At 36.4% G+C, this 1,153,433-nt stretch overlaps 10 protein-coding genes, 2 long non-coding RNA genes, 3 other non-coding genes and 2 pseudogenes across 58 annotated transcripts; 7 read left to right on the forward strand and 10 right to left on the reverse strand.

The window, feature by feature from the left end:
- Nucleotides 1-1,167: 1,167 nt before the first annotated feature.
- On the reverse strand, nucleotides 1,168-129,770 carry Pigk (phosphatidylinositol glycan anchor biosynthesis class K). Of its 2 annotated transcripts, XM_046443165.2 has the most exons (11): nucleotides 129,640-129,770; nucleotides 124,105-124,158; nucleotides 118,954-119,045; nucleotides 87,304-87,439; nucleotides 85,240-85,351; nucleotides 82,077-82,173; nucleotides 80,085-80,202; nucleotides 79,773-79,883; nucleotides 74,347-74,519; nucleotides 37,090-37,174; nucleotides 1,168-4,889 (listed from the first exon to the last, which is right to left on the reverse strand). In XM_046443165.2, exons 1-11 carry the CDS (start codon nucleotides 129,730-129,732, stop codon nucleotides 4,773-4,775), a joined length of 1,188 nt encoding a protein of 395 aa, XP_046299121.1. In that variant the 5' UTR covers nucleotides 129,733-129,770; the 3' UTR covers nucleotides 1,168-4,772. The 2 variants fall into 2 exon arrangements, with proteins under 2 accessions (XP_046299121.1, XP_058434915.1); XM_058578932.1 differs by lacking the exons at nucleotides 1,168-4,889; nucleotides 37,090-37,174 and adding an exon at nucleotides 68,086-73,057.
- A 47,650-nt stretch (nucleotides 129,771-177,420) lies between these two features.
- On the forward strand, nucleotides 177,421-442,570 carry Ak5 (adenylate kinase 5). 2 transcript variants are annotated; one of them, XM_046443172.2, is made up of 14 exons: nucleotides 177,421-177,828; nucleotides 182,494-182,680; nucleotides 188,773-188,868; nucleotides 195,305-195,474; nucleotides 195,581-195,694; nucleotides 244,791-244,982; nucleotides 328,201-328,291; nucleotides 335,530-335,606; nucleotides 379,399-379,441; nucleotides 382,517-382,561; nucleotides 410,993-411,156; nucleotides 413,249-413,365; nucleotides 424,573-424,764; nucleotides 441,260-442,570. In XM_046443172.2, the coding sequence occupies exons 1-14, from the start codon at nucleotides 177,769-177,771 to the stop codon at nucleotides 441,326-441,328; spliced, it is 1,617 nt and encodes a 538-aa protein (XP_046299128.1). In that variant the 5' UTR covers nucleotides 177,421-177,768; the 3' UTR covers nucleotides 441,329-442,570. The 2 variants fall into 2 exon arrangements, with proteins under 2 accessions (XP_046299128.1, XP_046299127.1); XM_046443171.2 differs by having other exon boundaries at nucleotides 177,422-177,828; nucleotides 188,701-188,868.
- LOC131424144 (uncharacterized) lies at nucleotides 412,879-427,353 on the reverse strand. The gene is made up of 3 exons (XR_009226693.1): nucleotides 426,841-427,353; nucleotides 418,994-419,070; nucleotides 412,879-413,390 (listed from the first exon to the last, which is right to left on the reverse strand). It is a non-coding gene; the product is annotated as an uncharacterized LOC131424144 (long non-coding RNA).
- Nucleotides 442,112-550,898, reverse strand: Zzz3 (zinc finger ZZ-type containing 3). Of its 7 annotated transcripts, none has more exons than XM_046443169.2 (14): nucleotides 550,483-550,621; nucleotides 509,698-509,830; nucleotides 507,618-507,771; nucleotides 500,515-502,070; nucleotides 464,618-464,756; nucleotides 461,274-461,421; nucleotides 461,072-461,187; nucleotides 459,984-460,055; nucleotides 458,636-458,737; nucleotides 457,062-457,157; nucleotides 454,635-454,787; nucleotides 450,609-450,743; nucleotides 448,243-448,343; nucleotides 442,112-442,422 (listed from the first exon to the last, which is right to left on the reverse strand). In XM_046443169.2, the coding sequence occupies exons 4-14, from the start codon at nucleotides 502,017-502,019 to the stop codon at nucleotides 442,416-442,418; spliced, it is 2,574 nt and encodes an 857-aa protein (XP_046299125.1). In that variant the 5' UTR covers nucleotides 502,020-502,070; nucleotides 507,618-507,771; nucleotides 509,698-509,830; nucleotides 550,483-550,621; the 3' UTR covers nucleotides 442,112-442,415. The 7 variants fall into 7 exon arrangements, with proteins under 7 accessions (XP_046299125.1, XP_046299124.1, XP_046299122.1 ...); XM_046443168.2 differs by lacking the exon at nucleotides 442,112-442,422 and adding an exon at nucleotides 442,568-447,949 and having other exon boundaries at nucleotides 461,072-461,184; XM_046443166.2 differs by lacking the exon at nucleotides 442,112-442,422 and adding an exon at nucleotides 442,568-447,949.
- A 12,202-nt stretch (nucleotides 550,899-563,100) lies between these two features.
- On the reverse strand, nucleotides 563,101-626,301 carry Usp33 (ubiquitin specific peptidase 33). Of its 9 annotated transcripts, none has more exons than XM_058578934.1 (24): nucleotides 626,172-626,301; nucleotides 601,563-601,694; nucleotides 601,332-601,385; nucleotides 600,837-600,899; nucleotides 599,145-599,297; nucleotides 596,083-596,185; nucleotides 594,861-594,930; nucleotides 591,881-591,994; nucleotides 590,979-591,057; nucleotides 589,306-589,726; nucleotides 585,698-585,838; nucleotides 584,126-584,238; nucleotides 582,888-583,060; nucleotides 582,695-582,789; nucleotides 582,083-582,116; nucleotides 579,452-579,497; nucleotides 578,723-578,903; nucleotides 578,006-578,132; nucleotides 577,193-577,362; nucleotides 576,047-576,128; nucleotides 574,993-575,110; nucleotides 567,322-567,424; nucleotides 564,896-564,964; nucleotides 563,101-564,293 (listed from the first exon to the last, which is right to left on the reverse strand). In XM_058578934.1, exons 2-24 carry the CDS (start codon nucleotides 601,641-601,643, stop codon nucleotides 564,136-564,138), a joined length of 2,748 nt encoding a protein of 915 aa, XP_058434917.1. In that variant the 5' UTR covers nucleotides 601,644-601,694; nucleotides 626,172-626,301; the 3' UTR covers nucleotides 563,101-564,135. The 9 variants fall into 9 exon arrangements, with proteins under 9 accessions (XP_058434917.1, XP_058434921.1, XP_058434919.1 ...); XM_058578938.1 differs by lacking the exon at nucleotides 626,172-626,301 and adding an exon at nucleotides 614,251-614,419 and having other exon boundaries at nucleotides 582,695-582,765; XM_058578936.1 differs by lacking the exon at nucleotides 626,172-626,301 and adding an exon at nucleotides 614,251-614,419.
- On the reverse strand, nucleotides 592,001-592,562 carry LOC124091946 (large ribosomal subunit protein eL21-like; annotated as a pseudogene).
- LOC124092018 (U6 spliceosomal RNA) lies at nucleotides 593,489-593,595 on the reverse strand. Its single transcript, XR_006851491.1, has one exon. It is a non-coding gene; the product is annotated as a U6 spliceosomal RNA (small nuclear RNA).
- On the forward strand, nucleotides 626,239-699,296 carry Miga1 (mitoguardin 1). 5 transcript variants are annotated; one of them, XM_058578943.1, is made up of 17 exons: nucleotides 626,247-626,334; nucleotides 627,388-627,499; nucleotides 630,327-630,440; nucleotides 640,500-640,677; nucleotides 642,321-642,457; nucleotides 644,414-644,540; nucleotides 647,649-647,782; nucleotides 649,262-649,385; nucleotides 674,460-674,560; nucleotides 680,862-680,980; nucleotides 681,248-681,320; nucleotides 682,132-682,218; nucleotides 684,077-684,175; nucleotides 686,393-686,527; nucleotides 688,467-688,520; nucleotides 692,823-692,939; nucleotides 694,961-699,296. In XM_058578943.1, exons 3-17 carry the CDS (start codon nucleotides 630,342-630,344, stop codon nucleotides 695,177-695,179), a joined length of 1,803 nt encoding a protein of 600 aa, XP_058434926.1. In that variant the 5' UTR covers nucleotides 626,247-626,334; nucleotides 627,388-627,499; nucleotides 630,327-630,341; the 3' UTR covers nucleotides 695,180-699,296. The 5 variants fall into 5 exon arrangements, with proteins under 5 accessions (XP_046299133.1, XP_058434926.1, XP_058434925.1 ...); XM_058578942.1 differs by lacking the exon at nucleotides 626,247-626,334 and adding an exon at nucleotides 626,374-626,543; XM_046443177.2 differs by lacking the exon at nucleotides 627,388-627,499 and having other exon boundaries at nucleotides 626,239-626,334.
- On the reverse strand, nucleotides 657,125-658,858 carry LOC124091945 (large ribosomal subunit protein eL6-like; annotated as a pseudogene).
- A 7,615-nt stretch (nucleotides 699,297-706,911) lies between the features above and the next one.
- Nucleotides 706,912-751,322, forward strand: Nexn (nexilin F-actin binding protein). 8 transcript variants are annotated; one of them, XM_046443191.2, is made up of 15 exons: nucleotides 706,913-707,116; nucleotides 711,158-711,259; nucleotides 726,240-726,315; nucleotides 727,201-727,392; nucleotides 727,929-728,007; nucleotides 728,098-728,246; nucleotides 733,714-733,755; nucleotides 734,914-735,111; nucleotides 735,195-735,371; nucleotides 738,550-738,738; nucleotides 742,949-743,146; nucleotides 745,883-746,104; nucleotides 750,219-750,404; nucleotides 750,635-750,992; nucleotides 751,079-751,322. In XM_046443191.2, exons 3-15 carry the CDS (start codon nucleotides 726,289-726,291, stop codon nucleotides 751,090-751,092), a joined length of 2,031 nt encoding a protein of 676 aa, XP_046299147.1. In that variant the 5' UTR covers nucleotides 706,913-707,116; nucleotides 711,158-711,259; nucleotides 726,240-726,288; the 3' UTR covers nucleotides 751,093-751,322. The 8 variants fall into 8 exon arrangements, with proteins under 8 accessions (XP_058434929.1, XP_046299151.1, XP_046299147.1 ...); XM_046443194.2 differs by lacking the exon at nucleotides 727,201-727,392; XM_046443190.2 differs by lacking the exon at nucleotides 711,158-711,259.
- Nucleotides 721,884-722,016, reverse strand: LOC124092014 (small nucleolar RNA SNORA42/SNORA80 family). The gene has a single exon (XR_006851488.1). It is a non-coding gene; the product is annotated as a small nucleolar RNA SNORA42/SNORA80 family (small nucleolar RNA).
- Nucleotides 751,323-752,131: 809 nt separating the features above from the next.
- Nucleotides 752,132-783,979, reverse strand: Fubp1 (far upstream element binding protein 1). Of its 15 annotated transcripts, XR_006851469.2 has the most exons (23): nucleotides 783,744-783,979; nucleotides 778,587-778,677; nucleotides 777,774-777,836; nucleotides 776,947-776,985; nucleotides 776,435-776,474; nucleotides 775,859-775,911; nucleotides 775,703-775,774; nucleotides 775,526-775,583; nucleotides 773,502-773,664; nucleotides 773,290-773,388; nucleotides 773,080-773,181; nucleotides 772,730-772,832; nucleotides 772,464-772,564; nucleotides 771,987-772,128; nucleotides 770,970-771,130; nucleotides 768,835-768,986; nucleotides 768,671-768,750; nucleotides 765,489-765,626; nucleotides 763,038-763,112; nucleotides 757,272-757,417; nucleotides 755,510-755,609; nucleotides 754,606-754,651; nucleotides 752,132-753,716 (listed from the first exon to the last, which is right to left on the reverse strand). XR_006851469.2 is itself a non-coding variant. In XM_046443181.2 (21 exons), exons 1-21 carry the CDS (start codon nucleotides 783,861-783,863, stop codon nucleotides 755,571-755,573), a joined length of 2,034 nt encoding a protein of 677 aa, XP_046299137.1. In that variant the 5' UTR covers nucleotides 783,864-783,979; the 3' UTR covers nucleotides 752,132-755,570. The 15 variants fall into 15 exon arrangements, 10 of the variants coding, with proteins under 10 accessions (XP_046299137.1, XP_046299138.1, XP_046299141.1 ...); XR_006851470.2 differs by having other exon boundaries at nucleotides 752,132-754,651; nucleotides 755,510-755,604; XR_006851466.2 differs by having other exon boundaries at nucleotides 752,132-754,651.
- A 72-nt stretch (nucleotides 783,980-784,051) lies between these two features.
- On the forward strand, nucleotides 784,052-819,667 carry Dnajb4 (DnaJ heat shock protein family (Hsp40) member B4). 2 transcript variants are annotated; one of them, XM_046443197.2, is made up of 3 exons: nucleotides 784,052-784,155; nucleotides 816,522-817,090; nucleotides 818,457-819,667. In XM_046443197.2, the coding sequence occupies exons 2-3, from the start codon at nucleotides 816,656-816,658 to the stop codon at nucleotides 818,688-818,690; spliced, it is 669 nt and encodes a 222-aa protein (XP_046299153.1). In that variant the 5' UTR covers nucleotides 784,052-784,155; nucleotides 816,522-816,655; the 3' UTR covers nucleotides 818,691-819,667. The 2 variants fall into 2 exon arrangements, with proteins under 2 accessions (XP_046299153.1, XP_046299152.1); XM_046443196.2 differs by lacking the exon at nucleotides 784,052-784,155 and adding an exon at nucleotides 808,206-808,906.
- A 26,525-nt stretch (nucleotides 819,668-846,192) lies between these two features.
- Nucleotides 846,193-930,593, forward strand: Gipc2 (GIPC PDZ domain containing family member 2). 2 transcript variants are annotated; one of them, XM_058578947.1, is made up of 6 exons: nucleotides 846,193-846,722; nucleotides 878,670-878,855; nucleotides 893,573-893,753; nucleotides 913,229-913,335; nucleotides 916,181-916,262; nucleotides 922,444-924,217. In XM_058578947.1, exons 1-6 carry the CDS (start codon nucleotides 846,483-846,485, stop codon nucleotides 922,473-922,475), a joined length of 828 nt encoding a protein of 275 aa, XP_058434930.1. In that variant the 5' UTR covers nucleotides 846,193-846,482; the 3' UTR covers nucleotides 922,476-924,217. The 2 variants fall into 2 exon arrangements, with proteins under 2 accessions (XP_058434930.1, XP_046299155.1); XM_046443199.2 differs by lacking the exon at nucleotides 922,444-924,217 and adding an exon at nucleotides 926,186-930,593 and having other exon boundaries at nucleotides 846,197-846,722.
- Nucleotides 883,344-891,354, forward strand: LOC131424145 (uncharacterized). The gene is made up of 3 exons (XR_009226694.1): nucleotides 883,344-883,422; nucleotides 886,545-886,658; nucleotides 891,244-891,354. It is a non-coding gene; the product is annotated as an uncharacterized LOC131424145 (long non-coding RNA).
- On the reverse strand, nucleotides 889,980-890,084 carry LOC124092009 (U6 spliceosomal RNA). Its single transcript, XR_006851483.1, has one exon. It is a non-coding gene; the product is annotated as a U6 spliceosomal RNA (small nuclear RNA).
- A 122,873-nt stretch (nucleotides 930,594-1,053,466) lies between the features above and the next one.
- On the forward strand, nucleotides 1,053,467-1,055,155 carry LOC124091918 (SHC-transforming protein 1-like). The gene is given in 2 exon segments (XM_046443142.2): nucleotides 1,053,467-1,054,231; nucleotides 1,054,233-1,055,155. Coding segments are annotated over 2 exon segments (1,422 nt in total). The 5' UTR covers nucleotides 1,053,467-1,053,481; the 3' UTR covers nucleotides 1,054,905-1,055,155.
- The last annotated feature ends 98,278 nt before the right edge of the window (nucleotides 1,055,156-1,153,433 follow it).

Consider the following 1,153,433-nt stretch of genomic DNA (forward strand, 5'->3'; position numbering starts at 1 on the left):
GAAAAAGGTACACTCATACATTGCTGGTGGGACTGCAAATCGGTGCAGCCAATTTGGAAAGCAGTATGGAGATTCCTTGGAAAGCTGGGAATGGAACCACCATCTGACCCAGCTATTCCCCTTCTTGGACTATACCCAAAAGACCTAAAAAGAGCATACTACAGGGACACAGCCACATCAATGTTTATAGCAGCACAATTCACAATAGCTAGAATGTGGAACCAACCTAGATGCCCTTCAATAGATGGATTAAAAAATGTGGCATTTATACACAATGGAATATCACTCAGCACTAAAAAATAACAAGATCATGGCATTTGCAGGCAAATGGATGGCATTAGAGCAGATTATGCTAAGTGAAGTTAGCCAATCCCTAAAAAACAAATGCCAAATGTCTTCTCTGATATAAGGGGGGAGACTCAAAATGGGATAGGGAGGAAGAGCATGAGAAGAAGACTACCACTAAATAGGAAAGAGAGGTGGGAGGGAAAAAAAGGGAGAAGGGGAGTTGCACGGAAGATGGAAGGAGAACCTCATTGTTATACAGAATACATATATGATGTTGTAATGAGAAAAAGAAAAAAAGTGTGTCACATTAGATTGGATAGAGAGAAAGGATGGGAGAGGAGGGGAGGAGTACGGAGGATAGGAAGGGCAGCAGAATAGAATAGACAATATGACTGATGTATGTACATCCCATATGTATTATATGTCAAAATACATTCTGCTGTCATGTATGACTAAAAAAAAAAAAAAAAAAAAAAAAAAAACCTGCTGAAAAGAGAAAAGAACTGTCCCAGAATAGCAAAGCAAATGTTCTTTAGGAGCAACCATCCCTGTGCTGAGTGGATGTTAGAAGCAGAATAGGTAGAGTCCCGCTCAGCAAAAAGCAAAACACTGACACTCTTTTCTATAAGCTAGGCAGGCCATGTATGGCATGCCTCACATGTATGGCTTTATTTAATAACCCTTAAGAGGGTGTCCTCTCTTGCTTATGGTGTTGTCTGTAAAATCCTAGCAGTCAGATTGGCCCTTCCACACTCAGAAGAGGGAAAAGTGAATGTGGACTGACTCCATAGGACTAGTATACCGGAGGCAAAGCTGAAAGTCCTCACAAGTCTCTGAGAATGTGAGCAGCAAAGGTGAAACAAGAAAGACAGCACCACATTTCTGTGTTTGGAATAAATGAATTTTTAATAACCAGTTTCTTAGTTACACCCTCACTGATACCAATTTTAACAGTCCACACAGTTAAATAAAAATGTACATTTTAAAACATATTTCCAAAACAGTAAATTTTTTTTGGTACCAAAAGGGGGAAAAAAAAAAGCCTGGTTACCACTATCACTGTGTATTGTCCATGAATTGAGACTTTCCTATTTCAGCAGCAGGTACATGTGTAATTGGGCAGGTAGCAACAGAACAGCAATCCTGACACCCCTTTCTTCATGGTAAATGTCTTTGGGTTGAATCGTAACAATAAAGTAATGAAGCTGGATACCATAAAGCAAAAATGGATACTGATCTCATTATTTTATAGTCGTCCCTTGTGATATATTTATAAAATATTTCTTTCACATGTACAAACAATCTACTACAGATGGGCTTAATTTTGATAGAATCAACTGAAAAAGGTTCTATGTTAATGCAACATTCATTGTAAAGATTCCAGAAACACATGAGTCAAAGTTTCAAATGATAATTCCCACAGTAACTGTAACTCTGCTATACAACATACATAATGGAAGAAAAGTTATCAACATATACCATAGTAGAAAATACTCAGTAAGCAGAAGCAAACTGAGTTATGCTTGCTATGGGAGTCATCACTTTCAACTAGCTGAGAAAATATAAAAATTGAAACCATAAATGCATGCATTATATTTGTATTTAATTCCAATTTTTTGATCCAATTTAATCAGCTTTGCATTCAAACTACACTTTCCTTTCATAAGCTGCATATAAATATCTTTTGTAATTTTAAAATTCACATCATTTGGTTTCTTTTTTTCACACAGGCTGCCTTTGCAGGATGGCATCATTATACCCTGGCCCTCCCTGAAATGTCAGGACATGTCTGCTGGGATCTATTTATCTATATTTCTTTTTTCCCTGAAGGACATGGTGGGGGAGGAGAAAGAGAATAGCAAGGAGAACAAGAATCACATTGAATAGCTTTAAAAGATAAACAAGTAGAACAGAACAGGGGGGCACTGTCACCATTAACTCCCGCCTTAATATCTTCCTAAGCAGAAATAAGAATACCACCACATATTTACAATTTTCCAAAATCTTTAGTCATAACATCATCTCATTTGATCATCACCACAGCAACAATATGAGAAAAGGGGGGGAAAAAAAATAAAACACTTCTTTGTTGTTCAGCTCTTTGTGGCTCAAGGAGAATACATATAAGGATGTGCTTTTATATTATCATTTAAACTCTAAGCCATTTAATTGCACTTAAAATATTTCCTAAGTATACTCACTTACATATGCACAGGATTTGCTTATTATTAAAAGCAGAATATACTTTATGTAAAAATATTATGGTTATGAGCTAAACTTAAACATATTTTAAGCTTTTTCCTTTAACTATATTCTGAAAATTCAATAGTGAAAGAGAAAAATTTAATTGCCCTTTGAAACTCTGTCTAGGCAAAATTAATCCTGTATGTTATATCCAGCATTACTTTTCCCAGTTTGGTTTTAACTAAGAAGGGCACCTTCTATAGCCTCTGAAGAGGAATCTTTTTACTTTCCAGCAGCCTTTACCATTAGGGTATGTTTCATTATATTCAGGCTAAATTACTTTGGCTCAAGAACAATCATAATTCCTTTACCACTCTAACTAGCTCCACCCCACCATGATGCCTATGACCTTGTGTGTGTGTCTGGAGGGTGATATGCTCAAACTTTGTCTTGCACCACTAAGATGAGGTTATTCAGATTTAAGTTTGTTTTTCTTCCTTTCTAGGTACAAAAAGATCCTTCTTTATACAAATTAGATGTATTTTTTCTTCTTCATTTATATAATGTACCAATAAAAAGATCAATTAAAATAAACTCAGCCAGCAAAAACCTCAAAATTATTTGTCCTAACTATCCTTTGCCTGTGAAAATATAACAATCCTGCATGTAACTAAAGTACAATATTTAACTGTTAAAAGGTAAACGAATTCTTAGGAATATTAAGAGGTTTTATTATGAAAGAAGTTTGTCTTCTTGATCTTACTTGTAACTATAAAACTCATCTTTGCAATGAAAAAAGATTAACACATAAATTCTTGAACAAAAACAGATAAAACACATAAAAGTTTCCCTGGGACATGAATACCGAATTTTCAGTCATTCCCTTCTACCCCATATGCAAAAGTTTGAAAAGAAAAATCAGTGTCTGGCATTAATCACAAAGCACAATCTCAATACTATTTCCAGTCATAAAGAAAAACGTGAAGATGACTGGTAGGCTTAAAAATCAGTGATAGAGACAAGAGCTCTTGCATCTTATCAAAGGCCAGGAGAGAGGTGATATATCTGTCAGATAAGAAGGACCATAGTGTGTATGTTTCCATGAAAGTCATCTACTTTATGGTACTGTCCTGAGGGAAAGGGTAGATCTAGCCAGTGGGCAAGACTTAGCTTAACCCAAATGAATTAAAGTCCTTGTTGACCTTCTCTTTCAAGGAGAAACTTGAAGAGGAGGTGATCAAGTCTAGAGAATCACAATATGCTTAGAAATGAAAAACAATAATGTATATTTATTTGGGAAGTCAGTATGTGATTTACAAAGGTTGAAAATTTCTCAGATCAACTACTGACAGCAAAAAAGTCCTTAAGATTGTCAGTATTATAGATAAAGGAGCTGATTTTTCTTTTTATTTATAATTAAACCTGAAGAATTTCTGGAGTAACTGATGGCAAAATAATAATACAGGGTGCCGGTGGGGCGGAGGGGGTTATGAAAGATGGTGGAATGAGATGGACATCATTATCCTTGGTACAGTATGACTGCACATATGGTGTGACGCTACATTGTGTACAACCAGAGAAATTCAAAGTTGTGCTGCAATTGTGTACAATGAATCAAAATGCATTCTGCTGTCATATATACCTAATTAAAATAAATAAATTAATAAAAAAATAATAATACATTTAAGAATAAACCAAAGGAAAGCTCTGGAAACTACCTAAGGTAAGTGGTCCAATAACAGAAGACTGTTAAATAAATTGTTATAAACTCATACAAGGGATATTATGCAGTCATTCACAATGTATTCTTGAAGAATATCCAAGGAAGATGAAAAGGTAGATAATATACTATAAAATGAAAAGTTATAAAATGGAATATTTTATATGAACTCTACTTTGGGAAAGATATATGCATAATTGGTAGAACATACACAAAATTATTAACAGAAGTTACATCATTTACTGAGAATTTAATGTCTCACAATTTTTTCTTTTCCAAAAGAAAAGAGGGTAAGATTAGAGGAAACTATTATTTTCAAAAAGAATCAATCTACTCTGATCTCTTTGTCCCATTTGTTTCTATGATACACAAAATGAAAAAAATGAAATATATTTATGGCCAATAAGCAATTGCATTACAAATATTTTTTAAGTTATGAAGTCAATAGTTCATTTACATTTAGTTTTCTTATACTTTTTTCCAATTTACACAAGAGTAATGTATTTTAAAAAACACATAATAACAAATTTGTATCCAAGGTTGAAATTTTCAATATATTCTTCTTCATATGTCCTTCAGTTTAAAAAATGAATTTCATATGCTTGATTCCATAAGTTTTGAAGAAAACCATGATAATGAGTGCCCATAATCCCAGAATAAAACCCCCAGGAGGATGCCAGTCTTTCAGCTTCGGTTTCTGCAAAAGAAGGATAACATTGTCAATTTAACAATAGGCAAATAATTCATCAATGGATAAAGCTAATACTAATGGAAAAGAGAAATTTCACTGTCCATGTTTTAAAGGGAAGTAAGTTTAATCAAATTAAATCTATTGGGAGAGCAACAATGGTAAAGACTTCAAACAAAGTAAATATTCCAAAGGGTAAACTGGCTCCTAACAAAGATCTGTTTTAGCTTATATTCTATTTTCTCAATGGGGCTTTCCTTGATTAACCAATTCACCAACTCTCCTCACCAAAGTTATTCAGTAGTCTTATAGTCCTTCTCACTTTTGAGTTGAGATATTCATTAGTTTTTCAGTTTTATCTGTTTCTCCTAGACTATAGTTCCATGAGGGTCACCTTGTTAAATTCCCAGCACTGACCTACCACAGGGCCTGCCACACAAAAGGAACTTGTGTGTCATACTGAATAAATCAGTGCAAGAACAAATGCTACCCAACTTCAGTCATTCCTTCAGATATTCAACAATCACTTGTCTGGAGGCCAGTGTCTTTGATCATGTTTCTCCCTTGATGTAGAATGTTATGCCCTTTCAAAACTCACTATTTCAAGTAATGCCAACTCCTCCAGATTTTTCTTTGAATTCTCATAGTAACTGATCCATAACTATCGACTTTTACTGCTACCTACTTCCAGTTGCCTTTATTGTTTATCTCTATGCAATACAACCTAAGGTCAAAATTCATCTGAGTTCATTTTACATGCCCTTCTCCATTCCCCACCCCACAATACCCAGACAGGTGTCTTCTATGTTTTTTTGCCCAGCAAGGAAGGACCAGTCTTCTCCACTGAGTTGACTTTTCAACAGTCTAATTATGGCCCAATAATTGGAGACTTGTAACAAAAATCTCTTAATGAGTCTACTTATTGAATTATTGGTCAAGATTATACTAGTTATGAGAATCAACTTTCATCAATTCAAAATTAACTTCTCGAACAAGGGAGCCAATAACACCTTAATATCTTAATTTGGATTATAATATTAGAGTTTTAGGAGTTTTTAATCAAATGCTTAATATGAACTGAATTGACACATAGTTTACAATAGTTATATTCTATCTTCATTCCTTTGCCTGTTCTCACCTTCTACCACTTCTTTCAGAAAACTCCCCCAAAATATTATCCATTAAGTCCAATTTTCCTCATGTTACTTTCCATTCAAAAGTCTGCGATGGCTTATGGTCATATGTGTGATAAGGATGATGATAAAAGTTCTTACCCTCTGCTATCTTTTTTGTTTGTTGTTCTATTTAGTTACACATTACAGCAGAATGCATTTTTGACTCATTGTACACAAAACAGAGCACAACTTTTCATTTCTCTGGTTGTACATGATGCAAGGTTGCACCACTCACGCAATCATACACATACATAATGTCCATCTCATACCCTCTGATATCTTAAAGAATAATAAATTCAGCAGTTCTCAAACCATTCAAATAGCAGAGTGCCTGGAAGTCACCGTGCTTTTTGCGTAACACTGTAGCAAACCTTAATTTCAGTAGAAAACCTAGAGTAATTAATGTAAAGCACAGTTGTATTAAAAATAGGTAATGTAAATAAAAATATCAGAAGCATGTGTCAAAGAAAAAACAAGTATGTGAACCATACAGCTTACTACTCTGTTTTTGTCCTGTTTATTTTCTACTAATCAAACAATTGATAAGTCACATGAAAGCACTAAAAATGCTTAAAAACAAAAATTACTTTCCCACAAACTAGAAAAAGATTATCACTAAACATTATTAGTGGAAGCCCACCTTTATATAACAACCTGCAGATGTTCCCTGGGAACCCAGCTTAAGAGCACTGACCTAGGTAGGGAGACAAAGTTCTTATTTCCCCTAAGAGGTTCTGATTTAAAAGACTTTTGAAAACACACACACACACACACACACACACACACATACTACTATAATAGGAAAATTAAAATAAATATGCTCAAAATTTGATATTAAAGGTAAACTCTTAACTGAGAAGAACAGGCCATAGACAATTGTTTCATAAACCAAAATAAAGAGCTTCAGTGCTAAGAGTTCAGGAGGTGTTTAAAACAAGTCATGTTCAAAGAAAAATGAACACCATTTAAGCTATCATGAGATTACAGAAGTAATAATCAAGTAGTTAACAGCAAATGGTACTTCTGCAGTTATAGAAACTCTTATTACTTCCCAACGAGATGGATTCCCTAGTAATTTTACCACTAGATCTTAAACTTAGCAGCCAGAAATAAGATGACTAAGAAAAACAGCATTATTGGAAGTAGTCATTTCTCTGAAGACCCAAGAATAAGCTCTGACAGCTACTTTGACCTTTTATTCCAAAACTGGTTTGGAGAATTGTGGACGCACTCTTCGTGGTCCTTCAACCTCCTTGATAGTCATGTGTCTCATCCACACCACTGATGTCCATGAGAGACCCACAGAAAAAAGCAAAGTGCTACAGCTAAGTTTCCAAGAGCAAACTCTGAAAGTAATAATGGAGGACTAAGAAACATATATAATTACAAAAATTATAATAAATTGATACATTTACTCACATTGTAACAATATATGCCAACAAAGCAGCAAATCTTAGTCTTTCAAAAACTATTTATAGTTATCTCTTTTATTGCTGTATCTCCATTACATCTTTTTGATGAAGAACAATGGAAAATGCATTAGTTGAATATACTTTGGACTCAGTTTAGGAAGGCATCTCATTTAGAATCCCTCAGTACAGCCCCTCCCATCTTCTCACAATTTGTACAAAGGCACAGAAAAACCTGGTAATATACCCTACTAAAATAAAGTTAACCTTTAATGAGAAACCTGATAGTTTCACTATCTGAAAGTCTGAAAAGCCAGGTCTAAAATCAAGTTAATAGTTGGCCTAGTTTTCTAATTGCTACATACCATGCAAATTATTGCTTTACTCAAAGAAACATAATAATTCTGCTGCTGAAAGAGACTTTAGTTCACTCCTTTTTTCTGCCTGCTGTTTGGGAGCCTTCCATATAGTAAATAGATTAGTTTACTATGTAGCCAAGTTGTGGAACTCATTCCAGCCTCCTCATGGCACACCTCTTTATACTTCTATTTAAATACAATTCCCAGTAAACAACATGACAGAGGTGGAGAAGCACTAAAAATGGTTCAATGCATCCTAGAAGTTTCAATGTTCATATGAAAATCTCTGCAGAGAGGGGAAAATATAGGAACAACCTTGTAAGTAGTGTGTGTTAAGAAATATTTTACCTTTTTTTAAAGTGCCCCTGAATCAGACACAGTGGTAAGGCAGCATTTGATCCTACTTTAGTTCAGCAGAGTCATATTTGATCACTACCTGCCAGTTACTGGGAACAGTATCACAACCTATCAAACACAGATTAGAGAAGACATTTGTATCTCAGTGGACAGTGAGAAGCATCCACACACTGTTGGCAAATACCAACGTCACCCAAAGAAAAACAAAAATCCAAGGTAGGCTCTATGAGGAAAAATACTCTTATACATGAAGGAGAAATTATATCCTGAAGATGCAGAGGAAATGTCTCCAAATATAATTTAATAAGGAACCAAAATAATGTTTGAGAAAATTTGCACTGGCACAGATTCAGATAATGATACACAAGCAACCAAAACCAAGATAATATTATAAAGAGAAAAAGAATACAAGATACAAAAACACAGGCTAAGATTAAAAGGAAATTCAGTATTATAATAGCAAAACTAAAATCCACACAGACTAGGGAGGAACATGTTCCCAGAACATCTCTGAGTCTTTCATTTACCCTATTGTGTTAGACTGATGAAAAATTTGTCCCTAATTCTCCATGCATCTCTCTGTCTATACCTTTCCAACATGGTTCCACAGAAGCTTAAATCAAGAATCTACATCCCTACCTCCTTGAATAAGCTGGTATAGTAACTTCTTTTGGCCAACAGAATGCAACACAAGTAACAGTCCATTCCAAGTAAAGCCTCAAGAGGCTTTTATTGCTTCTGCTCTTTCTGAGACCTCCCATGAGAAAAAGCCTGAGCTTCCTGAAGAAAAGATACCATGTAGAGAAGAACTGAGGTCCTCCTGGCCAATAATTAGACAACTCCCAGAAAGACCTGCTAACTAATCCAAAGTTGACCACAGGCTCAAGAGGAAGCAAACAATTGCCCAGCTATATTCAGCCTATATTTCCAACCTCCAGAATCATGAGCTCAATAAATGTTTTAAGTCACTAAGTTTTAGAGTGGTTTGTTATGTATCAAGAGCTATGACATATATCAAATGAGGTGACAATGTGGAAGGCAAAACCTTGATTCTTAAAATCATAATAAAACAGAAAATGTTCCCATATACATTCTTGTAGCTTTCTGCAACAACAGTATAAATAAGAATAGTATGAAAGGCAGGTAATTGATGCCCTGTCCACCAGGAACTTTACTGGAATGAGAAAGGTTCGTCAAGATAATCCCTTCTGAACTTCTTACAGTGAGAGTTCTAGCCTCATTACCAAATCAGCATTAAAGTCCACAACCCAAGTATTTCCACAGGTACCTGACTCATCACTGTTGGACTCAAAGCCATCCATACAAAACACCTGCTGTGCTAAGTTTTGTGAATGTTCTCTACTACTCTCCTCACTAAGGGGATCTGCAATGCTACTCACCCTTACAGTCTTCCTGGAGAGACTCCAGCTGTCACCATGCCAGAAACTGCTCTCAAGGAAATGAAGTGGGGAAATCTGAAACTAACTCACCCAGCTTCACTGTAGCCTCCTTCTCCCGACTAGAGTCTAGAGCTGAAGTCCAGCTCCTTTCCTTTTAAAATTACCAATTAGTGGTAATCAGATGTTGCCCCCTGATGGATAAATGTACATCTCCTAAGATCTTTATGCACTTTATCCATGATAAACCTTCGATGCAGTTAATCTAATCTCTGATTAAGGATGACGTTTTCAAATACGACTTTAAGTTTAATAAAGATTGACTAGAGTTTTCCTTAACCATGATTTTAACTTTTCTGTGACAAGAATATCCACTATTAGCAATAATAATTTTTTTCTTAGTTGTAGGTGGACACAATATCTTTATCTTATTTATTTAGTTTTACGTTGTGCTGAGGATCTAACCCAGCGCCTTGCACGTGCTAGGTGAGCACTCTACTGCCGAGCCACAACCCCAGCCCCAGCAATAACTATTTTTTAAATGTTATAAAGGAAATTCTTTTTATTTTGATACACCAATCAGTGAAAAAATATAGTCATGTGTCATTATGCACAAAACAAAAATACATTAAAATATATAAGTCAAAAAAGAGAGCAGATGTGAGATGAGAAATTAAGGATGAATTTGGGGCATGGGCATTAAGAGATGCCAGTTGACTAAATGAACTGAGGTGGGTACAGAAATGGGCCACAAAAAGTGTTGGGGCAGGTGCTGGGGCTCAGAACAAAATATCCCAAAATATGGTGCTTTGACATGCTGGAAGGTATTGGCACCCTGAAGGATTCAAAAGCAAGGTCTCTCTCATCTCCTGTCCAGGATTCCTCTTTCCCCAGGCAGAACCTACAAACCAGAACCACTCTCCCCAAAGTCAGCCCTAACACCTAGAAAGGTCACTCCCTCCCTTCTGCCTCATCCTTGAAGACCTTCATTCCAGAGGGGTCATCCTTCACATTAACTATTAACATTTATTGGCCATATTACTCTAGAATTTCTGGCCAATCCTATATAACCCTCAGGAAGGAAAGGTAAATTTTCATTATTTGCAGATATTATAATTAGATATCAACACACAACTCTCATAATTACTAAGGATAAATTAGAGAACTCAGATTTGAGATAAATGTTTGAACACTTAATAGAATAAAAGTGAGTCAGAATGCCCAAAGGACTTAAAAACAGCATACTACAGGAACACAGCCACATCAATGTTTATAGCAGCACAATTCACAATAACTAAACTGTGGAACCAACCTAGATGTCCTTCAATAGATAAATTGATAAAAAAAAAACGTGGCACATATACACAATAGAATATTACTCAGCAATAAAAGAGAATAAAATCATGGTATTTGCAGGTAAATGGATGGAGTTAGAGAAGATAATGCTAAGTGAAGTTAGCCAATCCCCAAAAACCAAATGCTGAATGTTTTCTTTGATATAAGGAGGCTGATTCATAATGGGGTAGGGAGGTAGAGCATGGGAGGAATAGACGAACTCTAGATAGGGCAGAGGGGTGGGAGAGGAAGGGAGGGGGCATGGGGTTAGAAATGATGGTAGAATATGATGGACATTATTATCCAAAGTACATGTATTTTGAAGACACAAATTCGTGTTTACATGTATTTTGAAGACACAAATTCGTGTGAATATATTTTGTATACAACCAGAGATATGAAAAACTGTGCTCTATATGGGTAATAAGAATTGTAATGCATTCCGCTGTTATATACAAATAAAAAATTAATTAAAAAAAAGAGAGTCAGAAATGGAAAAAATTTCATTCACAATAGTAATAAAAAAGACAAAACGAAATAAAAAAAAAAAACAAGTGGGAATACCTCTAACATGAAATGTCAAGTACACAATCTATATTCTTCTATAGAAAAGGGTAAACAGTAAACAGTAACAAAAAAGATATTACTCTATAAACAATAATATGATTCTGATGTAAGGACAGAAAGATAAATAAAACAGAACAGAAAGTCAGCAATTACTCCAGTATTCAAGAATTTATATATGACAAAAGAGCTATCACAAATGAGTGTGCAAGGGAATATTATTCTTTCCAGTACCCTAACAATGAATAAGAATTTGGAAAAAAAAATCAGCTTTCTTCCTAACTCAACACTAGCAACACCAAAATACACTTTACATGATTTAGAATTAAATGTAAATACAGAAAATAAAAAGAGATAAAATGTAGAAGAATCTGAACAGTAAAGAAACTTATAAGCCTAAATCTAATGAGTGAAAATAAAAAAATAAAAGATGAAGAGATTTTTAAAACAAATTTTTAAAGATTTGTATTTCACAAGTGTATGTCAAATAAATGGGAAAATGTGACAGGAAAGGAGATAAATGAATTTTCCCCAAGTCAACAAGACATAGGATTTATTAATAAGTGGAACAGGGAAATGAAAATTTTCACAAAATAACAATTACAAATGACAAATTCACATTTGAAAAACTTCAAGTTTCTTAATCAAAATATGTTAAGTATTTCCTCTTTTAAAACTAGTAAATGTTAATTAGGATGGCCAACTTTTCAGAAAAGTAATCTATTAGCATGCTCAGAGGTCTTTAAAATATATTCATTTCTTCTCACTCCTAGATCTAACTTGGAAATGCTGATAAAGGTTTGGCATGAATACTTTTGTCTCAGTCTTATCTACATCACAAAAATCAGAAAAAAACCTTTGTAAATAAAAGGGGAAATACTGTATATCCACATATCAAACAATCATAAAAATGTTTTCAAACCATTTGAATGACTTGGAGAGATGCTTATCCTATAGTAATAAGGATATAAAAACAAGACACAAATTGAATATGAAATATGATCTGTATTTCTATAACAATATTCAAAGAAGGAAAATACATTAAAGTCTTAGTAGTGTTCCTCTGGGAGAAGTAAGATTTTAGGTGGATTTTAATCTCTTTGCAAAAGGTAGACATATAATGGATATGTACTTTTTAAATTTTGTGGGGGAATATGCAGAAAAGTTTTTATTCAAAGAATACTGAATCTTCACACATTCTTTTCAAAATTGGGAGGTGCACAGCAATAAAACTATTTAGCACTTGATATGCTACTTTAACTAAGAGTAACATGAATAGCATGACAGCAATACAATATGATAAAATGCTTTTTCAGTATGTGTTTAATGATATTGCTGCCATATAACAATATTGCTATTTTTAAAACTACTATATGTAACATTTTAGACATTCTACAATGATTTTACTTACAATCAAATGACAGATTGATATAATTATTACATTTTGTAGTATAGCTGTTATTTGAGGTAAGTTAATATTAAAGTATATCTTATAATTTCATTTGTGTCCATTAAAGTTTCTTATAAAATGACTGATTTTATGCAGTTAAGGTACTCTACTGACTACTATTAAATACACTCCTCCTTTTTTTAACTTTCAAAATAACAACTATAATACAAAGGTGAAAAGCATACATAAAACATTGCAATGTGTCATGAGCAAACACTTAAAAAGCTTAAGGGCTACCTATTATTGAAATGCCTAATATTTCAAATTAAAAAGATAGGTAGTAGCTAAGCAACACTGCACTTCTACTTGTGAATAGTATTCAGGTTTTCCCCTTCATATTGCTGGGAGAACATTACCATATAACTTCAAAATATTTAAGAGATCATAGACTCAAGTATTAAAATTATGTTAAAAAAGAGAAAACAAGGATTTTCAAAATTGGACAAGTATTAGTAAGCAAATGAAAAATAGGAATTCCTGAGTTTCAATGTTATTCTTTTCTTAAATTATAATCAGTAGCTCAGTTATGCTATACTTTAAGGAAATAAAAAAAATGTAAAACAATCTACTAAGGTTCCAGTTATACTTCAAGAAAACAACTGCTTTCAACTATCTAATCAGCGATAGTTTATTAGTATTTCCAGTCCATCTATGCCTTTTACATAAAATATGATTTGTACTCTTCAAATAATATTAATATTATAAATCAAACAGTGGTAGGCAGAATTCTAAGATCACCCCCAAGTTTCCCTCTTCTTGAGGTACATGCCTTATAGAATACTTGTTCCTTGACTTGTTCACTGGACAGGATCAGTGAATATGATGGGTATCCCACCTCTGGGTAGACTGCATTAAATGGCAAAAAAGAAGAAATTCTGAGGATGTAATTAAGGTCTCTAATCAGTTGATTTTCAGTTAATCAAAGAGGAGATTATCATGGGGTAAGGTGGGAGAGCAAGTGGGTGAGGATGTTAAACTAATCAGATGAGTCCATTAAAAAGGAGGTCTAGATATGAGAGACAGAATTCAGATAGACAGATATTTTAGAAGCAGTCAAGATGATCTCCTTTTGGTCTTGAAGAACTGAACAGCCATACTGTATAGTGGACCATGGACAGGAGGGAATGGCAGACACGCTTTAGAAACTGAGCTGAGATGGCACCTGGATTAAAGCCTTGAGATCTAAGCAGAAGACCCAACTGAGTCATGCCTAATTCTCCTGACCCATGGAAATTGTGAGATAATAACAGTTTTAAATCACTAAGTTTGTTACAGAGCAAAAGAAAATTAATCCACAAACTTGTCCAACAAAGATGAATATATTAATAGAACATAAAATTATTAATTACATATAATATTTGTTTCTGGGGTGGAAAAACCCTTAAAGTCATTGTTTCATCAGCTTTTTCACCACTGTGTGAAAGGACCTGACCAGAACAATAGGATCCATTCCTCACTGCTTGAGGTGAGGCAGAATAACATGGCCAGGGGAAGCTGCTTACATGATGATCAGAAAGCAGAGAAGAGATCTCCAGCTGCCAGATACAAATATACACCACAAAGCCACATCCCCAATTCCCACTCCTCCAGCCACACCCTACCACTTCAGTTATCACTCAGTTAATCTCTATCAGGGGATTAATTCACTGATTGGGTTAAGGCTCTCAGAACCCAATCATTTCTCCTCTTAACTTTCTTGCATTGTCACATTTGAGCTTTTGGGGGACACCTCACATCCAAACAATAACAGTCATAATATTCAATTTATGTTAAAAAATAGAAAAGAGAATGAAATATTTCAATCTAATTCTTCCTACTCTTCCATACCTATTTATTTTCTAAGTCCTAGATCTAGCATCACCTCTAAGTAAAGTCTATTCTAATATTCCAGCAAGAATTAATTTATTTTCTGGGCATTAGTTTTTTATCTCACACAATAATTTATGAGTTGATTCCACTATATTCTGATCTGTTTTTGATATTCATATCTAAATTTTATCAAAATATCCTCAGCTTTGAATACAATAAGGCAATCAATTATTATTTTATTATTTCTTTCTTGAAAATAAGAACTGTAAAATATTCAAATATGAAAATCATATCAAATGCTAATTTACTAGCCTACGCTTTGGTTTTAATAACAAGAAAAAAATAAGAATTGCAGTAATCAAATAACAATCTATTTTAGGAGTTCACAGTGAGAAGTCATCAGTTAAAAAATATTATTTTAAATGTGTGAAAAACATTTTGAAGCTTGAAATAGATTATCTAATTTTAGTTCTTACTAAGTAACCTATCATTCTCTCAAAGTAAATAATAACATTTCATTTATCAATGGTGTCTGTGTCTGTTCAGAGGTAATTAGAATTGTTACTACCTATGAAGGATTAAATGATACGGGAGTTATCTCTCCATCTAAATAACTAAAAAATCAGACAAAAATAAGAAAAATTTTCAGACACTGGGACAAGTTGCAGCAGTTTCTTGGATTTTTTTTTTTTTTTTAAATGCTGAGAGAATAGAAAACTAGTCCTTTAATTGCCCCAAGCTTACTGCCTGGAGGCAGTTCCCAAGCTGCAGCAGCATGGGGAGGGAGAGTCAAACACAACCAACTAATCTTGCTGAGTTGAAAAGACAGAGATTAGAATTCAAGGAGGCTTAGGTGGCTAGAATTTGCAGGGTATACACTACTGGAGTCACAAAGAAAAACAAAATTATTTTTAAAAGTCCAGGGATCTGCAAATGGGGTCTCCTTAAAATTTTAGCAGCTTTCTAATTCTGCACATGCATGACACTAAACTATATATAAGGCCAGGGATGTAGCTCAGTTTTAGAGTATTTGCCTAGCATATGTGAGGTCTTGAGTTCAATCTTCAGACCACTAAAAACAAACAAACAACCTGCAGCTGGTAGAGGGGGGAAAAAAACACCAAAGGCTAAACAATTCCCAGAGCTGGAAACAGTTCATGTTCACACTTATGGAAGTAGACAGAACTTGTAATACACAGAGCATCAGGTCAAAGCTTATGCTAAATCAGAGTATCAGATATGGTGAGACTCTCAAAAAAAATAAAGAAAAAGAAAAAGACTATTCTGGATCTTCCTAACACAAGCTAAAAGCATCCACAAAGAAATCAAAGGGACCCCAGAACAAAATCCATCACTTACTACTTAAAACTAAAAATGCAAAATCCAGCAGCTAACAACAAAAAAATATAAAAATGTAAAAGGCAGGGGGTGGGGTTGCAAGCATGCAAAGAAGCAAGAAAATATGATACACAGCCAGAAGAGAAAAAATAATTAAAAGACACAGACCCAAAAATAAAAGAATAGATTGAGTGGACAAGACTGTAAAATAGCTATTTTAAATTGGATGCAGAGGAAAATGTGAACATATAAGGAGAGAAACAGAATGTATAAATAAGACCTGTATGGGATTTTCCAAAGCTAAAATATGATATATGATGCAGAAGCTAAAGAGGAATAAATAAAAATGGAGGTAGATCTCATAAAAATCAAAGGGAGATTAGTATAAAAAACGGACCAAGCGGTGGGAGGCAGGGAGGGAGGGGGAAGTGCTAGGGAAGGATATTGACAAAATTGTATTGCTACATTGCATACATGTACAAATACGTAACAATAAATCCCATCATTAAGTACAACTATAATGCACCAATAAAAATGTGAAAAATATGATATATGAAATGAAAATGCTTTGGATGGAATTAACAGCAGATTGCACACTACAGAAGAAATATCAGAATAGGTAGCAGTAGAAATCATTCTAAAAGAACCACAAGGGGAAAAAAAAGAGGCAAGGAAAAGAATAAACAGAGTCTAAGTGACTACAGCACAATATCAAGTAGGATAACATTTGTACAACCGGATTTCCAAGAGCAAAGAGAGAAAAAGAACTAAAATAAATAATGGTTGAAATTCTTCCAAATTTCAAAAAACTATAAACTATCAAATTTACAAGCTCAATACCAAGCAAACAAAAACTAGAGAAAACCACACAAAGGGACATCACAATCAAAATGCTGAAAAACAATGAAAAATGTTCTTTTTAAATAGACATGACAGTAGAGTGTATTTTGACATATACATATAAGAACTTCCCATTCTTATGGTTATACATGATGTGGAGTTACACTGGTCATGTATTCATATATGAACACAGGAAAATTATGTCCAATACATTCTACTGTCTATCCTATTCCCATTACCCATCCCTTCCCTCATTCTCCTTTGTCTAATCCAATGAATTTCTATTCTCCGCCCTAGAAACAAACACAAACAACTTATTGTGTGCTAGCAACCGCATATCAGAGAAAACATTAACCCTTTGGTTTTTGGGGATTGGTTTATTTCATTTAGAATGATAGTCTCCATTTCCATCTATTTACCAGCACATGTCATATTCATTTTTTTATGGCTGAGTAATAGTCTATTGTGGATACATACCACATTTGCTTTATCCATTCATCTGTTAAAGGGCACCTATGTTGGTTCCATAGCTTAGCTACTGTGAATTGAGCTGCTATAAACACTAAGTGCGGCTGCATCACTACAGTATGCTGGTTTTTAAGTCCTTTGGGTATATACTGAGGAGTGGGATAACTGGGTCAAACGATGGTTCCATTCCAAGTTTTCTGAGGAAACTCCATTCTGCTTTCCACAGTGGTGGCACCAATTACCAATCTGCAGCCCCACCAGCAATGTACGAGTGTACCTTTTTCCCCACATCCTCACCAACATTTACTGTTAACTTATATTCTTGATAATTGCCATTCTGACTGGAGTGAGATGAAATATCAGTGTAGTTTTAATGTGCATTTAAGAGACTGTTCTTATAGAACAGGATTTAGCAAATTATAGTACCTGTGCCAGGCACCTGATTTTATAGTTTCACTGGAACACAGCCATGCTGATTAATTTATAGCTTTTCTACTGCAGTTTTCACACTACATCAAAAGTTGAGTAGCTGCAACAAGACCATGAGGGTATGTAGCCCATACATCCAAAATATTTACTATTTGGTCCTATAAGGAAGTCCGTAGGCCACTGCTACACAGGAATAAAAATCAGAATGTTTGAAGATGGGCTGTCAGAAACCATGGAGGACAGAAAGCAATGGAAAGACATCTTTAAAGTGCTGAAAGAAAAACCACTGTTAACCAAGAAATCTAAGCAAAACATACCAAGTGTGAATACCTTTCATATATAAAAGGGAAATAAAACATCCTTTAGTAGAACAAAAGCTTTGAAAATTCATCAGCAGACCTATGCCACAAGATATGTTAAAGGAAGTTCTTCAGGCAGAAGAAAAATTATACCAGATGGAAATCTGATTTACGCAAATAAGTGAGGAGAGACAGAAATGATAAATAGGTGAATAAATATATTTCCTTGTTCCTAAATTTCTTTAAAGGTAATTGATTATTAAAAAATAATAATAATAATATGTTGTAGGTTTTATAATATGAAGAATCAAATGTATATGGCAGCATAGAGTATACAAAGGAAAAATTGGAAATATAAATTTCTTATGCTATACTTTAGTATAATAGTAAACAGATAAATTAAAGATGTATAATATAAACTCTAGAGCAACAAAGTGAATTCACTAATAAATTAATAATAGAGATAAAATAGAATCATACCAATAAAACCAAAAGGCAAGAAAAGAAGACAAGGGAACCAAATGGGCAAACGGAAACAACAGCAATATACTTATACCCACACATAATTACGTTAAGCAAAAGGGTCTAAACAATTAAGAGATTATCATACTGAATGAAAACAAAACTTATTGATATGCTGCCTATAAGATACTGATACTTACTTTAAATTTAAAGCAAAACTGGTGCTCACTACAAAACTTTCTGATTATGAATGTATACCAACTAGTCATATTCTTGTCAAATGAAATTTCTTACATGTACACCTAGTTTTACCAATCAGATATAAATGGATCAATGATTTATTATTTTAGTCACATAATAAATATGAGCTGAGTGCCTACCATACGTCAGGCATTGAATTAGGGACTAGGATATAATGATAAGCAGACAGACATAATCCTTGGAGTTTACACTGTGGTGAGAGAGATCAACAACCAAATAGTAAAATACAAAAATAATTATAAGTAAAATTCCTTTGCAAAAGCCCTCTGATAGAAGGGATTCTGGTTATTATTTTCTTTCTAAGAGGGTTTGCAAAATTCCTTTGAGCAGCAAGTAGATGTTAGAAGGAACTGATATTTAAATCCCCAAAGAAACCTGCAGAACATTATTCTTTATTTGATTCTGATCTTCAATAGAAATTACCATTTCCTGCCAATTTTAAAATGAATGTAGTAAAAGGGTTAAGTGCTGGTGAATTCTCTTCGCCCAATAATTGGGCAGTAACTAAGTAAGTGATCAATAACACTTCCTTATTTTAACCCATTTGTGTCCTAATAAATAACATTGTGCTCTTAAAAACACTCTTCTAAATATGGAGGAGGAAGGGAGGACTTAAAAGGAGAGAGGAAGAAGAAGAGGAAGTTAACATTAGTCAAAAACCAGTATTTGGGTGGATACCTTGCTCAGTGATAAAGCAGTTGCCTAGCATGCATGAGGCCCTGGGTTCAATCCCCAACACCACATAAAAAATAAACAAAAAGATTTTAAAAAGAAGAAAAAACCAGTATTTGTTGAGTGTCAAGAATATGCCAGATGCTCTAAATACATTATCTTGTAGCAATTCTTCATTGAAGTTATCATTTATCCCAGTTTACCAGATGAAGAAGTAGACTAACAGGTAAGAAAATTTCCCAAGGTAACAAAACTATTAATCTTGGTTTGAACTTAGTTCTGACTCATTCCAAAAGCTTTTTATTTTTTTGGTGGGGGGAGCAGTACTAGGGATTGAACCCATGGGTGCTCCACCACTGAGCCACATTCTCAACCCTCCCCTCCCCTCTTCTCCCCTCCCCTTTCCTTTCTTGAGACAGAGTCTCACTAAGTTGCTAAGGCTGGCCCTAATCCTCAGCCTCCAGAGTTGCTGGTTTTACAGGTATGCATCACTGTGCCCCATGATCAAACTCTTTTGACTATACCACAATGTTTTCTAACTTTAAGACAGACACTTGAAAAGTTGAGAAATGGTAATTTTTTCAAATATCTGAAGATGGTTGGCAGATGGAACCAAGATTGGACTTGTTTTATAAAGCCTTTGGTGCTAGAACTAAAATGAAGGAGTGTAAAGTATGAGAGATTGTTTCCCATTAAATATAAGAAAGAATTTTCTAACAAAGCAGTCCTCTAATAGGGATATGAGAGGATTTTCCATCATTTAGAGATGTTTTAATCTATACTTGGCAACCTTTGGTGGGATATAAGAGACTCAAGGGTACCACAGATTTTTAAAAGTCTAGGATTGTCTAACATTGAGATATTATTCTATGAAAACAGTGAAAAATCAGTATGTCTACTATTAGATTTTTCTATGATTGCAAAGCATGAGGAAATTTTCTCAATCTGTAAAAAAAAATGTCAATTACTTGCCACAATTCATTCTACCTGAGAAGTCAAAAAGTACATTAAAACTATATGTAACACAAAAAGAAAAACCCATCAACATATCAAGAACGAATAATGCTTCTTATCAGTAGTAGAATTTTCCTACATGAATAAACAATTAAGGGAAAAATTAAAATGTATATAATGGGCTTCTGTTATTTTCCTGTTTAATAAAGTTAAAGTCCAACTTCTTGTTTTCAAGCAGAATTTTTATAACTTCTTTAATGTGGGTTTCCCTAGAGAATCATCACAATGCTTTCAAGTGTTAAAAGTTCGAGTATGGCATCTTCTCTTTTGAGATATATAGGCTGAAGAACAAATCAGTAAGCCTCCCTCTGTGCTTAAATAAAATCATTCATGGGAGAAAAAAATTTAATTCCTTCAAATTAATTTTTTTGGAACTCTATTTGCTTGTATCAAAAAAGTTCAGACTAAATTTCTTTTAAACTAAATTATCTAAAGTTTGACAGTATATTGTTAATAAAATAGTCACTTTTAGTCACAGCAATCATTATAAAAATGCTTAACATATTTTTACAATAAAAAAATCTTGTAATTATTTTTCATATACTTTACTACTGTATATAATGATCTTTTCCCTAGATAAACACCCTCTATGTGATTTAATCAATAACAATGATCTTCAACAGCTCTTTTCTACTTTTATCCTAGTTGAAGACAGGAGGATAAGGCTTACAGTATATCACAACATCATCTTAGCATAGGCAGAAACAGCCAAATAAGATACACCAGAAAAGAAATTAAATAAAAAGTACGAAAATTCTAAAAAATTAATTGTGTGGGGCTAGTAATTTAGCTCAGTGGTAAAGTGCTTGCTGAACATGCAGGAGACCCTGCCTGAATTTGAGCCCCAGCACCACACACACAAACATACACACAAACATACATACACACACACACACACACACACACACACACAGTTGAAATGCCAATTACTATTCTATAAACTTTAGTAATTTGAATAATTTTAGTAATATGGAGCTATTTAGGAGAAGAAAAAAATTCAATTAGTGTATAACATATCCATTTATAATTATTACATTTCTCTCTAGCAATGTTATAGGCTGAACAACACTACCTAAAGGTAGACATGTTTAATTATTTCACAAGATTAAGATGTCTGTTGCCACATATTAAGCCAGAAAATTCTTAATTAGACAAAATTAGGAAAAGTGAATACCATTTTGCTTTCACAAGATACTAAGAACCTCAGGTATAGAACTGGTAAATTAAAAAGATAAGCAAACAAAATGAAAAAATTAAATAATATTGATTAAACACTGATAAATACATTTAAATATAAGTTAAAGTAAAATAATCTTTAAAACAAAACTATCTGCTTTTTAAGAAATTAGCAGAAATTATAATCTGAGATAATCAAAAGAATAATACACAAATTACCCATCAAACATGATCCGTATACTAAAATAAAAGTTAATCCTTAAGGTTAAAAATCAAGGGCTAGGGTTGTGGCTCAGTGGTAGAGCGCTTGCCTAGTATGCGTGAGGTACTGGTTTAATCTCCAGCACCACATAAAAAATACCAAATAAAGGTACTGTGTCCATCTATTACTAAAAAAAAAATCTGAAAATCTATTGCTAACGATACGGAATACTTTCATACAAAATAGGAACTTCCTGACATGCATATATCGATTTTAAAGTGAATAACCTCAACTCTTATTGGGAAGCACATTAAGGTGATTTCAGGTCAGTTTAGATGAAAGATTAAGTAACTCCTACTTACACTATTTTAGTCTGTTGCAAGTCAGTAAACACTGCTTCATATACAGCATGAAGGGACAGGATTATATTTTAATGACTATATCTAAACACTTTCTATATATTTATGAGAAGAGATTCCCTAGGGCTTTATTTTTGTTTTTCCAGTGATATGTCTGGTACTAATTTTGGTGGATCCCTGGGTTTGACAGGGATCAACTTCATTAAGATGGTCACGTAACAATGAAAGTCAACTGATAAAAGCAACAATATATATTTTTTCTTTTTTTTTTTTTAACTAAGATGTTAATTAGTTAAAAAGAAAAAGAAAAAAAATATTGCATTGTAAATTAAAATCTTCCCACTAGCAGCAGAGGATCCACTGGGGGCATAAGAGGGCATAAGTGGTTTGGTTCTATTTTCTTCACTGTACTTTTTCTTCCTTGTATATTTTCTACCTTAAGAGTGGGTACAAATATATACCTTGAGGACTATCCAAGGAGCATCATTTTCCTATTTCTTGGAGCTGAAAAAGGGCCAACTCTTTATTTCTAGTAGTGTTTTACTTTAATCCACAGAAAGACTACATTTATTCAAAAACCTCCAACGAAGGCCATATTTATGCCCTAACACCACAGTATTAGTCTGTACTTCACCCTTAAGTCAAATATAGTCAGAAAACCCAAGAATACACCACAAGCTATGTAACACAACATAATATAAATGAATACAGAAAAAGAAATTCTTCCTATTTGGCATATTCACAAAATTACAATGAATTTTAAAAGATCAAAACTCAATTTAAAACTGTCACTGTGATTTTATCATGGCACCTGTTAATATTCCCAGTCTTTTTATTTTTGTATTGAGAGATAGGGTCTCACTAAGTTGCCAAGGCTGGTTGTAAAACTGTAATCCTCCTGCCTGAACCTCCCAAGTCACTAAAATTACAGACGTGTGTCCTCATGTCAGCTAAAAATATTTTTTTAAAAAAGGAAAAAAAAATCTTTATAATATATTCTCTAGGAAGCACTAAAAATTCTCAAAGTTTTTTGTCTTATTAAGATGATGAAACTATAATGTAAAGAGAAGGAAGGTATTTACTACTATTTATCATAATATTCAAAGCAATACAAAGGATCAAATGCCTAATATTCATTAGGGATGTTTACTTTCTAAATGTGACAAACTCTAAATTACTTTGACTTTTAAGAGAAATGTGTATTTTCCTAGATGTTTTTAATTACCAATGGTTTTAGTTGCATGTAGCTAATTCTCAAGTATTCAAGGTCCACTCATGCAAGTTAATGATCATCAAGGTTCTTGGACACTCATTTTTCTTACAAATTTGGATATCCCTTTATCTACTAGGCTGTCCACAGTAATGGAGAACAGATAAAAAAATTAGTACAGGCAATCTTTGGTGAATAAGTTATAGTCTAAACATTTATTTTACTATGTTTTACAAAAATCAGATAATAGTGTTCTTGAAAATCATGTTATAAATGGTGGCTAGCTTACTTGCATAGTTCACAGATGTCTTATATCCTTAAGGTCACTGACCTGTTTGGAATAAATATGGACTCTCAGAATAAGTAATCACATAACCAAAGTGTTTCTTTCAAGTAAATAATCTGCAGGTAATTTTTTTTTTAATCTGATGTTATTTTTTCTTTCCTTTTTCTGTTTTTTAAAATATTTTTTAATTTTATTTATTCTAATTTGTTATATATAATAGCAGAACGCAATTCAATTCATATCATACAAATAGAGCACAATTTTTCATGTCTCAGGTTGTACACAAAGTAGATTCACACCATTCATGTTTTCATACATGTATTTAGGGTAATGATGTCCATCTCATTCCACTGTCTTTCCTACCCCCATGGCCCCTCCCTCCCCTTTGACCTATCTAAATTTCATCTATTCCTCCCATACTTAACAACCCCATCCCCCCACAGGTAAAATTTTAAATAAGCAAAGTTATTATTCTTTAGCAACCTTCTCCATCACTTTTTGTATCCATGACTCTTCAAATTTCTACTTGTCTCAAACCTCCTTAAGAAGTCAGGTGCAACTGAGGTAAAGAAAGAAGTTAAAACTAGAATTATAAAAGGGTGATTCTCTTTAGGTCTGTTTTCAAATAAAGGAACTCATCTGCTGAAACACACTGAACTGAATCTGTTGATATTTAGTTCTTTCAAAATATGGTTTAATTAACTAAAACATATATTACACCTGTTGACACTTCAATCTCATTTTCTGAGGACAAAGAATGAAATTTTAAGTGTCCAAAAGAAGGGAATGCAGCGTAGTATTCAACAATATTGACTTTAGAGTGAAACTAACCTATATTCAAATTTTGGCCTTACCACTTTAAGATGGAAGACCTTTAACAGACATCTACAAAATATTCCATCCAGCAACAGCTGAATTCACTTTCTTCTCAGTGGCTCATGGAACTTTCACTTGTCCACAAAGCAACTCTTAGCAAATTACAAAAAAAAAAAAAAAAAGAATATAATTCCTTGCATCTTATCAGATAATAATGGAATGAAATTAGTAATCAACATGACAAAACACTACAGAAACTATATAAACACATGGAGATTGAACAATACAATTTTGATGATGTAGTGGGTGATAGAAGAAATCAAGGGAGAAATAAAAAAATTCTTAGACTCAAATAAAAATAGTGATACAACATTCCAGAACCTCTGGGACACTATCAAGGCAGATCTAAGAGGAAAGTTTATAGCTATATGAATGACTACATAAACAACTTAATGATGCATCTCAAGGGCCTTGAAAAAGAAGAACAAAACAATTCCAAAATCAGTAGAAGGAAGGAAAAAAATTAAGATCAGACCTAAAAGTCAGTTAAAATAACAATAAAAAATACAAAGAACCAATAAAACAAAGAGTTGGTTCTTTGAAAAGATGAATAAGATAGATGAACCATCAGCCAAACTAACCAAAAGAAAGAAAACCTAAATTAACAAAATTAAAGATGTTTTAATAAAAAAACAATATATCAGAAAATGATGTGATGACACATTTATATATGGATCAAACATTTCAAACTTTATATATCTAGAATATATAAAGAACTTAAAAAACTTAAAACCAAAAAGATAAAATAAAATCAACCAATTAATAAACTGGCCAAAGAATTAAAGACACTTTTCGAAAGAAGATGAACAAATGGCCAACAAATATATGAAAAAATCAAAATCATCAGCAATTACAGAAATGCAAATCAAAACTACACTGAGATTTCATCTCACATCAGTCAGAATGGCATGGAAAGGAGGTACATTTAAGAGATATTTAAGGAACAGGATGAATAGCAACTAAAACCAACCCATGTGCAAAAAATTATAAAGGAAGAAGGAGGAAGGGACAGAGAGAAGGAAAGAAAGGAGGTAGGAAGGGAGAAAAGGTGTGAATATATCCACCTCATTGCCTCCTCATTAATATCACTATTCTCCTTTTAAAAATCTTCACAAATTTGGTAAAAATGGCAGGAATCTATTTTTATTTTTGGAAAATGTGTAACTAGTCAGGCTCCCATTTTTCATTTTTAATATAAAACAATATATCAGAAAGTTATATGATGACACAGTTATAGATGGATCAAACATTTCAAACTTACATAAAGTTAATGAAATATCATTATTGAAATTTTTGATCATTATTTCCAAACAGTTTCATTTATTCCTCGAGAAGTGACATTTTGGAAGTGATATCATAAGTTATAATATGAAAGCTGGGGTTAACATATTAATTTAAAAATATATCACAGTCAATATTTAAAAACTAGCACATGGCCTCAAAGTAGTTTAATTTTCATTACTTGCCTTACAATTTGAGTGAAAATAAATGAACAGTATATTGTTTTTCACTACAGTTTAGTTTTAAAGTTGCTATGGTTAAGGGAAAGCTCTGTAAGATTTTAAAGTAATTTAAGTCAATCCCTAGGCAGAGAGAGTAAATGGACTTGGTAACATTTGTTGAGTTTCCTGATAATGATCATTCAATAGACACATTTTAAGAAAGGTATCAGAGACTTTCTATTTGATAAAATATTTCAGTAAACATTTAGTAAGGATTAGCTATAATGGGTAGACATTACTAGAATAGAAAAACTCTAAAATGTCAAAATGGCTACAGTAGAACAAAATGAGGACTAATCATAAACAAGGATAAAAGAACTGAAAAATTACCCCAATCCATGCCATATAATGACAGAAGCTAGAATTGCAGAATTCAAGACAACATTTCAGATGTAGATAAGTGAGAAGAGACTCTCAATTATAAATAATTTGAAATGTCACAATAATAAGGGGCTGGAATAGACAAACAAAAGTTTCTATGGGCAGAAACTGCCAATAATGACCTGCAGTGAGCCTCAACCTGAGGTGGTATTGTGTTTTGTGTCAGGTGAGGAGTCCAGAAAAGGTGAGGGCACATGTATGTTTTGGGGTTTTTTTTTGGTTTGGGTTTGTTTGTTTTTGGAGTCACGGTGCCTAAGCAGTGCACCTGTGCTACTGGCAACCAGTGTTTGGAAAGACCAAGGATGCCAAACACCCTGCAATACACAGACCAATCCTGCACACTGAAGGAACTATCCTACCCAAATGCCAAGAATGACCCCATGGTAGACAAAAGATGTACCAAGATATTATATAAACTGGTGATGCTGGAAAAAAAATTATCTCTAGGACTAAAAAAAAGAACAGATTAAACAAGACTCTGAAGATAATCTTCCACATTTTAAGCAAGGGCCTAGCAGAAGACAACCAATACTTGCCTACAGAAAACTAAATCCATAATGATATATAGCTCTATAGTAACCTTTTATACAGTTTGTCTGAATAAGAGAGAATAGTAAGATTACACTCTAGCATCATTATGTACAAAGATGCATTTAAAAACAGATCTTGTAATCTACTAACATTGTCAAAATATTGAAAGATTTATAAGAGGTCCTGTGATCAAAATAGGGGATCCAGAGAAGGCCTTGGAATATGGATAGAAACAGATGAGGGGCAGAGGGACTGCCAGTTCTCCATCAAGGCAGAGTATTCACTGGCATAAGAAATGAAGTTTGGTTTATTTTTTGTTTTTTTAAGTAAATATAGTTTGTGGCTTTGTTTGTGCAGAGTCTTTGTCTTAGTGGAGAGATCGGAATTACTGAACATAAAACTATTTCAATATTTTGAGTCCCAGAACTGAATTTCTTACACACCTTGACCCTCCCCCCAAAAATATTGTACCAAAAGATCTCTAATCAAGAGGTTTTAATCATGTGTATATATACTTACATGTATACATATGTGTGTGTGTGTGTGTGTGTTTGCTTAATTTAGGAATAGGTTTAGAAAGTAAAGATAAGCTAAATATAACAAAGGAAAACTATAATCATCAGGACCAAGAACACAGAGACTCCTGGAGGTTTAATTCAGTACTTAGTATTTACTGAGTTCACACCATGCCTTTGTTCTTTTCATAGAAGTGTACTCTTCTCTAGGCATTTATACCACAAATTTTTATTAAATCATTAGTTTCATTGTTATAACTATGCAACTATTACTTGAGGTTAGCCACAAAATACATCTGACAACATATATTTTATTATATAACTTTTATTACTGATGTTAGTAGCTACTTCATTCTCCTGGTGGCTTAATTTTCTATGTAGTTATCACTAAGTTAACTCTTATATTTAAAATGTAAGAGTTAACTTAGTGATAACTAATTATACACATCAGATAATTTATCATCATTCCATGAGTTCAAGACACCCATTTGGGTGCCCTCCATTGTCTTATCCCAATTTGTACTCTTTACTATTTAAATTCAACATAACTGTTACCCCAAATTCCCTTTACCATCAATCTGGAAATTTCATTAGCATCTCACTTTGATGGAACAATCTCTTGTGCCCTGGATAATACATTACCAGGTTTTTGTTTACTCTTTCATTTAATGAATCATATCTCCAGTAGTTTCTTAAAAAGAAAAAAAAAATTCTAAGACCTGGAATATCTTTCCTATATGATTATATTTGCAGGACAATTTGGTAGTTAATGGAATCTTAAGTTGGAAATTATTTCCTCATATAATTTTGAAGATATCACTCCATTACTTTCTTACTTTAAATATTAATAATGAGAAATATGATGAGATTGTGATTCTTATTCCCTTATGGTATTTTTTTCGTACTAAAAGATTTTATAAGTTTTTAATATTTCTGCTGTTTTAATTTTTCCAAAATTATGATAATTTGTATAAAATACATTTGTTATTCATTGTTTTGAGTACTCAATAAACCACTGGGTTCTGGAAAAGTTTTCTTGTATTATTTATTTAATATATTCTCCCCTCCATTTTCTCTTTCTTACTTTTCTAGTACTTTTATTAGTCAGATGTTAGACCCATTGGTATTATCTGAAACAGTGAAGGGTCCGAAATTTCACCCCATTTCCAAGCTAACAAATTGGCCTAACACATTTTCATGGACATAGGCAGAATAAAGAAGTTTATTACTCACAGCAGCATGTACTTCATGTTTGTACCAGATACCCTTTGCCCCCCAAGTCCCACAAGGGCAGTGGAGTAGTAGGCCCAGGCAAAATATTAAGCACACTGTAGGTGTAGGTAACTAACAAATTTATAAGAAGCTGCAACAAACTGTCCAACCTTTCCTTTGGAGATAGCCATTTATTTTACTGGACAGCAACCAAGCCTACCCTTTACCCAAGAGAGTCACTATCACTGTCTTCCAAGGTCGTTCACTATACATCTTATTTATTTATTTATTTATTTGGTACCAGGGATTGAACCCAGAGGTGCTTTACCACTGAGCCACATCCCCAGCCCTTTTTATTTTTCAATTTTGAGACAGGGTCTCGCAAAGTTGCGTTAAGGCCTTGCTACATTGCTAAGGCTGGTTTTTGAACTTGGAATCCTCCCTGCCTCAGCCTCCTGAGCTGCTAGGATTACAAACCTGTGCCACTGGCACGTGCCCAGTTTATATAAACATCTTTGACAAGATGATCCCAGAATAAAAAGCTATCAGTGCCTCTACTAACAAGAGGTATAGATATATAATAGACCCATGGAGTACCAACAGTTATTCCTATATTTTAAAAATCTTTTTCTTGGGCTGTGGATGTAGCTCAGTGGTAGAGTGCTTGCCTAGCATGTATGAGGTCTAGCTTAGATCCCCAATACCACCAAAAAAAAAAAAAAAAAAAAAAGCAAGCAAGAAAAAGATATCTAATTTTCCTTCTGTTTGTCCTTTTGTTCTACTTTCGAGGATTTCCCTTAACTTCTCCTTCAAATCCTTCTACTGAAATTGTTATTTCTACTCAGATTTTCAACTGCTGAGTTTTTGCTTGTGTCTTGAATACTCCTTTTTGTAAGGGATCCTGGGTCATAAACATCTTCTCATTTCTTTCTTAAGTTCTTACTATTGTTGTTGTTGTTTTCTGTTCCTGGCATTATATGTGTTTGCTAAATTCCCTTTTCTATTTGTTTATACTGATCTTTGTCTTTCATAATGAATATATTCCACAAAAGTCTTATGACCCTTGATTGTATCTTCATAGTTAAAAGGCAATAAAAAAACAGATCATAAGCTCTTCATATATTAGCAATATTAACCAAACACTGGGTTTATGAGTGGGATGAACAGACTGGGACTATTAAACTGAGGTCCTGTAAATTTCAAATGTACTTTTTCTCCACCCTCCCTCCCTGCCCCCCTTATATTTTAAAGTGCTGGGGGATGAACCCAGGGCCTTGTACTTTCTAAGCAATCACTCTACCACTGAGCTAGAACCACAGCCCTGTACATTATTTTATATTAGAATAGTATCTTTAGTGAAAAATTCTCTAATCTTCTGCCTAACAAAATATAAGCCTGAAGACAGTGTTCTGAGGGCTAAATAGGAAAAGGACAAAGGAGTTCCATTTTAGACCCAACTTTTGAGATGCCTAGTATCTACCATTTTAGGGTTCTGCAGTAAGAGGGCTCCCCTATGATGAAAGTTACAGCTCAGTTTTTCTATTCTGCTAAACTGGTTACCATTTGTATGACTATTTTCTTCTTCCATATTTTTTTGCCTCTCTCACCTGCTAATTCATTTATCTTTTATTTTCTTTGTCTTTTGGAGTTTACACATTTTTTGTATCTTATCTTTCATTTTAGGTTCTTAGAAAGGAAAAGAATAAATGTGTGTTCAATCTGTAATGTTTTAACTAACTTACAAACAAATTTACAAATTGGGGTACAAACTACCAAATTATACTCAGTTTGTACCAATTTATACTCCCCTGCAGCCATACCAATGATTTAATCATTACAACTACTACCTTTCATATCTTTGCTAATCTAAGAGGTTTTTTGTTTTTGTTTATTTAGTTTTGAAGGTATTTTCTGGTTGAAATGAACAATTCTTAGGTCATTAATGAACATCATCAACACAGTCACTTAGAAATTTGTATTTTGATTTTTTTTTTAACGTAAGGATCCTGCTATTTTGCTCAGGCTATTCTCAAAATCATGGGGCAGGAGATCCTCCCACCTCACCTTCTCAAGTAACTAGAACTAAAGTGTGCACCACATGCTTGGCTTTGTATTCCATCTTTTAAGGCATGTCTCTGTAAGTTCTTAACTCCTTCCCCCACCTGCCTTTTTTTTTGTGGTCAATCAGTAAAAGTTCTTTATACACTATATATATAAAGATGTTAAATACTTGTGGAAAATGTTTGCTTATTTTGATATCTACCTTTTTAATTTTGATATACACAAGTTTTACATTTTTACAAAGTCGGGTGTATAATTTTCCTTTGTAGTTCTTGCCATTATTTTCAGGCTTATAATGTCCTTACCTATAAATATTTGCCAGCAATCTTTTATAATTATTTTGATATTTTCCATTTTTTATTAACCTATAATCCAAATAAAATTTACTTTTCCCATGTGTTATAAACAAGAATCTAGTATCCCTCTCCCTACAAAGAGTTAATAATTATCTCAGCTTCATTTACTGAATCTACCATTGAACTGTAATGTCACTTTCACAATTTACATAATCCATATACATATTAGGGTTTCTAGGTCACCTAGGTAATATATCTATTCTCATCTGCTCATAAGATCTACCAAAATTTCTTACATTAGTGTCACTTTCAATATCTAAAAGATACTGACCTAAACATTTAATATCTGCCAGAAGCAACCAAAATTGATTCCTGATACAAAATAAAATAAAAAGACATACATAACTAGATAAGACTAAAGAAAAAGTATTATAATAATAGCTAAATTATGTATATATATGTGTGTGTGTGTGTGTGTGTGTTTCATTCATTCATTACTTTTTCATTTCTTTGTATATTTCCTTTTTACTCCAAGTAAAGTTTAAGCAACATCTATATTTGAAACTTATATTACTGTTATGGGCCAAGCTCTATGGGCAATGGCAAAACAGACTCCCTTTTACCCTGAGGCTCCATGTCATGTAAGAAATGCTTCTCCATGGGAACATCCCATCTCTGTACCCATCAACAGTTGTTTAGCACAGCATGTTTGGCAACACAAAATGGCAATTCTTATACAATGTAAAATTGTTTTCTTTTTGGTTCCCATTTTTCTTGGACAATGTACCCTGTCAGAGACTGTGTAGACGTTAATAACCATTATTTAACTTGTATTCAACTAGGGATGTTTTGATCCACTCCTCCTTCTGCTTATGATTTTAGATCTCATGATGCTTTGTTTATGATTTTGAATAAAAGCAATAGCCACTTATGATTAATAAGGTTTTGAACTATAAGAGGTGTACTCAAACCCCAGGAGGGGGTCAAAGGGTGTAGACTTGCAACCTGCCCTTTGGCCTGCCAGCTGGTGGATCCAGACTGTTGGCTGGTGAATAAAGGTTCTGTCTCCTGCTTTAAGATTGACTTTGCAATTTATTATAATCTCACTATAACCACAGACATATGCATATAATGTATACTAACTACATACAGATTTCTCTTTTCAAAAGACTTTTTTGTGTCTTGATTATTTTTAAATCACTAGTTCGTAATTCAATAAACTCTTCCTGGTACTAATTTTTTTTTTAAGTTGTAGATGGACACACTACCTTTATTTTATTTATTTACTTTTATGTGGTGCGGAGGATTGAACCCAGTGCCTCACATGTGCCTGGCAAGCACTCTGCCGTTAATCCACAACCTCAGCCCCTAATCAATTTTTTTTATGCTTACAAATTAATTGAAATAAATCTATTAATTGCACAAAAACATTTGACCCATCAGCAAAATGGTCAAGAAACCAAAATATCAACTTTTCATAAAAATTCCATATTATATTCAACAGTTTTAAATCTGAATTCAAAATTTAAGCTATTTTAAAAGTGGTTTAATTTTCAAATTAATATTCGCAAAGTATATATAAAGTTTACTTATATGGAAAAATCATCTGCTTCTCTCTGTATCTGTTTCAACATAGTACTACATGTTCCTTCCTAGTGAACAAATTTCAAGGAAAAAATAATCACCTTTAAAGAGAAATTATCAACATAAGCATGCGAGGTTTACCAAACCACTTTCTTGGAATGCTGTTTGTTCGTAACATTCTCAGTTCTAATAAGCTTAATAAACTCTTAAAAGGATTAGTTGTACTTTCATATGTGGTAAGGCCCCTTACATCAATAATAGCAATTTACACTTCCTATGATTTGCACCTTTGTATTTTGCTGCAGAACCACTAGACTGACTAAATTGTCAGTCTGAAAGAAACCTACATTCAACATCAGTGATCACCATACTTATTAAAAGTGTACTACAGATAAGACACTACATCTAATTAATTTTTCAACAACAAAAAAATAAAATTCACCAAACACTTGGGAAGGATTCATATCACATCGACTTACAATATTGAAATAGAAGGAAATATGGGTCAAAGGAGAAAAAAGTAAAGTGAGAAAATCAGAAGACAGAAAAGTCCGAGAAAGAATGATAGTAAAGAGTTGTTCTCTCCTGTTACTCTGGTTTCTTGCTTTAACTTTACAAGAGTTATGCAACCATGTACAGAAAAATGATATGTTGAATATTAATGTGTTGTTCATGCTTTCTCAGTGGTTATCAGAAGAGATAAATGCCAATCCATTTACAACTATAAAAAATTTTTTTGAAGAAATCCTTTCCTACTTCCACATTATTCAAGCAGTGGTCTAAATGTTCTTCTAAGATTTTTATTTTTTTATTTTAGAATAAGTCTTTAATAAATAAAATTTATCTTGTATACATTATGGTATGAAATAGAATTTTAGCTATTTTCCTGCTGAGATAAAATACTATTTTTATCATATATTAAATTTTCAAATATAATAAATTTTGTTCTGGATTCTATAGTGTCTTTTGAGTCATATGTCTTTTGAGACCATTTGTTACTTACAACATCAATTTTGTGGGCTTTACTTGGCATTTTAAAAAATATAAAATGGAACAGGAAAAGAAAATACCAGAGTATACTATACATAATGAGGGTAAATGGGTCATGAAACTTTTGTTTTAACACATGTACACATCCACATCAAGGGCCAAGATGCATGTAAAATGTATTTCTTACTGTGAATCAGAACCAAGAATGCTTCAAATCTACTCCTCCATTATGTTCCATTGATCCATTTGTCTATTCCTTATCTATACCACATTTACCTAATTATATTTGTTTTCAGAAAATATTTTGATGTTTAGTTAAGCAAGTCCCTTCTCCCTTTTACATACTTTATTTGATTATTCTTGGACATTTATTCTTACACATAAATCATGTGGTTATTTTTTCTTAATATTAAAAGAAAACTTGTTTCCATTATAATTAAAATTGCTAATTTGAGGGAACAAATGCTTTTATGATATTGTTTTTCCCTCACCACCACTGGGTAGTTGTCAAGAACCCAATCCATTTCCATGGTTCCTACTATAGGTCATATGGTTTACTTGTTAAATTTAATTGTAATTATTTAATATTCCTTGCATTGCTGTAGCTGAACATTTTTCCCATTTCCATTTCTGTGTGTTTACTGTAAATACAAAGAAGCTGTCAATTATTTAACTTCTATCCTGCTATCTCACCAGTTTCTCTTATTAGTTTTATTGTTTGTAACTTGAATCTTTTGGGTTACTCAGATGTACAATCAATCATATTTGCTAGGACCACTAAAAAAATGGTAAATAATTTGGCAATACCAACTGGTAAATAACGAGAATCCAAACTTGCTCCTGATTGTGGAACAGTTTAAGTATCATATACAAGAAATGAATTAGTCAAAGACTAAAACTCATTCCTCTCTTCTATTTCTATTTCTCAAGTTGCTCCTCCTAATATAGACACTGTCCCTCCCTGTCCCCTCTCTTGGAATCCTCCATTTCTTCTACAACTTCTAAATGGTGCTGTCAGTGAGAGTCCTGGGCTTCTAATGCCTGGGTAGTAGAGAAGAGACAAAGAGAGCCTGCCTTGGTTTTCAAAGTACATATCCAACCATTCAAATTCATGTATACACGGCACAATACAAGATGCTGAAAGGAGTATCAATCAGTCAAGAATGTCCAGAAAGGGCTGGGGTTCTGGCTCAGTGGAAGAGCGTATGCCTAGCATCTGGTTCGATCCTCAGCACCACATAAAAATAAATAAAGATATTGTGTCCATATAACACTAAAATATTTTTAAAAAAGAATGTCCAGAAAGATAATCAAACAGGATGTGTACAGCATGCAAACAACTTTATATCAAACAGAAATAATCTATGCTCTAAAACAGGTAAATATGATGCAAGATTATTTTTCATACAAACAGAATCAGGTGGAGGCTAGTTATATACAACAATAATGCTAAATTTAATTGTAATTATTTAATATTTAGATACATTATAGATTAATATAATCTAAATACATTATAGATTGAAAGGTTTTGTGAAATTAACTAAACCTAATTATCATATTATTTTCTTAGGGAAAAGATACTTTTAAATAATACCTTATAAATCAACTTTTGGCAACATAACTCATATATTTCTTTTGTTTGCTTGTAGTACTGGGGATCAAACCCAGTGTCTCCTGCATGCTAGGCAATCACTCTACCACTAAGCCATGTTCTAGTCCATAACTCATATATTTCTTAAAGACCACTTAAACAACTCATTGGCAACAGTCCCTAAGTTATAGTACAGTCAAAAAAGGGAAATAACAACAGGAATAAATGGAGAATCTGATATTAACAATGACCTTTTCTGACTACTCCTTGAGAAAAAAATTTTGTTCAATAAAAATAAAAATTGAATTTAAAAATTCCTACCCATGCAATATTTCTTAAAGATTGAAATTTTATAAAATTCAGTACTACATAATTTTAATTATAATGTTTATACTTCAGTCTTAAAATTAACAGCCTTTTATACTGAAAAAAAAAACTAAAATTTTCACCAGGCTCAATATACTTCATCTTTGAATTCACACAGTGTATGACTATAAAACACAGATGTTATATAAACCAGGTTAGTTTATTGGTTCATTCATGCTATAAAAATATTACTGACATTTCAACTGGTCAACCATCTTAAAGGTTAATTCTTATTTCCTCTTCAGATTTTATTCTAGGTGAACTGTTTTAGGCAGATTCTATTTACCTATTCTGAACAAACCACAAACTGTTTCACTGCTCACTCTTACTGTTAAGAACATATTGACTTGCTGCCTGCTCTGCTGTTTAATTCATTTATGCTGAGAGTCAGGCATGAAGACAGAATTTTAAATGTGACATTTGCAGACTGTTAGGTCATTTAAGCTCTGACAACACTGGGGAATTCCTGACATATAAACTGGACCTGATTACCAAGCACAGATGAGCTCCCCAAAGGGGCAAACATCTGACCATTTTTAAAAAATAATTTCTCACAGAATTTTAATACTAAATTTTTATATGGGTGAAAATATCTATATAGCCAACATTTGAAAGTAAAAGTCCCTGTTTCTTTTAATAAACTCAAACTGCCATTTCTAATCAACCCATATCAGCTAAATAAAATTTCTTTTGAATGAAAAAGACATATAAAAAGACTCACAATAATAACTAATACTCATAAAATTCTAAGAAATTCTAACATGTAATAGGGCTTTTAATATTTCCTATCATCTGTAAGGGTCTAAAAAATCTTCTAGGTGTAAAGGCTATAATGCTAGTCAACAGACCACTTAGAAGTATTAGATTCTGGCCCAGCAGGACAGAGGTTATATGCTGCCAAAATTATAGTACAAAGTCTAAGCTTAAATACTTACAACACTGCCTCTTCTAAAATTATCATTATGTAGAAGGGATGAGAGAGTCATTATAATTGGAAATGAACAAATTGCCCACATGACATTTAGAATTATACTTTACAAGGGTTGATAATGGAGAAGGGTGGAAGAAGTAGGGCAAGATTGTTTTCTCTTTTTAGCTACTCCAAAAAATGATATTTTTTCAGGTCTATACATAATGGTTCAAAATTAAAGTTTTCTAAAATTAAGTTTTGTTATTAAGCAATATACAAAAGATAATTCCAATTACCCTGTATTTCACATAAGTAAGAATTCTAGTGTTGCACAGTAAGTAGCCTTTTAATATTGTGCTTTGAATGAGACTTAACTGTAATAAGTGCAGCCAAAGTAGGGATAGATGGCCTGGAATGCCTTTCAGCTATAGCACAATGATTCTGGGGAAAAACTAACAAAAGCAATTATTTTTCAGAAATTAAAAATCTTGTTTCTTTCAAAAGAATAAAATGAAAAGCAAACCTGGTGTATTATTTCAGCTACAGGAAGTTGTTCAGCATATTTCAAAGGTTCCATTAGATCTTCATCCATCCTGTCTTCCGTATAGCTAGAACAAAAGAAATAAAAAACACAAATCTAAGGCAAATACTATTTTTAAATATGGAAAATATTTAAATATGCCACTAGTGAAATATATTACAATACACATATTTAACATAAGTTTTTGAAATAATCAGTATGTATCAATAATTTTTGAAAACTACCCAATGAAAAATTTTAAATGTCATGACCAAAAATGTATTCAAACTGCAATTATTATAAAATTAGCTAATTTCACCTAAAATTCTCAGTTCCTATCTTCTACTCCGAGTCCTGAAAATGTTGAAGAACCCTCTGTTCATAGGAGGTAGTTTTTATCAGCATGTAAAGACCTTCAAAACCTGGCTCCAATCTCTTGCAAGCCTTGTCTTTAGCAACACCTTCTCTATATACCAGTCTATTGTTTTAGCCATATCCAACTACTCTCCACCCCAGAGTAGGCCTTCCATCTCCAGAACTCTTACTTTTCCCACACTATTACATCTGTTAGGACCAACCACCAATTCTTTTCTTTGTTTGCTCTTAACAGTCTAGGTATACTATTTTTATCTCCTTAAAGAGAAAAATCATGCATTTTCTTCTTTGTATATCTAGTGTTCACCATATAATACTCAATGTTTGTTGAATGAATATATGAATAAAATGAAATAAAAACAATTGGTTGTTCATAATTCTTTAATTTTTTTTAGCTGTAGATGGACACAATATCTTTATTTAATTTATTTATTTTATGTGTTGCTGAAGATCTAACTCAATGCCTCACGCATGAGAGGCAGGCACTCTACCACTGAGCTATAACCCCAGCCCTGATTGTCCATTTTATATGAAAAATATTTCCTTTAAATATATACATTTAAAATTAGATGCAAATTGACATAATACAAATCTAATACAATATAAAATAGTAAAGAACAGGAATAAGAATGTTAGAAAACCTTCCTAAATAAAAAAAAAATCTGATAAAAGTTTTTTTAAAAAGTTATTGAACTTTTTAGAAATAGCAAACACTAGATTTCAAGATGAGAACTTCACATATTTAAATTTCCTTTCTATTTTTTTCTGTGAATTATACATCAACTTATCAAATTAAAATAAGAATTTAAAAACTTAAAACTTTGAGTTTTCTTGAAAAATATAGACTGGCCCCAAATTTCAATGGCTACAGTAAAGGAATCTGGTAACTTTGGCATCTCTCCCAAGAAAAAGGGCAGATATACAAATAAAGACAAAGTTTTAGACAGGATTAAAGAAATTCAAGTGTATTTTATCTAGGTGAAAGTTTGTGTATACCTTAGGATTAGCATAAAAACGTAACAATTTCGAGAAACTTTGAAAATTCTTACAAATTATGAAAAATAAACTGTTCAAAACATTATGTTTTACAGAAGAAGAAGGTAGAAAGAAAGTTGTCAGGGGCTAGGAGGAAGGGACAATGGGCAGTTATTGTTTCATAATTAGACTTTTAGTTTGCAATATGAAAAAAATTGTAGAGATGGATAGTGACAATACATGATAATGTAAGTATACTTAATACCTGCGGACTGTGTACTTCAAATGGTAAAAATAAACTAAACAAATTAAATTTTATGTTATTTATCTATTACAAGTTGAATTACGTCCCTCTTCCCGTATTCCAGAAGCATATTTTAAAGCACTTACCTCCAGTAACTCAGGATATAACTACATTCATAGACTGTGTCTTCAAAGAGATAATTAAGGTTAAATGGGGTCTTTGGGGTTAGTCCTAGTCAAATATCACAAAGTGTCCTTATAAGAAAAAATTAGGACACACCGAGAGAATAAAGGCCATGTAAAGACAGCAGAAAGGAAAATAGCCATCAAGCAAAGAAGAGAGACCCTAGAAGAAATCAATCCTGCAGACACATCTAGCTTCCAGACTTCAGGAAACACATTTGTTGTTTACACCACCCAGTCTGTGATACTTTATTATGGCCATCCTAGCAAATCCATATAGCATGTTTTATCACAGATATATAGTCACTCACAAACGAAAACAAAACCAAAAACAAACCAAAACATTGCTCTAAAACATTCCACAATGTACATTTCAAAAGTCTATCTGTGTACAAAAAACAAATGAAGGCAAAAAAAGAAAAAAATTAATTGGACACCATCAAATTCAAAAAACTTTGTGTTTCAAGAACACAATCAAGAAAGTGAAAACACCTATAAAGTGGGAGAAATTTTTTTGCAAATTATCTATCTGAAAAGACATTTATCAAAAATATGTAAATACTATAATTCAGGAATAAAAAGATAAATCATTCATTAAAATTTTTCCTTCCTCAACCGAATTCTTAAGTAAAACTGACATTGTTTTTTGTTGCTTTCTTTTTTACTGTGATCTTGAGTGGCAAGAATACAGTGACAACTCAGTTTGATGCCACTATCCTAACTCCTGAGAAAGCACCAGCAGTTTCAGTAACTGCTGAAAGAGGTATTAGATCACTAAAATAATTCTAAAAATACAGAGAAATATGAAAAAGTCACTCTTCATTGACTACTGCAAAAATCTAAAATAACAACATAAAAGATGAATACGTTTTACTCACAAAATATTTCCTTTCACTATAAAAGATATTTCTTTAGTTACACGAAAGTATTTGAAATTTGGCAATTTGTTTTAAATGTCAAAAAACTGTTAGACATATGTGTGTGTGTGTATTTTTTTTGCTAAATCTCTTGAAAGTAAGTTGCAGATATCATGACAGTTCACATCTAAATATTTCAAATACTGAACAACAAAGGATACGTTTGAAAATTTTCCTCCTAACTGCATCTTTTTTTCAAAATCACTCATATGCAATTCATTTGTGATCTTGAGTATCACTGTGAACACATGACTTAAATGTTGGTCTGTTGTTTTCTTGCTTTATGTGTTGTGGTCAAGAGGTATAATGCCAGCTTGATATTCTTTCCATTTATTTTAACTTTTAATGTGTTTTTAATTTTTACCATTTTTATGTTACTTGCTATTTTTTTACTTGTAGGCTCAGATGGACTTTTTCTCCCTTTTTATTTTAGGTCTAATATTAAGATATTTTGAGTCGGTTTATTCTAAATCAATTCTCCCAGATGCACAGGAGACAGGCATCCTTTCAATATAGAATTTCAGTATTCTACTTCTAAAAAGTTTTTTATTAGATTTTTAAGTACTACTTCTGTTTATTTTTCATTTGTTTTTATAGTTCAAGCATGGAACTAAATATAATAGAGCTTCTCTATCATTTTATCTCTAATCCTTTTTATCTCTCTTATTTCAGTGTCACTTTCTTGACTATTTCATTTCTATTCTCTTTGTCCTTTACTGAACTTTGGGTAATATCTATCTTCCCTTGGGTATCTTGTAATTTAGTTTTCACTTCTAAGATGATTTTTGTCAATTTGCAGAGTTGAGTCAGCTCCTGTTTCACATACTCTCCTGTTGTTTGTCTATTTCACCTGTGATTTTTTAAAATATCTGATTCATAGTGCCCTTTTATACTGCAATCGCTTATTTAATACGGGTTATTCATGTTCAAGTATTGCATTTCAGTTTTCCTTTGTTTTGTAGTTTTTCTTTGACATTTTTATTTTTGTTTTCATTTTTTGTGTCTGTGTATACATATAACTTACAAACTAGACTTGATCTTAATTTCCTATTTTATTCTTATAATAACTTCATACAGATGCTGGTTTCTTTTCCTATTGAGGATTATATACATTGGTTCTTTCAGGATTAGTAATGGCAATTTATCTTGAGATGGGGAAAAAAGGAGAGAAGCTGGCTTATTTGGTTTCTCAGTTCAACAGCACCCTCTTCTGTGGCTGTGCTGAAGTGTAGTATCTTTAATAAATGGTACTATTTTGTGTGGTGGCAGTGGAAGAGGATTTGTATTGTTTAAATACTAGTTTCCATAAAGCCCTTATCTTCAGTTGTTTTCTTCTTTCCCTTCACCACTTACATTCCAAGAGGAACCTTTCCCTTTTCAAGATGTCTCCCATCTCACAGAATTGATGCTTTCCCTGAGACTGCCACCTAAGGTCACCCACACTTTCTGATCCATGCTTATAGTACAATTCAGACAGAGAAAACTGCAAATGCTAATTTCAAGTTACATGTGGCTGTCAACCCAAGGAAACTTAATAATTTTTCTCTAGAAAGTCAGTTCTCTTTCTTAAAGTCATCCTAGTATTCCTTTTTAAATAAAAAGGAATTTAAAAAAATTTAATTAATAGTTTGAGGCTTTCAAGGGACCTTCCTAAAAGGATATCCTTTTTCCATTTTCTCTTTCCATGGTCATTCACTAAGAAGGTTTATTTAAATAATTCAATATGGAAGTAATTTCTGCATTGAAAAAGCCATGAAATCCTAATTTTACTTAATATTTTCCTGTTTTTTATAGAAGACAACAAATGAAATTTATTTACTCTATGAAAGAATTTTGAATCCAATACACTAATGCTACCATCGCAAATGAAAACGCAATTAAAATTATGTCCAAATCCTCTGCATAAATAAAATACAGCTGGCAAGTTACAAAGCCTATGAAATTAGTCTTCACAATCCCCTTTTGTGTCCTTTTTCTTTTTCAGAGATGCTCTCAAAATTCTTTCTCCTCTGTGCTATCCAAGTACTGAAATAACACCGTAAAATTATTTATAGTGCCTATTCATAAGGTCATCTCTGACTCAGAAACAGTAAAGTTTTTATTCTATAATACCATATTGAGATCAGATTATTCATGTATAAAATGACAAAGCTTACTGAAGGCTAAAGGCCAAAGCATCTTTCCAAACACAGCAAATAAACCCAACAAAAAGAACAGGAAAGCAAAGATATGACGCTGTTAGATAAAACTAAAAATTAAGATCAATAAACAATTCAAAATATATCTAGAGTAATCCAAAATTATCAGGAAGAAATTTCCTAAACATACCAAAAATAGGAATCCAACATACACTCAGCATAACCTCTTGAATATGACAGCTCAAAAGAATTACTTGAAACTAAAAGTATACAATATAGAAACTTAATTTATTCTTACGATCTTTTAACAAGGCACAGAAAAGTGTTCATTCCTAAACTGCATTCTTTGATTTTTTTCAAGTAGTTGTATAGTTGCAACACATTGTGCAAGATAAAATTGACAAATCTGGGGTTCTGATATTCCTAAAAATTTAAAGACACTAAGAGTAAAAAGAACTCTAGTCTACTAGTCAGTGGAGACAAGCACAAAATACTACTAGAACTCCAGGAAAGTCCCAATGGTCAATACAAATTATTAATTTTTATGAATATAGATTACAGCAATGAGAAAACAATCTAATATATCATCTCTTATGAAACAAAATTCTCCATCCCAAACTCCCTGCATCACCATTCCTTCTAATTAGCAAACTAAAAACTTATAAGTGAAGATAAGAAAATACAACCTTGATTATAACCTGCTCTAAAGGGCAAAAGGAGGGGCTGAGTTGTGGCTCAGCAGTAGCACATTCACCTAGCATGCACAAGGCCCTGGGTTTGATCCTCAGCACCATATAAAAATAAATAAATAAAAGGTATTGTGTCGAACTACAACTAAAATATTTTTTAAAAAAAAGCAAAAGGAAGATGGTAAGTCAGGCAGAGGAAGTGTAATATGAGGTAGAAAACAAGAAGTTAACTCCCAAACAATTAAGACTATACTAATTTGTGATCTAACTGTCAAATGTATTTTATTTACTATCAGCTAGCAATATAGTACAAAGAACCTCCCAACAAACTCAGTAAGATGACATAATAAAATCCCAGAAATCCAAGCTCCAGTTCTCATTCAAGGGACATTAAAAGTAACTTCATATCTGGAACAAGTAGAAAGCAGGCTTTCTAAAAGTTCACATAACATGCCAATTTTGTATACATAAGGAACTATCTTTGGAGCCTAACTGTAATCAGCTGAAAGAGCGGAGGAAGGTATCAGAAAAAAATACTGCCAAAATTATTGAGTATTTATCCTGTACTCTATGCTTCTGTTGTTACAGTTGTTTTATTTTTGCTTTCACATATATATCCATGTATACATGAAAAATACATAGGATATGCATATTATTTCATTACTAAATTATACTATGTATTATTACTTGTTTATTCAATTACATAAGGCAAATACATCAATTACTTTTGTTTGTTTCATGAGCTAAGAATGGCTTTTCCATTTTTAAATTATTGGGGGAAAAAGTCAAAAGAATAACATTTCATGACAAGTAAAAACTGTATCAAATTCAAATTTCAGGGTTACACTACAACAAAGAGTTGTTATACCACAACATACATGGTCACAACCAAGACCATGTGTGTCTAACAAAGGCTAAACTATTTACTATCTGTTCCTTCATAGAAAGTTTTCCAACCTCTGTGCTAGAATAATTATGTAGAAGAGAGTTTGCTGGGTCACATAATATGCACATTTTAAATTTTGTTAGAAACAACCAAATCATTATCCAGAGTGGCTGTATCAATTTATACTGCCACCAGAAATGTATAATTTACCATTTCCTTTCATCATTACCACTTATTTTTCTACAAGAAAGAATATATTATTTTAATTACCATTTCCCTACTAAAAACATCTTTATATGGTCACTGGAAATGAGTCTTTTCTCCATTCCAAATGTGTTATCTTTTGCTTATGTTTCTGTTGGGTATGTCTTTTTATTAAATCAATGTGCAGTTATTTACATAATCTGTACAGAAATTCTCTGGCATTCATGTTGTCAATCATTTCATCCAGAATTTCTCTTTACCTTTAACTTGGTTTTTTGTTGTTGTTGTTGTTGTTTGTTTGTTTTTCTACATATTTTAATTTTGTTTCAGCAAATACTGTTGATTTTTTATTAGCTGTGCTTTGGGTTAGCATGACTATTCTCCCTAAATCAAGAAGATATTCTTCAACAGTATTGATGTTTTCTATTTTACATTTGTATCTTTAATCCATTTGTATTTTGTGTTTATGTAAAGTGAAAAAGGGAAATCTAATTTTATTTTTTTCTGTATGGCAAACCAATTGCTTCAACATGAATTTTTTACTTATCTATCTTTTCCTCCAATTTTTCATAAAAGCTTATCTATTATATATTGTTATGATGGATCTTTGGGGAGCTTTATAATCTGTTACATATTTATTTACCTAATAGATCCAATACAACATTCTTTGAATCACTGTGGCTTTAAAAGACAAAGTCTTAGTATCAGAGTAAATGCCTCTCCCACCACAAGTGCCCTTACTCCTTCATCAACCAAATAGCCTTAGCTATCCTTGCTCCTATACTAGTCCATGTGAATTTGATAGCTAGCTTATTATAAAGTTCCACGAAAAACTCCTTAAAGGAACAGAATATGGTAATGGTTAAGTGTGCATTTTTGGAGTCAGACAGCTAGCACTTTCACTTTTTCATTAAGTAACAAGATACAAAGCTTTCTGCATCTGTAATCATCTGTAAAATGACTACATACCCCACAGCTATTCTGAGGATTAAATAAGTTTTTAAATTCAAGTGTTTAGAATGGTATTAGGCATTTATTAAACACTGAAAATTTAATCCAAGTTACATTACATTTACAAAGTTATTCGAAGTTATAATTCTCACTCTAAATATGGTCTGGCCTCTCCATTTAAGTATTCCTTTATAATCTATAATAATTTTATAATTGTCTCCATAAAGATGATCAGCTTTAAAGATCTATACCCAAGTAGATTATAGGTGCTGTTGTTGATGTTTTCCAAAAAAATATATGACATACATAATATGCATATATATATCTATATACAATGTACACATCTAGGTTTCTAAACACACGTTTCAAACAATCTTTTATGCTACTGATTTTAACAATAACATTGAGATCAGAAAAAAATGTTCCGAACACTTTACAGGTACGAAGACTTGCCTTTTTGGTTACTATGAGTCAATATTTGTAAATACTTTATCTTTTTTTAAGCAATATCTTTATTTGCAGAGGATATAATATCATGATATCAAATCACCACTCCACAGAATCAGGGATAAAACTAAAGAATTCATTCAAGTAACTCTTTATGCAATGACATACAAAATAAGTACTCTTTGCATAAACAAACAATAAATAGGGAACATAATGGTAATGAAAACATTATTTGGGTGCAGCCATAGCTGCCATCTTTTATTTATTTATTTATTACTTTTTATTTTTTAGGTCTAGGTGGACACAAGACAATGCCTTTATTTTTATGTCGTGCTGAGGATGGAACCCGGGTCCCGCCCGTGCTAGGCGACGCTCTACCGCTGAGCCACAATCCCAGCCCTTGAAAACATTATTTATGATAGTAAGTACCTGATCTTGGGAAGGATATTTATTCCCTTACTTTTTAATCTATCAGATCAAGCTTATCTATTATGTTGCTCATATAGTCAGTTTAAAATTATGAAAGGATTTTTTTTCAATTTCTGGTAATGATACTAAAATATTCCAATACAATGGTGAATTCATCAACCTCTTTTATGTGAAGTATGCACACTTGTTTATACAATATTCTGTGGACATGTTTCTGAGTAATTACAAATTTGTATGCTTTTCTCCCTGATGACCTAAAACTTTTACTATTAGTTTATTTCTTTATGCTTGATGATGCTCTTTTCTTGAGTCTATTTTGCCTAATATTAATATACTTATATAAATTTTCTTTTAGTTAGCGGCTGCCTAGTAATATTTTTTCAGCTATTTAACATCATTAATTTTCTGTCTAGTTACATTTATTTTTAATCCTAATTTGATCTCCATTTTACTGTTATAGTTTAAATTTATTGTGATACAAAACATTATTTTAATTATTTCTGCCTTCTTACTTTGTAATTTTATTTTTTCCTGCTTTTTCTATATTTTATATACATTCCTTTGTTGCCTTCTCATTGATTTTTCTTAATCCCAAGTTTTTCTCCTGTATGGTCACTGATCTTATTTCCTCTATTTCTATTCATTTTGTGGTCCCTCTCAAAATGTCAACTGAGTCTTTACTTCACTGTCTAATGCTATTATAACATATGACCCTTTTCCCAAAACAACATGAAAAACCTCAAGATAATTTAAAACCAATCACTTCTTCTTCTTACATGATTACTACATATATTTATATTTTTACTTACCCCTAAATAATTATCATCATTGTCATTATTATCATCAAAATTATGAAATATACTCAGTTTTTGCTTGAATTTATTCACATTTTATCAATTTGTTAGCTCAGCATTCTTACTTGCAGTCAGATCTCCCTTCTGGCTTATTTCCTTCTTCAAGAATTACATCTTTTGATCAGGAAGCAGTTTGTGAAAGGAAAGCGAGGAACAGAAAGACGGATAGAGATTGAGAAGATGGCGGAGAATAGAGTGCATCACCCCCGTGTACCACATCACTGCGCAGGTGAATAACGAGTTAGAACGGCCAAAAGCTATATTGTTAGGAATTTCCAGCAAAATTGGGGTGCACCAAAACCTAGAGGAAGGATTTCCATCACCTGAGGATCGGTTACTGGGGCTCAATCTCGAGTGAACCGTGCGCCTGGAGATTCAGGCTGACTGATCGGTGGCCCGTCCCCGCTGCTAGAGACTGCGGCGCACCGGGAAACGGCATGTCAGCAACGCAGAGGAACAGTGCTGCAGATTCTGTGGGGTCCTGCCGGCTGTGCCCTCACTGTGCTCCGGGCTGAGTTCTGGGTTTGAGACAGGGGAAGGAAGCGGTCCAGTTCTATCCTCCACACCAGACAGCCCACCGAGGAAGCCAGCGGCCACCATCTTGGAGAGCTGACATCACCATCGCCAGTTTTCGACAGAATGCAGCACGTTCAGTGATAGAACAGGTGTGTGTCATTTAGACCATCTCCCATACAGCGGGGAAATCGGCTTTCTGGGGGCGTGATTAACAGAGTGAGCGTGAACAGAGGCGTGGGGAAAGGTAAAGGCACCTGACCTCCAACTCCCCGCTCCCACCAGCGGCGAAAACGAAACCTGTCTCACCAGCTCTCAGAGGAGTGGCTATCGGAGGGAATCAAAACAATGGGGGCCAGTTCCCAATAGCCGCGCTCCACATCCAGGAAACTGCAGGCCCAGAGTGTAGCAACTGCCGAGAGGTATCACACTGGAGAAGGCCTGGCTGGCAGGAGAAGCGAGGTGACTAGAGACCAGGAATAGACCTAAGCTAATGGGTTTTGAGAGACACCAGCGGGGGAGAAGGGAGCGGCCTCACATGGATTGTTTCCTACACCTGGAGGGCAAAATCTTGTCCCTGAAGGCACAGCACCACCTACTGGAAGCGAAGAAAATAGAAGCCTAACAGTGCCTTCTTTTTTTCTTTCTTTTTTTAATTTTAATTTTTTTAATTATTTTTTTTAATTGTAATTTTTATTTTACTGCATTTTATTATTATTATTTTATCATTTCTTTTTCTTTTCTATTCTATTCTCTTTCTTTCCTCTCTCCCTCTCTCTTTCTTGGTTTGCTTCCTTACCTTTTCCCAATCTCTCCTCTTAAGCATGACCACCCAGATTACATACAACTTACTAAATGCAAATAGATGAATACTACGAAACGGTATAGTCCGCCTAAGCCCTTAACTACCCCCAAGTACTCCTGCCTATTCTCTTGTTAATATCCGCCTCCATTTGAGCAACCCCCCAAAGAAGCTAACATATGTTAACCTCCATACCATCAAATCAGCCGACCTCAACATAAAATCCTAAGTTCAAACCTCAGTTCTCTATATGCCATCAAAATCTGTAGGCCTTTAATGAAACTAATGAATTTACCTTAAATCACAATTAAATCCAACATCTCTAAACATTGTCCCCCACACAAAGGAGAGATATTGGAACTATAAAAACCAAAACAAATTTAAAGGAGAAAACAGAAACACAGCAGTCAAACAGAGTTGGAAAGTAATGTGAGCACCATGAAAAAACAAGGGAAAAAAGGATTACAAACAATGCTGGACAACTTAAATTCACAGGAGAACCTAGAGGCATCAGAAAAATGGACAGAGAAAGAACTCAAGGCATACCTAACTCAGATGGAACGGAATCTTAGAGAAGACATTAGACAGCAAGTCCAAACAATGAAAGTATACTTTGAAAATGAATTACATAAGCAAATTCAAATGGCAAAGAATGAGCTCTACCAGGAGATATTTAAAAAAAAAAAATCAATCAGTAATCCTAGAAATGCAGGAAACCATAAACCAAATTAAAAACTCAAATGAGAATATTACAAATAGACTAGATCAAAGAGAAGTCAGAACATCAGATAATGAAGACAAAGTTTATCAACTTGAAAAGAATATAGTCAACACAGAAAGGATGCTAGAAATCACGAGCAATCCATCCAAGAGATACGGGATGTCATAAAAAAACCAAACTTGAGCATCATTGGGATAGAAGAAGGTATAGAGGTTCAAACCAAAGGAACGAACAATCTATTGAATGAAATAATCTTAGAAAACTTCCCAGATATGAAAGATGGAATGGATTGCCAAATCCTGGAAGCCTACAGGACCCCAAACATACAAAACCATAATAGACCAACTCCAAGACACATAATTATGAAGATATCCAATATACAGGACAAGGAGAGAATATTAAAAGCTACGAGAGAAAAGAGGCAGATTACATTCAGGGGTAAACCAATTAGGTTAACAGCTGATTTTTCATCACAGACGTTGAAAGCGAGAAGATCCTGGAACAACGTATTTCAAACACTGAAAAATAATGGATTCCAACCAAGAATACTGTATCCAGCAAAATTAAGCTTCAGATTTGACAATGAAATTAAAATATTTCACGATAAACAAAAGTTAAAAGAATTTGCAGCCAGAAAACCAGCACTGCAAAGCATTTTGAGCAAAATACTACAAGAAGAGGAATTGAAAAACAGCACCCAAAACTAACAGTGGGAGGTATCTCAGTAAACGGAAGGAAAAAAAAATAACCAAAAAGGAAAAACTAGCCATATTAAAATAAATAAATAAATAAGCATGACTAGAAGTACAAACCATATATCAATGATAACCTTAAATGTTAATGGCTTAAATTCACCAATCAAGAGACATAGGCTAGTAACCTGGATTAGAAAAACAAATCCAACAATATGCTGCCTTCAGGAGACTCATATGATAGGAAAAGACATACACAGGCTGAAGGTGAAAGGTTGGGAAAAATCATACCACTCACATGGTCAGAGAAATGCAAATTAAAACCACCCTAAGATGCCATCTCACTCCAGTAAGATTGGTAGCCATTATGAAGTCAAACAACAACATGTGCTGGCGAGGATGTGGGAAAAAGGGTACTCTTGTACATTGCTGGTGGGACTGCAAATTGGTGCGGCCAATTTGGAAAGCAGTATGGAGATTCCTGGGAAAGCTGGGAATGGAACCACCATTTGACCCAGCTATTGCCCTTCTCGGACTATTCCCTGAAGACCTTAAAAGAGTGTACTACAGGAATACTGCCACATCGATGTTCGTAGCAGCACAATTCACAATAGCTAGACTGTGGAACCAACCCAGATGCTCTTCAATAGATGAATGGATAAAAAAAAAAAATGTGGCATTTACACACAATGGAGTATTACGCAGCCCTAAAAAATTACAAAATCATGGAATTTGCAGGGAAATGGATGGCATTCGAGCAGATTATGCTAAGTGAAGCTAGCCAATCCCTAAAAAAACAAATGCCAAATGTCTTCTTTGATATAATGAGAGCAACTAAGAACAGAGTAGGGAGGAAGAGCAAGAGGAAAAGATTAACATTAAACAGAGACATGAGGTGGGAGGGAAAGGGAGAGAAAAGGCAAATTGCATGGAAATGGAAGGAGACCCCTCATTGTTATACAAAATTACATATAAGAGGTTGTGAGGGGAAAGGGGAAAAAAAAAACAAGGGAGAGAATTAAATTACAGCAGATGGGGTAGAGAGAGAAGATGGGAGGGGAGGGGAGGAGGGATAGTAGAGGATAGGAAAGGCAGCAGAATACAACAGTTACTAATATGGAATTATGTAAAAATGTGGATGTGTAACCAATGTGATTCTGCAATCTGTATTTGGGGTAAAAATGGGAGTTCATAACCCACTTGAATCTAAAGTATGAAATACGATATGTCAAGAGCTTTATAATGTTTTGAACAACCAATAAAAAAAAAAACAGATAATATTTTAATGGTAACCTGACATTCCATAGTATTGATATATTTTTCTTAAATATTTCCCTATTTGACATTTAATTATTTTGTTATTATAAATGATGCTTTTATAAACATACACACATACCAAAAAAAAGGATTACATCTTTTAAATGATATAAAACATTTTTTTCTATGTTTGAAATGTTACTTGTTCATTCTTTAATAGTATTTTAGTTGGGTAATAAATTCTAATCTAAGTTATTTTTTCTCAGTACTTTATTAATTTTGGTTTCTACTCTTGCCATTAAGGTTTTTTTACATCAACACAGTGGTTATCCCATTGTAGATATAGTCAGCCTTCTGTATCCATGGGATTTGCATTTGCAGATTCAACTAACCACAGATCAAAAAATATTTGCAAAAAAAAAAAAAAAACTGTCTGTACTTAACATGCAGACTTTTTCTTCCTTCTAATTCCCTGAACAACACAGCTAACAACTATTTAGACAGCATTTGCAGTGTATTAGCTATTATAAGAAATCTAGAGATGATTTAAAGTACATGAGAGGGTATAAGTGAGTTATATCAAAACCATTTGAGCATATGCTGATTTTAGTATCCATGGTGGGGTAGATCCTAGAAGATAGTGACAGCCTTTGGCTAATTTTTTAAATCCCTTTGTTTGAGGGAAGAGTTTCTAAAATTTTAGTATGAAGTGTGAACTTCTGTATATTCTGCTTTGGAGCTGTTGAACTAACTTTAAAATGCAAAAGAATAAGCCATTATCTCTTTGAGTAACACCTTTTACTTGTTATATGTTTTCATTCTCCTTTGGAATTCTAATTAGTCAACAGTTTCCAATGCTACCTTCATGCCCCATAACCTATCTTTTAAACTTTCCATTTCTTTGTCTTTTTTTCACACTGGGTGCATCTCTTCAAATTTAACTTCTATTTCCCTTCCATTGTGCCTAATCTTACAAAAATGGTTGGAATCTTTTACTCCTTCCTACATATATCCATATCTTCTATGATGTAACTTTGAAGCTCTTTCCAACAAAAGCTAAGGTTGGCTTTGTGATTCCCTCTGCACAACAGGATGCAGCAAAAATAACAGTACTACAATTTGAAATCTAGACTTCAAAAGGTCTTGCAAACTTTTGAGACCTCTGTCTCCACCATGTGAACTTGCTGAAGCTAAACTCTTAAAGGATAAGAGACCACATGGGAACTGAGTCAACATCAAAAGTCCCCAAAATGTGGATTTCAGAAGCCATCCATTCAACCCAGAGATGACTATGAGTTCTGAAAAGAACCAATAATCTAAAAGAATCATGCTTCTGAACCCACCCTAAATTGTTGGTCCTCAGAATCATAAGCTAAATAGATGTTTGTTATTTAAAGATGCTAAGTTTAGGAACAGTGTATTATGTGTCAATATGTAGAGAACATAATTACTTAGCCTATTAATTTTTAAAATTTTAATAACTCTGCTTTTCAAGAAAGGTTTTGGTCTTTTTCAAAGTGCCTGATCATTTTTAATCATCTTGTAATACTTTTGAATTTCTTCATTTCCTTCTTTCATTTTTTAAAATAATTTAAATGGTCATTTCCTATTTTTTGGTTGATAATTCAAATATTAATATCCTTGTAGGTCTAAGTCTGTTGATTCTTCTATATTGTGGTAGCTGGAATTCTGAGATGGCATTCAGTATTCTCATCACCTGGTATTTGTGCCCTATATAATCTGCTTCCTTAAGGATGGGCGGGATTGTAACGATGACAGATTTCATTCCTATAATAAGGTTATAGTATGTGACAAAGATGAAGGAATTTTGCAAATATAACTAGGGTCCCAAATCAGTTCATAATGAGTTAATCAGAAGTGAACTGTCCTAGGCAAGCTTGACCTAATCTGGTGATTGATTCATTAAAAGGATCCAGGCCCTTTCTAAAGTCAGAGAAATTCAAAGTGAGAGAGATTGTACTGCTGGCCTTGAAAGAAGCAAACAATCATACAGGAAACTGCTTATGGAAGGCAGCCTAATGGAATTAAGAAATGTTCTTAACTGACACTTGGGAAGAAAATGGGAATTTCAACCATCTACGTGCAAGGCACTGAATGTTATCAATAATACATAAACATGGAAGAGGGATGTCAAGCCTCAGTTGAGATCACAGCATTGGCTAATATTTGATTTCTGCCGGTAAAACTCTGGACAGAAGACCTGGCTAATCCATACCACGCAGACTTCTAAAGTACAGATACTGTGAGGTAATACTGAGTGCTGTTTTAGACTAAGTTTATAATAGTTTATTGTACAGCAATACAAACTAATACCCTTGTGATGGCTTGTCCTCCCAAAATTGTTTGCAATGTAAGATTATAAGCAATATTTGACTAACCTTAATCTGTGAGGTTCTGAGGAATCTTGATTGAAGCAATTCCTCCAAACAAAATTTGAATTTGCCTCTGCTTGCTTTGGCTAGCTATCAACCTAATATCACTTCTATTGAATTTCTTGGGCCAAGAAGGAAATTACAACCCTAAACCACATAAGAATATGATTTTGGTTACATATTTTAAGAGAAACCATTTCCTTTTCTCATCTGTAGCTAAAGCACATCAGAGAAATTTCCATATTTTCTTCCTCTAAAGGTTGTTAAGAGTTTTGTTCTAGTCCCTAATTTGATTTGAGTTTAACCTTGGAAGTTAATGGTTTTATGCAAAGGCCTTAAACCCAACTATCCACCATAGTTTTTTGTCCTGACCTTTATTATAACTATACTAACTCAAAACTCTAGGTTTCTATTAGCAATTATTACCTTAGGTACCCATACCTTCCCAATTCACTTAATTCTTGGGATTTAGCTCCTTAAGTATTCTCCAAGAAATTTCCCTATTGTTCAGCAAAACTCCCTTAGAGCTCCCTCTTTAGAGCTACTATTCAGCAGTAGGCTCTTACAATTAATTTTTGTTCATAAATAAACAGACCAACATCAAGATGAGGCACAAAGTCCCCTAAAAAGGCATGTTTGAATCAAGGTACTGTTGGACACATCATAGAATGAACCAAGAAGGAAATTATAATACTAATCCACATAGGAGCCTGAAACAGGAGACAGACCCCACATACTGATGATACTCTCCTTTCACAGTAAACCTAAAGTGACCTTGCAAAAAGAGATAATCTGTGCTTTGCTGCCAAGGCATGTTTGGAAAAACCAACAGCCACCATCTAGAAACATTGTAAGAAGGTAAGTCCTTGTAGTATCTTTTAGTCAGCTTTCCTGCTGTGACCAAAATATCTGACATGAACGAAGTAGAGGAGGAAAATGTAGAGGTAGAAATTTTATTTTGGCTCACAGTTTCAGAGGTTCAGTCCATGGTCAGCCAACTCCATAGCTGGGGGCCAGAAGTAAGGAAGAACATCATAGAGGTAGGTGTAATGGAGGAAAGCAGCTCAGAACATGGCAACCACGAAGCAGAGAGAGAGTTCTGCTGACCAGGGACAAAATAAAACCCCAAGGCATGCCCCCAGTGACCTACTTCCTCCAGTCACTCTATACTACCCAATTAATCTAGATCCAATGAATAGATCCACTAATTAGGTTACACCTCTCACAATCCAATCATTGCACCTCTGAATATTCTTGCATTGTCTCATACATCAGTTTTTGAGAGATACTTCATATTCTAACCATAACATAGTCCCTTAAATAAAGGGGGCTCACCAACTCTAGTTCAATCTGGAAAAAAACAGCAATGCTATTCATAAATCAATGTTGTTTATCTCTATACACTTACTCTTTTGGCAGAGTGGCTATGTATTTAAAAGCATATTTGTGTAATTTATAAAGCATCTAGGTATTTTATAACAAGTTTTTCAGAAAAAACCCAGTCAGCAACAATCTCAAAAGTGAAATCAATTATTCTTTATTATTAATTCACACCATCTATCTCATTTACATTAATTTCTTATTGTAGACAAAGTGAAATATCACATCTCATCCTGAATTCTGAGTATTCTTTTATTGAGAACTGTTTCTTTCTAATGCAATTTCAAACTCAGAATGCCAAAGGCCTTAAAGTCAAGTTGTGTTTTAATATAAGGTAAAATTGGGATTTCTGGCATTCAGTGTTAACTCACTGGCAACTTTTCAGATGTAGATGTAACTTTTGTTATTATCAAAAGTTACCTACTTTCTGGATATTCAAGGTTTTATTATCCTTAAATTTAAAAAAAAGAAAAAAAAACTATCTTTAACACTAAAACCATACATGTTTTAATCACTTTCTATGATTTAGGAGATAAGTATTGCAGTATTTGAGCATACTAAACAGAAATCATGATGAATATCACTTATTTTTTTAAAGCTTAAGAGCTTTCCTTTTAGTTAGATATAAGATTTTAAATGTATATGTCATGTTTATGCAAAGCAATTAGAGTAGTTACAATTTTATGTCTCACCATATAGCTTATTATCATCTTTTGCAGTACCTTAAGGCCAAAATGCAAAAGATTGTCATGAAACATTCAATATTTAAAACACACAATAGAAATCTAAAATACTTTGTTCCTAACTCTCAATTTTGATGCTCTAAATATGTGCATCTTTGGTATAAAGAAAAAAATATTTTAAAAAATTAGATTAAATAGTTTTAATAAAACCCAGTTTAAACTGCTCACTAACTATTTCTAAATCTTTAACTGGCAATATAGTTCTGATGAAGCAAACTAGGTCCATTACTACTATAATGAACTAAACTTGTATGAGAATAATTAGAAAGATAAAAACATCAAGAAATAAGCATTAAGTCCTAAAACAGAGTTGTATAGATTTTCTGTTTGTCTTGTGGTGCTGGGGATCAAACTCAGGGCCTAGTATATACTATGTAAGTACTCTACCACTGAGCTTCATTCCAGCCCCCTAAATAAGAGATTTTAAGAAATTAACTATGGAGGTAAGTGTCAGGATGGCAAAATATAATTGTACGCCAATATTCACATTTAGTAATCATGTTACAAATTCAGGTATCCTGAGATCATATCCTATGAACCCTGTATTTCATTAATTTTTGTTTGTTTTTCATTTCTTGGGAAATAATAGTGCAAAATATTAATCAACATTAGAAACTGATGCCATCAGATAAACAGCAGAGAAAGGTTTTTTATATTAAAGATAAAATGAAGTTGATCAAATTCATTATAAAAGGCATTCCATAACAATATTATGGTTTCCTTAAGAGACTGTCAGAATAATGTTGCAATTTGATCAAATTAAAGAAAGTACAGAGTATAGAATATTACTCAGTATGATAAAAATTTCACAGATATCATCAGTGAGTTTTCAAGATGGTAGAATAGAGGAGGTCATGTTCCTGGCTGTTCCATGGAGTGAAACAAAGAAAACAGACAGGCAGCTTCTCCGCAATGTGGGTGAACAAAAAAACAGTGAGGGGGCTTTACTGAAATTTAAAACTAGACATTCAAAGCAGATTGGGGACTCAACAGGTTGGACATATAAAATAAGGAAGAAATCCCCACTGCCACAGCTGGGTCGGAAGCTCCACCCAGAAAGGTCCCTCCCTGAGCATAGTGGAGGGATAAGGGAACCTGCATTTTTGGGAAGCCCAAGGTATGTCTGGGTACAGAGCGTTTAGAAATCAAGTACATTGCCTGAAAAAACTGGATCAATATCCTTGCGCTGCTCGATATCCATGTGCAGGAAAAGAAGCAGCCATCTCCTCAGGTGGCATGCAGAGGACAAAGGAAGGAACCATTTTGCAGTTACTACATAGGGGCTAGAAGCTGAGGGGGCTGAACCTGGCAAACCCAAGTTTGGCCGGAAATACAGACCCAGTAAACACAAACTGCATGACATAGAATGTGCTTAAGCAATCAGGAGAAAAATTAAACACGAAGAGACGTTTACGCAGGTAACAACTAGTTATGGAAACCTACCCAGCTCTACTCCTCCCGCTGCAACCTAGCTACTTGCAGGACCAGTTGGGAGAGACCAATCTGGCCAGGAACTCAGAAAGGTGAGGACAGGAGAGATTGTTTGGAGACTGAATCCAAGACCAGGAAACATAGGGTCCAAAGGGGACATAGGAGACTAAGAACTGGGTCCCCCACCAAACAAGTGGAACCCTGGGGAGATTTCTGGGGTTTAGTCTACCAGCATGGACTAGCAAGTACTGGGCACTGAAGGAACACTGATTTAAAATCTCCAGACCAATTAGCATTCAGCAAAGAGCCTGAAGCCCACTTAAGCTTAAATCCTGCCTCCAGGAATTCTACCTCCAGGATACCTCTCACACTTCAGCAATTCAGAAGGTGGAGCATCACGTTCCAAATAACCCCATCTAAAACTACTGAGAAGGGAAAACAGAATCTTTTAAACTCCAACAGAAAGAATTCTTTAACTTTTCATCAAGATTTTTTTTTAATTCTTTTTTTTCTGCTTAATTGTGACCTTGATGGCATGGACATTTATACATACTCATTTGGTTTTGTTCTCATTTCTAGCATTTTTGAAGCCAGTTATTTTTCATGGATTAATTTTTTGTGAATTAGGATGTTTGATTCGTATATTTTAGTTTTATATTTTTTTTTATTTTTTATTTTTATGTTATATATTTTTTCTTCTACCTGTTTCCCTTAATTCTCTTTTCTTCTGCTAACAGCCAATCTCTATTTTTCTTTCATTCTTCCTTTAATTTTTTTGCTACTTCTCTCCTCCTCCCTCATAATCACATCTTTTCTCTCCCTGTCCACCATTTAAAATTATAAACCCTTTTGCAAACTTGCTGTTTTCATTGTAGGCAATAAATGATCATATCATTTCTGTTTATTGTGGTAATTAATACTGTAGATGACATAGTAGAAACTATTTGGTTTAACGCAGAGTATTGTTTTCATTGGTGGTTATTATTATTTGTCACTATTTTTTTTTAATTTTTTATTGTTGGTTGTTCAAAACATTACATAGTTCTTGACATATCATATTTCACACTTTGATTCAAGTGGGTTATGAACTCCCATTTTACCCCATATACAGATTGCAGAATCACATCAGTTACACATCCATTGATTTACATATTGCCATACTAGTGTCTGTTGTGTTCTGCTGCCTTTCCTATCCTCTACTATCCCCCTCCCCTCCCCTCCCCTCCCCTCTTCTCTCTCTACCCCCTCTACTGTCATTCATTTCTCCCCCTTGTATTATTTTTCCCTTTCCCCTCACTCCCTCTTGTATGTACTTTTGTATAACCCTGAGGGTCTCCTTCCATTTCCATGCAATTTCCCTTCTCTCTCCCTTTCCCTCCCACCTCTCATCCCTGTTTAATGTTAATCTTCTTCTCCTGCTCTTAGTCCCTACTCTGTTCTTAGTTACTCTCCTTATATCAAAGAAATATTTGTCACTCTTTAAAGAGTGAGGTACTAGAAACCTTCAGGAACACTATAAGTCCACAGGATAGAAACTCTACTGCTTCAGATCCATACTGTCAGATGGGTAGACACACAAAACACATGAAAAAGCAAACCAAAATACTCCCAATAACAGAATCCACTGACACCACAGTGGAAGAAATGTCGGAGAAGGAGTTTAGAATGTACATAGTTAAACTGATCTGCAAAGTAAAGGACAGTATAAAAAAATGAAATCAAAGAGAAAATATAGGAAGTGAAAGATCACTTCAATAAAGTGGCAGAGATTCTGGAAAAAAAAAAAACAAGCAGAAATCCTCGAAATGAAGGAAACAATAAACCAAATTAAAAATTCAATAGAAAGCATCACCAACAAACTAGACCACTTGGAAGACACAACCTTAGGCAATAAAGTCAAAATATATAATCTTGAAAACAAAGTTGACCACGGAGAGAAGATGTTAAGAGACAATGAACAGAACTTCCAAGAACTATGGGGTAACATAAAAAGACTAAATTTAAGATACATTGGTATAGATGAAGATGCAGAGATACAAACCAAAGAGTGTACAATCTTTTCAATGAAATAATATCAGAAAATTTCCCAAACCTAAAAAATGAAATAGAAAATCAAACACAAGAGGTTTACAGGACCCAAATGTTCAAAATTGTAATAGGCCCATACCAAGGCACATTGTAATGAAAATGCCTAATATACAGAATAAGAATAGAATTTTAGAGGCTACAAGAGAAAAATATCAGATTACATATAGGAGGAAACTTATTCAAATCTCAGTTGATTTCTCAACCAAGACCCTCAAAGATAGGAGGTCCTGGAATAACATATACCAAGCTCTGAAAGAAAATGGAGGCCAACCAAGAATCCTATATCCAGCAAAATTAAGCTTCAGATATGAAGGTGAAATAAAAACCTTCCATGATAAACAAAAGTTAAAAGAATTTGCAATTAGAAAGCCTACACTACAAAATATTTTCAGCAAAATATTCCATGAGAAAGTAATGAAAAAAAAAAAAAAAGTGAAAATCAGCAAAGGGAGGAACCCAAAGGACAAGGAACACAAATCATGTCTCAGTAATAACCTTGAACATTATGGCCTAAACTCATAATCAAAAGACAGAGACTGGCAGGTTAGATTAAAAAACAAAACCCAACAACATACTGTCTCCAAGAGACTCACCTCATAGACAAAGACTGAAGGTGAAAGGATGGGAAAAAGCATATCATTCACATGGATCACATAAAGCAGGGGTTATTATCCTCATATCAGATAAAGTAAATTTTAAGCCAAAGTTAATCATAAGGGACAAAGAAGGCCATTTCATACTACTCAAGGGAATTACACATCAACAAGACAAAATAATCAAAGATATACTCCAAACAATGGAGCAACTATGTATCTCAAATAAACCCTTCTCTATTTCAAGAATCAAATAGACCACAACACAATAATGCTGGGTAACTTTAATAAGCCTCTGTCGCCACTGAATGATTCCTATAAACAAAAACTGAATAAAGAAACTATAGAAGTAAAAGATACAATTGATACTTTAGACTTAACACACACATATATTATGTGAATATATAATATTTCATAGAATATTTCATCCATCAATGACTGAATATGCTTCTCAGCAGCATACAGATCCTTCTCTAATACAGATCATGTTATGCAAGCCATCACATATGTTGGCATACAATTGTAATATTAATATATTACCTTCATATATTTTTAGCATCTGTAGGGTTATTTTGATAGCACCCTTTCCATTGATATTAATTTCTGTGTTTTGGTTTCTTCTTGATTAAACTTGATTTTTATCAAATTTTAGCTATATTATTCTTCTCTATTCCATATATTTTTACTCCTACTCTTACTTTTTCCTTCCTAGTACATTATTTGAAAATAATTTGATTGTATTCTAGCTTCTTTCTGATAGAAATACTTTAAGTTATATATGTTAATTTGGGTACTGTTTCATCCTTGAGATCCTAATATTTTAAGCTTTTATTATCACTTAGATCAAAGAGCTTTTTCTTTAATTTCCTTGTGCTTTTTCCTTGACCTCTTAGATATTTATAAATATGCTATTTAATCTTGAAATAGTTGACGTGGGGATGGGTTTCTATATATCTTAAGGTGACTGATTTCTAATATAGTAAATCATGCAGGAAACACAGTTTGAATAATTTCAAATTTAAAAAGTAGTAATAGAAATACTTTTTATATTGATTGTATTAGTTACATACATGTCAAATTGATCAAATTCCATACTTCCAATATATGCATTTTATTTCAATTTTACCTCAATAAAGCTATGGGGTGGGGGGAAATTTCACAGAAATGAATTTAAAAACAAAGATGGGGAATAACGGAGCTAGACAGTATTGGTAAATTAATGCCTTCTTTAGCTCAAATCAAATTTGTTGATAAGTCTTTGTTTCATGAAGAAACATGTTTCTTTCTTATATAAATATTTAATTATCATTCACAGTAACAGAACATGGCCAAATCAAACATGACTTTTATTCAGTCTTCTGCTATTTCTTTTCCATGACAAAATTAACTGTGAAAAGAAAATTTTTAATTACCTCATAGGAATATATCTATTACATTATTAAAAATATATTTTAAATAATACTATATCAATTTAATGAAAACTCACTAAATGACTTTACTTTCAGGTTTTGGTTCCATTTTGGCTTTCTTCTTTAAAGTTTGTTGTAAAATTTCAATTTACTAATTAGCAATGACAATGATTGTTTTCCAATAAATTTAACAACAGTGACCCAAAATTCCATCAATCATAAAGGACATTATTACCAGCAAAAACCTCAGGGCCCCATCTCTTACCAGGTTAATTTCTGTCCTACAATAAAACCTATAGTAGTTGAATATGAATATTATGATATCAACTATGGATATGTAAAATATGTAAAAACCAGGCTAATGATGATTCCTGTCCAAATGGGCCAATATATGGTGTTTTAGTCAGGTTTTTCGCCACTGTGACTAAAAGATCTTACTAGCACAATTGTAGAGGAGGAAAATTTTATTTGTAGGTTCATGGTTTCAGAGGTCTCAGTCCACAGGCAGCCAGCTCCATTCCTCAGGGCTTGAAGTGAGGCTGAACACCATGGAGGAAGAGTGTGGCAGAGGGAAGCAGCTCACATGGTGACCAGAGAGCAGAGAAAGGGGGGTCTCCATTTGCCAGATTCAAATACATATACCAAAGCCACGCCCTAATTCCCACCTCCTCCACCATACCCTACCACTTCAGTTACCACTCAGTTAATCCTATCAGGGGATTAATTTCTGATCGGGTTAAGATTCTTATAACCCAATCTTTTCTCCTCTGAACCTTCTTGCATTGTTTCACATGTGAGCTTTTGGAGGACACCTCACATCCAAACCATAACATATGGCACAGCTGATAAAAATCGAAATTAAGCTATATAAATAGCACTGTAGCATACCAAATAAAGAACATAAAAATCCACTGTGTCTCTTTCACTACACAAGACATCAACATGACTGCAATGAGTTTTAAATGCTTAGTATGCTCATTTTATATACATTATCCCCAATCCTCAAAATTACTCTAGAAGTATCCTTTTAAAGATAAACTATCTGAATTTCAGGAAAACTAAATAAGGCACCTGAAAATACAAAGCAAGTAATTAAACCAAAATATAAATGAAGTCTTATTCACTATCATGCTATTCCTGCTATATAGTGTTGCGTCAAAGGTTTCATGGAGCGCTAGGATGGGCAACGTGTAACTGAAGAATACTTGGAAACCAGGTAAAATGATATGCCATGATTTCTATAAAAATGACAATTTCTAAAACTGGGATTATAGATTTTCATTATTAATATAAATGTCTTCTGTTCCTTGCTTTACCTAATCCTAGTGTTATATATAATATCTTCTAAAAATTCAATCTACTCTTCCCCACAGAAATAAAAATTACCCTTATTACTAATGAATTACAAATAATCCTCACACATTTTTTTTTTTGACTCTTGAATTTCTTGGTCAAGTATTTAATAATATCCAAACTAATATAAGAAAATACCAAAAAAGTGATAATTAAAAAGCATCCTATAAATTTACCTATTTTGTGGCTAAAATCACATATGGTTAGATTTCTTACAGCAGATCAACTTACATACACAGAAAAATTCTTATCATTCTTTTCCCATATGTACAAATATATGATATTACTGCCACCTTCTGGTAAAAACACAATTTCCTAATTCATAGATTTCTACAAATGAAAATCCTCCAGATATGAAATAACTAGTTTATAGTAATAAAAGTATAATAGATAATTTAAGCAAATAACTAAAATGTAGTATATGTAGAATTCTAGCAATAATTAATTTCTATCAGTACATGTGATAAGCTTTCTTGATGTCAAACTCTTACTAAGCACTTAACTCTATTTGAAGCAAAGAATTAAGTGCTTTATAAGCAAAATTAAAATTAATTCTCTTAAAAACTATATGATTATTATTCTCATCTTACGGCTGAAAAAAGTTTAAGTACTTTGCCCAAGGTGAAATGGCTAGGAAATGGAGAGGATCTGAATTCACAAGTTGATTCCAATGGCTTTGCTGTTTATTATTAATGCTGTAATATCTCCTATAATGTCAGAGGATAAACATTAAGTTACTTACTTTAACTTATTTAGAACATTAAGGTTTAACTTGATGACATGAAATAATTATTATGGCAATCAGGAGAATCACAGAACATACAGTTAAAAATTTTAAAAAGGAAGCTGTCCGTTGCAGTGGTGACAGCTATCCAGGAGGCTGAGGCAAGAGGATCACAAGTCTGAACCCAGTTTGATCAATTTAGGGAGACACTGTCTCAAAATAAAATTTAAATTTTAAAAAGACTGGGTATATAGCTGTCAAGGAATACCTTAGACAGATGGAATGGAACCTTAAAGAGGATACGAGACAGCAAATCCAAACAGTGAAAGAACACTTTGAAAATGAATTACATAAACAGATAAAAGAAGAAGTTAAGCATCTTTATCAGGAGATAGAGATTATAAAAAAAAATCAAACAATAACTCTAGAAATGAAGGAAACAATAAACCAAATTAAAAACTCAATTGAGAGTATCACCAACAGAGTGGAGCAAGTAGAAGCCAGAACGTCAGATAATGAAGACAAAATATATCATCTTGAAAAGAGCCTAGCCAACTCAGAAAGGCTGGTTAAAAACCACGAGAAAAACATCCAAGAGATATGGGATAACATAAAAAAACCAAACCTACGAGTCATCGGGATAGAAGAAGGTACAGAGATTCAAACCAAGGGAATGAGTAGCCTGCTGAATGAAATAATTACAGAAAACTTTCCAGAAATAAAAAAGGAAACGGATATACAAATTTTAGATGCATACAGGACACCAAGCACACAAAATCACAGTAGAACAACGCCAAGACACATTGTTATGAAGATATCCAATATACAGAACAAAGAGAAAATATTAAAAGCTACAAGAGAAAGGAGGCAGATTACATTCAGGGGTAAACCAATAAGGTTAACAACGGATTTTTCATCACAGACGCTGAAAGCGAGAAGATCCTGGAACAACGTATTTCAAACACTGAAAGACAATGGATGCCAACCAAGAATTCTGTATCCAGCAAAATTAAGCTTCAGGTACGACAACGAAATAAAAATCTTTCATGATAAACAAAAGTTAAAAGAATTTGCAGCCAGAAAACCAGCATTGCAAAGCATCTTGAGCAAAACACTACACGAGGAAGAAATGAAAAACAATAACCAAAACCATCAGTGGGAAGTGCCTCTATAAAAACAGAGGGTGGGAGGAAAGCTAACCATGGAGAAACAAACTAAATTAAATAAAAAAAAGAAGATAAATAATCAAACATGGATGGAAGTACAAACAATATATCAATAGTAACTCTAAACGTTAATGGCTTAAACTCTCCAATAAAGAGACATAGGCTAGTAACATGGATTAAAAAAACAAATCCAACAATATGCTGCCTCCAGGAGACACATCTGATTGCAAAAGACATACACAGGCTGAAGGTGAAAGGTTGGGAAAAAATATGCCACGCACACGGTCCTCGTAAGCAAGCAGGGGTGGCCATCCTCATATCGAATAAAATCGACTTCAAGACTAAGTTAATCAAAAGGGATAAGGAAGGACATTATATACTGTTAAAAGGAACCATTCACCAACAAGACATAACAATTATCAATATTTATGCACCAAATAATGGTGCTGCGACGTTCATAAAACAAATTCTCCTTAAGTTCAAGAATCAAATAGACCACAACACAATAATTATGGGTGACTTCAACACACCTCTCTCACCATTGGACAGATCCTCCAAACAAAAGCTGAATAAAGAAACTATAGAACTCAATATCACAATCAACAACCTAGACTTAACTGACATATATAGAATATATCAACCATCATCAAGTGGATATACTTTTTTCTCAGCAGCACATGGATCCTTCTCAAAAACAGACCATATATTATGCCATAGGGCAACCCTCAGTAAATATACAGGGGTGGAGATAATCCCATGCATTTTATCTGATCATAATGGAATGAAACTGGAAATCAATGATAAAAGAAGGAAGGAAAAATCCTACATCACATGGAAAATGAACAATATGCTACTGAATGATCAATGGGTTACAGAAGACATAAAGGAGGAGATAAAAAAATTCTTAGAGACAAATGACAATACAGACACAACATACCGGAATCTATGGGACACAATGAAAGCAGTTTTAAGAGGGAAATTCATTTCTTGGAGTTCTTTCCTCAAAAAAAGAAAAAACCAACAAATAAATGAACTCACACTACACCTCAAAAACCTAGAAAAGGAAGAGCAAAACAACAGCAAATGTAGCAGAAGGCAAGAAATAATTAAAATCAGAGCGGAAATCAACGAAATTGAAACAAAAGAAACTATTGAAAAAATTAACAAAACTAAAAGTTGGTTCTTTGAAAAAATAAATAAGATCGACAGACCCTTAGCCATGCTAACGAAGAGAAGAAGAGAGAGAACTCAAATTACTAACATACGGGATGAAAAAGGCAATATCACAACAGACGCTACAGAAATACAGAAGACAATTAGAAATTATTTTGAAAACCTATATTCCAATAAAATAGAAGATAGTGAAGACATCGATAAATACCTTAAGTCATGATTTGCCCAGACTGAGTCAGGAGGATACTCACAACTTAAACAGACCAATATCAATAGATGAAATAGAAGAAGCAATCAAAAGACTTCCAACCAAGAAAAGCCCAGGTCCGGATGGGTATACAGCAGAGTTTTACAAAACCTTTAAGGAAGAATTAATAACAATACTTTTCAAGCTATTTCAGGAAATAGAAAAAGAGGGAGCTCTGCCAAATTCATTCTATGAGGCCAACATCACCCTGATTCCGAAACCAGACAAAGACACCTCAAAGAAAGAAAACTACAGACCAATATCTCTGATGAACCTAGATGCAAAAATCCTCAATAAAATTCTTGCGAATCGGATACAAAGGCACATCAAAAAAATTGTGCACCATGATCAAGTAGGATTCATCCCTGGGATGCAAGGATGGTTCAATATACGGAAATCAATAAATGTTATTCACCACATCAATAGACTTAAAGATAAGAACCATATGATCATCTCAATAGACGCAGAAAAAGCATTCGACAAAGTACAGCATCCCTTTATGTTCAAAACATTAGAAAAACTAGGGATAACAGGAACTTACCTCGACATTGTAAAAGCTATCTATGCTAAGCCTCAGGCTAGCATCATTCTCAATGGAGAAAAATTGAAGGCATTCCCCCTAAAATCTGGAACAAGACAGGGATGCCCTCTATCACCACTTCTATTCAATATAGTTCTCGAAACACTGGCCAGAGCAATTAGACAGACGAAAGAAATTAAAGGCATAAAAATAGGAAAGGAAGAACTTAAATTATCACTATTTGCAGATGACATGATTCTATACCTAGAAGACCCAAAAGGGTCTACAAAAAAACTACTAGAGCTAATAAATGAATTCAGCAAAGTGGCAGGATATAAAATCAACACGCACAAATCAAAGGCATTTCTGTATATCAGTGACAAAACTTCTGAAACGGAAATGAGGAAAAACACTCCATTCACAATATCCTCAAAAAAAATAAAATACTTGGGAATCAACCTAACAAAAGAGGTGAAGGATTTATACAATGAAAACTACAAAACCCTAAAAAGAGAAGTAGAAGAAGATCTTAGAAGATGGAAAAATATACCCTGTTCATGGATAGGCAGAACTAACATCATCAAAATGGCGATATTACCAAAAGTTCTCTATAGGTTTAATGCAATGCCAATCAAAATCCCAATGGCATTTCTTGTAGAAATAGATAAAGCAATCATGAAATTCATATGGAAAAATAAAAGACCCAGAATAGCAAAAGCAATTCTAAGCAGGAAGTGTGAATCAGGTGGTATAGCGATACCGGATTTAAAACTATATTACAGAGCAATAGTAACAAAAACAGCATGGTACTGGTACCAAAACAGGCGGGTGGACCAATGGTACAGAATAGAGGACACAGAGACTAATCCACAAAGCTACAACTATCTTATATTTGATAAAGGAGCTAAAAGCATGCAATGGAGGAAGGATAGCATCTTCAACAAATGGTGTTGGGAAAACTGGAAATCCATATGCAACAAAATGAAACTGAACCCCCTCCTCTCGCCATGCACAAAAGTTAACTCAAAGTGGATCAAGGAGCTAGATATCAAATCAGAGACTCTACGTCTGATAGAAGAAAAAGTTGGCTCCGATCTACATATTGTGGGGTCGAGCTCCAAATTCCTTAATAGGACACCCATAGCACAAAAGTTAATAACAAGAATCAACAAATGGGACTTACTTAAACTGAAAAGTTTTTTCTCAGCAAGAGAAACAATAAGAGAGGTAAATAGGGAGCCTACATCATGGGAACAAATTTTTACTCCTCACACTTCAGATAGAGCCCTAATATCCAGAGTATACAAAGAACTCAAAAAATTAAACAATAAGAAAACAAATAACCCAATCAACAAATGGGCCAAAGACCTGAACAGACACTTCTCAGAGGAGGACATACAATCAATCAACAAGTACATGAAAAAATGCTCACCATCACTAGCAGTCAGAGAAATGCAAATCAAAACCACCCTAAGATACCATCTCACTCCAGTAAGATTGGCAGCCATTATGAAGTCAAACAACAACAAGTGCTGGAGAGGATGTGGGAAAAAGGGTATTCTTGTACATTGCTGGTGGGACTGCAAATTGGTGCGGCCAATTTGGAAAGCAGTATGGAGATTCCTGGGAAAGCTGGGAATGGAACCACCATTTGACTCAGCTATTGCCCTTCTCGGACTATTCCCTGAAGACCTTAAAAGAGCATACTACAGGGATACTGCTACATCGATGTTCACAGCAGCACAATTCACAATCGCTAGACTGTGGAACCAACCCAGATGCCCTTCAATAGATGAATGGATAAAAAAAATGTGGCATTTATACACAATGGAGTATTATACAGCACTAAAAAATGACAAAATCATGGAATTTGCAGGGAAATGGATGGCACTAGAGCAGATTATGCTTAGTGAAGCTAGCCAATCCCTAAAAAACAAATGCCAAATGTCTTCTTTGATATAATGAGAGCAACTAAGAACAAAGCAGGGAGGATGAGAAGGAAGAAAAGATTAACATTATACAGATACATGAGGTGGGAGGGAAAGGGAGAGAAAAGGGAAACTGCATGGTAATGGAGGGAGATCCTTATTGTTATACAAAATTACATATAAGAGGTTGTGAGGGTAATGGGAAAATAAACAAGGAGAGAAAGGAATTACAGTAGATGGGGTAGAGAGAGAAGATGGGAGGAGAGGGGAGGGGAGATAGTAGAGGATAGGAAAGGTAGCAGAATACAACAGTTACTAATAGGGCATTGTGTAAAAATGTAGATGTGTAACCGACGTGATTCTGCAATCTGTATTTGGGGTAAAATTGGGAGTTCAAAACCCACTTGAATCAAATGTATGAAATATGATATGTCAAGAGCTTTGTAATGTTTTGAACAACCAATAAAAAAAAATTAAAAAAAATTTTTAAAAAGACTGGGTATATAGCTGGTGGTAACACCCCCAGGTTCAATCCCAGTACCAGAAGCGGGGGGGGGGGGGGGGGGAGGGGAGACTTAAAAAGTTATAGAATGTATGATTTCATCTATTTAATAAAGGAAAAACCAGGGACAGAAAACAGATCAAGGGCTTAAAGAACATAGGGAAAGAGTGGATAGAAAGGGGCATAAAAAAGAGTTCTTGTGGTGATGAACAGATATGGCATTATCCAACTATATGCATTTGTTAAAACTTAGAAATGTAAACTCAAGAAGGTCATTTTACTTAAAGTAAATTATATTTCATTTTTAAAAAGCTGAAAAAATGAGCAAACTTCAACTATGTACAATAATATAAATGAACTACACAAAGGCAATATTAGCAAAAGAAGCAAAACATAGTGTTTAAGAACCCATGCTTAGGGGATAAAACTAAAATGAAGAACAAGAAAATAAATTCCGTAAGAGCTGAGAGAGTGGTTACCCTGAGTTGGGAGTTGACTGGGTAGAGGAAAAGGCAAAAGGGATATGGAGTTTCTAGTGTATCATCAATTTTCTGTTTATTTATCTGGTCATTACATGAATATCTGCACTGTGAGAACTTACTTTTATTCATATCCTTTTCATATTGTATCCTTTTATACAATTTAAAGTTTGTATAATAGAAGAAATGATTTGGTGGAGGTTACTAGGGATTGAACATATGGGCCTTAACCACTGAGCCTTTTCATATTTTATTAAGAGACAGGTTCTCAATGAGTTACTTAGGGCCGCACTAAGTTGCTGAGGCTGACTTTGAACCTGTGATCCTCCTGCCTCAACCTCCCTAGCTGCTGGGATTACAGGCATGTGCCACCACATCCACCTAGAAATAGATTTATAAGAAAGCAAGCCAAGTTGTTCAGAGTAAATTATGAAAGAATAAAATTAAATACTTAATTTTTAGGAGTGTGGGACATTCCTGGATTTGTATATTGGTATTACTGTTTGTTAGATATGTGACTTTAGGCAGGTTTCTTAACCTTTTTCAGTCTCAGTTTATACACCTATAAAATGGAGAAACTGCACCTGCTGCATAAAGTTATCATGTGGATTAAATGAGATTGATTTAAATATCCTTCAGGTATCTGCCTAATTCCAAGTTAACTTCTGGGAGTTCACTTTACTCACATGGAGTAGGTCCCAAGCAGTCATATTTTTTGTGTTATATGATTCTTATTACTTCCCAGTTGGACCAGAGGTGGGCACTTGAATGAGCTGAGTTGATCACAAAGTCTTTTGTAAAATTTAGAATGAGCAATGAGCAATTTATTCTTTGGGCTTTATCATGAACAGAGGAGATGTAAATCTCCATAACACTATCAATGAACATCCGAAAAGAAAGTCAAGAAATTGATCTCATCTACAAAAGTATAAAACATAAATAAAATACTTGGGAATAAATTTCACCAAGAAAGTGAAAGATCTGCACACTGAAAACTGTAAAACAAAGATGAAAGAAATTGAAGATATATATAAATGAAAACATCCCACATTCATGAATTTGAGAAAGATGTTAAAATGCCAACACTATCTAAAGCAATCTAAATATTCAATGCAATCTGTATCAAAATTCCAATAACATTTTTCACAGAAATAGAAAAATCAATATTAAAATTTGTATGAAACCACAAAGACCCCCCAAACAACCAAGGCAATAATAATCAATAGTAACCAAGGCAATCTTGAGCTAAAAGAACACAGCTGTGAACATTACAATGGCTGTTTTTAAAATAAATTACAAAGTAACATAGTACTGGTGGAAAAACAGATACACAAACCAATGGAACACAAGAGAAATCTCAGAAATAAATCCATACTCTTATAAAATCAACTAATCTTCAACAAAGGTAACAAGAACACAGAAGAAAAGACAGTGCCTTCAATAAGTAGTGGTGGGAAAATTAGATATCCACATGCAGAAAAATGAAACTGAAACCTTAGCTCATTCCAAATACCAAAGTCAACTTAAAATAGGTTAAAGGCTTAAAGACTTAGAACTGCAAAACTACTAGAAGAATTAAAACAAAACAACAACAACAAAAACATTTTGACACTGGTTTTGGCAATGATTTCTTGAATATGATCACAAAAGCACTGGCAACAGAAAGCAAAAACAGGAAAATGAACTGCATCAAATTACATAGCTTCTACACAGCAAAGAAGACAATCAATAGAGGGCTGGGGTTGTAACTCAGTGGTAGAGTGCTCGCTTAGCATGTGTGAGGCACTGGGTTTGATCCTCAATATCACATAGGAAAAAAAAGAAAGAGAGAGAGAGAGAAAGAGAAAGAGAGAAAGAAAGAAAATCAATATTGCAATGAGACTACCTACAGAATGAAAGAAAATACTTGTAAACCATATATCTGATAAAAGGTTAATGTCCAAAATATATAACTCAAATAACTCAATAGCTAAAAATCACCCAATCAAAAAATGAGTAAAGAATCTAAACAGACATATTTCAAAAACATATAAATGGCCAACAGGCATATGAAAAAATGTTCAACATCATAATCATCAGGGAAGTACAAATTAAAGACACAATGAAATGACACTTCACACCTGTTAAAATGATTACTATCAAAAATGCAAAGATATAGATAAAAGGAAATTCTTATGCAATGTTGGTGGGTACGTAAATTAGTACAACTATTACAGAAAATAGTATGAAGGTTCTCAAAAAATAAAAACAAGGCTTGAGGTTGTGGCTCAGTGGCAGAGTGCTTGCTTCGCATATGTGAGGCACTGGGTTTGATCCTCAGCACCACATTAAAATAAATAAATTAAATATTTATTTATTTTATTGTGAAGGTATTGTGTCCATCTACAACTAAAACAAATTGAAAAAAATTAAAAAGAAAACTACCAAATAATACAGTAATACCACTTCTGGGTTATATATCCAAAGGAAATGAAATTCAAGTTTGTCAGAGATATTCACAATCCCAAGTTCATTATACCATTAAAACTTTATTTTACTCAATATACCTAAGTTTCAGAAAACAGTAATACTAAAACAATTCTTATTCCATGAAACTACATCAGTCAATTTTATGTATTAATATCTTCTATCATATCTGATTAGTAGTATATACTAGACTATTACACAAAATATTTTTTAAAAAGCCAATTTCAACCAATGGATTATACTGTTTCCTTAAAATATATGTAGAAGTAATATTTTTAAGGCACAACTACCAATTTTAATAATATTGTATTGATATTTCAAACTAAAGTTTGAAAAAACTAGATAAACATTCTAGGCTATAACTTCCTTAACAAAATAGTTGATATCTAATTTTTGGTGAATATGCTGTTCTCTAAATAAGCTTTCATGTAAAGGAAGCCTTTAACAAAATTCAACAGCTATTCAAGACAGAAACACTGAAGAATCTAGGGATAGAAGGAAGCTACCCCAGCACCATAAAGGCTATATGTGAAAAACCCAAAGCATAATAAATGGGGAAAAACTGAAAGCATTTTCTTTATAATCTGGAAAAAGAAAAGGATATCCTACCTCACTACTCCTATTTAATATACTACTAGGAATTCTAGCAAGAGCAATTAGGCAAGAGAAGGAAATAAAAGGGATAAAAATAGAAAAAAGTCAAATTATCACTATTTGTACATGATATGATCCTTTACCTAGAAGATCCAAAATCTTCACCAAAAGATTGCTAGAACTAATAGATTTGGCAAAGTAACAGGCTACAAAATCAACATACAAAAATCAATACCTTTCCTATAAACCAGCAATGAATTCTGCTGAGAAGGAAATCAGAAAAGCAATTCCATTCACAATAGGAATAAGTTTAAACTAGGAGGTAAAAGAACTCTACAATGAAAACTATAAAACTTTGAAGAAAGAAATTTAAAACACACAAGATGGAAAAACCTCCATGTTCACAAATAGGCAGAATTAACATTGTTAAAATGGCCATACTATCAAAACAAGATATACAAAATATCTTTTAAAAGGCCAGTGTCAAACAATGGATTACACTGTTTGTAATCCATTGTAAATGCAATGTAAATCCCATCAAAATACAAATGACATTTCTCCCAGAACTAGAAAAAAACAATCCTAAAATTCATTTCGAAGAAATGTAAAATTATGTCATGCAGGAAAATGAATGGAAATGAAGAACACTATGTTAAGCAAAATAAGCCAAACTCCAAAAGGTCATGGATCATATGTTTTCTCTTATATGTGGAAGCTAGAGAAAAAAGGAAAAGAAAGGTGAGAGAAAGGGATCTCATTAAAATGAAAGGGAGATCAGTAGAACAGAGGAAAGCAACCAGGAGGTGAAAGGTAGAAAGGGAAGGGCAAAGTGCTCGGGAGCCAAACTGACCAAATTATATTGTTATATTGTGTATACATACAAATATGTAACAACAAATTCCACCATTATGTACAACTGTAATGCACCAATAAAAAGGGTAGGGGAAAAAACGATTATTAAAAGAACTTCCAATTGTCATTCATAAATACATGTAAATAGAACCTTTATACAATGAGATAATATCTGTAACATTCATGTAAAAAATTCCTGGGAGCACAATGAGAACTAAATTCTCATATATTAGTTGAATAAAGTATACAAGTAAATTTGTTTTAAAAAATGGAGTCTCTTATATTGTCCTATTACCCCTAATGCCTAGACTACAACACTCCTCCTGCCTGAGCTTGGGAATGGCTAAGATTACAGGCCCATGCCACCAGATCCAGCTTAGGAGTTATGAAACTACCTGGTAAACAACCTAAATAAAATTCATCTACAAACACTAGAGGGTGCTCTAATTCAACAATGCTTGCTGTCTGGCTTTAAAGCTTAAAATATTTTCCACAGAATAAATTAAGATATCTTCAGCACTAACAATTTTTGCTTTCAAATTAATACACAGAGGGGCTGGGATGTGGCTCAGGCGGTAGCGCGCTTGCCTGGCATGCGTGCGGCCCGGGTTCGATCCTCAGCACCACATACAAAGATGTTGTGTCCGCCGATAACTAAAAAAAAAATAAATATTAAAATTCTTTCTAAAAAAAAAAAAAAAAATTAATACACAGAGAAAACTGAAGAGGCAAATTTCCATTCTTCCAGAACATACAACAGAATTCCAGTGAAACAATTTTTTATTGTCCAATCACTATATATTTAATATTGTATGTTGAGAGAACAGAAAATAAGTAAAGCAGTAAAAAGATGGTCCTTGCCTATAAAGGAGATTAATTCAATGTTCGGATGGTTCAGAGAAGGGCAAGGGCAAATATTATCTTTTATAGGATCAAGTTCAAGGAGAATTATAGAATGAATTTAGTAAAAGACATAATACTCATTTGTTAAAGTACAGTTTAGCCATTTTTACAGAGGCAATTTGAAAGCTGTTATTTAAACAAAAAATAAAGGTAATAAATATTGCTGTAGGATTTTAATCTACTGCCTTAACACCTTTTTTAAGACTATAGAAATAGGAAATTGGGAAAGAAAAAATATAAGACTTTGAATACCCAGAACAGGTAGCAATATCAATTCTAAATATTCATAAATAAATAAGTATTTTGTGCTAGGATTTATTCCTACCACATTCTAAGTTCAACTAGAAATCTCTGAAATGTTCAAAACTGTGAGAATTTTATATGTTGCCATTTAACAAGCCAGGGAAGTTCCCTAGAGTATGACATCATGAGACAATAGCATTAGACAATAACAAATTAAGTTATACAGCTAACAAAATATATTGTTACATATTTCAAGAAAGTGGCTATTAATCAAGCCATTATTTAATTTTAATGAGATATTTTTGCCTTCTAGGAAAAAAAAGAGCATTATAAATATTTCTAAAATTAATTTACCCAAAGTTAACCAATTTCTTTCAACCTGTCTCACACAAATATACATGCACAACAATCCACTCCTCAAAAAGGAAGTATCTGGCTTATAGCTCTCTTATGCCTCTCCCTAATGAATTACCAAGAGTTCCAATAAAGTGAAAAGTGTAGTTCTATAATGGCCAGTTAGGGGCAAAGTTTTAGGTCTTAGCAAGTCTCACACTGCACTACTACCAACACTGCATTTTAAAATGCCAACATAATCTTAATCATAATCTTAACTTTCCACTAATATTTATTATTAAGTTTTTGTCCATAAATCTGTAAAGCATGTGGCCTATATAAAATGAATATTGGGTAGAAATGTGAAACTACAGACAAACACTAACTTTCATCTCTTGATGTTTTTCATAAAAATTTACAAATTATGAGAATAGACTATTCAAATAACAATTTAAGATGAATACCTGATTTCCATGATTTCTGAATCCTGTTGCAAACTAATAGTTTCTGTTGTAATTTCCACTTTCCGTACACTCCCAAAAAAATCAGTTATCAGGACATTTTTAGGATCCCTCTGAAAAAGATCAGTACGATGTCCAGGAGTAGAAACACAGAGACTTTTGGGACATACCTGAAACTAGGAAAAAAAATACTAATAAATACACACATGCACACATATACATACAACTTTTATTAAATCCAGTGACACAATATAGAAAACTGTAATGTATCTTTAAAACTTTCCAAGCCAGGCATGGTGGCATATGCCTATAATCCTATTGGCTCAGGAGGCTGAGGCAGGAGGATCACAAGTTCAAAGCCAGCCTCAACAACTTACCAAGACCCTAAGCAACTTAGTGAGACCCCATCTCAAAATATAAAATAAAAAGGGCTGAGGAGGTGATTCAGTGGTTAAGGCCCCTGGGTTCAATCCCTGGTACAAAAAAAAAAAAAAAAAAAAATCCCCAAATATAAAGAGGCTACTGGTTCTAAAGATTAAAGTCTCATTGGGCACTCCTATCTATAATCCCATCAATTTAAGAGGCTGAGGCTGGAGGATGGCAAGTTTAAGGCCAGTTCAAATTCAAGACCTTGTCTCAAAATAAAAAGGAATGGGAATGTAGCTCAGTGTACCCCTAGTACAATCTCCAGTTTCAGGGGGAAAAATAAATGTCTCATTCCTATTATAATATTTGATATTCTAAAATAACAACTATACAGATATATAGACATCAGAACAATGAAAAAAGAAAAGCTGTCCTTGGAGAGAAAAAAATTCATTTTCTTGAATCATATGCTACAAAACATATTTTGAACTCCTAAATCCATCGAGATTTCACAGTCAGCATTATGAAAACAGAATTTTTTGTTTGTGTATATCTAAGTCCACTTCAGAAGGGTACTCTCTCTACCTGAATGGTTTTCAGACATTTTGAAATCATGACCCTAGACTCAAAGTTCAAATAAAATGTAACATGATAGCCAAGTACATTAAAAAAAAAAAAAAAGATTTAAGTGGAGAAAGTCTGGGTTTCAAGTAGGTGACATGTAACCTCCCCAATACCTAACCCCTTGCTCTTGCTGTGCAATTTTGTACCATTTTATAAATCAATTAATTCTGTTTATCAATGATGAAAATAAGCCCAAAACACCTCTACAGCCACTCTACTGTTCCAAAGAATATAATGTGAAAACCATTATAAATGGTTCACCACTTATACAGATGCCACAAAAATTTCTGTGTTAATCTTATATCTGATATTCAACATCAGTGAATTATCAAGAACAGACACAAATTATTCCATTCTGCAAAGCATAAAAAGTATCTGTTTCATAGAGTTCCCACTGTTACCTTCCATAGAGAATTCAAAGAATGATAAAATTTCCTGTAAAGGCTTTATGTCTTAGGTTAGAGATAAATAAAACATAACAAGGTAGGGAAAATGACAGGTTTTACTTCAGAAAAAGATGAATTTCTTATAGTTTGAGGAAGAGAAAAAAAGATATTGTGAGAATTAAGCTATGTTTGAAAAAGTAGTCTTTATAGAAAGGAAAATATAGGATCAGTGCAGAGATGCATAAAACAATCTAGTTTGGCTGAAGCACAGGGTATAGGAAAGAAACAATCACAAGCCTACCAATAAGTACTCAGGCCCACAGCACCTCCCACCTGTGAAGACAAGACCAGCTGCATAGGGAATTACCAATAGGAAGGGAAAGAGGTGGGGAAGAACTGAGCATCAAGTTTATGAAACACAAGTGTTCCAAGAAACGTGATAAGCAATTTGAAAAGACTCTCATTTAAGCCTACTAATAGCTCTGAGTATACATCTCCACTTTAAACTAAGGCTCAATGAGATTAAGCAATTTAACTAACATCACATTATCAGTAATCTTTGCCTTCCCTGTTCAGAAAAGGAAAATACAAAATAAATACAAAGAAGGAAATAAGACATAAATTAAAAGCAAAGGAAGGGAAAAAGAAAGAAGCTCAAAAAGGTGAAATGTCCACCAGGAAGGACACAACACATGAAAGGTTGAATAAACAAAAGATAAAATAAACAGAGATAAGACTGAAGCCCCAGGTATACCGAATGCCTCTGAGAGCATTCCTGTGAAAGCAATTTGATAGGCTTTATTAGGTACCCCAGCAGAACAAAACAGAAAAAGTAGTCAAATGAGCTTGAGAAACACTGAGAAGTATTACCATACTGTTTGATACTAAAATAAATATACTTCCACTTATTATGAAGTCATTCTTCCCTTCAAGAATGTTTCTCATATCAATCTGATTTCCTTAACCTCTACAATAGAGACCACAAATCCTACATTACTAAGTTTAATTTTCAATAATCCTCCTTACTAACAGAATCTCCATACTCCAGACAGGCTATATGTTTACTATTGAAGAATCACCTGTTATTGCAACTTTTGTCCATCTGCAAGTACTCCATTTCCCTAAAGTGTGCTATATTTCTTTCCCTTCAAACTTAAAAATTTACCTCCTCCAAGAAAAAATGTATTTAAAAGAACTATATACATGTGCACTGCTGTTATGTTCATTCATTCATTCAATAAATATTCAATGAGCATCTACAAATAGACCAGGTACATAATCAAGTTAAGTGGTTATTAAGATGCATAAAGCATAGATAGTCCTTACATCTTTTATTTAAGAAGGTTAGACCCAAAGTGGAGGTATTGGGGAATGAAACTGACCAAATTATGTTATGTGCATGTATAATTATATCATAAGGTATCCCACTATTGCATATATTGTGCCAATTAAAAATTAATTTAAAGCCAGTCATGGTGGCGCACACCTGTAATCCCAGCACCTCGGGAGGCGGAAGCAGGAGGATCACGAGTTCAAAGCCAGCCTCAGCAATTCAGCGAAATGCTAAGCAACTCACTGAGACCCTGTCTCTAATAAAATACAAAAAAATAGGGCTGGGGATGTGGCTCAGTGATCTAGTGCCCCTGAGTTCAATCCCTGGTACCAAAAAATTAATAATAACTTAAAAAGTTGAAAAATTAACAAAAAAGAAAACACTTTCTTGTGCAGAAGGGTACATCACAAATCTAAACATTGATATTGTAACAATAAAAGTATAATAAAAGCATATGCAGGAGTTATATATTCACAAAGGAATATTACCTAGAGGGTTCAGAGACTTCATATAACAGGTAACAATTTATAAATGTGCTAACTGCTTTCTATGACATTTAGGGGCTACACACCAAGCCCTCTAATTTTGTGGTTACTGAAACACCCAATATATATGGTACTCAGAATGCAGCTGATTCTCAGTAAATTTTACTGCATACATATAATCCAATAAAAAATAACTATTATTACAAAAATGATATACAGATATGTCAAATCACTGTACTAGTATACTGCAACAATATGGGCCATCCTGATTGAATTAAGATTAAAAAAGTTATCATTAAATTTTAAAATGGAACTGGGCATATTTGTGCACGCCTATAGTCCCTGCTACTCAGGAGGTTAATGCAGGAGGATGTAGAGTTTCACACAGCAACACCATCTCAAAACAAAAAAAAAAAAAAAAAAGGAGGGGGTAGAGGTTGTACCTCAGTAATGGAGTGCTTAGATCCTAGATTCAATCCCCAGTACCAAAAATATATAGTGTTTTTTTTTTTTTTTTAACAGAGGTAAAAGGGAAAGATCAGATATTAGCAAGGAATGTTTATTTAAAAATAAATCACAATTGTGAACAATTAAAAAAAACAGTTTCCTCACTCCCACAGAATTTCAATGGAAGTACTTTTTAAATGCATTAGACATTTAAAATATAAAGTTCATATATTTTACACTTTTGAGAATACGTCAAGAATTATATAAAGTATACAATGTAGAATCCAAAAGCAAGACTAAACTTTTAAAGTAACTGGAATTTAGGTAATTATTATTTCTTGAAATTAAAGCATCATTGTCATAAGTTTTGTTTTAAAATTCAAATCAAGACTTAACAGGCATCAAAATATATAATCTTAAAACTGAAGTAAATACTTCTATTAAATTTGATAGGCTATAGCAGTCGTTTTCAGAATTTTACAGCAGAACCCCCTTTGTAAAAGAAAATTTACCAAAGAATGTGTTTCTATATAATTAAAAAGATCAATGCAAAGGTGCTGGGCTGATGTGGATAAGAGGGAGCCTGCCTACTCAGTCTCCGTTCCTAAACTCCACAAAAGCAGGAACAGTGTATGCCTATTCATTGGGGAATAGCCACTGATTAGCACTTAGTAAGCACTCAAATGTTTGTGAGTAAATGAGGAAGGTATAAGTTAAAAGAAACAAGAAGAGAAAGTCATTTACACACAGTAATTTATTCAGCCTAGAATTGTTTCAAGCTGTTATTATTCCTGCTTTTCAAAAGCAACTTAAAGTTCATTTAATTAAAAATACATAATCAGCACAGAAAAGTCTGAAAGATTTTTGAGTGAAATTCAACAAATGATGTCAAAAGATTATAGCAGAAGTTGTAGGGCACATAAAAATAGATAACAATGGTTCCTTTCATTTAGGAGTTTCCCATTAAATAGAAAGGCTTTCACGCTGGTCAATAAAAGATAAACTGTAGGGAAAGGGAGGGGGCATGGGGTAATTAATGATGGTGGAATGTGATGATCATTATTATCCAAAGTACATGTATAAAGACACGAATTGGTGTAAATATACTATGTATACAACCAGAGATATGAAAAAATGTGCTCTTTATATGTAATAAGAATTGTAATGCATTCTGCTCTCATATATAAATTTTTAAAATTTACATTAAAAAAAAAAAGGTAAACTGTAGGGCTGGGGCCGGGGCTGGGGCTCAGTGGTAGAATACTAGCCCAGCATGTGTGAGGCATTGGGTTTGATCCTCAGCACCACATAAAAAAATAAATAAACAAAATTAAATTAAAAAATAATAAAATAAATTTAAAAAAGAAAAACCGTAATAATGGTCACAAAATAAATAAAATTCTATGGAAATTCTGAAAAGGTAAAAAAAATTCCAAAAGAAAGCATTTGAATAGACGTCTTAGAGAAGATACGTCTGATTTGACCCCAGAAGAATAGATAGAATTTCAAAAGATTAATCTTTAAAAAATTACATTTCTGATAGGGAAAAGAGAATGAGTAAACCAATGAAAACAGGGAAATACCTCAGGAATAGCAAGTTAACTAGGCTGAAGCTTTGGATCTTTTGTGATAAAGAGAAAGATACTAATAGGAAGGAAGATTCAAAACAATTTAACAGGCCATAATTCAACATTAGAAACACTAATCCAGAGGGTTCCAAAGAATAATCAACTTCATTTATCACATTAACATACCTATGTGTTATAATCAAATCAAAGGCATACTTACAAGGTCATACATACTAGTTTCACTAGCTGGATTAATTTCTTCCAAAAATTCCAATACATAAAATGTATACCTGTCCATAAGATGGACTCCAATTGCAGGATCAGGTTGATGCTATGAAAAGAGAAAAAAAAAAGCATATTGTCCAACAGTATCATTGTAACAAAATGCTTAAAATATAATTAAAATTTCCTCTGTGTTAAAAAGTATAAGAATGAAAAATAATAGGTATATTCTAAAACTATTCAAGTGATTTCAGAAATAGTTACACATTCCAAAAACAGTATCATTTACAAATTGGGAAAATATACATACTGAGAGTGAATCTTCTCCGACTTGGCTACTAGCTAGAGCCATTATGTTAGGAGAATAAAATCGTTCATACATGGATGCTCCTTGACAAGTATCAATAATGAATAGTAGCTCATTGTACCTGAAAGAAAAGTGATAATATTTTTTGTCACAGATCATGCTGTATTAATCATACAATAATATTTTTACAATACTTCTATTACATAAGATATTTGTGTTGTCTTAGCTATTTCATTAACTAAAAATGTGGAGTCTTCAATAGAAATTTATCATTTGAAAAGTTAAAGGTATAATCCTATGCAGGGAAACCACCTGAACAGGTAGTAGTTGTGCCTCAACTTAAGTTCTTCTCCCTTGTCGATGTCACATTATTCAGAACCAAGTGAATATTCAACTCAACAACCACTAATTTGGCACTGTCCTAGAAACTGAACGAGGTTCAGAAAAAAAAAAAAATGTGTGGGGAAGAGGAAGGTGACTTAGTCACCATACTCAAAGAGCTTAAAATAAAACTAAATTGAAATGAGGTAAGTGTTACAAACATATATTGCATCTATAATGTCCCTGACATTACGCTGGGGATACAAAAACCCCTGACCTCAAAGAGTTTACAGTCTAACAAAGCAAAGTACTCTATGAGCACTGTGAAAGGAATAGAGGGAGCTGAAAAGAAAAGGTTCACAGAAAGGTGATACCTGGCATGGGCAATGAAGGGTGAGCATTATTTTATCTCTTAGGGAAAGAACAGATTCCAACAGAATAAAAAGCACCTAATGTGAACAAAAACAATGTAAAAATTTAGAAAGAGTAAATTTGAGGTATTGCAGAGAAGCTGGTTGTTAAAAAGGTGGGGTAGGGTCAATTTGTAAAGATACCATATGAAGTCTCTTTCAATAAGATTCTGTATATTTGAGGAAGCCACCAAAGTGGTATTTTATTCTCTTTTGTTTTGTTGTTAAGTGAAAGAACAACACAATCAAATCTCTTTTTTACAAAAATGTAGATAACTGGTGAAGGTAAAAGTAAGAGGTAGATAGGTTTTGGTGGAAGTTTTCCTCAGACATTTGGTCTGAGTAAACAGCTAATAATGCTCCTAGAAAAGGATATATAGAATCTTGAACCACAAAGTCCAAGAGAATGACAGAAGATACAATTACTATGACATATTTGTTCTGCGACAATATTTGTGCAGGATCAGAAACCTCTGAAATTATTAAGGCAGTATAGTAAAATAACTAAAAGCAAGCTCTGTGATCAGACCACTTGGGCATAAATCCTAGCTCTGGCACTATCAGCTGCATAAAGTTTAGTGAGTTACTTAACCTATCTGTGCCTCAGCTTACTCATTTGTTAAAAACTGGAAAATAATAGTACTTATCTCACAGAGTTGCTACTGAAATTAAGATAATTCATGAAAAACACAGTGTCCAGTACCTAATATGCAATAAATTTAAGCACCAGATAAAACAACCAGTACCAAATAAAATTTCCTCTTCAATACTTCCATACATTCTGTTTATATTTCAAAAGTGATAATTTTTGTAGTATGCTTATGTATACATTTCTCTCTTATATTAGATTTTAAACACTTTGAAGGCAGAATAAGCATCATATTTCCCTTTGTGCCATGTGTACAGAAGGTAACCCATAAGTGCAATCAAGCTAAAAGCAGTTCTATTGTTTACTTTGAGTTCACGTAAGCTCATATATACAACAATTCTCAAATAAAAGAATGCTTACAAAGGACTCTCCCCCAAAAAGGATGCTAAATTACAGGAGAGTTAATTTTAAAACATCGATTTTTTTCATGTTAAATAATAACCCTTGAGTTTTTCCTTTAAAAAACACAGTTTAATGTATAACAAACAAATTTTAAATATGGAAGAAAAGATCAAAGTAAGGTAAAATTTATTAAATAAGAACTAGGAATCTATCATAAAAAATAGGTATTTAGGTATTAATTTATTTTATGAAAAGAAATCATTTTCTAATTACCGTCTTTTCTGCCACATTTGTTCAAAAGCATCTGCAAGTTCTATGTTGGTAATTTCTTCAGAATCTTGAAATTTCAAAAAACCATTTCCACCATGTCCTTGTAGGAAGAGTCAAAAAGTCAAGTCAAAAATAGATATATTTTTTTAATTGCAAACTGCACACATCCAAACATGTACACTTACTTCATGCATTGCAAATTTTTAATATCACTTGTTTTATGCTCTAAAATATTTACTATGGAAACAAATAATCTTCTACCATATCAATTAAGAAGAGGATTATGATAGACTGTGTAAAAAATAGTAGAGAAATATTGAAGATATGAGTTTTTCTATCATTCAATTCCAGAAACCCATATTTATACTCTTCTACTGGCTCCATTACTACATCCAAAATTTATTCCAGACATAAAATTTTTTCAAATGCCATGTAAACATTTTTGATGAGGAAAGAGTTCAAGACACTAGCTAGTCCCATGATATGACTATACTATTCACAGTGTATATACTTAGAATGTTATTAATACTAGGAACTGCAGTTCTCACCTAGAAATTGACATTTTTACTATCACTGACAATAATCCCATAAGACTTGGCTAAAAGACTGTGACATTCAGTATGTATGAAAGAACCAGTCTGCCTAGATTCAAATCTAGCTGTGCCATTTACTGTGTTATTTTAGGCAAATAATTTAATCTATGCCTCAGTTTCCTCAGCCATAAGTGAGAAACATACCAGCAAGATCACACCTAGTTTGCTTTTATAGTTCCTTTGTGCAGATTACTAAAATTGTACCTTCCACTGAATAAAACTACAGTAGTTTTGTAGAAAAGATTGACTATTTTAGTGTCTTCCTCTGGATATTATGCATTCTTGTGAGGTCATAAGTGGTTAGTGACTATGCCTATGTGGTGAGGCAGGGGGAATATTCTTCCCTCCTATTAGACACAATTCTGCAGCATGGCATGCAGTTTAATAAGTATAAACATACACTAAATTTTAACTCCCACTTAATCCCAAGTCATATGCTTGTGTGTAAAACCCTTATTACCATATATGGCAGCCCTGAATATTAGCACTTAAATCATCAAGCTGCTATGAGGATGAAATATATGTGTGTGTTATTGTTTTTTGTATTTTTTATTTATATATAAATTTTATGTATGTAAAATTTAGGATATTACATAATGTACAGTAAGTCTTAATAACTATTAGTTATTATCTTTTTTATCACATTATAATTATCAGCCTTTATATTCTCTTACAGAGGTTGGCAACTTTTTTCTATAAACTGTAAATGTTTTAGGATTATGAGCCATGTGGTCTCTGTCACAGCTACTGAACTCTGCTATTATAGGGTGAAAACAGTTGAGAAAAATATGTAAATGAATAGGTGCAACTGTGTCTCAATAAGAATTTTTTCCAAAACAGGCAGACATTCAGGGGTGATAATTTATCAAGCTGTATCTTAAACTATTGGAATGTCTTCTACATCATGAGTTATTCTAAAAAAGAACCCACATAATTAGAAGAAAAATGTGTAAATCTTTTAACACATCAACTAAAGTTAGGCTATAAAACTATATTTCATTTTCTTTGCCAACAAAGCATATAATTTTCTTATAATTTTCACATAAAATAAAATGAAAGATTTTGGACTTCATTAATGCTGTTGAGTTAATTTATAAAATAAATAAACAGGATCTAAAAAGTGGTAAATAAATGCAACATGATAAAGAAAAGCCACTAAGCTAGGATCATTACCTACCCTGCCATATGACATCTAAGAAATCATTCTGCAGCTCTTTTACTATCAATTTAATGAAAAGCTCTCTAAAATATTTATTGAATACCTTTTCATAACATTTACTGAATACTACTATAACATTCACATTTACTAAATACTACTATAAGATAGGTACTGATCATAAAAAGATGAAAAACATATAATTGATGATTATATCTTAGAATTCAAAATCAATAATTATTGGGACAAGAGATATAAACTAGGGCTTTCTAGGCAACTGGAAACAAAAATCACCTTAGACTTAGAAAGGAAACTCCTGAGCTAACAACAAAAGATAAGTGATAGTCACGTAGGCAGAGTAGATTGAGAGGACGTCATAAGCAAAAGCAACAGTTTAAGTAAATATCTGGAGGACAGAACAGCCAAGAGCTTATACTTAGAAAAAGTGTAAGAATTAAGACCGAAATTAAATAATATGTAAAATTAAATAATATTAAAAAATAATAACATATTATTATATATAGTATTTAACTATTATATTATGGAGAACATTATGTCCAATAAAGTTCCTTAACATATAGTCAAAAGACTACTACATCTTACATTTCATAAGTATGTTCACAATGCAATTTCATGAACCCACACTCCAGAACAAAACTGAATAAGAATTTTAAGATAAGGTCTAAGTGTCTACATTCAGTTAATCTTTATACTTTATACACACAAAATCTGAGATTCAATCAATAGGAAATCATTTGAAGTTTTAAGCAGAGGACAGACAAATTTGCAACTTCTAATAAACATTTTAAGCAGGATGACTAACAGGAAAACAAAACTGAAAGAGAGATGCTTTAGCAGTGTACAAAGTAAAAGGTAGTAAACTTTACCAAGGCAAGAGTAAAGAGCAAAAGGACAAGAAAACAGCAATAGCACAAAATGTTATAAAGGCTGAGTATTGCTGTTCCAAACTGTTAGAAACAGAAGTACTTCAGATTTCAGATTCGGAAATATTTGCTTCTACATAATTAGATATCTTTGGGATAAGATCCTTGTCTAAAATAAAATAAATTTTATGTTTTAGGTATACGTTACACACATAGCCTGAAGGTAGTTCTATGCATTATTTTTAGTGTGCCTACTTTCTCATGTGAGGTCAGTGTGGAATTTTCTACTGGTGTCATTCACATTGATACTCAAAGTTTGATTTTGAAGCATTTCAGATCTCAGATTTTTTATGAATGCTCAACCTATACCATTTTCAAATGTCATTTCAAATAGTTTTGTATCGTGAGAAGACAAAACTACATGACAAAAAACTATTTTAACCCCAAATCATTTAACGTGTTTAATGCCCATGAATTTCTCTTCAAAGAGTTTCAACATATTATACTAAGAAATCTCTAAATCCTAAAATTACCTGTCATATAAATAAGAATATTGCTTCTATCATCAGAAAGAAGTCGTTTTGACCGAGGAGTACTAGATGGGATCCTCCCAGTTAATACCCGCAAAAAATTTTCCACAGTTACCTTAAGAAAGAAAGAAAGAGAGAGAGAGACAGAGAGAGAGAGAGAGATCAGTTGAAATGGAACCTGAAAAAAAAATACCTTAGAGAAAAAATAAGTTAAATCTCATTTTAAAATTTTAAATACTACACAAAATATTGTCTTTAAAAATTATTCAAAAGCACCTGACGTGGTGTCACATGCCTATAATCACATACCTATTATCCCAGCTACTCAAGAGGCTGAAGCAGGAGGATCATCAAGTTTGAGGCTAGACTGGGCAACTTAGTGAGACCCTGTCTCAGGGGGGAAAAAAAAAAAAAAGGAGTGGGGATATAACTCAGATGTAAAGCACCCCTGGATTCAATCTTCATACTGTAAAAATAAAATAAAAAATATTTACCTAAAAGCTTAAAAATTACTAGTCTGTCTGAATAGGTAATTCTTTGGAAAGACACAAAATATAAGAATTTATACATAAGTACAGTTACATTATTGCAACTTATATGTACAACTACTTAGTCAATAACAAATAATGAAAAAAGTTCTATTAATCATCCCCCAAAATTATGTTTCATTAATTTTTGAATGAATTATGTAAACTTGGATTTCGTTAGGAGCATCTTTATGGGGGAAAGGGGTTGTTCCAGGGACTGAACTCAGAGGCACTCAACAGCTAAGCCATATCCCCAGCCCTATTTTGTATTTTATTTAGAGACAGAGTCTCGCTGAGTTGCTTAGCTCCTCGCTTTTTCTGAGGCTGACTTTGAACTCATGATCCTCCTGCCATAGCCTCCAGAGCCACTGGGATTACAGGCGTGAGCCACCACACCTAGAAGGAGAATCTTTAACATGCAAAAAATTCGTAACACTTTAAACCAGATTTCCCAACCTGGAATTTATAGCTCTCTAGAATTCTTTGAGGGCATTATTTAAACCTCCAGAGGGTAAAATGTAAAAATCAAGAGCTAAGTCATATATTATGCATATATAACTTTAAAGAATAGAAAATCAATCCAGCTTTCTTGTGGGACTTTTCTCTACATCATGGGTACATAAATGTGTATGAATATGTATGTATAAGATGTTTAATCTATATTTTGCCCAAGAGACAGCAAAATGTCAATTTTAATAGGACCTCTTGCTGACTAACAAGGAAGAAATATTTTTGGTCAATATTTTAAGGCATCTAAATAAATAAAAAGTCAAATATTCATATACATTTAATTCATTGAAAAATATTTTTAGTATCTACAAAGGACTACATAGGTACTTGCTAGGTACAAAAGAATGTACATTTAGGCTATGTCCTGGAGGAGTTTACAGTTTAGAAGTCAGCTATGCTTTTAGAATTGCTTCAGTAAAGATAAAGATACTGTGTCTTACTTTTGGTTAGCTGGTAAAAGAGGAAGAACTATCTAGAAAGACTTCAAAATTTAAACACTGTCATAATCTGTTAAATTTAAAAATTTCAAAGGAAGAAAATATAGTTAAAATAGCATTTTATACACATTTTACTTTTAATTATATATGCATAAAAACACTGGAAGCAAAATAAAAGTGGTTTACTCTCTAAGCAGTGGACATATGGTGTTTTGTTAGTCATTACAATTTTTCCACAATTAATATATTTATAAAAATACTAAACTTGAAATTGCTGAGCAAAGGTAAAACACAAGTAATAACATTTCCTGTAAAAGAGAAGTAATACATCAAACCTCACTAAAATGCTTTAATTAAAAGCCAATATGAAGTTTCCTATCTTAGAAATACATATGAAACATTCATACTTTAGTAGTTTTACTCATATTATTTCTTTAATATGAACTACAGAGACAAATTACATGAAAGCTCAGCAAAAATTAGGTACTAAATTTAAAGAAAAAGAATAAGACAATTAATGTATTCTTCTGCTGTCTCTAAGACATAAAAGTAATAACATCAGTTCAAAAATTTTGCTGGATTAAACAATTTACCTCATAGCTTCTATAATCCACTTCCACATCATCTCCATACACATTTAGTTCCATATTCTTGTGACTAAACACTGTAGCTGGTTTGGGATTTCTAGGATTGCATGCCATATCATCAGCAAGCATCAGGACAATGTGACTAGGGGAAAAAAAAGTTCCAGTAAATATACTCTTTAAATAAAACCAAAATGTTAAACACAGACATTTTATTTATATCATATAGCAAGTATGTTCGTTCTTTTCCTCATTAAAACTAACTAAATTTTCAACTACATATTTAAAGGGGCCTTAATTATGGTTTTTTTTTCATATTCTTACATAGCATAAATTTTAAAGTAGAGAAATAGGGCAATTTAGCATGAACTTATGCACAGAACTTGAAGTTGCTAATTTAATTTTTTTTCCCAAGAGTTTACTTTATGTCATATAGCCAAGGGAAGCTAAAGAAACTACACTGTCTTACCCAATTTTTTTTTTAATTTTAGTAACATTAGACATTCTCTAGACTTAAAGAGTTCACATTAGAACAATGATATTCCAAATAACTTAACTTTTAAATTCCCAAAGCATGCAATCCATCAGCATGTGGGATCAGTGTGGCATGAGAACACATTTCCACTCCTCCCTAATTCCAGCTACCATCATCTCTGCACTAGATGTTGGAATATCTCCCTACCTGGTCTCACCCTCTTTTAGCTCATTCTCCTGATAGCCTCCAGAGTGATCTTACTTAAATAAGCCAAAACTTTTCCATTTAAAACCTTCCCAGCTTTTCACATTATAATTAGAGTAAAATTGAAATCATTTACATGGTCTTAAAGGTTCATTTAATCTGGTTTCTGTCTTTAGCCCCTACTAGCCATTGTCACTAGATTCTTTCCACAACTGGGCTTTCTATACCAGAAATACGCCAAGTCTTTCTCACTTTAAGGGCTACTGACCAAACTTAAAGCTTCTTTCCAAACAGATATTCAAATCATTCCAATTAGCTAAGCTACTCATTTTGTTTGACTTTATATACGACATTTATGAATCTGAAATCCCCATCATCTCCCACCATCATTCCATTAGAATATAAGCTCTCAGAGGGACAGTACTCTATCCATCCTATTTACTACTGTCACACAGCCTTAGTAATAAAGCCTCTCATATAGTAGGAATTTAATAAATAATTTTAAGTAAATAAAACATTTTCATTTTTGCAAATCATTTCTTTAAGAGGAAATTTCAAAATACCTCTTACATATTTCTTATCTTGATCCTACCATTAAAACTAGTGAACATGAATCAGGAAATTCTTTATTCTACCATATACTCATGCTTCCAAAACTTAAGGGAAAAATTAATGTGGCATACATAATTAGTTTGGCAGGAGACAGCAAGAAGAAAATGTTCTGCTGCATATGTTCCAAATACATTAAAGTTCAAAATTGAAACATTGTGATTTTTTCTTGAAAATTGGCTAGATTTCAACTTTGAAATCATTCCAATCCTGCCACATTCAAATATCAGATCTTCAGCTGTTACTGATTCATACTCCCAGAATGATGAAAGTTATTCCTCTTAAAATAGAAAATATATTTTCTTTTTTTTATATCTTAAGATCATTAATTTACATTAAGTTGTTATCAATCCTATAATTTTTATTAAACAAGAATGAACTGATATACAAATGTCAATATTTAAATGAATACATTAAGGCCATGTCATTTGTTTATTGATAATTTCACTCTATAAAACTAAATGATTATTTAATATCTATATATCAATATTAACCAAAAAGAAGTAGTAATTTTGGCTTAAAATTATAAATTCAATCAACATTTTTCCTGCAGATAATTTTGAGCCTCAGGATAAGTACTATGACCCTTGATCAAACATAATATATCTTAAAAATCATCTTATCTGTAATAATGTGGGTAAATTAGAAAAAGTCAGGAAATGGAATGGATTCCAAAGGTTTAGAAGTCCAACCACATATTCTAGTTCACTGTTTCTGAGATTGTAAAAAAAAAAAAAAAAAAAATGCACAGAACTTTTTTTCTGTAGAAAATAAAAATTCTTACTTGGTCTAAGTGCTAATTTTTCTCTATAATGGTACTTAATATATGCATGCAAGTAAGCTACTTAGGTTTGCTATACTTCTTATAAAACTACAGAATCAAGATAAAATTATAAATTAAAATCTAACAAAACTACCAAACTAGAAATACTCTTAAAAACAATAATCCTATTTGAAAGATATTATTTTTGCTAAAATGAAATGACTACTGTTATGTTTAAAAGAAGAGCTTCAGGTCTGGTCTTACATTTAATTTCATTCTATATTTTGACATCAACATTACAAATATAATTCAATAACATAAGAAATACCTGTTCACAAAAGTACACTGTACAATACACAATTCAAAATTTCTAAGCCTCTGCTTACTGTTAAAGACAATCAGATCCTTATATTTAAGTAAGTTTTTGCCAATAAACATTCCTTGAATGCCAGGTATGAGATCTCACTTACTCCCTAAAATGTATTTTTCAATTAACTATCAAGGTTAGCACCACAGCAATTATTTAAATCTGCACATAATGGGTATCAAATCCATCACTGCTAAAATCAAGACCAAAATAATTTACCTTAAAGACATACTTAGACATGCCTACAAATAACTAACAAGAAGTTGTCTTCTATCTTATAAAAACAAAATCCCCAAAATACAACCAATTCATACAAGAATATGATATTCTTTGGCAAGCCATATGTGATGACTACCATATGTGATGACTCAGCTCTCACACTTTATTCTTTTCAAGCCCCTGTAAAAACTTTTTCACACAACAAAGCATATGTAATGTGGCCTTCTCTCAACTCAAAATAAAAAAAAGTGAGCAACTGTATGGCAAGTTAGTTATATAATAGTTATTTATATAAACAAATGGTTTCCACATTTTTTTAAATCGTACACTACCTATTGGTTAAAAATTTGTGAGGACACACTCATATATACTTATTTATAAGTCATATGTATTTACTTATTAATTATAAAAGACCCATAAAGCATAACTTCTTTCTTTTCTGATAAAAACAAACATAAAGAAAACTATCAATGTGTTTTTCCTTACCATTTGTTGGTATCTACCCTTATCATACTTACAGATTTTTTTTAAAGATCATGATTGATATGAAAATAAAATTCTAAAACTTCTCTAAAAATAAGTTTAAAATCCCAATATGAGAAATATACAGAGAGGGGTGATCTAAAATAAATGCTTTTCCATCATTATGTTTGCCAAACACTGAATGAACAGGTAAATCCTGCATTGAAGATGCAAGGCCATTCTTTGACCTGCTTCCTTGAAAATCTTCCTTAACACAATCAGGAACCCAGGGATCAAATGAGTTAAAAAATAAATTCATTTGAATAAATGAACACTCTTTCACAGTTCTTGACCATAAGAGTATAAAATTTCAAAAAAAGCATAAATTTTCACTTAAAATAGACTGGTGTTACTTTAACAAAAACTTTTCACGGAATGAAATTTAAATAAATTACTATTTCAGTCAAAATGTTTTTAAATTCTTCCCTTAAAATTGTTTGACATTCTCTAGTCATGCTATTAATCAGATACTACTACGTATAGCATCTTTAGCTGCTGTAGCTAGGATTACTGGGCTCACCTTCATTAATATCAACATTCCAAGCTATAACAGCAGCAGAAATTAAAGCAGCAGGAAATATGAGTGTCTTTAGGATCTCTGATGCCCTCTTTAAATCTGGCCCTCTAGGTTTCTGCCTTGTAGACATTGCTTTTTTCACCTTTGACACAAATTATTTAGGATACTCAGCTTCTGCAGCAATGTCATGACTAATGGAACAAAAAAATTCAGCAAATCGAACTAATCAGTAGCTTGATATTAAGGTAATTTACTTTTAGGCTTTTCCTCTTCCTCCTCTTCCATGTCCTAAAGAATCTCCAAATTAATAATTCTTACCACCAATGTACAATGAAACTAATCATAAGAAATATGCTAGCCACCAATGCTAGACCATTTAAATTTTCTGAATTACTTTCAACTTGCCAAATATCAATTAGCCTTCCCAGACTATATGATGCCAGATATCTGATAATTGTATTAAAAATGAAAACTCAGTCAGGCACAGTCGTATATGCCTATAATCCCAGGGATTTGGGAGGCTAAGGCAGGAGGATTTCAAGTTCAAAAGCGGTTTTTAAAGTTCAAGAGCAGCTTCAGACACTTAGTGAGGCCCTAAGCAACTTTAGTGAGACTATATCTAAATAAAAAATAAAAAGGGCTGGAGATGTGGCTCGGTGGTAAAGTGCCTCTGGGTTCAATCCCTACTATCAAAAATTTAAGAAATAAAAACTCAACCACACTGCAGACATGTTATCTATCATACTGACAAATTACATGAGGCTCATATAATTAAATTCGTATGTCGTTTAGTATAATAGCTAACATCTAAAAAAATAGGTAACATTTATCAAGCACTTGATATATCTCAAGCAATATACTAATAAGCACATTATATATATTATCTCATATATTATGCCTATGAGAAATGTATTATCACTTCTGTTTTACAGGTTATCAAATTGGTTAAGTAACATGCCCCAGGTCACAGTTATCAAGTTAATGGAGTCTGAATTCAATCCCAGATTTGTTTAATATGAATGTTTCCTTTTAACAAATCTAAAGTACCCTGAAACTATATGAATTGGCATTTAAAAAGATTTAATGTGTATTTTATCTCATACTGATAATTTAATTGTCTCAGATGATTAAGTTAGATACATGAACTCATTATCACTGTTCAATATTTATGGCACATATCTAGAATAAAATAGGCCCTTGAAATTCTAAATGGAATTATCCAGAGACCTTAGCAAACTCTCAAATCAAAGAATAGCAGCACTAAAGCATGTAACTCCTCCTATAAGTATAACAAGACATAATGAAAAATTTCAGGGCCTCCTTAAATGTGAAAATCAGAGAACAGAACTTCCAAGAGATGCAGAAGCTAATATTCTATTAGCTATTCTGTCTCCAATCATTTCGCCAAAGCCATCTTTTCTACAGAAAGAAATAAAGGATACAGGTTGCTCCTGGCCCTGCTCTCATTAGATCTTTTCAGTCACCAAGCCTACCACTTGGTCACAGTCACAACCATCTCTACCAGTAGCTTCTACCCTCATATAATTAAATTCATAATTAAGTCTTCACTGCTTCATCTCTACCTCCAAATGCTCCTGCAATATTTACCACTCTTCCTTGATTGCAGGAAAGGGCAAGTAGCACAGACACCCTTATCCTTTCCTCTTGGGTTTAAAATCAGTATTATGTAGAGAAATTCTCATCAGTCTGTTTTCCATTGCTTAACTCCTAACTAGGTTAATGACTTACTCAAGCACACCAGCTTTAAGATTTGGAATTCAAATCTGCACATTACATTACCAAAATTATAAATTACCATATTTCTTGAATATTTTGGATGGTTCACAGAAATAATCAAAATAAGGAATGTTGTATTCATGAACGTCATTGACCTAGCATAACCTATATTTTGCCAAAATATACAGAATGGAATTTTAAAAATCTGAGTAAAAAAATCCAACAATGCTTAAAGAATGAGCAACACTAATGTTTTAGTCAGCTTTTTTTGCTGCTGTGATTTAATAAGACTCCACCAGAACAACTGCAGAGAAGGAAAAGTTTATTTGGGAGCTCATGATTTCCACAGTCTTAATCTATAGACAGCAGGCTCCATTCCTCAAGGCTCAAGGTGAGGCAGAACATCAAGGCAGAATAATGTGTAGCAGAGGGAAGCAGGTCACATGATGATCAGAAAGCAGAGACAGATCTCTACTCGTCAGATAAAAATATATGCCCCAAAGCCATGCCCCAGTGCCCTATCTCCTCTAGCCATGCCCCACCTCTTTAGGCCATGCCCCACCTGCCTTCAGCTACCACCCAATTAATTCCATCAGGTGATTAATTCATTGATTGGGTTAAAGCTCTTATAACCCAATCATATCTTCTCTAAACCTTCTTACATTATCTCACACATGAGCTTTTGGGGGATTCCACATATCCAAACTATAACAGTCCACCCCTGACTCAGAAAAGCTCACTCATCTGACAATGCAAAATATATTCAGTCCATCCCCAAGAGTCCCCATAGTCTCAACTATGAGATTGCTTAAAGTTCCAAGTCTAAAGTCTTCTCTGAGGCTCAAAGCAATCTCACACTGTGTGCTCCTGTAACATTAGAGCAAATTTACAAGTATCCAATATATAATATTACAGAGTCAACATTTCTTTTCAGAAAAATAGGGCATAGAAAGAAGGGATAGGACCAAAGCAAGAATGTAATCCAGCTGGGCAAACATGTCCTGTAGCTCCACGTCTGGCATCTGGTCACATGGCATCATGATGTTCTGTCCAAAGGGCTTGTGTATATCTACTCCTATACCCTTGTTGGTTGCAGTCCAACTAGCCTTTCTGTTGGCTTGTCTCTGCTCAGTTCCTGCAGCTTTCTTAGAATGATGTCCCATGTTACTAGCAATTCTTTAATCTTGGAGATTTCTGCTCCACACTCTGCCCTCTCAGGGAGTGCCCACAGGGACTCCAACCCTGCTACACTTTGCTTGGCCTCCCAGGCCCTCCTTTGAAATCTTGGTGGAAACCTCCATGATCCCCTAACTCTGGAATACCATGGTTGACACCAAGGTCTGTCACCATCTCAAGCAGTAGCCAAGCCTCCAGGGACCCTGGATGCAGCAGCCTCTGAGTGCCTGGGTAGCTAAACATGTTGAAAAAATTTCCTAGACATCCTTGTGCAAGAAAGGTACCCCACTGGTCTCTTCTCAGAGAGAATTTTTATTTCTGCTTCCTTGAGTCTGAGATGGGTGTGGTCTTGCCAGCTCCTGAAATGCCTTCAAGCCATCTGTCTCATTGTCTCATTAGCATTTCTTCAGTGTGTTTAGCAACTGCAATTTCCTTAGGCCCAGTCTTACTCTGGCCTTTCAAGTTTCTCAAATCTTTCTGCTCTGCTTTCTGCTCCTAAATACCACAATAAACTTGGCTGGGAGCCACAGCAATATCCATGCCCCTTCCTGAATGCTATGCTGCCTAGAAATTTCTTCCTCCAGATTATGAAGTCTGTCGCTTTTAAAATCAGCCTCACAGAAAGTCTCAGGACATGGGCAAAATGCAGACAACTTTTCAGCTAGATTATAACAATGAAAGGCCTCTACTCCAATAATAGTGTCCTCCTTTTCCTCATGAGCCCTGTTTTCACTGTCCACAGTCCCATTGGCATTCTGGTCTTCTGAGTTCCCATCAGAATCATCCATTAAGCTCTGCTTACAACAATCGAAAGCATTTCCATATCTCAAAATTCATCCAACAAACCCCTATAGTTTTGAACCACACGGTCAGGTTAGTCATAGTCATTTGTCACTACCAATTTTTGTTTTAGTCAGTTTTTTCGCCACTGCAACTAAAAGACCCCACCACAATTGTAGAGGAGGAAAAGTTTACTGGGGTTCACAATTTCAGTGTTCTCAATCCATAGACAGCAGACTCCATTCCTCAGGGCTCAAGGTGAGGCAGAACCTCATGGCAGAAGAGTATGGCAAAAGGAAGCAGGTCACGTGATGATTAGCAAGCAGAGAGATCTCCACTTGCCAAATACAAATATATATCCCAAAGCCATGCCCCCAATGCCATACCTTCTATAGCCACACCCTACCTGCCTTCAATTACCACTTAATCCCATCAGTGATCGATTCACTGATTAGGTTAAGACTCTCATAACCCAATCATATCTTCTCTAAACCTTCTTGCATTGTCTCAAACATAAGCTTTTGGAGGACACCTTATATCCAAACCATAACAATTGATTGACTGATTGACTGATTTCAGTAGTTGGAATTTAATCCAGGGGTACTCTATCACTGGGCACCTAGCCCTTTTTAGTTTTATTTTGAGACAGGGTTCACTAAGTTGCCCAGGTTGGCCTCAAATTTATGATTTGCAGGCATGCACCCCTGTAAGCAGCTCAATTCTTTTCCAAAACCCTATTATCAACCTATCTCCCCAACCACCACCTGAACCACCTCTACCTTGTAAATGACCATCATGGACCTCTGTCCTGCAGCCACAGCCAGAGTCACCCCTATCAACATCACCTTGGTGTCACCTGTATGAATGCCACCATTGTACTGAGATAGGAATTTGAGAAAAAGAAAGATATACTGAATCTCAGAAGTACCCTTGAACTGTCCGAAATTAGAAAGTGTCCATGAAACCTTAAAATGCAAAACAAGTAACTCATGAGCAAACCATCTGACTCCTTAGCCCATATCCTTACCTGTAAAAAATTAACATAATGTGAGTGCAATACACAAGCAAAACACATAGAAAACTGGTGTGAAACTGTGTGATTCTGCCCTGACTTCACTTGTAGTTTAGCCCCTACCTACTATCCCTCTAACACCCTTAAACAAAGGGGTACTGCCTTCCCCTGGAGATGGCCTGCATTCTCTCTTGAATGTATATACTTGCTTCTGTTTTCCTAAATAAATCTGTGCTTCTGACTGGCAAGTGCTAAAATTCTTTTCCATCACCTACATCAAGGATCCCACTTGTCCAAAGTCAAGGTCCCTCTCTCTGGAACTCCTCTGGTTACAGCACCAGCTATATGGTGAGGCTACAATTTTCAATGAGTAAACACATTTCTCTATGTAATTTATATATTACAGAGTTACTAAAAACCAAGAGAGATTAGTGCCAGGCACAGAAAGACCTCTATGAGGACTAGTGAACCGTAGAAATTCATTACTACATCAAGAAGCCCTCATAAGAGCAGTTAACCTGGACACAGAAGTGTTGAATTGACATTGTCCAGGCATTTTACAGTTCTGACCTAGATGGGTAAACTTCGGTGTACTTTCTTTCTATTACCTCAGTATTGCTGAAGTGAAGAATCTTCGTGTTAGAAGGTCATTTAACATCCCATTACTCATACATAACTTTATACTCAAAACACTGAGAATTTCAACTGGAGTATATGGAAGTAGATTTCAATTTCTTTACATTTGTACTAGTTTTAATTTCTTCATGCTGATATATGCATTAAGTGTAATGATGTAAGTTTTTAGTGTACAATTTCATGAATAATTAGTATGGAAGCAATAAAACAAAATCAAAAAATTCTTTCATAATTCTTGAGTATTTTTTAAACTAAACATGATTTAAATGAAGCACCCAAGTCCTATAGGAATCACAAACAAAAGCATATTTCTTATTAAAGACAATTAAACCAAAGCATTCTTAAATTTTTTTGATAAAATTTGGTATGAAGTTACTAAAATAATTAAGAACATGTGAAACAACTTATGATACTGTTTTGTGGAGAAAAAAACACATACATGATTTTCACTGGCCTTTTGATGAAGGTGTAACACCATCCAACCAGACTACTGATGTCTAGCTAAGTCTTATAATAATTAAGTTTCATGAAGAAGCTGGTTGTTGTACTGCTACTGACTATGTTGCAGGCATTAGGAGAACTTCATTGCTTATTGTTCTGGCATTATTAGAAGGTAGAATAAAAACATGAAGATGTAGAATAGTTCAAAGACAAAAGCAACATAGAACTTTGAACATCAAGGAACTTATGTATTTAAAGAACTATCACCCTAAAACACATCAGTGTTGCAGAGACTTCAATGGTTTTAGAAACATAAGTTGCATTCAACAAAACAGGTTGTTTGACCCTATTATCTTAAAAAATAGAATTTTAAAGTGTACAGTGTAGCTTTTCAAAAAGAAAGTTTTCTGTAGCAGCATAAAGGGAGATTGATATAAAGACATTAATTGCATGATAATTGAAAGACTTGGTTAAAAAAAAAACTGATGAAGTTTCCATAATAACTGAGAAGCAGTTTTACAAGTCACAAATATGACAGAAACTCTATGGGCATTTAGCAAGAGTCTTCTTGTTCAGCATTTAAAATTTACTTATAATTTGCACCAGCAGACCTTTCCTGAAATCATGCAGTACTGAATCATGTCTTCTTTAAATTTATTCCAATGCCAGAACCTTACCAATACATAAGAAAGTTAAACAAATAGAGCACTGAATACCCAGCATAATACTTGTATGTTTTTAGTATCATATCAAACTAAAACCTTAGGAACTCTGAGTATTTTAGATCTTATGTGGTTTATTCCTTAAGTAATTTCAAACATTGAAAGCAGAACCTACATGGTTATTTACCTGATCATTTCACATTTGTCTCTCACATTCATACCACTACATATCAGGTTTACACCAACTTTGATTCTTGCTGGATTTTTTTTTTCACCAAGTCTTTCAGTTATCATGCAATCGATGTCTTTCTATCAATCTCCCTTTATGCTGCTACAGAAAACTTTCTTTTTGAAAAGCTACATTGTACAGATGCAAGTCTTTAATGTTTCCAGGTTTTAAAAAAAAAAAAAAAAAACTTGACACTTAATTTAATGTTTGGAGGATCCAAGATAGCGGGCTAGAGGGAGGCTGCATTCCTAGTCACTCCGTGACCTGGGATTCAAGCAGTGGGAATACTGTTTCTCTGCAAGTTATTAGAGAACCCACAACTGCAGCTCCCATGCAGGAATCTGCCCCCCATCACTCGCCCACATCAGTACCCATGCAGAACCCCAGCCGCCACTCCCATGTGGACCCCCATCTACCAGTGTGGGGCTTCCTCAGTCACCTCCATCTTGGAACACTGCAACCACTGCCATAGTTGCCTGCAACTGGGGACACTGGACAGGGTCGGGAGACAGCCACCAGCCACAAAACAACTCATAGTTCTTAAGGTTTTAGTTTGATATGAGCAGCATCTCTGGACACACCACCCAATGCTATTGCCCGGCTTAATCTGACACCCCATCTCTGAAAGCAGCCACCTCCATCTTAGGATACCTTTGCCACCAACTTGCGTTAGCCTTGCTACCACCATAACCATCTTTAATTGAGGTAACTCCTAGCTGGAGACACCAGTTGAGGCCTAGAAGCAATATCCAGGTACCTACAGTCCCCTAACACGCCCCTCTCTGTCACAGCCACTAACATGGTACAATGCTTGCAGCTATGTAGCCTGTCCGTCCTGACCTGCCTGATACAAAACAGCTCTCTGCGACAGGTGTGCAAGCCCCAGAGGGCAGCTCACAAGGAAAGAGAGGTTCCTGATTGGGAAGTAGAAAGGGAGGGGATGAGCGAGATACAGTTGAGAGACTAAATTAGAGACCATGAATTCTGAGGTCTACAGGTGATATCAGGACATAAGACCAGGCACCCACATCATACAAGCAGGCCCCAAAGGAGATCCTTGGGGTACAGTCCTCGAACAGGAACTGGCAAGTGCTATACCTCACCTCCGAGTTCTGCCTCCAAGACCAACCCTCCCACCCTAATAACTTTCACCATCCCGAGGGTGGAGATACCAGCAAACATCAGACAACCTCACTACTGGATGAGAAGGGAAGCAGGAAAGATACTGAACTCCAATCAGAAACAATCCTTTAGTTTTTCTTCGAGATTTTTTTTCTTTTTTCTTTTTTTTCCTACTTTTCACACATTACACTACTGATAACTGGAATGTCTGAATAGTATATTACAGTTATGTTACATATTCTTTTAACTTTTACTTTTACTTTTTCTTTTTCTTAATTTTTATGTTTGCTTAATTTTTGTACTCTACTGTCCTCCCACTTACTTGTCTCCCTAAAATCTCTTTCTCTCTTTTTTCCCGCTACTAGCCAACTTCTTTTCATTCCTCTTTCATGCTTCTTAAGATCTAATAACTCTATATCCTTACCTCCTACCTCCTTAACATCTCATCCTACACTCCTCTCTTTGTCCACCATTAGAAACTGTTTACATTGTAGATAATAACTGAACTCACCATTTCTGTCCACTGTGACAAAACTGTAAACATCTTAATAGGAGCTTTAAGGCTATATATTGTTTGTAGTGGGATCTGTTAATATTGATCTCCCCTTAAAAGAGAGGTATTGGAACCTTACAGTGACACTATAAACCTATAGGGTAAAAACTGTAACACCTTAGATCCACAGTGCTAGAAGGGAAGACACATGAACAACATGAAAAAACAAGGTAAGAAAGTGCCCCAAACAAACCAAGATACTACATAATTAGAAGCCATGGCCAGCAGAGCAGAAGAAATGCCAGAGAAGGAGTTCAGGATGTATATAATTAAAATATTCTGAAAATTAAAGGATAATATAAGTAGAAAGCAAATACAGGCAGCAGCAAAAGATCATTTCGATAAAGAGCTACATAAGCAAATATAGAAAGCAAAGGATTACTTCAATAAGAAGATAGAGATTATGGGAAAAAAACAAACAGAAACCTTAAAATGAAGGAAATAATAAACCAAATTAAAAACTCAATAGATAAGATCAGTTGGAAGACAAAACCTCAGACAATGAAGACAAAATATATAATCTTGAAAATAAAGTTGACCGCACAGTGAAGATGATAAGAAACCAAGAGGAAAACATTCAAGAATTATGGAATAGCATGAAAAGGCCAAATTTAAGAATTATTGAGATAAAGGAAAGCACTGAGTTACAAATCAAAAGAATAAACAATCTATTCAATGAAATAACATTGGAAATTTTTCCAAAAATGAAGAATGAACTGAAAAATTGAATACAAGAGGCTTACAGAACACCAAATATACGAAATCACAATAGATCTATGCTAAGGCACATTAAAATGAAAATGCCTAGCATACCCAGAATAAGGAGAGAATTGTAAAAGCCACAAGAGAAAGGAATCAGATTACATATGGGGGAAGCCACTTAGGATCTCTGCAGATTTTCTCAATCCAGACCCTCAAAGCTAGAAGAGCCTGGAATAATAATATATACTAAGCTCTGAAAGAAAATGGATGCCAACCAGGAATTTATATCCAGCAAAATTAAGATTTAGATTTGATGATAAAATAAAAACCTTTCGTGATAAACAAAAGTTAAAAGGATTTACAACTAGAAAGTCTGCACTACAGAACATCCTCAGGAAAATATTCCACCAGGAGGAAGCGAAAAACAACAATGAAAATCAGCAAAGGGAGGTGTTACACCAAAGGAAAAACCAATCAAAGGAGAAACTAAGTCAAGTTAAAAACCAAAAATAAACCAAAATGAACAGGAATACAAATCATGTCTCAATAATAACCCTGAATGTTAATGGCCTAAAGTCATGAATCAAAAGACATAGACTGGGACTGGGGATGTGGCTCAAGTGGTAGTGTACTCGCCTAGCATGCATGGGGCACTGGGTTCGATTCTCAGCACCACATAAAATCAAAATAAAGATATTGTGTCCACCTAAAACTAAAAAATAAATATTTTTTTTTAAAAAAGACATTGGATTTAAAAAATAAAAGACCCAACAATATGCTGCCTTCAAGACACTCACCTCATAAGAAAAGACATTCATATACTGAAGGTGAAAGGTTGGGAAAAAAGGTTGGGACTGCATAAGCAAGCAGGAGTTTCCATCCTCTTATCAAATAAAGTAGACTTCAAGCCAATGTTTATCAAAAGAAATAAAGAAGGACATTTCATACTGCTTAAGGGAACAAGACATTACAATTATAACTATACATGCCCCAAACAATGAAGCATATACATTCATCAAACAAACTCTTCTCAATTTCAAGAGTCAAATAGACCACAACACAATAATTCTGGGTGACTTTAACACACCTCTTTCACCACTGGATAGATCTTCCAAACGAAAGATAAACAAAGAAACTACAGAACTCAATAATACAATCAATAACTTACACTTAACTAACACATATAGAATATTTTATCCATCAATGAGTGAATACACTTTCTTCTCAGCAGCACACAGATCCTTCTCTAAAACATACCATATATTATGCCACAAAGCAACTCTTAGCAAACACAAAAAAGTAGAGATACTACCCTGCACTCTATCAGATCATAATGGAATGAAATTAGAAATCAATGATAAAATAAAAAACTACTCCAACACCTGGAGACTAAATAATATGATACTGAGTAAACAATGGATGGCAAAGGACATCAAGGAGGAGATTAAAAAATTCTTAAAGGTAAATGAGAACAACGATACAACATATCAAAACTTCAGGGATACTATGAAGGCATTACAACGATACAACATATCAAAACTTCAGGGATACTATGAAGGCATTACTCCAGCCCATTACATGGAGTTCATTCCTTAAAAGAGAAAAAGTCCAACAAATAAATGACCTAACATTACATCTCAAAGCTCTAGAAAAAGAAAAATAAACAAACACAAGTAGTAGAAGATAGGAAATAATTAAAATCAGAGCTGAAATTAATGAAACTGAAACAAAAGAAACAATTGAAAAAACTGACAAAACAAAATGTTGGTTCTTTGAAAAACTAAATAAAATTGATAAATCCATAGCCATGATAATGAAGAGAAGGAGAGAGAAAACTCAAATTACCAAAATCCGTAGTGAAAAAGGAAATATCACAACACTAAGGAAATACAGAAGATAATTAGAAATTATTTTGAAAATTTGTACTCCAATAAAATAGAAAATATCAAAGGCGGGGCTGGGATTGTGGCTCAGCAGTAGAGTGCTCGCCTAGCATGTGCGAGGCTCTGGGTTCGATAAAATAAAATAAAGATATTGTGTCCAACTACAACTAAAAAATAAAAAAAAATATTTAAAAAAAAGAAAATACCAAAGGCATTGACAATTTCTACAGTCATATGATTTACCTAGACTGAATCAGGACGATATACACAAATTAAACAGATCAATTTCAAGCAATGGAATAGAAAACACCATCAAAAGTCTACCAATCAAGAAAAGCCCAGCACTAGACAGATCCATAGCTAAGTTCTACAACACCTTCAAAGAAGAACTAATAACAATACTTCTCAAATTTTCCATGAAATATAAAAAGAGGGAACACTTCCAAACTCATTCTATGAGGCAAATATCACCCTGATTCCAAAACCAGGTAAAGACACATCAAAGAAAGAAAACTTCAGACCAATATCTCCAATGAACATAGATGCAAACATTCTCAATAAAATTCTGAAAAACTGAATACAAAAACATATTAGAAAGATAGTGCACTACAATCAAGTGGGGTTCATCCAAGGGATGCAAAGTTAGTTCAACATACGGAAATCAATATATGTAATTCATCACATCAATAGACTTAAAGATAAGAATCATAGAATCATCTCAATAGATGCAGAAAAAAAACATTTGATAAAATACAGCACCCCTTCATGTTCAAAACACCAGAAAAACTAGAAATAATAGAAACATATCTCAACATTGTAAAAGTTATCTATACTAAGCCCAAGGCCAACATTATTCTAAATGGAGAAAAACAGCCACTTTTTTCATAGTCCTTAAAACTCTAGCCCGAGCAATTAGACAGACAAAGAAATTAAAGGGATATGGATAAGGAAAATAAGAACTCAAAAGTATCACTATTCACTGATGCCATGATTCTATACTTAGAGGATTCAAAAAATTCCACCAGAAAACTTCTAGAACAAAAAATAAATTCAGCAAAGTAGCAGGATATAAAATCAATACCCATAAATCAAATGCATTTCTGTACATCAGTAACAAATCCTCTGAAAGACAAACAACCACATCAACGTTTATAGCAGCACAATTCACAAAAGCTAAATTGTGGAACCACCCTACATATCCTTCAATAGATGAATGGATACAGAAACTGTGGTATATATACACAATGGAATATTACTCAGCATTAAAAGAGAATAAAATCATGGCATTTGCAGGTAAATGGATGGAGTTGGGGAATATCATGCTAACTGAAGTAAGCCAATCCCAAAAAACCAAAGGTGGAATGTTTTCTCTGATAAGTGGATGCTGATCCAGGGCGGGGGTGGAGGCGGTTGTAGCATGGGAGGAATGAAGGAACTTTGGATAGGGCAAAGGGAAGGGAGGGGAAGGAAGAGGGTGTGGGGGTATGGGAAAGATGGTAGAATGAGATGGACATTATTACCTTAAGTACAAATGGTGTGACTCTACTCTGTGTAGAACCAGAGAAATGAAAAACTGTGCTCAATTTGAGTAATATGAAACGCATTCTGCTGTCATGTATAATAAATTAGAACAAATTAATTAATTTAAAAAATAATAATAATTTAATGTTTGGACTTTGAGGTACAACTTAATAGAAAAAGCTTTAAAAAAATGGGCATTGTACTTCCCATGCAGAATATGAAGAATATACACTTTAACTTAGTCAATATGTTTTAAAGATAGAGATATTTTGTTACCTTTACTACAATAACTCTTATCATAAAATTCTGGCAATTTTTAATTTTTTTGCTTTGTTTTATTTTTTGTTTTTGCAGTACTAAGGATTGAACCCGGGTGCTTTACAACTGAGCTACATCTCTAGTCCTTTTTTATTTTTTATTTTGAGACAGGGTCTCACTAAGTTGCTGAAGCTGGCCTCAAATTTGTCATCCTCCTGCCCCAACCTCCTGAATATGTGGGATTACAGGTGTGTACCACTACACCCAGCTTTTGTTATTTTTTGTACTGGAAATTACTCACTATCTATTATCTTTGTTTTTAGTATAATTCTCCTCTCTTCTCAATTCCTTTTTACAAAAAAAAAAAGTGGGATTCTGCTAGTGAATTAAACAGACCCAATGTTTTACATGCCTTGTGAGGTGTGCAATTTAATATCTGGAGACTTGATAATTTGTTTTATTATGTAATTGATAAATCATGATGTGCACTAATGTTAGTTAAACCATATATTTATACTGTCTGGTAATGTGTGATTATAGTTCTGTGGGAAAAATAATTTGTCAGTGTTCACCAGCTTATAAAACCCAATATGAAAGCTAAACATAAATATTGAAATTTTTTTTAAATCTAAACTATTTTCTTGAGTAAATACATATATAAAACATATCACATGTAAGTATTTATCAGTATAAAAAAGTTGACATTTGAACATCTATTTTTGTTAAGCATAATAATTAAAAGTAGGCTAAATCCAAGAAATTAGGTTGGACTTTATTTGCCTGAAAACAAACTCTAAAATATATTTGTAGAGAATGTTCCCTAAAAATATCTGATGGTCATTTGCTTCTTTTCTTTAGAAGACCAGTATGGTTGAGCAAAATTGACAGTTTAGGTGAATTAAGTTCCAAATAATATAGACTTTACTTTCTAAATATCATATCTAAATTTTATGATTTGAAGCCTTAGAAATGAATATAATTTTTAAAATAAGTTAATGGATGAGTGTAGTGCCTTTTAATGAATTAAGTAACTTCCCACTCATGCTCGGGCTAAATTCTTGGAAACTATTAATATAAAACTCTGTGAAATATCTTCTCTCCAAAGAAATCAAATTACATTCATAAATGTTAATTTCACTTATGCTCTCAATACTCTTAAAAGTGTCAGATATAATAATGAGAATGAACATTCTATCAATTCTCCATTAAATGTCCTCAGAACTTACTTAAAAATATGTGTTATTATCACCACTTTCCATGGTGAAATGTCAAATTGGGTCTGACTTATTCTGAAGTCACTCCCACTGCCACCACCCAAGCACTAAATTCCTTTTGGGGGGGCTATAATTTACTCTCCTAACTCTTTCTCTAACTCTATCATGTATCCCCACTACAGTTAAAATTACACACACTGGCAAATGTGTTATAAATAGCAAAGGTTCTCAACAGGGACAACTGTCCAGGACTTACTTTCTCTTTCAAGTCAAAGGCTGTAATTGACAGCGAAGTACCCATGCATTTGTGTGTACACACATGCATATGTCTGTGTGTATGCACATGCAGGAGTGTGTACGTGGGAGACAGTGGGGTGCAAGGTAAACAGAGAGCGAGAGAGCAAGAGCGAGAGGGAGAGCGAGAGGGAGAGCGAGAGAGAGAAAGAGAGAGAGAGAGATCCTCCCAAGCTATTCTATTCAGTTCTTCAGGAGACAACTAGAGGAATAAGACTTACATTGGATAGGCAGAATACCCACTTCAGCTTAAAAGATTCATGGCCCACTATTGTTGATAGTCTATACGATAACTCCATAGAAAAAGTTTTCAGAGTTCCTAAAAGGAACAAGTCCAGTTAAAAGAATCATCACACTCAGAGAGGCCCAAAGATATATTTCTCCTAAAGTATTTTATCATTTATTTATCCCAGACCAGTTACAGTTATTTAATTTACACAACTTTACCATAAACATTTCCTTTGGAAATGTCTTTATCACATTTCCAAAGGAACAAAGTCAGAAGTCAAAAGAAAACAAACGTCAAATTCTAATGAAAAGGACTTTTTGTAACCTCTTTACTATACCTTAATATGTACTCTAGTTAGGCTCTGCAATTGCAAGGAATTACTAAAACTAGTTCAAGTAAGAAGGATAACTATCATCCAGGCCCAGTGGTGCAGGTATGCAATTCTAACTACTTGAAAGGCTGAGGCAAAAAGATTACAAATTCGAGGCCAGTCTTGCCAACTTAGCAAGACCCTGTCTCAAATTTTTTCAAAAAATTATTAAAAGGGCTAGGGATATAGCCCAGTCTATAGTAAAGCATACCTCTGGCTTCCATCCCCATTGCTGCAATTAAAAAGAAGTAGAATAGCTATTTAAAAGGCACACAATTTTTACAGTTTTGTGGAAATTCAAGAATGAGGCTTGGGTGAGATGTAGCTCAGTGATAGAGTATTTGCCCAGTACCTGTAAGGTCCTAGGTTTAATCCCCAGCACTAGGGAAAGGAAAAAAAGAATAGAAAAGAGGGCATCAAACATTCAAAAGTAGTGTTAGACATAAACATTCCATAGTCTATGAAACATTACAGACTTCAAGGTTTTTCCACTAATATGACTTATTTACTATTTCTCCATTCACAACTAATAGGCCTACATTTCTGTCTCATCTACACACAGGTAACCCATCACTGAAAATGGCTAAATTTATAAACCTCCACCATTTATGACCTTTTTTATATTAATATCCTTATAGTAATAAACTAATATTTCACATCACTAAATTAATGCCCAATTAGTAAATGCTAGGCCTATGTAATCAAAGTAATTAGAATATGAGACAGGCTGATTCAAAAAACTATAATAAAGTAAGGAGAAAAGAAGCTGGAAATTACTGTTGAGTCAGCCAACCAACAATATTAACCCCATTTAGGCACTTTTCTGTCTCCCATCTTATACATAAGAGAACTAAGGCTGTGAGAGATGAACTTGTCCAAGATGAAAAAACTCATTTTTTTTGACTGTCTCAGGCCATTTTCAAATTTACTGAACAGCTGGTGATGCAGTAAGAAGTAAAACATGTAAGTATGAATCTCAGGCACAGCAAAGATTGCTTTATGTGATAGCAGGTAGAATTCTGAGTGACTGTTCTGGATTAATCTGACCTTTCTGACTTCTCACTCTCTACAGGCTGTGCCAACTGCTAAATTTTGAGATCACCCCAGTGAGAAACTATAGAATTTTTAAAAAGTAAACTGTAAGCTACTCACTAATATTTTTATCTCATATATTCTCTGTGTTGCTTCCCTGTTAGTCTGATAACAACCTAAAGCAAAAGCCACTTAAGTCATCATTTTTGCCCATCTCTTTCTGGTTTGGCCTAGCTCAAAAACAGAACAATTACTTAAAGTCTCTGACACTAAAACCTACTCTTAAACACTATGTTAACTCCCTGTTATCTAAGTTGTGGTATCCTTAAGTTTACATAATCCTTGAAAGCTCCTGAATTTTAAACTGGGTTATAGTTTATTTAAAAAAAAAAAAAATCATTAAAGAAAGTTATTTTTTTTTAAAGAGAGAGAGAGAGAGGGAGAGAGAGAGAGAGAGAGAATTTTTTAATATTTATTTTTTTTTTTTAGTTCTCGACGGACACAACATCTTTGTTTGTATGTGGTGCTGAGGATCAAACCCGGGCCACACGCATGCCAGGCGAGCGCGCTACCGCTTGAGCCACATCCCCAGCCCTTAAAGAAAGTTATTTAACAAGGGCATTACAAATACTCAGGAAAGCGAGTTACTGCATGTTCTAACCTAAATACTGGATGTCAAATGCCAATAGGTTTACTTTATGGGGGAATACCACAGTGAAAATAAAAATAATTTGCTCAGCTATCCTCAAGCTGAAATAAATGGGTAGCTCTACAGAAAACTTATAAGAGAAAGCTATGAAGATAGGCTATCGTTAATTTCAGTAAAGTGATTAGACTATTATTTATAACAATAAATCAAGAATATTATCATATGAACAGCAACTTCATAAGTGATAAACATTTATTTTTATTTTAAATTAATTGCTTTCATTTATCCTTTATTTTTATTATTTCATTTATTTATACTGAATTGGGCAACACAGTATAATATCATTGCTACACTCATTCTAGTATTAGATCTGCTACTATGCCATTTTTGACTCTAAACATCACTTTATTTCTCAAGTACACATTTTCTCATGCGTAAAATAATGGATTTTTGAGCTATTAATTTTGAAGTTTTGAAGACAATTTTTATGCCAAATTTTCACATTTGACCTTTAAGTTTAAAAAAAAATTTTTTTACAGGTACAAAGATGTGAAAGGAAGAAAACTATCATTGTTTACACATTTCATAGCTATCAAAAATGAATTTATAGTCATGTTATAAAAAGTAATTAGGCTCAATAAGTTGCTAGAACAATGTTAACTGCATGCATAGCAAGAGAAGTTAGAAAAAGTATTGTGGGTATTCAGAGAAAGGTATTATTTACAATATTAACAACAAAAAAAAGATAACTAAAAAATTCTATGAAGGTTTATGGGAAAAAAATTAAAAATTTCAAAGCTTTATTGGATACTATAAAAGACATAATTAAATGGAGATATATTTTATTCATAAATGAAAATATTTAATACCCAAGAAAGCCACTTCTCTCTAAATTCATATACAAACCCATGACAATACAAATCAAAATCCCAACAGGGTTTTTTAAGAACCTGGCATGCTGATTCTAAAATTAATGTGGAAGTGCTGGGGGTACAGCTTAATGGTAGAATGTTTACCTAGGAATTAGGAGGTGCTGGGTTCCATCTCCAGCACCTCCCCCCCTCCCCCCCCCAAAAAAAAAAAAAACAATGCAGAAGAACAAGACCCAAGAAAAGTCCATTGGTAAGAATAAAGTCAAGAAAATCAGATTACCAGGTATGAAAATAGTGTAGCATTTCTCTATTCTTCAACCCAAGACCTTCTTGTCTATTTACTAATAAATAAAATTTCTTCTATGCTCCATAAAACCCCTTCAAGGTCTTCTTAAGTCTTATAAATTGTTGCTACTTATAAACTAAATAAAAGAGCTTAAAGGTAGTAGCCAAAATGTTCTTTTATTTTGTCACTATTCTCCTTAAAGCACATTTCCATTTTCAAACCATACCAAATGTTTCCCTACCCAAGATATACACTTCTCCACCCAGAACATCATGTGGAGTGTCAGACAGATCATCTGCCAACATGAGACTAAAAGGACAGATTGTTCAGAATATATAAGAATCCATATTCAAACACTATTATTTGTATTTTGAAGGAGTATATGAGAAAAAACTGTTGGTAAGTGACAGGAGACAAGAGAAAGAACATTCAAAGACATGACTTAAAACTATCTTGACAATGTTAGTATGTTGCAAATTATTTTCAAAATATATTCATACAGCTCCAATCCTTTTGTTCATTATAAATGAGGCAAAAACATAAATATATGATTATCAATATATTTGAAAACTATAAAATTAGCTATAGAATAAAATTTTTAGGCTACTTATAAATTATTTTAAAATTCTACAAACTAATTGTAATAACTTGAAAAATCAGTCAATTCAAATCCTCTGAAAGAGAAATTAGGAAAACCATCCCATTTACAATAGCCTCAAAAAAAATAAAATAAAATATTTAGGAATCAACAAAAGAGGTAAAAGACCTCTACAATGAAAACTACAGAATGCTAAAGAAATAAATTAAAGAAGACCTTAGAAGATGGAAAGAAAGATCCGCCTTGTTCTTGGGTAGGCAGAATTAACATTGTCAAAATGACCATACTACCAAAAGCACTATACAGATTTAATGCAACCCCAATCAAAATCCCACTGACATTCCTCACAGAAATAGAAAAGGCAATCATGAAATTCATCTGGAAAAATAAGAGACCCAGAATAGCCAAAGCAATCCTTAGGAAGAAGAGTGAAGCAGGAGGCATTACTATACCAAACATTAAACTATACTACAGAGCAACACTAACAAAAAACAGTATGGTGTTGGCGCCAAAATAGACTTGTAGACCAATGGTACAGAATAGAAGACACAGAGACAAACCCACATAAATACAGTTATTTCATATTAGACAAAGGCACCAAAAACATATATTGGAGAAAAGATAGCCTCTTCAACAAATGGTGCTGAGAAAACTGGAAATGCATATGCAATAAAATGAAATTAAACCCCTATCTCTCACTATGCACAAAACTCAACTCAAAGTGGATCAAGGACCTAGGAATTGGACCAGAGACCCTGCGCCTAATAGAAGAAAAAGTAGGCCCAAACCTCCATCATGTCAGATTAGGCCCCAACTACCTTAACAAGACTCCTATAGCACAAGAAATAAAATCAAGAATCAATAAATGGGATGGACTCAAACTAAAACGTTTCTTCTCAGCAAAAGAAACAATCAGTGAGGTGAATAGAGAGGCTACAGAATGGGAGCAAATTTGTGCCCCCCACACATCAGACAGAGCACTAATCTCTAGGATATATACAGAACTCAAAAATCTTAACACCAAAAAAACAAATAATCCAGGGTTGTGGTTGTGGCTCAGCAGCAGAGCGCTTCCTAGCACATGCACAGCCCTGGGTTCAATCCTCAGCACCACATAAAAATAAATAAAAATAAAGGTATGTGTCCAACTATAACTAAAAAATAAATACTAAAAAACAATAATAATAACCCAATCAATAAATGGGCCTGAACAATAAAAGGAACTGAACAGACACTTCTCAGAAGACAATATACAATTAATCAACAAATATATGAAAAATGTTCAACATCTCTAGCAATTAGAGAAATGCAAACCAGCTATTAAGAATACAAACAACAACAAGTGTTGGTGAGGATGTGGGGAAAAAGGCACACTCATACATTGCTGATGGGACTGCAAATTGGTGTAGTCACTATGGAAAGCAGTATGGAGATTCCTTGGAAAACTTGGAATGGAACCACAACTTGACCCAAATATCCCATTCCTTGCTTTATACCCAAAGGAATTAAAAACAGCATACTACAGGGACACAGCCACATCAATGTTCATAGCCGCACAATTCACAATAGCTAAATTGTGAAACCAACCTAGACGGACTCCAGCAGATAAATGGATTAAAAAAATGTGGTATATAAACACAATGGAATATTACTCAGCATTAAAAGAGAATAAAATCATGGCATTTGCAGGTAAATGGATGGAGCTGGAAAATATTATGCTAAGTGAAGTAAGCCAATCCCAAAAAATCCAAGGTCGAATGTTTTCTTTGAGATGAGGATGCTGATTCATGATGGGGATGGAGGGAATGTCTGGTAGGAATGGAGGAACTTTAGATAGGGCAAAGCAAAGGGAGGGGAAGGGAGAAGGTATGGGGATAGGAAAGATGGTGAAATGAGATGGAAATTATTACCCTAAGTACATGTATAAAGAAACAAATGGCATGACTCTACTTTGTGCACAACCAGAGACATGAAAAATTGTGCTCTATATGTATAATATGAATTGAAATGTATTCTGCTGTCATATATAACAAATTAGAATAAACTTTTTTAAAAAATTAGTCATTTAAAAAAATACCAGTCAGAAAATACCTCTCTATACAGATTATTTTATGAAGGTTCTACACAGTGAAACAAAATTAAGATATACAGATAGGAAAGGAGCCCAGAGAAGACTCTATAAGTGCCCTAGGTAGGAAGGATAAATGGTCCAAAAAAATGTGAATTACCAAATATTATATAGTTTAAAATGTCACAAGAGACCAACAAATTGAACATAGTGTGTTGCAATTACAAAGCAATAATGCTGAAGAGCTAGATGGAAATTATGGATTTGTTAGAAAGACAACAGAGATTCACTACAGGCTCTTGATCGTGGGAGTAAAAGAATGAAAGCAGTATGAGAAAGATTATAACAGCTGTGTGTAGGATGAGTTGGAAGGGAAAAGACACTAGAGGAAGGAATAAACAGCTATAAAGCTGCTGAAATACAAAAGCATGTTCAGGTTGAATATCCCTATCTGAAATACTTGGGCCCAGGGATACTCAACCTGGACTCATTATATGTATATATAATGAGCTATCTTGGAGAGGAGAAAGAATCTAAACTCCCAAAATTATTTATGTTTCATATACACCTTACACACATCACCTGCATTTTGTGTTTGCATTTTGACTGCAACCTACTGTAACATAGACTTAGACTCTTCACTTTTGCTTACAAATGTTCAATGGGTGGCTAAAAGCAAGATTAAAGGATTGGTATCTCTCCCTCCACTTTTCATCGTCCTTCTTTGGTCTGAGTCACCCTGGATTCCAGGAATGAGGTTGGATGGATATACATCTTGTGAGGAGTCAAAGCTACTCCCCAGGCAACAGCAACTTTCTTATTGTGGGTAAGTACCCACCTGTTCAATCTGAGACAATGATGAATCCAACCACATGTGATCAAGATCACTAGCGTTGGCACATATGAAAAGCCTCCAGCTATGAAAAACTCCCAACTCTGGCCCTCATTATCCTTTCCACAAAACCTTAGTCATCATTAGCCACTGGAAGACAGAACTAAGAACATGGGCATTTTGTCTTCCCAGTATAGCTACACTAATTCAAGTTCCTTTCATGCTCTTCACCATCACCTTCTCTGGATTGTGAGGCCAGTGGCAGGACGTAAATTGTTAGATGTCCTGAGAGTTGGTCTCTGACTTAGGACTCCAGGAACATTATCATGTGAGGTCAGATGTGGAATTTTCCTCTTTGAAGTATCAATGCTCAAAAAATTTCAGAATTTGGAACATTTCAGATTTTCAGATTAGGGATGCTCATCCTGTACTATAGCTACAAAGCATGCTGAAATGCAGCATGAAGTACATAAGCATGAAATAATGAAGATTTATACAACAGTAAAAACTATGGAAAAATAAGAAAATTAGGGAGGAGGAATTCCTCATATTTACTTAATTTTCACAACCCCCAGTTACTATATCCAACATGTAGATATGCCTTTTAGAATTTAATTAGGTATCTTTTTAAATCTGTTATTATTATTCATGATAGTATTCATGATAGAATGTATATTGACATATTATACATATATGGAGTATAATTTCCCATTCTTCTGGTTGTACATGATGTGGAATTACACTGGACATGTATTCATATATGCATATAGGAAAATAATGCCCAATTCATTCTACTACCTTTTGTATTCCCATTCCTCCTCCCTTCCTTTCATTCCCCTTTCTCTAATTCAACTTTGGATTAATTAGGTATTTAAATTCTGAATATGTTTAATTATACTAATATCTATAGATTGTCATAAAAATAAAATGAAATAATGTATATTAAAAGAATTCTGTAATTGTGAATGTTCTATAAATATTAATTACTATAATTTCTTAAGGAAGAGATATGTGATTATAATAGAAATGTTCTGTCTATAAAGTTAGACCTGAATTCAAATTCTCACTCTAGTTTTTTCTCAATGCTATTGATAGGTAACATAGATATGAGTGGTACGAACATGAAGTTAAAGGAATAATTCTATCAACTAGGCCCACTATGATGAACTTGCATACTCTCTTCTAAAAAGCAATTTACCTGCAGCCCTACCTAGCTTAAGCCCATAGGATATGTTACATTCCTCAGTAAACAACCTGTTATCTCCAGGAGAAATGCAGCCTGAAAGCCTCTTCCCTACCAATAAGAACACAAATTACCTGTCCATCCCTCATTCCCCTATACACCCCCAGCTGTGACCTTTACACAGAGCAGATTCCAAAACCCGAAAAAGATAATTAGGAAAAAAGTCCCCTAATCATAAAACTGGTTAAGAAAAAGTTTCAATTAGAACAGTCAGAGTGAGCTAGTGACACAGAATTGCCTTGGATCTTTACCATACACAGTGAGGACTTGAAAAGTCTGACATAATCCTACTATTAGTCAAAAGTCAAGAGGTGGACCTGGGTTGAATTCTTTGGAAACTTCCCAGGGACCCCCAATAAAACTGGTAGCCAAGAGGGACATGCCATCCTTCTCCTCTCTAGGACCCACTCTCTCCCTTAAGAGTGTCCCCCTTTTTCCACTTTATTATTCCTTCTCATAATTCATGTCCACTACTCTGGGCAACATGTCTTAAATCTTTCTGGTATGACTGCAAGAACCAGTAACCAAAGACCAACACAGCTGCCTCAGCTCAGCAGCAGGCCCTTGCTCTGTAACATATATTTAATGAATCTTAAGCAAGTCATTTAATCACCCTAAGCCACCATTTTTTTTAATATCTACATTAGGAAAAGGCTATTATAAAGATTTCAAAGAATACACTAAATAATTCATTATAAAATCTCTGACATGGTCTCTGAATTATGGTGGGTAGTAAATGTGTATTGCAGGAAATGGGAAGGAAGCCAGAAATAGAGATCCGTTTTGACTGTCCTTATTGGAGAGAAAGCCACAAGCATTTACAAACATCCATAATAGCAATGCCCTTCTCCACACTATTATAATAAGAAATTACATGCTGGGCTCAGAGGTGCACACCCTGTAATCCCAGCAACTTGGGAGACTGAGGCGGGAGGATTCTAAGTTCAAAGCCAGCCTCCGCAAATTAGTGAAGCCCTGAGCAACTTCATGAGACCCTGTCTCAAAATAAAATTGTAAAAAGGTCTGAGGATGTGGCTCAGTGGTTTAGCGCCCCCAGGTTTAATCCCTGGTACCAGAAAGAAAAAAAAGAAAGAAAGAAATCATACTATAAGAGTGCTAAAATATCTTATTAATGCTGTACCTTAGAAAAGGCCAAATCCACAGCAGCTAAAGAACAACAGTTAATTCATATTGCCAGTATGATTTAAAAATCAACAATAATAACAGGCAAATAGTGATTTTTTTTCTTTTTCAACTTACAGAAACATTACTAGAAATCACTAGACTGTCTACATAGCTCCTACACTTATGAAAAATGTTAAATGGGACAAGGGATGAAAAGGAAAAAGTGCATCCAGTGGAAACTTAAGTGGCAGCAAGGTAGGGAATAAATAAGGTTGAAGTTAACTTGCTTAGGCAAGACTCTTATGAACTTCTATCTGGTAAAAGAAACCAGTTTGAAATGTCCTAGTGAAACTGTCCTTCCCATGAATTCCTAAAATAAGAGTTATAGAATAGTTTATGAAATTGACTACAGAGCACTTTAAGCTCTGTGGGATTTGAGAAACATAATAACATAAACAGTATTGATAAATGTTTCCTTTCCAGTCTAGACTAATGAGGTTCCAATTAGCTAAGAGTCTCTAGCACACTATGCATTCATTCACTAAATTCTGCACAATATAGCAAAGAATGCATCCTAAAGAATGTAAAAACTGTATTACATCCTGTCTTCAAGAAAACAGATCGACATATTTGAGAAAAATGCCATACGAGATATATATAAATAAAAAATTACTTATGCAAGAAGGACCAAGAAAGTTTTAGGAAATTCATGGATTGAATACAGACATCAGAAAACCAGAAAGGAGGGAAGAAGGAAAAAATTGTAGGTGAAAGACTAGTTAAGGCAATTAAATAGGCTAATATAAGCACTGACAAGTAGGAATTGGCTGAAGCCTAGGCAACTGAAATGATCTGAGTGTTAGATTTGGAATGAGATTGTAAAAATATTTTTGGATAGCAGGAAAAAAAAATTAAACCTTATTCTGTAAAGACTAATAGTTTCAAAATAAAGGGAAATGAAGAATTAAAAGTTTAAATTAGGAAAATTAGTCTTGTATAATGATTTAAGTATGAAATATGGAAAAAAAAATAGTGTTAGGTAGGTTAAGAAAAGCTATCAGAGTTAATGATAGAAATAGACAAGTCATCAAACAGTGATAATTATATAAACTCATATCCCCCAACTCGAAGTAGAGTTAAATCATGTTTTCAGAAAAATTATGTACATATTTTAAATTTCATTCCCTAAGCTGTTAAACAAAAAAGTTTTTAAAATCTCTCTGAACCTACTACTAAAATGCATTTATTTCCCAGAGTAAACATGTAAAATTAAAATTATCTCCAGAAGAAATGCAGCCTGAAAGCCTTTTTTTATTATTAGTTATTCATGATAGTACTCATGATAGAATGTATATTGACATATTATACATATATGGAGTATAATTTCCCATTCTTCTGGTTGTACATGAGATGGGCGCTATAAATCTGTTCCCTAAAGCAGCCTCAAAGCTCATGTCTCTTTCACAGCATGAGCACCTTAATTCTAGAGTTAAAGATATGTATATTTTTCATATAACACAGCCCTACTCATAAGTAAACCACTTTATCCCGTGCTCAAAATAAAAATAGTAATCTATTCAAACACTGGAGGAAAAACTGGCTGTTATACTTTATAAAACACAATACTTATACTATAATTTATATGCTATTTAAAAAGTTTTTCTGAGGTATTTTGGCTCAATTTTTGCTTCACATACAGATTTTAGAACCTATTCTCTGCTTAACGCCCTTTTTCTCTTATCTTAATCATAGTAAGCACACTTGAGGTAGCTAAACCAGGATTTCAGTCAAAACAATTATTTGAGAGCAGAAAAATTAACTAAATACAATGAAACATTTCAGGAAGCTAAAATCGGACAAATAAAAACAAAATCTCCAAGCACTGGGTATGGTTACAGAAAACAAATGTGGGCACCATGTGGAAGAACACAATTCCTGCATGGAACTTAAATATTATTATAGTCAAGCTATAAAGTACTTATGAGGGTTTTACAAGTAGGTATTTTCACTTACCCACAGAACTTTTGTTAGATAGGTAGCTAGACAGACTTGAGCAAGGGAGATAGGGAAAGGAAATTCAGGCTCCACCCCATGGCACTCAGCTTGCCATTACACTGCCCAAGTACCAGCTCCTTACAGTCAGATAGCTCCCTATCCATCTGAAGAAAATGAATATACTCTAACCTTGGGAAATTGCCAAAATGGCCAAGTTCAGGAGCAGGCACATTAAACTTAGGCAGGAAGGCTATAACCATCCCAAATAAATAATCCTTGGGATGGGAAGAGCCCAAGAAGGCCATAAAAGCCCACAACTCAAAACATAGGAAGCTATCCCTCTCATAAAACTGCCTACTCCATGCTCTCTGGAGCATACTTCCTTTTGGCTAAATAAACCCTTTGCTTTTTCTATTTGTGTCTCTCAACAGAAATCTTTCTTTTGGGAAGATAAGAACCATGGGACTCATTGCCCAATGACACTATTAATATCTCTTTTCCCTGAGTAAATATTTTCAAGTAATAATGTAAAATTCTGGCAACATATTTATTAATGTCTTTTTTTATCTTTTAGTTGTAGTTGGACACAATACCTCTATTTTATTTTTATGTGGTGCTGAGGTTCAAACCCAGTGCCTCACATGTGCGAGGCGAGTGTTCCAGCACTGAGCCACAACCCCAGCCCTTTATTAATGTCATTAATATCAGATAAACATTTTCTGAAAACCAAACTAATACAATTTAAGGAATATAAGTATTTTTAATTTTAAAATGAAAGCTTGTGTTTGCTATGTATAAGTGATAAAATGTTTCAAAGTCATATATTTTTTATGTAACTTCTGTTGAGCACTTACCTGTGTATTAGACCCTATAGTAGATGCTAGAAATACAAAATGAAATAAAACACAATCCTTGGGGACTGCAAGTGTAGCCTGCCTAGTGTGTCCAAGACCCTGAGTCTGATCTCTAGCACAGAGGAAAAGAAACACAGTTCTTGTTCCCTTCAGAGTTTACAACCTAATGAGGAAGACATAAAATACTTAGAATACCCATGTTAAAATAAACATTTACACCTGTAGAAGCAAATAAGGGAGTCAGGAAATGCTTTTATAAGAGTCACAAATTGTATGAGTAAAGTAAATTTAGCAGATCAGGTAAAAATTAAAGCTATGCTCTGTCAAAAGCCATCCATGACAAGAATTATACCTGTATATGTGATACAACAAATCAACCTCTTTCTCAGACTTAATTTAATGTAATTTTTAAAAGTTTTAATTTTTTAAGTTTCCAAACTTAAGACTAGTTGCCTTAACTTCCAGATGAATCACAAGAATCAAATTATAGTTTTGTTGGTTTTTCGGGATTAAATGATCTGTTTACACAGAATGTAGTATAGCTTCGTTTCCTGAGTCATATACTACTTGCCTTCTGCTCCAGCAGCATTTTATTCATACCTCCATTTTTTTTTTTTTATAGCAAGAACTTGAATTCTGCAAAGAAGGAACTATCAGCACCAGGTAAAAGATGAGAAAATAGGCTTAGTATGTGAAGTGATGTAATCAAAATCATCTTAAGCCAAATTTCAAATTCAATCTCACTACAAAAGCTCTTTCTACACAGGTACTAAATAAATCAAATAAATAACTCAATTGACTACAGTTTCTTGTTATCACTGCTTTGTTACTATCAAAAACAAATTTACCAAAGGTAAACGAAATGGAGAGGACATGATCCCGGTGGAGGTGTGGGGTACTGCCTAGTATCTGAACTCCCTCCCTGTAACTTGGAAATGCCCCCACTTTATTAATCTTCATAGAAGAGACAGCCCATAAAAACCAACAATGCCACATACTCCTACCAATTACTCTTCTTATCTTACCCAGTAAAATCTGGAGATAGCACAAAGTTGGAACAGAAAAGGTTGGATTCTGGTAGAAGGAGGCAGCATCAACATTAAGTTTCCAAAGGCAAAAGGAGCAGCCATGCTGTAGTCAATTCTAGCCTTCCTCAATTTGCAGCCACACTGTTTGTCACAAGACTGGTTTTATGTCAAGATTTCTAGCTATGTCTTTTCTGCTATCTAGTCTTTCTTGTTTCTGACTTTTTAAGGTTACGGCCTTCCCAGGTTTTGAACTAATCAATATATTATCAACAGTCCCTTTTCTCCTAAATCAGTCAGAATTGCCCTGTTACCTGCAATTAAAAATCCTAAGCATTTAGTAAATATATAACACTAAATAATTGTACTTTATCTAATTTTTAAGCTGTATTTTGATTGTTCTTCTATGTAATATGTCATTAATATCTTAAGTAACATCTGCTTTACACATAAAGGTTTGTTCTAACAAGAACAAAAACAATTCAAATAAGGTTTCTTTACCTCTTTCAAAAGAAACACAAAGTATAGTAACAGTCATCTAAGGGTTATCTTCACTGAAGTTCAGAATTAATTAAGACTTCTTACCTGTCAGGAATACCTAGCCTCTTGACACTTCTGTAAACAGAAAGAGTATTTGCAACATGTCGATAATTAAACCAGAATCGGGATGTACACACCTAAAGTATTAAAACAAATATATGATTTTTATGAGTCGAAGTAAGCCATGGATTTACAGAATTATTTTTCTTTAGGTATGACATAGAAATGCCTGAAGAAAGAATGTCAGGCTTAGAAACAAGAAACAGTCAATAAACCATTTCTCTAAAGATAGGCCTTTCATACCATAACAAATACAAAAAGACCATTCAGTTTAAGAGAAAAAATCTTCAAGGAATTTAATCAAATATTGAACCAACATAGTTACACTCAATTTCTGCAATTCTATAAGATCCCTATTTGTAAAAGATTAAATTGTTTAGAATCAAAGAAAATGCCCTTAACCTCTTCACAGAATAGAGAAAATTAGCTACTTTAGGTTATATATTTGTTTCACTCTTGATTGCTTCCTTATTTGTGAGACATTGAGGATAAGACTAAAACATCCTATACAAAGCAGTTTTAAATATACATAATACATAATAAGCCCAATGAACTATTAGAAAATAAGAAATAATTCAACACTTAAAAAAAGATTAACTAAAAACGATATCAATGGTTCTAGCAAAATCGTACACTATAACTCAAGAGTTAGTGTCTTGAGAATCCATTATATAGGAGGTAAACAGAGACTAGGGTCAGTTAATAGTGTATCCAAGTGAGCACACTCCTTCTTGTGCTTATACTATATATAATGACAATTTTGAGAATAATATAAATGTTCTTGCCTCTGTCAAATAAAAAGGAACTATATGATATCTTTTAATTAAAGTGAATTTTCATCCTAGAATCCAATAAGGAAAAGACAACAATTTTGATCACATAAAAATATAAAACTCCATATGTCAAAAATACCATTAAAATCCTAGCAAATGAAAAACTCAAAATTATAAGGTATAATTTTCTCAATTATAATTTATTAAGAAAAAATGAACAAACTAATTTTTAAAAAGAGGAAAGGATAAGAACAAGCATTTCATATCAAAAGCATTAAAAATGGACAATGAAATTCAAACTTGCTCACTCGATTTCAGCCATTCTTTAAAAAAAACAAATCAGATTGATAAATATCAAAAACTCTTCTAATGAATATCATTGTCAAGGATGTGAGGAAATAAGTACTCAGAGCTGACTGATGGATATGTAAAAATTAATATAAACCTTTTAAGAAGGTAATCTGTAATATGCATCAAGTTTGAAAATGTACATATCTTTTCATTTAGCTCATGCAAGTATGCAAAAATATGTACTGAAGGCTTTTCACTATAACATTGCCTGTACTAGCAAAACTAAAAACCAAAGAGCTGGAAAACAAATTACTGTCCAAAAAAAGCTAGCAAAAAAAGATCCACAGGTTCCCTTATTGAAGCAGAAAAAATATATAAAACAATTTACATCTGAATTAATCATAATAAAAACCAATATTTTCATTGCATTTTATGCATACACAAAAGCTTTTTGCATCCATTATACTGTCTAATAAGCAGAAACCTAAAAAACTACCCTCTTTTTCACATCCAATTTATTAGACAGAAAATTAAGATGGGAAAATGGAAAGGACCAGGAAAATACTAACTAATATAAATTGTCAAATATTCACTGAATGGAATTTTTTTAAAAGCAAGGGCATATGGTAATGTCATTTAGAAGACCAGTAGTTTTTTATAAAGAGAGGACAGATGGGCACGGTGACACATGCAGTTCAGGAGGCTGAGGCAGGAGGCTCACAAGTTCAAAGTCAGCCTTAGCAATTTAGTGAGACCCTAAGCAATTTAACAACACCCTGGGTCAAATTAAAAATTTTTAAAAAGGGCTAGGGATGTGGCTCAGTGGTTAAGCACCCCTGGGTTCAAGCCTCTATACCCAAAATAAAAGAGAGGGAGAGAGAAAGAAAGAAGTGTAGATACAAACATGATTGTACACACTGGAAATTTCTGAAAGGATATACAAGAAACAATTTATAGTGATTACCACTAGAAAATAAAAATGAGGGTCAAAAGGGGTGAAATAATTTTTCAGTTTATACCCTTTCTCACTATACTCTTTCTTCCCATGAATATGGATTATCTTTACAATATTTCTTTTAAAACAGAGTCAGAAATGTTTATGCAAAACAAATTAGAAACCAAAATGAAATCCAACTTTCCTTCTATCTCCCTCTTGTGGCAAAAGTTCCCTCAGTTATTTTACAAGAGTAAAATCTGATCATTGAACCAATACTAACTTCCAATTAATCCAAACTGGGGGGGGGGGGGGGTGTTAGATTTTTTTTAAAACTATAAACAATGTAACATTGAAAGAATTCATTTTTAGTACTTTCAGTTGGTCCTGTTCACATTTCATAACTTTCCATTTAAGAAAGTTCAATTTATTAAAGTTTCACTATACAGTATTAAGTCTAATGTATAAAATACTGGACAAAATATGAAAACTGAAGTTGTCATGAATTTATACAAATGTCTCTTTTTTCACCCTCTATTCTTCATCTGGAACCCAAGTTACTAAAACTCAAAAGGAACTTGCTTAGAGGGTACCCAAGTGAGAACAGCTTTAATGTAGTAGTAATGTAAGCTAAGCTAATAGGCTCTTAGTTCTAAAAAAGAAGGAATTTGGCAACTGATAGACATTCCCTCTTCTTAGATTTCCCTATAGACTTGTAATAGAAGAGCCCTGATTTTCCTGTAGAACAAATTTATCCTTTCAGTTTGGTAGACCATGTCCTGGCTCCTAATAATTTTCCTCATTTTTTAAGTAGTTATTGAAAACCTCTCTCCTTGTCTCAAGCAGCTTTATTGAAAACCTCTCTCCTTGTCTCAAGCAGCTTTTGTTAAATTCCTTCATAAAATCTCCTATGAGGAATAAGAAGAATATGAGACCATGTTATACTATTCTATTTAATCAGAATAAAATTACAATTGATACGAATATGCATAGCAACCAGTAGATAATTACATACTTTTACAAAACAATTCTTAATAAACTTATAAGGTCTCAAACATTCAAACATTCTACTTTGGTGTTAGTAAAGTTAATTATAGTCTTTTATGTTTGTTCTGCATGTTAGCTGAATTCTTCTACCCACCTCCTTAAAACTCCCACTGCTCTTATAATCTGTGCTCCCATTTTCTTTCCTTTCCAGCATGAGTTAATGGCTCTGAGATGCTGTGCATTCTTTGTTCCCTTTTTCATAAAAATCAGCTTTCTTTCCTGCCTCTTTGAACTTACTCTTTACATTCTTTCTTCTAGTTCATTGCTATCATTTGAATGTGACATCCCAAGTTCATGTGTTACAAACTTAATACCCAATTTCATATGTTGATGATATTTGGAAGCCCTTCAGAGGTAATCAGAATTAAATAAGGTCATCAGGGTGGGATCATCCCATCCAATGATGGCATCAGAGGAAGAGAGAGACCTGAGCTAGCAAATTCACCTTTCTCACCATGCAACACCCTTTGCCATGACATAATGCAGTAAGAAAGCCATTATCCAATACAGAGGAGATGCCAGGACCATGTTCTTGAACCTTCAAGTCTCAGAAATGTGAGCCAAATCAACCTTTATTCTCTATAAATTATCCAGTCTCTGCTATTTTTTATAGCAAAAGGGAATAGAGTAGGATAACCTTTTTATATCTTTTTTCATTAAGTCAAACTTATTCTATCTTCTAATCATGTAAATGTCATTAAGTAAAAACCTCACAAGTGAAACTATCATCCAAATATAAGAAAAGTAAAATTGATAACATGCATTCTGTTCAGGGAATGAAAAAATACAAATTTCTTAATCCAGATAAATTAAAAATGTTAATTCACACAAAGCAGAAATAAGGCAAAAGAAAAAAATAAGCCAATAAACAAATCTTAGTAAGAATCGAACCAATGAAAACTGAGACAAATTTAATTGTTACTCAGCAGCCAAAAAGAAACAAGTTAATGCACAGTTTACTTAGGTTTAGAAGAAAGGGCATAACCTTTCTGGAGACAATCATGTTCCACAACTTAGTATTTTTTGCCTAGGAATTTATCCTAAAGAGAAAATCAGTTAAGCTGTGCACAGTAGAGCACTCCCGTAATCCCAGCTATTTGGGAGGCTAAAGCAAGAGGATCACAAGTTCAAGGCCAGCATGGGCAACTTAGTGAGATCCTGTCTCAAAATTAAAAATAATAAGGGTTAGGGATGCAGCCTACTTGTAGAGTGTTGCTAGGTTTAATCCATCAAAAAAGAGAAGAAGAAAAAAAGAGAAAAATCAATCAAGTTCACAAAAATGTATGTAAAACAAAAATATTCAACACAACTATGATTAAATAATGAAAATTTTAGCATCTAAATACTTATCTTCAGATAATGGTATATTCCTAACAGAAACAATACAGCCTATACAAAGGATACATATCTGCATATCTACCAGCAGAGAAGGTATCCCAAAATAAGCTAAGGTACTGTAAAACAGCAGGTATTTTATAATCCCAGTTATATAAAATCTTGAATCTATTTTATGCTTATATTTTTCTTCTTTAAATGGAGAGGGGGTTACCAAAATACTGACTCTGAAATATGTGAATTGAAGATATTTCCCCTCTCTTTTTTCCTTTAATTGAGGTAAAATTCACAACATAAAATTAATCTGTCTTCTTTTAAACCTTTCCGTATTATATTTTTGAAGTTTTTACAATTATCATTAACTGTTTTGTAAACAGAAAAAACAATTATAAAAATAAAACAGCATAAATAGAGCAACTATAAACTAATGTTAGACATAGAAGATATATCCACTCATTTCCAGCTTAAAATAATTCTACATTTTATAAAATGCTTCCTTTAACAATAGCAGCCCTAGTTTATTCTTATATTTATTTACAAATTACCGCCTAACAAGTAAATTTAGGGAAAGGAATATTATTAGAATAGTTTTAGTTGATGTGGTCAATTTAAAATATAACCAACTCAAAATAAAGAATTTCTTCTAAAAAAAAAAAGAAAGAATAAATTTTATTTTCAAAAATTTGATGCATGCAAAATATTTCAGATACATAACTAATGTGAATGGCAAGGTATACAATTATAGAATATACTTACCAAAACAGCCCAGTTGTTTGTATGGCCACTTCTAAAGAATTGTTCTGCTTGATCCTATCAGTCAAAAACAGCAAAATGATTAAGAAAAAGCTCCAATTTTCCAGATAAAGACTGTTAATGGACAGTGAAGACTCATGGACTTTAATCAATATATGGAAGTTTCTGAAGATACTAGTGTTTGACCTTATGAACAAAATAAAGAACCAACTTAAATAGAAATTAGTACAAGATACTATATTGAGGGGGGGGAAGCCCTAGTTTAAGATACTATGTGGAGGTTGGGAAGAATCCCTAGTTTAAAATACTATGGGAAAAAAAATAGCCTTGAACTAGAAATCTGGAGATCTAGATTTCAGTCTTGCTTGAGACTAATTAAGCAGAGTAACCTTAATTAAGATGCTTGACTCCTGGACTGAGTATATAGCTTAGTGGTAGAGTCCTTGCATACCATGCATCAGGTCCTTACATCCTCAGCATCACCAAACAAACAAACAAACAAAACACACACACACACACACAAAAGGCGGAGGAAGGGGGGGGGGGGGAACCTCCCTTGATACTCACTCTCTTTCTATGTGAAATCAAAGGATGCCAACTCTATCACAGTGCCATTTTACTGGTCTATAAAGATATGTGTGCCTCTGCTTTAAAAAATTATTAATCATTACACAAATGAAAGTTTATTATAGAAATCACATTTTACTCTTTCCATACCTGAGAACTATTAGAGTGTTCTTTACAGAGAATATAGAATATCTGTTCAAAAGATTTTACAAGATTATCGTTCAAAACTGCAACCTCACCAGAAGGATCACTAGTTCAAGAGCAGCCCCAGCAACTTAAGGAGACCTTGATTCAAATTTAAAAAACAGAAAAGGCTGGGGATGTGGCTTAGGTGTAGAGCATCACTGGGTTCAATCCCCAGTTCTAAAAAAGAAAAACTGCAATTTCACCTCATCATTTTCTTTACCTTATTTTCCTCATTATTATATACCATTAATTCATTTACTATGCATACTATTATTTTCCCATAGGGTGTAAGCTCCAGTAGGTCAGATGCTTTAATTATTTTTCAAAAATTGGCACACAGTAAATTTTGAGTAATTTTTTACTTTTTTATTGGGGGAAGGGGCATGTAACTAGGGGTTGAACCTAGGGGGTGTTCTACCACTGAATTACATCTTTTTTTTTTTTTTGGTGAGACAGGGTCTCACTAAATTGCCCTCTGGAGTAGCTCATATTATAGACATGTATCACCATACCAGGCTTTGAATAGATATCTTTTGAATGAATACATAGTACACATGCCTTTACTGACAGTGAACAAAACAAGAATCCCCTAGAAAACTGAAACTACATGAATGATGGGTTCAGAATAAGAAACTATTACATAAAAGTTGTACCATAAAACTAAAAATTTCAAAATCTCCTTCTAGATTGTACTCTGATAATCTCTCCATTAAACTCATCACTCTGCAATGAAAATGTTTATGCCAAGAACTTCTCAAATATTAATATTTCACTTTTAGTAATATCATAGTTTTTAATCCCCATAAGAAAAAACTCCCTACTTCCCCAACCAAAACAATCACTACTCAAATTTCTCATAGAAGTCTTTTTAATCATTTAGTAATCATTGCTGTTCATTTATTAAAATCTCTGCAATTATGTTCACTCTTTAATATTGGTCACAATATTAAGTCAGACAGATGTGTTGATGCATCCATAAAAATTGCTGAATTTGGTGGGGCTGGGGCTAGGGCTCAGCAGTAGCACCCTGGCCTGGCGAGTGTGAGGCACTAGGTTTGATTCTCAGCACCATGTATAAATAAATAAAATAAGATCTATCAACAACTAAAAAAAATATAATATATATATATATTTTTTTTATTATTTTTTTAAACGACTGAATTTTTGTTTTTGTTTTTGCTGGGGGATATTATTGTAGGACTATTTGTTTTTAAAATATTTTATCTCAAATGCAGCCAAATCTTCCTCATATGCTTTTAATTTTCCATTCGTTTTTTTAAAACTGTGAATGATTTCTCTCATGTCTTGATTCTACATATAACAATTCATATCTTTCCTGTCAAAACTTCATTCACTACCTATTCCTACTATGTGCTGGGCATTTTATTCAAACTCACCAATATATTCAATTGAACACATAGTCTAGCATACTGCCACGTACCATTTCACCCATCTGTTATGGATGTTTGAATATTTGCCATCCAATACCATCTTGAACACGATATTATTTATACGTTAAAAAAATAATGGATCGAAACCATGCTTACCTCAGATCTGCTCCCAAACAGTATTAATTACAATAACAGTCAAAATGCTTGGGTTCAAATCTGGCTCTATTACTCACTAGTTGTATAAATTTAGGAAAGTCATTTAACTTCTCTGCCTCTACTGTGCTATCTATAAATGGCAATAGCATTATTTAACTCACCAAATGCAAGAATAGCGATTAGAACATAATGCACAACAAATATTAGCTGTTTTAATTATGTGGCTAACAGAAAAATTTCAGGGAGAATAAAATAAAAAGTTCTACTCAAATATGTATGAGTAGAATATACAGTTTTTTCCTCCCCATACAAACCCTTGTCTATACTATAGTTGTCTATACTATAGTTGCCCAGATGTTGAAGAAAGCAAAGTCCTATAGTGGATAAAGTATTGGCTTAGTAATTTGACGACCTCAGCTAAAATATGACTGGGTGAGATTGATGTAAGTCATTTAGCTCTTAAATGACTTTTCTGATGCAGAAAATGAGACTTGACCCAAAAAATCTCTAATGTACTTTTCAGCCCCAATATTCTTACTTCATTAAGACTTTAGTGAAAATTTTGAGGTGGTAACTCTAATTTTTTTTTAGACAATATAGTCATTATAAAGTTATTTAAACTATGTGTAGTTAATGAAGCACCTCATATGTTCCAGGTACCACATAATGTACAGTCTTAGGAAAATCACTAAAAAGCATGCTGTTTCTCTTAAGAATTCCAGCATTTAATAAGGCAGACAAGCATACAAACACATCACTTTACTATGCAACATTCATTAATTCATCACATTCATTGGACATCACGTACCAACCACTGCCCTGAGTGATTAGAATACTATAATGGGCAAAAATAGCCATAGTACTTGCCTTCAATAGGATAGCACATACTAAGCATAAATAAAAATGAACTATATATAACTCCTATAAAGCAAAGAAAATCTCTATAAAAAAAAAAAGTATAACACGGGGACTTGGCAGAAAACATTTCCCTAAAGAAATGGCATTTGGGTTAATCAAAAGATGAAGAAAGGAGGGAAGACAATTCCAAACAGAGGAAATATGGACCAATGGCAGAAGAGAGCTAAAAGGTTTGAGAAACTGAAAGAAGTTTAGTATAACTAGACATTTGAAAGGAAGAAACAGCAAAAGAATTCTAGATGTAAGCAGCGGGGTCTATGGGTATTGATGAAGATTTTTTTTAATCTGAATTATTTAAGATTTGTTCTTTACCTTTAGAATAGCAGAACAGCATTAATGGATATAACAATGACATTATCAGATGTGGATTTTAAAAAGTTATTCCAGCTGCAACTGGAGAACAGGTTGGAAAAAAGACCGACTCCTGACAAACCACTTTGGAAATTACTGTATCCTAAGTGAGAAGTATGAAATAACAATACAAAGAATGCATGGTTTGGGGGAATTGGCTCAAAAAAACAAAGGTCGAATGTTTTCTCTGATAGACACATGCTAATTCAAAATAAGGGGGGTGGGTAGGGAAGAATATAGAGTTACTTTGGATTCCATAGAAGGGAGTGAAGGGAAGGGAGGGTTTGTGGATAAGAAGGATAGGAGAATGAATCTGACATTATTACTCTATGTACATATATGACTAGATGGCTGGTGTTATTCTGCATCATGTACAACCAGAAGAATAAGAAATTATACTCCATTTATGTATGATGTGTCAAATGCATTCTACTGTCATGTATAACTAATTATAACAAATTTTAAAAGATAGAAAAAAAGAAGAAACAAGTAAAAAACACATAAAGAATACATGGGCTCTAATGGGTAACTGCTGTATTAGTTGAATGTACCAACTACAACAGTAAAGGGAAAAGTAAGAGACAGGGAAAGGTTCTACAGAGGTTGTTTTTACTGAAACTTAATAAAGGAACAGACAAAAGAAATTGGAGGTATAAAACCTGAAACTGTGAAAAAGCACAGCAACTGTGCAGCTACAAAAAACAACAATGGGGTCAGCCACAATGGCACACACCTGTAGTCCCAGGGACTCAGGAGGCTGATAGGGGAGGATCACAAATTGAAAACTAGCCTCAGCAACTTATGGAGACCCTGTCTCAAAGTTAAGAAAAAAAAAAAAAGGGTGGGGAGCGCTGGGAATGTAACTCAGTATTTAAGCTCCCCCGGTTCTGGGATAGAATCTAACTGAAAAAAAAAAAAAATAGGATTTAATGTAAAGGAGAACAGAAGCCTAAAGGAAACAAAATAAATTACAATAGTATAGACAAGAAACGACCATAGCCTGAATTACACTGGTGAAACTACAGAGGTAAAGTCACTTATAAGAGTTCAGAACACAAAATTTAGCGATAATTAGGACTCCCGGGTATCTAGTTTACCAGCAACACTTTTGGGCTACGAAATACAAGAGAAAAGAGATGTTTAGTTTTTCCTTGCCTGCCTTTCTAAAAGGAGGTGAGATAAAACTTTGGACACTGATTTCCAAACGTCTGCTGACTATCTGGGCCCCTTAATCAGCTGAATATGCAAATCTGAAAATGATGCTAGAGATCAAAATTATAGAACTGAAAAACCATCTGAGTACAGTGTTAGTAAACACATTAAAGAAGGGCGGGGAGGGGGGCGGCGCCTGGAAGGCTAGTATAAAAAAGAGTACCCATCTGACTGTTATCAAAAGAGCCTTGTAGCCAGGTGTGGTGGCGCAAACCTATAATCCCAGCGGGTCCGGAGGCTGAGGCAGGAGGGTCAAAAGTTCCAAGCCAGCCTCGGCAATTTAGCGAAGCTCTAAGCAACTTAGAGAGACCTTGTCTCAAAATTTAAAAAACAAAAAGGGATGTGGATGTGGCTCAGTGATTACGAGTCCCTGGTTCAATCCCTGGTCCAAAAAAAAAAGAAAAGAAAGGAAGGAAGAAAGAAAATCCTATTAAGTAGGAGGGAAGTAGGTACTGCACTCCGGTGTTGACATTCACCTGCCAGGAAAGACTGCACACACGTAGGAGTAAAGGCAAGTTCTCCTCTGTCTCCAAGGATTTGATTCCTTTCAATGGCCATTTTTAAAGACTAAAACTGACAGACACGATCCTGTCCGGTTCCCAGGGTCACCCTCCCCACCCGCTAGCGCTGGTGAGGTTGAAGATTCCAGGAGGGAGGCTGCTGTCAAACTACTGTGTATAGGACATCTGCTACGCGCTCGCGGCCACTACACAGCCGTCCTCCTACGGCCAACTCATCAAAATAGCCCAATTCCTACCTCGAGCTGACTAGCTGCCAAGCTTCCGAAAAACAAGAGCAACAAGGCTGCCAGGGCAGCCGCCAGCCGGCCGGGAAAGCAGGCGGCGGCCATGCTTGCCGGCTCCGCACTTCCCGTACCTGGAGGGGCGGGACGCGTGCCGTAAAGCAGAGCGGCGGGTGCGCCTGCGTTTTATTTGTTGCGACCTCCTGGAGACCCGCCCTCCGCCTGCTTTTAGGACTCAGCATTTTCAATCAAGTTTTCCCGGGAAATGAAGCGAGAATACTGGGGGATGCTGGGTTTTTAATCCTTAACTGCGTTTTCGATTTTTGTATTATAAAGTAGATGTAATATTTAAGGAAAAAAAAATGAAAGGGGAAAGAACCTATGAATCCACAAATTTTAAAAAGCGATTTCACTTTTTGCATAGTACTGCCAGTTCTTGAGAGTATATGAAGCAGGTTATGGTGGGAAGAACAAGTGTTTTGCCACAAAAGGTGATAAATTTCAAGGGGAGATATGAGTGAATGCTGCAATTCAGAGACTTGAGGCCTAATAGTAGAAGGATGTGAACATGTTTTGCTTCTTTAGTTAATTCTCTAATGTTAGAGCTAAAACCTATCTGAAAGCAACAAAGATCACATAGCTATGTGCCACCATTCTCTATATATACAGTTTTAAATTCTTGTAGTATGACCATGTTTACAAGATGCTTCATAGTCCTTACAATTTTAACATTTAATGGTAACATGAAATTCCATCCATTATTGACGCTTCAAATAAAGAAGGAATTGCCCCTCTATTGAGCAATACAGCTATTCTAAGTTTTACTGAGAAAATAATATTATAAGGAATATTTTTTTACACTTGGCATTATATCTGTTGAGTTATTTTCTTTTTGTAATTTTCCTCGAATAGGAGTCGTGGGTCAAAATATTTAAAAATGTCTTTAACAAGTACTCAGATGTTGCTTTCCAAAGTATAAAAGCTTGCAATGCTATCAGAATACACAGGCTAACACCAAATTACACCATTTTTTCCTTTAAACTCCTTGATACAAAATGTTACCTCAAGGTTGTTTTACTTCTAATTCTTTGATTACTGTCAAGATCTTGTTATTGTTTCCAAACTATCTGTGTGTCCTCTGATATAAATTTTATGTAAAACATAAATGTCTTTATAAAGCAGTATCATTAACTCTTGCGTATTTTATGCTTTTGTTTTTCCCATTCCCTGTCTCTTTCCCTTTTGTTTCATTTGCTATTGTACTTTATGAGAGGCTTAATGCTAATTACTCAAATTTAGGTTTTATATTATATGAAGCCTAGAAAGTTAATACACTACCAAGAATGCCTTTCATTTACTCATTAATTCAACAAAAACTTATTGAATGATGATAATATACAAGCAAGAAATACTTAGAACTTCTTGCACTAATGAACCTCACATTCCTGTAAGAAAAGCAGACAAAAAGAAAAATGAATACAATAAATTCACATAATGATACAAATAGGAGAAAGTGATAGAAAATGGAGAAAGGAGACACTCTTTCAGTGGTGTAGTCAGGAAAAAACTAAGGCAACTGTTTTAGTCAACTTTTTCTCTGGTATGACTAAAGATATGACCAGAGGAGGAAAAGTTTATTTGAGGGCTCATGGTTTCAGAGGTCTTAGTCCACAGAAGGCCAGCTCCATTCTTCAGTGCTTGGGGTGTGGCAGAGGAAAGCAGCTCACATCATGGTGACCAGAAGGCAGAGAGACTCCACTCAACAGATACAAATATATACCCAAAGCCACACTCTGATTCCCACCTCCTACAGCCACACTCTACCACTTCAGTTAATCCCTATAGGGGATTAAATCACTGATTGGATTAAGACTCTTACAACCCAATCATTTCTCTGAACTTTATCATTGTCTCACATGTAAGCTTTTGGGGGACACCTCACATCCAAACCATAACAGTAACATTTGATCCGAGACCCAAATGATGAGAAAGAGCTAGAAAGGCAAATCTCTGAAGGCAGCAGATTTCTAATGTTTAATTTCTTGTTTTCTTTTAATTTTGTGTTTAACTCTTAGTATCTGGAATATACTTTGGTCTGTGCTATAAGTTACTGGTGAATTATCCATTGCTATATACAGGCCACTCAGAACTTTGTGGCATGTCCTCAGAAACTCAGGGTGATGACCAGTACAGGGAGACGTGAGTTTATGGGGGCCAGAAGGCAGAGAGAGAGACTCTCTGCTATACCGACCGGGCACTACTTTTATCAAAATTGGCATCCAACAAAATTTTCTACATACTCCTTACCTTTCTTTTGTCTCATGGTACTCCTTTATTAAGTTCTATTAAGTATAGTATTTCTGGGTATTCTGTTTTCTTTCAATAAAACATGTCTATTTTGAGGCTATTTAGTTTTAAAAGTAATGGGTTTAGCACCTTAATCATTAGCTCTTGGATTAGAATATTCATTGTCATATTAAAAGAAGTAGATTTCTATTCCTCTCTCTTCTCCCCCCCCTCCCCATTTAAACTGTTTTTCAAGTACAGGCAACAGCCATCTTTACCCAGAAATGAAGGACATGTGAACAGTTGTAAACACATTCCCTATTAGAAATACTTTTTATCTATTAAAATATAATATTGTTTATAATTTGTATGGTTAGAATTATTAGCCATAGTCTGTGTTTAGATAATTTGTTTGGTTAGAATTATTAGCCATAGTCTGGGTTTAGACTGGAATTCCATTCAGTTATTCATTAACTTAAATTATCCTGAAAGTGAATTAATTAAGCATTAATTTTATAACTGAAAGAGAAAATGGGCGTCTTATTGATCAAAATTACACTAGGGGTTGGGGTTATGGCTCAGTGGTAGAGTGCTTGCCTAGCACATGTGAGGCACTGGGTTCAATCCTCAACACCACATAAAAATAAATAAATAAAATAAAGTCATTGTGTCCATCTACAACTAAAAGAAAAATATTTTAAACAGTTACACATAGATGCACACATTTCTAGCTTCTTTAATAAAAGTTTTATAGCTGAGCATTATAGTAAGTCACTCCACAAAGTCTGTCCAAGCTGTTTTTACTGATATTCTTCAATCAAATGATAACTAAGGTTGACCTTCCTAATTCCAAGATCCCTAGTGATCATAGATTATTCTTGCCTTCTTCTTTTACCTGTATGGCTTCCTTATCTTTCCTCCCCCACTCCCTTTCCTTTCTGCATCAAGAAAATTACTATGTTATTTTATTCATTCAACAGATACTCATGAAACACTGTTGTGATTTGGGTATGAGATGACCCCCAAAAGCCCTGTACTAATGCAGGAGGTTAAATTATTAGATTATGATTAGCCAAAACCTAATCAATAGATTAATTCATTTGATGGATTACTAATTTGAATGGTCTAACTGGGTGGTAACTATAGGCAGGTTGGAGGAGGTGGGTCACTGAGGGTGTGCCTTGGGGATTATATCTTGCCCTCTGGCTCCTCCCCCTCTTTTTTGCTTCTCAGCTACCATGAGGTGAGCAGCTTTTCTCTACCATACCCTTTCACCTGTTATGCCTCACCTCAGGCCCAGAAAAATGGCATCAACCCACTATAGACTGAACCTCTGAAACCATAAGCCAAAATAAACTTTTCCTCAGGTTTTTTGTCATATGAAGAAAAACTAACAAAAGCACCAGCTGTATACCAGGTGTTGTGCTAGGCATAGGCAACACATAAGAGCAGAGACTGAGCAAGTTCCTGTCCTGACAGAGTTTACAGCCTGGGGGAGCCAAACATTAAAAATAGAAGCATTTAAACAACTGTAAAATACTAGTAGGAAAGTTCCCAGTGGGAGATTCAACCATTTAAAGAAAATCCAGAGTGGGTTTCTCTGAGGAAATGAATTGAGCTGAAATTAACAAGTTACTGAGGCAAAGGAGGAGGACAGGGAAGAGATGACTGTAAAGCAGAGCAAACAATCCTTACAGATCCTTTGTGGAGGAAAGGGGCTTGACTTGTTAGACAAGCTTTTAGAATGGCATTAGTCTTGCAGTTCACAGAAGAGAACAGAGAGTGCTACAAGATAAGGGCTGAATTGCTAAGCAGGTACCACCTCCCTTGAAGGCTAGTTATGAGCCTGGATCCTAAACCCACTGGAAAGTTCCAGAAAGGGAGAGAGCATACTGACTCCAAAGAGGAGAATGGGTGCAGAATTTAGAAGGCTATTGCTACCATCCAGGCAATGGTAGCTTAGACCAGAGTATTAAGAATAGAGATAATGAAAAATGGAGGTAACCAAAAGGGATTTTAAAGTTACAACATCAGAACCTGGGGATGGATTCTATTAGGGAAGTCATAAATGACAGTTTCAAAGATGACTTTTGGAGATCTGATCTGGCCTGTACAACTGAATGCACAGTAGGTGTGCCCTTTTTTTAAAACATAGAGATCACATACATTACCTGTATACAAGTAAAGGATTTGTATACAAGTAAAGTCTGGTTTAAATATTTACCCCGAGCAATTTGGAAGACAAACTCGTGTAAACCTACTGTAAATACTTTTGTGACTAATAAAAAAATGATAAGAAATAAAATGAGTGGAAAGGATACGTTTAATCAGGATCAAAACATGACCCTTGAGAGAGATTTTTCAGTGTGTTTTGTAGTATACATTTAGTTCCTACAGGCAAGTCTGTTTGCTGCAACAGTCAAAACCCAAAGTATTTGATTGAAGCATTTTGTATCAACAGCCAAATATATTTCTTTGGGCAAGATTAAATTCAATTAAAGTAAATTAGATATATAATACAATACAAATAGAAAAATAATTAAAACAAAAGGGTTTTATTCTAGTGTATTTGTATCATTTTCTAGTTCTGATTTTGATACTAGGCCACCTTAAATTCCATTTTCACTTGGCCTGAATATGTTTCTTCCCTGCTTTCAGTGAACCACTTAACAATAGTTTATTATTCTACTGTAATCCATTTCCATCTCATGACCTTCTAATTAGCTTCAAACTAACCCTTAATAACATTGCTGCAATGCAAAAGTAGAACTTGAAAATCCTGTGCAGTCATTAAAATGCCATAGTGACCCGGTCATAAAGTTATGTCAAATGCTTTAACAGTTCAACGATTGCTTCCTCGTATAGTTCTCTCTTGTCCATCAAGAACCCAGTGGTTCTATTGAAAAAAAGCTAATTGATAAAGAATTCAGTGCTCCATGATTTGAGAATTTTTTACAAGTGCAGTTGATTTTGTTTAATTGACTTTTATTTAATTATACATCGATTTTATTCATTAAGCATCTGGTGAAATTCTCTAAAATTGCAGGGACATTTAGTAAATATTTTAATGACACCATGTATTGTAAAGTTTTATAGAAAATTGCTAGATGGATATCATTGTAGGCAGAATAATGGCTCCCTAAAGATATCTGTGTCCAAGCTGAGTGTGGCAGTGCCCTGTAGTCCTAGTGGCTAGGGAGGCTGAGATAAGGGGATCACTAATTCAAAGCCAGCAACTTAGCCAGGCCCTAAGCAATGTAAAGAGAACCTGTCTCAAAAATAAAAAGGGCTGGGGATGTGGCTTAGTGATAAAAGGCACTTGGGTTAAATCCTTGGTATCAAAAAAAAAAGCAAAAAAGTTATCTATGTTCTTATCCCTAGAACTTATGACTATGTTGCCCTACATAGCAAAAGGAAATTTGCAAGTGTGATTTATAGATAGTGAGAGGGAGATATTATACTGGATTATCAGGATTGATCCAGTGTAATCACAGGAGTCATTAAAAGAAGAAGGCAAGGAGGTCAGAGATGTGAAGATGGTAGGAGTGGTCAGAGTGATAAAGTGCCATGAGTTTATTTTCTAGAAGCTGGAAAAGGCAAGAGAATGAATGCTTCCCTAGAGCTTCCAAAAGCAGTGCAGCTCTGCCAACCCATTTTGAACTTTCAACCTCCAGAACTATAATGCATTTGTTTTAAACCACTAAATGTGTGCTTATTTGTTAAGACAGCAATAGGAAACTAATGAAAGTACTTAACCTTTAACAGTGGTTACCTCTTGAATGAAGATTGGGATCTAAGAGGACTTTTGTTCTCCATTCTTTGTTATTATTTAAAGCTTTGTGTTTTATCATGGATTGACACAGCTTTTTAAGTTAAAAAAATCATTAAAAATAGACATTATGATTGCTGTATGTATATAGGTGACTCTATGACCAGTGTGATTCTGCAATCTGTACAATTAGAAAAATGAGAAATTATACCCCAATGATTCAAATATGAATTGCCAAGATCATTGTAATGTCATGTGTAGCTAATAAAAAAATTAAATTAAAAAAAAAAACCTTCAAAAAATCATTAAAAGAAAAACTAAGCCAGGCTTGGTGATACATACCTGTAATTCCAGTGATTCAGAAGGCTGAAGCAGGAGGATCACAAATTTGAGGACAGCCTCCCCAACTTAGTGAAACTCTGTCTCAAAATTTTAAAAAGAAAAAAAAAATTTAAAGGGCTGGGAATGTAGCTCAGTGATAGAGTGCCCTGATTTCAATGCCCAACACCCCAAAAAATAAAAAGGAAAAACTAGATAACATTAAGTGAGAAAACTAGAAAATTGTACATAGAGTAATTTCTCAACCACAAAAACATAGAAAAAAATAAGCTTACTAAAATGTTATCCATTTTTATTTGGGAATTAAGAATATAGGCATTCTATTTTTATTTATCCTTATTCACTGAAGTTATTAACTGATCAGACCTGGGCTAGAGAATGTGCCAGGAAGGAGAACACAGTGGGGAATAAGACACAATTCCTGCCCTCATGGAACTTATATACTGTAGGGAAGCATAAATTTAAAAGATAATTACACATATTATTATTTATATTGTAATAAGTTCAGTGAAGAAGTACAGGTTAACATCGTCATGTACTAGGGCAGCCTAACCTAGTCAAAGAAATTTTTCCAAGTAAACTTCAGCATAGTTTACTAAAGGATAAGTGGGAATTTGCCAGAGACAATTTTTTTTTTACAAAGAGTATTATCTTCTTTATCATAAAAAGAACAATTTTCATTTTGTTCTAGAAAATAACTGACATTCTTCCTTCCCTTTGTATCTGCTAGGCTGCTCAGTGCTGGAAATGGCCTGCTCTCTCTACTTGATTTAGCCAAATTCAGTTTAATGATCAGACATTTTTTTCCTCTCTCAAATACTTCAGTCAAATGAAATATTTAAGCTAATAAATTGAGACTGCTAGACAAAAAAAAGTAAAATTAAATAATGGTTAATAGCCTCCTTGCCCAGAGCTTACATTAGGAAACTATTAGATTTATGACCTTTTGGTAGTCAATCTATCAAAAGAGCTTGTGAAACACATTTAATGTTGACCTTAAGGAAAATAAGGCCCAGCTTCCTTGCCAGTTGAAGTTCTTTTTTTATGGGATCAAAATTAAGGAACACAAGTGAAGGAACAAAGGACAAGAATTAGTTTGAAATCCAACCCAAAATACATCAATAAAGGATTTTTTCTCAAAAGAACTTCATAAGTGAAACAGATTTCAATGAATATTAAAAGGAAAGGACTCCAGGTAAGAACTCCAAATATTTGAACATTAGAGACTTTGGTTATAATTCCAAAAATGAGTAGTAATTTTCCACACTACCTTGATACTACCTTTGAGAAGGAGAGGTGAGTATAACATCTCTACAATAAATATGATTATTGATTTTTGTAGTTAATATTATCTCTAGGAAAAGCAAAATGAAAATGTTAAAATAGACTATTAAAAAATACCATTCCCTCAAAAGTCAATAGATAAGAAAAAATGTTATCAATTTAATTTATTATTTTTGTTTGTTGTTTGCTTGCTTTGCAGTATACTGATGTATCTGTGATACTTTAAGCAGTAATGTCCTTTAAGGAGAATCAGGATATATGTGCCTGCATTTAACAAAATGCAACATAATGTAGAATTGCCTTATAATGATTATGCTTTAATGAGAAGTTAAATGCTATTGTGACAGGAGATCATCAGCTAATAAGAGAGACTGTAACTAAAGATATCAATGAGAATGTCACTAAAAAATGGAAGACTTGGAGTTTAAATATTCTGGCCACAGATAAAATGAATAAAATATTTAGAATCTGTGGTGGGTTGAACAGTTCATGTATACTCAGAACTTCAGAATGTGGTCTCATTTATAAGCAGGGATTTTTGCAGATGTAATCATGGTAAGGATCAACATAAGCTCCTACTGGTTTAGTGTGGAACCTAAAGCCAATATCTGGTGTCCTGTAAGAAGAAAAGACTCAGATATCAATTACAAAGAAGACCATTTAAACATGAAGGTAAATATTGGAGTGATATAACTACAAACCAAAGACTTCCAGTAACCACCAGAAGCTGGAAAGTTGGTACTAGAAATCAACTTAGGGCCTCATGCATGTTAGGCAACCAAGGGTTCTACCACTGAGTGACACCCTTAGTCTTTTTTATTTTAAGCCACACAATGTATAATAATTTATTGCAGTAGCCCTATAAGACTCAGCTATTTTAGTTCAGTGTTATGCTATCTGCATTCATCACTCCTCCACTTCTTTAACTTTTTCAATGGCAGAAATAGAGACCAACAAAGAAAATTGTTTCTTTTGTGATATTGATAACAATCTGCTCATTTGACAAACATTTCAGCACTGACTCACTTAAGAATGATTTTTTCCCAGAAGTAACAAAACCCCATTAAAAGGCATTTAAGCCAGAAGGATATTTAATTAATTAAGTAGCAAGACAAGAAAACTAGCATTCCACTGAAAGTTGTTTTCAAGCTTGGTATGCAAACTCAATGATTTCTTCAAAGGCCAAGGTCCTCCTGCTCCATCATCTCAACATTTTTTTTTCTCTTTTTTGAGACTGTTTTTTTTTCTTCTCATTGTAGCATGATGACAGCTGAAACCCCAAATTTCATAGTCTTGCATTATCAGGAAACACAAACTTAGTAACCTCCTAGCAGACACCCATTTGTATTTGACTATGTGGCACATGCCCATTTCTGTACCAATCACCGACAAAGGGGCACAGGCTTAATAGGATTAGTCAAGATAATCACTGTTTGAACCCAAGGACTGGGTAACATTGCTTCAGAAAAGCAGCAAGGGGTTCACAAGGAAGGAGGAAGGACTAGAATTGCTGTATTTAAATATATATATATATATATATATATATATATATATATATATATATAATTTAACCAGGTGGACATGCATTGCTTTCAAAATAAATACTCTGTCTAATCTACAATCAGTGTACTAAGATTCCTATATCCCCACACTTGGCATTCCTTTTATTTTTTTCCATTCTAACAGGGGAAAGTGATAGTTCATTATTTTAATATGTGTTTCTATGATTACTAATATTTTTCACAAGACTTTATATGCTTGTTAATCTTTTGTATTTTCTACTTTGTAAATTGCCTATTTATATTTTTTATTCATTTTTAAGTTGTATTTCCTATTTCATTGTTTACTTGCCGGGGTTCCTTACAAAGTTCAGATATTTAATATTTTGTTGGTTTTAGACATTGACATTTCAAATATGTTCTCCCTATTTTATCATTTGTCTTTCAACTTTGTCCATGTAATCCTTCTTGAACAAAATCTTTAATGTAACAATATTAAAATGTACCTACATCATAGACTTTTGTGTGTACTTTAAATATGATAATGTAGGTAAAATTTTTGACCATGGTGCCAGGTACCAAGTAATAGCTCAATAAATAAATCTCAGCTATTACTTGTTGTAGTTGTTACTCATTTGATCTTACCTATCCCAAGAAAGTTACAACTTTCTTTTGTATCTATCTGTAACAACCTACGCATATTTCTAATGTATCCCCTGTTATATTCTCTCTCATGATGGACTGATTGAACTCTTTGGGGCAAAGACATCAAGTGCCTTTATTCACCTTCTATTACTAGGACAATGCCAAATGCAGATGTTTTTGTTAAATATATGAACATAAGAGTTTTCAAAGAAATTGAATTAATGAAGAATATTCATCAGGGGAAAGAATAACTAAACACTTTGAAAATGTGTAGACTTAAAAAAATAAATAGAAAATATTTGCAAAAGACACATGCGATGAAGATTTGGGCTTACTTTTTCTTCTATTAGGCACAGGGTCTCTGTTCTAGTGCCTAAATCTTTTATCCACTTTGAGTTGAGTTTTGTGCAGGGTGAGAGATATGGATTTAATCTCATTTTGTTCCATATGGATTTCCAATTTTCCTAGCACCATTTGTTGAATAGCCCTTCTTTTCTCCAGTGAATGTTTTTGGCACCTTTGTCTAATATGAGATAACTGTATTTATTATAGGTTTGTCTCTGTGACTTCTATATCATTGTTCTACGTGTATATTTTGGTGCCAGTACCATGATGTTTTTGTTCCTATGGCTCAGTAGTATAGTTTAAGGTCTGGTTTTCTGATGCCTCATGTTTCACTCTTCTTTCTAAGGATTGCTTTGGCTATTCTGGGTCTCTTATTTTTCCAAATGAATTTCATGATTGCTTTTTCTATTTCTATGAAGAAAATCATTGGCATTTTAATAGGAATTGCATTAAATCTGTGTAACGCTTTTGGTAGTATGGCAATTTTGACAATATTAATTCTGTTTATCCATGAGCATGGTAAGTCTTTGTATTTTCTAAGGTCTTCTTCAATTTCTTACTTTAGTCTGTAGTTTTCCTTGTAGAAGACTTTCACCTCTTTTGTTAGATTGATTCCCAAGTATTTTCTTTTTGAGGCTATTGTGAATAGGGTCATTTTCCTAATTTCTCTTTCAGTAAATTCATCACTGATATACAGGAATGCATTTGATTTATAGGTATTGATTTTATATCCTGCTACTTTGCTGAATTCATTTATTAGTTCTAGAAGTTTTCCAGTGGATCTTCTAAATAAATTAAAAAAAAACATCATTGGCAAATAGTGATAGTTTGAGTTCTTCTTTTCTTATTCATATTCCTTTAATTTCTTTTTCCTGTCTAATTGCTCTAGCTAGAGGTTTAATGTTGACAATGTTGACTAGAAGTGGTAAAAGAGGGCATCCTTGTCTTGTTCTAGTTTTTAGATGGAGTTATTTCAATTTTTCTCTATTTTGAATTATGCTGGCTTTGGGATTAGCATATATAGCTTTTACAATGTTGAGGTACATTCCTACTATCCCTAATTTTTCTAATGTTTTTCACATGAAGAGGTGCTGTATTTTGTCAAATGCTTTTTCTGCATCTATTGAGATGATCAGATGATTCTTGTCTTTAAGTTTATTGATGTGGTGAATTATGTTTATTGATTTCCATATGTTGGACCAACCTCACATCCCTGGGATGAACCCCACTTGATTGTAGTGCACTATGTTTTTAATATGTTTTTGTAAGCAATTTTCCAGAATTTTATTGAGGCCCAAATCTTCACCATGTCAGCCTAGCATCTAACATCCTTAACAAGACTCCTAAAGTGCAAGAAGTAAAATCAAGAAACAATAAATGGTATGCATTCAAATTAAAAAGCTTCTTCTCAGAAAAGGAAACAATACTGTGAAGAGAGAGCCACACACACATCAAATAGAGTACTAATCTCCGGATATATAAGGAACTTAAAAAACTTAACACCAAAAACCAAATAACCTAATCAATAAATGGGCTAAGGAACTGAACAGATACTTCACAGTAGAAGAAATACAATCAATCAATAAATATATGAAAAAATGTTCAACATCTCTAGCAATTAAAGAAATTCAAATCAAAACTACTCTAAGATTTCATTTCACTCCAGTCAGAATGGCAGTTATCAAGAATACAAGCAACAATAAATTTTGGTGAGAATGTGGCTCCTACTTTGCTGGTAGGACAGCAAGTTGATGCAACCATTATAGAACGTAATCTGGAAATTTCTCAGAAAACGTGGAATGGAACCACCATTTGATCCAATTATCCCATTCCTAGGTTTATACCCAAAGGACTTAAAATCTGCATACTACAGTGACACAGCCATATCCATATTTTTAACAGCTTAATTCACAATAGCTAAACTATGAAACCAACCTAGGTGCCCTTCAACAGAGGAATGGATGAAGAAAATGTGGTATATATACACAATGGAATATTATTCAGCTTTAAAGAACAATGAAATTATGGCATTTGCTGGTAAATGGATGGAGCTGAGAAATATTATGATAAGTAAAATACACCAATCCCAAAAAAACAAAGGCCAAATATTTTCTCTGGTATGAAGATGCTAATTCACAATAAGGGTGGGAGCATTAGGGAAGAATAGAGTTATTTTGGATTAGGCAGAGGACAGTGAAGGGAAGGGAGGAGTATAGGGGTAGGAAGGATAGTAGAATGAATCAGACATTATTACCCTATGTATATATATATGCTACAAAACCAGTGTGATTCTACATCATGTACAACCAGAAGAATGAGAAATTATACTCCATTTATGTATGATGGGTCAAAATTCATTCTACTGTCAGGTATAACTAATTAGAACAAATAAAAAATATTTTAAAAATAAATAAATAAAGGGTAAAAATGAGACACATATGGTAAAAGAAAGTATCCAAGACACAGAAGTCATAAAAATCAACAATAAGAAAGTAACCTGATTTTTAAATGAACAATGGTTTGGGGATATACCTCAGTGGTAGAGCATCTCGTAGGCCCAAGGCCCTGGATTTGATCCCCAGTACCTCCATGGGGAAGAAAAAGTAAAAGAGATGGCAAATAAGTATATGAAAAGATGTTTAGCATGATATGTCATTAGAGAAATGTTAATGAAAATAAGAAGATCTCACTACACACTTGTTAGGATGGCCAAAATTCAAATCAATGAAAAATACCAAATGCAGGTCCTTCTGTGGAGCAACTAGAGTTCTCATTCATTGCTGTTGGGAATAAATGATACAGCCACCTTGGAAAGTCAGTTTGACTTTTTCTTACCAAACTACTCTCATCAGACCACTTAGTAATTGCAGTCATTATTTACCCAAATAAATTGAAAACTTATATCCACATGAAACCATGACATGGATGTTTGCAATGGCTTTATTTTTTCTAAATGTATTTTTAGTTGTTGATGGACCTTTATTTTTTATTTACTTATATGCGGTGCTGAGAATCGAACCCAGTTCCTCACACGACAGGCAAGCACTCTGCCACTAAGCCACAACCCCAGCTCACTGCTTTATTTTTAATTGCCAAAACTTGGAAGCAATCAAAGGTTTCTTTCAGTAGTTAAGTGAATAAATAAACTAACCAAATAAATAAATTTCATCCAGACAATGAAGTATAGCACTAAAAATAACTGAGCTATCATGTGATAGAAAGAAATGGAAGAGCCTTAAGTGAATATTATTAAGTGAAAGAAGCTAATCTGAGGAGGCTATACATTATATGACTCTAACCATACAACATTCTAGAAAAGGCAAACTATGGAGAGAACTGAAAGATCAGTGCTGAGCAGAGATTAGAAGATAAGAAGGAATGAAAAGACATAGCACAGAGAATTTTTAGGGCAGCAAAACCATTCTGTATATCACCATGGTAGATACATTTCATTATCTATTTGCTAAAACCCATAGTACAAACAACACCAGGAGTGGACTCTAATTTATATAAAGTATAGACTTTGGGAGATAATTGTGTGTTAGTGTAGGTTTACTAATTGTAACAATGTACCATTTCAGTAGGGAATGTTGATAATAGGGGAGGCTATGCATGTGTGAAAACAGGAGGAATGTGGTGACTCTACTTTCCATTCAGTTTTGCTGTGAGCTTAAATTATGCTAAAATCAAAGTATTTAAAAATGAAATGCATCTGTTTAAAAGTACAGACCATGTTATTACCACACAAGAATAGACAACTGTTATGAACCAAATTCAGTGAATTAATTTAGAACAACGTGACATGGTATGTCAAAGAAAGCAAAATGAGTCAATTATTAGTAAGCAAAAGGAGACATTTTTAAAAAGATGACTTTATGTGTAATATATAATTTTGACTAAATATTATTTTAACCCTAACAAATATGTTTGACTATCTGCTAACAATGAGCAAGGTGGATGGATTTTAATTGTGAATAAGCAGAGAAATTATAGGGGACAGTTGGCCAAAGGGAGAAGGGGCGAATCCCCACATGCATAATTATTAACTAGACTTTTAGAGTTGGCTATACATCAATGCTAGGCAGATTCATCACTACTGAGAAATTATTCGAGGCTTATAAAAAAATTAATAGCCTGAAGATTCTGCCCGTAATTAACCTGAATTTACCCAAATGTCAACATTTTGTATAGTTTCCTTGAACATATATGGATCATCTATGCTTAAGTAAATCAGGAGTTTAAGTTTCAGTTTGATAGATTTAGCATAGACATTGAGGAGAAATTCATGGCCATAATGTTTGTCAGGGAGGTTATAAACTACTGTCTCTGAAGTTGTCTGAGATTACTGTAAAGATTGTATCTTCATAATGGTTTTAGCAGTACAACCTCTTCAGTTGTCATCTAAAATTATATTTTTCCTTGTGTATGCCTTAATTTTCCTATTTGTGCATTTAGTTTTCTTATTGTCTAAAGAGCATATCTAAAAGATGGAGCCCCTAACCTCCCCCAAACCAACATCAATCTTGACCAGAAATGTTTTTCTTGATTTCCTATTTGTTGCATTTCTTAAGTTGAATCCAACAATTGAACATTTTTTCACCATAAGTTCCTATTTATGAAGGTTAATGCTAAGCAAAGCCACTAGAGCCTTGTGGTTTAACCCTTATGGTTAAAAGTGCAACCTCTGAAGTCAAGATCGTGTCAATTTTGCTCTTACCTGGATATTACTAAACTATGTTTCCACGAATAAGTGCTATAATTCTTCTAAACTTTGGTTTTCTCATACATAAAATAGGGATAATAGAAATGCCTACTTCATAGAGTCATGGCTTTAAATGAAATAATTCATGCTAAACCTTAGCCCAGTGTCTGATCATGAGCGCTTGATTAATGTTAATATTATTATTTCCTTCATTTCATTCCCAATTGTTGGCCCTATTGCCCCTCTCCAGCAAATTCTCTACCTTATTCATTGTCTGCCCCAAATAGAAAGCCACATTGGAGGTCCGTGGGGGCAAACATTATTGTGGTAGTCTGACTTATAACTGCACTACAAAATTTACTGCATTTTAAATTTCATTTAGTTATAAAATAAGCTGTTTTCAATGCTCTTACTATTCCCATAACTTTAAGGAAATTTTCCCAAAATTCAAATTCATATTTCTGATATTTATATCCATCTAAATAGTAGAATAACTGGAGTTAAGTTATAATTTGCATTGCCTGACATCTCTCTCTATAGAGGCATATTCTGGCAAAAATAAATAAATAAACTAAAATTTTCTCCAAAACTACCTCTTTGATAGAATTTCTAATTTTATCTGTCATGTTTGACAGAAAAGCCTAATCTTTTCATGTGTTATTTCAAAAGCTTCTTTGCCAATAAAATAAAAAATGGAGACTGTTTTGAATAGAGAAGTACTCATCAGTGAAAGATATGTAGGGCTATTATACTAGTAAATTTCTGTAGCTGCAGCCTTATTGTTTCAAAAAATATAGTACTGAGGGTATCATTAGAAGTCTCAGAATTAATTTAATCATAATAAAATCCATTTTTACTCCTTTCATGTCAATACCACAAAATGCATATGAATGCTTTTTACATTTTATTTGTTTTTACAGTGGAGCTTTTTATCATTTGTGTTTAAAGTTGATTTTTTAAAAAAGTAAAGCAAAGCCAGGTGCATGCCTGTAATCTCAGTTGCTCTGGAGGCAAACAAAGGCAGGAAGATTAAGTGGTCAAAACCAGCCTCAGCAATTTAGTGAGGTGCTAAGCAACTCAGTGAGACCCTGTCTCTAAATAAAATACAAAAAAAAAAAAAAGGAAGAGGCTTGTGAATGTGGCTCAGTGGTTAAGTGCCCCTGAGTTCAATGCCTGGTAACAAAATAATAATAATAATAATAATAATAATAACAACAACAACAACAACAGCAGCAGCTTAATATCTCCATATCTTAATATCTCATTCTCTCCATTTTATTTTTTTAAAATAAACAAGGTAATTTTAAACCAGTTTCAAAGGTTCAAAGGGAAATTTTAGACATAATTAGAAAAAATTATCTTGGTGAAAACACAATTCAGACAAGAGGAAGTACTTTCTGACTTATTATTATGTACCAGGTATCCCAGGGAGCCAAGAAGATAAAAAGGTGAATGCAGGGTTCTAAGCTACAAGGGCTTACTGTGCAAGAAGGAAGGCAGAGAGCAACCCTTTGAATAAATGGTAGTATAACAGGGAACTGTAATGTAGGGATATCCAAAATCCTGCTGAAGAACAAAAAATTGTTCTTTAAATTAATTGTTCTTTAAATTAATTGTTCTTAATTAATCTCTCTAACTCTGGTTCCCCCATGTGTATAATAAAATCTAATATTTACCTTACTCATAGGGTCATTGAAAAGATTAAATTCATTGTATAATAAATATGAAATGTAGCACAGGATCTGGCATGTGGCAAATACATAATAAGTATAACTAATTATTATTTTTAAGTATTGATAATATTATTAGGAGAAAGGCTTCACTGAGCAGGCAACATTAGAACTACATGTTCTGGGACAGAAAGAAAGAATAAGAATTTTCTGGTTCATAAGGGCCAATGGGCATTCCAGGCAAAAGGACAGAATCAGGGAAAGTCATACCTCTGGATAAAGGATGAGTAGCCCAAGTAACTGGAAGACAGAATCATTGGCCTGAAAGGTGGGAAATGATGAAGAACCTTGTATTCTACACTGCAGGACTGAACTTCATCCTGCAGACAGTGCACATCTGTCAACAATTTTCAAGCAGCAAAATAACATGATCATATTTATGTTTTAGGAACACAGAGCAATAAAAGGACTAGAGGCAATTTGGAGGCCATGAAAATAGTTTACATGAGAAAATAACAGTTTACCCAGAAGGCTTATTATATGCATATGCCAATTATTTACTGTGTTAGTGAGTTTTTTGTTTCTGTGATTAAAATATCTACAAGAACAACTTAAGGAGGGAAAATTTATTTGGGCTTATGGTTTCGGAGATCACAGTCTATAGTTGGCTGACCTCAAGGCAGAAACGTTATGGTAGAAAACCATAATAGAGGAAAGCTTTTCAGCTGTCGGCAGCCAGAAAGCTCGGGGGTGACTCGGAGGTGGGGGTGGGGGTCCTGGGACTAGTCTTGCTATAGAAGACTCAATGGCAGACTTGTGAGTCATAAGTCTGTCCTAAAAATCAGTGGTGAGTCACTTAGAGAACACCAGCAGATCAGGTTTTAAGCAGAAAAAAGTGAGACCCAGTCAGAAAGGGAGCATTCATTGAGAAAGGAGGACCAAAGGCAGGGAATTAAGGGAAGAATTGGAGGAAAATACAGGGAGAACAGATGCCACAAACCTCAGGGAGAGACCTAGGAAGAAGAAATAGATGTGGGGTTTCTGAAGTCATGCTAGACCTTTGCTAGAACAATTAAAAATCATTTGCCACAGAAATCCATCAGAGCTAGGCCAGACAAGTTGCTATAACAATCAATAAAATTATTTTTATTCAACTAGTATGTGTGGATACCTTTATATTTTATCTTTCTGTTTATTTGATTATAAAGATCCATTGTTTCACTTCCTATTATTATTTTATGGTTTCAGTGGGAGAGAATCAATAAGCTAGTGGAAAAGCTTTTAGGCAGTAATTTAAGCTAAAATATGAAAGAAGGGTATGTTTTCCAAAGAGGAGTTGGGGGCAGGGTAGGGCAGGGTAGGGAATTTCAGATATCTGAAAAAAATAGACATCCCAAAGCAAAAAGTTCTGGAGAGATAGTAATTAGATCCATTTAGTGGACCAACTGAGGGTTCTTTTATGAATCTTATAAAGCTAGAAAGCTAGAGATGACAGAATGCAGAGGATTTTAAATGCAAGCCCAATATGTTTGAATCTTCTCCTGTAGGTAGAGAGGAATAGGAAGTAAGGAAGAGACAGGACAAAACTATCATTAATCTGAGGATGTTGTGCAGTGGAATTAGTCTGATGCCTTTTCCCAGTTAGGAAGAGGCCAGGTGAGGACTAGGCTCGATCATTTTCATCTGTCAAGTTTGCATCCAGGCTTAGCTCACAAAATTGAAGAACAAAAACCCTGTAAGATCCTCTGAATCAGAGCCAAGAGAGAGCATTTAAAATCTAATCATTCATTTAAGAAGCAAGATGGAATGTGAAAGCCAAAGTGTACAGCCAAAATAAGATAGAGGTAACCAAGAGATCCAAAGAAGGTGGATGAGGCAGGAGAAGATGAGGTTCAGGAAATTCTTCAGTCAGAGCACAAGCACTGAGATAAAAGGCTGTCACAGTCTCATGGTGAGATTCAGAATGGAGACAGGGGTGCAAATATAAAAGAGATATATCAAAAAATAATGCATGACATTTGATGACTGTTAGAAGTCAATAAATGAAAGAATTTTGAACATAATGATTAGAAAAATGGTGGTAACTGTAACAGAAATGAATAAAAAATCGGGGGTTGGTTTTGAAAGGTAAAGAAAATATAATAGGTTTGATTGTGGACATGTGATTTTGAGGTGATGGTAGATCCAAGCAGCAATGTCTTTAAAGCCATTGAAATGTGAGATTAGAGGTCGGGACTGGAAATAAGGCACTATTTTATAGATATGCCAAGTGATGGTGTAGAAATACACAAAAATTCAAAGAGGCAAAGGTTAAAAGAGAAAAATAAAGAGCCAAAAACAGGGCTTCTCTGTTTGAGACAAAAGCAGGAATGGAGAAAAAGGATTGGAGAGGAAGGAAAAAATTATAATGTACTGATGGAAGAGGTCAGAAGAAAATTAGAATAGGCTCATGTCTTGGAATCTCAAGAGGAATATACAAATGGCAATGTTCACCAGCTCAGAGCAGAGGGTGTGGATAATAGCTTCAGGGACTCACCAATGTGTCTTCCAGTCTACAGTCTCCTCTTTGACCCATCCCCTGCTCTTTCTCATCTTGCTCAGCTCCCTGTACTTGATCAGAGCATCCCTTGCCTCTGGGGGTAGTAGATGTAAAAAGAAACAGTCAACAATTATATTTTGGATTCATAAGTAGATTCTAAAAACTGGCAAGTTTTTGAATTGTAAAAAGTTGTGCTCTAGAATAACTGAGGCCTAAGATTTCTTCCAAGAAAGAACCAGAGTAACATCTACTTGCCATCCTCTGAAAAGAATTCAAAAGTGGAAGAAGAAAGCCTAGTGTAGATTCTTATGGGGGGTCTTTACCCTGTCCCCTCCTACAACTGGTCTTTGGGAAGGGTGGTGGACAACAGGCCCACCATGCAAAACTTTGGGGGTGTCTATGAAGAAGACTTGTGTCTGCTTCACATCTGGAGCTTTGGAAGTGATACACAAATGATCTCAGCATAGTCCTTTGGTCCTCAGTGAGATGAAGGCAGTGAAACAGAGCCCAGTGATAGCAATTACAACACTTACAGCTTCAGAGAGGTGAGAGCAATGGCCAGACCATCCCTTGCTTCAGAGAATAGATTATACAAAGGAAACATCTATGTCTCAGAGGTCTTAATTAGCCTTCAAAGAGGCCACATCTGAAGATACCAAAGTGGAACATATAAATGAAAAACCAAACGTAAACCCAGTGTTTGCAAGTATGAGCAATTTCCAGCTACATCAGTGAATTCCAGAGCTGAATTCTCTGCTTATCCCATGCCATAATGTTATTTATGACCCTCTAGGCCTTACCTCTACCCACAAAGGATACACCATCCTGGGGTGAGGGGAAGAGAGGGAAGCACGCTGAACTGCATTTTAACTTAAATTACTGTATTTACCTGAGTTGACCTCAAGTAACAAGATAAAGCTTTCTGCCATCAGGTGGAAACAGGAGCTAGAGGTAGAAATTAATTTTACTTATGGGAGAAATAAAGTGAGTTGCCATCTTTTGCACACCTGAGTTTGTGTCTATGAAGCTTCTATGTGTTACAAGTTGTATAAGCCTACAACTATTTTGATCCTTGATTAACCATAATATTCTATTTTTGACGCAGACCAAAAAGGGCACAAAATTTAAAAAAAATAAGAATAAAATTGTGTCTAAGCAATATGTAACATTGCCACACGGTTATATATGAAGTTATGTATGCCAAAGAAAACATAAATATTGTGTTCTGTCTGTGTACTTGATTTTCATTACTGCTCTTCTAATGATGGCTAGGAACATATCAAATATAATATGTAAGATGAAATTAAGTCAAATATCATTTGATATCTATTCTAAGAACGCAGAGATGAAGTATTCCAGAAATAAGTCAATAAAAAGCTTTTGAAATTACTTGGACAAAAGCTCTTGGTTTCTATCCCAAAATATCAGATCAGGGAAGAAAATGCTTTTAAAAACCCATTACATTATTCCAGCTGAAGGATGTGCATGAAGTGTAGTGATGATTTAGTATAATATTTTTTAAAAAGCATTATGAAGAAAACCTAACTCCATTTACTGCTCTGAATTAATGGCATAGAATACTTAATAAGAAAAAAAAAAGCAATGTGCTACTTCAGTGCCAACGTATTGTCAGATTTAATCAATTTAAGATTTGAAGATTTATGCAACCCTAGCTTTCTCAGGTACCCCAACCAGTTAACAGAGATACAAGGGAGTGAAAATAATAAAAACTAGGTAAAGATTAGTCCTTGGCTCTGACTTTTACTCAGAAGAATTGCTGAAATTCATCACTATTTTGCCACAGACTATCCCAGGAAGCTCAATTATTTTCTACCTCAGTGTTAGTCCTTTATCAAACTGGGGATTTATGAGAGGTTCAGAGTGGCTCTGTTCCCCACTATTTGCTCAGTAGTCCTAATTCTAGGATGTCATTACCAATCCAAATGGGTCTCTTCTCTGTATCTGATTAGTCCCTTCAAGTGCCCATTGTAGAAAACCTTCAATAGGCCAGGCATAGTGATACATACCTGTAAGCCCAGGGACTTGGGAGGCTGAGGCAGGAGGATTGCAAGTTCAAAGTCAGCCTCAGCAATTTAACAATGCCCTAAACAACTTAGTGAGATCCTGTCTCATAATTAAAAAATAAAACTAGCTGGCGATGTGGCTTGGTGGCTAAGTGCCCCCTGGGTTCAATCCCTGGTACAGAAGAAAACGAAAAAGAAAAAAGAAAACCTACAATACATATGTGGATTAGTTTTGCTTCTAGTTTTGCTTCTTTCTGTACTAGGCAAAATGTATTAAAAAGTGCAAAGGCATTCCCACTGCAGAAATACAAAAGAATATATATTCTGCTAAACAAAATTCATGATTCACCAAAGTCTGGAAAAATTCTGCCTGCTGAAGGGGCTTTGAGAATAAGACTTTCATGCTTACAGCCTCTACTAGTCAAATGGAAGGAACTAGTAGGGAGACTCCGGGCCTGCGGGACTCAAATTCATCATTAGTGAACATTTATTTTCTCAATATTTTCTTGTTTTATTATAAACCTGGCTCTCCATTAGATTCATGTTATATCATGTATGTTCTATACTTCTTGAAATGTTGGGTCTGAAGATACAGTAAAATATGGGATAATTGTCCTCCTTCCCTCACTCCAGGTCATTCTCCTTTTCTTTCCCCTAAAATTCTCTGACATTTTTATCTCATGTCATCTAACTATCCTACACCTTTGCCTTTTCTTTTAAAAATTTTTTATTTGTTCTGTTTAGATATATATGACAATAGAGTATATTTCAACATATTATACATTCATGGAGTATAACTTATTCTAATTAGGACTGTATTCTTGTGATTGTACATGATGTGGAGTTACACTGGTCGTGTATTCATAAATGAACATAGGAAAGTTATGTCCAATTCATTCTACTGTCTTTCCTATTCCCATTCCTCTCCCTTCCCTTCATTCCCCTTTGTCTAATCCAATTAACTACTATTCTTTCCTCTCCATCCCTTATTATGTGTTAGCATCCACATATCAGAGAGAAAATTTGGCCTTTGCTTTTTGGGGATTGGCTTATTTCACTTAGCATGATATTCTCCAGTTCCATCCATTTACCTGCAAATGCCATAATTCCATTCTTATTTATGGCTAATATTTCATTGTACCATATTTTTATCAGGCACTTCACAGAAGAAGAGATATGAATGCCCCAAAAATATATGGAAAAATGTTCCACATCTCTAGCAATTAGACAAATGCAAATTAAAACTACACTAAGATTCTATCTCACTCTAGTCCAAAAGGCAATTATCAATAATACAAGTAACAATAAATGTTGGTGTGGGTATGAGGAAAAAGGTTCACTCATATATTGCTGGTGGGACTGCAAATCGATGCAGCCAGTATGGAAAGCAGGATGGAGATTCAACAGAAAAGTTGGAATGGAATCACCATTTGACCCAGTTATCTCACTCTTCAGTTTATACTCAAAGGACTTAAATTCAGCAAACTATAGTAATGCAGCCATCTCAAAGCTTATTGCAGCTCAACTCACAATATGAAACCAACCTAGGTGCCCTTTGCCTTTTCTTGTTGATGACATCCACCACATTTTAATTCTGGCTCACAACCACACACCTCAACACTGCTTCTTTCTTAATTCTTAGTGACTTCAAAATCTGTATGGATGGTTCTTCCAGGACTCTAACCTCTCAATTCCCATACCCCTTTCTTCCATCATCTTGTCTGTCACCTTATATCAGCCACTCATTTCTATGGTATAGCTTAGACCAAAAATTGCAATCCCATCTAAATTTTCTCCATCCAACTTCCCACCACCACTAATTTTTATTAGAATCCTTTCTCCAAAGATCCCTGACAATATCAAAACCAATAATCCATTGACTCTACTACCTTTCTACTTTCCTTCACCTCATCTAAGATTCTTGAATCCTTCTTTATCTAACTTAACTTCCATGTTCAGTTTGTGTGTGTGTACGCGCACACACATGCACACGCACGTGATGATATCAAATACACAATACACGGAGGGCCTCACACATGCTAGGTAAGTGATCTGCTATGAAGTACACCACAAGTTCTTCATGTTCAACTATTATAATCAATTCTCTTATATTCATGCTTACTTCATCATATTGTAGCATACAGTACACATACTTAGCTAAATCCTAACACCTGTTTAAATCCAACTCTCCATCTATAACATCATGCTCATACCCCACATCTAATCCATCACCAAACATGTCTTCAGATTATATCCTGAATATAACGGATTTTTATCACCTCCACCATCATCTCTTTCTAGATTATTGTAATAGCCTCCTAACTGGTTTCTCTGCCCTTGTTCCCTCAAAGCTTATAGCAGCTCAATAGTTCACAATAGCTAAGCTATGGAACCAACATAGTAGCCATAGTAAATTTGTTAACATGCCAGAACATATCATTTTCAACTCTAAACATTCCAATCACTTCACCCAGAGTAAAAGCCAAAATCCTTACAGTGAACAATAAGAGCCTATAAACCAAGATATTTGCACCATATATACGCAGTGGTCCCTTGCTATGTATGGGGGAATTGATTCTAGTCTCCCTCAGAGATACCAAAATATGCAAATGCTTAAATTCCATATATGAAAGGTTGTAGTATTTGTATATATCCTATGCACATTCTCCTGTATATTTTAAATTATCTCTAGATTACTTAAAACCCCTAAACCTTGTAAATAGTTGTTATACTGTATTGTTTAAGGAATAATGACAGGGAGAATTCTGTACATATCCAACACAAAGGCAATTTTGTTTTCAAATGTTTTCCATCCACATTTGGTTGAATCTGCTATTGTGAAACCCATGGGTAGAAAGGCTGACTGTATTGTTCAATGAATGTCTATGAATAAAGGAATCATTTTTTAAAAGTCATCCATAAGGATGCCCTCTCTACACCATCCTTCCTACAAAGTTCAGAGCTCCAGGATCAAAGCGGAAAATTAACATACTCTCCAGAGCACTGAGGATGACTTTTTAATTTGACTTGAACTCTGTAAAGTCAAGAACCAAGTGTTGGTTATTTTTTTAACCCTATTTCTTAATATAATGTCTGGCTCAGAGTAGACACTCATATATTTGCTGTTTATACTGAAAGTTTTCATATATGAGGGGGAAGAAAGTTGTATATAGAATTAAGAAATTGCTCAGAGAGGTTTGAGAAGTTCCTTAGCCTATACAAAATAAATGAGTACCTGCTGCTACTCATCCTAAAGGACAGTGTGATAATCTCTTATCTGGGAAAGAGTTTCTGCAGAAATTAACACCTGCAATTTAATGTGCCTATTCTTAGGAATTTCCATTTGGGATCCATGTCTAAAATCCCAGTTTGACTTCTCTGTCCTTGATATTTTAATCTATACAACACTTCTTTTCAAAGTTGGCAAAACAACATAAATTTGTACTTCAGTGTCAGTAGCCTTAGAGTATCACTGCATACTTCTTTTGGATAACCTGTAGTTCTCTCCAAAATGAATTTTATCTATCACAGAGCCTATATTTTAAGTCAATCCATTCTCAATGAGTTCTTCTCAAATGCATTGAAATCTCATTAGAGTGTTTTTGTGTGATATAGTAACAAAGATACTAACAGGGATTTCATTTTACTTTGTAAAATACAAAAATATGTGCTCTATATTTGTAGACAGATACTTTCTGGAAGGAAAAATTAAGGCACACTATTAATAGTGGTTATCCTTTGGCAATGGGATAAATTGTTGGTGCAGGGGAAAAATGTCTTTTTCACTTCTTTACTTTTAAAAGTTTCAAATCCTTGAGTCTATTAATATTTAATCCTTGAGTCTGTTAATATTTTATTCAAAAACATTTATCAAGCACCTAATGCAGGCAAAATGCCTACTTGGCTCAACCAAACATGTCTGTCATTCAGCAGAAAATAGGACTTCATGTATTTCAACAATGAGAATTAACTTCATGTTCATGTATATTAGAATGGATGAGATAGGAGGAAGAAATCTCAAAAGGGATTTCAGCTCAAAGAACAAGGTCATAAATGCAATTTAGCTTAAGTTCTAGCAAACAGTTAATGTCAGTGAGCCTTTCTCCAGTGCTCCTGAATATGGGACCTGGCTTGGATTTCTTCATCCATCCTTCACAGTGATATGGGAGGTCAGGCTAACTTCTAGTTGTGCTAGACCACATGCTGGCCTCTTCTTTGTACCAGCTAAATGAAAAAAAGAGGCCACCTGGTACTCCAAACCCTGCTACTGCACCCTGCTCAGCTCTACTGGGAGTTTTCACCTCCTACAGATTCCCAGAGCACAGCTGAATTTGTACTTTTCTTTGCTCCTAGAGTGGGGAAAAGAAGTCAAACTCTCATTCCATGGTGACGTTTCCCATTAAATACACATACAGGACCTCACATGAGCTCAAAATTGACTGTCCCAGTAGGCAGTGGTTATTTATGCTTCCCAAAGAGTATGCCCTTACAACTGGACCACTTCTCCTTCTAGAGCCCCAACCCAGAGTTCTCTTCAACTTAGGAAAAAATGATTTATTATTTTATGAATTTTGAAAATAGCCTAAACGAAAAAAATGGTATTAATATTGTTTAGAAACTCTGCAAATACACTTCATTTCTGTCTTGGAGAATCCATTGAACCCATTCAAGCCTCTGCACAATAATATTAAAGGTTCAGTATTCATTGAGCCCTGGCCAAAATGCTTTACATTTATTAATTCCTTGAATACTCACAACTCAACTCGCTAAGGTAGTAGTATTCGTACTCCCATTGTTGAGATGAGGAAATTAAGGCATTGAGAGTTTGAGTGACTTTCCAAAGAGTTTGAGCAAGTAAGTTTAAGTAAGTAAGCTATAGAGGGTAGAACCAGATAATTTAAACCCCAGCAGGTAGACTGTAGAGAGCCTGTTGTTTGTTTGTCCTTGCCATGCTAAAGATTGAATCTAGGGCCTCACAAACACTCGGCAAATGCTCTACCACTGAGCTACATCCCCAGCCCAAGACTTTCCCCCTTAACTACTGTGTTAAGCTGCCTTTTTTCATCCAAAAATTAAACAGGATTTTCTGTGAATAAAAAAAATATGAAGAAGTGGATTTTAATCTATTTCTTTATAAGGCTTTCAAAGTAAGATTTTGGATAGCTAATTTTTATTCCTTCTTAGTTACAAGCAACATCAACACTGGTGTATATATTATCAAGAAAATTTTAATTAAAAAATTCTGAATATTCTACATAGGAGCATCATAGCTATAACACTCTTGTGAAAAACTGAGAAGCGATGGCTAGGGAGTGGCCTAGACGTAAATTGAATGATAGATGTACAAGGCAAAGAACTGACAGGCAACAGCATCTTTGCTATTGCGCATTGGGCCATGAAATTCCGTGAATTCTCTGCAAGTCACTGGCTAAACACTGAAAACCCACAGTGGAAGGGGGTCTTCTTTATACTGAACAGATTTCCAGTTTAGTAGAGGTGATAGAGAAGTAAGCTGACAATTTCAATAAAATGTGATAAGTACCTCAAATTTGCACAGATTTGAGAACTTGGTCTAAGGAGTTCTTAGAAGGCCTCTTGGTGGAAAAAAAATGCAAATGCCTAAGCTGAATCTTTAAAGGATGGTTTTAAAATTCCAGGCATATGAGCAAAAGCAAAGAGCTGTGAAACAGCAGTGTGTGTGGTGTGGGGGAGCAGGGGTCAAGTAGATTGTATAAGGCATTTTTGGCCACTGTAAAATACTTTTGGCTTTTTTGTCTGAATGTTATGAGAAGCCACTGGAATGTTTTCAGTAAGGAATGACATGATTAGATTTAATTTTTAACTGGCTCACTCTGTTGCTGAGTTGATAGAGATGGGCAGCAGGAGATGGAAGCAGGATGACCTGTCAGGAGACTGTTGCACTAATGTAGTTGAGAAATGGTGATCCTAGGACCAGGGTATGGTGGTGTAGGTGGAAATAAGTGATTAGATTCTGGACCCATTTTGAAGCTAGAACCAATAGGATGTGGAAGATAAAACAAAAGAGAAAAGTAAAGGTGACTCAAAGCTTCTGGCCTAAACAACCACAAGGGTTGAGTGGCCATTCACTGAGGTATTAGTCCATTTTCTGCTGCTGAGGTATTAGTCCATTTTTTTGTTGCTCCTAACACAATACTACAGAGTAGGGGCATGAAAAAGAAAAGAATTTGGGGAGTTGGGGTTATGGTTCTGGAGGTCCCAGGTCAAGGGGCTATATCTGGTGATGACCTTCTTGCTTCCAGAATACCCAAGAGGTGCAGGCATCACATGGAACAGAGACGGAGCATGCACATGTGTGTGTCCTCTTGTCTTTCTCTTTGTACAAAGCCACCATTAGTGACCTTATTTATTCCTAATCACTTACCAAAGTGCCTCTAAACACTATAGGTGGATTAAGTAAGTGTCCACCCTCTCATGGGCATTAAACTCCAACATGAGTTTTGGAAGGACAAACCATATTTAAACTGTAACAGTAAAGAAGACTTTACAAAGTTGTAGAACAGGGAAAATGATCAGAAATTTGTCTTTGGAGCTCAAATTTGAGGTACCAATTGAACTTTAGGATGGAATTATTGAGTAGACATTATATAGAAGAGTTTCTCTTGTTCAAGTAAAGGTCTAGGCTGGGGAGACAAGTTTGAGAGGACTAAAGGTTCATACATGGCATATAAAGAAGGTCATGAGACGGGATGAGATCGTAAAGGGAGTGGTTCACAGAGACAAAGAAGGGGTCCAAGAACTGAGTCCTGATACTCCCCACAACTCAGCACCAGAGAGATAGAGAAACCAACAAAAGTAAAGGAGTAGTGGGAAAACTGACAGATATATTATTCTGTCACCTCTGAGTTTCTTGCTTTTTTTTTTTTTTCCTTCAGAACCGAATATTGAACCCAGGGGTGTTCTCCCACTGAGCTACATCTCCAACCCTTTTTAAGTTTTATTTTGAGTTAGAGTCTCACTAAGTTTCCCAGGCTGGCCTTGAAATTAGCATCTTCCTGACTCAGATTCCTGAGTTAGTGGGATTGCAGCTATACGCCAGCATGCACAGCCTCATTGCTAATTTTAATATTAAATGTTCATATGATTAGTATTATTGATAATCAACAACTGATTCTGGACTCCATCTAACTTTTTCCTACCTCCTTTTAAGGATTCATAAACCCTTTATCCCAAGTATGACCTAAACACAAGGTGAGATAGAATCTCTAAGTAAGAAGTATTTAGTGCTTATAGATGAATGGAGATGAGGGACTAACAGCATATTGGAATCGTCAAGGGTTTGAGAACATGCAGGAGTTTGGTGTAGTAGGTAATGTGGAGCAGATGCTCATTGTAGTCATAGCAGAAACACTGGGGCAATATCAAAATTGTGAGTCTAAATGATTAACCATGGAGATAAGAACTAAGAAAATTCAATTAAAAAACACGAATGTCTAAGTTACCCAATAAAAGATCTCTACATCAATAGTCTCTCTTGAGTTGTGGCTCAGCAATAGAACACTTGCCTAGCATGTGTGAGGCCCTGGGTTCCATCTTCAGCACCACATAAAAATAAATAAATAAAGGTATTGTGACTAACTACAATATATATATATATATATATATATATATATATATATATATACACACACACATACATACATACACACATATAAGGAGATATATATATATATATATATATATAAGGAGATATATATATATATCTCCTTTATTCATGGGGAATACATTGCAAAACCACAACATGTGCCAGAATCTCTAGATAGTACCACACACTTTACAAACTATATTTTTTCTTATAACACATAGCCATTATAAAGTTTAATTTATAAATTAGTCACAGAAAGAAATTAATAACAATAACTTATCATAGTTCTTAGCAACCTTACAATTTTTTTTTTTTTACGTTGAAAACTTTTGCCTTTTCACTTAAAATAAGCACCTTATAGCTTCTCTTTTGCCAGCTTTATTACCTTTGTGCTTTGGAGCCATTATTAAGTAAAATGAGGGTCACTTGAACACAAGCACTGCAATATTGACAGTCCGTCTGAAAATCCAGAGGGCTACTAAATGACTAATGGGGCGTAGTGCACACAAAGTGGACACAACGGACAGAGGGATGATTCACATCCTGAGCAGGAAGGAGAAGGAACATGGAAAATTTCATCGTGCTTCTCAGAATGGCATACAATTAAAACTTATCAATTGCTGATTTCTGGAATTCTCTATTCAATATTTTCAGACCACAGTCACCCTCAGGTAACTGAAACCATGGAAAGAAAAACCACCGATTGGAAGGGACTCCTGTATAGGAAACGTCTGTTGCATTACAACTTCTCTAACGTCATTCTGAAATAGAATCTTAGGAGATTTTTTAGTTGATTTTTTTTAAAAAGTATGTTGGCAGACATCTTTTTTTAAAATATTTTTTTAGTTGTAGTTGGACACAATATCTTTATTTTATTTATTTTTATGTGGTGCTGAGGATCGAACCCTGTGTCTTGCACGTGCTAGGCGAGCGCTCTACCACTGGGCCACAACCCCAGCCCTCCCAAAATCTCAGTACTGTTTTGCTATTTGTGTATTTATAGAACTAGTAAATAATGTTATTTTAATACTTTGTTGGTATCTATGACAATTTTCACAAATGGTCTATGTTTTCTCCATACATTTTCTGTCTAAACAGATATCTACTTAGTTCTTTAAAGGGAATTAAAGTAATTTTTTTGATGTTTCAGGACAAAATATTCCTACTCGTCTGGCAAAAAAAGGAACTGGGAGCTAAAAATAACCTAATTGGCTACCTCTGAGGATTAAATAAACTCCCAACTCTCCATTTTCATTGTTTAAAAGACAAATCTAAAGCATTTCATTGAGTTCTTAAAGTTAATTTTCACATTTTGTTCTCATTTCTTTTCCTAAGGTTCAACGAGAAAGTATATTTTAGTTTAAAAGAATCTGCAAAGTAATGACAACAACAAGTAGAATTTAACCCTCTGTGTGATATTTTAGTCAGCATAGGCTATCCATAATAAATAGTAGAAACGTCTGTGGCTAAGAGATTTATTAGGACTTATCATGAAAAACAAATGGTGTACAGGGGCCAGAGATTCTGATTTCTCTGTTATAGAAAAAGTAAGAAAGTTAGTGATAATATTAATGGTAATTACCAAGACTTAGCACCATTTGTGTGCCAGGGACTGTATCTGTATCATTTCTAACTGTTATAATAAGTCAACAAGGCAGTTATTTACTTTATCTTTTCTAAAGATAAAGAAATTGAGGCAGAGAGATTAAGCAATGTGCCCAAGGCCACATAACTAATAAGTAACAGCTGGGAACCAAGGCTGCTCTATTTCATTTACAAATAGTTTCAGGCATAGATGCTTTTTCTGCATCACGTAACTCTACAATGTATTACTTTATAAAATAGAAGCTTTTCAGACTTTTCTTATACAATGATTTAACTCAATAATAGTATGTAGTAAGTCAGACTTGAAATCTAGGAACACAAAGTCAATTTAAATATTTTCTTTTGTTTATAAGTATTTTACTTTTCCCCTGATTAGGGAGGAACAAAATTAACACTTAGTCCAATGTCTTTTTTGTTGTTATCACTGAGTGGCGGGATTTTCTTTTTTCCTCTTTCCACATTTATTTATTGGTACATTATACTTGTATGTAACAATGGGATTTGTTATTAACATCTTCTTACATACAAACAATATGACAATATAATGTGGCCAATTCCATGCCCCAGCACTTGCCGGTTCCCTACTCCTCCTACCAACTGGTCTCTTTTCTTTACTGATGTCCCTTTGATTTTCATGAGATCCCTGCTTCTGCCCCCACCACTCTTTTCCTTTTTCCTCTTTAGCCTCCACATATGAGAGAAAAAATATGACCTTTGACCTTCTGAGTTTGCCTTATTTTGCTTAAAAATAATGGTCTCAAATTCCATCCATTTTCCTGCAAATGGTATAATTTCATTTTTATTTATGGCTGAATAAAACTTCATTATGTATATATGCCATGTTTTCTTTATTCATTCATCTGCTGATGGATACCTAGGATGGTTCCATAGTTTTCAATATGTTTTAAAGCTTAATATCACACAATCATTTAAATGCCCATTTGAGTAGTGTCTGGTTTCTTAGATAAACATATATTGTCTCTCAGTCTTCCCCTGTTTCACTCCATAAATGGCTCTCATGATGAGAGCAGAGCACGGCCTAAGTGAGGAAGTGACAGGAAGAAGTTGGGGTCCTCAGGTCTTAGATCTTTTTCTTCCTTTGGCCTACTGGGTAATGGCATTTGTTTTGCTGCTGTTTGACCCAGAGTCACTAGAACCCAAGATCAGCTGCTGGTCAACTCAGGCAAGAGAAAGGGACAATTGTTTCTTGTCCTGACTGGTCAGGCTTACTCAACTGATTTCATAATTATTGGATAGAACCCATTTCCTTTTGTAAATCTTTCTTCCAGAATCGTGGCAGCATTGTTATCCCCTGTCTATGATTATCACCACTCCTGTGGCTTATGATCTATTGTCTCAGTATGGGTGAATGGGGGACCCAACAAACCCCACCCCACGTTGGGATGTTCAGATCCCCAAAATTCTCCTGTCACTGGTGGTACCTTGCAAGACTGGCCTTACTCAGTAGGAGGATCCCATTTTGCACTATTCTACATCCTTTCATGTGGAATCCCATTTTGCAGTGTTCTGCATCCTTTCATGTCAGCTATAAAGGTAAGGCCAACCTGTTCACAGGTATCTGCCGTGTCTCATGGGAGTAGTGAATTTGTAGGAAGGGAAGCATTCAAGTGAAAGACAAGATAACCCCTACAATGTTCTATTCTCCAAGTTGCCTACCTTTCTTGTCTTCCTACTGGTAAAGATCAGTTTAGCCCCTTTCACCTGGGAATAAACCAGAAAAGTATCTTACCAAGTTGGAAAAACTCAGTATTGGAGAATTCAATAATTCTATTCTTAGTAAAGTATTATTTTTTTGTAAACCTTGCACTATTTGTAAACTTCTCTAGCAAGAAAAGGTCTCTCAATACTTTACACCATCCTGTTAGTCATCCAAAATGTTGCCAAGACATTTAGGACTCAGATATTTTCTTCCTTCTCCTCTAATTCTCAATTTAACTGTGTCTTTGGTTTTGCTGCTGTTATTTATTTCTGTGTAATGAGGTTTCCATTATTATCAATGAGAGTTTGAAAATTTATAAAATTAATACCTTTGGATCATGGCTACTGATATTGTTATTTAATGATAATCTTAATCAGATGTTCTTTGTACAAAACAGTTTTTCACAAAGCAAGCACACAAGGATAAAGTTCAGGCCCAAGAGGGATTTTGACATTAGTTTCTACAAATCTCTTATTTTTCAAATGAAAAAACTGAAACTTGAGGCCCGCTTTATATTGCTAGTTGATTGCACGATTGTGTCAGGATTCCCTAGTCCTTCAGAGCACTTAGGAAATCATTTGTATAATTATTAATGTATAAACTGAATTTCTCCACCCCGGACACACACACGCGCGCGCGCGCGCAATTGAATTTTGTCAGGTTCAGGACTGTTTGTTTTGTTCTCTGCCACAACACCAATGCCAAGCACAAGCTCTTGAATATTATAGGTGCTTAATAAAACATTGTTATATAAAGGAATGAATGAATGGGTGGATGGACTCAATAGAATAGTGCAAATTCACCTGTGATTTGGATACCAGTGTTGGCTTGGGAGACATAAAGCTAAATAAGAGAGGGTACAGAAGACAGGCAGACAGAGAAACATATGGCTACAAAAGCCCAGAGGAATAATTCACTCTGGAAATGATGTTTTCCTGCTTCTGGATTGGTAAGACACCCCTAGGTAATATGGGCTGAAAGCCTAACCCTGGAGTTCTTCATCACTTGGACCCTAGACATAGAGCTCCTCTTAAGAACAGGCACAGCATTTCCCCCTAGACCACAGCATACTGCATTTCTGTTCAGTTTTAGTATAGAGGAGTGGCTCATAGTAAGTTAAAAATACACCAATGTGTCCACAGTTTCAGCAGAACAGATGACTCACAGTTCAAATCACATGAAGGGAAATAATTATAAGTCAGCTGTGAACTTATTGATTCCAGAATAATTTAAGGCACTAGCCTGCCTGGTTCAATGAAGACATTGGTGGAATCTTCTCCAAATGTGGTCCATAATCATGGGTAGAATTACTTTCCCAGTCTCCTTAGGATCCTTCTGATATTGCTATGTGGTGCTGCAAAGCTGAGGGGTTCCATAATAGTCAGGTTGAAGTCTTTTTCCCATTGAGGAGGGCACCGGAGGAGAGAAATGAGATTCCTTCTCCCCCATGTTTACATTCAAACTTCCAGTCAGTAGGAGTCAGAATTGGTGAGTAAAGCAGTACTCTGAGCTCTTTCTAGCCACTACACAAATTATTGTCAGAACATGTTCTAACCTCTAGTGAGAAAGTGCCAAGTGCCAGTAAAGAAGGATGAATACTCCCCAGGGGCACAAGTCCAACCCATCAAATTATATCACTATCCTCTCTTTCAGAAGGGTGCCAGACTGGTAACTAACTCCACCATATGACTCAGGTAAGGGTGCATATGCAGTTGTTAATATGGCTGTAGTGGAAATAGAAATAGCTTTATAGAATTAGGTCATCAGTTCTCTCACATTATTGTGGTTCAAATATTTCTAAGTGAATTTCTTCATATATAAATTTATCAATGAGCAGTGACTACCAACAGACTATTATCCATGGGTTAGTTGGACAATACAGGCCTTTGGTATAGAATAACTTCGAATGGAGCTAAATGAAAAGTTAGGTAAATAAGAAAAATAGCATGTCATATCCTAAAGAATGTAGCAGAGATGTTCAGTTTAAAACTCTTTTGTTACTAGAGATTTTAAAATCCTAAAGAACTGGAACAGTAAAGAATTTAAATTCTATGGCAGTCTCAACAATAAGAAGAGGGGATAGTTTTGCTGTAAGTTGGTTTTAGCTGACAGAGACAGGCAAAGTGGTCAAGACTTTGAAATTGAATGTATAGAAGTACTAAATCAAATGTATAGAGTTTTTATAACTCCTAGTAGTGGTCAATGTAGAAATAACACAAGAAAGCAAACAAAAAGAGTGCATTGACTTCATTGCATGGAGTACAGAAGTGTAACTGTGAATTGGGATTAAGAAGGAAGGGTTGCTCACAGAGTTTATTTGTACGTACTTGTATACATCATAATATATACATATTCACAATAATGGGGAATGGAGATTCTTGCAAAAGGATGACCAACAGGTAGCAGCAGTGGACATGTAAAATTATAAGCTGTCATTGGTTTGGTCCCAGTTGCACTGGTCCTTGTCCTGTTGTTGATGGCTACCACGAAAGTGGTAAAAGCCGATCAAATCATATTAACGTGTCAGAGAACCCAAGTATTTCATAGAGATCAGTGAACCATACTAATATTTGCATAAATGCAAAAAATAAAGTTATTTCGGTAATGAATAATTTAATTCATTATGTATTCTCAAAGTTCTTAAAAGTGAACTTTACAAACTTCTGACATGGAAAATATTTCTTATTTATCAAGATTCAACATATTTATTGGTTGAATGGTCCAATGGCATATGAAGCAAATGAGAGAGATTACCAGTGGAACCATTCTTTCTTCAATATTTAAAACATTTCCACACTCTAGAGATTCACATCTTTTCAAGAAAACAAGACTTTTGATAGTTCAAAGAAAGGTAAGCCAACAAATCCATGTTTATCAAGAACCAGAGTGACAACTAAAGCTTGAAAATGCCCAATTTGAAGTCATTCAAAAGGACTTAAAATTAGTGAGTTTTTTAAATCCTCGTCCATTGTCACCATTTCTTATTTACCTTAAAACACAGAATTAGCTACATGAAGAGAACAAAAAAGTAAATGTGGTGAAGTAGAAGCAGCAAGCACACTCTAAGGGTTGGCTATGGGGAAGACTGATTATCCCTTTTCCACACTCCGTTAATTTCATTTCAGAGTTAAGAGTATGCTACCACATCCTCCTCAAACTCAAATGACAAATTTTTACTACAGTTATAATATTTTTGATGCACTCTCATTCTAGTGTTCCATGTACCTTGTCTCTTAAAAATAGATTTTTTTTAAAAAAGATTGAACAAAACACTATAAGATTTTATGAGAAGCAGTTATTTCACGGTGCAGAGATCAAGTAAATCTTTCTTATGAAGATTATTTTTCATCAAGATCCTTGAATCGGGAAGAAATTTAGCCATACAGAATAGGAGAGTGTAATCTAGGAGAGAGCTGAGCCCAAGCAAAGACAAGTAGGCGACAGGCAAAGAACAAATCAGTCTAACTTGAGCTTACAGTGTGGGAAAGGGAAGAAGGGATAATCATGATGAGGGTCTTAAATTTGGGGTCAGAATAAGAAATTTGGGAAGCAATAAACTAGAGAATTCCAAAATCACTCCAATGAATTTGGAGACAGAGAATTAGGGTAATTTTCAACTCTGCACTTTTCAGCACAATTAACCCTCACAATACCTCGATAAATTAAAGATTAAGAAGTCAATTTTTAAAGAGAGAAAAGTGAGGTTCAAGCTAGCTAATACTTGTGTACATAGATACTTGGATAGAAGGTGACAAAGCTGGAGATTATGACCCCACAGCATATGCTCCTTCTACTATGCTACACTGACCCTGTTGTATTGACATCTTTAGTTTAGTAAGCATTCCGTCTGCCATATGACTGTGTCTTTGCTTCCCAAAAACATAGCACATGCTTGGCATATAGCATGTGATCAATAAGTGTCAGCTGAATCAAAGAATGAAAACCTAGCAACCTGTTGTCATGGTAGAACTAGAGCATGGGAGGGAGGCAAAGGTTTAAGATACTCAAGTTAGGAAGCCTTCTGCTGAGTTGTCACTGGTGTAGCTACAAGATAGAAGAGTTGAAAGGCATTTGTCATAAATTCAAATAGCACTTATTGAATACTTTGACTTCAAGCTAAGCAAAAGGGTACTTTTTCTTTCCACTCTTATTAAATGGTTGCTATCAACCCCAAAGAGATCAGATTATTGTCCCAAGAAGCCATCAGGGCCATGTAGGGAAGCACCTTCTTTTGAAAGTGTTTGCTCAGAATAACAGAGAGACACAGGAACTACCTCTTCTCCTTTCATATAGTTAACTCCAACATTGAACTTCCAATGTTTTATTAGCATAAAATAATCACAAATAACCATGCTGATTTCTGAAAATTACAAAATGAGTGTTTCTTGGAAGATCAGAGGATCACAATTCAAAATTTCCTTAAAAGGAACATTCCGTGGTTTTGTGATATATCTTCTGGAGATAATAGGACCAATGACCTCTGGTAATCTGTTTGGAGCTTGTAACTTGAAAATAGATTAATTGATGAGTGCCTTTGTTTTGCTCTAAATAATGGAAGTGTAACAGTGGGCAAGTTTTTAGAAAGGCATAAAAATGGTCATAAAAACCTTTTTCTGTCCTGTTGACAGTGATTCTGTAAAAACCAGTGACCAGGGACAGCAGGATGGGAAAAAATACGTATCACCTAGCACCAATTATCAGGGATTAGTAGACACTGTTTGATTGATTTAAATTACCTCCTGTTTGCCAGCTACAGGCATGAGAGATAATAGTGAAGGCAATTCAAATGCTCAAGTATCAAATTACAGTCACAAAAAGAGAATCTTGTGTCTATAACTTGGTGCAATTAATTCTCCCTCTTTAGTCAATGCTGATGAGCTTTAAAAATTAGAATCCTAGACAATAATAGAGCAAATAAATTTGAACATATAAAGCATACCAAGTAATGGAGCCATAAATGCTCACAAACAGAAGTAATAAATTTGTTTTAAATTGCCAAAATCATCTTTTTAGAGTATTTATTATATACATGACACTGTGATAAGCATTGTAAGGGTACAATCATGAAGAAACATTTTGGGGCTGGGGCAGATAATATAACCAAAGGTACATAAATAAGGTACAAAGCAGAAGAAATGTAAGTAATATTCTAGAGAGAACAAAGGAAGAAATTGCTTAAATACATTGGGCTAAATAAAGATGGTTCTTATGGAGAAGGTTGCCATTAAGTGGGGCTTTGAAGTTTAGGAAATATTTCACTAAGTGGAAAACAGAAGAAAATATTATATGCTGAGAATCAAGTATAGATTTAGAAGCAAAAAAGTACAGGATGCACGGCTTGCATATGAGTGGTATAGTGGAAGATATACCTACTGAGATAAACTGGAAGAAGATTATGGAGGGCCTGAAACTTTGTGCTAAAAAATGAGCAGTTTCAGCCAATCTTTCTGTGATAATGGAAATGTTCTATGTATGTACTATCCAATACGGTAGCCACTGGGTGTATGTGACCATCGAGCACTTAAATGTGGCTAATTCAACTAAGAAACTAAAAATTTAATTTATGTAAATACAAGTATCCACAGTGGCTAGCGGGTACCATATTGGGCAGTGCAGATAATGGCCACCATGTACATTTTTGCACAGGAGAGTGACATGATTAGAAAAGTGCTTTAGTATTAGTTTTGCTTCACACCAATAAAAATTTTATATTTATTTGGAGGGATAGTTCTCTGCAAATTACTTACTGCTTATGTAACAAAATCTTTACACAAAATCTTTAGTTTTATGATTTCATCTAGATGGAAAAACAGTGTGAAAGTTAATTAATTGTATTACAGAACAATTAATAGAAGAAATGTAGCTAAATAGCCTTGATAAAAACAGGAGCAGATGGTAAATTCTGGTAAATTTTAAAATTTTCTAACTCACCAATATGAATGGCTTATGACTGTTGAGAAATAACATATTTTATTCCTTGGATGGAAAGATATCTTACTCATCCTAGGCTGATTAATGTATGCATTACTAATACATTGTTCATAAGACATACAGTAAAGACATAAAAATAAGCCATGTAAACACTCGAAAGGGCATTCTGAAATATATGTGAGATTTAAAATTTTCAGGCCTCTAGGTTCACAGAATTGCTATTTGTCAATAATGATAAAAAGGAATAAAAATTCATAATGTGTTGTTTTCTGTGAAAACAAAATTTTTTAAAAAATTCATCTCATTTGTTTGCTTTTGTCTGGTGTGTCTATGGAACTTAAAAAAGCCTTTACTTAAAAGCATATGGCAGAATATTTATGAAAATGCTTCTCTATTTTACCTGCAGCTTTGAAATTGAGAAATTCCTTGGAATTCAAGTTGATGCCTTATTTACATCTATAGTAGCCAAGTTAGGCTGACCTGTTGACTGATGTAGACTAGATTTGTTGGAATTACAGATTTCCCACCAACAGGTAAAATATTTATGCCAAAGGATGCACATTGAAATTCTAATGAATTTGCAAATATGTTCAGGAAGCAAGTAGAAATTCCTCTCTTCAACTTACACAAGAGGTTGCCCAACATGAAGGCCAAATCTAACATGCAAATTAACTTTGGAGCTCAAATGGCTGCCATACACCAAGGGTTGTGGATGAAAACAGAGAGATGTGGTCAGTAAGCAGTGTATGCCAGGTCCCCTTCAGAGCAAGTTGTCCTGTAGCTCCTCTGGGATGCACAGAGTTCCTCACTGTGTATCTATTTTTGTAAGTTAGTAAGCTGCTTGAGTCCAATTGATTGTCTCCATTCTATCCTCAGACCAAAAGCCATGAAGTCATCCTTGATATTTTCTTTTTCTGTCACACACCATACCTCATCTGTTAAGAAATCCTCTTGATTTTATCTTATTCTATGTAGCTAGAGTCTAACCAGTTCTCCCTGCCTCTGCTTCCAATGTCCCAGTCCGTGCCTCTGCCATTTCTCTCCTAAGTCACAGTAGCCTCCCAACCGTTCTCCCAGCCGCAACCTCTGCTCTTCTACTTATGCCCAAACCCCAAAACAGACAATCCTTTTATTTAGTTTATGTTAGTCTTGGCTCAAAATTCTTCACTAATTTCTGGATTAATACAGAGTAAAAGTCCAAGAACATACAGCAGTTTACAAGTTCCTAAGTGACTTGGCTCCATTGCTTTCTACTTTTCTCTCCCCATTCCCGCTCCTGCCACATGAGCCTCCTTGCTGTTGCCAGAACATGCCAGAAATATCCACCCTAAGATATTTGAACTGACTGCTCCCTCAAGTTCTCAAATCTTTGCTGGAAAGTCATCTTCTCAATGAGGCTTTCACTAACTACCATATTTAAAACTGTAATCAGCAATCTGATTCTCCTTTACTTTTTCTTTCCTCATGGTATTTATCACTTCCTGACAACCATATGCTATACTAACTTATGACATCTTTTGTTTATATTCTCCTTCTAGATAGGTGCTCTAGATGTGTGTTTTTTCACCTTGTTTCTGGCAGTAGAGCAGGTATATAGTGGGTGCCTGAAACATAGTAGGTGATCAATTCATTGACAGAATGAACACTATCATCAGGAAACACTATTTTTTGTGACTTGTGTAACTTAATTTTGTATTTATAAACTATTATGTTTCTAGACATTAGGAAGACACCGCCTTAGCTAGATTTCCTCAGCACCTAAAGCTACTCTCCAATAAACAAACAAATAAACATAAGTTTGGAATCCCTATAAGTGGCATTAATTCTTTCAAGTCATCAGAGTGCAATTTTAAAAGACTTCAGTATGTTTGTCTTTTAAAGGATTACAATGCTTACTTTTTCCTGTTAGAGTAAGTTCTGAATTACTTTGGCTGAGTCCTAAGCATTCTATAAGTACAGATATAGATATGGGCCAGGCATTGTTCAAAGCACTAGGAATATAAACATTTCTAGGACATAGTCCCTGCCTGTGAGGAGCTAGAAGCAGTGAGAGAGACTCAGCTGTAAACAAAGAATTACCTACATATAATTACCTACATGTTTATAGCAGCAATTTGATTCTAAATGCAACAATAAAGTCCCAAGAATTGCAGATTAATTTTGAGAACTGTTCATTAAATGATAAACTAGCATGGAAGAGTTAGGAGGACAAAGAAGGAAATGAAAAGAGTGAGATGGTCTTGGGTCTGAATCCCATACTTCACCACCTTGTATTCTTAATGAGTAACTCCTTATCAAGTATGGTACACATACAGAAAAGCACAGTACCTATTTGTATAGCTGAATGAATTTGCACAAAATTAGCAACCCACGTGACCTTCCCCCAAATCAAGGAAGAAAATGTAAATTTTATATTCCCCCAAATCTCCTTGAGCTCCCTGTCACTTCTCTTTCTTATTGATAACCATTGTCCTGATTTCTTTCTCCCTGACCCCTGGAGGACTGGAGATTGAACCCAGTGGCTCTCTGAGCTATCTCCACCGTCCATTTTATTTTTTATGTTATTTAATTTTTGCTAAATTGCTTAGGGTCTCACTAAATTGCTGAGATTGGTCTGGAACTTGCAATCCTTCTGCCTCAGCCTCCCAAATTGCTGAGATTATGGGTGTGCACCATTATGCCTGACCATTGTCCTGATTTCTAAGGACAGCTTAGTTTTGCCTGTTTTTGCACTTATGTAAATAGAACCATAGAGAATGTATCAATTGTGTCAGATGCTTACTCACTATCATATTTGTGAACCTCATCCATATTGTTATGTATTCTTGTAGACTATTGATTCTTGTTGCTTATGGCCCTGTATTTTGTGAGTGTAATACAACTTCTTTATATATTTTATAATTGATGGCCATTAGGGTAGTTTCTAATTTGGGGCTATTCCAAATAGTGCTCTGTGAAGGATCTCATACATATCTTTTGGTGAATATATATATTTACCAAATATATGTACATATGTACATATTCAGCTTTAATAGTTATTTACTAATACTTTTCCAGAGTGGTTGTACAAATTGACATTTCCTCAGAGGGTCATGTGAATTTTGATTGCTCTATAGCCTAACTTTGATAACTACTGTCTTTTTCCAATATAACCATTCTGAGGGGTATACAGTGGTATCATGATATTAATTTTCATTTTATATATGATGACTAATAAAGTTATTATTTTTCATTTATTTGTTGACCATTTGAATTTCGACTGGGATATCATCTTTTTTGAAGTGTCTTCTTGAGTCTTTTGTCTATTTTTCTATTGGATCTCTTTTTTTCTTATTGAGTTTTAGAAGTTCTTTATATATTGAGTCCTTCATTGAATATATGTATTAAAAATATTTCACCTTTCAATAGGGTTCCTTTCATTATCTTAATTGTCTTTTGAGGAACAGAAGTTCTTCCTCTAAATGCACTTCAATTTATCATCTTTTCGTTATTAACACCTTTAGTGTCCTATTTAAGAAAACTTTACCTGCTGGTTATAAACTTCTTCTCCTCTGTTTTCTTTTAAAAGCTATGAATTTACCTTTTATATTTAGAACTAAAATCACATGGAATTGATTTTTGAGTATTGGGTTAGATCACTCTTTATCAGTGTAATCTAAAATTTAGTTTTGATTTCTTCTATCCAAAAGAGGGAAACAATGCCTGTGTCAACTTATCATGTGGTTTAAATGAGACAACATGATAAAGGGCTTTGTACTTTAAATCCCAAAACGTGTAAGACACTGCATTATACCCTGTGGCAGATGCAAAGATAAATCCCTTGCAAAAGTCACTGATGGCCTATTAAAAGACAGAATTGGGGAAATAATCATTCTGTAAGACAGAATAGAATAAATACCACAACAGAGTCATAAATAAAAGCATGATCATGGAAGAACAGCAAAGGTATAGACAATGGAGCTGGGCACCATGACACGCTGCAACCCAGTGACTCCAAAAGCTGAGGCCTGAGAATCACAAGTTGGAGGCCAGTCTCAGCAATTTACCAAGACTCTGTCTCAAAATAAAAAATAGAAAGGGCTAGTGGTGTAACTCAGTATTAGAGCACCCTTGGGCTCAATCCCTCAGCACTACAAACACAAGAATGGACAGTGGAGGAAAAAGGAATTGTGAAAAAAAAAAAAAAAAAGGACCCACATTAAAAAAGAAATGACCCAAAGTATGATTAGGCAAGGGAGATGGAAATTAAATTATGATGGAGTTGTTTTAATGTGTAATTTTATCTATTAAGATAAAATTAAGAATAAAAATATAGCTCCTTATTAGAGAGAGTGTGGTAGAACTGGAACTTTCATCAACTCAAAATACAGCTTATGGTACTACAAATGGATCAGATCCTTTTGGAAACATAAAAAATAAGAACTACAAAATGTGTTTTCCATTTTATCCATCAATTACACTTTTGGAAATTTATTTTAAGGAATAAACACATGTAGAAAATTATGCACAGAGTTTATACCAGAATTGCTTATAGTAGCATAGCAGTAGAAGCAAAAGTGTAACATAGAGGATATGGTTATATAGTCTATGTCGAAGTATTTTGAGGAGCTCTTATAAACCCATTTTTAAAATTAGCTACACAGAGCATAGAAATGTGTGTTATTACAGTGTTATGAAAAGCTACATATCTGGGAGAAAAGCTAGAAGGGGAAGCAGCTAAAATACAAATAGTGTTTGTGCATGGAGACAAAGTTGAAAGAAAGTTTATTTTTAAAACTTTCTGGTTAAGTGCTTTTTTAGTCACATGCATGTTTGTTTGACATTGTCCTTTGTGTACCTGCTGTAACAGTCCTCTTTCACAAATCTGCTTCTTTCATATATTGAAACAAAACATTCATCTATGCTTAATTAAGTAAGTTCATCTCTTCCTCTTGAACAGGGAACCCTTTAGTCTTAGCCTTTGTACTTCTAGTTCCAAACAGGTTTGGAATATAGAAGGTTATTTCATAAATGTTTGGAGAATGCTTAATTATTGAATAGATAGGTGATGTAGGACTTTCCACATTATAGCTATTTTTTTGTATCAGAAAATATTATGTTAAAAAATTCTAATATTTTAAGACATTATAGAAGAGTTTTCAATCTCCTAAACTCTAACCCAAGAAATCCTAGTGATCTTTTGGACCTAGAATCTCGTGTCTGTTCAGTGCAGGGTGAAAAAAAAAAAATAGAACATAGGGAACTCTCCCTCTGATTGAAGATTTGTGTTACACAACATTATTCTAGCCAGTGTTTACCCTAAATTTCACAGGCTAGCCTGTACATTCTATATTTACTAAGAAAAGTAAAAGCCTTCTGAAAGACTCCTAAAAAGAACACTTGTAATTAGTATTTTTCTATGCAAAAATGTTTTCAAATTTCTCACAGACACAAATGGTCTGGTGCATTAAAACTTAATAAAGGAGATAGAATAATTAGGAAAGAGATAACTGTTTTCTGTGCTACATGAGAGAAATTCAACACTCACAAGTATAATAATTAGGAATGGTGTCTTGCCTGTACAACCTCTTACACCAAGGATTTTCAAACATAAAAGGACTTTGAGCAATTGAAAAATCCACCGAGATAAATTTGTCACCACAATTGTTTTTGGTAACACATTTTTCTCCAAATATAAAAATAACATCTGCTGAAAAAACAGAAAGGAAGGAAGGAAATTGGGAAAGAAGGATGAAATGACCCTTAGAAAACGGTGAAAGGTCCAAAGAAAACTTGATGATAGGTATTATGATGATGATGATTTAAGCGATAAGGACATATGGGGCTTAAATGGCAGTTGCACTGACACTTATTGAGAATAACCTTGAAATTAGGCTCTGGGAATCTTGGTTACTTCTTTTACATGAAAGGAATCATACATCCACTACAGATTGTTTTAAATATGACACATGCATAAATTTGTAATAAACTATACCTTATGTATAATTCTTAGAACAATTCCTGATTTATAGCAAGTTTTTATTGTGTGTTACAGCCCAATTTATCATGGCATCATTACTATCAACCAGACTGGTACTTATTTTTTAAAAAATATTTATTTTTTAGTTGTACATAATACCTTTATTTTATTTACCTATTTTCGTGTGGTACTGAGGATCGAACCCAGGGCCTCACACATGCTAGGCAAGCACTCTACCGCTCAGCCACAACTCCAGCCCCAGACTGGTACTTATGATTGATCTCCTTAGGCTCCCATGTGGGGGCAAGGGACTGCAACATGAGAAATAGTTTGCATTTTTTGTCAAAATTGCCACAGTTAGATTATAGATGGCATAAATATCTGTTAGGAGTAGAAGAGGGTATGAGCTTTAGGCTCCAACTCTCCTGGAGGGTTGAAGGAGCACTGGCCTGGGTACAGAGTCCTCAGGCCTTTTTTGTGTACATGCATAAATGGTTCCTCCTTACAGACACTTGAATAATAGAGTAGAGCAGGCTGAGATGTGTGTCAGCAACCTGTGTGTCAGCAGTGAGACTTTCTAGGGATGGCTCAGGGAAACATTTCTACCCAAAGCCTCCTCCTCAAGGATGTCCAGCCCTTTGGAAGTCCTACTCATCTTTCCCATGGCCACTTCTATTTCCTCTGCCATTTCCACAGAATAGATCTAGATCCTCAGACCCTGATTCCAAACTGACAAAGTTCATTTTGATTTTCATATTTAATGTGTCATATTTAATGATATATTCACATATGCATGTGTCATATTTAATGATATATTCTTGTTTATGTCTTTTTCTTTATATTTTTGTTTTTCTGCTACTTGTTTATCACTCTCTGATGTTGATGTTGTTTATGCATTTTTATTTATTATTGTTCACTTGCACTTCTACTTTTTTTTTCTCCTCCCCCCGATCCCTGCAGCTAGGGATGAAATCCAGGGCCGCAAGCATGCCAGGTAAGCTGAGCGACAGCCCAGCACCTAAGTGCTCTTCTTACATACTCTCCAGCAGAACTAAAGTTCCTTGAAGGCAGCTATCATGTCTGCCTTAGTCACAGTCAGATCTTAAAACCCAGCACACTTTCCCAAAGGGCGACCAGAAGAGACATTTTAAATAAGGCTTCTTTAGTGGACAAGATCTTTTATATTTTTAAAACTCAAATGTGCTCAAAATCAAAGTTTCAGCTATTTGAACAGAATTTGAAATGGAGACAACTGTAATTGTAATAAATGTAAATCAATCTTAGTTTGTGTAACCTTATTCAGTCATGACCCATTTATATTTTTATCTATATGCAGTATATTCAGCACAGGGAATGACATATTAGCTTTCTCATGACAAGAACCTGTTTAGTGTTCCTTGACCATTTCCTTCCCTCTCTTCCAAACCCTCAGCCTGGCTTTTAAGCCCTGTATATCCCTCTGAGGGAACACATTCACTTTGTGGAAGTACTTATGAACATCTTACCTTTTTCGCTCATCTCTCTCCACCCTGAGGCACACCAAAAAGCACTGTCAGTGCCTAATGCTACACAAATGTTTTTGCTACATCTCCATCTGCTACATTTTTCAGGCTATCTACAATTTGTAGTGCAACAAATTTGTTTTGGTACAGGGGATTGAACTCACAGGCGCTTTACTACTGAGCCACATCCCCAGCCTTTTTAATGTTTTATTTAGAGACAAGGTCTTACTGAGTTGCTTAGGACCTCACTAAATTGTTGAGGCTGGTTTTGAACTCTCAATCCTCCTGCCTTAGCCAAAAGGCTGGGATTACAAGCATGCCCCACCACACCTGGCCATTACTTACCTAGCTATAATAAAAGACACTTAGAATTGTGCATCCATTCAAAGAACCAGGAGAGAGAGATGTGAAATGTGCTCTGCCATATTTTTGTCTGGAAAGGATGGCCTTGAAGACCCCTACAAGAAGGGGTCTCTTCAGTCCTGTGTGCTTCACTTCTACTGTGTCTGCTCACAAAGTAGGCCTTCATACCATGGACCCTGGAACTTTTTAAGTACTGTGTCAAAGTGAAGAGACAGCTCCCACTCCTTCTGTAGCTTAGTCTTAAGTAAGGGAGAAAAGTGAAACCTGGGGCTGTAAGTGATGTGGCACATTCTACGAGCAGACACCAATTTCCATGAATTGAAATACGTGCCTCATTTAAGTCTACCACATGACACAACGTTGACACATGGTTTCACAAGTGTCCTCAAAACTTCATTTACCTTATAAAACTCAACTAATTAATTTTTGAGTTCCCTTTCTTGGGTAAAACAAAGTTTCAGCTATAGTCAAGCTTGATTAGAAGTTGCTTATGTGACAAGACATAGAACAACAACAACAACAAAAAGTTCCGCAAAGATGAACTTGAAACAGTCTTTTTTGTGTGTGTGGTGGTGGGGGGCGGGGGGCGGTACTAGGGACCTAACCCAAAGGCACTTTACCACTGTGCTACATTCCCAGTCATTTAAAAAAAAATTTTTTTTTTAGTTGTAGTTGAACACAATACCTTTATTTTTATTTTTATGTGGTGCTGAGAATGGAACCAAGCGCCTTGCGCATGCTAGGCGAGCACTCTACTACTGAGGCACAACCTCAGCCCTTCCCAGTCCTTTTTTAATGTTTAATTTTTAAGACAGGGTCTCTCTAAATTGCTTAGGCTGGACTTAAACTTGTGATCCTCCTACCTCAGCCTCCGCAGCAGCTGGGATTACAGGCCAGGACCACCTATTTTGAAGCAGTTGGAGTGTTGTTTTCTCTTTCACCCAGGTCCCAGATGCCAGCACCCATCTGGAGCATCCTATCTCTCACACAGCCTCCCACAGAGTCAGGCCTTGCATTCAGAAATCATATTCCCAGAGGGCATGGACCATTTCTCCAACAGGCAATGAAAAGATATCTTAATGGAGACATGAGTCATCTTGGGAGCAAGCAGGAGGATGGGTACACCTTAACAATGGTCTGCAACAGGAAGAGGATCTATTACCCATTATGCCTTAGGCACCCACCTATATTTCTTCATACTTCCCATCAAGGAGGGGGCGTCTAATAACCCATAGGCCACCGACTGCACACTCCTCAGATCTAATTAATGATGCACACCCACTCCACCTACTAAGCCCTTTCCAATTCAAGGGGAATCCAGCACTCTACCACTGCCACCCCTATTCTGCTCCATCTTCCCATTCTTCTAGGTGGAAATAATTAATTTCAGGCTAACACTAAGGCCTTATACTGAAATGAGCAAGAATTTGTGACACAGGCAGAAAAAAAAAATCGAAACCAGCTAGCAAAACTTTCTTGAAGGGTAACAACACCCGAAATAATGGAATTATTTTAAGAGGGAGGATTCTGAACCATGAATTCCCTTTTCTCCTACCCCCTATCTCTCATGACTGAAAAACCAATAACCTTAAGAATAAATGATAAAATTCTGTGACTATTAGGTGCCCCCCCCCCCCCAACATCCTAGGGGACTCAGGGTAACTGGAGTGTGTGTGTGTGTTGTGTGTGCGCGCGCGCACGTCTGGGAAGGTCTGGAAAAGCAAAAAGGTCTAGAGTTCCAAGTGACCCCGACCCTGTTCCCTTGGACACCTGGTCCCGGGGTGGCTGCGGCCTCGGGGCGGCATGCTCAGGGAAGAGCCGCGCTCTGGCGGCTGTGCAGCACGGAGGGGTGTGCCTGCGAGTTCCCTGCGAGCGCCGGTCCCCACCCCCGCATTCTGTGCCTGCCAGCGCAGCGTGACTGGCCGCCGCCGCAGACCCTGCTCCGGGAGGCGCGGAGCGCAGCGCGCAGAGCAGGGAGGCGGGCGGGCGGGCTGCTGCCTGGCGTCCGCCGCGCTGTCCTCCCTCCTCCTCTCCCTCCGCCCCTCCCCTGGCAGTCGCGCTGCCTGGGAACCCGGGAAGCCGCCTTGCCGCTGCTCAGAGCCCGCAGCTCAGGAGCGGGGACCAGCATCCAAACCGGGAGACGGGAGCGCGGAGACCACAACCCTCGGGGGGATAGGTGGAACAGGGCCCTGGTCTGGCAGAGAGTGTGAGAGTGCGCTCCAGATCTAGGGCTGCACCCGTGCGCGCGGACCCCGCCAGTCCCAGCCTCAGCCCCAGCCCAAGTGACCGCAGCCAAGGAACCTCCCCGCCTGCGCCCCAAGGCACGCGTGGTACAACCATGAACACCAACGAAGCCAAGGAGTATCTGGCCCGGAGGGAAATCCCTCAGCTTTTCGAGGTAAGAGGATAGAGCCAACAGAGGGGTAGGAGGAGCTGGAGAGAGAATAGCCGGCGGTTCAGGGTAAGGTACTTGTGCCCTGATACATCTTCCCCGTGAGGGGCACGGAAGTGAAGGCGCCTGCTGAGGCTCACTCGCCCGAGGGTAGTCCCCTTTCCCGTGGTTTGCCGAGGTCGCTATCGGACGGCTGGGCTTAGAAGCCCGCCTGTCACCGATCAAGTTTCCGTCTCCAGACAGGGTTCTGAAAAGCAGCTGCTCCCTGAGCGCCCCTCGGATGTGGACACCCAGGGTGGGTTGCAGAAAGCGGCCTGGCCGCACTCTCTGAGGGCGAGAAGCAGTCAGGCCAGGTGAGTAAATTGTCGCCCAGCGAGAGACAAGGACAAGAAACAGAGAGGTCCAAAGCCCTAGTCCCTCTACATGCTAAGGGTCCGGACCCCTGGAGAGAGGGGAAAGATGGGCGGAAGCAGCTCTCCCTAGGGACAGCTTGGAGGAGAGGGATGAAGATGCAAAAAACGAATCCCAGCCCATCAAGTGCAGCACTACCTCCCGGGTGGCCGGCACCCAATGGTGCTGTGCGCTTTCGGTGAATGAACTCCTGAGCACGTTTTGCCTTTGCCTTGGAAGGAATGGTTCCCCTCGCTTGCCCCAGAAGCTGCAGCTTTTCCCCATCGCTGGCCAACCCACCTAGAGATAGCGGGTCGGGAAGGGAGCGGCGAGACGGGCGTGACTCCTGTTGCTGTCCTCAGACCGCATCACAGCGTCATCTGCACCAGGGACCTGGCAGGTGGAGGGACTTTGAGAATGTGAGAGAAGAGGTTTGAGAAATGAGCTAAAGGAACCTTGGTTAGTTCTAAGCCACAGCCTCCGTCTGGGGTTTTTCTATTCTTCTCTCCATATTTGAATTTTTTTAAAAAATTGCTAAATCCTAAATGCTTTTGCTTACATTAAAAAAGAAAACAAAAACGAATGGAACAGAGCCAAGCTTCTCTGTAGGCAGAGCATTGAAAGAGGAAATTCATTCACTGCAAACCTGGCCTCCCAATTCTAAAACCAAAATGATAGACTGATGAACTAAAAGTCATGAGTTTGTATTTTTCCTGTTTGGTGGATTTGTTTGGTTAAGAGGAATTTAAAATACTACTGGGGAAAATAATTTTGCCCCAATTTCCCCAACTATCTTTAAAATGGGCTGCCATAATTACATATCTTCCTTTTCTCTCACCTCTGTAAGTCACTGTTTTCAGGTCAAAGTCAAGATTTACAGGTAAATCTGAGTTCAAGCCTGGCATATGAAGCCCAAATCTAGCAAGTGTGTTATTCCTGTATGAAAGTAATCAGGTGGTGTTGCATAAGGATAGGTCTTAAGAATGTTTGGGAATTGTAAGAGTTTTGTTGTTGTTGTTGTTAATTTTCAAACGATAAATATGGAGATGAAAAGCTGATGGATTTTAAAAATTGCAGATGTTACTATTGAGATCAATTTTATTTCTACACTTCTTAAAAAGTAATATGTAGGAGAGCCACCTGATTGCAAAATACTGCTAAATAGTAGTCATTTTTCTTTATGAATGTGGGTACTGTTTTTCTTCCTTGATGAAAGGCAACTCCAGAGAATCTGGGTAGTTAGTTCATGAAAATCTATGCTGCATATGAAAATAAGTGATTGCTGGTGTTCCTTGTTCAGGTTTGAGGCTTTTCATTGACTTTTCTGAATATGAATGGAACAATTTTAAGTAATGAGACCAGAAAAAGAAGACCACTTGCTTAGGTGAAATGCAGTAATACAGTGTACTTAGAATCAATCCTGGACAATAGGAAGATGGAAGGAGACTGCTGGTGACCTCAAAGGCTCCATCCTTCCAGTAAAATGCATCTGTGCTGTGCACAATACAAGAGAATAGCAAAATCTGGCAGTTCTCCATCTGATGACTGTAGACAGCAAAACCAAATACTTTAGGTTTCTAAACTGGATTTTCTTCATCAAAACCACAATATTCTAGGTATGTGAAGTTTAACAATTAGGTATCTATCAAACCCTGAAATGTGGACATCAGACACCATTATAGGCCAAGTGAGTGTTGAATTTACATATTACCAAACAATTAGATATAACTGACTTTTTCAGAATTTTTCCAGATGTGACACATCACTTAGGCTAAATGAGATATGGTGTATCTCTGGTAGGTTCATATATGAAATACATTTCTATCTTTAGATTAATTTTTTTCAAAAAATTACTTTCTCACGATTTCATCATAATTTTTTTTTGGGGGGGGGCTGGGTTACCCAGGATTAAACGCAGGGGCACTCAACTCACTGAGCCACATCCCCAGGCTTATTTTGTATTTTATTTAGAGACAGGGTCTCACTGAGTTGCTTAGCACCTCGCTTTTGCTGAGGCTGGCTTTGAACTTGTGATCCTTTTTCCTCAGCCTCCAAGCTCCTGGGATAACAGGTGTGTGCCACTGTGCCCAGCATGAAATCTTAATTATTTATCACTTTATGTGATCTATTTTGATCTCATACCTTAGAGCAGAGCTTTGGCAATTAATTTTAATACTGTGGAAAGTCAAATTGGATTATTCAAGTTCTCAAAATATTAATTCAGAGACTGAATAATAATGTTTACTGGTTAACTTTAATTCCTATTAGTGGTTAGCTATTCAATGACTGAGGAATGGAACCCATTGTCTCCTTTTTAGAATTTATTCCCTTATGTCATTTTTGTTTGGAAAGTTAGAAATGAACATTTCCCAGTCAGAAAAGCTTCAATTGATTGTGTTCTCTTATTTGAGGCATTAGTAAAAGGCAAAACTAAAAGACATGATCTTGAGTGATTCATATTGTAGTTGGATTATGAATGATGCATAGAGAATATGGTATTTTATGACATTTTTGCAAGATGCGCAGAAGCAATGTATGGGTTTTGGAATCAGAAACTGAGTTGGAATCCTGGGCCTAGGAGTCTTTAGCTGAGTAAACTTGAGTAAGTCATTAACATTTCTGAGCAGCAATTTACTACTCTTAAAAATGGGGATAATAGTGCCTCACAGGGCTGAGATTACAATGGGTAAAATAGTGCATGAAAGACACAGAGGTCTTTCTGCATGGATTTGTCTGTTTCTGGCTCATTGTATAGGAAGAGTGCAGGAAGCTTAACTGCCACATCTGGATATACAGCAAGATCTCAACACAAACTGGATATAGATACCTAGCTTATTTTTTTGCTCCTTCAGCACCTAAACTCATCCGATGGAGTTTCATACTCTAACCCACTCTACATAGGATTTCAGAAAACAAATGTATCCAGTAAGAATTGTCCACCATTATGGGCAAAATTTGCAATTTGAAAGTAAAATATTGTATTTAGGAAAGCTGTTAACCTTTCCAAGAGTGTATGTTTTGTACATTAATAGCATATATTGGTAACTATAATCACCTGATTTTTCCATGAGAAACCTGAAAGAAATGTTTTGCATATCAGTCATTTTCCAAGGAGTCAGCATTTCCAAACTAGTAGCATTTAAATACATGTGGCATCTCACACAACATAAACAGAAAAAGTAATAGCATCAAATCTTGTTTCCCTCTCTTTCTGTGTAATCTCAGTAGATATTGTGGTCGCTTGTTGCATAGAAAATAACATCATTTTTTTCTCAGACTTCAATTTTTTGAATCACACTCAGACTTAAATGTTGAATGATTTTTTTTTCCTAATCAGAAAAAATATTTATTATGCACCCACTACCTGCCAGTTAAAGTGTTAGATGTAGAGGTCTGGAAGAAAAAAAAAATGAAACCTACTCTGTGTCATTTAAAAGCTTATAGTTTAGAAGAGACAAGAAACACAGCAACCAGTGTTTTCAGTATAAATAACAAGCGTGATATTTTATGCCAGGTACCATGGGAACACAGAAGAGGGGGACCACAGGCCAACCTAGGGGCTCAGGAAACACTTCCTGATAATAATGATGATGGTAATATCTAATCCCACTAAAATTTGTGCAGTTTACTACAGGTCAGGAACTTACTATGCACTGTACAAATATTTTATTTGAAAAATTCTTTACAATCCTTCTGGGCACCAGGGCATACACCTGTAATCCCAGCAGTTTGGGAGGCTGAGACAGGAGCATCACGAGTTCAAAGCCAGCCTCAGCAATTTAGCAAGGCCCTAAGCAACTCAGCGAGACCCTGTCTCTAAAATCAAAAAAAAAAAAAAAAAAAAAAAAAGACTAGGGATGTGGCATAGTGTTTAAGTACCCCTGAGTTCAATCCCTGCATATATACAATCCCTGTGAGGTAGATATTATTACATCCATTTTGCAGAAGATACTAGGGCTTAGAAATTTAAAAGATGAGTAGGAGTAAGATAAATAATGCCTCAGGCATTTTTACATCCTGCATTTTGTCTCACTTTGATAGGACTTTTCTATTTTAAACTATGTAGTTGCCTGAATTATTTAAAAGGCAGAGAATGCTGAGCTGATATCATTTGGTCATCAGGAACTTAAGGGATTATCCTAATTGCTCAATTTCAACTTTTTTAAAATTAAAAATAAACATTAAGGACAAAACAAATAATTCACAGATGGGACATAATAGTATTTTATCAAAGGTGGTTTAAAAACATATTTTATTGGTATGTATATTTTTGTATTTCAGAGCCTTTTGAATGGACTGATGTGTTCTAAGCCAGAAGACCCAGTAGAATATTTGGAAAGTTGTTTACAGAAAGTGAAGGAACTAGGTGGCTGTGACAAGGTGAAGTGGGATACATTTGTCAGCCAGGAGAAGAAGATCTTACCTCCACTAAATGGAGGACAGTCACGAAGATCCTTCCTAAGAAATGGTAATGTATATGTAGAATAATAGCCAGTTTACAGGTAGAGCAGTTCTCTTTAAAACATGCCATATGGACTGTAAGCAGTAATTTATTGGGTTTATAAATGGCTGGAAGGCTATGAAGCCCTGGAATATGATTAATCTCTTTCTGCTACTAATGCTAATCGCCTTCATGATAAGACAAACACAATTACATACCATTGTCCAGCAATTTGCTAAAGACTTAATGAAATTTTATATTACTGACTTCGTTATTTTGCAAAATGAATTACATTAAAAACCAATGGATTATTTTAAATTGCAAGTAAGCTTTTTCCAACTACATGAGTAGAATACTGATAAAATTGGTAGTTATTACATAACCACTCACCATTTGTCATTAGCTAGAAAGAGATTTAGCTTATTAATATGTTTCCAAGTCCAGAGTTCATATTAATGCATCTGAATAAATGAATGTAAAGTTTATGCTAGTTTATTCAATAAGGATTTGTTAGGCAGCTGTCTAATGCAATGTATTAGAGTAGGCATTTGGGTGCTATAAAAGAAGGAGAAGAAATAAACTTGTTTCAATTTAGGAGTAGTTTATAATTAAGAACTGGAGTTTGTTAGACAAGAGGTGCTATTTGTTTCTGAAATATGTACTTCTCAAAACCATGAATTGGACATGAGCCAACTAGCCTTTCAGGCTCTAGATGAGTTGTGATGTATAGTAGTTTATAAAAAGTAGAATCAATTCCAATCAGGGGAAACAAATTCTTTTCTAGTGGCCAAGATCATTATATTTTCAAAACTTAAACTGTTTTTAAAATTGTACCACAAAAAGTTTTCAGCTAAACCAACAAAATTTGAAGTGGAAACAATTCTATTTGCAATTAATATGTAGAGGAAACAAACCTTAGTTTGTTTAACCTTATTCAGTGATGACCCACTTAGATTTTATTTGAATGTGGTATGGGAAAAAGTCATGGTGTGATAATTTTTAAGAAGCACAAGCAGAAAATGGAAAATAAAAGTACCATTTCCTCAAAAACAGTACTAAAGGGCAGAAGAGTCCTTCTCTGTCTATGCAGGAATCAATGCCAGGTAATGCCAGGTTTTACTGGAAGGTGATGTGACTCCCTCCCAAATTTTCCAATGTCATTGAAAAACAATTGAAACATCTGATGTTGTTATTTAAAACTAACTTCAGAAACTCTCAAAAGTTCTAACAGACCCCACAAAACAAGAAATAATTAGAAAATAATTTGCTGTGACCATAAGGTAATAAGATTCGTGATCAGAAGTCAGGTGTGGTGGTGCACACATGTAATCTTAGCTTCTTAGGAGGCGGAGGCAGGAGGATTACATATTTAAGGCTATTTTGTCAATTTAGCAGAACTGTGTAATCAAATAAAAAGTAAAAAGGGCTGGGAATGCAGCTCAGTGGTAAAGTGCCCCTGGGTTCAACCCCCAATACAAAAAAATAAACTAGCTCTCAGAATCAGCAATTGACTTCATCACTCTACAAGGCTTCTCACGCCAATTCATCTTAGATAGATGGTAAAACATCCCTCACTACATACTAAACCATGTCATTACATTCTGTGGTAAGTCCTAAGGTTGAGGTCATGTCTTCCTGTGCTTATAAAATTAAATTTGTACTGAATATTTCAATTTGACTCTTAGAACCATTACAATTCTACAGAGATTTTTATTCTTTGCATAGAGTTTACCTCTAGACCCAGTTCCTGGCTAATAACAGGTGTCAGTTCCAAACTGAAAAATTTATTCTTTGTAAATTATGAGGTTGCTGGTTCACTGAGAACAGTGTAGGATACACAGAGTAGGGAGTGAATAAGATTGATATTTAGGGCCCCAATTCAAACTTAACAGTTTAGGTTTGGCACCTTTGTTGGCTACAGTCACCGGAGTGACTTTAGCCAATTATTGCTATAGCACACTTTGCACATTATTGCTTTTAGGTGAGCAAAATTATATTTTAGTGGGCTTTTAAAGTTTATACACCTTCCCAAAATGGCTAACTTATTTCCAGAGGTGTTATCATGCTAATAAAATTTGGCCCAATGTTCAATACATACCTCATGCCCTTGTTAGATCAAGTAAGGTAAATATGGGGAATTCTTTTCCTAAATCTTAAAGCACTGCTAAAACTTCAGATAGTTCTGGATTTAGTCTAATGTATTTTTATATTTTAAGAATTAAATCTAAGAGGTTATGACCTTCAATTATAGGTAAACTGCTCTCAGACTGGGTATAAAAAGTGTTTTCGATACACTTAAGCCTTGATACTGTTTCTTGGCTTGATAATATGTAGAAACCAGGCAAGCTAACAGTGGGGACTAAACTAGAAAACAGAACTAGATAGTCAAGTAGAAATTTTACAAAAATATCAAGGTGAACAAAACACATCTATGGGATTATATTGGGTTCATAAATAGCCAGTTTGGAACTCTTGAGTTAGCAAGATAAACTAATATGGCAGTAGGTATAACTGTTATCAAAATAAAATTGCTTGCTAATTTTAGGGTTTCCATACCTTCTAATGCTTTACTATATTTTCCAGCCAGAGATCTTTTCATTAATAATCAGATAAGCCTTTCTATGTACTAGGGTGACAAGAATGTTATACTCTAATGTCCTATTACTGGAATATATGCTAAAAGATGGAAATTGTTTTCTAAACTGATTTATTTTGTAATAATAAAATTTTGTTTTATGAAATGCTTTACACATTTGTGCTTTGTCAATTTTAGCTATAATTTGTGCACTAGGTTATTAAGTTCAACAACATTGCTAACTGTTCAGTAACTTAAAACAAAATGATGATTTTCAAAAATAGATTACTCATGAAAGTTTTGCATAAATATTGATGTAGATATGCTAACATATAATTATCCAAAAAAGTGTTCTATGACATAAAACATTTTTATTATCTAAGCAATTGCTTTCGTAAATTAGAATATAATAAAGCAACAATAAATTATTGGTTGACAGTTCTTAACATGTTAAATGTGAGACAACCATCCTTTTTTCCCTGTCATATGCATATAACTGAACAGATAATAATCTATGAATAAGAGTTCTAGTTGCAAACATCCATAGTTATCTTCTGAAATATCTCATTGTCCTATTCAACATGTTGAAAACCAAATACACCCTATTTGCATTAAAACTGCCACTCACATCTCCTTTTCTTTTTCCTATAAAGTCAGTCAGTGAGTCAGTGGTACAATAAAATAACCATTTCTTGAGATGACTGTGTACCAGATATTCTTTTAGGACTCATTGTGGCCACCAAAAAAAGAACAGGCGTGGCACCTGCCCTCAGGGAGCTTACAGTCTGGCAATGAAATCAGGCATTCAACATATAATTGCTATAGCAATGAGTGCTGTGGGAAATAATACGTGGTGGACTAGACCAGTGAGCTGACCAGTGGACTGGATACAGTATAGATGGGGTTCTGGATAAGCTTCCTGTGAATATGCTAATACTTCAAGTGAATATTCTAAGCTTCAAGTGATATGCTAATACTTGGAGACAAAAAGTTGAGTGTGTGATGGCTAGAGAAGGATGGAAGAGATTGCAGATATTTCTGAGGTAGAGAAAGAAGGTGTGATATGGTCAGGAGTGAAAGAAGCCCAGTAGTTCTGGAACAGAAGGTAGAGCAGAGGAACACTACATGAAATGCAGATTGTTGGACTTGAGACCTAGAAATTGTTGCTAAGCCATCATCCCCTTTGATTTCTTGTGTCCTGAACCATGTCTTTACATGCAGCCTCTCATTTCCATTCCCCTTACTACTACTCTAGCCCAAACCCTCATTTCTCACCTGTGTATTGCTTTAACAGCCTCCTACTCACTGCTCTTCTGCTTAGTCTTTCCCTATTCAAACCCATTCTAGCCACCAGCAGATTAAGTTTTCTAAAATTGTGTGCCTTCTCTAGCCCCCAGAACCTCTGCTGAATTTACAACAGATCAAAGCTAAGCCTTTTACCTTGATATTCAATGCTATTCACACTGTGGCCACACTTAAGCTACCCATCTTATCTTCTGGGTTTTCTCTATAGAAAACGATTTTAGTAAGGTGTTCTCTTTGTTATGGATTCAGCAAATGTTTATTGGGCGCTGGTTACCTGTCAAACTAGATGCCAGGGATGCAGAGTTCCAAATAATAGGTAAGGTCCCCACTATTGTGGAACTTATGGTCTAGTAGAAGAAAAACCATGAATGAAATGGAAAACTCTCAGTTGGTGAAGAGCATTAGTAATAGCCTTGAGAGTCACTGGTTGGGGGGGCTACACTAGTTTAGAAAGTCAGCAAGGTGCTCTTACAAGAGGAGGTATTTAAGCTGAGGTGTGAATGACAGTCAGCCAGCCAAGGACCAACAGAGAAGGAGCATTTCAGACAACAGATTGGACGGGTAAATGTGGAAGCAGGCAGAAAAGTCAAGTAGTCAGAGTAAAAGACTGGGAATAAATGGGAATAAGTGGGAAAAGTGAGAGAAGAGAGTAATCAAGGATAATGCTTAGAGTTTGGTCTTATGTTAACTAAAGCTATTGAACTTCAAGGCAGAGCAGGTTACTGTTGTCAGTGCCTTATCTGACATGGCCTTTCCCATCGTTTTCTACAGACTATCCACTGTCATCTGTATACTCATCCACTCCTTTCATGAAACTAAAGTGAGCCCAGAGGGGTAGTGATCAGTAGTCTCATTCAGTTTATCAGCAGAGAATGGAAAGATCTGATTGATACACCTGAGGAGATGTGAGTTTTACGCTCTGCTTAGATATGGTAGCCACCCTCGTAGAACCCCTCAGGGTGGTCTATTTTCTTCTTTTCTGCAGGGGCTGTTTGGGTAGTTAGGGCTTCTCTGAGCCTTCTGAGATACTGACACATGGAGTGAAGAAAGAGAGAGCCATAAACTACATATTGATAATTGCCTGATTTGGGTTTGTCAGGACTGATTTCTGTCCTGTTGAATATGTCAATTGTATTTTCTGAGTCTTTGTATCGTGTGCACCAACTGAGATATACTTTCTAGATTTTTATCTCTGTGTTTGCCTTTAAAAATAATGGTCCTGCCTCTTTTGCAAGTCCTTTCCTACCACTCCAGATCAAATGGATTTACCCATTCATCTATCTACTGTGGTGTTTACCATGAGAGATGTTCATATTAGCAGTTCTCCTGCCTCATGTGCGCACAGCTGTCAGATATAAGCATATGAGCTCTAGCTTATAAGCACTGAAGATACAGGATGACATCTTATTCTTCTACTGAATCATCCTTAGTACATTAACATGCCTGGCAATAAATGGCAAATATCTGCTACTGTCATATATGTAAAGTTAAATCACCATATTTACATCTTTTAAGTCAAATAAATTAAATATAATAAATACTGGAAAAATAAAAGTAAATAATGTTGAAAACATTCCACGTATATAAATTGCTTGCACCCTTCCACCTAATTGGTAACCAACCCTAATTTTTTGTTCATTATGCTACCAAACCATTCCACTAGACCTCCAGTGTTCCTGGATCATACTGAGTACACACATGTGCATTTGTAGAATGAATGAAATATATGATGCATAAGCACTGGCTCCACGGGCAGCTACAGATGGTTTTGAAGGTTATGTACTGCAAAACTCCAGAGAATACTTTTTGCAGAGGCCAGGATATACACAACCTACCAAGCAAGACTAGGCAGTGTCTGAGAAGGTCTCTGTAGGCCATGGGGTGGCCAAGTCTAGTTCAATGCTGTTTTAACGAATAAAGTTTTATTGGAACACTCATTTGTTTACCTATTGTCTATGACTGCATTCATGCTATCATGACTGAGTGGAGTACAAGATCATCTGGCTTTCAGAGTGCAAAATATTGTCTGTCTGGCCCTTTATGAAAATGTTTGCTGGCCACTTGGAAAGTCTTCTCATTAATAAAATTCCTTCTACTCATAGTTTAAATGTGAAAAGTGTTTTGTTTTGCTTTTTTCCCTTTTCAAAGTTATCTTACTCTTTTGCAGTAATGCCTGAAAATTCAAACTTTCCATATCGGCGGTATGATCGACTCCCTCCAATCCATCAATTCTCCATAGAAAGTGACACGGATCTCTCTGAGACTGCAGAGTTAATTGAGGAGTATGAGGTTTTTGATCCTACCAGACCTCGTCCAAAAATCATTCTTGTCATAGGTATGAGAACAGAAAGCAAAATTCTCTACTATTGCTAATTTTGTTTATATTTTTACATTTTGAAAAATGCCAATTATGTATCATATTTGAAATACTTAGCTGAATAATGATGAGGCATAAAAACAAAGGTTCAAGGGAAAATTGAAATATTTTAAAAATAATTTTCAATAAAACAAATTGTTATAATGTAACCTAATGCTTATTGAATTTTCTTAGATTTCTATTACAATGTCATAGGAATTCTTTATAATGAATTCAAAGCATCTCTTCAAGATTTATTGCTCTGTGGTTTTATTTATTTAATCTTTACTAAGATTACATTAGATATTTTCTAAGTATGATGTTTTTCCCTTTAAATCAGCAAATTGAAATTTTATTCACTTAACTTCAGAGGGAAAAGTAAATAATAATATGTTGGTAAGGATTCATATAAATGAACTTCCTTGTGGCAAACTGGTACCTACAATAAAATTTAAATTTCCATGTTATTTGACAAGCAAATAAAAAGAACAGTGTTTTATACAGCATAAGACATCTGAGGATTAACCAAAATAACAAAGATAACCATTCATTTTTAAAATTACCACTGTGAATCTTACACTGAATACAAAAAATATCAGCCTGATGCCATTTCACAAGGAATAGATAATGAAAATGTTTTAAGTAGTTTTGCAAAATGCATTTTTTTTCTCACTCTTGCAAATTCTAACTTTCTCAAAATCTATGAAAATCATGAAGAGTCCTGTGAACAAGCAACGTATATAGTCATTGTATCACTTTCCAATTTAACTGGGCCTTCATGGAGATGACCAAAAGCAAATATGTAGTGTGAAATGTTCTAACCAGTAACTATTAACAGAAAACTAAATGTATACAGCTCCCAGGCTGAGAAGTAGTGCTCCAGAGAACATAATGAAGATGGCAACTAGCATACAAGCATGCGCATAAACGACTGAGCTATATAGCAAGAACTTAGGTTGACCAATGTTTATGTTTATGTTAATTAGGAGTGAAATTTGTACATTGCAAAATGAAATGACAAATATATTTCTCCCCAAATTGTTAACAATATTGCTGGAAGAGATTTAAAAATCAGCTGAGGGTGTAGTAGCTCTGTGGTGGTACAAGGCTCTAGGTTTTATCCCCAGAGCATTGCAAAGAAGCAAACAAGCAAAAACAAAACAAAACAAGAAGAGGCAGAAGAAATCAGCTCTCAAAAAAGCCAAAATATTTGTATGGCTTATTATAGCCATTATTATACCATAAACCTCTGTTTTGGGGAATGGAATACTTTTCTGTGTCTAGAAATTTGGAGTTCTTACCCAGAAGGCAAGGAAATAACTAAGAGAGAGCTATAGGTAAAGTGTAATGGAATTCTCTTACCATTTCCTGGTTTAAAGGTGGACTGAATATATTCCTTCAATTTTGTTTTTCTTGTTGCTATTAGTAAAGTTATTGGTGATTATAAACAAGATGAATAAATGGAAGTTTGGTTGTCCATGAAAATGGTATAAGACCAAGTTGCTCTTGTATAAAACGGCACATATGATTTTTTGTTTATTGTGAATTTTATATGAAAATGACTAAAATATTTTAATAAATTAAATTTTTGGAGAAGGTGTAAAACCCTCATATCTCACCTCTTTCACAGTTCTTTTTTGTTTGGTGAAATCAGCTTACTTCTCTGGATTTGATTCTGGTTACAGATTTACATGCTGTACATTTTGCATATTATAAGAGTGACACAGAACCAATGTGTATACATAATATTTAAATGATTGAGACAAGGCAGGGAAAGAAGATTCTTAATTTTTCTAAGAAAACTAGAGCAATTTTAAGACTTTCTGGGGAATTATAAAATAATTGTACCTAAATCTTACAAATTTTAATTTCATCCAGAAAAATGTATGTGGGAGAAGGTACAGAGGCCCACATAGTATTACATCTAAATAAACAAAATTTCTCTTCTGGCACTACAGATTTATTTTAAACTGGTCTTCTTGGTACAGATATGAATTCCTTTTATGTGAATGTAATCATAAAATCTCAGAGTTAATATTAACTAGAGATGAATAGAACAAAACAGCTCATTCTGGCTTTAGAGAGAAGAAAATAAAATTAATTTGTTAGCAAGTTTCAGTAATCAAACTCATCTAATAAATTAGTGTTATTTTCTATCAGTTTTGCCAGTCTTATTTTGTTATTGTTATTGTTGTCTGATATTGCCTCTATTATTTAATAAAATAAAAATTTTTTCCTTAAAGTTTTCATAACTTTCTCAATGTGTTTGATTTTTAAAAATTCAAAGGAATTTGTAGGCTCTGAATTTGATGGTTTCTGAGATCAAGCATGGAAATACCTATATCCTGAATTTTGCTTTTTCAGATTAAACCAGATTGGATTTGTCAATGGTGTTGATCATATTATATTTTTCTTGAAGCCAATCCTTGAATAGCCTGTGATAATAGATCAAAAGCAACTATTTGGAACCTTACTTTTTTGTTGCTGTTTGGTGCTTTTTTTGTTTTTGTTTTTGATTTTTCTTGTACCAGGGATTGAGACAGGGTCTCACTAAGTTGCTTAGAGCCTCACTAAATTGCTGAGGCTGGCTTTGAACTTGCAATCCTCCTGCTTCAGCCTCCTGAGCCATTGGGATTATAGGTGTGAACCACCACACCTGGTTTAGAATTTACTTTTGAATTGCAAAGTAAAGAATTTAATCTGGTAGAAGCAGAGGTGGTTTATGATATTAAGTGTAGACAGATAGAATGTATAGTATCTTAGAGAATGGTCAAAAATATTAATAAATTCCTATATTAAGTTTAATAAAGCAATAAAAAAAGCGAAAGCTAGATATTATTTGGTGCATTGTTTGGTTCTGGGGCTCAGAAATGGTTCTAGTCATATTAGTTGATCTTATAATTCTGCCAACCAAATCTGCCCACTCTGAAATTCTCTTCACACAAGAAAAGTAACTTTATGTTTTACTTATATTATTTGAAAGGATAAAAAATACTTATTAAATGCATAGATATAAAATGACTTCAATATGCAAAAACTTTGACATTAGTAGAAAAAAATATGAATTCACTTTTCTTTTGATTTGATTATTATTTTTAATATTGCATAATAATTATAATTATGTTTCGGTGGATATTACTAATACATATCACTACTTTTAGGCATTGAATTTTTTAAGTATATTTTTGTTGGTACAAATTATAATTATAATTATACATAATATTGGGATTCATTATGCCATATTTGTACATACAAATAACATAATTTGAACAATCTCCTTCCCCAGTACTTCCCTTTCCTCCCGTCCTCTCTCTCTTACCTGTTTGCTCTACTGATCTCCCTTCCATTATTATTATTATTTTTATTATTATTAATTAGTGAATTATACATATAAGCAGGATTCATTATAGTATGTTCATACATGGGTGCAGCAAAATTTGGTAGATTTTGTATCCCGGTACTTCCCTATTCCCTGTCCTCTTCCCTTCCTCTTGATCTCTTTCCTTTACTCTATTGGTCTGCTTTCTATTTTCCTGCAACCTCTTCTTTATTATTATTATTATTACTATTACTTTTTTTTTCACTTTCTGTTTAGCTTCTGCATATGAGAGAAAACATTTGACCTTTGACTTTCTGAGTCTGGCTTAGTTCACCTAGCATGATGTGCTCCAATTCCATCCATTTACCAGCAAATGACATAATTCTCATTCTTTATAGCTGAGTAAAACTCCTTTGTATATATATACACCACATTTTCTTTATCCATTCATCTATTGATGGGTATGTAGGCTGGTCCCATAACTTGCCTATAGTGAATTGCTGTAAACATTGTAATGCATGTATCACGACATTATGCTGATTTTAGTCTTTTGGATAAATACCAAGGAGTAAGATAGCTGAGTCACAAGTGGTTCCATTCCTAGTCTTTTGAGGAACCTCCATACTGATTTCCATAGTGGTTATGCTAATTTACAATCCTTTGTTTCTTTTTCTCTACATCCTCTCTAGCATTTATTGTTGTCTCCTTGATGACTGCCATTCTGACTGGGGTGAGATCAAATCTCAGTATAGTTTTCATTTGCATCTCTCTGATTTCTAAGAATGTTGGACATTCATATATGTTTTAGCCATTTGTATTTCTTCTTTAAAAAAGGTCTGTTTAGATCTTTTGTTTGTTTATTAATTGGGTTATTTGGTTTTTTGGTGTTAAGTTTTTTGAGTTCTTTATATATTCAGGATATTAATTCCCTGTTAGAAAAGTGGCTGGCAAAGAGTTTTCTCCCATTCAGTAGGCTCCTTTTCATGCTCTTAATTGTTTTCTTTGCTGTGCAGAAGTCTCTTAATTTTATACTATCCTATTTATTAATTCTCAGTATTGTTTCTTGATATTTAGGAATTTATTAAGGAAGTTGTTTCCTGTGCCAATATGTTGGAGTATTGACCCTATGTTTTCTACTTATTAGGCATTGAATTTTTTAACTGTTTTTCTTTACATTCAATAATGCATGCTCAATTCTTTGAATCTCATTTGATATTGCCATCAAATAATTACAGATGGGGTGATTGCCATATATTTTATTTTAAAATTTATTCTAACTATAGAATCTAGTTTGTCTAGGTTGTTTACAAAACTAAATTAACTAAAAATTAGCCTAATATTTGAAAATAAAATCTGAGATATATTTTGTGATTCTTTTTTTTTTTTTTTAATTTTTTATTGTTGGCTGTTCAAAACATTACATAGTTCTTGATATATCATATTTCACAATTTGATTCAAGTGGGTTATGAGCTCCCATTTTTACCCCATATACAGATTGCAGTATCACATGAGTTACACATCCATTGATTTACATATTGCCATACTAGTGTCTATTGTATTCTGCTGCCTTTCCTATCCTCTACTATCCCCCCTCCCCTCCCCCCCTCCCCTCCCCTCCCCTCCCCTCCCCTCTTCTCTCTCTGCCCCCTCTACTGACATTCGTTTGTCCCCCTTATATTATTTTTCCCCTTCCCCTCACTTCCTCTTGTATGTACTTTTGTATAACTCTGAGGGTCTCCTTCCATTTCCATGCATTTTCCCTTCTCTCTCCCTTTCCCTCCCACCTCTCATCCCTGTTTAATGTTAATCTTCTTCTCATGCTCTTCGACCCTACTCTGTTCTTAGTTACTCTCCTTATATCAAAGAAGACATTTGGCATTTGTTTTTTAGGGATTGGCTAGCTTCACTTAGCATAATCTGCTCTAATGCCATCCATTTCCCTGTAAATTCTATGATTTTGTCATTTTTTAATGCAGAGTAATACTCCATTGTGTATAAATGCCACATTTTTTTTATCCATTCATCCATTGAAGGGCATCTAGGTTGGTTCCACAGTCTAGCTATTGTGAATTGTGCTGCTATGAACATCGATGTAGCAGTGTCCCTGTAGCATGCTCTTTTTAGGTCTTTAGGGAATAGACCGAGAAGGGGAATAGCTGGGTCAAATGGTGGCTCCATTCCCAGCTTTCCAAGAAATCTCCATACTGCTTTCCAAATTGGCTGCACCAATTTGCAGTCCCTTTTGTGATTCTTTTGTTATTTGTTTTTAAAAAGTGAATAGCAACTACTTTTCAAAAATAAATAAAAGATGATTAATATTCAGTTATGTTGCAAAATGTTGATATTTCATACAATTGTATTACAAACTCAAAATTATTAGTTCTATGAATATTTTCTACCTTGAGGACCTTCTCCATTCAGTGTGCATATTCTTTTGCATAAAATTTTAATTCAAAGGAAATAAGGCAAGGATATGCATGTGCAAACAGATTTCAAGAAAAGATTTAAATATGTCATGTTTATTGGTGTACCTTTGGTTTAAAAATAATTGCTACATTTTACCAGATTACATGGTAACTCTTTGTTGGCATGAAACACATTTCCATTATTTTGATCATTGTCTTTTGAAACCCATAGGTTTTTCTTTGATTACAGAGGGGAAGACTATAAGATTTTACATAGAATAATAATCACAGTTTCTGTTAACTGCATTATTTTAAAAATTTTTAAATTGATTTTGTTTTGTGCTTGTGTGCTAGGGATTGGACCCAGGAATTTGTGCAAGCTAAGCAGGCACTGTACCACTGAGCTAAATATCCCCAGCCTAATTGTTTATATACTAAAATAGGTAGAGGGGGAAAACATCTCCTTCACCTAATATAGTTGGTTAAGACATCTGCACCCTTTCCTTGGATAAGTCTTGCACTTGCTCTGCATTCAAAAGAAAAGTAGCACTGAGAATGTCACAAATGAAACAGCTACCCACCCTGTTACTGGTGATCCAGAACCCTCATCTCAGATTAAAGTAGTAGTTGTATAAAAAGAAGTTTCTTATTATATCCTAAAGTCACAGTTTTGCCTCTTTTGAATAATAGGTGGTCCAGGAAGTGGAAAGGGTACTCAGAGTTTGAAAATTGCAGAACGATATGGATTCCAGTACATTTCAGTGGGAGAATTATTAAGAAAGAAGATCCACAGCACCAGCAGTAATAGGAAATGGAGTCTTATTGCCAAGATAATTACAAATGGAGAATTGGCCCCACAGGTACTGTTATACAATTTGCTTCTATTCTGCAAAAATTTTTGTACCAGTTATGAATATACTAAGTTTAACTGTGGTTTCTTTTCATGTTTTTTTTTCTTTATAAAAGGAAACAACTATCACAGAGATAAAACAAAAATTGATGCAAATACCTGATGAAGAGGGCATTGTTATTGATGGATTTCCAAGAGACGTTGCCCAGGCACTTTCTTTTGAGGACCAAGTAAGACTGTCTCTTTATATTTTAAACGACCTACTTTTTGCTTAAAAATTTCAGATTTTTTTTTAAAAAGATTTCTTGGAAGAATTGCTGTTTTTTAATGAATTCTGGTCTGGAACAAGCAAATCCATCAGTATGAGTTGGCAGAGGGTTATTTCCTTGGCAAATGCTTAAAAATCAAAGATTGTCTTCTCTGCCAAAAAGAGATGAACACTAATAATAGAATTCATTATTTTTATTAAATGCAAAGCTTTATAAAATTTATTTCAAAATACTTTTCCTAAGATTGCTTTTTTTATACTTAATTACTAAAAATAAGCCTTATTCAGTAATGTCCAGAGACATAAAAACATCACCTTGTACTTACATTCTTGCCAAATGAGGAAACTCTTTTTATTGGGTTGTAAAATATTGAACTTCTTACCTTTAGTAAGATAGGGTTTGTTTGGCAAAATATACTCAAAATTGAGTAGACCATGCCTGTTCAACACCTATTACATCTATTTTAAAGGGAAATAAATAAAATATTTTATATATCTGTTTAATCTTTCTAAAGCTCATATGACTGATTTTTCCTTAGATATTTTTAATTTAAAAAAGTAATATATGCTATACAAATTTTATTCATTCTAGAAACAATGAAAATCCATGAATACCCTCTTTTCATCCACTGCCCCTCCACTGCTAAAAAATAAAAGTATTGTTAAATTTGTTATATACTATTCCGGGATTTTTTCTAGAGTTATACACATATACACACAAGCACATCCACACATGAGCACTTGCTCATACATAAATGAATTTTAAATAGTCATACCTATTTCCAAATTGTCCTCCAGAAACACTTTCCCTGGTTAGATTCTCATCAATGTTGAATGAGAATACCTATTATTTCTGACCCTTTTCAGCCAGATAGTATTCATATTTAAAATTTCTACCAACCTTACAAGTGAGAAATTGCATTTCAGGCCAGGCATGGTGGCACACGTATGTAATCCCAGTGGCTTGGGAGGCTGAGACATCAGGATTGCGAGTTTAAAGCCAGCCCCTCAGCAAAAGCAAGGTGCTAAACAACTCAGTGAGACCCTGTCTCTCAATAAAATACAAAAAAATAGGGTTGGGGATGTGGTTCATTGTTGAGCGCTGCTGAGTTCAATTCCTGGTACAAAAAAAAATTGCATTTCATTTTTTAATTTACATTATTTGGGTTACTCTCAAGGTTAGTATACATTCATATACTCAGTAACCATTTGTATTTCTTCCTTATGTGAATTGCCTGCTCTCCTTCTCCCATTTTTCTACAGACTTATTTTCCTTTTCTTATTTAGTTGAAGGAGCTTTTAATATGTTGCAGATATTGTATCAGACAAGGTTAGGTGAAATAAGAAGTCTCATATAAAAGAAACCTGGAATTGGCCAGTTCAAGGCCAGAAGTAGCTTTACAAAGCATACCTGAACACTCCAGTTCACTGTTTAAGAATACCTATTGTTTGGGAACATCTTTCTCTCTTCCTCTGGTTTCCCCTTCACCTTAATGATGTTCAGTCAGTTTAAGGGTTTAGTCTATTTGCTATGGCCTTTCTGAGGAGAGGGACAAATAGCATCAGTTTTTTTTTTCGTTGCTATTGCTGCCATGTCATTTTTGTTGCAAATGGGTGTGCTGTAATAACCCATCCATGTGATTCTTGGCTAAGCATGACAGCCAGGCAGACACACATCATCACCTAAATCTGGTCTACGCCCAGTATTCAATGAGCTGCACTTGGTAGGCACCAACAGATGAACCTACTTGATTCTTTCTTTCTCTGTTGCTTTATTTGTTTGTTTGTTTTGTAGGGCTGGGATTAAACCCAGGGCATCGGCATGCTAAGCAAGTTCTCTACCACTGAGCTATACCTCCAGTCCCCCTCTACTGCTTTGTAACATGCTATGTCGTGTACCTCTCTTTTTCTCTGGATAATAACTTGGGCAGAACCCGTGGCTCTTCTGATCAATTATAAAACCCTAACAAATAATCTCATTTTAGCTATTAAAATGTTTCATCCCATCTAAATCAAAATTTCAGTTTCTCATTCAACTTAACATACCTCTGCCATCACCAGCGTGGGCTTGGTTCAGGTTCAGAAACATAGAGTATCAGAATTCTGCAGTTCTGCCTCCTGTAACTTGCAGTGAAGTTCTTTTACAGTCTGCATAGGAGTGATGGGTTAAGATCACAGTACTCATTTGGGAACACCTATCAGCAAATTCTTTCTTAGGGGGAGGGAGTGCTGGGGATTGAACCTGGGGGTGCTCTACTACTGTGCTTTACCCCCAGTCTTTTAAAATTTTATTTTGAGACATGTTCTTATGAAGTCCTGAAGTTGACCTTGAATTTACAATCCTCCTGTCTTGTCCTCTGGCATAACTAGGATTACAGGCATTTACTACCACACCTGGCTCTGTCAGCAAATTCTCTAGGATAATCTGCTACCTCTGTGTAGAGGGTGCAGTCACTTGCATTTATTGTTCTTGATCATGCTTTTGAGGTTGAAAAAATCCAAACTTAACAACTTCTTAGATTGGCATTGTAGCTGCCTAGAGTTTCTTGGCCCATGGACAGTATAGTGCTCCCTGAGGTTGGTGCTGCCTTTAGTGATCCTAGAGGATTCTGCAGGTGCAGAGGCAAAGCCAAGGTGTCTACACAAAGTGTTGGGGTCAGCCCCATAATACTCCACACTATATGTAGGGAAGCTCCTGTGGTGTCTTGTTTTTTCTGCTACCACTTCTGATAACACATGTCAGGGATTGTTGCATCAGTTCTCTAGTTCTCTGACACCATTTGGTTGTCCAAGAGCCTGATTCAACTCAGACATTAACCATACACAGTTAACATAGACCACACAGGTTAAGGCTCAGTCCCACCTGTCTACTGTTGTCTCAGACACTGCTTGTAAGTCCCAGCAATCACCTGCACCAATGATTAACTGATTACAAATCAGAGGTTCCAACAATGCCCTCCACAGGTGGGATGATTCATTGGAGTGACTCACAGAAGTCAAGATAAACTTTATTTGTATTTACTGGTTTATTACAAAGGGCACAACTCAGGAACAGCCAAGTGGAAGAAATGTAAAGGGCAAGGAGTATGGGTAGTACTGGGCATGGTGATGCATACCAGTAAATCTCAGCAACTCAGCAGTCAGGCAGTCAGAAGCAGGAGGATCTCAAGTTGGAGGCCAACCTCAACAACTCAGCAAGATCTATCTCAAAAAACAAAAAAATTAAAGTAAGGGCTAGGGATATAACTCAGTGGTAAAGAGTTCCTAAGTTCAGTACCAAAAAAATAGGAATAGGGGTAGGTGTGCAGAGTTTCTATATCCTCTTTAGGCATGCCACTGTCCCAGAAGTTCAATATAATCACCAGTTTTCAAGCTCTCTAAACCTCTTGGTTAGAGTTACAGAATCTAATCTCTACCTCCTTCCCTCCATTGGAGGTCAGGAGTAGACCTGAAAGTTCCCACTCTAATCCTCTTTGGTCCTTCTGGCCAGCTTCATTCTTAGGCTATCTAATCCTACCCTCCAGTCACTTTATTAGCATAGGCACAGTGTGGTTAGAAGGTACTTTATGAATAACAGGAGATATTCCTGTCATCCAAGCCATCCCAAGGCCTTTGGAGGCCAGTACCAGGAACAAATACTATATATTTTTACTATACCACCATTCCTCATTGGCTTTCTTTAATTTAGTTTTTTTTTTTTTTTAACTTACACACACATGCACCTAGGCAGACATTTTCCCTAGATCCTCATAGGTTCAGGATGAAAGAAGAGGTGGATTTCTGATGGCAGCCATATGTAGGTGATGGTATAGCCATTATAAGGAAAAGACTTAACACTGAAGTGTCTCAGAGAATAAAGCAGTGTTTTTCTCTTAGGTAATAGTCTCCATGTAAACAGTCCAGATTGGCTGGAAGCTTTTTCCTTGAGGTCATTTAGCAATCATGATTCCTTCCCAGTTGTTATTCTGCCATTTCCTAGGACACTGGAATTGTCATCTGTAAGGTTGAAACAGGGCTGCCATCACATATGAGTTCCAGCTGGCATATGAGGGGAAGAGAAGTGAAGGTCTGAAGCCCCAGATCTGGGGGTGACATCCATCACTTCTGCTCACATGGCATGGTCAAGAAGTTAGCCATGCTGCAATTGTGAAAATTCTAAAGAAGACTAGAAAATATGGTCCATCTGGGCAGCCAGGTGCCTGGCCACAGCTTCATTACTGTGGAAAGTTTGGGATAAGTGCTGTGCATGGTGTTATCTGTTCTTCCCACTGACTTCTCATCCCAAGAGCTGAAGTCTCCTAGCCTGGGGCCCAGCATTTCAATAAAGGAAGAGGAAATAAGACTCCCTGGCTACACTTATGGGATTTGTGTAGTAGTTCATTTCTATCTGAAAAATATATTCTCACATTTGACCTGATTATTAAAACATGGTAACAGATAGTGAGGGGGAAAGCATCAAGGTAGGCAAGAGTACAAAGTCCAAGGTCTTTTCACTACCAACTAAACATATTGCTCAGCCAAGATTTTACTAGGTGACCTAGAGCTCCCAGTGAAAATCCAGGCAATGTTTTTTTTTTGTTTTGTTTTGTTTTGTTTTAAGGTTTAGAATTTCAGATTCCATGGGGTGCAAATGGAGAAAAAAGCTGGATTCCCAAAGTGGGGATTTGTAAACCAAACAAACAGTGAAGTTGAAACCAATAAGAACTCTATGGTGCTGTCATTGAAAACATGGGCAAGACCCTAGATCAAATCTCTAATAGACAAAACCCCTAATTTCAAAAACCCCACAAACTGATAGTAATTAACAGCATAGTCAATCCTCTGGCCCCAACTGATTTTCTGGTTTCATGTATCTATCTGCACATTCTGTATGCTGCACTACCTCTTATTCAGTGATCTGCTCCTGCCGTTTCCTCATTGCCCTTCCTATCGTCTCATAACTTGGTTTTTTCACTGTGCATTATTGACATATGCAGACCTACCTGATCCATAATGATACATCAATATCATATTTTATTGGTAGATATCCCAGTTCCTTTAAAATCTTGGCTGTTACCAAGCAAGGTTACCATGACCAACAACCTTTTGTACATCTCCCTTTGCATATATCAAAGAGATTTCTAAGGAATATTTCTGCAAATGAATATTTTAAGCTAGAAAAAAAATCTGTGCTAGAAAATGTTTATATAACCCATATAAATAGATATTATGTAGTTTTGAGTCTTTGTTTTAGATTTTGTTATTAAAAGGCAGTATTTAAAATTTATGATTACTTTTTTCCTATTTCCCCACAACTCATTAATACATAATTCCAGCCCTTTTTATTTTAGACTATCTGATGGATTAGAAAAGTTTCTGTATTGCTATTTGCATTTTCATTTTACTAATTATTAGTGAACTCAAACATTAAGAAATGTATTTATCAATCATTTGTATTTCCTCTTTTGGGAATTCATTAACTTTACCCACCACCCTGATTCCTATTAGATTGTCTGATTTTTTAAAATTGGTTTGAACTTCCCAGATACTAATTCTTTGCTGTATATCTTATAATATTTTCTTTTATTTATATCTTCTTCAGTTATGTTTAAGACATATTTTGTCCTACACAAATTCAAAATTCTGCTATGGAAAATATATCAGTATTTTCACCTTGACTTTTTATTTAGTTCTTAAGAAAGTGTTCCCTATAGTCTCATAAAAATATTTCATATTTTTCTAGTTATTGTTCTTCTTTGATGATTCAGGTATTTATTTGCATCAATTTTTGTATATAGCATGAAGTAGAGATAGAATTTTATGGTATATTTTAAATGGAAATTTTAAAAAGTATCGGTGGTACAGAGATCATTTGCTGACTTCTACACCTTGTCCCCTATTAGAAGGACTTATTCCTATACAGACATGGGTCTGCTTATGGTTTCCCTATTTCATTTCTCTTGTCTGTTTATGTATTTCCAGTATAGTACTTTCAACTGATGAAATATAAATCATATCCTGATATCAAGCCTCTCCTGCTATGGTTTGAGTAGCTGAAATTTCTGTGAACTTTTAAGAGGTGGGGCCCTATAGGAGGTCTGTAGGTCACTGGGGTGGGATAGCGGGACCCCAACTAGTCCTCTCTCTTCCTGGCTTGTGATGTGAGCACTTGTTCCAATATATGCTCCTGTTGTGATGTGACAACCTCACTAGAGACCCAAACCAATGCAGCCACTGATCTTGAGTTTGAGCCTCTAAAACCATAAGCCAAAATAAGCCTCTCTTCACAAATTATCCGTGTCAGGTATTTTTTATGGTGACACAGACCTGACTGATATACCACTCCTTCTTCTAAGTTGGCTACATTTTTCTACATTTATTTTTTTTTCATAAATTTATTCTCAATTTTGTAGACCTGGAAAAATCTGTTGAAATTCAGTTTAAATTTCAATATTTTATAGACAGGAGACAGATTAATTTTCAGAGAACATCTTCTCATCACTCCATTTAGATCTAGTTTTACATTCTTCATTAATTGAAGTTTTATGGTTTTCCACATAAAAGTCTGTATAATATTTTTGTTAGTTATGTTGCTAGTAGTTTATAGTTTTTCTACTACTATGCACAAATGATTTTTTTCCTAATCGGTTCTTCTTAGTGCTCAACTGATCTTTATGGAATTCTTGATTGTGTTTGTGGGTGTGTCTGTTTGTCTGTCTTCCCAACAAGCTTCTGTTCTGTTCTCTCTAGGGCAGAGCTGACTCATTTTTGTTGTAAGTGTCCCTCCTTTCTTCTTCCCTTCACTACCACCCTGAGGACCCTCACACCTACCCTGCCAACTTAGGATGTTCCTTTACTATGTTTAGTCTTAGTAGATGTATGTTGATTTGAGGTGGTAAATAAATATTAGTGCCATGGACATCCAGGCAAAGGGATGATTTGAGCAGCTTTGTAAAAAGTAATCTTCAGTTTCTCGGATCCTCATGTAAGTCAGAGGAGATCATTATAATGCCAGTGGAATAGTGGTTTTCGACTCTCATTTACTCTGTGCTCTTGGCTAACTTTCTGACCCTTTGAAGCCTCGGTGTTTTCCTTTGAAGAATGAGGATAGTGATGCCTCACAGGATTGTGGGGAAGACTGAGTAAGGTACAATACCTACAGTTCTTGGCACAGTGTGTGCCTCATAGTAAACACCCAAGAAAATTAAGTGGCTATTACTGTTACTTCATTTTAAGGATAAAAACTTGGGATGGGGATATAGTTCAGTTAGTAGAGTGCTTGACTTGCATGCATAAGGCCCTGGGTTCAATCCCCAGCACCACAAAGCCTTTGAAGGCAAAGGTCTAGACTCCTTCTAGGGGCTGTTTTTTAAATTGATTGATAAATCCCTCACAGGCAACTTGAGGTATTAAGGCTACGTAGGACAGCTCAGCTTTTATTCTGTGTTTGAGGTTCCACCTAAGCCTTTGTTTGAAGAAAGTTTTCCACTGCTAAAAATGTCTGGAAATCACTCCAGAGACCTGTCAGCTGGAGCCCAGGGGACATTCATGCTGCTGGGCAGGAGGCATTTTGAAGTCCACTAATTAGCACATCCTGTCTCCCCAATCCTTCGTCCCTTTCCTGCTCCTGAAGCAAAAAAAGAATTAATAATTGATTATTTGAAGCCAGAGGTGATGATAATCCAGAGTTACAAAATGAGCCCATGGTAAGAGAAGTAAATCTGAGGAAGTAGGTGCTAAGCACCAGGCACTGGTGCTGTGGTTTAAATATGTGACCTTATTTAATGCCAGACCTCTGAGGGGGCTGCTGACCTCTGAATGGACAGTCCTGGTCCTCCTGGTTGCAGGGAGTCACTGCTCCTTTCACTGTAGTCTCCCTTGAACTCTGCTTCCTAAGAACTTGTCCCCAAAGCAATCTGATTCAATTGTCCACGTGGACAACCACAGATGCTCTCCAGCATATATCTTGGGTTTACATATTTAAACAAAAACAAAACTCCGTCCATTCTGTGTAAGTTTTCCTCCCTAGGAGTTGATCATGCATCACTGCCTCCTTCCCTGTCCCAATTAGGCCTTTGCATCTACGCCCATGTGATTTTTCACATGCACTGTGGTTTGCTGTCCCTGTCTGCCTTGTTAGCAGACCTTTCTTGAAGATCCTGATTTTTTTTTCTTCAAAGTATATATAATTTTTTTCTATTTCTATGACTCAATATGATGAAGATCCAGACTTTTATTTTCCACTGTATCTATAGTTATTATACTGATAGATGTAAAACTGAGTTTTCAACTATGCCTAAATTTTTTATTCTACTTTTTGGTACAGGCCAAGTATCTTATTGTTAGAATATTATTTATATTCGAACACATATTTTATCATTAATTTTTATCTAGTTATCACCTCCTACTCCCCAACACTAGCTGCTATTATTCCACTTTATAGGTCAGGAAACTGAGGCTCAAACAAGTTAAGTGACTTGTCTACAGCCACCTGCAAGGCAAGAGCAGAACTAGGATTCCACCCTTGGGGCCATTATGGACTCTAGAACACAAGCTCTTTCTGAACTTGAGATCACCCACAGGCAACCTTCAGACTGAATGTGGGCTTCAGACCATTCTTAAATAATGTGCGCCAAATTTTAAAATTGGAAGATTACAAAATGAGATTTCTGCTTTTCTTGAAAATTTTGAGGACTTGGCAGCTCTGAGCCCACATTCTTACATCTGAGTAGGATGCATTGTTAGGCAGAGCAGGTGCTCCTGAGTTCACTTCCATTGCCCAACAGCAGCCCAGCCCTCCTCTCCATCACTAGCCTGGGCCTTATGAAGGTCTTTTAGGCCTTTTCATCCCTTAAAGCCCCACCTGTCCTCCGCTCATCTCAGCCATGACCCTGTGTTGCCAGAACGGAGTCCAAAAGGCTGCTCGGCATTCCCTGCCTACCTGTCCTGCCTGTGTGTTGGGATGCTGTTACTTCACTGTCAGTACAGCCTGGGCCTGAACATGAAGAGGACTACACAGTTCCCCTGTGTCAGGCTGTGCCCTGCAGTGCTTCTCCAGTTCTCCAGGATTCTCCTAAAGACTCAGCCTGTTGGAAAGCAGTCTTTGCCTATGTCTGTCACACATCTATGAAGGACAGGTCTAGTTATTTACTTGTTTGATGTGGGGAAGGAGAGAAAAATAACAAATTAATTGAACAGATATCGAGAATTTGCCCTGTGCCAGACATTGTTCTGAACCATGTATGTTCGTCTATTAATATATATTAATCCTCAAAACAATTCCATGATATAAACAAAAAGTTCTTATTTTACTTATGAGGAAATGGAGACTGTGTTTACAGAGACCAGGGAATCTGCTCAAAGTCATACAGTTATCATGAAGTACAGAGGGGATCTGAACCCAGGCATTTTAAGTGGATACTTCATGAAACTTTAGTCTTAACCACCACCCACATTCTTAGAAAAGATTAATCTGCCAGAATATTCCCTAGTTTTATTATTGCAATGTTATTTTTATAACTTAAAATTGGGTTATGGATGTGGCTCAGTGTGGAGTGCTTACCTAGCACATGTGAGGCCCTGTGTTTAATCCCTAGCTCTGGGGGAAAAAATTGGGGGAGTATAACCTAAAATCCACTCATACTAAATGAAATAAAAAATGATAGCAAAAAAGGTTTGGATGATGGAGTAAGAGGTACATATGACACAAATATAGTACATTTAAAGATATTAGTTAATTCTAGCAAGACAATAAAATGAATGGGAAAGAGAAGAGAACTGGGAGGTCCATAATGGTCCAGATCACAAAATGATGAGGGTATCTCAGGAAAAGATGAGAGCTTTTTCATTGAGAAATGTAATTTAATAATAGGTGTTCATTGAGTGGCTTATAGGCTATGATACTTTTTTTGAAATAGGTGAATAAGTACATGTGCCCTTATGGTGAAAATATGTGCATAATAGGGTATACATGGGTACAAAGTTTAGTGTGTAGTCTCTCTTATGTTTTTATTTTAAACTTTAATTTTGAATAAAGAACACATTTTCATATCTGAACATTTTAAGGACATAAAATTTCATACTCTGGAAACTCTTTCCTACTCCATTAGTTAACTTCTAGAATACAATGTATCATTCCAGTGATAGTTTATACAAAGAAATGTGCATTTAGATTTTCTCCCGCCTTTTTTTTTTTTACTTAATTTATTTGGATAGTGATCTCCATACTTTTTTGATCATACATATCATCAGTAAAAATGGTTTCAGCATTAGCCCCTAATGTACATTATAATGTAAATTATAAAACATAGTATTTAAGAGGGTGAGATTAAGGTAAAATAATAATTTCAGCAATTCATATTTTACTACAGAAACTATTTGTTTCATTCTCTAACATATGTTAAGCCTAATGTTATTTAAAATGAAACACCATTTTGAAGGAACAGTTAAAGCTTTACAAGTCTCAAAGATTTGATTTAAAACTAAACTGACTTTGTAGTGATAGGAGATTTTAATTGTTGTTTTGCCACATAAAGTACCTCACAAAGAAGTGTAGCCCTACCTAGATGACTAGAGACTGACATACTGGTGACCACAGTCAGTATATGTTCAAAAGACTGGTGAAGCTTAATTAAAACAACAACAACAAAAACCTTCAAAAGTAAATTGAAACAGAGACGTAATATTTCATCATGCATCCCATTTCATCATCTCGAACCATCTTCCTGAGTGCTCACCTTTATGGAATCACAGGCAACGGGGTTAAACATGTCTATCCATAATACTCAGGATGGTTTGGGAATAACTAAAACAATATCCTCTTTAACACAAATTCAAACTCTTGTTTAAAGCAGCCGTTACTATGAATCTTTGGTTTTCTGAGGTATGTTTTCACAGTGTTGAGGTATAATGTTCACAGTCAAAGTACTGATTCTTAGCAATAATGGGCACAAAGCAGGTTTATCTGGATTGTAGTGGAGTGGCAATAGAGAGAGAGGTAGTGGGGAGAGGACTGTAAAGCCTCCCTGAGACATCTTACATGCCACTCTTTTGCATATGCATTCCTTTGGGCTTTTTTCTTTCTTATTTATTTGTCTGTTCATTTACTTTTCTGGTGCTGGGTTTGAACCCAGGGCCACCTGCATGCAAAGCATGGTGCTATATCACTGAGCTATATACCCACTGCCTGCACTCAGGTTTCTTGAGTAAGGAAGAAAGGTCTCCAGGACTTGTGATTGGGTAGGTTGTGGCCCATGAGCAAACATAGCCCTTGTGGACTCCATTCATCACACATTGTGAGATAAAAGAGGGTAAGATGTGATGGAGCAGGCATGTATGACTATCTGCTGGTTGTTTTTTGTTTTTTGTTTTTGTTTTTTTTTTTTTTGGTTGTTGTTGTTTTGTTTTGTTTTCCTCTAGCATCTATAATGTAGTCTGAGCTTTACCATTTAAAAAGTATTTAAAAATAGATAAGTTCTGAGTTTGACTGAGATTGTATAAATGAAAAAAGCTCAACTAAATAAATATTTTTTCTTTAATAAAAAAATCTTAGATTGATAAAAGAAATGAATTCTCAGAGGGCTGTCATCAACCTAGTTGCATAGTGAATTGATTTGACAGACTCATAATTTGATATGCTGTCTCTAAGGGGGACAAATTTTATTTGCTCCTAAGGGGGAATGATTTAATTTTAATTATGCAATATTTTTCCGAAGCATTAGCATGTTCATGCAACATATTTTTAAAAAATGTTGAAGCTTTCCCTGGAACTAATGACTTAGAAACTTGTTTATAATTATTTAATAATTAGGTTTTGAAATTGAGAATATATTAGAAGATAATTATTCATTTATTTTTCTTGCAATGTGTTATGATACAATAAAAGATCATTAAAATTAAAAGACTGATGAGATAATTATAATTGTCCCATGTAAACTTTGTACAAAGATAAAATCAGAGTTGTTTTTTACTTTGTCATATATATTACATACATATATCAAATCACTGCATAAACTTAGTGGCTTAAAACAATAGCTATTTATAACTTCACTTGTGTTTATGGAACAGAAAATCAAGAACTGCTCAGCTGGTTGATTTTGACTCAGGGTCTCCTGTGAGGTTGCATTTACATGGGGCTGGGGTCACCCAGAAGTTTTTACTCATCTGTGGATTGCGTGATTTCTGGAGACTCAAACAACTGGGAGTTGGAACAGCTTCAGTTCCTCAGGCATCTCTTATCATTGCATATATGACTATCTGCTGGTTTGTTGTTGTTGTTGTTGTGGTTGAAGCCCAGGGTAGCTGGGCTTCACAGCAGCTCAGGTCTCTAAAGAGAGCCCTGTCACCTTTTCTAACCTAGCTTCAAACTGCTATTTCTACCACTAAGTAAAAATGTATTCAAGGGAAGGGGAATTAGGATCTACCCCACCCCGTGCAAATAGGAAGAATGTCAAACAAACAAATAAATAAACCTTATTGACATGTTTTAAATCACTACACCATGAAGCTCAACAAGTAATTACCTGCTCTTTCTTCTCCTTGCTTTCTGCCCATTCTTTCCGTCTCTTCCTTTCATTTCCTTTCTTGCTAATCTTTTCATGCCAGGTTCTCACTCCTGTCTACTCAGACTTTTAGAGTCTTCTCTTATCTAACTTCCTTGTTCTTATTCTCTTCATATTCATTCTATCTTATACCACATACAGATTAATATTTCTAAAACACTACTCATTGATTCACTCTTCTGATTAAAAGCCATCTAATTGTCCACAAACGTGTTTCCCCCTTTGTGGTTTGAATCAGAATCTGGTACATGTCTTATTTTAAAATGTGGACTCTTCATGTCCCATCACAGAATTACTTGAATTAGAACTTCTGGCGCAAGTTGGGGGCGGGGAGGTCCCATGAATCTACAAATTTACAAGTTAACAGCCTTTAGTAAAGTTGATTCTTAAACACATGAAAATGCAAATTTTAATTTAGTATTTACCAGCAGGCAGCAGTGATTCTCACCCATTGTTGTCGTGGTTATGGTGCAGGTGGTCTGTTGGTAATAACAGTGAAGTAAAGATATGAGAGCACACTCACAGTTACCCTACATTTCCACTGGATAGTTTTCATACTTCTTGCCTTCTGTGGGAGAAAAATTCCTTAAAATATGAGGCATTTCACAGAAGATGTGTTCCATATATTCGTGTGAATTAGGCTCATGGAACTGTGTCTCCACAGAACCCCTGCCCCATGCAGTGGGGTCTGAGATGTATGTGACCATCTATCACCATGCTTGCTCCTCGATGTTTCTGTCTTCAGTAGTCTTCTCCCCCCCCACCCCCCCACCCCCACCCCCGGCAGGGGCACTTTTCTATCAAGCTACATTCGCAATTCTTTCTATTTTTTATTTTGAGATAGGGTCTCACTAATTTGCCCATACTGGTCTCAAATTTGCAATTCCCCTGCCTCAGCGTCCCAAATAACTGGGATTACAGCTGTGTGTGTGCCACGATGATAAACTGTTCCATAGTCTTTTTCTTTTTTCTTTTCTCTTTTTTAAACTGCTTCTCTACTCTCACCCTGTCTTGAACACCTTCCCTTAGGGAGGTCAATTTTTGGAGACTTCTCTCTACCTTTGCTTATTCAGGAAATTATGTTCCAACACTCAGGTTCCAACAGAAACACAGTGGCACACTCCGATAGGTTACACAGAACAGTGTTTAATCAAGGTGCTCAGAGGTCATGAGGAAGCAACAGGTGTTCACAGGATACCTTTAAAAAGATGCGCACAGGACATGAGGACACTGTAAATGGTAGTTCAGAACTATAGGCTAGTAGCAGGGAAATCTGTTTCCATTTCCAAGACCTGTAGGTTCAAGAAGGGGAAATTGTTTTACTTGAGTCTCCTCAAAAGAACAAATGCAGGAAAAGAATTGTGTACAGGATCCTTGACCTTTAGTAGAGAGAGGGAGCCAGCCTCTGGTGATACCACAAGATGAGAACCAAAGGCATAAGTATCCAGGCTTTTCTCTCCTCTCTTTCTTGGATGTCCTGCTCATGTTCACCATTGGCCCAAGATAGCAGGAAACCAGAGGTCAGAAGAACCCGCTGGTGCATTCCAGAAGAGTCACCCACCCAGGGCACAGAGGTGAAAAGAAAATGGAGAGCCAAGCTAGAGGGAAAACCCGCAACTCAGTTACAGACTCAGTAAAGGTGGACACTCTCATCAGCTTTTGTGTTTCTCAAAGCTCTACCATGTGCTACCTGATAGTAGTTACCCAGTAAATATATTTTCATTCTTTTGTGCCAGGGGACCTTCATTTCATTTCCCCAGAGTACTTGATAAGGATGAGTGACACAAGGCTTTCCCAGCACTCACATTTTGTATTTTCTGCTCAGTGATTCACTCAAACAGAAACTATTTTATTTCTTTAATTTCCAGGCCCAATTCACTTATGTCTTTAACAGAAAAGGACAGTTCCTTGAGAAAATGCAGATATAGCTATAATTTGAGTATCCTAAGTAATTACTAAACAAAAAAAAATTTTTTTTCAAATTCAACTAGCTGTCCTGTATTTTGGAAGTCCAAGATACTATTCTCAGATCTACCAATTTAGCCTTACTGCATATAAGCACATTGCATTCTGTGAACAGTGAATAAGTGTACAAACGTGCTCTCGTCTTATGAGAAAATGTCATCAACAATTCGCAATTTCTAAAATTAGTAACAATTGTTTATACCACAGAAGGATTCCTACCTTTACAGAAAAATGCAAGTGGGATTTTTGTTATTTGAATAGACATGAACATACTTCATTTTTACAAGAGATTCTTTTAAAATATAAAGATATGGGCTGAAAGTAAAGGGACAGAAAAATATTCACCATGCAAACACGTAAGAAAGCTAAAGTAACTTTACTCCTATTAAAGAAAACTTCAAGACAAAGAGTATTACCAGGGACAGGAATATTTCATAATGAAAAAAGGGTCAATTCATCAGACCCCTTTGAATACAAAGACACACAAATTGTAAATATGCATATACCTAATAAAATTTTCAAAATTATATGTACAATTATTTTTAAAAGTTTTCAAAGTGGATTAATAAAAAAATTGATCAAAATAGACAAATTCATACTTACATTGGAAATTTTAAGTCTTTTCTCACATTTTTTTTAGTTGTCAGTGGACCTTTATTTATTTATATGCAATGCTGAGAATCGAACCCAGTGCCTCACATATTCTAGACAAGCACTCTACCAGTGAGCCACAACCCCATCCCCTTCTCACATATTTAATATAATAATTAGACAAAATATCAGTAAAGAAATAGAAGATCTGAAGGACAGACACATCTGGAACACTATATCCAACCACACAACAGGGTCCTCAAGTACATATGTACAATCTCTAAGGTGAGCAAGGCCATTAAACAAGTCTCAATACATTTCAAAAGCTTGAAGTCATGTGGAGTGTGTTCTTTGACCACGATGGCAGAAAAAAGCATTTGACTACATTCAACATCAGTTCATGAAAAGGCCCAGCAAACTGGGAATAGAAGGGAAATGTTTCAATCTGATTTTTTAAAAAAAATCTGCAACAAAACCTATAGTTAGGGGCTGGGGTTATGAATCAGTGGTACAGTGCTTGCCTAGCATGTGTGAGGCACTGGGTTCGATCCTCAGCGCCACATAAAAATAAATAAATAAAGGTATAAAGTCCATCTACAAGTAAAAAATATTTTTTTTTAAAAAACCCTTGATTGATTTTGGTGCTAGGGCTTGAACCCAGGGCCGTGCACACTAAGCCACACCACTGAGCTACCCCCCAGCCCTAACATTATATTAAATGGTGAAACACTATGTGTTTCTCTCCTAAAATTGGGAACTGGAAATATGTACTCTCTTTCTACTTCTAGCTATGGTTGTGCTAGAAGTTCTAAATAGAACAAAGGCAAGAAACATAAATAAAGATAATAAACATAGGAAAGGAAGAAGTAAATCTGTGCTTGTGAATTACATTATTGCTAACAAAGAAAATCCTAAGGGATCTAAAAAATGACTATCAAAACTACTTAACAAGATCACAGAATGCAGGGCCAATGTATAAATCAACTGTATCTCAACAGATTAGCAACAAATTTCTAAATATTACAAAAGCAAGGTAAGTTACCTTTAGGTTATTGTTCAATTTAACTTTCCATGATAGTTTTTTAAATTATTGAGTTATTCACTTGAAAAATAAAACATCTTTTCTAATACCATTGTTCCAATACATAGTCATGGGTACTTGCTAAATATGTAGGTGGGATAGAGGGTAATATGCTTATGTTTGCATCAGAAAAGTGGGTAGTGACTAATTTTCTAATATGGTGAGTAGCCCTTAATTATTATATTTAATCTGTGTGAAGTCCTTGGTTCTAATTTTTTTTCTTTTTCTGTGAGTCATGACATAAAGAAAATTTTCCCATTCATGCTTTAAATAATGCTCTCTATAAGTACATAGAGTCATAGAAGAACAGCTCAGTTACAAATTTTAGAGGCTACTTTAACCTGCGTCTGGTAACTGGTGGTGCCTGCCTCTCCGGGTGCCTGAGTCATTATGAAAACAATACTAGGCAAGCTTAAGCATTCTCTCCATCAACTGATACCAAAAATGTACAGCTTTTGCCATATGGAGATTCTTGGGATTTAAAAAAAGACTTTTTAAAGAAACTAAAGACTGATTCCAGTGTTTTTTCCTCCCAATTATTCTATGTCTGAGCAGTATAAAAAGATGGGAATAGTCTCAAAGGACCAGGGTTTACCAGTCAGAAGAACTTCTCTGGAGTTAAATCCAAAAGCACTTTGAACAGTGTATGACATATAAAAGTGAATTTTTGCTTTCCCAAATGGCCTATTTTGAAGGAGAAAGGACACTTTTATAAGTTCTCCTGTGTTTATTTCTAGTCATCTTCATAAAACATTTCCCAAGCATGTTTTTAAATAGTATATTGTCTGATTCTTCCCTGCTGAGTACATGTATTTGTGTCTAAGAAAATAATTTTGAGTTATATGTGGGGAAAATATCTCCTTAAAAGGACCAATATTTAAGTGTTAGAGCAAATTATCAGAGCCAACCATTCATTTTTCTTGTCTGGAAATTTTTAGAAATTCTTTAGTATTATTTTTGTATACCTTGATTATAAAGAATATTAATATTATTTAGTATATTTACTGAGTGAATGATTGCATAAATGAGTAAGAGAATAACAGAATGGATGGTGATCTAAAATCTCTAGTGGGCCTTCTCATATCTGAAGGTCTTTGCTTTCTATTAAAATTTAACAATGAGGGCTGGGATTGTGGCTTAGTAGTATGGTGCTTTCCTAGCATGTGTGAGACATTGGGTTCGATCCTCAGCACCACATAAAAAAAATAAATAAACAAAATAAAGGTATTATTTACAATTAAAAACATTTTTTAAAAATTTAACAATAAATGTTTTGTAAATTCATCAATAAAGGTTTAACTTGAATTTTCAAATATTCTAATAAATGGTATTATTCAGTTAACTTGTGTTATCTATGTGTATATGTATGTATATAAATACATGTGCGTATAGATACATAAATATACACAGTGGGAGAGGAGAAGAAAGGAAAGAAATATTTGGGAAATTTTTCCAGCTCAGATTAATTAATTAATTTCTTCCCAAATCATTCATACATTTCCAAAAATAAGAAAACAATAAAGCACTAAACTAATGATTTAAAAATATCCTGTGAGAGTGGTTATACTTCAGTGCTCTTGCTCCCTGTTAGGGAAGAAAGGAAAAGGCCAAGACAGATGTGACTGTGGCCACCTGAGACTGAAAATCTGGGTTTGACTCAATGGCATCAGCACTATTTGAAAAGACCCATTCTCACAATAGCTTTTGGTTATAGGGCCTTGGACAATTATCCATTTATTAATGGGAAGGCAACTAAAGATTAGCTTGCCAAAAATGCTAAGTAGAGCATTAAAGATGGGCATCAACAATGTTAGGAATTAGCTTCTTTGATTTTAGTAAAAATACCTCTTCTGTCCACCAATGCTTAGCATTAAAAATTCAATTAACCAGGTATGGAACATATCAGAAACGTGTTCACCACCATTTGTGTGTATGTGCATGTGTGTGTTACTCATTGTAGTTCTAGATTGAGACTACAACTAATTTTTATGTGTGTCTTAAGGAGCCACCTCACCAGTGGTGGCAGAAAAATTGTCTTATGTATCACCTTTAAATGTTAATTGTTCTTCTGACCTGCTCTACTGAGGAGGATTCTGAGGCTGTATCCAGAGAACTGTGATAATTAGCAGAGATGATTCTCTCCCCATCTCCAGATAGAAACCCTCCTGGAAAGAGCCACTCACCTAGTGTAAGAGAGTTAAACACTTTGAATTCCCATCTCATGTTCTAGAACCCTGAATTTTCCAAACATTTATTATATCTTCATAGGAAAATGACAAACCTCTACCCTCTTACTGAAAGTGGGATTGCATTTGAAGGCACATGGGGTAGGATGGGAAATGGTGGATATTCTTTCTTTTTTTATTTATATATGACAGCAGAATGCATTACAATTCTTATTATACATATAGAGCACAATTTTTCGTATCTCTGGTTGTATACATAGTATATTCACACCAATTCATGTCTTCATACCTGTACTTTGGATAATAATGATCATCACATTCCACCATCATTTCTAACGCCATGCCTCTTCCCTTCCCCTCCAACCCCTCTGCCCTATCTAGAGTCTATCTATTCCTCCCATGCTCCCTCTCCCTATTCCACTATGAATCAGCCTTCTTATATCAAAAAAAAAAAAAAATTCAGCATTTGGTTTTTTGGGATTGTCTAACTTTACTTAGCATTATCTTCTCTAATTCCATCCATTTACCTGAAAATGCCATGATTTTATTCTCTTATATTGCTGAGTAGTATTCCATTGTGTATATATGCCACGTTTTTTAATCCATTCATCTATTGAAGGGCATCTAGGTTGGTTCCACAGTTTAGCTATTTTGAATTGTGCTGCTATAAACATTGATGTGGTTGTATCCCTGTAGTATGGTGTTTTGAAGTCCTTTGGGTATAGACCAGGGAGAGGGATAGCTGGGTCAAATGGTGGTTCCATTCTGAATTTTCCAAGAAATTTCCATACTGCTTTCCATATTGGCTGCACTAATTTGCAGTCCCACCAGCAGTGTATGAGTGTACCTTTTCCCCCACATCCTCGCCAACACTTATTGTTGTTTGTATGCATAATAGCTGCCATTCTGACTGGAGTCAGAGGAAAGAAATTAAAGGGATACACATAAGAAAAAGAAGACCTCAATTTGGCACTATTTGCTGATGATAGAATTCTCTACCTAGAAGATCCTAAAAGTTCTATCAGAAAACTTGCAGAACTGGTGGCTCTTCTTGATTATTGGAATCCAGATTTCATACATCCTGCTGGTCTCTTCACTGGGTAGTCTCTCTGGTTTGCTTGCTATTCTAGATATGATAATTATGAAGCCATCAATTTTTAAAATGAACATTGAAATCATTACATTATTTATTGTGTCAGTAATTTATAGCTAGATGCCAGATTATGAACTACTTTTTAAATACAAGATACAACTCTTACATGTCAGATGCTTGGTATAGTACACAATAAAATCTCAACAAGTAGGGGTTGGGGATGTAGCTCAGAGGAAAAGCACTTGCTTGTCTTCAATTCCCAGCACTGAAAAAAAATAAAATAAAAGTCTTACCAAGTGAATGAGTGAGTGTTTGAGTAATAGAAGGATAGTTTTATTTTATTATTTTATTATCAAGATTTCTCATAGACCTCTTTTTGCCTACTATGACTTAGACTGGGATATAACTTCTTTTCTTTCTCTCCGTCCTAAACTTGCCACAGGAAGAGCAGAGCCATAGAGGGTTGCTGGGGAAAGAAGTCATCCTATGTGGTTATGTGGTGCTCACATGGACCATACTCTTCCACATCTCCAGGCCTTTTCTGTATCTCTCTTGTACTCTGTGCAGGCTCCATTTTGGAGCTGCATTCCAAAATAGTGAACTCTCCACACAATTCTACTATATTGAGACAACATTTTATGTATCTGCTTCCATGCTGGATTGGGAAGTTCATGGAGGCAGGAACTATGTCTTTTCCATTTTGATCTCTTTCATATTTTTTTGGTAGTTGGCTTATACTAGATGCTCAATAAATGTTGTCCTGAAGCAGTCAGTTAAAAATGCATTTCCAGGTACCACTAGATCCCTACTTGTCAGAAAAGTTTTAAAAAGAAAAAGAAATGAATAGAAGACTAGTCTTCTATAAAACTTGTTTTAACAAGTTTAGACACATGAAACAATTAATAAAATGAGTCTTCCTTGAAATGTCCTCATACTTAGGCAGTACAAGAAGATATTGATAGCAAGAGATTCTAAAGATGTGTTCCCACACTCTGGATGGAATTTCTTTGGGTTTCACTAATTACTGATTGTTTAATTACTTAATTTATTTGTAGTACTGAGGATGGAAGCTAGGACCTCAAGCATGACAGGCAAGTGCTCTATCAGTGAGTTATATCCCTCACCCAGTGTATCCTGTGTATTTTGTTTTTATAATAAACAGGGTTTTGTGCTTGCCTCACATGCACAAGGCCCTGGATTCAATCCCCAGCACCAAAAACAAAAAAAAAAAAAAAAGAAAGAAAGAAAGAAAAGAAAAAGAAAGAAAGGAAGGAAGGAAGGAAGGAAGGAAGAGGGTCTTGCTTTGTTGTCCAGGCTGACCTCAAGCTCACAATCCTCCTGCCTCAGACTCCTGAGTAGATGGAATTATAGTCACATACTCACATACTAGCACACTAGCTAGACTGTTTTATGGATTTGTGTGCATGTGTGTGTGTGTGTGTGTGTGTGTGTGTGTGTGACAGAGATAGAGAAAGAGAGAGATAGAGAGAGAGAGAGAGAGAGAGAGATAGAGAGAGAGAGAGAAAGCACACACACGTGCACGCTGAGGCTCAAACCAAGGACCTGACACTTGCTAGGCAAGCATTCTAATACTGAACCACACCCTAGCCCCTGACCTTATTGCTTCAAATACTGAGTTTGAAATAATTTTTTTCAATCATTATCGGTAGAAGGAAAAGAGTTATTCTGAGATAAGCTAAGCAGAGAGATAATGTCTAATGAATACAGTGGATACCATCACTCCTTCTCCAGCTATTAATAATTTAGTAGTCTTTTCTGAATTTCTTTTCTGATTTTCTTTGGAGACAGTCTTTGTTTTTGAGTGAGTGCTAAGCAATAAATGTGACTAAGTGTGAAATATAACTATATTAGGCATGCATCTTCTTTGAAAGTGTTAACTTCTTTCAGCCACAAAAATTGGGATAACTTATACCCAAGAAAATGATACCAGTTTTCTTTGGAATGACACAAAAGTTTATTTTAAAAAAAAAGAAGAAGAAGAAGAAGAAAGAGAAAGAAAGGAACTTTTATCTAAATTCCTAATGGAAATCTTTTATACACTGTAATGACATTTTGGGGGTGAGTTTTCAGCCTATTTTCTATTCAATAAATTTGTGCACAGAGTATTAATGGAACCATCACACAATTTTTCATCTATTTTCTATTCTCGCAATATCAGTTCACATGTAATACACTCTTGAATTTCATTTTCCTCCAAGAAATACTTTTAAAAGATTTGAAAATGTGGTTCTTGCTTTAAGAATTTCTCAACCACTTTTCTAATACTTCCTTTGAATGAATGCAGTATGCCTCAAAGCATAAAATCTAGTCGTCTAAAATAGGTAGTAGTTCAGGGAGAAAGATGATTTTCTTCTTAAAATGAGTAGATTTTGGCTTATTTGATGAGACTACAAACATATATTTAGCTCTGAGAGGGTTTTAAAAAAACTAATTGTTGTACAATGCATCAAACAGGGACTTGGGCCACGTGACCTTTAAGGATCTTCCTAATCTTCTTTGATTCCATGAATTTATGAACATAGTAGATGATATAAGTCAGGTTTGTGTTCACACACCAATGACAAGTGTACCTGTTGCTGACATTGTGGGTTTAAATGTTAAATAGTTGAAAGGAAGCAAGGTAGAGAGGGCCTGGCTTAGAAATTGGCTAAAAAGTGAGCCAAACATCCCTCAGCATCTCTAGTGATTTTCTTGGTGGGGCTGGGCAGCATCACCCAACAATAGCTTCCAATTATTTAAATACTTCTTAATATGTAGTGTTTTCTTCTGTCTAATCAGTCATGCATCACATGTGCTAGTGATGAAGAGTCCATAAACTGAACTCTGTGAACCAGGCAGGCATGCCTTACCCCAGAGACGACATATTTCTGGACTCTTCACACTGGACTTCATTTCTCCCTCTCCTTCAAGCTCAGAAAGTCCTTTTGTTCAATATTTCTTTGCTTTGCTTTTGTTTTTGTTTGTTTGATTTTTGAGATTGGCTTCATTATATTGCCCAGGCTGGCCTGGAACTTGAGGTCTTCCTGCCTCAGCCTCCTGAGTAGCTGGGATTACGGGTGCATGCTACCACACCCAGCTAGTCTTCCTGTTCCATTTCAGTGCTGGTTACCTCATTCTGGCACCTATAGTTCTCTGTATTTCCTAAATGATCATTAAAATAAAGCACATCTATAAAGATAATATTAAGAATAATGATCATGTTTTACTTTGTATTTTACTTGACCTCTTCTCTTAAGGATCACATCATTATAGACAGTTCAGACTCATTAGCTCTTCCAGATGATCTGCTTGCTTCCAGTGTCTCCTCACACAATCTGCCTCCTGCACTACCATAGACTCTCCTTCCAAAGTACAAAATAAAATATGATACTCCCATGTGTTTAAAACAATGCCAGCCCATCTAGTCACAGCCTAACTTTCCATAACTTCAATTTCTAGCTTATAATAGGATCTTTGTGAATACTAGACAAATGAATAAATAATCAAAGGAAATAGTTGCCTGGATAGGCAATTAGATGGAATAAGAGAACACTGGGGGAAAAAATCAGCAGTGTAAGTTACTTATTGTCAACCTGATACATATTAAATAAAAACTTCTTCTTTAAATTCTTACATCTTGCCATTCTGATGTACCCCAGCTGCTTTTATTGAACATTTGCATGTTAAAATCAAACGGCAGAAATGTTCTTTTCATAAGCTAACTTTAAGGAAATATTTTTGAAGCTATTAATGATATTCTCTGTTTAGCAGATATGATTAATTCGGCTTGTGACAAATTGTGGAAGGAACAGAGTAACCTAGATAACTACTTCCCCAAAGTAAGAGATCACCAATTGGGTAGAATATGGTGCTTCACGTACTAGACATCTCCCTAAGTGAAACAGGCAGGATTTTTTTGTATTTAATCACTTCGCTCCACTTTGGATTTTTTATTGTTGTTATTGTTATCTTTTTAAGACTCTGCACCTCACTAAGCTCCTGTCCTGACCTCTTACAACGTAAAGCAGAGGTTAAAATCCAATTTCCTGGGTCCCATCACCACCTCTGAAGAGTGGAGCTCACAAGCGCATTTCTGACAAGCTTCCAAGGACAATTAGACTAGAGGAGCAGGTGCAGAGTGCCCTTTCAAAGACATTCCTGCAGAGTCTCCTTCACATCCACATCAGAGTTTTCCTCAACAAAACAGATACTGCTTAATCCACACAATTTCCCATGATTAGAATAGTAATGGGACGGGAAATGGTATTTATCCTGGAGAAAAGAAGACTTGAGAATATGTTAACTGATACCAGGTGTTTTAATTGCCATATGGTAATAGCCCTCCTTCTTACTCTTGTTTTCATAATCATTTTGCTTATTATATTGTATTATAATTGTATATTTTAAAGTGATTTTTAATTGACAAAACCGTATATGTTTATTATGTACAACATGGTGTTTTGAAACATAACTCCATTGTGGAATGGCTCAAGGAAGCTCATTAATATATGCATCACCTCACATACTTTTCAGTTTTTGTGGTGAGAATCCTTAGAAGCTACTCTCATCTATTTCATGAATATACTGCATTATTAATTAGTCACCATGTTGTTCAATTTATTTTTCCTAACTAAAATTTTATATCCTTTGACCACCATCTCCATAGTCTGTCTCCATGCATAATTCTCTCTTTATCTCAGTTACTAAAATATGAGCTTCCTATGACCAGGAAAAAAAAATGTCTTACTCCTTCTTTTATTATCAGGATCTAATTCTTAGTGGAAACCACTGGAAACATGAAAGAGTAAAATGGTATCTGGGGAGCAACCAAATCCTGTCAGTCTACTTCCAACATGATCTAAGTCAAATATGTGAGAGATGACCACCAACAGCAAAAACATCCTTTATTGTGAAACTTTGTTTCCAAATTTTGTATCTGAATCCCAGAAGAAATCCTTTAGTTTGGGTTAGAGACAACCTGAAGCCCAGGGCCAAAGCAGGCCAGATGGTCTTCTCCAATCCCAATCTCGAAGCCACCTGACCTTGGATTGTCTTATTCTTGTCACAGACACGTTGATCCAAACATCACGTAGAGTTGAAGACAGGAACTAGAGCAGGGAACCACAATCTCTGTCTGTGATTGGCGGCCCAGTGCAGGCCTTCTGAGAATTAAGTCCAGCAGATCTCACCAGTTCTACAGAAAAATGCGAGTTCATAAAATCAGATAAGCATAAGCAAGGGAGAGAGGGAGGGAGGGAGAGGAAGGAAAGGGAGAGAGAGAGAGAGAGAGAGAGAGAGAGAGAGAGAGAGAGAGGGTTAACTTTCTAGCCTCTTGGAAATAAGAGTGAAGCAAACAATCCCTCTGCCTAGTGCTACATAGCATAGTGAAATGTCTTCCTCTCACCAACTTTAGCCACACTTTCTGTCCTCAAAAGCGAAGAGAGGAGGATGCAGAAGAATGAGAGGGAAGACTGGCTTTTCTGAGAGATTAATATTCTAATTATTGTTCTTATAGGACCAGGGGGTCTTAATAACTCAGGCCATACAGCTTATAACCAAGCCAGTGTGATCATAGAGCCCAGGCGTGTTACTGACAGACAGGAGACAAAGAAAACAGATGACATAACTTCCTGTTTGCCAGGATTCCAGTTCCTTTGTTCTGGTGTCCAGAATCTTCCACCTGTAAACATCAAATTTAATTGGGAAAAATCTAATTAAGACATCTAATCAAAATCTACTTGTTTCCACTCTCTTGGAAAGGAATTGTATAACTGTTTATCTCCCCTTATGGAGGATGGTATCTGAAAGATTCTCATCCTGTGAGCCGCATGCCTCAAGCTAAATTGAGTGTTATGTTCCTCCAAAGTCCACTGCCTGCCTTTCTGTGTGGATTCTTGTTCTTTTGGAAGGACAGCTCTTCCCTCCTCTTTTTTCTCTGGTCAATCCTTTATCGTCAGAGCTTGGCTCAGTTGCGAGTTCCTCATGGGAGCCTTGGATGACCTCCCTGTGAAGGCTGAATCTCCCAGTTTTTTGTTTTCACAGTATCAACTGTTCTATCTCTGCCTTGTGGCCCTCCACAACATAATATTTTGACTCTTATTTGTGATACTCTTTGATTGAGGTTTCCTCTTCCAATTGGCCAAGCTCCATAAGTGCAAGGACATGCCTCATTGTGTTCACTGTTCATCTTTGGTGCCCAGAATCAAATCAGGCACATAGGCACAGAGGTTATAAGTATGCTGTTCAACAAATGATCGCAAATTTGCTCCAATGGTTATATAACCTTGTTAACATTTGGTATTGTTAATCTTCCAGATTTTTTCCACTCTAGTTTGTGTATGTACTTTCCATTTGCATTATCTGGATTTTTAATGATGACATGAGCATCATTTATTAGTCATTTATCTGTCCTTTTTTTGTAAAAATACCTGTTCGAATCTCTTGCCCATATTTCTGTTGTTTTCTCTTTTTCTTACTGATTTGAAAGATTTTTTTTTCATGTTTTTGAAACAAACCCTTGGTTGGTTATACATATTGGAAATATTTTCTCCAAGTGGCTAGCTAATGTTTTCATATTCTTAATGGTGTGTTTTAATAAGTAAGAGTGATTTTAAATTGTAAAGCAGTCAAATTTAGCAAATGTTTCTTATATTGTTAGGGGTTTTTTTTTTATCCTATTTAAGAAATCCTTGTCTACCCTAACATCTAGAAGCTATTTTCCTATATTTTATCTTCTTGAATTCTTATCACTTTACCTTTCACATTTAGACTGAAAAATTATTTTGAAATAAATTTGTGTATCATTTAATATTAGCATATAATGTAATATCTGTTTTCTATGTGGACATCCACTTGATCCAGCACTGTGAATTGAAGACTGTGCTTTTCCTAACGTGTTGTAGAGCCGTCTTTGCCATGGATAGTATAGCTTGGGGTATTGGATCCGTCTTAGGTTTTTCTCTTCTGTGCAATGGTCTGCTTCACTTCTCCTACCACCCTCTCTTCATGGTTATAGATTTGAAGTGAGTCACACTATCTGGCAATGAGTTCTATCACGTATTTTCAAGATTGCCTTGAAAATGTCCTGACTATCCTTGGATCTCTACATTTCCAAATCAATTTCAAGATTAACTTTAAATTTTAAACAACAACAACAACAAAAAGTCATCTAGATCTAGAGTTTTCTTTGAGAATTCTGGAAATATCTTTCAAAAACATCAGACTATTCTGACTTTCTATTTTTAACCAATTTTAAAGAGTTGTATTTTTTTAGAAAACTTTCCATTTCATGTAAATTTTTCAATTTGTTTTCATATTCTTAATATCCTCTGCTATCATCTTAATATCTGTGGAATGTTATTTAGAGATGCATTCCTTTTTATTCTCAATCCTTATTTGTCCTTTCTCTTTTTCTTAATTACTTTCACCAGGGATTATCAGCTTTATTAGTTTTCCAAAGAACCCATCCCTTAGCTATTTTATTTTATATTTTATTAATTTCTACTCTTATCTTTTTATATAATTTTATATAATTTCTACTCTTTTCCTTCATTCTCTTTTTTATTTTTTTATTTTTATTTTTTTTTTTTTGGACATAATACCTTTATTTTATTTGTTCATTTTGTGTGGTGCTGAGTATCAAACCCAGGGCCTCAGACACATGAGGCAAGCATTCCACTACTGAACTGCAGCCCCAGCCTCTGTTTTATCATTCTTTTTTTTTTTTTTTTATTGTTGGTTGTTCAAAACATTACATAGTTCTTGATATACCATCTTTCACACTTTGCTTCAAGTGGGTTATGAACTCCCATTTTTACCCCATATACAGATTGCAGAATCACATCAATTACACATCCATTGATTTACATATTGCCATACTTGTGACTGTCATGTTCTGCTACCTTTCCTATCCTCTACTATCCCCCCTCCCCTCCCCTCCCCACCCCTCTTCTCTCTCTACCCCCTCTATTGACCTTCATTTCTCCCCCTTGTATTATTTTTCCCTATTCCCCTCATTTCCTCTTGTATGTTCTTTTGTATAACCCTGAGGGTCTCCTTCCATTTCCATGCAATTTCCCTTTTCTCTCCCTTTCCCTCCCACCTCTCATCTCTGTTTAATGTTAATCTTCTTCTCATGCTCTTCGTCCCTACTCTGTTCTTAGTTACTCTCCTTATATCAAAGGAGACATTTGGCATTTGCTTTTTAGGGATTGGCTAGCTTCACTTAGCATAATCTGCTCTAGTGCCATCCATTTCCCTGCAAATTCTATGATTTTGTCATTTTTTAATGCAGAGTAATACTCCATTGTGTATAAATGCCACATTTTTTTAATCCATTCGTCTATTGAAGGGCATCTGGGTTGGTTCCAAAGTCTTGCTATTGTGAATTGAGCTGCTATGAACATCGATGTAGCAGTGTCCCTGTAGCATGCTCTTTTTAGGTCTTTAGGGAATAGACCAAGAAGGGGAATAGCTGGGTCAAATGGTGGCTCCATTCCCAGCTTTCCAAGAAATCTCCATACTGCTTTCCAAATTGGCTGCACCAATTTGCAGTCCCACCAGCAATGTACAAGTGTACCCTTTTCCCCACATCCTCGCCAGCACTTGTTGTTGTTTGACTTCATAATGGCTGCCAATCTTACTGGAGTGAGATGGTATCTTAGGGTGGTTTTGATTTGCATTTCTCTGACTGCTAGAGATGGTGAGCATTTTTTCATGTACTTGTTGATTGATTGTATGTCCTCCTCTGAGAAGTGTCTGTTCAGGTCCTTGGCCCATTTGTTGATTGGGTTGTTAGTTATCTTATTGTCTAATTTTTTGAGTTCTTTGTATACTCTGGATATTAGGGCTCTGTCTGAAGTGTGAGGAGTAAAGATTTGTTCCCAGGATGTAGGCTCTCTATTTACCTCTCTTATTGTTTCTTTAGCTGAGAAAAAACTTTTTAGTTTGAGTAAGTCCCATTTGTTGATTCTAGTTATTAACTTTTGTGCTATGGGTGTCCTATTGAGGAATTTGGAGCCCGACCCCACAGTATGTAGATCGTAGCCAACTTTTTCTTCTATCAGACGGCGTGTCTCTGATTTGATATCAAGCTCCTTGATCCATTTTGAATTAACTTTTGTGCATGGCGAGAGAAAAGGATTCAGTTTCATTTTGTTGCATATGGATTTCCAGTTTTCCCAGCACCATTTGTTGAAGATGCTATCCTTCCTCCATTGCATGCTTTTAGCCCCTTTATCAAATATAAGATAGTTGTAGTTTTGTGGATTGGTTTCTGTGTCCTCTATTCTGTACCATTGGTCCACCCGCCTGTTTTGGTACCAGTACCATGCTGTTTTTGTTACTATTGCTCTGTAGTATAGTTTGAAGTCTGGTATCGCTATACCGCCTGATTCACACTTCCTGCTTAGCATTGTTTTTGCTATTCTAGGTCTTTTATTTTTCCATATGAATTTCATGATTGCTTTCTCTATTTCTACAAGAAATGCCTTTGGGATTTTGATTGGCATTGCATTAAACCTATAGAGAACTTTTGGTAATATCGCCATTTTGATGATGTTAGTTCTGCCTATCCATGAACAGGGTATATTTTTCCATCTTCTAAGATCTTCTTCTATTTCTCTCTTTAGGGTTCTGTAGTTTTCATTGTATAAGTCTTTCACCTCTTTTGTTAGGTTGATTCCCAAGTATTTTATTTTTTTTGAAGATATTGTGAATGGAGTGGTTGTCCTCATTTCCATTTCAGAGGATTTGTCGCTGATATACAGGAATGCCTTTGATTTATGCGTGTTGATTTTATATCCTGCCACTTTGCTGAATTCATTTATTAGCTCTAATAGTTTCTTTGTAGAGCCTTTTGGGTCTGCTAGGTATAGAATCATATCATCTGCAAATAGTGATAATTTAAGTTCTTCTTTTCCTATTTTTATGCCTTTAATTTCTTTCGTCTGTCTAATTGCTGTGGCCAGTGTTTCGAGAACTATGTTGAACAGAAGTGGTGAGAGAGGGCATCCCTGTCTTGTTCCAGATTTTAGAGGAATGCCTTCAATTTTTCTCCATTCAGAATGATGCTAGCCTGAGGCTTAGCATAGATTGCTTTTACAATATTGAGGTATGTTCCTGTTATCCCTAGTTTTTCTAGAGTTTTGAACATAAAGGGATGCTGTACTTTGTCGAATGCTTTTTCCGCATCTATCGAGATGATCATATGGTTCTTATTTTTAAGTCTATTGATGTGGTGAATAACATTTATTGATTTCCGTATATTGAACCAGCCTTGCATCCCAGGGATGAATCCTACTTGATCATGGTGCACAATTTTTTTGATATGTTTTTGTATCCGATTCGCCAGAATTTTATTGAGGATTTTTGCATCTAGGTTCATTAGAGATATTGGTCTGAAGTTTTCTTTCTTTGAAGTGTCTTTGTCTGGTTTAGGTATCAGGGTGATGTTGGCCTCGTAGAATGAATTTGGAAGTTCTCCCTCTTTTTCTATTTCCTGAAGTAGCTTGAAAAGTATTGGTATTAGTTCCTCTTTAAAGGTTTTGTAAAATTCAGCTGTATACCCATCCGGTCCTGGGCTTTTCTTAGTTGGTAGTCTTTTGATGGTTTCTTCTATTTCCTCAATTGATATTGGTCTGTTTAGGTTGTCTATATCCTCCTGACTCAATCTGGGCAGATCATATGACTTCAGAAATTTATCGATGCCTTCACTATCTTCTAATTTATTGGAGTATAAGGATTCAAAATAATTTTTGATTATCTTCTGTATTTCTGAAGTGTCTGTTGTGATATTGCCTTTTTCATCCCGTATGCTAGTAATTTGAGTTCTCTCTCTTCTTCTCTTCGCTAGCATCGCTAAGGGTCTGTCGATTTTGTTTATTTTTTCAAAGAACCAACTTTTAGTTTTGTCAATTTTTTCAATTGTTTCTTTTGTTTCGATTTCATTAATTTCAGCTCTGATTTTAATTATTTCTTGCCTTCTACTTCTTTTGCTGTTGTTTTGCTCTTCTTTTTCTAGGATTTTGAGATGAAGCATGAGATCATTTATTTGTTGGTTTTTTCTTTTTTTAAGGAATGAACTCCAAGCAATGAATTTTCCTCTTAGAACTGCTTTCAATGTGTCCCACAGATTCTGATATGTTGTGTCTGTGTTTTCATTAATCTCTAAGAATTTTTTAATTTCCTCCTTGATGTCTTCTATAACCCATTGATCATTCAGTAACCTATTGTTCATTCTCCAAGTGATGTATGCTTTTTCCTTCCTTCTTTTATCGTTGATTTTCAGTTTCATTCCATTATGGTCAGATAGGATGCATGGTATTATCTCTACTCCTTTATATTGTCTAAGCGTTGCCCTGTGACATAATATATGATCTATTTTTGAGAAGGATCCATGTGCTGCTGAGAAAAAAGTGTAACTGCTTGATGTTGGGTGGTATATTCTATATATGTCAATTAAGTCTAGGTTATTAATTGTGTTATTGAGTTCTATAGTTTCCTTATTCAACTTTTGTTTGGAAGATCTGTCCAGTGGCGAGAGAGGTGTGTTGAAGTCTCCCATGATTATTGTATGGTGGTCTATTAGACTCTTGAACTTGAGAAGAGTTTGTTTGATGAACATAGCTGCACCATTGTTTGGGGCATATATATTTATGATTGTTATGTCTTGTTGGTGTATGGTTCCCTTAAGCAGTATGTAGTGTCCCTCTTTATCCCTTTTGATTAACTTTGGCTTGAAATCTATTTTATTTGATATGAGTATGGACACTCCTGCTTTTTTCCGAAGTCCATATGAGTGATATGATTTTTCCCAACCTTTCACCTTCAGCCTATGTATGTCTTTTCCTATCAAATGCGTCTCCTGTAGGCAGCATATTGTTGGGTCTTGTTTTGAGATCCATTCTACTAGCCTGTGTCTCTTAATTGGTGAGTTTAAGCCATTAACATTTAGGGTTATTATTGAGATATGGGTTGTTGTTCCAGCCATATTTGTTTATTTATGTTACTAAACATGGTTTGTTTTCCTCTTTGATTATTCCCCCCCCTTTACTGTCCTACCTCCCACTGTTGGTTTTCATTGTTATTTTCCATTTCCTCTTCCTGTAATGTTTTGCTGAGGATGTTTTGAAGAGATGGTTTTCTAGCTGCATATTCTTTTAACTTTTGTTTGTCGTGGAAGGTTTTAATTTCATCTTCCATCCTGAAGCTTAATTTCGCTGGATACACAATTCTTGGTTGGAACCCATTTTCTTTCAGTGTTTGAAATATGTTATTCCAGGATCTTCTAGCTTTCAGAGTCTGTGTTGAAAGATCAGCTGTTATCCTGATTGGCTTGCCCCTAAATGTAATCTGCTTCCTTTCTCTTGTAGCTTTTAAAATTCTCTCCTTATTCTGTATGTTGGGCATCTTCATTATAATGTGTCTAGGTGTGGATCTCTTATAATTTTGCACATTCGGCGTCCTGTAGGCTTCTCGAATTTGGGATTCTGTCTCATTCTTCAAGTCTGGGAAGTTTTCTCGTATTATTTCATTGAATAGACTGCTCATTCCTTTGGTTTGGAGCTCTGTACCTTCCTGTATCCCAATGACTCTTAAGTTTGGTCTCTTAATGTTATCCCATATTTCTTGGATGTTCTGCTCATGGTTTCTTAACCGTCTTGCTGAGCTGTCTATGTTCTTTTCAAGTTGAAATACTTTGTCTTCATTGTCTGATGTTCTATCTTCTAAGTGTTCTACTCTGCTGGTAGTACTCTCAATTGAGTTTTTAAGTTGGTTTATTGCTTCCTGCATTTCTAGGATTTCTGTTTGTTTGTTTTTTATAACCTCTATCTCCCTGTATAGTTGATCCTTTGCTTCCTGGATTTGTTTGTGTAATTCCTTGTCGAAGTGATCTTTCATTGTCTGATTTTGCTGTCTAATTTCTTCCTTGATACTCCAGATCATCTGAAGCATATATATCCTGAATTCTTTATCTGACATTCCATCTGCTGCAGCTGTTACCTCTTCTAAAGTTGAGCTGACCTGCATTGCTTGTAGTCCTTTCTTTCCTTGTCTTTTCATACTGCTTGCGTTTCTTTCTTCTTGGTGAAACTGTTGTGTTTTTGAAATTTTTCCCCCCCCTATATATTTATGTTGCTCTTGTATAGTTGAAAATTCTCCCTTGCAGGTGCGGGCAGGGGCTCTGCTCTGCCCCTCCTCCAATTGGTGTGAGGTGTCTACCACGCCCGCGGACCCCTGGGCCTGATCCGCTGTTCTGTCGCAGGTCTGCCTACCTTGCAGGTGGGGGCGAAGGCTCTGCCCTGCCCCTCCTACCACGCCCGGGGACCGCTAGGCCTGATCTGCAGGTTGGTCGCAGGTCTGCCCACCTTGTGGGCAAGGGTGTCAGTTCCGCTCCGCCCCCACTCCAATTGGGGTCACTTGACCACCACACAGGCGAGCCGCTGTGCCTGATCTGGGCGCGGGCTAGGGCTCTGCTCTGCCCCTACTCCAGTTGGGGTGAAGTGTGTACCACGCTGGCAGGCCGCTGGGCCTGATCCACAGGTCTGTCGCAGGTCTGCTTACCTTGCCAGCGCGGGCGGTGGCTCTGCCCTGCCCCTCTTACCACGCCTGCAGACCGCTGGGCCTGATCTGCAGGTTGGTCGCAGGTCTTCCTACCTTGCGGGCGTGGGCGGCGGCCCCTCTCCTCGCCTCTGGCTCGACGACAAAGCGAGAGAGACTCGGGTATCTGTGACTCACCCTCCCTACCAGGGGACCAACTGTTTCCGTCGCCGCTGGCACCGATGAAGTTTTCTCCTCGGCCGCTCTCCGATGACATCAGATCTCTGCCATGCTGGCATCCCCTGTTCTATGGCTGAATCCCATTTTCTTCTCTTCCAATAGGCGGAGCTGTGCCCTCTGAGCTGAGCTTCTGCCCTCTATGTGCTGACAGAAATCCCTGTACGGTGGCTCCTGGGAGTCTCTCAATCCTGTTAGTCCAGAGCCCTTTCACTTATCCGGCCCCTCCCCCTGTTCCTCCTCCCAGCCAGCCAGCCAGGTCCTGTTCACCAGAGGCGGTTCCCCAAGGATCTGATTACACTTGCAGCCCCACCGCGTGTCCTATATCCCGAACGATGAACACCCTCTCTGTCATTCAATTAAGCCCCAGTGCTGTGGTGGGGTGATCTGGGAACCAACAGTTTAATTTTTCAGGACCCCTTTGGTGGGCACGCCCCCAGAAACTGGCGGCTAAGATCTTGGGTGTCGCCGCTGGTGTTAAGGGGAGGTGGGGATCTGGAATCCCCTCTGCTTCCCTACAGACACGCCCCCGGTGGTTTCCTGGCTGCTTGTATCTGGAGGGGGTGGGAGTCACACACCTGCTAATGTGGATTCCGCTGGGAAGGAATTCTGTCGGCGGAACTCTGGTGATGTCACCACTCTGCTATGGCAGGCCCCAGGCTCCTTGCCAGAGTGTCCGAAGGGAGGGGTGGGACTGGTCTGTCTCTGGTTGGTTTCAGCTCCCGGTTTGCTATTTCATGAAGGCTTGGCGAGAGACCTCTTCCTAGAGTCCTTGCACCGCTCCTGCTGCGCTGCGCCTCGGAGGCTATCCGCCCTGACGCGGGGGCCGCGTGCAGGCAGCCGACAGTCGCCGAGTCGCGCGGGCAGCGGCTGGCGGGTCTGGACCTCTGCGCTGCGTGGCGGAGATTCACTCGTCTAGCGCAGACTGTCACCTCCAAAAATCCTTCCAATTCCCGGCCGGTCTCTCTTTAGTGGAATTTTGCTAGGAGTTTCTCAGCAGGTCATATCTAAGCGTATCCATGCGTCTCTCTGACCCCTTTGTTGAGGAGGTACTGAAAGCGCTGCCTCCCCTCTCGCCGCCATGTTGGATCCCCTCATTCTCTTTTTTAGTAAGCCTAAAAGATCTAACTTTTCTCTAGCCATTTTGAGATGGATGCCTAAGTCACTGATTTTCTTCTTCTTTTTTCCCCTAATGAAAGCATCTAAGGCAGTAAATGCTTCTGCAGCTGTGGTTTAGCTACATCACACATGACTTGGAATGTCATGTTTTGTTATTATTTAATTAAATATTTTCTATTTATATTGTGATTTTTTTGACCCAGAAATTATATTAAAGTGTATTGTTTAATTTCCAAACAAGATTTTCTGTTTTTTTATTTATTTATACATTCATTTATTCATTTATGGTGCTGAATATTGAACCCAGGAACTCATGCATGCTAAGCACGCTCCGCTCCTGAGCTATACCCCAGCCTCTATTTTTTTTTTTCATTAACACAGAGCTTATGTCTACTATAGTCATCGAAGATACTCTGTGATTTCAATCATTTGAGATTTATTGAAGCTTTCTTTATGGCTCAGAATATGTTAAATTTTTATAGATTTTATGTGTTTTAAAAGACTTTTTATTCAACTCAAATACTATTATAAAAACATGAAGCAATTTGTTAATTATGTTGAAATCTGTATCCTTACTCTTCTTTTTTTTTCTGTTTGTTCTATCAGTTAGTTGGAAATATATATTAAAATCTCCCATTATGATTATGGGTTTGAGAGTCTCTGCTAGTTCTGTCCAAGTTTGGCTTTATATCCTTTGGGTTTTATTAGGTCATGCATTTTAGGAGTGTTTTATTTTTTTCTTGGAAATTGAACCTTCTATTATAATGAAATGGCATTCTTTAGCTATAGTAATACTTCTTTCTCTGAGGTCCTCTACTTGGTCTGATGTTTGTGTAGTTTTGCCAGCTTTCCACTGGTGAGTGTTCTCATGGTGTGCTTTTTCCCTACCTTATTTTAGCTTTGCTGCATTTTTATATTTAAAGTGTACTGCTATATCAAGCTGTTCTGATGTCCTCTATGTATTCCCTCAATCAACTTTTTACTTGGCCATTTCTGGTTATATTTTTATTTTTTAATTTCTGTGCATTTATTTATGGTGTGTGTGTGTGTGTGTGTGAGAGAGAGAGAGAGAGAGAGAGAGAGAGAGAGAGAGAGAGAGAGAAGTTAGTTTTGTGCCAGTTGATGTGCTGCAACTCCCTGTATCTCTTTGGCCTCTGCCCTGAGACACATACAGCCATACATACTCAGTGTGAGAGTAGGAGGAGGTGGTGTGCCAGAAGGCAACTCTTGACCAAGAGGGGATGGGATCTGATGAATAAAATCTCCTCATATTTGTCCCTCAGAAGATCTAGCAGCACAGAGACCCAGTGTCCTGCAGCAGTGACTTATTTGATACTTGCATTGACTTTGACCGGCTCTTCTTTGAACTCTTGCTGGACCCTGACCCAGCCAACCACAAGCAGGCAATCTCCTGTCCTGGTTTTGCTTTCTTTTTCCCTCCTCTGCTCACTTCCTCCCTCCTTTCTTCCTTCTTTCCTTCCTTCCTTTCTTTCTGGTACTGGGGATGAACCTTGGATCCTATGCATGCTAAGCAGGCTCTCTACCACTGAACCACACGCCCTGCCTTCAGGTTTTGCTTTCAAGAGGAACCCAGGTTAAGACACTATCTTATGAACAGCAAATAGTTTTTTGTTTTTGTTTTTGTTTTTTTTTAATTCAGTCTACTTCTGTTTTCTAATAACAACATTCAGTCTTTTCAAATTTAATGCAATATCTTATGTATTTGGTTTTAAATCTATTATTTTGCATGTTATTTTCTATTTGTCCACCCATTTTGTTTTTCTTTTTCTTATTTTTTTAAATTAAATAGTTTTCATTTTTAAATTTTAGATTGCTCACTATATTTTTTTTGTGGTGGGGGGTAGGGTACCAGGGATTAAACTCAGAGGCACACAACCACTGAGCCACATCCCCAGCCCTATTTTGTATTTTATTTAGAGATGGAGTCTCACTGAGTTTCTTAGCACCTCACTTTTGCTGAGGCTGGCTTTGAACTCTCAATCTTTCTGCCTCAGCCTCCCCAGCCACTGGGATTACAGGTGTGCGCCACCATGCCCAGCTGTTATATTTTTTTTAATACAACATTTTAATGCTTATTTAGAGCAGGGATCAGCAAATGAAGGGGCATGTGCCAATACTATGGGATTGATCACCATAATGTAATCAGGACTTGAGGTGATTCTAAACAGGCTTTAGTCCTGTGAAGGTTGATTCACATACCCTCAGAGGGTATATATAGCCTTTCACTGGGCTAACCAAAGCCTTTCCTGGGTACAGGGTGGTACTTTCTAAAGCCCTTCCTCTATGGTGGGCCATATGGTCCAGTTTTTGTCCCTTGGCCTATGGTCTACTGAAAGCTCTGCTTAGAAATTATCTCCTTGTTAAGTGTTAGTGAATCTAGCTCTCCATATTTCCCCCCCCCCTTTTATAATGATCTAGTCTAGCTTTTATGATGATAGTATGTGTTCAATAAATGTTTAATGGGTAAAGTAGTAGTAATTTATTTTACATTTTTCCTGTAGGCAGAACAGAGAAGCAAATTTTAGCCCGTGTTAGAAACTTCCCAGTTAGATTCAAGGAGTGATGAAAGGGTCTGATAACTAAGTACCCATTACAAGAAATGCTCAAGGCAGAACATTGGAGTTTAAATGTTCACGTTTTAAAATCATTAGTCAGGAGACCATGGAGATGATTACAGGTTTTGCATTAATTAGGGTTAGATAACCTCCAAGTTTTCCCCATATTTTAGTTTCTGTGATTCCTGTTTTTATTTCCACTCGGATCTTCCTTTTTCTTTAATATTGTGCTTCCTGGTTTCTGACAGTGTAGCTGATCTGAATTACTGAGCCTAGGCCCTCTCAACATATCTTCATCAAGAACAGAGCAGTCAAAAGCATTCACAGTCAAAACAGGGAGAATCAGAATGAGCTCACTTTGCAGCATGACGCAGGGAATACAGGGAATCACTGATTCTTTTTAACAGAACGGTGGTTCAAATAAGGGCTTGAAAAGTGGGTAGAAGAAGATTGAATTGTCTGTGTAACAACTGACTTACCTGATTCAATGGGAGAAACACATCAGCAATTCAGAAATTTACTGTCATGTAGACAAAAGAGATAGCTCTGTTATTGCTCTTATGTATGTCTTTATTCTCATTCATTTAGTCAGCTTTGTTATGTTGGGACCTTATGACTTCCCAACATGTCACAAGTGGATTTCATGAACATTTTCTAGGGTTTGAAATAGAATGGTGTCTGCTTTTTTTTTTTTTTAAGTTTGGGGAAAAAAACAAGCATTTAATATTTTCCAATAACAATGGAGCACTGGTGAAGAGCATGCGGTGATAATGAGTGGATGTATGTGGGGTATGGGAGCTACTAGGAATCAGATGAGCATGCTTATGTCTGGGGTCACTCTGCAGGGTAATCAGCTCCTTATCCCTAGTTGCTATAGTAGCCAGCTTTATGTTTAAATTTCTTTTTTAATTCACAAGTGGTTTTGTTTATGATTTGTTGTTGTTGTTGTTGTTGTTTGTTTTTTTGCTGTGCTGGGTACTGAACCCAGGACTTCACACATGCTAGATAAGCTTTTCTATACTGAATTACATTCCCAGCCATATTTTTTATTTATATCAAGGAAAGACAGCAAATTATCCACAATTAAGAAATTAAATAATTTTGCATATTCCCTTCCAGATCATTTTTGTCAGAGCTGAAGTTTAATTCATCCAGAAAAAAAAAATTCTTACATATGCCATTCAATTTTTTTTTAGTTATTGATAAACCTTTATTTTATTTATTTATACGCAGTGCTGAGAATCGAACCCAGTGCCTCACACATGCTAGGCAAGTGCGCAAGACCCTCAGCAATTTAGGAAGTCCCTGTCTCAAATTAAAACCTAAAAAGAGCTGAACTCAGTGGTAAAGCATCCCTGGATTCAATCCCCAGGTTCTCATTGTCTCGGGTTTTGGTTTCAGCTACTACCTTCTGTTGATGGATTCCAAATTGTCTCTAGTACTATAAAACCCAATAGTAAGAGATAAAGTATAGTGATGACTACATATATAAGGCTACCTCTGACCTCATCATGTTATAAAGAAACACCTAAATTGCAGTCTGAAACAAAATGCAAAATGTATTAACATAAACCATTAAATTTGTTTTAAGTGCAAAAGGCAAGAATTTTTAGATGCAAGACATTTTTATCTGCATCCAGTACTGATCTGGTAGCTCAGGGTGTTGGGTTTCTTTTTTGTTTGCTATTATATCTAACTATACCAATATTATCAAATCAAAACAATATTACATTGTATTTGTCAGAGACTGTCTTCTAGAATTTAGTTAAAGTAAATTTTAAAATGTTTTCTTTATTTTATCATGAAATGTTAAATATTACTGAAAATTATATTAAATATGAATTTTATGATATAATATTCAATAAGAAAAAGTTTTAACTTTATGTAATCTCTTCATCATATATCCTACAAAAATTATGTGTGATTTTCAAAATTTTTCAAGCTTCTCAAAAGTGATTTACATGCTTTTAATAACTGGGAAATACAGAAGTACCATGTCACAAGTTTCCCCCTTATTTTATAGCTGAGAAACCGGGGTTCAAAGGAATTGAACAGTTTGGGTCAGAACAAACCTAATATATGGCAGATTCTAGATTAATATTCAGGATGATCTGATTCTAAAATTCATATTCTTTTTTTTTTAAATTTTTTATTTTGGGTTGTTCGAAACATTACAAATTTCTTGACATATCATATTCCACACTTTGATTCAAGTGGGTTATGAACTCCCACCTTCACTCCATACACAGATTGCAGAATCACATCAGTTACACATCCATTGATTTACATATTGCCATACTAGTGTCTGTTGTGCTCCGCTGCCTTTCCCATCCTCCACCCTCCCCCCTCCCCACCTCTCCCCTCCCCTCCCCTCCTCTCTCTCTACCCCCTCCACTGTATAACCCTGAGGGTCTCCTTCCATTACCATGCAATTTCCCTTCTCTCTCCCTTTCCCTCCCAGCTCTCATCCCTGTTAAATGTTAATCTTCTTCTCCTGCTCTTCGTCCCTACTCTGATCTTAGTTACTCTCCTTATATCAAAGAAGACATTTGGCATTTGTTTTTTAGGGATTGGCTAGCTTCACTTAGCATAATCTGCTCTAATGCCATCCATTTCCCTGTAAATTCTATGATTTTGTCATTTTTTAATGCAGAGTAATACTCCATTGTGTATAAATGCCACATTTTTTTTATCCATTCGTCTATTGAAGGGCATCTAGGTTGGTTCCACAGTCTTGCTATTGTGAACTGTGCTGCTATGAACATCGATGTAGCAGTGTCCCTGTAGCATGCTCTTTTTAGGTCTTTAGGGAATAGACCAAGAAGGGGAATAGCTGGGTCAAATGGTGGCTCCATTCCCAGCTTTCCAAGAAATCTCCATACTGCTTTCCAAATTGGCTGCACCAATCTGCAGTCCCACCAGCAATGTACAAGTGTACCCTTTTCCCCACATCCTCGCCAGCACTTGTTGTTGTTTGACTTCCTAATGGCTGCCAATCTTACTGGAGTGAGATGGTATCTTAGGGTGGTTTTGATTTGCATTTCTCTGACAGCTAGAGATGGTGAGCATTTTTTCATGTACTTGTTGATTGACTGTATGTCCTCCTCTGAGAAGTGTCTGTTCAGGTCCTTGGCCCATTTGTTGATTGGGTTGTTTGTTCTCTTATTGTCTAAATTTTGAGTTCTTTGTATACTCTGGATATTAGGGCTCTATCTGAAGTGTTAGGAGTAAGATTTGTTCCCAGGATGTAGGCTCCCTATTTACCTCTCTTATTGTTTCTTTTGCTGAGAAAAAACTTTTTAGTTTGAGTAAGTCCCATTTGTTGATTCTAGTTATTAACTTTTGTGCTATGGGTGTCCTATTGAGGAATTTGGAGCCCGACCCCACCGACTGTAGATCGTAGCCAACTTTTTCTTCTATCAGACGGCGCGTCTCTGATTTGATATCAAGCTCCTTGATCCATTTTGAATTCACTTTTGTGCATGGCGAGAGAAAGGGATTCAGTTTCATTTTGTTGCATATGGATTTCCAGTTTTCCCAGCACCATTTGTTGAAGATGCTATCCTTCCTCCATTGCATGCTTTTAGCCCCTTTATCAAATATAAGATAGTTGTAGTTTTGTGGATTGGTTTCTGTGTCCTCTATTCTGTACCATTGGTCCACCCGCCTGTTTTGGTACCAGTACCATGCTGTTTTTGTTACTATTGCTCTGTAGTATAGTTTGAAGTCTGGTATCGCTATACCGCCTGATTCACACTTCTTGCTTAGCATTGTTTTTGCTATTCTGGGTCTTTTATTTTTCCATATGAATTTCATGATTGCTTTCTCTATTTCTACAAGAAATGCCATTGGGATTTTGATTGGCATTGCATTAAACCTATAGAGAACTTTTGGTAATATCGCCATTTTGATGATGTTAGTTCTGCCTATCCATGAACAGGGTATATTTTTCCATCTTCTAAGATCTTCTTCTATTTCTCTCTTTAGGGTTCTGTAGTTTTCATTGTATAAGTCTTTCACCTCTTTTGTTAGGTTGATTCCCAAGTATTTTATTTTTTTTGAAGATATTTTGAATGGAGTGGTTGTCCTCACTTCCATTTCAGAGGATTTGTCGCTGATATACAGGAATGCCTTTGATTTATGCGTGTTGATTTTATATCCTGCCACTTTGCTGAATTCATTTATTAGCTCTAATAGTTTCTTTGTAGAGCCTTTTGGGTCTGCTAGGTATAGAATCATATCATCTGCAAATAGTGATAATTTAAGTTCTTCTTTTCCTATTTTTATGCCTTTAATTTCTTTCGTCTGTCTAATTGCTCTGGCCAGTGTTTCGAGAACTATGTTGAACAGAAGTGGAGAGAGAGGGCATCCCTGTCTTGTTCCAGATTTTAGAGGGAATGCCTTCAGTTTTTCTCCATTCAGAATGATGCTAGCCTAAGGCTTAGCATAGATTGCTTTTACAATATTGAGGTATGTTCCTGTTATCCCTAGTTTTTCTAGAGTTTTGAACATAAAGGGATGCTGTACTTTGTCGAATGCTTTTTCCGCATCTATCGAGATGATCATATGTTTCTTATTTTTAAGTCTATTGATGTGGTGAATAACATTTATTGATTTCCGTATATTGAACCAGCCTTGCATCTCAGGGATGAATCCTACTTGATCATGGTGTACAATTTTTTTGATATGTTTTTGTATCCGATTCGCCAGAATTTTATTGAGGATTTTTGCATCTAGGTTCATTACAGATATTGGTCTGTAGTTTTCTTTCTTTGAAGTGTCTTTGTCTGGTTTAGGTATCAGGGTGATGTTGGCCTCATAGAATGAATTTGGAAGTTCTCCCTCCTTTTCTATTTCCTGAAGTAGCTTGAAAAGTATTGGTATTAGTTCTTCTTTAAAGGTTTTGTAAAATTCTGCTGTATACCCATCCGGTCCTGGGCTTTTCTTAGTTGGTAGTCTTTTGATGGTTTCTTCTATTTCCTCAATTGATATTGGTCTGTTTAGGTTTTCTATATCCTCCTGACTCAATCTGGGCAGATCATATGACTTAAGAAATTTATCTATGCCTTCACTATCTTCTAATTTATTGGAGTATAAGGATTCAAAATAGTTTTTGATTATCTTCTGTATTTCTGAAGTGTCTGTTGTGATATTGCCTTTTTCATCCCGTATGCTAGTAATTTGAGTTCTCTCTCTTCTTCTCTTCGCTAGCATGGCTAAGGGTCTGTCGATTTTGTTTATTTTTTCAAAGAACCAACTTTTAGTTTTGTCAATTTTTTCAATTGTTTCTTTTGTTTCGATTTCATTAATTTCAGCTCTGATTTTAATTATTTCTTGCCTTCTACTTCTTTTGCTGTTGTTTTGCTCTTCTTTTTCAAGGATTTTGAGATGAAGTATGAGATCATTTATTTGTTGGTTTTTTCTTTTTTTAAGGAATGAACTCCAAGCAATGAATTTTCCTCTTAGAACTGCTTTCAATGTGTCCCATAGATTCCGATATGTTGTGTCTGTGTTTTCATTTATCTCTAAGAATTTTTTAATTTCCTCCTTGATGTCTTCTATAACCCATTGATCATTCAGTAACCTATTGTTCATTCTCCAAGTGATGTATGCTTTTTCCTTCCTTCTTTTATCCTTGATTTTCAGTTTCATTCCATTATGATCAGATAAGATGTATGGTATTATCTCTACTCCTTTATGTTGTCTAAGAGTTGCCCTGTGACATAATATATGATCTATTTTTGAGAAGGATCCATGTGCTGCTGAGAAAAAAGTGTAACTGCTTGATGTTGGGTGGTATACTCTATATATGTCAATTAGGTCTAGGTTATTAATTGTGTTATTGAGTTCTATAGTTTCCTTATTCAACTTTTGTTTGGAAGATCTGTCCAGTGGCGAGAGAGGTGTGTTGAAGTCTCCCATGATTATGGTATGGTGGTCTATTAGACTCTTGAACTTGAGAAGAGTTTGTTTGACGAACATAGCTGCACCATTGTTTGGGGCATAAATATTTATGATTTTTATGTCTTGTTGGTGTATGGTTCCCTTAAGCAGTATGTAGTGTCCCTCTTTATCCCTTTTGATTAACTTTGGCTGGAAATCTATTTTATTTGATATGAGTATGGACACGCCTGCTTGTTTCCGAAGTCCATATGAGTGATATGATTTTTCCCAACCTTTCACCTTCAGCCTATGTATGTCTTTTCCTATCAAATGCGTCTCCTGTAGGCAGCATATTGTTGGGTCTTGTTTTGTGATCCATTCTACTAGCCTGTGTCTCTTAATTGGTGAGTTTAAGCCATTAACATTTAGGGTTATTATTGAGATATGGGTTGTTCTTCCAGCCATATTTGTTTATTTCTGTTACTAAACATGGTTTGTTTTCCTCTTTGATTATTTTCCCCCCCTTTACTGTCCTACCTCCCACTGTTGGTTTTCTTTTTTTGTTTGTTTGTTTTAATTTTTTATTGTTGGCTGTTCAAAACATTACATAGTTCTTGATATATCATATTTCACAATTTGATTCAAGTGGGTTATGAGCTCCCATTTTTACCCCATATGCAGATTGCAGAATCACATCAGTTACACATCCATTGATTTACATATTGCCATACTAGTGTCTGTTGTGTTCTGCTGCCTTTCCTATCCTCTACTATCCCCCCTCCCCTCCCCTCCCCTCCCCTCCCCTCTTCTCTCTCTGCTCCCTCTACTGACATTCGTTTGTCCCCCTTATATTATTTTTCCCCTTCCCCTCACTTCCTCTTGTATGTACTTTTGTATAACTCTGAGGGTCTCCTTCCATTTCCATGCATTTTCCCTTCTCTCTCCCTTTCCCTCCCACCTCTCATCCCTGTTTCCCACTGTTGGTTTTCATTGTTATTTTCCATTTCCTCTTCCTGTAATGTTTTGGCGAGGATGTTTTGAAGAGATGGTTTTCTAGCTGCGAATTCTTTAAACTTTTGTTTATCGTGGAAGGTTTTAATTTCATCTTCCATCCTGAAGCTTAATTTCGCTGGATACACAATTCTTGGTTGGAACCCATTTTCTTTCAGTGTTTGAAATATGTTATTCCAGGATCTTCTAGCTTTCAGAGTCTGTGTTGAAAGATCAGCTGTTATCCTGATTGGCTTACCCCTAAATGTAATCTGCTTCCTTTCTCTTGTAGCTTTTAAAATTCTCTCCTTATTCTGTATGTTGGGCATCTTCATTATAATGTGTCTAGGTGTGGATCTCTTATGATTTTGCACATTCGGCGTCCTGTAGGCTTCTAGGATTTGGGATTCTGTCTCATTCTTCAAGTCTGGGAAGTTTTCTCGTATTATTTCATTGAATAGACTGCTCATTCCTTTGGTTTGGAGCTCTGTACCTTCCTGTATCCCAATGACTCTTAAGTTTGGTCTCTTAATGTTATCCCATATTTCTTGGATGTTCTGCTCATGGTTTCTTAACAGTCTTGCTGAGCTGTCTGTGTTCTTTTCCAGTTGAAATACTTTGTCTTCATTGTCTGATGTTCTATCTTCTAAGTGTTCTACTCTGCTGGTAGTATTCTCCATTGAGTTTTTAAGTTGGTTTATTGCTTCCTGCATTTCTAGGATTTCTGTTTGTTTGTTTTTTATAACCTCTATCTCCCTGTATAGTTGATCCTTTGCTTCCTGGATTTGTTTGCGTAATTCATTGTCGAAGTGATCTTTCATTGTCTGATTTTGCTGTTTAATGTCTTCCTTGATACTCCAGATCGTCTGAAGCATGTATATCCTGAATTCTTTATCTGACATTCCATCTGCTGCCGCTGTTACCTCTTCTAAAGTTGCGTTGACCTGCATTGCTTGTGGTCCTTTCTTTCCTTGTCTTTTCATACTGCTTGCGTATCTTTCCTGCAGGCGCGGGCGGCGGCTCTGCTCTCTCCTTATTCCAATTGGGGTGTCGTGGCTACCACACCGGCAGGTCACTGGGCCTGTTCTGGGCGCTGGCGGCGGCTCTGTTCTGCCCCTACTCCAATTGGGATGACGAGTGTACCACACCGGCAGGCCACCGGGCCTGATCCGTCGGTCGGTTGCAGGTTTGCCTACCCTGCAGGTGCGGGCGGCGGCTCTACTCTGCCCCTACTCCAAATGGGGTGACGTGTCTGTCGTACCGGCAGGCCACTGGGCCTGTCCCGCTGGTCGGTCGCAGATCTGCCCACCTTTCGGGCACGGGTGGAGGCTCTGCTCTGCCCCTACTCCAATTGGGGTGTCGTGACTACCCCGCCTGCAGGACGCTGGGCCTGTTCCTGGCACGGGCGGTGACTCTGCTCTGCCCCTACTCCAATTAGGGTGGTGTGTGTACCATGCTGGCAGGCTCCTGGGCCTGATCCGCCGGTCTGTTGCAGGTCTGCCTACCTTGGAGGCGCGGGCGGCGGATCTGCCCTGCCCCTCCTACCACGCCTGCGGACCCCTGGGCCTGATCTGCAGGTTGGTCACAGGTCTGCTCACCCTGCGGGCACGGGTGGCGGTTCCGCTCCGCCCCCACTCCAATTGGGGTCACGTGGCCACCACACTGGCAGGGCCTGATCCGGGCGTGGGAGAAGGATCTGCTCTGCCCCTACTCCAGTTGGGGTGACGTGTGTACCACACTGGCAGAACACTGGGCCTGACCCGCCAGGCTGTCACAGGTCTGTTTACCTTGCAAGCGCGAATGGCGGCTCTGCCCTGCCCCTCCTACCACGCCCATGTACCACTGGGTCGCGGGTCTGCCCACCTTGCGGGTGCGGGTGGCGGCTTCGCTCCGCCCCCTCTCCAATTGGGGTCACGCGGTCACCACGCTGGCGAGCCCCTGGGCCTGCTCCGGGCGCTGGCTGTGGCCCGTCTCCTCCCCTCTGGCTCGACGACAAATTGAGGAGACTCGGGTGTCTGTGCCTCACCCCCCCTACCAGGAGACCAACTGTTTCTGTCGCCGCTGGTATTGATGAAGTTCTCTCCTCCGCCGCTTTCTGATGACATCAGATCTCTGCCATGTTGGTATCCTATGCAAATGGCAGCATTTCGTTCCCCTTGCCGGGCAACCAAAGCAACGGGTGAGTCCTGACCGGCTCTCAGCAGGACCCGGACCGAGAAGCAGTTTCCGCGGGCTCCTAGCCCGGGGCCAGGGAAGTTCCGGGAGCCGGAACTCGGCCGCTCCGTGCTCGGTGTAAGCTCCTATAAGGGTAGGCTCCAAGAAGCAGTCCCCGCGGGCTCAGTTCCGGGAGCCGGAATTCGGCCGCTTAGTGCTTGGTGTATGCTCTGATAGGAGCAGGGTCCAAGAAGCAGCCTCCGCAGGCTCCGCAGCCCTGGGCCAGGGCGGTTCCGGGAGCCGGAACTCGGCCGCCCCGCGCTCAGTGTTCGCTCCGATAAGATCAGGTTCTAAGAAGCACCCATGCACTGAACCCTAGCAATCTGTCTGCAAGCCGCAGGCGAATGGCAGCCTGAAATTACCTGTTTTATGGCTGAATGAGCTGCGGTCAGTCGAAAACAGGGATGGTGACGTCAGCTTTCCAACATGGTGGCTGCTGGCCTCCTCTGTGGTCTGACCGGTGTGGAGAACCGAGATGGACCGCTTCCTTCCCCCGTCTCGAACCCAGAATTCAGCCCTGAGTACGGTGCTTGCACGGCTGGCAGAAACTGCAGCGCTGTATCCCTGCGTCGCTATCTCCTCGTTTCCCAGCGCGTGCTGCAGACTCTAGCCGTGGGGCGATTTGCTGAATAAGCAGTGTTACCCTCCGTGCGACAAACCTCTCGCGTTTGAGTCCCCGTAGCCGATCCTCGTGCGATGGAAATCCTTCCTCCAGGTTCCGGAGCACCCCACTATTGCTGGAAATTCCTAACAAGATAGCCTTTAGCCGTCCTGACTTGTCATACTCCCACACAGTGAAGCAGCACACGGGGGCAATGCACTCCCCTCGCTGCCATCTTCCCTCTCTAAAATTCATATTCTTAATCACTCTTTCTAGTGATTTCTTGTGGCTATGCTTATACAGCAGTGAGAATGGGGGAGGGAAGTCCGAGTGGTGTCTCAATCCTAACCCTAATCAATAACCAGTGGTGATAGTTAAATAGTATGAAATTTTGATAAGAAAGACTCAAAGGTGATGCTAAATGTTGGAGGCTTCTAGCTGAGAGATTTGGGAAAGGAGTATTGCTACAATAAAAATAAACTAACAAATAAATAGGACAGGAATTTGATTTAGGTAGAAAAGTATGAGATTAATTTTGACCTTAGTAAATCAAAGTTAGATTAAGGCGTGCAGATAGCACTGTCACAGACACTTGAAAATACAGAGCTGAGAGACTGTTCAAAGTCAGGACTAAAAGTGTAGATTTGGAATCCATCAACAGAAGGTAGTAGCTGAAACCAAAACACTGGACAATGAGAACCTAGAGAAGGAAAAACATGTGATCTAAGCCTTGGAAAACACCTCCTCTTGGGGATTTGAGGAGGAAAAAATGTAAGCAGAAGGAAAAAATAACAAAATAAAAAAATAAGTTAAAGAAGAACCAAGACCACTCAATCTCCTGAAAACCAAAAAAAAAAAAAAAGTCTAAACAAGGCTGAAATTTGTTGAATTTATTTTGTGTGAATTATTTAACTTCATAATCACTCAGGGATGTAGATTTCATACCTCTCTATTGACAAATGAGAGAACACAAAAGCTTAGCAAGTTTAAGCCATATGCCCATTACTTGGCTGTTAAGGAGTTTTGGGTCAAAAACTGGAATCCATATCTCCCAGCTTCTGGAGACAAGTGGTCTCCACAGTGCACAAAGTAAAATATTGTGGTGTGTGAAAAAATCTTAAAAATTCTGATGATTGACTGGGTACAGTGGCACACACCTGCAATCCCAGTGACTTGGGAGGCTGAGGCAGGAAGATCACAGGTTCAGGCCAGCCTCAGCAACTTAACAAGACCCTCAGCAATTTAGGGAGACCCTGTCCAAATTAAAAAATAAAAAGAGCTGGAGGTATGGTTCAATGGTAAAGTACCCCTGGGTTCAATCCCCAGTCCCCCCAAGAGGAGTGTATCTCATACACTCAAGAGGAGTGTATCTCATTCTTTAAAAATTTTGTTTTTGAATGTATTTATAATGTGATCTTATGTTAGTATGGTAATGGACACATATCAGATCTACATGCATAATTTATAAATTTATAAGTACATGTTCATTGGGGTATATGCTCAAAAAGTTTATTACTGTGAAGATGCATTTAAAATTTTTGTAAAAGACATATTGAGTTTTAAAAAAAGAAGTTCTTTGATTTGGCAGCAGCTAAATTTGGTATAACATTAAATGTGTCATAAATAAAGATAACTATTTTAGAAAAAAATTGGAGAATATTGCTTCAAACAACTATGCAAGACTGCTTTTTGCCTTGTCTCATACTCAATAACAAACTATATTTACTTCATCTGGTCATATTATCTTTTAAATTCAAACTAGTTTAATTTAGTTAAAATTGGTATTTTCAGGAATTCATGAAGGGCTTTGGGCCATTTGCTGCTTTGTGTTAGTAGAAGGAACAGAGAGGCCTTGGACCAAGCAGACATAGTTCAAATACCAACTCTTACTTTATTGACCATGTGATCTCAGACAGGTTCTTAGTTTCTCTGAGGTTCAGTTTGCTCATCTATAAAATGGAGATAAAGTTCATTTTATAAATTGCTGCAAAGTTTATAGTATTATAAAGAAATGGTTTGGCATTGGGCTTGGCATACAGTAGATAATTTTAAAATGGTAGGAAATAGAAATAGTAGCTGTAGACAACATTGTGGCCCAAAAGTCATTTCTCCTCTAAAATGAGATTGCACATAGTTTTGACAAAGTTTGTCCTATATTATTCTTAATTCAAGCTGGAAATTTATATGAGCATAGACTAAAAAGTGTTCCATAAATTCTGTAGGACAACTGCATATAGCCAGGTGGGTGGGGGATGCCATTTACATGGACTATGATCGGAATAGCTGCCCCTGGTATGTGTGGAGTGGCAGCCCAGGAGATATGCTGGTGAAAACTAGAGGGCCAAATACATGGCAGCCACAAGGCCAAGGGCAATGAATGCCAGGCCCATGCACGTGTTGGTGGGATACTGAATGCCTCTCTGCTTGTCCAATGCTCTCCACAGATCTGCACCCCTGACCTGGTGGTTTTCCTGGCTTGTGCCAACCAGAGGCTCAAGGAAAGATTACTGAAGCGTGCAGAACAACAGGGGCGTCCAGACGACAATCTCAAAGCTACCCAAAGAAGACTAATGAATTTCAAGCAGAACGCAGCTCCACTGGTTAAATACTTCCAGGAGAAGGGGCTCATCATGACAGTAAGTTAGTTCTGCTCTTAGTGTCCACAAAAGAATGACCTGTCAGATTTCTAATTATCCTATGTTCTCATATAGAAATCCCTTTTGCTCTTAAAAGTGGTTTTTGGTGAAGTGTAAAACCAATCAAGAAAATCAATCATTTTTACCTGTTTGCCTTATTAAGACATAATGATTTTTTTTAAAGTCAGTTTGTGAAAGGTGATAAATTCTAACCTCGTCTACAATTCTGTAGTCCCTGAGTAAAAGAGTGTTTTTAAATGATTACTGGGGGTTGTTTTAAGCAATTCTTGCCCAACTTCTTAAATCTTTTGTCTTTGAAAATGTCACAAAATGGTAAGATTTATAAACAACAGTTGGCATAGTTTTAGAGTATATTTGGATTGTAAGTTTTGTTTATTGTGCTACCTAAAGAAATGAGATTCTGATTTGAGAAAAAAAATTTTCTGAGGGTTTGACTTGTCATAAAAAGTGATGATATATTAAAATGGGAGTCATTAATCTTTCTGCTCATTTATCAAATGCAAATATTAACAGATATAATACAGAAATCAGTGTTTTCCTAAATGTTTAGTTTGTTTTCTAGTTAATGGTATTCCATGTGCCAAGGAAAGATGACACTGAATCATTAGTTAATTCAGTTTTTAGAAATAAAAGGCTTAGCTCAATTGATGATTTCCCGCAATATCAGTTTCCAGTATTAAATCACAGGGAAACAAACAAGATTGTAAGCCATCTGAAGGAAGTTCTGTACAGGAAACCACAAAACCACAGCAGTTCCATGAGAGCAGAACCCTCCTCTCAGCCCTGACCTCTTCCCACCAGAACAAAGACCCTTGTTGGGGGCGGGGGTCACAAGCCCCCATAGAGAATTCTGTGAAACCAATGCATGTGTATCCCAATAAAATACACAGACATTTTCCACATTTAAGTAAATCAACTGACGCCCATCCACAGAGCCGCTGTAACCTTACAACTCCTGGGTTAAAACTTTCTTCATTAGACTAGGATGCCCTTAGACCTGAAAGAGACAGTCATGACATTTGAATAATGATCTTTTTGCAGTCTCAAAATATTCATTACATTTTGCTCTTTGAGTCAAAGTTGTCATGTCAGAGAGTTGTAAATTTGATCTGAAAATTATTCACAATGCCAGAGTTCATTTTTTGGTTTAAAACAGAGTAATAATAAAAATTGAGTAATAGGAAAGATTTAGGAAAATCAAGGAAAACATTTCTGTGGCTATTTTTGGTTGGGGGTTGTTGTGTATGTGTGTGTTTTCTCACCAATTACCAGCACTGACTTCTGCATTGTATCATGAAAAAAAGAAATTTACCCTGTAGATCAAACCCCAACTGCAGTCTGAAAAGCCAGAGTTTTAATTGATGTTTGCAAGGCTTGAAGGTATTACCAGAGTGTTTCTGATTACTCCCTGCTTGTCACATTCGTCATCACAAGCAGAGCAGATTTCCCAAATGAATGCAGAGTGGGGATTGTTAATTCACTAATATTTTGCATGGAGGTGAAATGCCATTGCCTCTAATTGAGGGAGTCAATAACAATGTGGATGACAGCCTGTAACCTCACTGCTGAAACCAAATGAGCTTTAAGATAAACACCTCTAATTACCGGGAGAAGACTTGCCTTGGAAAGTCACCTTTTGGAAAGCAATGAATACAGGCTAGGCTCTGGGGAATATAATTTGAAAAACAGGCTGACAAAGAAGCAGGTACTGCATCCTGAAACACTTGTTCTCTTTCAGAACTCAGATCATAGTTCGCTTTCGAAATTGAAGTGCATTTGATAGATCTTCTGCTTTTAAAAATGAGTTAAATATAAAAATAGTCATCCTGTGAATCACATGAATGTTAATATTTTAATAAAAAATCTGCAAGTTAATAGATTAAACCCAAATATATCCTTTTCCCTGTGGTCTCTCCACTGCCTGCCTTTGCTTCTGCCTGCTGCTCCTAGTGATTCATTTATTCATTTAGTAAATGTTAATTGAGAACCAAGATACTCTTTTAGATGCTAGGTAGGCAAAGCTAAATAAATAAGGGGTAAGGATCTTTGCTTTATTCACTGACATATTCTGAGCACCTGGAGTAGTACCTGCCCAACACATAGTAACCCCTCCAAAAGTGAACTTGGCTTATAGTCTGTGGGAAAAGAGATATTAAATGATGGATTGTCCAGTGTGATGGTTGTGGAGTTATTAGGTGAGAGTGATTATTGAGTGTGAGAACGAGCATGGTTTCCTCACATATGTCATGCACTGTGTTAGGGACCAGAAGTCACTGTAGTGAGTAGGATAAACTTTCCCCACTCAGAATAAGAGGAATCATTTATCTCCAAAGAAGCCTTTTAAGAACCACAGGGACCATGTCTGTCCTTAATCCAGCTGAGAAATTTCATTTTGGTACTCGACTTCCTAAGGCTTTGGAGTCTCAACCCTCTCAATTGCAATCTCAACTCCACTGCCATTTAATAATTTCACGATGCCCACAAGGTGCTAAACTTGCTGTAAATTGTAGAGGATGTTACCAACATGGCAATGCTGTGGAGGTCAAATGAGAGAATGCATGTAACGTGATAATGGGTGGCAGTGCAGACACTGCCTGAGATGCACCATGCAGCCTCAGATTCCAGCTGTACCACCTGCCACCTGTGTGGCCTCCTGCAGGTTGCTTATCTTCTCTGTAAAATGGACACAACCACCAAACCTATGCTCATGTGATTTCAAGGAGTAATGAATGTCCAGTGCTTAGAATGATGTTTGAAACATTGTAAGGGTAATTTGTTAATTAATATTATTTTATAGTTTTTGCATTTCTTCCTCTCAGTTCCTTCCCTTTCTCATGCTCATCTTCTGGAAACTATAATTACCATTGACAATTTTGTACTCTTTGAGGGAACTCTGTTGCCTTTTCTCTCATAGATAGATTATTGAATAAATCTAACATTCATAATTTAGGCTGTAAAAACTTCATGCCAAATTTACTTTTCTTTAAAAGTGTTTGTTAATCAGTTTTAAAATTGATCCAGTGTTTTCTTGAACTTCTATATTGCTGATGCAATCAAGCTATATGATGACTGTGTCTGAATAATGTAGTTTAATTGCAACAGATATCAGTCAATTCATTCTTTTTTTCTTTTTTACTTCATCATTGATTGGGCACTTGTTGATGGATTTGACTAAAGAATTAACTTCTTATTTTTTAGAAATATTTTTCCTAATTTTTGTATGTGTGTTAAAAATATCCCTTTGACTGAAGAGAAAAATCTAATAATAACAGCCAGGAAAACACGTGCTGTTGCCTGACTACTATATCTTGTTGTCATGATTCCCGTCACATGGATCTCTTCATTTCTATTATTATGTTCTGTATAGAGCATGAATTTAAATAACATGAAATCATAAAGCTTCTGTATTAGGGAATTCTGCATAGAATCTTCTCTGACATGTTTATGTGTTGTTTTTAACTTATCATCGTATTGGATAAAATTTCTTCTCGTATCTTTTATGGTTTTATGTTAATAATTAAAGATAAGGATGTGGTGAGTTGGTCAGATGTTATTCATGGGAATTTGAGTATTACTGAAACAAGGAAAGTTGCCTACTTAGCGTTACCAAGTGAGCTGTGCCTCATGACATTTTGGGGGACTTGAATTTTATAAAATTACAAAATTCTTGAATAATAATTTCCCTTTAGTAGAAATTCTTTAAAGCCGCAATAAAAATGTCTATTTTTAAATGTGATTTTTTTATCTTTATTTTTAAAAGCGTTTTTAAATTTTTTTTTAGTTATACACAGACACAGTATCTTTATTTTGTTTATTTATTTTTATGTGGTACTGAGGATTGAACCCACACACTCTGCCACTGAGCCACAACCTCACCCATTAAAAACTTTTTAAAACAAAATTTGTCTTTCTTTTAGTCATGCTTGGGTGGGTCTTTTGTTTTTGTTGTTGTTGTTTTGTTTTTGCGGTGCTAAGGATCAAACTCGGGGCCTCACGCTTTTTAGGTAACAGGGAGCCATAATCCCCAGCCCAAGGCTTTGTAAGCTTGAAGCATTCTTTTGAAAATAAATGCAGTTTTGTTTATTTTTTGAAAAAGGAGTCTTTTTAAATGCTTGGAAAATGATAGGACAAGATGTAATGAATCTGCTATTTTTCAAAATATATTCAAAGCTTTACACCATTGAATGTTCCATTAAACTGGAAAAACAGGCCACTCTGCAGGGAAATGGCTGCACAGTTGTGTACATTGAACAAATGCTTCTTAAACGTGGGTGATATTTAGTGAACAGCCACAGTTAACTTCAGACTGTGAAGTAAGCAAATGGTCATTTTCCTTCAGGACTTTTTGTAGGAGGAAGCAGAGAAGTATACTTAAAATGAGAAGGAAGCTGTAGTCACAGGATGTACAGAGAGGCTGACTAACTCATAGCCACGTTTACCAGCTGCAGCTCTTCAGGCAGGAAAGGTATGGGCTGAAAAATATCAAAATCAAGGTTGTTTCTTATTCACCAACACCAATTTTTCTGCCGAAGTAAACCCGGGCTATAGCAGGGCCCTATACTCCCTAATTTCAGTATTTACTAGATCAGAGAAAATATTTTTTTTTAATGGGGCTAGGATGAACTTGGATTTCTTAGTTTCACAAAGTGAAGGCATTGGAAGAAAAGAACCACTTACTCTTGCTGTTGTTTAAAAGGGATATTTCTAACACAAAAAGATTGAGGAATGGTATTTCTCCAGTTTCTAAACAAATGTTTGGCTGTTACAAAAACTACTAACATCTAACTTATTTTTTCTCATTTTGCTGAGGATTAGGGAACATTTCATTACAAACTAGCATTGGTGCTTGGGAACCACAACATAGAAGACACACTCTTGTGAAAACCTCCTGCATTTATTCTTTAGACATCCACCCTGAGTCCCAGAAAACCCCACTGGCAGGACAATTTTTTAATTTGCCCCATATCACTTCCTTAAAATTTTAAACTTACCACTGAAACTAAGTCACATCCCATCAGCCACTCCTACCAAAAGAAAAATAAGCAAGAATAGTAAATTAATATAGACAGAACTGCTGAATAATTATTTGTTAATTAACTTCAAGTGTCATAGGAATCCACACTAATATCTAAAACACAAGTACACTCATTCCGAAACTCCCAGTGCACAGCCAATGGTTAGTCAGGAGTATTGATACACAGAAAAACAAAGAAAGGAAGGAAAAAAGAAAGCTTAGGAAGGAATAAATCGAAATTGCATAAACCTTTAGGAGCTATCTAAATTTTTTATTTTCTTTTGGTACTGAGGATTGAACAACCCTGGGGCGCTTTAACACTGAGCTACATCCCCAACCCTTTTTATTTTTATTTTATTTTTTAAAATTTTGAGACAGAGTGTTTATAAGTTGCTTAAGGCCTCACTAAGTTGCTGAGGCTATCCTCAAATCCTCCTGCCTCAGCCTCAGGAGCAATCTAAATTTAAGAAAGGCAAAGAAACTTGGTAACAGCTTGCCCCCAAAAAACCCATCCTCCTAAAATTACTAGAAGGAAATTTTTGTTGGTGATTCTCAATAGGTAAGAGGTTGGTGAATTTTCAGTGTGCAGCTAACATAGTGAAGCTGTTCCCTTTAAGCAGTACCACTTTCCTATCTTGTTTAAACATCTACTGTGATGTAATCAAAGGTCCCCACTAATCCCTATTCATTGGACTTAGTAACTAAGAAAAGAGTCAAGGAGAAGTCTTCAAAGCTTGATAAAGGATAGACTATGAGGTATTCTGGAAGATACTTGGATGATGGTGGTGTACATGTGCACCTAGATATCTGGCCCTCTCGATTGTTTTCCAGTTGCCCATAATATTTTTAAATTAAGTAAACAGTACTTTCTGGCATGAAACCCAGTACTGATAGAACCTTGAGTAAACAGCAGATTATTAAGGAACTGCCTTGTCCAGGCAACAGGCATTTATCAAATCCTACAGTGTGCAGAGCTGGGGAGAGGATGTTGCCCTCAGAAAAGTATTATTGTTCACTTCAGGAGGGTAACAGCTCTGTGCATTGCTTGGTGCAACCCTTTAATTCACTTATTTACATTTTATTCCTAGTTTTAAATACTCCAGAAGTAAATTGAAAAGCAAATCTGATTACTTTCATAAACTGTCATTATTGTGGGCTCTAGAAACTGAAATACTATGATGCCAGTTTTATTTTCTGATCTTTTACATAAAAAGGAAAATAAAAGCACTGAGAAATAAAGCCCTTTGCACACCCAGTGCCAACCCACATACAGCAAAGTAACAACCACAGTCCTGGAGAGCACATCGTGCTAGTTCCTAAACAGCATTGAAACAGAACAAGCAGATAATATATTTATAGCTCATTCTGGCGTTCTGTCTCAGAAACCAGCAAACGCCCTGACTCACAACTTTTCCGTTCCCAAAGCTCGCTCAGTATCAGTCATATTCACACTCAGCAGGCAGAGAGCAAACCAGATGACTCAGTGAATGCATCTCCTTTCGAAGTTGGAAATTGAAATGGGAAATGGACGCACCCCTGTTGTCAGCTCTGAGGGTAAGAGCTGGCGTGCCAACAAGCACAGTGTTCTTGTGGTGTGTGATACAGGCACGGTGAGGAGAGCTTGAAGAATGAACACGCTCCCTGCCCTGGAAGGATGGAAAATGTTTTTCTGTTCATTTTCTTACTACAGACACTCATGAAATCAAGTCCAAAAAGTCTCTTGATCAGCCTCTTAATTATCTGAAGTATGAGGCAAAGCCCTCACATGATAACTGTGAAATAAATCATCTAGACCAAAACAAGTAATATTCAAATGAACACATTAGGAAGATTCGTGTTAAGAAAATTCCAGTTTTGCCTCACACAGTGGCACATGCCCGTAATCTTCCAGCAACTGGGGAGGCTGAGGTAGGAGGATTACAAGTTCTAAGCCAGCTTGAGCAACTTAGCATGACCCTGTCTCAAAATAAAAAACAAAGGGTTAGAGATGTAGCTCAGTGATAAAGCCTCCTAGATCCAACCCTTAGTACCACAAAAAAAAAAAAAAAAAAAAAAGAAAGAAAGAAAAGAAAAGAAAAAAAAAAAAAAAAGAAAATCCCAGGGCCAAGACCTGATATTGACAGGTCTAGGTAAGAATAGTACATTAGTTAAGGCTTATGTATTTCTATGGAACTGGCTTTGATAACAGCTGATCTTTATAGGTTTTTTTTTAATAATAAAAAAAAAAAAGATCGGTATATAGCTGGTAGCTGAATGTCAAGTCCTACTGACAGCTTCCTTTAAACTCTCATTCAACCCTATAGATTCTGACAGGAAAACACACATACCCGCCCCCCACCAAATATTCAGCTGGTTGGTTCTTCAGGAAACACCATAATCAGAACAATAGCTAGAAATAGTGTCAATGAACATTCCAGACTCCTAAAATTAGGTCTTTATTAACTATAAAATGTTATAGTGAGCCTTATTGGAAACAGGAGTAAGAAAAGATTTTTGGTGAAATTATCCTACTAGATATTTTTCTTAATAAATCTTAGTAATATTTTTGGCAAGATTATCTTACTAATTTTTTTTCATGTTTAAAGCTAAATGAATTGAAATTGACCAATATCTTTAAAGAGAGATGCCACTGTAAATTAAGTGAACCTCCCCCTGAAAGAGAAGACAAAAGAACTGGCATTTAAGGTTCCCTAGTCAGGAAAATACAAGAAAAGAATATGAATAGACAATGCCTTAAGAAAACGATAGCTAACAATTCTGAGTGCTTAGGATGTGCCTGGTACTGTTCCAAATGCTTCACCGTAGCTCATTATTTTGCACCAAACCTCCATAAGGCAGGCATTAGCATCATCTGCATTTTCTAAAGGAGGAGGCTAAAGCACATGCAAGCGTAGCTTGCCCAAGATTGCACCAAGAGCAGTGAGGCTCCTGATCCAGAGGCGACACCTGTAACCCACCCCTGTGTTTCCCCCTCCTTAGCACAGGACTAGCACAGGGCACTGGATCTTGGAGAGAAGCTCTTCCTCAGTGCTTCCCCAGGCATTTATTCCCTGATATGCATCTCTGTTCAGCTGTAATCTCTTGATTTCATCTTTTCAGAAAAGAATAAATGAGAAAATTAATTCTATTGCTAAATTACATTGAGAGGCCTTTTTTAAAAAAGTCATTTTTACTAGATAATAGATGAAAAATAATTAAGATAATTCATAAAATTGATTAATCTGGGCCCACATAACAAGCAAGGAAGTTTTACCGCAAATACCAATCATTGAGCCTTGTATTTCTATTTATCTGTGTAATGCTATCTCTTTTTCTTACCCAGTCAGTTCTACTAGCCTGCTGTAAGACCTGACTCCAATTCTGCAGCAGGAAAAACAATCTCCTTCTCAATTCTTCAGTCGAGTACTTAGCTCATCTTCCCATTATGATGGTCCTTTCTTAGTCATTCATTCAATTTTATTGAAGGCCCGTGTGCTCATGGTGTCCTTTTCATCAGACAGCAGTGGTCCTTCTTTCATTCAACAACCATCTGTTGACATGCCAATCAAGCTTTCCCTCCTTGGTCCCTATAGGGAACACAGGGATGAGGCAGAGCCACATCCTGCCTTCATGAATCTTGTACTGTAGGTGCACAAACGATGTGGATAAACAATTTCAACAGCACAGGAAAGGGCGTGTGTACCACACAGAGGAGGAACGGGCCCCAAGAATCAGGGCAGGGGAGCATCACTCCAGGAAAGATGAGGGAAGGCTCTCCTGGAAACATTGCCCTTGAGAGGCAGGAAAGGGGTGGAACCCAGAAACAGAGAAGAAAGGCGTCATGGTGCAAATAATGAACTACAGTGAAGCATTTGGAACAGTACCAGGCACATCCGAAGCACTCAGAATTGTTAGCTATTGTTTCTTAAGGCATTGTCTCTTCATATTCTTTTCTTGTATTTTCCTGCCTAGTAAACCTTCAGCATGCCGTGATAATTAGAATGGAGAGGGACAAGTACCCTGGGACCCACTGGGAAGGTGCTGAAGAGCTAGGCTGAGTAGTAAGGTTGCTCCATGGGCAGAAGCCAGCTCTAAAACCTCTAAGCAAAGGACTGACATAACTAGGAATATTAAGGTGGTAGCTGTGTGTAAACAATGCTTAGAGGAAGCATCCAGAAGGAGCTGAATTGCAATGGTGACAAGGTTTTACTTCTCGGTAGGGTAGGAGCCACAAACATCTAGAGCCCACCACAAGTGTGGCAGTAACTGAGATAGTGCTCTAAGGAAAAACAGCACTTGTTAATCACCTGCATACAAGGTATAATGTAAATTTTATCAATTTAACCACTTGGATTTCCCATCTGGATAGTGTTCACAGTAGAACTGAAAGGAAAGGGGATAGGAAATGAAAAGTAATATACTGTAGTCCCCCTCATCTGCAGAGGATGCATGGCTAGACCCCAGTGGATTCCTGAAACCCTGGATAGCACCAAACCCTATGTATACTGTTTTTTTCCATATGTACATACCCAGGATAGGGTCTAATTTATAAATTAGGAAAAAAAATAAATAAATTAGGTACAGTAATAGGTTAACAGGCCAGTCATGGTGGCACATGCCTATAATCCCCCCAGCTCAGGAGGCTGAGGCAGGAGGATTGCGAGTTCAAAGCCAGCCTCAGCAAAAGCAAAGCGCTAAGCAACTTAGTGGGATCCTGTCTCTAAATAAAATACAAAATAGGGGTAGGGATATGGCTCAGTGGTCAAATGCCCCTGAGTTCAATTTCTGGTACTTCCCCGCAAAGAGATTAACAGCAAAAACTAGACAAGTATAGCAATATGCTGTAATAAAATTGCTAGAGTCACTATTCTTGTTCTTTAGGGCCATTACTAAGTAAAATGAAGATTACTTGAGCAGCAGCTGTGTGGTATTACAGTAGTGTGATACTGGAGATGGCCACCAAGTGACTTCAGGACAGGTAGTATGGATATGACAGACAAAGGGCAGCTTGTGTCCCAGGTAGGGAGGAGTAGAATAATGTGAACTCTCATCACACTTTTCAGAAGGTCATGCTTTGATGGGGCTTCGGTTGTGGCTCAGTGGTAGAGCGCTCAGCTAGCATGTGCAAGGCGCTGGGTTCAATCCTCAGCACCGCATAAACATAAATCAAAAAATAAATAAATAAAGGTATTGTGTCCAACTACAACTAAAAAAAAATATTGAAAAAAAAAAGAAGGGCATGCTTTGAAACTTATGAATTGCTTCTGCCTGGAACTTTCCATTTTATATTATTGAGTTGTGGTTCACTGTGGGTCACTGAAACTACAGAAAGCAAAACCAGGGTTAAAGGGGCAGGGAGTCTGACATGGTAAAGTACTATAAAGTGACATTACTAACAGTAGAGTTAACTGAATCCCGAATTATTCTTTCCATAAATGATTGTTTCAGAATGATTCATTGGCTGAAAAAATTAATGAACTAAGTCAAACATTGTCTGGAACCATTCATTTTCATGACAGGCCTATATATCTTATAACTGTGAAGACATATTCCATTAAAGTACTACCGAGTAATTAATTATCACCAGAAATAAAAGGCTTATATTTGTTGTGATGTGTTTCAGTACAAGTCAGAGAATAACTGAACAGTTATGGTTCAAATAGGTTTATTTCATTTGTGTCAAAATAAGCTTAAGGACAGATAATCCAGGACTGATTCCATGACTAAATGGCATAATCAAGGATCCCAACTCCTACCTTTTTGTTCTACCATCTTTGTTGTTTTCTCATTGTGACAAAATAGCTGTTGCTGCTGTCATCATCAAGCCCACCTTCCATACAAGACAAAGATGTTTAGACAAAGGGATAATTAGCCACACCTATTACCCTTCATAAGGAAAGCAAAAGCTCTCTCCCTCTTCCTCCCTCACGGACTCACACTTTAGTCTTATCAGTAGGAATAGGGTGAAATGTTCTCCCTAGCCTTTAAGAGAAGGTACAACATGGAATATTGATGGTCCTCAAATTACAATAATATGATTTCATTTGTTTTTCATTTTATGATGGTATGAAAAGTGATACGTCTTCAAAAAAAAATAGCATCTCCAGTCTAGCATTTTGATCTTTTCCTGACTACCCATATGTGGCATAACACCCTCTTGTGATGCTGGACAGTGGCACTCAGCCACAGATCCCAGTCAGTCACATGAACTTGAGGGTAAATAACCTGCTCTACAGTATGTTGTGTAGCTAAGCCATGGTATTAAGTAGGTTAGTATACAATCATCCTGGTGACAGACCCCTAAGGATACCAAATCTGTAGATGCTCAAGTCCCTCGAATAAAGTGGCACAGTATTTGCTTATAACCTACAGACACCCTCCAGTACACTTCAAGTCACCCTCAGTATTACTTATAATACTAATACAATGTAAATACTATGTAAGTAGTAGTTGTACTATATTTTTTAGGGAACAATGGCAAAATGAAGGTCTATACATGTTCAGTACAGGTATAATTTTTTTTCTAATCCATGGTTGGTTGAATATGTGGACTTAAAATCATAGATTTAGAGGACTGACTATATTAAATTTATTTGACATATTTTCAATTTATGGGTTTATCAGAATGTAACCCCATCATAAGTTAAGGACATCTGTATTTAACTTTGCAGCTTCTGACATAGAAGAAAGCAAAAGCAAAAGAAGCTAGAATAAATGTTGAGTGAGGTAACCCATAATAACCACTGCAAGGTTTAAAAGAAAAATGTCCTTATTTTTCTGTTTAAAAAAGACCTAGTGAAACACTTGCACAAATAATTCTACCAAAAACAGTTAAAATAGAGAGTATGTCTAATAATAAGACAACAATGGCTACTTTTCAAAAAGCACCTTTCCTATGCAAGGGTCTTTACTCACTTTATTATACCTAATTCTCACAGAAGTCCTTGAAGGTTAATGAAGAAACAGAGATTCAAAGAGTTTCAAGAGCATGCAGAAGGTCCCACCATAGCCAGTAAGTAAGGGAGCTGATGCTTGACGTGGGTCCTATCTCACAGTCAAGAACCAAGGACTGAGCCAGAACTTGTGTCTTATCCAAGTTAAACCCCCTTCTCAAAGCAGTCAGAAAATATACTGAGAATGCCACACTAATGTGACCTGCAAGACATTACTGAGTATTCTTGAGCAAACAGTGAGTGATGAATTGGAGAACTCCAACCGGAAACAGTTTGGGAGTTCCAGTGAGGAATCCTAAAGGGAATGCTTCTTATAGGGCAAACATGGAAGTAAGCAAGAAAATATTTAATTGGTTACAGGTACATTTGCCTTATTGGGTCTATCCTGCTGGAGAGTTCCTAGTTACATAAGTTGAGTGGCCTCTGGCCTCTGTTAGTCTGTCTGTCTTTCTTTTTTTTTTTTTTTTTGGTATCAGGGATTTAACCAAGGGGCACTTAAGCTCTAAGCCATATCCTCAGCCCTTTTTATATTTTATTTTGAGAGAAGGTCTTGCCGGGTTACTTAGGGCTTCGTTAAGTTGCTGAGGCTGAACTTGAACTCAGGAGCCTCCTACCTCAGCCTCCCAAGCTGCTGGGAGTACAGGCTGACTAGTAGTCTTAAGTTTCATTTTTCTTTAATATAGACATTTATAGGAAATAGTCCAACTTATGTTTCACTTATATTTGCAAATCAAACAGAGTTGACATCACTGATGAAGTCTAAGTGGCTTTGTTCAGGGATTCTTCAGGCCTGATCTCTATTTTTATTTACTCTGACGTAAGTAACTATTATTATTACAAAGTTAAGAAATTTAATTCTAGAACTGGAGAAAAACTGACATATTCTATCAAATGCTGTGTTACTTTACACATGTTCACCTCTTTCAATTACTTAGTCCTGTAAGGTAGGTATTAAAATTACTTGAAGTCTTATATGTACCAGGTGTTTCTTCTAAGATTCCTCATTTCAGGTAAAGATGAGGACTTGCTGTCCTTCCTGGGATAAATCAAAAAGTGCCCACCTGACTCTGCTAACTCATTCCATGTGTCACTCTGTCATTGCTCCTTTTACCTGGTCTTCCCTACCTCGTGCTTAAGCTACCTGCTATTTTCTCCAGTAGGACTGGCTTCCCTCATCTGTCACTTTGCCTCCCAGCTGGACTCTGGAAGGCTCTTCCTCAGGGATAGCACCAAGGAAAGTTCTTCTACCTAACTTAACCTGAACTATCAGTTGGAACACAGGCAGATGTGTGGATATGCCCCTGCTCTGAAGGAGGCTGCGCAGAAGGGGAGGAGAGGAGCTAATGACAGAGGGATGTGCGGAGGGCTTTGAGGTGGGGTAAACTGCCCCTGTCCTCCCCTTCACAGCTCCAAGGTGCTAGGTAAACTGAGAACATACTAGATGGAGGCTCCTCCATGCATTCAAAGATGTAATCAGGCACTTGAAATTTCTGAGTGAAGAGTCTTAGTCCTTATGAAGCACAGGATTGGAAATGGGAATGGGGGATGGAAAAAACAGAATCAAGGGATGAGCAGCCAGGCAAGGAATGGGGAAGAAAGTCGTTTCATCTTAACTATTCCAATTTCTTGTTGATTTCCTCTCCTCCTTAATTAAGGAATTTAATTTAGCACAGCATAAAATAACTTTGAAAATATACTCATTTATCAATGTCTTTGTAGGCAATTGTTTTGAGATTCCTAGCTAATGTGAAGGACTCACAGATTAATGACAATGTTGATTTGGGGCTTTCAGAGCTCCTGTGTGAGATGACAAAACAACTCTGACTTTAAGAAGATTCTGTAGAAAGGCAACCTGAATGTGTCCAAGGTGTAACATGGTGTAGGCTGTCCTCTTCAGCAACCTGTGAGCAGATCTAATGCAGCCAGCCAGGGGCAGGTGTGCAGTGTGCATTGAACTAACACACACACACTGGGTTGGGTCGCATGAATTCATTCTGAGAGCGAACAAGAACTTGTTTTGACTTCATTCATTTCGACTGAATACATAGCTTTTCAATAATATTTTAAATTCGGGCTTTCGAAAATGCATGCTTTTTCCCTATGGTCTGGCCTCTAACTGTTGCCAATTCACAGGTTATTTGAAGGTGTCAGCAACCGAGAGAGATTTCTCAGAAAATAACATAAAGAGTGTTGTTTCAAATAATTTCCACAATTGCGGTTAAATTCAGGATCAAGGAGAAAAACTAAAAATAATGGATTAGTGAGGGGTAAAGAAAATCTTGTTTCTTACCTGAAAATATCAAAAAAGTGTTATGCCTTGTGAGATGATTTTTTTCTGTTTATTCTGAAACTTCTGTTTAAAAATCTAAACATAGATATCACCATCACTTGGTATATACAGGATAATGTTTATTTTTAGTGTTTCTACCAAGTCTTTAAGAGTTCATATGTTCATGACAAATTAATTTTGGTAGAAGTTCAAAAAGATGATATCATCCATTACAACTGAATCATTAATGCAGCAGTAATTTCCAATTAAACTCTGTCTCAGATCTTGTAGAACTTTAGGTAAAACCCTCTGGTCATATGAACACTCATATTGTTCATTTCATCAACACAATCCGGGGAGATCTGGGCTGACTGATCCGTGCTGCCCGCCCTGCGGCTACAGACGGCGGGGCACCACCGAGAAGTGACCAGCAAGCAGGAAGAAACATTGCTGCAGATTCTGTGGGATCCTGCCGGCTGAGCACCCACTGAGCCCCGGGCTGAGTCTGGGATTTCAGACGGGGAAGGAAGCGGTACAGTTTTATCCCCCACAACACAAACCCCACCAAGGAAACCAGTGGCCACCATCTTGGAGAGCTGAAGTAACCACCGCCACTCTCCGACAGATTGCAACAATAAAACAGGTGTGTGTTACTCAGCTCAGCTCCCATACAGCGGGGAATTCGCATAAAATCTCTCCTAGGCTTTCTGGGGGAGGGATTATCAGAGAAAGCCTGCATAAAGACGCGGGGAAAACTAGAGACACCTGACCTTCAACTCCCCCTCCCATCAGCGGCGAAAACGAAACCTGTCTAGCCAGCGCTGGGGGAGGGGCAAGCGGAAAAAATCAAAACAATAGAGTGCTGGGGTTCCCAATAGACACCCTCCACACCCAACAAACGGCAGGCCCAGAGTACAGTTTGAACTGCCGAGAAGCATCACTCAGGGGAAATCTGGTCTAGCAGGAGAAACCAGGGGACTAGAGGCCAGACCCTCGCAACTGGGCGGCTGGAGACCACACGCCCGCCGGCGACCGACCGCTCGACTGGGCGGCTAGAGATCGCCCACACGCCGGCGACAGCCCACCCGCTGCCCGCGTGACTGGGCGGCTAGAGACCGCCCGCCCGCCAGTGACCAGGAGCTGAAACCAACCAGAGACAGTCCAGTCCCACCCCCCCATTCGAACACCCCGGCAAGGAGATTGGGGCCAGCCATAGCAGAGAGGTGACGTCACTGGAGCTCGGCCGTCGGAATTCTTTCCCAGCGGATTCCACTTTAGCAGGCATAGTCTACCAACACAAAGGAGAGACAACAGAGATATACAAAACCAAAACAAATCTATAGAAGAGAGCAGAAACACAGCAATCAAATAGAGCTGGAAAGTAACGTGAACATCATGAAAAAAACAAGGGAAAAAAGGAGTACAAACAATGCAGGACAACTTAATTCTACAGGAGGACCTAGAAGCATCAGAAACAGGGATAAGGAAAGAACTCAAGGCATACCTAACTCAGATGGAAAGGAATATTAGAGAAGACATGAGACAGCAAGTCCAAGCAATGAAAGTATATTTTGAAAATGAATTAAACAAACAAATTCAAATGGCAAAGAACGAGCTTTACCAGGAGATAGAGATCTTAAAAAAAATCAAACAGTAATCCTAGAAATGCAGGAAACTATAAACCAAATGAAAAACTCAAACGAGAATATTACAAATAGACTAGATCAAGTAGAAGTCAGAACATCAGATAATGAAGACAAAGTTTATCAACTTGAAAAGAATATAGTCAACACAGAAAAGATGCTTAAATCCCATGAGCAATCTATTCAAGAGATATGGGATGTCATAAAAAAACCAAATTTGAGAGTCATCGGGATAGAAGAAGGCATAGAGATTCAAACCAAAGGAATAGACAACATATTAAATGAAATAATTCTAGAAAACTTCCCAGAGATGAAAGATGGAATGGATTGCCAAATCCTGGAAGCCTACAGGACCCCAAACATTCAAAACCGTAATAGACCAACTCCAAGACATATAATTATGAAGATAGCCAACATACAGAACAAGGAGAGAATATTAAAAGCTACAAGAGAAAGGAGGCAGATTACATTCAGGGGTAAACCAATTAGGTTAATGACTGATTTTTCATCACAGAATTTGAAAGCGAGAAGATCCTGGAACAATGTATTTCAAACGCTGAAAAATAATGGTTTCCAACCAAGAATACTGTATCCAGCAAAATTAAGCTTCAGATTTGACAATGAAATTAAAATCTTTCATGATAAACAAAAGCTAAAAGAATTTGCAGCCAGAAAACCAGCACTGCAAAGCATTTTGAGCAAAATACTACAAGAAGAGGAATTGAAAAATAGTGCCCAAAACTAACAGCGGGAGGTATCTCAGTAAAGGGGGAGGAAAATAACCAAAAAGTAAAAACTAGCCAAACTAAAATGAATAAATAAATAAACATGACTGGAAGTACAAATCATATTTCAATTGTAACCTTAAATGTTAATGGCCTAAACTCACCAATCAAGAGACATAGGCTAGTAACCTGGATCAAAAAAACAAATCCAACAATATGCTGCCTTCAGGAGACTCATATGATAGGAAAAGACATACACAGGCTGAAGGTAAAAGGTTGGGAAAAATCATACCACTCGCATGGCCCTCGGAAGCAAGCAGGAGTGGCCATACTCATATCAAATAAAATCAACTTCAAACCTAAGTTAATCAAAAGGGATAAAGAAGGACACTATATACTGTTAAAAGGAACCATCCACCAACAAGACATAACAATTATCAATTTATATGCACCAAACAATGGAGCTGCAACGTTCATAAAACAAACTCTCCTCAAGTTCAAGAGTCAAATAGACTACAACACAATAATTATGGGTGACTTCAACACACCACTCTCGCCATTAGACAGATCCTCTAGACAAAAACTGAATAAAGAAACTATAGAACTCAACAGCACAATCAATAACCTAGACTTAACCGACATATATAGAATATATCAACCATCATCAAGTGGATATACATTCTTCTCAGCAGCACATGGATCCTACTCAAAGATAGACCATATATTATGCCATAGGGCAACTCTTAGTAAATATAAAGGTGTGGAGATAATACCATGCACCATATCTGATCATAATGGAATGAAACTGGAAATCAATGATAAAAGAAGGAAGGAAAAATCCTACATCACATGGAAAATGAACAATATGCTACTGAATGATCAATGGGTTACAGAAGACATAAAGGAGGAGATAAAAAAATTCTTAGAGACAAATGACAATACAGACACAACATACCGGAATCTATGGGACACAATGAAAGCAGTTTTAAGAGGGAAATTCATTTCTTGGAGTTCTTTCCTCAAAAAAAGAAAAAACCAACAAATAAATGAACTCACACTACACTTCAAAAACCTAGAAAAGGAAGAGCAAAACAACAGCAAATGTAGTAGAAGACAAGAAATAATTAAAATTAGAGCAGAAATCAACGAAATTGAAACAAAAAAAAAACCATTGAAAAAATTGATAAAACTAAAAGTTGGTTCTTTGAAAAAATAAATAAGATCGACAGGCCCTTAGCCATGCTAACGAAGAGAAGAAGAGAGAGAACTCAAATTACTAACATACGGGATGAAAAAGGCAATATCACAACAGACACTACAGAAGTACAGAAGATAATTAGAAAGTATTTTGAAACCCTATATTCCAATAAAATAGAAGATAGTGAAGATATCGATAAATTTCTTAAGTCATAAGATCTGCCCAGATTGAGTCAGGAAGACACACACAATTTAAACAGACCAATAACAAAGGAAGAAATAGAAGAAGCCATCAAAAGACTACCAACCAAAAAAAGCCCTGGACTGGATGGGTATACAGCGGAGTTCTACAAAACCTTCAAAGAAGAATTAATACCAATACTTTTCAAGCTATTTCAAGAAATAGAAAAAGAAGGAGCTCTTCCAAATTCATTCTATGAGGCCAACATCACCCTGATCCCGAAACCAGACAAAGACACTTCAAAGAAAGAAAACTACAGACCAATATCTCTAATGAACTTGGATGCAAAAATTCTCAATAAAATCCTGGTGAATCGAATACAAAAGCATATCAAAAAAATTGTGCACCATGATCAAGTAGGATTCATCCCTGGGATGCAAGGCTGGTTCAATATACGGAAATCAATAAATGCTATTCACCACATCAATAGACTTAAAGACAAGAACCATATGATCATCTCGATAGATGCAGAAAAAGCATTCGACAAAGTACAGCATCCCTTTATGTTCAAAACACTAGAAAAATTAGGGATAACAGGAACTTACCTCAACATTGTAAAAGCTATATATGCTAAACCTCAGGCTAGCATCATCCTAAATGGAGAAAAACTGAAGGCATTCCCTCTAAAATCTGGAACAAGACAGGGATGCCCTCTATCACCACTTCTATTCAATTTAGTTCTTGAAATACTAGCCAGAGCAATTAGACAGACAAAAGAAATTAAAGGCATAAAAATAGGAAAAGAAGAACTTAAATTATCGCTATTTGCAGATGACATGGTAATATATTTAACAGACCCAAAAGTGTCTACAAAGAAACTATTAGAGCTAATAAATGAATTCAGCAAAGTGGCAGGATATAAAATCAACACGCATAAATCAAAGGCATTCCTGTATATCAGCAACAAAACTTCTGAAATGGAAATGAGGAAAACCACTCCATTCACAATACCCTCAAAGAAAATAAGATACTTGGGAATCAACCTAAGAAAAGAGGTGAAAGGTTTATATAATGAAAACTATAGAACCCTAAAGAGAGAGATAGAAGAAGATCTTAGAAGATGGAAAAATGTACCCTGTTCATGGATAGGCAGAACTAACATCATCAAAATGGCGATATTACCCAAAGTTCTCTACAGGTTTAATGCGATGCCAATCAAAATCCCAACGGTATTTCTTGTAGAAATAGATAAAGCAATCATGAAATTCATATGGAAAAACAAAATACCCAGAATAGCAAAAGCAATTCTAAGCAGGAAGTGTGAATCTGGAGGTATAGCGATACCAGAGTTCAAACTGTACTACAAAGCAATAGTAACAAAAACAGCATGGTACTGGTACCAAAACAGGTGGGTGGACCAATGGTACAGAATAGAGGACACAGAAACCAATCCACAAAATTACAACTTTCTTATATTTGATAAAGGGGCCAAAAACATGCAATGGAGGAAGGATAGCATCTTCAACAAATGGTGCTGGGAAAATTGGAAATCCATATGCAACAAAATGAAACTGAATCCCTTTCTCTCACCATGCACAAAAGTTAACTCAAAATGGATCAAGGAGCTAGATATCAAATCAGAGACTCTGCGTCTGATAGAAGAAAAAGTTGGCTACGATCTACATACTGTGGGGTCGGGCTCCAAATTCCTTAATAGGACGCCCATAGCCCAAGAGGTAATAACAAGAATAAACAAATGGGACTTACTCAAACTAAAAAGTTTTTTCTCAGCAAGAGAAACAATAAGAGAGGTAAATAGAGAGCCTACATCCTGGGAACAAATTTTTACCCCTCACACTTCAGATAGAGCCCTAATATCCAGAATATACAAAGAACTCAAAAAATTAAACAATAAGATAACAAATAACCCAATCAACAAATGGGCCAAGGACCTGAACAGACACTTCACAGAGGAGGACATACAATCAATCAACAAGTACATGAAAAAATGCTCACCATCTCTAGCAGTCAGAGAAATGCAAATCAAAACCACCCTAAGATACCATCTCACTCCAGTAAGATTGGCAGCCATTATGAAGTCAAACAACAATAAGTGTTGGCGAGGATGTGGGGAAAAGGGTACACTTGTACACTGCTGGTGGGACTGCAAATTGGTGAGGCCAATTTGGAAAGCAGTATGGAGATTCCTGGGAAAGCTGGGAATGGATCCACCATTTGACCCAGCTATCGCCCTTCTCGGACTATTCCCTGAGGATCTTAAAAGAGCTCACTATAGGGATACTGCCACATCAATGATCATAGCGGCACAATTCACAATAGCTAGACTGTGGAACCAACCTAGATGCCCTTCAATAGATGAATGGATAAAAAAAATGTGGCATCTATACACAGTGGAGTATTACGCAGCACTAAAAAATGACAAAATCATAGAATTTGCAGGGAAATGGGTGGCATTAGAGCAGATTATGCTAAGCAAAGCTAGCCAATCCTTAAAAAACAAATGCCAAATGTCTTCTTTGATATAAAGAGAGCAACTAAGAACAGAACAGGGAGGAAGAGCATGAGGAAAAGATTAACATTAAACAAAGACGAGTGGGGGGAGAGAAAGGGAGAGAGAAGGGAAAGCATATGGAAATGGTAGGAGACCCTCAATGTTACACAAAATTACATATAAGAGGTTGTGAGGGGAAAGGGGGGGGGGACAAGGGAGAGAATTGAACAACAGCAGATGAGGTAGAGAGCGAAGATGGGAGGGGAGGGGAGGGTGGATAGTAGGGGATAGGAAATGTAGCAGAATACAACAGTCACTAATATGCCATTATGTAAAAATGTGAGTGTGTAACCGATGTGATTCTGCAATTTGTATTTGGGGTAAAAATGGGAGTTCATAACCCAATTGAGTCAAATGTATGAAAGATGATATATCATGAGCTTTGTAATGTTTTGAACAACCAATAAAAAAATAAAAAAATAAAAAAAAAGAATAACAGAAGGAAAGGAAAAAAAAGAAAAAAAAACACAATCCGAATTCCCCAAATCCTGAAATTTAACAATATCAACCAATCAATTTTCTAAAATTGCTTAAGTAGGCAATGCTATAATGGTTCTGCTCTACTCTCTATTTGGTGAAATGATAGCAGCAATTTAAACTGTAAGAGAAGAAATGTAGGAAATTGCAGCTTTCTCACATTTTCACATTTTCTTCAGTTACTTGCAGTTATACAAAGATTGCATTCTCTTGAGCTAGGGACTGCTTGCCCACGCCCTGCCATTTCCCCAATGTCCTGATTAACCCCACTGCTCTGCCTTGACCATAATATATGGTATGGCTGCTGGAGGCCACACTAATCAGGACAGACACTCCACCTTTGAACTCCCATAACACCTAATTTTGATCCCATCAAGGATACTGTATGATCCCATACAGTATTTCTACTTCTTCATGATTCTTCTTTCTTGCTATCATAATTTTACTGTCTATATAATTTCATTATCTACTTTCTTCTTTGCAGTTCTTTTTTCATCGTCAATATTTTATTTTCAGCATCTGGCTTTGAGATCACTAATTCACCTTCAGTCTATATTTACTACATGAATAGACATATTAGTGCAGCATAAAATAACTTTGAAAATATACTCATTTATCAATGTCTTTATAGGCGATTGTTTTGAGATTCCTAGCTAATGTGAAGGACTCATCAACTGTATAATAACCCTCATTAAGTATGTGTGTTTGTATAAGTGTGTGTGCACACACTCCCAATACCTAAGAGGGAAGAAAGAGCACAAAACTAAAAAATAAATAAGTAAAAGTAAAAAGATATTTTAGCTTGAAAACCTTCTTTCACATATTCTCTGAAGTTGATCCTAGGCAATACCTGGATTCCTATTCTTCATATTGCCATAAATTTGCTCTGTTTTTCTTTTAAGTCTTAGAACTCTTGGTTCAAAATTTAAATCTTAAATTGCACATCAAATTTTGATTAAATTTTTATTCCACTCTCTTATAAGGTAAATTAGAATTCCTCAAATAATGACAATTTCAGATGTTATATAAGATATGTTGTACAATGTCACTGAAACAAAGCTCCATGAGGTTTTTTAAAATTATTATTATTATTATTATTATTATTATTATTATTATTATTATTATTATTATTACTACTACTACTACTACTACTACTACTACTACTTGTGTATGGCACTGGGGATTGAACTAAAGGGTACTTACCCACTGAGCCACATCCCCAGCCCTTTTTATTTTTTTATTTGGAGACACAATTTTGCTAATTGCTATTGCTTCACTAAGTTGCTGAGGCTGGCCTCAAATTTGGGATCCTCCTGCTCCACCCTCCTGAGTTGTTGGCTTTCAAGGCATGTACCACTTTGACCAACAAGGGAAAGTATTTTTAAAAATATTTTTTTAGTTGTAGATGGGTACAATATCTTTATTTTATTTATTTATATATGGTGCTGAGGATAGAACCCAGTGCTTCATATGTGCTAGGCAAGCACTCTACCACTACAGCCCCAGCTGTACAGGGAAAATATTTTGACTGATTTCTTTACCATTATATCCAAAACTCCTGTAATGCTTCCTGGCATATAGTAGGTACTTAATATGCATTTGTTGAATGAAAAGTAAATTTAACCCAACATCCTAATCACATCTTAACTTTGGAAATATATGATAAGAATTTAGAACAAAAGTGAGCATGACCAGTCAAGAGAAAGCAGCACCACCTACTGAGAGAGAAAAACAGGGCCAGGGATTAAAACTCAGAAGTCAGAGGCAGAGAGATCATTGGAGGCCACTCACCAGCTCTTGACCTTGCATAAGTCACTGAACTCCCAGGGCCTCATTTCTACTCTCTGAAAAGTACATCTCACTATTTCTACGTCACAGGTCAACGGTGAGGACTGATGAGAAAGGGTGGTAAGAGCATCTGGCGTAGTGCCCTGTGCAGAACAGGCATTGATCAGAAGCCACTGTGGCTGCTTTTATGACTGGATGACACTGCCCCTGTACTGGCCACAGGTATTAGCAGTGCTATAGCTACCATGTGCCTTGGGTACTTTCTCATCTTGACTATTGCATTGTGTTGGATTTCTGACAGAGAGAGATTCCTGTATTCCAGTGACAATTTTTAAATCTCAATAAGGTGATTTCTGCAGCTCCTATGAAATAATGAACTGAGAAAATTGAACAGAACTTAACAATCAAAAGAAGTGTTGCCAAACCTGTCACCCACTGTAAAAGTCCTTCAAGAGTGTTTTCTTTTTCTTTCTTTCTTTTTTTTTTTTTTTGGCTCTTGGTGTTAATTTTCTCTCTCCTTTCTTCTCCAATTTTACTTTCATTCTCTCTGCTGACAGTCCCCCTTTCTCCCTCTCCTTGGAAGGTTTCAGTAGACAGCAAGAATGTAGGATCTGGCTTCCAGTTTCATAATTTTTCATGCCTGTTCCACTAAAATCTGGCTCAAATTCTAATATAATTGCTGAAATCCCATGTTGTAGAAGTGCTGCAAGGGACTCAATGATAAATATGATACTAAACACAATGTAATGTGATATTATTGATGGACCAGGGATGGCTTTGTAGCCACAAAGATCAGAGCTTGAATCCTGGCAAGTTTCTGAATATCTCTAAGCTGAAGTATCTTCATCTATAAAATGAGGGTGGAAATAACCAACTTGCAAGATTAATTGAGGATTAGAGATAATATGGATAAAGTATTTATATCACATGGGTAGCTAAATAAATGTATCTGTAGTTATTGATATATGTAACCCATATTCTAGGACCCAGAACACTTAGAAAAATGAATCCACAAAATATGCTAAATAACGAGTATGGGGGCTGGGGATATAGCTCAGTTGGTAGAGTGCCTGCCTCACATGCGCAAGGCCCTGGGTTCAATCCCCAGCACCACAAAATGAAGGAGAAGAAGGAGAAGGAGAAGAAGAAGTAAGAACTTACATTTATTGAGTACTTCAAAATACTGGACAATATCCTACAGATACATTTAGGAAGATGGCATGTGCCTTGGGATAAATTCTTCTGTCATATGCTCAATCTAAGGTATATCCATTCAAAGTGTGGGGTTCCATGGGAAAACTGAAAATCCAGTTTTGAAAGCTACTTACTCATTACTTTTTAAAATGACTAAATCAAGAGACAACACTAACAGCTACTTATTTTAATGGAGACATTTTTCAGAAGAAATGTCAACCACAAATCTGTCTTGGCAGATGCATGCCATGTTATTTTCTATCATTTTACTTCTCAACATTGGCAAGAAGGAGCTGCCTGTAGGATGAGCAGCTTTCAAGTTTTTATCAAAAGGAGGAGAAATGGAGTCTGTTTACTTCCATTTCTAATTCTTTTTTATATAAAAAATGTTATACTTCCTCTTAAGACAAATAATATTTATGGAGGGGTGTGTGTGTGTGTGTGTGTGTGTGTGTGTTTGTGTGTGCGCACACGCACCCCCATGTGCTTCTGTGTGGGTGGGTGTTGAAGTGAGGAATGCAGAAGAGTGTGAGGAGAAATAAAAAATTCAGCATTATTCTGCAACTCAGAAATAAGCACTGTTAACATTTTGAATTTTTATGCACTGTTTTTCCATGATATTTTAACAATATGATAGTTGAAATCGTTTTGTACTTTGTTTTTAAATTTTTTGATCTTAAAATTATACCGTGAGCATGATTTTGCAAGACATCAGTTCTGTAATTTGCCCTCTAGAAGTCTCCTTAGTAATGACCCAGTGTTTCTACTTCACTGAATTTGCATGAGGCTCGAATTTAAGAACATCTGAATCCTTTGGAAGTCACTTATAAAGCACACAAATGAAGTTTTTATTTGTTCTGATCCCCTTGTCTTGGGAGTTGAAAAGTTCATATCTATTAAGCATCATGTCACACAACCTCTGAAGATCTCTTTGGGGATCTAGAACAGAGTCAAGACAACTCCTGAGCCCAGATAGTTTACACTTGGATCACAGGGACAAAGCTAAAATTTGAAAACGTTAAGGAAACAGAGATTAAGCTTTCTTTTTGACTACAAGTAGAACTTTGCCTTATTTAAAGAGTCCTCTGATCTTGAATTCCTTCTATCCTTGGCTCTTGCCATTTTAAAATGAGTCATGCTTCAGAGCATTATTTTTTTCTTACCTCATACACAATTATAATTTTAACCACAATAATGTGATTTGCCAGTTGAATAGTAAGTTTCCTATCCCCATCCAAAAAAAAAAGAGAGAGGGAGAGAAAACAAAAAGCCTATTTTTATAAACTCAGATTACTTATAATGATTGGTTTAAATAAAAACCAATGTTTACTGAAGAAAAAAACTTCAGTAAAAAATATTTTTAATAAATCCCCTTAAGATAAGGGGAATTTTTGCACAATTAACACATTAGCATGGAAAATTCATGTGTTTAGTTATGCCTGGAAGGTGTTCTTAAGAATTATCTTTTCCTTTGTCATTTTTTACAAATCTTTCTACTATAATACATATTCTGTTGACAATCTGGGGGAAATGAACAAAAATTATCAAAAACTGCATATGTTGAAGATTAAAAAAAAAAAAAACAGTAAGTCAGCCAGAACAAATAAGTGAAAAAATGGGAGAATTCAGTATAAATACAGCAATGTGATTTATACAGGAAACCATTGAAATATTTTCCATAAGGGAGAAGTGCATAGTGAGCTTATTTGAACCTTTTGTAAAACCTCTCCCTGGGCAGCTCACCAGCTTTACTTCCCGTTGTTTATTTGGTTTCATGGTTTGTCAAGCAACTGTCAAATTCAGTGTCAATGTTTTCTTTTTCTCCCTCAATAAAGTCTACCAGGAATTAATGACGTCGAAATGTGTCCAAAACTAAACAATATTGTCTGAGCCAGGAATTGAATTAATAGACCAAGGGTTGAGATATTAGCTGAGTCACAGGGATAGATTGGTATTGGGACCAAGTGGGATTTAGCAAAATTCAGAAGATGCAAGAATAGCAGAAGGAAAAGGAAAAGATCCAGCCAAATTATCAATAAAGAAGAGAGAAATGGATTTCTTAGAGCCAGCCCACTGAAGGCACTAGGTTGTTCATCCATTCATTAACTCAATAAGTATACTTTGCCATTGGAGAACGGATTGTTATTGAAGGAAGAGAGGTCGAGGAGGAGAAGGTGATCAGAGATACAAGAGAAAAGGAGAATTAGAGATCTGAGAAGGTAAAATTTTAAAAAATGTGTTCCAGAGAGAGAAAGGAGTCAACTAGACAGTTGATTCTCTGAGAAGTTAAGCAAGATGAGGACTGCAAAAAGCCTGTTCATTTTGACAGTTGGGAGGAAGTTCATGAATTTCATCGTCCATTGCTTGTTTGGTGGATAGACAGATACAGACACCAGATTGGAGTAGGCAGAGAAGTGGGAAGTGAGAAAATGGAGTTGGGTGGGTAGGTGTAGAAAACTCAAGACGTCTGACTGTGAAGGAGAGAAGAAAAATAAGGCAGCAGTTAGAGTGGCAGGTGCAATTAAGGAAAGAGTTTGGGGAGGGGGAGACTTGAGCAGTGCTTCATTGCTGGTAGAAGGCACACATTTGAGAAGCAAAGACTGACTCTGAACCTGTGAACGTAAGCAGCCTTATTTAAAAGTCTAGAATAATTTCAACAAATATATGGTGTCCTTGTAAGCCAGGGATCAAGAACAAACAAGATAAGCTCTCTGCATTTTAAAAGCTGCATTTTAGTGGAGACTCACTCCTAGGAAGGATGTGTAAGGGCAAGAGGCAGGAGACCACATCATTAATATATGCCAGAATACAGTCAACAAGATTTCTAGAAACGTAAGTAAGATCAAGGTCAGCCCACATGCATACATTACAGTGCAAATGCTCTCTTCCAGCCTGGTCCCCTCCTGTTCCCAAACGTGCCTCCCATGCTCTGCTCTCTCACATGAGTTGCCCTTGCTCTTCCATCCTCCTTTCAGATCCTACTTGTTGCTGTTGCTTATTATTTCACCTGTTTTCCAAGCTCCTCCAGCTACTATCATCTCCTGTCTTAGAGTTGCTTCACTACTGAACACTTGCACCCCACATTTTGGCTCTTAAGGATTTGCTGTAAGGCAGTGAGGGATTAGGAGAGGAGCACCTGCCTGAGTCTCAAGATGACCTGAATCAGATCCAGCTTTCTCACTCACTACCTGTAAGACCTGGAAAGTTCTGTACTTAGTTTCTCTCTCTGTGTTGTTCCAATCCCAGATCTGCTGTGGCATCTATAGCAGAGTCCTTAACCTACCTGTGCCTTTGCATGAAAGGATTTCTAACTGGTATCTGATTCATAGAACTGTTAAGAAGAGTGGGGCAATGGAATTAGGGAATACAATGCTTAGGAAACACCAGGCATAGAGTAAGTACTATGTAAATATTTAATGTGTTGTCTTCTTTACTGTCATGTATGATACAGTAAAAGATATTTACTTAAAATATTTGCTACTCACCCTCTACCAATATTAATGATATTTCTAGATAATTTCACTGGTAAACACAATGTTTTAATTTTTAAAAACTTTTTTTTTACATTCCTTTGAGGCTTTTTTTTTTAATTATGTGATTTTTAAAGGGTTGTATTTTGTATGCTTCCTCAATTGTAGTTCAATACTACACTACTCTAAAACTGCCAAGCATATCAAATGACCTGGAATGTCACAAAGCATGAGTTACCAGAAAAACTACAATGACCTCAGTCTAGACTTCCTTCATAGCCTATACTTTCTTATCCAACACATGAGAAACAAAAACTACAAATGATTGAGTAATAAAGTTACAAATTATGTAAATGATATATTTTTTTTTAAAAATACTCAATAAAACTTGTTCCATAAGCAAGACATTAAGAGTCAATGCAACTGGGCACAGTGGCACATGCCTGTAATCCCAGCAGCTTGGGAGGCTGAGGCAGGAGGATTGCAAGTTCAAAGCCAGCCTTAGCAATGGTGAGGCACTAAGCAACTCAGTGAGACCCTGTCTCTAAGTAAAATACAAAATAGGGCTGGGGATGTGGCTCAGTGATGGAGTGTCCCTGAGTTCAATCCCAAATTCCAAAGGAAAAAAAGAAAAAAAGTCAATGCAAAGAAGAAATAAAAATGATCAACATACATTATAAAAGCTTTTTACTAATCATAGGAAAAAATCAAATCAACAATAAGACTGCATTTTTATATGTGCCAAGTTAAAAGAGATCGTGTTAAGACATAATGTTTGTTCTTGACTGATAATAAAAATTGTTGCCACCTTGCAAAGTAATTGGGTAATATGAATTGCCTTGCAATATGCACACTCTTTGATTTTAATCCTAGAAATCTGTCCTGATGCCATAACCATAGATGAGGATAAGTGTTTACAAAAAAGAATATTCATCAAATGCACACTCATTTCCTTGGTGATCTCGCTCTTTCTATTTATAAATTCTCGATATGCTGCTGACTCCTAAATTTATCTCTTTAAGCCCAACTTCTGCCTTGAGCTCTGGATTCATATGTGCAACTTCACATTGACAATCTCCACTTGGATGTCTTATGGGCACCCTGAAATGCATAATTGATCTCCTGCCTCCTGATCCCCCCACCCCCCACCTTATAAACCTCTCTTCCCAGTCTTCTCCATTTCAGTCGCTAGCACCTCAGTCCTATGATAGTTTGAGCCATAAACTTTGAAATCTTTGATTCCTTTCAAGCCTCATATCCCCCTCCTCCAATCTGTGGACAAACCTACTGTCTCTTCCTTCAAACAATATCTCAATCCTAGCGCACTCACAGCCTCCTCCACTACAGGTCACCCATCTCTCTCCTGGATTTTGGTGATAGCTTCCTAAATGGTCCTCCTGCTTCCAGCCTTGCCCACCAGCAGACTGGTCACATAATAGCCTGAGGAAATGTTTTAGGAGCTAATCAGCTGATGTCAATCTATCATGCCTCCTCTCACTCACAGGTGAAACCTGTCCACACCAGGGCCCCTGAGGCCCCTGTGTGATGAGGTGTCTTGTCCTGACTGACCTCTTCAACTCTCATTTCCTCTTTGTTTATTCTACTTCTCTCACCTTCCTCCCCGACTGTTCTCAGGCACAGTTGCCCTTCAGGACCTGGATTTACTGCTCCCTGTGTTGGACACTCTTCCCTGATATGCCTGTGGCTTCAGGTCTTCCTTCCAATGTTACCTCCTCATTAAGATCTTCCTTTCCTAATTCTCCTTCCCTGTCCCAAACCCCTTTTCTGTTTCATTTTTTTCTCCAGGACTTTTTTTTTTTTTGCTGGGGGTAGGCGGGGCGGGGGGGGGGTGGTGGTGGGATGGGATGGGTTGATGATTACCGGGGATTGAACTCAGAGCCACATCCCCAGCCCTATTTTGTATTTTATTTAGAGACAGGGTCTCACTGAGTTGCTTCACTTCATTAAATTGCTGAGGCTGGCTTTGAACTCACAATCCTCCTGCCTCAGCCTCCAAGGCCACTGAGATTACAGGTATGCACCACAGCGCCTGGCTCTCCACGACATTTTATACTCTAGTATACATTTAGTTAATGTTGTTCATTGTCAACCTCTCCCCTATTAGGTTGCAAAACTCCACGAAGGCAGAGAATTTGGTCTTTTTTTTTTTTTGTCTTTTTTATATGTATGACAATATCTTAATCCTAGAATAGTGCAAGGTAGGTGTTCAATAAATATTTATTGAATGAGTCAATACATTTACAAGAGCAAAAAAGAAGAAAAAGAAATAGAGTGCAAGAGTAGGATGATAGGGACTTTTTGTTTGTTTTGTTTTCTTCTCTGATAATGGGGATTGAACTTAGGCACTTTATCTCTGAGCTAGATCTCCAACCCATTTTATTTTTCGTTTACAAGCCAGCTCTCACTAACTTGAAGAATAGAATAATTGTTAAGTATATCATAGTACATCTAGAAAGGAAATGATTAGGAACATTTTTAAAGATCACATTTTCAAAGCTATTTAATATCACAGAAATGTAAAAAAATAAAAATCAGCTTAAAAGAGTATACTTATTTTTAATCTTGAAGGAAGTATAACAAAATATTAACTCTGGTGTTTTCTAGGTCTTAAGCTTACAACCTTTTTTATTCACTTTTATTTCCAAATATGCATATAAACCTTGCTTTTAAAATTGGAGGATTATTTTTTCAAAAGCCATACTACTCAGATGGTTTTTCAAAAATCACTTAATGAAAAGAAGATCATCATCATAGCTTCTATCAATGATATCAAGAGACTTTATCTACAAGTGCCCTTAAGAAGAAAACTAAATAATCAAATTTGTAGTCAAATAGGTTCAGATCCTACCTAGTAGTTTTAGCCTCCATTTTTTGAACTAGGTTAACAAGGCCTCCAGAGAACTTCTCTACAGATTAAATGAGATTCAGTATATAAAAACATTTGGTCTGGTGCTGCCTACCTTGTAAGCCCTCAGTAATTTGTAGGTACTAGTTTTTGTTTTTGTTTTAGTTATCATTATTATCACTCATTTACTTAGCAACCTTTAACTGTAATATGGATATGGTTATTACACTTACAGAGATCGATAATTTGTCCAAGTTCACATGCAAGTGAACAGCAGATCTGGAATTTGTTCTGTGTCTGCTTAGATGCAAAGCCCATGCTCATTCTACCTTTAGCCAAGTATAGTAGTATGTTTTCTGTTATTAAAACAAAACATCTGAGGCTGGACAACGTGTAAAGAAAAGAGATGTATTTATTGAGCTCACAGTTTTTGAAGCTGAAAGTCCAAGCTGCATGGTGCTCACTCTGGCAAGGACCCCCACTAGTCATACCACATCATGGCGGGTAGCATCATGGCAGGAATGTGTGAGACGGAGAACTCACATGAAGAGAGAGGAAGCCAGGGACAGGAAAGGGGCCAGTCTTCTCCTTTTGTAACAACCCTCTCCCAAGAACTAAGCAGAGTCCCACAAGATTTACACTAATTCCTTTCCAGGACAGCACCCTCAATCACCTAATTACTTCTCACTTGGTCCCACCTCTTAAAGGTTCCACACCACCTTCCAACACCACCACACCGAGGACCAGCCTCCCAGCACATGAGCCTTTGGGGGATACAAAAACCATACCCCAAACCTTAACACCTAGGATTAATAGATACAAAGTTTTATTTTCACTGTGAGTACCAAAGAATAAGTTTCAAATTAACTATTCTCAGCTGCTTTATTTTTGATGCTGTGCCTTGGATGAATGTGTGAACAAGAACCACATGTCTTGGAGTTAAATTATCAGGACAAAATCTGTGGTTTTAACTTATGGGCACTTTTACTCCTCAAAAAGGTCAATTCATAATGATAATGACTATGGTAAAGTGCTGGTAAATTAGTGATTTAAAATGGACTTTTAGCTTATATATATTTTATTTTATTATTGTTTAATTAAAATTAGACAAAATAGTGGGTTCGTTTTGGTATATTTGCATAGGCACATAACAAAATTTTGTCAGTTTCATGGCCCATTACCTCACCTTTCCTTCCTTCCCCCTCCACCCTCCCTGATCCCCCCTCTCTACTGGAGTCCCTTCTTTTTTCATGAAAACCCCCTTTTCTCCCTTTTTTTCCTATCTTTCACATATGAGAGAAAATGTATGATCCTTGACTTTCTGAGTCTGGCTTATTTCACTTAACATGATATTCTCAAGTTTCATCCATTTTCCTGCAAATAACATCATTTTGTTATCTTCTTAATAACTGAATAAACTTCTTTATAACTGAATAAAGCTCCAGTATGTTTGTGTGTGTGTATATGTATATATGTATGTGTGTGTGTGTGTATATATATATATATATATATATCACTTTTCTTTATCCATTCACCTGCTGACAGACACTCAGACTGGTTCCATAATTTGGCTATTATCAATTATGCTGCTATAAATGTGGGTATGACTGCATCATTATAGTATGCTGATTTTGGTTCTTTTGGATGAATACCAAAGAGTGGTATAGATGCATCATAAGGTAGTTCTATTCCTAGGCTTTTGAGGGACCTCTGTACTCTCTGTACTGATTTCCATAGTAGTTGTACTAATACAATTCCACCAGTAGTAAGTAAGTGTTCCTTTTTCTACACATCCTCACCAGCATTTATTATTATTAGTATTCTTGATGATTACCATTCTAACTGGAGGGAGTAAAATCTCTGTGTGATTTTGATTTGCATTTCCTTGAATGCTTCAAAATATTGAACTTTTTTTCATTATTTTTTTGGCCACTTGTATTTCTTTTTTTGAGAAATATCTGTTTACAGTTCATTTTCCCATTTATTAAATGAACTATTTGGTGGTTTTGGTTGGTTGCTTGTTTTTGTATTTGGTTTTTAAGGGATTTTTTGAGTTTTTATATATATTCTAGACATTAATTTTCTGTCAGAAGAGTAGTTGGCAAAGGTTTTCGCCTATTCTGTAGGTTCTCTGTTCACATTTAACTTGATTATTTTTTTGCACAGAAGCTTTTTAATTTTTATGCCATCCTATTTATTAATTCTTGGTATTACTTCCTGAGATATAGGAGTCTTTTTGAGGAAGTCCTTGCTGTGCCTATATGTTGGAGTGTTGTTTTCTTCTAGCAGTTGCAAAGTTTCTAGTCAAATTCCTAGCTCTTACATGCACTTTGAGTTGACTTTTTTATAGGGTGAGATATAGGGATTTAGTCTCTTTTACCTATGGATATCTGGTTTACCCAGCAATATTTGTTTAAAAAAGGCTGTCTTTTCTCCAATTTATGTTTTTTGGCATCTTTGTCAAGGATCAGATGATCATACCTGCATGAGTTTGTCTCTTTGTTTATTATTTTTCCCTGATCTATGATTTTGTTTTTATGCCAGTGTCATGCTGTTTTTGTTACTATTGGCTTATATACTTTCTGAGCAGAGGGCTTAGTGTTTTTTCCCTATTTCTTAAATAATGGCAGTGATGTGTTAGTTTTCACCCATCATTGTTTTTTGTTGTTGTTGTTGTTTTGTTTTTTTAATATTTGTTTTTTAGTTGTAGTTGGACACAATACCTTTATTTTGTTTATTTATTTTTATGTGGTGCTGAGGATCGAACCCAGGGCCTCGCACGTGCTAGACGAGCTCTCTACCGCTGAGCCACAACCCCAGCCCTCACCCATCACTGTTAAACATCAGTGATGTATCCATGAGGACTATTGTCACACATCAGAAATGCTGAAGCTCTGCAACTACTTTCTATTGGTGTCAGAAGTTAATTATTTGGAGTCTGGGGTTGTAGCTCAATGGTAGAGCGCTTGCCTCACACATGAGGCACTGGGTTTGATCCTCAGCACCACATAAAAATATATAAATAAATAAATAAAAGGTATTGTGTTCATCTACAACTAAAAATATTTTTTTAAAGAAAGAGCCAATTGAACATATGCCTTTAAAAAAAAGAAGTTAATTATTTGGTTTTAAAATAACTTTGGCTCCAAAGTTACTTTTTCTCAAGAAAACTTGTGAAATGTATTATAGAACTTTCCTTTTTTCCTTCTGATTGAAACATGTGATAATATTTTAATAGCTATATGTGCATTTCTAAAAATTAATAAAATATAATCTTAATTTAATGATCAAGTTCCATTTAGCAATCAAAGGTGGTTATGCATCTCTCCCTAGTCAGCCCATGTTAGTGCCAGTTCTATGCAAGTCTACCAAATGCTTGGTTCATTGAAATGGTGCTCATTTTCATCCTTATTAAATTAACTTTATTCAAAGGAAAATTTTATCTGTTTTACAGATAAGATTGTTGAGGCTCAGGGAGGCTAAATTACTTTTCTAAAATCTGATAGTTGCGTTTAAAGCCAGGATTCAAACCAAGATCTACCTAAATTCAAAGCCTGTTCTCTCTCCAATAGACCATCTCAAGTTTATTCAATAGAGCATATATTTTAGATTTTAGCAAACTCTAGTTTCAAAATTTAGAGAAAAATACAAATATTTCTAAGGAAGTGTTACATTAGTAAATTGGGTTTTTTTCTATGAAAAAGGTGTTACTTTTATTTTTTTCCCTAATTTTCTTCTTTAAATAAATAATATATACATCTGTCTCGTAATGCTATAGGTTTTCCAAAATTATTCAAGTTAGTAGGGTTGTCTTTTACCATCCTAGTCTATCATCATATGTTTTTGATTTCCTGTATCAATTAAACCTGAGAGTCATGCTCATTTTCATCTCTACCATTTGTATATCTGAAAATAAAATGTGACCACACTGCTGTTTATGTAATATGCATTATGTAAAAATGGTAAATGCAAATTGTTTTAATAAGAACCTTTGTTGTGCTGCCTATAATCCCAGTGGCTTAGGAGACTAATCAGTTCAAAGCCAGCCTCATGAATTTATCGAGGTGCTAAGCAACTCAGTGAGACCCTGTCTCTAAATAGAATACAAAATAGAGCTGGGGATGTGACTCAGTGGATGAATGCCCCTGAGTTCAATCCCTGGTACCAAAAAAAGAAAAAAGGAAAAAAAAAAAAAAGAACCTCTAACATGATAATTATTTGTAGTATAAGAAAATAGTGTTTTATTTCAGAAGTATTTATTACTTTGAAAAGGTAATGAACATTCATGTAGTCTCAAGAAGCATTTTGTTAAAAGCACTAAGGATAAATTCATCATCAATTATTTAAGGAAGATAGACAAATTTTAGTGTTTAGATGGCAGCCATGCCCTTCCACAGAACACTATGAAGCCACTGCTTTTGCCATGACACAGCGGTTACATTTGCTTTGAGAAAGCCAGATCATTTCTCCACGTTGCTTCTCTTCCTGAAATAGCTTCCAGTGCTGCTGGGAGAAAGTTCTTGTGTCCTTGCAGACTGAGGTTGCAGGGACAGGAGCTGGCCTTGAGAGTCCTGAACTACAGACTAGGCAGATGCCCTCTTGAGGGCTCAGGGCCCAGCCTGCAGGTTCTCACCTGCTCACACTTGTCCAAGCAACTGGTACACAGCTTTTGTCTTCACACCTCACCTCCAGCCCCGTGGAGAATTCCCGAAGTGAGCTTGGCTGCCTGACACTCTTTCCCATAGGTCAATGAAAAGAGATGAAGCTCCACCTCTCAAAGCTGAAATGAAGCAAATTCCACCTCCCAGCCTCTAAAAAATCTTTCCCATGTTCTCTCTGTCTCAGAAATTCTCAGGGAGCCTCAAACTCCATAGTTTCTCTCAATGTAAACTTCCACATCACGTGGTAGAAGCTACAAACAGGCTTGTAAAGAATTTGGATCACAGTTTATTTTCCAACTTCATGTATGACAACTGTTAATAATGTTTTCATGATTGGACTTTAAAGACTTCAAAGATGAATCAAAAGCAGGCCAAACAATGCAGACCGGCCACCTGCAAGCCCCATGTGAGGGACCCTTCCTCACAGCAGGGCACTATTTCAAAATAGCCTCCTTCATCCTTTTTTCCAGCTCTGCTTTCTTCTTTTTAAATCATATGTGAGGCTGCAGTTCACATTTCCTTACCTACTGACTCCATCCATGCTGAACCAGAGGGTGTGGGCATAGGGAGACTATAATTATCCATACTCTCTTTGCATTCACAAGTCTTCACATAGTCAGGGGCTTCTCTCTTGCAGTCAGGATTCTGCTTTGGTTCTCATTCATAACAACGTGTTTTTAGTCCTAACTATCGTCCTCACATGGCCAGAAACTCTTGTTGGCACCACTTAGGGTCTTCCAAGAATGTATTTATGTGGTACTTTGAAGGAATAGTCCTACCTTCTTCAAGAGCTGACCGTCTAGTCTATTTTCTGGGCCAAAGAGGGGCACAGACACAACCTTATAATTTTCTCTGAATCCTAGAGATTCAGCCCCAACGGTGCTGTTTGGAAAGCTGGTTTTAAAGGAGGTAGTAAAAGCAACAGGTTTGGAAGTCAACCCAATAGCGGACCTTCTGGCAAACCCTGCCTGTTGAGGTCCTCTGATGTGGCTCCTTTTTATTTTCATTGACATTCAAGGGTGAATCAAGCCCTGCAGCATCTGATAATCCACTTGAGAGTAGGTGCAAAGAACATGGGACTCTATCTAACTCAGGTCCTCTTGTGTTTAGATGTTCACGCTTACCTCTGATTCACCAGCTATTAGAGCACTTAACCTTCTATTGGGGTCAGTTTGCTTCTCTATAAAACAGAAATTAACTCCTACTCTGTTTAAAAGGATCTAAACAGATTGCTTGTGCAAGAAACCTGGCATTTTATTTTACCTCTCCATATTTAGTGAGCTAACTTAAGAATAACAGAGGGAAAAGGAGTAAAATTTATAGTTGACTCTTGATATTTATTAACATTCTTTTGAAAGATCCATTGTGAGAAAGGAAAAAGGTCAAAGGAACAGAATTACCTGACTGACTTAGTCCTATCCAGGCTGCTTGACCCCCTCAGAGATGAGCGTGGGGAGACCTGCACTCCTCCTTGAGGGTATATGTCCATCTGAACATTTGGATATATTTTTCATATTTTTTATTAGTGCATTATAGTTACACATAATATCTGAGTTCATTTTGACATAATAACACAAACATGGACAATTTGCTTCTATTCAGTTCCCAGTGCTTCCCTTTTTCTCCATTTCTCTCTCCCCATTTCCTTTCCTCTACTGGCCTTCCTTCTATTAATAGATATATTAATAGCAGTATTAATTAAATATATCTAAATATAATTATATACAGATATATTAATTATATAATTATATATACATATATAAATACATAATTATATAAATATAATAATATAGATATATTAATTAAATATAATAATATAGATATATTAATTAAATTAGTGCTTTATTTAATCAGTGCTTTATAGGTATACATAAAGGTGACATTGACTATTGTATGTTCATATAGGTAAATAGGAAGTTTGGAAAATTTTATTCCATCATTCCACCTTTTCCTATCCCTCTTCCCTCCTCATAAATCCCCTTCCCCTCTCCACTGATCTGTTTTCTATTTTCATGGGATTCTCCCTGCCCCACCACTTGATTCTTTTTTTCCCCCTTATTTTGGTCTGACTTTTGCATTTTGGAGAAAACATTCAACCCTTGATTTTCTGGGTCTGGCTTGTTTCATTGAGCATGATGTTCTTCAGTTCCAACATTTGGATTTTTTTCTTATCTGCTTCTGATTTTTTCCCTGCCATTTTTGTGTTAGCTTTCCATTACTGTGACAAAATGTCTGAGAAAAAAATTATAAAAGGACAAAAGGTTTGTTTGGACTCATGGTTTCAGAGGTTTCAGCCCGTAGTCACTTGGCTCCTGTTTGTGGGCCTGTGGCAAGGCAGAACATGATATGAGGAAGCACATGGTACAGCAAAGTTTCTTACCTCCTTGCAGCCAGGATGCAAAAAGAGAGAGGGACAGGAGCTGGGGATAGCATTTAAGGGCACTCCTCAAACTAGGCCCCACCTTCCAAGAGCCCATTAAATTATAAATCCATGGATGAATTAATCCATTGACAAGACCAGAGACCTCATGATCCAGTCACTTTCAAAGGCCCCACCTCTGAACACTGCTGCCTTAGGGACCATGCCTTCAATACATGAGCTTTTGGGGGATGTTTCAGATCCAAATCATAACAATTCTTAACCTAATCCATACTAATGCAGCATGTGCTGATATCCCGTGCTTATCTTTGATATATTTCTTCAAATAATAAGCCATACTCTTCATACATTTTTAACCACTATCACAGGAACTTGAGTAATAGCACTAGCTTTAAAAGAAAAAAAATACATTCCTTTGAAATTTTACAATGAATTTTATAAAACTGCTTTACAAAATTCTAAAAATTGTACAACGCAGAGAGAAATGCATGCCATTTTCTCTTTCACAGTAACAATCATAAAAATTCAGGGACATAATCCAATCATAATAATCTTTTTGTGAGCACTTAACCTACCAAAATTTAGACATTCAGAGACTTCCATGTGCCACCCTCACCTCTCTGATGTAAAAAATTATTAATCTTCAGCACAGCACTCTGGGGAATTTTTAAAAAGACATCTTTAACAAATGGATATGTGGTTAAATCTCTGTAGTTAATATTCTAAAACAGAAGTATGACTCTTAGTCATTTTTAATACATTTGACTTACTAAAGTCAAAATAACAGTGAGTCAATATGTGTTTCCAGACCCTATTCTCTCTTTGATCAAAAAAAAAAAAAAGTATCTACCAACTCACTCTTAAGACCTCAAAATTACTCATGTAAAATGCAGCACTGGGTAAACTTAAGGAAGTCTTTTGACACCTGGTTGTCCCTCAGCAAAAATCTTTAGCTACAATTTCCAAACATTTTAATTTTCTTTGAAAATAAAATATAAATAATATAATATGTGTGTGCATATAAGATGAATGTATCTTATAAATGTGATTGAGTACCCAATTTCTGTACTTAGAATTTTAGCATTGACCAATTAAAAATTCCACAAGAACATCCTTTTAGCAGCTGCTTTGTGTTCTATTGTAAGATTCTGTCTAATATGCTTACCCATTCTTTTATTATTTAATGTTCAGCTTTCCAGTTTTGTACCATTAGAAAGATGTGACAAGCATCTTTGTTTTTTCTATGTCAATGTTTTTGTTTGTTTGTTTGTTTGTTTTTGTATCAGGGATTGAACCCTGGGGAAGTCAACCATTGAGCCACATTCCCAGCATTTTTTATTTTTTATTTTGATATCAAATCTCACTAAGTTGCTTAGGGCATCACTAAATTGCTGGCGCTGGTTTGAACTGGCGATCCTCCTGCCTCAGCCTCCTGAGCTGCTGGGATTACAGGCAAGTGCCATCAGGTCTGGTCCATATCAATGCTTTTAATTCTTTTTTCAGAATTATTTCCAAGAAGTGAAACTTGTAGTTCTTCAGACTCTGGAAACATATTGCAAAATTACTTTCAGAAGAAACTTGTGCAGGCTGGGGATATAGCTCAGATGACAGAGTGCTTGCCTTGCGTGCACAAAGCCCTGGGTTCAATTCCCAACACCACAATAAAAAAATACATAAATAAAATTAAATTAACTCATGGCGACTTATATGTCTACCATCTGTGAAGGAAGCATTCCCACTTTATATCACCCTGGCCAGCCTGGGCATTAGCACTTTAAAACACATTTTATAGTGGAGGCATAGTCTTCCAAGACGTTACAAACCACTTCATGCAACCCTTAATTCAACATAGAAGTTGTCTTCCCCCTAGTGTTGTACTGGAAGGTTCCTTGAGGTGGACTCTAGTATCCATCATTATACTCCCAGTGCCTCACAAACAATGACTTGTTGTGTTAATGGGTGAATATATGAATAACCACCTAGTTGAATAAGCATTCTTCTTTTTTTTTTAACACAGCACATTTACTTTATTTATTTTTTTAATGTGGATCCAACCCCGTGGCTCATGCACGCTAGTCGAGCGCTCTACCACTGAGCCTGAACCCCAGCAAAATAGGCATTTTTTATAGTCAACCAATTGCCATATGATTATTCAAAATTTGTGTGCTTCCTGAGGTAAACTGTAAATGCTTTTGAAGTGAGCATATTCTGTATTTTAAAAATAAGCTCCTGAGTCTTCAACATTACACTGTAATCAATATCAGAAGTCTATTTAATAATATTTATAAATATTTTTCTAACTAGCATCAAAGAGTCCCAAGAAGCTTTATGTATGTCTTTCAACCCATAAAAAAATATATATATATATATATTGGGTAAATGGGTCTTTTCTGAGATTTCCACTTAGAAGATTATTATTTCCCAATTGAATGAATTCTAGCTCAGAGCCTATGAACATTCATCTGAAATTATTTTGGTGTCTCAGTTTCTTTATTAAAGCATGTGCCAAAAATGTAGAATTTAGTTTTAGCTGCATATTTGCCTACCATTCTCAGTACTCTCTCATAAAAATTCAAAATGGATATGCAAATCTCTTTTAAAACTCAAATCCCTCCAAAAAAGCTGCTGGCATTTTGTCCTTGGACAGTTCCCAGCGTTTTTTTTTTGTTTGTTTTTGTTTTTTTTGTTAGCCAAGCAAAATGCCCTTGGGCTTGCTTTCATTTTTTCTCTTTCCCTGTTTGAGGTAAAGTGACCAATTAATTCTTCAAGTGGTTAACATAAAATCCTCCCAAAGAAGAATTTTCTTTTGGGTTAAGTTTCTCTATGTCTTTTTCAGTTCAGTTTTTTTTTTTTTTAATACCAATTGAGATAAAACTATCTTTAAAAACCAAGATAAGGAAGCCACAAGATTAAGGTGATCAATATCTCTTTCAAAAACACATTTTTCCTAAGACTCCTTTTCTATAAGTAAAGGTTTGTGTTAAGGACAGAGCGTGTAATAGGCTTAAAAGAAAGTCTATTGAGAAAACAGTTAACACATTCAATGTTTACTAAATCTATTTAATTCCTTAATTTTAATTATATTTAAATATAAATATAAATTTAAATATAATTTTAATTATATTAGTAAGTACATTCTTATCAAACTGTTAAAATCAATTACTCCGCTTCTTGACAGGGTCCTTAGGTAGACTTGGGTCACCATTTACTTTGTTACGGTGCCAGGTGATGAACTAAGTGACTCATTATCTCATTTTAGTCTTCTCAATAATGCCATATTATACGGCATTATTCGTCTCACTTTATATTGTAGATGAAGAAACCCAGGCTGAAGAGACTTGGAAATACTTGATCAAGTCATTTGCCTAAAGTGCAAGAGTGTTCTGATTCAAGACAGGTCAGACCTTGTACTCAGGGTGCTTCAAGATAACACAAAGTATCTCAAATCAACGGCCTCATGCAGGATCACCAAAATATTTTATCTGGCATGCCAAACTTGATCAGCAGCCCACTTGGATGCTTTTCTGAGGCAGGTGAATGATTGAAGCTCTATCAGAGTGGTGGTCACTTACTGTCATTATCTGTCGGAAAAGGAGGTGATAACATGCATGCCTTCCAGATCTAAAAGAAATAGTATTAGAGCAAGTGGAAGTGAGAACTAACAGCTTGAGAGTCACATTTCCCTGGGATGTCCCGTACCCCAACCACATTCTTCTCATGTTCGTTTTTTAAATGTGGAAAGTGATTTTCTTTTTACAGTTTGTTGGTCACAAATATTTGAATGGACAATGTTTCCAGCTGTTGTGCAAAGCAGTCTTCTAGATCCCCTGTGCAATAGTTTTTCTCTTGAGTGGGACCCATTGGATCATATCCATGCTAGCCTGGCCACTTCTTCCCTATGTCCACAATAGATTGCAACTGTTCAGAGAGGCATCAATAATCAAACAGACCCAAAGTGTTGGTTCCATACTAGAGATGGTGCAATGATCTGAAATTTGGAAGGCTGGCATTCACTCATTCCTCCCACTTGTTCCATGTGTGACCTAATGACTGATGTTCTGAACCTGTTTTGTCATCTGTGATAATGGATCAATCATGTTACTATTTATTTCACTAGACTGCTGTGATGCTCAAGAGCAAGAATTCAGGTATAAATGTAAACTATCAAGAGCTGTGTTTTCCCTATTAGAGATTGTTGCAAAGTTATGAATTTTTGTTTAAGATATAGCAGTTTCTTATGAAAACCACAGCAGCAAATGTCATGCTCCAGTGTTAAGCCCATCCACCACAGCTTCAGACTGCTGGTGCTGCGTGAAAACTCAAAGGGGACACCACTGGTTTATGTCACTTGCAACTCCAGATACCGGACAGTAATTAGGGAATATGACAATAATTTAATATTAAGTCTACAGCCACACAGTTCAGGCTCCATCCTTTTCTCATTCAGGCCCGACAGCCTACTCTTACCAGCCACTGAAGAAAGGGAGCTTACCAAGTCTATGGTTGATGCAAAACCAAGCTAAAAAGCAAAAACTTCACTGCAATCAATGCCCAAAACACTGTTGTTGGTTTTTTTGGTTTGTTTATTTGTTTATTTTTTAAATTATGAATGATTTGATCAGTGGTACATGGAGCTATTCCTGTAAATCTTCTCTGATTTTTTTTTTTTCCTCTTTAACTTCTGGAAAGAACCATTAACATTTTTATGTTATATTTACTAGGGAGGTTGTGCAATGTCAACCAAAGTTAAAAAAAAAAAAAGATACAGAAGAAATAAGAAACAGAAGTTCCACTTTCACTGAGTGGCACATTAAATAGCATTGTTATGTACTAAAGCTAAATAAGCATATATCATGCTACTTGAGTGTTTCAAGCAACACAATAATCACTTGCCCCAAAAGTCTGAAGCAGCTCCTGTCTCTGTCTCTGATGGACTAGTTCTTACCACGACATGTGACTAAGTCATTCAGGTCACCCCAGGTGAATTTGGGTTAGTGCAAAATAACCACACCCAGACAGAAAAAAATATATTTGCGGGGGGGGTGGGGGGGGTGGGGGGGGGTAGTTTCTTCAGCCACAGCTCCTCTGCTCCAGCTCCCATAAGGGAGGTAAAGGAGGCAGACAAAAGAGGAGGCCCATGCCTGAAACCACCCTATTTAATCGAGGAGAAATCACTCTAAAAAGTTCCACCCCAGTGCGGCAAGGGGATCAGGTTTCAGGAGGTTGACTCTAGCTCCGAGATGTCTTGTGGTCAGCAGACAGACAGACATCTTGGAAAGCCACTCCCATCTCAGGTGCTATGTGGTGATCCCACACAGAGCAAATGAAAAGGACACACACATGCACAGCCCAGACAGAGCAGCAATGACAGTCCAGTGTCGTCCCCCAGCACCACAAAAAAAAAAAAAAAAGATATTCCTTTGTGTACCTTTTACAGAATGCCCACTCACTCTTTAAGATGAACTTGAATGTCACATCTGCAGGAACCTTTCCTTCTTTGGGTTTCTATAGCAACCTGTAAATACTCCCTTGATAGGACTTATCATGTTGTTTTATTAATAGTGTTTTTCTAAAGAGTGTTTTTCTTTCTTATCACAAAATAATTTTATTCAAATTTTTATTTGCATCCTTGACATCAGGGTAATTTGTCATCATTAAAACCACTCTTGAAGCTCTCGGTTTTCCAGAACACATCAACTTCAATTCCATGCAGGCTGTTTGGGAGATAGCACTTTAAAAGTTTATGCAGAGGGTTGAAGGTATGGCTCAATGATAGAGGACTTACCTCACATGCTCAGGGCACTGGGTTCAATCCCCAACACCATACATACAAAAAAAGTCAAAAATCCATGTAGGATGCTATCAATGAAAATTTTTCCAACTCTTAAATACTCATTTGAAAGATATTTAATTTTTTTTTCATTCTTTCTATGAGTGCATATCGGTGATCTCATCAATGTGACTATGTACAGCGTTGTTTTAGGCTTTAAATTGTTAAATACATTACAAAATAAAAGGGCAAAAATCAGGCATCTGCACAATTTAAATAATAAGAGTAAAGTAATCACCCATATAACCACTGTCAGCCCCAAAATAAAACATTAGCAATACATTTGAAGCCCTGTGAGCAATCTTCCCAGATCTCACAACCCCCTCCCCACCCTATGGCAACTATTTTGAATATTTCTTTGCATATCTGCCTCTCCCAGCTTCCTGAAGACCAAGCTATGCCTTTTTCTTTGTTATCTCCAACACCTGGCATATGGTAAATGTTCCATTCATATTTAAACAATGAACTGTCAAGATAGGGAAAAATATGCCATATAGTACTATGAAAATACAATGTAGTAAGGAAAAGTGAGTCATTCGGAGCGTTGATCTGGGAAGGATTCCTTGAGGAAGTGTCTTGTGGACGACATCTTATTAAAGAAGATCAGAGAAACTTCCCATTTCTGCTCAGAATGTAGAGATCAGGAAAGAACTTCACTCCCACTCTTACAAAAACAACAAAAATATCCAGACAAACTGCAAGTTCCTGACTGTCCTTGAATATGCTGGAAAATTGAGGTTTGGGGCAACCAACTAGCCAGAAATTTGAGGTAAGACAGGCATCTGCAAGAAGAGGCTTACTGGGCCGATATAGCTAGATATGAGAAGACTTCAGGTGGAAAAGTTCACAATGAGAGACTGCAAAGACTCTTAGTTGGCTACACAACGGAGTGAGGACAACCTCTGCAAGCTTTTTCCACGGATACCAGCCACCAAGTGCTCACAAAGAAAATTGGTGAGGACCCTAAGGAGGTTCCCACTGTGGTGCAGGTCTGTGGGGGGAAAAATAGCAGGTGCTGTGGAGGTCATGTGACCCCCTTCCTGGCCCCTTCTCTATCTCATCTATAGGGGGGAAACCCTAAGGAGTAGAAGAGAGAAGCACCTCATCTCAGGAAACTGGCAAAACCCAATAGCAGCTGAAAGAAAAGAACAGGGAGAAAAAAGAAATTCTGTTCCTGGATGAGGGCAGAAATGCTGCTGGTCCCAGAAATGCAGCTATGGGAAGGGCTGTAGCATTAATAAGGCCACGCTCTGAAATCTAAGGTCACAAAGCCTACATATCATTGAGACTCAATCAGAGAAACAGAGGATGCCTCCTGACCCCCAGCACCAGGACAAACAGCAGTGCCCAGCCAGTGACTATGGAACCCAGGTAGCAGAGTTGTGAGGATGTGGGGACAGACCCCCTCTGAGGCACAGCACAAAGAAAAGGCTCAGAGTGGAGCAAATACTGAGAAAAAAAATCTCTGAAACATTATCCTAAACACAAGGTATCTCTGGAGGAATCTGAAGCCTTGGTGCCCTGAAGGTAATCGTAATAGCAAGAAACCTTAAATCCGGCTTAAGTCCTTAACTCCTGACTTCACTCCTTAATCCAGGCTCAAATACAGAAGCCTGAGCCAGAGGAAGGGCAGGCCCATTTCCAAACATAAAAACTATCCACATCACCCCCAACACAAGGTGTCTGGCTTTCAACAAGAATGATGGGTCATACTAAATGGCAAAAAAAGGGAAATACTGCCAGGAGACAAAGCAGTACTAGAACCAGATATGACACAGATGTTTGAATAATCAGAAAAGGAATTCAACGTAACTATGATAACGTTAAAAACATGAATGGAAAGGATGTCCACACTCAAGATCAGATGGGCACTTTCAGCAGAGAGATGGAAGATAAGAAAGAACTAAATGGAAATACTAGAAATGAAAATCATAGTACGAGATGAAGAATGTCTAACAAGTTTTCCAGTTGACTCAACACAGCCAAGGTAAGAATGGAAGAACTTCTAGACGGGTCAGGTTTAGAAATTACTCAAACTGAAACACAGACGGGTGGGGGAGACAAAAAAAAGAGAACAAATAGAACTGAACGTACCAAATGGTCTAACATGATGGGTATCCCAGGAGAAAGAAAGAAGAGACGGAATGAGGCAAAAGAATTTAAATTCAATTTAAATTGAAGAAACAATGTTCCAAAAATTAAAGATGAACACGAAACACAATACAAGAAACTCAGAGAACACCAGAGCGCCCAGTAAATACAAAAACAAAATCTCAAATGTCATAATAAAACTGCTGTAAACAAGAGATAGAGAAAATACTGAAGGCAGACAGATAAATAGAGGGGAAAAAATAAAAATCACAGCACACTTCATGTTAGAAAACCTATAAGCCACAAGACAATGAGGTAACTTATTAAAAAAGCAAAATGCAAAAAGTCAGCCGAGAAATTATGTACTCAGTGAGAGTATCTTCAAAAATGAAGAAATAAGGATTTGTCAAAAAAAAAAAAAGAAAAAGAAAAAAGGAGAGCCTTCATAACCCACAGAGCTACAATACAAGAAACCTTAGAGGAATTTTTTCAGGTAAAAGAATATGACATCAGTCAGAAAATTAAGCCTGCACAAAGAAACAAAGAGAGCTTGAAATGCAATAAATGAGGGTAAAGGAAAATCCATTTTTCTTGTTTTTAATTAAACAAAAAGAAAACTGTCTAAAGAAAAATTAATAGGTACATATCTTGTGTTTATGGCCTTTGTAAAAGTTAAATGTTTGACAATATAAATTGTAAAATGTTAAAAAATATAAAATGTGTGTGCTGAAAGGGCGCAAGGGAGGAAATGGGAACATAGTGTGGTAAGGTCCCTTGCTTCGTGCCAAGCATTGTCACAGTATTTGAAGGTGAACTCTGATTGATTAAAGATGCATGTTAGCCAAGTTGGACTGATGAAGGAATTGGAGAGATGTTGTCAAGTGACAGGAGGGGAGGGCGTATGTGTGTGTGTGTGTGTGTGTGTGCAGGTGGAACTCAGAGAGCTCGCCAGCAAAGATATCGGAGCTGTTAGGACTAGGGTTGGTGCTACTGAAGTGTTAGGTATCTAGGGCAGCAAATTGCTGTGGATTAGATCAGAGAAGAGGTATGATAGGCAGTGTTTAGGGCCGGTTATTGCTCCAGTTGCTCTTTATGAGATGGATATAGTTTTACAATCTCAGGATGTCTAAGCAGAAATGCACCACAGCAAGCACAGAAAAGAACACAGTGCGCTTTCTCCAGATCCCATTTGCCTGGGCAGCAACATCCCACAATCTTGTGGCCTGAACATGTTGTGTGCCCTTTAACTTTTGTGGGTGTGGTGTGACCCAGCATGAGAAAGTCTAGTGGTTAAACAGGAAGGACAATGTGTGGCAAAGACCTCTAGTTTTGGGTGAGCTGTGGCAGAAAGCTTCAGATGCTATCTCACCACGGATACCTGCCCCCGTCAATGGACAACGTTGGCTTCTTCAGTACTCCCACTCTGGGTCACAGAGTGCATTAGTCATCGTCATTATCACAAACCCTATAAAGGAAAGGGCTCACAATTTCATTGCCTCCTTTGGATTTAGATGGCCTGCAGAATATCATCAGAGATTCCCAAGGGAAAACACTCTGCATAGACTTAAAAGGCCACCATCTAGGATCCTTTGTTTCTAGTGATCCAGGTAACCTTCGTGGTGGCAGCAGGAAACCCTGCAGTAAATTGTAGGCGGAACAGCATGTTTTAAGTCATAAGCTTGTGACTTAACTTGTGACTCCCTTAACTCCAAAACAGGGAGCCCAAATAAAATAAATGAAAGGGACAGAAACAAAAGGTATAATAACACTTCTCCATGCCTTTATTGCATAGGCACTTCTCAGATTATAACTTTTACATGACAGGAACCTAAAAAATCATAAGTAATGTATCTGGGTCAGTGCTTAAAGTAGGCATGTCACACTGGCCTGCCTTGAAAACCACTGGAATGTAAAGCATATTTGATTATTACTTGTGGGAAGACTGGGTTTTAAATCTGTTTCTGTAGCACGTCAACAACTCTCCGGGATCCAAAGAACTAATAATTATTAATGACAGCATCCTGAAGGTTCCCATTGAGCCCACAGAGTAAAGTGGTTCAAACTGTAAAGAAGGCAGACTCTCAATGGACCAGCTGAAAGGGGGCGGCTGTGAGGGCACAGTTCCTGTTTGGCATCCTCCCCAGCAGGGCTGATGAGGAAGGAACTGCTGAGTGGACCATCAGTCACCTTCACCCCTGAGGTTAGAAGGAAAATGCAATAACATACAAAACCCAGCCCAGAGCACTCAGAGTTTCACCTCGAGATAATAATAGGTCATATTTCTCAAACACTTGCCCAGCACCAGACACTTTGCTAAGCCAAACCATCACAAAACCCCTGTGAGGTCAGCACTACTGTTATCTCTGTTTTTCCAGACTAGCAGCTGAGGTCACACAACCAGTAAGTGATGAAGCCAGGTCTAGAACCAGTGACTGACACTGGAGCCTGCACATCGAGCTAGTTGCCCTCTCCCTCTCACTATGTTTTGTCTGGAGACCAGCCACTCAGTTCCTCAAATATGTCCACAGCACTTACTAAACACAAGTACTGGGTTAAGACCCTGGGGATACTGTGGGCATATTTACTCCTTTAATCCACAAGCATTTATTGAGCACCGCCTCAGTGCCAGGCACTGTGCTGAGCACTGGGGGCACAAACATGGCTAAGACATGGTGCCTGCCTTCAGGGAAAGCTCAGACAAGTAAATAAGCAGTCCTCAATACCATGCACAGTCATGGCGGCGGTATGCCGCATAGAAGATCAGCGAAATCTCCAGGAAGAGGTGGACCTGAGCTTAGAAATGAAGGAAAAATGAGGCTTAGCTGGGCAAGGACGGGAGATCCAGGCTTCTAGCCAGAAAGAGTGTGGAGTGGATATGGTCAGGAAACAGGAAACAGTTGATCTTAGAATGAGGTGAGACTGCAAATCCTAACTCTTTCAATTTAATTCCATCAAGACATTAAGGTTGAAATTCTCTCAGAACATTAACAGAGGAAAATTTCCCTTTCTTAAGCCACAGATTCAGTGTTTCTCTTGCTATAGACTGAATGTGTCCCCCGAAATTCATATATTGAAGCCTAATCTCCATTGTGATGGTATTTGGAAATGGGGCCCTTGGGAAGTAATTCATGCCTTTATAAGAGATGTCAGAGCTGCTTCCAGACAGCCGTGAGCTGAGCAGCTCGGCCCCTCCACGCCTCCCCACCGTGATGTTCTGCCTTACCACAGGCCCATGGCAACAGAGCCAGCCAACCATGGACTGAAAACCCTGAAACTATGAGCCAAAATAAATCTTTCCTCCTCTAAGTTGCTTTTTCATGTTTTGCTAGTCATGACAACTGTACAAGGAACATAGTTTTGGAGCAGACTGATGTCAAGATCAATGGAAGAGTGGCACTATACCAGTAAATGATGTGTAACAGACCTACGTGACCCACGTCTGTGCTATTGGTGATATTGTTAGGGCAAACCAAAGCACCCTTCTGTCACTGTAAAGGCAGGCCAGCAGCTAGCTGGAAGACTCTTCTGGGCCTCTTTAGAAAAGTATGATTATGTTAATGTTGCAAGCACAGTGTTTACTCCTTTGGAATATGGTTCATATGGGTTTTTTGAAGAGAAAGGTATATGTAAATATCTAAAAAAGAGCATCTAAAGTGTACCATACTTTGTTCTGGCCTCTGGAATGAACAGTAACCAACAGAGACAACAGTACTTATTATGCAAAAAATAATCTCCAATAATTTGGTAGTGATTGAGTGAGAGGATTTCATATTCTTCGACTGAACACTAGTGAGATTACCCAAGGATTTGCAGTTAACAAAATGTGAGCTTACAAACCAGCCACTCAGTGACACCAGGGGAATTCACCCCAAATGTGGGGAGGTACTCACAACTTTGGAAATCACTAAAGGGCTGCTGGGATAAGTTCCCTCATCACATTTTCCTTTGTTTCAAAGAATGCTCTGTGTCCATGACACCTGTCTGTTGCTGCAGGACCAGGGCAGGCCTCTTCTTCACAGCACAGAGATGAGAAGGTAGACAAAGACAGGGGCCTGGGTCCTAACCATGAGCTGAATTTACACTGCATTCTTGATGCCCTGGCTCAAAACCCCGTGGTGAGGTGAGCCCAGGCCAACTCCTTGGCACCCTTTTGACCTTCCCTTGGAGAGACCTTTGGTGGCACAATTAACCTAAGTTAACTTTTTCTGTTTGCCAATGTTTTTATTCCCTTGCTTTGCTATTTCTATGAAGGTATTTTCTCAATTGTGAAACTGGCTATAAAGAGGTGGATTTCTAGAGTTCAGGCCTGGAATGCATGCATGCTCCTGGATCAGTGGTGTCAAGAGAGATGTGTTTGAGTAGCTGGCTGCAGAGGACCGGGTGTATTAGCAGGAAGCTGTGCACTGTGGGTAGGTTTTAGTCAATTGTTTTGTCCTTTAAGGTACATTTTAATCTGCTGTCAAAATCCTGACTCAGGCTGCATCCTGTGGTGCATTTCCTGATGGCAATAATCTTGAAGTCATTCTCGTCTTATTAGTATCTCTAGGCTACTGGAACATTTCATGTAAGAGAAGAAAATACTTGAATTTCTTATTCATGTTGATTTTAAGAATAATATTTTAAAAAGTTTTCAGTACTGTTAAAAAAGGGGGGACCCCAAATAGCTTGTTTCTCCCTTCCACCGAGTAGGGAAGAAGTGAGAAGGTGGTCACTAGGAACCAGGAAATTGGCTCTCACCAGACATTGAATCTGCCAGTGCCTTGATCTTAAACTTCTCAACCTTCAGAACTGTGAGAAATAAACTTTTGTTATTTATAAGCCACTGAGTCTATGACATTTTGTTATGGCTGCCATAAGGGGCTAAGAGAGTCCAGATTCTAAGAATCCATTTTTCTTTTTTTTTAAATATTTTTTTAGTTGGAGATGGACACACAGTATCTTTATTTATTTGTATGTGGTGCTGAGGACCGAACCCAGTGCCTTACACATGCCAGGCAAGTGCGCTACCGCTGAGCTACAACCCCAGCCCTGAATCCATTCATTTCTTCAACAAATAATTTAAACAGGCCAACTGCAAACAAGATACTGTGCTCAACAGCAGAGGTTACAAAGAAAAACAAAGGACAGTCCTACTTTTCCGAGACATCATTTACAGAAGGGCAAGACAGGCATGCCACCAGGCAGTTACGAAATCTGTCTTTACCAAGCCTACAACAGTGTGGCATCCTTGACTTCGCAAGAGTTCACTTAACTGAACTCTGAACGAAAGAAATTCTGAGCAATCTTCCTTCAGCTCTTAAATTTGGAGGTGCCCAAGTAACTCTATCTTATCATTATCCCCGTTCTACTGTTATTACCCACTAGAGCTCTCAACATTCTCCACCATTGTATATATTTATCCGAATTCTGGAAAGAGCTCTATTATCCCAAAGAACTAACATCTTATTAAGAAAAATACATTCCATGTTAATGTGGAAACAACCTCAGCAAGAACACTAGATAGCATTAAAATATGCAAAGGAATCAATTAATGAGAAAAAAACCTAACAGCCAATTATTAAATTTCAGGGAGTGCTCACCATGTACATGCTGCCTCCCCCACAAGCCCTTCAGCACAGGGAGATGCTGGACAGGCAGGTGGTAACTGTTCCAAGGCCCGAAGTATCCCAGGCAGCTGTTTTCATCAGTGACTCCTCCAAGAACTTTAGTAAAACAGATTTTTCAGGCACCCTTTCATTACACTTTTTTTTTTGCATAAAGATGGAAATAAAATATAAGAGGCTATCAAGTCTTTTCAATCCTTTCCTTCATAAACTAGATAGACCCAGTTATGTCCCATTTTCTCATAAGACTCATTTTCTAATCCTTTAATTTGGGAAGGGGAGGGTCTGTGTTTAAGGATTTTGCTCAAAGTAGATGACTGTGTCATATGATAGTAACAGACTTCAGTGAAATAATAGATTTTAATAATTTTAATATTGCTATTTCTTCTAAGGATATAATGCACATTTTTGTATTTTTAGTACATTTTATGCCACTAACCATCTTAAGTTATTAACATCTTATAGTCTCAGTTTTCTTAAATGTTAACCAAATAAAAATGGATACTTGAGGGGCTGGGATTGTGGCTCAGCGGTAGAGCGCTCGCCTGGCAAGGGCGGGACCCGGGTTCGATCCTCAGCACCACATAAAAATAAAGGCATTGTATTGTGTCCATCTACACCTAAAAGTAAATATTTTTAAAAATGGATTCTTGATGCTTTTCACAGATATTCCATTCCTCAAATTCCATGATGTTGTGATATTATCATTAATAATGTCATTAGTAGTAAAATAGTATACCTTCAGCTAGTATTACAGGATTCTTGAGACACCTGTCATCTTGATCCTAAAAGCTGCCCAATTTATTGCAAAAAGTAAAACTCTTGTACAGACAACCCACTTATGAGCCTTAAAAGAAATGCAAAAAGAATAGTAAATATGTCCTTCAGTTCACTTACCATGACTAAATACTTTATTCCTAAAATGCAATTTAGTACCATATGAGAAAACCCATTTTTATTATACATCAACAAAATGATTAGAAAAATATTATGGTGAATATATGAATATATTGCTCCAAAAGACATTTGCTAAACTTATAAATTTATCTAGAGTTTTTGAAAATTAAAGCTAAAGAATAAATGGTTCTTTCTAAATAATGTTTACTTAAAATTAAGAGTCACTATGCCTAGCAAAGACACATTTTCAAACAAAGCAAGGGTATGCTTTATTGCACTCAAGCTTGCTATATTTTTAAATAATTCTATCATTGTGATGTCATAAAAAGTGGGAATCAATAATGAAATGAAGAGTGAAAAAAATTACTATTTGCAAACCATTTATAGATCCAAGGTAATAAAAGCTCTTTGTGGTGATCTAGAAAATTGGTCATAAAATGAACAGTAATGAAGAAAAAAAAGGGGATTTCATTTTCTATTTTATGGAAATATTAAATCTTCTATTTATGCTAATATGGCATTCTCTAGCTCTGCATAAATAAAATAACCAAAACTTAATGGGAGAAATAAAAGGCAATTTGAATAAAAGCCAATGTGTGCCTGACTCCTGACCTTAATATTTAATAACACTCAAAGTTGTGCAATTCCAAGCAAAATATCAAAATGTTAAAAACTTAAAAGAATAACTATAAAATGCAAAATATAGGTGTACGTTAAACCAAGTATTTTTTAAATGATGACAGTGTTCTGGAGAATGATTCTCTGTCAACATAAAGAAAAACAACTGAGTAAAACATCATACCATAGGCCACAATAAACTCCAGCTGAATGACACAGTTAAAGTATGTGTGTGTGTGTGTGTGTTTAATGCAGTGGTATGGTTGTTCAATTCTTAAGGAGAATATATTTCCATTTACCATTAGGCCAGTAATAATAGGTAGATGAATTATATTATTAAAATGTTAAAAATATATCACACTGGAGATACAATGAAATGATCACAAAGGTATTATAGTTACCTTCATGTCTGAAGTTAGAATTTAAAGAAAAGTCACAAGCACAGGACAGGCCCTTGTTATACAGATGAACATGAACAGATGGTTTTTAGAAAAACAATGTTCCCACTTGGCAGGTTTTCAAGGAAATATTAATCACCAAAATAAGCAGCGCCATTTCACAACTAATTAAATTATCAAAAATAGTGAAGCTTTACATTGACAGCTATACAGTGTAGTCACAAATTGCAGAAAGCTATATAAATTTTAAACTATCATTCTGGAAGATGGTTGTCGTATGTAACAAAATCCTTCAAAATGACCATAATCCTTTTTATGCAGCAATATTTCCAGATGTAGGAATGATGATAATTAAAGCCATTATCCCTTTTGGAACCTACTTAAGTACACCTGTGCAAAACACTTTATGGATATTGTTTCACATCCTTACTAAAATACTACAGGTGAACATCACTGACCATGTTTTAAAGATGAGGAAACCAAGATCCAGAAAGGTTAGATAAATCACCTGAGTTAGGGAGATCCAAATATTGTTTTACCCAACCTCTTTCTACCACCTTATACTATCCCTGAAACAGGGCAATGAAAAATAGATAAAAAGAGAAGACAAGAACAAACAAAGGAGAAGAGGAAGGAAATAAAATGGAGGAATTTTTGGACTAGTTTTCTTGCTTCGTGATGTAAACCAGAAATAATCCAATGCCCAACAGTCACTTTGGAAGTGAATTGAAAGTATAGAATGGCATCCATCAGATTGGTATCCATCAGAAAGAACAGACCCCTTGAATGCAGCAGTACTTGCAGGTTTACGTAATGATGATACTACAAATGATAACAAATTAGTAAATAGCAGGACTGTGGAGAATTTGGGGGTTGTGGAATAGAGAGGTCTTGGAGTAAGCTGGAAGTGAGTTGTCTGGCTGCAACTCCTGGCTCTGCCCTCAGTGGATGCAGGGACGTAGGTTAAACTCTTGAACTTTCTATTCTTCAGTTTCCTCCCTGTAAAATGGACCAGGATAGAAAGAATATTGTCCACTTCACAGGGATGTTTGTGAACAGAATGAGTGGGTGGATGCTGTTGTGGTCTGGATGTGGGTTGTCTCTATTAAAACTCATGCTGGGATTAATTCCCCAATGTTAAGCATAAAAAAAGGAGGTGAGACCTTAAAGAGATGGCACCTAGTGCAAGGTGGCTAAGGAATGACCACTCTTGTGAAGAAATGAATGCCGGTCTTGTAGAATGGGTTGTGTCTTGCAGGAGTGGATTAGGTCCCAAGAGAATAGGTCATTATCAAAGAGCAGGCCTGGCTCCTCCTCATTCTCTTGCTTCCTCATTGGCCACGTGATCTCTTTTCTATGCACTTAGAACCCATGATGCCATCATTTATATTATGATGTAGCCAGAACGCCCACACCTGGGGCCAAACAGCTGGATTTATTACCCTAAAACTGTGAGCTAACTAAACCTCTTTTCTTTATAAATTACCAGCTGCAGGTGTTTTGATACAGGAACACAAAATGGACTAAGACGAGTGCCAAGCACTTGGAACAATACCTGACCTGTGTGTGATAAATGGAAAAGAACGCAAAATGTGGGATCTCATGGATTATATGTAAAAATGGGCCATAAAGTCAGAAAACTATTTTGTTTTAGGTTGAAAAACCCTGAATTTATTTTTTTTGTAACATTCGCAAATACAATTTGTGTGTATATAAGTTCCTTTTCAAGAAATCATTTATTATTTATTTGTATTGGTGTGTTATGATTATACATAATAGTGGGATTTATTATACAATATTCATAATTTGATCAATCTCATTCCTCTTCCTTTTCCCTCTCCTCCCTCCCTTTGATCTGCTTGCTGTATTCTACTGATCTCCTTTCTATTATTATTTATTACTACTATTATTTTAATCAGTACACTATAAATAAATATGTCACTTATGATATATAAATATATATATAATCATGTATAAGTATTAATATACACATACATACATATACACCCATAGGATTCATTGTGTTGTATTCATATATGGACATGGCATAAATTTGGTATATTTCATTCCCCAGTACTTCCCCATGCCCTCCCCCATCCCTCTTGATACCCGTCCTCTACTCTATTGGTTTTCCTTCTAGCAAATATAATTTTTGGCAAAGGTAGCATTGTGTCAAGGTCTTATACACAGACTGTAAATGCAAAATTCAAACAGCAATACTCTTAATGGGTTCAAAAGATAATGGATATACTAAGGAAGTCATAATGACTATCACTATTTTATATACCTTCCTTAGCAAACATTTATGCCAAAAAAAATGTGTACACTTCACAAATTCCCATAAAAGGCAACTAGTTGAGAAATAGAACTTGGAATCTCATCGTGACCTACTTAATGCCACATAATGTAAAGTAGAAAACAAAGTCTAGAGGCCATTTAAAATGTAGTGGGAATTTGACGCCTAATAGTAAAATCTGGCCAAAATACATTATTGTGGATTAGAAAAGGTGGAGGGGACAAAAATAGAAATGTACACATTGTAAAATCTCAGTTTAACGCCGTCTGATAGAAGAAAAAGTTGGCTATGATCTACATACTGTGGGGTAGGGATCCAAATTCCTCAATAGGACACCCATAGCACAAAAGTTAATAACTAGAATCAACAAATGGGACTTACTCAAACTAAAAAGTTTTTTCTCAGCAAAAGAAACAATAAGAGAGGTAAATAGGGAGCCTACATCCTGGGAACAAATCTTTACTCCTCACACTTCAGATAGAGCCCTAATATCCAGAGTATACAAAGAACTCAAAAAATTAGACAATAAAATAACAAACAACCCAATCAACAAATGGGCCAAGGACCTGAACAGACACTTCTCAGAGGAGGACATACAATCAATCAACAAGTACATGAAAAAATGCTCACCATCTCTAGCAGTCAGAGAAATGCAAATCAAAACCACCCTAAGATACCATCTCACTCCAGTAAGATTGGCAGCCATTATGAAGTCAAACAACAACAAGTGCTGGTGAGGATGTGGGGAAAAGGGTACACTTGTACATTGCTGGTGGGACTGCAAATTGGTGCAGCCAATTTGGAAAGCAGTATGGAGATTTCTTGGAAAGCTGGGAATGGAGCCACCATTTGACCCAGCTATTCCCCTTCTCGGTCTATTCCCTAAAGACCTAAAAAGAGCATGCTACAGGGACACTGCTACATCGATGTTCACAATAGCAAGACTGTGGAACCAACCTAGATGCCCTTCAATAGACGAATGGATAAAAAAAATGTGGCATTTATACACAATGGAGTATTACTCTGCATTAAAAAATGACAAAATCATAGAATTTGCAGGGAAATGGATGGCATTAGAGCAGATTATGCTAAGTGAAGCTAGCCAATCCCTAAAAAACAAATGCCAAATGTCTTCTTTGATATAAGGAGAGTAACTAAGAACAGAGTAGGGACGAAGAGCATGAGAAGAAGATTAACATTAAACAGGGATGAGAGGTGGGAGGGAAAGGGAGAGAGAAGGGAAATTGCATGGAAATGGAAGGAGACCCTCAGGGTTATACAAAAGTACATACAAGAGGAAGTGAGGGGAAGGGGAAAAATAATACAAGGGGGAGAAATGAATGACAGTAGAGGGGGCAGAGAGAGAAGAGGGGAGGGGAGGGGAGGGGAGGGGGGATAGTAGTGGATAGGAAAGGCAGCAGAACACAACAGACACTAGTATGGCAATATGTAAATCAATGGATGTGTAACTGATGTGATTCTGCAATCTGTATATGGGGTAAAAATGGGAGCTCATAACCCACTTGAATCAAAGGGTGAAATATGATATATCAAGAACTATGTAATGTTTTGAATAACCAACACTAAAAAATTAAAAAAATAAAAAATAAAATTGTAATTAAAATAGAAAAAAAAATCTCAGTTTAATGTTAGGAAGACGGACTATCACTGATATAGGAGGAAGCTGCTCTGTTCTGAGCATCCTACCCACTTAATAGCATATGTTAATCAACAAATATCTGTGACTATTATACTTATTCCTAGTGCTATAATACACAATAACAAAAAGCTATAATAAACAGCCAATTCATATTATAATAAAACTTCTCTAGGCATTTATTGTTCAATAATTTCTGCTATACTAATTACATTATTTATAAAGGAGATCAAATTTGGTTCAGAATTATGCCCTCCTTTTACTGATTCAATTTAAAATCCTCGAATATACTTTATATGGATATAAAATCAAATGATGAAATGTTAAGATTTAATTTCAAATAAAATTTAATCAGAAGTGGGATGCTCATTACTATAGTTAATCTTGCCTTTAAATGTTTATTGGAAATGACTTTAATTTTATTCCTAGTTTTTAACATTAAGTAAACATTTAACTCAGATTAAGCATGATTGTTAGACTCCCTTTGTGTTTATTTCCTCTCCTTCCTAAGAGCTCACTGACAGATGACAAAGGGATAAAAATTGTACAAACTGGGGCTGGAATTGTAGCTCAGTGGTAGAGCGCTTGCCTGGCATGTGTGAGGGTTCAATCCTCAGTACCACATAAAAATAAATAAATAAAATAAAGATATTGCGTCCATCTACAACTAAAAAAAAATTAAAGAAAATGTAGAAACCAACAGACAACAATAGCAAAAGAAACCATTCATGAACAAAAGATATGTTTTGGGGAGACAGAAAACAGATGGGACACAAGAGACTGACTTAACAGGGAAAAGAAAGTCAATGTATAAATGTATAAAAGGAGGTGATAAACAAGGATTAAAAAAAAACCAAAAACTTGAAAAGGATCAGGATCTGGATGCCCCAGCTACATGAGGAAATAAAGATGAAGACCAACATCAAATTGAAAATTAGCATATAGAAGAGTTGGCTTTTCTCTGCCATTATACATTATTGTGGCCAAAATACAATATTGTCGATTAGAAAAGTTAGAGGGGACAAAAACAGAAATGCACACATTGTAAAGTATGTGCACACCCATGCACAGAATAGTGTCTCAGGCCCTTCACCTAGGAAGAGTTCAGAGGGCTTTTGTTCACAGAAACTTAACCAAGAAAGATTCAAGATGCAAAAACACAGAGTGTGATCATTTGCTGAGGCCACCCTAACCTACTACCACAAACTGGGTGGCTTAAACAACATAAGCTTATTTCCTCACACCTGTGGAGGCTTCAAGTGTACAATCAAGGCGTTGGCTGAGTTGCTTTTTTGTTGTTGTTGTTATTGTTGTTGGCTTTTTTTTTTGCAGGGCGGGGAGGGGTTCCAGGGATTGACTCAGGGGTGCCTAACCACTGAGCAACATCCCCAGCCCTTTTATATATTTTATTAGCGACAGGGTCTCTCTGAGTTGCTTAGGGCCTCAAAGTTGCAGAGGCTGGGTTTGAACCCAAGCTCCTCCTGCCTCAGCCTCCTGAGTAGCTGGGATTACAAGCATGCACCACCATGCTTGGCCTTTCGGGTTGGTTTCTTCTGTAGCCTCTTTCCTTGGTTTGCAGATGGATGTCTTCTCATGTGTCCCACATGGTGTCTTCTCTCTGTGAGCTTCTGCGTCCTCATCTACTCTTCCTATAAGGACACTGGACATTGGATTAAGGCCCACCCACATGAGCTCATTTTACCTTAATTATCTCTTGAAAACCTTTATTTCCCAAAACAGTCATGTTCTGAGATGTTGAGGATGAGGACTTCAACACATGAACTTGTGGGGGGACACAATTCAATTCATAACACCAAAGACAGCACCCAAATGAGAGAGGCTAAAAGTAGATTGAGATCCTTCTCATAGGCTCTCAGACCACAGCCTCCTGCCCTACCCCAGCATAGCACCAGTGCTCAAGAGCCTGTCTCTTGACTGAAGATGAGAATACACCTCTCTGATGGAGAAACCAGGGGGCCCCAGTGAAATGCATCCTGATGTTTGGGAGGTCTTTTGACCAAATGGCCTCACTCATGAATGTGCATAGTCAACCAAAAAGCCTTTTAAGGAAAGCTACCCACATGAAAGAGGGTGTACTATAAACCACGGGGGAAAAAAATGAACCTAGAAGAGAGAGATGCAGGAGGAGAAAACATTAACACTCTAGTTACATTTTTCAGAGAAATATGAGGAAGTGGTGTCACCGTAAAATAGGAACAGGATGTCATAAAATAAGATCAATCATTTAATGGAAAATACTAATACAATATTATTGGGAGATTAAAACAATGAGAGGTGGAAAGTGGTGTAAAAAATAAATCCTAAAATTGAGAAATCAAGAAATATCAATTCAAAGTATATTATTTATAATGGCAATTACTTCCAGAAGAAACAGCTGAAGTAAAAATTGAATTTCTCTGTAAGAGACAGTAGACTGCTATATTTCATTAAGCCTTTTCATGCCTTATTCTTTTTCCTTTAATAGATATATTACTTTCATTTAATTATTTTTAAGAAGACTTTTTGAAATAGTCATAAACTTGCTTAATATAATAGCTATGTCCCTGGCAATCTGTATACTAATTTTTGTAAATCAATAAACATTATCTTTGAGCCTTTAGTAAACCAGACAAACTATTTTAGGCTCTATGAAGAAATATAGAGTGTTACAAGAAGTCAATGGCTTTCAAGAGTCTATATTTTTTTTCTTGGATGATGTTATAGGGCAGCGTATTCCAAACACGAAATAAGAGTAACCATCTGGCAATGTCTCTGAACTTGAGAGGAGATGGTGTAGCTTCAGTCCTTGGAGGAGAGAGTTGAGCACTAAGAAGAAGCTTGTGTTTAAGTCAAGTGGTGTAAGGACTCTGGTGGAAGTAACAGGAATGACACAGCAGTTGAGGGAGGCAGCTCATGTGTGGTTATGAGATGGGTAGCAAACAGATTGGCGGCAGCACAAGATTTGTGTTGGCAAAAGAGGGAAATAAGTATGAAAGAGTCTGGACAGGCTATGAAGTAGATCTTATCTGATAGGAAGTAATAATCTTCAAACATTTTTAGCAAGATGTAGGCAAGATCAGTGATACGTGGTATGCTATGACCAAAAGACCAAATCAGAGGTTAGGGAGGACCTCTGGTTATGTAATGGTTATTGCAATATTCCAGCTAGGAGATAAGAGTGACTTTAACTAGACCAGTGGCAGTGGATATTAGAACATCAAGGATGGGGGAAAAAAAAACAACTCAGAGATCTACATTTTTATCTCTAAAGAACATTAAATATTATTGTCACTGGAAATTTCTAGAATGTCATTTTAATGAACCAGACAAGACTGTTATTTTACTAAAGTGACAAAGTCAAGCAAAGAAATTTAAGGATTTAATTAGTATTTAGAGTATGTTTGTGGATAAAAATACGATATGCACTAGGCATTCTAAAATGTAAAACACTTAGAAAAGTAACTTAAGGATTCTTATCATTGCTCTCCTAAACCCCAGGGAGACTCCCAAGTTGGAAACCATTGATTAGACCCAGAATGTCTCCCTTTATAGGTGAAAAAATTTAATCAAATGCATCCTAAACATATTCTTAGTTATTAGTAGAACAGAATCAAAATGAACCTCAGAACTTCTGAGCACAAAAGGACTTGGTGTCTGAAGAGTAACCCTTTCAGAAAACAGCTGAGTCTTTTAAAAAGCAAACGGTGATCCCCTCATTTATTTTCTAGACTGGCTTTTCCATTAGGAAAAGGTTGCTTAAAGCAAGATAACCATTATTTCTAGGTTAACATTGTCTACTGAAACCACCACCTGAATACTATTTTCAAACATATATTTCATAGCTACTTCTTAATGTCCTCTGATTTTAAGCAAGAAGAAGCATTGCTGTTTCCTGATCCACGAGGACATAATGACACATTACCAGTCACATTATTAAAAGTCCCATTGTCATACACATATGAAAGTGGGGCTTTAGCAGAGTCATGAATTTTTTTTTCTTCCATAAATCTGCAAATAGAATATCACAAGTGTTGGTCATTAACTGCTTATCCAGACCAGCCTTGCTGGTTTCCATAGTGACATACATATTTTTATAGTTCAAGTCAAGCTGCTAGATTATTAGATGTTTGTCCTTAAGGGGAAGGAAAAGTGAAACAGCAGTCACAGGGTCTTTGTTCTATATATGTTCAATGTTAAATGCTGCATTTAGGGAGCACATCAATCTGTGTATTCTGAATTACCATCACCCCAAACTTGCTGACTCTCTGTCAGCATTCAGGTAGAGCCTTTGCCACCAAATCTTTAACATCTGAGTAACTCAAAGCCACATAAAAGATCCTGGATCTTGCCTTTCTTTTTTTGCACTAACCAATGGAAAAATATAATAATTAGAATGAAATGAGGGAGAAATACTTTTGAAATCGTGTCAGCTATATAAAGCCTGACACTTAAAAGAACTAGTATACACTACTGAAAATAAAGTGTAGCAAGAACAAAATCTATTTTTTAAAAAAAATTTAAAAGGCTGATTACAGCCTTGAACTTCACTTGACCAAAAGGAGAATGTGAAGTATTTATGCCTTTTTGGTGGGTTCACTGGAAAGGTTGCTGTTGCAACGGACAGGCTGAGTCACCAACCACAAATAAAGGAAGCAAATTCAGAATAATCGGAGAATGCAGAGGAAAGAAGAGAAGAATGAGGGGACTGGGTCAAAAAAGAACTAATTCATGGAATTAGGACCAACCTGTCTGAGAAACAGGAGGCTTAGTAATAACCACAGAGCATAATTAAGGATCTGTAGAGCTTGTGATGTGGAGTGTAGTAACTGACTTCTTTGACTGAATGGAAACCTGGATTGCAAAGGACTGTATTTGAGAGTTGTTATGGTTTGGATCTGGAATGTGCCCTGAAAGCTCTTACGTTGAAGAGTTGGTAACCAACGCAGCAGTGTTCAGAGGTGGGGACTCGGGGAAGTTATAGGATCATGACAGCTCTGACTGAAAGACACTGCACTACGAATGAAAGACACCACAGGACACAAATCACCGGAAAGGTTCCACTTTATTACAAAAGGCTGTGGGCTTATATAGATCTAAGGAGAGGTGGCAAGGCTTAGGTAAATGATGGGTCACCTGTTTATTGGTAAGTTCTTCCAGATGTCAATTCCGGAGCCCGAGAAGTTAGTTCTTATTGGGGCTAAGGTTTCCCGCCAGCGGGATTTGAATATTGGCGCCGGAGGGAGAATTGGCACCGTTGGGAAAGGAAGAGGCAGGAAGAGAAGCTCCTCAGGCACCATGTTGGGGTTTTTGGGGTGTGGCTGCCATTATACCTTTTCCCAACACTGACTTCATCTGTGGATTAATAATTTGTTGGAATTATTGAGAGGTGGTGGAAACTGTAAGACGTTGAAGGATCCTTGAGGACATGTGCTTGGGACTATATCTTGTTCCTGGTCCCTTCGCCTCTCTCTGCTTTCCTACTCCTCAGGGGAGCAGTTTTGCCCAACCACTCCCTCTCTACCATGATGCTCTCTGTCTCACCACTGGCTCATAGCAATAGAGCCAGCCGACTATAGACTGAAACCTCTAGAACTGTGAGCCCAAATAAGTCATTCTCCTTTAAGTTGTTTATGCCAGGTAATTTGGTCACAATGCCAAAAAAAAAAAAAAAAAAAAAAAACTAACACAAGGGCCCTGTAATGTCTCAAGCTTATCCCAATGATGCTTTTCTGGTATTTCCAGAGGGTGACTATAGAATTCCTCTGACATGATATGCTATTGGTTAAAGTCAACACATCTGCCAGAAAGAAGAAAAAGGTGGAGATAATGAGAAACTGGGGCATTCAATTGTAAAACATGTCAGAAAGATGTTTGCAAATTCCTGTCTCTAATGCTGGGAAAGGAAGTGGATAAATCTATAGCTACCAGAACAGTGTCCAGGCCCCGTTGATAGGAAAGACAGTAGCATTCTCTGGGGCAAAGATATTGCCTAAAACAGCAGAAGTACTAAATTACATGAGTGCAGAAAAGTGGCAAGAGTCTAGATTGAGTAGAGAGAAGACAAAAGTGAAAAAAAAGAAAGACAGACTACAGTTTTAACCTTTTTTTTAGAAATTGATAGTATGATTAATAAGGAATTTGCATAAATTTAGGAGGTAAAATAATTGCAAATTATAAGTGCTTTAATTAAATATCATTAGTATGATATCATGGTTTCTCTAAAATTCTTTTTAAAAGAATATAATTTCATGTCAGGTAGATATCAGCAGGAATGTATCCAAATTCAGAAGTAAAAATAGGGCTCAGCTCTATGTTCAGGGTCTGTTTAACACTAGCATTCCATGTTTTGGTGAAGGTCGCCCGTTACCAAAGATAATTTGATAAGACATTTGCAAAATATTAAGAAATTCATTCTGTTCTTGTCCAACTTTCCTACCTAGTTAAAATCAGTTATACTTTATCATTAAAAAGTTTACTTTAGCATGATCTCTAATAGTGTGAAATACCTATGCCACGCATTCATAAAAAATTCCCCATAATTGCACTATTTGTCATAGTTTATAAAACAAAGAAGTGGAAGTTTTGACCAGAGCACATGTTTCACTATGTGAAAATTGTTTTTCCAGACTAGTCCATATGTGTGGGATGACCTCATTACTCACTATCAGTACACAGTCAACTATAATATAAAACTGTTTCCCTGGACACTTAGGTAAGAGTGAAAAAATCCATTTTAGCTTCGTTTATGATAAAAAAAAAAAAAACAGCCTACTCCTATACAAAATGACAAGTCCAGACCACTTGTAAGGAGTAAAAGAAAGAAATCAATAGATGGGAATAAACATTGACCCAGAGAGAGGATAAAAATCAACAGTAGGTCCAAAAAAGAATAAAGGTTTTTACTTCCAATTTGGAAAAAAAAAAAGGATATAAAAACAATGGCAAAAAGGGCTTGAAAAAGCTCTTCAGATTTTTGTTCTTTTTAATTTATATCTATTTTAATAGCATGCTTCCTTAGATTTAAAGGTGAAAAATCTAAGAATAAAAATAAAGAAATTAAGATAATAAAGACCAAGTGAAGCCTTAATAAGAATACTTTAAAAAGTACATGTTCGGTCGCTTTGGAAAAACAATAGATTATTTGTGTCTGTGTATTTTAAAGAGAGCTCTGGAAATATTTAGCCATTGTTTATCTGTTTACTTAAAAGCTGCATTGTTATCAAAATTTTTATCAAATTAACACATTGGCTTGCTTTAAACTGAGTTGGATTCCTTAGCAGCAGAGCTTTTGATGAGCTCTGTTCAACAAGTGCTCTCAGGAGATACCTGTCATTGAGTGAGAGAAATAGGAGAGGACAGAGAAAGGGGCCAGGCACAAAGAAATGGGTTCAGAAGCCTAGCTTCAACCTGATGGCACAAGCGACTCTGAGAGGTGACTTACAGAAAAGGCCCAGGGGTTGCTGCTCCCAGGCAGCACCCATAAGTAAGAGCAGTCAGTCCTCTAGGAAGGATGCAAGAGTGAGCTGTTAGTAGTCAACATGTAACTACTGGGGGATAGGTGCACTAACCTGGTGTGTGTGTATTTATCTATCTCAGTATATTCTTCATGCAGAAATGTCTTTGGGCTGTTGATGTTGCACAGTTCCTGTCCATAGTAGTTATGCAATTAATATCTAATGAATGAATGAACACATGGATAGATGCTACAGAGAAGACCTTGAAGAACTCAACAATAATAACTAGCATTTATAAAACAGGCATGATGCATGTATTCTTTTCATCAGACATGAACTTTTTATCATCACTATTGTATAGCTGCAGAAACAGAGATGGCTAGGTTTTCCAGAGCCACATAGCTGGTCTGATGTCTGAACTCTCACATTTAACCTCTTCAGTATACCAAATGCTCAAAAATGAGGAGATGAAATAAACAGGATAAACAGACTGAAAACTAATGTCTTCAGTCATTTCTGGTTTCAGGGGGTGGCTTTATTTTCCTGTTAGAATTAAATGTTGTATTCCCCTCCTTTTAAAAGGATAGGTATATTGGTTCCAACATGGTCCTTGGATAAAAAGTAGGCATTCTAGATTCCTTGGATCATACAGAGTGGCTGAAATATCCAGAAGATTCTTCATATTTTTGTCTCTGCTATATGAAAGATTAACCACTGACAATGCACAAATATAATTATACATTCTAAATTGGTTGTTTGTGTTTCGGCCTGGCTGTAGTTAAAAATATGCTGTGAATGTTATTGGAAGGATGAGACTAAAATAGATGTTAATTTTTCAGGATTCCTCCAAGGCACAAGTTTCCAAACTCAAAATCTCATGAATCGAATGTGAAAAGTCTCTAATGCATTTGGGGCCCTTCTAATGAGTTGCTTAGTTCTTCTTTGGGGTACTTACTGATTTGTTCTGTGCCATATATGAGATAACTGATGTAAAGTTTAAACCAAATTTCCTTTATAATTTATTTGATGTGTTTAAGAAAAAATAACATTTTAAATGAATACTAACATTACCTTAAAATGAAATAAGCATTTGGCTGCTTACAAATTTTTTTCAAATTTATTTATTTTTACTGGTGCATTATAATACATAATATGATTCATAATGCCATATTTGTACATGCACATAATTTGATCAGTTTCCTTCTGTAGTACCTTCCCTTTCCCTCCCTCTGATCCCCTTGCTCTACTCTACAGATCTCCCTTTCATCATCATCATCACCATTTTAACTAGTGCATTATGTTTATACACACACACACACACAGGATTCATCGTGCTATATTTGTACATGGATATAGTGTCATTTGGTAGACTTTGTACCCCTGCCTCTGCTCCTCCTTCCCTCTCAATCCCCTTCCTCTACTCTCTTGGTCTCCCTACTATTGTTTATCATACTCCCAAATCTTTAAAAAAATTTTGTACCTGAATATCAAAAAGAGAGAAAACCTGTATTGATTTCTGTCCCGTGTGTGTTCGGGGGATTGTGTTCACTCTCTCACTGTCATTCAGTTGTGCTAATTGTGAATCCAAATCTGCACACTCATAATAATGGCTCTGACTTTTCTGACAAGACAGCTAAGTACGTCATGGTTTTATGCCAAAAGGAAATGGCCTTTTAGTGGCCAAAGGAACAACTGTGGTTTGGGTTTTTGTTTTTTTTTCCATAATCCATGGAAACCTGTTCTAGTCATCTAGTTGTTAATGTCATTTGCTGTAGTTTCTCACTTCCAATTCCTCACTTTGCCTCTGATCTCTCATTTTGCCCTTCCAACCAGGAAATAGTGGTGATATTTCTTATGTTTTTTGAAACTCAGAAAAGCATTCAGGATACTACAGTTACTACCAACTTTCAAAGTGAACACGGAAATTCAGCCTGGTTCTTAGCCCATGATTTTTGTAATACCTTACACTTCTTTTTGAGGCAAAAGCATTAAGATAATGACTTATTTATTCCCTTGCAGAGCACCCCTTTTAGGTAAGTGACTGCTTGGTTCAAAACAGACTATTGCAAAGGGAAAGCCAGGCATGGTGGTGTAATGGTCTGTGGCTCTTGCAGCTTTACTTTCCTCTATTGTTGTTATAATGGTAAATACGAAGCCAGTGCAAGGGTGGGGCTGCAAAAAGAAGCACTGATGAGACCTAAGAAGTTGTCAGCAAATAAATCATCTGGGGCTTATAAAAATTTATCCTATGTTAAATACTTCCAGAGAATGGTATTCTACATTGACAACTACTTTCCCTTCCCCATTATAGTAATAGGCAACACTTTTCGAGGTAGGTTTGCTGTATGCCAACTTCTCCACTAATAATGGATTCTCCTACTTAACCCTTTCAGTGGTCCACATGCACGTGACACAAGCTCTGCTGTTATTATCACCTCTATCAATGAGGAAAGAGGTTTGTGGATCAGTCAGTCACTCCTCTGATTCATGCAGCCAGTTGTGGTAGGGCTGGGATTTGAACCTCGATAGTCTGCCTCTAGTGTCTTACCCTACATCTTACCACTTCCTTTCTGTCTTTCCTGTGTTCAGAGTAAAGCAATACAGTATTGTGAATATTATTAAGAAACTGATTTCCCCAGCCAGGTTTTTAAAAATGGTGTGCTCTGGTTGTTTACTTTCTGACTCATAGATTGTTATCAAATAAAGAACATCTTTACTAAATCTTGTGTGGCAGCCCCAGACTCAGACAAGGATCTTTATAGGCTCTTTTAACTCTGTAAGCATAAGAATCCTGTTTTCCTGAACAACGAACCCCCAGTGCATGGCATGTAGTGGGTATTCAATAAGTGCTTTCTTTAAAAAAAATTGTAGCTGTAGATGGACAAAATGCCTTTATTTTATTTGTTTAATTTTATGTGGTGCTGAGGATCGAACCCAGTGCCTCACACATGCTAGGCAAGCGCTTTACCACTGAGCTACAACCCCAGACCAGTAAGTGCTTTTTTAAATGAATGAATCCATAGAAGTTCCCACAAACTTAATAGTGTCACTCACTCCTCACTCATCTTTAATGGAAGCTCCTGACTGGTCAGGGAGAAGGGGTTCATAAGAGTGAAGATTCTATTTGCCGTATTATGTGACACTGAAGGAAAGCATCTTTGCATAGTACCCTCAACAAATGTCAGGCACTCAAATATTTGTTGAGCTACCCTTAGGAACTTACTGTGAGCTTTTATATACTCAAGAATTTGCTGGGAAATGTATTGAGAAACTGTGACTCTCATAGCTTTTAAGAGACACAGGACCTAAGACTACCCAGGACACAAAAATTTTAAACCTGTTTCTCAATAATATTCTCTTATACCATAATTGGAGGGGGGAAAAGCAATTATGAGGGTCCTCTCTCCCCCCAGCTTCTCCCACAGTGAAGGCTCCCAGTGAAGGAGGGAGAAAAGAGGATCAAAGAGATTAGAGCATGGTGCAGATTCCCTACCCTGCTGGAGGAAGGATGGATTCTCTTAGGATAAGGATGGAACTTTTTCTGGAAGGAAAGGGGTCCTGAAGCTATGATAAGTTGTCTAGATGTCCTGCAAAGCTGCTTTGTCATTCTGTAAAAGCTGGCATATTGCTTGTTTTCATGTGATCAGGTTCACCTTACTCCACAAAGACTAAAGTTTGCATTTGAAATCTGCATTAATTTTGTTTTTCTCAGGCTTAGCTTTTTGTTCTTGAGGCCCCTAACAGATTCTAGTTGGCTTCTGTCTCCATCATCAACCACATGCACCAAGCAGGATCTTCTCTAATAATGTGAAGGAGTCTGTTTCTTTGCAAATACTACACACCGTGGATACTTACGTAAACTCATCAGTCTCGGTCTCTTTTAGGAAGAGGTTGATCATGTCTGTGCTTCCAGCAGTGAAAATACAAACAGCAGCTGGCTGGTCCTGAGGTCACAGGAGGCTCAGCAGTTCTTAGGATGCTGAGCTCACGTTGCTTTGAGTGAAGTCACAGCTTCGTAGACCAGAATCTCTAAATGCTGATGTCTCTGGGAGGCTAAGAAATATTTCTTTCAAGGGTTCAAGCATATCTGAAAACAAAAAGGATAGAGGCATATTTAAAAACCTCAATGAGCAAAAAAAAAAAAAATAGTGAAGAAGGCAGAGCCAAGACAGACATGGACAAGTTTCCTTGGAATGCAATGGAGGCTTATTATTCATCTGTACCTCCCACTCACTCCTCTTCTTTCTCTCTACTGGGGAAATTCAACTACTGCCTGAAAGATCCATCAAAACCATTCCCACTCAGCAAGACCATCACTAGCCACATGCATAACTGAATTTGCTGAGTGTGTTTGACTGAATCATATATGACTGATAAAATTAATTTCTGTATATTCCACTTTAGTTCAATTCAACAGGTAAAATGGAGGTGTTACTTGTGGATGTAATCTCATTTTCTACATGTTGCTTCTTGTCAAAGGTCTAACCATTTCAGCAAAGCAATAAGAAGAGTAATTATCCCTGCAGCTGAGTCAGTTAAATTCACATGAAGTCTAAGCATCAGAAACATTTATAAGGATTTTTTAAAATCTATTTGCACATTAATTTTCTTCCTCTACCCATGGATCTAAACGTAAATCCCATTACTACAAATCTGATTTCTATTCTCACAATTTTTCCTCTTCTTCCTGCTGCATTTATATTTTTCCTAAAAATTGGGGCAAAATGTCTCAATTACCCAAGGCCTAATGTCTATCTAGTTGTTAAACAAGCCTCCACTCTGTAATTACTTTTTATCATCAAGCCTCTCATGGCCATCTTGCTAATAAGTCAATTATTTTGAACCAAGATCAGTTTGTTTGGGGGGGTAACCTGGTACAAACAACATTACCACAAAGTATTAGACCTGGGGATAATGTGTCAAGGCAAAAATGAGGATGAGTATTTAAATAACTCTGAGTTGGAAAATTACCATCAAGGTAAAAATAAGAAAGAGAGAGAAACAGGATAACTAAGTCACAGAATTTTTTTCCCCAGACTTAAAATAGTTTAATTCTTAAAAATGCAAACATTATAGCAAGACAGACTGGGGTTCTTATCCAGATCCTTTTCTTTGCTAGATTTATGACTTTAAGGAACTACGTTTCTTAGCCAACTATTTCCTTAGGAAAGTAATACCTCCAGTTGTTCTGAAATTTAACTGCGATGTTTACAAAGTGCATTGCTTGTTACCTGTCATACAGTAGGGCTTAATAAATGTTAACTACTGTTATGCACATGAACTCAACTGTCACATTTCTGTGTGTATAGCACAACACCCACTTACTACATGCATGTTGAGAGCCACAGCTGAGTCGGAATGGCCCCTGGCATTTTGCCAGAAGTAATGGTTGAGAGGTGAGCCATTAAGATGATGCTGGATTGATTCAATTGTATATAGACCCCTGCTGTCCGCCTCCGCACCTGCTACTTTGGAGTTCTTGCGGGGATTTCCTGGGGAGTTCACATTGGTTGATGAAGTTCCCGTGGAGGGAGTTCCAGAGAAGGTGTGGTGTGCCGGAGAAGGGCCACGTGGGTGGTGTTGGGGGGTGGGGGGGAGTTTGGAAATAAAGTTTGTTTCTGCTTGCGTGGCTCGTGATTTGTACCCAGCCAGACTGCGGCACATGCCCAGAGATTTCAGGTAGAAAGTGGTTAACTACCAAAGTAAAAATCCAAAATATTCAAATAATCTCAGAAAGAGAATATCAAGAGTTTAAGAAGGGCCCCCCCCCCAATTCCCTCAAAGACTTTAAGCCTTTCACACCTTTATTCCTTCTCACTGCAGCCCCTACCCCTGCAGAGCCCCTCCTTTCCTTGCTACAATTTGCAGGTCTCATTTGCTCAGAACCTGACACCTGCTTCAGCATCCCTGGGAACTCCCTGACCACCCCATGACCTCACTCACACCACAGCAGTACCCTTCCCTGTCACCAGGAGACCCTGCACACACCTCCATGCAGCCCTTTCCACACTGAGCTGTTACCAAGGATTTGATTATCATCCTAACTGACCTTAAACTGCTTGAGAGCAAAGTCTTTGCCATATTTGACTGAATTGAATTTAATTATTTTCCCAATGTCACACTTACTTCCTGTACACTGTGTAATGGGGAAACATTAGCAAGAGTCCTCTAGCAACTATTTTACTATCCCAGGTGATTATTCACTATTTTTTTAAATATCTTTATTTTATTTATTTATTTTTATGTGCTGCTGAGGATCGAATCCAGGGCCTCACACGTGCTAGGCGAGTGCTCTACTGCTGAGCCACAACCTCTGCCCCTGATTACTCACTATTAAAATGTTTTCATACATGTTAAATGCCGTCCTAAAGATTTGCAAAGAGAAAGACAGATGCTCATAGTAGCAATACTGGATGTGTGTATTAATTTAAAAGAAATTTAATTTAAAATCCAAACCCTTTTTCTACTTTGTTAGTAATGTTTTTCATTATATTGTCCTGTATTCCAATTGCAAAATATTCTTCCCTTAGTTTTCCATTTTCTAAGCTGGTCTCTGATTACATTTGCCCTCCATGGCATCTTCCATATAATTATAAACCATTTATATTTGGCCTTCGTAGCTTAAAAGAAGACAAACTTATTAATTAATTAATTAATTAATTTTGTATTTCCAGGAATGGAACCCAGAGCCTCATGCGCGCTAGGCAGGAGAATCTTTTAAAAATAAAAGGATGGGGGCTGGTGATGTGGCTCACTGGTAGAGTGCTTGCCTTAGCATGCCTAAGGCCCTGGGTTTGATTCCCCTGCAAAATAAAAAATATAAATATAAATAAAGGGCTGGGGACATAGCTCAGTTGGTTGAGTGCTTGCCTTGCATGCACAAGGTTCAATCCCTAGCACCACCAAAAAAAAAAAAAAAGGATAGAGCTGGGGTGGGGCAGTTCACTTATAGAGCACTTGCCTACTATGTACAAGGTCCTGGGTTCAATCCCCAGCATTACAAAAAATTAAATTAAATTAAATTAAAAGAATGCAACATCTCAACTAAGAAAAATAATAATAAAAGGAAATAGAAAAGAACAAAAGAAAACAGAATGAATGTGATCATTTAGGACCTAAATTAGCCCCTAGTCACACGTCTGGTGCCTTGGCAGCACAGTGGGTTTGTCAGACTTTCAGGGTGCCACTTAGAACTCTGTAGCAGGGAGACACTTGGGCTTTAGAGAGAACAGAGCCTGTAATTAGGAAAGGTACCAAATGTCACATGAGGCTGAAATCTGGCTTCTTTAGTGAGAAGCTTTCTTGGCAAAGGTTTAAATCCTTACCCCACTACTTTGTAGTTTTGCAAAGCTTCAAATTGCTGGAATCCTGGGAGGAGAGAAGAAGAGAAAAGGGGAAGGGAAGAGGGCTTTTTAATTAATTTAATTTTCTAGTTAATCCAGTTTGTCAAGTGTTTGTTGTCTAACTGCTGCTGGGCTCAGAATTCGGGTAGGTGCAGTAGAGAAAATTAGGAAATGCAAGATGTAATTGTTGTATAACCAGCGTATTTTTTTTCTCAGTTTACTCCTTTTAACCTTTTATTTACCAAGTCTTTTTTAATTACTTTGGTCTCCATTGGTGAATTAACAAGTCTAGAAAAGCTAGTGTGATTTAATCTTCCTTCCGTGTATCTCTAGTGCCCCAGTACTATGCCTGGCATGAAGTACTTGTTCAATAAATCTTTATTGAATTGAATTGCATAATGTAGCTGGTGTAAGAGATTGGATAAAATCTATGTTGATTCTAAGACATGTTCTAAAATTTTATTTATTTGACAAGATCTATTGTATCAACCTACTTTCTGGGCAACAAATCTTTTTCTTTGTTAACTTTTGAGTAAGAAGCAATGTATTATCAGCATCATTTTAATATTTTAAATTCTGTTGGCATTTACTAAACAGGGGTTTATTTTAGCTACATTCTTTAGAATATATATGCATCTTTTATGTGCTTTTTGTAACAACTTAGTTTTAAAAGTGGCTTTCATAGCACACACAGATCATGGAGTAGCATCTCAGGGACTTGATGTCGATTCATGATCTGGGCATTGGTCGGATTAAGGATGTTTGCTTTGGGGCTGCAGCTGAGTCAGCAAAATAATCAGCCTCTGCAGCTGCCCACCGTTCAGCTAAAGAACCATTCCAGACTGAGCTACCCACCACTGATTTGACTTTTTTGTACTTTAGTCCTTCTCTCTCAATAGGACCCTCCCACATGGCCTAAGACCCAACTCGTGTCTTGTGGATGATCTGGCTTCGGACCCACCATTCCCTAAGGAGACATCCAGAGCAAGGAGCTCTGGAAATGGAGGCTTCAGTATTTCCTCTAATCAGAGGAGCCATGGAGAGCAGAAGCCATGACTGAGCTGTGGGAAGGGGTGGTTCAGCTGAGCCTATGTCCATGGACACTGGTGGATGGAACCCGGAGACAGAACCAGGGGCACTTCTCCAGGAAGTGCCAGACCAGGGAAGGGCCTCCATTGGAAATCTGTTCTTCCATGTTGGGGAGACCCTTAGGAGGGAGGTGTACTGCTCTTCCTCTGATTCCTGATGGGGATTTGGTAATGATGAAAGGGGAAAAACAGACCACACGAGATGATCTCAGTCCTCTCAATAAATTAAAAATCAGGATTGTTTGCAGAGAGAAGTTTTAGAAGACTGCTGTGGAGTACAACTAGAGCCAACAATAGACAAAGAGAACTCTTTTAGGAGCTGGGAAGTCATCTGCCTCTTACGGTCAACTTAGCCTGCCCTTGCCTCTCCTGATGCTCCTGGCCAGCCTTGAGGGAAGTTCTGCCAACAGCCACAGCCATCCAGCAGGGCACAGTGTCATGCAGAGAAATAAAATATTCTACTATGTTCCCCAAACAGGGAATAAGATAAAGAATGTGTATTTTGCACCTGGACCTGGCTTGGCTTCTAAGGGTTCTTGGGGTTCCATTTTACAGTACTTCTAAGAGACCTCTTCATCTTGCAAGTCCCCAGCTAAGATCTAAGGCTGCCCCCATGAAGCTGAGAGCTGATCCTGACAGCCTTGGCAGCTGGTAGGGCTCACACTTGATGTGAACAGATGTGGATTTAGATCTTGACTCTGCCACTACATAACCGTGTACAGAGTAACTTAATCTCTTAAAGGCTTAGTTTTGTTTTTGTTCCAAGGTGCTGGGGATTGAATGCAGGGCCTCCTCACGCTAGGCAAGCACTCTACCATTGAGCTCTATTCCCAACCCAGAGGCTTAGTTTTGAATCTGTAAAATGAGAGTGATACATCTTTTATAATGTTATTATAGTGACTGAGTAATTAAAATGTAGAATGCAAACTTCTAATGCAGCATGTGGCACATAGTGGTTGCTCAATGAACATCAGTGTTATCTGGTACTTTATTTAGAGCTTTGTTAGTGCTGAGTGCTGACAAGATTCTGGAAAATGTTCTCTGAGATAAATCTTGTAAGAATATTCAAAATCATCTTGAATTAGCCCTCTTTTCTAGGTTTCTATAGTAAAACTAGCTCGAAGTTACTACATTTTTAAAGCTTCAAGTTCAGAGAGAATCTTTTTTTAAATTTCATAAATATCATAACAATTTTCTCTGGAATCTTTTTATTGTGTTGACTGTTCTCAACAAATTTTCTAGATGCTGTTTATATTCTGAATATCCAGTGAAATAAAAATTCTGTGCAGAAGGCTAAGAAAATAAATCTTTCACTCAGCTATCCACAGCTTTCGAGTATTCTGTATCCATCTCTTTGCATACAACCATGTCTATTTTTTTGTTAAATCCTTACTATTTTTTAAATTTTATTTTTTATTCTAACTTGTTATATATGACAGAAGAATGCATTACAATTCATATTACACATATAGAGCACACTTTTTCATATCTCTGGTTGTATACAAAGTATATTCATACCAATTTGTTTCTTCGTACATATACTTAAGGGTATTTCATTCTGTTTAAAAAAAAAAAAAAGAATAAGTTCTACAGAACTTGGTTCCATAGGGTCACACACAGGAAAACATAGGGCTTGTCAAAACATAGGGTTGCTTTGGCTTTCTCAGAGACCGTCCCTACCCACCCCACACACCACACCATGCAGGTATTTATCTTTCAAGTTTTATGATTAATTATGAAGCTTTAGAAATATGCTTCTGCTAAGTAATACCCATGGTCATTACCCCATCACTGATAATGACATATTTCACTCCAGGCACCATGAGTTTTTAATGTATTATTATTTTAGTGCCAGCTCCAATTTGGGGTTGAAGAAAAATAAGAATACTTCAAAGAGAACACCAACAATCAGTCTTTTAGAGGCACATCTCCAAACATTAAAAAAGAGAATATTTGAAGGGCTAGGGGTTTTTTTGTTTGTTTGTTTTTTGTGGGATTTTTGTTGTTGTTGTTGTTTAGTTTGGTCTGATTTGGTTTTTTGGCATTTTGAGGGATCTCCAGCAGCAAATGACAGAAACCACTGGTGGAGAGTATGCTTAATTGAAATCCCCTGTGTGAATCAAGGGAGAAGTAAAAATTTTAAGAAGCTCATTTGATGCTTAGAGAATGATGCTTACGGGAAACATAAAACTGAAAAAATACTAAAAATAGAGCCATTTATTTCCTCTTCAACTGATGAAGAAGATAAAAAATGAGACAGACCTAAGTTTAATCAAAGATGCAATCATGAAGCAAAAACTGAATTTGTACCATCCTATTGGAGTCCATTAGGATATTTTATGGACCTATCGTTGCTGGCTATCAGAGGTAAGAGTATGGAAAGCCCTGTCCAGGTGGAGGTAATTTGGGCAGCCTATTGGGTTCTGAAAATCAGAGGCAAGAAAACAAAAACTCATTTCTGCCACTAAAAATGCAAATCATCATTGCTGCTTGCTCCTTGGGTAGTGAATAATTTTACTCCCTCTTCTATGCTATAATTTCCTTTCCTAATCTAGATCTATTGTGTATGCTTTTGAAAGCTGTTACATCATTTGTTATTCAAATTAAAACATGTGTTTTGAGTAAACTAGGGAATTTGGTAAGCATTTCATTTTAAAACTTCCAATTGACCTCTTCAGCCTACCTGCATTAAATGACATAAAACAGATCCTACTGACCTACTGACCATGAATTTTTTCCCTTAGAATAAGAAAAGTCTTTACCTAAGATTGCTAGGCATTAAATAACAATCATCTAAAACCTAAAATTCCCATCTAAATCACAGAATGGCGGAACTAGGAGCAACTTCAGACCTCATCTGCTCTATTGCCACATAATCATCTCCCACTGAAACTTTTTCTGACCCATGATATATAAATGAATTTTCCTTCCTAGGAACTCTCATTGATCTTTACCTATACTGCTCCTTCAGCATTAACACTTCTTCTATCTTTCATATTTTAAAGTTAGCATCCTAGATTCTTTTAATTCAAAAACTTTTTTTTGTACTTGTAGATGGACAGCATGCCTTTATTTTATATGCTTATTTTTGTATGTGGTGCTAAGGATCAAACCCCATGCCTCACACATGCTAGGCAAGCACTCTGCCACTAAGTCATAGCCCCAGCCCCTCAAAAACCTTTCCTTAAAAAAAAAATTACTACTTGTGTTTCAACATACTGTTTGAAATCCTAAAGCCCCCATCCCATTTATTGATTCTTGATTTTACTTCTTGTGCTTTAGGAGTCCCATTGAGGAATTCAGTTCCTAAGCTGACATGATGGAGATTTGGGCCTACATTTTTTTCTACTAGGCACAGGGTCTCTGGTCTACTGCCTACGTCCTTGATCCACTTTGATTTGAATTTGGCACAGGGTGAGAGGTAGGGGTTAATTTCATTTTGTTACATACAGATTTCCAGTTTTCCCTGCACCATTTGTTGAAGAGGCTATCTTTTCTCCAATGTATGTTTATGGCGTCTTTGTCTAGTATGAGTTAACTGTATTTATGTGGGTTTGTCTCTGTGTCTTCTGTTCTGGACCATTGGTCAAGAATGCCTTGGTGTGTGTTAGGACTTCACAGTTTAGGCCCTAGTGACATTTTAAATGGTCTAATTCTTTGTCGGAGCTAGGCTTTCCTATATTTAGCAGCATCCCTGGCAAGTAGTCTCTCCATTCCTGCAAGTGTTAACAACCAAAAATGTCTCCTGACATTGCCACAATTCTTAGGGGATTGGGGATCACTCCTAGTTAAGAACATGTGGATATAGTTCATGCAAAACAAATAATACATAAAATGTTTAATGATTTAAATGTTTGATTCATTTTGTAAAAACCTTTGCAAATTACATGACAATTTTGTGATAACATTCAATCAGAATGTTTCTCAGGGTCCCCATGGCATGATATTTACTGAAAGAAGGTAGAGTTCTATGGCAGTCTGGAGTTGTAGAAGTGGAATGTTGTAGAAAATGAGGAAACCTATTGTAATTTCCTGGTTCTAATGTGGGAGTGTATTGGCTTCAATGACATCTTCATAATCCCAGAGTTGGGCTGACTATGTGAATGTCGTCTGCACTCTTCATAGCTCCATGTTCATCTGTCCAAGGTGATCAGTTGAAGAGTCTATCCTAGCACACAGTAGCTACTCAAAAAACATTTGTTAAATGATTTCAAGAATTGTGTTGTACATTTGCCTCTTGGATTGGGCAATCAAGTACTTTAGTACTCAAAATATCCTTGTTCATGATTTCCACTCTAACCAGTCCTATTCAATATAGTACTAGAAATTCTAGCCAGACCAATAAGGAAAGAAAAGGGATAAAAATTGGAAAGGAATGGCTGGGGTTGTAGCTCAGTGGTAGAGTGCTTGCCTTGATTGCATGAGGTACTGGGTTTGATCCTCAGCACCACATAAAAATAAATAAATAAAAGTAAAGATATTGTGTCCATCTATAGCTAAAAAAAAATTTTAAGATAATTGGAAAGGAAGAAGTCAAGTTATCACTGTTTGCAGATGACATGGTCTTATGCTTAGAAGATCCAAATACAAACAGCCAACAAATAAAAATAGTCTTCAACATCTTTAGCAATTAGGGAAATGCAAATCAAAACTACGCTGAAGCTGCATGCGGTGGCACACACCTATAATCCCTGTAGCTTGCAAAGCCAGCCCAGCAAAAGTGAGGCGCTAAGCAACTCAGTAAGACCCTGCCTCTAAATAAAATACAAAATAGGGCTCGGGAATGTGGCTCAGTGGTCAAGTGCCCTTGAGTTCAATCTTGGGTGTCCCAAAAGAAAAAAAAAAAAACACTAAGATTTCATTTCACACCAGTCAGAATGGCAGAATGGTGGTCATCAAGAATACAAACAATAATAAGCGCTGGACAGGATGTGAAGAAAAAAGGAACACTTTTACATTTTTAGTGGAATTGTAAATTAGTACAACCACTGTGGAAATCAGAACCAAGGTTCTTCAAAAGGCCAAGCATGGAACCACCATACGACCCAACTATACTACTCTTCTGTATTTATCCTAAAGAATTAAAGTCATCTTATGATAACAATACATGCATACCATGCTTATAGCACCACAATTCATAATCACCAGATTATGGAACCAGTCTAGGTGTCCGTCAATGGATGAACAGATAAAGAAAATGTAATATATATATACACAATGGAGTTTCATTCAGACATAATGAAGAATGAAATTATGTAATTTACAGGAAAATGGATGGAACTTGAAAAACACTACGCTAAGTGAAATAAGCCCAACTCAGAAAATCAAGAGTCTATTTTTTCTCTCATATGAGGAAGCTAGAGAGGAAAAAGGAAAATAAAGTTGGGGGGAATCTCATGAAATTGAAATCTAGATGGGTAAAGTGAGGAAAGGGACTAGGAGAAAAGAAGAGGAGAGAGAAAGGAGAAATATTAGGGAATGATATTGGCCAAATTATATTGTTATATTGTGTGCGTGTATGAATATATAACAACAAATCCCATCAATATACACACTTATAATGCACCAATAAAAATAAGAAAATAAAAATGTTTTAAAAATCCAAAGCTATGGTGTTGAGAAAACAGCATGGGCATTAGCTCAGGGAGGAAAAAGAGTGGCGGCAGCATTGGGGCAGGACATGAGGGACTTCTAGTGTTTCTGCTAAGATCCTGTTTTTTTATTTTCTTGATGAAATGTTTACTTTGTGACAATTTATTAAACAATACAAATTGTATGCTTTTCTGAAATTTTATTGCACATCAAATATGTTTTAAACAATAATAATAAACATAAAAAGTGGGGGAAAAAGAATCTTTTTGTAAGTTCTTTAAACCCATTGACAGAATTGGAACATGCTTGGAGGTCTGTAAAATCTGAGTTAGTGAACTTTGATTTTTCCTAAGTATCATCTTTCCCTCATGACTGTGTTTTAACAGTAAGGAAAGGTGAGGAAATAAATGTCTAACTTAGATTTCCCAAATTTCTCTCACAAGAAAAATACAAAACACTTCAATAGAAAAAAATATAAAGGAATAAACCACTTGAATCTGAACTATCTTCAAGGTAATATTTAATATTAAAAGCTAGGAGGTCAGGAGGATAGGCCTGTCCTGGGCCCAGAGATACATGGTGAGCCACCCTGTGCTAGGGTTCTTTATTTACCAAAGCGTGGCTTCACAGCCCAACATCAGGGTACATATAGGCTTGAGCAAAACTGGGATATCACTGCTTATATCAAGGGACAACAATAAAGACCTGGTAAGATATCATCAAGGTCCATGTGGGCCTGGCTGCACCAAAGGTATCTCTATTCGGGGTGCTAATAGTTATCCTGTTCCTGAGGTAACAGGGAGTCTTGTATGGGGTTGCCTATCTCTTGTTTCTCCTACTAACAGCCAACTTCTTATGATTACCTTCTCAATAGTCATATAATCTAATACTTCCGTATTCTAAATCCTACCTCATAAACATCTCAGGAAACCCCCAGGCCCCCTTCTATCATTAGAAACTGTAAACCATTATGCAAATCTATTGACTATAAGATAGAAGATAACCAAGCTCACTCTTTTTGATTATAGTGAAAAAACCGTGAATGTAAAAACAGAAGCTGATATATGGCTGCATGTTGGGTGCACTGAGTGCCATAATGTTGATCTCTCCCTTAAAAGTGAGGTATTGGTAAGCTGTAGGGACACTATAAGACAATAGGGCAGAACTGTCATACCTCAGATCTACACTACAAGAGAGGAAGACTCATAGGCATGAAAAAACAAGGGAGGAAAGTGCCCCAAACAAACCAAGATACTACAACAATAGAATCCATAGATAGCAAAGCAAAGAAGGAGTTCAGAATATACATAACTAAGATGATTTGGGAATTAAAGAATGACCTAAGTGAGCAGATACATGCAAAAATAGATTATTCCAACAAAGAGATAAAGGAGCGAATACAAGTTGCAAGAGATTACTTCAAGAAAAAAATACTGAAAAAAAAAAATAGAATCCTCAAAAGAAACAATAAGCCAATTAAAAAACTCAATAGATACCATCACCAACAGACTAGATCACTTGGAAGTTAGGACCTCAGACAATGAAGACAAAATATATAATCTTGAAAATAAAGTTGACCTCACAGTGACACTAGTAAGAAACCATGAGCAGAATATTCAAGAAATATAGGATACATTCAAAAGACCAAATTTAAGGTAAGGGCAAGGTTGAGAGTAACTAACAAATGTTGTGAAGCACCTTTCCTTCTGTAAACTTGGAGAGGTAGGAGGTAAAATAAGAGAGAGCTACTATGAAAAACTTGTAGGAGAAGGTGACCTAACTGAAGTTACTCCCATCAAAAGCATGTAGAAACCAACTCGCAGTCTAATAGAGTCTTATAGGGAGGAATAAAACACCTCCCTCTACTCTTGTATATTCTAAGTTCATCTCTTTGGTGTCCCTTTCTGATGGAACTCAACAAGAAACCACATAACAATGGGACTTATCATGCAGCCTACAGTATATGTCTCACCAAAAGGTGCAAGATGGAGAAAGGAGCCAATATGGCAGCCATTGGTTACATGAGGCCAATGAGTATTTGAAATGTGTCTAGTCTGAATTGAGGTATGCTTTGTGTTAAATAGACATTAGATTCCAAAGAATTACTAGGACAAAGAAAATGAACATGAAATATCTAATAACAATTATTTTCTTTGCAAATTATGTTGGTAATCATTGGGTTAAATGAAAATATATTAAAATTAATTTCTCTATTTGTTTAAAAAAAGAAGTAAAGGAGAACAAGGTAACATATTCTATATCTTGATGGTAGTACTATATATCCATAAAATGTTGTCATTTTTTATATTTATGTTATCAAAATTCATATAGCTATAAAACTAAGTGGGGTAAATTGTGCCATATATAAATTATACCTCAACAAACATGACTTTAAAAATAAATCTAGTTCATGAAGTGTTTTAACAGTATTGGGCACATACTAACCACCTGATAAATAATGGCTATTATTATGATTCATTAAAACAACCAGCATCAAGCTGTTTCATAGTGGGGTAGGGAGGGAGAACATGGGAGGAATAGACAAACTCTAGATAGGGCAAAGGAGTGGGAAGGGAAAGGAGGGGGCATAGGGTTAGAAATGATGGTGGAATGTGATAGACATGATTATCCAAAGTACAGGTATGAAGACATGAATGGTGTGAATATACTTTGTATACAACAAGAGATATGAAAAATTTGCTCTTTATATGTAATATGAATTGTAATGCATTCCATTGTCATATATAACAAATCAGAATTTTTTAAAAAAAGATTAAAAACTAATGAATTGAGACTTCTACCCCTTAACAAAATGGAATAAAAAGAGATTGAATTTTCCCTCCCACATGAAATGATCAAAAGTTAAATAAGCAAATAAATACATAAACATGAAAAATTATTTTAAAATGATTTTCAAGACACTGGACATCAAACAATGAAGAGATCCTGAGAGAAAGGAATTAGGTACAGTGAGCCCTGTGCTTGCCTCAGTTGACTGGCTGGAGAGTTTTCATTCTTCAGTGCCAGGGAAAAAGGAGCCCTGGGGAGTCTGGTAGACGTGTGGTGAGGAGATGGAGCCGCGAGTCCAAGAGACTAAGGTGGTTTGAGTTCATAGAACCAAAATATCAGAGATAAGAGCACAGCACAGAGAGTTCTGGAGACAAGCTGAGGGCCTCCCTCCTCCAGTATTCAGCAAAGTCCTATTCAGTGAATCCACATGAGGAAATTACCTGAAACCAAGAAAGAACTCCCTGAAAGGGTAAGAAGGAACATTACCTGGTGCTCACACCAGGCTTGGACTTATGCATCTTTCTTCCCGCCAGAGTAGAAAACCTCTTCATTGACAAGACTCTGAAGAGTGGACCAAGAAAAGTCTTCCCTTACTGTTAGTAAGAAACAAATAACCCTAAATTCAATAATTTTCTGGTCCAGCCTAACAAATCTTAAAAGCAAGACTTGAAAGATTGAACTGTTTCCAAGTAATTAAATTGCATTCCTGAGCAAAGCTTAAGAATATTTATAGTAATACAAAAATATCCAACACACAACAAGGTCCAAATGTCAATGCTTGACATCCAAAAAAAAAAAAGGACCAGGCATACAAAGAAAAAAAATTCTCCATAATGAGAGGTAAAAATCAATCAGAACTGATGTAAATGTTAGAATTAGCAAAGAAGAATGTTGAAATAGCTATTATAATTTAATTTCAGATATTGAAACAATTAAATTCATGAAAAACAATTTTTAAAAAAAAGAATTAGGGCTGGGGGTATAGCGACCTAAGTGTAGTAGAATATTTACTTACCTAACATGTGCAAGCTCTATCCCCAGAAACACACATACACACACAGATTCAAATCAAACATCTACAATGTCTAAGATGAAAAATTACTGGGATGGGATTCAAAATATATACCTGCAATGGAATTCTACTGAGTAATGAAAGGGAATTAACTACAGATATAACATTGATGACCCTCAAAATAATTGGGCTGAGTGAAAGAATCCAGACAAAAAAGATTGCATATTTTTCATTTTATATGAAATTCTAGAAAATGCAAATAATTTAACAGAAAGCAGATCCATGGTGCCTGATAGGAAAAATTATTCTAAACTTTGGGGAGTGATAGATAATTTTCACTATTTTGATTTTATGATTATTTCCCAGGTATGTATAGATACCAAAATTTAGACAATCTGTACACTACAGAGACATGCAGCTTGTTGTATATCGATTATAATTCAATAATGTGATTTTTAACAAAAAAGAAAGATGTATTTTAAACACTTGAACCTCTTGGGAAACAGCAGTTTTGTGCATATAGCCACATTATTTTAAGATATTCAAAATTTTGTAAATGTTATGGAATGGTAAAATAAATATTTAATTTTTGTTACATCTAAGTCTATAGTGTTCACAAACCATATCTGTAATATAGTATTTGTTGTATTCAGTACAGTATCTTAAATTTGATTTGGAGGGGGGTTATGCTGGGCACAGTCATACACATCTATAATCCCAGCTACTCAGCAGTCTAAGAGAGGAGGCTGGCAAGTTTGAGGACAGTCTGGTCAACTTAGCAAGATTGTCTTGAAATAAAATTTGAAAAAGTGCTGGGAGTATAGCTCTGTGGTAGAATGCTTGGCTAGCAAGTGCAAAGCCCTGGGTTTGATCTCCAATACCTGCGGGGGGGAAACTTTGCTTTGTATGTGAAGACAATATGGTATGCACTTTTCTTATCCTTAAGTGAATATACATTTACTTCCTAATGCCTTTCTTTATTTGATATGAAATCTGGACTTAAAAACTCTCTAAATGTCTGATTGAAGACTTGAGTGCCTTATTTCCTTTGTCTTTCTTCATCACAGATACAGTTGTGCAATGCACATTCATTATGTTTGGTGATGAACTGATTTATGCATACTCACATTCCACATTTGTCTGTCCTGATTTCCCCCAGTTTGATGCTGACCGAAACGAGGATGAGGTGTTCTATGACATCAGTATGGCAGTTGACAGCAAATTATTTCCCAACAAAGAAAATGCAGCAGGTAAGTTGCTACGTCCTTTGGGCAACAATACACCGTGATCACCTGCCAAATGTCGTACTTTGTATTAATGGGTAAAGCCCAACAAATTGCTGTAAGCTTAAAGGACAGCCCTCGTTCTTTCTGGTTTAAAAATAAAGGGATAGACCAAAATAGAATGGAAGGGTTATAAATCTGTCCTTTGCAGTTTGTTAACATTTTTCTTCCTGTCGTTGCACATCTAAATTAGCAGGTAGTCACAACGTAATAGGAAAAAAAATCTAAACTAATCCATATACTTTGTGCAACAATTAAAAGTTATAATTCCTCCAAGACTCCCCCAGCCTAAAAGGGTTTTTTCTATATTGCCTGAGTAAAGAACTTCCATCCCAATCCACAGCTAGCTCCTGTGGGCCCTGCCCCTTCCCTTCTTTAGCACTCCCACCTAGGAGTTTGCCTCAGACAGGTGGCACTCACGGTTCTCTATTCTCTATTCTGACTCTGGTCCAACTCACTGCCCATATAGCTTCACCTACCAGTTCTAAGTAGATGATTCTCTCTCTTTTTTAAAAATAGCACAGAACTTTTGGGTTTTACCTTTTGAGGCCAAAACTCAGAAGAAAGGTCAAGACTGAGAACAACATTATTTTTATAATAAAGTTTTTATTATGTACACAACTGTATTCAAATGAAATGCCCACTCTTCAAACAGCACGCTCTGGCTTTTCCATGAGCCCCCAGAAGAGTGTAAGTTGAGCCTCTGAGAAACAGTTCCTTATCCAGGAAGGATACTGGGTGAGTGTGAATATGTGTGTGAGTGAGTATGTACGGAAAACCTTCTGATCCCATGGCATGTAGCTAGCTCTTCTGAAGCCACACATCCTTCCTTGCCTTCAACACTGCTGGTCCCAGAGACGGGCTCAGCCTGGGGCAGCTGTAAACCAGCCACTCACCCTCCATCTTATTCTTCTGAGAAGAATCGATGAAGGTTTGCCACTCTGCTGGGTAAAAACATTTATAGACATTGATCTTCCCAATGTGTTTCAGAGTATCCTGATAGCAATTCTTCCCATTCCCAGCCAAGGCCTCATATCCCTCCCCATGGCTCTCCACCATGTATTGTATGTACTCAATGAGGCCCTAAGACAGAATATTTTCTTTCTTCTCTGGATGCTGGCTTTGCCTCCATGTCATTTTGTACATGGGTTTCTACACAAGCTCCTAGGACTCTCCTCTACGCTTGATTCCATGGCCCTCACCTTTCTCTTATGGAGAGGCACCACCTTCATAGGGATCATTGGCCAATTCATCTTGGCCAGCTTCTGTCTCATCAATTTGGTGTGGTCACAAGCACGGAGGAAACGGGGGCACATTAGACCTGCAATGCTGCCTTCCGTCTAGCATTTTGGTTCAGGTGCTTCTGCTCTGAGCTTTGCCCTTGGACATCATGCTAACCACAGCAACAGCTGCACACATAGTGCTATCTCACCCTTCAAATCTTGGTCTCAGTCTTGACCTTTCTTCAGAGTTATGGCCTCAAAAGTTAAAAAAAAAGTTCTGAGCTATGAAGTACAAGGCAAAACACTTAAAATTTTAAACCACCATTTGAAGCGACCTAAGTGTAGCTGCCAAGAATGGAAGAATTGTAAGAAGAAAGAGATGGAGATCTTTCTGGGCAGACCAGCAGAGCACAGATAACTGATGCAAACTCTGCTGCCTAATTTTCTAGTGATATTTCCTGCCTGTTGCAGGAAAGATGGAATATTGAGAACTGTGTTGCATCATGTAAATAAGACTACTATTGCTCTGAAAAAGAAAATGCTACGATTCCTGTGCCTTTTAAGTTAATATTTTATTTAGAACATAATTTTAGAAATAAGAACAAGTCTCTAGCTGCTAGATATCCTTAGTTTGCTAATACGGTAGAGTGAAGGAGCTGAATTTTGCTGCCCGCTCTTTACAACTTTGTAGCACCTTATGGCTCACTAGTGGCATTTCTCCAAAGTAGCTTTGTCCTGCAGTACTGCAACTGTGCTGGCTTCTGACAACAAAACAAAACAAACCTTTCAATGACCTTCCAGCAGGCTGGGCACTGGTGCTCCTCACATAGCAGAAAGCCACAAATCCCTAGCTTTCCCACTGTGCAGGGCATCACCTCCATCCCTCACTCATATCAGTTTCTTGTGGTTCCTTCAATGGCTCCAGTACCTTCCTTCTGTAGCTGTTTTGTACCTGTTTTCCCAGTTGCTCAGGAAACTTGTCTTCATTATATCCCTCCACTCTTCCAACTCTATAGTCTTATCCTTCACCTGGCTAGATCCTGGCCTCAGTACAAGAGTGATTTATTCAAGGAGCCTCTCAGACACCATTCCAGACTTGTTTAAGCCCTTGCATAATGTCCTGTGCTTTTCCTGCACGATTTTTAGGTACAGGATTGTTGGTTAAGCAGCAGTTTCCTTTATTAAAGCATAAGATTTCATGAGGACACACAGAAAGAAAAACAGAGAACCAGGGAGGGTTTGATGCCCAGTGTGAATCTCATAAGAGAGGGTACATAAGGTCTTCCTTTTCCAGTTGGCCACCTCAGCTGGGCCACCATCTAAGCATGGGATTTACAGGCACACCAAGTCTTTGCTCCCAAGCTGAGGGCTAACCTTTTCCCATAGGCTGCCATGAGCTCCAAATTTTCAATTTCATCTGCAGTTTCTGCTCTATGGAGTCCTCCATTAGGACTTCTGGAAGAGCCATCTGGCCACATCAATCAATCTCTCTGGCCCTACATTTTCTTATCTATAAAGAGGAAATATATGCATTTTAAAAAAAACAGCCAGAACTCATCTAGGTTAATTTCAATTCCTAGGTGTAATTCATATTTTGTTCAGAGTTGATGGTTGTACTTGGAAGTGGTTGGCTTCAATAGCAACTTTTTATAAAAGGGACTGAGATTTATTTTTTAAAGGAAATAATAGCACCTACCTCATAGGATTGTTGCCAAGAGTGAATGATTTCTATGTGTAAAACATGTGGCTGCCACACTAAAAAGGCTATATATGTGGTAGTATTTTTGCTAAGGACTTGAGGGCTCATACAAATTTCCCTCCTTTTCCTGTATTTTCTTCTACTCTCTTCTCCCTGCCTCTTTTCCTCTTTCCCAACCCTTGTCCTGGAGTATTGAAATAATCCACCCCCCTCCCCTTCTCACCCAGAACCATCCTGCAACACCCAGATCCGTCCAGGAGCTCACTTCCTGGTTCCAAATACTCAGGATATTTTTCCAAATAATATTTTTCTCTTCCTCAAAGGAATTCTGACACAAAAGCATTGCTAACACTTTCCATGACTGTTGAAATTAGAGAAGGATTCTTAGTGCCTGATGCAGTCGGGCATTTACAAGGAGGTACTTCGTGTTATTAGAGTAAGTGAATGAGAGCAAGATCTGCAAAGGTAAAGTGTAAACATCCTTTTCTTTACTCTCATTCAGCATGTATGCACAGAATGCATTTCATTTCTAAGCTGCATTTTTTTAGATTCAGGGATGAAACGCAACCTCCTCTTACAGAGCAGCCTGCAGTTAATGGAAATTGGAGCAAGGGAGAGCCTGCTTTCCCTGGAGGACTGAATGGAGGATTGGAGGGGTTTTATTTACCTGCACCTGTCACTGTTCAGGAAGCACTCAAAGTGGAAGGAGAATTCCTAAAACTTTTGACTAACAATCTACCAGGAGGAAAAAAGTCTCTAACATTGTCTCAGGAAGCAATGCATTTAGTCTCTAGTACCTCTAAAGCCAATCTGTCTCATCTTCCATTTAAATTAAAGGAGACAACCTGAAAATAATATTTCCGAAGACCATACCACATCTAAAACTAGTGACGCTAAGTCTTCCCTGTGGGGTTCTACATTTCAGCTAAGACCTTTCCATACTATCTATAGAACAGATATTTTTAAATCTGAAAAGAAATCGAGAGGTTCAAAATCAGGAGAAATGAAAACCACACTATCACTTTTTCAAAATGCCCTGATTTTGCTGTCTTTTTTGAGTAACAAGATCATTTGCAGTTGTTAATTTGCCCATTGAAAGAATGCAAAAGTGTGTACATATGTCTGTATTTACCTCCTTGTTTCACATGCCAAATGGTGGACTATTATTAAAGGTCCCATTTTGAGCATACCAAGCAACCAATGCTAAAAGAAAAAAAGAAAGCTTTTCAATCATTATCTGAGCTGCTGATGATATCCTTTGTCTATTGCCTCCTGATATATTAATGCTGCTGTTGCCAGGAGCAACAATGTGTCGAGAAATTTTATCCCTTAATGATATATTGGAATTTCTGTTAAAAGCACTTGATTAGGAAAGCCAATCTCTTCTTCCTATTATAAGCAGGAGTTTTTCTTAAACAAAAAAAAATCTTTTCATTCTGCTATTGTCAAAGATAATTTCCTAATAAACTTGCTTCAGTATCAAATATTCATATGTGGTATCTGTTAACTAGGTTTTTGAAGAGCCCTTCAGGTTGTACTTTTTGAAAACAATTGAAAGAACTGTTTCCAGTTAAACAAAATAAGTAGGACACAGGCACTAAGAGAAGCTATACATTTAATAAGATTCTGTGCTCAAATTGTGTTTCTCATGCCACATGAATCATTCTAAATAAAGCTGATTTGAAGGTAGTGTTTGAATCCACCTACCTATCACCATGTCACTAGACAGTGGTAGATAACAGCCACATTGAGGAAGTAATGACAGCTAAACAAAATTCATATTACCTTTAATGATGCTACCAATAGCAGCAATGGAACATTGATGGTCATGGGCTTGAACAAGACTCCTTAATTCCACTTGTGACCCTGCCATTTTCACAGTCATCCCAAGATCGAGCTCACTGAGAATTATCACTGATCCTCATTTTCTCAGAATGCAGAATAGACAGTATACCCCTCCAGGTCCTCTCCTGTAGAGACTTGAGTGAAAGGTAATATTTGTAAAGCTATTTGGAGGCAGTGGTGGAGTATGTTCGAAGGAATTAGAGCTAAGGGCCATGCCTTTGATCTCACATACTTTCTGTATTGACCTTCACCAAGTTATTTAACTTCTCTGCATCTCGTTTTCTTCTCTTCTAAAATGACAGAGTGGGATTCTGCAAAATTTTGGTTCTAAAATATCTATGACATATAATGAAAAAAAAAATTGCAATTTACTTCTAACATCTTTACTGCCTTTAACACATAAATGTAAGCTGACTTTCAGACTGGGCTTTGAGACAGTCAAGTATTTTGTCCCCAAGATACACTTACAAAATTCTTTATTTGAAAAATACCAAAGCACAATGATAGAAAAATTACATATAATCCCACTCATTTTAAAAAGGTACACATAAAAATTAAAGTTTCCCACTTCATGCTCTAGTCTTACCCTCTTGGTATCAAGGGGCAAAGACTTCCCAGTGCCATTCTACCAACTGCCTCATTAGCAACAGAATTGGCCAAGGCTGCTCCAATGATGTGACTGGCAACTAGCATCAGTAGAGTTGTTCTGAACACACCTGTGCCACTACACATGTCAACTCTGCATCAGTTGACTTCTCCAGAATGGCTTGATGGTTCAAGGATCTCCATATGGGAAAACTTTATCTTGTTTTTAAAAATTTTTGAAGACAGAAACAGTGGTGTTGCTGCTTAGCACTTGGTCATGGTAATAGATGGGGGTAGGGGGGCGCTAAAGATAAGAGAGCAAAGAGAAAAGCAGAATGAGGACACACCTTGGCTCTCAATTTTTTTTTTTTTTTTTTTGGTACCTGGGATTGAACTCAGGGACACTCAACCACCAAGCCACATCCCAAGCCCTATTTTGTATTTTATTTAAAGACAGGGTCTCGCTGAGTTGCTTAGCACCTCGCAGTTGCTGAGGCTGGCTTTGAACTCATGATTCTCCTGTCTCAGTCTCGAAAGCCACTGGGATTACAGGCATGCACCACCGCACCAGGAAGTCTTGGCTCCTGTTTTGGGAGAGTACAGAGGCAACATCTCTGGGACAGGTCCATGTCTGAGAAGTGTGCGAGATGCTTGATGTTTTGTGAAAAGCTATTTTCACTAAATATTACTCATACAATAGTCTAACCAGGAATTATTCAGCAAGGCCACATTTATAGTAAAATATGAGTTTGTTCGTTATTTTACAGGATACATAATATTTTAGATTATGGTAATATAAATCTTTTAGATTTTGTATCTATTTTCCTTCCTGGTAAGGTGATGTATATTTTGAGATGATGTATATTTTGAATTATTAAATGAGAACTATGAATAAATTGTGCTTCAGAAGCCCCTTTGTGAAAATCAGTGGTTTAAGTTTGGGAAGAAATAGATAAGTGATTTAATGTAACCTATAACTGCGGCTGCAGCAGAATAACCAGGGGGTGACGAACAACTTGTATACGTTGATACAGCAGGAGTAGGAGCCGTTTATTGCAGGACAGGAGCAGTATTTATACATTCCACACAACTTATCTAATTAGCATAAACTAGATACATCAGTCAACCAATAAGGAATCTCCACACTTAATGGCTCGCTTTTGTTACTTCTCAAACCACTCCCTCTGGCATTTTGCCAGGCACCATCCAGACTTGTTTACAAATGCTAACATTCCCCTGGCAAAATGCCAGGTGTTATTTTGACTTGTTTATAGACTCTAACACAGGAGAGCAATCTTTCTATTAAAAAATTAAGTTAATCTCATTTTTCTCACCTTCAGAGACTGAGGTGACCCCAAAGGCTTGAGGGAAAACATCTCAGGTTTTTCTGGAGTGGGCAGATTCAGCCCTTTTATTTCTGGAAAATTCTTGCTCTTCTCCCACTCCATATGTGGTGTTCCTTCTGCCTTAGTTACTCTAGCACATCTTGAAGCTATTTCTCCTGGACAAATCACATTTTGCCCTGAGTGTTCATGTTCACAGATCAGCTCCTTATGAAGAATCCCAACTCCACCACTTCCTCTACTAGTCACACTTGACTCACTCTTCTTGATTTCTGAATCTTGCTGTTGACAAATCATTCTCCACAGTACTGTCATATTCTTAGGGGTGGACACAGTGCCCTGAGTATCTGCATCTTCAATCTCCAGCTCAAATGCAGTTCCTGGCAGATGGGAAGCATCTAGAAATGTTTGTGAATTTAATAGAATCCTAGAACAATATGGAAACCCAAGAGGGGATTTCTTTCTTTAGAAACAGCCTCCATCAGCTAATTTTTCCTTTTCTAAATTTAGGTTCAAGTGACTTTGATCCTTCAATGATGTTGGACACTGGAGAGATCATTGATACAGGATCTGATTATGAAGATCAGGTAATATAAATCTAAAACTATTTCTCTATTTAAATGTTTCTAATATTAGCCTTTGTGATTTTTTTGTGAAAAATAGAATTATAAGACTTCATTTTGTGAAATCCTTGTGGGTAACTAATAACATATTTCATGATAAATCATAGTAGCCTACAGCTTTCTTTCACCATTTGGCTCTTTGACCCTCCCTTATCTATAGACCCAAAGTAACAGTTAATTAAGGAAAGATTTGTGGTTGGAAGTTACTTGAGACAGAAGTAAGTTTCTCTTGCCCAAGAATTTGCCCGCTTCTATCCTTCCCACTAATAGATAGGTAATATGTATGAGAATTAGCTATGGGCTCAGGGCTCTGCCAGTCTATTTCTAACCTTTCAATTGGAATAATGACTGAGGAAAACATGGCTAAAAAATAAATATATGTTCTCTTTGAATAAGACTGAAGAACTTTATCTGGGTCATTTTCCCTCTTTGCAGAAGAACTCTCTTTCCTGCTGTATTTTAATGACCCAAAATAGTTGGCAAATGATCCAACTTCTAATTAGCTATTTTTGAAAAAGGATAATGTCTGAAACTCCCCCCAACATCCATCAGTGCTCCTTACCAGTGGCTGAAAACTAAGTGAATATGTTCTAATGAGGGTTTTTTGTTCCCATTTTAAACTAATACGCGTCACAAATAGAGCAAAGAGATCTGACCGGTGTCCATACATAATAATCAACTGTACATTTTGTATTTTCATAAACTATTTTCATGAACATCAAGCTTCTTCCTTATATCACGAAACAAGGAGAAAATATTGCCAAGTGTATAATATCTACCAAATATTTATGGTAGTTTTTAATATTTATCAAGTACTCACTACATGTACAACATTATGCTGAGTTCCTTATATTATTTCACTAATTCTTCACGGTATCTCTAAAGAGTAGGAATTTTTATTTCTTCTTCACAGAAAAGAAAACTTAAACAAGAAGAATAATTAGGTCAAGGTTAAACAAGTGGTTTCACAGTGGGAATGTGAACTTGAGGCACATTCCCCAACACCCACACTCTAGTGCCTCGGTCCTAGCCTCCAAAGAGGTTGTTCAATGATACATTTTTGGAGCCTTTTCAGTCGCTGACTCGTAAGGCCTCAGCAGAAGCAAATGCCAAACAACCACTCATCATGTGCACCTAAAATTATAGACTGCACCGGTCAGATCTCTTTGCTCTATTTGTGACGCGTATTAGTTTAAAATGGGAACAAAAATTGACATATAACAAGACAGGCAGCAACAAATGGGAGGCTTCACACCCCCAGGAGCTAGAAATAACAGAAAAAAAAATCTGAAGGAAATCTTAATAGAGGAATATTTAGAACATTCAAAGAAATAAAGGAAAGGTTCAAAACCATGAAACAAGTCCATGAAAGAATGGAAAGGAACAGACAGGAAAAGGGAAGAAATAGACCACACAACTAACAAGTTACAGAGTCAGAAATCAAACTTGGATCTGCCTGCCACCAAAAATCTATTTTCTTCTACCACTCCAGGAAAGCCATGATGAGAGTCACTGGTAATCTATTGCTAATTCTGTTCAGCACTTTTTACTTATCTTTCTTGACATTTACTGCATTTGACACTGTAATCCAGGAGTCACCAAACTGTTTCTTTAAAGAACCAGCTTTTCAATATTTCAGACTTTTCTCACCATATAGTCTCTGTTGTACCTACTCAAATCCCATCATTGTTGCACAAAGCAGCCATAAAAATATGTAAACTAACTAGCATGACTGTGTCCCCACAAAAATTTATGGGTACTGAAATCTGAACTCCGCGTAATTTTCACATGATTTATGTATTTTTTTATTTATATATGACAGCAGAATGCATTACAATTCTTATTACACATATAGAGCACACTTTCTTATATCTCTGGTTGTATACATAGTATATTCACACCAATTCATGTCTTCATACATGTATTTTGGATAGTAATGATCATCACATTCTGTCATCATTTTTAACCTCATGCCCCCTCCCTTTCCCTCCAACCCCTCTGCCCTATCTAGAGTTCATCTATTCCTCCCATGCTCCCGCTCCCCACATGATTTATTTCAACCTTTAAAATGTCACATTTTCAGCTAAGAGGCTGTACACAAGTAGGCAGCAGAACAGATCTGACCTGCAGGCAGTTAATCCATGGGCCTCTGCCATAAGCCATTCCCTTGTCCTTGACATTCTACTCTCCCTTAATTCCTAACATTTCTAGAGTCTTTAATATTCTTCTTAGTGCTTCACATTAATTACCTAATTTCATTCTCAGAACACTCTAGGAAATACATATTTATGCTATTATTCCAGTTTTTATGAGGAAACAGGTGCAGAGAAATTAAGCAGTTAATTCAAATCCACCCAGCTGGTAAGAGGTTCAAACCCAGAGATCTGATTCCAGAGCCAGGATCAGGGAAAATAGACTCGGTTGTGCTGGGGTAGAAAATAAAACTGAAAATCTGAGTGCTTTCCTTCCAGAGGTCATTTTATAAGTGAGTCCAAAGGGATCATGGATGGGGAGAAGAGCTTGAGGGTGATGTACCTGCTCTTAACTGCACATGAGCTCGCCTCATGGTCAGTGGCAGCCCTAGATGCTGGCTCTACGACCATGCAAGGAGCCTGGAAAATGGAGCTTCCTAATGTGCCCAGGGAGAGAGAGATGGGTTTAGTGAACACCAAGTCAGCCTTCACTGCAAAGCTCTGTTCAGGCTGCAGCACCTCCTTACTAACGCTCTCCCTCTCTCCTACTTCTCTGTTCATTCATTCCTGGCTTCCTTGCTGAACTCTCCATTGGTCCATTATTCAAATGTGGGCGTTCCCCAACATCCTGGTAGTGGCCCCTTCTTTTCTCACTGCACGCATTTTCCTTTGAGAAGCTCAGTAACAACTATGGTCCCGGCTTCACGTGGAATTCCTTGGTAAGCTCCTGTCATGTCTACCTACTACATAGCACTGGTGAGATTTCCCATGTGCATTTCAAACTTACACGTCCAAAACTGAGCTCACCATCTTCCCCCACAAAATCTGTTCTTCCTTCTGTTTTCTCTATTTCAGTAAATGATACCACCATCCCCCCAGCTGCCCAAGCCAGAAACAAGGGTGTTTTCCTAGCCTCTCTCCTTCCTTGTGTCCATTTGGTCAGTTCCATGCAGGAATTGCTCCAACCCTCTCCAATTCCACTACCCCTTCCTTGGTTCACACCCTCAGCCTTCCTCCCTAGGACCACAGGGACAACCTTCTAACCAGTCTCCCTGCCCCAGTCTTCTCATTCCTAAAATGATCTTGTGAAAGCAGACTCAGTCATGGCATTCTACTACTTAAAACCCTTCTTGGCTCCTTGATTTCAGAATTCAATCAGAACCTCTAAGCATAATACATGAAAATGTACAAAGCAGTATCTGACCCCTACATTCCTCTCCACCCACATCCTTGCAACACCAAAGCATTTGCAGTTCCTTGAAGTGGGGTGTGCTTTGCAGTCCCTTCCCTTTTTAGGGAAGCTTCCCCAGCTCCATCACCTCTATCCCAGATAATCCCTATTTGTGCACCATCAGGACCAAGTTTCCTTTCAGAAAGCCCTTCTCTTGCTACATGTTGCATTCACCTTCTTCAGGGGCCACTGCACCTGAGGTTGTGATATTTTAATGTAGGGTATAGACTGGGCTCTGCTCTGTGTATCATCAATGCCTGCCACACAGCTGGGAATATGGCATACGCTCAATAAATGTCCACTTTTTTGAAAGCCAAGGAAATGAATTTTAGTTCTTTACTTCACTTGTGATTTGGGGGGTAACTTACTGAGCCTCTTTTGCATCTCTCTTAGAAAGTCATGACAGTAACCTCACTTAGAAAAACTGCTGTGCAAGGAAGGGAGCACACTGAGCTTGTGTAGAACAACTGTTCGAAATTATAACTCCCTCCCTGCCTTCCCCCAGATCTGACCAAATGGAACTTTTCAGGCCCCAGTGGTCTCCTGAAGATAACAAAGGCCCCCACTTCTTCAGCTAAGTGGATACTAATTGTCTGAGCACTTCCACTTTTTGGACCCAGATGCAAGGAGCTTAGAAGTTGCCACTTTATCCTAAGAACAAGTAAAAAGCTGAACATGCTGAAAAATCAACCCTGCTTATATCCTTCAGAGAAGTAAGGTTGTAGTCCAAACATACCTCACTAACCCTAAAGAGACAGAGAGGCACATCACAACTTAGCTCGAGAGACAGAAACCCACCAACAGAAACTTCATAGGAACCAGTGCTAGGGTAGGAAGAAATGAATAATTACAAGTGCTAGAGGCTCAGTGTGGACGAATCCAAGAGCTTAAAAACCCCACAGGGACCCAGTCTTGGAAGGCCCCACACCTTTGTGAGAGTCACCTCCAGGAGCTCCATCAGGTGATCACAGTGAACATCAGAAAAAAATCCTGTCAATCTTCAGGCAGAAAGAGAAGAAAAAAAAATTCTGAAATATGCCTGAGCATTCTATTCTTCTTAACAAATCCTACTGTCAAAAGAAATTATTTTACCAGAGCTCAACCTACCTGGAGAAACAGAAGTCCCCAGAGGTATTTTAAAAACAAGAATCACTTGTGAAGTTCACAGTCCAGGTGCACAGGCTCACCAGAAAACTAAGACCAAGTGATAGGCCTATAGAAAGTCCCTCCCCTCCCCTACTTTACAAGTACATTACAAAATGCTATTTACTACAGTTCCTTTTACCCAGTACATCATATCCATCTATCAGTTGAAAATTATAAGGCATACCAAAAGGCAAAAAACACAGTTTGAATAGACGGACCAAACATCAGAACCAGAGTCATATATGGCTGGAATGTGAGATTTTCGAACCAAGAATTTTTTTAAAAACTTATATTTAATATGCTAAAGGCTTTAATGAAAAATAAAGTAAAGGACAATATGCTGGATAATGTAAGCAGAGAGATGGGAATTATAAGAAAGAATCAGAAAGAAGTACTAGAGATTAAAAAAAAACACTGGAATAAAAATGAACAATACCTCTGATGGGTTCTTTAGTCAGCTGGATACAGCTGAATAAAGAATCTCTGAGCTTGAGGATTTGACAATAGAAACTTCCAAAATTAAAATACAGAGAAAAAAATGAAGAACTGAATATCCAATAACTGTGGAACAGTTACAAAAGGTATAATATATGCATAATGGAAATACTGGAAGGAAAATAAAGAGAAAGGAACAAAAGCAATTTTCAAAGCCACAGCGTCTGTGAAATTCCACCAAGTTAATGCCAGACACTAAACTGCAGATCCACAAAGCCCAGAGAATGTCAAGCCAAGGATAAATGCCAAAAAACCAAACTACACCTAGACCTATCATATTCAAACTGCACAGTATTGAAGAAAAAAAAATCCTTGAAAGAAACTATCGGGGCAAACGCCTTACTTATATGACAGTAAAAAATAACAATTACACCTGACTTCTTCTCAGAAGCCATGCAAACAAAAGAGAATGGAGTATTTGGCGGGGAAGGGGGGTATGTGCACTATACCAACCCAGAATTCTATACCTCACAAAATTGCCCTTGAAAAATAAAGGAAAAGATAAACTTTCTCAGACAGGCAAGAATTGAGGAATTTGTGGCTAGTAAACCTGTCTTAAAAACAATGTTAAGAGAAATTCTTTAGAGAAAAGGAAACTATGGACATAGTTCAGAAGCTGAAATCTTCACCAAGAAAGGAAGAGATATGTTATAGTTTGATCTTTAGTATTCCCTGAATCTCATGTACTAAACAATGCAGGAATATTCAGAGGTAAAAATGATTATAAGAGCTATAACCTCAGAAGCAGATTAATCCATTTGATGGATTAGTAATTTGAATGGACTGCTGGCTGGTAATTGAAAGAAGTAGGTTTAGGCAAGACTGAAAGGTTAGGCATGGCTGGAAGAACTGGGTCACTGGGGCATGCCCTTGGGGAATGACATCCTGTCCCTGGCCTTGCAGGCTCCCTCCCCTACCTCTTTGTCCCTCCTTCCTTCCCTCCCTCTCCCGCGCCCCCTGCTTCCTAGCTGCATTGAACTGAGCAGATTTCCTCTACCCATGCCCTTCTTCCATGGTGTTCTGCCTCATCTGGGGCCCAGAGCAATGAAGGTAGCTGATCATGGACTGAACCTCTGAAACTGTGAACACAAAATAAACTTTTCTTCCCCTAAGTGTTCTTGTCAGGTATTTTGGTCACACCAGCAAAAAGTTAACTAACACAACCTAAGAGAATGAATAAGTAAAGATTAAATGGAAACTTGTGGGGCTGGGGTTGTGGCTCAGTGGTAGAGCGCTCCCCTAGCATGTGTGAGGCACTGGGTTCGATCCTCAGCACCACATAAAAATAAAATAAAGGTATTGTATCCACCTACACCTAAAAATATATTTTTTTCAAAATATTTCATATTTTCAAATATATATATATAAAATATATTTTTTCAATATATATATTGAAAAAAATAGAAACTTGCTTTTCTTATTCTTAGTGGATCTAACAGCATTTTGTTTAAAATAATAACAAACTATTTAACTATGTGTGCTTATATAGATATAATCACACCCCTCGTGTCTTCTTCAGAATCCTGCTCTATAAACAGGTATTGCATTTCCTTTCTCAAGGCTCTCACCCTAAAAGTATCTTTCTCTATTTGCAAAATTCTCTACCTCTACTTTGAAGAAAGAAAGAGTTGTCAACAGTGCCAAGTGTCTTTCTCATCGCTTTCCTTTAAAATCAACTCCTCTGATGCTAAGTTTCTCACCTCCCATTTTGCCCTATAAACCAATTTCATTTCCCAGTTCTCCCAATATCTAGGGCTGAAGACACAATGACATTTGTGCTTTCTTAAAACTCTGGATTCCCTTGGCTTATGCCACTTATATAGTGATTATTTCTTTATTTCTTCCCCTAACATGATTTTCTTCCTCTGTCCTTCCCTTAAAATGTTGCATTCACCAAGCGCCATCCTAGGCTCTCTTCTCTCACTTTACAGCCCTTCATCCATGCTCAGGCTTTCAACTTTATTAGTTTCTTATTCATGCAACTAATATTGAGAAAATTTAATGTGCCAGACTCTGTATGAGGTGCTGGGATACAATGATGAGCAAAAGAAAGCACAGTTCCTGTAGTCATTTATATCAACAGATATAAATGATAATGGAATAACCAACAAATAGAGTTAAAACTGGCAAGTTCTTGGAAGAAGAAGTGAATGCGGCCATGGGTAGATGTGGCCAGTGAATGAGGAGAGGCTTCTCTAAGGCAAGAGATGCTCCAATTGAGATGTGAAAGTAAGAGGCAGCCAGGTATGTGTAAGAAAGTGAGAGAACAGGAAAGAATGGAGGGAAGAGCTGGGGATGTTCAGAAGAGGAAGTAGCAGCGTGGAAGCAGGAAGAAGCACAGCATCTGACCAAAGGCCCATGTAGCTGTACTGCAGGAGGAGGAAGAAGGTGTGAAATGAGCCTGGACAGGAGGGCTTTGCAGAGCAGCTTGGGTGTATGGGCACCTATGAGCAGTGTTGTGGGTCTTTGCCAGGGGAGGGGCTGGTTTTTTGATTGGATGGAGGGAGCAAAAGAGTGTGCTGACATAATTATACTCGCTTTTTTAAAAAGGTTGTTCTGGGGGCTGGGGTTGTGGCTCAGTTAGTAGAGTGCTGGCCTAGCATGTGTGAGGCACTGGGTTCAATCCTCAGCACCGCATAAAAATAAATAAATAAAATAAAGGTATTATGTCCATCTATAACTAAAAAATAATAATAATAATAATTAAAAATATATTATTCTGAACCAGGTGTGATCCCAGCTAGTATTTAGGAGGCTGAGGCAGGAGGATCACTTGAGCCAAGAAGTTCAAAGTTCAAGGCCAGCAGGGGCAACATAGTAGACCTTGTCTCAAAAAAAAAAAAAAGATTGCTCTGGCTGCAATGTTGAGAATAGGTTGGAGGAGGACAAGAATGAATCTAGGAAGTCCATTGGTCCATAGAAGAGATGACAGGTGGCACTGGAGTGTGGAGGAATGGAAAGAAAGTACTTGAGAGACAAAACCCACAGGACTTCATATTATAATGGATATGGGAGCTGAGGGGAGCTGTTCAAGATGACTCCTGGCCTTTTAACTTGTGCAGCTGGGTGGATGATGGTGGCATTCACTGAGGAAGAACACTAGGAGAATGCCAGTTCTGCAAGGAAAGAGCTCGAATGTAATTTTAGACACGCTGAGTTCAAAGTGCCTTAACACATTCAAGTTGAGAATTCAAGTAAGCAATTAAATATACAGATCTGGCATTCAAAGGAAAGATACAGGCTAGAAATATAAGTTTATGAGCCTTTTGAATACAGATAGGACTTGAAGCTGTAAGTGAGGATGAGAAAGAGAATGAGCAGAATTGAGAAGAGAACCGGTTCTGTAGCTGAGCGCTGAGGAAATTCAAAGGCTTGTTGGAGAAGGAGGGCCTCCGGCAGCAAAAAGGATGCAGAAGAAACTGTTAGAGTGAAGGAGGGAAGTCTGTGGAACTTGGTGTTCCAAAAGCCAAGGAAAACAGTTCTTCATGAAGCAGGGAGCATCAGGATGAGGAAGAGGGAGACTAGGAGATAGCCATTGTGCATAGAAATGTGGAGGAAATTGTTGACCTTACAAAGAGGGCATTTGTTTGTAATGGAAGACAAGCAAGTTTCAAACTCATAGGAAGGATATCCTCATTAGGGAGAAGGAGAATACCAAAGAGAGAGAAAACCTCATCTGGAGGCTGTGAGGCTAGGGTCTAAAGCACAGGAAGAGAGGTTGCTCAGAGATCAGAAGAAATCCTGCTAGGATCATCTTAAATCCTGTTGTTTCTTCCTTGTGATCTTCTCTAATAAGTAAAATAAACATTAATTTCTTGCCACTGAACACCTAAAGCTCTTGAGGTTATACCTTAGCACTTGATTGTATTTAATTTTGTACTTCATTATATACCAACTCATATAATTCCCTGTGGTCTCCTGCATGCATCTACATGACTATGGAGCCAGATAGGCCTGGTTCAAATTGTAGGTTGCAAGTTTCCTAACCCTTTCAAGTCTGAATTTCTTCATCTATTAAGTGGATACAACTTGCAGACTGTGGATCAAAATAGATGATCTGTGTAAAAGCTCCTGACACTGTAGAACATCCAGTAAATACTACTTCTTTCTTTTCTTCTCAGGAGGGAACACCCTATCATAGACTTCCTTTGTATCCACTGTACTGTGACAGGGACACAGTAGGAATCCAAATAGACTTAGTGAATAAAATCAAAAGACCACATTCCCTAGCCATAACAGATGATAGCTTTTATTGTGTGGAGTGTGTGTGTGTGTATGTGTGTGTGTGTGTGTATAACTGAATTTCCATAGTGACATTCTAAATCAAGAAATATTACATTTAACTAAAGCATGTGGTAAGTTGTATTTGTATGGCTGATCTAAAATAGTACCATTCCCTCACGGTTCGTGCTTGTTATCCCAGTGACACAAGAGGTTAACACAGGAGGATTGCAAGTTCAAGGTCAGCCTCAGCAACTTAGCCAGACCCTGTCTCAAAATAAAAATAAGGACCGGGACAGTAGCTCAGTGGTAAAGTGCCCTTGGGTTCAATCCCCAGTAAAGGATGAAATATTACCATTCCCAAGGCAGTATACTCCAGTAATACAGCACGGATAATAATTTAGAGACTTAGTGAATTGTAGCTTACACACTGAGTCTAAGTGGTAAGTCAGGTTTTTGTGGTATGTCCTACAAGGATCAGCTGAAGTCGAAAAGCTGGAGTGCCCAGGTTGCCTCTCAGCTCTGCAGGAAGCACTTGTACTTGCTGGAGAAAGCTGCCGATGGCATGTTGCAGTGAATGAGAGCTGGGACGTTAGAGAGAAACAGAGGTCAGGAGGATGCAAGTCTATTTTTCCCCAAACACTAAAACAATAATACCTGCTGCAAATTCGGGCGGCCAGTACTTCCTGACTGTCTTCACAGGCCATGGGGAGTTAGAACTAATTGATTCTGCAAGAAGAAAGACAAATCCCAATTTCAAACCTCATAAAATTCATAAGGATATATTTTCACCATTCTTGACTGCTAAGTTAAGGGTGTGCTTCATATTTTCAGAGTAAATATTAAACAGTGATATGATGTCACTTAGGTTGCCAGTTCTGAGCCAGGGATTTAATATATTTCCACACTCTGAAGACATCAAGTAAATGCCTTATCACTATGTTTGTCAGGCATGCCCCATCACAGGAATATAGGAAAAACCTTTGCAGAACAGATAGAATGAGAACTGATAGATTTTTTTTTTATTTCAGAGCAGTAGGTTATGCTCCAAGGGTAAAAATATATGAAGAATTGATCAGAAGAGACTGTTTGCTTTTCTCTTTTCAAAAACCTTATTATTCTTGTCAGACAATTTTTATACTTAATTTCATGGGCTCCTGTAACATCTTATTAACCAGAGTAACCTTGAATGTCATGTCATTCTGAAAGCAAAATGAAAATATTTGTGATAGCACAATAGTATCACAGCCTAATAAAGAAAAGAAAATAGAACTTGTGTATGGCCCTCATCTTGTGTGTCTTGGAGCCTTAAAAGACAGTAAACGATTGCTAATGGGAAACTAAATAACCTAGGATTATTATGTGTTTACAGAAGTAAGGATCGGGGCTGTGCAAAACCTGAAAACCCAGTCTAATAGCAAACAAGAATCTGCACAGACTTAAATATGGAGGAAGGAGATGGATGTAATGAGGTCACTCTCTGCTCCCTGGAGGCAATTGCCAAGGAGCAGTTACCATTGCCCACCTGTGACAAATCTCTCTTACATCCTGTTGGGTTTTGGTCACACTGTGTGTCCTCATTTTAATTTTCTGTTGGATCCATGCTTTTATTAGGGACAGTGGTTGTGGCTATATCAAATGGAGACTCCCAGGACTGGGGCTCCTTCATGAGTTTGAGTTCCCATCTGTCTGCCTTTTAGTGGCTTTATACTGTTGCTACAATTGCTTCTCTGACCTCAGTTTCCAAATCTATAAAATGAAGACAATAGTGGGAAGATTAAGGAGTTAATTACTATCAAGGCATTCTTTCAAATGCACAGCACTACACATATAGTTACACAAACACATAAAGTCTTAATATGATGAGCATTGTAAATTTCTCATTTGAATCTAGATAAATATATATTATAGAACAGCTTTAATCACTTATGATTTTAAAAGGACTCCCTTATAAATACATTAAATAACCACACAAAGACAACAAAAATAATAAAATAGTGCAAGTGAAGAATTTATGTGGAATTCCAGTGTCATCCTGAAAATTTACTCTCCTAACACTTGTTCCTCTTCCTGTTGTGGACTTATCACATGCATTTTGACTATTTGTGTGTCTTTCTCCCCCACTAGATTATACCTATGGACATGGACAATGTATACTCCATGCTAATTCCTCAAATTCTTGCACAATAACTGACAAATTATAGGAGGGCAATTCAAAACTATTTGCCCCATTAAACAGAATGAAGAAGTCTGATGTTCTGTAAACTGTAAACAAATAACAGGTGGTAAAACAGATTAAGTGGCAATGATGATTCTTTTTAAATTTACTTGTTTTCAAAGGAGGGTACCTAGGATATTGGAGGACTCTGAAAGCAAAAAGTGGTTGATCTGGTAGAAAGGGCTAAGAGGTGTGTGTGTGTGTGTGTGTGTGTGTGTGTGTGTAAAACATAAACACTCACCACCACCATCCAGAAACAACTAAATACAGCCTCCACCTGCCTGCATCAATACCAGAAATCTTACACCTGGGAATCTACCAGAGGTTGATAATTTCACTAGAAGTTCTCTCCCAATTTTTCAACATTAACTTAACATCTATCAAAAGTTACTCAGCTGAATAAAATTTCTATCATCTTAGAACATTGTTAATTATACACTCCTTCTTAGCTTTAGATTCACACCAGTGAAAAGCATTGTATTATCAAATATTAAAAATTTAGGAGTTTTCTTTTAAGAGACAACTCTATTGTACAATAGAAACATATTAAATTATTGTTGGCTGTTGGCCCTGCAGTATGGATAAATTCCTTATCAGTAAGCAAAGGTGGTGGTTTATGGTGGTTGAGACCACGGGCTAGGGGGCTCAGACTCCCTGTGTTTGAGGTCTAGTTCTCCCCATTACTAATTGTATGATCATTTACTTCTGTGTCAAAGTTTTCCTCACTTGCAAACTGAGAGTTCTGTAAGGATTAAATTAGATAACACAGAACAATAATAATGAGAACATACTGAGTACCTACTCCAAGTCAAGAACAATGCTAAGCACTGTACAATTAACAACCCTAGCCCTGGCTCCCTGAGTGGAACAGTGGACATTGGAAAACCTGGGAACCACAGGTTTCCTTTGAATCCTGAGCTTAGAAGGAATGTATCAGAATTCATTTAGCTCTTCAATGATTTTTCTAGAACTTCTCACAAGATCAGGAGTGGGAATGGACCCAGAGGGGAACATATTGGACAGACCTTTGAGGTACACCATGTGGTGCTGGGTTTGGGCTTTTTGTTTGCTTGTCTTCTTTAATTTAGAATCTTGATGACTCAGGAGGAACATGATTGGTTCTAAATAGTAAATGCAACAGTCTCCCTTTAAAACCACTTTGCTTTTTAATTAATCTTCTCTTGGGGAAACCAGCAGGGAATACAACCTAAAACTTCCAGTGTTTTACTCTGTGTTTGTAACCTTGAAGAAAGTAGAAATCAACAGTTTTTATTAAGTGCCTATTTCAGAGTGCTCATGATCTGGTTTAATCTTTACCAGGATTCTTTGAGGAAAAACATTATCCCCAAGGTCACAGCTAATAAGGTCTTTACTCCAAGTTCATCACTTCCCAGTAAGCTATGTTGCTACCCCAGAATCTATAACAACTACCTTCCCACCAAAAAAGAAAAAAAAAAAGAATATAAAAATCTAGCTTTTTTTTTAATCTAGTATTGTATTTTACTCAAGATGAATCATAGGAATTCATCTCTTTGCAGGTTTATAAAATAAGCAAGCCATATACAGATGTCTAAGACTAAGAAATATCAAGTCTGGAATTGCTTGTCTTTCAATGTATAATACACTTCCATTTCCTTGCTATTTTCTTAAATTTAATAACTTTTTTCTTATTTATAAAATCAAAACTACATGGTTTGGATAATTTGGAAAATGACAAAAAGCATAAAGAGGAAAATTAACATTAAATTATGGAGTTGTTCTTGACTGATAGATATTAATAAAGTTATAATCAGATGGATAAAGGGAAAAGGTTCATCAAAGGGTATAAAGTTTCAGTTAGAAAGAAGAAGCTTTAGTGATCTATTGCACAGAATGGTGACTACCATAAATAATAATGCATTGTAGATTTCAAATTTGTTTAATAGTAGATTTTAAATATTTTTTTCTACAAAAGAAATGGTAGGTATGGGAGATGATGAATTTGTTAGCCTGATTAGCCTGATTTAATCATGTTACTTCATAAGCTTATGTGAAGACATCACATTGTACCCCATGAATATATACAATTATTATTTATCAACTTAAAATAAAATTTTTATAATTATAGTAGGATTTCCCATGTCATAAAATAATTCATGTAACACATTTTAATGGCAGTATAAAATATAATTCTATAGGAATACTATATTTATTTTCATCATTCACCTCCTGCATAGCCTATTTTTCTTTTCATCTACTCAGTGTTATCAAGCACAATTCACAATAGCAAGACTGTGGAACCAACCTAGATGCCCTTCAATAGACGAATGGATTAAAAAAATGTGGCATTTATACACAATGGAGTATTACTTTGCATTAAAAAATGACAAAATCATAGAATTTGCAGGGAAATGGATGGCATTAGAGCAGATTATGCTAAGTGAAGCTAGCCAATCCCTAAAAAACAAATGCCAAATGTCTTCTTTGATATAAGGAGAGTAACTAAGAACAGAGTAGGGACGAAGAGCAGGAGAAGAAGATTAACATTAAACAGGGATGAGAGGTGGGAGGGAAAGGGAGAGAGAAGGGAAATTGCATGGAAATGGAAGGAGACCCTCAGGGTTATACAAAAGTACATACAAGAGGAAGTGAGGGGAAAGGGAAAAATAATACAAGGGGGAGAAATGAATGACAGTAGAGGGGGCAGAGAGAGAAGAGGGGAGGGGAGGGGAGGGGAGGGGGGATAGTAGAGGATAGGAAAGGCAGCAGAACACAACAGACACTAGTATGGCAATATGTAAATCAATGGATGTGTAACTGATGTGATTCTGCAATCTGTATATGGGGTAAAAATGGGAGTTCATAACCCACTTGAATCAAAGGGTGGAATATGATATATCAAGAAATTTGTAATGTTTTGAACAACCAACAATAAAAAATTTTAAAAAAAGAATCATACCCTGACATATCATTACACATAAACTTTTCTTAAATTCCTGATTGTTATTCTAGGAGTAATAAGGGTGAAGGGTTTAAAAGTTAAAATTGTAATATTCTTGCTTCTTTCTAATCAGAAATACCTCAGAAATAAAGCAAGGTTTGTGTGTGTGTGCGTGTGCATGTGCATGTATGTGTGTGTGTGTGTGTGTGTTTAATAGGCTGAAGAATTCTACAGGGAAGATTTTTAGATAAACTAGATAAACCTGCTTGTTTAAATGGTTTGCAAAAAGACCTGTTTATATGGGGCTAGGGTTGTGGCTCAGTGTTAGAGTGTTCACCTACCACGCATGAAGCACTGGGTTCAATCCTCAGCACCACATAAATGTAAAATAAAGATATTGTGTCCACCTAGAACTAAAAAATGAATATTTTAAAAAAAAGAGAGAGAGCTGGGATTGTGGCTTAGTGGTAGAGCACTTGCCTAGCATGTGTGAGGCACTGGGTTCGATCCTCAGCACCACATACAAATAAATAAAATAAAAAATTTCATCAACAATTAATAAAAATTTTTTTAAAAAAAGACCTGTTATACTAGGTCCAATTTAGTCCCATATGACTCAAGAGGGACTACATTAAATGCTAGCATATCTGCAGTCCTTTGAGCAATAAGCTAGTCCTCCAACATAGCAGCCACTGTGTGACAGACAGGTGAGAGGATGCCTCTAGGGAGAGCGGCAGAACCTCCATGCTTTTTCTACAAAATGAATCCAGTCCTACAGTATCATTCAAAATATCTAAGACATCTTGTCATTTCCAAGCACACATCTGTCTTAAATTCTTCGAGCTTGCACCCTTTAAAACACCTTCATTAATCTTCTTCTGGCCTCACTGTTGTCTGTGTGAGGAAACTTGTTTTTACAAGAACAAAAGAAATTTGTAAAAGCAAAACTAGAAAACATTCATAAGGCATTTCAGAAAAAAACTAAAAGCTATAGAGAATGCTTTACCCACTTCCCAGGTTAAGAAATAAAACTGCAAATAATTGTAGCTTCCATTCCTCTACACCTCCCCAGAGGTTTCCACAGTTCTGAATCCAGTGTTCACCAACCCCACAGGGGTCTATATTTCTACTGTGTGTGTAGGTATATTTCTGGAAGGCAATTTCCAGGAAAGCACACACTTGGTTCACTTCTGTGTCATCGACACCTAAAACAATATCCAGCTTATGGCAGGTATTCAAGAAATATTTATTGACTGCTAAATAAACAATATGTTCATAAGCAATATAAGGTTTTTTTTCATGTTTTTGGATCCCTTATAAATTTGCCCATGTTGCCCATTTTCCTCTGCAACTTGATTTTCTTGTTCATTCCTTGCAGATCATGTAACTCTGCTTCCCATATTTTCACTGCCATGCAGCATTCCAATTAAGACCATACCATAGTGTAATTCTCGGTCCTTCCAAAGGTGGCCTTGAGTTGGCTCCAAATTTTGTTGTTGTTGTTGTTGTTGTTGTTGTTGTTGTTACCAGGGATTGAACTCAGCAGTGCTTAACCACTGAGCCATGACTCCAGCCTTTTGTGTGTGTGTGTGTGTGTGTGTGTATTTTATTAAAGACAAGGACTTGCTGAGTTGCTTAGGGCCTCACTGAGTTGCTGAGACTGGCTTTGAACTTGTGATCCTTCTGCCTCAGCATCCCGAGCTACTGGGATTACAAGCCTGTCACCACACCCAGCCTAGTAGTCTCCCATTTTTAATGTCTTTAATTAGGTACAATGAATGTTCTGATAGTGTCTTCTTGTTAAACTGAGTAAACAAACACCAGGAGAGAAAGTAGAAAGGGTCTGTGGCTCCTGCCTCTGCTACATCTCTGCTGGGTGAATGGGAACTTAGGTAGTACTCAGCCCTCTGGGCGTCAGCTTACTCACAAGTGAAATGAGGCTCATTGGCTAGCTGGTCTTTTCAATGCGTTTGTGCATCTTCGACTTTATTGTATATTTCCCAACTCCTCTAATTGAATTGATCCTTTTTTAATATTTAAATATAATAATTATATATCAAAGATAATTGGATTTATGAAATTGTGACTTCCAACAATTATACTACACTTGGTGCATATGCCTCAATTCTGAATTAGAAACAACTTTAGCAACATTGGTATCATAGTTAGGAAAGGGATATAGATGTCTTCTATGTAATCTTTCTGTATTTTCTTAAATCAGTTTGGTTCCATGGCCTTTTCGTTATAGATACTAGAAGTTCTTTTCAAAAATGGTATGGGAAGGCCCATCTTCCTGACTTCTGGAGTCCCACTAAAGTCTGTAAAGGCTCATCTCACCCAAACAGTTTGAAGAAAAGACTTCTAGTCTTTAGCTCTGTGTGGTCAACACAAAATGCTAATTGATCAAGCCTGCGTGATCCACTCAAAAGCAAGCTGTCCTGCTTACAGCACCCATGCTACTGTGACCAGCTGGACCAGCCACCCTCCTGTTAAACCTACCAGAGGTCCTGTAATGTCCTGGGACTATCAGTGTGGGAATAGGGCTCAGGTCTCCTTTCCTTTGCTAAAGGAAATGTTGATTCATTCACTCTCCTCAGCCCCCACTCCTGGTAGCACAAACTCTTGGACAATATTACCCCATTCACCCCAAGACCCTGGTCTCCAGCTCTCTCTGGAATAAACCAACAGCAGAAAATGCAACATGATTACTTTTTCAACAGATACTTGGTTATCTTTATTTCTAGAAGTTTTCCTCACTTTTATCAGTTTTTGTTTACTCTGTAATGACTATGCTCAAATAGCATATTTAAATTTTGTAGGTCAAACCATAACTATCTGATTGATTTTATGTTTTCTAAAGAAATTTAACAGATTTCTACAAAGTTAAATTAATATGTATTACCAAAAAAAAAAAATCATTATCTGGCAAAGTCAAGTTGCATGGGTAGCACTTTCACCTGCAGCTGCCCAGCGTGGAATGTTGTGACTGACTCCATCTGGCACACAGAATTGGATGACCGGCACACTTTGAGTGGGTGGAGGTTATATTTTAAAGGGAGACATTCTCTCTCAAATGTTTTTTCTTTTTTGGGGAATTTAACTTATAGGCTTAAATTTTACCAAGAGTGAAGTTCTCACATTCCATCGTTACTCTGAGAGCCTCCAGCAAGCTGTTGAGCCACGTTGCCCTCCTTTTGCTCTATGGTGGAAAGCTGCCAAAGCAAGAACAGTCCCAGCACTGGAAGTGGGTCAGGCATTACGCTAAGCACTTCATGTACTTTATCCATACCAGAGCCACTCTGTCTGACCAGTGTTACTAAGCCCATTTCATAGACAAAGAAATTGAGACACACAGTGTGTAAAATTGTTTGGCCAATGTAAAACACCGAGTTATTGCCAAAGCAGGACTTGAACCAGATGCCGCTGTCTCCAAAATTGCAAAGGTGTGAATGTGTGTGTCTCACAAAACCCACATGCCGAAAGCCAGTCACTAATGTGATGGTGTTAGGAGATGAGGCCTCTGGAAGGTGAACAGATCATGAGGGCTGAGCCCTCATAAATCAGATTAGTGTCCTTGTAATAGAAGCTCAAGCCCTCGCCAGATGTCATATCTGCTGATGCTTTGATCTTGGGCTTCCCAGCCTCCAGTTCCGTGATAGATAAATTGGTTATAAGCCACCCAGTCTGTGACATTTTGTTATAGCAGCCTGGTCAGACTAAAACAAAATCGATTTCTCTAAATCCAATAGTCTAAGCTCCAGCTGCACATTAGAAGCATCTAGGGAGTTGGTAAAGCCACCCTGTATCCAAGCCCCACCCTGGAAAGTCTGATTTAATAGGTCTGGGAGTGAAGCCTGAGCAAAATTATGTTCTAAAAGCTTCTCGAGGGATTCTAATGTGCACCTTGGGTGAGACTCACTGCCACTGGCCAAGAAGGATAAATGTGGAAAGGGATCAAGAGTGCAAAATCAGCAGAGCAGAAGCAGCAGGAGCACTGGTTTCCAAAATGTAAGAAAGTATGGTCTTTTCAAATCGGTTTAAATGTGAAGAAAATATGCTAATTCGAGAAGATATAGACCTTATATCTGGGTAAGTGGGTGCCTGGGATTTTGCAGTTTCCATACAGCTATTCAGCTCAGCCTTAACCAGCAACGGCAGGCAGAGCCTGTGGCAGAGAACCACAAGGGGAGCACCTATAACAGCAATGCCTCAGTAGTAAATGTGCGTGGTAATAGTTTTCAGGGAGCTGTAAAGACTAGACTCTACCACTGCAGTTGTTTTCCCAGCTAAATGAACTATTTGGGGGATTTTTTTTTCCGGTGGTTTTGCACCCCTGCTTAAGGACACTAGTTTCTGATCTCACAAGAAAATGGAAGTAAACCCCGTTCAGACTGCAGCTCTGACCTCAGATCAGGGAAAAGTTTCATGTAGCACCTGCACAAGGAGAAATGTCTCAGGAAGTTAGAAGACTGTGTCTGTTAACACCTTGCTGGAGAAGAAAACTAACTCCACAGGGATGATTTCCCCATCACCTAAGTGGAACCAGGGCTAGTAGGTGAGTAAGGTTGACCATACAGAGAGTGTGTGCCAAAGATAGAGACACAAAGAACAAGGATGAGCTGCAGTTCCAGGAAGGGCAGCCAACCTTTCTGAATGCCTGGGTCTTTCCCAATTTTAAAGCTGAGAGTCCCACATCCTGGGATTCCACTTATCTGTGGGTTAACAGAGATGGTGGGACCCCCTACCTCCTGACAACCCTGTAGAATGGGGAGGCAGCAGAGCACAGTGTATCACAAAGGCTGCAAGCCTGGTCTCTCCTGCCCCATGCAGCCTCTTTGGGGGAAGCAGTAAACTCCCTGTGTGCACCTGTTTGAGCCCCTTTCTAGGGTCTGGGGTGTCTTAGTCTCTGTGTACTGTCTGACATTCCTGTAGCAGATTCCTAAAAAAAAGGTCAATATAGGGCTGGGGTTCTGGCTCAGTGGTGGAACACTTGCCTAGCATGTGTGAGGCACTGGGTTCAACCCTCAACACCACAAAAAATAAATAAACAAAATAAAGGTATTGTGTCCATATACAACTAAAAAAAAAAGGCAATGTAATGTCAAGGTTTTTAAAAGTTTTCCATTGCTGAATGGCTTTGTTCTCTCCTCCTAATTTTCTGATAATTTGCCTGAATCTAATCCTACACCTTTCCTGACAATGTTGGAGGCGCTGGGTCATTGTCTTCTATCTTGCTGGGGTGCAGAATCTGAAGCTGTTCTAAATGTCAGACTTGTTTCTCTCAGACATCTCTGGAAGTTTTTAAAGATTCTTTTTTCACGCCTGGTGTTCTGAAGTGTCCCAGTGAGGTGCCTTCACGTGGATCTTTTCTCATTCACGGGCCTGGGCATTTGGTGTGACCTTTCGATGCAGAGATTCAGAGCCTTCAACCCTGGAACATTTTACAGAATTTCTTTTTTCTTTGCTTTTTTTCTATTCTCAGCTATTTCTGTTCTTGCGTTTTAGAATCCAGTGTTAAGCTTCCTGAATTAATCCTTTCATTCTCCCCCGCCCCACTTCATATTCTTTGTTCTGCTTTCTGGGAAATTCCTTAAATTCTCCTTAGCCAACTACTCTATCAAATTTAATTCAGCTATCATATTTTATTTTTTAAGAGCCCTTCTTGTCTAACTGTTCCTTTCCCACACTCTGCTGTTTTTACTTCATAGATCTAATAGCTTCTCATATATTTCTGAGAAAAAATAATATTTAGATTGCTTTTTAATAATCTTCATCTCTTACATTATTTTTATTTTCTTAGGATTATTTCAACTCTTATTTCCAACTCTTCCTTTCCTACTCAAAGATTTCCTCCTAAATTTTGAGATCCATGGTCATTCACTTATATTAAAAATGAGACAAGCAAACAGCTCTGGATGTGTGGGGGTTGCTGGAGTAGGAGGCTCATCCAAAGGTGGATAATTAGTGCAGCATGATTAGCCAGGGTATTGTTAATCATGTAACGAATTACCACAAACTTAGTGATTTAAAGTAACACAAATTTATCATTTAACAGTTCTGCAGGACAGAAGTTCTGAAGCCAACATGTCGGCAGGAGCCCCTTCCTCCTATAGGCTCCTAGGGGAGAATCCATTTCCCTGCCTTTCCCAGCTTCTAGAAGCTGCTGCACTCCTGAGCTTGTGCCTCCCTCTATCATCTTAAAGCTAGCAGATAGTCTCCTCAAGTCTTTCTCCACTACCGCCCACATACACACACAAATGCTTCATTTTATCCCCATTTTGACTGACCTCCTGCCTCTCTCTCTCTAGCATCCCTATGATACACTCTGTCCCCAGATAATCAGGAAAATCTCTCCATCTCAAATCCTTAATCACCTCCGTAAAGTTCCTTTTTCCTTAGAAGACAACATATAGCTTCTGAGGATTAGGCAATGGACTTCTTTGAGGGGCCATTATTCACCCTGCCACAAGCAAAGATTGGTCATTTCTCAGTAGACCCCTCAATGCCAAAACGTAGAGATGTTCCTGTTGTTGTTTTTCCCAAACTACCTACATGTCTTACGTAGGGAATAGGATCCTGGTTTTTGGTTTCATGAATACAAGACGAGTTAGTGATTCAACTGCCCACAAGCAAATTTTAATAGTTTTCAGACTTTAACCTCCCTCCTGAGTGCTAAGACCTGAGGCCTTTGTCTCCTACACTACCTTGTTCCCTTTCTTCAAAGAACACAAGTAAGCTTATTAAAACATAGACCTAATTTTATCACTCTCTTCCTTTAAAACACTTTGATGGTTTTGCCCTTAAGATTAATTTTAAGCTCGTTTCCTGGGTTATAAGTTCCTAAATGGTTAGGCCCCTTATTGCATCTCCAGTCTATAAACAATTTTGAGGAATTCTACATTTTCCCTATTACAGTAGGTTAGGGGAATTGTTATTGCCAATTTATTTCTCTGAATGGCCTACAACCACCCCTAACCACCCCAGTAGACTGGAAGATCCCAAAGGCCATTGTCTTCATCCATTCATTCATTAACCCAATGACTCTTTAACCTGAAGGAACATCAGCACCCCTGGGTCATGGTTTCTTATTCGAGAGGTCTGAGGTAAGGTCTGAGAATTTGTATTTCTAACAAGTTCTAACAATCAGGTGATACTGATTGTCCACACTTTGAGAATCATGGTTTAACAAATATTCATGGAGTATTGCCTTGTTCACCTCTATATCCCTAGCAGCTAATATGGTGTCTAGCACAGAGTAGGGCCTCATTATCATAAATGGTGGCCATCATTATCAATAAAAAGAGTTGAACATGAAGCAGAAAGGAAAGATACTCTTTAAACTTTTCCTATTTTAGCTTCTGAATCATTAAATTGCATTTCATCATATTTTAAAGAAATAGAGCATGTAGGGGGCTGGGGTTGTGGCTCAGTGGTAGAGTGCTCGCCTAGCATGCTTGAGGCACTGAGTTTGATTCTCCATACCACATAAATGTAAAATAAAGATATTGTGTCCACTTAAAAAACTAAAAAAATAAATATTAAAAAAAATAGAGCATGTACTCTTTAATCCAGTATAATGCAAGTACCAAGGAGAAACATTGGCATTCAGGGAAACCTGTTAAGGCTCTAGATCTTATGGTCTTAGGATAAGAAGAGAACATCACTTTAGGCTCAAGATACACATAGTATCTTAGATATATGACAGTTTTAGAACTTGCCCAAGAATACAAATTTTACTAATAAAGTAGTCATTGAGGCAAAAACAAAGAAATTATCAAATACAGTGACTAGGACTGGTAGACACTAATAACATGATCCAGACGTTATGGGTCACCATAATCACAAAATAAGAAAAGGTATAGATAAGCGATTATATTATTGCTAGCTTTGTTGCAAAAGAGAAATCAAATGAAGAGCATTTGGAATAATAGTCATGTCACAGCAAATATACAAAGCAAGACAAAGAATGAATTTTTACATACAAATGAACTCTTTCCTTTTTATCAAACCTCAATTAAGACTACAACATACATTTATTTTTTCCAAACATTGGTCCCAATAAAAAATGAAATAAATATCATCTTCACTGTCTTTTGGAAGTTCATTTGCCAATCCTAAAAATATACTGTATTTCATCTTGGTTTAAAATGATTCAGAGGGGTATTGAAAAATGTTTGAGGAATATTGTTTGAAATAGAAAATTGAACATTTTCTTAGTAGGGGGACAAACGATAGTCTTTAGTAAAGCATTTCTGACTTCCCACTAAGAACGTTTCTTGTTTTCCCACACCCTCTTATCCTGTTCAAAAGTCATCAACAAGAGAGTAGGTGGTCTACATTATCCACTACAGTAGCTTCTTGCAGTAGCCTCCACTCAAGAAGGTGATGAGGCCAAGGTGTTTTTCCCTGCCTTGACCTTGGTTAAGTAGGCGAGCACTCTACCACTGAGCCACAATCCCAGCCCCACCTTGGTTAAGTAGGAATGACACATTCTAGGTTCCTAACTAATATTTGTCAAATGGACAGACAGATGGAAGGATGACTGGATAGATGAGTGAATGAATGAATTTTATGTTTAAATTTTGTGCTTGAGCAAAACATGTTCAATATGTTCTAGAAATTATAAAATATACTTAAAAGGAAAATCATCTTTAACCAGGCACCTAATTTTAAGCTATCTAACATGTTAACACAAGTTTTTATTAAAATTCTTACATCATGTTTTTATAAAACTGGGTCACAGTATACCAACTATTTAGTTGCCTATTCATAGAATGTTATGAATTTTTCAATATTAATATACTTCCTTAACACCACTTTTGAATAGCTGCATAAAAGTAGTAAAAACACCATTATTTGAATGTTTTGCATGTTTTCTAAGTCTCAATTTCAGAGTCACATTCAATAACTACAGTGACATTGTTCTCTGTGCTTTAAAATCACAAGACTGGGGGCTGAGGCTATAGTTGAGTGGTAGAGCACTTGCCTAGCATATGTGAGGCACTGGGTTCAATCCTCAGCACCATATAAAAATAAATAAAACAAAAGTATTATATCCATCTACATATATATATATATATATATATATATATATATATATATATATAAATCACAAGACTGAATTATTGAAAATACTCTTTGGGTAGGTTAAGATAATTATTACTAATAACTTGAACCTGCTTTAATAAAGAAAAGTAATTTGTACCAATTCTGTATAAATTAGGACCTCTGCAATGCTTATGACTAGTTTAATTATGCTGCCTTATTTGCAATTTAGTACCAAATTCCTTTCTTTATTAAACGCAAAGGTTCCACACTCTAATGTGATTATCAAAAAAATGTATTCAATGAGTAAGCTAATTCTACTAATTCAGTTAGTAGAACATTTCAAAGAAGCCCTAGAAGTTATGGTAGTTGGAGGGTGACCTTCTCTTAATATTTGAAAGAGTGCTGATAACTAGCACCCTCCTCCTCCTCTCTGCCTGACTTCTGAATAGTGGTGAGGTCCCCAAAGTACTGTCTTTGTCTTCTCCCCCTCCTAGGAGAAATGAGTGAGGGGCCAGAGATCAGCATTACTGGTTCAATAACAAATTTGGTTCCCATTGATTGAGTGCTTTATGTTTTTTTGTATATCATCTCATTTGATTAAAGAAAATATCAATTATGTCAATTCAGCAAGCACATATTGAACACCTACTGAACATCAGGCACTATGCTAGATTTGGAGGCTACAAAACTTATTTAAAATTCACTTTGTCCTTGCTTTCAATGATGCCAGTCTCCTGGGAAAGACCAGAATTGCAAAAACATTCCTTCATTATGTGAGTGTCTTAGATAAGATTCTTTAGTTTGCAAGTCAATTTAAAAAAAAAAAAACTGTTTAACCTAGCTTCAGCAAAAAGGTAAATTTATTATAGAGCTTTCAAAATATCTCATAAAACCAAGAAAAAGTGCACCTGAGCCCCGGAGACAGTGTGGAGCCAGGTGCTGAAAGGCCATTAAGAATTTCCCTTTATTGTATGTGTGCACCCTTCTATGCATTAACTCATTTTCCTCTGTGCAGGCCTGTTTCTTCTCCTAGTCACATTTCCATGGTGGTAAAAGTATCTACCAACTGGTCTGCCCAGCAGAGAGCCCTGTCCCTCACAGTCTAAATTCCTGGAAAGAATATTAATTGTCCAAGCTTGGTGCAGGTGCATTCCTGATCCAATCCCCTGGGGCCAGCATCACATTACAGAGGAAGGGTGGGTGCTGGGAAGAGTCCTGAGGTTTCTACCAGGTTGAGAAATTGTAGCCATGTTATTAAAATGGTGAGGGAACCACACTCATTCTGCCTTCCACGTTCGTTCAAGGCACTATGAAAGATGAAAAGATGAATAAAGTACACGACTAACTCTAATATAGGGCAGAGCTTGAAGTACACATCATCACAGAGATCCAACACTCTCTGTGAGCACATCAGAGGGTGGAATTAATACCAGTGGGAGGTAGAAGATTGACTCAAATTCAAGCTTCAAATGAGTCTTTTAACAAGAGGAGTTGAGTAGGTAGGTAGAAGTCATTCTAAGTAAAGGTAACAGGTTGAATCAATGACAGCCCATACCCAGGGACATATGGAGGCAGACAGTGACACAGATGAGCCTGGAGATAGGCTGGTACAGGTCAGAAGGGCCTTGTGAGCTGTAGCAGTAGAAGGTCCCTGGCAGTCTTAAGCAGGAAGATACCCTCAGATCTGCATTTTAAGAATATTATGTTGGGCTGGGGATGTGGCTCAAGCGGTAGCGCGCTCGCCTGGCGTGCGTGCGGCCCGAGTTCGATCCTCAGCACCACATACAAACAAAGATGTTGTGTCTGCCAAAAACTAAATAAATAAATTAATTAATTAACATTAAAAAATTCTCTCTCTCACTCACTCTCTCTTAAATAAAAAAAGAATATAATGTTGCCACCTCGGGGAGAATGGACAGAAGTAGGAACTGGTTTGGGGGGAGGGCATGGATGGGGCAGAGGCAGAGGGAATAATAAGAGAACAAATAATCAGAACAAGGGAGAGTGGCTTCTCAGGGTCTTCAGTCCCTCTGGTTCCAGGATTGAGTTCTGCGGATGGTCTCTGGAAGCTCTTTTGCCAAGAAAGGAGGTGCTGACTTTGTGCCCCTCTTGGAAAAAGGGAACTGCCCCTTCCATTGTTGGCTGACTGCAGGTCTGAATCCTGATGCCATTTTCCAACCCTCGCCCCTCTTCTTATATTTTTTCTCATTCATGAAAATGAAGAGATGCCACGGCAGGGTCATGTAGAGAGAGAATGTTGACACCAGACAAGGGGGAAAAAAAAAAGCAACAGATCAAGATTACCTTTTTTTAAAAGCTTGCTGCAAATTTCAGTAGATGAAAAATGTGTATCTGCAATTCATTGAAGGCAATGAGTAGTCTGTTCTTGAGTTGCCATGGCAACTGCTCAATTAAGTTAAAAAAAAATGAAGAAGTAAATGTACTATAGTTGCTCTTGAACCTAACATCCCTTTTTTAAAAAAAAGAAAATAATACATTTAGTGGGTTATTTTCCACAAGGTTTTCCTAAGACGTTGCGTTTCTTCTCTCTGCCTTTTAACCAGCAAGTCCCAGTCACCCACTTTGTGCTGAGCTTAATGCTGGAGTAGTCCTTTCTGGTTAGGAGCCTCAGGTTTCACCTCAGAATGCTCTTTGATAACCTTTGCAACAAAGAATTTTAAGGCGGTGGAGTGGAGCCTGTATCAGAGGAGTAGGTGGCAATAGTGGGTGGTTTCTAGCACTGGATTTGAGCCCAAACCTATTTTATAACCTTAAACAAGAGACACGATTTTTCTGAAGACATGAGTAAAACATCGCCTGCCTTGACATAGTAAGAATGTAATAACACTGCATTTGGACGAGAATTGACTGTTTACAAAACACTTCGGATGTCTCATTTCCTCTTAGTAACCTACTCTGGCGTGGCCGTTGTTCTCCACACGTTAGAACAAAACCTCCAGGTTCATGCTCTGCATGGAATCTACAGTGATCTTCATAAAAACACAACACAGATTATGTCACAACCCAGCTTGCTGCCCCTCCAGTGTCCTCCTGATTGTCCTGGGATAAAACCTAAGGCCCTGCTGTGGCCCACGAGGCTCTGCCGGGTACCTTGTGCACCCTCCCCACAGCTCCGAGCCTCAGCTAAGTGCTCTTCCTGGGGTATTCTTGTCTTTGCCCACCACCCACCTTCCTCTTTTCCCTACTTGACCAACAGAGGCTACTCCCCAATCCCAGTCCAGATCAGAGCTCCTGTATTAATTTTCCCAGAACTCTGCATTTTATGTGCATCCATTTTAATATACATTTAATTATATGCTTAATATCAATCTCTTTAAGTAAACACCAAGCTCTGTAAGGACTGGGACATTGTCCCCCCAGCCTAGGCATAGTTCCTGACATAGTGGGCCCTCAGCGTTGAGTAAGGGCTCATTTGCATTCCCCAAAGCACACAGAGAAGACTGGACCCAATCCCAATACTTTTTCTAACATTGCATTGCCAGTAGTTGTGATGAAAATATTCTCCATCTTGTAAAGCATCACATTAATTTTGGACATTGAAATTTCAAGAAAATACAGTGGTTTCTGTGGGATGATATTACTTTGGATTTGGACATACAACATATACTAACTCTTGCAATACATACTAACATACACTTGCATAAAAATAGTATCTAGTTTCCTTATTTATTCATTGATGGATGGAGCAAAGCACATGAAATCTCTATACAGTCCTGTCTGGTATGGTTAAGGATCAGTGTTAAGGATACACTGACCAGTGTATCATTTCCTTCTTTGTAATGTAGATGCTCTTGATCCGTTCTCTCCAGGATTTCTGGGGACATATTTACAAACACAAGAATCCCTCTTTCCATCCCTTACACTTTTGTTTTATGCAGGGCCTGTAGAACAAGAGTGCCCTGTATATCTAAGGCTGATGACTTATAAATGTGATTTCATGAAACTGATGTTCAAAGGTAAAAAATTTTTTTGCAACAAAATATAACTACAGATCATTAGTTCACATATGGTAATTCCATAGCTGATTTTTTTCTCTAAAATAATTACAAATGTATCAAATCCTTGACATAATCTCCTCCATACTTACTCCTCTTCAGAGCCATTAATTCTTTAATTGTGTACATATACAGAAAAGACATGAAGAGGCATTGTTGAGAGGACTGATTCTAGACTTCAGAATATTCCCATTATTCTTTAAGGGTTTGGTGTCTTGTAACTTTAGGGTCGGGAGACTGCTCTGAACTCATAAGGTGTGTCTGAGAAGACCTGCCCTGCACCTCTCCTGGGGGCGAGCAGTTTCATCATAGATTTGTAGTTTCCTTCTTTTCACACCTCACCCATCCTCACCACCTTATCCTCATGTAAGCAGGAAAGGAATGGGGGGGGGGGTTCTTCTGCTGCAAATCAACAAAGGAAGCAAAGCAGCAGTGATCTCTCCAGAATGTTGACAGACAAGGCATAAAGCACTGGGGTAGGCTCAGGGGCAGGGGACTTAGAGGACTGGCCTAAGTTCACACAGCAAGTCCCCAGCTTATAAATGGAGTGTGTGTTTATTCAGACTGCCATGGGGACTGAGGCTGTGAGATTGCAGCCTCTGACTGACCACAGAGGTGTATTTGCAAAACCTGTAAAGTTGATTTGCTTTCTTTCCCCATACTTTCTTTATTTTCTATTCTGAATACTTAAAAAAGTGGTGAGGAGTGGTGATAAAACTTCACCTCAGGATGGACAACTGTTGGCTCATATTGTAACTTTGTACAGATTAGAAAAACACCCCCATCCAAGCATCCACATCTGTTGGGGACCCATAGGTTAGTGAGATTCATTCCCACTTGGCCCCTTGGCCAAGAATATTTGTGCCATGTACAATGCAGATCTGCACATGGCTGGCAGCTGTGATTCAGAGACAGCCCCATGGAGACAGGGATGCCTTCTCTCAGTCCTGGGGATCCAGTTCTCCATTCTGAATGCCCCAGCTTTGAAGGGTTAACTCTTAAGTAGATTTGTCTTATCCAAGCCTCTATTATTTCTCCTTCTGACGGTTGCATCTTTTCTCTGTACTGCATTATGTATGAAGGACTTCTAGACATAGAAAAGAGCAGACCAGTTTCCTTGGCTCTTGTACCTGCTGCTGTTTTGATGGTGGGTTGAATGTGTGCTTTCCAGATGATGTCATTGTGACTTTTAAACATTCCCCAAATACTCTTTGCCAAAAGCTTTTCAAAAGCCAGAAAAATGTTTCTCTTTACCTCCTGTGGAGTTTTGTGCTAAGATTTTAAGACAAAGAGAAGACACAAAGGCTGGCTTCCAAGTACAACATATTTCCAGGAAGCCCACAGCCAGGCGAGGTCACTCTGGAAACCACCCTGTAGCTGTCCTCTGCGTTGTCTTGGGGAAATTATAGCAGAGCTGAAAAAGAAAGGGCAAAAATCCTTGGGCTAAAGGATTTTTCAAATGTCATTTCAAAGTAAGAAATGCTATATGTTTAGTTAAGTGCTGCCGTGTCACTACGTGGAACTTCGTGACCTAAAACAGCATCCATTTATTATTTCTCTTGATACAGTAAGGTTGGACACTGGGTTGGACATTAGGTGGTTCTTCTGATTAAGGTGGGGCATGGCTGATCTCAGTCACTCCCACCTCCACAGTGTTATGGTTAGTTTTATGTGTTAACTTTGCTAAGCTGTGTACCCAGTTATTTAAACAAATCCTTACCTAGGTTTTGCTGTGAAGATGTTTTGTAGATGTGACTAACATCTACAATTGGTTGACATTAAGTACAGATTATCCTCCATAACCTGGGGGGAACCTCATCCAATCAGGTGAAACTGAGGTTCCCCACGAAAGAGGGAATTTTGTGCTTTGCCATTGTCAGTTCCTGACAGACTTTCCAGCCTACCAACCTGCCCTATGGATTTCAGACTTGTCTAACCACAATTGTGCAATAAATCTCATAGGTAGAAACAGAGACGTGGACGTAGACATAAATAGACAAGTGGATCTGTTTTTCTGATAGAACCCTACTCAAGGCCCTGGGTCTGCCAGGGCCTTGGTGGTCTGGGACGACCTCCACTAGAATAACTCAAATTTCTCTCCACGTCATCTCTCATCCATTTTGGAATCTGCACACCATCACCTCTTCTTCTTCCCTTTTTTTATTTTTTGTAGTTGCAGGGGGTCAGCATGTTTTTATTTTATTTGTTTGTTTTTTTTAATGTGGTTCTAAGGTTCAAACCCAGTGCCTCACATATGCTAGGCAAGTGTTCTGCCACTGAGCTGCAGCTCCAGCCTCTTCTTCATTCCATTGACTGGCACAGGTTCAAGCACAGGGAAAAATAGTCACCTCTAAATGAGAAGATTCTGCAAAATAACAGTGCAGGAAAGCATGAAAATTTGAGATTGTGGTTGCCATTGCTCTACCAAGGAGAGTTTGGTACAATGGTGCAGAAAAGGACAAATGTCAAAACTGTCTTTAAAACACCAATATGCCTTTCCTTCTCTTAAGGTAGGTAAAACTGTAAAGTGAAAAATTCATAGCTTTAATCCATTTCATCCCACTGTCCCAGATGTAAATCACCTATCAAAACTTAAATATAGGGGCTGTGGCTATGGCTCAGTGGTAGCACACTTGCCTGGCATGTGTGAGGCACTGGGTTCGATTCTCAGCACCACATATAAGTAAATAAAATAGAGATCTATCAACAACTAAAAAAAATTTTAAAACTTAAGTATAATATATGATGATATATAGCATAGAATTATATTAATAACATAATTATGCTATAATAAAATAATTATAGTATTAATACATATCAATCAATATAAGATATAGATGCTAGATTATGATTTCCAACCTATTTTAATGTGCTTGTGTCAATTTCCTTGAAATATTTTCAGAACTGAAAACTTGGGACTTAATAGAGTAATGTTCTCACTTCTCTTTTTTGTGTGTGGTGCTGGGGGTCTAACAGAGAGCTTTGAGCATGCCAGACAGACACTTCACTTTACCACTGAGCCACATCCCCAGCCCCTAATGTTCTCACTTCTAAGTGAAGAATAATAAAGCCAATGTTGTGCTATTAGCATAAGATAATAAGAGAGCTGTGACAGCATCTGTTGTAGTACCTAGCAGGAATTCAATAAGTGATGCTTTTTTCTGCCAGCAACCCTTGAGCACCTACTGCATGCAAGGAAAAACAGGGCAAAATATATTGGAGGCACAGGACTAGAATATGCATGAATAAAAACTAATTTGAATAGAAAATAATTATTTGACAAGTTTGGTCTCTGTGGTGATTCAAGTACAGCTTTTCAATTTGCAAGAGAACGTATACCTTATGGATACAAATACAATATAACTGCCATAATTTGTCTTCATGATTTTGAATTTTCTTATTTTAAGGTCATAAATATTTTTATATATACATACAAACGTGTGTGTATGTGTGTGTGTGTGTGTGTGTTAATAGAGAAAAGATGTCTGGGCTCCCAGCTTGGAAGGTTCTCTTCCATCATCAATTATCCCCATCACTGTGTGCCTGGCAAGGCAGCACATCATGGTGGGTGCACATGGCAAGGCGCAGCCCCCTGTATCATGAGCCAGAGAGCAAAGGGAAGAAAGAGTTCAGCGTCCCACAGTCCCTTTCAAAGGCATGTTGAGGATGAACTAAAGACTTTGCACTAGGCAAAGACATTCAAGCTCCAAACTATAGCAGACTACATCATTTCTTTCTTTTTCTTTTCCTTTTCTTTTTTTCTTTCTTTCTTTTTTTTTTTGGTGGGGAGGGTACCAGGGATTAAACCCAGGAGTGCTTAACCACTGAGCCACATCTCCAGCCCTTTTTAAGGTTTTATTTAAAGACAGGGTCTCACTAGGTTGCTGAGAGCATCTCTGAGTTGCTGAGGCTGGCTTTGAACTTGTGATCCTCCTGCTTCAGTCTCCCGAGCCGCTGGGATTGAGGGTGTGCACACGGTGCCCAGCTCAAACTACATTTCTTGATGGGGGAGTAAGAAGATTCTGGAAGAGCATGTGGGACCATAAATACTGTGATAGCCATTGTATACCATACTACATACTCTCTAAACTTCATTGTAGCCCTCACAAGAGAAGGAATGGGGCCATCCCTTTGGGGTTTTATTATTATTATTATTATTATTAACACATACTAATTGTACAGATTCAAGGGATTCACGATGATAATTACGTATATGCATGCATCATACACTGATCCTGTTCTTCCCTCTCTCCATACCTCCATACCTCTAGCACCCTTCCTAGTCCCTAGTAATCACTCTTCTACTTTCAGGTCTTTTTTTTTTTTTTCAGTTTCTACATATGAGAGAGAACATGTAATACTTTTCCTTCTGTGCCCAGCTGATTTCACTTAAAGCAATGTCCCCTAGTTCCATCATTTTGCAGCAAATTACAGGATTTCATTCTTCTGTATGGCTGAATAGTAGCCTATGTGTACATATGCCATATTTTTTTCTATTCATTCATCTGTGGGCAAGCACCTGAGCTGATTACACATCTTAGTTATTGTATTGTTATTGTATTATTGTACTACTTACCACTGTAGTATACCTGGGCATTCAGGTACCTCTTTAGTATGTTGACTTTATTCTTTAGATATGTGCCCAAGAGTAGACTAGCTGGATCACATTGTAGTTCTACTTTAATTTCTTTTTTAAAATATTTTTTAGTTATTGATGGACCTTTATTTTATTCATTTATTTATATGTGGTGCTGAGAATCAAACCCAGTACCTCACACACACTAGGCAAGTGCTCTACCTCTGAGCCACAACCCCAGCCCAAAACATTCTCTTTTTTGGTGGTGCTGGGATTGAACCCAGGGCTAGGCAAGACTCAACCAACTGAGCTATTTCCCCAGTCTTACTTTAATTTCTTGAAGACTCTCCATACTGCTTTCAATCATAGCTGTACTAATTTACGTTTCCACCAGCAGCGATGTATAAGGGTTCCTTTTACTCCACATCCTCATAAGCATTTGTTATTTGAGGGGATTTTGTTTGTGTTTTTATTTTTATTTGAAAATAGACATTTTGATTGGGGTGAAGAGGGTATCTTGTAGTCTTGATTTGCATTTCCATGATGGCTAATAATAAATATTGAGCATTTTTTTCATATATTTATTAAGCATTTGTGTATCTTCTTTTGAGAAGTGCTTACCCAGATCATTTTCCCACTTTTAATTGGATTACTTGTTTTTGGTTACGGGTTTTGTTTGTTTGTTTGTTTGTAGTACTTTACCTATTTATGATATTAACTCTATGCCAGATGAATAGCTGGAAAATATTTTCTCCCATTCTGCAGGTTATCTCTTCACTCTGTTGAATGTTTCCTTTTCTGTGAGGAAACATTTTAGTTTGATGAAATCTCATTTGTCAATTTTTGAGTCCTATCCAAAAACTCACTGCCTGTACCAATATCTTGAAGTGTTTTCCCTATATTTTTCTGTAGTAGTTTCAGGTCTTACATTAATGTCTTTGATAGATTTTTAGTTGATTTTTTTACAAATACAAAAACGAGAGACCAGATCTCTCATTTTTGAGAGATAGGGGTCAAGTTTCAATCTTCTTCATGTGGATATTGAATTCTACCTACACCATTTGTTAAAAGAGACTGTTCTGGGGCTGGGGATGTGGCTCAAGCAGTAACGCGCTCGCCTGGCATGCTCAGGGCGCTAGGTTTGATCCTCAGCACCACATAAAATAAAATAAAGACGTTGTGTCCACCGAAAACTGAAAAATAAATATTAAAAAATTCTCTCTCTCTCTCTCTCTCTCTCTCTCTCTCTCTCTCTCTCTCTCTTTTTAAAAAAAAAGAGACTGTTCTTTCTTCATTGTGTGCTTGGCACCTTTGTTAACATCAGTTGTAGATACATGGGTTTATATCTGGGTTCTCTATTCTGTTTCTGTGCTCCAATTTTTATGCCAATACCATGCTGGTTTTGTTACTATGGCTCTGTAGTATGTCTTGAAATCAGGTATTGTGATGCCTCCAGCTTTGCCATTTTTGCTCAAGATTGTTTTGGCTATTTTGTGCTTCCACGTGATTTTTAGAATGTTTTCTCTGATTCCGTGAAAAATGTCATTGTGTTTTTTTGATGAGGTACATGGCTTTGGATGGTATGGACATTTTAACATCCACTTTTCCAATCCAGGAACATGGGAGATCTTTCCACCATTAAGGATCTTCTTCAATTTATCTCTTTGGTGTTTTGTGATTTTCACTTTCTCAGCTAATTGTATTCCTAGGGTTGTGTGGGGAAGGGTGAGTCGATTATGAACGGTATTGCTTTCATGATTTTATTCTCAGCAAACTATTATTGGTGTTTAGAAAAGACACTGATTTTTTTATGCTGACTTTATATCCTACTACTTCACCGAATTCATTATTAGTTCTAATAGTCTTTTGGTGGAGTATTCAGATTTTTCTATGTAAAGAGGCATATCATCTATACTTGCACCATCATTCACCCAAGAAAGGATTTTGCAGTTGTGGGTAAGTTCAACAGGGTTCAGTGACCTTGCTTGCACTTGCGAGTAACCTAACTAAAAATGTCATAAACAATTAAAAATGCTTTCACCCGTCCCAGGGTTAGCCCAGCCATGATACAGGGTTACACACAGCTCATCTGCCCTCCTCCCTTCATGGAAGCAAGGTGGTGTGGCTTCAAACATGGCATCTCCCACAACCACTTGCAAAACTTAGAAGGGAAGAGTAAGGCTGATTCTCCCCATGCATGTCTTTCTTTTTAAATAGGGAAATTTTTCTTTCTTTCAAAGCCTCTCAAAGATTACTTTTCATATCCTCTTGGCCAATCTAGAGATTGTTTCTAGTGGGAATAACACTTTCTCTAACTTGCCTCTTTGATTCCCAAGTCCATCCTGAATGTCATCTCTGGTATCTCTTGGGCTCAAAGCCCAATGGCTATTAATTAACACTGCCCCACTCTCACTCAGCCTCACCCTCTGGAATCTCAGGGAATTGAAAACAGACATTCAGGTGGAGGAATGAGGAAAGTGGGAGACGTAGCAGCAAGGTTGAACTGGATTGTATATTTAGGAGTGGTCGATGGAAAGGTAGAAATCTGTTCATTGCATGTATAATGGTGATGATCATGAAGTAATTTAGACTGCAGAGAAAGCACTAGGGTACACCTGTGAACCTAGCTGGGGAGCCAGAGGGAAGAGAAATGGAGGAGGGGTTGTGAGAGTCCTTCTGTCCTGCATTTGCTCCCCTCATCCAGATGGACCTCCTCTTTTGCTCTTCTTTTTAAAGAAAGTTGGTGACAAAATTACAACTACCTTATATTAGACAAAGGTGCTAAAAGCGTGCACTGGAGAAAGGATAGCATCTTCAACAAATGGTGCTGGGAGAACTGGAAATCCATTTGCAACAAAATGAAATTGAATCCCTTTCTCTCACCATGCACAAAAGTTAACTCAAAATGGATCAAGGAGCTTGATATCAAACCAGAAACTCTGTGTCTAATAGAAGAAAAAGTTGGCTCTAATCTCCATCTCATGGGGTCGGGCTCCAAATTCCTCAATAGGACACCTATAGCACAAGAGTTAAAACCAAGAATCAACAAATGGGACTTACTCAAACTAAAAAGTTTTTTCTCAGCAAGAGAAACAATAAGAGAGGTAAATAGGGAGCCTACATCCTGGGAACAAATTTTTACCCCTCACACTTCAGATAGAGCCCTAATATCCAGAGTATACAAAGAACTCAAAAAATTAGACAATAAGATAACAAATAACCCAATCAACAAATGGGCCAAGGACCTGAACAGACACTTCTCAGAGGAGGACATACAATCAATCAACAAATACACGAAAAAATGCTCACCATCTCTAGCAATAAGAGAAATGCACATTAAAACCACTCTAAGATACCATCTCACCCCAGTAAGAATGGCAGCCATTATGAAGTCAAACAACAACAAGTGCTGGTGAGGATGTGGAGAAAAGGGTACACTTGTACATTGCTGGTGGGACTGCAAATTGGTGTGGCCAATTTGGAAAGCAGTATGGAGATTCCTTGGAAAGCTGGGAATGGAACCACCATTCGACCCAGCTATTCCCCTTCTCGGACTATTCCCAAAAGTTCTAAAAAGAGCATGCTACAGGGATACAGCTACATCAATGTTCATAGCAGCACAATTCACAATAGCTAGACTGTGGAACCAACCTAGATGCCCTTCAATAGATGAATGGATTTTAAAAAAGGTGGCATTTATACACAATGGAAGATTACTCAGCACTAAAAAACAACAAAAATCATGGCATTTGCAGGGAAATGGATGGCATTAGAGCAGATTATGCTAAGTGAAGTTAGCCAATCCCTAAAAAATAAATGCCAAATGTCTTCTTTGATATAAAGGAGGTGACTCAAAACAGCAGGGAGGAAGAGCATGAGAAGAAGATCACCATTAAGCAGGGACGAGAGGTGGGAGAGAATAGGAGAGAGAAGGGGAATTGCGCGGAAGATGGAAGGAGACCCTCATTGTTATATAAAATTACATATAAGAGGATGTGAGGGGGAAGGGAAAAAAGAGAGAGATAAATGAGTTACAGTAGAGGGGGTAGAGAGAGATGATGGGAGGGGAGGGGAGGGGAGGGGGGATAGGAAGGGGATAGGAAAGGCAGCAGAATACAACAGACACTAGTATGGCAGTATGTATAAACGTGGCTGTATAACCAATGTGATACTGCAATCTGTACAAGTGGGAAAAATAAGAATTCATACCCCATTTGAATCAAATGTATGATATATGATATGTCAAGATCGATGTAATGTTTTGAGCAACCAATAAAAAAAAAAGAAAGAAAGTTGGTGAGAGAAAGGATGATAAACTTGGGTAATGTTTTGTTCCCTGAAAAACACACGAACACACATAGAACATGTTTTATTCTAATACTCTGATTCCCACTTTGCTGAGAGTGTGTATATAGCCCCCAAAAGTTCTAAAAGCAAGCCTTATAATTCCCAGTGATTGAAACTAAGCTTTGCCATTTTCTGTTTTACAATGAAATAAAGGCCAAATCACTCTCCTTTGGAAGCTTCTAGTCAGATGTGATTTTATGACCAACATTAACTTTAAATGGGAAGAAATCTGAATGGGAACTAAATCTCTTCCCTTTAAACCACCAGCTTCACAAAGCTCTTCTTGACCAGGCTGCCACATGGTAGATGAGGACAAAAGAAAAGTGTTCCTTTCATGATTTTCTAGCAGAGAGTCAAGTTGACACATATTTGAGATGGTGAAACAGGAATTTATAGGAAAACAGTGAGGAATTTTTTTTTTCTTTAAAATTTCTTATTAGAGACACCAACATTTCAATTTATACATAAAAGAAGAAAACTGCCTCTTCTAGAGAACTAGGTCTGTAAACCACTGTTTAAAGCAGCTCATGTGGAGAACCTACAATTTAATACGACTGAAGAAAGGTTAGCCTCGCATCCACTCCATTCTTCATCCCTGTTTACTCAATTATACAAGTACTTCCACAGCAAGCAGACCTCTAATTGTGTATACTTCAGTGAATGAGAAATGGGACTTGCTGCAGAATAAATTCTTGGGTGTAACTAAATTACATACCACTTCCCATTCTTTTTTTTTTTCAGATTTCCCATTACTTTAAATGAAAACATGCTTTGAAAAGAACTATAAAAACACTCAAAACATTTTTCAAGAGCAGTTTCCTTCTCCCTTCTGATAAAAATGGAGTTATGTTTTTATTTTTCAATACTCTCCTGCTGAAGATCAAGGGACTTCAAAAACCTCCTTCACAGCTAACCAGTAAAACTTGAAAATTTCATTCTCAAATCATCTGATAAGCATGACTTAACTTTGATTTCTCTTTCTCTATTAGCTAATGAACCCCCCCACCTTTATTTCTATGTAGATGGCACCATGAATGTTTATGATACTTTCCCTTGGGAGTTTCACACAACCACCTGTCATCTCAATTCACGGGGGAGCTACAGGAGAAAGGCAGAATGCAGGCCTGCCACTCAGGAAACTAACCAACCCCTGGCCTCCTGTGTAAGCCCCATATCATCCTCTGCAACACAGCTTACTTGTCTGAAACACAGAGAATATCAAACCTGCCTACCTCCTAGTGTTTCCTGAAATCACATTCATGTTAAAATCACTCTCAATACCATCTAAGTAATAGTTCCAGCCATCATTCCTAAAACTGTTTACGTGTGAGGTGTTTCAGTGGTTTTTTTTAAAAAACAGGCATAATGGAAAGAATCCAAAAAATTCGATTTCAGTTTGCAAAATAGGGAAATAACTCAGTAACCTTTTATTTGGGTTTGTCTTCAGTATTATTTTGTCGAAATTCTGCTCCTCGATGAAATGGACCCTTACAAGAGCTACTGAACATTCTGTGTCCCACCATGGGTCACACTGCTCTGCTGTTACTTATAACCAAAGACAAGTCGCTAGACCAATCTAAATGGAAATCTAGGAAAATCATATGCTAGCATTTTGTGGTTCGTGATTTTTTAGAATTTGTGCTATTTGCTTGGTGCTAATTGAAGTAAGAAAAGACATTGTCTCAAAAACTAGGAATATGTTTGAAATCCCTTTTTTTATGTTTTTGTCTTATTTGTGTTTTGTTTTTCCTTTTGAAAAACAAAAACATAGTGGGTATCAGAAGGAAAAAGCAGTCTTTTTTATGTTGCTTTTGGTTTGGTTTGGTTTTGCAGCATTTGTGAATTTTAGGGCAAGAAATTAATCTTAATTGTAAAATTTTGTTGTCAAGTAAGCCTCTTTCTCGTAATGCCATTTGAGGCCCACGAAATACAAACACTGGCTAATACCAACAAGGTACTCTGAACAGGAAAGACAGCCCCCAAATGACTTACTATTTCCTTCTCCTTCCCAGGGGAGCTTTGATTCTGTGATTCCCTGAAAGCATTTTTAAAAATCAAAGCTATCTAAATAAGGAAGGACAGCAGGCATATGTAAATACATGATCCCCACCTCTGAATGCATTAAGAGGACTCTGCAGAGACTGTAATGATTAATATCAGAATGAGAATTAAACTCTGCCCCCTCCTGGGACATTGGACGAGCAAGCACATCCCATCCAGTGGCTTCTTACAACTCCAGTTACCCCCATTCCCCATCCACAGGGCTGCAGTGAGGATCAAGTGAGATCACATCTGCAAACACCTTTTCAGGGATATAAAGCACTATTTGAATGTCAGCTTCTTATTATGATATAATCTGCTTGTGGCAATGCCATGTGACGTTGCTCCTTTAATGAGAAGCACCCACTACTCTGTAATCAAAGCAGCTCCATAAACAGTTCATTACCAAACCCAGGTTCACAATTTTGTCCCACAGAAAAACCAATGTCGGAGAGAAGAGTGTTAGGAAGAAAGATTTTATTCTGTGTCCTAGGAACAGAGAAGTGGGAACCCAAGCTCACCAAGCAACCTCTCCATTCCAAGGAGCTTGAGGAGTTACTGATAGATATAGGATAGGGGGATAAGATGAGGGAGACAGAGGCTAATAGAGGGAAGAAAATTCACGTCTTTTCTGGGAATAGGCAAAACTCTTCCAGGACCACAGCTGTCGCCTCTTTTTGCTCTTTCCATGGCCTGGTGTCTTTATGCCTGGTGACTAGTAGGTATCTTTTCCTTGAAGGGGGAGGATAGAGGATAAGCAAGTCTAGGTCAAATCAACCCTGTTTTACAGTTAAGACAAACCATTTCCCATATAATCAACATGTCTCCATGCAAAGCCGAATAGAATCTGACCCAAAGGTTAAGGTAGCAAAGGAGATACAATATGAAGACAGAAATGGCAAGCCTTTTATCCCATTCTAGTCACCTATCAGGACCAAGTGAAGAGTCAGTTTGGGGGCAAACGTGGCCATTAGGTCTCTGAATAGTAACCTAGACAACTGTTATCATCATAACCCACACATCCGAGGTATTACCTACAACAAGGAAATGAATATGTATTACCAGCTGTGAGACCTTCAATATTAGTGATTTTTAAGTCAACTAAGAGCAAGTGAAGCTAGAGGGTCTATTTAGCTTTCTCCTCAGTAACAGTTTCTTAAAATTGGTGAACTTATCTGTGTTTCTAAGTAGTTCTGTTTTGTCCTCCTTCACATAAAATTCAATAATTCCAGGCACTGTTAGTGACCACCAGACTTCCATATCTTCAGATAGAGGTGATAGGCACTGTGATCCCTCAGGAAAACAAATATACACCAATTATCTGCTCTTCCTACAGATCATAACTAGAATCCAGCTTTGTAGAAATAGTTTCTTGCCTGCACATCCACACAAGAAAGTAAAGTTGAATGTGGATTTCTTTTGCTTTCCTTGTGGCTCTGGGTTAACTATAGAATCAGGGATAGGATCAAAATCTGAGGTCCAAATCCACAGTTTCCCTCATAAAGCCACTAATCCAACCTTGAGGTTCTGAATGTGCCCTTTCAATCAGTTTCTAAATCTCTTCCCCCACAAGTAAACAACATGTTACCCAATAAACAGCAGCGAAAATATGCAGCCAGCTGAATTGCTTTGGTACTGTAGCTGCAGCTTGCCCCACCTGGGCTGGTATTGATGGCATCATTGCAGTCTGTGTACTGGCTCCATACCTAGGAGCCCTAAGTGGCACTTACATAGAATCTGTGCCTATATTTATACTCTACCAGTTCAGAAGAGTTAGTATCCCACTCCACGACGCCCTAAACTAGGAAAGTCAGCTTTGTCTCATTGTACCCACAAAGCCTAAATCTATAAGGCAGCCTCAAGGTGACCAAAGACCTTAAGTGTAAAAGGCTAAATGGAGCACTTGCCTAGGAAGAGGCCATTGCACAGAGAAGCACTCACAGCTCTCAGTGGAAATCGGTGGCCCAAGCATTGTGATTCCTGTAGTTATACCTCACTGAAGATGAAGCGCTAAAGCAACTGGGCACAAACATCTTACTGGATGTGTCCTGAATAAGGCTATTCCTTTCCTCCATATCCAGCTGACATTCTGAAATCAATTAGCATTCAAAATTAATGCCTTTCATGCATAATACACCTAGCATTAAAATAAAATTTAAAAAACCCAAGATGAAGTGTTTCCACGGCAGTTTGGCATTTTTATACCAAAATCAGAAGTGTTTGTCATTCACCCCTCTTTTATATGCATAGGTGTGTGTGTGTGTATTTACAATGCCCAGTTGATTTTATTTGCGAAAGAGTCACACTGCAATCATGCGGTGAATTAAGAGTCACTGGAAAATAATTCCCTCCAGTCAAATACCCCATCCACCTGGACTTTCATGTCAGGGTACCACATTCCTAAGAACTAATGACAGTTACATTTATGCCCTAGAAACCTATTAATTATCGATGAATTAATGGAAATAAAGCTGTGTTTCATTCAAAGAATGTGGACAACTAGAGTAGAAGGCTGTGAATAAGAGTTTTGGATTAAAAACAGGTCAGCCTCCAGAAGCCAGATAAAAGTGAGGTAGGCCCCTTTATATTATGGTACCTTGTTTTAATGAATTCAGCTTAACCTTGGTCAAACTCCCAAGATAAGATAACATGTACAAGAAAAATCAGATATAGCTTAGCTTGTGCAATGGGTATAATCTGATAATCTAACAATTATATTAAAAGGTAAAGGAGAGAACTCAGGTTTTCCTCTTAACATTACCTGGAAGTATTCAACAACTGTTTAACAAGCAACAGACAGATTCTGATTAAATGATCTTTTTCTAGCCAATATTATTGAGCCTCTTACTGTGCAGCTGCATCTTAGACAAACATATTAATTGCTTTAAATAAGTCTCTGGGGTAGGTCCTCTTCCCCAGAAGCAGTGCCTGAGACAGAAATTTTTGTGCAAGTGTGCTGTTAGTTTGTGCTCTCAGAAGAGGGAAAGAAGACGCAGGATTAGGCAGGGTAAATGCTAAGCAAAGATGTGGTCCTGGCACCTTCCCACAGGGATCCCCGGGGCACAGATTACACCATGGAGTCATCCCAACTTGAGGCAAGGGCCATATTTTTGTGAGCTTTTAGCAGCCAGGGGCCAGGAGAGAAATGGGACACCAGCAACATCCACTATGGCAGCTACGCTAAAGGGACTAAATCTATAGCAGCCAAATAAGGGAGTAAGAGGTATGATTCTCATTCCATCCCTGACCTCACCAAGAACATGATGGTATGGCCACAGGCCTCTCACAGACCTCTCTAAACATCAGTCTCCTCAGCTGTAAAATGGGAGATGGGAAAAGCAGGTAGGGTAGGGTCCATTTGATCATCCCTACACTCCCACTTTGAAGAGCAATGAATTCAACAAGGGAACTGGTGGGGAGGCTTACTGAGGAGTAATGATGTTCTTTCTATTCCTGGAAGGGAATTAATTGATGTAATTGTGTCCCTGAATGACTGAATCATTAAAAGCTCTTCTCTACCTGGAATAGCTTGGGGAAACACGGGCAAATCTAAGAAGACAAGCAGTAAAGTTACCCTGAAGACATATATACTAAAAAGGATGGCAAGACTCTGACTTTAAACAAAGCGCTTTCTTGGCAGTTTACCTCAAGGGAGCATTAGTGCAACCAGACAACCTCATTTAACTGACTCCCACATCAAAGTGAATTAGAGGCAAGAGGCTGGGATGAAGTGACAGCAAGAGGCTATCCCTGCAAAATGGTATATCCTCTGTGGAGAGCAACTGGGCAAAAATTTATAGAAATTTTAAATACATTTATTCTGTGACCACATGGTCCTCTCTCTCTTGGAATTTATTCTATAGGAGTAAGAGTGTGAAATGACATTTGTATAATTTTATTCTCTGGGCCACTTTGCCAAAAGTAGTCAAAGATTGAAAACAATTCAATAGCCCATCGTTCAATCTGTATATGGGGTAAAAATGGGAGCTCATAACCCACTTGAATCAAATTGTGAAATATGATATATCAAGAACTATGTAATGTTTTGAATAGCCAACAATAAAAAATTTAAAAAAACAAACAAAAAAAAGAAATGGATTTTGAACTAATGCATCAGAAGGTCAAAATGTTCAAAGTGATTTAAAGTTAAAAGAAAGCAAATAATGATATATTGAAAAGATACAGCTTTTTTCAACTCATTTGTTGGACTCTTCAAACCATTCATTAAAAATGAACTAAAGTGAAGAAATTTTCAATAAAATATGAGTCTTTTATACCAAAAAAAAAAAAAAAAAAAACAATGACGACTATGGCACCAATCATAAAATAGAAAGCTGTGTAACCTAGAATGTTCTCTACTGAGAACATTCTATATTGACATGGACAGTTGTCAATAACACATTGATTTGTGAAAAAGCAAGGGGGAAGAATAGTATGTTGCAGAAGTATATATCCTATTATGATATGATAGTATTATGTCATATCCAGGTGTAATTAAAATATCCTTCTTTTACAGAAGAAATGGAAGTCATCAGAATACATATGTTTATATCAAGTATATCCCTGGCTATGTAGAAGTTGTTTTTTTGTGTACCTAGAAAGAAACTTCTGTACACAACCATCTATAAGGGGTGAGGAAGTGGGACAATAAAATAGATGAAGACATAGGTCGGAATGAGAAAACTTTCTGAATTTTTTCCCCAAACACCTCGGACTACTCTGTAAGGAAAATGGAGCATCTTGTTAGAAATAAAATGAAAAATTTAAAGCATCAGCAAAAGCTGGCCACTCCAGCTTTCCTTATTTCATGCTCTGGCTCAGGGATTGGCAGAGTACGGTCAGTGATGAGATAGTTGTGACAAAGACCATGTGGCCCACAATACTGCAAAGCTTTACTATCTGGCCCTTTACCAGAAATCTTGGCAATCCTCACTTTAAACTGTAGAGTTATTCATAAAACAGCTGTGACCACATATATCCATTGATGTGGATAAAATCCTTCTGACACTGAAGGATTTTGTCTTTTTGAAGTCAGATTTCTATCCACAGTTTATACACCAAGAGAGACTGGATACTGCACTAGGTACAAAGAGAACGTGGACAAATGGCCCCGGTTTTAAACCTGAGCTCTGTCCCTCACCATTGTGTGACCTTCATCAGCATAACTTCTAGCATTCTCAGATTCTTGTCTCTGCTATGTTGTCCCTCGTAGAGTTTTTTGGAAGTTTATGTATGTTATTGTTAACCAGGAGCTTAAATAGTAACTGTTAGTAGTATCGTCTAATATTGTGATTTTTTTTAAACAGGGTGATGACCAGTTAAATGTATTTGGAGAGGACACCATGGGAGGTGAGTTTCCTTTATTGATCAAACCAAAGAGGTCACTTCAATAGCTTGAAACAATTAAACATCAACTAATAGCTAGTAAAATGTAAACAATGTGTACTTTTCCCTTGGCCAGGGAATATGGATCTTGCTTTTCGTGGCCCATGTGATAAACCAAAGGGATTCATTACTAAGAGATGCATTTCCTAAACGCCCAGAGAACATGGCTCCCAAGGTGCTCAATGAAAAGAGGATGCTTTGGTCAAAAATACTTGGGAAACACTTACCATTCAGTCTCCATTGGAAGATTCACATGTGTAATATCATAACAAGGCCCCCACAAGTCCCAGTAAAGAGAGCTGTCTAACTTTAATTTGGCATTCTTCAACTTATTTGGAATACAAAACTAAACTCTTTCCTATAGAGTGGTTAAGATTCTGCAGTGTACCTTTGGGACCCAACCCAACCTACACCAAGATTATACTGCTTTGTGATTTTTATCATATCAAAAGTCTCATCAAACTAAAATATTCATCCCAAGTTAGCTATAAATGTAATTGAAAACAGATAAAACTATGTGGATTGGGAACTGTTAAAAAAAGAAAAGGGCCGAGCACAGTGGCACAAGCCTGTAATCCCAGCAGCTCCAGGGGCTGAAACAGGAGGATCACAAGTTCAAAGCCAAACTCAGCAATTTAGCAAGGCTCTAAGCAATTCAGTGAGATCCTGTCTCTAAATAAAATACTAAAAAGAAAAAAGGGCTGGGGATGTGGCTCAGTGTTTAAGTGTCCCTGAGTTCAATCACCGGTACTGGGAGCAAAAAAAAAAAAAAGAAAAAGAAAAAAAAAAAAGTTCATGATTGTTCTAGGTAAAATATTTCCATTTTGTAAGAAAAGTTATCCTTAAAATTCATGGAAATATTTTAGTTTTGATTGTGAACACATGCAAATAAGTGATTTGGTTTTTTAAATAACCCAGTCCTAACCCTGCATTGATCCATGAACATGAGGTGGCCGATACAGTGTCATTTGATGATAATGGCAATAGCAATATGTGAAAATCACAGTTACCAAATGATATCATTGTGATCCATGGAGAAAGGCACATAAACAGGAACCATATCTTAGCTGTCACTTAGCCAAGTACAAATAAGCAAAAGTCTGTCTCAACTGGATAGGGGTGACTGATTGCTTCATTAAGTTTCCTTTCTTCCTGGTTATAAAATTAACATACACTCACTGTGAAATTTTTTTTAAGGAAGGAACTAAGAGCTATCTAAAATATTATGACCTATAAATAGTCGTGGCTATCATTCTAGTGTATTTCATTTCAGTGTATTGCCTACATAACTATTTTTGCATAGTTGAGAATACATGTAGACATACAGATATCTCCAAATCTTTGTACATATCGTAACACAATCTGTTTCCATGTCATTAAAAACACTGTAAAACTTAATTTGTAATGACTGCATTGTATGAATTGTACCATCATTAACTAAACACTAACTTTTAAAAAACTGAAATAGGATATGATCATATTTAAGGAAAAAAAAGACCTACAAGAACTATGGTCATTTTTCTAGACTACAAATAGATTCACAGTTACTCAACTTCATGAAGTAAACTGGCAGGTGGGAAAGCATGAGATGACCACCTCATCCCACAAGTTAGGGACACCATATCTTTATATATGTGGGAGGAGGTAGAACTGTCACTCAGTCAATGGTGGAGTCCTGCAAATATGTAGCATTATGTATACAAAAAGTACTATCTCAGTTTTGCTAAAAAATAATGTTTATAACTGTCAAAATAATGAGCTATCTTTCAAAAGTAGTTATCATCTGCATAAAATATAAAATGTAAGCCAGACTCCTATCAATTCATTTTAAGAATGAAAATGGCCATTTTATCACTAAGATAGAAAATAAAAACCTACAACCTCTCCAAGTACTCACACCCATCCATCATTTTAGTCAACTCATACCCTGAGGACTGGCAAAAGCGGCCACTCCCAGGACCCAGGAAAGAGCCTAGAACTCCACTTGGACCACAGCTCAGGACTGACTCCATCAGGTCCTGCCCTTCTGTCCTGGACCCTCCCTACTTAGACAGCTTCTCCAGGAACCTCAGCCCAGGATCTGAAATGCACATCCAAGGGCTGGACCTCCAAAAAAAAAAAAAAAAACATCAAACATCTCTGAACTCTAGTTCACTTTAAAATTCCAAGCAAGTTTTCATCCTACATCATGATACATTAATGTCCACTCAGTTGCCTTGCAAATTTGAAGAGTATCTCCCTTAGCATAAGAATTAGCAAGAATAATAAATTATTCAAAACTATCTTCAGTTACTGTATCAGCACTCACATCTGTCTGACTCAGGGAAGAATCTAGCCTCAGATGCATCTAAAAACCTGACTACAAATATTAGCTCTTCCTAACCACAGCCCCCATTGTTAACACCCACCACTTCACTGTAGAATTTTACCTGGCTTGGATTTGCCTAAGTACATCAAGGAAATGCTTCTAGAAGTCAGTGGAATTCTTGCCACCATTTTGATTTTTACACTACTGATACATGTATTATTAAATTTTTTTTGTAAACTGACTCACTGTTTTTAATTACTTATTTTAAAAGAAATTTTATATCACCACTTTAAGTGGAAAATAGCATTATTTACTGTGAAATAAAACTTGTTTTTTTAATATTGTCTTCAGATACCATATTTTAATTCTTCTCTGTTAAAAGGGAGATTATCCAATGTGAAAAAATGTGAAATAATACCAAACTGAGATACTTAGAAAGACTTAAAAACAAGTTTTAAATTTAGCTTTGTGATTCATACTATTTAATATCATCTGTTTTACCACCTAAAAGTAATAGTGCATGTGAAAATAAAAATATATTGCCTGGATCTGGGAATAAGGCTGAAATGGTTATCAGTGCCTATTAATAGCAACCTATTAAGGCATCTACTCAGCTTTGAGCTTCTAATCAAGCAAAACTCTGTAAGGTTTGAATTTTATATGACATGAGTGAAATCAGGGTTCCAATGTAGTACTTCTTGCAATTAACTTATATTGTTCTTATTTTTAAGGCTTCATAGAAGATTTGAGGAAATGTAAAATTATTTTCATGATGGGTGAGTAATAACCCTCAAATTTTCTAATACAATTGCTAATAATAACAAGTCAGTAGCAAAAAAAAGAAAAAAAAATGGCAATTCATTTATCACTGTTGAGAAGTCATGTTTGCTTTTTGGTCAAAATAACCCCTAGGAGGTTTTCAGATTATGGCTTGCACTTATGCAGTTTTATATTCCTTTTGGCCTTGTGTCTTTTCAGCATAGAAAAAGCAGGATTCAGAAACATCAAACCCCTGAGTTTAGCTCTACAATTAGCTCTACAATTACAAAGTACCTCATTACAAGGACAAGGGGATGCTGAACGTTAGTGTCTAAGACACACCTTTTCTGTTTGAACACCAACCCTCTCCTTTTTAAACTAAATGCATCAATGACCACTATGCAAATATACTTCCATAGCCACACCCTGTATTCTACACAGCTAAAGACAATCTAAAGTGGGGCTAGGGTGTAGTTTAGTGGTAGTGCCTGTGCAAAACCCTGGGTTTTCAGCACCAGGAAAAAAAAAAAAGCCAAGAAAAGCACAGATATTGTCAGAACGCCTCCCAAAACTTATGCGCTTTCTGCTAATCATAAAAATTATATTTTTAAAAGTACACCTGCCTGTACATTTTCAAAAAAAAATCTATTTATATTCAGAAATAATGAAAAGATCCACACCTCTTCAATGAGTGGGAAGAGAGTAGTTGTCAGCACCACAGAAATGTAATCAGATAAACTTTGAATCTTGCATACTAACTCCAGGACGCTTACATGAAAATCTGAGTAAATCTGTCTCATTGTCAGACATGGAATCTGAACCAGAGAAGCTAAGAGATTTGATCAAGGTCATTCAACCAACTGGTGGAAGGAGGGGACAGCTTAAAAGAAGTCCCTGGTTCCAGGGTTCCCCACTGCACCACAGGGTCATGTTGGCTGTTGTCCTGAACAGCTGCCTCATACATCCAGCCATTTGAGAAACATTTCTTGAATCCTGGACCCATCTGGGCAGTGAGCAGGACTCATGGAGTTTCTATCCCAGAGGAAGAGAATAATTAAAATATCACAAACCTTGAAAAGTGTTAGGAAAGAAATGAAAAGCTAAAATTGGACAATCGGAGCAAAGCATTTGGAGTAAAAGTGGGTGATGACTTCAGAGAGGGTGACCTGGGAAGACTTTCCTAAGGAGGCAACATTTAAATGGAGAAGGAAGGACCAGAGGCTAGGCATGTAGCTCAGGCCTAGAGTACTTGCCTAGCATGCATGACACCTGGGTTCAATCCCCAGCACCACATACACCAAAAAAGAACTTGAAGGAGAGGCTGGACCAGAGAAGGGTCCAATGGGAGGCAAGAGGGGAAATTCTAGTCCAAGAGAATAGCACCTCTCAAGCAGTGGGAATTCCTGAGACCTGCCTTAGTGCAATTTCTCATCTGCATGCCTCTAGTTGATCTAAACCTTGGGAACTGGATGGACCCTTTTCACACTTACTTTGTATTCTTTTCAAAAAGTAAAAGTATATTTCTTATTTCCCTTGCTGAGGAGGAACTCATCGTAATTTCAAAGTTGTGCTTATAGATTACTAAAATTTTCTTTCCACATAAATTTTATTTATCAATTTTCTTGGCTGCAGACAAATACACAATGTATTATATTTTCTGTGCAGCTCTTATGTTAGAAAACCTAAATTAAGAAATTTTAATTTAAATTATGGAGAAACCTTTGAAACTCCATATGTAGACATTCAGAATAGGAATCCTTTATTATCATAGAGAAATCTTTCCTTTTAAGAAAGTGGTCCAAAAAAGCTTCTATCAATAATACAGCCTGTTGTGTTGTTGTTACTGTCTCCAGTAGTAATGTTTCAGATTTATCCACTGTTTCTCATTCATAGTTGGGTTTTGAAATATATTTTCAAATGTCACTTCTATCTGTCTAGGAATAACTAAAGACCTTGGCTTACCTGTTCTGAAGTTACGTGCCCTTTAGAAAGTCAAACAGCACAATATAAAATCTTTGACATTAGACAAAGCTTGAGACACTCAAAGATCCACAGACCACACTGAGAACCGGTGCTCTGAGCAAGAGGTTTTTCTTGCATCTAACTGAACATTCCTGTATTTCAACTTATTGGTCAGTCACTACTATGGTAAAATGATCTGAGCCTACTATTTAGGCAGAAGGTACAAAGCCTCTGTGATATGAGGGAAATGACTTCTACATTCCAAAAATCAAGGCCTTGATCCCAAATTCTTCCTTGAGAGATGGCAGAGTGGATTTGGGGGGCTTCATTATCACAGGTCACTTTGAAGCTTGTAAAAACTCTCAGGATGTCATAGACACACCCATAGCCATTTGAGTGATTTTTTTTCTTTTTTATTATTAATTTTTTATTTTTTTAATTAATTATACATGATGTTAGAATGAATTTTATGCACCTTGATATATCATATATAGATGGGATACAATTTCTCATTTTTCTGAGTGTACATGTTGCAGAATCATATTGGTCATGCAATCACATATATACATAAAGTAATAATGTCTGTTTCGTTCTACTATCTTTCCTGTCCCCACTTCTCCCTCCTTCCCCTCATATTACTTCCCTTCACCTAATCTAAGGTAATGCTGTATTTCCCTAGTGTCCCCCTCCTTATTGTGAATTAGCATCCACATATTAGAGAAAACACTTGGCCTCTGATTTTGGGGGATTGGCTTACTTCACTTAGCATGATATTCTCCAACTCCATCCATTTACTGACAAATGCCATAATTTCATTCTTCTTTAAGGCTGAGTAATATTCCATTGAATATATTTATCACATTTCATTTCAGTGAATTTTAATAAACAAAAATCAGGTGATTTCCATGGAACTCTTGTGGTTTTGTCTATATAAGATGGCTGAATTTTTCCATTTTTAAATTATTGTCTTGACATCTACAAGAACCACAGTAGTATTAGCCAGAGCCTAGCTTGACATTCTCACTGTTATTCCTCAGATAAAATTAATATTCTTAAAGCACTCACCCCATGTTTTAAACTATTGATTTTATTTATTAGTTTTCTTGGCACGCAGAAGACAAAATTTCCTTTTGTCTGCAGAAAGGTCCAAACTCTTAGACCAACTAAGACTCTCCTGACGGGCCTCAGTGTGTCCTTATCATTTCCTACCACATCCTCTTGTTAGTCTTGAACTCCAACCCCACCTGCATCCCTGCTCTCTCCCAAGCTTGCTTTTTTGTCAATCCTTGCACTTGAAATGTCTTCTCCCCTATCCAATCATGCCCCAAGTTCAGGTTTAAGTTCTAGCTCCTTGAGAAGTCTTCTCTAATCACAAGCCTTTCTCCTCTGGGCTCCTCCATCCCTTGAGTCTTTCTGGCTACTTCTGATACCTTATATGACTATGAAAAAATATATTTGTTGGAATAATGAAATCTTGAGGAAGCAGTGTGGTTCGTTTCCATAACAACAAAAATAGCAACTGAAAGTCCTGGATTGGAACTGACAGGCAGGTTGTGCTGCTCTGACTATTTCTTGCAGGATGGTTTTCAGGTTAATTGTGAGCCTACTCAGATGCTCCATGAAATGCTACCCTCTCACTGATGACAAGCAACTCTTACCCTAAGCTGGCTCATTTGCAAGGCAAAAGTTTCCAAGTGGGGAGCTGATGGCAGGGGCCACCATCCAACAGGAGAAAATGTTCAGGGAAAGTGTTCCATCTGCACCAAAAGGACAGGCCACATGAGCCTAGGTGGCCTCTGAGTGTTGTGTGAATGTCACCCTTTTTGTTCTTGAAGAAAGCCACTCAATAGCTGTTTAGAAAAATACCTTTCAAAGAACAGAGCACACAGAGGGTAGTGCCAGATTAATCACAAGGGTTGAAAGAGTTCTCTGAGCTTTGGTTGCCTCCACACAAGATACAAGAACTGTGCTGGTGTTCAAGCTGGGCCTCATTCATTGCTGAGAGTATAAAAATTATTTGGAAAATGGAGATATATGCTTTAAAGACCCTCATTGTGTCTCACTAACAGGTGACTAGTTTTCCACCACCTTTTTTGTTGTATTTCTTTCTCTCCTTCCTTCCTCTCTTCTCTTGATTATTATTGGCTTCTTTTCCTCTTCTCCATTTTCATTGCCTGCCTATGCCCAAAATGTGACATAACCTGAATTCCCATTAATTCATAGCCAGAGCCCGGATACAAGTGCTATAATGTGGAGCACACATCTGACTAATCAGGTGAGCTGTGATGTTAATGGCATAATGATCAAGACATCATTCAATGGCCGTAGCTTCCAGTGTGTCAGGGACACAGATGGCCTTGTGTATGCTGGCATTGGTGCTATGAAAAATTGTTTTTAAGTAGTCAGCTTTGAGAGGTATACTGATAAATATTTTATGTTACTCTGTGCATTGTTAACCACTGCACAAATGGTCCTACTTATTTTCCTGAAGAAAACTGGAGAAATAAAAATTTTGACCTAAAACTCAGCATCACAATGCCTGTCATTTATTTCATTATAGCCCTGTTGTCATTTCATTATTGCCCTATTATGAAAGAACTGTGGATTAATTTTTTCAAATATCCTTAATTATAGATGGACACAATACCTTCATTTTCTTTATTTATTTTTCATATGGTGCTGAGGTTTGAACCCTGTGCCTTACACGTGCTAGGCTAGCGCTCTACCACTGAGCCATAACCCCAGCCCTATTAATCATTTTTTTTTTTTTTAGAAGTAGTTACTTGGGGCTCAGCATGGACACTTTTTGTTTAATTAACTCACATGTTTAGAAAATTAAATTCAATTTTTATTCAATGAAATTAACTTTTACTAATGTAAATATGGGGGGAAATCTGATTGTTTTGACTAGGTGTGTCTGTAAGAGAAACCAGAATTGAGCACTGAACGCAGGCCAGGCACTGTACAAAGCACCTTCTGACACTGTCTTACTGCCTGCCTGTATCCACCCTATGGAGAAAATGCCCGTGCCTTTCTGACTTCTCAAGATTAAATCACCTGTTAATAAGTAGTATATCTGGAGCTTGAAATAGTTTAACACTGGGCTGGGGGTGTGGCTCAGTGGTAGAGTGCTTGCCTAGCATGCATGAGGCCCTGGGTTCAATCCACAGTACCACATAAATGTAAAATAAAGATATTGTGTCCACCTAAAACTAAAGAATAAATATTTTTTAAAAAAGAAAAGAAATAGCTTAACACTGGCAACAAATGCTGCTGGTTTTCTTTCTTGAAGGACTAGTTTTACTTACAGTCAAGGAAATGTCTACCGGATACTCAAAACTGAAAGCCCACAGTTTGTCTGCTAAATGGTCTTTTGAAAAGTAGAAATGATATTCAGTTAAGAAAGTGACTAGTTGAGCAACTTAGTCACACCATTTTCCTGTAAATGACATCATTTCATTTTTCTTTATAGCCTTTCCTTGAGGAAATCATTATTCCTAGCTGCGCTGGGAGCTTTATGCATACTTCCCATTTTGTCAAAAAAAAATATTTTAAATGATATGCACCTAAGAGTGAAAACTAAGATGTTCTTAGGTAACATACGTTCCTCCTTCTTTCCTTTCACTCCAAGTGCGGAGTAGTGAAGAATGCAATGGCTGGCACACTGGACACTAATGATTCACCAGTTTCACCATCATGCCTTCTGCACCATTCACGGAAAGCCAATCATTTCTTGCTGTTATAATGAAAATAAGGAACCCCCAGTGTCTGGAGGCCACACTGGGAGAACTACAAGCTGGGGTAATTGGGAGGGGGTGGGATGTTCAGTAGGTCCAGGGGACAGAAACAAAACCCAGGCTTAGCATTTAGGGGATCTTAGAGGGGAAGAGTCCCATGTGCCATTTTCACTTGTCCTTTTGAAAGCACAGTTGTGAGGAAGGGATCATGGGGAACAGGGTGCAGCTTCAGAAAGCCTCTTTCTGTTGTCTCCTGGAGGCTGGGTGCTTCTGAAAGTTTCTCTGTACCCAGTGGCACCAGGCATGTCTGAAAAGAAGAAAAGCCTGTGCCTTTGTCAGAAGGTGGAAGAAGAAAGCAGCAGAAGGGCCAACAGGAGGCCCAAGGCTGGGTTAGATGGAAGCAGGGGAGCACCTCAGGGGGCCAACAGCACCAGGACTGGAAGAAGAGCAAAGAAACAGCCCCGACGTGGAGACCGAACTGTAAACTGGACTGTCCACATTGTCAGAAATCACTGGATTGAACTGAGAAACTCAGACTGGACTTGGCTGAGTTTCTATCATGAAGTGAAACCAGGTGGCTCTCGAACAAGCCTGAGCTGATGGTTAATTTTCGGTAAGAACTTGCTTGGGTCGGGGGAACCCAGGTAACCAGTAAAACATTATGTCTGGGTGTGTCTCTGAGGATGTTTCCAGGAGAGATTGGCATTTGAGTCTGTGAGCTAAATCTAAATTAGGGAAGACCTGCCTGCATCCAATCTGTTGAGGGCCCAGGTAGAACAAAAAGGCAGAGCAAAAGTAACTTTTCTCCTGGATATGGGTCATCCAGTTTCTCCTGCCCTCAGACATCAGAAGTCCAGATTTTGTTTTCTCTTTCCACATTTTTTATTATTGCATTATATTTATACGTAATGACGGGGTTTGTTTTTACCTATTTGTGTTTGCATGTAATCAAACAACAGAATTTGGTCAGTGTCACTCCCCAGCACTTTCCCCCTCACTCCTCCTATATTGTTAGTTGTAGATGGACACAATACCTTTATTTTGTTTATTTAGTTTTTTTTTTTTTTCCTGTGGTGCTGGGGAACAAACCCACTGCTTCCCATGTGCTGGGCAAGCACTCTACCACTGAGCCACAACCACAGCCCTATTATTTGTATTCTTGATGACTGCCTATCTGACTGATGTGAGATGAAATCTCAGTTTAGTTTTGATTTGTATTTCCCTAGTTGTTAAAGATGTTGAAGATTTTTTTCACATATTTGTTGGCTTAATTAAATTATTTTTTTTTGTTTAAGGTTTTTCTTTTAGTTCTTTATATATCTGTATACTAATCCTCTGTCAGAAAAATGGCTGGAAATATTTTTTCTCCCATTCTATAGGTTCACTTTTCATGTACCTAATTGTTTCCTTTGCTGCGTGGCAGCTTTTAATTTTAATGTCATCTTATTAATTAACTCTTTACATTATTTCCTGAGCTTTAGGGATCTTATTGAGAAAGTCATTGCCTGTACTTATATGTTGGAGTGTTGACCCTACATTTTCTTCTAGGAGTTGCATAGTTTCTGTTTTATTATTATTATTATTATTATTATTATTTCAGTTGTAGATGGACACAATACCTATAATTTTATTTATTTCTTTATGTAGTGCTGAGCATCGAACCCAGTGCCTCACACATGTTAGGCAAGCGCTCTACCACTGAGCCACAACCCCAGCCCTTAGTTTCTGTTCTAATTCCTAGGTCTTTGATCCATTTTGAGTTGATTTTTGTGCAGGGTGAAAAAGAAGGAGCAAGTCTCATTCTTTTACATGTGGCTAGCTAGTTTTTTCTAACACTGTCTTTTCTCCAATGTATGCTTTTGGCTCCATTGTGAAGGATCCAATGACTATAGATGTGTGGGTTTGTCTGTGTCTTCTATTCTATACCATTGGTCTATGTGTCTGCCAGCATCATATAATTTTTGTTACTACAGCTCTGTAGTGTAATTTGAAGTCAGGTATTGTGATGCCGCCAGCATTGCTTTTTGGCTTAGTGTTGCTTTGGCTCTTTGGGTCTTTTATTCTTCCAAATAATATGAGGACTGTTTCTTCTAGTTCTGTGAAGGATGTCATTGGTACCTTAATGGGGATTGCATTGAATATGTATATTGCTTTTGGTAGTGTGGCCATTTTAAGAATATTAATTTTACCTGTCCATGAACATGGAAGGTCTTTCCATCTTTTGACTTCTTCAATTTCTTCCTTCAGTGTTCTATAGTTTTCATTGTAGAGGTCTTTCACCTTGGTTAGATTTATTCCTAGGTTTTTGTTTTGGTTTGGTTTGGTTTGGCTTGGGGTGTTGTTGCTGTTGTTGCTGTTGTTGATTTTTAGGCTATTGTGAACAGAATTGTTTTCCTGATTTTTATTCTCAGCATATTCACTGTTGGTTTACAAGAAGGCTACTGATTTTGTAACCTGCTACTTTTCTAAATTTGTTTATCAGCACCATTGTGAAGGATCCGATAACTATAGATGTGTGGGTTTGTCTTGTCTTCTATTCTGTACCATTGGTCTAATGTGTCTGCCAGCATCATATAGTTTTTGGTGAAGTTTTTTGGATTTTCTAAATTTAGGATCTATAATCTGTGATAATCTGTGATAATCAGAGGAGTCCAGGTTCTTGAGCCTTCTAACTTCGGAACTTACATCAGCAACTCCCCCCTACAAGATCATAGGCTTTTATGCTCAAAACTGCACAACACCCCTGGTTCCCCTGCTTCTCCATCCTGAGGTGGCCTACTCTGCAGCATCTGGGTCTCCAAGATTGAGTGAGCCAGAGCCTATCATAAATTCCCTCTTACATATCTATATATACCTTTATTAGATCTGTTACTCTGGAGAACCCTGACAAATACAGCTGGGTTCATGAAGAGAATCAAGTCTCCATCTGACACCAAGCCATTTGACTTGGTCCACCTGAAGCATTGTCCTTGGGCCAAACTCAGATACAGGATCACCCAGCTTTTTCTCTTCTAAAGGGGTACAGACACTAAGGGTCCCTATAAAGAAGAAGAGACATTGGCCAGCTTTCCAGGGGAGCCTCAAATGCATTACAAACCAATAAGAACTCTCTCTAATGTTGGGAAAAGGTGGACACCGTGTACTTAATTATATGAACTTTACACTGCAGAAAGGCTCCAAGTGATGCTAAATTAGGATGCAACAATTTCTTAATTTAATCAAGCCAAATTAATAAGCCCTTATCAAGGCTCACTACTCAAGGAACTATGAGATTCAAAAGGACATAAAACAGTCCTTGGGACACTGCAAAACACTGCAGTTGTTGTATATTATTTTTAGGTTCTTAAATTATTTCCTTGAAGAAATGTTGCTAAGTTAATTAAGAACTCTTAATTAACTCCAAAGGGAAAATTATTACTAGAGGGAGAACAGCACAAGTCTGAGTTTACATGGCACCAGGAGTAGAGACCTTGCACTCACTGCCTCCCTAAGTGTTGGATGAAATCTTTTTGGAAGCACTATTAACTTGCCCACTGAGCTGCCGGGTGAAGTTTTAGGGACTTGGTTCACTAAAGGCTAATCAAATGTATTCAACAAAATAGCAGTACCCAGCACTGAAAAGGAAAAAACACCAAAATCTTGTGTCAAGGGAATTTGAATTTCTCTCTCTCTCTCTCTCTCTCTCTCTCTCTCTCTCTCTCTCTCTACTGGGAATTGAGCCCAGAGGCACATTTGAGCCACATTTCCAGTCCTTTTGATTATTTTATTTTAAGGCAGGATCTCATCTAAGTTGTTTAGGGTCTGGCAAAATTGCTGAGGCTGGCCTCAAACTTATGATCCTCCTACCTCATTCTTCTGAGTTGCTGGGATTACAGACATGTGCCACCACACCCTGTTTTAATTTCTCTTAAAATGGCAAAATATCATTTGTTCTCTGTCCACCTTACACTTGAGCAGCCCATGAGTTAATCCATTGCTAATTATTCTCTTACTGGAATACTTAACACAACTGAGACACAGCTCCAAGAAAGTAAAGTATGAAGGCAGTTAATAAGTCAAAGTCCCATTGTCTACTCCCCAAATATTCATTTAATTATCTAATAACAATATTAAAATTAACACATACAAAAGTGATTTACTATGCCCCAGATTCTATGCTGTCTTTATACATATTAACTTGTTTGATCCTCACATTAATCTTAAGTATTCCTATCGTCTCCATTTTACAGAGGAAGAATTGAGGCTCAAAAAGGTTAAGTAAGTTTCCTAAGTGTTATGGTTTAGATATGAGGTGTCCCCCAAAAGCTCCTGTATATGCAGGAATATTCAGAGGTGAAATGATTAGATCATGAGAGCTGTAGCCTACTCATTCTATCCTAGTTTGAATGGACTGAGTGATAACTGTAGGCAGGTGGGTCACTAAGGGCATGCCCTGCAACAGTTGTTCTGCCTGGGACCCTTTCCCCTCTCTCTCTGCTTCCAGACCCTGCCCTGAGCTGAGCATCTTTCCTCTGCCTTCCCCCATGATGTCCTGCCTCACCTTGAGCCCAGAGCAAGGAGTCGGCCGTCCACAGACTGACACCTCTGAAACTCTGAGGCCCAAATAAACTTTTCCTCCTCTAAGTTGATCTTGTTGGATATTTTGGTCACAGCAAAACAAAAGCTGACTCAGACTCTAGGGCAAAGAGTTAATAAGTGACCAAGGTAAGGTTCAGAAGGCTCAGAGCGGAGTTTCAGAGACTTCAAAGCTCATGCTCTGAAAGTGTCTGTAGATATTGAGGGTGAGTTTGTGGGAGTATAGTGGGTTAAGGAAGGGTTTTCCATATTTATTTGAAGAAATACCTCAATTTTCTATTTTGTTTTGTTGCTATATTAGCTAGCTATTGATGTCTGAAAACAAAGACAAAATAATAAGAAATGAATATTAATGAAACAGACCTCTGAGTGCCCCAGCCATGTTTCTCCCAATTATGTGACATATTATCTTCAAAATAAGAAACAATTTGGATTCAGAAAAGTGCCCTGAACCATCATTTTCACTCCCCACACAAGCTCATTGAGTTCAGAATATACACCACGTTGTTCACTAAAAAGACATATCGTGGGCACCTGTTGTGTGAGCATTACCAAAACTATTTCAGAAGCCAGGTGTGGGGCACCCACCTGTAATTCCAGTAACTCAGGAGACTGAGGCAGGGGGATTCCAAGTTCAAGTCCAACCTGAGCAACTCAGTAAGACCCTGTCTCAAAATAAAAAAATTTTAGGGCTGGGGATGTGGCTCAGTAATAAATCCCCCTGGGTTCAATCCGAGTACCAAAAATATAAAAATAAAAAGACCCAAGTTCAAAACAATTTCAGAAGGGCAACAATGAACGAATGTTTGAGAATGTGATGCTGGGTATATCTGAGGGGACCTGGTCATTCTGGAATGTTCATAGCAGTTTGGATGGAGTACCTCAGTTACATATTGATCTTTACCAATACCATATAGTATGAAGGAGGAATAAAAAAGACAGCCTAGACCAGGGATATATAAACTTAAAGGGGACTGCCTAAACTGCTGTAATGATAAATATGGATCTCTCTGCTAAATTAAATTCTTCCACTAAATATACATGCTTTGGGGTGAATTGCATCTTTGACACATTGAGTTTCTACTATGCACCAGCAATGTGATAGGTCTAAGCTTGCACAGATGAAAGACAAGAGCTCCCTAAGCTCAAGAGGCTCATCTTGCAGAGGGGAAAACAGCACAGCTGGCACATGCAGTGACCAAGGCCTGGACCTGGGGAGGAAGACTGCAGCGGGGGCAAGTCAGAGCCGAGTCCTAAGGAAGAAAAGGCCAAGTTGCAAGTGGGAAGAAAGCTGGGATGGATACCCTGTAGGAAGAGGGAGCAGCGTGTGCAAGAGGAAGCCTCAGAGGTGAGACGGATGGAAAGTTCCGGGAGGCAGAGCTGGAGACGAGGCAAAGTCCAGGTTGTGAGAGCCGTGAGACCAGACTGAGAAGTGTGAACTTCATCGAGTGGCAGCAGGAAGCCATCAGGGCCTCTGTTCAGTCATACAGCGACAAATTCAGATTTCCAAAAGAAAAGAGCACTCTGGCAGCGGTGAGAGGAAGTTCTGGCTGTAACAGAGAGGCCAGTCATAGGCCATCAGACGGCCATTCATGGAAGGAAAGGGAGGCAATTGAGGTGAGTGAGAAAAAAATAGGTCCAAGAGATTCCAGGAGATAAAATCAATAGGGCACAACTATCCGTTGTGTGTAGAGGTGAATGAGAAGAATTATGCATGACTCAGAAGTGGCTGGTGTGGACAACCACGTGGACAGAGGTGCCATTCAAGGACTAAGGGATGTGGAGAAGAAAGGGGTTTTGAGAGAGAGATGAAGAATTCAGTGTTAAACGTGCTACCATTGAGATGCTTACGGGACATCCACTGTTGGTGTCCATTAAACAAGAGATGTTTGAGATCCTATACCCAAAATACACGTTCTGGCTGTAGACACGTGTGGATTTCACCAGGGTATCGATGATGGGTGAAGCCAAACACTAGCAAGAGATCACCCAGCGAGGTTCGTAGAGTGAAGCTAGAGACAGGTGGAGACCTGGAGCCTTTGAAGCTCCTGTTCAGAGCCAGAGGAGGAAGAAGAGAGAGACAAAGGGACTATCAAGAGCCAATGGCATCATACGTAGAAGGTGAGGCAGGAAATAGAAGAGCTAAACAAAATGTAATGAAGATAATCCGTTGGATTTGGCAACTAAAGCATTATTGGGGGCTTTAATGAAAGAAGTTCCAGTAGAAGAGAAATAACTGAAAGCCATGGGTTAAGGGACAGCTGGAGGTTAAGGAGAACAAGTCTGATATGAACAGACTATACTTTCAAGAAACTTGACTCTGAAAGAAAAGACTTAGGGAGCATTAAAGGGAAGGGAAGGTCAAAGGTGGACTATTTTTTAAAATGAGAGATGCAAGCATATGTGCATAAAGAGAAGCAGCACAGGCTCAAGGCCAGATGCCAGCTTCCCCAGGAACTGGCTGCTATGAGACCTTGGGTAATGTCTTTACACCCACTGTTCCTCCGTCTTCTCACCTGGCATGTAGACTGATGATAGTATGTAGGTCACAGAGGGCAATGTGAAGATGAGCTAGTTAACAGTACTCATTTTTTTTAAGAGACAGAAGAGAGAGAGAATTTTTTAATATTTCTTTTTCAGTTTTCGGTGGACACAACATCTTTATTTTATTTTATGTGGTGCTGAGGATCGAACCCAGCGCCCATGCATGCCAGGCGAGCGCTTTACTGCTTGAGCCACATCCCCCAGCCCCAACAGTACTCTTATAAATAATTCCACAAGCCTGGCCCAGTGGCACCCCACTCTCTGGAGGCTGAGACAGGAGGATTTCAAGTTTGAGACCAGCCTCAGCAACTTAGTGAGACCCTAAGCATCTCCAAATAAAAAGATTTAAAAAACAAAAATAACTGGGGATGTAGCTCAGTGGTAAAGCACCTCTGGGTTCAATCCCTAGCACCACACACAAAAAAGTATTCAACAGTCATGGGCTGTCATGTTAACAATCATGTTCAGATTCTGAGTGAGAGGAGACAACCAATAAGAGGAAGAGGATCCTGAGAAAAGTGGGAAGAGGATGGATCAAAGTGACTTGGAAGGAGAAAGGATATCCACAAGATTTCTTTTTTTTTTTTAGTTGTTGATAGACCTTTATTTTATTTATTTATGTGCGGTGCTGAGAATAGAACCCAGTGCCTCACTGGGCAAGCGCTCCACCACTGAGCCCCAACCCCAGCCCCAAGATGGGGTTTTGAGGTTGGGAAAGTGCCAGTGTCAAGTCTGTTGATGTTCCATATTAAAATTAACCCTCCTGCAGGGCGCAGTGGCACACACCTGTAATCCCAGCAACTCAGAAGGCTGAGACAGGCTGATCCCAAGTTCAAGGCCAACCTCAGCAATTTAGCAAGGCCCCAAGCAACTTAACGGGACCCTGTCTCAAAGTAAAAAATAAAAGATGAGCTGGGTTCAATGAACTGGTGTTCAATTGAACACCCCTAGGTTCAATCCCTGGTACAAAAAAAAAAGAAGAAAAGAAAAAGTAACCCTCCTTCCCTAAGGGCTGAGCTGTTGTTACCTGGCGATTCATCTATACCAGCTGTAGTTGGCTAAGTTCAGAGCTGGCTGAAATCAGAGTATCTCTCGGGCTTTAGGCCTAAGCTGCCTGGCCACTGCTATAAACTGCTGCTCTAGTTGACACATTCCTGCGGTTATTTACAACAACTCCATAAGAGGTCATTTTACTATAGGAGATATTTTCTTTTCTTTTTTTTCTTTTTTTTTTTTTTTTCGCCTTGAAGAATGAAGCAGAGTAACAAGCCAACAACTCTGGAGATAGCGGCCATCTTAACCTTTACAATACAACACCCCACCACTTAGTGAGGCCCTGACCAACTTAGAGAGATCCTCTTTCAAAATAGAAATTAAAAAGGATGGGGGTGTAGCTCAGCAGTAAAGCACCCCTGGGTCCCATCCCCAGTATAAAAAAAAAAAAAGAATATAACGTTCACACAGTATTTTCCTTCCAATTTTCTCCAGGTTTCTCTGAATCAAGAATCTCAGGGTCTTTCTAACTGCAAATAAGATATATTTAAACCAACCATCAAGTGGTCAAGGCAATGAAAGATTCTTTCTTTTTGTAACAGAATTCAGCTCTCTTGCTTTAACATGATTTATATTCCTGTGACCCAGGTGGATTTTTTTTTTTTTCATATTTGTTTGTGTGATAGACCCTGGAGGAGCTATTCCTCATGGTCTTGCCATGCTCTGAGGAATGCCATCTTCTAAGAAGTGACCCCATGTTGGTGTCACACTCCTGCCCATCAACACCACCCAGTGCCCTCAGGAACCTACATAGTCTAGCGACATATTTCCCTGTTTGGACTTTCTCTTGTGATAATGCTTGGGAGCAGGTGTGGTCAGAGCAGCATGTAGAACACACTCTGGTGTCTGGGTGGAGCTTTCACAGCAGGCCTGAGACGGACCTGCAGTCTCATATTTGTTGTTGAAAAAGGAAGAGACTATTCAGCCCTGAGACGCCTGGCCAAAGTCAGCCAGCTGACTCCTGGGATCTGTCCAGGGAGCCCTTCTACTCATCACTCATTTGAGGGCAATGATGACCAGGTGATTGGAGGGAGGTTTTTTGCTAAATATCCTAGAAATCAGGGATTATGCCCTTTTCTACTTTCTTTTCTTCCTTTGTTGTTCCTAAAGCATTTATCAGGATGCCTAGAACTTGGTATGTCTTTAGAAGGAATGGAATGGAATAGAATAGAATAGAACGGAAGGGAAGGAAAGAGAGCTCAAAATCACTGCTCTCAATTCTCCAGAGCTCAGTTACAGCTGATAACAAGTTGTTGTCAGAGGAATTACATTAGGGCTGGGGTTGTGGCTCAGCGGTGGAGCGCTCGCCTAGCATGCTCGAGGCCCTGGGTTCAATCCTCAGCACCACATAAAAATAAGTAAATAATAAAGGTATTGTGTCCAACTACAACTAAAAAATAAATACAAAAAAGGAATTACATTATTGATAACTAATAATCATCTTAAAACAATTACATTGAGAGCAGAACTTTGAGGTACATTATGAAGTTCAGCTGTAAGTACTGATCATGACTGAGAGACTTCTCTGGGTGAGTCCCAGGTGAGCGATATGGAATCTTTATAAAGGCTTCTTAACTCCTTCCCACAAAACAATAACTAGGGATGGCTTCTGGTAAAGTATGCTGAGTCAAGTCAAGTTCTAGCCCACCACCATGTAGCTAACTTAATGTCAGGAGCAAAGTAAAAATATAAAACAAATAGCTACCAAACGATTACTCCCATATTGTCTCATAGTTACTCTTTTAATCCCACAGGCTTTTAAAAATATTTTTCGAAAAGGAGAAAGTAGGGATGGGAGGATGCAAACAAACAAACAAACAAAAAAGATTTGCATTTGAAACAGCTCAGGCCAAAAAAATTGTAGCCCTGTTTTCAAGTCCTCTCCAAAGAAGGAAGGATCCTGAATTAAAACATTAACCCCAGCATGGCACAACATCACTGAAGGATGGGAAAGCAGAGGCTGGGCCCATTTACTCCTCTCTGCCAGGAGAAGTGCAGAACTCACAGAGAATTCAGCTGAATTCCCCAAGTAATTCAGGTAATGAATCCTGGGTGTCATTGACTCATAATCAACCAGTCTTGATTTCAATACCTCAAATGCTAGGATATTCACTATTCTATGAATCATGTTAGAACCAATAACAATTGGTCCTATTTGGAGTCTGTATCAGTTAGGATTTTGTTTAGCTGAAAGTTTTTTTTAAAACAATAACTATAGCTTAACAAGGTAGAGGTTTCTCTTTCATGTAAAATTCTGGATACAAGAGGTAGTAGGAGTGGTATAACAGGCTACATAGTCTCAGAGACTATATAGTTGCTCTTCTGTGTGGTTTTTGCAAAGTCATCTTATGTCCCAAAATGACTGATGAAGCTCCAGCTAAGTTCACTAAGCAGGAAAGAAAATGAAAGAAAGAAAGAAACCTCCTTCTTCCTTTTAAGGACACATCCTAGAAGTTGGATTCACCATTTCCAATTTATATCCCATTGGTCCAAAGGACATTTTTATCTTCAAGGAGGTTATTTAATGTAGTCTGTATTCCAGGTAGCTATTTTCCCACATAAAAATCATAGAAAGAAATCATAAAAAGGAGAAAATGGAGATCATGTTTCTACAATTAAATCTAATGCAAGCCTCTTCCTCTGGCTGCAGGAAAAGTCAGTTTGACTTAGAAAAAAAAAAAGTTTTAGTTTCAACCTTCCCTGGTAGGGTTGAGCTCAACAAAATAATAGAAGGAAGGTATTTGTGGAGTGAGGGCTACCACCACGACAGCAACAGAACTGAGCTGAGCATCCCAGAGCCAGCAGGCCACACTCAAAGCCAGAACAAAGCAAGAATGCAGAGACTGCTGCCCAGCGGTGAAACTGCTTCTATTGGGGCTTCCAACAGCTCCTACTTGGTCACCCACCACAGCCCCAGGAATGCCACCCACTTTCCCTTCCTCTCCACTGTGGTGTAGGCCAACTCAGGTGAGTAGTCCTGGCGGAGCCCCTGTGGGAGGCACTGGATGCTCCAGCTTGGTCTCCCCTGCAGGCAAGAGGGCCTGCTTCTGCTGAATAGTGCCATACGTAAGAAGGTCCTCCAAAGACAGAGTCCATAACTGCTCTGTCAGCTGCTCCTCCACATAGTCCAGTCCTGCCTGGAGAACAGCGCAGAACACACCAGCTCTGAGCATCACAGCCCTTCACATATTTAAAGATATGTACCTTTCCTGTGGTTCATGTCTTGAAAACAGCCAGCTTCTCCAAACCAGCTTCTCACAAGCTCCCTGAGAGTAAGGTGCTGCCTTCTCCTCTTTGTGCCACAGTACTTAAATACAGTGTCTAGCTCATACGGAATCTCCATATTCACTTACAGAATTAATTAGGAAATTCTTCTTTATCATTTCCCCCTCTTTTGTGTCTCTTTATACACCTGCAGCCAAATTCTGTCTTGGTCAGGGCTGGAGATGGAGCTCAGTTGTAGAGAGCTTGCCCATCATGCTTGATCCCTGGGCTTGGTCCCCAGCACTTCAAAAAAAGAAAAAGAGGGGAAAAAAAAAAAGATTGGTCAGAATATTTTTTAACTTAAATATTTCTTTCCTTTTTACAAAAATAAAATATCTTTATTCTAGGACACATATATCAACAACAATAATGAATCGCCCAACATTCCAATGCCTGAGGAGAAATGGTATTAGTATTTTTATTTGTATTCCTCTTAGATTTCTTTCCTATGCATATATTTATTAAATATACATTTTTCATTAAAATGAGGTCATGCAATTTTAACACCTACTTTTTGTACTTAACAAAATCTCTGCAGCATCTTTCCAAGATAGTTTATCTGAATATACCATGCCACTTTTAATTAAATTTAACTGATACACAAAAATAAAAATTATAGACATTCATGGGTACTCTGCAATATTTCAATACATATATGTTGTGTATACTACATCAGTTTTAAGTTTTGTTTAATTGAAATAGAAAAGTGAAAAAGTGCACAAATCATAATAGTTCAGTTTGATGAAATTTCACTGGAAATGTCATGATAAATTGAACATGACCAGCACCCATAATCCTCTTTAGTGCCCTCTTCTAATCACTGTCCTCTGCAAGGGTGACCAGAGACACTTCTAAAATTTTTATAAATGGCTGGGCATACTGGCACTCACGTAATCCCACCTGCTCAGGAGGCTGCAGCAGGAGGATTGCAGGTTCAAAGCCAGCCTTAGTAATTTAGCAAGGCCCTAAGCAATTTAGCAACATCCTATCTCAAAATAAAAACAGCCGTGGATGTGGCTCAAAGGTTAAGTTCTTCTAGGTTCAATACCTGGTACCATAGGAAAAAAAAAAAGTAAACTTGTCTTGATGTGGTATATAAGATAAGTGATCGTGTGTATGTGTGTGTGTGTCTGTGTGTCTGTGTGTCACAAGGGGATATATCATATATTCTTATATCTGTCTTCTTTCAGTATATCATTTTAATGACCACATACTGTTCCTTTGCATTGATCTATTATAACTTATTAAGTTTAATTCCTATTCCACATACTGTTTTTTCTAATTTTTGCTTTCATTTAAAATGCTGTAATTAATGTCTATGAAAATAAAACAATAATTTGTTTACCTTTAGAATGAATTCATAAGTATAAAAACTTTTAAGAAGTTATTTTACATTGCCAAATTGCTCTTTGAAAGGTCCTACTGATTTTATATTCCCATCACAATGCAGAAGTCTTCCAGTTTCCATGGTGTTGCCCAGAATTGAACACAAAACCTCAGACGTAATCCAACATCCACCACAAATGTCCCCATCTGCCTTACACAGCCTCATTTCCTTTTACTGTAGATAGATAGACTGCAAGCACAAACATTTTCCAAGTTCTCTGACAAAGACAAAAACATGAATGATAACGCTAGAAATGACCTTGGAGTAATAACAAGCTTATTTTCAGCCAGGCAACCTTATTTTGAGATGAAAACGCAGATGCTCAAAGAGGTAGAACATCAGAGCAGATTCCCAGTGAAAACCAGACATAGAAAAAAGGGTTACAAAGAAACAAAAAGTGTCTGGCAGTTACCTTTGGGGACTAGGACTGTTTTTCTTTTCTACTTTTCCAAATTAATCTAAGTCTTCAATAAGAAGTATGTATTTCTTTCACAGTAGAGAAAATATATATCTTCAAAAGAAAAACGGAATAGAAAGGACAGGCTAGGTTGTGAATTTTCTATTATATTCATTCAGTACTTGCCTAAGAACCCAGTGTGAAGTGATCTACAAAATAGGGGGGGAAAGGTTCGTATATTTAAGAAAACATATATTTAAGAGGCAGCACATTCTAGAGCAATGAATTCTAAAAAACTGGAAGAGCCAAACAAGCAGGGCCCGACTGAAGCAACTTTTAAAGGTTCCGGTTTCCATAGGTTTGAAAAGATAAATACACTTGGTGAGTTGGGTCTGAACCAAGCCCAGAGACCTCTGGGTAAAGAAACCAAGGACAGGTGTCTTGATGGTGTTTTCTTGGGGGTCAGTTTATGGCTCTTGTCCCGGTCCCTATTTGGAGATGAGGTTAGGGTATGATGGGATGAGGGTAGAGTGCAGGTGCAACATTAGAAATGCTCAGAAACCACTCCATGGTGCCTGCTGTTTCCTGTCACCTGAGACCTGAACCCTCCTTTCATCTGACCACCTAAAGGGCAGAGTCAGGGCATCCTGTTTCAGAGACATGTCTTAATGAGACATTTCACTTTGTCTCTGTGGCTGTGGTAGGTTTTTGACTAAATATATCAAAACCGTAGACTCAGCTGTCAGAACAGAGATACAACATTATCCTTCCCATATAACAAATGATGGGGCCCTGATAGTGTTACAGATTTAACAAATAAAAATATAAGACCCTGTATGTTTTCACTCATACGTGGAAGTCAGAGGGGAAAAGGTGAGGAATTAAGGGGATGGGAATCTCATGAAAATAGAAGGGAAACCAGTGACTAGAGAAGGAATCAGGAGGGGAGTGTGAGGTAATGAGGAATTAAATTGACCAAATTATGTTATTTCCCTTACAAATATGTCACAATGAATTTCACTATTATGTATAATTGTAATGAACCAATTAATTTTTAAAAAAGAAAACCCAATTTGAAATCTATGCATGTGTGTGTTAAATTTGAATTTTAGAATAACACTGGTGGTATTTCATGTAATGATGTGCCAAGCAATATTTAACTGAGCATCCTGTATTTCTTCTGGCAACCACATGGGGACATGATGAAAGCCTGGCTCCTGGCGGCCACTCCTACCGCCTGGCGTTGTGTGGGTGTATTTCTGAACAGCAGGTCTGTCTGATTTCCAGCAAGAAGGGCTGGGAGGGCTTTTGGAGGGGAGCTTTAGAATTTAATGGTACGGAGACATAGTTGGTCCTTGGCACAGTTTTTTTTTTTTTACAACTATTATTTGGTTACCAATAGTACCTGTTTCAAATAATTGTAAAAATCAAATGAATTATTACAAATAAAACATTTATTACTTAATGTGTCATTATGCCAGAAGCATGGTAAACCAGAAACTTTTATCTGAATGGTATGTAGAAACTTCTCAAACACATTGGGTCCGCAGACCGCATCACTGATGCTAGAGAACTCACGGTGCCACAACTCTTCTCTTCAGCTTGATACTGAAATATCAGAAAGTCCCCCCTCCCATCTGCAACAGAGAGGAATGGCTCATCTTTTAATAAGGCTGTAAGGAGTTTTATTAACTATCATAACAATTAGTCATTCATGGTAGAACCATTATCTCAGCATTATTACATTGTAAATATGAAAAGAAAGATCAGCTCAGCCTCCCTGCAGTGACCATCAGGGAGTTCACAGCAAATTGCCTTTCTTAGATTATCTAGTCTAGAAGCTCCAAATCAGGCTAATCATCAGAATTGCCTAGGGAATGTTTTGTAAAGATTATCTTTTTTAATAATGAAAATACTTCAAACGTACAACAAAGCTGAAAGCATTTTACAGTAAACACTGGCGTACCCACCACCTAGATTCTGCCATTAACATTTTACTGTATTTTGTTTTATCAAATTATCTGTCCCTCTGTCCACCCATCAGTATCTCTTTTCTTCTTAAAAATTTCAAAGTAGGGGCTGGGGTTGTGGCTCAGTGGTAGAGTGCTTGCCTCACTTTCATCTGTTGATCTATTTCCTACTACATATCAGGCACTGATAAGTAACACAGTTGGCTATCAAGAAGTTTCCAGCCCTATGTAAAGTTCTTCCATATAACCTTCAGCTGACCCTATCACTGGCACTTCAACACATTCACAAATAACCTGAAGCAGTCGGTGCCTTTCAAAACTAATAGAGTTGTTGTCTGTGAGGATAAAGCTCCGTTTTTCTTAACTGCTTCTGGTCAGAGAGATTCAGTTACCAGCAACAGTCTGCAGAAACTCAGCATACTGGTGCAGCTCATCCTAGATGCAGGATGTTTAAAGTGATTCATGAGCCCAGACTGCCTGGGGGTCATTCCTTGGGCACCATGGGCTCATGGTCCGACAGCATTAATAGCTTTTCTCTGGAAAGGATCATTCAGTCTCAAAAACCTGAACCCAGCGTTGGGACCATTTTCATTTAGAGAGAAAAATGTTTCAAGGGGCAGAAATATGATAGATTTTTTTTAAAACAAATCCTGAATATTATCTAGAAACAGGATGGCTGGTTTTGCAAAAGACATTTAATATCTCACGAGCTATGACTATGAAGAGTATCCATCTTTAAAGATGTTAAAATAGTACCACTATTTTTTTTAAATGCTGTGTAAAACCACGGGGTGTTTGAGCTAGGAAAACTTTCAAGCTTTCACCCCTGCTGGCTGCCTCATTTTACAGACAGTAATTGTGTCAGGGTGTATTTCACTGGCCAGCTACTCTTCAGGCACAGACACGTATCACCTCATTTTGTCCTCACAACCCACAGTCCATCTCCACTCTGTAACTGAAGAGGTTGAAGCTCAAAGAGGATACAGGAACCCGGAACTCAATGGAACAGAGTTGTCATTTTGGTGGGGCCACAAGGCTCCTAGACAGTGGCACTAATTAACAGTTACCTGGGCCCTTGCCCAAGGTGTGGGGACAGTGAAGTAAAGCAATTTCTTCTCTCTGTGACCTTAGCCTGGCTCAGGCCATAAGCCAGAGGAAGAGAGGGTTACCAAGTGTTTGTCAGTGGTTCCAAAGGTTGCTAAGGAATCAAAGATATGAAAGAGTAGGAGAAAGCTGTCAAATAATATGATGGTGATTCAACCCCGGTGAACTTTGGAAGCTCAATTTCAGAGAATGATGAGAGTAAAAATAGCATCAAGAAGAGAGGGAGTCAATGAGTGGGAAAATAATGAGGAAAGAAAATAATTTTCATCTTCTAGTGAATAAGAGGATTAAAATATCTGTTAAAAGTGAGAAGAATAAGACTGGCACAGTGGTGCATGCCTGTAATCACAGAGGCTCGGGTGACTAAGGCAGGAGGATCAAAGGTTCAAAGCCAGCCTCAGCAACTCAGTGAGGCCCTGTCTCAAAATAAAATACAAAAAAAGGTTGAGGATGTAGCTCAGTGTTTAAGTGCCCCTGGGTTCAATCCCCAGTACCAAAAAGAAGAAGAATATGTTTGAAGACAATGGAGAAATATTAGAATCCATTCATGGACACTTAATTCTTTCATTTGTTTGCTTGGTTATTTGGTGTTTTCTTTGTTTTGTTTTGGTACTGGGGATTGAACCCAGGGGCACTTTACCACTGAGCCACATCCCCAGCCCTTTTCTTTTTTTCTTTTTTCTTTTTAATGTTTGAGATAGGGTCTCCGGAAGTCTGTGTCGGGTTTTTCTTCGCTTACAGCTCTGCCTTACTCTGTCTCATTTTGATAGAGGACTATTAATAAGAATTTATATGGAATCTCTGTATATATCCCCCCACATACCCTTGCTGTCAATATTTTCCCCTTTCCCATCTCAAGAAGGTAACCAAGCTTTGAAGTTCCATTTGTTGACTTTCTTGTTACTGAGTAAAAAAACAAAAGTTACCAGATATACGGATGACAACTTGCAGAGACAGATTCATTTAGAAAAGCAGATACACATTCAAAGGAGAATGTGTTTACCTCAAGGGAGAGACATCTTTCAGGGTAAAACAAGGAACACATATTCAAGGGAGGATGTAGGCCATCTCCAGAGAGAGACAGCAACACCTTGGTGTGGGATGTTAGTATTCCCAGAGGGACCCTAGAAGGGACTGGACTACAGGAGGAATCAAGGGCCAAGTTATACAAATTTTCCCTGCCATTATGTATTGCCCTCCTGTCACTTCTTGCAGAAAAGTGCATGGGTCAAGAATGAGGGCCAAGGGCACAGGCTAAGGATGTGGAGTGGGCTGCTCACCAATACTTACTTTGCATTTCAAAGTTTTGTGGGCAATTCCTGCATTCCAAGGGCTTTTGGGCACTTCTCTTTTGAGACTCAATCTATCTTTCCTCTTCTATATCCCCAAATTCATATCCCAACTCTTGGTGGTCTTCCTTACCACAATTCCCCTGTTTGGCAATTGCTTACCCTTCCCCTGCCTGGGTGTAGAGTCCCCCTCCCAGTGCTGTTTACAGGCTCAGAGCCAGCCCTGTCACACAGCTGTGATAGGGGTCACCTGCCATCTTCCCTTCTCTGGTAGAAAGACCCAGCTCTGAATCTTTTTGTTCCCAGAGCTTTGCCTAGTGTCAGACCCCTTAATAGCTGACCAGCAAATGTTTTTCAAACAAAGAGCTGAATTAATATGCCTTGTGCTTAATTCCAGGTTGCACCAAGCAGTTAAAAGATACAGTAAAATATCAACAAAGGACATAATAACCAGCTCTGTGCCACTGCTATGGAAAACATGTAAAAATAAAGGTGTAAACCAAACTTAAGTGCATGCATTAGTTTGTGCTTGGGATTCCGCCGATTTCTACCTGACATCTTTATTTGTCTGAACTTTCTCTCGGAGCCCAGAATGTGCTATAACATGCCAGCCTTGTTATAACATTTCATCCTTTTTCCCGGAGACCAAGTACCTGCAATAATTGTGTAGGAGGCAACAGCTGTCTTTAAGAGAGAATTTTACCCATAAATAAAACGCAAAGAGGAAGGGGTGACCCAGGTGGACATGCTGAGGTGACACAGATCATTTCAGTTCCACCTCAAAGAACAGCAGGTGCCTGGGCTCACAAGCCCCCTATTCTGTCCTCTCTCTTCCTTCTGTAGACCCAGGGGGAGAGAGAGGCTGAGCCCTAGGGTAGGACTTCACACCACTTATACTTTTAAGCACCTGTGGTCTTACGTGGGAGATTTTTTTAAAATTACATTTGAAATTGAGAATAAAGGTTTTTCTACCTTTTTTCCCCCTGAAATATTAGGGACAGACCTCTTCAAAATGGAATTTCATAGTCTAGACTCTGTGTGGTCACCCGGTGTGGCACTATGCACAGGTCTGCTCGGGCGTAGGAGCCTGGAGTTAAGGATACACTAACAATCCTCGAGATGGCAGGCACTGGGATGGCTCCGTGTCTGTCAGCAGTCATCTTGTCACCAGAGAACACAGCCCACTCATTCCGAGATGTGGTTCCTCAAAGATTTTTTTTTCCATGTAACAAATTATCCTGGAGGGATATCAAAGCCCCATTGTTTTTTATTTAGAAGTCTTAAGTTAAGACCTCAGAGACATGTTAGTGACAGTATATGAGAATTCATGTTTCCACCAGCAGTTTTTTTGTGCTTTTATTGCAGTGAGAAAATCGCTTTGTTCCCCAGTTTGGAGCCAAGGGAAGAATCAAGCCATTGTATAGATTGCTTAAAATTCCACTGTGCTACACCATTTGGCCAAAAAAAAGCTAAGAATTTGCAGCTGTTGCTGGAAAGGTTTCTAACTGGGACTGGGGCGGGGTGTGGGGAGGGGTTGCTGTTTAACACACAGCTGTTGTTAATTTGAGTTGAAGTTTTTTTAATTGCCTTTGTATCCAGATTTATTAAATAACATTTTAGAGGAGCAAAAACTATAATAGTCATATTAGTAGGAGGCTGCAGGAAGAAAATAATTGGAACACAACATTTTTGCCTTGTAAGCCAAGTCTGAAAATATCTTTTCCACATGATCAGCTAGCTACCAGCCTTCCCAGGAAAAGAGTTTCCAGGTAAATCCGACCCACAGAAGCCCCACGGCGGCGTCTGCAGGAGCTCAGCTGCTTGCTCCTCTTAGTCATTTATCTGGAAGCACTCCTTCCCCTGAGTGGCCTTCTCTTGTTCCTACACTCTGTGTTCCTATTATATCAGGAGGCAGGAGTCTAGTGCTTGGAGCAAATGTAGCATTAGCTGGGAATTGGCTGCTCCTTTAAGTGGTCTGCATTATTTTTGCAAGGTTCTGTAATTGCTGTTTTCCTATTGCATGTAGCCCATCCAGGACAATATACTCTGAGGGGCCTAAACCCTCCCCACTTGGCAGCTGTGTGGACGAGCAGAAGATAGAAAACATGGACCTTTCTACTAATGAAAGACAAATCTTAATGTCCTTTAATAGAGAAGTTTGAACTAACCCAAGAAAAGAGTTTTTTATAGGATGAGATAAATCAGTCAATTTGCAGAATAAGTCATAAATCCTAACATGCTAAAATTTCAGTTGTGATTTTGCATTTTTATTAATGTTAAATATTCCCCTTAAATAGGAAAAAAAAAACCCTGCAATTCATCAGACATTTATGAAGCACCTGCCATGTGCAAAGTGCTGAACTGGGTCCTGAAGGTACCCAGAGAAGTCTCTGGGACAGAGGGTCTGGTGAGGGACCCAGGCACCTTGGAAAACAGGCAGAAGCACTAGATGCCATTGGCATCCTGCCCAACAGAGCTGAGGGTGGGAGATGGTTCCTGCAAGAGGAGAAACACCCAAGCTGGACCTAAGGATGAGAAGAGTCTGCATAGTTAGAAAAAAAGCATGACTGGGGAAAGGAGATGCAGTGTGTAGCTGAACACACACGCCATGGGTATATATGTGGACTACAGAGTGAAATATTATTTAGCCTGAAGAAACAGAGAAATCCTACCACTTGGCAACAGACAACATGGGTGAGCTTAAAGGACATAGGCTAAGTGAAAGGAGCCAGGCACAGAGAGACAAATACTGAATGATCACATTTATATGTGAAACCTAAAAAAGTCAAATGCACAGAAATAGAGAACAGAATGATGGTTGCTGGGGGCTGAGGGTGGGGGAAGTGGAGAGAGATGATCCAAAGGTGATCAACTTTCAGTTGTAAGGAAAATAAGTTGTAGAGACCCAGTGTACAGCACAGTAACTATAGTTAACAGCAGGGTATTTTATACTTGAAACTAGCCAAGAAAATAGAGGTTACATGTCTTCACTTGAAAAAAGAAATGGTAGCTATGGGGGCGATAGAGGCGTTAATAACATCACTGAGGTTATTTACCATACAGCATGCATCAGATCATCACACTGCATACCTTAATTTATACAGTTTGGCCAATTTAACCTTAATAAAGCTTGGGAATAAAAAAAGAGGAAGAAGGAGGGCATTTCAAGCCCAGGACCAGGGAGAGCCAGTTTGGTGACTGGGAAAAGTATGTCTTCTTAGAGGAACTGTGGTTAGACATGATGATGTTGGATGAGGCAAGAAATAGGGAAAGATTTAACATTTCAAGAAACGAAAGAGCTTATTATCCTGATTTGATCACTACACATTGTATATATGTATCAAATTATCACACTGTATCCCATAAAGGTGTACAAATATTATATCTCAGTTTTAAAAAGAAATGGATTAAGGAAAAGATGAGAAGTAGAGTGGGACTTGATTCTGGAGTGTGGAAGTGCCCCTACAAATAGCTTGGATTTTATTGTGTGGGGCATGGGGAGCTACTGAGTGCTATGGAGCTGGAGAATGACATGCTTTTCAGGTAAATCATCCTATGAGCAGGTCTGTTGGACCCCAGAGCCTAAACCATTCCCACATGCAGAGGTGGAACAATTGCCATTTGCCAATCAGAGAGCATGAGGACCCAAACTGTGACTGGTGAGAATCTGGCCACAGAGAGGAAGAGAGAAGGGAACACCTCTGATGCTTACTAGCTATGCAACCCAGAGCAATGGAAGTACCTTCTTCGTGCCTTCATTTCCCATCTGGGCATAATAACAGTGTCTGCCTCTGAAGCCTATTTTAAATTAATGCATATAAAGTGCTTGGAACAGTAACTGGTACAGTAAGCATTTGGCAAACATTAGCTATGATTATTTTCAGATGTAAAATTCTACGATTTAGCAACTAATAGCACTTGGCAGGGTAGGGAAAGGAGTCAAATATCTAGTGTTCATCAAAGAAATATGGAAGGCACTCCGAATTAATAATAATAGTCGGGTGCAGCCGCACATGCCTGTAATCCCAGTGGCTCGGGAGGCTGAGACAGGAGGATCATGAATTCAAAGCCAGCTTCAGCAAAAGCAAGGCCCTAAGCAACTCAGTGAGACCCTGTCTCTAAATAAAATACAAAGTAGGGCTGGGGGCAGCTGGGGTTGTGGCTCAGCATAGAGTGCTTGCCTGGCATGTGTGAGGCCCTGGGTTTGATCTTCAGCACCACATAAAAATAAATAAATTAAATAAAAGTATTGTGTCCAACTACAACTAAAAAAATAAATATTTAAATAAATAATAGGGCTGGGGATGTGGCTCAGTGGTCAAGTGCCCCTGAGTTCAATCCCCGGTATCAAAAAAAAAAAAAAAAAGAATAGCTAGAAAAAATAGAGAAAAATTATGTTGAGGAATACCTATAGAATACCTATAGTCTTCAAAATTGTCAAGGAGTCCCAGAGGAACTGCTCCTTACTGAAGGAGACCAGAAGGACATGACAGCAGAAGACAATGTGTGGCTCTGAACTCAGTCTATTGGCTTCAAAGAACATTGAGTCCGTAGTACAATTTGAAATTCAAACAAGGTCTGAAGTTGTGTGAAGATATGCTTGTTTCCTTGCTTTTAGGAAATGACACTCAAACGTACCTGTCTGATCCACAACAATGTTTCAGAATGTCCTTTGTTCCTCGATTATGAATCTGTAAGGTTATGATTGTTTGCAAATAAAAATAATTTATTCTCAAAATTAACAGCTGGTATTCCCTAAGTACTCACTAAGTATCAGGTCTGTGGCCAGTACTTTGCACCTGAGCAGGTTCAATTCCCCAGGAAACCTCTCATACTCCCGTCTATACCAGTAGAGCCCTGGTATAGGACTCTGTGCCCCTGCAGCAGCTGAACCCTCTGCCTCACACACTTGCAACTGCTGTAGCCACTGCTTGTGGCTTGTCACTAGTACCTGCCCCCTCCACGGACCAGGAGCTCTTTAAGGCTGAGGACTGTACTATACTCTCCATTTGTATCCATGGCGCCCAGCACAGCTCCTGCTTCATCCCAAGTCCTCAGCACATACTTGGTGAGTGAAGCACTGAGGCTTGCCCACCGTGGTGGCCACAGACACAAGGGAGGCACCAGACTTGGGATGTATATCTGACATATAACTTTTTTTTCAAGGTGGCCCTGGCTCTGGCAAAGGCACACAGTGTGAAAAACTGGTGGAAAAATACGGATTCACACACCTCTCAACTGGTGAGCTCCTGCGTAAAGAACTGGCATTAACATCTGAAAGAAGCAAATTGATCAGAGACATCATGGAACGTGGCGACCTGGTGCCCTCGGTAAGCAATATCAGGAAACTTCTGCCTTCCTTGGTGGCAGAGGTGCTGGGACCTGTTGGGGGGAGTTTGAGCTGCCACAACAAAGAAACCCAGAGGGACAGACAGCAGCTGTTTTCTCTCTCTAACAATCCAGAGGCAGGCAGGTCTACGCAGACAATCCACTTGCCTCTCTGTGTTTGCTTCACCAGCCCCCAAATTGTTACCCTGGCTCATACTTTCCCCCAAATCCAGGCCCCACTTAAGAGTTAAAAATCTTCACAACAGCGGTAAATGTGGTTGTGTTCAGCCTAGAATTAAAAACCTCCCCCAAAACAGAAAATAACCTTTTGGTCTAATTCTAGCGAGTGTAATAACATTATCTTAACATTTGGTGTCTTCCTTGTGGAATTTAAGTAAAAATGTCCCTTCTTTCTATCTTTTTTTTTTCTTTTTGAATTACTATTCATCTCTGAGAAGCCAGATGCCCTGGCAAAAAAAGAAAAAAAAAATCCGTTCTTGCATACTATGTTCCTTGCTGGGCTCTGTACTTTGGGCTTGTACAATGCAGTCCCTATTGTATAAAGTTTGCCATGTCCTCCTCCACCAGCTGGAGTCTTTACCACCTGGAAGCCGGCATGGTCCTCATGAAAGAAAAGTAGACCCTTGCAGCTGGCCCTAGATGACCCCCTTGCAACCACTCACTCTTTCCCCGCCATCGATTCTTTTCTACAGAAACCAAAGTGATTTTTTTAAAAAAACGTTTATCAAATTAGCTGTTCCTTTCCTCAGAACCTTCAAACCCAGGGTCCTGCCCATAGCTCTGGCCTCCAGCTACTCTCCACTGTTATGGCCCACCCCCACCTTACCTGCTGCCACCAGCCCCTGGCCTCCAAGTTGTTCCTCCCATAGCTCAGGCTGTTCTTGCCCCAGGGTCTTTGCACAGATCTTCTCTCAGCCCCAAGGGCTCCTCCTTTATATATTCACACAGTTTGCTCTTTTAATTCAAATCTCTGCAAATGTCACAACTGATCAAAGAGGCTTTCCCTGACCATCCCATCTAAAATAGCATCTCCAGCTTGCTTTTCTCTTTGTCTTGCTTTAATTTGTGCCTGGAAGTTATCTTTAGCTCACTATCATGTATTTATTGTCTGTCTTCCCCATTAGACTATAAACTTCATGAGGAGTTAGTTATTCATAATTATCTAGGGAGGATTCTGACTACACTTAGATGCCTACATTCCCCATGCCCTGCCAAAGGCCAGGCAGCAGGGAATGCCTCTGCCTCCTCAGAAGGCAGCTGAGTGCATTTTTCCTGTACTTTTCCCCCAAACTCCTCCCTTATGGCCCATAAGCACTAATTAGATACAGATTTTGAATGGAGAAAATGATATCGCTGGAAAATGCTAGTCACATCTACGGAAAGTCTTTTCAAGTTGGTGCGTGTCAAGTTGTATAAAATATGTACTGGAAAAAATGAACAGTGAGCCAGGTGTGGCGGCGCATGCCTGTAATCCCAGCGGCTCGGGAGGCTGAGACAGGAGGATCGCGAGTTCAAAGCCAGCCTCAACAAAAAGCGAGGCACTAAAACAACTCAGTGAGACCCTGTATCTAAATAAAATACAAAAAATAGGGCTGGGGATGTGGCTCAGTGGTCGAGTGCACCTGAGTGCAATCCCCTGTACCTCCCCCCCCAAAAAAAATTAACAGTGAAATATATTTTATTCCATATTTGGTCTAGTTTTAAATTACCATGATTTCCTAATGCGTAGAGTGCTGCCATTTGAAGTAGGGCTACTATAGTTCATGTACTCTAAGATATCATTGTTTTAAGACCCCCGAGTTGAATATAAAAGTAAGAATGCACTAGTAAGAAAAAGAAAGGGGAAAAAAAAAGCTAACCATTATGCTATGACCCAGCACACTGATTTTAAGATACCTACCCATTTAATAGACATTAAAATATGTGTACAGGGAGTGAGACTAGGAATTGATAAAATATGGGATGTTGCTGTCTACAGTTGATCTTGTCTGAACCTTCCTCCCTCGACTGAAGGAGACTCTGGGAATTCTAGGGCTGTTCATCTCGGGTCTGACCATTCTCTCCCTGCTCCAGGGCATCGTTCTGGAGCTCCTGAAGGAGGCTATGGTGGCCAGCCTCAGCAACACCAAGGGCTTCTTGATTGACGGCTACCCTCGGGAAGTGAAGCAAGGGCAAGAGTTCGGACGCAGGGTGAGCTGTGGTGATGGGGATCATTCTAGAAGAAAAACAGGGGACATCATCATTTCGGTTGAGGAGTAAATTCAAAGTCTGTTCCTTTCCCAATTACGTTAATCAACCTTTCCATTTTGAATGGCAAAAACTCAACTCAAACTGGCCAAAAAAAAGAAAGCGGTGGGAGGGCATAGGGAGGGGGTCTACTGACTTAAATAACTAAAATGCCCAGTAGCAGTTCAGACTTGGCTGGATCTGGGTATTCAGATTTCAATGGTCTTTCGCTCTCTCTTTCCCTCTCTCTCTCGTATTTTTTTCCCATTTGTGTTGGCCTCGTTTTCTTCCTGTTCTAGTCTCATATCCTACCATCTAAGCGACTTCACACAAAAGTGTTTCTGTTTCCCAGAGGTTCCAGCAAAAGTTTTGTTATCCTGGATTAGATCGATCAGAGAGCCGTTTACTATGGCCAAGGGAAAGGTGAGGGAAGGCGCTGACCCATTGTGGAGGACCTCAGCCAGGAGGGGATGGGGGCACCACACCTGAGCCACATAGACTGAGCAAGAAAAAGCAAATTACCACAGGAAAAGTAGGGGTACCCTTACACAAGAAGACAGGGGAATGGATGCCAGTCAGGCAGAATCAAAAATACACACAGCTCCATCTCCCATCATCCAAGCTCCCCTACTCCTACATTCTCCTACTAAAGATGGTGGGTCAGGGACACTCCCATAGGAATGGTAAATACCATCCCAGCTGCCAGGCATTGAACCGACTCTGAGCTGGGTCCTATGCTACACAGTATATGCATTGCCGGTAACTTTACAAAGTCCAGGCAAGAAGGGTACAATTGTTCCAGTTAGAACCTACAAGAAATTCATATTTAAATTTATTTATTTACTTATTTACTACTGGGGATTGAACCCAGGGGCACTTTGCCACTGAACTACATCCCAGCCCTTTTTATTTTTTTTATTTTGAGACAGAGTCTCACTAAGTTGCTGAAGGTGGCCTCAAACTTTTAAGCCTCCTGCCTTAGTGCTGGGATTACAGGCTTGTGCCAGCAAAATCCATACCTACATAATTATCTCCTTAGAATAGTTTTACAATATTTTCAAATGCATTCTTTCATTTGATGGTTTTAGAAATAACCTTTTTAGATAGATGGGGTTATTGTCCTATTATTAAAGGTAATGAATTAAGCCCAGAGAAGTTTAATGACTTGTCCATGATCACACAGCAGATGACAACTTTCTAGTAAATGACAACTGCTGATAGGAAAGATTTGGAGAGAACCACCCGTAACCTCCTCTAACACTGCAGCATTGATTAAGGCGATTTGTGCTTACATGTCTCCTGGGATTTATTTTGAGCTCTCTCTGACCCTATTTTATGTAGCTTCCCTACATGGTATCTCAACTATCCACCTTCCCCTGAATTTCCTACTTGCAACCAGAATCAAAGAAAATTCTTCAGGTCCAGCTGGTGAAGGCAGGCATAGGTTGGGGAGGGCCGGGAAAGTAGTGTAGTGGAGCCTTATGACTAGATAGATTCTGGGCAGTCCTTAGTGGGGGACCCTCATGCACCAGAATTCTAATGAGCTTCTTTTCACAAAATAAATCACTTTAAAAGTGCAAGCCTCATTATACACTGACTAGTTTTTGACAAAATGGAATTGGGAGAATTGTTCTGCTTTTTATAATTATGGCAAAATATACATCATAAAATTTTACCATCTTAGCCATTTTAAAGTATATCATTCACTGGAACCAACTACATTCCTAGTATTGTTCATCATCTCCAGAACTCTTTCATCCTGCTAAACTGAAACTCCATACTCATTAAACAGAGTTTCCCCCTTCCCTCTCCCGTCCCCCCCCAACACACACAACCCCTGGAAACCACCATTCTACTTCCTGTCTGTAAATTTGACTACTCTAGCTTCCCCCTATAAGTAGAAGTAGTAGATTTATCCCCTTGTGACTGGTTTGTTTCACTTAGCAAAATGTCCTCAAGGTTCTTTCTTCTTGGAGTACATGTTAGACTCTCCTCCCTTTTCCAGGTTGAATAACGTCCCATTGGCCATAGTAAATGGTTCTGTGATAGGCTCACAACCTAATCCAGGATAATGAAGCTCAGCTCTGGGACTTTTGCTGGACCTGTTGGGAACAGAAATACTTTATTGTGAGGTCCCTTGGATGGTAGAATATAAGACTAGAATAGGAAGAAAATGAGGCCAACATGAATGGAAAAAAAGCTAAAGGAGGGAGAGAGTAAGACCATCATTGGACAAATCTGAGTACCCAGATCCAACCAAGTCTGAACTACCTACCAGTGAATATACCATGTTCTGTTTGTTTATCATCCTTCTGTGGCGATTTGGGTGGCTTCCAACTTTTGGCTAATGTAATTAATGATGCTTTGACTATGTGTGCACAAATATTTGTCCAGGTTCCAACTTTCATTTCTTTTGTGTATTCCCACAAGTGGAATTGATTGATCATATGGTAATTTTATTTTTAATTTTTGAAGAACTGCCACACTATCTGTGTATAGACATATTGCCAGCCAAGGTGGCTGCATCACTTTACATAATGAAAAATAATAATTTCTCCTCTCCTCACCCACACTTGTTATTTTCTGGGGTTTTTTGTTCCTTTGTTTGTTTGATGGTAGCCATCTTGTCCATCATGGATATGAGATGGTATCTCATTGAGGTTTTGATTTGCATTTCCCCCAATGATTAGTGATATTGAGCATCTTTTCGTGGGCTTTCTGGCCATTTGCATATCTTCTTTGGAGAACTATTCTTTACCCATTTTTGAATCAGGTTGTTTGCCTTTATTGTTATGTTATAGAGGTTTTTTTGTTTTGTTTTGTTCTGTTTTTGTTTTTGTTTTGTTAGCAGGGATTGAACCCAGGGATGCTTAACCACTGAGCCACATTTTTATTTTTTTATTTTTATTTTTTTTAGTTTTGAGACAGGGTCTCACTAAGTTGCTGAGGCTGACCTTGAACCTGTGATCCTCCTTTCCTCGTCCTCCTGAGTCTCTGGGATTCCAGGTGTACACCACCATGCCCAGCTGTTATAGGAGTTCTTTATATATTATAGATATTAACTCTTTATCAGATTTAAGACTTTGCACATATTTTCCCCAGTTTCACTCTTTTGATTGTGCCCTTTTGCATAGAAGTTTTCAATTTTGAAGTAGTCTAACTTACCTATTTTTACTTTTCTTGCCTGTTAGTCAGCTTTCCATTGCTATTACAAAATACCTGAGAAAGTCAACTTAAAGGAGGAAAGATTTATTTCAGCTCACAGTTTTATAGATTTCAGTCCGTGGTCGCTTGGCTCCATTGATTCTAGGCCTGTGGTAAGGCAGAACAGCATGGTGGGTAGGATGTGGGAGAACAAAGCTGCCTACTTCATGATAGCTAGAAAGCAGGAGCAGTGAGAGGTAAAAGCAGGCTGTGAACAATTTAATGAAGAACAGGGGTATTTTTCCTATACCACTTTAGAAGCAGAGCCTGTGTAAGGCTTGGGGTTTGAGGGGTCTCCAGAGGCAAGGACAATGTGGTCCAGTAGTCAAGGGATTGACAATGTGGAAACACATGCAAGAGAAGATGCCTTCCAACTGCTGCAGGGTCCAGGCTTTAGGGTGGAGAGTACCCTACCAGGGGATTTCACATTTTCTCTGTGAACTTAAGGTCAGAGGAGTCTGAGAGAGCCCCGGGAAGTCAGGACAAGTCATGCATTTGCTTTGAAATGCTGGGAAATAGAAGTCTTTGCAAATTGCTCTCAGAGGTAGTAAACTATTTGTTTGAAACCCTCAAACTGTTAAGGATAAAAAACATAGTCAGTCTCTCCTCTCCTTCAGCTACTGGGTGCAAACAACACAAAATTATCATCCGGTCCTTCTTTTGAAGCTTTTAAAACTAGATCCAGAGGCAAATCCCAGAACTTAGACCGATGGTCTTCTAAATCATTCTGAGCAGTAACAGCACTGTTGGGATCCATGTAAGGTTACATCTTTGAAGCACATCACTCATAAGGTCTGGACTCAGAAAATATGGAATTTTACCTCTGCCAAATATTAGTATGACCTGGGCAAGTCACTCAACTTCCTCTTCAGCCAAGTATTATCCAGTTTAGGATCACTCATTTTTTAACCACACTTCATACAAACCTTAAAATCTCTACTTCATGACCTCTCCCTCTATGGCTTACAGCCCAATGAAGCGTTCAGGGCTCTTTGTCGCCAATTGTTCTGCTCCCAGACTTTGGCTACATAGAAATTGAGATCATCCATGCAATCCTTTCTAAAGTAAAGCGAAACCCTCCTCCCATTGGGGCCCCATTCAGACACATTTCAGGATGTGGGAGAAAAGAAACCTAACTGGTACTAAAGGTGAGAGAGTCACCAGCCTGAGACTAGACAGTTTCAACCAATGCAAAACTTCATGATATCATTTCCAAAAAACATACAAGCATCCCGTTTCACTACTGAACTACGAAGACAGTCTTTTACTGCTGGGAGGAGCTTACAAAGATCAAGAGTGACACTGGTTAGTCCCCAGATACAATGACTTTAGAAGATTATATCAGTTAAGCAGGACATAAGAGAACATGGCTCTCCACAGTTGGGTGGTGTGCAGGTGCTTTAATCCTGACCAGAAAAACAAAGAACCTACAAACAGAAGGAGCTCCTGTAGACATTTTTATGTCCTGCAGGGGCCCATCGTTTGGACAGCCTCCTCCAAATTACAGGCAAGAAATTAATTTGCAATTTGGCAATGATAAATATAGACAATTGATTTTCTCCAAAGTTGCAGAGTAATCAGCTTGGCAGAGAGCAGAGTGAGGGTTTCTTGTCCATGCATCAGGTCTACAACTGCATTTGAAGCCCAATCAGGTCTGTAAGTGGTTTCAAACAGACTACAGAAGCAGCCTCACCAGCCTTTCTGCAGTCACAGAGATTGATGCAAACCATTTGTATTCTGAGAAAATCCAGCTCAGTTAATTAGACTGACATATTTGCATAGCTATAGCGGAGATGCAAGGTCCTTTGAGGACTTAGCTAACTGTATATGACATAGTGAAAGATAAAACAAACTCAAGTCTGTGTGTGCTTTCTCTATTACCTTCCTATCTTCTATCCCTGAGGCTCACACACACACACACACACACACACACACACACACACCCCAGGCTCCTTTTCCCCCACTAAATCAACAATCTGTGCCTTCACTTTCCAGTATGATATGCTGGGGAAGCGTGTGAGAGAAGGGACAGAAGGGATGTGAAGGCAGAGCTGGGCTTTCTGATCACCTTCCCGGTGAGAACCTACTTACAATGGCTTTGGTCTAACAGGCCTGTACTCAGAGCCTGGCTTGGCAACTCACTGACCCACAGGCAAGTCACTTAACTTTGCAGATCTCCATTTCCTTTTCTATGAAGTAGGATGAAAATAAATGTAGGTTGAAAATCAATCCGTCAGTGAGTATTGGAAAGATGGGGATGGAGTCCTTGAAAAGTGCCTTTTTCCATTTATAAACCTGAGCATGATATTCAATTAATTGTTAAAATTAAATAATATTTTTTCCAGCTATAGAAATAAAAATAATGTGGCTGGGTGTGGTGGTGCATACCTGTAATCCCAGAAACTTGGCAGGTGAAAGCAGGAGGAACACAAGTTTGAAGCCAGCTTCAGCAACTTAGCAAGACCCTGTTTCAAAATAAAAACTAGAAATAGAAAGGGCTTTGGATGTAGCTCAGTGGTAAAGCAACCCAACTTCAATCCCTAGTAAAACTTTCTTAATCATATAAAAATCATGTTTTGTGCATATATAAATATGACACAGGAAATTTCACCTTTATGCACAAGTAAAGAGAACCAATCAAATATATATATATATATATATATATATATATATATATATATATATATATATATACATATATACATATACACAAAAGGAAGTCTAGTAGAGAAAGGAGAGTGGGGGAAGGGAGGAACGACCAGAAGGAAAGGGAGGATCATGAGCTGAAATTGAATTCCATGTGTGTATGAGTTTATTGGGAGGAACCCAACTACTGTATGTAACTATAGAGCTCTAATAAAAAATAATAAAAATAAAAAATCATATGAATATGAAACAATATGCAAAACTATAAAACAAAGAATAATTAACCACCGATTAACATTTTGATGTATGTTCTTCCAGTCTTTGTTCTGCCATTGTTATATAGTTAAAATCATACAAAATATAAGAATAATAGCCATTATTTTTTGAACACTTACAACATACTGAACCAAATGCTTTACATATACCATTTGATTAATCCTTAATGATCCTATTCAGTAGGTGTCATTACCCCCATTTTATAGATTATCGTCTCTAAGAAGGCTGTGCACTTAGTCTGGCTGCCTGGGGGAAAACTGAAACACTTTCCTGTTGTAACTCCATCCCCTGCTAACAACAGCCAAGCTGAACACATAGGTATTGAAAGTAAAAGGCGGAGGCCTGCTCTGGGTTCTTCTCTCCCAGGAGACTGAGCTACAATTCTGTCTTTAGCTGGAACATGAACATGATATTCCTGGGTGTGTGAATGATGGCATTACTGTCCCTCTGCCTGACTACTCCTCACTCCCATTGGACTTCATGGGCAGAAACATTAGTTTTGTTCACATATGTAATCTAAGCTGTAGTCTCTTAACAGAAACTTTGAGTCTAGCCAAGGGACTGTGTAGTTGCTTGGGTCCAGTTGCTTGTGATTGTGGGGAGCCTTGAGAGCCACTTTGGATTTTCTACTTGAGATTCTCCCACTCTTCTGACTTCTGTTCACTGCAGAATATTTGTCTGTGTGATGGTGGTGTCGGGGGTCGAAGAGATGGTGGGCAATGGAAGGGGAGCGTTTCCTCTAGGGCAGTGTCCTTCAGACATATGGGAATGACCCAGAGATTCCTTCCTCAGGGAGGTTCCCCAAGGGGCTGTACCTCTGAGTGGGAATCACAGAAATGGTTTTTGTGGCTTTGTTGTCAGTCATTGTGGGGATGTAAGTAAGCATGCTGGAGCCTGCACCTCAGGCTAAAAGCCAAAGTGGGGCTTCTGACTCTGGCTAAACCCAAATCTGACCAATGGGATTTTACAGCTCAAAGGATATATATGTTGCAAAGGCCTACATCAAATAATGTTAGCCCCCAATTATGTAGTGTTTGACATAGACACTTTACATGCATGAACTCATTTACCCTCACTATACTCCTGAGAGGCAGAAACTAGGGTTAAATTCATTGTAAAATGAAAGAACTGGGCTGGGGATGTAGCTCAGTTGATAGAGTGCTTGCCTCGCATGAACAAGACCTCTGGGTTCAGTCCCCAGCACCCCCACACACACACAAATAATAATAATAATAATTGGCAAATCTTACTGTATGTTAATTGTACCTCAATAAAATTGACACAAAAATTATTTTTTTAAAAAACATGAAGAAACCATTTGGGTCAGAGAGTTATTCTCCACAGAAGAGAGTTCCTAGGTGCATGGAGAGTTCCTGCCCATTGGTAAACATGGCCTAACCTGTAATCCCACTCCACTGGAGGAAAACTGAGGTGGGGGTCAGAGGAGAGCAGGCAAACATCCCTCCCTCCACTTGCTGGGATTACCAAGGCCAAACCATTGTTCCAAGCCCACTGAGGAGTACAAGGACAAGTGCTGATCCCAATTGAATATCAAAAGGCAGTGAGAGCCAGATTCTGAAAAATAGGCAACACCATGCATGCCAAGTCCCCACTTCCTTTCCCTCCATCCCATCTTCTTCTCCTGCCTCTGTGTGCCCACAGAGCATCTTGCCTGAGGCCTATTCTGAAAGCCCTGGCTCTTCACAAGGGTGAAGTTACAAGGCTTTTGAGGTAAATGCAGGTGGCTCAGGCCTGTCATTAACTAGTTCTTACTGACATTAAGCAAATTAACTCTTTGGAGCTCCCATTTCCACGACTTAAAGTGGAGATAGTAATACCTCCCAGCAGGGGTGCTAATGGGTCTAGAGATGGTTGTCTCTAAAGCCCTTAGCTGAGTCCATTCAGCTGCTGAAATGTTGTTAGAGGATCCCAATAGCCTTCTGTTCTAGAACACCAGATCCCAGTCAATGAGAATCGGCCCCAAAGCACCAAAGAGGCAGAGAGATCCAGGACTACACAGACTACAATTTCCTAGGGACTTACTGCAGAAGTATGGTCCCAAGTACCGGTAAGACCAGGTGGATCCCCATGATTTGGGTCAGGAAGACAGGGCCTATAAAATGGCTGCATCCAAACCATAATGTACCTGGCTAATCTTCAGCTAATATGAAAGAGAAAGGCCAGGGTCTGGTTTAAGTGCTGCATACCTCTTCAGTGGTTTTGTTTATTTATAGAATGCTGGGAGACTACATAAAGAAGAGTGACCAGGGTGACTCAGAGGCCACCATGGGAGTTACGACTCAAAGTAGCTGCAATCAGTTCAAGCTGAATCCTTACACCTTTGAAGGACATTTGGGCTCCAGTGGAGGGTCCCTGATACCAAAGGCAATGAAGAATCCAAAGATGTGGTGACAGAATTCCAGGGAAGCAGGCAGGGTGATGGTATCAGGGCCTTCGTACAGACAAGGGCGGAGTTCTCTGTTCTCTTGCCCACTTGATGTTAGTGGTAAACCACGGTGTGGTGGACAAAAGGCATAACTAGCAGCCAGAGAAATACTCCAATGGACTTTGTAAAGTTACATATTAAAGCATCTTGAAAAAACAAAACATTTCAAAGATTTTAGTAATAAAATTAAAATGTGGCGCGGGTCCCTTTCAAATGGAATGTGATGGCTTGACCGCTTTGTGCAGAAGAGAGCACTGATTACAGGAAAGAGAGGTCAAGCCCCAGAGTTTTAGCCCAAGGAAATGGCTGGGTAGGGCAGCTTCTCAAACTCTCAGGCTGTGAAGCATCACCTGCGGGTCTTGGTCAGGTGCTGGGCCTGAGACTGCTTCTAACAAGCCCCCTAATTATATGCTGATGATCCACCCACCACACTTAAGAATCAAAGCAGCCTTTTTACCCAGCACTTATTTTAGTCCAGAGGGTCATTAATGCCAGCTCCCACTTAGATACACATAATCTCTCTTTGTGCCTGAATGATTCCAGAATTGTCTTTCCAGCCCCCAAGAATGGCCTGAAAGGGACCCACACAGGAACTGTTTCAGGGAGACCTCTGTGACTGAACTGTGGACTGCCTCCCACACTCGCCCTCTGCTGGTGAACAGGGATCATTTTCTCCCCAACTCTCACCCAGCCTTTCTTGCTGTTCAAATGCTCATTTTTCCCTTCCAATACTACAGACAGAAAAATATGACATGCTCCAGAGGCTTGTTTCATTCTTGTACATTTTGGAGAATTTCTCCACTCTGCTCCTTAAAGGACCTTCCACCCTCAGGGGTGAGTGTGGATAAAACCCTTGTGGCAGCTCATGTTTCTCTGTGTGTCCTAAAAGTCTTCCTGTGCCCCAGCTTTCTTCCTGCCCGACTCCAGGTACTTTCTGTAGGGAAGTGACAAGCCTGCATTCACTCACAGCCTGGGCATGGCCAAATCAGGGGAGCAATGGCTTCTTTTGATCCATTGAGGTTGGGGTGAGTTGTGGAGTCATATATGGTATAATCCAGAGACACCAGAAACAGATCCGTTAAGAGAATAGGGAGCCGGGCATGGTGACACATGCCTGTAATTCAGAGACCTGGGAGGTTAAGGGAGAAGTATGGAAAATTCAAGGCCAGCCTGGGCAACTTAGCAAGACCCTGTCTCAAAGTATAAAGGACCAGGGATGTAGCTCAGTGGTAGAGCACCCCTGAGTTCAATCCCCAGTGCAAAAGAAAGACACACAGAGAGAGAGATGGGGAAATGGAGAAGTTCAAGTTACAGATTATATTATCATTAGTCATTCATTTAAACATAATCTCCTTTTATGTGCAAGAATTTGGACAGGAAACAGGTTTCTTAGCCCCTACCCACTAAGATCAGACCTCACTAGGGGAAATAAGCATAATAGCTAAGCTTTGTGCTTACTATTTGCTATATGCCAAGCAGTGTACTTACATTACCTTCATTTTCTTTAATCTTCACAACAATCTTATGACCACCCTTATTGTACAAATGAGAAATTCAAGATGCAAAGACATTAGGTGACACTTTAGTGAATCATAAAGTCTAGTGGTTTAATAGAACAGCTAGTTATTATTGCTCATGGCTCTGAAGTTTGATGGGCTCAGCTGGCAAGTTCTCATGTGGGGTCCCTAACATCACAGCAGTCAGGCAGTGGCCAAGGCTGGGTGTGCATGTCTGGGGCTGAGGATGGGGCTGGAGGTTAGCTGGCATCTCTGCCCATGTGGCCTCTCCACATAGCTAGCTCGGACCTCACCACTTGGCAGTGACAAGGTAGATAGACACTGAGATGGTTGCTGACTTCCCCTACAGCAAGTATTCCACAAAACCAAGCAGAAATCACAAAATTCCTTAGAATCTATATAATAGTATGTGGCATTATACCATTATATTCTGTTGGTCAAAACAGTTATAAATCAGCTCAGAGGGTAGAGGAATAGACTTTACATATCAATAAAGCTTCAAGGGGTAGAGGAATAGACTTTACATATCAATAAAGGAATAGCTTATAAGTAAAGCAAGGTAAGGAATTAATCAAGTCCATCTTGGAGATAAATCACCGTACCAGGATTTGGCCCTAAACAGCCTGACTCCAATCTTTGCATGCTCAGCCATTATGCTCCCTTCACCCCCACACAGTATCTACTGGTGACTAGAAGAAGTTGTAATGGTGGTATGGAGAAGGGAAGTGATTATCACTGACTCAGAAGGTCAGGGAAGGTTCCTCATAGGAGCAAATATCACACCCCACCCCACCCCTTCAGTGTGAAGGCCGACTGTCTGCAGTGGGGAACATATTATCCCGGCATTGTGTGCCATGATCTTAAAGCTGAGGACAAGAAACAGCTCTTAGACAGCATACAGAAAGGGACTGACCCGGAAATGAGGAACCCTGAAGTCTAATCCCTGCTGTGCCTTGATATCATTCTGGGCTCTTGAGAGGACCCAGAAGGCCAAGAAATGAAAGAGATGAGGGCCCCAAGCCTCTCAGGACATCAGCAGAGTGGAACTTCTGACGATCTGTGCTCTGCTCCATCCACCTCAGATCAGAGACCCACACTTGGTGATCTGCATGGACTGCTCGGCAGACACCATGACCAACCGTCTGCTCCAAAGGAGCCAGAGCAGCCCGCGCATGGACGACGCCTCCAAGACCATCGCCAAGCGTCTGGAAACCTACTACAGAGCATCCATTCCTGTGATCGCCTACTATGAGACGAAAACACAACTACGGAAGGTGAGTCATTTCACGCTCTCCCCCGACCCCCAAAATGAGCCATTTGCCCCTTTTCAAGAAAAAAGTCTGGGAAAGATGGTTATGGGATCTGGAACTGCATGCAACTGCAGAATTGGGCCAAGATATGAGCTCCTGACTTTCTTCACCATTGTCTCAATCAAAAACAGTTATCTGTTATATAAACTAACAAAACTTGGTCACAGATGCCATTATACTTGCTGAAAACTGCCTTTTCCAAAAGAGAATGGGTGGGACATAAAGTCTCTGCCGTGGACTCTGGATGACCTCGGCTAGACAGGATTATCTGAAAGGTCTCTTCTAGATCCAAGATGTGATGCCTTCGAGTTCTAGAGTTTACATAGTTCATGATTGGCACTTGGCTCCTTTGCCTCAATTTCTTGCAATAATTAATATTCTGGGGAGAAGCAGCGTATGGGGCCAGGGAAGCAGGTAATAGGTGAAAGAGGGGAGATGCCGTGGGGAGGTGGTAGTTTCAACTTAATGTTCATGAGTTGTCACCGAAGCTCAGGCACCATCATTAATACAGGTATTTGGTAAACTGGTTGGTCCCTTTGCTTCACTCATTCCATGGCTGTGTGTCAGGTGCCCATGTTCCACACGTTGCTCTAGTTGTTTAGACACAGTTCTTGCCTACATAGCTTAAGGGGTTAGTTGGGAGATTGACACACCTGGGATTACAGGATAGGTTCAAAGCAAGCACAGAATGCCTCTTCTCTAGTCTGAGGAAAGGTATCCAGGAAGGCCGCCTGAGAAGTACCAGGCAGAGTGTCCACCAGGTGCCGTGTGGGGAACAGGGCACTCCATGCCGAGGACACCCCGAGTGAAAAGGTCAAGAGGGACACATCGCTCCACTTGACTGTGAAACACACCAGGAAAACAGGGACAAAGATGGGTGTGGAGAGGAGAGCAAGGACTAGATCAAGAGGAACCACTAATTGCCCTTTGGGTGATGGGAACTACCAGAGGGGGCAGATGGAATCAGGGCTCCAATCTAAAAGCTCACCCTATTGCCTTGGGCAGAAAGGATACAAGAAGGTAAGGCTAGGATGCCCCCGGGAAGCTGTGGGAGATGTCCGGAACAAAATCCTGAGGCCTTCCAACCAGGTGAGAGAGTGGGGCTCTGCCTCTTGCTAATCATAGGACTTAGAGGCACCAAACAATAAACAGTCAGACTTATCTCAGAGATGACACTGTCAATTCCTTGGGAAAAACCACTGGGAATGAATTCATATCTTCTAAACCTGCAATGGTCCACTCTCCAGAATACTAAGAAGCCCTGGATATACTGAAAGGTGCCTCTTAATATAACTCGGGATATCAAATGCTTCCTGGAATGCTTCATGTAACCTCTTATTGCCACATAAAGTGAAGACTAAAATCTTCAAAAACAAACAAAAAGTGCATCATATAAGAGCGCAGTCTTAAAAATTCAGGGTTGAAAAGGCCTTTCCAGATAGGTCTTCTAGTGATTTTGTGCAGCCTGGAACACACACCGAATTTTCCAGGTAGAAAGGAATTTCATACTCTTTCAAGATGCATAAAGATGAGAACATCTCTAAGGAATTCGGGGTTTAAACTAATCTCAGAGTCAGAAAATCCCTTTTCTCTCTCTTAAATTGTTCCAACCTGAATTCTACAGATTCACAAATGACTGGCACATGGACACAGGGCTAACAGATCTAAGAGAAATCTGACTTCTGGAATCCACCTTGGAACTTTCTTAAATTCTGAGTTTCTAATGGGAAAGGAAAATTCCAGTCCCCTTCAGATCATCTCTTCAGCTTCCCCTGCATTTTGGAGATGCTGGCAGCGGGGTCTGTAGTGAGGTAACATTTATGAGCCACTCTGCAAATATGTAAAACAGACTCCAGCCCTTGAGCCTCCTGGGGGATTGCCAGGAGAAGCTGCTCTGTCCCTCTGCCTGAGCGTGTGGCTCTCTGCCACCCATGCAGATAAAGCCAGAACTTATTACACTCCCGGGGATAGGAGTGTGTGGCACAGGTATACCCCAGGTTTCTGCTTTCGGCCTCTCTCATAAAGGAAAGCCTTGCTTACCCTCTGGAAAAGAGGACTTTCTCCATCTTATCCCTTCCTCCATGCACTTCAGGCAGACGCCATCAACTCAGTGGTGGCAGAATCTGGACTCAGCAGCACAGAGCAACCCAGTGGACTAGAGTCACCCACAGGAGGAAGCTTTCTTTCACTGTGACTGAGAGAATTTATTATTGAATAAATAACTGAGGTGTAGCATTCTGGGTGAAAAGCACCAATGCTAGCCAAACACTCCCTGGTGGAGACATCAAAAAGCCCCTGACCCAGTTTGGGAACTTTGGTGAGTCATTTCATTGTTTAGCCTCTCAGTTTCTCTTCTTAAAATAAAGTGGGTAGACAGAACATACTCTCCTGGAATTCTCCAAGTCTATCACTCTACAATTGTTGGGGAAAATTTTTTTTAAATCTAATTACAAAAGTAATTAATGCTTATTCTAGTAGAAAACAGCTGGGTACAGTAGTGCACCTATAGTCCCAGCAATGCAGGAGGCTGAGGCAGGAGGATTGCAAACTCTCAGTTAGTCTGAGTAACTTAGTAAGAGCCTGTCTCAAACTAATCTTCCCTCCCTCCCTCCCTTCCTTCCTTCCTTCCTTCTTTCCTTCCTTCCTTCCTTCCTTCCACAGTGATTGAACCCAGGGGCATTTAACCACTGAACCACATCCCCAGTTCTATTTTTTTTTTTTTTTTGAGACAGGGTCTCGCTAAGTTGTTTACAATCTTGCTAAATTGCGGAGACCAGCTTTGAACTTGCAGTCCTCTTGCCTGGAATTACAGGTGCACGCCACCACGCCCAGATTGCTGTGAGTTTTTAAAGCATGATTGTGACTATAGAGAATATCAATCTGGACTCCTTGTGTGTAATAGGCACCCAACCCAGCTGGTCTGACCTGAAATGAAAGGAATGCCACCAAATGCCGACAGCTGGCCCTAGAGCGGTGGGACCAGATTTAGCAAGCTCCCAGCTGAAGCCCTCTACGTCTCAAACATTTCTTTCCCTTCTTCTTTAGAATATGGTCACCTAACCATTTCCACATTCCCATGTTTCCCTGACAATCTCTGATTCCCAGTTCCAAATCCCCAAGGGAAATTTTCTGATGGGCTTTGCTCTACTTAGGATCTAACTGATCCTATTAGGTAGGGACAAGCAGGTTGTCACCGGGGCTTTTGCAAGCTCCTGTGGGTGGGGACAAGGAATTCCCAGAAAAGGAGGGCTTGTGAGCTGAAAGAAACCACAGAGAATCTCTGTACCTGAGAGGTACAGAATTGCATAAATTGGTATTTACAGCCTCCCTTTTGTCTAAGCACAAAAGTAAGCAACTACACATTGTTTAAGAAAGAAACTAAAATATTTGCGCATAAAGACTAAAATTATCCAGGTTTCTTCCACCCAAAGATAATCATTAATGAACATCATGATATAATTTCTTATGCTTGTTTTTCTCCATTTTTACATATGATTTGCATGTTGCATAATGAGCCTAGACACACCTCAGGCCATAGATAAAGAGGGCCTGATAACAGGTGAGATCTTACCTTGGGTTACCTCTTACTTTTAATCATTTAAGAAAATAAAAAGAGAACAGTCATTCATTAAATGTGGGGTTTACAGATAGAGAAAATCAAGTTCCTTTGGCAACTCTGCCTCTGTAAAGGAGAGAATAAGCTTTTGTTGAGCTGCTCTTTGGCTGCCATGTCCCCCTTGACAAACAGTGTGGCCAAGTTTAGTCTCCTGACACTGCAGTGCTCAGTGTTGTTCCGGGTGGTCATTCAGCCTGACTGGATGTACTGTGAACTGAGGGAGAAGGAGGGAGGAATGCAGTTTCCAGTAATAGGGAAAAAGTGAAAGTAGAAAATCCAGTTTCACCTTGGATGCAAAATCCACTTGAGAATTCATAACGTTAGGGTCTAGTAGTAGCAAAGAGAAAACCCCAAATTACTTTTTGCCTTGATTTATCTGTTTTGAATTCTTAATTTTGATTGTTCTCCCAATTGATTAAAGTAACTCTAACTTTTAGTTCAATTTCTCTGTGTACATCTGAGAATGTCATTGTGATGGCTTTATACACAAATGAGAGTTTCACTGGATATAAAATCTAGGTCATAATTATTTGTCTAGCGTAAAGCACTTGAATTTACACACATGAGACCCTGGGTTCAATCTTCAGTACCAAAAAAATAACAATTAAATTTTTTAAAAAAGTAATTATTTTTCTACCAAAAGATAGTAAACATTGCTCCCTTGTTTTCAAGTATTCAGTGTTGCAGAGGAAAAGGCAGAGACAAATTTGGAAGTAAACTTGTTCAACTTTTTTTCAAATTTTTAAAAATTTTCTTCATGTCATGCAGGAATTGTGTCCAGATATAAGTCTGTTTTTGTTGATTTTTAATAGCACTGATGACACTTTTTATAACTCCAAAAAGACTTCTCTAATTAGCTTTGTTTTGTTATTATTGTTGAACTTGTTTCTGTTGTTGATGATAGTTTTGGTTTTGCATTACCCAGGAATCAACCCCAGCACCTTGTTCATGCAAGCCAAGTATTCTACCACTGAATACACCCAGTCCTATTTTGAGTACTTTTATGTACCATTGCTCCTATTTTTCCTCAGGAACACACCATTCATAGATCTCCATTATTTGCCTCCCATAAAAGCACAGTTCAATAGAAATATAATGTGAGTCATTTGAAATTTTCTACTAGCCACAGTAAACAGTAAACAAAAACAACAGACTTTATCAACTTTTGGTGTGTATTTAACATTTACAGCACATCTCAGTTCAGAAAAGCCACATTTCAAGTACTCATGAGTTACACGTGGCAAGTAACTTCTATATCAGAGAGTATAGTTCTACATTTAGACCTACACTGCTATTATTTTACCATCTGCTTTCTAGGAAAAATCCCACATTTGTCTTCAACATTTTTTTTAATTGTTGATGGACCTTTATTTTATTCATTTATTTATATGCAGTGCTGAGAATTGAACCCAATACCTCACACATGTGAGGCAAGCACTCTATCACTGAGCCATATCTGCAGCCTTGTCTTCAACGTTATTGATCCAATTGTTTACATCATTCCTGATCTCTAGCCAATATTGATTTTAGTTCTCATGTGTATTTTATTACCTTAGCTCATTCTTTTTCCCACATGCTGTTGTTTTTCCAGCCTAAGCCCATTCTTATTTCATGATTTCCTGATCTTGTTTCATACCAACCATGTCCTCTTACACACTATTTAAGCTAGCAACAGAATACATTAATTGATCTTCCTGTGTGTTTTTATAGCACTCTATTTTTTTTGTCTGTGTCTATCATGCTTTGTTGTAATTACTTCTTTACTTCTTATATCTACCAACAGAAAGTAAATGCTCTGGTACAAGAGTTATGTCTGTCTTGTTCACAGATTTATCACCTCTGTAGAACAGTACCTGGCACAAGAGCAGAAAAATGTATGTTGTATTATTTATTGTTGAATATACAAGGAATTTGATTTCAAATTTTTCCAATTTCTGTATTACATGGTTTTCAGAAGTGTTATCTCCTTCTGAATTGTGCGTCTTTGCCTTTTTCTGTGGTATTTTTCAGAAACACTAGTCTGTTTTAAGTTTACTTTTGGGATCTGGTTATGTATTATTATATAACAAAGTACCCAAAATCCGGTAGCACAAAACAACAACCATCATTTGATACTCATGGTTTCCATGTCTCAGAAACTTGGGGAAAATATCATGATGTTTGCAGCTTCTGCTGAAATAACCTGAAATGGCCAGGGAGACAGATTCAAAAGGCTTGGAGTCACAACAACAGGAGCTGACTTGTCCACTCCAGAAAGAGTTCTTCTGGCACCTTAGCTGGAACTATTAACCTGAGCACCTATGTATGATGTTTCTAGGATGGTCTGTATTTCCTATATAGCATCACTCTTGGGGTCCAAAGGTAGAGCCCAACTGAGAGCATCCCATGACGACATATTCCAAGGGACCATGGTGGGGATTCACGTGGCATTGCTTCAACTGCATTTTACTGATTACAAGCAAATTGCAAAGGACAGCCCAGGTTCAAGGAGAGAGAGATTATACTTTCTCTCTTGATGAGGGAGGGCAAAGTCTCATTTAGAAGTGTATGTGAAATGGGATATATTATTGCAGCCATCTTTGAAAACTAAAATCTGCCACATCCCCCAATTCAAGTGTGGAGGGGAAGGGGAACCCCCCAGACCTGCTATGAACACAAAGGATATGCAGATCATCTTTAGTGTGATCATCCTTAGTGCAGATCATCTTTATGTGCCTCAACTCCTGGTGGCCCTCAGTACTAGTCATGCTCAGATCTCCCCCGGAAGCAAGTGAGGGTGTATGGCTCCCTCTGCAGCTGCCAGTGTCTGAGAGGCTTTCGCCAACATGGAATTGCCAGGCTGAGGTATGGCAAGCAGGGGCCTCAGCCCCCATGTGCTTGCTCCCAGATATAGTCCCGTTTGCCCTCCTGTACTTGGGATGATCCTTCAGGTTTTAGATGGCCCCCCTCTCCCTCGTCAGTTGTTCTTTTGGTAATTACAGTCTTAAATTGGATACAGAAAAAAGATGTACTGTTTGGGCGCAAGGAAACTCTCCCCTTCAAAAGTCAGTTTACTTGGCAGAAGGACAGATGCTTATTATTCTGGACGTTTACTGAGTCAGAAGCACATCATGCCTATGCAAGGCCCTAGGTTGGATCCCCAGAACCAATAGGAGAGAAATTGGGAAAGAGATCACGGGGTCTAGTTCCATTGGCAATAGGTAACAGTCCAAGTTTTCAAAACTCCTATGACTGTTGACCTTTTTCTGGATTTTCACTGGTGTTTTAGTAGGAAGCTGGCAGAGGCTGTCTCAGGGGATGCTTGCAGGCCCCCACACAAGGTGTGGGTAGAAACATTTCCCTGGAGAGTTTCTGAAGATCAGAGGTTAGAGAGGAGAGTATTAACAGGTGACTCAGTGGTCCTACCTGTGTTTAAACTGTCAAGTGTTCACATTAGTGACGGGGATTAGATTTATTTCAGATTTTTTTTTCAGATTACTTAAGTAATCTTATAATTACTATATTATTACTATACTTATAATTACTATATTATAATTACTATAAGTGAAACTTACAGAGGTGCGTGTGTGTGAGCACGTACCCATTGCATAAACTCCTTTCAACTCTACTCCCCTCATATAACCAAAGTGAACAGTTCACCGTGCATCTTCCTACCCTCCTCACGATCTCCTCTTCCCCTCCATGCCCCACCCCACCTTGCACATGCACCCATTCTCTTTCTCTCTTTGACGTCAATCTACTATGTGCACACACATACCCCGGTGGTAAGGGATTCTAATTTCATAAAAATATTTCCATCCCATACACATTTCTCTAAACATCTCTAGGTCAATACATATCACGTTGATGTTTCTTTTTGAAGAGTTTTATAATATGGCATAACATAGATATTCTATGGTTTTTCAACTAAGTTGTTCCTAGTTTAATTTGTCTTTGTCTATTACTAACAACAATGCAGTGAACAAACATCCTTCATTTGACTTTTTTTCTTTTCCTAGAAAAGACTGCTGAGTGATTTTAAATAGAGATTTTTAAAAAATTCGTTTCTACTTTCTTTCCTCTCTATATTTCCCTAAGAAGAGTGCTTTGAAATATAAAAAGGCTTTGGTACTTCCCAGTTTCTTGATGTTTGGCCTCTTTTGTCTCTTTTATGTCCCACCTCAGCCAATTTACTTACCAGTTTAGGAGTCTGAAGGCATCTGAGTTTTTTTGTTTGTTTGTTTTTGTTTTTTAAGAATTTTTTAATATTTATTTTTCAGTTTTTGGTGGACACAACATCTTTATTTTATGTGGTGCTGAGGATGGAACCCAGCGCCCAGCGCATGCCAGGCAAGCGTGTTACCGCTTGAGCCACATCCCCAGCCCCGCATCTGAGTTTTTAATCTGGATCTGCTCTGGTTGAAACTAGCAGCCCAGATTTGAACACAGTGCGCGTGCATACCACTTATCCAGTAAAGAGAACTGTGTGTTAGGAGACTGACTTAGAGGAGCCCTGATATTCTGTTCCCTCACTTGACTTGACAAGTTAAGCATAAATCTTCACCCTGTTTCTGGGAGACTTAAGGAATTCCTTCTTCATGACCCTGCTTAGCCTTTTCTCTGCCCCCTCCTGTCCTGCTCTTCAGATCTTCCCTAGATTCCTGCAGAGACCTTTGGGTTCCCTGCAAAGTTCACTGCACCCTGGGGGTCCTGTGACCTGAGTTGTGTTACTGAGTGCTGTCGCCTCCCAGAAGAGCTTACAGAAGAGAATCCCAGCCTTTGTGCTCATCTGAACACGTTTTCGACTTTGTTCCTCTGATGTCACTTTAATCATATGGTGGGTTTTGCCTTCGCCTGTCTCCAGGTAGCCCCTTCAAGCTAGCCCCTTCACTTGAACTCAGAACCTCTCCAGGAGCTACTGTCCTGGCTCTACCAGCAGAGAGTGAGTGCCTTCCTAGAGAAACTCCTTCACACAGTCAGCAGACATTTATTGGGCATATCTCCTGGCTAAGGCTTGCTGGGAACTCAAAGAGGAAAAAGCATGTGAAACTCCGTATCCACAGCAAGCTGAAAGTGAAATAATAGTTTACAGAATGCTTTAGGTCTTGGGGGACATAGAGCTTGGGCCTAGGGAGGTAGGAAAAGGCTTTAGAATCTGGATTCTGAAGGGTGAATAGAAGTTCCTGGCAGATGGAGAAGAGGATACAAAGGCACTAACGTGAGAAAGAGCCTGGTAACGCTGGCACAGGATACAGTGCCAAACAGATGAATTAAAGTAGTGGCAGATTAGATGAAAAGGCAAGGTCAAAGCCAGTCTTCAAAGGACTTTGAATCCGCTCATTCCTCCTTCATCCAGTAAATTTGCTAGACCAGCACTGCCTGTAGAAATATAAAATTGGTCACATATGTAATTTAATTTTTTTCTAGTACAAGTCAAAGGCCACATAATGAGATTTTGGTCAACAATATAATGCATGTTCAACAATGATCAGATAATCCCAGCTACTCGGGATGGCAATGCAAGGCTAGCCTGGGCAACTTAGCAAGACCCTGTCTCAAAATAAAAAGTAAAAATAAGAGGCTTCGGTGACTGGGGCTATGGTTCAATGGTAGAGTGCTTGCCTAGCATGTATGAGGCACTGGGTTCGATTCCCAGCACCACATAAAATATAAATAAATAAAATAAAGGTATTGTGTTCATCTACAACTAAAAAAAAAAAAATTTAAATAAAAGGGCCAGGGATGTAACTCAGAAGTAGAATCTGCTTAGCATGCTTAAGGCCCTGGGTTCAATTCCCACTATCCAAAAAAGAAAAGAAAAAAAAAAAATAACAAAGACTATATGGCCTAGTTTATATAAATATAATCTATGATATTTGCAAAATATCCCTGATGACATATCTCAGAATGTTGTTAAAGCATTGCAGTATAGTCACATAAACAAAAAATAAGAAGTAACAGATGGAATTAATTTATATATTTATTTAACTCCATACATTTTATTTTTATTTATATATTTTATTATCATTTCAACAAGTAATCAATATAAAAATTATTAATGAAATTTTTCTATATTTTTTTGAAAATTTTTTCTATATTTTTTGAAATTTTTTCTATATTTTTGAAATGTGTCTTCAAAATCTGTTATTCTGGGCATATTTCAATCCAGATTCAAATTTTCATCGGAGGGGCTGGGGTTGTAGCTCAGTGGTAGATGCTTGCCTAGCATGTGTGAGGCACTGGGTTCGAGACTCAGTACTACATAGAAATAAATAAATGAAACAAAGGTCCACTGACAACTAATATATATATATTCATCAGAAATACTAGAATCATTATATTTGTAAAATTGACAGTTGGAAAGGTAGATTTCACATGCCCAAGCTGTTCCAAACGTATTTTTAAATTTCCTGATAACAGAATTAAACATCAGTTTTTGAACTTGTTTAATTTTAATCGTACCAAAAATCTGGATCCTTGGTTATATTATTCACACTTCTAGTGGTTTAAAGCCACATTTAACTGGTGACTCCCACATGACATGGTCCTAGCCTGTCATGGGAAGTGTGATGTGAATGCTGGAGGGAACCAGTAGGAAGCTATGCACAGGAAAAATGAGCAGATGTGTTCTAGAAAGTCACTGTTATAAAGGATGGATGTTCTTTTCATATCTGTGAAAAGATCTGTTTGAGAGTTAAAACTTAAGACAGAATGGAAAGGAGGTGGAGAAAGAAGGAAAAACAGTACCTTGAGACACTGTCAATGGACACATTTCAAGTGCTTTGGAAAGTCCTGTTCACAGAGAAGCCATTGACATGCAGATTATAAATCAACCTTATGTTTTTGCTGTGTGTTGTCTAAGTCTCTCTGAAACAAGGTATGTAGAGTCCTCCTCCTTTCTATAGCCTTGAGCATGAGGGGAAATCTGTGGTCTGACTGGACAAGGGAAGTGGATAGCTCCCCAGGAGCAGCCTGTCACATTACCTTTGCTTTTGAAAAACACATCTAATTATGTTCCCCAGATGCGCACAGGGACCGCAGAGCCCAACTGTTATCCTCTGATCTCGAGGGTTCCCTGTGGTGTGAAGTGGTGTCTGGTTTAACAGAGGACAGGATAAAAAGATGGTGGTGACAGACAACAATCCTAATCCACTCCAAGACAGCTTGGGTTTGTCCCAGAAAACCCGTGAAAAACAAAAATAAAACTCAAAGTTTTGAGCAGTGTGGGAAATCTAGGAAGAACACAATTAGACTTGGTCAGTGTTTGAACCAGCCAACTGTTATATGAGTTACAAATTCATAGAGGAGACAAAATGTGCAGGTTTCAAAGCAGTGTACCTGCTGTCTTAATTTAACACCATGTTCTGCTGACTGCTCTACTTTTTCTTCAAGAAGTTGGGTGAAAACATGAAAATTTACTGTCTCCTGTCCATTTGTTTGTGACTTGTTAATAAAAACAAACAAGCAAACAAAAACCAAAAAGACCCTCTTTCCTATACTGATAAGGAGAGCCTGGTGACATAGTGCACACCTGTAATCCCAGCTGCTCAGGAGGCTGAGACAGGAGGATCATGAGTTCAAAGCCAGCCTCAGCAATGATGAGGCACTAAGCAACTCAGAGAGACCTTGTCTCTAAACAAAATACAAAAAAAGGGCTGGGAATGTGACTTAGAGGTTGAGTGCCGCTGAGTTCAATCCCTGGTACCAAAAGAAAAAAAAAAAAAAAGAACACTGAACACTTCACTGAATCAGGACACCACTTGTTAAAGGGTTTTGTAGCAAGTCTCAGACCAAAAAGGATAAATTCTTAGAAGCAAATCTGTCAACCTGGTTTTTAATTAAATACATACAATGAAATACATTAAAACCTTATAAACTTTTACTTTGCTGATTCACAGAGATCTTTTAGGGAAAGGGCATGAGGAAATTTACTTTTGACTATTCTTGGGAAGAGAGGGTTGCTGTTAGTATGATGAGCGCTGACTACAGCAAACACACTCCCTGTGCTGGAGGACATTCTAAATTTTCAAGTTTGCACAGCCACTGAGAAGTCTCATTCACATAAAACAATCAGTATGCTAATTACACAAGATTCTCTGTTCACAGAACACTTGAAACATTAGCACCTTGTTAGCTAACCGTTAAAATCTGCTGAAGCTGTAAGCATCAAGAGAATAGTTTCTGTAACTTAGAAAGCACTGGTTAGTTGGTTCTTTTCCATTTTCTTTGAATTGCAGTTATATGTTGAAATATAAGAGCCACTTACTTTTTCTCTTAAATTATTCTCCATGCGGGAATTAGAGATTCTGAAAGAGTCGAGGTAACATGTGAAGAACTAAAGGAGAAATATGGAGAGGAGACAAAAGGCTCTGGTCTTACCCAGTCAGCTGGATTCTCTTTTGCTTCTTAAAAATCCATTCCAGGAATCCAGCCTTTCTCACTACACACACACACACACACACACACAAACACAAAACCCTTGTGTGAGGAAAAAAGAAGTTGCCTCATTGCCTCTCGAATTTTATTCCCAAACTTTGCTTCATAGGTCTAAGGAGGGTCCTAGATTGCCTAATAGAATTCCCACTCCCCTTTTCCATCTAGAAAGCTTCATTATTTAAACCTCTGTATGTTTGGAGGTTCCACAGAGACAAGCACTGTAGTCTCTGGTTGGGTGGCCAGAAGCAGTTTTATTTAATTAAATAAATCCAGTTAATACTTAAATTACTTAAATAATTAAATAAACATTTAACCCATAAAGCACAATGAGAAGGAAGGGGTGGAAATAGAAGTGAGTCCAGCGAAAGCTCTGGAGACCAGCCACCAGCTTCCCCCAAAACACCTGCCCTGACCTGGTTGGTAAGATCCTACTGAGGAACCTCCGGACCCTCAGAGAATCACACAGTCCCTCCAGACTCTGTGCTCAGTGGCCTTCTGTGCTGGAACCAGGTTGCCTGGTTTTAATGAGAGAGAATCCCTATCCTACCATGAAGTCCAGGATGTGGGCCACAAGACGGGCTCCTAAGAGCATAATTCTGCCCCCACAACAGCTCATTTCTGTGAGGAAAGGAAGAGGCAATGTGAAAATAGTGGACACCATCTTTCACTCAACCTCCTATCTACTAGAGCCAGGCCCTGGGAATTACAAAGGTAACTAACGTCCTCAGAACTTAATGTCTAGCTGGACGTTGGCAAAGATTCTCTGCTTGACCAATCTTCAGTCAGGCTCCTAACCCTTCTTTTAGACCCATGTGTGTTCTTCCATATAAAAAACAATTTTAGCCACGAATTCTGCTAAATCAGTATAGCAAAAGTCCCCCACCCCCACAATCACTGCGGATATCTGATCAGGTTCCTTATTCCCCCCCTCCCCACCCTCACACCTGTGATGTCTGATCATGCAGGCTTGTCTTCAGCAAGACTTGTTAGGTTTAGTGAGTCTCCCTGGTCTTGATGTTACTCTTAGTAATTTTATATCCACTGACCATCCCCCTTAACATGAATTCTTACTTACCCATGCTGTATTCAGAGTTGAGCCCAGTGTCTCTCCCTCACTGCAGAATCCCATTGCTGTGGTTCCTATACTTATCACAATGGTCCTGAATAAAGTCTTCCTTATTATGATTTAATAAATATCATTGAGTAATTTTTTTCTTTAATGACATACAGATATTTGGGCTAATGCTGGGTTATAGCTGTCCAAGAAGTAAAAAGTTGAACCTCATAGTGAATTGCAACCAGCTGAATGTGTCAAAGGAGCTGTTAGTTCTTTGTGGTGGTAAAAGAAGGAAGGTAACACACTGGATTAAAAGGTTGTTACGATGAACAACTGTGTTTTCAACTACAAGGAATCCTGGATAATGGTCAATCCAAATGATGTGAGTGTAATATAGAACTAACAACTTACCAATTACCAAAAAAAAAAAAAAAAAATGGAGAAAACTAGAGCGGACTTAATCAGTGTTCTTTGAAAATTTTTTCTTTTATACTAAAATCAGTGTTCAGAAAAACATGATGCATTATTTGATGGGAGTTAAGAATATGGGAATCATCAGGCTTGGTGGTGCATGGCATCTATAATCCCAGCGATTAGGGGTCTGAAGCAGGAAGATCACAAGTTCAAGGCCAGCCTGGGCAGTTTAGTGAGATCCTGCCTCAAAAATAGGTTGGGGGTGCAGCTCAGAGGTAGAGTACTCCTGGGTTCAGCCCCCAGTACCACAAACAAAAAGGAAATCATGGGCATGGGTTTCTTTTTGAAGGAAGACAACTTTGGAAATGCATATATACACATGGTTGGAGAGTTTTGGTTAGTATTGATTACAGAAGATGGACTGGCAGAAGAACTATTTCAAGACTAGTTAGTAGAAATAGAACCATGATACACGAGTTAAATTCAGGGGATTAGTAGAGTTTAGTAAGACACTGGAGAACAGATAAAGAAGATGCTGCTGCGAAATACTGTCAACATTGTGAGGCCCAGAAGGCCCAGAACAGGGTTGGGGTTTGTCCAGATGGAGCTGAGGGCATCACCGAGGCCAAAAAAGTTTTCATTACAGGCACCCACCAATTAGGTAATGAATAAGGAGAAAACTCAACACGTAGTTGAAGCAGATGGTGACCTGAGGTCAATCCCTAGTCTAATTAGCTTCCACTTCTGGTAAACATCTGAAGTGGATTTTGGAAAATGTGTGCACCAAGGACCAAGAATTGGATCACTAAGGCCAAGAACTTGCATTATTCACCAAATAACTGTACTGAATGTTTGTGTTCCTACAAATTCCTGGGGACCAGAAACCTGATATATTTCCCAATACAGAACCTGATCTTCTCCCCAACTCTTCCACTGCATGTTTTGGCCCCATGAAAACAGTCTGCTTCGACAGCTTTCCCTTCCTAGCCCAATTGCACCAACATTATCCTGGCCTTCTGGGTGCCTCTGGTGCTTGGTCAGGCCCCACTTCCTGTAGATGTTACCTGTATGATGGAACAGATCTTAAGCGATGGGTGCTATAGATGTTAGCAAAGAGGAAAGGGCAGTGCCTTCAGGCCCAGAAAACCAGCTCCTCTTCCTCCTTCCTCTGTTGTTGGCTCCGTGGGTAATCAACAATCTCCAAGCAAACTCAGCACTTGAGTATCTCCACATGGAAGACTTAGCTTTTGCTTTGTTTTCCACATACTACCCCTCAACCCCTTCTCCTGCCCTAATCCCACCCCACGTGCTTCAGACCACTCAGAAGCTTCATTTTAGGTAACTCCAAAATATGTCTGTGACCTCTAACAATACTTTGCATAAACAGGGCACTGAGTTTGTTGCTATTATTGTTTTAAATAGACTTTGTACTTTACAGCAGTTCTAGGTTCACAGCAAAATCAAACATGAAATAGAATCTGCAAATACCACCCCACTATGATCTCCTCAACTAACACCTCCCACCAGATTGGTAATTTGTTAGAATAGATCAACCTACATTGACACATCATTATCATCCAAAGTCTAGGGTTTATAACAATACTCCTAGTGTTGCACGTTATATGAGTCTGGGTCAATTTATAGTTGCAACTATACAGTTATGTGCCTTTTCAGATTGGCTTCTGTCATTTGGTAACATGATTGTTTCCTCTGTGTCTTTCACAGCTTGGTGGCTCATTTCTTTTTAGGGCTGAATAATATTCTACCCGTTTGTTTACCAAATACTGAAAGACATCTCAGTTAATTTTTTAGTATTGTCAATTATGAATAAAGCTGCTATAACATCCATGTGCAGGTTTTTGTGTGGATTTAAGTTTTCAACTCATTTAGGTAAACACCCAGGAATGCAACTGATGGATATATTTCAATAAACTGCAATGTCTCCCAAAGCGCCTCTATCATTTTTTCATCCCTGCCAGCAGTGAGAGAGTGTTGTGGTCGCTGTACATTCTAGTCAACTATTTGGTGTTTGGAATTTAGTTTAGGAATTCTGATACCTAGTGGTAGCTCACTATTGTTGTTTTTTTTCTCATTGTTATGACCAAATAAATGTTTTCCACTGCAGAGCCAAACTATTGAATACCACTGAGTTGTAATGGTGTGCTTTGATCATATCTACTGATTCTTCATCTCATTTCTAATTTTTCCCCCATTGGTACTATGTTCCTTTTCCATGTCTGTCAGGGTTTTGTTTTTTTTTCTATGAAGGTATTCTTTTTTTTTGAAACAATTACTCTTCACTCTGTGGATTATTTATACATATATATGTATACATATACATTATATATATATATTAGTTGTTGATGTGCCTTTATTTTTTACTTATTTACATGTGGTGTTGAGGATCGAACTCAGTGCCTCACACATGCCAGGCAAGTGCTCTGCCACTGAGCTACAACCCCAGCCCCTCTCTTATGTTTTTAAATTTTGCCAAGCAAAAGTAGGTAATCTTTTTTTTCCCCCATTATTAAAAATTTACTTTAGCTGGGTATGGTGGCACATGATTGTAATCCCACCTACTCAAAGATCTGAGACTGAAGGATCACAAGTTCAAGTGTTCAATTCCAGCCTGGACAACTTGGTGAAACCCTGTCTCGGGCTGGGGATGTGGCTCAAGCGGTAGCGCGCTTGCCTGGCATGCGTGCAGCCCGGGTTCGATCCTCAGCACCACATACAAACAAAGATGTTGTGTCCACCGAAAACTAAGACAAAAATAAATAAATATTAAAATTATCTCTTAAAAAAAAAGAAACCCTGTCTCAAAAAAAGGGGTGGGGGATGGGGATGTAGCTTGTTGAGTGGTAGAGCACCTGTGGGTTCAATCTCCAGTATCGGGGGAAAGAAATCTCATTTACAAACATGTCTTAAGACTTTCTCTTTTTTCCTTTTAAATATAGATAAATGCAGAAGGAACGCCAGAAGAAGTTTTTCTTCAGCTCTGCACAGCTATTGACTCTATTTTCTGAAGGCGAAAAATGCATGTATGTTCAGAATGGAGACAGAAAAACATTAGAAGGTTCATCTTCTAACATGATGTTTCAAGTTAAGCCTTGTGTCCCCCCAAATCGTGACATCACTGTTTGCTTCCCAGCTAGAGTTGTGTGAGAGGTGTCTGGAAACCATGCACGGTGTACTTGGGACCATCAGCCTCTTCACACACACAGCTGCCCTTGCTCCAGCACACACACCTATCATGTAGGCTGCACCTCAGGGCAAGGTCAGGTCGTGACAGTGCAGTGCAGGGACTTGTCTGATCAGTTGGTTCTAGTCTCATCAGAAAAGGAGCCAGCATCCCTCACTCCCCATCACATCTTCCTTCTTCTCCCAAAAATTTATATGCCATTCCCTGATGAAGGTCCTCAACAAGGAGGCAGGCTTGGGCACATCTTCCTCTGGTAGCTGGCTGATTCTTCACTTCCCATCCACTAGTGGCTCAAAACCAGAGTGGGATGATTAGACAATGCCATGTATAGCATATATAGAAGCATCAAGAGAGTAAAATTTGATTGAAATTTCTTAAAATGTGAAATTGTATAGCTTTTCCAAGATGGCAAAAACCCAGGCCAAGGGTAACCAATGTTACCCATCAGTAACACTGGTTATTTATTCTCTATTTAGCTACTTGGAATATTTTCAAAAGGGCTAAGAGAACAAATCTGATCGCTGTGTAATCTCAACTCCTCTGTACACTGTGGTGGTACATTTCAGCAATTATAAATTAACAATTTAAAATTATAAACTGACCAAAGTAAAAGCATGGGATGATTTGTTATTCATTTCTTAGACAAATAACCATCTTATAATTTTGATTCCAAGTTATCATTCACTTGCAGACAAGTAAAAAATACAGTAACAATAACAAAAACTGACATGGGTGGGAGGAGCATGTTAATAAGCAGGTGTCTTACAGATTCCAATGTTGTATTTGTTTCATGTGGGCCCTTTCCTGGGGTTTGCAAACCTTGCATCAAATCAGTGAAGTTCAGGTTCTCTTTAGTGCGCAGTTGTCAAATCAGAGCTTCTATATTCTATTGAAATAACTGTATCTTCCACTCAGTCACTACAAAAGACCAGAGTTTCAGTTTGCATGATTTTTTTTTCTTCAATGGTTGTGCAAATAAGGATCCATTTCGACAAAATTGTATTTTTAAAGTCATTTTTTTCTTGAAATGGATATGTACAAATAAAATAAATGGAAGACAGGATAACTCTTTCTCTATTTATTTAACTCACATCATTCTGGAAAGCATTTGAAGCCTTATTCCAAACAGAATTAGAAGCAAACACAGTAATAGCTGAGATTTATGATCCGTTTATATGGTTTTAATTTTGGCCACAGACCAGATTTGAGCTATTACAAAGAGAATACTTAATGTATTCGTGATACATGGTAATTTTCATATTTCCTTTTTCTCTAACATTCGTTCTTAAACAGAAATGTCAGTGTTTGCTAGAAGAAAGTAAATTTCTTTGGTTACAATTACACTTCTATTAACAGAAAGGGTGCAGCATGTTCCCACAACTCACACAATTGTCAAATACTTTATTACTGCCCCAAGTTGTCACACTTCTATAGGGAAGCCTAAAGAGTATTTGAGTGAAGGAGAAAAAATTACAGAATGAAAGTTATCAGTTGTGCCAGAAAACATAAAATGACTCTTTGTAGGGATTAACATTCTTCCAAAACATACCATAGATTGGCAAACACAGTCCGTGCCCACCAGAGCTTTGACAGTGTGGGTAAGGGAAATGAGACAGCAAAGAGGCAGACAGGCCCAGCCAATGGCTTTTATGGCTATAGTCGGCAGCCATTATGAAAAATCAGCAGAGGTAAATGGCTCTACCCCTGAAAAGTACCTGGTCTATTACTAAAACACATTTTACTTGTTTGAATGGCTTGAAAAGTCATCATTACCTTAAAGTCATAAAATTTTAAAACAGGAAAGGACCTCTGCCTAGCAAAAGGCCATATATGTATGTGGACACATCCAAACACAATCCAAACTCCTTTATGATGAGCTATACTCAAGGCCACACCTGAACTGACCTTGCACCCTCTCTGACCCTATCAGCTACTACTTTCCTCCTGCTCATTTGGCTCAAGCTTCACTGGCCATCACAATGCTGCTGAGCACACCAAGCTCCTTCCTGGCTCAGAGCCCTCCCTTGCTGTGCTTCTGCCTCTTCCCACAGATCATCCCCACAGCAAAGTTCCTCACTCTATTCAGGTCTCTGACATTCTAATATACTCTTGTCATGGAAGCTTTCCTTGATTATTTTATATAAAATGGCAATGTTCCACATCCTCCCATTATTATTTTTCTTCAAGCCGTATTTTTCTTCACAGCATGTATCTCTGCTATAAGTACTTTTTAAAACTTTGTTTATTGCTTTTCTTCTACATTAGTCTAGAAGCTTCATAAGGGCAGGGCTTTGTTTCCCCAGTCCCACACAGGACTAAAGGGCTAACATACTTAACATTCTCTGTACCTCCAGTTTGCTCATCCGTGCAGTGGAGATCATGATAGTGACCAACCTCAGAGAGGAGTTGTGGGGATCAAACAAGTTACTGGTTCCTAGAGCTCAATGAAACATGGCTGTCAACAGAGTGCTTCACTTCCACAACTGGACTAAGACCCAGAAGTTCCACTCTAGTGTCTTTCCACTATTCTCACAAAACATTACAGACTGGGAATCCAGAGAGATGACCTAACTGAGATGGCATATTGGACTAAAACCTTCTTAGCCATTCAGGGTAGAACCATATCCTCCAGATAAGGGAGGAGGCAACTCCCCTGTCTTCTCAGGTCCTGTGAAGGGCTCTCCTGATACAAGCCCTGTAGGAATCAGGCACACTCAGGTATTGGGGCTGTCTCCTAACTTCCTAGAGAAAAAAAAAATGTAGCTCACCAAAACTTTGGTCATACAACCAACAAATATTTATGGAGAATCTTTAAAAGTCAGGCCCTACACACACAAAAAGACATGGATGGTCTCTGCTCTCATGAAGCTAAATATGACACAACTTCCAAAAATCCACTAATCTGCTATATAAACTAAGAAAAAAAAAAGGTTTTATTTCTGGGATCATATGAACAGCAGTACATTTTCATCAAGGTAAACAATTTCAAACAAATACTTTATGGCCTGGAAAGAACAATGCCTCCATAATCTTATGGAAAAAAAAAAGCTACTTAAAATCTGGAGACTCCCAGTTTCATCCAGTGCACCTAGAATAATGGACTTCCAACCTATCATCCACAGTAAGAAACAGTTTATACAGAACATCCACACTTCTTATAACTGAAAAATAAATTCCACAAAACAATTAACATGTGATACTATTTTCCCTATTTTTAAAAAATGTTCCTCACACCTCAGTAAATTGTTATGTTCTGTGATTTAATTTAAACAAAAGGGGAAGGGGAGAATATGGTCAAAGTATACTACTAAGTAAGTGAGAAGCACCCAACATGCATATGTGTTTTCCTAATTCACAAGAGCAAAATCTTTTAGTGCTTTCCCCCCATCCATGCATAGGCTTCTCTCCTGTGCTACAAACCCAGACATATGCTCAGGTTTATATTCCAGCTACCACATAAACCAGCCCCACACAGCTCCACTCCTATTACTTCAGGGATACCTGACACAACAGGAATATTCTTACTCAGGACAGTGAGGCAGACACTGAGTCTGGACTGATCTGTCTAGGTTAAAGTCAAGCATCACCACTTTATTAATTATATGACCTTGGGCAAGTTATTTAATGGCTCTCTGGCTAGACAGGATACAAAATGAACCTGTCTCATTGGATTGCAGAGAATTAAATTAGTTAGTACATACTTGCTTGGCACATAGTAAGTGCTATGTCAGTGTTTGTCACACCAAAGGAAACCTCTTCTGCCTAAACCTTATAGCAGTGATTTCAGGCATCATTAAAAGTTTCTTCAGTCATTAGTAATTAATTTGAGCATAATATATACCAGGAAACAGATCTGACCTACTGAGAACTACTTAATAAGCAATATTTTAATAAGTAGATCTCCAATCTACTTGTTTTTTAGTAGCCAATATTTCTGTGTAGACAGATGGAAGTCTACGTGCAAATGACAGCCCTGCCTATTCCTGCAACCCTCAACAACAAAACACAACCTTTGCTACTACTATCCTTTAGAACCTCTTAAAGCCAGGAGGACTAACTGCTTTGAGCTGAAGAATTCAAAGTAAACACACCTTCTGTTCAGGCAGAAAATAATCCTCTTTAACACCAAAAAGTCTTCTTTGCCCTTGAAAATGCATTCAACCAAGTTATTTTGTCTATTCTATTTATATAACAATTATACCACTCATTGCCCTCTTCCAAAGAACAGTTCATTCTTCATGGAATTTTGAATAGATCTGAATGGTTTTCCAAAACTAACTGGTACTATTTCTATACAAACACAGAAGTTACAGAATTTCCCAACAAGTGCTACTGTCTTGCCTAACTACAGGTTGAAGGCAGATCTTCTGGCATATGCACATAACATTTAATATAAAAATGTCTAGAATGCTAACAATTCCCCTCTTCCACTCACTAATAATTTCAGGGTGAGAAGTTCATCAATTTTTCTTTCTGATTATGATATATTGTATCAACATCACCAGTGATCCTTAATTAATATATTACTTTAAAATTCTCATATTTCTATATTTAAAATTTCATTACTTAATTTAAAAAACTTAGGGTAGATTTTTAATACCCTGCTATGTATTGAAGAGAGCTAGTAAATAACATTCCTTAGATTTAAAAATACAAAAAACCAAGCAACTCCAAAAATTAGATCTGGAATAATATACTTAATCCATCTTGGAATATTTATACTATCTTTTCCCAGTTAACAATACTTTCCAGGAAACCACCTGTTTAAATCCACGGGACTTATTTTCACCAAAAACAATTAAGAGTAGAGCTGGGGATGTGGTTTAGTGGTAGAGCACTTGCACAGGATGCATGAGGGCCTTGGGTTCAATCCCCAGCATCAGGATGGCGGGAAGCATCTAGAATAAAATATCTCAACTTTTCACATCTAGGCATTTGTAACTGCCTTTTTCTTTAACCACAGTCTCTCTTTCCTTTTTGTAAACACTTTAACTGTTTTAGCACATACTAATTGAAAAGACTACCATCTTTTACAGATGTCAAGTATTTTCCCTAATATATTCTTTACTCTTTATAAAGGACAGAAAAAAACCAGTTTTCTGGTTTTAACATTGGTAAAAAATCCAAATCTAACCAAAAGGAAATCACAACAAGCATTCTATAATATAAACAGACAGTATCCACATAGTTTATTTCTCACAGTTCTCCTGACAAATGAACATTATTCAAGAACATACTGTATACACAGATAAGAAGAAACATACAAAATGTTTTAAATGATGCACAACAAAATCCAGCAGTATAAAAGAATGCATGTGAACTCTTGCTCACTGCGCAGACTAAATTTAATCACTTGTTTAAATAGTAATAAAAATACAATCTTTTATGGATCTTGTGCAGACTACAAAAGAGGGAAATTATTACCATATATATGATTTTTATATTAGGCAGTTTTCTTTGATGAGTTGTACAGACAACTCCAAATACAGAGGCAGAAGGCTGTGTATTTTAAAGGAATTAATGTTGTGAATTAGAGACTTTACACAGTTACTACCACTGGCACTTTTCACCATAGTTTGTACACATCACATGATCATCTTATATAACATTACATTTAAAAAATATATCTGAGTGACAATTTCATAACATTCACACACCATGAGCTGGTTAAGGAAGCAATGCCACAATTGCCTCCTGTAGTGCTTCACTGTTGGTAATAAGGACAATTCATTGTGGTTAAAAGAAATTATATATCAATATGGGGAAGCAGCTCTGATTTACTAAAGGCCAACAATGGCCACCACTGGGACAGTGAGTTCTTTTAGAGCATAGATCCTAGAAGCAAACACCATCATTGGTTAAAACTTTGTCTAAAGAAGTCAGTTTCTGTGCTGAAAACTATTTTCACAAAACTGAAAGCTACTTAACTGTTTTAATATAAATACTTTGTCTTCTCATTATCATATTTATGACCAAGTTCTTTGAAACCTTTGGAATTTACTCTTGCTTTAATGTGTGCTCTCATTTCCATCTCACCCATTTAAGATCGCCACCTAAAAGGCTTTTAGTGGTGAAAAATTCACCAGGGAAACCCTTCGCTCACCAGGAATGTTCAACTGCCGAACGTGATCTAGAGCCACAACAGTGCAGAGCTGTACTTGACGAGAACACTCAGGAAGCTCCCATGCTGTGAGTGTCATTTTAGGGAAAGCAGAGAATCTTTCCAAACTGTGCACATAATTAACAATGATACCATTGCTATGTGTTGAAGAGGACTAGTAAATGATGTTCTCTTCCATGTCATCTGTTTGCTGGAAAGTAGTTTGGATCAAGGTAATTATAACTGGTGCCCTGGGACACACAGTAGTCTCTGTCTAAGAATGTCTCTGACCTATAAATAGGTTCTAATTGGTGATCTTCCTTGTGAATATCTGTTTCATGTAGGCTGAAAAGAAAAAAAAAAAAAAAACACACACAAACTCATCATTACATGGCACTGGATGCATTTTGTCTACATACTACAAAACTTTTTCAGTTCTACCTACTTAAATCCATTAAGCTATTAAAATGTTTAATAGAAAGCTATTTGAGATGGTACAATTAAAATGTTTTAACTGCTTAGAACAAAATTCAACAAAAGTATGGTTACTGTTTTAAAGAAGTTTGGAGATCAAATTTACTGGCTGAGAAGACGTTTACTTGCCACAATTTAAAGTAAAAAATGAAGAAAACACTTACCAATCTGAACAAGATTCACAGAAGTCCAAAGACATTTCTGGAGGACAATCCTGGCAATGCCATCGAACACCCTGGATAGGTTCTATGCCACAGTTATCACACTATAACAGATTCAGTGGGAAAAAGTATTAAGCTATATTGCTTTACCTCTTTCATTTTCTGCTGGGAAAACATGACAATGCACATAGATGCCTTCTCTTCATCCCCTACCCACTAGAAAGTTGCCTAATGTAGTAGAGGTAAGCAGCTGGGCACATGGTGCATGCCTGTAATCTCAGCTACTTGGAAGTATGAAGCAGGAAGATTGCCAAAGTCAAGGCCAGCCTCAGAAACTTAATGAGATCCTGTCTCAAAAATAAAAAATTTAAAAAGGGCTGGGAATGTAGCTCACTGGTAGAATGCCCCTGGGTTCAATCCCCAGTACTGGGGGTGGGGGTTGCTAGTGGATGCAAACTAGGTAAAGGGTCTGTCTATCCACTTGAGAGCAAGATACAGGTGGGTGCCAGGTATACCAGCACATGCCTCCAACTACTCCAGAGGCTGAGGCAGAGGTTCAAAAGTTCAAAGCCAGCCTTTCTCTAAAAATAAAATATAAAAAGGGCTGGGGGTATGGCTCAGTGGTAGAGGCCCCCTGGTTTCAATCCCAAATACTCCCAACCCAGCCAAAAAACAAAACAAAACAACAACAACAAAAAAACCCCACAGGTGAGTGAGAGGAGCATTATAAGGAATAACTTTCAATGTACTATAATTTAAGAAGTTTTTAATCATCTCAAACTCAGCCATTTTGTTCTTAGTAACCATTATTTTAAAGGTACCTCAGACCAGTGTGTGATGATTGTGAACACTGACTTCATTCCATAGTTAAAATTATCCCAAAACTATCCAGACTGTTTTAACAGTACTACCATAACTACCATAACTCAGGCAACTACAAAATGTTCTCTGAACTCATCTTATTGAAGCCCAAAAGAACCTGATAACCAATGCTCATCATGACTAAGAGGCAGATTCAGCTCTTTCTCAATGTGGTGGCACTGTGATAGCCCTCAGTACTTTCCGTGGAATTTTGAAAAGCCAAGTCAATCATGTTTTTAGATTCTATGATCATCAGGCCAACTATGGTGGCTAACAGACTGGCCAACAAGTCTTGGCTGGGTCCTAGAACAAAATAATGACAAGTAGCAAGTTTCCTCTCAAAAAGGCAAGAGCTGCCAGTTAGGAAAACCTGTAACGGAGGATCAAGAGGGAAAATCATTTAATATAGTATAGCTGATGGCTACTCCAAAGACAGAAGTATAATTTTGTTTTCAACTTAGGTGATCAGTCACAGTGTATACCAAGACTTTAAGTATACTGCCAACGGAAATACCAACATCAAGTTTATGGTTTCATTACTTCCTCTAATTTTACCAAATACAGTCAATTATAATGCTGAAAGTTTTCTCAAACCTGTCAATCTCTCCCTCTTTCCACAGGTTATTCTTTTATCTAAATTACTAAAGGAATCTTTAAGCTATCTCCTTGCCTCCAGTCTTGCCTTCTTCTAATTCATTCTCCATAAAATATGACCAGGATGATCTTTCCCTCCCCCTCACTTACATATATTTTTAATTACATGAATAAGACACACAAATAGATTATTGTCTTACAAAATTTAAAAACAGTCAGTGACTATTTCTCAAAGCCCACTGTATTCCTAAAATTATCAAAGCTAAGAGTTAAGTCATTTAAATTATTTTTCTCACATTACTCTCTACTTAAAAATCTTTCAGTAACTCCCCAACCTCTTAGGATGGTTTAAACTCCTTGGCAAAACTTCCCCAAAGCCTCTGACTACTCTCCAATATGCATTCTTAGTCGTGTTCAATTATTTCATTTGTTTAGCATCTTTAAATTCTTTATGAGAATGAAAACAGCATAAGGGCAGCAACTGAGTCCCCCTTGTATATTCCTGAATCTCTAGCACTTAGCAAAGTGCCTGGAACATAATGGGCATTTCCAAATATCGTGGAATGAGTGAATGTATTTCAATTAGCTTCTCCAAAAAAAAAAAAAAAAAGCTGAGGTAACTCAACCTGAAGTGAAGGGAGGGCAGGGGATTCTGGTCCATGAACAGCAGCAACAAAAAGATAGACAAAAACTTCTCATCTTCTACCTCAACTTATAGACAACTGTATGTTTTCTTCTCTACACTGAATCATAAGCCTCTTGACATCATGAACTGGGGCATACCACTTCTATAAAAGAATACGAGAGATAAACTGAACTAATAAGCTGAAATTTTCCCTGAATGCTTAGAGGTTTTAGATTTTTACCACTCTAGAAACCACTTTAAGTATCTCTTATCAATAGTAAGAATTTACCTTGAAGCCCACATGTTGCACAAATCCACTTTCAGCTTGCATTTGCTGAAGTTTCTGCTTCTTTAACTTTTTAAACTGTAACAGTTCTTTATATTCAGGTAAATTCCTATACATGATAGGAATACTTTCTTCATCCTATTAAAAAATAGAACAAAATAGAAAACAAAAATGTTAGTTTGATAATTAAAATAAACAAGTGTAAGAAATACAGATATAAATTTTCTATTGATAAGATTTTTTCACTTTTAAGATACCTCATTGTAGATTAGTGCTGCTGTTAACAATATTTTGTAGAGGGCTTTTTAATGCAATACTGATGCTGACTACTTCATAATGTAGGAAGAAGGGGAACATGATATGATTCTACCCATGTCATACACTACGACAAACCTAATATTAAATTCAGATGTTTAAAACAAATGAAGAGTACAAAAACTAAAGTTTTTAAGTTTGCATTTTAAATCTAAGGATATTAGATTTGGCCATCTAGTCTAAGATTAAGAAAAGTTAAATCATCTCATACTCTACGTATTCATGGCTTCTTATGATCTACTACTGAGAACACTACTCATTATCCTGAGCAACTTCAACTTGCAAATACCCAATCCTCTACTTCTAGCCTCTATCCTTAAGTTCTACTACAATGACATTCATCTTCACCCTTTCTAAGTCTCCCATTCTGAGAATCCTTAGACCTTGCTGTCAACTAGAAATGTTTTGCCTCCAAAATATTAAATTTAGATGTCTTACCTACAGTGTTACTTTCTACTTTTCTCAAACTGTCCTCCCAAATAGGCTGCCCCTGCCCTTTTAAACTTTACTAGAATTACACTCTGCCACCCATTCCTTTCCTTTGATCCCTAATAGCTGAGTCCATGGTCACCAATTGCTTAACTGCATTTCCAATTCACTGACCCCCAAGGTCCATTGATTTCCAATCCTGGACAACCTAACTCCTATCCCTTTCATTCCACCTGTTAGGTTATTATTAACTACCATGTTTATTTTCCCATCAAGGACACTGACGCTTATAAAAGCTGTAACACATGTCCAGAGTCATACAATTAATTAGTTGTAGAGTTGGATGATTTAAACCCAGAGTTTCTGACAACTTTAGCAGCTCAAGACAGAAATCTAAGACTTATTCTTATTTTTTTACTCCCTCCTATCTAATCCAACAAACTCTGTCACTACCTAATACTATCTAAAATTTCTCTCAAATCAGTCCTCTAGTATCCCCCTTCCCCCATCATTACTTAAATCTCCTAGTAGTTTCCTAACTATGGACATCATAAAGTCCAAAGTCCTCAGCTGGATAAAAGATGATTTAGTTTCACACTTCACTACCTTATTTCTCTCTCTCATCCATTTCAAATTCTTATCAACTAAAGTTGTTAAATAATAGGTATTATCTATTTCACCACTCAGAAAGATAATCTAAGTAATAGTATATACTAACAAGTATGATGTGACCCAAATAATAACATAATTAAGAAATTTTATAATAAAATATATTAAATTCAGATGTTTAAAACAAATGAAGAGTACAAAAACTAAAGTTTTTAAGTTTGCATTTTAAATCTAAGGATATTAGATTTGGCCATCTAGTCTAAGATTAAGAAAAGTTAAATCATCTCATACTCAGTTGAATAGCCACTATAAAAGGAAAGAAAATAACAAAGAGTTGGCAAGAATGTAAAATGTGTGTTGCAGCTGCCTGGAAAACAGTATGGTGGTTCCTCAAACATTAACAGAATTGCCATATGATCTAGCAATACCACTTATGGATACACATCTTAAAAAATTGAAAGCAAGAACTCAAACTGATATTTGTACACCCATGCTCATAGCAACATTATTCACAACAGCCAAAAGATGGAAGCAACCCAAGTATCCATCAAATGAATGGATAAACTGTGTTATGCACATAAAATGAATTATTATTTAGCCTTAAAAAAGAAAGAGGCCTGTGAGTGCAGTTCAATGGTAGAGCATTTGCCTAGCATGTGCAAGATCCTGGGTTCAATTTCTAGTACAAAGAAAAGGGGAAAGAAATTGTGGTACCTGCTGCAAAATGGATGAATTTTGAAGATATTATATTATGTAAGATATGTCATTCACAAGAGGGCAAATTTTGTATAAGTAAGTGCCCCTCAGTATCCACAGAGACTTGGTTTCAGGACCAACCAAAATCTAAAGATGCTCAAGTCCCTTATATTAAAAAAAAAAAAAAAATGATGTAGTATTTGTATATAACCTATGCATATCCTCCTATTTATACAAAATCTCTAGATTATTTATAATACTAATATAATGTAAATGCTAGGTAAGTAGTTGCATACTATACTGTTTTAGGGAATGGTAAGAGAAATGAGTCTCTATATGATAAATATAGACATAATTTTTCCCTCACAAATATTTTCAGTTTGAAGTTAGCTGAATCCACAGCTATAGAAGGTCATCTATGTGCCTCCATTTATCTGAGGTACCTAGAACAGTCAGTCAAATCCATGAAGACGAGAACTAGAATCAGTGAGGGTAAGCAAAAGCACAACAGTCTAAGCTGAATTTTAATAAAAAATACGAACTAACGGCCAGGCACTATGGAGCATGTCTATAATCTCAGCAACTCAGGAGGCTGAGGCAGGAGAATCACAAGTTTGAGGCCAGCCCCAGCAACTTAGCAAGACACTGTCTCTAAATAAAATTTAAAAAAACGGGGGCGGGGGGCTGGGGATATGGGGATGTGGCTTAGTGATTAAGAGCCCCTGGGTTTGATCCCCAGTACCAAAAAAAAAAAAAAAAATATCCTTATGATCATGTTTTTCATCCTTAAACAAAAATGTAACATATTTCCCAGCTCTGTCCACTAAATTGACATAAAAACAATAATTAACCCAGAAGCAAGTAATATTCCTCAAGTCAGGATATAGTCTCCAAATGCCATTTTCTAATAGAAGAAAGCAAGACTATCTGCATGTCTGAGGCAGCATATATACACGATGAGCTTAGATGTTCCTTGTTGAAACAGATTATAAGGAAGCTATCAAATGCTACTGGTCTTATCATAAGAACTCAGAAGCCAACTTGGATAGGCAACAAGTGACAAGAGACAGGCTAACCTGAGACAATAACATTACATATATTAAGTCCAATAGTTCAGAAAATTACAAATTTTTAAATAAATTTTATTAGTCATCTTTGGAACATAGAAGAGGATAAATTTGAACACAAGAAAATAAAGGCCAAATTTGATAGGTATCCTGCCATTTCTATATGTACCTCAGTGTACCAAATAACAGTTGATAGTAGGGTTTACTTTATAGAATATTCCATAAATACAAGATCAATTCTCAAGACCTCCTATCAGATTTACAGAAAATTCAAGGAACAGAGAAATAGGCTAAATGACACAAAAGAGATGCAATCAATAAAATCAACACAGGGCAAACTATCCAGTTCTCCAACAAAAATAATGTACAAGGACAAAAGAAAAAAGACTTATTAAGAAACTAAACTTTCTGCAATTTACTGTCTTTATTTAGATCTAAGTTCAGATAAATATTCTGAGATGACAGGGGAAATGGGAACACTCACTAATTTCATTATATAGAGAACCACTTTTTCCTTTTCTTTTTTTTGGTACCAGAGATTGAACTCAGGGGCATGCGACCACTAAGCTACATACCCAGCCCTATTATCTTTTATTTTGAACTTGTTCCAAAATAATTCAGGCTGGAGTTGGGGTAGATGAAAAGCAGATTGCCAAAAGTTGTAACTATTTAAGTTGAGTGATAGGAGCATGTGGGTTTATTATACTGTTCATACTGTTCTCTTTTCTTATGTATATGTTTGAAATTTTCTTGTAAAAAGATTTAAAACACACTCTTTAAAAAAAAAAATCACTTTAAATATGACTTGTTAGTTAGAAGAAATCAATATTCTCTGAAGAATAGGAATAATTGGAAAATCCTGATACTTTCATAGTGCACTCTGATCTGTATTATAATTGAACAGATAACTTACTGATGCTTCTTCAATAGCAGTGTTCATGTGGCTATGGAAACAGGATCGGTCATCATCTTCATCCATATACACTGGTGGTTCGTGTGAAGTCATAAAAGTGGAAGGTTTAAAGAGATGTTTATTAAGGGGGTGTTGTCGTCTGCTTGTTGAAGACTAGATGAGAAAACAAATTTTTAGATGAGATAAGAGAAAAGCATTAAAAGAATCAAAACTGTAAGTATTACTTCCAGCAACATCAGAAGGATTTCACTTCTGTCCTTTCACATACCCTTTTATATTATCTATATTTTTAAAGCACCACTAGCCTTTACAAAAAAGAAGGAGAAAAAAAAACCTATACCAGAAATGTAGGTGAAATCCCCAACAATGGAATAATTGACCACATGTTCAGTACTTAGCTTATATTTGTATCCTCAGCATTAATCACTTTTGCATTCAAATGTTGACTGCACTGAACTCCTCTTACAATCTTTGTGTAGTGGGGGCAGGGGGGAGTACTGGGGATTTAAACTGAAGGGTGACTATCTAGTAGAAGGAAAATTTCTATCACTAGATAAATGTATGAAAATAATTACCTTACACTGCTTATTTTATGCCAATATAATTTAATCCTCACAACATTCCTATAAAGTACTTACTATTACCACCAATTGATATACAGGGAGGTTAAGTTTCTTGTTCAGTGTGTTGCAGCTACACAGTGTTAGAACCAGGGTTACAAACTAGGCCTGTGCGGTGTCAAGAAACTTACTCTCCCCCACTGTGAGGACTGCCTTTCATGATCAATTGCACAAATATAAAGAACAATCTGAAAGAATAATATAAGCTACATGGAGAACAATCATTTCCCCCATTTTAAAATTTCAACTCTGACCACTGTAAAAAATTATTGTGATCACAGTTGTGCTAGTCATAGTTAAAATGTATGCTAACTTACAACACAGTACATCCAAACAAATGGACACATTTAGGTTTCTCCAGTATTCCTCTGGTTATCATCATCCAGATAACTGTAAAAGTTTAAGGTGCAAAACACGACACACCTATAAAGTTAGCTTAGAAATTATTCATGAAAATTAGAGCTGTCAGGGAGAACACCGGTTATCTAAAGTTATAGAATAAACTCTTCACATCTAATAAGGGTAAATGCTATATTTGGGGGGGGGGGTTCCAAACTGTTTTAAACAACTGCCATATTGAAACAAGCCTCAAAAGCTTGGTAAAAATAACTTTTAAAAACTTGTAAAACATGAAGCTATATAGACATATTAAATTACATAAACAGTTCACTTCCATTAGGAAAGGCAACAAAACTGATATATTGATATACTCTTTAGTTTTTCTTTATGTGAAGAATGGCAGTGTTGGGGGAGGGGAAATATCCGAACAATTTAGGAAATAAAAGAAATTCAATTAGCTACTTTTCTTTTTTCCAATTACAACAAAAAGCTGGCTACAATTTAATCTACTATTCTGAACCAAAAAAAACCAAACAGTAGCTTTTTTTTTTTTTTTTTACCATAGAAAAACAGAAGGACTGAGAAGAAACAAAGCTCAGTGGTAGAGTGCTTGCTAGCATGTGTGAGGCCCTGGGCTCAATCCCTAGTCACACACACACACACACACGCACAACAGAAAAGAATTATGGAAAGGGCATGGTATCAGAAACAGTGAATAATGGTTCTCAGATTTATTAGCTACCTGACCAGACCAAAAGAAAAAACGGTTATTACAGAATAATACCTGATCCAAGGGTCTCAAAAGTAAGAATAATTGCTACTTTTTTAGGGATGGTACCAGGGATTGAACTCAGGGGCATTCAGCCACTGAGCCATATCCCCAGTCCTATTTTGTATTTTATTTAGAGACAGGGTCACAGTGAGTTGCTTAACATCTTGCTTTTGCTGAGGCTGGCTTTGAACTTGCAATCCTCCTGCCTCATCCTCTCTAGCAGCTAGGATTACAGGTGTGTGCTACCATGCCTGGCTAACCGCTACTTATTAACATTATTTTCAGTGAAGTGAAGGTAAGAATATTACTTACATTTCTACAATTGCAGTGATGATAAGTAAAATATCTTAACAAACATTTCTATTTTGAGATTTATGCACCAGAGCTACAAAATAAATTGTACAAACATCCTAAAAGCTTTAACCTCAAAGGCCTTTCTAATACAGTTTCAATATAAAGTTTTTCAAGTAGCACTCATTTGTATTACCTCCAAGAAAATAATGAAGAAGCATTAAGGCTCATTAATTTTTTTAAAGGAATCCTATTTTGCATTTATGCCCAATATAATAAAATGCTTATAATGAACAAAATTTTAAAAATAAAATAATTCTATTTGACAAATAAGCACATTTTTACATAGCAATTCTGATTTACTGAATTTAATCTAGGGTTTGCTTTCATCTATTTTTTTTTTACCTTTCTGGAGTATATATATAAGTTTGGTGTTCTGCCTGGGACTGGAATGCCAGCTTTAGTTAGCTTTATGAAATACTTCTGTACCCGACTGGCAACCTAAGGAAATATGACAATCCTTTTAAAATAATGAGATGACATGCAATACTTGAGTAAATTTAAATGTACATGTATAACTAATGCTAACAATTTAAAACCATCATAAATATAGAAATAACGTCAAATTGGCACCAAATACATTTTTATTTTAAAATCTAGACAAAAAAAATAATCTGAGTAAATTTAAATTTGTTTGATCCAAAGCAACACATATATTTTCAACTTGTGAACATCCATGCTTGTAGCATAAAAACGTTATCTATTAATATATATGGGAATGTGAAGTAAGAACCTACAAGATAACATTTTTATAAAGGAAACAAGGGAATACTAAAGCAATGTTTTAAATCTATTAACAGTCTAACCAAAAAGTACATAAATTAATACACTTAAAAAGCATTCAAAAGTTACTAAGTCTACTATATTTTTACTTTTTAATAACCAAACCAAGATTATCTCAAGTTGTTTCTGAAATCAATATGAAAATATATAATGCTGCAGCCAATATGGAAACAGTATGAAGATTCCTTGGAAAACTGGGAATGGAACCACCATTTGATCCAGCTATCCTACTCCTTAGTCTATACCCAAAGGACTTAAAAACAGCATACTACATGGACACAGCCACATCAATGTTTATAGCGGCACAATTCACAATAGCTGAACTGTGGAACCAACCTAGATCCCATCAGTTGATGAATGGATAAAAAAATGTTGTATATACACCCAATGGAATACTATTAAGCATTAAAAGAGAATAAAATCATGGCATTTGCAGGTAAATGAATGGGTGAAGTTGGAGAATATAATGCTAAGTGAAGTTAACCAATACTTAAAAAAAAAAAAATGCTCAATGTTTTCTCTGATACAAGGAGGCTGATTCATAATGGGGTTGGGAGAGTATGGGAGGATCAGATGAACTCTAGAGAGAGCAATGGGGGAGAGGGGCTGAGCTGTGGTTCAGCTGTGCCTGGCATGTGTTAGGCACTGGGTTCCATCTTCAGCACCTCATAAACATAAAATAAAATAAAGGCATTGCATCCATCTACAACTAAAAAAGAAAATTTAAAAAGCGGGAGGAAGGAGAAGAGAGGGGGCACTGGGATAGGGAAGACAATAGAATGAGCTGGACATCATTACCCTAAGTACATGTATAAAATCATGAATGGTGTGACACTACTTTGTATACAACCAGAGATATGAAAAATTGTGCTGTATATGTGTAATATGATTGTAATGCATCCTGTTGTCATATATAACGAGTAAAACTGTAAAAAAAAAAAAAAAAAAACACTAAAAAAAATAAGCCAGACTTAGGAAAAGTAAAATATACAATGCTAATAACTTTTTTTAAAAACACCATATATGATTGTATTCTACAGACAGAATAATATGGCAGATCTGATGTCAGCTGGATTATTCTTCATACTAAAACTAACAGAAACATGCTGATGATCTGCAGCCATCTCTTCAATTACCTGTTTTGCTGTTCTGTTACCCAGCTCATCTGCAATCTTCTGCCAACGTCGGGATTCTACTTCTTCAGGGGGGTATTTCAGAAGTAGCTGTTCAAGTTTTTTCTAAGCCAAACCCAAGACCAAATTTTCAAAAAAGTAGTAAATTAACATCAGTGAATTTCTAAATAAATACACTAACATTTCATTTCAAAGTATAATATTCCTTTCCCAACTTTGGGGATTATGCTACTAGAAACTGTCAGAGTAAGAAAAATTTCTAGTTAGAACTGAAGGGTTCCCAGAGAAAATGAGATTAAAGAAAACACCTATGAAAGATCTTATAAAGGTTTTCTATTCACTTCAGTAAAAAAGACAAGACCAGAAAATAAATTAAACAAACTGAGAAATGAGTAAATCCTATCATATAATATGTATACATCTTAGTGATTTCCACTGATTATCTTTTCTTGCTAAAATATGTCAGGCTCTCCCTTATAGTTTTAAGAAAAACACATATAAATTCTTCAAATTTAGAATATTAAAAGAAGCTTTTCCCTCTTTTATGTGGTCCTCCTAATTTTTTTGAAGATAATGGTATCTTTATTTTTTTTTTCCTACAAGTTTTTTTATAAACTGCCAAACTGATAATAGCTGTGAGGTTAATATGAGACAGAGATGTGTTTCAAACTTTGCCAATAAACAATCCTCATCATATGCCAAAACATAACAGAGCACTCTGGCTTTGCTTTATCAGCTTCTCCCCACACACACAAATAATAATAATAATAATAATAATAATAATTAAAAAAAACAACCTTCCGCATATGCCAAAACATAACAAAACACTCTGGCTTTGCTTTATCAGCTTCTCCCCACAACAAAATTTAAAAATGTACTTGGAGCTTTCTCCCTCTTCCAAAGGTACATTACAAAAACATCCACTTTATGGGACTGGGGTTGTGGCTCAGTGGAAAAGCACCTGCCTAGCATGTGTGAGGCACCAGGTTCAATCCTCAGGACCACATAAAAATGGATAAACAAAATGGTGTCCATCTACAACTAAAAAAGAAATTCTTACCAAAAAAAAAAAAAACTACCACACACACACTTTATTTCATCCATTTCTATCTCCCTTTCAAAACCCAGGTTTCTTCCTTAAAAATTATCTCTAAACAAGAATTCGTATATCCTAAAAATCCAAAATTCTTGAAATGTGCAAAAAAGGCATACAAAAATGCCTAAATATTTTAAAATCAATATTTAAAAGGGATGACATTCAATAATACACACTTGACTCATAATACCGATTAATAATGGTAACAGTTTATGGGTTGTTTTAAAACCTACACAGTTTAGAAATATCTATTACCTGTTCTTCAACAGTCCATAACTGGTTAAATGTTTCAGGTTTGGTATCATCACAGAGGCGTCCTCTTATCATCTGTATAATAAAATAAGGCTTTTTTCAAATGGGAAATAACACAGTCAAATAACAAAAATTGTGGGACTTCTTATGAATCCCAAAATAAATCTGGTAAACTTATTTTTTAATAATGTATACCTAAGCTTTACTATTCAAATTCTTATATTTCATTTGGTTTGTTTGTTTGTTTATTTATTACTCTTAGTAATGCTGTCATAAACATGCTAATAATTCCTTTTTTAAAAAAGGAAATGTGGATTCAAAATGTAGCATGTCTAACAGTGAAAAGATCAAGATTGAACTCCCGGTCACATTTCACAATATACACTTTACTAGGCACAATACATGTAAAGACCCAGTTAATCCTCACAATACCCATTGTAACATTAACTATATATATATATATATATATTTTTTTTTTTTTTAAGTACTGGGGATTGAATCCAGGAACACTTTACCACTGAGTTACATCTCCAGCTCTTTTTATTTTGAGACTGGGTCTCACTAAGTTGCCGACACTGGCCTCGAACTTGTGATTCCCCTGTCTCAGCCTCCAGAATTCCTGGGATTATAGATATATGCCACCATGCTGACCTTAGTTACATTTAATAAGAATTGCAGCCTAGAGATTTTAACAAAAACAACACCCAAAGTTTAACAGCTAGTAAGTTTAGACACCAATCCAGGTTCTGCTTAACTTCAAGGTGGATATCCTTACCATTATCTTCTTCTAAAACACTGCTTTAACCAGGTAATCCCAGCAACTCAAAAGGCTGAGGCGGGAGGATCACAAGTTAGAGGCCAGTCTCAGGAACTTACTTAGGAAGACCTTGTCTCAAAGTAAAATATAAAAAAGGACTAGGGATCATAGCTCAGTGGTAAAATGCCCCTGGATTCAATTCCTAGTACCCCCCAACCCCGAAAAAAAAAAAAAAAAAAAAAACTGCCTTAATTTTAGAACACAAACTAGCAAAATATTAAAATATTGTATCCAAAACTCAAATTTTCCTACTTCAATATTTAATATTGCTTACCTGAGGACGACTGTTTGAGCCTTCTGGACCATCACTCAAAGGCAACATAGAGTATGAAAGGGACTCTCCATCCTTCTTAGGATCTAAAGGACTTTTTGGTCTAGCAGGTAATCCTACTAAAAAAAAAACCATGTACAGAATTGTTAAAGCAAGGCATTGCCATATGTTTCTTTAGTTAAATTCTTATCATGTGATTTCTTACCTTTATCAAAAACTAACTTAACTCTCCTAGTATGTCTTTTACGATTTTTAAATTCTCTTTCAAAGTTCCCAAGGCTATTGGTATATTGGTCCCATATAATCTCAGGCAACTGCACAACTCTCTGTGGATATGGAAGCCCTATATCAGCCTGGAAAAAAGATGAAACAAAGAAAAACAAAGGGAAAACCTAAATTTACTTCAAGAAACAATCAAATATACTCAAATTTTCAGATGACCCCACATTCTAATTACCAGTGAAGCATTTCCATGCACTAACAGGATCCAATGAATAATAAAGCTAGTTAAGATAATATAGCCCAGATATTAAATGCTAAAGATATTAAATGCTAAAATGATGACAAGGAAAAATGAATTTGGCAAAAAATAAGTACTCCTTAAAGACATAGTTCTAAATATCAACCATACAGACATATTGTACCATCAATCACTAACACATTTAAACATAAATGCCAAGGCAAAAATGTATCTAAGAATAGAGTATAAAATGTGTTGACTATAACAAATAAAATATGACACACAGAATTCATTTTAAATACAACCCATGTTTATGACTTCTTTGTACACAATGAATTATTTTCACAAATTACGACTTTTTTTTTTTTTTGCAGTGCTGAAGAGCAAACCCATGGCCTTGTGCATCCAAATCACATGTTCTATCACTGAGCTAAATCCCAGACCCAAATTATCACACATACCTCTCCCCACTACCCCACCCAGTACTGGGGATTGAACATAGGGGTACTCTATCACTGAGCATCCCTACTTCTTTTTTCACTTAACCACTGAGCAACATCCCCAGCGCTTTTTTGCATTTTATTTAGAGACAAGGTCTCACTGAGTTGCTTAGGACCTTGCTAAGTTGCTAAGGCTAGCTTCGAACTCTTGATTCTCCTGCCTCAGCCACCAGATGGAGCCCCTGGGATTACAGGCATGTACCACTGCACTGTAATCTCAGTTGCAAATTTCACTTTAAAAAAGAAAGAATTACAGGGCTGGAGCTGTAGCTCAGTGGCAGAGCACTTTTCTGACAGATACAAGGATTGACAGACACAAGATATATGACAAAGCAAAGATGGTAAAATGTTACTTGTAAAATACAGGTGATGGGTCTAAGTGTGTTAATTATACAAAACTTTCAATTTTTCTATGTGTTCAAAATTTTCTATATTAAAATAAGGGGAAATCATCATAAATTATAAAACTGACAAGCAAAATTCTTATGACACAAAATTCTTAATTTTTATTTTGCTTAACATATTGCATCATCACCATCAAAAAACTACAGATTATTCTAAGGTCCAACTTTTACAAAATTAGAGGATGGAGTATTTTAAAATAATGATGGTAATATCAAACAAAACTAACAAGTCATATATATTCCCTGCATCCTATATACCAATATATCCCAAGTTTCACTAATTTCACACTGGAAATTTTTAGATGTCCCCAAACTAAACTGATCACATATCAATAACTAACATGGTATACCTAAAGAATACACATGTATAAATACAGAACAATGAAAGACTTAAACCTCTACATCAAATCTAGTGGGGAAATTTCTTCTAAAGAACATAATCTTTCATGTTATTAATGTGTCTGAATTTAAAACACTTCTGAATATCTTTGTAAAAAAATTCTTGTACACTCAGAAAAATGAGAAATTATATCCCATCTGATTCAAATGTATGTCAAGATCATTGTACTGTCACGTGTAACTAAAACAAATAAATAAATAAAAGAAAAAGAAGTATCAAATAATCAAGTGCATACATATCTAGCATATATGCCTAATAGCATCTTTTTGCCTACTTAGAAATATAATTAAAATAAGATTAAGGTTAATGTTTTTATTAATATTTACTTTTCTAACATTAATTTGTTATAAAATACCACTATAAGTACAATATCTTTGTTCACCAGCAATCTTGCTATTAACAAGTCAAAATTGATAAACATTTAAGGGGACTCTATTTAACACAGAAAGTATAATACAGCTCTAAAGTCTTAGAAGTTTTAACAAACCAATATATAGATTCCACATCTATTTTGAAATTTAACATTTTTTGAAAGCATGGAAAGAAGGTTTGCCAAGTAAATAATAGAGCTAGAGGGGCTGGAGTTATGGCTCAGCAGACGAGCGTTCGCCTAGCACATGCAAGGCCCTGGGTTCAATCCTCAGCACCACATATAAATAAATAAAATAGGGGCTGGTATTGTGGCTCAGCGGTAGAGTGCTTACCTGGGACATGAAAGCACCGAGGTTCGATCCTCAGCACCACATAAAAATAAATAAATAAAGATACTGTGTCCAACTACAACTAAAAAATAAATAGTTTTTAAAAATAAATAAATAGGGTTGGGGCTGTGGCTCAGAGGTAGAGTGCCCACCTACATGTGTGAGGCACTGGGTTTGATTCCCCAGCACCACATACAAATAAAATAAAGATATTGTGTCCACTTATAACTAAAAAATAAATATTTAAATAAATAAAACAAAGGTATTGTGTCCAACTACAACTAAAAACTAAATATATATTTTAAAAAATAATAGAGCTAGAAAAATACAAATACTAAGTTAATACATGTAATGAAATGAAGTCCCCAAGGTTGTTGCCCAACATCTGGTAGACAACACTTTTGTAATTTGGTAAGGGGAAGTAACTAGTAAAAGGTACTAAGTCATATTGTACGAAACAAGGTTTTCTTTTTTTCCAAAGTCATTCCATTTTAATCTTTCCACACAATATAATATTATGCCTCTCAAATTTATTGAGCTAGGCTCAGGGCACATTACAAGCTTAGTTGTATACAGCATTTGCCTGTAATGCACAAAGCCTTAGATTTGATCCCCAACACAGTGCCAAAAAATAAACTAACTAAATAAAAATTACTAAATAAAAAAATTTTGAGCAATTAGTGGTTCCCTAATGGAAGGTACTTATTATGTTAATGTGCAAAGTCAACACAAACAAAAGCAGTTAATAAATTTTGAAGTATTTTTTCTTTTAGTTTTACTAACTCTGAAGCCCTGAAAGAAGAAAACAGAAAATACTAACATGAGACTACTAACAGAAAGAACTAGAAAAATGAATAAGAAATAGGACAAGCTCCATAAAAGCTCATATCTATTTTCAGTTATGTAAATTTCACTGTGTGTTAAGTAGGTATAGAAGAAGATGGTTCTACCTTCAGTAATATGGTTAATTATAGAAGGGGAGAAAATTAAACTTTTAAAAAAGCAAATACTCATATAGAAGAAAACAAATTTTAAGTAATTGTCAAAAATATCTTAATGAATATTAAGAAATACCAATGTATACCTTCTTCTGGAGTTTTTCCACAAATCCAATAGGATTCTTCAATGCTTCTCTCTGGTGTTTGCCTAAACTTTCAAGGTCTTGGACTGCTTGAGAACGCTGAGCCTCAAGTACAGCAATTGTCTGTAGTAATCTCTGGTAACTACAGAGAAAAACATCTCACTAAAATTTTCAAGTAACAACAATATGTAAAAACTGAGTTCAAGCCATGATCTACTATTAAGGCACACAATCTTTTCAAAGTTACCTGAAAGAGTTTAGTAAAACATATTACTGGGAATAAATGAGGTCTTCCTGAGTTACGTAGTACCTAGTCAGAAAACATCAGTTAGAGAAAGCAAAGCCTTCTTCCCCCATCAGTAGCTTTTAATTCTTGAATCTTGAACAAGTACAAAAAATAAGAAAGTATTCTGACTTTTCAACAATCAGAGTGGTTAAGAAACTGCTAAATAAAAATCATAAAATTTCATCTAGGAAGGATCACCAAATCCAGCTACTTTGTTGTACTCTGTTGGAATATGGGATCTCAAGGCACATTTTCTTAGCCAGAGTCACAGGATAGTGTCACATAATTCAGACATGATCTCAAGTCTCATGGTTCTCACTTACTCTTTCTACTATACCCCTCCCTCATTTTAAAGATTTACTTTTCTATCAACAATTAGCACTTTTTCCCCCTTAGCATTTATGATAAAGACAAATATCTTTAAGTTAATGGGCATTTATAGAGAAGTCATTATTTTTACTTCTCTCCCTGCAAAGTTTTATTTAGCACAGCTAAAATAGTATTTTGCCTATATAAATCTATCACTTGTCACTATCCTGAAATCTCACTCTAGTTCATATATACTAATTCATTCTCATTCATAGTCTTTCAGCATAAGTTGTACTACCCTTCTGACTAATGTCTAATTTCGCATGTCAATATACATTTAGAAACATATTAACACAAAATCCCTGAATATCCAAACACATTTTATAAAAAGCATCAAGAAAAAGTCACTCCAAGTTCACTTTAAAATAAACAATTAAGTCCTTAAAATATGGCGAAGCTTTTTCTTTATGGCGTCAAATGCATCTTGTTTCCCATTAGACTGTATGCTCCACAATGGCAAACTCATCTGTTCTGTTCACCATTTTGTTTAGCCAAGTATAACATACTTCCCAGCATCTAGATGCTCATGAGTATTTATTGAATGAAGAAATGAATGGACTGATACTTTGTGCAATCAAATTTTGCTTACATCTTATAAAATCAAAAGTAAACTGAATCTTAAGTTCAGAAGTCAGCAAATGGACAGAAATATCAAAGGTAAAACAATACAACTTTGAGGTTCAGAGCCATAATTGAACTGCAACATAATATTCTCTTTAAAAAAACTTTCTTATTCCCCTGCGTAAAACTCATCTTATTCTTCAAGTCTTTGTTAACTAATCTCAATACAATGTTTAATCATTAACGTAAAACTGCTAACACTGAAGGGTAAGCTTCCTCTGGGAAGGTTAGGGCTCTTCTAAATTACTCCTAGATAAGTTATAGAAGTTAAGACTAAACTCATTAAGGCTCCTTTTTAAAAAAGGTATTAATTTTTTGGATTTCAAGTCTATTTAAAATGAGTGGTATCAATAGCACTAAATTCAAAAGCTTTTTTCATATAGTATTAGAAAGCAACCCAGAAAATGAGAACTGGAGCTAAGCTTCCTTTTGCTTTGGGAAGTATGAAGTACATACAAACCCAGCCTCCATGGCTGGTTGTACTCCATCAGCTCCCCCAAGGTTCAATCTCAGGGCAATGGTATTGAGCTGAGTACCAGAAGCTATCCTCTCTTCAACACTCTATTAAGCAGTTCATCTAGAACTCCTATTCCACTAGATGGATACAAAGAAGACCCATCATGGTGTGTCTACCCCTGTTTAAAAGAGGAGTTGTAGTTTCATATCACTTTTTAAAAAGTTCTGAGCTTATTAAGTTTTCAGCAAATTTCAATAGGGAAAGTAATAATGAATGAGGCACAAGAAAGAATGGAATTGTTAAAAAAAAAAAAAAAGAGCTAATATTTAAAAAGAAGTTAGTTACAAAGACAGCTGTCCTTTGTTATGTTTAGAGCAAACTGACACTGGGAAGAAAGGCCTATAATTGATGTCAATAAATTATAACAACTTTAATGTATGTAAATTACTCCACAATAAATCTGACTTTGAAAAACATTCAGATATGGAAAGAATCATAAAAAACAGGAATGACATCTAGAAAACAAGTTAAAAACAGTCTATTTTCAATTCTCTCCCTCCATCCACTCCACTCTCAAAACTACAGAAGTTGATTCAGTCACAGATCCATGGCAAGACTTGTTCATTAATTCAACAATTACTAAGAAAACAAGGTACTATCCTAAAAGTTATCTAATTACTAAGATAAATCAGGCATGGAACTTAGGTATAACAAAAGAGCTATAATTACACCAAAGAAGAAGCAAAGGAATTGGATGGGAATTTTAATGGGCCAGGATTGGTCATATTAAGAAACATGTATTGGAGGATCTATCACACTAGTACATCTATTTTTGTGTAGCTGTTCAAAACTCTCTGAATTAAAAATTTAAAAACAAAACAACTCTAACTCTGGCCCAAATTAACAAGGGAATACTGTACACCTCAAAACTATACAACACAACTGCCAATGTATTCAGTTTGCTCTGAGACAAAGACTAATAGGTTCATAAACAGACAAAGGTGGATAAGAAACTATGTAAGAAGAAATAGCTGGGGATGGGATACAGCTCAGTTGGTAGAGTGCTTGCCTCCCATGCTCAAGGTCCTGGGCTCAATCCCCAGCACCACAAAATAATAAGTAAATAAATAAAGTAAACAAATATATATGTGAAATAGCAACAGTGGCTGGGCACTATAATTTCAGGTGGCATTCATCCATAATCTCAGACACTAGGGAGGTTAAGGCAGAAGGATCGAGAGTTTGGGGTCAGCCTTAGCAATTTGGTGAGTCCCTCAGAAATTTATTAAGACCCAGTCTCAGATAAAAAATAAATAAAAAAGGTTAAATACACGGCTCAGTGGTAAAGTGCCGCTGGTTCAATTCCCAGTACAAAAAAAGAGAAAGAAATAGCAATAGTGCCTAACATTTACTGAACATTTACGGTATACACTATATGCTAGACATTTTCTTATCTTAAGTCTCAAACTTTTGAGATGGGTATTATTATCCTTATTCTAAAGATAAGCACTCATTAAGTAACTTGACAAGATCATACCAGCTATTTAGGGTGGAGCTGTGGTGGATGAGGGCAATGATTAAAGACTAAGAATATTTAGTGAAAAAATGAAAACTTCCAGAACAATATTATTTCAAGTTTTATTTAATGAACAGCTATGAAGAAAAGGAAATAGTTTTGTCTTATAAGGACAAAGGGTCAAACCAGGAGCAAACTGTGATAAAGGCACAATACAAATAAAAACCTTGTCTCAGTCAAAACCAATAAAAGATAGCAGGATAAGCACCCAATCACCAAAGATGTTCCTCCAGATATTTAAAGGAAATTTGAAAACATTAAAAATCTGAAAACTCTTCTATGTCAATAAAACATGCTACTTTCACTTATGCTATTCACTTAATCAAGTAAGAAAATAACTTAAAAAATTCTATATGCTTTTGCATAGATGCAAATACAATTATAACATTCCCATAAGGTCAACTTTGCATTAAAATGATACATTATCTATTTCTAAAGCTGAATCTCTGAATCTTACACAATGCTAAGGATATTGAGCTTATCTGTGGCAAAGTGTTTACTTTTGTTTCACTGCCTTCAACATGGACATTAGTTTTTATACTGTAGAATTATATTTGGCTAAAATACAAATGCCCTTATAAATATATCTATGCTATTTTCACTACTTTTCAGTATCTAAGTCTGCTTGAGTTTTTATTTATTTCTGTGATTATAAAAACATTTATATATAAAAAAAATATAGGTAAAAATCCTGATATCTGGGCCTGGGGTTGTGGCTCAGTGGTAGAGTGCTTGCCTCATATGTGTGAGGCACTAGGTTCAATTCTCAGCACCGCATAAAAATAAATGAATAAAATAAAGGTCCATCAACAACTAAAAAAAATTTTTTTTTAAATCCTGATATCTGAGACTATCAAGGAATTAGTAACTTGAAGTTAATTTTATTGTCTAATTTCTAGGAAGTAATATTATATACACAGCAATCAATAAGGCAAGGGAGAAGGAGGAGGGTAGGATAAAGTGAAAGGGGAAAGGACAACGGAAAAAAATTATTTTCAACTGCTTCATAATCTTTTTCAAAGAATCAATTTCCATTTCTATGGTAGAAATAAATCTTAGTATTATAGAGGCAATTGTAATTCTAAAAGACAAATGAAACATTTTTTAAAATCCAAATTAGAAACATACGGCCAAAAAAATTGATAGAATTCTTCAAAAGTCATTAAATCATGTCATTAAATACAAAAAGACAGAAGTCTATCTATATGTATAATGGACAGAGTGAAGTAGCTGCAACAGAAACCACACTTATTTAATTTACAAAGGCTAAAATATTTACTATATGGCCCTTTAAGTAAAGGTTTTTTTAACCCTTGTTCTACAACATCTATAAAAGGTATGACAAGGAAATGTAATGCACAATTTTGGATTAGTTTCCACAAGAGGAAAAATAGCTAAATAATATTTATGGAGATAAATAAAAAAAATTTAAAGAAAGATTGTGGATGAAACCATTTTATTGTACCAATGTTAAATTGCTGAAGTATGATAATGATATTTAAACATACTAAAATGTAAGAGCATTAAGTCTACAAGAGCCAGGGTGCAGCTCAGTGGCAGAGCATTTGCCTTGCATATGTGAGGCTTGGGTTCAATTCTTACACACACACACACACACACACACACACACAAACACACAGGCTGCAGTCATTACTTTTTTCCCTCCCTGTGGTACATGCCAGGAAATGCCATAGATCTACACCCCAGCTCCTCCCCTGCTTTTCAAAAACATTTTAGACAAGTAGCCCAAGCTAGCCTTGAACTTGCAATCCTCATGCCTCAGCCTCCCAAGTAGTCTACAACCTATTTTTATGAGGCTTGACAACAACAACAAAATAAATAATTATACAAGATGGGAGGGAAGAGATAACGAAATAAGAAGACAACAAATATTAAGTTGTTGACAAGTGATAAATTTAAATTAAAGATATACAGATGCTTATATTACTCTAACTTTTCCAAGTTTTATAATTTTCTTAAATAAAAACATATGAAGGGCTGGGGTTGTGGCTCATAAGTAGAGCACTTGCCTAGCATGCGTGAGGCACTGGGTTTGATCCTCAGCACCACATAAATATAAAACAAAGATATTGTGGTCCACCTATAACTAAAAAATAAGTATTTTTTAAAAAACATATGAAAAAGTGTTTCATCATACTTTGCTAGTAGAAAAGGCAGTTGATTGCCCTATGAACACTGAGAACAGCCAGATGGAAGTTAGATGTCATAAGAATTAATGCACTTGTTTAACTACTTTGTAAGAAGAAAAGGCAAAGAGGTTTAGAAAAACTTAGGATCAGATGAGTTAACTAATGATTTTACAAGTGTGTACATTGTACAGGTACATACAGGTGAACAAAAGGAAATAAGAAAAATAAGTAAAGATATATGCTGGATATCATTAAACAGGACAAAACTATGTAAACTGATTTTTAAGAATAAAAATGAGAACACTGTAAAAATAACAAATTCCGGCCAATCTAGCAATTTACCCATTTAAAACAATTCGGGGGTGGTGGTGGTGCCTGAATTTACTCTAACTACCCCACAATTTCAATCAAGAGTAGTATTTTAACTTTCTGCAAAATAATGAACTCACAAAGTATATACATGATTTCAAGTATACAGAACACAAAATTTAAGAATCATCTATTTGGTGAAATAGGAGCTGCATAATATGATACTTTCTACTCCTTTATGAAAGAAAAAATTCTATGGGAACTGGAAAAATCATATTACCTAGGTGGCTCAAAAAAATAAAGCAGGATTAAAGTTTATGACAGGGGTCCTAGACTGATATACAACCCCATCCACCCTACACGCCACCCCACAAAAACATGCAATCCTTTCTAAAGGAATGCATCTTCCTTTATCCTAGGCCTCAAAGATGAACCATATGCAATTTCCCAAAGAAAGCAAACAGCTCACATTCAACAAGCATATAAAGAAAGCAAGACACAAAGAATAAGAAGATAGGCAAGAAAATATCTTCAAAGAATAGGAAGCTACAAAAACTGAGTATGTAACTGAAAAGGAACATATAAAAATGTATAATAACTAAAACTAAATGCTCAGCAGGGACAAATTTCTACTTCTGGAAAATACAGACTAGGCAAATTAAAGACAAACTCTTCAATGAAAACAACCAATAAAAGGCTGGAAAATATTATAAAAGTCTTAAAAGCATCAAAGAGCTAAGAAAATTGTGAGTTATTACAAGGTCAAGAGCCAAGGGAAGATAAAAAACAGAATGATAAAGATAAAGAATGTTTTATCTTTCACCCTGAAGCAATTTTTCTGACACAGAAGAGGAGGCTGAGAGGCTGAGCAATGCTTTTGACAGCCTAAAACTGTAGAGGATCAAAGGTGGTGTCCAGGGCCTAACAAAGGCAGAGGCTCTGAGAAACCAGTCCTTACCTAGGACTGGGATCCTGAATACCCTCTACAAATAAATCTGGATAAGAAGGAAATAAATAGTTCTTTCTGGGTGGAATAGAACATCTGTCTGACACAACCAGTAAGGCTAAAAAGGCAATCCAGACATTGAGGAACTCTTGAAAATACACAGGGAAAATCAGCCTGGTTTAAATAGAAGAATTCAGTCAGTGACATAAACATTTTTGTACTTTTATGCCAAAGTAAATTCCTCTTAGTTCCAAATTCCTGGTGAACTAGCAAGCTCTCATTCACTTACCCATTAATTCTTTTACTGAATAAAATATTATATTAAGCATTGAGAATATAATGGTGGTAAAAACAGAAAAGGGCCTTTTCCTGTATCAGTCAGGGAAGCAACATAAAAAAGTAAATATGAGGTGTTCAGTGCTGTAGAAAAAAGTGTACAAAGGCTGGGGTTGTGGCTCAGTGGTATTGTGCTCATCTAGCATGCAAGAGGTACTGGGTTCGATCCTCAGCACCACATAAATGTAAAATAAAGATATTGTGTCCACTTAAAACTAAAAAATAAATATTAAAAGAAAGAAAGAAGCACACAATATGAGAGGGCATCAGATAAAATCTTTGTGAATCAGAGACAGTTACCTAAAATAATTTCAACTGAGACCAGAAAGAAGACAGAGAAATAGCTGGAAAAGGGAGTAGCAAGGAAAAAGTTCAAGCGTTGTTCCTAATAGAAGGGACATTATGCACAAATGCTTCTGGGCAAAGCATGACACTTTAGAACAGAAAGAAGTTTGGTGCAACTGGTAATGAAGAAAGACTTAATGCTCAAAAGGAAGAAAGGGATCAATTACACAGGGTTCTGTAAAGCCAAGACTTGACTTGCTATGAAGGAGTTAAGCTGGGGAACAACAAAAACATTGCAAAAATCATTCACATCAGAAAGAGAATGGATTACAGTGAAGCAAGGCTCTAAAGGAGGACCAATTAATGAGTTGTTGTAATAACCTGGGGACAGACAGACTATATTAAGATACTATATTAAGATAGTAAAAAGGAGACACAAAGAGGCAAATGGGTAAACTTGAGATTTACGATATGACCTCTACGGCACCTGGTGACTGTTTAAAAAAAAAAAAAAAAAATTACAGAAACTGAAAAAAGTATTCCAAAAAGGAGAGTAGCACTACGAAACATACTGTAAATGAAAAATCAATGAGATGAATCCACTGGACTTCATACAAAGATACTAGTGAGTCACCTCAGTGGATTAATGGACAACTAGATTGATAACAGCTAGATATCAATGGTTTTAGAGAAAATGAAAATGAACAGAGTACACATGGAAAGTAGAATCAATTTATTCAAGAAATTTAACTGTGAAGAGAATAAGTAGAATAGTATTTGCAAAAGTAAATGATATGAAATGATTTTTTTAAAAAATGTTTTAGTTGTAGATGCACACAATACCTTTATTTATTTATCTTTGTGTGGTGCTGAGGATCAAACCCAGTGCCTCACCCATGCTAGGTGAGTGCTCTACCACTAAGCCATAACCCCAGCCCTGAAATGATTTTTATTTTTTTGGTACTAGATTGAACCCATGGACACTTTGTCATTGAGCTAGAGTCCCCCTCTATTTTTTGAGACAAGATTTCACTAAGTTGCTTAGGACCTCACTAAATTGCTGAGACTGACATCAAACTTGCTAACCTCCTGCCTTAGCCTCCTGAGTCACTGGGATTATAGGCGTGCACCATTGTGCCTGGCAAAATTATGATTTTTAAATGAGGAAAGATTTAAGTGCTGATGGGAAAGTGGTGATTAGAAAGAATGATTAATGCAAAATCAGTCAAAAGTAAAAATAAATAGAACAAGATACCTAAAAAGCAGGGGATGGGACCCAACTCCATGACAGAAGGATTAACCTCCAATGGAGACAGAGTCCTTCCCATCCACATGTTTAAAAATAATTATCATCATTTTTCATTGAAGATTTAGTATTTATAAGATACTACGATACCAGTAGTTCTATAATTATTTTTACCCTTTAAATATTAAGGAACAAGCCAGGAATGGTGGTGCATACCTGAAATCCCAGCTACTTGGGAGGATGATGCAAGAGGATCCCAAGTTCAAGGCCAGGCTCAGCAATTTACTGAGACCCTGTCTCAAAATGAAAATTTAAAGGGCTGGAGTTGTGGCTCAATGGTAAAGTGCCCATGGGTTCAATCCCCAGTACTAAAATAAATAAATAAAAGATAAACAAAACTTCAAGATTTCATGTGGGGGATCTGAACCTAGCTAAGTCTGACTTCCAAGAGCATAACTGATAGGCTATTATATATGCTTACACAGGATAGGTACACATGCAGATATACATGTAGGTTTCCTGGCAAGACGTTGGCTGAAGAAGTTCAGTTCTATTGCCTTTTACTTTCTCTATGAAGCAGAAGTCAGTTCATCTTGTGGCTTAATAAGAATAAAGAAGATTTTATATGTGATACAAAAGTGAATTATGAACCTAAGAGGCCCCCAAATATAATTAATTGGAAACTCTGTTTACCAGGCTACCAATATGAAGAAGTGTGAGAAATTTCCTCTTCCATTTCTCAAAAGGAAAGGCATTGGGAGAAGAGAGGAAAAAAATGTTGATGAGAAAGCTAAGCACTTAAAGAACAGGACATTGCCAGGGCCTGGTGGTACACACAGGTAACCCCAGTGATTCAGGAGGCTCAGGAGAAATGCAACTTTTGAGACCAGCCTCAGCAATTTAGCAAGACCCAGTCTTAAAAATAAAACAAGAAAGTGCTGGGGATATAGCTCAGTGGTAAGGCAACCCTGGGTCCCCAGTACCAAAAAGAAAAAAAAGCAAGATCAGGGAATATATGTCTATGTCAGTGACCAGTTGCCCATCTATTCAGAATAAAGCAACAGCAGCCCACAGTGCATACTGGCTAATGGATAAAATTAAAAAATCTATAGTCCTAAAGCACTGGCTTTAACCAAAAGTAATTACCCCAGCACTGAAATACTTGTTTATTGGCTTGTGTTTGGGTAGTGCTGGGGATCAAACTTCAGGATCTTGAATGTGCTAAGTATTCTACCACTGAGCCACACCCCCAGCCAAGCACTGAAATGCTTGGAACCTTAAGTCACAAGTAACCAAGAAGGATCTCATTATGTTTCAATGGCTGTTTTCAAAGTCCTGGATTCAAATGATCCTCCTGCCTTAGCTTTGCAAATAGTTGGGAAGGCAGGTGCCACCATGCCTGACAACTTATACTTAATTAAACACAATTTATGCAGTTATGGACACAATCAATACTTTTACATTATTTATGAGCATAATTAGCAGGGCACTGTAATTTTTCATTCACTTTCGAGGTTGTGTGAAATTAGTCAAACTCAGGACTGAACACAGATTAAAAATCACATGTCTAGCAAAGAAAAAAATAATTCTAGAGCTTGCCTAATTCTTCAAGACACTGTCAACTCAAGTTTCTTCTAGACTACTTAGACAATAAAAAAAAATTATATTTGCACAAACAGTACCTATTTTCAAATTAATCATCAGAAAACCTGCAAGATTTCAACAGTTTCTTAGAATCAAGGAAATGATGAAAGATATTCTCAGGGACCTATCTCTGCTATGTTCTCTTTCCAAAATAATATCTTTCTCCAAAAAAGTAAAGATGTTATTTCTCTTCTACCCCCACAAAATGTAGGGCCACAGCAACATCTTAAAAGTGAAAGAAGTCTATAAGGGCAGGCGGTTTCTCAAAGTGATCCAAGGACCATCTTTATACATATCCTCAAGATGAAAAATTAAACCTCCAAGTACCTATTCCCTATCCCAAATTTTCTAAAAGCATTTGAGTAGAGACCTAGGAATCTACATTTTTAACAAGACAATATAAAATTTATACAGACTAAAGTTTTTTCCCCTCAAACTCTTTAGTTTGTATGAACTTAACCAAATGTCAGTTTATATGCTTTTTATTTCAGTATCAAATTCTGAACAGGGAAAGGGAAGAAACCTTGGGGATCTCAGCAAATACTTTCTTACTGACGTAATTAATGTATGTTGTTGGTTTCACCAATTGTTTGTCATCATTCCACACTGAACTTCATGTGATGACACCTAATACTTTGTTTTTATCTCTTTTTACAAAAAGAAAATCTCCAGAAAAATTAATAAACCTGAAAGACAAATGCACACAAAATATACATAGACTTGTAACAAATTATTTATAATACACACATTTCATTAAAGTAGGTGACCTAATTGTTGATATAGCCCAAGTAGTCAACATTCCTTTAACATAAAGAAGGGACTTCTTACATATTTCCTGAATGAATGAACAAATATCAATTGGGAAAAATCTATTCCAGATGCATTACATCACTTAAAATTCTTAGAAACTCTTTTTAGAAAAATAATCTGTTTTACATAGATCTTAAACTAATTTGAGAATAAATCTATATCAACTAATATAATCTTTGATAATTAAAGACACTTCTGATTTTTATTTTCAGTACTGAGATTTTGCCCGAGCCTTAAGCATGCTAGGAAAGTGCTCTACTAAGACACAGAAGCCAATTATTAGTAAAAAATAATTATTATCTAAAAATTTAAATTAATTCTACAAGATATATTTTACTGTTGACTTTCAGCATACAAAGATTAAATGCATGAAGATTAAAGAAAACTGTATTAGATATTAAACAGTAAGTTCTTCAAAATAAGGCTAAATAAACAATCAAAACAACATATATATATAACATATATATATAACTTTTTGGAATGACAGTTTAAAATTATACTTTGCTATTTGCTTATAAATATTTTAAGAATGTTTTATTATTATTATAGCTTATAATAAAATTATACTGAATAAATATTAAGAGCTGGATACTTAACTCAGTGATACAGCATTTACCTGTAATGCATGAAACCCTGAGTTCAATTTCTAACACCACAAAAAAATCAGAAGGCATCTGATTTTAATTAGATATCAAATTAAAGATATGCTTTTCCCTAGGCAAGTGTGATGGAACACATCTGTAATATTCACAATGAGTCAGGAGACTGAGGCAGGAAGATCACAAGTTCAAGGCCAGCCCAGGCAACTTAGTTTTCAGAAGAAAAAGTAAAAAGGCCTAGGGATGTAGTTCAGAGGTAGAGCAGCCCTAGGTTAAATCCCTTGTACCGCTTAAAAAAACAAACAATGAAAAACCTTTTTCTAAAGCTAAATAAAAAGAAATGCATAACAAAAATATTTCAATTGAAAAACCAACTTAACATGTCTCTTTTTAACTTCAAACTTTGGTCTCAATATGACATCTTAAATAGTTTCTAAAATTATTCTATATATAGCAATGGTTCAAACCAGGAATCATTTGCAGAGCTTTAAAAATAATAATAATACAGATGACTGAGATTCAACAATTAAATCAGATTCTCTGGGGTGAGTCAGGCTAGGCATTCCTATACTTTTACAATATACCAATGATTTCTAATAGGTAGCCAGATTTCAGAATTATTATGCTATGTTAATTTTAAAAATAAATACAAGGGGCTGGCATGTGCAAGGCTCTGAGTTCAATCCTCAGCACTACCAAAAGAAAAATATATAGTAAAAAGAAATATATTCATTAGGAATTACCAATAGTTCATTCTCTTTACACTTAGAAAAGAAACTGCTAGACTGGGGATGTGGCTCAAGTGGTAGCGCGCTCGCCTGGCCCGGGTTCGATCCTCAGCACCACATACAAACAAAAATGTTGTGTCCGCCGATAACTAAAAAATAAATATTAAAATTCTCTCTCTCTCTCTTTAAAAAAAAGAAAAAGAAAGAAACTGCTATTTACAGTTGAGATAAAAGAACCAACTAAAACCTAAGAAGTAAAGGCAATGTATAACTGCAGTATAATTTTAGGAGTCAGGTACTGAGGTCTGAACCCAGGGTCACTCTACTACTGAACTATATCCCCAGATCTAAGTTGCTTAGGGCCTCACTAATTTGCTGAGGCTGGCCCCAAACTTTCTAACCTCCTGCCTCAGCCTTCCAAGCCGCTGAGGATACAGGTATGCGTCCCAGTGCCAGACTGAAGTACAATTTTCTTTGTGAGCCACACACAGTGACATGTGCCTATAATGAGTGACTCATGAAGGTGAGGAAGGAGGATCAAAAGTTCAGAGCCAGCATCAGCAACTTAGCAAGGCTCTGTCTTAAAATCAAAAATAAAAAGGACTGGAGATATAATTCAGGGGTAGAGTGCCTCTGGTCTCAATCCCCAGTATCAAAAACAAAAACAACTTTATAAGATATATTTTTAAAGCCTCCATAAATCAAGAAAACAAAATTATTTTGTCATGACCAGAAGTAATATTTCTAGTAAGCCACGTAAGAACAGGCAATTCAAGCAATTCAATCCCCTATGTTCTGTATCCATTTCCTGGCTCTCATACCTTGCTGAATATGTTTACTTCTGAACGTAAGTATATCTGAGCTTAGTTTATTAAAGATATTCAATAGGCACTTGATAGTAACGGTTCACTCCATTTATACTTTACCACATTCCTAATGCCACCTATATTGTTTCGGATAAAATTTAACTAAAAAAATGTTGTTATTGTTTAGAGTACTATTTTCCATTTTAGTTATTTCACACACACACTCTTTAAGCTAGAACTTATAGGACAAAACTTTTCACTTAGATAGCTTTGAATGAAAAAATCATAAAAGTAAAAATATAATCTAGTGGGCTGGGGCTATGGCTCAGTATAGAGCTTGCCTAGCATGTTTAAGATGCTGGGTTCAATCCTCAGACCACATAAAAATAAATAAAATAAAGGTACTGTTGTCTACAACTAAAAAATATAAAAAATTAATAATATATATAATCTAGTTAGAAAAAAATTAGCATATTAAAGAGAGGAACATTAGTAATATTTTTAACAAAAATCAATGATAAACCAGGAGAGGTGGCACACTCCTATAATCTCAGTGGCTCTGGAGGCTGAGGCAAGAGGATTGCAAGTTCAGAGCAAACCTCAGCAAAAAAGCAAGGCACTTAGCAACTCAGTGAGACCCTGTCTCTAAATAAAAAATACAAAATAACAGGGTTGGGGATACTGCTCAGTGGTTGAGTGCCCCTGAGTTTAATTCCCCAAAAGAATCAATGTTAAAAAGTCTCCTATCAAAGAGAACCCAGGATTAGATTGCTTCACTGTTGAATTCAACCAAACATGTAAAAAAGAAGACTCATTCTCCAACTCTTCCAAAAAAAATTGAAGAAAGAATACTTACAAACTTAATTTACAAGGCCAGCATTATTCTGATAACAATGCCAGATGATACCACAAAAAAAGAAAATTAAAGGCCAATATCATTGATGAACTACAGATGCAAAAATGCTCAAGAAAATACTAGCAAACCAAATTCAACAGCACATTTAAATGATCATTCCCACCATGATAAAGTGGGATTATTCACCAAGTTCAAGGATGATGGTTCAACATACACAAATCTGTAAATGTGAAGTACCACATTAACAGAATGAAGACAAATGACATAAACATCTCAATAGATGTAGAAAAAGCATTTAATAAAACTCAGGATTCTCTCAGGAGAAAAATTCTCAACAAATTAGGTATAGAGGAAATGTACCTCAACACAGTAAAAGCCACATATAAAAGACATCTAACATCCTACTCAATGTGAGAAGCTGAAAGCTTTTCCTCTAAGATCAGGAACAAAAGAAACGATGCCCACTCTTGCCAATTATATAACTGTAGTACCTAGCTAGAGCAAATAGGTAATAAAAAGAAATAAAAGGCATCTAAATTTGAAAGAAAAATGTTAAACTGTTAGATACCACAACCTTATACATAAAAAACTCTAAAGCCTACTTACTAACCTGCGCGCGCGCGCGCGCGCGCACACACACACACACACACACACACACAGAACAGTTGAGAACAAATTAATTCAATCAAAGTGAAGGATATAAAACCAGCATACAGGACTGGGGGTGTAGCTCAGTGATAAAAACACTAGATGCCTAGCATGTGTGAGGTGTGTGTTAAATCCTCAACACTGAAAACAAACAAACAAACAACAGCCAACAGCACCATTATCTTCTAACAATGAACTATCAAAAAAAAAAAAATCAAGAAAATACTCCCTTTTAACAATATATGTATTTTAAATGCTTAGGAATAAGTTTAACCAAGAAGGTGAAAGGCCCATATACTGAAAAAATGTATAATATTAATGAAAGAAATTGAAGACACAAAGAATTAACATTGTTAAAATGTCTATACTACTCAAAGTGAAGCACAGATTCAATGTAATCCTTACTAAAATTCCAATGTCATTTTTTTACAAACAGAGAAAAAAATAATAATCCTAAATTTTGTATGGAAACACAAAAGACCCCAAATAACCAAAGAAATCTTGGACAAAAAGAACAAAAGTCAGAGCCATAACATGGACATCAAAATACACTACAAAGCTATCATAATAGCATACTACTGACATAAAAAAAATAGACAGATCAATGAACAGAGAGCCCAGAAATAAATCCATGTGTTCAGAAAGGAGTTTCTTTAACAAAGGATGTTGGGAAAACTAAATATCTACAAGTAGAAGAAATTAGAGGCTCATCATATATAAAAGTCAATTAGCCAATTCCAAAAATCCAAATACCAAATGTTTTTTCTGATTGAAGGAGGATGATTCATAATGGGGGAAGGGATTAGAAGAACTCTAGATAGGACAATGGGGAGGGAGTAAAAGGGATGGGGTATGGGGATAGGAAAGATGGTGGAATGAGATGGACATCATTACTATAAGTACATGTATGAAGACACAAATGGTGTGACTCTACTTTGTGAACAATCAGATACATGAAAAATTGTGCTTTATATGTGTAGTATAAATTGCAATGCATCCTGCTGTCATATATAACATTAAAATTTAAAAAAATAAATTTAAAAAATCAACTAAAAATGGGTTAAAAGTATAAACATAAGGCTTGAAATTGAAAAATTAACAGAAGAAAACGTAAGGAAAAAGCTCCCTGACATTGGTCTGAATGATGATTTTTGGACATGTCTCTAAAAGTAGAAGAAACAAAAGTGAACACAGACAATTGGGAATACATCAAACTAAAAATCTTCTTCTGTACAGGGCTGGGAATATAGCTGAGTGGTAGAGCCTAGCATGTGTGAGGCCCTGGATTCAATTGCCAGTACCACAAAAATAAATAAGTTTCTGTACAGCAAAGGAAACAAACATTCAAATAAATACAAATCTATAGAATGGAAGTAAATATTTGCAAACCATACATTTGATATGAGGTTAGTAGCCAAATATGTAAGAAAACAACCTAATAAAAAGTAGGTAAAGGCCAGATGAGGTGGCATACCTGTAATCCAGTTACCCAGGAGGCTGTCAAGGACAATCACAAGTTCAAGGCCAGCCTGGGCAATTTAGAGACCCTGTCTCAAAATAAATAAGGCTTGGGGGTGTGGCTCAGTAGTAGAGAATCCCTGTTAAATTTCCAGTACAAAACAAAAAGCAAAGAACCTGAAAAGACATTTCTCAAAAGATGGCCAAGTATCTGAAAAATGCTCAACATCAGTAATCATGAGGGAAATACAGATCACAACCACACTGAGGTACCACCTCCCTCAAGAATGATTATTAACAGAGAGATAAAAGGGGCTGTAATCATGATCGGTGGTAGACCACTTGGCTAATGTGTGAGGCACTGAGTTTGATCCTCAGCACCACATAAGAAATAAATAAAATAAAGATATTGTGTCTATCTACAACTGAAAAATCTAAAAAAGAAAAAAAAAAAAGAAAGAAAGAAAAAAGGTAAGTATAAGGAGAATAAGGAAACCTAGGTATACCATGATGGGAATCTAATTACTACAGCCATTATAAAAAACTATTTGGAGGGTCTTCAAAAAATTAAAAACAGAATTACCAGATGATCCAGCAATTCCATTACTATGAGTATGTCTCCAAAAAATAAAATTAGTGTGTCAAGGAGGTTTCGCCCTTCCATGTTCACTGCAGCATTATTCGTGATGGCCAAGATACAGAATCAATCCAAGGGTCCATATACAGATTAATAAAAAATAAAAAAAACCTGATACATGTACACAATAGAAAATAATTACTCAGTCTTTAAAAAGAGGAAATCCTGCCATTTGTGACAATATAGATTAATCTTGAGGACAATGTGTTTAGGAAATAAGCTAGGCACACAATAACAAATACCATATGATCTCACACAAGATTAAAAATTCCTGGGCTGTGGTTGTGGCTCAGTGGTAGATCACTCACCTAGCACGTGCAAGGCTCTGGGTTCGATCCTTAGCACCACATAAAAATAAATAAAGATATTGTGTCCATCTACAACTAAAAAAAAAAAAAAAGAATTCCTAATCCCCAAAATTCAAAATGTTACAAGATCAGAACTTATTGATCCCTGACATGATGTCAGAAGTGGGGAAATTTATACCTGACCTTGTTTGATAAAAGAACTAAAAATACTATATAAAGTTACCTTCAGGTTATGTGTACAACATACGTATAAAACACAAATTTTGTGTTTAGACTTGGGTTCTATCTTCACTATAAATATCTACATATAAAATCCAAAATCTGAAACCCTTTTGGTCCTAAAATTACAGATAAGGGATATTCAACTTGAATGTAGAATCAAAATAAAGTTAAAATTCACAGAAGCAGAGAATAGAATACTGTTTATCAGGGGCTGGTGGGCAGGAAGATTAGGTGTTTAAAGGATAGAGACTTTTAAATATATAAGAAGAATAAGTTCAAGAGATATATAATTTAGTGGCTACAGTTAATAACAACAACATATACTTTAAGATCATCAATGGTAGATTTTAAGTGTTCTCACCACAAAAAATAAGTACATGAGGTAGTGCATATATTAGCTTGATTTAGCTATTCCATACTGTATATATTATTTCAAAACACCATGATGAAAACCAGAAAAATATGCAATGTTTGCCAATTAAAACTAAATTTAACAAATAAAAACCTTATTTTTCATAACTAAAATAACGGAAAAATTATTGATGCCACGGAGTGTGTCCTAATATAAAAAATGTCTGATGATCTTTATTTTAATCAATTCTTTAGGTTGTAAGTTACATTTTGCCTTAGTGAATCATTAAGACATCATTTGCCTGCTAGTAACATCTTCATACTTAATAAGTCTTTAGAACTAAACACAAAAGTCTAATAAAAGAGAAGACAGGGATCACTCTTCCACCCCCAGAAAAATGCAAGAATAATTGACATTTCACTGAAATAAAAACTTGTTTTCACATGTATTCAGCTGTTATACTTTCACATTCTTTTTCAGGGGAGGGGTTACTGAGGAGTTCAATCCTTATTTTTTTAAAAAGACAAGGTCTCACTAAGTTGCCAAGTGCCTCACTTTTGCTAAGGCTGGCTTTGAAGGCTCGATCCTCCCATCCCCCAAATTGCTGGGATTACTGGCGTGTGCCACCACACTCAGCTTACTTTCACATTCTAACCACAAAATAAACTTTAAAAAACAGGTCTTAAATGATTTTATTGGAATCAAGAGAAATAAAGTTCATTGTTCTTCCTTATTTCCCTCTCTTTAAAAAAAGGGGGGAGGGGAGCTGAGGCTCAGTGGTAATGTGCTTGCCTTGTATGTGTGAGGCACTGGGTTTAATCCTCTGCACCACATAAAAATAAATAAAGATATTGTGTGTTCATCTCCAACTAAATAAATATTTTTAAAAATTAAGGGGTTTTGGCTAAGCGGTAGAGCGCTTGCGTTACATGTGCGAGACCCTGGGTTCGATACTTAGCACCACATACAAAAAAAAAAAAAAAACAAGTAAAATAAAGGTTTTGTGTCCAACTACAACTAAAAAATAAATAAAACAAAAAAGGGGGAATGTTAAACCCTCTTCTCAAGCATATATAATGACTTTTACTTTTTCTTTCCCCCGCCCCCTTGGTACTGACAATTAAACCAAGGTGCTTTACCACTGAGCTACATTCACAGTCCTTTTTATTTTATTGAGTCAGGGTCTCAATAAGTTGCTTAGGGTCTCACGAGGTTTGTTGAGGCTGGCTTGACTTGCAATCCTCCTGCCTCAGCCTCTTGTGCCACTGGGATTACATATATGTGCCACACAGCCTGGCTAAAGTTTTTCTGTGAGTAGCTGGGTAGACACAGAGGAACCAAACTAGTTCATCTCTAGTGTTACTATACCAGTGTGAGGAAGAGAAAATGGGTAAAGAGACTTTTTAAAAGGGAAATATGAAATTAAGATATTCCCTTATTAGTATAAAATAAAGATGCCCAGCTAACGACCTTTCCCTGTCTCCTGAACTCCATTACCTGCAACACTTCCTGGCCCCATACCAACATACACCAAGAGTGTTATTTCTACTTGATATGCTAAAAAGGGTTACCCTATATACTGACTGTTCACCTAGACTGAACACAATTTTTGAAACTAGGATCCCTTTCAATATACTCCATAATGCATTTTTGTTTGTTTTAACTGGGGATTGAACCCAGGGGCACTTAACCACTGAGCCATGTTCCCAGCCCATTTTTTATATATAAGACAGGGTCTCAGTGAGTTGCTTAGGGCTTTGCGAAATTGCTGAGGCTGGCTTTGAGCTTGTGATACTCCTGCCTCAGCCTCTGGAGCCACTGGGATTATAGGTCTGCTCTACTGTGCCCCGCAATATTGCATTTTCACTTTCAAAAATTTCAAAGGGCAGGGCTGGGGTTGTTGCTCAGTGGTACAGCGCTCACCTAGCATGCATGAGGCACTGGGTTCGATCCTCAGCACCATTTAATATAAAATATTGTGTCCATCTAAAACTAAAAAATAAATATTTAAAAAAATTTCAAAGGGCAAAAGAAACAGTTAAAGCTCTGCACTAACCCAAATGTGTAAGCTACCCCCCCACCAAAGTTTTGAGTAATGAATAGAAAATTATTTTTAGGGAGGGGGAGAAAATTATTTTTAAATGTACAACTTAACTAAGATCTTGCAGTAATCGGTATTGATTAATGACATGGCACTAATAAATAAAAAATAGAAAATGAATGTGCTTTTCAAAATCTGATTATTTATTCACTGAATGTTTCTGAAAGTAGCTTGCCAAGACATAGCCAATGTTGTAAGATGGACTAGAGTCTACACTTAAGAGAAAAATATTAAGCAAAATTATCAAATAGCAACTATAGGTACCACATTATCATAGAATATTGGAACTAGAAATTAACCACTTCAAGGATAAGCTCTGGGGCTGAGGTTATAGCTCAATGGTAGAGCATTTGCCCAGCATGCACAAGATCCTGGATTCAATCCCCAGTGAGTCAAGAGGGATAAGAACAACCTCTTCACCAGGAGTGGTGGCACATGCCTATAATTCCAGTAGCTCAGAAGGCTGAGGCGGGAGGATCACAAGTTCAAAACCAGCCGCAGCAACTCAGCGAAGTCCCAAGCAACATAGGAAGATCCAGTCTCTAAACGAAATATATATATGTATATATAGTTATCAATGGACTTTACATTGCATTGAATCTGTATATTACTTTTGGTAATATGGCCATTTTGACAATTATCTTTTTTAAAAATATTTTTATTAGTTATTAATGGACCTTTATTTTATTTATATGTGGTGCTGAGAATCGCACCCCGTGCCTCACTCATGCTAGGCAAGCACTCTACCACCGAGCCACAACCCCAGCCCCTAAATGAAATATACTTTTTAAAAGGGCTGGGAATGTGGCTTGGTGGTTAAGCATGCCTGGGTTCAATCTCTGTTACCAAAAAACAAACAAACAAACAAAAACAACCACCTCTTCATCTCCCAATTTAGAATATGAATTTCAAAAAGATTAAAAACTTCTTCACAATGGCTAAGACCCATGCTGTCTCTTGACTGTACAGCTTAATGAGAAAAAGCTGCTTTTTATTATTTTTTTTATTTCTTTATTCTATTTGGTTAAAGTTCTTTTTTAAATTCCTTATAACATCTTCATTAAATTTTATTATTAAAATATTTTCTGGTGCACACCTATAATCCCAGCGGCTTAGGAGGCTGAGGCAAGAGGATCACGAGTTCAAAGCCAGCCTTAGTACTTAGCAAGGCCCTACGGAACTCAGCAAGACCGACTCTAAATAAAATATGAAAAAGGGCTGGGATGTGGCTCAATGGTTAAACAACCCTGGGTTTGATCTCTGGTATCCCCCACAAAATTTCTTATCCTATAACACAAAGTACATAAATGTAAAACATAATTCCAACACCATAAAATAAAGTTATTTTAATCCATTAAGAAAAAATAAATTTTAATAGGTTTTGACATAATGTAACTCAAAATACAGTACATTACTATTTACATTTCTTGTTCTTGGAATGAATGTCTCACTGTTCTTATAATGAAAACTTCACTTTTGAAAGAGATTTAGATAGATATTATAAGGTAATTAATCATGCAAAAAATCTTTAGAAAGTCGATTTTTATCTAATAATATAGCCCTTTAAAAATTCTAAATGGTCAGGAATGCTTCCCTCCTCAGCCCTTGCAGAAATGATGATTTTTTTTTCCCTCCAAAACTATTTTTTTTTAAATATCTAGTGTTCCTATTTGTTATCACTATCATTAGTATTGCTGGCTTCAAAGCTTCTCAGTATCAAGAATATTCACAATTCTCTAATCCCCAAAACCACTTTGGAGCTCTTCTTATGACAATGGTCATATTTTAAATGTCAGTCCAATTATAATACATCATACAATGTGGTGAAAGGCAATTCAAGTTATCAAGTGAATAACAGCTGAGCCCTGTTGTTTCTCTAAGTGTACTACTAGGATTCTACAACCTGTCTACTTCAACAGAATCTGATATTAACTTTAAAAACCTTCCCTAAATTGTAAGGTAAAAAATTGATTCATCTGTAACTGTCCCCTTCCTCGTTAAAAACAATGGCTTCCGTATCATTTTTTTTCTCTAAAGTACTTCTACTGGTAAAACAAATAAAAATTGTGGGGCATGTGCCTATGTATACCCACTTATAAATTATTCTACTGTACTTAAATACATTATACATTATTAACATATAGAAAAAAAAACCTGTAAGAATGAGAAAAAACATACAAATCACATTTTCTTCCTATCTCCCAGATTACCTCAACCATACACTAGTAGGCACATAATCCCTTCACAATTTGTTTTTATATTTTTATTGTGGAAAAATTTACATAATATAAAATTTACCATTTTAACGATTTCAAATGAAGAGTACAATTCCATGGCATTTAGTACATTTACAATGTTGTAGAACTATCTAGTTCCAAAACATTTTCATCATCCGAAAAGGTAACCCTATACTGACTAAACAACCTCTTTTCATTCTCTGCCTAATCTGCAGCCCCTGTAAACCATTATCTGCTTTCTATCTTTATAAATGTCTATTCTGGTTATTTCATACATATATAATCATATGACCTATTGTGTCTCAATTTTTTCATTAATATTGTGTTCTAGATTCATACATGTTATAACATGTAGGGTACCTTACTTCATTTTATGGCTGAATAATATTTCATTATACAAATAATATTTATTTTGTGTATCCATTCATCAGTTAATGGACATTGATTTATTTCCACCTTTGACTACTGCGAATTGTGCTACTAGGAACACATGTGCACAAGTTTTTGTTTAAAAGCCTATTTTTAATTCTTTGGTATATATATTTAAAAATGGAATTCTTAGGGCATAAGGAATTCTACCCTTGATTTATTAAGGGATCACTACACAAGAGGTACACTATTGTGCATGCCTGTGAGCAATACATAAGAGTCTCATATCCTTTTTTATAGACAACTAACTGATCAAGATCATAATTTGATAAAAAAAAGAATCATAATTTGACTCAAAGATCAAATGGTCCATAATGGTCCTGTTTTGGCAATCTACATTGCCCATTAATCTTTTTAATTTTGTTTCTTTTTTCAATAACCCTAACCCTAACAATTGATAACCTTACCCAGGATGGATACTTAATCTACAGGAACTAATCGTGCTTAGTCAACAACCAGGTTCCCTTTAGAGAATGTCAAGAGGCTCCTGGAATGAAAGGGCATACAAATAGACTTGGTACTATGACAAGCACTATAGGATCTCAATGTTATCTGCAAATGAAGTTACCAGAAAAAGGAGGAGGAATGTGTGCAAAATAAATAATAAATGAAAATCTCTCTCTCTCTCTCTCTATATATATATACACACACACACACTGGCAGGTTACAATTGCATGAGGCTTGGACTACACTCTATGTTCTGACCTTGAATGCTTATATATTTAAATACAGCATGCCCCATTAATATGAAGAATTATTACACATTAATGAAAAAATAAAATCCATTTTGCTTGGGCTACCCACAAACTTACTAAAACAAGCTTTGACTACCTTAACTATGTTTATTTTCCTTGCTGGTTTTAAATAGCTTAGAGATTCCTTTCTAGTTGCTGAAAATGAATACCTTCCACAGGAAATTTTAAAAGAATCTGTCAGTATATTTAAATTACATTTTCAGAGCTATCCACCTCCTGAAGACTAGGATTCTTATGGGAACAGAGCCTGAAATAGGACCTTTCAATCTGTCCCTAGTGTTTGCTTTTCTACACCAATGCAACAAAATTACTGACTATTCTCTTAAAACAGGAAGCTGAATCCAACAATATTGTGGATAAGTTACTATAAAAGTTTCATATTAATCAAGAAAAAATCCTGACCACCAGTCAGATCAAGATTCACATACTTTCTCCACTCCAGAATTTTAGAGCACTCATTCTGTGAAACATCTAAAACACTCACCTCCTATTTTGGTATTGGAAATACACCAGTTTCATGTAATAGAGCCAAGTTAGTAATTACTGATTATAAATTAATAGTGTAACAAGCAATATAGCCACACTGTTATCTATTAAACCCTGTGTGTGCTGTTTTTCATAGTAACTCCAAAGGTACAAAATGTCTTTTACATTTCACAGTAAATCTAATCAAAATTAAGAGTTCACACAGAGAAAGTTGAGTACTATCCTCTAAATAAAAATCATTACCATGCATTAAAAAGGCATTTACTTTCTTTCAAGTCCTTCAAATCAATAAAGACAGCCTCAACCGAATTCTTACTATTCTGTAAGCTTTTTAAATGTATTGCAAATTCTAAGACTATAAAAATACATTAACAAACATAAATACATTTTACAATATAATGATTTCTTTGGGGTTTGATATTAACAACTGAACTTAAATTTCTTATATTGCCATAACAAAACTTTACTATTAAGTAACATACCTCAGACAACCCACCCCTAAATATGAGACTCCCCCATACCTTTCTCCATACCTAAGTTTAATGAACTATGTGAATCATTATACAGCTTACTCATCTTTTATTTTGGAAGATTTAAAGCCCAGATTTTTTCAAATTAAAAAAATCATCATAAACACTATATAAGTTCAGAATCTTGAAGGTCAAACCAATAGTATTATAAAGCTTCTACTATGAGAAGCATGCTATATGTTTCAAAGGAGGATAAGGCTTCAAATTTCCCCACTGATCCATTACCCAACTAGAAAGACATATTCCCTCAAAAAGTGTGAGGTCTATTGGACACATTCAGTCAATTATAATTTCCTATGAGAGACCACACAAAAAATTAAATAATCAGTCTGGGAAAGAAAAGAAAGATTTCTCAGAAAATATGTCTAAATTGAGATGCTCCTTTCCCTTTGTAGACAAAGAGCAATAACTAGGGGAATGTGATAAAGTAGACCAGAGCGGGCAATTAGGCACATGAGAAGGTCCCAAGTAAAAGAACAATATTCTAAAAAATAAATAAATAAAACAAGAAATTAAGCTTTAGTCTGGTTAGAATGTAGGGTGAGAGGCAGACAGTGAAAGAATGTTTAAAAATGCAATAAAACTGGGCATATGAACACCTATAATTCCAGCTACCTGGGAGGCTGAGGCAGGAGGACCACAAGTTTAAAATCAGACTGGGCAGTGCCACAGGTGATGACAAATGCCTGTAATCCCGGCAGCTGGAGGGTGAAGGCAGAAGTTCAAAGCTAGCCTCGGCAACTTAGTGAGGCCCTAAAGCAACTTAGAGAGACCTTGTCTTTAAATAAAATATTAAAAATGGTTAGAGATATGGTTCAGCAGTTATGATATGGCTCAGATTGAATTACCAGGATCCAATTCCTGGTAGAAAAACAAAACAAAACAAACAAAATCGGCCTGTGCAACTTTGTGAGAACTTGTCTGAAAATAAAAAATAAACAGGGCTGGGGATATAGCTCAGTGGTAGAGAACCCCTGGGATCAATCCCCAGTACAACCAAAAATAAGGAGGGGGGGGTCATGCAATGATTCATTTTAAAGAGAAGATTTTATTCTAAGACATTTACTTCAGTTAAAATATAGGAATCCTTTGGGAAAGTAGTCAACAAGCACCTCAGAAAGCAGATAAGAAAGCATTTACAATAATCAATAAAGAAAGGATAGTGATCTAAATTTAAGAAAAGGAAATGGAGCTGAATCAATAAACCTGGTGGGACAGGGGGTTGAAAGAATACTTCTTTTGTCTTGACTGCCAATTTAAGGAAAATGTGCTATATATTGAGTGTGGGTGTGCAGGAAGCAATGATAAATACATTATCCATTACAAATACACTGGTATTGCATGACATCGAAATGGTCCATCCAGTTCATGGTCTGATGTTTGAGAATAATCTGTGGTAGGAATATACACTTGGAAACCCGTCAGCATATGGGCGGTCATTTAAGCCTCAACTTCAAGTCAGTGAGAACATCCAGAGAAAAGCATGCAAAGTTAGAAGAAAGCCAGTAACTGAAACCTAAGCAGTATCAAAAGTGAGAAGGGCAAAGAAAAAAGTAAATTCAAATTCATGTATAAAGCACACTAACTAGAATTACAGAAATCAAAGAGCGGCAACATACATTTATATAGAGAAAATTTACAATAACAAAGTTAAAAGTATTTGCTCAGCATTATACTGACAGCTAAAAATAGTAAATGGAAGGGATTGGACTGCTCTACAAATCTGATCCAATTGTTTTGCCTTTGTAAATAATTTAAAAATAAAACTGAAATACATAATCTAGATTTAAATGAGATAGCATCCTAAAAATGAAGACATTATGTTGTTAGGATTGATACTTTCAAAAGAACACTATATATGTCATAAAATATGTTTCATTTTAACTTGGTTCTTGATGTACACATGTATATTCTGAAATGTTCATTAAGAAACTGTTTCAAATAGAACAGTAATTACCAGGGGCCAGGGACCTAAAGCACTAGAAGGTATGGAAAGAAGACAATGTAGACAGGATGCAGTTGGACAAGAGTAACTTCTCTACAGTTCTATATCACAGTAGGGTTCACAGTAGGGTAACTATGTCTGACAAAAACTATATAATTCAAAATAGCTAGTAGAGAAAAATTTTTAATGTTTTCAACACTATGAAGTAAGTATTTGAAGTAATGAATATACCAAGTACTCTGATATGTTCCTTATTCACAGTATACATGTATTGAAATATCACACTGTACCAATAAATATGTACACGTACATGTCCATTAAAAAGGAAGCCAGGTGTGGTGGCACACACCTGTAATCCCAGCAACTTTGGGAGGCTGAGTCAGGAGCATTGCAAGTTCAAAGCCAGCCTCAGCAAAGCGAGGTGCAAAGCAACTCAGTGAGATCCTATTTCCAAATAAAATACAAAATAGGGCTGGGAATGTGGTTCAGTGGCCGAGTGCCCAAGTTCAGTCCCCTAGTACCTCCACCACTAAAAAAACAAAAAGGAAAAAAAAAAAGAGCTCAGTGTGATGGCACATGCCCTATCCCAGCTAACTCTGAAGGCTGAGGCCAGGAGGATTTTGAGTCCAAAGCCAGCTAGTCAACTTAGCAATACCCTATGTCAAAATAAAAAATAAAAGGGCTAGAGATGTAGCTCAGTGGTAGAGTACTTGCCTAAAATGAATGAGGCTCTAGGTTCAATTCCTAATATTTATAAATGAATGAGTGAATGAATAAATAGATATACTTCAGTTTAGGCAGTAATATTTTTAATCTCACTTGCTACCCTCATTACCAGTAAACTGTTGGCATGAACCTTTCTCTCCAACTAGAAGTTTAAACATACAATTGTCTTATGCTCTTATATTTTGTGAACCTTTATTTAAAAATATATGACTGTATTAAAAAAAGAGGAATGATAATGTAGAACAAATGGAAAGTAGCAAAGAGAAAAGATGAATCAACTTTTCCCACTTAAATGGTAACAACTGCAGTACCAGGGAAAAGTTAATTTTTTCAAAATACTCTACATAGTTTTTATTTAAAAAGAAAATCATTTACCAGAAACTGGACTAAATTGTTAAGTAATATAATATAGCTTTCTGAAATTATATAGCAAATATGGCCTAGCAAAAAGTCCTGAAGAACCCATGAAAAAATACATTACTCCTTAATCTCTTGGGATGACATTTTGGAACCTAGTAAACACTGTTTCATATTTTCTTTTGAGTCATTTTCTCTTTCACTCTTTCTCATCAAGCCATATCTCAACCAGTACACCAGTTTTACTTCTGCTGCAACCAGAGCAACACCTGATCAACATTAACTAAAAAAATTTAAAGTTGACTTCATGTTTTTAAATTAAAATTCCTTTTATTCCAGTTCTTCTGACTTCAACTTCTTTATACGACAGTTGTTCAAATGAATTTTTAAGGTATAAACAAAAGTTAGCCTTCAATGTCACAGGTGTGTCAACAACAACAAAAAATTTTCCAGGGCTGAGAATATAACTCAGAGCACTTACTTAGAGGTCCTAGGCTTGATTAATAATTATAGTTGTTATTACCACCACCTGGTCAAACTGCAGGCTGGGAGAACAGTATAATAGGAAGGAAACATACCTAGTATATATTAAAATTAAAGAGTGCCAGGTGTGGTGGCGCAACTCCAAAGGCTGAGATAGGGAGATCTCAAGTTGAAGTTCAACCTGGGCAACTTAGTGAGACCTTGTCTCAAAACAAAATAAAAAAGGCTACAGATATAGCTCAGAGGTAGAGTGGCCCTGAATTTGATAACCACAAATCACTACCACAACCCCCAAGTAATTCAGACACATCTTCTTGCAGTAATGACAGAAAGTCTGAAACCAAATGATTTTCCTGTTCTATACAACTAGAAAACTGGAGAAAATACAGAAATAACTATTTTCTGATATTGGGCAACAAATAAGTTCACAAATGTGATCTGTGAGAGGGAAGAAATAAATGAGAAAGGTCTACGATTACCCTTATTTTCCACTTGGAAAGATACTTGGTACTAAGGAACAATAAGATGTCTTGCACAGACAGAAAACAGTTTGGGGAAGCTGAAGCAGCTAGAATATGTGGGACAGAGCACCAAAGAAGAAGAAATAACAAAGAAAAAGACAGCACAGAATCTGCATAGAGCCTTTGGCTGAATACAAAGATCCATGCACATAAAATGAAACTTCACAGACCAAACAAAGAATAATTATGATGGAGCTATATACCAAACAACTAGAAGCCTTCAACCAGCCAGAATTAAGACTCTTCATATAACACTCAGAAAAGTCATGACATAAAAATAAGGTAAGGCTAAATGAGTCCTAGAGTAAATCTCCCCCAACAAAGCTAAAAGCATAAGCCTAACAGAACCAAGCTTATTCCCAAATAAATGACCTGTCGGAAAAAATGTCAACATTTTTTAAAGAGAATAAAATCCAGCCAGTTGGATCCAGGAGGCTGAGGCAGGAGGATTGCAAGTCCAAGGCCAGCCTCAGTAATTTAGCAAGGCCATGTCTTAAAAAAATATGGGGGGGGGGGGGGGCTGAGGCTGCAGAGGAGTGATAAAGTATCTTTGGGTTCAATTCCCAAAAGAAAAAAAAGAAATCTAGACCCTCAACAACACATTCATGGTGTCTATTGTCCAACACAAGATTACCAGACAATTGAAAATTAAATCACAATATACTACAGAAAATGTTACCAACTAGCTACACACGGTGGCACACACCTATAATCTCAGCAAGTCAGGGGGGCTAAACAACAAGATGGTAAGTTTGAGGCCAGCTTCAGTAACTTAGTGAGACCCTACCTCAAAAATAAAAATAAAAAGGGCTGGGGGTGTATTTCAGTAATAAAGTACCCTCGGGTTCAATCCCTGACACAAAAGAAAGGAAAAGGGGGGAAAAAAAAGAAAACCCTGCCTACTAAGAAGACCTTGAACAAATTATTACTCAGTCTTCTCTGGCCACTTGCAGCATTTCCCTATGTTAAAGTCAGAGATTTAAGAGGCAGAAGCAGCCTTCCATAATAATAACTTTAAAAAAAAAAAGTAAGTAAACAAAGATCCCACTAAAAAGTAAGACAAAGAAGAATAAGTTGTCACAAGACAGATCTTTCCATTTGTAACTACTACACATTATGCATCTAATGACCCAAATCATCATAAAAATAGTATATATGGAATACACTAGTTACTAATATATAATAAATACAACATTTTTGAGCCTGCTTATGAAATTGAAAATACACACACACACACACTGGTTTTTACCCCCAGTTTCTAACACAGAATTCCCAAGATCCATAATTTCCTGACTGAAAGGAGTGACTAACAAAGAACTCCAAATCCTTTAGAACTTTCTTGGTAATAAGAGCAACTTTTGTCCTAATAAAGTGACTCTTGGCGGGCTCCTGGCAAGACCAAACCATGATTAGAAATCTGGAACTTTCAGTCTCAAATTTGTCCTCTGGGTAGGCAAAAAAAAGTTAGAAATTGATTATTAGGCTCCATAAAAGACAGCATTTGGAGGACTTCTAGGTTGGTGAACAAACCTAGGGGATGTGAGGGTGTCGCATCCAAACTCCACAGTGAAATAAAGCTCCCATACTTAGGACCAGATTTTGCCTTGCCTCATGTATCTCTTATCTATTTTAAAATATTCTTTGTAGTCAGGCATGGTGGTGCATGCCTATAACCCCCTAGATGGTAAGTTTGAGGCCAGCTTCAGTAACTTAGTGAGACCCTACCTCAAAAATAAAAATATTTATTTTTAAATATATTTAATATTTAAATTAGCTAGGGAGGCTGAGGCAGGAGGATCCACACTTCAGAGTCAGCCTCGGCAAAAGCAAGGTGCTAAGAAACTCAGGATGACCCTATCTCTAAATAAAAAATACAAAATAGGGCTGGGGATGTGGCTCAGTGGTTGAGTGCCCCTGAATTCAATCCCTGGTAAAAAAAAAAAAAAAAAAAAAAAAAAAAAAAAACTCTTTGTTATTAATCAGCAATAAATAAAATGTATTCCTGTGCTCTATGAGCTGCTCTAGTCCAGGGTAACCTGATTTTAAAGCCAAGTCAGACAGAAATTATGGGTAACCTAAGGACCTGTTAATAATTGGTGTCTAAAATATAGAGCAACCTAGTGGACTGAGGCCCCAACATGTAGGTCAGCATTAACTCCAATTATTGTTAAGAAATTTAACTGGAACTATAGGATATTCAGTAGTCAGAGAATTGGTCTAAAAGGGAAAAATCGTCTATATATCTGGTCAGAGAAGTGTTGAGTATAAAGATAGCTGATTTTTCCTATATATTTTCCTATATATTCATCTGCTGTCAGAAGAAGTACTAAACATGATGTAAGTATAGAAGGCAAAATAGTGGGTTGTTTCCATTATACTACTTAATACAAAATAGGGCTGAGGATGACTCAGTGGTTGAGTGTCCCCCAGTACCAATACAAAACAAAACAAAAAAAACAGAAACTGTTCAGTGTATCAGCAAAATCATGAGACACAATTCTGACATAGTTGGTTATTCTGATTCAAAGAAAACTAAAAGCAATCAATTAAAGAGTTACTATATGAAAGTATCATGACAGTGCAAGTGACTAGTGAAAAGTAAACACAAATGAAGAAAAGAAAATAATAAGAAGCCACAGAAAAAAAAATATAAAAAGAAAATAGCCAAAAAAAACTGTAATTGAAGGGGCAATTCTGGCAGAGAATTGAAGAGAAGAGAATTGGCAGAGAAGTAACACTACAAAATCTCTGTCAATGAAGATGGTCCTCAATCAAGAAAAGGTTAAATTATACTTCAGTACAAATATATTTGGATTACAACAAAGAATCACTTTTAGAAATAACTCATATTAGTTGAAATAAAAGATGCTGGCATTCAAAGGAAAAGGCAAAGAATTCACAGAATGTTTGAGTATTCAATGGTTTATCCCTTTTAAATGAAAAATTTTATACTTAAGGCAGCTACCTCCCTCCTCCCATTAATCTTTGTGCCAAATAACTTGAGCTGAATCTTGCTATTCTATAATTTTCTCCAATGAGTTGAGAAAGTTATGAGTCTACTCTAGTAACCTCTGACTTTAGTATAACTACTGCATTCTAAAATTCCCCAGAATATTCTTCTCAAGTTAGCCAAACCCTTTATTTGAAGCTAAGGTATGGGTTATAGTTTTTTTAATTTTCCCACTTTTGTTCTTTACAGACCCACTACCAAGATATTCTTTAAAACAGTGAATATGAAAGTTATTTCATTCAATAAATAAAGCAGGTTACTTACCTATAATGCTGACTCTCTGACAGATAAAAACCAGATCATCATGACTAATTAGAGTCTAACCATTGGATAAAGAATTCTTGAAAACTGAGTCCAAGATCTGCTCAATGAGGATTCTCAACCCTGAAACCCAAAAGTCCATGGAGGAAGTCCTCACTGGATGACGTACGTAAATATAGCTCAGACCAGGAATTAGAAGACAGAAGTTTGATCCTATTTCTTCCACTGATTTGATACTTTGCTCATTTTTGCACTACTGGGGATGTCCCAGGCATGCTAGGCAAGTACTCTATCACTGAGCTAAACCCTAGCCCTCAGTGAATATACCATGAATAACCTAAATTAATGAGTTAGGAAATGTGGATTGTATAATGCCACCTATCCTATGTCAAATGAGAAACTATATGAAATTGCTTCAATAATTTACAATATAGATGTAAAATTATCTGTGGCAGAATAATTCCTCTAGTGCTCTTTCTCTCTAAGGAAATCTATCCCTAGTGAATTTTCCTGAACCCTTAAAAGAAATTATTTTGACCAATAGCAAAAGTAGATTCTTAAAAAGCAAACTTATAAAAATTAGTATAAATTTTCTCTATTCAGGTTCTAAAATTGATGAAAATATCATAGCTCTCAACTAGTAAGTAAGCATGATACAACAGAAGGTCAATTTGTAATTATTTGGTGTTTATAAATGGCTGAAAAATAACATTCTCATCTGGAAACTATCTGAGTAATACACTTAGATAAGCAATAACTATCTTAAGACATTTGGATAAATTTATATAGTGGTACAAATGTTAGCAATCTGTTATCAATGAGTTAACTCTTTGCAAGGTCCTAACAATCTAGATAGAACCCCTATATTTGACTTTTCAATACTCTGAATTATTACAATACATACCAAAGACCCTTAACTGAAGCTATTCAAGGCCTTTCAAATAAAAATAACGTTGCACAATGAGAATTAAGTATCAAATGACCAAATCAAATTTTCATTTGAACACTTATTTTCTAGTGATTACCTTCTAAACTGAAAGAAAAGTTCTGAATATTAAAGCCCAGGACCGAAAATCTTCCATATCTGCACTTCCTAAAGCCGGAACTTCAAAACTCAAGAGATCCATTTCAGGGATTCTGATTCAAAATCAGCAAAAGGTCAATTCCCAAACAGAAAGAGCAACCACAGTTAGGTAAATGATCTCAGTCAAGTGAGCCCTCTAGGCCACAAAAGGAGTCACTAAGCATCATTTAACTTTCACAGAATCTGCCAACCTTGTAGATCAGAGAGCTTTGAGAGAAACTGTATTTCTTTTGATCATCTACTAAAATGATACACAGCTGGAATCTGCCACAAAAAGATTCTCTCTGGTCTCTTGCCACAGTTCTCCATTTTAATATATAAAAGCATAATATGGGCAAATGTGTTAAAGAGAGATAGCACATTAAAAGGCAACAAGGTAAGTACCCAGAGTATCTGCAGGTTCATTTTCCTGGCCCATACCCTAATTTACCATGTATTGGGTTTAAGATTAGACTCAACACACAGTATCTTTTCAAACATTTACAAGTCACAAAATAACCTTATATGTGATGGTCTTGCAAATGAGATGGATAAATTAAAGGCTGAATGCCAGGATAGGTGGCTGCTGGTTAAATGATCACTTAGAGGAAAATTTTTTATTTTAGCTGAGTAAAGTAGGGCTTCCTGCTTCTAGGCAAAAAATATCTTCTATTAACAAGCTATTTTTAAAATGGGCTATCAGGAAGTACTACTCATTCCCTTCTAGTAGAGACAATCATGGTTAGTCTGGACAGTGCTTGATTCTCAGTTTCAAAGTACAATTATCTAGAGAACTTTTCTAGCATAAGACTAAGGAAAAAAGAAATATTTGACAGGGTATGTATTAATGCATGTTTATTAAAATAAAATAATCCACTGACCCCAAATGCCTTAAAAAAAAAAAAAAAAAAAAAAACCCTAATGGCTTTTAACATTATAAACTTTTCAAACTGCCATAAACTTGAGACTTGAAAGCATGACACAGGTATCACATTGCTATTTAACAAGGGTAACTTGGGTAAAAAGAGCTAATATTATATCCAATTATCTCTGGGTTCTAGACAAAAAGCACAGAAATGGGAGTATGCAAGAGAAGAAAGGTACTTTAATGAAAGAAATTACCCTCTTTCAATTTTCCTAAATTCATCTCTAACCAATATGCTAATCATGATGCTATCTCTCCATCTTATTTGTCCCAATTTTCTTCCTTGAAAAAACAAAAGTTAAAAATGAAGTATCATATTGTACCATCTTCAAAATATTTGAAGCATGGCAAATAGGCAAGATTGAGTGATTGATTTTCCCCCCAAGGTTACCCAATAAAGTATTAATTTGAGAATACTGTCCAAAGTAACCAACATACAAATTCCAAAGGACTCTGCATATTTGAAGGAAGCCATGAAACCATATTGCTCTAATCTAAAGATGAACATGGATGAAGATGGAATATCACCTTTTGATATTAAAGACAATATCTTTAGGTAATTGTTTTATGGGAACACATTCTTTAGAATCATCATCAGGAAATCTCTTACAAAATACTACAGTGACTATTAATGGAAAAATATTTTCCAAGACCTACTGATGATCTACCAGCCAAGACTTAAGAGAAAGAAACAATGAAAATCAAATAATAAAACAAATAAAGTAACATTTTATACAATTGGGGATGTAGTTCCGTAGTAGAGCACTTGCCTAACATGTGCCAGCCCCTGGGTTTGATCCACAGAATAGAGAGGTTTGGGGGTGATAAACTTTAAGACAGGTGTGGTGGTGCACACCTACTTAGAAAGCTGAGGCAAAATGATCACTTGAGCCCACAAGTTTTAAAAGCAGTCTGTGCAACATAGCAAGACCCTGTGAGAAAAAATCATTTTTGGTACTTCCTCAACATATTTGTTTTGCATCCTTGTATTTGTAGATTAAACACCTCTACTTTTAAAAATCGATACTGTATATGAATAGTAATAACTTAATTCTTGTTTTTAAATTTTCATTTATACAATTATGATGTTTTTCTATCTCAAATTAGACTTCAAACATTTCAAATACATGAGATTCCTAACATTTTTTAAAAGTAAATTTATAAAACTCTCAAATAATATGAACTCTTCATTAAATCCAGTATTAAACATTATTTTAAAAGCAAACAAAAATTTTTTTCAAAAAAAGAAACCTACTAGGTAGGTCATCAAATTACCCTATACAAATCTGAATCATCTCTTAGGCATGGCCAAAAATGTATCATGTCCTATAACCAGGATTTGATACTTTGATCTGAACATAATGGAGTCTGGCAATTGTCACAACAAAAACACTAGAAAGGGTTCTCAATATCAAAGTATTTTTGCACAGCTAATACAATCTGATTATAAGTTTAAAAGCCTACCATTTAAAAATAAAGGTAATTAACTTATTAAATAAGCTTTTTACTGTTGTTGATCACAGTATTTATGATGAGCATTGTTTGTTATAGTTTCTTAGCTTCTTTTAGGATTATTAAGACAGAATTAACTCCAATTCACTTGTGTTACTTTCCAGAATACTTTAAAGTAATTCTAAGCAAAACTGTAAAAAATTTGGACATAGAATTCTTTATTTAGAAAAGTGTCTTTTTAAGTAAAGACTAAGAAGTGATGATATTTTGAAATAGTCTTCCCTTATATTTACTATTAGGAAAAGTTGTGTCAAACAATTTTATGTAAACTAGAGAACAGATACTAACTCTAGCTAATGAGCTAATTATAACATACTATTAACTGTCATGGTATTAACAGTAACATCTAATTTTCTAAGTCACAGAAATCAAAGATAATGCATAAAGCACAATTTTTAAAACCAAAATTTTAATTGGGATTTAAATGTAAGCAACTAAGATAAAAGGAGATTTCTAGCTTGCCAGATTTCCCATATCTGGATGATGTGTACACACACATTATTTGTTCTATACTATCCAAAGGAATAGATTATTACATAAAATTCTACAGCTATAAAACAAATTATATTGTGGTAAGTCAAGATGTTCCCATTTTATAAATTACCCTAAATGGTTTAAAACTTAAGAAAAAATAATAACACTATCATTCATGTTTCTACGTCTTTTCTTGTATATGTGAAATACCAGCAAAACTGTGTTGTCATAGGGAGGAGTAATAAACTTGAGTTTTAAAGTCTTCAGATTTTTTTTAAGAGTTAAAAATAATCATTATGCTAAACCAAAACTTTTAGTTAAAGCATTAATTTTATCTGTAATAAAAATGTACTATGAATAGAATGTATGAATAAATAGTGAAAACTGGGGGAATAATAAACAAAGCAGAATTCATGGTTACCATATTTACACATACTCTTTGTTGTGTTTCAGTGCCACATGATCTGATTCAAAGTAATAAACATCAGGATCATCATCTTCCTCTTCTGTAATGTGCTGATTGGCACTCTCTTTGGCAGATGGCAAATGTCCAACATTAAGTCTTGTCTCTGAGGGTTGCTTACTTAGTCCTTCACTTCCATAGTTTTGAGAGTCACAACATATAGCTTTTTCATTTTGAGAAATTTCATCAGGATTTGTGGGAGACTCACTTACATTATCACTAACAGGTGCATTTGTTTCATTGGAACTATGATTATTCTCCTCAAATTGTCCATTTTCTCTGCAAGGAGAACCATTTTTAGTGGGACTACCTCTGGTAGGGACCGCCCTTCGAGGTGAAGTTCGCAGGGTATAGCGATGTTCTTGAGGCTCTGATAAAGACATCATCTGAGATGAAACACAATCTAGAACAGAAGATGAATCTAGTTCTCCAGAGACTGGCATACTCTCAAGATTTGTGTCCAGGATGTTACTGGTGTTTTCATTACACTGCTCTTTTGAGGCACTGCTATCTCCCACCACATCTACTTCCTCCTCAGAATCCCTTAAAGATGACTGAATTTCAGAAATGGGGCCTGAAGCTGGCTCAGTAGTCAGCTGATTAACATGTTCCACAGGCAGGCAGGTAGTTAATATTTTGTGGTCCTCCAACTTGACCTGCACTTCTGAATTTGTGCAAGGCACGTTATGGTCTATATAACTGTCCTCCTTCCTACTATCAAGGAACATTGATGTTTTGGTTTCTGAATCCCCATTTTCAGCTAATGATTTTTCCTGCAACACATAGGAACCAGTGCTATTTTGTTTAGTGTTCCCATCGGGTTGACAGTCATCACAGTTTATAACAGCTGAATCACTGTCATCAACACCATTGACAGCCAAATAGCCTGTGATTTCTTCAACTACTGTAGAATTAAGTGGCCCTTCCTCATTGAGATTCACCTTTTTAATTTCCCCTTTCTCACAATCATCCAGTATAAGACATCGACAAGCTCGTTTAGTCCCTTGAAAATCTGCATCATTGTCCACTACTGTACTCCTCTGTTCTACTGACTCCTTGTCTGATTTTATAGGTGAATCTTCTTCTGAACTGTTGGGTGCTTCTGATCTAAGACAACGCTTAATTCTTTTTAAAACTGGTGATACAGGTTCTGTTTGCCTTCTCTCACAATTTTCTATGGCCTGCCTTTCTATGTTATCCTTTTCTGAAGAAGAAAGTCCTCTTTTCCTAGGGCTTACCCATGATTCTCGAGTACTTTGCTGTTTTAAATCAGTGGTTCTTCCATTATTGTTTCCTTTCTGAATTTGTACAGGCTCTGGTCTCTTCTTTGGTGATCTTGATCGCACTTGGGAATGAGAAGAGATTTCTTCAGGGTGAGCAATGCTACGATTCCTTAATGTTCTACCACAAAAAGATTCATCCAAGCCGTTTAACCCCACTGTTGATCTTGTAACACGAGTAGATCGGGAAGCAGCCATACTATGGCAAGTCCCTACAATACGGTCATCATGATCCACTCATTGGGAAACCTTCAAAAACGTAAACAAAATAATGAGAAAAAGGTAATAGTTAATATACCTAAAACAAAAGTTTATAAAGCCATAATTTTTTATTGTAAGTATAGCCAACATTAATAAATTATGAGACAAAAGTTCTTTTATTTCCAATGATATGAATTACAGCTAACAATTATATGGAACAATTAATATGTGCCAGGAATCATCTTATTTGTTTAACACACATTAACTCACAAGAACTCGGGTGCTTCTATCACTCCTAATCTACAAATGAGGAGACTGAAGCACCATTTGAGTAATCTGTTCAAAGTCATACAGCTATTAAGTGGCACTGCAGGGCTCTAGAGACCATGCGTTTAGCCTGCCTCACCATTTATTTCTCTCAGACAAGCACCAAATATCCAGAAACAAAAAATCTATCTTAAAAGATGAGATTTCATCTTGGTTACTAAAATAATAATCTTAAATTTATATAACAGCTATCTTGCAAAAACTATTCCAATCATTTCTAAGATTCTCTCAAAACATTCTTAGGAGATAGAAAGGCAGACTGTTCTTTATAATTTGCTCTTACTAACATACATTTCAGGTCAAATTCCTCCATAAGAATCTATTTGTATCCAAAAAATTTTGGTTGTAGTAGAGGTTTTTTTGGTAATTAAATAGATGGAAAGAAATCACAATCTTAGTTTGTACTGGCTAACACCAAAATAAAACAAAGTCTTCCTAGTCTCCAGAAGAGAAGCCATAAACCAGAAAGTGAAAGGAAGTATTCTAAAAGCATAGAAGGAAATGGGAAAGAAGCCTCTGAGCAAATATTTACATTTAAGACATCAGAAGTATACACATAACCCTACCCTTTCCCTCTTTGAACTCCTGTGTATATAGAGTATGTCAGTTTTAACGCATGGTTTATGACATGAAACAAGTTTTCTGATGCTTGATGTTTCCAAGAGATCAATGTGAGGAATAATGAATAAAAGCCCTGATGATCCATATGGATAAACTCTGAAAGATTTAATGATAGCTTCCAAAGGCTCCCCGATTGAGCACAATAAAGGAACTGTTAACATCTCAAGTCTCCATTACCTACTCTTCATCTTTCATAAGATACTTTGTAACTTAACTGCAGGATGGTTAGAGAAAGAGGCCAATCGTGGCCATAATACAAAGTTCCAGAGTTTGCTCCTGCCTTTTGCCACCCTTCAACAGCCTCCCTCAAGTATAACCCTCCAAATGCCCTCCTAGCCGTTTCCCTTGGCAAATCAAACACAATCTCTTCTTTGTCTCAACTAGAAGAATCTAACAATGGAAAGGTCAGAATTACAGAAGACACTGCAACATGTACCATATACAAAAAAGAAACTTCAAAAGGATATTGTCTCTTCCTGCTGACACAGAGATGTAAGAAAAAAAGGGTTCTGTATCCCTGTTTCTGGATGCCTTCAAATGAATTTTGAGAAAAGTGGCCTGTTAAACTATGTTATGTTGGTTGAATTTTAGTTTTGTTTTAGAGTATGGCATACTTTCAAATTTTTAATTAACATATTTTAAAAAGCTTACAAGACTCGTAAAACCAACCCTGGAACTAAAGCACAGTAATTTGTTCTAGATACTTTTGTAGTAATCAAGTGAACAGTAAGAATGGGGCACATCAACCAGAAATTAGAAAGTTTCTTATAGTAAACTTTTACTGTTTGGAAATTCCTTACAGAGATTTGTGATACACCATAAATTTCTGCTTATAATTACAATAAATTTAAGTTAAACTTCAACTGATATTTTAAAAGAACATACACTAAAAAATAGTAAAAGAAATTTATTTCACATACCCAAATCGAAAGCTATCAAATTTGAAGATTAAATATTAAGTACCCATATACATTTACAAATAAAAACTAACAGTAATTTTTATTGAAAAAACCTAATGCAAATAACTTCAATGTAAACTTGGTTATAATTTATGGTTCAAAACTAATATTGACAATAGTAATATTTTACAAACATACACAAAGAATGTTAATTTTTACTTTTAAAATGCAAGGCCAATTAAAGGTGCAGAAATCTCTTAAATGACTCCATTAATAGGACTTCCTAATTTCTCCTTTCTTTCCACACCAAACTGAATAGAAACAATATCTGTTCTGCAGTACAACTTCCCGAAAAGAGACTACTTTGTATTTTGGATGAAATAAAACTATTATTATTAGTACTCAAAATTACTTATACAGTGTGTGTTTCTGTGTATCATTACAAAATACCTATAATGAGGGCCTATATTATCTCTTCACCATTTCCATGATGATAATATTGAAACATTCATTACTGTAAAAGATTTACACTTCTTTTTGCGTCTTCAGCTCCCTAAAATTTTTTTATTCCATTCAGTAACTACAATGAAGTACAAGTTTTAAGGTTCTTAAGGTTGGCATTTAAAGAGAACCTATTTAAAACAAGGGTCTTTTGGTAAACTCTTACAACTCCAAATGTAACCTGAACTGAACATGATGGCACACACCTGTAATTCCAGCTACTCAGAAGGCTGAGGCATGAGAACAGTCTGGGCAACTCAAGAAGAAAAGAAAAAAGAAAAAATTACAAGGACTGAGATGTGCTTCAGTGGTAAAAATGCCCATTACTGCAAAAATAAATAAATACTGAAAAAATATTCAAATGTAACCTGAAAAGCACCATTAACGGAAACTCTTAGAAACTTACTAAAAATGCAGAATGGGGGCTTAGAAGTATAGTTCAGCAGTAGAATACTTGTCTAGAATGCTGGAGACCGTGGGTTTGATTCTCAGAAAATGTGGGACTGTGAGGTCCCGCCCCAAACCTACCACTGAATCAGATTCCCAGATGATTCATGTATATATTAGAGGATGAGATTACTGAACTCAAGACAGTATTCTAATAATATAATCCATTAAGTTTCAAACCAAATTATTTACTTATAATATACCCCTTAATTCTTTACTGGACACTAATTATTCAAAAACATTTATAAATAAAGCCATGATCTCTCTGGCTATAGAAGCATTAAAGAGAAGTCTGTAAAAATCTTCTAACTTGGGCTGGGATTATGGCTCAGTGACAGAGCGCTGGTCTCACATATGTGATGCACTGGGTTTAATCCTCAACACCATATAAAAATAAATAAACAAAGATATTGTGCCCATGTATAATTAAAAAAAAGTTTTTTTTAAATCTTATAACTTCAATTAACACATTACATACACTTAAGGCAATAAATTGTTAAAATTATGAAGAGTAGACTTTAATAAAAATATAACTAATCTTCCCTCTAATGCATTTTTTTTTCCTTCTGCTCTATGCATTTTCCTTCATATCTTTTCTCTTTTGGATAAGTATATTTAAAGGTACACATTTTCTGTAATTATCTGATAAACTGAATACAAAATTCAATAAGCAAAAAGGGACCAAAAATGTCTACATTACTCAGTGTTGTTTTCCTCATTTTAGCTGCATAACACAGTTACTGAAGAATCCAGTAAAGAGGACTGAATCACGAATTTATATTCCTGCCAAATATTAAGTGGCTAAGGAGAAGATAGACAATGAAAACCTTAGCCAGTACCCATTTGGAAATAGATATTTAATCACCCTGGTTTTAAAATTAAGGGAAATTATTAAGTTAACACATTCATATGGGGAAAATCCAATCTATGAAAATCATGGAAAAAAAATAATCTAATAGACTCAAGATTTTTCAGTTACCCACCAATTAATCAACAGTGGCACTTTCTGGAAGACAGGTAAGAGAATAATCAATCACTAGAATTAAACAGACTCTCTAACCAGTCTTCTCCGTCCTATTCAGTTTTCATTCTATCAAAGGGCCTATTTAAGGAGGGCTACTTTATTCATATTAATCTCCAAATCCTACACCTAATTCCACAAAACTCATTTATTTAACACTGAACCACAAACTTGAGCCAATTATGCCCAAATCTGACTGTGATATTCTGAAACATTACCAGCTGTTTAAAATCATAATTTCCAGCCCCTGTGATCATACTTAAACTCATCAGTAAGAATTAAAAGGAATAATAACTTTTAATAAGAAAGGCCAATATAATGAAATACTGCTCCAGCTATTACATTTACTTAAAAGAGAGAAATCTCAAAAAGCTATTTCAAAAACACTGCCTGTAACTATTCATTCCTACTACTATTATCACTAAAGTTGTTACCATTTATTTTGGGAATCGAGGAGTTGGCAATCCTCTGTTAACACCAATGTTCTGATTGTTATATATATTATTATAATATTTAATTTTAGTAAGTGAACAATTTTTAGGTATCTGATCATGATACTGGTATACGTTCATGTATTAAAACCAAAGTAAGAACTGGGGTTGTAGCTCAGCGGTAGAGCGCTTGCTTAGCATGTGCGAGGTGCTGGGTTTGATCCTCAGCACCATATAAAAATAAATAAATAAAATGAAGGTATTGTGTCCAACTATAACTAAAAAATATATATATATATACACACACACAAAGTAAAAGGAAAAAAAAACATGAGAGTTGGGGGAAGTGTCACCAATATGATTATTTTTCTACCTGACTAGAATGTAACTGTTTTAATAATGTTCAGGCTATGCTTGCCAGGTAAGGTAACGCACACCTATAATCACAGCAACTAGGGAGAGGCTGAGAAAGAAAGACTGCAAGTTCAAGACAAGGCTGGGCAACTTGGCAAGACGTATCTCAAAGTAAAAATAAATAGGGATAGGGATGTCGCTCAGTGTAGAGTGACCCTGGGTTCAATACTAAGTATTGGGGCGGGGGGGGGGGGGGGGGGGGCGGCAGTGTTCCACGCTGTGCTCGTCATACAATTCCTTGAAGACAAATTATCTTAGCTGTGAAATTACCACTATAAGGTAGAAGAGTGATACCTGGGGACCTATTTATACACTTCAACTTAAAAAGTTCTTAATATTCACCTCTGTGAAGTCTAGAAACTCTGATATATACTGTCTTACATAAAGAAAATTCTTCCTTCTCTGCCATTAAGAGACAGATACACGACAAATAGTTTGAAGTGAGTATACACTTGAAAAATTAACTGAGGAGAAACAGAAGTCAAAGATTTTCACAATGTTATTGAAATATCTAGGGTGCCAAAAGATAGGATGTTTGTGCCTTCTTGCCCCAGTACTGGGGATTGAACCCAGGGCATACTTTACTACCAAGCTATATCACCAGTTTAATTTTTTTTTTTTTTGAGACAGGGTCTTGATAAGTTAGTTGCTTTGGATGGCCTCTAACTTACAATCCTCCTGCCTCAGCCTCCAGAGTAGTTGGGATTACAGTTGTGAACCACAATGCCTGGCTCAAAGATCCTTGGTTTATTGGTCTAGACATTCCAAAATACTGATGGAAAAATATTTCATCCCTATAGCATTTCCCTCCTATAAATACCTCATCAGACTTTAGTCTTCTACACAGTATGAAAATAGTCTGTCCCCTCAAAAAAAAGAAAGAAAAGAAATCAGACTAAAGTTGTCTTCACTACTGCAAAACTAAATAACTTACCTGTACAACCAAAGATCTATCATTGTGGAAATATTATCTCTTTTCCATATATCCTGAAGGAGTTGAAGCTATGATCTAGAATAGAGCTTAAGCATCAGGGTTTCAGACTCTCAGCTTCAGCCATGGAGAATACTAGAAACTCTTAAACTCCTTTCTTTAAAATAAAATAATAAAAAAAGAATTAAAGAAGGAAATTAATTTATGCTAATAGATTTACTCCTATGATGAGAGGACACAGCAGGTAATGAATCTCTTTATATGACATCTTCGGGGCTTCTTGATAACTGAAGCCAGGTTACTAAGAAACTAGGATTTTTAGAAATCAACAAAAACAAACAAACCTTCAAAATACACCAAATCCATACAACTTAGTTTGAATCAAAATATGACTTGGTTCTTGTTATAAAGTTCTGCTCTAAGGCGGGTTTTTTTTTTTTTTTTTTTTAGGTGACCCAAGGATTGTCCTTGATAGGACTTCTCATATCAGAATTTATAATCTCTTACTCTTATTCTAGAGGATTTTGTTCCAAATATGAAAAACTTGGGAACCAAGCATAAAAACTATTTAGGTTATACATACCAAAGAATCAACCAAGTCTTCTACACCTACAGAAAAATCTTCATATTTATTAAAGTGCTAGATACTCATTTAGTAAAAGAAATTTCTACTATTTTTGACATGTAGATTTTCAACAAGGACAAAAATAATAAGGATTTTCTGGGCTGAGTACCCAGTTAGCCAGATATTTAATTAACCTAAATCATTCCAATTCTTGGAACAGTCTGTTAATTACAGCTTTACTAATGTGTTATGATACCCTTTTCAGAAGATATAATCTGGCTAAATGAGTTATTATGAGTGCCCATCTGCAGACAAAGAGTACCAGGAAAAAGACCGGCAGATGTTTATGATAGAGTGTCACTTTATGATAAGCATAAAACTACATATTCTAAAAGTGATACTATTTTCAGTGAAGAATTATAATTTAGAGACTGATGCAATTATCAATAATTGTAAAATAGGGTTACTGCCTACTAAAATTATATTACTGTTTTAGAATGGAATAGGATTAAATGTTTCTTCTCTTGGAGGTGGCCAGTTCCACCCACCTTGGAGCATTCCTTCCATTTTACTCAATAAATTTTTTATGCTTTTTATTAAAAAAACAGGGGGAAATACAGTTAATATTTATTATATACAGATGTAACTTCTTCCAGTTTTGCCTTGTAGAGTCTTGGAAAAGCACAAAAAAGGAAAACTGGCTGAATTTAATAGTTCACTACTATGTTAAAAAATTTTTCTAGCCAGGCACAGTACTACACGCCACTACTCCCAGCAAGGGAGCTGAGGCAAAAAGATTGCAAGAATGAGGCCAGCCTTAGCAATTTAGTGAGACCCTAATTAACTTGGTGAAATACTCTTTCAAAATAAAAAATAAAATGGGCTAGGGATACAGCTCAGTGGTCAAGTACTCCTGGGTTCAATCCCCAGTACCAAAAAAAAAAAAAAAAAAAAAAAACACACACACACACACACAAAAGAAACTTTTTTTTAAATAAAAAGATTTTTTAAAAATCTTCTAAATTAACATGAGGAGGGAAAGCACAGTGAAAACATGAAGTACTACTAACTTTAAAATTCACTCTTCTTATACCAAAGACTCAAAACGACAACTCCTCTGTACTCGACCCTGAAACCTTTCATAAACATTACATTCTAGAGTGTGTGATGGTGGTGGCACCCATCAGAGGCAAAAGTAACCTACAAATTAAAATGTGTTTTTAAACATACATGGATGTGCCTGTCCTAACACTCTATCAAGTTCTAGTCAACAATATTACCACCCTTGTTGAAGAGAGTTCACTTCAAGAACATCATCCTGAAGAACATCATACCAGAAGAGTGTAAGTGCAATTGTTATTTTTACAGAAGGACTGATACAGCTGACTTCTACCAATATTGAGACAGATAGGATCCTGAGGGCATATTTCATAAAAGCCTGATACACGGAAAAAGAGACTTCAATTACTTCTAACTCGATCCCACCTGGCCTTAATTAAGATTACATTTTGTTCTTACCTTTTTTAAAGTGTTTCGCCTAGTATTTGAATCCCAAGCGTCTGTATTTATCTGTCATCACTGTTAATGTCCATGTTACATTGAGACTTCAGGTATGAATTATTTATATGGTTGTACTAGCACAACTTGGTATCTGTGAAGGGAAACCACAATGTCACTATGGCTGTGTTACTGTTTACAGATGTGTGGATAAAAGTGATAATATTTCTAAATACTTACATAGGACATTTCATTTTCTAATAAATTTCATAAATAATTATCTATATTTAGCCATGAAATATGTGATATTTTCAACAGAGTAAGATGATTTGTTAACACATTCTCACAAATTCTTCTCAGAGTATGCCGCAGTCCGGCTGCAGCAAAATAACCGGGGGGGTGACTAGCAACTTGTGTACATTGATGCAGCAGGAGTGGGAGCTGTTTATTGTAGGACCGGAGCGGTATATATACATTCCACACAGTTGATCTTAATTAACATAAACTCGATACAGCAGTCAACCAATAAGGAATCTCCACACTTAATGGCTCGCTGGCGTTACTTCACAAACCACTCCCTCTGGCATTTTGCCAGGCGCCATCTTGACTTGCTTACAGACTCTAACAAGAGTACCCATAAGCAAGTTTTCTAAATTTAATTCTAAATTAAAACTCCTGCAGAGAGATCCTCATTGAGTATCAGTGTAGAAATACTTCATTTTCTAAGGCTGTAACAACTCTGACATTAAAATAAAGCACTTTTTTTTGTTTTATTATAATATCCAAGAACTAACTAAATACGTGACATCTTTTATTTTTTCAGTACCAGGGACTGAACCCAGGAGTGGCTCTCTACCACTAAGCTACAACTCCTGCCCTGTTCATTTTTTCTCTTGAAACAGGGTCTTGGCTTAGGGCCTTGAACTCATGATCCTCCTTCCTCAGCCTTCTCTGGTCACTAGGATTAAAAGTGAGAATCACCATGCCCAGCTGTATATCTTTTAATGTACTCCTTTCACCTTAGACTATACCTTTTGTAGGACTAATATGTCAAAGTATTTTAGAAATAAGCAGAAATTAAATGTTATTTAAAATCAATCAAGGAGTTATGGGTGTAGCTCAACTTATATTCAAGACTTTGGGTTCAAAACCCAGCACCCTAATACTAAACAGAAATGTAACTATACAAACATACCTTTAAAATAAACTTCATAAAAACAAATTTTGCTGATTACAAATCTGAGAAATATATTCATGTGACTACAATGATGAGGAAAAGCCTTATATACTTTCATTTAGGCCCAGCTACTCAGGAACCTAAGGCAGGAAGATGGTTGAGCCCAGAAGCTAGGGGCCATCCTGGGTAACACAGAATGACTCCATCTCAAAAACAAAACACAATAATAACAAAACCTTAAGTTATTTTAATCAGCTTAAAACTAGAAAAAATGAGTGACTGAAAAATGCTCATTCATATACATCAAAAGAAGCCTTTGAAAGACATTTTAAAATGATTCACCAGGTGTGCTGCTCCAAATTCCTATATGATAAAAACAAAGAGTAAAAATCCATGAGGAAAATGCAGATATCGTTGTTTGTAGATAATTCTTGACAAAATTGTTTTCAAATGTTAAAAACTAACCTTAACTAACACCATAAAAAATTAACCCAAGAGGGGCAGTGGCTTGCACACCTGTAACCCCAGCTCAGGAGGCTGAGACAGGAGGATCTCCAAATTCAAAACCAGTCCCAGCAAAAGTGAAGCGCTCAGAAGCTCAGTGAGACCCTGTCTCTAAATAAAAAATACAAACTAGGGCTGGGAATGTAGTTCGGTGGTCCACTGCCCCTGAGTTTAATCCCAGGTATCAAATAAATAAATAAATAAACAAACAAACAACCCAAATCTAAGTAATCATAAATTTAACAATTTTAAAAAATTTTTATGCTATGAGAGCCAAAACTCATAGCACCTACATTACACTCTTCGTTTCATACACTATAAATTTCAAACTTAAGCTTTCCACAAAAATACTATGTGTTTTCTGGGACAGATAAACTACTTTATGTTATGACAAATTATAACAATTTTTCATTTGCATTATTTAAGCATAGTAACTTTGTTCTAGAAATTTAAAAAATCTAGCTATTTTATCTTTTTAAAATATACAAAACAAAATGAACTACTTATGTCCTCTTCCTAAAGCCTGCTTATTTTATTTATTCCTTGCTACAGACAGAGCTTTGCTTGTTTTCACTAATAAAATTCACTGACTATTCAACCATTCAACAGCAGATCTAAAAACCAATCTTCACTAAAAAGAATTACTTTTCCTACTACTTTCAGTCTAACACTGGTACCACTGTGCTAACTAGATTACAGGATCTCAGATTCATGGCACACATGGATCACTTCAAAAGTGTACAGAAAATCTCACTAGAAAATATCAGTTCTGGTCATATAGCAAAGTTATGAACCACACCATATACTATAAAACTATAAAGTCCAAGCTAAAGGTAACCTAAATTATGAGATACTACAAAAATTTTGTGGTATTTTCTTATGAGATTGGGGTGGGGGGGAAGAAAGGTTATACTATAGACTCATATTTAGTGTCTAATTCTGGTTGTTATAGATGAAAATACACTAAATTTGTATACTATGCTATTGCCTTAACAGGTTTTTTCTTTTTCTTTCTTTCTTTCTTTCTTTTTTTTTTTTTTAATGTGCTAGGGATTGAATCCATGGCTTTACACATTACTAGGCAAGTGACTACCAATGAGCTAGTCGCCAGTCCCCTACCCTATGATTTTAAAAGAAATTGAGAGATATTTAAACCAGGTAAGATAGTGGAATCCTGTAATCCTACCTACTCAGGAGGCTGAATCAGGACAATCAAAAGTTCAATACCAGCCTGGCAAATTTTTAGCTAGACCTGTCTCAAAATAAAATTTTAAAAGGGCAGGGGGTGTAGCTAAGTGGTACAGTGCTTGCCTTGCCTAGTCTATGTAAGGCCCTAGGTTCAAGCCCCAGAACTTCAAAGAAAATCCAGTCAACTGTAAAAAGCATCAAGATCATGTTAAAACAGAAACACCTTTCCTAGACAACATTTCACAGTTACTTGCTATAAAAAGCTGAACCAAAGTTTTATTAAGTACAAATTATGATCACAGAGCCCACTGTCCTGGCCCCCTGAATTGGTTAGAATCACAGGTTCTGTTTTGGATGATGTCTACAGATTTTTAGAAATAAGTCTATTTCTGGTCAACAGAAAGTAGAAAGTATTAGGATATGGTGGGAGGAGATGGACATGTGATTCTGTCATCAATGAACAAGCCACTTTGCCTATCTTTGTTTTGTTTTTTTTCATCAGCAAAATGGCAGACAATCAATATCTGCCTACAACCTCACCGGGCTGTTGTAAAGTTCAGAAAAAAAGAGCAAGTCTGTGAGATACTTTTGTATGTTTGTTATCAAACTTTAGTAGGCTAAGAAATTCCTGAAGCCAACATCCCCAAATATCGAGATTCAGCAGGTCTGGACATGAACACATAAATTTTCATTTTAATTAGGTACTTCAAGTCATTCCAATGTAGAATGAAGATCATACTTTACATCAGATTCTCCTAAAACCTTAGTGTTCCTTAACCTAGTTATGTATTTAAAATGCATATTTCTAAAATTCATCCTTAAAACTCCAGATCAGAAAATAGAGCATAAAAATCTTCATTTTATCAAATGCTATAAGTGATTCAGATGTACGTGAGACATGATCCATCTTTTTAGAAAATCTGCACTATATTCTTCCTCCAAAATATTTCTCAAATTGTTCTCCACCTCTGTAATATCATCACCTGTGACTATCCTGCATCATCTTGTATGTTAACTAGCCCAAATGCCCTCTAATTATTTCCTCTACTTTGTCCCTTAAAATGCAGTCTACAGAGTGGCCAGGATGCATACCTAATTATCTCACCTTCCTGTCTAAAAACTTTTCCAAGGGACTTCCACTTCTGGCCAACAGAGAGTAACGGGCAAGATTTTCATGCTCCCACCTGAAACAACTAAAAATCTGTGCAAAGTGTATGAAAATGTTTTCACACACTTAGAAGAAGAAAGGAAAAAAAAAATCTTAGAAGATCTACAAAGGTTACCGTTAAACCTCGAGCTGAATATGGATCCATATCCAAGAAAAACCTAGCCATAAGCAAGACTCCACTGAAAAAATGTGTAACAACTGAAGAGTTGCCAGCCCAGTGGTATATACCTGTAGTTCAGCTACTTGGAAGACCAAGGTAGGAGGATTTCAAGTCTGAGGTTAGCCTGGGCAACTAAGCAACTCCCTGTCTCACAATAAAAAATAAAAGGAGGGCTGGGGTTGTGGCTTAATGATAGAGTGCTTGCCCAACACGCACATGTTTGAATCTCGACACCACATAAAAATAAATAAATAAAGTCATTATTTTAATAAATAAATAAATAGATAGATAAGTTAGGAAAATTGGTGTATGCCTGTAATCCCTGTGGCTCCAGAGGCTGAAGCAAGAGGATTACAAGTTCAAAGCCAGCCTCAGCAATTTATCAAGGCCCTAAGCAACATAGCAAGAACACCTGTCTCAAAGTTAAAAAAAAAAAAAAAAGAGGTTGGGATGTAGTTATATGGTAAAGTTCACTCAATCCCCAGTACAAAAAAAAAGAATATGTTCTAAAAACTGTTTAAAGCATTTTAGCTATTTGGAAACAATTGGGAAGAATAATAATCAGTGAATTTAAAAGGATTTAAATAATATAAATGATGATAACAATTGATTTCAATTAGAAAATAGTAATAAAGATGTCTCAAAAATCTCTAAGCTAGGCATAGTGGTGAATGTCTGTAATTCCAGGAATCAGGAGGCTAAGGGAAAACCATTCCAAATTCCAGACCAGCCTCAGCAATTTAAGGAGATCCTGTCTCCAAAAAAAAAAAAAAAAAAAAAAAGGAGGCTGGAGATGTAGCTCAGTGGTAGACTGGCACTAAATTCAATCCTTAGTAACACACATACAATATCTCCAAATACTTGGAAATATATAATATGCTTTGTTAACATAATAATCTATAATTTAGAAAAAAAAAAAAAGGTGCTGAGTGTGGTGACACACACCTTTATCCCAAAAACTCAGGAGGCTGAGGCAGGATTACAAATTCAGGATTACAGGGCTGGGGATACAGCTCAACTGGTAGAGTGCTTACACAAGGCCCTGAGTTAAATCTCCAGCACCACCACCACCACCACAACAATAAAAGTTTAGGATTACAACCAGAGCAATTTAGTAAGGCTCTAAGCAACTTAGTGAGACCCTGTCTCAAAATATAAAATAAAAAAGACTGGAGATGTAGCTCAGGCAATCCCCAGTACCAGGGGGGAAAAAGAAAAGAGGGAAAGAAAGGTCTCAATGACTTCAGTTTACACCATAAAAAACTAATAAAGAAAGGATAAAATAATCCATATAAATAGAAGAAAAATGAAATAATAATGAACAGAAATGAAATGGAAAACAGAGAAGAATTCATAAGCCCAAAGCTGACTCATTAAGAAAAAACAATAAAATTGAGTCTGGGATTATAGCTCAGTGATAGAGCATATGGTTAGCATGTATGAGGTCCTGGGTTCAAAGCCCACCACAAAAATCAATAAAATTGAGGCTGGGGTTACAGCTCAGTGACAGAGCATATGCTTAGCATGTATGAGGCCCTGGGTTCAAAGCCCACTCCCCCACACCCCATACACACACTAAAAACCAATAAAACTGATAAATCTCTAGCCAGACTAATCAGAGGAAAAGTACAAATTATCAGTATTAATAAAGAAATGATATTAATATAGATTCTGTAAATATTTCTGAAGGCTTTATTCATATTTTAATAGAAAATTATTCTAACAAGAGTAACAAGAGCATCAATGGGCAATGAACAATCTTTTCAATAAATAGTACTGGGACAACTGGTTATTCACATGCAATAAACAATAAAGTTGAACTCCTACCTCATACCATATATAAAAATTAATTCAAAGTACATTAAAGATTAAATTTAAGAGTTAAAATGATAACATTATTTGTTATGCTAAAAGCATGAACAATAAGGACAAATACTCTATATGATTCTACTTATATGAGGTATCTACAGTGTTAAATTCATAGACACAGAAAGCAGAATAGGAACTGTCACAGAGAAAAGGGAATTATAGTTTAGTGAATAAAGAGTTTTAGTACAGCGATAAAGAAAAAAATTCTGGAAACAGCAGTGATAGTTACAGTTATACAACAACGTGAATATACTTAATGTCACTAAACTCTACAGTTATAAAACAGTTAAAATGGTAAATTTTTTGAAAACTGTATTCTAATACAAATTTAAAACATTAACAAAGCACAAGGAACCGAAGAAAAATACAGATAAATTGAAATCATCAAAATTAAACCTAGCTAGGTATAATGGTATAAGCCTGTGGTCCCAGCTACTATGGAGGCTAAATCAGAATTACATGAGCCCAGGAGTTGGAACCCAGCCTGAACAACACAGCAATACCCTGTTTCAAAACATAAAAAATACATAAAACCTTTCATTGTTTCATGAACTCAAAAAAGGTAACACTTGGGCTGGGGTTGTGGCTCAGTAGTAGAGTGCTCACCACGCACGTGCAAGACCTGGGTTCGAGCCTCAGCACCACATAAAAATAAGTAAGTGAAATAAAGGTATTGTGTCTAACTACAACTAAAAAATAAACATTAAAAAAAAAGGTAACACTTATTCTATTTTATGGAATGAAGCATTGCCCAATACTAGAATAAAAAATAAAGCAAATTAAGATATTCAAATTAAATTGTTTTAATCTTGCTTCTTAAGCAATCTAGTGTCCAACAAAGGGACTCAAAAAAAAAAAATGCTAAACTTGTGACAGCCCTTAAGGAATACAGGAGACAATTATTCATAACAGTCAAAAAGTGGAAATAACCCAAATATTCATCAACTACTGAATAAAAAAAACAAAGTATATTGATATAAAGAAATTCAGTCATTAAAAGGAAAGAGATACTAATATATGCTACACCATTGATGAACTTTAAAAATAACATGATAAGAAAACAGTCACAAAAGCCTACATATTATGATTCCATTTATATGAAATGTCCAAAATAGAAAAAGAAAACAGGTGGTTGCTGAGACTCTGTGAGGGAAGAAATGGTAGAAAATAAATGAGGAGGGGCTGGGGATGTGGCTCAAGCGGTAGCGCGCTTGCCTGGCATGCATGCGGCCCGGGTTCGATCCTCAGCACCACATACAAACAAAGATGTTGTGCCCACCAATAACTAAAAATAAATAAATAAATAAATAAATAAATAAATAAAGAAAATAAATGAGGATTCTTTAGAGTGATGAAAATGTTCTGCAGTGCTTTATGAGTATACTAAAAATCACTGAATTACACAATTTTAAAAGGAGGAATTTTGCCAGGTGCAGTGGGGCATATTATAATCCCAGAAACTCAGAAAGCTAAAGCAGAAGAATTTCAAGTTCAAGGCCAGCCTCAGCAACTTAATAGGACCCCATTTCAAAATAAAATGAGCTAGAGAGATAACTCAGTGATAAAGTGCCTCTGAGTTCAATATCCAGTCCCACCTCACCTCCCCAAAATAATGAATTTTATAATATGTATTAATCTCAGGGGATTTTGTGTTTGGTATTAAATTCCAGGCTTCAGGCACACTAGGCAAACACTTTTCCATTGAGTTACATCCCCAACCCTTTATCAATTTTTTTAACTTATTTAGGTACTGGAATTGAAATTGAAATCAGGGGTGCCTTACCACTGAGCTATATTCCTAGTCCTTTTAATTTTTTTATTTATGAACAATAAGGACAAATACTCTATATGATTCTACTTATATGAGGTATCTACATATAAGTAGAATCATATAGAGCTAAGTTGCTATGGCTTAAGTTGCTAAGGCTGATCTCAAACTTGCAATCCTCCTGCCTCAGTTGCCTAAGTCACCGAGATTACAGGAATGTGCCAATATGCCTGTTTTTTCATTTTTAAAAAGAAAATATTAGCCATGTGGGGTGGTGCATGCCTGTAATCCCAGCAGCTCAAGGGGCTGAGGCAGGAGGATTGAGGTGCAACTTCAAAACCAGCCTCAACAATTTAGCGAGGCCCAAAGCAAGGGTGGGGGATATAGCTAAAACATCCCTGGGTTCGATCCTCACTACCACCAAAAAAAAAGAAAGAAAAGGAAGAGAGGAAGGGAAGGAAGGAAAAGAAATGTACTATGGAAGGAAGACAGGAAGGAAGGAAAAAAAAACCCATACCATTCCAGAAACTTTCTTAGAATACAATGGGGATTGGGGCAGAGGACCTCATCAGTCAGTTAAGCAGGACTATCCTAACTTGTGCAACTCAAGCCATATTTTTCAAGCTTCCTTGAGCTCGTTTCATCTGTAAAATGAAGAGGCTAATTTTTAAAATGTATTTAAAAAATTGATTTGTAATATATATTAATGAGCAATATTTATAACTGGTCCCCCAGAATCTACCTTTGTTCTCCTTCCATTTCTATACTCTACAAGTAACCACTAACTTGACTTTCAATCCCAGATTAGCTTTAGCTAGTTTTTGAATCTGACATAAATAGAACTGTACCATATGTACATATAAAAAAAATGTTTTTTAAATGAGTATACAAAATTATACCTGGTCTTTCCATCTCTACGTATTCTAAATCCTCCCTAATAGCTAACTAGATCTGAACTGCAAATGTTAGGTGAGGAAAGATGGAAGGTAAAGAAGCTTGAGATGTAAATAAATAGTTTTAGTCTTGCTATTATTATACTACCCTTGGAACACTTAAAAATACATACCTCTACATTGTGATAATTCATCAACTATATATTTATTATTTATTCCCCTCTCAATGTATATTGTACTTCAATGGAGAAAAGAAAAATTACAAAAATTTAGGGCTGGGGATGTGGCTCAAACGGTAGCATGCTCGCCTGGCATGCACGGGGCGCTGAGTTCGATCCTCAGCACCATATAAAAGAAATAAAGATGTTGTGTCCACCGAAAACTAAAAAATAAATATTGGAAAAAAAAAAACAAAAAATGTAGCTAAGTATCACAATCATTTGCAGCACTTACAAAAAAAAAAGGTAACAGGAATTTCTAATTCCAAAAGTCTGGAATTCAGTTCAGTTGTAATCTATTTTTGTAATTTTAAAGTTTTATAATTTTTCATTTCTCCATTGACATACAATATACATTAAGAGAGGGGAATAAATAATAGATACATAGTTGATGAATTATCACAATGTAGAGGTATGTATTTTTAAGTGTTCCAAGGGTGGTATAATAATAGAAGACTAAAACTATTTATTTACATCTCAAGCTTCTTTACCTTCCATCTTTCCTCACCTAACATTTACCTTGCCCTCATAATCACATTATCAGATGCAACCAACCACCTCTTCCAAGACACTATACTGCCAGTGAACCCTATGCATAGCTCTTACCATACCACTGAGAATTTGTAGTATTTTTCAAAACTTTGTTAAGAACATTTTATTAAATTATATCCGAGAGAAACAGAAGAAAGTAAAGCTACTCTAGTCAAAAGTAAGTACAGTGACTGTATGACGGCTTGCCTACCCTTCCTCAAACTATCCCCCTAGTTGTTTGAAAATTATTATTTATTATATTCATCCATTCAGTTTTCTGCTTCATTTACCAAAACTATTTTAATAGAAGATTATTCTTATTTTTTATTTCCATTGTGCCTAGAAATTCATTAAGCATTATTATTGGGACATTATTCAAACTAAGAGTAAATATGGGGGATAAATCAATAAAGGGGGGGGGGATAAATATGTAGAGGCCCTAAAATAGAAAAGGACTTTGAATGTCAAAGGAACTGAAATGAGGCCAAAGAGGCTAAAACTTAGTTGGTATGAGTTCTCAAGGTGCCAGACCATGAAGGCTGTAGCAAAAACTTGATTTATATTTGCTTTTATGGTTTTATTTTGATTATTTATTCTACCAAAGAACTTTAAACAGAACAATGCTGAGGATTGAACCCAAGACCACTATACTGCTAAGCTACATTGCCATCCTTTTTAATTTTTTGATACAGAGTTTCACTAAATTCAAGGCTGGCCTTGAACTTGTAACCTCCTGCCTCAGCCTCCCAAGTCACTGAGAACACAGGTGCACAACACTGCACCTGGCTTCTTATACTCAAAGATCATTTTGACTGCTGTGTGCACTCAAGTATAATGGAAACGGAACAAATGTATGATAATAAATGTGAATGGGGGAATAAAAGAAAAAAGTCACATGGTCCAATTTTGTTGTTTCCATTCATTCAACAAACATTCAAAGGGACCAATTATGGCCTTGGCACTGTTCTAGGCACTGAGAATGCAATGGGGAACAAAAAGTTCCTGCTTTCACAAAGCTTTCACTTTGTATGAACAAATAAAATATATGTTATGACAGGTGAGAAGTGCTACAAAAAAATAAATAAAGCAAGGTAAAACAATGAAGAGTAAGATGGTGTTAGGAAGGAATTCTAATGGCCTAACATTTATACTGCAATCATGTAGGGCCTGATAAGCCATAATAAAGATAGCATTTTATATGAGATGAAAGACACTGAATAATTTTTTTTTAGTTGTAATTGGACGCGATACTTTATTTTTGTTTTTATTTTTTTATGTGGTGCTGAGGCTCAAACCCAGCGCCTTGCACATACTAGGCAAGCACTCTACCACTGAGCCATAACCTCAACCCCCACTGGAGAATTCTTATCAAGAGAATAACATGATCTGGCAGAGAATGGAATGCAGACAGCAAAAAAAGTTTAAAAAAATGGAAGATGGTTTGGAAGGCTATAATTGCCATAGGAGAAATAATGGTAAAGTTATTAGTGGAAGAGATAAGAAATTATCCACTTCAATTTAGATTTTGAAAGCAAGCCCAAGAGAATTCACTAATACACTGTCTCTGGGTGGGGATGGTGCAGGGGAGGGGAACAAAGATTCTTACACACTTTACCTCCACCAGGCAGTATTCTTCAAGGTTCTATCCTAGTCTTCTTCCTGTTCCTACTCCTTCATCACTGTACTTCACTTTAGTTTCCCTAAATCTAAAAGGAAAGTTTCTACATTTCTCTTGATCTTCAGTTCTATATATCCAACTGCCTGCCAGACTCAATAAGAATCTAGAATTTACTTGTTCAAAACAATTCACCATCTTCCCTTCAACCCCAGCCCAGAACTAAGTATTTAAATAACTGACCTTACAAAATACCCTACATTCCAAAGCAAAACCCTATGAATAACCTTTTTAATTTCCTAGTCCCTGGTCACCATATATACATATCTGATCATTAATAATACTTTTTACTGGGGGGATAGAGGTACATAATATGCACTTTATAATGTCAAAGTACAAAAGTTAAAAAAAAAAATTATTTCTCTGAAAGATCAGTTTCCTGAGATAAAAATTCTCCCTTGACCCTGTCAATGCCTTTCATATCATCTTCCCCTTTTGATGCATTTTTCAAAATCTGCTACCCCCATTTTTTCTTTTTTCTTTGCATTACAGGGGATTGAACCTAGGGATGCTTTACAACTAAACTACATCCCTAACCTTCTTTTATTTTTTATTTTAAGAGAAGGTCACTAAGTTGCTTAGGGCCTCAGTAAACTGCTGAGGCTGGCCTGGAACCTGTGATCTTACTGCCTCAACCTCCTGAGTCACTAGGATTATATACGCATGTACTTCCATACCCAACCATATTTTTCAATATCTCCCTACCGCTATAGACTCTTGCTTAGACTGGAACAACAGTTTCATATAAGGTCTCCTACATCAAATCTTGTTCCTATTCACACCATGATGCAACTCTTGTCTAATCATATCAGCACTCTCCTGCTTTAAACTCTTGAATGACTCTCTATGACAAAGCCCTACCCTAACATTTTCAGTTTCATCTTTGCCAACTCCCCAGCAATGCCTTCAGTCTCAAACTATTTTGAGTTCTTCTGCATTCCTTCTTACCCTTCATGTTTTTTCCTGAACTTTTTTCTACGTAGAACAAAATGGTTTCCTGCCCATCCCTCACAATCTATTCATCTAAGTAAACCTCTACCTTTTCTGTTTCATAATAATAATATATTGATGTTACTAATATATGCTAAGCACCATACTTCAAGGACCCGAACACAAGCCTTTCATATCATTTAATACTCATAATTACTATCAGATCCTACTTTACTGATGATGAGATACACTGAGAAGTTAACTTGCCCAAGGTCAAAGAGCTAGAGATAGAAGACTCTACAGAGAAAGTTTTCTTAAGGATTAGATATCTTATTTGACATTACTTTATCATTACAGTTCTCCCTTCAGAACAACACTATAATAACACCTTTCAGATTTCACCCAGTAAACTTTGTAAAAGACACACCCTATCTCTATTTTTGCCATTATATCCCTGGCACTAAATATTGTGCATGGCACACACTTTAATGGTGATCAACAAATGAACTGCAACAGCAAACATTAAGATGTGAACGTTTGCCAGACACGGTAGTGCATACCTGTAATCCCAGTAGTTCAGGAGGCTGAGACAGGAGGATCACAAGTTCAAAGCCAACCTCAGCAAAAGCGAGGCTCTAAGCAACTCAGTGATATCCTGTCTATAAATAAAATACAAACTAGGGCTGGGGATATGGCCCAGTGGTTGAGTGCCCCTGATACCCTGATAACCCCCCCAAAATTGTGAACATTCCATACCAGGTACTTTAAGAATATGTATTATCTCATACAACTAACTACCCTCTGATATACTCTCTATAAGTATTTTTATTTGAATGGTGAGAAAAACTGACGTGATTTGCCCAAGGTCTCAGTGTTCACTGGTACTAAAGTAGGAATGCAAACCCGGGAAGTCTTATCATTAGAATATACAAATGTGTAGGTGGGTAGATGGAAGACAGAAGGAAGGACTTCATGGCACCTGTTTTGATCACTCAGAAGCCTTTTTAATTTCCTAAAGAGCTGAGGTTGTTTGGTTGGTTTATTTGTTTGTTTGGTACTAGGGATTGAACCCAGAGGCCTTCTACCACTGAGCTATAGGTATATCCCTAGCCCTTTTCATTTTATTTGGGACAAAGTCTTGTTAAATTACCCAAATTGGCTTTGAACTTGAGATCCTCCTGCCTCAGTCTTACAAACTGTTGGGATTACAGACACTGGGCCATCACACCTGGACGTTTGTTTTTTGTTGAGGTTTAAAGAAATAACTTCTAGGTAAGAAAAATTTTATTTCAAACATTATCTCCATCATCAAAAACTGTAGAATCTGGTTGGAAAGACCAAGAAAAAAAATTTTTAAAGTGGTAGTAATATAAGATTATGTTATTTCCAAAATGTATCTTAAAACATAGGTCTAGTAAATCATTTTTTTTTCCTTAAGAAGCAAAAATAACTCATACATATAATTTGACCTGGATAAGAACAATAAGAACATAAAAACAAACACTTCCATAGGTTGGGGTCATAGATCAGTGACTTACCTACATGCACAAGGCCCTGACATCAATTCCCAACATAGCAAAATAAACCACAACAAAAATTACACATTAATGATTATTAACAATTTTTCTCTTTATTTTTCTCAATATCTTCCAGGATTCAACAAGAGAATAGTACCTAACCCACACAGCTGCTGGGGTACAGATAATACAATGTTTGTACATTTGTAAATCTTGTTATTTTCCCAAAGCTTCACAAATTCAACTTCACAGATGAATTACCAGTAGAAAAAAAATCTTTTGTTCTTAAAAACATAAACCTTTAAACCAAGACCATTTGAAAACTTGAGATCCTTCTGCCTCAGCCTTCCAAGTCACTAGGATTACAGGCATGTGCCACCATGCCCAGTTCTAAAAGTGAATTTCTAATTTAAAAAAAAGAAGAAAATTATATGTTTATAAACATAAACATACATAAACACATATAAATGAATGTTGCCCCATTTTACAACAATAGAGGGAAATGTAAACGGTCATCATGTCAAAGGTACTTGGGTTAAGAAATATTTTAAAATTTTCCATTATTTTTCCAAGTTCCAAAATGTATTGTGGGCCTGGTGCAGTGGCACACACCTATAATTCCAGCAACTAGGGAGGCTGAGACAGGAGGATTCCAAGTTCAAGACTAGCTTGGGTAACTTAGTGAGACCCTATCTCAAAATAAAAAATAAAAAGGGCTGAGGATGTAGCTCTGTGGTAGAGTGCCCCTGGATTCAATCCTTGGTACCACAAAAACAAAAGCAATAAAAACAAAGAAAGAAAGAAAAGAAATGTACTGTGGAAGGAAGAGAGGGAGGGAAGGAAGAAAGAAGAAGGGAGAAAACCTCCATACAGTTCCAAAAATTTTCTTTGAATATATTGGCAATTTCTATTTTCTTAGACTCAGCATCAAAAAACTTCATCCAGCAATATTTAAAGCTGGTATTTTTTCACTTCTGGGTCCATCAGCCTTTTGCCATGGGCTTATAAAGTCATTATAGTTTTGTACTTCAGTTTGACATAAGCTCCTTACAAGGGCAAAAATAAAAGAGTAGTTTTTCTTTTCCAGAGGTGAAATCTAAAGTTAGCCTCTATTAGCTAAATCAGTCAGACTCCAGGAATCTAGTGGTAAACAAACCATAACTGTTCTTAAGTATATATCAACAGAGCATGTTTATTTCTGCAGTACAAATTCTGGCCTATAGAGGAAAATAAAGAAACCTAAGAAGACTGGGATAAAAGACATTTGAAAACATTGGAAATGCACAAAACCCTGTCTGAAAAATTCTGTAACATGAATTAAAGATGATATGTCTGTAAGGTATAGATGTGTCCAGTGCATATATTTGAGAAGCATTTAGTATTGTGAAAAAACAAGTATGGATTCCAATCTCAACTGAAGAACCTTCGTGTTGTGTGACCTTAAGTAATTAACCTCTGATATCCATTCCTCATTGTCAAACACTGGGAAAGCATTCCTACCTCATGGAATTGTCCTAAGAATTAAGCCAAATAAATTATATCAAGTAGCCATAATGTAATAGTATAAAATCAAGAAATGTAATAATGATTACTAACATTTATTATAGAAAATATGCCAGACACTATACTTTATATGCATTATCTCATTTAAAACTCTCAAAACCATATGATGGTTCTTAAGATTGTTATTCTCCTCATATTACAGAAAAGAAAACCAAGGCTTATAAAAGTACTTTATCGAACATTACATAGCTAATTAGGTGGCAGAACAGAGAGTCTTAATTACTCTGCTGATGCCATGGTTTGCAATAACAAAGCACATTTTTATATCTTCATAATAATCTCAAAAGTAAATAGGCAAGCATCATCGTCATTTCCCTTTATATGGCAAGAGACTCAAGGAATGCCAATGATCACACAACTAACAGAGCCAGAGCCAGAGACAGAGCCTGAACCTGAACTTAGGTCTTCCCTTTTTTTTTTTCCCCCTTTTTGGAGGTAGTAGAGATTGAACCCGTGTGCTTATACATGCTAGGCAAGCCCTCTACCACTGAGCTACACCCCCAGCTTGGACCTCAATCCCTAGACCAGAATTCAATCCATGAGACTAGTACCTCTGCATTATAAAAATAATTCTATAAACACTTTAAAAGAAGAATTTCCCTGGAAAGATGGTGGAATGAGATGAACATCATTACCCTAGGGACATATATGATTGCACAAATGGTACATCTCTACACCGTGTACAACCAGAGAATTGAAATGTTGCACTTCGTTTATGTATGATGAATTGAAATGCATTCTGCTGTCATGTACAACTAAGTAAAACAAATAAATTTTTTTAAAAAAAGATGGTTAAGAAAAAAAAGGAAGGTAGATAGATCTGGGGGAAAAAAAAAGAGAGATATTATGTGAGCTATATTAAAACTTTTCCAGGCATAATAGTACTCACCTATAATCCCAGCTACTCAGGAGACTAAAATAGGAAGATCACAAGTTAAAGGCAAGTAATTTAGCAAGACCCTTTCCCAAAATAAATTTTTTTTTTAAAAAACAGGCTAGCCCTAGGCAATTTGGTACATGCCTATAATCCCAGGGACTTGGGAAGCTGAGGCATAATTCCAAGTTCAAGGGAGGCCTCAGCAACTTAGTGAGGTCCTAAGCAACTCAATGAGATCCTGTCTTAAACTAAAAAATAAAAAGAGCTGTCGGGGGGCGGCAGGGGGGGGGCTCAGTGGCTGTAAGGAACATATTTAGCTGATGCCTCATATGTCCTGTAGCTATCAGTAGGGAGCATGCTGAGTGGACCACTTGGGTATAACCAGAAACATCCATGGGCGTAATCAATGAACGTTGAGCTCAGCACCAATATAAACTAAAAGCACAAGACCACCTGCAGCTGCATAGGGAGAACACTGATACACCATCCTGTCATCCGAATGGGCTGGAAGAAACCACCAGAGGACATTTACCTTTCAGCTACCAGAAGTCGCGTGGCCTTGGAGATATTCCAGGACTTGTGGTTATCCTTCGGATTGATTTTAATTATTAATTGAAGTGTTCACTGTATTTAATATCTGTGTGATTGCATTAGAATTATTGCTGTGTGATGTCAGTGTGATCTTAATATACGTATTGCATTGAAAGACAATCCGCCTCCAAGTTATTATACAAGTAAGCCACTCACCACAGTGGCAAAGCATCCTGGTATCAAAAAAAATTCCTTCCAGTGGCAGTCAACATTTGAGATAATCAGTAATGAATTCATACTATTTCTATGAAACTTGTGAGAAAAGCTCAGTGCTAATCAGAAGCCAAAGAGAAGATATTTTAACAGGTCTATTGCTGTTTTCTGTGGTAAGTTTCTTGTTTAATGAAAGACATCATTTAAACAGACAACTAGAGATGAGGGCTGGGGTTGTGGCTCAGCGACAGAGTGCTCGTCTTGCACGTGGGAGGCCCTGGGTTCGATCCTCAGCACCACATAAGAATAGATAAATAAAATAAAGGTATTGTGTACAACTAAAAAAAAAAAATTTAAAAAAAAACTAGAGATGATAATTTTATACTTCTTGGTAAGCCATTCAGTATTTCCTACAAAGTCATTCCCTATCTTTATTCAAGGAAAGGAAAAAATTATCATTTTTGGACCTGAACACAGGTACCATATAAGGCCTTGATACTAAAAGTACCTGTCACATTTATTTCCTAGCAGTTATTTTCTACAATAGAAAATTTAAGAAGCAAGTCAAACAATTAATACTGGTAAACATGATCAAACAAATGACTTAAGATCAAAATTAAATTCTTTTTCTCTAAAATGACCTTTATTTGACTGGATTTATTCAAGCTTATGGCCTTTCTGCCATATAAGAACATGGTGAGAATATGGCCATTTATAAACCAGGAAGTGGATCCTCACCAGAAGGTTTATCAGAATCTGTGCTTTATTTTTCTCAGCCTCCAGAACTATGAGAAATTTCTATTGCTTCCAAGTCACCAAGTCTATGGTTTTCTGTTATAGCAACTCAAATGGACTTGGTGATAGCTGATAAAACAGAAAGCCAAATAGACAAGACTCTCTCCAGTAACAAAAAATAAAACTAAAATTTACAGTGGTCAAGCAACAGAAGGAAGCCAACTACTTCAATTTAGCTCTGCCTGAAGCAAATAAACATCTGGACTTTTCATTTTCATAAGCAAAAATAAGAAAATTGGTGGCACATGCCTACAATACAGCAACTCACTAGGCTAAGGTAAGGAGGATGACAAGTTCGGGGCCAGCCTGGGCAACTCATGAGATCCTGTCATAAAAGAAAAAAAATAAGAGGCTAGGGTTGTGCCTCAGTACTAGAGCACTTGCCTAGCATTACCTAGGCCTTAAATTGCAACTCTCAGCACTGCCAAACAGGCCAACTTAAAAAAAAAAAAAAAAAACTATGTTTTTTTTAAGCCAGGTACAGATAATAAATGATTATTTATCTGTCCCAAAACACTCAATGGTTTTTGTAAAGACAACAATCAAGTACAAGATTTAAGATTAGAAAAAGCCTTGAAAGCAAATGAAATAATCAAGAGACAAATCAAGATAAACACTTATAACAAAGTAGGATATTTTTATCATTCCTCTCTAACAGGACAGCATTCTCCCAGAAATATGTTTTGATATCAATGTCAAGGTCTGAATACCAAAATACAGAGACCTTCAATTTTATCAGATAAATAGCTTCCTCTAAATTCTTGTATTTTTTTTTTACTATCATTTCATAGAGTACGAAATATTTTCACCAGCATGCTAATTAATCTCTAAGCTAGCCTACCCACCACCTCTAAGATAAAGGATGGGGCTGGTGATGTAGCTTAGTGGTAGAATGCGCCTAACATATGCTGAGGCCCTGGGTACAATTTCCAGCATCACACAAAAAATTAAAAATTAAATTAAATTAAAAATTTAAGGGCTGGGGATGTGGCTCAAGCGGTAGCGCGCTCGCCTGGCATGCGTGCGGCCTGGGGTTTGATCCTCAGCACCACATACAAACAAAGATGTTGTGTCCGCCGAAAACTAAAAAATAAATATTAAAAAATTCTCTCTCTCTAAAAAAAAAAAAAATTTAAAAAGTTGAATAACAATCTGTAGAGGAGGAAAAGGAACTGGGCGCGGTGGCACACACTTGTAATCCCAACCACTTGGGAGGTTGATGCAGGAGGATGGCAAGTTCGATGTCAGCCTCAGCAATTTAGCAAACCTTAAGCAACTCAGGGAGACCCTGCCCCAAAATAAAAAAATAAAAAGGACTGGGGATATAGTTCAGTGGCTGAGCGCCTGAGTTGAATCCCAAGTATCCCCACCAAAAAAAAAAAAAGGGAAAGAAAAGGAGCTCCTGATCTACTTTTCACAAAAACATAACTGCCAAAACATCATATATAGTCAATTCTCATAACTCATGGTGGTTATACTCTAGTCACCACAAACCCTGAATTAGCTGATATAGACACTAACGGAAAATACGAGTTAAATTCCTGTGAGCCTCTGGTCAAAACATTTTTGTCAAGCTATAAACATATATTATCATTTTATATGTTTTTATTTAAAAACACCTTACCCAATTAATTTATATTGTTGATTCACTGATTAACACTGAACTCACAGTCAAAAGTACTTGGCTGAATAAAACTTAATATATCTAACACATGAATTTTCTTCAAAACTTCCTCGTACTTGGGATCTACACAGAACTTTAGCTCTACATTTAGGGATGCTTTCTTCTTCCCGGATTCTTCCCGCCTTGGTGCTAGTGATTGAACCCAGGTCCTTTTGCTTGATAGGGAAGCACTATAGCATTCTCCACCCCTTTGGGGGTCACTTTAAACAGTGAAATCGATTCCAAAGAAAGCACCAAAGTGGGAAAGACATGGCATTTAATTCACTTCACAAAGGATACTTGTTTACAATATGAGAGCTGAAAACTAGAAGGCTGAGCGTCACCTTGTTTAACCTTAGTTAGGAATGTGCACATCAGGGGATTCAAATTTCATCATTCTGCACATGTCCAAGAATGACAATAAAAGCACCAGGAGTAATGATTTGGGGGTTAGGAATAATTTTAGGGAGTAGATGAGTTTACAATCAGAACTCACAAATAATAAGTCAACTGTATTTACATCATAATCATTAGTTTTACCTACACATCTTGACTTCTGATTACAAAATTATGTGGAAACATTATTTATCTCAATGCTGATCAGAAGTATTCACACTATTTCTGTAACAAATGAAGCTTCTGAAAAAAGTTGTGAGGGGAAAAAAAGAAAACACAGGATGGCTCCTTCCCATAATCCCAGCTATTTGGAAGACTAAGACAGAAGGATCCCAAATTTCAGGCCAGGATCCAAGTGAGACCCTGCCTCAAAATTTAAAACATAAAACCAAAAAAAAAAAAAAAAAATTATGGGGATGTAGCTCAGAGGTAGAGTGCTCTTGGGTTGAATCCCCTACATGGCAAAAAAAGTAATGAATATTCTTGTACATTATAATTATACATCTGTGTCCCTGATTATTTCCTTACAACAAAGTTATTGGATCAAAGAACAGGAAGTTTTTTTAGGTATTTGATGGACAATGTCAAGCTGCTTTTAAGATAAAAGTGTACTGGTTGCCAGGTATTGTGGCACACACCTATAAACCCAGCTACTCAGGAGAGTCACCAAGTTTGAGGCCAGTCTTTGGCAACTTAGCAAGACCCTGTCTCAAAGTTTTAAAAAGAGGGCGAGGTGGACATATAGCTCAGTATTAGAATGCCTGCATAGCAAGTGTGAAGCTCTGAGGAACTGTTGCAAAATTAAAGGAGTCTAGTGAGACAAAATCATTAAATGATCCTTGCTTTTAAAAAGCTATAAAAGCAATTATTAGCATGATTTTAAAATTTTGATTATTAACTATAAACTAGATAATAGCATTAAATTAATGTCATATTTCTGGATTTTAAACATTGTAAGTATAGTTAGGAAATAACCTAGTTCTTAGAGAAAACAGTCTGATGGTATCCTGGATCCAATTCTATTACATGGAATAATTCATTACTGCCTTTCATTACCTGAAAAATAACTGCCCCACCCCTTCTTCACTCATTCTGGCAAAGTCTATTCTTTTCCACAATAAGAACTCTCAATTTCTTCAACAGTGCTCAAACACTTCATCATTCTAATTACTCTCCTCTTGATCAATCCAATTTTTCATTTCCTTATTCTTTTAAGTATAGCTTTCAGAAGCAAAGGCAACACTGTAAATGTGTTTTAACCAATGTGGAATATATATTATATCCCTCATTATGGGCAGAATCCTATTAGTGCAGCCTGGTACTTTGTTTATTTTGGGGTTTTCTTTTTTAAGCAACTAACACTGTTGGATGTCTGAGATTATACAAAACCAAACTCCAGAAAATGTCTACTGAATTCATCTAGTTCTTCCTCCAAATTTTAATTTTCTCTTCTCAGTTCCCACACCATTAAAGTTTTCAAACAAAAAAACTTCCTCTGAAGCTTTTAACCAAGTCATCATTCCTTCCTTCCTTTGAAACTCCCATCTTTATGACTACCTCCATTTCCTCCTGAGAAAAAAATTTTCAAGTTTCTCTATAGGCAAATTCATTAACTCTCATTCAGATAATTTTAATCTACAGTTTTATATCTCTAGCCCCAATCTCCAGCCCCAACTTCACATTTAAAACCAGCATATTCTGCAGGGTGCAGTGTTGCACACCTATAATCCCAGCAGCTTGGAGGATGAGGCAGAGGGATTCACAAGTTCAAAGCCAGCCACAGCAATTTAGCAAGGCCCTAATCAACTTGGCAAGACCCTGTCTCAAAATAAAAAATAAAAAGGGCTGGGTATGTGGCTCAGTGATTAAAACGCCCCTGGATTCAATCCCTAATAGCAAAAAAACCCCAGCATATTCTGAACTCTCAACCTAGATGTCCTCAAATTACCTTGTATTCAACAAGTACAAAACTCTAGTTACTTTCTTTCTATCCTCCCACCAAAGTTATTTTACCCTCCCACCAAAGTTATCTCCTCTTTATATCAACAGTCTCAGTGACAAATATCTACTTATCCAAACTCAAAAACACAAGACATCTTAAATCATTCCTTCTTCTAACAATATACAATCAACAAACTCTAGTCATTCTACCTCCACAAATGGAAATGACTTTCCACTCTTTCATCCCATTTAAACAAGTAAAGCCTAAGTGGTCCAATGTATTCTTTATTAGTCCTGACCAATTTTTCTTTTTTCTCTTTTGCAGTACTGAGCATCAAAACTAGGGAAAAACTTGGCAATCCTCCTGCCTCAGCCTCCTGAGTCACTGGCATGGGCCACTGACCTGACTAATTTTTCAAACAGAAGAAGTAGCAGCAAAAGCATAAAAAACAAACAATGAAAAAGAAACGATTTTCCCTCATCTTCAATTCTTGGAAAACTTATTCCTCAAAACTCACTCCAATAATCCATCAGAATTAACTCCTCTTGGTGCATGCCTATAATCCCAACAACTCAGGAGACTGAAGAAGGAGTATCACAAGTTTGAGGCCAGCCTGGGCAACACAGCAGGCTGTCTCAAAAGAAAAAGTAAAAAACAGGTAAGAAGCATACCACTGGGTAAAGTGCCCCTAGGTTCAATCTCAGGTACTGTCAAAAACGTTTTTTTAAAAAGCAAGTTACAAAACACTCAAAATAAGAAAGGCCTTAAACTTGAACTCAAAAGAAACCAAAGGGCACTGTCTTGAAGTTCTACTGATACAGAGGCAATTTTTATTAAAAGTTTCACTGTGTCCATCTGTAGAGAGAGGAAAAACTACACGGACAAATACATCTTCAAGATCAGTTTCAGGCTGATACACAGCCTACTAAGAGATGGTTAACTCAAATATATCACACTAATCTCAACTAGCTTGAGAAAGCAAAATTGTTCCCTCAATTCAATCTTCAAGACAAATTAGTATTAAATACTAAAATTAAGTTCATCAAAACCATGATATTGCTGGGTGCAGCTGCACACACCTGTAATCCCAGCCACTTGAGAGGCTGAGACTAGGATTTCAAGTTCAAGGTCAGCCTCAGCAATTTAGCAAGGCCCTAAGCAACTTAGCAAAACCCTATCTCAAACAATAAAAAGGGGTGGAGATGTGACTCCATGGCAAAGCACCCTGGGTTAAATTCCCAGTTCAAACAAAAAAGAGAGAGAGATCAATATTGATGTGTTCAGTTTTAAAATGATTGTCTATATTTTTTCTTTAAGTTCTTAAATGCTTAAGAGAAGTTTAACAATGTAGTCTTATGACACTAAATTTAAAAGAGGCTTATCACTTGAGTTTAAAAGTATTTGGTTTGCTTAATAAGTGACACTGGAACATTTAAGAGAATTTGTGACTCACAATATTTATAAGTTTCATTAACTAAATTAATTTGAAAGTGTTGATATTTGTCAATTAAACTCAGTAAAGCTAGGGAAAAAACAAAGTTAAGTACTAAGGAAAATCCTGCTTGTTGAAATTTTACGTTTATTTCATGAGGCATATCAACTGTTTAAAAATATAATAAAACAGAATATTAAATGTGTAAGGAATGCAATTAGTACTTCTAATAGCTAACATTCATACACCATTTTCTAGTGTTCAACTTGTTCTAAGCACTTTATAATATAAACTCATTTATTCATCAAATATACATTGAGGATCTACCACAAAGTAGGCATCAGTGAACAGAACAGTCCCAGCCTTCAAGGATCTTACATGGTACTGAGAAGAGACAAATTTCAGGTGTAAGTACTATTAAGAAAAACAAACCAGACAAAGTGAAGGATTGGGTATCTTCATGAAGGTCACACCAGGTTACACAATTCACATGGAAGTCTATGTAAATGATGCATGCCCCTTAGAAACTTCCTCAGAGAGTTGGCACTGCTGCACATGCCTGTAATACCAGAGACTTGGGAGACTGAGGCAAGAGTACATCAAATTCAAAGCCAGCCTCAGCAAATTAGCGAATCCCTAAGCAACTTTGCGAGATCCTGTCTTGAAATAAAAAATAAAAAGGGCTGGAGAATTAGCTCAATGGTAGGGTGTACCTGGGTTCAATCCCCAGTACAAAAAAAAGAAAAGCCCCTTAAAAACTCATCAGAGCCAGGTGTGGTGGTGCAAGCCTGTAATCCAGGCGACTGTCTCTTAAGGCAGGAGTACTGAGAGTTCAAAACCAGCCTCAGCAACTTAAGGAGGCATTTAGCAACTCAGAAAAAGGCTGGGGGATGGGGCTCAGCGGTTAAGCATCCCTGGACTGGTTCAATCCCCAGTATAAAAACAAAACCGTTGAGCTGGGGTTGTGGCTCAGTGGTAGAGCACTTGCCTGGCAACCTGCGAGGCTCTGGGTTCGATCCTCAGCACCACATAAAAATAAATAAATAAAATGAAGGTATTGTGTCCAACTACATTTTAAAAAAACCTTCCTCAAAGACAATCTCTCTACATGATATAAAACGTGAACCTAAGAAATGAGGGAGAAATGGATGCAATATTTGGGAAGAAAACAAGTACAAAGGCCATTTAAAGGATATTTTAAGGAAGATTTAATCCATTCAAATGGAATTATTAGGATTAATCAGTATTCTTACTTTATTTTAAATTTGTTACATTAACAGAATAATAAAATATGTAAATTGAACTTGGAGATTAGTTTTTTGTTTTGTTTTTGACATGGGGTCTTATGTCACTCAGGTTGGTTTGTAATTCCTGGGCTCAAGCAATCCCCAGGCTCCCTCAAAGATAAGGCTGCAAGTACATACTACCAGCTTGAGATCATTTTACTTTATGATTTTAATCACTCCTTGTAGCCTCTGTGTGTGTGTGTGTGTGTGTGTGTGTGTGTGTGTGGTGTTGGGGATTGAACCCAGGGCCTTATACATGTGAGTCAAGAACTATACCAACTGAGCTATGTCCCCAGCCCCTCCATGTAGTCTTTTAAACCAAATGTAAATAAAAGAAACACACTGACATTTCTTTGCTAAGTAACTCACTGGAATTGGCAATCTAATTTATTTAATTAAACTAAATATTCTATCATATAACACAACATGGAATAAAATCTTTCCTCTTTTAATCAAGCAATTTTTATTCCCAAAGTAGTTGAAACAAATACATAAAAAATTATATGTAACTTCAATAAAGTTTTTATTTCAAATGTAGACATCCTCAATTAAGTTGAGCATGGCTCACCATTTTTAGCTTTATTTGTATCCAAATATATCAGTAAACGTTGAGGAAAATTTTTCCTCTTTGAAGAGGTTTTTCTAGTCAGCACAGTGGCACACACCTATAATCCCAGCAACTCAAGACGTTCCAAGAAAGCCTCTGTCAAGTGAAAAATAAAAAGAACTGGGGATGCAGTTCAGTGGTAAAACACCCCTAGATCTCCAGTACCAAAAATACAAAAACAACAACCTCACCTCCTCCCCCGCAAAAAACAGGATTTTGTTATTTTTACATTTTCCCTTTTAGAATGAAAATCATTCTCCCACACATAAGAAAAGCAAAGCTGGACTTCAGTAATTCTCACTACTCAGCGTTATATGAGCAACGAACAGGCTTTTCTCCTTTTTTACCGATCTGACTTTTAATTTAGCCAAAACTTTTAATCAAGCAATAAAAATTGCTTGATTAAAAGAGGAAAGATTTTATTCCATGTTGTGTTATATGATAGAGTATTTTTCTTAAGTATTATTCTTAAGTATTTTTCATTAGTTAAATATAAAGTATTTTTACGCACATAATCATCTACAAAATTTACAGAAAATAAAACAAAGCAGAATATATAGAATACCCTCAAAGACAGGAACAGATGATTTTATTGCTGCAGTTCAAAGAATAATTTTTTTTTTTACTGGTGAAAGCCAAGATGAACACATTTGAGCTAAATGGTAGCCTTATTAAAAAGTTCTTGTCTTATTATTGAAATTTCAGTTTTATGTTAAGTGAAATTTAAAAGACTGCTCATGAAAAAGATTGCTTTTGAAATAATAATTCCAAAATCTTCTATTAAACAGGTAAAAGGCACCTCCATAACTTTAAAATATTTATGGCAGTCTCAATAGTTTAATTTTAAGGGCTATTATACTACATGTGGCTGTTATACAAACACCATTTATCATTAACACCCTCTAAACAGTGAGAATTATAGACTTGAATGTGTGGCACTGCCCCCATGTTATCCTGGTAATGGAGCAGGATGCTGTCACACCTGTGTAGTACTAATATAACAACATTTCCACCATGGCATACAATCCAATTATCTAAAACAATGACTATCAAACCCCTAAACAATAGGTAATTTATAAATAAACTTGTATATTCAGAAGACTCCACAAGCATTTTTTGGCAAACCTTAACTTACTCAGACCTCTAGCCTCCCCTTACTGAAGCACAAGATTTTGGATTAATCATTAGTTATATACCATTAATTACATGGGAATTCTTGACATTTTTTTGAAATTTAATTTTATTAGAAATTACATACATGGAAGTCATAATTTCTTTAGATTACTTATTAATTTTTCTAACCTCAATGAAAATATTTTTTTTTTTAGTTGTTGATGAACCTTTATTTTATTTATTTATATGTGGTGCTGAGAATCGAACCCCATGACTCACACATGCTAGGCCACCACTGAGCCACAACCCAGGCCCTCAATGGAAAATTTTTTGTGATTTTTTTTGGAGGGTGGGGTGGACTAAGGATTGAACTCTGGGGCACTTAACCACAGAGCCACATCCCCAGCCCTTTTTTGTAGTTTATTTAGAGACAGGGTCTCATTGAGTTGCTTAGGGTCTTGCTGAGTTGCTAAGGCTGGCTTTGAACTCCCAATTCTCCTGCCTCAGCCTCCCAGCCACTGGGATTACAGGTGTGCACCACCACACCCAGCAAATTTTTTGTAATTTTAGTAACAGGTTTTATTAGGAGTTTTCTATTAATACTGATTGCTTTCACTAACTGTGGGCATTGCCAAACTTTTTTCTGGAACTTTCTGAAATCCACTCCAAGATGACTTAGTTACTACTTTGATTTCCATCATTTCAATTTCTAGCTGAGAGGCATGGACTTCCCACTCAGTCATCTGTCACTTACTAGCTGTGTATAAACTTTTCTGATCTTCCATTTCCATTTAATGAACACCTATTTTACATCAAGTAACTATGCACTCTAGGTATAAGTAGACTATACTAGATCTATAATAAGAAAAACAAAGCTTAATGATAAGTAACTTCTTAAAGTTACAGAGTTCATAAGGGCTAGAAACAGGATTTAAAATCAGGTCTGATTCCAAGCCCACATTCTTTTTAGTGTACTATAAAAAAGTGACTATAAAACTGCACACATAATCCTAGCTATTCAGGAGCCTGGGCCAGAAGGATTCCAGATTCTAGGCTGGCCTGGCAACTCAGCAAGATCCTATCTCAAAATAAAATAAGAAAGGCTGGGGACGTAGGCTAGTGATAGATTGCCTGCCTATATAAGCGAAGCACTGGGTTCAGTCCCTAGCACCACAAAAAATATCAAGACTCATATCACTTTAGGGCTGGGGATACAGCTCAGTTGGTAGAGTGCTTGCCTCACATGAACAAGGCCCTGGGTTCAATCCCCAGCACCAAAAAAAAAAAAAAAGTTCATATTACTTTAATTCCTGTCAGTCAGAGAAAACGATGTGAATGGACAGAAATTAAAATCTAGAATACTAGGCTGGGGATGTAGCTTAGTGACAAAGCACTTGCCTAGCATGGGTGACACCATGGATTCAATACCTAGTATCTCAAAAAAAAAAAAAAAAGAAAGAAAAAAGAAACTAGAATACCAGTAACTTTTTCCCCCCTCAGTTTCTTAAAATTAAAAAAGTTCATACATAAAGGTTTACAGTTAGTTTTTTATCCCTAAGGTGAAGACTGCTAAAATGCATTAGCTTCCTTCCTTCCTCCCTCCCTCCCTCTCTCCCTCCTTTCTTTCTTTCTTTCTTTTTGTACCAGGGATAGAACCCACTGAGCCCATCCCCAGCCCTATTTATTTATTTATTTATTTTGAGACAGGTTCTTCCTAAGTTGCTTAAGGCCTTGCTAAATACCTGAGCTGGTGATCTTCCTGCCTTAGCCTCCCAAACTGCAGGGATTACAGGTGTGCACCAACACGCCCAGCACTAGCTCATTTAAAAAAAAAAAAAATCAATAGGCTTAGGATAGGAAAACACACAGATAACAAGTGATATCTTTTTGAGTGAAAAAAAAAAAAAAAGTTCTAAAATTGCACTATCACGATGGTTGTGAGATAGAACAGGAAAGAAATAAAAGCTGAGTGAAGAGGCAAATGCCTGTAATCCCAGCCACTAAAATGAAAAGTGAAAAAGGCAGGGATGTGGCTCAATAGTAGAGTACCACCCACCAGAGTTCAATTCCCAGAAGAAAGGAAGAAAAAAGAAAGGGAGGGGAAAAGAATAAAGAAAAAATTTAAAAGGTAGAAAGATTACAAAAGACAAGACAAGTAAGCGATAACTTAAATCTGAATGTCTTTTGCTAAATTCCTCATACCTTCACTCCCAAACCCTGAATTCCTCCCAGTCTGTCACGCCCACGTTTCTGGGAAATCTACAGATCTTTACTCACAATCTTAAAGTTACTGAAAATTCCCATACTTATGAAAATCTTAATTTTCATAATGACACCTGCATTTTTAAAACAGACTAAGCAAAGACAGATACAAAACCTATAATATAGAGTACTTTCCCAATGATATCTATTAATCAGATCATAGAGAAGTCATCAACCTAAGAACTGCCAAACCACCATAAAGTATCTTGTAACCACCCAGACTGATGTCATCCCGGAATACTTTCCCATGCCCACTCCTCATCAACTATCCTATAAAAGAACATGATACCCCAAAAGGACTTCTCACTAACTCTCCTGAGAGCCTGTATTCTCCCTTGAATGTGCACTCCCTGTTTTCCTAAATAAATCTCTGTGCCTCAGTATGTGATTTGTGCTGAAATTCATTTCTGTAACAAACACCAAAGATCCCGCTGTACTAAGGTGAGGTCTCCTTCTGTGGGACCTTGTTACTTTAGTTAAATCCCAAAGTGTAATTTTAGTATAGGAGGTGGGGCACCTCAAAGTACAGAACTGCACTGTGGTCTTCTTTAATAGATCAATATGATACTTATCACTGCATTTTTTTTTTAAATTGAGGGGGTCTCACTATGTTGCCCAGGCTGACCCTGAACTCCTGCCTCAACCTTCTCAGTAGTTAGAACTACAGATGCACACCACCATGCCAGGATGTATTCAAAATTTTATCTGAAACACTAACCAACAAAAGCTGTCTTACTAAAACGAGTCACAAAAACAAACTTACAGCATAACAAAAGAGTTTAGACACATAATACTTTGATGAATAATTTAAGAAATTTCTATTTTTCAAATCCAAGTATTCGCATGTGTGGTGGCACATACCTATAATCCCATGATTCAGGGGGATGGGAGGATTGCAAATTCAAGGCCAGACTGGGCAATTTAGTGAGACTCTGTCTCAAAATAAAAAATAAAAAAGAGTTGAGGATAAAGCTCACTGGTTAAGGGCCCCCATATTCAATCCCTAGTACCAAAAAAAAAAAAAAAAAAGACACAAGTATTCAGATCACAGCTACTTCCAGCTGTGATTGTTCTGGTGAATGTAACACCTGAAGGAAAATTCAAAAATCACTGGAAAATGTGGTCCAAAAACATGTACATGCTGGTACAAAGACACATACACACAAAAATGGACTTGAATACAGCACCTCAAAATCACAAGAGCAGAGTCAAATTGCTTAGATTCATATGTCAAACCCTGCATTTAGCACCTATAGGACATGAGCAAAATATTAACCTCTCCGCTCCAATTTGCTTATTTGTAGAATAAGGGTAACCATAATATTACTTGTAATATTGTAGCAAGGACTAATGATAATAATAAATTCAATGGTTAGTATGTAGCTAGCACAAAGCCAATGTTCAATAATTAGTATTACTGTTATAATAGTTTTTAAACTAATCTAAGCTAGTCTGTTTCAACTTTCAATATACATATAATCTGCCCAAATAGTGGTTGCAAAATGTGATACTCCGACCTACTAAATTTGAAATTCTAAGGGTGGAGTCTGGAAAATCTATTTTTAAAACAAACCATCCATGGGCTGGGGATGTGGCTCAAGCGGTAGCGCGCTGGCCTGGCATGCGAGCTGCCGGGGTTCGATCCTCAGCACCATATACAAACAAAGATGTTGTGTCCGCCGAAAACTAAAAAATAAATAAATATTAAAATTCTCTCTTTAAAAAAAAAAAAAAAAAAAAAAACATCCAGGTGATCATGAAACATACTAAACTTGGAGGACTACTACCTGACAGTTACTAATGAATTAGATAGACTTTAGTCAAAGTACACTAAATACAGATAGAAAAGTATATACCTATATATGTGGCAAAGGTCAAATTGGAAAATGTTCTGACCAGTTCGCCAGCTAAGTAAAGCATTTATTCAAATTGATAAGTAACTCTATAACCAATAGAAAATTCAGTTACTCTCCCCTCCTCATTCTTCATGAGATACTATTCTCATAAAAAGTCCCCCTAAAATCAGGCATTTAAAATCTCCACGTGGGGCTGGGGATGTGGCTCAAGCGGTAGCACGCTCGCCTGGCATGCGTGCGGCCCCGGTTCGATCCTCAGCACCACATACAAACAAAGAGGTTGTGTCCGCCGAAAACTAAAAAATAAATATTAAAAAAAAAAAAAAGAATAAAATCTCCACGTTGCTGGGTGTAGTAGTACACATCTGTAATCAGCAACACAGGAAGGCAGGAGGATCCCAAGTTCTGTCTCAATTTTTAAAAAAATAGATAAAAAGGGATGGGGATGTAACTCAGTGGTAAAGTGCCTCTGGTTCAATCCCCAGTACCAATAAACAAACAACAACAAAGTCTAAAATCAAAGATGTCCCTCCCCTCACAGTAGTTCTTGAAAACTATGAATGCCATCAGAAAATTCTAAATTGGAAGTCTTATAAGATCTCCAGGTAGAAATCAGACTGAATTCTAGAATTTCTCAGGATACAAGGTGAAGACACCAAAGAGCAGTTCAATGCCACCAACAAATGCTGAGCAAAAATAAGCAGACACAAATCAGTAAACACTGTATGACTCCATGTTCAAAAGCAAAGAAAAAGCCAGGCGAAGTGGTGCATGCCTATAATCTAAGCAGCTCCAGAGGCTGAGGAAGGAGGATTGCAAGTTGAAAGCCAGCCTCAGCAATACAATGAAGGCCCGAGTAATTTAGTGAGACCTTGTCTAAAAATAAAAAATCAAAAGGGCTGGGGATGTGGAGTGGTTAAGTACCACTAAGTTCAATCCCTGGAGCCAAAAAAAAGAAAGAAAGAAGGGAAACAAAATTATTCTTCAATCCTACACACCGAAACAGTGGTTTCCTTGTAGCAGGCAGAAATGACTAATGATCAGAATGAAGCACTCACTTCTCTGTGTTTCTATTTTTTGCTTTTTCTTTGTGAGTATAACCAAGCGAGTCAATTAAAACCATTTTTTTTCTTTCTTTCTTTTTGTAGTTGTAGATGGACAAAATGCCTTTATTTATTTTTATGTAGTGCTAAGCATCGAACCCAGTGCCTCACACATGCTAAGCAAGTGCTCTGCCACTGAGATACAACTCCAGCCCCTAATAGCATTATTTCATTTTATGAAACATGTAAACCTGCTTTCTAATGGGAAAGTGTGTAATAGCTTAATCTATTTTCCTTGAACTTCTTTCTGATCAATCCAAAAAGTATGTAACTAGTAAGGAAGGTAAAGAATGTCAGAATATGGGGGCTGAGGCTGGGGCTCAGAAGTAGAGCGTTCACCTACTATGTGCGAGGGCCTGGGTTCAATCCTCAGCACCACATAAATAAATAAAGATATTGTGTCCAACTAAAAAGTAAATATCAAAAAAAAAAAAAAAAGAATGCCAGAATATAATTAGTAACCCAATTTCCTAGGTCACTTAAGTGACATTTTGTAAGAGCCACTCATCCCTTATGGGTATCAGAATCCAAAAGGTAGAAATTGTTTTCTAATCCCTTTAAATGCCATCACAATCCAAGACAGAAGGATATTTTATCATATCAAGTTTTTCATCTGAAGTTCTCTTTAGGTTATCTCCAAGCACAAGACACATTTTATTTTCAAATATTTATTATTGTTTCACATTCACAAACTCACTTAAATCTGATCTTTTCTTATTAGCATTTATCACAACAATCTGTACACAACAGAAAATGTCAAAGTCATCATTTAATAAAATAGCAGATTTGGAGTCATCACAGTTTTATAATGTAAATAAGTATACTACCTCTTTTTTATCAATTATTTTAAGAAATTCAGTAATTCATAAAAAAGGTCTGGGAATGTGATTCGGTGGCAGAGCATCTGGCATATGTGAGGCCACAGATTATATTCCCAACTCTGCAAAAAAATATATAATAAATAAAGGGCAAAAACACATACCAATAAACCATAAGCACCTTTTTGGAAGTACTGAGGATTATTGAACCCAGGGGGCTTTACCATTGAGTTACATTCCCAGACCTTTTTATTTTTTCTTTTAATTTTAAGACAGGCCTCACTAAGTTGCTTAGGGCCTCAATATACTGTCAAGGCTAGCTTTCAACCTGCAATTCTCCAGCCTCAGCCTCCTCAGTGTCTGGGATTAGAGGCAGGAGCCACAGGGCCCAACCAAAAAATAAGTACTTTCAATATTAAAAATTATGAATATCCTCCTAATACTCACCCAAAGTTTCATGTTATTCAATTTTTAAATTTCAGTAAATGCATCACACTGCCATTCTTAACAAAGAAGGTATTATGAATATACAGCCTGAGTCCTACTAATTAAAATTTTTTCACTCTGTATATTAAAAAATATGTCAAGCTGTGTACTGCTATTTAATATACACCCTAAATTGATCTTAGAATTTAATTTCTCTAATTCTTCAATATCTACCAGAGCACTTTTTCTCTTTAGAGCCTCTAGTACTATATTCTTTAGTTTCACATTTTATCTCTGTTCAAAAAATTGCTACTAAAATTCTTTTTTTTTAATGTTGAGGAAAACCCAGGACCTTGTGCATGATTAACATGAACTCTACCCCCAGCTAAAAATATTTTAAATCTTGGCTAAGAAAAGAAATTGTAAAACATTGTTTTATAAAGAATGAGCTTTATTATCCTCTACTTATAAAGTGTTCCTAACAAATCAGTAAGAAAACATCGACCTTAATAGAAGAAAACCAAGGCAAAAGAGTAAACATGCCATATGAATATTCTAAAAATATTAATACTTCTTAAAATTTAGGATAAAAATCAACAGTGTAGAGCATAAAGTCTTTTAATGTAAAAATGAAATGTAACAAAACTTTGGGAAAATAAAGCACTTTGTTGAGATAATCACCAATTTAGAGGAAAACATTTAGATTCTCATCTTACAGAAGTGCCAGATGAAATAAAAGCTAACTATATCAAATCAGTATTAATTTTTTACATTTCTGGAGACAGGAAGAATTCCATAAAATCAGCAGAACAAAAGTATAATAAGATATTTGAGTACATAAGCTTTAAAACTGTTTTAATCATAAGAATTCACAAAAGAAATATGTATTAAGCATAATATATTTTACCTTAGTAATTAAAGTGGCACAACATGTCATACATACTATTAAATTTTTATAAATATTTTAATGTTGACAATGTATGGAATAATACTCCAATGAGAATGTATTCCTTTGAAAAATACTGTGGCAATATGTTCAAAAGACTTCAAAATGTACCTAGAAATCATTTCTGGCAATATTTAATTAGAAAAGCTAATACTACATGCAAGAAACACTAGGTATAAATGTTTTCTCATTTACATATGCAAAAAATTAGAATAGTGGAATAATATGACACATCTACAAAGAAGATCGTATCATCATTTTTTAATATTCTTTTTAGTTGTTGATTGAGCCACGACCCCAGCCCTCTCATGAGTCTTAATAACCACCATTATAAATGATAACATGAGGGCTGGGGTTGTGGCTCAGAAGTAGAAAACTTGTCTAGCATGTGTTAGGTACTGGGTGTGATTCTCAGCACCACATATAAATAAGTAAATAAAATAAAGGTCAATCAACAGTTTAAAAAATATTTAAAAAAAAAAAAAAAGGACTCATGAGACTAGGCCAGGCATGGTGGAGCATGCCTGTAACCCCCATGACTCTGGACCCTGAGGAAGGAGGATCTCCAAGTTCAAGGCCAGCCTGGGCAACTTAGAGAGATATCCTTTCAAATTTTTTAAAAATCTTAAAAAAAAAAAAAAAAAAAAAAAGGTGGGGCACCATGGTAGTGCATACCTGTAATCCCAGTGGCTCAGTAGGGTGTGACAGTAGTATCACAAGTAGAAAGCCAGTCTCAAGAATTTAACAAGGCCCTGAAGCAACTTACCTTGTCTCAAACTTTAAAAAAAAAAGGGAAGAAAGAAATCTATCTATATTTATATTTATATTGGCTTAGGATGTGGCTAGTGATTAAGCACCTCTGGGGTGGAATCCCAGTATCAAAAAAAAAAAAAAAAAAGGGCAGGACATGAAGTAAAGCATTTTATCTCCAAGTGTGTAAATACTAATAAAAAGTATGTTGATTCCTAAAATTTAAAGGCCTCAAGCCAGACCTTGAAATCATTACAATACATTCACATACTTTATACCTAAGTCAAATACTATCACCACTACTGAAGGAATACAAAGTTAAAAATAACAAATTAAAATAAAAGACCAGTGAAAAGGTCAGCAAAGCAACAAGAAAATCTGCAGTAAAATGAAACATTTCTCACCACTGGACATCTAGGTGAGCTAAGGATAGAGATTTAATATTAGGGTTCAGACTATAGAACTAAATCAATAAACAGGTCATTTCTGAATTCTAACTATCTGATTTGCTAATTTATTCATTAGCAAATGTGTTAGTTGTTTAAAGAATTAATTGTTTATTACTGACAGGAAAATGAACTAGAGCCTTATTTGGGAAACAATCCCTTGAAATATTAAGTAAGCAAGTAAACAGATAAATAGATAAAAGCAATAAAATAAAACAAAGGAAATTCCATACACAAAAAGCCCTTTTTATTTGGCATCATCAGATAAGAAGCTCGGCACTTGAATTTTCACAAAATTTTAAATGTTTATAACAACCTTTTCAAGAGGCACCACACAACTTATTACTTTTTTAAAATATTTTTTAGTTGTAGATGAACACAATACTTTTATTTTTTTTTATGTATTTTTATGTGGTGCTGAGAATCAAACCCAGTGCTTCACAAGTGCTAGGCAAGCCCTCTACTACTGAGCCACAATCCCAGCCCAACTTATTACATTCTTAAAGAAATTAGAATAAAAATTTATGATTAAGGTCATGATTGTGACAAATGGACTACTATGTACAATACTGTGATTTCCTCTGGAGTTAATGATGATAGGAATATATGTTTTTATGTAATGATCTTTAAACACTCTTCTTCTATAGTTCCATCTACTTTTTAAATAATTCCTTCTTTTCCCTTGAAATAAGATGACACTTCAGTTGTGAGTATATTTAACCCAATGACTAACACTGTGGGCTTTCATCTGTGGGTTAATTTCTTTTTTTTTTAATTTATATTTTTTAATATCTTTATTTTGTTGTTTGTTTATTTTTATGTGGTGCTGAGGATCGAACCCAGTGCCTCACATGTGAGAGGCAAGCGCTCTGCCACTGAGTCACAACCCAGGCCTGTGGGTTAATTTCAATTAGCAATTTCTGAATAAAGACCACAGACTTACTGTATATTTAGGACCAACTATCATTTTCTTCTTTTTAAAAAATTTAAATTTATTTATTTATTTTTGCAGTACTGAGGATTGAACCCAGGGTCCCACACATGTTAGGTAAACACTCTACCACTGAGTTACATCCTTAGCAAACTTTTCTTCTTCTTCTTTTTTTTTGGTTATACAGAAGATTGAACCCAGAGGCACTCTGTAGTGTGATATATCCTTACTACACACAAACACATTTTTTTTTTTTTTTTTTTTTGGAGACAGGATCTCCCCAAGTTGCCCAGGCTGGCCTCCAACTTGCAAACCTCCTGTCTTGGTCTCCTGAGAAGCTGGGATTACAGGTGTGCACCATAGTGCCCAACCTCCTTTTTTGAGACAAGATCTCAACAATGGACCACTATTAGACTGTATCACCCAGTGTTGTCACAACCGTCTTAGTTTAAGTACACTCTATAACGTTCATGTAACAATTAAATCAATAATATTTTTCAGAATGTATCCTCCTCTCTAAGCAATGAATAACTGCTTGTGTTATTTTGAACACTCAGAGACCTTTTTTTTTGCATTACAATTCTTAATACACTTTTATACCACAATTTATCATATCTCTGATTATATATAAGGTATATTGACACCAAATTCACATCTTCATACATGTATTTTGTATAATGATGAAGGTCTCAGAGACCTTTTTATATCCAGGATCTATGCTGCTTCAAATGGCTGGGATCACTAGCACTCAATAAACAGTGGCTGAATCACTGACTCTAAATTACAAATATACTTATTAAAAAAAAGTAATAATAATCGGGAAACTGAATCAGGAGGATCACAAATTCAGGGCCAGCCTGTGTAACTTACCAAGGCCCTCAGCAACTTAGTAAGAAGATATCTCAAAATAAAATTTCAAAAATGGCTACAGATGTAGCTCATTAGTAAAGTGCCCCTGGGTTAAATCCCCAGTACCACACACAAAAAAAGTAATAATAACTAGTTTGATCAATTATACAACAATATTCTCAACTCACTTATCTCTGACAAATTGAAAATTACCTATATAAATGAGAAAGAAAATCTAAAAAGAAAAAAACAGATCAGACGGAAAGGGCAGGTTCAAACAAAAGACCCAAGTCCATATTTTCATGGTTTTAGACTTAAAGTTTTGAAAGATATTTACCAATAGTTTTTTTTAAGTAGAATGACAATGGTTATCAGAATATTAACTACAGAAATTTGCACCACAGTATATATGATGTTTATATTAAACACTCAATGAAAATGGGTCTTTTAGCAATTATTCCTTGTAGATAACTCCAAATTGAATTTTCATATGAAATTATTTTTAAGCACCTGCACCTCTTTTTTAAGCAACTTAATATTTCTGGCCATGTAATTATTACAATATTCTTGCACACTGATTCAAGAAGTAATCAATAAAATCATATATATATAAAATCTTTATTTTTATTTTTTTATTATTTTTTTTATGTGGTGCCAGAGATCAAACCCACACAGTGCCTCACACATGCTAGGCAAGGCTCTACAACTGAGCCATAACCCCAGCCCTCATATTCATGATATGTATGATGAGTATACCACTTCAATAAGTCAGAAATTTTGAAATTTTGGAAATTAGCATGGTGCCAGACTAAAGAAAACATTCACGGGAGGATAAAATCAGTAATACATTATCATTTTTATTAATTTCTTCCCATCGCTGAAGCTTTTTAGATCTCATTACTTCTGTGAGTTAATAATAAGAAAATAAAAATTGTTGTTTAAGTTTTACTCAAGAAAACTAAAACCACGTAAATACTTCTATCTTCCTTGGGTTTTCTCAGAATATTTTTACAAAGAACCTCAAATACATTAGTGTCTGTAAAAGACTGGCAATTTTTAAGACCTACTACCAAAAGCAGTTTACAACACAAAATTGTAAGAGTAAGGAATATATATTATTGATCTGAGGCACGCAAGACTACCAAAGACCCAATTACTATGCTAAACTAATGTAGATATCTTTGCAATGGCCACTCCAAAGAGTGTGATCTTTAAACCCACTATAATTTCCAACTTCTAAAAATAGTAATAAAATGTACTTAACAAGTGTTATTTAACCTAATGGCTTTAATAAGGAAAAAATTCACAAAAGTTTCAATTAAATATCAACTTCAGTTATTTTTATTACAGGTACCATCTAGTAATTCTGGAAATAGCCTGGAGAAACATCTAAAACAATTATTTAAGAGGAAAAAACTGCCTCAAATACTCTTTCCAAATTCTGTTCAAGTTTCCCTCAAACCATTATGCACATGCCTATTCTTGACTGTGACTTGTGTATTATGTATTAATCTTTTCTCTGCAATTTCTATAATTCAATTTCATTATCACCCAATATTCCATATCTTCTTTCTCTCTTTCCCACATCACACCTCAACACTTGCTTCTTTCTGTTCCTCAACATTCCTACTTGATCTATTACAATTAAAAAAAAAATGCCCAAAGAGTATATACATTTTTAAACATAACAGATGTTATAGATAATATTACTGATAAGTTTTGGGGTGAAAGAACACAAAAACCAACCACAAAATGATAGCTTTTTAGCAACTTTTAATTTAAATAGATGTTTTTGTACTTCTGTTATCTACAACTCTTCAGTTGAGTTCACTAATCCAGTCATAACTATTATTTTAATTAAGCTGATAAGCTTCGTAAAAAACCCCTACAGACATGCTTGAGTTACAATTTAGAATATGTAAGTAACATACCATATAAAAATAAATATATGAGCTAGTAGCAGTGGTGCCTATAATACCAGCAACTGGTGAGCTTGAGGCAGGAGGTTTTAGGCCCATCTCAGCAATTAAGTAAAAAAAAAAAAAAATAGAAAAAGAAAAAAGGGCTGGGATGTAGTAGCTCAGTGATTAAGTGCCCAAGGGTTCAACTCCCAGTACCTCCCCCAAAAAGTAAATATATAACATAAAACTTCAACATAAAAATATGAAACTCAAGTGATTTTTTAAACCTTTGTTTTATACGGACTTTCTTTTGTGCCAAACTACCAACACACTAAAATCATTTCCACTGCAAAAATAATAGGACTATAATTAGAGATATTTTCACATCACTACACTAGCAAAACACTTTTCTTTTGAACTTAGAAAGCATGTATACATGAGTCCTAAAAATAGGCATATATAACTAGATAAAAATTTAACAGAGTAGAAAATCTGCTGATTGTTATTGTTGGGGTAGTATACATAAAACAATCCCCTCCACTTTCTCCCCTTCATTAAAAAAAAAAAAAAAAAAAAACTAAAGTAAATCATAAAAACATCCACATACAGTGGGTACTTAGTGGAGCAGATATAAGAGTAAAAAAGGGAACTTGGTGGCAATGGCAATATGAAACAGGGGGAGGTTCCACTCTCTGAATCTCTCTATAGCAAGTGTAGGGACAAACAACTCTATTTATTTATTTATTTATTTGGATACAGGGAATGAAACCCAGGGATGCTTTACCACTGAGACATGTCCCCAGCCCTTTTTATTTTGAAACCAGAGTCTCTCTAAATTGCCCAGGCTGGCCTCGAACTTATGATCCTTCTGTTTCAGCCTCCCAAGTCTCTGAGATTACAAACTTGCAGCTTTACTTTTATAGTCTAAAAAAGACAAAAGTACCAAATTATCTGATTAGTTTAATTCCCCACTCCAAATACTACATAAAATTCAAACATTGCTAAAGGATACTAAAAACACATGCATAACGTAGAATTATTTGTGAGGGGATATGAGAGGACTAGAGAGAAAATAATTTCAAACTCACTTATGAAAAAAATGAGCTCAAACTTTGCAAAGTTCATGAGAAATATGCTTTTAATTAAAAATTTGGCCTAAAATAATCCATTTCCTTAAACATGTAACCTAAAATAACCATCCCTGAATATCAAGGGTGGCAATCTCAGAAAAGTTGTAATCAAAACCATACAGATAATTTCCAGTTAATAATCACATACATAATGATGAAAAGAATGATTTTATTCTGATCTCAAGTAGTGTCAGAAATTGTAAAGGAATCTCCAAACACTGCTAAAAGTTATTGTAAATATGAAGTCTCAGAGATGAGGAAGTTATTAATGGCCATATAAATGGGAGTAAATGATACCCAGAGAGAAGAGATGGACGGAGTTCTGTTATAGGCGACTGGAGAAAGGTACTACGGCAGAAAGTGACAGAATGGTTAACAACAGATCTGGAATACTTCAGAAAATGGCAACAAAGCGAAAAACTGACAAGAACGTTTGAAAGTAAGATGAACGGTATCCAATGGGATCGTCACGTCGTACGAGCACGGCTCCGGACTTCCACTGAGTGGGACGGGGGAAGAACTATCACTGCGCGGGGAACTGCCCGGGCTGAAGGGTGCAAAGGATTCTGCAGGTGGCGGAGCACACACAGGGGGTGGGAGGGACTGTGCCGCCTCAATAGGGCCACTGTATTCCCTTCAAGATTAGGGGAAGCTGACACAGCACGTTTCCCAGCACCAAGAGGCACACGCCCGAGGCCCCTCCCTAACAACTTGCCTTGTAGAAAGAGTTGCGGGTCCCAGGCCCCCGGAACCCAAGGCTTCGCCATCCAGGACAACTGCTCTGCCAACAACGTCCCGCGAGAATCGAGAGATCTCGCGATACATACTAGCATCTCGCGAGCCTCCTCTAGAACCAACATGGCGGTAAGGAAAAAGCAGTATTTCGGAACTTAAAAAGTGCTTTTATTAACGACTGGAGAACGTGCAAAATACAGAAAAAAACAGGAAGTATTTTCCACCTTATGTGTCTCCTCCTAGCCTCCTAGAAAAGAAGAACAGCAGCAAGCCATCCCAAAACCTTCGACAATCACGGTTATACTAGAAAGTCCAACCCTATAACTCAGTCGGCTTGCCTGTCATGTGGAAGATTTTCAGCGTGTCCGTCACGTGGGCCGCCAAGGAGCGGGCGCGCGCCCGTCGCCCTCCCAAGAGCCCTCCCCGCCCCCTTTCGCCCGCGCACACGTGCACGCGCACCCCCGCCCCACGTGGGGGCTTCGCCGTCGCCGTCGCCGCAGCAGCCTCCAGCCCACCCCCTCCCAGCATTTGGCTCCAAATCCGGGTCCCAGAGCCGATCATTTCAACCCCCGCCCTCCCCCTTTCTTCTCCCTCCCCCGAGTCTGGCCCCCACCACGTGCCCCGAGCGCCTGCTCACCTTCCGCGCGGGGCCGGGCGTGACGGGCCACTCCGGGAGGCGCCGCTACCGTGGCCGCTCTCTGCTCCCGCCACGGCACTTGCTTGACTGGCTGCCGCCGCAGGAAGCTCGACAGCGGCGCCGCGGCGCTTCCAGGTGGGTCCCCGCCTCCCGCTCCTGCCACTTCCCGCAGCACCAGCGGCTCCTTCCGGTCCCCTCCTTTCTCCTCCTGGTTGGGACCGGCAGGCAGCGGCGGCGGCGGCTGCGGCTGCGGCTGCAGCTGCAGGCGCGCTCACTGCACCGCCTGCTGGTAATCGTGGCCTGTGCAGCGCCCACGGGCAGAGGGCTGCCGAGGCCCGCCCTCTCGGCGGGTTCCCGCCCTTGGGCGAAGGTTGGTCTTCTGAGGGCAGGACCCAGTCCATCCCCTGCAGTGGTCTGTCCTGTCACTACTCAAGGAGATACCGCCTCTTTTCTCCACTGTTGAACGACTGCTTCATCCTAACCTTTGGTTTCTTTTGAGAATCTAAGCCCTAGCTCCCTTGGTAGTGTGGTATATTTTAAATACTTCTGCCTACCTCATCGCTAACGGGACGACCTCCCTAGCTCACCTCCAAGGCTTTCTGGCTCTCATCACAGCACGCAAGCTCCAACCTTTGCGCTTGCTGTTCTCTCCAGCTAGAGCACTTCCCCCAGATTTAACTCATAGATGTTCGATGCGCATTTCAGGTACCTTTTTAGAGGTCACTGTCAGAGAGCTTCCGGAAGAGCGTATCTCCAGGTCACTACTTATCCACTTCCTACCTTCATACAATTATCACTTCCAGACATTACTTGCAAATGTCTTCCTCACCAAGCATGTAGTATTTTTTTTTATTTTTTTATTTTTTTTAGTTGCCAATGGATTTTTCACTTTATTTATATGTGGTGCTGAGAATCGAACCCAGGGCCTCACACATACTAGGCAAGTGCTCTGCCACTGAACCACAATCCCAGTCCGGTATTTTTAAAAGCAGAATCTAGTAACTTTAGGGGAGTGGGGTACCAGAAATTGAACTCAAGTGCACTCAACCACTGAGCCACATCACCAGTCCTATTTTGTATTTTATTTAGAGACAGGGTCTCACTGAGCTGCTTGGAGCCTCTCTGTTGCTGAGGCTTGCATTGAACTCGCATCCTCCTGCCTCAGGCTTCCCAGCCACTGAGATTATGGGCCTGCACCATGGGGCCTGGCTTGGATTTAGTAACTTTTGTTCGTTGCTTTATTCCCAGAACCATGGCACAAAACAGGGCTCAATAAATACTCTCAAAAATTTCTAGGTAGGGAGCTGTGGGTAATAACTCAGTGGTAGAGCACTTGCATAGTATATGCAAGGCCCTGGGTTTGATCCCCAGCACTACCAAAAAAAAAAAAATTAAAAAGCTATATTGCTGGGTGTGATAGTACCCAGTGACTGGAAAGGATGAGGCCAGATTGGGCAATTTAGCTATAACCTGCCTCAAAATAAAAAAGAACTGGGGATATCACTTGGTGGTAGAGTGCTTGCTTAATAAGTTCCAGGCCCTGGATTTAATCCCAGCACTGTGCGGCAGGATGGTGCATGCCTGTAATCCTAGTGGCTCTGGAGGCTGACAGGAGGATCACAAGTTCAAAACCAGTCTCAGCAATTTAATGAGGCCCTAAGCAACTTAGCAAGACCCTATCTCAAAAAGGACTGAAGATGTGGCTCAGTGTTAAGTGCTCCTGGGTTCAGTCCCCATACCAAAAATTATTTTATATATATATATGTATGTAAATCATTTTACATATATATATTTATAAATATAAATCTCCAGGCAAAACGTGGTGGTCCCACCTACTTGAGTCAAGGCCAGTCTAGGCCACTTAGAGAGAGCCTGCCTCAGAATAAAACTTAAAAGGGGAGGTGGATTGTTGGGGGTGTAGATCAGTACTTGCCTTGCATGTGCAGGCCCTGTGTTCAATCCCTAGCCCCATTCCCCAACCCCCCAAAATATCCACTGCATCTACCAACCATATTGAGCATACAAATAAGTCCAACACATAATTGCTTCCTTTATGAGCTGTGGAAAACTCAACTTCCTTCACTGTCTGTAATTAGAAGGCATATTCCAAAAATATCAAACCCAGTGATAAAAGACATAAAGTGGTACTCTCTTACAGTTGTCAAGTATTGCTTTTCTTTTCCTTATCTCCGAAGCAATTTTTTCAGGCAAATGGATTTGTGTGCCTTCTTTAAACATGGCTAATAAAAGTTACTCAGTGGTTGAAATGGCTCCTGTATTTGTTTTAGTTTCCATTTCAAAACAGCATCTGCCTCAAGGGTACATTTTTATGTTGAGAAATACATTTATTTATCTATCTAACCTATCTATCACTGTATTGCCTAGGCTGGCATTGAAGTCCTGGGCTCAAGAGATTCCCCACCTCAGCCTCCTGAGTAACTGGACTACAGAGAGGCCTGCATACCAGGCTCAGGAAGCTTTCCTTCAGTCTACTTGGTGCTAGTAGCAACATGGTTTCCCTATCTTGCTCTGTGTACTTACAGAGCCAAATTCTACGTAACATGACCACAATAATTGTGGCTTTCTGAGTCTTGTGTGTCCAGCCATATACTTTATATTACATCCCTGTGGAGGCCAAGGCAAGAGGATCATAAGTTTGAGGCCAGCCTGGGCAATTTAGTGAGATTCTGTCTCAAACAATAAAAAGCTGGGGATGTAGCTCACTGGTAAAGCACCCCTGGGTTCAGTCTCCAGTACAATAAGTAATATTTCCAGAGAGACCACATCCACTAACTGATGAATGCATGGATAAAAGTCCCAACCTACTTACTGCTTATCTCAGCTTGAGACAATCCTCAAGGATCATCATATTTACAGAATTGTAGGATCAGCTGAGGTACTCCATTGTAACTTCTCCCTCTACCTAGCATGTGCAAGGTCCTAGGTTCCATCCCCAACATGACTAAATGTATATCCATAACCACTGTTAACCTTGCTTGTGAATGCCCCATCCTAACTAAGGTATAGTCCTATATGACTGTTGTTATTTTCATCTACAATCATAGAACTCTGAAGATCTGATTCGATTTGTTTTGTTTTTTTATGCTGGTGATTGAACCCAGGCTTCATGAAATATACTTCCATCCCAGAATATTGAAGAGAGAAAATACTTTAAAATCAAATAATGTAAAGGTTTGTACAATATTTTCTGAAACACTGGCATTCCTATTACAATCTCAGCCTAATACTTGAACCAAATAAAAGAGAGCCTAGAAGTGGGCAAAAAGCTCACGTTTCTCTCAGTCCCCTACTATAACATGTAAGGCACTGCCTTAGAATCCCCTTTGAAAAATCACTAATATAGTTCATTCTTCCTTTCAGCATATGCCAAGTACTGTCAAGTACTGTGGATGAAAAGCCCAGGTCATTGGGGTTGTGGGTGTCGCTCAGTGATAGATCACTTCCCTTGCATGCATGAAGCCCTGGGTTCCATCCTTTGCACCATAATTTTTTTTTTTAAATCTGGCTACACTGGCACATGCCTGTAATTGGTTTGATCATTTCCTTTGTGTGTCTGGATATTTGTAGGGCTGAAGCTCTATGATTGGGTAGTTGATTGAATTTGTGAGCATGTGAAAGAAAGCCTAGGATTCCTGACTTGGGTGACTAGGGAAATAGAGGTGTCATTGATGACCACAGAAAATACTAAAGTAGGAGCAAGTTTAGCATGGAAATGATGTGTTCCATTAAGGGTATACCGAGTTTAAGATAACTCTAGTATATCCAAATGAAGCTGCCTAGGAGTCTAATCTGGAAGTTAACTGGAACCTTGGATATAAATGTGGTGGTGGGGGTGGTATGAAGAAAACACAAAGAATTTTAGAAAGAACAAAGTCTTGAGAAATACTGACATTTTTATAGGCAAGGAAAGTGAAAAACAGAACTGAGGGACTAGAACAGTAAAAGAAAAACTGGATAAAGTAGTACCCCAAACAAAAGGGATGAGGAAATTTGAAAAAAGGAATCATCAATATTAACATATTAGACAAATTTACCAGACACTTAGTTTGTGTTACAGACCACATTAAGCTATGGGGGTGAACAAGACAAAACCCTTTTCTTTGGTGCTTATTATATAGTTGGGAAGATATGGTTGAACATCACCAAAATGATTAATATATTTAGCATGTGTTAAAAATTTGTACATTATTTGTTTCTAGGAAAGTACTTATTTCTAAGAAACTTTTTGTGGTTTATGAAAAACTCGGTATACAGGTTAAAAAAATAATTAAAATAGGAAAATCAGGGGGAAAAGAAAACAGAAGAAAAATAATGCATAAACATACATGCTCTAAGGTCCTAAACACTTGATTTAGGATTTCTAGCAGGTGTTACAAGGAAAAACAAGATCAGTTATAACAGTCTCAATATCCATATAGATAATAAAACAATTTGCCCAATGGAGGCATTACTATTCCCAATAGTAAAAAGAAGATAAATTCCTCCCATAGTATCTCCTAAAGACAAGATCATGTGAACAGTATTCTCAACAGCATCTTTCTAGTAAATCCAACAATTAATTTGATGGGATCCTTTAATACATCTTTCACTCTAGGCTGAAAGCAGTTCAGCTTGGAAAAGATGATAAGCATAGCCTAGGAAAGAAACTTCATCTTAGTAAAAGGAAATATTTAAGAAACATTTAAAGGAATAAATTAATTATACATTATTCAAATGATCCTCCATTCATTTAGCTGATGTGATCCATAAAACATGAGTCTTCTGGGTCTCAACTAATTCCTGGAGAACCAAATCAGTTTTGCTTTCAAAACGTAAAAGATTTAGAACTAATCCCTGCCTCCCCACAATTCATTTACTGGTAAAGAATCTTTTGAAAAAGTCCCTCAAAAGGAGAACTAGGGGCTGTGGGTATAGCTCAGTGACAGAACATGTGCTTAGCATGCATGAGGCCCTGGGTTCAATCCTCAGCACTGAAAAGAAAAAACAACCACAAAATCTATTAATTGAAAAGTTGAACAGTAACTTTACAATGGATCAATTAGGCCCTCATCACCCAAACCACTGATCAATCTTCTTATCATTACCAGTGAAACATATTGTGCAAGCCCTCCTTCTTTCCTCTTGCTTCACCAGGCTAATCAAATCAATAAACTCTTAAATTGATAACTCCCAATGAGCTGTGCTTCCTGTAATGCATATTCTTGTGTAGTTCCCTTCCTACACAAAGATGGCAGAAATGGCATTGTGCCAATTCTTGTTATAACTCTTTAGAAGCCTACAGCATTTATTTTTACCCTCTTGGAACTCAGCTACCATAAATTATGCTATCTTGTTGGAGAGAAGTCACATGGAGAGACCCTAGTGGGTGAGATCATGGGGAAAGAAAGGCCTTAAGAGAGATGAATTCTGCACCTTGGTCAACTTGAACACCAACACGCCAGTCCAGTGAGAAGTTTTTATTGATATTCCAGTATAGCTTCACCATCAACTGAATGCACCCTGATGAGTGAATCTGGTCAACACCACAAGGAACACACACAGAATTGTTAAAAATAATAATTTTTTTATCAGTTAAATTTTGAGATACTGTTTTATGCTTTTTGTTTTGTTCTTGTACCAGGGATTAAACCAGGGGCACTTAACCCCTGAGCCACATCCTCAGCCCTTCTTATTCTTTATTTTGAGGCAGTGTCTTGCTCAGTTATTTAGGGCTTTGCTAAATTGCAAGGCTGACCTCAAATTTGAGATCCTCCTCCTAAGTTCCTGGGATTACAGGCATGTACAACCACACCCAGCTATAAAAGATAGTCTTAAGCCTGAATGGCATCAAGCCTAGTGTTGAACTATCCCTGCTATCATGTTCACATAGCCTCACATTTATGTACACAGGTTTGTAGCAGAATTTAATGTGGGCAAGAGACAAAGAGCTGAAGGAACTTGAACCCAAAAGGGCTTGTCTAATTAATCTATATCTGGAGAGCTGCTATCATAAATCATGCTTCCATAATTTTGCTAAATTTACACATTTCTGACATGAATCAAGGTTATTATCTGTATTGGAATCCTTGACTTTCTGCCATTGGTGACAAATGAATAGTACTGTAGGACTATAGAACTGGCAGGACATGTTAGTTGCACCAAAAGCTAGGAAGATGGATACTATACCTTCACAATGTACTTTGTATCTAATACAGCATTTAGTTTCAGAACAAACCAATGAAATAAATATTCATTTTGCAGATAAGGAAACCAAGGCCAGAGAACTTGCCAAGGCCTTATAGATGTTGGCAGGACTTAGTATTCAAGTACAAGCAATCTCAGTATGTTACACTGATTAGGTTACCTTATTTACACTTCCCTGTAGCCACACCTTTTGCCATGTGACCTCCCCCTACACACACACACACACACACACACACACACACACACAAGGAATTGAACCTAGAAGCAATTTACCATTGAGCTACATCCTCACTTCTTTTTTATTTTTTGAGACAAAGCCTTGCTAAATTGTCAAGGCTAGCTTCCAATTTGTGATCTTCATTTCTCAGCCTCCTTAGTCACTGGAACAAGCATGCACCACTATGCCCAGCTTGCCATTTGACTTGGCAGTTCCTCTCACTGAAAGTAGAATCTATTTCCCTGTTCCTTGATTCTGAGATCAACCTCTAACTTGCTTTAGCCAATGACATGTTAATAGATGTGACACATGTATTGGCTTGAAAATGACTTGCTCCTCTGCTATACAGAGAACACATCTGGGTTAGTCTGCTGAAGAATACAAGAAACAGCCAATTTGCTCCAGTCATCTCAGGAGAAGTCAGCCAGATCAGTCAATCCCAAGAAAAATCAGTAAACCCAGGAAAGGTCAGCAGATGCATCAGTGGGAATGGGCCAAAGTCTGATTAGCCACAAACTTATAAAATAAATTCTTCTTACACACCACTGAAATTTAGCAAAAACTGATAAACTAACTCAGGAGCCTATACTTTTTTCATACTTTTTTTCAGGGGTGGGGCATACTGGGGATTCAACTCGGGAGTGCTTTACCACTGAGCTAAGTCCCCAGCCCTTTTTGAGACAGGGTCTTGCTAAGTTGCTCAGGCTGTCCTCAAACTTGGGGTCTTCCTGCCTTAGCCTCCAGAGTCACTGGGATTACAGGTGTGCACCACCACACCCAGCTGGAGCCCATATTTCTAATGACTATTCATGCCGCTTTTCAAATTGTTGAGTTTTAGATGACTGACGTATGAGTACATATATCTAGTACAGTTAGAAAGATACATTAAAGCTAGTAAAATATACTGGAGAATCATCTTAAAAGATGGGATAGTGAGGTACAGTGGTACACTCCTGTAATCCCAGCCACTTAGGAGGCTGAGACAGGATTGCAAGTTTGAGAACAGCCTGGGCAATTTAGCCAGATATCCTGTCCAAAAAACTAAAAATAATAGGACTGGGGATATAGCTCAGTGGTAGGGTGCCTCTGGCCTCAATCCCCTATACAAACAATAAAAACATTTTTAAAAGGTAGTTGGGTTGTTATTAAGATAGTTTAATAATAGTCCATTTTTCTTTTCTTTCTTTTTTCTTTTTTTGGTGGTATTGTGGATCAAATATCAAACCCAGGGCTTCTTCACACATGCTAGGCAAGTCCTGTACCACTGAGCTACCTAGAAAAATAGTAATTCTTTTTTTGTTCCATAGAGAATTAATTCCCCTTCCCAGTGCCATCATTCAAAATAGTAATAAATATATTCAAATTGACCATTGAGGGTCAGAGAAATAGCTAAGACATAAGGAAATTGCCTTTCTGATGTAACTAATACAAATAAAATCCTAAAGTTTGTTATGAAAATAGTAATGAGTGCTAATAAGTCATATATATGGGGAAAGTAATTTAAGCAGGGTAACAAAGATAGAAGCCAGATAGATCTGAAAAGGAAAGAGGGCATAAAGTGGAATTAAAGGGTATAGACTGTCACCAGCTGTCGGGCTGGCAACTAAAAAACCACACAAACACAAAAATACCTTTTTGGGGGGTCAGAGATGGCTCTGAGACCTCAGGTGTCAGGTCCCACACTGAAGGCAAGGGGAGCAAGGGAGGCAAGAGTGAGAACACACCTGAAACCCCCTATGTATTGGGGAAAAGCCATTCATAGAATATAAGGCAAGGGATTGGGTTTCAAAGGGTGGAGTCTTGCTTGGTGATGTCTTGTGGTCAGCAGATTGATTGACATCTTGGAAAGCCACACCCATCTCAGGTGCTGTGTGGGATCACAGGCAGAAAAGGCACACCGCCCAATCAGGCAGCAATGTCAGGCCAGTCCCCTCATACTGCTCAATGTGCACAGCTCATACACACAGCCCATGGATGGTCTGCAACAATAGACTGGACACAAAACTTTGTAAATAAAAAAGAAGAAACAGGTGTGGCAGGTTGTTCTAGAGAATATTCATTTCCTTGGCTCGAAATGAGGGAATGTCCCCTGAAGGAAAGGCAAGGTACTAGTGAAGAGGGAGAGTTAAGAAGCACTGTAGCATGAAGGATTGATAATTGATCTTTAAAAACATAGCAGAAAGTGTAGGGCATTGAAACTAATTAAATGAAGTCAGGCATAGTGGTACACACCTATAATCCCAGTCCTATGCTACTCAGGAGGCCGAGGCAGGATTACAAATTTGAGGCCAGCATGTGCAACTGAGCAAGAGCCTATCTCAAAATAAAAACAAAAGGGGCTGGGGGTGTAGCTCAGCAGTAGAGCACTTACCTGGCATACACAGAGCCCCGAGTTCAATTTCCAGCACTGCAAAAAAAGAAGAAAAAAAAAAAAAAAACTAAATGAAAAAATGAATTGCCAAGGAAGACAGGAAAAGAGAAAGAGTCCCCCTTTGTCAATTATACTTTAATAAAGCGGAGGAGGGAGAAGCCCCTTCTTTCTCTAATCTGGAAAGATATTAAGAGGTGGCAATGAAAGGAAGACAAAGGAGTAATGTTTCAGTCTTAGCAAAATTGAGGTCAGGTTATTTAATGAAGCCAGGAGAAGAGTAAGACTATGGAGAACTATAATGGTAGTATGCTATCCTAGGAAATTGACAAAGGATCACTAAAAATATCACTAAGCATTGAGAACTAAACTGAATGCAAAACTAAATATTATAAAATTACCAAGTAAAAGTATGGAGATATTGTTAAATGTCTTCCCACCTTCCTAAATATTATACAATTACCATGTAAACTTCTATATTTCAGCATATATTTCCTAACAAGGGCTTTCTTCTACATACTAGTTTTCACACTCAAGAAACTTAACACTGAGGCAGGGCAGAGTGGCACTTGCCTGTAATCCCAACAATGTGGGAGACTGAGGCAGGAGGATTACAGGTTCAAAACCAGCCTGAGCAATTTGGCAAGACCCTGTCTCAAAATAAAAATTTTTTAAAAAGGCTGGAAGAAGAGGTAGTTCAGTAGTCCTATGCCCCTGAATTCAATCTTCAGTAACACCAAACAAAAAATTTAACATTTATATTATTTTATCTAAGATCTAAAATCTATCCCATTTCAGCATATATAATGTATATAATTGAATTTCTCAAACTCTTCCAATTATTGTTCCTTATAATCTGCTCCCTCCCATCCAGAACCAAATTAAGAACCAGATATTGCATTTCGTTGTCACCTTCTCTTAATCTTCATCTTTTTTTTTTTTTTTGGTACCACTGATTGAACCCAGAGGCACTTAACCACTGAGCCACATCACCAGCTCTTTTTATTCTTTGAGACAGGGTCTCGCTAAGTTGCTAAGGCTGGCTTTGAACTTGGCAATCCTCCTATCTCAGCCTCCTGAGCTTCTGACATTATAGGCATGTGCCACCATGTCTGGCCATCTAGCCTCTTTTATGTCTATCATAACACAAAATTTTTGAAGAGTCCAGAGCAGCTGTGTTTGTACAACATGCCTTTAAAATGTTTATCTTGCTTTCCCTCATGATTAGATTCATATTAAACCTTACTGGGAAGATCCTACACAGATAATGCTGTGTCCTTAGAAGTTATGTATTTTGAAAAGAAGAAAGAATAACAGATTACATCACTGAGTGCCAACTATGTTCAGTACTGTGTTCATATAATAATATGTAACAATAAATGTAATTATTATAATCCCATGATTGAGTATGGCAGACAGATTTGTTCAGACTTCTCTCAAGAAAACACTTGCTGTCAGCTCCTGCATTTAGAAATCTGACAGCTCCCTTGACTCCTCCGGGGTCAAGCTGAGTTTCTTTTCCAGATAGTCGCTAGTCAGTGACAAAATAAGGCCTACTTATAGTACAAAGACAAAGCCATTTCTGAAATCTTAGCTCCAGATGTCCTTAGCGGGTTGGCAGAGGCTATCAGGTCTGCATCATTCTGATAACTCTTGGTCAATCCTGCTTAATCTAATAATATTCTTTCCTTCGTTTTTTTCCCAAGGGATGGTACTGGTTATTACAATTATGGACTCCACCATGCTAAGTACACACTCTACCACTGAGCTATGTGCACCATCCCATTCCTCCACAACAAATTGTATGCGCTCTTAACATCTCAGTATCTGCTTCCTGGGAAATCCAAGGTACAGCATTCTCACTTAACAAAGAAAACTGAAGATGAAAGAAGTTTAAATATTGTTCCAAATCACAGATAGAGCCAGGCGCAGTGGAACATGCCTGTAATCCCAACAGTTTGTAAAGCTGAGGCAAGGAAGATCATGAGTTCAAAGCCAGCCTCACCAACTTAGTGAGGCCTCAGCAACTCACTGAGAACCTGCCTCTAAAGAAAATAATAAAATTCAAAAAAGAGCTGAGGATGTGGCTCAGTAGTTGAGCGCCCCTGGATTCAACCTCAATACAAAAAAAAAAAAAAAATTTAAATTTAAATCATAGTTGGAAGGTAACAGCAACTAGGATTTGAATTTAGGCAAAGTGACTCTAAAAAACTAATCACTTTCATATTAGAAATCAAAGTACTTTAAATACATAGGCTCTCACTATCCTTTGACTACAATTTTCCATTAGCTAAAAAGGCATAGTGCTACCACTTATTATGTATTTTGACAATCATAATGTAAAAAATTGAATGCACTCTTTTTTTGGGGGGCGGGAGGTAACTGGGGATTGTACTCAAAGGATTGTACCACTGAGCCACATCCCAGACCCATTTTTTTTTTTTTGAGATAAGTATCTTGCTAAGCTGCCATGACTGGCCTCAAATTTGTGATCCTCCTGCCTCAGCCTCCTAAATTGCTGGAATTACGGGCATGCACCACCATACCCAGTGGGACTAGTATTCTCTATTATATTCCTTTTTTAAAAAAAATATTTTTTTAAGTTGTTGATAGACCTTTATTTATATGCAGTGCTGCGAATCAAATCCAGTGCCTCAAATATGCCAAGCAAGTGTGCTACCACTGAGCCACAGCCCCAATGCCCTTTTTTAATAATTTCATTTTTTTATATTCTTATGTGGTGCTGAGGATTGAACCCAGTGCCTCATGCATGCTAGACAAGAGCCTGCCACTGAGTCACAATTCCTGCCCTATTGTATTTCAATAATACATTACTATAAATGAATGTGATGCCATAACCAGTTTCAAGGGAATTCATTAGGGAATAATATATTGTAGTGAATAAAAGCACTAGTATGAAGTCACGTTGATTTAAGTTGGAATCCCAAACTGCCACTTCTTTGTTATATAACTTTGGGCAAGACACTTAGCCTATATCATAGAATTGTTGCGAATATTAGACATAAGGAAAGCACATTAGTAGAGTGACTAAAACATCGTTAAGTGTTCAATGGCAAATGCTATTAAAAACAAACCTTTTTAAATTTAAATATAAGTGCCAAGCATTATACTAAATTCTGGTGATTTAAACACAGATCAAAACCATCTGATTGTACACAATGGATACATGTATCAAATATTACATGGCACTAAATTAATATGTATAAATTTTATGTTTTTAAGTATCAGTAAAAAATAAAAAAAAATCATTCAACCCTTGAGGAGAATCACAGTATGATTATGAGGAAGAAGAAAACTAAAACCTTTTTTTAAAATTTTCAAGCCGGCGCAGTGGCACATGCCTATAATCCTAGCTGAGGATTATAATAATCTGAAGGCTGAGGTAGGAGGATCGATTTAAAGCGAGCCTCAGCAACTCAGCAAAGCTTTAAGCAACACAGTAAGACCCCATCTCTAAATAAAATATTTCAGAAAGGAGCTGGGGTTGTGGCTCAGTGGTTATGTACCCTGGGTTCAATCCCAGGTACCAAAAAAATTCAAATGGATCTTAAACAGCTGATTAATAAACTCATTAAACAATAAAACTTTACTGATGGGATTGGGGTTGTGGCTCAGTAGTAGAGCGATTGCTTGGTATGCATGAGGCACTGGGTTCCATCCTCAGCACTGCATAAATATAAAGATATTAAAAAAAAAAACTTTCCTGAATGATGTCCATATTTCTGAAAAGAATTACTAAAAAGGCATTAATATTAACAAATTCTATACCCTTTAACTTTAATATCTATCAAATAAATTCAATATTCAATTATATAATTATAAGTCATTTTTATTGAACTAATTTTTAACAATATCACTTTAAATGGTGGCAGCTGCCTCAAACTGAAACAAAGACATCAAGAATGTTATCCAACATCCTCAATGTTATCCAGTATGCTTTCAGAGTATAGTTAAACTTTTAACATTACATAATCAAGCAAATAGTGGTGCATACTACATTATTCAAAAAGACTTTATGCATTTCATTAAAAAAATCATTTTGTAAGTGGCTTCAGCTTTATCAACAATCTCATTGACACATTCCACACTTCATGCTTGCAAAATGAAAGGTGGCCTAAAACTAACTCTAAGGATTTTTACTTACTGACATTAATGAACACTATCCAGGGTTGTAGGAATTGAAGTTTAACATTTTACAATATAAGCAGCAATAAGTTACTGATATCGGCTGACAAGTTCCACTCAAACTAAATATATCTTTGATACATTCAAAAGACATTCTGCACGTTTTAATATGCTAGTTTATATGGTGCAGTGCAAAAGAAGTGACACCCTAATGTTTCCTGAGCTTTGGGAAATTAACAACTTTCTGACTACTACTCTTAATTTAAAATAGGCTCTTTGTTATACCAAGCCATCTCAAAACTATACAATTAAATTAGGATTTTGGAGAACTGAAAAGATTGGTCAGTTATGCTAACACAGAGTAATGAAAAAGTTTTCAAAGCAAAAAATATTTACAACACTACAAAGGATATACAGGATCTGCGTGTAGTAAAAAGATCAAAGACAGCCTACTGATTACCAATCAATCACAACTGTCCCTTCTGTTTCAAAAATATTACACTTAAAGACTTATATGGTAAGTTATTTAGCATTAAATACACCAACCTGTAGTATATTACACATTTTAACATTTTTCCATAATGCCCAGTAAGACAGAATAAATGGGATAAAAGATGAAAAAAAATCAAGAAAAAACATGCTTTAAGGAATGTTTTTGAATGTGTATGTCAAGGGAAGTGAAAATGATTTCTCATTAGAACTCCCTATATCCTCCAGATTACAAAGATCGTGTTTCTACTTCAATTTTTTCTTCTGCTTGTAGTATGTCAGGATCAACATGAACAACTGGAGGTCGTAGGATAACTTCAGGTCCTCCACCATATATAGACTGCAGAAAATTCCATGTTTCTTCGGAAATTTGACCAGAATCTGCTCCTAAAATTATGAGTACATAGAGCAAATAATGTTTACAAACATATATATTCATATTGGACATGCTTTTATAATGCACCCACCAGCACAAGTCATCTAGAAATAAATGAGAACTTCTGAAACATCAATCTTCAGACTACCAACTTGTATTGTACAATTTGATAATAATAATTTGATTATATTGTAAAAAAATTGATTATAAATAACTGATAAAATAATTGTGCCTGAAATAATTTTCATAACTTGCAATGTATGTCTATTAGAGATGCTTTTTCCCAGCTCCTTTCAATAGCTTTACAATCTTTTTTCAGATTAAAATAAACAAATAAACACTGACTGCTTTTCAACTATTTTGTCTTAGTTCTAGCACGAATAACATTCTTTTTTTCCTCTTCTATTCTTGTAGTACTGGGGGTTGAACCCATGGCAAAATATTATTGAGCTATATCCCTAGCCACTGTTATCTTATTTTGACACACTCTCACTAAGTTACGTAGATTGTCTTCAAATGTAATCCTTCTATTACAGTCTCCTCGGTATCTGGAATTACAGGCATGCACTGCCATACCTGGCTAAGTAAAGGTTTTAGTATTAATAAAGCTTACCTTGCCTGAGCATCACATTACCACATTTAGTGACTGCAATTTTAGTATTGTCAATAGGACCTGGAGGATCTAAGTTCAAAGGAAAAAAGATTTATCAAAATGCATACGTCAAACAAATTTAACAAATATTACATAATTCTGTGCATCAAATGATTGACAGCTGTAACCAAATAATCAAACTGTTTACAAATTATTACAGTTTCTACCTAAGGTAAAGATTCTTTCTGAGTTTCTTCCTTTTTGGGTTTTATTTTTCCCAAAATAGCTCTAGGAAAGAAGGTGAGAGAGGTTCATTAACCTTCCCAAAGTCTAGTAGAATTATTTCTTAACTCTCCATTTAGGGATTGCAGATCAAAATGTTATCTTTAATGTTATCAAAGAACAATTCCTTTGTAACTTCTTCCCCTAGTTCAGAGGACTGAAACCACTGGTCTTCTACTACTGAGCTATATCCGAAGCTTTATTTTGAAACAGCGTCTCATTCAATTGCCTAGGCTAGCCTTGAACTTGCAATCCTCCTACCTAAGTCTCTTGAGTAACTGGATTAAAGACTGTACCATCATGTTCAATTAATTCCATTGTAATTTAAAAAGAAATTTTAAACAATTCTCAATTTGTTTCAGATAGTCATTGAAGCAAATTTAAAAATAAGAATTATAAAATTTAAAAAATATATTCTCTCTTAATTTAAGAAAAAATGTCTTAGCTAGACATAGTGGTACATGCCTGTTATCTCAGTGACTTGGGAGATTGATGCAGGAGGATTCAGAGTTTAACCCAACAACTTAACACAGGCCTTAGCATCTTAGCAAGACTGTCTCAAAATAAAAAAGGATGTAGTTCAGTGGTAAAGCACCCATGGGTTCAATCCCTGATAACCCACACACACACATACACAAAAAAATGCAGCAGCTTTGAAATAGGCACAATATCAGAATAGAAGAAATTAATTATTTTAATTGTATTACAGAAGAATAGGCAATTTTTCCCCCCTTTGGTGGTACTAGGTATTGAATCCAGTGGTGCTCTTCCACTGAGCTACATCTCCAGCCCCTTTAATTTTTTGAGACAGGGTCTCACTAAGCTGCTTAGGCTGACAAACTCTTCTCTGCCACAGTCTCCTAAATCACTGGGATTACAGACATCCACCACCACACCCAGATAGGCAAACTGCTTTAATATCTATAAGGTCTTTCTGCTTTTACATAATATAATTTTAGCTTAAAAAAAACCCAGAATTCAAACTATGCATATTGAGTTGCAAGCTTTTTACATATATCAAGAACATCTAACTATGAAATCATTGTTATTTTTTAAAAATATTTATTTTTTAGGTGTAGATGGACACAGCACAATGCCTTTATTTTTTATGTGGTGCTGAGGATCGAACCCAGGTCCCACCTGTGCTAGGTGAGCGCTCTACCGCTGAGCCACAATCCCAGCTCTGAAATTATTAATATTACAACATAAAATTATTTTAAAGGCATACAAAGTATTTCACTGTATTGGATAAACCATAATCAATCTTTTACTGCTATAATTTATTAAATTCTTCAATAATAAGATCACAGACTGGTAGGCTGGGGTTGTAGCTCACTGATGGAACATTTGCCTAGCATGTGTGAGGCAATGGGTTCAATTCTTAGCATTACATATAAATAAATAAAATAAAGGTCCATCGACAACTAATAATAATAATACTGCTGAGCACGGTGGCAGACACCTATAATTACAGAGACTTGGCAGTCTGAGGCAGGAGGATCTGAAGTTCAAGGCTAGCCTAGGCAATTCAGTGAGACACTGTCTCAAAAATAAAAAGGAGTAGGGATATAGCTCATTGGTAGAACACTCTGGGTTCAATCCCTGGTACTGAAAAAAAAAAAAAAATCAGACTAATTGACTCATTTTGTTCAGTTCTTTTATTCTTGCTGTGAATATGCTATAATTCATAAAATGTTTACCCATTTGTTTACTGTAATGCTGGAGATAGAACCCAGGATCTCATGCTTCCTAGGGAAGCATTCTACCACTGAGATAATCTCTAAGCCAATAAAACAGGCTTATAAATCCCACCCCTCCACCCCCAATCAAAACAAGAATATAGCCAGGCATGGTGGTACACATCTGTGATCCCAGCAACTCAGGTGGCTGAGGAAGGAGTATCACAAGTTCAAGGCCAACTTCAGTAACTTAGATGGCCTGTCTCAAAATAAAAAGGGCTGGGGGCATAGTTGAGTGGTAAAGAGGCCATGGCTTTAATCCCCAGTACCAAACAAACAAACAAACAGAAACCAAAGAATATAAATTAGAATGTAAGTTCTCTGAGGTCAGGGGTCTTTTTTTCTTTTGCAATAAGTATTTCTCAGACACTCAAGATACTTGTTAAATGAATAAACAGTTACCAAAAAATTCAGTTAACCACTCACCTCCATCTTTACCCTTCACAAAACTCTCCCATTCTCTAAACCACTGCATACTTATGCAATAAAATGTCGCTGGAGAGTCTTCCTCTTGGAATGCTCTGTTAAGCTACAGAAAGGAAAAAAATCAGTCATCTTTAATCCACAACTTGCAAAGTCACAAAACAGTAAAATCATTCCACTTCAGTATCTGATAAGGCCAATTTCTCATACACATATAGAGTATGGTACCACAATAAATGTACACTGATGCTAAGTATCTTAGTATTATGATATGTGGTAGAAATTATTAATAAACAATTCTAGTTTGTGTCTCAAAATTTAACAAAATGGGTACAGAAGTCTGTATAAGTGGAAGATGATCAAAGTAAAATCTTCGAACAGTAACTACACAACAATAACACATACTTCTTAAAACTCTGATGTGTAAACTTTAACAACATCTAAACTTTGCTTTTGTTCAATTAAGATACTGGTGAACAATCTGCTATTACCAACACAATGTGGCAAAGAATACTCTTGTAGGGCTGGGGTTGTGGCTCAGGGCACCAAAGAATACTCTTGTAGGACTGGGGTTGTGGCTCAGGGGTAGAGCACTTGCCTAGCACATGTGAGGCACTGGTTCAATCCTTAGCACCACATAAAAAATAATTAAATTGCATACATATAAAAAAGAATATTCTTGTACATGTTATTTCACAGGCAATATATATGTGGTACGTATATGTAAATTCTCAAAAGTAGAGGAATTATCCCTAAACATGTTTCACTTCCTCCACTAGCCCTAAGGCCTAAGGAATGGGTATGTGACCCACAATAGGCACAACTCTATTAGAAATGGAATTCTTCAAGAGAATAACCTAATGGCTAGAATGGAGTCACTTTGACATCAATTTTGGTTAGCATAACACCCATGGCTACTTTGATTTTCAAACTTTTGGATGTCTGATTATTCCGGTTTTTTTTCAATAAATTATTTTTCTGCTTAAATTAATCAGTCTGGCCCCCCACTGCTGGCAACTAAAAAAACCCAACTGATAGAAAAACTGGTATAGAAAGAGCAGTACAGGTAGCAGAGCCTCAGCAAAATGAAGAGTATTTGGGAATTTATCTAATTACAGTAGTATTTCATGATGGGTAACTAAAAGCCCATGGTATGTACTAACTGGACAAAGACAAGTTCAGATTATGTCATCCCCTTAATTAAACAGAAACCCTGCAACTGTCCCCAAAGATCCTTATAATAGCCCAGAAGTACCTCCCATGATCTGACTTTACATTCTAATTTTTTCTTTCTCCATTTCTACATGTAATCACATTAATCTCTTTGTTTTCCTAGAACTAATCAAATAACATTCCCATCTCTCAAGGATTTTGCACTGGCTATCCCTTCTTTCAGCAGGTATTGAAATGACTGTGTCTCTCTAGTCCTTTAATTTTTTGTTTAAATGTCACCTCTCATTGAGTCCTATCTTGATTATTCTCTTTAAAATTGCAACTTGTTTCATCCCCTCATACTATAATCCTGATCTCTTACCCTATTCCTTTTTCCATAATATATGATTTTTAATATACAACATTTATTTATTTATTAAATGTAGGTTCTTTGAGGGAAAGGATCTTTCTGAGACAAAAAGTATCTGCTTAACAATGAACAATGAAAGGGAATAAAAGATGCTGTGAGCTGGTAGTGATGGCCCAGCTATTTGGGAGGCTGAACCAGAAGGACTGCAAGGATCTTAAGTTTGAGACAAGCCTCAGTAACTTAGTAAGACCCTGTCTCAAAATAAAAAAAATAAAATGGGTCAAAAATGTATTTCAGGGGTAAAGCATTCCTGGGTTCAATCCCAAGTATCTAAAAGACGTGCGTGTGTGTGTGTGTGTGTGTGTGCGCGCGTGCGTGCCTGTGTGTGTGAGAGAGAGAAAAAAAAATGCTGTGGCTATCTTTTCTACAGAAATTAAGGCATATTTATCTCAAGGCATGGAATTAGAGTTAGTGCTTTCTGTGATTTACAGATTGCATAAAGAAAGATGAGATTTCTCAAAGATGCTGAATTAATTATAGCATTTATTAAATACACCATTACCAGATTTGGACACTTCTTTCAGGACTTTATCATTGATAAAGATAAGTTTCTTTGATAAAGATTAGTAAGTTTCTTCCTTATACATCTAGGAGGGGGCTTTTTAAAATTTAAGCACAATAACTCCATTAACTTAATAACATGCATTTTTCCCCCATCCAATTTTGGGAAATTTCTCAAAACTACGGCACTAGTAGGGCACATATAATCCCAATGACTCAGTAGGTTGAGACAGGAGGATCACTGTATGCCAGTACTATTTTTATACGAACACACTTGGTTTGTTAAAAAGGGGGTATATTTAAAAAACAAACAAAAACCCAGTGTTATGGAGTAATCACAGATTTTCCTTTTGTAGGGGAGGGCACAGTGCTGGGGATCAAACCCAAGGCCTCATTGCTCTACCACTGAGGTATATATTTTCATTTTTAAAAATAGCTTTATTGGGCTAGGGTTGTGGCTCAGCGGTAGAGCGCTTGCCTAGCATGTGCGAGGCCCTGGGTTCGATCCTCAGCACCACATAAAAAATAAAATAAATAAAAGGTGTTGTGTACAACTACAACTAAAAAATAAAATATTTTAAAAAATAGCTTTATTGCTAAGTGCAGTGGCACACACCTATAATCCTAGTAACTTGGGAAGCAGAGGTAGAAGGATCTTAAGTTTGAGACCAGCCTGGGCAACTCAGCAAGCCCCTGTCTCAATTTTTAAAAAAAGTTAGGGACATAGCTCAATGGTAGAATGGCCCTGGGTTTGATCCTTAGGGGTCGGGGGAATAAAAGCTAACAACAAAAATTAAAATGGATTTATTGATATAATCAACCCAATGTTACTGGGAAGTTCAGTGATTTTTCAGTAAATTTAGTTGTGCAATCTTCACCAAAATCCAGTTTCCAATATCTCCAAAACACTAATCAGTTTACAATCACTCTACTGCTCTTAGCTCTAGAAACCACTGATCTAATAATTTATCTTTGTATTTTCCCCCCCTCTTCAGAAATTCCTTATAAATAAAATAGGTATCAGTCATTTTTATGTCTTTTACTTTTTTTTTTTTTTTTACCTTTATTTATCTTTATATGGTGCTGAGGATCAAACCCAGGGCCTCACACATGCTAGGCGAACACTCTACCACTGAGCCACAACCCCAGCCCCCTATCTTTTAGTTGATATAATGTTTCTGAAATTCATTCATGTTGTCACATGCATCAGTAATCCATTATTTTTTTATTGCTGAATAGTCTTCCAATGTATGACTATAACACATTTTGTTCACGCATATGCCACCTGCTGGATATTTCAATTGTTTATAATTTGGGGCAACTAATAAGTTCATTTTACAGGTTCTATGTGAATGTAAACTGACGTTTCTGGAGTGAAAACCTAGGAGTAGATTGTTGGGTCAGATGCTAAATGCTGAATCTAAGAAATTACCAAACTGCTTATCATGTAGCCTGCTGTACTTTGCATTCTCATCATTAACAGTCACCTGAGAATTCCCTACTATATACTATGCACATGCTTATTAGTCATACTTTCTTAGTAGTAATGTCTATTAAAATCTTGCATCTATTTTTAAATTGAAATATTTGCCTACTTACTCACTTGTATGAGTTCTTCATGTAATTTGGATATAGTGCTCTGGTGACATGTGATTTAGGCTTTGGGTCTACTATCTTACCACACAATGTTTCTCTCAGTACCACCAATCTTGGATTTACTGAACATCTCATTCATTGACTAACATCCACATTGCTTCTGATCATGGAATTAATTCATTATGTACAAAAGAAAAAACATCTCATATTCTAAGATTAATTACCTTACCATGTGTTATCACCCAAAATCTGCTGGCCTATCAAATAAACTTTTTTTTTTTTTTTTTAACTTTGTGATAACATTTTGTGAGCTTGGTACTATCCTACATGATGTGGTATATGCTCTGTGAAGAGACCAATATGTGGTGCCTTTTCTTATTCACTCCCAGTTCTGGGGACCAGAAATCCAAAATCAAAAACTGGGCTCGCTGTGAAGCTCTACAGGACATTTCACTCCCCACCTCCTCAAGATTCTGCCTTATAGCTGCATTGCTCCAATCTATGCCACTGTCTTCACATGGCTTTCACCTCTTTCTTCATGTATCTTTCTGCTGTCTGTCTCTTGATAGGGACACTTACTAAATTTAGGGTCCACACAGATTAATTCAGAATAATTTTACCCTGAAATCCTTATCTGTGCAAAGACTCTTTGTTTTTCAAATAAGGTCATATTCATCAATAAGATCAATTCATAGAGCTTGAAGCATGGAAGTATATTTTTGAGAACCACCATTCAACCCACTATAGGCATTATTAGTACTTCTATACCCAGAGCTTAAAAATTAATAGACAGCTAGAGAAATCTAACAGATACATGACTACTAAGGATTCATACACTTTAGTAAGGAAGGTCTGGGTTGCTTTCCCAGGAAAACATCCACAACCAGCTGAAGTGCTAGATGAGAACACAGGGTATATGAAATGGATAATGATTAGTTGAAGTCACATATTTCTTCCTTGTACATATTTATAAACATGAACATTTGAAATAATTTTTTCCTTTCTTTCATCCGATTAATATTATAAGGTGTAACTATGGTGGTTAATATAAGTTTTTTTTGTTTTGTTTTCTTTTTTGGTGCTGGGGGTTGAACACAGGGCCTTGTGCGTGCTAGGCAAGTGCTCTATCACTGAGTTACATCCCAATCCCTTAGTATTCCTTAGATTATAAAAAAAAATATTTTTAACTGCATTGGCTGAACTAAAAGATAAATGACAACAGCTAGAAATGGATATAGTAACTGATGGAACTTGCCATCTCACAAATTAGGGAAAGAATCAATACAACATGTACTAGTATATGAGCTAGGTGTATCATGTCAAGTAGAAGGATGATACTGTTGCTACTATTTATATGGATATGGAAGGGCATATGGAAGCTGAGTTGACAAAGGATCAAACTGCAGTGTATTATCTATTAAGGAGCATCATTTCCATTTATTCTATACTCTCTCTCTGTTTTGTTTTGTTTTGTTTTGGTGGAGGAGTTAACCAGGGATTGAACTCAGGAGCATTCAATCACTGAGCCACATCCCCAGCCCTATTTTCTACTTTATGTTTAGAGACAGGGTTTCACTGAGTTGCTTAGCACCTCACTTTTGCTGAGACTGGCTTTGAACTCGAAATCTTCTTGCCTCAGCCTCCCAAGCTCCTAGGATTACTCAATAATAAATAAATAAATAAATATTCAACTAATACTTGTTTTCATAGATTCAAGAAGCAAATGAGTCCTGAGTAAAATTAAGAAATCCACACCTCCAATATCTTCTCTAAGTACGTATTTCTTTACTTTAGGCAAGCCCCCTTATCCACTCAAACCCTGAATCAAAAGAGAAGAAGGGCTGGGATTGTGGCTCAGTGGTAGAGCGCTTGCTGAGCACTTGTGAGGCACTGGGTTCAATTCTTAGCACCACATAAAGTAAATAAATAATTTTTTTTTAAAGAGAGAGAGAAGCAGGTGGGCTGGGAAGATAGCTCAGTTGTAAAGCACTTACCCAGCATGCAAGAGGCCCTGAGTTCAATTCCCATCACCACATAATAACTAAATAACAACAATAATAAAATGATTTAAACAAAACAAAAAGAGAGGGGCTGGGGATGTGGCTCAAGCGGTAGCGTGCTCGCCTGGCATGCGTGCGGCCCAGGTTCGATCCTCAGCACCACATACAAACAAAGATGTTATGTCTGCCAAAAACTAAAAAATAAAAAATATTAAAATTAAAAAAAAAAAGAGAGAAGCGGGTGTGTTTTTACACATATGGTACACAGTATGGAACACACAGGACATTTAACTTTAGTCTGCTCAATATCTTCTCTCCCACTTTATTAAAAAATCCATTCAGAAACAGATTGATACCAGGGAGCGATATTGGCCAAATTATATTGCTATATTGTGTGCATGTACGAATACATAAGAACAAATCCAGTCATTATGTACAACTGTAATGCACCAATGAAAAAAATGTGGTGGCAAAAATAAATAAACAGATGATAACATGAAAGGCAAACTCCAAGAGACCTAGGACAGAGGCAAAACGACAAGAGGACCTATCTCATCATGAATGTGGAAAACCTGTCTCCCAAGAACAGGTTTCAGAATATGCTAGATGAACTCAAACAAAAGGAAGACAGAAAAGGAGCAGCTTAGTTTTTTGCAAAAGCAAGAATCATTTCTAGAGAAGTGAGAATAATGTTAATATTTAATTTTAGTCCTGAGACTAAAAAGTCTTGGTTTCATCACTTGGACTGATATTAAGAGCTTTCCATAGTTCCCATTCCCTCTAATGCTAGATGTTCTGTTAAATTATCTCAGTAGCTTTTTAGAATCAATTTGCTATGTATTCATTCTTTAGGAAGTAGGATTGCATACGCATAAAATGACTGCAGGAAAGTTGTGAGATTAGTGAAATAAACAGTTTAGCCTTAAGCAGTTTCATTGCAGGACTTTGCTTCTGTTACTCTATTTTACAGAAGCTGTTATTGCTAGTAGTTCTCTGTTGCCATTCGAAATCAGAAGAAACTGGTCTGGAGGCAGTGAAGCTAGTTTACATACATTTTCTCCTGCAATAGCTAAAGCAATATCCCATATTAAGAAATGCAAATCATTTTCATAAAATTGTTTCTAACAGTAAAAAAAGCAATTCATTTTCTTTGGCATATTATCTCTTCCAATATTGTCCCAGTAGGATTATCAATAAACATGCCTTTCAGGTAAACTAAACTTTAGATTGTATTAAAATAGTTGGAGCTGTGTTATAGCAATACTTTAAAAAGATCTCTTGCTACCTAGACATCTGGAATTCACTGGTCCTTGTCTACAAAAACTGTTAATTCAGTATTTTTTTTAAAAAAAAAACTTTGTTTCTTTGCACAGTGCTGGAAATTGAACTCAGCTTTTCACATGCTAGGCAATCAATCTACCATTAAGCTACATCCTCAGCCCTTTTTATTTTGAGACAAGATCTTGCTAAGTTGCAAGGCTGGCCTTAAACTTTCAATTCCCCTGCCTCAGCTCCCTGAGTAGATGAGGTTACAGGAATGTACCACAACAACTGGCTTTGTTCAGTTTTTTTCATTCTGTGACTAAATTTTCTGCTGTTTACAATCAAGGAATGTTTCATAATATACTATGAGGAAACAGTATATTTGTAAATACAGAGTTCCCGAAAGACAAAACAGCATTATATTTCATAGAAGAATGGAAGTTGAGAATGCCAGCTGGGTATTCTATAGACAATACTAACCAGGAATTTTCCATTTTAATTAGGAGATATCTTATAGTTACAATACCTAAAACAAAATGTATTGCCCAATCCATAAAAACAAAAGCCCACAAAGGAAAACTTAACTCACTAAAATTCCAGTGAAGGCCTTAAGTCATCACTGTTAGGTACCCAGAACACTTGAAATCTATTACAACACTTTCATTCAACCATTTTGTTAATTGTCAGATCTTCATCTTTATCCTACATCATTTACAATTTGAAAAGCATTACTTTTTTTACCCGAATAAATATTTCCAGTTCAGTTTTTCTTCTTTTTTCAATTTTCTCTGCCTCAATTTGGCAAGTATGACAAATGTACAGATGGTTGACAGCTGGTCCTCCTCCATACCTAAAGCATGAAGAATTTAAGAATTAAAATTATAGCAATCTCAAAGCTGATGTTTTACCACATAGTTTCTAGTTTTTTAGTCAATAGCTAAATACCCAGTTAAGAATAAATCCTCACAGGAAAATTCTCAAAGTAATATAAAAAGTGTTTTTAAATTACAAGTTCCTGATATTATGTTTATTAGAATAAAAACTTTACCAATGTATTGCCTATGCTGCCTTATCCATAGTTCAACTTTCCCTTGTTCTACCAAATGTTCGCAGCAACAACCAAAAAAGGGTTTTCAAAAATTAACATATAAAATAAACAGTCACAGTCAAGTTTTAATCAGATGAAGGTTTCCCCTATTCTCTCAAGTAGAAAGGATTCCTGGCATGGATTTAATATCTAAAGAAAACATAATTGGTAAGAACATTAGAGTACAAAATATTTTTTAAGATTTAAAACTTTAAAATTTCAGAGTAAGAATATTCAATTTTGGGAGTGCACACATAAGTAAAATTTTAGTGGTGAGTATAGGCAATATCTTTTAAATAAAGTACTTTGGTATGATAAGTATATCTTCACAAACAGATATTTAGAATATGAAAATCAGAATAAATCATCTAGACTAGAGCCACACTAGCTATAAAGTTTGCCTATTCACACTTCAAAATAAATAAATGAATGAAAAAGAGGTATGCAACATAAAGCAAAAGAAGCATCTGGGAAATAATCCAGTCCCCCTTTAGCTACTTTTAAGTAGTTTTCACAATAACACATTGTCTGCTTTTAAAAACAAACCTGCAAAGTGTGGAAGGTAGAGAAGGAGTGATAATGGCTACATTACATTGTTGTGTTGTGTACATGTATGAATATGTAACAACAAATCCCATTATTATCTACAACTATATGCAACAATTAAAAAATGTGAAAGAAAAATAAATAAAAACAAACCTGCTATACAAGTTATCCCAAATGTTCTGAGGCAGCATCAAAACCAAGTCTTCAATATAACTAGCTTTTCGTGGAGGAACACCTAAAAATATTTTTGACAGGTCAGCTTCATTCTTTAATTCCTTTCAAAGGTTAAACTCATTTTTAATGACTGCTGACTGACTGGTCAATCATTATTCTCAAGCCTCCCCTCCCAAAAAGTAAAAAGTATTTTCAGCCAGGCATGGTGGTACATTCCTATAATTCCAGCGGCTCAGGAGGCTGAGGAAGGAAGACAGAGAGTTCAAAGCCAGCCTCAGCAAAAGAGAGGGGCTAAAAAACAGTGAGACCCTGTCTCTAAATAAAATACAAAATAGGGCTGGGGATGTGGCTCAGTGGTTGAGTGCTCCTGAGTTCAATCCCCAGTACCAAAAAAATATGTGTGTGTGTGTGTGTGTGTATTTTTTTTTAAGTTATTATCCTTTCTAAAGAAGAATGTATACCTTGAAATTCAAAAGGAGTTTTTTTTGTTTGTTTGTTTTTAAGTCAATGCTGGGGATTGAACTCAGGGCCTTGTGCTATGGAACATGTGCTCTACTACTGAGGCCCACAAATATTTTGTGGGGTTTAAGTTTCTATATCCAATATAAGATATTCCCATTTCTTGTTGTTTCACTATAAATATAATTAGCAAGAATATTGAGTCTTCAATCAAAGGTTAATCAAAACACCAAAGGTCCTATTTATTCTAGGAATAAACATTAATTTAGCTAATTACAAGGATATAAGTTATGTTTAACACATATGAAGCTTTCTTGTTTAACCCCAAATAAATGTCCATATTTAGGAAAAGAGCCAGCTATTCATTTAGATAAAAGGGATAAGAACTACAGGTATAGGTGGCAGCTGAAATCACTAGTACAGAAATAACTCTCAGGCTCTGGCACAGGGTTTTAAACAGGTACTCAATAAATAAAATGTTTAACAGGCCCATAATTAGAGAGACAAGGCCAAATTTTGAAAACCTAATGGAATTAAATACATTAAGGTAGAATACAGATAGAGAAATAAGAAATAAATAGAAGAGGAAAATTCTTGGCTTATTCCTAATTTGCAAATTATTTAACAACAAACTTCTACCACTACTTTGCAGACAAGATTTCTTACCTCCGTGAATACAGAGAAAGTCATTATTTGATATAGGGCCAGGTTCAGCAAAGGTCTTAAATTTATTCAGCCACTGTCGAGAAATATAAAACTGAAGGAGGCTAGGTTCCATTATATTCAACAAATTTGATATCCTTCGCCTCTCTTTTTGTGCCTCTTCACTGCTCTTCCTTTTAAAGACAATAATTCATTAAGTCCAATATGTATTTTACTACATTAGACTAGTAGAGTGATTTTTTTCCTCTTCCTTATTAGACTCCCAAACATACTAATTCTGTAGATCTCCTCAAGCCTTGGTAATTCCAAGAGAAACATACTTTGCATCACCTCTCAAATACATTTTACACCCCTAAAGGAGATGTTATATATTAACTACTGGTGTCCACAATACTGACACATGGTAAGCATTCACATATTTGTTAATAAGATCAAGCTAAATACCTAATTAGTATCCCTGTTACAGTAGCTAGCATTTTCTTTCATAAAATACTAAAGAATTTTATACTAATACCTCCTTAATCAGCTGTTTTAGCAGGAAAGTTGATATTTAATTCTGATTTATTAAAACCAATCTTTCTAAAACAAAATACATCCTTTGTCCTTCTTATTTATGTTAACATTCTCTAAACAAAGCCTCATTCTGTAGAAAACTTTTTACTTTATTTTACTCTAACGAGAATAGAGCAATTTCTTATCTTTACTGAGCAATCCAACTGAAAAATCTTAGAAGTCACTAATAACTCCAAAGAGTGAAATAAATGTTCTCTCATTATTTGTAAACTAGTTTATATATGAGATAATGACTTCCATTACCTATAGAAAAGAACATAAGCTTCTGCATTTTGTACGGTAGATTCTGAAACTTCAGTAACACTCTGATCATCAAATTCATACCACAGGTTATTTAAATTGTTTCGGCAGTAGGCTATATAGTGTCCACCTGTATTTAAGGGAAAAGAAATCACTATGGTAATACAATTAACACAAAATGGAGGATAAACTTTTTCTATCTCCAGTGTCTAGCATAGCAGCTACAATATATAGCAAGAACTGTGATCTTATTTTTTAATATGTATCATCATCACCACTGCTTGAGAAGACAAAAACACATAAAATTAATCTTTAAAAACCCAGTATAAAAATTATCAAGCTAAAGTCCTTACTATTATCTTATACAATATAATTTCAAATATTCCAAACACCTTAGTAAAAAATATTCCATTTCCTAAAACTGATGTTTTTTGACTACCACATAATAATTGTACATATTTATGGAGCAGAGAGTGATGATTCAATAAGTACATATATACAATGAGCAACAATCAAATTGGGGTAATAAGCATTTCCATTTCCTTATACATTTATCATTTTTTTATACTGGGAGTCTGACATGTTTTTAATAACCAGCAGTAAAATCTACTTTTAGTTTTTTTTTTCCTTTCCAAGAACACCTTATTTAAGCAATTAATTCAATTGTATTCAGACACAATTTTTTAAATCTAAAAACAAACGTCAAACCTATATACTTACTACTTGCAGTCCCATGATGACAAATGACTGACAGAAGATCATATGTCACAATCTGAGTTGGACTATCCTTAGCAAGAAATGGCTGAAGATCAAGGCCTTCTAGTGGAAATGAAACATGGGTGCTGATTTTGGTGGAAAACATCAGTTCGTGTCGGAATCTTTTCAGATGGATACATAAAATCTAAAACAGAATAAAATAAAAAACCCTTATTTGCCATTACAAAAGACTAAAAAGCATTCCAAAATGATAAAACTTAGGACATTAAGATTTTTATTCTACAAGCAAATAATTGTGGTGTTTGATTGAAGTAAAATTGTAAATAAAGTTAAGTTTCATTTAGCTAAAAATTTTTTATTAAGCTATAATATTATTAAATATTCATACTGAACTATGTGTCAAGGTTAAATATCAACCGCATTATAAAGTCATAACCTGAAATGTAGAAACATGATTCTTCCAAAGTTCACTGTTACTTGTTTTTCTAATTTTTCACTTTATACCCGTCAAGTTCCTACAATGTCTAATTATACTATGTCCATCATAGTATACTGTTGAGGGCACTTAAGATATTCAACCCAATATTTTGGAAATAAATAATCCAAATAAGGTATGCACAGCAACTGGTCAACAGAACGACTTCAATCTTCAAATGTGCTATGAGAATTTATTACTATGTTGTGTTTCATTAATGCTTTACCACATAAAATAAAATGAGTTAAAGTCCATACCTCAGGAAACTTTTGTACTTTACAAAACTTTACTCCATTTCTCAACCTATGACGAAAAAAAAAAAAAAAAAACTCAATGATATCTACAAACAATTTAGTATATTTAGGGCTGGAAATGTAGTTCAGTGATATAATGCCTGTCTAGCATGTATGAGGCCAAGGGTTCAATCGCCACTTTCACACACACAAAAAAAAGGCTTGCCAAAAAAAATTAGTATATTTAAATATACAACAAAAATATTTTAGAAATTGCAGAGATTAAATGTTATCAGATTGAAAAAGCTCACTATTGGATTCTCTTACATATTTACACACTAAAGACTCAAATAATCAAAATCAAAATGTTGAAGTGCCTTATTATGAAAAATAACCTAAACCAAGACATCCATAACAAAACTACAGGGAGTTTTGTAATCCTTGGATTTAAAAAAAATTTTTTTTTTTTTTTTAAACAAATGTGCTGCTGTCTATGGCCTGACTAACCCTTTATGACAAGCAGATAGCAAGTAAAACTGCATAAAACAAAATCCCAAATTTATAAAATTTGTAATTCCAGTCAATATATTAAACCTTTCTTCTGCCTTTTTTTTTTTTTTCTTTTGGGTACCAAGGATTGAACTCAGGGGTAATTGGCCACTGAGCCACATCCCCAGCCCTATTTTGTACTTTATTTAGAGAGTTGCTTAGTGCCTCATTTTTGCTGAGGCTGGCTTTGAATTAGCAATCCTCCTGCCTCAGCCTCCCTAGCCATTGGGATTTCAAGTGTGCGCCACCACATTTTTTTTTTTTTTTTTGAGACAGTCTTGCCATGTTGTGCAGGCTGACCTCAAATCCCTGGTCTCAAGTAATCATCCTCTTCCTCCTTAGCCTCACAAGTAACTGGGACTACAGTTTAGATTACCATATCTGGCTCAAAAAAAATTTTTTTTTTTTGGGGGGGATGGGGGTCCTGGGGAGTGAACCCCGGGGCACTCAACTACTGAGCCATATCTTCTGTCCTTCCTATTTTTAACTTTGGAAGGATCTAAGTTACCAAAGCTGGCCTTGAATTTGCAATCCTCCTGCCTCAGCCTCCCAAATTGCTGGAATTACAGGTGTCACCATGCCCAGACTCAAAACCTTTATTCATAAATGTAGGAAAATCTTGAGATAAAAGACGGTTATTATTAATAATCAATATTGATATACACTTGAGAGATCTTTCTTTGAGATTTGAGGGTAAATGCAAGGAATGTTCCTCTTTTCATTAATTTTTTTCCTAGCCTGTTTTGCTTTGCAATGAAGGATCCTCTCCAGGCCAACTTCCTCTTCAGCTGTCAGCTAGGGCTTCAAGGACAAACTGATAAAATCTTTCCAAAAGTACAAGGCATCTTTTTCATCTTTATTAATCAAAGAGTGCACCATTCATTTCTCATGAAAAAGACCAACAGCTGCAGATCAAGGTTTCTTTGGATTACTGCCAAAAGCCAAAAGTCTATATAATTAAAATACTAGATTTTATTAAGAAGTCCTTTTTTTTTTTTTTAACAGAATCAGAAAAAAAAAAAAATTGTGGGTTGGGGTTGTGACTCAGCGGTAGAGCGCTTGCCTCACACATGCGAGACCCTAAGTTCGATCCTCAGCCCCACATAAAAATAAATAAGTGAAATAAAGGTGTTGTGTCCAACAACAATTAAAAAATAAAAATATTTTTTAAAAAATGTTACCTCTACCTAAAAATAATTGCCTTGAGAGGCTTTAATATCTTGATTAGTAGTAGGAGGATCTCAAGTTCTAGACTAGCCCTGCCAACATAGAGAAAACTGTCTCAAAATAAAATTTTAAAAGGTTAGCATTGTAGCGAAGTGGTAGAGCACTTGTCTAGTATAAGTAAGGGCCTGGGTTCTATCCCCAATATCCCATGCCACTCCCCACAAAAAATATGCCTTTATCAAGTCTCTAATCACTTTGTTCTGACTTACTACCAAGAGGTGTTAAAAGTCTGAATTTATAACAGGGTAGAAAAGGCAGCTGGAGGCTCAGTATCTAATAATCCCAACTACTCAGGAGCTGAGGATAACAAGTTCAATGCCCACTTGGGCAACTTAGTGAGACCCTGTATAAATATAAAAGAAAAAGAGTTGGGATTTTAGCTCAGAGATAGAATGCTCCTGGATTAAATGCCCAGCACTTAAAAAAAAAAAAAGAAAAGAAAAAGAAAAAGAAAACAAATTGATAAGACAGCTAGTAGTAGATATAAATAAAATCAGGCCTAAGTGTTCTATACTGCATTATAACATCAAAATTGGTACAACCTTTCTAAATTTTATGGAGATGTGAAACTAGACACATTTCATTTAATATTAAACTGGTAACCCAGAAGAGCATATTGACTTATTTTAGAAAATATTTAATGCAAATTCACATACTTATTTCATGCCTTAAAATACTTTTAATATCTTATATGAATTTATTCAACTTCTTAAATTTTTACCTTAATTTTTACAAAACAACTAATCTGTTATTACTAGACCTAAGCTTTCTGGCTGATACTTTTCTGAATATACTGTCAAGTATAACTATCTAGTCCCAATTCAAATAACTAAGAGAAATACAAACTATAAAATTAAAAGTATTATCAATGTCACTTACTTTTTGCATTTTTCACAACTGTACATATTGTCACCTGCAAACAGAACAGATCTAGTCATTCCTCTCTAATTACAGTAAATTACTTTCTTTTGGTTCTGCAATTCTTTGATTTTGCCAGCTGCTGATCTCATAGCACAATAAAACAGGATTTTATTCACTCTTTTAGTCTCTGCTCCCGAGTTGGCTCATAAGGTTTACCTTACCTAAAACATCCTTCAAACTCCCTCTATTTTTAATCTTGAAGACCTACCTCAAATAACATCCTTTTCGTTTATTCACTGAATGAAATTTAGTGACATTCTGTCTTAATAGTCTTTCAAGACACTGAACACACAAAAATAGTGAAGGAACTTAAACGATGTGGAGCAGTTCATAGACAATTCAAGATATACAAATTTTCAGTTATTTTGGTTGAGTTTTTCCTTTTTTAAATATCAGAACACCTTTAAGACATATTATCTGGTACTATAGGAATTTGTATAAATTCCTTCAGAATATGACTTTTCTTATTATATTTATACTGCCATGGTAGATACTGGCCATTATGCCAGTATGGGCAAGTATTATTTAAGCTGCTCTAAAACTACCCATAGATATAATTACACTTCTTACCTTTTAATTCATCTCTGGCAAAGAAGGCAGCAAGACAATCTTGCAAGGTTACTACTGGACCCCAAAACCAGCTAGGGACACATGAGACAACAAACCTGAAACATCATTGACAGAAAAAAAAGGAAGTGTTCTGCCAGTACAGCAGAAACAGCAGTTTCAACAATCAGTTTTAATGAGGAAAATACATACATACCTCTTCACATATTCCATGAAAAAAGCTATCCAGCCTTGTGGAGCATAGGCTTCACCACATGATCCTGCTTTGACTATAGAAGTTGGATGACTCGTTGAATGTAGCTTAGCAAGGTCTTCCTTGCCAGGAATTGGCAAGGACAGATCTTGAAAGGTCTCGAGGGTTACAGATACCTAAAATTGTTTTGTGTTTTAAAAAATGGAATAAAAATAATCCAGCACAAGCATTTATAAAGTTAGATTTCAGACTCTAAAGATCAAAGCAAGATATAATAAGCAAACTCAAACAAAAATCCATACTACTTTTATAGTAGTAATAGCAAAAAAAACACTTATTCTGTACCAAGTGCTGTTCCAAATTTAATTTTCATGAAAACCTTGGATAGTGGCCATTGGCAACCCCATTACAGTCATTGATATTGCAGTACCAAGATGTACCCCAAATCCAGCCACAATCGTTTGAAGTCCAAGATCTCACTATGTTGCTCTCAAGGCTGATCTCAAACTCCTGAGCTCAAGTGATCTTTCCACTTCTGCCTCTCAACCAGCTGGGACTACAGGCTGATAATAATCTTTAAATTCTGTTTTGTTTTGTTTTTTTTTTAATAGGAAGATACAAAACCTGGCATCTAATTTTAAGCAAAATCATGCATCACTTAACAATGGGAATGCATTATGAAAAAGCATTGTTTCAGGTGATCTCATCATTGGCAAAAATTATAAGAAATGATGTGATTCTAATTTACACCCTGGTTACTGTCTCTGAATTGACATTATATTATCTGAGCATTAATCTTAACATGGGAAAATATTTACAAGCCAGAAGTAAAATCAAATGTTAAGATATACCGTCACTGCCTTGTGCCTATGAATAGCAAGCTTCCCAGCATGCTAATTTCATCAGCTTTGGCAGAATATACATGTGTTACCAATTCCTGTTGCTGAACAACTTCTCACCTTTATGTGTAACCCAAATAGATGAAGAACTTAGTAATGTTCGTGCCTGTCCAATGATAGGTCAAGACCCATTCTTTAGAAAAAGCTGCTTCTGTTAGCTCCAAAAAGTAAATTCTATTCGTAGAATCAATTTATATTGATGCAAACATGAGAAATGTATGCATGATCAAGAGCAGCAATAAGAAGGAACCAAACATTTCATACCATTTTTTCAGGTTTTTAAAAAAGAGCATTTGACAGAAATTTTCAATTTTCTGTGTATTCTCATTCCCTCATACTCACCCTATCACAAGTCAGACACTGCACTGAACTAATGATTGTTCCATCAAATATGTCTGAAATAACACTTCTGTATTTCTTATGCTGTTTTTTTCTCTTTGGAGATGCAGACTGAGCTAGGATTGAAAAACAAGTGTAGAACATTAAAAAAAAAAAAAAAAAAAAAAATTCAAAGTAGTTTCTTCAACATTCTTCTCCAGAAGGTTTCACAGTAAAAACTATAATAGAGAAATTTTCAAAATACCCTTCGAAAGCATTAAACAGTTAAACCAATCAGACAAGATTTAAGCTCATTGTTTAAAAAAAAAAAAAAGTATTTTATACTTGGCCACCACAAATGTACATATGGAAAAATAAAAAAATTCTGAATTAGCACAATATTCAAGTCATGTTTTTTCACTGCAAAATGAAGAGTTTAGCCTCATCACTGGGAAATTTACATCTGTTATGAAGGTCAAAAGAAGAGGAAGAGGTTAGAAGTAGAGAAACAAAAGCTAAAGATGAAATAGGAGGCTTCAGTCTGTCCATTTTTATTTCAGAATAATTCTGCTTTTACTTGTTTTTGTTACCAAGTAAAGCTTTATATGAACAAAGGGTTCAATTATTAAGCTGAGAGCCCTTTATATATTTCTGGATACAAGTCCTTTATCAGCTATATAATTTGCAAATATCTCCTCCTAATATTACCTTTTCTTTCTCCTAACAATGTCCTTTGCCAAGAATTTATTTTTTTATGGATTGTGTTTTTGATGTCTTCAAGAATTCTGCCTAAGCCAAGATCATAAAGACTTTCTCCTACAGTTGCTTCTACCATTTTTAAAGTTTCACAGTTTTTAATACTGGAATTCTCAGACATAGTAAGTGGGAATGCAGAATGATAAGGCACTCTGAGAAACAGTTTAGCAGTTTTGCACAATGTTAAGCATAAAATGAAAATAAAATTCACTAACTCAAGTTCTAGATATTTATCCTAGACAAACAAAAGCATGTCCAGACAAAATCCTATACACAAATGTTTACAGCAGCATTATTCATAATTGGCCCAAACTGAAAACAATTCAAAAGTCCCTCAAGGGGTTACTGAATAAACAGTGTATAGTCTTACAATGAGATATAACTCAATAATAAAAAGGAACGAACCTGGACATGCAATAATGCAACTGATTTCTCAAATATATCATGCTAAGTGAATGAATACTGTTGATTTCATTTCTAGGATGTTCCAGGGAAAAGGAAAACAATAGGAAAAGAGAAGGATGTAGGATCATTACAAAGGAGTAATATGAGGATATTCTTTGGGGTATTAGAATTGTTCTGTAGTCTGTTTTTGAAAACATGTACCTGTGCATGTGCTAAAACTCATCATACTCTACACACACACACACACACACACAATTCGACTGTTAATTTTAAAAAGAATATTCCAAACACACAAAGATTTAATCATGGTTGTATAGATATCTGTCAATATTAGAAGGTCAAATAATATTTCTTAATTAACACTTTAAATTATTAAAATCAGCATTCTAAATTAAAACCCAAAGCAATGGAATTTGAATAAGGGAAACTTTTTACCTTTTTTGTGTGTGGATGCCAATCCTGGCCACAAATTCCCTGATTTAGGAGGGCTTGCTGATAAACGTGGATTAACACCTTCATTTGACGGAAGGCTCTGTGGTGTAGACAGGTCATTCAAATGGACATCAGTGACATATTCTGTAATATTTAAAATTTATATTTTACCTTAAATAGTAAAATTATTGCACATGTCCAATGCTGATTTTATACATATGCATATTATATATTTAATTTTTATTTTATTTTTTGGTACAGGAGTTGGACTCAAGGATGCTTTAACACTGAGCTACCTCCTCAGCTCTTCTAATGTTTTATTTTGAGACAGGGTCTCACTAAGTTGCCTAGAGCCTAAATTGCTGAGGCTGGCCTCAAATTTGTAATTCTGCCTCAGCCTTCCTAGTCACTGGGATTACAGGCATGTGCCACTGTGTCTAGTCCACATTAATTACATTTAAAGGTTTCTTAGATTGATGTTTTGAATAAAATTCACTTTAACAAATGTCAAGTCAATTATTTGAAAAACAAAATGCTTGTTGAGAAAATAACAGTGCTTTTCTACCTAGGAATCTAATTAATGTTTATAATACATTACTGTTTTGTAAGCATTTCAGGAAGTGAGCAGTGAAAATAAAGCCAAAGAAGATCTTATTTGTCCAAATTTAGTAATTTAAAAAAAAAAAAAAAACCACAAGCTGGGCACAGTGGTGCATGCCTGTAAATCCCAGTAACTCAGGAGACTTGAGGAGAATTCCAAGTTTGAGGCCAACCTCAACAAATTGGCAGGATGCTACCTCAAAATAAAAAAATACAGAGAGCTAGGGATGCAGCGAGTACCACCATACCCAAATGAAAGGTTTTTTAAAGTAGGAGAAAAAGAGATTTTCCCCTCCCCCAGGAATAAAATACTAATCAAAATCAGATAAGAAATCCAGGCATAAAATAATCATCATGTCTGTCCTTACTGTGATAAAAGGAAAAACACCTTTTCATTAGGAAAAGATCTTTTTCTCTGATACTAGGGATTCAACCTAGGGACACTTTACTTCTGAGCTATATCCCCAGTCCTTTTTACCTTTCATTTTTAGACAAGATCTTACTAAATCACTCAGGCTGGTCTCAAATTTGCGATCCTCCTACCTCAGCCTTTACAGTGGCTGCAATTATAAATGTGTACCACCACACTGGCCTCAGGAAAGATCTTTTGTAGAACCAAATTACAAAATCAATCAAGAAAACACCAGTTCCATGACCACTATTTGATAGTTTGTTGTTGGATTCCTAGATCCTAATGCATATTCCAAAGTAAGGAACTATGCTCAATGAATACTTGAATGAAAATTAAAAAAAAGGAATTGTTGATAAGAGACCCTGAGATGGAATGCCCACAGGGATTTTTCCAGACAGTATAAATTAATTAATAGGCATTTCTCAATATGTCAATCAGGATTCATCAGACTGTATAATATTGGGGGTAAAAGATTCACTCTAGGACTTTCTATAGGAAAATCAATTAATGTGATCTAGGTTAGGAGTTGGCAAGATTTTCCTGTAAATGGACAGATAAAAAATATTTTAGGTTTTGCATACCATATGGTCTTCATCACATTTTTTCATCAAGGCTTTAAAATATGTAAATAATCAGGGCTGGGGTTATGGCTTAGTGGCAGAGCACTTGCCTCACACATGTGAGGCATGGGGTTTGATCCTCAGCACCACATAAAAACAAATAAACAAAATAAAAATATTATGCTCATATATAACTAAAAAAAATTTTTAAAAAGTATGTAAATAATCAAACCCCAATTTAAGTCTTTACCTAGTTTCTATACAAAAGAAAAAACCTATTATTAAGCAATAAAGTACACTATGTCCTTCAATTAGCTTATTAGGGCTTCTGACAAGAAAGGGCTAGACAGCAGTACAGGCCGTCTTTCAGAACTGAAATTTCATACATTTATTGACTAAACAACTTCTACACAAGGTCAATATAATTAAAGAGGCTAATACTCCTAATTTTACTGACTAGAAGGTATACATAATATACACAGGAGAACCCTAAGTCTTCTTAAGGCTAAGGAAATATTATTCCTCCAGAACAAATTTTGGAATAATTTGAATACCTAAACAAATTGTTTAGTAGCTCTCACTCTTCAGTATTATACAGAAGACAAACTTTTTGATATTTGTGGTCATTTATCTTAAATACCACATTACAACAAATTTACTTTTTTTTTGGGGGGGGGTGGGGAGGGTACTGAAAATTGAACCCACAGGCCCTTAACCACTGAATCACATCCCCAGCCCTTTTTTATATTTTATTTAGAGACAGGGTCTTGCTAGGTTGCTTTAGGGCCTTGCTAAGTTGCTGAAGCTGATCTTGACCTTGCAATCCTCCTGCCTCAGCCTCCAGAGCCCTTGGGATTATGAGTGTGTGCCACCATACCCAGCAAAAGTTGCCTCTTAAAGGCATAAATGTAACCTGTAATCCCAGTGACTTGGGAAGCAAGAGAATCACAAGTTCTAGGCCTTGGCAACTTACCAAGACCCTGTCTCAACAAAATAAAAAGGGTCTAGGGATACAGCTCAGTTGGTAGAGTGCTTGCCTCGCATGCACAAGGTCCTATGTTCAATCCCCAGCATCACCAAAATAATTTAAAAAATTAAAATAAAAATGGCTGGGATGTAGTTCAGTGCTCAGGGTCCCTGGATTTAATTGATTCAATTGTATATGTGTGTGTGTGCATGTGTATGTGTGTGTGTGTGTGTGTATGTGTGTGAGAGAGAGAGAGAGAGAGAGAGAGAGAAAGAAAGAGGGGGAGAGAGAGAGATGAATGTAATATGCAAAGCAATTTAACTATCATCTGGCTACTTGCTCCTTCTCAAAGGAATACTGAGCAATAATATAGCATGATTTCTTGTAACAGGGTTCACTGAACTGCTACACTAAAACATATCTGATATGACATCAATGACAGCAATCTGAAACTAATAGTGTCTATAACTAGAGAATTGTAATTTGGGTTATTTGGCATTTTCCCAGTGTCTCAACAGAATTTGCTTATAATAAGGCTGTGGATATAGCTTAGTGGTAGAGCACTTGCTTACCATATATGAAAGCCCAGAGTTTGATCTCCAACATGGCAACAAAAAAAGAAAAAAAAAAAAAAAGAAAAGCTTATACCAAACTCTGAGGAGCCCAATTTTCTACTAGACTTCTCTTGAATCTTTATTTCAAAACGAATATGACTTAATTTCTTTTATGGTACTGGAGCTACATTACCAGTTCTTCCTATTTTTTACTTTGAGATAGGATCTCCCTATGTTGCTTGGGCTGGCCTGAAACTTGCAATTCTCCCTCAGCTTCCCAAGTAGCTGAGATTACTGGTATGTGCTGCTATGCCCAGTAAGATGACGTTCTTACACTATTAAATAACCCACAAAATTCCTCTTATCCTCAGGTGCCATAATTTTGTGACTTTAAATTAAAGCTCACATGCAAATATCACTAAATTAAGTCTACTAATTAGAAAATAACAATTACTTAAGCACTCGTTATCTACAAATGAAATACTATCATTTTCATGATCAAATTATTAAATTATCACCTGAAGTTCTGCCATGTATTTGCACTTTGACAGTTTCCTGGTTGTTCAAGTCGAATGTTTCAGACACAGAGTCTCTATCTTTATCTAATTCTCCTTCAGAATTTACTTTATTAATCTTATTGCACATCTTCTCTTTTTGCCAATCTTTTGACATTTCTGAATTGTTCTCATCATCCTGAATTAACATTGTTGTTTCATTATTATCTTCAGAAAAGCCATTTCTGGAGCCATTTTCATTTTCTGTTTTATCACTGCTGCTACAAGATTCACAAGACTGAAAATCTACATCTGACTGACTCTTTTCTTCTTCCATGGTCTCCTCAGTAGTTATGGTTTGAGGATCTTCCTCTACTTCCATGACCTGCTCTTTCAGTTCTTCATGAAGCAGATCCATTAAACATCGAAGGAATTCCTGAGCATCCTAATATATCAACAAGATAGTTACAACTTTATTATGTGTACATAGGAACTTAAAGGAAAATAATCAACATAGATTTTAAATATAGAACATTAAATTAAGGAAATAACAATTTGTGTAGAATGGCAATAGAGAGATGGAAAACACTAAGTTCTAAAAAGTTATATAAATAAAACAGAAGTTTCAATAAACTAAAGATAATCTGGATGTCAGCTTTTATTAGTGCTGCTATTAATAAACCATAGAAAATTACATAGAAAACATGTGATAATCAGAATTCCTCATGTGATAATCAGAATTCAGATAGATATACTAAACATGAATATTATATAAGTTTTGCTTAAGCTTTATCCAATATTGTACTGTATTTCCTTGATCAACTGAAGTGCTTATTGGACCCTAACTCACAGCACCAAATTATAACCATTGGTGTCCCAGAAATCTGCATGGGAAAAAATGAACAGAGGATGCGAGGGGTGTAGTTCAGAAGTAGAGTGCTTACCTAACATGTGTGAGGCCCTGAGCTTGATCCCCATCATCACACACACACCAAAAAAAATTAGTAAAAAGAATGATAGTAATAAAAAATAAAGTGTGAGGACCATGTATAAATATTAAAGATATTATTAAAAACTACAATAATTGAAACTGCCACATGATAACAATCCAAAAAAAGACCAGTCAATGAAATGAATTAGAAAGCCCAGAGACAGCTAAGGGTATAGCTCAGTGGTAGAGAACTTATCTAGCATGTATAGCAACACCACACAAAGACCAGAAACAGACCCTGACATATATTAATATAAGCATGAAAAAATTAACAAAGAAATTTTTTAATCAGATAGGAATTCTTTCATTTATACAATTTGGTACAATTTTTTAGCTGTTTGAAAAAAATAAAATTTGGGTCATATTGCAATATAAAGTAAGTGCCTCGTGTAATGAATCATAAAAGGATAAAATATTGAAAATGTATCTGCTCTCTGGATGTGGAACTTGAAACTAGAAGCACTTAGAAGAAATACACATTTACCCACACTCAAAGTTTCTAGAAAAATATACACATATCACAAAACTGAAAGTTGTAAAAATATAAACAATAAACATGATAAAGGGTTACTATTCTTGGCAAATACAGACACAAGGAGCAATAACCAAAAAAAAAAAAAAAAAAGGACAAATAAAAAAAGCATAATAGCCTTTTCCAAACTTATTAAGGATTATGAAAATTATGAATGAAAAGCAATAGACTTACTTGTTGAGAATACCCCCGAAAAGTTGGATTTACAGTTTTAATTCCTTGAAATAGATTAGTAGGCACAACAGATCCTGGCCTGAGGAAGAAATCATTTTGAAAAAGAAATTTTTAATTTTTACTTTAGAAATTAAAAATCAAGAACTCAAACTGATAAACTGAAAAGTGTTTTTAATGTTTTAAAAAAACTCATTCAAAACTATCCAGCATTATGTTCCACAGGCTCATCAAAACATTTTATCACTGATGTTTTAAGTGACATTGTACTGCTCTTTTCTCAATTAAGTGATATTTCTTTTTTTATCATATTTCACTGTATTTTTCAAAAATGCAACTTCCTGAGTAGTTCTAAAACAAAATTAACATATTACAGCAAATATTATTGCCCTATAGCTAAATTTTAGAACAAACTGACACATTCAGGGAGACATCCATAAAGGTGTGGTAGTGCATGCCTGCAATCCCAGCAATTCAGGAGGCTGAGGCAGGAGAATCACAAGTTCAAGGCCAGCCTTAGAAACCTATTGAGACTCTAAAAATAAAAAAGAACTGAGGAAGCAGCTCCATGGTAAAGCACCCCTGAGTTCAATCCCTAGTACTGATAAATAAAGATATCCATGGTCTGATTTTGGCATTGTGAGACTGCTACTCCTGCATTATAACTCACAAATTTTGGTAATAGCAGTATTAGCAGTTCAGCACTCCAGATGCTTCTAAACTTTTAAACTGAACACTCCTTTATTTGGGTGTTAAGTTTCAAATGTAACATGCCTGAAACTTAACTGAACTGCCATGAATGTCTATCTTCTGCTTTTTCCCACTCCAAAAAATAGGCCTGCATCCTTTTAATATTTATAAAACTCATTTAGAAATATAATAAGAAAAATAAATAAAGTACATACCTGCTCTTATGCCACAATTCTGTCATTAGTTTGAGATAACTTTTACAAATGGCTGGTTTCTTATCTGTTCTAGCTAGTCCGCCACAATCAAGAAAAAACTGTGTCAAAGGTGGGCTAATTAAAAAAAGAGAAAGGTTAGAGTGGAATCAAGCTTTTCTTTTTTAACAATCCAAGGGTATTTTAATTTTTTTATAACTATTATGCCACGAAATCATAGGAAACAGGTTCTAGCAGTTCAGACTCCTTTCTACTAGTTCTCACAAAGCATGCTTCTCTAGGCGCAGAAGATTGGCACATCTGCTGAACTCAGGTACCTTCTCTTTGGCTTCCTTCTTTTTCTGATCATTTTCTTTTACATTTCAGGAAGCTGTCTCAGCTCTTAGAGTGCTTAAAATTCTCAATATGCATATTAATTTCCTTGGCAAGAATCTTGCCTTTAACTTGCTTGTTTTATACAATGCCAATAGCACACTGGATAACACTGTAGACTCTGACAGTTTTGCCATGGTAACATCTGTGGGGCATTCCTTTTTGAATAGTACCCCTGCCTTTAATGTCTACAATATCACCTTTATAAATTCATGGACGTGATCAAAAGAACAATTCCAAGTGTTCTAAAAGACCTAAAGAACATATACTGTGTGCCTTTCCTCTTGTCCTTTGTGTTTGTAATTTTGATGAGTTACTGGAAGATTGCAGATCTGGCTGAAAGCAGAATCAAATTACTGATTAATTTTTGGTCACTTAATGAATTGATAGCACATACATCCCTATATCGATTATTTCCTTTTATGGAACTCAACCCATTCAAATCAGATTTAGCTCAACCATATCATTCCTCCACGCTGCCAGATCCAGTTAATGCCCTTTCAGTTCTCTCTCAGTAACATCTGTCATAGGTAACTACCCTTCATTCTTAAACAAACCTTCTCTTGACTAGTGTAATTCTCTTTACCTCTCAGACAACTCCTTTTCTCATTTTATTTGTTCTTTCTGCTCTCAGGCATAAAAATATTTTTAGTATATATAAAGGATGCTATAATTTTTCTTTCCTAAATATACTCTTATTCTTGGACAATCTGAAATTCCCACCCATACTCCAGTGATGGTCATATTTATATAAAGTCAACCAACTTATCTAAACTCCATTTACAGCAAATGCTCAAAATGATGGCTGTTACCATTTCAAATTTAACATGCTTGAAATTTAACTTTCAAGTCAATCTCTTCCTTCTCCTTCTACATTCTAGTATGTGGTAATGTTACACGTTGATGATGATGAAGTTAACAATCTTTTATGAGTTTGATTAGCTTCTATGATTCTATTCAGTTACAGGAAAAAGGAAAAGGACCAGATCCAGACCTGCAATAAATTGACTACCCTATGAAGACACCTGGATAGCCAGCAAATTATCCTTTGCAACACTGTAATTTTATCATCCATATCTTTCCCAATGAAATCGAAGAAGATGAAATGTAAATTTGTGGAATTGGTATTGTGCAGTAATCAACAAAAGATCTAGAGCAACAAATGTACACACAAAAATCCCAGATTCTGAATTCTACTCTAACATTTACTATAAGCTGGTAATCTTTTTTTTTTTTTTTTTAAATATGGAACGCTTCATGAATTTGTGTACCACCCTTGCACAGGGGCCATGTTAATCTTCTCTGTACTGTTCCAATTTTAGTATATATACTGGTTATGCAAGCACACTAATGAGCTGACAACCATGGCAAAATTATTTAACCTTCTGTGGTACACTTTCTTATGAGTATTAAAAAAAAAAAAAAAACCATCAACCTACAATCCTTTCATCATATAATTACATTATTAACCTTAAAGTCTCCTCCCTTTGTCCACTGACTCTAATCAAACCATATCAATCAATCATTATAAGAATGTCTCTAATTCATCCACTCTTTTCTTACCACCCTAGATGGTGCAAACCACCACAATTTCTTGCCTAAATCACTACAGTTTCCTAGCTGGTCTTCCAAATTCCATTCTCTTCCCCCTCCAATCCACATGGCAATCATTCTAAAATGTAAACTGGATTATTTAGCTATCCATTGTAAAAATTCTCCAATTGTTTACTTCACTAAGCATAAGACCTAAATCCTTCATGTGGTCTATGTTACCTGGACCCATGCTATTTACCCCCACGATTATCATACTCCTATCACAAATTTTCTTCCAGTTCCTCAAAAGTGTCAAGGCTGCTTACCAAATATTCATCTTTCTGTGCTGAATGTTCTCCCTACCCTTTATACAACCAGCTCATACTCATTCTTCAAGTTCCAGACTAAATCTCACTTCATCAAAGAGGTATTCTCTGATTATTTAATAAAAATTATTATTTTTTATTTCATTGGGTTATGGAACATAATGTAATTGGAACATAAGAGAACTAACAGTAAAGTGTTAATAGAGGGTTATGACTACTAAAAACAAGATTACTCTGGGAAGAAATATACTTATGTTTAGTCTCCAATCACTATTCTAAAATTCAATCCAGTACAACGTCAAAATCAATGATTATGAATTCTGGTCCTTACTTAATACCTCTACATCTAAGAGTAATAACTGCCCTTTCTACTTTGTATGATTTAGAAAAAAAATTTTTTGAATGCTTTGTTAGTGAGGTTTCCACTTCCAGGGAAAAAAAATATTTTCATAGGATTTCTAAACTAAAAGTGATCTGAGGGATTAATTACTTCAAGCTCTTTATTTTCTATATGCTTAAAAAAAAAAAAAAACTGCCTATAGTCTATGCCAGGACCAAAAGTGCTGGAAAACTATAGACATGCAGACAGTTACCCCATTTGAACAACAATGGATTGTGTTCTAACCCAGATCTTTGCCTACTCTATTTTGGGAGTTAGTCTACTATTGCAATAGCATAGTTTTCTGCTCAAAGAGTAACTTTTTAAAACTATACACGCACACACACACAAAAAAAATTAAGTTACTTCTTACCAGTTAGAAAGAGCCTGCAAAGCTGCATTCATATAACAAGTATTTCCAATATTTTTCAAACCTGTAAGACCTATTGGGAAAAAACATAAAGTCCTCATTTAAAAACACAAAAGATACTCAATTAGTCATCAAAACAGTTTGATGACAATGCAAAAAACTCATGTAATGAGAAACAATAAAAATCTTTTCTCTCCATTTCCATGTGTAACACTAAAGCAGTATTTGTTAGCTTGAGCCATAAAAAACTGCCAAAGTTCAAACTACACAACATCAATTTCCTGTGGTTCAAGCCAAGACAATAAAGCAGACACTGGATAAATTTCTCTCTTCCATGTATCTTCAAGTTCACAGTAGGCAGCAGAATGGTGAGCATAGCTGCCTTCCATTTACACTCAAGTTCACTTACATTACTTTATCACATTATTAAAAGATGAAATAAAGATGCAGGATGAAGCTCAGTGCACATGCTAGACAAACGCTATGTCACTAAAACTACATTTCTTACCTGGAAATTTAAACTTCTAAGAATCTCTAAAACACAGCTGAATTAGTAACAGTTGTCAACAGTATCCAATAAAATAATACTGTGGGCTGAATTAATGGATTAAAACAGAAGTGTATGAAATATATATTATTTCTAGTAATGTTAAACTTATAACAAAGTGTTAATCCCCATTTTATTATTTTAATATATACTAAATATACACCTAAAAACAATTATAAAATAGAAAATTTGAAGTTTTTACCATGAGCTATAGACCTAAAAGAACACAAAAAACGTGAGACTTATTCTCATGTAGGGGTTGAAGTAAGGGAGTGAGGGGGGCAAAGGTCTATCATAATCACCTCGTTTTCCAAATGAATGTTGTCCCTTAGAAGTTCTAAGGGGATACATGAATATTTCCCCACCAACTGACAGGTTAAAAATTTAAAAATGGGTTGAGAACTACTGTTCAAATAGATATCAAAAGGCACATTAGCAAAAGGTCATAAGGCCCAACTGTAAAAGAGTCATTAGGATCCCAGCTTTGGTAAAGTGATTCCAGAGAAACCAAAAGTTTGCTTTATTTCCAAATACATAATAGAACATGTTTCTGAACTCTCTTTTTGTAATTATCTCCATTCCCACACCTCTAAATTTTGAAATTTTCACATTACGTATTTTCCTTAAGTAACAAGCAGCCAAACAAAAAAGGGGTGTTACACAGGAGAATTATGTTACCTCTTGCCTTAAGTTCATCTTCTTCTTCCACTTCTATATCCAGATCATCAAATACAGCAACCAGAGGAGTTTTCAGCGTTGTGTTACTAGGTATTTTAAAATCCTTATAGCAAAAAGATATAGCAAACTTGAATAAATCCTTAGGGTAAAAAAAAACCTTTAATTTTAACTTATACAATTACTAGTAGATGTTATTTTAATAGAACCCTAAGAATTTGTGGTATTAGCAATTATTCTAAAATTGACATTTAATTTTGAAGGAAATATACATCTATGCTAATTAATAGCATATCATCTTGGTTTTATTAATATTTGAACTTATATAAAAAGTTACCTTTTATAACTGACTTTCCTAAATTTAAACTCAATAATTGAGTAATATCATAGCTCAATTAAAATACCTCCAAAATGTACTATCCTGCATTGTCTTTTCAGATCTTTCTAACTTTTGCAAGAAAAAGGTGCAAAATTTTTCATCATAACAAATCAACATTTGTAGATTTCAAATATATTTTTTCTTAATATATATTACTATACTTAGCTTGCACACTCTTATGCTTATTAGTCAAAAAAGTATTTAAATAACAAAATTCCAACATTATTTCCCAAGAATTGGCTTAACTCAGACATTGCAAGTGATGACCTGTTGGCCAAATGCTAGCCTACAGTTAAAAAGAAAGACCCAAAAAAAAAGAAAGAAAATTTGAGCTAAAGTTTAAAATATCAGGAAAGTGCACATAAAGAACAGAATTTTCAATCTGTCTTTTAATATCATAAGATCAAGGCACACTGAACTCATTCAACAACAATCAAATAGAGGACAGGAATATCATAATGCATTTAGCATGTACTCTGGATCTCCAACTTAAAAGCCTTATCACATCTTTCCAATGCAGGCATATGTACTTATACCCACCCACTTATATCTTTACTTTCCTTTCTGGTATCTATAGATACTGAAAATTTGAATAGGTTTCATATTTTTGCTTGTATTTATAAAATAATTGTTTTATAAAAATGGTACATGTTCACTTCAATCTGAAAAAATCTTAATGACATTTGCAAGGTTTCCAATGTTTTATTATTAATACTTAGGTGAACTGAATTCAAACAGCCTATAAATTCTGCACCTCTAAAGAAGTTTATAAAAATAACTTTTCTTCTGAATAATAAAATATTCCAATTCATCAGGAAGCTGTATGAAATTAAGTATCAGTACACTTATTCTACCAGATTCAAAATTCATTAGAATTTTCAATCTTAATCTATTTTGGCAGAAATGGGAACAGATTGGCTGGGGTTGTGGCTCAGCAGTAGAGCGCTCACCTAGCACGTGCAAGGCCCTGGGTTCAATCCTCTGCACCACATAAAAATAAATAAATAAAAAGGTATTGATCCAATACAACTAAAAAATAAAAAAAGAAATGGGAACAGATATCTTATTTAATTTACTTTTAGTAAGTAATGCTAATAATAACTTTGCTTTTATAAACTGTGATCAGTTTCTTACATGATTAAAATTTTAGTCAGCACATCACATCACACTTTTGTTAATAATGTAAGAATCAAAAAAACTTATTTTCGGGGCTGGGGATGTGGCTCAAGCAGTAACGCACTCGCCTGGCATGTGCAGGGCGCTGGGTTCAATCCTCAGCACCACATACAAATAAAATAAAGAAGTTATGTCCACCGAAAACTGAAAAATAAATATTAAAAAATATTCCCTCTTTCTCTCCTCTCTCTCTTTAAAAAAAAACTTATTTTCAAAGTATTAAAGCTTTTGAAATATATTAAACACTTGTGAATAATAAGTAGGTACTTGCGGAAGAAATAGTAATGGTGATAATTTATTGGAACCATTCAATGTCAATCTGGCAATGCAACAAACATTCCCTGTCTAAAATCTACTTATCTTAGGTTATAGTGTGTAAGGCAAGCAATTTATTGTCACAAATGTCAAGCATCAAAATATGATACAAAGATACAACAGAAAAATCTGAGTTGGCATCAAGAACAAATTTAGAACCAGGCATGGCAGCGCACTCCTGTAATACCAGAGACTCAGGAGGCTGAGACAGCAGAATGGCAAGTTTGAGGCCAGCCTCAGCAACTGAGCAAGGCCCTCAGCAACTTAATGAGACTCTGTCTCAAAAAAATAATAATTAAATGGGCTGGGGATGTGGCTCAGTGGTAAAATACCCCGGGGTTAAATCCTAGTACCACACACACATGAAGAAAGGAACCATAATACAAATGCAACATATCTTTTACAATACACATAAGGAAAAAGAAGCCTCAGGGTTAATCAAATCTAATCAAATGATAATCAGAATAAGTTCGAAGTTAACTGTTATAATTTCCTTTTTCTTATTTTTATATGACTGGAAATTATGAAAATTGGGTGATCAATCTTCACAAGTCTATACATGTACTCTAAGTCTCTTGATCCAAAGGGAGAAAAATCTCTAATTTAAGACATACTATATTTCATTATATTCTATCTAATTTTCAATAATTAGTAAAACATTCACAATAATAAAAATGGAGGTAGAGAGGGGAGGGAATAAGGAAAAGGGAACTGAATTAGTACCTTCCATTCTCTAGCAAAGAAGGCCTACCATCCTACAATCAGATTTGCTAGAAATAAAATAAATACTTAAATCATTTTCTTTTCAGATCATTAGGTACTTTTCCATCTTATTTGTTTTTAATCAATACTTTCCTTTTTTTCCCATATTTTTCATTGGTATTTTATTTTGAGATAAGGTCTAAGTTGCCCTGGCAGGCCTCAAACTTACAATCCTCCTGCCTCAGCCTCCCGAATAGCTGAAGTAATAGGCGTGTGTCACCATGCCTGGCCTGCTTTTCCATCTTCTGACAGGTGGGTTTCAATCTCATCTTTATCTATCACTCTATACTCCTCCCAAAAAGGAGAAGTGACACATTGCAGACATTTTTAGAATATGAGTAGGTTAGGAAGGCTTCCTTTTCAAATTTCAACCACATGAAAATTTTTGAAACTGCTAACTATTTGATATCTTAACTAAATGGGTTTAAATTACCTGGACACTGTTTTCCTGTGTTTGCTGAGGTTGTCTTACATGAGGCAATGAAGGCTGAGTTCCTAATTTTCTATCCAAAAATACTTCTTTGCTGCAAGCGTAACACCAGACTCGAAGAGTGGTGAGGTTCACAGTTAGATAATGCTTTGTCTCCTGTATAATTTCACAGGAGAGGGAGAAGAGGAACCACAATTAGATATACTTGAAAATATTTCTTCAAAAGATCACAGAAGATAAACTGCTGGCCTTTGATGATTTGTGATATACCCAAAAGAGCTAATCTAGAAACTCAAAAAAACTGTTCTTCCAATAAACTGCTAAAGCATAGTGAATAGTAACAATACCTAAGTCCATTAGAAGTTACTCTATAATCCATTTCCCCCCACTATTCATTATATAAAGATAAATGGGAAAATGTAAAAGTATAAGACTACTCTGCAGTCAGCAAAGTAAGTAGAATATAAGAAATAATGAAACTGGGGATGCAGCTCAGTGATAAAAACACATTTGAGGCTCTGGTTCAATACACAGCACTGCCCCCCACCCCCCTCCAAAAACAAAAAGGGAAAGGAGAAAAAAATGATAGACAATAGCAAGTTACTATTCTAGGAACTGAGAACAGCAAAATAACAAAACTAACATGAATCAAAGCACACAACAGCAAAACAGCTCAAGCAATAGGGAATATGAGATCTTGAATAAATAAAACTCCAGTCTTTCTCAAGTTAAATTCTGCAAAAGAATTTTAGCCCTGCCTGCAGAAAATGATGTGAGTGACTAATTTCTTGTTCTCCCAAGGCACACATAGCAAGTACCATTCTAGCTTCACAGAAGCAAATTATGTATAATGATGCCTTGCAGTTCTGAGTATTTCGGCTTAATTAATTCTCTTGAGACTTACTTTGTTCATCTTAAGACACAGTTTGTTCGAGAAACTTGTAGTTTAGTATGTGAAATCTACCTAATACTATAAAAGATGCATGCCAGGGCTGGAGATGAGGCTCAGCGGTAGAATGTTTGCCTAGCATGTGCAAGGACCTGGGTTCAATCCCCAACACCACCAAAAAACAAACAAACAAACAAACATGTTAATAATTGAAAGATGCATGCCAGAGTTACACGGGAAGCACCAAACAGAGCAAAACAAAGACGACACCAGTTAGGTGACAGGAAAAGGCAATACAATATGAATCGAAATATAAAGCTAGCTAGACCATGTCATATACTTACATATTGCTCCGATTTCAAAATCCATAACCTCCTAATATTCCAGCCATGAGTATTAAGGCACCTCAATATACCTGGATGCATACTTAAATAAGTATTCTCTGAATTTAGGTTCATTCTAATATTGGTCTTCTTTGCAATTCCCCTCCCTACTTACCAGGACACTTTTAACTCATTAAAAAAAAAAGAGACCAAACTTGAATTATGACTTGAATTAATAATGCTCTATTGACTTTTTCTTTCTTTCAGCCATCTTAAAAATTGTCTCAAAAAGCTTATGGGTATTTCTCAATGGTACAGTGGTAGAGCACAACAAGCTCAGAATATGCAAGGTCCCAGGTTCAATCCCTAGCACGAGCACATGCACGCACGTGTACACACACACACACACATTTACATTCTACACTGTCTCAAAACAAGTTTTTTTTTTTTAAAGTTTTGTATTAAAATATATTATATACATACCTGAGAATGTATGGTGCTGTGATCTACTTGTGATTCACCACAGCCAACATATGAACATCTATTCTATAAATAATCATACAAGAAGGAAAGTATTTTATAACATGAGAATGTATAATAGCATTAAAACCATATTTACAACCAGATCTTAATTACATGTTTTAATGATTACTTTTCATAGTAATTTAACTTAAAGGTACCAGGTACAAAATGAAACCAGAATATATATCTCTAAGTTGAAAATTATGTCACCTCTAATAAAAGGCAAGCATAAAATATCTCAGTGACTAAAAACTCTGTAAGAGCCTTCTAAGTTAAAATTCTTCCAAAATTTAAAGTTTAGTATTTTGTTATCAAATAGTGATGTCTTAAAACCATGCTCATTTATGAAATTCTAAAGTGTCAAAAATTTTTTTGGTTATCATTATTCAGATCTACATTTATACTATCAAAATTTTCAAGGAAAAAAAAAAAATATATATATATATACACACATACCTCCAGGCATGCCCAAAGATTTGGTCCTCTGACTTTACAATCCTGACAAGTACCCTAATGAAAGGAAATTTAAAAAGACAAAATTTGTTATACTGACACAGCCAAAGATATACAATTCTCTAATAACATCATACATTTTTAAAATGAGGATTCATAAATAATATTTTATTAAAATGCACATTTGGGAGAAAAGCCAAGTATGATTTTTTTTAAGAAAGATTGACATCTTACATGAGATTTTTGTATCAAATCTTCTTTTGTTATTTCACCAACTGAATCCAAATGTGGACAATGATTTCGAAAAGCTGACATTTTGTTAGAATTTTTTTCCTGTTTCCCAAGGCTTTCCAAATGAGGCAGTATCTACGGAAAAGTGACCCAAAAATTTTAATAAGAAAATGCTAACATACTAAAAATCATTGGGAGTGAAAAATAACATATGAATGATAAGTTCACAAGTTTGCCCTGCAAGAGTATATTTTCAAACATCCCAAGATAAGTTTTATAATTGAAATTAATCTGAACATTGGAAATTTCTCTATCTAAACATCTTATTAAATTGACACCCATGGATAAATTGGTTCTCCATGACTTTTCCTGATCTTTCCTCCTTCCCTTTTCACTTTTTTAAAAATATTTTTTTAGTTGTAAATGGACATAATACCTTTATTTTGTTTTATTTGTTTTTATGAAATGCTCAGGATCGAACCCAGCACCTCACACGTGTGAAGCAAGTGCTTTAAAACTGAGCCACAACCCCAACCCCCATTTCACTTTTTATAGATAAATAAAAGGGAGGAAATTCAAATTACCCACTTCTGAAGCATTTTTATCCTTTTTTTTTTTTTTAAGATTAATCCTTTGGCTGGAATAAAAATTGAAAAGAAATGTCAAATGAATCTTATTGCAGTGGCATACACCTATAATTCCACCAACTTGGGAGGCTGAGTCAGGAATATCACAAATTCAAGGTCAACCTCTGCAACTTAGCAAGACCCTGTCTCAAACAAAAAGAAAGGAAAAAATAAAAAAGGCAGCAGCAGCAACAGCTCTTCCTGTTTCCTTTTGTAGTTTTGCCTACTCCTGTATCAATCAGTAAATATGTGAACAATTTGAAGTCTTGCCATTTCTTTATATTCCCATCCCAGGCAACTATCAGAATACTTGCCACATGAAGGAGCTTGATGAATGTGGCTTTAACCAAAGCCCATTTCAAGTTTTGTTTGTGCTTCTGGTGACATATCCAACAAATCATTGCCAAATCCAAGTATCGCCCCCATGGTTTCTTTCGTTGTTTGTTTGTTTGTTATCAGAGATTGATTCCAGGGGTGCTTAACCACTGAGCCACATCCTCAGCACCTCCCCACACCCATTCCCATTTTTTTTTTTTTTTTGGTGGTGCTGAAGATTGAACCCAGGGCCATGTGCATGTGAGGCAAGCACTCTACCAACTGAGCTAAATCCCAAGCCCTTTTTTTTTTTTTTTAATTTAGAGGCAGAGTCTCGCTGAGTTGCTTAGGGCCTCGCTAAGTAGCTGAGGCTGGCTTTGAACTCACAATCCTCCTGCCTCAGCCTCCCAGCTGCTGGGATTATGGGCATGTACCACTGCACCTGGCTATCCCTCCATGTTTTCTTCTAAGAGTTTTATAGCTTTAACTCTTTATGTTTAAATCTTTAAAATATCTGAGTTAGTTTTTGTACAGGGTAGGACCCCAATTTTATTCTTTTGCTTGTACTTATACAGTTTGCCCAAAGTCACATTGAAAAGAATGTGCTGCTAGGTGTGGTGGTGCACAACTATAATTCCAGGTATTCCAGGGGCAGGAGAATCACAAGTTCAAGCTTGGCAACTTAGCAAGACCCTGTCTCAAAATAAAATAAAAAAAAGGGGCCCTATCAGGTCCCCTCTAGCCCTGAAAGAGTTCTGTTTCTATTTACACTTGAATAAATCCTACTATTACACTCACTCATCCTTGTCTGTGGATTTCTCTTCAAAAAAATAAAAATAAATTCAATAAAATAAAGAGCTTAGAGGATGTAGCTCAGAGGCCCCAGGTTCAATCCCCAGTATCACAAAAACAAAAAATAAAGACACTACCTTTATTCTTTATTGTTTGCTTACAATGAGTTTCCAGAATCTATTTTGTTCCACTATCTGTTAATAGGATAATAATCTGAGTACAGAGACTATAGACATTATTTTGATATTTTATAGTTACAAAATATACCTCCTCACTATTCCCTTTTAGTTTCCTTGACTATTCTCTGAATATACTAGAAAATATAAATTTTGCCTTTTATTTCCCAATATTGATACCAATTATTTAATTTGGCATTTTAATGCATTTACTAGAACTGGTAATACAACACAGAATACAAAAATGATCATGGACATCCCCACCAATTTCCCATTTTTAATGGTTCTGATGTTTAAGATACTTGCTATCACTTCCTTGTCCATTTAGTTAGAAATGTTTTTAGGCAGGGGTGCAGAGGTAATCCCAGCAAATCTAATTTCAGTGATTCTAATCCCAAGGACCAGGGAGGCTAAGGCAGGGAAGGAAGATCCTAAATTCAAGATCAGCCTCAACAACTTAATGAGAGGCCTGAGAGGCCTCATCAATTTAGTGAGACTCTCAACAACTTAGGAGGATGCTGTCTCAAAATAAAATATAAAAAGGACTGGGCCACAGTGAATCCCACCATTATGTACATCCATAACAATGGGGTCCTAATTAGAGTAAGACATGTTCCATGCTTGTACAATTATATCAAAATGTTTACTGTCATGTATAATTAAAAAAAAAAAAAAAAAAAAAAAAGACTCGGGATGTAGCTCAGTAAAGCACCAGGAGTTCAAACCCCACTACCAAAAAGGGGCGGGGGGGGGGGGTGGAGACTTGATGGGGCTGGGAATGTAGCTCAGTATGCACAAGGCCCTGGGTTTGCTATGCAGCATCAAAAAAAGTGCAGGGGGCGGGGGAGAGGAGTCTTAATGAACTTTATCAAATGCCCTCTCCACAGCTACTCACAGCTCACTATATATTACTTGCTTCATTTGCTGATATGACCTATTTATTAACAGATTTCGTACTTAACGATGCTTGCATTGATGCAATATACCCTATGCGTCAAAATGTATTATTAATCTGTTGCTTCATGCTTATATTCTATTGGCTAGTATTGTATTTAAAGATTTTGTCTTTCTACACATAAATGATATTTACCTATTCTGGTAGCATTTTTATCACAGAATGCATTGGGTAGTTTTGCATCATCAATGGTGGAGAGTAGCCATCATTATTATGATGATGTGTTCTTCATAAGTTAAATGAAACTCAACTGTAAAACCATCTGCTACGATGCCTTTTTCAAGGACCAGTCTCTAATTATCTTTTCAATCCATCGATGGAAATTGATCATTTCAAGTTTTAATCTTTTGGGTAAATTTCACTCATATTTTTCTATACCACCATCCATTTCCTCTTGAAATAACTTTTGAGATCATAGCATTACATGTACATTCTCAAGTAAATCTGGAAAAAAATGATTCTGTTAATCTCTCCTATATTTTTGAAGAGTATATGGTATTTCCCTCCTTCCTAATCTTACATATTTATACTCCATTCTTTTCCCTTCTTTAAAAGGTTTACCTAGTTCCTTGATCTTTGCAAAGAACCAGGTTTGGGATTGATTTATTCTTTCCACTATTTTTGCTCTGCTTCCAATTCCATTAAATAGTTTTATCTTTAATCCTCATATCCTAATTTTGGTTTTCTTAATCTCTAAAGGTGAGGACTGAACCCTTTTTCACTTAATTAATAAAAGTATTTAAACCAACCTAGATGAAGTGGCTCATGCCTAGAATTCCAGCAACTAGAGAAGCTGAGGCAAGTAGGATCACAAGTTTGCAGCCAGTTTCAGCAATTTAGAAAGACCCTCAGCAACTTATAGAGAACCTACCTCAAAATAAAAATAAAAAGGACTGGGGATTTACTTAATTCAGTGGTAAAGTGGCCCTAGGTTCAATCCACTTCCCAAAAAAAGCATTTAAACCAAACATTTTCAAGCATAGCATAGTGGTTGGGTTGTATACGGTTGGTACACCTGTTGTTCCTGTTATTCAAGAAGGTGAGGCAAGAGGGTCACCAGCCCAGGAGTTTAGGACAGTTTGAGCAATATAACAAGACCCATCTCAAATAAGAAAAAAACCAAAAACCCAACTATTCATTTCCTTCTAAGTACAACTTCTGCTGCTTGCCAGTGAAATGGAACTGTTCTCACTGCTTTCTAAATAATGCTCTGAATGCTGTCTCAAAGGAAAGAAATAGGGTCAGTGAATTAAAAAGAAACTTTCAAAAAGATGAATAATTTTTTTTAAGTTTCAAGTTAAAAAAAAAAAAAGCTAAAGTTCTCTTTATTCTGCTACTTAAAGAGAATTTAAAGAGAATCAGTGTGTGTAAATAAAAGGTAACAAATTTGTAGCAAGGCTACAGTGCGTGTAAATAAAAGGTAACAAATTTGTAGCAAGGCTAAATAGTATTCCATATAATTAAATACAATGCTATGAAAATAGAAGGTCCTTAGTTATCTAGTTGTATTAAGTATATTCACTATGTTAACAAAATGATTCTTATATTTGACAAGGATTTATTGAAAGAAAGTACTTAGATTCAGCAGGACAAGACAAAATTTCTTAGTTACTTCAATTCCTTCTCAAAGTACACATCAAAAGAATGTGTTCTTCACACAGAATAAGGCATATCTATTTTCATTCTAGTCTCACAATTGTCAGGCGAGATAGGTATTAAGATACTAAACATCAAAACAGTGAAAACTATCTTAGTCCACAGCACAGATCCCACAAAACTCAGATTCCCTCAAAAAATACAAGCCTGTGGCTCACAGATTGGGAATCACCAAGGAAGCACAAGAAAATCCAAAATTTACATGGAAATTAAGATTCTTCCATAATTTGATCTCATTTTTATCCTTATGTTAGTTTTTTATTTTACGGAGGGTTTTTTTGTTTGTTTGTTTTAATTTGGTATAGAAGACTGAACCCAGGGGTCCTCTTCCACTCAGCTCCATCACCATTCTTTTTTATTTATCTATTTTGAGACAGAGTCTAAGTTGCAGAGGCCAGTCTCAAACTTGCAATCGTCCTGCCTCAGTCTAAGCCAAGTAGCTAGGATTACGCATGTGCCACTGTACCTCACTTGTTCTTACTTTTACAATCTTACATAAATTTTAGATAAAAAGTTCTTTTAGATTTTTTTTTTTATTTTTAGAAGTTGTAGATGGACAACATACATTTATTTGTTCATTTTTACATGGTGCTGAAGATCAAACCCAGTGCCTCAAACATGCTAGGCAAGTACTCTGCCACTGAGCTACCGCCCCAGCCCTCACATAGCTTTTTCTATCTATCCTAACTGGATTATTGAAGTTCTCGTCCATAACAGTGACAATAAATATCAAGTGAAATTTTTTCCAGATGGAAATTATTGCATTCATTGGCTCTATAATATAGAGCTTTGGGGGCTCAACTGCCCATCTGCACTTAAGGAGCTTTAAAACTACTTCTGAAGATACTGCTTTTAATGGAGGGTAATATTCTAGTGCTAAAATCTCCAAGTTTCAGTCTTGGAAAAAAACAATTTGGGTGTGGAGGGTCTTGAAGATTGAACCCCAGATTTACCACTAAGCTACATCCCCAGTCCCTTTTTTTATGAGACTCAGTGACAATGCGTCCCTGCGTTCAATCCACAGTATCAAACACAGTCTCACTAAACCAGCCTTAAACTTTTAATCCTCCTGCCTCAGCCTCTAGAGGAGCTGGGATTACAGGCTGGTACCACCACAACTGGCTCAGTCCTGAAATTCTGTTCTACCATCCTATAATAGCAGACAACCAGATACTAAAATTTTAATATAGGAAAAGCACAGGGACCCATGCTATTAATATTTTGGATATACATAAAGGCATGGTAACCCACTGAGAGTCTTTTAATATTGAGAAACTAAGTCATTCCATGGCTTAGTCTCTTCCAAAAACTCAAGTAATTCATTAAAAAAAAAAAAAAAATCAGTCTCCACAAGGGCTGGGGGTATATAGCTCAAGAGCACTTGCCTAGCTCTTATGAGACCTGGGTTCAATTCCCAGCACCACAATACACATAAACACAAAATCAAAATCAAATTCATGTGACAGAAAAAAAATTATGTCAGGAAGACTATTAACTATTTAATAGATATAGGTAAGATTAATATAAATCCAGCAGAGGTCTTTATTAGCATGTGGCAGAAGTGCTAAATCCTTTTTTGTTGTTTATTTTCAGATGGGATCTCGCTATGCTGCCCAGACTGGCCCCAAACTCCTGGGTCCATGTGATCCTCTTTCTTCAGCCTCCAAAGTAGTTGGAACTATAGGCATAGACCACTATGCCCAGCTACAACTATTCAATATTTTTAACCAAAATATCACTAAAGTTACAGAAAGCAGGCTACTGAAAACTGATTGTAAGCTTAAAATCATAAACATTAGTTGCTAAAGTATTTACGAAAACAAGCTAAATTGACAAGGTGACACATGCCTGTAATCCTCAGAAGGTTGAGATAGAAGGATCACAAGTTCAAGACCAGCCTAAGCAACTTAGCAAGACCCTGTCTCAAAACAAAAAATGAGGGGCTAAGGATGTAACTTAGTTGTAGAGAGTGCTTGAGTTCAATCCCTAGTACCAAAAAAAAAAAAAAAACTACCATGTAAAGTAAGGCTTTAAACTGGGCACAATGGCACACTCCTATAATCCGAGTCATTCAAAAGGAGGAAGTAAGAAGACTTCAAATTCAAGGTCAGACCCCATCTCAAAATAAAAAGATCTGGGGATTGTAGCTCAGTGACAGTGCGCCCCTGCATTCAATCCACAGTACCAAAAAAGTTAAAAATTAAAAATAAAATGAGTCCACAAAAAAGGGATTCAAGTATTTGGATTCTAGATCATAAAAGATATATGAAACAATGAAATTCTTACTCAAGGGCTAGGGATGTAGCTCAGTGGTAAAGCACTTGCCTTGTATACTCAAGGCCCTGGGTTCAATCTCCAGCACCGCAAAAAAAAAAAAAGAGAGAGAGAGAGAAATTCTTACTTAATTATCAGCAGAAAATGTTTTAGAATAAAGTGGATAGCTGGTTTAAGTGCATTCATTATATCTTAGCACATATAAAGGGCTTAAAAGAGAATGATAATAGTATTTAATAAATAAATGATAACTATTATAAGGAACAAGTGAAAGCAAGGAAGTGAACACACACACACACACAAAAAAAAATTGCAGAACTTGATACATGTGTCCTAATTATTTGAACATTATCACCAAAGAGGAAGTCTTTTTCTGTAAATCCAATCAATTGTGAAAATTTTGATTCCAATATAGATAAATTTTCAAAGAAGCAAGTTGTTCTCCATAATTGTTGCACAGGTTAGACAACCAACTGTCATAAATGTTTCATGAACAGCATTTTACAATAAAAACTCAAGATTCTGTGATTATAGAAAAATTGATTTATCAATAGTTTTAGCTTAGACTATGATTCTAACAGTTCCAACTAATTTAACTAGTTCAAGGGTATAGAAGAACATTTTGAATATTATACTTCAAAATTATATTAATAGCAAGAATACAATGATTCCTCTTTCCATAATTATCATAGAATAAAACTGCTATCCAATAAAGGTAAGCCAAAAAAAAAAAAAACTGATTATCAGTGAAGAGTGTAATAACAAGTAGAAAAACATATTTCATTTTGAATCAAACCACAGTAAGTATTTGTGGAGACATTTTAACCTATGAAATCTGCTGACAAGCTTTTTTTTCAGTAATAGGCATTGAAGATTGAAGTTAACAAACATCTTAAAGAACCATGTTTCTTGTTCTTTAAACATTTTTGTAGAATGAGAAGATTACAGTCTCACAAACAGTCCTAAAATTTTTACCCAATCATTCTTTTCACTCAAACCATAACAAAGAAATTCAGTAATAATTTATTTCCCTCTTTCTAGAAAGATGTGTCATTGGTCCTCAATAGTCTAATTAATGAGAGCTTTATTAAGAAAACTACATTGTTGATTAGCTGATTCTTTACCTACAACCTACCTGTTCTAGAATCTAATCTTTTGTTTTTATAATCTAATATTAACAGTGCCACATTAATCATCCTAAAACATAGCTGCAATACGGCAAAACTTACATGAAATAAAATCCCTTGAGATTTATAAATCTCAATTAGCATTTCCTACAAAGAAAAAAAATCTGTTCAATGAATGACAAAGCATGGCCAATTCTAATATTATCTAAATAATCATGACAAACCTCAGAAAGAGAAAATATGAATACAACAGAGTTCTAATAAGAGGCTCAAATAAGATTATGTTAACTTCCATCCCAAGTCTCACTTCTGAGTAAGATAGAGGGTTAATAAGAAAGAGTACACTGGCATTAAGGGATAGTCATTAAAAATACTTATATATGCTATGTAGGAACATGGAAAAACAAATGCAATCAACCACATTCAAGTGAAAACTACTTGAAGAAAAAGTTTGTCAACCCAGGTGTGGTACCAACTAGTGAAGTTAAGGCAGGATAATTCCAAGTTCAAATTCTCTTTCATAATTTTATAAACAATTAAAAACTATTTCGTGTTACATTCGGTCCCATATTTTCACCATATACTGTATTTAAGGACTGTGCCAAGCCCTGCAAAGAGACTAATTCAACAAAAGCTTACAATTAAGTATGGGCTAAGCATTATAAAATCTGGTGGGAAGGGGGCTTGAAAAATAGCTCAGTGATAGAGCTCTTGCATAGGATGTGCAAGGCCCTGGGTTCCATCCTCAGCAAGCGCGCACACGCACACACACACAACCCGACAAAAAAAGTGGAGCAGGAGTGCCAGCATTGTTCTACTCTCTATCCTATTATCTTTTGGGAAGCCATCTACACTCTACTGCTACTATCCTCAACACCCTGCAATTCTTTTATTCTTCTGACATAACTAATTTGACGTCAGTTCTCTATCACAAACTATCTAACTTTCAAACCTCAGTACCATCTTATGATTCCCTGCTTACTGTCAGTTACCAAATTCTACTGTTTTTCACCACTTCACAGCCCACACTTCTAGAACACAAGCTAAATTCAGGCTTTCATTTCACAGCTGGATTATTCAAAAGAATGCCTGTTAATAGACAGAGTTGCTACCTGGCCCCATATCCTTCCAACTTACCTCAGTTTTCAATTGTAACTTGTTTGGGAAGTTTCTAGGAGCACAAACAGCCTCCTACCTCAACCATTTCTCTGCTTCTCTCCTCAGTTCTCCAGCACCTTAAAAGCTTGCTTAGTTCTAACCAGATCAACTGGGATATGCAGGGAGTATTTCAGGGGCACTCTCAATCAGTAACGACTGAGGGTAGGTAGAAAAACAGCAAGGCCCCATGCCATTGGCAAGATAATTCTGAGGCAGTTACACAAAAGTCTCCATAGTTTTATGCCCTTGGTTATCCATTCATTATTGGCTTTTTTCCCTTTTCTGACCTTATTCCCTCATTTACACTTTCTGGCATCTCATCTACATCCATATTGTCATCTTAAGGTCTGAGTTCAATCTATGCTTCAGAGAAGTCCCAAAAGTGATGCTGTCTGTTATATGCATGTATTAATTCCCAACAATATATACAATGAATACATGTCAATTTAAAAAAAAAAATTGACAGTGTCAAGATTATCTTAACCTGAAGCCACCCAACAAATCTTTTAGTCTATCTTCTCCTAATTACAGCTCATTCTGCATCATGTGGATCACATCTCTTCTGGTCAAATACCTTGAAAGAAGTTCTTCTTAGTTTAATTCCTATTACTTACATAAATCATAAATTATCATCAACCAAACCGTTATTCTGATCTTTTCACAAATATGACTTATAAAAACCCATTAAGCATTCATACTTGAAATGTCCTCTAGGTCATTGGTATGGGGATGGTGAGGGCCAGCAAACAAACAAACAAACAAAAAAAACCACCCTCCAATGTTCACCTGTCCAAAACCTTTCAAAGCTCATCATGCTGGGAATGTGTAGCTCAGTGGTAGAGAGCTTTCCTAGCATGTGTGAGGCCCTTGAGTTCAATTCCCAGCACCATGAAAAAGGGGGAAAAAAAAAAAAAAACCACCTCATTCACCTCAAATATTACTATTTCCACCAAGGCCCAATCACATGTAATTGTGTGCCTCACCCAAATTCTCAAGAATTTTTATAATTACCAATAAGGCACTTACTGCAGTTGTATAAAAACAAACTACTTTGCTTGAGTACAAGATCTTGGAGTACAGAAACCATGTTCCACTCTTTATTATTTTTCAAAGGGCTTTGCCCTCAGACTCAATTACTGACCAATTACTTACCTGTCTTTTGTTGTTGTTGTTGTTGTTATGTTTTGTTTTGGCCAGACTGAACCCAGGGCATCGTGGAACCTAGGCAAGCACTCCACCATTAAGCTATATCCCCAACCCTTTCTATTTTGAGACAGCCTTACTAAATTTCTGAGGCTGATCTTGAACTGTGATCCTTCTGCTTCAACCTCCCAAGTAGCTGGGATTACAGATGTGTGCCCAGTGACCTACTCAGTCTTTTAAAATAACATTTAAATGCAACATTTATTTTGATATATGTGTTATTTCTTAAATACCACTAGTATTTAAGTATTCTTAAAATACCAATTCTCATTTATATATATAAATGTATGTATGTGTATATATATACACACACTATATTGCACATAATACTAATTGTCATATATACATTCTCACACACACACACTATATTGCACATAAATCCAAGTATCTTCTTATAGATAATTAAACCAACAGCACTTATCTCAGGCTCTTTTTGGAACTTTCCTACTTATTAAAATGCTCCTGCAATCACATGTAGATTTTTTAAAGTTTTAATAAAATAGAGCTGTTACTCATTCCTTTCTTTAAAAAAATAAATAAAAGACATTTCACATTTCTCACCAAAAACTTTTCAGCATATTACAGAGTTCATTTTCCCGCAGTCTGTTTTATGTGATAGGTCAGTCACAGTGCTCCAATCTTAAACTATTTGAATTCCAATTTACATCAAGGCAGCTGCTTTGGCAACATTATTTCAGGCTTAAAAGAAATTCTGATCCTTACACAATCTTGAAATGCTTCTGACATGGGGAAAGACTATTTCTTAACATTCTTCGGAAGATTGGCATGATCAAATAAGACTGTGCAAGTGAAAGGTCACTGAAAATTCTAGTAGTAATACAAAATATAAGAACTATCATTTCCATAACACTATTTTTAAATCACCTATTTATTACCATCTAATTCCACTGAACTGCAGTTATGTAAAAATATTTGTTTATTGATAAATTATATAGAAAAATTTTTAAAAAGAGCTAAAAAACACACAAATCTGAAAGTTGACAATAAACTAGATCAAAAACAAGAAGCAATCATAACTATAGCACACCTCTGACACACAAGTCAAATATTTTAATCCAGGAATACTTTTTGTACTCTTTCTTCCCCCTTTGTGGTACTGGGGATTGAACACAGGGGTACTGAATTACATTCCCAGTTCCTTTTATTTTCTGAGACACAAACTGGACAAGTTGTTGCAGCTGGACCTCAAACTTGCAAATCCTCCTGCCTTGTCTTTTTATTCAATCCTGACAAAGTAAATGAAATAACATAAAATTCCCAGCATAGTGTAACTTACTTTTTCTTAAAATTATCATTTTTTCAATAAGATTCCAATGCTTCCCTTATTTACAGTAACAGCATGAAATCACTAACAATATTTATATTGGGTTCAAATTAAATAGCCCGCTACGAACATGATTTGGTCAGACCTTCGAGATGATACAATTATGCCATCTCGATCAGAAATGGAAAGAGGCCAGCCTCATTACTTTTTGTAAGACAGCTTCCTTTAAGAAAAAAAATACGATGAAGTGAAAAATTCTATAATTCCGCATTTCTATTATGCAAAAATCTAGAAATTCCTGTAGTAAAATTCATCTTTTAATTCTCTGCTCTTGCCAAGATTTCACCCTCCAGCTCAATTTTTAATGCTGATTATATGAAAGCGGAAAGTCCCCAAAATATTTGAGTGCGAAAGAGTGTTTTTGTTATTTCAGAAATATTTAAAAGCGTGGGAAATCAAACATTATGGAAATTTGCTCCAAACAAAAGCTGCTGATGGACAGACGGTAAGACTGGACTTGACCCAAACAAACACGATCTAAGAAAAATTCCAGGGACGGTGACACTTCGGTTTTCTCCTTCAACAATGAATAACGGGGCCGCCCGAACGGGTCTGGCCGCCCCAATAGCGCCGCAAAACGAAACCCAGAACTGGAACCGGCGCGCTGCGGGGCTTTCAATGGCCCGCGCCCATTGGGAGGGGCTCGCCGCCAGGTGGGGAAAGCCAGCAAAGGAACAGAGACCCTCTCCACTGCCCACCTCACCCCTTCCGCCTCCAGCTTCCAAGGGAGCGCCCCCTGGGGACCCTCTCTCAAATTAACTACCGGTTCTCGAGCGCCGCCAACCCCTGGTGGAGGGGCCACCAGGTTATTTCTGCAACGCACAGTATAGAAGGGCCGAAGCCTTACCCCGAGAGCATACCTCTACCCCTGACCAAGAAAAGGAGGCCGCTATAGTGGACACAGCCCCGGCGCGCGGGAGCGAGAACCGAGCCCGGCCCTGGAAGCAGGCGAGGAGCCCTAGGAGCCCTAGGAGCCCGCGCCCCTCCCAGACAGCGCCGCGCTCACCTCCGCGGCCTTTCCCGCGGGCCCCGCCAGCGCAGCCAACAGTGGCCTGTGGCCGCACCTCTGCAAATGCCTCTATTCCTCCCCGCGTCTTCGGAGAGAAGCGATGTCGTGTCAAGAGGGCCAGAAAACGGCTCCGCAGCGTTGCCCGCGGGGTCCCCGCCTTCCGAGCCGGCCACTTCCCGCAGCAGCCGCAGCTTCTTCCGGTGTCTCTGCGGCCGCCGCAGGCGTCTCGGGCGTCTCGGGCGTCTCGGGCGTCTCGGGCGGGCAGGGCGGGGCTGTGCGGAGAGCCGGCCGAGGGGCGGGGCCGTGGAGCCAGACCCAGGTGCAGAGACCCAGGCCTGCCCTTGCCTCCAGCTTCAGGGGCAGCCAGCTGTACATATTGTGCAGTATTTTAAGTCGTGGAGCATTTTTCGTTTTTTATACATATTCTCCCGCTCTTTTACAGTTACACTACACTATCATTAAGCCTTGTCTTAATGCATTACAGAATCAGCATTAAGATTGACCACTGAATGACCTGAGGTTTGCGACCTCATACAAAGAAATTTTAGACTTACCTCAATTCGGCTGTATTCCCTCCTCTCCTATTTCTTCTCCTAACTTCTTTCGGACTTAGATTCTCTGGAAGCAACTGTATTTCTCTTTTTACACATATGCAAAGAAGAAATTCATCTCTACCATTTTTCCCTAGGCCAATCAAGATCAAATGAAATATTCATTAAAACCTTAGTATTTGCTTAGTGTCTAGAGCTTTGGAGGAGACTTGCCTTCTACTTATGTAACTGTTAAAATTATTTCGATTGATCTTTGAATATGTGAATAAAAACCATTAAATTAACAAAAGTTGTTAAAATTGCCAGCTTCAGTCTGTCTGATTACCTCTAACTCTTTGATCTCTACCTGGGAGCATGTACTCAAGTGTTGTGTAAGACATTCGGTATTCTTCAGGAGAAGGGAGAAAATATGGAAATTTCTACTTATATTTATTTTATAGTAAAAAAATGGAAAAAAGAAATGATCATGCGAAATTCTACATAGGGCTTGACAGTAGGCCTTTATTCTTACCACAAATGATTACCTATCCTAGGTTCATTAAGAGGGAATACAAGTTTCACAATTTGGAACATGGTACTGCCACTTTTCCTTTATCTTCACTGTGTTTCAAAATACTGCATTTTACATGCTACAGGATGTCAGCAATATGGTGGTTAATTTTTATTTTATTAAACATCTAGTTGTTTATAATATGTATATATACTGTTCTGTGAGGAGATAAGGGAAGAATCATAAAAATCACTTGTTCTGAAGCCTAATGAGGTGGCTCATGTCTGTAATCCCAGTGGCTCCAGAGGCCAAGACAGGAGAATCACAAGTTCAAAACCGGCCTCAGCAACTCAGTAAGACCCTGTCTCTAAACAAAATAAAAAAAAAAAAGATAAGGCTGGGAATGTAGCTCAGTGGCTGGGTACCCCTGAGTTCAATCCCTAGTCCCCCCCCCAAAAAAAAATCACTTGTTCCAAATGTTTTGGGAGGCAAAGTCTTGAAAAATTCTCTGATTTAAAAGAGTTTCTCTTTTTTCTTTTTTTTTTTTAATTTCTTTTATCTTTCCCAGTACTGGAGATTGAACCCAGAGGTGCTTTATCTTTGAGCCACATTCCCAGCCCTTTTTATTTTTTATTGTGAGGCTGGATCTAAGTTGCTTAGGGCCTTGCTTAGTTGCTGAGGCTAGCTAGCCTCAGCCTCCAAAATCACTGGGATTACACCATGATGCCTGGCTTAATTTAAATTAGTTTTATAGGTTTATTCAAATAAAAACAAGTGTTCTAAACCGGGTGTGCACATGTCTGTAATCCCAGAGGCTGAGGAAGCTGAAGCAGTAGGATCGAGGGTTCAAAGCCTGCCTCAGCAAAAAGTGAGGCACTAAGCAACTCCATGAGACCCTAGCAGTATACAAAAGACAAGAGCTGGGAATGTGGCTCAGTGGTTGAGTGCCCCTGAGTTCAATCCCTGGTGCTAAAAAAAAAAAAAAAAATTAAGTGTTGGGCTGGGACTATAATTCAGTTGGTAGAGTGCTTACCTCACATGCACAAGGCCCTGGGTTCAATCCTCAGCACCACACACACACACACACACACACACACACACAAAGTGTAGTAAATCTTCTGACTTTTACTGTGATAACTATTGATTTTTGTAATGTGCTACCTAACAAAAAAAATTTAATGTCTTCAAAGTAAAACAGATATTTTTTAAATGACTGGGACATAAGTGCATTTGAAAGATCTGAGTGTTGAAAAAAAGTTTGAAAAATGGGGTGTGGAAATGATTTCATCATTAAGTAAATTATGTTTAAATTAGTTTTATAGGTTTAGTCAAATAAAAACTTATTTCTGTCTCAAAAGATATGCCTAAGATATGGAAAGTCAAATCAGCAAATGGAAGTTATTTGAAATACATATAATTGATAAGATGCATATACATAAATGTATTGTATTTCCTCAAATCTAACCATCAGGTACAGTGGCCCATGTCTGCAATTCCAGTCGCTCAGGAAGCTGAGAAAGGACTTTTGCAAGTTCTAGGACAGGTTCAGCAACTTCATGAGACCCAATCTCAAAAGAAAAAATACAAAAAGGTGGGGGTGTTGCTTCATGCTAAAGTTCCAGAGTTCAAGAATTCAATCTCCAATGCCACAAAAAAGAAGGAAGGAAGGGAAAAGAAAAAGACAGATAACCAAACAGAAAAACAAGCAAAGTCACCTCTCCCAAAATTCCTGCATTGAAAATTTATTATGATATGCTCATCTTACAGTGTTCTAGCATATTCAATTAAGCCCCCAAATCCCCCCACAACCCTGCTTAGTAACTAAGGTCCTTTATAGCTTACCTGTCCTAGAGGGGTTCTAGGGCACTATTCAGGGAAGGCAAATGATGTATCCATTCAAAGCAGATATGAATGGTGCCTAGGTGAGAATAGGCAAATATCTCTCATAAGGACACCATGTCAAGTCCTTGCAAGGGAATGGTCTTCATGAAGCAAATGCACTCTGACATAATTCAATACTTCTGCCAATTTTATCTTCCACAGATTCCCACAATCTCATTTCATGCCTGGGTATTTACATTTTAATCTTTTATCATTCAGTCCAGAATTCTTAATTCTTTACCCTTCTTCAAATAGTATAAATGTATGTATATATGTATATTTGTGTGTGTGTGTGTTTACGGAGTACTGAGGTTTGAATCCAGGAACATTCTACTTCTGAGTTACATCCTCAGCCCATTTAATTAATTAATTAATTAATTTTGAGATGGGGTTTCATTAAGCTGCCCAGGGTGGCCTCAAATTCATGATACTCCTTCCTTTGCCTCCCCAGTAGCTAGGATTAGAGGCATGTGCCATCATGACAGGCTCAAACGATATCTCTTGATAGATTATAAGGGAGCGCACTCTCAAAGGGAATTAAACCATTCAGCTGCTCTCTCTGAGAGAAGAAAGCATACATTCCATCATGTGCATATTCAGCTGAGTCACACTGATTCTGTAGTGGAATTCTTGAGGGGCCACTTTGAGAAATAAACCAATTAACAAAATCTCCTCTCTGAGAGAAAAAATATTACATATCCCACAGTGTAGATGCTCAGTTGTGTTACACTGATTCTGAAGTGGAATTCCAGAGGAGCCATTTGTGGAGAATACAGTATGAATTGTATGACCTAAAGTTATGCATCAGACCCGATACTGAAGTCTCTGTTAATGCAAGGAGGGGGGAAAAAGAAATGACAGGAAGACAAGGAGGAGAAAAGGAAGGTTAGAAAGAGGGAGGGTGGAAGGAATATAATTGAATGCTCATTTCAAAACAAATGCCTTCTCATTTTTGCAACTGAGTAATGACAATTTATAACAACAATGCAAAAAACATATTTTTAAGGGGAGGCAAAAGGGGGCTGGGGTGTCACTTGGTGGTAATATGCTTAGATTGTGCAAGCCCTGAGTTTGATCTCCAGAACCACTGAGAAAAAGAAGGGATAGGATCTTGCTATGTGGCCCAGGCTGGCCTCAAACTCCTGAGCTCAAGGGATCCTTCTGCCTCAGCTTCCTGAGTAGCTGGGACTATAGGCATGTGCCCCTCTGCCAGCCAAAATATACATTTTGATGTTCATGTACCTGAGACTTCATAAGCTTATACAAATGCCATTCCTGAGTCAGGTATACTTTTCCAGGTACTCCCATTCCCTTTCCTTCATTTACTTCGTGGCTCACTCCTACCTAATATTTCCTGTTTAACATAGTTCTATTCACTTCATTGTTCCCATCTTAGCATTCTGTTTGTTTCCTTCAGATCATTTATTATAATATTTAAGTATTTTAAGGGTTTTTTTTTGTATGCTTAGTTTTTTGCCTATTTGAACTTAAGTTCAATGAGAACAGTCATTATTTGTTTATCCACAATAGCACGAGAGTCTACCATGAAAGCACTCAAATATCTCAAATAGGGGTGGTTTTGCCCTCTCAAGGTGGTAAATGACAATATCCCTGGGGAAAAGTAGGACAAGAAGGAATTGGTCACATTTCTTGATGTGCTATTTTGAACTAAATTTAAACTGACTCCTTATAACATGTTTTTCGGTTATAAGTGCCAGATAAACTATTTATTTTTCTTTAGTTGCTAAACAAGATAGGTTTTATGGGGGCAAACAAAAAACAACTTTCTTCTTTCTTACTGTGGTCCCCAAAAATCTCTGAAAATCTCTCTGTACTCCTAGGACAAAATCTTAGGCAAAAACTTTAGCTTTTCCAATTAGTCTCATATAATGAAAAGTCCTCCAGTAATTTATTAAAAAATTTAAAACCCTAGTATTAAAAAACCCTGTCTAGCTGGGCACGGTTGTGTATGCCTGTAATCCCAGTGACTCAGGAGGCTGAGGAAGGAGGATCACAAGTTCAAAGCCAGCCTTAGCAACTTAGAGAGGCACTAAGCAACTTAGCAAGATCCTGGCTCAAAATAAAAAAAAAAACAAAAAAGAGCTGAGGATGTGGCAAACAAACAAACAAAAAAAACCTGACTGGTACCATGTCAAAATTCCCAGACTTGCCAGGCCTGGTAGCGCATGCCTGTAATCCCAGAGGCTCAGGAGGCTGAGGCAGGAAGATTGAGAGTTCAAAGTCAGCCTCAGCAAAAGTGAGGTGCTAAGCAACTCAGTGAAACCCTGTCTCTAAATAAAATACAAAATAGGGCTGGGATGTGGCTCAGTAGTTGAGTATCTGAGCTCAATCCCTGGTATTCCCCGACCAAAAAAAAAAAATCCCAGACTTACAAAACTCAAAAATTCTCTGCTGCTCCTCCCACTCTCCCTGGCTGACCAGCTTTGCTTTTCCTTTTTTTTTCTTTTTCTTTTTTAGTACCTGGGTTTGAACTTGGAGGCTCTCTAACCACTGAGCCACATCCCCAGCCCTATTTTGTATTTTATTTAGAGACAGGGTCTCACTCAATTGCTTAGCATCTCACCATTGACTCGCGATCTTTCTGCCTCAGCCTCCCGAGCCACTAGGATGACAGACATGTGCCACTGCGCCAAGCCTAGCTTTTCATTTTGTGCCCATCCAGGGTGGGAGAAGACAAGAACAGAAAGAATCTTTCTGGACTGGAGTAGTTTTTTTTAGCTTGGTGTCACTTCCCTCCGAGTACAGCTGTCTTAAGAAGATGCTTTTTCTTGTGAAGTTGAGGCTCAGTGATTTATCCTTCTGAGGGGCCACTGAAGACATACATTTCAGTCCTCTGGTTCTTGGGGACCCATCCCTTTTTTCTTATGATACTGGGATGAAACCCAGAACTCTAGGCTTGCTAGGCAAGCACTCTCCAGTGAAGCTACATCCCTCAGGTCAACAGCCTTGTTTAAGAGGACCCACCTGAATGGGGTCTCTTACATGGGGCCCTCACTTTGTCCACTTTAAATGAAGATATGTATCTCACACTACATATATGAAGCGTGGGCTATTCCTAATCAGTCCTGTGAGCATTTTCTGCTCAGAAGCTTTGGTCTCTTGACATAAGACTTTTCAAATATGAGCCAATTATTAGGTTTCATTGCTAAGATTCTAATGGATATGTGTCATCCTTTCCAAATGGTCCTCTTGAAGCCTTTTGGAGACGGTTTGAGATGAGGGAGAAGCACCAACTTTTTTCACCCCCATAAACTACCACATAGTGGTAGCTTAATTTGGATGTAGACGCATTTGGCATTGACATTTGAGGCCCCTGCCAAGAATCTGTTACCATCTGTTCACTTTTAGAATAATGGTTTGGGTTCTGTAGCTCAGGGTTTCTAAAAAATTACACTGTTGATATTCTGCATCAAAGAAATCTTTGCTGCTGGGGGTGGTTCCTATGCCTTGTAGGATTTGAATGTTTCATAGCATTTTGGTCTTTGCGCACTACTTGCTAGAAGCACTTCCTCCCATTTGTGTTTGTCACACAAACACAAATGTCTCTAAACATTATGAAATGTCCCCCAGGAAGCAAAATCAGTGAGAATCATTGCTGTAACTGAGGCTAATTTTTTTTAAGCTTGGAAGCAAATTTTTGTCACACACACATGTCAAGTACAGCACTAATCTCTGGGATATATAAAGAACTCAGAAAATTTACCACCAAAAAAACAAACAACCCAATCAATAAATGGACTAAGGAGCTGAACAGACACTTCTCAGAAGAAGATATACAATCCATCAACAAATATATGAAAAATTGTTCAACATCTCTAGTAATTAGAGAAATGCAAATCAAAACTACTCTAAAATTTCTCACACCAGAATGGCAGTTATCAGAATACAAACAACAATAAGGGGCTGGGGTTGTGGCTCAGTGGCAGAGTGCTTGCCTAGCATGTGTGAGGCACTGGGTTCAATTCTCAGCACCACATACAAATACATGAACAAAATAAAGGTCCATCAACATCTAAAAATTAAAAAAACAAAAGAATACAAACAACAATAAGTGTTGAAATTGCCCTCTCTTAAAAGTGAATTCATTTAATTGACGTCTCATCATTTAATGGACGTCTCCTAGGAGAAGGCTTTTGAGGCTTCTCCAGTCTGTGTAAGCTTTTCCTTTTGCTTGTATTCCTTAACATATTCTCTAGTGATGTGATTACTGCTGGTTATGCAATACATTGTAATGTCATTATTCTGTACTTTTCCATGTCCTGAACCAAACTGTGAGCAGGGATTTTCCTTACTAATTCTAGTATTTCCAGCATTCAGCATAGCACACGATACAAGGTAGGAGATAAACAAATTGATAACCTTATTTTAAAAAGAAGACAAATATTTCTTAATTTCTTTATATTTTCCAATATAAAGAAATTAAGAAATATTTCCAGCCAAGAGTAGTGGCTCACACCTGTAACCCCAGCAACGTGGGAGGCTGTGGCAAAAGAACCACAAGAAGGAGGCCAGTCTTAGCAAGTTTGGGCCCAGCCTCAGCAACTTAGCGTCTCAAAATAAAAAACAAAGCCAGGTATGATGGCACACGCTTGTAATCCCAGTGGCTCCAGAGGCTGAGTCAGGAGGATTGAGTTCAAAGCCAGCTTCAGCAATATAGGGAGTCCCTAAATAGCTCAGTGAGACCCTATTGCTAAATAAAATATAAAAAAGGACTGGGATGTGGCTCAATGGTTATATACTTGTGGATATAATCCCCAATACCAAAAATAAAAATAAATAAATAGAAACAGAAATTAAAAAGTGGTTGGAGGCAGGGAGGGAGGAGGGAAATGCTGGGAAGTAATATTGGTCAAATTATATTGTTATATTATGTGCATGTATGAATATGTAACAACAAATCACATCAATATGTATAATTATAATGTACCAATTAAAAAAAACAAGATATATGTTCTAATTTGAAGAAACAGTAATTGTCTTGCCTTTTTCTAAATTTCCTTTATTTAAATACATAGAAGATGCAACTTTTTCACACCAAATATATTTATGTAACACATAAATAATTTATATTTATTTACTTTTTATGTGAGGCAGAATCTTGCTATGTTGCTCATGTTGGCCCCAAATGCCTGGACTCAAGAGATCTTCCTGCCTCAGTCTCCTAAGTAGCTGGAACTAAAGGTGAAGCCATCTTGCCCAGCTTTCAAACTAAATTTAGCAATGGCACATAGTTTTCTAGACTTCTGTGGTGTCATAGGATTTTTTTGGAAATGCAAAACATGAACTCTTATTTCCATGTAGTTTAACTTAAATTTTATTATTTATATTAAAGTAACTTCTGAGAAAACACATATACCTTTACTCTTACTAGAAAAATGCATACATTGTGTATTATTTATTTTATACTAGTATATAAATACCCCCCCCCCCAGTATAACATAATGGCTCTTATTGGAGTAGCATAGCATTTTCACAAATGCTGAGACAGTGCAGTGAATCATGGTCTAGAAAATTTTCTGGCCTTAGATCTCTGGCTTTTACTACTTTCATAGTCTTTCTCCCCGCTTTTTGGCAGTAATTAAGATTTAAACTCAAGGGTGCTTTATTACTGGCCATGTCCTCAGCCTTTTATATTTTTTTTAAATTTTGAGACAGAGTCTCCCTAAATTGCTGAAGCTGGCCCTGAACTTGCTAAGGCAGGCCTCTAATAGGTGATCCTCCTGCCTCAGCCTCCCAAGTTGCTGAGGTTACAAGTGAAGAGAAGAAGAGAGGAGGAAAGGAAGAAGTAATAATTTGTTTTGGCAACAGCTTACTTGAGATATAATTCACATACAGTTCACTGATTTAAAGTGAATTCAATTGTTTTCAGTGTATTCAGATTTGTGTAACCATCACCAGAAACATTTTCACCACTCCCCCAAAAGTTCTGTGCCCTTTAACAGTCACTTCCATTTCTCCCTATCTTCCCAGCCCTAAACGGCCACAGATTTACTTCATGTCTGTGAATTTCCCAAGTCTGGAAATTTCCTGTAAGTATAATCATATTGTATGTGGTCTTTTATGACTAACTTATTTAGCATAATATTTTCTAACCTTGTTCACTTTATAGCATTTATTTATCAGTATATGATTCATTTTCATGGCCAAATAATATTTCATTATGTGACTATAACATGTTCATCAGTTAATGGACACTTTGGGTTGTTTCCACTTTTTTTTTTTTTTTTAGTTGTAGATGGACAGAATGCCTTTATTTTATTTTATGTGGTGTTAAGGATCGAACCCAGAGCCTCATGCATGCTAGGCAAGCTCTCTGCCACTGAGCTACAACCCCAGCCCCCTGTTTCCACTTTTTGACCATTAAGAATAATGCTGCTGCTGGACTTGGTGGCACATGCGTGTAATCCCAGCAGTTTGGGAGGCTGAGGCTGGTGGATGGAGAGTTCAAAGCCAGCCTCAGCAATGGCAAGGTGCCAACCCTGTCTCTAAATAAAATACAAAATAGGTTTTAGTGGTTGAATATCCCTGAGTTCAATCCCTAGTACTCAAAAAATAATGATAATAATAATGCTGCTATGCATATTTGTATACAGGATTTTTGTGTGGATGTATGTTTTTGTGTCTCTTGAGTATTGACTAGGAATGTAATTTCCAGGTTATATGGTTATTCTATGTGCAACTTTTTTAATTTTTTTTTTTTTAGTTTTAGATGGACACAGTATCTATTTTTCTGTGGTGCTGAGGAGCAAACCCAGTGCCTCCCCCATGCAAGGCAAGTGCTCTACCACTGAGCTACAGTCCCAGCCCTATGTGCAACATTTTTGAGGAACTAACTCTATTTGGATGTGTATGTACCACTCTAATATGGATGGATGGTTTTTATTAACATCTGGAACCATACTCTGACTTCCAGATGCCTTTGGTTGGCTTAGTTCTGATTTGTATATGCATCGTGAAAAACGCTTGGGTAAATGATGAGAAAAAAGATAAGAATAGCTGGGAGGTAACAAAGAAGGGACTGGGGAAATAAAAATGGCCTTAAAAATTCCAGTTTCTTTAAGTCTCAAGAGCTCCATTATTTCATAAGTGCAAAAATATTTTCAGGTAGAACTAATTCTGTGCATTTTTAGTTATTATCCCCCTAGTAACATCACTTTGGAATTATCATTCTCCCTATTTTCCCTTTGGCTAAATTTTGAAAACAGGATTCTTTATTCTTGTTCCTTTTACAGGAATAATAGCATTTGCTCTCATAGTTCAGTTATCCTTAAAAAATTATGTTGGCTTTTTACCACAAATATGCTCAGCCACTGTAACTCTCAAATCTGTGGTTCTGATGAATATTGTGGCTCAGGACTGCACATAGAAACAGCATCTTGGGTTTTGTTTGTTTTCCTATACCATTTACTTTACTATTTATTACACAGAGCCTGAGAGCAGAGACTTATCCCACATAATTAGTCATTATTTTTTGGTAGTCTAATTTCATGGGAAACATAAGCTAAAGAGAAATTGAAATCAATAATAAATGCATAATTTATACAGATTTGGTATGCCTTTTAACTTCACTCATTTGAGGGCTGAGGGTCTAGGTAGAAGGTTTTTTTGTTGTTGTTTTTGGTTCTGGGGATTGAACCCAGGGCTTCATGCATCTAAGCATCTGCAGTACCATGGAGGTACATACTGAGCCCAGAAGTTCTTAATTTGGGAAAACATGATTGGTTTCAAATTATCCTTTATTACATATATACATATATATATATGTATATGTGTGTATATGTATGTATGTGTGTATATATATATATATATGTATATGTATATATATATATATATATATATTTTTTTTTTTTTTTTTGTACCAGGGATTGAACCCAGGGGTCTTGACCACTGAGCCACATCCCCAGCCCATTCTATTTTTTGAGAGACAGGGTCTGGTTAAGTTGCTTAGGGCCTTGCTAAATTTTTTTTTTAAATTTTTTATTGTTGGTTGTTCAAAACATTACATAGTTCTTGACATATCATATTTCACACTTTGATTCAAGTGGGTTATGAACTCCCATTTTTACCCCATATACAGATTGCAGAATCACATCAGTTACACATCCATTGATTTACATATTGCCATACTAGTATCTGTTGTGTTCTGCTGCCTTTCCTATCCACTACTATCCCCCCTCCCCTCCCCTCCCCTCTTCTCTCTCTACCCCCTCTACTGTCATTCATTTCTCCCCCCTTGTATTATTTTTCCCTTTCCCCTCACTTCCTCTTGTATGTACTTTTGTATAACTCTGAGGGTCTCCTTCCATTTCCATGCAATTTCCCTTCTCTCTCCCTTTCCCTCCCACCTCTCATCCCTGTTTAATGTTAATCTTCTTCTCCTGCTCTTCATCCCTACTCTGTTCTTAGTTACTCTCCTTATATCAAAGAAGACATTTGGCATTTGTTTTTTAGGGATTGTATAGCTTCACTTAGCAATAATCTGCTCTAATAGGGCCTTGCTAAATTGAGGCTGGCCTCAAACTTACAATCCTCCTTTCTCAGACTTCCTAGCTGCTGGGATTACAGGTTTGTGCCACCGCGCCTGATTTATACCTAGTTTTTGGTACTGGGAACTGAACCAGGGGTGTTTAACCAATGAGCTACAACTCCAGCCCTTTTATTTTTTTATTTATTTTTAGACAGGGTCTCAGTTGTTTAGGGCCTTGCTAAATTGCTGAGGGGGATTTCAAATTTGCCATCCTCCTGACTCAGCGTCCGGAATCTCTGGGATTACAGGCATGTACCACCTCGCCCAGCACCCAGCTAGTTTTTTGTTTTAATAATATATAAGTAAATCTTTGCATTTTTCTAGGGAAAGTCTCCATAGTTTTCACCAGATATTCAGAACATTCCTAGATCCCCTAAAAGGTTACCAACTACAATTCTAGTTTTAGACATGCTTGTAAAAAGATGCAATTCTAGATTTCACATCCCCCTGGAAAGCCTGAAAGCCTCTACCCGAAACAAAAATGGCGGGAGCCGCTTCATACGTACCCCTTCACGTAGAAAGGCTAGAAGGCCCCCTCCACTTTTCCTTCACTTTCCCACTCGTGACCCCGGAAGGAATCCGCCTTCGGCAGTCAGGCCGCTACATCTCACAGCCAGGCTGCAGCCGCGAAGCGGGCGTGGGCAGGCTGCACCTGGCCTGAGGCGCCAGGTACAAGGGTGGAGGGCGAGGCCGCAGAGAAGGATCGCGCCACCGTAGGCGTCGCGGGGCGGTGCGAGGCAGGGCGGGGCGGGGTCCGTACTGCAGCACCCGCTTTTGCAGTCTGGACTAGGTGTGGGGTGCAGAAACCCAGAGCAGGAGGCCCCTTCGCCTGATCAAGATCCGCAAGGAGAGCGCCGAGTCAGAGTGGCCCGCAGCAGGTGTGGGCAGTGTGGGCAGTGTGGGCAGCCCACCCGGGAGGGAGCCCCTTTCAGATCCTCTTGTTAAAGAAAAAGAGCAGCAGAGAACGCCGTGGGGGCTCCGGACCGAACGCTGGAGGTGGGGTAGCTGGCTCCGAGGTTCCGCTTGGATGCTTGTGAGCAGGCAGTGGGTTCAGGATGTGGAAGATTGTTGCTTTGAAGGTGGTTTCAGAGAATCATTTAACACTGAGGGTTGTGTCATCGGGTGCCTTCTTGTAATTGAAATTCTGGTGTTTTTGGAAGGAGGACTTCAAGAGATCTTGTTCTTGCTCAGACTTACAGACCATTATTACTGTCATTGCCATTTTATTATCGTTGTAACTAAGCATTTTTCGCTGCCTTTAAAGTATCTTCTAAGAGTTCAGTTGTATAGATTTATGTTTCACGTCGGATTTTCATGATATTTAAGACTTCCTTGCTTTGTAAAGTCAAAGTAGAATTTTAGGATGTGTAAAATCAGACTGTACATTGATTTTTGGTAATATTTTAGACTCCTCTTACAAATTTGAATAATCATGAAACTGCTTTCATGTTTATTTTAACTATACTTCTGAAAGCAACTAAAATGTTTATAGTTTTTTTTTTTAAGTTAGTTAATAATCATTAAACTTAAGAGTCCACTTCTGCAGAGATTTTCAACGAAGGGAAATAAAGTATCTAGAATGCAAAAATAAAGATTTGTCAGAATTCTTCAAGAGACTTATTCTGCAGCAGGTTGAAGTGTTATTTTATTTCTTATCTGCTTAAAATTTTGAAATGCTTTATTGTGGAAAATTTTGAACTACTCTTTTTTTTTTTTTTGCAGTTCAGTAACATAGATCCATAATCTATTTAAATAGTAAAAATGCTCAACAACAACAACAACAACAAATCTCCCAATAATTCTGGAGGCTGAAACAGAGAATAGCAAATTGGAGGCAAGTTCAGCTTGAGATCCTGTCTCAAAATTTAAAAAAAAAAAAAAAAAAAAGAGATGGGGGTGTAAAGTACCCCTGAGTCCAATCCCCAGTACCAAAAAAAAAAAAAAAAAGAGTCAATTTTTAGGGGAGGGACAAAAATAAATGTGCTTTCCCTCCCTTTTACAGTAATATTTTAGTGGGTTTTGGATGTGCCTTCAGAGCATCATTTAGCACAATATAAGTTATTATAGAAAAAGAACAGCCATGGTTCCTTCCCAACCCTCCTACATTCCTGACCTTATTTTCCACAGAAATATTTTTCACTGGCTTAACTGTTGGTTCATGATTTCCTCTGTATTTCTCAAATTATTGTGTAATATTACAGTTTGTTGGCTGGAATAATATACTTCAATAAAACTAATTATACTGAGTCTTAAAGTAATTAAAACATGGGTAGGGGGAATCAAGGGTACATTGCAGTGTGACTAGTAAGGATTAAGGTATGTATCAGTAGGAGTATCCTACCCTGAGAAGTGTTACTGTGATTTGAAAGGAAACCACTACTTAATCAGTGGTTTTGACACTTCTGAAAAGAGAGTTAGTACAAGGGGATGATCTGCTGGAGTTTAGAAAAAGCACAGAGATATATGCGGAAATAAAAGACTTCAAGGAAAATAAAGCAAAAAAAAAAAAACTTCTATATGGGGATCATTGGTAATTTTTATTTTCTCCTTGAAAATATACAGCACTGTCCAAAGAAAAGAAATACTAAATTTGGCTGGTATAAATATCCTGGTCACCAGAAAAGATTACTGTCTTGTTTACTAGAGATGGTTCTCATGTTTTTTCTTTTTTTGAATGAAATGTTCCTCAGGACCCTTTGATCTTATGCTCACTAGGCAACCTTTTTTGACTGATTAATTTAGCTTTCTACAATCTTCTTTATAGAGTATGTTTTGTAGCATGTATAAATATTTTGATCACTAGATGAGTATTTCTCAATTATAAATGAATGCATGTGACCTTTAGTGGATGTTCAACTGTATACACCAATAAAATTGAGTTTCTAGGTCTATGAAGCAGAGATCCAGACCCTGAGCCCTCATGTTCTTATGAGGGGCCTACTACCTTAAGGACCTCTCTGAGTGACATCTGCCTCCTCTTTAAAAATCTGACTTTTGGGGGGCTGGGTTTGTGAGTCAGAGATAGAGCACTTGCTTAGCACATGTGAGGTACTGGATTCGATCCTCAGCACCACATAAAAAAATAAAGTTACTATATCCATATACAACTAAAACTATTTAAAAAAATAAATAAAAAATAAAAATCTGACTTTTTGTGACTGGGTACATGGTTCCTGCCTGGAGTTCCAGCTACTGGAGAGGCTACACACTTGAGTCCAGAAGTTATAGGTCAACCTGGGCAACCTAGAGAAACCCATCTCTTGGAGGAAAAAAAAAAAAAAAAGTAGATATCTGATTTTCCCTTCAAGAGAAAGAGCACACATTAAAACAGTATCAAAAAAACATAACACGTATTTGGTATTTCTTTGAAAAAAATTTTAAATGAATCAGTAGAGGAATAAATGCAGGAGTTCTGAGGTTTAGTTAGTGAATTCTGAGTTTTTTGTTGTTGTTGTTGGTACCAGTGATTGAACTGAATCATGGAGCCACATCCACAGCCCTGTTTTGTATTTATTTAGAGACTGAGTGTCACTGAAAGTTGCTTAGCGCTTTGCTTTTTGCTGAGGCTGGCCAGCCGCTTGGATTACAGGTATGCCATCACCTAGCCCAGCTCTGAGATTTTTTTCTAGCTGCAGAAGTCTGTTTCAGATTCCATTCAGCAACTCCCTACTTCAAGTGTTATGTGAAGGAAATCAATAGGAAGAAGTAGATTTTAAATTATTATCTAAAGTAGTTTTTTGTCTGTTTTTTTTTTTTTTTTTTTTTTTTTTTTTTTTGGAGTACTGGTGATTGAACCCAGGGTCTTACACATATTAGACAAGCACCATACCACTGAATTACATCCCTGTCCCTTTGAAACAAGATCTCACTAAGTTGTCTAGGCTGTCCTTGAATTACTCATCCTTGTGCCTCAGCCTCTCAAGTAACTGGGATTATAGGTATGTGTGACTGTACCAGCTAAGTGCTGATAAATTTATTTACTCAGAGATGAGAGAATCTAGAGCTTGTAATTTTCTAAGGAAAATTTACTACCTGAATTCAAAGTTTAAATCTAGATAATTTTCTTTCTGAGGATTTAACTCAGGGACACTTTACCAGTAAGCTATATCCCCAGTCCATTTATTTGTTTATTTATTTATGTTATTATTTTTTTTTTAGTTGTAGATGAACACAGTACCTTTATTTTATTTATTTTATGTGGTGCTGAAGATTGAACCCAGTGCCTCACACATGCTAGGCAAGTGTGCTACCACTGATCTACAACCACAGCCCCCCTAGTCCTTTTATTTTACATTTTGCAATAGATTCTCATTAACTTGCTGGTGATCTCTCTAAATTGCTAAGGCTGGTCTTGAATTTGTGATCTTCTTGCCTCAGCCTCCCAAGCTGTTGGGATTACAGATGTGTTCCACTATGCCCTGCTATAGATCATTTTCATCACTTCTGGGCCTTTTGGCTAAGATTAAGTGCAAATCTAGCTTATTTTCTATTTTGATGCCTTGGTGATTAATAAATATAATAAATATAATTTCAGCTCAATTGTAAATGATAAATAATTAACTCCCTTAGAAAAGGCTGGTAGTTTTAATTTGTATCTTTCATTGGTAAAGTAACCAGAAATCTTTGTGACTAATAAGTTCTTAATGTTTCAATTAATGTAGATTACAAGAGGAGTCATGTCAGAAGAAACAGTAAGGGAATCACAGTTTTCCTTGAAGACAGCAGCATTAAGAGTGTTTGATCTTCCTCTGTCTTGGTACAATTCTCTTTCTCAGGTAAACAAAAGAAATAAATACATAGATGAATGATAAGTTTATTGCTCAGAGCATATTTTGTTTCCAGTATTTCAGTTTCAGTTGGAAATTTTACTTTTTGATACTGTGAATCAAACATAGGGCCTCACACATGCCAAGTAGGCATTCTACCCCTAAGCTACATCCTCCAACCCCTGAGATTTTTATATGGTATTTTTCAGAATGTTTATTAATATAAAACCTACTTGATTTGTATTATTTCCTGTTTTGTTTTTGGTTTTATTTAGTTACTAAAAAATGCATAACTTAAAATTGTTTTTTCTATCTTAAGTGAATTTATGCAGTCTATTACTATTATTTTCAAAAGACTTATTCTCACCATTAGAGTCCTTTTAATTGTATTGTAGTAAAAAGACATATAATATAAAATTTGCCATTTTGACCATTTTTAAGTATACAGTTCAGTAGCATTAAGAATGGTCATGCTGTGCAACCAATTTCCAGAACTTTTTCATCTTGTAAAACTCAAAACTATAATTATTTGTCAACACTTACCCATACCTCTTGATGCTCTTGACAGCCAGTAGTCATGTTATGTCTTCATTTTCATTTGCCTTAAGTATTTTGTAATTTCCCTTGTGATTTCTTCTTTGATCCATTGGTTGTTTGAGCATGAGTTTAATTTACACAGTTAGGAAAGTTTTCAGTTTTACCTCTTATTGATTTCACTTCATCCTGTTGTGGTTAGAAAAGATAATTTTGTATGATGGATGTCTTTTTAAATCTATTAAGACTTAATTTGTGTTCTAATATCTGGGCTACATGGGAAAATGTTGCACATGCATGTGAGAAGCATATATATATATATATATATATATATATTGATGTTGTTGAATAGAGTGCTCTTTATGTTAGAGCTAAGGGGTTTATTTACTGTGATAAATTTTTTATTACTCCTTCTTTTTTTTTTCTTTAACACAATGCCTTTATTTTTTTTTTTTTAATGTGGTGCTGAGGATCGAACCCGGGTCCCTCCCATGCTAGGCGAGCGCTCAACCGCTGAGCCACAATCCCAGCCCTACCCCTTCATTTTTTTAAGTTTTTTTTTTTTTTTGTAGTTGTAGATGGGCAGAATGCTTTTATTTTATTTATTTTTATGTGGTGCTAAGGATAGAACCCAGTGCCTCACACATACTAGACAAGTGCTCTACCACTGAGCTACAGCCTCAGACCCCCAGTAGAGTGTATTTTGACATATTATATATACATGAAGTATAACTTACTCTAATTAGGATCCCATTCTTGTGCTTGTACATGATGTGGAGTTTCACATCATGTAGGAAAGTTATGTTCAATTCATTCCACTCTTTCCTATTCCTATTCCCCTTCCTTTCCCTTTATTCCTCTTGTCTAATCCACTGAACTTCTGTTCCCCATCTTCTTCTTATGTGTTGGCATCCACATATTTATATGGGTTTGTCTCTGTCTTCTATTCTGTTCCATTGGTCTTCATGTCTGTTTTGGTGCTAATGCTATGCTGTTTTTGTTATTGTAGCTCTGTAGTATAATTTAATGCCTGGTATTATGAAGCTTCCCGCTTTACTTTCCTTGCAAAGGATTGCTTTGGCTATTCTGGGCCTCTTATTTTTTCTAAATGAATTTCATGACTGCTTTTTTTCTATTTCTGTGAAGAACATTATCAGAACCTTAATAGGAATTGCATTAAATCTGTATAGTGCTTTTGGTAGTATATCCATTATGATAATATTAGTTCTGTCTATCTGAGAACATGGAAGATCTTTCATCTTCTAAGATCTTCTTCAATTTCTTTCTTTAATGTTCTGTAGTTTTCAATATAGTTTTCACCTCTTTTGTTAGATTGATCACCAGATATTTTCTTTATTTTTTGAGCTTATTGTGAATGGGATAGTTTTCCAAATTTCTCTTTCAGCTGATTCATCATTGGTGTATAAGAACACAATTGATTTATGGGTGTTCATTTTATATTATGCTACTTTGCTGAATTCATTTATGAGTTCTAGAAGTTTTCTGAAGGAATTTTTGGGTCTTCTAAATATAGGATCATGTCTTTGGCAAATAGGGATAGTTTGAGCTCTTCTATTCCTATTTGTATTCCTTTAATTTCTTTCTTGGGCCTAATTGCTCTGGCTAGAGTTTCAAGGACTATGTTGAATAGAAATGGGAAAAGAGGGCATCCCTGTCTTGTTCCAGTTTTTAGAAGGACTGCTTTCAATCCTTTTAGAGTGATGTTGGCCTTGGGTTTAATGTATATAGCTTTTACAATGTTGAGGTATGTTTCTATTATCCCTAGTTCTTCTAGTGTTTTGAACATGAATGGACACTGTCTTTTGTCAAATGCTTTTTCTGCATCTATTGAGATAATCATGTGATTCTTGTCTTTAAATGTAATGATGTGGTAAATTACATTTATTGATTTCCATAAGTTGAACCAACCTTGTGTCCCTGGGATGAACCCCACTTGATCATAGTGCATTGTCTTTTTAATATGTTATTATATGTGATTTGCCAGTATTTTATTAAGAATCTTTGTATCTATCTTCATCAGGCATATTGGTCTGAAGTTTTCTTTCTTTTAATGTGTCTTTGTCTGGTTTTGGTATCAGGATTATACTAGCTTCATAGGCTGAGTTTGGGTTTCCTTCTTTTCTTTTCTATTTCATGAAATAATTTGAGAAGGACTGGTGTTAGTTCTTCATTGAAGGTCTGGTGGAACTCAGCTGAGAGTCCTGGGCTTTTCCTTTTTGGTAGGCTTTTGATGGTGTCTTCAGTTTCATTGCTTGAAATTGATCTGTTTAAATCTTTGGTTACTATTTCCATGGGATATTTTTCCTTTCACTCACTTTGGATATTGAGACCACCTGAGATGGGGTCTCAATACATTGCCTAGGCTGGTCTTTTAACTCCTGGGCTCAAGTGATCCTCATGCCTTAGCCTCCTGAATAGCTGGGACTACAGGTGCACACCAGCAAGCCTGGCTAAAAACAAAAGTTGTACATATTAAAAGTTGTACATATTAATCGGGTATCATAATGTTTTGATGGCATGTATACACTGTATAATATTTAAGTCAGGTTAAACCTCTTTCCTCAAACTTTTATCATTTCTTAATGGTGAAAACATACAAAATCTTTCCATCTTGCTTGTTTTTTTTTTTTTTTCTTTTGTACTAGGGATTGAATCCAGTGGTGCTTAACCACTGAGCCACATCCCCAGCCCTTTTTATTTTTAAATAGTCATTAGCATGCTTAGGGCCTTGCTAATTTGCTGAAGTGGGTTTCGACTTGTGATCCTTTTTTTCTTAGCTTCCTGAGTTGCTGGGATTATACATGTGTGCCATCATGCCTGGCCTTTCTTGCTTTTTGAAACATGTAATTGTTGCCTGTGGTCACTCTACAATAGCACACCAGAACTTCTTACTCTTATCTAACTACAACTTATTACTCATTGATCAATCTTTCTCCTTCCCTTCCTTTTTCTCTTCTCTTCCCAGCCTCTGGTAACCACTGTTCTACTTTCAACTACTAAGCGATCATCTTTTTTTAGATTCCACATATACAATCTTTCTGTGCCTAGTGTTTCACTTAATATAATGATGCCCAGTTTCACCCATGTTATTATTATATGAAATGATAGGATTTTGTTCTTTTTAATGGATTAGTAATATTCCATTGTGTACCACATTTTCTATAACCATTTATCAGTTGATAAGACACTTAGGTTGTTTTCATTTCATGACTGTTGTGAATTATACTGTAGTAAATATGGGAGTACAGTTGTCTCTTCAACATATGATTTATTTCCTTCAGATATGTACCTAATAGTGGGATTGCTAGATCATATTGTAGTTATGTTTTTAATTTTTTTTAAGAGAGAGAGAGAGAGAATTTTTTTAATATTTATTTTTTAATTTTTGGCAGACACAACATCTTTATCTTTATGTGGTGCTGAAGATTGAACCCATGCCCCGCACGTGCCAGGCAAGCAGGCTACCGCTTGAGCCACATCCCCAGCCCCTGTTTTTAATTTTTTTGAGGAAACTCCATACTGATTTCCATAATTGCTGTACCAGTTTACATTTTCACCAACAGAGTGCAAAAAGTGTTCCTTTTTCTCTACCCCCTTGCTAGCATTTGTTATCTTTTGTGTTTTTGAAGATGTTCTTTTGGGCTGGGGATGTGGCTCAAGTGATAGCGCACTCGCCTGGCATGCGCGGGGCGCTGGGTTCGATCCTCAACACCACATAAAAATAAAAAATAAAGATATTGTGTCCACCTAGGGCTGGAGTTGTGGCTCAGTGGTAGAGTGCTCGTCTAGCATGCGCAAGGCCCTAGGTTCGATCCTCAGCACCACATAAAAATAAATAAATAAAATAAAAATATTTTTTAAAAAAGATATTATATCCACCTAAAACTAAAAAAATAAATATTTTTTTAAAAAAAGAAAATGTTCTCTTTTTTTGGAACTGGGAATTGAACCTGGACCTTCTAGTTCTACCTTTGAGCTGCATCCCCAGCCATTTTTAATTTTTTTATTTTAAGACAGGGTCCAAGTTACCAGGGCTGATTTCAAACTTGCAGTCTTCTTGCCTTCAGCCTCCATTAGTTGCTAAGATTACAGGGATCTTAATTGCACCTGCTGACAATAGCCATTTTTACTGGAGTGAGGTGATAGCTTACTGTAGTTTTTTTTTTGTTTGTTTGTTTGCTTGTTTGCTTGCTTATTTTTTCATGATGGAGATTGAATACAGGGCTTCACGTAGTAGGCAAATGCTCTACCACTGCACTATACCCCAAGTCCCTCACTGTGATTTGGATTTGCATTTCGTAGATGATTCCTAGTGTTATTTCTTTGTTTTTGTGGTGCTGAGGATTGAACGTCCAGGAGCCACATCCCCAGCCCTTATCTTTGATGAAAGTTCTTTTTTTTTTTATTTTTTATTTTTTAATTTTGGGCGGACACAACATCTTTGTGTGTATGTGGTGCTGAGGATCGAACCCGGGCCGCTCGCATACCAGGCGAGCGCGCTACCGCTTGAGGCACATCCCCAGCCCCCTGATGAAAGTTCTTGCTAAGTTGCTAAGGCTGGCCTGAACTTGCAGTCCTACTGCCTCAAGTAGACTCCCAAGTAGCTGAGATTATGGCCATCTTTTGAGAAATGTCTGTTTAGGTCTTTCATGTTATATTTTGTTTTCTAGTCCTGAGAATTGAGTCCAGGGCTTCATGAATGCTTGGCTTCTGCTCTACCACTAAGATACACCCATAGCCCTATATTGTCCATATTTTAACTGAGTTGGCTTTTTTTGATACTGATGGGGTTTTTTTTTGTTGTTGTTGTTCTAATTAGTTATACATGACAGTAGTGATACTGAGTTTTTGAGTTCCATACTCTGGATATGAGCCCTTGTCAGCTGTTAGTTTGCAAGTATTTGTTCTGTACCATAGATTATCTTTTCCCTCTGATGATTATTTCCTTTGCTATGCAGAAACTTCTAGTTTGATGTGATCCCATTTTGCATTTGTTCTATGCCTTTCAGGTCTTGACCAGAAAACCTTTGTTCATTCCAATATCCTGAAACATTTCCCTTATGTTTTTCTGTAGTCATTTCATAGTTTCAAGGCAAAATGGAGTGGCTCTTCAGTGCACTGATCCTCCTTACTCAGGCCTTTTTGCAACTAGTGTAACTGATGAGAGATAGGGGTCTAGTTTCATTCCTTTGCATGTGGATACCTAGTTTTCCCGGCACCATTTCACTGAAAACATTGTCCTTTCTTCTGTGTATGTTCTTAGCACTTTTTTCAAAAAACAGCTGACTGTAATTGTACATGTTTACCTTTAGGTTCTCTATTCTGTTCCATTAGTCTTTGTGTCTATTTTTAATGCCAAAAACCATTCTGTTTTGATTATGACAGGTTTGCAGTATATTTTGAAGTCAGGTAGTATAATGCTTATTGCTTAGTTCCTTTTCCTCAAGATTACTTTGGATATTTGGGGGTTTTGTGATTCTGTACAAATTTTAAGATTGTTTTTCTAGTTATGTGAAGAATATCTTTGGTATTTTATTTATTGCATTAAATCTGTAGATTGCTTTGGGTAGCATGGTCATTTTAGCAATATTTATTCGTCCAATTTGTTAACATAGAATGTTTTTCAGCTTTTTTATGTCCTCTTCAAATTTTTTCATCTTTTAAAAATTTTTTTTGTCCACTGAGCCACATCCCCAACCTTTTTTCTTTTTTGTTTTGAGACAGGGCCTCCCTAAGTTGTTGAGACTGTCTTTGAATTTGTGATCCTCATGCCTCAGCCTCCACACTTCCTGGGATTACAGGCTTGAACCAGCACCCAGCTCATCAGAGTTTTATAGTTTTTGTTGTAGAGATATTTTCTCTTTGGTTAAATTTATTTTTAAGTTTTTTGTATTTTTTTTTTGATAGCTCTTGTAAATCAGGTTGCTTTCTTGATCTCTATTTCAGGTAATTAGCTATTGACATATAATAGTGCTGAAGATTTTTAAATTTTGATTTTATATCCTGCAAATTTCTAAATTGTTTATTGGTTCTAGTAGTTTTTTGGTGGAGTCTTTGGGGTTTTCTTTATATACAATCACATCATCTGCAAACAGTGACAATTTGACTTCCTTTTTGCCAACTTGGTTGCCCTTTATCTCTTCTGTCTGATTGTTCTGGCTACTGTATTGAACAAAAGTGGTGAAAGTGGTTATCCTTGGCTTGTTCCAGATCTTAGAAAGCTTTCAATTTTTTTTTTAGTACATATTAGCTGTTGGCTTATTATGTATGGCCTTTGTTATGTTGATATATATTCTTTCAAAACATCCTTCAGTGTTTTTGTCATTAGGGGTGTTGACTTTTATCAGATGCTTTTTTTGCATCTCTTAAGATGATCATGTGAGTTCTGTGTTTCAATCTGTTGGTGTGATTTATTGTGTTTATTGATTCATATACTTTGAGCTATCCTTGCATCCCTGGGATGAACCCCACTTGATGATAGTGAAAACAAAACTTTTGTGTGTGGTACTGGGGATTGAACCCAGGGCCTCACATATTCTAGGCAAGTTGTCCACCACTGAGCTATATCCCTCACCCTTTTTAATTTTTATTTTGAGACAGGGTCTTATTAAGTTACCCAGCCTGGCCTTGAATTTTTGATCCTCCTTACTCAGCCTCTGGAGTAGCTAGGATTACAGGCATGACCATCATGCCTGATTTTTGTATTTCTTTATGATTTAACCTTGCTAAATGAGGCTAGGGATATAGCTCAGTTGGAAGAGGGCTTGCCTCCCATGCACAGGCCCTGGGTTCAATCCCTGGCACTACCAAAAAAAAAAAAACACCCTACCAAAGGGTATGTGTCCATAATTTGTCCTTTTGAGTTATTAAATGTGTTAGCTTGTAACTGTTCATAATAATCTATAATGATTCTTTGTATTTCTGTGCTGTCAGTTGTAATGTGTCAGATTTTATTGGAGTATTGCTATGGATTGGATAAGTATCCCTCAAAGGTCCATGTGGCAAAGGCTTGCTTCCTAGCCTTATGGTGCTTTTGGGAGGTGGTAGGGCCTTTAGGAGGTGAGTACATATGAGAGGTCTCTGTCTCTTGACTTCCTTTTTGCCATCTTGGTTGCCCTTGGTATGCCTTTGAAGAGGACTGTGGGACCCAGTTCTTTGTTCTGGTTCACTCCTCTGACCATGAAGTAAGTGGTTTTGCTGCTACCATGATCTGCTGCTTCACCCAAAGCAATGGGGCCAACTGATCATATATTGAAACCTTAAAACTATGAGCCAAAATAAATTTTTTATATATTTATTATCTTAGATATTATCCATATCTTAGATAATGGAACACTAACTTAAGTTTTCTCTATTTTTCTTAGTCTGTCAATTTTATATATCTTTTGAAAGAACTAGCTCTCTGATGGCTCTTTAGTATTTATGTTTTCTTTCTCCCTCTGTTGCATTTATTTCTTGTCTGATCTTTGATTTTTTTCCTTCTACTAATTTTGGGTTTGGTTTGTTCTTGATTTTCTTATTCCTTGAGATGTGCTGGTAGGTGGTGGTTGTTTTGTTGTTGTTGTTGTAACTGAGATCTTTCTTCTCTTTATTTTTTTTTTTTCAGTAGGCATTGAACCCAGTGGTGTTCTACCACTGAGCCACATCCCCAACCATTTTTATTTTTTTATTTTGAGACGGTCTTGCTGAGTTGCTCAGGCTGGCCTTGAATGAGGTCCTCCTGCCTCAGCCTCCCAAGTCACTAGGATTACAGTGTGTGATACCTATTCTCTTTCTTGATGTAGACATTGATATCTATAAACCTATCTTACTGCTTTTGCTACTATATCCCATGTGTTTTTACGTTGTTTCTTCATTTCTCCCCCCAGGAAATTTTAAATATTTTTTATTTCTTCCTCAGTCTATTGGTTATTCAAGAGTAAGTTGTTTAATTTTCATGTATTTGTGTTTTCTGAAGTTTTTCTTGTTCTTGATTACTAGTTTTATTGCATTGTGCTCAGAAAAGATGCTCAATATGATTTCAATTTTTAAAGATTTGTTGAGACTTTTTTTTTTGGTCTATCACATGATCTGTCCTGGAGAATGTTCCATGTACTCATGAGAAAAATGTATATTTCAGATGGAATGTTCTGTTAGGTTCATTTGTTCTAGGATACAATTTAGCTCTATTTTTTCTATTTTGATTTTCTGTCTGGATGACCTGGGTTCAAAAAGTTGAGAACCAGCCATTTGTCTGACTTTATTTTTTTGCTGTGAGGTTGGTAGTGACACTTTTTCCAGCTGTGTTCCAATCTGTTAGCTTTATTTTATAGTTTCTCTGCATTTTAGATGAATAGTAGAGTCTGTCCCCTGAGAGAAAGTTAATTACTTCTTGATATGATATTAGTACTTAGTCCTCATACAACTGTATCTGTCACAGTGTTTTGTAATTATTTGCCAATATATCTGTCTCAACTGTGAGTTATTATACTATTTGATGGAAGCAACATCTGTGACCTCTATATACTAAATGTTTCCTAATCAGTGGTAGGCACTTAGTATATGTTGAATAGAATTACAAGAAGATTTTAATTCATAGCACATTCCTGGTACTTTGTAAGATTCAGAGTATCTTATTTGAGTATCAAATATTTGATTTGTTGAATAATTCATGAATAAAATGGCTTATTTATATGGTATTTAGAAATTGAGTTAACTTTTGTTGGCTTAGATTTCCAGGTAATTTTTTAAAAATTGGGTCAGTTTAAAAGTTTGATTTATGGGGGGTGGGTAAGGAAGAATGAATGAACTTTGGATTGGGTAGAGGGGAGTGGGGGGAGGGGAAAGGATATCGGGGTGGGAAGGATGATGGAATGAGACAGACATTATTACCCTATATACATGTATGATTACACTACACTACCAGTGTGACGCTGCACCATGTACAGCCAGAGGAATGAGGAGTTGTGCTCTATTTGTTTATAATGTGTCAAAATGCATTCTACTGTCATGTATAACTAATAGAACAGATTTTTTAAAAGTTTGATTTAGGGGCTAGGGTTATGGCTCAGTGGTAGAGTGCTCACCTACCATGCATTAGGAACTGGGTTTGATCCTTAGCACCACATAAAAATAAAACAAAGATATAGTGTCCACCTAAAACTAAAATAATAAATATTTAAAAATAAATAAATAGAAGTTTGCTTTAATCATTTCTGTAATAAAAAATCTTGTTTGATACAGCTTCAGTTGCATGGTTTAATTATTACTTGCTCAAAAAAGATTCACAGGGTTGAATTATTTTGTTCTCCCAACTTTGGGGCCATATTTTTTGTTTGAGAACCTCAGAAAAGTAATAAATTATTATATTAAAAATTTTCTTTACATCAAACTGTTATTTGTAAAAGAGTAAAATTGTATTCTCCTTGTAATATTTATAAGTAGTTTAGATTAAGAGTGAATTTAGTATTATGCTTTTATTTTTATTGGACAAATAAAAAAGATTTTTTTTCAAACTAACTGCGTCTTTTCCAGATCAAATTTTCGCCGGTAGCTAAAAAGTTGTTTGTTGTAACTGCAGTGAGTGCTATATCTGTAGTTTTTCTGGCCCATCACTTTAAAAGAAAACGTGGAAAGAAGAAAGGAAAAATATTACCATGGGAACCAGAGCACCTCTTACTGGAGTACACTAAAAGAGCAGCATCAGACAAAGGTATGTGAAAATAGCTGAACCAAGTCCACAGAAGAAATTTCTTGTGTAAATCATGGATGAAATACAGGGATTTCAGCATTTCAGTCTTCAAAATTTTTTCCTTAATATTTAACTTATAAGTAATTAAACATTTTAGAAAGACTAGAAAATATAGAAAAGTAAACAGAAAAAATTAAAATCACTTGAAATTCTACTGCACAGAAATAGCTACTGATAGTGCTTTAGTGTGTCTTTCCATTTGTATTTGTACCTAATTATATTGAGGTATAAAATTTGCTGTTATCTATAAGTAAATTTGTATTAAGAATAGCTTTCCAGGTCTATAAAAATATATCTGTACTATCATTTTTATATATAATTTGGGTTAAATTTGTACAAATGTACCCTAATCTATTTAAGCATTTCCATTGTTGTTCATGGTGGTATGTTCATGGTTTTCTTATTTTGCACACATTTTTTTATTTCCTCAGAATCTTTAGTTGTAGAAGAATTGCTGAATTTTAAAGAATTTATAACTTTTGTTAGAGATATGGTACATATTGCTAAATTGTAGGAATAAAAATACTTTCTTGAACATGCTAGAATTTTCAGATTTTTATTTAGTGTATGATATGCTTTCATGATGCATTTGTCCAGCACATAAGGAGCAACAATTTGCACTAAGCACAGTGAACACTGCAGTAGTGATTGCTATCATTCATTGAAATTTTATTAGATTTTAGACAGATGCTGTATACTTGGTGCTTTATTTAACTTTATAGCAGTCCTGTGAATTAGGACTACAAAACTCTTTGTGATTGTTCGCTTTTATATATAAAGGAAAATTGAGATAAGTAAAAGTTAAGTGATTTACCCAAGGCTGTATAATTTTAAAGTACTGGGATTTGAATCTAGAAGTGTCTTACCTGGTCTGTTAAGAAAAACTTAGATATGCCATCTGCCCCAGAAAAATGGATAGATGGATGGAGGAGAGAGATGTATAAAAAACTGAATGTAATACAATGTGGGTAAGGTTTAGATATAATTCAGGAAAGGAATTGCTTTGTTATAATGTACAGTTTGAAGTTTAATAGTTGTTAGTGGTTTCATAGTGATTATAATAGACCATTCAAATTTTCTTGATTAATTAGGTGAACTGACTCTTAATTTCAGAAGCAAATTTTAGTAGCTTTAAAAACATTAGAGGGGCTGGGATTGTGGCTCAGCAGTAGAGCACTCGCCTAGCACGTGGGAGGCCCTGGGTTCGATCCTCAGCACCACATAAAAATAAGTAAATAAAATAAAGATATCGTTTCCAGTTACAAACAAAAAATAAATATTAAAAAAAAATTAGAGATGGTGGGCTGCGGTTGTAGCTCAGTGGTAGAGCACTTACCTTACACATGTAAGACACAGGTTTTGATCCTCAGCACCACACAAAAATAAAATAAAGATATTGTGTCCATCTACACCTAAAAATGTTTTAAAAATGATTAGAGATATAAATATTAATACTATTGTACATTTGATAATTTGTTCAGGTGAATGGAGTATGTTTTAAAAATTAGAAGCTTTCTGAATGAATATAATATAAATTTCAAATTTTACATGAAAATTATTATTAAAATTATTGATACTTTAAATATTTGTATGTTTGTTAATAGGTTCAAGTTGTTCCAGTAGTAGACAGAATTTGACATTATCTTTAAGTTCCACCAAAGACAAAGGATCTCAGTCTTGTAACTTTGCTAATGGAGGACTTTTCAGTAAATACTCAGGTTCTGCACAGAGTTTGGCTTCTGTAAGTAAAAACCCATATTTTTTATTATTATTATTATTATTATTATTATTATAACATTTGTTGTATGTCTCTTCTTACATATTAGTTTAAGTGTAACACACTTAACAGCTCTTTGTATAGAAAGAACCTTATCAAATCAGCTGGTTAATTTGTTTTCTTCAGGCAGGTAAAAGTATTTTTTGGCTAAATATTTCAGACAGTTTGGTTCCAGGTTTCTTTGAGTGAGTGTTATAGTTCATAGGATCCTATGAGAGTGGTTTTGATGTGAAAGCAATGCTTCAAAATTAGATGCTATACAAGAAGCTGATTGATGTAGCCAGACTTTGTGCTAAGTTACAAAAATCCCTTGATGAGCCTACTTAAGGAAAAGTATTTGGCAAGTGTGGGGTTCCTTACCTCCTCTTTTGCAGCGTTCATATTGTATTAACTAATAGGTGGAAGACTTCCTGAAATCCTTAATATAATATTTTTTAAAAATATTTTTTAGTTGTCCAATGGACCTTTATTTTCTTTATTTATATGTGGTGCTGAGAAGTGAACCCAGTGCCTCGCACATGCTAGGCAGGCACTCTACCACTGAGCCACCACCCCAGCCCCTAAATCCTTAATATAATATTGATTGACAAGTGAGGAATAAAGTTTATATATCTTTAAAATTTTTATTTATTTATTTTTTGTACTAGAGATTGAACCCAGGGGCTCGCTCTGAGATACACGCCCCCAGTCCTTTTTTTTTTTTCAAGATAGGGTCTCACTAATTTGCTTAGGGCCTTGCTAAGTTGCTGAGGCTGGCCTCAAACTTGTAATCCTCTTGCCTCAACCTCCTTAGTACCTGATACTACAGGCATGTACCACCATGCCCAGTAAAAATATAAATTTTTAAAGGCTTATGAGTAGGAACATCTAGATCAAAGACCTGTAGACTTTCTGTGCTATGAAATTGAACAGGATAATAAAGAGTATACCTATAGTTCAGTGTCAGAAATACCTATTTAGAAATTTTTCAATTGAAATTTGAAACTTTTATTTTTAACTAGAATTAGACATGGGGAATTTCATGATAGTAATATAACAAGTTTTCAGAATCGCTTTACTGTACTTCTTCAGCCAGCCTCATCATTTTCCTGCCAGGGGTATAAACCCAGATTTCTGCCTGGATTTTCTGCCCTGTAGTCAGTAGGTTATGAGTGCCTAAATTATGGTCATGTTAACAGAAGTAGAAAGGAGAAAAAAGGATCTAGAAATGCTTAGTCACTGGATATGAAAGACGTGGGAAGACCTGTTGGAGATGACTTCCTGTTTTTTTTTTTTTTTTGTTGTTGTTGTTGTTGTTTGTTTGATAAATTATGGGAATTGGAAATATTAGTGAACTTGGGAGGAGGAGGAATTTTTGTTGTGGGAAGATGCTGAACTTCTTTTTATGATGTAGTCAATTTGAGATGCCAGCAGAAAACCAGGTGGAATCAACTAGTAGGCAGAAGAAAATATAGATCTGGATTACTCAAAAGAAAACATAATTGGAATTAGGGATTTGTAATTCATTTGCATAGAGGTGATTCAAATATGATGTAGTGGACCTTGCTAAGGTTGAAGAGTATGTACAATAATGATACACACTTTTAATTCTCATTTGGCAAAGAGTCAGCATTGTCAAACATTCTAAAAGGGAAATAAGCTAGATAACATTATAAAAATAACTGCCTCATGCTTATGGAAATAACTGATTTATATTCAAAATATTGTTCTACTTATGTATTTTTGAGCAAACAGAGACTCAGAATATTTAGGGTCATATGAATCCTAATTTTGGTTGAATATAATCAGAATTATTTCTTCAGGTGAAAATTGCATTGATTGTTTCCCCTGCTATAGGATTTATGTAAATAATTAATAAATATAAATAAATATAGTATTCTAGAGAGATTTTAAAGGAACTTTTATTAATCTTACTTTTAGGTCCAGAGTGTCAATTCCTGCCATAGCTGTGCTTGTGGCAATTCTAATTCCTGGGACAAAGCGGATGAAGATGATGTTAAACTTGTAAATATTCCTGTGACCACTCCTGAGAACTTATACTTAATGGGTAAGAATAACATGATAAAGTTTTAAGATATTGAGTTTTGAAACTAAAACAACTGAATTGTTTTAAGAAGAGCAACTATAATTTTAAAATGTTGTATCTGTTGAATCTAGTCTATATAGCATCACCAGTTTATTAATTTCCTGATGGTGCTGTAACAAAATACTAAAAATGTGGTGCCTTAAATAGTTGCAATTTATTCACACAGAGTTCTGGAGGCCAGAAGTCTGAAGTCTTTATCACTGAGATGAAATCAAGGTGGAGGCCTATGGGAGAGTTCATTCCTTGTCTCTTTCAGTTTCTAGTGACTGCTAGCCTTCCTTGGCTTGTGGCCACATTACTCCACCTCTGCCTCGGGTCTTTCTGTTGCATTCTCTGTGGACATTAAATCTCCCTTCACGTCTCTTAAAAGGACACTTGTGCCAAGTATGGTAGAGCATACCTGTAATTTCAGCAGCTTGAGAGGCTGAGGCAGGAGGACTGCAAGTTCAAGGCCAGCCTCAGCAATTTAGCAAGGCCCTAAGCAACTCAATGAGACCCTGTCTCTAAATAAGATATAATAAAAGCCTGGGATGTAGGGATGTAGCTTAGTGGTTAAACACCCCTGGGATCAATCCCCAATACCAAAAAAAAAAAAAGGACACTTGTAATTGAATTTAGGGTCCACCAGATAATCTAAGACAATCTCATTAGGATCCTTACCTTAATTACATCTGCAAAGATACTTTTTTTCACATAAGGTAGAACAGATTCTGGTTAGAACTTGCTGTTTTTGTGTAGCGATCATTAAGCCTACTACATTAAGCTAACCTAATGACTCTTCTCTAATAATCTATCCAAATACACTTTACTTCATCTGCTGTCATTTGTATTCTTCCTATATCCAGAGAAATTAAGCAGAAAGAAAATCTTCTGTGTATCCCATCTCAGTGTTACTCTTGACTTGACCACAAGTATGTCTAGGGAGCCTCACTGGAGCCTTGTGTAGGGAGGGAACAACAACAAAAAACCCTGAACAACAAAAAACCCTGAACCTGCTATTGAATCAGAACATTCAAGTGCTTTTCCTTCCCTAATATTTTGCACTGTATTTTAGGCCACATTCCTTTTAAATAAAAAATAACCCCTAAAATCTTTGATGTGGCCCTGGAGAGCAGTACAAGGGTTGTCTTAGTAAAAGGCTGTGTGCTTTTAGGGTATTCCCATGGTCTGGAATAGTTAGGCTATATCACCTCCAGTGGTATTACAGTGGGGGTTTCTGCAAAGGGTAAGGAAGAATACTTCTTTTACCATTTTCTCCAAAGGTCACCAAAGAATTAAGCTCACTCTGTTTCTAGATAACTCTGTCTAGTAAATCTTCAGTCACAGATTCTGTTAGAATACTCAGCACTTAAATTGAAGAAAAGTAGAGCAATACCAGATAAGCTGCAATGAGGTTTGCTGTATTATAAAATTTGAATTGGTAGGAGCCCTGTGGGTCACCTAATCTAATCACTTCTATATTTTTGCTTAAATTCCCTTTCCAAAACTGACATTCTAAAAAGATCTGTGACTTGTCTAGTAGCATATCCTGTAATCCCAGCATCTTGGCAGCCTGTGGCAGGAGAACCATGAGTTGAAAAGCAGCCTCAGCAACTTAGCGAGACCCTGTCTCAAAATAAAAAAATGTAAAAAAGGACTGGGGATGTGGCTCAATGGTTGATCCCCCGCTGGGTTCAATCCCCAAAACCAAAAAAAAAAAAAAAAGAAAAAGTCTGGTGACTTATATTTGACGTCCTGTTATAAAACTGATGAGATATGGTGGTCTGGGTCATGTTCCACAATGAAGTGGAACCACAGTACTTCCCAAGGAGTCATCTTTTATCTTTGGACAACTCTGATCTTAGGTAATTTTCCTGTGTTCAGCCAAAATAATTGGACAGATAGATAGGGGATAGTGTAAGGAAAGGAAAAATAGTGTAGAGTTAGATAGCTTACAGAAAAGAGGATAGATATAATGGTCATTGCCTACCCCAAATGAGTACTAGAGATTGAAGAGTGTGGTGGTGGTGGGGTACCACTGAGGGTACACCCTCAGACCTTTTTATATAATTTATTTTGAGACAGAACCTCACTAAGTTTCATAGGTTGGCCTTGAAATTGGGATCCTCCTGCCTCAGCCTCCAAAGTAGTTAGGATCACAGGTGTACTCTACTGTGCCTGGCTACAATTATCTTTTTATATATATTAGTTATAGATGTACACAATATCTTTATTTTATTCACTTGCTTTTTTTTTATGTGGTACTGAGGATTGAATCCAGGACCTCACATGTGTGAGGCAAGTGCTCTACCCCTAAGCTACAACTCAATCCACCTACAATTATCTTTTAAGTGCATAAGATTTTTAGAATGAAAAAATCAAAAGCATGATATTTGCTACAGAAAAATCAAACAAGGATAAGTTCTACATTGCATGTGAAGATGATTTTGTTTCATGTTCTGCATTCTACAGATGATTAAAGAAATGCCTTTAGAGGAGAGGTAGTCTTTATCTAAATATTCTAAAAAAATCTTGAGTATGACTTGTCCAGATTCTTAAGGAACTTTTAAATATTTTTTCTTAATGCAGAAAAGTTGAAGTTTTAATATATTTTAGTTTTGGTTGAAGTGCATAATAACTTTGGCCAGCATGTTTTTTTTTTTTTTTAACTTGGAGAAAAAGAGGTGTACATTCACCCCCCCACCCCTCTCCCACCCCCCCAGTGGCTCAGTGGTAGAGCGCTCGCCTGACATGTGCAAAGCCCTGGGTTCAAACCTCAGCACCACATAAAAATAAATAAAATAAAGATATTGTGTCCAACTACAAGTAAAAAATAAATATTAAAAAAATTCTCAGTTGGCCATTTTCTTTTCTGATTTTTGGTTGACTAGAACTGAACTGCAAACTCAGAGTATATTGGGGAATTTAAATCCTACTCTGAAATAATAGGAGTATAAAATTATTCTTTAATGCCAAATTTGCATTAGACTGTGCTATTGAAGATAACTCTATGAAAACATTTCAGACCCCAAATAATTTTATTTTGACATTGGTCTTACTCACTTACCATTATTGTGTTCCTACTTTTAGGTATGGAATTGTTTGAAGAGGCATTGCGTCGATGGGAACAAGCTCTAACCTTTCGCAATAGACAGGCTGAAGATGAAGCCTGCGGTTCCATTAAACTGGGTGCTGGGGATGCCATTGCTGAAGAAAGTGTAGATGTAAGGGTGATTTATTGATGAGGAAGAATCAAACTGTTTTTTTTTGTTGTTGTTGTTGTTGTTTTTTGTAGCTGTAGATGGACAAAATGCCTTTATTTTATTTATTTTTATGTGGTGCTAAGGATCAAATCCAGTGCCTCACATATGCTAGGCGAGTGCTTTGCCACTGAACTACAGCTCCAGTCCTCAAACTGTTTTTTTTTAATGTGGTTGGACACAGTACCTTTATTTTATTTATTTGTTTTTATGTGTTGCTGAGGATTGAACCCAGTGCCTCATGCGTGCTAGACAAGCACTCTACCACTGAGCTACACCCCCAGCCCCTCAAACGTTTTTTTAATGTTGATTCAGTGTATCTGCTTTCAGTGGCATCGACTGGACCTTTTTATCATTCTCTTGGGATTATGTGGGATATTTCTTGTTGGGTGTTTTCTGTTCAGTTAGTTGCCATTCATCAAGTTTCTTACTTTCCTAGGATAGTTAAGTAGACAGAAATGTTCTTTTTTTTTTTTCTTTTTTGCAGTTCTGGGGATTGAACCCAGGACCTCAGGCATGCTAGGCAAGTGCTCTATCACTGGGCTCTATTGCCAGCTCAGCAAATAAGATTTCTTTTTTTTTAATATTTATTTTTTTAGTTGTAGTTGGATACAATATCTTTAATTAATTTATTTATTTTTACGTGGTGCTGAGGATCGAATCCAGGGCCTCGCCTGTGCTAGGCTAGTGCTCTACCGCTGAGCCACACCCCCAGCCCTAGCAAATAAGATTTCTAAAGGAACTTTTTAAAATCTGTCTTGTGCATTGGGTTTAATTATATGCTATTATAATTCATAAAAGTAAATAATACATAGAAGTAAAACTAGATTGGTCCTTAATGATCATTTAGGTAGATTAGTAGTTCTCAAACTTGAGCATACATCAGAATCACCTGGAGAAGTTGTTAAAACACAGATTTATGGCCAGTGTTTATAATACTGTAGAATTGAGGTGGATCATGGGATTTGCATTTTTAATAATTATGCTGCTGGTTCAGGGACCTTATTCAAGAACCCCTGATCTAGTCGAACTCCTCAATTTTACAGATAATGAAACTCAATCCCTGATAACTGAGATAATTTTGCCAAATTAATTAGAATCCAGGCCTCATGATTTCTATAGCGCCCTTTTTACTGCCTAACAGTAGTCTGGTGTTTGTTTTCATTTTGGTTTTTGGCGGTACTGGGGATTGAACTCTACCACTAAGCCACATCCCTAGCCCTTTTATTTTTTGAGACAGGGTTTCACGAAGTTGCTGACATGGGCCTCAACTTGTTTCTGCCTCAGACTTTCGAGTAACTAGAATTATAGGCATTACAGGCATGTGTCACCATGCTTAACTAACAGTTTTATGTATCCTGCTTTTTGCCTGCATTAAGTAAACATCTTCTATGTTTAGAATTTTAACATGAGAATCTAATTTGTTCTATTCTCTCTTTGTAGGATATTATTAGTACTGAATTCATCCATAAACTTGAAGCTCTGCTACAAAGAGCATATCGTCTCCAAGAGGAGTTTGAAGCTACCCTTGGGGGGTCTGATCCTAATTCCCTTGCTAATGATACTGGTAAGATGGATCTTTTGTTTGGTTTTTATGAAGTATATGATTTTCTTCTTTTATATTCTTGAAATCACTTGGTTATTAATACATTTGTCTTTTGTACCAATAAGTTAGATATTTAGTTTAAAATAGCCACGAGGGGCTGGGGCAGGAGCTCAGCGGTATCACACTGCCTGGCATATGTGAGGCATTGGGTTTGATTCTCAGCACTGCATACAAGTAAATAAAGGTCTATCAACAACTAAAAATAGGAAGGAAGGAGGGAGGGAGGGAGGGAGGGAAGGAAGGAAGGAAGGAAGGAAGGAAGGAAGGAAGGAAGGAAGGAAGGAGCCAAGAGAAAAAAGTTCTAATCTGTGTGTGTACACTAAGGATTGAACCCAGGGTCATTCAACCACTGAGTTACATCTGGCCCTTTTTTTTTGGTGGGGAGGTACCAGCGATTGAACTCAGGGGCACTCGGCCACTGAGCCACATTCCCAGCCCTATTTTATATTTTATTTAAAGACAGAATCTCACTGAGTTGCTTAGCACCTCGCTGTTGCTGAGGCTGGCTTTGAACTCGTGATCCTCCTATCTCAGCATTCCAAGCTGCTGAGATTACAGGCATGCGCTACTGTGCCAGGGCCCTTTTTATTTGGAAAGGGTTTTCTAAGTTGCTGAGTCTGGCCTTGAACTTGTGATCTTTCTGCCCCAGCATCCTCAGTTGCTGGGATTACAGGTGTGTGTCACCAAGCCCAACTCTAAGAAAAGGATTCTTGGTTTTTTTTGGTGGTCCCAGGGATCAAACCCAGGGCTTCATGCATACTAGGCAGTCCTGAGAGAAGGAATTTTAAAATAATTCAAATGTAAAATGAAAATAGAACAACTGGAAACTCTAGGAAAGTGGTAAGAATCAACAGAAAGAAGTAGGAAAAAATTATAAATATAAGGAGGGAAAAAGAACCCTAATCCTATCCCTAAGCCTAACTCTGAGACTTTTAAGGTCTTACACTAGGAATGTTTTGTCTACTGTTCTACCTGCAGTTCTTCCAGCCTCATGATAAGGATTATGTAGGTGTGTAGTTGGTCTTGGATGTGCATCTCAGATTTGATGCTATTTGGAATGCCCCAAATGTTTTTATCTATAGCTTCTTTAGAGGTTGATAGGGTCTAACTCAGTTTCTTCAGATTATAAAGATTTCTTGGGTACTTCCCCATAACATCTACTTTAGGTCCATATTGCCTCTAGACAGAAAGACCCCTGGACCAGTTGCTTAATTTGGGGAGTCTTCAAGTTGTTTCTGAGGAAATTATTATTAGTTTGAAATACTAAAAAGATAGGATGTTTAGAACAGGACCCATAGTCAATCCAGACATTCAGTTAACTTAGGTTTGGAATAAGTTCCTCAGCCCACTCACGTCTTAACCCAGCTGTCATTGGCTATTAGACTAGCTTGCTTCTTGCAGCATTGAAGGGCCTTTGCCTGCTTTTGTCTTGGAGAGTACATAGATAAATAATAATTACAAAGCTATTACATTTTATTCCTTCTTAAGACTTGTTTGGATATTGCAGGTTTCCATTTTCGAACTTTTGGATTGAAAGAACTGACTACTATGGCTAAGTAAGGAGTAGCTTTATTATATCTCTTATTTGATATTAATCAAAATTATTTAGAAGTCATTTAACTTTCCTCATTCTCCAAGTCCAAATTCATTTTATACATTTAATTTGTATTATTGGCAGGCAAGTTATATTAGTAGTCATACATAAAGAGAGCCTCACAAATGCCTTCAGAGGCTCAGGGGTGAGTCTAAACCAAGTATTATTCTGACTTTAGTGAATACTTCATTGTTTTGGAATCTGCTTTGTCTTACTTAATGAAATTAATTTATTTTCTCTTAATAACTTTTTTTTTGAGACAAAGTTTCCCTAAGTTGCCCATACTAGCCTTTAACTTTCAATTCTTGTTTGTCAACCTCTGGAGTGGCTGGAATTACAGAAGTGTGCCACAGTGCCTGGCTCTCTTAAGAATTTGGTAGGGGGCTGGGGATGTGGCTCAAGCGGTAGCGCGTTCGCCTGGCATGCGTGCGGCCCGGGTTTGATCCTCAGCACCACATACAAAGATGTGTCCGCCGAAAGCTAAAAAAAATAAATATTAAAATTCTCTCTCTCTCTCTTTAAAAAAAAAAAAAAAAGAATTTGGTAAGCTTTCAAGGTTGGAATATTTGTTAGCCACCATTTTGTGTGTGTGTGTGTGTGTGTTTTACTGGAAATTAAATTCAGGGTGCTCTCTAAGCAACATCCCAAGTTCTTTTTATATTTTATTGTGAGACAAGGTCTTGCTAAGTTGACTAGGCTGTTCTTAACCTTGTGATCCTACGCCTCAGTCTCTCTGGTCTCTGGGATTAGAGGCATGCGCCACCACACCTAGCCTATTACGTTATTTATAAGCTCTTAAGCACCCCAAATTCTGGCCTAAACAATAATTGTTCTATTCCTCTTATTATAGAAGTCAGACAATTTCTGGCAAATGAAATGAAGATTTGACTCAGTTCTCTAATAATGAAAGTATTTACTGACTTGTGAGGGTTAGTATTAGGTATGATGTGTTGAAATCACTAGGGGGCAGCACATTTATCTACATTTTGGATGCCTATGACTCATAAATGCCATTCAGTAGCTTGTAGCACTGGGAGTTAAATTTAGGTCATCACTTGTTCTGGCAACGTTTTGTGTACACCTGCTACTGTAACTCAGTGATAGAAAGCATGAAAATTATGCACGGAAGATTTAAATAGATTTAAATCATTAGCATGAATTTAAATCCATTAAGATTTCATTCATTTAAGATTTAAATTCATTAGAATGAATCTCCATTACTGTTAAGTTCTTTTAGTTAATAGCTAAATACTAAGTGGATTTGTAGTTTCTGTTTTTCAGAAGCTTATATTTTGTTACAATTTTTGGAGATTCTACCAAGAACCTTCAATATGATTTCAGTGATAGATTAGGAACATGGACTTTTTTGTTGTTGTTCTAATTACTTATATATGACAGTAGAATGCATATTGACACATCATCCATAAATGGAGTATAACTTCTCATTTTTCTGGTTGTATATGATGTAGAATTACCCTGGTCATGTAGTCATATATTCACATAGGGTCATAATTTCTGATTCATTCCATTATCCTTCCTACTCCTGTACCTCCTCCCCTTCCTTCACTTCCCTCTGCCTAATCCAAAGAACCTCTATTTTTCCCTAAGCCCACCCCCCCTTATTGTGAATCAGCATCCACATATCAGAGAAAACATTCAGCCTTTGGTTCTTTGGGATTGGCTCATTTCACTTAGCATGATATTCTCCAGCTCCAAGCATTTACTGGCAAATGCCATAATTTTATTCTTCTTTAAGGCTAAGTAATATTCCATTGTGTATATATACCACATTTTCTTCATCCATTCATCTGTAGAAGGGCATCTAAGTTGGTTCCATAGTTGAGCTGTTGTGAACTGAGCTGTTATAAACATTGATGTGGCTGCATCACTGAGGTATGCTGATTTTAAGTCCTTTGTGTATAAACCGAAAAGTGGGATAGCTGAGTCAAATGGCATGGTTTCATTCCAAGTTTTCTGAGGGAACTCTGTGCTGCTTTCCAGAGTGGTTTCACCAATTTACAGTCCCAATGTCTGAGAGTACCTTTTTCCTGCCAACATATATTGTGGCTTGTTTTCTTGGTAATTGCCATTATGACTAGAGTGAGATGAAATCTTAAAGTAGTTTTGATTTGCATTTCTCTAATTGCTAGAGATGTTGAAAATTTTTCCATATATTTGTTGTTCAGTTGTATTTTTTCTTCTATGAAATGACTGAAGAACATGAACTTTGAAGGCAACCTAATATAGCTTCAACTCCTGGCTCTTGTACTTGCTATGAAAACTTAAGCAAGCCTTGACCTTTGTTAGACTGCTTCTTCAATATAAGATGCAGGACTATACTAGATTAACTCTGTAGAATTGTGGGGATTAAATGAGATAGCATGTATTATGTTTAGCACAGACAAAGTGACCACTTTGTTATTGATTTATTATTGAAATTGTATTCTAGGTGTTTAAAGGGACCTATTGTGAGATGATTTAAGAATTACATGGTTACAGGTAAATGGAAGTAACTTGTTCATTACTTCTTTTTTAAATATTTTTTTAGTGATCAGTGGACCTTTAAATTTACTTATATATGTATGGTGGGAAGAATACAGTACCTCATACATGCTAGGCAAGTGCTCTACCACTGAGCTACAACCCCAACCCTCATTCCTTCTTTTGTTATGATGATGTTGGATCATTTTTAGACAAAATTCATTTATGGGAATAAATTTGATTTTATATTATCTTAGTAGCATATATTTGCATTGACTGAAATAAGATATTTAAGTCACATTGAAAGTTATTTATTTGGGAAAGTAAAACAAGATATTAAATCTTCTTTTCCTCTGTTAGGAAAAAAAATGTCATCTGAAGGATTTGCAAAAGTGATTATGTATAGCTAAAAGTATTGGCTTTCCTTGATATCTGCTCTTCTCATGCATAGGAGGAAAACAAAAAATGATAATGGATATACTTCCTCCTGGTAGTACATCTATTAATTTAGTAAATTCTGTCAATTCTCCCTCTATAATACAACTGTCATTCATTCTTTTTTTTCTGCTTCTTCATTAATATTTTGCTTGGATTTAATCATTCTGTTTGTACCCCTTCCTATAGTAGTGCATCTACATCTTATTCCTGGGTCTGACTTATTTCATGTAGCCTGAAATATACTTTTTTCAAAATGTCTAATTATTTCTTAAGCCCCTGGATATCTTAGTTCTAGGAAGTCCAGGTTTAAAATAGGTCCTATTAAAGGAAATGATATATACTGGAATTGCATCTTCCTTATTGATTAGATTTTTTGGAGTATGTTTGTTGACTTTATTTTTTAAATATATATATATTATAGTTATACATATTTGGGTTCATTTTGACATAATTTTATAAGCATGAATATAATTTGCTCTTGGTGTACAGCTCCTGTTTTGTCACTCAGCCAAATTGGACAAAGTCTCTTCCAACTGAAATTTCTAAGATTTTAGTTGTATAATCAACTCCAGGTTTTTAGTAAAATTTCCTCTTTTTCCATTCTTCTGCTGATGCTGTTCCTTTGCATAGTTCATCATACTCTGAACCTTCCTCTTTTGCCTATAAAACATAATTGTCTTCAAAGCTATTTCTTCCATGCATTTATATCTGCATTTCAAGGTAAAGTAAACCCCTCTTACCTTTCTCTGTTTCTTCATAATGGCATTGGTGGTCTTTGGGGTACCATCTGCCTTTGGGCTCTGGATAAATTGAGAACACAAGAAGTATTTAAATTTTTTTAAAAAAATTAAGTTATAGTATTAACTTTCTAAAATTCTTTTTCCTAATACCTAGATTGACCAATGTGGTCAGTCTTCCTACAATACCTTCTGTTCACTTTATAAAATTTTGTGGAGAAGAGCTGGGAATGCAGAGCAGATAGCTAGCATACTTACCAGTCAGCTGTTTAGGGATCCCCTGCCTGCCTTACAATTCTTGGCAATACTCTGTTAAACAGAGGAGAATGAGATCCAGCACAAAAGTAATAGTATGCAGACCCAGAATTTTCTCTAGAAGGTCTGACAGAGAGAGAGAGAGACAGAGAGAGAGAGAGAGAACGAGAACTAGTGTGCAATGAAAGCCATGCAGTGAACAATAACTGTATCTTATTTTCTTCTAAATCCTTAATGGTACTCAGGTTCTCAGCATTAGCTAAGTTACTCTTCCCACAGGGAGTGGTAATGAAGAGGTAAAGGTGCAACTTAAAATGTAAATCAGTATAATATACTTTTTAAAACTTTTGGACCTATAAATATACTTTTTTCAAAATGTCTAATTATTTCTGTAAACCCCTGAATATCTCAGTTCCAGGAAGTCCAAGTTTAAAATAAGTTCTATTAAAGGAAGTAATATATACTGGAATTGCATCTTCCTTATTGATTAGATTTTTTGGAGTATGTCTGTTGACTTTATTTTTTTAAAATATGTATTATAGTTATACATAATATTTGGGTTCATTTTTGACATATAATTTGCTCTAATTCAGTCCCCAATGCTTCTCCTTTTTATTCCCTCCTCACTCCCCCGATCCCTTTCCTCTACTGATCTTTTGTATCATTTACAGTTTTTTGTTTTTGGGTTTTTTTTGTTTGTTTGTTTTTTGGTACTAAGGATTGAACTCAGGGGCACTTGACCACTGAGCCACATCGCCAACCCTATTTTGTATTTTATTTAGAGACAGTACTTAGTACCTCACTTTTGCTGAAGCTTTCTTTGAACTTGAGATCCTCTTGGGTAAGCCTCCTGAGCTGCTGGGATTACAGGTGTGCGCCATCATGCCTGGCTATTTTTTTTTAATTAGTGCATTATAGCTATACATAAAAGTGAAATTCACTATGGTATATTCATATAGGTACCTAGAATAATTTGATCAGTTTCGTTCCATTGTTCCTCCCTTTCCCCTTCTCTCTCCCTCCCCCTCAATCTCCTTCCTCTACTCCACCGATCTTTCTTCTATTTTCATGGAATTCTGACCCCTCCCTCTTTTTTCTTACTTTGGTCTAGCTGGGTCTGACTTATTTCATGTAGCCTGATGTTCTCCAGTCCCATCCATTTACCAACAAAATTTCATAATTTCATTCTTTATGAATGAGTAAAACTCCATTGTGTATATATACCACATTTCCTTTATTCAGTCATCTGTTGACGGCCATCTGGACTGGTTCTATAAACTTGGCTATTGTGAATTGCACTGCTATAAACATTGAAGTGACTGTGGCCCTATATAACATGCCAATTTTAGTTCTTTTGGATAAATACCAAGGAGTGGGATAGCTGGTTTCTATGGTTGTTTCATTCCTAGTTATTTTTGTTTATTTGTTTTGGTACCAGGGATTGAACCCAGAGGTGTTTAACCACTGAGTCACATCCCCAGCCCTGTTTATTTTTTATTTTGAGATAGGTTTCACTAAGTTGCTTAGGGCCTCACTAAGTTACTGAGGCTGATCTCAGCCCTCCTCTCTCAGCCTCCTTATTTGCTGTGATTACAGGTGTGTGCCACCACAGGTGACTCCATAATATACTTTTTGAAGAACGGATAGAAGTCCCATATGAACTAGGAAGGTGGTAGGTATTTAAAGGTTTCCTCAATTGGTGTTGAATACTTAAAGCAGTATGATTATAATTATTTCTGTACATATTTAATCTGTTATACTAGACATTAAATTCCTTGTGGGCAGAACACATATTTAGTTTTTCTGTTATGTTCGATGCCTGATAATGTTGCATCAATGTACTATATATATTAATAGGTCTGTGGAGGTTTTTTTTTTTTTTTTTTTTTTTGTACCTCATATTCAACTCAGGGACGTTTAACCATTGAGTAACATCCCCAGCCCCTGTTTTGTATTTTATTTAGAGACAGGGTCTCACTGAGTTCCTTAAGGCCTCACTAAGTTGCTAAGACTAGCTTTGAACTTGTGATCCTACTGCCTCAGCCTCCCAAGCTGCTGAGATTACAGGTGTGTACCACCACGCCCGGCAGGTCTATGGATCTTATCAAGGTGTTTATCAGAATCACTGTGGAGCTTTTATTTTATTTTATTTTTTTAAATGTATCAATTATTTAATTTGGTTCTTGATAAGTCATTTAGAACACCAATTTATGGGAATATATTCCAATTGTTAGAGCAAAACCAGTTTCATATAGCTCTGGAACTGAGGAATAGCTTCGATTTTGAGTAAAATTTGTGACTCCACAGCTTTCTGATCAATCTTTTTTTTTTAACTGCCCCAAACTATTTATTGAATTTGATTCCAGTATAATTTTTAAACTTCTTTCTCAAAAGGAGTCATAAGAGAAATGTCAGTTTTATTAAAATTACAAATTTATAAGAACATCTAAAAACACATGGTATTAGTAAAAGCTATGCCATTTCAAAAGATTGTTATTGCTTCTCTGCCCTCAAGAGACTGCTGTTGCTCTGTGCATCATTATGTAACCCATTTCCATTTCCCAATTGAAAATAAATTGAGGCAGGCAGTGATCAGTGTTCTAATGTTAGGCACTTCCTTGACTTCATTGATCTTCATGGATAGAGAAGGATCTAAGTACAGGAATATGACAACACAATCACAAGTATTTGGAAGGGCACTGGAAGTATTTTTGGAAAAATGGAGAAGCCAATGATTCACTCTGCCTTGGGTGGATAAATAAAAGCGCAGGTCATTTTGAGGGTGGGGTTTCATTAAGAGTGCATGAGATAGGCATGATTCCTTGCCTTGGTTACATTTTCGAGATAAATGTTAGTGATGTCCTAAAAATAATCTTCCCCTTTGCAATCCGAGTTTGGATGCCACAGTCACTTGTAGGGTATAAAAATATGTAAATATCCTCCTGCACATTGGTCACAGGACATCCATACCCCAGAAACACCTCATCAGGAAGCAGACATCAATCTTCAGTTGTCATTGCTTTAAAGTCATTGAAGCCAAACGAGACTACAGTTGATCTTTAAGACTGCTGGTGCACTGTATCCAAACAAAATCACAGCAACAAGGAGATGAACTAAAGCTAGCTTCAAGAGAGACTTCATGACACCAGACCAACAACAGCCTTAGAACACAAAGACAAAAAAAAGCTCTGATCAATCTTGTACTGCACTATAATCTCATATTTCTTTTTTCTCTGTGTCAAAGATTTTACCTTCCTAGTGTCTGGGCTTCTACAACTACTGCTTCTTGAAATAAGCACCAATGAGGTGTTTTAGGATTTTTGTATTCTGATATTGATCTCTGGAGGTGGTGATAATGAATTTCTGGTGTGTTCCATGCAGAGGAACTTGATTGAGGGAAAAAAGTCCCATCACAAGTAGCAAGCCACCACTCAGTTGTTTTAGCAAAACTGCTCTCTTGCCTCTGTGGCACCCAGTGAGGATGATCAAGATGATGATGCTGGCTTGCAGTTTTCTCACGTGCTGCATCAAGGGGTTTTTGCCTTGGCTCAACAGCTTTTGTGGTACATCTTAGTAGGATAGTATCTAGGCATTTGTAAAGCTTAACCACGCTGGTACTACCATTCTTGTCACCACCAGCTGGTTTTGTGACAGTAGCAAGAACCTTCTCCTCCTCCTTCTCTTCAAGCTTGGAGGTAGCAGCTGAGTACTTCCTCTTGTACATGGATGGCCTTTCAAGAACACCTAACAGATCTGGACTATCTGCCAATTTCTCAAACCAGGACAGGGTTTCAGCTGCAATGGGGCTTCCCTTTCTTGGGTTCCTTACCCTTAAGGTCACGCTTTTTAACCTTGCCAACTGCATCAGCCTTCTTGGCTCCAGGTTTCTTCTCCTAAGTGTCTGGCTTCTCAGCTGTTTCACCCACCATCTTGTGATATGGGAAAGAGAACTGCAGCTTCTAATAAACAGCATCCAAGGCTTTGATTCACACCTACTGAAATTGAAACTTTGGAGTTGAGGCTATGAAATAGATGTATTTCATAGTTTAGCAGCGGATTCTCATGTGCATTACTACTTAAGGGTCCTTGAAATAATACTTGAATGATAGATGTACACATGATAGTTGGATAGATAGATAAAATGGTAATATTAGATTTTCTGCAATAAGTTTATTAGTATTATAATTTTAGCTGCAGTTAAATTTAAGTGTGGTGGTTGACAATGGACAGCTGCTGCTAGAAGATTATAAAATTTAGAGTCATGGGAATAAAATTTAGTCTTGAGGTTTAAAGTTAATAAATTAAGCTCTATTGCTAAGGCAAAACCTGAAATAGTTACTACAAGGACTGATATTTTTAGGTATAGTGGTATACTTACAAGTGGAGTATTCATGGGGTAATATTATTAGAGATAAAAGAATCCAGTGAAAATGCTGCCAATTGCATATCAACGCAGAACTTTAATTTTAGTGAAGTAGAAATGTAGCCAAAACTAATTTCTCTACTGGTATGAAGAAACTATAACATGTGGTTCATATCTATTTTCATTTAAGCCTCCAATTTATAGTTACAATAAATTAAGACACCAAATTACTAAATATTACCAAATATTCTCTAATGTTGATGCCAATAAGTTTATTTCTCTGTAAAAAAAGATTGAAAATGTACAGGCTGGGGATATAGCTCATTTGGTAGAGTGCTTGCCTCACATGCACAAGACCCTGGATTTAATCCCTAGTACCATGCGCATGCACGTGTGTATACACACACACACACACACACACAAACTGAAAATGTATTGATGCTTTTTTTCCTTTCCTCTTTTCCACTAGGTAAGGTTTCTTGGTGGTGGTTGAGTTTGTTTTGTTTTGTTTTCATTTTTTAATTTTTTGTAGTTGTAGTTGGACAGCATATCCTTATTTTATGTGGTGCTGAGGATCCAACCCAGTGCCTCACACGTGCTAGGCAAGCGCTCTGCCACTGAGCAACAGTGGTTTTGTTTTTTAAAGTTTCCATGCCTAGCTGGCGTTGAAATTCCAGCTCCTTGGGAGGCTGAGGAGGCAGAGGCATTGAGAGTTCAAGGCCAGTCTAGACAAACATAGTGAGATCCCCCCATTAAAAAAAAAAATTCATGTTTTTTCTTCTCTTCATAAATGAAAGCTCAAACATAAAAATGTAGTATTGTGGCTGGTGTCTGTCTCTGGACCCAGTGCCATGTCCCCAGGTGCAGGCTACCACTTGTAGGGGACTATGGCAGGGTTGCCATGCCCTAAGATGGAGGCAGCTGGGGGAGCCCACATTGGTAGATGGGGGTCCACGTGGCCACGGGAATTCCTGTGCCTGGGCTATGGCTGGGATTCCTATGCCGGTGCTAATGTTGGTAGTCCTACTCGGGCACCTGGATGTCCTGCATGGACAAGTGGCCAGGAGTCTTACGCTGAGGCCTCCAGACATAAAAGTGTATAGAATATGTTTTAAAATTTTATCACATACTAATGTTTTGCCAAATATATTTAAGATTTTCTAAACAAAGAATTATCATTGCAGTCGGGGCTGGGGTTGTGGCTCAGTGATAAAGTGCTTGCCTGGCATGTGTGAGGCACTGGATTTGGTTCTCAGCACCACATATAAACAAACAAATAAATAAAGGCCCATCAATAACTAATAAAAAATTTAAAAAAAAGAATTGTTATTGCAGGTATAGTTGAAGGAACCTATGAAATTTCTCAAATTTGGTTTCTTTTTCCAGAGATATTGTTTTGGTGTTTATCATAAACCTGGACTTACATTTATATACATATATAGATAATGTTCCAGTGTTCTTCATTGTGTTTTTTTATGTACATTTACAGGGCTCCCCCAAGATATTAATGTGGTAATGAATCATTAGTGGTCATGAAATCAGTTCAATGAGTTGCAGCCAACATTAAAATAAATGTACAGGTACATATACACTCCATTATGCATTTATACAGACATACACATATAACACATACATACAAGTATACATATATATTCATACATGCATGCATATATTGTTTTATGAAATTTGTTTCATTTAGATATCCATGTATCTGTGTCTACTGGTTCCAAAATGTGTTTCTTACTTTGCATCATAGACAAATAAGAATGACAAATATTGCTGTAAATGTAGAATTGATAACGTGGTCAATTATTCAAGTATTTAGCCCTACTATATATGTTAAATTATTAAGGTCTGTTTGGTTGTACCAAGATTTTTAATTTTTTTAACAGTACTAGCGATTAAGTTTAACATATAACCTCCCTTTTTTGAAATTTTTATATCAAACAAGATAAAAAGTTGTCCAGGCTGGCTTTGAAATTCTCTTGTGTCAGCCTTCATATTTTTAATTTTAATGTTTAACCACATTTATCAATCTTTTCTTTATGGTCTGCACATTCTGTGTATTATTTAGAAGGTATAATAATATATGTATCTGTGTTTTCTTTGGAAAGTTTTTTTTTTTTTTTTTAAATACTGTGGGTTGAACCCAGGGGACTCTACCACCAAGCTGCATCCCCAGTCCTTTTTATTTTGAAGCAGTGTGTCACTAAGTTACTAAGGCTGGCCTCAAACTTGGGATTCTTTTGTATCAACCTTCCTAATTGCTAGGATTATATGTGTACACCCACCCCCCTTCTTTGGAATGTTTTAAAGTTTTGTTTTTCATATTTAAATCTTCAATCCTCCAAAAGTTTATTTTTTTAATGTATAGTACTGTTTTGTTTTTAACATTTGAAAGCTCAGTACTACTCACTGAGTAATATATTCTTTTCTCATTGATTTTAAATGTTCATTCTGTCATATGTCAAGTCTCCTTGTACGTGTGTTTTTTCTGGGCTTTCTTTTTTGTTGTGTTAGTGTGTCCATTCTTGCATTGGTTCACAGTGTTTTAATTATTGTAGTTTTATATCTCATAATAAAATTTGAAACCTATCTGGGCATAGTGGTACATGCCTGTAATCCTAGCTACTTGCCTGTAATCTTAGCTACTTAGAGGCTGAGTCAGAAGAATTGCAATTTGGAGTTCAGTCTTGGCAACTTAGAAAGACCTTGTCTCAAAATTTTAATAAAAGGGGGGCTAGGCTGGGGATATAGCTCAGTGGTAGAGTGCCCCTGAATTCAATCCCCAGTATCACAAAAGAAAGTAAGTCCATTCACTTGTCTTTTTTTAATATATTTTTTTTTACTATTCTTAGCCCATTGCTTTTCCATGTGAAGTTTAGGACAGCTTGTCAAATTTCATGAAACACTCTCTTAGGATTTGATTATTACATTGCATTTATAGCTCAGCTGTGGGAGAATATGTATTTTTATAGTATTAGTCTTTCTAGCTAGGAACATGAAATGGTTCTTTATTTAGGTATTCATTTATATCTTTCATAATACTTTATCATTTGTACAATAAAGGTCTTATACATCTGTTTTCCTAAGTTCCTTATAGTTCCATTGTCTTGTTTTTCTTTCAGTAATGGATATTGAATCCAGGACCTCATGCATACTAGGCAAATGCTCTATAATTGAGCAACCCGCCCATCCCTTTATTTTTTTTCAAATTTTGGGACAGGGTCTTGCTATATTGCTGGCCTCGAACTCCTCCTGCCTCAGCTTCCTGAGTAAGTGGGTAGGATCGCAGTCATGTAATCCTACCCACTTACTTTACCCACTTTGCCAACTGATTGTCATTTTAAATGGTATTTTTAAGTTTTATAATTTTTATTGTTAGTACCCAAAATGTTTTAAATTTTTGCATTGAAATGTTAAAAGCCCTTGTGAACTATAATTCTACTACTAAGAATTTGTCATGGGTTCTTTTGAAAGTTTTATTTAAACCACATATTATCTATGAATTTATTTTTTTCTTTTTTCTTTTCTTTTTTTTTTTTTTTTTTTTTTTGAGGGGTACTAAGGATTGAACTCAGGAGCACTCAACCATTGAGCCACATCCCCAGTCCTATTTTGTACTTTTATTTAGAGATAGGGTCTCACTGAGTTGCTTAGTGCCTCACTTTTGCTGAGGCTGGCTTTGAACTTGTGATCGAGACTCTCGCCTCAGCCTTCCAAGACGCTGGGATTATAGGCATGCACCATCATACTGGCATGTTCATTTTTTGCTAACACTTATGCTTTCATATCCCCCTGCCAATCTTATTGTTCTGTTTTTTCCCCCCTGTGGTACTAGGGATTGAAATTTAGGGGCACTTTACCCCTGAGCTACATCCCTAGTCCTTTTTTTTCTTGCGGGGGGACCGGGCATTCTAGAGATTGAACTCAGGGGCACTCAATCACTGAGCCACATCCCCAGCCCTGTTTTTTATTTTCATTTAGAGATAGAGTCTCACTGAGTTGCTTAGAGCCTCACCATTGCTATATTACTAAAAGCCAGCTTAGGCTGGCTTTGAACTCCTGATACTCCTGTCTCAGCCTCCCCAGCTTCTGAGATTACAGGATTGCACCACTGCACCCAGCCATCCCCAACCCTTTTTTAAAATTTCTAGACAGAGTCTCACTAAGTTTGGTTTGCTCCTGTTTTTTTTTTCTAAAATTATCTGAAGATCTGTGAAGTTTGGAGACCCAAATATCATAAGTAAAAAAAGTATTTTTATGCATGATTATTTTTCTTTAATGAGTAAATAATTTTGTAAACTTTGAATAGTAGGCCATAATTGGTGATGAATTAAAAAATGTTTGTTTTATTACTTTAATTCAAAAAACACATTTATTCTACATATTCATATAATTTATACATATCAAATATATAATAAAAGTATATATTCATATCTTACAATAAACAGAAATTTATGTTATTTGAATTTTTTTGTAGCAAATAGCCTTTAGTTGCTCATAACAACTAATGTGAGATTGTAGAATTTGAGATTACAATTTAACACAAAGGAATGATTTATACTTTGGTGACTTTTGTTATTGTCATATGTATGTAGAATATGTGTTATGTATCTGTTATGTAGGATACATGTTTGGGTAGTTTATTTCAGTAAAAGCAATACATGTTTGGGTAGTTTATTTCAGATAAGCATGTTTAGGAATTAAGTGGGTTCTGTTGTTCTTGTTGTTTTGTTTAGGTTGGTTTTGTTTGTTTGTTTTTTTGCAATGCTAGGGATTAAACCCAGGGCCTCATGAATGCTAGGCAAAGTGCTTTACCACTGAGGTACATCTAAAGCCTCAAGATGGTTCTGTACTCATTTTGGTTAGGCTATTTGGGTAGGACCTAACTGCTGAATTTAATACCAATTTAAAAATAAACCTGATTAACAACAGATGGAGTTTGTTCATAGTTCTTGGAGGACATTATTTAGTTGATATAGTTTACATGAATGAAGTTCAAGCTTATTAGTATATACTTTAGTTTCTTTCTAAAATTAATTTGGCTTCATATTTTATGTGCTTATATTTTCTACAAAGAGTAGTGTGTATTTGCAATAGCAGTGTTAGCAGGCAACTTTGAAGCCATAATATGATATATTTTTTTTTTTTTGGCAGAAGCAAAGGACTTTGAGATTCTTTTATACTGATGTGTAGGAACAAATTTAGACCTTAAAAACAAATGAGGAATTTTTATAGCTTAAAAGCATTGCTTTGAATATTTCAGATATTAGGCCTCTTTATAATATGTTTTTTTAACAGAATGAACTCACAGAATCTTATGTCTGGGATATTTATTTCTGGAGGGACAAAAATAAAGATCTCATCCCTGCCTTTAGGCAACTAGAGTTGTTTAAGGATGAATTAAAAATTATATAGCACATTGGAGTACGCAATAATGATGTGTTTTTAAAGTTCATGGAAACACGAAAGAAAAGCGTATGATTATTTTATTTTTTTAAAGAGAGAGAGAGAGAAGAGAGAGAGAATTTTTTTAATATTTATTTTTACATTTTCGGTGGACACAACATCTTTATTTTATTTTTTTTATGTGGTGCTGAGGATCGAACCCAGTGCCCTGCGCTTGCCAGGTGAGCGCGTTACTGCTTGAGCCACATCCCTAGCCCAGAAAAGTGTATGATTATTGATGGGAATGCTCAAGGGAAGGCTTCACAGAAGACGTGGCCCTTAAAGACACATGATTTGTCCACCAGGAAAACAGTTAAGGAAAGTACATTGCAGATGGGAACAACTGGATCAAGGTGTAGAGTGCAGCCCATTCAGGCAACTACAAATGGTTTAATATATTATGAGAACACAGTATATTTGAAAGAATGGTATGAGATAATGTAGAAAGATGGGCAGGAGATAAATCATGAAGGTGCCTTTAGGCAAGAGGAAGCCATGGAAGAGTATAAGAAGTCATAATCAACTTTATATATTTGAAGGAAATTCTAGAAGGATGACCAGTACAGTTTAAATATTTTATTCATGTGTCTTATAATTTCTTTTCATATACTATTTTTTTAAGCCAGTGCAGCATTCTCCAAGGGAAAATTAAAGATGTTTTGTAGCCTAGTCCTGACTGCACAAATTCTCTGGCAGAGAACAGGAAGAGCTATAGAGTGGGACCTCCTGACCACTAGAGAGACATTGTTCTTTTTTGGTAAGCAGCCAGAGAGACCATTTAGGAATAGTGAATGAACTTGACTGCCAGAGGAAAGACCTCAACTTATTATCTTGCATCAAATAGCAGCCCAGAGTTGATGCTCTAAGACCTTCTCTTCCTTTCCTGCAGAATCATTGTGTAAGAGAATAAACTCCCTGTGGGTTTATTTTTAGGGAGTTATATGAATTGCAGGCTTAAGTTGTATACTCAGGTCTCTAAATATACATGGTACAAACTGCACAGCAGATGAGAAATTTTGCTTAGTAATTTCCATCATAATCTTCATTTCAAAGGGCATAATAATGCCCCCAAATGAAGCCTAACTGGTGTTACTTATGCAAGTCAAAAATAGGCTCAGAAGAGACAGCAGTACAATGAAAATTACTGGGGTCCCCCAAATAACGTTGCCTGATATTTGCTTTTGCCTCATTTATATTCAAGTTATATTTTCATAACTTGAATTTCTATGTCTAGGACTACACTAGACCATACAAGTTCTCTGTATGATTTAGAAAAAGGTTCACATAAACCTTCTTTGGAAGGTCATCTTTGTGCTTTAAAAAAAAAAAAATTCATCATCCTCCAGAAAGATTCAGGCTTGATATTTGGATTGGATTTCTCCCACTATTTGTCCCCTTGGCCAAGAGTCTTTATGTAACGTACAGATTGACCAACTGTACTTAGTTACCCTAGAAAAGTCTCTATAACTTTAGCCTTAATCTTAATTGCTTCTTGTTTCAGTCACTTATCTTTCCTTCTAAAAAGAAAAAAATAGAAAATTCTGTAACTCCTTTAAAATGTGAGTGGCTCTCTTTCTTTTTCTCCTGTTACTCAACATTGACAGCTGTATCACAGTTGTTACATTGGCCAGTCATGGTAGTATGAAAGTTTTGATAAATAGGGAAAGCCAGATAAAACTGTAGTGGAAATCTCCTTTTGGGAAGTGTCATAGTGGCAGGCTATTTTTGGACATGTATTATCATTTCACATAGGTGAAACTCCATAAATCTTAACAATCAAGAACTGATTAGTTCTGCAAGGTATTGTGATGTACACCTATAAATTCAGCAACACAGGAGACTAAGGCAGGAAGACTGCAAGTTCAAGGCCAGCCATAGCAACATAGTGATACCCTAACTCAAAAAAATAAACAGGACAGGGGATGTAAATAAGTGGTAGAGTACCCTATGTTCAATTCCCAGTATTACACACACACACACACACACACACACAACCCACCCTATCAGTTCTCTTTCATTCCAGTTGGTCTCATTGTCACTTTGCAATATTGTGAGGCACCTTGAGAATAAAACATCAAAGAAAACATGGATCTGTGTGCAGAGTGACAATGAGATCTTATTTCTCTCACTTGATAAAATTGTTGTTTTTACTTTTGTATTCAACTTTGTTCTTTCTTTCAGACTATACCATTTAAAACAAATCAAAAAATTAATCACAATGTACATGGACAGATTGTCTTAACAAAATACACAAAGAGCAGCAGTAGTTTTCTAGACTTTCAGTTATTGAAGCAAATCATAGCAGACTGTTTGCAAAATACTTGTTGGCAGCCAGAACTTGTCTGTTTTTAATAAAGCTATAGAAAGGACAAGGTTCCAAATCATTTTTAAATGGCTAAAAACTGTCTAGAGAATAGCTGCTGACATAGAAGTCAGATGACACTGAGACATCTGGCAGGCTTCCTCTCCTTGATGGTGTTGTAAAACCTACAGTGGACAGCCTGGGTTTTAAGAGAGGAGTGGCATCTTTGGAATCTCCACTAGAGACTGCTGAAGTTAAAATAGACCCAGTGCCTTCCAAGTGACAGAAAATAGAATGTGCCTAGGGATGGCAAAAGTGAGACACAGAAAAACACAAGGGGATTAGTCTAAGGAAATAGATGCCGGCCTAAAGTTCCAAATTCTGGGACTGAAGTGTTTTTTAGGTTTCTTTTTTATAACTTTTAAAGCAAATCCTTCTTTGGAAAAACTTAAGTAGTATGTGAATTATGAGGTTGTGAAAGAAGTAAGAAGGCTTGAATCCAGTCAGATTTTTGGCCTAAAATAGGTGACAATTTAGTTAAAAGTAAACATGACAGTTTCAGTGTTCTTCCAAAAAAGAACATTGTTTATGTCTGTTATGAATGTTTTAAAAGTTCTGGGTGATTGAGATAAGTAAAAAAATATTTAATAAATTTTATATCACTAATTTAAAAAGATTGCCAGTAAACAAACCAAAAAACACTACTGAGGGCCTTTGGAGTAATTGTAATTGTGGTGCATTTTAATGTATAATTACCCAGTTTGAGAAATGCTTTGTTTTAGGGACTTCTAAGATTAATTATCATTAATAAAGTGCAAAACTATGTGTGTCAAGTTTATAAAATAGTATCATAAGCTTAATTTAAGAAATTAAATATAGGTTTAATTTACAATACTAGAAAATATATACAGGGCTCTGAAAACAAGTTAAAATCATATTACAGGCGGAATGATCCAGAAGAAATAAATAAAAGACTCTTTAATGATTTTCATGTCCAGGGGATGGTCACTTTATAATAACACATATTAGTCTATAAAAACCAACCTTTAAGTGTTTATAATATGTTCAGTAGTCTCCTGAGAACTGTAGAAATTATCAGAAGAAAAAAGAAAAAGTCTTGCCACTCAAGTTGCTTCGGTCTAGCTGAACAGACACTATAATATTCTGTATTATATATTCAGACACTAGATATTTTAAAATATAATTTATTAAAGGGCACATACATACTTTTAAGTAACAAAGAGTTTCTGGTTTCTAACATTTACATACACTTACTAAATTCTCATATAATTCTGTGAGGTAGATTTAATCCCATTTTACAAATGAGAACATTTTGGAATGGAAAAGATGAGAAAGTTTCCCAAGGTCATACAGCTAATAAGCAGCAAAGTCAGAATTTGAATCCAAACTGGCTCTAATAACCATGATTTTAACACTTTTTCTATATTGCCTTACATAAAAGCAGCAAGTTACATAATTTTTGGAGAATGTGTGCCAGAGGATAATACTTGAGCTGAGTATTGAAAAAAGAATGTGAATTCTCAGGTAGCATGGACAAGAAAGTAGGAGAGTAGTTGTTTTGTTTTGTTTTATTTCAGTACTGGGGATTGAACCCAGGACCTTATACATGGTAGGCAAGTGCGCTGAGATATATCCCCAACCCTTTAGGAGAGTAGTTTATATAGAGAGAAGATGCAGGAGAAACAGAGGATTGTGTAAAATATCCATATGTAATATGTAATATAATAACAGCACAAATTATATTGTCCTCACCATATACCAAGTACAGTGCCTCTACAGACTCTTATCCTTGCCACAACTCTATAAATCAGTACAGTTATCTTCAGTTTGCCTAGATAGTAAATTTGCTACTAAAAGTAGCAAATCTAGGATCAGGGTACAGTTGTTGGCTGGTTGACTCCAAAGCTAAAACTTTTACCTGTGCATTACTATGCAAGTAGAAGTGTGGTGAATATATTATATCATCAGATAGAGCTGAGGGACTTTTATTTAATTAATGGAAAATAACATTAGATAGGTTGGGTGGCCAGTGATTATGAACAGTTTTGAAAACCAGACAAAAAGCCATTTGGTTAGAAAATGGCTGTTTTGTTCAAAGTACAATAAAATGTTTATTGTTCCATAATGGGCTATTCCTACTTATCATGTGTTACATGTGTTAAATAAATATTCCGTAAAAGCACTTAGCAGAATACTTGGGCAGATATTAGTTACTCAGGAAATGTGAGTTGTATCATAATCTTCTAAAGAACATATAAACTCCTTCCTTGTACTGTAGATGAAAAAGTGATGCTCTAACAGCTGTGTCCACCAGAAATATATGGACCACAGTTGTTACTTTAAAACTTCTAACCACGTTAAAACTAAAAAAGAAACAAGTAAAATTAATTTTAATAATATATTTTTATACCAAGTGTGTATTAATGAGATATATTTTGTTCATCAAAGTCCACTGTGCATTTTACACTTAACAGCACATTTCATGTTGTTTTCGATTTTTTTTTTTTTTTTTTTGCTGTATGACTGAAAGATCTGACAAGAACAATTTTAGAGAAGGAAAAGTTTATTTGGGGACTCATGGATTTATAGGTCTCAGTCCTTAGTCAGTCCATTTCTCCTGGCTCAAGGTGAGGCAGAACATCATGGTGGAACAGAATGGTGGAGGAAGGCAGGTCAGGACATGGCCACCAAGGACAGGGAGAGAGACTCCACTTGCCAGATACAAAATGTGTACCCCAATGGCACACCCCAGTGACCCCCACCTCCTCCAGTCACAGACTGCTTGCCTTCAGTTACCACTCAGTTAATCCCTATCAGGGGATTAATTCACTGATTGGGTTAAGAATCTCATAACCCAGTCATTTCACCTCTGAGTATATGATGGGTATTGTCTCACACATCAACTTTTGGGAGACATCTAACATCTAAACCATAACAGATGTGCTTCATAGGCATGTATGGCTACTGTACTGGATACCACAATTTTGTGGTTTTATGGTATGGAATTTGGTGTCAGATGACCTGAGTTTAAATCCTACCATTGTATTTCCTAACTCTGTGTGTATGTACCGGTTACTTAACCTGTTTGTGCCTTAGCTTATTGAGATATAAAATAAGCAAATTAATATCATATACTTAAGGGGCTGGGGATGTGGCTCAAGCGGTAGCGTGCTCACCTGGCATGCGTGCGGCCCCGGGTTCGATCCTCAGCACCACATACAAACAAAGATGTTGTGTCCGCCAAAAACTAAAAAAGTAAATATTAAAATTCTAATATATATATATATATATATCATATACTTCAAAGGGTTGTTTTGAGAACTAAATGAGGTAATAAATGCAAAGCATGTAACTTGGTATCTGGAAAGTAGTAAATGCAAAATAAATGCTTATTTTAATAATTCCATCAGTATTTATTGTTGACCTTAATTAGTAAGCATTCTTTAGTTCCGGTGTCTTTTCCTTCCTGAAGATATTTCATTTTCCTCACCTAAACATTCCTACCTAAATTAGGCCAGGTGGCACACACTATAGTCCCAGCTATTCAGAACATTGAGGCAGAATGATGATGGCCTGAGTTTAGGAATTTCAGGCCAGCCTGGGCAACATAGAAGGCTTCATCTCAAAATAAGTAAATTAATAAGGAACATTCCCACTTAAAATTCTAAACCCACCACTAAATTGCAAAGAAGAATTGATGAGCTGGGAGAAAAAAATGCTGAGTGGTATAAGCTTGGCATGATATACTACTGCTACTGCTAAGCCTTCCCCTATAAGGTGCAGGTGATTTTTCAGTTTGCTCCTATACTAAACAGACTAATCAGGTGTTTTGGCTTTTTGAACCTAACACCATTATAGATGCTTCCTCAATCGGAAAAAAAAAAATTTTCACGTCTAGTAGCAATTTTCAGCTTTTATGAAATAGAGAAAGCATTCTTTTTCTTATCCTCCTTTCCCCTCACTTCAAAGTTCTGATTGAACCTTTTCTGCTCTCAGCCATTTGGGACCAAGCTGTATAATTAATATTGTTTTCTTTCCTGCTGTTTATATCCTTAGAGGAAAGTGCTCTCTACCCCAAGTAAAAAGTACACTGACTTATTACACCTTCTTTGTAATTATCATGTAGATCAAAACATAAAATGTTGCCCACTCCCTGTGCCTCCTTCTAATAAATACCCATTTCACTTCCCCACAGAACTACAGGCCTGTTCCTCACTCTCGGTTTTCTAGCTTTCCTTCGTATTTACCAGTGAAGTGTTTAGCCCTGATCACAATAGTTTACTTTTGCCTGTTCATGAGTTTCATCTGAATGATGTCATGTGTATAATTCTTCGCAAGATTCATCCCTATCCTTGCATGTAGCAGCAGTTCATTTTCATTGTTTCATTGAATGAATACTCTAGTTCATTTATGTATTCTATAGTAGATGGATAGGTTTTTATTCCAGTTTGAGGATATTATGAATAGTATTCTTATGAACATTCTTTTGTACATAAGCATGCTTTTCTATAAAACAAATCCAAGGGTAGAATTGCTAGGACATAGAAAATGAAATCTTGAACTTTGGTAGAATAAAGTCCAACTTTCCAAAGTGGTTCTACCAAATGATGTTTCCACCAGTGGTGTGTGAGAATTTCCATTGCTATATATCTTTGAAATAATTGCCATTTTTTTCCAATATATCTCACTGTGGGTTTAGCATTTTTTTCCACTAAGAAAAATTTAGTAAGTAGTTTCTAAAAATATTGACTAAGATGAAACCTTTGGTTTTTAAATTTTGCTGCTTTCCCTGTCTCTCAGAACCACAAGTGTTGATACTTCTTTTTAAAAAATATTTTGTTTTGGTTGTAGTTGGACAAAATACCTTTATTTTTATGTGGTGCTGAGGATCAAACCTAGTACCCCATATGTGCTAGGTGAGCGATCTATCACTGAGCCACATCCCTAGCTTGTGTTGATACTTTTTAGAAAGAGCATTTTAAATTTTAACTGGAAAAATAAAAGCAGCTAGTTTGGGATATTGCCCAAGATTCTTTCTTTATACTTTTTAATAGGTTTCTCTAAAAAACAGATGTGTTATTTCTCTTCATAATTAATAAGTTGCCATTCCAGGAATCACAATAATTACTGATATAAGAGGTATGGTTTGTGGTTTGTAGAGTAGGATTTAATGAGTAAATCTTTCTAGTCCCTCTGGAATTGAGCTATTTTTTTTTTTTTGTAAGCTTTTTTTTTTTTTTTTTAAGTACAATCATGGTAACAGATCTGGATGATACTGAATGGCTGTTACTGTTGACTGAAATAAAACAGACTTTTAACAGCTCATGGGTAATGTCTTAAAGGTAGAATGACAAAAGAGAAATGTCTGTGTCCCATTCTGAAAATAGCAAAAGGCAAGAGGCATATGGAACCAAAAGTGACTTCATTGTAAATTTAATCCTACTGTAAAAGCTTTGGCATAATGAAAATTGTGTCATGATTTCTTTTTTGCACAGGTAATACTAAGAATGGAAAATAATTAAGACAAAGTGTTGAAGGTTGTAATTGCTGATTTTGTAAATAATCTCAAAGTGTGTGAATGAGTTTTTTAAGTCATACATTAATTGAAAAGAAAATTATGAGAATTTTTCCAAAACTGAGGATGTAAAGATACCAGTTTTGTAGCTGTTTAGAAGTGTAAATTAATCATATTGGTTTTTTAAAAAATATTTTTAGTTGTAGGTAGACAGTGCTAAAGATTGAACCCAGTACTTCACATGTGTGAGACAAGTGCTCTACCACTGAGCTACAACCCAGCCCAATCACGTTGTATTATTCTCTATCATGTTGTATTATTCTCTAGTTTGGTAGAAAACTGTAAGTTTCTAAAATAATTGTGAAATACAGTGATTTAACCTTAGACTTTGTCTTCTTATCAGTCATTTAGTAGAAGAAGTAGGATTTTTTTTTTTTTTTTTTTTTTGAGACATGGTCTTGCTTTTGTTGCCAAGCCTGGCCTCAAACTCCTGGGCTCAATAATACTTCTGCCTCACTCTCCTGAGTAGCTAGGATTATAAGTGTGGATCACTTATAAGTAGAAGGATTGTAAATGTTAAGTATGGTTACTTACTTATTCATTTATTGCGTTTAGTACTGGGGATTGAACTTAGGGGTGCTCTACCACTAAGCTATGTCCCCAGCCCTTTTCATTTTTTTTTATTTTGAGACAGGGTCTCATTAAGTTGCTCATGCTGGCCTCAAATTTCAAATCTTCCTTTCTTAGCCTACTTAGTAGTTGGGTTTATGGTATGCACCACTGTGCCTGGTTGAGTTTAGTACTTTGAAATAATTGATGTAAACTTCATCTGAAAACAGTAATAATTAAACTTAGAAGGTAATAAATAGTTAAAATGTAGAATCTTGTTCTACCAAAAGGAAATTAGGGGAAAATATCCAAATGTGTGGTTATTTTTGATTCTTAATAGGAGTGAATTTTGTATCAGTTGTGGCTTATTCTCTCTTCTGCTTGACTTAAAACTTGGAACATACTTAGTTGCACAACTTTTGAATTTAAACTAAGTTTATAGTTTGACTTTCAACAAACAAACTATATTTCCCTATATTATCACAAATGGTATTTAGAGATGTTAAAGAGAACTTGAAAGATTTCTGGTAAAGGTAATGAATTTTATTTAGAGATGAATGATAGAATGGAAATTTAGATAAATGAAAACAAAGATTTCTGGTTTTTTTTTTTTAAAGAAGGTAGTGTCTTACCAGATGCAGTGACACACACCTATAATCCCAGCTAGTTATGAGGTTGAAGCTGGAGGATTGCAAGTTAGAGGCCATCCTCAGCAACTGGGAGACTTGCTCTCTCAGAATAAAAAATTTAAAAATACCTGTAATCCCAGAGGCTCAGGAGGTTGAGACAGGAGAATTGCAAGTTCAAAGCCAGCCTCAGCAACAGTGAGGCAGTAAACAACTCAGTGAGACCCTGACTCTAAATAAAATACAAAATAGGGCTGGGGATGTGGCTCAGTGGTCCAGTATCCCTGAGTAAATCCCCGGTACCAAATAAATAAATAGATAGGTAGATAGAACTAGTGAGCTGGAGGTGTTATGCAGTGGTAGAGCACTCCTGGGTTCAATCGCCAGTGTTTCCCCACCCACTTTCAAAAAGTGAAATTCTCTTTACAACACTTTCTTCTCTGCTTGGCACTATTTTATGATTAGTTAAATAGTGAATATGCTTTGATTATTGTCAGGTTATATCCAATTGATTTGTTTTTTTTTTTTTTAAATTCTAGTAGTCTAAATAAAAATGAGTGGGAGAAAACTATGAAAAGTGAAATATGGCAGAGACAAAGTGTATCTATTCATTTCTGAACTTTTCACCTTTTTCACTTTTAAAACAAAGATACAGACACTACTGTAAAGGGAACCGTGGATGACTTTGGCCTACGAGACACTTCCAGCGTTGCATCAACTGATTCCTTTGCTTCGGTAGCAGAGGTAGGAAGGACATGTATATTCCTAAATATTCTTAGTGAAAATTTTTCTTTCTTTTTCAGCAAGAGTACAATTTTTCCATTGTACTATAATTTCATTTTGGTTACCATTTATCTAGCACCATTTATTAATATGGGGGATACCAGGATACAGGGATATAAACTCCCACAGGATCTTATAGTCTCTATAAGGAGGTGGTTGTATAAACACATTCTCTAAATGAGCACTTTCATAGGCTGAGACATATGAAGTTATCTTAATGGAAAACAATTTTCATCTTATTTAAAAAGTTTTTAAAAATTCAGATTTTTTTTAGTTCACAAATAATACTTGTAGATATTTGATCCAAGGAAGTGATTAGATTCAAAGATGAGTATATAAAAATGTTCACTGACATTTTAATAATAATGAAAAACTGAAAGCAATACAATGCCCAATAGTGGACATCTATTACTTGAAATATTTTCAGCCATAAATGTTTTTGATAACTTTTAATAGCATGGTAATGTATCTTAAGTGAAAAGTATGGAAAGTTTTATATAGAGCATATGATTATAATTTTGTAAAAAGAAAAATGTGGTATATTATACAAATATATAGGCACAGGGATAAAGCTAGATATAAATTCACTAATGTGTAAATGTTGGTGATCATTGAATACCCATAAATGTGTGGGTCATTTATTTTCTACTGAGACCTCTTGTAAAGAGGTCAGCTTTTTATAATTTTTTAACCTTAAAACAATACAAGGGGCTGGGATTGTGGCTCAGCTATAGGGTGCTCCCCTAGCACGTGGGAGGCCCTGGGTTGGATCCTCAGGACCACATAAAAATAAATAAAATAAATATGTTGTGTCCAGTTACAACCAAAAAATAAATATTTTTAAAAATCACATATTACCAGTTTTACCTCATAATATCTGCATTTTTATGGCAGATTTGTGGTATTGTCTTTTTTCATTTAAACTGTATTATGTATCTTCAATGATGTGAGAATTTACTTTGTGTCCTAAACCTTGATTCTCCCTTTTTTAAAGCAGTACTAATCTACAGTCTCTTTCTTTCTTTTTCTTTTTCTTTTTTTTTTTTAGTTGTCAATGGGCCCTTATTTGTTTATTTATGTGTGGTGCTGAGATTTAAGCCGAGTGCCTCATACATGCTAGGTGAGCACTCTACCACTGAGCTACAACCCCAGTCCTACAGTCTTTTTCATCCTTTAAAGATTTTTCTGTGTATTTTAACCATTACTAACAGTGTCACCTCCTGAATTATTTGCATTTAAAAAAATTTATTTGTTCTAACTAGTTATACATGACAGTATAACAGGCAGGCATAAGCCACTAAGTTTGGTAGTTAAGTACACTTAAAACAATTCTCATGGAAAACAAAATGTATGAATATACATAAGAAGAACTCAGTATCCAAGAAACATCCTAGGAGTGCTAGAAGGGAATAAAAGTATGATCTCTGAATACAAATGTTCCAAATTAAATTTTTTTATGTTATGAAATGTTTGTTAAATTATTTTAAATTACATTTACTATATGTGAAGCACTTAATTAGGGAAAACTGTTATAATGGGGAAGGTTATTAAGAAAATAAGATCAAAAATCTTTGGGAAGTAAAACAGCGTTTGAGCATATAAGAATTTTATGCAGAGTTATCAGAAAGAACTGGATGGCATAGCTCAATTGTAGAGTACTTGCATGCACAAGGCACTTGATTCAGTCCACAGCACAAGGGGATGGGAAGAATTAGCAGAAAGATTTCTTGCCTGTTTAAAATAGTTCTGCACATAAGCTTTTCTCTAAGCTTGTCAATCATTTGTGAAACTGATTAATAAGATTTCCCTATATAAGCTTTGCTGAACATTGATTTGTAACCACAGTTGAAAAGTCTTTCTTTTCTAAAGTATAGCAGACACTTGGCTTTCAAAAAAAAAAAGTCTTTTCTTCTTTATTTCTTTTTTTATATAATAGCTTCATAGAGATGTAAGTCACATGCCAATTAATGCAGCCTCTTGAAGTGTACAGTTCAATGATTTTTAGTATATTCACAGAGTTGTGCAAACAATGCTACATTTTAATTCCAGAATATTTTTATTATCCCTAAAATAAACATGCACCTAGCAGCACCTCAAAAAAAAAAGGAAGAAAGAAAGAAAAGAAAATGTCTAATAGTCTCCTTCACAAACCCCAAAATCAAAATTATCAAAATCAAAATTTTCAGAACTCCAAAAACAGGCCGGGTGCAATGGAGCACAACACCTGTAAATCTAGCAACTTGGGAGGCTGAGGCAGAAGGATCATGAGTTCAAAGCCAGCCTCAGCAACTTAGCAAGACTCTAAGCAATAATTTAGCAAGAACTTGTCTCAAAATAAAAAATTTAAAAAATGGACGGGTTATGTGGCTCAGTGGTTAAGTATCCCTGGGTTCAATCCCTGGTACTAAACAAACAAACAAAAAAAAACTAAAAACTGAGAATAGACTAGCAAAATTTCAGAGTATTTATTTAAGAAAAATGGTAGACTTCTTATAAGAGCTTTGTACATTTTTATTCTGCTCAGTTCCTATCTCTCTCTTTCTCTCTGTGGTAGTGTTGAAAACCAAATATTGTAATTATGGTTGGGAAAAACAGTCTGGCAGCCACTGGAAGGAACTTAAGGGCATTGACACTTCCCGAAAGACCCATCCCTAGAGAACTGACAGTCTGACCTCTATAGCAGCTCCTTGCTAATTCCATTCTCAGGTCTTATCTTTATGTGACCTAATTTGGAGTTCACCCTGTGCACAAAGTCCCTTTTTAAAAAGAATCAGTGGCAGTTGTTTACCATCACAGGTACCTGAAGTGATAATACCAGATGGAGCAAAAGAGAAACTCACTAAGAACCTTAAAAGGAAAAACTGGGCAATGAGATGTTCAAAAGAGGCTTTGGAAAACTCCATCATATTCCTGGAAATCCAGAAAGTCTCATGCACGTATAGTGCTATGCACACAGCTAGGAAGAAACATAGACATCCCTAGTCCCTCACCTCTGGCTGACCTTGATATTCTGTACAATCAGGAAATATAACTTAAGTCATACAAAAGAAAAAAAAATATTGATTAATTAGACTTTATTAAAATTGAACTTTTGTGCCTCAAAGGACACCAAAAAAAAGTGTAAAGATAACAGAATAGGAGAAAATATTTGTAAATTATATATCTGATAAAGAGCTTGTATTTAGGACTGTTTTTTCTAGTTCTCTGAAGAATGTCATTAGTATTTTAATGGGAATTGCCTTGAATCTATATATTGCTTTTGGTAATGTGGCCATTTTAACAGTATTAATTCTGCTTATCTGTGAACATGGGAGGTATTTCCATCTGAGGTCCTCTTCAATTTCTTCCTTTAGCGTTCTGTTGCTTTCATTGTAGAGGTATTTCACCTCCTTGGTTAGATTTATTCCTAAATTGTGTTATTTTAGTGTTTTGTTTTGTTCTGTTTGCAGCTATTGTGAATGGAATTGTTTTCCTGATTTTTTTCTCAGCAGATTCATTACTGGTATTTAGGAAAGTTACTGGTTTTCATATGTTGATTTTGCAACCTGCTACTTTGATGAATTCATTAGCACTAGCAATCTTTTGGTGGAGTTTTTTTGATCTTCCAAGTATAGGAGTATATCATCTGCTAACAGTAATAATTTGACTTCTTCCATTCCTATTTTTATCCTTTTTATTTTCTTTCTCTTGCCTAATTTCTCTGACAAGAGTTTGTATTTAGAATGTGTAAAGAAATTTTATAACTCAATAATAAATGAATAAATAACCCAATTTAAAAATGGGCATCCAGGCCAGGTGTGGTGGTGCACGCCTGTAATCCCAGTGATTTGGGAGGCTGAAACATGAGTATCACAAGTTCAAAGCCAGCCTGAGCAACTTAATAAGACCCTCAGCAACTTAGTTAGACTCTGTCTCAAAATAAAAAATGGGCTGGGGATGTGGTTCAGCGGTAAAGGGCTCCTGGGTTCAATCTTCAGTACCAAAAAAAAAAAAAAAAAAAGCATCCAGGTGGTGCTTGCCTGTAAATCCCAGCTACTTGGGAGACTGAGGTAAGAGGATCACAAGTTCAAGCCCAGCTTGAGATATTCGACAAGACTCTATCTCAAAATAAAAAAGGGCTAAGGTGGGTAGTTCAGTGGGAGAGTGCCCCTGGAATTAATCCTCAGTACCAAAAAATAAAATAATTTTTTAAAAAGGCAAAGCGATTAAATAGACTTTCTCAAAAGAAAATATACAAATGGTCTATAAAAATGAAAAAATATTTAGCATCATTAGTTATTTGAGAATTCAGATCAATTCACATCCACTCTGGTAGATGTATTCAAAAAGATGGACAAGAACAGTTGTTATTAAAAATAAGTAAAAATATGAAGTCTGTTACATTGCTGATCATATTAGAAAATGGGCAGCCACTGTAAGATAGTCTGGAAGTTCCCTAAAAAGTAAAACAAAGTAACCATCTGACCCTCTCATTCCTAGGGGTATACCAGGAGAATTGAAAACATCTATCTACACAAAACTTTATACACAAATATTCATAGCAGCTATACTCATGATAGCCAAAATTTTAAAACAAATGTCCATCAGTTGTGAGGAATGGATAAACAAAATATGGTATACATTCATACAATGGAATTTTATTCAGCTATAAAAACAAGTGAAGTACTAATATAGGCTACATCATGATTGAACCTTGAAAACATTATGCTAAGTGAAAGAAACCAGACACAAAAGGACACATATTGTTTGATTTCATTTATATGGAGTAGGGAACTCCATAGAGCCTGCAAATAGATAGTGGTTTCCAGGATATAGGGATTGAGAGATATAGGATTGAGAGAGATTACTGAAAGGTAGGGGGTTTCTTGGTGGAGTGATAAAAATATTCTCAAATTAGAAAATAGTGCTTGTTGCATAACTCTGAATATACCAAAAGCACTGAATTGTATGCTTTAAAAGGGTGAATTTTGTGATATGTGAATTGTATCTCAGTAAAACTATTATTTAAAAGAAAATGTAGCTAGACACAGTGATACATACCTGTAATCCCACCTACATAGGAGACAAGGTAGAAGATGGTGACTTTGAGGCAGCCTGGGAAATATAGCAAAACCTGTCTCAAAATAAAATCAAAAGGGCTGGGGCCAGGCATGATGGTGCACACTTGTAATCCCAGCTACTTGAAAGACAGAGGCAGGAGGATCACAAGTTGAAAGCCAGCCTTGGTAATTTGTCTCAAAAAAAAAAGAGGATTGGGGATGTAGCTCACTGGTAAAGAGCTGATCCCCAGTATCACCCCCCAAAACAAAACAAAAAAAATAAAAAACAATGGGGAGATTGGGAATGGGAATGTAGCTTAGTGAGAGAGCACTTGCCTAGCATGGGCAAGACCCTGGATTCCCCAGTAACACAAGGGGGAAAAGTGCAGTGTATCATTAAATGGATCACTTCATATTGAAAAATAAAATTACTCTAGAGGGTTTTTGTTAAGTTGGCTCCTCTATAGTATTTGCAGTTATTTTTTAAATGAACTGTCAGAAGGCTGGAATTTGTAGAGTTGTTTTGCTAGCCAGAAGAACATGACTTTGAGTTACACAAAGTTTAATCAAAGCTAAATATAAGGCAGAATTTCTTAGAATAGCCAAGTCAAGCTTATTTCCATGTTTTTGTAGAAAGTTTTGCTTCATGAGTTATACTTTTAAGTACTCTTTGGATGATAAAAATCCTCCTCCTCCTCCTCCTCATCTTTCTCTCTGTCTCTCTCTCAACACTACTGGGGATTGAACCCAGGCTTTGCACATGTTAGACAAATGCTCTACCACTGAGCCAACCCTTTTTATTGTATTTTGAGACAGAGTTTTGCTAAATTGCCCAGGCTGTGGTCAAACTTATGATCCTCCTGCATCCTGCCTCAGTCTCCCAAGTAACTTGAACTACAGGCAATGAACTACCACACCTAGCTTCTCTCTCTTTTTCTAATGCATCCTGTTCAGTTATTATTATTGATAAATAATAAGATGTTGCTTATTTATGTACCCTGTGAATTTAAATGTTTGGATTCAAAATGAACGAAGCTTCTTAACAAAATTTTACTCCTGAACAACTGAATTTTGAAGTAAATTAGGTTTTATTAGCTATAAAATGTTAGTGAAGATTTTGTTTTAATCAAATTTAGTGTATTTTGATAATAGGGAAATCCCATTTTTTTCTTTTAGTTCCTCCTGTTATATCAGTGTCAACTGTGTTAACACTGTATTCCTAGCTTGCAGAACACAGAGAAATACGGCATACCTACAGCTTGGAATCTTTTTGCCGCTGCCCTTTTTATGAAGAAGCCATGCATTTAGTTGAAGAAGGAAAAATTTACTCCAGAGTACTGAGGTACCTCTCCTGTTTAGTGTCTGTTTATGGAAAATATTAAGTTGCTGTTACTATGTTTGTGTGGTATTTACTCAAACTATGTTTATGAGAATAAAGAAAAATGTTTTCGGTCCAGGTAGAAAAGAAGTTCTTTCACATGTTCTGTCAGTATAGGGAAGATATATATTTTATGTTGAGGTCCTGAGGTTTAGCCTTGTTTGAGTTCAATTTGTACTCAGCTTGACCTTGAATGAAGTTTAACAGTTGTCTTCCCTATTTATTACACAGAACTGAAATGTTGGAGTGCCTGGGAGACAGTGATTTTCTTGCCAAACTTCATTGTATTCGACAGGCTTTTCAGGTATTTTTTCAAACATTAAGTGACTTTACCTACCACTCATCTTCACCCTTTTGATATAAAGCTTACTAGGGTATATTTTTCCTCCCTGCTACTTGGTTTCCGTTTGTCATTGTACTTTTCTGTGGCTTCCCAAGTCCACTGCACTTTGTCAAATCAGTAATAGTATTTTGATTCTATAAGTATCTAAAAATGACTGCTTAAGAGCTGGGCATGGTGGTGAACACCTGTAATCCTAACAACCCAGGAAGTTGAGGCAAGAGTATCCCAAGTTTGAGGCCAGCCTCAGTAATTTAGCAAGACTCTGTCTCAAAATAAAAAATAAAAAGGGCTGGGGGATATAGCACAGTGGTAAAGCACCCCTGGGTTAAATCCCCAGTACCTAATTCCCTCAAAAAAAGCTGAGCTTGTAGCTCAGTGAACCCCTGAGTTCAGTCCCCCGATACTGCTCAAAAAGGGTTGAGGCTATTTAAAAATCATCCTTGTTATTATCAATTGGTTTGTATTTTAGGGTTTTTAAAAGTCATTTTCTAAAAAGAAATGAAATCTTATATTTGGGGACTGTATAAATTTATTTTAGACTTTTTGATTATATTGAACAAAATCTAATTTCAGATTTATCTCCCTTTAATATTTTTTTTGTTCATAGGTCTCAAAGAGCTTTTTATTTTAGTAAATGTGGACTTTTTTTAATTTAGTAAATGTAATGTATTAGCTATATTAAGGTTATTTATGTGTGGATGTGCTATAAAGTTGGATGTCCAATTTTATTATAGGTCTCTTTTTACTTTGTTTGGGATGGATATTTTTTCAGGTGATTCTTTCAGAAACAGCCAACAGGATATTCCTTGCAGAGAGTGGAAGGAAAATTTTGTCAGCTTTAATTGTGAAAGCACGAAAGGTAAACTTCTTTTGCTAGCAAGTTTTTTTATTATTATTTTCATTTAACTGAAGATTAAAGTACATTAGTTTTTTAATGGTTGAAAAGTTTTTGTAGATAGTTGCAAAGGTTCACATATTAAAAATAATCTAGGGGCTGGGGTTGTAGCTCAGTCGCAGAGCACTTGCCTATCATATATGAGGCACTGGGTTCAATCCTTAGCACCACATACAAATAAATAAAAAATAAAGGTACATCAACAACTCAAAAATATTTTTAAAAATAATAATAATCTAAAGCTGGTTGCGGTGGAGCACGCCTGTAATCTCAGTGGCTTAGGAGGCTGAGGCAGGAGGAATGTGAGTTCAAAGCCAGCCTTAGCAATAGCAAGACACTAAGCAACTCAGTGAGACCCTGTCTGTAAATTAAATATAATATAGGGCTGGGGATGTGGCTGGTGGTCGAGTGCCCCTGAGTTCAATCCCTAGTACTCCCCCCAAAAAATAATAATCTAAGCCAAGCTGTGCATAGTGACACAAATCTATAATCCCAGCAACTGGGGAAACTGAGGGAAGAGGATTGCAAGGCCAGCCCTGGCAACTTAGTGAGAACTTGTCTCAAAATTAAAAAATAAAATGGCTAGGGATGTGGCTCAGTAGTTAAGCACACCTGGGTTCAACCCCTGGTACTAAAAAAAAAAAAAAAAAAAGAAAAAAAAACTAGGGATATAGCTCAATGGCAGAGCATCCTTGGATTCAATCCCCAGTACCACAAAATTATCATCATCATCATCATCATCATCATCATCATCTAAACTGGACACGGTGGCTCATGCCTGTAATCCCAGCTGCTTTAGAAGCTGAGGCAGGAAGACCTCAAGTTTGCGACCAGCCTGGACAATTTAGTGAGACACTGTCTCAAAAGGAGTGTGAAAGTAGCTAAATGATAAGTACTTACCCAAGATGCTTACCTAGGTTCAATCCCCAGCACCTCAAAATAATAGTAAAATCATCATCATCATCATCATCATCATCATCCAAAGAACATTGATTTCTACTTGGGTTGTTATTTCCTATGTATAATATCCATACTTTTTTGACTAAGTTGTTTTGCATGAATTATTCCCAATTTGCCATAAAGTTTGTGATTGTCATGGTAAGATCATCATTAGATCTGCTATTATAGCCACCACTGTTATTATGACTAATAATACCTCTTCTTTTACCTTCCTTAATCCTGTTCAGGAAGAAGGTTAAAGGACAGAATATTCAGAAATCTGGAATACAAATAGAGATGCCTCTTACCTATCTTCATAGGACTGAATAAAGTAGATACAAGGACAGAACTTCATTCAGACTATAAGGAATCACTTTATTTTATGCAGTTTGTCTAGATGATGAGAGAAAAATAAAATAAAAAGGGCCTTCCTTGAATCATTTGCATGTACTTGGTTAAGTATTAAGTAAACATAAGGTGATATTAACTACTTGTAATTCCCAGTGTAAATCTTGTGTTCTTTCTTGGCCTTCTCATAGCAGATAAAACCAGGGATTTGAACTTGAGTTCTTCCAAAACAAGAGGAACCACAAAAGCATCTCATAATGGCTGCTAAAACATATTTTCATCTTAAAGACTGACCTAAATAGGCATACATATTTGAGTAATAAACAGTTTGATTTGACTTTTTATTACCATTCTCATTCTTGACTTCTGAAAAATATTAGAAAAACAAAATAGTAAATGAAATAAATGTGCATACCTTGAAAAATTATTTCAATTCAGTTACTTAAAATAATTAAGATTCAGCAAACTTACTTGAAAAGTAACTTATTTATTTTGTAGGCTTGAGTTTAGGATTAAAATGTGTTTTCATCTGCAGAATCCAAAGAAGTTTGAAGATGTTTTTGATGAAATGATGTATTTTTTAGAGCAAACTGATCACTGGGCTAGTACTGAAATGGAACTTGCTGCCAGAGGGGTAAATTCAAAATTTTTATAATTTCTAAACTTTTCTTCATTATTTGTGCATGTTTATATGAGTTGAGGCCTTTGTTTCATTGTTAAGTTATAGTAAAACCAATTTTGTGGTGGTAGGGCAGTGTTCTGACAGAGTCATAAACAATAGAAACTGTACTTTTTTATACTTGGGCCAATTGTGGTAAACAACTTTTAAAAAAACCTTCGTTTCCTCTATTCACCCCTCTTTCCTTCCTCCTTTCTTTTCTACCTTCTTTCCATCTAAAAGTCAATTGGCAGTCTCCAGCAAGGCAGTAATGGTGTCCTATGCAAGTGGTTTCAGATAAGACAATAGTCTGCTCAGTGGAGCTGGGGATTGGTTACAAGAATTGAACAAATAAATTTATTGAGAAGAATCAGAGGCAGATTCTTACTGTTGGAGAAGGAAGGTATAAAAAGTCAAGATTAGAATTGGAGCTATCAGTGTGAATTTATAGATTCTAATGTATATTATTGTAGAAATAAATATAAATAGAAAAATTTGCATGAACATAAATAATATTTCCTAGCCCTGTCCATTGAGAGGATCTGGAAGCAACAATATTAGAAAAAAAAATTATTCTCAGCACACAGATCTTGGATTTCTAATGACCACATTCCACTAAAAACAAAATAGGACTCCTTGGGAAAATAACTTATTTCAGTGCTGAGACAGAAAGAGCACATGATAAGCCTGGAGCATCTTGTTGTAGTAGCTTAAAGAATGAATTTAAAAGGCACCAAAAGGCATTCTAAGCAGGAAAAAACAGGTTTATAACATAGAGGCATAATTTTTCCTTCTATAGTGTTCCTTTATTCAATGAATGGGATCAGTATCCTTTCTGTTCTATAAGCCAGAAACCTCAGTCTCATCCTTTACCCTTCCCTGGTCCTCTCCCACTTTTTCATATTCATCTCTAAGTTTTGTCAATTTTATCTCTTAAATATATTTTAATTTCTTCAACTTTTCTCTATTTCTGTCTCTACTATCTTGGCCTAAGTGTCTGTTACCTTTCTTCTGACCCACCTCAGAATCTTTGTGTTCCCTGATTCCCTGCCTAGCCCCCAACTCCCACCACCACTTTACTCTTTCCATTCTCTGTTCCACTTTCTACACTGTTACCAAAATGATCTTTAAAAAATACAGTTGGAGCTGGGTGTGGTGGTGCATACCTGTACTCCCAGTGACTCAGGAGGCTGAAGCAGAAGGATCACAAATTCAAAGCCAGCCTCAGCAACTTAGCAAGGTCCTAAGCCACGTAGTAAGACCCTGTCTCAAAATAAATAAATAAAAAGTGATGGGGATGTGGCTCAGTGGTTAAGCACCCCGGGTTAGATCACGAGTACAATCAATCAATCAATCAATCAATCATGGGTCTCTCTCTTCTATCATCCCCAATCCCATCCTGCACCCCAAATATTGTGAGAATGAAATGGAATCTCATTCACATGGGCCATAAATCCCTGCAGGATCCAGCCTTTCATTCTTGGATCTTGCCACTCTCTTGTAGAGTGCTACACCATTCTTTCAATGATTTCTTTCAATTCAACACCATTTTGTTCCTTCTCACCTTAAAGTCTCTGATAAGAATTTTTTCTACCTGGGAAGCCTCATTCCCCAAGAAAAGCTCTGTCTGGCATCCAGCTTAAAATCAAAATCTCCATTTTTGACTCTCATGTACTTTCTCATTTATTGTGCTTGTCAGAATTTGTCATTGGATGTTTGTGAGATTATTTTGTTGCTGTTTTCCCGACTAGACAAAAGGCATCAGTTTGCTTACTGTAGAAGTCTAAGCACTTAGTCTAGCATATGTTATATAACAATCTATATGAAGGAATGAAAATCAGGAGGTTTGTGATCTGGTGGGAAGATAAGTAGATATACTAATAACTAAGTAACAAAGTAGAATGAACATTATGGATGATCTAATGGAAGCCTGAAAAGGACTCATAAAATAAAGAGTAATGAGAAATTAATTGTACTTGATGAGATCCAGGAAGGAGCAGCTTCCATGTGAATTGTAATTTCTGGGGGTGATATTTCATATTTAACTCTTCTCTTCATCTCTGTGAGAAATACAATCAGATTTGACTCAGAAAACAGAAAACCTTGCTGTTACCCAAGTATGAAACCTTGACTCAGACTTTATTCCATCTCTCTGTAATAATAATTTATGTTTTAATTCCCAATGTAATGCAGGTGAAAAATCTAAATTTTTATGATGTTGTTCTGGATTTTATATTAATGGATTCTTTTGAAGACCTAGAAAACCCACCAACATCCATACAGAATGTAGTAAATAATCGCTGGCTGAACTCTTCCTTCAAAGAAACTGTAAGTGGAGTTAGGGATGTAGCTCAAGTGGTAGCAAGCTTGCCTGGCATGCATGAGGCACTGGGTTTGATCCTCAGCACCACATAAAAATAAAATAAAGATATTGTGACTACCTAAAAAACCTAAAAAATAAATACTTTTAAAAAAAAAGAAACTGTAAGTGGTGATTTTCCTTTCTTAGCCATTTAAATTTTATAAGAAAATGATCAGAACTGAGGAAAACAATAAAATTTACATATATATATATCTGCCTGTGGAATGACTACCGTGGAAACTGAGCTCATTCTCTGATAGTAGAATCAGATACGTATATATATATCACACCTTCAGATGAGTTTCTCCTTTTGACCCTTTTACCAGTCCTAGCCTTGATCTGGTAAACCTCATATTTCTTCAGATCTCTAAAGAAACTCAGACTTCAGATAGTTCAGGCCTAACAAAAAAATTATCTGTAATGCAAATGGCTGAAAGACTAGACTAAAATATGGAAGTTATAGTTTTTTTTAAATGACAATGTATATTTTTAAGAGGAAAATAGAGATATTTATATTCCTAAATATTATCAAAAGTTTGGAGAAGCTGGTTATGATGGCACAAGCCTGTAATCCCAGCAAATGAGGAGGCAGTGGCAGAAGGATGACAAGTTTGAAGTCAGCCTCAGCACCTTAATGAGACTGTCTAAAAATAAAAAGGCCTGGGCTGGGCACAGTGCACACGCCTGTAATCCCAGTGGCTTGGGAAACTGAAACAGGAGGATCTTGAGTTCAAAGCCAGCCTCAGCAAAAACAAGGTGCTAAGCAACTCAGTGAAACCCTGGCTCTAAATAAAATACAAAATAGGGCTGGGGATGTGGCTCAGTGGTTAAGTGCTCCTGGGTTCAATCCCTGGTACCAAAAATAAAATAAAATAAAAAGATCTGGAGATACAGTTTAGTGATAAAGTGCCCAATTTCAATCCCCAGTACAAGGTAGAGGGTGGGGGGAGCAGAAAAATAGAGAAAGAAAGAAAATTATGAGAGAAAAAATTGGCAGCTGTAAAAATAAGATAGGCTCAAGCCATATTTTATACTTTGAATATTCTCAGTCTATTTATTATATTTAATTCTCTGACCTTGATTTTTGATGGGCTTTAAATATGCATCTAGAAGTAAGTTAGTTCCTATTGGAAGTTTCACAATTATTTTGAAATTTCCTCATTATTCATTTTTGTGTTGGGGATTGAACCCAGGGCCTTGTGCATGGTAGATAATGTAGTCTCCCACTGAATTACAACCCTAACCTTCATATTAAGTTTTAAAGTATTTTTAGTTTTTGAAGTATTTTTATAAATCTACCTTCTTCTGATTTAAATTTTTTTAATCATAGGAAGTATGTGTTCTTCATTTCTGGAATTTGTTTGGTAAAGTGACCTTCATCAAAGTTAGGTCATGCAAGAGTAGAGTCAGAATTCTTCAGAATGTGCTGAATAAGTTTATTTTATTTATTTATTTATTTATTGTCCTATCATGGTTATAATTTCATACTTCTTAAATAAAAATGTTTACTCACAAATATTTCCTTTTTTTGAAGGAAAAAGTACTACTTTGTTTCATTTTTACACATGGAACATTTGTTTATGTATGTGCATCTATATACATATATTTTCATTTTTCCCCTCAGAATATAAGATAAGAACTCTTAAGAATTTAATTGTAATTGAAGCATCAGATTAAACCTTTTTTCTTTAGGGGTTATATATTTAAATTTTAAATTTGTAAAAATGAAGTATCTTTTTATTAAAGTTTACAAGCAATATAAGGAACCTGGACTAAATAAGAAATTATAAATGGGACATTTTATTCCCCTGAACTTTGAATTATAATAAAAATCACCCTTTTCTAAAAGGAAATGTTGGTGTGGCTGTAAATTTAATCTTGTCTTTCTCTTCTGCATGTATTTAGGCTGTGGCTTCAAGTTGTTGGTCAGTGCTGAAACAGAAAAGGGAACAGATGAAGGTAAAACCCATTATTCCCTAAATTCCTGTCTTAGTGCATTTTCTGTTGCTAAAACAGAATACCTGAGACTCACTAATTTGTAAGGAAAGAAGTTTATTCAGTTCATGGTTCTGAAATGGTAAGTCTAAGATCTGCCAGCTATGCTGGTGAGATGCTTCAACTCAGGATGGAAAGCAGAACATGCAGGCCCATAGGGAAGAGGCAAAACACCAGGGACAGCCTTACTTTATAATAGTCTGTTCTCATGATAATTAATGCAGTCTGACTAGACTTGAGAAAGGCACTAATCCATCACATGGGCAGCACCTCCATGACCAAGGCACCTCCCATTAGGCCTTACCTCCCAGCACTGCTGCATTAAGAACCAAACCACAACATGAATTTGGTGGGGACAAACCATAGCAGCTATTTTGTGAAACAATTTGAGGATCTTATCAATAAAATATGTCAGTTCTCATATAAGGATGGCAGCTAATAATAGGGACTATCCCTCAAGCTTGATGAGTGACTTATTGGTACTGGGTCCTTTTTTTGAATGCCTTCTCCCTTTTCCTTAATGTTCTGTATAATTCAGTATAGCAAGTATTGAGGCATATGTGAGATTTCAACTAAAGATATTTAGGGTTAGAATAGCTCTAATAGGGCTTTTATGTTTTTTTTTAATTTAATGATATTATTTTTAAAAATTAGTAATATAGTGGTCTCTCCTTCATATAATCCAACTGAGAATTAATGATTTGATTCTAATAGCTGCTTTATTTAGTTCTAGGTACTTACCCCAAAAGTCTCAAAAGTTTGTAGCCCATTTCATCCACTACATATTGCTCTCACCATACAGTACTGGTGACTAAAGACATAAACTCTGAAGTGAGATTCAGATGCTACTTATTAACAATGTGACCTTGGGCAAGTTGCTTAACCTCTGTGTGCCTCAATTCCCTTGTCTCTAAAAAGAGGATAATAATAGTATCTACCTCATAGGATTGTTTTTTGTTTTGTTTTGTTGAGACAGAATCTAGTTATGTTGCTAAGGCTGACTTCCAACTTGGTTATCCTCCTTCCTCAACCTCCCAAGAAGCTGGAATCAAAAAGTGTGCTACCACACCCAGTTCCTCATGGGATTTGTTGTGAATATACAATGTAAAGTGCTCAATAGTGCTTAGCATAGTGCATTATGCAAATATTGCCCGTTTCTATATTATTTGCTCAAGGACCTGTAATATTTTATCATCCATATTTTTAATTCAGTATTTATTAACCTTGATAATGCCAGGAATGTAATCCTCAAAATATCTTCAGTACGTGCTGTTAGAAATAATTTTAGTTGGAGGTGGAATTGTAGCTCAGGTGCAAGGCCCTGAATTCAATCCCCAGCACCACCAAAGAAAGAATTCCAGAGACCCTATATTTGAATAATTCTTATTTCAGATTTTTCCAGAAGCCCTATATTTTAAACAGGTTCTGCATTAGTCCATTTGTCATCTTTTGTGTTGTTACCAAAGTACCCAATAAGAATAACTTAGAGGAGGGAAAGTTTATTTGGGGCTCACAATTTCAGTGGTCTCAGTCCATAGATGGCCAACTCCATTTCTCTGGGCCTAAGATGAGGCAGAGACATCTTTTAGACATTATCAGGGAAGGACCTAGCTCAAGGTGGGATTAGGAAGATTGGGGTACGGGCCCCACAGGGAACATGCACCCTTTAGAACATACCCCAGTGACCTATTTTCTCCAGCCATGCCCCACCTGTTTACAGTTACCACCTCGTTAGTCCATTCAAACTAGGGTGAGACTGATTAGGTGACAGCTCTCACAGTCTTAATTATTTCACTTCTAAACATTCCTACAGTAACACAGGAGCTTTTGGGGGGATACCTCACATTCAAATCATAACGTGTTTCCTAAATGATTATTATAAATGATAATGTTTGAAACTGGTTTAGCACTAGAAAACAGATTTTTGTAGACTGTGATTCTCATACTAGCTAGCACAATCATGGCAAATACCAACCATTAGCTGACCTTCAGTTTTCCCATTTGCAAAATGGAGTTAATGTCTACTTTTTAAAACTACTGTCAGTATGAAATGAGATAATATCAATGATATAACAAATTTAATTTAAACATAAAGTTAAAAGTAATCTTAAAAGATTTTAATAAGCAACAGTTTCCATAATGATAGTAATAGCATCATTACCAATAGTTCTGTTTTCTCCTCCTTTCCCTCCAATCCAGTACTGGGGATTGAGCCCAGGAACTCACACTTGCTAGGCAAGTACTCAACCACTGCACTACATCACCAGCCCTGTTTCCTACTTCTTAGAGTGAATACTATGCTTCATTCTAGTCTTCTTTCAATATCCACAAATACCTATAAATCTCACCTTTGGAAGAACTATTTTCTATGTATGGAATGTAAAACTTCCCTTTATACTTAAATAAATCTAATCTACTATTGAGTTCGGCTCTCAATGTTCCTTGCCAAAGTGAATCTTTTCTGTTTGAGCCCACACTAATTTCTCACTTCTCGAACTCCTAAAACACTTGAGTCTGTATCATTTAGAATTTTAATGTATGTAGAACATGTTTTAGACTAGAATAAACTCAGTAAATGCCTGATAACTTTCCATCCTTCACCACTAGCTAGCTGGTATGCTGTAGCTGGTTGTTTAACATCCCAAATATCACTTTTCACATACTTACAATGATGGTAACATGATCTGTTTTCCCAAGAATGTTTTAGCAAACTAACTAGAATGTAGCATACTATCCAGAATACAGTGGATACTCTTTGTTAAATGATAACTGCTGCTGTCATGTTTTTTAAACTGAGGTTTAAAAGATTGTCCTGGAGACTGTAAAATAAAAAACAACTCCTCCAAAAGACAGAATTTTTTTAATATTTATTTTTTAGTTGTAGTTGGACACAACACCTTTATTTCACTTGTTTATTTTTGTATGTGGTGTTGAGGATCGAACCGAGGGTCCCGCACGTGCGAGGCGAGCACTCCACCACTGAGCCACAACCCCAGCCCCAAAAGACAAAATCTTAAGGCATAATTATCCCAATCAGTGCTTTATGACAGATCCCACAGGATGATATTTAACAAAGGACATTCAGAAAGTTATTAATAAACAGTTTCCTAAAACATAAACATATGTATTGATATTTCATAAGAAGAAGCAATTACACAATTCAATTTTTAATATTGGATTTCTTAACTAAAGGTTAGGGGTCTAGTAAAAATAACTTAATAACTAATCATTTGAACTCTTTTTAATCTTTTTCATTAATACCATTAAGTGATTTAGTAAGGCTTTTAAATACTCAAGAATACTCCTAAAGTTTATATGGCTAAGGAACTGTAACATTCTTGTTTTTGCTTATTTACAACACAGCATGATTGCTTTCTTTTTTTAAAAAGATTTTTTCCTTAAAAAAATTTTTTTTAGTTGTAGATAGACACAATACCTTTATTTAATTTGTTTATTTTCATATAGTGCTGAGGATTGAACCCAGTGCTTCATACATGCTGAGCCACAACTCCAGCCCCATGATTGGTTTTGTTTGTTTGTTTTAATGAAGTACAGATTGAGCATCCCTAATTTGAAAATGAAAAATTCAAAATGCTCTCAAATTGAAACTTTCTGAGAGCTGACATGATGGTACAAGTAGAAATTTTCACAATGTATTTCATGTGACAGGTTGCAGTCAAAATGAAAGTACACCAAAAATATTGTGAAAACTTACTTTCAGGCTGTGTTTATAAGGTGTGTATAAAGTACAAATGAATTTCAAGCATAAACTTCCATTCTATCCCCAAGATGTCTCATTATGTATATTCACATATTCTAAAATGTAGCCAAGTGTGGTGGTGCATGCCTGTTATCACAGCTGCTCAGGAGAAGGAGGCAGGAGGATCACAAATTCAAGGCCAGCCTTTGCAACTTAGCTAGACCCTCTCTCAAAATAAAAAGGGCTAGGGATTTAGATCAGTGGTAAAGCACCCTCAGGATTCAATCCACAGTTCCAAAAAATAGAGAAGAGGGGATTGGGGAGAGAAAGAAAGAAAAACCACTTTTCTCAGCATATCTGGAATACTACTGGTTAGGATATGAAATCACTCTTTGACTCTGAAAGTTACTTCTAAGTTTATTAATTTTTTTAATAGACTGACTCATGATTGACTCTTGGCTTACCCTCAAAAAGAGCTGATCATATAATAGATAACAATTTCAGTTTCTCTGCTAGAGGAAGTAAGTACAAGACAAAATAACTATTCTTTTTTTACTTCCCAACAGATCCCAGATGGATTTTTTGCCCATTTTTATGCCATTTGTGAGCACATAAGCCCTGTCCTCGCTTGGGGCTTTTTGGGTCCTAGAAATTCTCTTTATGATTTATGTTGCTTCTTTAAGGTATGTTCAGTCATTGATATATTGATTTATTGCTTTTTTAGTGAATCAAAAAGTGGATAAGGGGGCTGGGGTTGTGGCTCAGCAGTAGAGTGCTTGCCTATCATGTGTGAGGCACTGGGTTCAATCCTCGGCACCTCATAAAAATAAAATAAAGGTTATTGTGTCCACCTACCACTAAAAAACAAATATTTTTTTTAAAAAGGGATAAGGTTTTATTCTGTTTTGGTTTTGCTTGTAGAAGAAAGAATTTTATTTAAATGTGAAGTTATACAGGTTACCTAAATTCAGGTGACCAATTTGAATTAGTGACATTTTATAGTAATGTTGTTATTAAAATGAACCAGTGCTTTATAGATTTGGTGCCTTAGTGTAGAATAGGTTCACTGAGTCCATTCGCCTTATCAATTCTTTCTGTCATGGTCTTGCATGGTGTTACAGTGTTACAGTGGAATTCATGTAGTTTGTTCTTCATGCCTAGATACTTGAAATTTATAAACAAGCGATATTTTTATTGCAGTAAGTTATTTTCTCCCCACTTTTTAAAAATTGGTGCATTATAATTGTTCATACTAATGGGATTTGATGGTCCATATTTGTATATGTACACAATACACAATATAACAGTACAATTTATCCAATATAATTTGTTCCAAGCATTTTCCCCCTCCTAGTGCAGTAAGTTCTGATATGAACGATAAAATCCAAGTTGTGAGAAATAACATGGGAGTTTAAAGTTGTATCCTAATGTCAGACGATTATGTTTGCCAAAACACACAGTAAAGTTCATTGAAGAAGTATCTCTTCGGCAAAGTGCCAAAGGAGTGTCTCTATTCAATAAGGTGTAGGCTGAGTTTCAAGGAGCAATTAAAAGTAAACATAATTGAATATGAATTTTAAAGTTTGGGTGTTTCATTATATATTCATTTTTGAATTAAGTTACTATGTTTATGTGCTATTGATACAATATTTGTATAAATAATTTAGGAAATGTTTATTTTACTGTCATTTAGAACTCATTAATTTTTAACTAGGTTACTTGCCCTCCCAGATGTAATGTATGTATTTTAATTGAAAAAATTGAGCTTCGAATTAAATCTGTCATTAATGAACAGTCTGACTTAGGGGAAAAATAATCCTTTTGTCTATAAAATGACGGGACTTCACAGGTTGATTGCTAATTACCCTTGTGAATATAAAAATCCAATGAACCTATATGTCTTCTTAGTACTTAATATTTGATTTCTAGAGGACATAAATTATATATTCCTGCTTTTTTCTTTGGAATTACTTTCTTTTCATCATGACCTTGCAATTGAAATTTACAATTTATAGTATACTTAATAGTAGTATACTATTAAAAAGAATAGTATACTACCCATTTAAGTAAATGTACTTAAATGAATGTCGGGGGTTAGGGATTTAGCTCGGTGGCACAGTTTTTGCCTAGCATGCTTGAGGCCTGAGTTTGGTCCTTAGGCCTGGGGGGAGGGGGAGATGAGTTTCAAAATAAGTATCAACTTAGGTAAAATATTCTTCTAGGTCTTTCTCTGATTTGAGGCCTGAATTTATTTTTATTTTTTGTGTCTTAAGGGGTTTTGTACAGAAGAATGCACATTTAATAATTATTTATGATTATTGAAAATAGTTTATTCTTCTCCTAAAGTAGTACCAGTACTCAGAGGAAACAATGAAGGAAAGGCTAATAAATAGCCCCTCACATTTATACATGCTTTAGGGTTTGCAGGCACTTCTCTTAGATTTCTTTTTAATCATTATATCAGCCCTGAGTAGTAAATTAGATGGGTGGTATTATCTTATATTTATCTGTCAAAAAGAAAATGGGACCCAAAAAAAGGTTACATGGCTTGTTCAAGGTCCCTTTTCCAATGAGATGTGAAATCATCCCTGGAGTTCAGATGTTCTGACTCCTGATATAATGCTAGTTATAATGTTAGTAACTCTTTAGATTTAATATAATTTTGGTCTAATACATGCCAATTTGTTTTGTGTTCATTCTCCAGAATCAAGTTATTTTCTTTCTCAAAGACATTTTTGATTTTGAGAAGGTGCGCTATTCAAGTATAGAGACTTTGGCTGAAGACCTCATGCAGTTACTCATTCGCCGCATGGAACTTTTAATGGCCTATCTTGGAGCAGATGCCCTGAGACACACGAGTAGCTGTTTAAGTGGTCATGGTCATGTTATATCCAGTGGGCTATTGGAAGCCAAAGTACAATAAGTACCATAAGAATCATACATTTTGAGAGTGGTATAAAATATTTTAAGGTAACTATTGATTTTGTAATATGTATTACAGAATTGGTGGATGTGGACTCAGGGAGGGGAAAAAATCTAGTAAAGAATGAATGAATAAATAAGTACTGTACTTATACAGAAATTCTTTGCATCCCTGTGTAGTATATTCAGAGCAGCTTTTTAATAATCTAGGTAGTAATTTAAGTTGTGAATTGTGAATTCTATAGGAGTATTGCTTAATTTGAAGCCAATACTTGGGAGTTAATTGATTTATCATCTTCAAGCTGTCAGAAATGTCCAGTGTCATACTTAAAAGGTTTGTTTTTATTCTTTGCACCTTGAAAATATACATTTTAGCCAAGTCCTTCATGGTCCACATATGCAAGAATATATTACAACACCTTTGTGGTCCATACATAGAAGAATATATTACTCCTAGTGTCAATATGTTTAACTGCCTGAAAACGTGTTTTTTAACTGTAAAGTTATTCATTTGTTAGATCAAATTTAGGCAGTAGTGGCATTTAATGTGTACTGCTTATATTATTGCCTGTATGTTTGTTTATGTATTTCAATCAGAGAAATTGTAATCACTGAGTATCAATATAAAACATTTAGATGAATTGACACTTGAGAAGTTTACAACTTGTAACTTTATGTTAGATTAATTGTAGTTTCCAAAATATGTTAACTGTTGGTCCTATGAATTACAATACAGAGACTGAAGTACTTTAATCTTTTAATAGTTAGAACATTTTTCTCTTGAATTAATATTGATTCAAAAGATAGCATTTGTTTACTAAGAAAAGCAATTTAAAACATACCCTTTATAAATGTAATTTTGAGACTGACTCCCAACACCTGAGGTATTCAAACTTGGTAACAGTAAAATAATTTCTCTTTTATTCTTCCACAAAACAAGTTTTTAGTTACTCTCATAGGGGACTCAGCACACTGGGAATTTGTTATAGTATGCCCATATTTTTAAGATGTTCATACTTTGAGTCATAGGTTTTTTTTTATTGTTATTCTTTGTTTGTAGTGCTGGGATTGAACTCAGGGGTGCTTTACCACTGAGCTACATTCCTAGCCCTTTTTTAAAAAAAAAATATTCTTATTTTGAGGCAGAGTCTCGCTAAGTTGCTGAGGCTGGCCTTGAACTTGAGATCCTCCTGTCTCAATCTCCCAAGTAGCTGGATTACAGGCATAAGATACTGCACCCCACTGAATCTTGGTGAGGTTTTAAAGAATTTTTTTTTTCTTTTTTTTCCTCTGATAAAGAACAAAATATTTTTAATGATATGGAAGTATATTCTGTGTCCTCTATGACAAGTGTATGAACAAGTGGGTTGTTCTTGAGTGAGGCTTTTCAGAGTGTATTAGATATTTTTAGAATTGCATTAATTTTGTTCCTAAGTCATATACCACTTGTTTGGAGTGGCTGACTCTATCAGTGGGTTAAATTTGTTGCTTTTGCTCCCTGAAGTGGTCTTTATACATTTTAGGAGTGAATTACACAAAAGGATCTAAAATGCATTTTTTAAAAATGCATTTTTAGATTAAAGTGCCTAGTTTCAGATTAATGAATAGAAAATGAAAAGTGAAAAGGAATAATTTTTAAGTGTTAAAATTTATAAGCCACAATAATTTAAATCAATTACAAAATATGAAATTCAGAATCATACAATTTTTGCATGTACTGTATAGGTTAGAACATTAAATATATGAAATATTACTCTAATTGTTCTTGAGTATATAACTCCTTTGTGTCTTAGTTTTGTTTTGTTTTCAGTTTGGGGGATCAAACTCAGGGCCTCATACATGCTAGGCAAGTGCTCTGCTGCTGAGCTACATCCCCAGTCCTCTTACACAGATTTTTAAATTAATAATTGCCTATTCATAATTCTCACTGATGGAGGAGTATTAGAAGTACAAAAATGGAAAATTCCATTATATAACATTTTACTTTTCATTTAGTATTGAGTTTTTTCACCCTCTTGTTGAGGTATCACTGGCTTTGAATGATGCACACATACACATATGTGCGTGTGTTCATTCCCATTACCTCATGGGCAGGGCAGTTATCACTTCTACTAATTTACTCAACTGAGGCTAAATGTTTTATGCCATGATTTTTATTTATGAACAAAAGCTATGAGTGAACTTACTATTTTATTTAAGAAAGATACTGTTTGAACTCAATTTGGAAGAATTGCACTGTTTAATAATGCTGCTATTAGATAACCATGGGGAATTTATTTCATCAGACAAGGTAAATGGAGTTCTAGGAGATATTTGGGTCTCTCCTCTCCTCTCCCCTCCCCCATACCACCACCTCACATTTCAATTTATTAAATCAGAAAAAATTGACCATCTTCAGGAGGTTAATTTTTCAAATTCAGTGCTTGATTTTGATGATTAGTTTTTGATCAGTTCTGTAGCTACAACATTACAAAGAAGCTTTCTTTGTGGCCTTTTAACAAAAGGGATAAGAGTAACCAAATAGAATTTCAGGGCAGTAAATGTAGGAAAAGTCTATTGTATGTGAAGAAACATAACTTTTTTGAAAAGTAAACATTTTCTAAAAAGAATATTTCTGACTGCAGAAGGGTACTGAGATATATATGCCTCTTTTTATTTGCCTTAAAACTGGATTAAGCAGCAAAGGCAATGCTTTAAAAAATAAAATAACACTTAAATTAGTCTAAAGCCTTTCAGGGTAAAACCCATCAACTTACTCCTGGTGGTATTGTCAGGAAAGTACAGTTAACCACCATGAGTCCCTTCATTCACTCCCTTCTATGTAAGTTAAAACAGGGCCTTGGATTAGTCAGTTCTGAGAAAATGGCTTTTCCTCCTCTTTTCTGGAAGAAAAAAAATAAGTGTTCAGATGATTTACATGTTACTTTTTAAAAATTTTTTCTAGTTTGGTTTGTCTGCATTTCTTTTTTTTTTTTTTTTTAAACATCTAACAAAGTAGTTACTTTTTACCCAGAGGTTAACGATATGTTACTAAAATGTCAAAATTGAACTAACTTTTTAAAAGCTAAGTTTTTCATACTGTTATAGTCAGCTCCAAAGAACTTTCTCTTTCTCATAAAGTAGCATTCAATCATTTGCATCCATTTAGAATCAGTTTTATTAATTTGTTGTTAGATGACTGTAAAAAGTATTTACAAATGTTTCTTGCCTTAAGATGTAATATTTTCTACTTATTCCCAAAAGAGTTATTATTTGCATTACAAAGGAATTATTAGTTTATTGTTCCTTTAAGCCTAGGAAACAGGAATGCCAAAGTAACATTTAATGTACTTCTCTGTGAAATTTCATAATCAGAAATTTTTAAATATGTTTATAACCCATTTGCTTTTATTTTAATATGCACATGTATTTAGAAATTGGTTGGGTTGTAAATTTCAAAGTGACTGTAAGAATTAGGCTGAATTCAATTTTTTTTTTACTTGGATAAATCAGATTAATATAAGTATGTGAGAATTAATAAAAATTTATATTATCTGTGAAAAATGGAAATAAGGACATCTTTACCTTGTTCCTAATGGTTATGTTACTGTTTTGGTCTAGTTTGAGAACAACCATGTTTTAGCTTTACTTGGTTGATATCAGTAAATGTATTTATTTCTTAAATGTAAGAACTGAATTAATTTGTGTAAAAATAAAACACTACAGTAGCAGAAAAAAATAGCATTGGCTCTTTAGCCAAAATAAGCACTATGACATGGATGTATTTCTATAACTGCCAAATAAAAAAGTGATTGTACACCTAGGAAATGTATTGCATACTTTAAACAATGTTTATATATAATTGGAAGGTCACAATTGTCTCATTAAACTCTACGCTATGAGAGCTTTCCATCTGTATATCACCACATATATACATATATATATGTGTGTGTGTGTGTGTGTATATATATATATATACACACACACACACATAGAGAACATAGACAGCTGTAGAAGCATTGAAATTGAATGTAAAGATGTGTCTCTTTATGTACTAATGTGGGGGAAAAGGGTAGTTTTGTGATGAATAAAGTCAAAGTACTTGTGTTTTAATTAAAGTGTTGCAGTGGGTAATGCCATCAAGCATAATATAAATTTATCAAACTGATACATGTGCATCCATCCCTCTTCAGATTTCAACCTCCTTTCTCCTGACATCTTGAGAAGGGTTTAGATACATTTAGTCAAGGAGAGAGATGCTGCCAACAGATGGCAGAAAGGATTCACCTGGACACAAAAACACTATTCTTAATTTGAGACTTTAAACAAATAGGTTTGTTATAAAGTAATTAAGCATATGTTACATAGATAAATAGGTAGTTATATAATTATACAGTCAGTTATTTATTTATTTATTTATTTATAGTGCTGGGATTAAAACCAGGGTCTCTTGAATGCTTGAACACTCTCCAGCTGAGCTGCATACTAGCCATTATGTAAAAAAAAAAAAAAAAAAAGTTTCAAACTTTTCAACTGAAGTATATTACTTAATAAGCAAATCATACAAACATGAGTCTTTCCATTCTGGTTATAGGGTTAGAGTAGAATGGGGACCCAAATTGGTATTTCTGTCTCATTTACTGTTTTCCATGTCATTTCTGTCATATTCTTTGTTGTCTCATGCATCCTCTTTGATCCTACTGTCTGAACTTAATATTTTGCCCTTTAAACATCTCTCTCTGAATTCTTATGTGCATATAAAATGCTTCTCTGCAAGCATCTCGCTATTCTGTTATAACATTATTTGTAGGATTTATTTTTATTTTTTTATCCACTGTCTTTTTTACTGTTCTTATGCTGCTTTTGACTTGTTTTTTTCTTTAGTGTTTTTTTCCTATTCCCTATGTTCTCTGATTCCTTACCCTGCCACTTTTTTCCCCTTGATCCCTTGCTGTCCTATGCTATTGATATTTCTGATCAGGCCGCACAAGCTCTTTGGTCTGCTGAAGTTCTAAACAGTGAAAAATCACACAGTAACCTTCATCATTTGGGCAGGGATGGGCTGGATTTCAGAAGAGAAAAGAAAAAGAGCAAACCTTCCTTCTATGACACTTTTTATTCTTTACTTAAAAGCCACAGTAAAGCAACTGATACATCAAATATCTCCTCAGCATTTTACTTTTTTATGTGTGTCATAGAAACCTTTCACAAAGTACATTTATATATAGGAAATTACAGGACTGATAATTTGCTATGTTTGAAATAACACCATAGTTCTTGACTCTAGAGAAGCATTTTACCATCTGAAAGCAATTGGAATATATAACTTATCAAACTTTGTAAATTGTTTTTAGTAATACTTAGAGAATGGTTCCAGTAACTTTGAAAAAGTATGAAGTATTTTCCAGGTGTGGTGGTGCATGCCTATAATCCCAGTGACCCAGGATGCTAAGGCAGGAGGATTGCAAATTCAAGGCCAGCCGTAGCAACTTATTGAGGGCCTAAGTAATTTAGCAACACACTGTCTCAAAATAAAAAGGGCTGGGAATGTGATTCAGTTTGTTAAGCTCCCCTAAGTTCAATCCACAGTACTAAAAAATAAAATAAATAATGGGGATGTAGCTTAATGGTAGAATGCCCCTGGGTTCAGTCCCCAGTACCAAAGAAAAAAGAAAAAAAAAATGAAGTACTTAATATGTGATATAAAGTAGGTTAAAGCAAATATTTCCTTCCCTTTTTTTCTCCTTTGTTTGAGACAGTCTCACTGTGTTTCCCAGACTGGTTACAAATTCCTGGGCTCAAGTGATCCTCCTTCATCAGCTTCCTGAGTAGCCTCTTTCACCACTCCTGGCTTTTAGGACCATCATGGCCTCAAGACCTTTAGTTAGCAGGAATGGCATGATGACCCTACTTAGGGTACAATCAGAGAAGTAAAAAATTGTGCTCTATCTGTATACAATGAATCAAAGAGCAGTGTATTGCCATGTATAACTGATTAGAATGAATAAATAAATAAATGAAGATCTTTAGTTAAAATATGGATTCACTGGATATTCCAAGATATCTTGGTCCAAAAACTACACCCTTAAGTCATTTTCTGGGATTTCTAGTCCCTTACTTTTGTTTTTCTTTCATTACCCTTTTTTTTTTCTTTTGTTCTTTTAAATATTGTTGTTGTTGGACACAATAGCTTTACTTATATTTTTAATTTTTATGTGGTGCTGAGGATCGAATCCAGTGCCTCATACATGCTAGGCAAGCGCTCTACCACTAAGCTACAGCCCCAGCTCCTGTTTCATGGCCCTTTTAAAGGAGAAAACAACTTAGATATGAAAGCAATGAGTACGTAATCTCCCTAGGTTTTACTAAGCTTGTACCCAATCTTTTTGTACATGTCCTCACCACACCTAGGTTGATGGTAATTTTTGTAAGCTATTTGCCTTTATTAAGTCTTTTCAAAGCATTCAACTTAGGTCTTATAAAGATTATAACAGTCTTTTAACTTTAATATATGATTTCAAAGGGGGCCAGGAGTATAGCTCGGTGGTACAGAACTTGCCTAAAATGTTTTTTAACATTCTTGATTTGATCCCAGCACCATGAAAAAAAGAAAAAGCTCTGATACAGTCAAGATTGACAACAAATTCAGCTGGTTCATGATAGATATGTCAGGAATATTTATACAATTTGACAAATCTTGGATTTCTTGTAATTTTCTCAAATTTAGCCTATTAAAACTTAGCCCCTGACCACCCCTGCCAGCACTACCAGTCTTCCCCTCTGAGTGAATGACAGCTCTCTTCTTCAGTTCAAGAGCCAAAAACCTCTTTTCATTTCACTTCATAGCCTGTTACAAGTTCTACCTAAAAATGTACCAAGAAAAAAAAATGAGCCAAGCCATATGTCACTACCTTAACAGCTATCACCTTGATTCATATCCCTATTATCCCACATCCTGATTCCTGTGGAAGTCTCTCAATTGCTTCCTCACTTGTCCCATTTAGTAAATTTTCAGCACATCAGCTGAGATGAACATGTTACAAGCAGTCATGTCACCAGTTTGTTCAAAACCCACCATGGCCACCCATCTTAGAGTAAAAAGCAAAGTCCTTACACTATACAAAAAGGGTTTTTTAAAAAAAAATATTTTTTGTTTTCAGCGGATACAACATCTTTGTTTGTATGTGATGCTGAGGATCAAACCCGGGCCGCACTACCGCTTGAGCCACATCCCAGCCCTACAGAAAGGGTTTTACCCTCATCCCCTGCCCCAGCCCACCTCTTGTTATTTTACTCCTCATGTACTCAAGCTTCACCCACACAAGCCTCCTTGGTCCTTCTCTGGGCCTTTGTACCTCTCCTTGGTCCAGTCTTCAGATGTTTACATGGCTCACTGCCTGCTACAGTCTGGATATGGTTTACAATATTCAAAAGTTCATGTGTTGTGGACTGGGATTGTGGCTTAGCGGTAGAACACATGCCTCACTTGTGTGAGGCACTGGGTTCAATTCTCAGCACTGCATATAAATAAATGAATAAAAACTGAAAGATTCATATAAAAAAAAAGTTCATGTGTTGGAAGTTTGGTCCCCATACAATGTTAAGAGGTAGTGGAACCTTTAAGAGGTAGGGCTTAGTGAGAGATCATTATTGGTCCACCCTACACTCTGGCTCCCTGTCTCACTGTGTGATCTCACCCTCTCCCACAAACTCTGTGCCATTGTGATGCCATCTGTCATGATGTCCTCACCAGAGCCAAACTTTGCCCTGAAACTTTGCCCTGAAACTTCAGAACTGTGAGCTAAATAAACCTCCTTTCTTTATGGTTATCTGGCCTCAGATATTTTGTTACAGTAATAGGAAATGAACTAATACATTGCCTCACTTTTAATAGTTTTACTCACTTGAGGCTTTCTCTAGTTGCTCTATCTAAACTTATAACATTCACTCCTCACCCATTCTCGATGTTCCCTACTTTCCCACTCATTTTATAAATATTGCATATCACTAAGTACTACGAATGTCATTTATTTGCTTATCCGTCTTCTATTAGAATTTATGTTCCACGAGAATGGGAACTTAATTTTGTTCCTGCTGTATCTTCAGTATCTAAAACTGATAATTTGTTGAAAGGGTGATGAATTGGTGAGTAAGTAGGCCTTGCAGGCTGTGGGTAGTTTTCAGCATTTTTTAGAAAGAATGGAGAGCTTTTTTAATATAGTGAATCTGTTGAGAAACACAAAATTAGAAAGTTCCTATTCAGTTTTTTAAATCACAAAAATATATAGTTATAAATTGATATGAATAGAGAGGAAAAGGATGGGATGAGCACATACAGATATTGTAAACCATATCCAGACTGTAGCAGGCAGTGAGCCATGTAAACATGAGAAAGTGATATTTAAGTGGTAATTCCAAAGGATATGTGGAAGTTAGGTGAAGAATGGGGGAAGAGGATGTCATGCTGAAGGAATAACTTGTGAAAAGCCGTTCAGCCAGAATGACCATGAACTAACTAAGGCCAAGGTGAGGATACTGAAGGGAGCCCAGGGACAAGCTAAATAATACCAACCACCGATCACTATCTGTATTTAACCATTTTAATTGCCAACTTAGAGCTTCACTGAGGAATGAATATGTTACCTGTCTTTTTTTATTTGTTCTTTTTAGTTATATGTGAAAGTAGAATGTATTTTGACATATTATACATACATGGCATATAATTTCCCATTCTTGTGGTTGTACATGATGTGGAGTTTATTCATGTATGAACATAGGAAAATTATATTCCATTCATTTTACTTTTTTCTATTCCCATCCTCCTTCTCTTCCCTTCATTCACCCTTGTCTAATCCAAAGTACTTCTATTCCTCCCCACCCCCAGCCTTCTTGTGTGTTAGCATCCGTATATCAGAGAGAACATTTGGCCTTTGTTTTTTGGGGATTGGCTTATTTCACTTAGCATGATAGTCTCCAGTTCCGTCCATTTACCAACAGGTGCCATGATTTCATTCCTCTTTATGGATGAGTAGAGCTAGGGTTGTGGTTCTGTGGTAGAGCCAGCACTTGCCTAGCACGTGTGAGGCATTGGGTTCAATTCTCAGCACCACATATAAATAAGTAAATAAAATAAAGAAAATAATTATTCCATTGTGTATCTATACTGGATTTTCTTTATCCATTCTTCTGTTGAAGGGCACCTAGTTTGGTTGCCTTACTCATCTTAAAAGAATTTTCATCCTGTTAAACCTTTATCTCTCACCGTGCACAAAACTCAACTCAAAGTGATCAAGGACCTAAGAATTACCAGAGACCTTGCACCTAATAGAAGAAAAAGTAGGCCCAAATCTCCATTATGTGGGATTAGGCCCCAACTTTCTTAATAAGACACCCATAGCGCAAGAATTAAAACCAAGAATCAATAAATGGGATGGATTCCAACTAAAAAGCTTCTTCTCAGCAAAAAAAAAAAAAAAATCAGTGAGGTGAATAGGGATCCTGCAGCTTGGGAGCAAGTTTTTACCACCTGCACATCAGATAGAGCACTAACTCTAGGGTATATAAAGAACTCAAAAAGCTAGGCACCGAAAAAATAAATAACCCCATCAATAAATGGGCCAAGGACCTGAACAGACACTTCTCAGAAGATGATATACAATCAACAAATATATGAAAAAATGTTCAACATCTGTAGCAATTAGAGAAAGGCAAATCAAAACATCTCACTCCAGTCACAATGGCAGCTGTTATGAAGACAAACAACAATAAGTGTTGGCAAGGATGTGGGGAGAAAGGTACACTCATACATTGCTGGTGGGACTGCAAATTGATGCAGCCAATCTGGAAAGCAGCATGGAGATTCCTTGAAAAACTGGGAGTAGAACCACCATTTGACCCAGCTATCTCTCTCCTCGGCCTATACCCAAAGGACTTAAAAACAGCACACTACAGAGAGTCAGCCATATCAATGTGTATAGCAGCACAATTCATAATAGCTAAATTGTGGAACCAACCCAGATGCTCTTCAGTAGATGAACGGATAGGGAAACTTTGGTATATATACACAATGGAACAATTACTTAGCATTAAAAGAGAATAAAATCATGGCATTTGCAGGTAAATGGATGGAGTTGGAGAATATAATGATAAGTGAAGTAAGCCAATCCCCAAAAAACAAAGGCTGAATGTTTTCTTTGAGGATGCTGGCTCATAATGGCAATGTCGGGAGCATGGTAGGAATGGAGGAACTTTAGATAGGGCAAAGGTGAGGGAGGGAGCAAGAGGGTAAGAATGATGGTGGAATGAGTTATACATCATTACCCTAAGCACATTTATGAAGACACGAATGGTGTGAAAATACTTTGTGTACAACCAGTGATTTGAAAAATTGTGCTCTATATGTGTAATATGAAATGAATTGCATTCTGCCATCATTTATAACAAATTAGAATAAATAAATAACTTAATAAAGAAAAAAAAGAATTTTCATCCTGATAAATAGTGTGGGAATGGGGATGGGAAACAGATATATTTATGAGCAAAAGGTCTTTTGACATCCCTGAAATATGACCTGAGTACTGCTAGGAGCCTGAAGTTGCAAGTAGTTACCTTTGTTCTTGGTGTATCTGTCTGGATATCAGTTTGATTTTTTTTTTAATTTAAAATGTATTAATCTCCCCCACCAAAAAAAAAAAAATGCCTCTTCTGGATGTGTATTTCACAATCTAATATGATGTTGTCTGATGGATTTAATTTACAGGCTAGTGATCCAAGTTGAAAAAAAATGGGGGATGGCTAATACTCACAGATGCCTTTATGAACGTTTAGGAAAACCAGAGATGATTTGCCTTCAGTTAAGGAAGAGTGAAAATTACTACAAAACACACATACAAAAATTAATTATATTCTTCTTCCTTCTCCAACTTTTTTTCTATCAACTTATTGGAGTTAAAAACCAGAGCTCAAGAAAAAGAGAACAATAAACTGATGAAGTGTTCTGGGGTTGTCCAACCAGGCTCTTGGTAACAGAGAAAAGCTGATCAAAAGTCAAAGCTAGGACTGAGCTATAGCTCCATTGCTCAGTTGGTGAAGTGCTTGCCTTGCATGCACAAGGCCCTGGGTTCAATCCCCAGCACCACAAATAACAACAACAACAATAATAATATAATAGCTTCCCTATTTGATTAGAAGTGAAAACAGGTTGCTGAGTGTGGTGGTGCACGCCTGTAACCCCAGCGGCTCAGGAGGCTGAAGGATCGTGAATTCAAAGCCAGCCTCAGCAACTTGGCCAGACACTTAGCAACTCAGGGAGACCCTGTCTCTAAATAAAATACAAAAAAGGGCTGGGGATGTGATGTGGCTCAGTGGCTAAGCGCCCCTGGGTTCAATCCCTGATACAAAAAAAAAAAAAAAAGTAGGTAGAAAAATGAGAGAAGTGGGTCTCGGGCAAACAGGTTGTAAGGAAGCAGTCTAGGGATGATCATTCTAGCATCATTCCTTTCCCAAGGGACAGGCAGCCTCACTTCTCTGGGCCCTGCTGTAGGTGGAGGCAGGCCCAAGGTTGGGGATCAGTTCAGGCACTCATGGCCGGGCAACAGGCAAGTTCTGGCGGAAAGTTGGCAGCCACCGCCCGCTTGCTCGCCTTTCAGGACTCTCCACCCTTCTCTGGGTGATACGGTGGGGGTGGGGGGGTGGGGGAACTGGCCTTGTGTTTTGGAACAGCTGCAGCCGGCGCTGGGCCCGTCTGGAATGCGGGAACAGGCTGCGCACCAGGACTTTTATGGAAACTTGCTGCTGGGGACGGCGGCGGCGGCGGTGGCGGCAGCCAGAGGGCTCCCAGCGACTGGAGCAGCAGTGGCTGCGGTCAGAACTCCCAGACCCCTACCCACACCCAAGCGCCGGACGCGCACAATCTCTCCGCACTCAAAGAGGACCTAAGCTTGTCACCAGTTCCTGAAGGGTAAGAGGGTTTGGGGTAACGTGGAATGGGGGTGGTGAAGACCGAGGTGTCGGATCCCCTGGCGCTTGTGGAAGCAGCGGCAGCAAAGAGGCGCTCCGGACGCCCAGGCTCCTGGCCGGCTCCGCTGCAGCACTAGAGCGCACCGGGTTCCATCCAGCTGTAAGTAGGCTTCGGTTTCCGGCCAGAAGGCTGCGACCCTCGGGGCTGCGTCTTGTGGGCTCGGGTTGGCCTCGCCATCTCGGTGTTCCTGCCTCTGGCTTCTGATTGCGATTCCCTGCTCCCCTCCCTTGCTTCTTCTCTGCCTTGCCTTGTCGGTCGTGTTTTGGATGCTCTCCTGTACTACTGCAGGAAAAGAGTGGGTGCCTGTCTCCTTGCTTGTCCCTTTGGGGTCCGAGAGGGTAAAGTTCACTGCGATCCCCCGCCACGCGCCCCAGCGGTCTACGTCTCCACCAGCAGTGCCATTATTTAAGAATCATTCCTGATCGGCCCCTATGGAAGCTGGGAATGAAATATGTGATTTAACAGCCTATCGTCTCCAAAACTGTTTTTTTGTTGTTGGTGGTGGTGGGGGGGGATGGTGGGTTTTTTTTTTTTTTATTTTTTTTTTAAGTCTAACCGACGTGGGATGCTGGAGATCGAGCAAATAGAGCTCAAAGTTGAAGAGAAGAATGTAGTAACCTCTTGAGAAGTCCCTTGTCTATATATGCATTTGATAACGCCAACTGGTCTTTGTAAACTGGAAACGTTCTATAAATACTAAAGATTTATTATTATTGGCATTTGCAAGAAAAGTAATCAAATTGAGTGTTTAGTTGGTTATTGCAATGACTTCAAGATATTTATTTTATATTTATTAAAGGCTACAACGTGAACAAAGAGTTGGGAGAGAGAGATAACACGGTAAAAATAGCATTAGGATATGTCCTAACAAAATGTCTGTCCTTGAGAAAGAGGCAGGTGGAGAAAAGAAGTAAACCATAGAAAGAAGTTAGTTATCTGACCAAAGCGATGAGAACATCATTCATCAGCTAAATTTTGTTAATGAGTTCATATAATACGGGCCCACTGGTCTTCGAGTCATAACATAAGTATGTGGTGGATACTGTGATTAAATAATTTTGAGTATTTAAACCAACTTAGTCACACATTATTGAGTGGACCGCATAATTTGCACCCCTAAAATCCTTTTATGGGTTAAATTGTTGCCATAAGGAAACTTGAAACATAGATATCTGAAGTTCTTTTGAGTTTTAGAGTATTGCTAAGGGGAAAAAAAAATGTGTAATCAAATGAAGGAAAGGGTTTTTAGAGGAAGGAGTATTTTGTGTAAATGAACTTTGATTATTGATGTAACTGGTTTAAGCTTCTTCTTCCTCACAGCTATTAGCACCTATTTCTGAAGGTATTTTATATTTTGGTGATGCTTCCATGAATGATTTTTTGAAATAGTGTGAAGTTCTTTATTCTACCTGCCAACAACTCATTTAAAGAGCCCTAAGCAAAAACCACAACAAAATTATTTTAAATCCAGTTTTCCTTTATATGGTTACTGATGTAATCCAGTTTTAATTGGCAATTTTCACTTTCAAATCCATTTTCAATTAAAATAGTGAGTAGCAATTTTTCCTGCTCACTTTAAAATGAGAATCTGTGCTATTTTTGAAAATTTGACATGTAAGGCAGATCATTGTCAAAATGTATGTCATCTTGAGATGACTATATTTAGCACCAACAAAGGAATGCATTATCTAGGTTTTTGAACAGTATTTTTCCCCTAAAATTTCACTTGAAGTATTTAGGTTAAGGTTTTACTCATGAATAAAATGAAAACTAAATATGTATGTTTGGAAGAGAATTGGGGATTGAGATTGCTTACAACCAAAGTGGCATGGAATAATATACTTTGTTCATTAAAAAAATTAAACTGTTATTTTGAAAAGCCCTAGAATAAAAAAGAATTCAAATATACATGAGAGGGGCCTAGCATGTGCGAAGCACTAGGTTCGATTCTCAGCACCATACAAATACAATAAAGGTCCATCAACAACTAAAAAAAATTTTTTAATAAAAATAAACATGAGAGTTGTATATAGGAGATGGGCAGTTGTCTAAAAGTTTTTGCAAAAAGAGGTCTTTTAGCATATTTTATAATTTTGTACACCACACACAAAAAATCATACACACAAAAAAATCTTGGTAGTTTATAATTCAGAGGGAGAATGACTTACAAACATTTCTTAACAATTTCACGTATTTCTTTTCTTATTTATTCAATTTGTAGTTCATATCACCTGTGAAGTTTCTTTCATGGTCTCTCTTCTGATTTTCTAATTGCATAGTTACATATTACACATATTTGAAATTGTTATATTTTATTCTTTTACATAAATATTCAATGTTTAGTTTGACTTAATTTATGGTCCTGTACTTGTGTGTGTGTGTATGTGTGTGTATATGTATGACTTGTGCTGTGGATTGAACCCAGGGCTTGTGCATGCTAAGCAAATGCTCCAACACTTGTATATATTTTGTACATTCTAGGGTAGGCAGATTTCATATATATATATATATATATATATATATATACACACACACACACACACATACATACATACACACATATACATATATACATACATATACATATATATACACACACATATATTTTCTTAAGTTGTAGATGGTCACAATATCTTTATTTTTATGTGGTGCTGGGGATTGAACCCAGGGTCTCACACATGCAAGGCAGGTGCTCTACCACTGAGCTACAGCCCCAGCCCTAGGGTAAGCAGATTTTAACCCAGAAATTTACCTTAACTCGTAGTTATTACTTGTGTTATAAAGTTAATACAACTATATTATACTTATGGTTAAAATTTATGCATAACATGGGGCTGGGATTGTGGCTCGGCGGTAGAGTGCTCCCTTAACATGGGTGGGACCTGGGTTCAATTCTCAGCACCACATTAAAAAAAAAAAAGGCATTGTGTTGTGTTCATCTACAGAAAAAAAAAAAGATTCATTCTCTCTCTCTCTCCCCCTCTCTCTCTCTCTCTCTCTTTCTCCCCTAAAAAAATTATGCAGAACATAAAAAGGTGTTCGCATAATCTGACACTTCTGTTGTTAGTATTTTCTAGTCTTTTCTGCTTACAAAGGATTTTTTTCCGCTTGTATTGTCATATCTCAATGAAAGCATCTTGGAAAGCATCTGATGTATTAGCTTCCATCTAGTAAGTGCTCAACAGTTCAACAGATTCTTTATTCCTCCTTTTTTTTTCCCCCTCCAGAGTCTCTTCCTCTTTGTTCTCAAATTAGAAGACAAGTAAATTGGGTGGGACTCCATAGGTAGGTTTTGAGGTTAGTGAGATTTGCTTCTGCCTTCCTCTCTGTGCTCCTTTCCTATCCTTTCTTCCTCTTTGATTCTTTCTTTTTCTGATCAAATTGGGTCTCCCCTTTGTCCCTTTTCATTTTCCTCACTGTGTTCCATTCATTTAGATAATGGAACCACAAATTGAAAATCAAAAGAAACTTCTAAGCCATAGAAATGCCTAAATATTGGTACTTTTTACATTAAAATATGGATTTACATTCTGTCTTGAAAAACTGGAAAATCTGGGCAAAATTGGGGCAACATTTCTACATAGTAGCAACACTTTGGAACCAAGCAGTGGTTGCCCTAGACAGGGTATACATTCTCCATTTGACATAGTCTCCATGATCCCCTATTGTTTTACAACTAATCATACTCATTTATGTTACCTTCAGTTGCATTACATAGCATTTATATTACCTGGCCCTAGACACTTGAATATGCAGTTCCCTGATCTGGTATGTATTAGGGCAAGTCTGAAGGAAGGATGATATGATAGAAAGTCTGCTGGGCTTAGAACTGGGTGCTTGTACCTTACATGTTTTTGTGACTCCTAGAGCTTGCTATAAATAGAAGTTAAGTACTTATTTACCATTCTTCTGCCTCCTTACCCCACTGACTTGTTTGGAGACAGAGGTCTAGGTCTTCTAATTCCCAGCTATGTTTTTCAGTGAAAGATCATCTTCCACTTTGTAGAGAGGCTGAAGAGGCCCAGACTCCTCCAGCAGTTATCACGGCCATTTGCTTGGAAAGACAACTTCCTGAAGCCCCAGGTTACTGATTGTTTGTCTATGATATTTAGAATAACCCGCCCCCTTTTATCTTCTACTATTATTTAGTTAGCTATCATGAACCTTCCTTTTGTAGATGTCAATCATATCTTATTTGGGCTGTTTTAGATCCACAGTTTTTCTGTTATTTGTCATTCATCAAATATAAATTGAGCTTGTACTTGATATTGTGTGAAACACTAAGGATATTGAGAGGATTGAGCAATTCTTATCTTTCAGGGCTCATAGTATGGTGAATATACTTTGAAAAGTATCATATATAGTTTTATGAAAGCAAAATATTATATATAATTGTTAGAGAAGAATGTCAAAGCAGGTTGAAAGTAAGATTCTTGGTTTTCAGTGAGGAATTGTGTATTGGTAGGAAGGAAAATTCTCACTATTTCAATAGGTAAAATTAGATCTTATTTCATATTTTTAAGTTATGATGAAGTTTATGAAGGATTTTCCAATTTTTTTTAGTTGCTGATGGACCTTTATTTTATTTATTTATATGTGGTGCTGAGAATCGAACCCAGAGCCTCACACACGTCACGCAAGTGAGCTACCTCTGAGTCACAGCCCCACCCCCTATGATGGGTTTTGTAGCTTAATTTTTAAAGAATAAAGTTGCAACTTTGTTAAATAGATACAGTGAAGTTATATTTATGTTTCTTGCACAAGTAAAAAATGATAAAAAATTAGGATTGCATTTTATGAAGCTATAAACAATTTGTTGTTTATTCCAAAGACTGTAAGAATTAGGTTTTAACATTTACTTGAAGTACATAGTTCAGTGTTTGAATTAAACCTTTCTTAAAAGTTGAGATGAAGAATTTGCTTGAGTTCAATGCAATACAGATTTAATGTGCAAAAGAACTGAACAGACACTTCACAGAAGAAGAAATACGAATGGTCAACAAATATATGAAAAATGTTCAAAAATCACTAGCAATTATAGAAATGCAAATTAAAACTACACTGAGATTTTATCTCTTTCCAGTCAGAATGGCAATTATCAAGAAGACAGATAACAATGTTGGCGAGGATGTGGGGAGAAAGGTACATTCATACATTGCTGGTGGGACTAAAAATTGGTGAAACCACTGGGAAAAGCAGTATGCGGATTCCTCAAAAAACTTGAAACGGAACCATCATTTGACCCAGTTATCCCACTCCTCAGTTTATACCCAAAGAACTTAAAATCAGCATACTAAAGTGATGCAGCCATATCAATGTTCATAGCAGCTCAATTCACAATAGCTAATCTATGGATCCAACATAGGTGCCCTTTAACAGATAAATGGATAAAGAAAATATGAGATATATATATATATATATATGAATATTATTCAGCCTTAAATAAGAATGAAATTGGGCTGTGGTTGTGACTCAGCAGTAGAGCGCTCGCCTAGCACGTGCAAGGGCCTGGGTTCGATCCTCAGCACCACATAAAAATAAACAAATAAAGATATTGAGTCCAACTACAACTAAAAAATAAATTTAAAAAAAAGAAGAAGAATGAAATTATGGTATTTGCCAGTAAATGGATGGAACTGGAGGTTATTATGCTAAGTGAAATAAGCCAATCCCCAAAATTAAAGACTGAATGTTCTCTCTGATATGTGGATGGTGACTCAAAATAGGTGAGGAGAGGGGCATTGGAGGAGGTTCACCAGATTGGACAGGGGGGAGTAGGGGGAATGGTGGGGGGATGGGAAGGGGAAAGGCAGTAGAATGAATTGGACATAACTTTCCTATGTTCATATATGAATACACGACCAATGTAACTACATATCATGTACAATCACAAAAATGGGAAGTTATATTCCATGATATATAGTATGTCAAAATACGTTTTACTGCCAGGCGTGATGGTGCATGCCTGTAATCCCAGCTGCTCAGGGAGGCTGAGGCAGGAGGATCACGTGTTCAAAGCCAGCCTCAGCAAAACAAGGTACTAAGCAACTCAGTGAGACCTTGTCTTTAAATAAAATACTAAATAGGGCTGGAGATGTGGCTCAGTTCTTGAGTGCCCCTGAGTTCAATCCCCAGTGCCAAAAACAACAATAACAAAAATTCTATTGTCATGTATAACTAAAAAGAACAAATAAAAAATATATTTCAAATTTTTAAAAATGCAGATTTAAAACAGTCACTATCTTGACAATTCTATTCTCCTTGGAAAAGGAGATAATAATACAGTGAAACAGCTATTTTAAATAATAGAGAGCTATGATTTCAAATTCTTTTGATTCTTGCATTATTTGCTATTCTTGAAATATTTCAATTGCATATCTAAAAAGTGAAGGGAAATTAATAAAAATTATGAAAATTAGAAGTTAAACATAGATGTAAATAAATTCTATAACTGAATCATTGACATTCATATTTTAAGAAAAATTTGTTATGGGTGGCAGTGCTCAGTGGTAAAATATGTACTTAGTATGAATGTGGCCTTGGGTTCAATCCCCAGTAGCCTCCCAAAAATATGTTATACTTACTGTTACATTCTACTATTAGACTTATTCTCTCATGGCTTGACTTCATATCTTAATATCTTACCTGGAAATTATTTTATTCTAGAAACATTTTATCAAGCAATTAAGTCATTTTTAAAAACTTCTCAAAGCCTATTTTTCATAAGTACAATGAAAATTGATACCAACATTAATATTGCCATTGAGCATGTTATTTACATATGTGTAATGTTTCATGTACTTAAAATAGGTAATAATATTGAATGACAGAGTGACTAAGTTAGGAAACCTGGAATCTAGTTCCTTGTTCCACTACTCAGCAGCTTGTAACCTTGGATAAGTCGTTGAATATCTTTCTGCCTCTCATTTCTTTATATGGTAAATGAAGGGGTTGAATTGTTGAACTAGATGATTTGTAAGGTTCTTAGAAAATGAGTTCTAAAATTCCATGATTCTTAATCTATGCACAACCAGACCCAAAATTTAATTTTGCAAGGGAAGGTACTGGAAATTGAACCCAGGGGATCTTTACCACTGAGCTACATTCTGGGCCCATTTTTTATTTTGAGATAGGGTCTTGCTAAGTTGCTCAGGGCCTCACTAAATTGCTGAGGCTGGTCTTGAACTTGTGATCCTCCTGCCTCAATCTCCCAAGTCTCTGAGATGACAGGTGCAAGCCACCATGCCTGGCCTCAAATAAATTTTGGCAGGCAATAAAACCTGTTCAAAACAGTTCATTTTCTGACTTAAACATACTTTTAAATTTAATCTCAATGGTAACCCATTTGGCTCCAACTAGAAATCTTGTTTTTTAGAGGGTTTCTTTTCTTTTTTTTTTTTTTTATTGCTTTTGTGATACTAGAGATTGAATCCAGAGACACACTGGCACTAAGCTACACTCTCAGCGCCGCCTCCCCAATTTTTTCTAATTTCTTTAATTTTGAGAGAGGGTCTCACTAAATTGCTGAGGTTTTCTAATTTCTTTAATTTTGAGAGAGGGTTTCACTAAGTTGCCTCAGCCTCCCCAGTCACTGGGAGTACAGGTTACAGGTGTATAACTGAAGAACGAACCCAGAGGGGTTAAACCACTAAGCCACATCCCAAGCCCCTTCCTCCTCACCTTTTTTTTTTTTTTTTTGAGACAGGGTCTTGCTAAATTGCCGAAGCTGGTCTTGGAACTTGCATCCTTCTGTCTCAGCCTCCCAAGTCCCTGGGATTATAAGCATGCACCATGACACCCAGCTTGGGTTCATTCTTTTTTTTTTAGTTGCAGATGGATACAATACCTTTATTTTTTTTATGGGGTGCTGAGGATCGAATTCAGTGTTTCACAACGTGTGAAGTGAGCACTCTACCACTGATCTATAACCCCAGTCCTTGGGTTAATTCTTGGCAGTAGTTATCTCCTCACTTCTATCCCTTCAAATCAAATTGATCAAAGTTCTTTCTATAGTGTCCCCACTACAACGTAAGTTTCACAAAGGGACTTTGTCTTTTTGTTCACTTTCATATCCCTAGAGCCTAGGATAGTTGCCTGGCATATAGTAGGAGATTAATAAATTTGTTAATATGGGTCGCCATGTCCTTTCAATTCCACTCCTAAAATGTCTATTCTGACTTTTCATTCCTAATGCTACTATCATAATTCAGTTCCTTGCCTTCTCTTGCCAAGATCATTGTATTTGCTCTCCTCTTACTAGCCTTTCCCCATTTTACTCCATTCTCTGCGCTGCTAGAACAGTCTTTTATTTTTTACCCTCCTAGAATACATACAGATTAGGTCATGCTCCAGCTTAAAAAATCTTTGTTGCAGGCTGGTCTAGCATGTGTGAGGCACTGGGTTTGATTCTCATCACTGCATATAAATAAATGAATGAAATAAAGGTCAATCAACATCTTAAAAATATTTTAAAGAAATCTTTGTACCCATTGCCTATAGTATCAAGTCTAAAGTTTTTATTATTATGGCATTCAGCAATCTTTCTAGCCAGTGCCCAGCCTATATTTCACATTTAGCTATAATCATTGGACAATTCATAGCTCCACAAACTTGCAAATTCTCAGGCATTAGTAGTTTTGTTAATATTGGTTCTTCTGTTTATGTGCCTTACTTCCTTTTCTACTTTGTGAAATCCTACTTATTCTTTAACTCATGTCATCATCTCTTTGAAACCTTTTTAACTGAATCCATTCCTTAACCACACTGTACTCTTTTCCATGTTTCTATAGCTCTGCTATAATATTACTATTATAGCACCTAAGACTTTGTATTATAACAATCAGTTGTGGTCCTGTCTATTTTTCTCACCAAAGATACTTGATTTATAATAAGGGTTTATCTCTTATTCATTTTTATTCATAAGGGCATAATGTTTGGCACATGGTAGATTCTTCTAAGAAAGATACTGTCTTATAAATAAAGATCTAATCTGTCAAATTTGAAAAAAAATGCAACTCTTTTGATAAATCACATACAGCCTATATTAGTATTGCAATATTTCCTATAAACTCTGGTGAATATTTTACCTTCATTTAATATGAATATTTAATATGACAGACTAGCTTACTAAATCCATTTATCATCCCATCTTTTATCATCCTTAACTGTGACCAAACTCTTATTGATGAACCACATTCAACCTTACCCTTTAGTTAGTGTTTAATTATATTTCTGTCTTTCTTTCATGTGTGTGCAGACATTAATCTTATTATTATTATTTTTTTCTTTTTTGGCACTCAACTGCTAAGTCACATCCCCAGCCCTATTTTGTATTTTATTAGAGACAGGGTCTCACTGAGCTGCTTAGTGCCTCGATGTTGCTGAGGCTAGCTTTGAACTCTCGATTCTCCTGTCTTAGCTGCTGGGATTACAAAGGTATGCGCCACCATGACTGGCTTAATTTTATTCTTTTTTAAAATATTTTTTTAGTTGTAGATAGACAATATCTTTATTTATTTTTACGTGGTGCTGAGGAACGAACCCAGTGCCTCACGTGTGCAAGGCGGGCACTCTACCACTGAGCTACAGCCCTAGCCCTGAGCTACAGCCCCAGCCCAATTTTATTCTTTTTTTTTTCAATGTTTATAGCAGCAAAATTTATAATAGCTAATTTGTGAAACCAGGCTAGATGCTCTTCAATAGATGAGTGGACTAAGAAACTGTGGTATATATACACAATGGAATATTATTCAGCATAAAAAGAGAATAAAATTAGGACATTTGCAGATAGATGGGTGCAGATGGAGAATATTATGCTAAATGAAGTAAGCCAATTTCCCAAAAAAGCAAAAGTCAGATGTTTTTTTCTTATATTAGAATGCTGATCCACAAAGGGGATGGGGGAGAGCATGGGAGGAATAGCAGAACTTTAGATAAGGCAAAGGGGATACATGGAAAGGGAAGGGGCATGGGGGTAAGAAAGATGGTGAAATGAGATGGGCATCATTACCCTAAGGACATGTATAAAGACACAAATGGTGTGACACTACTTTATGTACAACCAGAGCCAGGGAAAATTGTACTCTATGTGTACTAGGAACTGAAATACATTCTGCTGTGATATATAACAAAGAAGAATGAATAAATAATTTTTAAAAATTTCCTAGGAAGGGCTGGGGATGTGGCTCAAGTGGTAGCGCGCTCGCCTGGCATGCGTACGGCCCGGGTTCGATCCTCAGCACCACATACATACAAAGATGTTGTGTCCGCCAAGAACTTAGAGGTGAAAAATTTGCCACATAGGTGCATGTCTGTGGTTTGGATACTCAATACAGCCAAATATCAATATGTGTGTGTGTTGCTTCTTTTTGAAGTTTAAAAACCATTTTTGTCTTTCTAGAGGACCCGGTGTTCTCTCGAGGACCTCAAGGCACCAGAGATAGAGGGAGGCACAGGATGCTCAGAATCACCTAGGCCTTTTTCCCAATTTTATTCTTGATGACAATTCATCTAGTCTGCCTGAGCTTTCATTTAGAAAGTGCAGGTGGGACTGAATTGTTATGTTGCTGCTGCCCCTTTAAGGTGGCCAAGAACATTGCATGTGCCTACTCAGAAGAAAAACTATTTAACACTAGCTTCAAAAAAAACCTATGAGATTTCAGATATAAAATCTTTTGGCTTCTTATACTGAGTTTAAGAAATTGTTAAACTGATTTTCACTTTGCATTCTAAAATACTGTGAGTAAATGTATAGTGTAACCACTTCCTTTCTAGCATGACAAACTTGATCTGATAGGATGTTCTTGTCTGTAATTCAGCAGATCTCAAATGTTCTTTTAGAACTCTTGGGAGTTCACCTGAGTGTGGTGGGGCATGCTTGTAATCCCAGCTACTCAATGACTTGGGAGGCTAAAACAGGAAGACCACAAGTTCAAAGCCAGCCTCAGCAATTTACCAAGACCCTGAGCTGGGGCTATGGCTCAATGGTAGAGCATTTGCCTAACACACTGAGGCCCTGGATTCAATTCCTAGTACCTCCAAAAATAAATAAAATAATAATGATGATGATGATGATGATGTCATTACTTATCAAAGCCTTAAGCAGCTTAGTGAGACCTTGTCTCAAACCAAAAACATAAAAAGGGCTGAGGATGTAGTTCAGTAGTAAAAGTTTCTGAGTTCAATCTTCAGAACCAAACAAAACCCTGGGACCCTTTAAGAATCAATGAAGTCCTTCCTTCTCCAAATATATATCTGTATGATATTATGTTTTCTTTGTAGATTTAATTCAAAACAATATATTGCAATAGTTTGAATGTAGAAGCAGATAAAGCCAGAATTAAAGAGACTTATTAAAATGTAAAACAGTGCCACTCTCTCTGATTAATTTTTTTGGAAAATATAGTTATTTTTCATAAAATCTTTTCATGTTTATAACAATGAGGTTTGCTATTTTTATATTTTTAGGATAAAAGGTCTATTATTTTATTTTTATATAATAGCAATGAGCAATCCAAAAATAAAAATTTTAAATGATACTACTATTGTTATTTTAAAGTTTCTAATACATTACATATCTACAAAAATAATTCATATAAGTAAAATTTGTCTAGGATCCTCAGTAATAGGCCCACACCTTAGCCCTGCACCCCCAAAATTTGAAGCCCCCTCTTGTAATTCGTAGCTTTTCTTTCAGAAGGCACATTTTTTTTAACATCACACAGTTTATTTTTCTATGTGTTTATAAACTTTCACATTATCTAATTAAACATTTTATAAACTAAAAGTGTAATAAGTCTTATTATACTTTTGTAATTATATTTTATCTCATCTAGACTTTGACCTCTATGAGAACAGGTATTTTACCCTATTCATCATTATATTATGTAGTACTGTATCTAGAAGACAGAAAGATGGTCAAAATGTATCTTTTGTGGTATCTGGCATTAACAGGGGCACTCTCCACTGAGCTACATCCCCAACCTTTTTTATTTTTTGTCTAAGTTTCCCAGGCCTCAAACTTGCAATCCTTCTACCTCACCTTCCCAAGTAGCAGAAATTACAGGTGTGTGCCACAGTGGCTAGAAATAAATGTTTCTCAAATTAATATTTATCCATTTTAACTAATTTAATCTCTGCTCATTTATTATTTTTTTAATATTTGTTTTTCAGTTGTAGTTGGACACAATACCTTTTTTTTTACTTATTTATTTATTTTATGTGTGCTGAGGATCCAACCCATGGCCTCACACTTGTTAGGCGAGTGCTCTACCACTGAGCCACAACCCCAGCCCTCATTTATTCTTAATTCTATCATACTTACCTGCTTTAGATTGATGAAATAATAGGCAAACTAACTAGTGTATGTGACATATAGGAGTTCAATTGTTAGTTTTCCAACCTTTTCTTTTATACAGTGTAGACAGCAACTCTAGGCTTTTTTTTTTTTTTTTTTTTTTTGTACCAGGGATTGAATCCCAGAACACTTTACCACTGAGCCACATCCCTGACTCTTTTTTTGTATTTTATTTAGAGACAGTGTCTTGCTGAGCTGCTTAAAGCCTCACCAAGTTGCTGAGGATGCCTTTGAACTTGCATTCCTTCTAATCTTTTTAAAAATGTATTTTAGATCCTTACATTTTACTTATATGTGTAAGTTTTCACTACTTTATTAATGACTTCATCAGATAATAACTTGTCATCTGGGTAAGTACTGAGCGGGTATGGGGATTTCACCTAGCTGCAATTTACTACTGAGCTACATCCCCAACCCTTTTTAAAATTTTTTAGACAGAGTCTCACTAAGGGTCTTGCTAAGTTACTGAGGCATACCTATAACTTCACCTCCTGTGTCAGTCTCCTGAGCTGCTGGAATTACAGGCAAATGCCACTGCACCTGGCTTCAACTTTAAGTAAATGGTTACACTAAAGTCATTTCAAGAGAAAATGGAAGGCACTGGTGGGGACATAATTCTGAATGGATAGGAGGATGTACCTCATATTATAGCCTAGGATGTGGTAGGAACAGCTGGAATATAAAGTATGATTTAAGGCATCTTTAAAGATATATTGCGCTGAAATAAGTATTGCATAAAACAAATGAAACATTTTGTATTGCTTAAGACAGTGGAGAAAGCTGATTATTGTTGAAGCTTGGTGATGGATATATGGGTGTTTATTAGAGTAGTCTCTTTAATTTTGCATGTCTGAAAATTTCCATAATAAAAAGGTAAAGAAAGTAGATTTGGCTGATACATCTAAGATGTTGAATATTATAATTTTTTAAAATGTATATACTAGGACTGGGGATTTAGCTCAGTGGTAGAGGCTTGTCTAGCCAGACAAAGGGTTCAATTCCCAGCACCAAAAAATATATATATATACACACACACACACACACACACACACACGAGATAAACCTAAAAACCTAAGTACAGATAGAAGTCTTTTAGATACTAAAGAGAGAGTTGGAGAAAATTCATGACAATGATTGAAACTGCATATGCCATTTATTTTGATTTTTTTTCATAATATACATTTTACCAATATAATTATGATCATTTACATTGTTTTTTGTTTTTTTTTGGAGAGGGGATGCTGGAGATTGAACTCAAAGGACTCAACCCCTGAGCCACAACCCCAGCCCTATTTTGTATTTTATTTAGAGACAGGGTCTCCCTGAATTGCTTAGTGCATCGATTTTTCTGAGGCTGGCTTGGAACTCAATATTCTCCTGCCTCAGCAGCCTCAGGCACTGGGATTCCAGGCTTGTGTCACCACACCGAGCAACATTTTTGACATCTATTATGTTCAAGGTACAGTCCCTAGTTGACTGATCTAAGAGAGGGAGACACTTTTGGGAGAGTTCTGAATGATAGTGTCTGTCTAGAAGAGAAAGCATTATGAAGTGATATGTAGAAAGACTAGTAGGGGACAGAAAGCCAGGGGAAAAAGATGAACTGTGCTCACAAGTGATGTGATTATCTGTGTATGTAGAAAATCTGATGGAATCTTAAAAAAAAACAAACAGAAATAAGTGAACTACTTTAGTAGGGTTTCAGTATATAATATCACAATACAAAAATTGTAGTTCTATATATTAGCAACAATCAATCACCATTGAAATTTTTCAAAAAGCATTTATTGTAGTGCAGTGGTTTGAATGTGGTTTGTCAACCCAATGTTCTTGTGTTAGAGGCTTGGTCCTCAGTGATGTGGTAGAGGTGATGTATTTGGGCCAATTGGGAGGTCCTTAGGTCACTGGGAGTATGCCCTAAAAAAAAAGATTAGTAGTTCTCATGGGACCCTGAGTTATTTTTGGCAGAGTAGGTTATTTAAAAGCCTAAACCTGATCCTTGAATTGCTCACTGGCTTCCTGTCTTGTGATGTTATCTCTCACTCTTACACGTGCTTCTGCCATGATACCATCTACTATTAGGACCTCACCAGAGACAGAACCAGTGGGGCCACCAGATCTTGGACTTTCAGCCTCCACAACTATAAGCTAAATAAGTTCCTTTTTTTATACCCAGCTTCAGGTATTTTGTCACAGTGATTAAAAATGGACTAATACAAGTAGCATCGACCAATATTAGTTTATGGAGAAATTTGGCAGAAAGATATGGAAGACCTGCATATTGAAAAGTACAAATCTGTCTACAGATTCAATGCAATCTCAATAAAAATCCTAGCAGTTATTTTTTTTCTCTGCTGTGCAACACACTTCAGTTCCAGCAGCCTAATGACACAGAGGCCAGGCAATGGTTCGGGGTCACAGTTAGCTCTAGCATAGGACACTATAAGAGGCCCAGGGGGATGGGCCTCCTAGCAAGATATTTTGTGGACATTGAGCAACTGATTCTATAGTTTATGTAGAGAGGGGAAAGATCCAAAATAATCAACACAATTTTTTGTGTGTGTGTGTGTGTGTGTGTGTTACTGGGATTGAACCCAAGGACACTTTGCCACTAAGCCACATGCTCTGTCCTTTTTTAGATTTTTTTTCTTTTTGAGACAGGGTCTCACTAATTTGCTGAGGTTGGCCTTGAACTTGCAATCCTCCTGCCTTCACCTCCCAAATCCTTCAGATTATAGGCATGTATGACAGCATCCAGCTCTAACATAGTCTTTAAGGAGAACAACAAAGCTATAGGACTGATATCACTGGACTTAAAGATATACAGTAGTCTCTTCTTATCTGCAAGGGATATGCTCCAAGACCCCAGCAGATCTCTGAGACCACAGATAGTACTGAACCTTATACACAGTATGGTTTTTCCTTTACATATATATCTGTGATATAGCTTAATTTATGTTAGACACTATAAGAGGCTAACAATGATAACAAATAATAAACTGAATGATGATAATAATATACTATAAAAAAAGTTATGTGAATTGGGTCTCTTTCAAATTCGCTTATTGTTCTCTATTTCCCTTCTTGTGATGATGTGAGATATGATGCCTACATGGTGAGATGAAATGAGGTGAATAATGTAGGCATTGTGATGCAGCATTGAGCTACTACACAAGGGTTACTTGAACACAAGCACTGAGATACTGCAATAGTCGATGTGATAATCCAGACAGCTACTGAGTGACTAACAAATGATAGTGTAATGTATATATACTGTGGATATGCTGGACAAAAGAATGATTCATATCTTGAGCAGAATGCAGTAGGACAGCACAAGATTTCATCATGCTACTCAGAATGACATATAATTTAAAACTTATAAGTTATTTATTTCTGGAATTTTCCATTTAATATGTTCAGATGATGGTTGACTATGGATAACTGAAACTGTGGAAGGTGAAACTGCAGGTAAGGGGGAAATGTTGAACTATAAAGCCACAGTAACCAAGACAGTATGGCATTGATGAAACAATATACAAATAGATCTTTGGACAGAATAAAATTTTCAGAAATAGACCCACATAAATATATTTGACTTATCTTTGACAAAGGAGAAAAATCAATACAGAGGAGAAAAGACTGTCTTTTCCATAAATGGTGCTGGAACAACTGGATATCCACATGCAAAAAAAAAAAGAATCTGGCCACAGACCTTATACCCTTCACAAAACTTAACTCAAAATAGATGTAAAACACAGAACTATAAAACCCCTAGAAGAAGGTGGGTATGATAGCACATATCTATAATCCCAACGGCTTGGGAGGCTGAGGCAGGAGGATTGCAAGTTCAAAGCCAGCCTCAGCAAAAGTGAGGTGCTAAGCAACTCAGTGAGACCCTGTCTCTAAATAAAACACAAAATAGGACTGGGGATGTGGCCCAGTGGCAAGTGCCCCTGAGTTCAATCCTTGGTACCAAAAAAAAAACAACCCTAGAAGATAATTACATAGGCAAGTCTAGATGACCTCCAGTTTGGTATTGTCTTTTTAGATATAATACCAAAGGTACAATCTGTGAAAGAAAGAACCAATAAGCTGGACTTCTGTAAAATTTAAAATTTCTACTATGTGAAGAATGAATCATCAGAGAGAAAGAGAGAAGTAGTAGCTTAATATTGCATCACAATGTATACATTATTCACCTCACTTCATCTCATCATGTAACTATTGTATAGACTGGGAGAAAATATTTGCAAAAGATATATCAGAGAAAAGACTGTTATCCAAAGTATACAAAGAACTCTTCAGACTCAACAATAAGAACACAGCCTAACTTTAAAAAAATCAGCCAAAAACCTTACGGAGACCCACTAAAGAAAATACACAAATTGCAAATAAGGATATGAAAAGATGCTTAACACACATGTCATCAGAAAGATGCCAACTAAAATGACAATGAGATACCATTCTGCACTATTAGAATGGTTGAAATCCAGAACACTTAGAACCTGAAGCATGAGAAAGGATGTAGGGCAACATGAATTTTCATTTTATTTATTATTGCCAAAATTTGGAAGCAACTAAAATGCTGTTCAGTAGAAAGATGGATAAATAAAATGGTACATCCAGACAAGAATATAGAGCACCTGCTTAACACATATAAGACATTGCATTTGATCCTCATAAAAATAAATAAATAAAATAAAGTTATTATGTCCATCTACAACTAAAAATAATTTAAAAAGAACTATCAAGTCGTTTCGTAGTGGAAACTTAAATGCATATTACTCAGTGATAGAAATCAATATGAGGGCTGGGGTTGTGGCTCAGCAGTAGAGTGCTCACCTTGCACATGTGAGACCCTGGGTTCGATCCTCAGCACCACATAAAAATAAATAAGTGAAATAAAGGTATTGTGTCCAACTACAACTAAAAAATAAATATTAAAAAAAAAGAAAGAAATCAATATGAGGGGAGAAGGATGTAGCTCAATGGTAGCGCACTTGCCTAGCACGTGTGAGGCTCTGAGTTAAATCACAGGGCTGCAAGGGAAAAAACGGTTTTGGAATGTGAGACACCATGGGTTTGACCTCCAGCACCACAACCTCTTCAACCACTCCAAAAAAGAAGAAAAAGAAAAAGCAGTAGCAGCATATGTCAAACTGTAAAATACAATAGTTTTAACTATATGACATTCTGGAAAAGGCAAAACTAAAGAGACTGTAAAAACAGCAGAGGTTGCTATGGGGAAGAGGGAGTATGTGTGGGTAGAGCACAGAGGATTATTAGAACAGTGAAACTATTTGGTATGCTACTATAAGGGTGGATACATGCCAAACCATAAGATATACACCAGGAGTGAGCCATAATGTAAACAGTAGACTCTGGTGTCAATACAGTTTAACAAATGGGAGATAGGGAGGCTGTCCATGTGTGGGGATAGGTATATTTGGGGAATATTTGTAATTTGCACTCAATTTTGCTATGAATCTAAGCTGCTCTAAAAAATAAAGCCTATCAAAAAATAAAATAGCCAGATATGGTGGTGAGCATCTGTAGTCCCACCTACTTAGAAAGCTGTGGCCAGTCACTTGAGCCTAGGAGTTTGAGACCAGCCTGGACATCATAGGGAGACCCTGTCTATAAATAAATAAATAAATAAATAAAATCTGCTGGGATTACAAGTGGGCACCATCACACCCAGCAGTTTTATGTCATATATATTAAATGTTGCTGGACACACATAAACCATGATTATTATGTTCATTTAAAGTAGAATATACAAAACAAGATAGAGAAACCATGTTGCCTTTTTTTTGTATCTCTAGTCCTAACATAGACCTAGCACCAAGCAGATTCAAGGAAAGCTTCCTGAACCTAGTATGCAGGCCTCTCTGTAATCCAGTTACTCTGAAGGCTGATGCAGGAGAATCACTTAAGCCCAGGAGTTTGAGATCAGCCTGGACAACATAGTAAGACCCCATCTCAAAAAAAAAAAAAAAAAGATAACAGAATTTTTAAAGCAAAATCCAAAGTCCAATTAAGAGTTAAACTTTACATAAAAAAAAGATAACAGAATTATTTTTAAAGCAAAATCCAAAGTCCAATTAAGAGATAAACTTTACATATAAAAACATAAATAGGTTGAAAGTAAAATAGAAAATTATGCACAATGCAAACTGTAAAGCTGAAAAAGTTGGTGTAGTTATTTTAATATCAGTTAAATTCAACACAAGGAAGAGGGAAATTTGATACTAACTAAAGGATCAATTCTAAAAGAAGATGTTGCAATCATAATGGGTACATGTTTCAAAGAACCTGAAATTACATGAAACAAAAATGGTGTAATTAAAAGGAATAATAAAAAAATTTTTATATTGAAGAATATATCTACATGACCAGTCATCTTAATCGATTTAATATTTATAGAATAATACACTAAATAATTATAGAATACAAATTTTTCAAGCGTGCTTGATATGTTCACCAAGCTATTTTAGGACATTAACTTTCTGGGATTTTTTTTAATACCATACACCTTGTATTTTACATACCATGATTCTTGAGAAAAGATGTTGAAGGTTATCACAACTCAGTACTAGCATACATTTTTTGAGGGGAAAATGATATGCTATTTCTACTTATAAAAATACATAACACATTAAAAATAAAATTATTAAAATTCTTGTACAATATTCAAATGTTTTACAGGTGCAAAAATATACAAAGCTGTATCAGCGCAAAACCAAACTGAGCAAACATGAATGATATTTCCCAAAAGGCTGAGGTAAGTCTCAAAAATTAAAAAATAAAAAGATGGAAAACAGCAAGAATATGATACATGATTTAAGTTTTAAACTTTAAAGCTTGAACTTCTGCCTTTTTTTCATTTTCATCTAATTTACTGAAATTAGTCTTGGTAACTTTTAAGCAAGAGATGTCAAATCTGATTTTTTTTTTTTTTTTCTGGTACTGGGGCTTGAACCCAGGGGTACTTACACACTGAACCATATCCCAGCCCCTTTCTTTCTTTCTTTCTTTTTTTTTTTTAATATTTTTTAGTTGTTTATAGACCTTTATTTTATTTACTTACTTATATGTGGTGCTGAGAATCGAACCCAGTGCCTCACACATGCAAGGCAAGCACTCTGCTGCTGAGCTACAACTCCAGCCCCCAGCCCTTTTTTTATATTTTATTTAGAGACAGGATCTCACTGAGTTGCTGAAGCTGGCTTTGAATCCATGATCCTCCTACCTCAGCCTCCTGAGCACCACCCCGCTGGGCCAAATCTGAATTTTTATTAATGGAATAGGATAATAAAATACAGGTTGCTTCTCATTTGGCTTCAGTATTTGATATTTATATTTTACTGACCTTCAGCTTATGTAGATCGGTACGCACAAATGGACTAAGGCAGTTTATATGGATAGAATTTACATTAATGAATATTTATATTAATAAAATGTATCTCATATTTTCTATAATTTCATTTTTATACTTAAGTTGTAGATAGTATCTAATCAGGTTATGATAATGCAAAGAAGGTTTTAAAACTCATTTCTATTTTCTGTTTCAATAAGTAGTTTTTATATTGCTTATTCTTATCTTTACCTAATTTCTTCCTATCTTTTGTTTTTTAAACTTTCTTCTCTTTATTTTCTTCTAACGAAGATTCTGCTTTCTTCATCTAAACCTGTCCCAAAATCCTATGTGCCAAAACTTGGCAAGGGTGATGTAAAGGATAAGTTTGAAGCCATGCAGAAAGCCAGGGAAGAAAGAAATCAAAGGAGATCTAGAGACGAAAAGCAAAGAAGAAAAGAACAATATATTAGAGAGAGAGAATGGAACAGGAGAAAGCAGGAGGTTACTTTATTTTATTTTATTTTATTCTATGCAAATATTAATTTTCATCTTTTAAATTTACATTTTACTTATTATTCATAGTTACATTTCATATTTATTATAATTAAAATACTTTAATATGTTTGTAAGCTAATTTAAACTTTACATAGACAGTAGTCTCTCCTTATCTTCAGGTTTGCTTTCCACTGTTTCAGTTATCTAAAGTCAACCAGCCTGAAAAATATTAAATGGAAAATTCCAGAAAAAATAATTCTTAATTTTTTAATAAATTTTATTAATTATATTGTTATAATTGTTCAACTTTATAATTACTGTCAATTTCTTACTATTCCTAACTTATAAATTAAACTTTATCATAGGTGTGTAAATACAGTAAAAACCACAGTATGTGTATATATATGGCACTCAGTACTATCTGCAGTTTCAGGAATCCATTGGGAGTCTTAAAAGATATCTCCTGCAGATGAGGGAGGACTACTATAATATGATTTAGTTCTAATTTAAACATGTTTATCTTAATTTATTTTACCATCTAGATTAAAGAGATGCTTGCTTCTGATGATGAGGAAGAGGTAACTTCTAAAGTAGAAAAGGCTTATGTCCCAAAGCTAACAGGTAAGAAACTTGAGGGGTAAATGGTAAAAGAAATTACAAAAGAAAGAAACATAACAAAGTATTAATTTTTTTAAAAAAATGTATTCTTAGGGACTGTTAAAGGTAAATTTGCTGAAATGGAGAAACAAAGACAAGAGGAACAAAGGAAGAGAATGGAGGAGGAACGAAAACGCAGAATTGAACAGGATATGTTAGAAAAGAGGAAAATACAGCGTGAATTAGCAAAAAGAGCTGAGCAGGTATACACTAAATATTAAGTTGGTATTTTCTTCTGAAACTACTGTATAAAGAAAGACTAATCAGTATGTTGCCTACTTAAAACATTTTAATATAATATAAGCCTAATAATAGCAGCTAACCTAAAATAATATCTTAAATAAAATACTGAATATCAGATGCCTAGAAGGATACAGGTAAAATGCCCTTTTCTTTTTCTTTCTTTTTCTTTTTTTTTTAGTACTAGAGATTTAATTCAGGGTCTCACATATTCCAAACAAGCACTACATCCCCAACCCTAGAATGTGCCATTTTAAGGTGAAACATTGAGATGATTTTTGTTGTATGATCTTATGATTCTTTCCATGTTCCTTACATAGTCCACATTTCTAATTTTTCTTGACACATTAGAGGATTTTACAAAGATGTAAGACAATTTCACACATAACCTGTTTACATCGGGTGCGCGCTCACACACACAGATACACACAAATGCTGGATTTTTTAATAGCAAAACATTTAAAAAAAATTAGGGCTGGAATTGTGGCTCAGCAGTGGAGTGCTCACCTAGCACGTGCGAGGCCCTGGGTTTGATTCTCAGCACCACATAAAAATAAATAAATAAAGATATTGTGTCCAACTACAACTAAAAAATAAATATTAAAAAAAATATTTTTTTTTAGTTGTCAATGGACCTTTATTTTAGTCATTTGTATGTGGTGCTGAGAATCAACCCAATGCCTCACACATGCTAGGAAAGCGCTCTGCCACTGATCCACAACTCTACCCACCAACAGCAAAAATTTTAAATGCTGGGTTTTAAATTTTTTTAGATGTTTTAATGGACCTTATTTATTTATTTATATGTGGTGCTGAGAATCGAACCCAGTACCTCATATATGCTAGGCAAGCACTCTACTACCACTGAGCCACAACCTCAGCCCCTAAATGCTGTTTTTTAAAAGCAATTATTTAAGTACCTTAAATCTATTTGAAATGCTTCCTTCTGTTTCTACTAACTTTCTCAAAAGTATATTGAAAGTAAAACATGCCAAACTTGCATATCAAACAAATTTATTTACTCTGATTTTGCAAATAACCACTTCTATGGCAAAAATAGCCACAGAATGACATATGTTAGGTAAGCTATGAAAAAGAATGGGAGCCAGATATGGTGGCCATGCCTGAAATCCCAGTGACTCAGGAGGCTGAGACAGAAGGATTGGGAGTTCAAAGCCAGCCTCAGCAAAAGCAGGGCACCAAGTAACTCAGTGAGACTCTGTCCCTAAATAAAATACAAAAGATGGCTGGAGATGTGGCCCAGTGGCCAAGTGCCCCCTGAGTTCAATCCCCAGTACAAAAAAAAAAAAAAAGGCAATTTACTATATTTTATTACTTTGTACCTCCTTTTCTGAAGAAAGAATGTTATATGCTTTACTACTGCCCCTTCTAGTAAATAAAAATTATCATTCATTTTATAATGAAATTTTATAAGGAAATAAAATTATAACATGAGAATTAATATAAATATATAGTATAGATATATAATAATATAAGCATATATAAATATATATCTTTAATTATATTAGCAGTATCATAAATTATAAAATAAAAGAATAAAAAATATAATAAATATATAATCCAAATATATGGTATTTGGCAGAAAGTAGAATGTATATGGGCTCTTCTTTTATATTATTTTACAGCACTGATTGTTTTATACTCTTTCTGGCTCACTTTCAACTTCAAGAATGGAATATTTAGACAGTAGTTTTTCAAAAACTGTTTTTTGAAAATACTTTCTTTGAAAACATTGCAAATACTTGCTACGTGGATAGGGTGTCAGAGTTTTTTTGTTTTGTTTTGTTTTGTTTTTGTGGTGCTGGGGATTGAACCCAGAGCCTTGTGCATCCAAGGCAAGCACTCTACCAAGTGAACTATATCCCCAGCCCAAGAGAATCTTGGTTAATAAAATTTTGACCTATTAAATTAAGGACATGTAGGTGGTACAAATTATTAATAGTAAAAATCTTGTAAATGTGTAAGTCTAATTTAAAAACCTAAGTACATTTCCACTCAAATCTGATATAATTTAATGTATCTTTCAATATAAGAAGTACAAGATTGTACAGATAATCAAAAAGAGTCTTAATGTTTGTTTACAAAGTCCACTTGTATAAATCCATATGCAAGAATGCTATAAAAGGAGCCTAGTGTGGTGGTGCACACCTATAATTTCAGCTACTTGGGGAGGCTGAGGCAAGAGGATTCTAAGTTGGAAGACAGGCTAGGCAATTTAGCAAAACCTTGTCTCAAAGTAAAATTTTAAAAAAGTGTTAGGAATATAACTAACAGGCAGAATGCTCCTGGGTTCAATCCCCAGTAACACCAGGATTGGGAGGAGAGATGCTATAAAAGGGATTCCAGAGTTTGGGAGATGGCTGAATGAGTGACAGCCAAGATAATTACCAGTTCTGAGATTCTAGGATATTATAAAGAATTAAAAATGAATGTGCCTTGTGTATTGTTAGAAATGAAGACTGACAGAATTTGAGGGAAATCTTGATTTGGGATTATCTGGTTATCTATAATGATACGTTGATGGATAAAATTAAAGTCTGTCGATTTAGAAAAAGAACAGTTTTGGTTGAAGTAGGGTATCTTCAAAAGAAAGGAGAGAAAAAAGGAAGGTGATTTGGGAAGAAAGGAGTTTGCTTTCAAAGCAAAATAAATAGGAAGCAGCTTTTTAATGGTGGCTTCTGAAAGTCAACACCATAATTGAACATCAGAAAATCTGTTCTCTGTGAATATACCAACAATTTATGGTAATTGTTTGAAATGCACAAATTAAAAGAAATCTCCAAATAATAACCTAAGAAAGATCTGGGAAGATTGTAGAATAGACCAAATTTGGGATTAAGAAATTTAGCATTTCTTGGGACTGGGGCTGTAGCTCTGTAGCAGAGTGCTTGCCTAGCATATGTGAGGCACTGGGTTCGATCCTTAGCACTACATAAAAATAAACAAATAAAATAAAGATATGTTGTCCACTTACAGCTACCAAAAGAAAAAAAAAAAGAAATTTAGCATTTCTCTTTCCTATAATCTCAATATTTGGCTTCTTACCATATCTTCTGAATCTTTTTTTTTTTTAATATTTATTTATTTTTTAGTTCTCAGCGGACACAACATCTTTGTTTATATGTGGTGCCGGGGATCGAACCCGGGCCGCACGCATGCCAGGCAAGCATGCTACAGCTTGAGCCACATCCCCAGCCCCGTTCTTCTGAATCTTTTTATTGAGAGATTAACATGATTTTTTAATCATGTTCACTAACATGATCAATATTCTTTTGAAGACAAGTTATTTTTTAATTATTTTATTATAGATTTATTAAAACTTTTCTTATATTTTTAGTATATTTCTCTCATATGTGGAAGCTGGAAAGGAAGAAGGAAAAGAAAGATGGGGGTGGACCTCATAATATCAAAGGGAGATCAGTAGAGGAAAGGGACCAAGGGTTGGGAGATAGGGAAGTAGGGGGACAGTCTTGGGGAGTGATATTAGTCCAATTATATTGTTATATTGTGTGCATGTACAAATATTTAACAATAAATCCCATCAGTATGTAAACTATAATGCACCAGTAAAATACGGAAAAATATTTTTTCTTAATATAACAAACATTCAATAAAATGTTCACTCTTACTTAGGACATCAGTGTAACAAGTAATTCTGTAACAAGCAAATTATTCTGAACAAAATATTTTTGTAGTGTGTAAGATTATTCTGAATAACCCATTTCAATTATTAAAGTATAAAAACAGACTTTCAAGAAATGAACCATTTGGGTGCTGGAGATATAGTTCCATTGGTAGAGTGCTTGCCTCACATGCAATAGGCCCTGGGCTCCATCTCCAGCACCATAAAAAAAAAAAAAAATGAACCATTTGTTCAGAATAATTTAGTAACTTAGTTTTTAAGAAATTGGGTATCCAAATAAAATCTCTTTATTCCTTGATAGAGAATATTGAAAAGGAAAGTCAAGTGAGAGAACAGGTATTTAATGTGTCCACCTGTCCAGTTCCTAATATAAGCCAGAATACAATAAAAATTCCCTTAAATTGCGTGAGGAACAACCACTGTCAAATTTTCATTGTTTTTTTTTAAAATATATTTTTTAAGGTATAGATGGACACAATACCTTTATTTATTTATTTATTTTTAAAGATTTTTTTTTCTAGTTGTTGATGAACCTTTATTTCATTTATTTGTATGTGGTGCTAAGAATCGAACCCAGTACTTCATATATGCTAGGAAAGTGCTCTACCACTGAGCTACAACCTCAGCCCCTTATTTATTTATTTTTATGTGGTGCAGAGGATCAAACCCAGAGCTTCACACTTGATAGGCAAGTGCTTACAACCCCCGCTCACTCCCATTGGTTTTACAATAAAATTAAAACAATAAACAATTTGAATTTTTACTATTGGTTTTGATTTTCCTATTGCTTGTATTTCCTTTTCCTGAGATCTCAAACATTACATTATTTAAATCAACCTTCTCCTTTCAATTTTCAGTTTGCCAAGGTACATTAGTCTGCCCCTCAAACTAATCTAATTATGTTTTTAAAAGAGTAATAGTCAATTGAGCTTCCACTCGTGTGTGTGTGTGTGTGTGTGTGTGTGTGTGTATGTGTGTGTTTGTAGTACTAGGAATTGACTCATGGGTGCTTTGCCCCTGAGCTACGTCTTCAGCACTTTTTATTTTTTTGAGACAGGGTCTTGCTAAATTGCTGAGGCTAGCATCAAACTTGCACCCTCCTCTCTCAGCCTCTTGAGTTGCTGGGATTATAGGTGTGCACCATCAGGCTCAGTGAGCTCCTACTTTTTAAATGAAGGCATTTCCTACTTAGATCTGGTCAAAATATATAGAAAATGCGATGGCCAGAATTGCTTTCCCTTCTAAACTAGCCTACATGGTTTTACCATACTTTATTGTTGTGACAGTTGTGTTTTTGCCATTTGTTTATGTTGTATAATATAATCATGACAATTATTTGATTGCTAATGATAGGTTTTTTTCCTTTTGCCGGGGCAGGAACAGAGAATGGAGTAGTTTTTCTGTGTATGTCAGTTTAAATTGTTAATTAAATTGATAACTGCTGGTTGTAAACTCAAAGCCAGGTCAAAAGAGTTTGGTCCATTATTCAATTTCCAGATTTACAAAGGTAGGCTTAACTTAATTTTTTCTTAATATGCTGTTCCTTGATATTTATATAAATTTCAAAATGCAAAAGCCAGTATAAGGTTTAATCTCCATTTGAAAGGACATTTGGCTAATTTGGAGCAATATAAAAAATATTTCAAAAGTTATAAATTTGAAAAATTACCATAAACCACAATTAAATTACTTTTCAGTTTTATATTTAAAGGAAACAAGCAGAAATCCAATGTAATGTAATGATATGAAATTCTCATTCAATATAGATTGAGGACATAAACAATACGGGAACTGAAACAACATCAGAGGTAAACAGACATTTCCTTTAATGAAACATTCAACTTCAATTATCTTATTCACAAATTTTCTTGTAATCTAAGAAAATATGAAAAGGACTTTGTATTTAACTCTTTATTATAAACACAAAAGAAGGATGTTTTATGAAAGCAAGTTCATACTTTTGCACTTTCAAACACTCTAGTGTTTTTAAGAAAAGTATGTTTTTGCTCTCATAGTTAGAAGGACAAATCTCAGTTTCAGTATTGGATACTCTGCCAAGACTATATATTTCTTGAACCGCTACTAACAGTTGAGATTGTTGAAATCTAACACTGTAAAAGGTAGTTTTCTTTTAATTATTTGTCTTCTTTCCTCAGAGTTCCTGATAGTTTGTGTTTCAGTTTTCATATGCGAGTACAGAGTGCAGTGTGTATTACCATGTATCAACAAGCACAAAAATTTTAATAATTCCTTTTTATCTAACAAAGAAAGTTAAAAATCAATCAAACAATCTGATGGTGTGCCTACAACCACAGCCACATGAATTGGAAAAATTTTACTTTAGGGATGTGCGTTATATTTTATAACTCTTCTCTATTTTTCTAAAAAGAGGGGATAATAGATTATATAGTGGAACTAATTAAAATCAATTTCAAAAAAATTTTAATAGGATTAAATACTAAAGTATATTAAAAACACTTAATAAATCACTTGTATATCTTGTAGGGTTTTTTTTCCTCATTAAATACTAATTATATTAAGTATTTTAAAAACTTGCATGGTGAGGAAAAATTATATAATTTTGTGTGTGTTTAGACTGAATCTATACACCATCAAATTGATTTAAAGTGCACTCACATGTTCATTACCTTTTTGTGGGATTAGTGCATGGAGAGCTAAATTCAGGCAGTGTCACTACAGTTTTATCTGATTACCTATTTAACTCTGTCTTCTAGGAAATAGAATGCTTCTCAACCTTGTCAGCAATGGATTTCAATAAGATTAACTCACAATGCACAGTGAATATTGAGAAACATATTTAATAGTAACTAGTAAAAATAATTTTTTGTTCTTTATAGTAACACTGATGGCAATGTAATGAAATTCACCAATGATGGAGGTAAAGTCCCCAAAACCCTGAATTTTTATTATGAAGTTTTATGCTAATTATCTATCTTATAAAATAGGAAGGAGACGATTCACTACTTATAACAGTGGTACCTGTCAAATCATACAAAACAGCTGGAAAAATAAAAAAGAATTTTGAGGATCTAGAAAAAGAAGAGGAGGAGAAAGAAAGGATTAAGTGTGAAGAAGATAAAAGAATAAGACATGAAGAACAACAACGATCTCTCAAGGAAGCAAAATGTCTTTCATTACTCATGGTAATTTTATTATTTTAAGGAACATATCAAAATAGTTAAGTTGGCAGCATTCCATTTTGTAACTAAAAGGTGTGTTTTCATAGGATGATGAAATGGAAAGTGAGGCAAAAAAAGAATCACTTTTTCCTGGAAAATTGAAGCTAACTTTTGAAGAATTGGAGCGTCAACGACAAGAAACCAGAAAAAAGCAAGCTGAAGAGGAAGCAAGACAACGTTTAGAAGAGGAGAAGCGTGCTTTTGAAGAAGCAAGGCGGCAAATGGTAAATATATATACTTAAACCTTATGTTTAGTATTAGAGAAACTAACTAGCTTTAGATTAGGTTCATTACCACAAATTCAAGATTTTCTATATCAAAGGACATGGCTGGATGCAATGGTACATTCCTGTAATTCCAGCAACTTGGGAAGCTGAGACAGGAGGATCACTAGTTTGAAGCCAGCCTCAGCAATTTAGCAAGACCCTGCCTCAAAATAAAAGGAGTTGGGGATATAGCTCAGTGGGAAAACACTCCTGTATTCAATCCCCCCAAAAAGAAAACACTGCTGGGCCCGGTGGCACATGCCTGTAATCCCAGTGGTTTGGAAGGCTGAGGCAGGATGATCTCAAGTTCAAAGCCAGCCTCAGCAACTGGTAAGGCACTAAGCAACTCAGTGAGACCCTGTCTCTAAATATAATACAAATTTATGGAGCTGTGGCTCAGTGATCAAGTACCCCTGAGTTCAATCCCAGGTACAAAAAAAAAAAAAAAGAAAGAAAACAGTGTCTGATTTTGAGACTGTATACATATCCTATATATAAAATTCATCTGTATTGTTTTCAAGTTTTCACCTGGTGGCATTTTATCCAATACACATATATAGAAACGTGCAAAATACTCAATGAACCTAATTTCTCTCTATCTGTTGGTTCAGCCTGCAATGTATTAATGGCCTGGTTGTAGGACATTTTCAGGTCTAATTATAAAGGTACCTTTGGTTTCAGTCCAGCTTTTCAAATATTTGACTTATTGAAATAACATTTTACTAAGGAATATGCAGTTTGTAGGGTTTGAGCATGTGTGTATATGATGTAGTGATTAAGAGCATGGATTTTGGAGCCAGACTGCCTGGATTTAGATCTCAACTGCTTATAACTCTGTAAACATGGCCATGTTATTAAACTCTCCATGTCTTACCCATGTTCATTGGTAAAATGGCAAAAATGATAGTGCTTCTTTTTTTTTTTCTTGGACTAGGGATTGAATAAAGGTGCTTTACCACCAAACAATATTCCCAGTCCTTTTTATTTTGAGACAGGGTTTCACTAAGTTTGTTAAAGTTGGGCTCAAACTTGTGATCCTCCTGCCTCAGCCTCCCAACTCGTGTGGATCACAGGCATGGGTCACTATGCCCAGCTGTGCTTCCTTCTTAAATTATTAAATGAGTTAATATCTAGAAAGCACCTAAAATAGGATTTGGCATATACTAGGTGTTTTTAAAATGTTAACTATTATTATTATGGTATTAATAGATTTATCAGTAAAAATAAAATTAAAATAAGAAAAAAACACAAATTTCAAATCTAATTTTAAGAATTTGAAAATGGAAGCCAGGTACAGTGGTGCACCTCTGTATTCCCAGCCGCACAGGAGGCTGCGGCAGAAGGATCGCAAGTTCAAAACCAGCCTCAGCAAAAACAAGGCACCAAGCAACTCAGTGAGACCCTGTCTCTAAATAAAATACAAAAGAGGGCTGGGGACATATGTGGCTCAGTGGTTGAGTGCCCCGGAGTTCAGTCCTCGATAACCACACTCACCCCGCAAAAAGAATTTAAAAATGGAACATCTGTAATTTTTAAAGTGACCACAAACTTTTTTCTTTTTTTTTTTGACCACATCTTTCTTGATCAGCTTTTATTAACGATATCTAAATATTACATTGCAAAAATTTTTATTTCATACACATTTGAAAATGTTTCTACTTTGGGGGCAATTCTAGTTACATAATACTTACATAATTTAGACATCATTGATAGTCATCTTAACAAAGAAATAGAAATGGCTAATTAACTGAATAAATAACAATATTAAATTAATAAATTAAAATCATGAAACTTGAATCTTCTTTTTTTCTTTCTTTATTATTTGGGGTACTTGGGATTGAGCTCAGGGGCACTCGGCCACTGAGCCACATCCCAGCCCTATTTTGTATTTTATTTAGAGACAGGGTCTCACTGAGTTGCTTAGCGTCTCGCTGTGGCTGAGGCTGGCTTTGAACTTGTGATCCTCCTGCCTCAGCCTCCTGAGCCACTGGGATTACAGGTGTGTGCCACTACACCCGGCATGAAACTTGAATTTTATATAAAATAGTTCCAAATAATAATCTTTAACCTGACAAGTATATGGAAAAGTTCCATAGTTTATATTTTAAAAAATCCATAAAAATTACAAAATGTGTACTTTAAACTGGGCACTGTGGTTCCTGCCTGTAATCCCAGCAACTCAGGAGGCAGAAGCTAGAGGATGGCAAGTTCAAAGCCAGCCTCAAAAAATTATTGAGGTTTGGCTGGGGATGTGGTTCAAGTGGTAGCGTGCTTGCCTGGCATGCATGAGGAACTGGGCTCGATCCTCAACACCACATAAAAATAAAATGAAGATATTGTGTCCACCTAAAACTAAAAATAAATATTAAAAAAAGTATTGAGGCAATAAAGTAACTTATCCAGATCCTATCTTAAAATAAAATATAAAAGGACTGGGTATGTAGGTCAGTGGTTAAGTGCCCCTGAGTTCAATCCCATTAAAAAAAAAAAAAAAACTCTGTTAAGTTATATTTGCACCTCAATTTAAGTACATAAACACACATCGTATGCTTGCAATGGGAGAGTTAATATTCAGGGTGACCCTTTCAAACATTTTAAAATATTCCATTTTATTTATTTAAAAATTTGATTTGAGAGGCTGGGGCTTTAGCTCAGTGGCAGAGCACTTGCCTAGCACATGTGAGGCACTGGCCACTGAGCACCACATAAAAAGAAATAAAATACAGGTATGCTGTCCATCTACAACTACAAAAAAAAAAATTTAAAAGACTTGATTTTTTTTTGTTGTTGTTTTAGGTGGACATACTATCTTTATATTTATGTGGTGGTGAGGCTCGAACCTGTTCCTCATGCATGCTAGGCGGGCACTCTACCACTGAGCCACAACCCCAGCCCCTAAAAAGACTTGATTTGATTGGGAAGTTTTATTCAACTTGAGTACATCTTTATTTGGAATTTCTCCAAATTGAAGATTTTATCATATAAGACATTAAAAAGGAATGAGATTTTGATCAAGTGCATTAAGGACATAGAAACACTACTGTGCAAAACAGCTAATTCTGTGCTTTTTGATTGATAATTCATTGCTATTTTTAATGAACCTTAATTCTTAGTAATGAATCGTTTCTTTGCTTAGGTAAATGAAGATGAGGAAAACCAAGACACAGAAAAAAAATTTCAAGTATACCGTCCTGGTAAACTCAAACTCAGTTTTGAAGAAATGGAAAGGCAAAGGAGAGAAGATGAAAAAAGGAAAGCAGAAGAAGAAGCCCGAAGGAGAATAGAGGAAGAAAAGAAGGCATTTGCTGAAGCACGAAGAAGCATGGTAAGACGGAACCTAATTGGAAAATGCCATTAGCATTCAGCTTTTAGAGCATGTTAAACAGAAATCATCAGACTTTGGGGAGTATCCTGTTTTTTTTTTTTCTGGAACTGGTGCCAAGAGTAGAAATGGCAAATATGGGTTTTTTTTTTTTCTTTAGTTGTCAATGGGCCTTTATTTTACTTATTTATATGTGGTGCTGAAACTCAAACCCACTGCCTCACATATGTTAGGCAAGAGCTCTACCACTGAGCTACAACCCCAGTCCTGGCAAATAGGTTTTAAAGTCTTTCGTGAAATAATATCAGTCAATTGAAGTTATTTACTTGAATTTACTTTTGAGAAGGTTCTGCTTAATTACCATGCCTGGTATAAAGGACTGAAAAGTACCTTCCTTCTATGGGAAGTTACGTTTTCCAGAACTGGGTGTCTAAGGAAGAAGCAGGGAGTCTCCTCTCTACCCTTCCTCCTCCTTTCTCTCCATTCCCTCCTCCTGTCTTTTTCCATACTACCTCTATCCCTCCTTCATTCATTTTTTCATTTTAGTTTTCCTCCTATCCAATATATATTAAATGACTGTAATCATTTTAATCAGTTATTTAATTTTTCCAAATTGCTCACCTATCACTTGGGATATTGTGACCTAACTTAACTGTCACAAAATTGGTATTTTTCAATTGTAAAATTGTATGGTTACATGACAAACTATTTTCAAACAATTTGACACATGACTACACCCCCTTCTTGAAATATTTTAGTTGGCTTTAGTGATGTAATAACTTGGTTTTTTTTCTCCAGTTGAGTTTCAAGCATATTTGTCTAGGTGTCCATTTGGTGTAATCACCCACCCAGATGCTCAAATCAGAAACTTGAAAGACTAAAAACATTTATATCTTTTCATGCCTGAAATCCAGTCAGTCACTAAGTCTCATTTATTCTATCTTCTCAATTACTCTAAAATCTGTTAGCTTTCCCTTTGCAATTACTATAATTTGGGTTATTGTTATTCCTTGCTTAGGACCAATTCCTTGTTTACTTTCTTTCTTACCTTTAATCCAATCTTTCCTATAATGCCAGGAGCAGTTTTTTTCTCTTCCCTGTCCTTGTTGTCCTCCTTCTCCTGCTCCCCCTCTTCTTCTTTTGCAGTGCTGGCTGAACGAAGGGTCTTGTGCCTCCTAGGCAAGTGATCTACCACTGAGTTACACCCCTTAATCCATGGAGTGATCTTTTTTATTTTTTTTAATTTTTTAAAATTGTTGATAGATCTTTATTTATTTGTTTATTTATGTGTAGTGCTGAGAATCGAACCCAGTGCCTCACACATGCCAGGCAAGTGCGCTACTACTGAGCCCCAGCCCTAGGCCCATGGCATAATCTTTCTGTTAAAAAAAAAAAAAAAAAAAGCCAAGCATGCTGGTGCTGATTTGTAATCCCAGTTACTCAGGAGGCTGAAGCAGAAGGATCAAAAGATCACAATTTAGGGAGACCCTGTCACTAAATCAAAAATAAGGGCTATAGTTCGTTCAACAGTAAAGCACCCATGGGTACAATCGTAGTACTTGGGTACTTTTGCTTAAAATTTTTCTACTTCCCAAAGCAAAAATCCCAAAACTTTAAATAAATATATATTTATTTATAATCTTATTCTTATATATCTCTCCAGTTTCATTTCTTGATCTATCTTAATCTTCCATCTTTGTTCTAGTTATACTAAATTTCAATCATTTCTTCCAAGTGAGAACCACTAGGCTTTCACAAATACTGTCTGAAACATGTCCCTTTCTCCTTTTCCTATGCTCTGCTATTTCCTATTTATAACCTTCCATTGCCTTTAAGAAGCCTTTCTATGTATTCCTATGGCAATTAATACTCCCCTAAAATAGCACTAATACGTATTATTATATATGGCTGTATCTCTCAGTGAGGATGAGACTATCCATCAGACATGTGGCACAGCGCCTAGCATAACAGACTTTCAATAAACGGATTTTTGTTTTGTTTTGTTTGTTTTGGTACTGTGGATTGAACCCAGGGATACTTTGCCACTGAACTGCATTTTGAGACAAGGTCTCACTAAATGGCTTCAGGCCTTGCTAAATTGCTGAGGCTGGCCTTGAATTCACAATCCTCCTGCCTCAACCTCCCAAACTGCTGGGATTATAAGCATGTATTACTGTGCCTGACCCAATAAATGTTTTAAATATCAGTGATATTGAAATGATCTTGTGTGCATCAGATAATCCCTAATTAATAAATGGTTTCTACATAGAGAATACACATGGTAAAAGCACTTAATTTTTGGATAATAAGCAGGTTGAGATGTAGTAGTGAAGTATGAAGATCAGTAGACCTAGTCAAGGAGGTGTTTTTTTTAGGCCTAAACTGTCTTTTAACCATGATTTACTAATAGAAAAAGTTCAGGGAAGGAAAAACGGCATGAAACCAAAACAAAGTTTCCTAGAGACATTTTTGAATTGAGAGACAAATTTCTTCATTAGTGTTTCTTATTCAGGATCAAATATTGTAATTGCATGCTATGATTCAGTTCGTTCATACATTAAATAAAAAATTGGGGGCAATATTTGGATTTTTGAAACCATTTAAACATTGTTTGAGAGTTGGATTAGTTCTGTGGTAAAGTTTGGGTGTAAAGCCTTGATAAAATTTAGATCAAATAAATGAGCCTCTCTCATTCTCTTATGTCTATTTTTATTGGTGCATTATAATTGTACATAACAGTGGGATTTGTTATAATAAATGCATACAAGCACATAATAAAACAGTATGATTTGATAAATCTCATTTTCCAGTACCTCTCCTTTCCTTCTCCTCCCTCCCCAATTCCCTTCTTCTACTGGTCTCCCTTCTATTTTTTTTAAAATTTGTTCTAATTAGTTATACGTCCTGTGACTATTTCAATCACAGAGACAGAGTTCAGATCAGTGGTGTATGTATATGCCATCAGGTGACAGAAAAACACACTTAGATAATTCTTTTTCATGGTAAAATATATTCCAAGTTAACAAAAGCAAACTTTCTATTTGCAATTTAGAATTGCCTTATATAGGGAATGATAATGTAAGAATAAAACTACCATGATGTTAGTTAGATTCACAGCTGTTTCCAAACTTTATTTAGTCCTCATGACACCTATATGAAAGTTATCGCAGATAATGAAACTCAGAGAGGATAGGTTCTTGCCCAAGGTCACAGCCAAATGGCAGGTATTTATTTAAACTACTAATTTAATTAATTATCCAGGTAAATTCATGAAATTACAAAAAGGGTAGTGTAAGTTATTTATAATCTTATTAGAAATTTTTGAAGTTTGAATTCCAGCTTTATCACTTTGTATTTATTGTAACTTTGCACAAGTTACTTTTCAGTGCCTCCGTTTCTTCATTTGTAAAATGAAGATATTAATAATAGCTTTTATAAGGCTGCAGTGTTAAATAAATAAGTCATCACATGTAAAGTGCCTAACTGGCATCTCTAAGTATTAACTATTATTATTTCTTTAAAGTTAACCTGGCAGTAAATAAATCAATACAATAAAATTATAGCATTAAGAGTTTTCTCCCCTGATTATGAGGAGCTCATGATGGGTTGGTTAACTAATTCACTCAGAGAAGACTATAACTGAAATTTTCTATTTGATTCATTCTAGTACTGGGGACTGAAGCCATGGATGCTTTTCACCTAGCATACATGAGGCAATGGTTGAACCACATAAAAATGAAATAAAGATAGTGTCCACCTACAACTAAAAAATAACTATTTTTAAAGGTGTCATATTATTAATATCAAATCCAAATTTCTCATAGTATAAATAAAGGAAAATTACTGTGTTCACTGGAAGGGAGAATAGAAGGTTATCAGTTTAGTTTCTTCATAACCACAAAATACCTGTCTTTAATTTTCTAAATATTTCTCCCTTGTTTATTGTGTTAAACTTTTTTGAAGAGAATTTATGATCTCCTGTTTTTTTTTTTTTCTTCTTGTTGTTGTTGTAGATGGACACACTACCTTTATTTTATTTATTTCTGTGCGCTAGGCAAGTGCTACAACCCCAGCCCCAATCTCCTTTTTTTGTTTTTTTTTCCAAGTTCAATGTGAAACCTTTCTATTCAAGTAATCCCAATTTCTACAAGAAATATTCCCTTTTTAGCCTATATAATTCTGGCAAACTTAATAAAGGAATTATTTCAAATAGGTAGTAGATGATGACTCCTCAGAAATATATAAAACATTCTCTCAAGAATCTCTTATACCGGGAAAACTGGAAATAAATTTTGAGGAATTATTAAAACAAAAAATGGAAGAAGAAAAACGGCGAACAGAGGAGGAACGGAAGCATAAACTAGAAATGGAGAAACAGGAATTTGAACAACTAAGGCAAGAAATGGGAGAGGTAAGGTTTTAAGAAACATCTATATACTATTTATACTTAGGTATATTACTTATATTACCTTATAGGAAGTAACCTTATATTATTCACATAAAGGATACTCAACAAACTTCTATGGGGCATATATGTGGTACAGGCTTCAGCAGTTATATGTACTTTTGGTCTGCTGTAACTCCCTCCTTGCTAGTTTAAATGTATATCTATATCTATCTATATGATACAGTGATGAAGAGAAGCACTATAGTTCCTTAAGTAAAAAATTTTCCTACATAGCTCAAAATTATCTGGGTACACCATGATTGTGAACTGTTGTTCTAAAGTACTATATTTAATATATTATTTTATATTATTTTTCCTTGAAACAAATAGCATACTAATAAATTTAATAGAAAAACTACAGGACCGTGGATACTATTAGGGCCATCAGTTTCACTAAGTGTATTTTTATTTTTTGATGCTGGGCATTGAATTGAGGAGCTCATACAAAACATTCTCTTTGAGATACATCCCCAGCCCTACTGGCATGTATTTGAATCATTTTGTTTTACTAAATTATTCTAAAATGTAACTGTGATGATGTTAAATATGTTAGTATGGTCTTTTTAGTGGGGTACCAGGGATTGAACGCAGGGGCACTCAACCACTGAGCCACATCCCCAGCCCTATTTTGTATTTTATTCACTGAGTTGCTTAGCACCTCACTGTTGCTGAGGCTGGTTTGAACTCTTGATCCTCCTGCCTCACCCTCCTGAGCCACTAGGATTACTGGTGTGTACCACAGCTCCTAATTTTAAAAATATATGTATATATTACACACAGGGCCAGTTTTATGGGATGCAACTTGTGTACTCACAGGATCCCATGTTCCGAATACTACATATGATTCAATGCTCTAAGATTGCCATATTGAAAAATCTTAATTTTTATCTTTGAATTTGTGTTGATTGGACAATGAAATGTGTGCTAGGGCATTGGCACTTTGGCTTACCCATGCTTCCTGCTGTCTCCCTATCACACTGGAATGGGCTCTCAGAAGCCTCCTTCCCAAGGTTTGTCTAACCTTCCCTGTGCCTGGCTACTGTCATACTCAGTGTGGGAGGGTCAGGTTGCTTAGGTGGCAGAAGGCAAGAGAAGAGAGGGCCCCTGGATGTGTCAGGCCATGTTTGAATAGGGGTAAGGTGAGCATTGACTGTCACAGTCTTTGATTGGCAATGCCATGGCATGATTGGCAGGTGACTTAGTGGCATCCTCTTATCAACTTCTGATCGAAGAACTGAATCTCTACACAGAGGTTGTAGTTTCCTGGAAGTTGCCTGTTTGTCACAGGTTGGGGCAGTAGGTTTTGAGAAGCTTTACTCCTCTGCTTTGGCTGTGGCTCAGCAAATTATATAGCTAGCTCTGAGAATATAAATACCATATAAATAGAAATTATGATTAAAATACCATGAATATGATGTAGGAAATTCTTTCCCTCAGCCTTTCTCTCACTTCTCCCAAAACTTAGTAGCAATTATTTAATGAAGAAAGCTGAAAATAGTCTAGGAGAACTTAGTATTTAATGGAGCTATAGTTATTATTAATACATGGAAAATTAATGGACAGACATTCTAATGCTATCAAATTACTATACCCTACTATGTCCAGGAGTTTTGTTATTTGTTTTTGCAATGTTGGGAATGGGATTGTCCCAGGATTTGCACAAGCTAGGCAAGTGTTCTACATTCCCAGCCCTTTGTTTTAGACAGGGTCTCACTATAAATTGCTTAGGCTGGTCTCAAATTTGTGATCCTCCTGCCTCATCCTCTGGAGTTACTGGGATTATAGGCATGTGCCACCAAGTCTGGCACTCTGGACTTTTAAGAAAATCATGCCCAGTGGGGTAAGCAAGTAGGCAAAAAGCCTAAACCAAATTCATAGCTGATTTCTAGCCCAATGTTGTTTCAGTTCTATTTTTTGCCTTCCCCTAAACAATCTTCTTATAATTCCTAGTAAAAATTAATCTTGCCATGCATATGTTAGTTTTAGCAGGTTAATGTGGAATGTTAGAGGCGTTTAGTTATATTCCCTGACAAATATATTTTACATGGAATAAAATGTTTTCTAAATATATAGTGCCACTTTAAGTAAATTTGGACATTGTGTTGAAGAAACAGCTAATTTAAGTTTCATTTTTGATTTCAAATAAGAAATTATGCAAACTAGAGGTCCCCTATCTTGTCTGAAGTTTTCCTTTCTTTGGCCAGTCATCATCTGAAAACATTAAATTCCAGAAATAAGCAATTCACAAGTTTTAAACTCTGCAACATTCTATATAGTGCAATGTAATCTGTCACTGACCCACTCCATCCTGCCTGGAATAGGAATCATCCCATTGTCCAGCAATCCTTGTGATATGATTTGTAGTCTCCTCTAATATCAGATTGACTATCACATGACAGCAGTGCTTGCTTACATAATAATGGGTCCAAAACACAAGAGTAGTGATGATTTGGATATGCCAGAGAAGCTGTAAAGAGCTTCCTTTAAGTGAAAAAGTAAAAGTTTTTGACTTAATAAGAAAAAGATTTGTTTGCTGAAATTGCTAAGAATGAATAAGAAAAAAACCCCATACATATAGGATTCAGTACTATTTGTGGCTTCAGGTATCTCCTGGGCATCTTGGTACATATCCTTGCAGATAGGAGGGAGAACAACTATAATTTGCTGGTATTCAACATATAAAATTTATTTTTTCTGAAGGAAGAAGAAGAAAATGAAACCTTTGGAATGAGCAGAGAATATGAAGAATTAATCAAATTAAAAAGAAGTGGTTCTATTCAAGCTAAAAACCTAAAAAGCAAGTTTGAAAAAATTGGGCAGTTGTCTGAAAAAGAAATACAGAAAAAAATAGAAGAAGAACGAGCAAGGAGGAGAGCAATTGACCTTGAAATTAAAGAGCGAGAAGCAGAAAACTTCCACGAGGTATATACTTTTATATTTAACAGTTATGGTACAATAATGATAATGAATTTAACAGATATAACACTGCCTCTGAAATAAGTTTTAGTACTTAAAAAAAAAGGACTTACAACTAACCACTGACATATATAATAATCTGGAAACAAAATAGCAAAAGCACATTAAGATCTAGCATTGTTTCAGAATGGCCTTTCTCAGTGTTAAACCTATAGAGATCAACTGGTTTAATCTAAGCAAAAGTGGTTAAAAAATATTGGTGTGTTTTAATTCAATTAGTATAACCCAGTTTATTCAAGTTAAACCCCAGAGATTATTCATATTAACATTCATGTTTTATAGATGAAGCTATAAAGCCATATGATATGACCAAAATCACAGCATAATTCAATGGAAGAGCCTTAATTAGAATTCTGAGGACATGAAATCGAGGTATCTTCATACATAAAATAAGGAGTCAATCATTGACCTGTAATGTCCCTTCCTATTTCAGCCTCTTCCATAAGTGTGCATTAAAATAGAATCTAGATTTTTTTCCTGCCAGAATTCTATAATATTTAAAATATATGCCTAAAAATACATTTTCAAATATTCAAGTAGCAAACAGGTATGAGAAGTTGGGTCTTTAGAAGAGACTTAAGGATGGAATGAAATTATGTGTTAATTACTGAAACTATAACAATTATCAAGGCAAGCATAGAATGAAGACAATGAAGATGCAAGCACAGGTGAGATGAACATGTATTTTTTCTTAAACTGGGGATTGAGCCCAGGGGTGCTATACACTAAGCTACATTCTCAACTCTATTATTTTCAGTGTCTTGCCAAAATTGTTGAGTGTGGTCTCAAACTTGTAATCCTTCTGCCTCAGCCTTGGATTGCTGGGATTACAGGTGTGCATCACTGTACCTGGCCCATGTAGATGTCATGTGAGCTGGGCATGATGGCCAAGCAGGAGATGGCTGAGGCAGGAGGATCCTAAGTTCAAAGCCAGCCTCAACAACTTAGGGAAGACAATTTAGCAAAACTCAAAAAATAAGGGTTGGGGATGTGATTCAAAGCCACCTAAAGGGATTTTTAAAACATGGAGTTAACACCAGACATTCTTTTAGTTACATAATGTTGAAATTAAAGGTGGGCTTGGATATAGGCATTAAAAATGAGTGTCCGATGTTTCAGGATCTGCTGTAGACACTGGTACTACCTTAGCGACTAAACTTGTCATTTCTTTTCACGTATCACTTAGAGACAGAGGTGAAGATGGCAAACAATTACTGAATGCTGGTAAATAAAAGCTTGAGGTTAATGAAGTAGGGGTAAGGGAAATAAATTTGTAACCACCACTCCTAATGTGGGACCCTGAGTTGTTTTAGGGAAAGTGTGCAAGCCAAATGAGATGTGACTGTGCTTTAATAGGTTTTATATTTAGTGTTATGGGATCAAATTGGAAGGATTGATGTCTAGGAGAGGCTTAACAGCGCTGAGCAAACATTCACACCGAATGTAAAGGTTGCATAAAAGTTGCAGGTAAGGACACTCCAGATTGAGGAAACAATGACTCAACAGAGGCTATAAATAAAATTTGGGGAATGGAAAATAGGGCTATAATGCAAGGTTCATAGAATAATGGGTGACAGGTTACAAACCTGTAAAAGCAGATTATGGGTAGTGTAAACGCCTTTTTAAACTTACATCAACTATTTTCTGGGAAATGTTAATAAACAAATTTTTAGGACAGTAAAAGACTGTTTATGAAAGAATTCTGAGATCATGATGGATGAACTGGAAAATATGTACAAAGGCATTAAGTTTAGTCCAGGGGAGAAAAGTAGATCAAACTTGTAACAAAACTATTGCTTTTAGGGAAGGTGGTTGCTGAGGAGCCTAATATTACACTGATTACCAATAAAACCAGACATTGCTAGAGAAATCAATTCTGATGAGGCAAGATGAATAAATTGTTTCAAATAAGGTAAAGGCAGTCTGAAAAACTGGTCCTAAACTTAGGTAAATGGGAAGGTCTAATGTACTGTTAACTTTGCTGAAGGGAGTAGATTAAAGCCATTTGAAAATAACAGTATGAAGTTAATCTATCACAGAAGATAAAGTCAAATCAACATGTACTTGCTTCCTTTGAGTTGCTAGCAAGAATAAAACCTGAGCAATCCTGTCTATCCCTACAAAATATGCAGGCAAGATAATGTAGGTGACTTTTTGTTTTATTGCTATTATTGGATCTTCAATGTGAGATTAGGACAGGATGGAATTCAATACATCAGGATGTTCTGAATGGTGTTTCCTGCAAAGGACATGGAAGTCCCTCCAATCATACTTTTCTGAATCAAAGATCATTGCGGTAGCCTTTAAAAATCTACTAGCATAATTTTGGTAGAGTGCAATTAAAAGCGAGGACCCTTGTTATAGCAATCCCTTTTCCAAATCTGATCATTTGACTAGTTTCTTTTAGAAAATGTTCAACATCTTTCAAAGTCTCATTCATGTGTACTTCCCCAAAGAATTCCATTCCAGCTCCTGTAGCAAGCACTTCATCTGTATCACACTCATTTGGTATTTAAACCAACTGAACACCTACCTTAGCCTTATCTGACTTCATAATTAAAGTATTCCAAGGCAAATGCATTGCTTAACTGTGCTGAAGGTGTCAGTGCCTTATAAATAATGTACCTAGATAAGCATTCATTCCATTCAACAGGATACAGGTTTTTCCCAGAAACCTGAACCTTGCTTTTCAGGGATCCAAGAAGAGATGACATTGTATTTAAGTGAATGTTCATTCACTTTCTCCCAGTTAGCTTATGAGAAATTTTTACTTGTTCAAACTTATAGAAAACCCTGTTGATAACATACTTTTTAACCTAATAATACAACTGGATTCAAACACAGAAAAACTACTCAATTTTCTTTTACTTCCTACTCCCCCCATTAGAACAAGGGTGCAACACCTTAAACTGATATAAAACCAAGACTTTCATATAGCTGTCTTCACAAATTCTTTAGCTGGCTATGGGTACCCTGAAGCAACTACCCACAGTATTATTAAATGGTTTTCAGACAAACCCACAAATGCTTAGAAATCAAGAGTCAACTACTATAGTACTTTAGAAAGTATGGATTAACTGAACCCCACTCTAAGACCACCCTCAAGTGACATCACTATCAAATTGGCCCTTTCCTAGACTCATACTGATACTGCTCTTAAATCACTAATTATACCCATTTCTTCCAACACTTAGCCTTACACAGATGAACTACACATTTGACCTTAATCCCTTCTTTATGCTACATATACTGTCGTTTAAGTTTCCCATTTCTACTTGTAACACCTTTCTCTACCATTTGACCAGGATTTGGATGGAATTCATCTCTAGGATACAGGCCTAAGATGGGTAAAGAAGGAAAAATCAAACAAGAAATAACATAAATTATATTCTTTGTTATAGGGTGGGAGACTTGCGTGGGAAAGGAAGTTTTACTAATCGTGAAAGGTGTAGTACTATATTCTGACCTTTTTTGTATTATTCAGTAACATCAAAAACAAGCCATTGTTGGTTGGGTAAAATAGGCTGGCATTCCAGTGATATTGTGTGATCTTTACACTGGGAGAACAGGATCATAATTAAGAATGCTTTGCTGAACATGGTGGTAAATGCCTGTAAACCCAGTGGCCTGGGAGGGTGAGGCATGAGGATAGCAAGTTTGAGGCCAGTCTCAGCAATTTAGTGAGACCCAAACTCAAAAAATAAAAAGGGGTGGGGGGAGTATAGCTCAGTGGTAAAGCACCCCTAGGCTCAACCTCCAGTACCAACTATCAGTTTTTTTTTAATTATAGGGCAGTAAAACAATCCTGTCTAGGAGAGCACATGCATACCAATGACGTGAATCACTTTGTGCCTATACACAACTATTAACACTTCAGTTCTTATTTTAATTTTTTTTTTGGTCTTAGACACAATACCTTTGTTTTGTTTATTCATTTTTATGTGGTGCTAAAGATCCAATGCAGTGCCTCATGTGCTAGGCAGGTGCTCTACCACTGAGCCAAACCCCAGCTTGTTTTTAGAAAACAAGCAATTGTTACTCTTGGCCCATTTTCTTGAAGGAAGAAGATGTTGATATAAAGCCTGCAAAAAAAAGTGAAGCTCCATTTACTCATAAAGTGAATATGAAAGCAAGATTTGAACAAATGGCTAAAGCAAGGGAAGAAGAAGAACAAAGAAGAATTGAAGAACAAAAGTTTCTACGAATGCAGTTTGAACAAAAAGAAATTGATGCAGCACTACAAAAGGTACTAGGCTTACATATTTTTTAAAAATTTTTTCTAAGGAGGCTTTTAAATACCATAATTTTATGAAGAGGAATTTACAGAATGTTTTAATAGCTTTCAAGTAATTGGAATAATGTGTACTTAATAAGTGTACATTATTTACTTTCACCTTCAAAATTCTACTACTATACCGCCGCTTTGAAAATACTGATATTATAAATGCCATCCTGAATGCATTTATTTTAATACAGAAAAGAGAAGAGGAGGAAGAGGAGGAGGGTAGCATCATGAATGGCTCCATGATTGAAGATGAAGAGCAAACCAGATCAGGAGCTCCGTGGTTCAAGAAGCCTCTGAAAAACACCTCAGTTGTAGATAGTGAGCCAGTCAGATTTACTGTTAAAGTAACAGGAGAACCCAAACCAGAAATCACATGGTGGTTTGAAGGAGAAATACTGCAGGATGGGGAAGACTATCAATATATTGAAAGAGGAGAAACTTACTGCCTTTACTTACCAGAAACTTTCCCAGAGGATGGAGGAGAGTATATGTGTAAAGCAGTCAACAATAAAGGCTCTGCAGCTAGTACCTGTATTCTTACCATTGAAAGTAAGAATTAATCATCTTTTAATCTTTTTATTCTATTAAAAGTTTTTTCCTATTAAAAAAATTATTTTTCTTTTTCTCTTTTTTAGCTGATGACTACTAGGGTACCTTCTCAACTTGGAACTTTTTCTATCTACAACTTTCTTTCTTCCTACTTTCTGTGGCAGTACCAAAAAGGATACCAGAAGTACCACTCTGTTGACTTCTTAATTCCTTTTCATAAGTCTTCAAAACACAAACTTATTACAGAATATTGTTTTTCAATTGAATATCAGATTTATCAACATATTCTACAATATGTATTTTAGCAGTCAATAAAATATATTTATGAGAGTGGGAAATTGATTCAATTATTCTATCAGAACCTAATTACAAGGGTGGTAGTATATTTCCCATATTCATAGCAGTTATGTTTTTAAAAAGTAAACATTATTTTGCATGAATTATCTTTAGTGAGCTTTTATACCTAAAATTAGTCAGAAGTAGACTGAGACAACTAATTAGGAATCAATTTGAGTTAGTTTGTTTTCTTAGAGGAACAGAATTCTGAATGTTGTAGTTTTAGAGTCTTTCTGAAAAGAGGGGGAATAAGATCATTCTTTTCATGGAAAAGGGAGAACATGCAGAAAAACAAAAGTTTAAGAAAGAATTTATGGAAAACAGACACCAGAAAACACCTAATAAGAAACCACTATCTATACATTGTTCTGAGTGTCAGGGATACTTAAATATATTTTTCAGATGTGTGTAATATATAACCAAACCACTAAAGCAAATTTTATTATGATCTTGTCTGAACAAATTATGTTTTAATTAGAAAACATTTTCAACATAACTGTAGAGGACTGAGTAGAAAGCCTTTAATTAAAAATACTAGTCTATTTGTAAATAACTAGTTATGTTCTGTCATTAAGTTGTTTTTATATTTTAATTTTCTGGAAGACAGATTTATTTTACAATGTAAACCCATAATAAAGTAACTTGTATATTAAAGAAAAAAGTCTTTCCTTGGTTTAAAGATTCCTACAAGCAGATGTTTACCCTTATCATTAGAATTCTTACCCACAATAATCCTTTAAAGACAGTCAAGACAAAATTCTTTTTCCTGAGTATTAAATGCATAAAAGACACAAAGTACTCTCTTATAATTCAAAGTACATTTATTTATTTATTTTATTGAGGAGACCAAAATGAATACAAAATTACAGCAAGCATACGTCCTTTTACATACAGTGTCATTAAAGCAAACTCTAAACCACAGTTTGTAAAGTATTCAATTTACCTCAAGTCCAAGCTGCATCTCCCTAAGACACTGTTCCCATCACAGTAGCCATTTTAAGCCAATCTTCTTTTTACACACGGGTAGTTTCTGTAGAGAACACTTTTCTCAGGACGAAAATGCATCGAGCATGCATAAGAAAAAATATATATATATATATTCGCAAATACATTTAAGAGTTTTCTTTAGGGGTATTACTGAAGAAAATAAAACTCTGGGATTTATTTGCTTTTTAAAAGCACCAATTTAAAAATCCCTCGAAAGTTTTATTGTGGTAAGAAAAATCAAGTGACTGTTCAAATAAAACGTAAGGTTATTTTCAGAGTCAAATTATATTTAACTAGGTATTGTTAAAAAGCATTTTTAAATGAGGCAGAATTTGCAGAAAAAAAAAAGTAAAACATCCTCATTGATTAGTAAACTCTACTACATTATTCTAGACAACAGATAACTTTTTAGGTAGAAGATTCTACTGGAAGAGCATCCAAACAAATACTGTTACTTAGTAATATACTCCTATTTCTTTCTAAGTCACTCTGCTACACCTAACCAAACCTGCCATTATGAATAAACCTCAAAGATATTTGTTTAAGGATACGTTTTACAATGTTAATAAACAACTAGTATCAAATCACTATTCTTAGTATTAAACCATTTTCATTAGTTAAAACACTATACTTATTTCTAAACAAAACAAAAAAAAACAAAAAACATCAAACTATAGAATTCTAAGTATCACAACACTAAGATGTTTTAAAAACACATTGTCAAGTTTTTGCTCAAGTGCTAATCAAATCAATCAGTTAAATTTCAATCTAAACATTTTTTTTCCCTACCACCACTAAGATCCATTATCATTTCAAACCATCTGGCTCACCTTTTCTGCTTTCCCTTTATTTCAAAATTATGGAAAGGTTAGCGCCATTTTAAAAAAATGCTTATTTTATCAAGAAGGCTTATGAATTAAAAAATTCTCATGAGATAGCAACAATGCCACAATATCTATTAGCATTCATCTATATTTTCTTTTATAAAAATGCAAACTACAACTAACCAAAACTTGACAGGCTCTTAAAGTCAAGAGCCCCTTTGTATTATCAAATTTTAACATAACTAGCATTGACTATCAAACACACAAAAGCATAAATGTGGTGCAGTAACTTAAGAAATTTAACAGTTCATGGAACATTTAAGATCAAGTGAACAGCACTTTAAAATGAAAAGTGATCAAAAGCAGGTACATTACACCCTATACCATATTATGTATGGGAATACATTTCATATTTCTCAATTATGATTTGCCAATTTTACCTTCTACATTGAGCCCTTCTATGGTCCATGCTCATCGGCTCACCAATGGCATACACTCAAAGGATTCCTCTTTATGGGTAACTATCTCAGGACCTGATTTTATGAGCTATGATTTGGTGCTTGCAGCATCTTCAGCACTGTGTGTGAAAATGAAGGCAGTATTTTTGAATATTTTTCTTTGATGTAGAGATAAGCAGGAGTTTTAAAAGGATCAGCACATTTTAGAAACTGAATAAACAAAACTGGTATGATGCTGCTTTAATACAATCATCTTAACTCAAAATTATGTACCAGTTAAAATCATCTATAAGAACACACAAACACTTAAAACTGGCAAAAATAAAATAAATGCAGCGTCAGTTATTAAAATATTATAAGTCAGAAAAATATTGGTTGCTACACAGATTATGAAAGGTTATTTGCTATACAGTTAACATTTCACTGATGCACATGCCTTTTATCAAAACATACTGCCAGTATTTCATAATTTTTTCTTTTCAGCATTTGTTATGAAAACAGACTTGTCTAAGAAAAAAAATGATAATAAAAACTGTCCCATAATGTTCTTACTGATTTATTATAGTTCAAGAATAAGAAAAAAGAAAATAAAGAAACCATAGCTTTGGAGGGCAAAGAAAATGTCGTGTCAATCATAAACAGACTGTGAAGGCTGTTGAAGTTTCTGACCAACCGATTTCCTAAATTTTGAAAACTATGCAACTGTCCTTTCTTAACTGCAACAATTTTATATTTTGGGGAAAAATGCAAGATTTGCATGTAGATCAGTTATAGCAGCAATCTACATTACTTTCGTTTTAATAAAAAAATTAAAATGAAAAACATAACCCAGAAATGTACAGTTGCTTGAACAACTTAACAGACTTTCCACTAAAATGGTAGCATAACAAAATACATTTTGGGGTAGCAGCAGCAGATTGCTTTTGAGTACACAACCACAAAAACCTCACAGGGACAACATTAATGTACTGAAATATTTATTTATATATGTCCTTAGGTTGTGCTTACCTGTGCTTTTTGCAGCAGAACCTAAGGTGGAAGGTCTGGGAAGGCACTGTGAAGTATAAATAATTGCACTGTTTGCAATTAATAAAGATTTTAAACCTTAAATGAATCAAAATCAACAGCCTCCAATTTGTGAGTTATGATACTGAATCCAACTGAACTATTTCTTCAGTTTTAATTAATAAATGCACCACTTTCCTAAAAGATCATCTACACAACAGAATCATGCAAAATACTCAAATTTTCATGTCAATACCCTAATCTTAAAGATAATAGATTAACTAACTCCTTAACTATTAAACTTCAAACTAGTACTACACATCCATATCTAAATAAGGGTAAGGGAAATCACTCTAGGTTATATAAAACAATCAAAAACATTTCAAAATATCTAAAATGAACTGTACTGCTATTTTCCCCTACAGGTAATCTCAACATTTTGTTCTTGCACATCTTCCTTTACAGTATATTCAAAGCAACAAATGGTGCTCCCCACCAATGACAGAAAATATATTTATGGTGTTAAAAGTGCTACATTGCTTATTATTTGCAAGCTGAGAACCACTTCTGTCTTACACATTTCAAGTTTTTCATATTAATATACGATATGCATATTTTAACCAAAAAACAATATTTTAGGAGCACCAATAATACTGTTCAATTTTTTTAATGATCAAGTTTTCTTTAGCTATAGCTAAAGCATATCAAAAATACTTACCCATTAAGCTCACTTAGAAAAAAAAAAACAGAACTATGTATTATTCTATGTTAAGCAATTATAGTTTTCCAAGATATTAGCACTGTATTCCAACATAATATTCACACAAAATATGGCATTTGCATTATGTGGAACATTGACAAAAAGATACTGTTGCAGTTCATCAATTTGTCATTCTGATGTACTTACAGTGCAATGCTCCTTGAAGGAACACAATCAAGGATGATACACAGCACAGTCCTCCTCACCCCTACAGAGCTAGTTCTATACTGGCTGGATCAAACCTGCACTTCAACAGACAATGGCAAGACAGACTGTATTTGCATGTAGTCTATAAATATGCAAAGAGCCAACAAATATGCAAAGAATAAAACAATGGATTTCAACAAAATATCAGAACTTCAGCATGAGTGTTAAAGAGTAATAAAATGATTTCAAGTACATAAAAAAATTAAGTTGATTCAATGATTGGACTTGTGCATTTACAAAACAAAGCTTATCTATACTGCAAAAATAAAAAAAGAGAAAAAAGAAAAAAACTTGAACGTTTCCATACCCCAATTATGTTTCAATGGCAGATGCAATGTAGCTATACTTTTTGCATACTACTCGCTTTTCTACCCTAAATTTAGAAAGAAACACACTAATATTATATACATCGAAAGAGTTACTTTACATGAAAAAAAAGTCATTATACTACTCAAATTCACTATCTGAAAACTGTTTAAAATTAGTTATGCTGAAACAGTCTTGGAAATCAAGTAAATATCAAATTAAGAACAGAAAGGTTAACTGTTATAGCAGCAGTACAGGTCTGAAACAGTGGTCATGTATAAAAGGAAATTTTACTGTTAATGCAATGGAAGTATGCCAAAAGATCATTGTACACACATGCAGTTTTTAATCAAACAGAAGGGAAAAAAATGAAGATATCAGGATTACTTGTGCTGAAATAGCCAGATACAATAAATGGAAAAGTCTCCAATCTACTACTATACTGCAACGGGGAAAAAACATGCCAGTGTTTAAAAACTCAATAATTCACGGGGAAAGCTTACATATTTGTGTATATGTATCTTATCATTGCTAAGAAATTACGAATTCTTTAAATACCCACATATCCAACTTACCGACACAGGAGGTTTCATATCATTTATTGTAAAGCACAAAACAGGCATTTTTAAAAGTGAAAGTATACATTGAAAAAGTACATTTATATCACAAAGCATTGACCACATAATAGTTGCAAATACATTTGCTGGAATGTGTACATCTACACTAAACACTAAAAACAAACCAATTTTCATTTCTACACAGAAATATTAACCTCCTATCAGTAGTGATAGATATTTTGTACATTTTCAAAAAAAAAAAAAAAAAAGAAAAAGAAAAAGAAAAAGAAAAAAAAGGGAAAAAAAAAAACTACTTTAAACCAAAAACAAAATTAAGATCTTCATCAAGTCGTCTGCATCCATATATTTAACAAAGGTTTTTTTCCCCCACACAATGAAGCAAATACTGTATTGTCCACTTCTTATTATTGGCCCTGTGCAGAAGAGATACATAAGAAATACACAAAAAGTTAAAGAAAATCCTTTAAATGGAGCTAATTCAGGAGTGAATCCTTTAAGAAAGAAAAATTGGTTAATATAAATGTTGGTGGCTTCTTGCATGATTTGCAAATCCCTGGGGGGAAGAAAATTTATTTTTAAATCAAAGGCATTGTAGAAATATTCAACACTCAGATGCCAGAAAGAATTATTTAAAATAAAAAACAAGAAACCCCCCAAACAAAACAAAAAACCAAATATACAACATTTCAGTTATAGTCTGCCAGATGAAAATAAAAAAGATAAACAATCCCAAACAGACAAAACAGTAAACATGCAGAAAACATGATTGGAGGGGGAGGGGGGGGAAATCAACAAATTAGTATATTTATTTATTATACCTGAGGTGCTGGAGGATGCTGTGGCATTCCCTGGGGACTTGTCTGGGCATAATAAGCTGCTTGTTGTCTATAGTACTCAGCCCAGGCCGCACTATAATCTGGCTGACCACCTGGTGGAGCCCCAGTAGGAGCAGGAACTGCTTGACCTTTAAGAAAACAGAACAACTTTGTTGCTGCAACCATAATTAAAAGCCCAGAAGAATCTCATTTCTAACAAAAACAATACCTTGCTTCTTGTAATATTCCTCCCAAGCCTTTGAATAATCTTGTGTCTGCCCTTGTTGACCTAAAAAACAACCCCCTATATTTTAACCCTATATTTTAATATAAAATTATATCCACTGTAAGTACAGGTTATAATGACAAAGCAGAGGGTCAGAATTCTGCCTGTTTATCTTAAATATTCATTAGTGTTGAAACTACCCTGAAAAAAAAAAACAAAACCCCTCTTTTCTTAGTCTTATGTTAATCATGGATTTTTAGAAGGCATCACTATTAATTAAAACAAATACTTGCCAAAATCCACATAGCCTTAAGTAAAGGTAAAAATTCAGGCATAATACTTGAATCAATTCCAGAGTTAAACTGTTACTGTTCCGAATAAGTTTCAAAAGTACTTCAAGTTAAGTAGTCTGTAAACCTTTGGATGGTGCCCTGGTAGTGATGGCAAACAGAGGGTAAAAGAGAGAAAATTCTCTATTTTTTTGGTTGTTTCTCTGTTTGGATTCATCTGTTATACAACTGGTCTTGAAATTCAAGCCCTCAACAGAGAATTACAAAAAATATTTATAGAAAACACTTAAAGGCCATGACAGACTCAATGTTTAAATTACAACCAAAAATTATTAAAAATAACTTGGCAAATAACACAAAAAATTAGATCAACGAAACACAATACTCATGAGGAGCAGATCTTTCTTTAGGCAAGATGACTTTTCTGAATTATAAGATTAAAGAGACACTGAATGGGCTCTGAAAATATAATTATAAAAGATTTTCTGAATAAATATATTGTGCATGTTAAGGACACTGCTGAGTATATTTGGAGGAAAAATTATCTGCAACTTACTTTGTAATTGTCCATGTACAAAAAACATTAAATACAAAGGGATATGAATCACTTTTTAAAAATGGTGAAACTGGATATTTGCTGTACCCCCCACCGCCTCAATTTTCTGAAAGTGGGAAATTTTCAAAATAGAAAACACAGCTGGGCAGTGGTGTGTGCCTGTAATCCCAGGTACTTGGGAGGCTGAGGCAGGAGGATCACAGGAGGTCAGCCTGGGAAACTTAGGAAGGTCCTGTCTCAGAGAAAACAAAGGGCTGGGGATATAGCTCAGTAGTGGAAAACCTGCTTAGCATCTAGGCCACACACACACACACACACACACACACACACACACACACACACACACACAAGCAGCAAGGAGAAACAAGGACATGTTTTCTTAATCATAGCTCCTACACATGAACACTTGGTTCTATTACATAATTACATAGAAAAAATACTGGAGCATTATATAGGAAGCTATTTTTATGTTTGCTGGATGTTTCCAAAAAGGCAACTTTATGTAGTTTAAGAAAGTAGTAGCCACCATTATAAAATTGTAACAATTAAAAAGCCACTGAATGAATAAAATTTTAAGTTATAACCATTAACCTTAAAAATGAATAAAAACCCTTTCTTTGGGCAACAGAGAAAAATTTACTACAAAAAATTCTCAATATTTCTTTTTCTTCCATAAATAACTTTTTCCAAAAGCGAGTTTAACATTTTGACCTTTATAAGGAGACAAGTCAAACAAGTTTCAATATTTGCAAAACAAATACCAGGTAGTAAAGGCAATAAAAACACATCTCTTTCATCCTTGGAAACAAACCTTGTTAAGAGAGCAATAATTCCCACTTACAAGTTTATAAAATGAACAAAACTTCATTGTAAGATATGCTTAGGTTGCTTGCTTGCTTATTTATTTATGGTGCTGGGGATTGAACCCAGGGCCTTAGTGCATGTGAGGCAAGCACTCTACCAACTGAGCTATATCCCCAGTTCATAACAAGATGTTAAACAGACATGTGCAGAAAAAACTCATTAGACTCAAATATTCCCTAACACCCCCCCCCAAACCCAAGTATCTGATGAAAAACTAGAAGTAAGGTGTTAGACTCAAAGAAAAATATTTGTTAAGTTGTCAACATTTTACATTTCAATCTGAAACATACGTTAAAAAAAAAAAAAAACTATTTGGGCTGGGGTTGTGGCTCAGTGGTAGAGTACTTGCCTAGCACATGTGAGGCATTGCTTTTGATCCTCAGAACCATGTAAAAATGAAGAAAATAAAAGGTATTATGTCCATCTACAACTAAAAGGAAAGAAAAACTCATTTCACCTTTCCCGTCCAAAGGCCAAATGTTACTCATTTTGCCAAGTTAAGAAGACAAAAGAACTCTTCCTATTTAATGTACTTAAGACTTGGCTCTCTACCTCCAGTACTTCCGTTTCTTTTTATGGGTAACAACTTTCTACTATAGTCGAAGAATCACTATTCCTTGAACAGTGTGTAGCACTCAATTATTTCTCCATATATCCTCCCACAATTCCTCTTGCTCCTTCTTCAGGCTTATGATACCAGATGGCTAGTGTTCTGAGTCCATCATATCAGTGCTTAACATCAGAAGGGCTTTTCTATTTTTTTTAAAAATATTTATTTAGTTGTAGATGAACTCACAGTATATTTATTTTTATGTGGTGCTGAGGATTGAATCCAGTGCCTCAAACATACGAGACAAGCACTTTGCCACTGAGCTATAGCCTCAGCCCCAGAAGGGCCTTTCTTAAGTCAAACTTTTCCCAAAATGATTTCACTTACCCTGCTCCAAAACAGAAATTATCTCTCTAGTTTGAAACCTTATTTGTTCTCTTATGGAGTATTTGCTAATTAGTTAAACTCTCTAGAATCTCATTTTTAAGAATTTAATCACCTGAGTTTCTTTGGGGGAAAAAACTCCAATGTCATAGCCTGCCTAGTTTGGTAAAGAGTACTGGATGGGAAATCAAGGGAACTAGGAAATCTGAAGTCTTGGAAAATCTAGACCAACTGAAGGGTTAACAAGGAAGTGGGTTGTGAGTAAAGATTTTTATCTCCCAATATTATCATTCCTTTTCCTCCTGCCATTTATGATACTTGATGACTGAACTATATTTAAAGTCTCTTATTTGTGGATACCCTAAAAAGAGCCTGAGGATTATACCTAGAAGAAATCAGAGTAGTTAAGCAAAGGTCATTTACAAAAAAAAACTGTTATAGGAAAAAATAAATTGACATCCCTATCATATAATAAAAATATGTTCATTAAACATGCAACTAAATTATCTAGTCTTAATTTCTTTAAAAAGTACATTAAATGGGCGAAGTGTTACACACAGTGGCTTGGGAGGCTGAGTTTAAGGTTGGCCTGAGCAACTCAGAGAGGCCCTAAGTAACTCAGTGTAACCTTGTCTCTAAATAAGACATATGGCTCAGTGACTTAAGTGCCTGTGGTTCAATCCTGGGTACCAAAAAAAAAAAAAAAAAAAAAAAGGTGGGGAGACACATATGAAGGGGCTGAGGGTTGTGGCACAGTATTACAGCCCAACCTGGATTCAATCCCTAACACAACCCAAAACAATTACATGAGAGGCAAATGCCCAACCAGTCTATACAATCTAACATAATATCTACAGAACGATGATTTTAAAAAAAGGCTGGCAGGGAAACAGTAGTAAATGAAAAATTACAACAAAGGCAAGTTAAAATGCCTACACTTTTATAGTAATAATCAGAAATCAAAGTACTCACTTTGGGCATGTAAAATATAAAACAACTCAACAGAAAACTTTTTAGCGGTTGTGTTGCCAAGAAGCAGTAGGATATAATAAAGCACAGAAGCCAAACTCATCCCCCAATAATTACCAAGTCATTAAAAGGTCTTTGTTTTTACCCACTTGGTAACAATATAGGAACATGTCTGGCATGGTGTGAAAAAAGAAGTTTGAACTAATGTATTTTAACCTCAACATGCTTAATTCTTTAAAATGATAAAGTTATTATATTAAATTTAAGGTGGATATAGGTCCTAACCACTGTGTTGCCAGGGCATGATTATTCACAGCATGCCCATTCACATAATAAATTATGTGGTCACACTAAGAAGAGTATATTATTTAGGATTAAAGTTAAACAACTTCTTAATGCAGTTGCTGTAGATGTGTCTAAGCTAAGCTAGGTCACAAAAACAAAATTAATAAATCTGAGAAATCCTTAGGAATGATACACAGCATGACACTCTTTTCAAGGTCATTGTAACTGGAAAAATTAATCTTCCTTAAACAGCAATCAGCCAAGCCTGGTGGCCTACATCTTTAATCTCACTGACTTTGGGGCTGAAGCAAACAGAGGACTGTAAATTTGAGGTTAATTGGCAATATACTGAGACCCTGCCTCAAAAACAAAAAAATTTTCAAAAGGGCTGGATAGGTAGCTCAATGGTAGAGGGCTTGCCTAGCCAGCATAAGGGCCTACATTCAATCCCTAGTACCACAAAACCAAACCAAACAACTAACCAAGAATTAGCTTTGCAGAAATCTTTAGAAAACACTGAAATTTATACTTAAAACCACAAGTAGACTATCTTACAACAAAATTCTACCTTTTTCTGTGCCAGTGAAGGATGGGCAAATTTATCTGTTTAGCTTTCATTTGTGACTTTCATTTTTGATAACTGACTGTGGTAATGGTATGTTACTTTAAAAAGAATTATAAGCCAAAGCATCTGAAAAACAACAGTCTAGAAGTATAGTACCAGGTTCTAAATGGTCCCTAAAAACATAAAATTTGTGAAATAGGTTTGGGACTTGTGAAGTAAAATTCAGATTCTATCTCAATCTGTACAAGTGAACTGTTAGTGAAGAGAAAGCTCTTTTCCTTTGCATGGCAGTTTGATTTTTCAAATATATCATTTCATTTGACTAACAATCGTATCCTTTTAGATCAGGTCTCCTAGCTCCTATGCTCTAAATGCACTCTCAATATGTACCACTATGCTAGGCATATGGCTTTATGTAAGCTATAGTTATTGAAGGAAAAAGTTTTTTTCTAGGTGACTTATTTTCCCTTTTTCATACATACCAGTGTTATTTAAGTAATTCCCTTCTCTGTAGGTTACTTCTTACCTGGTTTACTGTTTATTGGGTGGTGGTGCTGGGATCAAACCTAGGACCTTGTACATGCTAATCAAGTATTCTTCCCTGAACTTCCTCAGACCTTACCTGCTATTTTGCAGCAAAAATGATAGCACACACAACCAACTTCTGCTTGGTGCTCAGAAATATAACTTCATATCATTTATGCTAGTTATAAAGGTTAACTGGCCTTTGACAAAAGTTCAGCAATATTCAAAGTCATATATGCCAGTGAGAAAAATTCCAGTTACAAATAAAAACTGATTAACAAATGCATTTCCTTGTTAATAACTACAGATTTTAAGATTTATTTTTGTTTGTGTGGTGCTGGGGATTGAACTCATGATTTTGCATGTTAGGCAAGTGCTCTACCACTATGCTGCAAACCCAGACCAAATGTAAGAATTATTTGTAGTGGCTGAAGATCCAGTTATTTTATAATGTAATTTTGGTAATTATTCCCTCAATATTACAATAATTAATGAATCAAAATTATAAGGACACACACACACACACACATATATATTTAAATATACACAACATACCCATTTTCTTGTAGTACTCTTCCCAAGCCTTGGTATAATCAACCTGTCCAGCTGGAGCTGGATTTTGCTGATCTCCTTGTTAAAGAAAAACAACAAAAAAGTAAGATTAAAAGTTTTTAAAGGCTATTTTGAGCCTTTCCTTCTGCTTCTTGGAGTGTAGGAATTGGCAGTGGACTATGATGGAGCAGTGAGGTAGAAGGGAGTTGCTGTGTGATAGTGGCGTTGTCCCTGCTAGTGCCAAAGACAGAAGATGATGGGGCTAGAGATATAGCCCAGGTGGTAGGAGTGCTGGCCTTGCGAGGACAAAGCCCTGCATTTAATCACCACACACACAAGCGCGCAAACACACACATATACAACAGAAGATGGTGTAAGATTGAGATATTGGACAGATAACACTGGTTATTATATATATATATATGCGCAAACTGACGTCAAATAAGAAAATACATCGAGGATACCCGATTCTCACCATATAGGAAAAAAAATTTTTTAAAGTTGTAGATGGACAGCATGCCTTTACTTGTTTAGTTTTATATGCAGTGCTAAGGATCGAACCCAGTGCCTCACACATGCAGGTATGAGAGCAGGGGGTATCACAGATTAAACTCAGGGGCACTCATAGATTAAACTTAGGTGCTTTGCCGCTGAGCTGCACAGCCCAAGCCCTTACCATTTTTAAATATGAAAAGGGAAAACACTTTAAAGAACTATTCCTAGTTGTTTTTTTTTCTTTTGGGTGGGAGGGATATTAGGGTTTAAACCCAGGATGTACCACTGAACTGAGCTACACTCCATAGCCCTAGACAAGGTCTTACTGCCTAGGCTGGCCTCCAGCCTCAACTTCCCAAGTAGCTGAGATTATAGGTGTGTACCACCATGCCCAAATATTTCCTAGTTTTGTCTGCCGAAAAAAACTAGATGTAATGACACCTCAGTAGCAATATGCGTACAATTTGGTTTCTAAATGTCATCCTTCATTAAAGGGAAATCATGCCAGGCATGGTGCTGTGTTGGCTATAATCCCAAAGACTCCAGAGGTCAAGGCAGGAGGATTCCAAGCTCCAGGACAGCCTCTTCAATTTTATGAAACCCTGTCTCAAAGAATTAAAAAAGAAGGTTTGGGGAGGTGGCTGAGTGATAAAGACTGCCCCTGAGCTTAACTTATGATACCCTCTGCCCTCCACCAAAGGAAATCAGGAACCTTTGTAGAAATGGCTAGAGCCCGAAAACATAAAATAAACATTGTGCCAGAAAATAAGAAAGTGTTTAAAGAATTATAGGCACTTCAAAAGGATACAGGAGCCACCTTGAAGATACTACTGACTGGCCCAATTTAGGACAATCTGATTATTAAAATAATAAAAAATGATTTAAAAAAATACAAAAGGAACCCATATCGATATAAAGAACTAAATAGGATAAAAAGGGAAAGCTCTTTATGATAAAATATCAACTAATAAATGTACAAGTATAAAATCAAAATTATCATCACCATGCTAGTATTAAAAGCAGACATTATTAATGAAGGCTGTTTGATAGAAGTTTGACAAAGAACAGTATAATCTCAATATAATGCCCCCAGAAAATACTAATTAATTTTAAGAGAAAAATGGTAGTATCATGGCCCAAAAACCTAACACACATCAATCAATATGACCAAATGGTCAAGCTTACTGTCACCAGATATGGAAGATTTAAACATTTTGATTCCTGTTCAAAGTATAAACATCACTGCATAGTTCCTCGAGTTTTCTTGTCAAGTAAGCATTACCTTATGGTCAACAGAAAAGATTGAATAGGCCAGGCATAGTGGTGCACACCTGTAATCCCAGTTACTTGAGAAGCTGAGGCAGGAGGATCGCTGGAGCCCAGGTTTTCAAGACCTGCCTAGGCAATACAGCGAGAATCCATCTCAAAAAAGAAAAGGTCAAAGGGACCTAGATTGGCAATCTTTTAACAAAACACAAGTCTGCACTCTACTATATAACAGAGGGAAAAAAAATTTAAAAGGAACGAGGAACAATTTCAGATTGGGAAGAGTGTGTTATATTACCAAATGGGATCCTGCATCAGGAGAGAAAGTATTAGGACAATTGGTGAAATCTAAATAAAGGCAGCACATTGGGACAGTAATGATATATTAACGTTGGGAGACTAATTTTCAGGGCTCTATAACGAAATGACGACAGTAAACATGGACACATATATGAGAGGGTAATGGAGTAGGTGGAGATAAAACAACAACTTGGCTATCTGTGTGTTCCTGATTTTGTTCTTATGAAAAGTTTCAAATTATTTCAAAGTAACTTAATTTAAGAATGCAAAATCTATAGCACTGAAGTTATAACTGAATTTAATGTTAGAAACGTTACGTATTATACAGTGATACACTTCATATATAATTTTGAATGTTTTGGCTTTTAAATACAAAATAAATTGTTTAGTTACCATAGTTACCTTGTCCATTAGTCTGGGTTGTAGTTGGTGCACCTGCAGGAGCTGCAGGTGGTGGCTGTGCTTGCTGTTGGTAATAGTGAGCATAATAAGCAGCCCAAGCTGCTGAATTTGGATCCGTTCCTGCCTTAGCTGGAATAAACACAAGGTTCAAGGTTTATATCCAAAGTCCATCATCTCTTTACTCTCTTACATAAATGCAGCTTTCTTACAAATAAACCCCTCAATCAACAATAAAGAGTAAATGGAAACTTTCAAATTTTCTAATATTTTTGTTAGCTTCTATTATAGAAAATTGAGACTCAGTGATTGACTTTCAAGGTTACAAAATTACTTGAGCAGCAGAATTGAGACATGAACTTGGATCCAATGCTTCAAACCCAATGCTTTATCTAAAACTATCTTGTGCCCTTGTTCTTCTAAACCAGTTTAGCTCAAATGCAACAGTTCTATCTGGAAAATGATTAAAGGAAAAAAGATTTCTAGGGGCAATTTGTATAAGAAGGAAGCAATTATTTTAGAACTATGACTCATGTCTTGCCCTGTTTTCCAGGAGGAAATAGAAATCTTAGAAACAGAGTAACCACATTTCATTCTATTTCACAGGAGGTATCATAAACTTGATGTTACTGCCCTAATGGAAATGTATTCATTCTCTAGAATCTTTAGGATGCTCAAAGCTTTTAAGCACAGCACAACATTCAACAACATGTTTGATGATACAAATCTAGCTATCTTTCTTATTCTAGCCCTGTATCTCTCTTTTGTCAATACCTCTCTAATACCCAAGTTCTAGCCACAACAAATTGTTTGTACTTTTCTAAAGTCACCATGATTGGGCCTTTTGTCCTAAGTCTCCTCTGCACTTGGCTCATCTTCATTCACCTCTCATAAATCAACTGATATGTGATGTGAAGTCTGAAACCTTTTGGTCAGCCAACAGAAGTCCTCTTATTGATTCTGTGCTTTGTAATAAATTAAAAATGTTATATAAATACTTTTTATTATTTTATATCTATAATAATATATTTCCTTAGCCAGAGTCTATATCCACAAGTAATCTGTTCAGCCTTTATTCCAAAGCAGCAGCAATTCTCAACTGTGGAACTTGAGAAAAAAGGGGCAGTATTTCTAGAAAAAGAAAATTATAACATACTGTATTAGTCACCCCCCAAATCTTTCCCAAGTGCTCAATGTACCACACTTTGATATGTGAATACTGTAATTATCTGCATGCCTACTAATAAATATAAATATTTTACTTGATACAATATCTGGATAGAGAAATTAAGATAGAACAAACTTTTTTTTTCTGAGCTGGGTTCTTGTTCAGTTGCCCAGGTTGGTCTCGAACTCCTGGGTTCAAGTGATCCTCCCACCTCAGCGCCAGGCAGATAAAACAAACTTTAACAAGCAACACTTACACTTCTTCATGTGTAAACCATAAAAAGAAAACCAGTCTCACAGTTACTGTATCTAATATGTACTGAAAACTAACTATTCATTCAACATAACATCCATTCATTTATCATCATTTTGTAGGTAAGAAAAAGGGTTTAGAGGGGTTCAAAAGCTTCCTCAATGTCCCACAATCATTAAGTTTCAGAACTAGTACTGTTCTAGATTTGTTTAATCCTGTAGTCCAAGTTCTCGACCACTACACAAATGTTGACAGATCATTTTACAGAATACTGACAGTAAAATATTACAGTACTATAAGTCTAATAAAAGCAACATCTAATCCAGAGACTCAGGAACAACTAATAAACCTGAGGTGAGCCAACTAGCTGTCACCTTTTAGCTAAATGGGTTACTTATGTACCAAAAGCAATGCTGGAAGCCATATTCACTGATTAGGGCTTATAGTATATTTATAGTGGACTTCATTACTACTCCATGTGGGAAACAGACAATGATACAAAGATCACTTTTCACTCCTATTGTTTTTTTTAATCATGCTACTCACCCAAAACAGTGCTCATAGGTATAATCCTGAAACGCAGTGACAAAATATATAAATGTGCCCCTTAATCTGCTCAAACTCTTGACTTGTTCCTTGGTAATCACACCATTCCAAATAGGTTCCAAAGAAAATGCTTTTAATTTTTAAAAGATGGACTATGACTGTTCTAGAGCAAATAATTTTTTTATGCTACACCTGTATGTACCCCGTAAATCCTTCAATCACAGTGCTGCTTACACTAGGAGTACATTCTTTAGCTTTGGGACATTTGTGCAAACTCAACTTTGTATAACCAGATGCTAGAAGTGAATTTGTTCCTTAAGTGAGTAGAAACTGTGGTTTTGGTGACTGTCATGTCATCAGATTCCACAGAGCAAACTTCCTATAAAATGAAGGTATTTTATAACAAGGGAGCACATTTAAATACAAAAATACTTAACCAAATTTAATTAAATAATTTCATTTTAATAAATTGTGTTAATTTTTTTCTTTCAATAAATATACATTGTGCATAAAGAAATCCATAATTCAGGATACATTCTCTTAAACTACTCCAGTGGAAAATGTTCAAAAAGGAGGTAGAGCAGTTAAAAAAAAAAAAAAAATCATTTATAAATGACATGTGGTTTTGAAGAATGCCTATTTGCCCAATATGAAATGCAAACTATATGGTATGGCAAAATCAAGAGACTAGAATGCATATTAAAAAAAAATCCAGATTTGAATGAGAAAATAAGTATAATTAGAGTTCCAGCATGCAATTATTATGTTAAGTTGTCCTATCATGAATACTAACACAGACAGCTCATGTAAGCTTATTTGAGAACTGGGAAGTGAAAGCTCAAGTATTTAACACTTTATTAGACCCTTAAATAATCTTATAAACAGGAATTTAAAAAAATTTTTTTGTGGACAAATTACAATTAACACACCATAAACATTTGATACACTGGTATCTAAAATCAAAGCCACTGTATTTCTTTCTGTGTAGCTTTTGGCTGTTAGCACTCTTATCAATTTAGAAGTAGAGAAAGCCCAAAAAGTTTCATGAAAGCGGAAATCATTTCAGTCTTATACACTGTGGTAGAAGCAATGCCTAATATTCTGTAAAGAGTGAACACAATGCATGCAAATGTGAAGTCAAACAGAAAACTTAATATAACAAGGGATAGTAGACAGATACAGATAACACAAAAATAATGTTATCCTTTACCTGGATCAGGAGGAGCCTGTTGCTGCCAATGTGGATATGCATTTCCCCACCCCTGAGGAGCATATGGGGCTGGAGGACCACTGAAAAGAAAATCAATATGAAAATACAATTTACCAAAACTTAAAATCTTTATGAAAAAGTCCAGAACCAAATGTAGTACTTACTGAGGAGCTGGGCCAGGTGGTCCAGGATTATAAGGTGCAGGGTTGTATGGTCCCATTGGAGTTCCAGGCCCTGGAGGCCCAGGAGGCCCATGGGGGCCTGGGACACCATGGGGCCCATGGGGTACAGGGGGCCCTAAAGGATTTACTGGGCCCTGCAAAATAAAACCAAGATAACACAAAACATTCAGAAAAAGAGTGATGGTCAAAATAACACAAAGGCCAAATAATCTTACAGTTCTGTCCTCTTATATATACCAGTAACAAATTTTAGTTTTATTCCTTTCTTCATTCTTATTGCAAAATATTTGTACTTGTCATATCGAGACATAATTCACAAAAATAGCACTAACAAATGAATTCAAGAACTGATATAGTTTCTAATCAATTCTTTTGAGATAGTTCTGTATCTCCATTGCAACTTGATTTACCATATTAATCACAAACACTTCTCAGATAATTATTCACATTTTTTTCTGCATTTACTCTATCTTTACTCCCCTAAATCAACAACCATCCTGATGAGATATACCCCCCCCCAAATGTTTAAATTCTATAATGTGAATAAAATTACATGAAGTTTACTAATTCTCTCTCAAACTAAAATCTGCCACATAACCTTTTTATTTCTGTACCTGGAATCCCATTTAGAACAATAATTCTTTTTTCCTTCTTAAATATCATTTCTAAATAGCAGGAAAATTCCACTTACAATTGATAAATCAGAATTTTTATATCCATATTGTGCCAGATAATAATTAAAGTTTAGCCAATTTCTTCCCCTTTAAAAAATTTTTTTTAGATGCTGACGGACCTTTATTTATATGTGGTGCTGAGAATTGAACCCAGTCCCTCACACATGATAGGCAAGCGCTCTACCACTGAACCACAACCCAGCCCACTTATTTCTTTTTTTGACAAGTCAACTTGGAAAGACATTTGATTTAAATGCCTAAAACCCTCCTTTCTCAGTTAATACCAACTCATCATGGGCTGGGGTTGTAGCTCAGTGGTAGAGAGCTTGCCTAGCATATGTGAGGCCACGGGTTCGATCCCCAGCATAAAAAGAAATAAACAAAAACAAAATAAAGGTATTATATCCAGCTACAACTAAAATATAAAAACAAAAAACAAGAAATGAGACTTTTTGGACATGTATTAATTTACTTCAGTTAACTTTCTCACTAAGAAACAGGGAAACAGTTTCATGACCTTTTAAGCCCCTTATTAACTTGCCTCTAATTGCCATCATCCCTCACATCAATTAATAGTTAACAGAAAGAAAAAAGGAAACATTTTACAGGGCAAAGTTCTAGGCATTTTTAAGTGAAGCATACTCATTTTTAATCTCTTCATGTCTATGAACTAGGTACTGTTATCTTCATTTTATAGGAGGAAACTGAGGCACAGAATAATTTCTTCAGGCCACACAGTTAATGTGTCACGGGATTTTTAATCCATGTAGTTAAGTCATAATCAGTTTTATAACTTAAAAAAATTTAAAAACTGATTATACAAAAAAGGTTCTCTAAGTGTCTATTTCTCCATGAATCCAACAGAAATCTTGACCCACACTTGCTAGGTTAGTAAAATAAAAAATTATAATGTGCTATTCATTTTCTGCTTTGGCATTAAACCTCTGTTATTACTGAGTCCAGAACTATTCATTTTTAGAACGAATACACTTATCCATACCATAGAACTTATTAAAAAAATACAAATAGTCTTCATTCTAAAACCTGTATGATTGCGATCCAATCCAAAACCCAGAATTTATACCTTGTGTTATGAAGTGGGAGATCCACTGAATTTATCTTTTTTTGCCTCACCAGGCATGGGTATATACTTAGGATCTTTATAAACACTTTATTTTCATTACGAACTCCCTTCAGCTATGTTTCACAACTTTTCACCAAAACTAACACTGTATCTGTAGCTAATACATCTCTTATCTGAGTACACTCAACTGTAAGGTGGTTGGTAAGCACCTTTAACTGTATATTTTATTAATTATTTCCATTGCCAGACGCCTTCTATTAAGAAACCTATACTTTAGTATAATTAGTATAATGGTACACTTTCTTATGATGCATCTGAATTAATGCTTTACATAAATTAGAAATTTAAAGCATACTCACACCAATCTTTTCTTCTATGAGTTGCCGAGCATAGTCTATTTGCTGTGGAGTGCCACGAATTGTAAATAATTTCATATTAGGGTCTGCATTAGGTGGAGGATTTCTCTGAAGTTCTATTCTTGCACCAGACTGTTGGCTTATGCTTTTTATGGTCTCACCTCCTAAAATCAAAAGATATTAATTTTAGGTTCAAAGGATATAAAACATACTATTCAAAACAAAATGGTCACTATTAAATAGCCATAAAAATTTTGGGGGCACTATCCTGACAATATTCTAGTAGGATTTTCATTTATTCTACATTTCAATTACATGAAGCATTTCATGTTTTAAAACTGTATTAAAGTTCACTTAAAATTACACACTCTTTAATGTGTATTATAACTTACCAATGCAAAAAAACTAACATATTTCTAAACATAAAACTTTTAAAAAAATTATTATTTATTAGTTATGGGTGAACACAATATCTTTATTTTACATTTACGTGGTGCTGAGGATCAAACCCAGTACCTCATGCATGTTAGGCTAGAGCTCTATCTCTGAGCCACAATCCCAGCCCCACATAAAACTTTTTAACAATATGTGGTTCAGGAAAAAACAAAGTAAACTAAGAAAGAAACCCACTCAAACCACTTTTTTTGTGGAAAAAAAAAATTGGGGGGTGGTGGTGCCAGGGATTGAACCTAAGACCTTATGCACGCGAGGCAAGCACTCTACTAAGAGAGTTTGGGCTATATCCCCAAACCACTCTATGAGTCAAGTTTCTTATACCAATAAGTTTCTGGTCCCCCTCTCTCTAGGAGCCAATTAATATCAAATCCTACTCTTTTTCTGTAAGTATACATAAAATACTTCATTTGTTTTATTATTACATTAATATAAACATATTTTATTGAAATTTTATTAAAATTTAGCCAAAGAGAAAAATTATTGCTACCTGTTTACAAAAGCATGAGAAATACTATCCAGAAAAACTGTTGTGTGTTAAATATTAAAAAAATTTTAATACATTGCCTTTTCCTATTATTAATCCAGTCTTCCCGGTTGGCACAATGAAATTAAATTCCTGTAGTCCACCAGGTGGTCCCATGTTCCAGTTGCCTTGACCTCTACCTCTTCCTCGACCACCAGGTCCAGGTCCACCAGGATTACCAGCCTAAGGAGGGAAAAGACAAGAAGTCAGCATAGAAATGAACATTCTTTTTCTATGACAAAATTATTTTCTCCAACTCTCTATTATCAAACCAGAAATTTAGAGACCGGTTCAGAAATAATTTGACAAAAACAATAACTTTTTTTTATACTGGGTGAATTAAGGGAGGATACTTATTCTGCTCCAAGAGGTTACTCCCTTAAAGCAGTTTACACTTTCTAGTGATTAATAAAGTAATATCAAGTGGACTATAACACAAAATATAAGGGGCACTTTCAGATATAAAGGAAAATACTTCTCCAATGCAAACAAAATGAAATATTAACTTTCTATCAAACCTGAACACTTCGAAGAAGGTCTGTAATAATTTCTGCAGCATGTTGACATCGGTCTGGGGGTCCTGTTATTTGTGCTATTCTATCAGGTGTTGTTCCATCATCTTTGAAACAAATTGAAATTAAACATTAAATGCATGTCAAAACTAGCTGTTCCTTGCATGCACAAGGCCCTGGGTTCAATCCCTAGCATCACCAAAAAAACACCAACCCCCCCCCCCCCAAACTAGCTGTTACCAATACTTAAAAAATTCAATATATGTACTCACCTGGCTTAAACTGAATTCGAACACCAGCATCATTCTGTATTTTTTTGATCATCTCTCCATTTCTTCCTATTACAATGCCAACAGCAAATCTTGGAATCGGAACCTTATGTAAAGAAAACAAAGTATACATATAAAAAGAAATTTCCCCAGAATTAATCTGCATCAAATCACAACACGATATATGTCAAATATATATCCAGTACAGTAATAAGATACAGAACACAGTCTGGTAAAGTTTAAAGTAAAAAAGGGATAAAATGTTAAAGAAGGCTATCTAACCCCAAACAGGAAAAACACTACTATATTTATATATTACCATACAACCATTTCTGATTGGTTTCTTTACTTACATCAATCCCTTCATTTCCTCCTATTCTTGACCCGTACTCATTTCGAACTTCTCTGAAACCACCTTGATCACGAATTAATTCTAACACCATTTCCTTGGCTTGCTAAAGTAGAAAAACATAGATGACTTAAAAAGCCGGTCTTAAAACATTTTAATTCTTCATGTGTCTAAACCCATCCGACCCCTTAATAAAGGATAAAGTGAAGTTTACTTGAACTTTGTATGGGTCGCCTGTAATCCTAAGAGGCTTATCAGCACCAGTGTTCTGAGGCCCATCTTGAATCATAACCATTTTAACTCCAGCCCGTTCCTATTAAAATAATAAAAATTCTATGAGTCAATAAAAGGGGAAAGGAAAAGGAAAAAAAAAAAACTAGCTTCAAAATAGATTAAAAGCTTTAACATTTTACAATATAATCATACCTGAAGTTGTTTAATAGTCTCTCCTCCCTTTCCAATAACTAATCCTGCCTTGCTAGCTGGAATCATGATTTCTTGAACCGCATTTCCAGGTCCATCACCATGATGAAATCCAGGAGCTGGTCTTCCTTTTTCAACAATCTGATCTAGTAACCGTTTTGCCGATCTGTTAAATTCATATAAAATAATGAAGTTTAGCATACCCAAGCTTACCCAAAAAGAGACATCATATATCAAGTAATCCTATTCTAATAGATGCTTCAAGTTACTTACTATACTTTTAATTATAAAATGCCCAAGAGCCAAGATTGAGACTTGGCAATAAAACTTAGATTCTTTGTTTACTTCCTTCACCTGGGTAAGACTCTACTACTGAGCTACATCCCTAACTGGCCATTTTTGTTTCATTAAGGTACCCAGTTTGGCCTTGAATTTGCAACCAGTGTTTCTGCCTCAGCCGTTTGCATGGCTGGAATTACAAGTGGGTCACCACTATGTAATAAATTTCTAGATATATGACTTATTTTTGATAACAGTCCAAAAGTTTTCAAGAAGTGCTCAAATTCTAAAGTTATCTCAGAATTTAGCTGATTCCTCAAAAAATTAAATTACTGAATTTCCTTTGGTGCTGGGGATTAAACCAAAGGCCTAAGGCATATTAAAGCAGAAGCTCTAAACTGAGATACATCCCAGCCCATTTACACTTTAAAATCACAATTCTGCTCACTTAATCTGACTTTACTTCATTTAAATCCATAAAAATAGCATACATCAAATAAATAACATCATTTCTTAGGTGCTATAAAGAAAATCAAAGCAGGACAAAAACAATGTAAGCATGTGCACATGTACATACAAAACAGATAAAGGAGGCCTCAAGAATGAAGACATGTTGGGGTTGGGGCTGTGGCTCTGGCTCAGTGGCAGAGCACTTGCCTAGAATGTGTAAGAATTACACATTCGATTCTCAGCACCACTTATCAATAAATAAAATAAAGATCCATTGACCAAAAAAGAATGAAGACATAATTTAGAAAAAGGACTGAAAATGTTGGAAAATATAAAACTCATGGCATATAAACTCATTTATCACATGTAATTTAAAAGACTAAATGAAGTCATCTATTGAGCATGCATTGATATATTTTTTAGGGCATTTCCATGTTTTAAGGCCTAGAAGACAAAGCAGAACCACTAAGAAAAAGCAGATAAGTTGGTGCCTCAAAAATCAAATAAATCTAGTATTTCAAGGAGGTTCACTGTGTCAAATACTGCTGACAGGCTGAAGGATGTGGTGGCACACTGTAATGCTGGAAAAACGAAATTTCAGCAGAATGGTTGGAATGATGAGTTCAAGAGAAAATGAAAATGAATAAATGATAACCTAAGCATAGCAACTCTTAAGGGACCTTTGCTAATCAGATAAATATAATGTGAGGCTTCAAAGATGTTTTGTTAAGATGGATAGACTTTCAACCTGTTATTAGAAATTACCTTAAAAAAGGAAAAAACTACTGATGTAGGAGAAAGTCAGTTGAATTGTAAGGATAAGCAAGATCTGTATCTGAGTACTGTGCATATAGAGTAGAAATGAAGACTGTTAAAGTTTTAGTGGAAAAATGAGGTAGAAAACTTCCTAATATTTTGTTTCTATGTTCTTGCTAAATGAACTTCGGTGGGAAAGAAGGGGTTTGATGCTGAAGATTTGAAATGGGCAGTGGATCTACTTGAGTTGAGCTTAATGGTTATGAGTTTTATGTAACACCAGTCAGTGTGGTTGTATGTATTTTTCTCCAGGCCCCAAAGTAGAGATTGCAGTAGATACAAAACTGGTTTTAGTCATTTTCTGTGTTCCATGGCTCAGAGAGTGAACCCTAATCAAGAAAGACATGAGGTATAAATTTTGAAGAGTTAAATTTCAGGAAAGGGGAGAGGAAGACAATGGTGTTGAAGCAGTTTAAGAGCAAAGACAAAGTTCAGAGTCTTCATGTTATTACTCTAAGTAGACTTAAGATTTTCATACTTACTGGACAGATTCAGGTGTTCCAGTTAACATACAAGACCTTTCTGGAAGGCCACCACTGTCTACAAATAAAATAAAATTTTAGGTCAAGAAAATAGTAACAAGTTGCATCATTATAACTAGCAGCTTAAAAATAATACACATTTTCTAGTCACTTTGAAAATACCAAGAAAATAATTACCAGGAGCTATCTGTATTTTGCATCCAGATTCTTGCTGTATGCGTGAGATCTGTTCACCTCCTCTCCCAATTACTAGTTAAAAATAAAAATAAATTATTTGCCGAAAGAATACAAAGTATGCTTCATGTTTTCAAAACTTAAATATAAGTTACTTACTAAATCCAACCATTCCATCTGGAACTTTGTATTCTTCTGTCATTACAGATCTGCTAAGAAATAAGAGTAACTAAAAATTTCCTTCAAGAAAAGATAATGTTTATATATAAAAGGTAATCTAAATTTAAGTATAATGCTTCCTAATGGCTTAAACTAAGGTTCCAAGCACATAATTTTGGCAAAATATGGTCTTATTCTTTGTGTAGTATAGTTAAATTAAGAATCTTAAATAAAGTGATACCTATTAAATGAGGAAGAGATGGTGAACTGAATAGTCTAAAGGCATGAATGGCAAAGGAGTTAGGATGAAGAGTTCAGGAAATGTCACTTTAATTCACCTTAGCTCTTCTAAAATGTAATCTATTCCACCTGTTTTGCCAAATCTCAAATGGATCTCTCTCAACAAACAAAACAAACAAAAGACCCCATCCCTCTGTGTCGTCTTCCCAATAGAAGGAAATAAACTACATATGCAAAAAAATACATTGACATATATTCACTAAACATTAACTTATGTTTGTATATACAGTTCAATTCACACTTGCAAAGTACTTTTAAAAAAGCTTTTGACTATACCTTTGTTGCTGATGCATTGGTGGTAACTGTGTTCCAAAAGCTATCAAAAAATTAAATAAAAATTCAAAATTTACTTTTACTTATATATTTAACAACAATCAAATCAGACATTCTAAACTTCCCCTGATGCAAGAACATTCTGGAGAGAATACAATTTTATGTAGATGATTTCAATCAACATTGACAATTGATGAGAAAGACAGTGAAAGGGCAAATATATTAACAAAAAGCACAAAACTTTCCTTATCCAAGTGATACAAGCATAGATTAAGAAATAGAACAGTTAAATGACATTTATAATAGCCTAGAAATCAATCTTTATATATGCCTGGCCATGAGGACTGCTAAAAGGAATAAAATATAAATAAAGGAAAGGCATATATTTACAAGGGAATTCAGGCTTCACATTCTAAAAGACCAATCAAATTTCAAAAAAACTCACTAAAAATAGAAATAAGCCCTCAATATTAAAATTCAGGTACTTTTAAAACCCAGTTTAAATTAATACTTACAGTCATTCTGAGGAGCAACTTTCTTAGCATCTGGTTGATCTGAAAAATTAAGAGTCTTTCAATTTTTGCCAGTAAGGACAAAGCTCCTCCCGCCAAAGAGTAAATAGTTATAAACATTTATTAAAAATCTGGTAGAATGGTTTATTACTTGAACCAAAATTGCCAAACCTCAACTTACTCCCAATAATCTAACGAAAAACTAGTCTTTCATTATCCTTGTGTTTAAAAAATGCACAGACATTATAAAAAAAAAACCTTTCATTATATCAAATCACTGACCTTAATGTATTAAGACACTTTAGAATGATATATAAGACAAAGTATCTTGATTACTAGCAAAATATCACATGCTATTGGCTAATGATGCTTCCACTGTAGGTACTAAAAACCAGGTGGGGGGAGGGTGGGCTATCGAAATGTAAAAATCTGATATATCCAAAGTTGAGTGTATTTGACAGTGATCACAAAACTAGATTCAAAAAGGAAAAGAAAAAAAAATCACATTACAAGGCAATCTCAATCTAAACTGTTCTATTATCTGTAAACATTTCACTGTGTAAAACTTCAGAATTCAAAGCAGCTACATGACTATCTTTATCTAAATCCATTAGAGATGAACACAATGCATACCTTACAACAGACAACCTATAGCTGATTGAATTATCTTCTCCTCCCCCCTTCAAATTTAAATGATTAAACATAAAATAAAGATTGTTGTGGAGCAAAAATTCAGACACAATCCAAAAGAAAGTTTGTGTCCATTTAAGAATCCACTGGTTTATTTCACGTTTACATACTAAACACAGGTAATAAATAAAAATTCCTGCCTTTAAAAGGAGAGGGCATTCCCTCCCAGTGTGTTGTACTGCTCGGACTTGTCCAAGAGCCATCTACACATAAAATAAAAAGAATACATTACATACAACATCTGAAGCATCATTAGCTCATTTTTTTTTAAATATTAAAAACCTCACTACAAATATGAAAGACACTTAAATAAGAGGAAACCAAGTACTCCTGGTCAAAGCTACAAATACATTCTATAGGCTTGGTCAGAATCCTCCTTTAAAAAAAGGGCCAAAGAAAGTGTATCAAAATTTATAATCAACCCTAAAACAAAAAATATACAGATTTCTAAGTTCAGAAGCTTCAACAATTATTTTTTTAAAATAGAAAATTATAAATCCACTGTTTTAATCCACATTTAAAATTAAACCTGAAACACAAAATAACATAAAAGTGTTACACCAGGGTAGCAAACTACAGAAACCTTAATCTGTAAAATGAAACCTGAAATAGTAAAATGATGAAAATACAGCATATAAAAATTCATTCACATAAGAAAAAAACAGTAAAGTGTTTCCTAAACTATTTATAGTTTTGTTTTCAGTATTAATGAGAAGTCTGTGCAAACTGTCAATCTGGCACAATGCTAAGAGGGAAAAATCAACTTGTTTTCTACTAAGACAAAACTTTCTAGTTGAATCAAATTTTACCTACCTTGTCTAGGTCTCCCTTTCCCCACTTTACTTTTGAAGCCAATATAAACCTTACAATTTTAGGAATCATAACAAATTTTGAAAATAATTTCAACTAAATGCTTTCTGAAACAATTAAAATTACTTATGGCTATAACTTACCTCCATCTTCTAAAGGTCTTTTTTGTCCCCCATAACCATAGTCATTTGAATTTAATGATGTACCAGCATCACCCCCAATTTTTGCTGCAATCTTAAAAAACAAAAACACACCATTACCAAGGATAGCAACACAAACTACTATAAATTATTCAGCTCACAAAAGCAAAGTCACTTGATACAATGGCAAACTAAAACCATAGTTCAAATTTATCAATATCATTAATACTTCACAGAGTTAACAACCAATCATGGTCTGAAATGAAGTTTCCAATACATCCATATAAGAATTAACAAAGTAGCTGAAATCAGTCATCGTTAAGGAAAAAGACTAGTTTTGAAGAAAATATGGATCCTAATGCTATCTTTCCACAGTTTTTCCCCATGGCTTTTAAAGATGTTTGTGATCACAGAGCATGTGACCACTTCTAGGACTGTAGTACTATGGTGCTTAATTAAATGGTTAGTAGACACATGTGGTTACTGAGTACTTAAATTGTGGTCAGTCCAAACCGGCATGCTTTGTAAGTGTAAAATATGCACTTGGGATACTGAAAAACTGCAATTAATGGAAGAATATAAAACATCTGAAAAGTTTATATTAAACACACATTGGAAGGATAATATTTTGTGTATGTTGGGTCAAACAAAATACAGAGCTTGCATTATATTTCCACCAGACAATGTTATTCTAAGAGTAAATGCTGGAGCCTAGGGAGCTCTAGTCTAAGAAAATCTTAGCTAGAAAATCATAATTCTGTTTAAAAGGCTTTCCTCATGATGGTGCACTCCCAGTGCAGAAGGATCACAGGTTCAAAGCCAGCCCCGGCAACTTAGGCCTTAAGCAACTTAGCCAGACCTTGTCTCAAAATAAAAAATGGCTCAGGACATGCCTTAGTTGTTCAGTACCCCTAGATTCAATCTCTCAAAAAAGCCATTCTCTTAAATAAGTGTTAATTTTAAGAGTGGGGCAACCAGTGTGCCTGTAATCCCAGCTACTTGAGAGGCTGAGGTAGGAGAATCTCAATTCAAGGCATCTTAATGAGATCCTGTCTCAAAATAAAAGGGCTGGGGTACAGTGCATACCCAGCATGTACAAGGCCTTAGGTTTAATCCCTAGTATCCTCTGCCACCCACAAAGAGTGGGACAGCCAGTGCATTCCTGTAATTGCTATTACTCAGAAGGCTGAGGCAGGAGGATTACAAATCTGGGGCCAGTCTAGGCAATTTAGCAAGATCCTATCTTAACAACAACAAAACGGCTGGGAATTTGGCTCAGTGGTAGAACAGTTAAGTGGTGAGGGGCACACAATTTTATTTGACTAAACCAACTCCATATAAGAAATACCAGCTTGAAGTTACAAACAGGGCACAGCCAATGGGCATTTATTGCATTCTTCTATGAAAAGAAAAATGGAACTATTATTACTGGCAAAGGTCAAACTCCACAATACTCTGTATTATACTCATCATTAAAGATGTGTGAAACTTATGAGGGTTTATTATATCATTTTAACTTTGTCTGAAATCATCCATGTTAAAAAAAAAAAAAAAAAAAACTGTTGGTGACTGAAATTCCCAAGAGATCCTGATGTGGGATTAAAAGAACTAAACCAACTGCTTCACATTTGTGTATAATCAGGACACTGGAGAGGCTGAGTATATTCAAGGATATTGGTGTCTTAAATCAAATATGGATCACTTAAAGCCAGTATGTATCGTATTCCACATAATAACTATCTTTCCAGGTTTCCTAGATTTACCTTTTCCTCATCCATAAATGCAAATACCTACAACACAGGGCATATTATTAAAATGCATGATATAAAAGGCACATAATTTGATTTCCCTGATTCTAAAGCTTTGATGAATGCAAACTGCCTTATCCATTTTTCATTTTTTCCCCCCTAAGAAGCCTACTTTCATCTTTGGGCATACAATTTAATCTTATTTCCTTCCTCAAAGTTTCCCTAATCATACTTGAACTCCTTCAGTCTCAAAACATTTAGCACTTTAAGAACTTAAACAGTAAATGGCATTTACAAAGCTCTGAATTTGCAAAGCAACTCGCCTTGAACTTTAAGGAACTTCCACAGAAAGAATACTTACTTGTACATAATTTACTAAACATTTCTAATCATGGAATGGTTCTACAACTATGCATATGAAAATGAAAGTTGATACTTAGTTCGCTTAAAGAACCAGTAATATTTCAAAAACTGAGAGTAAATACAAAGACATTAAAGATTTTAGTATAAATATTAAGAGATTTGATCAAATATATTTTCTAAGTTATTACAAAGAGGGTTAATTTAAAAGATAGAATTCCTAAAAACCAACTAACTTCCCGATATACTCAATTCTATACATTAAGTGTGGGAACTTCTTACTTTGAAAATATACAAAAATAATCCAAGCATACAATAAGCAGATCACCAGTATGTAAAGGGGAACAGTGAGAGGAAGGAGGGTAGGGAAAGTGGAAGCATAGGGATTGAAATGGAACAAATTATATTCCATGCATAGGTGCATATCAAAATGAACTCCACTATCATATATAGCTATAATGCACTAATAACAACATTGAATAATCCAAACTTTCTATTTGGACCCTACTCTACTCTGCTTTCATACATATATGTATGTTTTAAGCATTTCCACCTTCTTCACTGGCCATCCCTAAAATCCAAGAATTTTGAAGTTGATAGGAAACTCTACAGATTAGTATTTTTTTTTAGTTGTTGATAGACCTTTATTCTGTTTATGTGGTGCTGAGGATCAAACCGAGTGCCTCACACTTGCTAGGCAAGTGCTCTACCACTGAGCCCCAATTTTAGTTTTTTAAAAAAGCCATTTCTCAGAAGATAACTATCTAAATGCCAACTTTCAGTCCACTACATGCCTCTTATGTTTTTGGGTGGAGACATGGAACTGATCTTATTTCTTTCTAAAACTGTCATTTACCACATTTGCATATAATGAAATGGTAAAAAAAGTCTCTCTACACCTACCTTGTGGCAAGATGGCAAAAATCAAATTAATCAACAAGATATGTTTAACTCTGAGTTTAATATGTAGCATAGTCTCAACAAATTGCTAGTTATCATGACAAATCAGCATACATATGATTCAAATTTAAGGCAGGGTCCACAAATATTTGATTTAAAAAATGCATTTGGGTCAAATATAGTTGCATTCTACTTGTGAAAAATGTGCCTGGAGACCAACAAGATATACAACTTCTGTAGACCTAGGATCTGATATAGCTAATAACATGCATTTTTAAAGAATATATTATTGTCAAAACAAAATTTGATCACAACATTTCTAATTCATTGATTTAATTCAGAAAGTATTGAGTACCAACTATTGGCAAGGTCTTATGGGAGTTCATGGTCATAAACCTGAAATGTCAGATATGATGGACACCTGCAGTATTACACCATTTTCTTATTACCACAATCAAGCTTATTAGCAACCCAACGTCTATCATATCTGATCCATCTGTATTTTTCTCACCTCTTTCCACCTTCCTTGCTCCACTCAATACTATGTTCCAATAACTTCACTCTTGGGTTCTGGCCATTCCCAAAATCCTTATACCTTTGCACATGATGCTTTTTCTTTATTGGCCAAACTCATTCTCCAATGCCTTGGACAACCCCTTATCCCGTATGCCTTTACAGTTCCTGACTCACAGCAGAAATGCTTTATGAGAACAAGCTGATGAATTAAGTGTCCATATTTTGTCTACAGGCGTATAAACGAAAACATTAAATGCAGAAATTCTGTTACTTGCCTTTGGTTCTCTGACTATATCACAGATTCTAAAAAGTGAGAGAATCAATTCATACCTTAAAATAATTTCCAGTCTCTGGCTGAGGATATAGCTCAGTGGTAGGGACCTTGCCCAGGCATGTGAGGTTCCATCCCCAGCACCAAGTGAAAAAAAAACAAAAACAAAAAACCCCTATGTCTATGAATAGTGTGGCACAAAATACTAGTTTTAATAAAGACTGCTAAGTCTTCCAACCCAATCTTATTTAAAACTTGCTAACAGTGTTTCTGTTTGGTACATAAATGTTTCAACTGCTTTTTAAAAAAATACTCTGTAGTTCAAAAAATGCACAGCTAGTTTTAATGATGAACTTTTGTTCACTATAGATTTTGATTTTTGCCTCAATCCTGCTGGTAGGTAAAAAGTTAATGAAGTGAACTCCTAACCATCAAAACTGGTTTCCACTTACCGTTCGCCTGACACTGGTCTAAAATGCCTAGCACCCAGTACATATTCCGACCTTAGTTAGAGACTAGACCGCACCAATATCACATATTTTAAAGCATAAGCGCATCAGGGGACATCTAAAAAGAACATTCAAGTTAAGTAACCTTCCAGGTTCCGGGAGCACATAAACCATTTTTTAAAATGGCTTTAGCCTGGGAAAGAAGTGCCTTCAGGGCAAATGTACGCACCTACGTAATACAAAGAGGTCTGGTCAATTTACGACTCTGAACAGAGAGGCAGATTCAAATTGAAACCGCGGGTATAATGGGCCTGAGGCCATTTTGAGAAAGGAGGAAGGACTCACACACAAATCCCGCCCAAAGGAAGGGTGCTTGGTGCTTTCTAGAATCGCTTCCTTGTAGAAACGAAGGTGAAGGTTACCGAAAGCTGCTTTAATTGGGAGGGAGAGCTCAAAAGAGCTGGAAGCTGAAAAGACTGCTTTAATGACAAATCCCTTCCCTTACTACCTGAGACTCCTGTAGACGGACCCTAGCCCTATCCCAAACTAATTACCAGAACCTTCCATCCTATTGTGTAAAATTACACGCGCTTCATACCATGAAAAAAGGCATTCGTTCTAAGTAAGAGGGAGGGGAGGCTGAGCTAACTTGTTGGAAGTGCTAGTACTGCAGAACTGGGCGAGACTTAATGCCATCTCTGAGTACCCTGCGTTGGAGTTCCAACGCTAAGAATACAAAACTTGAGTTCTGGTCTCCGGTCGCTATTATCAACGTAGAACAACGTGAATCTTCTCAAATTTCAGCCCGGAAGAGCACCTCTTTCCTCTTCCTCACGCTTGAAGAGATAGCGGCCTACACAGTCAGCGGGCCAATTACCGTGGGCTTTCGGGAACTCGCCGCGCGATCCAGACTTACCTGCCGGGCTCTCTGCAGCGCATCTTTGAAAGCATCGTTAACTCCTCCTCCACCACCGCCGCCACCACCACCAGCAGCTGACCCAGAGGAGGGTGGAGGCACTGTTGAATAGTCTGCCATGGCTACACTACAAGAACCGCTGCCGCTTCTTCACAGAGACCTCCTCTCAGCTAACTGCTAAGAAAGGAAGAAAATGGCGACCGTCGAGCTTCTATCACATTCTTGCGCGACCATCGTGCCGTAAAGGGGCGGAGACTGAAAGATGGAAATCCCGCGATGTTTCTGAGGCGACGTGCTGCCGTGGGGGGTGGGGCTGAGAAAGAAGGAGCAGCAGAGAGCGTCGCGAGAACTGGATTTAAAGTTTCGCGAGAATATGGTTTATCTTGGCGCCTCCTTTCCGCGCGTTGTTGGGGTGAGGCTGGGTAATTGTTCCTTCGGGTTGGTGGGTAGAACTGGCGCGGAGGCGGCCGTTGGATTTGGGTTGCAGAAAACTTGAAGGAAAAAGAGTAACTGTTGCTTACCAGCCGCTGCCTCTGGAAGGTAGTGCGGAAAAATTTCCGCCAGGGGTTATTCTGTGTATCTGCGAGGAAGGGCTTGACGCCCAGGGGCGTGACGACAACGCAACAGTGTCTCGAGAGCACCGCGGCCCGGAGAGCGCCTGAGAGAAGCGCGCCCCGGACGCCGTGCGGCTATGCTTCTGAAAACGCCTGCCTGGCTTAGTGGAAACCCAGCATGATTTTCAGGGTAGTAAAACGTCCCTGTATTTACCTCTAGGCTGTCAAGATTTTGGAGTTTTATCACAACTGGGGATGAACTGAGGTTGGAAGTCTATAAATTATCGAACTGATTTCCACGTTTTTTTAAGTTAGTGAATGAGCAGGCTGACAATGACTATCTGTTGAAAACGCGATTACTTATAAAAATCAGTGTTAATCAGAATTGATTATATAGGTTGTGGGTCCCTGACCATTTTTATTGAGGTCCTTATAATTAACATCCGTTTCTTGCCCAGAATTGATTTTGTGGCTTCTGAGACTATTTTTCCCATTCATCTGTGTGTACTCAAATGTAAGGTCATGTTCGGATTGTCATCCCTGGACTAATTGAATTTTTGGGGGGCAGGGGCAATTTCTATTAATATATTTACCAAATAATTTCAGATTTTTTCTTTTCAGAACTTAGCAAGCATATTTTATTTATTAATAGTAGCAGTAGTTCCAGAGACAAGTTAGGGTATTTTACAAGTCATTCTGTTCGCACTTGAATATACCACAATGGTTTCTTATTCTGTTTCCCAAACTTCCTTCTAGTTAACAAAATGAGGTAAAATGAACTTCTTCAACTTTGTGGTACTTTGGTCTTCCGTGAATTAATCTAAGAATATAAAAAGGTATAGGAATGTAACCCAGTGGCAAAAAGCCTGTGGTTCTCAACCCCTAGTACCAAAAAAAAAGTTTGTTTTTTTTTTTTTTAAGTGGAAATTATATTTGGGAAAGCAGTTAATGTATTAGACTACAGTATATCAACAAACTATAAAAGCAGTGTTGGGTGTATTTCTAAACAGAAACTTCATATTTTTAGTTGTCTAACAAATATTTATTAATGAGTAATTGTTTTTTTCATGTTTTATTAATTAGATACCAGTTAGGCCTTCTGGTCAACATAATTTACCAGAGTTATATAATTTACCCCCCCCAAACAACCTTTATTTCATGTATATTTTAGTTTTATTTAGATATTGAAAGTAAGAACCTCTCTGTACACACACGTATACATATATATGTACATATATTTCATATGTATATATATATATTTTTTTTGATAGAGGTATGGATATGCTAGAATGGGAAGAAGTTGGAATCAGTCTAGACGAGGATTTCTCACCTTCAGCACTACTGACATTTTAGACCAGAAAAATCTTTGTTTTGCTGTACTGTTCTGCTATTCTAGTATGTTTGGCAGCTTCCTTGTCTTCTCCCTACAGATGCCAGCGCCCCCCTTTGGCCTATCACCAGTTGTGACAACCCGAAATAGATACAGACATTGCTTGTATGCCTTGGGCAAAATTACCCCTTATTGATAAGTACTGGTCATCCTTGGTTTCTGTTTCTGCCTCTTCTCTACATCCAGAAAGACCCTATTGACTGTAATGCCAATGCATATTCTAAATTTCATTACTTTTGCCCCTACTGCTCCCACCCTAACACAAGTTACCATCACTTCATTTCTGGATGGTTAAGCAGCATTTTAGTTCTTCTGCTCTTACATATCTTAAATTTGCTTTTTAAAAAATTATGAAATTTGGTACAGAAATTTATGGTAATACATACGGTTTCAAAAGTAACAAGCACCCATGTATCCATTCTATAGGAATATTATCCAAGAAATAAACCATTATGGGTATTTTTGAAGCTTGAGAGGTACCTCTTCCTGATGATTTTACAATTCATTCCTCATACAGAAGGTTAATATTTTTTTTTTTTAGAAAACAAATCAGGTCTGGCCTATATATTTCCAATTGCACTTTAAATTCTCTTCTTAGAATGGCCTGGGGGTTCCATGTAATTGGGCCACTGTGTCTAAAACTAACTCCACTCCAAGTATTTGTCTGCTTTGCTATTCAAGAACTTCCTGCCTGTGGAACCTTGTACTTGTTTTTTCCTTTGCCAATATGCTCTTCAGGTGCTACTCCTTGGACCATTCTGATCTTGCGATTCTGTACTTACTGTCTGATACCATGTTCTCTTTATGGCATTTATCTGAAATAATTTTTTCTTTTACGTGTAAACTTCTTTATGCCTCTCTTTCATTAAAACATAAATTTCTAGAGAGCAGGGATTTTGTCTCTACCTAGCTTATAGTTTTGGCACTCTGTATTTGTTGAATGAATGCATGCTGAAAAAAACTCAGCTTTTCCATTTTAGGTGTTTTTTTTTTCCCCCCTTAGTACTAGAGATTGAATCCAGGGATGTTCAACCACTGAGCCACCTACCCCTTTTAATTTTTTAATTTTGAGACACAGTCTGGCTAAGTTGCTTAGGACCTCACTAAATTGCTGAGACTGGCAATCCTCCTGCATGGGCCTCCCAAGTTTCTGGGATTACAGGCATGTGCCACTGCACCTGGCTTAGTTGATTTTTTGATGTTGGGCAGGTGGCTTAATATGTGTTTCTGATTTCACATCTACATAGTGATCATAATCTACTTTATCATCCTTGAATGAGCTATATCTGTAAGCTCTTCAGAAATCATAAAGTGCTATGCAAATAGGAGTTAAAATATGCAATTTGCATATTTTAAATATGGCTCAAATATAAATTGTGGCTCAATGGTCTAGCACATGTGAGGCGCTGGGTTCAATCTTCAGCACCACATATAAATAAATAAAGGCATTGTATCCAGCTACAACTAAAAAAAATATTTTTAAAAATGCAGTTTATTTTTTGGTATTGCATGATCAGGAAAAAATAAGCATGTAGTCCACTTAATATATACAAGTATATTTAAATACTTTTGGTAAAACAAAATCCTGCAAAGTCAACCAAATTGTGGGAAAACTATGAATTTTTTTTTTTTTTAATACTGGGGTTTAAGCCCAGGGACACTTTACCACATCTCCAATCCTTTTTATTTTTTATTTTGAGACAAGATCTTGTTAAGTTTCTGAGGCTGGCCATGAATTTATGATTTTCTTGCTTCAGCCTCCCAAGTCACTTGGATTATGGGCATAAGCCAGTGTGCCAGTTTGCTAGTGATTTACCTAAGCTGAATATGTGTTAGTTTTGAGTTCATACACTCTTCTTAAAGCTATTTATACTCTTCTTTGTTCTAGCTTAATTTTATTGAAACTGATAAAATCATCTTGACTGCTTATTCCCCTTTCCAGTGTAAATCTTCTTAAAAATGGGAATATGAAAAATAAAAAAGAAAAATTAAAAACCAACAAGAAAAAAAGTATCTATCATGGGCATATCACAATAATCTAAAATTGGTTTATCGTGCTTTGAGAGATTAGCTGAATATCCGGCTGAAATATGTTTGATGATTACACTCTTATCAAGGAATTTTAAAATCAATTTTTAAAACTCTGGCATTAGTCTGAAAAAATAATTCTTTTAATATTAAAAAATTAACTTCTGATAAGTATTCCATATTTTCTCCTCAGGATGAAGGAAAAATCAGTAGTTCTGAACTTATAAAAGTCTAATAGCGGCCTGGGACTGTGGCTCAGCAGTAGCGCACTTGCCTGGCATGTGTGAGGCACTAGGTTCGATTCTCAGCACCACATATAAATAAATCAAGATCTATCAACAACTAAGAAAAAAATTTTTTAAGAAAAGTCTAATATATAAATTGCCAAATAATAGAATAAAAGGGTAAATAAAAGTTGGATTATTAAATATACTAGAAAGTTTCTTCCTTTTACTTTCTAATATTGCTTACCAAATTGATTCATTCTTAGTACAGCTTTTCACTGTTAGGATTTTTTAAGACTGTGTGGAATATTGATAGATTGTTATTTATACCTTGTTATTTATACCTAATGGTGAAAAGTAACCCATTATGGTTTTTGAACAGGCATTTTAGAATGGCAAAATTGTCTAGCTTTCCTGCCTCATTTTATATCCACATACATTTGATAGGTTTTAGCCAGAAGGCTCTCTTATAACCTTATACTCTTATGTTATAGTCTGTTATTGAAACCAATTCTGTTTTTCCTGTCTACAATCCCAACAGATACAGACAGGAAAATGTGAGAATTGCAGCCACTTTAAAGTGATGGTCCAGGATGTTATTCAGATATTTGATTATTAGGTGGGTGATTAATCTTTGTGACTTTGATCTCCATGCTGTTTGAGTTTCTAGGATTTTATTTTAGACTATGGTGTGAATGGAAGCAGGAGATATTTTGTATTTTAAAGGACAAAGTTGTTAACACAAATTGTAACTAACTTTGGAACATTGTAGGGAATAGCAGTTTGATCAGTGTCTGAAACTGGAGGCAGCCCAATGTTGTGGAAAAGATTCTGGCTTTGGTCCCCGAGGATCTAGAATCAAGTGTGTATGCCCTTTGGTAGGTTACAAGTTCTTTCTTTCACTGGCATAACATTAAGAGAGGGTAAAATTTTAATCTGTTTCTTAAAAGTAGCTATCAGTAAAAGAATACAATTTTTGCCTTTGAGAAATTGCTTAGCCAGACTATGTGGTACATGCCTGTAATCTCAGCAATTTGGGAAGCTGAGCGAGGAGGATCAAAAGATGGAGACCCCAGCCTCAGCAACTTAGAGCGGGACCCTGTCTCAAAGTAAAAATTTAAAAAAGGGCTAGAGATGTATGTCAGTGTCTAAGTCTTACTTTACCACTGAAAAAGAAAAAGAAATTGTTGTAGTATCATCTCACCCTGAGTTCCCAGAAATTTCTTTTCTGATTTGGATGCCAAATTTGAGTGTCCTAATTGAAGAGCTATTAGAGGACCGAAGATTACTATGATGTTGCTAATGACCATTGATTTACTCTAAATCCAGCTGTTTACTGTTAATCATTCCACATATTCCTAACTATGGAGCCCTTGAGCTATTGTATATTTTCTCTATAAGAAACTGATCTTTGACTTCTATTTTACTGTTGTATGGTAATTCCCTATTTTTTCCAAAAAGCTTGTCTGAAACTCTAAATTAGGGATTTCTATTCATTCTCCTGTGCTGTATCATGGTAGTTTACCATTGTATCATTTGCTGTTTATTTGGAATTCCCACTTGGTCATAATGTCCAAAACACTGATAGTAATAGTGTATACCGTATAATGGTCATTGTTCTGAGTTTTTTAAGTGGACTAGTTTATTCTCATAAGAGGCTTTATGAGATAGAGGATATTAATATCTCTCATTTTGCTGAGGTATAGGTATATTAACTTGCCCAGGGTAACATATTAGTGTAAGAGCTGCAAGCTGCAATTTGAATTGGGCAGCCTGACTTGAAAGAAAGGAATTGTCTGTAAAAAGATGGGTAAGAAAATGAATGTCTTTGTAATTTCTAGGATATGGTTCATGAATTAGCATTTTTATTTGAATCTTTAAAATATTTGCATTCATTTTTAATCAAGACCTAGACCAAAATTCTTCATGAGAAGGCAGCTCTTTATATAAGGAAAAAATAATGGATTTAATTTGCAAAATTTAATGAACTCATGTCACATGATATAATCCTGTTTTCTATTGTTACATTGGATGGGTTATTAAAGTATATAACACTTTATATGGTATGTTTCTATATATGCCTACATATATAGTCTGCCCTCTGGATTTTGCATTTGTGGATTCAACCAACCATGGATCAGAAATAATCAGAAAAAAAATTCTGTCTTTATAGAACATACGCAGACTTTTTTCCTTGTCATTATTTCTGAACAATACAATATTGCAACTATTTACATAGCATTTACAATTAGGTATTATTAATAATCCAGAGATGACTTAAAAAAAAAATATATATATATATATGTATATATATGTATATGTATATATGAAGGAACTGGATATATAGCTCAGTGTTAGAGCACATACCCAAATCTATATCTATATACAGGGGGATATGTATATAGGTTATATGCAAATACTAAATACCATTTTATATGAATATTCTTGAATTTTAGTATCTGAGGGGGATCTTGTAACCAATCCTCAGATACTGAGGGATGTCTATATATATATTAGTGTTATTTTTCAGATATGTTACTTAGGGGTTGATAATGTTTGTAGTCTATTATAAAATAGTCTTTTTAAGGCAAGGATCAGACTGATTACTTTTTTCCCATGTTACCACACAGCACCAATAATGCTGTGTGGTAACATGGGAAAACAGTATCTGTACTGTTTTTCTGCATATCAGATATCTTTAGAAAATATTCCAACTTCCAGAGATCAGACTCTTGAGAATTCTGAGTAAAATTCTTTATAGTTTATCTTTTAGAACTGTTAATGCTTGAAACAAAGGTCCTTTGTGAAAACATGACACACTTTTTTCTGCTTCTTGGGACCTTTCTATGAAGGTAGAAGGAATATCTAGTGGGTAGCCAAAATGTCATTTCCAGCTGTACAGTGTTCTTCACGTCTAATGAGAGAAAGAACTTCTTTCTATATCATACAAAAGGGCTTCTTTGAATATGTGTATGTTTTGTTTGGCTAGCTGCATATAGCTGTTGGTAGGATCTGTCCTTTAACCAAGATCAAAGAAGCTACAACACAGCATCATTATTTAGGAAATTGAAAAGTTCAGAGCTTTCTGCCCTTACTGGTATGGTAGGACATAACACTCACAGCTTCCCATTACTTAGGGTTATAATGCTAGGTTGAAATTTTCGGGCCCTTCAGAGCATCTGTCTCAAAAAACTGGCCTTAACACCCATTTCTTGAGTAATTTTAGCTAAATTGTATGCCAGGCCGTCCTGATATATATATATATATATATATATATATATATATATATATATATATAAAATTTTAATTTACTTTAAATTGGTCCTGTATTAACCCCAGTGTGTTTCCAAACCTGTGTCTGCTTAGCTATCTATAAGACTTTTATTTTGCACGTTTTTTAAAAACAAAATGTCTACAGGCAGGCATGGTGGCACATGCCTGTAATTTTAGTGACTCCGGAGGTTGAGGCAGGAGGATCACAAGTTTGAGGCCATCCTCAGCAACTCAGTGAGACCCTGTTTTAAAATAAAAAATAAAAAGGGCTAGGGATGTGGCTTGGTAGTTAAGACCCATGGGTTAAATCCTCAGTACCAAAAACAAACAAACAAAAACCTTTAATATGTTTATTCCTTTTCTCTCTTAATTTTGTGGTCAAAACATTATTTTTTCCCTTCCCTATTGGATATTAATATACCAGTTCCTTTTATTTCTTCTATTACATTTTTTAAAACTTTGGCTAAAAAAAAAAATCCAGATTAAAATTATCATTTGGAGGGGGAGTGCTAGAACACTTGTTTAAGCATGCACAGCCCCTGGATTCAAATCCCAGCACAGGGTGGACACACACATACACACATCTTTTTCCCTTTCTCCTCTTCTCCCCTCCCCCACTCCCTCGTTTTTTTTCATGAAACCTAACCTGACTAACCTATTTTGGTGATATTTTAGTTAGTATTGTCTGCAGTGGCAAGAGAGAGCTTTTTTTTAAGAACTTGAGGGTATGGGCTGGGATTGTGGCTCAGTGGTAGAGGAGTTGCCTAGCACATGTGAGGCACTGGATTTGGTCCTCAGCACCACATAAAAATAAATAAATGAAATAAAGGTATTGTGTTCATCTACAACCAAATAAATAAATAAATAAAAATTTGAAGATAGGGGTTATAGGAGGAGGAGGAGGTAAAGCATTTCATTGGTGTAAAGCATTTGGCCTAACAAGCACAAGGCCCTAGGTTTGATTCCCAGCATTCCAAGACAAAAATCAAAACAACCCCCCACACACACACAAAAAAAAAAAAATAAGGAAGAGTTGGTTCCAATCCATACTCCCAGACACTGATTTAATTGGTCTGTATTTAAATCTTTAAAAGTTTCTGAAATTAATCCTGGTTAAATGCAGGCCAAGAAACTCTGAAGTTTTAAGTTCTCTTAGACTTTTGCTTATAGTTTGTTTCTAGTTGTTAGGGGTGTATAGTCTCAAGGTCTAGAAGCATTTTCTGTTTTTAAATTGTTAAAATAACTAAATGGCTCCAGTACCCTGGGTTCCCACATAAACAAACTGAAATCTAACTGTAGTCTTAACCAGACAGAAACCGTTTACTAACCTCTAACTAGGGACTTTCCACTGGCACAAGCCAAATAAAGCTTCTGCTCCATCTTAGCCAATCATATATTTTCTTTGCCTTGTATCTGCTTATCTTAGAAAAGCCATTCCCTGTGGCCTTCATTTTGAAGCTGCCTGCTTTTTTAGATGATTCTTAAAAATTTTAAGGGGCCAAAATTTATATTTTGAGAGCCTTTCAACTTTTTGTAATGTAGGTTAGGGTAGTGTTTCTTAACCAAAAACTACCAGTGTCATCTTTTGAAATGCAGACAACAGCCCTACTGAATCATGTTTTGAGGAATCTGCATTTCTTATTTTTTAGAAAGGGAGCATTATTCGTATGCTCATGAAAATCTGAAAACTTCCCTTTTACACAAAAAGTACTTAATAAATGTTTGGACAGTTAAACTGAGTTAAATTTTGTTCCCCAAGATAAATTATAGTAAATGTTCTGAATACAAGGATCTTGTCCTTATTCCTTTCTCTTTAAAAAGGACTGCTCAAAGACTGGGTCTTACTCTTTGGTATGCCCAGTAGAGCTTAGTGCTTTTATGTTGGCAAAATCTTAATAACTATTAAGTTGAATTCTTTATTATCTCCTACTTATTATTTTCTTACAAATTTAAAGCTCAGCAAATTTTAGAATATATGGTTATGAATATTGAGGGCATTTGAGGCAAGATGGCACTGGAGGGTGACTTCACTCAAATTTTTCTTAAAATATGAGTTTTGGAAAATCCATTTCTTTTGTTTTACGGTGGAGGAAACAGTGACCCAGATTGCTTGAGTGTCTTGTATAAAGTGACAAAATTACTTACAGAGCCAATGCTAGATTCCTATTCAATGCTCTTTATTTCATGAGTTGTCTTCTATATGAAGCAGCAGTTTTGGGATGAAGGAGATTTTCTCATTAAGTACAAGAAGAAGAAGAATCTGTGCAGAACCAGAAGCATCTTGTTTTTTGTAATCAGGACGTCTGTCTTTACTTACAGCATTTCCTTTTGGAAATAGATTATTGAAATACTGAAGATCTTTACCAAGTGAAATAAAATCCTTAACTGGGTGGGTATAAGATTTAAGACTCACTTGGGATAACAGTTGTGTTGTTTTTAGTAGAACTTTGCTTCTGTGCTGACATTTCCATGTCTATTTATAGCAGTGATCTCTTTGGAATTTGCCTTCTGATTTTGTTTGCTATTTTATGTTACTTCACATTAACTGATGGCCTCACTTCATTTTAAAAAATCTATTTGAAGGAATATGAACTTGAGAGGAAAAAGGAATTAAATGTTTTAGAAGCATCTGAAATTAGAGTTTTCCTGTAGTTTATCATCATCATTTATGCTACATTATCTAATTGTAGCAACTAAGGATGCAATACTAGTTTTTCAAGATAAAATTTATTAAAAATAAATTTTAGAAGTATATGAAGCTTAAAATAAACGTTTTTTCCCAGACAACTATTGTTTTTTCATTTCTTCTAAACTCTGATCCTTAAGTATGTGCTTAGAAAAAGATCAAGAGATTTAAATTGGAGCTGAACTCTGAAGGGCAAGAGGATTCTTATTCAACTGAGAATTAACATAAAGCTTGCTTATTAGTGTATTAATTTATTCAATCCAATAAAAATACTGGCGATCCAGAAGTGAACATAATAAGCAAGTATTCCATCTTTCTGGCACATATTCTAATTGAGTGAATATTGAATGAAATCATGAATCACTTTGCAGATTATTTATTTGCTTTTAGGCATTTATTAAGCAGTGGATTGAAAAGTTGAAGTAGGAAAAGTTTAATGACCAGGTGGATCATTCATTAAACATTTATTCCCTAATGTAAGTTAAATTATTTGAAAAAATATCTCATGTATGCTAATCAATGTCATTCTGATTGTCATTTTGATGTTTGTTTGTAACCCTGAGAAAAGGCCTCAGATTGCTATCTATGTCACATCTGGGTACCTTCATCTTAGGTCAGTGCTACTAAGTTCCAGTGACAGTACTGGCCTTAATCTTTTTGCACTCTAAAGTTCTAGTTTTTGTTTATTGTCCTTCACTCTGGAGTGGAAACTCTAGTGTACCTTGTGTATTTTAGTCACTACTATATCAGAAAATCAAGTATGCCATATGGTAAATGTTAGTAAAAGGTACATTAATCTTTGACCACTCAAAATACTCTTTACTCCCTATTCATGTCTACCTGCATCTAACCTTCATCCAGACTTTTCAAACAATAAAAATCTGATATTCTCTTTTCAGGAAGACCTGTCAGTTTAGCTTGTCTACTAGTGTACTCCATTTGTTTCTCTACTCCTTTTTCAGCGTCTTACTTCCTGGCCTTAACTTTTTATCATTCACTTTGCTAATTCTCAACTCATACTCACCTCTCTTAATATGTCCACTCTTAATTTGCGGCCATTAAACAGTTTCAGATAGACTTGGAGTCAGATAAACTTCAGTTCACCATTTGTTACTTAAGTGACCTTGCAAAGGTATTAACTTTTTTTTTTTTTTTTTTAGTCTGTTTGCTTTTCAGTTACCTGAGCATTGTTATTAAATGAAATGGTTACATCCAGATATTTTTGACTCCAAGTAATGAAAACTCTTAAGTTGCTTAAGTAATAATAGAAAGTACAGGAGTGACCCTAAAGCTGATTGAGTTAGCAACTCAACAGTTTTATGATGTATCCATATTTTTTTTCATCTTTGTCCTCTGCCATCCTCAGCTTACTTGCTTAGCTTTCCCAATCTCTACTGAAGCATTGCCATAGTTCCAGGTATTATACAGTCATAACTGTTAAATGGAAGAAAAAAGTTTCTTCTACCAGTATACATTCCCCTTATCCTACCCCTGACTACCAGCCAGATTATCCCTGTCTTGACTAGAACTGAGTCACAGGTTTTATGCTTGCAAGTGTCATACTGGCTTTTGAATAATTTAGAACTGAGTCACACAGGTTTGTGCTTGCAAGGATCATACTTGCTTTTGAATAATTAAGACTCACCTCCTGGGATGAATGAGAAACCCCACTTTGCTAGTAATAGTTATTATTACTACTACGTTTATGAATCCTTGGATCCAATCCTTGAACTTCTAAACAAAACAAAACAAAATAACCCTTCATTCATTCTAGTACTTTAAGTGTCATGGTTTTAGTTTTACCTCTATTCCTCTTATTTGTTTCCTTCTGTCTGGACTATTTCTTGATTACCAGACTCTTTTCCAACTGCATACTAGACATTTTCATGCATTTTGAACTTAGTATTTCCTATACTGAACTCCCCAACTTCCCTGCGTTCTCCTCTAATTCAGTAAATAGCTGAAGCTGAAAAACCTTGGTGTCATTATTGATTTCTCACACATCCCACATCTGATTCATCAGGAAATCCTATTGACTATCTTTAAAGTATATGCAGAAGTTGACCACTTTTCACGACATCCTCTGCTATATCATGTTCCAAACCATCTGAATTATTACAGTGCATTCTTTTTTTAATATTCATTTTTTAGGTATAGATGGACACAATGCCTTTATTTCATTTACTTATTTTTATGTGGTGTTGAGGATCAAACCCAGGACCTCGCCTGTGCTAGGTGAGCGCTCTACCCCTGAGCTACAAACCCAGCTCCTACAGTGCATTCTTATGGTCTTCTGCTCTTCCTACTAACCATTCCCATTCTTTTTTTATTTTTTGTTTTAACCTTTATTTTATTTATTTTTATGTAGTGCTGAAAATCGAACCCAGGGCCCCACACATGCTAGACAAGCTCTCTACCGCTAAGCCACAACCTCAGACCATCTTTCCCATTCTGTTTTTTAATATTTATTTTTTAGTTGTAGCTGGACACAATATCTTTATTTTATTTTTATGTGGTGCTGAGGATCGAACCCAGGGCCTCGCACATGCTAGGTGAATGCTCTACCACTGAGCCACAATCCCAACCCCACTCATTCTGTTCTTAACATAGACTCCAAAGTGATCCTGTCATTCCCGCTGTCCCCCCACCCAGTATCAGAAATTGAACCCAGGAATGCTTATCCACTGAGTCATATCCCCAGCCCTTTTTGGTGTTTTTGTTTGTTTGTTTGAGACAGAGTCTAACTAAATTGCTTAGGGCCTCACTAATTTTCTAATGCTGTCTTTGAACTTGTGACCCTGCTGCCTAGCTTCAGCCTCTGGAGTCACTGGATTACAAGTATGTACTGCCATGCCTCACAAACCATCATTATTCTTATCAAGCATTCTACTTTATTCTCAACTTCTTAGAAATAGGTGGCTTTTTAAAAAATTTTTTTTTGTAAAGGGTCACAATACCTTTATTTTTATGTGGTGCTGAGTATTGAACCCAGTGTGAGGCAGGCACTCTACCACTGAGATACAGCCACAGCCCCAGAAATAGAAGCCTTTTAAAAACATTTTTAAGAGAAAATTTATAGCATTTATGAACTTGGTCTTTCTAATCCTTTTGCCTTCAAACTTACAAATTTGTCTTTATTTCCTTTTGCTCTCAGACCCAACTTCTAATTTTGTGCAGATCTCACCTACTCATACTTAACAAGTCTTCTCTGAGATATTACCTGATTACTTATTTTCCTAATGTATCTAAAATATTTTTATATATCTCATCTTTTTTTAATCATTTACTTCCTCTCTTGACCATCATAAAACCTCTTTTATCCCCTTGTTATTATAATTCTTTATTCTTTCCTTAAGACAACTTTTTTGAAATACTAAATTTATTATCTCATTTCATTTTCTTTGTACTGTTCAGTTCACTGCTATCTCACTTTTTCTTTTATTGCTTACAATTCCATCTATCTTAAAATTATTGTAAAAGAGTAAATGAATTTATATGTGTATTTTTAGAATACTTTTAGAATAATTTTTGCGTAGTTGTATGATTAGCTACTACTACTGAAACCAAAATCATTCTAACCTCCAAGAGTAACTTTCATATCACCCTTGACTTCCCTGTGTTCTTCATAAAATGCTTTCCTCCCTTTGGTTTTTGGGACACTAGTAGTATCAGGGTGTTTTCAATTGCAAGTAATAGAATCTTTTAACAAAAAGTCCAGTGATAGGCAGCTCATTTAGAGATGCAACAACACTATAAGAGAACCTAACTTTTTGCTGTATATTCTGCCATAATTACTGTGTCACAGATATCTACTTTCAGGGTTATAAGATAGCAAGCATTGAATTTTCATCATTCAAAACCTGGAAGGTAATGCTGGGGTTTCTGCTAGGATTTTTCTTTCAGGGAGGAAAATCTCCCCCACAGTTCCCCAGATCATTTCTCTTACATCTTACTGGGCACCAGTTACTGGCAAAAGAAAATGTGATTACTATGATTGACTTCAACCAACATGAACCAATTCCCAGAGACTGGAGAAAACTTCTACCTTCCTTGAGTCACTTACTTTATTCCTGGAAGAAATTGGATAGCTGTTAGCCAGAAAGAAGATATGAATGGCTGATTCACCTGGTTAATCTCTAATGATTCCTTAGTTTTTTCATGTTTTCGCTTTACTGATGTGATCTATACATACTGGTCTTCTCGTTCTGTCTTTGATTCTTTCCAAAAGTCATTTCTTTTTCACACTTAAAAATATCACTCGTGATGATTCTTTCTAATTTTTTTGTTTTTTATCTCTAGCTATTTCTTTCTAAGCTTCAGTTCAGAATATCTGTTTTGTGGACACCTTCATCCACATTTAATTTAAGTGAATATTTACTAAGTTTCGGGGAGTGAAAAATAAATCTTGCACTATACAGTTAGGCATTTTTGTTGGAGGAATTAGCTAGAGAAACAAGTTATTACAACACAGTAGTACTTAGAAAGGCAATCAAACAATAAAACTTTCCAAATAGAAGTAGCATAGATGAAGGGGCTGTTAATAGAGCCATAGGCCTGTTTATAATGGAACTTGTCTTTCCCTTCAAACATTGTCCTGTATTCTGCATTTTCGTGAAAACATAGCTGTGCACAACTTTATTCACTCCAGAAACTGGTAATCTGAAATCCTTCCTTATCTATATAGCCAGCCAATTGGCAAAATGTATAGATTCTACTTCTTATTTTATAATTTTTTGGTCTTTATATCATGGTCATTGTACTTTAGGTCTCAATTACTAATCTCTGATTTATTCACTCAGTGAAAGTTCATTAAGCAGCAGTATATTGTAAAGGTTTTATTCTGTTGGTTCTAGGAGGAAAAAGAAAGAATAAAACAAGATCTCTCAGGGAGGTTTCAACTCAGTGGATAAAAAGAGTGTCTCAAAATAAAAAGGGTTGGGGGTATAGCTTGGTAATAGAGCAGAACACTTCTGGGTTCAATCCTCAATATTGCAAAACAAAACAAAATAAAAAACCCATAGTGAGTAAGGCATCAGTAAACCATTATTTAGAGGTTTTTTTTTTTTTTTTTTTTTTTTTTTTGTAGTGATAGAATTGAGCTATAGGGTAAAAGTGGATCAGGGGAACCCAACCCACAGTACAACTAGAGTAACAGTACAACTAGAGTAACAAAGCAGAAATAAACTAGGTGAAGAGTTTCTGGAGTGGGGAAGAGGGGATACACCTACATACACACAACCTGTTTGCTTTATCTATAACAAATGTCACTTCAAAGGCACAGCCCTTGGTGCCTGTGAACTTAATGTTGCTCAGAAATAATTTTTAAAAACTTATAGTTAATTTAGAAAATTCTTAATTATGGCACATCATTATATAGTTGGTCATCATTTCTTGCCAATTCTGTATTTACAAATTTACCTAATAAACAAAATTTATTTTTATCCCCAAATCAATACTGAAGGTGTTCTGAGGTCATTTCCAGATATGTGGGTACAAGAGTAGCAATTTGAGCCTTATGAATCAGCTAAGGTTGAATAAGTTAGCACTGTGCATTCTTGTTTCAGCTCTTGTACTGTAAATGAGTCTCTTTTTCTGTAGTCTGTTTAGTGAAATCTTTTTTTTTTTTTACATCTTTCTGCTTTTTTGGTGATATCGCTATTTAAAATGGCTCCCAACCACAGTGTTGAGGTGCTGTCTAATATTCCTAAGTGCAAGAAGCCTATATTTTGTGAATCCAGATGTTGTGGCCCAGAATTGTAATCTCAACAAGTCAGGAGGCCGAGGCAGAATTGCAAGTTTGAGGTCAGCCTGAACAAATTAGTGAGATCCTGTCTCAAAATAACAAAAGAGCCTGGAGTTGTAGCTCTGTGGCGGAAAGCTTGCCTACTTGTGCAAGGACCTGGGTTCAATCCCCAGTACTGCCTCCTATAGTCTGATGTGCCTTATGGATATTTATGTTAAATAAGCTTGTTTAGGCTCATGACTTACAGTGCTGTTGGCTATGAGTTAATGTCAATAAATTAACAATATATATTGAATAGGTATTTTAAAATAGTATTACTGGTTGGTAGAAGAAAATGTGATCAATCTGTCAGGAATCTAACTGTATTTCCTTAGGGATAATGATTCAGAATTTGCTAATTCAGCATCCCCTGCAATTTTATCAAATGTAAGTATGGCAGATAATGTGAATCGACTGCTTTCAGGGTAAATGTGACTTTTGGGAAATGGCCAAAGTCATTTATGGCCAGGACTGAGGAGTTTGATGGGAATGGTTAAATTAAGCAAAACAGTATGATTATTAAGTAGTCTTTCTCAGAGTTTTGTTTTCTACCAAGGATTGAACACAGGGGTGTGTAACCACTCAGCTACATCCCCAGCTCTGTTTATTTATTTGGAGACAGAGTGTCCCTAAGTTACTTAGATCCTTGGTAAATTGCTAAGGCTGGCCTTGAATTTTCAGTCCACCTGCCTTACCCTCCCAAGTCTCTGGGATTACAGACATGTGCCACCATACCCAGCTTTGTCAGTTTTTTTTGTAACGTATGTACTGTCTTTTGATAAACATCTTATCTGATACCTCAAATATTCTAATGTAGTCTCCTTAGCAGACATGTCTAGTTAAGAATTAGGGTGCTGGGGTTGTGGCTCAGTGGTAGAGTGCTCATCTAGCACATGTGAGACACTGGGTTCCATCCTCACCACCACATGGAATAAATATGACTAAAAGTATTGTGTCCATCTACAACTTAAAAAAAAAAAAAAAGAATTAGTCTACAAATTTTATTTCATCATTGACCTAGCAAGAAGACTTTGACCTTTCATTTTCTGAATTCTTATAGTGAAAACCAGAGTTTTAGAAAAATTTGCCAGATTCAATAAAATTTTATTGTATTTAATGCTTTTTTTTAGACTACCCTCTTCTTCCATCAAGAATAGTTTATATAAAGCAGGAGTCAGCAAACATGGCCTGTTAAGGGCCAGACAGTATGTTTTTTAGGCTTTGTAGGCCATACAGTCTCTGCTTCAACTATTTTAACACTACCACTATATAGCAAAAGCATTAACTGACAGTAGTAGTTTTTGATATATTTAATTTAAACCTCTTGAGAGCAAGGGGCTATGTCTCATACTATTTTATCCTTCCTGGCACAAGCAACAGTTTAACATAATTGGGTCTTGATAAGGTTCGCCTTGATATGCTGATTTAGTACAGATAACAAAAAGTCTTTTTTTTAAGTATTAAAAACTCAAATATTAAACTCATCCACTTAACATTACTTTAAAAACCCTAATTTTTAAATCTATAAATATCCTACTCTAGGCAGTAGTAGTTTGAGCTCATTGTAATTTGAATTAGGCAGTCAGTAACCTGCTTTTATAGTAGTTGATAAATATTATAGAACATGTTGGCTTATTTTTATAAATGTTCTAATAGTTATTTTTGGTAACTGTCAATAAAGTCTTTGAATCGTTAAGGGTCATAATAGGAGTGGTTTCATTATGTCTTCAGGATGTAACATAAAGATAATTCACAGTTAAAATTCAATACTAATTTAAGTTAAAAGAAATCATTTTACAGTTGTGAACGATTGAAGACTTAAACTTGTTAGATAATCAGTTTGTTACTATCTTAGCTAAGAGCTTAACAGTTCAGTGAAATAGCAGCATATTTTCTTCCCCTGGCTCACCTCTTGTGCTACAGACATTTTTCTCTGTACTATTTATCTTAGGAGCTGCTGGTTTCACTTTGACCACATACTACTTTCTTCTGACCATCCAGTTAAGATGCCTTCTCTATCCATGTATGACAAATTCAAAAAAGGAAAGTGAAAATCATATAAAGTTCTAGTGTTGCCTTAATTGGAACATTATGAAAGTATTTGTCAACTGAACCTATATAAATAGAACCATTCCTATTAGTTTACTTTAAATATAAATCTTCATTTTTTGTGTAAAAGGAAAAATAAAATACTATAAGTAAAAATGCAAGTGAGAATTATATATATGAGATAAATTCATAGGCTAAGATTTCTGAAAAATTGGTTCATTAGAATGGTGATTAGAAAAAATCTGTATATCTTTACTTTGTATACAGTAGCCATTAGTCACATGAGGTTGTGAAGCTTCTTAAATGTACTATTCAAATTGAAATGTTGTATAAATGTAAAACAACCTTCTTGATTCAAAGATTTAGTCCCCAAAGAGGCATGTAAAATTGTCTCACTGAAAATTTATATATTATATGTTCTTGGATTTACTGGGTTAAATAAAATATATTATGAAAATTAATGTCACAATTTTTTTTTACTTTTAATCTAGTGAAGCTATAATTTCTTTTGACTTCTAATTCACTGTTAAAAATTAGTGTAAAGAAAACATTTTAAGTGTTTTTCAAAATGGTAGGAAACTTTATTAGCTGACCTGTCTTTACTGGCTCTCTTATAAACTTGTCTGTGACTTGTTAGGATACACTCAAATGTATTTAATAATAATTTTAATAAATCAGAGCTATACTCCAAAAAAGGAAATATATATTTTTAAGTATAAAATATTTCTGACCCCGGAGTATCTACAGATAACTAGTAGTTTTAATAAAATTCTTAAAGCAATATTACTTTTACCTTAGTTTTTAAAAGCATATACTTTTTAAAAAAATATATTTATTTGTTTATGTATCTGTAGTTTTAGGTGGACACATTATTTTGTTTTTATGTGGTGCTGAGGACGGAACCCAGGGCCTCATACATGCTAGACAAGCACTCTCCCACTGAGCCACAACCCCAGCCCAAAACACATATACTTTTAAATTTTTAAATTTTCATTTTAGTTATTTGTTTTTGAATACCATTAAATCAGTAATGTGTATATTAAGTGTGTATATTATAATGCTTTGTGTAGGGAAAGTATTATAAAATAAACAATAAGACAGTATTGAAGTTGGAAAACTGGGCTGGTAATGTAGCACTTCAGTGTAGAACACTTGCCTAGCACATGCAAAGCTTGAATTCAATCCCCAATACTGAAAAAGAAAAGAAAATTAAAGTACTGAGAAATTTAGGTTAGTTTGACATCTTTTATTCATGCTTTTAGAAAACTTAAAAATATTAATGAAATTTTAAGATCCTTTCATTTTACCAAGAAAACCAAAGAAGTAATTTCACTGGATTCAAAATAGATTGTGGTTTCAGTTTTTAAAGACCAAACCATTGAATTAGCACTTTTCTATTTTTATTTTATTTTTTGCAGTACTAGGAATGGAACCCAGGGCCTCTTGCATGGTAGGTAGGCAAATACTCTACAGCTATGTCCCCAGTTCTTGAAGTAACAAGAGCTACTTTTTTTTTTTTTTTTTTGAAGAATATGAACAAGCAGTCATCAAACAAAATGACTTTCAAAACTCAACATTTGTTCATAACTTTTTCTGTCAACTTCCTAAGGCAAGCCTCCCTAAACTTCTTTTAACTGGACTAGTTTTTTTGCTATATGGAATACATTTTATGATTTTTTTTACCTGTGGACTTTTGTGTTCTTGGTACAAATTGCAAACTCCCTCCTGCTTCCTTTCTTTTAAAATCTAGCAATCTTTCAAGATCTTCCTCATCTTTTTTGTGCTATGGCTGCTTGAACCCAGGGCCTTATACATGCTAAGCACATGTTCTATCACTAAGCTATACCTGCAGCCCTTACATTTTTCTTTTCTGAAGCTTTTCACATCTTCACCATTCCAGCCAAGATGAGCATGATAATCAACATTTGTACAATATTTCACTTTTTCATAAAGCCCTGTCATAATATTTTCTCAGTCTTTATGTCAGTCCAGTGAGGTAGATGGTGTTAGCTATTTATAGAGGAGAGAATTGAGACTCAAGAGAAATACATGACTTCTATAACTCATATGGGTAACTACATACCAAAGCTAAGCGTACTGAACCAAATCCTCTTATTCCAAGTTTTATGCTTTTTCCTCTATGCTGTGATTGTCTCCCAACACCCATGATAGTTAAATAGCATTTATTTGTTCACTTTATTGAATTTTATTGTTAGCTATAAGCTTGAAAAGATGTTTAGATCTTTTTTAAAAAAATATTTTTAGTTGTAGGTGGACATAATATCTTTATTTAATTTTTATGTGGTGCTGAGGTTTGAACCCAGTGCCTCATGTGTGCTAGGCAAGCACTCTACCACTGAGCTACAACCCCAGCCCCCAATGTTTAGATCTTTTGATGCCTATAGAGAATAAATGGAAAAGGAGAGCTGAATACATTTCTTCTTGATACAGTCATGCATTGTTTAGTGATGGAGATATCTTCTGAGAAATTATATTTCGGTGATTTTCATCATTGTATGAATGTCATTGAATGTATTTCCATAAACTAAGATGGCTGTGATATAACTAAATGATTTATAATCTTAAAGGACTACTGTCACATATGCGGTTCAGTCCATTGTTGAGTGAATTATCTCTCTTTTTTTTTTTTTTGTATCCAGGAACTCAGGGCTACTTGACTACTGAGCCACATCCCCAGCCCTATTTTGTATTTTATTAGAGATGTGGTCTCACTGAGTTGCTTAGCACCTTGCATTTATTTCTGAGGCTGGCTTTGAACTTGTGATCCTCCTTTCTCAGTCTCCCCAGCCTCTGGGATTGCAAGTATGCACCACCACACCCTGCTGAAGTATCATTTTTGTTTGGTTTGGTACTGGGGATTGAATTTCTCTATCCCCCAACCCCCAAATTTGTGATTACAACCAGGGCAAGTTTTATAGTTATTTTAATTATTGTGCTCAAAATCTGAAGCTTTTCCATAGGAATGAGAATTTAGAGTTCAAGTTCCAAACTTAAATCAAGTATTTGCTCTACAGAAATCCTTGACAGTGATGCCTCTTCGTGCTTAAAGTCTCTTAAGGAAAGTATAACTTGTAGAAGACAGTAATTATTAGATGGACTGTAATTTTATTTTAGGTAATTATTTAGATATCTGAAAAACAAGCCGTAGATTTGAATAAATGCAACCTCATACTCCTTAATCTTGAGGGAATATTAGAACAATGTCTATTATTGAGGTATTATTAGAACAATGGAAGTGTTTTATAAACTATAAAGTATTATATAAATGATATCATGGGGAAGGCTAGAATTTCTTTTTTTGACACTGTGAGACTAAAATTCTGAAATAAAGGTCTGAAAAAGGCACTGGACAGTGACATGATCTTGCAGGATGTCTGAGTACTTTGAGGGTGAATCTGGTATTCACTTTAATGCTTTATGGCAAGTTAAACTTCCTGAGTGAAAGGAGACTATTTTTGGTATTGGGGATTGAATCCAGGGGTGCTTAACCACTGTGCTACATTCTGTAGCCCCTTTCATTTTTTATTTTGAGACAGGGTCTTGCCAAGTTGCTTAGGGCTTCACTAAGTTGATGAGGCTGCCTTTGAACTTGAATTCTTCCTGCCTCAGCTCCCCAAACTGCTACCACTACCTTATTTTTACTTTTTAAATTCTTTTTATGTTTTTGTAGTTGTAGATGGGCAGAATGCCTTTATTTTATTTATTTTTATGTGGTACTAAGGATCAAACCCTGTGCCTCACACATGCTAGGCAAGCACTCTACCACTGAGCTACATCCCCAGCCCTTATTTTTACTTTTAAAAACACATTTATTGAATAAACTTTGATCTTATCTCTTCTCCATTTTCCCTAAAGGCTGTTACTACTGTTTCCTTTGTAGACTCTTCCTATTTCTGTCATGATAATTATTTTCAAAGATAGTTATTCCTTCCCTATAAAAAAATTCCCACAATTTATCTCATAAATACTTGAATGGCCAAAATTTAATCTAACGGGAATATGTAATGGTTTTTCAACACAGTGGTAGACAAAACAGCTTAGTCTGAAAAAGTGAGTGCAAGAATAGATGTCTCCAATGTACTATTTAATAATCACATTGATCTACTACCCCCATTTTATCTATTTTCAGTAACTACATTTATATATATAATTTTTTTATCTTTTAACTATTTTACATGGATATATAATTATTTTTGTCTTTGAACTTTTTTATCTGGATACATAATTATTTTTATCTTTGAATTGTTTCCTATGGATAAAATTCCAGGTGTGATGTTTATGGGACATCTAAATATCATATTTAATGGCTTCTTAATGACTGTTGCCAAATGTTTGAAAGAATTATTTATAAAAATTTACAAAGCTGTGAGTATGCAGGTGCCTGCTCATTTTACCAAAACCTAGCCAGACTGTTTTATTTTATTTTATTTTGTGGTCTTAAAACATGATTATATCTGCTTCCTTGTTAACTTGAAATACCCAAATGACTGAATCAGATAAGTTTTTTTCTTAATCCCAGCATTATCTAATAGAACAATTTTATGTTTTTTATAGACAATAATGTCAGTGCTCCTTTGGTAATGAATATTTAAAGAAATTTCATTGGAAATTTTTATTATTTTTTTATCTGCTTTAGATACTGAACCATGTACTGAATTCCAACCTGAAAGCGTGCTTTTTAAAAATAGAAATTTTTCAGTGACTTTCAATATTAGTATTTTTCCCTAAATGTTCTGGATTTAAAAGGTATCTTTTGCCATTAATTATTCCTTGATAAGAATAAAAACCTTGCTAACTACCTGACAGATCTTTGTAACCTGTACTGTTAAATAAATGTTAGAAATTTCTAATGCCACGGTGTTTTTAGAGAGTTTTGAAAAACCAGAAATCATAGCTGTTACAATGTACAAAGATGAGCCATTCAGAAAGAAGTGCTGAGTCATCATTGTTGGCCTATACTGTGTGTGTGTGTATAAAATTACCATTTCTTCAAAGATTAACACATGGTTATCTCCTTTTTGTTGTTATTGTTGTTATTTTTGTTGGTGGTACTGGGGATTGAACCCAGGGACATTCTACCACAGAGCTATATATCCCCAGCTCTTTTTTAAAATTTTGAGACAGGGCTGGCTGGTCTGGAAGTTGTGAACCTCCTACCTCAGCCTCCCAAGTAGCTGGGATTATAGGTGTGTGTGCCACCACACCTGACCTTTTCATTATATTCTAAACATATATGTCTATTTTCTAGTAAAGTGTTTTGTTTTGGGGTGTGTGTGTGTTACTAGGATTGAACCCAGGAACTGGCACATGCCAGGATAGCACTCTGAGGTATACCTCAGACCTCATAGTTTTTTTCCCCCATGTTTATAGACACTGACTATGAACTGGATACAATTCTTTTGAAATTTTCTTATTAATCTATTTTTTTTTTCAATATTCTATTAGAAATGGGGGGGGATCAGTTATAGAGTACTTGCCTAATATGTGAAGCCTAGGGTTTGATCCCCAAGCACCACAGAAACCAAACCAAACCACCCACCAGTGCTCCCACCAAAAAAAGAAAAAAGAAATGGGAAAATTTTTTAAAAGATGAGAAAACCATACAGGTAAAAGATGTTATATACATGAAAATGTCTCAAAATATTAAAAAATATGAGAAAACAGGCATCAGAGGATATATAAATATGAATGTTGTTATTTAAACGTTGTTAATAAAAACCAAAAATTATAGAAAATAACCATCAATACTCATAGAAGAAAGGAATAGGAGATAGACTAACATTTAACAGAATTACCTAAACTGGTATGATGGAGAGATTTTTTTTTTTCTGTGTTTTCCAAAATCTTTGTCAATGAGTATGTATTTCTAATTAGGGGAAATGTATTTGAAAAGGAAAACATATTTCCATATTACTGCCCTTTTAAATAGCATATCTAGATTTTAGTTTGATCTTAATAAGGAACATGATTATGTATTATCTGTAACCTGATACTTTTTTCCTAACTTTCCTGCATTACAAAAATTCTTTAGTGACCCCAGGAGTGGGGATGTGGGGGTGAGTCTAATGCTGTTTTAGTTTAAATTAATAGTAAATTCAGGTATTAAGTTTTTACAAAAAATACTGGTTTCCTAGAGCTGTTAACTCTTGTATACTACAAAAAAATCAAACAGCTAGTTCAGATCATTTAAGTCTTCATTTTAAAATACTGCTTTTTAACTTTATGATAGTCTTTTTACAATGTAAAATTGATATACTAATTTGAGTTTCTGATTGATAAACCCCAGGAATTTTTTTAAATGAAGCAAATTATCTGAAAAATTTTTAGAAACCTATATTTTAGTATTGTATGTTTTACAATTAAATGACTTAAAATTAAAATACCTAAAATAAGTTCAAGGCACTTGTATAGTAACTTGATAACATGGAGTGCTTAATGGCTGTAATTTTTTTTGTGGCTTTTTCACCTAGAATGGAGTAAATAAATATGTGGTTATAACATTCCATGTTGAAATACTGGGTTTGTTAAATCTACTTAGCCTCTTAAATAGGAAATAAAAATGATAGAGCCAGAAGGAAAATGAATAGTTAATCACGGAGGAGGAGAAAACATAGCTCAGTACTTTGACTAGAGGCAGCTGGGAAAGTGACGTCCTGTAGCATTTGCTGTTCTAGAAAGTACAGAGACACGTAGTGAAAATGGGAGGATCCAGAAGGAGGCCGTCTCTTGTGTAGTGTATATTTATCTGTAAGTGAGCTGTTGGGAAGGAATTAAACACGGAGACGCTGTCTGCTTGCTGCCTTAAGACAGCTAGCCAAATTGCTGATTTGCTTTAACTTTTAAAATACCCAGCTTGGTTTATTTTTCTTAGAATCATATTGCTAAGACTGGGGACGCTGTTTTCTTTCACAAAGGGAAATCTAAGTTCATTTCAAGGCATTCGAAATGGGGAAAGACTATTATTGCATTTTGGGAATTGAAAAAGGAGCTTCCGATGAAGATATTAAAAAGGCTTACCGAAAACAAGCCCTCAAATTTCATCCAGACAAGAACAAATCTCCTCAAGCAGAGGAAAAATTTAAAGAGGTCGCAGAAGCTTATGAAGTGTTGAGTGATCCTAAAAAGAGAGAAATATATGATCAGTTTGGGGAAGAAGGTAAGTATTTTGTGTGTATCTTTTTGTTTCTTCATCTCTCTTTCCTTTCTTAAGACTTGTGGTTATCATTAAATTAGATCCTCAGACATGTCAAAAATAAACAAGTAATAGATAAAAACAAGATTTCATCCCTGATTATATGAATGAGTATTGCATAGCTATGAATGAAATGTCCTTGTTTGCCTTTTATGGGGGATTTTAGCATTTTGTATTATACATACTCTACCATTAGACTTTTGTTGTTAACATTGTATATTTAAATAGAAACCTTAAATTCCCATACCCACCAATGAATTTTGTCAAAAGTCTTATGCAACCTGTTTTGTTTTCTGATGTATTTTCTGCCAGAATCAATAATGATTTAAAAAATTTTTAAGATTACATGTTCAAATTCTGGGTACTTTATCTTTTATTCACACAAACAAAAAGAAGATTTTTTTTTTTTTTTTGCCTTTCTTAAAGCAAGGCTAGTGTAGACTGAACAAGACAAAGTCGTCTGTCTTAGAAGCAGAAGGCGCAGGCATTTAGCTTCTAGTTGTTTTTGGCATTTTGCCTGGAGAGGAAAGAATTTTCCTGATGTCATAAAATACCAGAACAAGTTTTTAGCTTAATTGTAAACAGTAATTGTGTGCCAAGAAAAATGAGATCCCAGAAATACAGTTTTTGACCTAAAATGGCCACCTAGTTAGAACAATTACTGATTTTCTTTTAGGTAACAATTCTTTCTGAAATTTTACTATCTAGGTGTAGAGGAAAGCATGACAACTTCCCTTTTCTCTCTATGCCATACTTTTGTTTCTTACATTGTGTGATCAGAAATTAATGAACACCATAAATAGGGATAATTTATGATTCTCCTTTTATCATTCTGGATTTTAAATCAGGTTTATCATCTCTCTCTCTCTCTCTCTCTATATATATATATATATATATATATATAAATAAAACAATAAAGTAAAACTATTTTAAATTGCTAATTAACAACAACAAACAAAAAACCTTTTAATTCCTACAATTCCTGGTATATTTTCAAAATTTAAAATCGATATTTTACTATTAGTTTTTGTCTCAGAATGTTTTTTAAATTATTGTAGCTATGAAAACTTTTTGTTATCCCTTTGCTTTCTGTATTGCATTTTAACATCAGATTTTGCTAATTAGAAATATATTCTTAAAACAGAGCCAAGCAGAGACTTATCATTTTGAATTAAACAATTAAATGGAGACAAGCAGGGTGATTGTGTTTAAAGGGTTTTTACCTCTTGTCTTGTTTTTCATTTTCGTCTGTAAGTTGCCAAAATTGAAGTTTATGCTGCTTGCTTTGATGTGGTGAAGATCTGCAATGTGAGGTCTTGTAAATATAAAGGGACGAAATAGTGCATATTCCCTATGGCCATACTACTCAAAATACCATGATTTGGTTCATTTCAAAAGCTAAGCAGGATTTTGAGATACTATCAGTAATCTACTACTCTTTTTGAAGGAGTTATTTTATAATTTTGTAAAGAAATCTGTGAACATGGAGTGGCACTGTAAATTCACATTAAAGAATAGATATTCACTGCTTTAAACCTAAGGTATTTGGCTGCATCTATCTCATTGATTGCTCAAGTTTATCTGTGACAAAGCCATAGGGATTCAGGTTTATTAAGGATATTTGTCTTCAGAATTTTCAAATCACCAAATGGTACAGTTTTCTTGGCTATATTACTACTTCTTTTTTTAAATATTGTTTTTTAGTTGTAGATGAACATAATACCTTTATTTTATTTGTTTATATATTATTTATTTATTTTTATATGGTGCCGAGGCTTGAACCTAGTGCTTCACACATACCAGGCAAGCACTGTACCACTGAGCCACAACCCCAGCCCTTGTATTACTTCTTAATAGTGCTTTTCTTGAGTAATTTGTCTTTTCCAAGTTTGATTTTTATTGATCATCATCAGTGAGTGAATTTTTAAAAACAAAATGAGGATCATCTATATGCCTTGAATCTTTTTGTTGTTGTTGTTTCTAATTCAGATAATTGGTATAAGCTATAGAAAGAAAGAGTGGGGAGAGAATATGTTTTTTTATAAACATTGAACTATTCACAAATGTTCCATAGTTATAGATTACTTGAAAATACAGTTAAATGAAGGTATTTGAATTATTTTTTTAGAATTATTCTTCCTTCAAAGAGAAGTATCATTTATTATTTGACCTTACTCAGAATATCTCATTAATTTAGGGGATGGGAATGTAGCTCAATGATGGATAGGTGCTGGGTTTGATCCTGAGCAGCTCATCCCCTTTAGATACACTGTGAAAGTGTGGGAAAACATTTTTTTCTTGGCTTTTCATTACTCTGTCTGGCCTGCAGGCCTGGTTTCATAGGTTTCTTTAGTAGTAACAAAATACTGAATTTTAGGACTACGGAGACACTATCAGTTTACTGGATATTCTTTTCCCCCACTTTTAATTATTATATTCTTGGAGCTGGTACAGTAGAAGTAAAGAATCATGGAATTTAGTTGTTACTAAATATATGTATTTAGGAATTAAGAGAATCATTGTGTTCTGAAAAATCTCTAATCTGTAACTTAAAATGCTTTAATTAAAAAAGAAAATGGACAGAGACAGAGATGTTTTAGCTAGGCAGGATGGCACAGGCCTGTAATCCTCCCAGTAACTTGAGAGGTTGGGGCAAGAGGATTGCAAGGTGAGGCCAGCCTTAGCAACTTGGTAAGACCCTCTCTCAAAACAAAAAGGGCCTGGGATGTAGCTCAGTGGTAAGGTTCCCCTGGTTTCAACCCTCAGTATCCCCCCCAAAAAAGATATTTTAAACTTAACCTATTTATGACTCAACAGTTCTACTCTTAGGAATCTTAATCTATAAAGGAGAAACAAAAACATATTACACAAGACGTACCTAAAAGTCCATAGCACCATTATTTGTAATGGCGCCAAATAGAAAACATCAAAAGTAGCATCAATTAGTTAGTGAATAAAGAAAATGTTTGACCCAGCTATTCTTCTTCTGGGACTATACCCAAAGGACCTAAAAACAGCATATTACAAGGACATAACCACATCAATCTTTATAGCAGCACAATTCACAATAGCTAAACTGTGGAGCCAACCTAGATGTCCTTCAGTGGATGAATGGACAAAAAAAAAGTGGCATTTATACACAATGGAATATTACTCAGCAATAAAAAAATAATAAGATCATGGCATTTGCAGGGAAATGGATGGCATTAGAGCAGATTATGCTAAGTGAAGTTAGCCAATCCCAAAAAAACAAATGCAGAATGTCTTCTCTGATATAAGGGGGGTGACTCAAAATGGGGTTGGGAGGGAAAGGGAGGAAGATCACCTCTAGATAGGGAATGGGGGTGAGGAAAGGAAGGGAGAAGGGGAATAGCATGGATGGTGAAAGGAGACTCTCGTCATTATACAAAATACATGTATGAAGATGTGAATTTGGTGTCAACATACCTTATATGTAATCAGAGGTATGACAAATGATTGTATAATGGTGTATTAAGAACTATAATGCAAAATAAATAAATTTTAAAAATAAAAAAAGTAAATGTAAAAAAAAAAGAAAATGTATATACATCAATGGGATACTATTTAGTAGTTAAAAGGACCATTTTACTGAAACATGCTACAATATGAATGAACCTCAAAAAGTGCCAACTGAAAGAAGCTATTATGAAAGATTACATAGTATATGATTCCATTTGTATGAAATACTTGGAAAAGGCAAATTCATAGAGAAAAAAGCAGATCTTCTTGCCTAGGGCTGAAGGTAGGAATAGGGATTAGCTACAAATAGGAACTGGAGAACTCTTTGGAATTATGGAAATGTTCCATAAGTGGTTTGTTGATGGCACAAAACATATTTACAAAGAGTGAATTTTAGGGTATGTAATCAATTTTTAAAAAATACGTTTTCTCCGTAGTTAAATCCTTTGAAAGCAAAAAACAGAACCACAGAAATTTAGGACTGGAATTTGAACCACTCTCTCCCAAAAGTTTTAGGTGTAGTTCTGAATAGTCCAGTGAATGTTAACAGAGGTTTGCATTAAAAGATTTAAAAAAAAAAAAAAAAAAGATTTCTAATAACATCATTCTAGTGTTCTAGCATGTTTCTAATAACATCATTCTAATGCTCTAGCATGTCATTTTCTTTATGCCTTCCATATTTTGTTTATTGCTTACAGTTTACTCAATTTCCTTCAAGTACTAAAAAGTGGTGTTTATATGATTAAATTTACATTTAGTTTATTAATCTTTATGCTAGCTTCTTCTCTTTAACTTATATGTTTAATCAATTGAATCTCTTTGGTATTTATCATTACATATTCTAAAAATATGTAAGTCAGTTGGATTTTTGTGAATTAAACTTTAAAGGATCTCATTATTCTATAACTCTAAAGTTTTGTTGTAAGTCCGGATTTTTACATATTAGATCTCCTTAATGTAAGAGTTATTTAAATAGTATCATTTTTTCCTTGAAATTGTAATTCTTCTCCAGTATTTCTTCTTTTGATAATCTTTTAATCAAGTTAACTAGCTAGTGGAAGTCATTGCTATGGACAGTATTCCCAATAAATATTTGTTTTTAGATAGCAAATTTGTTGGTTGGTTTTAAAAATAATAGCAGACCTACTAATAGGCAAATGTTTTAGAATGCATTCCTTGATCACACAAATAGATGATGGTATCTAGAAAATATTTTGGATGGAAGAAGAAATCCAGTTGAATATTAAAGTTTTCCATTAACAGTTAAACTGCACATGATTAACTATAGTTGATGACATGCTTGTTATAATTCAAGTGCTATATTGCAAATGATACTTACATAATAATTCATGTTGTATAATAGTGGCATGAATTTTGATAGAATTTTCTCAGCTTTGTAGTAGCTTTGTTCTTTATCTGAGCCACATAATTGACCATTTAATATCTAGGAAAACCTCAAAGCTGCATTGGAGGCTTTTTGTCAGTTTTGATAAATAATACTTCAGACTCTGTATGAATCTTTTTAGGGATTCAGTAATCCTGACAGAGTTACCATTTTTGGCAGAGTGGGGAGAGGTTTTAGGGAAAGCCAAACCCATGATGTAATAACTTAAAATGTTATTCTTTCCATGAATTCATTATGGCTCCAAAGCATTTAGACTTTTTGGCTTGTAGAAAGTTAGATTAAAAAGCTAATTTAACCAATTTTCTTAACTTTTTTCAAATTTTTTCCCTTGTACTAGTTGGGATTGAACCTAGGACCTTAGACATGACAGGCAAGCACTGTACCACTGATCTACATCTCCAGCCCCTAATTTACTTTACTCTCCAATAAATAATTATACTCTATGAATCTGTGTGATGAAGGATAAAATTATTGAAATAATTTAAGCATTCATTTTAGTTACTTGGTTATAACCTTGAGTTATATATGTATTCTTTCATTTAAAGAAATATGTCATTAGCTTTTAACATGGGGAATATAATTGTACTAGTAAAATTTATGAAAGGGAAGCTGGGCACAGTAGCTCATGTCTTTAATATTAGCAACTTGGATTATTTTATTTTATTTTATTTTTGGAACTAGGTGTCAAACCCAGGATCTCTAACATGCTATGCATAGTACCCTATCTCTGAGCTACACCCCACCTATTCCCAGCTACTTGGGAGGCAGAGTCAGAAAAATCTCAAGTTCAAAGGCCAGCCTGGACAACTTACTGAGACCTTGTCCCAAAATAAAAAGGGCTGGGTATGTTGCTCAGTGGTAGATTGACACTGCACTGGTTTCAATCCCCAGTACTGCCCCCCCCCCCAAAAAAAAAAAGCCAAACACAGTGATAACACGACTGTAATCCCAGCAGCTCAGAAGGATTTTAAGTTTGTGGTTAGCCTGGTCCATTCAGTGAAACCCTGTCTCAGAATAAAAAGGGCTGTAGATGTAGCTCAATGGTAAAGTGCCCTTGGCATCAGTTCCCAGTCCAAAAATAAATAAATAAATATACAAATACACACACACACATACACATATGAGTTTTGGATGAACTGCATATTAAAAGTTATTATCCAGCATATTCTTGTCATTGAGTTTTTACAAGGAATTTCTCTAACTGCTATTTGGTTATATCCTTCAATTTTGACATTTTCGGAGTATTAGATCTCTTGAGATTTCTATTCATGGATAAAGGTAAAAATTTAGACATGAATTGAGACTTTTGATGGTGTAGAATACATATATACCTTTTAATGGAAGAAGCCAATATGGAATAAGAAATATGCTCTCCCTTTGAGAGCATGCAGAGTATTTCCAGTGGAACTTTAAATTATTTTGTGCATTTATCAGTTTATAGTCTTATTTTCCTCCTGGTTCCCTTGGTTAGGAATTCCCATAAGGTTGCCTCAGAGACTTTGCTGATTTTAATCTCAGTATCAACCCCTTAAAAGATCACTATGCTGTTGTTTTATTGGTTTTAGTAGAATCTTTCTTTAGCATATAGTAGAAAATGCTTTTTCAAATATATGTAATCTTTTGTAAGCTACATCTTACTTAGTTGAGCCTCCGAGCAAAATGTCACTATACTGCAGTCTGAAGTGGGTTGTCCACGATAGACAGAAATAACCAGTCAAAATCCATTTACGTGGGAGGAATATTTACAGCTCTTGATTTTAGTCTTGTTTTTAGAATAAAATTATGATGATATATGCCTAAATAAACAAATTTTGGTATTTAGGTATAAGAACCTTAGGCTGGGTGTGGTGGCACATACCTGTAATCCCAGCTACTCTGGAGGCTGAAGCAGTTTAATCTCAAATTCAAGACTAGCCTGGGCAATTTAGCCAGACCTTATCTCAAATTACAAAATGAAAAGGAGTGGGATTTAGCCCAGGGGTAGAACACCCCTGGGTTCAGTCCACAGTACTACAAAAACAATTTAAATGTGTCTAAAAAACCATTTGTCATAGTGTGTCCTCATTGTTGGAATTTTTTTCCTTTCTGCCATAGAGTTTCTTTCTTAGTTCTTAAACAGTAAAAGATGGCCTGAAATAAAGTTAGTATGTATATGGAACTATATATTATTAATTGTATTTATTGATTATAATGGTACTTAAACTTCAGATTTTGCATTGATTACTAAACACCTTTCAACTGAAAAATTTTAAAAACTTATATTTGTATACTTCAGTATGCCAAACCAGTAGTTTATGAGATAAAGGATTCTTAAATTTTTTCTTACTCATTATAAAACAAATACTCAGGAATAAATTATTATTATATTTGTATGTATGTGTAGTATTGAGTGAGGATTAAACCAAAGCCTCAAACATGGTAGGCAAACTTTCAACCATTGAGCTACATCCCCAGCCCAGGAATAAAGTATTAAAGCTAAAAATTTGGAGGAAGAATTTGAAAGTTAGAAATTTAACTTGGGATGGAAGTTTTAGAAGGTATTTAGTTATTTGTATTTAGATATAATTACATTTATGACCGTTATTAATAAATTGCAACCCAATTTGGCCAAAGTTTCTGAGCATTATAGTTTTTGAAAGTTTAACTGTCAAAGAGTTGCAAACATTTTGTAATCATGTTTATCTCTTCACATAGGGTTGAAAGGAGGAGCAGGAGGTACTGATGGACAAGGAGGTACCTTCCGGTACACCTTTCATGGTGATCCTCATGCCACATTTGCAGCATTTTTTGGAGGTTCCAACCCCTTTGAAATCTTCTTTGGAAGACGGATGGGTGGTGGTAGAGATTCAGAAGAAATGGAAATAGATGGAGATCCTTTTAGTGCCTTTGGATTCAGCATGAATGGATATCCAAGAGACAGGAATTCTGTGGGGCCATCCCGTCTCAAACAAGATCCTCCAGTTATTCATGAACTTAGAGTATCACTTGAAGAAATATACAATGGTTGCACCAAACGGATGAAGATTTCTCGGAAAAGGTTAAACCCTGATGGAAGGAGTTATAGAACTGAGGACAAAATTCTCACCATTGAGATTAAAAAAGGGTGGAAAGAAGGCACCAAAATTACTTTTCCAAGGGAAGGAGATGAAACACCAAATAGTATTCCAGCAGACATTGTTTTTATTATTAAAGACAAAGATCACCCCAAATTTAAAAGAGATGGATCAAATATAATTTATAATGCTAAAATTAGTTTACGGGAGGTAAGTTAATAGGACCTAGGATTCTGAAACCAAACATATTTATGCAGCTGATTGATCTTAGGGAGTAATCTAAGGGACAGCTAACATTTATTTTGTACTTATTGTATCTTTTTTATGGTAATCCTTATAACAACTCTCTGAGCTAGTACTACCTTTAATCTTTTATGAAATTATATTTTCTAAGTTTAATTATTTAATCATTTAAATGTCAATTTTAAGTGCAAACTGAATTATGTATGATGAGACCTTAATACTAGATTAACTCTATTCTGTTTTTACAGTTGTTGTTTATAAGATTTGCCCTGAAATCTCATCACCTTAATCCATTTATAAGATGTGTTCTAAAATTATTAATTTGGAGTAATAATGGTATAACAAAGTATTAAAATCATAATGTATATTTTATAGTAATTATTACATAGTAAATAATAACATAATAGTAGTACTTCAGTATAGTTCTTGAGTTCTTATTTGCACTATTTCTCAAAGTAGATTATAACCCATGAAATATGGCCAAGACAATTTTAGGTCCTGCCTAAAATTCTCAAGTGGCTCTACATAATTTCTACATTAAAGTCTAAACTTGACTTAAAAATAAAAGGTCATTTTAAAATTTGACTTCTACCTAAAGATGTTCTCCCTGAGTTTGCTCTGTTATTATTATTTTGTATAATTCTTATCATAGTCTCACCTCTATGCAGCACTATTGTTCTTCAGCTTTTCTCAGTACCTACAACTAGTCCAAGGCTTAGCTCCAGCTTTCTAGGGTGATAATGTGAATGCCCTTTTTCTCACAAAAGACCTCTGTGCTCAGACTATAATTACTAGTTTGCTTGTAAGTTTCTGTGAGCTACTTGTGCTTTCCTGAGGTGGCGTCTTTGTTCATGGTTTCTCTGTGGTTCAATAGGAATTGTGTAGCATGTAGTAGATAGTAAATATTTGTTGACTAAAACAAGTGTACAGAGAAATAGGTATTGCTCCCATCTTGGTCTTTCCAGTTCTAAGCCTTCTTCCTTTCTTGCATTCCAATTTCTGCGTCTTGATTGTTGTAATAGAAACTTCAGTTTATCCATTTCATACCAAAGCATTGTGAAAGGCATCCTTTACTTCTCCTTTCCCTTTTTCTTAACTTTTCCCATCTTTTGTAACATCTCTGATTATAAATATCTTGAAGATTTTTTCTTTTCTTTCTTTTTTTTTTTTCCTGAAGGATTTTTCTAATGGGAAAAAAGTTTTGTAACTATTATTATTCTTTAGGAAGTTAAAATTTTACCTTAATAATATTTTTTTACTACTTGGTAATATGTTTACTTAAATTTTTTAAAAGTTTTAGGTTTTGTTAACTATTTTATTTTGTGCATTTTAGGCATTGTGTGGCTGTTCAATTAATGTGCCAACAATGGATGGAAGAAACATACCTATGTCAATAAATGATATTGTGAAACCTGGCATGAGAAGAAGAATTATTGGATACGGGCTGCCATTTCCAAAAAATCCTGACCAACGTGGTGACCTTCTAATAGAATTTGAGGTGTCCTTCCCAGATACTATATCTTCATCATCCAAAGAAGTTCTTAGAAAACATCTTCCTGCCTCATAGAATGAAGAACTTTGTTACCCATATTTTGATAAGGCACTGAAAATATAAAAGGACTGGCAGTTTACTGATGTAGATGTGAATTCTGTATAAAAATGTGTAAATTCTTCTGAGGGCTCATTAAATTGCATGAATAGAGAGAGACGGGTCAAATAAATAGGCAAAAGGGATTTTTACAGTTAGAGATGAAGAGAAAACTACTCACTGTATTTTATTTCTCCCAAATAGAAATATTAGTATTTTGCTTATATATAAAAGTTGATTTTGTGAAGTCAGCAGATATATTTCTAATAAAGTTCTAGACAATCCAAGTACTTTATTTCTTACATCTTTAGATAACCAGTATTATTAGGTTCTCATTTATAAGTCACCCTGAAATGCTTGAGGGCTAAATGTTTGAGGGCTAATACCAACCAGTAAAAGAACATATTGGTGAATATGTTTCACCATTTTGATTTTTGAAGTATGTGGTAACATTTCTTAACATGGTTGTAAGGTTTTTAAAAGCAGACCTTTTCTTCATAAAATAAAATGAATGGCAATTTATCTCCTCTGGAAATCCCAATTGCCTGAATTACTGATATTTTAGAAATAGACTTTTTAAATGCCATATGTAATTTTATGCAAGTTAGCTATATATCTTGGGCTTAATAAATTATCGGCTCATTTTGTTGTCCACTAGTTTAAAATAATTTGTTTAATAAGAAATGTGTTTTTAGAGGAAACACTGTTACTTGGAATTAATTTCCAATTACACAGTCTTCTATAACTTACTTATATATGCTATATATACCTTATATAATTTCCCTAAAAAAGAATAAACTATGGTAGTTAAACCAAAATATAGGAAATATAAACACTAACTGCTGCTTATGGTCAGTATTGCTACTACTTGTTATGCACATAAATATTTTACTTTTTCATATGTATAGATTGCATTTCTTAGGTGTTTTTTTAAATATATTTGCGTTTAAAAATTATTTTGTCTTCTGTTTATTAAGAGTAATGTTTTGAGAAGTTTTTGGTTAAAAAAAAAAAAAACTTCCCAGCCAGTTATGATGGCACATGCCTGTAATCCCTGTGACTCAGGAAGCTGAGGCAGGAGGATTGCAAGGCCAGCCTCAGCAATTTAGTGAGGACATAAGCAACTTAGTGAGACCTGTCTCAAAATAAAAAGACTGGGGATATGGCTCAATGAAGTGCCCCTGGGTTCAATCCCTAATACAAAACAAAAACAAACTAATAAAAACAAAACCACTTTCCATAATGATGACACACACACACAATTGGATTCTCTCACCTTTTAGTAGAATTGAAATCTTTTATTATAAATAGATTATAATAAGTACATACCTTATAACTTTATTGAGAGAGAATTTATATACCATAATACAGTTTACTTTTTTATGTATATGTGGTGAGGAATGGACCCAGGACCTCTCGTGCAATTATATAAGCACACATTCTACCACTAAGCTATACCACTGATCTGTTAGTTTACTCCTCTTCCCCTGCTTTGTGTGTGAGAGTGGCACTGAAACTAGGCAAGTGCTCTCCATTAAGTATATTCCCAGCCCATATTTGCCCTTTTAAAGTGCACAGTTCAGTATTTTTAGTATGATCATATAGTTGTGCCATCTTCATTAATTCCACAATATGTTCATCACCCCCCAGAGGAACCCTATGTCCTTGGCAGTCATTTCCCATTCTTTCCTTCTTCTAACCACTGACAAACACTAATCTAGTAATCTGATCGATTTGTCTATCTGGATATTTCATATAAATGGAATAAAATAATGTGTGGCTTTCTTTTGTCTGATTAATTTAGCTCAGCATTTAAGATCCATATGTGTTGTGTCATCTATCGGTATTTTTTTTTCCATTATGTGGCAAATAACATTTCATTATATGTGTATGTCACATTTTGTTTGTGCATGTGTGCACTATTGGGGTTGAACCCAGGAGCTCTCCACCCCTGAGCTACTTTCTCAGTCCTTTGATTTTTTTGTTTTGAGATCTGGAATTATTAAGTTGCCAAGGCTGACCTTGAACTTGTTTTTACTACCTCAGCCTCCCACATAGCTAGGATTATTGTTTTGTGCCATCATGTCTAGTATATTTTGTTTATCTGTTAAGGTGGGTGTTTGGGGGCATTTGTTTTATTTCCACTTACTGGTTATTCTGAATGATGCTGCTATTGACATTTGTGTGCAAATTTCTGTGTGGACATAACTTTTCAATTATCTTGGGCATATACCTTAAAGTAGAATTATTGGAAATAACCATATACTTGGATTGCAAAAGGAAGATACTTGAAAAAAATGCAAAGATTTGAGCTAATCATACTTGCTCTATTTAATTCATAAATTCTTTATAACTTTCTTTCTCTGAATAACAGTTAAAGTACTCTTGGGGCACTGCAGTGGGTGAAATGCCCTAGGGAAGTGTGAACACCTTGGGAATTTTCTTATAGTCTAAAAAGCTGGAAGTGAAAAGCATTGTTGTGGTGGGTGTGATTTCTATTTTAAACCCACACTTACTGCAATTTTCTTGACTAAGTATTTTCTTCCAGGTAAAATAAAGGATTTATAGGTTAGATATGTGAATAGTCTTTGTGTTAAATGTTTTTTTTTTTTAAGTAGAGAATTATCCTAAGTAGTAAAATAATAAATCTACATTGTTATACAGTGTACTAATCTATCTCTCTCTTGTCTTAAGGAGATACTAATAATGCCTTATCATATAGTAAGTGCCCAATTTTTACTTATCAAACATTGATTTAATAGCAGTAATATAAGTAAAGTTTAATTTTTTATTATTTTTTTTAATTATGAGAGTATTTTGATTTTAAAATATTCTCTTGAACCAATTTTGAATAGCTGGAATAGTTATGAGGTACTGTAGATCCCAGTAAGCTAAGTGATAAAGATACTTATCTTTCCTACAAGAAAAACCACATTACTTATGGTTAAAAGAACAACCATAGACCAAGATCATTGATGGCTTGCCAAAAAAAAAAAAAAAACATTTTGTTTGGCCAGCTCGATAGTTTAAAAAACATTTTTTAATTAGGCTGTTTCTAGGCAAGGCATACACTTCTGCCACTGACCTACCATTCTCTATTGTGTTATATAAAGCTGTCATGCATGTTCAGTTCATTTGTCTCTGACATCTGAAAGCATCTGAGTTTGTGACCCCTACTTTAGCTCATCACTTCTGCCTATTACTACCTTCTCTTGGAAGCAAGGAATTGAAAATGCTCCTGCTTCTTTATTTTTAGTAAACTGTCATTAGAATAGTTATGATGGGTATAATTATAATTCATATATATGTTCATCATAACATATATATGATTGAACTCAGTAAATGGCTTAGAAATGATATATTCTCATATTTCAAGAACTATGTACTTAACCTCCCAGAGTTAAGAATAAATGGACATCATCCTTAATTTAAAAACAATTTTTTGGACTGGGGTTGTAGCTCAGCAGTAGAGTGCTTGCCTCGCATGTGGAAGGCACTGGGCTTGATCCTTAGCACCATATATAAATAAAATAAAGGTATTGTGTCCATCTACAACCAAAAAATATTAACATTTTTTTCTCAATAATGTATAATGTAGTATACCGCCTATATGTCATGGGTGTGTGTGTGTGTGTGTGTGTTTGTGCTTTCTCCTTTATGGAAACACAAAAATGTTGCTTGTTATTGTTTGATAATAGCTTCATCAAAATTTGGATGAGTAGATGAATGTTATAGATTAAATATCTCAATATTTTTAACATTTCCTCTTTTTTCCCCCTGTGATTTTAGTTCATAAAATTCATAAAACTTTTGGAGTGGGAAAGAATTTTAGAAATCACATTGTCTATATGAAGAAGTAAAAACCAGGGAAGCTAAGTGAGTTGTCTGCAGTTAAAGACCAAGTTGTAAAGGAACTCAGAATTTGTCTCTTTCTCAGTGCCATGTTTTTCCCCAGTGTGCCATTAATGTCTCCTGTTGTTAAATTTCCAAGAACAGAGAAAAATGTTTTAAAGTTTGTTTGCTATTTATTTGTATAGTCTAATTTAGCATGTATATTTGAAATATTTTGAATAATTTATGAAGACAGAATATAAAGTCACAACTTATGAGACACTAATTACAGAATGGGTTATTTTTATTTGTGTGTGTCGTGCTGGGGTATCAAACTTAGGACCTCACACATGCTAGGTATAGGGTTCTGCCACTGATCTTCAGCCCTTTTTAAATTTTTATTTTAAGACACAGTACTTGCTAAATTGTCCAGGCTGGCCTTGAATTTGCAATCCTCATAAATCTGAAAAGTTAGGATTGTAGGCATGAACTATCATGTAGGTTCAAAAACATTTTTAAAGGAAACTAATAGCAACAATATTAGGAGGGACCCTTGATTAATTTTTAAAAACTGTACCTCAAAATTATTTCTAAAATGCTATAAGGCCATATTTGAAGTTTCATATAAGCCATATAAGATTTTTGAAAGATAGTATCTATGTGAAATTATATCAGTGTACACAAAAGAGGGAGGAGGGAAGGAAGAAAAAAGCTTGCAGAATTTATCAGAAAAGTTTATAATGAATAATAATCTATAGAACCTCTATATTCATTTGCAAATAGAGTAATCTCTCTCAATCTAAAAATTTGTTGGTACATCTCCATTAAAATATTAGTTTGTGTGACTACAGTTCTTAAGCTATTGAGATCATTTTGAAAAGAGAAAACTTGGAGTTTGGACAAAGAAAATGATAGTAAATGGTAGAAGCAAATGAAAAAATTCAGATGCAGCCTTAAATGTTATGAAATCAGAGACAAAGAACTTTCTTAGTGTTTCTGTTAAAGGGATGGCACTAAAATGAATACCAGGTCCCTCCTTTTCCTTTTTCCTCTCTCAGAATCTTGAAGTGTCGGGTGTGATGAATTTATTTGTTTCTCAACTTTTTTTTTATTATTATTTGGGGGGGGGGGTGTACCAGGGATTGAACTCAGGGGTACTTGACCCCTGAGCCATATCCCCAGCCCTATTTTGTATTTTATTAGAGACAGGGTCTCAAAGAGTTGCTTAGCGCCTGCTAAATTGCTGAGGCTGGCTTTGAATTTGGCAATCCTTGTTAAATCAGCCTCTGAGCCGCTGGGATTATAGGCGTGTTCCACGCGCCTGGCCTTTTTTTTTTTTTATAATCATTTTTTTACATGACAGTATATTTTGAAATATTATACATACACATAAGTATAATTGTTTCAGTTAAGATCCCATTATTGTGGTTGTACATGATGTGGAGTTACATTGGTCATGTATTTCTATATGAGGACAGGAAAGATATGTCCAATTCATTCTAATCTTTCCTATTACCATACCCCCTCCCTTTCCTTCATTTCCCTTTGTCTAATCCAGTGAATTTCTAATCTCCCCCTCCCTTATTATGGGTTAAAAAGACTAATTTAGGTCAGGTGCAGTGGCACATGCCTATAATCCCAGCAGCTTGGGAGGCTGAGGCAGGAGGATAGCCAGTTCAAAGCCAGCCTCAGATATTTAGCGAGGCATTTAGCAACTCATTGAGACCTTGTCTCTAAACAAAAAAATTTTTTTAAAAAGGCTGGGAATATGGCTCAGTGGTTGAGCCCCCATGGGTTCAATCCTCAGTACCAAAAAAAAAAAAAAAAAAAGACTAATGTAGAATTATTAATAGATACAAGTCATCTTATTTAATATTTTTTCTTGTTAAATATGATGTGTTTAAATATTAAGATCAGCCATTGGCTAGAAATCCTAATTTTGTGGTGGTATGAAATTTTAAAATTTACCAGTTATTAATACAAAATAGTTTTACATGTAGTTTTGATCATTATAACAGGCTCAAATTGTTTTAAAAACTATGTGTAGTTAAAAAAAATGGAGACTATTGCTATGTAAATCTCAATTTCTTTACATAGGCTTTGTTATACATGCTTTAAAATGTGTACATGTTATTGAGTTAAACTATTTTCAGCTGGATGTGGTGGCGAACACCTGAAATCCCAGCTATTCAGGAGGCTGAGGCCAGCCTAGGCAATTTAGTGAGACCCTGTCTCAAAATAAAAAATAAAAAGGTCTGGGAATGTTGCTCAGTAGCAGAGTGCTTGCCTAGATGTCTGAGGCCATAGTTTTGATTCCCAGCACTCCAAATAAATAAACAAAATATTTTCAGAGAAGCAATTTATTTTAGCAACTCTGGATACTGGTCCCCACCCACCTCTGGAACTTGTTATTTACTTCTTCAGTGATTGTAAGAATTTTTTTAGTAAAGCCTATTTTACCTTCACAGTGTGAAGCCTATGATGTTCCTCTTCAGGTGAAGCAACTTTGGGTGTTCACACAGTAACCCTGAGATGACAGTGGTTTTGATAAGGTTCTGTTTGAAGCTTTATGTTTCCTTGACCACATCTAGATGTTAATCTCCATTAGTTGCTAACTGATTATTTACTGCTTTCAACAAGCCCTGGCATATACATTGCTCTATACACAGCAAATTTGGACTTCTTTGAAAGGGTAATACTGAAATTTTGTTTGAGATTTGCTCTGACCCTAGGAGGGCTCCTCCCAGCTGTCTCTTTCTCTTTGAAGTGATTGGTATACCAACTGCCCTGATCTGATCATGACATATTGTATACATTTATTGAAATGTCATTCTCTATCTTAAATGTGCACAATAGTTATATAATTCAGTTAAAGACATAAACATTTAAAGAGATAAGTCATTTTTTGGACAACAATATGCGGTAAGAAAAAGATGAAAATTGGATAGAAACTGAGTGGAGAGGGAAGCGGAGTGCTACTTTTAGGTAGAATAGTCAAAGAAAGCCTCTCTGGAAAAAGACATGAGCACTCAGACCTCAATAAAGCAAATAGTGTAGCTGCTGGAAGATTGGTAGAAAACCATTTAAGGAAAAAGGAACAGCAATAGCAAAAGACCTGCAATGGGCTGCTTGTGATGATGCATGACTGCAACCCCAGTTACTCATGAGGCTGCGGAAGGATTGCGCATTTGAAGCTAGCCTCAGGAATTTAGCAAGACACTCAACAATTTAGAGGACCTTGTCTCAAATTAATAAAAAAGGATTGGGGATGTAGCTCAGTGGTAAAGTGCCCTGGATTCAATCCCTAATACAAGAAAAAAAAATGTCCTGTAATGAAATACTTTATTGGGAAAAGGAAAGATACATTTAATCATGTTTAATTAAGGCTTTTTATCAAATTTTCAAATCTTATTGATATATTTCCTAATATAAATCAAGTGGCAAAGAAGATAATGTAAAACAAAAAGAAAATTGGACTACATTATGTCAAGTGTTGGCTTCTGGTCCTGGCTCTTACTCTGCCACATTTCTTTTCAGGCTTGTTTTCCATACTAATGGAGAATACTTATATATAATTCCTAACAGAATATATGATTCTATAAAGAATTCTGGAGATGGACAAATGACATTCACAGAAGAGTTAAATTATGTTGAATTAAAAATTTAGAGCTGGGTGTAGGAGTGTGTGCCTGTAGTTCCAGTTTTGCAGGAGGCAAAACTGAGCTCAGGAGTTCAAGGCCAACCTGGGCAACAAGGCAAGACCCTGTCTCAAAAAAAAAAAAAAAAAAGACTATTTTTACATGTGAACTATCAACTATAATACAATTGTTAGTCTACTACTGATAAACAGAAAATAAACAGCTACAAACACACACATGGTGTGTGATGTTTAGGGATGTATGATTCCCAATAAGTGATTTGCAATACGGAAAGTAACTTGGTCACTTATTCCTGTTACCTCCTTTGTAGTTTCCTGGGGCTGTGGGGACCTCAGGTTAGGAGCCACTAGGCTTGCTTTGACTATAATTTTGTACCTGCTATTTGCTAACCATGACATTAGATAAGATCCATCCTTGAGAATATGAACCTGCCTTTAGAAATCATACCATAACTCAGAAAAACAGACTACAGTAAAATTTTATTTGTTTATGTGGGTGGGTTTTTTTTTTACTTTTTAATTATGAGCCATAAATTTATTTGTTTCATTAACAACTTTAGGAGGTTTCATAAGTAAATATCCTAACACAAACAACTAATAATGTTTGGGTTGAAAAGAATAATTTATGTTCTTTATAATGGTAATAGTAAATAATACATGAAATTTTAATTAGGTAATGTTACTTTTTTATAATACTTGGAAACAAACTATTTACTTATAAGTGGTTTTCGAAAACTGGTACAGGGAACAAGAATAGAAAGTTAGTTTGCCCATCTCTCTGACTTATTCTTAACCAGCCCTCATTTTTTCCCTGAATGGTGTTACTAGGGAGAACAGTTATGGAAGTTTAGAAACTTAAAAATACTTACATATTAATTAGCTTGTTAGAGTTCACATTTTCAAATATCAATCCACATCATAACTGCATAAAAACTTAATAAGCCATAAAATTTTCATGAATAAGTAAAACTATTCTTTAATTCAACAGAAATAAAAATTCTTAAGTATCTGGCTATCTTCTAGAATTACAGCCCTATAACAACATATAAAAATGTTTTGGTAACCAATGGATAGCATATATAGTGGTGGTCACATAACATTATAAGAGAGCAAAAACTTCCTATCTAATATTTTTACTCTACCTTTTCTTAGATGCTTACACAAATATACTATTGTGTTCCAATTGCCTCCAGTTTCAATTTGTAGCCTAAGAGCAGTAGACTCTACCATGTGTCCCCATATGTGGTTATATATGTGGTTATACCTTCTAGGTACAAAATTGCCTGGTGATTCATTTCTCAGAACAAGTACCCTTAAAATTAAAAAAAAAATTGAAACACATTTTGCTAATTTGCCAAGGCTGTTCTCAAACTTGCAATCGTTCTGCTTTAGCACCTGAGAAGCTGTGATCACAGGTATGCCACTGTGCCTGACCATCCAGAACATATCCTCAGTGTTAAGTGATGCAGGTTTGTATGTAAAATATAGCAGCATTTTGAGGGCTATCTGGTGTTCTTTTTATTCTCTGTAATTAAGAATATATTTTACATTATCATCTAATTGCTTATATTGTGTGTGAATGTGTTTTTATTAGTTTGAAAAATGTGAAATTACAGAACTGGCATGTAGCTCAGTGAAAGAACACTTGCCTATCATGTGCAAGGCTGAGTTTGATCCACAGTACTGCAAAACAATAACAAACATATATGAAATTACAACTGTTCAACTTTTTCTATTGAAAAGCTAGTATGAGCAGGGCATTTGTGTGTACCTATAGTCCCAGCTACTTGTGATGCTGAAGAAGAGGATTGCTTAAGCCCAGTAGCTCAATACCAGCCCGGGCAACATAGCAGATCCCATCTCAAAAAACAACAATACAATAAAAATAGCAACATGGAATTATCTTTTTTGACCTTCAAATATAATTGTATATGCAGATATGTATATAAAATGAAAGTTTAATAAAGCATTACCCACCCTTCCTACATGGAATTACTCTGATATTTTTTTATTGTATTCTAGTCATTTTTTAAAATTGTGCTTGCTCCACTACATTTTTCATGATCTACATGTAGGAAATAGCTCTACAGCTTGAAGAATTCTAGGAATTCTTATAAGGATATAAAAGTAACAATTGCTAAAATTGAATACTATTGTCAATTTGTTTAATTACTTTTTAAACTTAACTAGAAGGTTATTATTTGATTGTGAGAACAGCAGTAGATATAGCTACTTTTTGGTCATGAGACAAATTCTAATAAAAGACTATTATTATTTGTAGTAGTAGTAGCAATATTAGGGATGGAATTCGGGGATGCTGCCCCACTAAGCTACATTCTCATCCCTTTTTAGTTTGAGACAGGATCTCTCTAAGTTGCCCAGACTGACCTCCAACTTGGGTTCCTTTTGCCTCAGCCTCCCAGGTTGCTGGGATTACAGATGTGGATACCACATCCAGCAAGATCATTATTTTTATTTATTTATAGATTGGAATTCATTTCTATTAACTTCAGATAATTATAAATAGAAAATAAATCTGTATTAAATTTGTCATCTTTGAAGGCACATATCTGCTATGACAGAAACATTCAGAATTTAAATTCTCGTTTATATTTTAGTAAACCTATGTTAGTAATCCTTTTTAAAAATTAAATTTACAGGGGTTGGGGTTGTGGCTCACCTAGCATGTGTGGGGTGCTGGGTTTGATACTCAGCACCACATAAAAATAAAATGAAGGTATTGTGTCCAACTACAACTAAATCAAAAATTTTTTTAAAAAATATTAAATTTACAAATCAAAGACTGAAAGTCTTATGTAAAGAGATGGATGTTTTTTAGTAAGAAATATGTTGTTTCTCTTAGATTATTATTTATTATTAACATTATTAATTTTGAGTTCAGAATGAATTTGAGCATGATTCTGATGGGTTACTTTACCTTGAAAATAGGAAAGGTAACTTAAATGAAGTGCAACTTTTTTGTTTATTTATTTATTGGTACTGAGGTTTGAACTGGGAGCACTCTACCACTGAGCTGCATCCCCAGTCCTTTTTTTTGAGACAGGGCCTCCCTCACCAAGTTGCTGAAGCTGGTCTCAAACTTGTGATTCTCCTGACTCAGCCTCCCAAGTATCTGGGAGTACAGGACGTACCACTCACTTTAAACATTTTTTTAAAGTTACCTTAAATTTTAAGTTAACTTAAGGCAGTGGTTAAGTGGTGCCTGGGGTTCTGTGCCTCTGGGCTCATCTCTTTCCAAGTCCTTAAATTAACTTAAATTTTTTTGCATTCCGTTTGCTAGCAGCACAACTATTTCTCTCAGAATTATTTATGAAAAAAAAAATGCCACTAAAAGTATTTGACTGAATTCTATTTTCATATTATTTCTTAATTTTATGGTTATCATCATCAGTGATCACAAACATAATGCAGGGTAAAATATGTTTCTCAAGCTGGGAACAGTGGTGCACACCGGTAGTAATCCCAGCAGCTCTGGAGGCTGAAGCAGGAGGATCACAAGTTCAAAGCCAGCCTCAGCAACTGCAAGACACTAAGCAACTAAGTGAGATCCTGCCTCTAATAAAATACAAAGTAGGGCTGGGGATGTGGCTCAGTGGTTGAGTGCCCCTGAGTTCAACCCCCAGTATCCTCCCACAAATATATATATATATATATATTTCTCAAGTTGAAGTTGCTATAGTTAGTAGTTTTAATTTGTAAACATTTGGTGTAATCTTAATGTTTTAGGTGACTGTGCATAGCATTTATGTGTAGCCTGTTGTAATTAATGGACCTTTATGTAATGATCCTCTTTATTAATGCTGGTTCAGTATAAAGTGTACTTCTGGGATAAAATGAGCCACATACATATATCTCTAAGGTAACTGAAGAAATGGTCTGATAAATCTTATAAGAAAATTAATCAAAGGGAGATCAGTAGAGGAAAGGGACCAAGGGGTGAGGGAGGGTGAAAGTGTTGGGGAGTGATATTGGCCAAATTATGTTGCTATATTGTGTGCATGAAAAATATGTAACAACAAATCCCATCATTATATATAACTATAATGTACTAATAAAAATGTGGAAAACAAGAAATAAAAAAAAAGTGTTAAAAATTATTAGAAAATATAAATTAAGTGGTATATATGTGTGTATGTCAGGAAAATACATTTTCAGAAAAACTAAAATCATTTTTTTTAGGAAAAATAGTAGAGCATGAATTGATTCCATCAATGTATCTGGAAGATATTAGGCATGGTAGGTTAAACACATAGTGGAATTTAAACTGTTCATGGTTATTATAAAGAAGTATACTTCTCATTTCTTATTTTCTACTCAGAACACAGAAGAAATTTATAGTTATTTCAATGTATTACCTCTTTTAAAGATATTAGGGCCTAAAATAGTGTCTGGCTCACTAATAAATATTAGCCACTACTAGTCATGGCATCTCTTTGTTTGGAAGTAGACTTGAAATTTTAGTTTCTGACCTCAATTACCAGAATTGATTCATTCAATATTAATTAAAACATTTCAAAACGAACTATATACCAAAAATTAGATTCATAAGAATTTGAAATCTTCTAGTTTCTAGACAAGACAGGAAAGCAGCTGGAGCTGCAAGCTCCCTCCAAAGTAAGCCCCACAGAAACTATAGAGCTAGATGGAATAAGGAGGAACCCTGTAGAGACTTAAGGCTCTTTTGAACCGGTGTGAAATGTTAAAGTTGATAGGTGTCTTTGTCTGGTTTCGGAATCAGGGTGATGTTGGCCTCATAGAATGAATTTGGCAGAGCTCCTTCTTTTTCTATTTCCTGAAATAACTTGAAAAGTATTGGTATTAATTCTTCCTTAAAGGTTTTGTAAAACTCCGCTGTATACCCATCAGGTCCTGGGCTTTTCTTGGTTGGAAGTCTTTTGATTGCTTCTTCTATTTCATCTATTGTTATTGGTCTGTTTAAGTTGTGAGTATCCTCCTGACTCAGTCTGGGCAAATCATATGACTTAAGGAATTTATCAATGTCTTCACTATCTTCTATTTTATTGGAATATAGGTTTTCAAAATAATTTCTAATTGTCTTCTGTATTTCTGTAGTGTCTGTTGTGATATTGCCTTTTTCATCCCGTATGTTAGTGATTTGAGTTCTCTCTCTTCTTCTCTTCGTTAGCATGGCTAAGGGTCTGTCGATCTTATTTATTTTTTCAAAGAACCAACTTTTAGTTTTGTTAATTTTTTCAATAGTTTCTTTTGTTTCAATTTCATTGATTTCCGCTCTGATTTTAATTATTTCTTGCCTTCTGCTACATTTGCTGTTGTTTTGCTCTTCCTTTTCTAGGGCTTTGAGATGAAGTGTGAGCTCATTTATTTGTTGGTTTTTCCTTTTTTTGAGGAATGACCTCCAAGCGATGAATTTCCCTCTTAAAACTGCTTTCATTGTGTCCCATAGATTCCGATATGTTGTGTCTGTATTTTCATTTATCTCTAAGAATTTTTTGATTTCTTCCTTTATGTCTTCTGTAACCCATTGATCATTCAGTAACATATTGTTCATTTTCCATGTGATGTAGGATTTTTCCTTCCGTCTTTTATCATTGATTTCCAGTTTCATTCCATTATGATCAGATAAAATGCATGGTATTATCTCCACCCCTGTATATTTACTGAGGGTTGCCCTATGGCATAATCAAAGAAAGAAAACTACAGACCAATATCTCTGATGAACATAGATGCAAAAATCCTCAATAAAATTCTGGCGAATCGGATACAAAGGCACATCAAAAAAATTGTGCACCATGATCAAGTAGGATTCATCCCTGGGATGCAAGGATGGTTCAATATACGGAAATCAATAAATGTTATTCACCACATCAATAGACTTAAAAATAAGAACCATATGATCATCTCAATAGACGCAGAAAAAGCATTCGACAAAGTACAGCATCCCTTTATGTTCAAAACATTAGAAAAACTAGGGATAACAGGAACTTACCTCGACATTGTAAAAGCTATCTATGCTAAGCCTCAGGCTAGCATCATTCTCAATGGAGAAAAATTGAAGGCATTCCCCCTAAAATCTGGAACAAGACAGGGATGCCCTCTATCACCACTTCTATTCAATATAGTTCTCGAAACACTGGCCAGAGCAATTAGACAGACGAAAGAAATTAAAGGCATAAAAATAGGAAAGGAAGAACTTAAATTATCACTATTTGCAGATGACATGATTCTATACCTAGAAGACCCAAAAGGGTCTACAAAAAAACTACTAGAACTAATAAATGAATTCAGCAAAGTGGCAGGATATAAAATCAACACGCATAAATCAAAGGCATTTCTGTATATCAGCGACAAAACTTCTGAAACGGAAATGAGGAAAAACACTCCATTCACAATATCCTCAAAAAAAATAAAATACTTGGGAATCAACCTAACAAAAGAGGTGAAAGATTTATATAATGAAAACTACAAAACCCTAAAAAGAGAAGTAGAAGAAGATCTTAGAAGATGGAAAAATATACCCTGTTCATGGATAGGCAGAACTAACATCATCAAAATGGCGATATTACCAAAAGTTCTCTATAGGTTTAATGCAATGCCAATCAAAATCCCAACGGCATTTCTTGTAGAAATGGATAAAGCAATCATGAAATTCATATGGAAAAATAAAAGACCCAGAATAGCAAAAGCAATTCTAAGCAGGAAGTGCGAATCAGGCGGTATAGCGATACCAGACTTCAAACTATACTACAGAGCAATAGTAACAAAAACAGCATGGTACTGGTACCAAAACAGGCGGGTGGACCAATGGTACAGAATAGAGGACACAGAGACTAATCCACAAAGCTACAACTATCTTATATTTGATAAAGGAGCTAAAAGCATGCAATGGAGGGAGGATAGCATCTTCAACAAATGGTGCTGGGAAAACTGGAAATCCATATGCAACAAAATGAAACTGAATCCCCTCCTCTCGCCATGCACAAAAGTTAACTCAAAGTGGATCAAGGAGCTAGATATCAAATCAGAGACTCTGCGTCTGATAGAAGAAAAAGTTGGCTCCGATCTACATATTGTAGGGTCGGGCTCCAAATTCCTTAATAGGACACCCATAGCACAAAAGTTGATAACAAAAATCAACAAATGGGACTTACTTAAACTGAAAAGTTTTCTCTCAGCAAGAGAAACAATAAAAGAGGTAAATAGGGAGCCTACATCATGGGAACAAATTTTTACTCCTCACACTTCAGATAGAGCCCTAATATCCAGAGTATACAAAGAACTCAAAAAATTAAACAATAAGAAAACAAATAACCCAATCAACAAATGGGCCAAAGACCTGAACAGACACTTCTCAGAGGAGGACATACAATCAATCAACAAGTACATGAAAAAATGCTCACCATCTCTAGCAGTCAGAGAAATGCAAATCAAAACCACCCTAAGATACCATCTCACTCCAGTAAGATTGGCAGCCATTATGAAGTCAAACAACAACAAGTGCTGGAGAGGATGTGGGGAAAAGGGTACTCTTGTACATTGCTGGTGGGACTGCAAACTGGTGCGGCCAATCTGGAAAACAGTATGGAGACTCCTGGGAAAGCTGGGAATGGAACCACCATTTGACCCAGCTATTGCCCTTCTTGGACTTTTCCCAGAAGACCTTAAAAGAGCGTACTACAGGGATACTGCTACATCGATGTTCATAGCAGCACAATTCACAATTGCTAGACTGTGGAACCAACCCAGATGCCCTTCAATAGATGAATGGATAAAAAAAATGTGGCATTTATACACCATGGAGTATTACGCAGCACTAAAAAATGACAAAATCATAGAATTTGCAGGGAAATGGATGGCACTAGAGCAGATTATGCTTAGTGAAGCTAGCCAATCCCTAAAAAACAAATACCAAATGTCTTCTTTGATATAATGAGAGCAACTAAGAACAGAGCAGGGAGGAAGAGCAGGAAGAAAAGATTAACATTAAACAGATACATGAGGTAGGATGGAAAGGAAGAGAAAAGGGAAATTGCATGGTAATGGAGGGAGACCCTCATTGTTATACAAAATTACATATAAGAGGTTGTGAGGGGAATGGGAAAATAAACAAGGAGAGATATGAATTACAGTGGATGGGGTAGAGAGAGAAGATGGGAGGGGAGGGAGGGGGGATGGTAGAGGATAGGAAAGGTAGCAGAATACAACAGTTACTAATAGGGCATTATGTAAAAATGTGGATGTGTAACCGATGTGATTCTGCAATCTGTATTTGGGGTAAAATTGGGAGTTCATAACCAACTGGAATCTAATGTATGAAATATGATATGTCAAGAGCTTTATAATGTTTTGAACAACCAATAAAAAAAATTAAAAAAAAAAGTTGATAGGTGGAAGGCTGGGGAGAGGATTGGTTGGAGGAAAGCTTTTTAGGTTAGCTCTTGACTTCCTCCAGCATTATCTTGTTAATATACATCAACTTCAGTCTCATTGCCACAGTTGGAAGCCACAGCCCAGGCTGCTGATGTGGATAACTGCAGAGTGTCAGAGTAATGCAAGAAGCTTTGGTGACAAGAGGTGTTGGGGAAAATCAATGCATACTGATTTGTAGTTCTTTAGTAGTTTTTGGATAGTCATTCCTCTTTATCTTTTCTTTCCAAAGCCCTTGGGCTGGTGAATTATTTTTCCCAATGATGATTCTCACTAAGGATTTAAAGGCAAAACTCTGACAAAGGAGTTGCCTAGCAAGTAAGCAGCAAAACAGAATGACCAGCAGTGTTAAGATGGTGTCTGTGGGGCTGGAGTTGTGGCTCAGCAGTAGAGCGCCTGCCTAGCATGTGCCTGGGTTCGATCCTTGGCACCACATAAAAATAAATAAATAAAATAAAGGTATTGTGTTCAACTACAACTAAAAAAGTAAATATTTAAAAAGTTGGGGGAAAAGATGGTGTCTGGGGTTGTGGGCTCATCTCTTCCCCAACCCCATCATTAATAATTTAGGGCCCTTGGGCCCTTGTTGTATGTCCTTCCTTAATCTACCTTATCAGCAAGAACAGCCAGAGGAATGTGGCCAAAGTAAATAGACACTAGAACATTTTTCTTTCCATGCAAAGTGGACAAACAGGTGAACTGCCCTAAATTGGAGGGATTTCCCATCCCCATGTCTTTCAGGATTACCTATGAGTATAATGCAGCAGCTGTCCAATTCTGGTTGTGCCAGCATGTGGTGTTAGACCCAGCTTGTGCTTTACCTCTTTTATTAACTAGTCATCAATTGAGCCTACCCTTGCATTTCTATTTAATAATGTAATACATTATTCCATAAATTCCATTAATAATGGTGTGTGCATGTTTCAACTTTAAGATTTGGTTGACCAAGTAATCAATTCATGGGGAGTTAGCTCTGGTTGAATAATCACTTAGAATTCCATGATGAAGTCAGTCTCAACAGCAAGACTTCTTTTCAAAGGGAAAATGTCTGTTGGCAGCAAAGCTTATACCCTTACTCCAAAATTCTAGGGCTCTGCACCTGATTCTTTCCATAAGCTTTGACACAGTCTCCAAATGGCTATGCTATAACATTTCAGGCACCCTTGAGAGAAACGTTGAAAAATGAGCAAGAGGGGCTGGGGATGTGGCTCAAGCGGTAACGCGCTGGTCTGGCATGCGTGCTGCCGGTGTTCGATCCTCCTCTGTACCACATTCAAACAAAGATGTTGTGTCCACCGAGAACTAAAAAAAAAAAAAAAAAATGAGCAAGAGGCTATCAGGCTGCCATGTTGGGAAAGTGCTTTCCAGGATATCCATGAGCAAAGGGGATAGTGCTGTTTAGGAAACTGCCAGCACTTTAATAGGCCCCAGGTATGGGATTTGATTTGGGAATTGGTGGGGAACTGGTGCTGAGTATACACTATCCTTAGGAATTTATATTTTATCTTAGAAGCCAGTGGCTCACAAACTTCAGTGTGCATCTGTGCAATCTGGAGCACTAGTGAAAATATGAATTGTGGGTTTCTTAGGTGAGACCTGAGAGTTTACATTTGTAAAATCACTGGACAATGCTGCTGCTGAATATCTGGGAACCACATTTTAAGCACTATTGGTATAAGCAATGAAAAATAAACAGTTTTAAACAGGAAAAAGTAACATAATTAGGCCTTAAGTTTACTAAAAGATCCCTCCCAGGTAGGGGTCTGGCAGATAAATAGGAAAGATAGAGCACAGAAGAAATCAGACCACTGGAAAATAATTTTTTAAATGATTGTTTAGATTAAAGGATTTGAGTTAAAACTAGCAATGGATTAGGAAGTAGGGGAAATAACTAATTTCAACAAGTATTTAGTACTTATTAAATGTCAGGTATCATGTCTAAATACACTCTGGATTTTTTTCAAAATATTTGAGATCTTGGCAGAGAAGAAAGTATGAGAATGGGATATACATTTTTTGGGGAAATATATATGGAATTTAATCTTCAGAAAGAAAAAGTCTTTCAAACTTAGAACCAGATATCAGCAAAGTGAAATAGTTTTTTAAACAACCACAAGGCTAATGATATCCTTAACTTTCTATTTAAGTAGGAAGAATCCATTTTTACCTCCTGAATGATACTGATTGATAAAAGGTATAGTTCCATACTTTAAAAATTTTAAATTGACACATTAAAAACTGTACATTTTTATGGGGTATCATATATAGTTTTAATTCCATTGAGGGTACTGGGGATTGAAAACTCAGGGGCACTTAACCACTGAGTCACATCCCCAGTTCTATTTTGTATTTTATTTAGACAAGATCTTACTGAGCTGCTTAGTGCCTTGCCATTGCTGAAACTGGCTTTGAACTTGAAATCCTCCAGTTTCAGCCTACTGAGCCTCTGGTATTACAGGCATGTGCTACTGATTCCAACTAGTTCCATAGTTTTTAGTTTGAGTCACACAATTACATCACTTTTGTATGTAAAGGAATCAGATCAGCAGTCCAACTCAGCTCTTTTTTTTTTTTTAAGCAAGTTAGGAAAATGCTGCCTAGAGCTGCTAAATGACTTGTCTATAAGCTAATGGGTAGTAGAGCTTAGACTAGGTGTCCTCATTGCCAAACATGTGTTCTGCATCAATCACATTGTTAGTTATTACAAATTATTAAAATTAAAATAAAAACTTCCTCCTAGTATTTCTTACCATTTATAATCTGGTATCAACCTATGTTTTCAGTTTTATATATTGAAGCATCAATTGTAGACACATTTGTAATGCAAGCCATAAACATTTACTAAGGTTTCACCTCTGCAGAAAGAATGTACAACAATTTTTCTCTTCATGTAGTTCTCATTGGACTTACATCTTCTACCTGTCAAATAAAGGTCCAACTCACATGTGAAACATTTCTGATCTCTTTTATCAGATCCATTTTTTCTTCATTCTGCTACTTCTTTGTAGAGCTTATTATAATCATCTTTGTATAATTAATGATTATGTTAATCTTTCTCACTGGATTGTGCATTCTGGAAAACTGACTTTTTTCTCCTTCCTTTCTTCTTTCCTTTTTTCCTTCCTTCCTTTCTGTATATGGTGCTAGAGATTGAAACCAGGGCCTTGTGCTCGCTAAGCACTTTACCACTGAGCTACATTCCCAGCCCATTTACTTGTTTTTTGTTGTTGTTGTTTTTTAAATTTCAAGACAGGTCTCATTAAATTGTCTAGGCTGGTCTCAAACTTAGGATCCTTCGGCATCAACTTCCTGGGTATCTGGGATTATTATTATTATCAGGGTGTGTACTTTTAAACTTTTTTTTTATAATCTAAAATGGTTAGAACAGAATGTTTTGATTAATTATTTGAATAACTTAAATGCATATGTTCAGAGAGCCTGTTTTCAAAGTTTAAGAGTTTGATGAAATATGCCATATGAAAACTATTATCAAGCCAGGTGCAGTGGTGCATGCCTGTGGTTCCAGCTACTAGGGAGGTGGAGGCAGGAGGATCCCAAATTCAAGGCCATCCTGAACAATTTAGCAAGGCCCTGTCTCAAAATAAAAAGGACTTGTGATATAGTTCAGAAGAACATTACTGAGGTCAATCCTGAGTTCCAAAAAAGAAGGAGGAAGAGGAGCAACCAGAAAAAAGAAAAAGAAAAAGAGATAAAGAATATCTTAAAGATGTCTCAAAATTAAATTGAAAAGGGCTGGGCATGTAGCTCAGTGTTAGAGTGCCCCAGTATTTAATCCCCAGTACCACAAAACAAACAAAATGAAAAAGCTATTATCAACTACAGAACATGTATTTTATTCAGAATTTACTACAGGATCTTAGAGCATGTCATTTAATTTTAATTATGAATATCTATTATAGATGATTATTTCTTATTCATCTACTATATTCTAGGTACTATACCACCTGATCTATAAATCTTAATATTATCCCTATGAAGTAAATATCTTTAAGTTTAAAGTATTAGCCAAGAAAGATTGAAAGAATTGCCCCAAATCATAGTCAACTACTATGTTACACCATGATGACTTGAACCAAATCTCTTAATCTAAAACTCAAGTTCTTTTTTTAGTGCATTTTAATTATACAGAATAATGAATTCATTGTGGCATATTCATATATGCAAATAACATACTTTGATCATATCTACTCCTATTGCCCCCCTTTACTTTCTATCCCCCTGAATACTCTAATAGTTTCTCTGCTAATAGTTTCTCTGCTAATACTCTAATAGTTTCTCTTCTTCTCTAATAGTTCCTCTGCTTCTTTCCTGTCATCTCCCCATTGTCCCCAAGGGGGTCATGTAAGGGAAAACATGAGATATTTGTCTTTCCAAGTCTGGCTTGTACTGCTTAACATTACAATCTCCAGTTTCATCCATGAAATCATGGCATGATTTCATTCTTCTTTGTGCCTAGGTATATATATCACATATTCTTTATCCTTTCATCCATCGATGGGCACCAAGTCTGATTCTGTAACTTGTCTATTGTGAATTATTCCATGATTAACATGAGTATGCAAGTATCTCTATAGTATTCCTACTTTAATTCCTTCAGTAATCCCATGGGAGTGAGATTACTGAGGCGCCTCCATACTGATTTTCTGAGGTGCCTCCATACTGATTTCCATATTGACTGTACTAATTTTCATTCCTACCAACACTGTATAAGGATTCTTTTTATTGTAAAACTCATGTTCTTTATTAGTATTCTGTACAGTGTCCCTTATTTATAATAGTTGTGAAAAATATAGGAAGTGATACATCTCTACTCTGATCTTATTCCCTTATAACTGTTATTCTCTGTTGGCAGGGAAGCAACCAGGAATTGAAATCAGGGACACTTAACCACTGAGCCACATCCCCAAGCCCTTTTATTTTTTATTTTGAGACAGAGTCTTGATAAATTGCTTAGGGCCTCACTAAATTGCTGAGGCTGGCCTTGACCTTGAGATCTACCTGCCTCAGCCTCTCAAACTACTGGGATTATAGTTGTATGCCATCATGCCCGGCTTCTTCTTCTTCTTTTTTTTTTTTTAAATACATAAACTCAGAGTAGTGGTACACATCTGAAATCTCAGCTACTTGAGAGACTGAGGCAGAAGAATCACAAGTTTGAGGCCATCCATGGTAACTTAGATCTTGTTTCAAGGAAAACAAAGAGGGGTGGGTGTAGTTCAGAGTTAGCATTACTTGACTAATGTGTATGAGATCCTGGGTTAAACTCCCAGTACTACAAAAACTCAAACCATTTCCATTTGTTTATTAACTTTTGAACAAAAGAAAGTAGAAAGCAGGATGCCCACTCAAATTCTGTTTGGATTTTCAGATTATCTTTGTCCCATGTAAATCATCATTGTCTTCATTCTGTTTCATAGATATAAATTTAGTTCTGCTTTTGCTAAAATTACAGCAAAACTTAAGTTATGTTATTTTGAGTTACTGAGGTTATATTAGAAGGATTAGTTTTCAGATCAAATTCTAATTTAAAAAACTTACTGGGTAAGTTCATTGTTCTAAAATTACCAAATGTGGCAAATGGATGGAACAAGAGAATATCATGCTAAGTGAAATAAACCAATCCCCCAAAACCAAAAGCCAAATGTTTTCTCTGATAAGTGGATACTGATCCATAGTGGGGCAGGGAAGAGACAAGAATGAAGGAACTTTGGTTTGTATAGAGGTGAGTGGGGGAGTGGTGTGGCTGTGGGGATGGGAAGGACGGTATAATGAGACAGACTTTAATTATTACCCTATACACATGGATGATTACACTACAGGAATGACTATGCACCACGTACAGCCAGAGGAATGAGAAGTTGTGCTCCATTTGAGTACAATAGTCAAAATGAATTTTACTATAAAATAAATTAATAAAGAAAGAAAAGAAAAAAACTATTTTTGGATACATTTACTAGTATAATTTCTGCAACAAAATGGTGGAACAAAGTGAAAAGTATTTGACTATGTTTAAGAACCTATCATTTGCATTTATTTCAAGTTTACAATGGAACAGCTGGGAAAACAATCATCACCAGCTAATGATTCCAAATTGTTGACAATCTTCTACCTTTTCCCCAATAAATGGAAAGCAGATTGACCCCAAATTTCATATTATTGTGGTTTGGATTTAAAATGTTCTGGAAGTCTCCTGTTGAAATCATGGTCTCCAATTCAGCAAGGTTCAGGGTGGGGTTTTCTAGAAATGCCTGGACCATGAGGGCTCTGACCTCATCAGACCATTGCTGAATGGACTACTGGGAGTAGGACCTAGCTGGAGGAAGCACATTACTATGGGTATTCTCTGGAAAAGTTTATCTTCTCCCTGGACACTTTCTCTTTCCCTCTCTGTCTCTCTTTCTCTGCTTTCTGGCTGCCATGAGACAGCAGCTTTTCTCCGCCTCATCTAGGCCCAGAACAATATAGCCAGCCCACCATTCATAGAAACCTCTGTAACCATGAACCAAAATAAACCTTTCCTTGTTTAAGTTGTGCATGTCATATATTTTGGTCACAACAACAAAAAGCTGACTAACACAATATTTTTGATCTGTAATAGAAGTATTAAAAACATCTATTATGAGATGTTTATTTTTTTCTTAAGGGGAAATTTTCTTAAGAAATTTCATTTCTTTTTTGTCATTGCTATGTTTTGATTTTAAAAATGATTGCAATGATTACTTTCAGAAGCTTTAGGTTATTATTTTTATTAAAATATTTATTTTGGTCAGGTGTGGTGGTGCCTGCTTGTAATCCCAGCAACTTGGGAGGTTGAATCAGGAGGATCTTAAATTCAAGGCTAGCCTTGGCACTCTAGTGAGATCCTGTCTCAAAGTAAAATAAAAAGGGCTGGGATGTAGCTTGGTAGTAGAGAATCCCTGGGTTAATCTCCAGTACTACACACACACACACACACTTGTTTTAACCAACTATTTTGGGCTTGTATAAAGAAAATCATTTGCCCAACTCTGAAAGAATCCTCTATGGCTTACATGTGAGCCAGTTACTATTTTAGTTTTGTATATGGATCTTGAATGATTAAAATCATGTGATCTTTTGATTGTAGCTACTCTCTAAACCTCACGCAGTTTTCCATATTTATGTCATGGTAAAAACTTATATTAAATTAGCTTACTGTTCACATTTATTGGGCCACAACCTTGGAGATGCAAAGTGACACGGACTCTATGCCAGAATGTTTCTTCCAGGTGTACATAAATGAGATAATGCAGATAATACTGAGCACTGGGCCAGACACATAGTAGGTTCTCAATGAGCTCAATAATTACCTATTTATTATTAACTTTATTCTTCACATGGTATCATTTCATTTCCTTTTCCTTTTTCCAGTTTTCTATTCCCAGTTATTCCTATCAAATTTTTTATCTGAATTTCAGGTAAAAGTTATTTCCTCCCCCATTTGCCATTGTCAGTTTTTCATTGTTGCCATGGAATTCTGAAACCTGCTATCTTTAGTCCTAAGGAAAACAGCATATGGTTTAACAAATCCTGTGTTTATTTTCCCTGAAGTATTTGCTTACTGGATACATACATAACAGGGTTGAGGGGAGACTGAAGGAGGATGATCAATGTGGTATTGTTCCAGAATTCCTAATGTTACACATTGTAATTAGAGGCTATATTTGCTGGGAAAAATAGGTTAGTAAATTTATCTTATGATTCATTTGATGGCTACATGTTTTGTCTTTGGCAGACATGTAAGGTTATATTAATTCTACAATTTCAGAAATAAATTACTTATGTTTGTTTTCATAGTTGATACTTTAATGCTGTTAGAAATACCAAATGTTAAAAAATAGAAATATTACATATTGATAATCTAGGATAAGCCTAGAGGTAAAGTGAAGACCTAGTTCCCCTTCCCCTTCCCCTTCCCATTCTACTTCCCCTTCCCCTTCCCCTTCCACTTCTTCTTTTTTTTTTTTTTGGGGCAATGCTGGGGATCACACCCAGGGCCTTGTACATTCCAGGCAAGTGTTCTGACACTGTGCTGTATACTACCAACCCAATAATGTTGATTAATTATATTTAATTTACTTACTTTAGGTAGTAACAAAGGTCAGTCTATTTTATTCAATCATATGTACTGATATATAGATACGTAATAGGAACGTCTTTTGCCTGCGGTTATGGATAACACTGGATCAAGCTATTTTTTTCTTCAGGTTCTTTCCAAGGAGATGGAGATCATTTATGGATGGATGTTTCCTTCAAGCAAATGTCACTTTACTTTTTAAGGTGATTCTCTCTACAGAACTTTCTAATCCCTTATCTCCTTGAACTTTGGGATAGAAATAGCCCTGGGGTATTATACTGTATGTTCTGGTTATATCCTGACCACCACCTGCCTATTCTCTTTATTAAATCATCACAAAATACCTTACAATCTGTTTCCTGCTGTGATCATGCTCAATACAGTTGGTTCCTTAAGTAAGAAAATACAGCAAAAGTGGACTTGATATAGGCCTTGATGAACACTTTCACTTTCTAGGCAAGGAAAAACAGCATTTAGAAATTAAAGGGATTTGAAAAAGAGTATAGAAACTGACCTTTATACCCTATATCAATACTGTTGTTCTTTTAATATTTTTTGACATAGCTCAAAAGCATTCTTCTCTTTGAAGTTTTTCTTAATTTAACAACTCCTGTGTTCCCTCATGTTCCCAGATGTTGATAATGTACTCTATGATGACTCACTTCTACTTTTCTTTAATCAAACTTCTCTTAGCTTTTAACCCATACAATACATTGTGAAGTTGTTTGGCTTTGATGGGAATGCATCATTTACTTTTTTTTTTTTGTTGTTTACTCTTTTCTCATTAGTACAGGACTAAGCAATACTGTTTAGTGCTATGGCAATCATGGCTTGAAAGGCAAATTCAAGACTTGAGATCCTATGAGTTATGATTCAAAATCATTGGATGAACCAGATTATGTTTATATTGCTTTTTTTTTGGTGGGGGAAGGGGGACACTTGTTACTTTACCACAGAGCTATACCCTCAGTCCTTTTTAATTTTTTTATTTTGAGACAGTGTCTTACTAAGTTTCTTAGGGCCTTGCTAAATTGCTGAAGGCTGTTCTCAAACATGCAATCCTCCTGCCTCAGTCCCTGAGCCACTGGGATTATAGGCAAGTACCACCACACCTGACTATTTACATCACTATTTTAAGACACAAAAACATAAAACAAAAAATTATCCTAAAGAATTTATAGACTCCTTTCTCTTCCCCAAGTATATTTGTTAATTCTAATTTGAGAAACATGCATTTTCAGGGCTGAATTGATGTGAGACATTAGGGAAAAGGACAAAGTGTGGCATGAGGACTCATGATGTCTGACTTGGGTCACTGAGTGCATGGAAGTTCTGTTTACTTCAGCCAGGAGAGGAAAAAAGACTATATGTTCTGGAAAAAAGGATGAGGTCAGTTTTGTACAATCTCAATTTGTGTTTCCTGTAGAACATTCCCTTCCTTTTGGAGTGAGCTGGAAGTATCAGTTTGGAAATCTACACTATGAAACCAAACTGAGTAGAAACAGTCATTCAGAGAGAACACGTGGAGTAAAAGGGGAAGATGGCCAAGGAAAAATAGCCTTGTGAACACACTTCCTGGAGAGCAGAAGTTAGCAAAGTTGTGGATAGGGAGCAAAAAGGAAGGGAAGCATAAATTTCGAGAGGCAAAATTCAAGAACTACACTCCAGTTAGGGTGGCAACCAGCAAGAATACAAAAAGGAATAAATGCCGAAGAGGATGTAGAGAAAAATGAAAACTGTTGGTGGAACTGTAAATTAGTACAAACACTATGGAAATCAGTATGGAAGTTCCTCAAAAGACTAGGACTAGGTTGGGCACGGTGGCGCACACCTGTAATCCCACATCCCAGGGGCTTCAGAGACTGAGACAGGAGAATTGTGAGTTCAAAGCCAGCCTCAGCAACTTCGAGGCACTAAGCAACTCAGTGAGACCCTGTCTCTAATAAAATACAAAATAGGGCTGGGGATGTGGTTCAGTAGTTGAGTACCCCTGAGTTCAGTCCCTGATACCAAACAAACAAACAAATTAAAAAAAAATAGACTAGGACTAGAACCACCATATGACCCCCTTATATTACTCCTTGATATTTATCCTCAAGAATTAAAATCAGTATATTGTAATGACACATGCATACCCGTGTTTATAGAAGCACAATTCACAATAGCCAGACTATGGAACCAGACTAGGAGTCTGTCTATGAATGAATTGATAAAGAAAATGTGATATATATACACAATGAAGCTTCAGCCATCAAGAAGAATGAAATTATGCCATTTGAAGGAACATAGATGGAAGTGGAAACCGTTATGTCAAGTGAAATAAACCAAACTGATAAACTCAAGGGTTGTATATTTTCTTTCATATATAGAAGCTAGAGAAGAAAAAGGAAAATAAAGGTGTTTGTGTGTGTGTGTGGGAGATCTTATAAAAAAGGGTGGGGGACTGAGGAATGATATTGGTCAAATTCTATTGTTACATTGTGTGTGTTCAAATACATAATGAGGAATCTCAACATTATGTACAACTATAATGCACCAATAAAATTTTTTTTAAAACAGGTTTTCAAATATGTATAGTAAAAAAAGGATTCAAGAAGAATGAAAATGTCAACACAGTCAGATGCATTTAGAGTTCAAGACTGAAAACAGTTCATTGTATTTGGTGATTAAGAGGTACTGACCATAGTAAGTACAATTTCAGTGGAGCCAAGGGGCAAAGTCTGATCACAGTGAGTCTAAAAGCAAAGAAATGAGGAAATGCAACTAATAATTCAAGACTCTTTTGCCTTGCTGTGAAAAACGCAGCCAGAGGGAACCCCAAGGATGGACGGCTTGAAAATAACATAATAATGTTGACCATCTGTGGCACCAACTGGTGAGAAGCAGCACAATAGGTAGATTAAAAATAGAGCTCCTTGAGGAGGGGAGAGATCACATCAAGGGTCAAATGAAAAGATCTCTTCCTAGCTTGGAGGAGTTTACAGACAAGGGATGGAAAATTGAGGTCCCTCATGCCTCACAAGGAATGGTCTCAATTTTCTCTGTAGAAAGAAAAGGAAGGTCCTCTGTAGAGAGAAGGGCAGAGTTGGGGCAAATGATTTGAGAGAGAAACCAGCCCAGGGAAAAGTTCAAAGCACTACTGAGAGGTGCCAAGACCTGCCTGCAGGTGTGTGATTATGAACTGAATATGTCACCAATTTCGAGGTTATATGACTTCTCCCTTCTAACTGTACTCTATAAGGCGTTGAGAAAGCAGATGAAGGTTGAGTTCCACTTAAATCCCTATCCCCAAAGGCCCAGGCCTAGGGACCCAAAGGAGAGCGGCCAAATCATCTAGCAAACACTAGAAATTCTGAAAAGCACAGAAATGCCAGCATGTTTATATTCTAAGACGTATTGTTGGGAAGCGTCAGCATCCGAGGCCTTCACGGAAATCGAGTTTTTCCGGAGGAAGCATAAACCGGGAGAGAGGCTGAGGGACTGCGCACAACTTTCCTTCTCTCCAGATTCACACCGAGGGAATGAAGGAGGGCGGTTGGTCTGGTCCAGGTGCCTGCTCCTCCACAGGGAGGAGGGGGCCCTAACCCGGCACTGCCAGGCGGAAGCGCCGTTGCCATTGGTCCAGCGGCGGCTTTTACCTGCCTGGAGCCCCGGGGGCCCCAAGCGCAAAGTCCGCGGCGCTGGGCCAAGGAGCCGGCGACTGGCAGCGCAGGTGCGCCTACGCCCTCGGCCAGGCAAGATGCCGCTGGGGCTGCGGGGAAAGAAGAAGGCTAAGTCCAAGGAGACCGCTCGGCTGGTGGAGGGCGAGCAGGCGGGCGCGGGCGTCGGGAGCCTCCCAGATCCCCCGGTTCCCGCACGCAGGCTGGTCTTCCACACGCAGCTGGCGCACGGCAGCGCCACGGGCAGGGTGGAGGATTTCTCCAGCATCCGTGAGCTCTACGAGAAGATCGCTGGCGTGTTTGAGATCTCGCCGTCGGAGGTAAGGGCCAGATGCTCAGCCTCTCCTTCCTGCGGTCGGCCGTGCCCGTCGGCTTAAATTGGCTCAGACTGGTTGAGCAGCTTTCCCTAAACCCTCGGTCGCACGCACGCAGGGTGGAGTCCTCCGGGAGAGCCTCAGGGACCGAGAGAGGGAAGGGGAAAGGCACGTCCCAGGACCGGAGAAAGTCACATTCCCCACGCTCCGAGATCTAGCCTGTGGGAAACTGGGGCGAGGCGACTTTTCTTCTTCCTCATGAATATGAGTTGGCTTTAGATGTCCCAGATTCAGCCGCTCAGGATTCCCAGAGTCAAAGATCTGGCTGGGCAAATTAATACCCTTCATCTCAACTGGACTTTACCCTCCAGATTCCTCTGTAGGCGTGAGAGTGTTGCTGGGCCTCGGCCCAAAGTAAGGGATAGGGGCGCGAGGGTGGGGGGAGATTGGAGTGTCTTCCAGGCGATCACCAACCAAGGCCCGTGTTACCTCTCATTTGTCACTTCCAACATCAACACCAGAAACGGTGGTATTTCTCAGAAGTTTTTAAAAGCTGGGCTGTTATTTCAAGGGGGGGGGCATGTTTTTAAAAAAATCATACTTAACTATGTGTGACTAGTTTACGCAGTTTACATGGGGGAGCTGAGCTTTAACTTTTACATCCTAAACTTGAAAAGGACCTGAGAAATTTAATTCCAATGTGTGCTTGCCGGGAACTGGAATTTGACGTAGGAGTGCTCGCAAAAGCACTAGTTTATGAGGGCTTTTTTATGTGACCACGTTGTGCTTATCCAAGAGATCAAACTGTAAAATGTACTTGTGAGAACTTAGCTCGAGAAAATATTTTGTGTACATTTCTAGGAAAAGCACAGGATTTTGTTGCCTTGGATTTCTGTGTGTAAAGAGCTGCCATTGAGTGGCATAGGGTAACATCTAGATATCCTTTCTTTAATTTGTTGTTTGATTTTTTTTTTAAATCAGTTGTTTGTCAAGTATATTTAAGCGAAATTGAGGTCAAGGCAAAATTCCAAAAAGATGTGAAAGAGAACATAAAGCGTAACTCTTTGTTCTTTGGGTTTCCAAGTACTAAGGGCTAAATCACAAACCCATTTTGTAAACTATTTATATTTACATGAGACACTAATAAAACTACTTTTACAAGGGACTTTTCAACTAAAAAAAAAACCCCACTTTTTAAATTTTTATTTTAGTGGTACTGACAATTGGACCTAGATCCTTGCTCTTGTCACTGAACTATCCCCACCCCCACCCCCGCCACCCCCTCCCTTTTTATTTTATTTTAATTTTTTTGTACCAAATATTGAACCCAGGGGAACTTAATAACTGAGCCACATTCACAGTCCTTTTTACATTTTTTTTTTTTTTTTAATTTTGAGACAGGATCTTGCTAAGTTGCTTAGGGCTTTGCTAAGTTGAGGCTGATTTTGAACTTGATTTTCCTGCCTCAAGCCTCCTGAGTTATTGGGATCACAGGCATGAGCAACCACACTGGCTGTCTTTCCCTTTTTTGAAATTTTGAGACAATGTCTCCCTAAGTTGCAAGAAGCTGGCCTCCAACTTGCCATCTTCCTGACTCATCTTCCCAAGTAGCTGGGATTAGAAGCAGTGCCCCTATGCCCAATGTTAAAAAGCACTTTTGAAAAGGGATCTCATAAAAATAGAAAGGAGACCAGAAAGGTAGAGGAAGGGGACTGGGAAGAGAGAGGAGTGGAGGGGAAGGGAAGGTACTGGGGACTGAAATTGATAAATTATGCATGTGCTTGTACCAATTTGTCACAGTGAATTCTACTATGATGTATAATTATTATGCACCAATAAATATTTAAAAATTTGAATCATAGATAAACCAAGAATTATTTTTTTAATGTAAGTATGTCCTATGCAATGTTAGAAATACTGATATATAATAAACAAGAGTATTCATTTATTTGGGAAAACAAAAGTGCATTTGAAGGAACAATTCCCTTTGATCTTCTCTAGTTGAGGTAGGTGGCAGGTTAATGAGATAAACTTGAATGTGGAGCTTGGCTCTACCATATGGTAGTGTGTGGCCTTGAACAAGTTTAACCTCTCTCATTTTCAGTTAACTATAAAGTACAGATAAGGTTATCTACCTTGAAGGATATTGTGAGGACTGGACTTTGTATATAAACCTATCAGATTGCTTGGCATATGATTAGTGCTCAATGAATTGTAATTAATATTATTAATGCTTAACAGTTAAATGATAAACTGAGGTATAAAGAGATTGGGTCTTGGGTAAGGTCATGTAGCTTACCAAAAAAAAAAAAAAAGAAAACAAAAAGCAGAGCTGTTACTTATTCTTGGATCTTATTTCTATAGTGGTAAGATTGTTAACATACTTAACTGACAGCTTTAAATGTCTCTCCTGTGATCAAGGACACCATTCTGGTTTCTTTATATTAACAGTTTTCTTCGTCACTATATATGACATTATTCTGAGCTCAAGATGTATGATTTTTTTTTCAATCTACTTAATCCTTAAGGTGGAAGTATTATTATTAATATCTGCTTCATAGAGAGGAAATGAAAGCTTTCAAATTCAGAACTGTTTTAGAATTGCACATAGTAAATGGTAAAGCCTGGAAGTCCATTTTTTTTTTCTGACTCCAAAGTCCATGATGTTTTATTGTTTCCCAATTTTTCCAATGTCTCCTATTTTAGCAGCCATGTTCAATATTTTCAGTTTCCAGTGCACTGATTAGCAAGATAAAATTCCAAACTAATGAACATAAGGTGTTTTGATGTGCTGTATCAAAGTTCATAAACGTGTGTATGTGTTTGTATATGTTTAATTTTTTTTAGTTGTAAATGGACACATATCTTTATTTATTTTTATGTGGTGCTGAGGATTGAACTGAGTACTTCACATGTGCAAGGCAAGTGCTCTACCACTGAGTCACAACCCCAGCCCCATAAGTATATTTTATTGCCCTAATATATGTATATTAGCATGATTATGTGCATACCCAACATTAATGGATTAAAAATAGTTATGGGCTGGGGTGATGACTCAGCAGTAAAGTACTTGACTAGTATATGTGAGGCCCTGGGTTCAATTCTCAACACCACTTATAAATAAAAGTTCTGTTGGCAACTAAAAAAATTTTAAAAAAATAGTTAATAAATATGTGCAGGATACTTGCCTAGCATGCTTGAGGCCCTGGGTTCAATCTGAAATGAGGCAAGCAAAGAATTACAAGTCATAGATACTGAAAATTGTCCCATTCACAGATGCCATAGTTCTAGAAAACATTGCAGTAAATTTTCACAAATTCCAGAAAATAAGTAAAGCTAGCAAGTTATAGCATATGACCTCAAAGTAAAAAAATAATTTTTTTATATACTAGCAGTGAATAACTAGAAAATGAAAACTGAAAACGAATACCATTTACAAGAGCCCAAAAAACAAATGTGGGACTGTAACTTGGTGGTAGAGCTATTGTCTAACATGCCCAAGCCTTGGGTTTTATTCCCAGCATAGAAAAAAAAAATCTAGGTTTAATCTAACAAAATATATACATGATCTGTAAGAGAATTCCAGCTCTAGAATGTTAGGCTTCATTGGCGCACTATTTTGTGGGACAAAGTGTTGCCTGGCTCTTCAATTAAAAAAATAAATAAACCAATTAAGACCTTTAAAAAAATATGTGCAGGATAAACCTTTGGCCATCATTGTATAGTATGCCTTAAGTTTCTCAGTAGTTAACTTTGAAACAAAAGTTAGTTATTAAAATCAAATTCACACCAGAGAGATTCCATTCATTTTCCCATTCTCCTAGCAAGAGGAATAGTGATGCAAATAGTTTTTGAGATATCAGTGCATATGAAACAGAATATTTCCCTCTTAAAAGGATTGAATAGATAGTTAACTTGGAAGGCCTGCCTTTTCTCAAGGGACGTGGCTGTAAGGATATAAATGGAACTTTATAGAGAGAAATGTACTTTTTTTTTTGGGGGGGGGGTGGAGTACTAGGGATTGAACACAGGGGTGCTTAACCACTGAGCTACATCCCCAGCCCTTATTATTTTTTATTTTGAGACAGGGTTTTGCTAAGTTGCTTAAGCCTTTGTGAAGTTTCTGAGGCTGGCTTTGAATTTGTGATCCTCTTGTCTCAGCCTCCCAATCCTCTGGGATTACAGGTGTGAGCCAACTCACCCAGATAGGAGCTGGATACTCTTTACTGAGGGAAAAGAACAGGATTGGATGTCATATGGGGCACATTCAGATAAATTTCTGGGACCCATAATGTGCCCATACCTGTGCTAGGTGTGTAGTCAGCAGTTTGGTCACTTTTTACCCTCATGAGAATTCTTCTCATTTTATAGTTATGCCAAATGAGGTGGTGAGCTGGCCCAGAATCACTCAGATTATGGTAGAGCTGGAATTTGAATTTAGGTTTCCTGGTTTCAAGGAACCAGCTGGAAAATTCTTAGTAACTGCTTTCAAATTCCAAATACAAACCTGGGAAAACCTTCTTTTTTAGACAAATAGTTTTCAACTCAAAATGATGTTTCTGTGAAATTGACAGTTGTGGATTTCAACTGTTTCATGGTCCCTGAAGGGAGAAGCTAATGAAGCCTGTGAATCTCTTAAGATTTGTTACCAATGCTGGCAGGTTGCAGTCTATTGTGATCATTACATTGAAACAGATGGTCAATTATGCAGAAATCCCATATATCTGATGTCTTTTTTTCTAAAACAACTAAATGAGCAATTCAGTAAAAAGAGAAAAAAGAGAAAGTAAATTAATCTTATCTAAAAAATAGTTATAACATAAATGCAGGAGCAATTTTTCAGAAAGTTTAATACCATCTTTTAAAATATTCAGGTTACATAAAAGAGTTGAGTCATTATTTATGACTATAGCTCTTAAGCATAGTCATAAATTTTGTTGAAGAGGCGTTTTGAATATTTGACTACTGTAATTATTTGGCAAGTAGTTTGTGCCATGACATGTTTTCTTCACTTAAATTTTTATTTTGAGGCAAGATTGTAGGAAAAGATAATGAATTGAAAAGCTTTTAAAGAAATAAATCAGTTTTGTAGTTACAAGCTTGACATGTCCAGTAACTAAAAACTCAGACTCAGTTTCTTTATAGAATTCAGATATTATTTCCTTTTGACTTGGTTATAACATGTTGAGTATCACTTATCTGAAATGCTTGGGACCAGAAATGTTTTGGATTTCACATATTTTTAAATTTTGGAATATTACCATATACAAAATGAAATGTCTTACGGATGGGACCCAAGTGGTAAATATGAAATTCATTTATGTTTTCTATATACTTTATACACATAGCCTGAAGGTACTATTATACAATATTTAAAAAAAATTTTAGTTGTAGATGGACACAATATCTTTATTTTATTTATTTATTTTTATGTGGTGCTGAGGATCGATTCCAGTGCCTCACATATGTGAGGCAAGCACTCTAGCACTGAGCTACAACCCCAGCCTCCTATTATACAATATTTTTAACCTATATATTGACTGTGACACACCATATAAAGTCAGTGATGAATTTTCCATTTCTGGCATTATATCATCACTCAAAAAGTTATAGATTTTGGAGTACTTCAAATAAGATTAGGAAAGCTCAACCAATATGAGTTTGTGTATATTAGACACCAAACAATTCATTGAATGAATAAATGAATCATTCAGTGATTCATTCTCTTGACATGTAAGGTAGATAAATAGAACAGCATAGTTGGGATGCAGAGAAGACAAAAGATGTGATTTGTTGTTGTTGTTAAGGATTTCACTGTATTGCCCAATCTGGCCTCGAATTCCTGTGCTCAAGTAATCATCCTGCTTCAGCTCAAATTACATAGATGTGCCACCACACCTGGCAAGAGCTGGGTTTTAAAAATTTAAAATTTTGTGTGTGCAAACATGTTATTATTTCTCTTAACCCAATCAACCTTCCCTTGATACTGGTTCCCATCCTCCGCACCCCATTTCTCCTTAATAGCAAAACTCTTCCAAAGCTGCTGTCTCCAATGAGATGTGTTTTGTATCTCACTCTTTGATCAAAACCTCCATAGATTCCCATCTCACTTTGAACAAAAATCCTGTGATGGCTCTAGGCCCTGTTATTACCACTCTGCCATTATTGTTCCAATGCTGGCAGGATGCTCTAACTAGTGTGGCTACTGGGCTAGTCCTTGAACACTGGAGCCTGAGGGTTTTTGTATTGGCTCTTGTCTCTGCCAGAACCTCTTCCTACAGAATGCTCTTTTTAAAATCTGCATCGTGTCATGTTGGCAAGGCTGAAATTAATCATCCAATCTAGATGAATAGCAAGCCCATTCCCTTCTCCACTTAATTTTTCTCTATGAAGTATCTCCACTTAATTTTTCTCTATGACTTACTTTGTTTATTACTTTATTACTTACTTTGTTTGTCCCCTTACCCCCAGTAGAATATAAAGCACCATAAGGCAGTAAGTTTTGTCTTTTGTGTTTACTGATATAGCCCCAAGGGCCTAGAACTATACCTGGAACATCCTTGGAGCTCAAAAAATAATTGCTGAATAAAAGAATCCTCACAAATTCTGTACTTAAATTCTGTATCTTTAACATAAAGCTTTACTATTGATTGTAACACTGACATCTTATGTAGGTATTAACTTTTTTATATTGTAGAGGGGAAAGAGACTTGTCTTATTGGGGAGGGGTATGAGGACATTCATATCTTGTTTTAAGTTTTAAATAAAATATTTAAGATGTGTAATATTTGGTATGCATGTAGAGTGAGTAATTATGTCATACTAATTGACATATCCATCTTAGAAATACAAAGTTGGAGGCTCTGTTAGCAAGCAAAGTTGCTTCCGAAATGAGTTACAGCATATGGGGAGCTGCCTTGTGAGGCTTCCCAGAAACTGCTTCTCGTTCTACACTTGTTGGCACCAGCACTGAGTGTGTATGGAAATCAATACTGTGTATTTGTGTGGCACTTCTGAAGAATATGAAATGTTCTTCAGATTTTACCATTTCCCAGCAATGCACATAACTGGTAAATGAAACTGTTGTCTCTTTGGTTCACAAATGGAAGCTCAAGGAAGAATGGAGAAAGATGGAGTCCATTGACTTGCGTGTAGCCCCCAGAAGCAACAACAAACCCACAAAAAGAGGGGATCAGAAATTTTGGTGTGAATATCACCATTGACCTCTAAGTAAGCCCAGTAAAATGGAGTGGAAAGAGCATAAGAGAAAAGCAGCCCCTGGCATCCGGGAGTTGGCCTGACACTCCTGGGTGGGTGTTGGTGTTCTCCCATTGCACATAAACAATTCCATAGAATGTTGGCATCAGGTAAAAATGCTGTGTGACTGTGGTAGTGTGTCCCACCTTATAAACAGGTTTACTAAGACACTTGGTCATGAGATTGACCCTCCTTCCTGACAGCACTCTCTCTACAGCAAACCTGTGCTTCTTTGAACTTTCCCCCAATTCACCAAACACTAAGGCCAAACTTTTTCTTAGGCATTTGTCTGTGGTGTTTGTGAGATATTTCCAGGGCCTTGCACTACCCCTGAGCTACATCCCCAGTACCTCTTTCTCCCCAGGATTGCCCATGGAATGCAGTCTCCCTGTAGAGCGCTTGGTGTTTATTGCAAGGAGCAATAAACTTCAGGTGAGAAATCCCTGGTGATCTTTGACTAATGGGTATTGACAGTTGTCATTGCTGGGTTATTGTAATTTTGTAAAGAGGCACTTTGAATTTGGTTTTCCTGATTTCATCTGTCTTCTATTTTAATATTTTGGAGCTTTGATCATATCAATTTCCTCAAAAGCTTCCAGGGCAGTGAGGCACAGTGGCACTCTGGAGGCCAAGGCAGGAGAATCGCAAGTTCAAGGCCAGCCTCAGCAACTTAGTGAGACCTATCTCAAAATAAAAAGTTAAAAAGCACTAGGGATTTACCTCAGTAGTAAAGCATTTCTGGGTTCAATCCGTAGCATCAAAAGTGGAAAACAAAACAAAACAAACCCCCCCCCCCCACACACACACATTCCAGGCTTCTAGTTTCTTGCCAATACCATGACTCTCCATGCCCAAGCAAAACAATTTCTCATATTCCTTGCTTGAGTCCTATACTATGGCAGCTGCTGCCACCACTGCTTTTGACAATCCCTTCATTACAGTTCAGAATATTTAAGTGTTTAATTCCTCTGTGCCTTTTCTCATGCTGTTCTTTGTTTCTTAGTATAGTCTGTACTTGTCTTTCCAATCTCAACTGTCATTTCCTCCAAGAAACCATCCTGTGAACCTATCAGTCTAGATAGCTGCAGGTGTACAAGTTTGAACGTAGCACCAGCCCACTGAATTGAATTTAGTTTCTCCTTTATCTCTTCCAGAGGGCTGGGACTTTTTTTCTCTCTTAAAAATCTTGTTCCCTAAACTGGGAATGGAACCACCATTTGACCCAGCTATTCTGCTCCTCGGTTTATACCTAAAGAACTTAAAAACAGCATACTACAGGGACACAGCCACATCAATGTTTATAGCAGCACAATTCACAATAGCTAAATTGTGGAACCAATCTAGATGTCTTTCAGTAGATGAATGGATAAAAAATGGGGTATATATACACAATGGACTATTACTCAGCATTAAAAGAGAAAAAAATCATGGCATTTGCAGGTAAATGGATGGAGTTGGAGAATATTATGCTAAGTGAAGTAAGCCAATACCCAAAAACCAAATGCCAAATGTTTTCTCTGATATAAGGATGCTGATTTATAATAGGGATGTCAGTGGGGAGCACGGGAGGAATAGACGAACTTTAGATAGGGAGAAGGGGAGGGAGTATAAGGGAGGGGCCATGGGGTTAGGAAAGATGATGGAATGAGATGGACATCATTACCCCAAGTACATGTATGAAGACACAAATGGTGTGACTCTACTTTGTGTACAACCAGAGACATGAAAAATTGTGCTCTGTATGTGTAATATGAATTGAATTGCATTCTGCTTTCATATAATACAAATTATATTTTTAAAAAAAGTATACAAAAAAAATCTTGTTCCCTGAATCAATAGATGGTTAGCCGCTCCATAAAAGTTTACTAAATAAAAGTATATAGTGATACAATAGGCAGTGAAGCTGACAATGTAGATGATAGTTCAAGGTTGTCTAAATGTCCTAGTAATTGTACAAATTTTATTCTGTAGACGGTGTGAATAACTCAGATGTTTTTCAGAAGAGGTAATGATGCTCGCTCGATGTATATTTTATAAAGGAAAACACAACCAACCATCCATTAGCTATGTTTTCTTTATAAATAATATTTGACTTGAATTGAATGTAGTGATATTTTCTGGATTTGTTTAGTATCATTTCAGAAGTTATAAATATGTTACAGTTATTATGTATGCTCAATATATCCCTATGAGCATTAGCTTCATTTTTTGTATAAAAATTTCAAGCAAGAATAACATGACTCATTTTGAGAAGTAGGAGGAAAATCTAACCAGCTGTCTTCTAGACCTCATTGCTCTAAGGAAGGTAAGAAATAGATAAGCCTGCTTCATCTTGTGCTATACCTCCTCTGAAGTAGGTATATGAACAACCCTAGAGTAAACTGGAACCCTTGGGCTGGGTAGTCCCCTCTTCAATCCCCAGATACCCTTCAGGCTGAAAGCTGGCCCTGTCATCTCCTCACCCAGCTGGTGTCCTCTTTACTTTCCCTTGCTTCTCAAACCATCCTGAGTGGAGTGGAAGGCTCTTGCAGGTTTCAAGAGATGGAGACACTCAGGTAACTGTGGGCAATTTATATGTATTTACCTGTCTGTTTGGGCTGCTGTAATGAGCTGTTGTAAATCAAATGACTAATAAACAAATTTATTTATCCCAGTAGTGGAGACTGGGAAGTCCTAGATTGAAATGCTAGTAGATTTGGTATCTGGTGAAGGACCCTTTTTGGTTCATAGATGATGCCTTTTGCTGTGTTCTCACAAGGCAGAAGAGACAAGGGAGCTCTTTGGAGCCTCTTATATGGGCATCAATCCCATTCATGAGGGCTCCAGCCTTATGACCTAACCACCTCCCAAAAATTATTACCTTGGGAGTTAGGATTTAACATGGATTTTAACATATGTATTTTTGGAGAACACAAACATTGTTTATACCAGTTAATATTATTCGGATGTAGAGGGAGGTAAGGAAGCCCAGGACAGCTTCTGCACCTGCACAGTTAGGTTCCATGGACAACTGGAACATGGTTCCTCCTGCCCAGATTAAAGTAGTAGCTGTATATGCTGGAGAACCAAGAGTAAGTCTAGTTGCTTCTTCTGTCTCTTCCAGCTCAGTCTTCTTCTCTCTGGTGACTATCACTTCTGAATGATTCTTTCTTCACATACTTTTTTTTTTAACTTTACCCCTCCAAGACTCTTTTTGCTTTGTCTCTTTGTCTTTATGTTTCTCTGCCTTTTTGATTTCTGTGCCTTTCTTTGTGTGTCTCAAACAAAGTCTCTAAGAGAGAGTCTGTTGTGTCAGGAAGCAGTACTGGTGGGCTAGGCCCCTCAAGTGTGGGCTCATCTCTGTTCCAGCTTGTGAGGTCATATGGTATGAAGACTGTGTACATGACAGGTATTCAGAAACTTACTGAACTGGGGAAATGTAAATGGCAGATACCTTCAGTGGCCTGTCTAGAACATGAAATTATAGTCTGTTCTTTGTGACTTTTATGCATCGTTTTCCTCTTTACCTGGAACTCTTTCCCATGTTCTTTTCTGTCAACTCTTACTTAGGCTATAAAACTCAAGAGTCACTACCCAAAGCCTTCGCTCCTCCTCAGGGCTGGGTTCCATGCCTTTTCTCTGAGCTTCTATGACTCTCTTCCATGAGACTGAGAGCTGCTCTGGGCAGGGGCTGGCAGTTGGTGTGCAGTAAAACTTTTTATTACAGAAACTTTAAATATATGCTAAAGTAAGAAAATAGTGTAATTAACTTCCATGTGCCCAGATGCAACAGTTATCAACATGAGCCAACATTTATTCTTTTCATATCCAATTTAAAAAGTTTTTATTATTAAATTTAACACAAGTAAGGCAAAGCACATAAAACAACTTAATGGATAGGTTGAACACTCTTGTAAATCATACATGTGTTAGGATATAGATAGCTTGGCAGCCACCTGAGAACCTTTTATGTGGTCCTTCCACCTGTCCCCTAAGAATAACTACTATCTTGACTTATGGTAATGAATCCTGCACTTTTTTTCTCAAAGTATACTTTCTTTTTTTTTCTTTTTAATATTTTTTAGTTCTCAATGGACTTTACTGTGTTTATTTATATATGGTGCTGAGAATTGAACCTGGTGCCTCACATATGCTAGGCAAGCACTCTACCACTGAGCCGCAATCCCAGCCCTCAAAGTATACTTTCTTTTAAAATTTTTTTTTTTTGTTGTGGATGGATCTTTATTTAATTTATTTACATGTAGTGCTGAGGATCAAACCCAGTGCCTCACACATGCTAGGAAAGCGCTCTATCACTGAGCCACAACCCCAGCCCCTCAAAGTGTACTTTCTTAAACATAATATTTTAGATTTCTTTTAGATATTTCTTTTGAGTCTCTCTCAATCTATAGTTCACCCTTGCTCTTTCCCCCTTCCCAATGTATTTGTTGAAGAAGCCAGATCTTTTATCCTGTATGGTTTTTCATACTTTGTTTTTTGTTGTTTAAATTCCTGTAGTATAATTAAGCATTCATCATCATTGTATTTCTTATACTTTGATAGTTGTATCTTCAGGCTTAATCCAGTGAGTTCTTTTTTACCTCCTGTTGAGACATGTCAAAAGTATAGTTAAAATTTTGTGCTGATTGAATGAATGAATAAAATCAACAGAGAAAATAGGGTACGTCTTACCTTTTACAATATTGTATGTATCTCTGCTGGAATAGACTCCGTACCATTTGAAAAGTTCCTTGCATATTCCGTGTTTCAGTGTTTGCATAGTAAAATAGTTGTGATTTTATTTTGTTCTTTTCCTTTTTTTTTTTGGTACTCGGGTTTGAATTCAGGAATGCTCTCCCAATGAGCTACATGCCCAGTCCTTTTTATTTTTGTATTCTGAGATAGGGTCTTGTTAAATTGCCTAGGCTAACCTTAAACTTGCAATCCTCTTGAGTCAGTCTCCCAATAGTTTGGATTACAGGTATGTAACACTGCACCCAGCTGTAGCTATGTTATTTTACAGCCTTCTGAGCATAAAGCTAGAACTATCTATTTTACCAGTCTCACCCTTGGCAAAGCCAGTTGGACTCTTTTCTGAATCTGAATGCTGGCAGAATTTTAATTCTTCAAAAGAATTCTCTGGAGATATATTTATTTCTGCTATGTTTGTGAAGAATCAAGTACAGGAAGAGAAAACCATAAAGCTCTCTAATAAAAAAGGTGTTTATCATACAAAAATATTTCTACTTATTTGTACAAGTTATGAATTTGTAACAGGATAGACTAATTATAATACAGTTTTAAAATATTTTTAACTTTTGTGGTACTGGGGGGTTAAACCATGCTTGGAAAGTGCTCTACCCTAAAGCACTTTTTAAAATTTTATTTTGAGACAGGATCTTGTTAAGTTGCTCATATTGGCCTCAAATTTGTGATTCTCTTGCTTCAGCCTCCTAAGTAGAAGGGATTGCAGGTGTGTGCCACCAGACCCAGCATTGAATAAGTCTTTTAAGTAGAAGGTACACATATTGAGCCTGTTTAGTCTTACCATTCATTAGAAATTCTTGAGTACTAACCTGTTCTGGTCACTGTTCCAAATCTTGGAATTCATTAGTGAACAAAATAGACAAAGTTCCTGCTAGCATGGAACTTAGGTTCAAGTCTTCCCTTCTCTGAGATGGTTTTATTTCTTGAGTCAATGCCATACCAGCCAGATAGTACAGTGAGCATTTGTTGGCCTATTGTCTGTTGTCCAAGCTCTTATGAATACAGGGTTTCTCTTTACATACACATTTCTTTCATTGTAAGAAAAATGGACCTAGAAGATTTTGTTAAGCAGAGGAGACATAAGCATGTTTATGTCTTTTTGCTGGAAAACCCTTCATCATTTATTTGGTCACTCCTAATACTGTCTCTGCACCCTGTGCTCTGAAACCTCTTATATGTGGAAGATAACATAGTGGTTAGAAGTGTCACTAACTGTGAGAGCTTGAGCAGCACATTCCTGGCTGCTCATTGTTTCTGTTCCTCATCTGTAAAATGGGGCCAATGATGAGGCTCATTATAAAAGGTCGTTGTGAGGAGCATATGTATGTTTGATCAGTGCCTGATATATAGTTGGTATTTGTGAAGTGTTAGTTATAATTCTAGAGTTGAAAGGGTTTTTATTGTATTTTAACTTTTTTTTACTTATTTATCAAATAAACAACATTTCTAATTATTTTTAAGTGTTTTTAAACAGCTTTATTGAGCTATAATTCACGTATCACATAATTTACCCATTAAAAGCATTCAGTCCTAATCCCAGTTGTTTGGGAGGCTGAGTTTGAGGCCAGCCTCAGCAATTTAGTGAGAGCCTGTTTCAAAACAAAAATGAAAAGAGCTGGGGATGTAGCTCAGTGATCCAGGGACTCTAGGTTCAATTCCCAGGACTGCAAAGGAACGAACAAACAAGGTATATAATCCAGTGTTTTTTAGTATGTTCACAGAGATGTGCAGCCATCACCTCAATCAATTTTAGAGCACTTTTATCACCCCAAAAGAAATGAATAACCATTTATTCCCAATCCTCCGTCCTCCTAGCCTCTCCCCACCCCTAAGCTCTCTGGCCCCAGATGATATTTATCGACTTTTGATCTTTATATATTTACATATTTATAACTTCCCCATCCCCAATATAACTTGTAACTAATTTTTATGGAAGGCATGTACTTATCTGGGTGCTTGCTATTAGTTCAGCTCTATGTCAGAAATACAAAGGTGAAAAGACAGCCCCCTCCTCCAGCGGAGTTGGGTTTAAAAAGACAAGTGACATGACAAACTAGTGCAAGGTTTCCTAAAAGTGCCTAGAAAAATGTCTTCTGTTCTCAAATAACTTTGGGAAATGTATTTTGTAAATTCATAGTACGTATCAAAGACTCAAGAAATCTAGTAAAAGTTAAAAAATCTGAGAATCTTGGTGTTTATCATTTCCCACATTTGTTTAACTATGGAACTCTCCATTTCTCCCCTGCATAACCCTCCTTAGGCCAATATTTTGAGGCCTATAATTTTTTAAACTATTGATTAAAAAAAGACACAACTCTTTATCAATTGTTTTATTTTATAATAAAAGTTCCCTATTTATGATACTTTTTAATGTTCCAATTAGTAAAGGCTTCTCTTTAACTCATTTAGATCAGCTGTGCCAGGTAGTTTCCATTTGATTCACATCCTCTACTGATCTTTGGATTGTTTGTTCATGTCACCATCCATCTTTGGGCAGGTCTTCTGCTTAACTGTGCCTCAGTTTCTTCATATGAATAGAGGTCAAGTGGACCAGAGCAGTGGTGTCCAAAGCTTGTTGTAGCTCAAAATCACCTGGTCATCCTTTTAAAGAACATAAGTTTCTGGGCCTTACCCTTACAGCTTTGAACAAAGGTCTGAGAATGTTCTAAAAAAAAAATATATATATATATATATATATATATATATATATATATACACACACACACACACATATATATATTTTTAATATTTTTTTTAGTTATAGGTGGACACAATATCTTTATTTTATTTTTATGTGGTGCTGAGGATCAAACCCAGTGCCTCACTCATGCGAGGCGAGCGTTTTCCCTCTGAGCCACAACCCCAGCCCTTTACTTATTTTTAAAATTTGTTCTTTTTAGTAGAGTCATGTATAAATATTTTGACTTATTTATACAAACATGGAGTATAAAAACTTCCCTGATAGCATTAGGTAGCTGGCCTGTCACCCGTTTGTAGATGAAGTCCTTTTCCAGTGGGTGGAACATTGAAATCCTTGAAATGGTAGAGACCCTGGTGTAATTTAAGTGCTCATTCGGAGAGCACTTCATTCTTGTTAGAAAAGTGCTGGACAGAGAGCTTAAAACTGAAGTGCTAATAATAGTTTCTGTCAATTAGAGATAAATACTAAATGCATTTAAAGTGTTTTTGAACTCCGTGAGGAATTTTAGAAAATATAATTCCATGCATGTAATTCAGTAAGGTACAGTAATATAAACTTGAGATTAAAGTGTTTAAGTATGTTAGCTGTATTTTTTGCTTTTCTGACATCAAATGTAATTCTTGAAAATTTGGCATGGTGGTATCACATAAGCTCTTTCGTTGTTGCTTCAAAGCTTTTGAACATAGGGAGGATAGTTGTAATTAGTTTCTTAAAGTCTATTTCTATTCCAACCTAGTTTCATCTCTTGACTCTGTCTTGGTATGAATTGCAACCTTCCTGTGAGAGCTTCCTCTTCCATCCATCTGTTGGTTCTCAGTTAATGAGAATATCCATGATGTTTGACCAGTGTGACCACCAAAGGAAAGTGATCTCCCTGCTTCTGTGTTTCATTCAATCACTGAAGCTACTAACAGAAATTACTCTCCATAGAACACAAAAGCAGAGCTGCATGGTAAATGACATCATTTTAATTTAAAAAATAATGATGTATGTGGTAAAAATTTTAAAAATGTGGGTCACCTAGAACCACAATTCCCTCATTCTTTTCCATAGAAGTATTTGCTATGTCTACTTTCTTTTCTGAATTTCTGAAATTCTTTTAAATGCATTTATGTGACAATATGTGCATATCTCTGGATATTACCTTCCCCTATGCTTTTATTTTAAAGCCCAATTAGAAGCATGTTGTACATCTGTTCTTTACAGTTGGTAGTGGCAGAAGAGGAGTGGATCTAAGAAAGAGATGCTGAAGCATGAGAATGGCAGTTAATGGCAGCCTGCAGTGTACTGAGGGCCATTGGGGGGTACTTTATTCAAGGAGAGCTGCTATTATGTCTTCAGTGGTGATGAGCTAAATTTTAATGGTTTCTAAGAAGTCCACATGTCTCCTGAAGGGGTTTCCTGTACTACTACTTTTGCTTCCCTGTTTACCTGAGGATAAACTCCCATCACCTGGGGTAACCAAAAGTGTTCCTTGAAATGAAGTACTCAAGGAGAAGTAACTAATTAGCAAATTATTATGGTCCAGATGCTTGTTGAGATAGACAAAGAAAAGTGAAGTGAGGGTGGATGGCTCTGTCACTGCTTCTTTGGGGTCCAAGAAACTCAGGAATTCTAGCTGTGCTCTTTGGAATGTGCAGAGTGTTCTGAGGTTTTAGTGATGAAAATGTGGAGCGGGAAGTTGAGCCTTGGATATGACTAATATCAAGGAGATTCTGTGGCTTCTCTGGGTATATAAAAGGCCAGAAGAGACCTTAGAGCTTGTCAGTGATAGAATATTTGCTTTTAGAAACTCTATGACCCTCTGTTACTAGTAGCTAGGAGACTTAACAACTCAAGCATTCAGAAAATGTATTTGCTATGTGTATAAAAATCTCCCTGGAGAAAAATCAAAGCGTAAAGTGGCTTCTAAGGGATACACAGTATCAAAGTTGAGGAAATGTTAATTCTGTATGCTTTCTTAAAATGATTTACACATCTGTATATTGTGTTCATCTAGTGGTGGTTATAGGATTGGCAATAACCATATGCCTTTCATGATCAAGGGCAGAACCTAAACTTAACCTCTTGAAGCTGCTCTCATTTGACAATGGCCATGTGTTCTGGGTGTGGTTCGTTTTGGTGGCTGGTCATGATTTTCATTGTTTCTTCTCTCTTTCTGTATTCGTTGAACTTTCCCTTTCCTAGCTTAGTTTGTCTGCCTCTATGTAGATCAAAGTGGGGGATGGAAAACATATCTTGAGAATTAAGAAAAGAATTGTTGTTGGGCTGGGTATCTGGCTCAGTGCTTAAGCACTCCTGAGTTCAATCCCTGGTACCAAAGAGAGAGAGAAGGGGTGGGAGGAGAGATGTTGTAATTGTTGTTGACTACTTCTATCACCCTTATGTATGCTATCTTATCAGAAATTAATTCTTAACAGAACCCCCAGAAATGACTAAAATCCATAGATTAGACAACCGGAGCTCAGATTACAAGTAAATTACACAAGTCACGCAGTCCAGAGGGATGACTTTGACCTTAGGCCTGTCTGAATCCAAAGTCCATGCTCTTTCCTTTACACAATTTAAAAAAAATTTTTTAGTCATAGCTGTACACAATATTGTTTATTTATTTATTTTTTGTGGTGCTGAGGATCGAACCCAGCACCTCACATGTGCTAGGCAAGTGCTCTACCACTAAGCCACAACCCTAATCCTACACAGATATTCTTAATCTTATGTCCAGAGTTCCTTTCTAGTGAGTTTTAAATGATAACACCTTTACTACCCTGAAATGAAAAGAATATTATGTATAAACATAATTTAAAATATGTTCCTTAACTCTAATATTAGAGAGAAATATAGCTTTCAATATACAAATATTTAGGAAAAGTATCCTTGGAGACATAATGAAGTAGTCAAGTGCTTGTATCTATTTTCAGTGAAAATTTTGGATTTATAAAGAGTAAAATTAGGACAATATTCAATATTCAACCAAATGTTAATGTTTCCTTTTCTTTACATGTGACTTTTTGAAATAGGTATAAGAAACATTTGTTCATGTTCACAGAATTACCATAATGTAGCAACAATCGAAGCAGATTAATAAACATGTTTTATGTTAAAAATTCAATATCTTGAACAGCATTGCTGTCAGTGACTTGCTTTTCTGAAATGATGAGCAAATCTTGGTAAGTTCTGCACAAACTGGTACAGTCTTTCCTTGAGTTACATGGTAATTGCAGTCCAGAAAAATTAAGAACAAAAATGAGTTAATTTGTAACACAGAATTAGGGTCTAGGCTTAAATAATAAATAGTGTTTTCCTCACTCTCAGTATGAATGTCAAGTAGGACATTTGAAAATCATGTGGAATGCAAAAGAGTTTTTCACTTGGCCAGGCTTCTCAAGTATTGCAATTCATAAAGTATCTTGGCCCCTTTCCAGTTTTCCCCAAATATAAACGATGTCACAAAATCATACAACCAAAAAAGCCCTCACAAAATTTCAACCTGTTTCCTTAGAGAATAGTATCACTCCAGTCCCTCCTCTGCAACAGTGCTTTATCCTGGTTACCTGGGATTAAGTAATTGCCTTACACTTGAAGACAGGAAGTAGAACTCCTGTTGGTTTTATCCTTTTAGTTTTAGGATCAATTTTACAGGATTATAATTTGCAAGTGGAACACATAATTGTTTAAATTGGTGATGTGACAAGCTTTTGTAATGTTTTGAGGTGTCAGATGTTGCTATGGCTTTGGAGAGGCTTACAGAGTCTGGTGGCAGATGGACAGTCAGGGTGGCATGATAGAGGAGCACAGCCTTCGAGGTCAGATGGGGAGGTGAGTTTCAGAGGAGGATGGCATGTCATGGATTTGACTCCTGGAGATTCCACCATCTGGCCTCAATTTTCTCCCAGCTAAAATGTACAAAAAACACCTGCATTATAGGATGCTGTGAGAATTAAATGAAATAGCATATTAGGTGTCCAGAACAATGGTTTAATAAAATGCTAGTTCTCTTTCCCTCAAATAGAATGCTGGATGATACTAATATTTAAATATTTTCCTTGTAATTTTTCTACTCTAGACCCACACAGTTTTCATTTTCCAGCCTTTGCCTAAGCCCAGAAAACAAGGAAGACAAGCTTAAAAGTATATCTCTATATACAGTCTTCAAACTAATATGTCTCAGTGTGGAATTCTGTGTTGTAGTAACTATTCTGGACTCTTCTGGTGAGGGCTTCTTCAGTAAAATTTAGTATAAACCTAGTCAACAAAGTTAAGAATCTCAGTTAAACCTGAAAAATTAAATAAATAAGTAAATATTCCAGTTCATCCAGAATTGTTTTGTATATTTGTTCAAGTTTATTCCCCTAAGCCAAAAATGACTCTCTATGTGTATTTCTTTGCTTCATATTTCAGAGCATAGAGAGTACCTGTGACAGAATTTGTCTCAACATTTAGGGCTGATTTTCACTTTTCCCCACATTAAGTCTCCTAGAGTCTTGTTTATTGTGTGTAAGTCATGGGACATTGATATATTCTCCCAAGAAATGCAGGACTGGGGCATTTTTAGAAGGTGACTTTGGTACCAAGGGATAGAGGAAGAATTCAGCCACTGCCTTTCCTCAACACCAAGTCATATGATTTTTCACATCCTGAAATGGGAGCATGCTTATTTGATCAGTTTAATAGGAAATATAGTATAAATATGTGACCATATATATAATTTATGTTCCAAGCCCAGACACTTCAGAGAATAAAAGGAATGGTATTTATAATTACTTTGGGATGACAGGGAAACTGGGGCTAGAAGTTATCCTACTTATAACCAATAAGTTATAACCAATAGAACCAACACATTTCTTGCCTGCTAGAAAAGGAAAAAGAAGAAAAATATAAAGTGAGAAAGTTTATCATACCTTTGTCAATTAGGCACCAATAATATATGAGCCTATTTCCTGGGCAGTGAGGGAGGTTTCAAGGCGTTTGGGAAGGGCAGTGCACATGGTCATAAAAATAGAAGCAGGTAGTAAGGGCGCGGTGTCAGTACCCAGCCTGGAGCCAGGGGACTGGTACTCCTCGTCCTGGCTGTGTTGTGGTGACACATTCCTGGGAGTTGAGGATGGAGCCCCAAGGTAGCCTGCCAACTTCTTTGGGAAGTCTCCTGATCCTGCCTGGTCACCCTGCCTGGTCGTCTCTCCCACTTCTCTAAGTTCTTTGCCTCTCTCAAAACCAGGAATCCCACAGCCTGGAGTGGCAGTAAAGTGGGCCAGCAGAGGGTGGGATCAGCTGTCTGGTGAGAGTGGGATCAGGGAGCTGGTAATAAACAACTCACAGCAAAGGACAGTCTTTCAGCCAGGGTTGTATCTGAGTATCTCTGAGCCTGTGACAGAGTTCTATTCTTGGCAGCTTCTTTTCACCTTATTCTCTGTACCCATGGCTCTCTGTCCCCAAGGCCGGTGGTGGTTCAAAACCAAGTAACCCCAAGCCTAGAAGAATCCTCACACACAGTCCTGATGGAGGGAAACTTGTGCATCAGTCCCACCAGCTCTACCCATAAGTTTACTTTCTGTGCTTTCCAACTTTCTAATGAACAGTTTGAGTCTAAGGTGGTCAGTGAATTTGACTCTACTCCCTGCCCCAGAGTTCTTTGTCACCTGTCATCTAGCAAATTCTGTAGTACCATTTCCTAGCGTTTCTCATGAATCCGCTTCACCCTGTGCCCTCTCCCTCTGATAGTTTCTCTAGTGACCTGTTTTTCTTCCATAAAGTATTCATCTTTCTGTCAGAATTTCTGTTCTGGAGAACAGTAAGGAATAGACTGTCTTCCCCCATTGCTCATCTGTTTTTTTTTTCTTTTTCTGAACTGCTGGGGTTCAAACTCACAGTTCTACTGCTGAGCTGCACCCCAGCCCCCTGCCGCTCCATGTTGACACCTGAATGGCTCATCATGCCTGCTTTCCAGTTTTCCATGATTCATTTGGGTGGTTTTTAAATATCACATGCTCCTTAGGCATTTCATTATAAGGGTTTAAGTCAGCCTCTTAGGCTAATTGGAACACAGTGCAATATAAGCATTCTACCAAACAAATTAGAATGTTTTGTTAAGGATCTTTTTGAGATAAATGGCAATATTTTACAAACTGTTAGTGTATTTGTTTAGCTAACTGAAAAAGGTTATTTCACAAATCTCTTTACTGAAAATTATAATTTATTATATTCATTATTATTTTACAAAACACCCTACTGTTCTAGTCTCTCTGTTTAGGTTTTCTCCTCTCTTTTAGTGTCAAACAGGCGAAGGCTTTTTAAAGAAGATAAATGGTCAGAAAGCTGGAAAATTTGAGACAACAGCTGACAAGGGGGAATAGCAATGATTTATGATGTCTTTAAAATTGGCATGTAACCTTACAGCATTATTAGACTAGGATAAGCTCAGACATCTCTGACTGCAAGAATATTGTGGGAGAGGTGATATATATAGCTACACACATTTGATTTATCTTACTTGTTGGTTTAGTGTCTGGGTCATGTCCACAAAGGAAGACTGAAACCTCTCTGTACTTTTAACCTTTTTTAATGTCTCAAGAATTGCTTTGCAATTTAGATTTTCTTGGATACATAGTTGTTTTGATTAGATTCCAGCAACCCCCTTCCCGCCAAAAAATATTTTTTCAGTTATTCTGGGAAGTCATTTAGTAGATTAAAAATATAAACTAGACTATGTCTTTCATTTGGGGGTTGGGTAGAATTCTTTTGTTATACTATTTTGGTCATTAAAAACACTGAAAAAAAAGTAGTTGTACTGGAGAAGAAAGAGTATGAAGAATGATTCACTTTTTATTTAAGGCTTACCACTGCTGACCTAGGGCAGCTAATTTAGAAGTGAATCATTTATAGAAAGTTCTACCCAGTTCGAGGCAGGGCTTTATACAATATCCTCATGAAGGTCTAAATAGAGCATACAGTATCATGTTTCTAAATATCTGTCTTGTTGCCAATTTTATATCTTTTCCAAACTGTGAAACTTGTTTCTAGATGACTGCAGCTATTGACAAGGTGAAGGTAAAGGCATTGGATATATAAAATGATATGTATTTTAAAACAAATCTTAGAAATATAGTATATATATTGTATTGGAAAATAATAAGCATGAGAATTTCAATGTCTATGTTTATAATACAAAGAAATAAATGTAACCAGTCAGTTTTAAAATTTTTTAACTGGAAGAAGTATTTAAAAAATTTATTGACAGTGATTCAAATTAAACAGTAATATATTTTTGCTGTTTTGATATTTGTGAAGCCATATAATATGTTTAACTTTTAGATTCCCTTTACAAATAGTTTTTTTTTTTTTTTTTTTTTTTTGTACCAGGGATTGAACCCAGAGGTGCTCAATCACTAAACCACATACCCATCCCTGTATATTTTTTTGAGATAGGGTCTCACTAAATTGGTTAGGGCCTCACTAAGTTGCTGAGGCTGGTCTGAAATTTGAGATCCTCCTGCCTCAGTTTCCTGAGTTGCTGGGGTTATAGGTATGTACCACAGTGCCTGGCTACAAATAGCTTCTTTTGCAAGCTGTCTTACTCTTTTTAGGTAGCAGGTGATTTATGAAATAAACACTTTATTTGACTCAATGTAGAGCATAAAACTATATAGTCTCTGCCTTCCAGGAGTTTTAAATTCAAAATTGAGTTTATATTTGCATGGCAGCTAGTGTCATGGGTTAGAAGAAGTCCCTAACCTGGATTCTAGTTTTGAGTGCCATTAACTAGCTATGTGAACTTAGCTCTCTTAATGAGTTAGAGTTGATTTTCTTTTCTGCATAGGGCATAGGGATACCTTCTTTCATGCCTGACTTATAAGAATTAGTTGAGCTAGGCATTAGAAAGTAACAAGTGTCCTGGATGATGATCCTTAGATGTCAGAAAAGCACTTCAGGGAAAAGAGCTTAAATTTGGACAACCAGTGTTGAAGTTCCACTTGCATTATGTGACCCTACACAACCATTTTCTCTAAGCCATCACGAGCTGTAAAAAATAGGTAGGACTGGGTATATAGCTCAGTGGTAGAGTATGTGGTTATCATTCATGTGTGAAATCTGCGTTCAATCTACCCAGCATCAAAAAAAAAAAAAAAATGGTACAAAGGTTGACCAGCCTTTATCTGAAATGCTTGGAACCAGAAGTGTTTTAGATTCCAGAATTCCATTTTTTTTCATTTTGGAATATTTCTATATGCATAATAAAGTAGTTGGAGGTTGGGACCCAGGTCTACCCTGAAAATTCATTTATATTTCATATACTCTGTATACACATAGACTGATGGTATTTCATACAGTTTCATGCAATTTTAAATATTTTTGTGAATGAAACTAAGTTTGTGTTGTGGAGTATTTCACCTTTGGCACCATGGTGGTTCCACAAGAATTTTTGGATTTTCAAATATTTTGGATTTTGCATTTCAGTCTAGGGATGTTCTGTGACCTAGAACTGTAAGGTTAAATGAAGTAAATGTGCAAGTAGCTGATTGCACACAAGTAATCATCGTTTCTTGTACCTTAATAATTAATATTCTTTTTATCCTTGCAGAACTTCATCTCCCCATTTTTTGCTTTCACAGTAGTTTAGTGGAAGTGGGAACCAGTATTCAAAATGCAGTCTGTGAATATAATATATTTTAAGGGCAATTACCTAGTTGGAGGAAAATAACATGTTTTTTTTTTTTTTTCTCTTTGAGAAAGCATTTTTGAGGCTTAAATAAGAACAGCCCAGATAAAACCTTAGTCATTAACAAAGGAAACATAACCCAAGTGTTTTCTTTTTATATGTAAAGATGTGATAATAACTCCTGAGGAAAGTAAGGTCTAGTTAATATTATACTAGGCTTATTATTATGTAGTTTCTTTATTTTCTATAATGATTTTGACTGATATTTGTATAATGCTTATTTGAGATAAAGTGTACAAAGGAAGCTTCCTGGGAAGATTGAGATAAATGAAAGTCATCATATAAAAATGTTTACTAGTGGGCTAGGGTTGTACTCAGTGGTAGAGCTCTCGCCTAGCCTAGCATGTGCGAAGCCCTTGGTTGGATCCTCAGCACCACATAAAAATAAATAAAGTAAAGGTATTATGTCCAACTACAACTAAAAAAAAAATCTTTACTAGTACTTCCACTTTTGGCAGTTGTAAGGTAACTGTCCTGATTACTTGTATTTATTTATTAAAAGTATTTTTAGTTGTAGATTGACACAATACCTTTTATTTATTTATTTATTTTCATGTGGTGCTGAGGATTAAACCCAGTGCCTCACACATGCCAGGCAGTGCTCTACTGCAGAGCCACAAGCCTAGCCCTAGTTACTTGTATTTAAAATCACATCCACGATTAACATTAATTCCAGCTGAACAAGCTCATATTTTTTTTTTGCAGATATCTTTGGAACATGTAGATTATTTGGCCAGCTCAGTTTCTATTTAAGGAAAACATTAAACAAAAGAAATTTGGAAATGGACTTCCTGAAGTTTCAAAAATGATTTTGAGCCAGGAGTCGTGGTGCACACCTGTAATTCCAGTGGCTATTGAGGCTGAGGCAGGAGGATCACAGGTTTGAAGTCAGCCTCAGCAGCAGCTTAGGGAGGCCCTAAGCAACTTAGCCAGACCTTGTCTCAAAAAAAAAAAAAAAAAAAAAAAAAAAAAGCTATGATTGGGAATGTGCATCAGCATCCCTGAATTCAATTCCCAGTACCAAAAAGAGAAAATACTGTCCATGAGTTATCTTTCAACAAAAAGTTGAAGGAGGGCTGGGCCTCTAGCTCAGTGGCAAGTGCTTGCCTAGCATGTGTGAGGCACCACATTTGATCCTCAGCACCACACAAAAATAAAAAACAAATAAAATAAAGGCATGCTGTCCATCTACAACTATAAAGAAAAGTTGAAGGATAATGGGTAATACAGTTTATGGGGAAAAATGGAATTTATCCTAGTTATGATATTAAAAAAGGAGAAAACTGTAGTATCTTCAGCAAAAGTCATGCAATTTAAGCTCTCAAGCATATTATTGTTTAGGAAGCAGGTGCTTATTTCAGGAATAATGATAAAAACTTTCAGAGTTTATAAAATACTTTTTATATATAGTCTTTTATTGAATTTTTGTAACAATTCTGTGATGTAGCCCAAGCTTTACTAATGTCATGATATACGTGTGGATCCAGGAGGCCGAAAGACTTGTAACATACAGAATTGGGACTAGGCCCAGGTTCCTACCTTTTAATCCATTATTTTTGTCTCTTGCCTTTCCTTTTATATTTCTTCTGTTTACCAATCATTATAAGGACAAGATAATTCCTAAGAGATTGATTGATTTTACTGATATTTAAAGTAAGGGGGAGGAACTGACTGTTAGAGGATATAGAATAAGACTAGGAGGGAGAATATGAGGTACTATAGATACATAGTACCTCAGTGCATTAAAAGAAACACAATTTACCATGCGCTTACAAAATTTTTTTAAAGGGTAAAATGAGATAAATGGAACTTTTAAATTGTGAAGAATTCTAAAGATACAAGGAATCATTATTCTATCAGGAATCTTTTAGTTGAAAGCAACAGAAAATCCCACCTAGAAAAGCTTAGTGAAATAATTGGCTTATGTGACTGAGTATTCTGGGATAAGCCTGTACATCAGATGGTATGTTTTCAGCTGAAAGTAACAGAAAACTACCTCCTCAAGCTGGCTAAAACAAGATAGTTTATTATTTTGCATAAAAGAGAGTTAGTCATCAAGGATCTAGGCCTACTCCATTTCTTTGGTTTTCCATTTTTGGCTTTGGTTACTTTCTCAGCTAACAATAAGACAGTGATGCCTCAATGGTAGTGAAAGTTTCTAGACCACTTCCAGATAAAGCAATATCCTGGGGGGTGGGGGAAGGGGTTGTCTCCTTTTTCTTTATATATCTTAAGAGCAAAAGAACTTTCCAGAAGCTTTCTGGACGTCCTCTTCTCATGGCTTATTGGCTAGTATTGAGACATACATCTGTCTACTCCTAGATCACTACTTAGACTAGCTAAATGTTATGCCTGGAACAGGGGATGTGAATACTTTTCCTCCTAAGCTCATGGGAGGTATATATACTGAGGGTTGTGTTATTAGGGAAAAGAGTGGAGTGCTGATTGTATTTAGGTAAGATGGGAATCCAGAGTCTTTGTCCTCTCTGTCAGCTTTATCTCAGGCTCACTCTATGGTTTGTGAGCTGGAGTTGGGGAAGTGGAGGGAGCAGGGATGGAGAGGCATGGGAGGTGTGCCACCTTTTAATAGCTTCTGTGGAAAACAAAAGATTCTTTCTCCAGAAACCCCAACAAATTTTTTCTTGAATCTTCTTGGACTAAATTGGATTATGACTTAATCAAGCCATTAAATGTATTAAGTTTAATCATGACTCAATCTCAATGGAACTAAGGGTGGGGTCACTCCCAAACTGCCCTGTGGCTTAAATGGAGAAGTTGCCAGAGGAAAATCAAGCGAAGGTGAATGGTCCTGTAGCTATTGGTAACCAGTATAGTAATGACAATTCAAGGCCCTCCATCTTGTAACCCCAAGGGCAATAGCTTTCTACTTTTATTAATCTCTCTCTCACTATACATAAGACAGTGATAGGCATGTGAAGGACAATAAGATAAAAATCCATGTCAACTAAAAGTTTACAAATTAGCATGTGGTAGCCCTATAAGAGTAGTATAAAATCTAATAGGTATGTAGAAGATGAAGAAAGAACATTATTCTGGGATAGTAGTGGATAAAATTAGTTTAGGCTTCATTGGGTGGGGAAGGTGTTGACAGACATATAGAAGTTGGGTTCAAGGTATGGCATTTTTGCCTGAGAAAATGATATGATCAGATATAAAGAAATGGGAAAACACAAAGTATAATATTGATAAAGACATGCAATTTTACAACTGATCTGTCTATATATGGTTAATGAATACTTTGTGGCTTGCTAGTTTAAATTGAGAAAAGACATAAGAGTAAATACATACCAGATCTTAAAAGCCTAATACAGGGGCTAAAGTTGTGGCTCAGTGTAGAGCACTTGCCTTGCAAGTGTGAGGAACTGGGTTCAATCCTAGCACTACAAATAAATAAATAAATAAATAAAGGCACTGAGTCTATATACAACTAAAAAAAAAAAGCCTAATACAAAAATGTGAACTATATTTATATGTTTAAATTATAATATTTTGGTTATGTTAGGTTATATAATTAAACTATAAATTAAATTAATTTCACATATTTCTGTTTACTTTGTTGTTCTTTATTTAAAAAAATTTTTATGGACCTTTATTTTATTTATTTATATGTGGTGCTGAGAATTGGACCCAGTGCCCCACATGTGCAAGGCAAGTGTTTCACCACTGAGCCATAACCCCAGCTCTTTTTCTTTATTTTTAAAAATTCTTTTTATTACTATTTTAAAAATTTTAAGACAGTATCTTGCTAAGTCACTGAGGGTCTTGTTAAATTACTGAGGCTGGCCTTGAACTTGAGATCTTCTTGCCTCAGCCTTCCAAGTCACTGGGATGACAGGTGTGTGCCACCACACCTGACTTTACTTTTTTAATGTGGTTATTAGAAAATGTAAAATTATGTGGCTAACATTTTATTTCTTTTGGGAAATACCACTCTAAAAAATGAAAAATCATGAAAAAGAATCCATTTTTTCTTATGAAAATAGGCAATGATGATGGTAAAGCACCTAATACAAATACCCCAGAATGTGTTGAGAATTTCATGAAAAACATAGAAGTTATTTATTATATGTAATGGATCAGTCGTTTTCTTTATATTGCATGATACCTTGCCATGCATTTGCTTTCCTAATCTTTTTGAATTTAATTTATTTCCCAGAGTGTAAAAGATAAAAGGTATTACATTTACTGCCTTTTATCTAACATATTTTTAATTTGGAAGCACACATTTCCTAGAGGAATGTTTTTACAACATTACCAACTCACTGTTTCTTTTCTTTTCTATCATGTTTCCTTCAGTTTTACTTATCTATCTATCTATCTATCTATCTTTGGTGTTGGAGATTGAGCCCAGGGCCTCATGCATGCTAAGTATGAGCTCTACCACTGAGCTATACCCCCAGCCCTTATGCTTCTTTTCAACAGTAAACATTGACTCTTGTGTGTTAATTGGATAAAGTCACAATTTTCTAATCCACAAAATGAGGATAATAAAATCTAGCATGCACGTGTGCCATGTTAGATGAGGTAAGTGAATATGCTATGTTAGACATTGTAGGAGAGAGAAGAATGACTAAGATCCCCCTCTCTCAGCAGAGTTAGAGTGACAAATACGTGTGTTAAACTGAGTGGACTTCAGACAAGGTGACTCAGTCACTCAAAGGAAGCGCTAGATTTTATATTACATGAGCAAAATGGAAAGAGTGATTATTAGGTTTAGACTCCACCTGGGCAGTCACATAGGGGTGGAGTGGGTTGTTCAGGCAGGCATTTTAGATTTTGAATACAGTAACTATATGAGAGTTTAGGAAAATTCATGGTATGTATTTTAGGTTCCTTTTGGTTTAAATATTTATGGATTTTATTATATTACATTTGGCTCTTTATTGCCTTACTGTACCTCAGTGGACCATCTGCCAGCCTGGGAATTCCTCCTGTATAGGGATTATGATATTCATCTGTGTCCAGCACAGAACTTGGCAAAAACCAGGTATTAAATGGGTATTTAATGAGTAGATGAATGACTAAAAACTGTGAAGCCTTTAAAAGATGGTGTAGCACTGTATTTTTTAGTTCAAAATATAGTATCTATGATGATATTTTGAATTACTTTTCTTCTTTCTTTCTTTTTTTTTTTTAGTACTGGGGAATAAATCCAAGGGTGCTTTACCACTGAGTTACATCCTTGGATCCTTTAGTTTTTTATTTTGAGACGGGGACTTGCAAAATTGCTGAGGCTGGCCTTGAACTTGTTATCCTCCTGCTTTAGAATCCCAAATTGCTGGGACCATTGTGCACCACTGTGCCTGGCAAATCCAGGTTTTTTTTTTTTTTTTTGGTGCTAGAGATTGAACCCAGGCCTCATGCATGCAAGGCAGGTGTTCTGCTGCTGAGGTGTATTCCCAGCCCTGTGTTTGAGTTTCTAGACCTTTGTCACATACTTAGAGATATCTTTGCTGAAAGATGTGCATATATATAGAGTGAGTGGTAGATTCTTATTCTCACGTGATGAACTGCTGCTCAGAAGTCTTGGAGCTTTAGTTACCTGCTGCTAAAGGAGGGCTTTTACTTCACCTCCTAGTGGCCATCACGTTTCTGTGAGTTTTCAATACAACTTCCCTTTGATCTCTGTTCAGTGAAGGATATAGCTGGCTCCACTCCTTTTATTAAAAAAAAAAAAAAAAAAAAGAAGAAGAAGAAGAAGCCTGCCTGCCAACTTCTGGCTGCTTGGAAAGGAGTGTTATTCTGCAGGGGAGGAAGCATAATGGCAAAGGGTTCTATCTACAGGAAATCCAATGTTTGCTCTGCAGAGAGACATGTGATAAATTGAAAGAAAGGAAGTGGCTTAGTAACTAGAAGGTCAGTTTGTGTGAGATTTCCTTTTTTGGGTTTCCTCCTATCCTGTTTATATCATTATGTTTTAATCTTTTATTTCCTATTTAACTGTGAAGTTGCTTTCATGTTAGGGGTGTTTGAGATATGCTTTGAGTATGATTGACAGATTCACTGAAAAAAAGCACAAGGAGAGAACTGTTTGTTATTTCTTCTCACTTCCCACGATTTTGAGAAAGGAGTTCAGAAAAGCTGTGAATAATCGCTTTCCCCTCCAACCACTTAAATTGGTTTTTGTCAATGGACTGATTATGTCATTGATTTTACAATTACAAAAAGAAGCCATTCTTGGCTTACCTAACTTTTTACCCACTGGGAATATTACAGTTTTTACAGTAGAGGATATTTGTAAAAACTTATTGGGCACAAGGCTGAATGTATTTTACCCATTCTAGGAACACAGAGAGTTAAATGAAAGGCTCCGGAAAGACCAGGGTGTAAAGAGGAAAGGGTGGGGCATTAGTTTTTCCCTTAGGCATTCACTGTTGTATGTGCAGGGGTCTTTTCCTTGCCTAATTCCTTTGTTGACCTTGTAAACTTTTAATTGTGTAGTAGAGAAAGCTTTGTTTTATGAAGCTCTTCTAAATTAGGCACAATTATTACTATTATTTTTTGGGTATGGGGGATTGAACCCAGCACACTTTTACTACTGAGCTATATCCCTATCCTTTTTATTTATTTATTTATTTATTTCTATTTTGAGAAAGGATCTTGCTAAATTGCCAAGGCTGGACTCAAACTTGGGATCCTCCTCTTGCCTCAGCTGCCTAAATTGCTGGAATGCCAGGCATATGCCACCACGCCTGGCTAAATCAGACTCATTTGACATGGCCTAAAAAGCCATTTGATAAATAGGAATTGCCCCCTGATTTTGAGCTTCATGAGGATTATGGAGGTGTTAAGGCTTAGGGTTCTGGTGAGAACTAGGAATGGTGTAAAACTCAGGGATACAGGGGGTGTTGAGAGCTTTGGGATGAAGGTGCTGATCTGGGTGTGGTCTTATAACAGTGGGCCACTTTATTATCTGAATATAGTCCTTGTTGCTCTGCCACTTCTTATTTTTAAGATGTGTTTCTTTCTCTTCCTCTCACCCTCCCTGTTCCTAATCACCCCCTCATCCTAATCTCAGGGGAAACAGAATTATCATTTCTCTCCATCAAGGGAAGGGTTATCTGTCCTTGAGCACACACCCATCACAGGAACAAAGTAATTCACACTTGAGGATGGCACCAGAAGATATAAGAAATGACTGTCTTTAAATGAACAAGTGAATTACAACTCTAGACAGAAAATGTAGCCTTTGAATCATCTTTTAAAAACAAGTCTGTTCCCGCTGATGGGGAGAATCACAGCCTCTGGGACAGGAGTCCCCCGCTTTTCTCCTTTGCTACCAAAGCAATACAACTTCTTTTTTCTTTTTCAAAACCTTGTCTTCATTATTGGATTGGCATGGGGATGAGGACTGAGCTTTTGCTAACAGTGACACATTAAACCAGTGACAAATTCTCAGCCTTTCCTCTCTTCCATAATTTTGTATTTGGACTCCCAAATTACCCAGATTATGGTTAACATAATTAAGAGTGGCACTGCATATTTTAGTAAAATAAGTCATATTTCTGAAGGAAAATGAAGTCCTATAGAGATTTGCCAAACATAAGGAGTCTCGTTAAAGTGTTCATGCAGTGTTCTGTTAAGCTACTTTTTTGGTTACCTTTTTACTATCCTGTGAATTTGGATAAATTTCTTTAACTCCTCCAAACCTCAGTCCTCCTTTTTAAAGTTAAGGGATTGGATTTTTCAGTCTTTAAGTTTTAATTTAGCCCTAAAACATTTCTACTTTTCACACCTCATTCACTAATGGTTTTTTTTTTTTTTTTTTTGGTACTGGGGGTTGAACCCAGTGACATGTTGCCACTCAGTTTCATCTCCAGCTTTTTTTATTTTTTTATTTTGAAACAGAGTGTTACTAAGTTGCTTATGGCCTCACTGAGTTTCTGAGACTGGTTTTGAACTTGGAATCCTCCTGACTCAGCCTCCCGAGTTGCTGGGATTACAGGTGGTACACCACTATGTCCAGCCATGAAAAAATTTTTTTAAGCATTGTAATGCAAGATAAATAAAAAATTTCTTTTTAAAAAATATATTTACCAGTTTTCACATGTGGGTTTGCCTGTATTTTCATTGCCATGTGTGTATCATGCAGAATATGCGTTATGCAGATCTTTGGGAATATAGTCTTTTCAACCTTGTAAATAGCAGATCTGATAGTTGAAAACACTTTGAAGGTGAAGAATCTCACCTCGAATCCTTGGCTTTGACAAGTACTGACTTTGTGACTTTAGACAACCTAGCTTTCTAAGCCTCAATTTCCTGTTTGTGATATGGAAATAACATGGTACTTTATAAAGCTACTGTCAGGCCTATGGGAAACAGTACATGTTACCTAATGTCTCTATATGAAAATGAGTTTCAGATTTTGTCCAGCCAGCATACAAACATGTTTTATGTGTAGACTTAGACATCATAAATTTAGGACTATTTCACTCAATGTTTATCAAATAAGTTAATGACCAGAACATTTTTCTAATAGAAACTAACTTAATATATTTCTTTCTCTTTGTAGATCTTATATTGTACTTTAAACACACCTAAAATTGACATGGAAAAACTCCTAGGAGGGCAATTAGGTCTTGAAGATTTTATATTTGCCCATGTGAAAGGACTAAAAAAAGAAGTGAATGTGTATAAATCTGAGGATTCACTTGGACTCACCATTACAGATAATGGTGTTGGCTATGCTTTTATCAAGGTAAGTTAAAAAGCAAACCAAAACATTGTGACCTAATTGAAGTTAACATTTAAGAAAAATCTACCAGGTCAATGACAGTTAGAAATGATCTTCAGAGTGAGAGGCAGCTCAGCAGGCATGCATGAATTGGTAATGTTAGTTTTACTTTCATTTAAAAAAAATGTTCAAAGACATAATTTTTTGTTTACCCTTCCTTTGAATTTCTTCCCTTTGGTTTAAACTTCCTCTAGAATATAGAACTTACTGAAAAAGAAAGACTGTTCCTGGTGCCTATTCATTATCCATGTAAGTTTTTCCAGGTTTGCAGCTCTAAAATCAGATGACATCCATGCTGACATCCAGTGATGAGGGTTACTTTTAACTGCACAGATTTTCAGCTATCTTATTTACTTCTTTAAAATTGCTCTTCAAAATTACACAAACGGTATAATTTCTCTGTTTAAATACAAAGAAAGTAATATAGAGAGACAAAGGCAAGAGAAAGAAGTTTGAAATGGCACAAAATTTTTACGAACTCAGGAGTAGTAAAAAGGTAGATGCCTCTTTAAAATAGTTCTGTTGTAATGAGGACAGTTGTCACCTGACATCTGTGGGGAGATTGGGGATGCTGAATCTTCAGATGCTTACATCTTGCATACGTTATTTGCATATAACTTATGGACATTCTCCTACATACTTTCAATCATCTGTAGATTACTTATAATTCTTATAAAATTTAAATGTTATGTAAATAGTTGTTGTTTTGTTTGGGGAAGAATGACAAGTACAAAAAATCTGTACTTGGTCAATACAGAAGCATTTTTTTTTTCTTTTGAAATGGTTTCCTGCTATGTTGCCCAGTCTAGCTATGAAATTCTGGGATCAGATGATCCTCCTAGCTTGGAGTTACCATTAATTGTAATAATAACAGCTGACTTATATCAAATGCTTACCATGTAATAGGCACTTGGCATACATTTTTTAATTTACATATCACAATAATTCTATTTGTTGATGTTATATTTTTTCTTTTTTATTTATTTTTATGTTGAGGTGTAAGAACTTTTTTCTTTTTTCTTTCTTTTTGTTTTTGTTTTTTTTGGTACCAGTAGTTATAGTACCAGTAGTTACACATAAGTGTAGTACAGGATTGAACCCAGGGGCACTTAACCACTGAGTCACATCCCCAGCCCTTTATATTTTTTATTTTGAGACAGGATCTCGATAAATTGCTTAGGGCCTTGCTAAATTTCTGAGGCTGGCCTTGAACTTGCAATCCTTCTGCCTCAGCCTCCTGAGTTGGGATTACAGGCATGTGCCACAGCACCTGGCTGAGATGTAACAAATTTTTAATGTACAGCTTTAATGAATGTTTACATCATAACACTTGTGTACCTATCACACAGATCAATGGAAATTGTATTTCTACTGCTCTGAAGCCTTTCTGTGCTCCTTCTCAGTAAATACTCTCCTCTCCACCCCTTTGGGGAGAGTTGTAGCCCTCTTTTGACTTCTGTCACTATTTGCTTCTTGAAGTTTATACACTCTATTTTTTCTGACTTCTTTTGTTCAACATGATGTCTGTGAGATTTGTCCACAGGAAGGTAATATTAGCAACTCTTATCTTGCAGATGTAAAAATAGGATCAGGAAGGTTAAAGTAACTTGCCCAAAGTTGTACAGCTGGAAAAATTCAGGATATGAATCCCAAGAAGCCTCACAGTGGGCCTGGAATTTCTGTGCACTGAGCTAAGAATTAGTGGTAGGCTGCATGCAGCACAGCATGTTGCATGTCTTTATTTTGTCCAAATCTTGATTTGCTGATGCATTGTCATCATTAAAGAAATAGTCTTAGGAAAGTTATCTTCCTAACTAAATGATGCTTCAACTACCCACTTGATAGAATGGCTATTTTTAGCTCTGCAAAAGATATGACTGTGCTGAAGGTTGAGTGGGTGACCAAATGGAAAATCTGTGAGTTGGGAAAGTCATGTGGGATTATCCAAGGGAAGCTCAGGACATGAGGCATATGCAGCAGTGACTTTCTAATGTCAGCAGAGAAGGGCTTGGAAGTTTTGCAAATATGTGTGGATTTTTTAAATGTTAGCCTCTGACGTTTGTAGCTCGCATTTCTTTCTTTCTTTTTTTTTTTTTTTAATGCCTTGTCTAACATGTGCCTGCCTTAGAGTACTAGTCATTAACCCTGTGGAGACCAAGAACCTGGTAGCAAAGGAGAAAGTGGAACACAATCCAAACAGCAAACATGGAGTTCACTTTAAAAGAGAGATTCATATCATATTGTATACTTAGTTTATAAAAATTTTAAAAATGGGATCATTTCAAACATACAAAAACAGCATAAACATATAAAGAACTCTTGTATATCATTTACCTAAATATCCAGTTTCTACATTTGCTTTATTTTCTCTTATATACATTTGTGTGTGTGTTAGTATGTATATGTGTGTGTATATATGTACACATATATATGTAGTACTTGGGATATATAACATTTATATAATACTTTAAAACTAAGCTGTAGTTTACATTTCAGCTTCAACAGTTTTCCTAATAGTGTCCATTTTCCCTAGTACAGGTTTAATCCAGGGTCATGATTTTCATTTGTTATGTCTTTTTAGTCTTTTAAAAATTATTATAATTATTAACACAGTAATTGTACAAATTAATGGGCATTACTGTGACATTCCATACATGTATATGTTAAACTCTGATAATGTCCTCCCCACTTCTCCTACCCTACCCCAACTCCCTTTCTGGACTTTCATAGTCCTACTTTCAGGTCATCTATTTTTCATTTCTACATATGAGAGATAATATGATATTTGTCTTTTTTTGTGTGTATAGCTTATTTCATTTAATCATGATGTTCCACCCATTTTCCTGAAAACGGCAGGATTTTATTTTTCTTTATGACTGAATATTACTCCATTGTGTCTGTGTATTTTTTTTAATCTATTCATCTATTGATGGGCATCTAGGCTAATTCCATCTCTTACTATTTTGAATTGTGCCACAATAGACATGGTGTGAAGTTATTTCTTTTGTATGCTGACTTCATTTCCTTGGGTTATATATCCAGGAGTGGGATAGCTAGATGATATGGTAGTTCTATTTTTACTTCCTTGAGGATCCTCCATACTGTTTTCCATAGTGACTGTACAAATTTACATTCCTACAAACAGTATATAAGGGTGCCTTTTTTCCTACAACCTCACCAACATTTTTTTTCCCATACTGGAAATTGACCCCAGGAGTGCTCTACCACTGAACTACATTACCAGGCCTATTTATTTTTATTTTGAAGCAGAGTTTCTCTTAAGTTGCCAGGATTAGACTGTAACCTGTGATCCTTCTGCTTCAGCCTCCTGAGTAGTTGGTGTGTAACCCTGCACCTGGCTTACTTTTTTGATAGTGGCTGTTCTAACTGGGATGAGATGAAATCTCAATGTTGTTTTGATTTGCGTTTCCCTGATGGCTAAAGATATTGATCATTCTCATATATTTATTGGACATTTGTACTTACATTTGTGAAGTGTGTTTTCAGATCATTTGCCCATTTATTGGTTGGATTATTATTTTTTTCTTATTGTTGTTGTTAAGTTTTTTTGATTTTTTTTTTTTTTTTTTTTTTGTGTGTGTACCAGGGATTGAACTAGGGATGCTTGACAACTGAGCCACATCCCAGTCCCCACTCCTCTTTTTGAGATAGAGTCTCACTAGGTTGCATAGGGCCTTGCTAAGTTTCTGAGACTGGTCTTGAATTGCCATCCTTCTGCCTCAACATCCTGAATTGCTGGAATAACAGGCATGTGCCGCTGTGTTTGACTTGAGTTATAGTAACCTTATGTCAGCTGAATAGCTGCCAAAGTTTTTCTCCTATCCTGTAGTTTGTCTCTTTAGATTTTCCTTTGCTGTTTGGAAACTTTTAAATTTGCTTTAATCCCATTTGTCAAATTTTGCCTGTTTCTTGGTCTGTTGGGTTCCTAACCAGGAAATCATTATCTGTGCCAATATTTTGAAGGGTTTCTCCTGTGTTTTGTTCTAGTAGTTTCAAAACATCATATCTTATAGTAAGGGCTTTGATCCATTTTGGGCAAGGTGAGAGATAGGGATATAGGGATCTATATGGACTAGTTTGAGGAATATTAGTGTTTATTCTTTTTTAAAAGTCTGATAAAATTTAGCAGTGAATTCATCTTGTTCTGGACTTTCCTTTGTTGGGATACTTTTTATTACTGCTTCATATCATTATTTGTTATTGCTCTATTTTTTAAAATATCCTCTTGGTTCAATTTTGGAAGGGCCTACATTTCCAGAAATTTGTCCATTTCTTCTAGATTTTCCAATTTGTTAACATAACTTTTCAAAATATCATATATATATATATATATATATATGATTTTGTGTGTGTGGTGGTACTGGGTTGGAACCAGGTGTGCTCTACTACAGAGCTCTACATTTCAAGCCATTTTATTTTTTATTTTGAGACAGGATCTCACTAAGTTGTCAAGGCTGGGCTCAAATTTGTGATCCTCCTGCCTCGGTCTCCTGAGTACCTGAGGTTATAGGTATGTGCCACTGCTCCTGGCTTTCTTCAGTGACTCATTATTTAATACTATGTTCAATTTTCATGTGCTTTTATTTCTGCCTCTCCTTTTTTGGGAGGGGGTATCAGGGATTGAATTCAGGGGCACTTGGCCACTGAGCCACATCCCCAATCCTATTTTATTTTTATTTTTTTAAGTTTCTTTTTTTTAATTGGCTGTTCAAAACATTACAAAGCTCTTGACATATCATATTTCATACATTTGATTCAAGTGGGTTATGAACCCCAATCCTATTTTGAATTTTATTTAGACACTGGGTGCTCAGCTATAATTTCTGCAGCTTCTCTTGCTGCTGATTTTGTTTCCTTCCACTGTGATCAGATAAGATGTAAGAAATTATTACATTTTTTTGAATTTGTTAAGACTTGCTTTATAGAATAATAAACAATCTGTTTTGGGAAAGGTTCTATGGGCTGATGAAAAGAATGTGTGTTATGCAGCTCTTGGGTGGAATATTCTATAGATGTCTATTAAGTCCATTTGATCTATCATATAACTTAAATCTGATGTTTCTTTGTTGATTTTTTTTTGTCTAAATGATCTATTTATTGGTGATAGTAGTATATTGAAGTTACCCATGTTATTTATTGGGACCTATTTTACTTTTGATGTCTACTGGTATTTTTTTTTAATGAAATTGGATGTTCTGATGTTAGTGCATATGTATTTATAATTTTTATATCTTATTCCCTTGATCAGTAGATAGTGAAGTGACCTTTTTTGTCTCTTAACTGATTTTGTCTGAAAGTCTATTTTGTCATATATAACTACAGCTATTCCTACTTGCTTTCACATTCCATTTGCTTGGAATATCCTTTTCTATACTTTCACTTTGCAGGTTAGGTAAGTTTCTTATATGCAGCTGTGTTAGTCAACTTTTTTTTGCTGTGACCAAAATACTTGGCATAAACAACTTGAGGAGTAAATGTTTATTTTGGCTTATGGTTTCAAAGGTTTCAGTTCAGGGTTGGACAGTTTTGTTGCTTTGGGCCTGAGATGAGGCAGAACACCATGGTGGACGGGCATGGCAGAGAAAATCTGCTCAGTTCTTGGAGTGGTGGTGGTGGTGGAGGAATTGGATAGAAAATAAACCCTTCCGGGACACACTCCTATGACCTGCTTCCTCCAATCACATCCCAACTGCTTACAGTTTTTATATCCTTCTAGTAGTCCTTTAAATTATTAACCCACCAAACAGATTCATCTGCTAATGAGAGTATTGTCCTCGTGATCCAATCATTTCCCTAAAGCCCCACACCTGGACATGGCTATTGTAGGGACTAGATCTTAAACAGATGAACTTTGGAGAGACATTGTAGATTCAAACTGTAATAGCAGTGTATTATTGGGTCTTGTGTCCCCTGCTCCCTCCCAGACAGGGTCTTGGTTTTTAATCTATCAGATGGTCTGTGTCTTTTTATTGGAGAATTAAGACCAATCACATTCAGAGTTATTGAAAGTTATATGATCATTTATATGTTATATGCTTACTTAATGCTTTTCATGGAAGGTATTTTTTCTTCTTATTTATTCTGAAGGCTAACCTTGCTGGGTATAGTATTTTTGGTTGGCAATTATTTTCTTTAAAGACTTGAAATGTATTGTTTCATGTACTCCTGGCCTTCAGAGTTTCTGGTAAGAAATCTTCTGTTAGTCTAATGGATTTGTCTTGAAACGTGATTTGGTGCTTCTCTTTCGCAGCTTTTAATATTCTTTATTTCTTCTGTAGTTTTGGAAATTTAAGTATAATATATTGTGGATATGTTCTTTTCTGGTTATGTTTATTTGGAGTTCTAAATGCCTCCTATACTTGGATGTCCAAGTCTTTCCTAAGATATGGGACATTTTCTGCTATTATTTCACTGGCTATGTTTTCTGTATCCATGGATGCTTGATCTTTTAATGCTGTCCCAGAGATCTTGTATGCTCTCTTCATTCATCTATTCTTTTTTTTTCTTTAGTACTATGAACATTAGGAAGTGACAGATTACCTTGTTTGTTCTTATTTCTTGTCCATCTATGTTGAGATTATGTTATGCTCGAATTCAGGACCCCCGAAGACTACCAGAGACCCAAGATAGATGTAAGCAGCAAAGAGGTGTTTATTGCAAGCTAGCTCGGTCCTCCGCACGCACACACAGCAACTGGTGACGCTGAGAGACCCCGAGCCCAGGGTTTGCAGCATTTTTATACATTCTTTGGAGAGGGCAGGGACTTCACATACATCATAGCAAATCATCACACACCGCGGGAAAATCAAATAACAACTCTAAAACATGATTAGCACATTCACTGGCGGGAACAAGTTGGATAGGGGTGATTGTTCAGTACAAAAGGGGTATTCCTTTGAACTGATTGGTTTAAGCCAAGAGGGGTGTATGTGCTGAACTACATGGTTTCCCAACAGGTTATCAACTACCATAAACTACTGGGAGGGTCATCTGGCATCCCAGGTATTTCCCTGTCTCATGCTGATTGGTGGCTGCTAGGGGGTTGCTATGGATCTCCACCTAGCCTGACTGAGTCAGGGACACCTGGCGCAGCAGATCTCTCCTGTTATTTGTAGATAAACAACTTAGCAGGGTAGGAATGTGCCTAGGAGTGCTCTGTGGGTTTTTCCAAGGACAAAGGTTATGTCCCTTCCTTGGACAGGCTTTGCTCTGAGGTAGAGGCTGGTTTTTCAATATGCACATCTGTTGGGGTCAGTATCTCTTCTGTTTTTATGGTATGCATTTTTCTTAAGCCAGTGTGACTGCAGTGGTTTGTCATATAGTATGTTTATTTCTAATCTGACTCCATAGTGTAATCTCCCTGTAGCTTGTTTGGTTGTGATTTGTGGATTAGGGCACAGAGCATACTATATTGAATTTGAAAAGATACACTATCTCAGCAAGACTTGTAAGAGTGGAGAATTCTTGTACTTCAGATAGATATGGTATAGATAGCAGAGTATGTGGGATGTGACCTCTGGGTACTTCAATTTTGGGAGTGGTAGCCTCTATCTGGAGTTGGGGTTTTCCATAAGTACTGTTGATGGCAGTAGCACTATTATTTGAAAGTGATTTTGATGCTGATTTTTTCAGTGTTGTTGAAGAGCCTGAAGCTCCTGTCTTCTTATTGGAGACTGAACTTGGAATGACAACTTCTCCTCTGTGGGACTCATCTTCAGATGTAATAGCCCTGCATGATCTGACCAGGTGTGGCCAAGAATGATGTAGAGGATCTACATAGATGTAATGACATTGTGTTTTTCTTCTCTAATATGACTGTGGGAATAACACAGGATACAGTCCAGGATACAGTCCCCAGCCTTCCTTATCTGTGCACACCTAGTATGGAAGGTCAGTTGAGAGCTTATGTCCCCCTTTTCTTTAAGCAGAAGTGTCTGCCAGGATCTTAGCAGGACTGGGTTATGGTTGGTGCTGGGCTTAATTCCTCTCATCTGAGCTGGGAATGTTGTCAGAGACATCAGCACTTCCCTGATGCATCTGAATCCCTGGGTTCAATTTCTCATCACTGGAAAAAATAAAAGAGAGAGAGAAAGAGAGAAATAATTAAAACTACCTAAAAACAAAAAGAGAATGGATAGGGAAAATGATATTAAAAATAAAAGGGAAAAATATGAGAAAGAAAAAAAAGGAAAAATTAAAAATGAAACAAAAGTAAGGAAAAAAAGATAGAATAGAGAACAACAACAACAAATTCCTCCAAGGCACTCAAACATGTTTCTTACTAGGACTTCTAAGGTTGGAATTCACCAGGTATGGGGATAGTAGTGTGGTTCAACTACTGCTTGCTGTAGTTCCTCTCAGCTCTTGCCAAGTGAGTTTGGGGTGGTATCCAGGTTGTGCCCTGGGTATCTTGCTGAATAGGTTGAGGCAGAATGTTGATCTTGAAGGGGTATATATATTCTCTCACAAGGCTTTTAGTCTGTGCGCCTGGGGGCGTGGCGATTGTTGGAACCACAACAAGCCCTTCTCCTCAGCTGAATTTTGGCAGAATGTGGTCTGTGCCAGGTGTATGTTTGCTTCTGAGGGTTTTAATCTTTGTGCTGGGTGGCCTGGTGAATGGCAAAACTGTAGCGGATCCCCAGAATTTCTCCAAGGGTAGGGGGAGCAATTGAACCACTGAGTTCTGAACTGAAAGGGATGATACAAGGACTTGGCAGTCAGCTAGCCTTCATCCTGGCACCTTCAGACCTGGTCATGCAGAAGCACACTCGATTGGTTTGTTCATGTTGTAGAGGTCAGAATTGCTGAACTGCTGTGCCCTCCACTCCTTCTAGTTGCAGCTGGGTGGAGACACTCCCTTAAGCCTCACTTGTCTCATGTGGCCACTGCCCATCTAGTCAGTGCAGCAAATGTCCACCGGAACCCTGAGATGTGATTATACAAGATTTTCTGACCCCCAGAGCAGTTTGGTCTCTGACAGTAGGACCCATCTCAAGGGCTCCTAGCTAAAGCACTGTTTGCTGAGGTGAATTTCTTCTCTAAAGCTAACTTGTAATGCATAGTCCTTGTCACCTATTTATTTAAGTTGTTTGTCCGTAGGGTGCTGTCCTCTGTGCCATATTGCAACTTTTTCTCTTTCACCTTTACACCCTTGGAAGGGAGAGTCCCCTTTCCCCAGCTGAGCTTCCAGACACTGGGAATTCTCTTGTTGTGTTATTATCCCTACTCTCTGGCTTTCACCAGGTTTTGTTTCCTTTGCTGTCAATTTACAATGTTTATGCATAGCCACTAACCCCAAAAGCAGTTACACAACTGTTGCTTTGTTTCCACCCCTGGGAGGAGAAAACTAGTACTGGGTGTCACTATTATTTTATCTTGAGCCTTCAGGGTTTTTTCTTTCTAGTCTTTAAAAATTTAGAATAGTTCCTTAGCTTTTTGAGAGATATCCTTTAATTTGAGTTTTACTGATGTTTCCTCATGTTAGAGACAGGTTGTGCATTTGGGGAAGGAGAATTACATTAAATACTGCTGTGTCCTCAGTGTACCACAGTCAGAAGGTGCTTGATGTTGGTTTGTCTCGTTATTTATGATGTTAATTTTTGTCACTTGTCTAAAGTGGAGTCCACCCATCTTTTCACTGCAAAGGTATTGTATTTTCCTTTGTAATTAATAAATAATGGTGGGGAGATAATTTGAGATTATGAAAATATCTTATTCCCTTACTCACAATCCACACATCTAGCATCTGTTGATATATCTTGCTTGAATCAATTTTTCCTATGATGGTTGCAAAATGAGGTTTTCCCAATGCCATCATTCTTTATATATTTCTTAGAAAACATTCTATTTTAAAAAGCTGTCATTACTTATTTACTTATTTATTTATTAGCATGAGTACATTATTTCTTATTTTATTCAATGGGTTGTAAGCTAGCACTATAATTGATTTTGATGCTCAATTTTCCTGAGATTTGGCCTGTGGGAATCCTGTTGGCTCTTTCAATGTGGCTTCCATCATTTAAGAGAGCAATTCCTTACTTTCTGGCACAAGATGTTCTAGGCTCATCTTATGTCTTCCTTTTCCCAGGCCCAGACTCAACAATTTCTCTAAGGAACTCTGATTTTTTAAAATGATATTTCAAATTCAAGTTCTGTTATGAGTTGTGCTCTTTCATTGCTACTGGAGTTTTATTATTTCTAGGTCTTTTCAGTGATAACATTAGAAAAACATGTTTATGCTGGGCATGGTGGTACATGCCTGTAACCCCAGCAACTCAGAAGGTAGAGGCAGGAGGATTGCAAGTTCAAAGCCAGCCTCAGCAATTTAGTGAATCCCTAAGCAACTCAGTGAGACCCTGTCTCTAAATAAAATACAGAAAAGGGATGGGAGATGTGACTCAGTGATTAAGTGCCTCTGGGTTGAATCCCTAGTACCAAAAGCAAACAAACAAACAAAACAAAACAAAGAAAAACATGTTTATTAGAAATGATGAATTCATAATTATGCTTCATTCTCATGTCAAGGTTATTCCTTGGCTTTTCTATAAAAATATTTACTTTGAAATTTTTTCAAACAAATACTCATTTACTTAGTCCTGTAATTTATACCAACCAGTTTCAGTATTGCTATATCCATAATACTCTGAAAAATAAACCTATTGAGAAGAGTTCAAGATCTGAATGCACTCATTTTGTTTTAGATTATGTGTGTGTATGTGTGTATAAATTATATAGAGTTGAAGTTTTGTATTCCCAAGTTACTTGGAATAGTTTTTTCCTACTTTCCCCTACCTCAGGTGACTATGCTCTTCAATTGAAGTACTATTGAGTCCATTTGCTTCTGTTTGTTTTTTCCTCATCCCTGTTTAGCTAATTTTATTTTCTGAATACAAAAATATTATATGATTCAAAAAATCAGAACTATATTAAAAGATATATTCAAAGATGTACCATTTCTTCTCCTACTCCTTCTACTCAATTAGCTTCCCCCACTTCTTAGAAGTAATCAGTTTTATTCATTTCTGATGTATCCTTCCTGTGATTCTTATCTTGGCCAAAATAAGCAGAAAAAAAAATGGAATGTGCATGAGTTTGCATGGTATCCTTGTGCAGGGACCATGCTTGTCTCTTCTGTATGATTACAATTTCAGTGTATATAGTACTGAAATAAATACTTAATGTGCTTTTAATAGTAGCTGGAAGTAAGAGTAGGTCAAAGTAAGAGTAGAACAGTAATAGGATTCAAGGGCAAGGGGCAGGACTCCAGATTGGGGAGGCAGTACAGTGTAATGAATAAAGCTGGGACTGTAGAATCAGACAAGCCTGTGACGCTGGGAAAGTCACTGAACCTTTCTGAATCTTCTCTCAAATATTAGAACCTACCTTATAGGGTTATTTGAGAGATATAAAGATAATACATGAAAATACCTGACAGTGTTCTTAATTGGTAGCTAATACTTTAATCATAAAATTAGTAACAATAAATCATTACATAATTAGGAGAGAGAGAGAGAGAGAGAGAGAGAGAGAGAGAGAGAGAGAGAGAGAGATGGCAGATAGATGCTTTCTGTAGTTTTCCACGATTCTCACAGGTGAAACTCCTCAGGTGAAAAGACAGTGGACCTAAACAGTCCTGATTTTAACATCCAGGTCTCAACATTTCCCAGGACAAAAAGTATATACATAACTTCATTAGAAAATTTAAAGAATGCTTATAATGAAACCAATTTCTAGTCTAGTCTGAGACAGGAACTGGAAAATATGTCCTGTAAAGGGCCAGATAGTAAATATTTTGTGCTTTGTGGGTTGTACAGCCTCTGTTGCAACTACTCAATTATGTCAACGACTTAGTCACCATAGCCATGGGCAATACTTGAGTGAGTATGGGTGTTTCCCTGTGGGACCAACCTTACTTACAGATACTGTGATTTAGGTTTCATATAATTTTCACATTATAAATATTGTTTTGATTTTTAAAAACCATTCAAAAAAGAGTAAAAACCAGCTGAGGTAAGTGGTACATGCCTGTTGATCCCAGAGACTTGGAAGGCCAAGGGAGGAGGACTGTGTTTGAGGCCAGCCTCAGCAACTTATTGAGTCCTTGTCTCAAAATAAAAAATAAAAAGGACTGGGGATGTAGGTTGGTGATAGAGCACCCCTGGGTTCAGTCCCCATTGCTACCTCATTCTTCACTCTACCTATTTAGGAGGCTAAGTTCCAGGTAACCCATTCTATAAATAATCAATGTCTCCAAGTTTGCTTCTAAATCTGGCCCAACTTCTGGTTTTTCTCTCTAAGTTTCTCATACTGATTTTCCCTTCTTTCATCCCAGATTCTCTGCCTGGATTCTTACCCTGCTGCCTGCTCTGACTCCTGGTAACTGCCTTTCCTCCTTTGGTCTGGGTCCTCTTCTAGTGACAGTTATACCTACTCAGTAGCCCGGGCAATGAGAAATTGCTATTACTCCAACCTTTATTTCAGGAGTAAGGGTGAGGTCTTTTACTTATTAATTTTATATAATGCTTATTTTTAATAAACTCATAAAAATAAGTCTGAAAAAGTAAAAATAGCATGTGGTAGAACACTGAAATTTGCATGGTATAATTAATCAAATATAAAATAGTTTCAAGCTATATCAAGAGATAAATTAGAATAAAAGGTAAGAAAACAGTCCAAGTTAAATTCTTTAATACCTTTAAAATGGTTATGTAACAGCATGTTTAAATTTTTTTCTTTAGACTCTAATCTGTTGCTTAATCTTGTTTATTTTTCTGTGGCAGTTTAGAAAATGTAGTTGTATTGAATGGTATGTTCTGATTACTTTTGTTTTTGTTAACTATGGAAGTCTAATAAGGATTTCTAATAAAACAATGCCAGATTATGCAATTTCTGGTTTCTTTGCTTTATAATTAACAATTTGTCATGATAAATAATAAACTCTGTTTAAATTGGTATTATTTTCCATTTGCATGTAGCGTGCTAATACTGTAACAATGAACATAGCAATATTCTTAAAATTTAAGTGTAAAAAAGGAAATCTACTCACATTTTTCATAAAAAAATCCCAACCTTCTCAGGTTCATCTTTTATAACTTTTTTTTTTTTGATGATGATATCATGGAGATGCTGAGGTACATGAGATCAGTTTCTCTCATTGGACACAATGATCAATCAGAAGATGTTACACGTCCATGTGGCAAGGATGGGGAATACACCAGCTTTTTTGAAGTAGCAGCAGCACCTGACGTTTGTCCTGTCATTCCTGTGAAGGATTTGTGACTCCTGAGGCAGCTGATGGCCTTTATTTTGACCCACTTGTTGTCACTGTGGAAGTACTTGTACATTCATGCAGGAGTGTTACCCTTGCATAGTTTTCTAGAGCTCTTGTCCCTAAAATCCTTCCAGAAATTCTTGGTGCCATCTTAGGAGCCTGTATGAGTCAGGATTCTATAGAGGAACAGAATCAACAGGAAGTATAAGTGGGATCAGTGGTGCTATACTAGACTGAAGGCTTCTGGAGAATCACTGGCAGAGTCAGTTGATTGCAGCAGCAATCAAAAACCTATTCAAGAAGAATCAAGCTTGCATCTGCTGCTGCTTCCTTGCTCTTCCAACTTACATTCCATCCAATTCATGGTCCTATTGGATGGTGCCACTCATGCGTAGGGAGGGTCTCCACTTCAGTTGATTATCCCACATGCTAAGATACATCCTCATTGATACACCCGAAAACCTCTTACTCATTGGCATCTCTTAATCCAATCAAGTTGACAATTCAAATTAACCATTACAGGACCTTAGATCTAATACTGAGACTCTATATAACCGATGCATTATAGAGAAGATTGAAGAAAGATGAGTTTCACGTTTCTACTTTAGTCTTGAGTTCTCATCTAAAATAGACCAAGGAAGAACAATAGTATAAAATCACTCTTACTGACTCCCAAATGATAACCACACTTATCTCTTATTACGTGTCAGTCTTCTTAGTCAAGATCATACCATTTGAATCTTTGCATTTGTAAATAAGGTTTAAAAAATGTAGCCAATAGAAAAATCTTAAGCTTTATATTTCTGTAGTGGGTCTCATGTTGAAATGATTCAACAATCATTTACAGAAGGATTTTCTGTGCAGGCATTGTGCCATGTAAAGGACTACAATGATGTGTAAGACTCTCTGTCCCCAAGGATATCACAATTTAGCTATGGTAAGTGAGAAGAAAAGGAGCAACTGCACTGTGATTTGTTGAATCTAGGACATCACTTGGTTTTCCTCAAGCCTCCGTCTTCCTGATCTACCAAAAATGTTGTTAGAATTAAATTAAATAGCAAGTGTAAAGTGCTTAGCTTAAAGCTCAGTGTATATAGCAAAAGTATTGTAGAAGATGACAGTGGCACCTTACTCATTCCTGTGGGAGGAAGTTAGGGAAAGCTTCCCAGAGGACGAGGTAACTGTGAGGTAATTGAATTCTGAATGATAAGGAAGATGAAGAATGATTGGCAGTTAGATGGTATGGTTTTTTATTGTTTGGTCTTCCTTCTTTAACTGAGCCTTAGCTGCATTGTTAGTATGTCTATACAATGGATATAATATGTCAGGAGCATGAAAAGTAATGCCACAGAGTTATTTTTTATAACATCATCAATTTTCTTTCTTTCAGAGAATTAAAGATGGTAGCATTATTGACTCAGTTAAAACAATCTGTGTGGGGGATCATATTGAATCCATAAATGGAGAAAATATCGTTGGGTGGCGTCACTATGAAGTTGCTAAGAAGTTAAAGGAATTAAAAAAAGAGGAACTCTTTACCTTGAAGTTAATAGAACCCAAGAAGGCATTTGGTAAGTTTTGTGTGGGTGTGCGCGTACACGAATCATCTCTTCCTTTCATCTAACTTTTCAAGGAAACGAGTACTGTTATGTGATGCCATGTGCTTTTAGTATTTCATCTTATCTAACACATCAACTTGGGACATAGAGAATGACAGAGTGCTGTGCTTACAGGGACAACAACTACTGAAGGAGGAAAAATAAAGCCTTGTAGAAGGACATTTTCTAAACAAACATTTGGAATGACAAAGACTAATGTCTAGTGACTAAATTTGATGTGGCTGTTCCAATCTCTGAGAATAGCACATTGTATTGTTTTCATTTTGCTGAGCAGTAAGATTTTTGATTGAGCACTTTAAACCATAATAACTGTTGTTCATGGACCTCAGCAGCAAAAAGTTTTAGTTATACACAGAATTGGTATTTAAAATAGTTATCTAGTCTATTTTAAAGACCTCCTTCACCTCTACTTTTCCTCCATTGGCATTTTGAATTTGGCAGCTTGGAACAGTATGAAATTACTCCCTGGTTGATGTGACATCTGTACTTGCCTAGTTTTAGCCACGGCAGCTGTATTACAACTGTCGTTCAAACCCCCAGGGCCATCTCATCTACATGAGAATGTGCCAGCTTCCCTCTCACTACCCAGCACTATTTTAATAAGCCAGATGAAGGCCTTGTGTTCACCAGTGTTAAAATATCTTTGGCAGAATCATTCCAAGCCTGCCCTTACTCATCCGTGACCCCACCCACCCCATGTTCTTTCCTTTGCTCACAGAACACAAATATGCCTTCTAGTTGTTTCTAATGCCATTTTCTCAAGGCAGTTAGTGAAAGTGGTGGGAGAATGTAGTGGGTCTGGGGAATCACATTTTCCTTGTTTTAGCAAGTAAGCTACATCTATGGAATCAGGAAGTTTTCTCTGCTCCCACAATTCTGTGCCACTTCATGGAGATATAGTAAAGGTTACATTGCTTGTGGGAGATGGAGTTCCATAGCAGGTATAAGAAAAGAGTGCCTTCTGCCTGTGCTGCACCTGGAGGGAGCACTCTAGGAAGCTGCTGTGATTCTGCCTGGTACCTGCAGCATCTGCTCTCCCTCCTACAGAAGAAGGCCAGTGGCCCCCAGGCTGCTCTCCAGCAGCTTCTTTTGGAAGGTCTTCGTTTGGTAGTCCAGCTCCCCCGATGGCGTGGCATATGGACTAATAGGGCAAAGGAGATTTGAGATAAATATTCTTATTTGATTTAGGTTTTTTTGTAAATTAAAGCTATTCTCTTAGTACAACTGAAGAAATATGAACTCTTCCTATATTTTTTTCTAACATATATTGTGTTTTCCAGAGTTAGTTATTTTCAGTTATTTCCTGTTTATGCATATATCTTTTGGTTCTTTTATCTTTGTAGAAAGTTGCTATTTGTCTGAGTGTTACAGATGTTATTGTATTTAGCCATTATTGTCCTATAATTATAGTTCTCTCTTTGATATCAGAGACATGTGACGTAGTTAATGTACTTACTTAAGTATCTAGCTACTATTGAACCTGCTCCTTATTGTCTAGTGAATTTCACAGATATATCTGAGATGCACCCTGGCTAGGATTTTTTGGATAGGGGTATGTATTTCAGTATCTCAAATTCTGTTGGTGCTGTGGGCTAGGATACCTGGAGATTGATTTTGGAGCAGTGATAGCTTTTTGTTTTCAAGCCTACTAGTCTACATTTTTCCTCTGTGGCTTGACCCTTGACTCTAGCCCTAGCTTTAGAAGAAAGCTTTACTGCTTTGCCCATCCTCTAGCCCTTAATTTTGTTACTTTTCTTTTTGCTTCTGGGATAAAGGCAAAGCTGGTCTGTTTCTCATCCTCTGGCTTCATCCCAATGCTTAGTTCTTTGCCAGGGAGGGAGATTATATCAGAAGGTACTTGGGGGATCAGGCTTCCCCCAATTCTCTTGGTTGCAATCTTATCTTTTGCTATGTTTCCTTCCTTTCTCCTTGTATTTTCTAGCATTATCATTGACTCAGGGCCAAAAATTCAAATTTCATAACCTTTTATTAATTATCTGCCTCTCTATTATCTAGAATTTCTACTAGGAAACAGGGTCAGTCTAAGTCAGGAAGGGTTTTTTTTTTTTCTTTTTTTGGTACCAGGGATTGAACCCAGAGGGGCTTAACCAGTGAACCACATCCCTAACTTTGCAACAGGAGCTTGCAAAATTGCTTAGGGTTTTACTAAATTGCTGAGGCTGGCTTTGAAATTTTGATCCTCTTGCCTCAGCCTCTCAAGCTGCCGGGATTACAGGTATGCACCACCGCACCTGGCCCATTTCTAGGATCTTACCAAGAACAGTCAGAAGTGGCCACATACTCCAGTATTTTGATATTTTCCTACCAACTTCCCTACAGGTTTAGGCAGGAGAGGCATGTGAGTGAACTATATCCTCAAATACTTTGTTCTGCCATGGCATAATGATTGTGAGCACAACATCTTTATAGCAAATAGGGGAATCCTTACTACCTGATTCCATTTCCATATTTTAGGACCACTACTTCCACATTCCACTTCTAGAGGCCCTATATATGTTAAGATTCACTATGTAATTTAAGGGAAAAGCATTTGTTGGAAATCTACCAGGTAGGTCTCAAACAAAAATAGTTGACCAAGCCTTGGGAAAGTCAGTAACTTTCAGGGATGTGTATACCAGGAAGCTTTAATGGCATAGGATTGATGGACTTCCCTCCAATGATTTTTCGTGTCACTCTACATAGGATTCAAATTCCTAGAATGTGGGGGAACTGATTATGTCATTTGCCCATCCTGAAACTGGGGAAGGCAGACTATGTGATTGATAGCTCTACCAAAATCACACAGAACAGAGAGGGGGAAGTTTCCTTTTGGGTAGGAAAAAAGCAGCAGATGCCCAGCTTATCCTTTATCCTACACCGTTACTCCTTGTTTTGAAGGCAGAGCAGTGTTGGTTTTCTTTTAACCTCGAATCTGACTCTAGCCAAGCTGTCTGCAAATATTAGAATAGATCTGGAGAGAAGAGGATATTGTCAACGGCTTTGGATATCTGTCCTTAAGGATTTCATTTTTATGCTATGAATAGAGTGCCACATAAATAGGTGTTTGGCAGTGAACTAGCTAGAGATGATGACAGCAACAAACACTGTTTCTGGGAAAGAGTAAAACCTAATTTTTCTTGGTGCTGGCCATGGGATTTTGAGGCTACAGATTTGGACCGTACTTCTGGGAAGTCCTTCACTTTTGTATCCCACACATGATTTGCTGAGAATCTCCTGTGTTCCAGGTGTTCTGATAGGTGCAATGGAGCCTAAGAAGGAAACCCAAGTTCCTGCTTTTTGAGGAGCTCACAGTCCAATAGGTAGTTATGGACTGAATTGTATCCTACAAAATTCGTATGTTGAAATGCTAATCAGCAGTCCTTCTGAATGAGACCGAATTTGGAGTTAGGGCCTTTAAAGAGGCAATTATGTTAGAATGAGGTCATTAGGGTGGACTCTAACCCATTCTGACTCGTGCATCTATGAGAAGTGGAAATTTGGACACAGACACACTTAGAGGAAGAATGCTATTTGAAAATGAAGTTAGGCATTTATTTATAAGCAAAGGAGAGTGGCTTCAGAAGAAATCAGTGCTGGGGACACCTTAATCTTGTACTTCTAGCCTCAGAACTATGAGAAAATAAACTTATATTGTTGAAGCCACCCATTTTGAAAATTAACACAGAGGCCAATAGGCAAGGATAAAAAAGTACAATGCCAGGTCTTTGGTAGGGGAAGTAGATCTTGAACTCCCTAACAACCCAGAATGGACTGGTACTTTAGCAGTTGTCTGGCCCTGGACAAGTGGCAAGAACATACTGATATTTCAGCTCAACACTTCTTGAGCATTTAGAATATACTGGTATTAGGGTGCTAATTACCCTGGATAATAATAGTCACCATTACTGAGAACCTACTGTATACCATGACCACATTACGTGCTTAGTACATGCTGAATAAGATCCAGATCTTATTCCAGTGAGAGGAAATAGACATGAAAAGAAAGACGTTCAATAAAGGGTTTAGATGTATGAAAGTGGGAGGCATCAAGTCTACATAAGGAATTTTCCCTACTGAAGGGATTTGAGAAAGAAATCAGGAAAATAACTCCATTCACAGTGGCTTCAGCAGCAGTTGCCACACTACCACTTAGGAATAAATCTAACCAAGGAAACACCTCTACAAGGGAAATTACAGAACAATGGAAAAAGAAGATGACACTGGAAGATGATAAGACCCCTCCTCCCTACCCCTGCATGTTTATGAATAGGCTGAATTAATATTGTTAAAATGATTGCTGGGAGCAGTGGCACATGCCTATAATCCCAGTGCCTCTGGAGACTAAGGTATATGGATGACATATTCAAGGACAATCTCAGCAATTTAGCAAGACTTTCAGCAGCTTAGTGGGATCTTATCTCAAAATAAAAAGGGCTAGGAATGTAGCTCAGTGATAAAGCTCGCTTGGGCTCAATCCCCAGTACTGAGGAAAAATAAAAAGCTATATTATCAAAAGTGATCTGCAGATTCAATTCAATCCCCATCAAAATATCAATGACATTCTTCACAGAACTAGAAAAAGTAATCCTAAAATTCATGTAGAGGAACAAAGACACAGAATAGCCAAAGCAATCCTGAGCAAAAAGACCAATGCTAGAGGCATCACAATACCCAGTTTCAAATGATACTACAGAGCTATAGTAACAAAAACAACATGGTACTGGTGTAAAAACGGACACATAGACCAATAGAATAGAATACAAGACACAGAGACAAACTCACACATCTGTGGTTACCTGATTCTTGACAAAGGTGCCAAAATACATTGGAGAAAAGACAGCCTTTTAACAAATGATGTGGGGAAAACTGGATATCTATATGTAGAAGAATGAAACTAGATCCCTGTCTCTCACCCTGCACAAAAGTCAACTCAAAATGGATAAAAAATCTAGGTATTAGATCAGAAATTTTGCAACTGCTAGAAGAAAACAGAGAAAATTCTTCATGGTATAGGCACAGGCAACAACTTCCTGAGTAGGACCTCTAAAGCTCAGGATATAATGCAGAGAAAATTCTTCATGGTATAGGCACAGGCAACAACTTCCTGAGTAGGACCTCTAAAGCTCAGGATATAATGCCAAGAATCAATAAATGGGAAGGCAATAGGAGATATTAGGGAGTGGAATTGATGAAATTATGTTATATGCATTACACTATAGTGTAATGAAAATAACTATCCTGTATGATTAATATACATGAACAGAAATTTTAAAAAGGGATTTGAGCTGAATCTGAGAAGATGAGTAGGTGCTTTCTCTGTGGGCAGTTGGGGAAGGTTTTCACTGGGAGTAGGAACAGAATGAGCACAGGTGCAGAGGTACGGAAGAGTGTCATATATTTAGGGATATCATGGATGCCTGTGTTTTTGGAATAGATTATAGGTAGTGCTGTCACAAGAGATGAAGCTCAAGTATCAGTAGGGGCCAAATTATCAAGGACATTCTATATGAATATAAAGAGTGGGCAATGGAGAACACATAAAGGGTTTAGGCAATGGGGTTAATGAGTGATTCTCCTACATTGGTAGTGGAAGCCATGCAAATAGATGCAGTCCCTCAGAGTGCTATGAGAAAAAGATGGAAACCAGAGCTGTGGGGGACACCTGCACTAAAGGGCTAGGAAGAGGAGGAGCTGGCCTAGTGAATGGCCCCACATGGAAGATGCAGCATATAAAACAAACCACTTGTCTCAAGAGCAGATGCTCCATCGTAGCTTTCCAAAGCTGGCTTTGGGGCTCTGAGGGAGAATGAAAGGCCATTTAAAAAGATACCCTTAGAATCTCTTGTGTTGGTCAGAGTTTAAATCACTGTTTTCAGCTAGTGCATCTCAACCAGTGTGTTTAGAGTGCAAAGAGGAAGAGTTGAAAATAACACAGTGCTTTGTACTAAGTGAGGGTAAATATTGTTTTTCACATGTATGTGTGTTTCAGTTTCACCATATATGTTTGTGTTTATGGAATTCAATATAAGGCATATATTTCTTACTATGAATCAGCCAAATAAAACAACCCCCCCCCCCAAACAAAGACAAAAAACTGGTTTAAATGACTTCCCTATTGAAAATTTGTTGCTTTGTGGAAATCTTTCCCATACCTAGCATGGTTTCTCCTGGTCAGCTGCATTCTGATCCAGATTTTCCTTCTTCCAGCCCATGAGGTGATGGCAGCCTTCCCAGTTCTTATCAAGTATCAGCTGGAATGTCTCTAGTGGTATTTTTTAGGGCATGGCTCACTTCCTTTCCCCTTTTGCTGATGAAAGGAATATGTCTTCACAATGAGCTCAACCCTGCAATTCACCCTGTGAACCTAGATTTTCCCAAGGCTATGTGAATCCACTCTTCCATGTAAATGACCCAAAGACCGGACTAGTCCGACTGGTTCATTTTCATATGAGACCTCTTAATTGCAGCATAAGAACTATTAAACCTATGAAATTTTGATTTCGTTTTGCTTAAATGAGTTTTGAGTCCATGTATCCTGGAGAATTTGCCCAATTTGTAATTGTTTTCCTTTATGGAAGGAGGTCTGTGAAAGGAGGCCTGGAACATTTCTGTTTTCAAAATCGGCAAGGGAACTGAAAGAAAACACTTACCTCCTAAGACATTTGTTTTGAGGTTAGATTTTGCAGCGGAACTGTGATGCCTTCTTTTAGAGCCTTCATTTCTGTGCTGTGTATCCATCAGATTAGGATGTTAAGTATGTGAAGTGCGTTTCAGTCCTTTGAGTCATTCGCAGCTGGAAGTGTTGGACTTCATCTTCCCAATTCGGCTTAACTGATGTACTTGTTTCAAAAGCTGAGCTTACTTGTCATTAGAAAATAAACTTTAGATTTTAAGTTTTATATGACATTTTAGGCAGATATTTTAAACATTTAAAAAATACTTTTTACTATTTATGTTATTTCTAGCAAAAAAAATTCAACCAACAATTACTTTTTCTTTTCATATATTCTGACTTCTATAAAATATATTGGAGAATGTGAAACAAGTGACAAAAGACAGAAAATGCAGTGGTTAAGCCTGCAAGCTCTGCCAGATCAAGGCTGTGTGATAATTTGACATTGAATAAGTAAGCAGAACACTCTGTGCCTTGGTTTCCTCACACAAAAAATGAAAATGATAATAGTATTTAACACATTTGACTGTTGTGAAGATTGAGTTATTACACAAGATAAAATCATAGAATAGTCCTTGGCAAATAGTAAGTCTTCAATTAAAAAAAGTAAACTGTTGGTGCATGCTTGGGAGGCTGAGGCAGGAGGATCACAAGTTCAAAGCCAGCCACAGAACTTAGTGAGGCCCTAAGCAACTTAGTGAGACTCTGACTCTTCATAAAATATAAAAAAGGGCTGAGGATGTGGCTCATTGGTCCTGGGTTCAATCCCTGGTACCAAAAAAAAAAAAAAAAAAAAAAAAAAAATTAAACTGTTATTATCACAGGTTGAGCACCCCAAATCCAAAAATCTTAACTTTTTGATTACTGGCCTGATGCCATAAATGGAAAAACTACCCTGACCTTGTGTGATGGGTTGCCATCAAAAGTGTACTAAAAATATTATATAAAATTACCTTCAGGCTTTGCATATAAGGGTTCCATGCCCCAAATATCTCATTTTATATATATACAAATATTCCAAAATCTGAAAAAAAATCTGGTCCCAAGCATTTCAAATAAGGGATACTCAACCTATGCCATCATGGTGAAGGTGTAGGCTTTTCTTTAAGACCTAATTTGAGAAACAGGAGAAACCCACATGAACCAGGAAAAACATTGTGGGTGAGTTGATGATTAGCAAGTATTTGTTGAAAACTCTGACACTGTTTCAGATTCAGGAAGATAGCTGAAAATATCCCATCTCAAATCACATAATGAAATATATCAGGATATCACAATAGTGGCTGCCATTTACTTTTCCAAGTAGGAAAAGTAATTCTAAGTAGGAAACCATTTAAACCTCACAGCCAACTATAAATGAAAGCAGTTTGCTGTAGGTTTTAGGTGATGAGCGAAGGAGGTAGGCTTCCTAGCCACTCGGCCAGCCTCTGGGGCCAGCTCTCTGACAGCTGTTATGGATGAGCCAATGTGTTGCTGTCCTCAAGGGGCTTACAGTTTACATAAAGAGACAGATACATTAGGAATGTATAATTTGTTCCTAGTGATGGCTACTGTTTATTGCATGCTTTTTAGAAACAATGATGTGATATATGAAGAATAGATTCTGACCCAAGCTGCCTGGGTTTGATTGCTTTCTCTGCTGCGTTTATTAGCTATGTGATCTCAGGTATTAGTTAACCTTTCTATGCCTATTTACTTATACATGAATTATTGTGAGGATTAAATGAATCAATACATGTAAGGTTCTTAGAACATTGCTGGGTACATAGTGACCCATAAATATAAACCACTGCTATTAAGACTACCGCTATTGTGGCCCCATTTAATCCTCATGGTGTTCCAACGAAGGTTTTCCAGACAAGTCAACTGGAGCTTGGGTGGTTAACTAACTTGCTAAGGTCACCCAGAGGGGACTGGAAGTACAAGGATAGCACTCCAGTCCTGTTTGTTTCAAGCTTAAGCTCTTAGCATTTTGTATTACTGTCTCTTCAGAATATAGTGCAGACCATGATATTTGCTGTAAAGCAGATTTAAACAAAATGCAGTTCATATGAGAACTCTTTTATCCATTATGGAGAGGGAGTCTAAGTCTTAGAGAGTGGTGGAGTGGACAGAAGGTTAAAAAGGAGCTTCCACAAAGAGAGAGCCATGGGAGAGATGATTTATGGCAGCATCAAGGACCAGTGTCCCATTCATAACAGGATGGCTTCTAGAATGGAATAGGGATATTAGAGCTTTAAGAGCTGATCTGAAATTTTGGGGTCAGCCTTTGAGTGGACACTCTGACTTGTTTGTAGAGCTTCATGATGGACTTCATGATGGACTGAGTGCAACATCAGCCCTCTGAATCTTGGGAGGGAGAAGAACTTCCCAAACAAAACCAAGATTAAAATTCCCACCAAACTTCCAGCATGGGGGTTTAGGGTCATGTACAATTTGACACTTTTTATATCTAGAATTGTATAGTTAAATTTAAAATCCAGTAAAGAAATTTAAATGGGTGTTCAGAGAGGAGAAAGATATGAATAGGCTGGACTCTGAGAAAGATTCCTGGAGAAAATTGCACTTCAATTTGGCCTTAGAGGATGTGATGGAAATTACATACAAGGAAGGTTTCCTGGACAGCGAAGAGCCTAGCTGTGGCAAAGCAGCTTACAAAATCATACTAGGGCCATGTTAAAAGAAGTGCTTTGAAAACTAGGTGGGGAACACAAGGTTGTTTTAGAGAGGATAGGGAATCATTTAGACATTAGAATTGAAGAATGATGTATGAAATATGTTTTGGGGAATTAAGCCTGGAAGACCAATGTGGCTATATTTGGCTAGAGGATAAACCATGTAAGATGCTGTTGTGACAGTCTAGGAGGAAATGATAAGGGTGGGGGCCATGGGCAGCAGTGGGGATTCCAAGGGCAGAAAGAAGCCAGGGTAGAGTAGGGATAAAAGCTGGATTGATGACCCTTAGAGGAGGAGACAGGAGAGAAAGTTCAGGAGCAAATGTCACTTCCAAGATTTCTATTCTGGGAGCCTGGGATAACGATGATGCTATAATTGGAAATGAGGCAGTTGGGATGTAGAGAAGGTTTTGGGACAGTGAGGGAGAGAGGTTCAAGGTTTGGATGCATTGTGTGGCACTCTTAGATACTGGTCAAGTTTAAAGTGCTTACAATGACAGGTTTGTGGGTGGCAGAACATGTCCCTTAATCATCTTTTATGTAGTAGAGTCTATTCTGGTCTTATCATACCCAGCTAGAAATTGGTTTGGAGTTTGCTTTGGAGATCTTGTGGGAGAAGATGAATGAGGAGCCAGGTTCCCTCTTGTGGGATATGGCAGATGTGTTGGATGAATCCTGATTATAACTGACAAATGCATTTTCAGTGTAAGACCAGCTGGATACCTGAGTATGGACTCTTTCTATTCTAGTCTCATCTAAAAATACTTCATTAAACACTTACAATATAATCTGAAAAAAGTAAAATTATTGTAACCTATAGTACTAAAAATCTTGTAAACTATATTTTCCAAGACATTTTCCTGAATGATGATTATGATAGATTTCTTGGAACTATAATGTATTTTAGGGAGCATTTGGAACTAATAACAACCATGAGTAGAAAGAAGCTACTGATTTTCAACTACTTTTAAAATTAGTAATTAAAATGGAGTGTGGGATAAAGAGTAAACAATGATGCTAAATACAAGTGGCTTCTTTAATATGACTGAATCATATGAGTACAATGTGACTTACTGAAAAATAACAATTATGACAATAATGAATATTCAGAGACTATTTTTATTGTGGGAATTTTCATATAATTGTAGGAAAAAAGATTTAAGAGATGATGCTCAAAATTGTAGCCAGAGTGTGTTCTGAAAAACTTAAGCAGAGAAGCAATTCCTTTCATGTATTGAAAAATGTTTGTGATATATTAAGTGAAAAGATTATAGAACAAGGTACAGTAATATCCCATTTTTGTAAAAACTATCTTTAATGTAGAAGAAAAACAATTTTCCCTGTATGTCTATCAAAATGTTAACTGGTTATCCTTTAGTGGTAAGTGTATGGGTGACTTTATTTAGGGATTTTTGGAGTTTTTAAATTTTTAAATATCAAATGAACATTTTAACTTTTATAACCAGAAAATGGTTATTTTCAAAAAGAAGGTTAGCATTCTAGGAAATGGGAGAAACTATGCCATTCTGTAAAATAGTGTTTTTATGGTTTTCAACTCTATCACTGAACAATTTTCTTTAATATTATTGCAAACAGTTCCATGTTACAAGTGGAATATTACATCTATCAACTCTTCAAATTGTCAGGATCTGTTTTGGTAACTGCTTAACTTTTAAAAGTCTTGGGGGAAAATATATGCAATAAACCAGTCATAAAGACAAAACAATAATTTTTGTTTCTTGAGTTCTCATATAAAATTTTGTTGGCGACTAAAATGAGTAAAAAAGTAAAAATAAATTATTTTAGCTGTTACTCTTTTAAGAAGAGCGATTCTTTATTTTCCTCAAATTGGAGTCCAGGGGTTTGTGATCTGTTTTTGTAACATATTCCTCTCTGGATTAAAGCTACCAACATTTGCCCCAGAAATACACATTAACTTTTGCTTAAAATTTTAGGGAGTTATAAAATGGGGTTGGCATTTTCTCATATGATGCACTTTAACTCAAGAACAACATGATTTCAGGCACAGTTTTCCACTTTTGATACTTGCCAGGCACTGCTCAGTCTCATCAAGGGAATGCTTCAGAGCCAACTTTGTGTCCTTGTGGGTTCACTCTTGTGTTGATGGCTCTTTTTATCCAACAGACAGCAAGTAACATCCTCTTGCTGGTGGAACAGTACTTGCCTACTTTTTCTTGCTTTTTATCTGTCCCAGCACAACTGCTAGCTGTATTTTTAAAAAGCCTATTCTAGAGAAGTCTGAGAAATATTGGAGAGAGGAAGGACACATGGAAAAAGGAAATGTATGGTTCAATTTTAAGTCCTAGGACACAAGCTAGATTTTGTCAGCTATTCAGAGAAGCAGATACGTATGATGGTGGTGGATATAGGGAAAGGAGCATGTGAACTTTATATGGACCATGCTATTGGTGTGTGTGTCCATGCATTGGAAAGTCTTTTTAGATGGATTGCTTCACTACTTGGACAGACTTCTGTATCTGCAAGGTGTCTTTCAGTTGAAGACAGTGGAAAACCCTGCCCAAACTGGCTTAAGCAGGAAGGGGAATTATAAGTCAACAGTCCTTGAGTGGTGCTGGCATCAGCAAGGCTCCTTGGAGAGCCCACATGATGGGATCAGGATCCTGTGTCTTGCCCATTCTCTCTGCCCTGCTGCTTGATGTTTCAGCTCCATCATTCAGGTCGGCACCATGCTGTGTCCCAGGATGGCCATCAGCAGTTGCTGGGACCATATGCTTCTTTATGCAAGCAGAGCAGGAAAGGGAGTGTCCTTGTTTTTTATCATTTCTAGTAAAAGACCAGAGAGATTCATGCTGCCCACCTCTGGGACAGTCACTGTGATGAAGGGGTCTACTGACATGGCCCATTCATGTGACCCATCCCTGAAGCTGAGAGCAGTCAGTTTCCCCTGAACCACAATAATCTTTAAGTGACCACTGGGTACTGAGAAGATGAGCAATTAATATTAGTTCTGATGACAGTTCATAATTTTTAAGAATACAAAATCAAGTGGTAACTTGGGTTAGACCTGCCTGGCCTTATATTCCAGCTCTGCCAACTTACCTGTTATCTATGACCCTGTGAAATCATCCCACTTTTCTAAGCGTTGTTTTCTTTTATTATAAAATTAGGATAATAACAATACCTATCTTGTATTAGTGTTAGAAGGATTAAATGAAAGAACATATAAAGATTTATCTGTTGCCTGGGCTATATTAAATACTTAGTCAAGCTATTACTTTATATTGACTTTTCCCAATGATTTACATTAGTATTCCTAGGTGAATTATAGTGTGTGTGTGTATTTATTCCTTTGAAATAAAGTTGTAACTTTGAACTACCTTTTTACAGCCTTGGCCCAAGAGTACTGTCCTTCATGTCCAAGTCCTTTGATCTGGTGCCCTGCACACCAAGCTTCTCATATATCCAGTGGGAAGGAAATTTTAATGAGCCATTTCCAGGAGGGCCAGAGAACTAGTGAACTGAGAATCTTCCAGATGGGAGGGACTCTGAAATTCTCCACTCCTTGCTTTGGTAGTCTAGGACCTTGCTGAACCTGTGGCCTACAACACTTGATTCTCTGTTCCTTTTCCCACTTGCTGTTCTTGCCCTAGGTGGTTGAGTCTTTGTTTGGACATTACTTTTTCCAGGAAGTCTCAGGCTCGATGAGGAAGAAGCATGGGAGTCCACCTGACCCTCTGATACCTATGGATTTACATGGTTAAGAGTATGAACTTTAGAATTAGAGGACTTGGGTTAACATCCCAGCTTCTCTGTTTACAAATCACAGGAACTTGAGGTGCGAGTCCCTTTTCTGTAAAACGATACACATTTACAGCTTAGCTTAAGCACTCATGTACGGAATAATGCTTTCAGCTCTGTGTAAAATCACTCCTATACCTATGGATTAAACTGATGTGATGACATCTGCTCCTTGTCAATTTGGTTAGTGTGAATCATTCTCTGAGATTCAGATTAGCACTGAGAACCCTGAAAAAAACAAGCAATTCTGGGCTCGCAAAGCTTGAGAATCCTTGGTGTATACATGCTGTAAAGTCCTCCCTGAGTTGCCATCTGGCCACCTTTTAATGTTTCTCTTGGTGCTATGTAAGTTGAGATGGAAACTATGGAAATCAATTGTTGAATTTGGTGAGGTAACTGAATTCACCCTACATGGGTGATCAGGGGAGTGGACTATGTGTTTCCTTTTCCGGGTTGGAATGGAGATATGTCTGGTCACTTGCCCATAAGTTTTATAAAACTAATGAGGGACAAAGAGACTGCAGGGTCCTGGGATTTCACTCTATTATCAGGTTCTTAAGTTACCCTTTTTCTTCTCTCTGTCTATAAGTCCTCCCACCAATGAGATGGACAGTGGAGGTCTCCACTGTGGAATGTCCCATGGTGGGGGGGTCAGGCTTAAACTTGTCCACTTTGGGGAATCTGTGAGACAGTAGGAGAATCACTTATTGTTTCTATCCTGCTCTAAAAGGAAGGGAACAGTCATAGTGTTTCATAGAAGCAAGAAATAAAGTTAAATAAAAAAGAGATCTTTGCTCCTAATATTTGAAGTGACAACTTGAACATTTGGAAAGGGACCTTTTTGCATGTTTCTTGTTTTCAGAGAGAAAACCAATGTAAACGGTGTTGTTATGGAGGGAGTGGAAGAGCAGATCTCTCTCTCCCCAGACTGAAATTCATCCAGCATTCTGTTAACATGAGCCGGCTGCTGGGCTGAGCACCTTCTATGCATCAGTCCCTTGAGTGCTTAAACAAAGCTGTATGTAGAGGATGTTTTATAGATAAGGACTTACTCCTCAAGTTCACATAACTTATAAATGAAGGAACTAGGCATTAACTCAGGTATTCTGATTCTGAATTTCATGCTCTTAACCACTACTCTGTGGACAACACTATAGATTTGGCCAGAATCTATAATTTTGTTATAGAACATTTTTGTTACATAATCTGTAAATTTTCTCCTGGGGCACACCATGATATATCAGCCATCAGAATGCAATTGAGAACATCACTCGGGGCATTGCAGTACCACAGTTGAAAACACTGTGAAGGTAGAGATGATCAGACCTCAGTCATAAAGTCCTTGCAAGATGTCTTAAAAGGGTCAGATAATGTTTTTGAAAAGTCAGAAAAATAAGGGGGGGGGGGTGTCTCTACTTTCAGCTGAAATCTAATGAGAAATAGTAGAACAAGTTTTATCACAATTTTGAACTGCAGGTGATTCATTTGCTTCCTGTCACCAAAATGCCACTAATTTTTCTCTCCCTCTTTCTTTTCATGCATGACATCCAGTTCATTGCAGTGTGGCCCTTTATAGCTATTTCTAAATCTTCTCAAGGGTTTCACATGTGCCTGGAAGTCTAATCCTGTTAGGCACCCCTGTTGACCTCTGTATCATAAGTATTCCATTCTCTGCTTTGGGCATTTTGGGGTCATCTTTCTCTCTTTCCCTCTGTGGTGCTGTGGATTGAATTGGGATCTTGTGCATGCTAGCCAAGCACTCTGTCTCTGAGCTACATCCCTAGTCCCTGGGCCATCTCTTGTTCACTGAGCAACAAGAGATGTTGGATACAGCCCTATCATTTGTGCCCACCTTCTGTTAAAGTTGTGTTCACTGTCCCTGCTCTGCCAGTAATGCTTCATACTCCAGGCCAACTGGGGCCCTCATACTGTGCAGAAGTGGGGAGAAGAATGCCCAGCCTCCCCCATGTGTCACCCTTTGTCATTGAGAATCTAAACCATGTTGCATGCACTTTTCCTGAAACAGTGCTTTTTACTTCTCTCTGTACTTCCTCCTTCTCTAAGATATAGGTACAGTTTTTTATGGGGGTGAGGTGGGGACTAGACACAGATACATTACTGCCTTCCCCATTTTCTCACTCCCAATGCCTGAGCCTTGCTATATAGCAGAGACTGGGAGTTTGTGTGTTTATTAAAAATGTCAATTAAAATAGAGCCTCATAAAGAATGATATGTGTACATATAAATGTTTTAATTTAAAGCATAGAAATATACATTTTTTTTTTAACCACTCTTGATGGAGAAGACTTTTTCTTGGAGTAAAGGACACAAATTAGAGGTCTATGAAGTCTTTCTTATATAATCACAATGTTAATGCATATCTGTGAGCTCCTTTCATTTTTAAAAACCAGACATGTGAAATGATGGATGTTTAAAGATTTTTTTTACTAATCTCTTAGAATCGTCTTGCCCACACCTTTTTTTTTTTTTTTTTTTTAATAACTCTTATGGAGTCATTCCAAAGCAGTCAACCTAGTTTTTGGAGCAATAATAACTCCTCATTTCACACTCATTTCATCAGCTCATGCATTTTTAAATTAAATCAGAATAAAAATTACAATTGCCACAAGAAAACGTGGGGACAAATATGACAGCTTCTTGATGATATGCAGTTCAACTGTGGGAGCAGCCAGGTATCCACAAGCTGGGAGTGTTCCGGTGCCCTTAGTGACCCAGGCCTGGCAGGGACCCTATGTTTGCTGGTGGAGTGGGGAGAACCAATGAACTTAGTGAATCTGCAGGGTGGTTATTTGTATCTGCGGTGTAAACCACATCCCCTCTTAGGTCAGCCCTGTGAAAGGCATCATGCAGACCCATTCACATGAAGTAACTGATTTAGGGTGCAGCTTCGCTAGTCAGACAAGCTTAAGCAGGCCAGCATTCCCTAAAGTAGAGCAGACAATTAACATTCAGAATTTTTAAAACATTCCCAGAACACAAAACCTGTTTTTTTTTTTCCCTTGCGGGTGAACAAGAGAATCCTTCTGTTTTCATGTATAAACAGGTCGACTTATGTACCTGAACCACAGGATCATGGAGAAAACTGGCCGCTCTTTCCTTGGAGGTTAAAAACTGTCCTTCTGGAGCCCAGTGCAAGCCAGAATTTAAAATTTAGCTTCTGCTTTGGTGCCCCCAAGTGGTTAGTGTGAGCATGCCACTTTCAAGAGGAAGATGGTTTAGTAAATACATAATGATTAAAAAAATCTGGGATGAATAGACAGAATGCAGAATTTTTAGGGTAAAGTGATACTTCTGTTCGAAGCTACAATGGTGGATGTATGTCATTATACATATATACAAATCTATAGGATATACAATACCAAGAGTGAACCCTAATGTGAGCTATGGTCTCTGGGTGAAAATGGTGTACCAGGTGGGTGTGGTGGTACATACCTGTAATCCCAGAGACTGAGGAGATTGAGGTGGGAGGATTATAAGTTCAAGGTCAGCCTCAGCAACTTAGCAAAGCGTTAAGTAGCTAGACCCTGACTCAAAATTTAAAAGGGCTAGGGATATAGCTCAGTGGTAAAGTGCCCCTGGGTTTAATTCAATTCCCACTACAAAAAAGTAAAAAATACACAGACGCACACACAAGCACACACACGCACACACACACACACACCAGTATAGATTCATCCATGGTTACAATGTGCTGCTGTGGTGGGGGTTGCTGATGATGGAGGAGGCTGTGCGTGTGTGAGGGGGTAGGGATATATAGGAAATTTGTATTCTTTATGCTCAATTTTACTGTGAACATAAAACTGCTCTAAATATAGTTTATTACTTTAAAAAATCTTGTATTTTACATACATTTTTCCTTCCGGGTACTGGTAAGAGCAAGTAAGAGCAAGAAAAGATAGAGACATTGTCTAGGGAGGCCAGCTGAGTTCTTAAGTGGGAAGCCCTATAGTCCTATGTCTGAGTCCTTAGTTTTATAAATATCAGAAACCTTATTTTTTTACCCCAATGAATTCAGAGTTGTTCAAATTTCCAGGAATACATCATGCTCACAAAATTTACAAGAGACACTTTGATAAGTCATAATGCCAATGAATTGCCTTACAATTAGAAATATATATGTAGCAGTTGACCAAAGCATGTGTTATCTGAGTAGTTTATTTTATACCTTGTAGGAATTTTTTTTGGGAAGACAATTATACTGAATAGGTTGCTTGGTGAAATCACAGTGGGCTGGTGTGTCTGTGTGTGCCCATGTGCTGTTTGTTTAATGGTTAGTGCTGTTATACTGAGACTATCTTCATCACTTTAGGGATGTGTGTGACTCTGGGGTGGGAACACTTAAGTCACTAGGCGGTACAGAATCCTGGAAGGTGCTGATGACAGACCGACCAACCCAGTCTTTTTCTTTGGATGCTCTTTGTCGAGCATCTGGGAATCCTTTCTTCCCTCAGGGAATAGGGTGAGTGGCAAGGCAACTGCTGGAGGCTTGTTGATAAAGCTTTAGTTTTCTGAGAACCTGTTTGGTCCCCAGGACTAGCATTTGGGTGTTAGCCAAAACTTTTTAGCCACCATTTACAGGTTTTTTTTTTTTTTTTTTTTTTGCTTAGGGGGAGCTGTTCTACTTATTGCATGATCATTTTTTTATACTTTCATTCTCAGAGGAAAACTTATGTTTTGGTGACTCTATCCCCAAATGCAATGTAAAATTAATATGCAAAATCTTTAATCACTTTGGGATATATTCCCAATACCAATGCAGTACTTGGCTAAAAGTGGGGTTTATTCTAGTTTCCAAATTTGTAAGAATGCCTTTGTGCAGGCACTTGAGGTCTGTGTCTTGGGAGTTTTGCATGGACCTTGTTACCTGCTTGCACTTATCAGCTGGTCCTGTGAGTCTCTGGAGCTCAGTCTCCAGCTCTGGGTGCAGCATCCTCTCCATACTTCTTCCTCACCCCTGGGGACATGGGAAATATCTGCAGAGATTATAAACTGGTGGCCTGTGTTTGAAATCTGATCTCTTATTTTTGCCAATACATTATTTTAAAATGTTTAACTTAATTACCCAATCTGAAAAAATCAGGAAATTCATGCAAACTCTTGAGTATCCAGTTTCTCTGCAAAACAATAAATCTGGCTTAGTAGGGTCCACATTTCCATTCTTAGCAGGGCAGGAAGTGTTGGAGTGCTCTGGATATGGCACACTTCTTCCAATCATCCTCACTCCCTACCCTTTCCTTTCACTTGGGATTGGGGGTGGGTGAGTGACTTAGTGCATTGCAAAAACAAAAATAAAACACAAAACAAACATAAGGAAAAGGGCAGCTTCTCATGGACTACTCCTCCCTGTTCTGGTCCCTGCTGTCTGTGGGGGAATTCCTCCCTTGGAACTGCTCCCAGCCTACTTTTCTTTAGACTCTCTCTCTCTATGAATTATCTTTAAATTTATCCTTGTGTTGGCTGGAGTGAGGTTGATTAAAGCATGTTGACTTTGGAATCACAAGACCTGGTTTTGAATCCCAGCTACACTTCTTACTGAGTTCAGTTACCTCATTTTTAAAATGAGGGTGATAGTATTCCTGAGAGGGTGGTATGAATATTAAATAGGATTGTGTACATAATGCATCAAGTGGAGGTTTGGTACACAAATAATATTGCCTTTGTTTCTCTCTTCTGTTAAGACATGGTTCTTTCCCATCTTCACGACCTGGATGAAGTCCAGTGCTGCTTTTTGGCTATTCACAGCTCTTTGCTCTTATAACAAAGCCAACTGTTCTACTTTGTCTTCCTTAGAACTTCTAATCTTTCTTTCTTTCTTTTCCTTTCTCTCTCTCTCTCTTTTTGGTACTGGTGATTGAACACAGGGGTGCTTAATCACTAAACTACATCCCTATCCCTTTTTATTTTTTATTTTGAGACAGGGACTTGCTAAGTTGCTGATGCTGGCTTTGAACTTTTGCTCCTCCTGCCTCAGGCTCCTGAGTTTCTGACATTACAGGCATGCACCACTGTGCCTGCCTTCCATCCTTTCTTATCGGTACACTTTACATATTCCCTCTTTTTGTAGGTACAAAAAGAATAATGAGAATAATGAATGACAGATGAATTTTTTTTTAGGTAATTCTGTAAGAAGGCATACCTTTTGTCAAATCTCTACAATAACTTTTGTGATGGAAACTGTGTTTGCTTTTGCGGCAATCTGTTGGAATTCTTTCTGAACATAAATGTGCACACACACACACATACACATAAAACTTTCTCCCCTCATTATATGTTTATAGAGATAGAACCAAGATCAAAAGCTGGAAAGTCTTCAGCAGACAAAATTGGAACTGCAAGAGGAACCCTTCGTCTGAGATCTAAAGGTCCTGCCACCATGGAAGAAATGGTATGTTCTGTTCATTTGATTCCCGTTTTGCTTGGAAATGTATAGATACCCTGTACTTAGGTCCTGGGGGAATGAAAGGTTTGATCTGGAGGTAAATGGCAACCGACAGACCTGGTAGAGTCAAAAGCATTTTGAAAATGAGATTTGAGGAGGCATGTGAACAAAACCCACACAGTAGCACCTGGTCATTTTGAGCCTTTATGTGTTCATTGCTGAGCATACTGCTTGGTGTGTTGCCGAAGGCCATTACTGTTTCTTGAACAAGTGAACAAGCCCGAGTGGAAGAAATACATTTAAGAGAATGGAAGAACAGTGGGAAGGAACTGGCAGTGGGCAGTGAGGAGAAGGCCAGCCCTGCTTTCTGCTGGAGGCTGTGAGGGAAAATGAGCAGACTTGAAGCAGCTTGAAAAGGAAACAGGGAGAGCAGGATGTCCCTTCTAATAGTTAACATAATAAATATTTGTTAAGCACCTGCTATGTATTAGGTGCTAGGATGAAAAAGAATTCTTAAAATCTGTCGGAGGAGGTAGGAAAGATTTATTTAAAATGAAACATCCAAAAATTCCATCCCTGTTTGCATAGCCTGCTTAATTAAATAGGCCAATTAAAAAATAGCTGATAATGAGAGGAAAAAGCGGTTTTGGGGCTAATATTAAATTTGATACAAATGACTTGTAATCTAGTTTCAAGGATTGAAGTATTTAAAGGATTTATAGGATTTGAAACAAATCATCCCCTTACAACCTGACACAAATTCTGAACACTGAGTGGTATTCTATTTGCATTCCTCATACTTTATTCATTGTTGGGTCTGCACAGTCCAGATGATGGTGATATAAAGATGGATAAAGGCCTTGCTCTTCCTCTAAGGGAGAGTGGCGTAACAAGAAGCCATTATGAACCAGCTGAACAGGGCTTTGCACAAGGTACACAGTGACACAAAGAAAGGGCTGACCAGTAGCTGTCAGGTCTGGGGAAAGAAAGGATATCAGCAAGTTTCCTTCAAGAAAAAAATGATGAAGTTCATGCAAGACGGGGAGAAGCCTATCTTAGACATGACACAATGATGGGCTTGGAGAGCTGGTAAGCTGTTCCTGAGATAGAAGTGTGGGTACTAGAAGAACCTGGTGGGGAATGAGGGTGATGAGGCTGGAGGAATTGGCTGGAGTCTGGATGCAAGAGGGCTTATGAGAACTGGGGAGCAATGCAATCAGTTTTGTGTTAGAGAAAAATCCCTTGGTTTGAGGGGATGGATTGTTAAGCAGGATGGATTTGAGAGGGTGATGGCAAGGGGGGTAAAAGGAAGCTTCTGTGCATAAGAAAAAAGGAGGAATAGACTCAGGCAAACAGTGTGGCCAGACAAGAGGTGATAGATCAAGAGCTATGCAGGAGTTAGAGTGGCAAACTGTTGTGTGTGGCAGAGTACTGATACTTGTTATGGCAACTTAGAGTGAGGCTGTGTAGATAGATACAAATGTTAATGCCTGAGTTACTTTGTATATCCCGATGCTTTACACAGATAATTAAAAAATAATACACTATAATGAAGGCATTAGCAATATATTAGGTCTGTTACTGTTTTTAAGCTTAGTGCTTGTAAATAAAAATGTATGGGGCCTAGGTTGTAGCTCAGTGTTAGAGTGCTTACCTAACATATACAGCCAGAAGGAAAAAAAAAAAAAAGTAAAACATTGTACTGTTGATCTCCTTAAGGAGATAAACATAAATTTTTATTTGCTATAAAATACATGACTTTAATAAATTTTGAAAATACAAAGCAACAAATACTTATAACAATATTGAAAATAATATGAAATTCTGAAAATCTGACTAATGGTGAAATCTACATTTGGACCTGTAGTTGAGTATTAAATGTCTTTGGGCCATTTCTTTTCAGGTGTGAAGAAAACCAAGAATAGTCTGAACATGTAATAAATAAGACTTACCAAATATTTTAAAAGAATTTTTAAAATAATCATGCTTTTTACTGAAAATTTTAACAGTTTTAGGAAGAACAAAATCGGTGTCATTAGTTCATAAAACGCAAACTATGTTAAGAACATTATCTCATAAGTATCTCATTCTTATAAAATTTTCTTTTTTGGTGTTTTTATAATATGTATGATATATTAATATGGTAATATGTATATGTAATTAATAAAAATATGCACAATACAATTAAATAAAAAGTAAGTAAAAACAGTAGAAGTTTAGAAGTATTTTACTGTTGGGGTGAGCCATCAAGAGTTTGGAGACCCTGGTTTAGACAATAAAGACCAAAGTCCTTTTAGTGCATACAGGACCCCTTAAGGTCGAATCATGCTGTTGTTGTGTTCTCCAGGGACACAGGGCTTCTCACAGTTCTGTAGTATGCAAAGCCTACAATCTCACGTAGACTATGCATATCTTTTGCCTTCTGCTTCAAGTGCCCCTCTTCTTGTCCAACTTGGACAGCATAATTCTGAAGTCACCTTCTTTCTGAAGTCTTCCATATCTCTTAGATAAATTTGCTTCCTCTCCATAGTGCCTTTGTACCATTTATGTCCTTTATAATTGTTACACAGTCATTTATTTTTACTTTGATCTCCCCATCTAGATAGTAAGCTACTTGGGAACTGTGTTCCCAGCTTTTCTTTTTTGAATCCATAACATTTAAAGCTAACACTAAAAGCAAATATTTACTGTGTTGATTTATGTTTAGTTACAGAGCACATTCTTGAAATATTTTCACTAAAATAAGCTGAAGAACATCACCATGAGTTGCCTTCACATCAAATTTTCCCTTGACAATCAAGATATTTCATTATAAAAATATAATGTCTTATTTCTCTCGTTTTTGATAAAGCCCTCTGAAACCAAAGCAAAGGCAATCGAAAAGGTTGATGATCTTCTTGAACTGTACATGGGAATTCGAGATATTGATTTAGGTAAGAATATGCTTTTTAAAAATAAACCTTGATAAGAAATTGTATTTCAAACTGCATAGTCACCAGAAACACACAGCTACGAACAATGCACACCCTTCTCTTGGCATGGCAGCACCTCCAGCTTTCTGTGCCTGGTTTGCTTGGCAGCTCCATTTTCTGCAGGCTTGTTCCCAACCTTGCCAGCATCAGCTTTTCCTTTTTTCCATCTGGGCATCTTCTCTCTCTTCTTTGCAGAGTATTTTTAGGCTTGGTCTCTGGCTTTGGAGGAGCAGGTTTAACAGACAACCTTGTGGATCTTTTCTGGATTTCCCATTATCTTGGCTTTATCTCTCCATCCCTTCAGCCTTTCTCTTGGAAAAGGTGGCAACAGCGATGGGACTTTGGTGCTGGCTTTGCTCAGTCTGAGGATCCTTCTCACTGCTTCTCTCTGCTCTAAGAATATGCTATCTTCAGAAGTCTCCTATCTTCTAATTTGATGAAATCTAGTGCTTATTTATGTCTTATTTATATATCCAATTGTGCCTTTCAAGATTAAAAAGTATTTGTAGAATCATGAAAAGAATAATGAGTATAAAGATAAGTCAACTTTTAAAAATTTTAGGTTTCTTTTTTCTTTTTTTGGGTGTGTTTTTAGGGATTAAACCCAGTGATGCTCTGTCACTGAGCTATATCTCCAGCCCAGCCCCTTAAAAAAGTTTTTTTTTTTTTCATAAACTTGTGATTGCCCTGCCTCTGGTAATTCTTAACCTATATATTGTGAATGATATCGCCTGTTATTTTATGAATAAAAATATCTATGAAAATAATTTTGTGATTCAAATAAATGGTTTTATTAGCTGATTTTTCCATATGTACATTGATACAATTGTGTATTATGATATTAAAGTTGTGTACAGTTTAATGAGGTTCCTTAAACCCTCTGAACAATTAATCAGAAATAAAGAGAAGGGGTTGGGGATGTGGCTCAATGGCAGAGCACTTGACTGGCATATGTGAAGCAACATTAAAAAACAAAAAGAAGACAGACACTTGACACATGACTGATAAGCATTTGAGCAGTTGGATTTCTGTGTGTTTATTAGGTCATTATTAAGATGTCAAGGTCATGATCTGTCAGTTAAAATCCTATCAGTTGCAAATAACTACAAACAAAAATGAAGCCAAACCAAACCAAATAAAACCCCTAACTCTGTCTTGAGGAACAAAAGGGAGAAGTTTTAGATTCTTACAACTGAAAAGTTCAGAGATAGCTTTCAAGAATGGCTAGATCCAGAGTTATAACGGTGTCATCAGAATAAGTTTTTTTGGGGCTGGGGTTGTGGCTTAGCCATAGAGCGCTTGCCTAGCACGTGCGGGGCCCTGGGTTCAATCCTCAGCACCACATATAAAGAAAATAAAGGTATCGTGTCCAACTACAACTAAAAAAATAAATATTAAAAAAAAAGAATATATTTTCTCTTCTGGCAATTCTGGCTTCATTCCGCGTCCCTATGGTATCCCCCGGAAGCATCAGGCTGTCCCTCATGAAACCAAAATGACTGCAACAGCTCCACTCTCCCCATCCTCTTAGCATCAAGCACAATGGGAAAGATGGAGGGGCAAGTCATTGGAACAAAATGCCAAAGATTGTCTTGGGTTGGCAGTCCCTGAGAACAGGCGATGGTTAGTTCTGGGCCAAATGCTCTATCTCTGGAGCTGAGAGTATCCTGAAATACAAGGGTCAAGATTGAGAAAGGCCTGGTTCTTTCCTTGTGGTTGCAGGGTACAGTTTGTGCCTGCATGCACTGATGCGTGTGTGTGCATTTGAATCAGGTGCTGAATACATTTTCTAAAGTCAAGGACTTGCCTATTTTGTTTATCTGCTACCAGGTAGAGAATTTGAAGTTCATTCATCCTTCTCTACTCAATTTCCACTTATTTTAAATTTTTCTTATAGAATTGTCAAAAGACAAAATGAAAACAAATGTACTTTCAAGTCTTAATTGGTTTTTATTTGCAGTTCTAGAATTGAAAATTGGGTAGCATCTTATTTTATAAAATAGAAGGAAGAATGTTTTAATGAGCTGAACAGAGGAGACTGGCTTCATAGACAGGAAAGGGCTGAAGAAAGCAAAACAACAAATACAAATGGTCATTCCAAGTTTACTTGCCTTATAAAGGCTATATCAGGGGACTTCCTTGTCATACCAGCAAAAACTGGCTTGTTTTAGGATTTGGCTATTATTTCTCACCCTGATTTCTTGGAAGATGAGATGAATAATTTAGTTTTGGCTTGTCGGTATGGGGCTTCAGCATGAGTGATCCCGTTTTGGTTTCATCTGTTGGGCCTAGTGCAAAGAACTCAGTCCAAACCAAGGTCCATTTTATTTACAGATTTTATACTTATTTTTTCTTGCCTGTCCAAACTTTAAAAATGTCTATAGTAGGATATATAAATGAAGTCTGTAACTGAAAAACACTCATGCTAGTTTCTTGATCCTTGAAGAAAAATACAAAACTCACAATTCTAGAAGTTCACACAGGGCACTAAACATCCCTCACAAATTCCTTGTAAATAAATTAGTAATCTCTTTGGTAAATAAATTAGCAATCTCTTTGTAAGGATAATTAATCATCTGTAGCAAATTCCTCCAGTTACCATGACGCATTATCATTATAATGATTAGCAATGTGATCAGTCACTTAGGAAGGAAAAGTGTTAGGAAGATAATTATTTGAAGAATGTTTTAAATTAGGGCTTTCTACTATTCAGATATTATTAGCATGAAATATAAATCACAAATGTGAGACTTATTTAACAGATTAATGAATATATTTACTTCTATGTATTCCTAGTATTTCTTGACTTTCAGAAATGTTATTTCTTAATGCAAATTACATTGATATCACATTATTCTGGAATTATGTAAGTTAAAAAAATTTTTAAAAAAATAGCATAATAATAAAGTGATTGAAAACACTGTCCTTAAAAAGAAAAAGTAATTAGGGTATATTTATTATTTGAAAATAGAAATGAATTCAAATGAATTTTTGTAGGAAGTTAACTCTGAAGATGAATGTGCTTTATTTGGTTGTAAAGTTAAGGTGTGAACTGTGATTTTTCAACCAACCAGTTGCAACAACAAAAAAAGGTCCTAGAAGATTTTGAGTCTATGAGGTTTTATCTAAATTGACCTAACTTAATGGGAAATTGTATCATATAAGTTTTTTCCCCCTCTTCCTCTTCTTCTTTCCCTTCTCTTCCTCCCCCTTCTCTTTCTTCCCTTTCTTTTGATATTGGGGGTTGAAGCCAGGGCTTTGCCCATGCTAGGAAAGTACCCTACCACCGAGTGACACCCGCAGCTTCAGATTTCACCCTTTAAATGGTTGAATTATACGGTGTGTGAATTATATCTCAATAAAGCTTGTTTTTTTTAAAAGAAAAAAAGAATATATTCTATATTGGCTATGTTTTTGGTGTTTGACTCATGCGAATTGTTTTAAATGGTTGATACTTATGAAAAGTCTTAAGGAGTATAAATGTTGAAGACCTTCCATGGAGTGAGATACAGTTACAGATTTTATGGTCAAGTTAACAGTGATGACTAATATCTAAGTACTGCTGTTTGCCTTTTTGTAGGTTTGAATGCTGAGATTCAGAGAAGTTCTGCAACTTGCCCTAAATTAACTAACAAGTTAGAACTAAGATTTAATTCTAGGACTTTGCTACTAAGATTTTAAGCCATGGAGTAATTTAAAAATATCTAATAATTATGTTTAAATATTTAAAAACTTAATGGAAACTATATTGGCCTATGTCATCAAACTAGATTTGTCATTAATAGTAAAATGAAAGTTCAGGGGTGGTGATGATATAAGATATTTTCAGAATGGCCATGAGAGGTCAGCACTTAGCTGCTATGTGTGGTATAAAAGCTACTTTCAGTGGAATTTTTTTTTGCCAAACTGTATTCAAGTATTATACTACAATATATTGCAGATCTATTTCAGTTAACAGATAAAAATCATTTCAGTACTGTCTTATGTTAATGTATTATATAAGCTATACAGTGTATTAATATATAAGAAAACTTTTTCATTGTGCTGAAGTTTCTCTCTCTCTCTCTCTCTCTCTCTCTCTCTCTCTCTCTCTCTCTCTCTCTCTCTCTGTGTGTGTCTCTCTCTGTCTTTTGGTACTGAGGATTGAACCCAGGGACACTTAATCACTAAGTCACATCCCAAGCCTTTGTAAAATTTTTAATTTTGAGACAGGGTCTATCACTAAGTTGCTTAGGGCCTTGTTAAGTTGCTGAGGCTGGCCTTAAACTTACAATTCTCCTGCCTCAGCCTCCTGAGTTGCTGGCATTATAGGCGCGTGCCACCATGCCCAGCTGGATTTTCTCTTAAAGCAGAGCTATAATCTTTTATCAAAAAGGATAAAATTATAACATTCATTTCTCCTATAAGGATGTTTAAACATTATGTTTATATATTAGCAAAAATTTATAACATGTTCAAGTGCAGTTTTCAATTACAGTATTTCTAGCACAATTATGAAGCTGCCTAATTAGTATTTTTTTGCCACTTCTATAGTACCTCTCTCAAAGTAAATACTGAAAAATGTTGAGAGGCACAAAAGTACAGAATTCACAGGGAGTATGAATTCTGATTTCATTACTTTGAAGCTTTAACCTTTGGGCAAATTATTAAGCTTTGATTTTCATATCTGTAAAAGGGGCACAATAAAAACAAACTCATAGGATTGCTAAGGCATCAAATTAAATAATGTTTATAAAATTCCTGTTACATCATAAATAACATATGCAACTATTATCATTCTCAGCAATTATCACTAATAATTATTAGTAGCAATAACAATAGAGGGGTGGAGTTAGAAAATACAGGACTGCATATCTGGAGGTATGAGAACCTGTGGGACTGCATTGGATGTGGGGGTTTTCCTCCATTTTTCTTCTATGTCAGAATGAGTGCATGAGTGAGATTATACATTTTGCCGCAAAGATGTAGTATGGACATCTTGAAGCAGTATTTTTTCTCATTTTATAATTAGGAAACAAAAGCAGCAATTCTGTAAGTTAGAGCAGGCCAGGTCCACAGCACATTCCTGAGCTCAGTGCACTAGACAATACTGCTGAGTTCCTGGAGGTATAAAAAAACAATGTACTATATGGGCCAAGGGTTTTTCCCTCTTTACAGGTGTGTGTGTGTGTGTGTATTAATGGAGGGAGGGAGATAGATAGATAGATTGATTGATTTTGATTGATTCCAAGTCCATCAGTGAATGCCTACATGGATTATTCCAACCCTTAAAATCATCATCTATACTGTTGTTTCTGCTTCTGAATAGTCTATACATTTTCTTATGTCTTTTGTCTGTGTGCATTTTATTTCTTTTTCAACTAGATTTCTTCTTCCATATATTTTACTCTTAAGTTTTTAGGCAATTGACTCAGTAAATGCTATTTGTCGGACCTATAAGAAATAGTTAAAAGGTAGATTAAGCAAAATTCCGAACTTGAGTCTTATTTCAGTTATACTTAACATTTATGTTTTGGCTGCTCTTCTTTCACATCTTAGCTATGGGTCCAGAGTTTTGGGCTTCACTTCCTCTAAGCATGCTAGCTGTGCCAACTTGCACAGTATTTTAAAAAATATTTATTTTTTAATTTTTAGGTGGATGCAATATCTTTATTTTATTTTTATGTGGTTCTGAGGATTTTACCCAGTGCCTCATGCATGCTAGGTGAACACTCTACCATTGAGCCACAACCCCAACCCCCAATATGCACAATATTTAAGTTTAATTACAAAACCTCCTTTGTCTCTACCCATCCACCAGTATTTGCTACATGTAAGACACTGAACTAGTTCCTGTGGGCATGAAAAACTGAGTAAGTTAATCAAGATCTACTGGAAATTTTATTCCTTAGTAGGATAGAAAACAATACATAAAAATAAGATCAGTGTAGATTTTAAGACTTGAGCAATGTTGAATATGCACTATAAGATCTTTTATTAATGTTATTTTTAATGCATTTCAACTATACAAAATAATGGGTTTCACTGTGGCATATTCATACATGCATATAATATCTACTAATCCAGTACCTTCTCTTACCCTTTCCTTTTCCTTCCCTAGTTCCTTTCCTCTTTTCTAACAGTGTCCTTTCTACTTTCACAGTCAACACACCCAACCCTGTATTCCACATATGAGGGAAGACCTGCAATACTGTCTTTCTGAGTCTGGTTTATTTCACTTAACATTATAATCTCCAGTTTCATCTATTTTTCTGCAAATGGTATGATATGATTTCATTCTTCTTTATGGATGAATAATATTCCACTGTGAATATATACACCAATTTTCTTTATCTGTTCATCCGCTGACAACTAGCATGTAGGCTGTTTCTATAATTCTGTTGTTATGAATTTGTACTGTAAGATCTTATTACTTCAGTATTGCTTGGGGATAAATACCACCTGGGAGTTGTTGAAAGGGAAAAATCTCAGGCATAACTGCAGAACTATTGAAGCAGAATCTGTATTTTATCAAGATTGTAGTTAGATTGTTTGCACCTTTAGTATGAAAAATGCCTGCAGAAGGGTTTAGAGAATTCAGATATGACTTCCATTTGTGGACAAAGAGTTTCATCGAGGAGAGGGCCTTCAAGGAGGGAAAGGATTTTGATGGTGGAGCTGGTGACTAGGAGATTATCCAAGGCAAAGACAGAAGGATTAAAAATAGCATTTTGAGTAATCATATTTTTGAGGGCATAGCATTAATGTAGAGGAGTAGGGTCATTTGGGATCCAGAGGTGCTTCAGATCAGAATGACAAACTAGGGTTTAGAGTTTTGAAGAAGTTGGTGACACAAGGAATATTTTTATATATGGGGATGAGAAAGACAAGAGGTGGAACAGAGCTTCCTTGTCCTTTTGTTCTATTATCTATGGAATCAGAGCTGTGCTTTAGGAAGAAGAGTTTAATGTGCCCATGTGGAATGGGCTGATGACAAGACTTAGAGATGAAGTAAATGGCATGATGGCAGTGGGAATGAAATGGAAAGGATCAGATAGAGCAATTACAAAGGTAGAACAAAGGAGAGGCAGTATTGGTTCACAGGCTGAAGGACTGGGAGAAGAGGAAGATAACAAGAGAGAGCTTACCATACTGAGGACAATGGTGGAAACAGGAGAAAGGGTAGCCGTTTCTGAAGGGGTAGATGATGTTTGGTTTCTGGATCTGCTGCTTGAGATGCTAATGGCACACGTAGGAAGGATTGCTCACCACTTATTCAGACATGGGAGGGTGGGACTCAGGAGAAGTTGTGGGTGGAAGCAAAGGTCTGGGGCTTCTCTGCAGCAAGGTCTTGTTTACACAGGGATTGCAGATCAGTTCTCCAAGGCAGGACATCTAAGGAGGAGAGAGACGCAGATGGAACCTCCAGGATTGTGGGGAATATGGATGGAGTACACTTTTCTGGGCATTTGGTTTCTTTTTTGAGGGAGCTTTTATCTTTTCTTGAACATAGTACTAAGACTTCCTGTTGAAAGAGATAAAGCACCGGTTATAGATATTAGGGATTCCTTAATGGTTTAGAAAATAATTTCCCAAGTACAGCTACTTAGTACTCATGAGAAATTTTTTTCCTCTCCTATTTGAATTTCTGTACTATGTTTTAAAAAGTTTTTATTCATTGTCTGCATAGAGGTTTCTCCCAATATTCTACTATTGTAGTTTTAAAACATAAAGCATAGTTGAAAGATGTTTTAGTGAATTCTTCTCCATTTGTCATCTAGATTCCGCCATTAATATTTTACTAAAGGGGATAAAGCTCAGTGGTAGAGTGTTGGTCCAGTGTGTGTGATGCTATGGGTTTGATCCTCAGTACCAGTGGAGAATTTTCTTTTACTAAAAGGCTTGGAGTGTAGTTCAGTGGTAGAGTACTTGCCTTGCTGCACAAGGTTCTGGGCTCCACCTCTAATAATGCATACACACACAATTGTTTTTTTGTTTTTTGTTTTGATGGTGCTGGGGATTGAACCCAGGGCCTTGTGCATGCAAGGCAAGCACTTTACCAATGAGCTATATCCCCCATCCTCACATTTTTGTTTTACTATAATTAGTTTATTATTTATTTTTAAAAATATTTATTTACTTATTTATTTTAGTTATAGTTGGACACAATACCTTTATTTTATTTATTTTATGTGGTGCTGAGGATCCAACCCAGGGCCTCACATGTGCTAGGCACATGTTGTACCACTGAGCCACATTCCCAGCCCCTAGTTTATTATTTCTACTTATCTATTCCATGTATAGATTTTTGTAAAAATGTAGTTGTGATTATAATGTAAAATGTATATAACTTCTTTTTTCAGTAAATACTAAGAGAGAATATTTCCCCAAGGTATTACAAATTGTTCATAAACATTAAAATTATTTCAAAATATTTCATCAAATATTTCACCCATACATTTCATTGAAGTAGAGATTACTTATTACTTCTACATTTTAGATTTATTTGATAATTAATTATACCTTTATGCTAAATTATTTTCTATTTTTAAGATTTTTCTTATTTTATTTTATTTTTTTTGTTACTGGGGGTTGGACTCAGGGCTTTCTGTATGCTGCATACATACTTCCTCTGAGCTCCAAATCCAACCCAAGATTTTATTTTTAAAGTATAGATTCCCAAGGGTGGAAATGTTATGTAGATTAATGGATATGACATTTTTGAGGATTTTGTCACTTGTTTCCAAATTGTTTTTCAATATTCAAATTTATAAAGTCAAACCAGTATTTTGGAATATTGGTTTTAATACCTCCTGCCTAATCTTACCATATGCTTTAAAAATAGGAAAAGTTTTAATAAACTTGGGAGCTTCAGAAGAGTCTGAGTAACTTGGCAGGATCTGTGGCTGGAGCAGTTCACTACAGCCGAGGACCTCCCTCCTTTTTGAAGTACTTCTGGTTAATGATCAATCAAGAGCACTTTGGGTCATGGTTGAGAGGTGAAGGAGGGTGATCACAATTAAGAGAAAAGATTTAATTCCTCTTCTTTATTACTGTTTTTTTCCCCTTTAATTGAAACTATCCCAAACTTACGAAGAGTTACATGTGAAGTGCAAAGACTTTTTTGTCTTGAACCATTTGAGAATAAGTTACCTTACTGATATCCCATTGTCCCCCAATAAGTTTTGTGTATTTCCTATAACAAAGGTGTTCCCCTATTGAACCAGAATATAATCAACCAAATAATGAAAATAATGATGAGACATTATTGCCATCCAATATTTATTCCTATTCATGTTTCATCAAGTTCTTTATAGGTATGATAGCAAAAGAATGTGTTAAAAAATAATATGTTGCATTTACATACCATGCTGAGTCAACTTGAATAGTTATCCCTTATTTATTTGATTGTCATGACCTTGATGCTTTGGAGGGTAAAAGCAAGTTATTTTGTAGGATAACTTTCTCCATCTTGTTTTGTCCAATCTTTTTTCCCCATAATTACATTCAGGCTGCACTTCTTTGGCAGGAGTACCACACATGTGATGCTGTATTCTTTTTGTTACATCTTAGATAGTTAATGACTCTTGGGAGGCTGGGAAGGGGTGTACTACAAGGTTTTCTTTCAGAATATCTTGTTCTGCACATAGGAATGCTGGAGGTTCCAAACAATTAGCTTCAAGGTAGGAGAGAGGTCGGTGGGTGACAGCTGCCAACCTGGTGTAGTAGACAGATTGTTGAAAAAATGTCTTTGCTACCTTGAGAAGTGAAAATGGGTATCCTCATGTTTTAATTTGCCTAGGAATATATGATATGTATGCATGCTACATTTGGAAAGCACTTCCTGGGATAATTTTTCTCAGTCCTATGATGCTATCTCATTTATCCTTAATTATCTTTGACAGCCACCACAATGTTTGAAGCTGGAAAGGACAAAAATAATCCAGATGAATTTGCCACGGCACTTGATGAAACTCTTGGAGACTTTGCATTCCCAGATGAATTTGTCTTTGATGTTTGGGGAGCCATTGGTGATGCTAAACAAGGAGGATTTTGATGTGGATGAGCTATCTCTGAAGAAATGAACTATTGTTCTTAAAAAAAAAATCTGTATAAGAATTCTTTTTTTTTTAATTTTTTATTGTTGGCTGTTCAAAACATTACATAGTTCTTGATATATCATATTTCACACTTTGATTCAAGTGGGTTATGAGCTCCCATTTTTACCCCATATACAGATTGCAGAATCACATCAGTTACACATCCATTGATTTACATATTGCCATACTAGTGTCTGTTGTGTTCTGCTGCCTTTCCTATCTTCTACTATCCCCCCTCCCCTCCCCTCCCCTCCCCTCTTCTCTCTCTGCCCCCTCTACTGACATTCATTTGTCCCCCTTGTATTATTTTTCCCTTTTAGACATCTTCATGAACTCTGGTTTAGTTTTATGTGTATGGAATCAAGTCTGAAATACAATTGGTAATTTTGATTTCTCAATACTCTTTATTGCAATTGTTTTTATAGTTTGTATAAGTTACTTGATATGACTGATTTTAATATTCATTTGGAAGTTTTTAAAAGAAAGATTTAAGGAGTATTTTTACATAAACTTTTTTTTCTCCCCATTAATATCATGTTTAGTTTTCCGAATTAAGAACTTGATTGCAACAGCTTTGTAGATTTTGTTTTGCAAAATCTTAATGTAATGATAATTAGGATAGGAGTATAATTACCTCAGAACATCTTCATTCTGTTATGCTAGTTTGAATAGAATGTTTTCTGAAAATGAAATGTGAATTATGCCTACCATAGGTCTAGAAGCATTGTTTTTGGCTCACTGAGTAAGTGAAGGAAGATTTCTTTGGTCTGCTATTTTCTATGACATACTTTCTCTCTTTGTGAAACAAAGATTCATTTTCTTTTTTGCTTTTTTGTAGTTGCTCTTAAAACTTGTAGTTGAGTCTGTTGTGTGTATACATTTGCATGGGTGTAAGAGGCAGGGAGGGTAGAATCACTTGTATTTGATTTTTTTTTGCAGTTCTTAGAATATTATTTCTTTTTTCCACTTATAACTACTTTTATGTTACTCTTTATGAGCACTCCAGGGAAGGTTTTATATTCTATGTAGCACTTTCCTTTTGAAAAGTATTTACTCAGAAAATCACTATGTTTGAGAATATTTTTTTGGGAGGGGTTAAGCAGCAATCCTTTTCAGCCTCCTAAACTTTAGAGGAGATATTATCTGAAATAGGTTTCCTCCTAGTAGAAATAAAGGAGAAAGGGGAACTACGGAAGGTATTAGCCTATTATTTTGGAGTTCTTACACACTCCCTCTAACCCTTACATTATTGAGGAAATTGAGGGTAAATGACAGTCTTATCACTCTTTTTTGGCATTTATTGATGTAAAGGAAATGAAAATGAGTGGTTTCAACATAGATCATTTAATAAGGCAGAGCATGGTATGACCAAGTGTGCTTCTAAGTGTTCAATGAGAACTGCTGTGCACTGTCCCAGGAATCAGAAATAATCCCTTGTGAGGGAGGCATTCTAGGAAATCAGGAGTAGTGCTCTTTTCATGCTGAGTTTTTGCTTAGATAACTCTGTTGTCCTCTGGTAAAAGGTTTCTTTTGCTGCCATCTACTCCCCTGTCATGTGATGTTAATGCTGTGAAGCTAATATTCATCTGAAACGGGCACAGAGCTGTTTTAGCCATTAGTATGTAACCAAAGTACCTTAAAGAATATGGATTGTTTTATTGTTCTTGCCTTTAAGATAGGATCCAGCTCAGTCTGCAATCTGTCAGTACTCATTTAATGGGTTTCTTTTGGAGGTTCCCAAAGTACCTATTATTGTCTTTTTTTTTTTAATAACAGGGATTGAACTCAGGGGCACTTGACCACTGAGCCATATCCCCAGCCCTGTTTTGTATTTTATTTAGAGACAGGGTCTCACTGAGTTGCTTTGTGCCTTGCTTTTGCTGAGGCTGGCTTTGAACTCGAAATCCTCTTGCCTCAGCCTCCCAAGCTGCTGGGATTATAGACATGTGCCACTGCGCCTGGCACTATTATGTCTTAATACCACTTATCTTATACAAAAAAAGCTGATATTTTTAGGAATAGGAAAGTTGTTATATGATTTAGGAGACCCATAGAAACATTTTAAACAACAAAAATATAATTTTTTGGGCTGAGAATATAGCTCAGTTGGTAAAGAGTGCTTGTCTCACATGCACAAGGCCCTGGGTTCAATCCCCAGGAAACCCCCACCCCCTCCAACAAATTTCTTGGAACTGTATGTTAGATTTGAAATGATTCATTGTTTTATCATTATTTTTCAAAAAGATATATATATTTTTTTGAGACAGGTCTTGCTGCATTGTGCAAGCTGATCTTGTACTTGTGGTTTCCAAGCAATCCTACTGTCTCTGAATAGCTGAGACTTACAGGCACATGGCACCATGCTCCACTGATTTATTGTTTATTATTGATGGATGCCAGTTTCTCCTTTTCTGGGCATGCATGAAGACTGAAACTTGATGCTGTGGTTTATGGGATGTATTCTTAGCAATGATCTTTCTAGAACTTTGATGTAAGGTACATCCATGTACAGCTTGATTATTCTTGTCCCTGTTCAAAGGGATATTGTTCTTTTTGAGGACTTCAGCTGGGCTCAAGTGCTTTGTATACTAATGGGTTTTTCCTTGAAATGTTCTTAACTCTAACATCTATTGATAACAAGGTCATCTTTTATGTCATTTTGTTCCCATACCTGAAAATACATCTATTTGTGAACTTTGTGCCTTTTTGCAACTCACTGTGCAGAAAAAGGAGTAGACTTTATTTTTAGTGCAGTCACATAATTGTGGGCTACTCTGCTGCTGGTGCTACTATGGGGCAAATCATTGTTTTGAAACATTCATTTAATTAGTGCCACTAGACATTTTCAGGACTCTCATTTTCTCTGCAGTTTTTTTTTTTCCCAATGAAGGATGGTTATTTTATTTGTTCATGATTTCCTCTCTTTGCAAGACAGCGTCTTCTCTTAGTGGCCACTAAGAGCACACAATGTGTTTTCTTTGATTGTGGCAGAAAATATGGATGATGATTGAACCGGGCCTTGAACATAGCTGGGTCCTGATCAGATGTACACATTATGATGATTACAAATAGATATATTTTGAGCTTCTGTGATGTTTCAGAACGTAATTATATAATTTCATGACGTGAAACTTTACGAATTCAATTATAAAAGCAATAATCTGTTAGCTTCTGGAGCTGCTGTATCCAATATTATAATGTGACTGAAAATGAAAAAGAGATAAAAGTCTTCCCAAATGATGTACAATTTACAATGTTCCCTCTCTAATTTGAGCAAATAGACATTTTTTCAAGGAAAGTACACTTCATGAGCCCATGTTATTGCTCATCTTCCTGGTCTCCTGTGGTTATCATTGCCTATCTAGAATTAGCATATTTGCTAAATGAATTTCATCTGCAAAATGGAGTTTTCAACATAATGGCCCTTCTAAATAGAGCATAGTTATCCACCAAAGATGTAAGAGATTGATCATATAATGGCTTTTTCACTCTCTGATGCATCTAAAAATAGATACCAAATAGATTAGAGTATTGCTATTACTCTGGTGGAGGTACTAGGTTAGAAGGCAGGTTAAGTGTTTTACCAAAGCTATTAGTGAGTAAAGAGAGAGGTGATAATATTCGACTTACAGTCCCAAGTACTAGTGCCCTGTTTAAAATACACAATTATTTTCTTGAAAAAGATTAAAGGAGATAACAAAGTAGTTACAAGTCCTTACATATATCATGATTATAAAATGTTTCTTAATTTGTGAACTATATAAAGTGGTATAGCCTGTATTATTAAGTGAAAACTTAGTTTCAAGAAATGATTCCTGGTTATTATCTGCTAGGAGGGTGGAAGGTAAATATGACATTCTTATTTCAATCAGAGATAGTAAGTCTCTATAAGACTTAAGTATACCTATAAATATTTTTGAAGCAGTAACAAAAAAGAAGAAATTTGTTGGTTTGATTTAACATTTAATATTTTGAATCATTTGTGCCATACAAAAATATAGGTAAAATATTCTATTTTTTTAAAAGGTTTTTCTCATTTGTAAAAATCATAACATGTACTTAATGTTTTTGAGATTGGATTTTGGGGATCTACTAATCAATTGTGAATTTTATTTTGATACTGTTCTAGGATATATTGTTTATTATATTTCTACTTATAGATGTGAAATTTAGTTGTGCGTTGATCAAAAAATAAATTATTTGTTATATGTAATTTTATAATATTTCTTATATTTAAAATATGCTTCCTTAAAAACCTTTTTATGAAACAAAGGATGAATATTTTTGTCATTGAAAAGATTTGGAGTTTTTCAAAAGGTCAAGGATTGTATGTTTTCTCTCATGTGGAAGGTAGAGAGGAAAAAAGAAAAGAAGGATGGGGGATGAATCTCATGAAAATTTGATGAAGATCAGAGGAAGGGGACCAGGGTGAGGGAGGAGAAGGGGGAAAGGGGAAATACTAGGAAATGACAATGACCAAATTATATTGTTATATTTTGTGTATGTATGAATAGGTAACAACAAATTCTACCATTATGTTCAATTAAAATGTACCAATAAAAATGTGGGAAAAAAAGCAAAAAGAAAAAAAAGGTTTGAGATTTAATAATCTTAGAGTTTTTGATATTGCCCTTATAAATGACAGGACTAGCGCTGTGATTGTTCAGCCTATTATGTTTTTAACATACCTTGGTATATTTTTTTCTTAACATATTTAATGTCAGGTATAATCTCTAAGGTCTCTAACTTTAAAATCCCCAAATTGTTTGCTTGGATTCAGGGAAAATAAGTACTGCTATAATATAATAGTAGCAAGTGGTTTCAGTTATAAGATGAAAGCTTCTCAGAGTGATGCTTTCTCCTTTATTCCTCCATTTAACAAATTTCATGGCAGAAGATTCTGAACAATTGTGTGAGTAAATAAGTGGAACTATCAGTGCATAGCTCTTAGGTTACATCTTTTGGATTTATTATCTCCTTGGTACATTCTGAAGACCTTATAAAAGCTATTAGAAATCCACACAAATACTACATTAATTCCAAAGGTTGGGTAAATCAGACCCAGGAATCTGCATTTGGAAACATCCTCCAAGTGATTCTAATGGAGGTGAATCATGGATCTTTACTTTGAGGTCTTTGAAGGTTCTGGCCTATCTCTAGAGTAAGGATATGACTTTGAGAGCTCATGCTCTATCAAGGTAAGCAGAGACATAGAAATTATTTCTAATACAAACAGATAAGTGCTATATGGGCATAAGATTATGTGGAAGAAAGCTGTATGTGACAGGATTTTTTTTTTAATTTTACAAATTAAAAAAAATTAATTTTTTAACTTTTAGTTTTTAAATTTTTTTAAATTTAAAAGTAGCTGAATTTTTAAATTTTTAAAAATTTTTATTAGTTGTTGATGAATTTTTATTTTATTTTATTTGTATGTGGTGCTGAGAATTGAACCCAGTATGTCACACATGCTAGGCAAGCACTCTACCACTGAGCCACAACCCCAGTCCCAAGTAGCTGATTTTTATAATATAATTTGTTTGCTAGAAGAATTTTTTTACCTTAGTTGAATAGACTTCTTGAATGACACTATGGATTAACCCATGAGATTGATTTTGTCTCAGTTTACATACAGTATTTAATGCTTACTGATGATACAAATAAACATTGGTTATTTATTTACCCTTGTTAGTATTTTATCCTCTTCTAGTTTTGCAGGTGATAATCCTCTGAAACAATCAATGGTTTCCAAAGAACATTTTTGCTTTTGTAGAATGGAATTCACATGCATGATAAGATTGGCCTCTCTAATGACAGTAATATCAGTGGGTCTAAGCTTGAGAAAGTGGTACATGAATTCTCCTTGTATAGATTTTTTTCTTAGTCTTCCTTCATGAAGTGGGTAAATATTGGACATGTGTTATTCTTTATTATCTTATGTGTCATTTAAAAATATGTGGGAAACAATGTTTCTGATTTTTAAAAATTATAGACCCAATGAAAAAATAAAATCACAAGCTATTTTGCAAGATGTGAAAAATTAAAAATTATAGACCCAATGAATACATTTAACTTTGGAAGAATGGTTTTCTTAAAAGTTTTTAGAATTTCTGTGCCCATGGAGGTCAGATAACCTATCATAAACATAATTTGTTTTAATTTTATTTTATAACTTTTCAGAGAAAACTAAACAAATATAAAAATGAAATAAACTGAAGACTCACTCTCTTCCCCATAAAACAAGACACTATCTTTTCTGCAGTGGCACCAAAGGACAATGAGGGAATAAAATCCTCAATGTTTAAGGAATGGTGAGAGAAACTTGTGATATTTTAGCTTTGGTTGAAGGATGAGGGGAACATGGTAGCCATCTTCCTCTCCTTCCTCTATTTTACTATTTCTATTAAATGCATCTTCAACTTACATGTTACTTTGCTGACTCTCTCTTCTCTATTCAACCTTCATCCATGGGAACTCCTATATAACTCTCTCTCTCTCTCTCTCTCTCTCTCTCTCTCTCTCTGTATGTTGTAGATGGACACAATATTACTTTATTTATTTATTTATTTTTATGTTGTGCAGAGGGTCAAACCCTGTGCCTCACACATACCAGGCAAGTGCTCTACCAATGAGCCACAAACCCAGCCCCTCTACCTTCTTTTCTTAGGTGACTCATCTGTTCTTGTGCCTTTTAATGTTTTAATATTAATGATCCCTAAATTCATACCTCTTGTTCAGACATCTCCTCTGAGCTCCAAACTCAGATATTTGTCTCTTAATACCTCCACTTGATGTCCTGAAACTTTACCCTCCTATTCAGGATGAAGCTTTAGCTTTTTCTTAAAAGTCTTGTTTTCTAGACTGGAGATGTAGCTTAGTGGTCCAGCACTTGCTTACTATATGTGGGACCCTGGGTTGGAGTCCCCATCGTTGCCCAAAACAAACACCTCCTCTACCCCGGAAAAAAACCCCGACCCAACCAAACAAACAAAGTCTTGTTTTCCTTACATAGGAAGTGGTATCACAATTCACCTCACTGTTCCTTCATCTACCCCACCAAATTCATCAGCTAGTCCTTTTCATTGTATTTCCCAAAATATTTCTCAGATATGTCCATTTCTTTCCAGTTTTGCTATCATCTCTTTAATCCACACCTCATTCCTTATCTGGGCTGCAGCAACAGACACTGAGTTGGCACCCTTCTATTCCTGCCCTCCCAGTGTAGACTTCACATAGTAATAAACATTTATGGCAAGACACGAGTGTTCAGCTTATTTAAAAAATGAAAATATAAATGTGTCTCTTTTTTCTTCTCTGGAAGTGTTTGATGGTAAGACCTTTCTGTCTTACCAATTCTATTAAATGCATCTTCAACTTACAATATTTTATGATGGGTTTATTGGGATGTAACCCAATAAGTAAGTTGAGGAACTTCAGATACATATAAAATGTGTGTATGTGTGTGTATGTGTATGGATATGAGGAGATTTATTATAGGAATTGGCTCTTGTGGTTTGGGAGGCTGAGAAGTCCTACAATCTGTTCTGTGAATTTGGAGAACCAGGAAAGCTGATTCCCTTTGAGTCTAATGATCTGAGAATAGGCTGGAGAGGGGTGGTGGTAAGTCCTGGTCTGGCTTTGCAAGTCTGAGAACCAGGAGCACCTCGCTGTCCAAGGACAGGAGAGAATGGATGTCCCAGCTCAAGTGAGAGAGGGAATTCACCCTTCCTGTGGCCGTTTGTTCTATTCAGGCCCTCAGTGGATTGGATGGTGGTCACCCACGTTGGGACATTCATTTGCTTACACAGTTCACCAATTCAAAAGCTGATTTCTTCTGGAAACACCCTCCCAGACACACCTAGAAATAATACCAGCTACTTGCATGACCAGGTCCTTGTCATCCTTCAGTCATGAGTTTAAATGACACTTCTTGCCAAGCACAGTGGCACAAACTTGTAATCCCATTGGCTCCCAAGGCTTAGGCAGGAGGATTGCAAGTTCAATACCAGCCTCAGCAACTAAGCAAGGCCCTAAGCAATTTAGCAATTTAGCAAGACTCTATCTCAAAATAAAAATAAAAAGGGGCTGGGGATGTGGCTCAGTGGTTAAGTAATCCCTGGTACAAAAAAAAAAAAAAAAAAAAGGTATACAAAAGCCTAGAAGCTTTTCTTGACCCTCTCCTTATTCTTTGTAATCTTGATTTCAGCTTTTGTTTTTTGTTTCCACAGTAACACATCATTATTTGTAATTCTTTTTATCAGTATGCTTTTATTCTATAGCATTCTCTACTAGAATATAGGCTTCTGAGGGATGGCATTGTTTCTGTTTTTCTCAGGATTGCAGGCCCAGCACTTAGCATGGAGCCTGGTGCATGTTAAACACTATGTGGGTATTATTGGTGAAAGATATCTACAAATATTTGCATGCTTACTGTGTGCCCAGTTGCAGAAAATGGGCCACCCGACCTCATCTTTAGCAACCTCTTGATTTAGGTCATAATTATCCCACCTTAAAGATGAAGAAGCAGGTCCTGAGAAATTAAATCACTCTAGGGTACATATTTGGTTAGTGGAAGACAGGATTTGAACACAGTTTTGAGCTTAAGTCCTGAGCTCTCTCAGAAGCTGATTCTGTTAATATTTTACCAGAACAATGTAAAATGTACTAGTCACTCAACCGAAGAAAGTTTTGTAGGGAATGAAAGCCTGGAGAGCAAGGTTAGAGATTCAATTAACTCTTCTCCTGAGCCTGCATAAGGAACAGCTCCCTAGAGGTCAGGCCAAGAGGAAGCAGATTTACACAACCAAATAACTGATCTTAGAATAGAAACCATATGCTGAAGGTTTTTAGTGATTCTTTAGGTTAAAAAAAATAAAATTAGTAATAATTAAGCCTAGAATTTTTATTTAACAATGTGGTCACTGGCATAATAAATTCTTGCTGGAATGACTAAAAAGATTTAAAAAAGTACTGATCATTTTTTCTTAATTTTTAATTGATGCATTATAATTATACATAATAGTGGGATTCACAGTGACACATTGGTACATGCACATAACATAATTTATTTGCTCAGTTTCATTCCTGGTATCTCCCCTTGCCCTCCCCATTTCCCTCCCTTTGGTCCCTTTCCTCTGCTTACCACTGACCATTTCTTGAAAAACAAGGACTGGCCGTAGAAATCTTTCAAATCTTCTGGATAAACTGATTTCATGGTTTAATTGATTTGACTTCGGATGTGGGTATTTTGCTTTCTGGACTCATTATTGTTTTGCTTGTGTTTCAGAAAACTATTAAGGGTAATTGTGTTCATTAATCTTTTTTGGTAGTATGAGAGAGAAAAAATTTAAAAGTAGCAGCTGATTACCAAATACCCTTTGTGTCATTTACTGTTTGAAAATGGCATTAGCATTTGAGGTCTCATGGCCCATGGAATCTTATTGTTAATTACTTAAAAAAAACTTAAAAGTTCTAAGGAATAAATTGGGAAGTTATATTGCGTTAGAAGGCCCGTTTCTGTACTAAAACTAATTTGTATGCTGAAGGGGGCAAGTTTATAGAAATTATTACAATTCCCCTAATATATTCTGACTTGATAATTTCCTATACATAAAATTGGTCAATTTCAACAATACCTTGTGAGTTAATAACCAGGATTATTTGTAAGGCTTCTCTCTCTCAGTATTAGATCCAAAATAAGACTATTTGTAACTGTTGATTTAAAAAAAGAACTTAATTATGTTCCTTTCCAAAGGATCAAATATTCATTTATAATATAGATATGTGTTTATTGAATTCCAATTTAAATGAGGGTAGGGGAACTTCTGAAGTAGGAAGGTGGATTGAAATAGAGTGGTATGTTAAAGAGCGATCATTCAAATTTCTATGGAGTATGTCTGTGTCTCTCCTTTTCAACTTTATTGATAAACATCATTAATAACTTTGGTTTAATTTTTAAAAATAAATTAATGGGATTCCAGAGTTTCCTATACATGATTAAAAGGAGATCACCACTCTTACAGCCCCAAATCACCCAATTTAGCACAAGTGAATTCACTAGACTCATTTTTTTTCTACCTTGGCTGACCAGTAGGTGGCACTACCTGTCCTGACTTGTACTTCAAGTCGATCTTTCTCTTGTGAACCTCAACAGCAAAGCGGTATTTTTTATTTTCTTGTACCCATTCTGATTTGTCCAGTGTGATCTTTGAGCTCATCTGTGATGCTATTAAGTATGGCTCCTTGACAGCTAAGGTGTCTTTGATACTCAGATATTTCCTGAAACTTGGGGATTGTATTATGTGGTCCCAGAGGCTATTCTGGGTGAACGAGTAATTCTACCAAATTGACTGAGTTCCTCTAGACTTGAGAGGCGAAGAAAACGACTGAGCACTGAAGTGCTGCAGAGGTGATTATGGTTAATATTCTGTGAAAGTTAGATGACTTCATGTCAAGCATAAAATTAAATAGGTACATTAAAAGCAGTTCATAACTTCAAAACTTTTAAATGGGGTTCAAGCAAACAGAAAATTGTGAATTAAATTGTTCTTTGCTTGAATAACTAAAACAAGTTGAGCGTCTTTGCCTTAAGTAATAATCATGAAAAGACTTTATATCCATTAAGATAGAATTCTGACCAAATGTTGATTCATATATTACTGTTTTAATGACTGTCAGTTGAATTTTTATTTTTTCTAATGTTTTTCACGTTTAATTTACCACCGCTTTTGAGCTACAACACTGATATATGTCACAGGATATTTTCCTTTTGTTAATTGGAAATTAGTTCTAGTTTCACCTGATGCTACTTGAGAGACTCATTATCTACTTGTAAATGACATTCATTAGAAACAAGAATTTTTTAAAGTTGGAATTGTGATAGTTTCCTATAATCATAACAATATAGAACTGCTTTCTTGTAGACTGTGTTTGCCATTTTGTGGTCCAGAGCTTATATGAGTGATTTCCTGCCACTGTATGAGATAATCTTGCCCATGAGGGAAGCAGCTGAATAACAAATGAAAGCTCCAATTTAGAAAGTTTTCTCTGGGCTTTATAATTGGTCATGATATGATAGAGGCTAACAGGGAGTAGCAGAGATATTAAAGGGAAAGTTGAAAGGAAACAGTGGTTTCTAGAGAATTTCCTTTTACTATAACCTGTGGAAAAGTCCTGCTGTGAGCATTGATCTTATTTTAAATGTCTGAATTCTTTGTGTTACTTTGATAATAAGGACTTCATAATCTCTAGAATTTAGTAATTGGCTCCAGGAATAAGAGCATGGACAATTAGATAGTGAATGTCAGGCATTAAATTATTGTTTGATTTATTAACATCACTGATTTATGGTCACTTTTACACTACCTCTTATTTTCTTAGTCCATGGTGTTTTATTAGGTATGGCATGTTCTTCCTAATTGAAACCAAATACCTCAAACAAATGTTGATCTTGGATTTTAGTAGCGTATTAGAGACTCTGTTTTTCTGATTGACAGTCACAGGGACCAATCTATGTGCTTCAATTCCTGTAGCTCTTGAGAATCATGACTCATCTCTTTGAGGGCACAAAGAGCCCTGGGATTACAGGCACTTAAAAATTTTTTAAATCTTTTGTTCCTATATGATTGATGGTTCACTTGAAAGAACTGTATTAGGCTCATATTATTACAGAGTATCTTAATGAAAAGGATATAGACAAATATCTGATCTACGTGAGCAAATGACTTTTTTTGCCTCCCTCTTGCCTAGACTAAAACATCTTCCCAATGAATTATATATATTTTTCTAAATTGTATTTTATGAATAATGTTAAATGATAATGATGTTTTTCTTTTTGTTCTCTAAAAACTGGATGCTTATTCTCCTTTGCTTCTTTTAGTCACTGACTCAGTATAATTCCATCCCCAACGGTTTGATTGTTGGGGCACTAGTTCAGCCAGAAAAGATATTTTCTCTTTTGTTTTGAGAATTATGGATAATATAATGTTTTAAATGTCTTATGTACCAAAAGATTTATCCTGCTGTGAATCTCTTGATTCTAAGATATAATGGCAGTGATTAAGTGAAAATATTGTTGCTGTCATTTAACATATAGCAGAACAAGACCTGCACATGGGACTTCATTTTGGTAAGATAATGCTGTAGAACATTTTCAGTTTTTGGAAAACTCTGGGATCTTCCAACTTATGCCTCTTGCAACATGGTGGCAAAGTCTTTTGTTTATTATAGATTCCTTTCTCTTCTTTTTTCATTTTAGAGTCTTTCACCATCTTTAACAGGTGAGAGAAATTGTTAATGTATGTAAACATATAGAATTAAGTTATAAATGAAGTGAAAAATGGCTCATAATGGTAGATAATATTGTATTGCACTTAAAGAAATGGGTTGAGTCATTATAGTCTTGGATACTGGACTAGCTCCATCACCCACAGGTTAGATAAATTACTTAACTCCTTCAAAGTTCCATTTCCTCATCCATAAATAGCATTAATAATACTTGATTGCTGTAAAATTGTTGTAAGGGTCACATTAAATAATATACCTAAGGCACTTAGCACAGGATCTGGAACATAGTAAATATTTAATACGTTTTTTTATTACTACCGTTGATACACCTCCAGGCAGACATTGAGTTTTCAAAAGTTGACGGAGAGGTTTCTGAATATGGTGGCTGTTGGCTAGAAGTGCTTGATTTGTCTTCTCCCACCTTCCTATTTGAATAATCTTGAAGTACACTCAAAACTAGAATATTGAGCAACAATTTGCCTTATGTGAGAAATAATTTTTACCAACCAACTATAGATAACACACATAAATTTTCTGGAAAAAAATTACCCAGATTGATTCAACATGAGTAGAAAATCTGAATTTTTCATGTCATATAGGAAGGAATTCCCCTTATCTCCCAAATGATGCTATGTGTAGAGAGTTAGAAAAGGTAATTTATTTTTGGAAAAAAGATAATTACTGCTTCATAGAAACTGTTGTAAAGCATAGGGGCATCATGTTAAAATTTTATCAGTTAGTTTATAAATGTTGTATGATGCTGATATAAAATTTGATAAAACGTTTTGTGTACTTGTACAGAGATTTAAATGGAAAAAGAAATCACCAGGATGGAGCATCATTAAAATACTGTATTCAAAAGACATTTAATGCCATGAGAAAATGTACACTGCTTAGTGAAAAAGGAGGGCATATAACTTTGTATTTAACAGAATTCCTTTGGTGAGTAAAAAAAAATTAAAGAAAGATAATGATATAAATATTAATAGTAAAATCTATGTAGTACATGTGGGCGAGTTTTATGGTTTTCCTTATGCATGTGTCTGTTTTCCAAATTTTCTACAATGAGTACTTATTACTTATATTGTGTGTGTGTTTGTATTTTTTTTTTTTTTTGAAAGAGTGTTACCGGGGGTTGAAGCCAGGGGTGCTTAATCATACAGCCACATCCCCAGCCCCAGCCCTTTTTATTTTTTTATTTTTAGAACAGGGTCTCATCAAGTTGCTTAGGGTCTTGCTAAGTTGCTGAGGCTAGCTTTGAACTTGGAATCCTCCTGCCAGAACCTCCTGAGCTTGCTGGGATTATAGGCAGGCACCACTGCACCTGGCCCAGAAAAGACATATTTTTAAAGACAAGATGATGGCTAAATCAAAATGGAGGCATAAAGAACAGCATAAATTGATATTGTTTATGCAAATGCTTGGCTAGACAATTTCACATGACTAACTTGTCCTCAGCTTTGGAAGGTTTCTCCTTTACCTCTTTTTTTCCTTTATTTTCTATTTAGTCCCTTAAAGTTAATTTTTAAAAACACTGGAAGTTGTGAAAGATACTTGATCATGACTATAGCAGTATTTTTTAGGTGATATTTTAATGTTGATTAACATTAATATTAATATTCCTGTGTATTATTATTTTTTTGCCTATTAGCTATAATGTGACAAAGATGGCAGAAGACTAATTTACTGAAAATTCAGTAGCAAGTAACTTACATTAAAAGTTTAGTGGATGTAAATGCAAATTCAATACATTAGTTAGAAAATACTGTTGGACATTTAAAAACTGGTCTAATACATCAAAGCAGGAAAATCTTATGTGCTAGATTAGATTTTATGTTTCCAAACTAACAGGTAGTTTAGAGTTTTATAAGGGTATCTCTTTGTACATAATAGACACTTAAATAACAATGAAAAAAAACTTTTTTTTTTTTTTTTGGTAACTTTGTTTATACTTCACTCATTCCATGCCCCAAAGAAATTTCATCAAACAGGATTCTGCATTATTTGTTCTCCCTTGTGTTCTTAGTCTTAACAGATAATATTCCCTTAGTGAATGAGGTCATTGTAACTTTGTCTAATGTTCTACATCTTCTAATATTTATTTATATTACTTGAATTTTAAAATCATTTAGTATTATAATTAAAAATTTTATCAGGAATTTGTGGTTAATATTAGTCCTGCATATTAATTAAATATTAGTAATAAATACATAAAATTTAAATATTGCATTGTTGAGAGGAGAGAGATAAAAGTACACTAATTAAAAATATTCAAATTCTAAAGACATTGTAAAGAAGAAAAATTAACTGAGATTTTAATAAAGATAAACTGATTTTTTATTACTTTAATTCTAATTTGTTATGTATGACAGGAGAATGCATTCATATTATACATATACAGCACAATTTTTCATATCTGTGGTTATACACAAATTAGAGTCACACCATTCATGTGTACTTAGAGTAATGATGTCCATCTCATTCTGTAAATTAATATTTTAATGTGCATACTTCCAATAATATCTCTGTTTAGTTATATATTTTAACAAATTGTGATCACATTAAACATATATTTTAGACCATGTTTTTTTTTATTTAAAAAAAGTGTAGAAAGCACTTCTAGTGTTATAAATATTCTTCTACAACATGATTTTAATGATCATTATTTAATCTGATGACTATCATAATTTATATATACTGAAAAAAGTTTGTTAAAATGGCTTGTTGGTATTATAAATAAATATGGTGAAAGAATTTTTTCCATTGAAGAAATAGAAAACCCTTTAAAGATTACACACTCAAAAATGTCATCAATTTATCATCAGAAAAGATAATTTTTCATTACTTATTTTATCCAAACAGAAAACTTGATTTTTGTTATATTTATTTTCATAAATTTATACACTATGAAGAAAGAGAAATTGAGGCATGTGAAAGATGAAAACTTATTATAGGGTTTATCAAGAAATGTTTTTTTTTTAAATTTTGTTGTTGTTATATGGGGGTTGAACCTAAAGTTGCTCTACCACTGAGCTACATCCATAGTACTTTTATTTTTTGGAGAAAGTCTAGCTGAGTTGCTGAGTCTGGCCTCAAACTTTTTTTTTTTTTTTTTTTCTTTTTAAATTTTTTATTGTGGGTTGTTCAAAACATTACAAATTTCTTGACATATCATATTCCACACTTTGATTCAAGTGGGTTATGAACTCCCACCTTCACCCCATACACAGATTGCAGAATCACATCAGTTACACATCCATTGATTTACAAATTGCCATACTAGTGTCTGTTGTGCTCCGCTGCCTTTCCCATCATCCACCCTCCCCCCTCCCCACCTCTCCCCCCCCTCCCCTCCTCTCTCTCTACCCCCTCCACTGTATAACCCTGAGGGTCTCCTTCCATTACCATGCAATTTCCCTTCTCTCTCCCTTTCCCTCCCACCTCTCATCCCTGTTAAATGTTAATCTTCTTCTCCTACTCTTCGTCCCTACTCTGATCTTAGTTACTCTCCTTATATCAAAGAAGACATTTGGCATTTGTTTTTTAGGGATTGGCTAGCTTCACTTAGCATAATCTGCTCTAATGCCATCCATTTCCCTGTAAATTCTATGATTTTGTCATTTTTTAATGCAGAGTAATACTCCATTGTGTATAAATGCCACATTTTTTTTATCCATTCGTCTACTGAAGGGCATCTAGGTTGGTTCCACAGTCTTGCTATTGTGAACTGTGCTGCTATGAACATCGATGTAGCAGTGTCCCTGTAGCATGCTCTTTTTAGGTCTTTAGGGAATAGACCAAGAAGGGGAATAGCTGGGTCAAATGGTGGCTCCATTCCCAGCTTTCCAAGAAATCTCCATACTGCTTTCCAAATTGGCTGCACCAATCTGCAGTCCCACCAGCAATGTACAAGTGTACCCTTTTCCCCACATCCTCGCCAGCACTTGTTGTTGTTTGACTTCCTAATGGCTGCCAATATTACTGGAGTGAGATGGTATCTTAGGGTGGTTTTGATTTGCATTTCTCTGACAGCTAGAGATGTTGAGCATTTTTTCATGTACTTGTTGATTGACTGTATGTCCTCCTCTGAGAAGTGTCTGTTCAGGTCCTTGGCCCATTTGTTGATTGGGTTGTTTGTTCTCTTATTGTATAATTTTTTGAGTTCTTTGTATACTCTGGATATTAGGGCTCTATCTGAAGTGTGAGGAGTAAAGATTTGTTCCCAGGGTGTAGGCTCCCTATTTACCTCTCTTATTGTTTCTTTTGCTGAGAAAAAACTTTTTAGTTTGAGTAAGTCCCATTTGTTGATTCTAGTTATTAACTTTTGTGCTATGGGTGTCCTACTGAGGAATTTGGAGCCCGACCCCACCGACTGTAGATCGTAGCCAACTTTTTCTTCTATCAGACGGCGCGTCTCTGATTTGATATCAAGCTCCTTGATCCATTTTGAATTCACTTTTGTGCATGGCGAGAGAAAGGGATTCAGTTTCATTTTGTTGCATATGGATTTCCAGTTTTCCCAGCACCATTTGTTGAAGATGCTGTCCTTCCTCCATTGCATGCTTTTAGCCCCTTTATCAAATATAAGATAGTTGTAGTTTTGTGGATCGGTTTCTGTGTCCTCTATTCTGTACCATTGGTCCACCCGCCTGTTTTGGTACCAGTACCATGCTGTTTTTGTTACTATTGCTCTGTAGTCTAGTTTGAAGTCTGGTATCGCTATACCGCCTGATTCACACTTCTTGCTTAGCATTGTTTTTGCTATTCTGGGTCTTTTATTTTTCCATATGAATTTCATGATTGCTTTCTCTATTTCTACAAGAAATGCCGTTGGGATTTTGATTGGCATTGCATTAAACCTATAGAGAACTTTTGGTAATATCGCCATTTTGATGATGTTAGTTCTGCCTATCCATGAACAGGGTATATTTTTCCATCTTCTAAGATCTTCTTCTATTTCTCTCTTGAGGGTTCTGTAGTTTTCATTGTATAAGTCTTTCACCTCTTTTGTTAGGTTGATTCCCAAGTATTTTATTTTTTTTGAAGATATTTTGAATGGAGTGGTTGTCCTCATTTCCATTTCAGAGGATTTGTCGCTGATATACAGGAATGCCTTTGATTTATGCGTGTTGATTTTAAATCCTGCCACTTTGCTGAATTCATTTATTAGCTCTAATAGTTTCTTTGTAGAGCCTTTTGGGTCTGCTAGGTATAGAATCATATCATCTGCAAATAGTGATAATTTAAGTTCTTCTTTTCCTATTTTGATTCCTTTAATTTCTTTCGTCTGTCTAATTGCTCTGGCCAGTGTTTCGAGAACTATGTTGAAGAGAAGTGGAGAGAGAGGGCATCCCTGTCTTGTTCCAGATTTTAGAGGGAATGCCTTCAGTTTTTCTCCATTCAGAATGATGCTAGCCTGAGGCTTAGCATAGATTGCTTTTACAATATTGAGGTATGTTCCTGTTATCCCTAGTTTTTCTAGAGTTTTGAACATAAAGGGATGCTGTACTTTGTCGAATGCTTTTTCCGCATCTATCGAGATGATCATATGGTTCTTATTTTTAAGTCTATTGATGTGGTGAATAACATTTATTGATTTCCGTATATTGAACCAGCCTTGCATCCCAGGGATGAATCCTACTTGATCATGGTGTACAATTTTTTTGATATGTTTTTGTATCCGATTCGCCAGAATTTTATTGAGGATTTTTGCATCTAGGTTCATTAGAGATATTGGTCTGTAGTTTTCTTTCTTTGAAGTGTCTTTGTGGCCTCAAACTTGTCATTCTCCTATCTCAACCTTATGAGTTGCTGGGATTATTGGCATATGCCACTGCTCCTATCAGAGAAAATTTTAGAAGGTTAATTGCAAAGAATGAAATGCTATGCAGAATTAGAAGATGGTCCCCAGTGATTCCCATCTTCTGGTATTCATGCCTTTGTATAATCTTCTTTCTTTGAGTGTGGGCTAGACTTAATGACTTGGTTCTTGCCAATAGAATATGCTGAGGTAATGGACTATTACTTCTGTGATTAGGTTACAAAATATAATGGCTTCTGTTTTACTAGCATATTCTTTCTTTTGTCTGCCTAGCTTGCATACTTTGATGAAGGAAGCTGCCATGAGGGCAACCTCTGACCCCTGGCCAGCAAGTAACCAAGGTTCTTAGTTCAACAGGTTGCAAGGGATTGACTTCTATGAGCAAGTACTGAGTGAGACTTGGAAGTCAATCCTTCCCCAGTCAAACCTTCAGACGAGACTGAAGACCCTGGATTGACACCTTGATGGAGGGACAAGAAGCAGAGGACCCAGATAAGCTGTGCCCAGACTCATTTACCATGTAAACTGAGATAATAAATGAGTATTGTTTTAAGCTGCTAAGTTTTGGGGTAACTTGTAATGCAGCAATATAACATAATAGATTTGACTAGAAAGAAGAGGCAAGAACAAAGGAAAAAATGCAAAAGATGCTTATCCTCAATTACACAAATTATTTTGACTTTTAGTTTTTCAAGGCATCTTTTGCTGAACAGATAATACTGACTATTTTTTTAATTATTTAAAATCTATTTAATAATATAATACTTTTAAAAGAAAAGCCCACAAATATGGAAAAGTTCAAGATAAAAATAAAATCAACTTGATTTTACTGCTTAGATATAACTACAATTATTATTTTGGTGTACATTTTTCTGTTTTCTCTATGAAATAAAGATTATATTCTGATAGTGTTTTGTCTCCTGTCTTCTAACCTTATCATACATTATAGACATTTTCCACTTCACATTCTTTCACATCTTTTAAATGACTGCCTGGTTGCCAGTAGAATGATATATTATTACCATTTATTTAACCAAGCCTCTACTATTATTCATTTAATGCTATATTTAAATATATGCTCTTTGTATAAATAAAGTTTACATGGATGACAGTTATGTTTTATTTCAGGCTTTGCTTTATCTCAAAGATGTAAGGGATAAATTTTCAGAGGACATAATTTTTAAAGCCAGTCCTCCCAGGCAGACTGCATATTATTTTCTATAAGATCTCATTAGGGCCATTTCTGAACTGTGTTAGTAGAAGGGTCTTAGATAAATGAACCAAGTTGCTACAAGTGGTAGCAAGTTTGGGAAATGTTAAGCATCTATGACCTTATCATTTAAACAGATCTTAGACTTCAGGGGGAAAGCTATGACATCTTTTAAAATGTAGTAGCTATAAAGCCACAGAGAAATATTAGAATAAAATAAAATACCTGCTGCTTTGGCAGAGCTGGCAGAATCAAGCAGCTAATCTATGTCAGTGGGACTGAGATCCCTCTACAACCAGTAGGGGCACATGTTTGGTTTTATCATTTGACAGAGAAATAATATGTGTTATATTTTTCATCCGTTCTCCTTCTTGTTTCATCTTTTTTGTTATCTAAAGTAAGTTTTGCAACCAATAAAAAAATAAAAAAAATAAAGTAAGTTTCAAAATAGATATTTAAACATTAAAAACAAAAGAAAACAAAAAACACCTACCAGAATTTCCTAAATTACTATCTTCCTAAACATTTCATCCTAGACTGCATTGGTTTTTGGCAAGTGTTTTTTTTTTTTTCCAAGTTGGATGTACATAAAATGCCAGCAACTTAAAAGTGATTAATTCAGACTTTCTTCATTCATTTCAAAATACATTTCATTTCATGTAAGAAATAAATTAAAATATGTATAGTCATGCATCTGATGATGTGTTTTGTCCTAGAATCTAGATGATTTGTTAATGCCTCACCCAGTCCTAAATTGCTATGAATTTATGATTTCATTAGTATGAGTGGTTAGAGAATTACTGGGTGGGTGACATCTCACCTCATGGTTAATAGTCTTCATTCTGGTCTGAACACATGTCAATTCTAATGAACTTGCCCTTTCTGTGTCCATTTCCTAGTGAGCTGACCCTGTGTCTAGACAATTGACTGTGCTGATTCTTTGAGACAGAATATTGGAGTTTGAAGGTTCTCAAGGCACTTTTTGCAGATGCAGAAGTCTAAACCCTATGTCTTGGGCTAGCAGTCTTCTCTTGTTCTAAAAGCTTTGAGAAGAAGGTTTTATTTAATTTGTACACCAATTGTATCAACAGTGAAATTTTTGGGTTTCTTCCCAGGAAATGTCTAATAAGAGGAGATTTTTTTTGATTGCTATGTATTTACTTATCTATGTAAGAATTTTTGTGGCTTTGAAGGAGTGTCTAACTTCTGATTGCATCAGAATTCCCATAATGCCACATATAAAGCAAAGCTGATCTTGCATTTCTAAGCAGAACTGAAGTTGACATAAATCTTAATGTGTATGTGTTTCAAAGTTGATTTTTGCAAGCTGAAAAATAATGCCTGAGCATGTGAAGGTGGTAGAAACTAATACCAGAAAAGGACAATTTGAAATAAATATTATTTCTCCCTAATGAACGTAGAAAAGTCATTTACTAGCTCTTTAGGAAAAAAAAAAAAGGAAAAGTTGGGTGTGTGGGGAACTTAATGAGAGTTCTTAAATATCCAGTTTTTGGTATGTTCTATTTCCATAGGGAATAATGCAAGTATTTTTAAAATTAGGAAAGCATGTCAGGCCTTGGGAACCTGCCTTCATGTAATCCAGAGGTGGTCATGGAGTCTTAGCCTCTGTACCTAACAAACCTGTAAATAGGCCACATCACATCCCTGGATAGCAGTGTCTCTTTTTTTCTTCTGCTCCCTCTGCTAAAATAATTTTCTACATATATCCATTCTTTTAATTTCAGAAATTTATTAAGCACGTATTCTTAGGTCTGCATTTCATCAGTTGCTGGGGACTTAAAGGTAGGATTCCTGCTCTTAGGGAAGCCCAACCCTGAGACCTCATCCTGACTCTAACCCTCAGCGCTGGCCCAGAAGATAGGCCTTGTCATTGTTCTAGGCATCATTCCCACAGTCCTAGAGATCAGTTTATTTTTTACCCTGGCATTTTGTTAGCTGATGCTTGTAATTTAAGTGCCCTTTATACCTTTTCGGTCCTCATTTTCCTTACCCAGGCAAGTAAGGGAAATTTGGTAAATGCAAATTTGTTTCTTTGTCTATTTGGTAAATGCAAAAAATAGTAAGAGTTTTATCAGAATGGATCTTAACTCTGAATTAATGTCACACTAATGTCTTAGTTAAGTTTATGCATTCCCTGAGGACTAAATCGAAGTCTAATTTACATGTAGACTTCCAATTACTATGTTATAAGAGATACAAGTGTAAATGACATTCCTAATTGCTATAGAAGGAATTGTTAGGTATTTGGGACTAAAAAGTACTTCTATTAAATTCTAGACAAAGTATATAAATTATTAAGAAAAGGTTTAGAGAAGACTTCATTTTAAAATGTAATGGATATAACTTTACCAGTGTGGGAAGGTCAGCTCTCTGCCTCAGTTTCTTCATCTTCATTATTGGGATCATAACATTAACCTCTGGATAAGGTTGCCTGGGGATTAAATGAGGTAGAGGAAGGAATGGAAAGCAGAGGCTTTGACTAAGGCTCTGACCACTTACACTCATGCTGGGCCTTCCAGTGACTGGCATTCCTACTTATCCAACAGCACACACAGCTGGGATGTAGACTGTAGTTGCTCTCAGGAAAGACAATGGTCTGTGGTGGACTCAGCTCAGCTTTCCTTCTCTCAAGAGGTCAACAGCTTTGTGTTCTTCTGGACATCAATCATAAGGGGCCAATGCTCTGAAAACCGTGGTTGACTCTCATAGTATGGGCATTTTTTAAAAATGTAAAATGTTTAACGGTATTATTCCATGTACTGAGGAAACAAATAATGGCATGAAGCTCCCAAGAAACCAGGAATATTTTTATGTGAATTTATATAAGAAACTGAGCTATTGTCCAAGGTCCTCACATCTTTCAAGATCAGATTAAATTCTTCTTGATTTCCATTTCCAGGGCCAATAACAGGCAAAGAGATGCTCATGTTTGAGTTTTCTCCTCTAATTCCTCATGGCTTTGTTTTACATTTTCTGATGTCTGGGAGCTATGTTTAAGTCTAGAGCTCAGCCCCCTTATCCATTCTTACAAAATATGTAACCATATATAGAATCATATGATTGTGGTCATTTCTCTGAAGATCTGAGGTGTCCTGGTGCTCCTCATGCACCCTTATGCCATTTTGCTGGGTCTGCCTCTGCTTTCTACTCAGGGCTCTTCAAAGTACAGCTCCTACTTTGATTCCCTTAGTTGGCATGAGGCTCCGTGGAGTAGAATCCTTTCCTCCTTACAGCTTCACTCATAGGATGGTGACCCTGTTAGAATGGCTCACCTGGATCCCACAGCCTATCTGCCATTTGTCACTCATCAGTAATGTGTCTATATGTTTGTGCCAAATGGTTGCATGTAGGTGTTGGGCATATTATTTGTACAATCCATAAATGTGGCTTGATGGGTATATGTACTTGAGGTTTCCTTGTAGTAGATAAAATGACCAGCAAGCCTCAGAACCCAACAGAGTGGGTCCCATTCCCACAAAAACCTCTGTCCTCACTAAGCTTTATGAGTTTTAACTTTATACCCATGGATGTACTCTGCCTTTCATTGTTGTCTGCTGTAGTCTATTAGTTAAGAAAAGCCCGAAGTTTACCCCACTTAAAAAAAACTTGTGCATATTTTATTCACTCTAAATTTGTCTCCACTTAAACTTCAAGCATTTGTCTTCTTCTTTATTATGTTCCAGATCTTAGAGAATAAATTTGGTATACTTCAATATTTCATAGGCACTGATCTTTTCTACTTTTGGCTTTGACTAATACATACTGAATAATGCTGATCTGGTGTTCTCTTACAGCACCATTGTGGGAACCTTATAGATAGCCAATATTTTCTCCTCGCCCAGCTACTTTCATGTCAATTCCATTTGCTAATGGAATTGATATTAGAGAGGGAGGCAACTGCTCATTTTCTTCCTTGCTGGATTATGTTAAAGAAATGCTGACATGATGTTTTGAAAGTTAAGAGATTCTTTGTAATCTCTTAAAAATTTTACAATAAAGAAGATGTGGAGGTTTTAATCTCTTCTAATTGGTAAGCTAAAATATTGGATCATGAGCAGTCTTCATTTTGGTGATACAACTAGGCACTATTTGGAACCAGGAATGTAACACTATTTTCACTTTCTCTCTTCATGATCACTGGATTCTCTCAATTTGCCCTTCTCCTCCCCGCTAGAAACCTCACACATTACCCAAAAGTTAAGTTCTGGAGTAAAGAGTGAATTGCACTACGGGGTATGTAGTCAGTGCTCCCAGGATCTGGATTTTAGGTTTAAATTTCTAACTTTTAGAAAATACTTATTGAACATCTACCATGTATATTCAAGGTGCTATACTTGGTACTGGAAGTATAAGAAAGAAATAGAAAGACTTCTATCCTCAAGGGTCTTATAGTTTAGAGTTCAGACAAGATCTGAGAGTCACAAGATGGCTGTAATGCAGAGCAGAGAACAGTAACTTTCCGAGAGACACACAGTCACAGGGGCCAAAAAGAAGTGAACAAGTATATCCCACTGAAAGGAGTGGAGAGTTCTTAGGTAGAATCTTAAGTGGAACTTTAAACAGTGGCAAGCAATGGGGCAGGGAAATAATTCAAGGCAAAGGGCAAGACATAGAGGTGGAAGTGTAGAGTAGGTATGAGAGCAAGTAATTGTGTGAAGAAAGGAATGGAGTTTCAGTCTGCAAAGGTAGGTTGTGTTCAATCCAGAAGGACCTTCAGGAGGACTTTTAAGATGGCTGAATAGAGAGGGTCACTTTCCTGGCTGCTCTGGGGCATGGAACCAAGAAAACAGGCAGCTTCTCAGCAAGGTGGGTGAAAAGAAAAGGTTGGGAGGACTTTACTGGAATTTAAGTCTGGACATTCAAAGCAGATTGGGGACTCAAAGCTTGGATATAATGAATAAGGAAAAAAATCCCCAGTGCTACAGCTGCTACTGTAGCTGGAGGCACCAGCCAGAGAAGTCCCCCCAGAGCAGAGTGGAGGGATAAGGGAATTAAAAGAACCTGCGCTTTTTAGGAGCCCTAGGCATGTCTGATATGGAGAATTTAGAGATCAAAGACACTGCCTGACTCAGCTGAAAGGTGTGCTGCACAATATCCTTGTGCTGCAAAGAAGCCGCCATCTCTCCTGGCTGTGTGTGGAGAATAGAGGGAGGAGCCATTTTGCAGTGAGGGTCGGGGGCTGGCAGCTAAGGGAGCCAATTCCTGGCAAATCTGAGTTTGGCCTGAAATACAGGTATGGCAAACCCACACTGCACGACATAGAGTGTGCCCAGGAGTGACCAGGAGAAAATCGAATGTGTAGAGAGGTTTATGCAGGGGACAACTCGTGGTGGAAACCCACCTAGCACTTCTTTCCCTCCAATCTGGTTGCTTGCAGGACTGACTGGATGAGACACGCCTGGCTGGGAATTTGAAAGCGCAGGGGCAGGAGAGATGGAGTTTGGAGACTGAACCTGAGACCAGGAAATGTGGGGTCTGCGGGTAATCTGGGTAATCTAGTAGTCTGACAATTGGTTCCTCCACCACAGGAGTGGAAGCCAGGGGAGATCCCTGGGGTGCAGTCTTCCAGATAGACTGGCAATTTCTGGGCCCTGGAGGTGTGGTAATTAAAATCTCCAGACCAGCTGGTAGTATTCAGTGAAGAGCCTAGACCTAGAGCCCACCTAAGCCTGAACCCTACCTGCAGGATTTCTACCCATGGGATTACTTCTCTCACTCCGGCAATTCAGAGGGTGGAACATCAACACCCTAGATGATCCCATATAATACTGCTGAGAAGCTTAGAATCTTTTGAACTCCAATGGAAACAATTCTTTAACTTTTCATTGAGATTTTTTCTTTTTTGTTTGTTTTCTTTTTCTTTTCTCTATTTAATTTTGACCTTAATGATCCATGGACATTTATACATACTCATATTTTGTTTTTTTTCTCATTTCTAGCAGTTTTGAAGCCTGTTATTTTTCATGGATCAGTTTTTTGAGGAATAGAATGTTTGATTAGTATATTTCAGTTTTGTATTCTCTTATTTTTATTTTTAATTAAAAATTATTTTATATACATATATATTTCTCCCACCTGTTTCCCTTGATTCTTTTTCCCTTTTCTCCCACTAACAGCTAATCTCTATTGTTCTCTCTTTCACTCTTCCTTTAATTTTTTACTACCATCTTCTCTCCTCCTTCCTCATAATCATCACATCCTATACCACTTCTGTTCTCTTCCTGTTCACCATTTGAAATTGTAAACTCTTTTTCAAACTTATTGTTTGTAATGTAGGCAATAACTTATCATATAATTTCTGTTTACTGTGTCAGTTAACTATGTAGATGTCCTAGCAGGAACTATTTAATGCTGTATATTGTTTGCATTGGTTGTTATTATTTGTCTCCCCCTCAATGGTAAGGTGCTAGAAACCTTCAGCAACACTATAAGTCCACAGGGTAGAAACTCTACTGCTTCAGTTCCATACTGTTAAATCAGTGGACACAAAAACAACATGAAAAAACAAGGGAACAAATCACCCCAAACAAACCAAGATACTCTAATAACAGAGTCAATCAACACCACAGTGGAACTGAGTGTCAGAGAAGGAGTTTTAGAATATACATAATTAAACTGACCTGTGAGGTAAAGGATGATGTAAGGAGGGAAATCAGAGGGAAAATATTGGAAGTGAAAGATCACTTCTATAAAGAGATAGATTCTGAAAAAAGCAGAAGTTGTCAAAATGAAGGAATCAATAAACCAAATTAAAAATTCAATTGAAAACATCACCAACAGACTAGATCACTTGGAAGACAGAGTTTCAGCCAATGAAGACAAAATATGTAATCTTGAAAGCAAAGGTGACCATGGAAAAAAGATGTTAAGAGATCATGAGTAGAATTCCCAAGAAGTATGGGATAACCTGAAAAGACCAAACTTAAGATTTATTGGTATAGATGAAGGCTCAGAGATATAAATGAAAGAAACAAGCGATTTTTCAATGAAATAATATCAGATAATTTCCCAAACCTAAAGAACAAGATGGAAAATCAAATATATGAGGCTTACAGGACCCCAAATATACAAAATTACAACAGACTCACACCAAGGCACATTATTATGAAAGTACCTAACATACAGAATAAGAATTTTAAAGACTGCCAGAGAAAAATGACAGGTAATATTTAGAGGGACACCAATATAGATATCAGCTGATCTCTCAACCCAGACCCTCAAAGCTAGGAAGTCTTAGAATAATAATATATACCAAGCTCTGAAAGAAAATGAAGGCCAGCTAAGAATACTATACCCCAGCAAAATTAAGCTTTAGAATTGATGATGAAATAAAAACCTTCCATGATAAACAAAAGTTAAAAGAATTCACAACTAGAAAGCCCGCACTATAAAACATACTCAAAGATATTTCACGAGAAGAAATGAAAAATAAAAGTGAAAACCAGCAAAGGGAGGAACTACACTAAAAAATCAGGGAATCAATGGAGAAACTAATTCAAATTCAAAATCAGAAATAAATCAAAATGACAGGTAATAAAAATCATATCACAATAAAAACATTAAATGTAAATGGCACAAACTCATCAATCAAAAGACATAAATGGAAGATTGGATTAAAAACCAAGGCCTAACAATATGCTGCTTCCAAAAGACTATTACCTCATAGGCAAAGACATTCACAGACTGAAGGTAAAAGGATGGGAAAAAACATTATTCACATAGATCTTGTAAATAAACAGGGATTTCTATTCTCATATCAAATTAAGTGAACTTTAAGCCAGAGTTAATCAGAGGGCCAAAGAAGAGCATTTCATACTGTAGTGGCACCTCCTTCTCCACAGAAAATCTTAACTGGGCTTCTCCAGAAACCTTCATCATAGCTGATTTTAGGACTGTCAGCAAAAGAGTCTCTACAAAAGAGTTCAATGTACATAAACTTCCTGTTTTCCTGATGGTGGATTTTACTTGGCCACTGGCCTGAAGAAATCAGCACTTCAGGTGCTGCCACCACCCCCTTACTAATTTTTCACAAACATTTATCCAGTATAGTAGTTTGTAGAAGTGTGTTTGCAAATACAAAGTATGATAAAAAAAGACAAATCCTTTAACAGGGCTTCTGGCCTTGAGCTGGGCTTCACAGAGATGTCTACATTTCTAAGATAAGAGAAGTTACCAATTGGGCTCCATGGTAACAGCTGGCAGGGGGAGGAAAGAAAGGGGAGAAGAAGCTCTCCCCTTCTCAGGTGTTGTCCTTGAAGGGTTAACTTGCCCAGAACACTGAAAGAAAAAGCTGCTTTTATGTGGACTTCTGTAGACTGTGAACTTCTGAGCTCCTTCCCTTATATGCTGGGTATAAAATTATGAAACTATCTGAACTCAGGGTTCAGGGCATTAGTTGATTACAGTGAAAGCTGTGCCCTCTGAACCTGGCTTCAGCCAAATAAAACTGTTTCCTGCTATCTTCAGTGCCTTGCCTCATCTGTCCTCTACAACAATACTGCGTAAAGGAATTATACATCACAATACACAAAATTGTAAATCTTTATGCCCCAAACAATGGAGCATCTACATACAAACAAACCCTTCTCAATTTCAAGAATCAAATAGACCACAACACAATGATATTGGGTGACTTTAACACACCTCTCTCACCACTGGCTAGATCCTTCAAACAAAAACTAAATAAAGAATATATATGCCGCAGTCTGGCTGGGCACAAATCACGAGCCACTGAAGCAGGAACAAACTTTATTTCTGAACTCCACCAGCACACTCCACACAGGCTCCTGGGAAAAAATGCTGAACCATGCCACACGGCTCCTCCCGGGACACACTACTCCAACAGGAAATCCCTCCTCCTGAATTCCCTCCTACCACACTTCCCCAACCAATGGGAACTCTCCTGGAGTCCCGTGAGAGCTCCAAAGTAGCAGGCCTAGGCAGACAGCAGGGGTCTACTCTCCAATTGAATGCGCATCTTAACATAATCATTATCATCTCAATGGCTTGCTGGGGTCACCTTTCAACCAAAAATGCCATGCGTCATTCCTACTTGGCTTTGGCTCTCAGCATATATAGAATTAAGAAATACAATTAATAATTTAGACTCAACATACATATATAGAATATTTCATCCATTGGTGACTGAAGACACTTTCTTCTCAGCAGCACATGGATCCTTCTCTAAAATAGGCCATATCTTAGGAAACAAAGCAATTTTTAGCAAATAAAAAAATAGAGATAATACCTTGCATCCTATCAGGTCATAATGGAATGAAATCAACAATAAAATAAAAAATAAGATCTACTCTAACATCAGGAGACTAAATAATGTACTATTAAATGACAAGTGGATAGTAGAAGAAATCAGGGATGAAATAAAAAATACTTAGAGGTAAATGAGAAATGATACAACATATCAGAATCTCTGAACACTATGAAAGCAGTGTTAAAAGGAAAGTTCATTGCTTTGAGCTCATTCATTAAAAGAATAGAGAGCCAATGAACAAATAACCTAACATTACATTTCAAAGCCCTAGAAAAAGGAGAACAAATCAGCACAAAAAGCAGTAGAAAACAGAAAATAATTAAAATCAGAGCTGAAATCAATGAAATTGAAACCGAAGAAATAATCCAAAAAATTGACAAAACAAAAAGTAAGTTCTTTGAAAAAATATACAAAATTAATAAACCCATAGCCACACTAATAAAGGGAAAGAGAGAGAAAACAAATTACTAAACTTTGTGATGAAAAAAGAAATATCATCATGGACACTTGAAATGCAGATGATAATCAGAAACTACTTTGAAAATCTATACTCCAATAAAATAGAAAATCTTGAAGACATCAACAAATTTCTAAAGACATATGACCTACTCAAATTGAAAAAGGAGGACATAGGAAAATTTAAACAGATCAATTTCAAGCAATGAAATTGAAGATGCCATCAAAAACCTACCAACAACAACAATAAAAAGCCCAGGACCAGATGGATTCTCAGCAGAGTTCTCCCAGACCTTCAAAGAAGAAATTATACCAATACTTCTCTAATTATTCCATAAAATAGAACAGAAGGAAAACCCTTCCAAACTCATTCTGGGAAGCTGGTATCACCCTGATATCAAAACCAGACAAAGACACATCAAGGAAAGAAAACTCCAGACCAATATTGAATGAACATATATGCAATATGAACATAGATGCAAATATTCTTAATAAAATACTGGCAAATTACATACAAATCATACTAAAAAGACAGTGCACCATGATCAAGTGGCATACAGACATCAATAAATGTAATTCATCATATCAATACACTTAAAGACAAGAACCATAGATTATATTAATAGATGCAGAAAAAGCATTTGACAAAATTCAGCATCCATTCATGTTCAAAACACTAGAAAGACTAGGGATAGCAGGAACATACCTCAACATTGTAAAAGCTACATATGCTAAGCCCAAGGCCAACATTATTCTCAATGAATAAAAATTAAAAAGCATTCCCTATAAAAACTGTATCAAGATAGGGATGCCCTCTTTCACTACTACCATTCAACATAGTTCTTTAAACCCTAGCCAGAACAATTATACAAAAGAAAGAAATTAAAGGGATACAAATAGGAAAAGAAGAGCTCAAATTATCCCTGTTTGCCAATGACATGATTCCGTATTTGAAAGACTCAAAAAACTCCACCAGAAAGGTTCTCGAAATCATAAACAAATTCAGTAAAGTAGAAGGATATAAAATTAATACTCATAAATCAATTGTGTTCCTTTAAACCAATGATGAATTAGCTGAAAGAGAAATCAGGAAACTACCCCATTCAAAATAGCCTTAAAACAAACAAACAAACAAACCCCAAACACTTGGAAATCAATCCAACAAAAGAGGTGAAAGACCTCTACAATGAAAACTACACAACACTAAAGAAAGAAATTGAAGAAGATCTTACAAAATGGAATGATCCTGCATGTTCTTGGATAGGCAGAATTAATATTGTCAAAAATGGCTATACTACCCAAACACTATGTAGATTTAAAACAATTTCTATTAAAATTACAATGATGTTCTTTATAGAAATAGAAAAAAAAGCTGTCATGAAATTCATTTGAAAAATAAGGAACTAAGAATAGACAAAACAATCCTTAGTGAGAGAAGTGATCATAATACCAGACATTAAATTGTACTATAGAGCTATAGTAACAAAAATGGCATGGTATCGGCACCAAAACAGACATGAAGACCAATGTAACAGAATAGAAGATACAGAGACAAACTCACATAAATGCAGTTATCTCATACTAGATAGACAAAGTCCCCAAAAACATACATTGGAGAAAAGCTAGCTTCTTCAACAAATGATGCTAGAAAAACCAGAAATCCATATGTAGTAGATTAGAATTGAACCCCTATATCTCAGCCTATACAAAATTCCATTCAGAGTGGACCAAGGACTTAGGCATTACACCAGAGACCCTCCACCTACTAGAAAAAAGAGTAGCCCCAACTTTCTATCACATCATCTCAGGAACTGACTTCCTCAACAAGACTCCTAATGTGCAAGAAGTAAAGTCAAGAATCAATAAGTGGGATAGCATCAAACTAAAAAGCTTCTTCATAGCAAAGGAAACAATCAAGAATGTGATCAGAGAGTCTACAGAATGGGAGAAAATATTTGCTACCTGCACCTCAGATAGATCAGGCTATACAAAAAACTCAAAAAACTTAACACCCAAAACCCAAATAACCCAATAAACAAATGGGCAAAGTAATTGAACAGGCACCTCACAGAAGAAGAAATATGAATCATCAACAAATATATGTTCCACATCTCTAGCAATTAGAGAAATAAAAATTAAAACTACACAAGATTCCATTTCATGCCAGTCAGAATGGCAGTTATCAAGAATACAAGTAACAATAAATGTTGGTGAGGATGTGGGGAAAAAGGTACACTCATACATTGCTGGTGGGACTGCAAATTGGTGAAACCACTGTGGAAAGAGTATGGAGATTTCTTGGAAAACTTGGAATGGAACCACCATTTGACCCGGTTATCCCACTCATTGGCACACTGCCACATCAATGTTTATTGCAGCTCAATTCACAATAGCTAAGCTATGGAAACAACCCAGGTGTCCTTCAACAGGTGAATGGATAAAGAAAATGTTGTATACATACACAATGGAATATTGCTCAGCCATAAACAAAATGACTTTATGACATTTGCCAGTAAATGGATGGAACTGGAGACTATTATGCTAAGTGAAATACCATACCCAAAAAACCAAAGATTGTTCTCTCTGATATGATGATGATAACACACAACAAGGGATGGGAGAGGAAGAATAGAAGTTCGTTGGATTAGACAGAGGGAAATAAAGGGAAGGGAGGAGGATAGGAATAGGAAAGGCAGTAGCATGAATTGGACATAACTTTTCTATGTACATATATGAATATACTATACTGTCATGTATATCTAAAAAGAACAATTAAAAAAAAATAACTTGAATGCCTTGCAGTCACCACTCAAGTAGGTAGAAACTTGCTTATAATTTGGGGGTATATAACCTAGTTAGGTTTTACATATAAAATCACAATATTTTTTGTATGGTTTTAAAATAGGCTACATTTTCCATGACTACAACTATTGCGTAAATTGATGAAGAGAATGCTTGATTTGTTTGGAACTTTACCAAGAGTTGTTCTCTTGGACTAGGGCTGTAGCTCAGTGGTAGAGCACTTGCCTACCATGTGTGAGCCACTGGTTCGATTGTTAGCACCACATAAAAAATAAGTTAGTAAAGATATTGTGTGTCCTGCTATAACAACAACAACAACAACAACAAAGAGTTGTTTTCTTGGTTTCATATTACCCAAAGACCATGCTGTTTTTGGTATTTGAACTGCCAGTGCAGTACACCTAAATCAGCAAGCCCACATATATGTCAAATTCCCACTGTGTGTGGAGACATTTACTACTTATATGGTATAGCTGTGTCTGAGCCTGTTGGCATACACATTGTTTTAGTATAAATAGAATTCTTTTCATTTCTCCTTTGTATTATAGTCAAGGCATTGGGTTGTTTTTAAAATAATAATATGTGTAGGTAGGTTACAATTTTCTTGGGGAGTTCTGGGGGTTGAACTCAGAGGCACTTTACCACGGAGCTACATCTCCATCCCTTTTTAGTTTCTATCTTGAGGCGGGATCTCGCTAAATTACTGAGGTTGGCCTTGAACTTGTGATCCTCCGGCCTCAGCTCCCAAATCACTGGGATTACAGGTGTGCACCAATATGCCTGGCTCAGGTTATAATTTTTCATGAATTCAGTTTTAAGACAGTAAAGGTAATATGAAGAATATTTGCCACTGAAAGAGTCGGGGCATCACAGATTGAGAACCACTGAGGTCAGACATGAGTGTTGTGAAATCTGTAAAGAGCAGATTTCTTTCTGCAGGAAAACCCCAGAGTTATTCACTTTCCCTGAAGGGTTTGTAGGCTAGGAGGGCATAACTCCTGGGCCTGGTATGAAAGAGGTATTGAATTATTCAAGAGACTGTCATCTGTGAGTTAGGAATCAAGAACCCTGACCTAATTTACTGAAAGATTTGGACTTTTTGGGTGACTGCCTTTATTTTTTTTTTAAGTTAATTTTTGTCCTTTTGGCTGGAGAATGCTGTGCTTTTTCATTTGAGGGAACAACTATGGCAAAAAAAAAAGTAAAGAAAAAAACTTCTTAATTAAGTTTATTTTTTTCCTTGGGAAAAATACCAGGCGGGGGCTGGGGTTTTGGCTCACAATAGAATACTCCCCTGGCACATTCGAGGCCCCGGGTTTGATCGTCAGCACCACATAAAAATAAATAAATAAAAATGAAGGTATTGTTTCCAACTACAATTAAAAAATAAATATTAAAAAAAAAGAAAAAGAAAAATGCAAGGTGGAAGGTAAAATAAGAACTGTACTAGACTTTCACATAGAAATCCCCAAGGCTCCCTTTAATGATTACTGGTAACCATATAAAGGTTGAAATGAGGAGAAAGCTGGAACCAGGGAGGTTTGGACAAAATGTCCTGATCTGCTGAACTTCCTTCAGGACCACTTTCCTTACGTAACTGAGGACTCTGCCCTTGGTGTAGAAGGAGGTGTGTGACAGCCCATTATTAGCAATGTTACTTTTGCCAGCCAGTCACATAAGAAATTGCTGGACAGTAGGTCAAAAAACAGTGCTTTCTTTGGATTTGAGAGATCTTGCAGCCAGAAGATAGGGCCAACTCTAGGCAGCCCACTCTGCTTGATTTCATGTATCCTTTCTTGAAGAGAGCAAGTTTTTTGTTCTAGACACTCAGGCTCATTCTGTGTGGTGACTGTCATTAGAGAAAGGTCTTCTTACCCACCTTGGATCCTCTCTGTGTTGGATCCCATCCCTCTTGTCCCAGTGGCTCTTTGGACCTGGAATGCTGCTTAAGGGGCTAGCTTCCTGGTTTCCTGTCTCTGTCTTGGATTATTGGTCAATCAGGATGGAGAAAGGAAGGATGACAAAGTGCCTGTGGGTCTTTCAGGCAGGATATTTACTCCTTAGTACAGGCTGTCTAGTGGAGTGTTTAAGAGCCTCCTCTTTGACATCAGATAGCCTGGATTTAAAATCTGGCTGTATGATGCACAGTGTGACTTAAACTCTGTGTCAGTTTCCTCACTGATAAGACAGGAACTATAATAACATCCAATCTTCAGTGTTATTGCTATGATAATATGGGTTAATATGCATAAGAAGGAAGGGAGGGGAAGTTTTATACTACACTCAGACATTTAAACAGAAAAAACATTTTGTTTGTCAGTTTCCTCACTGTTGAACTTAATTGACTTCTTCATTTTCAGATAGTGGGATTAGGAGATTAGCTGGATAAATGCAAAGCACAAGGAGTCATTGGTTTGGGCTATAGATTCAGAGGTTGAGCTTGTTAAAGTTTTTATTCCAGGTGGACTCATCTTAGCTGAGACAAATTAGTAAGACTGGTAAGAAATGATTATTTTGTGAAGTATCATTACTTTTATTTATTCAGAAAGTATAATATTGTGCACCTCCAAGCCCCTAAACTCTGTGGTAAGTCCTGTGGTCACACTGGTGAACAAGACAAAGTGGGGAGAGAGATTATAAACAAATATGTAAAAAGTAAACCAGATAAGGTTATATAGTATAAACACTTTGGAAATGATAAAACTAAATTTATGCAATATCTGGTGACTGGAAAAGGCAATTACTTTTGTTAACGGGGCCCGAGAAGGTCTCCTCACCCTGGAGCTGGGTAAAGAATGTAGCAATATGGAGGAAACAGTGCAGGTACAATAAACAGCAAGCGTGAGGACCAATAGACGTAGCCCTAGTTATCTGTTTTTTCTTGTGTTAGCTTCAGCAGTGTGACTTTCAGGGAATTAGTTTCAGGGAATTAAGTTGTGGAATTTATAAGCATAGGGATTTTTCATAATACTTTCTAATTCTTACACTCTGTAAAGTTTATAGTAATATCTTCTTTTTCACTACCAATGTAATGTTGTTTTCTCCCTTCTTTTCTTAGTCAGTGTGAGAGGGGGTTTGGCAATTTTGTTGGATTTTTTCCTAAGAATCAGCATTACATTTTATTGATTTTTAAAATTGGTTTTGTTACTGATTTATTGAGTTCTGTTTTTTTAATTGGTTCCTTCTTTCCTTCTTTTCTAGTTTTTTTTGGGTGGGGGTGGGGTGGGGTGGGTGGGTGGGTACCAGGGATTAAACTCAGTGACACTCAACCACTGAGCCACATCCCCAATCCTTTTTTTGTATTTTATTTAGAGACAGGGTCTCACTGAATTGTTTAGCTCCTCACTATTGCTGAGGTTGGCTTTGAACTCTCGATCCTCCTGCCTCAATTTCCCGAGCTGCTGGGATTATAAGCATGCACCACTGTGCTGGGTTCTAGTTTCTTAATATAGAGACTTTGATCATTTTTGAGAATTTTCTTATTTTCTAATATAAGTATTTAGTGCTCCAAAATCCCCCCCCCCCCCCCCCCCGCCAAATTCTGTTTTAGTGGTATACCACAAATTGTGGTATCCTGTGTTCAATTCAAGTTTTTTGGTTGAAAGGCACACATCTGGAAATGAGGGTACTTCCTCTTTTGCTAGGCCTACATTATGCAGAATTGTGCTAATTGGAAGCTCACACTCTCCTCTCCAATCTCTTGGCAGGGAGACAAGATAAGGATCTAAATGAACTCTGTGCCATTTCCACAGAGGCTTCTTCCCTTACTGAAGGATGATCCATGAGATTGGCTTTCTCAGTTTTTCCTCTGTGTTCCTAGCCGAGTGAGGTTTGTGGAAACAACTCTGTAGGTTCGCCCTCTGGCTTGTGGCTTCTGGGATTCCACATTCTTGTCATGGCTCCCACTAAGCCTCTAGCAATTTGTTAAAAATTTCAGTTGAATTCTGTGGGGAGCGTGCTATGTCATTAACATAGGCAAAACATGTTTGTGTCTTTCCAGAATTCAAAGGCTACACTGTGAATTCACAGGCTACACTAGCCGTACACTGAATATTTGTGGATCACTTACCTAGCAGTCATCAGCTGGACAATCACAGGTTCTCTTATTCTAATCTTATTTTCTGATGTCTACAACACTCAAGTCACATATCCCATTTCACACAATTATATAATCTCCTTGTTCATTAAGGAGATTAGTATTGATTGAAGGAAGCTGGATGCTATTCATCAAAACAACGGGAGAATGACCTTGAAGGCATTTCACAGGTCTTTGTCATGCCCTTCATGGGCCCAGGTCTTGAGGGCAGAAGGATTTCGAGAGACCCCAGTATGCCCCTGGGACCTGGAGCTCAGGGGTCCCTGTCTCAAGTCTCCGTTCCTAGTGTTCCAGCATGGTACTTCCTACGAGCAGGCCTAGGTGAAGCTCAGGCTGCTGCTTTGCAGGGCGAAAGTGCCCATTTGGTACTGACTCCACAGGTGCATAGAGTGTAGGTACTGTGGATGCATGACTTCCTCCACCCGGATTTCAAAGGATGCCTTGGACAGCCTCAGGGAGCAAACAGTGAACTATTGTGGCGGCAGAGCCACCTCAAAGAGTTCCCACTAGGGCGATGCCTCATGGAGCCTGGGAGAGGGATTCCCTAAAGATTCCAGACCTGTAAGTGTCACCAGCAATCAGTATCAGCATAACAAGCACTTATGGAGGGGGGCAACCTCACAGACCTATCTCCATTGTGACTCCATCTTGTCTTTCTGACTTTTTTCTTCAGAGTCATTCTCCTCTGCAATCACTTTGGATTCCAGAAACAAGATGGATAAACATCTTATGACAAGAGTCAAAAATAAGCCTAGGTGAGAGGAACTTTCTTATCTGACCAGGACCTGCCTGGCAAATCCTGAGGAAATGGTCCATCAGACCATGCTTGGATCATCTGCTTTGGCAGCTGTGCAGTTCCTCCACTTATGAGGACTCCCAAATGCCACTGCCCTCATTCCACTTTCTATAAATCTTCAAAGGCATTGACAGTCTCTTGAAGATAGGACTAAAGACATAGATCCCCTTGTCTTCCAAGTGCAGCTGCACTGTATTAAAATTCCTTTTTTTTTAAAGAAATTTTTGTTCTCTTTTTAGTTATACATGAAAGTAGAGTGTATTTTGATATATCATGTATACATGGAGTGTAACCTCCCATGCTGTGGTTGTACATGATGTGGAGTTACATTGTTGTGTATTCATATATGAGCATAGGAAAGTTATGTCTGATTCATTCTACTGTCTTTCCTATTCCCATTCCCCCACGCTTCCCTTCATTCCCCTTTGTCTAATCCAATGAACTTCTATTCTGGCTGCAGCTGCTTCCCTCTTTCCCCCATTGTGTGTTAGGATCCACATATCAAAGAGAACATTCAACTTTTGGTTTTGGGGATTGGCTTATTTCATCTAGCATGATAGTCTCTAGATCCATCCATTTACTGGCAAATGCCTTAAAGTCATTCTTCTTTTTTTTTTTAATTTTTTTTATTGGTTGTTCAAAACATTATAAAGCTCTTGACATATCATATTTCATACATTAGATTCAAGTTGGTTATGAACTCCCAATTTTACCCCAAATACAGATTGCAGAATCACATTGGTTACACATCCACAATTTTACATAATGCCCTATTAGTAACTGTTGTATTCTGCTACCTTTCCTATCCTCTACCATCCCCCCTCCCTCCCCTCCCATCTTCTCTCTCTACCCCATCCACTGTAATTCATATGCCTCCTTGTTTATTTTCCCATTCCCCTCACAACCTCTTATATGTACTTTTGTATAACAATGAGGGTCTCCCTCCATTACCATGCAATTTCCCTTTTCTCTCCCTTTCCATCCCACCTCATGTATCTGTTTAATGTTAATCTTTTCTTCCTGCTCTTCCTCCCTGCTCTGTTCTTAGTTGCTCTCATTATATCAAAGAAGACATTTGGTATTTGTTTTTTAGGGATTGGCTAGCTTCACTAAGCATAATCTGCTCTAGTGCCATCCATTTCCCTGCAAATTCTATGATTTTGTCATTTTTTAGTGCTGCGTAATACTCCATGGTGTATAAATGCCACATTTTTTTTATCCATTCATCTATTGAAGGGCATCTGGGTTGGTTCCACAGTCTAGCAATTGTGAATTGTGCTGCTATGAACATCGATGTAGCAGTATCCCTGTAGTACGCTCTTTTAAGGTCTTCAGGGAAAAGTCCAAGAAGGGCAATAGGTGGGTCAAATGGTGGTTCCATTCCCAGCTTTCCCAGGAGTCTCCATACTGTTTTCCAGATTGGCCGCACCAGTTTGCAGTCCCACCAGCAATGTACAAGAGTACCCTTTTCCCCACATCCTCTCCAGCACTTGTTGTTGTTTGACTTCATAATGGCTGCCAATCTTACTGGAGTGAGATGGTATCTTAGGGTGGTTTTGATTTGCATTTCTCTGACTGCTAGAGATGGTGAGCATTTTTTCATGTACTTGTTGATTGATTGTATGTCCTCCTCTGAGAAGTGTCTGTTCAGGTCTTTGGTCCATTTGTTGATTGGGTTATTTGTTTTCTTATTGTTTAATTTTTTGAGTTCTTTGTATACTCTGGATATTAGGGCTCTATCTGAAGTGTGAGGAGTAAAAATTTGTTCCCATGATGTAGGCTCCCTATTTACCTCTTTTATTGTTTCTCTTGCTGAGAGAAAACTTTTCAGTTTAAGTAAGTCCCATTTGTTGATTTTTGTTATCAACTTTTGTGCTATGGGTGTCCTATTAAGGAATTTGGAGCCCGACCCTACAATATGTAGATCGGAGCCAACTTTTTCTTCTATCAGACGCAGAGTCTCTGATTTGATATCTAGCTCCTTGATCCACTTTGAGTTAACTTTTGTGCATGGCGAGAGGAGGGGATTCAGTTTCATTTTGTTGCATATGGATTTCCAGTTTTCCCAGCACCATTTGTTGAAGATGCTATCCTCCCTCCATTGCATGCTTTTAGCTCCTTTATCAAATATAAGATAGTTGTAGCTTTGTGGATTAGTCTCTGTGTCCTCTATTCTGTACCATTGGTCCACCCTCCTGTTTTGGTACCAGTACCATGCTGTTTTTGTTACTATTGCTCTGTAATATAGTTTGAAGTCTGGTATCGCTATACCGCCTGATTCGCACTTCCTGCTTAGAATTGCTTTTGCTATTCTGGGTCTTTTATTTTTCCATATGAATTTCATGATTGCTTTATCCATTTCTACAAGAAATGCCGTTGGGATTTTGATTGGCATTGCATTAAACCTATAGAGAACTTTTGGTAATATCGCCATTTTGATGATGTTAGTTCTGCCTGTCCATGAACAGGGTATATTTTTCCATCTTCTAAGATCTTCTTCTACTTCTCTTTTTAGGGTTTTGTAGTTTTCATTATATAAATCTTTCACCTCTTTTGTTAGGTTGATTCCCAAGTATTTTATTTTTTTTGAGGATATTGTGAATGGAGTGTTTTTCCTCATTTCCGTTTCAGAAGTTTTGTCGCTGATATACAGAAATGCCTTTGATTTATGCGTGTTGATTTTATATCCTGCCACTTTGCTGAATTCATTTATTAGTTCTAGTAGTTTTTTTGTAGACCCTTTTGGGTCTTCTAGGTATAGAATCATGTCATCTGCAAATAGTGATAATTTAAGTTCTTCCTTTCCTATTTTTATGCCTTTAATTTCTTTCGTCTGTCTAATTGCTCTGGCCAGTGTTTCAAGAACTATATTGAATAGAAGTGGTGATAGAGGGCATCCCTGTCTTGTTCCAGATTTTAGGGGGAATGCCTTCAATTTTTCTCCATTGAGAATGATGCTAGCCTGAGGCTTAGCATAGATAGCTTTTACAATGTCGAGGTAAGTTCCTGTTATCCCTAGTTTTTCTAATGTTTTGAACATAAAGGGATGCTGTACTTTGTCGAATGCTTTTTCTGCGTCTATTGAGATGATCATATGGTTCTTATTTTTAAGTCTATTGATGTGGTGAATAACATTTATTGATTTCCGTATATTGAACCAGCCTTGCATCCCAGGGATGAATCCTACTTGATCATGGTGCACAATTTTTTTGATGTGCCTTTGTATCCGATTTGCCAGAATTTTATTGAGGATTTTTGCATCTAGGTTCATCAGAGATATTGGTCTGTAGTTTTCTTTCTTTGAGGTGTCTTTGTCTGGTTTCGGAATCAGGGTGATGTTGGCCTCATAGAATGAATTTGGCAGAGCTCCTTCTTTTTCTATTTCCTGAAATAACTTGAAAAGTATTGGTATTAATTCTTCCTTAAAGGTTTTGTAAAACTCCGCTGTATACCCATCCGGTCCTGGGCTTTTCTTGGTTGGAAGTCTTTTGATTGCTTCTTCTATTTCATCTATTGTTATTGGTCTGTTTAAGTTGTGAGTATCCTCCTGACTCAGTCTGGGCAAATCATATGACTTAAGGAATTTATCAATGTCTTCACTATCTTCTATTTTATTGGAATATAGGTTTTCAAAATAATTTCTAATTGTCTTCTGTATGATAGGCCATCCTCATATCGAATAAAATTGACTTCAAGACTAAATTAATCAAAAGGGATAAGGAAGGACATTATATACTGTTAAAAGGAACCATTCACCAACAAGACATAACAATTATCAATATTTATGCACCAAATAATGGTGCTGCGACGTTCATAAAACAAATTCTCCTCAAGTTCAAGAATCAAATAGACCACAACACAATAATTATGGGTGACTTCAACACACCTCTCTCACAATTGGACAGATCCTCCAAACAAAAACTGAATAAAGAAACTATAGAACTCAATATCACAATCAACAACCTAGACTTAACTGACATATATAGAATATATCAACCATCATCAAGTGGATATACTTTTTTCTCAGCAGCACATGGATCCTCCTCAAAAACAGACCATATATTATGCCATAGGGCAACCCTCAGTAAATATACAGGGGTGGAGATAATACCATGCATTTTATCTGATCATAATGGAATGAAACTGGAAATCAATGATAAAAGACGGAAGGAAAAAGCATACATCACATGGAAAATGAACAATATGTTACTGAATGATCAATGGGTTACAGAAGACATAAAGGAAGAAATCAAAAAATTCTTAGAGATAAATGAAAATACAGACACAACATATCGGAATCTATGGGACACAATGAAAGCAGTTTTAAGAGGGAAATTCATCGCTTGGAGGTCATTCCTCAAAAAAAGGAAAAACCAACAAATAAATGAACTCACACTTCATCTCAAAGCCCTAGAAAAGGAAGAGCAAAACAACAGCAAATGTAGCAGAAGGCAAGAAATAATTAAAATCAGAGCGGAAATCAATGAAATTGAAACAAAAGAAACTATTGAAAAAATTAACAAAACTAAAAGTTGGTTCTTTGAAAAAATAAATAAGATCGACAGACCCTTAGCCATGCTAACGAAGAGAAGAGAGAGAACTCAAATCACTAACATACGGGATGAAAAAGGCAATATCACAACAGACACTTAAAGTCATTCTTCTTAAAGTTCCTTTTATGTTTTTCACTATTGTCATTGCTGTTTGAATTAGGGTGAGGGGAAGGATCTGATTTGTTGTATCCCCAGAGCCAGGTCTTTTAATACCAGCCCTGGAGAGCTGCAGGCATGTGGCTTTATGATTGAGAGCTCAAGTATGGGCTGTGCGCAGCGAAGTCATGGCAGTCTATTGTCTTAAGTCTAGTTGAGCTACCACCTGGATAATTCATAAAGATCTGAATCTTATTTCTCACAATTATGGTGGTTGTATAGACCAAGATCAAGGCTTTGGAATTTGGTGAGGGCCTTTTTACTGCATCCTTATATAGGAGAAAGTTGTCTGGCAAGCAGGGATGAATGTTATGTTCTCACATGGCCCAAGATCAGAAGAGAAAGAATGCACTCTTGCCATTTTTTTTTTTCTTGCAGTACCGAGGATTGAACCTAGGGCCTCATACATGCTAGGCAACCACTCTACCACTGCACTACATTTCTAGTCTTCTTATTTTTGAGAGAAGATCTGTCTAGATTGCCTAGCCTGGTCTCAAACTTGTGACCCTCCTGCCTCAGCTTCCTGAGTCCCTGGGATTACCGTGCCTCTGGGCCTGGCTCTGTCAGTCATTTTTATAGCAGCATGAATCCATGTAGGAAGTCAGAGCCCTTATGCCTAAACACTCCCATTAGACCCCACCTTCCAACACTGTAGCATTGGGGATTAAATTTCCAATATATGAATTTTAGGGAACACACTCATACCATAGCATTTTATTGTTGGCTTCCAAAATTCATGTTTTCCTCATATGCAGAATACATTCATTTCATCTCAGTATCCCCGAAAGATCAACCTGCTCTATCAACATCTCAAAATTCTTAAGTCCTGATTATAAATCAGTTATGGGTCACACTCAAAGTATGATTCTTCCTGAGGAAAATTGCTCTCAGCTGTGTTAGGGATACCAGGGTGCCACAAGGAATCAAAGGCATGCTCCGAAGTAGGTCAGCAAGGCCAGTTTTAGTTCTGCAGAAGGGTGTGCTACAGCAGTAAGTCTGGCAAGCAAAACACATTTAGGAAGGCAGTTTGCCTGCTGTTATCCCTAAAGCAGCACTGCCCCTTACTCTGATAGGAGGATTGGCTTATTTTTAAATTGGGGATGGCAAAATTGTAGTTATAGTTGGAAGTGGATACATGTTAAGGAGCTTAAAAATGGCTACATTTTAACCATATGGTTTCTACAGTAAACATGTTTGTGTGTTACATTATGGGTTTATCTTTGATAGAAAATAAAACATTAACTTACAGCTGGGAGACTATGAAATCAAATAAAATATGTGTTTCCAAAATATAATGGTGGACCAGACTTAGGAAAAACATTCTCATTTCAAAAGGGAGAAACAGGAAATAAGGGAGGAGAAAGGGTCCTAAGTAATGAAAAACTCAACAGGGAAGCAACATTAAATCTTAAGATTTGAATATAACCTTTTGGACTCCATGTTCCCACTTTCCAGATATGCTAGGCTGGTGGTTGGGCTTCACAATCTCAAGCAGCCCCACCCTATGGCTTTGAAGGGCATAGCCCATGCTTCAGCTCTCAATGCACAGAAGTCTCACACCTGTGGCTTACCGAAGTTGGTGACAGCTCTACATGCCTGACGGAGGAATCATTGCGCCTTTTCCCAAATCTGGTGTGCAAATTAAACAGAAGCTGAATTTTATTTCCTGGGCTTATTTTACTTTTAACAGGAAGAAAAAGTTTCCTTGCATCATTTTGTAATTTCTCCTTTCTACTCTCTTTTTACTTCCTGTTTTTGTCCCCAAGAATCATGGATTTGCTCTCTGTCAGTGGAGATTGGTTTGCATTTTCTAGATTTTTATATAAATGGAAACCTACAGTATATATTTTGATTGCCATCACTCAGGAAATTATTTCAAGATTAATCCATGTTACTGTATCAGTAGTTTATTTTTATTTTGAGTAATATTATTTATATTTTTTATTCACTCACCTATTAATGGATACTTGGGTTGCTTTACATTTTGGCCATATACAAATAAAAGTACTATGAACATTTGTGTATGAGTCTTTATACATATGGTCATAGGCTTTAGTTGCTCTTGAGTGAATAACCAGGAGTGGAATGGCAGGAACACTTAGTAGGAATATACTTTTTAAGAAAATACCAAACTATTTTCCATAGTAGTTGCATCATTTATAGCCAGCACTATGTAAGAATTTGAGTTACTTGACATCTTACCATCTCTTGCTGTGGTCAGCCATACATTTTATCTGTTCTGGTGCAGTGATATTGCACTGTCATTTTAATTTGAATTTCTATAATGACTAGTAAAGTTGAGCATCTTTTCATGTCCTTTTTTTCATTCCTATATCCTCTTTGGTGAAGTCTCTTTTAAAATCTCTTGCCTGTGTATTCATACACCTTTTACTTTCTTATTATTGAGTTTTTAGAGTACTTTATTTCATATAAAAGATCTTTATCACATGCAATTTCTAATATTTCTAAATATCATCTCAGTCTTCTTTGCTTTTTGGGTTATTTCCAAGAATGTTATTTAGTTTTCAAATATTTTTGAGCTTTCTAGCTATCTTTCTGTTATTGATTTATAATTTAATTCATCTGTGGTCAGAACACAGTCTTTGTGTGACTTGAATTCTTTGAAGTTTAGCGAAGCTTGTTTTTGTGGTCCAGAGTTTAAGCCATATCTCGATGCCTTGAACTTGAAATGAAGTGTTTTCTTTTGTTGGCTGTAGTGTTCTACAAATATCAACTACAAATTAGCTGACAGTTGCATTAGTTTCCTGGGGTTACTGGGACAAATTGCCAAAAAGTGAGCATCTTAAAACAAAAGAAATTTATTTTCTGATAGTTCTGGAGGCTAGAAATTAAAAATCAACACATTGGTAGATTCATGCTTTTCTCCAGGGGAAGAATTTATTTTTCATCTCTTCCTGGCTTGTGGTGGTCGCCAGCAACCCTTGGCTTGAAGACCTGTCCGTCTGACCTCTACTTCCAATGTCATGTGGCATTCTTCCTGGCTGTGTCCTAATTTACCTCTTCTTCTGAATATTTTAATCTGGTGTTGAGACTTACTTCTCTGAGAAAATATTTCTTTTCAAATATTACTCTCATTGACCATGCCCCTGGCTACCCAAGAGCTCTGATACAGATGTACAACAAGATTAATATTATTTTCATGCCTGCTAACAGAACATCCATTCTGTAGTTCATGAAACATGTCGTAATTTTGACTTCCAAGACTTGTTATTTTTGAAAGAAATGTTATAAGGACACAGTTGATCTATCTAGTGATTCCGCTAATGGATGAGAGTAAAGTCCATTGAAAATCTGGAAAGATTTACCACTCTTTGTGGCATTAAGAACACCTGTGATTCACGGGAAGAGAAAAAGTATCAAAAATAACAGGAGTTATTGTGAATGACTTTGAAGAATTCAAAACTTTAGTGGATGAGGTAATGGAAGATGTTGTAGAAATAGTAAAGAACTAGAATTAGAAGTGGAAGAGTCTGAAAAAGTGACCGAATTGCTGCAATCTCATAATGAAACTAACAGATAAGTAGTTGCTTCTTATGCATGAATAAAAAAAAGTTGTTTCCTGAGATGGAATCTGTTCCTGGTGAAGAAGCTTTGAACATTGTAGGAATGATAACAAAGGACTTAGAACATTACATAAACTTAGCTTTTTAAGCAGTGCAGGGTTTGGGAAGATTGATCTTGACTACAAAAGAAGTTCTATGGTGAACAAAGTGCTACCAAACAGCATTGCATGCTACAGAGAAATCTCTCATGAAAGGTATAGTCAACAAATGTGGCAAACTTCATTGTTGACTTATTTTAAGAAACAGCTAACAGATACCCCAATCTTTAGCAACTACCACCCTGATCAGTCAGCAGTATGAACATGGAGGTCAGACCTCCACCAGCAAAAATGTTACAACCTGCCGAAGACTCAGATGATCCTTAGCATTTTTTAGCAATAAGGAATTTTAAAATTAAGGTATGTAGACCTAATACTACTGCATACTTAGACTACAATATAGTATTAACCTAACTTTGATGTACACTGGGAGCAAAAAGTTTGTGTGACTCACTTCATGTTCTTATTCACTTTACAGTCATGTCCTGACACTGAACGTACAATATCTCTGAGATATCCCTACACTTGTTTTTATCAAGTATCAAGAGGTATTGAAATTTGACTATAATCTGTGCTTTATTTCTTCTCATAGTTCTATCCATTTTGTTATTTGTGTTCTATTATTAGGTGCATAAGCTTTGATGATTGTTGTCCTTTGAGGAACTGATCCATTTTTCATTATGAAATGACTCTCCTTGTCCCTGATAATATTGTTTGTTCTAAATTCTACTTTGTTTGATGTTAGTAAAGCCACTGAAGATTTTATGGATTAATGTGATCTTACAGATTTTCTTATATCCTTTTACTTTAAGCTCTCAGCTTAAAAAGGAAACTTAGAAAGAGAGGTTTTCCAGGACAAATAAGTTTTTCAGGAATATGCAAAGGATTGCAATCCAGGATATGCGTGAGCAGAGAAGTAGCCTTTCTGTGTCTAGGCTTCTGACATAGCAAACTGTGAGCTAATAAATGGGTGCTGTTTTAAGCTGCTAACTTTTAGTAATTTATTATGCGGCAAATAAAACTAACGTACTGTGGTGAGCCGCTTCTGCCGTTTCTGCAGACTATGGTCGCCATTACAAGATGACGCTGGCTCCGCTGTGGTCTGTGACAAACAACTTCTTATCTGGGAAAGTTGGCACATGATTTTTCACCACCCTGTGAGAAAGCTCCACGCGGCAGCTTTGCATTGGGGCTTGGGATGCTTTATTAAGGCTGGGAGACCCACTAGAATCAAAGTGTGGAATATGATATGTCAAGAAATTTGTAATGTTTTGAACAACCCACAATAAAAAATTAAAAAAAAAAAAAAAAAAAAAAAAAAAAAAAAAAAAGGCTGGGAGGGGCATCAGAGAGGGAGAAGAAGAAATATCAAGGGCCTGAATAAACTGTTGAAAGAAGATTCCCGAGTTGCGTCTTCCTTGCGGGCAAGGGGTCGCGACAACGTACCATAGCTGAATGAAGTTGGATCCATTCCAGATATGCCCATGATGAATTTGCTATTGCTCTGTTTGCCATAAGGAATTGAATCCTTGGGAGTAGAGTTAAAGCCCTGTGGAACTGCCACTTCTCTCGTATCTGAGGAGATCCTTCTTATAGAGTCAGTATTGGTGATCCTGGCTATTCTTATGTCAAAGAATACAGACCTTACTGAGTGCCTACACATAAAATGCTACCACAACCATATTATACTTTTTACTTACATTATCTCTTTTAATCTCCACCACAATCTTGTGATATGTTAATTATGTCCATTTTATATATGAAGATATGCAAGATCAGAGAGTTTAAGGAATGGATCCAAGTTCAGTCGGCTATTGTTTATTAATTTTTTTTTTTGCTTTTTATTTTATTTTATTTTTTTAAAATTTTTTATTGTGGGTTGTTCAAAACATTACAAATTTCTTGACATATCATATTCCACACTTTGATTCAAGTGGGTTATGAACTCCCACCTTCACCCCATACACAGATTGCAGAATCACATCAGTTACACATCCATTGATTTACATATTGCCATACTAGTGTCTGTTGTGCTCCGCTGCCTTTCCAATCCTCCACCTCCCCCCTCCCCACCTCTCCCCTCCCCTCCCCTCCTCTCTCTCTTCCCCCTCCACTGTATAACCCTGAGGGTCTCCTTCCATTACCATGCAATTTCCCTTCTCTCTCCCTTTCCCTCCCACCTCTCATCCCTGTTAAATGTTAATCTTCTTCTCCTGCTCTTCGTCCCGACTCTGATCTTAGTTACTCTCCTTATATCAAAGAAGACATTTGGCATTTGATTTTTAGGGATTGGCTAGCTTCACTTAGCATAATCTGCTCTAATGCCATCCATTTCCCTGTAAATTCTATGATTTTGTCATTTTTTAATGCAGAGTAATACTCCATTGTGTATAAATGCCACATTTTTTTTATCCATTCGTCTATTGAAGGGCATCTAGGTTGGTTCCACAGTCTTGCTATTGTGAACTGTGCTGCTATGAACATCGATGTAGCAGTGTCCCTGTAGCATGCTCTTTTTAGGTCTTTAGGGAATAGACCAAGAAGGGGAATAGCTGGGTCAAATAATGGCTCCATTCCCAGCTTTCCAAGAAATCTCCATACTGCTTTCCAAATTGGCTGCACCAATCTGCAGTCCCACCAGCAATGTACAAGTGTACCCTTTTCCCCACATCCTCGCCAGCACTTGTTGTTGTTTGACTTCCTAATGGCTGCCAATCTTACTGGAGTGAGATGGTATCTTAGGGTGGTTTTGATTTGCATTTCTCTGACAGCTAGAGATGTTGAGCATTTTTTCATGTACTTGTTGATTGACTGTATGTCCTCCTCTGAGAAGTGTCTGTTCAGGTCCTTGGCCCATTTGTTGATTGGGTTGTTTGTTCTCTTATTGTATAATTTTTTGAGTTCTTTGTATACTCTGGATATTAGGGCTCTATCTGAAGTGTGAGGAGTAAAGATTTGTTCCCAGGGTGTAGGCTCCCTATTTACCTCTCTTATTGTTTCTTTTGCTGAGAAAAAACTTTTTAGTTTGAGTAAGTCCCATTTGTTGATTCTAGTTATTAACTTTTGTGCTATGGGTGTCCTACTGAGGAATTTGGAGCCCGACCCCACCGACTGTAGATCGTAGCCAACTTTTTCTTCTATCAGACGGCGTGTCTCTGATTTGATATCAAGCTCCTTGATCCATTTTGAATTCACTTTTGTGCATGGCGAGAGAAAGGGATTCAGTTTCATTTTGTTGCATATGGATTTCCAGTTTTCCCAGCACCATTTGTTGAAGATGCTGTCCTTCCTCCATTGCATGCTTTTAGCCCCTTTATCAAATATAAGATAGTTGTAGTTTTGTTGATTGGTTTCTGTGTCCTCTATTCTGTACCATTGGTCCACCCGCCTGTTTTGGTACCAGTACCATGCTGTTTTTGTTACTATTGCTCTGTAGTATAGTTTGAAGTCTGGTATCGCTATACCGCCTGATTCACACTTCCTGCTTAGCATTCTTTTTGCTATTCTGGGTCTTTTATTTTTCCATATGAATTTCATGATTGCTTTCTCTATTTCTACAAGAAATGCCGTTGGGATTTTGATTGGCATTGCATTAAACCTATAGAGAACTTTTGGTAATATCGCCATTTTGATGATGTTAGTTCTGCCTATCCATGAACAGGGTATATTTTTCCATCTTCTAAGATCTTCTTCTATTTCTCTCTTTAGGGTTCTGTAGTTTTCATTGTATAAGTCTTTCACCTCTTTTGTTAGGTTGATTCCCAAGTATTTTATTTTTTTTGAAGATATTTTGAATGGAGTGGTTGTCCTCACTTCCATTTCAGAGGATTTGTCGCTGATATACAGGAATGCCTTTGATTTATGCGTGTTGATTTTATATCCTGCCACTTTGCTGAATTCATTTATTAGCTCTAATAGTTTCTTTGTAGAGCCTTTTGGGTCTGCTAGGTATAGAATCATATCATCTGCAAATAGTGATAATTTAAGTTCTTCTTTTCCTATTTTGATGCCTTTAATTTCTTTCGTCTGTCTAATTGCTCTGGCCAGTGTTTCGAGAACTATGTTGAAGAGAAGTGGAGAGAGAGGGCATCCCTGTCTTGTTCCAGATTTTAGAGGGAATGCCTTCAATTTTTCTCCATTCAGAATGATGCTAGCCTGAGGCTTAGCATAGATTGCTTTTACAATATTGAGGTATGTTCCTGTTATCCCTAGTTTTTCTAGAGTTTTGAACATAAAGGGATGCTGTACTTTGTCGAATGCTTTTTCCGCATCTATCGAGATGATCATATGGTTCTTATTTTTAAGTCTATTGATGTGGTGAATAACATTTATTGATTTCCGTATGTTGAACCAGCCTTGCATTCCAGGGATGAATCCTACTTGATCATGGTGTACAATTTTTTTGATATGTTTTTGTATCCGATTCGCCAGAATTTTATTGAGGATTTTTGCGTCTGGGTTCATTAGAGATATTGGTCTGTAGTTTTCTTTCTTTGAAGTGTCTTTGTCTGGTTTAGGTATCAGGGTGATGTTGGCTTCATAGAATGAATTTGGAAGTTCTCCCTCCTTTTCTATTTCCTGAAGTAGCTTGAAAAGTATTGGTATTAGTTCTTCTTTAAAGGTTTTGTAAAATTCTGCTGTATACCCATCCGGTCCTGGGCTTTTCTTAGTTGGTAGTCTTTTGATGGTTTCTTCTATTTCCTCAATTGATATTGGTCTGTTTAGGTTTTCTATATCCTCCTGACTCAATCTGGGCAGATCATATGACTTAAGAAATGTATCTATGCCTTCACTATCTTCTAATTTATTGGAGTATAAGGATTCAAAATAGTTTTTGATTATCTTCTGTATTTCTGAAGTGTCTGTTGTGATATTGCCTTTTTCATCCCGTATGCTAGTAATTTGAGTTCTCTCTCTTCTTCTCTTCGATAGCATGGCTAAGGGTCTGTCGATTTTGTTTATTTTTTCAAAGAACCAACTTTTAGTTTTGTCAATTTTTTCAATTGTTTCTTTTGTTTCGATTTCATTAATTTCAGCTCTGATTTTCATTATTTCTTGCCTTCTACTTCTTTTGCTGTTGTTTTGCTCTTCTTTTTCTAGGATTTTGAGATGAAGTATGAGATCATTTATTTGTTGGTTTTTTTCTTTTTTTAAGGAATGAACTCCAAGCAATGAATTTTCCTCTTAGAACTGCTTTCAATGTGTCCCATAGATTCCGATATGTTGTGTCTGTGTTTTCATTTATCTCTAAGAATTTTTTAATTTCCTCCTTGATGTCTTCTATAACCCATTGATCATTCAGTAACCTATTGTTCATTCTCCAATTGATGTATGCTTTTTCCTTCCTTCTTTTATCGTTGATTTTCAGTTTCATTCCATTATGATCAGATAAGATGCATGGTAATATCTCTACTCCTTTATATTGTCTAAGAGTTGCCCTGTGACATAATATATGATCTATTTTTGAGAAGGATCCATGTGCTGCTGAGAAAAAAGTGTAACTGCTTGATGTTGGGTGGTATACTCTATATATGTCAATTAGGTCTAGGTTATTAATAGTGTTATTGAGTTCTATAGTTTCCTTATTCAACTTTTGTTTGGAAGATCTGTCCAGTGGCGAGAGAGGTGTGTTGAAGTCTCCCATGATTATGGTGTGGTGGTCTATTAGACTCTTGAACTTGAGAAGAGTTTGTTTGACGAACATAGCTGCACCATTGTTTGGGGCATAAATATTTATGATTGTTATGTCTTGTTGGTGTATGGTTCCCTTAAGCAGTATATAGTGTCCCTCTTTATCCCTTTTGATTAACTTTGGCTTGAAATCTATTTTATTTGATATGAGTATGGACACTCCTGCTTGTTTCCGAAGTCCATATGAGTGATATGATTTTTCCCAACCTTTCACCTTCAGCCTATGTATGTCTTTTCCTATCAAATGCGTCTCCTGTAGGCAGCATATTGTTGGGTCTTGTTTTGTGATCCATTCTACTAGCCTGTGTCTCTTAATTGGTGAGTTTAAGCCATTAACATTTAGGGTTATTATTGAGATATGGGTTGTTCTTCCAGCCATATTTGTTTATTTCTGTTACTAAACATGGTTTGTTTTCCTCTTTGATTATTTTACCCCCCTTTACTGTCCTACCTCCCACTGTTGGTTTTCATTGTTATTTTCCATTTCCTCTTCCTGTAGTGCTTTGGTGAGGATGTTTTGAAGAGATGGTTTTCTAGCTGCGAATTCTTTAAACTTTTGTTTATCGTGGAAGGTTTTAATTTCATCTTCCATCCTGAAGCTTAATTTCGCTGGATACACAATTCTTGGTTGGAACCCATTTTCTTTCAGTGTTTGAAATATGTTATTCCAGGATCTTCTAGCTTTCAGAGTCTGTGTTGAAAGATCAGCTGTTATCCTGATTGGCTTACCCCTAAATGTAATCTGCTTCCTTGCTCTTGTAGCTTTTAAAATTCTCTCCTTATTCTGTATGTTGGGCATCTTCATTATAATGTGTCTAGGTGTGGATCTCTTATGATTTTGCACATTCGGCGTCCTGTAGGCTTCTAGGATTTGGGATTCTGTCTCATTCTTCAAGTCTGGGAAGTTTTCTTGTATTATTTCATTGAATAGACTGCTCATTCCTTTGGTTTGGAGCTCTGTACCTTCCTGTATCCCAATGACTCTTAAGTTTGGTCTCTTAATGTTATCCCATATTTCTTGGATGTTCTGCTCATGGTTTCTTAACAGTCTTGCTGAACTGCCTATGTTCTTTTCCAGTTGAAATACTTTGTCTTCATTGTCTGATGTTCTATCTTCTAAGTGTTCTACTCTCCTGGTAGTATTCTCCATTGAGTTTTTAAGTTGGTTTATTGCTTCCTGCATTTCTAGGATTTCTGTTTGTTTGTTTTTTATAACCTCTATCACCCTGTATAGTTGATCCTTTGCTTCCTGGATTTGTTTGTGTAATTCATTGTCGAAGTGATCTTTCATTGTCTGATTTTGCTGTTTAATGTCTTCCTTGATACTCCAGATCATCTGAAGCATGTATATCCTGAATTCTTTATCTGACATTCCATCTGCTGCAGCTGTTACCTCTTCTAAAGTTGCGTTGACCTGCATTGCTTGTGGTCCTTTCTTTCCTTGTCTTTTCATACTGCTTGCGTATCTTTCCTGCAGGTGCGGGCGGCGGCTCTGCTCTCTCCTTATTCCAATTGGGGTGTTGTGGCTACCACGCCGGCAGGTCACTGGGCCTGTTCTGGGCCCTGGCGGCGGCTCTGTTCTGCCCCTACTCCAATTGGGGTGACGAGTGTACCACGCCGGCAGGCCACCGGGCCTGATCCGCCGGTCGGTTGCAGGTTTGCCTACCCTGCAGGCTCGGGCAGCAGCTCTACTCTGCCCCTACTCCAAATGGGGTGACGTGTCTGTCGTACCGGCAGGCCACTGGGCCTGTCCCGCTGGTCGGTCGCAGATCTGCCCACCTTTCGGGCATGGGTGGAGGCTCTGCTCTGCCCCTACTCCAATTGGGGTGTCGTGACTACCCCGCCTGCAGGACGCTGGGCCTGTTCCTGGCACGGGCGGCGACTCTGCTCTGCCCCTACTCCAATTAGGGTGGTGTGTGTACCACGCCGGCAGGCTCCTGGGCCTGATCCGCCGGTCTGTTGCAAGTCTGCCTACCTTGGAGGCGCGGGCGGCGGATCTGCCCTGCCCCTTCTACCACGCCTGCGGACCCCTGGGCCTGATCTGCAGGTTGGTCACAGGTCTGCTCACCCTGCGGGCACGGATGGCGGTTCCGCTCCGCCCCCACTCCAATTGGGGTCACGTGACCACCACACCGGCAGGGCCTGATCCGGGCGTGGGAGAAGGATCTGCTCTGCCCCTACTCCAGTTGGGGTGACGTGTGTACCACACTGGCAGGCCACTGGGCCTGACCCGCCAGGCTGTCACAGGTCTGTTTACCTTGCAAGCGCGAACGGCGGCTCTGCCCTGCCCCTCCTACCACACCCATGTACCACTGGGTCGCGGGTCTGCCCACCTTGCGGGTGCGGGTGGCGGCTCCGCTCCGCCCCCTCTCCAATTGGGGTCACGTGGTCACCACGCTGGCGAGCCGCTGGGCCTGCTCCGGGCGCTGGCGGCGGCCCGGCTCCTCCCCTCTGGCTCGAAGACAAATTGAGGAGACTCGGGTGTCTGTGCCTCACCCCCCCTACCAGGAGACCAACTGTTTCTGTTGCCGCTGGTATTGATGAAGTTCTCTCCTCCGCCGCTTTCTGATGACATCAGATCTCTGCCATGTTGGTATCCTATGCGAATGGCAGCATTTCGTTCCCCTTGCCGGGCAACCAAAGCAACGGGTGAGTCCTGACCGGCCCTCAGTAGGACCTGGACCGAGAAGCAGTTTCCGCGGGCTCCTAGCCCCGGGCCAGGGAAGTTCCGGGAGCTGGAACTCGGCCGCTCCGTGCTCGGTATAAGCTCCTATAAGGGTAGGCTCCAAGAAGCAGTCCCCGCGGGCTCAGTTCCGGGAGCCGGAATTCGGCCGCTTAGTGCTTGGTGTATGCTCTGATAGGAGCAGGGTCCAAGAAGCAGCCTCCGCAGGCTCCGCAGCCCTGGGCCAGGGCGGTTCCGGGACGGTTCCGGGAGCCGGAACTCGGCCGCCCCGCGCTCGGTGTTCGCTCCGATAAGATCAGGTTCTAAGAAGCACCCATGCACTGAACCCTAGCAATCTGTCTGCAAGCCGCAGGCGAATTGCAGCCTGAAATTACCTGTTCTATGGCTGAATGAGCTGCGGTCAGTCGAAAACAGGGATGGTGACGTCAGCTTTCCAACATGGTCGCTGCTGGCCTCCTCTGTGGTCTGACCGGTGTGGAGAACCGAGATGGACCGCTTCCTTCCCCCGTCTCGAACCCAGAATTCAGCCCTGAGTACGGTGCTTGCAAGGCTGGCAGAAACTGCAGCGCTGTATCCCTGCGTCACTATCTCCTCGTTTCCCAGCGCGCGCTGCAGACTCTAGCCGCGGGGCGGTTTGCTGAATAAGCAGTGTTACCCTCCGTGCAACAAACCTCTCGCGTTTGAGTCCCCGTAGCCGATCCTCGTGCGATGGAAATCCTTCCTCCAGGTTCTGGAGCACCCCACTATTGGTGGAAATTCCTAACAAGATATCCTTTAGCCGTCCTGACTTGTCATACTCCCACACAGTGAAGCAGCACACGGGGGCAATGCACTCCCCTCGCCGCCATCTTCTCACAGCGAACTACTGCTTCATTTTTCATCAATATAGAAGAGCCTGTTTATTAATTTTATTTGTTGCATAATACATTACTATAAACTTAGTAGTTTAGGAGAGGAAGTGGAGAAAAAGGAACACTTTTTTTTTTCTCCCACTGTTGGTGGGACTGTAAATTGGCACAATCATTATAGAAATCAGTGTGGAGGTTCCTCAGAAGACCAGGCACAGAACTACCATGTGACCTAGGTATACCACTCTTTGACATTTATCCTAAAGAATTAAAGTCATCATGCTATGGTGACACATGCATATGCATGGTTATAGCAGCACAATTCACAATAGACAAACTATGGAATCAACCTAGGTTTGAATCCTAGGAATGAAGTTTTATTCAGCTACAAATAAAAAATGAAATTATGTCATTTGCAGGAAAATGGATGGAACTAGAGACCATCATGTTAAGTGAAATAAGCCAAACTCAGAAGGTCAAGGGTTGTATGTTTTCTCTCATATGTGGAATTTACAGAGGAAAAGGAAAAGAAAAGCTGGGTGGGGATGGCAGGGATCTCATGAAAATCAAAGGAAGATCAGTAGAGGAAAGAGACCAATGGGTGAGAGGTGGGAAGGGAGAGAGAAGTGCTAGGAAGTGATATTGGCCAAGTTATATTATATTGTGTGAATGTACGAATACATAACAACACATCCCATCATTATGTACAACTCTAATGCACCAACAAAAAAATGAAACAACAATAATAACAATTTAGTAGCTTAAAGAAACACCCATTTATTAACTCACAGTTGGAAGCCTGGTCATGGAGAAGGTAGAATATTTGCTCATGTTCTCATGAGTCTGAAGTCTGGTGTTGGCCAAGTTGCATTTTTTTTTTTTTGGAGGCTTTGGGGAAGAATATGCTTCCAAGATCATTCTTGTTGGTGGTGAATTCCTGTGGGTGTGGGACTTAAGTCCTTGTGTTTTTGCTAGCTGTCATTTTGGTCTGCTCTCAACTCGTAGAAGCCACTTACACTATTCTTTTTTTTTTTGCCACATGGCTCCCTACACTTCCAAATCTGGTAACAGAGACTCTCCTTTGTGTTGAATTCCCTCTTATGCTTCAAATCTTTTACAAAGGTTTATATGATTAGGTGCAGGATCCAAGGAAGAAATGAATTTCCTCCAAGAATTGACTCAAAGGATCTGGGTTCCTTCTTTCGTGTGTCTTAGAATCCTTTCCTTCTGGGAACACAGACAGGAAAACAGATGAGCGAGAACATAGTGGAAAGAGAAGAGGAAGGATTTTGTGGGACATGTTATTGACAGGAATGATGGGTTGCTTTTCACTTCTACCCAAATCCCATTGTTCCAAACTCAGTTAGATGACTCTGAACTTAACTGTAAGGGCAACCAGGAAATGTAATATTTCTTTGTTTTCAGGAAGAGGTGATGAGAATTGAAATCATCCAGCTAATAGGCCACTGGTTAATTTCTGCTTAGCCTCATAACTCTTAAAACCATCCTGGAATAGACAGGGAGCTTACCACTTGAATTTGACCAATCTTCTCTATAGGTTCATTTTCCTCTTCTTCTTCCTCCCCCAACTTCTCACATTCCAGCAACAGCAATGTGTTCTATTCCTTGAATTATCTTTCATGCCTTCTGGTTTTGTACTGTGTCACTGAGTGGAACTATGTACCTCAGAAACAACTTCCAAATATGGTTCTATATTAGGGTGGGTCACAAGAGAAATTTGTTGAAGATTTGGAAGGTGGAAGTGATACAGCCAGCTTCATGCTCAGGAGGCAGTGAGGGCTCAGGGCTGGCTTACTTAAGAGGTGGGAGCAGCCTCTTGATCCACAGCTTCTCCATCTCTTGCCAGGTTTCCCCCTTCAACTTCTCTGAGTCCTGGGCCAGGAGTGGGTGCATTCTGAGGTAAAGGATACCAAAGCATCTGCATAGTTAAAGACAGATGCTGCTTTCAGTTTGTTTTGTAGTTCCAACTTGTCCTTACAGGTTCTTGTTTGTTGTCACAGGGTCTGATGTGTACTTACTATTCCATTATTTATGTCCAGATTTTTTTTTTCGAGCCTGCTGACCTATAGTGACTTCAGAACAACCACCAGACACAGAGGCAAGCACTTTCTCTTGCTTTCTTCATCAACTCTGTTTTCATTGTCTCTGGTCAGTGATTTTTCTCTGATTCTTTGTCTTTCTTCCAGGTTTGTACTTCTCTAGCTTTTCCTATAATTGCAGAATGTTTAATATCCACAAAAAATATCTTATTCCCATACCTGTCATGGAATTCTTCTCCCTATTGACTGAGCCCAACAGAAGTCTTTAAGTCTTTGTATGTGCACCTTCCTCTATCTGGAAAGTCTTTTTCCTTATCTTGCTGTATTGCAATCCATACTGCAGGGATAGGCTCAAATTCTATCTCTTTTTTTTCTGGTTGTATATAAAGTATATTCACACCAGTTTGTGTTTTTATACATGTACTTTGGATAATAATGATCATCACATTCCACCATAATTTCTAACTCCATACGCCCTCCCTTACCCTCCCACCCCTTTGCCCTATCTAGAGTTCGTCTATTCCTCCCATGCTCCCTCTCCTTATCCCACTATGAATCAGCCTCCTTATATCAGAGAAAACATTTGGCATTTATTTTTTGGGACTGGATAACTTCACTTAGCATTATTCAACTTAGCATTCTTCAACTCCATCCATTTACCTGCAAATAACATGATTTTATTCTCTTTTATTGCTGAGTTATATTCCATTGTGTATATATGATACATTTTTTTATCCATTCATCTACTGAAGGGCATCTAGGTTGGTTCCACAGTTTAGCTATTGTGAATTATGCTGCTATAAACATTGATGTGGCTGTGTCCCTGTAGTATGCTGTTTTTAAGTTCGTGTGTATAGACCGAGGAGAGGGCTAGCTGGGTCAAATGGTGGTTCCATTCCAAGTTTTCCAAGGAATCTCCATACTGCTTCCCATATTGGCTGCACCAATTTGCAGCCCCACCAACAGTGTATGAGTGTACCTTTTTCTCTGCATCCTTGCCAACACTTACTGTTGTTTGTCTTCATAATAGCTGCCATTCTGACTGGAGTGAGATGAAATCTTAGAGTGGTTTTGATTTGCATTTCTCTAATTGCTAGAGATGTTGAACATTTTTTCATATATTTGTTGATTGGTTGTATATCATCTTCTGAGAAGTGTCTATTCAGGTCCTTGGCCCATTTATTGATTGGGTTATTAGTTTTTTTTGGTGTTTAGCTTTTTGAGTTCATTATATACCCTAGAGATTAGTGCTCTATCTGATGTGTGAGGATCCCTCTCTTTTCTTAGTGTGACACTGATCCTCTTAAATAATACCATTGCTTATTCCTCTGAAATTTTATAGGATTCTTGAATATACTTCTGTTAGGAGCTTCTCCTATTTTATAATACCTTTATTAAGGTCATTGTATTTCCAAGTCCTAACAAAACATTAGGCTTATAAAAAGTTAAAATTTGCAGAATGAATAAACTAAAAAATATAAATATTTAAAAAGAACTGTTTAATAACAACCTTGAATTTCTATCCTTGAGGAAAAGTAGATTTAGTTGGAGAAATTATAGTAATAGTATTTCCCTTTGCCCTTGCCAGAGTTGTAGAGTAAATAGCATACACAGGTTTACAGATTTGTAATGACTTGTTTGGAGTATGTAGGTAATCAGAACTCAAACCCCCTAACTCTGTTTTGATAAAGCTAAGGACTTTGGAGGAGATTCAGAAAGGGATTGTGGGAAAGTTGAATATTTAAAAATTGAGAGTAAGATGAAAGTTGAGTAACAATGTGGAGAAAAATCCCTAGCATTTTGAAAACTGCACTACTTTAAGAAAGTTCAAAAAAATAGGAGTAGAAATAATGTATGATCTTTTTAGATAGCTATCATGAATCTCTCTAGTATTTTTATGATTTGCTGTACAGCTTATTATTAATTCTTGTCATCTATTCATCCATCCATCCATCTATCAAGGTAGCCAATCATTTATTTATCATATGTTTCTTAGTATGGTTTTCAGGTTCTTGCTAGACATCAGACAGATAGGAAAAGCCTTTTCACTCTAAGGGTTCATATAGTTGAGGAGTTGGGCGGAGGAAAGAAAGGGGCACGTGCGCGCGCGCGTGCACACACACACACACACTGTGCAATAATGGGTAGAGGTATGTGCTTATTATTGTAGGTAGGACCATCTTCATCCTTCAACTACAGGGATCCAGTCCTGGAACTACATTTCCTTAAGAACAGGCTTCTCCTTAGTCTGCTAATGATAGGTGCTCAGGTGAGATTTGGAAGATGGAAGGGAAGAAATGGCTATTATTTTACAGCAGATTTGCAGGTATGAGCAGATGGCAGGTATGGGTTTTGCCCATGGCTATTGAGCATTCTCCTGGGATTATTGATGGTGCCTCCCAGTAGCTTTGGTGAGTTCCTAAGGTTTGCCAATTTCATTGAATCTTTAAAATCCCTGCACTTGGAGGTGTACTGAAGTGATATTCTAGACCTTTCGTTCCTATTCTCTAGTAATGGTATAAACATCTATTTCCCTGTACCAACCTTTTTCTAATTGAAAATGTCTAGTGTGGCTTCTGTTTTTATGATCAAATCCTTCATGACACAGGACAGCAAAAATCCTCAGCATTTGAGAATACCATTTTCATAGTTCCGAGGATGTTGCAGTCCATGGGATATTTATTCCTGTGAGAGGTAGGTGGGTCTGAATTGACAGTCTTTAGTTATGCTGAATTGTGATGGAAGACAACATATTGCAGTTAGGCAGCTTTGGGATGTAAAGTGTTTAATCCAGGACCTACTAACTCAGGGATATGTGTCTTGGTTCTTAATTTATCCACAGAATTTTATTCCAAACATAGGAACATTTATTTTTTGAGAATGGTCTATCCTCAGACTGTCTTTCTTTATATACAGAGATTATGGGACTATTTTTTAAATGTTTATTTTTTAGATTTAGTTGGACACAATATCTTTATTTTACGTATTTATGTGTGGTGCTGAGGATTGAACCCAGGGCCTCACTCGTGCTAGGTGAGAAGTCTGCCACTGAGCCACAACCCCAGCCTTATGGAACCATTTTTAGCTAGTATAATTATGAAAGACTAGGAAGAGAACTTTAATTCCAAAAGAAGGTGTGTAATATAAAGTGTTTAATTTTAAAAAAGAACAGTTTAAAACTTTAAAAAAAATTGGAAATCTTCAGGTACACAAAATGTGGAGAAAACCCAAAGCCAGAGAGACAGGGGAAGTGAAGCTGAAGTATACCTTGGGGATGGTGAAGCCAAATAAAGTCCTTGTTGGCTAGGACCTGGTATCTGAATACACAAAGTTAGGAGGTAATGTCTCAGGACTGCAATGTAGGAAACTGGGTCTGAGATTTCTGCATATAGAGCAAGGAGCCTCCAGGCAGCTCTAGGGTCAGTGTGGTTGGACAGTAGGTAGAGTGTGTGTAGGACCAAAAAGCCCCATGGAGCTTGGAAAGAACATTCTGGCTTTGAGAGTGGGTTAAGGAAGCCAGGGTAGGTGTGGGAGACCAGGAAGATATATGGCAGTGTTCTCCAGCCAGAAGAAGATGGTGACATGGTGGAAATGGTAGAGATAGAGAGAAGTGAGTGGCTTCAAGAGGTTTTTGGGAAAGGAGATCTCAGGAGTTGGAAATGGGTTGGATGCAGAGGATGAAAAACTATCATTTCATGAAATTCTTTTGTGAGTGAATCAGATGATTCTAATATAGCAAACAATGAAACAAAAAATCCAGACATGGTTGTACAACCTGGGCTATAAATAGATTTCTCTTTGAAGAAGGCAATTTTGGAAAGGATAAAACATGTGTAGGCATTAAGTTTTTCTTTTTTTAAAAAATATTTATTCTTAAGTTTTTTTTTTTTTTTTAAGGTGGACACAATATCTTTATTTTACATTTACGTGGTGCTGAGGATGGAACCAGTGCCTCGTGCATGCTAGGTGAGCACTCTACCACTGAGCCACAACCCAGCCCGGCATTAAGTTTTTCAATATAGTTGCAGAATTAATTTTAAAATCATACCAAGCCTCAACTTCAGAGCATGTAAATAAGACATGAATATTAACGTAAGTTATTATTTGAATGATTAACACTTGATCAAATAAAGTAATTTATACTGGTAGGAAAAATAAATTGCAGTGAGTTTAGATTGAAATGAAGCCCAATTAAAACTCTGAGCACTACTGGAGGGGATAGCTGAGAATTAATCACAATGTGATGAAGAAGGAATGTTTGGGGATAGTGTTTTAAATTTTTTTAATATATTTATTAAGATGATTCAGTGGTACAATTAAGTTATTTTGGCATTATGAAATCCAACATTTTGAAATATTTCCCTCAGCAATTATATTTATTATAATTTTTATAGTCTTGAAGAGATTCTCTTATCAGAAGTTTTTCATGCATTTGTGTTTTTTTGATAGAGGACTTACTTGATTAAGAACATAGAGATATTATGGACTTTGATTCATTTAGTAAATACTTTTGAGCTCCTACTAACTGCTAGACCCTGTGTTTTGATCTTGGATAAATGGTAGTGAATGAAATAGCAAGATTCCTAGGCACAAGAAGCTAGTGTAGAAGAGATTTAAGCAAATAAATTCACACGGCAATGCATCTTTGTAAAGAATAGCCCATGCTTTAAAGGCAAGAGAAGGGTCAAAAGAGAGAATGGTGTGAGAGACTGGCTTCCCACTGAATGGCTAGGGAAGCTCTCTGTCCAAGGCAGGATCACTCTTAGGCTGGGACCTGAAAGGAGGCAGTTAACTGATGGATGTGTTGAGGGGGCTAAAGCACTTGGAGTGAAGGGCTGGACACAGGAAAGAGTGTGTTCAATGAATAGGAAGAAGGTCAGTGTGGCTGGAAAGTTTGAGTGAATGGACTTTTTTTTTTTAAGTGGCTGGCAATAAATCAAGGCAGTTAGATGGTTGGGGAGAAGAATTGGAGGAGAGGAGGCAAATCAGAGTTAATTTGAAGCTCCATTAAGGAACCCAGATTTCTACACTAAAACCCTGGCTCTTGCTTAAGCATCACTTTCCCCCCTCATGTACATTTTTTTTAATGCACTCTTATCTGTCATTTCATCAAGGAAATGCATACTTTCTCTAAGTCAGCATTAGATTATCTGAAAGTGAAAATGCCTTCTCTGATTACTCTTGTTCAGTCATCTGATTGCAGGAGAACATTTTGTGTTGCACGGTGATGTGGTGCTGGTCACTTCTGGCTTGGCTAATTTTATATTCATAACAACTAATGAGAAAGTTTGTGTGTGTGAAGAAGGATGGTGGGAAAAACTGTTGCAATCTTATAATTAACTCTTGGTTCTCTTTGTTCAAATAGAGTTTTTATTTTTATTTTATTTTATTATTATTATCGTTTTGGAGTGCTGAGGATCAAACTCAGGGTCTTGTACATGTTGGCAAGTGCTCTACCCCTCAGCTACCTCCCCAGACCAATAGTGCTCTTTTTTCAAAACACATGAGAGATTTTTGTTTATGAAGGCCTCTGTGATTTTCCTAATTACTGTAAATTTTTCTATCATGCACTAAAATGCTACACCATCATCAAACAGAGTTACAATGTTTTGCATTACTCTGTCATTAACTGTCACAAACAATTCTTTGTCTTTTCCAAGTCTTTCTTTTTTTTTTTTTTTAGTCTTTGTATCTTCTGTTTTCAAGATATATTTTTTATTCTTCCTAGAATGTTCATTAGGTAAATTTGGTAGAGTCCATTTGAGACCATGGCAGTAAGGCTGAGTGACATAGTGGAAATGGCACTGGCATTGTCACCAGAGTTGGACACATCTGGGTAGGAATTCTAACCCCGTTATTTACTTACTATGTTATTTTTGGTTAGTTACATACATTTTAGATGTCAGTCTTCTCATTTGTAAAATGGGGATAATAATCTCTTCCTTGTACGGCTGGCAGGATTAAATGTGATGATATGTACTAAAGTCCAGCATAGTGCCTAATGCCTGGTGCATGCTCAGCTGAGCGTGGTCTTTGGTAGATCAGGTAGCGCTTAGAATTGTATTTCAAATAGTAGAAATAGGTTTGCACTGGTCTTCTGTGCTCTTTTGTTGTGTTTCTTTGTGTCTGAGGATACTTATTTACTTTCACTTGGGATAGAAGAAGAAAGGTTTGCATGGTAGAAGAAGATTGGTTGTGGCCAAGAGGGAGCAGCAAAACGTCATGTTAACTTTATCAGAAGGCTCTGAAGCTGGGTTGTGTTGGTAAGGAAAGCCCAGGCCAAACTTGGGGAAGAAAACATGGTTGGAACCTAAATTGAAAAGCATAATCCAAGTTGGGTGCAATGGTGCATGGCTCCTCAGTAGCACAGGAGGCTGAGGCAGGAGGATTGCAAGTTCAAAGCCAGTCTGAACCACTTAGTGAGGCCCGGAGCAACTAGTGAGACCCTGTCTTGTTGGAATGTGGCTCATTGGTTAAGTGCTCTGGGTTCAATTCCCAGTACAAAACAAAACAAATACACAAACCCCCCAAAACATAATCCAGGGCTATAGACAAAAAATCAATTTGTTCAAACAATATTGTTTGAGAAATTTCCATGTGTCAGATAACATGCGAAATCAGTGTTCACCAAAGCGGAGCACAATACTGCAGGGAATTTATTATGTACAGAGGGAGCCCCATAATTACAAGGCAGTGTGATTAAGTACTATCATAGAGGAGCAAAGTAAGGAAAGAGTGCAGGGATTTGAGAGTGTGGAGGGTGGATGGTCACAGGTGTTCATTATGAATTTCTGGAAGAGAGATGGAACACAGTGTCCAGGAAAGCCACACCTGAGCCAAGAGTGAAATGAAAAGTTTGACAGTCAAATAACCAACAGGAAGATAAATTCTGGGTCAACTGGTGAAGATGTGTCTGCATCACTTATTTCTGGTCCTTAAAGAGGGAAAGAAGCAAAGCAAGCAAGGTAATGAGGCTGGATCTTATACACGTGTGGGATGATCTCTGGGGGGCCAATACTTGAAGAACTGGGAGCTGCTGCCTGATCACCAGAACTGAACTTTGATCTCACTTTCATGGACTCCAAACAGAAGTTATTTAAATGGTGCTAATGACCTGAAATAGTTCACATGTAACTTCTATTGGATGTAGCTGAGAATGGGATAAGATTGGCCTACAGAATAATAAAAGTTTCTGCTGATTTTGTGAGAAGGGAAAAATGACTGAGCTTTCATTCACTAGAAATTTGAGTGGACTGTGTATTTGGGAACATTTTTGAAAGTTGGCTAAGTATTCTAAATCTTAACTGGAATTTAATTTCCTCACTGGGGAATTTTTTTTTTTTTTTTTTGGTAGTTGGGGTCAGGGGCTTCAGAGCTACAGTAAACTATTTTATAGTGTTCTCCTTGCTTAGCAATGTTTGCCTTTATAGAGGTAGCATGAATGTGCCCTCCAGCTGTTGATGTACAAGAAGGTACATAACACACCAGTGGGATCTGGGGACCAGTCATTACTGCAGTTCTGGTTATTGTCATTCCATTCAATTTTTTTCTTTAAAACACACTCTCAGGAGACCCATCTGTGTGATTGGGGAAGGATGTAGCTGAGAAAGTATGGGATTTACTAGAAACTAGACACATTTACTATCTTTCTCTGTAGCCAGGATTTGTTGGTTTGATTTCCTAGTAAGGATTCACTTGAGGATAAGCAGTAACACTAACTGGTGTTTACATTGTGATTTCAGAATTATTGCATTACACAATTTTTCTCAAGCATCATAATTCTGGGAAATTGAGGATTTATGTAGCAAATACTTTGTTTCTTCCTATAATTTATTCCTGTATTTCCTATAGGCCGTATTCCTACATTTTATGGTCAAAACCAATTAAGTCAGTAAAAATCTGGAAAGTATTTATAAAGTAATGCAGAAAGTACTTACTAGTTTTGAATTTGCAAAATTTGTTAATGTAACTTAACAACCACTGTGGGATTTAAAAATCACCATTTTTTTTTGGCATAGAGAACTCTGTTATCTGGTTTGTTTTAAGCTGCTAAGTTTTGGGGGTGATTTGTTATGCAACCCATAACTGAAACAGTGAATCAAATGGCATCTGGTTCCTGGTAGATAACTGGGGTCTTGTTCAAGTACTTAATCTCAGCTCAGCCTGAGAGCAAGCCAGGAGCTACTTCTTTTTTTCTTTTTTTTTAAAGAGAGAGAGAGAATTTTAATATTTATTTTTTAGTTTTCGGCGGACACAACATCTTTGTTTATATATGGTGCTGAGGATTGAACCTGGGCCGCACTCATGCCAGGTGAGCGCGCTACCGCTTGAGCCACATCCCCAGCCCCAGGAGCTGCTTCTTAAAAGGTGAAACTTAAGAGTTACCAACAGAGGAGGAATCCAGGGCTCTTTGTTGTGATTCTTTTATTAGGGGCTGTTAGAGACTCCATACCACATCTTCATTCAGTGCAGATACTTGGACTTACCCTGGATTTACTGGTGGAGGACCAAGTGGCAGGATGGAGTTCATCCAAACTTGGATCTTGCTTGGAGATGACTCTAGCTCTGGCCTTGTACAAAACTAGCAGCTATAGAACTGGTAGGTCCATGGGTCAGGGCAGCACATCCAGATTCAGTATTAGTTGCCTCCAAACAATGTGCATGCTTTCCTGGGCTTATAATTTGTATCCCCAATGGCAGTTTATGGTCCTTTGTGTCCTTTTTATGTTGTTACTGTCATGTTAGGATTTGGACCTAGTTCGAAGAGTAGTGGTTAGGACTAAGGTCAGAACATATGTATCCATAAACATGAATATTTACATGAATATACATGTTAAAATGTACACAAAAACATTTATAACATGTGAGGTTCTCTATAAGGAAAATTTAGTGTAAGATGCATAGCTATCATTTGGATAAAATATAGATCATACATACGCAAATGAATGTACATAACATATATGTAAATTTATATGTGAATATATAAATGTTTATGTCAATACATATATAACTATGCATTGAATGATATACTTTTTGTATAGAAAGTCTTCCATTTTAGGGGTTGTGTCAGGCTTAGAACAAAATTTACAGCTGGTATTGGGTTAGGGTAAGGGTAAAACACATATCCACATATATGAATATTTGTAGAAAAATATGCATGAAAATATATACAAACACTTATATAAGTATTTGTTTTTACATACAGATTAATTTCATGTTATGTGAATTGTTACAATTGGGTCTACTCCTTGGGTACAAATGTGCCAATGAGTACACATGGACATATATGCCAATTCATATGTGAAAATGTAAATGGAGATGTCTACATAGGTATGAATATTTATAAAATCATATATGAGTTTTAATAAAAATTACCTCATGGCTACTGTTAGTGTTAGGATTTGGACCTAGTCAGAGGTAGGGTTAGGGTTAGGGTTAGGGTTAGAACATATATATCCATAAATAAGAATGTTTATATGAATAGACATGTCAAAATATACACAGAAGCACTTAAATTATATGTGGTTCTGTACATGGAAAAATTTAGAGTAAAATGAATAGCTATGGCTTTGATAAAATATATGGCCTGCAAAATAAGCAAATGAACAAACATGAATATATACTTAAATTGCTATGTGAATATGTGAATATTTATGTCAATACATGTATAAATAAGCATTAAATTATATGTGTTTTTGTATAGAACGGCTATCATGGTAGGGGTTGTGTCAGGCATAGAAGGAAGATTAGGGCTAGCGTTAGGGTTTGGGTTAGGGGTATATTCACATATATGAATTTTTATATAAAAAAGGTGAAAATATACACAAAAACATGGATAGCTATTTGTTTTTAGATGTTGATGAATTTCATAATGAGTGTGTATGCAAATGTGTGTATATGGACATATAAGTCATTTCATTTGTGAAAATGTAAATACGAGTTAAAAATATGAATATTCATGTAAATATATATGATTTTAAATAAATATTGACTAATGGCTACTGTTAGTGTTAGGATTTGAACCTAGTCAGACAGTAAGGTTAGGGTTAGGGTTAGAATATATGTATCCATAAATATGAATCTTTATATGAATAGACATGTAAAAATATACACAGAAACACTTAAAACATATGGGGAAATTTAGAGTAAGATGCATAACTAGTTTGGATAAAATATAGTGCATGCATAAATAAATGAATGGGTGTGAACATATATGTATATTTATATGTGAATATATAAATATTTATGTCAACACATGTATAAGTATGCAATAAATTATATCCATTTTTGTATAGCAGCAGGGGCTCCAAGGTAGGGGTTGTGCAAGGCTTAGGAGCAAGTTTAGGGCTAGCATTAGGGGCAGGGTTAGGGTAAAAACATACATATTTATGTATATAAATTTTTGTGTGAGAATCTATACAAAAACATGTATAAGTATTTGTCTTTATATACAGATGAATTTCATGACACATGCTTGTTTTTGGTTGGATCTACTCATAGGGTAAGAATATGCAAATGAGTGAATATAAACATATGCCACTTTATATGCAAAAATGTGAATGTAGATATTAACATAAGTATGTATAGTCATATAAACATATAAGATTTTTAATAAGAATCATCTCATGGCTTCCATTAGTTGTTAGGGTTTGGACCAAGTTAGAAGGTAGTGTTAGGGTTAGGGTTAGAACATATATATCAATAAATATGAATATTTATATGAATATATATGAAAAATATGCATGGAAACCTTTAAAACATATGTGTTCCTGTGTATGGAAAAATTTAGGGTAAGATGCAAAGCTACATTTAGATAAAATACAGGGCATGTGTATGCAAATGAATAAATATGATCTTATATGTAAATTTATATGTGACTATATGAATATTTATGTCAATACATGTATAAATATGCACTGAATTGTATACGTTTTTGTATGGTAGGGCATCCATGGTAGGGCTTGGATCATGGTTGGGAGTAAGATAAGGGTTAGCGTTAGGGTTAAGGTTAGGGTTAGAACATCCGTGTTTCCCTATATGAATTTTTGTATGAAAATATATCTTAGAGAACATCCCATTTATTCCCAGATTGAACCTTAACTTACTTTAGCTAAAAAAGTACAAAGAATCAAAATAGAGCCACTTTCTATCTTAGTGGTGTGCTCAGGTTTGAAGTTTAAATGAAATAATTATGGACTTTTTCTATCTATGCTTCCCTCAAATTTTTTAAGTGCTTCTTCTATCTTGGCTATAATTTTCTATGCATTTTGTTTTAGTCAGCTTTTCCACTCTTGTGATTAAAAGAATCAAACAGAACAATCGTAGAGGAGGAAAAGTTTATTCAGGAGCTCACGGTTTCAAAGGTCTCAGTCCATAGGCAGCTGGTTCCATTCTTTAAGGCTTGAAGTCAGGCTGAACTTCACAGCAGAAGAGTGTGGTGCAGGGAAGCAGCTCACATGGTGATCAGACAGCAGGATGCCTCTTTCATATTCTCCTGACAGAAGTGATTCATCTTCTTTTTATTATTTATTCATCAAGATAACATTTTGTTTGGTTTCTCTTGTGAAATTCATAATCTTCTACTTTGTGCAGATTGGTACTTATGTGTATACAATTCATATCCTTCTAAAGTTTATGAAACTCAAAGTTGGGGTCTGTTTCTTATTGAATATTGGGCTTTCTCTGTATTAATGAAGCACAGGAGCAGCAATAACCAAACCTCTAAATAACAGTGGTTTCATCAAGATAGAAGTATGTTTTTCTCATATAAAACTCAAAAGAAAAGCTGTCCAATGCTGGAATAGTGGCTCTTGCTCTGAAAGTCCTTAAGGATGCAAATTCCACTCCTTCCAGGTTACCATTCCCCCATCTCAAGTACTGTCCTCGGCTTCAAGGTGGCAGTATGATTGTTTCAGAAGAAAGAAAGTGGGGAGAGACAAGGATAAGGGTGCTAACAGTAGGCATCAGCTATTTCCATAGAAAGATCCCTGGAAGCTGCTCATGTGGCACTTCTATTTGTGTCCCACTTGTAGAACTTAGGCACATGCACACACCTAGCTTCAAGGGAAAATGCAGTCTTAATTTTTATTGACTCTCTTTGTCAGCTTTCTGTCACTGTGAAAAAATACTGGTGATAATCACTTAAATGGAGGAGAGACTCATTTTGGCTCATGGTTTCAGTCTGAGGTCAGTTGGCTCCATTGCTTCTGAACCTGTGGTGAGATAGAGCATCATGGCAGGGAATGCATGATGTAGCAAAGTTGCTCATCTCAGGGTAGCAGGGACACAAAGAGAGAAAGAAGAAGTGGCCATGGTCTCAATATCCCCTTCAAGGTCATGCCCTCATGATCTAACTTCCTTTCACTAGGCTCCACCTACTAAAGGGTCCACCACCTCCTAGTAACTCCACAGGTCAGCAACCAAGCCTTTAGCCTTTGGGGCACATATAAGATCCAACCCATAACAGCTGTCTTGTGCCTAGCTGTCGACAAAGGTGAGAACTAATATTGGGTGACAAATTTCAGTTTCTGTTATAGCCTTAAAGTATCTACCATGGGCACTTATTCCAGGCTAATTCTTTTCTTCTTTTTCTTTTTTAGTTATAGATGGATACAATATCTTTACTGTTTATTTGTTTTTATGTGGTGCTGAGGACTGAACCCAGGGCCTCACATGTGCAAGGCAAGTGCTCTGCAACTGAGCCACAACTCCAGACCCCCAGGTTAATTAATTAATATTGCCACCTTGAAGCCGAGGACAGTACTTGAGATGGGGGAATGGTGACCGGAAGGAGTAGAACTTGCATCCTTAAGGACTTTCAGAGCAAGAGGCACTATTGGAGCACTGGACTGATTTCCTTTTTTGTTTTATATGAGAAAAACATGATGAACTTTTAGCAGGTAAGTAACACTGAACTCACACTTATTTGTTGGGTAGTGGATATAGTGGGAATTTTATTCACCATATATTTGCTTGTTATCTTTAAGGGAGATAAGAAAAATAATTAAAGAACTCTTATCTTTTATCTTTTAAACTCTTCAAACTTAAGGATTGCAACTTTTAGTAGTCAATTAGTTGCTAGGAAAAGAAGACTTTTCTTTTTTTTTTTTTTTTTTTTATCCATTTTAATGTTTATTTCTAGTAAATACAATTATGAAAATATTGCTATGAACACTATTTTACTTGTCTTTTGGTGAATATAAGCTTTCAGAACTTTTAAATATAAATCCAAGAGAGGAATCACATTCATAGATACTGGGCTAACTGTATAGCTTCAGTAGATTTGCAGCACGGTTTCAGTTGTGATTATACCAAAGTGTACTAGTCACCAGACATTTATGAAAATTCCAGTTTCTCCACATACTTAGTAATGCTCTCTCTGGCTCTCTCTTTTGCTAACAGGGTTTGAACCCAGGGGTGTTTAACCACTGAACCACTTGCTTAAGACTTTTCTGTTAGACTTCTCAGCTTGTCTTTTTCATCATTTTCCCTTCTCTCACTCACCCTTCTCCACAGTGATAAAGACTTTACTCAGTTCTTCCTCACCAGAACTGTTCCCAAGCTTCCCTGTATCACAAGATGCCCCTGTCCTCAGCTCCTCTACAGACTCATCGCCACAAAACAAAAACAAAAACAAAAGCAAAACAAAACAAAACAAACCTCTTAAAAGAACATGCTGGTGGCACCATCAAGTTTTAGGCCAGCTGGTTGTTTTACATAAAAGAGATAAAAGAGCATTTATAATTTTAAGGTACTAAAAATATTGGGGCATTAAGTCTCTGCTATTGCATTTGCTCCCCAATTTCTTCTTATTGCACTCAGATCTTTGTAAATGCCGGAGCCCATCCATAAGTCCTGAGTCTGGATCTATTTTCACCAAATGTTTCCCCTGGGTCTGCAGTAGCATTCTCTGCTCCCCTCTGCACCCTCCACCACATCTTCCACACATACTGTCTACTTCTGTTTCTCCAAACTTTGAGGAAATAGTCACTCCTTCACAAAGAAAAGTCTGAGGTTTCTGCATGATCCCATCGATATTTAAAATACTCCATCAAGTCACTAAGACGCTCATGACCAACAAATATAGAAACTTCTGGTTTTAGAATGTGGGGAATCACCCTGAAGATTAATTCTGTGAAAAGCTTGAAATAAAAAGAGATGTCTGTTGGAAGTGGCACTTAAAAAGTGTCTTGTCGTTTGATTTTTTGTTTGTACATGTTTCCCTCCCTTTGGACTCTACATATCATGAAGACCATAAGTAGCTGATGGATATTTTTTTAGTTATAAAATGAAGCAAATTTGCCAATAATTGCAATAAATTAAGACATTGATGTTGACATAGGATTTGTTTTACCATGGCATGAGATTTTCACAAAAGAAATAAGCACTCTATAGGCCTGCATTCATCCATCCATTCATCTTGCAAATACTTACTGAGCACCAACCAAGTCCCCAGCACTTGGTTGGTTACTTGTATTCAGTAGATACTAGGATATGGTAGTTGGTAATATTGGTATACTGTTAGGTATAGCACAGCAGACAAAGATAGACAAAGAACCAATAACTACAAAATAAGGTGAATGCTTCTTGGGGAAGCACAGATTGCTCTTGGAGTAGTTGAGGGGGCATTTAACCTAGTTTTTATGGAGCTCTCACATACACATACCTCATATGAGCCTCTCTGAGACTTAGGCAATGAGTAGTTCAGGAATTATTCTTCTCATTTACCGATGAGATATTACATTCAGAAAGATTAGCAAGACTTCAGATCCCTGGGCTGAGCCCTAGGCTTGTGACTCCAATGCACCCAACATATTCCCTGCTGCTTTATGCAGTAGCTGGAGTGCTGAGGGTATGAGGCTTGTGGCTGTGTTGCATCTGCTCCCAGTCTTTGTGGTACCCTCATTCCAAGCTGACAACTCCCATTGGGATCGATTAATTAGTTCTTGGCATCCACTGAAGACCTGGAAGCTTTGAGAGTGTTCTGACAGGCATGGCACTAAATGCTCTTTAACTAGCATTGGTAATCCAGCATTCCTGCTGGGAGCAGCCTTGGCAATTAGGGAAGGGACCAGGGGATCCTTCAGTCTAACACAGAAGCTACAGAGGCTCAGCCATGCAGTCTTATTTGGAGGAGTCACAATGCAGCAGCCTGCTTAGTCTGTTTTCCTGTTCTATTAAATAAATGTCAGACAAAACATTCATTTCATTTCACTTTAAGTTTAGTATCACAAAGTTGAATAGAGGAATGAATACCACAGAAAATTTGCAGAATTAACATGGCAGAAAAATTTCCCTTTTTCTTCTGTCTACCCCAACTGCCTGCTCTTCTCTGATTTTTCCAGAAGAACTCCTCTCCTTTCTTACAAATTTTTGAACCTGTTGAAAATTTCTTAATGCAGAACCTTCAAGAAATATGAAACTCTAGTAAACTGAGGTGGAGATAATTGTTGCCTTGGTTAGTAGTGCAGTAGATAGATCAGGAGACATTGGAGTCAATCTGTGTTGTTATCTCAGTACAACGGTTAATCTGGTTATTATCTTGATTGGATAAAGAGATGCCTAAAATTAAGAGGCTTCTAAGTGTGTCGATGAGGGAGTTTCCAAGAATGATTGGCAAGGGACAGCAACCAGAGAGGGAGACCCATCCTAAATGTGCACTGCATTGTCTAATAGGCGTATGTGTGTGTGTGTATGTGTGTGTGTGTGTGTGTGTGTGTAGGGGGCTGGATGGAACAAAAAAGTGGAAGGACGAGGAAGCCATTGCAGAGGCAAGCTCCATTCATCTTGAGAGGGTGCTTCAACCGCTTCTGGGACCCCCTGAGGACATCAGTCTCTATCTGCTTCATTCTTCCAAAGCCAACTCTGACCAAACTCTCCAGGTAGTTTTCCAGACCTTCAGCCCTGAAATGGGGCTACATTTCTGGTCCTTCTGAAGTTCCAACTTCTTGGATTAAGCAGCTACTGGTTCCTCTGGCTTTGCAGCCTGCAGATGGCCATTGTGGGACTATCCCACTTCTTCTTCTTCTTTTTTGTTCCACAAAGTTGTGAAAATTTAACGAGATACTATAAGTGGAAGGGTATTTTTCAGGTCAGGGGAAAAAATTCAAACAGAATATCTAAGCATTGCCTTCCCCTGCCCCTGGTACTGGGGATTAAACCTAGGGCCTTGAACATATTAGGTGAGCACTAAGCTACATCCCCAGTATACCTTATTATGAGACAAAGTCTCATTAAAATTGCCCAGGCCAGCCTCAAACTTCGATCTTCTTGCTTCAGTCTCCCCAGTGAGTGGGATTACAAGGAGGGATTACAAGCATGTGCCATCATGCCCAGTGTTTGCTTATTTTGTTTCTGCTGAATTTATTTATTTATTCTAATTTGTTATATATGACAGTAGAATGCATTTCAATTCATAGTATACATGTAGAGCACAATTTTTCATGCCTCTGGTTGTACACAAAGTAGAGCCACACTGTTAGTGTCTTCATACATGTACTTGGGTTAATGATGTCCATCTCATTCCATCGTCTTTTCTATCTCCCTGCCCCCTCCCCTTCCCTCCTTCTTCTATGCCCTATCTAAAGTTCCTCCATTCTTCCCATGTTTCCCTCCTCTCATCCCCATTATGGATCAGCATCTTAATATCAGAGAAAACATTTGGCATTTGTTTTTTGGGGATTGTCTTAATTCACTTAGCATAATATTCTCCAACTCCATCCATTTACCTGCAAATGCCATGATTTTGTTCTCTTTCAATGCTGAGTAATATTCCATTGTGTATATGTACCACAGTTTCTTTATCTATTCATCTACTGAAAGGCATCTAGGTTGGTTCCACAATTTAGCTATTGTGAATTATGCTGCTATAAACAAAATGAAGACATGTATGAAGACATGGATGGTGTGACTTTACTTTGTGTACAACCAGAGACACGTGGCTGTTTCACTATAGTATGCTGTTTTTAAGTCCTTTGGGTATAAACCAAGGAGTGGGATAGCTGGGTCAAGTGGTGGTGGCATTTCAAGTTTTCCAAGGAATCTCAATACTGCTTTTCAGATTGGTTGCATCAATTTGCAGTCTCATCAGCAATGTGTGAGTGTGCCTTTTTCCCCACATCCTTGCCAACACTTGTTTGTATTCTTAACAGCTGTCATTCTGACTGGAGTGAGATGAAAACTTAGAGTAGTTTTGATTTGAAGATCTCTAATTGCTAGAGATGTTGAACATTTTTTCATATATTTGTTGGTTGATTGTATATCATCTTGTGGGAAGTGTCTGTTCAGTTCCTTGGCCCATTTATTGATTAGGTTATTTTTTTTTTGGTGTTAAGGTTTTTGAGTCTGTTATATATCCTAGAGATTAGTGCTCTATTTGCTGTGCCTGTGGTAAAAATTTGCTCCTATGCTGCAGGATCTCTGTTCATCTCACTGATAGTTTCTTTTGCTGAGAAGCTTTTCAATTTGAATCCATCCCATTTATTGATTCTTAATTTTATTTCTTATAGGGGTCTTATTAAGGAAGTTGGGGCCTAATCTGACATGATAAAGATTTGGTCCTACTTTTTAATCTATTAGGCTCACGGTCTCTGGTTTAATTCCTAGGTCCTCGATCTATTTTGAGTTGAGTTTTGTACATAGTGAGAGATAGGGGCTTAATTTCATTTTGTTGCATCTAGATTTCCAGTTTTCCTAGCACCAATTGTTGAAGAGGTCATCCTTTCTCCAATATATGTTTTTGGCACCTTTTTCTGGCATGAGATAACTGTATTCATGTGGGTTTGTATCTGTGTCCTCTATTCTGTATTATTGGTCCACAAATCTATTTTGGTGCCAATACCATGCCATTTTTGTTACTATTACTCTTTAGTATAGTTTAAGGTCTGGTATAATGATGCTACTTGCTTCATGCTTCTTGCTAAGGATTGCTTTAGGTATTCTGGGTTTCTTATTTTTCCAGATGAATTTCATGATTGCTTTTCTATTTCTATGAGGAATGTCATTGGGATTTTTATTGGAATTGCATTAAATCTGTGTAGTGCTTTTGGTAGTATGGTCATTTTGACAATTTTAATTCTGCCTATCCAAGGACAAGGTAGATCTTTCCATCTTCTAAGGTCTTTTTTAGTTTCTTTCTTTAGCATTCTGTAGTTTTCATTGTAGAGGTTTTTCACCTCTTTCGTTAAGTTGATGGTTCCAAGTATGTTTTTTTTTTTTTTTTGAGGGTATTGTAAATGGGATACTTTTTCTAGTTTCTCTTTCAGAGGATTTGTCACTGATGTATAGAAAACCCTTGATTTAAGGGTGTTGACTTTATATCATGCTACTTTGCTAAATTCATTTATTAGTTCTAAAAGTTTTCTGGTGGAATTTTTTGGATCCTCTACGTATAGAATCATATTGTTGGCAAATAGTGCTAATTTGAGTTCTTTTCCTATCTGTGTCCCTTTAATTTCTTTCATTTGTCTAATTGCTCTGACTAGAGTTTCAAGAACTATGTGAAATAGTGGTGAAAGAGAGCATCCCTGTCTTGTTTCAGTTTTTAGAGGGAATGCTTTTAATTTCTTCTCCATCTAGAATGATGTTGGCCTGGGGCTTAGCATAAATAGGTTTTACAAAGTTGAGATATGTTCCTGTTATCCCTAGTTTTTCTAGTGTTTTGAACATGAAGGGGTGCTGTATTTTGTCGAATGCTTTTTCTGCATGTATTGAGATGATCATATATATGATTCTTTAAGTCCATTGATGTGATGAATTACATTTATTGATTTCTGTATGTTGAACCAAGCTTGCATCCCTGGGATGAACCCCACTTGATCATGGTGCACTATCTTTTTGATATCTTTTTGTATTCGATTTTCTGGAATTTTTATTGAGAATTTTTGCATCTATGTTCATTAGACATATTGGTCTGAAGTTTTCTTTCTTTAATGTGTCTTTGCCTGATTTTGTGTCTTTGCCTAATCCTGTAAGCCAATATAAGAAATCCCCTTTTTATAATCATATATATATATAATCATATATATATATGTATGTGTATATGTGTGTGTGTATATATATGTATATATACATATATATACGTATATATATATATATATATATATATATATATATATATTCCTAACTAATATATCTGCATTTTCATTTTCTAGTTATGTAAGTTAGGAAACACAATAACTTCCTTGAGACACATAGGATAGTTGTGAGGATTAAAGAAAAGTAGTCACATAATAAACCTAGTGTAGAGCCTGGCACATAATTGGCCCTCAGTAAATAGGAAAGGTGATGGAATAAAATTAGAAATCAATGATAAAATAAAAATTAGAAGCTACTCTAACACCTGGAGACTAAATAATACACTACTAAATGATGAATAGATAGCAGAATAAATAAGGGATAAAATAAAAAATACTTAGAGGTAAATGAGAACTGATACAACATATCAAAATCTCTGGGACACTATGACAGTGTTAAGAGAAAAGTTCATTGCACTGAGCTCATTCATTAAAAGAATAGAAAGTAAACAAATAAATGATCTAACATTACATCTCAAAGCTCTAGGAGGGGAAAAACAAATCAACACCCAAAGCAGTAGAAAACAGGAAATAATTATTATCAGAGCTGAAATCAATGACATTGAAACAAAAGAAACAATTGGAAAAATTGACAAAACAAAAAGTTAGGTTCTTTAAAAAAATAAATGTTTATAACAGCTCATTTCACATTGCACCAACCTAGGTGCCCTTCAATAGATGAATGGATAAATAAAATATGGTATATATACACAATGAAATATCACTCAGCTTTAAAGAAATATGAAATTATGGCATTTGCCGGTAAATGGATGGAGCTGGAGGATATCATGATAAACGAAATAGCCTATCCCTCACAACCAAAGGCCGAAAGTTTTTTTCTGATATGCAGATGCTAATTTATATAACAAGGTGGGGCAGCTATGGAAGAATAGAGGTACTTTGGATTAGACAGAGGGGAGTAAAGGGAGGGGAGGGGGATGGGGGTAGGAAGGATAATAGAATGAATCAGACATCATGACCCTATGTGCATATATGATTACATGACCTGTGTAGCTCTACATCATGTACAACCAGAAGAATGAGAAGTTATACTCCATTTATGTATGTTGTGTCAAAATGCATTCTATTGTCATTTATAACTAATTAGAACAAATTAAAAAAAGAAATAAGGACCTTTTAATTTTAAAAATAAACCCTCTTCTTTCCAGGGCTCAGTGAAAACTTTATATCTCCTTTAAATTTGACCTTTCTGGCAATGCCAGTTCCTCAGGGCTTTTGCCATGATTTTACATTTCTTAATTTTTGTTCCCCCAAAGTTACTATATTTAGGATTATTTAATCTGCAAATACTTATAATATTAATTTACAATCTAACTGGGCAGACAGGAAATAGGTAGCAGGATTAGGCATAACAAGTGTCTATTAGCAATGTAAACAGTTGGTGCTAGAGGATTTCAGATTAAGAAAAATATGACCATGGGCTGTGATTTTTGAGGAATTAAGTAGACATAGTCAATAATTTACACTTGGATGGGCTAGATGGGGAGGGTTGGATCTGGCTAGGTAGAAACATCAGCCAGGGGCTGATGAAAATGACTAGATTTTAGATATTGTTGCAAAACACAGAACATTTCCAGTGGTTATGGAAATAGATCAGAGTCCAAGAAAATAACTGTGAAAAAGGCCAAGATAAGTATCAAGGTGTCCCAAGAGGTAAGTAGTGCCTACTGATGGGGACTTTGGGGATGTTAATTTTCGAAAGTTGGGTCAGACAGTCAGTCCTCAGCTGTCTCTTTTTTTTTTTTTTTTTTGGTATCGGGGATTGAACCCAGGAGTGCTTAACCACCAAGCCACATCCCCAGCTCATTTTTTATTTTATTTTGTATTTTGAGACAGGGTCTTGCTGAGTTTCTTAGGAACTTGCTAAGTTCTGAGGCTGACTTTGAACTTGTGATCCTCCTGTCTTAGCCTCCTAGGCATGTGCCATTTCACCTAGTTCTCAGCTATCTTAATGATACGTCCTTTAGCAGGAGATTTTGGGGATTAAGTGCAGTCAGTGGAGGATGTTAGGCTCTGAGGCTGTGATGCTGTGGTGCTGGGGTGAGACATAGTGTACGTGATTCTAAGATTGCGTGCATGTTAGGACACTGTTTTCCAAAGATCATTGACCACCCACTTCAAAATCACCTAGAACGCTTGGGAAAAGTACAGAGAACTGGAATATCTGGGGCAGAGCCTGAGGCTATTTTAAATAGGGGCTGGGCAGGGCAGGGTTGGGATGGGGGTCTTGTGTGCTTTAAAGTTAAAGAACATTGGATAATTCATATTGGAAGCTGGACTTTAGGGCCAGGTCAGAGTTGTGAAGCAATGGGTTCTGTGGAAAAGCTGGCTTTTCCTCATTCCATGAAGAGGGATTGTCAGGAAGCCTGGTTACAGTGCAAACAAATTTTGGGAACAAGTCTTTTATCCTGGCAGTGGGATTGGAAGGTCTCAGTCTGGAAAGAGAGTGGAGGATTTTGGAATAAGAATTAAAGCAGAGCGAATCCCACAGACAAGAAATGGAGGAGAGAGACTGGAGATTGGACAAGATGTGATAAAATATTTGCAACAGGGTTGTTGGCCTACCTCCATTTTCCCAACTTGACTGTGGCTCTCTAAGGACTGGGCACGTACATTCTTCATTCTTATTTCTTTTGTACTGACAAAAATTTGCTTTTATATATTTATCAAATAAATTAATAAATAAAGGCAAGACTGGACTAGTGGCAAGGGTGACTCTGTGGTCTGGAGTTACCTTAAATTCTCTTGACTTAGTTCACATTTGATCCGGTGACTTGAGACTAGGGCTGCATTTGAAGTTTTCAAGTTGGCGAGACACAGGAACCAGGAAGACCCAAAACAGGCTGAACCTAGAACCACGATACTTTTTTTAGGGTGTTTTCTGGAAGAAGATATGGTCTGAATTGAAGGTATGGTTGGATTCAATTCAATCCAATTCACCATATTGACAGGGCATCTACGCTGTGCAATGACATGCAGTGGTGAGTAAAATACAGTTCTTGCCCTGGAGGGGACCAACCAGTAGACATGACTGAAGTACAGTGTCATGGGGGATGTTGAAAGGGAAATTGCCTGGTGAAAAAAATTTTTTTTTCATGCAGTACTGGGATATTGAACTCAGGACTTTATAAATAGTAGGCAAGCACTATACCACTGAGCCACATCCCCAACCTTTGTTTTTGTATTTTATTTAGAGTAGGTCTCACTGAGTTGCTTAGGACCTCACTAAATTGCTGAGGCTGGCTTTGAACTCAAAATCCTCCTGCCTCAGCCTCCAGAGCCTCTGGGATTATAGGTGTGTGCCACCACAGCTGAGCAATTTTTTTTCCAGTCTACTCTTTTGATTTAGCTTGATGCTCTGAGTTAAAATAGCCTTTATTATCTCTTTCCTCTCTCAATTCTCTAGCCTGTAACTTAAATTAGGGCATCTCAGGATTCTTCTCTTATCAAGGGCATTATCTGTACTGTTCATTGGGACAGTACTGTACACTGGAATAACTCATTTAAATGACAAAACCCCAAGACCATTTATGTCACATGCAAAACTCCTTTAGTGTAGGAGCTTTTTTTGGTATCATAGTGACAAAAATGATGTTTCTTTAAAAACTCAACCAAAACAGTGTGGGTTGAAAAACAAAATGTTCAGACCCCTATTATTGTACTCCTCCTCCATTCAGACAGGGTCTGATTAGAAAGAAGTCCAGCATTCTTGATGAATTAATCTGTATTTTAGCGTGATATCAACAATTAACAAAAAGAGTCACCTATACTATGCTTCCACCATTGGAGAACTTATGATTTATTGATGGAAAAAATAAGACATTTATTCACTTTTTGCCCATTCAAGAACTTTCTAAAACGGATTTATTTCTTCTTTCTTTCTTTCTTTCCTTCTTTTTTTTCTTTCTTTCTTTTTATTGGTGCATTATAATTATACATAGTAGTAGGATTCATGGTTACATATTTGTACATGTACACAATATAACCACATAATTTGGTTAATATATGCTGATTTCTTTCTGCTAAAGAAAATAGGCTGTGATGATAGGAGCTTATCACATAATTTGGGAAACAGATGCTTTCTGAACACTGAGCCAGCACCACTCCTTAGAAGATGAAAGAGTGAGCAGCTGCATGAGTGACGGCAGCAGCAGTTCATGGATCCTGTCTGTCCATGTGGCCCATGATGGCCCTTCCCACCCTGGGGAATCTTCCATTTGCCAGCCTCTTTGAATTGCACCTTCTTTTTTTGCAGAGGGCTCCATCAGGAAGGCAGCTGTTGTGTGTCTACTTGAAAGACAGGGAAATGGTGTGGTTATGTGCGAGGGATGTCGACTGTACCAGGAGAATGATGGGAGGGATTTATTTGTACAGCCCTTTGTACAGAAAGAGTTCTTTTTTAAAAAAATTTTTTTAGTTGTAGATGGATACAATATATTTATTTTCATTTATTTATTTATGTATTTTTATGTGGTGCTGAGGATCTAATCCAGGGCCTCATGCGTGCAAGGCAAGTGCTCTACCACTGAGTTACAATCCCAGCCCCAGAACTACAACCCCAGCCCCAGAAAGAGTTCTGAGCTCCAAAATCAAGAGTATTAAAGAGAATGCTTTTCTGCCATGATATTTACTTTTGTAAAAGATCTCAGAAAACAAAAATAAATTTGTAGCCAGATAAATCATTGTGTGCTGGATACATCAATAGCATGAATTGTGGAATCCATACTATGTTATTTACTCTTTCAGGGGAACATGTAGTTTCCAAGTGGTTTCTTGTCTTTGTGGCCTTCAACCAGTCTTGCTTTTTTGTACTGAGGGTCATCTTATTATCTCTACCACAGCCCTGAGTCTGAGCAAAACTCCATGTGTTGACCTGTTCTGACCTTGAAGTTTTGTTCTTGGAAGTGGATATAGTGATGGGTGTGGGGAAGTGGAGAAGTTTATCAGGAAAACTTTATTTGTAAGAATTCCATTTTTTTAGTATTTAAAGATTATTCATTTGTTCCAGAACATTGCTTAAGTTATAGAATAAGCAGTTCTTAAGGGTAATATTTAGTCATGATCATTTATTGGTTAATTTACTTTTTAAAATTCTTTTTAGGTCTTCCTGACAGTAGAGTGTATTTTGACATATTATACATACATGGAATACAACTTAAAAGAATTCCAATATGAATGTGGATCTCATAATGGAAAGAGGATGTTTTTAAACAGGCTTGAAGAATAAGTGTGTGAGAGTATGTGAGCCCCAGACCCATGGAGTTGCTGATTTGTATCATCATTCTGCCTTTGAGTCTGAAATAGAAACTTATCTATTGGGATTTGTGGACTCATGCTGCTGATGGTACATGGTAATGCTTCAGTATGGGAAGATTTTCTCTGTGTGTGGTAACTCAGCCTTCTTCCTTTCCAGATATTTTTTTTCCTTCTATGCTTTGATGTTGAAAAGTCTGGTGAGGAGTGTGTTGAGAGACACATCTTCAAAGAATGTCCATATGCTCAGCAATACCATATTGCACATAATCCTCTAAAGAATGCTCATCTTCTGATAAGGCTGTGCAGAAGAGTTGTAAATCTCAATCAAACGAGACCTTACTGCATTGCATATCAGAAAAAAGCTAAAAACTCAAAGAACTGCTGTTCTTTATATTTCAGGAAACTTTGTGTAATAACACTAATTTTTTAAAAAGAGTCTCATTCTGAAAAGAAAACAAAAAATTGCTGGTGGAACCCTTTCCTATCACACTAGCTTCAACCACTGAGACACGGCTGCCCTCCAGGTGCCTTGCTTGCTGGGATGGATATAAGGCAAAATGGTAATGGAAGAAGGAAGGCAGATTATTCAAGTGTAGAGGAGGAAACTACAAGGAGCAAATACAGTTGGTCCTCCACATCCAGTTCTGCCACCATGGATTCAACCAGTCATGGGTCCAAATCATTCAGAAAAAGAAATTGTGCCTGAACCAAGCATAAATGGCCATTATTTCCTTGTCATTCCCTGAACAATCTGAAGGGGGGATGTCTGGACACCTATTCCTTCCCTCTCCTCCTGTGGGTCCCTGATTTTGGTGTGACTAAGTCTTGTTCTTCTATCTAGGCCATGACTCACATCAAGCCACCCCTCTTCCCCAGGGTGCTTCTGGCTCTACATTTTCCCTTGTCTCTTCAGATCCACTGGTGGAAGGCCCCATGCTTATTGCTAGTCCTTCTGGGCTTTCTCAGCCCATGCTGGGTACTTTCACCTTGCCTTTTAAATAATACAATTATTTAAAATAATACAATTTCACTCCTTTAAAATAATACAAATATTAAATGAGTTTCCTTTACTCTTCTGGATGTGCCATACCTTTCTTGCTGAAATTTTGACTCTATCTGTCCTGTCCTCTCTTGCCCAGAGCCAACTGGTGTTTATTCAATTGCTGTTTTTTTTTTTCATCTAGCCCAAGGAAACTCAGGTTTCGAGGGTCCTATTTAGTGTATAGTCCAGTATCAGATGCTACAACCATTTCTCATAAATAGTTGTGTAGTTTTTAATTATATTTTGTTGCAGGAATTCATTGCCTCTTAAGGCAACAGTATTCAATCATTCAATTCATTCAGTGAACATTTTCTCCCTACCATGGGCTAAATATACTGTGTTTGTCTCCTGTATCAAGAAGCTCCAGCAAGAAGATTTTAACCTATTAAAAAAAAAACAGTTTGGATACAAAGTGGTATGTGTTGTTTCAAAGATATTCACAAGTGCTATGAGATTATGGGCAAGCAATCACCAAGTTCTGTCTTGGGCTGTCAGAAAAATTTTCCCAGGTAAGGTAGTGTATAAGATGCGATGTGGAGGAGAAGTAAACTTTTTTACTGAGCAAACAAGACAAGCTGGAGGATGAGAACCAGAGGGGACAAGTGCCTTGACATTTAAGAGTGCTCAATGTGTTGGAGTGGTGACAAGTGAGCATGGCTCACGAGTCCAAGGGTGGCAGGACACGATTCTTCCTCATATGCATTCCGGATCTACCAATACCGCGCCTGTGCACAATGAGGAGTGTTTCACCTGACGACAAGTGTATAGTCCGTACAGTCCCCTCCCTTCTCCTAAAGCAGCAGCTACCCTTTCATGGGGTATAGCACTATTGCCTCTATCTTAGAGATTAGGAAATTGAGGACTTAGAGAAAGCTCAGTTAGCAAGTGGTGGAGTTAGGATTCCAACCCAGGTTGTCTGATCCCAGACTCTGTGTGTGAAGTCACTGTGTCTTTCTGCTGCCTCCCTCCACATAGATTCAAGAACCTGAACCATCCTCATGGTTACTCTCAGGTTGCCTTCTGGCTGTCAATATTCCTCCTGAGTGAGGAAGTATAGAATCCATTGCAACATTAAAGTGATTGCTTGACCAGGGCAGGACACACTAGGAGTAGTGTCTCCATTGGTCCTGAGGCCATTCTCCCAATGACAGAGCCATAGACCATGTGGCCTTCATGCTGTCACATCTTGTAGGTAAAGATCAGTCCACAGTCAGCCAATGCTACTAAGTCAGCTAGGACCCCTTTGTCTGTATGATCTCTACTTCTTTTAAAGGTCTCAGTTTTAATGTCCCTTTTTGAAGCTTATTCTTGTTTAAATCCTCCTGCTCTATGGCATCAGAGCGCTTTTTACTTTCCTAAGTATAAGGCCTATCACTGCTATGGTACCAGTTTATTTAGTAGCCTCTGTTTTCCCAGATAGATTTTTAAGCTCTACTTGGACAGAGGCCTTGTCTTGACTGCTGTGGAACACCCCCTCTTTAGCATCAGGTAAATATTCAGTGTTAAATAAATACTTGCTTTCCATGCACACTATTGTCTACATCCTCCTTGACCCTCATACCACTGTCTTCATTTATGACAGTGCTGATTAATTTTGTCTATTTTGAGCTTTCGTGGAATCAAACAGTATGTGCTTTTGTGTTTGGCTTCTCTAGTTCAATATATCATTTATACTATTTTTAATTCGCTTCCTATCAGATTCTGGGATGGTTCCCAGGATTTCCCGTGGTAAATATGCAATATCTAAACTTCCAGAGTGGAATTTATGGATTTTCCTCCCATGATTCGTTTATGTTACACTGCATAACTGACTTTAAAGAGTTTTTCTATGGTGGGTCACACATAATTGTATGATGCCTTTTGAAGCAGAATTTTATTTGGCTGGAAGCAGCTACCAAGAAAATTGGAGTCTTAGCCCACTAATGACAAGCAATTGAATCCTTCATTCAACAACAACAACAAAAAGAGCTTGGAAGTGGACTTGGAAGACCTCAACCTGGCTAACTCCTGATTTCAACCTTTTAAATCTGGAGCAGGAACCTAGATGCCAGGCTGAACTTCTGACCTGAAAAAGTGTGCACTAGTAGGTGGCATTTTTTTTTAAGCCGATAAATTTGTGGTGATTTGTTACTCAGCAATAGAAAACCAAGACAGTCCCCCAACTCTTTACTATTTTGTATGTAGCAATCCGATAAAACAAATTGCCTCATTATGTAAACTTTTGCAGCTATTTTATTACAGAGGACTCATCAGGAAATTACATTGTTCAAAACTTGAGATTTTATGGATGTTTTCTTAGGATTGCTTTCTGGCCAAAATGAACTTTTGGTTATACAACTTTCATCATATTTCAAGAATAAAATGAGTCAATCATAGTAGTGTTTTTTTTTTCTTTCCTCTTTCAGACAGTTAGCTCAACTGTCAAGAGCTCTGCGTTAACCTGGCAACACAGAAGTGCTGAAGCCAGGGACTCATTGGTCAGTGGTTTGAAATCTGGTCTGTCAGTTATTAATGATGTGCAGGGACAAGTCACATACACCTTATGATAGCAAGTTCTTCATTTGTGAGTTGGGCTCAGCAGTGCTACCTGTGAGGCCTGGGGATGCAGTGCATATAGAGAGTGCTATTCACTTCTCCACATTTTCTCCTTCATTTATCCTTACTTCTTTATCTTTATTTTTTTTTAGGGTATAATTTTACAGAAAGACATTAAAAATAAAGGAGACAAAACAGAAAGAAAAGCCTTTTGGGTTTCATTGTTGGCTTTTTTATGAATCCACTTGTTTATAAAGCTGTACCTGGTACCTTAAGGAACATCAAGAAGGAATATTTCCTACCCCAAGGAGACTGACATTCAAGGGAAGACTGGGTAGGTTTACCTATACCATCTTATTTTTTGTGTGTCCTCAGTATTCTCTTTTGCTGACTATAAGGGTGTGGTTCCTGCAGGAAGTGGGATTGCTCTGGTGTATTTTATAAGACTGGTGAAGCAATCTTTCCACTGTAACCCATCCTTGGAAGGGAAAATGGGAATGAGGAAGGGGGATATGTATTTTTTTTCAAGGTAGGGGCTCTTGAGTGACAGCTCTCACTACTTGTGTACAGGAATGTTTTTGTAATAGAGCCCATAAACACAACATTCATGACTGCTTTGTAGGATGGAAAAATCAATGAGTAGATGGAAAGAAATCATCATCATGTACAAATGCCATGGCTAGTGTCAGCTGCACAGCAGAGACACGGGCTTGACAGAGGGGCTGTTGAAAATACTCAGTTAAAAACAACAACAACAACAACAACAACCAAAAAATAAATTTTAGTTTTTCTAATTGGTAACCCAAACACATAGATGAAAGACAGTCTTATGTGGTTGAATTTGCTGTTGTTCAAAATTTTACAAAGCTTAGAAGATCTATTTTTTTCACCCTAAAACCAGTGGAATTCTTATGTTTCACTTGGGAATTGCGTTTGAATTCTGAATACAGATGTGTGTTTTTGTCTTAATTTCCCATCAACACAGATGTTTACTTCAGAGAGACAATCATTCTAGATGCTTCCTGGACTTTCACCCAAGTTTTTCACAGAAATATTGTCTTGTACTATTTTGTAATAGAGCAGCTGCTGGTGTCTTTTACACTTTTTGGAAAGTTCCTTAAAGTTTTTTTTTTCTTGTGGAGGTTTAAATCTACATGTGGGATCATTTTATTTTAGTGTTAGAATATCTTCTCTTTGAAAAGAATTTAGATAACTACTGTAAGTTGAGGGGCAGAAAAGAGAGAGTGATATTGCTGCTATAGATTGATATCATGGTAAAATGGGGATGACCTTGGAGTAACAAAATCTCTTTTTTGTTTTATAGCAGAGAGAAGAGGTTTAGTCTCTGATGATGGACATGGTTTCCAGTGTTAGATAATTTATATTCCTCACTCTGTAAAGCTTTCTAAACTTTAAGTGAAACAAATAAACGGAATCCTTTAATAACCAATATGAAAGCATTTGATTCAAGATAATACAGGGTCACAGTACAATCCATAAATGTTTTATCTTTCTAATTTTTATCTGTTCTCTTCACATCAAGTTAGAATGATAGAGAGATCTTCATCCAGGGTTTAAATTCAGAGTTTCTTGCAGTGAGATTGGTATGTGTGTTTGAGGAAGATTTTGGAAAGATTTGGAACAACTGATGCTTTCTGAGAAGTTCCACCAGGGATGCTTTTTTTTTTTTTAACTTCTCTTACCTATACACATTTTTCCTGTAGCAATTCTTAGTCTCTCTGATACATTTGAGTTGATGAATGTGAGCCATCTGCTCTAAGAAGAACCTGGTTGTACCTCCTGGATATATTTTCTTAATTAAATTGAACTAATTGATTTACATATTCCAACTTTGTTGAGGTATAACAAATAAAAATGTACACTCAAAGTGTGTGATGTAATATTTTGAGGCATTTATTTATGAACATTGTGAAATGATTGCCATGACCAAGCTAATTAACATATTTATTACCTCATGGTTAACTGCCCATCTTTTGTTGTACGTGTATTTAACTCTTAGCCAACTTCAAGTAGTCGATACGTTATTAACTATGGTCACCATGCTTTTGCACCAGTATCCAGAACATGTTCATCTTGTTACTTCAACTTTGCACCCTTTGATCATCATTTCCCTGTTTCCTCTAGCCCCCCCCCCTTCTTCCACACTATGTTTCTTTAAATTGGACTTTTTAAGATTCCACATGTCATTGAGATCATGCAGCACTTGCTTTTCTGGTCTGCCTATTTCACATGGTATAATGAATGTCTTCCAGGTTTATCCCTGTTGAGGCCAAGGGAAGAATAGTTTTCTTTTTTTTAGTCTTAGTAATATTCCATTGTAATCAGAGTTTCTATTGGTTGAGAACTTCAGAAAGACTAAAGCGAAGATTGATGTTTGAAATAATGGATAACATAAAACACAGACCTCTTCTTCAATGTCCTCTTCATTAGAATAAGAAGAAACTCTTTATTTAGCTTGAAAAAAAATGCTTAAGGAAAATGCTGCCCACTCAGAAGGTAATAACTTATGAAACTCATTATTTTAAGAGGCTGAATATATGAATATGGTCAAGGAACTATAATGAGATTATTGAGGGAAATGGATGATTTGGGGCAAATGCAAAGCTTCTGAAGTTGGTCCTGTGAGGGATGACTTACAGAATGTGAAAGGTGTCACTGTTGGCTTAGGACTGAAAGGGCAGAACACTGGTCTTACCCACCAGGATATATGTTATTTTTATTTTTTTTGCTGAGGATTGTACCCAGGGCCTCACACATGCTAAGCAAGAGCTCTGCCACTGAAATGCATCCCCAGCAGGAAAATTTTAAAGATGGCAATTTTGTGACTGTGTGCTTCTAAGCCTATATCAAAAAATGAGACCATAAAATAGAATGCTTATAATTATGTCAGTATTTTTGAAGAAGTGGAGCATGTAGCATAATTCTCCATCGTGAGTCAACTCTGACATCTTGAGGTTTTGATGGTTTTCTGCATCCATTAATGGTTGTATTGGTGAAGTTTTCAAAGAAAAGTAACCCCATTTGACTCTTGGTTCTGTGTAGTTTGTTTGATTGTTTGATAAATACCTCTTTTTAATACAAATTTTATTGGGTTATTGCATTGCCTCCACAACATTGAGATTTTGGACACCAGTGGTGGTTAGAAGCCAGTGCTGTCACTGCGGAAGATGAGCTTGTAAGGCTCCTCAGGAATTCAGTAATCTTTAAGATGGCTGGATGTAGTGAATATAGTAATGACCAAGGTCAAGCAGATCTGACTTTGTATCTGACTTTAGAGGAGTTATTACGGCTTCCTAATTTGGTTTCCTTACTTAAAGTGCAGAGACAATAGCTACTTAATTAGGCTATAGTGAGGGTTAGAGGCAATCTATTCAAAGTGCCCAATACACAGTAGAAACTCTCTTTTCAATGGGTTTTAGTGAAGGGGTTGGGGGTTGTTCAATGAAAATATTTTTGCTTAAAAGTGACTTACTATTATCATAAAAAATCAAGGAAACATAGACAAACACAAAAAAGAAAACATTTTATAACCCCAACACTGTTAATCTTTTAGTGGGTAACATTTTTTTCCGATTTATATCTTTAGTACATGGTAGTGTAAATCTTTTAATCATTAAGTGTTTTAGTGAGTCAAGTTAAATGATTGTATAGCATTTTATTGTATGGGGGTATCATGATTTATTTAATTAATCCTTTATTTTTGTCTCCTTTTTACTGTTGCAAATATCCTTGAATGTGCATTTTTGTTCATATGCATTGTTATGTACCTAGAATAAGTTTATTAAATGACTGGGTTAAAAATGTGTACATTTAAAGGTATGATATGGCTTCTTAATTTTCTTGTCAAATATTGCATCCATATACTTTCCTACCCTGAGTGGATGAAAGTGTCCATTTCCCTTTATTTTTTCCAAACTTTGAGAAGAAAAAGTGGTATGTTATTTGACTTATTTTTAAACTGCTAGTGATATTAAATTTTATTTATTGATCTTTTTCTTTTCTGAATTGTCTTTGACCTTTATTTTTCGGATGACATGCTTGTCTTTTTAATTTTATTTTAAAATTTAGAACTTTTTGTATCTTTGAACTACTGACCTTTTGTCTGGAAATTTTTGTAAGGCATTTCCACATGCCCCAGTATAAACTGAGTTTTGATTGTTTAGAAGTTTTACATCACGACCAAGCCAAGCCTTTCTAATTAAAATCTCTCTGAATCTCTCTCTCTGCCTTTAAAGAACTTTTCACTGCAAGAGTAATTAAGTATTTACTTACACTTTCCTCTAATTTGGAAGTGAATGAATTATTGATCATAATGTAGTAATTTCCTCAAAAATACAACTGAATTTAATTTGCTAATGTCATGCCATTTGACACTAATTAAGATTTTATTTTTATCTTTCCATTATTTATCCCTTTCATTTATTTTTAATTTCTTGGTTTATATTTCCAGAATTGAAAAAATAATGGAAATAATAACCATCCTCTTCTTATTACTGATATTAAGATGGGAATGTCTTCACTTTCTGTTAGGTTGGATATGGTTCTTATCTTTGGATGTTTGGATGGATAGTCTTTGTCTAGATTTCTAAAGTTATTTTAAAGTGTTGATGTTTAATTTGATGAAAGAGTATTGACTTCTTTGAATGAGGATAAAATGAAATGAGGCAAAATCATGAATGAGACAAAGATATTGATAAAATAGACATCGATAAAAGAGATAAGCCACCCAAACACTTGAAAATTATGAACACTAATGCACAATATCTTCACAATATAAGATACAGATATTGATTATAATTTGTTTTTTTTTTTTAATTTTCCTCATTTTTATTGGTGAATTTTAATTGTACATAGTGGAGGGATTTGTTGTTACATAGTTATAAATGTACACAATGTAATGGTACTAATTTGACCAATATAATTCTTCAGTATTTTCCCTTTCCCTTCCCTGTTTTCTCTTCCTGGTCTTTTTAAAAAAAAAATTAATTGACTTTATTTTTTAAATACACAACAGCGGAATGCATTACAATTCTTATTACACATGTAGAGCACAATTTTTCATATCTTGTATATAAAGTGTGTTCGCGCCAATTCATGTCTTTATACATGTACTTTTTTTGCATTACAATTCTTATTACACATATATATCACAATTTTTCATATCTCTGTATATAAAGTAGGTTGACACCCAATTCGTGTCTTCATACATGTACTTTGGATAATGATGTCCATCACATTCCACCATCCTTGCTAATTCCCTGCCTCCTCCCTTCCCCTCCCAACCCTTTTGATTGCAATTTGAAGAAATAAAGAGATTCACAGTCTAGTAGGTTAAGAACAGGATATTTTAGATGGTAAATTATCTAAATTAATAGAGCCCTTTGTTGAACTGTTATTTGTTCTTGGAAATAGATCTTACTTGATTACAGTCCATTATTTTATTTAATAAATAATTTGAATAGTTAATATTTTTAAGATTTTTTTTTCTATTGCTATATACATTAGGAATTCCGCCACCTCCCCAAGGAATGTACTAGCTTCATAAAATTGATTGATAAAAATTCTCTCATCTTCTGTAACTCCAGAACAGTATAAATAGAAGAATGACTGATTTCTGAAGACTTGAAAGAAATCAATAGTCCTGGGAAATTTCAAGTATGCCTCCTGGTGGGGTGCACAGAGGCATTCTTTGACTGCTGTTTAGTGTCAAGCTCAATTGAATCAATCCTCAATTAGGAGTAAAGGCAACATAGAAAGTGAAAAGATAGGGTTAGAACTGTATAACACCAGTTGTCTCAGTCCATCTTCTGTCGTTGTAACAAAAACACCTGAGACTGGGTAATTTATAAAGATTAGAAGTTTATTTGGCTCATAGTTTTGGAGGCAGGGAGATCCAAGAGCATGCTGTGGACATCAGCTCAACATCTGCTGGGGTCCTTCTTGCTACATCATAAGGCAGAGGACATCGCGTGGTGAGTCAGAGTAAGCATGTTAGCTTGGGTCTCACTTCTTATAAAGCCACTAATGCCACCTTGGAGGCTCTACCCTCATGACCTCATCTAATTGCAGTTACTCCTCCAAAGGCCCCACCTCTAAATAACATTAACATGCTAATTTGTAGATTAGGTTTCCAACACTTGAAACTTGCGGGGACACACTTCAACCACAGCGTCAGGAAATGTCTCTGAAATAAAATTCTCTCTTCCCTCTAATTTCACCCATAACTACCAGCTATCAGTTTCCTTTGCTGTTGCTTCTTTTCTGAACAATGGAAAGAAATATGTCTCTTCTCTATTTTTTCCCTGTCTAAACAACAACAACAACAAAATGAATATAGTACCACACAGTAACCAAAAATGAGTAATTTCAGAATGTGCACACTTGACTCTCACACTTCTTTTGTATGTGATAGGTGATACAGAGTCGTGGTTAAGAGTGTGGCTCCTGATAGCCGAACCCCTTTCACTTGTGGAACGGGACCATACCTAATCTTGACTGTGAGGATTAACTGAATGAATATTTGCTAAGATTTCAGCACTGTATCTGAGACATAGTAAGTACTAGTAGTAATAGCCCTTGTGAATATTATTATTATTTCATTTAACAAATATCTTGGAATTTAGCTGATTTGTAGTAGCATCTTTATCTTGCAAGTGGATTTTGGGTTAAGGGGAATAGAAGGTGGTCTTGAGTTTCTGCTTGAGGTCAGCATGCTCCAGGCTAGTTTTGCCTCTATGTCTTAGCTCTTTCTTTTTAAATGTCCTCTAGCACCCATGTCCTAGCCTTTGTGATAAGTGCCCTTATTATTAGCACCTGCAAGCTTTTCATGTCTTCTCCCAATTAGAATGAACTATTTCTTTCTTCACCCTGAACACTGCATCTGAATGTATGTATGTAACTGCATTTTTAAATAATATCAACAGTTCTTGAACTCTTACCACACAGTAACCCAAGTGCTAAGTACCGAGTGTATAAACTGTAAGCCTCATAATAACCATCTGAGGTTGATGCTTTCATATTTACTGTTTTACAACATGTTACTGCATATCTTATGAATCCTTATACCCCCAGAGCTTACACTCAAGCACTTATGGGTTCTTCATAATGGTTGATCTATGACACTCCCTCCCACAGTGTCCTTTTTCATTTTTCTGGAGATATTGCTTTCTTCTCTTAGTGCTCTCTGCTTGTTTCATGCCTGCTGGCACTTGCTCTGGCTCTTTACCCCTCTTCAGTGCTTCATCTTCTGCTAGAAAACTTGTCCTAGCGCAGAAGAACCCTCATAAGGAGCTCCTAGCTGGGTGGGCTTCAGTCTGTGTGAATAAGAGAGAAATAGCTGCAGAGAGATATGATCTAAATTTTAGTTTTGAGTGTTCATTGCAGCTGTGCGTTTGCACAGCCATTTCATCTGCCTTGAGGAAGTATTCTTCCTTCAGATGTCAGCTTTTGCTGCCTGCTTCCCTTGCCCCTACCCTTGTTTCTGCCATAGCCCTGATGTTCTCCTTGTCTGTGCCCCTTCCTGTCAGCTCCTTGAGGCGGAACCTTGTGTTCTGCAACTCTGTAACTCCAGTACCCACACATAACCAGTATTCCCCAAATACTCATTAAGTTAACAGAAACAAGGTTTTCATGTTGCTAGGTCCTAGAGTACTGTTTATAGATTGTTTTAGGAAAAATGTAGATTAAACAAATATTTATGGACTGACTTGGGAATCTAACCCCCAGGTACAACAGGCTTCTAGGGCAAAAAAATTATGGGATGCTCATGTTTATTTTTAAGTAGTAAAATGTTCACCCTACTGCCTGCCAAATGCTGAAGGATTCATTGTATTCTTTTCAGGTTGGCCTAACTCCTTTGCTCAGTGGAAGTCCTATGCCCTTGGGAGAGGATCTGGCTGCCTTTGAATAGAAGATATTGGAGCAACACTAATAAATTTCAGAGTGAATGCAATTTGCATGTGCAATAGCGTATTCCTATAATTTAGAGTTTCCGGAGTGACTGTAGGCTCCAAAGGTAGAGTTCATCCCTCAATCATTTCCACATAGTACCACGCTGTTGCCAAGCTCTGACCCTTTAGATGTCTCAAACACCACCCAGAGAGTTTGGGAAATAAACCTATTCAATTGGTAGTATCATTTCACAATATTAATAGTTTGTGATTCTCTGGTGGGGATATGTAGTTGGCTTATTGTCTCATAAAGAACATACTCATTTTCTTTTTCCACAAGTGTGAATTTTTCAGCAATGATGTAGCATTGGTAAGTTAAATTTAATCAAAATTTCCTAGGATTTTTCTTGCTGAGGAGTGAATCATCAGGGGTTTTATTTTTTGATGGATTATGGAAGGAACATCTGTGCATTTTCAAGTTTGTGGTATGCAATCAACATGCTGTGAGACTTTTGAGAGGTAATTTTGTTTCTTTTCTTGCTTGTTACAATCTCTTGTCAACATCTAATTTGAGCTTCCTCTTTCCTTCATGCCTTTGTACTTTGGGCTGCAGGACACAGCACTTGACATGATCCTGGATGTGCCCTGCACAGTTGTTCCACCAAAATTATTATATAGAAGGGATGTAGAATGGTCATCTGTTTGGAATAAAGGACTAGACCTTGACCTTGGAGTTTTGTTTGTATACCAAGCCCACCATTTATACATAGAAGGTGGGCTATTCTCTGATGGTAACTCCAGACTTCTAGTAATTTAGGCCAAGACCCCAGTCATCCTTTTCTTTTTTGTGTTCAATCCTTCCGCTAATTTGGTAACCCCTCCCTCAAACATATCCAAAATTTCATCCCTTCCTCTCAACTTCACAGCAACCACTGTGGTCCAAGATGCCAGCATCTCTTGCTGAGATTGTTTACAATAACCTAAGGGATCTCCCTACTTGCACCTGTGCGCCCACAAGCTGACTTTTGAGCCTCATCTCATTCTCACACAGTCGGCCTCATGATCCTGCTAAGACAGAAGACAGATCACATAACTCTGCAGAAAACCCTCTGAAAAACTTTCCATTTTCACTCAGAAGACAAAAAACAAAAAACAAAACAAAAGAACAGTTCTTGAAATGTCTGGAAAGGTCCCATATCACCAGGACTTCTGTTACCTCCTAACTCCTTTCTTAGTTTCTTGGCTCACTCTGTTCTAACCACACTGGCCTCCTTGCTGTCCTTTGCACATACCTGAAGTGTTCATGGTCTTCATCTGGGTACCCAGATGGACTTCTCTGCTTCTCTCGTCTTCCTCAACAGGTCCCTTCTCTTACCTGCCATCTCTACTAGTGAATTGCTGGTGCTGACACATTGTAGTGGCTATCATCTATAGTCCTGATATGTGCCTTTGCTCACCAAAAGAGGGACCTGGAGGAGATGCATAGCCAATCAAAATGAAAGTGACAGTGCTCTTCTCTTAGGAGGACAATATCATTTATATTTGGATTTTTAACTGAGGAAAACCAATTGAAACTATAAATTATGACAGAATTATGACATAATTCTAATTTACTACTCCTTGTGTATCTTTTCTTGTTGCTGATAGGAAATTTAGTTACATGATTACTGTTTCTACTAAAATTTGACTCCATTTTTAAAATATTTTTTTATATGGCTGAGTGGAGTAGGCAGAATAATGGCCCCCAAAGAGTTCATGAATATGTTGCAGTATTCCAGGAACCTGTGAATATGTTGCCTTACATGGCAAAAGTCACTTTGTAAATGTACTTAATCTAAGATCTTGAGATGGAGAGATTATCTTGGATTATTTGGGTGATTCAATGGAACCACAGGAATTCTTAGAAGTAGAAGGTGAGTGGTGAGAGAGGGAGAGGCAGAGGAGATACAATGATAAAAGCAGAGGTTACAGAAGCAGAGGCCTTTGCTGGAAGGAGCCATGAGCCAAAGAATGTAGGCAGCCTCCAGAAGCTGGATAAGCAAGGACAGAGGCTCTGCCAAGGCTTCTAGAAGGAACACAGTCTGCCGACACCTTGAACTTAGCCTTGTGAGTCCCTTTTTAAGATTTTCTCCAGAACTGCAAGAGAATACATTTGTGATGTCTTATAATTAATTGTTAAAGCAACAATAGGAAACTAGATCATTGGGCTCTTAGTAAAAAAAACAACATGATTTTCCTCCCTTTAACATGGAATTTAGTGATAGGTTATTTCAGGTGCTATCCAGGGAGCTCTCTCACTTTAAGATATTATGTTTAGGGCAAGACCTCCAAGAATCTTGCAAGCCCTGGACAGGAACTTCAACCCTAGTGTTCTGTCTGTCCATCTTAGAATGTGTAAGAATCATTCACTCAGTTCATCAATACCATCCACAATTCTGGGCTTCAGATGTGAACAAGAAGAAAACCTGCTGCCTTCTTGGAACCTAATGCAGCAGGGTAGGCAGACAACATGGTATGCACAATGAGAGGAGAAGATGGGGGCAGCTCATGAGCTTGGGTGAGGAGCCAAAAAGGCTTCTCTGAAGATGTAATCTCTCTGAACTGAGTTTTGTTAAGTGTTATTACCCAGGAACTTGTTAATGAGGGGTATCTCTCTGGCCCACAACCTCAGAGAATCTTAGTGGCAGATCCCTAAATCCATATGCCACACAGCCTGGGAGGTGGTTCTGATACAAGTGGATTTATAGAAGGGTATAATTTTTTTTTTCTAACTTTCACTAAATGGGCCTCTGATGTTGGACTTCTATATATTGCTAATGCAGGAAACTCAAATCAAGAATACCCTCACAAAGATGTTGTAATTCTTTGTGATGCTTAACAAAAACATAGTTGCAATAACTTAGGTCTGTTCTACCCACATCTTCATGGCTCTTGAATGATTCAGGGGGAAACTTTGGATGGGATATGGTTAGAAGCAGTTTGGGAAGTTCCCTTCTAAAGGTCAAATAATATGAGGACAAGCTTCCATAGAAGCTGAAGAATGGTCAAACCCTTCCTTCCTTAAGTCCTCCACCAGGTCCCACCAACTTCCTGACCCCAACACCACTGCTTTCCAAGAAAACAGAACTTCTTAAACCTTTGGAAGAAATTTGAGCCAAGGGTACCTCTAACCCCTGTTTCTAGCTTCTCTGCAATACTTCCCATACTCTAAACCATAGACAAATTACTTAGATCTTCTTATTAGGATGCAGGGTAATATAGTGAAAATGAAACTAGCCTTATTAATGGATATTTACCTATATTGCAAAGTATTTAATTACTAGGTGTTCAGAAAACAAAATCCTATCCCCGTTCCATAGAGATTCACAATCTAGTAGGGGAGATGAATAATTTGAATTACAAGGCAGTAAGTAAAATGATACAGGAACTCATAGGATGCTGTGGGGACAAGAGTTGAGATGTCTCACTTGGAATGAAGGCTTGTAGAAAGATAAGCCCTCGTTTGGGACATGGAGGATGTGAACAAATTAGATGGGGAGGAAGATGTTGTTGGGACACTTCATTTTCCTTTCTCATATTCTGTGTTTCATTTCTACTGTGTCTTCCCATACTGTATCTGTAGACAGTAGGTTAGTGGTCTGATAGAATCACTATTTACTTAATATACCTTTATACCACAATTTATCATATCTCTGTATATAAGATATTTTGACACCAATAATAATAATAATAATAATAATAATAATAATAAAGCTAATGTAAAAATAAATAAATAAATAAAATCACTATTTACTTATCTTCACTAACTTCTTGTTTGATTGGAATGAAAATATCACTCAGTACTGGACTGGATGACCTATATCAGCAATTTGCTCAGGGTTTCTGAGTAGATCATGAGAAGTAGATATATTTATTTTCAAAAGTCTTGCCCTTTGAGGTGAGTCTCAATCAATCCAGTAGCTTTGTTAGAAGTATCCTCAGTGTACACTGGTTATTTGGGGCTGCAGTTTGGGCAGGGTGGATAACCACAGATGTGGGTATCTGTCTATGGAGCAGTCTGTTAGAGAATAGTCAGGTGTCCTTGCTTAGTCCCTAAACAACCACAACTCTTCCCCATCTCCCCCTTACCTCTTTTTTATTTAAATGCTTATTAACAAATGTACTGATTCCTTTCAAAATATCATGAAAACCCAGACTCTAAGAAAATACATGTGATTAGACAAAAAAGGATTATGTGGGAATTCTCAGAAACGTTTCCCACCGCCTCTCTGGCTGATAAAAATCATCTTTAGTCTAAGTGAAACAAAACTTCTCCCTCCAAAGATTTCTTTCTTTCTTTTTGCAGATGAGAAGCTAAGTTGATACATAGGAAAGTTCTTAGAAAAGGAAGACTAGGTGAAGAGAAGAAAAATCTTTTGGGCACTGGAGGAATGGTGGAATATTTTTCCCTGAAGCTTTCGAGGAGAGAGATTTTTGTCATACCTGTAGAAAAGGAGCAAAGGGGGCAGAAGAACAGAGAGTATTTTAGTAAATGCTTTTATGAATTGTGTGTTTGAATGTCTTTGAATAATATGAATAAAACATGGGATTTAGTAATTGTCTATTTGTCTTTACTTATTTATTTAGGCTATTTTGGTGTTTTTTTGAATGTAACAAAGTTTTGGGATGAAATCACATTACAGGCACATATGCATCCTCATTCAATTCTATAAATTCAGCACTGAGGAAATTATGGAGCAGTCCCACTCTAGCCTAATTGTAAGCTCCAGGTTCAGTGTGTATTCTGGTGACCGAAACAGATATTTCTCAAAAGAAGATATACAAATGACCAACAACTGTATTATAAATACAGAAAACCACTAATCATCAGGAAAATGCACCTCAAAACCACCATGAAATAGCATCATCCCACTTAGGATGGCTATTATAAAAAAGACAAAAAATAAATACTGGCGTGATGGCTGAGAGAGTGAAACTCTCATATACTGTTGGTGGAAATGTAAATTAGCTGGGCTATTATAGAATACAGTATGAAGGTTTCTCAAAAAACTAGAAATAGAAATGTCACATGATCTAGCAATCCTACTCCTGGGCATATATCCAAGGGGCATGAAGCCTGAATATCAGAGACACCTGTGCTCTCATGTTTATTGCAGCACTATTTACAATGTCAAGATGAAATCAACTAAGGTTTTGTTGACTGATGAATGGATAAAGAAAATGTGGTATAGATGCACAGTGGAATATTGTGCAGTCACAAAATGCATAAAATTTTGTCATTTGCAGCAACATGGATGGAACTGAAGGGCAGACAAATAGAGCATGTTCTTACTTATATATAGATGCTAGAAAGTTGATCCCATAGACGTAGAGAGTATAGAATAGTGGTTATCAAAACCTGGGAAGGGTGTAAAGGTAGAAGAATAGAGAGAGGAAGGTTCATGTGCTTAGGGGTGAAATTGAACAGGAGGAATAATTTCTCACATTCTGTAGCACAGATTAACTATAGCTGGTAACAATTAACTAACTCTTTCAAAATAATAGGTGAAAGGATTTTGAATGTTCTCAAAACAAGGAAATGAAAAGATAAATATCTGAGATGACAGATATACCCTTCATCCTGATCTCATCATGATACATTGTGTGTATTGAAATGTCATACTGCACCCTATAAATATAAACAACTACTATGTATCAATTAAAAATAAAAATATATTAAGAAGGAATATTTGTTTGGGGGTCTGGATTACTGAAATAGTCTCTGCATCACTTTCTTCTCCATTTTTTTTTGCATTCTGTAACCACATTGTTCTTAATATATAAATTAGTTTATATCATTTCTTGCTTAAATCTTTTAATGGTTTCCCTATTGGCATAAGTGCTATAGGCTGCATTCTATTTCCCCCAGATTCATACTAACTCTTAGTATTTCAGAATGTACTTGGGATAGGATCTTTAAAGAGGTAATTAAATTAAAATGAGTACATTAGAGTAGATCCTAATCCACTATGACTTCTGTCCCTATAAACAGAGGAAACTAGGACAAAAACAGGTATAGAGGAAAGACCATACAAGACAGAGGGATAACATGGTCATTTGCAAGCAAAAGAGAGATGCCTAAGTAGAAACCAACTCAATATTCATGAGAAAATAAATTTCTGTTGTTAAAACCACCTAATCAGGGGAACTTTGTTATGACAGCTCTAGAAAACAAATATTGTAAGTAAAATAAAAATTTTTACATTTTTTGGTGTTTTACTTGAAATTGAACCCAGGGATACTTTACCACTGAGCTGCATCCTCATCCTTATTATTTTTTGAGTCAGAGTCTCACAAAGTTGCCCAGGCTAGCCTTGAACTTGTGATCCTCCTGCCTTAGCCTCTCTAGTTGCTCGGATTACTGGTGTGCATCACTGTGCCTGGCCAATATTATCTCTCTCTTTTTTTTTTTACTGTTCATAAAGCTCTACAATTAGGTCCTGCCTATATTTCTCTTGCTTTTTAAACCCCAGGCTTGGTTGTCTTCTAGAAATTCCTTGCTGGCGGGACTATTTTAAGCATCTGAGTTTTTGCACTCATGGGTCCCTGGATCTGAAGTCACTATTCCCTCACCCCCCTTCCACCCTTACACATTTGTGTAACTAGTTTACTTCTATCCTTCCTGTCTCAGTGTAATTATCACCGTGACTGTCTCTATTCTCCTGACTCATCTGTAGGTGCATGCAAGCATGTGTGTATGCATGTCAGTATTTTTATCTCAGTTCCATGTTGGGTTTTTCTGTAATACTTAACACATAGTCTGCAATTATTTTGTTTTGCTTGTAGCAGTGGTGTTAGCCCAATAGAGGCAGAGACTCCTTTGGTTTTATTCATGATTTATTTTCATACAAGTTCATCAATTCTTGACAGATACTTAATGAGTAAGTGAATATAAAAGAGTTTTAAAGGCCATCTATGTTTTTACCATCACCATCTATGACTAAAGCCCCTTTTGATGTGACTGCCTAATATCCCCCAGTTTCCCACATATCTGTCCATCTTTACCACGATGAAGCTCCAGCTCTGTTCTATCCTGTCCATCACTGAATTCCTATGGTCACTCAGAGCATTGCCAGGGGATTATTACACCTCGGTAAATCTTAGAGCTCAGCAGAGGTCAGTCTAAGACAAAGGGGATAAATACCTTTTTTTTTCTATTTGTCTTGCCTAAAATGTCCACAATTAAAGATTTTATAGACTAAGCTCTTTGAAAATAAGCTGATCTCATAAATCAAACTACTGGTGAGAAATTACTACTACTGTACTAAAGAAAATCCAGCTGATCTCTCTTATTCTAAATGTACTTTGCCCCAACCCCCTCAGATCCAGGGCTTTGGCTGTTACTTTTCCACTGGACACCATTCTTAGAATTTTGCTTCTGATGGGCACAAATTTAACTCCCTTTACTATTACATGGACTATTAATATTCCATGACACATGCATTTTTTTGGAATACAATTCTTTTAGTTTTTTGGCATTTATCTGGCATTAGTGCTATTTAATTACACAAATAATAAACCTTTATCTGTTTATATTATGATGAACTGCTTTCTTATTTGTCCTTTCCATGTGATTGGGAGATCTTTGAGGGCAAGAATATATTCTGCATTTTTCAATTAATTTTTCTTTCCAGTTATTTCTTAATTGCAACTTGGAATGTTTTATTACAGCTTGAACTCTGTTGCTGGGTGGTAGCATGAAGCAATTGGTATGTGCTGACCTAGTTAGAGCTGCTGGACTTGGGCAGAGAGCAGACTTTCCTCTGCATCTATGCTTAGGCTGGTTACCCCACCTCTGTCTCTCATCACACACTGAATTTATGATCTTTGTGATACCCTCTGTTCCTGACTCATTCCTAATCCATCATGGGTGCCGAATATACACTTGATGAATAAATACGTGAGGGTGTGTGTAAATGCCTCAAATACCTCTTGTGCTGGTTTTAAAAAAATTCCCTGTAACTGAAGCTCTTCCTTAAAGTATTAAGTATCACTTGAGAAGATCCAGATGAGCCATGCATACGGATGCATGCATGTAGTCCAGCCACTTGGAAGGCTGATATGAGGATTGCTTGAGCCCAGGAGTTGAAGGCCAGCCTGGATAACATAGTGACATCCCAACTCAAAGATAAAATAAAAAACCAAACCATAGCAACAACAACAACAACCGAAAACAAAAGCAAAAATGAAAATACAAAGAAAAACGACAACAACAAAAAATCCAAAAACCCAGAAGAGAGAAGAAGATGGTGCAGTTGAAAAGCCCTTACCTCAAAGAGATACCACTATCTTTTGTTAGCAGAGGATAGGTCTGTAATTTGGAGCAGATACAATTTGATAAGAGAGGGGAGGAGGGGGGATTAAAAGGTCTTTCCTCACAATGTCAGATTGGAATGATCTGCTGGTGGGGATCTCTGGGTGATCAGGGAAAAATCACTAAGAACATCCTGAGCACTGGATAAGATTGTGGCATTACTGAAAGAGGGGAGCCAAAGAGGAAGAAAAGGTATTGCTAGAGATCAGTTACAAGTTTCAAGGGTTTGCCTAGAGAACCTGTTGATTCTGCCCACAGCAAAGCTTATATTTGTAATGAGACTCACGAGTACAGTGAAAACATTTTTACTAACTGCAGAGAGTCACTCGGTGGCCTATGAGATTCCAACTGCCTAATTTACTTTCCATTTTATGAAATGGTATTAAAGGAGGACCAAGGTCATTCTAGAAATAAAGAATCAAACAAAACAACAAAATAGAAAATACCCTTGGTCTGCTTGTCAGCTTACAGGGCACTCATAAACCAAAGACTTATTTACTTTGCTCTGTGTGGAGCAGAACAGACAAATAATAGTAAGAGTTTGCACACAATACTTCATAGTTTATAAAGCACATTCCTGTACATCTTGTCTATATTTCAATAAGGCTGATAGATCTGTTGTTATCCCCCATTTAGAAAGAGGGATGGTGGAGCTTGGAGATATCGTTGGACTTGCACATGTTTACACTACTGGTAAAGGTGGAAGTAAAGCCAGAACCCAGGTCTTTTTGGCTTGCCAGCTGTGTGGTCTTCTGAGCAACCTGCCTTGCAAACTTTCCTAGGATTGTGGCTATGGCCCAGCTGTCCAGGGTGCTCTATTCCTTACCATTCTGACTGGAATATTTCCAGAATTACTTCTTGCATGAAATTTTGACCATGTCAAAGTTATTTGTTTAAATAAAGGTTGCAAAGATTTAGAAGAAAGTAAATTACAACTTCTATTTCTCAAATCTAGTGGTCATGAAGGTTTTCATGGCCATTGCTGAATGATAATTATGCATTGTCTGCTCAGGAACAAAGACAGCTTAGAGTGATGAGAGGCATTTGTGCTGCCTGTAGAAATATGAAGCACTTTTCTTACCTTCACCTAGTTGTGCCTCTTAGGTTGTTGTAATCTTGGAAAGAGATTTATCTATGGAGTATACAGCATTTTTAGGTTGAAACTTGACTTTTTTCAGTAAGTGTTTTTCAGGGTGGTCTATGATCAGTGGGTGGTTCTTACCATTGCGTCAGTATAAGGCTAGCTCCACTTATTTCAAGTAATTCTTATTATTTATCATTTTAATAATGAGTGTCAAGTATTGAATGCTATCTCTACCACACACACACACACACACACACATATATGTGTATACCTATCTATAGCTATATCTATATATATCTATAAATGATAAGACAATGGGATTATATATTATATAATATTTAATTCTGAAAACCATCAGCTTTTTTATATTCCACCTATGAGTGAGATCATGTGCTACTTATCTTTTTGGGCCTGGCTTATGCCATTTACTATCATGATTTAATCTTGGTAAGGCTATGTGTCTAGAAAAGTGTCCATGTCTCTTAGGTTATCAGATTTGTTGATAGTTGTTCATAATAATCTCTGATGAATCTGTGTATTTATTTGGTGTTAGCTGCCATGTCTCCCTTTTCATTTCTGATTTTATTTCAGTCTTCTCTCAATTGTTATAGTCTAAGGGTATATCTCTTTTTCTTTTTTAAAGAACAGTTCTTTATTTCATTTATATTTTGATTTTTTTCCTTTTTAGTCTGCATTTCACTTATTTCTGCTCTGATCTTCATTTTTTTCTTTTCTCTTTCTAGGCTTCTCTCCTTCCTGGCCCTAGTCTTTATTATGTTATTTCCTTCCTTCTACTAATTTCAGGTTTGATTTGGGATACAACAAAAGCAATGCTAAGAAGGAAGTTTAAAGCAATAAATTTATATCAAAAAGCAGAAAGTTCTCAAATCAACACCAATTAATGCATCTCAAGAAACTACTTGCTTTTTAAATTAGACTCTGAAAGTTGTTTGCAATAACTTCTAGTCTGATTTCCTATATGAGTAATTTCTTCCAAGAAGCAATTTGAAACTTTGGGAATATCTGGCTCAACACACCATCAGCACAGCTGGACTTAGACAAAGTTGTGTGGACAAGGCAGCTGTGGTGGAGAGAACTGGACTTGGACTCCACTTCCTCCAGGGAACCTGCTGTAAGTTCCAACCTATGCATGAAGTCACCTGTTTTATTAATTATTGCCTTGATATCTCTAATTGCCTTGATATCTCTTGATATCTCTTGTGTGTGTAACCTAAGATTTGGCTGCATGCATGATGGATCACAAATCCTCTTCCAATCTAAAGTGAACCTTAAAAACATTTAAATGGGACTGGGGTTGTGGCTCAGCGGTAGAACACTTGACTAGCATGTGTGAGGCACTGAGTTCGATTCTTAGCACTGCATATAAATAAATGAATAAAATAAAGGTTGATCAACATCTAAAAAAATTTAAAAAAACCATCTAAATGGAAGACCTTGAATTCCTAACCCATGCAATGTGAGCATGTTGTCATCAGAATTTTTATTTGAATAATTATCCTTTTTTTTTTTGGTGGAGAGAATGGGAGAGCTTGGGTTTCTTATAGAGCAGGTTATGAAGAAGGCTGCTTTTCACTAGTCTTTTAAGAATTTCTAAAACCATCACTAAAACCAAACTGTGTTGCAGGTCTATTTCATGGATGTTTGGGGGCAATAGGGATTGTTACATCTCAACATAAAGAAATGTAAACAGGTTAAGAGTTGAACATTAGGTATCATTATGCTCAAGTTCTCTGGCCACCCACCCACTGGTGTCTCCTCAGGTCCCTGGCTCAGACTGCTTCTGTGTCCCAGCACCTGCCTTCTTTATTCCATGTCAGTAGCCCACATTTTTGTCTTCCCCACCTTGCACAAGGTCACAAAAGATTTTTGTTAATTTAATTGGCCTTTATAATAAAATTATTTTCAACCTCTTCTTTCGAGGATTGGTCCCAGGTGGAGGTGGTGGGATTTATCTTTAATAACAAGGCAAGTTCTCTGAGGTGTTATCCTGAAGGAGAAGGAGTTTACTGTGGGGGAGAATTTTTCATTGTTGTTTGTCCTCAGAACGATTGGTTTCCTATACGAGTATCTACCTGCTATTCTCCCTATAGTCCATGCAGCAAACAGAAGGATCATTCTGAATGCAAGTGAAATTCTTTCTCTCCTCTTTTCCTTAAAACTTTTTACATCTCAGGTAAAATTCAGAGTTCTTCATGTGGATTTCAGGGCCCTATGAGCTGCTGTTTGGGTTCCCCTCTGACCTCTGGCCTTCCATGACCTATTCCTCACTGTGCACCAGCCATGGTGGCTTCTTGGGATCTGCCACGCTCCTTAACACCTCAGGGCCTTTGCAGTTTCCCTGGACTACCTGCAGCTCCCCCTCACTTCCCACAGGTCTGCTGCAATATCTCAGAATCAGGGAGACCTCTGTGGCCACTTTTTAAAATTGCACCCCTCTGCTGTTCTGTGTACTAACACATTGTTATTTGACCATTTCTATAATCACACATTTGTTTTTTGTCTCCCTACACGACAATGACAACTCTGAGTATACAGTGTTGCTCCTTTCTTTTCTGGCCATCTGTTCTTCTCACATATCCTAGAACAGTATGTTGCACATGGTAAGCTTTGGTGCATTATTTGTTGAATAAGTAAATGTAAGCAGTCATAGTTATTTCTTGAGCACCTGCATGTAGTAGAGTCTGTGGTATCTATCTCTGAAGATTATGTTTTGAAAATTTGTTATACAAAGATCCTTCCTGAAAGCAGAGTGCTCCCCAAACGCAAAGCATTGTTACTGCATGCTCCCCATAGCCTCTCTGTTTTTCTCCCTTCTAGGCGCCCTGAGGCCCATTGCTGTGAGTCAGGAGTTGGTAGATGTTTTCTGTGAAGGGACAGATGGCAAATATTTCAGGTATCATGGTCCATACTGTCTCCATGTCAGCTACTCAATGCCATGTGGGTACTGCAGCATAGAAGTGGTGCACAAGGGAATGAGTGTGGCCTACAAGCCAGTGTGTGCTGACCCCTAAGCAAAGAATTAGTGCTTTCACCAGTCACCCCCAAATTCCTTAGTTGGAGCACAGTATGATACCTTTCTTGCATGATGGGAAGGCTTCATTTATCTAAACCAATGACTAGCAGAGGAGTTTCAGAAATCTACAAAAGAGAAGATCACTTTGAGGGAGTGGAAGTTTTCCATTTAACCCCCCAAATATATTTATCATGTTTGAAGAAGGCCATCCAGCTTGAGTAAGGTCACCCTATCAATCTAAAGAGACTTTAAATACAAAACAAATGGGACAACCACCAGGTCATTCTAATTTCCACTAAGTTCAAAGTGGTTTGTGAAGTAAAATGCATCATGAATGGACTTTATGCGTGGACCTGTGAGGATGTGCACCTGTGTCAGCTCTAGGGCTGCATTTACCAACACTGTCATCCAGCACACAGAAAGTGTGTCGTTGACTACCACCCTAGTGCTGGCAGGTTACAGCTGAGAGTCAAATTCCCAGTCAGTTATCTTCTAGTTTGTTTTTCAGGGCTTTATTTGCCAGTAAAAGCTGTGTTTAGTAAGCAGGCTAGGTAACACCGCTGAGTTTCTGGATCTGTTGATTGACTCAAATTTTTGCAGCCATAGAAGTTGTATTAATTTGTTAGGTCATAGGGAGTCAGTAGGTTCCATATGTTCAGTGTCTAATGCCAAGTCTGTTAATTTGAAACATACTGGTATCATGCAGGGCCAGGACAAATTTTTGGCTACTCAATATGCAATGGATATGTGTAGTGTTTCTTCATTTACAAAAAATGCTAAGGGAAAAAAGAACCTATGAATCAGAGTATTTCATAAAACTGAATTTCCACATATAGGTTACAGAAAAAAAGTGCCTCATTAGTAAGATGCTTTTGTATTCTGCTGACTAAAAATCAAAAACATATTTACAAAATGTTCCATAGCGTTTTCAGGATTCCAAGTTTAGTCTGGACTATGTGTTACTATTTTTCAAATTTAGTGTTTATTCTTCTTGAGTGATAATCAACTTTTAAGATGGTGTCTCCTGATGAAACTGTGTAATACCACTTTAGAGATTTAATTTCTTTGGTTTGATACAGAATGGACTTTCTTATCACAAGCCTAAATTAAAACACAGTTCAGAAGCACACGCTTGGTAAGAAGAAGAGGACTTAGGCTGTGCTAGAACGGAAAATTTATTTTGAAATACTGTCCTGTCCAGTTACAGGGAAAAATGGGCAAAAGCGTTTTGTGGAAGGAAATTACACTCTTAGCTTGAATAAAAATAGTAATAAATGATTCCAAAGAGTTCTAAGGTTATCTCTTGTCTGGTTTTTTTGTCTTTGGCACATTGCATTTATTCCTCAGCAAGAGGGGAAAAATTGTTTTATTGCGTGGAAAAGAAATTTCCATATATATCTAATCACAAGATTACAAATACAGACATTTCAAATAGAATTTTATCTGTCAGACTGATCATTCACCAAGTCTCAAGTTGTTTTTCCTTTCTCTTCCTCTCTCCTTCATTTCTTCTTCCCTTTCCCTCCTCCTTTTTCTCCTTGTTTTGCTTGAATATTTTATTTAAAATACAAACATTAAACAAATATTTATCTTAACATGAGATTTTAACATAGCTAGACAATCCACAGAGTGTGGATTAGATGCAAAGGCAGGTGGTTTAGTTAACATGCCCTTCCTATTTCTAGAATAAGATGCATTACGTAAAACCTTGATTGTTTTTGCCTTTTATATCCAAGTTCATTCTATTATGTTAGTATCAGCAGATGGGTTTAATTTGAGCAGTTTTTCATTTGGACCACCTCATGCCTTTTCCTAGGAGCCAAAAATTAGAGTGAGATCATAGAAGGGATTGCATAAATGCTACTCATTAGGGTTATTTAAGAACTTGAGTGGATATGCCCAGTGGATGATAAAATTAGGAAATAAACAATGTTTAAACATCATCAAAAAACATTACCAGATCTCTTTTCTCTATAATATCTCTGGGTATTATAGTAAGAGCTAAATAATTTATTTCCATTGTCTGGAATTTAAATTCTAGGACAGATAAATTTTATAGGCCAATGTAACCTTTCAACTTGTGAGTATTTTAAATAATATCTATCATTTTGGTTTATAGGCTTAATAGCACTTTCATTTTTATTTATTAATTTGTTTGTCAGGTCAACCTTTGAAACACGTTGCTCCTGGTTTACTGAAATAGCAGCCCCCGGGCTGGGGCTGTAGCTCAGTGGTAGAGCACTTGCCTAGTATGGGTGAGGCCCTGGGTTCAATTCTCAGCACCACATATAAATAAAAATAAAGGTCCGTTGACAACTAAGAAAAAAAAAAGAAATAGTAGCCCCCAAAGGTTAATTCAGTCATTTAATCAGGAGTAAAACTGGAATTGGAAGTCAGATGGAGACTGACAGTAAAAACATGAGTACTAGATTGTGACTGAGTACATTCTCTGTGAATTATTTTAGAATGAACGTGAAGTGGTAGCCTCTCCAAACTAGCTTTCATCTAATGAAAACATTCACAATAGCTCAAAGATTTCATTCCTGTCATGGATAGTTACCTAACATAACATACCACTAAAAGTTACAATTATGAAAAGCTGATATATATCATCGTTCCTTCTTAAACAAAACAAAGAAAAATAGTTTCAGTTAAATTTTCCACTTTGAAAACTATTTGTTGAATCATGTTGTTGCTATTAAATTGGAAGATACCCATGGTAGTTGTTACTTCTGGGCACTGGCATCTGATTCTGTCTCCCTGTGGTCACATGGGAGGAGAAACTTTCTGCTCCTGTGAGGCCGGGTATGGCCATGTGACCCACTCTTGCCAATGAAATATAAGGAGAGGGGACATCTGTGGGGAAACAGTTGAGAGTTGGGTTTGTTTCGCCAGCTCTCTTTCTCTTTGACAGGGGTGTAAGTCCATGTTGAGACGGAGATGTCATTAAACTGAGGCAGCTGGAATGCCCAGCCAACATATGGAGGACAGCTGCCCTGGAGAGTGTCCTGGATTAATGATGGGCTGTGTTTCAACGAGAACTAAACTTTTTTTGTTTTGAGTGCCTAGAATTTTGGAATTGTTTGTTACTGCCGCAACCTAGTTAGTCGGTGCTGACCAACTCAAAATGAAACTGAAATGTATTGAGCTAACATAGCTTCTTTAATTCCTAAAAGGTTCCCACTGAGTATGGAATGCAATGGTGCTCCGTTTAGCATGCTCTTTTCCTCCTTCACAATCCCCCAAATCAATATTCTGAACACCGTTGACTATAATATATTCAAGTTATTGAATAATTTTTATAGAGTCTGGAAAGATGGACATTTTTATGTTCTGGATTTGAGGTGTACTCTGGAAGCTCATGATTAGATTATGAAAGTTGTAACCCAATTAGTGGATTACTCTATCCGATGGCTTAATAATTTGAAAGGATGACTGTACTGGTTGATACCTCTAGGCAGGTAGGGTGGAGCGGGAGGAAGTGGGTCACCAGAAAGGCATGCCTTTGGGGTTTATATTTTGCTCTTTGTACCTTGCTTGCTCTCTTCTGGTCACCATGAACTGAGCAGATTTCTTCCCCCACAACCTTTCACTATGATGTTTTGCCACTTCTCAGGCCCAGAGCGATGGAGTTGGCCGACTATGTACTAAGCCCTCTGAAACCATGAGGCCCAAATAAGCTTTTTCTCCTTTAAGTTTCTCTCATCAGATACTTTGGTCACAGTGATGAACAGCTGACTTGCACATAATTGTTCAAATATTAAATTTTTCTTCTTTGAGGTCACACCAATTGAGAATGATCATTTAAAAAACCCGAACAATCTATCAATTTCATCTGACCATTAATTACCAATAAATTCTCTTTTAAGGTGAAATATATTTGCGTATGGATCAATTCAAAGTTTATTGACTGTTTGTGTGTGTGTGTGTGTGTGTACAAATACTGTTTATATGCTATACATGTAATTATATTTGAGTATTAAAAGTGATAGTGAATATTTTCTATAGTTTTAATTATACATAGAGTGCTATACAAAGAAATGATCATTCTAGAGGGTTTCTGCTTTTCAGAGGAGAGGTAGTAAACTAGATCGTAAGCTCCATGTTTATAGTGACTGTACATATTTAAGCTCTTTATCCCTGAAGCTTATAGTTCCAGGCATATAGCAGGGACTTAAATATTTGTAGAACAAATTCATATAGATGTGCTCTCACAAAATATGAATGGAAGAGTGTGGGTGCCTACAAGGACTCCCACCTTGCTAAAGCACCTGGGAAGTGAGACTTTGTTACATTGATGAATGGATGTTGTGGAGGATGAGATCACTCTACGTGGATTACAGGAAAAGTATTGCACTTGGAATCCGATGATGTAGGTTCACATTTTTTGATAATTTACCACCTTAGAAATGTTAGTTGTCTATTTTAATACTCAGTTTTCCCATAGGAGAGGGAGCCAGTGATCTGCCTCAGAGTACTTTAACTTGGGATGTATTTGGAATCTCTTGATTATATGAAACTTTATGGAGTTGCATACATTCATATACATATCAGTTTTTCTAAAGCTGAGAGTGAAGAATAAGTTTACCTTATTTTCAAAGAGGATAATGAACTAAAAATGGTTAGCAATAATTGATGTAAGGCTGATATCATCAAGCTTCTAAATACTTGAGTGGAGAGAGTAGAATTTGGGAATGAGGATATACATTTGTTTCTATATCTCCATTTATTTTGTTTTGTATCCTAAGTGGCTAATCCCGATGACCAATTTTGAATGCAGAAAAAGAAAATCACTACAAGTCATCAATGATGACATTGTGAACATCTGTAAGCTACATGTGGTTTTCAAAGTCTATTGTGGAACCAGTATCATGATTATCCCCTTGAATGGATTTGAACAATGATTCAGAGTTAGGTGATCTGAATTAGTTGGTCAGGAACTTCCTTTTCCCTCAGAGAAAGTGACTGTTCCTGACTTTTGTTTCTATTAGCACCTAGTTTTCCTAGGTTTCCAGGTTCTGTGAAGTTGTTGTTTCCCCACATGCTACTGACCAGCTGGCATCTCTACCCACACCGCCCGCTGTCTGAGTCCAGGTATTCATATCCTATGTTAAGGATATGCTCATACTGCTCCTATAATAAGGGAAAGGTGGGTGGGGGTCCAACCCCAGGAGAGCAGCATTTTGGTATACCCAGTTCTGCTCCAGTCCTGAGTGCTACAGGAGGCTGCAGAGACAGAGACTCCCTCATCCTGGGACCAGTGACTTCCAACCTGCTCCAAAGTGACATTTTCTGGTGTTTTCTAGAGCCTATATCACAACTCCATCTCAGTTAAAAATGTAACACCAATAACAAAACTGTGTGGTAGATAACCTCCTCCCTTCTCCAGCAAACGGGTCTTAGGGTACTTAGCTGACTTGTCATAGGTTATAATTGGGAGCCCAGAAATCAAATACCAGTCACACAACTCAAGCCTGGGAATCTCCATCCCAAAACTTGCCTCCTCACCTTATTTTATAGTTTTGAGCTCTTTTCCTCATGTTTAAGACACATATGAAATAATCAAGGGTCTTGGAGGGAAGAGATACAGAAATGTTACTGTGTATTATGAATCAGATTAATATTCTTCAAAAGATGTAAGTAAATTGTGGGATTTCTTTAAGTTAATTTTTTTAAGCTGTGGGTGTACCTACCATGAATGCAACTTGCTCAGGAATTAATATATGAAACAACTGCTTTTAGATACTGGATAACAGGCAGTACAGGATAATACCTTTTAAAAAAAGAATTAGCTAAACTTTATGATGATATGGGATTTCTATCTGGACAGTCTGAGTAAACCTCAAAAAACCCAACAAATAACCCAGCTGCCTGTCAAAAAAACCTAACACTCTTAAAGAAGGCTTTAAAATGTATACATGTAATAGCATAATGCTCATAATGTCAATTCAATCAAAATTTACTAGACTGTGAAGAAGCAGGTAAATATGACACATAACCAGAAGAAAGTTAGTGAATATAATCAGGCACAGAATGGCAGAGATGATGGAATTAATAGACAAAATCATTTTATAAATATATTCACAGAATTAAAGGTTTTGTGTAGGTAATGATCTCAGTAGGGTTGCAGATGACTTATGAATTAGTCAGCTTTCCATCACTATAACAAAATACCTGAGATAATCAACTTACAAATAAGAAAGGTTTATTTTGGCTCATAGCTTTAGAGATTTCAATCCATGGTCAGGTAACCTTTGGCCAAGCAGCCCATATCATGGCAGGAGCATGTGGCAGAGCAAGCTGCTCACCTCATGGTGGTCAGGAAGAAAAAAAAAGCATGAAAGTGGTGTTCCATTGTCCCTTTTGAAAGGGTACCTCAATGACCTAAATCTGCCACTGTCCCCACTTTTCAAAGAATTCTACCACCTTCCAATAGTGCCTGGCTGAGGACCAAGACTATTTCATGAGCCTTTGGAGCATATTCCACATCCAAACTATAGTGATTATCATCTGTCAGAGTTATAATTAGAACTCTGAAGTTAATGCTGCCATGCCTTGTCTTTATATTGTGCCAAGACCCCAAATTCATCAATATAGTCATCTCTGAAGATTTAGATTTCATTCCAATATTGAGAACTTTCTGCTTTGTGCTCATACTTATATTCCATTTCTTATAACTTTTTCTATTGTGTCTTTTAGAAATTTATTTTCTTCTGTGAAGTCCCTACTCTTTTTGAACACCTCTGTAATATACTATCTCTATCATTTGTTTTTATAGAAACCTGCCTTTAATGATAGAAACATTGTCTCTCTTTCAGGGCCTCCAGGATATTCTTTCACTCTAAAGATATCACAAGAGATGTGTGTATGTGTGTGTGAGAGAGAGAGAGGGATAGAGAGAGAGGGAGGAGTGAGCACTAGAACAGATTAGTTGCAGAAACAAATGTACCCCAAATTTGGCTTGAACACAGAAATTTATTTTTTGCTTATATTGTAGTCTTGGGTAGATAAAAAAAGAAAACCTTGAGGGATATTTCAATATTTCAAGGGAAAAATATATGACTAAGGGTTTGGCTTCTTTTTGCTCTTGCCAAATCCTTGACTTGCTAAACATATCAGCTCTGACAGCTGAATTATTGGTCCTGATTCAACAAACATGGCAACTGCCCTAACTGAATCTTCATCCCTGGTCCAGATAAATATGGCAGCTCTGTTGATATTATTTCCAGTCCCTGAACTCCCAACCACTCTGGGTCCATGGATCCTGTTGATCAAATGAATTGCACTGACCTTGATTGTATTGGTGGGTTCCTTGTCCTAGATCTGCCTCTATCTTCCAGATCCCTGATGCTGGCTCTACTAGCTATACCAGCTCTGCCAGCCATATTTCAGCCTATGATATAAGACTTAAACTATTATACTAGGTCAGGAAAAAATATATCCATTTTGCTAAGATGTGAACTTCTATTTTGGGATGCATAAAGCACAATTTTTTTGTTAAATATAAACAATTTGCTGATTGTAATATCGTGATCAATTGTGTCTCCCAAAGGCAGAAATTATAATAAATTTTCTTTTGTGTATATTGTGTTACCTTATTGAATGTATTTTTGACTAGACAGGTTTTCTTTTCTAGATTAGATGTTTCTGAGAACTGATTCCTTTGTTGTAATTTTACTCAGCTAATGATTAGAAGAATGTTCCACAAACTAGATTCTAGCACTGTACATTTCAAATCTTATTTTCCTTATACTTCTGGTGCTGGAAGTCGCAGGACATGTTTGCATCACAATGTGGCCTCTGGCAGTGCATCTTAATGTCATGATGCTTGGTGGGCTGCAGGAGTGTTTCTGCTCTTCAATGACGGGCAATAATTGATGATACATGGAAGTGACTAGAGACCACATAAATATACCCCTATAAATCCCCAGCAAATGTATCTCCAATTCAGTGTTCCCTTAATTGGATTAAGAAATATAGGCAACATATTCTACTCTTCTTCATTCTCCCCCTTTTCTTCCTTTCTTTTTTCTTTTTTTACTCCCATGTCTGATGGGTAATTACTGATGTCTAAGGTTTGGGGAAATACAATCTTGCGTGGTGATATGAAACACAATCACCACACTTCATGTCTAACTTTTATAAAATTCTGATTTATCTTATAAAAATGACTCACTCTGGAACACATTGTGAAGGACCCTGAAGTTTAAGCTTTCTTCGCTTAAATAATCTCCCCAGGGATATTGCACAGGAGAACGAGAGGGAGGTGTTAAAACAGAAGTCCAAAGCAAGAGAAATGATGGTGAAAAGCCAACCATGAAGAGTTCCAAGAAAGAAATAGCCACCAGCAGCATGTGCCACAGAGAAACTGAACAGGAACAGGACCAGAAGGAATCCTGATAGATACGAGGTTATTGCTGACTCATTGTACATGAGCAAATATTCTATTATTTTGCATTTCCTCTTTCACTCCATCTAAAATGGTTCCAGAACTTATAGGAATAAGGAAGATAATAATATTTGCGGGAAAACTGATGATATCTTTAGATGAGAGAGGCTTTGTAAATTCTGGCTTTTAAGAATGTGTCCTAAGAAATTTTGGGAAGCAATTCTGTCACAAAGGAGATGGGTGTCTTGTTTGATTACAGAACCTGGTAGCTGTTCTCTATAGATCCAGCCCCACTGAACAAAGGGCGGTACCAGGGTTTTATGGATTTTACCTCACAACAAATATCCTTGAAACATGTTGACTATTTCACCCCTTATACCTAGTATTTTCCATTTCTACCAGTGTCACTAAAGTCCTTTAAAAAATACTTCTACTTTTACCCTCATCACATTTGTATTTTCCCTCCCTCTTGTGAATATGAATCATAATTTTAATAGCAGTTTAATTGTCATTTCAATGTCACTTTCTGCTAATTCAATCCTCCCCATAATTTTTGGCTCCATTTATATTATTGGATTGTTTTCCCTCTTGGTGGTAGGTCAACAACTGGTAATTGTTGATTGGATGCCGGACTTATTTTAGGTTTTTGGGTGCAAGGATTGGTCATCTTCTTTTAAATGGTGTTGCACTTTGCTTTGGCATATAGTTAAGTTACTTGGAAACAGTTTGGTCCTTTTAAAGCTTGCTTTAAGCTTCCTTCGGACACAGCCAGGGCATACTTAGTCTAGAGCTCATTTCATCTTACTGCTAAGGAGGTATTATTCTGAGGACTCTACCCAGTACCCTGGATATTAGAAAGTCTTTCCATTTCAGCTGGTGGGAACACAGTATATTCCAAGCCCTGTATGATTTCAGAGAATTGTTTGGTCTACTGGTTCTTTTCCTGGCCTGGGGCATTTTCCTCTCATGCCTGCCAAGATGTTCTATTGCAATTGTCAAGACTGGAGGGGACCCCCCCCCACCCCCGCACTCTCTGTGCTACTCTCTTGTTTTTTTTGTATTCTTTCCCACATATTCTACTTTTCTTGGCTTCCCTGTACTTTAATCTCTGTCTCTCAACCCAGCAATACCATTGATCTCTGATGGCCCATTCCTTTTCTGTGCTGCAGCTGGAAATTCTTCTAGGTAGTAAGTGGGGCTTACCTCATCTATTTCTATTTTCCCAGGGTTCAAGTCTCATGCCACCTATTGTATAATGTTTGAAGACAACTTCCCCCCGCCCCCACCTATTTTGTTTGGCCTTCTAGTTTTTTAAGGGGTAAACTGGTTTTTGCTAAACCATTAAGCCTGGAAGTAATGGTTCCCAATATATTGATCTCTTAGTTTGATGACTAAGAGTAATACATTTCTACACAAATAATAAATGGAATTTATTATTTCTCAAATACATCAACAAAGGCCTGCCATGAAAATAACTTGTTTTCTATCTGTTTCCACAATACAATATTTTTCTTCTCATTATAAATATTTCTTTTAAATGATGGAGCAGATTTTGGTAAGATGTGCGAAAAAGCTGATTAAAAGATTAAAAATTCACTTTTGATAATCCTTGACTTCTTAAAAAAAATCTCTGACAAATAATTAGTTTTTGCTGCAGCTTTTACTTCAAGTTTTTCCTTGGTTATAAAATGTGTTGTTGAACATATGCATCTTGGTTCATCCAGCCATTTTCCTCCTGTGTTATTATAATCTGTTAAAAAAATAAACAACATATCCGGTCAATGTGAAATCATTTTAATTTGATTGTGTTCTCTGATTACGAATGTACGGAAATGAAGTTTAAATTACAAACCAGCAGCTTTCTGCCTACCATAGTTCCACTATTTGTACACACAACTCTGCCTGTGGTTGATTGTAGAAGGGAGCAGCAGAGAGATTCTGAGGCTGTCATCTCTGCTCGTGGTGCCAGAATTGCAGAAATGTGTGTTGAAACTGAAGGGAAACATTACTAAAAATTGAACTAAAGAATATCCACATAGAATATTTATTTTTATATTATACTCTTTTAGAAACAAATTTAAAGGAATATAATTTTCCTGCCTTAGCTGTTTTTATTCAGAAATTTCAGAGTGAAAAATTTACTCCTAATTTTGAAGAAATTTCAGGTTATAAGAGACTGAAAATTTTTTTTTTAAAATTTTTTATTGTTGGCTGTTCAAAACATTACATAGTTCTTGATATATCATATTTCACACTTTGATTCAAGTGGGTTATGAGCTCCCATTTTTACCCCATATACAGATTGCAGAATCACATCAGTTACACATCCATTGATTTACATATTGCCATACTAGTGTCTGTTGTGTTCTGTTGCCTTTCCTATCCTCTACTATCCCCCCTCCCCTCCCCTCCCCTCCCCTCCCCTCTTCTCTCTCTGCCCCCTCTACTGACATTCATTTGTCCCCCTTGTATTATTTTTCCCTTTCCCCTCACTTCCTCTTGTATGTACTTTTGTATAACTCTGAGGGTCTCCTTCCATTTCCATGCAATTTCCCTTCTCTCTCCCTTTCCCTCCCACCTCTCATCCCTGTTTAATGTTAATCTTCTTCTCATGCTCTTCAACCCTACTCTGTTCTTAGTTACTCTCCTTATATCAAAGAAGACATTTGGCATTTGTTTTTTAGGGATTGTCTAGCTTCACTTAGCATAATCTGCTCTAATGCCATCCATTTCCCTGCAAATTCTATGATTTTGTCATTTTTTAATGCAGAGTAATACTCCATTGTGTATAAATGCCACATTTTTTTTATCCATTCATCTATTGAAGGGCATCTAAGTTGGTTCCACAGTCTTGCTATTGTGAATTGTGCTGCTATGAACATCGATGTAGCAGTGTCCCTGTAGCATGCTCTTTTTAGGTCTTTAGGGAATAGACCGAGAAGGGGAATAGCTGGGTCAAATGGTGGCTCCATTCCCAGCTTTCCAAGAAATCTCCATACTGCTTTCCAAATTGGCTGCACCAATTTGCAGTCCCACCAGCAATGTACAAGTGTACCCTTTTCCCCACATCCTTGCCAGCACTTGTTGTTGTTTGACTTCATAATGGCTGCCAATCTAACTGGAGTGAGATGGTATCTTAGGGTGGTTTTGATTTGCATTTCTCTGACTGCGAGAGATGGTGAGCATTTTTTCATGTACTTGTTGATTGATTGTATGTCCTCCTCTGAGAAGTGAAGAGACTGAAATTTTACTAAGGAATCATGATAAAGGAATGCCCCATTGGCCAGACATGCAAAATTCTCCTTTGTCAAATGTGTGTTGAAGGCCCACTATGTGTGAGGTACAGCGTTGACACTAGAGAGTTAAAATTAACCAATCAGCCAACCAATATTTCTTTGTCAAAGAGAAATGACTATTTTGAATTTTATTGCCTTTTAGTATTTACTTAGCATTATAACAGTATGCTTGGTTTCCTTGGATTTATAGAACAACATAGGACAGAAGGCAATTCTTCATATGACAAAAATTGACTTTTAAGGTTCTGTTTTCATCTACACTACTACATTAATCTTGGTTTCCTCCTTTTTTTAAAATATTTTTTTAGTTGTAGTTGGACACAATGCCTTTATTTTATTTATTTTTATGTGGTGCTGAGGATCGAACTCAGCACCTCGCACGTGCTAGACGAGTGCTCCATGGCTAAGCCACAACCCCAGCCCCAGTTTCCTCCTTTTTTGACCCTCCAAAAAAGAAGAATACGTTTCCATTAGCTATATGTGCAAATAAAACTACATTTATATATATATATATATATATATATATATATATACACATACACACATATTTATGTGTGTGTATATATACATACATACATACACACAGACATATATATGTATATATAAAATTTGGTTTAAAGGTACTGGACTATCTTGCCTGTTATTTGAAATGATTCTACTGGATTGTATTCAAGTCTGTTTTTACCCTGGCCATAACCTTATTGTGTCTTGATTTCATTTATAACTACCCAGTCTTGACCTATAATCTTTCATCAGCTTTCTGTTTGCTTGGCTTCCAGTTTGAGCCCTAGCTCAACTAAACTCTTTTGGCTCTTGAACATTCTGCATCACTTCCCAGTCAATGCTTTGCTCACTCCTGGCACAGAAGCTTATTTGGGTGGCATCCTCTAGTGGCAACTTATGACTCATCCCCTTACCCCACCCACCAACAGTCTGAGGAAATGTAGCTGTGCATGTGGAAGGGTCCTGCAGCCAGAATCAGGTAAATGCCTCTACCTTTGTTCTTCCAAAGGGACTTGGTACTTACAAATACTTTTTTTGTTGCTTAAGGTCATTATTTCTTATGAGCGCCGTTGTGCCATGTACACTGCATTTATTGAAGGCCTCACAACTTGGCAGTGAAGAGTGGAAGAATAGAATCTCAGCTCACTGTGAACAATCTCATAGATGATTTTAGTTAGTTTGGCTACAACACTTTTAAACCATCAGATTCTGTTTAAAAATCAGTCTTCCTCTAGGCACATTCTTTAAACTTCACATCTATTAAAGCATTTTCACAATAGTGAAAAGACCACTAGTTTAGATTTATTACTCATTTTCTTAGACACCCCCTCCCACTAATAAAATAAATCTGGAGAATTTAATCAGGAGAATTGAATTATCAAGAATCTTACTAGAGTAAATTTATAATGAGTAGTTATTAAGAAATACTAGTCATTGAATTGACTAGTCCTGGGGAGAAATTTAGTTATCCTTATAAAGAAGGAGAGGCAGGGAGTTATAGAAAGAAGCAAATATGACTTGCCCTTAGTAAGAAAGACTAATTCTTGACCTTCTAGAGTGAAGTGATTCTGTTGTCATCCTAGGTTTTATCTCAAAAATGTGTATGGGTCTTGTGAAATACTCTAAAATACATGTTAGTACACAGCATGTTTTAAATTATTTACAATTTAGTATGATTATCACTCCAGAAAAATGTTCCATGATAGTCCTGTGATTATTTTGTAGCCCTGGCATATCATCAAGTATCCTCATGAAAATTAGAATCTTAGTTTGAGAAGCTTTGGCAAGCACTGAAGAACATTGATTACAGAATTAGACTGACCTAGCCTGAATACTGACTTTTTCTTTCTAAGTAGGCATGTTACTCAATTTCTTTGAACTTGATCTCCTTTAGGATAAAATGGGGATTCTAGGAGATGGAGATAAGATAATGTGTGTCTAGCTAGCACCTTACTGAGAACCTGTTTTAATATACCCCTCAATTTGCAGATGAAGATTATATATAGACTTCTTGAGGTTGGGGTCCTTGTATGTTCAGACAATGCCTGGCACATAGGAAAACAAAATAAATCATAAATGAACTAGTAAAGCAAGAGCTCATTATTTAGTGATCTAAGACAGATTAACATATGCATAGAAGCTTAACACAGTGTTGGGATACATTAGTTCTTCACAAATATTTCTGATAATTGCCTGATTTGGCAAGTGATTTTGCTTAATGCTCATCTTTGGAAAGTAAGAACTGAACAGAATGTAAGTAATTCCACATCAAAACTTTGGAAATTGTCTTCTGCTGTTCACTTGTGAGAAATACCTAAAAAATGTTGATGTAGAAAATTAAACAAAACAAATGAATACATGGATAGTGAAGACCCTTATACCCACTGCTCAGATCAAGAAGCAGAGCTTTAAGCTCTTGTGTGCCACATCTCAGTTCATTTCCTTCCCTCCCCTAAAGAAACCATTGACTTTTATCAGGTAAATATTTCCTTGCATTTCTTTATGGTTTTACCTTTAAGGTTCATTCCTACATAAAATAGTTAAATCTTTCTGAAGTGTGAGGAGTAAAGATTTGTTCCCAGGATGTAGGCTCTCTATTTACCTCTCTTATTGTTTCTTTTGCTGAGAAAACACTTTTTAGTTTGAGTAAGTCCCATTTGTTGATTCTAGTTATTAACTTTTGTTCTATGGGTGTCCTATTGAGGAATTTGGAGCCCGACCCCACCGTATGTAGATCGTAGCCAACTTTTTCTTCTATCAGACGCCGTGTCTCTGATTTGATATCAAGCTCCTTGATCCATTTTGAATTAACTTTTGTGCATGGCGAGAGAAAGGGATTCAGTTTCATTTTGTTGCATATGGATTTCCAGTTTTCCCAGCACCATTTGTTGAAGATGCTATCCTTCCTCCATTGCATGCTTTTAGCCCCTTTATCAAATATAAGATAGTTGTAGTTTTGTGGATTGGTTTCTTTGTCCTCTATTCTGTACCATTGGTCCACCCACCTGTTTTGGTACCAGTACCATGCTGTTTTTGTTACTATTGCTCTGTAGTATAGTTTGAAGTCTGGTATCGCTATACCGCCTGATTCACACTTCCTGCTTAGCATTGTTTTTGCTATTCTGGGTCTTTTATTTTTCCATATGAATTTCATGATTGCTTTCTCTATTTCTACAAGAAATGCCGTTGGGATTTTGATTGGCATTGCATTAAACCTATAGAGAACTTTTGGTAATATCGCCATTTTGATGATGTTAGTTCTGCCTATCCATGAACAGGGTATATTTTTCCATCTTCTAAGATCTTCTTCTATTTCTCTCTTTAGGGTTCTGTAGTTTTCATTGTATAAGTCTTTCACCTCTTTTGTTAGGTTGATTCCCAAGTATTTTATTTTTTTTGAAGATATTGTGAATGGAGCCCTAATATCCAGAGTATACAAAGAACTCAAAAAATTAGACAATAAGATAACAAACAACCCAATCAACAAATGGGCCAAGGACCTGAACAGACACTTCTCAGAGGAGGACATACAATCAATCAACAAGTACATGAAAAAATGCTCACCATCTCTCGCAGTCAGAGAAATGCAAATCAAAACCACCCTAAGATACCATCTCACTCCAGTTAGATTGGCAGCCATTATGAAGTCAAACAACAACAAGTGCTGGCAAGGATGTGGGGAAAAGGGTACACTTGTACATTGCTGGTGGGACTGCAAATTGGTGCAGCCAATTTGGAAAGCAGTATGGAGATTTCTTGGAAAGCTGGGAATGGAGCCACCATTTGACCCAGCTATTCCCCTTCTCGGTCTATTCCCTAAAGACCTAAAAAGAGCATGCTACAGGGACACTGCTACATCGATGTTCATAGCAGCACAATTCACAATAGCAAGACTGTGGAACCAACTTAGATGCCCTTCAATAGATGAATGGATAAAAAAAATGTGGCATTTATACACAATGGAGTATTACTCTGCATTAAAAAATGACAAAATCATAGAATTTGCAGGGAAATGGATGGCATTAGAGCAGATTATGCTAAGTGAAGCTAGCCAATCCCTAAAAAACAAATGCCAAATGTCTTCTTTGATATAAGGAGAGTAACTAAGAACAGAGTAGGGTTGAAGAGCATGAGAAGAAGATTAACATTAAACAGGGATGAGAGGTGGGAGGGAAAGGGAGAGAGAAGGGAAATTGCATGGAAATGGAAGGAGACCCTCAGAGTTATACAAAAGTACATACAAGAGGAAGTGAGGGGATAGGGAAAAATAATACAAGGGGGACAAATGAATGACAGTAGAGGGGGTAGAGAGAGAAGAGGGGAGGGGAGGGGACGGGAGGGGGGATAGTAGAGGATAGGAAAGGCAGCAGAACACAACAGACACTAGTATGGCAATATGTAAATCAATGGATGTGTAACTGATGTGATTCTGCAATCTGTATATGGGGTAAAAATGGGAGCTCATAACCCACTTGAATCAAAGTGTGAAATATGATATATCAAGAACTATGTAATGTTTTGAACAGCCAACAATAAAAAATTAAAAAAAATAGTTAAATCTTGCCAAATAAAAAAAGAGATGTGTTTGAGCTCTTTTAGTCTGCAAGTGTCTCTTTCATTCCCTTAAAAGTTATCTTTGGAAGAACTGGGTTATTTTGTTGACCTCTAGAATTTCCCATGTAGAGTTAACTGATTGCACAATTAAAATTATGGTGCACTTCAGCTGTTCCTTTGTTTCCTGTAAATTGGCAGATGGATCCAGTGAAATCAGGCTGTTGTTCTCATTCTTGGAGAAACCTCTGACTGGAGTTGTTATTGTTATTTTTTCATTAGAAAGTGCATCACAAAACTGGAAATCCATATGTAGCAAAATGAAATTACATCCCTATCTCTCACCACACACAAAACTCAACTCAAAGTGGATTAAGGACCTAGGAATCAAACCAGAGGCTCTTTGTCTAATAGAAGAAAAAGTAGGCCCTAATCTTCATCATGTGGGATTAGGTTGAAAATTCCTTAATAAGACTCTTATAGCACAAGAATTAAAACCAAGAATCAATAAATGGGATGGATTCAAACTAAAAAGTTTCCTCTCAGCAAAAGAAACAATCTGTGAGGTGAACAGAGAGCCTGGGAGCAAATTTTTACCCCTCACACATCAGATAGAGCACTAATCTCTAGGATATATAAAGAACTCAAAAAGTTAAGCACCAAAAACAAAACAAAACAAAACAAAAAACAAAAAACAACCCAATCAATAAATGGGCCAAGGAACTGAACAGACACTTCTCAAAAGAGGATATACAATCAATCAACAATATATGAAAAAAATGTTCATCATTTCTAGTAGAGTAGTTTTGATTTGCGTTCTCTAAGATTTCATCTCACTCCAGTCAGAATGGCAGCTATTATGAAAACAAACAACAATAAGTGTTGGCGAGGATGTGGGGAGAAAGGTACACTCATACATTGCTGGTGGGACTGCAAATTGGTGCAGTCAATATGGAAAGCAGTATGGAGATTTCTTGGAAAATTGGGAATGGAATCACCATTTGACCCAGCTATCCCTCTCCTCAGTTTATACCCAAAGGACTTAAAAACAGCATACTACAGGGACACAGTCACATCAATCTTTGTAGCAGCACAATTCACAATAGCTAAACTGTGGAGCCAACCTAGATGCCCTTCAGTAGATGAATGGATTAAAAAAATGTGGTATATATACACAATGGAATTTTACTCAGCAATAAAAGAGAATAAAATCATGGCATTTGCAGCTAAATGGATGGTGTTGGAGAAGATAATGCCAATTCCAAAAAACCAAATCCCGAATATTTTCTCTGATATAAGGAGGCTGACTCATAGTAGGGTAGGGAAGGGGGAGCATGGGAGGAATAGACAAACTCTAGATAAGGCAGAGGGGTGGGAGGGAAAGGGAAGGCTCAGGAGGTTAGCAAGGATGGTGGAATGTGATAGACATCATTATCCAAAGTACATGTATGAAGACACGAATTGGTGTGAACATAATTTATATACAACCAGAAGTATGAAAAATTGTGCTAAATATGTGTAATAAGAATTGTAATGCATTCTGCTGTTGTTTATTTTTTTAAAAAAATCAATAAAAAAGAAATTATAAAAAAATAAAAAATTAAACATAAATTTTACCATGTTAAAAAAAAGAAAGTGCATCACATCTAGTTTCTGTTTTCCTTGATGTTGACAATGGTTGAGGCTCAGTGCCTCAACTTATTTAATTTAGTAATTTGAATGGACATATTCTAATTCTGCAATTTAATTTTCATTTCACAATTGCAATACTTTTATAAATACTTCCCCTCCTCAACTATTTGGTTGACATGTGTTTCAATTTATATAGGAAAGGCAGGAAAAATCCTTTAATCTCTTATTAAGGTTAGATTCCACCTCTTATAACCGTTATTCAAAATAAAAAACATGGTTCTCTATTATCTTATGATTTAAAGGATTACTATGGACTCACCAATTTAACCATACTTGATGTTTATAAATCCATTTTTTGCTTTATTGAAAGCAAAGATTATCTTTAATGAAATTCTTTGCTTTATTGATGCTCAGATTATTCCATCTTTGACTAGTGAATTCAGGTTGGTTCTCAAATCCTTTGCTGCCTGATAGGTCAAAACAGGTCCATGTTCCTCATGTACGTTTCCTGTTACTGACTTGGAATTAGCAAGTTCTTCAAGAAACTGGTCTCTTTTTTGTGGTGTCGCAGGGCAGGTACTAGGGATTAAACTCAGGGGCACTTGACTACTGAGTCACCTCCCAGCCCTATTTTGTATTTTATTTAGAGACAGGGTCTCACTGAGTTGCTTAGCACCTTGTGGTTGCTGAGGCTGGCTTTGAATTTGTGATTCTCCTGTCTCAGCCTCCTGAGCCACTGGGATTACAGGTGTGTGCCACTGTGCCTGGCTATAAGAAACTGTCTTCTTTTAGTGGGAATTAATTGCACTGTCATGAATTTTGCTACTGTCTTGATCAGTTTCTAGGATTCTTAAGTGAACAGTTGGGATATACACATACAATGTGTGTGTGCATGTTGTGTGTAATATATATATATATATATATATATATATATATATATATATATATACACACACACACACACACACACATACATATACACAGATAGGTTTTTTTAATTAAAATAAAATGCCTTGCTGGACTGTTTCAGGTTCAGTGCCTGTTTTCTGTATACAAGCATTTTGCCTGAGAAAGCATAGAGAAACTAGTTAATGATATGCTAGCTGGCTATAGAAGCACTATGTAAAATGATGAATAACAAGGATTTCAAATACTTGATACAACAATACACAATTACCTCTAATATGTATATAATGTTATTGTTATAGTTTGGATGTGGGGTGTCCCCCAAAAGCTCACATGTGAAACAATGCAAGAAGGTTCAGAGAAGAAAAGTTTACATTATGAGATCCTTAACCCAATCATTGAATTAATTATCTGATGGAATTAACTGAGTGGTAACTAAAGGCATGTGGGGAGTGGCTGGAGGAGTTGGGGCATTGGGCATGTGGCTTTAGGGTATATATTTTGTGTCTGTACAGTGGGAGTCTCTATCTCTGCTTTCTGATCATCATGTGAGCTGCTTCCCTTAGCTACGCTCTTCCACATGATGTTCTACCTCATCTTGAGCCCCGAGGAATGGAGCCTGTTGTCTAAGGACTGAGACTTCTGAAACCGTGAGTCCCCAAATAAATTTTCCTCCTCTAAAATTGTTCTGGTCAGATCTTTTAGTCACAGCACTGAAAGAGCTGACTAAAACAGTTATCAACAGGTCATCATTTCTACATACTTTAAATTTCTGAACGTTCAAGTAGAAAATATAGAAAAACTATAAGGACGTTTAGAATAAGCTAGACTTTATTTTTGTGATTCAAATTAATAGTGACATGCTTTATAACAGTATTATACATGCTCTGGCAATAAATAGTAATTAGTAAGATGCTTGTTCATCCTTTCATCCCCAGTACCTAGTCTAATGGATTTAGGAGGAACAGAGTGCTTGACTAACATTTGTGAGGTAAGTATTGCTGGTAATATACAGTGAGAACATTGGTAGAACTGTTGAGTTTCCTTGGCCTCATCTTAAGAACATTATATGTGGGCATTAACATTAGTTTTACATACTTTATTGATTCTGTATACCTATGAAAGCAACTTAATTATAAGATTTTAAAACTTATCAAAGGCCTCAGCCTAAGAAATAATATTAAGAGGTTATTAATATCATCATTGATGTCTGTAATTTTCCTAATTCATTCTTTGTATGAATTGTACTTTGTATTTTTTCATTACATCATAAAGGTTAATTCGGTAAAAGAGATGATAGAAATGTGCTTAAGACTGACAATAACTAAAAATTAAAAGATAATGTTGATGAATAAATTCTGTTAATCATGATAAAGTTACATTGCTAACATCTTAAAATTTTCATTAAATAGCTTAACACCCCAGAAGGTAGTCATTCTGAAAAATCATATAAAATTAGACCATCAATCACCTGGAAGATTTTTAGAAATTATTTTATTCTTTGACTTTTTTAGATAGTGTAGAAATTTTTCTTTGGTCTTTGCAATGATATTGTTGAATTTAAACATTAGTTAGCCATCTTCTTTATTTCTTTCAGCTAGGAGAATATGTCTTTGTTTTTATTTGATAATTTCATACATTCTGGCACTTTTTCTAGTGGGAAGCCACAAAATGATACATTTTGATATTGATGAAGCAGAAAAAGGGAGCAAAAGAGGGGAATGTTAGTCTCACCATGTGTAAAAGTTGAAGGAAAAGTTAACTTTTCCCATTGTCTTTGCATTTAAATATTCCCTGTAGTGAGATTGTATCAACAGTGGGCCAGATATCTGTTGTTTTACTATTCAAAGAGAAGGACAGCTATTTGTCTGCAGAGCTCAGGAACCCAGAATTTAATTATTTCCATCAGAGTCCTATGTTTCCCTGGAAGCTCTTATGTTTATACATCTCAAAATAACTTAAAATAACTTTTAATTAAGTAAGATCATATCAACAACTGAAACTCAAAAGCATTTATTCTAGTCTGAAGTGAGTCTACTGAAGGATATACCTGGCTAGCAAAATGTTTTATTTGAGCTGTTTACTGTTAGAAAATATTGAATTTATCAATGTTAAAAAGGTATGAGTTTAAAAAACCCTCAAGTATGGATTTCTGGCATCTCCTAAAACATTATGCTATTTGACAATATTGGACCCACTTTTTTTTGGTTAAAACTATTGACTGGAGGTGAACACCTGAGTTACTCTAGACCCTGCCTCTTCATTTGGTCTCCCTAATACTGAGACTGAGCATTTTACTCTTTATCAGGACAGAAATGAAATATTTCTTGTATCGTCTCTAGTATCAGTGGCAAAGTAAAAGACCAAGAAGTTCACACATATCAAGAAAAATTGGAGAGTACAAAAGAAAATATTTTGTGTGTATGCAAATATGAGAAAATATCTTTTTCAAAGTATATCTGTTTTGGAAGAATACAGCTCAAGAGGGTCATTAAGAAGCAAACCATTCTAGGCCTATGACTGATACAAGGTAAAAATAATTGATAAAAAGAGCAACCTAGTGGCTGGGGTTGTGGCTCAGTGGCCACAGTTGTGGTTGTGGTTGTGGCTCGCTTGGCTTGCACATGTGGAAGGACTGGGTTTGATCCTCAGTGCCACATAAAAATAAACAAACAAAATTAAGATACTGTGTCCATCTATAACTAAATTTTTTTTTTAAAATATTTAAAAAGAGAAACCTAAAGACCTGATTAAGCAACTGAAATTACAATAGGCTTGTTTTGGAATATTGGTAAATAGGTACAGATAATTTAAAATGCAGTTATGATAATTGAAAAATATTGGCCAGATATCAAAACTTTTTGGAGATGGGGAGTTTGTGAGATTAAGGGTTGAATGCAGCAGAAATTGTGTCCTAAACAGAATTAAGCATTTACAGATATAAGCTACTTAGAAATAATGTGCCTTGGAATGTTGAAGGTATGGAGATATTTGTAGAGTTTTAAAAACTTGTACCTGATGAAAACACAGATATAAATAGTACCACCTAGTAGCCTATATTTACTTTGGTATTGATGAAAATTCAAATGTGACTGAAAAATCTTTGAATATAGCACCCACTTCTTTCTTTCTTTTATTTTTTTAAAGAGCACTCTTTAATAAAAAGTTTAATATATAATGGTCAAAATTAGCTAAGTGCTGGGGCTCCTCTAATAGGCAGCACTAAATTGTATTTATTTTAATATTGTGAAATTTAAATTAACGAGACAATATTTTTTAAGAATGTGAGACTGAATTGCATTCATTTTATGACATCCATCAAGATTGCTTTTGGTAAAAAGTCAAATATAGCATGTACAATGGGATGAATGTGCCTGGTGCACATCATGGACAGTTTTAATCACAATGACTTGGATCCCTATTGATAGTCTGTTAAAGATTCATTTTAAATTTTTGAATAAGGGACGGGTGAGGAGGGACCATGAGGTGGAGGGTCAAGGGTTAGTGAGGCCGGAAGTGAGTGTAATAAAGTTTCTCTGGGGAGGCCAGGTCAGGGAGAAAGTTAGAGCGGCAACTTAAGCAGGCAGTGGCGTGATCCGCAACCAGACTGGCTCGGGTGCGGTGCGGAGACTCCATGAGGCCCTGGACATGAACAAGCTGAGTGGAGGCGGCGGGCGCAGGACTCGGGTGGAAGGGGGCCAGCTGAAGGGCGAGGAGTGGACCCGCCACGGGAGCTTTGTCAATAAGCCCACGAGGGGCTGGCTGCATCCCAACGACAAAGTCATGGGACCCGGGGTTTCCTACTTGGTTCGGTACATGGGCTGTGTGGAGGTCCTGCAGTCCATGCGTGCCCTTGACTTCAATACCCGGACTCAGGTCACCAGGGAGGCCATCAGTCTGGTGTGTGAGGCTGTGCCGGGTGCTAAGGGGGCAACAAGGAGGAGAAAGCCCTGCAGCCGCCCACTCAGCTCTATCCTGGGGAGGAGTAACCTGAAATTTGCTGGAATGCCAATCACTCTCACCGTCTCCACCAGCAGCCTCAATCTCATGGCCGCAGACTGCAAACAGATCATTGCCAACCACCACATGCAGTCTATCTCATTTGCGTCCAGCGGGGATCCGGACACAGCCGAGTATGTCGCCTATGTTGCCAAAGACCCTGTGAATCAGAGAGCCTGCCACATACTGGAGTGTCCAGAAGGGCTCGCCCAGGATGTCATCAGCACTATTGGCCAGGCCTTCGAGTTGCGCTTCAAACAATACCTCAGGAACCCACCCAAGCTGGTCACCCCTCATGACAGGATGGCTGGTTTTGATGGCTCCGCTTGGGATGAGGAGGAGGAAGAGCCACCTGACCATCAGTACTATAATGACTTTCCGGGGAAGGAGCCCCCTCTAGGGGGGGGTGGTAGACATGAGGCTTCGGGAAGGAGCCCCTTCAGGAGTTGCTCGCCCCACTCCACCCAGTGTCCAGACCTCTAGCCACCTGGGAGCTACACTGCCTGCCGGGCAGTCTTCCGGGGGAGACCCAGAAGTCCGTAAACAGATACCACTTCCACCCCCCTGCCCAGGTAGAGAGCTCTTCGATGATCCCTCCTATGTCAATGTCCAGAACCTAGACAAGGCCCGGCAAGCAGGGGGTGGGGCTGGGCCCCCCAATCCTGCTGTCAATGGCAGTGTACCCCGGGACCTCTTTGATATGAAACCCTTTGAAGATGCCCTTCGGGTACCTCCCCAACCCCAGTCCATGTCCATGGCTGAACAGCTCCGAGGGGAGCCCTGGTTCCACGGGAAGCTGAATCGGCGGGAGGCAGAGGCGCTGCTTCAGCTCAACGGGGACTTCCTGGTGCGAGAGAGCACCACCACACCTGGCCAGTACGTGCTCACTGGCCTGCAGAGTGGGCAGCCCAAGCACCTGCTTCTGGTGGATCCTGAGGGTGTGGTTCGGACAAAGGATCACCGCTTTGAGAGTGTCAGTCATCTCATCAGCTACCACATGGACAATCATTTGCCCATCATCTCTGCGGGCAGCGAACTGTGTCTACAGCAACCTGTGGAGCTGAAACTGTGATCCTTCCCAGCCTCTCTCCCAGAAGATGCTCTCCAACCCCCTCCACCTTCCTTCCTAACTCTCAGGAACTCACTTGGGAGTGTTCTGTGGGGCTTGGCCTCGGGTAGGAGCTGGGTGTAGTGTGGACTCTGGGTTTAGTATCCAGCTGAGGGAGGATTTGTCAGGAGCCTGGGGTAGAGCCCTGCTTCTCCCCAAACCTCACCAAAGTATTAATGTACAGAGTGGCCTCCTTGCCTGGGCCTTTCCTGTGCCAATCTTCCTCAAGAAGGCAGGTGCTTGTAATGGAATATGCCCTGTGGTGATAAGCCCAGCGAAGCAATCAACCTTCTGGGGAAGCGGAAACAAATCACACCTCTGGTCCACCCTGGGCTTCAGGGTACCCCTGACCCCTCTCAGTCCCCCTCTGCCCTAGTGTTTAAACTTTGTGCCTTTGACCATCTCCTAGGTCTGAAGATATTTTATGCAAAGAGGCCCCTGAATTCAAGGACAGGGGTGTTGACACCTTTTTGGCTTTTGGAACCCTGCCCTCTTCTTGTTCAGCATCCCTCCAGTTTGGGATGGGAGAACAGAGGCAGGGCTGGCAGCTGTATCCCCTCTCCCTGGGGATACAAAACCCTTAGAGATTGCTCCAGAGCCCCCCTACAGGCCAGGGGGTAGTTGGACCCCTCCCCTGCTCAGTGCCTCCTGGCTGGGGCCCCTCGGCACAAGGGGTCTGTATATACATTTCGTAAGCTCCGCCTTTTCTCTGTTGCATGCATGTTTTACTCTACAGCCAAAGTAGCCCTTCATCCTGTAGCTCCACCCTGCCTCCCCATCTGTGGCAGTGCTATGGCAGTTCGGGTGGCTGAATTTGGGCCTCCTGTACATATAGTAAACTGACCCAGGTGGGTTTTGTGGAGGCGGGAACAGGGGTATTAAGACTCTAAGGCACTGGACAATTCCCAAATACTATCTGTAGATTTGGAACTGCATTCAGTTTTTACTTTATATGCATATACTTTAGGGCTATAGATTTATTTTCCTAATCTTGTTTTCCATGGCTTTTGAGCACAAAATGATGATAATCGATTACATTTATATATCACCTCTTTGACTTTTCCAAGTCCTTTTACAATTGGCATTTTTCTCAGAGTTAACTAGGACTGGCAGCATTTTTTTTTTTTTAATGTAAGACCTGCAGCAGAAACTGATTTAGTCTTGGGACTGAGTTTGGGTCCCTTACCGTGAGGCTGGGAAGTGTGGCTGAGTATTGGTACAATGTCACAAAGTGGTAGCTTAAAACCTCCAGGTGTGGAGCATCTTTTAGGCGCGACCCTGGTGAGACAGACGGAAACCGGCCCTGCGGGCTCTTTAGGCCTGGGGATCCGGGAGGATCACCGTTAAATTCTGGCCGCCGCCTCTTTTTGTTTGGATGTTTCCACGGGTCTCAGTTATACCAAAGGGAAAGTCTTCATTAAAGTCCGTATTTCTTTAAAAAAAATGAATTTTGAATAAAATTACTGTTCACTTTATCTGAGAAAAATTCTGACTTGGCACAAAGAGTGGACTAAAGACATGGCATTTCTGATTGTCATTATAACTTTAAAAATCTCTTGGAAATAATTCTTTGTAAGTATTTGTGTGCAGTCTCAATAGGGGGGATTCATTCTGTTCATTCTTTGTGGAGGTGTTTCAAGAGAATTGATTGGATAAAATTAAATATCAAAGCACCATTTCATTACCCCCAATATTGGACTTTTCATAGACTATGTTGGAAAACAAGGCTTTGGTTTGATGCTGAACTGAGGCTTGCTGCTTTCTGTACCCAAATAGACCCCTTGGGGCTGCTTCCTTCCTGCCTTCAAAATAGAATCTTGTCTACTCAGAAGTATGAGCGACCATTCCATGTTCATCAACTCAGTAAACAAAGAAGCAGAGAAAACCACTGGAAGATAAGAACCAAACCTATATTACTCTTTAAAATCAATTTTTAAAATTATGTATTTAATAAATAGGAAATAATATACAAAGAATAATGGTAAAAAATCTATGTACTTACTATTCAGCTTTTAAAAAAATATGACTTGAATACGGTTTGTTTCCCAAATGTTCAGGTACTAGAATCTTGGTCCCTGGTGTGTTGATGTTGAGGGATGGTGGGACCTCTAAGAGGTGGGTCCCAGTGGAAGGTGATAAGGTCATAGGGGTGCCACATTCTTGGAGGGGATTAATGTGGTTCTCTCAGGACCAGGTTAGTTTCCATGAGAATGGATTGTTATAAAGTGAAGCCACCATACATGCTTGGCCTTCTCTACATTTGCAACTGTTTCTTTCTTTGTTTCTCTGCCATTTTTTTTTAAACCAAGAACTCATTTAGTCATCAGATAATTTTTATGACATAAACAAATTCACAGGAAAACAGTTACCAAAATCAACATAAGTAGAAATAGAAAATCTTAATAACCTTGTATGTATTTAAGAAATTGAATTCATAATAATAAATTTTCCTATACACAAAAAATCCTGTTTCTATTCTCTTACACATTTAAGAAAATAATACCAATTTTATATAAATTCTTTCAGAAAATAGAGATTTATATTGAAAGTTGGACTGCTTCCTACCACACTTTGATATCAAAACTTCACAGAAATATTGCAAGTGAAGAAAATTATAGGTCATCACTTCTCAAGAACATTGGTACAAAAATTCTAAATAAAGGAGTTTTAATATAAATTGAGCAATGTTCATCAAACAAACTCTTCTCAAGTTCAAGAGTCTAATAGACCACCATACAATAATCATGGGAGACTTCAACACACCTCTCTCACCAATGGACAGATCTTCCAAACAAAAGTTGAATAAGGAAACTATAGAACTCAATAACACAATTAATAACCTAGACTTCATTGACATATATAGAATATACTACCCAACATCAAGCAGTTACACTTTTTTCTCAGCAGCACATGGATCCTTCTCAAAAATAGATCATATATTATGTCACAGGGCAACTCTTAGACAATATAAAGGAGTAGAGATAATACCATGCATCTTATCTGATCATAATGGAATGAAACTGAAAATCAATGATAAAAGAAGGAAGGAAAAAGCATACATCACTTGGAGAATGAACAATAGGTTACTGAATGATCAATGGGTTATAGAAGACATCAAGGAGGAAATTAAAAAGTTCTTAGAGATCAATGAAAACACAGACACAACATATCGGAATCTATGGGACACATTGAAAGCAGTTCTAAGAGGAAAATTCATTGTGTGGAGTTCATTCCTTAAAAAAAGAAAAAAACCAACAAATAAATGATCTCATACTTCATCTCAAAATCCTAGAAAAAGAAGAGCAAAACAACAGCAAAAGAAGTAGAAGGCAAGAAATAATTAAAATCAGAGCTGAAATTAATGAAATCGAAACAAAAGAAACAATTCAAAAAATTGACAAAACAAAAAGTTGGTTCTTTGAAAAAATAAACAAAATTGACAGACCCTTAGCCATGCTAGCAAAGAGAAGAAGAGAGAGAACTCAAATTACTAGCATACGGGATGAAAAAGGCAATATCACAACAGACACTTCAGAAATACAGAAGATAATCAAAAATTATTTTGAATCCTTATACTCCAATAAATTAGAAGATAGTGAAGGCATCGATAAATTTCTTAAGTCATATGATCTGCCCAGATTGAGTCAGGAAGATATAGACAACCTAAACAGACCAATATCAATTGAGGAAATAGAAGAAACCATAAAAAGACTACCAACTAAGAAAAGCCCAGGACCGGATGGGTATACAGCAGAGTTTTACAAAACCTTTAAAGAGGAACTAATACCAATACTTTTCAAGCTACTTCAGGAAATAGAAAAAGAGGGAGAACTTCCAAATTCATTCTACAAGGCCAACATCACCCTGATACCTAAACCAGACAAAGACACTTCAAAGAAAGAAAACTACAGACCAATATCTCTAATGAACCTAGATGCAAAAATCCTCAATAAAATTCTGGCGAATCGGATACAAAAACATATCAAAAAAATTGTGCACCATGATCAAGTAGGATTCATCCCTGGGATGCAAGGCTGGTTCAATATACGGAAATCAATAAATGTTATTCACCACATCAATAGACTTAAAAATAAGAACCATATGATCAACTCTATAGATGTGGAAAAAGCATTCGACAAAGTACAGCATCCCTTTATGTTCAAAACTCTAGAAAAACTAGGGATAACAGGAACATACCTCAATATTGTAAAAGCAACCTATGCTAAGCCTCAGGCTAGCATCATTCTGAATGGAGAAAAATTGAAGGCATTCCCTCTAAAATCTGGAACAAGACAGGGATGCCCTCTCTCACCACTTCTGTTCAACATAGTTCTCGAAACACTGGCCAGAGCAATTAGACAGACGAAAGAAATTAAAGGCATCAAAATAGGAAAAGAAGAACTTAAATTATCACTATTTGCAGGTGACATGATTCTATACCTAGCAGACCCAAAAGGGTCTACAAAGAAACTATTAGAGCTAATAAATGAATTCAGAAAAGTGGCAGGATATAAAATCAACACGCATAAATCAAAGGCATTCCTGTATATCAGCGACAAATCCTCTGAAATGGAAATGAGGACAACCACTCCATTCACAATATCTTGAAAAAAAAATAAAATACTTGGGAATCAACCTAACAAAAGAGGTGAAAGATTTATACAATGAAAACTACAGAACCCTAAAGAGAGAAATAGAAGAAGATCTTAGAAGATGGAAAAATATACCCTGTTCATGGATAGGCAGAACTAACATCATCAAAATGGCAATATTACCAAAAGTTCTCTATAGGTTTAATGCAATGCCAATCAAAATCCCAACGGCATTTCTTGTAGAAATAGAGAAAGCAATCATGAAATTCATATGGAAAAATAAAAGACCCAGAAGAGCAAAGACAATGCTAAGCAGGAAGTGTGAATCAGGCGGTATAGCGATACCAGACTTCAAACTATACTACAGAGCAATAGTAACAAAAACAGCATGGTACTGGTACCAAAACAGGCGGGTGGACCAATGGTACAGAATAGAGGACAAAGAAACCAATCCACAAAACTACAACTATCTTATATTTGATAAAGGGGCTAAAAGCATGCAATGGAGGAAGGATAGCATCTTCAACAAATGGTGCTGGGAAAACTGGAAATCCATATGCAACAAAATGAAACTGAATCCCTTTCTCTCGCCATGCACAAAAGTTAATTCAAAATGGATCAAGGAGCTTGATATCAAATCAGAGACACGGCGTCTGATAGAAGAAAAAGTTGGCTACGATCTACATACGGTGGGGTCGGGCTCCAAATTCCTCAGTAGGACACCCATAGCACAAAAGTTAATAACTAGAATCAACAAATAGGACTTACTCAAACTAAAAAGTGTTTCCTCAGCAAAAGAAACAATAAGAGAGGTAAATAGAGAGCCTACATCCTGGGAACAAATCTTTACTCCTCACACTTCAGATAGAGCCCTAATATCCAGAGTATACAAAGAACTCAAAAAATTAGACAATAAGAGAACAAACAACCCAATCAACAAATGGGCCAAGGACCTGAACAGACACTTCTCAGAGGAGGACATACAGTCAATCAACAAGTACATGAAAAAATGCTCACCATCTCTAGCTGTCAGAGAAATGCAAATCAAAACCACCCTAAGATACCATCTCACTCCAGTAAGATTGGCAGCCATTATGAAGTCAAACAACAACAAGTGCTGGCGAGGATGTGGGGAAAAGGGTACACTTGTACATTGCTGGTGGGACTGCAAATTGGTGCAGCCAATTTGGAAAGCAGTATGGAGATTTCTTGGAAAGCTGGGAATGGAGCCACCATTTGACCCAGCTATTCCCCTTCTCGGTCTATTCCCTAAAGACCTAAAAAGAGCATGCTACAGGGACACTGCTACATCGATGTTCATAGCAGCACAATTCACAATAGCAAGACTGTGGAACCAACCTAGATGCCCTTCAATAGATGAATGGATAAAAAAAATGTGGCATTTATACACAATGGAGTATTACTCTGCATTAAAAAATGACAAAATCATAGAATTTGCAGGGAAATGGATGGCATTAGAGCAGATTATGCTAAGTGAAGCTAGCCAATCCCTAAAAAACAAATGCCAAATGTCTTCTTTGATATAAGGAGAGTAACTAAGAACAGAGTAGGGTTGAAGAGCATGAGAAGAAGATTAACATTAAACAGGGATGAGAGGTGGGAGGGAAAGGGAGAGAGAAGGGAAATTGCATGGAAATGGAAGGAGACCCTCAGGATTATACAAAAGTACATACAAGAGGTAGTGAGGGTAAAGGGAAAAATAATACAAGGGGGACAAATGAATGACAGTAGAGGGGGTAGAGAGAGAAGAGGGGAGGGGAGGGGAGGGGACGGGAGGGGGGATAGTAGAGGATAGGAAAGGCAGCAGAATACAACAGACACTAGTATGGCAATATGTAAATCAATGGATGTGTAACTGATGTGATTCTGCAATCTGTATATGGGGTAAAAATGGGAGTTCATAACCCACTTGAATCAAAATGTGAAATATGATATATCAAGAACTATGTAATGTTTTGAACAGCCAACAATAAAAAATTAAAAAAATATATAAATTGAGCAAAATATTAAAAGGACACTATACTCTGACCAAGTGAAATACAGGGTTGGCCTAACATTAAAAAAATAAATTAATGCCCTTTACCTTATTAACAGAATACAGGAGAAAAATCATATGGTCTTTTCTACACACATAGTAAAAATACTGTAGAATATCCAATATCCACAAAAAACCTAATCAAACCAAGGGTAGAATTAAACTTCTTGAGTCCAATAAAAGCCAACAAACCCTACAGCTAACATTATACTTAGTGGCAAAAGATGTCCGTTTTCTCTGCCATATTGTGATGTAGCAAAGGAGGGACCTTGTCAGATGCCAGTGCCATGCTGTTTGGAATTTCCAGCTTCCAGATTCATGGGCTAAATAGACCATTTTTCTTTATAAAGTACTTAACCTCAGATATTTTGTTGTACCAATACAAAAAGGATGACGAGACCCTCCCACCCCCCACAGAGTATGATGCCTGATATATGTATTGTTCAGGGTTTTCCAGAACAGATTCAATAAAAGATTTTATATATATTTAAAGATGTGTTGCTTTGGACATTTTCAAAGTAACATATACTGATTTTCTTGTTCCTTTTATTTTTTCCTCTGTGTATAAATGTTATGGAGACATCATTAAATGAAACTTTGAAAACTAACAAAAGTTTAAATTCATACAATAAGACCAGATATTATTTTTGAAAAAGAGGAAGTAAAGTCAAGGTATCTTAGATTGTGCACATGAATCAAGATTTGTAAGACATTTATTTTCTTTTTTGGCATTGGTTAGGTTGTGTTAACTCTCTTGGGACCAACTTTGCTCAAATTTCATAAATATTCTGGTAATAACTGTGTCAGCACCAGGAATTTATAGCAAAATAATCCTGTTTTCTAACAAAGATTAAAACAGATTGATTTGTGTTTTATACTTTTTAAAAATGATTCACTTTACTTGCCAACTTGATGACTTTTCCAGCTGCTGTTGATTCAGAAGATTCTAAATTACTGGTGTATCAGTTCTTGACCCAGAAAATGGTGTAGATAATATAATAAAAGTGTATGTATTTTCGACTTTGGAATTTTCAAGTATCCTTTCTTCCTTTCCTGCCTGAATCTTTCTGAATTGTGGCCCCTTTATTGTAAACCTTGGACAACTATGTAAACTCTCAAAAACTCAGTTTTCTCATTTGGAAAATGGAATAACAAATAAGAGTAACTAATTTATAGTATTGCTGCCAGAGATAAATGAGGCAATCATGAAAGATATTAGGTATATTTCTGGTACATGATAAGTACTTCGTAAATGGACATGATTTTTGTTACTATTTGTACAGTAGCTGAAGTGGCATGGAGTTGAGGACACTGAATTAAGAAGAGAAAGGACAGTGTTTTGAGTAGGCTGTACATGTAGACAGTAAAGTCACCCAAGATGATGGCAGGAGGAAACCCATGGTTTGCAATGTCTTTGGTTTAGTCAGGAAGAGGCAGATGGAAGCAGTGTGTTGGCAGTGATGAAGAATAAGAGAGGTACAATCCATATAGGAGCAGACATTTTGCCTGAAGGAGGAAGAGAAAAGATCTGAATAACAGCATTGGGAACTAGAGAAAGGTGGATCCAAACACCCAAGCCTGATGGATATGGCAGAATGGGTGTTGGACCCTGAGAGGCTGCAGAAGAGGCAGGGAGTTGGAAGATGTTGAGGATGTCGTAAAGCTCTGAGTTTCTCTAAGACACAATAAATAAGTTTTAGAGAGAAGAGAGAAGTATCATTGGTTTGAAGGAAAGAGGCCCCAAGCAAAATGAGGACGAGACTGTGGGAGAGGAGAGCTGACAGGAGGGAATTGTATTTTGGATGACGATCAAGAATAATAAAGAGAGTGAAGCACAAGGCTTCCAGAAAGAAATAAAACTGTTTTGTGGTTCCCACCGAGATGGAGAAATCAACTTGAAGAAACTATAAAATGAGGCTGAGGCTCTCTTGAATAGTGGGGTGTGGTGGTTGCAGGGAGGCAGACTTCAGTGAGAAGAAGGAGGGAAATTTCTAAACTCTACTGTTGCCCCTTCCCCATTTCCTTGGGAGGATGTCTCCCCATCAGAGAAATTGTGAGCAATGCCTACAAGTAGTAACAGAGTAGCAGAAAAGCTCTGCTGGGGAGAGGGTGGAAAGCAGCCATGGAGTGGCCAGTTGCCCTCCCTTGGACCTTCACACCTCCAGCCCTTCTCCTTCCAAAGGCCCAGAGACGATGGAATTACAATGCCAGGAGACTATCTTGTGCCAATGTGGTTTCTTCCCAAGTACTGAAGGGTGGAAACCTTACTCCAAGGATCTGTCTGGTGGAAGGGCGGCAAAACAGTGTCAATAATAGTTTTCTCTGCCACAGGGTCTCCACCCTCCCTCCTTGCATCCCCTGTCATTTAACTCACTGGAACTGACAGCCCTCTGAGCCATTCTCATTGCACAATACTGAACAGAATCATATCTACTACCATTCTGCCCAGAAGCACACAAAACAAAACAAGAGAGACACAAGCCCCCCCGCCTCCCACAATAGCTTTATATGCCAATAAACATTTTCGGCATAAAATTGCTCACGATGCTCTCATTATTTCTTCATGTCTGTGGGATTTATTGTAATAACTACGTTTCTACATTTTTGTTCCTGATAGTGGGTAAACTGTATTCATCTTTTTAAATTTCATTATGTACTTTTGGATGAGAATAACTTGGAGTTTATCAATTTTGTCAATGTTTTCAAAGAACCATTTTTTGGCTTTGTTAGTTTTATTCTTTTTCTTTTGTCTCTTTTCTGTTAGGTTCATCTTTGTTGTTACTTCAGTTGTTTTCTTACTTTGCCTTACTCTGATTTCTATTGTTATTATTCCAGCTTCTTTCCACAGGATCTTAGGTCATTGATTTGAGCCTTTTCTAGCTCACTTAGTCTTCACTGGCCACTGCCTTACACTCAGTGGAAGTTCAAAACACATCACAGTTATCTCAGCATTCCTGCTCCCCTGCCACTCCTCAGTCAGACCACTGGGAAATGTCCCGTGCGTCTCAAGGGGGAACTCCCTTAGCTCTTCTAGCCTGCCCCTAATCATCAGCGGACAACTCCTATGCACTTGGTGAATGTCCTTGGAAAAATTGTGTGGCTGAATTCATACATATTCTGTGTCTAAACCTCCTGGTGATTCTAATTCACCATGTTGCCATATGTGCAATTAAAGCTTCAAATGGTCTATCAGTTATCTATTGCTCTGTAACAAACTATCCTCAAAACAGTGACTTGAACATCAGCACTCATCATGGTTCTAGTAGATGTGGCAGTTTTACTTCACATGATATTAGTTGAGATCATTCATGTGGCTGAATTCAGCTGGTAGTTGGGCTGGGTTAGAAGTTCCAAGAGAGCCTCTCTCCTAGTTTGGGGGCTTTTATATTCCTATGGTATTTGTTTTTCCAGGATTCCTTCATATGACCTCTAAGTCTAGCAGTCTCACCTGAATTTCCTTATGTCATGGCTTCTGGGTACCAGTAAGGACTGTTCTGAAAGGATGAGCCCCAATATGCAAGCACATTTCTGAGGTCTGCTTGCATAACACTTGAAACTACCTTGACCAAAGCTAGGCACATTCTAGCCTAGAAAGTTTAGTTTATTGTGGGATATACATAATTTTTTCCTTATTTCTTGAGATTTATAATATTATTCTTTCTCCTATTACTCAGCAAGGAATGAAACTACTGTAGATATCTTCTGTCTTAGAAAATGCTATTCATTCTCTTATTTGGTTCTTTTAAATTTCTTGGTATTTTTAGCTATCTGATAAGTACATAACAAATAAAAATATGAAAAAAGAGTTATGATTTTCTTTTATTTTTAGAGTTAGTATGAAAGCTAACATTCTGTATTCAGAACCTAAGTAGAACTGTTGTTCACTACTTTATATCTCATATTTTCTCACCTGTACTTAACACTTTAGGACCCCATAACTTTCCCTCTTACACTAAGTAGGAGATCTCATCTATGACAATATAGAGGAAAGAAACCAATAGAGGAGATTTTCACTTCAACTTCAAGTCACTAGATCTATAAATGCAGCTAATATATACCTAACATAATATAAACAAATACACCTTATTTTCTTATAACTAAACATTTAATAAACTCTTTATCTGTAAATCTCTCAAGTCCTACTTTATCTGCCACATGCTACTTTCTCTCAATTTTGGTCTAGATGTTTCTTCATCAGGATAATCTCTAGTTATTTACACTGTGTCATGTTCTGTTCCTTGGTGCTCCTATTTCAACCAGTCTTTCTGCATCACTGACCGTATCATTGCACATTGCATTTTCCTGTTAGCCTGTGTGGCATCCCCATACCTTGGCATGAACACACTAGACCATAATCCTCATGAGGTAGAAATTATGGCTCTTTATCTACCTCACAGTTCTATCCCTAGATCAAGCATGGTACCCAACACTCCATGTGTATACAATGAAAATGTGTTAAGTGAATGGATGTATGAATAATACACCTCTTATTTAAAACGTGTGTGTGTGTGTGTGTATAAATGCACAACAATAAACTGAACAACATGTGCCATTCAGAACAGTATTTTTGGGTCAGGTATACCAAGAATTTAAAATATGTGTGAATATATTTATTATCAATATGAAACAAGAATAAGAAAATAAATAAGAACCAAGGGAAACAATACAGAATAAAGAGTATAATACAGAAATAAGGTATAAACAAATTGAGCTTTCATCTAGGACATAGCAGAAGAGGAATTAGGAAAGAAAAGATATTTTCTGTTAGAAATGTATCTAGAGGGACCAAGATGAATATGGAGGGAAAAGTGAAATAAAGCCTAAGAGATAAAAGAGGACAGTGCAAATATTCACTTAATAGGATTTATAGAAGAAGAAAAGATAATAAGATAATTTGAAGGAAATAATGATTTGGTTTCCACTGTTAAGATGAACACTCTCAACTTGAAAGAGATCTTATAGGGCCAAACGGGCGAGATAATAAAATATCCTCATTCAGACATTAAATAGTGAAATTTAGGAACAAAAAGAAAGAAAAAATTCCAGAAATTTCCCCAAAGAGCAGATTTTATACAAAAAAATGAACAGAATTGTCTCCATATTTCTTAACACTAACATGAGACAGAATGATGAAGTACTATTTTTTAAGGTAATGAAAAAAATTCTGAACTAGATTTTTAAAAATCCAGCTAAATAGTCATTCAATTGTGAGAATCTAATAAAAAGTACTCTTAGCTTTTAAGGCCTTATGCAAACCCTTACCAAAGACTCTTGGAGAAAGTTCTGAAATCAGAGGTAATATAGGAGACAAGAGTAATCAAATAGCATATAAGTTTATTGTGAAAAATAAAATCTAGTACTAAAATAGTAAAAAAAGTGAAAGCACAAATATAATAAACCAAGATTAGATTAAGAAAATATGATCCAAGAATGTATGATCTACTTAGATACATTTAAAACAAAAAGAGATTGAGAATAAAAGATGAAAACAAAAATATGCCAGCCAACCATGAGTTGGAAGAAAGTTATGTATCTTAATACATAACTTTATCTTGACAAAAATAATTTAAGGCAGTACAATGTCATATTTTAAAAATGTATTTTATGTACAATAAAAGGGAAAACAGATGAAAATGTCACTATTATAAATATAGATGTATTCAAAAATCCAAATCAGAATGTATAAAGCAACAGATGACAGAACTTTGAGGAAAAACAGCTAAATTAGAGGTAGAGATTTTAACACTGTCCTTTTAGAAGCTAATAAACAATTTAAAGTAGAAAGTCTATTTTAAACCCTATAATGCAATTAATAAGCTTATTCTATTAAATATATGGAAGACTATGCAATAAGCAAAATGTACATGTTCTTGGGCAATCAAGAATTATTAAAAAGTATAACTTGTAGAAGGCCACAGAAGTTTCATCAGATCCCAAATGTTCTTTGATATCAATTTTTTAATATAATTCATTTTAATAAAATATAGTTAAAAAAGACAAAACCAAAACCAAACCCCCACAGCCCACCATATATTTGGAAACTTTATATTATGAAATAATTGTTGGATTAAAAAAGAAACCATGAAGGAAATTAAGAAACACTTAAAACTCAAATGTAATGAAAAAACTGTTCTCAATATTTATGAGGCTTGAATCTTAATGAATGGAATATTGATGAAGTACTAAATTTGCAGGAGATTTATAGCTTTAAATAGAACCAATAGGAAATAAGAGGTTAAAAAATGAATAAGAATAGCATTCAATTCAGAAAATCCAAGAGCAAATCCAAAGAAGTGAACCCAAAGAACATAACAGAGATCAAAGCAGAAATAAATGAAATGTAAGAAATATAATGGAGAGGCTACAATTGTAGCTCAGTGGTAGAGCACTTGCCTGGCATGTGTGAGGCACTAGTTTTGATCCTCAGCACCACATAAAAATAAATAAAATAAAGGTATGTATTGTGTCTGTCTACAATTAAAAAAAAAGAGTTTCTGAAAAGTTTGACAATATAATCATATCTTGGACAATACTGATAGGGAAAGATTCATACAAGCACAGAACAAGAAAAGGCACATGTAGAAGCTTCATGTCTTCATTTGTGTGGCCTTTATGGAAAGGAATTGTCTGAGAGCCACAGAATGGTTCATCTTGTTCTTCTATTAAGATTCTGCTCTGCTGAGGTTGTTCTTCCCTGGGAATTCATGGGGACACAGATTTGTACATACCCTGTGCCTTTCTGGAGACTCCTGTTTACATAACCCTCAGATCTTCCTTTCATAGATTTTTCCAATAGTGTTTCTTCCCAGGCAACACTGAAAAGATGTATTATGGGCTTTCCTGACTGAAAGAAAGCTGCTTTTCACTTTCCTAACAAGTATAGATGGAAAAAAAAAATTGACAGACCAGACTTGCATACAAGAGAATGTACTGATTTATTCTAGTAAAGAAACAACTGGAAAAGTAGTTGGATTTAAAGTCACCACCTAAGTTTATGAAAATCCACTGTCATTTTCCAAGTTTCCATCTGTCTTCTGCACAGATTAAATGGAGATGGAATAGAAATCACTATGTGTGCATCCTTCAAGTCCCTTAGGATGTAACTAATTCCAGTAATTCCTCTTGAAGTACAGTTCTAACAATTAATAAAGCAGTTGCTGGTTTTTGTGTCCCTGAGTTACTGAAGCAATTTTAATGGACAAAAGCTTTGAGGCTGAATCTCAAATTTTATGGCCATTCTCCGATCATTTAACATTTGTTTGTTGAAACACCTTCCATGTGAGCTGTGTAATGACTTCTGCTTTGATCTGAACCCAGGAACAGGAGAGAAAGCCCTGGTGAGACTCTTACCACCTTCTTGAGAGTAATGAACTTATAATACTTAGTTATCTTTGACTTTGTTCTCAACGAAGGCAGGGACCCAGAAGTTCCCACTAATCAGATCCTTAACTCTCTGGTGAAATTCAATTCAGTGAGTTATGGCAACTTTCAAATAAACACAAACCAAATGAAAGGCACACTGAGATCCCAAGGAAGAAATATTCGTGAGCCAAGATGGTTTTGTGGTATGGTTTACACCCAAAAATGCCACTTCAGACTCAATAAGAATGTAGGCAAGAATGTCCAACATCAGGTTTAAAGGATTCCTTTCTCTCCTGGCCTGGGCAGGCCTGTCTAGCATGTTTTCCCAAAGCATCATGTTGGCCTCTTTCTCCACAATTCTTCAGATATCTATAAGAAGGACAAACTGTTTGTACACAGATAAAATCCCACATCACTTGAATCTACCATCCTTTTCATTTTATCATGGTATTCTTTTGAATCTTCAAGACAACAACCTTTTCCTCTGTGTCTCATTTGAGTTAACCACTAATGCCCTCATCTCAAAGGGTTTTTGGCTACTCTTGGCTACAAACTCCTCTTGCATCCTGGAAATACATCCAGCACCCCCAGAGGTAACAATCAGGGGGTCTATTGCCTCCATTCAGCAAAGAATTGAAGAAGACACAGAAATAGCAAGCAAGCAGCAGGTTTATTATAAAAGCAACAGTGACAGACTTCTAAGAGAAGGGGCCCTGGAGCTGGGAGTCTGGTGGGGATGTTTTGGTTTGTTCTTTTTATGGTCCCTGGAATTTCCATGTCTCATACCCTGTCCATGCTCTCCTCACTATTCACTTGTGCCCTTGTGTTCACATATCTGTTTTAGTTTTTCCTATTGGATCCCTCATTAGGAGCATGAGTACAAAAGTGTCTGTCTGATTGGGTCCTCCACTCCTGTTCATGAGAACTTTTGTCAATCAGGAAGTTGACCTCATTGGAAGACCCTCTCCTTGCTCCTTTGGTCTGGCCCTACCCCTGACTTCCTTACTTGCCAACTGGCCTGGGGTGCCTAGGCATTTCTTTGTTTCCTTCATGATCATTGCAAATGCCTCCTCCTGGACTCAGCCTTTTTCTCCAAGGCCTGCTCCTACATTTTCATCTGATTTTTCCTACCTCTTGTGTGGGATTTGATAATTTTACTCCAGGTCAGCCCAAGATTGTACATTGGTCTTCTTTCAATATAAAAACATCAGAGTTCCATTAATCCAACCTGTCTGTAACTGAGCAGATGCTACCCTCTGTTTATAAATGCCTTTTAGAGGCAGTTTTTCTCAGTTTCTTGAATGCCAGAAGAATAGAATACAACACTGTTTGTTTCTGACCTTAGCTTTTTTGACACCATGGAGCTGCTACCAGTCTCAAGAATAAGAATATTGCTAGGATAACTAGAAATAATAGTGAAAGGAATCATTTACATTTCCACACCTTGATTTTTGGATTCCTGAATCATAGCTCCAATTCAGGAATTCTATAGTGGTGTATTTATTGGCTTTTCACAACTGTGGCAAAACACATGAGAATCAACTTCAAAGGAGGAAAGTCTATTTTGGTTCATGATTTTGAAGGTCTCCATTTAAGGTCCATTGGCCTCACTGCTTTTGGACCCAGTGGCGAGGCAGTGTGTCATGGCAGGAGCACAGGTGAAGAAAGCTGCTTGCCTCCTGGCACCTGGGAAACCTGGGAAATGGGGAGGGGCAGGGAGGCAGGAAGGGGTCCTTCAAGAACACATTCCCACCACCTCCTGAAGTTTCAACCACCTCCCAATAGCACCACAGACTAGTTACCAAGGCCTTTAATACATGGGCCTTTGGGGACATTTCCAAACCACAGGGGGTGGCTACTAATTCAGAGAAAATACTACATCCTTAATCCCATCACATAAGAGCCACTAAATGCTGCCATTTAGTTTGTACTATTACTAAATATTCAAAAGATTATCCCACAATTTGTAGTAGGCTAGCAGTTTCAGAGCGATGGGGGAAAAAGATAAGGATGTAGAATTCTGTGAGCACGAGCCTCTCAGCAGACTTCATTTACCGTGAAATGAGTTCCCTGGTTAAAGGTAACACTGTGAGAGGATAATGTCAGGGAGTAGAGCACAATCATTCAGGGCTGGAAAGGCAAATTTATATTCAGAGAGCCTATTCTATGAGAAGAAAGTTCTGGCTTTTCTTTAATAATCCTAGGTAATTAACCTGCCACAAGTTTCTTGCTAGTTCTCCAGGTGAATGGTGACATCTCGAGGGCTCAGTGTTGGTCTGTACTGTTGGCAGCTTTGACATTTCTAAAGCTGTCATAAGTAAATAGTCCTTGGTGAGTAAATCTCATATTGTTGAATTCATGTAAAACCTTCATTCTTTTGTTCATGGGTCCATTGGGGAAAAGACAGTGAGAGCCACTGAATGGTTCATTCACTGTCTACTTACAAGATTATCCTCTGCTGAGGTGCATATTTATACGCCCTCTGACCATTTGGAGATATTTTCCTTCATACCCTTCAGAACTTCAATTACCATTTTCCAGTTGTGCTTATTCTAAGGGAGGACTGTAAGGATGTTTTCCTGGCTCTGCCAACTGAGAAAAACTGATGATGGTCTTCACTAACAGATGTAGGGACAAAGACATTTGATGGATCAGTAGCTGCATACTGAGCATGTATTGATTTGCTTCAGTAAACAAAATAATCTCTGCAACAGCAGTTGTGATTGGTGTCACCACCTGATTAAACTTATGAAAATCTCATTTTCCTAGATCTGTCTTCTGTATGGGCCAAATTACGTGAGTTGAATGGGAATGTGGCAGGAATCACTACCTGTGCATACTTAAGTTCTCTATGATGTAAACAATCACTGAATTTTCTCCAGAAACCCAGTATTGTTTTTTAGGCATCTCTTAGTTTTTCCTAACATATTAGCTCTCATTCCTTGGGATGGTTATAAAATGAATAAATTCTGAAGATCTAATGTTCATTAAAAAAAAGAAATAAAAGAAACTGAAGTTTTTCTTTTAAAAGAACATTAATTGAAAACCTCTAATAAGGCTGGTCAGGAAAAAAGAAAACACAAATTATTAGTATCAGGCATGAAATAAAAAAAATCATTACAGCTCTTCTGGACACTTGGACAACTTTACACCACTACATTAGAAACAGACTAAATGAACATTTTTTTTTGAAATAAAAACACCACACATACATAGATTTGGAGAATATACTTGTAAGTCATGTTTCTAATAAGGTACTCTTGTCATAAATAAAGACAAAAATATAAAAAGTATAGAAACAACTCTTACATTTCATTAATAAAAAGGCAATTTAAGAAATGGGCACAGTATCAGTATAGACATTTCCCTAAATAAGACATATTAATGCCTGATAAGTACATGAAAAGATGCCCAACATAGTTAGTCATCAAGGAAACAATTTAAATCAAAAGAGGTACCTCTCACATTCACTATAAAAGCTGTCATAAAAATGATGGGCAATTACAAATATTGAAAAGCATGTGGAAAAATCAGAACCTTGATACATTGCTGGTGGGAATGTTCTCTACTGCCCTTGAGTTAGGTGTGTGATGCCATTGCTAGGGCTCTACTCCACCAAGTGCAGCTACTTGAGAAAACAGCTTGGCATTCCCTCAAAGGGCACATATATAGTTACTATCTGATCCAGAAATTTTCCTCCTATGTTTGTTAGTATTTAATCATGATGACGATAGCTCTCTCAGTGACCTCTTTAACGTCTTTGTTCAAAGCCATTTGGGATCTGTTGACTTCAAGGAGAACTAGTTGCAATCCTTGAGTTTCATTTTAAATGTCAATTATATGAAGACCGAAACTTGGAAATTTGTAAAGTATGGCAAAATATTCTTCAAAAAGATGAAAACATCTCTGGAAAAATAGTTTGTTTTCCATGTTCGTGCCAAAGAGAAATGGGGTAATGTAATCTGGATATTTACTGGCATTAGATTCTAATGTGGAAGTCAAAAAATGACACGATAGAGAGTTAGCTGAGTGATGTCATGGCAAGTGATTATGGAAAGCAGTTTGTGCTCTGTTGGGGGGGGAGAGAAACTTCTGAAGAGAGAAGTGAGTTCTGAGATCTCTTTATGTGTTTGCCAGTGTTTTCGATGACATTGCTATTTGTTTCTATGGTTGTCATAACTTTCTCCATTGTTGGAGGTAGGATTTCATAACACCACTAAATATTTTTCATGTTTAAAAATTAGAGTCAAATAGTTATGATTACTTTTACTTTTTCATTACTAAACTAATGAAAAAAATTTTAACCAGGGTTTCTATTTCAAGTCCCTAAATTTATTTTAAAAATAGAGTAGAAAGGTAAACTTCTTTGAATTAATAAAAATGATTATCTGTTTAAATAAACATTTTTAAAGTTTATTTATTAGTTCTAATCATGTATGCATGACAGTAGAAAGCTCTTTGATTCATTGTACACAAATGGAGCAGAATTTTTCACTTCTTTGGTTGTGCATGAAGTAGAGTCACACCATTTGAGCACTCATACATGTACCCAGGGTAATGATGTCTATCCCATTCCACTGTCTTTTCTACCCCTTCCTCCTCCCCCTCCCCTTTGCCCCATCCAAAGTTCCTCCACTTATCCCATTCCCCGTCCATATGGATTAGCACACACTTATCAGAGAAAATATTCAGCTCTTGATTTTTTGAGATTGGCTTATTTCACTTAGCATGATATTCTGCAACTCCATCCATTTACCTGCAAATGCCATGATTTTATTCTCTTTTAATACTGAGTAATATACCATTGTGTATATATACACCACAGTTTCTTTATCCATTCATCTACTGAAGGGCATCTAGGTTGGTTACACAATTTAGCTATTGTGAATTGTGCTGCTATAAACATTGATGTGGCTGCATCCCTGTAGTATGTGTTTTTAAGTCCTTAGAGTATAAACCGAGGAGTGGGATAGCTGGGTCAAATGGTCGTTCTATTCCAAATTTTCTAAGGAATCTCCATGCTGCTTTCCAGATTGGTTGCACCAATTTGCAGTCCCACCAGCAATGTATGAGTGTGCTTTTCCCTCTACATCCTCGCCAACACTTATTGTTTATTTTCTGATAATTGCCATTCTGACTGGAGTGAGATGAAATCTTAAAGTAGTTTTGGTTCGCATTTCTCTAATTACTAGAGATGTTGAACATTTTTTCATATATTTGTTGACTGATTTTATTTCTTCTTCTGAGAAGTGTCTGTTTAGCTCCTTAGTCCATTTATTGATTGGGTTGATTTTTGTTTTGTGTTAAGTTTTTGAGTTTTTTTTTTTATATCTTAGAGATTAGTGCTCTATCTGATGTGCATGTAACAAAATTTTGTTCCTGAATTGTAGACTCTCTGTTCACATCATTGGTTGTTTCTTTTGCTGAGAAGAACATTTTTAGTTTGAATCCATCCCATTTATTGATTCTTGATTTTATTTCTTGCACTTTAGGAGTCTTGTTAAGTAAGTGGGGGCCTAATCCGACATGATGAAGATTTGGGCCTACTTTTTCTTCTATTAGGCATAGGATCTCTGTCTTAGTGCCTAAGTCTTTAATCAACTTGGGGTTAAATTTCATGCAAGGTGAGAGATAGGAGTTTGGTTTCATTTTGCTGCAAGTGGATTGCCAGTTTTTCCAGCACCATTTTTTGAAGAGGCTATCTTTTCTCCAATACTTTTGGCACCTTTGTATAGTACGAGATAACTGTATTTATGTAGGTTTGTCTCTGTGTCTTCTATTCTGTACCATTGGTCTACATGTCTATTTTGGTGCCAATACCATGACATTTTTGGTTTGTAGTATAGTTTAAGGTCTGGTATAGTGATGCTATCTGCTTCACTCATCTTGCTAAGAATTGTTTCGGCTATTCTGGGTCTCCTAATTTTCAAAATAAATTTCATGATCACTTTTTCTATTTCTATAAAGAATGATGTTGGGATTTTAATTTGAATCATATTGAGTCTGCATAGCACTTTGGGTAGTATGGTCATTTTGACAATATTGATTCTGTGTATCCAAAAGCATGGGAGATCTTTTCACCTTCTAAGGTCTTCTTCAATTTCTTTCTTTAGTGTTCTATAGTTTTCATTATAGAGGTCTTTCACCTCTCTTGTTAGATTGATTTCCAAGTATTTAATTTTTTTGAGGCTATTGTGAATGGGGTAGGTTTCCTAATTTCTCTTTCAGAGGATTCATCAGTGATATATAGAATGCATTTGATTCATGGGTATTGATTTTATATCTTGCTACTTTGCTGAATTCATTTACTAATTCTAGAAGTTTTCTGGTGAAATTTTTTGGATCCTTTAAGTATAGAATCATGTCATCAGCAAATAATGAGAGTTTGAATTCTTCTTTTCCTATATGTATCCCTTTAGTTTCTTTTATCTAATTGCTCTGGCAATTAGAGTTTCAAGGATAACGTTGAATACAGTTTTTAGAGGAAATGCTTCCAGTGTTTCTCCATTTAGGATGATGTTGGTCTTAGTTTTTTTTTTTTTTTTTTTTTTTTTTTACAATGTTGAGGTATGTTCCTACTATGCCTGGTTTTTCTAGTGTTTAGAATATGAAAGGGTGCTGTGTTTTGTCAAATGCTTTCTCTGCATCAATTGATATAATCATACGATTTTTATCTTTAAGTCTTTTGATGTGATGGATTATGTTTATTGATTTCCGTATGTTGAACCAAACTTGCATCCCTGGAATAAACCCCACTTGATCATGGTGAATATTTTTTAAATATGTTTTTGTATGAGATTTTTCAAAATTTTATTGAGAATTTTGGCATCAATGCTCATCAGGGATATTGGTCTGAAATTTTCTTTCCTTGATGTGTCTCTGCCTGTTTTTGGTATCAGGATGATACTAGCCTTGTAGAAATGAATTTGGAAGGTTTCCCTCCTTTTCTATTTCATGGAATAATTTGAGGAGTATTAGTATTAATTCATTGAAGGTCTTGTAGAACTCGGCTGAGAATTCATCTGGTCCTGGGCTTTTCTTGGTTAGTAGGCTTTTGATGGCATCTTCTATTTCCTTGCTTGAAATTGATCTGTTTAAGTTGTATATGTCCTCCTGGTTTTGTTTGGGTAGGTCATTTGCCTCTGGAAATTTTTTGGTGTCTTCAAGGTTTTATATTTTACTGGAATATAAATTTTCAAAGTAGTTCCTAATTATCTTCTGTATTTCAATAGTGTCTATTATGATATTTCCTTTTTCATTATGAATTTTAGTAATTTGAGTTTTTTCTCTCCTTCTTTTCGTTAGGATGGCTAAGGTTTTTTCAATTTCTTTTATTTTTTTCAAAGAATGAACTTTTTGTTTTGTCAGTTTTTTGAATTGTTTCTTTTGTTTCCTTGCTTTCAGCCCAAATTTTAATTATTTCCTGTCTTCTACTTCTGTTGGTGTTGATTTGTTCCTCTTTTTCTAGGGCTTTCAGATGCAATGTCAGGTCATTTGTTTGTTGACTTTTTCTTCTTTTAATGAATGAGCTGAATGCAATGAACTTTCCTCTTAGTACTGCCTTAATAGTGTCTCAGAGATTTTGATATGTTGTATCAAAGTTCTCATTTACCTCTAAGAATTTTTTTTATTTCCTCCCTGATGTCTTCTGTTATCTATACATCATTCAATAGTGTATTACTTATTCTCCAGGTGTTGGAGTAGCTTCTATTTATATTTTATCATTGATTTATAATTTCATTCCACTATGGTCAGATAGAATGCAGGGTAGTATCTCTATGGTTTTTTTTTTTTTGTATTTTCTAAGACTTGCTTTGTGGCATGGCATAATATATGGTCTATCTTGGAGAAGGATCCACGTGGTGCTGAGAAAAAAGTGTATTTGCTTGTTAATGGATGGAATGTTCTATATATGTCTGTTAAGTCTAATTTATTGATTGTTTTATTGAATTATATAGTTTTTTTGTTTAGTTTTTTTTTTTGAAGATATATCCAGTGGTGAGAGAGGTGTATTAAAGTCACCTAGTATTATTGTGTTATGGTCTATTTGATTCTTAAAGTTGAGAAGGGTTTGTTTGATATCTATAGATACCCCATTGCTTGGGGCATAGATATTTATGATTGTTTTGTATTGTTGATGTATGAATCCTTTAAGCAGTACGAAATGTCCTTCTTTATTCCTTCTCACTAACTTTGGTTAGAAGTTCACTTTATCTGATATGAGAATGGAAACCGCTGCTTCTTTATGTGGTCCATGTGAGTGGTATATTTTTTCCCATCCTTTCACCTTTAGTCTGTGAATGTCTTTTACTATAAGGTGAGTCTCTTGAAGGCAGCATATTGTTGAGTCTTTTTTTTAATCTAATCTTTTAGTCTATATCTTTTAATTGCTGAGTTTAGGCCATTGACATTCAGGGTTATTATTGAGACACGGTTTGTATGCCTGGTCATTTTGGTTTATTTTTGGTTTTTAACTTGACTTGGTTTCTCCTTTGATTGGCTTTTCCTTTAGTGTAGTTCCTCCCTTTGCAGATTTACATTGTTGTTTTTCATTTCCTCCTATATAATATTTTGCCAAAGATGTTCTGTAGTTCTGGCTTTCTTGCTGTAAATTCTTTTAATTTTTGTTTATCATTGGAGGTTTTTATTTCATCGTCAAATCTAAAACTTAATTTTGCTGGATATAAGATTCTGGGTTGGCATCCATTTTCCTTCAGAGATTGGTATTTGTTGTTCCAGGATCTCCTGGCTTTGAGGGTTTGGGTTGAAAAATCTGCTGAAATCCGAATTGGTCTTCCCCTGTATGTAATCTGATTCTGCTCTCTTGTGGCCTTTAAAATTCTATCCTTATTCTGTATGCTAGGGATTTTCCTTATAATGTGTCTTGGTGTAGATCTGTTTTGATTTTGTACATTTGGTGTCCTATAAGCCTCTTGTATTTGATTTTCCAATTATTTCTTCATGTTTGGGAAATCTTCTGATGTTATTTCATTGAAGAGAGTGTGCATTTCTTTGGTTTGAATCTCTGTGTCTTCTTCTATTTCAATAAAACTTAGATTTGGTCTTTTCATGTTATCCCATAATTCTTGGATGTTCAGTCCATGGTTTCTTCCCATCTTCACTGTGTGGTCAATTTTATTTTCAAGATTGTATATTTTGTCTTCATTGTCTGAAGTTCTGTCTTCCAAGTGATTTAGTCTGTTGGTGATACTTTCTATTAAGTTTTTTTTATTTGGTTTATTGTTTCCTTCATTTTAAGGATTTCTTTTTTTTTCTTTCAGAATCCTATCTCTTTCTTGAAGTAATCTTTTGCTATCTGTATTTCTCTCTTATGTCTTCCTTGGTGTGATCAATGTATTTGCTCACTTAGGTCATTCTTTAATTTGCAGGTCATTTTAATTATGTAAATTTTGAACTCCTTCCCTGACAGTTACTCTACTGAACTGTCAATGGATTCTATTGTTGTAGTATCTTGGTTTGTTTGGGGCAATCAAAGAAGCCAATCAAAGCCAATCAAAAACCAAGTCAAGTTAAAAACCAAAATCTTTTATTTTTCATGTTATCTATATGTCTTCCTCTTTTGCAGTGCAGATCTGTGGCATTGCAGCTTCTACCTTATAATCTTGCAGTGTCCCTGCAGGTTACCAATACCTCACCTTTCAGGGGGATATCAATGTTTACAGCATCCAATGCAAGAAATATGCAGCCATAAGTCAATTAGTTTCTATTTTGACATTTACATTTTGTCACTATAAACAGAAATGACGAGTCCAATTATCCTCTATCATATAGCCAGTAGGTTTGCATAAGCATTTATGGTTTCTAATGGTGGACAGGCGAGGGGAGGTTGGCTGTGATGTTTTTGAGGTAGGATGTGAGAATATAGATGTATTAGATTATAGAACTAGTGAAAGGGTAATCAAAAGAAGTTGGCTGTTAGCAGGAGAAAAAAGAGAGAGGCAACCCCATGCAAGGCTCCATGTTGCCTCTGCAACAGGATGGTGTCTATTAGCACACCTAGTAGGGATGTTTCTGATGCAGCTTGTCTCACAGAGACCTTGGTGATGTTGTTCCTAGATGGAAGTGGCCATGTCCCTAGTTGGTGGTGGCAGTAGCATCAAGCCTGTAGGTTCAGATTTCAAGGGCCCAGTCAGTGTCCCAAGGTGAAAGCTTTCCCAGCTAAAGGTGGTGGAGGTGGCAGCAGAGGTAACCCAAGATAGTGGTGGAGGTGTTCCAAGCTGGAGGCAACTGCTTTCGGAGATGGGGCTGGAAAGATGGGCTGTATGATGGTGTTGGGTGGCCTATTTGGTGATGCTGCAGTGTCGCATGCAGTGCTGCAATGGGTAGCTGCCTCTTGGCCTTTTCTGATGTCCCATGGTGGAGATTACCACGTAGGGAGGGCTATGACAGTGGCTGCAATGCTCCAAGATGGAGGCAGTTTGGGTGGAGCCATACATTGGTGAACAGGGAACCACAGTATGGTGTTTCTCTCTGGCAGTGGGCTGGGCTGCATGGTAGGTCAGGCCTTTCCCTAAATATTTTTATTGTGATGTAATGGCTGTTTATATTAATGATTATTTGGTAGTAGAACTGAATACTTGAGTTTTTTTTTTTTAATTTGAATCATTTTGAATTAGGACTTTTTCATGACTCAGGATGTTTAACAAATTCTCTAATTTTACTTTCTGGATGCTTACATGTGAAGCTGAGCTTTCACTTTAAGATAACTTTTAGGTGAAATATAATAGAATGTCCTATATCTAAAACTATTATCTTTGAAGAATGTTTCTATTTACTGGTTTAATAAGGTAATATGTTTTGCAACGATAGGCTAGTTTATCATCATCTCTTTGGAAATTAGTTCCTAATGAATAACCTCCCCCCCACCATCAGCCTTGTAAGCATGTAGACTATGAAGAACTTTTCAGAAAAAAGTTAAGGTTTTATAAAATTTTCATGTGCTACCTTGAGAAATTGCTGACATGAGATGCAAGAAGAAAATCAATGTCTTCCTAAATTAACCTAAGACAAAAATCTTTTTCTGTGAAATCCTTTGAAACAAAAATCTAGAAATATTTCTCTTGAAGAATATAAATAGAAAATATAAGGCAATGAAACGATTTATATGTGTTATCCAAAGGGAAATATGTTAGCATTAAGAATGCATTTTTAAATTTAAAATCTACCAAAATATATTGTCCAAAGCAAATGTGTGCTAGATAGATATTTGATGTTCTTAGTAAATGAATCGCCAAATCATCTAGATTCTGGTAAGTGGAGTTGCTCATGTAATAGTATAAGCAGAACCATGCATTTCTTAAAGAGCAGATCGACCAGTCCCCAGCCCTGCTTTCCCCTCACTCTCTCCCTTCTTGCTCATCCTCTTTCCTTTCTTGTTCTCTTCTTCCCACACTCTCTATTTTCTTTTCTTTCTTTTTCTCTTCCTCTCGCTCCTTTTCCTTCCATTTCTCTCTGAACCTCTCCCCTCACTTGTCCTCTCTTCCTCTTTTCTCTTGCTTGTTCCCTTTCTTTTTCCCCTTGTTCTTTTCTCCCTGTGTCCCTTATTGGGAGTTGCCCCAGCTTCAAAGATTAACTTCCCCATCCTCCAAGAAGAGCAGTCCAATGGTGAGCCCTGCTGGCTCACATGATCCTTACCCACCAATCAGAGTAGCCCTACTGGCTCACCTGATCCTTACCCACCAATCAGACTAGCCCTGCTGGCTCACCTGATCCTTACCCACCAATCAGACTAGCCCTGCTGGCTCACCTGATCCTTACCCACCAATGAAAAAGCACCCCATGCCAACTGTCAGATCATCCCAGGCTCTATAAATATGCAGAGCTACCTCAATAAACGGGCATTTTCTCCAACGGCAAGCCTTGATCGATCTTTCATCCCTCCCTTTCTCTCTCCCTTTCATCTTCTTTCATCTCTTTCTCTTCCTCCTGTTTTCTCTCTTTGGTCTGTGAGCTGGTTGTGCTGACAACATGGCCAGGATTCTACAAGGAGACAGGTGACTCCAATCTATCTGTTGTAGAAGTTTAAATGGGGAGAAACTGCCAGGTGTGGCAGGGTGGGGTGGGGTGAACAGGGTTCTTTTTCCTGAAGGTGAAGGTGCCTCCCAGGAAGAACCTTTCCCAAAGGAAGAGAATCCAGGCATATTGATAGGTCAGTGCACATTACTTGTATTTAGGAAGGGCTGTATGATTTTTACAAGTTTAGAACATGAAAACTCAGAATATTTAGACTACAGTGAAGAAATGACATAAAATAGATCAGGACAGTGGAGGAAATCTCAAAAAGTGAGTTAGTCCCAGTATTTTTTTTTTTACCATTTTTTTCACCAGTTCTAATCCTCACAATTCCTTATTAAGATACTGTTGCTCCTAATTCATTAAAACTATCTGGTTGCTTGCTTGTGTTCTTCCCTTTCCTGGCCCCTCTGCCCACCTGTTCTTCTCACTTCTCATTGCTCAGCTATCAATTCACCTCTTGCAGTTCACACTAACTTCTCCAAGTAAATGAATTTCTTCCAGCTTTGTGATTCTATAACTATTTGCATAATGCTAATTACAGTTTGTCCCTTGAGAATGGGGATTGTGTCTTATAGTTACTTTTTTCACAGTTGACAAATCATAAAGGAAGAACTTGATCTTCATTCATTCATGTGTACTTATGGAGTGCTTCCTTTTTGCTGAATCTACATCTGGAGAAGAAAACCAAGGCATATTTTTTTTCCCCTCTCAAACTGTTGACTTCAGTGGTACCACTTTTCTAATATCCCAAAGGGGATCTCAGTGAAATAGCTCTTTTACTTATTAATTGCTCCCTTTTTAACAGCCTCCTTTTCCTTGGAACTCAGGTCTTAGTTAATATGCTATGCGGGAAGAGGATGAGCTCAGCTATAAATTCAGAATCACATCTCCCACAAACCCTGATCAGCATCCTTGGGCCAGATTTGGTGGCAAGTCAGGATACGATTTTCCTCTATAAAATCTTCTTGATTCCCTAATGTAAATAGTTTTCTTCCGGGTCCACCTGGTCCTCTACACACAGTTGATCCTAAAGAATAGATCCCAAACTAAATTCTAAAGTCAACAAAATGGGAGTCCCCACATAGGAACTCCTGGCACAGTTATTGGAAACATTTCTACATAACTGGGAATTTTTTATACCTTTTTATTTTGTTTATTTATTTTTATGTGGTTCTAAGGATCAAACCTACGGCCTCACACTTGTGAAGTGAGCCCTCTACTGCTGTGCCACAACCCCAGCCCCATAAATGGGAATTCTAAAGCAATTTTCTTTTTTTTTTTAATTTTTTATTGTGGGTTGTTCAAAATATTACAAATTTCTTGACATATCATATTCCACACTTTGATTCAAGTGGGTTATGAACTCCCACCTTCACCCCATACACAGATTGCAGAATCACATCAGTTACACATCCATTGATTTACATATTGCCATACCAGTGTCTGTTGTGCTCCGCTGCCTTTCCCATCCTCCCCCCTCCCCCCTCCCCACCTCTCCCCTCCCCTCCCCTCCTCTCTCTCTACCCCCTCCACTGTATAACCCTGAGGGTCTCCTTCCATTACCATGCAATTTCCCTTCTCTCTCCCTTTCCCTCCCACCTCTCATCCCTGTTAAATGTTAATCTTCTTCTCCTGGTCTTCATCCCTACTCTGATCTTAGTTACTCTCCTTATAAAGCAATTTTCTTGAGATCTTTTTGCAAACAGAACCATATCCTCAATGCTAAGTTCAGTCTCTAGCACACTGTAGGAACTACATTAATACTTGTTGATCGAATAAATCAATTTATAATCTTTTTTGCATAAAGATGCTTTCTCCCTCATTATATAATGGACTTCACTTCCCAACATTTTAATCCACTGTGAAGTACTTCTACTGACCGTCCACTAGAGGCAGCACCACTGCCTGCGTGGCAGCTTTGCTGGCTCATATTCCCAGCACACCCTTTAAGAGATCTGTCAGCTTCTTGTGTGAAAATCTTCACGCTCATAGAGATAACATCCTGTTACATCCTTCATGAAGGATTGAGGAGGAGCCAATATTCATTTTTTAGTATTTGGTGGGCATTTCAGGCTATAAATTGCCTCTTTGAATCCTTACAGCAACACTGTAAGAAGGGTTAAATTCTCACTGTTTTAGTGAATGAGAGAACTGAAGCTCTTGCCATGGTTGGGAAATTTCCCCAGGTCTCAATAGCCCTAGTATGCAACTGAACCACCATCTGGAGTCAGGTCTGCCTTAACCTAGCGTACATGCTCTGTGGAAACACACACCTTCCACACAGTGCTCCCAGGAAGGTATTTCTTCCTCTGTGGATCCAGAACAGACCAGGAAGCTCTGGACTCCATGAACACTAACTTTAAAGAACCAGATAATTTCAAACTTAAAATAAGTATGAGTTCAGAAACTACTTTAGTAATACTGAATAGTAAATTCCTATGGTTCTGGATGATAAGAACCATATGATATAAAGGAATGGAGAAAATATTCAAAAAGAACCAAAATAATGGAAATTAAATAATTGAAAAGTAAATACACATTCATAGGGCATGGTGCCGACATTGATATCTAGTTTATTTAATTTAGGTCTTAAATGCTAGGATTCGAATTATCATTGTATTTTAAGACTATTGAAATTCTGAATATCCAGGCTGTGCAAGATTACACTTGTACTCTCAGCAACTCAGGAGGCTTAGGCAGGAGGATCTCAAGGTGAAAGCCAGCCTCAACAACTCAGTGAGATCCTATGCAACTTAGTGAGACCCTGTCTCAAAAAAAAAGAAAAAAAAATGCTGGGGATGTGTCTCAGTTGTTTAAGTATTCAGAACCCAGTACCAAAAAAAAAAAAAAAAAAAAAAAAAAAAGGAAAAGAAATCCTGAATATGCAGCATATAATGGATTATATTGTATTTTGTAGATCATTTCACTGAGTGGTTATTGAAGTTATGAAGTTGGCATAAAAGGATGTGAAGCCCTGTGGCTTTAAAAAATGTTTTACTTAATACATAATCAGGAAAATAAGTTTTATTTAAATTTTTTGATTAGCATCTATTAATTGTACCTATGGAGTACACTGTGATACTTCCACATGTGCATATGATGTGCACTGATCAAATTCAACTTCCTTTTGCCTCTCCCCTCCCTTCCTCTTTTAATCTCTAATCAACATTTAGGGCAGCTTTTTTTTTTTAGCTTGCACATATGAGAGAGAACATTTCATACTTATATTATGAATATATTTTAATGTCCATTTATCCAGTCTATGTCTTTTAATTGCAGAATTTAGTCCATTTATATTCAGGGATATTTTCAGTAAGTAAGGACTTATTCCTGTCATTCTATGTCTGCCTTATTTCACTCAACATAATGTCCTCCAGTTTCATCTACTTTACTTCAAATGACAGAATTTCATTCTTTTTATGACTGAATAATATTCCACTGTGTATATATACTACAATTTCTTCATCCATAGAGATGGGAAACAAAAGCAACTCTTAATAAATGTATGGTTTATTCTGGAGAAATGCCCACGTGCTGATGAAAAGAATGTATATTGTGCGGTTGTTGGTTGAAATGTTCTGTAAATGTCTCTTAAGTCCTTTTGATCTATAGTATGGTTTAGCTCTGATTTTTTTGTTGTTATTTGGATGATTTATTCATCAATAAAAATGGTATGTTGAAGACACCTACTATAATTGTATTGGAGCCCTTCTCTCTCTGTAAGTACAATAGTGTTTATTTTATAAAATTGGATGAACTAATATCAGGTGCATCCAGATTTATAATCATCATATCTTATTGAATTAATCCTTTGATCATTATATAGTGACTTTCTTTGTCTCATCTTACAGTTGTTATATTAAAGTCTATTTTGTTAACTATAATTACAGCTACTCCTATTTGCTTTAGCTTGCTTTAGGTTTCTATTTGTTTGGAATATAACTTTCCATCTTTGTGTGTCTTTACTGGTTAAGTGAGCTTTCTGGAGACAACACATTACTGGGTCTTGTTTATTATATTTTAGTGTCCATTCATCCAATCTATGTCTTTTAATTGCAGAATTTAGTCTGTTTATTTCAGGGATATTATCAATAAGTAAAGACTTACTCCTGTCATTTTGTTGATTTTCTCCTAATTGTTTTGAATGTACTTTGTTTTTTGTCTTTGATTCTCATTTATCTTTGTTTTGTATGGTGGTTCACGAATCCTTAATTCGTTTCTATTTTGTGTGTGTGTGTGCTCTCCTAGTAGGATTTATACTTTCACATATTTTCATGGTAGCAGTTATCTTTCTTTCACTTTCTTTTTACTTAATGACTCTCTTAAGCATCTTCTGTAAGGCCAGTCTGGTAATCATGAGTTCTTTCAGTTTTTTCTTATCTTGGAAGGTCTTTATTTCTCTTTAACTCTTGAAGGGCAACCCTACTAGGTTACTATTCTTGGTTGGCAGTAGTTTTCTTTCATGACAATGGATATATTATTCTATATATAGAAATTTCTGGCCTATGTGGTTTCTGCTGAGAAATTTGTTGTTCTTGGCATACCCTAAAATGTGACTTGGTGCCTTTAATCTTCGGGTTTTAGAATTCTTTTTTTTTTTTGTCTTGTACTTTTATTCAGTTTGATTATAATATGATGTGGTGAAGATCTTTTCTGGTCATGGTTTTTTGGGATCTTATAGGCTTCTTATATGTGGGTGTCCATAATCTTTCCTAAGATAAGGTAAGTTTTCTGCTATTATTTCATTGAATAAGTTTTTTTTTTTGTGCCCTTAACTTTTTCTGTCTCCTTTAGCTCTTCCAAAAGTGCAGATATTTGATGGTATTGAAGAGGTCTTGAATGCTCTCTTTATCTTTTTTTTTCCTTTTATCTGATTGGGATATTTCAAAAGACCTATCTTCAAGTTCATGCATCCTTTCTTTCAAGTGATCTAGTTTGTTGTTGAGGTTTTCAACTGTATTTTTTTTTAATTGGACTTATTAAGCCCTTCATTTCCAACATTTATGTTTGGTTCTTTTTCAAAACCCCTATATCTTTGCTGAATTTCTATTTTATAGTCTTCTTAATTTCATTTAATTAATATTTTCTTAGCTCTCATTGGACTTTTAAACAAATATCCTTTTAGATTTTTTATAATTTTACTCATTTCTTTGGGATCTGTAGCTAGAGAGTTACTACATTCCTTTGAAGGTATCATGTTACCTTGCTTTTTCACAATTCTTGTGTTTCTGTATTATTTGTGCATCTAGTGAATCAGTTATCTCTACCACTAACTCTGTTGTTTTTGTGGGTGACCTTCTTAGTGTCTTGGGTGTTGGTTTTGTTTTCAATGTTGGTTCTATTTCCAACTGGACACTATTGTGTAGACTCCCTATAGCTTTCTTGGCTGTAATTAATGACTTGGGCATAATTCATACTGAGGCAGAGTTGGAGAGACCCATTGTCTCTGCAGGCCATGCAAGAGTGGGGGACACTAGTGGCTCAGGTATGTATGGTATAGGCAACAATGGGTGTGGGGTACTACTTATTGTGTGGTTATTCCTATATTGGAAGTGGTGACCCCAATGTGATGACAGAAGTTGCTTCAGGCACTATTGATGTTCTGCTACCAGCAAGGGTCCCTAGCACTGGCAGCACTAAGAGTGGTAAAGGGCTTAAAGCACCTGTTCCCTGGCAAGGCAACGGTATAGGCTCAGAAGCTACATGGGGAGAGGCAGTGTTGGGTACCGTAGCACCCTTTCTGTGGATCACATTCAGCCCTGAAAGCAATATGTGTTCAGATTCAGAGAAGGGGCAGGGTGATAGCCCAGATTGCATAGGTAGGGTGGCAGTAGGAACTGCAGCATTTGTCTCTGCTGGAGCCAATATTGTTCTCTTGGCCATTTCAGTGTCAGTGCACATCTCTGAATTGGGCAGCAATTGGCTTTTCTACCAACCCCTGTATCTGAAGTGTGAACCCCTGGGAGCAGGGCAGTGGCTGGAACCATGGCAAAACTCTTCTCAACTTCGTTTCCTACGCGTGCTGTGGGGTGGAACAATGGCTGGAGTAAGAGTTGCTTAGATTGCAGAATCAAGTAAAATTGGGAGTTCATAACCAACTTGAATCTAATGCATGAAATATGATATGTCAAGAGCTTTGTAATGTTTTGAACAACTAATTAAAAAAAAAGAAAAGAAAATAAATCAATAATAAATACTAAAAAAAAAAAAAAAAAAAAAAAAGAGTTGCTTAGAGCCCTCTCAGCATGTACCTCTGGGCAGGGGAGCAGCAGGAAACTTGGATGTTCCCTGCCAGTCTTTTCAGAAACAATTCCCTAAGTAAAGGAGCGGGTCTGGGTCTGGGAGTGAGAACCACGTGGGGGCACCTGCCTTCAGTTCTTGTTGAGTCCACACATGGTTATCCATGTGCCTGCTCTCAGGGAAAGTGCCCGGATCTCCTGCTCTCAAGGATGGTGCCTGCTCTCTCCCAACCCTGCTATTTGTACATCAGGCCCTGTAGCTCAGGACACCTAGTGGAATTGGTTAAAAGACAATGTCCTGGGTTAGATTGGATTTTCAACTGCCTCCTGAGTTGGTGCAGTTGATTGTGAGGTTCCAGAGATGGGAATACTTAGGGGGTTCTGACAGTAGAGCAGCCCAAATTCAGACCAGGCAGCCTGGGGATTAACTGGGAGACGATGTGAGATCCTTCTCCAAAGCAAAGCTATTGTGCAGATTTCAGGATGCTTAACTAGCTGGCTGCAAACCTGAGAGGACTGTGACATTTCCCAGTGGCTTGGTTGCCAGAATTTGCACAGATAGAATTTGCTGGGACTCTTGCATTTGTTGTTATGCCTTTGCAGGGGAGTCTCTTCCTCCCCCATCTGTGGAATTAGGGATGCAGTTGCCATGGTGTTTTTTTTTCTTTTATTAAGTTGTTTATTGTGCCAGGTCTCTGAATCTCATGTAGTTTCAGTGTTTCTCTTGCTGATTTCCAGTGTTCTCCCACAGCCATTCACCTCAAAATGCAGTTATAAACCTGTGACTGTGGTTCTTCTTTGTGGAGAAGGAGGCAAATACTAGCACCTCTCTTCAGCCATCTTGAATCTCCTGGAAAACCAGCTTTGACATTTCTGTAATTTATTTTCTGTTATGGTGAAAGGAAGAACTGAAGCACAGGATATTAGGTTATTAAATCCAATTTTGTTTTTTCTTTTAACAGAGGCACAAACTGAGGCACAAGTTTCCTAAAATGACTTATTTGGTTATATAGTTCACTAATATGGAGCTGGGGCTAGTTTTAAATCCTTGGCTTCTTGACCCAGTCTTCTTAATATTTAAAAGATTTATGTGGTTTTCAACTAAGGGATAAAATGTAAAGACTTGTTCTTTATATAGTTAAAGATTAAAAATAAAATTAAGATAAATCTCACAAATTCCTGTACACTGGAAAGATAGTGCATTTCATTTTTATTACTTGACTCAATAGACATTCATTAGCTTTGCTTCCTTTCCAATTTGGCTTAGACTCAATGATCAATTATTTTGACTGTTCTCAACCATCCTCCTCAATTCCCGTAAGGCATTTACTGTCAATCTCACCCCTTTTCCAGGCCCATAGCTAGAGATCAACGATCTGTTTTCTTGATTAATGTTCCTGGGTTTCTGAGAAGTACTCAAGAAAGTTGCATAACCGTGTCATTGGTGTCATTACCAGCCATGTGTGCCAAGCTCATTTGGGCCTCATGATGCTTAGCAATTCTTTAATTCATCCTTGAGTTTTAGCTGATGAATTGGTGTTTCCTCTTTTACAAAAAATATCTGCATTATCAAATAAGCATTCTTTCAGTTTTATCCCTAATCAGTGCTGATATTATATATGCTGTCTCATCTTTCCTTACTTCCTTAGAGGAAGCATGGGAATGGAAGAGCAGGAGCACTGGGATAGACTGAGCATCTCAGTTCTTCAATCAGGTGTGTGGCTTTTAAGCAAGTTACATGTTCTGTACCTAAATTTCTTCTCTGTGAAACGAGGCCATTACTGCCTTTACCACACAGGCTTGACATGAGGAGTAACAACAGGCATAAAGAGCATGGGACTTAGCACAAAAGAAATGTGCAAGCTAGCAAGACTAGCTCCTTGTTTGTATATTTCTAGATGATGAAAATGATAAATTTATACAGATACCTCTCATTCTGATTCATTCCATATTTTTATATTCTTTCTCTGACACTGAGAAACCTGGCCTCCTTTAATCTTAATATATTTACTTATGTAATCAACTTTCTTGAATATAAGTAATGTGGTCTATTAACCATTATGCCTTCCTTTCACCAATTTCTTCTAGCACATTCAGTCTCCAATACCGTCTGCCAGTCATCTCCTTCCCATGGAAGTCCTGCTTTTATCTTGCCATGGTCTCCTGTAACCCATGTCAGGCTATTCTCTCCCCATTTGCATATGCTTCTCTCTCCACCCTGCTTGGACACTGACTTCCAACATTGGGACTTCTTGCATACACACCCTCCTTATCACCCATGGAGCCTGACACCTCACACCAGTCTGTTTCTTTTTGTTGATGCCTCCTTCACCTTGATTAGGCTTGGAAGCCTCCCTCTGAGTCTCCCTGAAGTCTGTTTGCCTTCCTTATCCTATCTTGCCTCCATGTGATTGCCTCCCTGTCCTATTCGGGTTTTGACACACCACAACAACCGGCCTCTTTGAGTGGACCCTCTCCTCCCCCTGGCTGTGTTCTGATATATATATATATATATATATATATATATATATATATATATATTTTTTTTTTTTTTTTTTCAGGACCATGATGGCTGCCTCCTATTTTCAGCAAAAACTCTATTTTTGTGTTCTTACCAATGGCTTTAGAGCTGAATTTTTCAGAGAAGAAAGGGGAATGAATGTAAGTGGACAATTGTACTCACTGGAATTCAATCCTAATTCTGCTGTCTCCAGTGCTGACCAGCCTCTGACCATCTTGCCAGCTCATTGACTCATTTGTCTTGCCAGTTCATCCTGGTTTCTTATTAATTCCTGCTTGTGATTTGCTTGACCCTGATCTGTACACATTAAAGCACGCCTGTGGATTACCCTCCCACACCCCCTCCAGGCTGCTGGATGGCAGTTCAAGTTCCAGTTTCCTCTGACTTAAGCTGCTTCAGCAGCAACCACAGCCATTCTCAGGAGAATAAGGGTGAGTGGTCCCAAAGTAAGTCATCTCTGAGGGGTGGCTGTTGAAACCCCAGGAGTAGAAAAAGTTATCCCAGGAAAGAGTGAATAAAAGAAGACCAAAGAATATCTTGGGGGGGGGTTGTTTATGTGTTTATATTTAAGGTCCCAGAAGGAAAGAAAGACCAGGAATTACAGAATAGGTGTCTTGGACTAATACACAGCCTGAAAAAACTGAAGGCGTGGTTCTAGCTGACTTTTTAGATATGATTTGACTCAAGGCTGTGTCCTTGAACAGTTTAGATTGGAAGAGTAGCAATATTATTATAAAGCAGGAGTAAACTAAGAAATATGAAATTATAGAATGACTTCTTACAGTAAGAATGACTCAGTAGGCTGAGTCAAACCAAATGATTCATGAATGCAGCCTGTCAGATCATCTGTCAACCATTATGTCTGACTTTGGAGGGCAGGGTCAGTGAAAGGGAGTCTTGCCTCTTCTGTCTTAGCTAACTGGGTAGATGGACATTCTGAGAGTAACAGTCATAGTTCATTACAAAAAAGTCTTCAGGAAGAGACCCCCTTATTCAGAAAGAGAGACCTTGTTTATTCAAATGCAGATTCTCTGGAAACATGGGAGTATGTCTGCCCATCTTGTTCACCCTTGTACCCCAGCATCGAACACAACTGCGTATTGCATGCACTCAGTAAGTACTTGGGAAATGAGTCAAGATCCATCTGCACTTCTTTGAGAAGTCATCACCTGATGAGGAGTTGAATAGATGGTGATAGAAGCCACTTCAGAAATGTTTAAAAAGATTTTTTTTTTAAATAATATTGGGAAGACGATCATGACTTAACAAATTTCCAAGAAAACATCAAGGAACATCATTATGTGGTATATGTGGTCAATATGATTCTCTCTCTTTTTTTTTTTTTGCTGTGGATTTCTTTCACAGAAATAGATACTCAGGCCTGAGGGCAAAAGAAAGTCAGTGTAAATAATAAATAACTGAGTCTGATGGGAAAATGGGGGCTGGTTCAAAATAAAATAAAATAAAATGTTAATATCTCCAAAGCTCTTCCCCACCCCCCTTCCTCTAACCTGTTGCCAAGGCTACCTGCCTCCTGGGAATGGCTCCTCCCTGCAGGGAATTGAGGGGCTGTTAATGAAGTACTTCTAGGGAGCTCCTTTCCAGACAGAAAGACACCCTTGGAAGCTTCTTTCCTACCCTTTGGCCCACCTTTGCTCACTAATTATATAGGCAAAATAAAGGGAGAAGGAGGGCATGAGAACAAAGGAACTCCAAACTGTATAAAGGGACAGTGAGCCTCTACTTCCTTGGACACCCAGCTCTGGGATCCCCTTCTCTGTGGAGAAGTTTATTCCTAACCTATCCTTAAAATAAAAACAAAAACAAAAAAACCCCGTTCTTTCTACACATTTCTCAGTGTTCAATTTTCACATCTGGGGAGACAGAACTCAGCCCTGATTGATTCTCATCACTGGTATGAATGCTATTAGGTATGGAAAATGTCAAATCCCAATACAGTGAGGCCTGGGGAAAGGGAGTGAAGAGAAAGCCATACGTTGATAGCATTGATCCTTTTCCAGGACATTCTTTCTTAGTGACAAGACAAGCCCAGGGGAGGAAATATCCATCCAAGCCTCGACTGGCAGTCTCTAGGAAGAAGCCAAAGTATTTTTAAATTAATTTATTTATTCTAATTAGATATATATGACAACAGAATACATTTTGGTTCGTTGTACACAATTGCAGTACAACTTTTCATTTCTCTGGTTGTACATGATGTAGCCTCACACCATATGTGCAGTCATACATGTACCCAGGGTAATGATGTCCATCTCATTCCACCATCTTTCCTGCCCCCAAGTCCCCTTTCCCTTCCCTCCCTCCTCTTTGCCCAATCAAAGTTCCTCCATTTTTCCCACCCCTGTACCCCCATTGTGGATCAGCATCTACTTATCAGAGAGAACATTTGGCCTTTGGTTTTTTGGGATTGGAAGCCAAAGTATTGACCCTTCCCCAAATAAGTCCTTTCTCAGTGACAGTACAATGAGTCCCTGGAGGGATAGAGATAAATACTGTCAATCCCAGACCCTCCATCTGGCCCACTGACTGCTGATTCCAGACCCTCTGTTAGACACACTCTGGCAATAATTGGGTCACCTCTTAGTATAACCTATATAAGCCCAGTCCCATCCTTTGTCCAGTGGCTCATTTTCCACCAGGAAAGTGGGTCCATCAGAGGCATGACTCTGTTCCCGAATAAAGGCTTTTGGCTGATCCATGAAGTTTACATCTGGCCTGGTCTTTTTGTGCTAACAAATGCTAAGCTGTGTTTATCCTTCAAATCTGTCCTAGTAGGGCAGGCAATAAATTACCTAAGAAACAGGTGGCTGGATATCATCACAATTTTTGAAATACTTTTAGAAGCAAGTAGATACTAGTGTGGCAAAATACCTGAGGAATAATGTATAACTAATTTGTTGAGCCTGGAGATGCATTCTGTCTAGAAAATCAATGTGCTGACTGAGTCTTCCCTCACACAGCAAAGTGTCAAGTAATTATGGTAATAAAATCACAACCACTTATGAGAAAGATACTACAGTAATTAAGTAATTCAGTAATAATACAACTTTCAGGGAGCTGAATGAGAGCTACAATAAGGTGGTCTTTTTTATCACAAAAGTTTCCCTCATTTTTAGATTCATCAGACAACTATGTTTTTCAACAGTTTGAAGTTTCATGAAAACAAGAAAGATACTAAAATTTATTTAGAATATATTGTGTGTTTAGAAGTAACCCTATCTAATCATAAGAAGTTTATCTTGCTACTGAGAAAAACATAGTTAAGGATTGATGGTGTGTTATTTTTTTTTTAAGAGAGAGTGAGAGAGGGAGAGAGAGAGAAAGAGAGAATTTTAATACTTAATTTTTTTTTTTATTTATCAGCGGACACAACATCTTTGTTTGTATGTGGTGCTGAGGATCGAACCAGGGCCGCATGCATGCCAGGCGAGCGCGCTACCACTTGAACCACATCCCCAGCCCTGATGGTGTGTTCTTCACTTAAAGGAATCAGTTATAAGAATGCCCTCATGGTTAAAGGTATGACTTGAGGACAGACAGACCTGGGTTTAAATCTTGGCTTGTGTTTTTTTTCTAGCTGGATTTTTGGATGAATTATCTAATATCTTTTAGCCTAAATTTACTCATCAGCAAACTGGATTTAATAGTATTACTTATCTCATTGAGATGTTTTGGAGCATTCAATGAGATGATGTATAGAAAGCACTTAACAATACTTGGCACTTAATAAGTGCTAAATCAATATTAATATTCTTTATTACAGGAGGATTTGTCACAGATTTCTGTCAATTGCTGTGCTCTACTTAAATGAATCAATTTAGGGCTGGTGGTATAGCTCAGTGGTAGAGTATTTGCTTAGAATGCCCGGCTTAATGAATCCCCAGCTTAATCCCCAGCAAAACACATACACATGCATGTGTGCGCACTCACACATGTAGATGAGAGTCAATTTACATGGAGCTTTCTAGGAACTTAGATGTTAGAGAAGGCAAGCAATATAGGTGGAAGAATAACAATCTTTATTCAATTTAACCTATGGACATGTGGTTCTTGATGGGAGTGGAGTAGGATATTGCTTTCCAGGCGGATACATTTTGGAAATATGTGGGCTGTTTTCAGGACAGAGGTACCCCTTGCTAAGAAGGTCTTGAATAATAGGTTGTAGGCCCAGAAGAGCTTTTGTGGACAGGGGGAATTAGGCCTGATTTGGGAAGGTGTTAGGATCTTTGAGATGAATGTCAACTGGTGGGCAGGAAATGGTGGAGTGGGTGTGGGTATCCCATACAATCTGGTCAACCAGGTTAGTATGGTATTTCATGTCAGCCTCACAAGTGGAGCAGAATGGCCAGTCTTTTGCCAAAAGGGCCAGAAAAGATGAACAGGCTAGTGCTGGGGCCTGACTGATGCCAGGAGCCCATATGTTGATTGTTGTATTGAATTTAGAGAGAATATCTTGGCCGAGCAAAGGAACTGGACATTGGGGCATAACTAGGAATGTCTGAGAGATTGGGAAGTTGTCTATGGAACAGAGTAATAGGAGAGTCTTTCTTGGATAGACGGTCTTTCCTCCTACCCTGACAATAGGAGAGGTGTTTGCCCCCAGAATTCTGTCAGGACTGAGAAGGTAGCCCTGGTGTCAAGGAGAAAGTCAACCTTGTGTTCATCCACCTGAATCTGCACCCTGGGTTCCTGGTCTATCGATCATTATGGCCGGGGACAAGGACCCAAGGCACCGTCAATTGATTGCCATGCCCAGAAGTTCAGAGGGTTCCCTGGCCATAGGCCTCCTATGGGATCTAGGACAGTCAGAGCCCCAATGATCTTGTTGTTGACATTTAGGGCATGGAGTACGCGTGGTGCGTGGTGCGGGGCATGCCCTGGCACAATATCCCTCCTTGCCACACTTGAAGTAGGCACCTAGGGGGGTTTTTGGTGATGGGCGGACACCCGAGGAAGCACCCTGCAGGGCCTGGGCGAGCATCTGAAATTTCTCAGTCTAGGGGGTGGCAGGGCCATGTTTGAGCTTTTTTAGTTTGGCCCAGATGTCGGGGTAGCTCTGCGAGAGGAAATATGTCATAAGGACATGACTGCCATCCCAGGTTTTGTCACCAATGAAAGAACGATCAAGGCTTGCTGTTGGAGAAAATACCTGTTTATTGAGGAACAGCTCTGCATATTTATAGAGCCGGGGGCGGTTTGACAGTTATGACAGTTTAATGGTTGAATGGTTTGACAGTTGGCTGGAGTGCTTCCTGATTGGTGGGTAAGGATCATGTGAGCGAGCAGGGCTCACCATTGGGCAGCTCTTCTTGGGGGATGGGGAAGTTAGTCTTTGGAACCGGGGTGACTCCCAACAGTATACACATTCTGGTTAAAGATCTCTAAGTGAATGATATCTACCTACCTTTCACAGTGTAAGGAATAGTGTTGACATTATTCATGTAAAATCTGAAGAGTGATAACTGATTTCACAATGGCAGCAATATTTTGAATGAAACATGAAGATTTGTTCTATGTTTTTATGTAATTAATATTTATTCAGCATAATGACTTGGAACGATATCTAATGAAATAAATGGTTGATAATATGTTGATTCCCCAACACAGAAGAAGGAAAAGGGTTTTTTATCTTTTAAATTTTTTATTTACTTATTTATTAACTTTATTCTTTTTAGGTATACATGACAGTAGAATATATTTTTACATATCATGTATACATGTAATATAACATATTAGCATCCCATTCTTGTGGTTATACATGATATGGAATTTCACTGGTCATGTGTACATATATGAACATAGGAAATTTATGTCCAATTCATTGTACTGTCTTTCCTGTTCTCTTCTGCCCTCCCTTCCCTTTATTCCCCTTTGTCTAATCCACTGAACTTCTATTCTCCCCAGCCCCCCTTATTGTGTATTAGCATCTGCTTATCAAAGAGAACATTCGACCTTTCGGTTTTGGGACTGGCTTATTTCACTTAGCATGATAGTCTCCAGTTTCATTCATTTATCTGCAAGAGTCATAAAGTCATTCTTCTTTAAAGCTCAATAATATTCCATTGTGTATATATACTACATTTTCTTTATCCCTTCATCTGTTGAAGGGCACCTTGGATGATTCTGTAGCTTAGCCACTGTGAATTGAGCTACTATAAACATTGATGTGGCAGCATCACTGTAATATGCTGATTTTAAGTCCTTTGGTTATATGCCACGGAGTGGGATAACTGGGTCCTGTAGTGGTTCCATTCCAAGTTTTCTGTGGAATCTCTATACTATTTCCAGAGTGATTGCACCAATTTGCAGTCCCACCAACAATGTAGGAGTGAACCTTTTAGCCCACAACCTTGCCAACATTTATTGTTATTTGTATTCTCAATAAATGCCATTCATACTGAAGTGAGATAAGATCTTAGTGTAGTTTTAATCTGCACTTCTCTACTTGCTAGAGATGTTGAACATTTTTTTCATATATTTTTTGACCATTCGTATTTCTTCTGTATTCTTATTTCTTCTTGTTCAGTTCTGTATTCATATTTCTTCTTGTTCAGTTCCTTTTCCTATTTATTGATTGGGTTATTATTATTATTTTTTTTCTTTTGGTGTTAAGTTTTTTTTAGCCCTTTGTATAACCTGGAGATTAATGCTCTATCTGAGGTGCAGGTGGCAAAGATTTTCTCCCAATCTGTAGGCTTTCTCTTCACACTCTTGATTGTTTCTTTTGCTGTGAAGAAGCTTTTTAGTTTGATGCCATCTCATTTATTGATTTTTTAATTTTACTTCTTGCACTTTAGGAGTCTTATTGAGGATGTCAGTTACTCAGATTACATGATGAAGATTTGGGCCTACTTTTTCTTCTAGTTGGTGCAGGGTCTCTGGTATAATGCCTAGGTTCTTGATTCACTTTGAGCTAGTTTTGTGCAGGGTGAGAGAGAGGGATTCAATTTCATTCAGTTACATATGAATTTCTAGTTTATCTAGTATCATTTGTTGAAGAGACTTTTTTCCCCTCCAATGTATATTTATGATTCCTTTGTCTAAGATGAGGTAACTGTATTTGTGTGGGTTTATTTAATCTGTGTATTCTAATCTGTATCATTGGTCTTCATGTCTGTTTTGGTGCCAATACCATGCTATTTTTGTTACTATGGCTCTGAATTATAATTTAAGTTTTGGTATTGTGATGTCTCCTGCTTCACTTTTTTCACTAAGGATTGCTTTGGCTGTTCTGGGTCTCTAATTTTTCCAAATTAACTTCATGATTGCCTTTTCTATTTCTGTGAAGAACATCATTGAATTTTAATAGAAATTGCATTAAATCTGTATAACACTTTTGGGAGTATGGCCATTTTGACAGTAATAATTCTGCCTATCTAAACACATGGGAGATCTTTTCATCTTCTAAGGTCTTCTTCAATTTCTTTCTTTAGTGTCCTGTAGTTTTCATTGTAGAGGTCTTTCACATCTTTTTGTTAGATTGATTCCCAAGTATTTTATTTTTGAGGCTATTGTGAATGGGATAGTTTACTGATATCTCTTTCAGCTGATTCATCATTGGTGCATAGGAATGCCATTGGTTTATGAGTGTTAATTTTATATCTTGCTACTTTTCTGAATTTGTTTATGAGTTCTACTAGTTTTCTGGTGAAGTTTTTTGGGTCTTCTAAATATAGGATGATGTTATCAGCAAATAGAGATAGTTTGAGCTCTTCTTTTCTTATTTGTATCCCTTTAATTGTTTCTTTAAAAATTCTTACCTGTAAAGTTGAGAATTCCTTTACTCTATTTATTCAACATTTATTGAGGGTCTGTTATGGTCATTCTGCCTCATCTAATCATCTAATCTAATGATTGGCACATAATAGGTGCTTGATGAATGTATTTTAGATGATGGACTGATGCATGCATGGTAGCTGAATAATGCATATATGACCTCTGCTCTCTATGAGCTTATACTTTAGTGGGTCAAATAGGTGGACTGGAGGAAAAAAAATGGAAATGTTAAAGTAAAACCCAATAACTTGCACAATTATTACTGATTTTGTTGAATATCTTTTCATGTGTTTTTTGATATTTGTATGTATTCTCTTGAGAAATGTCTCTTGAAAATTTTTGCTCAATTTTTAATCAAATTTTTGTATCTGCTGTTGGGCTGTAAGAGTTTGTTATTTATTTTGTATGCTATACCATTCTCAACTATACAACTTGCAAATACTTTTTCCCCTTCTGTGATGAAAAAAATTTAGTTTTGATGAAGTCTAATTATTTTTCTTTTGTCATATCTGCTTTTGGAATCATGTGGAATATATCATTGCCAAATCAAAGGTACTGAAGATTTACTCCTAAGCTTTCTAATATTTTTATAGTTTTAACTCATATTTTTGCATTTGATCCATTTTGAGTTAATTTTTGTGCATGGTAAGAGGTAAGGATCTAACTTTATTTTTTTGAGTGTGACTATCCAGTTGTCCCCAAATCATTTGTGAAAGAGCCTATTCTTTCCTTTATTCAATGGTGATGAAACTCCTGTTAGAAATCATTAAACATAGATATATGAATTTTATTCAATGGTGATGAAACTCCTGTTAGAAATCATTAAACATAGATATATGAATTTATTTCTGGCATATAAATACTATTTTATTGATTTGTATCTCTAGCCTTATACTAGTATGCTACTTTTGATTACTATAGATTTGTGAAGTTTTGAAATTAGGAAGTATAAGTCTTCTTACTCATTTTTTCCCTCAAGGTTGTTTTCATTATTCAGGGTTCATTGCTATTTAATATTATTATTTTTCTCTTTTTAATGATTTTTAAAAAAATAAATTACAGCATAATGGATTGCAATTCTTATTATACATATACAGCACAATTTTTCATATCTCTGGTCGTATATAAAATATGTTGACACAATTTGTATCTTCAGACATGTACATTGGATAATAATGTCTATCACATTCCACCATCCTTGCTAACCTCCTGACCCCTCCTTTTCCCTCCCACCCCTCTGCCCTATCTAGGGTTCATCTGTTCCTCCCATGCTCCCCCTCCCTACCCCACTGTGAATCAACCTCCTTATATCAGAGAAAACATTCTGGATTTGTTTTTTGGAGATTGGCTAACTTCACTTAGCATTATCTTCTCCAATGCCATACATTTACCTGCAAATGCCATGATTTTATTCTCTTTTATTGCTAAGTAAAATTCCATTGTGTATATAGGCTACATTTTTTTAATCCATTCATCTACTGAAGGGCATCTTTAATACCAACTTTACATTTCTGAAAAAAATTATTGGGGTATCATAGGTACCAATTCTGTAGATTGCTTTGGGGGCTGTTTTCATCATACAATATTGTCTTCCAATTTGTGAACATAGTATATATTTTCATTTGCTTATGTCTTTTAAAATTTCTTTAGCTTTGTTTATAGTTCTCAGTGTGCAGACTTGAACCTACTTGGCTAACTTTATTTCTTAGTATTTTATTGTTTTAATGCTACTATAAATGTAATTATTTTATTTCCTTTATAGATTGTTCAGTGCTATGAGTAGAAATATAACTTATTATTGTTGTTGATCTTGTATACTGCTAGTTTCCTGAATTTGTTTTTTATTTTTAATAGCTTTTTAGATGGATTCTCTGGGATTTTTCTATCGACAATACACTATCATCCATGAATAGGTATACTTGTACTATTTTTTTCTAATTTGGATGGAGTTTATTTATTCTCTATTACCTTATTTTTCTGATTAGAATTTCCAGTGAAATTTTGACTAGAAATGATAAAAAAAGGAATTCTTGTCTTATTTCTTATCTTAGGGAAACAGTTTGCAACTTTTTGGTGTGATTTGCTGTTTTTTTTTTTTTAATAAATACCTTTTATAGTGCTGAGGAAGTCCCTTTTTATATTCCTAGTTTTTCCTTTTTTTTTTTTTAGCATTTTTATCATTTTGTTGGATTTTGTGAAATGCTTTTATTGTGTCTTAGTTCTTTTGTGTTTTCATATAAAAATACCAAAAAATGGTGGCTTACAGAAATTTGTTTCTCACAGTTCTAGAGGTTGAGAAGCACAAGATGAAGAAGCTAGAAGACTCACTGATGAGTGTCCATTTTCTAGTTTATAGAAGATGTATCTTCTCTCATATTCATATTGAAGAAGGAGAAAACTCTGGCCTCTTTATCCCCTTATAGGGACACTGGTTCCATTCATGAGGCCTTCATCCTCATGAAATAATCACTTCCTGAAGGCTCCACTTCTTAATACTATTGCATCGGACATTAGGTTTCAACCTATGAATTTTTTTGGAGACTCAACATTTAGTCCATGTGTATCAATTGAGTCATAGTGTATCAATTGAGATGAAGTGTCTTTTCTTCCTTTTATTTATATGGCATATTATGTTGATTATTTTTCATATGCATCATTTTCATGTGATTTAAACTTTCATGTTGAATATAATATCTCATTCATGCATTTCTGGAGTAAATCCCACTTGGCGATGTTGCATTATCATTTTAATGTGTTGATGGGTTCAATTTGCTCTTTTTTTGAGAATTTTGCACCTATATTCATAAAACATGTTGATCCATAGATTTCTTCTAATATCTTTGTCTTGTTATCTTGATAATGCTACACTCATAGAATAAGTGAGGAAGTCTTCCTTTCTTCTAAGTTTTGGAACAATTGATACTACTTGTTTAGATTCTTGGTAGAATTCATCAGTAAAGCCATTATTTTCTGGACTTTTCATTGTTGAGTTTGTTTTGATTACTAATTTAATCTTTTTTATTTATTCTAGGTCTATTCAGATTTTCTATTTCTTTTTAAATAAATTTTAGTAGTTTGTGTGTTTCTAGGATTTTGCTCATTTTATCTACAATATTTTGTTTGTGTGCAATTATTTGTACTATTCTCTTATATTCCTTTTTAATTTATGTAAAGACAGGATTAATGTTTCTATTTTCACTTTTAATTTCAGTGTTTTGAATCTCATTTCTTTTTTCTTAGTCTACCTAAAAACTTGCCAATTTTGTTAATCTTTTCAAACAATCAATTTTTGGTTTTATTAAGTTCTCTATTATTTTATATTCTCTATTTTATTTATCCTTGCTCTAACATAGCCTTCATTATTTTCTTCTTTATGCTAATTTTGGGTTTAGTTTGCTCTTTTTTCCTCTTTTTCTCAGGATACAAATTTAGATTATTAATTTGAGAAATCTATAAATTTCCTTCTGACCACTGCTTTTGCTGCATGCCATAACTTATGGCAGGTTTTGCTTTGGTTTCATTTGCCTCAAATATTTCCTGATTTCCATTGAGAGTTTTTTTCTCTTGTTATTTTCAAGATTTTCTCTTTTCCTTTGATAGTTTGATTATAATGTGCCTTGGTGCAATTCTTTTTGAATTTACCCTAATTTGAGTTTATGAAGCTTCTTGGATGTGTAAATTCATGTATTTCATCACATTTGGGAAATTTTTAGCCATTATTTCTTCAAATAGTCTTTCCCCCTTTCTGTTTCTCTGCTTCTTTTGGGACTCTATTTGTATGTGTTGGTGTGCTTGGTTATGTCTCTTGGGCCTCTTCATTTTTTACCATTCCCTTTTCTTCTTCCTAGGCTGGATAATCTCATTTTAAAATTTGTGGATTTTTTTTTCCTTTACCAGGGAATGAACTTGGGGGCACTTGACCACTGAACCTCACCCACAGCCCTATTCTGTATTTTATTTAGAGATAGGGTCTCACTGAATTGCTTAGCACCTCATTTTTGCTGAGGCTGGCTTTGAAATCTTGGTCCTCCTGCCTAAGTCTCCTGAGCTGCTGGGATTACAGGGATGCACCACTGTGCCCGTTTTTTGGATTCTTTTTAATGCCTGGTCTAATCTACTTTTTAACTTTTTAGTGAAGTTTTCATTTTGGTTATTGTACTTTTTAGATCCAGAGTTTTTTTTAATTTCTTCTTATAATTTCTGTTTATTCACAATCTCAATTGAAACATCATTCTCTTGGTTTCCTTTAGTTCTTTCTCTGTGGCTTATAATTCTTTGAACGTATTTAAGATGGTTGACTTAAGGTCTTTGTCTAGAAAGTCCAATGTCTGAGCTTCTTTGGGGACCATGTGTATTAATTTATTTTTTCACTGTGAATGAGTTCTATTTTCTTGTTTCTCTGCATGCTTGTATTTTTTGTTGTTGTTGTTGAAAACCCAACATTTTGATGGTACATTGTGTTGACAATGGAAACAAAATTCTCCTCTTTCCCTCACATGCTGCTTGTTGTGGGTTGTTAGTTGTTTTTAGATAGCTATATTCTTTGTTGTGTGTGATAACTGAAGTCTCTGTTCTGACAGCTAGTGATTTGACAAAGATTTCCTTAAACACTGAAACTCTGCAGCTTTTTCATTAAGCATTCTTCTGGCTATTGGACATTTCTTTCTTTTCAACAATGCTGGGATCAAACCCACGACCTTGCACATGCATTTTTAAAATGAATTCTAAAGTTCCAAACAAAGCAGTTCTGTTATCTTTGAACAATTTATTCATTTTTATTTTTTGTGTGTGAAGGGACAGCTGGTTTTGTGGTGACACCTGTTCTTATTTTTATCTTTTAATCAGGGATTTTTGAAAAAAGTCCAATTTATGCTGAATTATGGTATCCAAGGATATAAGATCCTAATCCCTGGACCCTGTAAATGTTGTCTTATAAAGAAAAAAGTATCTTTGCAGTTGTTAAGAATGATCTTCACAAGAGAAGATTACCCTGGAATATCTAGGAAGGACTTAAATACCATCACATGAAACCAAGTAAGAGGTAGGATGAGGAACATTTTAAAAACACACCAAGGAGAGTCAATGTAACCACAGAGGCACATATTGGCATCATGTGACCACAAATCACAAAATGCCAGAAGCCACCAGAACCTGGAAGATGCATAAATCAGATTCTTCCTCAGAGCCTCTGGAGGGAGTCTTGCTTAGACATAGCCTTGATTTTGGCTTGATTTCTGACTTCTGGTCTCCAGAAATTTGACAGAACAAAATTTCTGTTGTTTTAAGCCATCACATTTGTGATAGTTTACCACCACAGCAGTTTACTACTATAGCAGCCTTGAAAACTAACACCACTTTTCCCATATTACTGGATTATTTTATTTCATCTATGCCTGCCCTCCAAAGGAAGATACCTTTAGATATTACAACTTGACTTTTGTTCTATATATGATTTACTTCACACACATACTAGATACACACAAACCCATACAGCATAGCTGTAACTGGCAATCTTCTCTTAAAGAAGAAAAAAAAAAAACCATTAATTTAATCTTTGACTTGGCATCTGTTCAAAGGGCATTCCATTATATACCCTATATGTTTAGTACAGATTAGAGGGAAGATTCAAAATATTTATTTGATGTTTAGCCTAAATAAAAAGGAGCCCAGTATAAATCACAGATCTGAACATCACTGTATTTTGTTAAGACAATATGTAGTATAATAATTATAATTTGATGTGATAAATATTATAATAGAACAATAACAAAAACCTTTGCAACACAGAAAAGGGAACTGATGCAGAGGGAAAACAGAGATGACCTCTCAAGAATATCTCATTTGGATTAAATCTAAAAGGATTATAGAATTTTCTAGGCAGGAAATGCATGAATATGGAACTCAATGTGCAGAGACACTGAAATGTCAAAAGGTGTAATTTATTTGTGTGCTGTAATGGGAAATTTTGTTTCGCTGGAAGGTAGGAGATAGGGAGCAATGGGTGATGATGCTGGAAAGGTAGGTTGGACACAAACTGTTAATGGCCTTGAATGCTTGATAAATAATTTGATGATTAATCTAATCTGTAGGAAACTGAGAGACAGTAGAAATTTCTAAGCAGAAAAGAAAGATCGTGTTGGAGGTAGTGTGGATAATGGACTGGAAGAGTGAGTTAGAGGTAAGAGAAGTTAACAACTTGAACTAAAACATTGGTCATGGAGATGGATTTGGAGATTAGATTGGAAAGAAAACATCCATGCAGATTTGATAGTGACTTATTGGATTTCAGAGGGGGCTAGTATAGAGGGTGATATCAAGGAAGAAGTTAATAATACTTACTATGGATTAACCACTTATTTCTTCCTGAAATCTATTGAAGTTCTAAATTAAGATGTGATGGTGGTTGAGAAATAATTAGGGTTAGTTGAGGTCATGAAGGTGAGGCCCCCCATGATGGGATTAGTGTCTCTAAAAGAAGAGATACCAAAGAACTTGTTCCTTCTTCCTTCACCATAGGAAGACACAGCAAGAAGGTGCCATCTGTAAGGTAGGATGAAAACCCTCACCAGAAACTAAACACTAGACCCTGATATTGGACTTTTCTGTTTCTAGAACTTCAAGAAAATACATTTGCTGATGGCTCATATGTAATTATAAATGTTATTGGCTTTTGATATGCTTAGAAGATGAAAGCTGATTATGAATTTTTTTTTTGAGAAACATAATGATGTTGGAATACAAAGTCTGGAAATTGAGATGATTACCATTATTGACTTGATTAGTTCCAGGGAGTGATGGATAAACATTTGCAGTCAGAATTCAATTATTCTGAATATTTGCAATCTCACATAATTAAATATTTGGGTTGGGGAGCCAGGGCTACAACCCTGTCCTTAAATGTCAACAATTTATGTGTGTATTTATTAATAAAAATATAATTGCTTGTCATTTTAACAGGATGTTTATATGTATTCTCAAGTAGTTTTAGAGACCATTTGTTTTTATATCACTGGCCAGGAAAGCATAAATACATGTAGTTATTGAAGTTGTTTGAGCATTCTCTTATTCTTGCTATATATAAATGATTATGGAAAAGATCTATAAAAATTATCCCCCTGAATAACTAAATGGGAACATAGTTTGTTTCTGAATAGGATAAAACATATGTCATTAATAATATAATGTAATCTTGGATATTGCTCCTTTTGCTATCAAGTCTTCAGATTTTAGAGTTATTCCTAAATATTTTTTTCCCTTATGTCTCTGCAAAAGTTGAGCAGTGGAGTGCCTAGTCATTTATAGTTATGCTTTAAATTATTGACATTACATTACTTTAAATTTTTTATTTTTAATTTGTTCTAAGTTGTTATGCATAACAGCAGAATGCATTTATTTGTCAGAAATAGAAGAATGGCAAAAAAAAGACTGAAAGTATCTTAGTGATTTATGACATGTAGTCATTTAAAGGTCTAAGCTGCCTTTATTCGTTTTTTTTAAGTACCTATTTATATTACTACATTTTAATAGCTAAATTCTCACTGTATAATTTTATGTTGCTGTTGTAACAAATTACTATGAACATAGAGACTTAAGAAATAAAAATTTGTAATAAAAGACCAAAGTCCAAGATGGGATTTGCTGAGTTAAAAATCAAGGTGTGGGTAGTGCTGCATTACTTCTGGAGACTTTGGGGAGAATCTGTTTCCATGATTCTAGCTGCATTCTGTAGCTCATGGCCCCACTTCTCCATCTTCCATCTATCAGGTTAAACCTTTCTTTTCATGTCATCTCTTTTGTTCTCATACTTTTAAAAATTTTTTGAGATGGGTGTCTCACCATGTTTCCAAGGTTGTTCTCAAATTTCTGAGCTCAGGTGATCCTCCTGCCTCCGCCTTCCCAACAGGTGGGACTAGAGGCATGTCCCATGGCCTCTGACTTTATTCAGATTTTTCTGCTTTGATCTGACTGTCTGCTTTGATCTTATTTATTTAAGGTCCTTTGTGATTATACTCAGCCTTCTCAGATAATACAGAATAATCTCATTCAAGTTTGACTGATTAACAAGTGTATTTCATCTGGAACCTAATTTTCTCTTGTCATGTAAGATAACTGTTTTAGTGAGTCTTTCTTTGCTGTGACCATATGACCTTACAAGAACAATTTTAGAGGAGGAAAAGTTTATCTGGTGCTCATGCTTTCAGAGGTCTCAGTCTATAGACAGCTGACTACATTATTCTGGGGCATGAATTAGGCAGAACATCAAGGCAGAAGGGCATGGCAGAGGAAGGCCACTCAGGACATAACAATCAGGAAGCAGAGAGAGACTCTGCTTACCAGGGACAAAATATATGCCCCCAAAGCCATGTCCCCAGTGACCCACCTCCTCCTACCACAACCTACCTGCCTACACCCAATTAATCCCTATAGGAGGATTAATGCACTGATTAGGTTAAGACTCTCATAACCCAATCATTTCATCTCTAAATTTTCTTGCATTGTTTCACACTTGAGCTTTTGGGGACACCTTATATCTGAACTGTAACAATAACGTATTTACACATTCTTGAAATTAGGAAATAGTAATTTAAACATTTTTTCAAAACTTTATCTATCTATTTATTTATTTAATTAATTTATTTTATTGTAATTATACACAGTATTTGGGTTCATTCTGACAAAATCATACATGCAAGGAAGTTGATTTCAATCCTCATACCCCCATTCTCCCTCCTCTACTAAACTAACTTCCTTTCTTCTACATATACATAAGGGTAAAATTCCCTTTGATACCTTTACCTATGAATATAACAAGATTTTATTAAATTCATTCAATTTTCTTCCATTCCTTTCCTTCCTCCTTCACTCTCATTCTCCTTCTTCAACTCCACTGATCTTTCCTGTATCTTTATGATATCTGATTTCCTCCCCAACCACCATCTTTCCCTTATTTTGCTCTAGTTTCCACAGATGAGAGAAAACATTAGACCTTTGATTTTCTGAGTCTGGCTTATTTTGCTTAGCATGACTTTCTCCATTCCCATTTATTTACCAGTAAATGCCATTATTTAATTCTTTTTTATGGCTGAGAAAAACTACATTGTGTATATACCAAATTTTTTAAATCTATTCATCTATTGATGGGCACCTGGGTTGACTCCATAATTTGGCTATTGTAAATTGTGCTGCTATAGACATTGAAGTGACTGTATCACCATAATATGTTGATTTTTAATCTTTTGGATAAATACCAAGGAGCGGGTAACTGAGTCATATGGTGGTTCTATTCCTAGTTTTTAGAGGCACCTCCACACCTCTTTTCAGAGTGGTTGCCCTAATTTGCAGTCTCACCAACAAGGTATGAGTGTACCTTTTTCCTTATATTGTCATCAGCATTTATTATTATTATTTGTGTTCTTGATAATTGCCATTCTGACTGGAGTGAGATAAAATCTTAGTATTATTTTGATTTGCAGGAAATGGTCATTTTTGGGTGCCATTATTGTGCCTACCACATCTATCAAAATATTTTAAAAGGTAAATTTGGGATAGAAATTATACAAGTATAAATGGTCACATACATTATTTACTGCTCAAATTCATATTAAGTATACCACTGGCTAGCTCATTTAACAAGTAGCCACCAAATTCTGGTGAAATAATGGAAAAAGAAAAAGAAATTGATAAGGTTTTTTTGTTTGTTTGTTTCTGCAGTACTGGGATTGAATGCAGGGCCTCACGCATGCTAGGCAAGCATTGTACAAGAGGTATCTTGCATGCTACAAATGTTTGTGACTATTTACTTTGTTTCTGTTAGAGTTTCTGTGGGGGAGGATCTGCTTTATTTCCCTTTCTCAAATGTTATATACTAAATGAATGAGTATATTTCAAATATCATTATAATTTTTATAATGACACAAGAAATGTATCTGTTTATCTCCAAAATTTAATTCAGTTTTTGAACTTGTGTTTTGTGCTAGGCTCTAAGGAAGAAGGCAGAGTATGGACGGAAAACAGAATTTTAGCAACAATCCCGGTCTTCAGGTAGTTCACAATTTAGTGGGAGAGGTCAATGTAAAAATTTTAAAAAATGTTTACATTCCTGCATGAGAAGTGTTAGGGAGTTGGGGTGTGCAGAGAACAGGGAAAGTCCGAAGAAGCAGCAAATTTTCTGACTTTCTGGGGCTACTCAGAGGGGCTGACAGGTGACCTGAATCATTGTTTGGAAGGAAGTTGTCCAGGCAGAGAATTGGGCCACCCTATTCCAGGCAAATGGGTAATCACAGGCAAATGGGAAAGAACTTGTAGCATGTAGTATTTGAATAGAAGCAAAAATAAATATACCATTTGTTTTGTTTATTTGAAGTGCCAACAAACTAACAAAGAAGTCTTATTTAGAGTGCTATCATATAAACTATCATTTTTTATGCTAATTAATAATAGTAAAATATATCAAATAGCTATGATAGAACAATTGGCGGTATAGAAGGATTGCTTAGTTCTGTCACTAATTGGCTATATGATATGGGGCAAGTTCATTTCTTGGTACTTTAAGAGGACTGGAATAGATGGATTTTAAATTTGTTCTGGCCTAACATTCTGCAAAGCAAAACAAACAAGTAACTGACTTTACAGATTCTCTTTTGACTGAGAAGTCTGGCAAAACTAATCATATCATTTAGACTGGTTCCTGTGTGTGGAAGCAAATAGAGACACTCTGCTTATTGTTTCCATATGGCCTATTGGTAGCCTTCATAAGACATTTTGCCTGGAAACTTCCCCTCAAATATTGCACAGAATAGAGAATTGAAACAGTATGTTTCAATGAAACATTTCTTAGGGTGGTTTTCAAATGTGTGTGAAAAACCTGATTTATTCATGTTTTCTGTCATCTATTTTACTTTCATCCTTTCTCAAATATCTTTCACACAGATGAAGGCTCTGTTAAATATATTTGATCCCATTTGGATTTGCTTTCTGATCTTTCCCCCAGGAGTCCATGAGGAGGGCAGAATAAGTGGTTCTTTGAAATTTGGCATAGCTTCACATGTGCCAAAGTTGGCTATATTGGAGTGCTTGGCTGCTCCTTTTTCCTTACTACCTAAAGACTTCTTGACCAATGTTTTTGACTTTTTGACTTTCATTCTTGTAACTTTTGTAGACATTTTCTGCTGGGAACATTGTATAAAAGCTGCTGGCTTCACCATGGCCTGTCACGGAAGGCTAAATCTCAAATATTCATAGTGGTGGCTTGGGGATACTTAGTTTGGTCTATGATGAAGATCTGTGCCATTTTTTGTTCCACTGAAATACATGGAATATAATTTAGTGAAAGAAAGTCTAGAAACCTATAGTTACAATTTACCATTGTAGATCTCATTAGTAATAGCACATGTCATTATTGCTGCAAAGGGGAAGGAAGGCTCAATTTTATGTTTTCCAAAGGTATGTGGCTTCTATTGTTGCAAACTATCCTGAGCTAATTTAATGGCACTTTAGTTTTAGGTTTCTTTGGTAACTAATGATTGCCGCAAAAAAATTTCAGGTAGGTAAGGGTTAACTATTTGCCTACAGCCTTGCCATAAGGTTCTTATGAAATACGCCTTAGTCCAAACTGGGCCTCAAAAGTAGGTACTTGTTAAACAAACATTTGGTAGTCAATAGGCACACAATATGTCACAGATTTAGTATTGGTGAAGGTTAGGTTTTTGATCTTTATGATGTTTTGAAACCACTTTACAAGAGTGATTCTCTTCAGGAAGACATAATAACACTTTAGAGGCAGGATTCTGTTTCTCTTACAGGTGATATTAGGCAACCAGAAATCCTCTCATAACTTGACCCAGGACCAGTTAGAATTCAAGCCACAGATTCCATCTTTAGGGATTGAGGCCAGAAGTCTCACTAGATTCTTTTACTCTTTCATGCTGGGGGCAGTGAAGGTCTCTAAAATATTTGGGCCAATCTATGTATTTTGAATGCTTTAAACACACCACACAAGAACATATTTCTAACATTCCTTTTTCTAACTAATAAGCCATAGATTTCACCAATAAAAGTCCTATTTAGACTTAATTATGTGAACCAATAAAATATGTGCTGACAACTGGTAATACTGGTAACAGAAGCACTTGCAATAGCTATGTTGAGTGTAGCCTTCAGGTATATAGCCAGCTGACCTCCTCTGAAGCACAGATTCCTGATTAGAGCATCTAATTGCACCTGGCTTGTTATTTGACCTAATAAATGACCACACTAAACCACACTATCTATGCTGAAGTCTTTTAAAGAAAATTATAGACTACTACTGTGTGTTAGTTACTTCACTATTACCTGTGTGTGTGTGTGTTAGTTCACACTATTACCTGTGTGTTAGTTCCCTATTGCTGTTGTAAATTATCACAGGCAAACTTGGTGTGTTGAACAATACAAATTTATTATCTTACAGTTCTAGAAGAAACTGAATTCAAGGTATTGGTAAGCTGTGTACTTTCTGGAGGATCTGGAGGAGAATCTGTTTCCTTGCTTTTTCAGCTTCTGGATGCTACCCTCATGCCTCCATCTTTAAAGCCAGCAGTAGCTGGTGGAGTCTCTCTTATGTTGCACCACTCTGGTTCTCTGCTTTCATCATCGCATCTCCTTCTCAGACTCTTCTGGTCCCTCTTTTCTCTTCTTTTATAGATACCCTTCTGATCACATTGGGCACACCTTCAATTATCCAGAATAATGTCCCCTGTGTCAAAATTTTTTAACTTAATTACACCTGTATAGTTCTATTTACAGGTTTTGTGCATTAGGTTAGGGACATGTTTCGAGCTATGATTCTGCCTATATTCTGCTAACATTTTGAGGTATTTCATTTAGGATAATTTTAATTTAATTTCAATGATGGAGCAAGCCTAAGAGTAACAATAGGAATGATATGGGCTTTGGACCTGAGAAATCATGTTGTAAATCATGGCTCTTTACCCAACAAGTTGTAAGACATAGGAAAGAAAAAATGGAATACTAAATATGTACCTTACAGAATTGCTGGTGAAGATGAAATGATATAATGAAGAAAAAAGACCTGATCCAGAGCCTGACATATAAGATACATTCAATAAAAGGTAACTAAAGTAGTCATTATGATCATCAATATAACTTTAAAGCTATAAAGACCATCAAAGATCATTGTGTTTAGTGATTTTCTACTTCTTGCAGTAGCAGAATTACATTTTTATAGTGTCAAATAAAATCTTTTGCAAAACTTCATGAAGACCCTCAATCCATATAAAAATAACAGTAGTAGATTATCCAGTAGGTGGTATGAGTTTTCTCCTCTTTCCTTTCTATTTCCTCCCTTTCTTCCTCTTCCCTTCTCTCCCTCTATTCCTATTTCTCTTCCTTCTTTATTCTCCCTTACTTCTCTTCCACTTTCTCTTTTTCTTCTTTCTCTACTTTTTTTTAGCAGATAATTCTTTGCTGTTTCCAGAGCCTGTGTTCTCAATAGTCCTAGGATAACCACTAAAGCCAAGGCTCTAGTCTGAACTCTCAATTTACCCTGGAAGAAGAAGGGACCCAAGGAGGGTAAGAGACTTCCAAGCCGCACAGCTACTCAGGAATCAGAATTCACTACTCCTGTTTTCCAGCCCAATACTCATCTTCCATATCACATTGAGGTGGGTAGGAAAACTCTTATAGGAATGAAGAATTTTGGAAAGTTTAATTGAGGCAAGGATCCTTAATGATGGCAAAAGTAAAGGGAGATTTTCTTCCCCACAGAATCCGATCTTGTGTATTGCAAAAACAGTACTCAGAAGTACAGAATCTGGCCCTTCATCAACACCACATAAAAGGAATGTTGTTTGTGAAAGTACTAGATTAGAAACAGCTTCTCTTCAGCATAGCAGTATTAGCAATTTTGTTTGAAGCCTGGGGTTCTCCACAAAGATTTAGGGTTTTGAGTTTGGGTTCCAGAGAGCTGGGCTCTGATGAAAATCTTGGAACTGTATTGGGAGGACAAAGCAAATAGTAGCAATGCAGAGCATGGCCTCTGCTGCTGCCCAAGGAGGCTCAGAGTCCAGATGTCTTTATTTTGAACTTCCTTTCCAACTCTGAGAGAACTCTTTCTTCCAGGCACTCTGAGGTGTTACAAAAGAGACAGCATAAACCGCCTGCTAATCATGCTTTAAAACAGTCCTAGTCTAGCCACAGCCCAGAAACACAAAACTTCTTTCCATTCTGACTTTAAAAAACAACACTCCAAACAAATATTCCGGACTTTGTTTGAAATTAGAACATAACTGATAGGGTACTGGTCTTAAAGAAAATGGCACTTAGTGTCAGAGACATTTTTTAAATTATTTAATTATTTCATGAGTGAATATAAACACGGACACAGACTTGAATGTTTTTCATGGTCATTCTCAATGTTGCTTGGGGTTGTACTTTATGTATGTGAGCAAAAAATGTGTCTATTATATGGACAATAAATTCAGTCCACAAAGCTATGCAAAGGCACAGATATCAGATGAATGTTGGAATGTTTAGCAAGAAAACTAATGGTGGGTGGATTCCTTTGCCTAAAGAACTGGCTTGTTTAGTGAAAAACAAAAACACAAAAACATCCTGTACCCCAAACTATCCACTTGAGTGCTTCGATCTACTTCTCATTCTGACTCACTGTATTGTTTGGGCCACTTATGGCTGAGGAATTTTCTGGGAGAGGTGGCTGGTGAAGAACTTGAGACTAGGTTTCATAAAAACTCATTGTCAATTTATCAATCCTTATTTATTTGGAGGAGCAATCTAGTATAGTATAGTAATGCAAAAAGCATAAACTTGGGCGCTTGTTTAGCTGGACTTAGGTTGTGCCAGCTTTAGCTCTGAGCCTTTGCAACCTAGCAACTTCAGGAAAGTTCTCTTATCTGCAAGATAATCGTACATGCTTTGCCTGGCTTTTGAAGTTTAAGTGCAATACGGATGTGAAACTGTTTTGTGAGATATCATAAAATGTTAGTCTTGTTTATCTATTATATGCCCAACACCCACCTTAGTTAGATAATGCTCTTCCAGCTCTCTCTGTATTTTACATTTACAGCTGTTCTGATGTGTTACTTTCGTCTCAGAACGTGGTGGTATGTTTCCTTTATTCCTTTTATGTGTGGTCTGCTTTACACTTCTTCTTGTTGTCTCTTATTTGTAAGATCTAGATTAATCCTTCATGGGTAATTTTGCCCTTATATAATCATTCCAATGCTATAGAGTTTCTTTACATCTTTTAACTTGGATGAAAAATTTCTGTTCAACTCCACCTTGGCTTTGTCTTTTGAATTTTGTCTGTCTCCTTGGAAACTGTTTCTTTTGTCTTTTTTTCCCTGAGCTATTTCCTTTATCCTAAGTAAGAACAATTCAAAATGAATGTGGAACAGGAGGGAGAAAGCCCTCCAAGTAGAGCTATAAAACAGTTTATTATGGAAATAAAAACATCAGTAGGGATTATTTATAGTAATACATCTAAGAAAATAATTGGTTGGAAAATAGTTATAAAATAGTTATGTTTCTGATATGTCTAAAAACATAGCGAATATTCAAAAAACATTTGACATTTATAAGATAAGGGAACAAAGAGGAAAAAATGATATCCAATGGATTGGAATCTAAAATTAAAAATTTATATTAGAAAAGATACAGATATGCTAAAGAAGAGAGGTCTATTCTATACATGAAATACCTAGGTAGAAATCCACTCTAAGGTTGGCATACACTGTTTAAAATTATAATTAAGATAAAAATGAGAGCTGGGCATGGTGGCACATGCCTGTAATCCCAGCAGCTTGGGAGGCTGAGGCAGGAGGATCGCAAGTTCAAAGCCAGCCTCTGCAATTTAGCAAGGCCCTAAGCAACTCAGTGAGGCCCTGTCTCTAAATAAAAAATAAAAAGGGCTGGGGATGTAGCTCAGTGGTAAAGCACCCCTAGTGTCAATCCCTGGTACAAAAAAAAAAAAAAAAAAGGATAAAAATGAGAATATCATAGGCAAATTACCATTTTGAGATCGTAATAAGATACTATATGAACAGACAGGAAAAAGCAATTAATATGCTTCTAATTTAAAATATAACATTGGCATGAGGTTGGATGTCATAGTCAGGAATGTTTCAACTGTAGCAACATATGTTGGGAGTCAGTCAGACTAAATCAAGAGCATTTAACAAAGAGGTTCAACTTGCACTGTTGATTGTTTCATTTTCCAATAGGTATGAGAATTGACTTGGTTAATAAGTATCTTTATGACAAATTGGGACTTTGTTATCTTAGTATATTTTTGATGCCCTGATCTCTGGGGTGTAAGGCAGCTCTAGCCATAAGAGAAGTAAATATTTGAAGGCACATTATATAAGATAACATATGTAATCACTTAGTATAAGTTTTTGGATAAGTATTAACAAATTCTTAGAGCTCCAGTTTATCACAGTGTATGTGAAAATGCCAGTTTTCCTCCATCTTAGACTTTTACTAAAGTCAAACTATTATGCATTTAACAAAGCACAGAACTTTCCTTGTTTGTTAAATATAAAATATTTTGCTTAAATTTACATTTGTTCGGTTATTAATAAAGATGGACTTTTTAACAAAACGGGATTTTGGTTTTCTTTTTTCTTTATTTAATTTCCTTTTCTTGAACTTTATATATTTTTCTATTGTTGTATCTATATCAACCAACTTAAAATAACTCCATTTATATAAGTCTATCAAATATTTGTGAATTTAATTTTTGAATATTTTTTGAGGTTTGTCATTTGCTTAAAATTTTCTTCTGTTATTTTCTGATACACAGACATTTTATGATTTCCACCTCTGGTACCTTGCTTAGGAAGCCCTGCCTCCTCATTCTTTTTGATGATATTCATCTATAAAAGTATAATGTTTGTGGATGTTTGAGAAGGCAGAGTTTCTCAACTTTTTTTTTTGTTTTTAACACTTTTTATCAATGAAAATACACCTTGGACTAAAAATATAAAATGTACACTGCAGAGAGAAAACTGAATTTCAGAAAAGTAATGAAACTGGCTAAATGATTCCCAGTAATTTTGTCTTGATGTCTTAGATCCTAGAATTCTGAAACAATCAGCAAAAGAACTGGGTAAAAGCCCTAATTGGGTTGTCTTTGAACAGTCTTGGAAGAACTAGAGCAGAAAGAATGATGATGGATAAATATGGTTTTAATCTTCAAAAAGGGGAAGACAGAAATTCTTCAGATTATAGACTGACAGGCTTGGTTTCAATCTCAAGAAAATTTCCAGAATGTATCGTTGAAACAACGTGTGATGTGTTCACTAGAATCAGTATGTATTCATTAAGACCCAGAATCAGTGTGTATTCATTAAGACATTTCATATCAACCTATATTAGTCTTTTCTTTTATTGAAAATGTGGATAAAGAGATATTTTATATGATATGTTTCTCATCACATTCTTATAAATATAACGGATAAATGTGAATTGGATATTTGTAAAATTAGATGACTGTGTACCTGTTGGATAGACTGTATCTACAGTATCTATAAATGCATCATTTGAGTCTGAAGGAAATAATGGCAAAATTCTTTACTAGTTTAAAATTTTTCAGATTTATCACTGACCTCAGAATAGGTGTTTAGGCTTAATAATAAGAATTGTTAAAAATAATAAATAAATTCTAAAAATAAGAATTTGCATAGGGTAAGTAGTAGGAATATATTACATAAAATAATTGACATAATAATACAGTCTAAGCAAGATCTACTGAGATTAAGCCTGGAAAAAATGTAAATTATATTTATTCCCTAAATAAATTGTGAAATTATTATATTAAAGAAATATGGCTGAGGTGGCCATCTAAAAATTATTTGAAGATGCCAGTAACTTTAATGTGAATCAACATGTGGTCACTGTGAAAACCAGCTCTATTAGTGGTCCTATTAGTAAGAGTGCAGTGTCCAGAACGAGGAGAGCAGTAATCCTTGTTCATATAATATTGGTCAAATTGCACATGGAGTGTTGTGGGGCCAAGAATTAATCATGAAAAAAAGAGAATTTGGTGCATAGCAAGAGAGGAAAGGAACAGGATTGGGAAATAGAAACCATGCTACAGGAGACAGTTGAAGATAGGTGAGAAGTCTCAGGAAAAAACAAAGTTGTCTTCAAACATCTGAAGAGCTATCATATTGCAAATACAGAATTAGGTCAAATGGAAGGAGGTTATAAGGTGATAGGTTTTGGGTTTTATTTTAAATATTTTTTTTAGTTGTAGTTGGACACAATACCTTTATTTAATATATTTATTTATTTTTATGGGGTACTGAGGATCGAACCCAGCTCCTCACACATGCTAGGCAAGCGCTGTACCGCTGAGCTACAACCATAGCCCCAATGTAGTAGGTTTTGTATGAACATAATGAAGGATCCCATAGAGTACTTCTGAATTGGTGAAGCAAGTGTATAAGCATGCGCTAGACAGTTGTTCAGCCAGGAATGCTACAGAGGGATGAATAGTTTTTTAGCTGACACTTTTAAATCTGAGATTCTCATTTAATAAACTTCTCAGTTTTTTTTAAAGCCTACAAGAGCATTGAAAGGCATTGCTTAAGTCTTCTGGCTTCATCTAATAAGGAGGCAGGATGCATTTATGGCACGTCTGACTGATCACTTTCAGCAGGGAACTCTAAGTAAACTTATTCAAAACTTGTCCCTGGAACCATCCTGTGCTGACCAGAGCTCTGGGTCATATCATAACTTCAGTTTTTTTTGTTGCTGATTCTGTAACCATGTTCATTTGAAAGATGACCAATAAAAACCAAATTTTGCAAAGTGGTAAGTATGACAAATTTGGAAAATAGTTCAAGGTAACAAGTTTATATTCTTTAGCCTGAAGCAAATCTTAATTAACTTAAGCCTGAAGCGATCTTAATTTCTGTTTTTAGTTTTAGTCACTGTGGCTTTAGCATTTAATTTATTTGATCATTTCAGTTACCTTAGTTTCCTGAACAACAACAACAACAAAAACCATGTACTTTGGGAACTTCAGTTTAAATAATTGAGGCCATAATGACTGAGAGTAGTTCACAGTGGCTTCTTAATGTCACTCATTGGGGAAGGCTGGAGGGGACATGACACATCTATCTCTCTTGGCTAAGCAATGCATTTTCTTCCTGTTTTTTGTTCGGGGAGGAATGGATAAAAGTCATTATATTTTGAGGGTTAAGGATAATTTGTGAGGACTTGTAATAATCAGACTTGTGTTACTATAGCAAAATGCCAGACACAGACTAATTATGAAGAAGGTGATTTTTATCCAACTCCCAGATTTGGAGGTTCAAAATGCAAGATCAGGTGGCCCCGCTGGTTTGAGTTCTAGGAGTGTAGCAGATGGCAGCATAACACGTTGGGTGTGCAAGTAGGGGCACATTCACATCTCGAACAGGAGCAGAGAGAAAAAGAGGATGGGTGGAGCTAGATTTGCTCCTCTCGTAAAAATTCTCTTTCAAGAATTCAAGGGGTCATAGGAGAATTACCAAGGACCTCAGTAACCTTAGGACCTCCCACTAAAACATTTCCCAAAATTCTACTCGTTCCTGACAGAACTACCCAAAGGAACCAGTCTTTAATCACAGTGACTCCGTGGAAGCCATAAACCATCGTGAGGAAAAAAGAATAAACAAAAAGAGAACCCCCACCCATCCAGAGCACAAAGTGGCTGGATTTGAGTGCTGGCCTGACCACTTTTCTAAGAAGTGGTGGGCTCCCTACATCTCTCTTGTTTTCCTCAGCCCTGCCATTTCAATCCTTCCTGATTCTCTTTTAAGAGGTCATTGTCTAGTGGAGCAGGCGGACAAATAATTGTCCACACTAGTAACATGGTATATGAGTGATCCCTCTAAGCCCAATTACCTAACTAACCCTCTCTCCTTGTTTCCATTTCATGACATACTTTCACATGGGAGATATAAATAGAGAAAGGCATAGTATTATGGGACAAATCACATTTCCCCCCAAGACATATTGAAGTCCTAGCCCTCAATATCTGTGAATGTGACCCAATTTGGAAACAGGATGTTCATAGACGATATCATATTGAATTAGAGTTGGTCAAAATGATATCATACTGAATTAGAGTTGGTCCTAATCCAATGATGAGTATCCTTATAAGAAGATAATTTGGTGGGGCTGGGGCTGGGGCTCAGTGGTAGAGCATTCTCCTAGCACGAGTGAAGCCCTGGGTTCGATCCTCAGCACCTCATAAAAATAAATAAATAAAATAAGGGTATTGTGTCAACTACAAATAAAAAAAATATTAAAAAAAGAAGAAAATTTGGTCCTAGATACAAAGATGACAGCCATGTGAAGACAGAGACAGAGATTGAAGCTGATGAAACATTATTTCTAGGGGTGTCTATTAGGGGGTTTCCAGAAAAGATTAGCATGTGAACTGGTAAACTGAGGAAATATCATTTCTACCAATGTAGGTGGGTGTTGTTCAATCTGTTAAGAGCATGACTAGAAGGAAAAGGTGGAGGAATAGTGAATTTACTTTCTGCTTAGCTAGGACATCTGTTTTGTCTTGTCCTTGGACCCTAGAATTTTATGTGTGTGTTTGTATGTGTCTTACACTGCTTTCCTTCAATCCACACTGTAGAGCTCATTTAAAGAATAGTAATTCTTTCTTTTCGTTTGTGCTGTAAGGTTAGAAGTATTTGAGTATATTTTTCATATTCAGAGCAACAGAAAAGAACTTCAGGAGAACCAAGAATCCTGGAAATGGCCAAATAGATTCTTAAGTGCAAGCATAGGATGGGTTCAATTATTTATTATTAGATGCTCTAAGAGGTTATTCCATTCTGACTACATTTCTTCTCTTCTTTCTCTCTCTCTGTTTATTTATCTGAAAATAACCTTTAGGCCATATACCTTTTTTCTACTGTCAAAAGCTTAGTGTGAGATGTAATATATATATATATATATTTTTTTTTTTTCTTTTTTTCAAATGAAAGTTATGTATTCTTTTGAGGGGCCAGTAATAATAAAATTGAAAAGTTTTATAATGAAACTGGAGGTTTTGATGGAGAATGGCATTATCAGGGAGTACTTCTGGTTGGGTGGTCAAAGAAGTAGAATTAGCAGATAAAATACAGAACTCCCAATGTTAAAACTGAATTTCAGAATAATAATAATTTTTTTTAGTATTAGACTGTTCCAAATATTGCACAGGATATACTTATCCTAAGTATTATTTAATGTGTATCACAAATATAAATATTCCTTGGGGACCTACATATCATAGTAATACTGATTATGGTATAATAATGTACTCTAGAGAATGGATTATAATGTTATAAGAGTGTAAGGAGGGAGATAAGTTAGGAGATTACTGCAGCAACCAGGGAGGAGAGGATGGTGGCTGGGGATCTAGTATTAGCAGTAGAGATGGAGAGACATGAACTGATTCTGTGTGTGTTGTAGACAGAGACAACATAAATTGCTGATGGACTTGGGGATAAGAACTCTACCACTACTCTTAGCATAAAAGCCCATGATCCAGTGTTTGGCACTTATAAACATTCAATAAATTCCAGGTTTACCAGCTTTATTAGACATTATGTATAATGTAGGAATGCCATGGAATTATTAAAATGCTTTGGCAACAAATAAAAAACAAACAAAAAAATGCTTTGGCAATTTTTAGGTAAGAGAAAAGCAACACTAAAATTTATTTAATCTTATTCTATAGCCTCAAATCTCTAGGGCAAATTCATAGAATAGTATGTGCTAAATGTGTGACAGCTGATTAATCACTGTCTTTTTCAAGCATGGAGAAATAACATAAAACTAACATAAAATTCTGTACATTCAAATTTATAAAGTAGATTTACATCTGAAGATGAAAAGGTGACCTTTTGTTTTGATAACACGGATGAAGAAGCAAAATCCGACAGAATCTGGGCTGGTAATGCTACAAGTAAGCCACAGTGATTCTCTGTAGTGGCATTCTCTCCCAAGGACAGCAATAAAACAACCTCTGGAGATGAGGGCAACAACCATTAGCCAGCTCTGCTCTAGAGGGAGTTCCAGGCATTCATTTCCTGCCCTTAATTCTTCCCTTGAGAAGGAGAAGCTCTGTCTGGTCAAGGCTGAAATGGGTCACATAAGGAGGCGTTAATAAAAGGCTTACCAAACAATGAGTCAGAGTTCTCTCTTTTATAGGATTTGTCCTCTTGCATTTCTTCTTTCCATGCTCTTGGTGTCTAGGGAATCTGAATCAGAATGAAGCCTTAGGAATAAGAGCATTCTCTTGCCTTTTCCCTCTTTCTTTTTCTTTCCTTAGAATGGGAAGATTCTGACAGCCACGGCTAAGGGAAAGGGTTATGGACTTGGTTGCTGAAAGCCTATAGTTAGCTAAACCTTGTGCTAAATGGGCTAAAGGGACCCTTAAAGCTTACAAGGCACAACTTAGCTCACTGAAGTAAAGGAGCTATAAGAATTGGAGTTGAAACTTACTGACAATAGACATGCTTTTACTTAAAATAAGTGTGAGCAGTTTGTAAAGCAGAAAGAGCATAAGATCTAGTAAGTCTTGTTGAGTTTCAGCTCAGCCATACTCCAATTTGGGCATTAAACACATTTTCTAAACTGTCTGAGCCTGAGTTTCTTCCTTTATACAATGAGCATAAAGATGATCATCTTCAGTACTGTTGAGAGAATGCAGTGAGAAAATGAACAGGACAGCTTGTATGTAGCACACCTGGGTCTGCCCATTATGACAGGCACATGATACATTGTTGCTATTACCACTATAAAACACACAAAAAAACACAAGTGAGCTCCTAGTTAACTTTTTTTTTCTTGGATTCAAGAGAAAATGGGACTTTTAGAAAATAATTGAAAGAAAGGATTTTGTTTAGAGATAACATCATCTTATAGGGAACATATATGTACAAAAAAAGAAACAGGATATCTCAATTCCAAAGCTATATCTTAGGGAGTCTTTCTTTTAGAGTAATTCTTCTGGGTCACATTTCATGGTTAATGGGGATAAATTAGGAAAACAACTTTAGGATAGAATTAAGGAATTTCAATAGCATCTGGATTAATATAAGTTGTTTTTAGTCTTAAAAATAAGCATAAGATAATATCAATGGGCCCTTTGGTTACTCTCACAGAAGTAGAGAGTGGTAGGGGCTATATATATATTTGTATGTAATAATATACAGACTTTACTCAGAAAGAGATCTTTGTCACCATTGATGTTTTAAGATTCTTGGGAATGTTAGAAGTGACAGTTATCAATGTGTATTTATTAGTACAAATTTCAATGGAGTGACCCTTTAATTCAATAGGAGAAACTAACAAAAGCCATTCCATTCCTGAGAACAAGATTAGCTAGAGTTGCGTAGCTCCCCTTGTTTTTCAGCCTTCCTTCAGGCCTGTGGTTGAGCATGTCATTGACCTTGTTGTCTCCTGTGGGACATGAGCAGAGTGAAGGTGTGGTACTTCCTCACTTGGGTCTATAAGACGTTTCATGTGGCTCCTCCATGGCCTTTCCCAATGGATCCCATGGGATGGGGGATATGCAAGTGACTACAGAAACTTATACTGAAGATAAAAATGCATCTGCAAGCCTAGGTTCCCGAATGCTAGGTGGAAAAGATCCACCACCTTCCTCAACCCCACCAACCTGTCAATTCTGGATTTGGCTGAGAAAAGAAAACAAACCAACGTCAACAACAGCAACAACAAAACATTTTTTAAAAAAAATTTGAATCATTAGTTTGTTCTTTGTGTTTTCATCTACTTTAAACTTTTGGTAAAGATGGTGCTTTAAGTTCATTCTTTGATGTTTTCCATACACTTCAAATACATAATAAGAAGAAAAAATATATTTAAAACATTAAAAAGGTACAGCTTGAAACAAAATATCCAGAAATTAGAATGAAGAATACATGAATATGAAAAAAAGAAACAAGAACCTTGGAAATAAAAAATGTAAGAATCAAAGTGAACATTCAACAGAGAGGATAAATCTACATTGGTTTTAGTTGAAAGGGAATAAATGGATTGAATTCAACAATGAGGAACTCAACTATAAAGCACAGAGAAACAATGAGTTTTTAAAAGCATAAAGAAGCAGTATCAGAGAAATGAAAGAAGGGATGACTTTAATATACATTTAATAGGAGTTTTAGAAGAAGATAGAAAGATGGATGGTGGAGAAGCATTTATTAGAGAAATAACGGATGAGATTTGAGGAAAGGCATGAGTCTTTGTATTAAAAGAGCACTCTGAACACCAAATGAGAGAATAGGAACAAATGCACATTGTGAAGGAACTGTAAAACATTAATTATGCAGGGAAACCTCAAGAGTTATCAAAGAAAAAGGAGGCTTACCTACAAAGGAACAGACATCAGGTCACTGTAGAGTCCTCATCAGCAACAATAGATTTCCAGGTGACAGTAGAGTAAGATCTTTAACGAAGTGGGAGAAAATAGCTGTCAATCTAAACTTCAATCTGGCTTAGCGATTACTGAGGTGAAGACAATGTAAGAAAGTTTATTACCAACAGGCACTTGTTATACCTTGACAAGCAGAAAAGTGAACACAGAGGAAGGCTCAGGATACAAGAATTAATAGTGAAGTAGGATTTGCTAAAAGTATGTAAATAAATGTAATTAATTAGTGACTGTGAAAGTAACTTTATTTATTAAAAAGAATGCAAAAAGTTCAAAGTAGCAATAATAAGAGAGAAACTTAGAGGAGTCATATCATATTCAATTATTGTTTGTGATAGAGACACTAAATAGGTCTAATTTATGGTATTAATTGGTAAGTATTAATTAAATAACTTAGTTTCTAAAACTCAGTGGTTCAATGTGGTTTATGTACTTTTCTTTCTTTCTTTTCTTTTTTTAAACCGCACACATTGATGGAAATAACCCAGTTCTCAATATGTCAAGCAAGTAGCACTCTTGTAAATATCTTTTATACATGTGAATGTAAATATTTACAGTACTCCCTCCTTATCAGTGGGCAATACATTCCAACATCCCCAGTGGAAGCCTGGGACTGCAGATAGTACTGAACAGTATGTACTGTTTACTATGTTTTTTGCTATAGTGACAAACTTCTGATAAAGCATAAATTGAAAATTAGGCACAGTAAGAGAATAACGACAATAACTAATAATCAAATAGAGCCCTTTAAGCAAAATACTTTAATAAAATTGCCATCATCACTACTCTTGTGCTTTTAAGTTATTATTAAGTGAAATAACGGTTACTTGAACACAAGCACTCTTGACACTATGACAGTTGATTTGAGAGCTGAGAAGACTACCAAGTAACAAATGGGGATACAGTGTGAATATACTGGACAGAGATGTGCTTCACACCCTGGGATGGATGGAACAGCATGGAACAGAATTTCATCACGCTGCTCACATTGGTGTGCAGTTTAAAACTTACGAATTGTTTATTTCTGGAATTTTCCATTTAATATTTTTGACCCACTTGACTAGGGTAACTGAAACCATGAAAAGTGAAATCTTGGATAAAGGAAGAAGCACTGTACTTTATCACATTACAATGCCAATTCAGCTCATTTGATAATGTATATTCCAGTTGGTGGGTGAGAAAGATGGCAGTAGTATTTTTGTTTCATGGTATTATTTAGTGACCCAGATTGATAAACACTCTAAGTCTTTCAACCACATCCCCTCTGCCCCCAGACATTGACATACAGATGGCTGAGGTAGTAGGAATAGAAGTTTTAATGGACCAAATGTGGGTGTGACTGTCCTCACTTCTATATACATTGCAGGTGGCTAGACTGTAGCTTAGTTACACAGTCACACCTATCCAACTTCAGGGGGGAATAGAAAAATAAATTCAGTTGTATGCTCAGGAGAAAAGGGGAATGGATTTTGTAAAGAGTTAGCCAGTCTTTTTCACAAACATGTATTTTAATAATTACAAGTGACATCAAATGAAGTTATAATCTACAACTTCCAAACTTGCAGAAGAAAAACAGGGACCACAGACATCTTATTCATCCAACAGAAGGCAGAAAAGGCAAAAATATCATGAAAAGATAATGGCAGAGAGAATTAAACATAAAATGGCAGAATTCATTCCAAATACGTCAGTCATCACAGGAAATGTAAATACATTAAGCACATATAGTAGGTCTATGTGGTTGGATTAAAACAGTTCAGCTCTATGTGATGCTTATAAAATAGACAAGTAAATTCATAAAGTTTGAAAATTAATGGCATAAAAATATGTACTCGGCTAATATTAACAAAAATAAATCTTGGGTTAGCAATGTTAGTATTATTCAAAACAAATTTTGAAGCAATCATTTATAAGAATAAAAAATGTTAAATTTATTTTCACTGTTTTATTAAAAGGATCATGACACTCTAGAACTATATCACTTTTCCATTCTGATGTCTATTCTAAAAATAAGGGGAAATAACCATTTTAGAAATAAAATTTTCTTTAGTTAAAGTGTCTTAAAATTTTTAATGTCTTTCTACTTGAGTTAATAAGCATTATTACCTCTGAAAAATGAACTCCAAACAGAAGCACAGAACTCATTAAATGCAGAGCCCTTATCTAACCTTATTCTTTCATATCTAATTCATCCTCTGGTTCTGGTTTGAATGAACTAGACCCAATTTTTAAAAATTAAATGTCATTAAGAATAAATAATGTACTTTGGTCATAATCACAAAATTCTAAGTACAAAAATCTAAGTATAATCCAAAGATGCTTAATCAGGGATAAGATTCATGTTTTTTTTTTTTTTTTTTTTTTTTTTTTAGAAAGAGTCAATGGAAAAGTTCTGGAGAAAAGTCGTTTTCTTATTTCTCCTTCAGGAGTTCACTGCTACATTTAAATGCATATTTATTCATTTTTACTGTAGTTCACTTATGAACTCTTACTGAGCACTTCACATAAGCTAAGCACTGTTAAGAAGTAGGCATGTGAAGACTATGAGGTCTAGTTCCTTCCTTCCAGACATGGGCAGACCAATGTGGGAGACAGATAAGTTTGTATTACAATGTGGAATGGGACACACCAGGATAAAAGAAGTTCATGGTGCTGGGCAAACTGGAGCAGAGAGGCAGGTATTTCTAAAAGTAGAAGCCAATTAATCTGAATAAACCAGATTTGCTTGATTTTGGTTGGCTTGCTGTTGCTGTTTGAATTGATAACTACTACAGAAAGTAAAGAGGACCATGCCCAAATGTCTAGGCAGTTGCTCATACAAACGTCTTTGACTAGCTATTTAGAATCAGAATAGATCAGTTTTAACACCTTCTGAAGGAACACCTCTGTCACTAAGACTTTTCTAAAGGCTTCAGCTACAAATGGAAAACAGTCATCTTGGGAACAAATGGACCAGTACATGTGAGCTTCTCTTAGTTTCTTTGCTTAGTCATTGTTTCTTATATTTTGAGGTCTCAAAGAGCCATGTGAGTCAATGAACCACATGTAACCAAGGACAGAAGGTTCCAGCTGAAGGCTGCCTTTTATTTGCTTTCACAATATTAAAACAAACGATTGTAAGAATCTTAAAGATAGAGAAAGATGGATGGATGGACAGAGTTTCTTCATTTCATCTAGGGGCTAAAATATCTTTCCTCCTTCAACCTTTACTCACTTTCAGAAATTCTTCTCTTGTATGAAACGTGCTCATTCTGCTAGAGATTTGTTCCAGTTATTTATTGTTGTGTAATAAACCACACCAAGCTTAGTGGCTTAAAATGATGTTGCTCATTTTGCTTACAAATCTGAGACTTGGGCAGGACCTGCTGGGGATGACTGTTCTCTTTCCACAGAATGCCATCTGGGGGACTTTGGGGCTTCTTTCAAGTCTTCTTCTTTCAAGATGGCTTACTCCATGACCAGCAAGTTGGTGCTGACTGTTGGCTGGTAACTCAGCTGGGAAATAGGGCTGGAGGCCTTAAACCTCTCCAGCAGGATGCTTGGATATTCTTAAGTCATGGTAGCTAGATTCCTAGAGCAACGTGTTCTAAGAGTTGAGAAATAGAACTGCCACTCTACTAAAACCTGGACCCAGAAACTGTTGCAGTGTTATTTCCATAATCTATTGGAATTAATAGATTATCTATCTATTAATCTGCACAAAGGCAAAAATCTGACCTTACTTCTGCATTGTTAAGCACAAGGAGGGCCAATGATGAGAGGGGAAAGTCACACAGAGGAATAGATGGGCTAGGAGGATAAATCCATGTATACCAGGTTACTACTTCCATAAATGATTTTTTTACTGCATTTTGATTGATACTGCCTTTCCCAAGGAAAAATACATGGAGACAGAGATAAAGGATGGGAAAGATTCCCTTTGGGTCATTCTCAGTGGATGCATATTCTAGAAGCAGTTGCTTTGGTCTCTGTCCTTCCTAGGCTTTTGTTTTTGCCTAACTCTGGAATCCAGTTTTGTTTCTCACTATTTATTTCTTTGTGTTCATTTCTGAAAATAGTGATTGCTTTTTCTCCATTCATTTAGTTCACCAAGTTAACTCTTCCATTTCTCTCTTTTATTTTTTCATATATACTTCTCTGTAATTTAAATAAGTTACAGATATGGTGATTTTTTTTTTTTTTTTGGTTATCACATTTGTCTTGTGGAGGAGAAGGCAAGTGATTGCTTCATCATGGGGAAATGGCAAATGGTGATACCTTGTCACCTGGAACCAAAAAGCATTTTCTTGTTAGAATCATTTATTTTATCAGGCAACTGATACTATTGTGATATTTAGATACATTAAGCATACTTAATGCTTCATTTGTACATTGTATTTCTTTGTCAGTTTTAAACTTATGAAGAGGTTAAGGAGCATTGGTTAATTTCACAAATGTTCTTGCCCACACGGGAGTCTTAAATTAGCCCAAATATAAAATTAGACTAATTGTTTTAAAACTAATCTAAATATAAAAACACTTTAAGACATTGAATAAGTATCTTAAAACTTTTCATTGACAATACATTTATTTTTGGATACTTACTTTGGTCTTAATTTACCAAAATGATGGTATGATTCGTTTCTAAGGAAGAAAAAAGTAATTTTCTTTCTATCTCCATTTTCCTCACTTTTTTCTTAAATAACAAATTACACAAAAGCAAAAAGATAACAAGATAACAAAGTTGTTTCACATCATTATCTGCTGAAGGTCAGGTTCTAGAAGTACATGTTCCAATTTTCTTGCTACTTATGTTCAAAATGGAAAGCTTTAGATTAGAATCTCAGAGTTAAGATCCTTATTAGCTAAAAACACACATTATTTTTCTCTGTATAGCTTATACTTTGGTGGTACATGGGGATACACTTGATTGGAAGAACAGGAGAATAAGTATCCCTGGCTAAATCTATTCCACAGCTCAAAAACTGGAGCTGGATCTGGGTGATAATTAGATTTTTAGCATGGACTACTTGCTATGTAACTTAGTTTTATAGGTCAAGTTCAACTATTCTCTTTAGATAAATAAGCCTATGATGTTAGAATATAGAAAAATTCATGTCTTAAACCATATATCCTTTTAAATATCATGACCAAAATGAGAATTTTGTAAATACATAGAAGATGTGATTGGTGAGAGGATCATTCATTCATTTACTTACCAAACATTTGTCAAATAGCTATTTGAGGTAGCTTGGGGCTCTCTGATGCTCTGATGGGGTCCAATAAGTAGTACCCTTTTTCTTAACCAGGTTATGGACAAATTTGTTCAATATGTAGTCAAATATTTATTGACTGCCTTTTATACTCGAGGCACTGTTCTGAAAGCTGGGATGTAATCAGTGAACAAAACAGACACAAATTCCTTGTTTTGTGGTAGTTACTAAGAATATGTAGAATACAAAGGCTTGTCTGTGTTAATAATAAAGATTGGTAGAAGAAATAGTTTCATGTGTGATTCAAATTTTGCCTGTAAATAGAGTCATGTGACTAGTCAGAATTCCCATCCATTTCCTGTCGATGCTGGACTGAGGCCACCATGCATGGCGAAGACCTGTGCCAATAGCTAGCTCCAAAGAAGAAGAAAGTGGGCAGCATGCCAAATTATTCCCAAATTCATCAGTCTGATAAACTATTCCTTATCTTCTGGAGTGAACTGAGCAAAGAGAAGCAAATTAAGGGAGGTTTCATGGAGTGTTAGAGACGTAGGGTAATCATGCTTCATTCGAATTGTAATTGTTGGAGATTATATTCTTAATTGATCATGATGGACTGTACCAACTCCAAGGCAAGGTCAGAAGCAAAGGGCAGCTAGCTTATACTCCATAGAATCATACAAATAAGAGAAATATTCAACGCAAAATCCCATTTTTCAGGTCAGATCAAATCCACAGTGCTTAGTAGATAGCAAGGATGGATATTGTGATAATGTCTTGTGCTGGACACCAACTGATGGAATAAAAACATCTTGAAAACACACCCTATCCCTCAGGGGATTTTCATCTACCGGGAAACAGATATTTAGCAATAACAGAGCTATAGCAGAGTTTGAAGAGTGTCTCTGGGAAGTACTTTGATGGAATTGTGAGGGCTTCCTATAGAAAGGCATTTGAGCTATCACATATTACTGGGGTTATTATTCTTATGCCTCTTTTAATAGGTCATTGTAATGAATTTATTTTTTATGCCATAAGTCATTAAAGCCAGAAAACACATCTTAGCCACAGGTATTCAAGAAATTTTCTCCAGTGAATGATCAGTAAATTCACGATGGGACTCTCTGTTGAAGTGGGTATAATATCTAATATCTCCTGTACATTGTTTTGCCTAGTATAAATTGTAGTGGTGACATTTCCATTCCTGGTCCTACATATGATCATAACATAAGAGGATTACTCTAGTCACATATCTGCCTTGTCCATGAATTTGATTATTCATTTATGTATCCTCATTATTTGTTTATTTTCTTAGTATTTGTTATTTGTAGCTCTTCTTCTAGGAAAGGAAGGAATTTCTATGAGAATGGTTATATAGACTTTGGTACAGAGGGAGGCAAATAGGAGCTGTTACATTTTTGCAGCTGTTTCTATGAACAATTTGGGAGTATCAAACTTGAATATGCTTTTCCAACTCTTGCTATTTTACTTTGTGTCTCTTTCTGAGATCTTATGAGCTATGTATAATTTGAATAGCACAAATATAATGAGAAACAGATCAGAATAGTTCAACTAAGTTTTTTTTTAGAAAAAAAAAATCTGTAGCTATTCCTTCCAAATTCTAACGTCTATCAACTGTGGAAGATTTGAGGCACTATTTATTTACTCAGTGGCCCCAAATAACAAATAGAAAATATATGAATGGCTTTCTAGAATCCCAAAGGGTTCTAAGTTTTCAAGAACTTGAATGTGTGACTGAAGATTTGGCAAAACCAACAACTAGTGCCGGCAAAAGCAGAAATACTGAAAACCCCATTTCCACACTATCTTTCTGACTGAATTGGCCATGTTTGCAACTATGACTCTGGTCTGAGCTGGCAAAACTTGTCCTGGTTTCTCTTTACATGGAGATCAATGTTTCACTTGTGTGGCTTGGCTCCTGCTGAAATGCGTTTAAAGTGTTGGATGAAGTTCTTAAGTTTGAGGATATGTGAACTGAAACTGATGAAAAGGCATATTGATGGGACTTCACTTATTTCTTCTCAAGTTCTACAGCCCTGTGGTATAATTCCTGCTATGTTGGGTGTAGTCTCCCATTCTTTTTTTTTTTTTAAATTCAAAACTCTAGAGTTCTTGTCAAAGAGATTTTTAATCTGTTTTACATGTGCAGTCTCTTAAAAGGATGCTTTTGTATTCTATGTCCTGATGACATGGAACTCAAATACTAGTTTCTAAAGCAAAGCAAACATTTTCCAATGTAATTTGGAATCCCAGATAATTCTATGGAACATTTAGGAAGTGTTAGTATGGATGTTATCAATCACAGAGTAAAATTTGATAGGTTAGTGGTTTTATTACACTAAAATGCTCCAAATAATAAATGCAAAGAAATGCCATCAGGGTTCTCAGACTACCAAGGGATTCCCTGTCCTTTTGCATATTCATGACATTGCTTAATGGGAATGATGTGCCTGTAATTTTGTGTTCTTTAGAGTGGTGGTTCTTGATAAGAGGCTGATTTTGCTCCCCTTTATCCCAGGGGACCATTGCAACGACTGGAGACATTTTTGGTTATCATATCTGGTGGCGGTGCAAATCAAGAGGTGCGGACAGTGTTGGGTGGCAAGTGGTGTCTACTATAAGAGGTCTGGGATATTGCTAAATATCCTGTAGCTCACAGAACTGCCTCCTTTATAAGCAAAGAATTGCCTGGCCCCAAATATCAATCCAGGTTGGAAAACTGGTCTAGTCATAACTAAGAAGCCATCCTGATTGTTGTTCTCAGTGAGTTTTTCCATTCATATGGGGTGTGGGGAGGAAGTTTGCTATAGCAGTCATTTAAACTAAACAATTTTCAATGTAAACAGGCATTTCTATATTTCTTCTGAGATAAATGAAGCTTCAATAAAATCTATTAAGGGTGAGAATCCTACCAAAGGTGACAATTACCAAGTAGAGAATAGGGTTTTCAGGTCTTGGTTCTCAGGTTACATATCACTCGTTGACTAGAGATATGGCCTTGTGGCAATATCCAGCAGGTATTCAGCAATATTGAATGCCAATTTGGGGGCATTTACAATTAATCAGGCATTATAGGGGCTTGTCAGATTTGAAATTCTTGTGTTGTAATGATAAATGTACTATACACATCTACGTGGACACGGAGATCTAAAGAGCTCCACCATGCTAGCTGCTTCAGCTTGAAGGTTAACATACACACACACACTCTCTCTCTCTCTCTCTCTTTTTAATATATATATATATATTATATATATATATATATATTCCTTAATATATATATATTAAGGAATTTGGAGCCCGACTCCACAATATATATATATACTTTAGTTGTAGATGGACACAGTATCTTTATTTATTTATTTATTTTTTTGTGGTGCGGATCGAACCTAGAGCCTCACCCATGCGAGGCAAGCACTCTACCACTAAGCCCCAGTCCACACATATATCTTAAGTCTTTCCTCACCTCTTTATATCCAGTGCCACCCCCACCTCAAGTTTTATTTTTTACATTTCATCTACATTACAATAAGTAGTTTCCTTTTTGGTCTTCCACTTTTATTTCTATAACTTGGTATAAATCAACCTTCTTAAAGGTTGATTTTGAACCTGTTGGTCCTCTGCTTGAAACCCTTCAATTTGTACAGCATTATTTACCCAGTAAGACTCTAATTCCTGTTATTCAACAATCTCCCTGTGCTGTTCTTCATTTGTCTTTCAAGCATGTCTTTTTGTTGCTCTTCATATATCCTGTGTTCCAGCCAGAACCACTGGCCATTTCCCTAGAGCTCTGCACTCTCCTGCCTTAGGTGTTTTAACTTGCTCTGTTTCCTTTGCAAGGAACATCCTATTACTGCCCATGCAAGTCCCACCTTTCTTTGACGATCAGGTCAAATGTACTGCCTCCAAGTCTCTTTAGCTGGAAATTCTCTGCCTCCTCTGAACTCTCCTTGTTCTGAACTTCTTTTTTCCTCTTGATATAAAATATTTTTGCTCTTGAATTATATGATATGTGTTAGTCTTTTACAAAGGAAAGAAAAAAGGAAGGAAAGAAGGAAGGAAGAAGGAGGATCGGAAAAAAGAAAGGAATAAAGTCCTGGGTAAGTAGGAATATGGTGTGGATCAGAGCTCCTTAAATTTTATTTTTTTTAAATTTTTTAATTATTAGTTGTTCAAAACATTACAAAACTCTTGAAATATCATATTTCATACATTTGATTCAAGCAGATTATGAACTCCCATTTTTACCCTGTATACAAATTGCAGATTCACATCGGTTACACATCCATTTTTTTACATACTGCCATACTAGTGTCTGTTGTATTCTGCTGCCTTTCCTATCCAATACTATCCCCCCTCCCCTCCCTTCCCCTCCCCTCCCCTCCCATCTTCTCTCTCTACCCCATCTACTGTAATTCATTTCTCTCTCTTGTTTTTTTCCCCTTTCCCCTCACTTCCTCTTATATGCAATTTTGTATAACAATGAGGGTCTCCTTCCTTTACCATGCAATTTCCCTTCTCTCTCTCTTTCCCTCCCCCCTCTTATCCCTGTTTAATGGTGATCTTCTTCTCATTCTCTTCCTCCCTATTCTGTTCTTAGTTGCTCTCCTTATATCAAAGATGACATTTGGCATTTGTTTTTTAGGGATTGGATAGCTTCACTTAGCATAATCTGCTCTAGTGCCATCCATTTCCCTGAAAATTCCACGATTTGTCATTTTTTAGTGCAGAGTAATACTCCATTGTGTATAAATGCCACATTTTTTTTAACCATTCATCTATTGAAGGGCATCTAGGTTGGTTCCAAAGTCTAGCTATTGTGAATTGTGCTGCTATGAACATCGTTGTAGCAGTATCCCTATAGTACGCTCTTTTAAGGTCTTTAGGGAATAGACTGAGAAGGGGAATAGCTGGGTCAAATGGTGGTTCCATTCCCAGCTTTCCAAGGAATCTCCATACTGCTTTCCAAATTGGCCGCACCAATTTGTAGTCCCACCAGCAATGTACAAGTGTACACTTTTCCCCACATCCTTGCCAGCACTTGTTGTTTGACTTCATAATGGCTGCCAATCTTACTGGAGTGAGATGGTATCTTAGGGTGGTTTTGATTTGCATTTCTCTGACTGCTAGAGATGGTGAGCATTTTTTCATGTACTTGTTGATTGATTGTATGTCCTCCTCTGAGAATTGTCTGTTCAGGTCCTTGGTCCATTTGTAGATTGGGTTATTTGTTATCTTACTGTTTAATTCTTTGAGTTCTTTGTATATTCTGGATATTAGGGCTCTATCTGAACTGTGAGGAGTAAAAATTTGTTCCCAGGATGTAGGCTCCCTATTTACCTCTCTTATTGTTTCTCTTGCTGAAAAAAAACTTTTTAGTTTAAGTAAGTCCCATTTGTTGATTCTTGTTATTAACTCTTGTGCTATGGGTGTCCTATTAAGGAATTTGGAGCCCGACCCCACAATATGTAGATCGGAGCCAACTTTTTCTTCTATCAGACGCAGAGTCTCTGATTTGATATCAAGCTCCTTGATCCATTTTGAGTTAATTTTTGTGAATGGTGAGAGAAGGGGATTCAGTTTCATTTTGTTGCATATGGATTTCCAGTTTTCCCAACACCATTTGTTGAAGATGCTATCCTTCCTCCATTGCATGCTTTTAGCCCCTTTATCAAATATAAGATAGTTGTAACTTTGTGGATTAGTCTCTGTGTCCTCTATTCTGTACCATTGGTCCACCCACCTGTTTTGGTACCAGTACCATGCTGTTTTTGTTACTATTGCTCTGTAGTATAGTTTGAAATCTGGTATTGCTATACTGCCTGATTCACACTTTCTGCTTAGAGTTGCTTTTGCTATTCTGGGTCTTTTATTTTTCCATATGAATTTCATGATTGCTTTATCTATTTCTACAAGAAATGCCATTGGGATTTTGATTGGCATTGCATTAAACCTATAGAGAACTTTTGGTAATATCGCCATTTTGATGATGTTAGTTCTGCCTATCCATGAACAGGGTATATTTTTCCATCTTCTAAGATCTTCTTCTATTTCTCTCTTTAGGGTTCTGTAGTTTTCATTGTATAAATCTTTCACCTCTTTTGTTAGGTTGATTCCCAAGTATTTTATTTTTTTGAGGATATTGTGAATGGGGTGTTTTTCCTCATTTTCATTTCAGAAGTTTTGTCGCTGATATACAGGAATGCCTTTGATTTATGCGTGTTGATTTTATATCCTGCCACTTTGCTGAATTCATTTATTAGTTCTAGTAGTTTCTTTGTAGACCCTTTTGGGTCTGTTAGATATATTATCATATCATCTGCAAATAGTGATAATTTAAATTCTTCTTTTCCTATTTTTATGCCTTTAATTTCTTTCGTCTGTCTAATTGCTCTGGCCAGTGTTTCGAGAACTATATTGAATAGAAGTGGTGATAGAGGGCATCCCTGTCTTGTTCCAGATTTTAGAGTGAATACCTTCCATTTTTCTCCATTCAGAATGATGCTAGCCTGAGGCTTAGCATAGATAGCTTTTACAAAGTTGAGATAAGTTCCTGTTATCCCTAGTTTTTCATAAAGGGATGCTGTACTTTGTCAAATGCTTTTTCTCCGTCTATCGAGATGATCGTATGGTTCTTATCTTTAAGTCTATTGATGTGGTGAATAATATTTACTGATTTCCGTATATTGAACCATATTTGCATCCCAGGGATGAATCCTACTTGATCATGGTGCACAATTTTTTTGATGTGTTTTTGTATCCGATTCACCAGAATTTTATTGAGGATTTTTGCATCTAGGTTCATTAGAGATATTGGTCTGTAGTTTTCTTTCTTTGAGGTGTCTTTGTCTGGTTTCAGAATCAGGGTGATGTTGGCCTCATAGAATGAATTTGGAAGAGCTTCCTCTTTTTCTATTTCCTGAAATAACTTGAAAAGTATTGGTATTAATTCTTCTTTAAAGGTTTTGTAAAACTCTGCTGTATACCCATCCGGTCCTGGGCTTTTCTTGGTTGGTAGTCTTTTGATTGCTTCTTCTATTTCATCCATTGATATTGGTCTGTTCAAATTGTGAGTATCCTCCTGACTCAGTCTGGGCAAATCATATGACTTAAGGAATTTATCGATGTCTTCACTATCTTCTATTTTATTGGAATATAGGGTTTCAAAATAATTTCTAATTGTCTTCTATACTTCTGTAGCATCTGTTGTGATATTGCCTTTTTCATCCTGTATGTTAGTAATTTGAGTTCTCTCTCTTCTTCTCTTTGTTAGCATGGCTCAGGGTCTGTCGATCTTATTTATTTTTTTGAAGAACCAATTTTTAGTTTTGTCAATTTTTTCAATAGTTTCATTGTTTCAATTTCATTGATTTCCGCTCTGATTTTAATTATTTCTTGCCTTCTGCTACATTTGCTGTTGTTTTGCTCTTCCTTTTCTAGGGCTTTGAGATGAAGTGTGAGCTCATTTATTTGTTGGTTTTTTCTTTTTTTGAGGAATGACCTCTCGGCAATGAATTTCCCTCTTAAAACTGCTTTCATTGTGTCCCATCGATTCCAATATGTTGTGTCTGTATTTTCATTTATCTCTAAGAATTTTTTGATTTCCTCCTTTATGTCTTCTGTAATCCATTGATCATTCAGTATCATATTGTTCATTTTCCATGTGATGTAGGATTTTTCCTTCCTTCTTTTATCATTGGTTTACAGTTTCATTCTATTATGATCAGATAAAATGCATGGTATTATCTCCACCCCTTTATATCTACTGAGGGTTGCCCTATGGCATAATATATGGTCTATTTTTGAGAAGGATCTATGTGCTACTGAGAAAAAAGTATATCCACTTGATGATGGTTGATATATTCTATATATGTCAGTTAAGTCTAGGTTATTGATTGTGTTATTGAGTTCTATAGTTTCTTTATTCAACTTTTGTTTGGAGGATCTGTCCAATGGTGAGAGAGGTGTGTTGAAGTCACCCATAATTATTGTGTTGTGGTCTATTTGATTCTTGAACTTGAAGAGAGTTTGTTTTATGAACGTCGCAGCACCATTATTTGGTGCATAAATATTGATAATTGTTATGACTTGTTGGTGAATGGTTCCTTTTAACAGTATATATGTCCTTCCTTATCCCTTTTGATTAACTTAGTCTTGAAGTCGATTTTATTCGATATGAGGATGGCCACCCCTGCTAGCTCACAAGGACCGTGTGCTTGGTATGTTTTTTCCCAACCTTTCACCTTCAGCCTGTGTATGTCTTTTCCAATCAGATGTGTCTCCTGGAGGCAGCATATTGTTGGATTTGTTTTTTTAATCCATGTTACCAGCGTATGTCGCTTTATTGGTGAGTTTAAGCCATTAATGTTTAGAGTTACTATTGATATATGGTTTGTACTTCCAGCCATGTTTGATTATGTATCTTTTTTTTTTTTAATTTGGTTTGTTTCTCCATGATTAGCTTTCCCCCCGCCCTCTGGCTTTACTGAGGTACTTCCCACTGTTGGTTTTGGTTATTGTTTTTCATTTCTTCCTCGTGTAGTGTTTTGCTCAAGATGCTTTGCAATGCTGGTTTTCTGGCTGCAAATTCTTTTAACTTTTGTTTATCATGAAAGATTTTTATTTTGTTGTCATACCTGAAGCTTAATTTTGCTGGATACAAAATTCGTGGTTGGCATCCATTGTCTTTTAGTGTTTGAAATACGTTGTTCCAGGATCTTCTCGCTTTCAGCATCTGTGATGAAAAATCTGTTGTTAACCTTATTGGTTTACCCCTGAATGTAATCTGCCTCATTTCTCTTGTAGCTTTTAATATATATTCTCTTTGTTCTGTATATTGTATATCTTCATAACAATGTGTCTTGGCGTTGGTCTACTGTGATTTTGTATGCTCGGTGTCCTGTATGCATCTACAATTTGTACACCCGTTTCCTTTTTTATATCTGAAAAATTTTCTATAATTATTTCATTCAACAGGTTGCTCATTCCCTTGGTTTGAACCTCTATACCTTCCTCTATCCCGATGACTCTTAAGTTTGTTTTTATTATGTTATCCCATATCTCTTAGATGTTTTTCTCTTGATTTTTTTACCAGCCTTTCTGAGATGGCTAGACTCTTTTCAAGATGATATATTTTGTCTTCATTATCTGATGTTCTGGCTTCTACTTGCTCTACTCTGTTAGTGATACTCTCATTTGAGTTTTTAATTTGGTTTATATTTTCCTTCATTTCTAGAATTATTGTTTGATTTTTTTAACAATCTCTATTTCCTGATAAAGATGCTTATTTGCTTCTTTTATCTGTTTATGTAATTCATTTTCAATGTGTTCTTTCATTGTTTGAATTTGCTGTCTCATATCCTCTTTAAGATTCCATTCCATCTGTCTAAGGTATTCCTTGAGTTCTTTATTTGATCATTTTTCTGATGCCTCTAGGTCCTCCTGAATATATAGGCTGTCCTGCATTGTTTGTACTCCTTTTATTCCTTGCTTTTTCATGCTGCTCATGTTATTTCTTGTTCCGTTTGACTGCTGAGTTACTGTTTACTCCTATAAATTTATTTAGTTTTGTGTGTCTCTGGGGTCTCTCTTTTGTGATGGGAGACTATGACTAGAGATGATGAGTTTTGTTGCACTTTAATGCAGATTCATTTGTTTCCTAAACTGTGTGCGGATTCTGATGGCATATAGCGGTCTGCAGTTTGGTATTGGGACTTATATTTAGGTCGAATGATGTGATGGTATTGAGGTTGGTATCTCTTGGCAACCTTGGAAGGTTGCTCTATTGACGAGGGATATTAACAGGAGAATGGTCTGGAATATTTGGGGGTAGCTAGGGACTTGGTAGCACTATACAATGCCTCGGAACATTGACCTATACATATTTAGTAAATTACACATAAACAGTGTAGTGATGCTTGGGAGGAAAGGTATTAGAAGGGAAAGAAAAAGTCACTAAAGAGAATGAGAGTAGACAGATAGAATTCAAGGAAAGGGGAATAAGGAAATTGAAAAGAAATGAAAAGACAAAATAAAAAAATAGAAAATAAAAAAAGAAAAAATTTTAAAAAAAGTAAAAAAATAAAAGTAAAAATAAAAAATAATAAAAAAATAAAAACAAATTAAAAAAAACCCAAATAAAAAAAAATTTAAAAATGCAGTCTTAAAGTTCAATTAACTTCTCTTCCAGTAGGTGAGCTGTGCCCACCGGGCCAAGCTTCTCCTCTCAATACGTGGGAACCAATCACTGTGAAGCAGTTCCTCCTCCCCGACTGGGCGGGTCTCCAATCCTGAGTGCCTAGGGCCCTTTCTTGTGTCTAGTCACTTCCCCATTTTTCCTCCAGCCAGGACCCGCTCACCGGTGTCGCTCACCACAATACTGGCTACACGCCAGGTCTGCTGCTCCCAGGAGCCCTATTTTCATGAGCGACTGGGCACACTCTCCCTGTTTGCCATTCCCTCAGACCCTAAGGTTGTGGAGCTTGGGGCTGAGAACCCTCAGCGTATTTTGTTTGCCCTCCGGTAGCCACACCCCCGGGAGCTGGTGCAAGAGACCTCACTTGTCAGCGCTGGTGGGAGCGGTAGCTGGGGGTCCACGCTGCGGGTCCTGCACCGCTCCTGATTCCCTCAGTCTGACTTTCGCGCTCACAGGAGAGCTGGGAGGGGCCCTTGAGGTTTCCCTGCTGTGTGGAGAGGGAGGGCTAGGGGGTTACACACCTGCCGCCACCAGTTTCAATGAAGTTATCTCCTCTGCCGCATTCTGGTGACATCAGTTCTCTGCCATGGTTGTATCCCATGTGAATGGCGACAGTTCGTTCCCTTTGCCGGGTGACTGATGCAATGAGTGGGTCCTGACAGGCTCTACCAAGCCCCGCCTCAATCCTGTGGCCACTGCCTATGAAGGCTCAGTTGGTATTAACCTCCGCAGGTTCAGAAGGGCCGACAAGTTGTTTCAGCGGGATCGTTTAGCGCTGAGTCACAGTGGTTTGTCTGCGAGACGCAGGCGAACAGGAGCCTGAATGCAGCCGATCCGGGCTCAGTGTGTGTTCTGAGAGGCTTAGACTGTTCGCCCCAGATCCATGTTAGCTCAGCATTGCCTAGTGATCCTGAGCAAACAGAAGGTTTAAGACTCCCTATGCCCGCGCAGCTGAAGAAGTCAGAGACTTGATCTCTCTGTGCCCGCTACCATGTTGGATCTCAACCATTTTTTTTTTTTAATGAAGTCCTTAAATTTTAAATGCATGCAAATCACCAGGAATCCCGTGGAAACAGATTCTGATTGAGTAGGTCTGGCTGGGGACTGGGATTCTGCTTTTCTAAGAGATTTGCATCTTACTGTTGCTGCTGCTGCTGATCATCATCATCATCATCATCATCATCATCTTGCTGCAGGTTAGCTGCAAGAAACTGGCAAGTTCTATTATGCTAAGGAAATCTGTAATTTGGATATTACAATTTTGGGTTGTATTTTGGGCCTGTCACTTCCTAGCAAGGTGGTCTTATATAAGTCAATTTCACTAAGCTCTAGCTTTATCCAGAAAAATGAGGGTAATGACACGTCTGTCAGTCTCTGTTGCCTCTGGTTTGGCGCCACTGCAACTTGTAACTTGCTACATGCTCATGTAGAGTCCTGAAAGCCACTAGCCACCTAGAAGAAATTCTAGATTTTGGTTTCAAACTCCCTCTCAGTTATTAGGAGTAGCTTGATAATGATGTTCTAAGGATAGTGTCTGGGTTGGGAAAATCTTGGTATCAGGGGTTCTTAGGTGAATTTCAGACTTTAGTCCTCCCACCCAAACTTTATCATGGGTGGTTGAGTTCTAGATGGTCTTCTGCTCTGGAATCTTATTTTCCCTTAGACAGCCACTGCTCTATAACCTAGTTGTGGTCCATCTCTTATCTCCTGCTCCTCTCTGCATCATCTAAGCCACGGATATGCAGAAGCCTTTGTTGCCTATGCTTCTCCAGTTCTCAGGTGGACTTCTGTAATGTTGAACTGCACTATGATTAGAGGGTAGTAACTTATTTCATTGTAGGCCTGAATGTTTACTATGAGCCAGAACTCTATTCAGTCCCAATTAGTTTTATACATTTTCTTAATTAACTCCCTGTTTCCTGAGGTCAGTTCTGGCTACAGCATTATCAATATTACAAAGTTTTAATGTTTGTGGATTGAAAAAAATTAATGATTGTGAAAATTCTCTTTAAGCAAAGAGCTAAAACAATGTCTTATTTATTTACTTACTTACTTACTTATTTTTTTGTGGTGCTGGGGATTGAACCCAGAGCCTTGTGCATGCAAGGCAAGCACTCTACTGACTGAGCTATATCCCTAGCCCTAATGTCATTTATTTTGTGTTAGAGTGTACATACAATAATGTATATTAAGTTTAAAAATGTCTAAATAAATCTATTTCTTGACTTTTTTGTGTCTCAAAGGCTCTTTCTTCAAAGTAATAAAGGTTCAAAATAGAAAAAAATATTCAGCAATAAATGTCTGATCTAAGAATACTGTTACAATTAAGGATGCTTTTGTGCATAGATGAAGCATGTCTTGATGGAAATCTACATGTATATTTATTCATGCATATCTTTGGAGAGAAGTTATCATAATACTTCAAAATAGGCATCATTAGGGAGTCTCATCTTAGGAATGTCATTGTGGTGGTTCCTGGCTGAAAAGATAAAAATCTTAGCAACTAGAGGTTTCTTATGACCTATAAATTCTTTTGAGAGGGGTGTGATTATCAGGTAAATTGCCATAATTTTGAGAAGTAAAAAGCAGGACACAAAAGGAAAGAAAGAACACCAGGCAGGAAAATCTTTAGAATGGAAAGTGAGGAAAAATGTCTTTGAGAATGGGCCTCTGCATTCTGGTTGGCAGGGGGAAGTGTGGTCTTTGAAGCTATGCCTGGCATAACAGGTGAAGCCTACCTATGTCTCTGGAGGGAGGAACTGAAAATTAAGGGCATGTTTTGGGAATGGATTATCTGAGTCATTAGGCTTCCACAACAAAATATCATAAACTGTGTGGCTTAAATAACAAAAAACTTATTTTCTTATAGTTCTGGAGGGTGAAGTTCAAGATCAGGGTACCAGCATAGTTGGATTCTGATGAAGCTCTTTACTTGGCTTATAGATGGTTGTCTTCTTGCTGTGCATTCACAGGGGAAGAAACTGGGGGTGTGGGGAGAGTTGCAGTTCTTTGGTGTCTCTTTTTGTAAGGGCACTAATTCCATCATGAGGGCCCCCTCTAAAGACCTCATCTAAACTATTTATCCCCCAAAGGCCACATCTCTAAATACCACCACGCTGGTATATGTGAAGGCAGCCTTGAGCATCCCATTGTTAAGGCTTCAGCATCTAAATTTGGGAGGAAACAATTGATTCATAGCAAGTGTCATCATGGGAAATGCAAACAGATACTCATCCCCTCATTTTCTACTTCTAAACTGTCCTTCAAATAGTGAAAGTTTGCTGAACTCATGGCTCAGATGCCTTTAATTCTTCACTGTTCACACGGTGTAATTTATATTTAAATGTGGAACTCTTTGAGTAACCAAACCAATAAGACTCCCAAATGTGTGCCAGTGTGCAGATTTTTAACCATCCATCATGTGCTTCCAGATTTGTCTTTTAGTTGCCACCTCATTCATCACAGGGGTTGAAGGGACTTTTCTGAGCTATTGGAAATGGACCATCTCTTACTTCATGGGATGGTGTTTCCCTCGTAGGGAAGGAGTTGTGACTTAAATCCCATTAGCATATTTTAAACCGTATTTCACAGCCATATATTTAAATATAGAAGAAATTGTTCAGCGTGTGGCTTCAGAAGCTTGCTCCTCACCAGAAGGAATACCTTATTATGATATCTGAACTCTGGCTGAGCCATGAACCTTGATGGTGTAGGATTAATTCACCATGTATGAAAGTTAATCACTGTGACCATCTCCTTGTCCAGATTAACTAAAAATGAGATCTTATGTGAAGGTTGTTTAGTTATAATAGTAGTGTTCTCTGTAGTTAAAATGCTGTTTCAAATCAGTAGATGTTTTGCTACTTGATTTGGTTTGAGGATTTACTTTCATTCAGCTGTAGAGTTTATCATGGGCAGGTATTTATTAAAACATAATAAATTTATGCTACAGGTAAAATCCTGTAAGTGGGGGAATGATTACTTCCCCAAAGTTTTCTACTCCCTGGCATCTTCCCTCATTTAAGTTAGCAATAAGAAAAATCACTCAGCAGTATGTGTTTAGACCAAAGTATTTGCTTGTCTTGTGCATAATCATAAGAGAGGAGGTGTCTGACCACCACAAGTTTGCTGTTTTCTCTCTCTGTTCCATTCTATAAAAAGCACATTGTTCACAAATTAATTTCTTATAGTCTGACCCATAATTCATGTTTCATATTTTTGCTACATATGGTTTTTACCTACCTGCTATGCCACTTTTGTCATGTATCGAAATTAAAAATTTATTTCCACACTGTAATGCATTATATCTTAAATGTCTCAAGAAGGCCAATATACTAAAGGCTTTGTTGCCAACCTGTGGAGCTACTTGGCAGTTATGTAAGTTTTAGGAGGTGGGACATGCCCAACATTTCCAAGACATCACTGATTGAAATCTCTGAAACCAAGGCCAAAATAAAGCTTTCTTCATTTTAAGTTGTTTACCCAGGTATTTTGTCACAGTGACAGAAAACTAACATGAATACATACCATGTTTTCCTAAGGATAACTAAAACACATTTCACAAAACTATATTTATACATTATTTATTTTTTAAGATTTTTTGTAGTTGTAGATGGACAGCATGATTTTATTTTATCTGTTTATTTTCATGTGGTGCTAAGAATTAAACACAGTGCCTTATACATGCCAGGTAAGTGCTCTGTCACTGAGCTACAGCCTTAGCCCCTATGTATACATTCTTATAACCCTCTCAATGTAACTAAATGTAGCAAATATATGTAACTTTGTATAAGAAAAAATGCAAGATCTTATGCAAGGCTTAAGCAAGTCTTAATAGTAAGGAAAACAAGCAAACAATTTATTGTCAATGGTAATGCTAAAACATATTAAGCATCTACTATGTGTTGAGCTCTTCATATACATAATAAAATTGCAAAGCAATTCTTATCTTTACTTTCTTTATAATTAGAAGCACAGAAGTTATGAAACCTCTCCTCTATCACTGCTACTATGGAACAGATTAGATATGAACTACCAATTTTCTCATTTTGAAGTCCAAATCTCTAGTCATTTCCTTATCTATGCAAAATGGGAGAAGTTGAAAGCATCTCATATATTTTTAATTTGTGAAGTACTTGTTTCAGAAGAGAAAAATACTTTACAGACATGTAGAAACAGATAGTTGTAGGTAATAAAAATGTAGGTGAAAAATTGGTGAGTAAAATTTCCAAAAGCAAGTGAATAAGGTAAAAATATTAAAGAAATTCAACACCCTGATTCCAACGGTATCCTAAACCAGTAAAATGCACAGATTGTACATTCTTTTTTTAAAAATATTTTTCTTTATTTGTAGATGAAAACAATGACTTTATTTTATTTATTTATTTTTATGCAGTGCTAAGGATTGAACCCAGTGGTCACACATGCTAGGCAAGCACTCAACCATTGAGCTACAACCCCAGCCCAGATTGTACTTTCTTAAAATGTTCAATGATTAAGTCAAAGCCTTAAAAGAAAGGCACTATGAGAATGGAAATAATTCTAAAAGTGGTAACAATAGTCCATGTAGAATTAATGCTTAATAGGTCTTAAGTGGTGAGTTTGAGTCTTTCCATAATACCATTAAAATTTCACAACAACTCAAGAGAGAGGTAGAATGGAAGAAGCTATCTGAGATCACAAATCTCAGTTTTTTAGCCTTCTCCTATATTTGGTTGCTTGGGGAAGGAGAATACTCCAAGGAAATGATCAATGTATAACTCAGGCTTTTTTTCAAAATCCATGAGTCATCAACTTTCCTGGTAGTCTGGTTTGGACAGTGTGGAAACCTCAAAGATAACTTTACCTGTCTCTCTGATGGTCAAAAGCAGAGCCAACCTAACCCATTTATTACCAATTCTTCTCCGATATTGACCATGGTTTTATCAGTCTTCTAAGAGTATGAATTACCATCTCAGTTCTATATGTCTGAGGTAAGACTGAACAATGACTTTTAAAATATGCCAAACTGGGCCCCATGACACCGCACCCTGGAGTTCTGGAGAGAGAGCCAGCCCACGCCCACATGGAGAGCCACTCTGCACTGGGATTCCTTATTCACCAAAATGTGGCTCCACAGCCCAACATCAGGGTACACACAGGCTTGAGGCTGCCACCACCATGAAACTAGCGCCGCTTCTATCAAGGAACAACAATAAGGACCTGGTAAAATGTCACCAAGATCCCTCTGGGCCTGGCTGCACCAGAGGCTTCTCTACTGGGGTGCTAAAATTATCCTGTTGCTGAGGTAATAGGGAGTCTTGCATGAGGTTTTCTATCTCTTGTTTCTCCTACTAACAGCCAACTTCTTATGATTACCCTGTCACTAGTCATGTAATCTAATACCTCCATATTCTCACATCCTACCTCATAAACATCTCAGCCAACCCTCCAGGCCCCACTTCCACTATCAGAAACTATAAACCATTACACAAACCTATTGACTATATAGTAGAGGATAACTGAACTCATCATTTGTGATTATAGTAACAAAACTGTAAATGTAAAAAGAGAAGCTAACTGATATGTGGCTGCATGTTGGGTACATTGAATGCTGTAATATTGATTTCTCCCTTAAAAGTGAGGTATTGGTAACCTTTAGGGACACTATAAGACAATAGGCAGACACTGTAATACCTCAGATCTACACTGCAAGAGAGGAAGACACATAGACATCATGAAAAAACAAGGGAGGAAAGTGCCCCAAACAAACCAAGATACTACAATAATAGAATCCATAGGTAGTGCAGTAGGTGAAATGTCAGAGAAGGAGTTCAGAACATACATAACTAAAATGATTTGGGAATTAAAGAACAACCTAGATGAGCAGATACAGGCAAAAATTGATCACTCCTACAAAAAGATAAGAGAATAAATACAGATTGCAAGAGATTACTTCAAGAAAGAGAGATACTGAAAACAAACAGAAATCCTCAGAATGAAAGAAACAATAAGCCAATTAAAAAAACTTAATAGATAGCATCACCAATGGACTAGATCACTTGGAAGTCAGAACCTCAGACAGTGAAGACAAAATATACAATATTGAAAATAAAGTTGACCTCACAGTGAAGATGGTAAGAAACCATGAGCAGAACACCCAAGTATTGTGAAATACCAACAAAAGACCAAATTTAAGATTTATTGGAATAGAGGAAGGTTCAGAGATTCAAACCAAAGGAATGTAGAATCTCTTCAATGAAATAACATCAGAAAATTTCCCAAACATGAAGAATGAATTAGAAAATCAAATACAAGAGGCCTATAGGACACCAAAAGTACAAAATTACAACAGATATACACCAAGACACTAGTGTGGCAATATGTAAATCAATGGATGTGTAACTGATGTGATTCTGCAATCTGTATACGGGGTAAAAATGGGAGTTCATAACCCACTTGAATCAAAGTGTGAAATATGATATATCAAGAACTATGTAATGTTTTGAACAACCAACAATAAAAAATTAAAAAAAAGAAAATGCCTAGCATGCAGAATAAGGATAGAATCTTAAAAGCTGCAAGAGAGAGGAATCACATCACATATAGGGGGAGACCAATTTATACCTCAGCAGATTTTTCAACCCAGACCCTCAAAGCCAGAGGATCCTGGAACAACATATATCAAGCTCTGAAGGAAAAGGGATGCCAACCAATAATCTTATATCCAGCAAAATTAAGCTTCAAATTTGATGGTGAAATACAAACCTTCCATGATAAACAAAAGTGAAAAGAATTTACAGCAAGAAAGCCTGAACTACAGAACATTCTTGGTAAAATATTCCACAAAGAGGAAATTGAAAACAACAATGAAAATCTGCAAAGAAAAGAACTACAATAAAGGAAAAGCCAACCAAGAGAGAATAGTCCAGCTAAATATTAAAAATAAACAAAAAATGACCAGTAATACAAATCATGTCTTAATAATGGTCCTAAATGTTAAAGGCTTAAACTTACCAATCAAAAGACATAGGCCGATAGATTGGATTTAAAAAAGACCAAACAATATTCTGCCTTCAAGAGACTCATCTCATAGGAAAAGATGCCCACAGACTGAAGGTGAAAGGTTGGGATAAAAATACCATTCACATGGTCTATATAAATAAGCAGAGGTTTCCATCCTCATATCAAATAACGTAGACTTCAAGCCAAAGTTAACCAAAAGGGATAAAGATGGACATTTCATACAGCTTAAGGGAACCATACATCAACACCACATAACACTTATAAATATATGTGCCCCAAACAATGGAGCATCAATGTTCATCAATCAAACTTCTCAAGTTCGAGAGTCAAGTAGACCACAACACAATAATTCTGGATGGCCTAACACACCTCTTTCACCACTGGGTAGATCTTTCAAACAAAAGCTAAACAAAGAAACTATAGAACTCAGTAATACAATCAATAACTTACTATCTATCTATCTATCTATCTATTATCATCAACAAGCAAATACACTTTCTTCTCAGCAGCACATGGATCCTTCTCTAAAATAGACCATTTATTATGCCACAAAACAAATCTTAGTAAATACAAAAAGTAGAGACACTACCCTGCATTCTATCAGAGCACAATGGAATGAAATTAGAAATCAACTATCAATCAATTATAAAAAAATAAAAGCTACTCCAACACCTAGAGACTAAATAATATGCTATTGAATAAACAATGGATTGCAAAAAATATCAAGGAGGAGATTAAAAAATTCTTAGAGGTAAATGAGATCACCGATACAACATATCAAAATCTCTGGGACACTATGAAGGCAATTCTAAGAGGAAAGTTGATTGCTTAAAAGAAGAAAAAGTCAACAAATAAATGACCTAACATTACATCTCAAAGCTCTAGAAAAAGAAGAACAAAGCAGTAGAAGATAGGAAATAACTAAAATCAGAGCTGAAGTCAATGAAATTGAACAAAAGAAACAATTGAAAAAAAACTGACAAAAGTTGGTTCTTTGAGAAAATAAATAAAATTGATAAACAATTAGCCATGCTAATGAAGAGGAGAGAGAAAACTCAAATTACTAACATTCCTGATAAAAAAGGAAATATTATGATGGACACTACAGAAATATAGAAAATAATTAGAAATTATTTTGAAAATTTGTACTCCAATAAAATAGAAAATATCAAAGGCATCGACAAATTTCTAGAGGCATATGATATGCCCAAACTAAATCAGGTTGATATACACAATTTAAACAGATCAATTTCAAGCAAGGAAATAGAGGAAGCCATCAGAAGACTACCAACCAAGAAAAACCCAGGACCAGATGGATACACAGCTGAGTTCTACAAGATCTTTAAAGAAGAACTAACACCAATACTTCTCAAACTATTTCATGAAATAGAAAACGAGGGAACACTTCCAAACACATTCTATGACGCCAATATCACCCTGATTCCAAAACCAGACAAAGACACATCAAAGAAAGAAAACTTCAGACCAATATCTCTAATGAACATAAATGCAAAAATTCTCAATAAAATTCTGGCAAATTGAATACAAAAACATATAAAAATGATAGTGCACCATGATCAAGTAGAGTTCATCCCAGGGATGCAAGGTTGGTTAAACATACTGAAATCCATAAATGTAATTCATCACATCAATAGGCTCAAAGATAAAAATCATATGATCATCTCAATATATGCAGAAAAAGCATTTGGTAAAATGCAGCATCTCTTCATGTTTAAAGTGCTAGAAAAACTAGGGATAACAGGAACATACTTCTTTTTTTTTGCACTTTTTAATAATATGAAATTATGTTTTATTTCTATCTCCATATTTTTTTCTTTTTATTATTAGTTGTTCAAAACATTACATAGCTCTTGACATATCATATTTCATACATTTGATTCAAGTGGGTTATGAACTCCCATTTTTTCCCTGTATACAGATTGCAGAATCACATCGGTTACACATCCACTTTTTTACATATTGCCATGCTAGTGACTGTTGTATTCTGCTGCCTTTCCTATCCTCTACTATCCCCCCTCCCCTCCCATCTTCTCTCTCTACCCCATCTACTGTAATTCATTTCTCCCCCTTGTTTTTTTCCCCTTTCCCCTCACTTCCTCTTATATGTAATTTTGTATAACGATGAGGGTCTCCTTCCATTTCCATGCAATTTCCCTTCTCTGTCCCTTTCCCTCCCACCTCTCATCCCTGTTTAATGTTAATCTTCTTCTCATGCTCTTCCTCCCTGCTCTGTTCTTAGTTGCTCTCCTTATATCAAAGAAGACATTTGGCATTTGTTTTTTAGGGATTGGCTAGCTTCACTTAGCATAATCTGCTCTAGTGCCATCCATTTCTCTGCAAATGCCATGATTTTGTCATTTTTTAGTGCTGAGAAATACTCCATTGTCATACTTCAATATTGTAAACCTTATTTATGCTAAGCTCCAGGCCAACATCATTCTAAATGAAGAAAAATTGAAAGCATTCCCTCTAAAAACTGGACCAAGACAGGGATGCCCTCTTTTACCACCTCTATTTACAAAGTTCTTGAAACTCTAGCCAGAGCAATCAGACAGACAAAAGAAATTAAAGGGATATGGATAGGAAAAGAAGAACTAAAATTATCACTATTTGCAGATGATATGATTCTATACCTAGAAGACCCAAAACATTCCACCAGAAATCTCCTAGAACTAATAAATCCATTCTGCAAAGTAGCTGGACATAAAATCAACCCCCCAAAATCAAAGGCATTTCTGAATATCAGTAACAAATCTGCTAAAAGAGAAACTAGGAAAACACCCCATTTACAATAGGCTCAAAAAAATGTTGGGAATAAAATTAATGAAGGAGGTGAAAGACCTCTACAATGAAAACTACAACATGCTAAAGAAAGAAATTAAAGAAGACCTTAAAAGATGGAAAGATATACCTGTTTCTTGGATAGGCAGAATTAATATTGTCAAAATAACCATACCACCAAAAGCACTATACAGATTGAATGCAATCCCAATCAAAATCCCAATGACATATCTCATAGAAATAGAAAAAGCAACCATGAAGTTCATTGGGAAAATAGGAGACTTAGAGTAGCCAAAGCAATCCTTAGCAAGAAGAGTGAAGCAGGTAGCATCACTATTCCAGACCTTAAACTACACTACAGAGCAATAGTCACAAAACCAGCATGGTATTGGCACCATAATAGACCTATAGACCAATGGTACAGAATAGAAGACACAGAGTCTTACCCACATAACTACAGTTATCTTATATTAGATAAAGGCACCAAAATCGTTTATTAGAGAAAAGATAGCCTCTTCAACAAATGGTGCTAGGAAAACTGGAAATCCACATATAACAAAATGAAATTAAACCTCTATCTCTCACCATGCACAAAACTCAACTCAAAGTGGGTCAAGGACCTAGGAATTAAACCAGAGACCTTGCACATAATGGAAGAAAGAGTAGGCCCAAATATCCATCATGTCAAATTAGGCCCCAACTTTCTTAATAAGACTCCTGTAGCACAAAATTAAAACAGAATCAATAAATGGGATGGATTCAAACTAAAAAGCTTCTTCTCAACAAAAGAAATAATCAGTGAGGTTAACAGAGACATCAGATAGAGCACCAATCTCTAGAATACATAAAGAACTCAAAAACCTTAACACCAAAAAACCACACCCCCCAAAAAAACCCCCAAACAAAAACCAAACAAGAAACAACAACAAAAACCAAATAACCCAATCAATAAATGGGCTAAGGAATGAATGAACAGACACTTCTCAGAAGAGGATATATAATCAATCAACAAACATGAAAAAATGTTCAACATCTCTAGCAATTAGAGAAATGCAAATCAAAACTACTCTAAGATTTCATCTCACTTCAGTCAGAATGGCAGCTATTAAGAATACAAACAATAATAATTGTTGGTGAGGATGTGGGGCAAAAGGAACACTAATAACTTTCTGGTGGGACTGCAAATTGGTGCAGCCCATCTGAAAAGCAGTATGGAGATTCCTTGGAAAACTTGGAATGGACCCACCATTTGATCCACTATCCCACTCCTTGGTTTATACCCAAAGGACTTAAAATCAGCATATTTTAGTGACACAGCCATATCAATGTTTATAGGAGCTCAATTCATAATAACTAGACTATGGAACCAATCTAGGAGACCCTCAATAGATGAATGGATAAAGAAAATATGGTATATATACTCAATGGAATATTACTCGGCCTCAATACAGAATAAAATTATGAAATTTGCCAGTAAATGGTTGAAGTTGGAGAATATCATGCTAAGCGAAATAAGCCAATCCCTTAAAACCAAAGGCCAAATGTTTTCTCTAATTTGAGGATGCTAATTCACAATAAGGAAGGGGGCACTAGGGAAGAATAGCGTTACCTTAGATTAAGTAGAAGGGAAGGGAGGGGATTGGGGATAGGAAAGATAATATAATGAAACAGACATTATTACTGTCTGTGTATATATACATGTCATACTGCATGACCAATATGATTCTGTAACATGTACACTCAGAAAAGTGAGAAATTATATCCCATCTATGTATGATATATAAAAGTGAATAAATGCATTCTATTGTCATGTATAACTAATTAAAACAAATAAAATATTTAAAAAATGTTATAGTGAAAAAAATGTGGTTAGAAGTTCTTGTTTGAGGTTTAAAATTAGTTTGTTGTAGTTAAACACTCCTGTAGATAGTTTCATCAAGATTTTCATTACTTAGTACCATTTCCTACACCCTTCTTTGGCTTATTCTTTTCTATTCTATGAGCATCTAAATAACTAAAATTTCATTCCAGGAACATAAGGACTGACTCTGTGATCTTTCAGCTTAAGACACACACTCTTACACTAAACAATTTTTTATTTAATAAATTGTTTCTACTACAGTTTGGATGTACATTGTCCCACAACCACCCATGTGCAGAAGAGTTGGTACCCAGGGTGGCAATATTGTGAGGTGTTACGGACCTTTAGGCAGTGGCATGTAGTGGGAGTTCTTTGCATCACTGGTAGCATGTCACCCGAACACTGGCTCTTGCCTGTGTGCTTTGCTTCCTGACTCATGAGGTGAGTGGTTTCCTCTGATGCACACTCCTGCCATGGTGGGCTGTCTTCACCAGAGACCCCAAGCAATGAGGCCACTTGATTTTGGACTAGAACCTCTAGAACCATGAGCCCAAATCAGCCTTTTCTCTTTATAAGTTAATTGCCTCAGTTATTTTATTACAGTGACAGAAAACTGAGAAATATGATTTCTGTGATCAGCAATAAATTGATAGCAATATTTTTAATTTCTTTTTTATTGAAGTAAAATACACATTAAAATGAAATTTATCATTTTAATCATTATAAAGTATACAATTCAGTGGCGATTTTCATCACCCCAAAGGGATGATGTATACATTAAGCAGTCACTCTCTATTCCCCACTTCTTCTAGCTCTTGGTAACCACTAATCTCTCTGTCTTATGGATTTGACTGTTCTGAACATTTCATATAAATTAATCATACAACATGTGGTCTTTTGTTTTTTGCTTCACTTAGCTTTCACTTAGCATCATGTTTTTGAGGTTTGCCCATGTTGTAGCATATCAAATGCATTCTTTTTTATGGTTAAATAATAGTATTCCATTGTAAAGACACGCCACATTTTGTTTATCCATTTATCATCTGATGGGAATTTGAATTATTTCCACCATTTGCTATTGTGAATAGTGCTACTGTAAATCTTCATGTATATGTTTTTGTTTTCGATTCTCTTGGGTATATACCCAGGATTGGATTTGCTGGGTCATATGGTATTTCCACATTTAGCTTATTGAGAAACTGCCAAATTGTTTTTCACAGCAGCTGTACTGTTTCACATTTTTACCATTAATGTATAATGGCTCCAATTTCTTCTGCTTTCTCCAACATTTGTATTTTCCATTTATTTGATTACAACCACCCTAGTGGGTATAAATTGATATCTTTTTGTGGTTTTGATTTGAATTTCCTTGATGACTAATGACATTGAGCATTTTTCCATGTACTTGCTGACTATTTTTATATTTTCTTTAGATAAATGTCTATTCCAGTACTTTACTCCTTTTAAAAGTTGGGTTGTTTCTTTTGTTGTTGTTGTTGTTGATTTGTAAGACTTCTTTATATATTCTTATTTACACATATTATTTGCACATTTTTTCCATTCTGTGATTTTTTTTCCACTCTCTGTGATGAATAAAAGTTTGATGTCCTTTGATGAACAAAAGAACAAAAGCTTGTAATTTTTTTAAAGAGAGAGAGAGAGAATTTTTTAATATTTTTTTTTTAGTTTTTTTTCGGTGGACACAGCATCTTTATTTTTTTATTTTTATGTGGTGCTGAGGATTGAACCCAGCACCCTGTGCATGCCAGGCGAGTGCGCTACTGCTTGAGCCACATCCCCAGCCCAAAAGCTTGCAATTTTGCTGAAGTCCAACTTACCTATTTTTCTTTGTTTCTTTGTGCTTTCGATATCATGTCTAGAAATCATTGCGAAACCCAAGTTAGTAAAGATTTACCCCTGTGTTTTCTTTTATGATTATTATGTTTAACTAAAGTTTTAAATATAGTAGCTTAAAGTTTTAGTTCTTAAATTTAGGTTTTTGATTCATTGGAGTTAATTTTTATTTATGAAATCCAACTTCATTCTTTTGCATGTAGTTGTCCCAGTGCCATTTATTTAAGTCTCTTCTTTTTTCATTGAATGGTCTTGGCAATCATGTCAAAAATCAATTTGCCCTGGATATGAGGGCTTACTTCTGGACTCTCCATTCCATTTTATTGGTCTACATATATATCTTTTTGCCAATATTCTAGCTGTTTTGATTAGTGTAGCTTTGTATCAAATGGCTTTGTATCAAGTTTTGAAATTGGAGATGATGCTGTCTTTGGTTTTGCTTTCTTTTACTGAGTAAATTAGTGAAATTCTCTGTCTTCAGATTCTATTTTCCTTTCTCTCTTATTTTGTTTGTGGTTGGGCCATAAAACAGTTAATAGCTGTGTGAGAGGGCTCTTGAGGTGGGTGCATGAAAAGGAAGGAGAAAGCAAGTGCTCTACCACTGAGCTATATCCCCAGCCTGGAATTTTATACCTTTAAGGTTTGGATCTAGAGTGCCTTTCAAAGGCTCATGTGTTGAGGGCTTGGTCCTCAGTGCAGCAATGTTCAGAGGAGGGACTTTAGGAAAGTTATAGATCATGAGAACTCTGATCTTATCAATGGATTGAAGGATCCATAGTTGAATGGATTGTTGGAAGGTGGTGGAAATTGTAGGAGGTAGAACCTAATTGAGGGGAGTGAGTCCTACGTGGATGCCCTTGGGGAATATATCTTGTCTTTAGTCCCTTTCCTTCTCTCTCTCCCTCTCCTTTTAAGTGTCATGAAGTGAGCAGCTTTGCACTGCCATACTTTTATGCCAAGATGTTCTGTCTTACCATATGCCCAGAAACAATGGAGCCAGCCAACCATAATTGAAACCTCTCAAACTGTGAGCCCAAAATAAGTTTTTTCTCTCTTTGTTTTTTAAGTGTTTTGTCATAGCAATGACAAGCTAACACATACATCTATACAGTACACTATACATTTTTATGCATGTTTGTTTATGAAACCATGCTGCTCTTTCTCTAAGATGACTTCCTTGAAATGTGATGGCTGAGTAATAGGACAAACATTCTTAAAAATATGATCAGATTTCCAATATATTGTTACCAGCTTTCACCTGGATTAAAGATATATGAAAGGCTGACAGTAGCGCCAACAATGTCTTAAAGGGTTCTGTAGTTTATCTATTCTGTAGTTTATCTTTTCCCAATATAATGATGATATTTTAATTTACAAATGATAATTGAAACATTCTTTTTCTCATGTTGTTTCCTCTCTTCCCTCTCATCTCCTGGTGAAAGATCATGTACCTGAAGTCTAGTTCTTCAGGAAAGTCTTCTCACCATGTCTCACAATCTTT

This window comes from Marmota monax, unplaced genomic scaffold (genome assembly GCF_021218885.2).
Source record: "Marmota monax isolate L192 unplaced genomic scaffold, Marmota_monax_Labrador192_F-V1.1 WCK01_AAM20220418_F8-fsc00046, whole genome shotgun sequence".
Classification (NCBI taxonomy): domain Eukaryota; kingdom Metazoa; phylum Chordata; class Mammalia; order Rodentia; family Sciuridae; genus Marmota; species Marmota monax.

Bases quoted from the DNA above. Each gene is read 5' to 3' on its own strand.
- Nexn (XM_046443191.2), top strand. From the start codon at position 726,289: ATGAATGATATTTCCCAAAAGGCTGAG. The intron at 733,756-734,913 runs GTAAACAGACAT...CTTATAAAATAG, and splicing joins GAACTGAAACAACATCAGAG to GAAGGAGACGATTCACTACT. The intron at 735,372-738,549 runs GTAAATATATAT...TTCTTTGCTTAG, and splicing joins AAGAAGCAAGGCGGCAAATG to GTAAATGAAGATGAGGAAAA.
- Miga1 (XM_046443177.2), top strand. From the start codon at position 630,342: ATGTCAGAAGAAACAGTAAGGGAATCACAGTTTTCCTTGAAGACAGCA. The intron at 630,441-640,499 runs GTAAACAAAAGA...CGTCTTTTCCAG, and splicing joins GGTACAATTCTCTTTCTCAG to ATCAAATTTTCGCCGGTAGC. The intron at 680,981-681,247 runs GTACCTCTCCTG...TTTATTACACAG, and splicing joins ATTTACTCCAGAGTACTGAG to AACTGAAATGTTGGAGTGCC.
- Ak5 (XM_046443171.2), top strand. From the start codon at position 177,769: ATGAACACCAACGAAGCCAAGGAGTATCTGGCCCGGAGGGAAATCCCT. The intron at 188,869-195,304 runs GTATGAGAACAG...TTTGAATAATAG, and splicing joins AAAAATCATTCTTGTCATAG to GTGGTCCAGGAAGTGGAAAG. The intron at 413,366-424,572 runs GTGAGCTGTGGT...CATCCACCTCAG, and splicing joins GGCAAGAGTTCGGACGCAGG to ATCAGAGACCCACACTTGGT.
- Gipc2 (XM_046443199.2), top strand. From the start codon at position 846,483: ATGCCGCTGGGGCTGCGGGGAAAGAAGAAGGCTAAGTCCAAGGAGACC. The intron at 893,754-913,228 runs GTAAGTTTTGTG...ATATGTTTATAG, and splicing joins AGAACCCAAGAAGGCATTTG to AGATAGAACCAAGATCAAAA. The intron at 913,336-916,180 runs GTATGTTCTGTT...TTTTTGATAAAG, and splicing joins CTGCCACCATGGAAGAAATG to CCCTCTGAAACCAAAGCAAA.
- Usp33 (XM_058578934.1), bottom strand. From the start codon at position 601,643: ATGTCAGCTTTTCGAAATCATTGTCCACATTTGGATTCAGTTGGTGAA. The intron at 601,386-601,562 runs GTAAGATGTCAA...TCCTTTCATTAG, and splicing joins ATTTGATACAAAAATCTCAT to GGTACTTGTCAGGATTGTAA. The intron at 579,498-582,082 runs GTAAGTGACATT...TTTTCGTCATAG, and splicing joins AGTTGTGAAAAATGCAAAAA to GTTGAGAAATGGAGTAAAGT.
- Fubp1 (XM_046443180.2), bottom strand. From the start codon at position 783,863: ATGGCAGACTATTCAACAGTGCCTCCACCCTCCTCTGGGTCAGCTGCT. The intron at 773,665-775,525 runs GTAAGTATGAAA...TGAATTTAACAG, and splicing joins GGAACACCTGAATCTGTCCA to ATCGGCAAAACGGTTACTAG. The intron at 772,833-773,079 runs GTAAGTAAAGAA...TCTTTACATAAG, and splicing joins GAGGAAATGAAGGGATTGAT to GTTCCGATTCCAAGATTTGC.
- Zzz3 (XM_046443167.2), bottom strand. From the start codon at position 502,019: ATGGCTGCTTCCCGATCTACTCGTGTTACAAGATCAACAGTGGGGTTA. The intron at 461,422-464,617 runs GTATACATTGGT...TCTTTTTTCCAG, and splicing joins TGGAAAAACTCCAGAAGAAG to GCTGATATAGGGCTTCCATA. The intron at 448,344-450,608 runs GTAAATTCTTAC...AATCTGTTATAG, and splicing joins TGCAACATGTGGGCTTCAAG to TGTGATAACTGTGGCATAGA.
- Dnajb4 (XM_046443196.2), top strand. From the start codon at position 808,696: ATGGGGAAAGACTATTATTGCATTTTGGGAATTGAAAAAGGAGCTTCC. The intron at 808,907-816,521 runs GTAAGTATTTTG...CTCTTCACATAG, and splicing joins TGATCAGTTTGGGGAAGAAG to GGTTGAAAGGAGGAGCAGGA. The intron at 817,091-818,456 runs GTAAGTTAATAG...TGTGCATTTTAG, and splicing joins CTAAAATTAGTTTACGGGAG to GCATTGTGTGGCTGTTCAAT.
- Pigk (XM_046443165.2), bottom strand. From the start codon at position 129,732: ATGGCCGCCGCCTGCTTTCCCGGCCGGCTGGCGGCTGCCCTGGCAGCC. The intron at 124,159-129,639 runs GTAGGAATTGGG...TTTGACTGATAG, and splicing joins TGGCAGCTAGTCAGCTCGAG to GATCAAGCAGAACAATTCTT. The intron at 80,203-82,076 runs GTAATTAGAAAA...CTTTTCTTTCAG, and splicing joins CAAATGTGGCAGAAAAGACG to GTACAATGAGCTACTATTCA.